This window comes from Notamacropus eugenii, chromosome 5, assembly GCF_028372415.1.
Source record: "Notamacropus eugenii isolate mMacEug1 chromosome 5, mMacEug1.pri_v2, whole genome shotgun sequence".
In the NCBI taxonomy this organism is placed as follows: domain Eukaryota; kingdom Metazoa; phylum Chordata; class Mammalia; order Diprotodontia; family Macropodidae; genus Notamacropus; species Notamacropus eugenii.
Window position 1 is genome coordinate 325,661,982 of NC_092876.1, and position 1,153,433 is coordinate 326,815,414.

Consider the following 1,153,433-nt stretch of genomic DNA (forward strand, 5'->3'; position numbering starts at 1 on the left):
GCTCTCCTTTTGGGGAAGGAGGACACTCCATCTCCTGGAATGTTCTGGTCATCCTTAAGAGGTAGGCATTTTGGAAGCACAAAGTGCTTTGTGCTAATGGATTTTTTTCCCCTTGTGTACCAGAAACACTGCTTGGCTCTGTTGTTGGGTTTATAATCATCATGATTTAACGAGGTCAGAGGCAGCCGTCTCTCAATTCACATTAAACATTCTCCTGCTGCACAAAGACTGTCCTATTTTTGGGGTATTTATTGTCTCTTTTTAGAGGCAGGGGAAAATAACTCTTGCACCTGATATGAGATAATAGAGTTCACCAAGTTTTTACACTGTCTCTTACGACCAAGGTCAGCTCTCAGCAAATTAAGTCCAGGACGCTTTTCTGTGATATCCTTCCACCTTTCCCTTCCATTTCACATCTTTTCCTCTACTTCTTAAAGTTTCTTCTCTTCTTCTCTGTCTAGTGTGCTAATGGATAATTAAGGTGTTAATAACTAATGATAGATTTCATTTAATGAATCAACCATTCATAATAGGTATGATCAGGGATTGGATACCCCACTTGGAGCTGAGTGTGCTTTAGTCCTGTGGGTAGAGACACATGTATAGACACCAAGACAGGTGAAGACCAACCAAAGCCTCTAGTTGTGGATCCCTTTTAGGAAGAGAGGCCCTTCTGGACCCTTGAGGGATTCAATTTAAATCAAAACATTTATTGACTTTTGTTATTGTTGAGGTGTTTTTCAGGTGTGTTCCATTCTTTATGACCTCATTTGGGGGTTTCTTGGCAGAGATGCTGGAGTGATTTCCTTCTCCAGCTCATTTTACAGATGAGGAAACTGAGGCAAAGAGGGTTAAGTGACTTGCCCAGGGTCACATAGTTAGTAAGTGTCTAAGGCCAGATTTGAACTCAGGAAGGTGAGTCTTTCTGACTCCAGGAACAGTACTCTATCCACTGCACCATCTAGCTTCCATTGCCTATTCCGTATTGGGTATAATGCTAATTCTTATGATACTAAAACAAAAGGAAACTTACCTTCACATAGCTTTAACCTCAAGAAGTCTACTTTCTTTTAGGAGAAAACAACATATACACAGATACATATGTAAAAAACATAGAATTAATGCCAAATGTTCAGGGTCCATTATCTAGCTAGCTTGAGAGGAAGACTAGTGGATGGGGTGATGAATTTTGAATTAGAGGATTGGAGGATGAATCCTGATTTTGCCACTTACTGCTTGTGTGACCTTGGGCAATTCATGAATTTCACTAGATTTCCTTATTTGTTAAATGAGGGGATTAGATTAGATGATTTCCATCAACCTATCCAACTCTAAATCTATGATATGTGTCTCTTCCTACTGAGTCTCCACTAACTCTCCCCTCTTCTATTCATGATACCAAGTGTCTTCTATTTGGTGTTCCAGAGATCAGCCACTTATTCTGGCCTTACTGAGGTCTCTAGTAGCAAATTGCTGTTATTGGTCAGTTATGTCTGACTCTGGCCCTCTGGATCATAGCACACCAATACTGCCTATGGGATTTTCTTAGCAAAGAACCTGTAGCTGTTTGCCATGTCCTCTAGTGCACAGAGTCCAACAGTTAAGCAACCTTCCAGGGTTCATACAGCTAGCAATTATCGGAGGCTGCATTTGAATTTAGGTCTTTCTGACTCCAGGCTTAGCATTCTATCCACTGAGCTACTTACTCTCAGAAGTTAAGGGTTCTTTTGATCTATGTGTGATAAAATGAAAAAGATCATTGAACTGGGAGAAGTCTTAGGGATTATTTAGTTAAACACCTTTATTTTATTGATGAGAAAATGGAGGCTTAGAAAGATAAAGTATTTTGTCCAAGATCATACAGCAAATTAGTGAAAGACCTAAGATTCTAACCTAGCTCTTCTGACTCTGATTCCAGGGCTTTTGTGTACTAAAGCAGTATACCAGCACATAGTACTAATACTCTTAGATGCTGTCCTCCAACTATTTTTTTTTTGTTCTGAGGCAAAGACTCAGGTTCTTTTTGGCCTGGGTGTGTTCTTATGCTTACTTTGGAGGGTAAGGCGTCTCAAGAGATTGGCAAGCAGAACTCATCCGATTCTCCTAGAAATACCTAAACCTAGGTATTTAGGGGCCTCGGTAATAACTCTAAATTCTTCTTCATATGTCCCCTTATAGGAACATAGACCATATCTTCCTAACTGGAAATTTGAACATGTGGTCTAATAAAAACTTTTTTGCAAAGCCTTACCCTAAAAAATTTAGAATTTATACGGTCACCCTACCAAGAGAACATAGGGCATGTGCACAAAATGAGAGCCAGGGCAGTCTTGGATATACCAGAGATCCCCATAGGAATAGTCAAACTAGTTCTAAGAATGACTATATCTTTCACATAGATTCAGGAGTTGAGGTATTAAATATTTGGGACATGTGCCAACTCTAAGTGTGACTCTTTGTTTATTGCTACATTCTGTAGGGATTTTTTTTTTGCTAAATTTTCCAAGATTGGAAGGATATACCACTATAATGCTTATGCCTTTTTATTCCTAGGAATATTACTTTGACACATGTTAGGGTGGGGTTGGGGGTTGTGAGGTGGGGAGGAGACAGGAGCACATGGTTTCTTGGATGGAAATAGTTGCCCAGAGTTGGCAAGGAAAAACCTACTGTCCCGGGGACTCAAATAATGTTCTCTCCCCTCATTCCTTGAAATTAGAGATTCATATGACTTGGCAAGTTTCACCTTTCAAGTATTCATTCATTGTTGTATGCCTGTGAAACCTGGACAGTCTACCATCACCGTGCCAGGAAACTGAATCACTTCCATTTGAATTATCTTAGGAGGATTTTGAAGATCACCTGGCAGAGTAAGGTACCAGATACTGAGGTCCTTACTCAAACTAAACTGCCAAGCATCCAAGCTCTACTTCAGAGAGCACAACTCCATTGGGCTGGCCAGGTTGTTTGAAGGAAAAACATGTGCTTGCCAAAAAACACTGTCTTATGGAGAACTCACACAGGGCAAGGGTTCACATGGTGGTCAGAAGAAGTGACAGATGGACACTCTCAAAATTTCTCTTAAGAACTTTGGAGTTGATTATGTGACATGGGAGATACTGGCACAGGGCCACCTAGCATGCCCTCACCAGAGAAGGTGCTGTGCTCTATGAGCAAAGCAGAATTGAGGCAGCCCAAAGGAACTGCAGGATGCACAAATTTAGAGAATTCACCCCAAATATTCACACAGACTATCTGGGCCCCACCTGTGGTAGAGCATTCCAAGCTCGTATTGGTCTGATCAGCCACAGTCAGACACATTGAAACTTGACTTTAGCACAGTGAGAATGAAGGACAGCAACCAACCTTTCAAACATAAATCGGGTTGTCTCTTTAATACTTTGGTGTGAATTACTTTAATCAGACGATAACACAATATACCTGGTATTTGGGACTGGGAGCTTTGCTTGGAGTGGGGGAGAAGGAAGGGAGAGAATATCCATAGTGGAGTGGTGGTGTTAAACTCTAAGACTGAACTCCTGCCCTGTAATTCAAAATTTCAAAGTACCTTCTAGAACTTCCATTTTTAGGAGGGTATCCCAGGTCAGTAATGTCTCATTCCTCTCCAAGCCACAACTCATGACTCACCTGACTTTTTCTAGCCAGCACCAGGTATGTTTGTCTCATTCCAACCCCCTCCCCTTCCGGATTCCCCTTATGTGCCATCTTCCTCCACTTGAATGTAAACTTTGTGAGGGCAAAGTATGACTTTCTACTTTGATTTGTATTCACAGCACTCTGCTTTGTGTCCAGCTCACTGTAAGTGCTTAATAAAGCTTGTTCTTTGCTCTCATCTTTGGCTTTGGAAAACCAGTCTAACAAGGAAGAAGAGGTAGGAGGTTAGAGAGAATCTCAGAGAGAGAAGTTGGAAAGTGTAGAATCTGCCTACCTTCCAGATTTTATGCAAGGCTCTAAAAGCAGGCAGCCAAATTCTGAATATTGCTGCCCTAGGATACTGACCGCTTAGATGGGACTTCAAGGCCCCTCTACTATTCAGTTTCTCTTGTCTCGGCTCCATATTCCCATTCCATGATAATCTAATTCAGTCTCTTCAGGCAAGTAGAGTATTCACAGAATTTCTACATTTTAGAGATCTTTACAACATGGCCCCATAAAATGGTGAGGATTTCCTGTATATGTATGATTATTGTATGGTTATGTATGATTATTGTGTGGTTATGTATGATATGAAGTTATATATGATAAAGTACGATTACACTTTGGTTATCCATTTACTTTGTCTGCATAATTCATGTTCATTGAATGGTTAACTTATTGACTTTATTATCCTTAGGACCAAAGAAAACTGTGGCAAGTCACTGCTGTGGAGGTAAGAGGACATAGATCAGAAACTTTTCCTACCCAGACAAGGGCCCTTATTTGATAGACTCATTATACTACTAATAGAAGCCAATGGATAAATTTAGAGTTTTTTCCTCCCTTCTTCTAGTTTCTCATGTTGGTAAGAAACCAGTCTACCTCTCTACCCCACTGAGTGTCAATGTTAAAATGACATCCATGTTGACAAATAATTAGGGTCCTCAGCATCATATTGAAAGTTGTTCAGATATGCTTAATGGTCCTTATGTCTGCTTCTCATTAATCCCTTTAAATATATTGTTTACATTAATAGCCCTGTAAATATTTTTCCATCCACATTTGGAGAGATCTTGTGAAATCAGCAGCCTCTCATGGGAAGTTGATTTAGGAAGACATTTGTATTTGTACAATGAAAAGTCATAGGCTAAAAGGATTTAGAGCTGGTAGGGACTTTGGACATCATCACATCCAACATTTTCATTCTACAGATGAAGAAACTGAAAGTGCAATGACTTTTGGGTGTGTTGTATATTGGGGGACTTCTTTTGGGTCTGTAGGTAACTTCTCATGCCTCTTACCACTCTGAAAATCTATGATTCTAAGACCTAGAGAATTAAAGTGACTTGCCTAAGGTCATACAGTTGGAAAATTAAGAGATCTAAGATTCAAACCTAGGTTTCTGACTCCAAATGAAGTACTTTTTTAATTTACAGGGTAAATCTTTTTTTTTCTTTTTACTTCCACCTGGACTTCTCACTCTGATCCTCATTTTGGTTAAATGTGGACAGCTGGGGCTAGTTCAGAAGCCCACCATGAATCACTAGGTATCTGTTTCTAGGACACGAATGGTCCATTTTCTGACTGTGTACCTCCCCATATGAAGAAATGTTTTTTTTTTAATTACATTTCTGGATTTATGAAGAGTGTAAGCTTAATTTTGTCTAATTTTTATTGTGTCTGGCTACTTATAAAACAAGGCAGGTGGGTAACTATGTTGTCATTCACACAGATAATCTGAGTATATTAATTCAAAACGGCTGCTATCACGTGTCTCTCTCTCTCCCCCCACCCCACATGTAATTCTTCTGATTTGGAGTTCTTATTTTCTCTTTTCAGCCACCCTTTCCTCTTCAATTTTCCCTCCATGAGAGAGTTGGATTCAAGCTCCAAGAACATGCTTACTTTGGTTGTTGCTGATAAAATTTCAGCGACTGGGATTTGAATGGCCTTACATGGCAACTAGGGAGAATGACACTGAAAGCAAGAGTGGGTTATCATAGGATCATAAGGTCATAGGACTGAGAAAGGAACTTATTGATAAAATCCAACTGTCTTATTTTCCAATCAATCAGTGAATATTTACTAAGTGCCTATGGCACTGTGTTAAACACTGATGATTCAAAGAAAGGTAAAAGACAATTCTTACTTTCATGGAGGTCACAGTCTAATAGGGAAGATGACATTCAAACAGCCAGTTGTAAAGTTCCTTGCCTAAGGTCATATAGCTAGAAACTAACACCCAGAGAAATTAAATTAACATGATCAAAGGACCACAGATATTTAAGGTACTGAACTGGATTTCAGATTCTTTGACCTTAAATTGAAAGATTTTTCAACTGTATAGCAAGGACTGTGTTTCTTGCCCTTTTTTGTATCCTTTACACTTAGTGTGGTGCCTCGCACATAGTAAATACTTAATAAATGCCTGTAAACTGACTGACTGATTACCTTGTTCCCTTGAATTTCTTTGTTGTCCCAAGAACCAACTAGTGGTTCGTCCCATGGAAATGGGGTATCAGGCCCTAAGGTGGAAAAGGTTGTAAGGGTTGAAACAAGTTTTGATTGCTTTATGTGAAACTGAAGTCTGTGCAAAGGACCTTCATGTATAGGAAATTCTTAATCAGATTTAGGTTAGATTATATGGCCTCTAAGGTCCTCTGATTTTGAAATTCTATGGCTTACCTTTAACTTTTGAAGTTCTCAGTTTGAGGTACAATGAGACGTCCATGAATGGAATAATCTTCAATTAGGAAAAACCTCTGGACTGGAGTCCCATGGAGAAATTTTTAGGTGTGAGAGAGAAGATTTGGAGAACATAAAACTCTTCCCAGACCCCTTAAAACTGCACTGTGAAAGCAAGGGTGTCTAGTCTACATATATGTAAACCAGTGCTATTTCCCTGATAGTCCCAAAAGTCACTTGCAATCCCATTTCATTCCACCAAACACCACAGCTCTACCTGTTCCTTTTTTTTTTTTTAACCATGTTAATAAATTTGTGGGGTCCCATGGCTCACAAGGTTTTCAGTTGATAGAATCTTTCATTCCATGTCATTGGATTTCATCATGACAATATACACCCAGTTTAAACCATCATCCAGAGAATTTACCATCTCTCTTTCTCCCAGCCATTTTCCTCTTCCCTACCCTGAATGCATCAAGAAATATTACTCAGTTGATTGGCCACTAATTGGCTATTCCCTCTTTTAGTAGGTCATGTATGACAGAGCTACTGCCACTTCCAAACATGATTGTTGACAAGATAGTTACTCCAATGCAGAGGAAAAATGGAGAGTTTCTTATGTAGCATGATATAAGGAATGGGAGGGAAAGGTGGAGACTCCATATTAACAAGCCTGTTTGTAGTAGCTAGAGTTCTGCCTCTAGTGTCCTGCCTAATGAGTCCAGGCTTTCTCTTACTGCATATGGGTGACGCAGCTTCCATAAAGTTAACAAATAGTCTACAGAATATTTAGCAGATATTCACTGAACCTTTATTAGATTACAAAATTATCTAAGGGCATGATCCTTGTTAATAATAGAGCCTTACCTCTATTGATTATCTCCAATTTATTCTGCATACAGCTTACTTGTACATAGTTTTTTTTATGGTGTCGTCTTAATTAAATGGCAAGTTCTTTCAGAGCAGGGACTGTCTTTTACCTGTTTTTGAATTCCCAGCACTGTTCCTAGCACATAGTTGGTGCTTATTGACTGATCTACTGATCAGTCTCTTTCTTCAAGTTTACAAACTAATTGAAGAAGGATAAGATGTGTTTATAAGCACTATCTATGAAATGCTAGGTGCTGAATGAGTGATACAGGGCAGGGCAGGATCACTTTTGATTTGGGTGATTAAAAAGGCCTTCCAGAGGAAGTGGCATTTAAGCTAGCCCTTGATGCTGGGTAGAATTTTGGTGAAAAAAAATGGGAGGCTGAGGAAAGGACATGTCAGCCTGAAGGAATGCTATGGAAAAAAATAATTTGAAGCAGGAAAAAGGCATATTTGGGGAACCAGTGAACAGTTCAATTTGGCCAGCTCAGAGATGTGAGACTGGAAGCAAAAATTAGGGGCACATTATTGATCTTTGAGTACCAGACTAAAGAGTTTGAACTTATATCCAGAAATAAGAGGAAGTGATTGAAAATTCTGGAAAAGGGCCGGGAAATGACCATATGGCTGCTTTAGTAAGATTAATCTATCAATGTCCTTACAGAATTGATTGGGAGAAAGAATCTGGAGGCCTGGAAACTAGTTAGGAGATTATGACAAAAGTCTAGACATAGAGTGACAAGCACCTTTGTTCAGGGCTGGGTCTAAGACCAATCACCTACTAATTTGTGATAGAAATTACAATGAAATCAGACACTTAGCAATTTATAAAAAGAAATTTATTTAGCCATAGAAGGAGAAGGATAATTAGTGAGGATATATATTAAGGACACCCCAAGTTAATTCATTTGAGCGAAGACCCTTTGTCTTTGAGTTATCCAGTGTGGTCCAACACCCAAGCATCCTAGAAGGCCTCATGTCTGTTTTGTGCATGGATGAATGGTATGTGACCTAATATTGCCTGAGAGTTTAGTCCCCTGAGCCAATCAAATCTTGAGGATGTTTTAAGGATTTGGGGGTAAAACAAAAACCACTAGACTAACTTCCATGAGGAGGTGGTGTACTACATACCTCTGCCTATGGTCTGGAAGGAAGGGAACATGCATTTTAATAGGGGAAGGAGGCAACAGGGTGTTTGGAGTGTGGGAAGCACTGTCTTAAGTAAGTGGAGCCCTACATAAGGGAATCCCTGAGCATCTAGGGGCAGCATGAGGGTAGTAGGGCCACTAGATAAGAAAGCGTACAGTTTATAAATATTAGAACCATAAAAAGGAATTGTTGAATCTGGGGTGAGCTTAGTTGAGCAATTTTTAAGTCTTTATTACCATACCTAGACTTTTGTAGTTTGATAGGGGGATCAAGAGATAGTTTCCTGCTTTCCCCCAGCTGTGCTAGGAGAGAGCTGTGTTCAGGCCCCAGAAATCTGGCTAGTTCTCCCATGTATGACTTAACTTCCCTGGTCCTTCCACTGGTGGTTAGTGGCTAAGAATGACAGTGGGGAAAAGTGAACCTTAAGACATCGGTCACAACATGATAGGCCCCTGGGGTCAGCTGATAAAGGTGGAAATGATCTTATTGTATGAATACTAGTTGAGGTAGAGGACTAAAGGCACCACAATGTTAAGGGGAGGACTGCCTTAGAGAAGAAATGAGTTTTGTATGTTTCAGGTACCTGGATCAAAGCCTCAGTCTCCTCATCCTATTAAATGGCTCTGACAGAGCTCTGTCAGAGTTTGGCCTTGGGTTTATCCTGCAGATCAGCTCCATCATTTAAGACTGATCTAAGAAAAGACTTCTTTTCTTGGTCCCTCGTAAACATTGCTGTCAAAGTCACTCTAAAGTGTAACAGTGCTGATGTGAGCTAGGCCTAAGAGAGAGCTGGATAATCCTCCATGAGGGGGAACTTTCTCTTTAATGATATTTGTGATAATCCTCCCTCTGCTCTTAATCTCTTCCCCTCCCAGAATCCATGCAGTGTACGAGAATGTATCTGAAAAGGAAATTCAGTCTTGGGACAGGCCCCAGAAATTCACAAAAGAGGAAGACACTTACTTAAATCACACAAGCAGTTAAATAAAAACTCCAGGACAAAATCTTTATTGTGAAATTCCAAAATCATATTTATTGGCCAATTCACAGAAAGTGCCATAGTGACCACTGAAATGAATCTGGTAGTAGACATTTACAGGTCAAAGTTGAAAATCAGGGGGCTGTCTTGAAGAATCATTTAAGAAGTCACATGAAATTGCTAGGATCTCAACAGCTGCAGATTCAGGGTGTTATTCAATCATGAATTGGTGTACAATGTTTTAAAAGAAAAAAAATCCCACCACACATAAAGTTGAATTTTCAATGCAAATATTCTGTGTCAATTTGGACTAGCTGTGATGCTATATAAAGCAACAGGGTACAGGGAAGGTCAGGAATAGCAAAGAAGAAGGTGAACGTAAGCATCTTATATTTTACAATCACTCTCCAATCAGGGTTACGCTTTTTTTAAAAAAAGGCGTATGACACCGCTTATTTCACCTGCTTCACATATGAAATCAGATTCACTTATCCATAAATACATCGAGCATTTGTAACCTGACAGTCCTAGAATTGTTCTAAATCTCACAGCCTCATATGATAGTATATTTAGCAAAATGAACATCCTTTCTATGCTAAAGAGATTCCTTAAGACAGTTCAGAAGAGCCCTGTGTTATTGTTCATTCCTGACGCACTTCCTGTCATCACAGATGGGGTGAGGAGGCTACCCAGAGATCATAAGGCTCCCATCTGGGACACTTCTGAAGAGGATTAAGTGCTATGGCTTAACTTGCAGTGAATGAGAGGGACCAAAATGGAGTTCTGAAAACCTAGGTACAAAGATAACTTGTGTCTTTCCCAGCATGCAATATATGCCTACTCAGCAAATATCTAAAACCATTTCTCCTCTTTTTACCTCAACATCCTTCTTATATTTCATATGCTACTCAATCCCATTAGCATTTTATTAAGCACCTACAATTGTGCAAGGCACTGTGCTTGGTGATGGGCATACAAAAACAAACTGAATACCGGTATTCAAAGAGCCTACGCTCTACAAGTAGCTAAAGGAGAAAACATATTTTGTAGGTCTGGAGGGATGAGGAGAGAAAAAAGTGAGGGAAAGAAGAAACTTCTGGGACCATCTGTGTAACCTTAAGGAACAAATATCATATTTTTAAAAATATGGCTAAAATTCATAAAGCAAAGCAATTTTTCTCAGGCAAAGTACGTCAGAGATGGTGCTTATTAGAGGATGGGCTCCCTAACATGTTTCTAGCTGGAAGTGGTTATTGACTTTATGTAGACATTTGAGAGTTTCCAATTCACACGAGCCCTTGACTACTTGTTATCAAATTACTTAATCCATCTAGCCAATCACAGCATTTGGATGGTTGAACATTCTGTTGTGTCTATGTGATTTGACAAAAAAAACCGTTTTCTTCCAGTAGCTGTGAATATGAGATGGAGTCAGAGGGTTTCAGAATTTCTGCTCCACTGTTGTTACCTTATTAACTTTTGGGGTCACTTCTACTCCAAGGTTCTCTGAATATGTGGCAAATTGGGTTGGGCTGTCAATTAATTACACACATTCTAAATGAGGCCATATTATGTAGCTTGCTCTAAAGTTCTCTTCTGATGCTTCTTTGTGTTGTGGATGTGATCCTGGGTTCTTGAAGGCTATACCAAGTGGAATGTAAGCTATGGTAGGAAAGGCTTCAAGAAAGGGCCTAGGAACAAACTACATGTCTGCTCTGAGAAACACCTAGCTCAATATGGCTAACCCTCCCCAAAGTGTGGAACCACCTGGTCATGAATGGTTTTGGTCGCTCCAAGAGGCAATATGGTGTAATGGATAGAGAGTTACCTTTGGTGTCAGGAAAGGCCTGGTTTCAAGTTCTTCCTTTGACTGATGCTAGCTATGAAAGCATGGGCAAGCACTCAGTGCCCCAGGCAAGTCTCTAAGGTTATAAATTTAAGATAATTTGAATCTGTGGAGAGAGTTTTCACACCAGGAGCTCCCTATGTCACTATCACAGGTTCAGACCAAACAAAATAAATAAACAAACCACAACAACAAAGAAAAAACCTCATGAAAATCCTCTATCAAAAGATTGTATCAGTGGAGGGAGTACAAATGCTAATGACATCACAAATCTTTTGAAATATTGACGAATTATGCGCAAAGACGTTGCCAGATGTTATAGAGGGAAACAAAGATTTGTAGTACATATTCCCCCCCCTCCCGTTTACAATATAATTGGGACTATCCAAATCTTTCATACCCAACAGGTTGGCCTAATATGCAAATAATCTAGGTCCTCATAAACAAAAGGGTATTTATCACAATCCTATAGTTTACCCACCTCTGCTGGAGCTTCCATACTAATCCACTAATTAAATCCCGGGCACCAAAAAGTACAGCCGAAGCACTCTGATTTATCATCAACCTATTATCTACTTTATCATCAACCTAGTACCATTGATATAATCACCAATTTAACACTCAAACAGCTCTATCTATGCTTACTGATTCCTCAGAAAGCCACTAATCTCTAAGCTTAGCTTCATTTCTAAACCTACAGACTACTTTTCTTCATGGCTGAATCCAAAAGTCTACACATCATGTAGAAGTGACCCCATCTGGGCTGACTGGTCCAAAAACATTGAAAGATGTCAAGCAATCACCTGAATTGCTCAACATCCTATCCAGTGAAGCCTGAAATAATTGTTCAGTCAACTGCTTGCTAATGATTGACACTTGAAATGCTTGGTTTGATGCGACAGCCCACCCCATTATGGTTGAATAGATAGATTTCCCCTTAATTTGGGTGTGGGTAGATACAGTCTTAAATTCAAATGTCCATTATTCATTAGCTATCTCCCATCTCCATAATCTTGACATCTGATATTCCACCTAAAGAGATGACTTTCTAAATCCTCTATTTCTCTCATATAGCTTATTGATTTAGCACTAACATCTAGGTCAATTTACCCATTCACATCCTTACCGATCCTCTTAACTTTCATCTTTATCTACCTTTTATGTTTAATTTTTTTACTTTCCTCTTACTTCAACTATTTTTAGTTCTTTTTCCCTTCTTTTTAACTCAAAGAAGGTTTGATAGCTGATAAATGAATATAAAGCCTTTTTGAAGTCCCTCAGACTATCTTGACCATTATAGGCTTCTGTAAGTGTCCTGGAATTGAGGGTTTGGTTTTCAATTTCCAGCTACTGATTTAAGTAAGTCATTCTATAGTTACCAGGGCTAATGGTTTTTTGTTTTCCTCAAGGAGAAAGGAATGCACATTAAATTCATGTACATGATATACCCAGGACAAGAAAAATGAGCATCTTGGGCAGAAGCCTTAGGGATCCAGATCTCTGACAAATCCAAAACTCACCCTCTTTCTGGTCACAATACTTAATCATGCTGACAAACTCTTCAGCTCTACAAATCTACCTACTTTCCTTGATTTTTAAACTCCAACTTATACCATCTTTTCAGTTGTGAAAAAAAGGAAAAAAGGTCATTTTTTTTTTCATTTTTTCTCTTAGAATTGTATTTATTACAGGGGAAGGAAGACATGTCTGGGAAACAGAATATACAGCTTGAGGCCCCTGAATGAGCTTGAGCAAATTGCTTGGCCTCCCTCAGCTTTAGTTCCTTAATATATAAAATAAGGATGGGGGTGGGGAGCAGCGAGGAAGTAGGGGATGTTTGACCTCTATATCTAATAGTCTGGAATTCTATGAAATAATATCTGCAAGGAAGCGTCTTAATTCTAAGATAAAGTGGGACAGGTGTTAAAGCTGGCGTTTTTCTGTTATCTATGATTAGTATGAACCATTTACATTTCTACTTTTAACATGCCCACTGTCCTCTTTTCATTTAGAAGATTTGGAATTATAATTCATCTTGATAAATCTCCTTTTAAGTAAATCTGATTATTAAAGGGGGAGAGCAAAGAGCAACTGAAAGGTCCTAGATTGTCAAAAAGGTATGGATTTCCTTCTCTTTGACAGGCAGGATGACTCTATGTTCCCTGTAGAAACAAACAAATAGGTTCCTCTTTGTGACCTCTTCATTTATATTCCCATTTCCTTGGAATTCATTTATTCCTTCTGTTGAGGAAGGGGACAACTCCTGAGTCCATCTCTCACCCTGCCCTCCCCCCAATACATACACAATGCTAACCCATGTCTCAGTTGGCTAGAGAGAATGCTGTCCTTCTGAAAGGACTCTTCATTAGCTCTCTTTGCACAGAATGAAGCGGCCTTAGATGTTTTTCAACCTCATACTACACAGTGTATTGACAACAGAAGCTATACAATGGCAAGTGACTGAAGCTTTAAGAAAATGGTGCATATACTTAGACTCTGAGCTCTAATTTGTGCTACACAAAATCCAACAATTTACTTCAGGCCACCAAGCAATGATTTTGTTGATTTAAAAATAAGATTAAGAACAAGTGCTAATGGAAGAGGTAGAGGTTGTGAATCAAGAATCCTGAATTTCATATTTATCTAACTGACCTTTTGACTTCTTTCATTTTGGAACATTCTCTCTTTCCTACACATTATGGCAGTGCTTCTTACATCTTCTAACACAGTGCTTTGATACTAGTGACATTATGAGAATTAACTTTAATAAGAGGTCCTTGGGGAGAGGGTTTTAAAAGAAATTTTAAATCACAGGCTATATGTTAAAGTATTTTGACATTGAAGTAGAATCTATTATGGATCTTTCTGTGAAGCAAATATCACTCTTAATTTACCTTTCCTATATATGAAAACCTGAACTTTTATACTCTCTCAACTCCCACTTACATAGAACTCAAACATCTAGAAAGCTCCAATAAGTAGATTAGAATTTTTCCATAGTCCCACAAATAATATTCATAATGATGAGGCGAGGGCGCTATAAGAACCCAAAGTGCCTTCTGAGCCATTCAAGATGAAGGAAGCTGTGTCCAGCAGAATTTTAATGATCTCAGTGTAGTTTACTTCTTTGTATCTTACTTCTTTGAAAATCAGTTAATTCACATATGTTTTTGATGGAAATATTCAGTGGTCTTCAGATTATGTTCCATCAGAAGGTCCTTCTTTATAATTATGCAGGCCAAATACATGTTGCCAAGGCCAGGTTAAGAAGGGTGCACTTGTGTATAATAATGATGATAACATTCTAGGAGATGATGACGATGTCTTTGGAACTCATTAGTTATGGCAGAGAAGTTGCTTTCCATTCACTTAGAACAGATATAGAATTTTGATGCATGGAAAAGACCTGGTGCCCTGGGGCATCATTTCTCTCACCATCCCAGTGATTCTGACTATATGCCTCTGATACCATCAGGGCTACTATTTGCAAAACTGTGATATTGGAAAAAACACATCTTCTGCATTTCTTCTTCCTGTTTTTATCGTCATCCCCTTTTTGTTCAAGCATCCTCTTTTCCCTTCTTTCCTTGATATCAACTTTGATGTGGTTAAAGATTCATACTACATCTAATTACCAATAAAGCTAAATATTTATCCCTTTGAGGAGGAGATATTTACATTTTATAATAGAGTAACCCTAAGTCAAAGGAATGGATCTCTGATTATGGAATTTCCGGCACTGGAAGAGAATAGTAGGGAGGGTTACCCTCTTTGGTCCCTGAAATCATATAATTTTAGGTATAAAACCAGTCTAGGACAGACTAAATGGACCTTGCAGTGTTTGATGTTTTTCCTCACTTGTAGTAACTACTGAGGTGAGTGAGTGCCTTTCCAAAAGCAGACATGTATTCCCTGTCCAATCTGTTGTATAAATTGTGACTCTGAATACCACAATGCCCATTACAAATGGCTGCCCAGGCAAGGCTCAATACGCTGAATTAACAACTTCCTTAAATAAACTGCTGGAGGATTTTCTTTTCTCCCTTGGAATATCTCTATCTTCAGTGATGTACAAAGGCCAGGTGGAATGAGCACTGAAGTAATTTTTTTCTAATGATTCAGACTCTGCATTACAATTTAATTATTTTCTAATAAAGCTAGGCTTTAGCTGCTTGTTGCTCATAAACAAGGCTCAGAAGCACGAGTAGCCAAACAGACAAAAGTCTTGGAGGGAACTGCTTCATTAGGGCCAGTGCAGCATCAGAAAACTATAAAGGGCTATAAAAGGCTTTTTGGGGGAAGTGGGAGGGGAGAAGATGTCCCTTACAGGTACAGCCACCCCCAAATTTAAATGGGGAAAGCCTGGAATTAATGAACAGCAATTCAAGGAACAAAGTAGCCCATTGCTTGGTGTTGGGGGCAGAGGATGTGCCACAGTTCAGAATCTTCTTATTGGGCAGGCCCTATTTATAGGCAAATGTATATATAATTTGGTGAGTACTACACTTTGATTAGTACTGACAGGCTTTATTTGTCTCCAAATGCTTCTGCCATCTGCCTGTTAAGGCACCTGAAATTCTACCATTAGTACTGTTTAAACCTAGGCATTGGCTCCAAAAGGCCACTGTAAAAAAGGTAAAAATGATTCTTGAAAAAGGAGGAAAGACCCAAGAGTAGGAATGTAGAGCAGGGAATAGTAGTATCTCCCTTCTTGTCTTACATGGTAATGATTAGTTTTATCCTATTATCTAATTGTGCCCTTGAAAGGTACAGAAAACCAGGTGTCCAGGAGATACAGGGCAGACAAGCTACAACGGGGCTTAGGGAGTGTAGAAAGTCTTTGATAGGGGGAGGGGGAGACCAGAGTTGGGTGCCAGAGATGGAGCAAAGGTATGTGGAGGATTCAGATTTTGCCTACTTCATGATGTTGCCCAGGTTCTATCCTGCTCTGCTTCACTGATTGAATAGGAACGCTCCTGAGAGATGCCAATATACTGCTGAATCAGAGTTGCTAGGCTTGCCCAGCCACCAATTTCCCCCAATCAACCAGAGGATATAAACTTTCTCCTACTAGGTCTGGTTTTTCTCCATCATCTGTCTCCTTTTCTTAGAATAGATTGGATTTGTTCTGAGAAACTCAGCCTCCTGAGATATAGACACCACCTAATGAGAGGTGATGGAAAGTGGCAATTCTTTCCCATTATTACTTCATAAAGAGTGTATATTCTTTGCTGTGCACATCTTCTTTCTTCCTTTCCCTTCCCACCATACACACACATAGATATATATGTGAATTTATTTATTTATCCTCACACCAGTCTCATTTCTAAGATTTCAAAACTGCAAAAGTGAAATGCATGCTTCCAGTCCACCTACCTTTCATTTCTGGGTCTTTGAGTCCCCAGTCTTATCTGTCTTTCCTTCCTTTCAGGGCCTTCCTGCTTTCTTATCTTCTCTAGTGGTGGCACAGTGGTTAGAATGCTGGATCTCCAGTCAAATTTGGCCTCAGACACTTAGTTGTGTGACCATGTGCAAAGTCATTTAACCTCTATTGGCCTTAGTTTCCTCAACTGTCAAATGGATAATAACCACATTTGCCTTGTGAGGATCAAATGAGATAATATTTATAAAACAGTTTAGTTCTTGGCCTCTTTTTTCCCTTTTCCTAATTAAAATCTCATCTTCCAGAAAAGATCTTAAACTCATTCAGCTTTAGTTGTTAAAGGTATGACACATCTTGGGGCAGGGGGATGGGGAAAGGTCCTCTCATGGGGATTTCCCCATGGAGAAGAGGGGTATTTTCTGAAATCACAGGAGGGCCTCTCCTACTTCAATTACCTAAATCCTAAACTTTGATATTAATGTCATAGTGCCTGACAATCAGAGGCAAATCCCAGAAGTACTCTGATGGCAACTCCAGGCTGAAATTCCATTAAAGTGCACCTGGAGTTTAGAGGACCATGAAAAGGGTCAGGGCTCTCTTTGGAAAAGCCAATTAGATTGAAATTTAACCAAGCATTCTTTAGTGGAATGTTGGCTAGGAGATCTGGAAATGCTAATTGCATCCTTGACTTATGATAGAGGACTGACAGGGAAGCCAGAAGTAGGTTGAATATTATACCACATCTCCAATCTGTCCTGCTCCTGGGAAAGCTGTAGAATGCTGATGATCAAACAAGAACACAAAATATTAGCAAACTGCTAATTCCATCTACTAATTAATCCTTCAAGATATGTGTTTAATTCTGTTGCAGCTGACCTTTTTCTTGTTGCATGGAAAAGAATCAAGACCAGGATCTGAGCCATGCCCTCATTTAGCTTCCCCCCTTCCTTTTTAGCAGGTGCAAAATATGGAGAATATTTAAAATGAAATTTATAAAGATAAATAAAGACAGGGAAATGAGGGTGATAGAGGAGATAGCTCTACTGACATTATTTGTGCCCTTTGCCTCCAGCTAAACTCCTGGAAAATGGCTACATGAAAATTAAATTGGGCCAGGAGCTTTAAACAACATCACCTTCAATAAATAAGTACAACAGCAGTATTAGGGAGCACTGTACCCCACAATTCTTAGCTTGCTAAGGGTATATATCAGAAAGACTTGGAAACTTACCCAAAGGGTGTGACATTCCTCTCACCCGAAAATATTTTGTGGATTCTCTTAGATAAGTAGATTCTGTTTATCACTCCCACCTGTTTGGCTAATTTAAACAAATGCATATTTGAAAATAAGGTTTTTTTTCCTCCCCTTGCTGTTACTAATACTCTCTCTCTAAGCCAAGGAGGTTGCTAATTTTAAAGTCCACTGGGTAGCACTTTCTACGGATTATGTTGATATTGATTTAAACAGGCACAAGTCTTTAGAATCATTTTTAGAGCTATATCATGAGCAGGGCTGAAATGAAAATAAGTCTGCACTAATGAATACTCCTACATGGAAATCGTTAAGGTCTCAGCAGTGTCTGGGGAGCTAACTGGGCTTGGGTAGTTAATGCTGTAGCTCAATGGAATGACTTCTTACTGATCATTTGGTTCCCTGAATGCCAGTTTTTCTCCTCTCACTGTGGAATGTTTGTCCTGGATTTGATTGGATTCAATGAGAATTCATTCTGGAACTTGGTTTTAATCAAGTTCAAAGCGCACCACTCCTGTAGCTGTTTTGAAGATTGAAGTGAGTGGGATCGGGAACATTTTGACTTGCTTCATTCTGGTAAAATGGAGTTTTCATGTTTTTATACACACTGTTATGAACATCATCTTCATGACCCAGTTTCAAATCCCAGCTCTTCCTGTAGTTGTGTGACTTTGGACCAGTCCCTATTTTCTGCTCTGCTATAAAATGAGGGAGTTGGATTACATGGTTATTAAAGTTCCTTTCATGTCTGGTATGCCCTCATCTTTTATTCTTGGGGTGTGTATCTACAAAAAACTCCCAAACTAACCGCTTTTCAGTTAAGTACTATTTTGGCCATCTTAATGACTGACCAGTCAATCTGATTACTGGACTAAAACACCTGGAAACACCAGATGGCATTTTTATTCTATTGCTTTTGGCTATAGAACCATGGTCTTGAAAAAGTCTGGGCCATGTGAATGTAATGAATGGGGCAGAGTTCCACAAACCTTATTTCCTTTCATTAAAAAAACAACAAATTTTGGTGATATATGACATAAATAGTGGCAGTTGTTGGATTTTAGAGCTGGGATTCGCTCCAATACAATTTTAGTGAATTAGATATTAGTGCATAAAAGGAAAATTGCTTGTTCAGAACACATGATATTACTGGAGGGCCCATGTTCATGCCATGAAACTTTTGGTGTATATGTGTATGAATATATGTATGCATACACATATAACACATATGTATACCTATAAATATCTATGTATCTATAGCTATGTGTGTATGTACAAAATTATACCTGGGTTGGAAAATCAAGATTCTATTGGAAAAATAATAAAACCATTTGAGAGGACAGAAATCTAAAAAACATTTAGACTTAATAAGATCAGGGAAATTATTCCTTTGAGGAATTTGGATGAACATTACTGCAGAAGACACGTCTATAGAGAGTTTGAATCTACCAAAAAGTGGTGGTTGTAGGCTTTTTTGACAATTATAATGGCTGATTGTCTGATTGTATTGATTAGGTGGTAGAAATATCCAGAGTTGTCTCATGTTCTGCTGATTTGGGAGCTTATTAGTTGTAGAATTTGGTCATTCACTCAATCTAGTTCATTAGATGACAAAGAGCCAAAGAGGTACATTATAAAGAGGAAGTATGAGGTTGTGTCTATGCACCTGCAAATGATCAGATGAAGGGAAGAAAGTTGTTACTGATTTGTCTAGAGACTTAGTTTACATGACAAGAATATGACTCTTCGGAAACATCCAAGTGATTTTGTTTTTCCCCAGCATGCTTGATGGTATGTAGATTGCAAGGCCCTAATCAGACAACACATTATTCAAGGGCAGGAACTGTGACTTCAATTCATTTTGTATCTCTTTTTTGTCTCTTCCTGCCTCCCCTCCCCAACCCTTTCCACTGCCAATAGTACAGGGTTGAGAAAATGAATGCTTGCTGACTTAGCATGATTCTAGCTTCTTCTGTTTGAAGCTTGCATGGACATTATAATTTTAAACCCCCCAAAAAAAAATTTCTAGAGAGATCACTTTCTGACCTGTTACCATTACTATCCCTTTACGAATGGGATCTATTTGCCCAATACCATATAAAACGATCCATCTTTCCTACTCCTGTAATGTACTACCGTGACCTAATTTCCCCCCAATAACAGAAATATAAATATTTCAAAATGCTCATACATACTCATTCAGCCATTAATAAGTAATAGAGCCATTGGAGACAACTGAAGGACACCAAAAATGTGTTCTCTGCAAACAAGAAATCACTGAGTGATGGAAAGAGGGAAAAAAAGTCATTGTAAAAATAAAATTGTACATGTTTTCAATCAAATTCTAATTCAAAAAGGGTTTTAAAAATAAAGTTATTATTTATTCATTTCACTTGCTGGAAACTTCAGAATTCAGCTGTATTTGAATCCATTTGTTTCCAAGTAATTAATTGGTAAGGATAAAATGACTTCTGCAGATTCTCTCCCCAGCCACCATCCCCAATGACCTCCTGCTAGATCAGATCAGAATATATGGTTATTATGCATTTTTACAATAGAAGGGTCTATTTCCAGTTAATAGAGACTGAAACCCAATTCTTCTGTTCTTCCAAAGGATTTTTCTCTAGGAAGGGGAAGTGAAGGGAATAAGTGTTTATTAAGCATTTTGGGTCAGGTACCATGTATTCAAGCACTTGTACAAATATTATCTCATCTGATCTAGGAGCTGTCAGAGGTGCCCAGTCAGATCTAGAAAGTGTGCTGTGATATAAAGAGAGCTAGATAAGAGTCAGGAGATTAGAATTTTAGGTCTAGGTGACCTTGGACAAGTCACCAATTTCCAAGTTTAATCTAATTTTCTGAATTGTAAAATGGCAGGAATATGGAAATACCTGCCTGATAATGGACAGAAAAAGTGCTTTGCAAGATTCAAGGTGCCGTACCAGAGTGGTAGTGGTGATTTTTTGTTTAGAGACTTGTCCTGATAAACCTAAATTTTTGTGAGAAGGTCATAGAGATTCATTGTCAGGGATCTTGGCATTGGTGGATGCCCTAGAAGACCTTTAAAGATTTTAAACATTTAACTGTCCTTTAATTCAGGAAGGAAGGGTATCGACTCCATAAGCAGGAAAGATCCTTGGCTAGTCGTTAAACCTAAACCTCAAAAGGTAAGTGATCATTTTTCTCCCATACATATCCTATCAGGAGATATCTCTCTATAAGGGGCGGAGGATTATGGGAAGCTTCACCTAAGATTGAAAACATAGTGGAGGGGGTGAGGGGAGGAGAAAACAGAAACTTAGTTGGAATGAACCAAAATTCAAGTTCTTAGGGAGTCTTCTAGGTTGCCAACCAGTATTTCCACACCCACTCTTGCTATTCTGTGGGCTACAAAAGACTCTAGACTAGCTACCATGGCAACAGTTGCTTTACTAGGTGTCTGTGATATGCTAGAGATCAAAAAGATTTCATTACATTAAAAAAGAGAGGGAGAAATCCCCCTCACCCGACTTAGCAGATTGTATTGATATGTTTGCTTTCTTTCTAATGTTTGGAGCTTTTTTGGGGGGTGGTGGTGGTGGTGGGGTTAACAGATACCATTATCACCAACGTACTTCTAGTTTCTAGCTGTTTCATTTCTAAGCTTTCATTTTTAATTCCAGGCATTTCAATTTCATGTCCTAATATTCTTTGAGAAGCCCATTTATCAACAGAAAAGGCAGCAAAAAAGAGAAGATAAGGGGACCTGGGGACTGTGATACAAAGGAGGATATGCTTACCAGGTGATGTTTTCAAAATTCTGTGCTACTATTTGGCTGAACAGATAGTGGCCCAACCAACATGCAATCATGTTTTATTGGTCACCTCCCTTACCCTTGTCCTCCCTATAAATCCTAGCTGTTATTGTATAATCCTATAGTAGGCAAAATGAAATATTTTCCCTTGCCTAGATTTTGTTTTCATTCCCACCTTCTTAAATTCTAGTCTGTAGAAACAGTGGTCTCAGCATCCATGCTTCCCAGCTGGGACAGCATTATGCAGTCAGATTCTGTAGCAATACAACTGTACAGATCTGAGAATGCTCATTGGAGGGTCTCACATCTATGGCTGGAGGTCAGTTCTACTGCTCATGACCAACAGTAAACAATGATCCTTTGTTACTGATATTCTGTTAACATAGGCCTAGGAGAGAAGGTAGCAGGTAATATCTTCTTCCTTCCTCTCCCCAAAATCCTTTTATAGTAAGTGTATCTTGTCTCCTTAACAATATAAACTTGGGTTATGAAGTTCAACCAACCTTTCTGCATAAAACATTGACCTTTCAAAGAGGTAACAAGAGGCAACCATGAGCATAATTTACCTGCTGCCACTCACCCAGTCACAATGTTGGACTGTGATCAAAGCAGAATTTTTAGTCAGACACACAGTGAAGTGATACCCAAGGACAAGAGGGAGCATTTGGCCTGGCAGAAATAAAGAATATCAGAAGTGGAGAACCTTCCTATATGAAAAAATAGCAAAGGCAAAACTCTATGGATTGAATGACAGGAATTTGGTAAGCCCATAGGAAATGGAGAGAGGCATTTGAGGAGAAGAGATGGGCAAGCTAAGTCAAGAGCTCTCACTGACAATGTGGGACTTATCTGGGTCATCTGTGCTTTCCTGGGCCTTCTCAGCCCCTAGGAGCAAAGGGTCAAGTCATTATATGAAGCTGTGCTGAGCAAGGCTATCCAAATCCTGTCATCAAATTCATAGTCTCTGTGTAACTGGATTCAGGAATACATTGTATTGGTGTTTACAAAAGGGAAACGCCTGGGACCATGGGCTAGCCTAGTAAGGGAGTGTTGAATCATCCCATTCCAGCTGGGCTTGCCTGGGGCCATGCTGCCCACTTCTGCCTTTGCCAATCTCTTCCTCCTCTTCCTCACTGTCATCTGAGTCATCACTGGAACTGTCTTCTTCTACATCCTCATCTTCCTCCTCCTCTTCTTCACTCTCTTCATCCACATGGCCTGGTTCTTCATATTTCTAGATGTATATGTAGGGAAAAAGCACATTGAGAAAGCCTTCCTTAGGAACCTGAATTCACAGAGTGCTCTCAATAAAACTAATTTTTTTTTGCCTTTATTAAAGGATCTCCTATTGCAACACTCATGAAAGTGCTTATGTTTATGAGTCTTCTGGAACTCTGCTCTTAATGCTAAAGATTCATGCCTTGAGAAATGTTCATCATCAATGCTAACTGGTTGGTAATCGATGAAAAGACACAGGCCATATTATATGTAAAACAGAAGGGAAATTCAGTGGCTTTCTGGTATTGATTCGAGTCAATGGGATGTTGGTCAAGTGTTGTCCTTGAAACACTGGGAGAAGGAATTCTATGACAGTCTTACAGAAGTCATCACAATCATTTAATGAGTCAATCCAACAAAAGTTCCATTAATATGGCCTTAATTGCTGCAAAGGCTTCTTATTTTTGAACCTTTCAAGAGTGTTTATTATTTGTAAGGAGTTACACATTCTATGGAGGTTGCAATGAATATTGGGGTTACAACAAAACTTATTTGTTCTTTTTTGGCCTGGACTTACAACTTATGTTTATTAGGGAACTGCACGTGTGGAAACTCCTTCCATTTGTTCAAATGATCAGTTCTGTAATTTATAGTCTTAATGAATTTGCCTGTACCAATGAGAAACTCTGATATAGCGATGATGTATCAGACGTAGGAATGAGGGCTTCTGGACTGCAAGGTTAGTACTCTTATCACCCAACCATGGTGCCTCTCATTTATTATTTACCCCTCAGAGAAGTTGAGACAAATAGTTGATAATTTTTTTACCCTCTTTCCAGATGGAAATATATGCTCAAATTCATTGGGAGGCTATGACATCATTTGATAATATGTAATGTTAGACAGAAATACTACTTTTGGACAGGTACACGCACAGTCCTTTCTATTTTACGTACCTAGGGAACAATAATGACAGAAGTTCAGTCTTCATTGTTATGCCCTCATTTCCACATCTTTTCTCTTCATCTCAATCATTGCTTCACCAGCTTCTAGTTGCAAACCTCCAAAGTCACCCCTATTTCAGGTCCCCAACTAGTTAGCTATCACCTTTGACTCTGGCAAGTTGAAGAGTGGTGCTTGCTTCAAAATGTGTTTGTCTTGATGCGTGTGTTCCTTCCATATGGGATCTCCTCTCTGCTTTCTAAATCTTGTCCATTCTTCAAGCTTCAGGTCAAAGAAAATTTTCTTTAAGAAACCTTCCCTCACTATTCCAGTCCAAAATGATCTTTTTCTTCTCTAATTCCTCCTGTATCACTTAATTCTCTACTGTATACTGTAATCTAGCATCTGATTTTGTAAGATCTTGTATTCTCTAAATGCTTCACCTGTATTAGTCTCACTCATCCCAGATTATGTTTGTTGGGGTTGGGGAGGGAGAAATGGGGCTGGCCAGGACCATGCCCTCTTCTGCTTTTGTGTTAGTCTATAGTTATACAGAACTGGACACATTACCTGTGCTCAATATGAATACTGACTGCTACAATGCTAGTTTAGTGTGGCTGACAGATAGGGGCAGGTCCCAATGTCTCCTTTCTCTTCTCTATTGCTCCACAATTCTCCCTTTTTATCATTCCTTTGCTGACTTCCTAATTTCCTGACCATCTATACCCAGGCCCCTTTCAAGGGTAAGCCTATTTATATTGTCTGAAGAGAGTTCTTTCTGTCTGGGCTGAATCTCTTAGGGTTCTATGTAATCACTAAAATGAAGGTAGCTGGTGCCAATGCTAGCTACCAAGAGGTGGGACAGCAACTTCTTCCGTGAGCTGCCAACCAACTTAACTCTAGTTGATGTGATTAGCACTTGCTTGGCTTCTAACTTTTCTTTTATCTTCTCTGGGGTATTTTTGCTTTCACAAATCCAGAAAGGCATAGGAATTGATGGTGTGTGACTGTAGAGGTTTCACAATGAAGATGAGAACTTGGTGTAGGGTATGGGTAGAAATATATCAAATGCTCATTAATTTAGAAGCTGAGTGCTTGCTGGCCAAAGAACAGACTTTTTGAAAGGCTTTAGGTAGGACAAAGAATTAGAGGATCATAGATTTAGAGGGATAGATTTAAAGGGATCTTAGAGTTCATTTAGTTCAACTGTCTCATTTTATAGATGAAGAAACTGAGGGCCAGAGAAGTTGAATTGTTTAAGATCATATGGGGAGTAAGTAACAGAAGTAGGCTTTTTTCCTAACAACTCCCCTCCTCAAAAAAAAATTCCTTAGAGGGCTCCTTATATCATAGGTGATGTATCAAACTGCCTATCAGAATATACTCTATCCTGGATAGCTCCCAAGTCTTTGGAGCAAGGCTGAGTCATTCATATACTCAATAAGCCTTTCCTGAGCACCTACTATGTTCCCAGCTTTGTATACAAATGAAGAATATAGGGCTCTAACTCTTAAGAAGTGTATCATTTTGTTTGATAAGTAAAACAAAGAGTAAACAAGTCAATGTATAAGAAGATTTGTAATTAAATGGGCGCTAAAGCCTCTAGTTCAAATTAGAAGTGTTAGAATAATTCAAGGAGGACCAGAGCTTTATCTGGCCCTTGGATAGGTAGGGTTTTGGAAGTCTGAGAAGAAAGGCAAAAGGGGTTCTAGGAAGAACTTTCCAGTTAAGGGGTATGGTTTACCTCCATGGGATTGACAGTGATAGTAAGCGCAGAGTCATCCCAATCCATTTCATTCTCTTTGGCTGATTCACTCTCCTGTATGCAGTGCTGATGTGCCACTCGGATTCGGTATACACCCATGGCTACAACAAAGACCAGCATTCCGACACAGACAATTATGACCACCGTAGCAATGCTGGGAATGACTGAGGAGGAGGAAAAGAGATAAAATAAATTGCGGACATAGTTCTCTCCAGTTCTTGTTTACGTGGCATCATAGGTATTTCTTAGTGATAATTGCTATGCATAATTATATAATGTTTATATTATCCTTTTATACTTTCTAAAGTGATTTTTATCACATTTATTATTTAATTCTCTCTGTGAAATTCACAGGTTAGGTCAGAGAGTCATGCGCTTAAGAGTTAGAAGGACCTTTAGACATCCAACTAGGCCAACCTTGTTATCTTCTAGATGAAGAAACTGATACATGCCTAGAGAGTGGAGGCAAATTACCCAGTCACCCAGGTAGTAAATGCCAAAGCCAGCATTCAAATTCTTATCCTAGGGTTCTAAATCCCTTTTCCCATTATGCCAATATTCTCATTTTATAGATGAGGCATAGAGAAATGATACTTGCTCAGTACTTCATAGCCAGTTAATCTAGGCCTTTATCTTGGGTCCCCTGGCTGGGATAGCTAAATTCTGAATTGGTATTCTCATCCTTATTCAGGGGCAAAGTTGCTAAAATTCTATTCCTTCTTAAATCAGCATAATTATATAAAGTGTACATACCTAGTAAAATGTCAACTGCTTGGGGGCAGAGACTGTTAAATGTTTGCCTTTGCACCCCTAGGGCCCTAGCATAAATAGAGTTGACACTTAATAAATGCTCTTCTGTGATGAAGATGGTGATGGTGGTGATGATGACGCTCATAAGCTTTAGAGCTGGGAGGGCCTTGGAGATTACTTAGTCCAATTCCCTTATTTTTCAAAGGAGGAAATAGAGACTCAAAGAGGGAAAATTATTTATTCAATTTCATACAGGTAGTAGTAGTAACAGAAAGAGAATCCAAATACAGATCTTTTTTCTTTTTTGATACAGTGTTTGGTTTTTCCCCACTCACTACAATGGCACTGTGATTATACTTTGTGTTTATCCAGACATGAGAGTTATTGGTATTCTTATTTTTAAAGATGAGAAATAGCTCACATTTATAAGGTATGTTTCAGATTCTATAATGTCATTCTCCTAGTAACCAATAGGGGAGGGGATAGAAATATTTTTAAACTGGTGATAAAACTGAGTCTCAGAGGTGTGACTTGCTCTGTTAAAGTCACATACCTATAAAGGTGAAGTAGAGACTTTTAACCCAGATCTTCTAATTGCAAGTGTAGTACTAGGGAGAAACTGAGACATGGAGACATTTATTAACCTTCTTGAAGTCACATAGTGAGAGTTAGTGGCAGAACAAAGATTAAAACTCCATTCTTTTGACCTTCATCACCAGGATCTTCTACTATCCTGTGATGCTGACACAGGGCAGCTAGGAGGTGCACTAGATAGAGCACCAGTGCAGGAGTCAGGAGGACCTGAGTTCAAATCTCACCTCAGACACTTGACACTCGCTAACTGTGTGACCTTGGGCAAGTCACTTAACCCCAATTCCCTCATCCTGGGTCATCTCCAGTCATCCTGATGAATATCTGGTCACTGGATTCAGGTGGCTCTGGAGGAGAAGTGAGGCTGGTGACCTGCACAGCCCTCCCTCACTCAGAACAAAGTCAAGTGCAAGTCATGTCATCATTTCTCTGATGGCATGGTCTTCTTAAGAAATGAAGGACGAACACAGACATAATGCTTTAAAGTTTGCAGATTGCTTTACACTTGTTGTTTCATTTGATCCTCACCACATTCCTGTGAGTAGGTACTATTCTTGTTTGCATTTTACAGATGAAGAAACAGGAGCAGACAGAGGTTAAGGACTTGAGTAGAGTCACACAGCTAGTATGAAGTGGGATTTGAATTCAGGTTTTCCTGACAGTGCACGGTCTGTGAATTTATTATTGTTTCATATATCCTGACCCACCTATGTAGTACCTCCTCTCTATCATCTATATTTGGGCAAACATTCCAATTCTATCTCATCCATTTCTGAGGCTGTGAGAATTACACCTCTGAAATAAACACATTTTTAAAGAAAGGCAGTTTAAGTCTTTGGCTTCGGATGGCTGCTTATATTCTAGGCAGAACTTGTCAGAAGCTTTCCAGGACCGTCTGTTTCTTTGGCACTCGTCTTTTTTTTTTTTTTAAGAAGGAGGCAACTTATGAAGCCCTGGGGGGTTAAATGATTTGATGAGGTTACACAGATAATTACTTACAAAGCCAGGACACATGGAGGCATTTGACATTAAACAAAGCCATTGAAAAAGCTGGCACTTCTAGTTCCCTTTCTAACTCATTCTCCTGCCTTCTGAAGGGTGACCCTGGGAACTGGGAGTGATAACAGATTTGGTTAAGGGGAGGAGAAGATATCCTTGCTGGGGAGGCAGTGATGCCAAGATGAGGTGTACAGGTCCCGCAAATCTTACCTGAATTACGCATGCCACTTATTTCAGGCTCTGAATGATGGATGGACTGGAGGAACTGAGGCTGCACAACCATATGGTTGACGTGCTCTGTATCTGGGTTGACCTCATGCAGAACATTGACCTGGAAAGATAAAGAAATAAGCTGGTTGTACCTGTACCTTTAGCTGGTGTGCTGGCCAGCTGCTATGGCCTCCTTTGCATGTAGATCTTCTCGAGACAAGGCAGTTCACAAAGGTGAACTGTCTTCCCTTGGATTTGGAAAAAAAGTGAATTTTAATTGATATCTGTTGTTTCTACATCTCTTCATTTTTGAATATAGGCCTCCCCTCTTCCCTAACAAAGAACAAGAGATAAAGGGGAACAAAGCAGTTCAGGAAAACTAACGAGTATGTCAACTGAATATATGCAGTTTTCCAAGACCACAATCCCTCAGTTCTGCAAATAAGAGGGAGGAAGGCACATTTTATCATCTCCTCTTTGGGAATGAGTGCGGTCATTACAATTACACAGTATTAAGTATTTGTGTTACGTTCTTTCTTCATGCATTATTAGATTATTTTTTCCTTACTCTACTTGTTTCTCTTTGCATCAATTCATATAAGTCTACCTATGCTTCTCTGATTTCTTATGTTTATTATTCCTCATGGGGCAGTAATATTCCACTAGATTCATTTACCACAATTCATTTACCCCAGTTGATAGGTATCTTACGTTAGTTTTAGTTTATCGCTATTACAAAAATGTTTTGCTGCTGACATTTTTGTGTATTTGTGTAATTTTGTGTATTTGGGACCATTCTGTTTTGTTTTTGATCTCACTGAGGTGAGGTGTAGTGAGGTGATTGTCATCCACAGATCTTAATCAGTACTTGTCAAAATGGAACTTGGAAACTAAAAGTGAAGTGGTTGTCCATCAGCCACTTATATGGTATGACTAAACAAAATCCATTATATGAATGTAATGGAATATTTTTGTGCTGTAAGAATCAGTGATTATGAGGAACTGAGAGAAATGTGGGAAGACCCTACATAAATAGATGCCAAGTGAGGTAGGTACTTCAGAGTAAGGTAGGCAACCATGAGAACAATGTCAGCAATGACAAAGATAATGCAAACAGAAACAATATTTTTAGGTAATTAAAATTTGATTAAGTATGATGGACAATTTTGGGCAAGGAAAACTAACTGATGAGGAAATAAACTTATCTCATAGTTAGGGGACTATGCGAAAGATGATATATGCTGTCAGATGTGGTTGCTGTATATTTTGGTTTGGCTTAACATTTTTTCTTATAAGTGCAGCAAATTAAAGGAAAATGACTAACATAAAAATAAAAGGTTTTGAATTTTTAAAAAGAAATTTTGGGGTGGTGGTGGTGGAATTAAAAGGTCAAACAGGACCATGATGAGGCAGAGCACGCAGGCAAATGAACGGAGAACAAAGTGAACTCCTATGTCTTAGGTTATGCCCTAGTTCCTGTCATTGGGCTACTATGGTAACGATCTTTGATGTTAATACCTCAACATCCTCCTTTCTTTGGAGTACCATCTAATGGTGGGCATTCTGGTTTGCTACATATATGAAAGAGAAAGAGTTTTTTCTCCTCCCTTTTTCTCTTCACCTTTCTCTATTCACCACCCATGCAGATTTGAGTTTGCCCTGAATTTGGTGAAGAGTATTCATTTTGAGTGCTTTTGTGGTTCTGACTGAAATTATCACTCCAATTTGTGAAAGTAATAGGCAGGTGACCAAGGAAATAAGCTGGAGGGTCCATTTAAGTCTCGTGACTCATATCTTTAACTTGATCTAACTTACATTTTTCACAATTGAATGAATGAGAATTGTAGAAGTGTCCTTTCAAAGTCATTCTTGCATCTCCTCCATCTTTATCCCTGATTCTTTTTCTTAAGGGGGACACAAGGAAGGAGAGAGGGGGTGGCACTTTCCTTTTAGGCTTATATTAGGATCCACTAGAGCCATGAATATGTTTGTAAAATAAAACAGCAGCAAGACTCACCTCTAAGTTAAATTCATTACTAGTGTATCGTCCATTGAGCTCGGAGCACTTGATCTGAAACTTTCGATCATCCAGGCTGGCTGGGTGCCAATTGCGATAGCGGACCTGGCGAAGGACTTGCTCATAGCTGGTCATTGTGCCCACACCTAGGTCAGGAAAGTCAAAAACCAATTATTCTCAGGGGGATGCTCCAAGGCTAACTTGTAGCCTATAAATTCAGTTTTCTGTATTTGCCAAGAGAAGGAATTCTGCTGGTGGAGGGGGTGAGGGGAGGAATATATTTCAAATTAAGTTTTACGAATGAAATGAATTATTTCTTGAAAAGAGTCAAGTTCCAAAGATTCAGCCAAATTAATCCATGATCATTTATATCCGATGGGGTTTCTAGGTAGGGTGGATTGGTTCATTGTTATTAAAAATTCTTAAAGTAAGAGGAAGAAAATTCCATACATCTAGGTTATCTGGATCATTGGTTCCCACTTTTTTTTTTTGTTCCACAAACCCTTTTCAATAAAAAACAAAACAGCGTTGTGAATACCTGGGGTAAATTAATATACAACTTACAATATTCTTTTTCTTTCTTTTTTTCCAAACTTCTTAATAGTATTCTTTTCAATTTGCAACATTCATTATTTGAAAGATTTTGAGTTCCACATTTTTCTCTCTCCCTCCTTCCCTTCCCCTCTTCTCTCCCCTAAATGGCAAACAATCTGATATAGGTTATACCTGTGCAATCATATAAAACACATTTCCACCTTAGTCATGTTGTACTCACAATATTCTTTTAGATTTATTCATTAAGTATTTTCAATAACTACAATGATAAATTTATAATGCTTCAAACATACATATCCTTATTGTCAGAGAGGAAAAATATATTTGTAACATAATTAGGCAATTATTTACTGATTTAAAGAATTTTAGCATGAACCCCTTGGAATTGGAGGCCCATGGTCATAGTTTCTGTTCTACCACTTGCTAGGGGTTTGGGAACTACTAATTGGGAACTAATCAACTAATTGATTTGGGTGATTTCTGTTGGTATGAGAGACCCAGGCTGATTATTAAGACCTGGTGACCAAAATTATGAGTCAGAAATCAAGTGTCCACATTTGAGCCATGGCAGGGGAATATGATAACCTGAGTGGTCTTCTATTTGACCTCTGTCTAACCTATTTCATAAAGCTCAAGTCATGGCCACTCCTTGCAGGAAAGCCATCAGCAACAAGCGAGTAGGTGAAACTGAAGTGCTGTGAATTCCCTTACCATAGATAGAATAGCCTGCTGTGGAGTTGGTGGCATCCAGATGTCTTTCCTGCAGCTCATCATAGTCGAGTTCTAAGCACTCTTGTCCAGGTTCAAGTTCTTCTCCCATCACCAAAATGTCGCAGAAGTCCAGATTGTGGAGCATCTCCTCTAAGAGTACATGCTTTGGGGCTACAGGATGGGAAAAACACATGCCTAAGGGACAGTTGGGAAGCATGAGTATGTAGTAGTGGAAAGAGCACTGGAGTTGGAGGCCCAGGGTTATTAGAATTTTTTGTTTTACTGCTTACTGGTCATGTGAATTTTGGCACATCCTTCTACCTCTCTGAATCTTGGTTTACTTACCTATAAAATGGGGGTAATAATATCTGGACTATCCATATCATAAAAGTCACACTGATGAAAGTGCAGTCATTCAGTCAACTAGAATTTATTAAGTGCCTGTCATATGACAGTGTAGCACGAATGCGATATTCATAGCACCTATGGCAACCATGAATATCCTGGCACAGTTCTGAATTGCAAAATACAACAGACTTTCCACATGGAAGACAGAACACCAGAAAGCCAAATCCCAACACCAGAAAGCCAAATCCATAATAGTAACAAAAATCTATACACAATAGCAATGCAGAAGACAACACCATCTCCAAGCCTTCCTCCTTCTAGGCTTCCCACAAACCACCTCCCTTAAACAAATCATAAGCAGGTTCTTTCACTCACACTAGCCAGCTGCCTGCTTTCCTGCATCCTTCCTAGCTCTGACTGCTCTCATGACTAACTTCCTCTTAGCTCTGCTCTAGCTCCTCCTCCTGTTCCACCCTTTCTGTCCCATCCTTCAGCAAGCTCCTCTTATCATAGGCTCCAGTGATTCAGACTTCCACGTGACCCAGGCAGGTCACATGGGCATTTTAATAAATGGGAAAGATCTTTTCATTGAAGTTGGGATTGCAGCCAGGCACTGTGCTAAGTGCTAGGGTTACAAAGAGAAGGGGAAAAAAACAACAACCAAAAATCCAACAACAAACAACGCTATCTCTTCTCTTCCTTGTTCCTCCCCTCCCCCAGCCCCCAAAGTCTCTGCTCACAAGGAGCTCACAGTCTAATGGGCACAAACAATGGATGAAAATGTTAGAACCAAGATATATACAAGATAAATTGGGGAGGGGCAGTATTGGGGGAAAAGCATTAAATTTAAAGACTTTTTTGCAAAAGATGGGACTTTAGCTGAGACTGGAAGAAAGCCAAGGAACATTGATGAGGAGGGAGAGGTTTCCAAGTAAGGAGACCTTCAAGGAGTCAAGAAATGGAGTGTTGTATACAAGGAAAAGTCAGGAAGCCAGAGTTACTAGATCGTAGAGTACATGGGAGACAGTAAGGCATGAGAAGACTGGAAAGGTAGAAGGGGGCCAAATGATGAAGGATTGTAAAAATCAGATGATTTTGTTTGATCCTGAGAAAAATAGGGGGCCAGTGGAGTTTACAAAATAGAGAGGTGACCTCTTCAGGCCTGTGTTTTAGGAAGATTCATTTGACAGATGAGTGGAGGATGGATTGGAATTGGGGAGGCTATTACGGTAGTCTAGGCCTGAGAAGAGAAGGGGGTCTATTACAATAGATGTTAAGAGGGTAGAAACAACAGGCCTTGACAATTATAAATCCTGAAGGTGCTACATAAATGTGACCCATCATTGTTATCGTTGTTAGCCTGTGACACAATCACAGTGCCTCTCCTCTGTACATAGGGCTGCTACTATCTTAGATCAGGGGTTCTTAACCTTTTTTGTGTTGGACTCTTCTGGCAATCTGGTGAAGCTTATGAACTCTTCTGAGTAATTTTTCTTTTTATTTATTGATTTTTTTTGTAAATTAATTTGTTTTCAGTTTTCAACAATCACTTCCATAAATTTTAAATTTTCTCCCTCTTCCTCCCCAAGATGGCATGCAATCTTAAATGGGTTTTACACATACATTCTTGTTAAGCACATTTTCACATCAGTCATGTTGCATAGAGGAATTAAAACGAATAGGAGAAACCATGAGATAAAAACAAAACAAAACGTAACAAAAGAGAAAATAGTCTGCTTCATTCTGTGTTCTGACTCTATGCTTTCTCTGGATGTAGATGGCATTTTGCATCAAGAGTCCTTTGAAAATCAAGTAATTTTTTAAATACATAAAACAAAATACATAGGGTTACAAAGGAAATCAATTATAGTGAAATATAATTAACAAAATATTTTTTTAAAAGGTTCATATACCCCAGGTTAAGAACTCCTATTATGATGAAATAGGAGTGCTAGTCACTGAACCTTCTGTTTCTCCATCTGTAAAGAAAAGGGGTAAATCAAATGGCCTCTGAGGTCCCCACCATCTCTAGATCTATGATCTCATGATACTAAGTCCCTTCTTCTCCCAGCCCCCAAATCTCTACCCTGACCAAAAATATCTTCCCCAAATCCTGAACTCCAAACATTAGCATTACTGCTTTGCATTGATATATTGCCTCTTGAAAGTCCCTAGTAAACTGCAAACATGTTACTTGAGAGGAGTAATACATTAATACCAACATATTAGCAAGGAAAGCTGAGAGCAGAATTGTATAGAACCAAGTCCTGGCTTTAGGGCATAATGTTATCATAGCCCTCCACAAGTCTTCTCCTCTTTCGTCTTCTCCCTGGCTTATTTTATGACTCTCAGTTTTTCAAGAAAATGATTGAATAGTTTTAAGAACCCATTAAACCTTGAAAAATGCTAGCCAGAGGGAAGCAGTTCTGGGAAAAAAAACCACAAAATATCCCAACAACTTTATCCTATATCAAAGGCATTCAAGAGCATATGTGGAAGTATAAATTACAAACATAATTGAAAATTGATCTTGAGAGCCACTCTGCATAGGGTTTTACTGGCTCTTCTTTCTTTCTAATGATGGTCTAGGGAAGAGAAGGATGGCAGTCGGGCAGTGGAGTCAATGTGGGGCAAGAGGAAATTCCTCAGTTTTGTAATGATTGGGGAGCCATAGTTTGAAAAGGTGAGCCTACCTTCCCATAGTAACCTTAACTTTCCTACAACCTATGAAGACTTTCTCAGAATAGATCTACACAATCTAGTCTTGGGGGCCTTGAGTGGTCAAGTCAGCATATGCTGAGCTGGTGGCTTCTGGTAATGGAACAAGGAAGACTGGCTGTTCTGGTAATGGAACAAGGAAGACTGGCCTAACCACTTCTTTTCCCAGTTTTGGTGTAATATTGGGTATCAGTTGGTAGTTCTTTAAAATCCGTCTTGAATCTTTGCATACTCACTTCTCATCCCTCCTTCCCACCCCCCATTCCCAGGACATTTCAGTTTTATCAAATCTATGGGGCCATAAGAATTATACCTGTGCGAAGGCAATTTGAGTCTTTATCTCTAGATGAAATAATAATAATGATGAAGGTAATAATAACAGCTAATATTTATGTAGCACTTTTAAAGTTTGCAAAGGCCTTACTTATGTTAACCCATTTGATTCTCACAACAGCCCCTATAAGGTGGTGTTATTCTCTCCATTTTACAGATGACAAAACTGAGATCTGGTGACTTGCTCAGGGTCACATGACTAAATAAGTGTCTGAGGTGGTATTTGAACTTGATCTTCTTGATTCCAAGTCCAATACTTTGATCCACTATGCCACCTAGCTGAGAATTTAACAATGAGATAATCATAATATCTTAGCGTAGGAAAGGACTTGATTAATTATTTTGTCCAACCCCTTATTTTACTGATGAGGAAATAAGGCCCATTGAAGTGACTCATCCAAGGCTTTATAGTTTAAAGTAATGAGTAAAACCAGGGCTAGCATGCACATTTTCTGACTAATAGGTGATCACTGACTTGTAAAGGTAAAACAAATCCACTTGTCATTATTAATAGTTTACAATAAAGGTGGGATGGCATTGAGAAAAGAACACTGGCTTTGGAGTTAGAGGACCAGAATTCAAATCCTGAGTCTGCCACTTAATACCTTGTCATCTTTAGCTAATCGCTTTTCTTCAAAGGTTTCATTTTCCTTATCTGTAATTGGGAAGTTTGAAGAAGTCTCTTCTAGCTCAAAATCTGTGCTTCTATGATTCTAAGGTCCCATCTTTTTAACTAACCAACTAACTGGCTTATTGGATCTGTAAACAACAGGACAATTCTGAAAATCATTAATTGCCCCTTCATGCTGTGCCCATTAGCTGGTGCTAGAGCTTTAGGCTGACATGCAAACCACATCTAGGTGTATGTGTTATAGCTTCCAAAAGCTGAGGTCAAAACTCCTTTCTTGTTTGGGCTGACGTTAACCACAAATGACCACAGGAGAGAAGGAAGGATCATACAGCATAATGCACATCGGCATATAACTCTGAAACGGCACAATCTGAAACAGGTAAAACACAATTTATTTTTATGAGCTACAGAGTGTGCAAGGAGGGCTCAGATTGCAATATTCTTCAGCCTTCGGGGAGCAGGGGTAGTTTAAGGCAACTGGTAATTAGGATTATTATAGAAGCAACCCTTCAGGGAATCCAGTCCACCCAAGCCTGCAGATCATTAGCAACCACTTTCCTGAAGGATGTATGGAGACTTGAAAGTTATTCTCCTTGAGAAACATAGTTGAGGACAGTTCTCAAATTGATGTTTTTTTTTTTCTCCTATAAACTTGCACCACTGTAGAGGGTGAAAAAAAGAAGAATTTTTCCTACAGGCATATACTTCAGCCTTCAGTGTTGCTAATATTGGTCCCTAGCTGAATAATTCAAAATACTTTATTCAGCTTTCACTGAACAACCCTACTGATAATGAAACTGGTGAAAATACAAATGCTGAAAATTTCCCAATAGCTTAGAGTAATCCTGCTGAGTGAGACCTTCATTTTAATATATACATGTCAAAAAAATGTTTACACCTTGAAATACAGCCTCAAATACTATCAGGAAGGTAACAAAAACATTCCAAACTAACCTTGGTCTTCCTCCGAGTCTCCTGGTGGTTCTGCTTTGGCAAGGGTGCTCACAATCTTGACATCAGGAAAGAGAGTCACCCCTCTGACGTTTTCAAACTGGGCAGCTGGCCTCACAAGGTGATCTGTTCCACTAATGGTGATCCTGGGCTCTATGGCTTGAAGCACCATCACATAGGCATCCACATCTGGAACGCTAATGCAGACATCTTCTCCAAAACATCTGGAAAAAACACAGGGTTCCTTCAGTGAATGGTAGGTTGGCAATTTACCAATTCAATTCAATTAGACAAACATTTATTAAAATTCCACTTACTATAAGCAGGACACCATTAGCATCGGAGACAGGCTGATTGATGAAAAACAATACAGTCTCTGTCTTTGGGATACCTAATGTCTAATAAGGTGGTAAGATATACTCAAATAAAGTAAATTGGAGAGACAGAAGGAAACAAAGCTGTATTGATTAAGTGCCTACTATGTGCAAGGAACTGTGCTAAAGGCTTTAAAAATATTATTTCATTTGATCTTCATGACAACCTTGGAAGACAGGTGCTATCACTATTCCCATTTTATAGTTGAAGAAACTGAGTCAGACAGTAGATGAGCGACTGCTCAGGGTCATACAGCTAGCAGTACAGCATAAGGGAAGAGAATAAGTATTTATATGTATATTATATATTTATATATTATACGTATTTATTATATTACATTATATATTATACTAATGTATTAATATTGTATATATTTATATATATATATAAAACCTCCTATGTCCTGGGTGCTATGCTAAATGCTTTTTACAAATATTTTATTTGATCCTCACAAAGGTAGGTGCCATTATTATCCCCATTTTACAGTTGAGGCAATGGAGGCAAGCAGAGATTAAGTGACTTGCCCAGGATCACACAACTAGTAGATGTTTGAAGCTGGATGTCAATTTGGGTCTTTCTGATGCCAGTCTCCAGTGCCCCATCTACTGCACCACCTAGTTGTCATAATCATAATGCCCATAACAAAGTAGGTGTCTTACTGAGGAACTAAAGGCCTCTGAGTTTGACCCTGAAGGATACATATTTACTAAGCATCTACTTTGGGTCTTACCCATGTTAAATAATGTGGATATTTAAAAAAAAATACAAGGCATGCTTTGTGCCCACCAGGGCTTCCTGTTTAGTTGAAGGGACAAGATATACACTTATACTACCCAACAAGACAGTCTACACCCAAGTTCTAACTCGGTGGGTTTGATGGTCAGAAGTTAAGATGGTGTGCAACTTAGGGACATGTCATAAGATAACGATCATTCATCTGGCAGGTATGTTCTAAAAGCATACCTGAAAACTAGCAAGGAAACAAAAATGGTGAAAACAGCCAAAGCATATATTCTCTTTACTCAGAGTAGAATCTCTTAGGCCTTCATTTAATTCAATTGAGCAGTTATGTATTGAACCTCATGTGCTAGGTACTGTGGGAAATACAAGAATGAATACTTTCCATTTCTCTAGAATTTTCAAGTTGACCAAATATCCTGTTCACAACAACCCTGTGAAAGATGTAGTACAAATGCTATTAGGATCACACAGGGGATAATTTCAAAGGTGAGACTAGAATCCAGGTCTCTACATTCAAGAAACTTACAGTCTAGCAAGTCTAAGTAGTATAGAAACAGTACTGAAGGAGGAATAATAAAATCTGGCATTTATATGGCACTTGAATGTTTGCAAAATTGTATTATCTAAGCTTTATAAAAGAGACATTCCCAGTCTAGATGCACTGTGCTGAGTTCTGAGGATACAAAGAAAAAAAGTCCCTGATACACTCTAATATTGTCTAATGACAGCTAGATGTAACTACAGCTATATTATCCCCTTGTTGTAGAAAGGAAAACTGAAGATCCTTCAAATGACTTGTCCACAGTCACTAGGCTAGTAAGTGTCACGTGTAAACCTAGGTCTTCTTGACTCTAAGATCAGGAATGGCCCTTGCTATAAGGCTAAAGGGGTCTGCTAACCAACTAACTAAATGGGGAGTAATTTGGATTCTCATTCTGGAGGCAGCTAATGTTGATCCTTTTGTGGTCCCAGGCACACCTCACTCCCTGTTGCTGACTTCACCATTCCCAATGACTGGTGGGCTAGTATAAGAATCATAATTGCAGGGATCAGAGAAAGTTTCATAGCAACCATGGCATTTGAGTCAGTCTATTAAGGATAAGTAAAGTTTAGAAAGGTATAGAATAGAGGAAAGTACTTCAAACAGGAAGCAGCACAGCACAGTCCAAGGCATGACGATGGGAAAGCACATGACTTCTTTGGGAAATGGTGAATAAATAGTTCAGCATGACCACAACTTAGGGTAGGAGGAATAGGAAAAATAGGTCAGAGGGCTTTGAATGCCAAACTAAAGGGTTTGAGCCCATTTCCTAGGCTATGGGAAGATTCATAAGGAGGGTAGTTGCATAATGAATGATGAACTTTAGGAAGATTACTCCGGCACCATGTACAGAAAGGATTAGAGAGGAGAGATGAGAATTAGATCAGAAGACTATTGTTATGAAGGCCTTACCCCAGGAAAGTAGGAAAGGAATGGCGAGGACAACTATTTTGGAAGTAGAATCAACAGAATTTAGCAAGTGACTAGATGTAAAGAATAAAGAGAGGAAGAGAACCGAGGAGGGTTCCTCAATTTCTAGGTGGTTAGAGAATTCATAAAAAGGAGCTGACTTGGGGATGACAAGGTGGGATTCATTCTTCTCTGGACATATTAAGTGTGAGATGCCGGTAGGATAACCAGATGATAATTATCTAATTACCTCCAATTTGGAGATATGAGTCTGGAGCCTGAATGATAAACTTGGGAATATTCCATTGGTGGGCAATATCTAGTTGTCAGTGGTTGTCAGTGAGCAGAATATTGAGGTAGAATAGAAATAGAATAGAAAGTTGTAGACAAATTGTTGTATAAGTGTGAGATTTATTAGGTAGGAGGAGGAGGCTTAAACCAACTAAGGAAACATGAAGAGTGGTCAGAGAGATAGGAGAAAAACTAGAAGCTTCTTTAATATCCCAGAAGCAAAGGGAGAAAAAGAGTTTTATGAGAGAGAGGATGACAAATATTTCAGAGAGGGTAACCTCTCTGACCTGAGGAAACACACACACACACACACACACACACACACACACACACACACACACACACACACACATACACACATAAACGACTTGGTAATTATGAGGTCTTTGGTGACCTACAAAAAAAACAATTTCAGGTAAGTGGAAAACCAGATTGCCAAGTGTTAAGGAATGAATGGGAGGTAAAGAAGTGGAGGCATAATGAGTTTAGACAATCTTTCTGAGAAGACTCAGTGAAAACAGAAATATCGAATGGTAGCTCAAAAAAGAAAATGGTATCTGAGAAGAATTTATTTTTTAGAATAGAGAAAGTCTGAACTGTGAGGAGAGATTAAGGATGCTTTAGAAAGGAAATGACTGATAAAGTCAAGTCCAAGAGGAAGGAAGAGAGAATGGGATCAAAGCCCAAGGGGAAAGGTGATTCTGGAAAGGAGGGACAATTCTTCCTCTCTGAGACTGGAGGAAAGTAAGAGGGGATGGTGAAAATATACATATTTTGAGGTGGAGTGGAGCAAAGTTGAGAGAGCTTATGTTTCACTTTGCTCAGTAAAGTAGGCAATGGGCTTGGCTATTGAGACAGAATGGAAGTGGGTATAGAGTTGAAATTACTGATGAAAGTGTTAACAGTTTGAAGTGTCATTTCAGCGCATTTGCTGAGTAAATAAGAGATAACTAAAAGGGCTGTTGAACAGGTCAATTAAAGTTAGTGTAAATTTGTAGTGCTTTTGCAACACTTTTGAGCGATTTTTGGCAGTCTAGTGACGGTAGTGGAAAGACCCTGCTGTGGCCTTTCTGCTATTCTGTGCTATTGGAAATTGGGAGGGCAGGTCACAGGCATGAGGGATTGCAGGAGCCTAGCAAGAATGTCAGTGATATGACTATCTAGCCTGGATGAGGAGACTACTGAAGCAACAAGGGTCTTGAGGTACTGGGAGAATGGGTGGAAGAGGGATAAGGAGCAAGGCAAGGAGGAGTGAAGTAATGGGAGATAGAAGATGAGAAGCTGGACATATTACCTGTATGGACTTGGGCTTTATCTTTCCAAGGTTCAGTTTCCTTATCTGTAAAACTAGAGGGTTGAACCAGATGGCTTCTACGTTCACTTCCAGCCCTGTTGTTATGATGTTATGGGATGGGAATTTCAGAATAAGAGCTTCAAGGGAATTCTGAGTAGAATCCAAGGCATGGTTTATACTTTTGGAGTAAAGACATAAATCACTGATGTCAGGAAGATCCAAGAACCTGTGAAGCCATGCCATTGAAATACTTGTCAAGATGACTAGTGTGCCTTGTATAGAGTTTTAATAAAATTATTTTGTCCTCTCCTTTTCTAGCATATAACAGTTTCAGAATAGCAAATTAGAAAAAGAAATGAAGATGGGAAGGACAACTTACAAGCTGAGAAAGGGAGGAAAGAGAAATTTAAATTGACACAATTAGTAAAGTATTTATTATTCTGAGGGCATTCAATGTAGAGAAAAATATTCTTCAAAAGCTTCTGAAGATATTGTATTTATATTTAGCACAGTGAAATAAAGGATGGGCATAAGGACTCCCATGAGTCATCAATGAGAATGTTATTTTTAGTATTTTCTGTTTAAGAAGGCAGGGGTTAGCCTTCGATTATTTGGAAGATTCAGTTACCTTGGGCAAGATATTTAACCTCTCTGGGCCTTAGTTCTGGCTTTGACATTTTGGGATTCTGTGGGGCTTCTCATTCCCAATGGTGTTGGCATTATTATATTTATAATACTCTTCACACTGATATGTTTAAATCACCTGCATCTCCCCATGATTGCCTCTGGATAATTCAAATGCCACCTTCTCCTTCCCCCTAGCCATTTATTTTTCTTTGATTAATCTGCAGTGTGGGCAGTTTTTCCTTTAATGTATAGCAAAATCTTTCTAAGACCTCTTTCTGTGCCTTAGTACTCTCTATGCCTTCTCTCTACCCCAACTCCACCAGAAATTCATGCCCATCTAAATATCACTTATCCTGAAATACTCCCATTTTATTGGATTTCTCTTCTATTCTCAGCAGGCTGAGTTTCTGTGGTGTAGAATCCCGTTATGATTGGTGGGGGCTCACAGACAGTCCCGTCATAAGGGCTGAACTTTGATGACCATTTGTGGAGGGCTGCTCTAAGCTACTGAGTTCAAAGGAAAATTTATTACTAAAGCTATCAGAAGGGATTTATAGAGAACAGCCTGCCAGTAGAAACAGAAATATTCTTATATGATCAACATGCAACTCTTAAACATTTAATTAATGTTAAACTGAGTAATCAATGGCATGGTTAATTTGGTAGAAGGTAATTGTTATGAGCATTATTATTAGTTATGCAAATTGTTATCTAATAGGCTGGATAGAGCCATCTTGCTAAATGAGACCCCAGAGCTAAACCATCCTTATCCATTGTGTGTTTTATTTCCCTTTAAGGATATCACAAGAGTGTTGTTTCTAGGTAATACTGGTGGTTTATGAGGTTTAGAAATATGCTCCTTTGTCTTACAACACACTGAGCCCGACTCTCCCCTGGCCAAGGGGAATGACATGCTCTGTTGTTCCTCAGCTGCTTCCCATATTCTCAGGTGAACTGAAACTGACAGCTACCAGGGTGAACAGCTTGTCAAAAAGTTGTTCTTTGGGTGGCTGAAAATGTAAGCCGCTGAGGGGTTAGGGAATCACCATTCTGCTACTTCCAGAATGCCAAGGGAAAGTGGCACTGTGCAAAATCTACTGACCAATAGATAGAAGAATGTGTGCCTCAGGGGAAGCCTAATTCTCTCCTCACTCCTTATCATGTAGATAGATAGTCAGAAGGCTCCCCTTTATTTAGGGACACAATCCTGTCATAAAGGATTGCTTATTACTATAGTGGAAGGAGTGCTAGATTTTAACCTTTGCTACTTATTACCTGTGTGACCTCGGACAAGTCACTTAACTCCTCCAGTCCTCAGTTTCTTCATCTAAAAAATGGGGCTATTATATTAGATGATTTCTATTCTTGTCCCTTCCATTTAAAATCTGTGATCCTTTGGAGAGGTTACACAAACCTAGCCTCTGAGGTTTTTGCTTAGATGGTGCTTCATTGGAGGCCCTGCTGCATTGGCCACAATTCTCTTCAAAAAATAGGGTTGCCTAAAAAGGGGTTAGGACCTCCATAGGCATCGGGAGGCAGGGGCCATTAATGAAACAAGGAAGAAGTACTACTTCCTTTCCTCCTCTGGCTGTGGCTCATTCACAAAATTCTATTTCACTGTTAGAACACAGGGTTGGCCTTTGGCAAAATCATGGCCACTAAATCTGCCCTCTGTGCCCTCCCACATCCCATTCTGAACCCACTCCATTCCTGCTGTCTCTACTTCCCCTTTTCAGGTTCTTATCTTTGGACCTATTTTTAAGTAGCCTCTTAGTTACCTGCCATAGCTATAAAAGTATCTTATGGACCAATAAGCTAATGCTCTGTTGCATGTGTGTAAATAATAGTTTTGCTTTTTATTTAATTCACACAATTAAAAAAGCAGTTCAACAAACATTATTAAGTACCTGCTATGGGCAAACCACTTTGCTAAGTACGAGGGATGTAGTGATGAAGAATGACAGTCCCTTCCCTCACTAGTTAATCATGTAATTGGGGATATATAGGAGACATACAGAAATAAGCATGGCACAAAGTACATTATGACAGGGGCAAAGAAGAGATCAATGCAAAATTGATTTAGTAAAATTTAAGAAAGGAAGAGACCACTTTTAGCTGGGGGAAGAGAGGTCAGGGATAGTTTCATGTGGCTCCTGAATTATGCCTTCAGTAATGACAAAGAACTTAACAGGGAGAGATAAGGAGATAGCACACAAATGGCTTGTGTGAATAAATTAAGTGTAGGAGATGAGGAAAGGGGAAATGGTTCAGGACATATATAAGCAACCAAGTCAGTCTAGAACACACCTACACAACTTGTAAACTTCTTCTGGCCACAAAGAAGTTAGACTAGAGACAGACTGAGGATGGCTGGTTGCTGTGGGTCACATGATAAATAGGAGATTGCACTGTGGCAACCCTACATTTTTCACTGGCCACCAGAAATCCTTTGGCAGATTATAAGCAGCCCTTGGGCCGTTATGTTGTGCAGGGCTGGTCTAGAATGTAGCGTGTGCTGAGTGTTGTAATATGCAATAGGCTGGAATGGTAGGCTGACCCATCAAAGAAGGCCTTCGAAATTAAGCTAAAGAGTTTGTGATTTATCCTAAAGACAATGGGGAGTTACAGGACATTTTTGAGCAGGGAATAATATAGCTTGTTCTATTATGGCAATGCTGTTATTTCCTTCCTTTCTTCTTCCTCTTCCTCCTCCCCTGCTCCCCCTCTGTCCACATGGGAAGTCATACCCTTATATGTTGGTGCTCTGTCCAAAGAAATATAAGTTTTGATTGCTTATGCTTCTCAAGATATCTTGGTGTTGGGGGATAGATTCTTTTTCTTCTCTTATTTATTGTATCAATCACTCCCCCCCCCCCCCAAAAAAAAACCCACCTGGGACAATTAATCCTTTTGTCTCATGTAGTTTTCATTTATGATGTCTTGAAATATAGCTCTGAAAAACCAGGCTTTGATAGAGCCCATTGAGATTCAAATGGAGTTACCTGACTATGCCTTTAAACCCAAATCACTTTGGCTTTCACCGATTCACCAATAATAGATCCCAGTCCAAGTCTCACTTGCTCATAGTTTAATTTTGATGGCTCAGAGAGAGTGTAAATAGCAGTGGTTTCTATTCTGGCCAGAAACCCTGAGGATCTTCCCTTCCCAGACTGATTTTTTTGAGAAGGCAAACTAGGCCATCTTTTGCCTCAATTCTTACCTAGCCTTTCATCACGGAATGCATGTTGCCTCAGATAAACTATCACCTGGGAAAGACCTTAGCTTATAAAGGCCAAGGTCTCCCACTGTATCCAGATGTCCTGACCTACATCTTGCCATTGAACTCCAAATGACTCTGGAGATACACTTAAATCCAATTCACTTGCAAGTCAAGACATCACCCTTCTGATGTCATTGGTCCTTGTTGGGAATGAAGAATAAACAACTTAACTAGACCTGTGCATTAGAAAGATTTATTTTAGAAGCTTCCCAAAGAATGTTTGAAGAGGGAGGTTAGAGGCAAGGAGACCAGTTAGGAAACATTATAACAGAGTAGACAAGAGGTCCTTGAGAATAAGCCTATAGGTTCATTGATATCGAGCAGGAAAGGAACTTAAAAGTCACTTAGTTCAACCTCTTCTTTTTCTAGATGAGAAAAGTTAAGATCCAGATGTGGGACTTGACTTGTTCAAGGTCATACAAACAGTATCACACAGTCTATGACTTCTCCTTAGCCTTCAGATCTTTCACAACTCCAAAATAGGGGTCTAGTACCTAGGAGATATTCAATAAATATTTGTTGATTAAATGATTGACATACTTTAATTCAATAAATATTTATCAAGTACTTACACTGTGCTAAGTGCTGGGGATACAAAAGATGAAAAACAGTCCCCTGACCTCAAGGAGTTTACAACTGAGTGAGGGAGACAACATGTAAACAAATGCTGCTATGGTATAAGATTTAGCCTTCTGAATTGTATTTACACTGGAATAAGGGGCAGAGAAAATGAAACACTGTTAAGTCTCTCAAGAAATGAAACTTTAATGGTGGAATTTCAGGTCAAACAAACTGCTACAAATCAGTGACAGCGGTAGTTTTGAGTAAGGGCACCTTCCCAGAGCTCCTTAAATTAGGCAATCCATATACCTGGTTATTTATTTGGCTGTTTGGGCTTAGAATGGAAACCATACTGCTATTAAAGCAGACCCAATGGACAAAATGAAGACCAGAAGAACCTTCAGCAGTAAAAAAATTTCTTGAAAAATAAAATAAAATAATAAAATATTAAATAGATTGACATATGCCTCTTCAGGTATTTAGAAAATTGGCACAATCTCTTTCCTACAAATAGAAAAAATGTGAATAACACTATAGGTACAGGAAAGTGAGCCTTTTTTCAATGCTTAATAGATGGTAATTCTTTTTTCCTCAGGAATATTGTTTTCCCTCTTCCCAATCCCCATGGCAAGTACACTTTTTGCAGCATGATGGACTTAATGGGTGTGATGTAGTTGAACTTACTGGACTTTTGATGACACTTTGAGCCTCCTTACTCCTGAGGTGGGGAATTGCCTGGAGTTGATGTAGGACACTTTCTGGAGAGCCTGATTAATATTCTCGATGTCTTCTCCTTCCATAACGAGGACTGACTGGGAAGGGTTGAAGTGATACTAGAGGAAATGTATATGATTAGTAAAAAAGATAATAGGCACACAACATCTACCCAACAGTAGTCAAAGAGACATATCTTTGAGGAAATGCTTTCAGCATAACTCTTGAATCTAAATATCTACAAAATGTTGCATACATAAATATAGTAATCTATTAATTATTTGCATGTGTGTTATCTGCCCTCTGGATTATTGCCAGCAGAGCTTTAAACCCACATTGGAATCTCTCTGCCACCTGGTAAACTGGGGCCACTTTCTCTTGGCATTCTTGCAGGGAAAATTTAAATATCAGCTGTAGCCACAAGACTGAAAAAAAAACCTGTAAAATATCATAATGTATTTGAAAACCCAATATTCGTTATGTTTGGAGTGTCCACTGCTCTGTGTTATCTGCTTTCTGTTAGCACAGAGAATTAAATGTTGACCGTGGCTTGCTGTTGGTTATTGATTTTTGTCACAATCCTTTGCCATAAATATTGCCAATAATAGTGTTATAGCAAATGTTAAGACTTCAAGGGATCTAACATAGTCATCAGGATAGGGATAGTGACTGAACTTAGAATTTCATTAGCTTAGGGAACTACCAGGTGGGGAAAAATTCCCTTTACCAATGCTGGCTGGTCATTTATCTGCTTAGAACATTTTATCATTTATCTGCCATTTATCATCTTAGAACTGAGAAGTTGAATGACTTTCCTAAGGTGGCACAGATATTAGATGTTGGGCACAGAACTCAAATACAAGTGTTGGGGGCCTCTTCTTTATGTTACATCGCTGTATTCTTTCCATAGTCTGTATTTTGTAATATTCTAATAATGGCTCAAATTTATATAGCCCTTTAAGGCTTATAAAGTACTTAGTGCAAATACCCAAGGCTTAACTGTGAGGTTAAATTGTTTGTGTTTTTTCCTTCATTGTCGAAGAAGACCATGCCATCAAAGAAATGATGACATAACTAGCACTTGACTTTGTTTTGAGTGAGGGAGGGCTATGCGGGTCACCAGCCTCACTTCTCTTGCAGAGCCATCTGAATCCAGTGACCAAATATTCATCAGGATGACTGGAGATGACCCAGGATGCACTGGGAGACCTTGGGCCCTTTAGGCCAAATTAGACATCAGATCCAGACTTAAAACCCAGAACTCTTGATTCATGATTAATATGATTTAAAAAAATGTTATTTTCATTAATATATTTTGTCAAGCCTGTCTTCTGTCCTTGATTGCACTACTCTTTACTCTCTACCAGTTCTAATTCCTCACTGCCTTTGATGCCCAACCTCCACTGTGAGGTTTTCTGGCCTAACTTTGGGTCAAAACGATTATTCCTTTCCTTTGAAGTCTTACAACACTTCAGTATCAAGCTGGTCCCACACGGTATCTTGAGATTTCTTGTGTACTATCTTGACTATCTTGTCCCTCTTTCTGGATTATTTGTCTCCCTAACTTTTCTTTAAGACTGAGGTCAGTGATAATGACTTTTAAATTTTACATTTCTCAAAAGTCCCTAGCATAGTAGTCACTAAACAGATTCTGAAAATATATTTGTTAAATGAAAGGATAAATAAGGGGAATCTGAATTGGAGAGATATTTAATATAAAAAATGTTTTAAAAATGAAATACATTTTTATTACTTTGAAGGTATTACTCTGAGGGAATCTGTGATATTGTTGATGTAGGTATTTCCTCTAACCATACAGATTGCAACCTGTTGATACGTACCCATACCAGGTTCTTGGTCATGTCCTTCCTCTTACTAATCCTTCATAAAGGTTCTACCCAACATACTGCGGGTCTTCCTCTATAGCTTTTGCTATTACATGAATACTAATGGACAAAGACTAGTCTTTTGGTTATTACTTGTTCTTTCTATATGATTCACTTCCCCCCTCTCATTTCTCTATCTGTCTAATGACATATTTTATATTACTTCTTTTAATAACTCCTCACTTGAAATATATGGCAATCTACCATGTCTCTTCATGGCCCTTCCAGTGATTCTCAACTTTAATTCTTTAAAGACTGTGGTACTCCATGACTTATAATCATTCATCATTCAAGAACAAACACATGGTGATATGAAGACCTTTGGAGTGTTAATGTATGGGGGACCCATTATCTCTGGCTTAGCTGGTCATTCCAGTCATTGATCCAGTCACATCTGACTTTGTGACCCCATTTTGGTTTTCCTTGGCAAAGATACTGGAATAGTTTAATATTTACTTCTCCACCTCATTTTACAAATGAGGAAACAGGGTTACGTGACTTGCCTTCAGGGTCACGTAGTTAATAAATGTCTGAGGTCAGATTTGAACTTAGGAAGATGTGGTCCTAATTCCAGGAAATTATTTTCAAGTTTTTTTTTTTGTTGATATTAAGCATATATCTACTGATTTGTAGATTCCACCCATTTGTCCTGGTTGTACCTACTGGAGCCAAGCAGAATAAGTCTACTCCATCTTACACATGAAGGATTTCATGTGGATGAGTTAGTAAACTTAATCTTTCAGATTTTTTTTGAGATAAAAGACTATGGCTGTGAAATATTTCATATACTGTGCTATATAACCAATGTGCTGGTTCATTTTGCCTAGCTACTCTTTTCAAAATTTTTGAATTTCAAAAAACCTTTCAAGTATTTGCATACTTAATTGCTATGAATATATACATATATATATGTTCCATTCTTTCCCTCCTCCTCCTTTCTTTCTTTATTATTAATTGAATCCTTATTATGATCAACATATTGTATTAGGTACTATAAGTAGTACTAAGAAGACAGTTTCCTTTCCTCTCCAGAGGCCTATAATTCAGTTGAGATAATGGCATGTCCACAACTAGAAAAAAGGCAGTAGACTATGTTTCCTTTGAGTGCTCTGGGTAATAAGCTGTGTAGATTTTTAAAAAGGGAGAGATCATTTCCCTGGAGTGAAAATGGAAGACTTTATGGAGGATATGGAATTGGATACAAACTGAAGAGAACACAGGGTAGTAGCTGTTTGGACCATGAAGAAAGTTGGATTGAGATAGATAAGGATAGAAGAGAAAGGCAGAGGAAAGGGAATAAACAAGGATGAGAGTGTGTGTGTGTGGGGAGGTAAAAGATATGCTGAGGTCTTAGGATCATAGGACTCAGAGCAGGAAAAGGCTTTAGAGAACATCTAATGCACTTCCCCAACCTCCACTCCCATTCTCTCCTCACCTAAGCCCAAGGTTACAGAGTTGGTATTTAAACCCAGGTCCTCTCAAATCCAGTGCTCTTTCAAGATGATGATGAATGGATCAGGGCTGAAACAAAGGGTTTGTGTAGGGAAGAAATTTGAAATGGATTACAGAAAAGGTAGATTGGAGTCATTATTGTGGTGGATCTTAAATATGCTTTGAACTTTTTTTCCTGGAGACAACAGGGAATTACTAAAGGTTTTGAGTAGAGGAATAATCTTATAAGAATGGTATTTTAGAAAGGTTCATCTGGAAGAGACATGAAAAACAGATTATGGGGAGGTGGAAAGAAAACTAAAAGCAGGGAAATCAGTTAGAAGACCATTATAGTCAACCAAGTTTGAATTTATAAGTATCTAGATTAGGGTAGTATTCTCAGGCATGGAAAGGAAAGGATTTAAGATTCAACAGAAATATTGGAAGGGGAGAGAGGGTAGTTCTAGCCTGGGTGACCAGGATAATGGGCATACTACTGACAAAAATAGGAAAGTCAGGAATTGAAACATTTGTGTGTGTGTGTGTCTGTCTGTCTGTCTGGTTAGGGGGTGGGGAGAGGAATGATGATTTCAATTTGAGATCCCAATAGGTCAAACCCATGGAATAACCAACAGACAGTTGGCAATGTAGTATTAAAACTTGAGAAAGAGTTGGAGGCTAGGGATATAGCCTCAGGTATCCTCCAGGTGTAGAAAATAGCTGGTGCAATTGGACATGCTCCCTTGTGATTCACTTGGCAAACCCTTTTGTTGTAAGTAACACCTGCAAAGGTCAACTTCAGCTCAGTCCCAGGAAGGGGAAAATCATCATAAATTTCACAGACTTGGCAGCTGAGTAAATGAAGGTTGCCCAGAGAAGGATCCCTAGAGTGGAGTCATAAGGGACACAAAAAAGTGATCCTATTAAAGCCTAGAGCTGATGATCCCACCAAAGAGGAAAATGGACCCATGTGGGGGACATAGGCAAATGTCTTGGATGAAGGTGGGACAAAGGAACAAAGACTTTCTAGAGAGGAATTGATTGCGAACATGTCACAGTAGCATAGATACCTTGTTAGTGTGAGATTTCTAGCAAGAGAAAAGAGACTTAAGTAGGAAAGGCTGAGGATCCCTAGTTTACTTAATAGCTCAGCTGCCAAATCTGGGTGGCAGCCATGGAAAACGAGAGAGGGTCTTACACGAATCATTTATATCTTTGTTGAAGAAAAGAAGAAAAAACATGCACAGTGGATAAAAATAGCAACAGCTCTAACTCTGCTCTCTCAATCTCATGGCAGAAATATGAAAATCAAGACACGGTGAGGGCAAGAAAATTCAGATTGCAACATCAGACATCAGATGACAGGGTAAAGCTGGTGGTGTCTTGGCAGACAGAAGGAAGCAGCTTGAAGTAGGGGAGTCCTTAGGGGATGCGTGACAATAATCGCCACCTCGCTGTGTTTCTTGGTTCCCAGGAATATGATTCCTCTCCACTCCCTGACAGCCAATAAAGTAATGTGAAAATTTTTGTTGGCTTTGGAAAGCTTCTGAGGAGTTCTCTGATTGCTGTGTGTTTGGGACAGATGTTTTTGGATCTCAAGCAGGATGCATATGTATGAATTATATCACTACCCCAGGTCGAGAATCCCTGATGTCCCCTTTCACTCATGACTTGAGATGTCAGTCTGAGAGGCTTGGTCCTCTATACACTGGTACCTGCAGGAGTCTTCTGTTTCCTTTGGTTTCCTTCTGTCACTGTGCCAACTCACCGAGGGGCAACAGATTAAGAGTGGCAACTAGACAGGACTCCGTCACTGTTGTCATTTTACAACTGAAAACCTCTCCTAAGCCAGACTCTCAAGATATTAGTGCTTCTGGTCCCTTGCCTTGCACTGGGATATTGGGAAAGTTACTTGCATAGATGAAACACCAGTAGACACAGTTCCATGAAGGTACATCATTTTTGGGAGATGATAAGGTGACCCTCAGGGATAGCCTTGGAGACAGGAGAGCCTGGGTTCAAGTCTTGCCTCTGAAACATGATGGCTGTGTGACCATGGGCAAATCATTGAACTTCCCAGGGCTTTAAGCAGCTTTCTTGTCATAGTGTGATATTTCACATTTACTGACAGAAGGAGTTCCTACACTGAGAGTTCCCCACAGAATTGAAATCATAGGTCCGAATGCCCCTCCCCAGTAAGAAGGGACTCATATTTCTATGGATCTACTAGGACTATGGGCTTGGCTTCAACACAGAATCTGTTAAGAAAGTAAGAAAATAGTTCCAAAAAATCCCTACAGTGAATTAAAAAAGATTCAGGAATAAGTGGCGATATGCCAGAAGTAGACACTAGAAGGTGTCCCAGGATCAGACTGTAGTCTTTCAAACTACAGGCAAACTCTATTTATTTGCCTCATTGGAATGATTGATGAGTATGAAATAATAGATTTCCTGAGCTGAAAGGACCAGGAAGACTACCTAATCCAACTCCCTCATCTGACAGGTATGTTTGACAAATTTGTATTTGACAGATGAGGAAACTGAGGTCCAGAGATGTCAAATGACTTCCACAGCAGGACTGAGCCTAGAAGCTAGTTCTCTTGACTCTATACACTAAACATTACTAGACCACTAATATTTCTCACCAGCTGGTCCAGAGCTATGTTATTGAAAAGAATGAATGAAAATCATTAGTTAACACTGGGTGTTGTCGTCAATTTAGCTGGATAGCACATCATTTGGTAAATCTTCCCCAAAACCCAGAATGGGCTTGGACTGATCTTAAGTTAAAAGAGAAGAAAAATTTGCCAATAAACATTTATTAAATGCCATTGGGGATACCAAAAAATAAATAAATAAAAAGGCAAAGGCAGACTCTGCTAGTCTAATGAGACAGTCAACATGGAAATGTACCAAAAATTTTTGTGCAGGATAAATTGGAAGTAATCATTACAGGGAAGACATTTTCACTCTTATGGAGGATCAGGAAAGGCTTCAGGAGAAGGAGAGCTTTTAGTTAAGACTTAAAGCAAGGCCAGGAGGCAGAGACGAGGACAGAGAAAATTCTAAGTCTGAAGAAACCAGGAACTAGCTCAGCTAAAACAATTCAGAAAGTCAGTGCTAGATTAGATTTGACCTCATAGCTTCATCTTTCCTTGTTCCCCATTCTACATACGGCTGGATCACAACCCTGGAGTCATCCTTAGCATTTTGTGCTCCCTTGCTATACATATTCAATCTTTTGCCAAGTCTTGTCAACGTTACCACCACAGTCTCTCTTGAATGTCCCCAGTTCTCCCCTCCCAGAACCACCACCCCAGTTCAGTTCCTCTTCACCTGACACTTGGACACCTGGATTTCAATAACTTCCTGCCTCAAGTGGTTCAGTCCATCTTCTACATAGCTGCCAAAGCAATATTCCAAAAGTACACCACTCCCCACATTCTTCTCTTGTTCAAAAAGCTCTTTGGCTTTTAGGAACAAATATAAGCCTCTTTGTTTAGCATTTAAAGCCCTTTATATGGACTCTCCAGATTTTCTCATGCATTCTTCCCCTTCATATATTCTGTTGGACAGCCAAGCCATCCTTGCTGTTTCTCGTACATGATGTTCCATCTCTGCCTTCATGTTAGCAGCAAAAGCTAGGTGGTGCAGTGGATAGATTATTGGGCTTAAAATCAGGAAAACTAGCCCCAGACACTGACGATTTGTGGGCAAGATAGTCAAGACTCTGGGCAAGTCACTTAACCATTGTTTGCCTTACTTTCTTTACCTGTAAAATGGGGATAACAGCACCTAATCTCCCAGCCTTGATCAAGTGAGATGATAATGTAAAGAGCTTAGCCCAGTACCTGTTTCCTAGTAAGTGCTACATAAATGTTACCTATTATTATTATATGTGTGCTGGGAATGTACTTTTTTCTAACCTTTAACTCTTATAGTTCCTATGTTTCCTTTAAAGCTCAGCTCAAGTAACATTTCCTACATAAGGCATTTCATGATTCCTCTCTCCCCAGATTCACTCTCCACCCCAAATTTCTTGTATTTACCTTGTGTTTATATATTACGTTACACACACATATATAACACATTATGATATATATCATATATAATATATATATATATATACGTATCGGTGACTGTATATGCAATAATATTACACGCAGAGAGCTATCTATCTAGTACATATTGTCTTTCCCGAAAGAATGTAAGCTCCTTTTTAGGGCAGAGATTTTTGTCTTTGTAGGCCCAATCCCTGGCAAAGTTACTGGCACATTTGTTGTTCAGTCATTCAGTTGTGTCTGACGCTTCGTGGTCCCATGGATTATGCCCCAATACCATCCACGAGGGTTTCTTGGCAAAGATACTAGAGTGGTTTGCCATTTCCTTCTCCAGTGGATTGAGGCACCCAGACGTTAAGTGACTTGCTCAAGACATAGCTATTAAGTGTCTGAGGCCCAATTTAAACTTGGGTCTTCTTGACTCCAGACCCAGCTTTCTGTCTACTACATCACCTAGCCTCCTCTTAAGCAAACAGAAGTTAAATGACTTACCCAGGGTCACATACAGCTAGTAAGTGTCTAAGGCCAGATTTGAACTTGTGGCTTCCTGACTCTAGGCCCAGCTTTCTATTCATTGAGCCATTTAGCCGCCCCTCCTTATATGTTGATTTGATTATACATGCTTAGTACTAACATAGGATACAAACTGCACTGATGCAAATACCTATGAATATCCCAACACACCACAATTATGATATAAAGGAAGAAAATCCTAGACTAACCTGCTAGACACTAATTCTTTATACCTCCCAGCTTAATTTAAACCCAGGACTTGACTTGAGATTCCAAGGTCTTACCTTTGTACTATACACCTTCTCCATGTTATAGTGCAGGTCCTCATTAGAATAGCTGTTCCTGGCAGTGAAAGAATTCTCCAAAGGAAGCTTTTCCCTCCTTTGTGAACATTCACTACCTTCTAGTACCAACACAATCCCTACCTTTGGCCAGATGTGCTAACAGGAATACCAACCTCCCCAAGTAGCCCCTTTGAGCCTTGTAAATAGGCTGACAGATCCATGGTTGGAGATGTTGGGAGGAGGAGGCCCATTACAAAATTAAATTGCCTTCCCTCCCTCATCCCCCACCCCTACTTTTCACAAGCTTCCTATGTCACTAACCTTTTTGCCTCATGCTGAAAATTCCTAATTGTGCTCATCTTTCTTGGTCTGATGTATTTGGTACTGCTGACCACCTCCTTCTGGATACTCTCCTCTCTGGGCTTTCATGATACCATTCACCCTTGGTTCTGCTACAGTTTTGAACATTCCTTCTAAAGGAATTATTCCTCTGATGACTCATCACCCAGATCATGCCCCCAGCTCTCCCAAGATTCTATTTTAGGTCCCCACCCCCTCTTTCTTCTCTCTTCTCTTGTGATTTTATCTGTCCCTATGGGGTGAATTATCATTTCTATGCAGATTACTCATATATCTTTGTATCTAACCCCATTATCTAGACTAATCCTCTTTACAATATCTCTATTAGAGAAAGCTACATGGAAACAGCAATGTGTCTTATCTAGCACAGTGCTTTCCAAAGAGCTGGTAAGCTATTAGATTTATAGACTGTTAGAGACCATGTAGAAGTTCTAGGCTTTCATGTTGAATAATAGGGAAACTGAGACCTAGGGAGGAATCAGAGAATCCCAGAGGGAAGGACCTCAGAGATCATCTAATCCACCTCCTTTATTTTTACAGATGAGTAAACTGAGGTTCAGAATGGGGAAACAAGTTGCCCAATATTATAGATGCAAAAAGGAACAGAGATAGAATTTGAACCCAGTGCCCTTGACCCTAAATCTACTGCTCTTTCCACTGTACCACACTGCCTGCCCTCCATGGTACATGCAAAGGGATATTTATTTTCTTCTGTACCATGTATCAGTAGTGCCAGTTTGCTCTGTCTGGGATTTTGTATTTCCTAATATGGATTCCCTTGTGGAGAATGCTTTTATATGTAATCTGCTTGTTTAATTAGACTTTTAGAGAACCGCCTCCTTGATGTTCCTCTTACCTAGCTGGCAGGAAAGCTGAGAGAGTGAATAAAGAGGCTTTAGGCACGGGGATTGGAAAATTGTTTGCCTAGATAATATATGTGGAGCTTTGCACTACCAAGCAAGCATTCACAGCCTGAGGAATATAAGGCCTGGGAAAATAGGAAAAGAGATAGAAAGAAGAATGATGGTGGCTCTCTCTGGCCCCAATTCTCTGTCCTCGGGTGCACCAGCTAATGCAAGGATAGCTCCTGGGCTACCCTGACACCACTAGTACCTTGTGTGGCTGGGCTATTTTCCTTCCTCTTAGGCCTCTCTCCCAAAGGAGGGAGCATTATGGGTAAAGGGCTCAAATCCTAGGTATGGAGTCAGGGAGACCTGGGTTCAGATCTGCTCTCTGACACTCAGTAAGCTACATGTTGTTGTTGCCGTTTAGTTATTCAGGTGTGTCCAACTTGTTGTAACCCCATTGACTATAATGTCCATGAGGTTTCCTTGAAAAGAAGTTATTTGCCATTTCCTTCTCTAATGTATTAAGGCAAACAGAGGGGAGGTGACTTGCCCAGCTATTTAGTGTCTGTGGTTGGATTTGAACTCAGGTCTTCCTGACTCCGGACCCAGTACTTTAACCACTGAGACATCTAGTTGCCTCCTGATTAAGTTGTATGACCATGGCTCAATTTACTTAACCTACTTAAGCATCAATTTCGTCCTCTGTAGTATGTAATAATAACACCTACCTCCTCACAAGGTTTTGGTGATATTCCTCACACATGTAAGACCCTATATAAATGAAACTCATTTTTATTATCTTAATTTTACAGATGAGGAAACTGAAGCATCTGGGTGGCACAGTGATAGAGCACTGGACTTGGATTCGGGAAGACTTGAGTTTGCTTAATGAGGGTATTGAATCAGTGACCGCTTACCGTGGGTAACACAAGGAACAACCTATATTTCCTTCCTTTATTACATCCCAAATAACCGATGCCTAAATGCTTCAAATCCTAATTAAATCAGAACCTAGCCCCACCCAGAAGCCAGTGATAACTCATCTACTTTTGCACAAGCGGCTGATGTCGAGGCTGAGAGTGTGCCTGACCTGGGTAGGGTGCCTCCCTTTCTAGGGTTCACCTCAGATGTCACGAAAACATTTGTCTCTGTGCTGTCACTGCTTCTCTACTATGACATCTTATTTCCTTGGGCTGTTACAGGGAGTCACGTAGCTTCTGGGAGTACACTGGCACTTTGTGTACTCTACCAGTACACACCACTTCATAAATCACTTCCAAATGTTATCAAATACAATGTCAGTTCATCCTTTACCTTTATTCCTTGGCCGAGACTCTCCAGGGAATTAATATCCAACCCTTCCTTGCAGGCCTGCAAGCAGGAAATCACTTTCTGACTCTCAATTTTTCCTGGGCGGATTGTAAGACTGGCCAGGCTGCCGTGGAAATACTGAGCAAACCGTGGTTTTGTGACTTCACCTCCTACGAGAAAAGCAGCACAGGGCATTATCCACAGAGATGTGAGGGGAAGGATTCATTTCAATGCAATTTAATTCCAGTCAATTCAGCATTTGCCAAGCACCTGCTTTATTCAGAGCACCAGAATTCAGGTGCTGGGGAAGATACAAAGTTTGAATGAAGATACAGCCCCTGGATGGGGAGTCATGGAACTGTACAATGTTGTAGGAGTAGGAAAGATACACAAATAACTATGATAAATATCTTAGAGCAGAGGTGTCCAAGACTTGATATTCAGCCTGCACCGGATTAAAATGAAATTGGGAAATGTTTAACAAAATAAATAAAATTACAATTTGTTGTTTGTTTCGTGACTTTCAGTCATGTTGGATTCTTTGTCCTCTATTTGAGGTTTTCTTGGCAAAGATACTGGAGTGCTTTGCCATTTACTCCTCCAGCTCATTTGGAAGATGAAGAAATTGGGGCAAACAGGGTTAAGTGACTTGCCCAGGGTCACACAGATGTCTTCCCTCCCCATCCCCCCCCACAAATGCAACACAACTTCGATAATTTAAATTTGCAGTTTTCTAAGTCAATATGCAGCCTGCAGGAATCTGTCTCCATTTGAATTTGACTCCAAATTGTTGGTGCTGTTGATAGAGTACTGGACTTGGAGTCAGGAGTCTTGGGTTTCACATCTCATCTCAGCTATTTACTAGCTGTATGACTCTGGGCAAGTCACAAATTCTCTGAGTTTCAGTTCAATCATTTGCAAATAGGATAACAATAGTACTTACCTCACAGGGGTGTTGGAAGGATCCAATGAGGTAATATATGCAAAGTATTATATAAATCTTAAAGTTATATAAATGCAGACTGCTATAATATATAATTAATGTCTTAGAGTACTGCAAGTGCCGGAAAGATCAATGGGGCAGTGGTAGTTATTGACTGAAGGGATCAGAGAAGAGGTTGAGTGGAGATGATGGCATTGGAGTTGGGCTTTGAAGGATTTTAGTAGGTTGGGGGGAAGGGAGGAAAAGAGGGAATTTTACGTAGAGAGGACAATAGGACCTAAAGCATGGTGTGTATGACCAGCAATGAATAGTTCAATTTGGCTCAAATGTAGAGAATGTGAATGAGAGTGGTTCAGGATGACTGGAAAGGTAGGGTGGTGGTACTAGATGGTGGAGAATCTCCAAAGCCAGGCAGAGGGAGTGGAACTTTTCTTGGGAACCTCTGGAGGTTTTTAAGCCAGGCAATAAAATGACCCCATCTATATACATAAGGAAAATCACTATTTGGCAGTGGAGGAGACTGACATCGCACTGAAATTCATTCACTGTTGCAAAAAGCTGGGGACTCGACTTCACAGATGTTCACTGAGTGGCTAGAATCCTAATGAGATGATGTTTTATGCATGCCAGTATGGTTGCACTCACTAGCCCCACTATATTTAAGGGTCTTGTCAGCCTTTCCATTATAATAAACTCCTATTTTCAGGGGTGTGTAAATCAGAAACACAAATGTTCTCTGAACTGAAAAACTGTTTTAGAGGGGTGACAGGACTTCACATTCCCCTTCCAGGATTAGCAGCCAAAAGGCATCAATTTAAACATCTGTGTTTTAACGAGATTAAAAAAGAGAGAGGAAGAAATAAAGTGGCCACTTTTGGTGACAAAACCCCATTATAAGACAAATCAGATCCTACTCACTTCTTTGGCTTGAGTCCTGGAAACTGAACTTCAATATGTTGCAGAAAGTCCACAGATTTTATTCTGGGAGATAATGAGTGGGTAATGTTCCTGGGCTAGCTATTCTGCGTAGACCCCCCAAAAATATTTTCTTATACTAAGGTGTTCCCAAATACAGTATTTTAACCAATCCTCAAAAGCCTGGGAGGTAGGCAGGATGATGATTAATTTAGCCATTTAATAGAAGGGGAAACAGGGTAAGAGAAGTTAAATATTTGCCTAAGGTCATATGGAAGAACCAGAACTAGTTTCTAAGTCTCTTGGTTCTTTGTGTAATGTTCTCCTTGGCACATGTGGGTAATAATCTAGACTTATTGAACAGGTCACTGAACTTAGGAAAACCTGAATTCAGAACTGGCCTCAGACACTGACTCCTTTTGTAACCCTGGGCAAGTCACCTCTCTCAGCCTCAACTTTCTCATCTGTAAAATAGGAATCATAAAAGTTCCTATTTCATAGGGCTGCTGTGAGGATTGAATATACGTAAAGCAATTTGAAAAATGGAAAGCACCATATAAATGTTACGACTGGTAATACTTTTCATTTTTCTCTGGGTTGTCTGGGGATGTAATTCATTTGGATTTTTGAATATACCTGTGAAATCATCCATGTGGATGCTCTACCTCACCATGGCTTTCTTTCCTGACTGATTCTCTTCTACTTTTCTGTGTAAATCCTTTGCAAATGACACAGTCCATATGCTGGAGGTCTTTCCTCTCACTCTTCGGATCTAGTGTGTAAAAGGTGCCATTTGAGGCACTGAGAGGAGTACAAAGAAGACTGAGATGTAGGCTGACCTCACTGGCCTTACATTCTTACTGAGAAGTTAAAACATCTACTCCAGCAACTATAATGCAAGAGGGCAAGAGAGAGGCTACAGTGATTCAGGGGAAGGGGAGATTAGCTCTGGCTGGCAGGGTCAGGGAAGATTTCGTGGAGCTGGTAGGAGGAGAGAGGGAAGCCCCAAGAGCTGCTACTTTTATAGTGTCCCAAAAGTCTTAGTGCAGTTTCAAGTTCATGAACACTTAGTTGTACTAAGACTTTGGGGACACCCCATGTAATAGGTTGAAGATTTAAAAGTGCTGCACATAGATTATCTCATTTGATCCTCACAGCTCTGTGACGGACAGGCTATCTCCAAATGGAGAAATGAAGGCTCGGAGAAATTAAGTAGGTTCCCCAGTCACACAGTTGAATACTCGAGGCAGAATCAGAACCGGGGTCTTCCTGGCCTTTCCTTCCGCTTCACCCCCTGCATTGGGTCCAGCACTCTCTCTGCTGTCCTTAAGAATAGTAAGTTGACAGAAATAGCTGGAGGGAATGGGCATTCTAGGCAGAGGAAACATCATGAACAGAGGCACAGGGGCAGGAAATCGTACCTCTTTGGAAAATAGATTTGCTGTCTTTGACTACCTCATGGAGCATATCCTTGTGGAAAGAAACAAAAGTTGCCAAATTATGAAGGCCCTTGAATGCTTGGCAAAGAAGTTTGTAATGGGCAGGCAATGGAGAGAGATATTTGTAAAGTTGAGCATTAATCTGTGCACATGTATAACCTATATCCAACTGCTTACCATCTCAGGGTAGGGAAGGGAGGGAGAAATAGAATTCAGAATGCAAAACTTAGAAAAATAATGCATATTGTTTTTACATATAATTGTTGAAAAATATTAAATTTTCAAAAGTTTAATCAGTGCACTTGTATAAAGTACATCAGCTCGCTTACTATCTCAGGGAAGGGGGAGGGGAGAGAGAAAGGGATAGAACTTGGAACTTAAAACTTTAAAAAAACAACAAATGTTAAAATATTGTTTTTACTTCTAATTGGGGGAAACATTAAATGTTTAAAAAAGTTTTTAAAAAAGGTTAACCAGATAGGGAAGACTAGGGGAGGATGCAAGAAAATGGAAAAAGAAAGAACAGTTTAGAGGTCATTGCCATTGTCAGTCATTCAGTCAACAAGTGTTATAAAGCACTTATGTGCCAGGCATTGTGCTAAGCATGGGGGATATAAAGAAAGGCACCATAGACCCCACTCTGAAGGAACTTACATTATAATGGTAGGGCTAACATGTAAGTAATTAGGTATGTACAAGATAGAGGCAAAGGCCTCCTGCAGAAGGCAGGCATTGAAATGAATCTTGAAAGAAACTGAGAAGCTGAGTTGAGGACATAGGACTTGCTAGGTATGGGACACAGGTGATATAAGACTAGAGGCAGAGGGTCATGTTCTAATGTAGTTGGACTATGCAGTGAATGATGGAGAGTAAAGTATGAGAAAACTGGAAAGTGAAAAATGGGTAAGGTTTTAAATGCCAAAAATAGAATTTTATATATTCATTCTGGAGGAAATAAGGAGCTATGGGAGCTCTTCAAGTGAGGGGTGAGTGGTCGTGACACTGGCAGACTTATGTATTAGAAAGATCACATTGGTAGCTGAATGGAGGGTGGATTGGACTTGGGATGGAATTGAGGCAGTGAGACTGATTAGAAGGCTGCTGCAATAGTGAAGGTGAGGCATGAGGTTCAAAAGTAGGGTGGCATTTGTTTAAGTGTAGAGAAGGGGACACATAGGAAAGATATTCCAAGGTAGAAATGACAAGATTTGGCAATGAACTTGGTATCCAGGATGAGAATGACATTGAGGTTGTGAGCTTGAATGACTATGAAGGCAGTGGTATCCTTGAGAGTAACACGGAAATTTGGAAGGGTGAGATGTTGGGAGGAAAGAAAATGAGTTCTGGTTTGAATTGCTGAATTCTGACAAAAGTTAAGAAGGACCTCAATGTTGATAATAGGAATGGAGAGAGTGGGATGGAGGCAAGAGTTTTTTTTTTTTTTTTGAGTTCACATTCTGCCGTATTTTTTCTTTTTTTTAATTAAAAAATTTTAAATTAATTGATTTGTTTTTAGTTTTCTACAATCGCTTCCATAAATCTTAGATTTTCTCTCCCTCCCTCTTCAAGACAGCATGCAGTCTTATATGGGTTCTACACATACATTCTTACTAAATACATTTTCACTTTAGTCATGTTTCATAGAAGAATTCAGATGAACAGGAGAAACCACGAGAAAAACAAAAACAAGACAGAAGAGAAAATAGTCTGCTTCATTCTGCGATCCAATTCCATATTTCTTTCTCTGGATGTGGAAGGCATTTTGCCTCGAGTCCACTGGGAATTTTTTAGGTCCTTGCATTGCTGTGAAGCACTGAGTCTATCAGAAAAATTACTCACACTGGTTAATACTGTGTACAAAGTTCTCCTGGTTCTGCTCCTTTCATTCAGCATCAGATCATATAAGTCCTTCCAGGCCTCTCTGAAGTATTCCTGTTCATCATTTCTTATAGCACAACAGTATTCCATTACATTCATATACCACAACTTGTTCAGCCATTCCCCAATTTATGGGCGTCCCCTTGATTTCCAGTTTTTGGCCACCACAAAGAGAACTGCTATAAGTATTTTTGTACCTGTGGGACCCTTTCCATTTTTATAATCTCTTTGGGGTATAGTTCTAGAAGTGATATTGCTGGGTCAAAGGGTAGGCACATTTTTGTAGCCCTTTAGGCATAGTTCCAAATTGCTCTCCAGAATGGTTGGATCTGCTCATAGCTCCACCAACAATGAATAAGTGATCCAACTCTCCCACATTTTCACCAACATTTATCATCTTCCTGTTTTGTCATGTTAGCCAATCTGATAGGTGTGATGTGGTAGGATGTAAGGGATATTAAAGAAATAGAAATATTAGGCTTGACAAAGTCAGCATGTTATAGTGGAAAGTACGGTAGTTGAATTCAGAACACTGGAGTTTGATTCCTGGTTCCAAGAAAGTTGCTGTGTGACTATTGACAAAACAGTTAGCTACTTAACCTCATCTGTAAAGTGGGGTTTATAATACATATATTTTCCTCCCCACCTGGCTGTTTTGAGCAAAATTTCCTTATTTGTAAAATGAAGTATTGCATGACCTCTAAGGTTTCTACTGGGAAGCTAGGTGGCACAGTGAATAGAGTTCCAGACCTAGAATCAAGAAGTCTCATCTTCCTGGGTTCAAGTTTGGCCTCAGACATATATTAACTATGTGACCCTGGGCAAGTCACTTAACCCTGTTTGCCTCAGTTTTCTCTTCTATAAAATCAACTGGAGAAGGAAATGGTAAACCATTCCAGCATCTTGGCCAAGAAAATCCTAAGTGGGATCACAAAGAATTGGACACAACTGAAAAATGACTGAACAACAACAGCAATGTTTCTATTAGCTCTAGATCTGAGATCCTATAGTCTCAAGATCCTGTTAGAGTAGTTTGTGCCATAAAGTAATAGAAAAATGTGTTTGTTTTCTTTTTGGACATCAGGGTTGGTGAAAAAAGAGTTAGAGAACTCACTTATGATTCACTGGGTAAGATGCTACATGAGAGAAACTGGAAGGCAAAGGAGGAGTCAGTTTGGAGGAGAAGATAGGGACTTTAATTTGGGGCATATTGAATTTTGAAGTCTGATGGCTATGATGTTTAAGAGATAGCTCCTTCCTCATTCCTGTATATCCAGCCAAGATTACTTGTGGGAAGTCAGAGTTTGGAATCCAAAGCAGCAGCATCTGAAGGTGGTGGTGGGGTGATAAGACTCAGAGAAGTCTCCTTTCTCCCCTTTTTTTCAGACTGGAGGCTTCAGAATAAAACTTGTTGGTTGTTTATTAATGGGACTCCATGATCTCTAGCAACATCCTCATCCAAGGATTCCATTCCATTCCTTTCCACTGAATTTGGTAAATTTCTCCTATGTGCTTAGACCTTGCATTAGATGATCATAATCTCTTCTCCTATTTGTCAGTTTGATTTCATGTACTCCTTCACACCTTCCATCACAGTGTGCGCCCTATGATATGGAATGGTTTGGTGGGAAGGCTGTAGAGTCAGAATTTGAGACCTGAGCTCTAGACCAGGTGAGCTACTTTAAATTAACTTTGGTCATTGGCAAAAATGTGATCTGCCCTACTTATAGGATTAGAATGAAGACTGAATAAAATGAAGGATGTGAAAATAAATAAAAACTTAAAATGGCATGCAAACATTTTTCACCATAATGTGGGTTTAATTTGATGTTATTTTGAGAATTTTGTGATACCCTTTAAGAAAGGTCACTGGGAGAAATCCAATCACTGCCCTACAGTTCCAGGTGTACTCCATTCCAATTCCTTTGACAGCTAGTTCATCTTCAAGATTGGAAGCTATAACCAACAGATGACACAAAATAATGATTTCTCTTGCTGCTCTCAAAACAAAATTCACAAGAAACTTATATACTGATTAAATAAATAGCCCATTTCAGGTGTGTTATAGGTTAGCAGCACTGACCTGTGAAATTAACCTGATTTTCATGTATCATGACATTACCCACACAGCTAATCATAGTATTATTTCAGTTCTGCAGATGAATGAAGATTCAGCATGCTACAGCAGAGACAGTTCTGAATTTGAGATCAGACAGCCTGGATTCAAATCTCAAATCTGTCACTGCCTACCTCTGTGACCTTGGGCAAGTCTCAGTTTCATCTGTAAAATGAGAGGATTGGACTAGTTGACCATTAAGGTCCTTTTCAGTTCTAAATCTATGCTTTAGTAAATGATTAAAAGCTACTGTAATAAACAATAGGGAGGAGGCTTAACAACTCTGGGAGAAAACACCTTTAGGAATGTGTGTGGATATAGCTTTAATGGAGTTGAACATTTGTTAGCCAGCCTTATTTAAAGGCAGAGTGTGTGGCTGGCTAGATGGAGTGATTTGGTTTTTCTGTCTCTTCTCTTCACCATGTCCTAATTTCTCTTTCTCTTACGCACCTGAAATTCTAGTATTAGTGCTCTGCTTTCCCATCCCATTCAGTCATATACCCAGGCCATTTACCATCTTCCTATCAAACTCTGAGTGAGGCCCAGAGTTAGATCTTTCATAGGATCTCTTATTAAAATTAAACCTTTGAAGATTTAAGCTTTATCCCATGACCTTTGACTCCTTGACTCATTTGTATTATCTCAGTTGCCTTCCCCACTCTGGTTTGATTTGCCTTGACCTTTGATCTGCTACTTTAATATTTCACTTGGTACAGCCCTAGAATCCCTTAACACCCCATCACCTGTCATTCCTGATCAATGATACCTATTCCCTGGGTAACCCCTACTATCTGATTTTCTACACTTCTCTTTTACAGCTGCCAAGTTTTGATGGAGAAAGTCACAAATCAAGCAGATTTCACCCATTACAAATTCACAGGTCCATCTACTATACCCTTATTGATTCCTTATCTCATTTCCCACAGAAGCTTTCTAAACCTGCTATTCTCTTTTCTCCCCTACAACCCACCCCAGGTACATTGGATGACCTAGTTTCCAATTTCACTGAGAAGATTTAGGTCATTCAATATGAATTTCTTCAGATTTCCCTTCTCTGTTCCTCAAATCTCCTCAGTATCAATCATCACCTTCTCTCTCCTTCCTGTCACTGAATGAGAGCTGCCCCTACTCAGCACAGAAACTCATTCCTTATCCGAGTCCTTGCTTCCATTCTCTGGTGACCTCTCCAGGATGCTGCTTCAGTACTGATCCCTTCTCATGCGCTCTGACTTTTTCTTCTCTACTTTCTCCTTCCTATCCCATTTTTAAAAAAGCCCTTCCTTGACCCATCTGGCTCATCGAGTTACTGCCTTATTTCTATCTTTCCTTTTATCACTAAACTTTTGAAAAGTAGCTTATACCCAATGTCTTCCCTTCCTCCCTCCTCACTCTCTCCTCAAGCCTTTCCTTGGGTTTCTGCTCCAGTTCCTTGGAGTGAGCTGTTCTCTAACTTCAGCAATGACTTCTAAACCCTTCAAAGTAATCATTCCCTTTTTCAGCCTCTTTCCCTTGACTTCTCTTCAGCTTTTTAAAATTGTGGACCAATCTTTCTTGCTCTTTTTTCTCATTTGACTTCAGTGGTACCACCCTCCCCTGAACCTTATCCCAATTTTCCAACCACACTTCTGTGTCTTTGACTGGCTGTTCTCTTCCTGATATTTACTGTGGTATCCCTATGAATTTGTCTTTGACCTTCTCTTTTTTCTTTCAATTCGAAATTTTTTCTACTCTTATTGTTTCAACTACTGCTTCTTTGCAGATGGGTACCATATCCCCATCTTGGGTATTTCGGGCACCATAATCTCTTTATGATGGGAATCTTTTTTTAAACTCATTTTTCTCGCTTTGCATCCCCAAATTGGAACTTTTTTTGTTAGAGCCAGGCCATAAGCAATTCTGGAGGGAAAGCTGTGGATTAGTATCATTCTGCTCTTTTTTTTTCTGGGGTCCTAAAGCTCTGGAGTACCATGTCCTTCAAAGATCATGACAGTGGGCTAGGGTTGAAGAGCAGCAGACTCTCAGGGCTTTATGCAATCTGATCTGTGGTGGGCTCTGATGCTTGTCCAATTGGACTTTCCAGGTTCCACACCCAGGCAATATGATTGCAGACATATTCCTGATTAGGTATCCAGTGGAGAATTGCTGACTCCAACCTTTGTCTTCTAGCTGGAAGGCTCTGAAAATTCAGACCTTCAGCACTGCTGGCCTTAACCCAGTCCTGAGTCTGGAAACTGAATCTTCAATCCCAATCAATCACTGAGGGTCAGGGTGACAGCACTGCCAGTCTATCCTTGTTCCACAGTTCTTGCCCTCAACATTTGTTTGTGGATTGAAATTGTGATCTGTGGCTAGAAAAATGGTTGTAGATTATACTTAATCAGCAAATATTAAGGACCTACTATGTGTCAGGCACTGAGCACTAGGGATACAAAGAAAGGGAAAAGACAGTCCCTGTCCTTGAGGAGCTCAAAGTCTAATGGGGGAGACAACATAAAACAACTCTGTAGAGATAGAATAAATAGGAAAGAGTCAACAGAGGGGAAATTCTAGAATTAAGAGAGATTTAGAAAGGCTTCCTGTAGAAGGTTGGATCTAAACTGGAACTTGAAGCCGGGGAAACTGGAAGGAGGCAATGAGGAGGGAGAGCATTCATTCTTGTCATGAGAGACAGCCAGTGAAAATGCCTAGAAGTAGGAGATGGAGTATCTTGTGTAAGGAACAAGAAGGAGGCCAATGTCATGGGATCAGAGTATATATTGCAGAGTTTAAGGTATAAGAAGACTTGAAAGGTGTGTGGGGTTGGGGAGGGGGAAGTGTTTTGAATGACAAGAATATCTGTATTTTATCTTGGAGATGATAGGGAGCCTCTGGGGTTTATTAAATAGGGTGGTGATATACTTGAACCTATGTTTTAGAAAAATTAATTTGGACAATGAATTTAGGATGGATGGACTAAGTAAGGAGAGACTTGTGGCAAGCTGACCTACCAGCTGGCTATTGCAATAGAACAAGTATGAGGACAGGAGGGTCTGTACCAAGATGGTGGCAGTATCTGAGGAGAAAGGGGAATGTATTCAAAAGATGTTACAAAGGTGAAATTAATGGGCCTTGGCAATAGACATAGGGAGTGAAAGATAATGTGGAGTTGAGGATAGTTGATGGCCAGGGGACTGAGAGGATGGTAGTACACAGTAAAAGGGAAAGTCAGGAAGAGGGGAAGGTTTTGGAAGGGGAAATAGTTCAATTTTGAACTTGTTGAGGTTAAGATATCTATGGGACAACGAGTTTGAGATGTCCAGTGAACAGTTGGAGATGTAAGACTGGAGGCCAACAAAGAGGTTAGGTCTGGACAAATAGATCTGAGTATTCTCATCATATAGATAATAGTTGAGTCCACGGGAGCTGATGAAATCCTTAATTATATATTTGCTTGTATATTGTCTCCCTCCATCAGATAGTGAGATCCCTAATAAATAGATGTATGTATGGAATAGATACACAAACGCATATTTGTGTTTCATGGTAGCCATTTCGAGGGCTGGGAGGGGAGGAGGGAAGGAAGAAAAAAAGGAAAAAAAGAAAGTTACATATGACTTTATTATATATTTAAAAGGAATAGCAAATTATACATAATAGACTTGCATTTTCATGTGCAATTATCTTTTTCATTCTATTATGTTATGGAAATGTTTATTTTATTTCTTAAATTCAGAATAAAATAAATTAAAAAAAATATTTTAAGCTCCTTAAGGGCAGGGACTGGGTTTTTTTTGGGAGGGAGGGCACTCTTTTTGTATCCCTAGCACTTAGCATATGGCCTGGAACACAGTAGGTGCTTATATTGATTGATTGATCCATCCTTCATAATACTGCTTGGAATCACAATAGATTTTACCATGGCATTCTTCTGCATAGAAATCTTCAGTGACTCTCTCTGGACCACTACGTAGTTATTGTTTCACATGGAATTTAAAGCACTATCTTAACTCTCCAACCACTCATTTCATTACTCTCCATACACATTATGCTCTAGTTATGCTAGATTGAACTCTGCCCCTCTCAGACTGCTGACTGTTCACTGTTCCTTGTAATATCCTCCCTCTTCTATCCTAAGTCATTGCTTGTTGAATCCCTACCCATCCTTTAAAGCCCTCAGACAATTTTCTTTTATTATTTTAAACTATTTCTAATAATTTATTATGCATCATTGTGTATAATAATTACCACTATTGTTGATGTCTCTCTTTCGATGGATCTCCTTTTAAACTCTGTATTTTTTCTAGCACTTAGCACTTAACTCTGCCTGCAATATGATTAATAAATTAATGATAACAATAAATAATAATTTATTTATACATATATAGCTTTATATTTTAAAATATTTTTATATATTTATGTATTACATATTTTATATAAATATAAAAATTATTTATAAGTATATAAATAAAATAATAAATGTTTACTTGATTCAGGGCATATGTATTTTATATATTTATGTAAATATATATTTTATATATAAAATATATATTATATAAATATTTAATTATATACTATATAAATATAAAATATAATGTATATAAAAATTATTTATAAGTAAATAAATAATAAATAAAAATTAATGTGTTTGCTCTATTCAGGGCTGTGCTGGTACATATTTTAACAGCACACTCTTCAAAAATATATGAATGACACTTTTACGTTTAATCCTCATTATCAATATTTTTTCCATCAGTTTCTTAAGTCTAGAGAGCAACAAAACCATAAATTGCGTCCTGATTAGTAGCATTTGCTAACTTTCAAGGTGCAAACACTCACTTTGAACATTTAACAGCTGGATTTTGTGAGCATATTCTGACTATTGTACTGGACTGGACTTTGCAGGATGGACAGGAATTATCAGGTGAAAAAAGGAAATAATCTTTTTTTTTTTTGATGTTGTTATAAAATGATACCCCCAAAGATTGATGAGATATGAAGGGATCTCATACGTCACCTGAATATTTTCTGCTCCACCTCCAGCAAATAGGCATCTTGCCTCTACTGGAAGAATTCCAATAATGTAGAAACTACCTTTCTACCAAGACAACACATTGCATTAAGGAGATTTCCCTTCTACCATACGCAATAGGAATTCTAGAGGGTATTGACAAAGACCAAATGAGATCTGTCTGATCCCTAAAAATGGGAAGTTAGTTAATAAAGAGGATAATTAGGAGATCAAGGGCTGGAATTGATGCTTAGGAAAATACAGGCAGAAGAGCACTGAGATGGGGAGTAAAAGAAATGCCAGCTGTCATCTGACGGAGGAGACTGAAGAACTAGAAAAGTGCCATTTACTATAAATGGACCCCTCTAGGTCTCCTAAAGGGTATCATTATACTAAAGCATTGAAAGTAGCTTCTGTATGTAGAAGGACATGAAAAAAATATGTTCTCTTTGTTAGAAGAAGAAAACGGTAGACTCATTAGGAGGAACAGGACCAATTCCTGTTTATTCAGATGTGAGATTGATGTTATCTCCACACCTTGGTTCACGTCCTTACCCAAACCTGGAATGCTGTACTCTTTCTTCTGACAGTATCTGACATAAATGTCCTTTAAAGTTTGCAAAGCACTTTACGTACATCTTTTTCATTTTATCCTCACAACAAACTTGCTAACGTAGGAATTATAGGTGTAATTATCTCTTTTTTTCAAAACCTAACAGTGGTTAAGTGACTTTCCCAAGGTCAAAGTAAGTATCAGAGAATAGATTTGAACCTACAAGTTCTGGACTCCAAGTCAGCATTCTTTCTATTATCACCCTCTCTTTCTGTATCCTGTGCATCAGTCCAAGACCTGGTCAAGTTTCCTCTTCTCTGTGACATTTTCCTTGAGGATCGCTAGCTCATAATGATCTATGTCTTTCTTCTCTGGGCTCCTACAGCCTTTATTATTGCATAAGGACTTGTCTCATTATGTGTCTGTCTCCTTATACCAACAAAATTGTAGTTCCTTGAGGAGAGAGATTATGTTGTTTTTTTTTAAACATTGTTATGTTCCCTACAGTGCCTTACAAAAGTACAAAGTCTAACATTTTGGGAGATTCACACTATTAGAAAATCCAAAGAATTTAATGGAACAGAGGAGTTAAACATGTGGCTACCTGCTACCTGAAGCAGATTAAAATGTAACTGGGACATGTTTAATGAAATAAATAAAAATATAATAAAACATAGATAATGCTAACATGTAGTATTCTACACATCCTCAGGGATCCTTATGTGTGGTTGAATGGCCCCCATTTCCAAATGAGTTTGACACCATTGACATAAATCATTCTGGCCTATGGCCAGGTATCATGGGGCACAAAATTGACTGGGACTCAGGACAATAAGTATGGGACTTTTCAATCTGTACCTTTAAAGGTATGGGGGCAATTTGTTCTGTTGCCATGAGTCCATTCTTTCTCCTATCTCAGATTCTCAGATCCCCTATCAATAGAAAATGTCCATTTTCCTTTAGGAAATGGGAGGTAAGACAGTACAAAAGCCAGCATTTTCACTCTCTGGGAGTACCTGGTCCCAGTTCCTATAGCTACCTATGTGAACATGACCTCTTTTGGAGGTTCTGAGTCAATGTAACATTAGAGTACTACTGAAACACAATACCTTGATAGGGAAGGAGTTGGGGATGGTGATGGCAGTGGTGGTGGTGGTGGTGTGTGTGTGTGTGTGTGTGTGTGTGTGTGTGTGTGTGTGTGTGTGTGTGTGTGTGAGAGAGAGAGAGAGAGAGAGAGAGAGAGAGAGAGAGAGAGGTACCTTGATGGTTCAAGGGCTCTCAATAATGGGTCACAGTTATGATGACAAATTGTTTATACCCACAATTATATTCCCAATTCAATTCTTTGCTTGGTGTCTGACCCTTAAAAGTCTATTCTGGGTGATAGGGTAAATCTGCTGTACCATGTGGGTAACCTACAACCAAGTGCTGCTCTTAGCTGAATGCTTTCATTCATCAGTCAGTTGTCCCAGAGAAGATTTTTGTCCATAAGATGTAAAGACTTTTGGGCCAGAATCACAGCTCTGGCTGTGTTTGAGTCATTATTGACTCAAAGTTGGGAAATCAATTCAATTAGCATTTCTTGCTAGGAAGTTAGGCATGTTATTTGAAATACTTCTGGCAGTAATGATGTAGGCTTAAAATAATGAAAAGACACTAAAAAATATTTATTTTAAAAAAATTAGAGTATTTCTCTATGTATATCAGTTTATATTTAAAAAATTTAGAAATAATCATGGTCATAAATCATCTTCAGGGAGTACTTTAACTAATGTTTTTCACTAAAATACTTTTTCCAGATATTCTAGTAATGGTATGAGTGTGTGTGTGTGTACTATATGTATATATGTGTGTATATGTATATATATATTTATGGGGTTTTTTTGCATTTTGACTCTGAGGCTCATATCAACCAATTTTTTTTGAGCACTCGTGCACCTGCTTATGGCAGACCAAGAAATTTGGATTTGATTAAATAAATAACAGGGTACAATTGAAGGGTTTTGAACAGAGGAGTCAAGACTATGAAACACAGAAAGTGAAGTCAGAGTGGTGGTGGAGAACAAAGAGTGCTAGAGCCTGGAAATTATTGTAACAATAAATAACAGAATTAGAAGAGCATCGCTTATAATGAGAGAGGGAAATTTCAGAGTTCAGGACAGAAGACGTGTAACAATATTAGATGACAATGAGAGTCTCAGTTGCAACTGCCATTGTGGGTTTCTGAGGTGGAGTAGATATGAAAGTATTTGGGTTGAAGTTAATTATGAGGTCAGGGTGTTTAAAGCGACATGGCCAAAGATAAGGGCAAAGGATGGAGCACAAAGGAAGACAATGAGACAGGTAATGTTCTCCTTGAGAGAACAGGGAGAATGGTACCACCTGGCTGGTATCAACAAGAATCTGAAAAGGGCAACATAGATGGATCCCAGTAGGATGCAAGGAGTTCATTCTTGATCCTTGTCCCATTCTTGCCCATCTTGACCTAATGCATGTGTGTGTGTGTAGGAGAAGAGGGAAGAAACAGTGAAAGAATGAGAAAAGGCATGGCCAATGCTGCTGATAGTGTCAGAAGAAAGGTGTTTAGGATTAAACCAGGTTTTTATGAGTGCCAAAGATGGAAAAGTATGAAAGAGATCCAGAATGAATGGGAATTTCTTTATAATAGAGACACGTTTCCAGAGGATAGAGAGCAAAAAGAAGGGACAGAAATGGATTGGGACTTTGGAAGGAATAGGGCTGAGTGGGATAGGAAAAAGAATATGAGGTGAGAAAGCAGGAAACACGAGGTTTTTGATTCAGCAGATCCCACGTGGAAATGTTGTTTTCTTCTAATGAAAAGACTTTCATGGATGACTGCGTACCAGTTTTGTGCTGTTAAAGGATAGGGCAGTGTTAAAAAAATACACTGTCCTCTCATATTTATATGATAAAATCATCACATAATGAAAAGATAGTGTGGGAAGAGTATTAAATTTGGAATCAGAGGAACTGAGTTAGAATCTTCTCTCTGCCAGGATTACTGTCTGTATGACCTCGAATGAATTACTTCCTTTCTCTGAATATGTGTCCAAATCTGCAAAACAAGGAAATTGGACCACATGATCTTTATGGTCCTTCCTAGTTCTAAATCCTATGATCAAATGCCTAAACAAAGTATGTAATATGTGCTTATGAACTATCTCTGCATAACCATGTGGAGGAATGAACATTCTTCATGACTAGTGGATATAGACATTATCAAGATGGTATAGCCTGTGGCAAAATGGTATAGCATGTGAGGTCCAAATGGGAGCCTTCTCATCCCCCTCTCCATTTACCATCTCTCTTTATTTCTATCTTATGATGTCTCTCCTACCCTGACTCCAGGCACCAGATGTCCTCAGTCTACCTTCCTGGCTGCCAAAGGTCCCTTGCAGTACCCTATCAGAGTCTCAGCAGATGCCCTAAAGCTTTGAGAGAAAAACAACATATGCATTACAGTCTCAAAAGAATGGACTAATATAGCAGCTATGTCTAAAAGAACTTTCAATCTGATTTTTAAAGCAGTCGTGCAAGAGAGAGATTCCAAGACACCCACATGTTTGTCACATGGTAACTTACTCTTTCTAGAATTGATATTGAATATAGTCTCATCAGAATAAATAACCCCAAGATACTCATAGCCAGACACACATCGAGGCAATCCTAAATATCTCTTTGGTCAGGAGCTCCACAAAAACAGATTTACTAAGCTTGAGCAATCTGATGGCATCTGTCTTCAATCATGGCAGTAGACACAGTCTGAAAAGTAGATATCTGTCTGAGTCTTGTCTAAGGTTAGGAACAGTAAGATTGTCAAAGTAAATCATCCCTTAAGGTCACTTTTTTATCCTATGACACCTGGAAAAATTCTTTCTTTAGCCAGCCTTCCAGACATATATTTGGTCAAAGGTCCAAATGTGAAAATTATTGAGTACTTGAGAGTTGACGTAGGAATTCACCGAAATGGAATCAAGGTGAGACACCTTGTTGCAAATCCAGTCTTTGTGCTTTAGTAGCTGGATATAGCATGGTTCTGACAGATAGCTCTCAAAGTTTATCCTGTCCTATCATCTGCTCTCTCCCTTAATCCCACCACCTTCCCTTTCACTTTCCTTCTCTTTTTGTCTATTTCACTAAAATAACAATGCCATGAAACCAAAACAGAACCTTTATTATTTATTGTATTTTGTGGAATTTATATTCTGTTTTTGGTTTTTAGAATGGACAAGTGTAGTGGTTTCTATTTCTTTTTCTTAAAAAAAAGCAATTCTTATTCAACTTGTTTTTTTTACTTATAAAATCATTGCATAATCAACCTGGAAAGAAGAATAAAGTATTATACCTAAGATCACTGGCTCGTAAAAGGCAAAGCTAAGAGATTTGAACTCAGGTATTTGGACTTCTAGCCTAGTGCTATTTTAACTTTAAAACTCATTCTTCTTTTTTCCTCCTAGGAGTCAGCCCCAAAAGAAAAAAACTTTATCAACTCTTGATCTAAAAGAGATGATTTGGAACTCAATCTAGAACCAAAGAAAGTTTGAGAAGGAAGGGATATTGGGAGGATCATCTAGCTAGTCCCATCAGTAAGTAGATGAGGCAGAGATGGAACACCCTTAGATTTGTTATTTTGTTCATGATGTTGTCTAGAACATTCCTGGTAATCACTGAACATCAAAATGATGTCAATGCCATTGGAAACACAGACTGGGGTTGCCTTTTTTTTGGCATGAAGTACATCTCAAATGTAAATGAATTCTCTTATAATTAATATATTATGCAACATATGTAAGCTCTGTACCCAAAACATTCCTTAAGTATAAACGAAGTTTCAATCTTCCTTTAATTGCTGGAAAAATATCAAGAGAAAATGGAGTTTGGGATCCTTCCAAAATTTTAGCTCTCAGATTAGCTAATAGGACACATTAAGCAAATTAAAATGACATATTATTATCACGTAACATTGACGGAGCAAATTCCCAGAAGAAGACAATAACAATTTGCTATTAAATAATCCTTGATTCCCACTGGTCAAGTATAGATTCAGCTCCCCACAAGTGTGAGCAGCACCCTTGACTAGAGGCATAACTGCCGTCATCTGAGTTTGGAAGGAAATTTTAAATTAGAGCATCAACTTGCTCTTAGGCTAGAAATAGATGGAGCCTCCAGAAGAGGTTAGATAAATTCATACATATGTTGATCTCTGAACTACTAAGAGATTTTTATCCTTTACTTTTGAGGGATAATGCCACAGGGGAATGACTATATTGTCCCCAAAATGTCCCTTGGTGTTCCCACCTGGGACAGGACAGTGAGCTGGCGGTATTATGTTTGGAAAAAAGAACTTGCTGTTATTAGTATTTTTCTTTCTTTATTCCCTAAATATCTCTTTTGTATTTTTAGTGCATCATTAGATTCTAGAGTTTGAAGCAGGAAGAGATCTTAAAGATCATCTAATCCAGCCCTTTCATTTTAAAGGAGAGGAAGTGACAGGTTCAGGGTTAAGTTTTGACTTGGTAGGAGAGAAAGAACAAGAATCCAGGTTTTATGCTTTTTCCACTATAAAGCTTCTTTTAAAGATGTTACAAAACATAAAAAAAATGTTCTTGCAATATTGCCATTGACTGTCCCTCTCTCCACCTACTCCCTTTTAGATTTGGCTATGACTGGGGTCAAGGTTGAGGTTGGAAAATTTGAATAGGTCTTAAAAAAAAGGAGAGGGACTTAAGGTTTGTTTTTTTCTCCTTGAAAAAAGAAGCCTCAGTCTTCAGGGAAGGAGAGTTCTAAAAGTACTAAACACAGGGAAGTTGTTAATATAAGTAACATTTAGCAGGGATTTATTTAATCCAGGATGAGAAGTCAAGCCTTCCACACTCATCTCTGACACTTCATATCATAGCCTGATAAGCATGAGCAGTTCACTTACCCTTTCTGAGACTTAAGTTTCTTGCTTTGTAAAACGAGATAAGTAGAACCTATAGTACTTCACAGGGTTTTTGTGAAGCTCAAATGAGATAATGCCTATAGATGCAAATCTTAGAATATATACGTCAACTATTATTAAGGCTATTATTGGTAATCATCTTGTTCTTTATCTTTTTATTTTTTTATGAAATTTAGATAGAATTTACATATTCTATTCGGACTGAAGTTGTTAAAAGGCCAACTTAACTTGATGTCAGGAAAAACTTGTGAATAATTACTGTCCCAAAGTGGAGTGGGCAGTCTTGGTTAGGGGCTGGGGAGGTCTTCAGGTGGAGGCTGGGCAAACACTTGTGTATGCTATAGTGGTTATCCTTTCATGTATCGTTTGGATTACATGGCCACTGACACCCCTTCCAGTGCTCACATTCTGTGACTTCGTTATCTCATCTGTTTCATAGACACCATCTAGAGAGAAACCTCCCTTAGTTGCATTCAGCAAATCTGATGGTAGGCACCTGTTATCAATCAGCCTCTACTGTTACTTAGTGAGGTCTGCTTGTTCCAGAAATATATCTATATTATTTTTTGACATATCTATCATGTGTTCTGAGAATGTCTATTAATTTTCTTCCCTCATCTAGGTGATAATTCCTTTTATGGCTGCCTTGGGCAGAAGGACCTGTGTTTCATTAATATTGTACAGGAGAGAGCACTTAATATCTGTACAATTAATATTATATTAGAGGTAGCCAGGTGACACAATGGATAGAGCTCTAGGCCTTGAATGAGGAAGAACTGAGTTCAAATCCAGCCTATGTGGGTGACCCTGGGCAAGTCACTTAACCTCTGTTTGCCTCAGTTTCCTCAGCTATAAAATGGGGATCATGTTAGCCCCTGCTTCCTATGGTTTTTATGAATATTAAATGAGATAATATTTGTAAAGTGTTTAGCCTGGTGTCTGGCACATAGTAGGTGTTATTTAAATGTCAATTATCATCATTAGTAATATTGTTGCAGGATTTTGTGGGTACCTTCCCATTCTGTTATGGCCCATTTAATGACCACCACTACTAACTACTATCACTATTGCTGCAACCATGTCCATATCAGTTAAATGGGTAGTTTAACACCTTTCTGTTAATAGTTAGTGATAACTAAATGCATTACAAAATAAAAGGATATTTATACATAGATGTAAAAAGGCAAAATTCAAAGGAATAATTATACCTTCGGACTCAACGATACTGCAATTAAATCTGTATCCCAAAGAGGTCAAAGAAAGTGGAATAAGACAAATATGTAACAAGAATATTTGTAGTAGTTCTTTTTGTGGTGGCAAAGAATTGGACACTGAGGTGGTAGATGGATGACTGAAAAGTTATTTTACATTATATATGTATATGTGTGTGCGTGTGTATGCACACAGGTGCCTACATACACACACACACACACACACACATAATGCTAAGGAATGGTAAAAGGGTTTCAGACAAATCTGGGAAGACTTGTGTGAACAGATGCAAAGTGAAGTAAATAAAACCAGGAGAAATAATTCATACAATAATGATATTGTAAAGACACACCTCTTTGGAAGACATAGGAACTTGGATCATCATAATGACCAACCATGATTTCAGAGGACTCATGATAAAGCAGACTACCCATTTCCTGAAGGACAGGTGATGAACTCAATGTAGACAGACTGAGACTTTTTTTTTTTTGGACATGACTAATGAGTGAATTTGTTTGGCTTGACTTTATTTGTTTGACTAAGTTTGGTTTTTTTTTGCTTTTTCACTGGGGGCAGGATGGAAGAGAGGGAAGGCAGATTTTTAATGATTTAAAAAAGAATTCAAAGGAATAAGAAAAGTTGATGAAAATAGATGGAAGCCAAGGAAAGACAAATAATCACAAGATTGATTGGCTTTTAATTTGAGAAATTTCCTCTCATACTCCAGATATAAAAGATTCTGTTTTCCTTTGAAACTTAATACTGTTCAGGAGACTGAGAGTTGGGATAGGGGAAGAGTGGATTCTAGAAAGCTCAAAAACATGAATGATTTTTTATTGCAACAGTCCCAAGTGGGACTTCTGCTTCTTTCTAAATAGTTTTTGGGGATCCCCAAACAGAGAGAAACCACACCACTTATCATAAATCATTCTGGTTTGAGTTAATATTTAAGCAATTAATTGGAGCAGATTGCTATTTATTGAAGAACTCTTCTTAAATAATATTGCATAAAATATAGTGGCAAAGTATATATCTAGTTAAAAACAATGAACACTTTGAATTCTACAAGATGAGTGTAAAACAATCTGCCATCTTTTCCTAAGAGGTGTGGGGGGAGGGTAAGGGAGAGGTAGGATGGTGGCCTTTCATGGCATTTGTAAGAGGATCAGAAGCTTTTCTTTTCTCAGTTTCCAATTTGGAATTATCAGAGGGTCAGTAGCAAGAAAAATCATTAGTAACATTCACTCAATGGGTATAGTTCTTTTTGATCTAAAATCAACATCTGGCTCAACCCAGGCAATTTATTATCTGAAAAACTCACTGTCTGGATTAGTATGTAGTTTCCATAATCTCTCTTTTATCAAGAAAGGATTATTAAAATTAGCCAGGCCAATATCTAATCACTCCCCTCTATAAGGTTCTTTTAATTCAACTCAGCATTCAGTGCTTACTACTTGCCATTCTGCACAGGAATGGTCTGATATTTGGACCTTTAGGGTCCTTTTAGGTTACAAGAGGGTTACCTTGCCAGCATGCACCAACAGTGAGTTGCATGGCTATGTGTGATGGGTGAATGGGCCAATCGTTTGTCACGAGGTAAGGCTCATACGTCGTGCCATCCATGTATAAGGTGACCACAGGAAACTCCACGTTGACGACGTAGTAATGCCACTCCTTGTCACAAATCTAAGCAATAACAAGAAAGAGAGAACTTTTTAAAACTGGGTGTTCCCCATAATGATCAAATAGTTTCTCGTTTCAGTTATGAAGGAAGACAATTGCATTGGACCTGGCTGCTAAGGAAAATCATAAATTCTTATGGAAATGCCATTTTTTTGTGTAGCTCTTTCATGTAGAAGAGTGGTGTTGAACTCAAATAGAAACATACTGACTTAAAAAACCACATATTAGCATTATCTAGGTTTGTTGTAGTTTTATTTATTTTGCTAAACATTTCCCAATTACATTTTAATCTGATTCTCAGTCTGAGCCTTTGACATCTCTGTAGAACTTGGAGACCTCCACAATGTTCTTTATCCGAACACTTCAGCTTTTATGCCAGATGCGAACTCAGCAAACCGTCTATCTCCTGAATTACATCTTTCAGGAAGACTTTTCTAAGTAATTTATGGAGCAAATGAAGCTTTCTTTCTTCAGCATGCAACATTTCCAATGCCCTCTTCAGTCACTGTGGAATATCTTTACCCTTTGGCTTGTATAGACCCTGAACAGAAATATATATTACACCATAATATAGTTCCTTGCATATTATATATGCTCAACAAGCACTTTTTAATTTGTTGGAAGAATGAGTGATACAAACATTTGATTCATTTCTTGACTATATTTGTCCAAATAATTATTGGTTGTCTTGGGTGGCCAGAAGGTTAGTTTAGACTCAATTTTAGATAACATCTAGCAGAGTGTCAAGTTGGAAAAAATTTTGTTTCGTAAGTGATTTTCATTACAGAGGAGGTGAATAAGAATGAAGGAGGGAAAAGGAAAAAGGTAGAAGAAAGGAGAATAAAAAATAGAAGGGAAGAAGTAGGAGAAGAAAGAGAAGAAGAGGTAAGGACATTGAATTGACTAAATTTGGAATTGGAAAGTTAGACTCTAAATCCTGGCTCAGACACTTGTTAGTCATGTGATTTGGATATGCCATTTAGGCTCCCTAATTCTGGGTTTCCTTAAATAAGATAAATACCGGCTCTATCTACATTAAAGGTAGCTAGGTGGTGCAGGGATTAGAGAGTCGGGCCTAGAGTCAGGACGACTGGAGTTCAAGCCCAGCCTCAGATACATGCTAGCTGTGCGACCTGTGCGCAAAGCATTTAACCTGTTTGCTTCAGTTCCCTTAACTATAAAATAGGGAGGATAATAGTACCTACTGGGAGAATGAAATGAGGTAATATTCATAAAATGCTTAGCACAGTTCTTGGTACCTAATCGGCACTGAATAAATACTGGTTTCTTTCCTTCTATTTACCTCATAGGGTTGCTGTGAATATCAATATGGAAAGAATTGAACCCTTTCATATTATCCAGCTAATTCCCTTTTCTATTTATGTTTTGAGCACTTAACAGTGCTTCACACCTATAAAGCTTTCAATAAATGCTTTGTCATTCATTCATACATACATACGTTCATTCATTCATATCTCATATCTTCTTTACTGAACTTTAAATTTCCTAAGAGCAAAGGCTAGGTCTTATTTAAATTTTGTATCTCCCAAGAACCTAGAATGGTGCTCTGAACTTACTAAGGGTCTAATAAGTGTTTATTTAAATAAAAAATGATAGAATTCTAATGGAACCTTTGTGTTCCCTATCACTACCAATATTTTCTGAAGGCATAAAGAAATTAGAATCATAAAAAGAAAGTAAATTAATTGGAAGGTGGTTAAACCAACTTTGAACATGGATGGGTTTATTTCAGCCCCACTTCTGAAGAAAGTATTTTTTGACTTATTGGAAACTTAACTCTGACAGGTTACTGCTAGTCACTGTTAGTCATAGTCCATAAGGTTGCATATTTGCTTTCAACATAGAATGAAAAAAATTCATAAGAAATAAACAGAGATATGCGATACAGCCCAGAGGAAAGTACTCATATCTGTTGAGGGATCTAGGGGGAAAGATAAGTTTGTTTTCATTTGATTTAGATAAATACATATTAATACTTGTTTTTACACTTTTGAGACTTAAGTCCTTGACCAGACATATTGATATGTATATGAAATGCCTTGGGATGCTCTGGGCAAGTTGTTGATAAATGAGAGCATGGAAATACCACGGCATAGTTAGTAAAAGCACAATTTGCAGCAGAATATCTGTAGCTATGAGGCCAATTCCTTTGATGTGTTTGATGGGTACTTTGGTTTTCATATTAAAATGTATGTGTTTATGTATATATGTGTATGTGTATAATATATATAACATATATGCATATATATAATATACATGTGTGTATATATTGCATTCTATTGATATGCTCTTAGAATAATCCAAATCCATCAACCTGTCTTGCATCACTCCCTGTTTGATAAGGGACAGGTTTCAGAGAAGTTCAGAATTGGAGAGAACTTTGGAGGTCATCTAATTGATTTACAACTGGATTATAATATCTGTAACAAATAGTCATCCAACCTTAACTTCAAAACCTCTAGTAAGGGGTGATACTTTGCAATTAGGAGACCTGGGTTCTATAGAGTTTTAGCATTGCCTCTGACTGGTTTTATTAAGTCATTGGATTTCTCTGGGCTTCATTTTCTTCCTTTGTAAACAGGGGATAATAACACCTGGCCCACCTACTTAATAGGAATACTGTGAAGATCAAATGAGATGATAATGTAAAAATGCTTTATAAAGTGTTATGCAAATTCAAGTCATTATTTATTGATGTTATATTGTAGGTGGTGCAGTGGATAGACCACTGGACTTGGAGTCAGGAAGCCGTGAGTTCAAATCCAGCTTCAGGTACTCAGTACTTGTCTGACCTTCGGCAAATCACTTAACAGCTGTCTTCCTCAGTTTCCTCAACTGTAATGAGAATAAATAATAATAGTATCTACCATACAGGGTTTTTATGAGGATAAATTGAGATATCTCAAAAATTCTATGGAAATCTTAGAGTATAAATTACAGCTATTATTCATATTTTGAAAAAATATAGCCTCAATATAGAAAAGTTGTCCTAAGTTACCCTTGGAATATTAAAAACTAAAATGGAATGGATTTCATCAATAAGAAAGAGGCACAACTTAGCTTCTATTTAGACCACAAAACAGCTTTTCAATCAAATCATTTCTGTTCTCTGAGCAAAGGAGATTGTTGGGGGGTTGATTTTGTTTCAACTATCATTACAGCTGATAACTGAGTAATGGACTACTGGTGGGCTTATCCAGGAGAGTTGTCAATCTGTCTGGTTATTTATATTGTTAAGGAACAGGGTCAGATCAGCCATTCAATCAACCAACCAGTTTTTATTGAGTGCCTCCTCTATGTATTCCCTTGTCAAGGTGCTTTATTGGACATAATAAAAAAAGAAAACCCTATCCTTGCCCTTGAGGAGCATTAGCCTGGTCTAGTTGTAGAGACAAAATAAATATATGTGGAAAAAATTCCAATCTTAGAATCACGGGATGCCAGAGCTGGGAGTGAGCATAGGGGATCACTGAATTCAACCTTTTCACTTCATAGACGAGGAAACTGAGGGTGAAACAAGTTTAGTTCCTAAGGAAAAAGCTAGTTATTCAGTCAATCAACAGCGATTTATTAAGAGTTTACTATGTGTCAAATGGACAGCAACGTGAGCAGTGGATAGAGTGCAGGTCCTGGAATCAGGAAAATTCTGAACTTTATAAGTTCAGATCTAGCCTCAGACACTTACTAGCTGTGTAGCCTGGATAAGTCACTTAATTCTGTTTGCCTCAGTTCCTCATCTGTAAAATGACCTGGAGAAGGAAATGGCAAATCACTCTAGCATCCTTGCCAAGAAAACTCCAAAATGGGATCATGAAGAGTGATACAACTGATACAATTGAACAACAACTACAAAATGTGCCAATCACTATAGATTGTAGATTTGAATCACTGGAGATTCAAAGAAAGACAAAAAACAGAACCTACTCTCAGGGAGCTTGTATTCTAATTGGTAAAACAACACATATGTAACTATATGGCAGAGAGGAACCCAATGCAGCAGTTGGCTGGACCAAGAGAAGTCTCCTGCAGAAATTAGGTATTTGAACTGAGTCTTGAAGAAAATTAGGGAAGTTAAGAGGTAGAGGTGAGAGAATATGTCCAGGCCTCCTGAATCCCAGTCCACTATTTTTCAACTGCTGTTGAAAACAGCTAGTATACTCCTTTTTGTAATTAATCTGTGATCTCCCTTGTGTAGATAATCTGTCCATAGATGGAGATAACTATCCATTAATGTCTTCTTGCTCATATCATTCCATTATATCCTCCATGGAAGTCTACCTAATGTACTAGAGGTCTTCCTCTTTCTGTGTCTTTTAATATTTTACAAGCATCTATCAAGAGATTTTGTTCGATCCCTTGCTTTTATGCATAGGAGATGCTTTGCTGGAGAGGCTACATTCAGATGTGATCTGTAACAGAGAAATGCTCGCAAAACTTTGCTTGTTTCTTCTCTCACATTTTCATCAGTTACCCTCAATATATACATAGGCCATTCTTAATTTTTTTTGAGATGAGAAAGTAAACATATGGATGTCTTCTTGGTCATTTTTTTTGGGTGGGGAGAGGTACTAGACCTTCGTTGGTTTCAGAAGCTTCCAATAAGGAACATCTACCAATGCATCATGGTGCCTTTTCTGGAACTTATAGTCATAGAGAGTAGATGGGGACACTGAGAGGTTGGGTCACTTGCCAAGGGTCAGAGGCTGGTCATGCACTTGACTCTGAGACCAGCTCTCTTTTTACTGTATCAAGTTGTATCTCTAGTTGACTTGATTCAACAGTAATGCCACTGGAGAAATTGTCTGTTCTTTAGAAACCTTTTCTTCTTGAAAAGATTCTTGAAAACTTATTGTTGAATTCCTTTAAAATGGTGTTACATGCCGTGTGGATTTCCTAGTATATACCTGGTCAGGTTCTCCTGACTGCAGGTACAGGGCTTTATACTTTACATAGCACTTATATTTATATCCATCATCGTATTTGATCCTCATCATATTTTATGCTCCTCCTAGGCCAGGTATCATTATCTCCTTTACAGAGGAAGAAATGATGATCAAGTAGGGCACCAAGGATATTTTAGAGAGGATATAAGTCATCCTCTGTGGGTTCATTCCTGAAGGGCCAAGGTCCATCATTAGTAGTCCATCATTATGAATTTATCTAAACTCTTCTAGAGTTTCTATCTATTTCTAATTTAAAATATCCAGTTAAAGTTCTAACTTAAAATTTCCTTCCAAACTGGGAACACAGCAGTTATATTTTGGACCAAGGGTGCTGTTCACGCTTGTGGAGAATTAATTTTGATTGACCAATGGGAATCAGGGACCATTTAATAGCAACTTATTATTTCCTCTCTTCTGGGAATTTGTTCTAGCATTGTTACATGACAATAATATGCAAGTTTAATTAGCTTACTGTGTCCTGTTAGCTAATCTGAGAGTTAAAATTTCAAAAGAGTCCCAAACTCAATTTTCTGTTAATGCTTTCCCAGTAATTAAAGAAGACTGAAACTTTGATTAAACTTAAATGTTTCAGGCACAAAGTAGGCCACTTAGCTGCCTCCTTCTCAGGAAAAGATTTGATGTCACTATCAGTTATGGAATAAAACATTTAATTCAGAGTCAGAAAACTTAGGTTCTAATACTAGATCTGACTTCTCTTTCTCATCTGTAAAATAGCAGTGGTGAGGCATAGACTATCTATCACCTCAAAGGGCTACTGTGACTCACTGGGTCCACCATTTAGTTAGTTCCTCTAGGTAGAATCAAAGGCTTTGTCCCTCAGTAAGAAAAGTTTAGGAACCATGGAGAGCTTGGTGAGTGAGTTTTTTTTTTAAACAGTACTCCTGAAACCACTCTCTGTAGTACTTGGCATACACATACAGCTGGTCATGAATCTTAGCATTCTTTCATGCTTATAATAGACATAAGACCTAAAAATGTTTCTCAGACACTTAACTAAGTTTAAGACAGTTCCCCAGATGGGATTCCATGGAAGCCAAACACTTACCACCTACCAAGAAGGACCTCAAAATTAATAAGCTCTGAAAGTTCCAGAGCTCAGTTTTAGATTTGTATTCGGGTTATGTTCCTTCTCCTCTGAGACTGGTATTTACAGAGTAGTAGACAACAACTTATCTATGCATTTCAGTTGGCTTTTCCAGCTAGAATAAAATATTATTTTTCTCCCTTACAGAAGTAATATTGACTTGCTGAGCATCAGTTTCCTTATCTGTAAAATGAAGAGAATTGAGCTAGATTGCACCTCAGGTTGGTTCCAGATCTGACATTCTAGGCTTGTACTTATGACTTAGATGTCACAAATGGCAGTAATGGTAGGATTTTCTTCGGGGTGGGGGGAAGCAGTGGGATGTGGAGTGAAATTGATTGAGTTCTGCATGAAGGTAATCTGAAGGTGAGGACATAAAAGCTCTCCCTGTGCCCTCCTTTGGATTAAATGCACAGTTCTTCATGAATAGATAACACCATGAGGGAAGCTAAATGATCTTTTTTTGTCTTTCATTTTGGAATAAGATATTTTTCTTAATGTTCTTTTTCATACTGTCCTGTCTCATGTATCAGAAAATTGCTTCTTCAGAAGCATATTAGCCTGATAAGACCTGATGAATATTTTAGTGAACCTTGCAACGTAAGCAGGAGGGGGGCCAGTTAAATAACTCCACATCCTATTATGCTTCATCAAATGGTTTGCTGCCACCATCTTTGATTCTTAGGGGAAGGATTTTCTACCTAGCCAATATCTGCCACCTCAAATGACAGTTTATCCCTGCCTGAATCTTGATATTCAAGTTCAGCCCTGCTAAGTTTGTTCCTCATACCAGGTATGTTTAATGCAAAGACAGGTGTGCTATCTAAGCATTGGTGTTAATACCAGTGGCACAGGTCTGCTATGTTTGCGTTGAGTTCTGCAAACCTTCAGTGAAATGAGACAAAGTGTGATTCACTGTATTAATCTTGATCCTAAACAAAAAGCTATGAAAGATCCTTCCTTCCTCTCTATGTGTTTTGACTTTCCCAATTAGATTGCGAGCTCTTTGGGAGCAGGACTGTTTTATTCGTATCCTCAGAATACAGCATGGTGCTCGGCTTACAGTAAGTGCTTAATGAATGCTTTTCCACTCTTTCTCCCAGTGGAGAGGAGGGTGATAACCCATGAGGAATAGCATATGCATTGGCAGGTGTGGCAGGAGCTTAATAAATATTTGTTGAAATGAATTATCTTTGAAGGAAAATGGCTTCCTTAGCAATCTTATATGCTATTTCAGAAATTCATGTATGAAAACAAGTACCAATGAACCAGAGGAGAAAACGGAAGGAGAAGCCCAAAGTTGCCTTTTGGGAAGGTCAGAATGAGCAAAACTCCCTTCCATAACAAAAACTTAGGGAAAATAAAATTTAGTTCACTGCATACTGAGCAGCTTCTTGGAACTCTCTCAGCCCTATAAGGGGTACCATGGGAGAGCAAAAGAGAAATAAAAGGTTCAGTCCCTTCCCTTGTTTTTGTCCATCTTTCATTCTCAAAGAGGACCAGTGACATCATGAGTGATGTCTTGACTTGCAAGTGAATTGGATTCAAGTGAGGCAGAGCTGGGCCAAGTCACCAGCCTCACTCTCTCCTCCAGAGTCATCGGATTCAAGTGACAAGACATAGGTTAGGACAACTAGAGATGGCTCCAGATGTAGTGGGAGATGTTGGCCTTTTTAAGCTAAGGTCTTTCCCAGATCTCAGTTTGTCTGAGGCAACACACATTCAGTGTTTAGGGTAGGTAAGAATTGAGATAAAAGATGGCCTACTTTGCCTTCACAAAAGGTCCCTGCCCAACACACATGATATTTATCTATCCTATCTATCTATCTATCTATCTATCTATCTATCTATCTATCTATCTATCTATCTATCTATCCATCCATCCATCTATGAATCATTTCTATAATAAACTCTGCACTAACTATAAATAGAACAGGAGTTTTGAGATAAAGAAGATAACTGTGGTTTGGAGATCTGAAGGAAGGAGGAGGCAGGGCTTAAGCTGGGCCTTGAGACATAGATATTACTCTGCTAAGCAGCAGGAGGAAGGCAGGCATATCAGGCAAAAAACCCAGAGTGAACCAGGTGTGACCAAGGGACCATAAAGGGTTAGACCTATTTTTGATGGAGGGTGTATGTATGCAATTCTGGGAGATGTGGCTTAATAGCTAAGGGTATCGTAAAAGCTTAATAAATAAAGCTTTAAAGCTTTAATAGCTAAAAAAAAAAAACCCTAATACTTTTTGGTACATGCTGTATTACCACAGAATTTGATAGTCGGAAGGAATCTCAACAAAGACTTTCTGGTTCAATCTATGACTGAACAAAAAAAAAAAAAACCCCTGAGAAGTGCTCATCCCATTCTACCTCTGGATGGCCCTGTTAGGAAGGGTGTGTGTGTGTGTGTGTGTGTGTGTGTGTGTGTGTGTGTGTGTGTGTGTGTGTGTGTGTGTGTGTGTGTGTGTGTGTGTGTGTGCGCGGTGCACGCACACATCAAACTCAATTTGTCTCTTTGCCTCTTCTACTCATTGCTTTCTAGTTCTGTCTGCTATGAATGAGCAGAACAGGTCTAGTCTCTGACAGCCATTCAAATCCTTGATGGTCCCCCAAATTCTCCTTTTCTCCAAGTCAAAGATCCCTCAGATTATTTTTTCTTTTTTAAAAAATTAATTTATTTTAAACTTAAATATATAGTAAGAAAGGAAAAGAAGCATATTATAAACTTAAATATTAAAACTTAAATACAAAATAAGAAAAGGGAAAAAATAGTATTGACATGTACATAGCAGAATGTAAGAGAGGATTTAAAATGTACAGCCCCCAGTTTCTTTAATGAGCTTTCATGGCATGGTCTCTAGGCTCTTAACCAGCATGATCACTCTCCCCTGGACATGGTCCAGTTTATCATGCCAGGACCAAACTAGATAAAACATGTCAGATGTGGTCTGGCCAGGGGGACAACTGCCTCCCTTGTTCTAGACTCTTGATGCCCTCCTAATCATGCCTAAAATGGTTGTAGTATCATGCTGGGAGAAGTGATTTACATTTGATGCTTTGGACCTTTTGACAAATGGAACCATTTAGTACTTGGATACTCCAAGGGCATGTAATTCTGCAACCTCCTGGGTACCTGACACAGATGCTGCCTGACACAGTCCAAAGTTCTTCTAAAACTTAATGCTGTGACTGAAGTATTCATCACCCTGGGGTAGGCCTCTGTGAATGGTCCTTTTACTGCAGGTAGAATTACTGGACCCAAAGCCTTTGGGGCTGAGAGGGATCTTCTAATTAGTGCTTCTCTGGCTTAGGTTTTGAGAAGGCCACTCCAAGTCACAGGGAGGTACAGCAGTGGGGCACTGGAGGACAAGGTAGCATACAACCTCTCCAAACAAATACAGCAAGGTGCTGAGTAGTGAGAACAATGAATTCCACAAAGTGGCCTCATGTATTCAAATTCGCATTATTTGAAGTTACAATGATATAAATGATGGTGATTGGTTCCAGCCCAAGGCAGCATGAATTCGAATAATATGACTACTTCACAGGATCTGTTATTTCAGTTAATTAGGAAGCACAATGTATCCTCAGTCACTCAGTCAAAAAGCAATTACTGAATGCATATTCTGTGCCATGGATTATGTGAGGTACCATGGTATTGTCCTAGAACCCAGAATTCCTATTCTTTCTGACTTCTGGCCAAAAGCTTTAAGGAAAGCTGATGAAAAAAGGTGGTCATTTGGGTTTCCTTATCAAAGTATGGAGGATCCTAGATTCTTTAGATTCTAACCCTAACCCTGTCTTAACCCCCTTACCTTCAAATTTCAGAGTTAGCTGTGTTTGTATTCAGTGTTGTCTCCTTTTTGTTTCCTTTCCCCCCTTTCCAATATCCCTGCGCCCACCATGCAACTACTGTCCTCCTACTTCTTTCCCTTCCCTCTATCAAATATGCTTTCAAGAAAGGATCTCATATCAATCTTTTAAGCCTCAGTTGGGCATCTAGGTGGTATAGTGGATAGACTGCTGAGCCTGGAGTCAGGAAGACTTCTGAGTTCAAATCTGACCTTAGATGCTTACTAGCTATGTGACCCTAGGCAAGTCACTTAACTATGTTTACTTCAATTTCCTCATCTGTAAAATGAGCTCCACTTCTGTATCTTTGCCCAGAAAACCCCAAATTGGGTCACAAAGAGTCAGACATGGCTGAAGAACAATAAAACTTCAGTCATTGAACTTGAGTCACTATCTTTCAGGACTTTTAAAAAAATTATCTATAGTCATATAATGAAAGACTCTGTTGTTTGTTAGGAGATTTTGGAACATTAGCCCACAGGTAGGATTTATTTTTTTAAGTAAGTGACTCCAAAATTATACTATCACACTATGTAGAATCATGAAGACAGAGGATCAAATCTCATCTCTGACAATTAATAACCTTGTCCTTGACCATGGACAAGTTAACTCACCTCTCTGAGCATAATTTTCTTACTTTTAAGAAGGGATCACTAATGCCTATAGCACTCATCTCATATGGTTATTGAAAGACCCAAGATAGTATATAAAAAGCACTTTGCAAACTTGAAAGTGCTATATAAATACCCATTATTATTTCATTCTCATTTTCACATTCCATGTGTCTGTCCTAGAGCAATTCACTATCTTATTATGAATCTTTCATGGTTAGTGTTTAATTGGATGAATATGTTGAGATGCAAGCTCGTCTTCTGCTGATAGCTGGGACAACTCCAGCAGTGGAGAGGACAGTGGGGATGGTTAGGTGTTTCTTGTTCCCAAATGGTTTGGCTTTCTTCTCTTTCTCCTTCCAGCCTCTACATCAACCCATTTCAATGCTTCTCATCTTTTTGGGTTTTGACTTCCATATTAATAATGCTTTTTATTATAAGTAGTTTGGCATTTATATGTTCTTAGTATGAATACAGCTATGAATTTTTAATTAACTAATTAATTTTTGGGTCAATATTATACATGGAAGATTATGGTTTTATCTGTAGTAATGATCCAGTTCCATAATTATTATCAATAGTTAATGTAGTAGTATTATCTCATTCCTCTCATCTTATTCAATGAAGTTAAGATATAAATAGCTCTGGGACAAGTTCTATCCTGTTATTATTCATTTTTGCTTAATGTTCTACAGACTATTATATAGGTAGATAGAATAACTGCTTTTAGTGATTGGGTAAAATAATTGGAAATGAGCTCATCTTTTCTTGTCCTACTGAAAGCATCTCATGTATAACTCCAGGAGCATATAGAAGATGATATGTAATTTATTTTGTTCTCACCTAGTTTGAATTCTCTCCATTCTTCCTAAATCTCTCCCTTCCTCTTTGGCTATGGCTGCTATGACATTAGCTCATTATTACTAATAAGAGTAGGACAGAGAATTAGGGCTCTGGACTTTCAGAGGAGAGAGATAGATCCCTGTGAGCTGAGATCTTTGGGTAAGGCTTCTCAAAGGAAGTTGTACCTTTATTAGGGCAGGAATGAAAGGGGGCAAAATGATTAGGGCTAGGAATTGGTATGAACAGAACCTAAGGTAGGATGGAAGAATTATTTCCTTACATATAAATTGAATGAAGACCCATACCAACTTTAACCTCACATATGCACCTGTAGTCACAGTCGGATCAGAGAATCTTTGGAGGCATAGAAATGGAATGTTTAATTAATATTTTATACACAGGGGGCCATACTCATTTAAAGACCCAGATTAGCTTCTTCTGTGACTGCAAGTACAAACAGTAATCGAAAAATGATAAACCTGAGAACTAGGAACAAAATAAATATGCTAGATACATAATTCAGCTGAGTGGGGAAGGATACTTCAGAAAGTGACACTTTAGAGGTTATAGAATATATATAGAATTCCACAGTAGTTTGTGAATGGATGGCTCAGATAAAACTTGGCCAAAAAAAAAAAAAGAAAAAAAGGACTGTTTTGTTCCCTCGAGAAGATCACCAAGGTCTTAACTTTCATCTGAGGTTCTTTTCTTCAAGTTAAGAGATTTTTAATTTGGAGATTTATAAACATAATTTTCTAGCTCTACGAATGCTTAGGAAGGGACCACCAAAGCCACTGGTGACGTTGCTGAGGACGAGGCATAAGGAAGACAGTTGAGGACCCTATGAGTTTCTCTAAACCCAGGGCTAGCATTATGATGTGCCCGTGCAAATAATATGGAGGAGGTTTTCCATAACTTATCCTTGAGTTTGTCCCAGGGCATGAAGATAAAATGAGAGATAATATTTGAAAAGTGCTTTGCAAGCCTTAACATTGTAGATAAATCCTAGTTATCGTTAATTATCACTTTTGCTGTTTTGTGGATATTCTGTGAGATGACTCATGTAGCACCATCAGTTACTTGTCCAGTGAATTCCCATAGAACAAAGTGAATGCAGTCTTTTCCACTATATGGATCTCAGAATTCCGGACCTGGAAGGGATCTTGGAGATCGCCTTTTGTTTTACATTCAATTTTCTTTTACAATTTCCTTTTACATTCAATCAAACTGAGAGGGGAAGTTAACTGCCTTACCTAAGGTCACCCAGGTAGTCAATATCAGAGGTGGGATTTGAAACCAGGTTCTTTTATTTCAGAACCAATGGTCTTTCCCTGTACCGTGCCCATGCCTAAGAGTCCTACTCTGAACTCATCATGCTATTTGAAATAACACATCCTTTGTGTTGTAAATGCTTGTTGCATTTATAATATGAATAAGATGAGACTTTATTAAGTTCAATTCCATCCAACCCTGCCCTTATTTCTTGGAAATTATCTCATTTATCTACTTTTCCAAAGCAACCCTTATAATCCTAGCTTTGTCCCACATGGTTTTATATCATGAGGGAAAGAATAAAAAAATTTCCCCCTTAATTGTTAACAGGATGAAAAAGTAAGCCTATTGCGGTCTCAGTCTGCCAACTGGGCAAATATTTAATCACTAGGATTAAGTTTGTCAGATTTATTGACTATTCTGGAATTACAAGCTCCAAAAAGAAATTCCAAGAAAAGTTTTTCAAGAATGTTTATGAGCTTTGTTAAAACTTTTCTCTACCAATATGGGCTGCTGTTAAAAGTATGGTTGCAATAACACATGGTAAGATGCCTTTCATCTTCTTCTGGCCCTTTGGCATTCTGGGTTTTTTAAGTCAGCAGGTACTTTCTGACCAGGGTCCCCATTAGCTGGGCTGTCAGAATTTTCTTTGCATTACACTTCTTTCTAACCATTTGAAATTAGGGGGCATACCAAGAGAGGAGAGGATAGACCTCTTCCAATTCATTTCTTTGCACAGGTAAAGGAATAAGTATAGAATATACATATATATATATATATACATACATATATATATATACATGCATGCACACACAGACACACAGACACACACTGCCACACTTGGTGGATGTGTTATTAGTTTGCTGATCTCTCTCCTCTCCCTCTCTCTTTATTTTTTGTTACAAAGGACAGCAGATTAAAGGGGAGGTGTGCATTTGGAAATGAAGATGGTGTTAAAAGATATTAATAATTTTTTAAAAATCAATGGCACACAATATAAACAAAATCCTAAATACTGATAAACATCATGAATTTTCACTGAATTTGTGTAAGATTAAACGTCTTATTTTTCTAAAATTCTAAAATTTTATGCCTGAGGCTGAATGACTTTCGAGGCATTTCCTGGTGTTTTTGGCTTAGCCAGTCATAAAACATATTCCTTATTTCAGAAAGTCATCTTTGGTGGTGCTCACTTTTGTCCTAGGTAACATTTTTCTTATAAACTGCTAACCTAGTGTCAAAGGGGGAAAAATCCTTTCTATTCTGGGAACAAATAATAATATGAAGAGAAAGCAAGAATTCTACAACTGCCTAGAGTTTTTTTTTAATAGCTATTTAATTCAATTCACCTGTTATGTGCAAAGCACTTTACTACTAACTGGATAAACAAAGAAAGAAATAAAAATGGTTCCTGCCATCAGTGAGTTTATATTCTTTTGAAAGTATAACATGTACACAGATGAATACAAGGTGATTCAAGGAAGGTGGCAGCACCAAGAATGGGAGAGACTAGGAAAAGTTTCCCATCTTTTCATAGGATTGTAGATCTAGAGTTAGAAGAACTGTGGAAGTCATTTAGCACAAGACAGACTAGGAATCAGTACTATAGATTGTGCTAGAATTAGGATAGGAGGGGAAGTTGAAAAGTTAAAAATAATTTGGTGATTGACAGCAGAAGAAATCCAAGTTATCAACAGCCACATGAAAAATACTCAGAATCACTAATAATTAAAGAAATAAAAATGAATACAACTCTGATGTTCTACTTTACACTCCTCAGATTTATAAAATGGACAAAAAAAGAAAATGACAAATTGTGGATGGGTTATGGCACTGTTGGCAGAGTTGGCAATTGATCTAGTCATTCTGGAAAGTGGTTTGGAAATATATCCAATAAGTTATAAAACTGTGCATACTTTCTGACTCAGTGATAACCACAGTTAGGTCTATACCCCAAAGAGAACAAAGAAAGGGAAAAAGAGCCATATATATAAAAGTTGGGGCAGCTAGGTAGTGCAGTAGATAGAGCACTGGACCTGAAGTGAGGAAGATTCATGCTCCTGAGTTCAAAGTGACCATAGGCAAGTCACTTAAGTCTGCTTGCCTCAGTTCCTCATGTGTAAAATGAGCTGGAGAAGGAAATGACCAACCACTCCACTATTTTTGCCAAGAAAACCTCAAATGGGGTCATGAATTGTTGGGTACTACTGAAATGACTGAACAACAAAGTGCCAAAGTATTTATATCAGCTGCATTTGTAGTGGCAAAGAATTGGAAACAGAGGGAGTGCCCATTAACTAGAGAAAATCAGAGATACCTAGAAAGACTTGTACAAGAGTGAAGCAAACAGAAGCAGGAAAACAATTTATAGAATAATAACATTGTAAAAATGAAAATACTTTTAAAGATTTAGGAACTCTAATCATCACAGTGACCAATTATGACTCCAGAGGGCTCATGATGAAAGAGGCTACTCCCCCTGATAGAGACGTAATGGAATCAGAGTGTAGACTGAGATATCAATTTTTTTTAACATGGTCAATGCAGAAAATTGTTTTGTTGAGTGTATATAGTTATAATAAGAATTTTGCTTTTCTTACTTTCTCAGTGTGTGATGGGAGAGGGAAGGGAAAGAGAAGGCAGATCTTTGATAAAAACATAATAACAAAAAAAGTAGTCTGGTGGCAATGGATCTGAAAGAAAACTTAAGAAGGAAATCTTTTCAGGGTGACTTAAAGAACTAGCAATCAGAAGGTATTGTATCAATCTCCAAGTCAATATTAACAAAAGAAGAAACTGAAATTCTGGGGAAATGTGACACTCAATGGAGTTATTGTACTATTGTATGTCAGAGGTGTCAAAATGCAATAATGTTAATTTGTAGTTTTCTATGTCAATCTGTATCCTGCAGGGATCCATTTCTATTTGAGTTTGACACCATTGTGGTACATTATTATTTGCCCTTCAGCCCTTAAATTCTCACCAATCCCTAGTTCAGCCTTGTCAGTTTTTGTTTCTAATTTATTTACTTGCCTCACACAGTATCCATTTTTGTATTTTTTTCCTTTTGCATTTTTCTGAATTGGCTGACATTTGTCAAGGCCTTGGGGCAAAGAAGCAGTGATAGAATAGCATAGTTCACTTGTTGTAAGGTTATAAGGTATCTGATACAGAGCTAACTTAATATTTTAATGGTGCCAAAAAAAATCTGTCTCCGGTTTTGCTATTTAGGACAAGCTATTTCAAAGATTATACATTCTTTGATGGAGTTACCAGTTCCATCAAAGAGGAACAAATTGATCCTTGCAAAGGACCTTGAAGTGCAGGCACTATGGAGTGGATGATGGCATACAAAAGTTATTTAAAAACGAATTTTTAGAATTGATAATTGTAGGACAATTATTATTATTCCTGTTTTACAGATAAGGAAACTGAGTCTCAGAGGCTAAGTTATTCACACAGCTGAATGGTAGAGTCAGAATTCAAACTCAGATCTATCTGGATTCCAACTGTAGTACTCTGTCAACTACAGGGAAGTGGGATCATACAATAGTTGAACGTAGGTATGATTACTAACCCTAGGCCAGGTGTTGCCAACCCTGTGCCCTGGTTTTGACAAACGTTCTTAATTCTGGGGCATGAGGTTTGACAATGTGAGCTCAATTCTCTCATCAAACATTTATTAATTACCTTACTTGCGCAGGTGTCTATGCATTTTTCCCAAACATTTTCAGAGCCAATTGAAATGTTTTGAGAACTTAGGGCAAAGAATCAGTGTTGGTGTGGCACAGTTGACTATAAGGTACCTTATGCAGAGCCAACTAATGTAATACTGTAACATGAATGACATTCTTGGCATGTGGGTAAGGTACTGTGTTAGATGCTGGGGACACAAGGATAAGAAATGAAACCTGTCCCTTAAGTATTTATACACTGATAGTAGAATGTTACTCCCCAGAAGGAGACCATAATCTGTGGGGATTTAAGGCTGATGATTACTACATGGCTATAGGGTTGTTAAAGAGCCCTTGTAATTCTAATAATTTGAGTTTGATAAATTCTTCTTGCACCCAATCTTGTTCCCATATCAGCGTCTCATCAATGAATACTGGGCTGACTTTGTGGCGTGGGGTGACCTGACACTTACATGAATCGCTTTCTGTGAGTCCAGATTTATGGCAGCAGAAGGAGCACCTGGGGGGAGCAGGAAAGTCCTCATGGTATTTGGGCTGAGTTTTGAAGGAAACATGACACTCTAAGAAGTGGAAGTGAGGCAATTGATTGGGAGTAAGTGGAACTGAGGGGGCAAGTACATCTTTGTTCCTTGAAGCTATAGACCCCAAAGGAAGAAATGGGGAACCAATATGATAATGTATTCTAGAAAGAACCTTGAGTCATGGCAATTGATTCATTTCTAGGAGTTCTAGTTCCACATGGAGCCAGTTAAGAATAGGAAGCTGCAAGGGTTTTATCACATCAGCACTAACTGGAATATTTGGGCTGATTTATCTTACTATCTTTTCCTTACTAGGTACTCCCCCAGCACCCTACCCCCACTTATGGCTAGCAGATCCCAACCTTGTTCTGAGCAGCTAGTAGATGGCACAGTGAAGAGAGCACAGAGCCTGAAGTCAGGAACACCCAAGTCCAAATCCAGCCTCACACATTTATCACTTAACCTCTCTTTTCCTCAGTTTCCTCAACTGCAAAATTGGGAGAATAACATCACTTACCTCACAAAGTTGTTGTGAAAATCAAATAAATTTTAAAGTATGTAGTAGGGGGCCTGGCACACTGTGAGCACTTATTCCCTTCCCCTTTTTTTTCCTTCCCTGATCCCTGTCATTCAGAACCATCAGAACCACCAACTGTTGCCCTTCCCAACTCCAAACTCTGAAATTGCCCTGTGATCACAGCCTCCTGACCAGATTTGACCCTTCTCACTGTTTCACTCCCACTGATCCTTGCCTTTACCATCATTATTCATTCCCATCCCTGTTCTCTCAGTCCACCACAACTACAGTCTGATTTTTCTCCCTTTACAGTTTGGACACTTTAGTCATCCCAGTAGTACATAAGTTCCAGAAGGGCAACGATTGTTTTGTTTTTGGCTTTTGTCTGCAAAGTCCAGCATAGTCTGCCACACAACAAGAGTTTAGTGAAAGCTTGATGAAATAAACTAAATTTCAGGAGGATACTGTTCCTTACTCTGGAATTCCCTTGTCCACCCACTGCTCTTAAGCTGCAAATCCTAGACATTTTTGCTCTAAGCCATGAACTGCAAATTTTGGCTGAAAGAAGTTCCAATACTATCCTAACTGGGTCCATTATAAGTTTATGCTACTTAAACTCAATTGGACTTTTTCATTGCATAGTGATCCCTCCAATCACCATTTTTTCCCCACCTGATGGGGAGAGGACAATGATTTTTTTTGTATCTTGGGTATTTATCATAGTGCCTTGCACAGAGCAGGTCCTTAATGAATACTTGTTTAATTGAACTGAATCTCTGTAGATGGTGGCAAGTGTGTTGCGTTCTTGCACCATGTTCCTATTGGGGCTGGCCTGAAAATGCTATGGGCATGCTCTTTCAAGTCAGGAGATCCTAATGTTATCACCCATATCATCACGCCACCTCATTCCCCCCAAAAAAGTTTTTTTTTCATTTTGTCAAAAACAAGGGTTGTGGTCCTTTAGTGCTATTTTAATCAGGGTCAGGGTTCTGATTGAGGGTCAAGGACTCTCCGCCAGTGGAACAGTAAAGCAGGATCATATTTATACCTGGCCTAAGCATCGAGGCCTTCTGGGAAGACTCACTCATTGTAGAGAAGAGTATCTGGGGGCCTTAATTCCTTAGGAGTGCCCTCTCCTCAGCTTAATTCTGGCTCACAAATTAATCCTTTTTAGCCTAGTTAGCCATCTCCCTACCTGAGCCTTCTCAGAGGGCCAGGTTCTTAGACCTCAGTAGTGGAAGAGGAATAAAGCAAAGATGGCACAATAAGGCAGGAATTTACCCAAACTCTCCCAAATTTTACCTCAAAAGAACTATAAAGTAAGGCCTCCAAATGAATTTTGGAGGGGGAGAACTGACAAGAACATGGAGTGAAACAATTTTCTAGCCCAAGACAACTTAGAAGGTTGGCAGGAAAGGTCTGTCTCACTTGGGTAAAAGGAGAATGCAGTCCAACGCAGGTAGCTTCTGGGCAAGGCCCTGAGCCCTGGCTCAGGTCAGCAGCTACGTCCTGCAACCCTGGTGTAGCAAGCCAGTGGTAGGTTCCCCTGCATGCCCTGTACCCCTGGCACAGCAAACCAGTGGAGAGGCCCCAGGCCTTTGGAGCAGCAGGCCCATACACTGGCACAGGCCAGTGGATTGGTTTTGCAGCTCCAGCATAGCAAGCCAGAAGAGAAGCCCTGCACCTCCTGGTACAGGTCAGTGGCCATGCCCTGTAGCCCCTGGTGCAGCAGGGCAGCAACTGAGCTCCCATGTCCCTAGTGCAGTAGGCCAGTGGCTAAACTCCCATGTCCCTTGTATAAAAAGTTTGGAACAGTGCCTCCTCCACTCCAGGAGCAGAGCCCAACTTTAACATAAAACTAAGTCATGAAAAAGACTGGAAAAATGAGCAACAAACAAAAAAAGAACCTGACCACAGATAGTTACTGCAGTGACAGGGAAGACTAACACACAACTTCACAAATTCGATGCCAATGTCAAAATGGCTACATGTGAAGCTTCAAAGAAAAATTTGAATTGGTCTCAGGACCAAAAGGAATTCCTAGAAGAGCTCAAAATTATTTTAAAAATCAAATAAGAGAGGTAGAAGAAAAATTGATGAAAGAAATGAGAGTGATGTAAGAGAATCATGGAAATAATCAACACCTTGATAAAGGAAACACAAAAAAATGGGAAAAGATGCACAAAAATTCCCCGGAAGAATACAGTGTTGGTTAAGTATCAGGTTAAATTCATGTTCTACATTTGTCATAGCTTCATTCCAAGATGGTTGGTTCTCCCTATCAACTGGTTAGTCCCAGTTTCCTAAGTGAGCAAATTCCTAGATTCTCATCCCCTTTTCTTGATGCTTCAGTGTCAATGGTAGATGAGGTGAAAATCCTTTTCCTCCAATCATATCCCATACTTTCATCCTTATATACTTAAGTCCAACCTCTTCCATCATCTCTATCATCTTCAGGCTTCTCATTTCATTACCCACTCTGAAATTCTCCCCCTTTTGCTAATAAACTCCCACACTTGCACTGTCAGATGCCTAGTTGTCCCTATAAGACACTCCATCCCTGATGACCCTCTCCAATACTAGGCATTCCTCTTTTGCCCCTCATCTCATCCCCAAACACTGGAGGAAGCAGAGGAATAAATATACTCTTTACCTCTTACTCCTACTTTCAGACCACTCCCCTGCCACAATAACTCAGCAACCCTCATCCTTTGAGTTTCATTCAATCCATTTTTATCACCCAGTCCAACTCTTTATCTCATTCATCTACTGAGTCATTCCCCCTCCTTTTCCAAATAGTTCAGTACTGGGCTATTAGTCTTACAATCTGCTCAAACTCACTTCCTGCCTACATACTTGGGAACTTCAACTTTCATAATAATATTTTCTTAAGCACCCTGAACTTCCAGGTCATCTAATTCTAAGTCACAGTGACCTCCATTTCTTAGTTCTGCTTCTAGTTCTCTGGACTTAGCCACCATATTTCAGCGGTTTTCATAAATTGGAATTTCCTCTAGTACCTGTGCCCTTCTTACCATGGAACATCCCTCTGTCTACATGGCCCCCCTCTCCCATTGGTGAGTACCTCGTGGGCCTGCATTTTGAGGAGGGGCTCAGGTTGGCCGTATTTCTTTCTTCACTTGACTCTGCTTATAACTCTAGACTTTGCTCATTTGCTGGTATCACCACCCACCTTGTTTTGAATGGTCTTCCTTCCTTAGAATACAAGCTCCTTGAAGGCAGGAGCTATCTTTCTTTGTGCTTGTGTTTGTATCCACAGTAGCACTGTGCCTGGTACATAGTAAATGTGTAAAGTTAAATGCATTTTAAATGTTGACTGATTCCATTTTCACTCAACTTCAGTCTCACAAAGGGATGGTCATATCGTTCATTAGCCCTTCTCTCATAATTGTTTAACCCCCATGGTCCAGAATTATGGGATTTTTCTCTGTAATCACAATTTCTTATCATGGCAACAATAGAATCATAATAAAAAGCTGGCAGGGACCTTAGAGGTCATCTAATTCACTGCTTCTTAAACTGTTTAAGAGGGGTTGATGGGGTCTCAAGTGGAAAAAGTTTAAGAAGTCCAGAATTCTAGTTCAACAATCTCATTTTACAGTTGAGGAAACTGAGGCATATAGAGCTTAATTGCCCAAGGTCATAAAGGCAGTAAATGGCAAAGTCAGGTTCTGGAGTCAAGAAGTCTGACTCTAAACCCCTCATTTTTTTCTAATGTACCACACTATCCTGCAATTCCTTCTATGGTCCTGACCCTTCTAAACCCTATTCCTTCCTCCTCACCATGGACTCCAGCTCCTCTAATTCTCCCGGTTGTTTCATTTTATCACCCCTCCTCTGTTCTCCACTTCCTTCCTTCATAACCTTGGCCCTAAAGTCATGTAGTGCAATCAGACCCTATGAGCTTCTTTTGAATTCCTTTTCCTTTTATCCTACTGTCAGTACCCTTAATTTCTCTCTTTTCTCCTTATATTAACTGCTCTACTTCCTCCCTGCTTCTTCTCCTCCCCTAGTCTTTTAAAAATGCATTTCCTTGACCCGACTGTCCGTTATCTCTTCCTTTCTCAATCAAGCTCTTAGAAAGATTTGTCTGTGCTTGCTTCCTCCATTTCCTCAAATCCTATTCATGCCTTAGTCTGGTATTATGACTTTTGATTCTATCACTAGACTAGACTGAAGGTGTCCTTTCCAAGGTTACCAGTAACCTCTTACCTGTTAAATTCAAAGGTCTTTTCCCAGTCCTCATCCTTCTTGACATCTCTGCAACTTCTGGTACTGTCCATTTACTCTTTCCTCCCATGGCTTCTATTATAGTTCTTACTCAGTTTCTCCTGACCACTAAGTATAGGAACCTAAGGCTGTCTTAGGTCCTTTTCCTCCATCCTCCACCCCTTTCTACATTCTCTCCTTCAATGATCTCATCTGCTTCTCTAAGGTTCAAATCTCTCTATGTGTATGACTACCAATTTTATTTAACAGCAACAAAGTGCAACTAGCATTTAGCATTTACTATGTGCCACATATGTTGCTAAATATCTTACAATTCTTATCTCAATTGATCTTTACAACAATGCTGGAAGGTAGGTGCTATTTTTGTCCCCATTTTACAGATGAAGAAACTGAGGCAAACAGCCATTAAATGACTTACCCAGGGTCACACAGCTAGTAACTGCTTGAAGTTGTATTTGAACTCAGGTATTCCTCACTCCAGGTCCCATGCTCTATCCATTGTACCACCTATATCCAGGCCTAATTATTCTCTTGAATCCTAGTGTCATGTTATCCACTGTTTACTGAATATCTTCACCTAAATAGACTCATAGGCATCTCAAACTCAATATGTTCAATGGAACCCATATTTTTCCTCCAAATGCTACATTCCTATTGGAAGAATTACCATCACTCACAGAACTACCAGTCACCCACATTCACAACTTTGAAGTTATCCTTGACTTTTCACTCTCTGTTATATTCAATGAGTTGCTAAATCTTATTGCTCTCACCTTCCAAACATCTCTTCAGTCATTCTCTCGACTTACCTTGTCTCTACCCTAGTTCTTATAGGCCTTTATCATTTCTCATCTGTTCTATAGCAATGACTTCCTAATTGATCTCTCCCTATACCCGCATTCCCAATCCACCCTCTAAACAAAGGCAAAGTTGAACTCTTAAAACACAATTCTAAGTAACCCATTGCTCGCTCCTCCCCCACCACAGCTCAGAAAACAAGGTCTTAATGCTTAAAATACAAAATCTCCAATTTGACACTTAAATCACTTTGTAATTTAGCTTGCCCCTATATTTCTAGTCATTTAATATCTTTCTCTTTCCTCCATTCTATGTTGTAGTCAAACTGACCTTCCAGTTTGTTCTCCATATAGTCATGTGCATCTTCTACCCCCATTTTTTGGAACAAATGCCTGGAATGCTCTTGCTCCCCACCTCTGCCTCATAGAATCCCTTGCTCCCTTCAAAACTCAGCTCAGTCATCACTTCCTATGTGAAACCTTTCTTTATCCCCCAGTTATTACCCTTCTTTGTCTCTTGAATTTTCAGTGCTCAAAAATGAGCAAATGCTACAAATCAGAACTTTATTTCTTGTTTTGATGATTGTCTAGACTTATGAAAGAGATAGAAAAAATGTTAATGATGCAGATTAAGTTTAAAAGTATGTTTTTGGAGAGGCAACTGTTAAATATTTTACTAACACATCTCTTGATATACCTGTGGTAGAATTTCAATTCCTTGAGAACAACAACTGTTTTGTTTTGTCTTTGTATACCAAAATCCAGTATGTTGCTTTGCACGTAGAAGACATTTAATAAATATTCACTGAATTTAAGCCTGACAACAATCCTATGACATAGGTTCTGTAGATATGATCATCCCCTTTTATAGATGAGGATACTGAGGTTCAGAGTGTTAAATTACTTGCCCATGGATACATAGTCATTGGCAAAGACAATATTTCAATTTAGCTCTTGCTCTTTTCAGTTCTGCACTCTGTCTGCTGTATTATGCTAAGGGCCAGAGAAGGCAAATGATTCAAGTAGTCAGGAGAGAAGGAGGATTAGTCTAGAACCCACACTGCCTAATTCTTGGCCCAGTATTCTTTAGGACTTTTCTCTTTCCAGAATAAGAGATAGTTATAAGTGCAGAAATTCTCTGTGGAGTATCATCCAATCCAGTATATTAAACAAATAGATTACACAGATAAAGTAAAATATTCAGTAAATGTATTTGAAGAAAATTAATTTTTCATCCTGCCTCTTAGAATATTGAGGCTGGCTGTCCATAAATATAAATAGTTTCTTGCAAATAATCATATGGGAATGGGCTCGTCCTTTCATAAAAACAAAGAAATCTCGATGGAGATCTTGCAAGAAACATAATTATAATTTAGTTGACATATCACATGTCTCTGGGCCCTGTATATAAACCTCCCCTGAATAATTCAAATAATAAATTCTGCCCCCTTCCTCCCCCCCCAAAAAATTGAGCTACTTTTATGGAATTTGTTAAGTGTTTCCACTTCCAAAGACACGTGCCTAGAAATCACGACACGCATTTTAAAAGACCCCGCAATCTTCATCAGCTATTAGCTCCATAAATCCTCCTGCTGTGCTACTAATAGGCACAGCCTGAGCATATCTGTTTACTCTCTTGTAGGGTGACTGAAGAGATGCTTGAATTTAATGCTGGATTTGTAAGCTTGGTACTAAATAAGCCTACCAAATTGAGCTCACTTTCTAGTAATTTTGAAAATCCATAATTTAAAGGACTTTGATTGGCAATGGCCATAAACATCACATGACTGTTCTCTAGGAGATAAAACACCTGGACTAGGTCTGGTTGTTTTTTTTCTTGTTTCTATTGGGATTTTATGGGATGAGACAAACTTGTATTTTACCAGAAGTTCAAAGGAGAGCTAGTGAAAAAGTTTTACTTTATTTGGAATACAAAAAGCAACAGGATTAGGTATTTTGTTTGGATTATAAGTACACTACATTTGTGGGGACTTGGGGAAATATCTCGGGACTTGTTGATAAAATGTTACACTATCAGATCCCAACACTGGGCTTTTAGGGAAAGTTGCCAGAGTGACTATTGCAGCCTGAGCTCTTATCTGGAGAACTTGTCTCAAAGGTTTGAAAACAGGCAGAAAAAACCTCAAGGAAGGAATTTGAGTATTTGTTTGAAAGCTTTCTTACAGATGGTAGAGAGCCCTAATCATCCAGGTTACCACAAAGCCTGCATTCTGATTGGTTTATCCATGAACACTTATTACATAACTACCATTTATCTAACTCTGGAAGGGAACTCAGTGGTCATCAAGGTCAATCTCCTAATTATATAGATGAGAAAACTGAGGCCCAAAGAAGGTAAATGACTTTCTCAGGGTCACAAAGGAAGTGTGTGTGTTTGTGTTTGTGTTTGTATGTGTGGTGTGTGTGTGTGTGTGTGAGAGAGAGAGAGAGAGAGAGACAGACAGACAGACAGACAGAGAGAAAGACAGAGAGAGAGACAGAGAGACAGAGACAGAGAGATAGGGAGACAGAGACAGAGAGAGAGACAGACAGAGAGACAGACAGAGAGACAGAGACAGACAGAGACAGAGAGAAGGGGAGAGAGGGAGGGAGAGAATTAAATGGCCATTTATGAACTACTTACTGAGAAGTACCATGGTACAAGGGAAAGGTCTTGACTTTGGAGAAAGGAAATCTGGTCATAGCTCTGCCACTTACTACCTGTGTGACTTTGGGCAAATCATTTAACCTCTCTGAGCCTCAGTTTCCTCATCTGTAGAACAAGGGGTCTACTCCTCTGAGAACCATTCAGACTCTATAATCATAAGATGTAATAAGGCATCATATTAGACGCTAGGGATAGAAAAATGAAAAACAACATTCCTTTCCTTAAGGAGTATATCATCTAACTGATCGTGGCAGGGAGAGGCTCTAAGACATTTACACAAACTAGTATGATAGTAGATTGTGATCTGAACAAAAGAGAGGTCTACACAAAGTCCTATAAGAAATTTGGGAAGGAGTTTGCTTTCAACTAAAGAGGAATTCTTCACTGTGAAAGTGGCATCAGAGCTGAGTCTTAGTGACAAAGACATGCTAGGATTAAGGGGACATCTTGTACAAACATGCAGTCAAAAGAAAACCACAAGATGAGATGGGGAGAAAAGCTACTCTAGTAATCTGATTTCATTAGAACATATATGTAGCGTGTGAAGGGGAGAAGAATGAAATAAGGCTGGAAATGTAGGTAGGAGTGAGATGGTAGAGGGAGCTGAATACTGGTCTAAGGCATGTGTAGAGGGAACCATTGAAGATTATTGGATGGCAGTTAAGACATGGTGAGGTCTGTGCATTGTGGAAATTCTCTTGGCAAGATGGTTCAGAACAATGGAGAACAGTTAGGCTATTATTAGAGTCCAAAGAAGAGGTTTTTTGTGTTTTTAAGGCCTGAAATAGGTGGCAATGGAAAGGAGGGGGATGAACACAAGACATATTGTCAAATTAGAATTGAGAGGACTTGACAAGTGAGTGATTGGATGTAGGGGTAAAAAAGAAGGAAAAGTCAAGATGACTCGATTTCAGCTTAAGTGATTGGGCAGATGGTGTCTTTAATAGAAATAAATGAAAAGCATACCCAATTTCAAACTTAAATAGCTTCTCAAGTTTTCAAGATAAAGAAAGACTAGCACGGAAATTCCTATCAATAACCAGATCTCTCCCGTTCCTGGTCATTTCTTTTGATTGTTACTTAATCATATCTTGTTTTGTACTATTCTCTAATTATAATAGTTGATATTTATAAAGTATTTTGAGAGGTACATTAGGCCTTGTCTCAGTTGATCTACAAAGAACCTCCCTTGGTTCAAACAAAAAAAAACAGTAAAAAAATTGTGTTTGTTGGTGATGGTGAAATTCATGATAAAAAGAAAAATTATAGTTATGTTATCTACATTTTTTGAAAGGGGCTATTAAAGCTGCTGATACATAAAAATGCAGTCATGTAATGCTGACCCAAAGTGATTGCATCTGATATGTTGCTACATTTTAGTGGGGGAAGAAAACAAGCATCTGTTAAGTGCCTACTATGTGCTAGGCATTCTGCTAAGCTCTTACAAATATTATCTCCTAGCAACCATGTGAGGTAGGTACTATTATATCCATTTTAGAGTTGAGAAAATAGAGGCAAACAGAGGTTAAGTGACTAATAAGTGTCTGAGGCTGAATTTGAACTCAGGTCTTCCTGACTCCAGACCCAGTACTACATCCACCAGGTCTCCAAACTACCTTCCATAATCCTCTCTATCCAGAGGAGGGAAATGAACAAAAGTCTTAGGTAGGAGGTTTGAACATTTTTATCCCTAGTTCATTATTAGAATATTGGCACCCAGGGAGATGATATAACTTTTCCCAAGGTCAAAGAGCTGGTAAGTGACAGAGGTGGGAGTCACCCACAGATTTTGTGATTTCTGGCCTATTCTATAAGTGGCTCGTGATCTTTGTCCTCTCTGATCTCTATAACCCTGCTGAAGGACCCTGCCAATTCTAAGACATTTGTGTTTTCCCAGTACCTAACATAGGGCATCTAGAAAAAGCTCGATAAATACGTGCTGAATTGAGTGGAATTAAAGTGATGACAAAATGCTGTGTCTTAAAATCGCACGGGGACTAGAAAACCACACCACTGTACATTCTTATAAGTTCTTTCTCTAGTGGTCTGGCAGAAGCAGGGGAAATTTCATGCTTAGAGTTAAGACCACTTTAGAGGGAGTTTATTATTATGCCTGAGGATAAAAAGGAGCTTATGGGTTTATCTGCAAAAGAGAGAAAGACAGAAATGGAAAGAGGGAAGTGAATGGAGCCTTCACTTTCCAACGGTGATAGCATTGGAATACAAGCCATTGGGCTTCCTTTGCCATGATGGTGATGGGATTGTCCCCTGAAGACAGGTCCCTGACTGAGGAATTTCTGTGATGAGGCCTTATAATTAAGTCTCTGGTTTCACCCCATACCTAGGTTGTTCAATCAATAAAATTTTTATGGGGGCAATCTCCTCATGAAATAGCACTGTAATGGAGTTAAAAAGAGACTTTAAAAAAATCAATGTCCCCACTTGGGCAAGGAATTTGTCCTTGGAAGAAATGGTGTTGGTTGTTAATTCCTCATTTAGGACAAAGAGATAAAATCATCATTCTGATATTCAAGGCTCTCTATAAACTACCCCACCTATTTCATCCTATTCATCTTCTCCAACTCTCTGACACAGACTCTGTTCTAGCCATACCATTCTCCTCAGGGTCCTCAAATACCCTTCTTATTCCTTCTTATTCCTTGCTGAATTCTTGGAAGGAGTTTCCTTACTGGGAGTTCCCCTACAACAGAGGTGTCTAACACTCAACCCTAACAGGAGGTAAGAACCAGATTAAAACGCAGTTGGGGAATATGCAACAAAATAAATAAAAATACAATTGAACGTAAAGTTAATATGTGATTTTTCTAAGTCAGTATGTGTCTTGTAGGGATCTTTATGCGCAGTTTAGTTCCACCTCCGCACCCTTTCTATCTGAGTTTGATATCATTTCCCTACACCAATAAAATCACAGTGTTGACATCACCTCAATTCCCATCCCCCAACTGCCCATTTTTTCTTAGTTATGCTTTGACAATAGCAACTATGCATTAGCTGCTCCATCATGCTGTTCAAAGGAGTCAAGTGCAAGTCATGTCATCATTACTCTGATGGCACGAAGGACGAACACACAATTAGCTGTTATTTGAGATAACTGTCTTTCTTCTCCAGTACAAGGATATGCATATAGTAGGAGATCCATATTCATAGAAATATAAAAGCTATTAGGTCTAGTACATGCCTCAGAGATTTTCTGGCCTGTTGTTTAGCAAACTGAATTTAGTCCTAGAACATTTTGAGGCTTGAGTTATACTGATGGAACACAAATACTTTTCTTTTTTTTAGGGTATGGGCATCCTTGTTATTTTAATTAGAATCACTATGAAAAATAAATCTGATTAGCCATCCTGAACTTTCCTTTCCAACTCCCCAATACATGGCAAGCACAGCAGGGGAAAAGACAGCAAGAATCCAAAGGTTGTACTCCCCCACCACCATCATTATGGGAGGAAATGGCACTGTCTCTCCCTACCCCCTAATTCCTTTTGTATCAGGAGGAATAGATTTTTACAGAGTTTCATGGCACGTTATCGCAGGAGACAGGAGCAGGGTATTTGCTGAAAGGACTGGGGATTTCTTAGAGATCAGAATTACCTAAGATGAGGGGCACACATCACAGCCCTTAGTTTAAACAGAGGACCAGTGCACAAGGTTGGTGCCTGGGCTAGATGTTATTCCTTTGAAGTGTGTGAGTTTCTATTTTCCTACCCCTTTATGCCCTCTGTGTAAGGTGGGGTGAGTAGGTGAACGTCATAAAAGGGATCAGAGCCTCTGGTATCCCATCCATCTGATCAGAGGTACGGTTCATTCTCTGTATTCCTCCTAACTCAGCTCAGGCCTTCTCTCCACCTCTGAGCAGCAAGGCCTGTAGTATATCAGTATATACATGATGCCTTTTACCACACTGTTCTCTCCAACAACCACCGGCCGGTGAACGTCAGCTTCCACCAGCCTGTTAATGATGGTCTCCAGAGTTTCATGCTGGTGGCACTTGAGCAGTGGAATCGATACTGTAGTGCTTTTGTCACAGATACATCCAAGTTGTTATAGGCTTTTTCTGCTGCCAAGTTAATGACATCGGACTTGGAGTAGATGTCCACCACACGCCCTTTCTCATCTACCACAGGAAAGGCAGAGACCAAGTGCTGAACAAAGATGCCCAATGCAACACAGACAGGTGTGGTGGTACAAATCAGGGCAATGTTGGCATAAGTGCCTATCTGGAGCTCCTCCAGAAACTTAGACAGGAAGTTCAATTTGGGAAACTGCAATAGAAAGCTTGAGGAACTTGAGGATATGTTTGTGGGTGAGGATATACAGAGCGTTGCCAGAATCAGCACCAATGACTGGTAGTCTATGGATCTTATTTCAGAGCAGTGAGGAAACAGCATCAACAAGGCTGGCTTTAGGAGAGATACAGACAAGAGGTTTAAAGGAGTCCTGAAGGTACACCTCTCTCCAGGTTTCTATCTTGCGTTCTTCCAGCTTATAAATCTGTACCACAGCTGACTTGTAGTAATGGTGTAAAATATGATGAAGTCAGTGATGGTCAGCATGCCCACGAAGCTCTGTTTCTTGTTGTCCCATAATGGGGCATCCCGAACTCCGTTTGTGAGAGGGGCAAAGAAAGCTTTCTTCACCTGCAGGGAGGTATCAAACACAACCAGTTTGGAGCTCGTGGGGACCAGATCATAGCATCAATTGGATTTCATGAAGCACGTATAGACAGCACTGTTGGATTCTGGGATGTCTTCCAGAGCTGGGGTGCATTTTTCCATACTACTCTCTGGAATAGTGACTGTCTCCATCTCACTCCATGCCAGTTCCTTTCCTACAAATACTTTCCTTGAGGGTTTTAGGCCAGGCAATTAAGAAAAATATGGGAGTAATTAAGCCCATTTGCATACCTAAATTGTGAGAACTAGTAGCTGATATATATTCATAATTAATATTTTAGATTATTTGGGTATTTAGAAAAATTGCATCAGTCTTCTCTCACCAAATCCCTATACACATCACATGGAACGCCAGGGTTCCTAAGAAAACACTGCTGTACTTTATTTTGTTTATTTTGCGGATGAGGAACTTAGTTCTCTGGCCTCAGTTTCCTCATCTAGAAAAGTAGGAGTTACATCAGCTAACCCCAAAGGTTCTAAAATTTGTGACCCTGTAATCCTAAGTAAATACAAATAATTTGCCTTAAGGATACACAGCTAGTAAGTGTAGGAATCTGTACTTAATCCTAGGCTTTCAGAAAATCGTTTATTTTTAAAACTGTAGCATAATCTAAGATTATTTTGGAAGCTCTTTGGAGGATGGATAGAAAGGGGAAAAGACTCTAAGCAGAAAGACCTTCTAAAAGTCTATCAATATAATCCAGGTGATGAGGTTCTGAATCTGTGCCTTGTGAGCATGGATTCATTTTAACCTTACAGTAACCTTATAGTATCCCTAGTATACTGTATTTACCTTCATTTAGTGGCTAAGGTAAAGTCACTTTCCACAAGTCTCAGAGCTACTAACAGAACCAGGACCAGAGTCCAGCTCTCCTGACAGCAGGCCAGACTGCTTTCTTTAGCTCAACATTGACATGATGGAAAAAAAATTCAGCGAAAGTAAGAAAAACATAGACAGTATAAACCTTTATTCCTTCTTGTCTTTAAAAAATATCATTGTTTGGGAAACATGGTTTTATAACCTGGCCCGTTGTTACCTATTAGGTCACTATCCAAAGTGCATGCATTAGCTTGGAGGTTTTTAGAGAATTTCCCCCCTCCATTTAGGCATTGCCTGAGCTTTTAGAAGTATGATTTGCTGTCACGTTTTAGATGGAGTCTTTGATGTGAAAGGACTGTAACATAATATGAGACAGAGAGCCAGAAGGAGGCATAATTGTGAAAAAGAATGTTATTTTCCAGACCTGGCCTCCACTTACATCCTTCCCCAGTGCTTTCAGGCTTCTCCTGCTGACCACAGCTTTCACAGCATTACTCTATGTTGGTCCATCCTCCATAGGCATTATCTTAAAATTCTGTACTGTTCTTTCTCTTCTAATCTCACATCAGAGCTTATTCTCCTCTGTCCCATCTCCTCAAGTCCTATTCCCTTTTGGGGCCAGTATCACAGAATATTATAATTTTAAGGAAGACATTTCCCTTAGAGATAATAAGAGTCCAACCCCCTCATTTTACAGGCCCAAGATGACTTGCAGATATAGCCACACATTAATTAATTGGCAAAACTGAGACTAGAACCCAGGTCGCACACAATGCTCCCTGACAAATTATATTTTGCTGTTCATTGTTAGTGGATTATGAAGTTGTAATGCATTACTTTTTTCATTTTAACACAGATGCATTTTAATGAGAACTTTCAATACCATAGCCTAATACATCAATTGATTCAAGGATCTATATTTCATGCATGCTCCATCCCCCAATTAGATTACAACTACTCTACAATTTATTAGACAGTCTTTTAAGAGTTTCTGTGGTCTGAAAAAGTCATTACTTGGTAGCTAATCTAGTGATACTAGACTTAGATACAAACTTAGCTTGACTCATCCTCAGATGACAGACACACAGTCTATCACCAGCCTATCCTTGAAGCTCAGTAGCTTAGTAAGACCAATCAGAGCTTGGCTCCTATCTTTGCTCTTACTATAGAAGCTAATACCATCCTTCCAGTCCCTCAGGCTTTTAACCCAGGACTCATCCTAGGTTCCTCATTATCCCTCACCCCTCACATTCAAGTTGTTGACAAGACTTGTCTGTTGCACCTTTGCAATATTTCTCTAATATGCCTTCTCTCTGCTGCCACTGCCACCAATCTAGTGCAGGTCCTCATCACCTCACATCTCCATTCCTGCAATAACTCACTGGTGGGTCTGCCTCAAGTGTGTCCCCAGTCCAATCTATTTTCCATTCAGTCACCAAAATGATTTTCCTAAAATGCAAGTCTGAGCATGTCATGCCTGCTCCCCTCACTCAGTAAACTCCAGTGGCTTCCTATTATCTTCAGGAGCAAATATAAAATGCTCTGTTGGGCATTCAAAGCCCTTCATAACCTAGCTCCCCCTAACTTTCCAGTCTTCTTATACCTTACTCCCTAACACATACTCATCAATCCAGTGACACTGGTGTTCAGGCTGTTCCATGAACAACACACTGATCTTTTGGCATTTTCTTTGGCTATCCTGCATGCCTGGAATGTTCTCCTTTCCCTGCTCTAATTACTGATCTCTCTGGTTTCATTTAAGTCCCAAATAAAATCTTACCTTTCACAGGAAGCCTTTCTCAGCCCCTCTTAATTCCAGTGCTTTGCCTCTTTCAATGGTTTCCTTTTTATCCTGTATTACTTCTTGTCCCCATTAAATTGTTAGTTCCTTGAGGGCAGGGGACTATCTTTTGCCTTTTTTTTTGTATCCTCATCACAATTTCCGGCAACTTAGTGGTGCTTAATAAATATTTATCAAATTGAATGTAACCCAAATAACTTTTGCAAAACATCAGGAAACTGAATGAGGGTTTTCATGAGAAGGCTTTAACTCAAAAGAGTGACTGATAATAGAGCATCAGACACTCACTGTGGAAGGAAGAGTTCTTCTTGAAAAGGAAGGTTTCCTTTTCATCAGGGAGATCTCTTTTTCCCCCACAAGTCATTCCAAAAGCTTGCTGTTTTGTAAGGTTGACCTAGTCTTAGAGTATCACTCATTACAATTTTATCAGATGCAGACTATGAACAGACCAGGTGAAAACAGTAGAGTGTAGTGGACAGAGTGTTGGCCTGTGTTCAAATTCCACACTGGCTGTTTGATCTTCTGTGAGTCACTTAAGTTTTCTGGGCTCTGGTTTTCCAATGACCCCTATGTTTCCTTCCAGCTCTATATCTTTGATCCTGGAGGCAATCATTCTCTTTGGCTTCTGAACAACTCTACTGCCACAATTCTTACTGGCTCAGTATGTTAGAACTATGAGTCAACAAGTCACAGACATCCTCCTGAAGGGTGAGTGCTTATCATTTAATGATGAGATCCAATCAAGCTATTTACATACTAGGCAGTTAAAGAGATTAAGTAATTAAGACCCAGTTCCCTTTCTTGGCTCTGGAATGGTGCTTTCTAATCAGCAGATGGAGCTGTGAGTTGTAACGTGAAAAGACAAACATTTCTTCTCTTCAGCAGACAAAGTAGGTCAGGATACCATTTAGAGACTGCAAAGTCTCTTAAGGGCACGAAAACTGAGGCAGACATATGAACAGTGAGTTCAGAGAATTATAAATTAATCTCTCTATGCCTGCAATCTTTCCAAGGCAAGTTTTCCCATGAGATTTCTGCCATTGAGTAAGGATTTCTGAGGTGAGTCTGTCCTTGAGTAATCTCAAGATTTCCAAAACTAAAACCCAGCCACTGAGAATAAACACCTGTGAAAACACAATAACATTTCCCAAATTTGATGAGAGATTCTGTGAAATCTCTCAGATCTCTAGGATCTGGGTAAATTGAATTCAAGTCAATTTCATCTTAGATGGAAAGGTACCATACTATAGTGGTTGAGAGTTGTATTAACCAGTGAAAGATTTATGGAGAAACTTTTATAAATCCGTAACTGCTGGGCATTATTGGAAATGTAATACACTATCTAGAAACTTAGACTTTGCTAAAGAGTTAAGACCAAAATTCATGATTTCACATTTGTTTCCTTCCAGTTCCTACTTTTACCACTCATTGTTTAGTCATGTCCATGTCTTTGTGACCCCATGGAATACAGGTTGCTAATATTATCCACATTTTTTTTTTTTTTGCAAAATGCTACAGTAGTTTACCATTTCCTTCTTCAGTGGATTAAGGCAAACAGGGGTTAAGTGCCATGCCCAGTGTCACATAGGTAGTAAGTGTCTAAGGCTGGATTTGAACTTAGATCTTCCTGACTCCAGGTCCAGTGCTCTATCCACTATACTACCTAGCTGCCTCCTCTGTTATTCTAGTGAGATGCTAATTATCATCCACCTAGACTATTGCACATAGATCTTTCTACTTCCATATTACCCCCATTCAAATACATCTTTCACACCACTGGTTCATTGACCTGTTTTATGCATGGTTCTGGTCGTAATTACTCCCCTGCTCAAAAATCTTTAGTGGTTCTCTAGTGCTTAGACAGTAAAGTTCATGTTGCTTTGTGTGGCATTAAAAGCCCTCCATAATTTGAAACTCCCCTCCCTTATTTAACCTTACATTCCTCCTTTTCATCTTAGTGAAAGGGAGGGGGGGGGGGGTTGATTAGAGGAGTCACTGATCAGTTAACCTGACAGGATTACAATGCACAGTCATTTGTTTGGACATCTTTTACCAGAAGCTTTTTCCAACCCCTTTTAATTCTGGCACCTTCCCTCTAACAATTTCCTATTTATTCTGTATACTGCTTGCTTTGTTTGTGTGTATTTGTATGTTGTCTTCTCCATTGGATTGTAAGCTTCTTGAGGGAAGGGTCTGTCTTCTGCCCTGTTTTGCATCCCCAGTGCTTAACTCAGTGCCTGGCACATAGTAGGTGTTTAATAGTTGTTTAATGATTGACTCTCCCCATGGAGTATAGGCATGTCCATGGATGTCTTGCTAATAAGATGCAGAAGAACACTTGTTGAAGGAGCCTCTCTGCTCTGTGTTCTTCAGCACTGAAGAATGAGGTCAATACATGATATTCTTCCCCCTACAAGGGAGAAAATTCTCTTGGAAAGTAGAGTATCATGCAGCAGAGAACCAACATGAGGGATGGTGGGTAGTGGGCAGATAGAACATATGCTCATAGACAGTTTCCTCTTCCTAGAAGCAGTCTGATTTCAATTTGCGGTAATAGCATATGGTAGAAGCAGACATGTGCTTATATGTGGACTATGAGGATCATTCATGAATCCCCACTCCTACATGAAAAAGGGAAGACTCTGAATTTCCCAAGGAGCATGATTTCAGAATCAAGCTAGAAAAGGTAGATTTTCTAGATAGTGCGTCTTTGGTTATCCCACATTCAAAAATTCCCAAGTTCAAGAGTTTAGGGAATGGGCCACCTGGAAGTGGAGTAGGATATCTTGATGCAGCATACTACTTGGAGAAAAAGAGCATTGGTTACTTCCTGCCTACTGCTCTATTTGTAGATCAAAGCCAGTGGACAGTGTAGATCTGATGGGAAGGGGATAACTTGGTTAGCAGTCCCAAAATATGTTTATTTTCCAGGGGGACTCAAAACCATATGGTAGAACTATGAGTACTTAGGAATATTCTGTGGGACTCTGGGAATGAAAAATGCATTAAATGTCAAAGCACTGAATCTATGGCAATGCCAAGTTTATTTCTCTTTCAGAGGGAACTGATGTGCCATTTGAGTTTCTTATCTGTATTCTACTTCTGTTCATGGGCTGCTATGAGTTCTTTATGTCTTCTACATTGTCTGCGGAATGAAATAAAGGTTCTCCTCTACCCATATGCATTGCCACCTTGAGTGCCTCTCTGGAATTGGGAGAAACTAGACGTAAGTTCTACTGTGAAAATATTAGAATATTTTCTTGGAGGACCTCATCAGGGGACGTGAACCAAAAAAAAGAGGAAATGACTTTTTGGGGGTACATCCCCAGGATGGAACTCAGTTTGAATGAACAAATGAGTTCAGAGTGTTGTGGCGACCAAGGACACAGGTTAAATTTTTTGGCCTTCTCTGGCATTACGCTCCCCCTCTGACAAGAAAAGGTTGTTTTATTTTCCATTTTCTTCAAAATATTTTTGTTATGGTTACTCTTTTCACGGACTTTATTTTCTCTTTCCTAGATATTTTTTGATGAAGTTGGACAGACATTTACAAGCACCAAGGCAGAGAAGTAAACCTATCAGAACTTTGATTTTCTCCTACTTGATCATAAGCTTCATAAGGAGCATCAACTTTTTACCTCTCCCAGTGCCTAGCAGGGGTATGGGTTGTTCAGAAAGCCTGTACTATGTAAACAAAAAGGGACTGTATTTCAAGAACTTTGGATAGCCAAGATGTGTTCACATTCTAGATCAGGGGTGAGCAAAGTATGACAGCCTGTAGGGCTAAAGAATGTTTTTTTAATTTTCAAGTAAAGTTTTATTGTATCTAAAAAGTAGAAAAAAAAAACCCGAAACAAAAACATTCTTAGTTCATCAGCAAGAGGATTTGGCTTTTGGGCAGTTGGCTCTTCAGCTCTGCTCTAGATAAGCTGAACTGATCTCTGCTCCACACACCCTCTGTGTTTTTTGCTCGCATTCATCTATATACTTGGAATGCTCCTTTTCCCCTTTACATCTGCTGAAGCCATAACCATTTTTTTTTGTTTTTGTTCAACTCTCCATTACCCCATTTGGGGTTTTCTTGGCAGAGATAATAGAGTAGTTTGCCATTTCCTTCTCCAGCTCATTTTACAGATGAGGAAAGTGAGGCAAACAAAGTATAGTGACTTGCCTAGGGTCACACAGTTCAAATCCATCCTCAGATATTCACACTCAGGTCTTCCTGACTCCAGACCCAGCCCTTTTTCCACTGTACCATCTAGCTGCCCTCTATTCTTCATGGCCAACTTAAAAGCTACCTCTTCTAAGTGACCTCCCCTGAGGTCAATTTGTCAATTTTTGTCAATTGTGGGAGAAGAGAGAAAGGAAGGAGAAGACTACTTCTTCTCGGATGTCATATGATATTTTGTTTCATAACTCCAATGCACATATCATGTGATATCATGTATTGTCGATAGTAATCTATACTAATCTATATGAATGTCTTATCTTTTAATAGAGTCTAAGTTCCTTGAGGGCAGAGACCATGTATCTACCTCAGTGCCTAGAACAGGGGTCTGAACACAGTTGGAACTTATTAAATGTTTGTTGTCCTTATTGAAGCAATTGGAAAATAATTTAACTGTGTAGTACAGACCCTATGAGAAACAGGAGTTCAGAATTCAGTCCATTCATGAGTAATTGCATCATAGATCCTTAGGTGCCGTCTAGTTCAACCTTTTCATTTAATAGATAGGCAAACTAAGATATATAGATGTTATTAACAGAATTGGGATTTGAACATGGACCCTCTGATTCAGAGCCATTATCCACATTACCATGGGCAGGCTGGTGGCAAAGTGGATAGAGAGCTGACCTTGGAGTTGGAAAGACATCTTGGTGAGTTCAAGTCTGGCCTCACATACTAGCTCTGTGATCCTGGGCAAATCACTTAACCCTGTTTGCCTTGGTTTCCTCATCTGCAAAATGGGCTGGAGAAGGAAATGCAATGGTATCTTTTCAAAGAAAACCCCAAATGGGGTCAGGAAGAGTTGGACATGACTGAACAACAACCCAAAAATCCACTTTGCCATGTTATTTCAATGAGGGAGATAAAGGCAGAACTTCCCAGGATGATTTTCCCTGGAAGCCAAAACAGCAACTAATTTCTTCTGAGGATGATCTTTGTTTTCACACATCCCTGGAAATGACTCTGTTTCCGATTCCTCTCTCCTTTTCTCTTAGGTCAGGGGGAGCCATCCTTATCATGAGGATTAGAGCAGGCTACCAGGTAACAGCTACGTATTTTAAAGACCCTTTCTAGCTAGGGTTACTTGCCTGCCTTCCATGATTTTTTAAAATCTCTGTCATCTATCTATCTATCCATCTATCTATCTATCATCTATCTGTCTATCTATCCATCCATCCATCCATCTATCTCTTGATAACTATATTTCATTATAATTACCTTCCTTTACAATCTTATGTATTTTATGCATTTTAAATCATTATTCTGAGAAGGAATTCATAGGTTTCACCAGACTGACACAGGTATTCATGACACAAAAGAGGTTAAAGACCCCTGTGATCTTCTCAATCTTTTTTTGTTTTGTTTTAACTTATGAGTTACTAATGAAATCCTCACTATGTAAAAATTTCAAGCCAAGTAGGAGGTAAAGGCCACTCCACGGAAGCCTTGTGAGGTGTCTAGCAAATGTTTGTTGTGTGTATGAATGAATTTGTCATGTCTTTTCTTCATGACCATAGTCTCTAGCAGTGGTGCATGATCGAAGAAGGCTTTGTAGTTCCGAAGAAAGAAAACAGACTTTTGGCTGCATGGGAACAAATCTGTAATTCTAAATAATAACCCCAATTTGAACGTACAACTTTATAAAGCTGCTTTGCTTTATTCCTTTGTTGGAGCCTGAAGTTCTCCTGCTGACTAAAACGAGATTTTTTTTCACCCCTCTAATCTGAATAGCAAATCACACTCATCCTTGTATGTCAGATAGAACCCATACAGAGGAATGGAAAAAAAATAAAGGACGCAAAGCTAAATCCAGCCAGCAATATACTTGGAAGTGATTTTCGTTGACTTTTCTTTTCTTATTAAAGGTGATTTCCTGGTTGTAAATTATAATTTTTTTTGAGAAGCTTTCACCAATGACATGTGTAAGATATTTTCACTTCTTTCAGCTTTTCCTGTAGTTGTAGTAACCTCTGGTCTTAGAGTCAGGAAGGTCCAGGTTTAGTTCTACTTCTGACATTTACTGATTATAGGACCTTAGGCAACTCGTTTAGCCTTTTAATGCCTCTTTGACGATATAAGTTACAGAAGAGCTGCAGAGCTGCATCAGTGGGGGGAATGTCCCCATCAGGAGTTTCCCACATCAACGAAATCATACATCTGAACAAAGAAAATTCAGACCAGAAGCAGATTTTTGAAAGATGTTCATGGTGATCCCTCACATGAAATCTTTATTCTTCTTCTAGCTTTGTTTCTTCTGGATTTCAAAACCATGCCCACTCTACTGCTGGCTCATTCTAGAATGTCCTTTGGCCCTTTGAGCCTCCACCCTAGAACAGCCCACCTATCCATCCACAAGACCCATTCCACCTTCTTCCATTGGTGAGTTCCTCCTGGAATCTCCATTTTGTGGAGGAACTCTGGCTGGCTTATGTTCTTTCATCTTCCAGCTCTGTTCCTGACTTCCTCTGACTTTATTCTCCTGCCTTTCTGCCCTTTTTTGTATACTGCCTTCCTCCATTGGCACATAACCTTCCTTTTTTCCATTCCTTCCTTTCCTCTCTGTGGGAAAGGAGCTCTTAGCTAATAAGATGATTTGAAAAACTGCAAGAGTCAGGCCCATCTGTACTTAGACAAGCTGAATGAGATGAGAGGGAAGGGTTGAGTTGGTTATATAATGTCCTTACAGACCTTAAAGATCATCTATACTTCAACTCCCTCATTTTGCAGATGAAGAAACTGAGACTCAAAGGGATGTAGTGATTTGCCCAAGGTGATGCAGGTAGGTAGTGGGGTACCATGATTAGAACTCTGGTTTTATGACTCCAATTTTTTCCAGATCCCTTCTAATTCTGAAGCCAGAAGTCCATCCTTGAATACACACCTTTCAAAACATTAACCAAAAGCAAGTGGAAGGTGTGAGCACGGGAAATTCTGCAGTAAGGTGCCACATATATTCCTCACAAGCACTGAGCTTGGCAAAACCATACAATAAAACTAAAGAGCTTATGGGGAAATGAAGTTAAGAACACAATGATCAAAAACTTCATTAGTGACACGTAACAGAATGTTGGTGTTTAATCGTGCCTGACTATTTGTGATCATGTGAACCATAGCATGCCAGTGCCGTCCATTTCTTGGAAAAGATACTGGAGTGGTGTGCCATTTCCTTCTCCAGTGAATTAAGGCAAACCAGTTAAGTGGCTTGCCCAAAGTGAGGGTCTGAGGCTGGATTTGAACTCAGGTCTTCCTGACTATAGACTCAGTGCTCTATCCACTGAGCCACCTAACTGTCTACATAAAAGATAGGAATTTATTTTTAAAAGTAGCATAGTTTTATATATGTGAAATGGTTAATAAGAAACTTAAATACTCTGATAAATTGTGGTCATATCTGTGGCCTCAGTCTGCCCTGGGCTACAACAGCAGGTTGGATTGCCTACAACTCCATCAGGCTGGAGACCATGGGGAGTAGGGGAGAGGCCAGTATGGAGCAGTCCTTCTCCACTCACAGCTCCTACTGGAACAGAAGATATACAATAAATCAATGAAATTGACAAAGACCCGAAGTTCGCTTGTGGAAAGGGTTGCTGGGAGGATTCCAGTTTGTAAATTATTGTCAAGGGGGGCAGTTTTCAGTCTTCTCACTGTTTCTCGCTATTATCACACAGAAGCAAACTTGAAATTTGTACTATGCTCAAAATATTCCCTAATGTATCAAGGAAGTAAGACATTTGTGTTTTCAAAACATGTGTTTTTAGCAGAACTGACTATATAAGATACAACTTGAGAGGAGCCTTATTACTGCTGAAACTATCTCAGTGCAAAATTACTGTTGAGAGTTTGATTAATTTATTTTCCAGGAAAAGGGAGTATCTTGGGGCATTCTGCTGTTAAAGTGAACTTCTAATCTCATCAAATGCCAGAGAAATTTGCTTGTTCTTCTGAAGAAAAAGCAGACCAGTAAGCCTAGACATTCCTACAGAGAAACTGTTCACTTGTCCACAGGAAATCCTAACTTCATCAAGATTAGCATATGAGAGTGAGAAATTGGGCAAGTCCAACAAATAAGTTACTCTGGTTTTAGTGTTAGGCATATATTTCATGTTCCTAAAGAACCAATTACACTTTATTTCACAGATAAAAAGCATTAAATGTATCTGGAACACACTATATAGTAGCAAGGGTTAAGATTATGCCCAAATCTTATTAAATGAACAGGCTTTTAAAGTGCTTGGATGCTCTCCATATAGATAAGTCACTGGTAGGCATATAATAATGTATTAGCTGCATCGTGGGGGTGTCCAAGTAATAAAGGATAATGGGAAGTCCTTGCAAATTTTCTAAATTGATCATTAACATGAACCTAGTCCAGCAAAGTCTGAGCACTACACTGAATGTAACTTCTGGTTACTCTGTTAAGTAGAATATAATTTCATGAAGATAGGCCTGCATTGTTGGTGGAGTGTGAACCGATCTAACCATAACCATCCTAGAGAGTAATTTGGAAGCTGACCTAAAGGGCTATAAACCTGTGTATATACCTTTTGCTTCAGTAACACCACTACTAGGTCTATAGCCCAAAGAGATTTTAATAAAAGAAAAGGAACTATTTGTACAAAAATATTTATAGCACTTCTTTTTGTAGTGACAAAGGATTGGAAATTGAGGGGCTGCCCATCAATTGGGGAATGGCTGAACAAGTTGTGGTATATGATTGTAATGGAATACTACTGTGCTATAAGAAATGATGAGCAGGAGGACTTAAGAAAAATCTGGAAAGACTTATATGAATTGATGCTGAGTGAAGGGAGCAGAACCAGGAGAACACTGTACAAAGTAAAAGCAACATTGTATGATAATCAACTGTGAATGACTTGGCTATTCTCAGTAATACAACAATCCAAGACAGTTCCAAAGGACTCATGATGAAAAATGCTATCCAGCTCCCGAGAAAGAACTGATAAGAGTGTGAATGCAGATTGAAGCATACTGTTTTTCACTTTCTGTATTTTTTCAAGTTTTTTTCCCTCCTTTGGGCCTTCCTTCTTTTACAACATAACTAACATGGAAATGCATGAATGCATATAACCCACATCAAACTGTTTATCCTTTTAGGGTAGGTGGAGCTGAAGGAGGGAGAAAGGAAAGGAGAAAATATGGAACTCAAAAATTTTTTTAAAAATGAATGCTAAAAATTGTCTTTACATGTCATTGGAGGGAAATAAAATATTGTTTTAAAAAAGATTGGGATGAAGCATGTTATATTCTCTGGTTTCTGCCATTCACAATGACTCAAATTCTTGCATTGAGGGATTTTCCCAAAAATTAAATGAATGGATAAAAAGTTAAATATCATAATGTTCTCAGGTTTGACAATCTATAAAGTATCAAGCTGTTTGAGAACAGCAGGACTAGGACCAATCACTCAAGTCGCTAACAAACATGCATTAAGTGCTTACTATGTGCCCAACATTGTGCTAAGTGTTAGGGTTTTCTGGCTACCTTTCATGTTCAAAGATCAAGCCTCAAACTCAATTTACTCTGGAGCTCATAGACTGGATAACAAGTCCTCACCCACCTAGCACAGAGTGGATGTAATTAATAATTAAGTAGTAATTGTTTCTCTTTTACCCAAGAACATGAGGGTCTTCCCCTCCCAGTTTGGTTTTTTTTTTTTGATTAAAGGGGCCATCCCAGAAGCCTATTCAGTGAATGGGTGTATCTCACTCAAAGTAAGATTGTGATTAGACCTTAGCCTGAAAGTGACAGGGGCTTCCATTGCATCTTGGGCCATCTCCAGTCATTCTGATGAATATCAGGCCACTGGACCCAGATGGCTCAGGAGAAGAAGGTGAGGTTGGTGGCCTTGCATAGCCTTCTCTCACTCAAATCAAAGTCAACTGCAAGTCATGTCATCATCTTGATGACATGGTCTTCTTCGAAAACGAAGGACAAACACAAGTGTTAGGGATACAAACAAAAAGTAAAAGTAGTTCCTGTCCTGAAAGAACTTACATGCTAAGAGCAAGAGATATAGCCTACTAGGCTGGGATTGACATGGCATGGTAAAGGTAGAACTTAAGTAAGAATCCTTGTTGGATAAGGTGGGGGAAGAAATAGACAGGGCCACTTAACAGGGTTGGTTAGGAGAACAGGCAGCAGCCTAGTCAAGAACAATGATTCAGAGAGGATAAGCCACCAAGGAGAGCCAAGGATTGGTCAATAGAAAGAGGTCAGGACTAACATAAAATAGCAGCAGCAGAAGAACCTGGGGTTATGGTCCATAAATTAACAAGCATTTATTAAATGCCTGCAGTGTGCCACTACTATTTTGGGGCTTCAGATACAAAGACAAAAGGGAAACGTGTCTTACTCTCAAGGAACTTAGAGTCTACTGGCAGCTAGAGGGCACAGCGCGTAAAGCACTATCCCTGGAAACAGGAGGACCTGAGTTCAAATACAGCTTCAGACACTTGACACTTAGTAGCTGTGTGACCTTGGACAAGTCACTTAACCCCAATTGCTTTACCTTTCTCTCCCTTAAAAAAATAAAAAATATCCAGGCTCAGGCACTTAATAGTTATGTGAGCCTTGGCAAGTTACTTAACCTCTACATCCATTCTTCAACTGTAAATAGCATTTACAGGATAAGCCTATGTACCTTTTCTCAGAATAACATTAAAGTCATATAAAATATGACACAGAGGATAACAAAGTAAAGCAATTATATTGACACATAGTTATGAGAATCTTTTTTTTTTTTAAAGTTCTTTCAGTCTCTGAGTAGAAACTGATTCCTTTGTTGTCAGGATACTTAGAGCTGGAAACGTTTCTTTCTTCAGGATCCAGATCCTCTGTTCTGCCTCTCCCAAAGTAAGGGGCCTAAAAGCTGTATTGACACTATGACTCTCTTTAAAATTCTTTGCCTGCTCCAGCTCTTTAAGCTGGGGTCACTTGGCTGACTGAACCCCTCTGGATAAAAATGTCTTTGCTCAAGAGTGGGAGAAAAGAGGAATTTTATGAAAATCAGCAAGTTCTGGGAAATTTATAGCTCAGTAAACTCATAGAAAGCTTTCAGTAGCAACTTTTATAAATTGAGAATGTAATTCTTAACACTAACCCTAAAGATGTGAGATTCGTAAGTGTTCCTTTAAATAGGATGGAATTAGATCGTTTCTGGACTGGTATGGAGATAAAGATAGGTCCATGGAGGCTTTTCAAGTCCAGACCAAAAGAGGAGAGGAAGAAACAGGGGGACAGAGAAGGAAAAAGGGAGAAGGAGAAAAAGAGAAAGGAACAGAAGGGGACGATGGGAGAGAAGTTAACCGGGCCTATGCCATATACTTAGTTTTCAAACCACATGGCCATAATCAAGACAGCCACCAGCACCTGGTGGCAGGAGGACACTGTGGCTATATGAACTTAGGTCTAAGTCATTTCTTTCTCAGTTCCAGTTTTCTCATGTCAAAATAAGAAGGTTAAAGGAGATGATACAAGTTTTCTTCCATCTCTAATAGTCTATGATTCTATTAGAGGTCTACAAACTTCTTGAAATGGCTCTTTAAACCTAGACATATAAAGTGATAACAAATACACCTGATCATCTGTGAGTGTTTATGAGCTCCTGTTTTTTATTTTGTCTTTTATTTCTCATATCTCCATTGATGCAAGATCCAGAAGTGATACAAAAAGTTTACTATGTGACACACCCATTATGGACCATTATCTTCCAGTGACAGTCAAATTTCTAAACAAATAATATATCAGTATTTCAAGGTCCTATAACTTCATCCTGGTATATGAACTCCCTCCACCAACGCAGATAGGAACTCATCTAAAACTTATTAGGGAGCTGTCTGGAACTTAGGGAAGGCTGAGACTTGCCCATCCATGCAGCTGTTGAGCATTAGAGTCAATATTTCTGGATTCTTATCCTGCTCAAGCACCCTATCAACTGTACCATGATGCCTTTTGGGGGTTGGGGGGGAGGTAGTTCCACACCTGTGATTTCATTGGTGTAGGATAGAATTACCATACTCACCACCTCAGCACCCAAAACTCCCCTGTGCTGCTTTTATCAGATTAAAATGTAATTGAAATGTTTAACAAAATAAATGAAAATACAATACAACATGGATAATATTAATTTGTGGTTTTTTAAGTTGGTGGCCAGCAGGAATCCTTTTCTATTTGAGTTTGACATCATTGGTATAGAGGACTTTCAACGAAAAAACTACCCCAAACAAAGCAGGCTGACCACTGTTCAGTGCCTTAAAGTGTTATTTATAGAACCTAGAACCCAGAGAGTCCCCTGGGGACACTAGAGGTTAAGTGACATGCTCAGGATCCATAGCCAGTATGTGTCCAGGCAAGGCTTGAACCCAGGTCTTCCTAACTCCAAGGCCAGCTCTCTATCACTCTGTCAAAACAATAGGACAATAGTAGGATCCACAAATGGAGAGGTGCCATTGGAGCAGCTGTTTCTGTGGATAATTTATTTGTGTAAAGCTGTTTTATCTATGAGATCACCTGGATCATCCTGATGAAGATCCAAGACAGCTGTTAAGCCAGCAGACCTAACTGTACCTTCTATGGTGCTCTCTGGTTATATAATAACCACAATAGTCAAGACAACTTCAAGAGGCAGACGCTATTATTATCACCCCCATTTTTCAATTAAGAAAACAGGCAAACAGGATAAGACACCCAAAATCACACCGTTATTAAGTGTCTGAGATGGGATTTGAACTCTGGTCTTCCTGATTCCACCTCTAGTACTCTCTCCAGTGTGCCTCCTTGCTGCCTGATTTTCATTATATTATCTCCTCCCTGTTCATAGACATTGTTGCCACATGGCATTGGATATAACCAAAATAACTGGCCATCCAGATGTCTTAGGATTCTTGAAGATGGCCTATGTATATGTGGAAAAAGTAAATTCTTTCCTCTTTTCCTGTGAAAGAAGAGCAGGAGCTTCCCACCAATCAGAGTGGTGGAATCTTTGTGGTATATTCAGTTTTCCTGTATGATAAAGCCGTAGGTCATCCTCATGATAACAATAAATGTCATTGGCTAATTGTGTGCCTTTCTTGAGATTCGGAAAGGAGGAGTAAAACATAAGGTTTTTTTGTGTATAATTTTCTACGTATGATTTCAATTTTCCCAGTAAAGCTACCTTTTTTTGAGCAAAGCAGTAATGCCGACATTTTCATAATGAGGTCTTACCTCTTTCTAAATATGCATTGATTGTCAAAGTGATGAAGGAGGTTTCATTATTTAAAGACATAATTAAATGGCATTTCCTTTAGCTAAAGTAATGAGCAGTAAGTATGACAATATTTGCGTGTTATAACATTAAGGATGGAAATAGATGACCCCGAGGAGATTGGGAGGAACTAGTGAAGATGGGCAAAGCCAAACAAACAGAACACTTCACCTGCTGGGACTCCACAGTCCTCTCTTTTGAAGCCATGCTCACCCCAGCACCCCCAGGAGGGCTGTTTGGTCATAGAAGACACTTTCTTTCTCTAACTTGGTTTAATGGTTTCTGAGAAGCAGCCCTACTTGTCCTAACCCATGGAGGTGATCTGCAGTTGGCAAAAAGAGCATACAGATGAAATTACTGACTAGGGGAAAGAGGACTGCTATTTATAATAGAGAGAAAATTCATCTTCTCCTACATTAAATGATCTCTGCCTTCTATGATTCTTGTATTCCATTTAACAATGTATATTGCACATACTGGCACTTAATTGTTCTCAGATTATTTCACGTGAGTCGGTCTCATCTCCCCAATGGACACATAACCTCCCAGAGGGGAGAGCTCCTGTATTTCTCATACATAGGCAATACTTACCTAAAGTACTCTTTGATTAATTAATAAGAAGAACTCAAATTTGTAGAGTGGTTTAGAGTAAGGAAAGCACTTTCTTCACAATGATGCTTAAAGTCTTATTATTCCCATTTCATATATGATGGAACTGAGGCTCAGGGAGGATAAGTGACCTATTCAAGGGCATACAGTAAGTATCAGAGCTGGGCTTTGAAAGTAGGACTCTTCTGACTCCAGCAGCATGGATCAAAACCTCAGATATCAGCTGTGTTTGTGTGTAGCCAAGACATACTCAGGGCCTTTGTGTCTCTTGAAGGAGAAAAGCTATTTATGTAACCATCACCAAGAAATTGTTTTGTTCCTGTAAGTGCTTTTGGCCAATTTCACCTAAGTAATGGGTGTTCCTTTTTTGTATTATTTTTCATGTTCACCAATTTCCTTTCTATCTGACATGAGAAAGACTATCCTGACAATTTGCATGGTCCAAACAATACAGAACTGCTCAAAAGTCTCACAGGGCCACAACTAGAATAATTCACATTGATGGAAAGCTTGATAGTTTTAAAAATACTATCCTTACAACAGCTAGGTTGTGGGGCAGCTAGGTGACACAGTGGATAGAGTGCCAGACATGAAGTCAAGAAGACTCATCTTCCTGAGTTCAAATCTGGCCTCAGATACTTACTAGCTGTGTGACCCTGGAGAAGTCACTTAAATTTCTTTACTTCAGTTTCCTCATCTGTAAAAATGAGCTCTAGAATCTTTACCAAGAGAACTCCAAAATGGGGTCATGAAGAGTTGGACACAACTGAAATGACTGAACGACAATAGTAACAAATTCTCACAACAACCTTGTATTGCAAGTATTTATATCTCATTTTTTTAGATGAAGCTACTGGTGCCTAGTGAAGTTCAATGACTTGTCCAAGGTGATATAGTTAATGAGTAAAAAAGGAAAGATCACAATCCAGTTCTTCTGACTCCAAATCTAGCATTTTGCCATTATACTGCCATGGGTTTCCCATCACTGGAGGTGTCTTTTAAAAAAAAAAAAAAAGACTGGATAGCCAAACCTGTGATTCTATGTTGCAGAGAGAATTATTGGGATAACCTCATCAGCCATAAGATTTCCCCACTACTGTCTTGGTCCTCTATCTCAAAACTACTGTCAGCTCCTCTGATTGTCCATGCACTCCAAACTTCATTTAAGGAGAGAGCCCAGCTCAGACATCTCATTTATCATCTGACTACACTACTTTGGGACTTCTTTGATTGACTTCTCCACAATGTCCCTTCACAGGGTACTTTCTTGTACTCTTTCCCTCCACCTCCCACCACACCCCTTTCAGCTTCCTTTTGTGTGTGGCCTTCCCCCACTAAGTTGTAATCTCCTTTGGGTAGGGACTGTCTTTCTTTTTTTGCTTTTTTTTTTGGTATCTTAGTATAGTTCCTGATAGTAGGTGCTTAATAAATATTTATCGACTGATTGAGAAGAGATGAAATCAACCCCTTTCCATACAAAGCACCATTCATTCATTCAAATGAATTTGAATTCAAAAAGCATTTATTAATCCCCCAACTTGAGTTGTGTGCTAAAAACCAAAGATTGATTGAGAGAGATGAAACAAACCCCTTTCCATACAAAATACCATTCATTCTTTCAAATGAATTTGAATTCAAAAACCATTTATTAATCCCCTATCTTGTGTTGAGTACTGTGCTAAATGCTATGGGAAATCTCAAAACCAAAGAACGGTTGGCCAAGATGCATATAATTTTTGCTCAATTCAATTTAACAAACATTTGTTAAGCATATTATTATATACAAGGCACTATGCTAGATGTTATAAAAAGGAAACAATTTCCATCCTCATGGAGCTTATATTCTATTTATAATCATTCTTAACTAAAACTGAGTCCAGTATGGACATTGCAAAGACTGCTCAGGGACTTAGAGCTCACAATGCCTCACAATCATAAAATGGCTCTGACATTTTAGTTCATTACTGAAAATGTTATTTGACTTAATAAGCAATTTTAATTATGTTGAAATGATTTTCTTTATTTTTTTAACAGTAAAATGAGCAATGCCCATTTAAAATATGTATTAGATTGTTTCTACTGACAAAACACATTCCCTCCAATCCCCTTAGGGCAGCTGTACAGACAAAAATACAAATAATGATTTTAGAGGAATGGCAGGAGCTACTGAATATGTACAGTGTAAGGGAGAGGGGTGAGGTAAGGTGAAAGAGAGATTAGGAAGAAGGCCAGTCTATTGACAAAGAGGGAGAAGGGTTTGAAATGACAAACATTTGGGAGCTGTGTAACTGGGCGCTGGTTGTTCACCATACTTACTGACTTATAAAGTTAGTGAGATAAATGGCATGGCCAGAGGAGCTGGCAACATTTAAAGGATATGAAGATAATGACAACCCTAAAGACACTGATGTGTTAGACTTGTTTTTAAAATAGGCTCCACACAGGGAAAATGAAAGAAAATCATGTAATTAGTTAATAATGGTAACAATGGAGACTGAAGGGAAAATTGCTCTCTAAGCATATGGTCATGGATGCTTGTAAAAAACAGAGTATAAAAGGAATTCAGAAAATTTGAATAGGACATAGTAATTTTAAAAAATTGAAGAAAAAAGAAACATTTTCAGATCTTGCCACAGTCCAGTTGTCTCCTTGGTGAAGCTAAATTAATTCTACATTAGAGCACCATTAAGGTCCAAATTTCAATTCAATTCAGCACATATTGATCAAGCTCCTACTATGTGCAGGTCATTGTGCTAGGTGCAGAAAATAAAAAGACAAAAGCTAAAAAGTCCTTGCTTTCAAGGAACTTACATTCTGCTGGTATCATATAACACATATGCATAGGTAAATACCAAAGTACATAGAAAGTTATAGAAAGCAATCTCAGGATGGAGAAAGCCTGAACAGAACAGCTGGGGGGTAGGGTGGAAGATTGGAAAGGCATTGTGTAGGGAGAGAGCAAAAATTGTGTAGGAGGTTCAAATTCTGCCTCTGACTCTAACTAACTATGAGGCCTTTGACACTGTTAGTCATGAGGGCTTATAGAAAATCATGTCAAAATTTGGCTACCCAGAGAAGTTCATCAATATTGTATGTCAATTTCATGATGGCATGTTTGCCCAGGTTCTGGATAATGGACAATGCTGTTATGCCTTCCCAGTCACCAGTGGAGTGAAACAGGGCTGTGTGCTTGCTTCCATGCTTTTTAGCATGATGTTTTCAGCCATGCTGGCAAATGCTTTCAATGAGGATGAACACAGCATCAAGGTCAACACTGTATTGATGGTAAGTTCTTCAATTTGAAAAGGCTACAAGCCAAGACCAAAGTGGAGAGAGTGGTGGTGCATGATTTTCTGTTTGCAGATGATTGTGCACTCAATGTAGCCTCTGAAGTTGAAGTGCAACAAAGTATGGATCAATTCTCTGCTGCCTGTGCTAACTTTGGTCTAATAATTAACACTAAGAAAACACAGGTGCTCCATCAGCCACCATCACACCATCCATATGTGGAACCATATGGATAAGTTCACTTAACGTTGGTAGTGTATTTTCCAGGGATGTACACATTGACAATGAGGTTGACACATGCATTGCTAGAGCTAGTTCAGTGTTTGGGAGGCTCCAGAGAAAAGTTTGGGAGAGAAGAGGTATTAGATTGACTACCAAATTGAAGGTCTATAGAGCCATTGTGCTGACTTCATTGTTATATGCTTGTGAAACATGGATAGTCTACCAGCACCATACCAGGAAACTGAATCGCTTCCATTTGAATTGTCTTAGGAAGATTCTGAGGATCACTTGGCAGAATAAGGTACCAGACACTGAAGTCCTTGCTCGAACTGAACTGCCAAGTATTCAAACTATGCTTCAGAGAGTGCAACTCCAATAGGCTAGCCACATTGTCGGAATGCAATATGTACGCTTGTCAAAAAGACTATTTTATGGAGAACTCACATGGGGTAGGCGATCACATAGTGGCCAGAAGAAGTGATACAAAGACACTCTTAAGTGATACAAAGACACTTCTCTCTCAAGAACTTTGGATTTGACTGTGCAACATGGGAGACACTGGCACAAGATCGCTCAGCATGGCGTACCCACATCAAAAAGGGTGCTGTGTTCTTTGAGCAAAGCAGAATTCAGATAGCACAAAAGTAAACACAGGGTGTGCAAATTTGGAGTATCCATGCCAAATATTCACATGAACTATCTGTGCCCAACCTGTGATAGAGCATTCCGAGCTCATATTGGTCTGATCAGTCACGCTCATATTGGTCTGATCAGTCACAGATGAACACACTGAAATTTCATATTATCATGGTGATATCATTTTGGTCCTCTGAGAAGGAAGGACAACAACCAACCAGCCAACCATGTGGTCCAGGACAAATCATTTAACCATTGTCTGCCTCAGTCTCCTCATCTATAAGAATTGGAATTAAAATAGGACCTACCTCCAAGGGTAGAAAAAATGATGAGAAAAAATAAGATACTATTTGTAAAATGCTTTGCAAAACTTAGAGCACTATATAAATAATATAGCACTATATATAATATATAAAACACTACACAGATGTTAGGTATTGTGGTTATCGAAAGCTAGGTATTCTACAGGGTGAGAGGGAGGAGGAAGTGATTTCCAGACATGGTAGAAAATTTACGTGAAGTCACAGAGGTGGGAAAATTATGTGCTGTGTATGGGAAACATCTAGCAAGCCCATTTGACTGGAATGGACAACGTAGGAAAGGGAGTAATATGAAATAATGTTGCCGTCTAGGGGTCTTGAGAGCTCTGAAATGCAAAGGCAAAAGGCGCGGGTCTGCCATGAAACAAATTTGACCACTTGAGCCTTCTTTCAGTCCAAGTAGTCTTTTAAAACAGTTGAGGCTGGTGAGATTCCTAGTGAGTCTGTGCATTTGGTAGGAACAAGATTGACTTTTGATAGGAAAAATGATGGTGGGAAGATTTAGATAGGGTCAAGGAGTGGCAAATAGCCAGGGGTAGACCAGAAGGGCTGGACTGGGTTAGAAGTAACAAAGAATGAAGGATTGGGATGTGTCAGGCCCACAGTGAAAGAATAGTTGAAAGGATTATTGATGTCTGGGTGGGGATGTGAGGGAAAGTTCAGGAGCCAGGTGGCATTTTTTTGGGTCCTGGTCCCATACCCCATCAAAAAGACTAGAAAGATAAATAGAAGCAATATGGGGAGCCATGAAATTCAAGGTTGAGGATTTTGTATTTTATCCTAAAAGCAACAGAGAATTGAGTAGCATACTACATGTGGGAAACAGAGTTGTGACCTAGCATGGTCAGGTAAAAGGTCAGAAATTTGTGCACAGGCTTGACAAGCTGGTTGAGAGAGAACCTATCAGAGAGGAGAATGTGAAGTCATGTGACTAGGGGATGATGGGGTGCAGAATCCAAAATTCAGAGTAGTATAAGAAGCTTCCATTAGTCTGAACAAGTTATAGTCTTCCTGTAGCCTTACCGGGAAGCTACCCGTTCATAATGAATGTAGAAGGCACTCCCTCCTCTGAACTCTAATGTAATGAATTTTCCTCCATCTTTTTGCATGTCAAGCATGTCTCTAACACTGCAAAAACTGCTAGATCTGGAGACAGAGGACCTGGCTTTGAATCTTAGGTTCTACTAATTACTAGTTCTACGGTTTTGGTCTAGTCATTTCAACTCTCTGAGTTTTATTTTTTTTCAGTCTTATCACATACAATTGAGTGTTGGAGTGGATAAGCTCTAAAGTGCCTTCTAGCTCAAAAATGTATGGTTATAAGACTTTTCTAGTAGAGGAATCACACGGCCAGAGCTCTATTTTGGGAATATCAACTTGGCAGCCGTGTGGAAGAGATTGAAGAAGGATTAGCCTAGAAGGAGAAATACCAATTAAAAGGTTATTTAAACTAGTTCAGGCAAGAGGTGATGAGGTTCTGCACTAGAAGACCCATCATACAAATTATAAAATTGGATATTCTATTTAGAGTTGGGAATGCAAAGGAAAGGAAGATATAATCTCTGCCTCCAACAGTTTAGTCCAGCTGGTCAGATTATGATTAGATGGAAGGTAGGATGGGAGAGTTGTTATAGAAAGTGACTCACATTTTTACCCTTAGGTACTATGTGTATGTTATTGTCCATATTTTAAAAATGAAGGAACTTTGTTTTCTCTAGAGCATTTTAGGGATAATTTTTTATCTGCAAAGCTTTGATTTATAAGCATCTTTTCAGGGACATATCTTTTAGATAAAGGAATTATGTTTGGTCTCCCTGCAGGAAGCCAGTATTTTCACCTAAAATTTTGAGGAGGAGTAAGAGGATGGAACGGAGTGGTAGCAGCTGTGTGTCACTCAAGGACACACTAAGAGCATTATTAATCCAAGGTTTGGAATCATTAGAATTCATGGCATTATATAATCATACTCATTTAGCATAAAAGTCATTATCAGGGAGCTAATTAGTAAGCAGTCCTTTTATTGGTCTTGGCTCTCCATTCTGTCTTTACCTTGGTTTGGATGTGATTAACTGAAAGTTTGCTGGGATATGCATGCATTAGTAGCTTTTAACAAAAATCCCATCATAATACCATTATTACAATTGAATTACCAAGATGCAGTAGCTTGTAAAGGAGTCATTTTCCAGAGCTGCCTGGCAGTTGATGTTCTACCTGGCTGCTCATGCCTCCTAATGTACAAGGAGAAGGATTCTGACTTTTGGAGTCTTATATAGTGTTGGCACTTTTTGCTTGAGTAAATGTATGTGTTTGTGATAAGTCATATGTAAACAGAATTTCTGTAAACAGAATCCTATTTTAAATGCTCTAAGTGATCTGGCAGCGGAGAGGAAGCATAGTATGATGGGAAGAACACAGTGAATTTAGTGTCAGGAGATGCTAGTTTCAATTCTTAACCTATAAAATAAAGAGGTTGGCTTAGATCAGGAGTGCTTAACCTGGAGTCTATGAACTTATACACACACACACGCACACACACATACACACATAAAACTATACATATATGTATATATAATATTGTTAACTGTATTATAATGTAACTAGTTTCCTTTTAAATACTATGTATTTTGTATATGCATTCAAAAACAATATTCTGAAAAGTTCATGGGCTTCCCAGACTTTCAGAGGGGTCTGTGAAATGAAAAAGGCTAACGACTTCTGGTGTAGGCAATCTTTAAGGTCCCTTCTAGGTACAAAGTCTATGAGTTTAGAATTAAAAGAATTTTTTGGCATTATATAAAGTGAAGGATCTTTCTATAAAGTGAATACTCATCCACACCAACCAACAAATCAACAAAAACAATGCTTGGTGCTATGGAGAATGCAGAAGAATGGCATAGTCTCTGCCCTCAAGGATTTAGTTGGAGACAGAAAATTAGTACGCAAGAGCTAAATAGGTGCTGGGCTATTTTGTACCAGTTTTATAGGCAATAACAGTTTGAGTCATCCACAAGCATTTATTAAATTCCTACTATGTGCCAGACACTATTCAGAGAAGGAGGAGATTACTGTGAGTCCCTACTATAGCTCATGCTCCGTTTGGTCAGTCCCAAGCCCTCTTTTTATTTACTTCACCCTTTCAAGGGTTTCTCTGTAAGTCTAAATCACATAAACTCCCTGTAATGTGTGACAACTTTCGCTGTTCTGTAAGCTTCAGTGTTCTTTTATATGATCCCCCTTAGTTTATGGTTTGAAGGGCAACTGCTGCAAAATCAATCAGATGACAAATATTACATTTAATATAATTATATTAATGAGAGAAATAACTTAGCCATGTCTAGTGATTTTGTTAAGTGTGATGAACACTTATATAATGCCTATCATGTGCCAAGCACTGGACTCAATGGGGTGCCTGAGTGCTTGTACTAGGATCCTAATTCTAAAATCACATTTCTCTCTAAAATCACATTTCTCCCTAAAATCACATTTCTCCCTAGCCTCAGAACACTGCCCCAGGCAGTTTCTCTCCAGCCCAAGGACACAGGCTGCCCCAGCAACAACCATTATCTCCCTTCCTGATACAGTAGCCAGTTGCACCTGTAGAATTTATTCGTCTGAACCAGCTGTGCACTGGCTGAACTGGCTGTGCACTGGGTCATAGTGACATTTACTACTCACTGACCAATGAAATCTATCCTAGACTTAGACATACGTATACTCCCTTATATTTATTTTTTCTAACAAGACATTGATGAGGGCAACCTGGTATTCCTTAGTCAGTCCTGACCATAAGTTGACTTAGTGACACTTCAGGCCTAAAATCTCCATGTAGCCCTTCCTTGGGCTTTTTCCCAATGAACTCTGGGTAAAATACCTTTGCAGTAGATACCACAAGTATGTGTTCTTTTAAGAACTAACCATTCCTTAATCCCACCCTCAATCACCTAGGTAGTATATTTGGCACATGTTTTACTATAGAATATCCTATATAAACTTTACCCTTACCTCTCTAAGGTTGCAGGCTCCCGAAAAACTCTTGCCAGAGGGGCGGAGCCAAGATGGCAGAGTAGAAAGACACACATACTCTAGCTCTTCCCCCACAGCCCATAAAATACCTGTAAAGAATGACTCTCAGCAAATTCTAGAGCAGCAGAAGCCACAGAACAATATAGTGGAGGAGATTTCCAGCCCAGGGTGACCTGGAAGACCAACAGGAAAAGTCTGTTGCACCAGACATGGAGCAGAGCCTTGGCCATGGGGCACTGGGAGGAGCAGGACTGGAGCAGGCCTCGGGGGCAGAATCCCCAGCAGTAGCAGAGGTTCTCAGATCCTCAACCCACAGGCGACAAAGACATTTCAAAGGTCAGTGAAAGGGCTTTTTCAACTAGGCAAGAAGTGAGCAGGATCCTCCCCTAGCCCTGGTCCCAGGCAGCGGGAAGTCAGCAGCAGCAAGCAGTGGCAGCTGTGGTGGCCCTGGCAGGGAGCAGCCAGCATCCATTGTTGGAGTCCTCAGCTTAAAGCCCCTGGGGGAATTGAGCAGCTGATCTGAATCTCAGCCCTGAGCACAGTCCTGGGGTAAGAAGGAGTGCTGGCATGGCAGAGCTGGAAGCTGTTGAGGAGTAAACTCCTCTTGATTGTGCCAACTTGGAGGAATTGAGATCTTACAGGTCACCAAAGTATAACCTACTTTTGACAAAGGACCCAAAAGTGAAGTAACTGTTTGGAAAAATGTCCAAAAAAGGGGAAAAAAATAAGACTATAGAAGGCTACTTTCTTAGTGAAGAGGTATTTTTCTCTCATCCTTTTGGATGAGGAAGAACAATGCTTACCATCAGAGGAAGACATAAAAGTCAAGGCTTCTGCATCCCAAACATCCAAATAAATAAGCTAAAGAAAATAACACCTTTAAAAATAGGCTAACTCGTTGGCAAAAGCGGTCCAAAAAGCCAACGAGGAGAAGAATGATTTAAAAAGCTGAATTAGCTAAGTGGAAAAGGAGGTTCAAAAGCTCACTGAAGAAAACAGTTCTTTAAAAATTAGAATGGAACAGATGGAAGTTAATGACTTTATGAGAAACCAAGAAATTACAAAACAAAACCAAAAGAATGAAAAAATGGAAAATAATGTGAAATATCTCATTGTAAACACAACTGACCTGGAAAATAGATCCAGGAGAGATAATTTAAAAATTATGGGACTACCTGAAAGCCATGATCAAAAAAAGAGCCTAGACATCATCTTTCATGGTATTGTCAAGGAAAACTGCACTGATATTCTAGAACCAGAGGGCAAAATAAATATTGAAAGAATCCACTGATCACCTTCTGAAAGAGATCCAAAAAGAGAAACTCCTAGGAATATTGTAGCCAAATTCCAGAGTTCCTAAGTCAAGGAGAAAATATTGCAAGCAGTTAGAAACAAACAATTCAAGTATTGTGGAAATACATTCAGCATAACACAAGAATCTAGCAGCTTCCACATTAAGGGAATGAAGGACTTGGAATATGATATTCCAGAAGTCAAAGGAACTAGAATTAAAACCAAGAATCACCTACCTAGCAAAACTGAGTATAATACTTCAGGGGAAAAAAATGATCATTCAATGAAATAGAGGACTTTCAAGCATTCTTGATGAAAAGATCAGAGCTGAAAAGAAAATTTGACTTTCAAACGCAAGAATCAAGAGAAGCATGAAAAGGTGAACAGCAAAGAGAAGTCATAAAGGACTTACTAAAGTTGAACTGCTTACATTCCTACATGGAAAGACAATATTTGTAACTCTTGAAACTATTCAGTATCTGGGTAGTTGGAGGGATTACACACACACACACATTTAGAGAGAGAGAGAGAGAGTGCACAGGGTGAATTGAATAGGAAGGGATCATATCTAAAAAAATTAAACTAAGGGGTCACAGAGGAATTTATTGGGAGGAGAAAGGGAGCAATGGAATGGGTCAAATTATTTCTCATAGAAGAGGCAATAAAAAGCTTTTTCAAAGGAGGGGAAAAGCAGGAAGGTGAGAGAGAAAAGTGAAGCTTACTCTCATCACATTTGGCTCAAGGAAGGAATAACATGCATACTCAATTTGGTATGAAAACCTATCTTACACCACAGGAAAGTAAGGGAGAAGGGAATAAGCAGGGTGGAGGGGATGATGGAAGGGAAGGCAAATAGGAAGAGGAAGCAATTAGAGTAAGCACTCTTGGGGAGTGACAAGGTCAAAAAAGAGAATAGAAGAAATGAGGGGCAGGATAGGCTAGAGGGAAATATAGTTAGTCTTACACAACATAACTATTATGGAAGTCATTTGCAAAACTACACAGATATAGCCTATATTGAATTGCTTGCCTTCTCAGTGGGGATGGGTGGGGAGGGAGGAAGGAAGAGAAGTTGGAACTCAAAGTTTTAGGAACGAATGTTGAGAAATGTTTTTGCATACAACTGGAAAATAAGAAATATAGGTAATGGGGTATAGAAATTCATCTTGCCCTACAGGAGAAGAGAAAAGATGGCAATAAGGGAAGAGAGGGATGTTAGAAGGGAGGGCAGATTGGTGAAAGGTGTAATCAGAATGCTCAATGTTTTGGGTTGTGGGGAGGGGAGACATGGGGAGAAAATTTGGAACTCAAAATTTTGTGGAAATGAATGTTGAAAACTTAAAAAAATAAATTAATTAAAAAAAACAAACTCTTGCACACTGAAAAGTGTAATGAATCTTTACCTTGACCTCAGTAATGCTTGAGTCTGCCAATTCATTCCAGGTGACCTGCCTCTGGTACTCCAGTCTTTGTGGGGGTCTCACCACGCCTTTTCCAGCTCTCCTCATGCTGAGCACCTTACAAATACTACCTCATTTGATTTGATCATCACAATAGCATTGCAGAGTAGATGCTGTTGTTATCCCCATTTTACAGTTGAGGAAACTGAGACAAACAAGTTAGATGCCTTGCCTAGGGTCAAATAACGACTAAGTATTTGAGACAGGATTTGAACTGAAGTCTTTTTGATTCCAGGCTGGGTGTTCTACCACTGTGTCAGGTATTATCTCATTTGATCCAACAAAAGTGAAATGAGATAATATTTGTAAACACTTTGCACAGTGCCTAGCACATAGTAGGAACTTAATAAATGTTTATTTCCTTCTTCACACCCCTTCCCTGCATCAATCAAGTCATCACCTGGCACTCAGCTCTGATAATTTCAGAATAACCCATTCTAAGAATAGTGTCCCTGTAGAGATATGACCTTTATATCTCTATGACCTTGCAGATTACAAGTTTGACTGAAAAATTTTCTACTGATTTAGAAATACCTTTCTTTCATTATATGAGTAGGAGTCATAAAATCTATCTACCTCTGTGAAGCCTTTCTTAACTATCTGAGTCCATGGTATTCTTTCTCTTCTCTGACCTTATATAGTGTTGGGCTCAGGCCATGTCTGACACTTAATATATTAGTGTGGACTGTTACTGCTCTTTTTATGTGTCTCATCTCCTTTGATTTGGAAGTCTTTAAAGGCTGGATCACATACATATTTGTAGTCCCCTGTGCTCCCTATCACAGGGCTGGCACAGAGTAGATGCAATAAATATTCATTGATAGAACAATTGATCGTAGTGGCAATGAGGTATAATTGCCCTGCTACCTAACCTATTACATTTATGTCTCCCTCTCCAACATCTTCTTAATGAGAGTTTTTTAAGGAAGTAAAAATATATGATCTCTCTCCAGAGGCACAATTCAGGGTATAATTGTGGCTGATCATTTATTCATTTATTTCTTATTTAAAAAAAAAAGGAAAAGAAAAGAAAATCAAATGGTTAATACTTATAGCCAAAATACTGATATAAATGAATCTCTTAGGATGTTCCTGGCTTAAATTACAAGGAAAGAACAATTTATAATTTCATTGCTAATCCCTGAGTACCACTTGCTTCTGGATCATTTCCATTCTCTAAACTTTTATTTAACAAAATAGGTTAAAGCTATTATTTTTCTCAGTTTAGAGCTGTGATGTAGTGGATGGAATGCTAGACTTGGAATCAGGAAGACATGAGTTCAAATCTAACCTCAAACACTTACGAATTGTGTAACCTTGAGTAAGTCATTTAACCTCTCTGGCCTTAGTTTCCTCATCTGTAAAGTGAGGATAACAATAGTGCCTACCTCCCACAGCTGCTGTGAGGATCACATGAGATAATGTAAAGTGTTTTGCAAATGGTAAAGTGCTCTATACATGTTAGTAACTTTATCATTATTAGCTCTACCAAGGCAGATTGTACAACCCTTCTGTGACTTTGTGCTTGGAACACAGTAAGTACTTTGCAAAGACTTGTTGACTTGACTAGATAATTCTTATTTGATCTGAACCTAATGAATTCCAAGTAAGCATACTTTCATTAACTCATTAACTTTCACAGTAACATCATGTACTAGTGGGATACGTAGGCATAGAGTTGTATCTTAGCAAATATAAAAAGGGAGTCCACCACTTGCTGCTGCTATCTCATGGCCAGCCACTCCAGGTGAGAAGACCTCAGATCTCTGGAGTGCTAGTGCCCTCAGTCTTCCATCTCCTGCTAAGGGCAGTGTATCCCCCAAGGAAGGCTGCTTGGGGTCAGGCTGGGTATCTACCCCGAAGAAATCACTTCCATTTGTATGAGCTCAAGATATCTTCTACTTTCTGTTGCCAGCTTAATCTCTAAACTCTTTGACATCCAGTCTTTGATTCCCTGCCAACATCCTCATATCTGGTCAAACCCTTTACATCCCAATGACCCTGAACTGTAGATCATCATTCAAATCCCCTTCCCCATCCCTTACCACCTAATTCTTATTCCCATCTCTCTCAACCCTCCCACATCAAAGTTTCATCCTCACTCCATTCTGCCCTTCTATTATGCCCTCTAGAATGCTTGTTCCATAAGCAATAAACTTTCCTTCATCTTAAATCTATTCCTCTCCCACTTTTTCCATCTACTAGCTCTTACTGAAATCTTATCTTCTGGCTCATTTCCTATTGTCTACAAATATGCCTTTCTTTTCTCCAGCCTGAAAAAAACTTCACTTTATCCTTCTGACTCTACTAGCATTTCATATCTTTTCTGCCCTTTGTAGCTAAACTTGAAAAGACCATCTACAATAGGTACCTCCATTTTCTCTCCTCATACTCTCTTCCTAACATTTTACAATTCGACTTCTGACCTTATCATTCCATTGAAGCTGCTCTCTCCAAAGTTATGAAAGATCTCTTAGTTGCCAAATCCAGTGGCTTTTTCCTCAGTCCTCATTCTCCTGGACCTCTTTATAACCTTTGACACTATTGATCACTCTCTCCTCCTTGATATGCTCTTCTCTCTAGCTTCTCAGGACACACTCTCTCCTGGTTTTCCTCCTACCTATCTGTCTGTTCCTTCTCTTTTTTTTTTTTTACTGGATCTTTTACCATGCCCTCTAACCATAGGTGTCCCTCAGGGTTCTGTCCTGATCCTCTTTTCTTCTCTCTCTAAAATACACTGGGTGATCTCCTCAGTTCCCATGGAATTAATCACCATCTCTATGCCAATGATTTGAAATCTACCTTTCTGTTTCAATGTCTCTTCTCCAATTGTCTTTCAGACATCTCAAACTGGATGTCCAGTCTTAAACTCAAAAGGTCCAAAATAGAATTCATTATCTTTCTTCCAAACCTTTCTCCATCCCTGTTACAATAAAGGACAATGTCATCCTCCCAGTCCCTCGAGCTCACAAGGAGTCATCCTGGATTCCTCACTATCTCTTACCCCTCCCAACCCCCATATGCAATCTTTTGCCAAGGTCTGTTGATTTTAATTTTACGAAGTGTCTCCTTTGACTCTCTAGTAGAGGCCCTCATCACTTCATATCTTGATCACTACAATTGATTGCTGGTGCATATGCCTCAAGTCTCTCCCCACTCCATTTTCCATTCAGCCACTAAAGAAGTGTTTCTGAAAAAAAAAGATGTGATCATGTCACATCCCTTCCCACCCAACCTTCCCCCACTCAATAAACTCCAGTGGCTTCTGATTGACTTCAGGAGCAGATACAACATGCTTTGTCTGACACTCAAAGACTTTATAACCTAGCCCCCTTTTTTCAGCTTTCTTACTCTTTTCTCTATAACATGTACTCTTTGATCCAGTAACATTGGCCTCCTGGCTGTCCCTTAAATAAGACATTCCTTTTTTACAGCACTGGGCATTTTCTCTCTCTGTTTCTCATGCATTAAACCCTCCCTTCTTCTCTTTTATCTTCCTGGTTTCCTTTACATCTCTATTAAAATTCCACCTTCTATAGGAAGTCTTTTCTAACCTTTCTAAATTCCAGTGCTTTACCTCTTTTAATAATTTCCTATTCATCCTGCATCTTGCTTTCTTGGTATACATTTATTTGCATGTTGTCCCCTTCTCCCCCCATTAGCCTGTAATCTCACTGAGGTCAGGGACTGTCTTTTGCTTCTTTTTGTATCCCTAGAACTTGACAGATAGTAGCTTGTTAATTGATTAAACAAAAGATGGTGGTAGTAACAGCATGCCAAAGAGGTAGAAGAGAAACATTAAATCATTTATAAAAATAGGACATTTGTATCATATCATGGTGGGGGGTGGTAATGGGGCAAGATTGGCTACCAAGGGAGGCCCAGGAAGTCTAGCAAACTAGAATGGTTTGGGGAGTCATCACAGACTAAGCAAGGCAGAGATCAAATCCAGGGAGATCAAGTAAGGGAGGGAGAGACAAAGAGGTCCACAGACACAATCCTTAAGTAATCTAGGGTGTAGGGGTGCAAGCTAGTGAGCAGAACTAGTAAGAAGGGTTGGTCAGTTCTGGTCATAGAGCTGAGGCTGTTGGCTATGAGCAGCTCAAGATCTACAAGTAATGACTGTAGGAAAAATGTTTCATATGCCTGAAGGTAAATCCTGTCCATGAATGAGACAAGAGATAGAGATGCTTAGGTTACCTGATGGCTTGCCTACTTTTGCCATTATCAGAGGGAATAACACAAAAGGCCGACATGCAAGAAGCTTTCTGTGGGCCCCTTGATGAGCCTCCTATTTTTACACACTCAGGATGTACCTCACATGCAGAAAAGTGCAGCCAAGGAAACCATCAAGTCCTCTTGGTTCTTGACATTGCACATGGTTACTAGGTATAGAAGAAGAAGCTGTCTAGTATAGATGGGTCTATTATGTTGCTGTCTGCTTCATATGTGGATGTAGGCTTTATCTTTCTCTCCAACTAAAGTAGCTCATTAGTTCGTGGAAACAGCACCCGAATAATTCTGCTGGATTGTGTGTGTCTTGAGAGCCATCCATATTATTTACTCATCTGTATTTGGACAAATTTGTACATGACAGATCGGAAATAGTGGTTATTATGGCATCTGCTCAGGTCATTTTATTGACCTTGGTAAAAATTTACTGTAAAACTTACAATGTGATATTCAGACTAATTTATAAATATCAAAATAGAACAGATCTCTACTAAGTTTCTGAACATGAGAAGAGATAACAATTTAGAGCTGACTTCATAAAAGGAATTATCAGGCTAATATGTTGTTATTTCAACATCTTTTTTGTAGTGTTTAAAGTAGCATCATCTCTAATTTTCTCTTCTGAGTGTTCAGAACAAACAGAAAACATTTGACTGAGCAATTGTCAGATATTCACTGAATCGGAGACCCTGAAAGGACAATATGTAGTCCAATTTGAAGAAAAGGAATCTACCTTACTACTTCAATAGTTTCTCCTTGACAGTGTCCAGTGATGGAGAGCTTACTACCCATCAGGAAGTCTAACTATACTCTTCTAATATTGTTCATGAATTTAAATTATTTCGAAAAACTACTGATACAGTTACAATTACATAGGAAGAGTGGAAGGGAAAATAGTTCTCTATCTTAGGAATTCACAGATACAAGTTAGAGAAATTCATGTCTCCATCATGACAGAGACATGGTTTGGTCAACATTCATCACTGTAGAGAAATATTATAGGAAACCATAACTATACTCTCCCATATCCTTTAGTGTTCTTGTCAGAGACAAAACCTTGTCCATAGTCACTTCAATGAAACAAAGATTTACTAGGCATAAAGCACTGTGCTAAATATTAAAGAAAATACAAATCAAAATGAAACATGCTTCCTGACCTCAAGGAGTCTATCAACTAACAGGAGAGGCAAGACAGGTTAAAAAAATTCCACAAAATAGAATATGATGGGTACAAATGAGGTACAAAGTGTTGTGGGAGCAGGTCTGATGTTCTGGTTGCTTTTGAGGAAATTTTTGTTTTGAAATTGTTTTGCATATCATGGAGAAAAATGACTCAACATGATAGTGTCATGATGAAAATAAAACCTTTTTTGCCTCATCAACAACTCCTGATTTCCAAAAATGCAAATAAGTGTATGTATAGTTATCTATCTGTCGGTCTGTCTATCTATATCTCACATATATACACATACACATATATAAAAAAAGCAGCCAAAGGAAGTGATAATGATACAAAACAAAAAAAGCCATCATTGAACATGATTATTTTGAATAGAACAGCAAAGATCATCAAAGAAGCCTCATTTACAAACACTCAGATCATCTTTCCGCACAATTCAAAAACATGAACTGATTTAAGGGTTGGATGTTCCTTCTGAATTCCCCCTCAAAAACTGACTTTCTTTTCTTACCTAATTTTAATTCCAAATCCAATTACTTCATATAGTTATATGTAAAATAATGTATATGTATATGTAAGATATTTGTAAACATTCCAGGGCATGTCTAGGTGCTTCAAGCTGTATAATAAAAATCTCAAAAAATTTTCACTATCAAGTTTTAATTCCCCTATTTCTTTCATAGACATCCATATGTGTGTATACACTCACATGTATATACACCCATCTATTAATATACGAGCATATATATATATATATATATGTGTGTGTGTGTATATATATTTGTGATAGAGGGGAAACTGACATTTGGGAATACATATTTAGTAGTCCCTCTGGACAAAAGATTCGATCTTTTGGAAAAAAGGCTACACCCAATCAATGTATTGCGTGGGTCTACATACCTAAAAATTTATCTTGCAAACCCCCACTAATGAATATCTTCACAATAGTCAGCCTCTTGATTCAGCTCAAAGCAAAGGCATTTACTTAAATGACAGAACAGAAACAATAGTAAAAAGAGCCAACCTCCCCTACTCCCACCCCATCCTGCCACACACACCCCTGGCCATAGACACACCAGACTCTGGATGAAGTAAAAGAGTAGGCAAAGAAAAATTTTCTCTCAAGAGGTAGATTTTTCTTCCATAGCTATCTTTTTTTCTTGACATCCAAGGATGACTCCCCTCTTGATTCCTTAGAGGGTCTCTCTGTTTGTTTTTTAGAGTTTTTTAGAGTCAACCAAAGTTATGGTCAATCCTTTAACCAACCAATGGCTAGACACTTATTTCACCAGATTCTTCCAATAATAGAGGAGCTCCCTCTTACCTCCCAACGGAACAAAGAAGTCTAAACTTTTCATTACACTTTCCTTAAGATTAATTATTATTATTAATATCTTTTGGCTTTGTTTCCTGTCCCTTAAATCCTTAATTTCATCAAGTGTGCTGGGGGAAACTCAACTGATAAGGTGTCATCTGATCAATTCTTTGATTCCATTCTCCCCTCAGTTAAACATTTGCTATCTCTAACAAGTCAACTGAGGTGCTTTTGGCACATTTGTCCCTATTCCTAATTTTAAAAGCTTTCTAATGACTTGGAGAGGACTAGGCATTGGCATTTTGGCCCTTGTGCCTTGTACATAACAGACTAAAACTCTATGTAGTACAGTTCTTGGACAATTCAGAAGCCAGCATTTTTTTTCCATTGGTGTCCAGGTCTACCAAGGCCGTTAAGAGAGTAACTGATTCTAAAATGTACAGGCTTAGAGCATTTCCTGGGGGAACACTGAAGTTAAGTAACAGTATGATGTAATAGAAATTTGACTTTGAAGTCAAGACGATCACCCTCCAATTCCTGCCTTTCTCCCTACTCTCCCCTCCTCACCTTCCCACACATAATATACACTGCTCCATAGTGTACATTAGGAGTAGGGATGTGGTTATTATGAAAACATATAAGCAATAATTAAACATTTAAAGATAACTTGACAAACATCAAGCACTCATGTGCAAGGTGCTATGCTAGGAATTAAGGATTCAAAGACTGCCCTCTATTGCAATTCTATGTAAATGACCAAGAGAACGGGTATCACTAGCCCATGGTCACCTACAATTATCAATGTAAATAGAACCTTCCATAAAGTCATAGGACCACAGAATGGCCAATACTATCTGTACATGCAGGGCTGGTAGATGGTGACGTGGATAGAGTGCTGGGCCTGGAGTCAGGAAGACCTGAATTCAAATCTGTCCTGAGTAATTAACTGTGTGACCCTGGGCAAGTCACTAAACCCTGTTTGTCTCAGTTTCCTAATTTGTAAAATGAGCTAGAGAAGGAAATTACAAAACTCTCCATCATCATTGCCAAGAAAACCCCAAATGAAGTCACAAAGGAAGAGTTGGATATGACTGACCAATAACAACACTTTTAGATGAAGGCCAGATCCTCAGATCTTCCCTAGGCAATACAATTCTTTACTCAAGTTTCCCCATTAATTAAAGAGATACTGAGGTTAAGGGAGTAGTTTTTCTTTTAAAATGCAAATACTCCTAGAAATAGTAGGGAGCCTTGCTGTCATTTACATTTTACTGATATGCTTTTTTCTTAACCTTTAGCTAAAACCCCAGTTCAGAGGAAATGGGGGCTTTATTTTTGGAACATAAGGCACTAGAGGATAGAAGGGAGGAAATAGAGGGGGAGCAGATCTTAAAAGAGGGCAATGTGGTAAAGATGTTGTGGTCATTCACAGGCCATCATGAAGATACAGGAGACTGGAAGGAGGTGAGAGGGAACAGGGGAGACACAGAAGGGGATAATAACAGGAAGTGAGGGGTTTCCTAAAAATGACTTCACTGACTTCCTAATGTCCTGAGAACTCTCATTGGGTGACAGGGCTGAGATTTGGGTAAATTCGTGTATGAGTGATCTGAAATAATGCTGCAAATTTTAGAGTGACTCCTTGTATCTAAGACGGGGATTTTTCACAATCATATTCTCTTTGGAAGGAAAGAAACAAGCATTTATTAAGTGCCTATTATTCTAGGCGTTATGCTAAACCCTACAAACAGTATGTTATTTGTTCTTCAAAACAACCCTATGAGGTATGTCCTATGGTTATTTACATTTTACAAGGGAGGAAACGCAAGCAGCCAAGTTAAGTGACTTGTCCAGGGTCACACAACTGTGGGTCTGAAGCTGCATTTGAACTCGGGTCTTCTTAACTTCAGGTCCAACTCTTTGTGCCGCTCTGTACCTCCCTTTTTTTCTGGAATTCTTAAAATGCCTTTTTGATATTCAAAGCTGTAGAAAAGAATAGTCCTGTTCCCTACCCCGCCCCCAATAAAAATCAGTTGTAGCTGTGATAATAGCTTCACGTCAGATCCTTCCACCAGTAACTCAGTCACCTGGGGAGCAGGGCGATATATAGCTACAACCTGGAGAGTGTGAAGCAGCCAGAAACATACATTTCAAAGCTTCTGATTCCAACAAGCCACTTCAGTTGTCTTTGAAAACTCTAATGCAATGGTCCTTGTGTTAAAAAATCAGGAAACAGAAATGAGTAAGAGATTTTCTTTTTCAGAAAGGAACACTCTTTCTCCTCCATGTTAATGTTTTCATCAAAGACCTGAAGTTATTGCTCTGAGCCTCCTGTCACCAAAACTAACACTGTACCATCATATGAGGAATGACAGCTAAGTTCAAAGGAAAGAAATGGCTAGGATGTAAAAATGCACTCACACTGTACACTGTCATTTGGTTGCTTATGTAACCTGCTAGAAGAAGCGGGAATGCCCAACTTCCCCTCCGTACAGTGTCTGCTGTACCCCCAAATCTTTTGGGGTCATAAGATACTTGGGATCTCTTAAGCACTGGTCACAGCACCCTCATGTGGCTTTGCCTTATGAAATTATGACCCTATATTGATCTAGAGAAAGCGGTATTGAGGATCATGTGTATATAAACTCTAGAAGAATTCCTATTTCAGAAATATACAGGTCAGTCGATTAAAAATGATTTCTATAAAACGAAAATAGAATCTTTAGCAGTAATGCTAAGTGTAGAAAACATAGAATTTTTTATATTATTTTATTTTATTATATATTTTATTATTTTTAAAAAATTTATTATTTCAATTAAAAAAAATTTTGTTTTTAGTTCTGAATTCTTTTCCTGCTTCCAGCTACTTGCCTACCATTGAGAAGGTAAGAAATATGAAACCCATTATACATATGAAGGGGAAGATATATAATTTATTAATATTTATCCTGAGCCCAATGGAGCCTACTGGAATTCAAAAACACAAGGACTTCCCAAATCTTAGCGCTAGAAGAGGAGAATGGAAACAATGGAAAGAGGAGAGAAAGAGGAAGGAGAGAGAGTAAGAAATAGGTTCCTGCTCACCAGAAGAGCAGCCTTTTATTCGACTCTGACCAGAGAGGTCAGAGGGGATTGCTCTTAGAATCCCTTCTTGGTTCACCCTTGGAAGAGGGGAGACCTAGACTAGAGAGCCAGAGCAGGCTGCTTCTGACGCACTGCTTACCAGAAAGGGAAGAGAGGACGTGAAGGTCAAACGCAAATGCCCCAGGAATGACTCAAACCATACCTGCTATTTCTAGTCAAACTAAGTCATATGCTTCCAGGAACCAGTCCTCCTGCTAGAGCCTGGGGTTGTACCTTAGCCCCAGCACCATCCCCATGTGTCCATCTTTCCCATGGCTACTTCTGTGGGTTTAGAGTGAGGAGATTCTGATCCTAAAGACTCCTCAGACTGTGTGACTTGAGTTTGTAGCATTGAATCATGCGGGTCCCATTTCCTTCAACATTGGAAAGCTACCCCTCAACCCATTTGGGGACCATTCCTCTACTAGTGAGCTAGGTAGAAAAATTCTTCTAGAGCTTTTTTTCTGTTCAAATAGCAATGTGTTTGATACCAACCATGATATTTTAGAGAATAGAGAGGCTGGCAATATTGCTATGAGGTAACAATGAACCTTGATGCTACCAAGATGGGATGAGCTGGAGAAACCCCATAACAATATCCATCTTAATAACTATGTATAACTATATAATACAGTTAAAAGCAATTTATAACTCTGCCTCCAAAGTTATTAAATTGTATATATTCTTTGATCCAGTCAAAGATAGACACTACCAGGTCTATCTGTGTCCCAAAGAGACTGAAGAAAGTAGAAAAGGACCCATGTGTAAAAAACATTTATAGCAGCACTTTTTGTGGTTGCAAAGAACTAGAAACCAAGGGGGCTGTCAATCAATTGGAGAATGGTTAAATTACAGTATGTGAATATGATGGAATACTCTTGTACTGTAAGAAATGATGACAAGTTGCAAAGAAACCTAGGAAGGTTTGTATAAACTGATGCTGAAAAAAGTGAGCAGGGAAACAAAATTACAACAAACTTGTAGAGACAAACGATTCTGAAAGACTTAAGAAGTATGGTCAACACTGACCACTATTCTAGTACACTCATGATGAAGAATGCTGTCCACTTCCAGACAGATGATGGACTCAGGGTACAGACTGAGACACATGTTTTGGCTAATACAGGGATTTGTTTTAATTTACTACACATTTGTTACAAAAGTTCGGTTTTTCTTTTCCATGGGGTGGTAGGAGATGAGAGGAACTGAAGGTGGATTTTTGTTAATTAAAAAAAAAAAATTAAACTAATGCAGTTAAACCATTTTCACCAAAATGTTCTCTGCACATAGAGGCTACCAATGTGTGAGCCTAATAAATTTCATGCCATGTCTAGTTTTGACAATGTGACTTTTATAAAGTATGTACTTTAAGCTGCTATTTTCTATCCCCAGCAATAATTTCTGCTGCTACAAGAGACATCTGACATTTTAAACCTTTTTCTAAAACCTTAGCAAAAAGCCCGAAACCTGGGATCCTGCTTTTAACGGTCACTGGTGCAAACTAGACCAATCTTAGAACTCTAGCAGAGTCAGGAGATCAACAAAGTGGAGAGTAGTAAATACCTGATCCAGCTTCCAGTGGAATTCTGCTGGTCGAAAGGTATCTGCTTGGTCAAAGTCCTTCCGCAAAAGGAAAACAAGGCGGCAGTTATGCACATAGAGGGCATAGTGATGTCGGTTCATTTCTGGGAGGAAAAATAAAAAACAGGAAGGAAAGACAGAAGCTAGTATCTTTAGGTCCATCGAAGAAGAAGCTTCTAATTGGATGCTGAACACAATTCAGCTAACTAAAGAAACAGATTTTACATTTTTCTGCCCCATGTTTTCTCTAATGTACATTCCAGGACATTCAAGGCTCATGTGATCTTTTACTATGTTGGGCATAATTTACATAATACATTTTCTAACATAACTCTGGGTGTTTCTAAATCAGGAGGAATTACTCAGAGATCAGCCCTCTTCAGCTTCCTAACAAGGGCTGAATGAATGAACCATCTTCTGTAATAATTCTTCTTTTGATCATTTTCATGTATCATTTGACTAGCCCTCTTTGAATTCCAGTATAGACACTTTTAAGGACAACAGTGCGAAACCTACATACCTTCTCATTGTTTGCTGTGGCTCTGTCCACAGTAATCCAGCCAAATTGGCTTTACTTGAAAAATTCCACCATTTGTAGTTTTCCAGAATGGGAATCCTGAATCTCATATTGTCATCCTCACTACTCATCATGGTCCTTTTAATTAATAAAATTCTGCCTATCATTCTGGCCTTGCTATAACCTGGCTCCATTCCACCTTCCTACTGATCCCCCACACCTAACCTTCCAGTTTAATTACTGTTCTTGCACAGGCTATACTCATTTATTCATTCTCATCTTTTAAACCTTTTTTTAATGCCATTCTTCTGTTAGGAATGCCCTTCCCATCCCCTTCTCCCCCACAACCACTATCAAAATCCTATCCGCCATTCCATCCTTAACTTACATTTTTTAATCTTCACCTAATCACTTTAGCTCACTCTGGTCCCTTCTTCTGCTGAACTCCTACTGCATTTAAAGTTAGCCCTTATTTTCTAACTGCCTCATGCTATGTTCATTTTATCTAGTGAATAAAATCATAAGCTATTTAAAAGCAGAGACCTTGACTTAACCTTTTTTTTATGGTCAATAGCTTCTAGCACAGTGATAGGTACCTGATGACTGAGTCAGAATATCTTCATCTCTATATCTTTTCAGGGCTATCTTTTATCTGAGGATCTACGTCAAGCACAAGGACACGGACTTTTCAGCCTGTTAGATTTTGACTGTTGGTCAAGAGACACTGTTGATAATTGCTAAAGCTCCAGTTCAGTATGCTCAAGTGGTCACAGCCTAAATGGAGCATTCTCCTTGTACCACACTGTGAGTGCTGGGCTTGGAGGCAGCAAGAAAGTTATTCAAATCCTGCTTCTGGTCGTTACCATTAAATTCATTGTTATTCAATTATTCAGTCGTATGCAGCTCTCCATGACCCTGTTTAACATACTATCCATGAGGTTTTTTGGCAGAGATACTGGAACTGGTTTGCCATTTCCTTCTCCAGTGGCTTAAAGCAGACAGAAATTAAATGACTTGTCCATGGTTGCACAGTTAGTAAGTGTCTGAGGCCACACTTGAACTCAGGTCATCCTGCCTCCAGGCCTAGGGCTCTATCCACTGAGCCACTTGCCTGTTTCCTAACTATTAAATTGCCAAGTAATTTAACATCTCTGAACATTGGGTTCATCGTGTATTAAGATTGTATTCCCTGCATTAAAGGGCTGTTGTGAGGCTTAATTGAAATAATTCATGGTAAGCACTCTTTGGTATAGAAAGTACCAACTTTAAAACCTTTATGAATGCCAGTCCAGAGACAGGATGGGACAATGGATAGTGGGGCAGTCTGTGAGGTAAAAGACCTGGGTTCAACTCCTAACTCTAACATACATCGACCATGGGTTGATCATAACTTTTTAGTGTTCTGGCTAACTCCATGAGACTATAAATTACAGATAGTATCCCTATAGAGAGAGTTTAGACACTAAATGATACTAGTTATTATCACATAATATTTCTGATGCTGTTTAAAAAGTCTTTACCTTTGGAATTGTAGGGAGAGAGCTAAAGGAAGGAATGGTCACGTTTCAAGGGTTAGAGAGACCTTGGATCTAAGGGGTAATTTACAGCTAAAGAGTTTTTGGATGGAACATAGCAATCTCTGCTCTACCTAAACACACGTTGGCAGCTGATGTCAGGTATTAATTCTGATCAGGACAATTACCTGGATTCTCTTTATCAATCTTAAAAATTCATCGTTCAAAAAGGAGGAATTCTGTCTCAACTTAGGGACTAGATACAAGGATATTTTTTAAAAAATAAGTGTTTAAAGACCTTTCAAAGGTCAAAAGAGGAAAATAAATGTTGGTGTCAGCCCTGAGTTAACTTTAAAGAGTTTTCTCTATCTATATCAATCCCTAAAAATTAAGAAAATTGTTCCATACCATTTTTAATGGTTTGATTCTCTAGAGAATAGCGCTTGGAGCTTTCGAGTTCTGGCTCTGTCAGTAATTAATTATATTGGGTGTGTCACTTATCTTTTTCTATTTTTGTCTCGATGACCTCATAAGCAAGATGGGAATGATAGTAACTACTCTACTGACCTCATGGGGTGTAGGAGTCGGGGGAGAAGGAGGTGTCCTGCAGTATTAAATTAGATGTTAGATCAGAAAAATAAATGTAGGATGACAACTTTAAATAACATCCTATAGGACTTTGTATTGCATGACTAGAAACTACAGCCTATAGCTTTTATGTTGCATAGTGCTGGCTCATATATTATTATTTTGTTATCTCAGATAGGTTCAGCTCCTAACTCTAACTAACATACATCGACTATGGGTTGATCACAACTTTTTAGTGTTCTGGCTAACTCCATGAGACTACAAATTACAGATAGTATCCCTATAGAGAAGTCAATGCTGATGAGACTGAGATAATGGGCTCCAACTCTATGGGTCAGCAGGCATCTTCTTTGATGTAACTGTACCCATGGGCATGAGAGCTAAGCAGAGTGAAGTAAGTCATGTAAGCATATTGAAGAGCATATCCCTGCCATCTTTCTCTCTGTTGTTCCTACTGTTCCTTCCAATAATCACTTGAACTGGGGACTGTTCATGCTCACCTCAGAACTTCTAGAACAAAACCCTTGAGGGAGGTCAAGAAAAAACAAAGAGACTCACCAGTTTTATCTGAATTGCAGAGAATAGTTTCTTTTTCTGCTCTTACTCCAGGGCTCGGGCCATGCTTCATCCACATGGTGATTGTGAATTGGTCTGTTAAGTTCTTGGGGACAATCCCATCTGGAATCTTTGCACCCTGCTTGCCATCAAATTTGAAGATCATGTCATTATTGTCCACCAGAAGTCCAGCTGTCCAGTTGGTGGCTGCACTGGGAGAAGGCAAGAGGTCTATAGCTCCTGAAGAAGCACCTGAAGAGGATACAAAGTCAAGAGAGCCAAGGGTTATTTATACCTGAGATATCCCCCATGCTCCTTCTTTGAATCCTTAATACTAAAGGAGATCAATAATGCTTCAGAAAGGGCTAGAAGGTAATAAACAAAGGATTATTTGGCTTAAAGACCACTGGTGTTCCATCTAAAAGTGGATGAAAAAATCTTTTACTCCTTAGAACAGAGGTGTCAAAGACATGGTCTGCAAGACTCCAAAAGTGTGTGTGAGGCCTAAATGGATTAAAACAGAATTGGGAAATACTTAGTAAAATTTTAAAAAAATACCATAAAACAAAATTAATGTTAATATGCTTTTTAAAAAATCAATATGCAGCCCTTAGAGATCCTCATGCTACCTCCCTTCCCCTTTCTCCCCTCCCCTTGCTCAGTTTCTCTTTGAGCTTGATATCACTGCTTCAGAATACCTAGTACACGGTTGGTCCTTTGTTAGAAGCTTTAAAGTATAAAACAAGTCTGCTGTCCTCAAGGCACTTACCCTCCAGTTGGGGGATAAGACCCAATAAGATAATGCAATAAGACGCATAAGATAAGGCAGAACCAAATGGTACAAGACAGTAACGATAACTAATGTATAGTATTTTAATGTTTAAGACTACAATGATCTCTTCCATATAACAATTTTCCCCATCACGGTTTTGGTCTATTGTGGGTCAACATAAGAAATCAAATGGGAATTTTGGGGGAGTTTTGGGGAACCCACAGATGACATGCAGACAACACAGAAGTTTCGAAACTCTGAAATGCATAAAATATATGTATTGTAATATACAATATCAACTTATTTTATCCTTTAATATCATAATCATTCAGACTTCTCTGTTGTGAAGGGAGAACCAAATTAGGTGCTTTATTGGGTAATATAGGAGTAGGACACAGGGAAGGAGGACATCAAAGAGAGATGGTAAAATCATAGTGGATGTGATCTTTGAACTGAGCTTTGAAAGAAGGAAGTATTTAGATACCTTAGCACAGTGCCTGGCATATAGTAGAAGCTTAATAAATTTATTGACCGATTATTGATTGATTGATTACCCAAAATAGAAGAGGAGCATTAATTATGGCTGGACAAAATAGATGAGCTCTTTATCTGTTGTGGTTCTATTCTATTTTTATTTTTGTATTTTCTTCAGTGCATAGCACAGTGCCTGGCACATAGTATGCACCAAATAAATACTTTTGATGGATGATAGACATGCACCCAAACCAACACACATGTGTTTGGATCAACATTGTACTCTACAACCAACAATGTTCATGGCTAATGACTTACTGCATCCAAAATACCATTTGTGATTCTCAGTTAATATTCTCTAGTAGAGAAGCAATTATCAGAGTTCTCTACACATTTATAAGCCACAGTATGTTCTTATTCATTAATTCAATAGATGTTTATTGAACACCCACTGTGTACAGATTACCACAGTATATGTTATGAAACAAAAGACTAAATTCCTGACATGCAGGGGTTTACTATCCTGTTGATGAAATGATACAGATACATAAATAATAATGATGTAAAACAGAGTGTGATAAATGCTGGAGTGCTGCTGGGAATGAGAAGGGAAGGCCTTGTATCTAAACTGTGCCTTCTGCAATGGGTAGGACTTCAAGACATAAAGATAGTAGAGAAACCCACTGAAAGGGGAACAAAGTCCTGAAGGTAGGAAGGAATCGGACAGGACTGGTGAGTATTTTAGTTTGAGTGGAGTAAGGAAGAAATGTGCGATCAGGCTGGAGAGATAAGATGGGACCAGAAGGTAAAGGGTCATAAATAGCAAATGGCAGACAGGATTTAAAAATATATCAATAAAATAGAACACTGAATTGACCTCAATAATATGACAACTAATACAGATAAATGTAAAGTATGACACAGGTTCCAAAGTCAAGTTCCTAAGTGTAAAAAGGGGAGGTATGGCTAGGCAGCAGTTCATTTGAGAAAGATCTGGGAGTTTTAGTAGACTTAGGGTGACAACTAAGTGTCAGGAAGACCTGAGTTCAAATCCATCCTCAGACACTTTCTAGGTATGTAATTCTAAGCAAGTTACTTAACCTTTGCTTGCCTCTATTTACCCATCTGCAAAATGCAGATAGATAATAACATCTACCTCTCAAAGATGTTATAAGAATTAAGTGAGATACCATTTGTAAAGTATTTTGCAAACAAAGCACTATATAAATGCTGTCACTACTACCATCACTACTGCTACTACTACTATTGCTACTACTACCACTACCACCACCACCACCACCACCACTACTACTACTACTACTACTACTACTACATTACTTCTCCTTCTCCTCCTCCTCCTACGGTTTTGTCCTTTGTTCTTGAAGAGGACCAAAATGACAGCTCTATATTAGGGTCAAGGTACATTGTGTCTGTGGCAGATGAGTTCAGAAAAGTACCACAGATTGGGCAAAAATAGTCTGTGTGAACACTTGGAGTGGAAATGTCTCTAAATTTGCTGTGCCCATGCTTCTTTTAAGCTACTGCAATTCTGCTTTGCTTATAGAGCACAGTGTCTGATGAAGGCAGATCATGCTGGGTGGTCCTGTGCCTGTGTCTCCTGTGCCTCACAATTGATTCCAAAGCTCTTGAGAGAGACCTTGTATCACTTCTTCTGACCTCCATGTGAGTGTTTGCCTACTAACACTAATACTACTACTACTACCATTTCTACAGCTACTATCATCACTACCACCACTCCACTTCTTCCTCTTCCTCCTCCTACTGCTTTTACTCCTGCTACTACTACCATAATTTCAATATAAGCCAATTGTGATTGAGAATGCAGTCTTAAGCTTTATTAGAACATTATTCATTCCTAGGTCTATGTCGAGAGATTGCTGGATAGCAGCCAAAGTACCTTGTTGAGTTGTAGGTGCCACATCTTAGGAAAGACTGAGAATTTAGAGAACAACCAGAGGTCAGTGACCAGAATGGTGAAGGGTCCAAATATGCATTTCAGTAGAAGGGATCTGAGGTGTTTAACTTGGAGAAAGAACTTGGGCAGGGAAGCATGAATACTGCCTTTACATACCTGAAGGGCTGTCATGTGGAAATGTGATGAGAGCTGTGTAGTGTCACTTTTTAAGACAGACCTGGAAGCAACAGCTAGAAGCTGAAAGGCAGATGTGATATAAGGACAAGCTTTCTAATAATTAGAAACTCAATCTAATTAGTTTCTAATTTCTAAGGCTAGAATGGGATGTCTCCAGAGACAGTGTTTTGCTTCCCACTCAAGATCTTCATGGTTTTTGATGTGTTGTAGAGGGGATTCCCTTTTGGATGTAGGTCAGACTAGATGGCTGCTTGAGTCTTTTCAACTCTGACACTTTGGGATCCTGTATTTGGACTTTTCTCCATAGGAAATAGGGTAGGAGCTGGCATGATTATTGTTATTTAGGAAGATTAATCTGGCAATGGATGAGGCAAGTACACACACATCACCAAAAACAATGCTTATTGGATGGATTTAGGAAGCTGTTCCAGTAGACCAGAGGAGAGGTCAAGATGGCCTAAAATGGAGTAATAGCTAGAGGAATGTAAAGAAGGGAATTGGTTTGTCCTTCGTTTTCGAAGAAGACCATGACATCAGGGGAATGATGACATGAATTCCACTGGATTTTGTTTGAGTGAGAGAGGGCTGTGCAAGGTCACTAGCCTCACTTTCTCCTCCTGAGCCATCTGGATCCAGTGACCAGATATTCATCAGGATGACTGGAGATGGCCCAGGATGCAATGGGAGACCCTGGCCCTTTTAGACTAAGGCCTTTTCAGGCACTCACCTAGAGTAAGGTAATGTGCATTCAGTGAATAGGCCTCTTTAAGAAATGAGTCAAGGGATGGCCCCTTTAATTAGAAAAAAATGAGAAAAAAAAATCAAGCTGGGAGGAAAAGACACTCAGGGTTGCTGTTACAAAGACAAACAGTTACCCCTGATATTCACCCTAATCAGAAAGGCCCAAAATATAGCCATTAAGTGAATAGGGACCTATTATGGTCCAATCTATGACTTCCAGAGTGTACTGGTTTTAAGGTTTTGTGAAAGAAGAAAAGAAAGAAAGATACTAGCCAGTATACCCCTGGGCAGCTTCTGGCCATCAAAATTTACTTTTCTTTGGAGGGGAGAGGGAGAGGACAAGCTGAGTTACCCAACTAGCTGGGTCCCCATTCATGCAGCTCGATCTACTCACAGGTTGTGTTCGTCCTTCATTTTTGAAGAGGACCATGACATTAGCATGATGACGACTTGAAATTGACTTTGATTTGAGTGAGGGAGGGCTGTGCAAGGTCACCAGCCTCATTTTCTCCTGAGCCATCTGGGTCCAGTGGCCAGATATTCATCAGGAAGACTGGAGATGGCCCAGGATGCAATGGGAATACACACAAGGGATAGGTCAAAGCTTGAACAGACAGGATTTTAAAGAAGGGAATCAAATATCATTCCCCATTACTGTGAGTGTTTTCTAAAAGATTCTTTTGGGTCGCCTTCTCTTTTTTCCCTACATACTCTAAACTGATTGATTAATCAAACAATGAGCCTGGATGACTGGAAAGGTGATGACGCTAGGTGTATTTGTGCCCTCAGCATTAAATTCTAATTGTGAAATGGAAAACTTTACCTCTCATTGAAGGGGTTTTAGACCTCAGGTAGCACATGAGATGGGATTGGGGAGATAAAGACTATTTCTGTATCCCATAATCACATCACTCCAGAAGCATTCACCTCCTTTTCTTACATATAAGGCTAGCTAAAGCTGTGGAATCACACGTTGCAATCCCTCAGAATTCTTTTTGTTATTTCATTATTTCAGTAATGTTTGACTCTGTGAACTGATATAAAACAGGCGTTGTTGATGTTCAATCATGTCTGACTCCTTGTGACCCCATTTAGGGTTTTCTTGGCAATGATACTGTTTTGCCATTTCCTTCTTCAGCTCATTTTACAGAAAAATGAGGCAAACAGGGTCAAGTGACTTGCCCAGGGTCACACAGCTAGTAAGTGTTTAAGGCCAGATTTTAACTCAGGAAGATGATTCTTCCCAACTTCAAGCCCAGGACTCTATCTACTGTGCCACCTACCTGCCCCTCAGAAACCCTAATTCAAAACTGAGCTCATGTCACCTCCTACATGAGGCTGTTTCAGATCCCTCCAGCTGTACATACCTCTCCCCAAATGAGATTTGGGGATGGAAACACAGACATGAAACAGTCTGGTGTCAATGACCTTTAATTCTAGTCTCAAAAACAGCATCATATGAACAACATTTATAAGATAGCAACAGAGCTTTAGTTGTGATTATGATTATCTTGCTTTGATATATTCTCTAGAAAGAGCTAGAATAATTTGCAGCATCACAAAGATGTATTTCAGTGGTTACTGGGTCAGATCAGGACAAGGTGTCCAGGTAGCTCCTGCAGCTCCAGTAGCATCAAGTTTCCTTCCATCCCTTCATTCCATCATGTTAGTTTGTGTGGTTCCCTGTGGAATTCAACTACAGGGGGCTAGCCTTATCTGTGTTATCCTTAAGAGTGGTTATCTCTGAGAAGGGATTCCATCAGTTTCTTTCTACTACCATAATCATGTTCGCTTTTCCTTGAACTTCTACCCTTAGAGTTTCATTTCATTGGGTTAAAACTGTCCCTTCTTGAAGTATAAACACCTCCAAAAGGACAGTAATATTTTGGGTCTTCTACCTCATTCTGACCTCAGCTTAAATGGATTTATATCTTTCTGAAGAGATTTGAATAGGAAGGAAGGCACAGGGGCATTGGGTGCCTGAGGACAGAAGAAGACAGCACCTTAAAAGGAATGAAAAGGGCTGAGAAGGGGCCCTGGGCCTGATGAAGGTGTACTTCAATAACTTCTACGTTCCCACCCCGCCTTCCCCCCCCATGCTGGGCTTTGCAAGTGCCATTCCAACCACATGTTATTCTTTTCTCTCTCTTTATTTAGAATACAGCTCCACCATCTCCAACCTATTATCAGGGCAAGTCCAACCTCATTACTGAACATTTTCTGCTCCAGGTGCTCCATGTTTCAATAGAACTTATTTTTCAGATCAGATTCTTATTGAAATTTGAAGCGTTAACTTGGTAGGGTACTCCCATCAGCAACTCTCTCTCTTTAGACTCCCCTGTACAAGGACAATCTCTGCTTGCTAAAGTGTATCTAATTGTGGGTGGAACAGCAGGTTGCACTACCTCACACACAGATGTTACCTATTTGAAAACATCAAACTCAATTTACCCAGATGGTGCAGACGATCATAAACTTCAAAAATTTGTTTTCATTCCTTGGTGCACTAAAACTAAAAATAACGGGCTGTACTCTCTTAAGATTTTACTTCAGCTTCTGTCCTCCCCAACCCAGACTCAAGGGAATGCAGTTTATAAACATGAGTTGTCATTTTGCAAAGTCTGAATCACATCATCTGCTCATCAGTGTGTATTTAAGAAACTCATTTGGAAATGATAAAGAATCATACATGACGGTCCCTCTGGGGCTAGCCAGACTACATTAACTTAAGTCAAAATGACACAGTTGGAAAGAACACCAGATTCAGAGTCAGGAGATTTGGGTTTGAATTCTTGGCCCTGCTTCTTACTCCCTGTACAGTTATAGGCAAGCCCCTTCTTTTCTGGGAACCTTGATTTCCCCATCTGTAAGACTTTTAAATCCTACGAAACTATGACTGGAGACTTTTATTTTCTACCCCCTCCAAACTATGGTTTACACAGTTGCAAAGTGATGATTCTAAAGAACAGATTGGACCCTGTTACTCTCTTACTCATGAAACCTCAGCGGCTCTCTACGGCTTCTAGGATTAAAATAAAAACTCTTCAGAATGTCATGTAAAGCCTTCCACGTCTGGCTCCCAACTACTCTCCAGGCTTATTGAACATTACTCCATTTTTTGCACTCTCCATTTCAGTCAAGCTGATTTATTAACTGTTTCTCATACATGGCATATCATCCCCCATCTCTGTGTTTTTGCAAAGGTGCCCTTATGCCTTTCTCAGTCTTCACCCTCTTCTCCCTCCATATCACATGACTACTGCTTTCCCTCTGGGAGTACCTCTTGTTTATATTGTTTGGGTGTTTTTCCCCATGTTCTCTCTTCCATTAAAACGTGAGTTCCCTGAGGGCAGGGGCCATACTTTTGCCTTTTTCTGTTTTCCCAGCATTTGGCATAGTACCTGGCATATAGAAAGCACTTAATAAGTGCTTATTGTCAAAAAATGTGTGTTGACTGACTGAAATATGCTCCCTCTTTATCTCGCCCCTTAGAATCTTTAGTTTCCTTTACGATTCTCCTATAGGAAACCTTATCAGAGCCCCTTATTTGTTAGCACTCTTTGTCACTTGCTCAAATTATCTCGTGTGTGTGTGTGTGTGTGTGTGTATATGTATATATATATATATATATGTGCATGTGTATATGTGTATATATAATATAGGTATATATTATATATATACATATGTATATATTTATATATGTGTGTATATATAAATATATGTATATCTATACAATTGTCTGTTTTCATGTTGTACCCTCATAGTAAAACATAAATCCTTTGAGGGAGGAATGATTTCTCATTTTGTCATTGTATCCTTAGTACCTAGAATAGTGCCTTGCCCATAGTAGACATTCAATAAATGTTCATTAGATTGGATGATATAGAAGGTGTTTTCCTTCTGAATGCTATGAGATGTTTTAGGTTCTATATGGTAGTCCCGGAGGAGTCAACAACTGCCCAAAGGAAGGAATTTCAGAACAAAATGGAATCACGATTATTCTGAACCCATTGGTCTTAAATGGATCAAGTTATAACACAACTTTGTGTTCACTTGGAACTAGTCTAGGGCAGGACTTTAGGTGGGAAGTGAGAAATATGAAGGGAAGGGAAGTGAAAGGAATTAGAACTAATGAAAGGAATTAGAATGGTACTCCCAGTCTATTCACTCAAGCCTGAGCTACCTTCCCACCTGTACGCCACAGCAGAGCTAGCAAGACATGAATTAGGAGAGCGAATAGTAGGGAATCCAAGAGGATCAAGTTCCCTAGAGTCTTTTAACTAACTTCTGGGTGGACTCAAGGCCAAACACTATATCCTCTTAATCAATCGGCCACCACAGATTCACCAAATGCCTGTTGCATTCTTTGATATTTCGTTCTATGTTAGGTGGGGTGGGGGGATACAAAATAATCTATTGTGATCCCTGCCTTCAGGGGATTTGTAGTGTCCCTGAATGGACAAGTCTAGTACACGTTAAAAAACAGACTATGATACAAGACAGTTTGATTGATTACAAAAAAGGGTATTTTCCTTGCAAGTAATATTACCACCATTTTATATAAAAGGAAACAGGTACAGAAAGGTAAAGAACCCATGAACCCATAGCCACAGCCTGGGGGGTTGGTGATGGGGGTTGTGGGGATGAGGGGATGATGTGTGTGTGTGTGTGTGTGTGTGTGTGTGTGTGTGTGTGTGTGTGTGTGTGTGCGTGCTGGTAAACATTTAACAATTGGCTCTCAGGGAAAGGGGAGGAGGAACGAATGTACACATGATATATTTTTAAGTTTAATTTGCACTGTTGGGGCAACCAGGTGACACAATGGATAGAATATCAGCCCTGGAGTCAATAGAACCTAAGTTAAGATTGGGTGTGGAACTGGCTATGTGACCCTGGGCAAGTCACTTCACCCTGAATGCCTCCAAAAAATAAAATGAAAATATAAATCTGCATTGTTCACATTTTCTCCCTCACTTTCTTAAATCTAGAAAAGCAAACAAACAGTAAATTGAGCCTTGATTTGTAGCATTTGCCAATTTTGGAGGTGTAAGTGCTCACAATGAAAACAACTGTTTCTTTCTAGCTGGTTCAAGCTGGTTCCAAGATATTCCTGGTTCACTCACAGATACGAAATGCTGGATCCAGGGTACAAGCCCAGGTCTCCTTACTTCAGGGGAGTGGCATGGTTAAAATTGTACTTTAGGAATATTCAGCAGAGATTAAAGCTCAGAAAATATGTATTAAACTGAATTGACTAAAGCTGTTAAAATGAGAATATGACTGTTACTCACATTTCCAGGGCTCTGTGCATTCCCCACCATGACCAGACAAGGTTTACTATTGTTGAAATGCAAGTCAAAGGGTTTCAAGATCCCAGAGAGATGAGCTACATCCCATGTTCCTCTCATTCAATAAGTATTTATTAAGCACTTATTATGTGCTAGGCATTGTGCTAAGTGCTAGGGATACAAAAAAATGGCAAAAACATAGTCGCTAACCTCAAGGAACTTGCATTGCAATGGAGAAGGCATCAACTATGTACGTACAAGACATACATATGTGTGTATATGTATATGTAAATATACACATACATATGTGAATACACATGTACCCACCCACATACATACAGAAAATATAAATGGGAGGTAATCCTAGAGGGGAGGCACTGGAAGTGGGGGAAATTGGGGAAAGGCCATTTGTTCAAGATAGGACTTAAATAGATTTTTCAAACTAGAATGAACCAAAAAAATATCCTCAGGAAAGTTATCACTTGTGTCCATGTTTGTACTCATTAAAGACTATTTGTCTCTGTGTGTAAAGTAAACCTTGGAAATTCAAGAAAATTCCCTAGTCCTATACCATGAGACCTCATCTTGGCATAGAAGTAAAGAAGATGTCAGTAAACCACAAACCCAGGCAGGTCCTACTTAGCATCTGGGTTTAGTCATGGACCAAGTCAGGTATGCCTATTATTTGAAGACTAGGCTAGTTAAGTTTGGAAAGACTCATCACCAGAGGGTTGACCACCAGGTGATCAAGTGTTTTTCAGTCATAGCAACTCATGAAAAAAGTCCCTTCCATTGTGAATAGGTTATGATCTGCAAAGATTATGGGAGGACCCCACAGATGAGATCACAAATCCTTGAAGAAAACAGAAAAATGAACAAAAAAACCCAAATACCCAGTCACCAATGATCCTTTGAGCTCAGTCTCCTGGGGCTTTCAGGAAAAAGTATTTAAGCTAATATCTCACACCAAAGTTAACTTGCAAACCACATACTTGAATGAACTATACCACTTTGCTGAATTCCAAACTGAATCCATATATGAAATATGAATTTCTACTAACATACAAACCAAGCTAAAGTTGTCTACTCCTTCAACGTCTAAATCTGAATTCTTAGTGAACAGGGTTTATCAATAACTTTAATAAAACTTTTAGGCTAGAACCTGAAAATGATAATATTTTCCAAACTAGGACCTGCAGACATTTCAGTTTAGGAAAATCTCTTGTTTGTTCTTGAATTATCTAGATAACTTCTTAAATGCTTCAATTCAGTTTGTATATTCAGCTCTGCCTTCTGAGCCTGTCCATTTTTAACAAGTCCCATTGTCTTGGGGTGGGACGTTCAATTCAATTCAGTAAATATGTATTAAGTACTTACTCTATGCCAGGCCCTGTGCTAAGAGGAGGATACAAAAAGAGAGCATTTAGCTGAAAGAAACATTGCATATGGGTAAGTGATGTGAGAAACCACTCCAAATAATAGATAATGGATGTACCGGTTTCTACATTTAAGAAATCAGTCAGCACACTCTAGCCTAGCACCTATTATCTAACACTGTGACCTTGGGAATATATCTTGAAAGGCAGGGACTATTTTGCTTGCTTGCATTTGTGCACTCAGCCCATAGATTTGTTTGATAAATGCTTTTCCATTCATTTTCTGATTCTCATGAGCCAATGCTGCGATTGTATTTTTTATTTTGACAAATGGAAATCTCAGAATAACTTGTTCTGAGTAAGTTTGTATAGCTATGAAATATTTGGAGAATGAATGTTATCATAGGACCAGAGGATTTAGAGCTGAAAGGTATGATAGAGATCACCAAGTCTGGATTGCCTACTTTACAGATAAGGAAACTGAGGACCACAGAGGGTAATTGATTTGCTCAAGGTTATACAGGTAACAAAGTCCGGGATTTGAACCCATGTCCTCTGATTCCAAATCCAGGACTATGTACTGTGGTTTTACTTTATAGAATGTAACTTCCTTGAGAGAATTACTTAATTTTTGTCTTTGTATGTCCAGTGATTATCACAGTTTTTTTTTTTAAAGTGAAGATCCTTTACAAATGCTTGTTGATTAACTGATGTTACACTACCTCCATAATCATCATTTATGTTGTTAGAACTTAAAGAGACTTCCCAGAACCAGATGATCCCATTAGTATTAAATACACCAGCCCCATTAACTTGGTACATTGAAGAGAAGGTGACATAACTTAATTGGAGACAACTAAGAGAGTGAAAAAAGGGAGTAGTTGCAGGGTAGCATCCTGCTCCCATACTAGGGCAGCAAACCTCCAAAATGGGATGGAGAAAGGATAACATCAGGGACCTCACTATAGAGTCTCAGCCTTTTGGCTATGTCAAGAGTGAGTAAGTAGTTCGTGACAGAGAGGCAGCTTCCAGCACTTGACAACTTTACAGATGGCTAACTCCATTTAGATGGATGGGACCTCATAGTCTATCTTTACTTCATATATTAGGGCAGCTTAGGGACAATGAAGAGGGACAAGCATTTTATAAGACAGGGCAGAGTTCTGTCTTAACAACAGATGAGTGGTTTCTCATCTCTATTGTTGCAGGCAGGAAGGTGCCAATTATCTGGGAAGCTTAATGGTTCTAGGTCAGAAGGTCCAAAGCATAGAAGATTATAGGTACAGGAGGTTCAAGGAAAGGGGACAAGGGCAGGAATCAGGGGATGTCTCTAGAGAAGAGATAGCCTATCACCAGAAAGGCTAAAAACCCAGGGATTTTTCTAGACTACAATAGTCATTAGAGATGGTCCAAGATAAGGATTTTGCAAATTTTCCAGTATGTAATATATCAATGAACTTTAAAAATGAAGGAATACGGGGTCAAAAAAGGGATACCAACCCTTTCTTGCTAACTTGCCCATATTACTAGCAACATCATACTTACATAAAGATAGAGATATATACACAACACATGTACACTTCAGCACACACCATGACAAATATATTCAGACGTACTCAGAGGCATACAAGGATTTGGAGATACAAGTATAGACACAGACATGCAACATACAAATTACCCTCTTTCCTCTTATTATAACAAAATGTAAGAGAGGAGGCCTTACAAATCATCTTGCTTATTCCCCGCCTTTCATAGAAAACAAAACTGAGGCCAAGATAACTAAGTCACATAAATTAGGAAGCACCTGAACAGGTGTTCAAACCTATCTTCTGACCCCAGTCCTGTGCTCCTTTCCCTGTACAACATTGATTCCAATGACATGTTATCTCTTACTATGGTTCTCACCACATGAATTTAAAATATCCCATCAAAAATTGGCCAAGGGAAACTTGGAAACCCAGGACCCCATGACCTGTCAGATGCATTTTCTCAAGGTTCCCACAGGTCACAGAAGTGTCCTGATTGGAAACCTTTGCTGTAGATTGCCTTCCTGTCTATATAAAACAAGGAATTTTTTTTTTATTTGAGTCAAACATGTTCCATTGAGCCACTAGAATGACCTAGTTTTGAATGTGATATAGTATACCTTCTATCCTGAATGCAGCATAAGGTACATCTATGAAAACAAAGTCTAGACGAAGCAAAACAGAAGTCCTACATTTTAAATACATTTCTCACCTGTCTTCTCTAACCTCCCAAGCCACCTCATCCTGTAATTCAGAAATTAGATTCCTAATTAGAAGGTGCAAAAGTGTACTTCAAGACACACCAGACACATGCACAATCCCCATTCCCCCAATTAGTTCTCTATAATTGGTCAAGGTAGCACTGCCCTCCACGTCACTGGAAGGAAAATGCAAGTTTCTTTCTTTCTTTTTTTTCTAAGAGTTTCTTCCTATGACTGTTTGAATAAGGTCATTCCTTGAGGAAACTTTCCAGAGTGAATTAAGCTGCCTTCATAGGAGGATAAAGAGGTTGGCAACAAAGATTAAATGTAGCTATGTGAACATGCCCTGCTACAATTTTAGCATCTTTACCCTGATAATCCTTCTCAAACACCCTATCTCCTCATCTCCCTCCAAGAACATTCAAAATCAAAGCACAGGTTTATGTCTGGGGACTCATCTCGTCTGTGACAAGCTGATTTCATCATTTTCTTCTTAGCCAGAACAGGTTTGAAAATAACCATAACTCATGGTAGTGTGGGTTCTTTTCCCCAAGAGACATTTCAGGTCAAGAGGGACTGAAATAGCATAGTTGTTTCAGGTAAAACAAAGATTTTAAAGCTGCATCTCTGCCAGCAAAGGGAAGTGGAGAATTTGAGGCAATTTTCCAAATAGTTTAGTGCCTCTCATCCTTTTTTTCTTGAAACATGCAGATAATTGAAAGAGATATATCCCCTTTGATTTATTTTGTGAAAGCATTGTTTTCTTCACCACATGCCATTTATGGAGAGGATAAATAGATGGAACCTCAGAGTCACAATCTCAGACAAAAGCCTGATAAAACCAGTTTGAAATCAATTCTTAGCAGTGTCTGCCATCTCTAGCAATTTAACTAGCTCAAACCAGCCTCCTGATGTCAGTTGGAACTCAATTTGCAGGGCAGAGAATTCCACTGTTCCTCATCCAGAATTTTGGTGAGGTAAATACACAGAATTTCTACTCTTCAATAATCTATCTCTGCTATGATGGCAACAGGAAAAAAGATAAGATCCACAGCATCAAAAAGGTCTCTAATGCTGATTCTTACCAGCTAAGCCTAATGGCCTCAAAGAAGGTAGCAGTCATAAGTAAATGCCTTGCTTTCACAATCCAGGTCATCATTTTCCCTCCTCCATGTGCCTGGGACTCCACACTTTAAACGTCTGTGTTAGACACTTGACTCTCCTGACTATGACTGTGCAAGTGAAGGATATGGTTCTCACCAAATGCATATGGTTTCATTTTTAAAATTGTGTTTATTATGGATATAGTGCTGGACTTGGTGTCAGTAAAACTGAATTTTCGTCCTACCTCAAATCCTTATTAGCTGCAAGATTCTCGATAAGTCATTCAATTAGCTTCTCTCAGTCTCAGTTTTCTCATTTGAAAAATGAGAATAATAATTACCTCACAGGGTTTTGGTGAGAATCAAGTGAAGTGGTATATGTAAAGTTCCTCACAAACCTTCAAGCACTCTATAATGTTCATCATTATCATCGTCATCCTACATTGGGGGGGGGGGTGCATTCCAGAGTTTAGGATATTCTCTTATTTGTCAGCTGTGAGGAACTAGAGCTAATGAGTTAGTCCTAACCTTGCCTCAGTTTCCAGCTTTCACTTTCATAAGATCATAGAATGTTAAAAGAGGAAGGATCCTTAAAGGTTATTTAGGTCACTATCTTCATTTCCCAAAGGAAGAAACTGATATGAGTCACGGATATGACTTGTCCAAAGTCAGACATTAAACTAGTGAGGCAGCTGGAACTAAAATCTAAATTTTTGGCTTCCTGGTCCTCATTCTCTTGCCACCATTAGCACATTACTTTTTTGTCTTTGCATCTCTAATCATCTTCTAAGTTGGCTTTCACCATCCTACTTGTAAGTGAAACACAAGGAATGCAATCGAAAGTCAGACAAAGTATCTTGGTTAGGGTATGTATTTTTTAGAAAAGTGAAGGAAGAACATACCACATAACTTCTGAAGAGATTTCTCTGAGTACGTCTCTCGGTCACACCCCTTTCCAATGTAATTGGTCTGTAGTTCTGTGGTTATCTGGATTGAGGAAACAGGCCCATCACAAGTTTCCAGGTGGATGCTAGGAAACAGCGGCATACTCCCTGAACCAGGCTTGTACTCGATTCTCTTGGCCCAGTCTTAATAAAAATAGAAAAAGAAGGGGGAAAATTATTAGAATCTGAGTTAAGATTTTGACCTTGTTTCTACACAGTTCATTCAACTAAATCATCACTTTGTAAAACACAATTTAAATCACATGATCCACAAGGGGAAAGAGGCACATTTAGTTCACACATGCCAAAACTGCACCTGGGTTGAAGTGAGGAAGAAGAAACCAAGATGATCTGCAATATTTCAGATAACCCCTGATTCTAGGGACTTAACCAGTAAATTTACAAATTAACTTGGTTCTCACTCAAATTGGTGTGAAAACCACCAGGCACCTCATGTGTGAGTTTTAGTACTTATCATGTCACTAGAACTCAGCTGTGAGCTTTATCACCAGGGTACCCATCAGTTTAGTATTTTTAGCCAATTTTGACTGTAGGTTAAAGAGATAGTGTCCTAATCCTTTCATCAGAGAAAGGGAGATTCATTCTGCTATGCTGGTATCATATCTTTTTGTTTTCATACAGGTTCCAGGATCTTTAAAAATGAATGCTTACAGTAAGCCCTCGGAATGAGAGACCACACAGCTGTTACAGCTTGGTCTCACATTCTTTGATGTTCAAAGTCCAGATAAGTAACTGTCTGGATAATCAGCTCATTCTCTGATTTGTTATTTTTGAAGGAAAAATTGACTTTCCCATACAAAGGAGACAAGACAATAAGTGGATTCTTTCCTCTTTTCTCTCCTTTCTCCTTAGTTGTCAGTGATGTCTGCAACAAGGGTCAGATGAAAGAAGAAATTGACTTCCTCTTCCCATAGTTGTGTGTAAAAGATGCAGTATGACCACAGAAGACTATGGCCCTGGGAAATGGCAAATATACATAATAAAACTTCATTTTAGTTAGTTTTCAAACGTCTCTTGTTCTCTTTCTCCTCCTCCTCTAGGATTTTTGTTTCTTTTGAGGTTTGTTTCTTTTATTTCTTCTCAGGTTTCTTCTGAGAAACTCAAAGATTTTCAGAGGTATTAACTAGTCCATGTTCATTCCCATCCTATTTATGAGGTAGGTGTGTCATGTATTAGAATATTCATTTTACATATCATGAGATTTCGGTCTCTCCAGTTAATAAGAAAGCACACTAAGATACAGGATTGAATGTATGGCCATATTTGGCCAAATATATAGAAACGGGCCACTAAAGTGCTTTTAAAAAAGATTAAAAATCAGAAGAAAAGACATGTATTTGGGGAAAAGTTTTTCATTAAATATAGTGATAAAAGTCTGTCATTCAAAATCTACAAGGAACTGACATCAATTTTTAAGATTCCTTGCCAACATCAACAGAAAGGTGGTCAAAAGATAAGAATAGATAGTTGTAAAAAAAAAAAAAAAAAAGAAATGTAAGCTATCAACAATTAAAAATGGCTCATGATTATTAGTTATAAGAAAATTCAAATTAAAATGATCCTGAGATATCAGGTTAACAAGGATAATAAAAGATGGGGGAACTCCTTTTTAGAATGGTTGTGGGAAGAGAGACATGCCAAGTTATAGTTGGCAGGGCCTGCTATGAAGGAGTTCAACCAAAAGTTACTAAATTGTTCAAACTAGAGACTTCACTTCTTTGACTATATCACAACCAGGTTATTGACTGCAAGAAAAGACTGATGTGTACATAAATATTCATATGTATGCTATATTAATGTAACAGAACATTACTGCATTGTAAAGAAAGACAAATATGGAGAATTTGGAAATGTGACAAGACTTGTATGAAGTGATATTGAGTGAAAAAAGGCAAAAGAAATTTTTCTTCCTTCTTTGTAAAGTAAACGAGATGACATTCAAAATGACTTCAATGTAAAAAAGAAGGCAACATCGAGAAGCAAAAGAACTCTGGCCAAATATAATGGTTAATGTTAACAACATACCACCAAAGTTAAGACAAAGTTTTCCTTTCTGTTAACCATCAGTAAACTGTTTTGGAGGTGTGTACCACATAGGGGTCTTTGAGTGTTTGCTATAAGGTATCTGTTACGTCAAAACAAAGATGTTAATCAATTTTTAAAATTCATATTGGCAATGATTTCAGTAACTTTGCATAACATTATACCCTGACAGTCTTGATTTTAATCAATAGGAAAAAAAAGAAAATTTTAACATTTTAATAAAAGCAAAATGTAAATGATTTCTGCAGTTTGTGTCCTTTCAGTGTCCAGAAGCTATCTTTTCAGAATAGAGTATGAAAAGACCCCAGTAAAGGCTTGTTGAATATGAATTTTACCATATAGAACCCATTTTCTGAGTTTGTTATCAATAATTACTGCTGTTTCTTGTGATGACTATCATTCTCATTCTCATAATTCATTTATTCATATTTACCGAGCACCACCCATTTGACAGGCCTCTGTGATAAGCACTGTGTGGAATATAAGGATATATAATGCAAAGTACTGTCCTCAAGTAGCTTTTGATTTGGTACAGTAGAGTAGACACATACATAGTTAATGATAATACAAAGCTGAATGTGGTAAGTACCATAGACAAAGCACCAAAGACAAAGTACATTCCCAGGGGTAAGGATCACTTCTGGGATAATCAGGAAAAGCAACACATAATAGGCAATATTATGAGTTGAGTCTCAGAAGATGACTAGAACTTTGAAAAAGTGGTGCTATGGTGGAGGGCATTCCAGAAGGAAAGGAAGGACTGAGCTAAGATATAGAGGCAGTAGAGAATATAGTATATTTAATGAATGGCAAACAGTCCAGTTGGGCTACAGCATAGAGGAACGATAGGATATAGCTGAAAATACAAATTTATATTGGGACAAGATTCTTTACTCTTTAATGTATTAATTTATTTTTTGATTTGGGGGAGGGGTGAGTATTTTTGAATGAAAACTTTTTTTTTAACATAATACAGAAGATGAAGAAACCTGAAGCAGAGGAGAAGCAAATAGAGGGAGAGGTTGAATCATGAATAGGCCTCACTATCATTCTGCAGGAAGGATATACTTGACAGAGACTCAAACAACATTCTTGACCCAAATAAATATCTGTGTCTTTCCAATATCAAGTCCTAAGTTTGTTCTTTGTTTTATAATATAGTCAAATACAGAAATTCTTTGAATCTTGGATTCAAGAAATTTATAGCAACACTGGTTCACAAAATTCTTACTATTTCTTGATAACGTTTTTCACTTGACTTACTTCCATTGTTGTGAAGGGAGGTTACCCACCTATACTCTCAAAACTACATCCTTTTTAATCTAGATTACTTAACAAAGACAGAAGGACAGATTGGCATCATGGAAACAACTCTGGAGGCTCCAGAGACAGAGGACTCAGGTTCATATTATTCCTCTAATGCATACCTGTGTGACTATGGGTAATTGCCCAAGGCTCTGTCCTGAGTTCTTTTCTCTTCTCCCTTGATAGACTACATCTACTTGGTGATCTCATTAACTCCCATAGATTGAATTATCATTGCTATACTGATAATTCTCATATCTATTTATCCAGTAAGACCTCTAATCTTACATGTCTAATTACCTAATAGATGTCTTGAACTGGATGTCCTATAGACATCTTAAAAACATGTCTAAAATGGAATTCATTATATATTTTCCCCAAGCCCTCTCTTCTTTCTAACTTCCCTATTACTGTTGAGGGTACCACCATACTCCCGGTCCCCTAGGCTCACAATCTAGATGTCATCCTCTACATCTCACCCTCTCTCACCTCCTTGTATCCAATTAGTTGCCAAGTTCTACTGATTCTACCTTCATAACCCTTTTGTGTATTCTCCCTGCTCTCCTCTGATACTATCACCAACTTGGTGCAGTCCCTTATCCTTATCCCAGGACTATTGCAGTACCCTTCTGGTTGGTCTCCCTGCCTCAAAGTCTTTCTCCACTCAAATCCATCCTATATTCATCTGTCAAATTGATTTGATAGGTCTGACCATGCAGATGCAGGTCTAATAATGTCACCCCTCTCCTCCTCAACTCTAGTGGCTTCCTATAGTTCTAAAGATCTCCTTTGTATTTTATTTGGTCATTCAGGTAGTCAGTAAGTATTCATCCAATGCTTACTATATGCTGGGTACTGTACTAAGTACTTGGGATACAAAAAAGACACATACATTGTCCCTGCCTTTATAGAGCTTACACTGTATTCGGGGAGACAACATATAAACAACCATGTACAATCAAGGTATATAGAGCAGATGAAGTTATCTGAAAAGGGAGGCATTAGCAGCTTTGGGGGATGGGAACTAGGAAAAGACTACTGTAGAAACTGGGCTTGGAGTTGTCTTGAGGGAAGTTGAGGAAACCAAGAGAGAGACAGAGAGAGAGAGAGAGAGACAGAGAGAGAGAAAGAGAGAGACAGAGAGAGAGAAAGAGGAGGGGGGGGGCAAGGGCACAGCCAATGAAAAGGTACCAGACTATGAGAGTGCCATGTTCAAACCCAACAAGAAACCCAATGCCCCTAGTTAGAGAGAGTAACATGGATGGTAATTCAGCAACAGAGGCCAAGGAACAGTCAGACAACTAGATCTTTAATAAATATTTTAATTGAATTGATGGCATTTTGGAAGCAGAATTGGCCATGACAGAATTCTGAACTGTTAGAAATTATGTTCAAATTCTATCTTCCCTTTCTCCACTCTGGTACCCTCTTTCCTCCTACCATTCAGACCCTTCTTTGTACTCTTGTATTCTTACTAAGACACTCCATTTCCTGACTGGATGTTTTTATTGGCTGTGACATATGCCTGGACCTCTCTCTTTCTTCATATCTAAGTCCTGGCTCCTTTCAAGTCCCAGCTAAAATCTTATCTTCTACAAGAAACCTTTACCAATCTCTCTTAATTAATGCTAGTGCCTTCCTTTCCTCTTGATCATCTCCATTTTATCCTGTGTATGTCTTGTTCATATAGTTGCATATTGTCTCCCCTATCAGACTGTGAGCTCCTTGAGAGCAGGGACTTAATTTTTTGCCTTTTTAGAATCCCCGAACTTATCACAGCTCCTAGACCATAGCAGACACTTAATAAATTTTTTTGGTTGATTGATCTCAGGCAAGTTATTTAATCTTCAAAGCCTCCATTTCCTCATGTGTAAAAGAAGAGGACTGGAATGAATGACTGCTGACATCTCTTCTAGCTTTGGATCTTAGACTTTTTAGCAGTATTTAATTCAGCTGCAGTGATGCTGAAGAAATGGACTTCACTTCTACATCCATTTCATTGCTTTACTTGATAGATTTAACATCACCTTTTTAGTCTTTGCATTCATTTCTGTGAAAAAAACCACTGAATTGGAATTCTTACAATTAGGTTCTAGTCCCCTGGCATGGACTAGCTATGTGACTGGCAGCTCTTTGAACCTCAACTCCTTTATATGCAAAATGAGATGGCTGAAACACATATCTCATCCTGTTTTAATATTATACGATTCTTGAATTCTAAGACTTACTCATAATTATATGCTTAATTATATATATGTACATATGTATGTATATGTATATATATATATGTGTATATATATATATGCATGTATTTAGAAGCAATTGGGGTTAAGTGACTTTCCTAGGGTCACAAAGCTAGTAAGTGTCTGGGGTCAGATTTGAACTCAGGTCCTCCTGACTCCAAGACTGGTGCTCTATGTACTATGCCACCTAACTGCTTCTCTGTATATATGGAACAGGGGACTTGTTTTTCTTTCTCAATGGGGGAGTGGAGAAGCAAGAGGGAGAAAAGATAGATATATGTTGATTGAAAAAAAATTAATTTTAAAAACGCACAATATATTCACTAAAGGCAGAATCAGGAATGAAGGTTAAAGTTCTTTTCTGTCCCTGTTATTCTCATCAGGCTTCAGAGTTTCTCATGTATATTCATTATAAGAATGTCCATTGGAAATCACTAAGCAATGTTCGTCATTTTAAGTAGTTCCCTTCTCCTCAGGTAGAAGTGGTCATTGAGGTAGCCTTTAATTGATTTTCTTTTCTTAGGAAAACTTAATTTCCAGAACACTATAATGCCTAGCATAATTATGTATAGAAATTTTCCCCAGTCACCTTTGTGAAACTACTTTTATTCAGGCCCTTTGGGAAAAACAGAGAAGATTTGAAATGACAGGGTCCTATTACTTCTTCCACAACCCCAACAAGACTGAGGAATGTAGCAGAACTGGAATTCACCCATGGGATTATGCAATCTTCAGATAAACCCTATTCCATAACCTACATAGGCCATGTCTCATGAGTAAGCAGCATCTGTGGTGGCTGTCGACTCAAGGAAACACTGCTGTTTCCCCTTACCTCAGTTATTCAATGACTGATATTCAGTATTTTGAACTTCACTCTTTTGCCTCTGTTAGAAAAACCTTGAAATGAGTGATAGAAATAATAGGGCTTCTGAGAATATGGTTCGATGAGGACAGGGGAAAGAGTACATAGAACACAAGAGTACAAAGCACAGTCTGAGCAGAAGGAGAAAAGAAGACGCCAGAGTAAAGAAAGGGCAGATAGAATTTGAACATAATTTCTGATAGTTTAAAATTCTGCCAGGTTCAGTTCTGCTTCCATAATGCCATTCATTTCAATTAAAATATCTATTAAGTATCTAATTGTCTGACTGTTCCTCAACCTCCTTTGCTGAATAATCATCCAGGTTACTCTCACTAACTAGGGGCATTGGATTTCTTGATGTGTTTGAACATGGCACTCCTGCTCACAGTCTGGTACTTTTCCACTGGCTGTCCCCCATTTTTGAAATATTTGGTCTCCTCATCTCTGTTTGTCTTTTGGTTTCCTCACTTTCTCTCAAGGTAGCTCCAAGCCCAGTTTCTACAGTAGGCCTTTCCCAGTTCCCCTCCCCCAAAGCTGCTAATGCCTCCCCTTTCAGATTCCTTCATCTGTTCTATATCCCTAGAGTGTACGTAGTTGTTTACATATTGTCTCCCTGACTACAGTGTAAGTTCCATGAAGCCAGGGACCATGTATGTGCCTTTTTGTTGTATCTCAAGTACTTGGTACAATATCTGGCCTGCAGTAAGCATTGGATAAATGGCTTACTGACTAACTGAATTAACAAATAAAGCACAGAACTAGGTGCAAAAAAAAAATGCAAAAAAAAATGTAACTGAACAAAAAAACCTCATAAGTGATCTTAGAAATCTAGCAGAAGATCAAAAGATGAGAGATGTAGAGAGGCAAGGGACTTCCCTTCATTTTAACCTTCATTTTACAGATAAGGAAGTGAAGGTTTAGAGAAGCTAAGTGAATTGACCAAGGTAATACAGGTAGAAAGTAGAAAGCCAGCTCCTCTGTTTCCAAATTCAGTTTTATCTCCACTACACCACACTACCTCCCTTCGATAAAAGATTAGCACACAGATAACCATAGTTTGGAATAGGACATGGTGAGTGCAAAAGAGATAGAGTAATACATTTGGAAGAAGGAAAGCATATTTCCCAACAGAAGGGATCAGAGAAAGTGTCCATGGAAGAGCTGGGTCTTATAAAATTGGGAGAACAAGAAGAGGTCATAGGATCATAGAGTTGGAAGGGAGTTCAGAGGTGATACAGTAGTGCGGTACCCATTCCCACATAAGTAGCAAGAGACAAAGCCAGCATTCAAACACAGGTCACTGGTCTTCTGACTGAAAGTACAGGGTTCTTTCATCCATTCTCCAGTGTCCCTCTGGAGATGGTGGGGGAAAGCATCTGTGGCAGAGTGAAGAACATGAACAAAGAAAATTACAATCAAGAAACAAGGACACAAAGCTTCAATGGCAACAGTGAAAGTCTTCTGCTTTGTTATAGTCTATGTGGTTAGTGTGAGTGCATGTATGTGTGTGCATGTGCAAGTGTATGGTGAATTACAGGTGAGGGCAAAAAGTGCAAGGAGTGAAGAGATCTCCAAAAGACAGATACATGGGTTGTTCTGTGCAACTTTCCAAATTCCCAGACCTTGTGTATGATTCCTTTACTTTCTGAATAGTTTGAGATTTCTATTCTTTGAATAGACTATTACCCATGGTAAAAAAAAAAAAAAAAAACAAGAGCAGCATGGTACTGTAGTACAGCCTCTGGGCTAGGAATGTATATTTTCCATTTAGAGTTTACATGACCTCGAGTAAGTTATTTCACCTCTGTGGATTTCAGGTTCCTCATCTGTAAACTGAAAGGGTTAGATTAGATGATGTTTATGGTTTACAATCCTATTATCTGTCTTCTGATTTTATAGCTTTTAATCATGTTCCCCTGAATCTTTGGCATTTTTAGATGGGAGAAAACCATGGCCTTGATCAGGGTACTATTCACCTTGAGCACTTCGGATGCCCTTCTCAGGGTAACTCCAGCTTATTCATGTCCACTGATAACCAGGACTGGATACAGTCTTCCAGGTATTGATGTCTCTTTTTTCATGCAAAGAGATGGTGTTTCTTGTTTTGTTTCCAATGCTTTTTCAGAGGATTCCTATAATTTTGTTGGCCATAGAGCTACAGTTGCATGCAAATACTTGGGATAAGCACTAATTTTGATAGGCCAGAGGCTGGTCCACAGTAACATGCTGTCCCTGTTGTTTACCATGGGTAACAGTCTGTTCAAACAATCAAAATCCCAAACTACTCAGAAAGTAGAAGAATCATACACAAGGTCTTGGAATTTGCTTAGTTGCACAGAACAACCCATATTTCTGCCTTTTGGGAATCTCTTTCACTCAGTGATATGCTTTGTGATAACAGTTGTTTTACTCTTCTCTCTCTTGTTGTACTGATCCATAAGGCCATAAGTGTGGAGAAAAAATTGGACATGCCAAACCATGGAAGCATGGAGATGTAAAGGTCAATGGGAGAGATGCCATAGTGAAATGGATGGAAACTCTCTTTGCCAGGCCCTATCATTAAGTCCACTCCCTCCATTCCACAAATGATGAGCTAGTTTCAGTGAGATAAAGTCAGAGGTCCCTGCATATGATACACTGAAAGAAAACAAGCAAACAAAACATTCTATCCCAAATCATGCCCCATACTATGAACAGGAAGAGCTGAGTTCTAGGTCCAGAGATCTCAGTCCCAAAGACCACTGGTATGGGGCTCTCTCTTCATTGCTGAAGATGAATGTCCTGCCCTGAGTGAAGGGTTGCGTGGAGCTGGGGAGACCAAGAGAGCTCTAGCCTTCTTTGATTTTTCTTTGGGTCACTTCTGGCATTTCTGTCTTTCAGGCTTGAGAGAGAAGGCATACGATGCCAACCCCACTTCAGGTTTCTGAAGGAAAATGCTCTGGCGGGAAGCTGGAATGAGAGAAGCTGGCTATCTCCATCATGTCTCTATCTCCAGCTGGATACACTAGAAACGTCAGGGAACTTCTTCTTGGATGAATTGTTACCTACTTGCCACTCTGTATGGTCTGGCACATATTTCTATAAGTATATTTTCTATGATTTCTTTTTTATTATTGACTTGGATTGATAATTGCTATATGTGTTCATTATGGAACTGGTATTTGGAGGGAAAATAGTCAAACCTCAGATATAAAGCTTGGAATTCCTTTTTTTTTTTTAAATTAAATTTATTTATTTAACTTTTAACATTCATTTTCACAAAATTTTGGGTTACAAATTTTCTCCCCTTTTATCCCCTCCCCACCCCAAACACCAAGCATTCTAATTGCCCCTATGACCAATCTGCTCTCTCTTCTATCATCCCTCTCTGCCCTTGTCTCCATCTTCACTTTTGTCCTGTAGGGCCAGATAGCTTTCTATACCCCTTTACCTGTATTTCTTATTTCCTAGTGGCAAGAACATTACTCGACAGTTGATCCTAACACTTTGAGTTCCAACTTCTTTACCTCCCTCCCTCTCCATCCCTTCCCTTTGGAAGGCAAGCAATTCAATATAGGCCAAATCTGTGTAGTTTTGCAAATGACTTCCATAATAGTTGTGTTGTATAGGACTAACTATATTTCCCTCCATCCTATCCTGTCCCCCATTACTTCTATTCTCTTTTGATCCTATCCCTCCCCATGAGTGTCGACCTCAAATTACACTCTCCTCCCCATGCCCTCCCTTCTATCATCCCCCCCACCCTGCTTGTCCCCTTATCCCCCACTTTCCTGTATTGTGAGATAGGTTTTCATACCAAAATGAGTGTGCATTTTATTCTTTCCTTTAGTGGAATGTGATGAGAGTAGACTTCATGTTTTTCTCTCACCTCCCCTCTTTATCCCTCCACTAATGAGTCTTTTGCTTGCCTCTTTTATGAGAGATAATTTGCCCCATTCAATTTCTCCCTTTCTCCTCCCAATATATTTCTCTCTTACTGCTTGATTTCATTTTTTTTTTTAAGATATGATCCCATCCTCTTCAATTCACTCTGTGCACTCTGTCTCTATGTGTGTGTGCGTGTGTGCATGTGTGTGTGTGTGTGTAATCCCACCCAGTACCCAGATACTGAAATGTTTCAAGAGTTACAAATATTGTCTTTCCATGTAGGAATGCAAACAGTTCAGCTTTAGTAAGTCCCTTATGACTTCTCTTTGCTGTTCACCTTTTCATGCTTCTCTTCATTCTTGTGTTTGAAAGTCAGATTTTCTTTTCAGCTCTGGTCTTTTCATCAAGAATGCTTGAAAATCCTCTATTTCATTGAAAGACCAATTTTTCCCCTGAAGTATTATACTCAGTTTTGCTGGGTAGGTGATTCTTGGTTTTAGTCCTAGTTCCTTTGACTTCTGGAATATCCTATTCCATGCCCTTCGATCCCTTAATGTAGAGGCTGCTAGATCTTGTGTTATCCTGATTGTATTTCCACAATACTTGAATTGTTTCTTTCTAGCTGCTTGCAATATTTTCTCCTTGACCTGGGAACTCTGGAATTTGGCCACAATGTTCCTAGGAGTTTCTCTTTTTGGATCTCTTTCATGCGGTGTTCTGTGGATTTCTTGAATATTTATTTTGCCCTCTGGTTCTAGAATCTCAGGGCAGTTTTCCTTGATAATTTCATGAAAGATGATGTCTAGGCTCTTCTTTTGATCATGACGTTCAGGTAGTCCCATAATTTTCAAATTGTCTCTCCTGGATCTGTTTTCCAGGTCTGTTGTTTTTCCAATGAGATATTTCACATTATCTTCCATTTTTCCATTCTTCTCTCTTTGTTCTGTGATATCTTGCTTTCTCAAAAAGTCATTAGCCTCCATCTGTGCCATTTTAATTTTCAAAGAACTATTTTCTTCAGTGAGCTTTTGAATTTCCTTTTCCATTTGGCTAATTCTGCTTTTGAAAGCATTCTTCTCCTCATTGGCTTTTTGAACCTCTTTTGTCAATTGAGTGAGGCTAGTTTTCAAGGTGTTATTTTCTTCAACATTTTTTTGGGTCTCCTTTAGCAGGGAGCTGATCTGCTGTTCATGCTTTGACTTCATGTCTCTCATTTCTCTTCCCAGCTTTTCCTCCACCTCTCTAACATGATTTTCAAAATTCTTTTTGAGCTCTTCCATGGCCTGAGCCCATTGGGTGGGCTGGGACACAGAAGCCTTGATTTCTGTGTCTTTGCCTGATGGTAAGCATTGTTCTTCCTCATCACAAAGAAAGGGAGGAAATGCCTGTTCACCAAGAAAGTAACCTTCTATAGTCTTCTTTCTTTTCCCTTTTCTGGGCATTTTCCCAGCCAGTGACTTGACCTCTGAATATTCTCCTCATACCCACCTCGCCTCCTGATCCTCCCAACCAGTGTTTGGGGTCTGAGATTCAAATGCTGCTTCCAGCCTTAGGGCTTTTGGCCGGGGTAGGGCTGCTATTCAGTGTGAGATTAAGTTCAGGTGCTGAGGTCGGGGCAGGGCCGCCTCTCAGGCTCAGTTCCCTCAGGGGGTTTATGCACAGACCTTCCACAATGGATCCAGGCTCCTGCCCCCTTGGGGAGCCCTGGTCTGCAGCCGCCTCTCAGCTTCTATCTCCCGGGGGGGGCCTGAGTTATGGGGGCACCCCACTCCCCTCTCGACCTGCCCAAGAGACTCTCTCACTGACCCCCGTCACCTGTGGGTGGAGGGACTTGTGCGGCCGCTGGAGATCCCGTCCCTGAAGCCTGCTCAGATCTGTACCTCTTGGTGCCGCGGCCGCGGCAGGTCTGGGCTGGGCTCCGCGTCTGCAGCGCAACGGACCTTTTGCGAGAGGTTTGCAGGTCCCTCTGTGGGTGGAGGGACCCGCGTGGCCGCTGGAGATCCCGTCCCTGAAGCCTGCTTGGATCTTTTCCTCTTGGTGCCGCGACCGCGGCAGGGCTGCACTCAGCTTCCAGTCCTGGCGCCCAGTTTGCAGCGCTAAGGACCCCCCGCGAGAGGTTTGCGGGTCTCTCCGGAACAGAAATCTCCCTCCCTCCAATGTTCCATGGCCTCTGGGTGCAGAATTCGCCATAAGTTACTTCCCTGTAGCCGTTTTATGGGTTGTGGGTTTGGAGCTATGTGTATGTGCATCTTTCTACTCCACCATCTTGGCTCCGCCCCTTGGAATTCTCTTTCCCTCAATATTGATACATCAATAAGAAATTAGCTTAAACCTGAAACATCTTCTAGACTAGTAATATTTAAGGGAGTGGATAGATACTAGACAGATACTAGCCTAATGCCCCCTCTCTCTGAAGTGAGTAGGGTGGTAACCTCTAACCCCCAGCTGTCTGCCTCTCCTCCCTTGGAGATGTGTGAGGGGGAGAAGAAGCTAGAGTTATCTATTGCCTCCCTTTGAGCCACAGGACAGCCCCATGCTGTAAATGGGGAACAGCACTTCACAACACATGGGTCTTGCCAGAATCCTGTCTTTACCTAATGACTGACCTAATTTCATATTATCTATCAGTTATGAACTATGTTATATTGACTAAACTTTTTTCCTTTGCCCTGTTACCCCCTTATTACCATGGCTACAGCTCACTGCTTATTTCTTTGTATAGACACTCCTATAGGTATGAAGGTTTGGCCTTGCTGAAGTGGATCTCTTCAATATTAGAGTAGACCCCAGCATGCATGTCTAATTTCTGTGATTTACAAAAAGTTTGAGAGACATAGTTTCTGGATAATTAATAATTGTATTAATTACGCTAGTAATTAATAAAAAGGATGATCATTTGGCCATTTCTCCTAAACCAAAGACCCCTTATGTAACCTTCTCAAAGCTTATATGTCCTTGGAAGAGAGGGTATTCCTGAGGGTGGTTATCAACTCTGATTGGTTAATAATTAATGAGAATTAATATTATAATGAAAGCTGGGATTATTCTAATGAGGAGCTGGGGGAATGTAACTGATCATCACTCAGTCTTGGACAAAGAGACTTACCTCTTATCCAGACTACCCACAGTTAGGGCAATCTAGCCAAACTAAAACACAGTGGGCTAGATTTTACTGGACTAAAAATCTCTTTACCTTTTGATCAGATCTGAGCTTTGATCAAATCTAAGACACATCCAGTGGGTTCTGTCTGCCCCAGATTTATTTTCTTTATCAGCTCTGCTCTGCAAAAGCTGACTCACAGGGAATGAGGAATTAGAATGGACAGGGGGAAGCCTTTGTCCTAATTCAATAATTGGTTATTAATATAAAATTATTAATTCTCTCATTTCTCTCCTCCAGTGGAATAAAGAACACTTTTTAATCTATAACCTCCGTGATCTCTTTGGCCATTTATTCTCAGAATTGACATCACTCTTTGAGAACCAAATAGAATTACCTCTCCGGATTTCTACTAGAAAGATAGAGTATCAAAACTCCTAATTAGTATGAGTATGCAAACCACCCAAAACTTAATCATAATCATTACATAGGCTCAGGTTAGAGGCTAACATTGCCACCTTGTGGTGAAACAGAATCTTTCAAGGCAGTAGGGACTTTAAATTGGGTAAACTCTTATTTTGCAGATGAGGAAAATGAGGGATAGGAGTAGTTAAACAACTTGTACAAGGTCTCACAACTAGTTAGTGACTGAATCAGGATCAGAACCCATATCCCTTGCTTGTCTCACTGAATTATGCTCCTTTGGTTTTGAACTTGGCCAAGGAATTAAGAGTTGATCATTTCACATAGAGGACTTGTGTTTTTGGAATTCCCCTCATTTATATTACAACGTATCATTGCTCTGACCAACCAGGTTTATTCTGAGAATGTTCTACCCACTGGTTTCTATGATTGGATAAATTATTCACCTAGCTGAGTTGTGCTCTTGAGAAAGTGTTTACATTTTTACAAAGATGGCTGGAGGTAAATTGATCGTTGTGGCTGCAATTTCAAGAAGTGAAAGAAAAAAAGAAAGAAAAAGAACAACCATGGTTGGGCTAATTCCACCCACAAATATTTTATTTCTAAAATTGAGAACATTGACCTGCTATGTAAGATCTGGAGCCAATCTCTGCGGATAAAGGATTTAGGACTGTGATTATTTTATTATAACCCCTGTGAAATTTAGAAATAGGTGTTTTCTTATCAGGAGAATATTAATCATCTGATATTTTCATATTACCTTCCTGGAGCTAGAGAAAAACTGAATCTGTGACTGCTGCAAATCAAAGCCTTCAGGGGGCCCTTGTAATCCAAAGATTGAGAGGCATCATTCCTTTGTTCCGATCGGAAACGATAAAATGATAAAAACAAATTGGGACAAGTGGACTGGAAGACACATTCTTTGTTTCTCCTGAAAAGTAAATGTGCCTGGCCCTTCACTTCTTGATCTTAGCAGCTCTAAGTCTCTGTATTGTTAGAAAAAGACCCTTACCACAAATATTGGCGAAGTTGGTATAAGGATATGTTAAGGGAGAACTATCAAATGAAGGCACTGTATCAGATAACACCAATGGCTCCTTCTAGATCAAATATTAAATGAAGATATGAACCTTGTGCCCTGTTTACTCATATCATAGAGTTCCCAGACTGAGAGTTTCCACTGAGTTAGAATGATCTACTCAGTAGATAATAATTAATAAGTAAAACATTTATATAGTGGCATATGATTTTTAAAGTTCATTGTATACATTATGCCATATAATCTTAACCACACTATGGAGTGTGTTCTATTATTATTTCCTTTTGATAGATGAGGATACTGAGGGTGAGAAAGGTTAAATAATTTGCCTAAGGTCATATAACTAACCAGTTAGGGCCTGAAGGAATATTCAGAGTTCTTCCCAGTTCTAAGTCTACTATCTATTATGCATCTTGTCCTATAAACCAGTGGTTCTCAAACTTTTTAGTCTCAGGATTCCTTTACATTCTTAAAAATTGTTGAGGACTCCAGAGTTTTTGTTTACATGGGCTATATCTATCATTCTTTGCCATATTAAATATTTATTTATTCTTTTGAAATTACAGTATAAACCTATTACATGTTAACACAAATAACACATTATAAATGAGAAAATGATTATATTTTCCAAAACGAAAAAATTAATCAGAAGAGTGACATTATTTTACATAGATATGTGTATATGTTAGTTGGTTGGCTGTTGTCCTTCGCCTTCGAAGAGGACCAGAAGGACATCACCATGTGTATATGTATATATATTTTAAATATCTTCAATGTCTTGCTTAATAGAAGACAGTTTGATTCTCATATCTGCTTCTGCATTCAATCTGCTAATATATGGTGTTCTGAATGAAGTCTATTAAGAAAATCTGGCCTCACAAAGAAGTGTAGCTGAAAAAGGTAGGAACATTTTAATAGGCAGATGATGTCAATATTATGAAAATAGCTTTTTCCTTGCAGATCCTCTGAAGGGGGTCTTGGAGACCTCCCAGGGACTGGCAGACCACCCTTTGTGAACAGTTGATCTAAACAAAGCAGCAGGCCATTTGTAAACAAAGGTTATCAGCTTCTCTGAGCCTTTGGGAAGAAAAATTAGAGTCTAAGGAATGAAGAGCACTTAAAAAATGGAATGAATAGGTAAGATATCAGGGATAGGAGAATAAAGAAGCTTATTTTAAAGTAGTCCCATCATGAGTATACCAGAAATATCCTATGCATCAGCCCTGCACTCCAACCTAGCCTAGACTTAAGCTTTTAATGAGACAAGTTTTGATTAAAGGCTCAAGGACTCAGAATTTTAAGAATCAGAAGAAGATCCTTTGGTCCAACCCATTCGTGTTACAGACAAGGAAACTGAGGGCCAAAGAGGAAGAGTGACATCCCAAGTCACACAGGTAGCAAATTACAGAACTGCATTTCAAATCCAAGTCTCTTAATTCCATATACAAGACGAATATTCTTTCTACTTTACTATATTCCTGAAATATCCTAACTTCTCTGACTGTGAAAACCTATTTTTACGTGGGCAGACCACCTATGGCTTTATCTCAAAGTTCTTTGAAGCAATTCTTGTTTCTAACGCATACCTTTCTTGGGGTAATAGATGCATTCTGTAAATTATTTTCCTAATGAGACAAGTAAGATACCCATTTACCTTTATTTTTAAAAAAAATGTTAGTGATGGCTTTTCTTTCTTAAGTCATAGTCAAATTCCCCAATGAATACACCCTTGCAACAGTGAAAACCTATTGAGTAAAACCTACTAATAAAATAATCACATTTAGTAAAGTATGTACCTCTCTACTGAGAGAAAGAATGTTTTGCCATCTGTTTTAGGATATGCGTCAAGCATTTGCCTTTAAAGTTCAAATATGTATGTGTTAGTGATAGGATAGTGGAGGCTGAGAAGTGAGGATAAGTTCCAGGCTACTAGGATTTAGATGAACAAATTCCTCTTTGTCCTTTCAAACTTGTCAAGATTTTATAAACTTCTAGCATATGCGCCCCCAGCTTCTGGCCTTCCAGACTGAGGAGGCTGAACTCCTCCTTTTAATTTATCCACCCCAACCTCATAAATATATTCAAATGGATTTTTTGAATTTAAAATAGTATCATTTTTTTAACTAAAAATAATTGTGGAATTCTTAGCCCAGCCCTTCCACTGCAGCCAGTCATAATATATGAGAATATTATTAAACATATTTGGACTCCACTAATATCCTGTTCTCTCCAGGTTTACCAAGAGACTTGGAGAGGAATGAGTTTCTAAATTAGATGTGCTAAAGAAAAAACCACAAAGCTCTGAGAGGTTCATGTTCTGCTCCTATTCGTGGGTCTCATTAACTTGTTTTACCTTGGGTGATACACAGCAGACTGACTATAAATTTAGATACTCAGCAAAGAAAACAAGAATTTCTCATGTTAACTTTAAGACTTTATTCATACCATGAAATAAAATAGTATTGTGAGGTGATTAATGCATTCTAATTCATTTGAAATGTCATCATCACCTTGTTTTTGTGTTTATCACATTCTCACAACTTTGATTTATGCATACACGGCAAATTCAGCAATTACCTTATAATGCATCTAGTGGATTAACTGTAATTACTGCTAATATAAAGTGATTAAAATCTATGGAACTATCAAAAATGATTGGGGAATCCCACATCCCCAAAGGAAGGAGAATTAGCATACTCTATGTTCTAGTCAACCGAAATTTGAACAGAATGTTTCCTCTAAAATTGGATGTTGACTAAGGTATTTCATCTAATGGGCATCTACTCTTACAAGTGAAAATACTGAAAGAAAAGATCACAAGAAAAAAAATTCTACCAACAATTCTCTTGATTAATTTTAACTAATAATTTTATTATTAAAACTACAAAGTCATATTCATATAGCAACACTTTACAAATTTAGTAATTCAGACATTATTCGCTTCCATTTCCCAAATTAAGAAACTGAGGCATGGAGAGATTGGATGACTGATCAAGGACATTGGCAAAGCCAGCATTCAAATTCAAGTCTTCTGAATTTCAGACTGGTGTCCTAAATGACACTTGTGAGATATCTTTGGAGAATTGCTCACAAGTGGCCAAACTAGCAGACAGGGTTTTGTAATATTCTTTTTTAAACAAAAAAAACTCATTGGTACTTTTTCTTTTTTATATCTCATTTTTTTCTGGATATTTAATTGCCCCATCCTGCCAAGTTGAATCTTCCTTTTTAACAAAGAAAAACAGCTAAGGCAAAACAAGAGACACATAGTGTCTGAGGATGCATGTAACACTTTACCGCTAGCCGTCCCCATCTCTTTTCCAAGGAGAAAGAAGCATGTTTCATTATTTGTTCTCTGGAACAGTTGATGGGTTTTTCATTTGCTCAGATCTCTGCTCCCTTTGAATGATCTTTTCAGCAACACAGTCTTTGTATATTTTGTTCTTATGGTTCTGATGATTTCATTCTGCATCAGTTCACTCATAGCATCTCTTGAACTGCTCTTCATTCACCTTGCTGAGCAGAGTGATAGGGATTTGAATGGCGATTGCTGACAGGCTAAAGCAATACCTGTGGGAACAGGGTGGAGGTGGGGAGAATATTCAACGTGGAGAGGGCTATTAGGGTGGAAAGATGGTGGTGAGTGGCTCTTTGCCAGAGCTGTTTGGTGATAAGTGATGTGATCAAATCTGTGGCCAAAGGAAGTTGAAGGTCTCAGTCATCAAGGCGAGGATAACCCAGAGCAAGAAAAACTTGTTTTTTTTTTTCTCCCAGATCCTCTCAGATCCAAAGTCTAATATCTGTCTTGATAAGATTCAGAGTTTCTTCTGCATTTCTATATCTGATGACCACCTTCACTAGATGCCTGAATCCAATATCAAGTTGTAAACTGTTGTGAACAATTGCATGGTGGCTCAAATGACTATTTTATAGTGAATATCTTGTGTTTGAAGCAGCAACTGTGATTTCTGGGGGTCTAGAAGAGCAGTAGAGTCACAGCTTATTGCCCTCCTTCCACCTTTAGCTTTTTGATTCATATACACACCAAACAAAATTGAGAACAAAAAAACTGTTTACAGTATCTAAACATATTTGCTTCTGTGGTATCTCCACTTCATTATGACAAGGTAATGGATAAAGGCTCACTGAAATATAGTAGTGAAAAGGGAAGTAAAATTTGGCAGAGGTAGTAATCAGACCTGATTTCTAATTGGATAAATCCACAACCTTATATACTCCGTAAAAATGAGTCAGTGCTCTTCAGGAGAAAGAGGTAAAGCTAAGAATAAATTGCTGACTATCTAAGAACCATAAAGAGGTTGGCATTTACTTATCACTTTGGTCTAATGACTGGCTGCATGTGTGAACATTAAGTGTTAGTGTGGAACTTACTAAGACCAAGATCCTTTATTCTAAACACAAGGTAGTACATGGCTATCTATACGACCTGGTGGTTAAACACACAAATCTTCCCATATCATTCCTCCCATAAATTCCTCATATCATTTCATACTACGTAGTAATATTCGTACTACATGTCATATCATTTCACATTACATAGCAATATTCCCTATATCTATATACCACAGATTATTTATTCTTTCTTTAACAGAGAGTCATTTTGGTTACACTTTTTTTTTTTTTTTGCTACCCCACAAAATACTGCCAGGAATATATTGGTAATATATGGGGACTTTTATTTTTATCACTGGCTTCTTTGAGGTATATATTCTGTAATGGGATCACTGGAATAAAGGGTATGAAAAGTTTGGTCACTTTGCTCATATAATTCCAAATTATTATTCAGAATATACATACAGTAATAAGAATATCCAACTTAGAATTATAGGATCTGAGTTCAAATGTTGCCTTTGTAACTTACTGCCTTTGTGACATTGGGTATGTCACTTCTTAACCTTGTGTCTCAATTTTCTCACCTGTAAAATTCAGAAGTAGACTAGATGACCTTAAGGTATCTTCCAGTTCTAACTCTTATAATGCTATGAATTATTAACAGTTGGATCAATTCATAAAGCCACTAATAGTGCATTAGTGTGGCTGTTTTCTCATAACATCTCCAACATTGGCTTTTCTCCTTTTTTGTAATCTTTTCTCATTGGAAGGTTAAATGAAAAATCAAGTTTCTTTTAATTTGAGGGTTTTTTTTAAAGTTATTTAGAACACATTTCATATGGTCATTTATAGTTTTCAATTGTTATTTTGCTCATATCCTTTGACTACTTTTCTATTGGGGATTTTTTTCTTGGGCTGTTATATTTGCATTAATTCATTACATATCTTGAATAACAGACTTTTATCAATGATATTTGATGAAAATATTTTCCAGATGCAACCATTTCTCTTTTCATTTTATCTGCTTTTCTTTTGTTTGTAAAAATGTAATTGAAATGTTTAGCACTATATCATAATAATTTTTATCCTTTGTTTAATCAAAAATTCTTTCCCTAACCATAATGGCAAAAGGTATCCTTTTCTCTTCTAATTTTAAAAAATGCTTATCATTGTATGTAGTGTAAGATGCCAATCTGAATCTAATTTCTGGCAAACTGCTTTGCAAATTTCCCAATTAAATAGGTAGTCTCTTTCCTAGCTAATTTAAAGATCAGACAACTGTTTTAATTTTCTTTAAGTTCTTGCTTATGTAATATGTTCTATTCATCTTTCCCTCCTATTTTTTTTAACTAATAAGTATTTTTTTTTTTTATGATTACAGCTTTGTATTCTGGAAGTGCTATTTTCCTTTCATCCTTATAATTTTTAATTATTTCCTTTAAGATTCTAGATCCTTCCAAATGAATTTTATTATTTTGCCTAGTTCCAAAAGGTATCATTTTAGTAATTTTATTGGCATGGCATTAAATCTGTATATTTATGTGTTAAGTATGTACAGTCTTATTATATCAGTATAGCTTAACCATGAGTACTGAATAGCTCTACAGTTATTTAAGTCTTTCATTTCTACAAATTTTATTTTGCAATTGTATTCATATAAATCTTATGAGTGACTTGGTATATAAGTTCCCAGATATTTCAAATAATTTAGAGTTGTTTTTTTGAAAGGGATTTCTTTTTTTTAATCAACTCCTGCTTTTTTTAGTACTGCATAGAAATGTGATAATTTTGCGGATTTATTTTATCTCTTTCTTCTTCACTAAAGCTTTTTTATAATCCATTTCATTTTCTCCTTAATTCTCTGAAGTTTTTTTAAGTACAAACCATCATGTTGTATGTAAATGAAGACACCTTTTATTCCTTCTTTGTTGATGTCAATATCTTTAATTTTACTTTTTTATTTCCATAGGATTTCCAGAACTATGCCAAATGAAAATGAGGAGATGGGATAGTGATGCTTTATTCATTTTACAATAGAAAAGTTGTTGTAAATAATTCTAATGATTGTTTTTAAATATATGCTTGGGATCATATTTAAAAAGAAACCTTTTTTTGTCTATGATTTTAGGGGTTTTAATGTATATGAGTGCTATATTTGGCCAAAGGCTTTTTTTGGTGTCTATTGAAGTAATCATCTGTTTTATTGTTATCATAGTAGCTAAAATCAATATAATGTTTTAAGGATCACAAGTCACTTTATATATATTATCTTATCTCATCCTCACAACAACCCTTTGAGGTAGGTGCTATTATCATACCAATTTTGTAAATTGGGATGTCAAATGACAAAGCTAATGCTGAGAAAAATTATTTGATTTGACAAAGTTATGCATACAGTAGGTGTTTGAGGCAAGATTTGAAGTCAAGTCTTCTTAACTCCTTAGTCCAGCACTCTTTCTGCCATTCTAAGTATCTGCCTCACTATTTGTCATTTCTATGTTTCATTGACTAATTGTCTTCTTAGTGCCCTATCTTTTAATTTCCTATTGGTGGTCCAAAATGTAGCAATGGGGAAAAAAAAGCAGAAAATCACAAATCCAATATATCTTTGCATAAATGAAGAATGAGCTCCTCACCACCAAGGGTCTGATATTTGGCAAGAACAGATGAATAGCTGCCTTTTGTACATTTTACTATTAAGGACTGATATTCCTTTATTCATAACGAATTCATAATGTGACAGCTTCATTGTTAATTTTCTTTTGTTATTGTTGCTGGTCAGTCATGGCATACCCCTATCTGGTGTTTGTTTTTTGCAAAGACACTGGATGCTATTTCCTTCTCCTGCTCATTTTACAGGTGAGGAAACTGAGACAAACAGAGTTGAGTGACTTGTCCAGGGTCACAGAGCTATTAAGTTTCTGAGGCAAGATTTGAACTCAGGAAGAGAAGTCTTCCTGATTTCAAGCCTGGCACTCTATCTACTATGCCACCCAGATGCCCCAGCATTCTGTTAGCCTCCATTCAAATGTCATTAGTGGCTCCTCTCTATAGTTCTGAGAAGTAATATGGAATAATGGGTAGAATAAAGGACCTGTAGATCCTAGGTTTAAATCCTGTCTCAGAAAGAAGAAATCCTACCAAATTCTTTCTATGAGACAAATAGGGAACTGCTAACTAAATCAACAAAAGATGAAGGAAAGAAAGAAAACGATACATGAATATCTCTAGTGAATATCTATTTAAAATATCTAAAAGATTAACAAAACGAACAAAATAAGATTCAATGTGACAAAATGCTACAAAATGTAATACCCATTTATATTTAAAAAATTAAAAAACTTAGGAGTGAAAGATTTTCCTTTATATAGTTAATACTATCTAAAACCAAGATCTAGCATGATCTGGGATGGAAAAATATTAGAAGTCTTTCCGAAAACATTGAGATAAAACAAAGGTGTAAACTTTCACCACTATTTTTTGATATAGTTCTAGAAATGCTAGGTATCTCAATAAGACAAGATGCATAAATTCAAAGTATAAGCGTAGACAAAGAAGAAACACAGTTATTGCTTTTTGCTGATGGCATGACAGTTTACTTAGAGAACCTTAAGGAATCAACTACTGTAGACATAATAACTTTGGTAAAGAATCAGGATATAAAATAACTCAAAAAAATCATAAGCTTTTCTGTATGTTTCCAACAAAGTCCAGCAAGAAGAGAGAATAAGCAAATTTCATTAAAAATTACTATAGAACATATAAAATATCTGGGAGTTCACACACACACACACACACACACACACACATGCACACACGCACACACGCACACACGCACTCACTCAGGAATTCCATGACTCCAACTACAACACACTCTACAGAAGTAAGGGAAGAATTAAGAATTGAAATAATTTTAATTACTCATAGTTGGGCCATTATAATAAAAATGACAATACTACCTAAATTAATTCATAGATTTAATGTCATACCAATCAGATTGCCAAAAGCTCATTTTATAAAACTACACAAAATAATAAAAAAAATTCATGTGAAGGAACAAAAGGTCAAAAATCTTAATGGAAATTATGCAAAAACTGTGAAAGAAAAGAACCTAGCAGTAACTGGATCTCAAATTATCCTCCAATGTAATAATCACTCAAACTATTTGGTACGGGTTAAAAAAATAGAAAAGATGACCAATGGATCAGAAAAGTTAACAAGACCCGAAGTGATAATGATAGAAAGGTAAAGAAAAAAGGAAACAAAAGAACATCAAAGAACTATTTAGATAATACGTAAAGAGAACAGAAGGTAGTTCAGAATGGGACAGAAACAAGCAAACAAGACAGTTTTGTTAAAGACAAATGGGAGCTTTGTTACCATCATATACAATTTAATATATACTTTAAAAAATCCCAAGCTCTACATTACAGAAGTTCACTGTTTCAAAGATAATCTTCTGTCACTTTTTACCATATATTCAAGTGTTCATGTCTGTTGGTGCTTAAATTCATATAATAAAAAGGAATTTAAAATGCACAAATATGCCTCATATACTTATTAACTATGTCACCATGTGCAGGCCACTTAACCTCTAAGAGCTTGAGTTTTTTCAACTGTAAAACACTGATAATGATAGGTAACTCCATTACCTACCTACCTACCAATGTGTGAGTTGTTATTACAAGACAACATTTTCATTTCTCAGCTTCATATCCAAGGGTTTCAGTACTCTGGACCCTGCTTACCTTTCCAAATTTGCCTTGCTCTTCTCCCCAACACGTTTGCTCCATTTCAATTCAGACTAATTTTATTTCCTAGCACCTAAATAATGTCTTAGACATTATCATGTCTAATGCATTTGATACAGGCATCAAATAAATGCTTGTTAATTTGAAACTGAAGGTACTTGTATGTTGTTTTTCTTATGAACTTTGGCTCTTTCTGTTCTCCTGGTGCCCCCCAAAAGTCTTTCCCCATTATTTCCATCTACAGAAATCTTTCTAGACTCAAGTCCTCACCTCTCCCATGAAACATTTGTTAGTTAACATAACCTAAAATGACCACTCTCTTTCCTGAATTATACTAATTTTCAAGGTTACTGAGAGTAGTAACTATATCTTCTTGCATTTTCCTTAGCTTTTAGCAGAGTACCTTGCACATAGTAGGTGTTTATTAGGTGTTTGTAGGATGAGAATTCCTTTTCTTCATTTAATCTTAAGAGTTGCAGAGATTGTAGAGCTTGAAGGGACCACAGTGGTCATCTAGTTAACCTCTCCCATTTTACAGATAGGGAAACTTAGGCTCAGAAAGGTAAGTGATTTGTCCAATATATGTGTCCAGTGAAGTCAACGAGTATTTATTATGTGCCTACTGTGTGCCAGGTACTATAATGGTTGGGAATACAAAGAAAGCCATAAACAGTCCCTTGCTCTCAAGGCACTCATAGTCTAAGGGAGGAGACATATAAACAACTCTGTACAAACAAGATTTAGAAAAAATGATTAGGAGAATATCAATAAAAGGAAGGCATAGAGAATAAGCACCAAGAAAGCCTTTCTGTAGAAGGTGGGAATTGAGCTGATAACCGAAGAAAGCCAATTTGTATGTTTTGTCTTCTCAGCTCTCCTGTCATTTTCTTGAAGCTAGGGCTCCACTATCCATTAATTTTATATCACCTGAAATGTTTAACACCATACCCTGCAACATAATAGTATCTTATACACGGTATCCTAATAGTGCTCGAATGAGAGGCTATAATTCTTAGCGGACAGAGCACTGGACTTAAAGTTAGGAAAACTGGTTTGAATTCACCTTCAATCATCTATTAGCTGTGTGACCATGAGCCAGCAGAACCAATCTCATAGGGTTATTATGAGGATTAGCGTATGACCCTAGGTAAACCATTTAATCTCTATTTGCTTCTGTCTCCTCATCTATAAAATGGGGATAATAATAACACCCTCTTCCCAGGGTTGTTGTGGGCATTGAATAAGATAATATCTATAAAGCACTTGGCAAGCCTTAAAGGCTGCACAAATGCCTATTAGTATTATAGTGATTTGGAAACATTCAGGCACTATGTAAGTGCCAACTATTATTATTAATCAAGTCTTGGCTGAATGAAGATATGAACGAGCTATTCCCAAATATTTCTATTCAGGCCATCGTTTCTCTGCTTTTCAATCATTCAACTGGTTTTTATGGATCTTTTACAATGTGCCAAACGCTATTGAAATGAAATTCTCTTTAAGTTGCCTCGGGCTACCTAGAACTGCTTCAAAATATCCATCATTGTATGAGTGGTATATGGATAAGCCAGAAATTGTGACATGACTTACCTGAGATTCTGTGCTCCTTAAAAGTTCAATGAGACCTGGTAGATAAAATATGCCACAGGCAAGGCTGAACTGTATGCTACAGAATGATGGAAAGTTTCCCCTGTGGCTTCTTTTCCGTCTCTAAAAAGCATCACTTTAGGCCACTTTGGGATTTAACAGACACTGCTTTATTTCTCACCTTAACCCATAATGAAACTTTAGTTGTTTATGACTCCATACACAGAAACGCTCTTATTATTTCAACTCTTCAAGCTTCCTCTAAGTCTGTAGGTTAATGATGAGCTCAACGTTACCACTCATTTGTTAGTCTTTCATGTTACTCTTTTATCATTGGTGCTCTGCCTAATTATGAACAGGAGACACCCAACTCATTGTCCGTAAAATTTCAACTCTCTAGGGTAAGTACCATGGAGAAAGAGGAAATTTAATCTAGTTTCAAAGCTATTCTGAAGTGGTACTGTTCAGTCCCAAGGCCATCAAATTTTATCTATGTAGACTTTGAAGCCCTAAAAGTTAAATAGATATTTTCATAGTATTTTCTGTTTGGCACCTGAGGAAATATAATTCCTTTCTGATGGCTCTTTATACAGAGAAATAAGGGTTTCCTATCTCTCTTAGACTATAAGCTTCTTGAAGACAGGAATAGTACCTTATTCATCTTTGCATATTCCTTAGCACCCAGCATACAGACCTGAATATAGTAAGGTCAAAGTCAAGCTAATAGTTACAACTGAGCTTAAGATGGCAGGTTTAGAGCTATAAGTGGCCTTGGGACTCAATTACATCAACTCCCTTATTTTACAATGGACAAAACTGAAGCCTGGAGAGGGTCACATAGTTAATATTTCTCTGAGATTTGAATCCAATCTTTCTGCCTCTGAGTCACATACCAATAGGTAATGGAGCCAAGATTCAAACCTAGGTCCTCAATCTCTAAATCCAGCCCTTTCTCTTGCCTTCCTCCATTAGAATGTACGCTCCTTGAGTGTAGGAATTGTCTATTTTGCTTATATGCATATGGCTGGTATTTAGCTTTTCCTTCCTTCCTTCCTTCCTTCCTTCCTTCCTTCCTTCCTTCCTTCCTTCCTTCTTTCCTTCCTTCCTTCCATTTTTTCTTTTCTTTTTTGCCCATTGAATCTTTTAAAGTACTTTGAACTTAATGACCTGGCCAAAGAAAGATTCAAACTATTTGTCTCCATCAACCACCTTGCTACCAGTAACACTCATGGTCTTGAAGTAAAGAAAATATAATATAGGTTTATGGCTTTTGTGTGTTTTGTCTGGATTCATGACTTCATCTTTCTGAGTAACTCTTTGATGTCTCCACCAGTAATATACATTGGCAGCTCATTTACATTTTATAGTCTGAGTGTTACCTGGGCCAACACAGCTAATATTTCTCTGAGATAGGACTTGAATCCAAGTCTTCCTGACTCTAAGGCCTGTGCTTTTTAAATTCATGGATAAATCAAATCCATCAAGTTAAACTGGAAAAAAAAATTTGGAAAGATAGCCCCCAAATCTAAAAATCTTGAGGTTTTAAGGATAGCATCTAGAAAAGAAAACTAGAAAGATAAGGCTTCACATTCAACAGTTTTTCATAACTATTTTCCAATGATTTGAATATAAAAGAAGATGGCAAATCAGTGTGACATAAAGGAAAAACTTGGATTTAGAGTCAGAGGCTGAGAGTTCAGAAGCTGGACCTGCTCTTTATGGCCTGTTTGATCGTTTTCGGCATCTCTGTGCCTCAGTTCCTCATCTGTAAAATGAGGAGGTTAGACTAGATGATTTTAAAAGTCACACCTTCAGTTCTAAATACATGACCCTAAAAATCTATGAAATTTAAGTACTTTTCATTTCTTCATCCTTGCCTCTCATCTCTTTCAAGTTGTTTAGAACACTCCTTTGAGCTCTTTCAGATTTAACTGTTCTTTCCTTAACTCCAACTATTCCCCATTCCTAGGAATGCTTCTCTTACCTCATTGCTGGATTGCTATAATAGGCTGTAGCTCACATCTCTTCTTCAGGTCTCACCTCATTCCAACTCACCTTATTTACTTATGCAAGATTAATTTTGCTAAAACACCAGTGTCCTTTTGCCTGTAGCATCACATTCGAACTCCTCAGCCTGGCATTCAAATCTCTCTAGAATCTAGACCCAGACTACTAATGAACCCCTTTACCAAGGTGTTTATGTCTTCAATGGCTACTATCTTGATGAGTTGGAGATGTATATGTGGTTGTTCCCCAGAGCTACAGTCGCAGACAAAAGGCAAGTCAACTCTGTCTGGGATAATTCTCATCCATAATGACTTCCTCTCCTAACCTAGGTTAGGAGAAAGTGGGTACTCAGTTCACTCTACCCACAGACAGATGGACATGTAGTATCCTGATTCAGGATTTCCTGCTTTCTTGGGAAACAAAAATGAAATTCAGCTCCTGGACTTGGGACAAATAGGTTCCTCATTGGCTTACTACTGACTCATATGCAATGTATGCTAGGCACTGGTAGGGTGGAGAAAATTGCTAATATGACAGTTCCCTAATTCAAACAGTTATATCTGAATTTCAAGTTTTTGCTTGAGAAGCCCACCATATTTTTCAATAGTAGTGCATGAAGGAGAACAATTTCACAGAATCAAGGAATTTTTGCATTCACAGAGACCACAACATCAATTTGAAAGGAATCTTTCCAGATAAATGATCATTCAGCCTCTGCTTGAAGACCTTTAATGAGGAAGATCCCACAAGCTCCTGGGGTCCCCCATTGCACTTTGGGATAGCTCTAATTGTTAGAAAGTTTTTCTTGACATCAAGCCTAAATCTAATTCTTTGTAACTTTTAACCATTGATCTTGGCTCAGCTCCTCTGGTCAAGCAGGCCAATTCTAACCTTTCCTCCCTATGACAGAATCTCACTGAATACCATCATACAGTTTCCAATTCTTAAATGTGTTTTAATCTTATGTCCCCAAAGAAACTGAAAGCCCCTCATAGGCAAGGACCATTTCTTTAAATTCATTTGTGTATGAGTGCCTATAAGTAGTTCTTTTCTTTTTTTTTAAAGTTTAATTGCTGCTTTTTTCTTTTACATAGCTATCAATTCTCAGTAACTTTTTTAAAGAGAACACTCAGAACACAGGGGAAGGATGTTTTGCCATCAGTCCTTTGAGATAAAAATTGATGTTTGCTTTTAATTTGAATTCTGGAATTAGAGTTTGTCTTTCTTCATACTATTGTTGTCAATCAACAGTTACTTTTTTTATTTGAATTACACTGATTTCATTTGTGTAAATGCTATTAATTAAAAAGAACTGAACCTTTCATTTCATTGGTGTAGGAAATTCCCACTTAGACATTTCTTTTACCAAAGCACCTTTTCTTTAACTTATAGTCTTAAACAGCTGCCTAGAGATGCACAGAAGTTAAGTGATTTACCAGGATCACTCAACCAGCATGTGTAAGAGACAGTCATTAAACTCACATCTTTCTGACTCCAAGGTCAACTTTCCATTCACTCCACTACAGTACTTTTGTAATTTTCTGTAATCATGATGGACTAGTTTGTCTTTAAAATCATTTGTCTTCTTTCTCATCCTACACACTGGGGAGCACCTAGTACGGTGACATTCACATGGTCAAGACTCCATTATGCCTGTTGCATAGAATTATAAGGCTGTTCAGAGCCGAAAAGCTCCCCAAACCAACCTTTCTTCACTTTCTGTCCATCACTCCCTGATTCCCATGGACACTCAGTTTTCTTATTCTCAGTTTCTGAATTGATACCCAGTGGAAACAGGATGGAAAGGATATGGATAGCAAACAATTTAAAAGCAACTCATATTGAAGTCTTTCCCCTAAAGTAGAATATATTAAATCAGTCAGGATAGCTGTAACTTAAAGCCAGGGCTATTTCTATTGGGTTTATTGAAACTTTTCTCTCTCTCACTCAATAAAGATGAATATTTGGCTAGGCAACTTTCTTATCTTAGGATGTATGCATTATCTGTGACTGATACAGCAGCTGTTCAACAAGCATCTATATTTTTATGGCTTGAAAAAGCATTTCCAATTTAAGAAGACATTTTTCATGCATGTTTATGCTTAGTTTAAAAAGATGGCTTATGTACTCATATCATATATTGAGTATCTGAATCCTTTCAATATTTATTAAATAGAAAAGGGTTCCAAGCTCCTCTTTTTTAAAAAAAATGTATGAATAAGAATAGAATTTTTCAGGACTGCTGGGTTTTCCATTGCATAATGTCTTGCACCAAAATCATCATCTTTTAGGGAAATCTGGTCCCAATTTCTAGGTTGGCAGTATTTGCAATGTAAAATAAAGATTCAGTGTAGCTGTGAGTTGCCAAGGATTAGCTCCAGTTCTACAAAAGGATACTAAACTTACAGATCTTTTGTGCTTGAAATGAATCTTGTTCATCTGCAAATACTGGTGTGGTAGGCAGAGGATCTGTCAGGTTCATTTGGCCACCATGGCAAGATTCATGTGCATAAGTAACCACTGCCCATGTATTATACATGGAGCCCTTCCTCCTACATACTGGGACAGGGTCCAAAACAATTCCAATAAGAGCGTGAGTCCAACGAGAGAAAGTGTTTGAGGCAGGGTAGAGAAGCTACCATAAATATTTATTCCCTCCACTCCAGGAATGTGGGAGAAGGTCAATCTTCCTGAAAACCCTTGACAATCTGAGGTTTAGGGTGTCTAGGTCAATTGTTTCTAGGGGTGGGAAGTAGCCAAAATGTTTGACAGGAAGAAACTAAGCCTACCCTACCTCACTATTCACATCAATATCAGCCAGTTTCAAGGCCCTGTTGAACACATGAGAGGTTTGTACCATGACTAGAGGCTAAAAGGAGGAGAGGAAGGAAAGGGTAAATGGAGAAAGAAGGGAGGCATGGCTCTCAAGGACTAAGTCAAGTATTTTTTAAGTATCTATCATGTGCCCAACACTGTAGGGGACCTAAGAAAATAAGAGCCCCTCCCCTAGTCGAGAGAACAATTTAGTTGTTAAAATAAGATTAAAATTGAGAAAGCATACTATTGTGGGAAAAAGCCCTCAGTTTGAAGTCAAATAACCTAAGTTCTAATTCCAGCTCTGCTACTTAATATTTTTGCAACCTAGGGCAAGTCACCAAACCTCAGTTTTCTTATATATAAAAAGAGAGAGAGAGAGAGAGAGAGAGAGAGAGAGAGAGAGAGAGAGAGAGAGAGAGAGAGAGAGAGAGAGATACGGAGTAGATGATCTCTAAGTTCCCTTACAAATCTGTGTCTATGATTCTACTGTCTATCATCCTGTGAAATGGAAAGAGAAGAGAATAAACTGGGATATACTCAAATGCTAATATTCCTGGTACTTAAGATTACCAGGAAGGCTATGTGGTATAATGAAAACAATGTGAGATTTGGAGTCACAAGACTTGGGTTTGAATCTCAGCTCTTCAGGTTACTAGCTCTATGTGATCTTGAGGCCAAATTACTGAACCCCTCTGGACCTCACTTTCCTTCAACCATAAAATTAAGGAGTTGGATTAGAGGATCTCTAAATTCTCTCAAAATCTTTTGACCCAATATTAGTACTATGAGAAGGTAAGATGGTGTGGGACAGTTGAGGAAGTCTTCATAAAAGAGGTAGGTTTTTAGCTGGGTCACGAAGAATGGATAGGATTAAGGCAGGAACGCAACAGGGTGAAGAGAGTATTTCCAGTGAAATGAACAGAATGAGCAAAAGAAGGGAGCTGGGAATAAGTATCTTGTCCTAAGAAGACAGTGAGGGTCCTCTGGAGGAAAAAATTACAAGGCACAATGGAACACAAGGCTAAAGAGGTCAGATGAGACTGGAAAGAACTTTCATCAAAGCATAGAATCCCAGAGTTGGAAAAGATATCAGAGGTCATCTAGTGAAATCTCCCACTATTAGACCGTGGGATCATGGTTATCTACTCTCCATCTGACTACCTCTAATGGAAAAGATTGCCCAATATTTTTCTGCTCTTATGGATGACAGCATGGTACAACAGCAAGAGTCCTGGAAGAAGAGTCGTCACATTCAAATCCTGGCCCTCCAATTAACTGGCTATATGACACTGAGGAAATCATTGAATTTCATTGGGCCTCTTCTGTCAAATGGAGAGAATACCATTCACCTTGGTTACTTCACAGGACTGCTATAAGTATCCAATGAAATGCATGTGAAAAGATCATAAAGGTTCAAAATGGCAGAGGAATCTGAGGGGGATGTTTTAGTGCCTAGAACAGTTTGGGGCATAAAGCAGTCACACAATAAAGGTACTCCCTCCTCACTCCTGCTTCATGAAATCCCTGGTTTCATTCTATGTTCAGTTTAGGCACTACTTTGTATATGTAATCAATCAAGCTGTCTATGTTAGCACCTCTTTCTTCCCCTGAAATTATGATGTATGTATTTTTTATTTATTTTTTGGTGTACATGTTATTTTCCTTCAAGAAAAAGTAGTAAACTCCTTAAAGGTGGGGAAATTTTTTTCTTCATATGTCTGGCATCTCTCACAGTACTTGATACGTAGTAATCATTTAATAAATATTTACTGAATTGAAATGTAGAGTTGAATAGAATTGGTTCTGGAGGTTCTGACCTATTGCGATCTCAGGACATAAGAGTAGGGAACAGGACCATCAAAGCTTTTCTGAGATTCATTGGCAGATCAAGTGGAAGCCAATTAGAAAAGCCCACTACTGTTTGGGAGAACCAATCCAAGACCTACTTAATTCCTGTATATTGGGACCTCTGCTTACTAAATTGGTTATACTACTAATAATATAAAAATAATAATATAGAAAGCTTTAAGGCTTATGAAGTACTTTCTCCATCACTCCCTATGAGGTAGGTAGTTCAAAGTATCCCTCCTTACATATGAAGAAACAGGCTCAGAGAGTTTGTGACTTCCCAAGGTAACATAGACCATAAATGTTGTCAGGATTTGGACCCATGCCTTTTGACTCCCAAATCCAATGTTCTTTCTCGTTTAGTACATTGCCTTCTATAATACTCTAATTCATTGTACATCACGTCTTAGGCAACTCAACTGACACATTTTTGCGTCAGTTTCTTCATCTATAAAACAAGGTTAAAACAGATGACCTCTAAAGTTACTTCAGCTCTAAGATTCTGTGATGGCTAGATAACAGAAACTCTGGACAGGCATATGGTGTGACGAGGGGCAAAGGACTTGAGCCATTGCCTCCACACAGGTCTCCCAGCAGGTTATATTACCATGATGCCTGCTTGATAGTTCCATAGAGCAATTAAGAAAAGTTTTCTAATCAGTAACACTGTTCAAAGTATACATCTCTCCAAAGGTCTCCAAAATGTTCTGCTTTGAATCTACTAGAGTCCCAGGGGTGGGGAACTGGTGGCCTAGAGGCCTGTTAGAGGCTAAATAAAGCCCTCCAAGAGCATAGGGGATTACAAGACCAGGAGAAACCAAAGTCATCATTTTTGTAATATTGCACAAAAACTGTAATAAAACTGGTTCCAATTCTGTGCATTTATTTAATAGATTTTTAAGCACATTAATACTCAACTGAGTAAGTAAATCAACATCCTGTAAATAGCAATTTGTTGCAACTTAATGATCTGCTAGGTTTATAAGTCTGAGATGTCAAAACAGCTCGTTAGTCATGGAAAATATGCCCCCAAAGACACTTTCACCAGGAAATCAGCATTCTTTCCAAAATGGATCAGAATATTATGGAGCATATGCCAGGGCAAAGCATAGCTATGCCAGGCTATGCATGTATCTACCTGGGGATTACAGCAGATGTAGTCAATAACATTTTATTATTTCCTAGGTCAGGTACTGGTTTTCTACCTGTTGGTAAAGAGTCATGCAATTAGGATATAGGCTATAAAACAAAACTGAAAACTCACTAGGAGGAGGTAAGGAAAGGGGGAGTAAATGTTTCATTCTTAACTCATGCAGCAGGGTTTTTTTTCCTTCAAAATTTTAGAAATCAAATTTTCCTATATTTTTTTCTGGACAATGTCATAATGCCTTTCACGATGTTTGTTTTTTATATTCAGTTTGGGATTTGATGTATGTAGGGGAAGATGGGAGCAAAGTAAAGGAAAGAAATATTGTTCTTAAACTCTGTCTGTCTTGTTGGGAGAACAGGGTAAGAAATGCCTCCTTTTAAAAAAAAGATGAATTTGACTCAGCAAAAAAAAAAAATAGAATTGTATGTCATCTTGGGGAGGGAGAGGGTTGGAGGGAGAGGGGGAAAAATCTAAGTTTTATGGTAGTGATTGTAGAACATTAAAAATAAATAAAATGAATATATTTTAAAAAAAAGAAAGAAAGAAATGCCTCTCTTTTTCACTTTTGCTTCATTTTGCTGCTGTTCGTCTGGCAGTCCTGATCAGAACTTGGGTCGAACAATGGACACCAAGCTCTGGAAGGGAAGGTGCTGCGATGGCCCTGTGTGCCCTTGATACAAATCTCCCCAGCTCCTCTAGGCACTTGTCCAAACTCTTTTTCTCCCATTTTCAATCTTTTCCAATTTACTGGCTCCTTTTCTTTGACTTACAAAAATGCTCTATTTTGCCTTATTCTTTAAAACAAACAAAAACGTTCCCTTGCCTCCTCCTTGTTTGATCTCTCTCCTCCTCATTAACTGCTGTCTACTGAGTTAGCCTTCTCTTACTCCACTCTTTGCTCTTTCTACAGCATCTGATAGTATTTATCATCTAATGTTCCTAAATATCCTGATGCTGTTTTCTCTTGGTTTTCCTCTTACCTCTCTAACTGTCCTTCTGTCTTATCATACTCCCCTATGGTGGTGCAATGGATAGAGCACCAGTGCAGGAGTCAGAAGGACCTGAGTTCAAATATCACCTCAGACACTTCACACTTACTAGTTGTGTGACCTTGGGCAAGTCACTTTACCCCAATTGCCTCATCCTGGACCATCTCTAGTCATCCTGATGAATATTTAGTCACTGGATTCAGTTGGTTCTGGAGGAGAAGTGAGGTTGGTGACCTGCACAGCCCTCCCTCACTCAAAACAAAGTCAAGTGAAAGTCATGTCATCATTTCTCTGATGGCATGGTCTACTTTGGCAATGAAGGACAAATGAACACACTCCCCTATGGTGATTTCACTTACTCCCATGACTTCAGTTATCATCCCTCTGCCTCCCAAATTCACATGCTCTCCTGAACTCTGATCTTGTATCTGCCAGGCATGTGCTGCATATCTTTCCCTCTATGTGCTGTAAAAACCCTCAAACCCAACATGCTCTAAGTGAAATTCATTATCTTCCCCTTCAAATCTGATCTTCCTAACTTTCCTTTTTTTTTTTTTTAACTGTTCATACTAACATCTCACTTTTTCACATTCAAAACCTTTTTTTTTTAAACTTCCTTCTTTTTTCCTACCCCCACATCTAATTACTCACTGGTTTGTGTCCACTTTATACTATGTCTTGTACCCAACACCTCTCTTCCAATTTTATTTTTGCAACTCTAGTTCAGGTGCTTAACAGCCCTATCCCCTGGATTATTACTCTAACTTGACCCTGTGACTTCAGTCTCTCCCTGATATCCAGTTGCCCAAATAACCTTCCTAATGCACAGCTCTAACCATTTCATTCACTGACTCAAAAACCTTCTCTTGCTCCTCCAATATTCCCTTATAAGGTATGATTCATTCTAATATTCTCAGTCCTCAATTATCTGGCTCCAGCTTGCCTTTCCAACAACATTTGATATCTCTTCCTTCCTGTATTCTATATCCCAGCCAAACACCCATCTCATTCTGTGATAACCTGCTTCTGCATTCATACCATCTGTCTCTGAGTCCTGAAACACATGATCTCCTTATCACTACCTGTTGACGGATTTTTTTCCTTTAAGGCTCAGCCCAGGAAGCGTCTCCTTGTGATGGGAATTATAGGATCCTCACATGACTTAAAATATTCTTTTCCTTCTCAAATTTTCCTGTAGTACTTGATTTGGCCTTCTCTGTTGCACTGATCTCACTCCATGTCATACTATACTTATATCTATCCCTAATATATGGCCTCCAGTAAAATCCTCGAAGGGATTTTTTCTTCCTTGAGCCTAGCACATTACCTTGCAAATAGTAAGTATTTAACTAATATTTGTTGAACTGAACTGAATTATGACTGCCACCAGTTTTATATTGTCAGCTGGGAAAGTCTCAAGGTCTCCTGTTTACTCCTTGACCTTGTCCTGGAAATTATACATACTAGTCACTAAGAGTAGCCTAATGTAAAGTCAGAGAGGAGGACCACCAGTCATTAGTAGTTGTGTACATGTAATGCTTCCTTTTTTAGAGTGTAATCCTTGAAAGTGAAGTGGAGATTGTACTATTTTTCATGTCTCCTCAGTACCTAGCACAGTGCCTGGCACATAGCTGATACTCAATACATGATTGTTGAATATATAGTACAATTTGAGGAGCACTGAAACTGGGAAGACATCTCCCAATCTCTAATCTACAATGAGTTATTTGGTTAGCTTTTCATTGATAGTTGAAATTCCACCATTAGAATTTCATTTATTTGGGTTAAGTATTGCCCTGTCTGAGCTCTTATTTGAAAATTCCAATCTTCCTAGGTTGATGTCAATAAATTTCTGCATCTCCATTATCTTGTAAACGTGTTTTGGCGTGTTCTATATGTTTGGAAAATATTATTACATTAACAGCTGAAATTGCACACTTTCGAAACCTTCCTTAAGAAACTAGTTGTGTTAACAAAATTAAGTTATGGAGAACTGACACCTGTTCTAGTCTGTGTGCTATGAAAAAGAATCTCAAAGCAACCCTGAGCTGCTCCAAAAAAAATAAAATAAAAGGAGAGGGTAAATTATCATATTAAGTAAACTCCTGTAATCAAGAGAAAGCACTATCTAGGTGACCTTGAACTAATCACTTAATACTTCTAGCCATCATGTTAAAATGAGGAGCTTGCATTAGTTGATGTATAAAAGCTCTCTTCTAGCTCTCAATTCTACAGTACCATAAATATATATAAGGCAGACAGATATATTCATTACTTATAGAATCACAGGATTTCAGAGTGGGAAGGGACCTTAGTAGGTATCTAATCTAACCCATATCCCTCAAAAGAACCTTCTTTGTAATTCTCCATACGAGTGATCATGCAGACTTTTCTTAAAGGCCTCCAGTGTGGAAGAATCCATTACCTTCAAGGTTACTCAATCCTTTCTTGCATGTGGTTCTATATTTTGGGGAGTTTATCATAACATCACACTTAAATTTGCCTTTGTGCAGTCTCTACCAGTTCCTCTAATGGTATTCTACCCTCTTGGGCAAAACAGAACAAGTGTCATTCCTCTTTTATGTGAGTCTTTCAAAAGAACTGGAAGACCACCATTAAGTCCCTCCAAATCTTCTCTTATCCAAGTTGAATATCTCCAGTTCCTTCAACCAATATTCATATGGCATGGACTTAAGATCTTTCATCATTCTTGTTGCTTGCCTCTGAATGCTCTCCAGTTTAAGAACATTCTTTTTAAAATGTGGTTCCCGGAACTGAACATAATAAAAGCAAGATGTGATCTTATGACCAGTGCATAGTACAGCAGCACTTTGACCTTCAGTTTCCAGAAGACAGTGCCTCTCAGTGCAATTTAAGATTGCATTACCCATTTTGGCTGGGCTTCTGGTCAAGTACATTTGTCACAGAGTAGTATTTCAGTAAGGAGAGAGAACTGAACAATGCACCCCCCCCTCCCCAAAAGTGGAAAAACTCCTCAACTGACCACATCTAAAGAACCTTGGAAATATAAGCATTTTAAAAAAAGATGGCTAATGTTGTAAGTTAAAAAAAAACTGTAGATATTGCTTAATTTCTGTACAATCTCATTCACAGAAACATTTGTTGTAAATTCTTTAAAATCATTTTGACATCGTTGGATTGATAAATGTAAACAATCTTTCAAAGACTTTGCCAACTATATTATACATGCACAAGTGCTGACCTAGGCAGATCCAACATGTCCTTTGTTCTGCATGTGCCTCCTACTCTGGATGCTTTGGGACTAGTCCTGTACCCAGAGAGGAATGGTTAATAAAAGTCAATTGCATTTGCCAGCAGAGGTTGTGCTGACCATTTGACTTGTATCCTATCCACAAAGGAAATCTAGACTTTTAAGTGTAGTGTAATTTAGAAGCTCAAAGACTATGCTTACGGAGCTAAATTTTAAGTGTGAACAGACACCAAACTGTTTACCTATATTTCACACAGTGCCAAAATGAATGCTGTTTATAGAGACTGACACTTGTCACCTATGTGATTAGCATTTTTCTACAGTCTCTTCCATTTCTCTATCTATGATCTTGTGATAATCTAAGGAAGATTAATAAGTGTGTATATATGTATATGTATATATATATGCATAATTTTGTGGCCATCAGGACAGAGAATGTGTGTGTACATATATACATATACATTTATTTATATACCATGCATACCAAATACCAAAGATAGGATGACACCTGAGAAAGGAATAAAAGCTATCGGTGATATACAGGAAGCTGGACCACTTCATTGGAAGTACAACTGACAGTTCGAGAAGGACTTCTATCAGATAGTATGCCAGTAGCATGTGTGAACCTTATTTCATTGAACCAATCCTCTTTGTCTCAGTTATTTTTGACTTAGTGGTGAGAGTAAATGACTTATGAAGGGATACAGGAAGTGATACAAACTAAGAAGCGAGCAAGGAAATCTATTCCATTCTTTATAATGGCCTCATATTCATTCCTGGTTAGACAATGGAATGGAAAAATTGGAGGTTTGCAATGGAATGCTGTACCAGATTGTAACGGGCATCACACACAGTACCAGGACACAGTGGTACCCAAGGCATATTGCCCTCTGATCAAGAAGCATTATACAATTACACACACACACACATTGCATGCATGCAACTTACACACACACACACACATATTGCATGCATGCAACTTACACACACACACACACACACACACACACACACACCCCTAAGCCAAGAAAAGTCCTTAAGAGCAAGCAAGAAACTAATTTTGCTGGCCCAAGATGGCAACAGAAGTCAGTGAGAAGTGTAAGACCTGAATTCAATCCCTAAAGTACTACCAACTTACGCTGCATATTTGGAGTGTAAAATTATGGGCAAATCTTTGGATCTTGTGTGCATTGACATTTTATCTCTGGAAGGAGACAGCATACAAGCCGTCTCTTTGTGTTGCCTGAGTATTTCATCAGGTATGCACAAGCATCTCTAGCCAAGAATCAGAAAGTTTCTACTCTTGCTAAGATATTGTGGTTGAAGGATTTCTCTCTCTATAGATTTCTTGCCAGGATTCATTCCAATCAATGTAAAGACTTTTACAGGAAACTACTCAAGAAAATGTTGGGTTTGGCAGGAATCCAGAAGTCTAGAACTATACCTTGCAACCCTCAAGGTGTGTACCAGGAAGAGAGTTTTAATCACACTTTGATGAACATGCTAGGGATATGGAGACCTGTACAGAAATCCCAATGGAGTCTGCATGTGGTATTTCAGGAGGGGACTTGTGTTCAGATATGGGTCAGAGGGACAGCATCCCTGTCAAACACTGCAGCTGTGGGGGAGATAATCTGTTTTGTTTGAAAATACTAACAGCTCTGAAAAGTCAAGTTTAGGAATAGAGGCTTGAAGGTGTGCAGAGGCTGATAATTAGGCTATGTCATCAGCCAGTACAGGAAGATCAGCAGGTCCCAAAGAACTAAAACCATCTGATCTATAATCGGACTAACTTGTGATGTTGCAGGAGACATAGAAGTGGTCACACCCATCACCAGATGATAGCATTAATACTATACATATGTGCGTTGGGTGGAACTTCATATATTAACATGTAAATCATTATTCTTTTTTAGTTTTCTGCTTATTCCTATTCATTTATGTGTTAACATTGTGCTTCTATTATTGTTATGCAAGATCATTAACATTGTTTTCTACTAGTTGCTATCACTGTTTCCTAGTAGCTAAGCACTATTTCATATTAGACATTCATTTTTGCGCTTTTAGGCTTATTTGTTTATTTTGCATATAACATTGCCATGCATGCATATAATTTAGACATCTAGTCATTGCAACAGCTTTTCAAGGGTTTTTGTATGTTTATTGAAGGCAATGTTAATGTGGATGTGATATAAATGTATTGTAATTACTGTAATGTCAAGATATTCATCCCAGATGAATTAACTATTAATGCTTATGATGTATGTATGCAGATGTTCAAAGGTATCTCAAATTTTCTGGGACTGGCAAATCTTCAGCTGCAGAGCAAAATGTCGCTAGTGTGTCCCTGCCAGGCTCCCTTATCTGCTCCACAACTATTTATCCCAGGGCCTGAGAGTGTAAGTGGGCCCTAAAGGAGACTGGCGAACATTTCTAAAGTTGGCCCGTCCCTTCTCTCATTGAGATTCTGATCTCTGTCTCCATTTTTCTGCTCTCCAGGAATGAGTAAATTCAGCTTGGGATAAGTCATGTGAGAGCACAGAGCCATAACTTATTAAAAAAACATTTATTAGTCTCTTTCTACGTGCCAGGTACTGAACTAAGTGCCAGGGTTATAAAGAAGAGCAAAAAATAGTTTCTGCTGTCAAGTAGCTCACATTCTAACAAGGAGATTTCACATACATAACTAGGCATGCTAGATACAGAGTAGATGGAAAATGGGGAAGCTAGGTGGTGCATGCAAAGAGTGCCAGACCTGAAGATTTATCTCCCTGAGTTCAAATCTGACCTAAGACACTTATTAGCTGTGTGACCCTGGAAAAATCACTTAAATCTCTTTCCCTCGGTTTCCTCATCTGTAAAATGAAAAGAAAATGGCAAACCATTCCAGTATCTTTGCCAAGAAAAACCCAAATGGAGTCAAAAAGAATTGGACATGACTGGAAAAAAAACTGAACAAGAGTTGGAAAATAATCTCAGAGGGAAGGCATTAGTAGCTGGGAAAACAGGGAAAGGCCTCCTGAAGAAAGTGGGAGTTGAGCTGAATCTTGCAGAAAACCAAGGAAGTCTGGAGGCAGAGGTGGAGAAGAAACACCTTCTGGGACTGGGGTACCGCTAATGAAAGAGAAGGGAGTGGAGAGATAAGGGAGTAAAGTGCAAGAAGACCAGAAAATCAGGGAGGGGTCAGATGTAAAGGACTTTAAATGCCAAACTGAGGACTTTTATTTGATCCTGTGGCTCAGAGATATCAAACACTCAGGCAGATCAGAGCCAGGTTAAAATGTAACTGAGAAATATTTAAGAAAATATATAAAAAAATAAAATAAGATAGAAAAGACATTACAATTTAAGTCATTATATGGTTTTCAGGAATCTTTATGTACGGCTTAACGTCCTCTGCCCTCTATTTGGGTCTGCCAACACTGCCATAGGTAATAGGAAACCATTAGAGTTTACCGAGTAGAGGGATGACGTTGGTCCATAAATCTACAAACATTTATTAAGTGCCACTTTGTGCTACACACTGGGGATACAAAAAGAGGCAAAAGACAGTGTTATCCTCAAGGAGCTCCCTATCTAATGGTTCATAATAAAGTAAAGCTGGTTTATGAATATACAGAATGGATTTTCTTCTGTAATCAAAGGGTCTTGATTTAAACCAAGATTCGCCACTTACTCTCAATGTACAAATTGCTTGCTTCACTTCTCTAGGCCTCAATTTCCTCATCTATAAAATGAGGGGGTTGGGACCAGGTGGCCTCTAAGGTCACTCAGAACTCTCAGTTTATCTTCCTATGATCCTTCCTGCTCTTTTTCCCTGTAGTGCAAAGCTTTTCCTTTACCATGCTGTTGCAGCTCAAGAAGCAGAGAAAGACCTTTCCAGTTTTTATTTTTTAGTAAATGAAGTGGAAACTCCTGGAATAGTCATTGTAGCTGCTGCCGTTCTTGCTGTTTATAATAGGAGCCCACAAGAGAGAGAGAGAGCTGAGGCAGACTGTGGAGGGAAGTGCTGTGATCTTGGGTCAGAGAAGGGACTGAGGTGAAGACAGCAGGGGATTAGACAGGCCGTTGCTTGGAAATCTTATTGCGTGGTAAGAATAGGACCTTCAGCATTCCTTTTGTTCATGGCTTTTATACACGCACACACACACACACACACACACACACACACACACACACACACAACCTTAGAGTATAGGAGAGGAAGAAAATAAGCATTTATATAGCATTGACCATGTCCTGGGCACTGTGCTAAGTACTTTACAAATATCACATCATTTGCTCTTCACAACAACCCAGGGAGGTAGGTGCTATTATTATCCTCACTTTACACATGAGGAAACTAAGGTAGACAGCGGTTCAGTGATCAAGGTCACACAGTAAGCGTATGGAGCTGGATTTGAACTCATGTCTTCCCAATGCCAAACTCAGTGTTCTATCCTAACTAGGAGATTGTCAGATGAAATACTTCTGAAAAGAGAACATTTACTTGACAGCTTCTTTGTAATTTCACTATGCATAATAAACCATGTGGTCATGGAAAATTTGATCGCTTCTATAATACATGTATATAGGGTAAGGACTCAAGTCATAGATTCTACATCCTCAATAATTCTGAAGTATATTTTATCATATCCTTATCTAGAACTCAGAACTCTGTTATCAAATATACCTCTTTTCATAGCTTTTTGAAGCTAGTGGCTCGATGGAATTGGGCTAGCTGGGCATGTATACCGACAGAATTTTTGCACAAGAGTCAAAAAGACTTAGATGGGACCTTTTGACTGGCAAAGAGTGTCACCTGCTGTTCAAAACTATATGTTACATTCCCGTGCTAATGTGGACTACTGAGGCTATTGGAAAATTAAAGTGCACATATAGATTATACCTCTGTCACCTTATCCTATTTTCTTAATACATATGATGATGAGATCACTCCTCTACTCAAAATCTTCAATGACTCACTATATGTGAACACAACATAAAACCCCTAGGCCTGGGGTCCAGTCATAGTCTGGGTCCTGCCTAATTTCATATAACTCTTGTTCTGGTCTAGTTCTTTCCTGTCTCTGTGCCTCTACTCACATTGTGGTTCATGCCCATTATGTATTCTCATTCTCTCTCTCTCTCTCTCTCTCATCCCTTCTCACTTTTTCTGCCTGATGAATTTCCCTCCTTTCTTCAAGGCTCAACTTAATTACAACCTCTTTTCAAAGTCTTCCTTGAACATAATAACTGAAAGTCATGTCTCCCTCTTCAGATTTCTCATGCCAATTTGCTTGGTTCTCTCCTTTGTCCCTATCAACTTTCTCTTGTTAAGACTTCACAGGATTTAGAGCCCGATAGAAATCTTACCTAACCCACTCATTTTACAGATGAGAAAACTCAAAGTCAGACCAGACATGTTAGTGACTTTCCTGAGGTTACAAAGGTGATAAATAGCAGGGGGAAGATTTGAATCCAAATTGAAGTTACTCTAAAGGGGTAGGGAACCTGCTACCTTGAGGTCACATGTGGCCCTCTAAGTCCTCAACTGTAGCCCTCTGACTGAATCCAAACTTCCCAGAACAAATCCCCTTAATGAAAGATTTGTTCTGTATAACTTGGACTCAGTCAAATGGCCATAAGACATAGGAAGTCACATGTGGCCTTGAGATTGCAGGTTCCCCACTCCTGTCCACCCAAAGCTATACTGTCTCTCTTTTATTTGTACGTGTGTCTTTCCCCCACTATCAAACATCGAGCTTCTTGAAGGAGGGGTCTACATTATTTTTATCTTTATAAAATTCATAGGAACTTACTTGCATCAAAAATTTTCAATAAACATTTGTTAAAACTGTTTTACTCCCCCGAGCCCACCCAAAGAGTGGTGCCTGGTGCAGGGCCCATGTTAAGCTATGGTCTGTAATGACAGCAGGCTTTGGGGTAGGCTGGACTTGGAACAAAGGTTTAGGGTAGGGGTGGGGTTCCCCTAGAACCTGGGGTAAGTACAGTTTCCCCACTCCTGGTTTAGTACCATGGTCTAGCTCAAGGATTCTTAACTTTTTTGTGTTGGGTTCCTCTTTGAAACATGGTATAGCCTATGGACCCCTTATCTGAATGACATTATTAAAAAAACCCTACATTGAGAGAAATGCTAAAAGAGAAGGTTGTATTTTTTTCCCCATTCAAGTTCACAGATCCCCTAAAATCTCCCCCTGGACTGACCTGTTTTAGTATTCTGGTTTAGCTTTACAGCACTCTGAGTGGTACATGCTATTATTATCACTGGTGCAATTCACAACATCTTAAATTAAGGACGAGATGAATGATAAAGGTTAAGGGAAAGGAGAAGGAGGTTTACCCAAACCATACAGAAGAAGTCAGTACCACGTTAATAAAACAGTCTGAGAAATCTGAAGCAAATGATGTGTTCATGAAATTTAAGCAACAGGTCAAAGAAACAGGGCAGAAATTGTATGCAGAAGACAAAGACAAAAATCAAGATTTAGAACCAAACAGGGAAGTCACCAGGGTACCAGAAGCTGTGTCAAAGAATCAATGACCATTTGTCTCATTTAAATGGCTCAAATGCCCACTGGCTTTGAAGGTACAGAGCACTGCACTATCCTCTGCCATTAGCGTTTCATTTTCCTTCATTCCTATTAAAATCCATAGATCTGGTGCTTGAAATACTCAACAAAATATCCAACGCCATAAACATAGGTTTTAACAAGACTGAAAGGACCTTGAATATCATCTAATCCAATGTTCTAATTCCATAGATGAGGATCATAAATTTAGAGCTGAAAGATAATCTAATTCAAACCTGTCATTTCACAGATGAGAAAGCAGAGACACAGGGAAATACATTTGAGAGCAGGCCAGTGGGCAGGCGGTGCAGTGGATAGAACACCAGACCTGGAGTCAGGAAGTCTCATCTTCCTGAATTCAAATCAGGCCTCAGATATTAGGTGTATGAACTTGGGCAAGTCACTTAACATTGTTTGCCTCAAGTTTGTCCATCTATAAAATGAGCTGGAGAAGGAAATGCAAACTACTCTAGTATTTTTGCTAAGAAAATCCCAGATGGGATCACAAAGAGTAGGACACAACTGAAATGACTGGGATAGGGTTGGGACTAGAATCCAGATTACCTGACTTCTGACTTCTGTTTTCTTTCCTTAAGAGACTGATCTCCAATATGTGTGTTGCTAAAAGGCTGCTTTTCTTAAGTTTACAAAAAGAGAAAGTGTCACTGTATTAATTCTTTAGGGAGGAGGAAGTATAATATTTGAACTGTCCACTAAAGAGCACTCTGTTAAAGCTACCAGACCAGCCTTGTAAATTACTATCAACACCCTTTTCCTATCACACTGAATTATGATCCCTGGCCATCAGAGGGAGTTTAACCTATACTGGATTTGGGCTGGATGCTTGGATTAACCTCTCCATGGCCAGGTCCAAAATTAATTTAGGGGATGAAACAGAATCAACTATCTCTGTTCTGAGACCTCACCCTGTCAACGTTCTTTATTCTTTGACTATAGTTCTCTACATTCATAAATTCAGAGAATTAGCATGCTGGGATCAAACAGTTGATTGTGTATAAAGTAAAGAGGAAAATAGACCAAATATTTCAGTATGGAATGTACGAAGTACCTTCCACCCACTCCAAGTCCATCTCCCACATCTTCAGGGTATGGATGAGATGACTCTTGATTGCACACCCCCACAACTTAGATAAAGGAATGGGGTAATAAAAGCAGATAAGCAGTATATAGTCTGCATCTCAGATTTCAATGGAGCTTAGTTTCTTAGATTCCCAGTGGACCCTTAGCCATAATTTTTTATAACTCTGGATCTTTTCTTTCCTCAAGACTCTGTGTTAGGCTAGAATTGTCATGGGTAAGCACAGTGTAGGGGATGCTTTCCCTAGTGGTAGCGTGGATGGATAGGTGGGGTTGATGGTTTGACATATAAGCAGAGGCCTTCCTGTGGTGAGGTGGGGGACAGGGAGGAGGACTGCTACTAAACGAATTAGTATTCTTTGAGAAGGATGGAGGGAGTTCCTCAGACCATACAGAACAACCTTGTGGAACACTTTTGCTCAGTTACAGGTCAAAGACCATAGTCAATAAAGCACTACCTGATATGAATGCTGTGTCCAAGTGTTCTATTTGCAATAGACCAGAAAGAATCAATCCTTTGCTACGACAGGCTCTCACTTCTGTGCCAATATCTGAGATCTCTCTTGGCTATGCTGGCTTTCAGTCATCTCACTCTCTGCACTAGGCTTAAAAGCTTTCCTCTTGGCACTGTGGCTTCTATTTGGCATGATCCACACTTTACCATGTGGACATTCCTGTCTGTCTATCTGTCTCAGAAGTTTGAATGGAAAATGCTGAAAAGTGAATGCTTCAAGGTATAAACAGTTTTCCCCTATTCCATCCATTGACTTCTGATTGTAAACCCTAGATGAAGGAAAAAGAAACAGATCACCAGAGATTGATCTGTCGGTCTTTTTCTCCATTTATGACTCAAATCTATGGGTCTAACTTCTGTTCAGTCATTTCAGTCATGTCTGATTCTTTGTGATCCCATTCAGAGCTTTCTTGGTGAAGATGCAGGAGGGATTTGCCATTTTCATCTCCAGCTCATTTTACAGATGAGGAAACTGAAGCAAACAGGGTTAAATGACTTGCTCAGGGTCATACTTGTTAGTGTTTGAGGCCAGATTTGAATTCAAGAAGATGAGGTTTCCTGACTCCAGGCCCAGCCAGCATTCTATCCACTTTTCTAGCTAGCTGCTCTCCCATGGGTCTAATGCAAGGTAATAATTCAAAGAGATGTAAGGACAAGCAGAAGAAAATATGCCATACTGCCTTTACTGTTTCAATAGCCTAACAGAGGGGTGGGGAACCAGGCCACAGGTTTAACTGAATCCAAACTTCACAGAGCAAATTCCATTAATATAAGGATGTGTTCTATAAAACTTGGACTCAGTCTAAGGACTGAGAAAGCTACACGTGGCCTTCAGGCCACAGGTTCCCCACCCCTGGAAGCATTACCCATTAACTTACTGTTTTCTTTCATCCTTGGCATCCAATCATTTGCCAAAGTCTGTCATTTCTGCCTTCATAATACTTCTTATACATGCCCCCTTCCCTCCTCTGATACTACAATCATCTTGGTGCAGGCTGGATTACTATCATCTCTCACCTGGACTATTACATTAGCCCAAGGTAGGTCTCCTTGTTGCAAGGGTCTCCCCCATTCCATGCCATCCTCCAATACACTGTCAAATTGGACTTCCCAAAGTACAAGACTGATCCATGTCACTCTCCCCTCTTACTCAATAAACACTAGTGGTTGCCTATAACCTCCAGAATAAAATATAAAATCCCCTGTTAGGCTTTTAAAGCCCTTCATAACTTGACCCTTTCCTACCTTTTCAAGTCTTCTTACACCTTACTTTCTTCTATGCACTCTGTGATCTAATCACTCAGGTCTCCTTGATCTTCATCTCTTGAGTGCATTTTCTTTTTTTAAATATATAATTTATTAATTTTTCAGTTTGCAACATTCACTTCCACAAGAATTTGAATTCAAAATTTTCTCCCCAATTCTCCCCACTCCCTACCCCAGGATAGCATGCTCCCCATTCATTCCTTCCTCCAGTCTGTCCTCTCTTCTATTTCCCCCATTTTTTCCATCCCCCTCCCCTCTATTTTCCTGTAGGGCAAAATGGATTTCTACGCTCCATTGACTGTATATCTTATTTTCCTGTTGCAAGCTAAACAACTTTTAACATCCATTATTAAAGCCTTGAGTCCCATATTCTCTCCCTTCCTCCCTTCTCACCCACCATCATTGAGAAAACAAGCAATTCAATATGTCATACATGTGTAGCCATGTAAAATACTTCCATAATAATTATGTTGTGAAAGATTAACCACATTTCCCTCTGTCCTGTCTTGCCCTACATTTATTCCATTCTCTCCCTTGACTTGTCCTCCCACAATAATGTTTGCTTCTGATTATCCCTTTCCCCAATTTACTGTCCCTTCTATTATCTTCCCCTTCCTATCCCCTTCCCCCTTGCCTTCCTGTAGGGTAAAATAGATTTCCATATTCAACTGAGTGTGTGTTATACCCTCCTTAAGCTAAATTCCATAAGAGTAAGGTTCACTTATTTCCTCTCATCTCTCCCTCTTCCCCTTCATTGTAAAAACTCTTTCTTGCCTCTTTTATGTGGGATGAATTGCTACATTCTACCTCTCACTTTCTCTTACTTCTAGTACATTCCACTCAACAGTAAATTTTATTTTTTAGATATTCTCTCTTCATATTCATGCACCCTGTCTACGTATGTGTGTGTATGCACACACACACATATACATGTATATATGCACATGTATATGTATATACATGTATACACACATACATATACATACCTACACATATATAATATATACATATATACCCATATACACCTACATACACACAGATGTGTGTATGTATGTGTGTGTGTATATCCTCTAACTATCCTAATACTGAAAAAGATCTCATGAGTTACAAGTATCATCTTTCCATGTAAGAATGTATAAACAGTTCAACTTTAATGAGTTCCTTAAGGCTTCTCTTTCTTGTTTACCTTTTCATGTTTCTCTTAATTCTTGTATTTGACAGTTAAATTTTCTATACAGCTCTGGTCTTTTCAACAAGAATGCTTGGAATGCTCTATTTCATTGAAATTCTACTTTCTCCCCTGAAGTATTATACTCAGTTTTGCTAGGCAGGTGATTCTTGATTTTAATCCTATCTCCTTTGACTTCTGGAATATCATATTCGAAGCCCTTCAAATTCTTAGTGTAGAAAATGCTTAAATCCTGTGTTATCCTGATAGTATTTCCACAATACTTGAATTGTTTCGTTCTGGCTGCTTCTAATATCTTCTCCTTGACCTGGGAATTCTTCCTTTTGGGATCTCTTTCAAGAGGTGATCAGTGAATTCTTTCCATTTTTATTTTACCCTCTGGTTCTAGAATATCAGCAAAGTTTTCCTTGATAATTTCATGAAAGATGATGTCTAGGCTCTTTTTTTGATCATGGTTTTCAGGTAGACCAATAATTTTTAAATTCTCTCTCCTGGATCTATTTTCCAGGTCAGTTGTTTTTCCAATGAGATATTTCACATTGTCTTCTATTTTTTCATTCTTTTGGTTTTGTTTTATAATTTCTTGGTTTCTCACAAAGTTATTAGCTTCCATCTGCTCCATTCTGATTTTTAAAGAACTATTTTCTTCGGTGAGCTTTTGAACCTCCTTTTCCATTGGCCAATTCTGCTTTTTAAAGCATTCTTCTCCTCACTGGTTTTTTGGACCTCTTTTGTCATTTGGGTTAGTCTATTTTTAAAGGCATTATTTTCTTCAGCATTTTTTGGGTCTTCTTTAGCAAGCTGTTGACTCATTTTTCATGATTTTCTTGCATTGCTCTCTTTTCTCTTTCCAATTTTTCCTCTACCTCTTTTACTTGATTTTCAAAATTCTTTTTGAGCTCTTCCATGGCCTTACACCATTGCATTTTTTTTTTGGAGGCTTTGTATATAGAAGTCTTGACCTTGTTGTCTTCCTCTGATGTTATGCTTTGCCCTTCCTCATCCAAAAGGATGGAAGAAAATACTGTTCACCAAGAGAGCAACCTTTGATAGTCTATTTTTTCCCCATTTGGGGCATTTTTCAAGCCAGTTACTTGACTTTTTAGTCCTTTGTCAAGTGGAAGGTATACTACCCTAGGCTTCAGAGGTATTGTGCAACTGTGATCTGAGATATCTCTAGGGACCTGCAAGTTCTCAGTTCCTCCAAGGTGGCACAATCAAGGAAGAGGAGTTTACTTCTCTCCTGGCCTGCACTCTGGTCTGTGAGCAACCAAAGGCACTCTTTCCTGCCCTGATATTGCCAGTAGGATTCCCTCTCCACAGCCACCACCAGCTCCACCTTGCCAGTGTTCTTCCTCACCCCAGGACCACCACTCAGCTTGAGACTCAGATCAACTGCTCAATTCCCCTAGGATCTTTAGGTTGAGGGCTCCAAAAGTGGATGCTGCTGCCTTTGCAATGGCTGCTGCCACCCTGAGGTTGGGACTTGGGCCTGACCTCCTCTCTTACCTAGGTGAAAGAGCTTTCTTACTGACCTTTGAAGCTATCTTTGGTGTTTGTGGGTTGAGAAATCTGGAAACTACAGCAGCTGCCTGTGACTCAGAGCTCTGAAGGCTACTCTAGTCCTGTCTGTGCTGCAGCCCAAGCTGGGCTGCACTCCACTCTGATCCTGGTGCAATAGACCTTTCTTGTTGGCCTTCCAGGCTATCTTGTGTTGGAAATCTGCCTCACTCTGTCATTTTGTAGCTTCTGTTGCTCTAGAATTTGTTTAGAGTTATTTTTTTACAGGTATTTTATGACTTATAGGGGTAGAGCTAGAGCAGGTCCATCCTTCTACTCCACCATCTTGACTCTGCCCCCTCTTGACTGCATTTTCAAGGACTATCCACCATATCTAGATTGCAGTCCCTCCTCACTTCTACCTTATGTCTTCCTTCAAGTCTCAGCTAAAATGCTTACTTATGCATGAAACCTCTCTTGGTCCTCTCTGAGATCTGTAGTTATCTTGCTGTACATAGATGTTTATATGCTGTCTCCCCCATTAGACTGTGAGTTCCTTGAGAAAAGAGACCAATTTTTGCCTTTCTTTTTATTCCCAGCACAGTGGCTGGTGCATAGGTGCTTAATAGATACTCGTTGACTGACTGGTCCCTTACATTCCAAAGGAATGGTATTCTAATGGTGAAACCTCCCATCATTATGGAAGATCAATGAACTAAGAGAGCTTCAAATTGCACCATGAAGGCTCTAATATCCTCTGCCTATGAATAAAGGTAATGTAATGAAACCTACGTGCATCAGAATTCAACAGGGACCAATCACATTGTCCTTGCATTCTCACAGGCATGGCTTAACATTTGAAAACCTCCTGGGTTTTCATTTTTTACAAGTGAATGGCTATAGCTCCCTAAGCTTATCACCTTCATGATTTGAAATCAATCCCCTCTCATGTAGTAAAACCAGAGTCTGTTCTTTAGTTTACTTCGTCAATAATTGATCAGACTTTTGCCAACAAGAGGGCAAGTCTGTGGGACTCCTGGGACATATGCTATTTTCTACCTTGCTAGCAAGCTACCAAGAACACAATACAGTACGCTTCCTTCACTTAGCAATCTTGGAAGCAGCAAAAAAGACTCACTTGGGCTCCGAACTTTTCACCATTTTATGTTGGGCCTCACATCACTTTAATACAATTTAACTTCTCTTGGTTTACAATATTTTGACTTACAATATTTTTATTAGCCCTATATTCTAAAAATGACTTTGGATACTTAAAGAGAATGTAGTACTTACAATGAACAGTACAAACGCCAGCTGAACAAATAATTTCTCTAGGATATTAAATGCACACAAACATTTCAATTCTATTCTGGAATGATCTGGCAAGCCAGGGATCAATTATGTCTTCTTTACCTCCAACTCCCTGCCTAGAACAGGGCTGAGTACATAGTAGGTACTCAATAACTCTTTGTTGCATGACTTTCTAAAAAGACTTTCTTCTTCCTCTAGAAATGATGCAATTTGTAAGATGACAGTGGAGTTTGCATGAAAAAAAAGACTAATGCTACCTTGGGAGTGGTTCAAAACCTCCTGAACAGAGATGGAATAACACAGCAAAGGGACTCCTTCTTTTCTCAGTTTCCATTTTAAATAGATCACCTCTCTTATGAAGATAGCAAAGAATAAGGATTTGACTAGTGGGACCAGATCTGAAAATAAGAATATGTTGTAACTGTAGCTGCATTTTCCAATTTTCAGTGTTTGAAAGAACACCCCTGGGGTGGGTTTATAATTGGTTTCTCTTTGATAATGTTCAGCGATGAGACAAAGGAGACATGACCACATGGTGAGAATGTGATTTGTGAGACAGGCTGATATTTGAACAACCATGTTACACAATCATCCATGTCTGACTGTCTGAAACTAGGCTACATACCAGAATCCCTTACACACCAGAATGACTGGATTACTAGAGCATCAAAGATATGGGAAGTATGCTCCAAATACAAGTGATGATTTCAGAAGTCTTCAGGGAAAAGTTCTTCATTAAGTAAGTGAAATGTCTTACTCTGATCCAATGGACCACTGGTTATGAGTATTAATTAATGAGTTCTTTCCTTTCCTTCCCTTGATCTACACATCAAACTTAGAAAGGCATGGGAAAATCTAAGTAAATAGGTTCCCAGAGTCACAAAGACACTATGGAAGACAGAATTCTGAATAATAAATGTAGGTATATAAAAGCTAAGAAATGAAATAGAGAGAAGATATGAGTAAAAGGGAGAGAAATTCCATTTCTAATTTAAAACTCTTCCTCAAAATTAATTTCTTCTCATCTAAAAATCAATCTGTGTACATTGATCTCTAGGACAAATGACAACGAATCATGTGGGGCAAATTTGCAAATACCCTAATTTTCTTGTAGGTATGAAATACATCTTTCAGAACTCCATGTAAATGGTGCCCATGTCTCATGTAAATGATTCAGAGGCAGAGCTTTGTGTGGGACTGGTCTCCATGGGACTTCATGAGACATTGGTTTTCACCAAGTGCTGGGTAACACAGACCAGAAGTTTGGGTCTCCTAATTTCTGAACATTGTAGACTCAATTTCATGTGTGGATAGGGCCTAAATTTAGGTGTGGTATCAGAAATCTAGGGATGAATCTGGGGATGTGAAGATAGCTTACTTCTTGTACACCAAAAATATGGTTATAATACTGTAGACATTTGGGATCACAATGGTTCCATCAAGGCTTAGATGGGTGGGGATTCAGAGAAAGTCATCACTAAGAATTTTTGCAACTGGGGTAGACACAGGTAATAATGACCTGGGCAAATGGCTCCAAAGTTACTCTCATTTTGGGTTTGCATGTTTTCTTCATTCCCCTTCTTAGCATTTTGTATCCACAGAGAATCCAGGACACTATGTTTATCCTGTAAGCCAGTGATTCTCAAAAAAAAAAGACCCAACAATTTTTTTTACTCACAACACAATATTCTTTACATAAGGAATCATGACACGCTGAAAGATTTAAATCGGCAACAAAGAAAAGTTTTCAAAAATTTGGGCCTCCAGAGACATTATCTTTTCCTTGGGATTCCTCTGCCTCTCCTTTCCCTTCTGCCTTTTCTTTCTTTACTTCCTCAGGACTTGCATCCTGGGAGGTGGCTTTGAATTTCCTTAGGAAGATACTATTGTGCCCTTTCCTGTACCAGAAACGTAGCAAATTACAGCTGAAGGGGGGGCCTAGGGAATCATAAGTATTGATTTTCATGGCATATTCAGCAAGGCATGATGGTACATCACCCACATACCATGACATACCCTTTGAGAGCCACTGCTATAGGAAACACATGTTTTGGGGAAGGCACTCAACATCTACCCTCCCCCTCTACCCTACAAACCTTCAAAGTACCATATTAGAAGTGGGAGGGATCTTGGGGTCACCTAGACCATCCTTGATTTTAAAGTGGAGGAAACTCCCATAAAGACTTGCTCAAAGTCATCAGGGGAAAATTCATTCAGTTCTTACTGAAACTAAATTAAGGTAGAATCACATGGAATCCAAATCTTATGCACATAGGATTGGAATGGGAAGGAATTTGAAAAACCACTTGGTCCAATCATCTCATTTTAGAGAGGAAGAAATAGAAATCTGGAGAGATTCAGTGCAGGGACACTAGGATGTTCTTCTCTAACCCCTAGCTAATACAGCACTTCCAGTCTGTGCCAGCCTTGGGGCTGCCAAAGGAACCCTGGAAAATGATTACAATCATGGATTCCCCAGAAGATGTTTGCTCTCACTGTCACTCTCACTCACCAGTTGCTGGCTCCATCTTCTTCTTCCTCCCACTCCCTTCTCCTCTTTTTCTTTAGAGGAATATAATTTCGGTTATTTGCGTTTTTAAGCCCCATGGGGCTGGGGAGGGCCAAATGCGCCTCTTGCCTGTTTTGTACAGCCCAGAAGCTAAGAATGGTTTTTCACATTTTTAAATGCAATAAAACTTTATTTTAAAATGTAAAAGCCACTCTTAGCTCATTGGCTATACAAAATCTTGCAGGCAATCCTCAGCCACAGCTTTGGTCTAGGAGATTTCCTGTCCCTTTGAAATTTTTCCATCCTGGGAAAAAGTTTCTTCATTCTACTTAGGTACTGCTCTAACTACAAAGTAACATTCTTCCCATGGGCTGAAATTCTCCCCATTCGGACTTAATGGAAATGCAGATCTCTTATTCCATTTCTTGCCATCTTTTGGAGGCAGGGTTTGTAACATAAGAAAAGTACAGTTGGTTAGACTTCCAGAGACAATATAAGAGGGCCTTAGTTCGGGGAAGTAGGAATTAGGTCTGGGGGGAGTAGGGTAAGGAGATTGAAATGGGGGCAAAGAGAAAAGTAAGCTCCACAAAGATAGGAACTATGTCTTATTCATCTTTTGCTTCTCTGATAATATTTAATACATTGTTCTGTGCATAGAAGTCACTTACTGAATACTGATTGAAATTATATAGATCACTGACCTAGGCAGAAAACAGGTTCTTCTGAACTGGGTGAAATATCAAACATGCATAACTTACATTCTTGGAGCACTTTAAGGTATGAAAAAAGTTTCCTTCACAACATTACAGTGAAGCAGATAGTGTAAAAATATCTTCGTTTTAAAGGTAGCAATGTGGCAAAGTAGTGTAGGATCTGAAGTCTGGAAGATCTGAGTTCAATCCTAGGTTAAGACACTTACAGGTTGAGATGCCCTGGATGAGTCACTTAAACTCTCTCTAGCTATAAAAGGGGATAATAATAGCAGCTGCTTCCCAGGACTGTTATGATTAAAATGAGGTGATATTTGGAAAATGCTTTGCAAACCTGAAAGTGCTATATAAATTAGAGCTGTTAATAAAGAGGAAGGAACCAAGGATCAGGTAATGAAGTGACTTGCCTGGAGTCATCTAGCTACTAAATATTAGAGGCAGAATTGGAACTCTACCAGGTTAGCCGCTGTATCAGAGTTATAAGAAAGAATATGCCTGTTCAGGCATGGGCTAGATTAGATGACCTGAAGTCTGAGACAACTCTGAGATTTTGTGATATTTGCTAGGTTTGTACCACATGACCTTTTCCCTGGTTCCCTCCCTTTTATCTTCAACCATGAACAGCTTCCCCTTTCCTCCAAGAACCTTGCCTTGGCCCTTCTCCTTTCTCTGGTTCCCATTCAAATCTGTCATTTCTTTTACTTGCAAATTTATCAAGTGACTTTTTTATGCCCACTGATTCTATTTCCTTGCCATCCACTTCCTTGTTATAACACTGCAAAACTGGTTTCCAATCTTGTAATTGACCACAACCATGCTCTATAAGGTCGCCAGTGACAACCTAACTTCCAATTCACTGGGCCTTTCTCAGTTCTCATTCTTCTTGATCTCTTAGCTTCAGTGAACATTATTGATAGCATTACCATCTCCATCCCGATTCGTAGACTTTTTTTCCCTTGGTTTCCAGGATGCTATGTTATCCTTACTACCTTCTAATTAACCTGTCCTCTATTTCATTTTCTCCCCAATCGTATTTTCTCTGTTTAATTCAGATCATCTGATCCCTTAGCTGTGGGAATTTCTTCAGGTTCAGTCCTTGATCCACTAGTCTTCCTTTTATATACTATACTCTCTGCTTGAGAAAACTAATTCACTTTTACAGATTCAACTTTTTGATAATCGTAAATCTCTATCACCAATAGTGCCTTCTAACCTGAAGGTCATTAAGACCATATCTCCAATAGCCTAACGTACATTTTTATTTGAATGTTCTGTCATCTTTTAAACTCAGTATGTTCAAAACTCAACTTACCCTCTTCCTCAACAGACTAGTCTCCTTTTTCAACTTTACCTCTATCAATGGCATTACCTTTTTCTCATGCTCAAAATTTTGGGTCATCTTCGTGTCCTCCCCTTCCTTTATCCCTAATCCTATGTCATTAAATCTTGCTGATTTTTTCTTAGAGCTTTACCACTGCTAGACTAAGCTCCCTTCCACAATCACAGAATTTTAGAGCTGGAAGAGGCCCTAGAGCAGAATGTAATTCCTTCCATAAGAAAGTAAGCTTCTTTAGAGCTGGAACAGCTCCTGTTTTCTCTTTGCAACCCTGGTGCCCAATACCATGGGCACATGTCATTGGGCACAATACATTGAAAATGTCGATGGTTACTAAATATTTGTAGAAAGCCTACTCAATTAGAAATATGATTGAATCACAGGATTTAGGGCTGGAAGGTACCTAAAAGATCACTGTCCAGATGAAGGATTAATGAAATATGAGATCTTCCCTGTCCATTAATAGATCTAAGTGATCATATGTGTTTCCTTTCTTCCCTTGGAACATGAGCTGTGTTCCTAGGTCTAAAGGTACACAGGTAGTTCAATCATGCACAAACTGGTGATTAGGTATCTATTATTCTGTTTAGACAGTTCAAGTCCTGTCTATTGAATTCTTTCTTGGATACTCACTTCTTTCTACTTATCTGTCTGCATTGTTTAAGTAAAGTAAGATTGGTGACCCCTTTGAAGATATCTTTTCTTTAGAAAAGTAGTTCAAAAAACCTGTACTAGCAGCCCACCCTGTGTGCTAGGATGGGTGCTAATACACCAGATGAGGATGCTATAGTGTAGAGTTGAAGTACTTGGATCAATTTCACATGGTGGGGTCTTGAACTCAAATCTTCTAACTCTAAATCCAGGGTTCTTCCAACTCCAGCATTTTTCCCCTTAATTTTGTCTTATCCCTTTTCTTGCTCAGAAATCTCCAATAGTGCCTTATTTCCTATCATTGCCTGATGTTAAAGGTCATCCATTATTTAGATGGGCAGAGCCAAGTAATATTATCCTAACCTCATTTTCATTGCTCCCCAACATGAATCCCCAGCTCAAATCTGGTCAGCTTCCTTAATGCTTTCCTGAATGTGCCATGTTCATTTCCACAAATGGGCCTTTGTTTACATCATCACCATTCCTGGGAATATCTGTCTGAACTCTACCTGTTTGTTAACATTCATCAGAAACTCCTCATCTTCCATGAAGTTTTTCTTGACTTTTCTACCCTTGGTGATTTCTTCCTTGTTCTCCCATGCCCAAACTCCCACAGATTTTATTGCCAGAACCATAAAATCTGAGATTTTTTAAAAAATGGCATTCACAATCACTTCATGGCTATAATTATATTCTAGACCATTGCTTCTTAAACTTTTTCTACTTGCAACCCCTTCAGCACTTCTTAAATTTAAAATAACCACAGTTTAAGAAGTGCTGATAGACTATGAGCTTCTTATAAGCAGAATAGCAGAGGGTGGTGCAGAGGATAGATCAGCTGGGTCCGGAGTCAGAAAGAATTCATAGATTTCATAGAATTTCATATTATTTATGGAATTCAAATCTGGTCTCATATACTCACTAGCTATGTGTCCCTTGGCAAGTCATTTAGCCATTTTCTGCCTCAGTTTCCTCAACTGCATGCTAGGGATAATAATACACCTACCTTTCAGGGTTGCTGAATGAATGAAATCATATTTCTAAAGCACTTAGCAGAGCACTAGGTACATCGTAGGTGCTATATAAAAGGGTATTTCCTCTCCCCTTTCCCTAGGGTATCAGGCTTGGAGTCAGGAACACTTTTATTTAACTCAAATTTCAGAAAATGCCTAACTATGTGACCTGGGCAACTCATCTAACCTATCTGAGCTTCACTTTTCTTCTCTCTAAAATGAGAGCTTGATAATCTCTAAAGGACTGTTCCAGCTCCAAATCTATGATCCTATGAATATCTTTTCTTCTAAAGTTGCTGCATGATGTTCCCATACAAGTTATGTGTCGAAGATATCAGATGAAGAAACTTAGTGCTGGTGGTTGGCCAGAGAACAAGGTGGATCAGAGACCAGTACAGAATGAATTGAGCAAGAGTTTGGGAGGAAAGGGAAAGGAGAGTCTCCTAGTGATACCTAAAATCTACCAAGCTGCCAAGTCCCATCAAGATGGGATACATGAATAAAATTGTGTGGGAACAGGATGGACAATGGTGTAAAAGACAATGAAAGACTTGGATAAATGGAGAAAAGACTCAATCCATAACCTTCCTTGTATGTTTGCTCATTCACATTCTTAAACCAGTGACTGAACTGTGAATCTGGAATGTAAATGACCAATTTTGCTAAGGAAGTCACTGCAGAGGAAGGAAGGGAGTGTGGGAGGATGTATATTGGCATAATTGCTGGAGAATTCACAGTGGTGCTGAAGTCTATGAAGACTTTTGTTGATTAAAATGTATGCCTGGCTGAGAAATGAAGAGGGCACCACTAATCACAGTCCTATTCTCCAGGTAGATTTCCCATGCCCCCCCACACTTTGCAAGTGGATAGCAGCTCTAGGGAAAGGACTAAACAAACAAGAACAGCCCTGCTGTCAAATAAATAGATCTATAAAGCCAAGTCTTACTGACTTACCCGCCTTCTCTCCCAGGATAAACTCAATAGGGATGCCAAGAACAGGAGAGGGAAGAATGCAAACTGCACTAACACCTGGTGAGGAAGACAGAATTTTGCATAGGAGAAGCTAAAAATCATCCCAAGCTCGCTTATGGCCCAACTTGGGCTCTGGGGGTCCTCACAAGTCTCTATAGATAGGGAGTGAGTAAGATGGTCCCAAGGATTAAGTAAGTGATTAATGGTGTGAGTTTCAGACTGAATTATAAATTCATCAACAAGGCTTACAAGGAGGCTAGAGAGAGCATTCTGGGTGGAATGAAATGCCAGATTCTGCAAAATAACACAGCAAATGGCCCCAAGTATAGAAATACCAGATGAGTGGGGCTAGGCTGAAAAATATGGGTCAAAGGGAGCTCCAAAAAGATTGATCAGGAGGTTGTAAGGTACAGTGGGAAAGCACTAATGTTGGCATCTAAGTACCTATGTTCAATCCTACCTTATTATTATTATTTGTGTGGCAAGTCATTTGCCATCCTTAGGCCTCAGTTTCCTCATTAGTAAATTGATATAGGTGGACTAGCTGGCTTTTGAGGTTCCTTCTAAGTTTAACTCTATGATTCTATGAGCTTCTGGACAGGAACAAAGAGGGAGATGATGGTGAACTGATTAATGCAATAAATCACCTGTTGGGTGACAGTCCTGTCCTATCTTTTCACCTGGGGTTGGTCCATCTTGACTCCACAACTCCATCTTCTTAGGTTTAAGGGAGACCAGGAAAATCTTAGAATTCATTTTTTAGGGAAGTGGTGAGTATGGGCATTCCAAGTGACAGACGTCTGAACAAAAAGCCCTAGGGAGTTCTGAACCATAGATTCCTGGACCAGGACGGGATTGACTTCAACAAGCCATAATAATGAAATCTTTTTGCCCTGGCACTTTTCCCTGGTCTCTGGTCATAACCTGCTTCTGACCCAAACCCTAGTCAATCAACGCCATGGATTGAGCACCTACTGTCCTGCAGAGTCCAATACTAGATAAAAGAAAAGATCCTTGCCTTTGAGAAGATCAAGAGAGGTAAGAAACATATTAAGTGAGGTATAATAGAGATGTACTAGACAGGAAACTAGGAGAAGAGTGCTCAAGTTCTGATTCTATCAAAAAATGGCTATGTGTTCATTAAGCAGGGACTGAATTGAATTCAACAAACATTTATTAAACCTCTACTATATCCTAATGATGTAGGATGTACCTGTCTTTGGGTCATCATGAGTATCAAATGAGATAACGTGGGAAAAACCTTTGGATGAGAATGAAGTACAGTAAATATCTGACTTTTGACTGGGATTTGTGATTTCACCAGTGTGAGGAATTCTTGAGGTATAAACTCCATTCACCAGTACAGATGGGCAACTCAAATGACACCAACCTTTGATCTTAAAGACTTTCCTGGGTCACTCATTCAGTCAACAAACTTTAATTAAGTGCTTACTGTGTGCCAGGTATTGTACTAAATGTTGAGGATACAAAGAAAGGTTTAAAAAAACCAGTTCCTGGCCTCAAGGAGCTCATGATTTGATGTAATAGGGCAGACAATATGCAAACAACTACATATGTATAAGATCTCAACAGGTTAAATAGGAGGTAATCTTGGGGGTAAAATCTGAGACTCCAGAGTGGCTGGGGAGATGGGTAGAAAGACCTCTTACAGAAGGCAGGATTTGTCCTTACGGAAACAAGGGAAGCCAAGAGGCCAAGGTGAAGAGAAAGAGAACATTCTAGGCATGGAAGGCAACCAATGAAAAGGGACAGAGTCAGGAGATAGAGTCACGGCTGAAGAAGAGCAAGGAAGCTAATGCTACTGGATCACAGAGTGGAGTCAAATGAATAAGACTGGAAAAGTAGGAAGGGATCAGGTTGGGAAGTACTTTAAAAGCCAAATGGAAATTTTTATTTGATTTGGAGGTAACAGGGAGCTACTGGAACTTGTTAATAGGGTAGTGACACCAGTGAACTTCCCCATTACACTGTGTCAAAGGCAGGTCCTGAACCAAGTTACTCCTTGTTATTATGCTGCAATGATTCTCACCTTACAAAAACTAAGGAATTATTATTGATTAAAGCTGATGAGCCTAGAACAAATGAACTCAACACTGAACCTAGCCCAGCACAACAAAATGCACCTCAGAGGCACAGTGTGCTCCTTTCATAGACACGCATCTGTGGTGTGAGCCAAGCCTTGGAGCTGGGTCTTTTATTTCCTTCTGGGAAGATATCCGCCAGAGACAGGGAGGTTTATTTTTCTCCTGAAGAGGAGGGATAGATAAGGTGAGGGCTGGATGATTGTGCTGTACAAGTGCAGAGTGTTCCCAGAGACTTTGGAAGCAGCTTCTGAGCGTGATGGATCACTTTAATGGCACCATAATTCCTTCCTGCCTAAAGGGAAATTACTTAGAGCAGGCGCTAGTTCTAGCGAGCCATATTTTATTTGTTATTCTTGCCCATCAGGTGGATTTTGCCCTGGGAAGAAGCTCCATTTTGCTCAGGAATGACTCTGGGCAGATGCATGTGGACCTCTCAGGGCTGCACTTGGAGAACTTAGGGCTCCATAAGGTCACATCCTGGCACTGAAGCCCCTCCACCATCTGGGCCCAATCTATACAACCAATTTAAATTTCTAACCTTCCAAATTTGAACCCTCTGCTTTGGACAGTCCCTTCATTGTCCCCTACCCATGTCACGGCCATTCTTATCTCTGAGCATTTGCTAATGTTGTTCCCCTTCTCTGAAATGCCCCAACTATTCAAATTTGACCCATATTTTGTGGCCCTCTTCCAGTTCTACATCCCCTAAGAAACTTTGCCTCCTGACTTTAGAGGATAACCATCTTTCCTTGTTCTGAGGTCTCCCTACCCTTTCAGTCGGTAGCATTCACTGTGGCATTTATTTAATAACATACTTTCATGTACTGTTATGTTGTTCTCTAATTGTCTTTTGTGTGCTTGCCTCATCTCCCTAATGAAAGCAAGGCCCTTAAATTAGACTTTTCTTCTTATCCTCCTCCCATACTTATTAGAATTAATAGAATGTAAACTTCTTGAAGGCAGGGACTGTCTTTTTGCTTATATTTGTAACTAGTTCATATCATCGTGCCTGACACACACATCGATATTGACTATCAAGTCAATTAGCATTGATTAAGCACTTACTGTGTGTGTCAGGCACGGTGATATGAATTAGGGTTATAAATATAAGCCTTCAAGGAGAATACATTCTATTGACTAATTCTAATGATAGACAGTAGGAACTCGATAAATGTCTGTTGAACTAAACTGAAAAACAAATGAAATTGACTAAGTGAGGCATGGTGTATATTAGAAATCACTGAGCCTAATTCTGGGGAGGTCGGGAAAAAGCAGGATTACATCCTATTCATAGATGGAAATAGATGGTCACCCATACAGATTTGCTTCAAAGGCACTGGGAATATACTAACCCTACATATTTCTGTGGTTTGAAATTCCTATAAGAAGGTAAGGACAAAATAATTTAATCTATAGTTATAGATAAGGGTTTAACTACAAATACCCCTAATTGTAAAATAGACTATTTTGTTCTTAATTTCTTAAAAGAACTTATATTACCTATTGTCCCACTTGAGAAAATGTAATTAGATCAAATGAGATAATGTATGTACTTTGTAAACCTTAAAAAGACAAATAAATGCTATTATTATTATTAGTTGTAGTCGTAGTTGTAGTAACTGTAGTAGTACTTCATGGGAGGGGTAGAATGATATACAAATGCACATCTTAAAACATATTCTGGTTAAGTCCCTCTAGCAGGTAAGGAAGGATGGACTGGGTTCCAAGAAATCTAGATTTTAGGCTTAACTCTGCCATCAATTCATTGTGTGACTTTCAGGAAATTCAGTTCACTTCTCTGGATCTCAGTTTTCTTTTCTCTAAAATTAAGTTCTTAGATTACACGGCTTCTAAGGTCCTTTCTAGCTCTAACATTTTAAGCATCCATGACACCTAGGGAACATCAATGACTAACAGATCATTCTTGTCCAATGATCACAGAAGAAAGGAGCTGGACAGACTGTGGGGCTAAAATGGCAGGACCTACAAAGTGAAAGCCCTGTTAGAGGTAGCTCCACCTGCATATTTGAAAGATATTCTCCAAACAGATACTTCATGGTGTTCATTGCTAGTCCCCCATCAAAATTTCCAACTCTGGTCATATCTAAGGAAGGATTCTGATAGCAACATGATCTCCAAACAAGATCTGACTCTGAAATCATGCTTGGTCATTGTACAATTCAGAGTTTTTTTAAAGTCGGTCCAAGTTGTTTGCTTTTGCAATGGTGTTATTGTGTAAATTGCTCTCCTGGTACTGTTCATTTTACTCCGCATCAATTTATGCAAATCTTCCCAAGAGTCTCTGAAAACCACTCCTTTTACCATTTCTAAAAGCATAATATTATCCTGTTACATTATACACCATAATTCAATCAGCTATTCTCCACTTGGAACCCCCTTAGTTTTCAGTTCTTTGCTATAATAAAAAAGAATTGCCATAAATACTTTTATGCACAAGAGTTCTTTCCCTTTTTCTTTAATATCTTTGCAATAGACAGTTCTTGCTTTATGCAAATTTGATTTTATATAAAGAGTTCGGAAAAAATCCTCATTCCAAAAAAAAAAAAAAAAATCTATGTTAACTTAGTGGACAGTATGGTGCTTTCCCTCTTTATTCCTGGCCCTTAGCTTAGGGTTTTGTGACCTCCCCCAAAAGAAACCCCCCAAGCAAACAACAAACCCTGTAAGTGAAAGCAGAAAAGTGGACCACTTGGAAAGACTGCTGCCATTGTGCTACTGCCAGATATGAGGACTTGACTTGAGACCTCCAGCACTGAGAGGGGAGACCTTTGCCTCTCTCTGCCCAAATGTCAGGTACATGTGTCTGTGCCACCCCACTCTCCCTCTCCCATCCTCTCCTGTCTGTGTCCATATCTAGCCCACAGGTATGTCTCCTTCCCCCACCCACATGTGCTCCACATCCTACTCTCCTTTCTCTGGCTGGGCCCCTAAATGTTCCTGAACCATGTGTGGCTTCCTACCTCCACAGGTGTAGCCTCCTTCTTGCTTCTCATCTTCCTTCCTTTCCCATGGCCAAATTCACATGATGTAAAAACCAACTTAATTGAGATCCCTACAGAATGTACCTCATTATGTAGAGGTCTGCAGAAGGGACCCCTTAGATAAAGTGAGAATTATCTGTACAGGTTTAATATGGTCCTCCTGAGTCAATTGAATGCATGACTTACTGAGCACTCCATTTAGAAAGTTTTGATGCTACTTGACAGTCTTCAGCAGCTAGAAACAAAGAGCGTAGGCTATTGCAAGAATTATTAGCTATAGCAGAAAGCTGCCACCAGATATCCAGGGCTGGGGTTCCTGCCCCATTCTTCTTCCCCCTTTGCTCTAGTGAAGGAACTTTTTCATACTTTTCTTGGGCACAAAAATTCCTAGTTACAATTCTGGTGACAAACACCATTTCTTCTCTCTAGAAAAGGGAGGGAGGCAAGCTGAATTTCCTCTCTCTTTAATAGCCTCGCTGCTGACACAGCTTGGAGTTTAAATTACAATTTCTCCCTACTTCTCAGCTGTTTAAATGTAAAGAAATATAAATTCCACTTCCTCCTTGATCCCCATTCTCTGTGACTGTTGGTCACATTCCCTGAGCCACATCTTTAAAAACATTCCAAGCAACAATTTCCATTTACTAAGCTTCTGCTGACCACAGCACCAAGGGGGGGAAGGTGCAGAATAAATAAAAAGTTTCTAATAATAATGACAATAGTAACTAACATTTATGCAGGACGTACTATGTTCCAGTCACTGCGTTAAGTGCTTTATAAGTATTATTTCCTCACAACCTCACAACAACCCTGAGAGGGAGATGCTATTATTATCATCCCCATTTTACAGATAAAGAAACTGAGACAGGTTTTAAGTGACTTGCCCTGGATCACCCAGCTAGTAAATGTCTTAGGCCCAATTTGAACTTGAATCTTACTGACTCCAGGTCCAGTGCTGTAGCCACAGCATCACCTAGGTGTCCTGAGTAAAACCCAGGACTTTCTGTACACCAGCCCAGGTTTCCTTTGATGGGAAAAATTAAAAATAAAGAAGTCCTACCTTGCCAGCCAGGTTTACAGACAGGTTTCACATCCACTTGCACTATGACGTTTTCTGTTGCATGTTTCTGGCCACAGTCGAAGGCGGTGACCATGATCTCATATCGGTGTTGCCTGTCATAGCTGAGTTTCTCTGTGTTTCTGATGTTACCTGAAGAGATTAAGAAACAAAAAGAAAGAAGACATGTATCCAAACTGAAAGGCACTTCAATATCCATAACCCACGATGGTTTTGATTTCCTTCAGATCTCTCCCTCCATTCAAAAAAGAGAAGAAAACTTCATTCCAGACCCCCTTTCTCCAAAAATTAAAATGGCAAATGAATGTCTTCTCTAATTAGCATCTGCTTAAAAATCCCAATAACTGCCTTGTAGTAATTGCTGGTCTGAGATTCCCCAACTGTACAGTGTTGGTAAAACTGAAAAAGCACTAAAATAGAAGCAAATGAGTCAGTATCTGTATTTGTTTTGCTACCAGAAAAAAAACAAACTACCCCGGGAACCTGTGCAAATATGAATATAATCCCTATCAAATCCAGCACAGAGATCACCTGCAGCAGACCTTTGGAGATGTATTTAAACGTGTGGAGACAGGAAATAGCACTTTATCTCTGCGCACATGTCTCAGGCCCTGTCCCCAGGAAGGTTCACTGCCATTTTCTGATATTATTTTGCTACCCAAATGGGAAATTAAATCAGCAGGAAAAATGTCCTCTCCCTTCTGACAGCTACATAAGATAACAGATTCCCTACCCTGATGACAAAGTCATTACATCTCTCTTAGGGAGAATGAGAAATCTTTTTCAAGTCATTTCTTGTGGTGGGTTCATTTTTCTGTTCTGAAAAATGTTCTGCAACCAATAGGCATAATTTGAATTTTTTTTATTATTATTGTTGCTCTTGTGATGTGATTTTAGCTTTCAAGGGCCCCTAGATAATGTCCAATGTACATTTACTTATTGAGTTATTTATCCATTATTTTTATTCTGAGATAAAATCTTCTGTAGACAAAAACAACCTTATTATTGGTTTCTTCAGAAAAATGGAACGTAGTCTAACCTTTTCATTTTATAGATGACCAAACTGAGGACCAGAGAGGCTAAGTAATTTGACCAGTGTCATTCAAATAGAAGGTGGCAGAGAAGGGTTTTGAACTTTACTCCTCTGACTCCAGATTCACCATTGTACCATTAGTTTATACAGGGATTGGATCAATTTTATAGAAAAAAATGATGAAGAAAATAGCTACTGTTCAGTCGTGTCTAATTTATTGTGACCTCATTTGGGATTTTCTTGGTAAAGATACTAGAGTGTCAACCTAAATTCCAGTTCATTTTATAGATGAGGGGCCTGAGGTAAACAAGGTTAAGTGACTTGCCCAGGGTCACATAGTTAGCAAGTGTCTGAGGCAGGATTCGAACTCAAGAAGATGAGCTCCCTAAAATCATGGTTGCTGTCATAGGATCTTGTGTGACTTTTTGTGGCCCCAATTAGGGTTTTTCTGGCAAAGACATTGGAGTGGTTTGCCATTTCCTTCTCTAGCTCATCTTACAGATGCAGAAACTAAGGCAAACAGTTAAGTAACTTTCCCAGGGCCACACAGCTGGCAAGTGTCTGAAGCTGGATTTGAACTCTGGAAGATGAGTCTTCCTGATTCCAGCCCTAGCACTTTGTGCACTATGGTGCCACCTAACCACCCCATGTTCTTGGGTAAATCACAGATTACTACTTTGGAGTTTATAAGGACTTCAGGGGGTCATCTAATCCAAATTCCTCATCTTAGATGAAGAAACTGAGGATCTGGTAATATCTTGATCAAAGTCCCTGAGATAGAAAGTAGAAGAAACGGAATTTGAATTCATGTCCTTTGACTCAAAGTCCAGCACTGTACTATTCATGCATAAAGTAAAGAGATTGGATGAAATTACCTCTTATAGCTGTAAATCTCTTTGAGTCTCAGTTTCCTCATCTGACAAATGAGGGAGTTGGATTAGAGATGATACAAATTCCTTCCAACTCTGAACTATGGTTCAAGTATTAAAAAATTATTCACTGCTTGCATGGCACTTTGCTCAATGGGGTAGGAGACATAAAGAACCATGAAACAGCCTAGAACTAGGAAGTCTGGCTGTCATTACTACTTACTTCTTCAAGCAATTTAGATTGTTTCTGAGCTCTCAGAAGTTGCCTGGTTTTAATTTAAGAACTTTGAGAAGCCATATCCTCTTATTCATGCTGCTTGGGCATCATTCAGTGTGTGGGAAGCCAGGATTTACTGATCAGTGTCTGAGGACTTGGCTACGGGGTGCTGCCAACCAGATGGTATGAAGCTTTGAGTGTTGGCTTTGTGATAAGAAAGAAATGGGTTCAGATCTAACCTTGGATAATTCCTACTGTGTGTCCTGGGGGAATCTGTTTACTTCTCTAAGGCCTCAACAGCCCTATCTGAAAAATGAGAATGACAATAACACCTACCTTACTATCTTTGTGGGATGTTCAAATGACATAATGTAGGGAAAGCCCTTTTAAATTCTTAAAGTGGCGTATAAATGTCGTATTTTTTCCTATTAGTTCAGTTTCCTTGTTCCAAATAACTTAAGACATGTTTAAACATAAAACCATTTCAATTGCTTTAATATATAGGTGTCTTTGAAAAAATTTTTTAAGATAGTTGGTTGGACAGGTAGGTAGTGCACTGGATAGAGCACTGGAGTCAGGAGGACCTGAATTCAAATACTTACTAGCTGGGTGACCCTGGGCAAGTCATTTTAACCCCAATTGCCTTGCCAAAAAAAAAAAAAAAAGAAAAGACAGTTGGCTCAGTTGAAAGTGATTTAAGGTACTTTGGGCTTCCTGGCTGAGTTTTATAAATCCTTTTAATATTTCACAAAGGTTTTTAGGCCTACTTCTGAGGCTATGTTTGTGTCTATATTAGAGGTGAAAAACTTACCTTTCATATAAAATTCATCCAAAATGCTGTTCCTGAATGTGATGAGTAAAAACCAATGAGTCCTAACACTCACTAGAAAAATGAATTATCAATAGAAAGTTCAACTCTCCGCTTTCTAAAGTTAAATTTCTTAAGACATACTCATATTGAAGGAAGAAACCTCAATATCCAAACTGTGTAACATAAGCAGACCACAGATTGTTGAATATGGTACAGAGATAATTATACCAACTGAATCCTTGATCTCAATTTGTTGCAGCTACAGTTCCATAACAAGTCCAAATGAAACTGTCTGAAAAACTAATTTAGTTCCTCCTACAACAAAAACTTAATGTATGGGAAAGGGATCTTTTATTATTTTTGTTCAAATGCTGTATTTTTGCCATAGAGGAGGATAACCAGAATATCCAATATCGTGATCAACCAAGGGTTTGGAACTTGTGGTAAGTCCAAATGCATACTGTGCTTTATGAAGCAAAGTAAATTTGGCAGCGTTGATTAAATTAAATGGTGACTTTTCAAATTGGTGCTGTTTCTCATAACAGGGCCTTTTGAAGGTACACCCAGACAAAATGTATGACCTCCTCTTTGGTCAGGATTGATTACTGTAGCTTTCTATGAGTAGCAGGCCCTGAGCCTGCTCTCTGACTTAGTGAGGTTGGGGATGTAGGAATGGAGAAATGGCCCAGATCTGCTACATATTTTTTTTTCTGGAAGGGTAGACAAACCATTCATTTACCATGAAATCATCAGTTACTTCATGCTTATGATACACACGAAGCACTATGAAGTTCACAAGGATTTGCAAGACAGGTTCTCTAGAATGTAAAACACATAAGCCTGCTCTTATCCTGAGAACAGGTTGGTTTAACGACAAAGCTGTTTGAAAATAAGGGGAGAGGGGTTGAAAATGTGGTGCCATGTAAACCCAAAAAATGAAAGAGGAAGGAAGGAGGGAGAAAAATAATAAAGGAAATTTAAAAAAATATGGTAGAGATCTTTAGACCAATGGACAGATTACAGGACTGGGAGATGGGGATTCTGGTTTCTGCTTTATTTCCAACTTTAGACGTATTTCTTAACTCTTCTGTGCTTCAGATGCTGCTTCTCTAAAATGAAGGCATAGAAAGGACTAATCATCTCTGCCCAGCCTATATGATGTGGTTGTTGTTACATTCCATTTCTTGCCTCTTAGTCTTTGCACAGGTTGTCCATGCCTAGAATGTTTTCCTGTTTCACCCCTTCACCCCTTCAAGTCCCATCTCATTAAAGAGGCCTTTTCAGATTGTCTCTGTTGTCAGTGCCCTCTCTACAAAATATTTTGCATACATTTTTGATTTACCTACCTGTGTATGGGTTGTAGCTCCCCACTAAAATGTAAGCTCCTTTTGGGCAAGAACTGTTTTGCTTTTTTTTTTATCCATAGTAATTACCACTGGGTGTGGTGTATACTATGGTGCTTAATAAATGTTTGATGACCTATTACAACCAGTGACTTTAGCCTCTGATGGGAAGCCTAGAGGCCAAGAATCCACAGGTGAAAATTTCATCCAATTTTTTTTCTTGGCCAAATGGTGGGACCTCATGAGATCAGCTACTTGTGGAGAATTAAAATCTAAATCAACTAACTGGATACACTAGTTGTTTTAGCTGTGGTATAACTGTTACTAAAGTCTTACTTTTCTTATTCCAACAGGTTTTAGGAATCATCATTGAACTTTGTGCCTAACAGGAAGGGAGGCCTAGTCATGATTCTGAAACATCCTGAAGTTGGAGTTAAAATAAAATTTCCTATCCGAAGCCACTAAGGGTTTTTAACCTGCAAAAGGGTGGCTCCCAAGGTGGACCCCAAGTTTGTCAGAATATCCTTGAATCATCCATTACCACATTCTTTGCTTCATAAACGCTGATTGTAATTTTTCAAGGCTCATAGGAAAGTCAGCTGTGAAAGTAGTGAATGAAGGCTAATTTGGATGTTCATTAAGATGGGAGGGTCTTCCATCTCTTTTCACACATTCTTCCTTCATTAATTTGAGGACCACAGTCAGAACATCACCACGGTCAGCAGATGCTTCCCGAGTGTGCCAGTAATCTATTTCAACTCATGTTATAAACCAAAGATGAAGGCAGAGGCCTAGAAAAACACCATTATTCACTTTTAATGAGACAGCCAGGGAAATAAATTGGCATATGTTACTTAAGTAGCTCATCAAAGGTGAGTAATTATCTTTCTCAGCTGGGACAGTAAGCCCCTCTGATAAAGGAATTTGCATATCAACTCTGATTGGTCTGGTAATTATCCAGCACTTAATTGTGCAAAGGGGAGGAACTTGGTCAACAGTAGAATCTTGAAGACTCATCAGAAATGCAATCTTGGGCCACTTATCTTCAGAGGAGCTAGGCTAAGATGAGTCTTTCCATTTTGGGTCACTCAGTCAAGCAAATGGCACTAGCAGCTCAGAGGTGAAAAATTCCATCCAAGTTTTTTTCTGGTCAAACTTTGGGCCCCCATGAGACAGGCTGCTTATGAGAAGTTCAGGTGTTAGTTAATTGGATGCCCTAATTATTTTAGCCTTGATCCACTCATTACCAATGCCTGGCTTTCCCTTCTCTAACCTGTAAATTTATTATCTGCATTACATCATACTGTTTTCTGAATATTAGATTTGTCTCCTTAAATCTGATCATAAGCTCTCTGAAGGCAAGGATCACGTCTTCTTATACACTTTAGAGAACAAAGGACAGCAAGCCAGTTGGAGTAGTGGATAAGACTGTTAGAATTGACATCAGGAAGACTTGAGTTTGAATCCTGCTTCAGACACTCATTAGATGTATGATTCTGAGTGAATTATTTTGCCTCTCTCAGCCTCAGTTCCCCCCTACATAAAATGGAAATAAAAGCACCTAATTCATTGGGTTGTATTGAAGATCAGAGATGATTTATAAGGTGCTTTGCAGACCTTAAAATGACATACAAATGTTATTTATCATCATTATCACTATTCCTGGCCCACAGTAGATTCCTTATAAATAGTTACTGGTAAAATATCAAGATATCTATATTGGCATCTGGGTCAAATCAAATTGTGTGAGATTCTGCTATGCTTTCAAAAAATTAGTATTTTTAAAATTAGCAATAAAAGGAAATATATCTCCAGTGACCTACTGTCTGTCCCCTAACTAAAATTCCTTTCCAAATCTTATTATTTAGAACTGGTAGTGGGATTTTCAGTAGGCTCCAGAAAGAACTTCAAGGAAACTTTATCAATTTAGAAGGTAGGGTTTGTTGGTTTGCCAAGATCAAAGGATCATAGACTCAGAGCTAGAAGAAAACCAGAGGCCATCTTGTCTAGTCTCTCATGTTACAGATGAGAAAACTGAAGCCAAGAAGGGTCACAAGACTTGCCCAAGGTCACATAGTAGCAGAGCTTGGATTCAAACCCTGATCCATTAACTCTAAATCCATTATATCCTATTGCCTCCTGAAGACACCACCAGCAGGAAGTTAAGGTATAGTTGACATTTACCAGAATTAACTCCCTAGGGAAAGTTCTTTGATTGCTATATATCTGTATAAAAGCTGATGAAGACTTTCAGTCAAAAATCTCGTGAGCTTTAAAAGTCTAAATCTTTGCAAGTACCAACACGATCAGCAGTGTATGACTAAAGTATCCCTATGTGATTTTGCTTTTCAGCCTTCTTTGTTTTTAGTACCAAGAGTATACTGGGCTTAAAATCATCTTTGAGATGTTGCTAATAACATGGATCTAATTCTTTTCTCCTGTAACTTAAGAGGATATTAGCAACTCAGTGTAAGGAAGAGGAAGACTTTGGCATCACAGAGCACACTGTAGGCACATAAACCATATTTTAGAATTCTGGCTCTACTTGCAGAACAAGGAATTTATTTTGGTTTTGTCCATATTTTTTTCTCTAAAAAGCACTCACCATTTCTGTCGATGGCAAAAGGCACATCACTTGTGACGGTCTCATAATTGCATATCTGGCTATACTGGGGAGAACAGTCTTCGTCTATGGCTTCCACTTGCAAAATGCTGTCGTAGATCTTCCCCTCGGTCACCACAGCCTTATATATTGTCTCCTTAAAAGTTGGTGCAAACTCATTCACGTCCTTCACCTGAATGTGGACCACTGCCCTAAAGACATATCAAAAGAAGAGATGAAGGGAATGGGCCAAAAAACAACCGTTAAATTTGAAAGTCTATGGATTGGAAGTGAACTCAGAAATTCTCAGGTCCAACCTCTAATTTACCAAGAATCCCCTCTATAACATTTCCAATAAGTGATCATCCAGCCCTTGATTGAACACTTTTATAAAAGGAAATTCACTATCACTGAGGGTAGCCCATACTACTTTTGGATAGCTCTAGTTCTTAGGAAGTTTTTCCTCATATCAAGCTAAAGTCTACCTTTCTTTGACTTCTATCCACCGTTCTTAGGGCTGCCTTTTGGAAGCAAGCAGGATGAGTCTAAGCCTTTTGCCACATGACACTTCAAAGTCAGAATCTGACAGGAGGAAGGGTGGGAGGTCTACTAGGGATTTCCAGTTATGGATCGTCTGCTTCATCATTTCCAGCAGAACTATGTGTTTTGCTTGGTCAGTTACCATAGTCATTTTTTCAGGTCAGGGCTATTATTGTCTCAACGTGTCATTGAGTGTTATTGGTAGGTCCTGGAGGCCTACATGCACGTTGAGGGGAATCAGAGGTTGGTCCTGGGTTTGGTACAACTACAAGCAGGGGGAGAAAGTGATGCAGTATTAAAGCTGGATCACCAGTTATGCAATTGATTTATAGACTTGTCTAAGCCTGAGCCCTTATATTTCCTATCACAACAAGGGCTACAAAATTGGAGAGGTGGGGTTAGGAGGAAGACTCACCTGACATGACAATAGGGAACACCAATGTGTCCCCCTCATTTTTCTCCTGGCTGTACTATTTTGAGACTTTTCTGACTTTTTCATCATTCCCTGTCCACCCCCCACCCCGAAGTTGAATACCTTCCCAGGCTCTCCACTTTAGCTATTTTTGTGTATGGTCTTCCTTCATTAGGTTGTTTTTTCAGAGCAGAGACTATTTTTTTTTTTCATATTTATATCCCTAGCATTTAGCATGGTGCCTGGCATATCTTAGGTATTTAATAAATGTTGATTCAGTGACTGACTGCAAGGTGATCTTTATTTTTTTAATTAAATTATTTTATTTGTTTTCAGTGTTCTATAATCACTTCCATATATCTTAGATTTTTTCCATCCCTCCCTCTTCCCTTCTCCCTCTCCCTCTCCCTCCCTGAGATGGCATACAATTTTATATAGGTTCTACACATACATTCCTATTAAATACATTTTCACCTTAGTCATGTTGTATAGAAGAATTAAAGTGAATGGGAGAAATCATAAAACAAAACAAAACATAATACAAAAGAAAATGGTCTGATGTATTCTGCGATCAGATTCCATAATTCTTTCTCTGGATGTGGAAGGTATTTTGCCTCAAGAGTCCATTGGGAATTTTTTATGTCCTACAAGGTGATCTTTAAAAAGAGCTACCCAATATGAAAGGGGAAATGAGATGCAAACTCTTTATTTCTTTATATTTCTTTCTCATTGTTTTCATTAATTCATTTCTACTGAGTTTCCATGAGGTATTTTTACCAGACCTTTTCCAGTAGATGAACCAAGAAGGAAATCTCTATGGAAAAGGAAGGTTTCTTCTACTTCATCAGAAAGAAACATTACCAAATCCTTTGGAACAAATGCCAAGGGATAAGGGAAACTGGGAAACACTGAGCATACATAGGGTCTTTGCAAGTAAAGTCATTCTTCTAAAATGAAAGGTACCCCCAAATAAGTTATCATTTTTAGATGCTATAGCATTCTGTATTCATTTTCTTGTTATTCACTGAGCATTAAAGCAACCCTTCAACCTGCACACCTGGAATCATCATGGCTTTGATTCACGGAGTGGGGAATTATTTTTGGGACTCACTTGTGAGATTTCTTCCAGTTGGTTTCGTGAGGTCCCGCCCCACAGTCGTAGGCCTGGATGATGAATGTGTACTCCTTCTGGAGTTCACAGTCAATTGGGCTTTTTGCTCGGAGCCGACCTTCTCCGGATGTCTTATTTAGCACTACAGCTTCAAAGGGCATTTCTTGACCATGGATTTTAAAAGCACAAATTTCACCTGTAAGGTTAAAAAAAAAGAAAAAAGAAAACACTGGGTAGAAGCAACTGAGAACCTTCCGACAGATGACCATGTTTGGCAATTGACCATATTTGTAAACTCAAGACACATTCAGAATTTTTTAATGAGTATGTATAAATGGATGAATTCTTTTAAAAATAGTACTATTTTAATTAAGAGCATAGAATCTTGGCTGGATCTTAAAAAAAAAATCTTATCTAGCTCACTGATTTTATAAAAACCAAGGAAACTGAGGCCCATGGAGGATCAGAAACTTGACCCCTATGTAGAGAGGCACTGTGGGAAGAAATATGGGAGATAAATTTGGCTTTTCAATTCATCTTTATAGAGGATATTTTTGTTTGTTTGCCTTTCAAGCAGACAGAATTTTTTTTAGCTATGAACATAAGTGACAGTCCCCTAGTTTTACCTCTTTTCCATTACTTCCTTTACTCCCTAAAATATTTTACTTCATCTATCCTTCCATTTCTTGATTTTGAGACCGAGAGTAGTTAGATATGCATTTTCACCTTTGGGCCACTGAGGTAAGGCAGTGAGTTTCTGTCCCTCTGTACTCAACAGTCCTCTAGTATCTTAGAAAATGTAGAAGCACAGATCTATAGCTGGAAGAGATCTTGGGGGCCATCTGTTTCAACCCTTTCATTTTACAGATGAACGAAGTAAAAAGCCCAAGGACATCAATGACTTTCCCAAGGTCAGGAGCAGCAGAGGCAAGATATGAGCCTAGTTTCATTGTTTCCTTCATACCACAGCTTTTTCAGTCCCAGCGCTCTGTTTCATTAAGAACTTTACACACGCATAGTTGCTAAATAGATGCATTCCTCCTTCTCAGCATGATTTATGTTTAGCTTAAGTAATTTTCCCTGTGGAAATACTAAAGTGGTAAGAATGTTTTTTTCATGATATATCAATCAATCAGGCAACAGATCTTTCTCGAGCACCTTTTACAAGGAAGGCATTACAATTACAATACTTTCCTGCACCTTGAGGTAGGTCTTGAAAGTATTATCCCAAAGAAATAGAGGTACAGGGAAGCTAAATGGGTTGCTCTTGGTCATATAGTTAGTTTCAGAGGCAAAGAGGGCAGCTAGGTGGCACAGTAGATAGAGTGCTGAGTAAGGAAGACTCACCTTCCTGAGTTTAAATCCAGCTTCAGATACTTACTAGCTGTGAGACCCTGGGCAAGTCATTTAATCCTTTTGTCTCAGTTTCCTCATCAAGATCTGGTATAGACCTTAGAGATCATCTAGCACAAATTCTCATTCTTCAGAAGAGGAAACCCATACTCAGATTACCTAGTGAGTCCTGGCATCATGGCAGGAATCCAGATTTTCTGATTCTTAGGTAGGTGCCTACCTATCTAAGGTAAGCATTTTACTTTCATCCATTCTTCTTCCAGCTTCTGGTAGTAGGTACTAGATTTGGAGTTGGAAGATCTGAGTGTAATTCCTGACTCTACGCTTTATCTTGGGAAATTCATTTAGCTTCATCTGTAAATAATGGAGTTCAACTATATTGACCTCAGAATTCCCTTTTAGTCCTTCATCTGAAACCATATAATTGCCATAATATATGGACCTGACAGTAGCCCATCTTTTGCAGTCAGATTACCTCTGTTTCACTAAAATTAGAAGACATCTGGGATTACTGAAAGAGTGGGATGCCAGCCATGGGAATGGATTCCTCCACCCTTGATATTACACTTCCCTAAGTGCAATATACAGAACTTCAAAGACTATGAACTACAAGAGTATTCTTTTAACAGACCCATCATTTGCAAGTACGCAGAACAGGTGTTCAACAACAAGAGAACCCCACACCTGGGGTTGATCTATTCTGAGTCACCACTCACAGAGGAAAATAATTCCCCACTTAACATAACACCAGCTTTCCTGTGGTCTTCACCAACAATGTTTTCAAAGATGGGCAATCAATAGCAATCTTAACTTGAGGCTTTTGTTTTTATTATTTCATTGATCCACAATTTGATTATGAGCAATAAGTTTTTACACCATCAGACTCAAAGGTGCCTCATTGCGAAATGGATAAGACAGAATGATTCTAAGACAGGCCCAAATGAGAAGGCTGTTTTCAGTTAAAGTCTCTTATTCCTGCAGACTATTCTACGTTTCTCTATTATCATCTTGGAACAACAACGTCTTTAGGGGTTCAGAAAAGATATGTATTCAGGGAGATAAAAGGGTTTAATCTGATCCACAAGTTTAATTTCTGCTGTGAATTAGTTTGGGAGGAAGTAATGAACTTCTAAAGTGCTTGACTTCTGCTTCGTTTCCCAAGATCAATGGTAGCTTGTGAATATGACTAATGAATGTGTCCATACTGATTTTGCAGGATTCTTAGAAATGCAAGAGTCACAATGATTCCCAGATCAATCACTCTATTTCTCTTTCATGAGCGAAATTAAAATGAAAAAGATATGGGTCATTTTCAGATGGAAACAAGTCAACTAAAGTATTCTCATTTTCTAAATAGGAAAAAAGGAAAATGAAAGGGAGGAAGAGAGAGAAAGAGAAAGGAAAGAGGAGGAGAAGAAAATGTGAGAGGAGGGGGAAGAAAAGAGAACAGAAGAAAGGCATTTACAAGGAATTTTTACCCACTCAGAAGTGGATCAGAGTTCCTTTAAGAATCAGAATCACAAAATCTGGGACTTGGAAGGGATGTCAGAGATCAGAGACCAACCTGTGAAACTTAGAGAATTTATTGACCTTCTTTATCCCTACCTTATCCTCTATCATGGAGAGAGAGTTCCCAGGTATCAGGTTTATCACCCTTGATACAGTTGGACCCTTCTGTACCTATCTCAGAAGGTTTAAAATTGAGTGTAGGGGCTGGTAGCAGGCTGACAAGCCGGGTGGTAGATAGGGGACCACAGCACCAACATCCCAAATATGCAGCACTTCCCAAACGTGAAGGGGCAATGAAGCGGTAAAGAAGAAAGCCCATTAGCAGATAATTGAGAGTTTACTATATCCTTGTTCCTGTGGAACAGAAATATTTGCAATTATGTCCCTTTCACTGTGTGAAACATATTTTATGTGGGTCAGTAGCATTTCTGAGCTTTAATCACTAATAGTTATGCTCCTACTCAACGACCAAGTATGCATACAAAGGAGTTTGTGCATAAACAGCTTTCTTGTGCACCAACTTCTTCCTGTATGTTGAGGACCGGTGATTGCATCTTCTCAATTTACATAATACACATGTGCAGGTGTTGAGGAAGTAGGAATTCTCCTAGTCTATGACTGGCTGAAAGATGGCTCATGCAAGGATTTCTTCTCAAGATTAGTGAGGTCAGCGTGGATGATAGTGGATGATCCATCCCTTTATTGTTCCATGTCTGGTCTTGTCAGACACAAACTAGGAAATGAGGAACTCTTCTCTGGTTACAGACTCATGGGGCTCAGTAAATGAGATTTTCAAGCTCTACTCAGATGGCTCGGTTTATAAACCTGTAATTTGTAGTCACTTTAAGTATCATGAAATGGGGAAGGGCAAATGCTAATCCTGTATATAAACGTATCTTATTATAAAGGAAATTATGCCTAGAAATGCAAATTGGTACTAAAATTCAGAATTAAGATCAATGTTGGAAAATGTATTTTGAAAAAAATATATAGAAAATAAAGTAAAAACATTTGCTTCCAACTCCCACTTTAAACAAACAAACCTTAAACTCTTTGAAAGTAGAAAGCTGAAGGGTATTTGTCTAAACACTATCCAGCTCAGCTTCCTTCAGATATTTTAACTCACTCATAGCAACACAGTTGCATCTATAATATCTCCTGTTTTGATTAGAAACCTACAAAAGCAAGCAGGGTGTGTCTTCTTGTTAGTCACTGATCAAAGCAAAATATGGAGTTCTTTTTGAATGAAAGGTATTTCCCCAGTGCCTTACACCAGAACCAAAATAACCCTCCTATGGGCCTATTATATCCCTCTGAACTCATTACATTGTTTTCTTTCTAAAGCAACAGGGGAAAATCCAATCTCCCTCAAGGGAAATTGCATAATTTTGCAAGTAGTATGTTTAGATATACTACCACTCAATACTGGTGTTTCTAAGAATGAGATTTGTCTACATATCAATCAGTATTTATTGAACCTACTCAGGGCAAGGCACTGTGCTAAATGCTATGGAAGAGACAAAGATAAGCAAGACATGGTCTCTGCTTACAAAGAGTTTATGATCTAATTAACACATACATGCAATATAGAATTATCATTAGGATTTAGTTTGCATATCTGTCTTATGGGAATATGGCATATCTAGCATGATTCTTGGAAATTTAAGTTGTGAGGTGTCCTTTGGATACATAAGAATTTAATCTTTTTTTGGCTGTCTCCTTGATTCCTAAGTTTATATATTTCAAGGAGATAAAAGTGGCTCCACACTTCACCTCCATGGGGAGTCCTTTATTGGGGCTGTATAAATAAGGGATCATATCATCATAGCCTTAGAGCTAGAAAGGTTCTTTGAAATAATTTAGTTCACCCCCTTCATTTTACTGACCAGGAAACTGAGTCTTGGTTTGACTAAGATCATACACAGTACAGAGCAGATGAAACTTGAACTAGCTAGCTATAAACAGCTTCAGCTAAGTTGCAGGATATAAAATAAGCCCACATAATCACTGGAATTTCTCTATATTACCAACAGAACACAGCAGGAAGAGAAATTTCTTTTAAAATAACTTTAGATAACAATAAAATATTTTTGAGTTTGTCAGCCAAGACAGATACAGGAGCTATATGTACACAATTACAAAACACCTTTCACATGACTAAACAAGTGGAAAAATATCAATTGCTCATGGGTTGGCTAAGCTAATATCATAAAAATGAAAATTATACCTATATTAATTGTGCATCTAATGCCATACCAAATTACCAAAAATTATTGTATAGAGCTAGAAAAAAATAATAAAATTCATCTGGAAGGAGAAAAGATCAAGAATGTCAAGGGAACTAATAAAAAAAATGCAAAGGAAGGTGGACTGGTCATACCAGGTATAAAACTATACAGCAAAGCAGCGATCATCAAAACTATTTGGTACTAGATAAGAAACAGAGCAGTGGATCAGTGGAATATATTAGGTACACAAGACTCAGTAATAAATGACTATAGTAATCTATTGTTTGATACCCCCAAAGACTCAGCTTCTGGGATAAGAAATCATTATTTGACAAAAAGTGTTGGGAAAAATGGAAAATAATATGGCAGAAACTAGGCAGAGAGAAACATTTCACTATGTACCAAGATAAGTTCAAAATGGGTACATGATTTATACATAAGGGATACGTAAGAAAATTTGGAGAGCAAATAATAATTTACCTGTCAGATCTATGGAGAAGGGAAAAATTTATGACCAAATAAGAGACAGAGAACATTATGAAATGCAAAATGGATAATTTTGATTACATTAAATTAAAAAGTTGTTTTTTTGTTTTTTGTTTTTTTTAAACAAATAAAACCAATGCAACCAAGATTAGAAGGGAAGTGGAAAACTAGGAAACAATTTTTACAGAAGGTGTTTCTGATAAAGGCCTCATTTCTAAAATATATAGAGAAATGAGTCAAATTTATAAGAATACAAGTCATTTCCTCAATTGATAAATGATCAAAGGATATGAATAGGCAGTTTCAGATGAAAAAATTAAAGTTATCTATAGTCATATGAAAAAAATGCTCTAAATCACTGTTGATTAGAGAAATGCAAATCAAAACAACTCTGAGGTACCACCTCACAGCTATCAGGTTGGTTAACATGACAGAAAAGGAAAATGATAAATGTTAGAGAAGATATGGGAAAATTGGGACACAGATGTATTCTTGGTGGAGTTTTGAACTGATCCAACCATTCTGGAGAACAATTTGGAAACTATGTCTTGAGAGCAATAAAACTGATCAAACACTTTGATCCAGAATTACTACTATGGTAGGACACAGACTAGTAGGTTTGTATTCCAAAGATGTCATAAAAAAGGGAAAAGGACCTTCATATACAAAAATATTTATAGCAGCTTTTTATGTGGTGGCAAAGAACTGGAAATTGAGGGGATGCTCATCAATTGGGAAATGGCTGAACAAGTTGTGGTATATGAATATAATGGAATACTATTGTGCTATATGATGAGCAGGTAGATTTCAGAAAAGGCTGGGAAAACTTACATGAACTGCTGCTGTGTGAAGTGAGCAGAACCAGAAAAACATTGTACACAGTTACAGCAACATTGTGCAATGATTAACTGTGATAGACTTAGCTCTTCTTAGTAATGCAGTCATCCAAAATAATTCCAAAAGACTCGTGATGGAAAATGCTATCCATATGCAGATCAAAGCATATTATTCTTGCCCTTTTTGGTGTTATTTTTTGTGGCTTTTCCTTTTGTTCTGTTTCTTCTTTCACAACATAATTAATGTGGAAATATGTTTACATGATTGCACATGATGAAAGGAGGAAGAAAAAAATTTGGAATTCAAAATTTTATAAAAATATAATGTAAACTATTTTTACGTGTAATTGAAAAAACACTATTTTCCCCCAAAAGAGAGATTTACTTGATAATTTTGTTGTATATTTGAAAGGAATAGCAAGTTGTGCATAGTAGATTTGCAGTTTCATGTATAATCATCTTTTTTATTGTATTATGTTATAGAAATGCTCGTTTTATTCTATAGATTAAAATTAAAATTTAATAATTAAAAAAGAATTTTTCGTAGATCATAACCCACTGTTGATTCATACTGACCTTTCAGTCTACTAAATATTTCAGATTTTTCCCATTGTTTTGTAGTTATATCTGCAACACTCTGTACCTATGAAGTTTTTCTAGTTCAAATGTAGAACTTCATACACACACTCGTGCACACACCCCCTGCCCAACACACACCCAATGACATCCTAACAGTTTCAGTCCATTGTTATGGCCTGTTGTAATCAACTTATCTTCATCATATATTCTTTCTTACCTCCATATTCTTTTGCATCCAAGGATAAATTAGCTTATATATATATCAAATTACTCTATATCATTCTCCTTTCTGTTCTCTAGAATAAGTATCCTGGTGGAAATATCAGTGCAATCAATTGTTTTCGCACAGTGGTTGGATTATCCCTGTGCTGTACACAATATCAATCACACTCTTAGCCCAATGGCACCCCAATCTCCAAATATTTAGTCTACAAATACAATCAAAATATTTGTAAATTCATGGAATATTTAACTTAAAGGGACTTTGCAGATCATGTTTAGCTCCCCTCACTTTACAGATAAGGAAAGTCAGGATTAGAGAGATTAAGGGATTTGAGTTAAAGTAAGTTAAATTGTCCTTTGGTTATCCGCAAGTCTATGTGGCATAACAAGATAAAGGAAATATAGGTCCCAGCACTTTAAGGGCCATCTAAATGAAACTGCATGGAATCACACTGGCTGAATCCTTGGGCCAAGTAGATTCTCCTGGGATCTTTCAGACATGCATGCCTTAGAGTATCAGCTTCAGCTGCACAGAGATTGTGGCTGAGATCTTACATTCAAATATGGACTTTGGGTGAATGTTTATAATTCTGAAGCTGCCTATTTGAGTTAGTGTACTAAGAGGGCTAACAAATCCCAAGGGAGTAGCTTATAGATATGGAATTAGAGTTTCAACGAGTACACATTCAATTCAACTTGAAATTTTGAGGAATCTACTATGTGTAAGATCCATAGCCACCTGGTTGTCTGTTGTCTTATAGCTCTACCTTTGAAGGGATAATATCATCATAGACTGTCTTATTCATTCATTCCAGATCTGAGTGATTGCCTTGTGAGTGGACAAGAATTGCCTTGTGAGCGGACAGAAGGGAGACAGGTAAGAAAAACCTGCATGAGGTGAGTGCTATTATTATCCCTATTTTTTAGATAAAGAAACTGAGGCAGACAGAGGTAAAGTGACTTGTACAGGATGACACAGTCAATAAGTATCTGAGACTTGATTTGAATTCAAGGTCTTCTTGACTTTTTGTCCAGTACTCTATCCATTGTGGCACCTAACTTCCTATATAATATTTGATTTAGAGTTTGAAGGGACCTAGAAATTAATTATAGGGTCCAGTGCCTTAATTGTATAAATGAGAAAAGTAAGCCTAAGACTAGTTAAATGACTTGCCCAGGGTCACTACTAGGACCCAAGGTAATACTACAGTATCCCAGGGTTACAACCAGAGGTGGGAATTCAAACCTAGGTCTTCCTGAATTCAAGTAAAGCAATCCATCCCATACACTATGCTGCCTTTCATTATGGGAGGAAAACAAATGGATATTTCTTGATTGAATAAGATACAAGTAAAATTAAATTTATAACCTACTTGGTCCCTATGCTACCTATAAAGGGAAAGTAGACCCTTGAGGAAATATAAAGACTTCATGAAAGATGAAACTGCTGGGAATGGATGATGAACAGCACTGATGTGTGGTCAAAGATTACATTCATAGTCATGTCCAACTCTCAAAAGAAATAAATTGTAGCCAGTACCTTTCCTTCCTCTGTCCTCAAAGAATGATTGTACTTCCCATGCTTCATTTTGAATTACGGACACTTGTGTATCAGTTCTAGAGTCCTACTATAATGTAATCAAAAAGACAGTATCTGATTTGCTTTCTTCCAATACTTAGCACAGCACTCTACACATAATAGGCCTTTAATAAATGTTTTTCTAATTGCATTTGTTTCCTAATGGGAGGAACCCAGTTCAGCATGAGCCATAGGGAATTTAGTTGAAGGGAAGCCTAATATTTCAGAAATAATAATAATTTGTATTTATATTATATAGTACCATGCCTCCCCTCTTAAATTTCAAAGGAATTAGTGTCAAAGATATATGACCGAACAACTTGAGATGGAAGACACATTGATGTTACCTGCTTTTATTAATTTTAAGTAGTCTGAATAAATATCTATATACATACACAAGCACACCTTTCCATTTCCCCCCTATCCCAAACTCAGCACAGCCAAGTAAGAAATGAAGAGGAGTTTATCCTAAAGGAAGCTGGTGTCTAAGCCTTGATTTGTTTGGCTAATCCCTACCAGCTCCTAGACCAGGGGTTCTTAACCTGGAGTCCAAGAGTAGACTTCAGGTGATACAAGAATTGATTTTTAAAAATATTTTGATAACTATTTCAACAAAATTTGTTTCCTGTGTATTTAATTATATACATTTAAAATCTTATTCTAAGATGGGGTTCTTAGACTTACTGGCAAAGGGTCCTATGACATAAAAAAAGGTTAAGAACCTCTGGACTAGACTACGGAGACAGAACCAACAGTAACAACCCAAAAAAGATGTAACTAGGGAGTGAGTGGCAGACACTGAGAACTGGAGAAGGATTCTGGAGTTTGCTGGTTATACGGGATGCCCTGTGGCTGGGTGGCATACAAGGAAAGATGAGGGTGAGAACTTGATTGATAACACATACTCTAGTCTAGATAACGAGGAGAGTACTCCCTCCTGTTACAATAAACACTTCAAGGTTTATAAAACAATAACCCTGTGAAATGGCAGTGAGGAAATAAAGGTACAGAAAAGGGACAGTAATTAGGCCATGGCTACACTAAGTTAGTCAATGTCAGAGTCTGGATGCAAATATAGGTTTTCTGGCTCTAAGTTCAGTCTTTGCATTAGATCATGCTACAATATGGGTGAAAAAAACCATTTACCACTGAAATTTTATTATGCCATTCCTTAAAGAACAGCTCTGGGGTAATGTAGCCAGGGATGGTATTAAGATGTTAAGAAAGAACTCCATACCAGATGATAATGACGAAAATGAGGCTCTGGCTGTTGGATGTGTTCCACAGACAGATTCCTGAAAGTGGCTTCAGCTGCCAAAAATCAGTTGTTTCACTTAGTGATTTACAAACTTTATCCAACAGAGGAGTAATTTCTCCTGACCCTCTATTTTGGATGTGAAGGTGCGGAGTATATTTTCTAGGAGTCAGCTTATCTTGAGGACAAGTTTTTTTCCTCTGAGCCACCCTGGAAGCATGAAGGGGGAGAGGTTGGTTGATGCTCACTAGAAAAGCCAGAGATCTATCCAACATGATCTTAATTCTTTATTGTTAAAAGGCAGATTTACCAGATGCATCCACAGAGGGTATCATCGAACATAAACCAACTTGATTTATAAAAACCTGTATTTACAAAATAGATATATTAAGGAATTATTTAGTTCAGCCTAGTTCATTTATTGTGTACCTACTGAATGTACAGTTTTATTTTGGGGACTGTAATACAGAAAAAAAAAATGGAACCATTGGGCCTTTCCTTAAGAAGTGTATTTCCCAGATAAATAAACCAAATATACACTCATGAAACAAATGAAATTCTAGATGAATAAGGTTTTATTTCATTAAGAACGCAGAGCATGGGATTAAGAGTGGGATAAGATCTTGGAGAATAATTAATCTAATGTCTTCATTTTACAGAATAGTAAACTGAGGCCCAGAGAGAAAGAATGATTACATAAGGTCATGCAATTAGTCTATGGCAGAGCTCGGATTACAACCCTGGTCTTATGATTCCTAATTGAGTGTTCTACCTACTATACCACACGATCTCAGAGGACAATGAGGAGGCTCTACTGAATAGATGAGAAAGTGAAATTGAGGGGCTGATGCAGGAAATATAATTGGGCAGGTAGAGGTAGCACCAGAGTACAAAGTGAGACTGGGGATGAGATTTTGGTGTTTGATCTCACAACAATAATAAAGAATATCTGTACAAAATCAACAACTGCCAACCACTACAGGTAGACTTTTAACAAAAGGAACCCTCAGATATTGCAATTATGTGTATACACATGACCATGTATATGTGCACATATGTGTGCGTATGTACACATAAACATACACAAATGCGTATGTACCCCTATGTACCCCTCTGTAAGTCACTTACCTTTTCTCATCGTGAATTCTTGCATGTTTAAAAAGAGAAGATAATATTTATACAACCTAACTGAAAATTTTAAATGAGACTGAATTCTAGACTCCTGACTGTGTTACTTATAAACTTCATTTCCTTAACCGCTTTGTGACTCAATATTCTCATTTGTAAAATGATGAACTAAATACTTTCAGAGGTGATATATATATGCATATATATATACACACAACCTATATACATGTACATATGTATGTATGTATGTATATGTGCACACACATATGATGAGAATTATAAACCAGTTACATTAGGGAAGGAGTCTTCCTTAACAAAAAGTATTTTCCACTCAGCTCCTTTAAAGTGCCATGCTCTTAGAGTTTAATTGAAATTGGATGCAACTTTGCAAAAATGTGACTTAAAGAGAACTTTTCAACAGCCGGAGATACTCCATCAAACACTCTTCTTGGTGGCACAATAGCAGGGTCACCCTTTGCTGACCTCTGAGCATAATTTTCTCATTGTTACCTCACCATACCCAGAAATCTCAGGAGGAAGGAGAATTATTAGTCCAGTTTGGTCCTGCAGGTGGCAAACAATGTCCTGAAAGGTCTGGAACTAGAGGATAAAGAGGTGATTCTAAAGAGCAACGAGGGCTTACCCAAACAAAGTCACCTGCAGGAAGGGATTTCTAAATCCAAGGAGAAAAAGCCTGGCTTGGTGAGGAATGAAAAGGATAGAAAAGAATAAATATGATTGCCCAGAAAGTGTATTCAGCAGTCAACCCCTGAATGACCTAGAGAAACCTAAGCCCTAAAGGGAAGGTGGTGTGGGTACAGCAAAGTTTTTAAGTAGGCTGTATTTCCATTCCAAGAAGAAATCTAGGCTAGGCAGCATGATCTATACAGCCACTAGCCTGCTTTGCTCAGTAATAAGGGCAACCAGATGAGTAACGTAGCCTTTTCCTGATGAGCCATTAGCATTGTGATCTGAGGGAATGCTGTCTGTTACAGGTTAATCCAAATGTGACTCTGAAGAAATTAAATGGTTAAAAAATATTACTTATATTATGGTCAGACAATCCTAAAGATACCACTGTCACCAGTAGTGAGTTCCTTTGTAATGCCTTTACACTAAGCTCTCCAAATCAAAAATGGCAGAAAAGCAGAAGGGAAAGAGAAAAGGAAAGTAGGAGGAAGAGACAGAGAGAACATTCAAGAGTGAGTACACAGGAGCCATCTCCATGAACACATGAACAAGTTGGATGTTTGATTGCAGATGCTATTTAGAATTTTGAACACGAGAAAAACCAGGACCTTCCATTAATTCTCATATTACAGTGCTAGATAACCAAGATACCTAGCAAGTTCACTTTGGCACTGAGGACTTTAAAATTTTTATATACATGATCATTGTACTTGCTTCTGATTAATATCTAACAGAGTATTAATGCTAAGTTGGATATTAAATCTATCATAACAGATATCTCTCTTCTGTCCTAATTTATGTAAAGTACATTTCCTGTACTATATGTAAAGTATATTGCTGATCCAAAAAGATTGCATTTGGGGGGTTGCCTAGGAATTTCAGATTTGAAGAACAAAAATTACAAATGATAACAAGTTATAGTGAAAAGAACACTGAATTTGGAATGAAAAGAACTCGATTCAAGTCTCATTGTCAATACTTATTAGATAAGCAACTTTAAAAAAAAATCATTTAGCCCTTCTCAACCTTACTTTCCTCATCTTAAAAACTAGAATAACAACAATACTTTTACTACCTACCTCACAGGATGGTTGTAAGGAGAACGCTTCATAAACTATAAAGTCTTTATATACATGTGACTTATTATTTTTATGGTTTGATTGATACCCTTTATTTTGACATCAAAATCATTTATGAATTCTGCTCCTCCACTTTCAATCTAATTTTTCCTGGTATGAAACAGAAAAGTAGTTATGCAAAATCAACACTGCATCTGACACCATATATAATACTGCACATCCTCAGTCTCTCATCTTTCCAAGGGGCCACAAATCTTTTTTTTTCTTCTCCAAAGCCAATTTTGTGTAGAAGGACCAAGATTAGTTATTAAATTGGACAGCAGTGGGGTTCATTTTATTGTTCTTTTCATTTATATGTCATAGCCAGTGTATATATTGTCTTCCTGGTTTTGCTTCCTTTCTTCTGCATCAGTTCATACAAGTCTTCCTTTGTTTATCTGAATTCCTTGTTTCTTATAAGGCAAATGATATTCCATTACATTAATAGTATGCTATTTCTATAAATTGCCTTACAATGCAGGGGAGGAAGAATTAGCCCTTTGTCCTCTGGAGCTTATCATCCACTTTTGGGAAACACAGTTTAACATGAATGAAGTTGTTAAGAGAACTGTTAAAGAAAATATGAGCTTAAGATGGTATGAGCTATGGGAAATCTTGACAGAGCAATTTCACCATGGTCTGTCATAGCCCAGAAGGCTTCAAAGAAGTGAGAGATGGGTCTTGTTCCTTTTTAATACAGTGGCAAGTAGCACTTTTTAAAAAACATGCCATGAATATCCAGCTGTGATGCAGATGTTAGCCTTTTTTTCTAAACAGCTCAATAGTGATTTTCTTTCCATTGCTGACTTAACCTAAGTGTAATAATACAAAAGTATTTATAGATAACATGTATACAATACCAGATTTGTTTGTGTTGGTTAATTTCTGCCTAAAATCTTTCCTAAGTTTTTGGAGAAAAGAAATTCTCTAGAAATCATTGACATTAATTTTATGTGTAAAGTTAAATCAATGAAGTCCACACTGAAACCAATGAGCTTCATGAGGGCAGATTCTGAGTTCTATTTAATCTTACCATCCACTTCTTCAGTACAGTAGGTATTTAATAAATGTTAACTGACTTGAATTTTGAAGCATACGTAATAACAACAATAATAGTAGCTCGAACATATCACTTTAACTTTTGCAAAGAGATTTTATCACAATTCTGATTATTATCTTATTATATTATATTAATATTTATTATTATTATTTTATAGGGATTATATAATAGTCTCCAATCTAATTAAAAATTAGAACTAAGATCAGAACCTAGATCTTTTGATTTTCCAAAATCATTCAAAATACAAAATGCCCTGAATTTCCTAGGGAAGGCATCAGTGCTTTAGAATTTTGAGGTGTACGAAGTAGACTGCATTTTTATCTACCTTTCCTTATAACAAATAAATGAAAAAGCATTTATTTGGAGCTTATTCTGTGTAAAGTCCTGGGGATACAAATAGAATAGAAAGACAGTCCCTGCTGTCAAGGAGCTCACATTCTAATAGAGGAACATGACACACATGAGACATTTTAGCTCCAAGTTAGAAGAAAAGCCCCTGTGGTTCTTAGGACCTAGTGGCAAAAAGAATGGTAACATATCTTCATTAATGTATGTCCACTGATAAAAATCATATCCACTTCTGTTGTCAAAATATTTGACAGCACCTAAAACTGTGGTAGCATGAATATTTTTTTCAAGGTTCCTGTGGTTGTAGAGGAAGCAAGGACACTTGCAGAAGTAATTACCAGGTCACATTAATGATTTTCTAGAGGATGGTGTGGGCTGTGATTGGAAGAAAAACCAGTGGACTGGGTTGAGGAAAGGGAACGATGCTAGGGGTCTGGTCGCAAGGTTATGGGCTAAGTCCATTGGCGTCCAAGGTGAGGTGGTGGTTGAGGTGCTTGTGATGGATTGACTCACCCTAAACACACCTCCTCCATGATCTCTCCAGGAGAGAGTACATCTAATAATCAAGGACTACTTTTTGGTCCAGATGAAAAGAGAAGAGGGTGTCACTAAGGAAATGGCTGCTCTTTACAGAGGTGTAACCAGAAAATCTAGCAACCAGGGCAAACATCTAAGAAAGATTCATAAACTGCTACTGCAAATCAAATAAAAATTTAAAGACAAATTCAGTTAGTGAATAGAGGGAGGCCTCAGGGACAGAAATTGGATCTTAAGATACAAAGAGGCCCCTTGAGGCTCTCCCTTCCAAAAAACCCTCAAGGATTTGGCTAAGAAGGTCACTAGTTGGGGAGGGAGGCACCTACCCATAATAGTGCCAATGTATAGCACCCTGGGACAAAACTGCAATTGGCTTGATCAGTGGCCATTCTGATTATACTGCTAATAAAAACAGGCAGGGTGCTCCATGCTGAAGTCACACTATAGACTTTGACAACCAATACTCAGTTCTTGGCAAGAAATTGGAGTATGTGACTTGCCATCCTTTAAACTCTTTCTATACTCTGCTTCCACCAGGTACCTGGCTCCCTCTGTTGTCTCATTATTTAACAGATACCACCTTCAGTACTATTACCCATAATAATAATGGCAGCTCATATTTATACATAGCTTTATAGTTTATAATATAGTTTCCTTTCAAAGACCCTGCAAAGTTCTGGTGATTCCATATTTTATGTGAATTATATTTATGATTCTATTAAGCCAATCTCACAGATGAGGACATAGGTTCCTAGAGGTTAAGACTAGTCAACATTCACACAATTAGTAAGTGTTAACAGTAAGGGCTTGAAATTAGATCTTCCAGCACCCTGTTACTACATCATTGTGGCCTCAGGAATTTAGTACCCCCCAATCTCAACCTCTGTGCTTAACAGATCAAAATTATCCCGTTTTCTCAGGGTCTTTTCACACAATCCATTTCACAGGTTAAGGTGTTAATGGATTTTAATGTATTATAGCTCCCAGGGGTATTTATAGTCTAAATGGTGATTCCTAGAAAAGGGGAAAGCCTCCATACAAATGCAAAATTGCAAAGTCAAGTATTAAAGGCAGACCAACTGAGATCCTAAGTTTAGTGAGTGAGCTCTCCTGATACCCTTCAAATTATACCCTGCCTACTTTGGCTGTGCAGAAGGCCCATCTGGACAAATCAGCTGCACCCTAGGGCCAGCTGATATATCATTCACAATGAATTACCATGTTTGGATTCCTTGGGGAAAGAAAATGTTATTTTGGAGATCGTGAGGTTGATTCTTCTGGAAAACTGAAGACCTGCACCTAGAAAAGGTATTTTTTTCCTAGTAGAATTTTTAAAAAATGGACCCAAGTTCCCAGGTTCTCTTATCCCAATTGTTACACACATATAGAAGAGTTAAAGTGGCATGAAATAAAAACAGTCCACAGAAGTCTCTGAGGAAAAGAGGAGCTGTGGAAAGCAACAGAGCATGAAGAGAATTTTCTTACATTTCAAGAAAGCCACTACTACCTTTAGCACCCTTAATTCTGCTTCCTAGCCAAGACTTCTAACTTTAAGCAGAAATGGTGAAAGAGGGAGGACTGAATCTGTGTGAACGAAGGTACAAGTTGGAGCTCACAGTTCAAGACATCCCATGCAGAGCCACCAATGGGTCCCTCCCTGGAATCAGATCCTTTTCCAGTGGTCTCTAGGCTCACAGGATCTAGGGCGCCTGGTATCCAGAGGGCTCCACAATCAAAGTGTCTAGTATTCACATATCAATCTACTGTTGTTGAGTCATTTCAGTCGGGTCTGACTCTTCATGATCCCATTTGGGGTTTTCTTGTAAAGATACTAGAGTGGTTTGCCATTTCCTTCTCTAATTCATTTTACAGATGAGGAACTGAGGTAAACAGGGTTAAATGACTTGCCCAGGGTCACACAGCTAATAAGTATCTAAGGCTAGATTTGAACTCATGAAGATGAGTCTTCCTGAGTCCAAGCCCAGTGCTGTCTCTTCATTGTGCCACCAAGCTGCAAACAGAGCAGTCAATGTATCACAAATTGAACTTTCTTGTTTCAGTTTAATTATGTTTGGGATATGTTATCAACATTACTTTTCCCATAAGTTTTACTCTATCTGCTCCAGTCAAAGGATGAGGAGGGGGATAGAGAGAAGTAAAAGGAAAGGTCACTCCTTCCCTAGGACTTCTACTCCACTAGAATTCCAGCAATATCCTGGCTATAAAAGCTCAGCTGCCTTTTCAGAACATACTTAGAAATCCTTCTATAAATCCTCAGGGGCCTTAATTTAGGTTATGACCTTGATTATAAGGAACAAATACCTTATAGCAACACATTACATTACTTTTTTTCCCCTGGAAAACTGAAAAGAAAAAAAAAACTATCTGCCTATTAAATTATGAGACTGGCAACAAATTTACCTAGCCCTGGGGCCCCCAATGTATAACGTGAGGTCACTGCCTTTGGAGATAAGGGACCTTGGATTTGAGTAATACTGTGGGGTCTGGACCCCAGAAGACATAGCCTTGTGTCCTTTCTCAGGTACTTACTGTCTGTGTGACCCTGGCCAAATAATGTAGTTGATATCTGCCTCAGTTTCCCAATATGTAAAAGAAGGTTGGACTTGATGATTTTTAACATCCTTTCCAGCTCTAAATCTAAAATAAAAAAAAAAACAAAACAAAACCTATCCTATTACAAGGCAAATCAAAATCCCCACCGGCTTTTACTAACTATTTAACCCTGGGGGGAAGCCCTTTCATTCTTTCTCTGGGCCTCAGCTTCCTCCTCTGTAAAATGAGAGAGTTGGACTCGATGATCTTCACAATCCTTTCCTAGGATCCCTTGGAGTGTTAAGGAAAAAGACAAGGTGGATGTAAGATTATGACCAATCAGTATTTATTCAAGGCACAGGTACAGCGGAGAAAGCATTAGCTTCACTTCATGGACATTACATGCCCAGAAGTGTTAGAGTGGGTGGTTCAGAACATAAAAAGGAATTAGAGAAAAGGGAGAATGGTAAGTGATCTGAATGCTGAAGAGCAATTCTGAATCACCAAGGCATTCATAATTAGCTGCTATAATCAATGGGGGCAGTTGGGGTGGAGTACAAGCTCCAAAAAGGATACATGTCCCAAATTTGGGGGCAATATTTTTTTTAAAAAAAGTTACTTCCTGAGATCATTTATAAATGTGTTGCTGATGAAACTAGTGTGTAAAATGGAGCTTTCTCCCAGGGTGCTTTCCAAAACTCATCAAGGAGATTAAAATGTAACTAATGTAAAATAAGCTGTGATCCAATTAACTGTGTCTAAAATGATGCCACTGTAACAGATTTGTGGTCTTTATGAAATCCAGGGGAAAAAAAGAATCAAAGAGATGAGATTTGCTCATTTTTATCTAGCCCTGTCCAAGGAAGGCCTTGTCTGGTTTTGTTTTGGCAGGGTTATGGATCACTAGGCTTATTTTATGATAGAGCAAGGATAATTATCTATACTCTCCCACAAGCTAAAGAAATTTCTCTTAAGACCATTTACTTTTCTTTGCTGTAATTTTAGGCTCGCCAAACAAAGTTTTCAGCAGCCTTGATAATGAGAAGACCACCAGGACCTAGGCTTTTTGATCACTGGGGAATGATACAGGAAAATACTAAGAACTGGAAATGGTGTCAACGACCATCTCATTCAATCTCCTCATTTTAGAGATTAGGAAACCTACAGAAGAGGGGATGTGGCTTGTGTGAAGTAGAGCTAGGATTTCAATTTAGGACTTCTGAAACCAAATTCAATGCTTTCCCCCATATACTGTCCCACCACAAATGATGCAGAGGCCTTTGAATGAAATCAGCATTCTGTGAACTTGGCTAAAAGAAATTGGTCACTCAGAACCTGATCACGCCTAGATAAAGCTTTGTTTCTAAATGTGCAAAATAAAGACTAGATCTTGGTCACCTGTAGTGAGCCTGCCAAAGCAGTAATATCATGTAAAATGCTGGATAGATCAGTCTACCACTTTCTGCTACTTCAAGGGCAACAGTTGTATCTGATGAGAAAACTACACACGTTTTAAAGCATGGCACAAAAATACAAAGCTCCTAATCAGAGAAATATCTATTTGTCCTCTCACTTTAGATTGTAAGTTTGTTGAGGGCAGGGGCTTTCTTCTTATTAGTTGTATCCCCAGGGCTCAGCACAGTAATTGGCACAGCATAGGTACTTAATGAATGCTTACTGGATTGGATTTCTTGAATTGGATTGCTTCAAGTACCCACATTGCCTATTTCCATGTACTCTTCCTAAACAAGGCAGGCTCTATAATAGATGAAGCAGCCATGAAGTGATTAGAGAATGCCAGTAAAGACTTTGGTGAAATAATAATTGTAATTCATTTGGCATATCTAAGTTTGCAAAATAACTTAATATATAATTTCATTTGAAGCACACAAAAACCTTGTGAGGTGCAAGGTATTACAAATGATATCGCCCTGTGTTCCCATATTTCAGATCAGGAAACTGATGTTCAAGAAAGTTGAATAACTTGTCGAGGATCACAAAGTGACTGTGTGACACCAGGTCTATCACCAAGGGAAACTCAGTGAGATGAGTTACTGAGGGAAGCTGGGCAACCAGGGGACAACATACAGCACTGGGCAACTGGGGGTGGGGTGAGAGAAGGGGACAGAAGAGAGAGAGGGGAAGAAGTTAAAGATAAACATTACTCAGATTGCCATTTTGCGAAGAAGTCATTGGCTCTACCCATGATCCTTGTAGTCTTCTCTTCTAGAAGAATTTGAAACCCAAAAAACAGCCTTATCATTCACAAAAGGCTTAAGTCCCTAAAATTAGAAGACAAATTTGTATCCTTGTATATATTCCATTGCTGTCCCTTCTCTGCAAAGATGAACATAGAGTAGTTTGTTGCTTATGTACCATGTACTGGCATTGAATGCTCATTGCAATTTAATGTTTCATCTGAAATTAAAGGTATGGGAGATGCAACTACAAAATCCCCCACGTGCACCCTATAAAGTCATAAAACTGTAATGCTGAGACAATATAGCAACGATAAATCAAGGGCGGTAGGGAGAGGGGAAAAACATGTCTATGGAGGCTTTAATTAACTGCCTCTCAATAACGTAAAGAAGCAAATGAGACTTCTACTTGGAGAAGCAAGATGCCATTGAGACTTGAATAGTCCTCCTGATTGAAACATTGCAGAGCCTGTTCACACAATGACATTCAGCATTCTCACCAAAAAACCACATTCACCAACATTTCTCTTTGTTTTGTTACTGGTAAGCTAACAGACAGATGGTTATATTTTCCAAAGGTGCCTCTCTCGCCAAAAGATTCCAAGGTGATTTCTTCCTTCTCCAAACTGGCCCAGCAATTATCTGTGCTTCTCAGTTATCATGTAGTATACGCTTTCAAGATTTCTTAGCTATATTTTCATATGTGTACATTCTATTTCCGTGATATTGATAAAGAAGAGGATTATATATCATACACTTTTAGAATACTCAGTGCCTACCACTTTGTCCTACACATATTAGGTGCTGATATTTCTCCTTTTCCTATTCATTCTCTTCCTCTATCTACTTCCTTTTTCCTTCTTATTAGTACTAGTGGTAGTGATAATGGTAGTAACAGTACCTCCTAACACTCTAGGTTCATGTCATTTCCCCCAAAATTCTCTGTTCTAGTTAATCTAACTTTTTAGTTGTTTCCTCTATGTGATACTCTAATTCCACATCTATACCATTGCAGAATTGATCCCTCAGGTCCAGGATGTGCTTCGTGCTCACCCCCTGCCTGGCAGAATCCTTAACCTCTTCCCAAATTTAGCTCATGTCCTATACAAGGCCTTCCTTTACCCCCGCACCCCCTTCATGCTCCCTCCTAACCTGTTCTTTTCTTCAAAATTACCCTTGTTTACCTTTCTATGTTTTGATTTGAGTTGTTTCTAGACCAAATATTCTTTTTAATTTTAATTTTTTTTTTTTGCTTTTTGGGCTGCCTCAAAGGATTCTCTTTTGTTGAATATCCCTTTTTATTGGTAAATAAGCTAAGGATTAAAGGATGTTTTATTTTTGCAACTTGTTGGGTTCCTTTAACTTTTTGGAATATAGTATTGTGCTATTTTTATTTCTTTTCCTTCATATTTGAAAAGTTTCCTCCTCACTGCTTGAAAAATTTCTTGTCACTGAAATTGTTAAATTTAGTCACTACATGTGATTTCATTGCCTGTACTCAGAATGTATTCCATCTTCATTTCGACCCATACTATAATCCTATAAATGCTACCACCTTCATGAAGACTTTCCTGATATCTGCAGCTACAAGTACTCTCTCCCTTATCTGCCCACATAGTGTATTGTCCACCTAGAATGCATTTAACTCAGTTGCTTTCCCAGAGCATGCACTTAAAAAAATTATGAAAAGCCAAATGAATGTTTGAGCTCATAGAAAGCTTAGATCATATTTTTTCCTTCTCTTGAACTTTTCACAAGGCTTGTAATATGACTGGCACAGAGTAGGCACTTAATGAATATGTTTGAATGAATATGGTATTGGATGAATGAATATTATAAGAAAATTGGTCTTCTGCGGTTAGAAAAATTTTGTTTCAGATGATCACTTCAGTAATTTGCCTTCCAATAGAGACATAGTGAGTTCACAATTAAATAACAAGTAATTATGAACTCTCCCATTGTACCATCTCTAGTCTCATCCTGATTACTCTTCCATAGGTAAGCTTTAGCTTATCAATATCCTCCTTAAAATACAGTGTACAGAACTGAATGCAATGGAGAACTAGTATAGATAGCAGGATACTTCTATTATTGGACCCTGGGATTGAATCATCTTTATTTTTTTACTCTGTCACACTGTTGACTGATAAGTTTGCATTCCACTAAAACCTCCAGACATTTTTTATATGAATTACTGTCTAGCCAGGCTTGTTCCATACTGTGCTACTGATTTTTTTAAATGAAAGTATAAGACTTTACATTTGTCTCTATTAAATTGTCTTTCTTATTACAATTGGTTCATCAATCTAGCCTGTCAAGATATTTCTGGATCCCAGTTTTGTCAGCTAACCTACCTGCTACCCCCTCTAGCTTCATGTCATCTCCAAATTTTATAAGCAGGCCATCTATTCTATACCTAAATCATTAATAAAAATGTTGACCAGGACAGGACCAAGGACAGTTCCCAGGGGTATTCCCTGTGGGATCTCAATCCAGACTGATAGTCAGTTATTATTAATCGCTACTTTTTATCTTAAGTCATTATGAGTGTCCACTTAATCATACTAACTTTTAGACCATATCTCTCCATGTTGTCCATAGAAATATCAGATTAAACAGAAAGCTCACCAGTTTTTTAAACTTTCCCATCAGCTTCATTCTTGAACCACACCAGGAAGGAAACTAACAACTGATGCTTTTGCAGCTTACTGCCTCTTTAGCTCTGGCTATGCAGTTGAATTAGTTGACAATACATTCTACATATAAGAGTAAATTCTACTTTGCATTTTGATTCAACGGAAAGCAAGTCCCCCAAACATCATCTCTCACAATAATTTTTAAAAATCATTGACATTTATATATCACTTCAAGGTGTACACTTGATTTTCACAGTAACGCTATGAGGTAAATGCTTTGATTACCTTTATTTTTTGAATATTTTTAGGAAACTAAATAGAGATTGAAGTAATTTTTCCACAGTCATAGCAAGTGTAGGAAGGAAGATTGAAACCTAGTTCTCTCCTGACTTCAAGTGAAATACCCTTTCTGCTACATCGTGCTGGCTCTCGGAATCAGAAGAACTGATGATTTTTTTTATGTTTCTAAAATTTTAGATGTGAGGCTTATTTTTTTTTACCGTACAAAGAGCAATCTAACAGAGGAAGTAAGTATGCTATTCCCAAGGGGTGTTCTATAGTGATCTACATATTACTTGATCATTAAGTTTTCTAAGTTCTTACTGCATTTTGTATTGAGCCTGCTTCTGTGAGGAATATAAGAGAAGACAAGGTCCCTTTGCTCAACTTGGGTGCAGGAAGTGATGGTATCACCATATTATTGCTTCCCTTTCTGTTACTAGAAATGGTAGAAAACAAGTGACGGATGTGCTATGCTCTAGAAAGAGGACTCAAACAGGGAAAGAGGTTCAAATTCCCTCTAATGCTTGCTATCTATTTGACCTTTAGCAGGTTAGTCAATCTTCCTGTGCCTCAAAGCTCAGAGGAGGCGATCGATCCCATGAAAGGATAGAGAACAATGTTGGAAATACACAAAGGGCTTGAACTGCACCTAAGTCTTTTCTCTATTTCACAATCACCTCATTCCTATACGCCTTCCCAAAATTCTGTGGTTACGTCCAAAATCACACATCAGAAAAGAGTGGTAAATAGCAGACATGGGATTCAGATCCAAAGCCGTTGACTCCGTATCAACAGTCACAAGATCATAGATTTCAAACTGGAAGGGACTTTAGAGATCATTGAATCTCATCCCCTTTGTTTTATAAAATGATAATACAGAAGCTCAGAGAGATTAAGTGACTTACTCAGGATCACAGAGCTAGTCAGTGTTTGAGGCAAGATTCAAATCTAGATCTTTCTGACTGCAAATTCAATCTTTCTTTACCATGCACCAAACTGCTAATGCAAGAGTTATTAGACACTTTGAAAATAATGAAACCTTGTATTTATGTTGTACTATGTACTTTCCTACACAGAACTATTGTGCTATAGAAAAAAAGAATGGAAGGGCAGCTAGGAGTCACAACGGATAGAACACCAGCTCTGATCAGGAGGACCTACCACAGACATTTGACACTTCCTAGCTGAATGACCCAGTACAAGTCACTCAACTCTGATTACTTCCCCTCCTGCCCCCTCCCCAAAAAGGAGGGATTTGAAATCAGAGGTTTGAGTTATCATTCTACCATTTGCTACCATATCACCATGAACAAGTAATTTAAACTCTCTAGGCCTTAGTTTCCATATCTGTAAAATGAAAAGACTGTACTAAATATCTTCTAAAGTTCTTTCCATCTCTAAATCTGTGATTCTGTGGTCTCACCTGACCCAGATAAAACACACTATGGCAACATGAAGTGACTTTTTAAAAGCCATCATTATTGTTAGATGCAGCAATCTTTTCTTTGTGTGAAATAAGCTTGTTTAAATGAAAAAGCCTATGCCCTCAGTGTCAAACACTTTGCTTTCTTAGCTTTTCAGTCAAAAAAAAAAAAAAAAGATGAGTTGAAAAGAGATGCTGCCATTCTTTGCTGTTGTTCATTAGCACCACCGCATTCCTTACTAGGAGAGAATGCCATGGAAGACCTGTACTATGAATGCTCATTACTCTGTTCAGACACAGAATGAGCTCAGCAGTACACTAGGTTGTAAAACTGGACCAAGATATCCCCCATTTGCTCTTTTTCTGATGAAAATATACAGTTGGCTGGGCTTTTTCCATCCTTCGCATATCATTGCCATTCCACTATTACTCTTAGAAGGAACCAAAGTGCCCCTTAATCCAGTACAAGGGAGTCCCAATTAAGTTGTTGAACTTATGCAACCTGGACAACACTTTTCTTCAGAGTAATGGACTGGAGGAGCTGAAAACAGTCACACAGTAAAATTGCTGGCTAAAGGTTAGACCTTCAGGGATCCAATTTACAATTCACTTTTTAAGAGTCTTCCATGGGAAGCAGGGGAAACAAACAAACAAACATAAAACCCCCAATCCTTAGCTGGGCTTTTTTTCAGGTGTTCTAAAATTTTATTCCCATGGAAGCAGAAGCATTTTAAAAATGTATAGTCACATGCTCATTAAGTAGTCAGGAACTTCCAGCAATCCAAATTCCTTATTGCCAAGATAGAAAAAAAACCAAACTACCTAGTCTGGCTGTTTTTAATCAACTCTCATGAAACCGTTCTTTATATCTGACCCAATTCCTTCAGGCTGTAGCTTAAACTCAATGCTTCTTCTGCTAAACTCAGAAAGGAGAATCTCATTTTTTCTTTTCTAGTTTTTAGAATCCCAATAGCCCTTCCTTTTACAGTCTTTCTGGTCTCATATTCCTGTCCTGATTCTCTGTGTCTAGACCAAAAGCAGATACTATCCATGGATTAGTCTTTGTGTTTTGCTCCCTGGATCATTTTAGAGCCATGGTATTGACTGGAATGAGTCAAAGAGGTAAGAGAAGGCAGAGAGTCTGAGAAAGGCAATGGCTTTACTTGGTCTTCTTCTGCATGGTCCCTGTCCTAGACCTGCTCCATCCATATATGTGGCAGTGCTTAGAGAGAAGCACACCCCATGGAGTATGCATAGGGTTGGACCTACAGGAGGCAGTGCATGGAGTGTGTATGAAGCTAAGCTCACCCCTTCTCCCCAGACAGTGGCAGGGACATATGCTCAGTGCTTAACAATTATGGAATGATACAGAAATCACTTGGTTGGCAAGATGGTGATGGATGGAGGAAGATCAAGCATGCATTCAGTAGATTTTAAAGGGAAAGACAACTTCGGTTCTCACTTTCTTCTTCGGTTAAAATATATGGTGTAGAACCCTGAGACTTCTTATGGAAGAAAAATGGAGTCTTCTCTCCCTTAGCAGCCATGGTTGCCACACAAATACAGCAATGATTACATGTAGTACCTGGGTGAACTTTAGACTACTGAATTCCTCTTTGGCTTGGTGTTTCTCTGAGCATGGTTACACTCCTGAATTCCTCTTTGGCTTGGTGTTTCTCTGAGCATGGGTGACCAAATAAAAACCATGAGATACATTTTTCTGTTTGTGGAGGCAATCTTCAAAGTTCTAGAGCTTTTGGGTTCCTCATTAAAAGCTGATTGGCAGCAAGAGTTTTCTACAACTACACATCTCAGAGAATATGATCACCATTGGATATTCCATATTGCATGTTTCTACACATGTTCAGCTACAGCTGTTTTTCATCTTTGTTAATATGACAGAATGTTTGTCCTGGCCCTGTTATGATGCCTCCATGATGATAAACCCAAGCCATACTTTGGCTTGTCCTGAAAACATGGATGTTAAGGGAGATATGTGGATATCTAAGATGAAGCTAACTGCCTGTTCAGCATTCTCACCAAAATGTTTCCTGTTCTAACTACCTACTTCATGGAAGAATATAAAAAGAGTTATGAGTTAGTTTCATATTTTAAGTCTTTGATAATATACACTCATGAAACTTGTGTTTCAAGCATTTTTTTTTGTGTGGAGGAAATAAATATCTGTCTGTAACTAATTTACATTATACATTGCATACGTCTGCATTACCTTTGGGGGAGACCATAAATATAAGCCTGATCTGGGATTTTTTAAAGGGATTTTTCCTAATACTCCAGGGTGAGGAGAAGGCATAAAAAAAAGAATCATATCCTTCTCTTTAGAGGCCAGACTCCTCCAAAACTGAGTTTTTTAGGAGAAGATTGACTTATTTAGGAAAGGTTGCCCTGAGGCCCAGAAATAGCACATTATATCCACAGTCTAATGATTCTGCTTACAGTGGGTTCTGTGACTCCTGGTGTTTAGCACCAACAATGTCTTGTCAAAGATACTGCTTTGTCATTTACTTTCCAAAGGACGGTCTTCAGTAGTTTGTCAGCAGAGTATACCCTATCCCCAAAATGGACTGAGACATCTTGCCCTCTGACTGCTCTTTGGCATCCTACCAGGCTTATCAATGAAAATTCTTAGAGTTTGGGATCAAAATATAAGCAGACTCACACTCAGCTTAGAGCAGTAACATCTAGTGGTGTGTGTACATGTTTGTGTCTGTATTTGTGTGTGTATGTTACATATAGTAGAGTATAGAAGTACCTGCCCTGGGTCCCAGGAAAGAAATCCTATCTAGGGATGGATCATGATGTTGATTGATGATGAAAATAATGATAAATAGCATACAAAAGTTTGCAAAGTACATTTCTCATTCAATTTCATTGGATTCCCATAACAACCTTATGAGGCAAGTACAACAGCTCTGTGATAGGGAATATACAGATACCATGTAAATCTTTTGAATAACTTTATTTTGCAAATGAAACTCTCTTCTGTATAACCTTTTAGAATGATGGAAGACAAAAGAGTTGGAAACTACTTTCCTTCTTTTTTCTAGTTTTCTTATTGATGCTACTTTATTTTCTTAGTCCTTCAGATGGTAAAATACCCAAATGAACTGAGACACACTGTATTGTTAATTATGAGAGTTACAGATTTTCCCCACCTATTAATGGACCTTTCCGTTAAGGGAAGTTTGATTAGGGGAGATTTGTTTTGTAGGGAGGCCTACATCTTTCGTTAATTTCTAATGAGGCACTGGTTCTCAAGGGTTGTGAACCCTCTGGCTCTGAGAAGTGTATAAATACTCCGAGGTGAGGTTTTACTCATTGGAAGTACTTGTTTGGCCAGATGAGACTCTGGGTCGCCACTATGGAGTGTTTCCCTCCCTCCCCGCTCCCTGCCACTCCCACCTTTGAAAATCTAGATGTTGGTACTTCTTTCTCTGGTAACTATGTATGTATGGTCAGACAGTTGGATTTGTCTGTTGATCTGGGATGTATGTATTGCTTATGGTCAGACAGTTGGAAGCCCTGTCTGTTGGTCTTTATTTCTCTGCATTTTCTGTTTACTTTTTCCCCTGAACTAACTGAATGATATGTGTGCTTGATTAAAGTAGATTGTTGATCCCTCAAAAGTTGCTTTCTTTTTAGAAAAGCAGATCTAAGAGCCTATACAGCAGGCCCTCCTATGCATGCCGTGGTCCTTGCTTGTTATACACACACACACACACACACACACGTATATATGCATATATACAGACAAACACACATACATATATACATACATACTTACATATGTGTGTATTTGTGTATCTCATCTCATATTCAGCAAATTATAGATTTCCCATGTAATTCCATTGACAACACTGAGATTGCCAAGAATTCTACCAGCACATGGATGGGAAACCCCAAAGGATTAGTGAATCTGAGGATTTACAGCTAAGAGCAAGGGCACATTTTAAATGTTTAATTCAAATTAAGGAAAGTATCAAGGAAATCCATATTTTCTGTAGCAGAAGAAAGAGAAATGGCATTGAGATCAATACTACAGAAGTATATGGACTCTTTTACTGTTTTATCAATTTCAGTAGCTAATAAATCATTACCACATGGGATCACTTCAGTTTAAAAAAAATGATTTTGTAGCTCTGTGTCCCTCCTGTTACTTTAACTACTAGTCTGACATCTTGACACTGGAGCTCTAAGATCAACTTTCTTCTTTATATATCACATCTCCATGACACCTATACATCTAACTCACTTTGGACTGAATGACAACAGGGACATATTTAATTGATAACAAGCATGCCTTTTATGGCTGAGTAACATTTCATTTCCTCCTCATCAAAAAATCTGAAAAGACCCTCAACAGAAGGAACAGAGAGAGATTAAAATGTTAAAATCAGACTCCAAACAAAGATCTGAATATCATTTCCCAGGTCCTTGAAAGAAAGGCATGGGAACATAATTAAGATCCATCATTTTCAACCTTTTCTGCTTTTCTCTCCAATTCCACAGCAAAATAAATGAATATTTCTATGGGTCACTGGGCAGAGTGGGGATGCTATGCTGCCAAGCGTTATTCCTGGGCCCGTCTCCATTATTGCTAAGGTATTCACTGTCATATACTCATCGTGCCCAAAACCACAAGCCAATTGGCACTAAACAATTTTTCAATTTACTTTTTATGTTCCATTTTTTCTTTGGCAACCAAAAAACCAATGCAAATGTGGCAGCAGAGTTTCCGGTAAATAACTTCGAAGAGCTCTATGTTATGTATGGCCTTGTGTGTCAGGAGCTAATGTGTTTTAAATGTAACCTATTTCCAAGGAAGCCAAACTGTACTTTGACATTTCCCTCCAATGATCACAGATATGTTTATTTGTGGTGCACTGCTTAGGCACTAATTTGCCTATTGTTATTCACACAGCCCAGCTGGGCTAATAGAAAGCTTCCTTTTCCACTGGGTAATGGAAGAAAAATTATAACCTTATGATACATCTCACTGTATAGTAAATACCTCTGCTTCCTCCCTCATGTTTTAAATGCAAACTACATTTGGATGTGATTCAACATTTATGCCTCCTGGGGAAAAAAAGGAACAACAATAAAAATACCATCTCAAAGCAGGGGAGAGTTTGCTGCATATCCTTTGGATGGGATTGAGCATTTGGGGAACTGAGTTACAAGGATCGAACCCGTGGAAACAAGATCTGATCCCAAGTCCCTCCTAGAAGGCCTACCACTGGAGTGGGACACAAAATTCCTGAAGAAATGTATGAGGAAAGACAAAACCATCCACATCCAGAGAAAGAACTATGGAATCTGATCCCAGAATGTAGCAGATCATTTTCTTTTGTATTACGTTTCGGTTTGTTGTATGATTTCTCCCATTTATTTTAATTCTTCTATGCAACATGACTAAGGTGAAAATGTATTTATTAGGAATGTAGGTGTAGAACCTACATAAAATTGTATACTGTCTCAGGGAGCAACAGGGGAGGGAGGCGAAAAAAAATCTAAGTTATAGGAAGTGATTGTAGAACACAGAAAACAAATTAGAAAAAAGAAATGGATGAGGAGAAATATCTTAGTAGCCTCCTAGAAATATTTGCATTATCGGTTGACTGAAAATTCTGCATTGTGTGTTATGGTACAAATTCACAAGCAACTGTTTTTCATCTCTGTTAATAGGACAGAATGTCTGGCCTGGGCTTTTTATGATGACTCAAAACATGAGGTCATTAATTTTTATTTCTTTCTCCCACTTGCTCCTTTCTCAACAAAGGCAGATTTTACTATAAGGACTTTAGAGCAATTCCATTCATTCATTCATTCATTCATTCATTCATTCATTCATTCATTCACCATTCATTCATTTCCCATGTAATTCCATTAACAATACTGGGATTGCCAAGTGTTTTACTGAATATATATCTCTCTATTAGCCTTGTGATTGGACCTGTGAGTAGTCAGAAAATAAATTTAAGACATGACCTTTGCCTTCCTTGAAATTATAATCACAGTGGACAGATAACTTTTTCAAATGAAATAATAAAATATCCAGAGGTTCCCAAACTTATCTGACCTACCACACCCTTTAAAAAAAATTACTTGGTCTCCCCTCTTCCCACCTCCACATTCCCCCCGCTCCTCACCAAAATCTTACAAACTAGCAAAGAAGTCTCAGATTAAGGGTACATTTGCATCTGAGGTTACTACTGCCCCATCCTGGATCAGTCCAGAGCCCTCCAGGGGACGGTATCGCCCACTTTGGGAACCACTGAGAGGAACCTTAGAAATCATCTACTTGAACCCATGAATGATGAAACTGAGGGCCAGAAAGATTAAATAACCTTTCAAAGAGGCTGCTGGAACCAGGACTGGTATGCAACATTCCTAACTCATAGTCTAGTAGCCATGTCTTTATGCCACACAGACTTATTGGATATGTGATTTACAGCCAAAGTGAAGATGTCAAATTATATAAACTATCAGATAATTGAGAAAGGTAAATATGGCAAACATGGCAGAGGGGAACCAACTGGGAGAATAAAATATTGATGGTTCTTTTTTGTGATATGTGTGTAAAAGTAAATTCAAGCCATGAGGGATCTGAGATGTCAAGGCCCTACTGGCAGGGCAGAATAAAAGAACGCCTTCAATAAATACGAGCTGACTATGGACTTTTGATGCCATCCCTGACCTATTGGGATTCTTTTTGAGATCCTCCAAACCCCTTGGTCATTTCAGTTCCTAGAACAATGGTCCATGATTTGAGCCGCCCTGAATATAAAAATAATCTATATCAAAATCCTAGTAACAGAGAACAACATGCTTAGATATAGAGAACTGCTACACCCATATTACATATGCTTAATATTGGTTCACATTCCAATGGCACTTTATGGTTTACAAGACATTCTCCTCACAATAACCTGGTATGGTCAGTTGTCCAAGTATTATTATCCCCACTTTATGGATGAAGCTGCTGAGAAGCTGAGAAGCTGAGAGAGGCAAATGGCTTTCCAGTATTCAGTGGAAACAGTCAATAGGAAATGTCAGAGCTGAGACTTGAACCCAGGTCTCTATTCCAAATTCTTTATGCTATTCAATAAATTATGCTGCCTTCTTTGCTTACCTAATGAAATATTGAAATCTTATCTATCAATCAGCAAACATTTATTAAATGCCTGCTGTGTGCTAGGCACTGCATTAGGCACTGGAATGCAAAGACAAAAATGCAGCAAAGACCTTATTTATATCCTTTTGTTATTAATTCTTTACATTTACGTAATCCTTTATCTCTTCAAGCCATTTTCATATCTATTCTCTTTTGCAATCATTCCAATAGTCTCCTCATTTCCCACCAATCAGTATTCTTCCAGACTTTTTCACCATGCCCCAGAAACCTTTCTATCTTGGAATATTATTTCAACCCTGGAGCTCTTTGCTCCTGGGTTTCCTCCCTCTGATTGAATGACTCCTGTAAGAACTTCCATTTAAAGAAAGTTCCCAGGCCAGCTATCTCATTTCCCAGCATACACTACTCTGGACATCTCTATCATGCCCCTGTCTTTTGTCCCTACTCTCATCCCTTTCAGCTTCCTTTAATGGGTTGCATTCCCCATTAGACCGTAGACTCCTTGGAGGCAGAGATCATCTTTCTTTCTGCTTATATTAAAGTTTCTAGCACTTTACCACAGTTACTGGCACATAGTAAGTGCTTAATGAATGCTTGCTGACTGACTGAGAAAGGCAGGTCTGGCATTATTTATAAACCTTTGACAACTAGCTTCATCCAGAACCAAGCCATAGTATCACAGGACTAGGAGGTAAAAGAGATCTTAGTAATCATTTTATCTAATCCTTTTACATTATAAGGGAGGAAACAGGTACAGATAAGTGAAGTGACCTGCCCATGGTTACACAGTTTAGAAGTGACAGAGTCAGACATTCGACCACGGTGACAGGGGAGATCAACACAAACTCAGAAGACAATAAAGTCAAAAAATAAGGAAAGTCTCAAAGAAAAAAAGTGATTCTAGGAAAAATAGTAACAGAAGGCAAAGAAGATAAACTGGAGCCATATTTTGGAGGGCCATGAATCCCAGGATTAAAAGTATATGCCTTATTTGTAGGCAATGAGGAACCACCAAAGATTTTGAGTAAAAGAATGATATGCTCAGAGTGGTAAACTGGAAAAATTACTAGAGATGTGATTTAACAAATGAAGTTGAGAGAAGTTAACGGGAAGCTGGAAATTCGGTTAGGAGACTATTAGAATACTCTACAAACCAGAAGAGATAAGCATCTCATGTATCTTTCCAGTTCACTGCAGCTTGATTACACCCAGACTGCTCAACTCATCATCATCATTTACCCTAACTGGCAACTCATCAATACAGGCAAAGAATGGATCCTCTGGTACAATTAACTAGCTTCTCATCAATTCAATAAACACTTGGATTTTAGAATAATCACCAATGAGAATTTTAGGAACAGAGGAAAGAACAACAATAATCATTTTCAACCAATTCCATGCCTGGAAATGGAGAAATCATACATCCCTGCACCCAGGAGTGAGCTGGAGTCAGGTCTAACTGGCTTAGAAACTGATTGTGAAATTTTGTCTGACATTTATACCTTGGAAATTAACAAACACTACTAATCAAAGCTTGTTTATGGTATTGTTGATTGATTAGAACTAGGAAATTGATGGAGAAAACGTTAACAATTCAGATTAAACTTAAAAGTGTTACCTGTATACATTTTTTCAGAGTTGACTATTAAACATTTACTAGCACATACCTGCTAAACACTGCAAAAGAGTTATTACTAGCACCCAGCTTGTGGTTGGTATTTTTCCAAGATCACTAGGTGTCTATCTTATATGAAATTTGGAGAAGGTAAAGGGTGGTTGTGAGTGTGCTCTGGGCAATCCTGGGTCCTGACATGATTCTGGTCTGGACCAGTTAGCCTATGAGACCACCACCATCCATTCATTAGCCCAAATGTTTAGAGCTAAGGTGTGGAACTGGGAGGATACAATGATTACACATCTAGAAATTGTATAAAACATTTTTCCCAAAAGGTAATGAAAACACAAACAGACTGGCTCTTCAATGAAATTTCTATGTCCTACTCATTAGGTAATTTGGGTATAGATTTCTCCACATGGTAAAAGACAATTAAAAGAGATCATAGTAATTATTCTATGTAATGGTTAAAACTTTATAGCAACTTGTTTCCAAACCATTGTCCTTCCTGGTGTGTGTGGATCCACCGAACTCCCCAGCTCAATAAACTTATATAACTATGAAATGAGCTAAAGAAAAATATTAACCTCTGATTTCTGCCCTGTGTACCTGGAAGCATTCCAATAGTTTCCAGACTTTCACTCTGACACAATACCAGAGCACTGGAGTTCCTGTGACACTTTTACAAATTATTTGCATTAACCATTTGGAAATTAGAACTTAAGCAGCTTTGGACATGACAGCTAAAATGACTCGGTGATATATGTATTAGTTTGACTATTTCTTCTGGGAAATAAGCTTTAAAATGCTATTTATTGTACTCAGAAATTCTACTGATCTGAGGAGATATGATTAGGAGGGGAAGATGCTCCAGACAAGATCTGGTTACAGATTAGACTCAGTTGGCTCTTGTTAGAAAGACAAGACTAGCTTGAATGTATCTCTTCCCCAGACTTTACCCACAATTCCTGAGGAAGGAAAAAATGGCTTTAATCATTCATCTTGGAGCAACCACTGAACTGGGGAATGGCAAACTGTGGCCCAAGCAGCTCCCATCCAATCCCTCATTATCTCCACCATAAGGAGGTCATTCCTCTCAAAGGGAAACAAAGCTGTACATCAGCAAGGATCCCAACATACACAGGAGGGCCTGCTGTACAGATCTTAGATCTGCTTTTCTGAAAGGAAAACAACTTTTGAAGGGTCAACAATCACTTTAATCAAGCACATAAATCATTCACTTTGTTCAGGAAAAAAAGTCAACACCCTGCACTTCAGAGAAAATGCAACCAGAGAAATAAAGATCAACCAACAGACAGGGCTTTCAACTGTCTAACTGTAAACAATACACACATCACAGATCAACAGACAGATTCAACTGTCTGAGTATTACATACAGAATTGCCAGAGAGAGAAGCACCAACATCTGGGTTTTCAAAGATCGGGAGCTCCTTAGTGACTGCCCAGAGTCTCCTCTGATCAAACAAACACTTCCAATGAGTAAGCCCCAAAGTAAAACCTCACTTCAGAGTATTTATACACTTTTCAGAGCCAGAGGGCATCATAATCCTTGAGAACCAGTGCATTAGAAATTAACAAAAGGTGTGGGTCTCCCCTAATTAAGCTTCCCTTAATAGGCAGACCCATCAATAGATGGGGAATATCTTTAACTCTCTAATTAACACTATAATATGTGGAAGTAATTACAAAACTTGTAATGCCAGTTATAGGATCTGGCAACTTTGTAACCTTGCTGAAGTTGTTCAATGTATGCTTCTTGATGTAGAACCCCATGCATACAGCTAGTTGGCTATATATATATATATATATATATATACACACACACACAAGAGAAGTTGTAGAGACATATATATATATACATAACACACATACATATATATGTATACATACATATATGTGCATATATATGTATGTATGTATGTTATATATGTGTGTATGTATGTGTATATATATATATGTCTCTACAACTTCTCTTGTATATGTGTCCTCTCCACTCACAGAACTGCCACCTTAGTTCAGGTAACCCTTATTGGGGTTTTGGAGTAGCCTTCTAATTGGTCTTTCTGCTTTAGGTCTCTCCCCACTCTAATCTATCCTCTTGACAGTAGCCAGTGATTTCCCTAAAGGTTTGATACCCCTCCCCTCCTCTCAACAAATTCCAAAGGCTCTCCAACATCTCTAGGATCAAATATGAGGTCCACTGGCATTTAAAACTCTTTATAACCTGGCCCCTTTCTAATTTCTCAGTCTTTTAACACATTATTCCCCTCCAGGGAGTCGACATTTGAGCCACACTGAACTACTTGATGATTCTTACACAGGGTACTCAATTTCCCATTTCTATGCCTTTGTATTAGCTATCTCCTATGCCTAGAAAATTCCATTATCCTAACCACCATCTCTTCTAATTCCTGATTTGCATAAAAGATTTGGCTGAAATGTCATCTCCTGGAGGGGGCAGTTGCAGGATCTCCAGCTGTTAGTGCCTTCCTTTCTTAAGCCTACCTTTCATATACTTTGTGTTTCTCTTGTATATACATTATTTGTTATCTCCCTCAGAAGAATGTAAGCTTGAGGGCTTATATGACTATTTTTTTTTTTGAATCCTCAGCACTTAACCCATTGCCTGGTACTTAGAAAATTCTTAATAAATGCCTGTTGATGAATTGATTAATAGAGAGGTCATATTTGGATCTGTTCTTCTATAGACTCCTAGTCTGGTAGCATCCAGTGGAATGTCTTTCTTTGTATTATGAATTTTTGTCCTGGGAAAATAGCCTTAAATTTTATATCCCCTGGGGTGAAGAAATATCCCTGGCAGGTCCCTTCTTTTTATCTGTGTGCTACTAGAGGAGTGTGAAGGGGGCTTCCAAGCTTACTTAGGGTAAGTAACTTCACTGCAATGATGTTTTTGTAAAAGAAATACAATTCTGATCTGACCAACTGTGTCCTTGGAGCTTTAAGGGACCTTAGAGCCCAATATTCTCATTTTACAGATGAAAGAAGTAACATCCATTGAGCTTTATTTTTTTTTCAAAATATTAAATAATAGAAGACTTGGATATTAGTTCTATCATCCCAAGTTGAAAATTCCTTTTCAAATTCCCTCCATGCTTTATAAAAAATAATGCAAAGCTTTTCATTTTATTTTTGCTTCAGATTCCTGTTTCCCCCTCAAAATAAGGTTACCTTATTGAGTGTGAGAATTTATAACTTGGAAATACTCCTTGATATATTGTTTGGTTGATTGTCCAGACTTAAGAAAATAGCAGTAATAAAAATCAAACTTAAAAGCATGCTCTGGTATACTTTTTTATTTTTCAGAGAACTGTTTGTTAAACATTTACCCTTGACCTTCTGCTTCTGTTATCAGAAGAATATTTAGTATCATAGGAGTTTAGATCTGGGAAACAGCCTCAAGATCAATAGTCTACTAGGAGTGGGCAACCTGTGGCCTTGAGACCATATGTGGCCCTCTAGGTCCTCAAGGATGGCCCTTTGACTAAATCCAAACCTCACAGAACAAATCCCCTTAAGAAAAGAATTTGTTCTGTAAAACTTGGACTCTGTCAAAAGGTTGTACCCAAGGACCTAGAAGACCACATTTTCCCTACCCTACCCCATCCTCACTTTATGGATATCGAAACAAACCCAGAGAAATTAAGTAACTTGCCTAGGGTTACACAGATGGGAAAGCCAGGATTCAAATTTAGCATCCTTTCCACTGTATCACGTACTTTCTATATGCTCCAAATTTCCAATAGAAAAACTGGGCCAGAGAGTCGCTTATGACCATTTGGATCAAAACCATTTCTCAGATCAGATAGTATTGGTTTATTATCTTATTAGAATAAAAACAGAGGCAAAATTCTCTCCCCATAAGGTAGGCTATGCTATGCAAATGAAAACAAAAATGAAGCCAGCTATAGCGGGCATGTCAATTAGTGTGAAAATTAATTATACCATTTATAATCACATTGATTAAATCTGATTTTAAGAGCATGTTAGACAACATGAATCATTAATTTCCCCACGAATGTCAACCTTGTGTGGCAAATGAAGATTTGGGGGTGGTAATCGTGCCTGGCATGGTTAGATGTCTTCTTTGTTGCAATACTTTCTGGTTTGGAGTTTCTCTAAAGTGTCCCTCTCCATAGTTTAGCAGGTCTCTTGGGAAAGTGGCATACTGTTATTGAATTTATTTCAAAGGAGGACTGCTTGGAAACTGTTAATTTATTAATTGTGTTTCAATATAATTTGGGGGTGGAGGGTCTGAATTTTATTAATATGGGAAGCTTCCAGTAGAGGAAATCCTCCCACCCACACAAATCAGCAACTCCTCTATAATGGATAGACTTAGAAATTTTCTTGGAGCATAGAAAGAATAAATGATTTGCTCAGTTTCAAATAGTCATAATGTATTAAAGGCAGGATTGGGAGCCTAGGGCTTTCTTCATGCCATTACGCTGTAGTGTCTCTCATCCACTTGATGATAGAAATGAAGCAAGGGAAGTTGTTGTGTTCATCCTTGTTGCTGAAGAAGACTATGCCATCAGAGAAATGATGACATGACTTGCACTTGACTTTGTTTTGAGTGAGGGAGGGCTGTGCAAGGTCACTGGCCTCACTTCTCTTCCAGAACCATCTGAATCCAGTGACCAGATATTCATCAGGATGACTGGAGATGACCCAGGATGCACTGGGAGACTGGGATACAGGGGAAGTATAGTGTATTAGAAAGAGGACTTGCACTTAAATTTAAACTGGAAACATCTGGATATTTCTGAATCTGATTACTACATTATGTTGACTCTTATTTACTTAATGAAAAAGAAGAAAGAAACATTCACCAACTGAAAGATGGCATATTAGAATGAGAGCCTATTGCATTTAAGTTGGAGTCTTAGGTTCAAATCCCACCTTTTCTACTTACTGCCTATTATTTCATCTTTATGGGCTTTGGTTTGCTAATCTGTAAAATGAGAGGATTTGACTACATGAATGGTGGAATAGCTCAGTGAAGAGAGAGCTGTATTTTAACCACATAACCTGGGTTCAGAGACTAGTTCTGCCATTTATTCCTTACATGTCTTGTGCAAGCCACTTAACCTTTCCAGGCTTCAGTTTCCTCATCAGTAAAGTTAGAGGGTTGGATTAGATGGCCTCTCATGTGTCTTTCATAGGATCTTTGATTCTATAATCTTTAAGATCCTTGCCCTAAAATCCTCTTATCCCACATCAACAAGGATAAATCTTTAATATTTCAGAGTATATCTAATCTCATCAATATCAATATGCATCCGGTAATGCAGATCTTAACCCCTTCACAACTTGTCATGCTACCCCTGTCCATATCCTCTATAATTCCTTCACAGATGGCTCACATAATACATTTGGTGGGGTTCTTTCTTTAGTTTCCTTGATACTATGTGAATACTAATGCATCTGTTCATTAGTTATCCTTTGCTCTAACTATATGCTCAGCTGACACCATTTTCAGGTCAAATATCTCTTTGACGATACTCTTATATTGGTTTTGCATGTAATTAATTCATTGCTGGTAATATGTTATAGCTTAGTTATCCCTACCACTTATCTCTGTCCCTCCTCAGCCCCTTGGATTATTTGTACTTACAATTTCTTGGATTCCAAAGCTATAGAAACAAATACGGACAGCAGAATGGGTGTAGGAACCCAAACTGAGGTTTAGCAAAGCTTGGCATAATTGGTGCTGCCCATCCATGTCCCTACTGCTGTTCTATCTATTATCACTTGATTCACAACAAACGCTCTAGGTTTCCCTCCTTTCATTCTCACCCAGCCAATCTTCCCTCTGTCATGATACCTTTTCTCTAATGCATCCTGGAAAATTCCTCATGCTCAATCTTTGATTTCTCATTCAAACCTCTCACCTTTGCCAATCCTTATACTACAGCTACAAACCTCTGACTCTACTACAAGAGGCCATTCTTTTCATACATATTTCTATATACATAAATGTATATATATATATATATATATATATATACACACACATGTGTATGTCATCATCATCATCATCATCATCATCATCATCATCATCATCATCATCCCCTCGGCAGAGGAACAAGAATAAAAGAAGCCAAGAAACAAATAAAAACTTTGATTCAGATGATGTCTACATAAGACATCTAGTCAAGTTATTATAGAATTCAGGAGAAATCACTATTTGCTGCTACATGTAATCCAAAGCAGGAAGACTCAATGAATATTTTTACTTGACTGAATTCATACTAGTGGCCAAATGGATAGAGTTCTAGTCCAGAACATCTGAATGCAAATCCTGCCTCAGAAATTACTAACTGGGTCACATTGAACAACTCACTTAACTTCTTTTTGCCTCAGTTTCCTCAACTGTAAAATAAAGATATTAATAGCACTTGCCTCCTAGGGTTGCTATAAAGATCAAATGTTATAAAGTACTTAACAGAGTGCTTGGCACATAGTTGTTAATGTTCAGTTGTTTCAGCTTGGGTCTGGCTCTTCATGACTCCATTTGGGGTTTTCTTGGCATAGATCTGAAGTGGTTTGCCATTTCCTTCTCTAACTTATTTTATAGATGAGGAACTGAGGAAGACAGGATTAAATGACTTGCCCAGGGTTACACAGCTAATCCATATCTGAGGATGGATTTGAACTTAGGAAGATGAGTCTTCCTGATTTTAAGCCCAGTACTAGGTAGTTCTAACTGTGCCACCTAGCATAGTAGGCACTATATAAATACTAGTTATTATTACTATCAATAATATTATTATTTATGTCTACATAACATTAGATAACATGACTGAACTGCACATACGCATAATAAATCTTAAAATATCAAATTCATGTCACCTCTCATGGACAAAGACACCAATTGTAGCATGAATTTTTAAAAAAATTTTTCAATCCACCACATTGGTATCATGGAGACAAAATCTATGAGAACTGAAAAGAACTTTATGAAATGATGTAAAAATGTTTCCATATAGCAAATGTCAATGAAAATGCCAGTTTCAAAAATGGTACCAAATATACATCAACACATCTGAATAGAACTCAAAGAATCTGAGCAATCCTTTAAGTGTTTCATTTCTATAACAGGTATAGATTTGCGCAAAATTTGGACTTAAATGAAATTTTTCTTTATAGAGTAAGTGATCAAGGTGTTTGTAGCACTGAATTGACTTTGCATCCTCTTCCTTCTTCACCTTTCAAAGTATGCTTTTCCCAAAGTTTCTAACAATAGCTTTCTATCTATTCTGTACCTCAATTAATGGCAGAAGTCAATTTGATTATTTCATTCACACTGGAGAGTTAAGGACAGCTTCGTAATAACTGATATTTTAAGCTTTACATACATTATCTTTTTGATCCCCATTTAAAAGACAAGCATGGAAAGGTAATGTTTAACCCAAAGGAATAAAGATCTAATGATAGAATTTAATATAATAACAGGGGATAGTTTTGGGAGTAGTTGCATCTTTCCAGCTCCCTGAAGTCACACCACGTAGGTGATACCTTACTCTATTCTGCCTAAATGTAAGGTCATTTCTGAGGGCAGCAATATTTAGAAACATCTAGATGTTTTCACTGAATGTAATACATACCTGTCACAAAGGCAGTCTCTCCCACATTCTCCTACTGTGATACCTCTACAACAGTGTTAGAGAGTTACTGATCTTAAGTGTTTAGTGTGGTGTTGAGGCCACTAGTTTTGAAAGACTGAACCATTTCTAAATGCCATCGGTGTCTCAGATGTTGGAAACGCGACCCTGAGCTAACTGAGAAAAAGAATGGCTCAATGTTTCAGGAAGATGGGTATCTTTGTTATGGCAAGAATTGGAATGATAATTACACCTGCCATGTGAAGGGACTGATGTGAAATAATGAGGGGATTTATTTATAGCCTTTTTTAATCTAAAAGTGCCTGAGAAACTAAAAAAGAAAAAGAAAACAATCATTCATAACTTTACATTTTTTTAACTTTGGGGGACATCACAGACAGGATCATTTTGGTCAGATCCGGAAAGAAGAAATCCATTTTGTCGGAAGTGTGGAGTGCATGTACAACCCACCATCAATGATTCCATAAGCAGATGGAGAGATACCCCAAAGGAACCACTGATCTGGAGACAAAAGCTTAGAATTCCAATACCATCTCTGAAACTACCTGAGTGACTCAGGGTAAATCACTTAATCTTTCAATACTTTAGGCCAGTGCTGTCAAACTCAGCCATACTTTTATTGGCTTAGGAAATCTAAATTAGTACTGGGGCAGCAGCAGCTAGGTGGCACAATGGAAAGAACGCTAGGTTTGGAATCAGGAAGACTCATCTTCCTGAGTTCAAATCTGGTCTCAGACACTTATATGATCCTGGGCCAGTCCCTTAACCCTGTTTGCCTCAGTTTCTCAGCTGGAAAATGAGCTGGAGAAAGAAATGGCAAACCACTCCAGTATCTTTGACAAGGAAACTCCAAATGGGGTCATGAAGAGTCAGACATACTAAAATGACTGAATGATAACATTGATGCATTGTAATTTTTATTATTTTTATTATTTTTTTTGTTAAACATTTCCCAATTACATTTTAATCTGGATACTAGCATTCAAGAATTTTGCCCTGAGTTTGACAACTCTGCTCTAGGCAAATCTCTAGGACAATAAATGATAGAGAAGGTGCCATCTGCACTGGTAAGTGACATTTTCTCAACTGGGAGCTGCCCCTTCCAATGAAATCACAGGTCTATTCCCTGTCCCTTGACCTACCTCTACTTCTAGTGAAGACTCCATTACATCAGAAATAGCCTTGAATAGGGAGGTAGAGTCTTCTCTGACAGACCACCCTACCATATTCTTATGAACTCTTCATTAACTTCATACATTTTCAAAAGGTCCTACTGTATAAAAAGCAATTGTTTCTGTTCTGGCCAGAAATTCTGAGAGAAGACCACTCATAGATTGATTCCTTTATGGAGACAAACTAGGCCATCTTTTGCCTCAATTCTTATTTAGTCTTTAATTACTGAATGAGAATTCCCTCAGGCAATCTTTGACCAATGAAAGACCTGAGCTTAAAAAAAACCCAGGTTCCTCACTGAATCTGGGGCTATCACCAATCACCTTGATCTAGGTCTTGCCACTGGATTCCAATGAATGGAAGAGAGAGTGAGGCTGATGACTTTGTACAGCTCTGCTTACTTAAATCCAAATCACTTGTAAGTCAAGACATCACCCTCCTGATGTCATTGTTCCTCTTTCACAGCAAAGGACCATCAACAACCAGACTTTGGGGTATAAATAACACTAAATCCTTTGGATTGCTCAATCTACCTGCACTTCGGGGAAAGGCTGATTTCCTGGGCTAGATGATATAATGGCTTAATTTCTTAGGACTAACACAAGACCATCTTGAAACCTGGAGTGATAGTGAAGCAGACAAAAGTAGTTTCTACAGTATTAGTTGATCCTTTAGTCAGTTCTAAAAATTGTGTGGCTATGCCTCTGTTCTTTGAGACTTTGATCAGAGTAGTGCAAGTTGGATTATGAAAGAGGGGGAACTTTTGACCACTTCTGTAGACAACCAGAAGCTACTGATAGTTTCTGAACAAGAGTGATGAAAACTGTTTCAGAAGACTAATCTGCAAAATGGATTAAAGGCAATGAGACTGGTTTAGGAGACTATTTCAAGAGTTCAGGCCTGAATTGATATGAGATAAGAGTGGTGACAGTTGGAGTGGAAATAAAAGGAAACATGTAAGAGAAATGCCAGGAAGTGAGAAAAAAAGGGTTTGACTGCCCAAACTGCCAAGGATGGAAAGTGAAAGACTTGGCAGGTGTAAATGGACCTTTAAAACATTTTGATACTTTTAACTGAGCATCAAGGCTCTTAGCACTGACCCGTTTCTCCGAGGGAGGCTAAAAGGAAAGACTGCACCATGCTTTTCAAAGAGATGGTAACACTTTTCTGATATTTTTTTTAAAAGCCACACATAGTGACAGTATATGTAGGTTAGGGTGATTGTTCTTTTGCCTTGAAAAGAAGGCAATCGTCCTCCTCCAACCGACAAAGTTGATTGTCCAGCCCCTTGCCCCCTCAGAAATCTGTTCCCTAAAGACAGTTATGCCTTTTCTGGCTCAGCAGCAGGGGAACAAAACTGAAGGGAGATTGAAGGATTAGTTCTGGGCTTTTAATCTCAGATCCTGTAGCTTGATGTGACAGCTAGCATACAACAAAGCCATAATAAAATATGGGCCTTTTATAGGAGATTAGCGAAACAGAACAAATCCTCTAATTTTCTATTTGAAAATTTGGCATCTAACACCTGGTACTTTGTTATGCCTGGTATTAGTTGAAAACTGGGAGGGGGAATCTTAATTTGCTGACCAAATCTTGTTTTCCACAAATATAATTGAGAGCTCCCCTTAAACTTTAATCATGATCAATTAGAGGTTTAGGTGCCTCACTGTAGGGTCCAGTGATCCTGGGTTCTTAAAGGTTATGCTTGAAGAGGAAAAGCTCAGGCAAGTCCTACCAAAGTGGAAAGATTTCAAATTTGGACCCAATAACAGATTTTCTGTTTATCATCCAAGGACCAGCCTAATTCAATTTGGAATGGACCATCAAAAATTTGACCAAAAGAACTTTTTAGATCTCATGAAAATCCTCTACTACGGGTCAGATGAATTGCAATCTGTGTTGGTGGAGTAGGTGCCCACATCTCTAAAATTCTTCATGGTTTGAATCCCCTTCTATTAAATTTATAGCTTGGTTGAATATTCCTATGTTCCAAAGATGCTCCTAAGGATTGGAAGGTCACCAATGTTCCATCTACCCTGGATTTGTTGGCATCTGCCCTGATTCTGACTTCTCTTACCATGGTACCCTCTGTATCAGAGTTCCAGAGTCATACCCTCTGCTCCCTAGAGTAGTTGATTCATTCAGTTTTGAAACCACTGTTGGAATAAACTGTCCTAACCCCTATCATCATTCCCATATGATGCTCTTTCTAGCTCTCTCTCTGCATATAGGTATATGTGTATATATATATATATATATATATATATATATATATATATATATATATATATATATATATATGTATATCTGCATGTACATGCATGCATATGTACATGTGCATATATATGTATATGTTTGTATATATATATATACATACACATATATCTGCCTTAGATCTTTATCTGTCATAGTCTTATCACCCTCACTCCCTATTCATCTCTTGATTTAAGAGCAGTAATAAATTCAATACTAGCATTATTTCAGGAAAGGATGTGATGAAGATTGATTGGTCCACTTAACATTCTTATGATAATACAAACCAAAACTCCCCCTAGTCATTATGTGAATATACCTGTGGCGCTCTCCAGTTAGAACATAAGCATCTTGAGGGGGAAGAGCAGTCTCACTTTTGTATTTGTATCCCAGAAATTCGAGTTTGTTATCCTTCTTGTTCAGTCATGTCTGACCCTCCATGATCCCATTTGGGGGTTTTCTTGGCAAAGATACTGCAATGGCTTACCATTTTCTTCTTCAGCTCATTTTACAGATGATGATCTAAGGCAACCAGGGTTAAGGGACTTGCCCAAGGTCACACAGCTAGTAAGAGTCTGAGGCCATATTTGAACTCAGAAAAATGAGCCTCATTCCAAGCCCAGTGTTCTATCCATCAAGCTGCCAGGTACTTCTATGCTTTTTATTAATATATTCCATTGATTTATGCATTTGTGTAACTCTAAAAAGTAGTGTGAAGGTCACAGAGATCTAACTTCCTTGAATTATGGTTGTTGAATGACCAACATGGCTCTAAACAAATATGCAAAGTTATCAGATTTGTCTTCACGTGCCACAGACTCACCTTTTTAAACTCTTTCTCAAGTAAGCTAATGCTCAGTTTCTCTCTTCTCCCCTATAAAACGTATGCTCAAAAGTATATGATAAATTTATCCACACAGACGTATAAATGAGTAGCAAAGACAATGCCACACATCTCATGATAGTTTAAATTTTGACAGAGGAAAAAGAAAATGATTTCCAATTCTATAACTTTTGATATCAGAGTACTAGGTGAAAGTAGGGAACTGAGGCACACAGCTAAAGTTCTAATTCCAGACATAGATGGAGCCCACATACTCCCCTCTTGCTTCTGCTGATCTCCAGTACTCATACTGTCCACCCCTCCAATTTTATTTGCAGTTCACCCATCATGAATCCTCTTCACAGGGACTATTTCTTCAAAATGCTTAGTATTTGGCCCCTGTCCAGACACTCCCCCAGTCCTTTGCCTTGTCAGAATTGCAGTTCTGGATATTCTTGGTATGTAGCTATCCAGTTCCTATCCAAGTTCTAGTACACATAGCTGCTTGTAATCCTTCAAATTACCTTCCATTTCATAAGAGAACACTGAGTAATCTTGATTGTAACTATAGTATCTCAAGGGAGATATAATCATTTGTAATTGAGTCTTGAAGGATATCGGGAATTCTGCAACTGTGGGATGTTGAAAGCCAAGATGACATTTTTCAGGGGCACTCTAATTCAGTGGTAGTAATATAATTCTATGATATGATAAAATTGCACCAAACCTATTAGACTGAATTCATCACCATATCCCAAGCTCTTAGATGGAAAATAGCATGTTCTATGTTTCTTTATAAACCTCATATGCCAGATTGAATAGTTTATGAAGATCTAGCTTCTCTTTGAGCAAAAGAGGGCTCACTAATGTTAATTACCTTCTGATTTATAAAGTACTCAGGCAGAATACTCTCCCTGTGGTAGTCATCAGTGAAAAATGTCTGGCCAGATCAGTCCTTAGAGGTACAAGGTATAAAGTGTGCAGAGAAAGATGTGTTGATATACAGTTTACGTTGTGCTTGGATTGATTCATGGGATGAGTCAAAATGAATGGAGGGTAATGGGACTGGGTGAAGGCTGAGAGAATGTGAACCAGCTCTTGTTATATTCAAATGGCACAGTTTGAGGTAAATTTTCATTCTTTCACTTACTACCTGGATAGTGCTTGACAGGTCAGTTGGGCTCTCTGTGCCTCAGTTTCCTCCCTGGTTTCCTTTCTTCTTCCTAACCAAGGACAAATGCAGCTCTAAGGAAACCATTAACTAGTTACTGTGACTGTGTAGTCTATATTCTAAGGTTAAGCACAACTTTGGTGATGAGGTGAACTGTTTGTACTATGCAACAGTCAACTTCCAAATTTTCCAGAGTGCCAGTTCTGCTCCCCAACTTGCCTCACTCCCCTTTAATCAGAAAGTATGGCCATGTTAATGCATCTGACCAACCAAGTGGGAACACACCACTGTTTTTCTTACCAGTGCTTGAGTGACTTTACCAGGTCTTCTCCCATTAGACGAAGAGTTCTTTTTCATTTATGACATTTTATTTTTTACCCCAATTTTAAGAGTTCTTAATCTAGGGTTTTTGAATTTTTTTTTTTGATATTGAGTCTCCACTGTTTCAAGCAAACTGGACAGTCATGAGCCATTCATGGGCTCAATCCCATTACCTATCAGCACAGAAGCTTTGACCTGCTCTATTTCTGACCTTGGTTCGTTTGTCCCTCCTTAGTATAGTGTCTCCCTACTCCTGGGAGCTCCTCATGTTTGTTCTGTATTTAGGGTAGACACCTGACTCACTTAGCTCTACTTTAGTTTAGAGTTCCCAAGCTCAAACAATTCACCCTCAGCCTCCCCAGTAGCAGGGATTACAGACATGTGTCTCTGTCCTTGAACTTTTTTTTTAATTGAAAACTGTCTTTCAATATAATCTGTTTCTTTTACAGTCCTATATATTTTATTTTATGCATTTAAAAGCATTATTCTGAGAAGGGATCCATAGGTTTCACTACACTGGTAAAGAGATATATGAAACAAAGAAAAAAACAAAAATAAAAAGGATTTAAGAACCCCTGCCCTATTCCCTCCTCCTCTCTTCTATATCGATGCCTTCCATTCTTCTCATTCCTCATTCTTTATCATTGTCCATTGCCTCCAAATCTGTTTTGATTTTAACAAGCAAGAAAACTCTCTTAGATTCCTCCCTCTGCTTTATGTACAATTTGGAACAGCATACCATAGTCATCAGCCAAATCCCTCCCCTTTTTCAAGAATGATTTCAACGCCATCTGCTATCCTGGGACCCTTTATTGCCAATGGTCTCGTCTCATAACTTGTCTCCCTTCTAGGTATCTATATTGGCTCCTGTAAGATACATACCAACTGGCTATTTTTATACATCAGCAAGTCCAGTGTCACTGTGCTGCCCTTGCAACTTCTAACCTCTGAAAACTATGTGTGAAAATTCCCTTACAAAGTGTTTTTTGCCAGAAATACAGCAAGAGGTGCTGCTTTCTATAAGCAGGTTTTTAAAAAATAAAAATACATTTAAAGAGTAACAACAATTTTTTAAATTACACACATGAAAAGAAATCCAATAAAGTGTTTACTTCTATTTAACCAGTAAAAGAAGCAGTGAGACACAATGGAAGGAGTACTAGCTTTGGGTACAGAGAACTTGACTTAAAACTCAGTCTATCTCACTGTCTATGTGCAAGGCATTTGATTTCTCCTTGTCTCTGTAAAATGAAGGGGTTGGACTGAACAGGCTCTAGAGTACTTTCCAGCTCTGAATCTATGCTCCTAAAATAATGTACGGAAAACACTTTGCAAACCTTAAAGGGCTATATAAATGTCACCTATTACTAAATGAGTAGAAAAAGACATGTTGGTGTTATCCCTGACAGAGAGCTGTAATTCTGACACTAGAAGGAAGATTTAGAAGTGTAATTGTGATATGCCACATGCTAGGAGCCAGGAAGCTCAAAGTGAGGGCAATGTCTATAAAAGCCTCAGGAAAGTTTGCTTGCCAAAGAGATTGGTATTTGTTCCTCAGTAGCCTCTGACTCTTGCTATGTGTGCTTCAGCTGTTACCAGTTACACAGCAGTTTCTTTTATCTTAGTAAACTTCCCCCTTAACCTAAATCCAAGACTGATGTAGGCAAGGTAATGCTCAGTAAACAGAATGGACTCAAAGACCAGTTGGAATTTTCTCTCTGTCTCTTTTCAGGATAAAGGGAATAATAATGCTATCCAAGCACCTTAGAGTCAGTCCTAGATGTATGTGAAATGACTTCTCTGAGTAACCCAAGTTCCTTGTTCTAGTTCCCAAAGCAAACATTTTAGAAGGGCACCTCTGCCTCACAGAAATGTTGGCAGGGACTGTCAGAAGATGGCCTTTTTGCCAGCTTTTCAGCATTTGGGTCAGAAAACCTACCGCCTGTAGTAGGATTTTATTGTTTCCCATTAATAACAACTGGTGTTGCTTAGAATGAAAAGAAATGTATCCCTTGCTGTTGACGATGATGTCCTGATTTAAGACAGAATTCCCTCAAGTCTATAAATCATGGACACTAAACCTTAGGACAAATACATAATGGAAAATATTGAGATACATAGGAAGACTGCTCTGGCTGTGTGGGCGTATGGGGGAATTAAAAAAGAAGTAACGATATGACTGTCTACAACTCACATATGTCGCCCATACTTAGTATTATAAAGCAGCAGTCAATCAAAACTGTTTGCCATTGGTTAAAAAAGAGAGAAAATCAATAGAAAACACTAGACATGGGAGAATCAGAAACAACAGAACTCAATAACAGTGTTCAATAAAAGACATAAACTACTTAGGAAAGAACTCCCTATTCGATAAAAAAAATTAAAACTGCTAAGAAGCTGGAAAGCACTCTGGCAGAAATTAGGGTTAGACTAACACTTTCCATCATATTCCACAGTAAATTCAAATGGATATTTCAGTAATAATTCAAATAATTCAATATGATTGAATTAATATTTCAAAATAATTCAAATGGACCTTAATATTAATGATCATATCATAAAAATATCAAAAGGGAATCAGATTATATGCCTTTTGTGGCTATGGATAGGAGATGCATTTTTAGCCAAATAAAAGGGACATTTACAAAAAACAGATAATTTTGATAACATGAAATTGAAAAGTTTCTGCAGAAATAAAATTGATGCATCTAGGAAAAGAAAGGAAACAGTCAAATGAGGATGATTCCAAAAGACAACTAAAAACATATATTTGAGAAATATGTAACCCCTTCTCACAGTGTAGCCCAAGAGAATTTTAATCTTAAAACAGTCATTGAGATCATTGAAATTTATGTACAAGAAATCATAAAAGCACGGAGACTGAATAGTTTTATTTCCAAAAATTCCAACATTTACGCAGAAGAATGCTACACCAAGGATGATTGACTAAATCAACTATTTGTTCATCTCACACAATTTCTTTGGTATTGGTAGCAAAGGTCGTAGAGCCAATTTTGAGTCAGAGTTCCTTTTTCTACTATGGAAGGGAGTTAGGAAACCAAGTATGTAAGGTACCTACTAACGTGACAGCTATTGTGAAAGATGGATGAAAACAAGCATTTAATAAGTGTCTGATGTATGCCAGGCACAGTGCTAAGCACTTTGAAAATGTTATCTCTTTTGATCTACCCATCAACCTTGGCAGGTAGGTTCTACTATTCCCCATTTTATAGCAAAGATAACTGAAACAGGCAGAGTTTGCCCATGGTCACATCCTTGTATGGAGTACTGGAGTCACTGGACTTGTAGTCAGATTTGGGTTGAAATCTTGCCACAGACATTTAAGTAACTGTGTGACTCCAGGCAAGTCCTTTAACTTCTCTGTGCCTTAGTTTTGTTTTGTTTTGTTTTTTTAATCTGGAAAATGAGGGGGTTAGATTCAGTGGCTGCAAAGGTCCCTTCCAACACTAAATTCATGTTTTCATGAGCCTATAGATCAGGATCTTATCGAAAACAGGGATTGTATGAGTGGCAGAGTTGAAGAATATTCTAGACATGGGGAACCACTTGTAAAAAGGAAAAAAGGCAGGATATGGGATGTAACTTAATACATTGTCCCTTTGAGGTGTTCCTCTTTATATAGAATACTTTAGTGCTTAAAAGGACAGAAAGTATTTTATGTAAAGAAAATTTATATTTACTCTCAAAGGATAAATCATTGTGCCACTGCTTTAGATCAATATTTTTGCTGCCTACAAGAAATGGAAAAAAATCCTTAATCTAAAAAGATGAGAAAATATGTGCATAAATAAATAGTTCGATGGAATTTGAGCAGTTTGGGTGGAAAATAAGTTGTGGTATAAAAATAAAGACTCAAATCACCTTGTGAAAAATGCAAAATGATGACTCACTTGTGTGTAAGCACTTGACAATTTAAAGGGGCAGAGGAAAAACTTTTATCAAAAACTGGAAAAAAATGAGTACAAATAAACAACTGAGAAATGTTCCAAATGATTAGTAATTGGAAAAATGCAAATTAAAAAAACACTGAAGTTCTACTTCATACTCATCATGTTGGAAAAGATGGCAAAAAAAGGAAAATAATTAACTTTGGAGGGGATGCAAGGAAACAGAAACATTAGTGTACCATTGGAGGAGCTGTGAATTGTCATCTGGAAAGAGGCCCCTAAATCACTAAACTGTGCATATCCTTTGCCCTAATGATCTTCGTAGGCTTATTTCCCGAAAGACATCAAAGAAAGAGGAAAAAGATCCAAACATACAAAAATATTTATAGCAGCTTTGTTATAGCAAATAACTGGAAGGTGAGACGTGCCTATCAATGGGGTAATTTTGTTGAGCAGTTATTTCAGTCATGTCCGACTCTCCATGACCCCATTCGGGGTTCTCTTGGCAAAGATACTGGAGTGGTTTTCCATTTCCTTCTCTAGCTTATTTTCCAAACGAGGAAACTGAGACAAAGAGGGTCACACAGCTACTAAGTATCTGATTAGATTAGAACTTTGCAAATAGCGATTATTGAATTATTGGTCCTGGTTCTTCCCTCTGGGGCCAAGAAGACCAAGTCTATTCTTCTTCCATAGAATAATCCTTTGTATATTTGAAGAAAGTTATCATTGTTCCCATCCCTAGTCTTCTCTTCCCCAGGCTAAACCTCCCTACTTCCTTCAACCAATCTTCATATGACATAAAAGCAAAGCCCGTTACATGCTGGTCATCCTCTTCTGGACTACTGAGTTGAGTTCTTAGTGCTTCCAACTCACTGGGTGAGGTACTGGTTTCCTTTAGCGTAGCAGAAAAAGCTATACTAGGATAGAATAGGATAGAAAAGAATAGAATGCCAGGCCTGAATTCAGGAAAACTCATCCTCTCTTGAGGTAAAATCTATACTCAGACACTTACAAGCTATGTCACCCTGGGCAAGTCATTTAGCCCTGTTTACCCCAATTTCCTCATTTGTAAATGAACTGCGAAAGAAAATGGAAAAGTACTCCAGTATCTTTGCCAAGAAAACCTCAAATAGGGTCATGAAGAGTCAGAAATGACTGAAAACAAATGAACCACAAGGACAAAAAGTAGAAAAAGTAATGGAATAGGAACTGATCCCACTTTCTAACTGATAAATAACTTTCCATAAAGTCATTTTTCTGAGCCTTAAGCTCCTCATCCATAAAATGTATTAAACCATCTCTAAGGTGCTTCCCAATATTAATATTTTATGGCTATAATTCATATTCTAGAAGTTTCAAATGGGTTCCCCATTTCTTGTATTGAGGATCTGGTGAATAATCTGGGCTCTGAACCTTTCCTTCTCTTCATAATTTACAAGATTGCTTTGGTGTCCCTACCCAGATGAGTGCAGATTTTGGACTTGTTTACGAGTGTATTAATTTTGCTCATCTGAATCAGTATGGATGCTCTATTTCCAAAGTAAAACAACAGATTCTCTTGTTGACTGTTTGACTCTTGTTGACCTCACCTTTAAATTCTTCTGTTTTTATCCTTAATCCATTTGCACAATTATTGATTCTGTGGTTGGAAAATGAGAAAATTATGGAAAGAAAATAATTATAAAAATGTTTAATTTAAATATATTATAATTTTAATATAATCTAATATTATTATAATAATTAAAATATAATTATAATCTCATGAAAATAAAGAAAATAATTATAAAATAAAATTATAGAATTATGAAAATAAATAGTCACTTATTTTTTAGTATTTGACATCTTTAAACATGATTCAGGGGATGCAATGTTCACAAAGAGGGGCAGTGTGGTTGTAGTAAGTAAAGTGATAGATCTGCAATCAGAGAAAACCTGGGTTAAACTCCTTCCTCTCATGTGATTAGTGATTTGACCTACATAAGTAATTTTTACTTCCCTGAGCCTGTTTCTCAACTGTAAAATGTGGATAATAGTTTCTACCTTATAGGGTGTTAGAAAGCTCAACTTAGATCATTTATGTTAAATGCTTTGCAAACCTTAAAATATCGTGCACAAGTCAGTGGACCCTTCCAACTACAGTCAAGGAAGGTAAAGCCTTGGAAGGAGATGAGTGGGTTTTGAACATGGGTTGTATAGACAACAGACAGACATAAGAGAGGCAGGAAATGGAGAATGGAAGAAAAGAAACTGATATGTTGATCAATGATAGCATTCAAAGCAAATTAACATAAAACCAAAATTTGAGAAGTAAAGAGTCCCTCCAAAGAACTTTTTTAAAGTAAATAGATTTTGATTTACAAGTTTTTGTATTTGAGTGATTATTGCCTGTGCTATTGAAATATTCTCATACAGCAAGAAGGTATAATTGATTAATCTTTGGAACAAATCCTATCTTCTGTCTTGATTCTACTCAGATTTCACCTCAGAGGGTGATAAAGTAATTAAAGTGATTGGTTCAGATTTGGCATGCTTTCCACATGGGCATTTGTAACTGATTTACTGAATGTTGAGGGAAGAATGTGCCCATTTACGTGAGAAAAAGTACTTTCTGCTTCCCTTATGATATAGACCTCGTCAGGTCCTTCTGCATTAGTAAACCAGTTTCCCAATTCTCAAAAAGACTCCAGAAAGAAAAAAGTATGAAGTTTCTCCATTACAAATGAATATTTGTACTATGCTATGTAGTATATACTATATATATACATGTATACATACACACATATATATATGTATATATGCTCTTCATGTATATGAATCCAAATTATTCTCCAGAATGGTTGGATTAGTTTACACTCTACCAACACTTTATTAGTGTATCTATTTCCCTTCATCTCCTCCAGGATTTGCCACTTCTGATAGGTATATGTATATATATATATATACACATACATACACATATACATACATATATATGTATATATGTATAAATCATACCGCATGCCACTGCTTCTACACTACATAGTTCTCATTTTGGGTAGGCCCATTTTAGTAGGCCTTTCCACAGACCTCTATTTAAGGCAATTTTAACGTAATGTGAATTTGCCTGTGCAGGTGGGGAAGGGAGGGAGAGAGGCAGGAAAGGAAGCATGTGCTAGTGGAGGGAAGGGGCTGGCACACAGTTCAAGGACATGTCAGGATTGAGACAGAGAAGAGCGAGGAGGAAAAGCAGACACAGATAGGAGACAATGAGTGACACATGGTGGGAGCAGACTCATGGAACCTGAGAACAGAGGCGCTGAAGGCAGACATGCAGGCCCTGACCCACAGTAGAGTGGGCAGAGCAGGGCCAAGGTCTCCTCTCTTGCCAGAAGGTTCCAAACCAAGCTCCCACTCCCATACAAAAGATAGTGGTGTATCTGTGGTCTATTTGTTTTCACCTGAATTTTGAAAAATAGATAGATAGATAGAGAGAGAGAGACAGAGACAGAGAGAGAGCATACTTCAGTAAAGTTAACATAGGTATTGTTTTGGAATACAGATTTCTTTCAGAATGCTTTATGTAAAGTTGAACTTGAATAAAGCAATAACCACATATCTTAAATGAAGTTAGGGCTCAATAAATATTTGGTTCAATTCAACAACTATTAAGTATCTACTAGTGTAAAGTGCTAGTCATGCATTTTTAAATATATGTTGTCAGCAAGCATTTATTAAGCACATGTTGCACTGTTAGGCATTCTGCTAAGAACTAAAGATACAAAAATGGTAAAAGACAGTCCCATCCTCAAAGACCCTACTTCTATTGAGGCGATACAGATACAAGTAAATCTAGAACATATAGGAAATAATATAAAGTCATTTCAGCTGGAAAAGAGAACTACCCAGTGAGGGAATTAAGAAAAGGCCTTTGGTAGGACTTGTCTCCTGAGTTGAAGGCATGTAGGGATTCCAAGAGATGGAGGTGAAGAAGGAATGCATTCCAGACATGATGGACCATCTGCGCAAAGGCAGAGAGGACTGAAACAAGGAACAACAATAAATATGGAGTTCACAAAAGTTATTAATTGATTATGTTTATAATTTATTAATTGTAACCTAATCATCTAGACCTGAAATGTCATTGCAATAGCAATGGTGAACTGTCAAGGGAGGAAGATGCTTCTACCAATGTAGAAGCATCTGTCACTTATAGTCTTAGAGAGCTGTCCAGAGCACAGAGAAGTTGTAGTTTGCTCAGACATATCTGGTATATGTCAGAGTTAGGACTTGAACTTAGAACTTTTGAGGCCAGCCGTCTAGCCCCCATATCATGCTGCCTCATTACAACCTAAGACTGTCTGTAAGTCACTCTTCCATAAATCATATTTTAGCTTTATGAGGAGAGTCCTCTATTTAAGGAAGCCTGATTTTGAATCAAATATCATTGAAAGAATTCTGATATCCAAGATGTATACATAATTGACACAAATATATAAGACCAAGAGGCATTTCCCAAAAGATAAGTTACTAAAGAAGAAACAGTTTTCAGAAGAGGAACTACAAATCATCACTGACCATATAAAATGCTTAGGATCAATAATGATAGGAGAAAGGCAAAGTCAAGTAAGTCTAATATTGTACCTCATACTTAGCATTTTGGCAAAGAGGACAGTGACAAAGGGGTGTAGGAAAGATAGCAACATTAATACCTTGTTGGTGGAGTTGTGAACTGATAAAAAAATCTTGAAAATAATGGATAATTCTGTGAAAGTGAGTAAAATGTTTGATGGACTATTATAAGGCAGTAAAGGATGATGACTACTGGGAATTGAGACAAGCATGGGAAAGGTTGTATGACTTGTGTCAAGTAAAGTAGCACATTATGCATAATGACTACAGTGATGTAAATGAAAAGAACTCCAAAAAGAGTATAAACTATGGGCAATTATAATGACCAATATTGGTCTCAGAGAATAGATTGTGAAATATAGCTCCCTTCTCTCAGAACAGAGGGAGGAGACATGGGAGGTAGAATGTCAGATGCAAGTCACTGCATCATTTTCTTTCTTTTATCTTTTCTTTATTACACAGAAGGACTGAATACCACAGGTGAGGTGCTGTATGGAGAAGAATCTATGATGAAAAGATAAAACAATAAAAAAAAAGAAAAAAGAAAAAAAACAGAAAGATTAACAATAAAAAGAAAATAAAATAGAAATAAATAAACCTGGCAGTAACTCCATTTGCAAAATGGAGAACTTCTCAAAATTTAACGTCTTCATCTCTTTTACCCCTCCTTCCCCAACCCTCCTCACATAAATTCTTTCTAATAGGAGTGTTCTTACATTGAGTTTTCTTAGAGTAAGGTCATCTGAGATAAGGATATGCTGCTATATAAATAGAAATATGGTAATAATTCCTAGCATCTATGTAGGCATCCCAAAACCTCCTGAATTCACTGTACCCTTATGTTCATATCTGCTATTTCTAATTCACACTCTATTTGACTGATTAAAGGAAGATAGTTCATGTGTTTGCTATCTAGGACATATTTCAGTTTGGGCTAAACACTAACTCCCTCTATCCCCACTTCCCCATTCTATTTACAAGGATTTCCTTTTAGAGATTTTTGATCTGATTACTGAAGTCGTTGGTTAACTCTTGTCCAAGAATATGATACATCTTTGATAATGCAAAGGATGTGGACCCAGTCAGAAGAACCTACATTTCTTCAGAAGACAAGAGAATGTGGCCTGTCACAAGAGCAGCAGAAATATATTAATGCAAGAAAGACCTTTCCCAAATAGCTCTGGCCTTCCTGAAAGGGCACCTGCATATCATTTCAGACTCAAGAGTTTTAACCTTGGAATTGTATTTGATTTCCAATTTAATTTAAAAAAAAAACTACAGTTCTGAATGTTTCTTGAGAAGCCACCTGTGAGAAACATCATAAAAAGAAAGGCTTCTTAAGAGAGAAAGAAAATAGGTTGGTCATGTGGATCAGACTTCAAAGTACAGAACTTTCTATAATACAGGAAAACTAGTAGTGGGAAATTTTTTTTTAAGTCAATTTATTATTTATTTATTTTCATCATTATTTTCTTTTTAAATTTTGAGTTCCAAATTCTTTCTCCCACTCCTCTCTCTCCCACTGAGAAGGCAAGCAAAATGATACCAATTATATATATGTATATATATATATATACATATATATATGTTTGTCTGTTTGTTTAAACCTTTTCCATATTAGTCATATCATATCACACACACAAAAACCAAAAAAGGTGAGAAAATCATCCTTCAATTTGCACTCAGAGTATCCATACCTGAATACCGAGTTTCTTGCTTCCTTCCCAAAGTCATATTCTTATACTTACCCATTTCTTGACATGGAATTTCCCTAGCGCCCTCTTTCTAACCTCCTTCTTGGTCTTTCCATCCTGTCAGGATAGAGTGGTATTTTCAAGACCTTTCACCTTGTCCTCTTGTATAATCCACAACTGAATTTGCAGTCCAATTTGCACTAGCAGACATAATTGGTAAATGCCTTAAGCAGTAACACAAAAATAGCACATACAGGGAGGACGGGTCTCTGCAATAATTCCTTCAGCAGCTATATTTCTTGGCTAGGTCGATGAACAAGTACAAAGAACAAGAGTTCTTTGATTCTCTCTGGAAGCTCCTCCTGAACTTGTCTCTGTCATGATCTTTCATGTTCTCCTGTTTAGTCCTGCCTCCTTCCTGACTTCTGACTTGTTGACCTAGTGCTGATTTTAGCAGGTAATGGGCAATAATCAATGTCTTCTTAGAAAACATTTACATTAAGAGTATGAAAATGAATCATTTCTTATTGCTAATCAAGAAGATTGTGTCGATGTAAGCGTTCAATATGTCATACCCCTAAAATGATATCTCTTTTAAAGGAAAAAATATATAAGGATGCCCTAAAAAATCATGTAATTACATTAAATACTCATGATTTATGTACATTATATTGTTATTATTGTTTCGTCATTTTAGTTGTGTCTGACTCTTCATGACCCCATTTGGGGTCTTCTCGGCAAAAATACTGGAGCAGTTTGCCGTTTCTTTCTCCAGCTCATTTTACAGATGAGGAAACTGAGGCAAACAGGGATCAGCGAGTTGGCCAGGGTAACACAGCTAGGTTCTGAGGCCAGATATAAACTCAGGAAGAAGTCTTCCTGACTTCAGGTGCAGTATTCTATCCACTGCCCCATTTTTACACACATTTACTGTGATTTTTCTTTCCATTTCTTTCAATTCAAATGAAGTTTTATTCATTTTTAACAATAGTCGGAATCAAAGGATTATACAATGAGATTTAAGAGGCACCTCAGGAGTTATCTAGTCCAATACTTTTATTTTATACGTGAGGAAATCTGGGCCCAGAGAGGGCTGTGCAAGGCATTAAACTCTAATTCCAGGAAATGTTTTTTGTTTTTGTTTGGCTATAAGTGAATGTTTTCATGGTATCTGACAAAAATGTTATTTAGGCCTCATGCTATGTTGGTGTGGGGAAAACCAGATAGTCTAGTCTAGTTCTTGAAAACATGGAGTTTGAGGAAACTATGTTCTCTCATTTGGTATTCAATCCACTTCCTTACTGTGATTTCAGATCAAACATAGATTAACCCTGCCTGTGAATAAAAAAAAAATCTTATCATTTGCATTCATTTTATAACAGAAAGAAGAGCTTTTCCAATTAATTTTACAGCTCCTGATACTGTTTGACTAATTCATTGTCAGAATCCTTAAGATGTTAAGCATTTTTTTAGCCATTTACACAGAAATTTACTATATTTCTCAATTAATAAATTTCATAGAAATGAATTTGGTGGGTATTGAATTTAACCATTCAGAAAGAGATCAGGTCTCCAAAGAGACATAATCTCCACCCTCCTGTCTCGGACCCTGGTTGTCTGACTGATGGGCATTTAGCAAATGTAGTCTGGACCCTTGTCCACTTTGTACACATTTGTACAGATTCATTACGCCATGCTCCTGCATCCTTCCACCATCCTCCCTTTTCTCCACCTTTTTTCTACTCTAGCTCTGAGAAAAGTATAAAATCAACAAAATCAAAATATTCTTCTCATGATGCTTACCCCATTAGAATGTAAGCTTTTGGGAGTAGTGCCTGTCTTGCTTGTATGTGTTGGCATCTCTAGAGCTTGGCACAGTGCTTGGCATCTATTAAATGTTTAATATTGCTTTTCCATCCTATACCATACCAAAGAGTCCCTGTATGTGGGTTATTGAATACAGTACATGGTGCATAGTCCAGATCAACAGAAATAACTATGTCCTGTGCCAGTCAGGCTGATAGGGTGCTTGGGTGCCTCTGCTTGGACCCCAATTTCAAGATCATATTTTTCCCTAGCTTCAAAACACCATACCTGGGCAGTTTCTCCTCAGTCCAAGGACACTATGCGTAACAATTACTCATGAGTGGATCCCAGCAAAACATTTATCTCCTTCCCTGGTGTAGTGACAAAGCACACCTGTAAAAGTTATTAGTTTGAACTGGCTTTGTACTAGCTCATAAAGATATTCAGTTCCCACTGGATCATCTATACCATCTCCCTACCTCATTAACATGCACCCTGAACTCCTCATTATGTATCCTAGACTTAGACATATGTATACTCCCTATATTTATCTTGTCAAACAAGACATTGATGGGTGGCAGACTGGGCATCCCTCAGTGAGCCCTGACTGTTAGTTGACTCAGTGATGCTGCAGGCCTAAAATGACAACTCCGTGTTCCTTTAAGAACTGACCACTCCCTAATCCCTCCCTGAATCACATATTTGGCACATGTTTTACTATACACTTTAAATGCACCCCTTTTAGATCGCAGGTTCTTTAAGAACTCTTGCCCACTGAAAAGCGTAACAACAAATCTTTGCCAGCTTGACTTCAAGAATGCTTGAGTCTGTGAATTCATTCCAGACGACTCTCTCCTGTCCTTTGGTCCTTGAGGGGTCCCTGAATCCCCCACCTTTCCAACCCCATCAAGGCCACAATTGGAGCAGTACTTTCTTTTCATTTCTGGCTGTTCTAATAAGGGAGTTGTTGATTGACCACAGTATATTAAGAGAAAAGTAACTAGGATGGTGAGGAATTTGGAGACCATGCATTATGAGGTATGATAGAAGTGGTTGAGACTAAATAGAAAAATGAGGCAGGGTAAGACGTGGTTATGTCTTCAAATACCTGTAGTTATTCTATGGAAAAGGAGATTATATATGTGTTGCTTAAAGAGAACAAAGAGACTAAAAGGTAGAAGTTACAGGGACAGGGTGAGAATATATATTTGGGTTCAACAGAATAAAGAGCTGCTTTTTTTTCAGCTTTGCAACAATGGAATTGGTTGTCCAGGGAAGCAATGAGTTTCTTATCAATGGAGATATCAAGTAGAGGCCAGATGGCCATCCATCAGGGATGCTGCAGCAAGGATTATTGCATTGGGTGGGAGGCTGGACTGGATAACCTTTAAGGTTCTTTCCAATTATAAGATTTTATTATCACACTGGGACTATTCTTCTCATTCTACATCTTCTTTTTTTTTCTTTGAATAGAGCTGGAAAAGGGTTTCCAGGAACCATAAAACATTGTAGGCATTCAAAGCTGACCAGGTAGTTTCCATCCTTGCTTCCCAGACTGCTCTTGTCGAAGGTCTGTAGCTGCCAATCTCCAGGTACAGCTTTCTCAGATAGAGACAGTGATGGTGATTGTCACTGACAAGGAACACTCAGGAGGGGTGGGGAATGGAGAACAGGTGTCTGATATTTGGCTTCCAGCTACTTTATATACAGACATATTTTAACAAACCCTCAGGCTAAACCACCTGCAGAGTTTCTGCCTATTCAGTTCAGATTCAAATCCAGGTTCAGGGACTGATTCTTCTTTTTCCCCTGCTCAGTGTAGCCCAACTGGCACACACACATACATATTCAATCAGTCATCAAGTCCTTCCAATCCTTCAAAACACTTCATGTCTGCCCTCCCCTTTCATTTCCATTCCCAATGCTACCATTCTAGTCTATGTTCCCATTATCTCTTGCTTAGCTTTTTGCAATAGCTTTTTAAGTAGTCTTATCCCTATCCAATGCCATCCTTCACATCTGTGCCAGATTGGTGTTGCTAAAACACTACCTTGAAATGCCACTCAACTGCTCAATAATGTTCTGTTCCTTGAAATCCCAGCTCTGTCACTCAGTTCCTATGTGACCTTGGGTAAGTCAATTCATTTCAATCTGCGAAAGCTGGGATTTGAAAAAAAAAAGTCTTTCAAGATTTCTTACAGTTCTTAGTTTACAGTCTTGTAATTCTGTTTATTTACCTTCTAACCATGCTCTACAGTTTAGCTTCCTTCATAAAACCTTTGCAGTTTATTATATACCTCTTCTCTGAACGCCAACATTTAGCATTCAATTTACTTCAGCACTTAATTATATAGTGCCTTATACTGTTCTCTAATTATTTTGTGTTAGTCTTGCCTCGCAATGAATTTATAAACTCCTTAAGGGCAGGGAGCAGGGCTTTTTTCCTGCCTTTTTATTAGCCATAGAACCTGGCACAGAGCAGAGCATATGAAAATATCCTTCTTTTTTTTATGTTTCCCATTTTAAAATTATTTTTATTGATATCCTTTGTTTCTACATCATCAAATTTTCTTCTAGTATCCCTCCTTTTTTCTCCTTTCCAGAGAGTTATCACATAAAACACTGGGTGTGTGTGTGTGTGTGTGTGTGTGTGTGTGAGAGAGAGAGAGAGAGAGAGAGAGAGAGAGAGAGAGAGAGAGAGAGAGATAAACAAAAGTCTGAAAATATATGCAATGTTTCATATCTGTGGACCTTCTATCTATGCAAAAATGTAGTGTGAGCAGTGTGGGGTATCATCTCATATTTTTTCTTTGAGGTCATGTATACTGTATATAATGTGGCAACATTCACTTTGGATTTCTGTGTGGTTGTTTTATTCAATTACATTATTGAGTTATTGTGTATATCTTTTTTCTTGGCTCTGCTTGTTTCATTCTGCATCAGTCCATGTAGAGCTTTCCTTGTTTCTCTGTACACCATCATATTTACTGTTTCTAACAGCAAACTAATATTCTATTATATTCATGCACCACAGCTTGCCTTGTTATTCCCCAGATCCTGAGCACGTAATATATTTTCAGTTCTTTGTGACTACAATCAATGCAGCTATAAATATTTTGCTTTACACAGAAACTCTCTTCTTATCTATGATCTCCTTGGGGTATACACTTAGTAGTGGAATCTCTAAGACAAATGGATATGGATAGCACAGTCATTTTATTTGCGTAATTCCAAATTGCTTTCCAGAGTAGCTGTACTGATTCACAGCTCCACCAACAATAAAACTGCTATTAATAATGATTAAACAATGTGGAATAGAAGAGCTGAGAGAACTGGGAAATCATATTCCCTTTCCCAAATTAAACCAACAATGAGCTCACTAGATCAAGAACCTACTATTTCTTAGGTCTAGGAGCTCTTGTCCTCAAAGAAGATTGTGCTCTATCTGTAACTTGAAGCTCATATCTCTTCTTTGAGGTCATATATGTTATATAAAATATCACAACATCCACTTTGGATTTTGTGTGCATGTATGTTTTTAACTTACATTACTGAGTCATTGTGCGTCTGTCTCTCTGTGTTATATATATGTAATGTAATTCAAACAATAGCAATAATTTAATGAATATTTGATTGATGAAGATTTAGTTTGATAAAGAGGTAGCATCAAACAGTGGATAAAGTTCTGGGTCTGGAGTTAGGAAGACCTGGGTTCAATATATACATAGTTTAATACAAAAATGTATCAAACTCAATAGGTAAATAAATAGGGATAGGGAGGGGGTGTTATGAGGAAGGAGAATGCTTAGGAGTGAATAGTCACAAGTGAAGTGGTTTGCTTGATTTTGAAAGGGAGGATTAACAAAGGAAAAAAAGAACTATAATCTAAAGGGGTGCCTATCAATTGATCAGTGATGGAATATATTATGCCATATGAATGTAATAGAATATAATTCTGTCACAAGAGATGATCTCAGAGATGATTTTAGAGAATAATGCAGAATGAAGTGAGCAGACTCAGGAAAAAGAGAACAATTTATGCAATGACTACAGCATTATAAAGAAAAAAATTTGTTTTATGTTCAAGTATAGAAATTGATAAAAATCAAAAGGAATGTCGAGATTGAAATGCTGCCTCTGACACTTCTGTTGTGACTCTTGGCAAATTACTGAACCTCTCAATGATTCAAGTCACAGATGGATCGTTATCTGCTTTAGGGAAGAGAGTTCCTAGACCTAAGAGATCATAGGTTCTTGATCTACTGACCTCACTATTAGTTTGATTTGAGAAAGGGAATATGGATTCCCAATTTTTTCAGCTTTGTGTGGAGCTTAATATTTCTTCATTCCACATTGTTTAATGATGATTAATAGGAACAACAGAATTCTTACTTCCTACACAAGGGTCCTTCTTTAATTCAATAAAGAGTCAATGTGGTACATTAGAAAAAACAGTGGATTGGCAGTGAGGTGACTTGGGTTAAAATTCTTGCTCTTATACCAGATAGTGTCTGACCCATGATGTAATGGGGAAAAAGCACTAGATTTCGAGTCAGAGGTTTAAATTCCAGTTCTACCATCTACTACCTGTGTGACCTTGGGTAAGCAATTAAATCTCCTTGGGCCTCAGTTTTATCATCTGTAAAATGAAGGAATTGGACAAGAGAGCCCCTAAGGTATCTTTCGTCTTGAAATCTATGAATATCAACAAGCCATATAATCTCAGTTTTCTCATCTGTTTCACATCAATATGCATTTATTAAGTGCAACCTGTGTGCTAGACACTGTATTGAGTGCTAGGGATAGCAGAGAAAGATAGAAAGTAAACAAAAATCATAGTCCTCACTCTCAAGGAGCTCTAAGGGACGTCTCTCAAGGAACAACATGGAAACAGCTATGTGGAAACAAGATACATGCAGAATAAACTGGAGGTAATCTCAGAAGGCAATCACTAAGATAATGGAGGACTAGGAAAAAGTTCTTGCAGCAGGTAGGACTTTAGCTGAGACCTGAAGGAGGCAGAGATGAGGGAGGAGAAAAACTACAGGGATGGAAGAAAATACTTGGAGTTAGAGATGACATTTCATGTGGAAGGAACAGAAAGAAAGACAGTGCCACTAGATCACAGAGTATGTAGAGGGGAGTAGGGGCCAAGTAATTAAGGGTTTAAAAAAAGAGGATACAATATGAGGAATGGGCTAGATGCTCACTGAGTTCCAGCTTCTTTCCTTCCAACTCTAATATGGTATGAAATCACAGAATGTCGTCTGGGGGTTTTTCATGTGGATTTGACAGATGAAGGCTCTCCAGCTGGCTCCTAAAAGAAATGAGTTTCAGCACCGTGTGTTGCTTGGTGTTTACATAAATCCCCATTTCCTTTGTGGTCTGTATTTCTGAGGTGACCTGCTGAGTATTGGGATTGTAGGTACAGAGACACATAAGATGTTAAGTCTATATGAGCTGTGCCCCTTCCTTGACTCATTAGTTCTCTGCTGAGTTCTCCCCTGGTTTTGATCTCTAGACTACTGTTGTTGATATCTGGTTTGTCTCCCACTGGAGATCAGTGAGCAAACTAACACAAGTGTCTTGTGACCATTCTTTATTTAGGATCCTTTCATCTTCTTTCATCTCTGGCATGAACATTCTGCCACGTAGTCCCATAAGTCGTTCTGCTCTGAAAGGGGAGCGTTGGGGACATGGTATTCTGATACAAAAGTACACCTTGGGGAAAGGGAGGGTATGAGGAGCAGAGGGAGAAGCCAGACTCAAAGCTAGCTTCATCTAGCCCAGAATCTTATTTTTCATGGGTGAAGCTAAAAATTCAGATCTGGAAAGGCCACACTGTATAGTAGGTAGAGACACAGTTTTGGAGTCTAGATTCTGGTGTGTGGACACCATCTGAGTGTCCCTGGCCAAGTCACCTGTCAGTGCCTCCAGGAAGTTTGGAACCTTTAAACCAGAAAGCTAGTGCTGGTTTGCCTTAGCAGAGGGAGTTTCCTGTTCAAATAAAATCTTAGATACTGTCCAAAACAACAACAAAAATATGAACGGATGTCATGCCAGTGTTTTTAATGAGTGTGGGGCTTATGTTGGACCGTCTAGCCAAAAGCTAGAGAGCTACTGAAAATTGAGAGGGCTATTGAAAATCCAGCTCAAACCAATGTGAGTGGAAGTTGGAACAACCAATCAATAAACATTTATTAGGTGCCCTACCATATGCTAGGCACCATATGCTAAGTGATTATGACATAAAAAGAGGCAAAAGCCGGTCCCTGCCCTCAAGGAGCTCACAATAGAATGCAGTAGGCAATGGGAAATATACAAAGAAGCTGTATTTAGGGTAAATAAGAACTAATTAACAGAGGAAAGGCACAAGAATTAAGAGAGGTTGAGAAGGGCTTTTTGTGGAATGTGGGTTTGTAGTTGGTATTGTGGGAAACAAATGAAGGAATTCTGTTTTCTCAGAATTAGTGATAACAGGATGTAAGTCAGAGGTGACTGGTTCCAATCAGAGCTGTGACCCAGCAGAACTTAGCTTCTGATCAAGTAAAAGGTGGGAAGTTTATGAGTATGCTTAAGGAGCTGTTTGAGGGGGAACATATGAAGGAAAACAGGAAGTGGGAGGTTCAGGAGGTTACATCTAGCCAATGGAGAGCAAGGGAGGGAGGATCCAAATTGGTAACAGGGCAAAAAAAGCCTTGCATTTGTCTGAGGAAGCAAGCTACTCCTTTAGGGAGCTACCCATTCTCAATGAATGTAAAACAAATAAAACCTTTCCTGGCTTCACAAGGAGTTTTGTTCCTTTTAGAGTGAGCATTAAAGGAAGGCAGGAAAGGCAGTAGGCAAGATGGGAATGGAGAGCACTCCAGGCAAGAGCGATAACTGAGAAAATGCCTAAAGCCAAGAAATAAATGTCTTGTTCGTTGAACAGCCAGGAGGCTGGTGTAACTAGATCAAAGAGAACATAGCTGAAAATAATCTTATGCTCATGCTTTTAATGGATGTTGAGCTCATACTGAACCACACAACCACTGAAAAGGTAGAGGTCTATTGAAAATCCCACCCAAAGTAACATAAGAGGAAGTTGGAAGAACCAATAAGTAAACATTTATTAAATGCTCTCAAGGACTAATGGAGGTGACAACCTGCAAACAAATATGTACCAAGAAGCTATGTGAAGGATCAATAGGAAGTAGTTAACAGAGGGAAGGCACCAGAATTAAGAGAGTTTGGTAAAAGGTTCCCATAAAAGGTGGAATTATAGTTAGTACAACAGCAAAGGCAGTTGGCAGAGGTGAGAAAGGAAGAGTATCCCAAGCATGGGGCGGGGGGGGGGGGGGGGGGGGGGGGGGGGGGGGGCAGCCAGAGAAAATGCCAAGAGCCAAGAGATGTAATATGGAGTCCAGTGTCACTGGATCAAAGAGAACATGATGGGGAGTAAGGTACTGTATAAGAAGACTGGAAATTTAGGAGGAGGCTAGCTAGGTTATGCAGAGCTTTGATAGACAAACAGGAATGGAAATCAAAACAACTGTCTCTTAGGATCATAATCCTTTTATTGTGGGAGGTCTGTAGGCTGAGTGAAAAGGCAGATCCTGAATAACAGACCCTACTCTGATCTCTGGCTGCCTCCTTTTTTTTTTTTTTTTATAATAGGGTTCTCTGATGATTTATTCTTCACTCTGTGTAAGATATATGAAAAAATTACCACACAGTTATACATAGTATATTGGTAGAAAGAAGCCAGTAGCAAATTCATTCATACTAAGGTGTGCCATATCCAGAAAAAAACCCAAAAAACAAAAACCATGGACTTCAGAATTGGAAGACCTATTTGCATGACCTTGGACAATTCACTTAATTTCTCAAAGCCTTGAATTTCTTCATATGGAAAATGATGTAGAACAGTTAGTCTTTAAAAGGACCCTTTTAGATCTAAATCAATAATGTTATAAACAGAATCCTGTTATAACTCATATCCAAGTGCCATGAAATCCTTACCCAAGATAGAGGGAGGATACAGCAAGAAGGACCTCTTTAAGAGGAGAAGGAAAAAGGGGAACCACAGATACAGGAAAAGGCAATAATAGCCACCCAGATACTCTCCTTTTTGCCTATTGGCAGTGTATCTAAATGACAGTCTTACCTGTTCTAACCTTCAAACTCAAACATTTTAAATCTCTACAAATATCACAAGCACATGTCTACATACCACCCACAAATATAGTAGTGATGTCTATCCTCCATCTCTATGCCTTTGCAGGCTCTCTCCTATATCTGGAAAATACTCCATCCACACTTTCTAGAATACCACCTGCCTCTTAGAATCCCTGATTTCTACTACCCCCTACAGGAGGATTTCCTGATCTCTTCAGGAATTAGTTCCCTCCTTCTTATCCTCATACCTACTTAACATATATTTTGTATTTACTTATCTATCTATACATTACTTTCCCCCAATAGAATGTAAGCTTCCCCTTTGAGTATTCCCAATATAGTACCTGAAACCACGTAGGTGCTTAATAGATATTTGTTGAATGAATGATGAAATAATGAAAGAATTCTAAATATATAGCAGGTGGAGAGAGGCAGCTAAAAGGTTCCTCTGCTGTCCAGATTAGCCCTTATTATCCATACTTCAGGACTTTACCCAGTCATAGGCAAGCTTCAAAATAACAGCTTTTTGTTTTTTGAGACGTTCAAGGTTAAGTGACTTGCCCAGAATCACAGAGCTAGCAAGTGTCTGAGGCTGGATTTGAACTCAGGTCCAGAGCCAGTGCAAGATAACAGCTTTTAAACGCTTAGTTTATACTATTTTCTTTCCTTTTTCATTCTCTTTCTCTCTTGCTCTCACTCTCACTCTCTGTGTGTGTGTGTGTGTGTGTGTGTATGTGTAAAAAAACTGTCATGTTACAGCAAATCTCCTATTAGGCAAATTATTAATGAGCAAAGATGCAGTGAAGATGGCTAGGATTAATTAAATGGAGAAAGTAAACAAAAGACATACATCATAGTGTACAGTCCGTGGGAAAACCCCCAAGGTTTTGGAAAGTCATGTTCCTGTCCTAGCTCTGCTTTGGCAATCGCGTCCTATAGAATAAATGGCATCAATAAAAAACAAGAGAAGGGGACCATAAGCTAGTTTACTAGTGAGTAAATAAAGAAAACAACTCCCTGATTTAATTTGTCCCCCTCCCCCAGGGAACTGTAAATGCAAGGGATGGAGCAATAAGGAGATGACAGAGAAGAAAGGAAGCTGGGTGTGCGTCCTTTCTACTTGAATTTTTGTCAGCTGCACCCAGGCAGCTTGCCTGTTGTATCAGAGCTCCTCTGCCCATAAAGATTAATGAGGCAAACTCAGTTCTCTCGTCTGAATCACAGTGGTCTTCCATGGTGGCAGAGATCCTTTGCTCCCGACTCTCACCCATGGGCATTCGAATGGGAAAACAACAGCTTGGGAGGACACTGGGTGGCTTCCCATATCAAAGGTAGGGCTTTTCTTTCTTTCACTTTCACATTCTCACTTCAGTTGTGATATGACTTTATTCTACTTTCATTGGTGGAGCATTGAACTTGAAGTCAGAATAACATTGAGGGTTCGAATCCTGCCTTGGACACAGACTTTGGGCAAGTCCTGTTACTTCATCTGCAAAATGGGAACAATCATAGCGTCTACCACCCAGTGTTATTGTAAAGATCAAATGAGAGAATGGGGTAATATCTGTAGTGTTTCAGAAATCTTAAAGTGCTAGATAAATGCTAGCTATTACTATGATTAATGCTTTACTTATAAAATGGTAAATGTGACCCAAATGTTTCTTCAGTAGTTCCCAACACATTTTGCTTCCATGCCCTCTTTCCTTCCCATCATCACCTTTCTTCCTTTCCCTCCTTGTTACACAATGCTTCACTACTCCATTTTCCTTGCACCCTTCTTCCCCTCAAAAAAGTGTGAATATGGATAGGATATGACAAAGGTCATTTATACTTAGGTGCAAATTTAGTTTGTCACCATGTTCTTTCCTCCTGGGTAATGATTTTGATGGAGTCCTGAAAGCTTTCTCTTCTGATCAAGAAACATCTGGCATTAGAGCAGTCCAATGATTTTTTTTTCTTTTTGAGATTACATGTTTTATCTATCTGCCTATTTATCTTTTTATCTCATTCATTCAAAAAAATTTGTTCCAAAATCTTTCCTTCCCTCCTCTCCCCCAACCATTAAGAAGGTACATAATATGCTCAAATCAATTATCCAAAGCTTTTTCTTCTATACCATACTGCCTCGCTAGATGGAAGGATATCATGTTGTGACTAAGTAAGGAATATAGAAGGCCAAGGTCTCCCACTACATCTGGGATCATCTTCAGTCTTCCTGACCTATGTCTTGTCATTGGACTCAGACGACTCTGGAGGAGAGAGTGAGGCTGGTGACTTTGCTCAGCTCTGCCTCGCTTAAATCCAACTCACTTGCAATTCAAGACATCACCCTCCTGAAGTCATTGATCTTTTTTGAGAACGAAGGCCAAACAACATTTAGTCCGACTAGTATACTTGTGGTACTCCAGAACTTAGGAATTCATCCCCTGCTTTCATGAATTGTCACAAGTCTGTTATAATAATCTTCAGTCCACTTATTCTACGGCCACCCGTACATGGTCAGAATGGCTCAGTCTCTTCCTTATCAGTATCTTTCCTGGACAAATCGTTAGGGTTGCCAAATGAGCATTATTAGGACTTGAGTCCTATACTTGCTTACTATTAATCAAGTGACCACTTCACCCTTGCCTCAATGGGGCTAATTTAATATCAAGCTCTTGCCATGCCTAACATCCTATGGATAAGGCAAAGAGGGACTGCTGTGACCCGTTTCAGTGCCTATATAAGTCCCTCCTTCAAGGCTAAATCTCTGGCCTATTCTTCACCTGGAAATGATTCATCCTAGTGGAGTTCCTTCTCTGGCCAGAGTTGTTCTTGGTCATGAGCATGTGCTCAATTAACCTGATTGTTTCACCCCTTTATAATTCTTGCTATTTTCTGAGCATCTCCCTTGACCTGCCAGACCTCTGCAATGATAATTAGGATGCCTTAAGCTTACAAACCCTGGACAAGGGGGTCTGAAACTCCCAGCAGTTGTACCTGCCTCCAATATTCATCATAGGCTACCTAGAAAGCAAGATAGGTTAACCCCATGTCCCAAGGGAAAGATTCTCGATTTCCCTAACCAAGGAGTCTAGGACGAGGCTTGTCCTAAACCTGGTATCCTTTGGTACCCCTGTACCCCCTGTCTCTTAAGAAGAGTGATAAGGAAGTGAGAGGAGAGGGGGAACATGGAATGCACCAGCTCCTTGCTTCTGCCTCTTTGAATTTCTACTTTCCTTCAAGCTTATGTGCCAACTCCTGTAGAAGACCTTCTCCCATCCCCTTAGGTACTAGCAGTGCTCTCTCCTCCTCCTCCTCCTCCTCCAATAATCAGGTAAATATTCTTCTGTTTTAGCTGTTTATAAACAGCTAAAATTTATATAGTACCTACTATGTGCCAGACACTGTTCTGAATGCTTTAGAATTGTGATCTTATTTGATCCTTACAACAGCTCCGGGAGGTAGGTTCTATTATTATCCTGATTTTACAGATGAAAAAAGTGAGGCAAAGAAATGTTAAATGATTTATCCAGGGTCACTCAGCCAAAAAAATTTTTTTTCCCATCAAGTAATTACATCCTCCCTAAGTACAGAACACTGCAGATAGGAACCAAGGAATCTAGCTGATGGGTCTTTGTGATTCTTGTAAAGGCTTTAATGAATAGGTAAGAACGTTACCTATTAATGTGTTAATTAGCATATCCATTGTTTGAATGCAAATACATTGGCTAAAGTGGTACTTTATTCTTAAGTAGGCTAAATGTGTCCTTGTTTACAAGATAATTGTTAGCAGAAGCTGTGCTATTTGAAAATTATTGGAAAGAAGCTGTGCTGGATTTGCTGAATTTCTTCACAGTGATTCCAGAAAGCCTGGGGAGTTCTGAGAAGCACAAATAAAAGGAACCAAAAGAAACAGTCCATTTTCTGGCTAAACCTTAAGTACCAAGAGCTCACTATTTGTAGTGGGATTTTATTTGGTGAAATTGGAGGCATCCAGGGAACTCCTGGTGAGGAATCTCCTCTACCACTGCAGAAAGAAAACTCCTCAGCAAATTCTAGTCTTGGTGAGACCAGAGGCACTGAAGTGATTTGCCTAGGCTTACAATCTGGTACTTCTTAGAGACGGGTTTCTATAAATGGACCTTTCTCCAATAGAGTATACTACATAGTAGGTGCTTTATAAATGCTTATTTGACTGGGTGGAATATAAAGTAGCCTGGGACCTTTGTTAATCTTGCCCTTTTTATGAATCCTAACACGACCCCAGTACCACTGCTTCTGTTGCAATCAAGGTCCAACTTCACTGGCAGTTCTCTGCCTCAGTTCTGGCTACTTAAATCCTTAATAATTACCCAGTGACCGTTATTGACATATACAAAGTTCTATAGAAAATTTCAGCAAGATGTGGGAAAACTTAACAAGAAATAGTCAGGAAAAGTTCATTAAAGGACGTGACTCTTGGGCTATCTTATTGGAAAGCTTTTTGCTTTTATCTTTGCCAGCCCCTACCACATCATTATTGTCATGGAAGAAATATCTCCTCTCTGACTTCACCTGGTAGGTAACTGCTGCCAAAATATAGTTACGACAATGCAGAAATTATGAAAGTAAAAATCTAGGTTATATTATCATGCTCAAGCAATAGATTCTGGCCTCAGAGAAAATCTGAATAATCATTAAGATTCTAACCAGGCTCCTTATAGGCAAAATTAAATCAGTATAACAGAGAAATAGATATTTTACATATTGTAGTCTTGTACATTTTTCATGGGACATAAAAATTAAAGAAAAGGTACATCCATAATAGCATACTTTCTTTAGTGTCATAAAATTTGAACAGTCATACATCCCCTAAGGAAGCAAACTTTGTCAAACACTCTACAGGTAAACTAAGTCAGATTATAGATTAGTAGCCATGTTTAGAGGGTTCACAAACACTGTAATCAAAGGGGAAGATTTACATGTTGTCAAAGAGTCAAGGTCAGTTGATATTCTTCCTCTGGTTTTCTTATCTAAGGAATATTTAAGACCTTAAATAAATTTTCACTTCCCATGGGACAGACTTTGTCCAGTTGAGGTTAATATTGACAGAAGACAGGCTTTCAGTTAACCAAAAATGCATGAGGAATAAAAACAAAAATCCAAAATTCCCATTACACTACAATAAAAATTGAGAATAATCATATTTACTTGAGGTGTTCTGTTGAAGGATAAAGTCTGTCTATGAATCACACAGCCTATGAGAAGGAATTATATGATGCATTTCTGCATTCTTTGCCCTATTTTGAACTCTGTATTGTCCATTTCCAAATTCTTCCAGACTTTACCTCTCTAATCCCCAGACTCCCAGTTCCCTCTTGCTTCTGTGCCTTGAAGTTATTATTTCCCACATAGGTAGGTTCTTTCCTTTCTTCTCTGTTAATTCACAACAGTGAATTACTCATGTTTTAAAAGGATTGTTCACTTCACAAAATGGATCACTGCATTACTTTGCAATCATAACTAACTACAATGTATATTTCATTCTAAATGAATGAACAAGCATTTAGTAAGCCCTTACTGTGTGCCAAGCACTGTGCTTAATGCTGGGGTATAAATAGGAAAGTCAAGGGGGGTGGGTACCTGCTCTCAAGGAGCTCACATTCTAATTAGGTAGAGACAATTAATCAAAGAGAGTTCAATTGCAGTATTGATAGAAAGACCCAAAAGGTCCAAACTTTGGTTACATCACTAAGTTGGGGCAGCTAGGTGGTGCAATGGATAGAGCACCAATGCAGGAATCAGAGGGACCTGAGTTCAAATCTCACCTCAGACACTTGACACTCACTAGCTGTGTGCCCTTGGGCAAGTCACTTAACCCCAATTGCCTCATCCTGGGTAATATCCAGTCATCCTGATGAATATCTGGTCACTGGATTCAGATGGCTCTGGAGGAGAAGTGAGGCTGGTGACCTGCACGGCCCTCCTTCACTCAAAACAAAGTCAAGTGCAAGTCATGTCATCATTTCTCTGATGGCATGGTCTTCTTTGGCAACGAAGGACAAATGCACAGACGCATGCACACGCGCACACACACACTCTGTCAAATGTAGTTAATTGGTGGATTAATCTCCTTGAACTGCTTTTATTCCCTTTTCATTACATGGGATGATGAATTGGGTAAGAAAGGGGAGGGATGATTTTAAAAAACCCCAAAAGATATTGATAAAATTAATATAAGATAATTACCTTCTTATTTGAAAAAACAATATGATTTAGAACTAGCTGTCCAGAAACATGTTTATTCTTTGAAATGAGATATACCATGCAACCAAAATCTCAGGACGGATAGTCATTGCAAGTTAATTTGTTGTGAAAGAATTTGGTGGTATGAAGTGTTATTTAACCTTTCTGTATTGTAGATGCCTTTGGCAGACTAGCAAAACCTCTGAACTCTTTCTCAATATACTATTTTTAAATACTTAAAATAAAATACGTAGAATTAGAAAGGAAATCAATTATTTTGAAATACAGTTTTCAAGAGAGTTAAAAAAACAAGTTAGTGGATTCTATGTTAAAGAACCACTGCGCTACACAGAAATCACAGCACTATGGGGGAATGTGAATAGATCAGAAGGTACCTTGTAAGAGATCATATAATCTAGGGACAGACCAAGGTTCTGGTGGAAGGGAGATGAGAATAAGATAAGAGCACAAGGCATATTATAAGCATCGGCAGAAAGTGGCAGGGAGGTCTGGGCCCTAGCATGCTAAAGTGACATCTCATCTATCAGAGCAGGGGAGCCAAGACTGATAACACAAGCTGTTATGAATGGGTTTTCATGGAAGAGAAGGTGGTGGTAGAAATGAGAGCTACTATCTAAGGGGAAAAGAAGAGATGCTGTAAGAGAAAAGAAGAATGGAGAATGGAGGGAAGGAGTATTTTAAAGGCAAGTTTTACTGAATTGCCTTGCAAATCATTCCATAACTATGAAAACTAGGGCAAGAAGAAACCCTCCACTTGAAACAGATTTTAAATGAAATTAATCTGCTTGAATGAAAAATTCACTCTACTGGCTCTAATATGAGAAAGTAAAAGTGTTTGGGTCTGGTCATTAACATTAACCTGTAGCATAATTACATTTTTTTTTGTGAGGAAGGGGGAAGGTGGAGGGAGTAGGAGTAGGATTCTCTGGAAAACTTATCCAAGACCTCTGGACTTACTTCAAAAGTAGTAAGTTATGCAGGACTTTAAACAAAGATACTTAATGACAAAGTTTAGAAAATCATAATCATTTAACAGCTATTTTTGAAAACAGAGAAATGAAAATATCTCCAGATAGTCACATCCATCTCATTCTCAGTGCTTTTGTTCCAGGACAGACAGAAGTGACAGGAGAGGTGGGACTCCAATAAAAGACCGATGTGAATTCTGTGAAAATTCATATTAAAGAGAGAGAAAAAGAAACTACCTTTAACTCTCATACATGCTAATTACTGAGACATGACACAAAGAAGGATTTCTCTGGGGATGGTAGGAACTTATTAGCCAAGATTCCTAATTAACAAGTGCTTAGTGAATAAAAAAAAAAAAGATAGACTGTGGTGGTTCCTATACAATAATCCTAAAATATTTTCAAAATTTAAAAAAATATATAGACCCAGTTATGGTGTGTCCTATAAGATACTCAAGAGAAGATGATGAGGTTACGAGCATACTGTAAGAATTCAGATTCAGATTGACTTCAAACCAAGCAAAGGCAGGTATTTGCGGTAATGCACCTAGTAGGTTCTTCTCCTTAAGGGATGCAGCAGCCTAGTTGGGGCAGAAGTGGTTCCTTTATAAAGAAAGAGTGCCTAGGACTGGTTGACAAGCCATCACCAGAAGAGACAAAAAAAAGAAAACTAGTTTGCATGCAATTTTGGGGGATGCGTGGGGGAACCACGATGCTAATTATATATTAATGAACCTAGGATCACTAAAGCATTGGCTATGCACAGGTGCCATTTCAGGGACAGTCTCTTCTGTGGTTTTATGGCCAACATCCTGTTTGATCTGTACATCTATTGGCCAGTACCTTTCCCTGTTTTCTCGTGAGGCTCACATGAGACTGCATGCTTAAAACTCACAATAGAAAGACTTTCACTGATCTCATTGAAGAGGCAGTATGGGATAGTGGATAGCATGCTGGCCTTAGAGTCACAAAGATTTGGCTTCAATCCTGCCTCAGACGTCTTGGTTGTGTGACCCTGGGAAAATCACAACTCAGTATACCTACCCAGCATTCCAGGACTATAAATTGTCTGTCAGTTACTAATCAGCATTGGTTAAAGATTCTGCCTCTCTGGGAATTCTCCATAATGAAATCACAACCTCTATAAAAACAACAGATATGCAAGAGAAACAGCATGGAGTAATGGAGAAAGTCAGAAGTCCAAGTGATGCTGGAACCAGGACAAAATGGGTCCAGATCCTGCCTTTGACACACACTAGGAATCCTGGGTGTTGGGCAACACTGAGAGAGTATAAGTTGCAGAACAGTTAATGCTTATTGGTTTTGGGAATTTCCTTACCAGGGGCTTCCAAAGCTGGTGAAATTACACACGTGACAAGAAGGAAAGAAGGGAAGAAGCAAACATTTATTAAACACCTACTGTGTTCCAGTAGCAGGTAAAGTGCTTACAAATATGATTTTATTTAATTCTTATAACTACACAATGAAGTAGGTGCTATTATTGTCCCTATTTTGTTGTTGGTGAAACAGTGAGATCGCTGCTAAGTGACTTGCCTAGGGTCATATTGTGGGAAATGTGAGGTAAGTTTTGGACTTACATCTTCCTGACTCTGGGCCCTACTCCTTTATCTACTGTACCAAGTCAATGTTTCTGTGAAGAAGAAAGAAAGAAAAAGATATCCAATGGGTTTTTACAGACACACAAACACACATACACACACACATCCCATACAATAGATAAACATGTGGCACATTGGATAGAGAACCAGACCTGAAGTTAGGAAAATCCGAGTTCAAATCCAACCTCAGGCATTTAACTAGCTATGTGACCTTGGTCAAGTCATTTAACCTCTATTTCAGTTTACTCATTTATAAAGTGGGGATAATAATAGCACCTGCCTTCTAGGACTATTGTGATGATCAAATAAGGTAATAATTGTAAAATGCTTAGCCTAATGAATGCCTAACACATAACCAGTATTATATAAATGTTGGGGCACCTAGGAAATTCAGTGGATAGAGCACTAGGCCTATACTCAGGAATAACTGAGTTCAAATCCAGCCTCAGACTATGTCCTTTGGCCCTGGAGGGTATTGGTCCCATCTTTTTTGAAGGACCTTGAAAAGCCTTACCTTGAGGGCTTCTTGGATTCCCCTTATTTGATTTAGCATTCTCTTAAGGCCCATATGGCCCAGCCTGGATACTCCCTTCCCTTGATCCTTGATCCTATCAAAATCCTATTATCTGAACTACTGACCACTCCCATCAAGATCTTTCCTGGATTTGATCTACATTCCAGGCTGACCTCCCCTATCAAGACCATCCTTGGGACTCCAGACTACTTGGTGACACTTGGATTCTTCCTTCAGTCTTTTCTGTATATAAGATCCATCTTACCTCCATGAAGGCGCTCAGATCTTATCCAGCACAGGCTCTGTCTAGCTGAGATTGTATCTGGCCCACTTGTTCATGCCAGGTTACCAATGCTTAGGCTCCTTAAGAATCAGCCCAGTATGGCAAATCTTTAATAAACTTTTGTTTTACTTTGGCTTTAAGAAGCCTTGTGTCGAATTCTTTCAAGCAGGACCCAGCATGTAGGTATTTGGGGGGTCTTCAGCACCCCAAACCTCATTATTTTCTCACCTGTAAAGTGGGGATAAGCACCTGACTCCTAGGGTGGTTTTGAGGTTCAAATAAGATAATTGCAAAGTGCTTAGCAGAGCCTCCAGCACATGGTAAGTGTGAGCTGCTATTTTTATTATTATTGTTAAGACATCCAAAACTCCTGAATTTGTCTTTTTGGATCATAAGGCCAAATCAGTAGATCTATATCTACATCTATATCTATATCTATATATCTCTCTCTATATATATGGAGAGAGAGGGAGAGAGAGAGAGAGACATAGCAAATTCACTAGAGTAACACTTTGTAAAGGTATAAACAATGACTTTATTCAATGATTAAGTTTCAGTTCTAAGTGTTTACTTTTAAGTACTCCCTAAGAAGGCAAGAAGTACCCCCACTCCCTTAGCACATACTCAGCCAGAGCAACAAACCCATTTCCATCATGCAGATATTTCCCTCTGCTTTTTGTTCAGTCAGGACTCCTTATTTCACTGATGCCTGGGAAGACCTGTCTTCCAAGCAGACTGGCTTTTCTGAAACTTAAGATTTTAGAGTTGCCTGGGCATTAAAAGGATAAGGGACATAGCAAACATAGGTCAGGGGAAGGATTCCAAGAAAAGTCTTTTTTATTTCAAGCACACAAACTCTCCACTATACCATGATGATTCTCTCAGTGGGAAAGTTCTGATTATTATCTTTGACAAGTAATTCATTTGCCCTTAATTTTTTCCCCATTGTTACCAGGTAGATGAGCACCAAAATTAAGTTTTAAACCAAATTGTCTCCCTAAATGACTCTAGGAGGAAACCACTGTCTGGTTTCAAACAAGTTTTTAAAATGTTTAATGAAGGAGAAAGAGTTTATCCCCTTTCAGAAAAGACTCTTAGGAAAGCATCTTTTAAATGGCTGTTATTAGTGGTTGGGACTAGAAAATGAAGAATTTGGTTAAATGTACCCTTTCAATGCTAATTAGCTATTCATTATACAGGAGAGGAAACAGCTTAAAAAGAAACAGAAGATGTCACCTCATTTATTAATAGAGAACCATACTTTGTTTAGAAGATGGATAAATTTCAAATGATTTTAGAGAGATAAGAAAGAATAAGGAAATGCAGAAACTTTCTGAAATCTCATCCTCTCCTCCCCTGTGGAAGAGGGAGAAGGAAGATCAAAGAATATGAGTACTGTATAGGAAAAGCTCAAGTTGAGACTTTGTTTACTATGTGTGGGTCTACCTACATAGTGAGAGATGAACAAGGAAGGTTATTGGCTGTGTAATCTGATCAACAGATTAACAGAAATAATAAAAATGCTGCCTTCATTTCTGAAGGATCTAATCAAAATTGACTTCACAGTTCTCAGTTATAGTAAAGTGATGGTAGCTAGAAAGAAATGGTGCTTAGGGCTGAAAGATAAGCAAGCTATCTAACATAGAGAGATCAAGTCAACGATCCCTCTCTCTCTCTCTAGCTTACATATACATACATACATACACACACATATGACCTCGGAAAGACTCTCTAGGAAATGTGACAAAGTAAGCTTCCATGCAAATTTAATTAAATTGGGATTGATAACAAACTATTTTGTTAGAGTACTGCTAAGGACTAAGGTTTCTATTTACTTAAATTTTGTCCCTAGTTGTGTGTATTTCCTCATCTCTTTCAGAGACTGGTTATCTAAATCACAGTTATTTTAACTAAAGGTTCTATTTCAGATTGTTCTTTAATGTTTGAACTCTTTTAATTATCTATGCCTAAAGATATTCTAACTAAGGCCATTGCTACTACAAATTGGACCATCATTCACTTGGAAATAAGTAGCTACTTGAACTGCCACTAGAGTACCTAGAAATAAAAACAACTAACCTCCAACCTCCACACTTTGCAATTCAACCTATTTAAATTACATCACTGTCTCCTATCAGTGGGACCTAAAAGTCTGAGGAAACTAACGAACTCCAAACAGAATTTTTCAATGAAATAAAAAAGAAGAGAAAACAATCCAAAGAAAGGACAATCTTAGAACACTGAAGAAATCTAGAAAAAGAGACAAAATAACGAGTGAGACGAGCTTCTCAAGGTCCCAGTAGTATAGCTATGGTTCTTATTTGCTACATTTATGTTAATCATTCTCATATTTGATATATTTTTTAAAGAAGTTATAGTACCTGTGGGCTCCTATGAGCACTAGAGGTTTTGATGCCACAATTGGTGACAATTTATTTCTCCTCCTCTTTGGTTTTTGTGGAATCAACTTTTACCAGCTCCTTCAGGGACAAAGGCATTATCAGTTATTTTTGTGAATCTGTTGATTTGACTGTACAGCCAATACAGGGCAGCTACATTTTTGATGGGAAGCAAAGAGACAAATTCAGAATAAGAGGTACTGGCCCAGAAATGCAACTCTATTTGGGCCACTATAAGAAGGGTACCATTGGCTTATCCTGGTAGTGATAGCAGTAGGGTTGATGACCAAAAAGGAGGTAGGCAATGAAAATTTCATAAGATCATAGTTTTAGAACTGGAAGGGACCTTAGAGGCCGTTTACTCTAACCCCCTCATTTTACATAAGAGGAAACTGAAGCTCTGAGAGGTTGACTGACTTGGTCAAGGCCACACAAGTAATAATGGAGTGACAAAGGGAGATGCGAACCTAGTTCCTCTGATTCCAAATCCAGAACTCTTCTCATTGCCCTTCCAAGACAGAAAGGTTCTAAAAATACTTGTGGTCTACTTTATGATAATGCCTTCGGCTAACCTGGGTGAAGTTTAGGTCAATTACTCTCTCAATTTCCCTAATCTATAAAATATGTATGCGTGTATGTGTATTATGATCGTTAGAGTCCCTTCTATCCTTATATCTATGATTCTATCATCTTATAGCAATATCCAGTATCCAAAGTAAGGTGTAAGGCTAGCCTACCTGGGGTAGTGACTCCAAATTGTGTGTGATCAGTCAATCAGAGGATGAAAAATGGAATTTTGGGTCGTGTCTCCAACAACTATACCACCCCCTTCAATATTCTCCCTCCTTCCCCTCCCACTTCTGGTCTCCTATGTGCCTACTTGGGGTGGGGATGGGGGAAGGCATTCAGGGAGATTGTAATTACACCTGATGTGGGCACCAGAAGCAGCTACACAACTAAAATTCCTTCCTCCCTCACCCTCATCTCCATTCTCTACAACATACTTTTCATTTTGGGAGGTGGGAAAGAATGATTGGCATAGGCTGAGTCAGCATAGATGAGTTGCTATTACATTATCTTCTCTCTCCTTCCTCTTGCCCAAACATACTTTCAAACTTTCCTGCTTCCAGCAAAGGCACCAACATCCTTCCATTCTCCCAGATCCTTGACCTCATTATTTTTGACTCTGTATTTAATTCTTCAAAGTCACCAATGATCTCTCATTTGCTAAATCTAATGGCTTTTTCTCAGTTTTTCTCCTTTACATCTTTATAGGAGTTGTTATCACTGGGTATGCACTGTTCCTAAATACTCTCTCTTTCTGTCTTAATACTTGACTTCTCATTCCCCATTCCTGGATCATAGTCAATATTATACTCCCCAACTGTAGGTATTCCCCAAGTTTCAATAATCTAAACACCCTCATCTCTCTACATACTCTCACTTCATCAGCTCCCATGGGTTCAATGATCATTGCTGTGCAAATAACTCATATATTTGTATTATGCAGTCCTAATCTGAACTCCAGTTACAACTGTTTGCAAACTGGATATCCCGTAGGCATCTCAAACTTGACATGCCCAAGACACAACCCATTACCTTTCTCCTTCAATTCCACTCTTCTCCTGAATTTTCCTAGTTTTATTGTGGATACTACAATCCTTCCACTTACTCAGTTCTGCAATCCTTTACTATTCACTTCCCCTGGACTCTACATATCCAATCAGTCACCAAATCTTGCTGTTCCTATTTCCACAACAGCGGCATCTGCCATCTTCTCTCTACCCATTAAAAGTTACCACTCTATTGCAGACCTCTAACACTTTTTCTTGGACTATCATAACAGCTTTCTAGTTGGTCAAGGTTCTCCTTATTCCAATCCAGCCACCACAATAATTTTCTTAAGACACAGTCCTGACTATATTACTTCTGGAGTTAGTAAACTCCAATTTACATTGATTCTAGGACCAAATATTATTTCATTATTATCTTACTTTTTGAAATTTTTATACTTGTGAAAGTTTCATAATATATAATGGTATTAATTGAATAGTGCATTATAAGTAAATAAACGCATATGGGTGTGAATGTGCTCAAAACATTTTGACTGAAAGGGATGAATAATCAAAAAAGTGTGGAGACCACTGCTTGAGACAGTTCATCTAGAAAGTGACAGGACATGAAGAACAGATGAAAGACCTTGCATAATAAGCCAATCTAGGTTCTAATAAAGCCATGTGGCATTCTGTCTGATATCATCTCTCATAGCCATTTCAGGCAGCATAGATAAAATAAATCTGAAACAGTGAAAACCTTTCGAAATCTTGCAAGTAAAGGGCAACTCTAAATGGCCAGAAAACAAATAGCATTTTCTCCAGGAGGACAATGAGGTTTTGGGTTACAGCTAGCCCGTGTGGCCTTTATTCATCTCTATATTGATTTGGAAGGGGGCTCTCACTCAGTCACTCCACTTGTTTTTCTTTAGATAAACAATTGGCCTGGAAAGTCAGCGTATGATTTCAGTAAGCTGAGATGATACACCATTAGTTCCAAGAGCCCTGTGTTGAACCCACAATGATGGATAATTGATTTGGCTTCAAAGTGATCATTTGTGGCAAAGGACTTTGGATTCCTTAAAATGAGAGGCAGCTGTGACTTGAAGTACTAGCAGGTGAGTGCATTAGTTAATATAATAATCTAGTTTAAATAAGCCATAGATTCTAGAACCACAAGAAGTAAGCCGAAAAATCCATTTCTTATATAATTAAAACTAAGACTAAGCCACTTCCTATTCACATCAATTCCTCTGCATCTTTCTGTTTCATATTTGAGCCTGCTTACTCCACCTATCAAATCACTACAGGAAGTTCAAGCTACCAACACAATGCGCTGTTGGTTTTTTTGCATACACTAATACCTCCCATTTACAGGGTGTGTGATTCATAGCTGAGAGAACAGACAGCTAAATTCGCATTCTAATATTTTTGGATGAAATACAGAAAAAAACTAAAATGTAGCACACGGTGCCATGCTAGGAGGAAGAGGCAAACAGTCTCTTTGTCCAAATTAATTTCCTAGTTATTCTACAATTTCAAAAACAGATGGTGTTTGTTGGATACAGACAGGTATATTCACACTGTCCGGGTGTCTCACTCAAAATAGTACATTCCTTGAAAAATGAATGAAAATGTAGAATCTCATCCAAAAAAAGGGAAAAGGACCTATCTGCACAACAATATTTATAACATCTCTTTTTGTGGTGTCTCTGAACTGGAAATCAAAGGAATGCCCATCAATTGGGGAATGGTTAAACAAGCTGTATATGATTATAGTGGAATGTTATTGTTTTATAAGAAATGACCAGCAGGATGATTTCAGAAAAACCTAGAAAAATTTACATGAACTGATGCATAGTGAATTGAGCAGAACCAGGAGAACACTGTACACAGTAATAGTAATATTATATGATGAAGAATTGTGAATGACTTAGCTATTCTCAGCAATATAATGATCCAAGACAATCCCAGAGGACTAATGATGAAGCATACTATTCACCTACAGAGAAAGAATTGATATTGATTGAATATGGACTGAAGCATGCTATTTTCACTTTCATTTTTTCATTTATTTGAGTCTTCTTGTTCAAATAACTAATATAGAAATATTTTATATAACTGCACATGGAAAACCTATATCTGACTGCTTACCTCTCAGGGAGAGGGGAGGGATAGAATTTGGAACTCAAAACTTTAACTAAAAAAACCTGGTCAATCCTTAAAAAAATGTCATCTCATTCTCTCCATGTCCTGACACAATCCTCTCATCGTGGCATAGTAATACTTCAGTTAGGATCTGGATAGCACTTTAAACACCATTTTTTTTTTCAATTTTCTCATTGTACAAAAGAAACTGAGATTGCGAAAATGAAATGATTATCAGTGTCACACTGGTAGCAAGTCTTGGAGCTAAGATTTGAAACCAGGTTCTCTGATACCAAATCTTTCTACCTTATTAATATATAGAGAAGCCAAAAAAGAATGAAAAAATAAAAAAATAAATTTCTCTATAGAGAAGCCAAAAAAGAATGAAAAAATAAAAAAATAAATTTGAGCAGTCTTAATAACTGTCATTAACTCCTTGACCTATGGATTATATTTTTTACTGACAGGTGAGTCCCTTGGGCCCCCACTCAGCATCTATTTTCTCTTATAATAGACACAATTCTAACAAATTTGGCTTTCTGGCTTCCCAGTCCACAGTTGATTAGATGCAAGGTATTAAAAAGAAGAAAACAAGTTGTGAGAGGTGGTCAGACCGATAGCAATGAGAAGCAGAGATTGTCAGGTAGATAACAAAGTGCTGGACCTGGCAGCAGAGGGCATGGTTTAAATTCCAGTTCAGCTATTATTTTTTACCTATGTGACTTAGGCTAAGGTAAGTCACCCTCCCTAAGGCTGTTTCCTCATCTCTAAAATATGGGGTTGGACTAGATGACTCCTGAGGTCTGTTCTAGCTCTTACCTCTGAACTATGTTCTATGACTTAGCCTGAACGTTCTTTTTCAACCCAAATCCTTTGATCCTAAGTTAGGGAAGTATGTAATACACTTTTATATAAAAGAGATCTGGATCTGAATCACAGATCTAGAGTTGGACGGGACCTCAGAGACTATCTAATTCAACCTTCCCATTTTACAGATGAGGAAGTTGAGGGCTAAGGAGATTAAGTGACTAACCCAATGAGATTTCCAATAATTTTAAAAATTCACTTAAAAATTCTGAAGCAGAATTTATTCCAAAATGGTGTTGGGCAAATGAATTGTCAGTCTATTTGCATGTTCCTGGTCAGTGTGGGACAGTGACTAAGGTACCAGGAATAGTCTTATACTGTAACGGCAGGACTCATCTCATGGATGGAAGCTGCCCTCAGTACAAGGGCTCTGGTACTTGCTCCATTGACCAGATTCCATTAGCCATGAGTTGATCCTATCAACTGCACAGCAAATGATCAAGAGGCCATGTGCTTGTTTGTATATGGAGGCACCACTAGAAAGTACACAATTCCTGTAGGCTTTGAGGAGGCAATGGAATCACTTATTGATTCCAATCTATCAAATATATTCCTGACTTCTGTGTAATGTAGTTAGGTTATCTTCTCTCTTGCCTCCTCTCCATCTGCTTGCATTTCCCTATGGTTTTTTTCCTCACAGTCATCATTAGTTAATCAATCTGTATAATTTGTCTCACTATTTTCCCATTGGTCCCAGCAAAGTGAATTATACAGAATAGATACCTAATGTTGTTTGTTGGATGAAAGAATGAATGAATCAACAATTGCTTATTAAGCACTTCCTGTGTGCCAAGAACTGTGTTAGGTCCCATGGGGGCAGATTCTTCTTTCAAGTGTAAAATATGGAGCATCATTAAGAAACTCAGGTTACCTTGTAAAAAGAGGCCCAGAATACAAGTGAAACTCACATATAGAATGAAGCCCACAAACTATCATGGTCATCCTTTATACTTGTTCTGCCCCCTCATCACCCCCTCCTCTCTCTCCCTGTGTATGTATATGCATGCACAGAGATGGAAATGAGGAAAAGTCAAAGGAGTCAGTAGATCTGGGTTTGAGTCCAAGCTCTGATTCACAGAACGTATGTAATTACTGATTAGTCACTTATAACTTCTCAATAGTTTCCTTATCTGTAAAATGGGTAATTGTGAAGAAACTGCTATAGAATTATGAGTTATCAGACTTACTTACTCAAAGGTATGAAGCCTTCTAAGTTATCAAGGTGTTCTTTTGGGAACACATGGGATACTCCCTTCCCTCCTTTCTGATGCTCTGCTGGGAAGGTGATGGAACCTGATTCTTCAAATTCCAATTGTTCCTGCCACCTGGACCTAAGATGAGCTGATCTTCTGCAACCTTGGAGTTTACAGCATCTTTAATGGATTGTAAAAAGCACAGGAAGCTCCACTGTTCTTCGCATAGTCAAAGAACATTCCAAAGCATCTTAAAGTGCTGTTGTTCATTTGTTTAGTCAGTCTGATTCTTTGTCCATGGTGTTTTCTTGGCAAAGATACTAGAGTGGTTTGTCATTTCCTTCTCCAGCACATTTTACAAATAAGAATTGAGACAAATAGGGGTTAAGTGACGTGCCCAGAGTCACACAGCTAGTAAGTGTCTGAGGTCAAATTTGAACTCAGGTCTTCCTGACTCCAAGCCTGGTGCTCTATCCACTGCACCACCAAGGTGAACTAATCTAAAAATACTCCTCTCATTCTCCAATGCTTTTGGGAAGATTCAGTATATCACATGGTATGAAGACATACAGACAAGGATACAAGGTCATCCAGTGGTGATGATATGAAGGGAATCTGAAAAACTTTCTGACTCCCTTATAACTCCTTCACTTGCCTGCCTGAACATGCCTGCAATTCTTCTACTTATGCATAATTTCTTTGAAGATAACAATGTTAAGGTAAGTAGGTGGTACAGTGAATAGAACACTGGGCTTGGAGGCAGGAATACCTGAGTTCAAATATGATCTCAGATACTTATTAGCTGTGAGACCCTGGGCTACTCATTTATCCCTGTTTGCCTCAGTTTCCTCCTCAATAAAATGAGCTGAAGAAGGAAATGGCAAGTCACTCCAGTATCTTTGCCACGTAAACCCCAAATGGAGCCATGAAGAGTCATATTTGACTGAAATGACTGAACAACAACTGATAATAATGCTAATAATTGCTAGAATTTTAATAATGCTTTAAGGCTTGCAAAACATTTCATAATTATTATCAGCCCTCACAGTGGAGGCAGGTGCTATTATTATCATGATTTTACAGATGAGTAAATTGAAGCAGACAGAAGTTAAGTGATTTGCTGAAGGTCAAATGGCTATGAAGTGTCTGAGACTGGATTTGAATTTAGATCTTCCTGATTCCTGGTCGACTATTTATGGAGGAACCGAACCTATACTTCTCAGACTCTTCCTTTTTAGATCAAATCATCTGGAGAGGGAGACAGAAGGTGTTGGGGAGGAGGTACGTTCAATCACTAACACTTGTAGGTACATTAATTAGTCATCCTTGCCTCCCTAACAGAAAGTAGCCAGGGCAGAGTGAGAGTAGTGGACTTCCATAAGATGACTTCCCATTATTGGATTTTTACATGTCCTGGTTTAAACCATGTACCCATGACTAGTACTTAACTACAAGAAAAAACCCCAGTATAGATTCATATGACCATAAAAAGTCAGAAATGAAATTCTGTCCTTTCACCTCATCTGACAGATAAAGAAACTGAGACGTTGAGGAAATTACTTGCCAAAGTCACCCATCTTTTTTAATGGTCAAAACAAAGGCATTTTGCTTCCAAGACCTCATCTTAGTCTTATCTCTTGAGCTGCTACTGTGGTTAATATAATCAACACAATACTTTCCATTTTGTATTGTTCCTTAATTGGCTTATGTGTCATATAAAAATTATCTCTTTGACCAGACTGTAGGCTCACTGAGGACAGGGATTGGTCAAGTCTTTTCCTCTTCTGGTGTCCCTTTTTTATGACCACATGGCCTACAAAAGCTGCTCATTCACAGCTCAGTTCATGTGTCATTTTTTACGGAAAGCTTTTCCTGCTTGCTCTGGCTGCTGGTGCTCTCTCCTTGCTGCAGTCATTATGTTTGTGCTTATCTGCTATATGCCTTATTCTCCAGTAGAGTTTTTGTAACCCCTTTGAACTCAGGAATTGTTTTTTCATTTTGTTTTGTGTCACCATTACCTTGCATAGTGTTGGGGACAAAGTATATGCTTACTGCTTATTATATCAGAATAAAGACTTGCTGACCAACAGATCAACGCACAGCCCTGTTGAAAAGAGTTTGGGTAAACATTGCATTTGAATTCAATTTCAAGGAACTTGCACAAAGCCAGCTGAATGGAACAGAAGCAAATGGAAACACTTCCTAGTGCTCTTGCTAATTGTAACAAAAACAAAAGCCGACATGGGTATCTGAAAATGAGGATTGAGAGTAGGTATAGGAACTAGGAGAGGTACTTTTTTTAATAGAAGACCTTAGAGCTAGGAAGATGTGGTTCAAGTCCTGACTCTGTCCCATCCTGGGCGTTTATCTCTCAGTTCTCTAGGCAATTCTCTAAGATGATAGGAATCTGAAAAATGGGAACTAAGGGTAGGTATAAAAAATTAAAAATCATGACCTCCAAGAAAAATAAAACTCACTTTAGCAGCTTTTCTGGTCATAAATACTTTTGATCAGGGAGTCACATGGGCCATGTGGTCCCTTCTCTGAGATTATACTATCGGTACCTCTTTTCCATGGGTAAAGATAACTTCCAATAAATTATGAACAGCCTGAAATGGAGGTTACTACAGGTTTGAGTCTCTCTTGACAAAAGAGGAAAAAGGGCAGATAGAAATAACAGTACATGTAAGGAGATACATACAATCCAATAAGAACAACTTATAGAAAACATTTCTCTCTTTTGCTCCTTTAAAACAGCTATATGTCTATTCCGGGAGGTATAGTTTTTCCAAGACAGAAAATGGAGGAGACTTTGCTGACAGCTAATCTGGAAAGAAGGCTGGATGCACAAAATGCCAATGACTGAGAAGATATCATCTTGGCTCTCAGATCTGCCATCAGTGAGCAGAGCCAAAGGCTCTGGGTTTGCTTCAGAAGCAGAAGGGCAGGAGGTCTGCAGTTTTGGGAGCTTCCCAATTGGAGATTAGCCAGCCAGGAGCTTTCTCCACACTGTGGAAGCCTCACAAAGGGCCCCAAATAGTGAAGATGGAAAGGAGGCAGTGGCAGAAACAGCTCTCTTCTTTCTACTGCTGGTCTCATTCTTGATATCATGATGGTTGCTAAGAGTCCCATGGCTTCATTTCACAGGATCATAGATTTAGAGCACTGGACAGAACCTTAGTCACTAGCAATTCCAAACTTTTTATTTTACAGATGAAAATGACCAGAAAGATTAAGTGACTTTTCTAGGGTCACACAGTATCTGAGACAGGATTTGAACCCAAGTCTCCCTGGTTCCAAGTTTAATATTTAGTCCACTATACAATGCTACATCTGACCCAACTCAAGGACCTTACCAATATTCCCATAATTTTAGAATATATGTTTGGTTTTCAGAGTTCTGTCGGTTGTTCTGCCAAGAAATATGAATGGATCAATTCAAAATGCATTTGAACTAATTCACAAATGTCCAGGTCACAAAAGCTTCTCAGAGAAGCTATGGCATATGTGATCTTTATGGCTGATATCAAGAAGGGCAACCATGTTCTTCTCCCTTCTGCATCTTTTGGGGTATCTGTGAGCATCAGATCAAAGGATTAGCTAGACCTTAGATCAAACCAAGTGTTACAATTCCTGCATCTCAGAGTTTCTAAGTGAAAATTAAAATATTTCAGTTCTTTTTTTTGTTAATAATTAATTTGTTTTCAATTTTCAACAATCACTTCCGTAAGTTTTAAATTTTCCTCTTCTTCCCTCCCCCTTCTTTTCCCATGATGGCATGCAGTCTGATATCGGTTCTACACATACATTTTTATTAAACACATTTTCACATTAGTCATGTTGTGCAGAAGAGTTAAAACGAATAGAAAAACCATGAGAAAAACCAGCACCAAACAAAACCCAACAAAAGAGAAAATAGCCTGCTTCATTCTGAGCTCCGACTGTATAATTCTTTCTCTGGATTTGGATGGCATTTTGCATCAAGAATCCTTTCAAAATATTTTAGGTTCTTGCATTGCTGTGAAGGGCTAAATCTATTATACACAGTCCTTGAACACTGTGTATAATGTTTTCCAGGTTCTGCTCATTTCACTCAGCATTAATTTGTGTAAGTCTTTCCAGGTTTTTCTGAAGTTCTCCTGTTGATCATTTCTTATAGCACAATACTATTCCAGTACATTTATGTACCACAACTTGTTTAGCATTTCCCAAATGATGGGTATCCCCTTGATTTCCAGTTCTTGGCCACCACAAAAAGAGCTGCTATAAATATTTTTGTACATGTGGGTCCTAATACTTCAGAGTTCTTAAAGGACCTGTGATGTCATCTGTGTGGGAGATCCCTCTATCAGCAATGACTACAACCTTTCCATGACTTAGATTTTTTTTTCAGTCACAGTTCTTAAAAGATAAAGTTATCTTGATGCTTGGTCTGGTGATATGCATAAGTGATCCTTGAATAAAGAAAAAAATATAGACTGACAATATAAGATCATATAAGATCATATGAGAAATGATGAACAGGAAGACTTTAGAGAAGCCTGGAAAGACTTATATGAATTGATGCTGAGTGAATGGAGCACTTTGTACAAAGCAACAACCACAGTGTGTGGGGAATTTTTCTGGTAGACTTTTGCAATGCATGGACTTAAAAAATTTCCAGTGGACTCTTGAGGCAAAATGCCTTCCATATCCAGAGAACGAACTATGGAATTGGATTGCAGATAGAAACAGATCATTTTCTTTTCTATTATGTTTTGTTTGTTTTTTTATATGGTTTTTTCCATTCATTTTGATTCTTCTATGCAACATGTATTCAATAGGAAAGTACATGTAGAACCTATATAATATTGTACGCCATCTCAGAGAAGGAGTGGGGAGGGAGGGGGAATGAGGGGGAGGGAAGGGAAAAAAATCTAAGATATATGGAAGTGATTGTCGAACACTGAAAACAAATGAAATAATTTAATTAAAAAAAGATCATATAAGATTATCTCTGCCTCCTTTTCCAACCTCCAGTCATCTCTGCCTTCTTTTCCAAACTCCAGTCTACTGCTTTTTTGGAGACTGAGATGACCTGTGTTCTAGTTCCTGTTCAGTCACCTCTTGTGTGACCTTGGGAAAAAATCATTTTACCTCTCTGGACTTCAGCTTCTTCGTCCATCACAGAGATTTTACTAGATCATGATTAAGGCTACTTCCAGTAGTCTGACATAATGGATAGATATCCAGACTTAGGAAGCTTGTTAAGAAGACAGTCTTTGGCTGCCTTACTAGGTGTGAAGGTGATAAAAATCCAAGTATTCTGCATCAGCAGGAGAAGCATCTGAGAGCTTGGCAGAGCTAGGTGTGCCAAGGCCCAACAGAAGTATCTTGGAAAGACCATAGTTAACTGATTCTTGTCATGGCGTGAAGACCATCCTATAGCAGCTGATGGGATCCCAGCAACTACCCTGATTGCACGATTTCTTCACTGTCTTCACTGTCCTTGCTTCCATGTGCTCTTACCCCCAGCTATTAATTTTAGGTGTTGGGCCTCCCTTTGTGTGAGTTAAAACATATCATACTGAAACCCTTCTTTATTAATAGAGAGTTAGATGGAGCAGTGGGCAGGAGCACTGGACTTGGAGTCAGGAAGATCTGAGTTCAAATCCTAACTTCAACACTTACTAGTTTTATGATTCTGGTCAAGTCACTCTCTTAGCCTCAGTTCCTCATCTGTTAAACAGGAAAAATAATAGCACATTTCTCCCAGGGTTGTTGTGAGGTAACACTGAGATAACATATGTATAGCATTTTCCAAACCCTAACATGCTGCATAAATGCTAAGTTATTATTGCTGTTATTACCTAAGACATTATTGGTCTATTTGGTTCTTTTGGAAAATCCCCCTTAGTTTCACAACTGTAGTTAAGAAAAGAGAAAGTAGCTAAATCAGACTCGAACCCAAGGCTTTCTATCCCAATGCTAGTGCTTATAGCACTATATCAGAATGTGTTTTCATTTTTAATGGGGTAATCTAAACCAAAGTAGTAAATATGATATTGGAAATTCCAGTCATTGTTAACAAGTGTAGGAGTAACAATAAATTAACTTTTCAGTATTCTTGAAATGAGACAATCAAGCAGCCGCCTACTTATAGGGCCAGCCTTGTGTGTGGTAGTCCATCTCTGTAGGGGTTGTCTGACACACTCCCAGAATTGCATCCTCTAGGCTATCCCATCCCCCCTTTTCCAGATGTCAGAACTATTGTCTCAGGAATTTGCTGTCCTCTGCACATAGAAATGAAACTATTGACCAGCCGTCAGTGGGGCAGATGTTCTGAGCTGTCTTTGCAATTACCAGGGATAGATTTGCAATGAACCATCCATGGTCTCTTGCCTCTTTCCCTTTAAACCAATGATGTACATTTTTCACTTGACATCTGCCTGAAGTTGGGATGCCAGAGAATAGCAAAACTAACTGGTTCACAGAGGATTCATTGAATCATCTACTATCTTAACTGCTGTGCCCATGAACAACAACATACATTTGGAAGATGGATGGTTAGGGGCAGGAAATGTAGTCTATATTCATGAAATAGAGGTTTGTGTGTATATTTCTTCTCAAAATGACATTCACTTTGCCTAAATTGAAGTCAGTCATCAAGCTTTGACCTTCATAATATGTCTAAACAAACTGATCCAAACCTAAATTATATAAGGGTAAGAGGGAAGAAGGTATTCTCTATATACTTCTGGAAAGAGTTTGATGTTGGATTCATTAGCACTTAGATCTGTTCATATGATTTATCCAAACAAATATAAAAATAGTAATAAATAGTACCTCAGAATAGCACTCAAAGGATTGATCACTGAAGTATACGGAATGTCAACTATTTGCGCAATGTTACATTTTAAGTTAGTGACAGAGTTGAGACTATAGCTATTTACTAATCATGTGTCATCCATTGGGACTATGCCCAACATATTTATATGACAAAAACTGGAATAGACATCAAAGGCTGGAAATTTTACTAAAGGGAAGCCATGAAGGGAGGTACCCAAACACTTGCCTTGTGCTAGAGATGGATGTAGGGCAGGGTTTAACAAACTATGCCAAATCTGATCTTCCATCTATTATTGTATGGGCTTATGAATTAATGAAGGTTTCTATATTAAAAAATAATAATATTTAAAAATAAAAAAAACACCTTCTTAGCTCACAAGGCTGTGGGACTTGGCTTTCTAGATATAGTTTGCTCAATCCAAGTTGTAGGGTAGCAGTGTTATATATTTTCTAGAATTAGCTGAGGATAACATGAGTCTCTCTTACTGCATCCCTGGTCACTGCAAAGTCACACTAGTAAGGGTCCATAAAACATGGGGCCAAGGTTAGCCACCCCAATTCATTAGACCCTAGGAATGATTTTGATCCTAACTATATGTCCATGTACTTTCCACAAATATACACACCATACCTCCTTCCCCTCATTCTTAAAAAGTTTATGCACAGGTCAATTTGTTCAGACTTATTATGAAGGTCACAGCTTGGAGACTGACCCCAATTTAGGGTAAGTGAACTTCTTTTTGAGATGGAACTTGCCCATAAATCTCTGATTTATGGATATAGGCCATATTCCCCGTGCTAGTCATCTGTCTTACAAAACGCATGTTATTGTTATGGGGAGAACAGATAAGAAAGTGGAGGGTTTAGTGAAATTCCATCCCTACTATTAAAAAAAAGAGTACAAGGCATATACTCTTCTGATCAGTGACATCCTCTCCTTAGCACTGTGCTGTCCAATTGAGCTGTCCAGCACCACCAGAAACAATAGCACTGCTACTACTAATATTGCTTGACAGCTCTGTACTTTTCAAAGGACTTTTGCATCCATATTATTTTTCCCATTTTTACTCTCAATACAGTTCTGTGAGGGAGGTAAGGCTGGTATAATGATTTCCATTTTTAAGTGGAAAAGGAATTATTATACTTTTGGTACCTAGATCAAAATGAAAGAATCAAAATCAAATTTTCTTAACAATTAAACTATACAAAAAATAGAATGGCTTTTCCATTTTTATTCTTAATAAAAAACTTAAACAAAAAATCATATTTCTATATGCAAAATAGAATACTAAAAAGTTTGAATATGAAATAAATCTCTATTCTACAAACTTGTTTATTTGTTTACTTCCCTGATCATTCATCCACCCATTTATTTATTTAGTCCCTCTCTCTTTTTCTCTTTCCTTCTCTCTTTCCCCCTTTTTTCTCCCTCCCTCTTCTTTCTTTTCTTCCTTCCTTCCTTCCCTTTTTCCTTCCTTCTTTCCTTTCTGCATTTAGGAGACTGGTCTCCCTCTCTCACTGAGACTAGAAGTATAGGAGCCACTCATATACTTGAACTCAATTCTGATCAGCACAGAAGCTTTGGCAGGGCCCCTCTCCCTCAGTGAATCACTTAACCTCTGTGTGCTTCAGAAAGTAGCCAAATCAGAGAATTTTAAAATTCTTTTCTAGGATAGATACTTATATAATTAAGCTTTTTTTGGAGTATTGGATAGTGAAAATCATTCCTAATCATTAGGGTTTTTTTCAGTGGCAGAATAATCATGGTATTTTTCAAAGGGAGGAAGGTTAAGACATTATATTTTATTCTCAGGGTCTTATAGGTTCTGAGAAATTTGCTGATGACTCCTAGAATTCTTTCACACTTCCTTTCTACCTATCTAGGTCCTATTTATACTATTATTCTCTGGGTATTGCATATGTGGGTGCAATTTTAAAGCTGCTCCAAGGCAGGTACTTTGTCTTCCCTTGCTATTTTACATGGTGCCTGGTACAGGATTGAGGTCCCATAAGGTGTTCAGTAAAAAATAGGTTGCATGAATGAATAAATTATTTATTTGGCAAAAGAAGGAGAAGGCTGTGTCAGTGACTCAGGGACAAGCCTTCAGTTCTCATTTCTTGTCCCTTGGATCAATTCAGGCAGTCTGTTTGTAGAATTACATGAGAAAAACCTTCATAGGCAGGCAGAGACAGAATCAACTGAAGTCATAAGCCCTAACTCAAACCAAGAGCATATTCAAATGTATTCAGTGGTAATGAAATCCCAGACAAAGGCAAGACAATTAACAGCAAACTCACTTGCTATTTGCATTTTTCTGGGTAATGTCAAGGACAGCCGAAAAGCCCTAAGACATTCCAGATTGTTTTGACTGGCTGACTGGAAGTGGTCAAGAATATTATGATCACCAGCCACAGATATCAATGATTCCAGTGAGTCAACAAGCATTGTCCAATGATTCCAACCTATCTTCCCAGTCACATTGGATATCACTTCCTTTACTGTACTCTATGATCAAGTCAAATTAATAGTGTTAACGGTGCTCACACGTGACATTCCATCTTCTGATTGTACTTGTGTATTGGCCAAGCCCCAGACTAGAATGCACTCCCTCCTTCCTTCTCCCCTTCACCCTCTGGAGTCCCTCTGTTCCTTTAAGACTCAACTCAAGTATTACCTTCATTCTATTAAAAAAAAAAAAAACCAAACTTTCCTGATCCTCCTACTGTTAGTGACCTCTTTCCCAAACTACCTAGTATTTAATTATATTTTGCATTTATATACTTTATATTTCTCCTGTATAGTCTTACATACATACATGTTTTCTTCCCTTTTAAAATATAATCTCCAAATTATTAAAAAAATTCCTCCTTTTTATTTATATCCACAGCATCTATCTAGTACAATGCCTGGCACACAATAGATGCCTAACAAATGTAGAATTATTGATAGATTCAGTGATCTACTATGTGTATGGTAAAGACTTGGTAGACATTGTAACTATGATCATTCAAAAGACTTTTTGTTTTCAGTAGTCACTCCCCTTATGCAGATCACAACTCCTTTAAGTTTGGTAGACATTTGTTATGAGTTGTAGCCAGAAAAAAATTATCTGATGACCAATCTTCTGGTGATGGACAAGTCTTTCCATGTATAGCTAAACTGCTTCTTAATGATGGCCTCACAGTCCTTCATTTTGTTCATACGCAAAACATCTCTATCATGCTACAACCTTCAAGAACTTTCACTTCTCTGGAATAGCCTCCAACAGCACATGGTGATATCCTGGCCCCTATAAGGGAAGACTTGAGTGGAGGTGGTAGGTATAATTTAGCATATCTTTTTCTAATAGGAAAACTCCCTCAAGAAGAAATAAAAGAAGGATTCATAATTAAACCTTTTTCAAGTACATGAGTTAACTCAAAGCTGCATTAAACTACTTCTTAGTAACTCAATGATATGTTGACCTGAAATTGACTTATTGAAGGTGAAATAAGATTTGCCATTTTTCCCCATGATCTTGGCATCTTTATTTATTTATTTAGCATTTTATTTTTCCCAAGTTACATATAAAAACAATTTTTCACATTCATTTATACTACTTTGAGTTCCAAATTCTCTCCCCTCATTGAGAAGGCAGGCAATTCCATATAAGTCATACATGTGTAGTCATGGAAAACATATACATAATAGCCATGTTGTGAAAGAAAATAGAGAAAAAACTCAAGCAAAATAATTTTTTTAAAAAAAGTACATTTCAGTCTGTATTCAGATACCATCAGTTCTTTGTCTGGGGATAGATAGCATTTTTTATTATAAATTCTTCAGAGTTGTCTTGGATGGTTGTATTGCTGAGAATAGCTAAGTCATTCATAGCTGATCATCTTACAATATTGCTGTTACTTTGTACACAATACATTTCACTTTTCATCAGTCCATGCAAGTCTTTCAATGTTTTTCTGAGAGCATCCTGCTCATCATTTATTATAGTATAATAGTATTCCATCATAATCACATATGACAACCTGGTCAGCCATTCCCAATTGATGGGCATCCCCTTAAGGACTTGCCATTCTTAGGACACTTGTGAATGAGAATCAAAAGTGTCCCAGAACTACTGAGGATGATAAAACAAACCTAAGAAAATCTAAAGCAATCACCTTCAGGCAATAGCCTGAAAGAACATGTGTAAGATAATGGTTTTATTGTTGCCCCTCTCTCCCAAAGTTGACTATGCTGGAGAAGATCTACAATGGTTTTTTCAGTTTAGTATTTTTTTTCAGTTGTGTCTTGACCCCACTTGGGGTTTTCCTGGCAACAATACTGGAATGGTCTACCATTTCCTTCTTCAGCTCATTTTGCAAATGAACAAACTAAGGCAAACAGGGTTAAGTGACTTGCCCAGGGTCACACAGATAATGAATGTCTGAGGCCAAATTTGAACTTAGGAAGATGTCTTCCTGACTCCAGACCCTGTGCTATATCCACAGCACCACAGTTGTTTTAACCTGAAGCAAATAATAATAAAAATAATTTTTTTCAAAGTTAGGATGAAAGAAATAAGAATTGGGTTGGGGAAGTATAGATGGAGCAAATGCTATGTCTTTTCAACCACTGCAGAGATAGTTCAAAAAGAGTCTGACGCAGAGCTAGAAGTGATCTTAGAGGGTATCTAGAATAACTTCATTTTGCTGATGAGGAAGCTGATGTCAACAGAAAGTACATAACTTTCAGAAAGCCAAAGAAGTAGTAAGTTATAGAGCCTGATTCACCATACCTTTTTATCCTTCCCTATTTCAATCTAGGTCTATTTTTTTCTTATATTTGTAATATTTTGTGATCTCCAAAGTTTTTTAAGTAGTTGCATTTTTTCATGACTACAATCTGTCATTTCTCCTCAACATGACTACTGGGCAGATCCTCACAGAAAGCAGACATGAAAATAAGAATTAAAGACTCAAGGCTGTTTCAACCCATCGTTTCAACCTATTGGATTAGGCCTTTTAGCACAGTTGTTAATATGAATCAAGACTTCCTGAGTCAAGATTCTTTTCCTTAGCCGACTACCTGCTGGACCAGGTTCCACTCATCAAGGAAACAGCTGGAAGGAATAATATTTCTTTCTGTTTGTTGAAATCCTTTGTGGCTAGAAAATCCAACTAGAGACACACTTCTTAATGAAACTTTTTCTGTGTCAGCATAGAGAAAGCTCTTGCTACTTTGGCCTTCTGTAGCTCTGAACTGGACTGGCACAAAGATTAACACTTAATTGTATGCTACACTGTTTCACTTGTGAATTTGTCTTGTTTTCCCACCTAAAATACAAGCTCTTTCAGGCTACTTGAGATGAGATCTTGAGACCTGAGCATGGCACATTAGAAAGAATTCTAGACTGGTAACTCTCTTTGAGTTGTTTCACCTTTCTGAGTCTCAATTTACTCATCTGTAAAATGGAGATAAAATATTACTGCATGAAAGAATGGAGATACTATTGGATTTGGAGTAAAAGCATGGATTTTAATCTTGGATGTATGATTTATTATGTGTATGACCTTGACCAAGTCACTTAGATCTCTGGGTTTAAGTTTCTTCATCTATTAAATAAAGCAGTTGGTGTCAGGTACCATGAGGCTTTATATCGTGATTTTACCAACCTCCCAGGGCTGTCATGAAGAGAACATTTGTAAACTTTAAAGAATGATATAAATATGAGCTACTCTTACCACTGATCTTTCCCTTCCCTATCCACCACAGTGGCTAGCTTAAGACAAGCTACTTAGAAAGTCACCAATAATAGTGCTGGATAATCAATGAATCAGAAAAGTAATATTGGTATATTTGAGAGTTTGCTGACTTCTTTTCTCTTTAATCCCTTTCCTTAGAAGGCCTGAAAACAGAGGTAGAAGAAACATTTGGTGAAAGGAAAGGAAGGGAGTAAATTACTGGGAGTCAAATAATATGATAAAATCCAATGATACAAAAGGGTTGATGACTTCCCTAATTTCCTGTTATTCTTTTCTGTGCCTGTCAATGGCATGGAATTCAAAGGTAGAGAGTAAACTCAGAGTCATAAAATAAGACACTATTAGATCTAAAGGGACCTTAGTGATTATCTAGTTCATTTTATAGATGAATAAACTGATGTAGAGAGAAAGTCACTTTTTCTAAGCTTATTTTTCTAGCTAGTGGTTGAATCCAGGTCTTCTGTCTCCTGGTCTCCCCATTATATAATGCTATCTCATTAAACAGGAGAGTCTTCTCCCTAACCAACATGCAGGACTACTCTCAAGTATACAATATGTATGAAAATCTATTCTACTTTTAAAGACCTGAAATGAGGTCACCTTCTTTTTAGAAATTATATTTTCCTTGGGGTATCGTTAACTTAACTGATTTCTGTTTCACAATGTAAACTTATATCTCTGGTCCAGGAACACAGTAATATGACAATTAATGACTTAAGATTTTCCTTTTTCTTGTGCCATTACATTAAATAAATAAAGCAGCACATTCTTCAGCTAAGTTCCCTCTAGATTAATTAGCCAGTCAAATGCTCAGCCTGAACTTTGCCTTTAATATCAGGTTAGGTTTAGAGAAAAACAACCAGCCACCTGCACCCAGACTCCAGTTCTGAGAATTCATGTTCCCTTTTCTTTTTTCTCTCCAATGTTCCTTCCCTCCCTTCACTCGGCTGTCTTCCTTTTATTTGTGCATCGAGGCAGTAACTCTTAGTACAGTGTACCTGGTATGGTTGGACAGAAACCCATTAACTTATACTCACAGAAAATGTTGCATGACTTTCACTGATTTTGATGCATGCCCTGTTCCCCTGAGAAAGAGCCCTTCAAGGAAGGATGGGAATACCTCTGAAAGGAAGGGGGACAGTTTAGATCACAGGATAAACTGACCCCAAGAACTGCTTCGTGGTTGTCTTTAGGTGACTGGGCAATGACCTTCCCCCTTCATCAAGATTTACTCCCTGTTTATCTTTCAGCATCAAGGAGAATGGTTCACTTGAAAGTCTCCTTCACTTTTACTATGATAGTGACAAGTCCTGGAGCTGATTTATATGCCTGCTAACTCAGCACCGTTAGAAGTCACTGCGGACACTAGGCAGTATAAAGGGAAACAACATTTTGGTAAATTTGAAAATGTGATTGTTTTCACTGACATTTGCCCATGAGACCATCTGATGGCCCTGAGACTAAAGTAAGGTTTTTTATGGACTTTGTCAAAAGAAACCACCTATATTTTATAGGGGAGAGTGAAAACTCTCTCTCTCTCTCTCTCTCTCTCTCTCTCTCTCTCTCTCTTTGTGTCTGTCTGTCTGTCTCTGTCTCTTTCTGTGCCTGTGCATGTGTTATGGAGGAAGGGTATTATACCACAAAACTTTAAAAATACCTCAAGGCTTCATGCAGTACGACCTTATTTATTCACAATCTGTACTCATTAATGCATGAGTCAGGATGAAATTTGCCTTTGTTATCGACTCAAAGAAAAGTTTTTTTGAGCAAATTAATGATCTAAAGACTATTCTGATGGATTCACTCAAGCTTCTTAAGAGAAGAACCAGGTACATCAATTGATGCTAACATTTATTTGTTTTTTCATGGTCTTAATAAATTCTAGTCCTTTTAATATTCAATTCAGAAAATATTTATTAAAGTATCTCTTCTTTTATAGCACTATGCCAGGCTTTGGAGGAAGTACAAAGCTAAAATTCAGTTTCTGTCCTCAGAGAGCTTAGAGTTTAGTAATAGCAACAACCATCTAGAAATACTTAAGAGAATAAATTATTTTAAGTCATTTTAATAGTACCCACTTGCCATACTCACATGTTAATTTATTAATTATATATGATTTCATCTATTAAAGCAAGTCTGACTGAACTTCTTGACATGACAATATCTTGTTAGATATTTATCACTATATATATATATATTTTAACTGAGATTCTTTGCAAAATGTTCAAGAATTCAGACTGTGCTATGCCCAGTTAGCTATAACTCCGCTTCAATTAACATTGATTTAAAGAGTTGAGAGACTTGGGCTCTAGTTCTCTACCTTCTACTGGCTGCATGACTAGTTAAGTCATCTTATCTCTCTGTATCTTAGTTTCTTTAATTACATAATGAGGGATTTGAACACTATAGATCCCTTCCAATTTAGGCATATTATAGTTCATTTAAACACATCCTATTTGTTTTTTCACAGTCTTCAGGACCATTTGTAAGGACCTATTCTGGAACTTCTTAACTCTATTGCCTGGGAAAAAAGAACCAAAAAAAAAGTTGAAACATTCAGTGTCTTTCCCTCTTTTATTATAAAACCTGGAACAAGCAGGTCTCAAGATACCTAAGTTCCATAGAGGAGCATGATGGGATAGCTAGAAAGAGTTCTAGAGAACTTCTAGTTCACCTCCCTTATTTTACAGGTGAGGAAACAAAGCTAGAGAAGGGATGTGGTTTCCCCGAATCACTTGCTGCCCAAGGAGTTAAGACAGCTTATCTCGTTAAACTCTTCTCTGCCTTTTCTGGCTTTCCACTGCCACTCCTCCTCCTTCCTTTCTATACCTCTCTTCCTGCCATTATCACTATCCAAGGTAGCAGGTGGCTTCCGGCTGCCAGGCCAGAATTCTAATGGGGCACAGCAGTTGGAGGATTAGCCAGCAAAACCATTGGAGAATGCAACATATTTCAATTTCCTCCTAATAGAAGAGGCTTATGTGATATGCATTAGACACCCAAAAACCACATTTCCCCCTTCAATGAAGAACATTTAAGAGATCATAAAACAACCACATTCTCTGTTTAGAAAACAGCAGAAATTCATGCCGAACTGTAAATTAAAATAGCAGCAGGCCATCCAGCAGTAGGAGAACTCAAGAAACAGGGTACATATATTGAGTTGATACAGATCTAAATCAAAGAATAAGGAAGGATTTTAAACTTCCCAACAGGCTCCCTACTTAATCTATTTTTTACTCTGGAGATATGAGTTCACCTGGGACTCCAGAAGCTTAAGTAAAACTGGTTGAGAGCCTTGGCCTTAACTCCACATAAGACCATGTGGATATAATTTATGCCAGAAGAATGGCCTCATTCTATTGACAAATAACCTTAAATGATTTGTTTACTGCCCCCCCCCATAGACATTTTTTTAATATGTCATCAGAAAACAAAGAGTAAGTGGAGACGGTAACAAGCTTTGTGTTATGAAGTGATTTCAAAAGGCTCTATGAAGAACCCTGTAACCCCAAACGGTATTTGTTCTATATCTATATTTGCTGTACACCTATAAACCATAGTTCTTTGAAATTCCACCCAAGTTTAAAGATTTCTGAAAAATGCAAATCCTCCTGGGAGAGCTCACAGAATCACTGATAACTCCATGTCATACACTTTCTAAGCCTGGGTTTTCATCAGAAGTGAGAGGAGAGCATGAGGTTACTAGGACTATCAAAAGAAAAAGCGTACAGAAATGGGAGGCCAGCAACCTGGAAAACTGATTACTGTTGAGTGCATGTCCACAATATAGCTGACATCCATCTTTTTACTCTATTTACAACCAATTCATGCCCCCATTCAGATTTTCATATTTGCCATTTGGATCACTGCAATAGTTTACAAATTTTTTTTGGTGTCCAGCATCTCCTTCATCCAGTTCTTCTCATACACTATTGACAGAGTGATATTTCCAGTTCACAGATCTGATCCTGTCAATCTCTTGATCAGAAGTTTTCAGTGTCTCCTCTATTGACCCTTTAATTAAATCATATCTTAGCTTATCAATTAAATCAAATCATAGCTTAGCATCCAAGGCCTTCCACAAATCTCTTCTCTCTTTTCAGTTGTATTTTCACTTCTATTTTTTTAATTTTCCTTTTTATTTTGAACTAAACAAACATCAATGAACATGTTTATATTGAAACAAAGAATTGAAGATTATATACAAAACTGTGTTTTACTGGTACAGATTTTTTAAAATGTAAATTAAATGACATATTTGAAGCAAAACTTCTCTGCCTCTCAGTATCTTTCCTATTAGCTTGAGAATGCTGTGAAAGCAGGTCTTATAGATATAAGATATAGGTATGATCACCTTTATATTTAGCAGAGTACCTAGTGCACTTCTCAGACACTCTGAAAGTCTTTTTGAATGATTTGACAGCTTTATGAAGTGCCAGGGTTAAAGTATTTGACTACACAGAGAAATTTGCTGCCTGGAAGGCCTGAGGGTAAATAATGCTTTTAGATAAGAACGAGGGACAAATCTATAATTAGTGACTTCCCCAGACTTTTCAACTGAATGCATATAGATATCCTTCTTGCACATGCTTCCCCAGCAGCAGAAACTATACTGCCAAACTCATTTTCCCCTTTCTGCTTTTCCCATTTTACATACACCGTAAACCCTCAGGCAGTTACATGAAATGTCACTTTTTCAATTGCTTTCTTTCCAAATGGAACCCCAAGGAGTAATGTACAATGTCCATTTCAAGCTTGCTCTTGCCTGAGCTCAGATGGCTCCTGGAAAAATGTTTTATTAATTTTTTTTTCTTTTAAATGTGGTAACAAAACACTTATAGGCAAAAATGAGTGATTCAATTGAGATGATTGGTATACAGGAAAGATCACTGCACTGGCATTCAGAATTGCTAGGTCTGAGTCCCAACTCTGCCATTTACTAGCTATGTGATCTCAGGCAATTCATCTCTCTCTATTTGTGCCTCAGTTTCCTCATGTTAAAAAAATCACTTGAAACCCTTCCAGTTCTTGATCTTATCATATGCATATGTGTGCATATGTGTATATATGTGTGTATATACACACATATATATGTAATATCATGCCATTGTATGAAATACATATGGCAAAATATTGGGTGTTTGGATATAGCAGAGTATCATATAAATGTAATCTATGAATATTCCATAAAAAAGTGAATGTTTTGAAGAGGGAAACTCTAGCAATATTTATCCAAACAGAGCAACTACAATCTACAGCATTTTTTTTTTTTTTTGGTTCTAACTCATGAAATGAATTGATCATTTAGAAGTAACCAAGAGAAATCAGGAAATTGCTAGCATAACCTCTTGTTGCTGCCTCAGGGTTTTAATATGAAAATGACACAAAGCTTCATTTTCAGGCACAAAAGAATGGACATTACAATCCATCTATTTTGTTTTGGTCTTTCACCTTGGGTCTTTTCGGTCCTAAACACTCCTTGTTGCTCTTGCTCCCATCTCTAAATGGGACCATCAGAAGCCATGGCTGGGAGAATGGAAGCCATTCAGCTCTGCACTTCCTGGGACCATGCAGCCTTCTTCATCTTCATTCTTGCCAACAGCACACTCTACTCTCATTCCACCTCTTTCTCTGAGAACTGGAATCAGACCACACTACCCTTGTCTTTGGAAAGGGTGTGTTAATGGACTGCTCAATTATTCCACTCATCAACTTTGTAACTTTCCAGACTAAAACTCCCTTCCCTGACTAATCCTCCCCTATATGTGCTGTCTCTTCTATTAAAATGTAAAGTCTTTAATGTCAAAAACTGTGTCCATTTTGTATTTCTATCTCCAGGCCTTGGCATAGTGCTTGGTATATAGTAAGATGGACTTTCATCAGTCATCTTGGCTCTTGCCTTGCCACTGGACTCCTATGACTTTGAAGGAGAGAGTAAGGCTGACAACTTTACACAGCTCTGATTCACTTAAACCCATGTATTCTCACCTCAAGACATCAGCCTCCTCAGGTCATTGGTCCTCTTGGAGAATAGGATGAACAACAAGGACATCATAGTAAGAACTTAAAGTTTTTCTCTCCTTCCTTCCTTCCTTCCTTCCTTCCTTCCTTCCTTCCTTCCTTCCTTCCTTCCTTCCTTCCTTTATTGCTTCCTTTCTTCCTCCCATTTGTCCATCCATCCATCCATCCATTCATCCATCCATCCATCCATCCATCATGAATTTTGCCTCATAAGTGAGAGGCAGTAGCAGGAAATATACATAATGGAAAAAGTCAGAACACCTGGGTTCTAGCTCAAGTTCTGCCTTTTATGATCATTTAATAACAGACAAGTCATTTAACCTCTCTGGGCCTCAGTTTCCTCCTCTGTGAAATGGGAATAAAAATTATCACCCCAGTTACTTCCCAAGTTTGTTATGGACAAAGTGTTTTGCAAATTGTAAAGTGTTCTATAGCTGCAATCTATTAACATTCTTAGATCAACAACACTATAATCTCCTCCACTGTAATCAAGGATGACATATTCTGCTTCTCCTGTGTTCCTCAGAAAACACAGCACAGGGGTGTGCACATAACAAAGGACTGATGAATATATGAATGGAACATCATTACTGAATGTCATTAGATTTCAGACACTAATTGCAACACACATATACACTGCTCTTAATATTTGATCCTTATGAGAACTTTTGAGCTGAGGATGGGCACTGATTTTTCCAACCAATGGTTTTGCTGTTCCCCTCCTTTGCCATATTGTTCATTCATGGCTTTGTGTGAGGAAGTTCCTCTCACTGAAATACTGGGCTATTTGCATTCAGTCCAATTCAATTCAGTTCATTAAACATTTATTAAGCCTCCTATATGATAAACACTTTACTAGGTGCTGGGGATATAAAGAAAAAATAATATCAAAGCAATTCCTGCCCTCAAGGAGCTCACATTCCATAGGATGTAGGAAGGGATACAGCATGAATACAGATAAGGAAATACAAAGTCACTCAAAGGATTTGCAACAGAGATACAACACTAACTAGAACAACATTCTCAATATGTAGTATGAGGACCCCTGAGAGTTCCCAAGACTCTTTCAGGGGGTCTACGAGGTCACAATTATTTTCATAATAATACTAAGATATTATTTGCCTATTAAAATACTCTTCCTTTTTTCAATTACATATCTATGTAAGGCCTCTCAGGGAATTATATTGACATTTGGGGAGGGTCATGACCATCAAAAGGATTCCAAAGTTTCTGGGTCAATGACAGGAGATCAAACTGAAAATAATTTATTAGCATGCAAGGGAATACTACTCTTGAAGATAGGAGTATGGATTTGGTTTTTATAACCTTTCAAGCTCACTTAGAGTATATAATTAATCAACAGCATTCTAGGTCAATTTAAGATATACAAAAGTAAAACATTTTTTATGAAACAGGTGTAGAGAATGAAAGGAATCAATCAAGGGAGAAAAGGTAAGTGTTTAGGATGCAACTGGCAGGATATATTATCGGACTAGGAAAAGTCATTATCAGACTCCTGCAAGGACAGGAGACAAAATCCTTTTACAATTGTGAAATTAGTCCTTTTATTTTTTTTTTTATTAATTTTTTACATTTATTTTCACACAATTTTGGGTTACAAATTTTCTCCCCTTTTATCCCCTCCCCCCCCAAACCCGAGCTTTCTAATTGCCCCTGTGACCTATCTGCTCTCTCCTCTATCCTCCCTCCCTGCCCTTGTCTCCATCTTCTCTTTTGTCTTGTAGGACCAGATAGCTTTCTTGACCCCTTAACCTGTATTTCTTGTTACCCAGTGGTAAGAACATTACATTTGGTCCTAACACTTTGAGTTCTAACCTCCTTAGCTCCCTCCCTCTCCACCCCTTCCCCTTGAAAGACAGGCAATTCAATATAGGCCATATCTGTTTAGTTTTGCAAATGATTTCCATACTAGTTGTGTTGTATAGGACTAACTATATTTCCCTCCATCCTATCCTGTCCCCCTTTACTTCTATTTTCTTATGGTCCTTTCCCTCCCCATGAGTGTCGACCTCGTATTGCATTCTCCTCCCCATGCCCTCCCCTCCATCCTCCCCCCGACCCTGCTTGTGCCCCTGTCCCCCACTCTCCTGTATTATGAGATAGGTTTTCCTATCAGAATGAGTGTGCATTATATTCTTTCCTTTAGTGGAATGTGATGAGAGTAGATCTCATGTTTTTCTCTTGCCTCCCCTCTTTATCCCACCACTAATAAGTCTTTTGCTTGCCTCTTTTATGAGAGATAATTTGCCCCATATAACTTCTCCCTTTCTCCTCCCAATATTTCTCTCTCACTGCTTGATTTCATTTTTTTTTTTAATATATGATCCCATCCTCTTCAATTCACTCTGTGCACTCTGTCTCTATGTATGTGTGCGTGTGTGCATGTGTGTGTGTGTGTACTCCCACCCAGTGCCCAGATACTGAAATGTTTCAAGAGTTATAAATATTGTCTTTCCATGTAGGAATGTAAACAGTTCAACTTTAGTAAGTCCCTTATGATTTCTCTTTGCTGTTCGCCTTTTCATGGTTCTCTTCATTCTTGTGTTAGAAAGTCAAATTTTCTTTCCAGCTCTGGTCTTTTCATCAGGAAAATTTGAAAGTCTTCTATTTCATTGAAAGACCATTCTTTCTCCTGAAGTATTATACTCAGTTTTGCTGGGTAGGTGATTCTTGGCTTCAGTCCTAGTTCCTTTGACTTCTGGAATATCCTATTCCATTCCCTTCTATCCCTCAATGTAGAGGGTGCCAGATCTTGTGCTATCCTGATTGTATTTCCACAATACTTGAATTGTTTCTTTCTAGCTGCTTGCAATATTTTCTCTTTCACCTGGGAATTCTGTAATTTGGCCACAATGCTCCTAGGAGTTTCTCTTTTTGGATCTCTTTCATGCAGTGTTCTGCGGATTCCTTGAATATTTATTTTGCCTTCTGGTTCTAGAATCTCAGGGCAGTTTTCCTTGATAATTTCATGGAAGATGATGTCTAGGCTCTTCTTTTGATCATGGTTTTCAGGTAGTCCCAGAATTTTTACATTGTCTCTCCTGATTCTATTTTCCAGGTCAGTTGTTTTTCCAATAAGATATTTCACATTATCTTCCATTTTTCGAATCTGCGCAGTATGTTCTGAGATATCTGTCTTTCTCGAAATGTCCTTAGCGTCCATCCGTACCATTCCAGTTTTGAAAGATCTATTTTCTTCAGTGAGCTTTTGAATCTCCTTTTCCATTTGGTTAATTCTGCTTTTGAAAGCATTCTTCTCCTCATTGGCCCCTTGCACCTCCCTTGCCAGCTGAGTTAGGCTAGTTCTCAAGATGTCAATTTCTTCAAGATTTTTTTGGTTCTCCTTTGGCAGGGAGCTGATCTGCTTTTCATGCTTCTCCCTCATCCCTCTCATTTCCCTTCCCAGTCTTTCCTCCACCTCTCTAACTTGATTTTCAAAATTCCTCTTGAGTTCTTCCATGGCCCGAGCCCATTGGGTGGGCTGGGACACAGAATCCTCGATTTCTTTGTCTTTGCCTGATGGCAAGCATTGTTCCTCCCCATCAGAAAGGAAGGGAGGAAGTGTCTTTTCTCCGAGAAAGTACCCTTCAATAGTTTTATTTCTTTTCCCTTTTCTGGGCATTTTCTCCAACCAGTGGCCTGACCTCTGAATGTTCTCCTCACACCCACCTCGCCTCCTGGTCCTCCCAGCCAGCGTTTGGGGACTGAGATTCAAATGCTGCTTCCCGCCTTAGGATTTTTGGCAGGGGCAGGGCTGCTTTTCAGTGTGAGAATTAAGTTCAGGTGGTCAGGGGCAGGGCCGCCTCTCAGGCATAGTTCCCTCTGGGGGTTTATGCACAGACCTTCCACAATGGATCCAGGCTCCTGCCCATTTGGGGAGCCCCCGTCCACAGCCGCCTCTCAGCCCCCACCTCCCGGAGGGGCCCGAGCCTTGGAGGCACCCCACTCCCCTCTCAACCCGCCAAAGACACTCTCTCACCCACCCCCGTCAGTCACCTGTTGGTGGGGGGGCCCGTGCTGCCGCTGAAGATCCCGCCTCCAGAGCCCTCTCAGATCTGTGCCTCTTGGAGCCGTGGCCGCCACCGCCGCCGCCGCAGGTCCGGGCTGGGCTCCACGTCTGCAGTGCGACGGACCTTTTGCGAGAGGTTTGCAGGTCCCTCTGTGGGTGGGGGGGCCCGCGTGGCCGCTGGAGATCCCGTCCCCATAGCCCTCTCGGATCTCCTCCCCTCAGTGTCGCGGCCGCAGCAGGGCCGCACTCCGCTCCCCGTCCCGGCGCCCAGTCCGCGGTGCGAAGGACTCCCCGCGAGAGGTCCGCAGGTCTCTCAGGAGCAGAAATCTCCCTCGCTCCAATATTCCGTGGTCTCTGGGTGCAGAATTCGCCCTGGCTTGGTCCCCTCTAGCCGTTCTGTGGTTTGTGTGTTCGGAGCTATGTGTATGTGCGTCTTTCTACTTCGCCATTTTGGCTCTGCCCCGAAATTAGTCCTTTTAGATAAAATTGCAGGGTCATTCATCCAAAGACAGTAAGTAGTTATTAGAACAGTAAATGAGACCATCTATTTTATGATGTCCTTTCATAAGGGTTGGGTACTTTCTAATGCTATATCACCAGATGATAAGAGGACTTCTACATTGTTAGTACATCAAGATGTCACAAAATAATTGGGGTTCCCTACAAAGGCCATATTTTCTTTGTTTACTTTAACCCAAACAACATATAACAACTGACTGAATATAGAAAAAGATAGACTCCAGTTATCTTCTAATAAGCCAGACATTAGAGAGACTTGCAAAAATATATAAAATAATACCACTCTTCTCACTGTCGTTCTGTTTTGAAAAATGTAGTTATTTTCATTAAAATATATTATTCATTTTTTCTATATGTAGAAATATAGATTATTTCTATATGAATTAATAATAAATATTTTAGATGATCAGTTTTTATTTCTAACATGGTAAATATCACTAGATAGACTCCTTACTACTACCCCCAAAAGTGCTATTTGGGGTCCTCAGTGATTTTTAGGAGCACAAAGGAGTCTTAGAACCAAAAAGTTTGAGAACTATTAAACTAGTGGAATTATAAAAAAAATTTTGAAGTTTAAGATATGGCATCTTAACAGTGTTTTGAAGAAAATGAAGGCTTCTATATAACAGAAGTGAAGAAGGAACAGGTAACCCCAGAGCTAGAGGCCTAGAAGATTTCATAAGGCAGGACCCTAAGACAGGGCTTGAAGAATTTCAGTAATTAAAATGAGTAAACAAAGACTAAGTGGTTACCATAATTTCTGGGGAACATTCAGACATCCCTGTCTGAATGGAGCTTATCCTGAGAGTCTACTCTCAGAGCCATCTACAGTGGGGTGCCAGTTTGGTCTTCCTAATCTGGACAATCAATGTCCCATTGTATAGACCTCTACCTTTCCTTAGGTTCCCATCCAGTGTTCTGTCCCCTTGGTGACCTGCTCTATGCTTTCCAAGATGAGGTGAGTCTAATTCCTGCAATTTAACATTTATTAAATGCTTCATTAGGTGTTGAGTGAATTTTTTTTAAAAGCGTAAAATGACTCAGTCCTAGCCTTCCTGGAGTTTATAATCTCCAAACTACTGTGTCAGTAGAAGAGGGCTAATCCCAAAGGTTATCTGTCCTAGATATTATTCAGGTTAACAATCTTTTTAGAGATATCACCAATACGTTTGCTCTAAAGGACAGAGTAATAGGCCCTGCAGGTAGGAACTTCAGGCCAAGAAATCAAGATGAATAATATCAGTACAGGTAGCAGCTAGGGAGAGCAGAGGATAGAGTGCTAGATTGGAAGATCTGAGTGCAAGTTTAGTGGCAGACTCTTACTAGCTGTGTGACCCTGAGCAGGTCACTTAACTTCTCAATGATGATAATAATGATTGCACCTAAGTCCCAGGATTGTTGTGAAGATCAAATTAGATTAATATTGGTGAAATGTTTAGTAAATGTTAAAGAGCTTTATAAATGCTATTTTATTACTATTAGTGTCATTACTTTTATTATTTCTTATAGAGCACACCACCCTGGACTGACTGCCTTAACTATTCTATCACTAACTCCCATCTAATTCTATGGCCTTCTTTCCTACATCAACCTCTTTTCATATATATATTCTACTTTTTTCTTGTTGGAATATAGTGAAAAAGGTCAAGGGTAATGATAATTCCATTATTATTCATTTTCTCCAAAATGTCCATGGGGAGAAGAGAAGAAAACCCTAGATTTTCTACATAAAATGTTAAGTGATGAGTTGGCCAAGCCAGACTTTTACAGATAGGCTAAACATACAACCAGGCCAGAGTATCCAGTGACTCATATCACTTGCCATCTGTTCAGTTGTGTCTAATTCTTCGTGACCTTCTATTAGGGCCTTCTTGACAAAGATACTGGAATGGTTTGTCATTTCTTTCTCCACTTCGTTTTACCGATGAGGAAACTAAGGCAAACAGAGTTGAGGGACTTGTCAAGCAAGGGTCACATAGCTAGTAGATGTCTGAGGCCTGATTTGAACCTAGGAAGATGAGTCTTCCTGATTTCAGGCCCAGCACTCTATCCACTGCACCACCAACCTGCCCTGTTATACCACCTGCCAGTGAGACACATTTGTTGGAATGGCATAGAATGTGGAGTTCATTGCCTTTATTTCCTGAATTCTGAGGACCAAAGATCTGAGAGGAGTCAGAAGGTTCCATAGTGTAAGATTTATTATTTAAACCAATACAATTTTATCCAAGGCTCTTAATGATGTGCTCATAGGTTTGACCAAACATCTCAAGCCTAACAGATAGCTCTGAGCTCCCTATATCCCTGGGGGCAAGTCTGAAGTGGAAAATTTTAATTTCTTTAGTTTCTTTGTATTTTCACATTTTTCTTGAGGCAAAATTAATGAGTATACAAGAAATTACCAACGAAAAAGAGAAAGAAAAAATGATATTTTTCCAATTTAATTTTTAAAATGTGTTAAAAATGGTGTGTGCATGTATGTGTATGCATGTACATGCACACACAAATTTGTCCCAATGATAGTTCAAGGAGGGTGGGATCAAGTCAACTTTGAAACAGATTTACTAGCTATACTAAATCATAACCTGAGGCTGAGCCTTTGGTGAAATTGTTAAGACAACAAATTTAATGAAGATACTGCCCCAGTCTTCTATGCCTTTTCCACATCTGTGCCCTCAGCACCCAGTGTATTCATGCTGTGAGCCTTCCTGTTAGGGGGGACTTTTCTGATAAACTACTTTACATGGAAGCACTACAGAGGAGAGAAGTTTTTGCTTCCAGGGATATTCATATTTTTGAAAGGTTCTTGGAGATGCCAATGCTTTATCCAAAGGAGTCAAGTTTTAATGGTGGATTTGGGAAGACAATGGAAATGACTTTCTCCAAAGAAGAACAGCACTTTATGAGAGCCCAAATAACCAAAAGGCTACAATCTTAAATATTTCACTGGATCTGTGATCTCAATGATTTGGGAGTTATTGCTAAGTAAACTGATCTCTCTCTGCCCTGTATGACTTTTGTCTATATCCTTTTGAAAGTTTGCCACACAGAATATATCCAATATACTGGAAGCCTTCCTCACTTTCAATGTCTCAAGGATATTGTTGGAGCACTCTGGCCTTTTACCTGTCAAGTATGTGACCTGCTTGTCTTCCCTGCCTGTCATCTAATTCCTTTATTTCTGTTCTTTGAGCTCCTCACTAGCTATATGTTGCAGTAGGATGCTAATCTTTAGTCCTCCAGGGGTGGTTCTGTACCAGATCTTACTGCCATATAGTAACACTGATAAAATCTGGGATGACCAGATAGCAGGAAGAACTACTGCAGCTGAAGGTATCCTGCCTCCTTTTCTTCACCATTCAAATTCTCTACTCTCCAAATATCCAAATTCATATTCTTTCTACAGCACCCAGTTGCCTTTCTGTAGGTGCTATTGACTCCACTTATGACTAAGATGAATCCCATTTCCATTCTCTGGGTATTCAGATTCCAAGGGGCTACAGATCATACTGGGCACATTCCCTTGTCATTTGTAGACCTAGAAGACATTATGGCAAAAGATAATGGTGACTGTAATTGGTTATTTCTTATTTTTTTTAAACTCTCTCACATTAAGTGACAGCCCCAAAGAAGTCCTAAATTCCTGAGATCAGGCTTTGAGGTCTGAGTAGACAGAACAATGACTGAGCAAATAGCCCTTCTATAAAGACAAACTGATTGCTATTGATTTGGAGCTGCTATGTATTCTCCTAGGCTGTTCCAACCCCCCCCTCCCCCTTAGTTAATGAAGCTGTTAGTGTTAGTTCAAAGACAGCTGAGTTGTGACTTAGGAATACTCCAAGTCTACATCATACTCATTGTCTCTGTGACTGCTAATAATCAATTATTTTGGTAGCTGATTCTTTGAGGCACGATTTACAAACTGTATTTGGGAAAGTTTACAGCAAAAACTGGAGGTTTTTTTTCAGTGAAGAGGGCATTCAGATTTTAGTGTATGACATGTAATCAGCCCCCCAAAGCTTAGCGAACCAGAGGCCATCTTGAAGTAAAGATGAAAGTCTGGATGTCTGTTATTGTGGCAAAAGGTCTTTTCTCAACCTATGTTATCGGGGGAACTTTTGGCCTGTGATTCCACTATACCTGTTCATTGTTGTGTTCGTCCTTCGTTTTCTAAGAGGCCCATGTCATCAGGGCAATGATGACATGACTTGCAGTTGACTTTAATTTGAGTGAGGGAGGGCTGTGCAAGGTCACCAGTCTCACTTTCTCCTCCTGAGCCATCTGGATCCAATGACCAGATATTCATCAGAATGACTGGAGACAGCCCAGCATGCAATGGGAGACTCTTGCTCTTTTAGGCTAAGGCCTTTTCAGTCACTCACTCAAAGTGAGGTAATGCCCATTCGGGAAATAGGTAGAAGTGAGTTAAGGGTTGGACCCTTTAATTTAAAAGAAAACAAAAACAAAAAATCAAGCTGGGAGGGGAAGATTCTCAGGATTGCTTTTCCAAAGAGAAACAATTACCACTGACATTCACTTTAATTTTCACTCAAAGCCAGGAGGTCCCAAAATACAGCCATTAAGTGGAGCTGGGCCAGGGACCCCTTGTGGTCAAATGTATGAGCTTCAGAGTAAACTAGGGGAAGGAAGGAAGGAAGGAAAGAAGGAAGAAAGGAAGGAAGGAAGAAGAGAACGAATCTAGGCAGTAAACCCCAAATTAACTGGAAATTTACCTCCCTTTGGAGAGGAGAAGGAGAGAAAGAGAGGGAAAGGGAGAGGGGAGCTGAGTTACCCAATTAGCTGAGTGCCCATTCAGACAGTTTGGTCTACTCATAGGTTGTGTTTGTCCTTCGTTTTCAAAGAGGACCATGACTTCAGGGCAATGATGACATGATTTGCAGTTGACTTTGATTTGAGTGAGGGAGGGCTGTGCAAGGTCACCAAACTCACTTTCTCCTCTAGAGCCACCTGGATCTAGTGACCATATATTCTTATGACCTGTTCGTAGTTAGCAGTCTAAAATAACAGATTGGCTAAGGTGATTTTTGTCTATTACAGGGGTTAGAAAATCTGTTGTTTTTCAGGGTAGTTAAGGCCATAAGCTTTCTTATTCTCCTTCTGCTAAAATGCCCCTTTAAGTCTCAAGTTCTGACTATAATGATGAGGGAAATTCAGAAGCAATATTCTAACCTGGGAAGGTCTTACTTAATATGAGCCTATAAATCCAGACTTATATAATAGAGGGAGCAAGATTCTTTTTTTGCTACAGGATTTCATTATGAACTGAGCTTCCCTAGTGCAATTATAATAGTATTCCCTGTATATTAAACATATGTTTTAACAAACAAACAACAAGCAAGCAAACAAAAAAATAGAGCTGTGACATTTGCTAACCTTTTATAGGTTCGGGTTTTTGAGGACAAGACTCAGGAGGCTTGTTTATTTCCCCATCGATACTGCAGTTAGGGTAAATACTGTCACTATTACTTGATTATGTTCCTGGAATTTTATATAACTAGGTTTCCCAGTTTTTCCACTTAAAAATGAAGATAAAACTTTATATTAAACTACTGAGCATATGCATTAGCTAGAGTTAAAATCTATTTAAATATCATACAATTAGAAAAAGATTTAAAGAAATGCAACTTCCTAGGTACTTTAATGATTAATTCTTAACTATGACCATTCCTACCTAGTTGAAACCTAGTTTCAGTAGGCATGAATAAAACATCTTCAGTTCTTTCTGGATCTATATTTGTCTAGAATAAATTCCTTCCAGGACATTTGCATGACACCAGGCTTTCAGAAGCTTTACTAGGTATCAGTACTACAGCTTTCCTCTACAATCAGTTCTACCAAAGGAAATTCTTATTTCCATAATCTTTCTTATTTATTTAGCCATAGTAGACTTTATAATCCAGGATGATAATCTAAGAAACAATCTGGGAACTATGGGCTGAGATGCATAAGACTCAAGTGTGTCAAAGTGACTCTGATCTGAAAACTAGAAATAGTCACTTTCCTTTCCATTTCATGAAATCTTCCATAGTCTGTATCCCATATTTGGCTCAGCCAAAGCTCCATAGCCCAGATCAACAAGTCTTTTCTATTGACATTAGAAATCAATCAGATAAGGAGCCAAGATGCTGTAGTACAGGCAAACAACCCAGCTTACCTCTCTCAATATTTCTCTCCAAACAACTTTAAATAACTTCAAATCAAAGTTTTGAAGCAGTGGAGCCAACAAAAAGTAAGGGAGAGACACTGTTCCAGCTGAAGACAGCTTAGGTGGTTGACAGGAGAAGTCTGTGACATGAGGGTGGGAGGCAGCTTGGAGCAATGGCAGTACCAGCGGTGAGCCTTGGAGGCACATGCAATGTGCTATGGTAGCTTTGGTAGCTATGGTAGCTTTGGGAGATCTCATCTTAGAGATTATAAGGGGATTGGACAACTAGTCAGAAAGAGATTACAGGGCACCCTTTGCTGCCACTGGGTACAGCTGGCACTGAATGGCAACTGTTGCCCATAAGCAGTTTGGGGTTACAGTACTATGGTGGACAGGTACACAAGCATTTGTGGCTACAGGAGATCACGGGACCTGGTCACAGTTCCAGGATCAAGAGGAGCACTGGTGATTATAGCTATAGAGGAACAGGGATTGTTCCTGGGTAAAGACAAGAGCAAAGAGAGACATTATCACATATATCCCCAGATCTTGCCACGTTGGAAACATTAAAAACTTGCAGATCCCCAGAGCTTGCTCTGAAGAGAGAAGCACAAAAAAACCAGAAGCTTGGGACTTGTCTTCCCAACCCCAAGCAAGCAGAACCCAATTTTAACATAAAGTTCAAAGTTAAGAAATAGACTGGAAAAATGAGCAAATGAAACAAAAGCAAAACAAACAAAAACATCCTTTACCATAAAAAGCTACTATGGAGGCAGGGAAGACCAAGACATAAACTCAGAAGAAAAAAAATGTGAAAACATTACAATCAACACTTCAAAGAAAAATGCCAATTGAACCCAAGCCCAACAACAATTCCTGAAAGAAATAAAGAAAGAGATAAGAGTGGTAGAAGAAAAATTGGAAAAAGAAATGAGAGTTATGGAAGAAAATTATGAAAAGAGAATGAACAGCTTGGTAAAGGAGACACAAAAAATGCTCACTAAAACAATGCAAACAGAATTGACCTAATGGTAAAAGAGGCACAAAAATTCCTTTAAGAAAAGAACTCCTTAAAAGGAGAATTGGTCAAATGGATAAAGAGGTAAAAAAATCTCTTTGAAGAGAATAATTCATGAAAAATTAGAATTTGGGCATCTGGAAGCCATGACTATAAATAACAAAACAAAGTCAAAAGAATGAAAAAATAGAAGAAAAGGTGAAATATCTCATCAGAAATGCAACTGACCTGGAAAACAGATTGAGGATAGATAATTTTAGAATTACTAGACTACTTGAAAGCCACAATTAGAAAAAAAGAGTCTAGACAGCATATTACAAGAAATTATCAAATAAAACTGCCCTAATATCCTAGAAGTAGAGAGTGAAATAGAAATTTAAAAAATCCACCAATCATCTCCTGAAAGAGATCCCAAAATGAAAACTCTCAGGAATGTTATAGACAAAGTCCACAGCTCCCACTTCAAGGAGAAAATATTGCAAGCAAGCAGAAATAATTCAAATATCATAAAGCCACAATCAGGATCACACAAGACTTTGCATCTTCCTTAAAAGAGTAAAGAGGGCTTAAAATATAATATTCCAGAAGGCAAAGAATCTAGATTACAAGAAATAGTAACCTACCCAGTAAAAACCAGGTAGTATTATTTACAGGGAAAATGGATATTTAATGAAATAAAGGACTTTTGCTGAATAGAAAACAGAAAACAGAAAATTTGACAGAACAGCCAACAGAAACATAAAAGGGTAAAGATGAAAGAGTAAACATAGGAAACTCAATAAAATTGAACTGTTTACATTCCTATATGAGAAGATGATAGATGCAACTCCTAAGAACTTTATCATTTCTAAAGCAGTTAGAAGGAGTCTACAAAGACTAGAGGGCATGGGTGTAAGTTGATTATGTTGGGATGATCTGTAAAAAAAAATGAAGGGGTGAGAAAGGATTGCTCTGGGAAAGGAGGGAGGGAAGAGGTAGAATTGGAAAAATTTACTCACATGAAAGAAGCATACAAGAAAGAGCTTTTAGAAGGAAGAGAGAAAATGGGAGTGGTGGTAGGCAATGCTTGAACCTCACTCTCATCTAAATTGGTTTAAAGAGGGAAGAATAATAAACACACATATACACTCTGTTGGGTAAAGAAATCAATCTTATTAGGAAAATAAGAGGGGAAGGGAATAATATATAAAAGGGGGATGATAAAAGGAAGGGAGGATGAAGGAAGCCAGCATTAAGAAGCAAAACAGACTTTTGAAGATGGACAGGATTAAAAGAGACAGAGAAGGATAAACAAAAGCAAATAAGATGGAAGGAAATGCACAGTAATCTTAACTGTGAATGGGAATGGAATGAGGTCACCCATAAAACAGAAGTGGATAGCACAATGGATTAGAAACCAGAAGGCAACAATATGATGCTTCTAAGAAACACATGCACAAAGTTAAAATAAAGGCTAGAGCAGAATCTATAATGCTTCAGCTGAAGTTAAAAAGCAGGGGTGGCAATCATGATTTCAGGCAAAGCAAAAGCAAAAATAGACCCAATTAAAAGAGATAAACAGAGAAAGTACATTTTCTAAAAGGTACCACTGACAATGAAGTTATATAAAAATTTAATAGTGAGTTTTTCTGATGAGAGCCTCATTTCTCAAATATATGGGAAACTGAGTCAAATCTATAAAAAAAAAGAAAGCAGTTCCCCAATGGATGAATGATCAAGGAAAATGGAAGGCAATTTTCAGAGAAGGAAATCAGAACTCTCAAGAGTCATATGCACTCTAAATTACTGTTGATTGGAGAAGGCAAATTGGAATAATATTAGGATACCACCTTTACACCTGTTAAAAATGACAAATGCTGGAAGGGATGAGGGAAAATAGGTACATTAATGAACTGATGGTGGAGTAGTCATCTCATCTAAATATTCTGGAGAAAAATCTGGAAGTGTGAGAGAGAGGGAGGAAATTTGAAACTCAAAAGTTAAAAAGAATGAATATTAAAAATAAAGAATAATTTTAAAATAACATACACTGAAAAATCAATCAGATAGACCTGACCAAGAACCTGTCCATTTTCTCGAAAACCTTATGACCTTTTGCAACATTAGTAAACTAATATAAAGGCATCTGTGCCAATTAGCAGTGAATTTGGTAGAACTGGTTGTACTAAGTCCAAAAACTAACTTTTCTCCTTCAGTTCTACATTAAAGAGGTTCTGCCATAGCTGAAGTTCCAGTGATCGCTCTTATTATCTATGTTTCTGCCTTCAGATGAATTGTTAGGCCCTGATTGGTTGCATTACTGATCTGTCTGATCCCTTGTGAAGCATCATCTAAGTACCATTTTTTCTAGTAAGTACTCAATCAGATCATTTTCTCACTATCATTACCATGTACCATCTATAATAATGATTGCTCACATGCTCTCCCCTGCTTAGAATGTCTTCCATTTCATTGTGTATTTCTACTCATTTTTCAAAGTCTAGCTCATCTCCTGACTCCTTCATGAGGTTTTACCTGACTCGTCTTTCCATAGTTATCTCTCCCTTCCTTCAACTTACTATTTATATCATTCAATTTGGCCTGTTTTGTTGCTATTTAATTCCTTCACATACGTATACAAGTCAACTTTAATTTCTAAGAAGAAATACATAATGGATGGGCAGAGCCAAGATGGCGGAGTAGAAAGACACACATACGCTAGCTCCGAACCCACAGCCCATAAAATATCTGTAAAAAAAAAAAAGAGAGAAATACATAATGACCATTTATATTGTATGCTTTTAGTGGTTCTAGCTCAGAGCTATAGACACTTAGTAAATATTTGTTGAGTAAATGAATGAATGAATGAATGAAAAGAGCTCAGCTTGATTATTTTCTAACTAGTCAGATTTTCCCTATTGCTTAGCTCATTGAAGAAACTGCTTTTCTGATTCACTCGGCTTGTGGACGAGGATTATAGATATGTACTATATCTCTGAGTCAGTATCCTTAATCTCCAAGTTTATCTTTTCCTGTCAGAAATTTTTTCCCCATCCAATGGCTGATCAGCTTTATTCTTTTTTTCTCTTTTGAGAAAGGACTGATTAATTAATCAAATGGACCTTTACCAATCAGCATCTTCATAGCTTTCTTTCTGATACATTTTCTTTCTTTAAAGGTTTGGAGTTAAAAAAGCTAAGCTTTTTGGAAGAGAATTTTAAAAACATAAATTTAAAATATGCCTTAAGGTTCATTTAGGGATTCCAAGGAAAAGAGACAAGGCTTAGACAAAGAAGGAATTTAACTATGTCTAAATTATTCATTTTTTTTTTTTAAAAAAAGATGCCACTAGCTCATATGCCAATTTGTAACATGGTCACTTAGGTCCCTTTTGTCCAGACTCTGGGAGGCCACATGTGACATCCAACAAGGAGCTGGCAATCTCTGCCAAGCTGAGAGATAGCTATATCACTGGAGTTTGTGCAGTTTTATCCTCAGGTTAAATGAAAGGAGCTGGTACCTTTAAAATGTATCCATCAACACATTCCAGGCACCTGAATTTATCTATCAGGAATAAAAGGATGTAGACTTTGGTTCTTAACGTCTTCAAATTCATATCCTACAACTGTTAATTAATGTCCACAACAGTCCTTTTTTTTAAATCACTTGCAGTCATTCACCTTAATTTTATCTCCTCCCACTCATTTCTCAACCTCTTAAAATATGGCTTTAATTGCAATTTTTTGACTGAATTCCTCAGGTCCATAAGTTCAAAGGGCTTGAAAGTTTTATGGGGTTTTAGGATCATAGATTTACAGAGAAATTGGCAGATGACAAACATGGGAATAGTTAATGTTAGAGAGGTGTGGAAAGACAGGTGCACTGGGTTTTGGTTGTTATCTCACTTCCTTCTTTGTATGATGTTGGTCAAACTACTTTAACCTCTTTAAGCCTCAGTTTCTTTATCTGTAAAATGGAGGGGATTAGTATAACTGATCTTTAAAATCTCATTCAGATCTAAATCTATGACCAATGATAGAAACTTCCAGAATATCAATAGCTTTGTGATCCTATCTGGGGAATCACAGAAAACTTGTTGTTTAGTCACACAAGTGTAATGATACCTCACTTGTCTAGTGTTATTAGGTTCTAGAGTCTTCCTGAAAGCTGGGGCCAAATACTGTCTTGGCAACTCCCATAGTACCACATATCACAGACTCTAGAGGCCTCAACATGTTTGTTGAATGTATGGATGAATAATGGATGGATGGATGGATGAAGTGGATTTTCCAGATTATAGGATCATAGAACTAGATTTGGAAGGGATCTCAACAACCATATAAAGTAGCGCCCTCATTTTGTAGGTAAGAAAACTGCTCAGAATGGTTAAATGACTGGTCCAAGGTCAACCAGATTGTATAACAACTAAGTTCCTCTGACTGCAGATCCTGGTTCTTTCCACTGTGCCATGATGTTTCTGTATACCTGAAGTTTATTCCTACAAATGCCTAAACTAGTTTTCACCATTTTTGATGGGAATCATTCTAAAATATGTTACATGCCTCCCTAGCTTCTTCAACAGAGTAGACTGAACACAGTTTTTTCTTTTCTTGATGACTCATGGTTGTCTCAATGAGCACCCATTATACTCCAAGGTAATGTATTTTGGCGCTATGAATCTCCTCCATTGATTTCAGGCTGTCAGCTATCATTTCTTCGCTGTCACTGTGCCTGCCTCTTAATCTTCTCATCTGATATTTCCAACCTCCTTCTGATTTTCTGCTTCTAAATCAGATAACCAAGGTTGTTCAGAATTTTATGTTAAATGACAGCCAATGAAGCTTGGAGTTATACTTAAAAGAGTAAAATGCATAGTTTGAGTGTAAGGACTTTGTGACAGATATTTGGAGGTTCAGGAACATCTTCTTAGCTTACTTATATGTTAAATAGTCTCTTCCAGAGGCATAAGGATGCTGGAAGCATGATGTGATGTTATTTTTTTTCTTCTCCATAAAATCACCAAGGTCACTGAGTTTCTTTTCTTTTTTTTTTCTGAGTTCTTTTTCTTTTTTTAAGTTTTGCCCATATAGTCACAGAAAATTTAAGAATGTAGACAGCTAGAAAAGTCTCTCAAGGAATTGTTTTCTCCATGCTTAAAACTGCTATGCCTTGATATTTTAAAGCTAGTCTTCTTATATCTTGTTCATCATAGTTGAAGATGCTTCTACTAATTAGTACAACAATATATTTTTTATCTTTTAAATAGTTTTATTTATTTAGTTTTAGATTTCAACATTCATTACCACAAAATTTTGAGTTCTACTTTTTCTCTCCATCTCTCCCCTCCTCCCACCCCATAACACCTTGTATTCTGATTACCTCTTCCCTCAATGTGCCCTCCCTTCTATCATACCCCACCCTTCCCTTATCCCCATCTTCTCTCTTTTCTTTTAGGGCAAGATAAATTTCTATACCCCATTACCTGTATTTCTTATTTCCCACTTATATGTAATAACAATTCTCAACATTTGCTTCTAATACTTTGAATTCCAACTTCTCTCCCTCCCTCCCCACTCATCCCCACTGAGAAGGCAAGCAATTCAATACAGGCTATATATGTGTAGTTATGGAAAAGACTTCCATATTAATCATGTTGTGTAAGACTATATTGCCCTCCATCCTACCCTGTCCCTCCTTTTTTTTTCTATTCTCTCATTTGATCTTGTCCCTTCCCAAAAGTGTTTACCTCTACTTACTCCCTTCTCCCATTTGCCCTCCCTTCTATCATCCCCTTACCCGACTTGTCTCCTTCTCCCCTACTTTCCTGTAGTGTAAGATAGGTTTTCACACCAAATTTAGTGGGCATGTTATTCCCTCCTTAAGCCATATGTGAAGAGAGTAAGCTTCACTTTTCTCCCTCTCACCTCTCCCTTTTCTCCTCCATTGAGAAAGATTTTTCTTATCTCTTTTATGAGTGATAGTCTGTCCCATTCCATTTCTCACCTTCTCCTCCCAATATTTTCCTCTCTAACCCCTTAATTTTATTTTTTTATGGATATCATCTCTTCTGATTCAACTCAATCTGTGCTCTCTGTCTATGTGTGTGTATGTGCGTGTGTGTGTGTGTGTGTGTGTATGTGTATAATCCCTTCCACCTATCCAAATACTGAGAAAAGTCTCAAGAGTTACAAATATTATCTTTTCATGTAGGAATGTAAACAGTTCAGCTTTAGAAAGTCCCTTATGATATCTCTTTCCTGTTTACCTTTTCATGCTGCTCTTTATTCTTGTGTTTGAAAGTCAATTTTTCTCTTCAATTCTGGTCTTTTCATTAAGAAAGTCCTCTATATAATTGAATGACCATTTTTTCCCTTGAAGTATTATGCTTAGTTTTACTGGGTAGGTAATTCTTGGTTTTAATCCCAGTTCCTTTGACTTCTGGAATATCCTGTTCCAAGCCCTTCAATCCCTTAATGTAGAAGCTGCCAGATCCTGTGTTATCCTGATTGCATTTCCACAATACTCAAATGGTTTTTTTCTAGCTGCTTGCAATATTTTCTCCTTGATCTGGGAACTCTGAAATTTAGCCACAATGTTCCTAGGAGTTTCTCTTTTTGGGTCTCTTTCAGGAGATGATCAGTGGATGCTTTCAATATTTATTTTGCCCTGGTTCTAAAAGGGCAGTTTTCCTTGATAATTTCATGAAAGATAATGTCTAGGCTCTTTTATTGATCATTACTTTCAGATAGTACCAAAATTTTTTAAATTGTCTCTCCTGGATCTCTTTTCCAGGTCAGTTGTTTTTCCAATGAGATGTTTCACATTATCTTCTATTTTTTCAATCTTTTGGTATTGTTTTGTAACTTCTTGGTTTATCAGATAGTCATTAGCTTCCCTGAACTCCACTCTCATTTTTAAAGAACTGTTTTCTTCAGTGAGGTTTTGAACCTCCTTTTCCATTTGGCTGAGTCTGCTTTTTAAAGCCTTCTTCTCCTCATTGGTTTTTTTGGACCTCTTTTTCCAATTGAGTTAGCCTATTTTTAAAGGTGTTATTTTCCTCAGTATTTTTTTTTGGTTCTCCTTTAGCAAGCTGCTCATTTGTTTTTCAAGCTCTTCTATGGCCTGAGCCCATTTCATATTCATTTTGGAGGTACTGGAGGCAGAAGCCTTGACTTCTTCTGACAATATGCATTGTTCTTCCTCATCTGAAAGGATTGTAGGAGACACTTGGTCACCAAGAAATTAACCTTCTATGGTCTTGTTTTTTTTTCCTTTTTTGAGGTATTTTCCCAGCCAGTTACTTGACTTCTGAATCCTTTGTCAAGAGAAGGGTCCTAGTGCTCCTCCTCACCCAAGGATAGTGCTCAGAGCTGAGATTCAGATCAGCTGCTCAATTCCTCCAGGAGCTTTAGGCAGGGGCTGGGCCACTAGTGGGATTTTAGGTTTCGATCCCCTGCTCAATTCCCCCAGAGGCTTTAAGCTGAGCTGCTGGGACAATGGACACAGGCTGCTTCTGCAGCCACGGTAGCCGCCCTCTGCCTGCTGCTGCTGCTACCACCTCTGCTGCCTCCTGGGGCCAGTGGTGGGGTTGACCACGCTCCCTTCTTTCCCAGCTGGGAAAGCTCTCCTACACTGACCTTTGAAGCTTTCTTTGTTGCTTGTGGTTTGAGGGTTCTGGGACCTTCCCTGCTAGGGATTCTGCCTGGAGGCCTGTTCAGGTCTTGTTCTTCCCTGTGCATGGCCAAAGCTGGGCTCTGCTCCACTCAGTGTCCCATAGGATAGACTTTTCCTGTTGGCCTTCCAGGTTACCTTTGGCTGGAAATCTCTTTCACTCTGTCATTCTGTGGCTTCTGCTGCTCTAGACTTTATTGAGAATCATTTTTTACAGGTATTTTGTGGGTTGTGGGGGAAGTGCTAGAGTATACGCATCTTTCTACTCCACCATCCTGGCTCCACTCTACACTAATTACTTTTAAAAAGTAATTTGGTTTTGTATTATTTGGAATTTGTTGCACCATACCACCCATATTCTTTTTCCTCATCCCTTTTGTGAACAAAAGAGTGGGAAATTATTTTTTTTCTATGAATTCTTCAGAAGATTTGTAAGGGGACTGAACCTGTAACGTTTAGTCCCTATTGGGAAGGTAGTGCTGAATTTGGAAAGAATACTTTTTTGAAGTCAAGGAATCTGGGATCAAATCCTTATTACCTGTGTGACCTTGGTAACCTCTTTTGGCTTCAGTTTCTTCATCTGTAAAATAGTAGGTTGGATTAGGTGACCTCTGAGGTCTCTTCTAACTCTCAGTCTATAATCCTCATACTATAAAATCTACCCAGCTAGATTCCCTCAAGTAACATCTAATACTATGACTGCTTCAATGTCTGATACATACTAGTTGATCCAGTTTGCATTCCATTCAGTAATTGAGGGAGAAGAGAAAGCAGCTGCAATTGTCCAAGATCTCTGCCCTCCATGGCAGGGTTCTCAGGCTGTGAGTCCAGTAACACCTATCCACTACTATGCCTAGTTCCAGCTTGGATATTCTGGTAGAATAGCAGTGTCTCAGGATGGCTGTTCTATTAGATCTGACAGCTTTTTGATGAGATGCTACACAAGACTCTTCTAACTTGTCAACAACCCTGGCTCATGAATGAGACATGGAATTTCTTTTTGCTGAGGCTAACACTTCTTCCCCAGCAAGAAGCCAATACAGATATAGATAATGCATATAGCATTAATATCAGGCTGACCCATATGTAATGACTTTTTTCTGTGTTCTAATTAAATGATCTTTTTTCTCCCCTTCGCACAGCTTGGTGATTGCCAGCACCTTCATAAAGTACTTTGGGAGAGCAATTATTTAGCCAACCGCTCTGAGGTGAATATAGTTGTAGCCACTCAATCAATTAGCATCTGGGACTGACACTCCATCCTGTTTACCCATGCTGGGATTGACAAGAGAAGGGGGAGACATGCCCCAGCTCTCCCAGGGAGCTCACAGTCCTTCTGGACAAACTAGGCTCCCAGAATCAGTGTGGCGCAGTGCAAAGAGTGTTTTGAGATCAGTTCTGGCTGTACCACTTACATGACAGGTAAGGCATTCTGAGCCGCTGTTTTCCTTCTTTGCCAAATGGAGTTAATAACAGCATTATGAGCTGTTTTTCAGAGGATACTATCTCATGTCTTCTAAGTTTGTATAATAATAGCTAATATTTGTATAGCATTTACTATGTTCCAGATGCTGTGCTAAGAGCTCTATAATTATTATCTCATTTGATTCTTACAACAACCCTGTGAGATAGGTACTATTGTTACTCCCATTTTACCATTGAGGAAACTTAGGCAAACAGAGGTTAAGAGACTTGTGCAGGGCCACACACCTAGGAAGTATTCAGAAGTTGAATTTTAACTTGGGTCTTCCTGACTCCAGTCCTGGCCCTGTATTCCCTACTCTACTTAGCTATCCCTGGATACTCCTCAAATCTAGCCTGAGGTCCTCTTCCCTTTCTTTCCTATACTCAAGATGATTTTAACTACTTCCATGGGTTTGAGTGCCATCTCTAAGAAGAATCCGAAATTGAAACAGCTATCCCTAATCTCTCACCAGGACTTCATTTTAACATCACCAGCTACTTGGAAGTCATCTTGGATGTCTTGGATATCTAGTCAATACATCTCAAACTCAAAGCATCCAAAAAGAACAAACACATCATCTTCCTGTGTTGCTATTTTGGGTAAGTTACCTAACCTTTCTGAGCCTGTTTCCTCCTCTATAAAAGGAGGGGGTTTAAGACAAGTGGCCTGTAAGATTCCTTTTAGGGATAAATCTATGATCCTGTGAACCAATAAGTCATACCATATTCAACATGACCCACGCTTGCATTTCTTGTCACCACTCTCTCTGTGAAACTGACCTCAAATTCACCCTGCTGCCCATCTTACACATGTACACCAAGACTGGCTCCTTTACATTTGGAAAAGAGGGAAAGGGAAACCTGCCCCTTCTAGTAACTTCTTTCTGCTGAGGGTACCATGTTCACATTCACTAAGACATTCAGTGACTCATCCCTCTATCACCATGACATCGCATACATGCATCTCTCTCTGACCATTCACATAGCCACCACCCAAAAGCAGATTCTCATCACCTTGACTATGACAATAACCTTCTAGTCACTCTCCCTATCTCCAGTCTCTGCTTTCTCCCAACGATCCTCCCCAAACTTTCTAAGGCATTCACCTAATTATATAATTTCCTTGCTCTAAAGCCTTCATTAGCTCCCTATAGTGGCTAAAGTAAAATGGAATCATAGATTTGTGACTGTAAAGGATAGCAAAGGTCACTGAATTGAGACCCCCTCATTTGACAGAGGAGGAAACTGTGGCCCAGAAAAATTAAATGACTTCTCTGAGGTTACATAGCTAAAAAGTAAGTGAAGTTAAATAAATCAACAAGTATTTACTGAATGCCTACTATGTGCTAGAAAATGTGGTAGGAATAGGAATTGTTGTGGTTGTTGAGTCTTGTGTGACTCTTTGTGACCCTTTCTGAAAGTATCTGAGGCTAGATTGGAACTCAAGAAGAGAAGTATTGTTGACTCCAGGTCCAGTACTTTATCAACTGTACCACCTATCTTCCTAGGAAGAGGAGCACAAAGAATGAAACAATCCCTACTCATAAGGAAGTTATATTCTAATTTGGCAAAGCAAGTTCACATAAAATATATACAAAAGAAAATCAAAGTTAATAAGGGCACCTATCAGACATAGGGATCACTTGTACAAAGGCACAGTGGTAGGAAATGGAAATTTCCTATTCAGAGAACAACTAGCAAGTCAGTTTGATTAGAATGGAGAGTGAAAAGGGGAGTTAAACATGGTTTAGTCACAACCTCATGGAGCCTTAGTTTCCTCCTCCATAAAATGATGATCATAATGTTTATACTATCTACCTCAAAGGGCTGTTGCAAATAAAGGGCTTTAGAAATAAGGTGAGTAGTGATTATTATACTTCATGTTTTATGTTTGGGCTAGGATTGCCTTCTTTGCTGTACCAAGTTCAGCAGCAGGGATCCACAGCAGGTATGCCCTTTACTGAACAATCTCCCAGGATAAGAAACAAAACAACTGTTCCAAAAACATGGATGTTGCTCTGCAAAGCCCATAATTATTCTCACGGCAGCTGACTTTGTATGGCCATGCTTAACTCAGCTTTTCAGATGTGAAAAATAAAGGTGCCAGGGCACTCAGTTACATCACTGCAAGTAAAATGGAATTGAGAGAACAAGGTCATTCTTTAAAAGAAAATGGATAAAAAGGACAATGAGTTTGGTTTCACCTGTTAGGTGACATTAAATTACTACTGTTTAATGGTTTATAGTGAGTGCAGTCATATAAGCTGCTTTCTTTAGTGCTCATTAGAAATAAAGAAATGTTTGCCCTGTAAGGCCAATGTATCATAGATTCTCAGGGTCCCATTCATTGGGGCTGTGCCATGAATAAAATGAGTCAAAACAGAGGACATCATTCAAAGCTCTGAATTTAACCCCATAAATATAAGCTGACCTGCAAAAATCAATGAAAAGAGTTTTATTTTTATGAGGCTGGGTTAAATTTCCTTTTGAATTCAAAGTGGTTGTCACATATATTTCCAAACAAAAGCACAATCTTTTTTTCCCCAGTATAGGTTATAGTTCAGTGCCTAGCAAAATAAGGTCCTTTCTATGAAGTTGTGCGTAAAGCATGCACCAAGAGGAAAGGGCAACAAGGGGAGACTCTATGAAGAGCTGTAACAAGGGAGAGAGAAGTGAAGCCCTTGTTTAGGATGTGGCGGAAAAACGAAAACAACAACCCAAAGAATACAAAAAACTACACATACACATACACGTATCACATCACATTCACTATCAGAAGCATAGGGTAGCTAGGTGGTACAGAGGATAGAATATGGGGTTTGGAAACAGCAAGACTTATCTTCATGAATTCAAATCCAGTCTCAGATACTTCCTTGTGTGACCCTGGGCAAGTGACTCAACCCTGTTTACTTCAGTTTCCTCATCTGTAAAATGAGCTGGAGGAAGAAGCAGCAAATCACTTTCGTCAATAAAACCCCAAGAAAAGTCAGGCATGGCTGACAAACAACTGAACAACTATCTAGTTGGCATATAGTAGGCACTTAATAAATGCTGATTGATTGATGTCATTAGGATGAGAAGTACAACTTTATCAATTGAGCTCTAGCTGGAAAATTAGCTGGTACTGCATTTACTCTTTAAGAACGAGTTAATAATGCTTTGGGTTTGGCCATCTGCATCAGTTAGAACTTATTCCTAGATAGCTGACAAATGATCTTTAGCATTGCTAGCAATTTTAGTGCCCAGAGAGACTTTCAAGAGCTCCCTCCATGCAACTTTTAGTGTATATACTAGTGTATGCATCTATATATATATATATATATATATATATATGTGTGTGTGTGTATATATATATATATATACACACACACACATATATAGTATATGTATAAAATGAAAGAATACATCAAGAATCAAACATTGGGGAAATAATTCAGTTCAGTAATTTATGGAGTAACTGAGTGGGAAGTTAAAAAGATTTGGTCAGATCCCCAGCTCTGAAGTAAGCAGATGGCAGGCCTTGGTTGTCTGAGGTTCTCTGCATCTTAAACTTAAATTCTATAAACCTCAGTCTCCTTATCCTTAAAAGAAGAGATTTGGACTCGAATAATCACCAAGGAACCTTCTACTTCTAAATCTCTTGGCCAGGGGTGGGGAAACTGCAGCCTCAAGGTCACATTGACCTTGAGGCTGCAGGTTCCCTATTCCTGTTCTTGGCATTCCATGATCCCATGTTTTACTGTGTCCACTCTTACATTGTAGAGGACACAAGAGAAATGAAGACCTTGCTCCCACTCAGTGACAAGATTAAAAAACAACTGGAATACAATATGAGACAATATACACTTAGGTGCCAAACTGTTATAAAACTGAAGGAAATTACAGAGAAATTAATTTGAAACTGGGACATCCTGGAAAGCTTCCTGGAGGAGGTAAGATTTGAATGAGGCTCTGAAGGATAGATAGAATTTGTACAGATAAAGGGAATTATAGTACCTAACCCTTACTAAGTCACTGTGGGGGATACAAAGGATTTATAAGACATAAGTAATACCCAGATTTAAAGGGTTGTGAGAAGAATGAGATGAAGTCTTTTTTCTAGATCAAGAAAGTGCTACTCTGCCTTTTAACTGTCTATCTAAGAATATAATTAATAAGGATGCTGAAAGGGAAAGTCCATTGAAGCCTATCTTTCCTCTCCCCCTTTTATTATCAGAAATCCACTAGTCCCTTCTCTTGCTTTCTATGACTCACAACCAAACTGCAATCTTCTACAGTGTTTTTGAGAGGAGCCTTGTTGAGGAATTCCAAGACCTGGGTTTGATGTCTGGGATCTACCACTAAGTCACTGTATTCTTTTCACTATTCCAAAGAACCATCGTGGGAACCGGTTTGCTCCTCTGTCACAAAGAGATAATAATGTTAGCGCTGTCAAATTCTTTGGGGTGGTTCTGAGGATAAAAGGAAATAATGCATGTGAAAGCACTTTGAAAAGTGTACCAGACTCTGCAAATGTACAGGGTTATTATTATTTCTGTTGGTATCATTTCTGTAAATTCGTGGGTGGGAGCAGTGCCATGAAGCAGCATCCTACTGTTTGGTAAAGCATTTCTGCTTGATTAGATACCTGTTAATTAGGACTTCTGACTGTGAAACTTCACTCCCTTGTTCTTCTGAGAATTTGTCCTGGCTTCTTCCAGCATGGACTCAGCAGGGGGCTTTTCCATCCTCTCCTGTGCACTTTGCACATGTCCCTTTAATCATACTGCCTTATGTGCTAGTGTTTGGGCACAAGATTATCTTCAGATGTTTGTTTTATTGCTGTAAATAATCTTTTTTCATTTTATTGGGGGAGGCTGTTGTGGTGTTTGCTATAAATGGTTTGCCTAAATTTTTGAAATGGTGGATTAGGGATTTTTTTAAGAATTAAAAAAAATGATTCCAGTGTATACAATATGAGAGGTAGTGTGTTTAGTAGATGAAAGATCAGTCTAAAATCCAGGAAGACTTGAGTTCAGGTCCTGATTCTGCTAAATAATAGACGTATGACTCTGGACACGTCAACTAGCATCCCAGTGTTCTACTGTAGGTTGCAACTCTATAGGGGGTAGCAAAAAATTTAGGAACAGTAAAAGGTTTCTGAATGTGCAACACCCAAAAATTAATTGAAAATAAAATGTGTAATGAATCCAAGGTGTTCCTGTCAGCACTTGCCCATGTTGCATCATGCATTTTCACTACAGCCCTGGTTCTGAACACAAAACCTGGGCACTTTGCACAGCTCATACATACCCTCAGGCCATGCAATGCCAATGAAAGCTGCCTAAATGGAAAAGGAGTCATGGGTGGCAAAAGTTTAAGAAGCTCTGTAAAAATGGCTACTTTCTAAGAGAAAGACTGTTTTGTTAAAAGAGTTTCTTCGGGGGGAGGAGCCAAGATGGAGGAGTAGAAAGACACACATATACTAGCTCCGAACCCACAGCCCATAAAATATCTGTAAAGAAGAACTCCCAACAAATTCTGGAGCAGCAGAAGCCACAGAACAATGGAGCAGAGGAGATTTCTGTTCCAGAGAGACCTGAAAACCTGACGCGAAAGGTTTGTTGAGCACCAGACCTGGAGCAGAGCCCAGCCCAGCCTTGGCTGCATGGCACCGAGAGGAGCAGATCCGAGCAGGCTTCAGGGACAGAATCTCCAGCGGCCGCACAGGTCCCTCCACCCACAGGTGACAAGGGTTGGTGAGGGGATCTCTTTGGCTGGTCAAGAAGGGAGTGGGGTGTCCCCATAACTCAGGCCCCCTGGGGAGGCAGCAGTGGAGGCAGCAGCAGACAAGGGCTCCCAAAGCAGGTAGGAGCCCAGATTCATTGTTGAAGGTCTCCCCATAAACCCCCTGAGGGAACTGAGCCCTGAGTGGCTGCCCTGACCCCACCTGAGCATCTGGAATTAATCTCACACTCAATAGCAGCCCTGCCCCCACCCAAAGCCCTGAGGCTGGGAAGCAGCATTTGAATCTCAGACCCCAAGCACTGGCTGGGCAGATCTGGAGGCATGCTGGGGGTGGAAAGAAAACTCAGAAGTCAAGTCACTGGCTGGGAAAATGCCCAGAAAAGGGAAAAAAAATAAGACTATAGGAGGTTACTTTCTTGGTGAACAGATAATTCCTCCCTTCCTTTCTGATGAGGAAGAACAATGCTTACCATCAGGGAAAGACACAGAAGTCAAGGCTTCTGTATCCCAAACATCCAAGATAAATATACCAAGGCCCAGGCCATGGAAGAGCTCAAAAAGGATTTTGAAAATCAAGTAAGAGAGGTGGAGGAAAAACTGGGAAGAGAAATGAGAGATGCGAGAAAAGCATGAAAAGTAGGTCAACAGTTTGCTAAAGGAGACCCCCAAAAATGCTGAAGAAAATAGCACCTTGAAAAATAGGTTAACTCAATTGGCAAAAGAGGTTCAAAAAACCAATGAGGAGAAGAATGCTTTAAAAAGCAGAATTAACCAAATGGAAAAGGAGGTTCAAAAGCTCACTGAAGACAATAGTTCTTTCAAAATTAGAATGGAACAGATGGAGGCTAATGACTTTATGAGAAACCAAGACATCACAAAACAAAACCAAAACAATGAAAAAATGGAAGATAATGTGAAATATCTCATTGGAAAAACAACTGACCTGGAAAATAGATCCAGGAGAGACAATTTAAAAATTATGGGACTGCCTGAAAGCCATGATCCAAAAAAGAGCCTAGACATCATCTTTCATGAAACTATCAAGGAAAACTGCCCTGAGATTTTAGAACCAGAGGGCAAAATAAGTATCCAAGGAATCCACCAATCACTGCCTGAAAGAGATCCAAAAAGAGAAACTCCTAGGAACATTGTGGCCAAATTCCAGAGTTCCCTGGTCAAGGAGAAAATATTGCAAGCAGCTAGAAAGAAACAATTCAAGTATTGTGGAAATACAATCAGGATAACATAAGATCTAGCAGCTTCTACATTAAGGGATCAAAGGGTGTGGAATATGATATTCCAGAAGTCAAAGGAACTAGGACTAAAACCAAGAATCACCTACCCAGCAAAACTGAGTATAATACTTCAGGGGAAAAAATGGTCTTTCAATGAAATTGGGGACTTTCAAGCATTCTTGATGAAAAGACCAGAGCTGAAAAGAAAATTTGACTTTCAAACACAACAATGAAGAGAAGCATGAAAAGGTAAACAGCAAAGAGAAGTCATAAGGGACTTACTAAAGTTGAACTGTTTACATTCCTACATGGAAAGACAATATTTGTAACTCTTGAAACTTTTCAGTATCTGGGTACTGGGTGGGATTACACACACACACACACACACACACACACACACACACACACAGAGCACAGAGTGAATTGAATAGGATGGGATCATATCTTAAAAAAGTGAAATTAAGTGGTGAGAGAGAAATATATTGGGAGAAGAAAGGGAGAAATGGAATGGGGCAAATGATCTCTCATAAAAGAGGCAAGCAAAAGACTTTTTAGTGGAGGGAAAAAGAAGGGAGGTAAGAGAAAAACATAAAGTTTACTCTCATCACATTCCACTAAAGGAAGGAACAAAATGCACACTCATTTTGGTAAGAAAACCTATCTTACAATACAGGGAAGTGGGGGAGAAGGGGATAAGCAGGGTTGGGGGGATGATGGAAGGGAAGGCAATGGGAGGAGGGAGCAATTTGAAGTCAACACTCTTGGGGAGGGACAGGATCAAGAGAGAGAATAGAAGCAATGGGGGGCAGGATATGATGGAGGGAAATATAGTTAGTCTTATACAACATGACTATTATGGAAGTCATTTGCAAAACTACACAGATATGGCCTATATTGAATTGCTTGCCTTCCAAAGGGAATGGGTGGGGAGGGAAGGATTAAGAGAAGTTGGAACTCAAAGTTTTAGGAACAACTGTTGAGTACTGTTCTTGCTACTAGGAAATAAGAAATAGAGGTAAAGGGGTATAGAAAGTTGTCTGGCCCTACAGGACAAAAGAGAAGATGGGGACAAGTGAAGGGAGGGATGATAGAAGAGAGGGCAGATTGGTGATAGGGGCAATTAGAATGCTTGGTGTTTTGGGGTGGGGGGAGGGGACAAATGGGGAGAAAGTTTGGAACCCCAAAATTTGTGAAAATGAATGTTAAAAGTTAAATAAATTAATTTAAAAAAAATAAAAGAGTTTCTTCACCTGGGAGCCTTGATACTTGCAAAATCATAGGCCCAGTCCCTATCCACATTCCCTATGTATATGATGTTAACTTTTTAATGTTTTAATTGGCATTTTGATTTTTTAAAAGATTTTACATTTAGATTTTTGATAGATATTTTGTTTTTGTATCACCTACATTTTCCTCTCTATCCCTGTCCAGACTCCCTTCCAGAAGGTCATTCTTTATAATAAAGAATAAAAAAAAGAGAGGATGAAAAGAAGGGAAAAGTTCAACTAATCCACTTACAGAAAAAGACTGATATTACATAGAATGTTCCATACTTATGGAAAAGATGGAGTCAGGGAAGGAGTGGTTTTTCTCATATTCAAATGGTGTTTTAAAACTGGATGATTGTGGACAATGTCATACCAACTTTTACAGACCAAAGAGGATTTTCCAGAAAGTCAATGTGCATTCTTCAAATAGATCTAGAATTTATCCTATTTTCCTGCCCAAGCTGCACTTATAACTAGGTCTAGTTCATGGTAAAGGTGGTCTTCGCATTCTCATCCCTCATTTCCTTTTCCTGACCTTTTTCCACTTTCAGTGGCATCACCCTTTGATTATTTACTGCTCACATGTTATCATGGCCTTTCCAGAGAATGAACTACTGAAAAATTCCTTCAAGCTGAGTTATTGAGGACTTAATGTTTTCTCCTTCCCTGAAGTATTTACATATTAAAAGAGGGGGCAGGAAAAGGGTAGTATTTAAGACAAAGGAAGGAGTCACTAATGGTGAAGTTTCTGATACATTAATCCCTAGGAGGGGTTATATACTTAGGTAAGGGGCCTTTCTGGAACCCCACAAATCATACTATATATGACCACCAATCAGGATGATCAAGGTCAACCATGAATGTATGATTTTCCTCTACAAAAGGTCTCTGACATTTCCACTAGCTCCTTAGTGATTTGAATCTCTAATTTATGTTTTTAATGGGTTTGACAGTATTGGTCAAAGGCGAAAAGCACCAAGTTAATGAACAGTTTGAGACAGTGTGGCATAGTGGATAGAATCCTGAATTTGGAGGCAGGAAGCCATGGGCTCAATACTGATTTTATATATTTAAAAGCTATGTGGTCATGGGCAAGTCATTCAGTTTCTCTGAACTTGGAATTTTCTTATCTGCAAAAATAGGGACAGTAATAAAACAATAACTACCCAGCAATAATAGCTAGCATTTATTTGACACTAAGGATGTAGATAACTTCACAAATATCTCATTTTATCCTTATAATAATCCTAGGAAGAAGGGGGTATTATTATCTCCATTCTGCAGATGAAGAAACCAAGGCACCCTCATTTAGGTAAAGTATAACTGACTTTCCTATGGTCACATAGCTACTAAGTGTTTGGGGTTGGGTTTGAATCCATCTTCCACAGGTTCTTGCTTGGATCAAATGTAATAATGTATATGTATTTTGCAACCTTAAAGCACTATTAGACTGTTACTTGACTACTACTACTAATATTAGTACTAGTACTCCCAGTACTACTACTACTACTACTACTACTACTACTATTACTACTACTATTACCTGCCATTATCTGATGTAACATAGTTTGAAATACATATTAAACATTTTTTTTTTATCTGGGAAGGACTTTAAAGAAAACTGAGGTACAGAAAGGTACAAGGATTTGTACCCAAGGTTGCAGAGCTCATTAGCAGCAAAACATGAGCTAGAACCAGTCTTGTTACTTCCATTTCTGCACTCTCTCTCTCCTGCATGACACGAATCCCTCCTGTTCTCTTCCATCCATAGCTCAAAATGAAATACATAGACAATTCAAAGAAACATGTACACATAAATATAGCAATTATAAAATGGCAGTGAAAAAATATTAAATTATATTATATTATATTTTTATAACACTTCATGGTGTACTAGGCATATTACCTCATTCCATTTGAGCTCACCTACTCAATGAGGTTCCTAGGAGAGGTGCCATTACCAAACAATAAGAAGGAGGAAAAAGGTGGTTTCCCATCAATCAGCAAAATGATGAAGCCAGTAAAGTCTACTCTGGGCTTTCCTCTACTTCCCTTTTGTGAGGCCTTTTCTTGGAAACTCAGCTCCTTCAGCTAGGCACCAATCCTGTTAACTATTCCTGCCAACCCCTTGCTTACAGGAGGAGTCAACAAATACCCACTAAAGTGTGAACGGGTAATGGGTTAAGCTGTTATGCTCAGAAGTACATTGTGCTGTATAAGAGGACTTTCAGAAAATTTAAAAGTTTCCTGATCGATTAAGTAGTAAACAAGCACTTTTTCTGGGTCTATATGCCAGGCATTGGAAATCCAAAGACCAGAGTTAAATTGTTTCTCCCCTTACGAAGTGAATACTAAGCAATTTGGAAGAATACAGAAATATACGTACGTTCAAAGTAAATGAAAGATGTTTTTGAGGGGAGAGGAAGGGAGGTACATAACACTAGCAGCCAGGAAAATAAAGGAAGATTTCATGTGGAAAGTGGGATCTGAGCTGCATTTTGAGCCAAATAAGGGATTTGAAGAGGGAGAGGTGAGGAGGAGTGGATCCTAGGCTTGGGGGTGGGGGTGGGTTACAACCAGTACAAAGGCACAAAAAACAAGAGATTTAGTCTCAGATATGAGGAATAGCAATAAGGAAAGTCTGGATGGACTGCACAATGAAGGGAGAGATAATCATGTATAACAGTGATAGAAGGTGGGTTGGGGCCAAGCTATGAATTGGCTTAAGTGAAAAACAGAGGAATTTACATAATCTTAAAGTAAGAAAAAGAAATGGAAAGTCTTTGGAGTTTGTTGAGTAGACATAGATTTGACATAGATTTGAGCTTAGGAAACCTCTTTAGCAATTGTGAGGAAGGTGGTTTAAAATGAAGTGAGACTCAAGGCAAGAAGACCAGTTAGGAGCCATTGCCAATAACCTAGTTGAGTTGTGATGAGACCCTGAACTAGAATGGTGATTGTATGAATACAGAGAAGGAGATCCAGTGTTTAATACAGTGCCTGGCACAAAACAGAGTCTTAATAAATGTTTGTTGATTGATGGATTGATTGGAAGTGAGAAGAAAAAGTGATAAGATTTGGTACCTGGTTGAACATATGGAGTGAGGAAAAGTCATGAATTAAGGGTTATGAACCTGGGTTTGGGAAGTTTGGAAGAGGGGTGGATTTTGGGGAAAGGACAATGAGTTTCTGCTTTGACATGGTGAATTTGAGTTGTGTCCAGGAAATCAAGTCTGAGGTGTCCTATAGGCAGTGGGAGATGTGGGACTGGAGCTCAGGAAACAGTGGGCTTGGGGGTCAACTGCTTGGAGATGATAACTAAACCCTTAGAGTTACTGAGGGAGATAGCATAGAATGAGAATAAGAGGAGGGTCTAGGACATAACCTCAGGATATGTCCTACCCAACTAAAGGGCATGTTACGGATGGGTGGTGAATAAGACAAAGAGTACTGGGTCATCACATTTACTACTCACTGACCAATCATATGTATCCTAGACTTAGACATACCTATATTCCCTTATATTTATCTTGTCTAACAAGACACTTTGGTCAGTCCTGACCATTACCTGACTTAGTGACATTTCAGGCCTAAAACCACACCTCCAGGTAGCCCCTACTTGGGCTTTTGGGTAAAATACCTGCACAGTAAATGCTAAAAGTACATGTTCTTTTAAGAACTAACCATTCCTTAACCACTCCCTAATCCCACCCTGAATCACCTAATTAGTATATTTGACACGTTTTACTACAGTATATCCTATGTAAACTTAACCTGTACCCCTCTAAGGTTGCAGGTTCCCTAAGAACTCTTTCACACTGAAAAGTGTAATAAATCTTTACCTTGATCTCAACAATGCTTGAGTCCACAAATTCATTCCAGGAGACCTGTCCTTGGACACTGATCTTTGGGAGAAGGGGTTCTCTCACCTCTCCCCCCGCTTCCTGCCCTCATCATATTCAACCCATATCTTACCTCACCCTCCTGTGCTGCCTGGCACATCTCATCAAAATATACTCTGGCATCAGTAACCTTTTCTCTTCAATGGTTTTATAATCACAGTAAAATCTGTTCTTTTTAAATGCCCACCAATCCTCTTTATTTTAACAGAGACATTAACTGTTTACACAAATCTTCTGTGTTTCCTTGACATATCTGCAATCCCTAGAGGCTCTGTAGACTGTATTTCTATGGTACTCATCACCATGGTATCTCACTTCTTGTTGATATAACCTGTTCCTGGGATAAAGGTGTCTTCTTTTTCATTTCACTTGTCTCAGTACATCTGTTAAAACTGCATGAGACACAAACTTTCCCAGGCTGACTGGGCAGTGTTTTCACTTGGACTTGGACAGTAAGATGTAAATAAACGCACATACAGGCTTTCTCCAAGAAGGCTTTTTGTAAGAGTGCACTAAACAGATTATTGTTGAGTGAATGAGTCTTACAAAGTCTTTCCAATTAATTAATCAATAAGTCCTCAGTAAGCAGCTACCATGGATTGATCACCTTGAGACAAGCAATAATACTCTGTCCTTGCCCTCAGGGAACTTCCAATTCAGATAAAGAAAGGAGAGCCACACATATGAAACTACAAAATTGTATATAACTATATGATAAATTCTGTATGTTTGAAGGAGAAAGTAAGCTCAATTAGGGAAGCTACATGACTGAAGTTCAGCCCTCAGCATGAGTATTGTTTCAACAACCCTCCTACCCACTGTGTTCTGTGTTATTGTTTAATGCAAATTTCGTCTTGATGTTAAAAATATAGGCCTGATGAGACCAGTCAAAGCTTCATACATTTAAAAAGCGAGTTTTAAGTGGCAAAAGTCACAGTGATTAATTAGTATGGGTAACTTAGGCCTGGATATCCTGAAGAAATAAAGTGGTGGAAAAATAAAATATCTCATTTAAGCATGAATTTAAGAAGTGGTAATATTTTCAGAGTATAATTGCTAAGCTACAACTAACAGTCAGATATTTTGTAATAAATTTATAACAGTCCCACTTCTGAGTCTTTTCAATGCTAAGAGGAATATCTTCTACCTAATCTTGGAATGCAAAATGAAGGCAACCTATTCAACATTCAATCATCTTTTAGAAACAAAAGTTACATGGCCTATTCTCACTCTGGTCAAAGCACACTCTGCCATTGACAGCTGAATGGTAGTGGTACCAAAGGAAAGTATATTGAAGTGGGGTGGGAGGGACAAAAGATCCAGGTCTGAGTAACTACTCTGTTAGGGCAGCTAGGTAGTTAGAGTGCTGGACCTGGAGTCAGGAAGATTTATCTGTTGTGAGTTCAAATCTGGCCTCAGACACTTACTGGTTGCGTGACCCTGGGCAAATCACTTGACCTTGTTTGCCTCAGTTTTCTCCTCTGTAAAATGAGCTGGAGAAAGAAATGAAAACCACTCCAGTATCTCTGTCAAGAAAACCCCAAATGGGCTCACAAAGCTACTTAAAGATGACTTAACAAAAAACCCACTCTTTACTTCTGTGAGCTCTGAAAATTGGGCAAATCATTTAGCTTCTTGAACCTGCCTTTAATTACAAAATGGGAGACATATCTGTTCTCATAATTTGCAGGCTAGTTTCAATGATCAAGATGACCAGTTGGATAAGAAAGTATTTTGAACATTACTAGAGGTTGCTGATGATTATCATATTGAATTTTATATTCTATGAGGAAAAGATTGAAGTCATATATCTCTGTACCCTTCACTGAATTTAGCACAGTGTGGGGGTGGAGCCAGAATGGTGGAGGAGAAAGATGCACATACTATAGCTCTTCCCCCACAGCCCATAAAATACCTGTAAAACATGACTCTCAACAAATTCTAGAGCAGCAGAAACCACAGAGTGAAAGAGATTTCCAGCCAAAGGTAACGTGGAAGGCTGGCAGGAAAGGACTATTCCATGGGACTCTGAGCAGAGTGGAATCCAGCCCTGGCTGCATGGCACCAGGAAGAACAGGACCAGAACAGGCCTCCAGGGCAGAATCCCCAGCAAGGAGGGTCTCAGATCCCTCAACTCACAAGCACCAAAGAAAGCTTCAAAGATCAGTGAGAGGGCTTTGCCAGCTGGGTGAGATGGGAGCAGGGTCCCCCCCCCACCCCCAGCATGGGCCCCAGGAAATGGTGGCAGTGTGGCCACAGTCCTGCATGGCAATGGCCAAGTGGGGCGGCAGTTTCCATTGTGGGAGTGGCTCAGCTTAAAACTCCTGGGAGAACTGAGCAGCTGATCTGAATCTCAGCCCTGAGCACAGTCCTGGGGTGAGGAGGAGCACTAGAACCCTCCTCTTGACAAAGGATTCAGAAGTCAAGCAACTGTCTGGTAAAATGCCCAAAAAAGGGGAAAAAAAATAAGACCACAGAAGGTTACTTTTTTGATGAACAAGTATTTCCTTCCATCCTTTCAGATGAGGAAGAACAATGCATACTGTCAGAGGAAGTCAAGGCTTCTGCATCCAGTACCTCCAAAATGAATATGCAATGAGCTCAGGCCATGGGAGAGCTTGAAAAGTGAGTCAACAGCTTGCTAAAGGAGACCCGAAAAAATTCTGAAGAAAATAACAGCTTTAAAAATAGGCTAACTCAATTGGAAAAAGAAGTCCAAAAAGTCAATGAGGAGAAGAAGGTTTTAAAAAGCAGACTCAGCCAAATGGAAAAGGAGGTTCAAAAACTCACTGAAGAAAATAGTTCTTTAAAAATGAGAGTGGAGCACATGGAAGCTAATGACTATCTGATAAACCAAGAAATTATAAAACAAAACCAAAAGAATGAAAAAATAGAAGATAATGTGAAACATCTCATTGGAAAAACAACTGACCTGGAAAATAGATCCAGGAGAGACAATTTAAAAAATTTTGGTACTATCTGAAGGTAATGATCAATAAAAGAGCATAGACACTATCTTTCATGAAATTATCAAGGAAAACTGCCCTGATATTCTAGAACTAGGGCAAAATAAATATTGAAAGCATCCACTGATCACCTCCTGAAAGAGATCTGAAAGAGAAACTCCTAGGAACATTGTGGTCAAATTTCAGAGTTCCCAGGTCAAGGAGAAAATATTGCAAGCAGCTAGAAAGAAACCATTCAAGTATTGTGGAAATAAAATCAGGATAACACAGGATCTGGCAGCTTCTACATTAAGGGACTGAAGTGCTTGGAACAGGATATTCCAGAAGTCAAAGGAACTGGGATTAAAACCAAGAATCACCTACCCAGCATAACTGAGTATAATACTTCAAGGGAAAAATGGTCATTCAATGATATAGAGGACTTTCTTAATGAAAAGACCAGAACTGAAGAGAAAAATTGACTTTCAAACACAAGAATAAAGAGAAGCATGAAAAGGTAAACAGGAAAGAGAAATCATAAGGGACTTTCTAAAGCTGAACTGTTTACATTCCTACATGGAAAGATCATATTTGTAACTCTTGAGATTTTTCTCAGTATTTGAATAGGTGGAAGGATTATACACACACACACACACACACACACACACACACACACACAGCACAGGTTGAGTTCAATCAGAAGAGATGATGTCCACAAAAAAAAATAAAATTAAGGGGTTAGAGAGGAAAATATTGGGAAGAGAAAGGGAGAAATGGAATGGGGCAGACCATCACTCATAAAAGAGATAAGAAAAATCTTTTTCAATGGAGGAGAAAAGGGAAGAGATGAGAGGGGGAAAAGTGAAGCTTACTCTCTTCACATATGGCTTAAGGAGGGAATAACATGCTAAATTTGACATGAAAATCTATCTTACACTACAGGAAAGTAGGAGAGAAGGAGACAAGTGGGATGAAGGGGATGATAGAAGGGAGGGCAAATGGGAGAAGGGAGTAAGTAGAAGTAAAAACTTTTGGGAAGGGACAAGGTCAAATGAGAGAACAGGAAAAAAAAGGGGAGGACAGAGTAGGATGGAGGGCAATATAGTTAGTCTTACACAACATGACTATTATGGAAGTCTTTTGCATAACTACGCACATATAACCTGTATTGAGTTGCTTGCTTTCTCAGTGGGGATGAGTGGAGAGGGAGGAAGGGAGAGAAGTTGGAATTCAAAGTATTAGAAATAAATGCTGAGAAATGTTATTGCATATAATTAGGAAATAAGAAATACAGGTAATGGGTATAGAAATCTATCTTGCTCTACAATAAAAGAGAGAAGATGGGGATAAGGGAAGGGTGGGATGTGATAGAAAGGAAAGTACATTGAGGGAAGGGATAATCAGAATTGAAGGTGTTATGGGGTGGGGAGAGGGGAGAGATGGGGAGAAAAATGGAACTCAAAATTCTGTGGAAATGAATATCGTAATCTAAAAATAAATAAATAAAAAACAATTTAGAACAGTGCTCCTAAGCAGGACAGGTTAAATATCATTTCATTCATTCATTCATTCATTCATTCATTCATTGAGCAAGCATTTGTCACTATGTGACATGCATTGTGATAGGCAAAGAAGATATAATCCCCAAAACAAGACCTTCTCTGCTCTCAAGTTTACATGATATTGAGAGGAAAAATCCTATAATACAAATAAGCAAATATAAGATAATTTGATGTGTAGGCCAAGGCACTAATAAATAGGTGAATCAGGAAAGGCATTTGGGAGGAGATGGTATTTGAACTGAGCCTTCAAGGGAAGGAGAGATTGTGAGAGGTGGAGGCTAAATTGAAATATTACTATGATTAATCAATGAAAACATTATTCCTACAATGGCCCTTGTAACAAGCACAAACATTTCAGGGATCTGCTGATGTTCTGGTTTCTACCAGGCTGGAAATCCTGTAAAAATCATGCTTGAGTGGAGCACAGACAACAGCAAAGCAATTGTGTATCAACAAACCCCTCTTCTTTATTTATTGCATTTTTATCCATTCTTTAAAACCTGAATCTAATGCCACTTCCTCCAGAAAGTCTTCCTTAATCCCTCAGTGAGAAGCAATCTTTTATTTTTGGACTTCACATAGCATTTTATTTTGCAACCCTCCACTCAAGAAGTGTCAGACTCAAATGGAAATGGATCCTGCCACTATAATGATTTAGAAAACCACAAATTAACATTATGTACATTGTATTATATTTTTATTTTGTTAAATATCTCCCAATTACTTTTTAATCTGGCTTGCCTGGCTGCATTTTTATACCTTCTCTACTGTGCCTATAATACAATACTGTGTAATGGACTTATCAGTATTTGTCTTTTTTTTTCCCTACTAAACTAAAAGCCTCATAAAGGCAGAGAGTCATGCCTTATTCAAACTTTGTAACTCCACAAGTATGGAGCACAGTGCTTAGAATCATAACTGATGCTTAGTGAAATGTATTGTTGTCATTGTCTTCACAGTGCTATCTCCTGGCTTCCTATGCTCATAAATTGTCTGCTCCTCAATGGGTTTTGATTGACTTTTTGGACCATTGTAGTACTATCTCTACAATCCATTTTTCTTGGTGTTTTGGAAGTCAGATTGTCCTCTCAGTTCCTTCCCTGTGCTGTCTCCTTTATCCCTTTATCTTTTGACATTGTAGTATCCTACAGCAAAACCTCAAAGGACTGCCTGCCTGCCTGGCCACCTCTGACTTGTCCCTCAGCCCCTACATGAAATGAAACTAAATAGATAGAGCATAGCAAGCAAGGTAATACTGACACAAACCTAGGTGTGAGAACTACAGACAGATGGCAGAAAATAACACCAGCTGCGACTATACCTCCACTGAAAATGGACCATGAGAATACCATCTGGCTCTGGATCCTCCTGAAAGTATGTGCCTCTGGCTGCATCATTTGGCCCACACCATCAGCTCTAACCGTGGATTTGGAGAGGACTTTGCTTGGTTACCACCACTGACCCAGAGGTAAAGGCTACACTCCTTCCTTTTCCTCTTTGTTTTCTGTTGCCCTTGAAACACTTCCATTGGCTTTGTATGAGTTTGTGACTCCAAAATTATTTTCCACTTGGGTCATTCATGTAACAGAATGCTCAAAGTAGCTACTAAAAATATATAGGTTATCAAGGTATTCTAGATAGACAGATATAACTTTAGGGTGAGTTCCCTTTTTCTTCCCTTTAAATAATAGCACTGAAAAGATACAGGGAACAATAAAGAAGAAAACAATAGATGTTGGGAAAGGCCAGAAAATCCATTTACAATGGGCAGAAAAAAACTGTTTAAATGTGCTGCCCAGTAATTGCCTGAAACAGAAATCCAAGACAGTGAGAGCAAATCCAAACCAGACTTTTGCCAAAGCCCTATGGTAAAATGGCAGTAGAGATGAGAATGCACGGCACATTCTATATCTGTCTTGATGGACTGGGGAACAAAAAGGAAGAGGCCACCAACATAAGAAAAGGACAGCTTCTTCTATAAGAATGCAATGAGAGAAAGTGCTTTGCAACTCCTTGGTTGCAATAGTATTTACAGCTTCCTGTGCTACTGGGGGAAAGAAAGGAACAAGTATTTATTAAGTTTAGTATGTGCTGGGCATTGAGCTAATGACTTTGGAGGAGAAAGTGAGGCTAGTGACTTTGCACAACTCTCCCTCACTTAAATCCAATTCACTTTCAAGTCATGGCAGTCAGGAAGTCACCTTCCTGATGTCATGGTCCTCTTGGAGAACAAAGGACAAACATTAACGGTAGCAGTGTGAGAATATGGAGAGGAATTACACAGAATGAGACTGCATGAAAAAAGGATCAGTCTGCACTGATGGAGCAAGTGCCAACATTGATGGGATCATAAAGCTATCAAGCAGCTTATCCCTCCCCACTCCCACCGCCCCCATCATCACTCACACACATTAGCTCTCTGAAGTAAGTAGAGTTGGTATCTGCATTCCTCCAGAAGGGTTAAATGCCAATGCTAGCCAGAAAACACTGGTTAAAAGTGGAAATGTGACCTAGAAGATCATTTTTACTCTTTCTACCTGCCTATGAACATTGAAAAAAGAATCTGGAGTAACTATCATAAATCATTTCAAGGGCAGCTAGAGAAAGGGGAGCCCACCTTTTTGAACTAAGGACCTGCCTTGTTTGTCTTTGTATCTTTTCTTTTCTCAACTTCCTAACACAATATCATGCACATAGTAAGTATGCCCTCTTTCTCTTTGTCCACATATTATATGTTGGCATAATATAATATATACCATACATAAACACAGGCACACACACATGCACATAGATATCTATCTAATTTGAATTCCAATGGTAGTACAGAATTAGGTCTTCTGTTCGCCTCATTTTCAGTTTTTAATCACCACCATTTTCCATTTTTAAATCAGATCTTCACCCCATAGTGTCCTTAACAAACACAATGCATGAGAAAAAGAATTACACATATTTATGATTCTATTAACATCCCATCCAAACAGGAACATGGATAGGATCATTAAGGAAAACCAACCCAGCATGTGGTTTGCTGTTTTTCTTCTCCTTTGACTTTAATTCAGATAATATATTTGGTTTGTTTCAAGAGTGAATTGTTTTGTTTGTTTTACTGCCTTTCTTCAGCTTTTAAAGGAAGACAAAACTTTGTGTTAAATGGGAAGATGGTCACAACTTGGAACACCAAGAGGACACATGATTCTTAGCCAGGAGTAGGGCTAGCTGAGTTGCTGGTTTGGAAACAGATTTATTTTTTGATTCAGCAATTCCAGCAGCACAATCTAACTCACTTCTTCCTTAGAAATCTCACCGAGCTTCTATAACTATGGCTCGGATATTAAGAGGGAAGTACTATCCTCATCTTGACAGATAGAGAATTGGACCCACAAACTATGACACTGCTTTCTTACTCCCTCCAATTAGAAATCTGACAAATAATTTTAAGTATGAAAATAAATGAAAACAGGAGCACATATTCAGCGATAATAGTTCATATGAGGGACAAAAAAAATGATTCTGTTCACACTGTTCAGTTGTCGACCTTGCAGATACTCTGGTTTGAATTCTGGAGGACCTGCAGTTCTAGGGTCTGGTGGTTTCCACATATACACAAGTCAAGGGAAGCAGTGACCTTTAATGCAGTGTACAAACTTCTTTTTATTACTCTGCCTTGTCTAATATGTCACTGACATACCTCCCTGACCTGAGAATATTTCTGGGAGTAGTTTCAAAGCCAATCCTTCACTCCCCAGCTCATAGAAGACTCTAGGGTTAGTAGGTAAATAAATATATAAAGATATATAGACTACATGCACATGTAGACACAGATACACATGTGGATGACTGTGTGTGATATATATATGGATTCCTATATATGTTAGACATATGGATGTCTATGTGCATATGTGTATATCCATCCATACATCTGTCTACCATCTATCTATCTATCTACCTATCTATCTATCTATCTATCTGTCTATCTATCTATCTATCTGTCTGTCTGTCTGTCTATCTATCTATCCATCCATCCATCCATCCATCTATCCATACAGAGGGTTTTCCAAAACGTTTAGTACAGTTTTAAGCTTCACTAACTTAATATTGCATTAAGACCTTTCGAGCATTATATAACACACATATATGTACATGCAAGCATGTGCATATGTGTATATGTACATACATGTATATATGTGTATACACACATATATCCACACATGTATAGATACATGCTGTTCAGTCATGTCAGATCCTTTATGATTCCCTTTGGGGTTTTCTTGGCAAAGATACACATATACATATATACACATACATGTGTGTATGCATATGTATATATGTATATAAAGTAAATGTATACAATATACAGTGTATTTACATACAATGAATATATACGTGTTTTTTAAGATTTGCATTTGAAAATGCTTTCCTTATTATATTGCATTTACTCCTCACAACCACCCATTAAGGTTAAGTACTACAAGCAATATTTCCATTTAAAACATAAAGAAACCAAGTCGACAATCTTGAAGTGATTTATTTGTAGTCACAATGCTAATGAGGATTAAAGGTGCGACTCCAAGTCCAGCCTTCCTTCCAGAATGCCAGGAATTTGGTACCATGTGGCAGAGGAGCACACAGGCTGAGAGAAGGGACCACTAGGAGAGCTACTAAGGGCAGGGTGAGATCGTCCTTCATCCCACCCTGCTGCCTCACCTTAGGGTGTCTTCACCTTAGAACATATACTTCTGAGTACTTGTCCTGTGTGTAGTTTTTGGCATGTGCCCCACATGTAAATATGTCTAATTACAGTTTGGAGCGCTGCAGAAGGGCTCATGATATGGTCCTCGTCCAAACAACACATCATACTCTAAGCTGATATTCTGGACATGGACTATTCTTACAAGACTATTTGTTCTGGCCAGTGGAACCCACCGCTCAGGTATAGCTCAGAATACAGTGTGGGCAAACTGAGAAGGCAACAGAAAGGAGGTGTCTGTACTTAGAGAAGCAGCGTGTTCTCCAAGGGGGTAATTTTAGAGGCCATCTCACCACTAAAAGTACCTCAGAGAGATATGCCTGAGGCATGTCTAGAAGACAACAAAGTGCCTAATATCTGGAACACAGACACATAGGAGTCTTTTAGTATTCTGATACTGCAGATTCCTAGGAGAGTTCACATTTTTCCCTATGATGGACTGCTTGCAAAATACCATCTTTCATGTTTATACACGACCTTCTCTAGGGACTGTTTTATGCATTCACAGGCTAGACAGCTACCTTTGTGGTGTGATTTGAATCGTGTCAAGATCACCTATAAAAATACCTCCCCCATCAACTTGTTACAATGCCTGAAATTCTACCATTGGAGTTTCAGTCCTTTAGATTAGGCATTGCCCTCTCTTGGCTCTTCTGTTATGCCATTCAGGATGCATTTAGCAGGCACATAAATGAAAAAGAGTCAGCCTAGCTTGGTGGATAGAGAGCAGGCCTCGGGATCAGGAAGACCTCAGTTCAAGTCCTGTTCATGATGTATACAAGCTTTGTCACTCTAGGCAATTTGCCTACCTTTTACTGTTCTGGGAAATTTTCTAAGATTTTTAAATTGTAGCGAAGATGCCAGTCTGTAGAGAGTTTCCTCATCGGCAGTTCTCTTAACCAATGAAATCATAGGTTCAGTTCCGTTCCCCAAGACCCCATTCACTGAAAAGCATATATTTTGTGTTAGGCACTGTGGTAGATGGTTGGGGATTCAAAAACAGAAGAAATGAATACATTTCCTGCCCTCAAGGAGCTTATATTTTATTAGTGTACAACATGTATATAGATACCTATATTCAAAATGATGGAAATTGCTTTTGGGGGAAGAACACCTAAAATGGGAAAGTCAGAAAAAACTGAAGACAGCAATTGATCTGATCTTTTAAGAGAGAAAAAAGAGCAAGATGTAGAGGTGATGAGGGAGAACATTCCAGACATGGGGACAGGACATGAGGGTGAGAGATGGACAAGCAGTACATGGGAAATAGCAGGAAGGCTGGTTTGGTGGAAAGGTAGTCTAGAGACTTAGGGAGGAGACAGATTATATAGGGCTGCAAACACCAAAGGATTTTGTATTCTACCCTACAGGCAAAAGAGAAGAACAGAGGTAAAAAAGCAAAAATAATCTTCTGTAGACCAACTAAAATTTTTTTCTTGTAGTACTATTTCTTACTATTTTTCAAATGTATATAGCTGCTGTTATGATTAGTAAAATATTGAGTATTCCAAAAATCTTAGTGCAGTTTTAAGCCTTATTAGCTTAACTTAACTATACTAAGACTTTGGGGACATCCTGCATAAATTCACTTATAAATGAATGAATTTATAGCAGACTTTAGCCTTTATGCAGTTTGTTGTGCAATTAACTAATGCTTATAGTATATTTCCTCTCACATGGACCTTAAAATTAGTTTTTACTTGGAAAGGTAAACCACTGCTTTAAAATTCTCAAGCATGAAATATTCTAGGTTGTCAGAAAAAAGAGGGTATATGCTATCAAATCATTAATGAACTAGTAACTAAAATTGCATCAGATGTGTTGAAAATATTTGATATGCATCATAATGAGTTTAAATATTTAACATTAAAAATACTCTTAATATACTGAGTAATATAAAACACTCCCTACATCCTATCAACTCACTTTTACTTCATGCTTTAAGGTTGCAAAGCATTTTCCTCACAAGTAAGTAAGTAAGTATTTCAAGTGTTTTTAGAGGCAAGAAAATGGCATATGGAATGCAGTGTTGGTTGGAGCTGATATCAGGAAGGTGAGTTTTAATCCTGCCTCAGACACTGACTTAGCTAGGTGATCCTGGGTAAATCACTTAAGCTCTTTAGCCTCAGTTTCTCCATCTGTAAAATGGGAATAGTAATAACATCTGCCTCAAAGCTGTTGAAGAGCAAATCAGATAATATATGCAAAGTGCTATACACATGCTAGCTATTGTTTATTAGGATGATGGTGATGATGATGATGATTTCCACTTTATAGATGAGGAATCTGAGGCTCTGAAATGACTTTCCCCTGATTACACAGTTAGTAAATGTCTGATGTGGCATACAAACTGAGGTTTCCTGACTCTAGGCCCATTGCTATGCTATGCTACTTGTTTCCCCAAGGTAGGTTTCACTAGAGCTCTTTTGTTGTTTTTGCCTGTTTTCAGTCTCATGTCCAACTCTTCATGACCCCATTTGGGGTTTTCTTGTCAGAGATACTGAAATGGTTTGCCATTTCCTTTTCCAGCTCTTTTTGCAGATAAGAAAACTGAGGCAAACATGGTTAAGAGACTTGCCCAATGTCACACAGTTAGTAAATACCTGAGGCCAGATTTGAACTCAGGAAGATGAGTTTTCCTGATCCCAGGTCCAGTGATCTATGCACTACCGGGAGACCACCCATCCCACATAAGCAGAGGTGCTGGCCAAGGTGCTCAAAGCACCAGATAGCACCACGTGAGACTCAGGAGGCTGCAGCAAGCAGATTTCTTTTTCCCTGAAGTCCTCTCCTATCTAGTTCCCCAGGCTTTTGAAGCAGAAAGTAAAGATTATTTTATACTGAGCTGTTTAAGATGATTTTGCCTCTAAAAACACTTGAAATTAACTACCCTAGTCCCACTCAACAGTTTAAAAACTTGATTTCCAAAAGAAAGCAGCAGTCTGTTTATTGTTAAGCCAAATGGGCCATCCAAGACATCTCCAGCATGACACTACCTTTGTGAGTGAGGGCAAATCCCTTAACCTCTGGTAGTTTCAGCTCCTCATCTATAAAATGAAGATAATAATCATTAGTTTAGTTCCTGCCTTGCGGTACAGAATGTTCTTGCTGTTTTTAAATTTTATTTTATTTTTAATTTATGGAATAAAACAAGCATTTCCATAACATAGTATAATAAAAAAATGAAGACTGCATCACATGAAACTGGTCTATTATGTTCAATATTATATATTCCTTTTAAATATATAATAAAGTTATCATGTAAATTTCTTTCCCCTCTCCTTTTTTTTTCTTTCCTCCTTCTCCCCGTCAGAGTTGAGACTCCAACATAGAAAGGTATATAAGAGGATTTGCAAATTATAAAAATCCTACATCTAAGTATAATTACATTTAAACATTTGGGGGTGTTTTTAATATGCCCCAAGAAGCCTCATGACACCTTTCTTCCTCACCTATCTTCTTTTCAGAGGTGGAGATTCTACAGATGTAGAACATTACATATAATGTCATGTGTTTTTTTTTTTTGTCTGTATTGACCAGGTTTGCGGAATTTTGCTCTCTTATTTCTTCTTTGTATAGTTAAAAAAAAGCCTTTCTTACAAGAGATGACTCACTGAGACAAGGAGAAGGGAAATAGGGAAATGTAGGTAACGTTAAAACAAAGTATATCAATAAAAATCTATTTAAAAAACTTCCTCCCCCAAAGATTCACTAATCAAGTTACCAATGTAACTCTCAAATGGAACAATCTCTCTAATAGTTCAGTCTGTTATGACTCCACATAACAGTAGGAACTGATTTTCTTTATTTCGCTGAATTGTCTTTAAAATGATACAATTTTCCAATCAAACTACTTGACAGCCAACAAAGCATTATTCCATGGCAAGCTTTACTTTGCATTCCCTGTGAGCCTGAAACTTTCAGTAGTTCAGGAAGATTAATTCCAGGCATCTCTTCCAAAGTTGTTCTGTAACACAATTTGGCATTATCTCCATGATGTGAAATTAAACCTTAACTTTGCAAATGCAGTGACATGTTTGAATATAATTCTGTACCAGAGAAATGATGACTTCTAATCACATATCACCGGATACACCTGTGTAATGGATAAGGCCATCATCAGTCAATCAGTCAGTCAGTCAACTAGTAAGTACTTACTGAGTGCCTACTATATTGAAGACACTCTGTTAAGTAGAGGTAGGATACAAAAGAAATCTAAGACATACATAGTCCCTGCCCTTGAAGAGCTTACATGCACAAAAGTCTTGTTAACAATACATGATGGTATATAATTAACTTCCAGAAAGGATGGCACAGATAATAAATGCTTCAAGAGTTGAGGGAAGAAAGAGATCGGTGTGGGCTGGAGTAGGCAGGGAAAGTTGTATGAAAGAATTGAGACTTCATCCTGGCACTAATGGATGATGGATAGATTTTAGAGAAAAATAAAGGCTGGGGGAGAATATTCTAAAGTGTATATGTGTGTGTGTGTGTGTGTGTGTGTGTATGTGTGTTACCAACATGAACAAAGTCTTGGTCATAGGAATGAGGAAGATACATGCAGAGGGGACAGGAAGAAAAACTTTATTGGAGCTGGAGCATAAGACATCCATTCATTAGTGAGCAGGGGTTGGGGGTTGGAAGGAAGTTGGATGAGGAGTTTGGGGGCAGAGGGTGGAGCTATACAGACAAATTTATTCAATAGACAATAAAGATCCATTTCAGATTCACAAACAGGAGAGTGGCATGGCTTTAGGAACTTTTATTACTTCCTTTATCAGGAAGACCATGGATTAACAACCAAACAAAAACAACAATCCAACTCCTGTTACCTTCCAGAATCTACTCCATTTAAACTTACATCTTGTAGAAAGGGACAATTGCTTCCCTGAAAATGATGAGAAAATGACTTCGGGCTTTCTGTCTCTGAATTATTACCTCTTTATCTTTTATATAGTCTGTTTGTACATATTGGCTTGTTGTCTTTCACCTTTAGACTGTAAAGCCCTTGAAGGCTGGAACTGTCTTTTGCCTCTTTTTGTGTCCCTGGTGCTTAGCACAATTCCTGGTACATAGTTGATGCTTAATAAATGTTTGTTGACTGACTGAGTTTAGGAGACTGAAGAACAATCCTATGATGGATTTTTCTATGAGTTGGGGAGGTTGAGTGCTCTTGGGTTCCTTAGCATTCTACAAAGCTAGAGTATGAGCAGAACCCAACTGCCCTCTTTCCTGGGGCTAAACCTGGTTTTAGTGAATCTGGAGTTAGGACCTCTTGGTGGGAGAGGGACCCCCACCTACCTGAGCCAGTCTCAAGTGCTACATGGGTGGTCACTGTTATACACCCAACCTAATATAGAATAACACTTTTACTTCTAATTAATTCATGGACTTGTCCTTATCTCTTCAGTCATATTATATACTTCCAAAGGATTGATTTCTTCTACTTCTCCTATATTCCTCCCAGATTATCTAGCGTAATGTTTGGTATATAACAGATATAGACCAACTAGTTGCTTCCTGAATGTGACATTCAACCTCCCCCAAGATGCTACATGATCCATCTCCATGAGTTTGTACAAGCCAATCCCTATGCCTCAGTTATATTTCCTTCCTCTTGAGCTCTCAGAATTCTGAACTTTCTTCAAGGCTTAGATCAGGGTCTGCCTTATCCATGTATTTTTTTCTGATCCCCCTCAGCTATTATTGCTCTATCCCTCCTCAGGTGATCAATATTTCTTTATTCTGTACTTGTTATATTCCTTCTTCTCAATGTAACATAAGATTCTTGAGGACAGAAAGTATTTATTTTGTCTTTGTACCTCTAGCATCTACCATAGTACTTGGTGCATAGCAGGTATTGGGTGATGTGGGTCAGGAAGACCCAAGTGTGAATTCAGTTTCAAACATTTAACTAGCTATCTGACCCTGGGTGATTCACTTAACCAACCTTTCTCTGCTTCAGTTTCCTTATTTGTAGAATTTTCATAATAATAGGACTTGCACCCCAAGACTGCTATGAGGATCAAATGAGATAAAATTTATAAAGCACTTTGTACACCTTCAGGCACTATATAAAGTTACCTATCTATTACTATTACATTATTATCATAAACTGTTTAATTGGAGTGAATACGTTTGATTCAATTTAACAATTACTTATTGAGCAACTGCTATATTTAAGGCATCCAGGGCATTTCAGGTTTTTCAAAAACCAATTATTCCTAGTGAGTTCCCTGAGACAAAACTCACAACTAAATTTGCAGTATTCAAAAAGTCCTATATACCGACAACTGCACAGCTAGGTTATGAAGTCTGAGATATTCCTCGGTACCTTTGAGTACAATATCTTCCTTTTACAAAATGAAAGACTACTTCATTGACATGAGACCTTAAAAGAGGAATAAAAACAGGCCACATATTCAGAAATGATTGATGTTGCCCCACCACAGGAGTAGACCACCATATGTACAAATGAATATTTTAATAATTTGCTTACAAATTGAAAGAGAAAATACAATAATATCCCATTAACATTGATTACTTAGCCATGCTTTAATTTGGAGGAGCCTGTTTGACTTCTCAGGAGTCATTAATTATTTCTGAAGTGATTTTTTTTCTGAGTAAATCCTTTTGGTATACAACTTTCACTGATTATGGGTTTCATTATTGACTGTGAAATTACAGGTGTTGTTCCTAATTGGATTTTTGTAACAGGCCTTGTTGAGGCATTTTTCATGGTTTTATAAATTTCCTTACTTGGATAATTCAATGAATCTTTCCAAAAGCTACCGCAGAGTTACCTGACACTAAATTAGGTGGTATATGATAGAGATTCTAGATCTCAAGGACATAATGTGGAGAAGGAAATGTCTTTGGCATTCCATCCTCCTTTGTCCTCAACCTCTGGTCTACTTTCAGTGCTTTCCCTCTGCTGTCCCCAAGAGATGGTCATATTAGAGACTCGGAAAATTCAGTTGACCAAGCATTGGGAATGAATGGCAAGAGGTGAAGAGAGAAAGAAAAGAAAATCCACTAGTAGCTAGAAAATTATTCTCTACAAATCCCTGTTACTCAGAGGTATAGGCTTCTTTAATAAAAACCCTCGTGCTGTGCTATTACTCCCTGATATCTCATCTCTGTCCATTTTAGCTCTATCCCTCTTCCTTATGAAACTCTTATCTTCTGATTAATATAAGAAAGGAGTTTCCCAACAAAAACCAAGTTAATGTAATCAAGAAGGTTAGTCTTCCCTCCCTTCTTTTGTCCCTTCTTCATCTCTTCTGGCTCTCTTTCTTAAAAAAATTAAATTTATTTTTCCAATTAATGAATATCTACCTTTTCTCCTTCCTACTTCCCCTTTCTTTATTGAAAAAGGCAAAAAAAAAAACCCCTAAACCCTTCCAATAAATATACATGAGTAAAAAAATTTGTAAAGTGCTTGACAAATAATAGTCACTGTAGAAATACTTATTCCTTTACTTTCCTCCTACTATAGTCAAGCAAAGCAAACTCAGGCATTGATCATGTCTAAAAATCTGTACCTTTCTTTCAGGAGGTGGGTAGCATGTTTCATCATGAGACTCTCTGGCATCCTTAGATGCCCATAGCATTGATCAATGTTTCTAATTCTTTTAATTATCTTAACTCTTTTAGTATTTGGATGTATTGGTATAAATTTTTCACCAAATTTTGCTCACTTCAACTTTTATCATTTCATACGTTTCTTCCCAGATTTCTCAGAAATCGTCCCTTTCATCACGTCTTTCACTATATACATATACCATAATTTGTTTAGTCATGACCCAAGTGATGGGAAACCCCTTAGATTATATTTCGCTGTCACCATTAAAATGTCTTCCTGATCTTGCAGCCATTGTACATGTAACTATGAAAAAGAACTTGGTAGTCAGTCTATGCCCGTGTCTTGTTGTAACAGACCTCTGTGTTTATTAAGACAGGTTAGTCTGTTTTGCATTTCTGAAGAAATGTGTTCTTTTCTATTAAATAATTTAGAAAATTAAATTGGAATCTATTGTCTTGGGATCTGTATATTGTCCTTGATCATTGGCCATGGCAACCCATCCAAATTAATCATAACACTATCATGAATCATTAATATAATTTATCATGTCAACAACAAAAATAACTAAGATTATTAATAATCATTTGTAATAACTTTCTAAAAACTGATGTGATAAAGTGAAAAGCATACAATGTCCTGGAGGATTAGGTTTGTATCCCATCTCTGACACTTTCTAACTAGGTGAGCTTGACTTCAATTTTCTGTGCCTCAGTTTTCCCATTTGTAAAAATGCAGTTTTCCTAGTCTGTAAAATAAGTATAATGATGTTAGTAATGCCTGCTTCCCAAGGTTGTTGGGAAGAAAATGCTTTGCAAATTTTAAAGCACTGTGTAAGTATACTTTTTTTTTTTTTTAAGAAAGCACTTATTATAGTGGAATGAGTACTGGACTTGGAGATATAAGACTTATAGTCAAATCCTCCCTTGGGTATTTACTAGTTGTTTGATTATGGGTAATTCCCCTTAATCTCTCTGATCCTTAGTTTCTGCTTCTGAAAAAGGGAATTCTAAAACTTGTGCTACCTCCCTCTCCAGGTTGTGATGAGGCTCAAGTAAGAGAAAAAAGCTAAAGTTCCTTATAAACTGCAAGACTATATAAATATCAGCTATGATATCTAAAGGACTCCCATATGCATTATTTCATTGATGGAGTAGCTAAATCCATTTGGTGGAAGAGAAAAATGAGACTCACAGATGGAGAACAACTTGTCCTAGGGTCATATAGCTAGTCAATGGGAGAGCTGGGAAAGTTCACTGCGTTCTTTCCACTACAAAAGGCTTAAGTGGTTATTAATTAAATGATGGGAAATAATTTGTCTTCCAAATTGATCCTATGCTTAGAGCATAGAAACTGGAAGGATTAATTAGAGAATAGAAACTGAAAGCCTGATGTTGATTTGATGGATCTCACCAATCCTCTACTAAGAGGCTCAGAAGTGGAGACCAGGATCTCTGCACCGATTAACTCTCTAATTCTTCAGGCAGACTTGAAGTTTGAGAGCAGCATTTTCTATATACACAGATCAGGCCATAATGCCTCCTCCTGTCCCTTAATGCTGGTACAAAAAGAGTAGGCTACCCCTATGCCTAAATATGTTTTGGACTCCCTCTCTACACTACTCCCTTTTCTATAATAATAGTAATGATAAAATGATTAACATTTTTATAAATAAATTTATATTCATATATAAAATATAGTTATATCTAAAATCATAACTATCAAGTACATATGTAATTATATCAAACATATTTATATATAAGATTATAAATATCAAGTATATACATAATTATATCAAGTATATTTATATATAAAATTATAAATATCAAGTATATTTATGTATAAAATTATAAATATCAAGCATATTTATATACCACATTACAAATTTATAAATAAATAAATTATATATAATATTTATACATAACAATTATGAAGTGCTTACTATGTTGTCAGGTACTATGTTAAGCACTTTATAATTATCTCACTTGATTTTCACAACTCTTGGAGGGAAGTACCATTATTATTTCCATTTTACTGAAACTTCAGCAAATAGAAGTTAAATGACTTGCCCAGAAACCCACAGTTAGTAAATGCCTATGGCTACATTTTCAACTCAGGTCTTCCTGATTCCAGACCCTATGACACCACCAAGTTATAGGAGTAGACCATGTAGTTCTTGAGGACAAAGACTGTAATTTTTTATAAAATTGTAAGAGAGCTAGCAGAGAAAATTCATCTTTGTACCACAGTACCAGGCAAATTGGCTTGAATGCAATCCACAAAACATTTTCACTGAAAAAAAAAATTGAATTGTCAATCTTTTCAACCTGGAGGCCTACGATACTAGTCATTGAACCCTGCTTTATTTTGTGTAATGCAATCAATCAGTCAACCACACTGTACCTGCTACATACCAGCCACTGTTCTAGGTAATAGGCCAAAGCGGAATAGCTTTTGCCCTTAAGAGGCACAGGAAATAGAACAAACAAATGCTACTTTCATAGAATGATAATTCATAGTTATTCTGCTTAAGCATGCACTGAGATAGTCATTTCTTGGATGTGGGAGACAACATATAGCTGCAAAATAGATAAACAGTTTTTTGGGGGGAGGGCGGCAACAGTGACTGGGGAAAGGGGTGAGAAACATTTTTAATAGTGAGTATGTCTAAGATAAGTCTTGAAGGAAAACAAGAGGCTGAAGTGAGTAGGGAGTACATTCCACCATGGAGAAGGGCCCATGCAAAGACATAAGAGACATGAGATAGAATACCATTTATCAGTATCAGTAGGAAGTGTAGTTTGGCTGGACTGAGAGGTGCATGAAGGGGAGAAACGTGTATTAAAGCTGAAAAGGCAATTGGAGGCTAGGTTATAAAGGGCTTTAAGAGACAACAAAAGGAGTTTACAGTTAACCCTGGAGGTAATAGAGAACCTTCAGAGCTCAGTGAGTAGGGGAATGGCATTGTCATAACAAGAAAATCACTTTGGTGCCTAGGTGGAGTCCATTCTTTACACAATGAGGCAAGAATGAGACCTGAAGCACGGCATCCAGTGACCTGTAGAAGTCTAGGTGAGAGGTGATGAAGACAAAAATTAAGGTAGTGGCTATGAGGGGTGTTCTAAAATCACATTTCTCTCTAAAAATCATATTTCTCCCTAATCTCAAAACATCATCCCACACACTTTCTCCCCACCCTAAAAACAGCCTGTCCCAGAAAAAAATTGCTATCTCCTTTTCTGCTGTAATAGCCAGCTACATCTATAGAATTTATTGGTTTGAATCAACTGTGTACTGGCTGAGTTGGCTGTGTACTGGATCATAACGACATTTACTACTCACTGACCAGTCATATGTATTGTAGACTCAGACATACATATGCTCCCTTACATTTATCATGTCTAACAAGACATTGATGAGAGCAGCCTGGTATTCCTGAGTCAGCGCTCAAGGTTGGTCGAGTTTCAGGTCTAAAACCACACCTCCAGATTAGCACTCCCGTTGGGCTATTTCCTAATGAACTCTGGGTAAATTACCTGCCCAGTAGATACTAAAAGTACATGTTCCTTTAAGAACTAACTACTCCTTAATCACTCCCTAATCACCTAGTAATCATACATGGCACATGTTATCCTATAGAATATCCTATATACACTTTACCTTTACCCCTCTAAGGTTGCAGGTTCCCTAAGAACTGTTGCCCACTGAAAAGCTTAACAGATCTTTACCACCTTGACTTCAACAATGCTTGAGTTCATAAATTCTTTTCCAAATGGCCCACACAGGAAACTCCAGTTTTGAGGTTCTTCTATCATCCCTCTGTCTCTCCAGCCCTCATCAGCTATGTGATTAGAACGAAGGGGACAGGTATGAGAGATGTTGTGGATGTAGAGGTGGAAAGATGTGGCAGACTATTGGATATGTATGTAGCATGAGAGAAAGTGAGTGGAGGGTGGCATCAGGGTTTAAATCTGGGTTACTGAAAGGATGACAACATCCTTGACAGTAATAAGGAAGTTCAAAAGAGGGGCAGTTTTGAAGGGATAGCTCGCAAGTGCTCTTTAAGTTGAGTTTGAGATACTTGTCAGATATCCATCTCTAAATATTCAATAGGCTATTGTTGATGTGTGACTGGACATCAAGAAAAAGATGTAGCAGGGCTGGATATGTGGATCTGCAAGTCATCAACTTAGTGAGGATGATTATATCCATATAAGCTGATGGGGGCGGGGGCAGAGACAGACAGAGAGAGAGGGGGTGAGGAGGGAGAGAGAGAGGAGAGAGAGGGAGACAGAGAGAGAGAGGAAGGGAGGGATAGAGAGACAAAGGAGACAGAGAGACAAAGAGAAAGAGAGAGAGACAGAGAGAGAAATAGAGACAGAGGAGAGAGAGTAATAGACAGACAGAGAGGCCTAGAACAGAGCTTCAGAATGCCCACAATTAGAGGGTATTATATGGATGATGATCCAGCAAAGGACCCTGAGGAGTTGTTAGAGAGATTGGAACAGAGTAATGAGAAAACAGTGTCTTCTTTAAGAATGGATAGGTGCCAAATAATTTTATCCCATGATCTTAACCATCTCAGAATGGTATTAGCTCCTTCTGAGAGTCCATACTGATATTAGAAATATTTATTCACAAAGCTTCCTAATTTATTCAACAACAGGAAGAGGTCACTCAAGTCCAACCTGTTTGTACCTCTCCCAACAGAGATGTGGTAGCTTTTGTTTGGGTAAAGAAACTAGTAAGGATACAAATCCAGATGCAGGAGAAGGTTCATGTTCACCAATATACTCATCTGCTTATTAAAGTCTTTCAACAATGGCAGACAAAACAAAATACCACTCCTCTAAGTCTGAAGAACACAGTGGTTTCTCTCTAGCATCCTTGACTGTGTAGAGTTTGGAGGCATTTTTGGAAATAGGTTGAGCCTACGATGTTATATATTCTCTATCAACAATATATTAGCCTCATTTCAGTGATTCTGGATATTTTTGTAAAGGTTCCTTGGTCAATTTCAAACTAATTGCCAGCAACAGGTTCCTAAGACTGTAACTTCACTATCCGGCTGCATTTCTTCTAAGAACTCCAGGTGACAACACCTTCAGGCAGCCTTCACTATTCCCCCTCTCTCATCACATCTTTTCAGTAATTTGGTATATAATTCAAGATAATGGTGTTCTCTAAACACCTGATTGGTTTTTCCCCCATGCTCTTTTCACTGCCACGAAGAATATCTATTTCCTCTGTGTTCAGAGAGAAAGGATATTCAATGATCCAAAACAAGAACTGGCCAGAATTAGGACAAAGCCCTTTGGGGACAAGCTAACAAATAACCCTATTGCTAAAAATGTCACCTTGGAATATTTTTTTTACTCCAGATACAAAGGGAACACAGAGTTTCTTTCCTCAGTCTTCTGAGTAGTAGTTGTTAAAGTCTTTAACTAATGCAGACCAAATGTGCTGGTTCTGTTCCCATGAAATCTTCAATTTTATCCTTGTCCCCAATTAGTTGCAATTTTTTGGGGGTTGTTTGTGACCAAGTCTACTAGTAGAAATATATTTATATATATAGCATTCAGTTTAGAGTTGATTGTTCAAAGAGAGATTTTTTTTCCTGTAGCTTTTGAAAACACTAACAGTGTGGCCAATAACAAGAATTCATTTAAGAGAAAAATAAACATCAACCTCCAGTTCTCATTACTTTAACAATGATGTTATAATTTTATTTTATACTTTTGGTTCAAAAGTGAATCTTTTTGAACTGATGAAGACTGAAATAAGAGCCAGGAGTATCATATTCCCAATGAGTACAGCAATTTAAGAGGAAAGGAAGAGAAAAACAACTCAATGTTATGTTATTAGAATCCCCCAAGCTTGGCACTAAAAAAGGAGATGGGCTTATGGATATGGAATATTTTCATATATATCAGATACAACGTATGTTAGTTTTGTTAAACTGCTTTTTTCTCTCTTCTTTGTTCTTTGATATGTCTTGGCTTTGGGAGGGGAGGCAGGGAATGAGGGAGGATAAATTCAGAAATGAATGTGAAGTAAAAATTAAAATATCAATAAATTTTTTAGAATCTAACTCATTTCAACTGAAGATCACAGTTCAATCTAGATGAAAAGAAAAGAGGACAATACAATGGTGAAAACAATGGATTAACAATTATTTAACTCCAGTTTCAGTCTGACTTCTGGAAAAGTCACTTCATCCCTCTGGGTCTTTATTTTCCCACCTGTAAAGTGAGATAATTCGACTAATCTGATTGATAAGGTCTTTTGCACCTCTGGGATTCTATTTTATCTAATTCCAGTCTTATAGTTAAGATTTTGCTGGGACCATCAAAATAAATTTCTCTTTTAGAGGATAGGGAGAGTCAAACATAACAAGAAAACAGACTTGACAGGACCATATTCACCCATATGCCATCATTATGGAGTAGGTCAAGTACATAGTGCTTACAGTCAGTTGGCAAAGTACTATATCCCTAAACTCGACAGTTATGTGAAAAGGTCACAATATGTTGATTACATCCTCTCGTCAAGGAAGAAAATTATTTATTTGTATGTAGCTGTGATCTCAAAGTGTAAACAAACGTCAGCTTAGTGATCTGAAACCAATTAGCTGTTAACAAAACTAGCACAAACTGAATAGCAACCTAGAGGAGATCTCAAAAATACATCTTAATGAAACTCTTGGTCTTCTTCTCATTAAAAATAAATGTCTGCAATGAATCCAGGGGTGTTGGGGAGACATACAAGTACTGCAGGGGTGGGGAGGGAAGAGTAACTGGAGTTCAATTTCCTTAGAATAACTCAAAGGAGGAAAGATCTTAATTGGATTACCTCTAATTAGATGACTCTAATGATGGTTGAAGAACCACGGCAAGGCAGATCAAGACAAATGGTTGGAATGGTCTTGGTGATTACAGAAGGGGCCAAAGGTCCTGGTTTTCCTATGCTGGGTAAACAGGGCTTACAAGTAAAATGTCTGTGTTGTGATGAAAGTCATAATGCTGCGCTCGTTAAATTACTCATCTCCCAGAGAAAGAGACACACAGACAACCGAGAAGGATATTATGCTGAAAGGAACAGAGCACAAATTTCAAAGGAAACACTCATGACAAGTGAGTTCAGTCAGTGACATAATGGGTCAAACTGGAGAGGATGGGGTCTGAAAAATCAGACACATGTACTAAGGACAGGACAGAGAATCAAGGTTTACTAAGAACTAGTCAAGAGGGCAAGGTCTAAGCAGGTAGACTGGCACCACTGAAATCTGATCCAATCCAACAACCATTTATTAAATACTTGTAACTAGACTGTGTTGGAGTCAGGGAGATCTGGTTTCCAGTCTTGCTTCTGAAACATACTAGCTATGTGACGCCATAACCAAGACATCCCAGGAAGCATGGTACAATGGAAAGAACCCAGTTCTGGTCTCAGAGCAACTGAGTTTAAATTCTAGCTCTGACATTAATCTTCCATCTATTTAGCTTCTTTAGGCCTTAGTTTCCTCATCTATAAAATGAGGTGGTTGAACTAGTTGACCTTTGAGATTTTTTCCAGCTCTCAATCTATGATCCAATGTCTTCCAAATACCTTGGTAACTCACAAAGACTGTGCCTTGTTTCTGCATTGGGGGAGGGAGTTTTTCCTCCTAGAGAATCCTCTACGGTAATGAAATCACATATAGTCAATCAGCAAATATTTATTAAGCTTACTGTGTGTAAGAATCTGGATTGGGTCTTTGGAACACAAAGAAAAAAAATCAAAGCAGTTTCCTTACTCACGATAATGTAAACATATTCTAGTGGTGGTGGAGAGCTGGGGTGCAGGAAATAGCAAGTAAACAGAAAAGCAAATACAAGGACTAATAAGAGAATGGAGAGAGAAAAGTAAGAACTAGGGTATTTAGCTGTAACTAATAGCCTGAGATCCAACCAAACAGAATTGTCAGTCTCAGGGAAATCAAACAGTAGGTGGTGTTTATACATAGACAAAAGGGACTGGGGGAGGTGTGTGTGTGGGGGGTGGAATTAAGGGATATTATGCAAGTATTTTAAATAACTGAAAAAACAAGACAAGCTCCAAGCTTCAGAGGAACTGGCAAGAACTGAGATTTACATTGGGATAGAAGGCAAGGTTTTGGTAACTGAGATAAAATGCAAGAGCTCAGTTAGTGGAGCCAGAGTGCGAAGTCAAAGCAGGCTGCAAGGATGACTTGATGCTGAAACAAAGAACCATTGACCCTAAGGGTCCTTGCATCCTCTTCGCCTTTGAATAGTATTGATCCAAAAGCCGAAGCTTTTAACCTGGGATCCACAGACCTCCAGCAGGGTCTGTGAATAGATTTGAGGGGATCTCTAAATTTAAGGTAGAAAAATATTCCCTGAAATTTAGCATTTCCTTCAATTATGACTTTTTAAAAATGGCAGTCCAGAACCTTTAATAGATTGTCAAAGGGGTCTGTGACACCGAAAAGGTTAAGAACTTTTGTCATAGAGTATAGAATGGGGTTCAACACTGGTAAAATTTATGTAATAAAATAAGCATTTTCACAATACTACAATAAAAAGTGACTGTACAGGAAACTTCAAATCTACTATCAAATATGCCACAAAATTATCACGTAAATTTATTTTTTCTCCTTCCCCAGATGGCTGTGTGTGTGTGTGTGTGTGTGTGTGTGTGTGTGTATAAAATTATTCTGTACATACTTCTATTTATCAGTTATTTCTCTGGATTGGATAGCATCTTTAATCATATGACCTTTATAGTGTTTTTATTCTTTTCTCTGTAGACTGGTATTTTGATTTCAGATCTACTTTTTGGACTCACATCCCTGAGTACCAACCTCTCAAAGAAAATCCCCATTGTCTTACTCTTTTAATCTAATATCTATTCAACTTTTGACTGATGCTGTGGGTCTACCTAGCTCATAGTCCCAAACGACCCAAATTTGGCCCTTCCCATTATCCACATCGACCCAATCTATTAGAGGCCTAGTCCTGATTAAAATTGTGAAATTAGTGAATGTTGTCATCTATTTTCCCCTTTGCCATTTACTTGCCCTGTTTTTCTCCATACTGCAAGTGCCATGTTCCCACCTCCTATTCCCTGGCACTTAGAGTCCTGTTCTCTCCTTCTTACTCTATATACATTTTCTAGCAAATAATATGATATCAATTAGTCATCTTGACTTCTGCCACTGTATTTCTCCTCTTAAGGATATTTGTAGTTTATCCCTTCACTCTAGTTGAGTGTCTTTAGAAAATAGTAACGGTAACAGGGATATTTTTCTTAGGTAAAATATGGGAATGGAGATATGAGGTTGGATAAGAATCATTTTCCTAGCTTTCTGGAATCACATTAAATACTATGAGTGAGTGTCTCTTTTGCTTAAATGTAAGGTAAGCTTCAGTTTTGAAACAGATAAGCATTTGGAACTTGAAGAGATTTTAGAGATAAACTAGATTAACCTCCCTATTTTAAAGATGAGAAAATTGCCGCACAAAAATGTGAAATTAATTGCCACAATTTCCATTTCCGGTAACAGAGCTGGAATTTGAGCCAACTCATATTTCCTGACTCAGAATTTACTTTTTTCCACTATACCATGATGTCTGTTGGACAACACCATACTGCATCTCATTTTCTTTAAGGGAACAAATTGTACTTTATGAATGAATAATTCTCAAATGAAGAATTATAAACTATCAATGACAATATATAAATTTGCTTCAAATCCCTAAAAGTAAAAGAAAATAACATCATAAAAATTCCAAGGTTTTACTTTACACCCAGCAAACTGGTAAAGACAACCAAAAACAGATACTCAGTGTTGGAGAGATTATAGAAAGACAGAGAAACCAATACACTATTGGTGAAGTTGTGAATTTATTAAACCATTCTGGAAAAATTACAGAATTATAAGAAAGTGATTAAGATATCCAGACCCTTTGACCCAGAGAGTCCACTGTTAGGTACATACCCCAAAGAGGTTAAAGACAGACAGGTCCCCAAATACCAATATATTCATGAAAGTATTTCATTTTGCATCTGCTGTTCATGGCTTCAACTTCACTGAAAAATATTCCCCTCCCACATGCTGTTAACTCAAGTCTTGACTGACATCTTGCTCAGCCTCTTCCAGTCTCTGACTGGAGGGCAGAATACCAGACTCTTCCAGGTGCGTTCATTTATAGAGGGCATCAGTACCCTTGGTTTACTTTATTTTGCATTTGCTGCCCTTTCCTGGTTTCAACTCCTTGGAACAAGATGAATGAAGATACTCCCATGCTGTTTACTGTCCAGGGTCCTGCACTCTTATCCCCCTCCCCACAGCTTTCCTGCCTTCTTTTGTGTTTTTCTCTCCCTTTAGATTGTAAGCTCCATAAAGGCAAGGACTGTCTTAAATTTTTATTAATTGTATCCCCATTGTTCAGCACAGTGTCTGGTACATGGAAGGTACTTAATAAATACTGATTGGATTGGATTGGATTAGTATTTTCTGTGGTAGCAGTGATCAGGAAGCAAAGCCGATGCACAATGATTTCAGAAAGGCTAAACAGATTTTGGTCCATGAATGCAATGGAATAATTATGAACCATATGAACCATAAAATGATAACTATGAAGAGTTCAGACAAGCATGAGAAGACTCATAAGAATTTATACAGATAGAGATAAAGAGGACCAGGAAAATCGTATACAAAATGACCACAATATAAGTGGAAAGAAAAGAAAAGATACTGAGTAATTACAATGAATAAGTTTGGCCTGAAAGAAGAGATGAGAAAACGTCTTCTTTTTCCTCTTTGTAGAAGTGGGGAACTATGGGTGTGAAAAACTGCATATACTATTAGATTCAATTAATATATGGGGTAGTTTTGCTGCATTTTTCCTCAATTTTTTTAAAGGAATGGCTCATGGGGTGGAGGAGGAAGAAGGGATATCTGTATCTACATATATACACACGCATATCTATATATATAGATAGATAGATATGGAAGTGAAAGTGATGTAAAAGCAAAAAGAAAGTCAATACTTTTTTTTCTTAAAAAAGAAAAATTTCCTTGTGTCTGTGTTATTATAAATGAACTGGGTAAAGCAGGTGGGTAGAGAGTGGAGAAGATAGGGCTATGTAATGTTTTGTTGTTTAGTCATTTTCAGTGGTGTCTGATTCTTCGTGACCCCACTTGGAGTTTTCTTGGCAAAGATACTGGAGTGCTTTGCCATTTCCTTCTCCAGCTCATTTTATAGATGAGGAAACTGAGGCAAACAGGGTTAAGTGACTTGCCCAGGGTCACATAGCTACTAAGTGTCTGAGACTAGATTTGAAATCAGGAAGATGAGTATTCCTGACTCCAGACCCTGCACTCTATCCACTGTGCCACCTAGCTGCCCACATGTAATGCACAGCTGTCAAGCAGTAAATGTCCTACTTTTGTGTATATGGGGAAGGCTATTCATAAAATGAAAAAAGTGTTGTGCTTCTGAAATTTTAGACATTATTTAATGGCTTGGCATATTCTGATTAAGGAATTTAAACTCATCAGCATGGAGGGGTGTAGACCTGTAGCAGGCTAAGTAAAATGAACATGCATTGAATTTGAACAAATTTAGCAGTTCCCTTGAGAAAAGTCAACTAATCCAATTTTAAAGTCTCACAAAATAGTTTGGAATTATATTCATTCACTCGGTAATGTGCTTGCCAGAATTAAGTAGGTATTCTCTCCTTGAGGGAATGCTGAATCTCCAATAAACATGGAAACATATCCTAAAAACAAGACTGAGATTCAGGTGAGAGGTGCATAGTGGTGTTTACAATGATTCTGAAATTCATGGCCTTTGAGAAACAGCTTCCCAAGGCTTCCAAGTGCCAGTGTGAGAGGCAGTCTCCATCTCCTGCTTTCAAATAGGGCCTAAAGGGGAATTGGGTAGATGATAGAGGAACATATGTACTCTACCTAGAAGTCCTCCTTGATTTGTTTTTTGTGTTCATCCTTTGTTGCCTAAGAAGACCATGCCATCAGAGAAATAATGACATGACTTGCACTTGACTTTGTTTTTGAGTGAAGGAGGGCTGTGCAGGTCACTCCAGAGCCATCTGAATTCAGTGACCAGATATTCATCAGGATGACTGGAGATGACCCAGGATGAGGCAATTGGGGTTAAGTGACTTGCCCAAGGTCACACAGGTTGATTTGTTACTTATTGAATGACTGTAATATTTCAGGCTCTAAGGATGAAAATGTTGTTTAGTTCTTGAAAGCTGTCTATACTTATTGGTTCCATTTCCTGACCACCCACTTTTTCCTCAATTCTTTGCAGTTTTGTTTATGTCCTCAGTACTCAAATGAAGATACTCTTTCCAAGACCATTAATGATCTCCTAATTTCCAAATCAAGTGGGGCTAATCTTTTTTGATCTCTTTGTGCGCTTCTTGAGAGCAGGAACTGTATTTTGCCTTCCTTTGTAATCCCAGTATTAAGGACTGTAACTGGCTTATAGTAGTTTCTTAACAAATACTTCTTGACTGCCTGGACATTGTTTACTACTGAGCTTTTGGTGTGATTTCTTCTCCTCTGGCTTCCTGGCTATCTTCTGGATCTCCTCCTACTTTTCTAATTCTTTCTTTGTTTCCTCTTGTGATAGAATTTCAATCTCTTCCCATCCCCTTGAAATGAGTGATGCCCAGATTCTAACCTAGCCCTTTTTTCTATAAATGAATGAATGAATGATCTCTCCTGGCAATCTCATTCGCTCTCCATGGTTTCAACTATTATCTCAAAGTAGATGATTCACAAGTCTTTATTTATGGCTTTGGCCTTTCCCCTAAATATCAGGCTTGGATTCCCAGTTGGCTAGAGGACATCTCTACCTGGATGTGCTAGCAGTACCTGAAATATAATATGTACTAATATGAGTTTATTATAGGATCATGGATACTATATTTAAAGTTGCAAGGAAACGTGGAGGCCATCTGACGCACACTCATTTTACAGACGAGAAAATGAGTCACAGAGAAGTTAAGTAGCTTGTCCATAGTCACATATAAAACAGGTTCAGGATTTGAATTAGAATCCTCTCACTCCTAATCCAGCACTCTTTCCACATTACCTCTAAATATGTTAATACTTTTTCTATAAACCTATTCATATTTCTGCCTTTATAATCACTGTTTATGGTACCCAATCTCCCAAACATTCCTCCCCTTTTCTTTGACAGTATGAAACTTTTCCTTCCTTTAAGTCACAAGTCTAGCACCCCTTCCTCTATGAAGCCTTTTCTGACCTTCCTACTCTCAAATTATTAGTTTTATCTCCACTAAATTTTGTATCATATACATTTGTGTACCCGCTCCATCCTCCAAGTAGAATGCATATTTCTAAGATGGTGTTGGTACTGTGTTCACTGGACTTTCCTGGAGTCAGGAAAACTGGGATGAAATTCCATCTCTGACACTGGCTATCTGTGTAACCATGAACAAGTCACAACTTTTCTGAACCTCAGTTTCCTCCTCTTTCAAATAGGGATATTAATACCTGTAGTAGCTCATTGAATTTTTATGAATATTCCCAACATTGTTGTGAGGCTCAAATCAGATAATACACATGAAGTATTAAGCAAATTTTAAGCTGTTATATATAAAAGGCACAGTGCCTTGCACATAGTAGGAACTCAATGCATAGTTGCTCAGTTAAATTGGTGTTATCTTTAACTAGGTAATAGAGAAGAGGGAATGGGAAGATCTATTACCAAGTTATGTTAACTCTACCTGTGATCCATTGAGGAATGGCTGAATAAGTTAAGATAATGATAATAAATAATGACGAAAGGGATATTTCTCTGAAACAGGAAGACTTATTTGAATTAGTGCTGAATAAAGTGACCAGAACAAAGAGAACAGTGTTCAAACTAACAGCAATATTGTGAAGACAAACAACTTTGAAAAACTTGGGCACTCTGATCAAGACTGTGACCAACCACAGTTCCAGAGGGCTCACTATTAAACAGGATGCTTACTTCCTGATAGGGAGGTGATAGAATCAGAGTCTGGATTGAGACATGTACGAACATACACACATAAACATATATATGTGTATATATGTCTTTCTCATATATTCACATATAAATATCTCTCAGGTATATACCTACATATAAAACATAGCTCTCTCATACATATATTCACACATAAACATATAATCTATCCCATGTGTGTATGTATACACACATGTATAGCTAGTCATACAGAGATGTCAATGAAGTAATTTGTTTTACTCTACTATGCATGTTGTTAATGGGAGATTTGTTTTTCTTTCTTTCTCAATGAGGGGGGGTGAGTGGGAGAGAAGGGACATCTTTATTTAAAAAAATTATTCAAAAAATTTCTCCCACCACAAAAACTCTGACAGCTGTCCCCTGTTCTGTATTTCTACTGCTACCACCCTAGGATAGGCTTTCATTTCCAACCTCCTAGACTACCACAATAACTTGCTAATATTCTCTCTCCTGGCCTCAATCTATCTTTTATACCACTGCCAGATTTGTCTTTCTAACGTATTGATTTAATCAAGTCATTCTCCCAAACCCACCAACTGTTTTCCATTGCCCATTAAATAAAGGTCATACTTTTCCAGGCTTATCTTCTGCTATTAACATATACCGATTCTACACTTTAGTTAAACTAGAATGAATGCTTGGTGCCCCCTGTATATGCTCATACCCCCACATTTTAATAAATAGAATGACCTCCAATTATCCTTCCTTCAGCCTCTTGAATTCTTACAAATGCTTAAAAAAAAGGTCAATTGCTAGCTCCTCCAGGAATACTTCATTTTTCCTTTCTCCCTTACCTGCCAAGTTTGGGATGCTGTTTCCCCTGTTTGATCTCACATACTATTTCCTTTTCCTCTTTCAATTTTTGGTATCTGTCTACCTAGGGCCCACACTTTCTAATTTCCTTAAATGAGTGGAAACAATGCTGACCATGGAACCATATATGTATGCATGTATATATGTGTGTGGGTGTTTCTGTGTGTGTATTATACTGACATTTTCCTGTAGTCAAGGTGGGAAGCAGTTTGTGTTGATGGTTTTTGATGACTACATCTAGCATGCTGAGGTTGTATTAAGAGCAATTGGCCCAGATGTTCTTTGAGTATCCTCTATGTTCTAGGTCTATGACTCTGAGCCTTGATCTTTTTGTTTGGTGGGAAATTCTTTATATCGTTGAGTCAGACAAGGGATATGAAACACCAAAACAATCCCCAAACTCTGAGAGTCCCTGGAGATCAATTAGCAGTCTCAAGTAGTTGAACACTACCATCATTTGGCCCAGGTATCAAGATGAGAAACATGTATTGAACACTTACTATATTCCAGGCACTGTGATAAGCAGGGAAATCCAAATTCAAACAGAAAGATACTTCCTGCCCTCAAGGAGCTTGTATTCTAATGGTGAAATATGGCACATAAAAGAGAGCTGAAAAGGGCAGGGGGGAATGAAGGTACCTACTATGGGGCATTGTAGAGTAAGTCCAGGAGGGCCCAAAGTGCAGCCTTGAGGAGAATGAAGATGTGGTTAGCCTGAGTCTCCTCCTTAAATTGGAATTTCTGGGAGGAACCAGCTAATCAGAAGGAGAGCATGGATAGAAGACACTTCCAATCTAGTAGTGGAGGGAGCAGGAACATGTTGTGCTAGTGACTGGACTTGAAGGACATCATTAGAAAGGTATACTACTCAGTGGGGGGAAATTGAGCTAGAATGTTACCATGAGTGTTGGTAAAAATTTGAAGATGGTTGGCAAAGGCCCTCAGTTTCTTTCCCTACAAATTAATATGTGGTCAGAAGATGGTGGGTTAGGAGGAACTTACAGTGACTCCCTAGGGCTACCAAGGCTCTGAAAGATGAAAGGAGAAATGGTTGGACCCTAGAAAATCATCTTCTGCAAAAGAAGAGATTAGGTACTTAGAAAGCTTGGAAAGGCTTATATCTGGTAGAATTCTTGAGATGTATAATGTAATTACTTGGAGGGAGAGTGGTTTATATATCATAGGCGTAGACATATACCATGCTAGTGGTCCTCTATATAGACACATGGTCTACCCAAGTACCATGACTCTCACACTGTGGGAAAGCTAAATGATTAACTTCTTCCAGCATAGTTCATGATAATTCATTTGCCACAGTTCAATGTGTGTGAAGACCACAGACTGGTGGGTGAGTTTTTTTGTTGTTACCCATGATGGGCAGGGGGACTTTAGGTTGGGGAGTATATGTTAATGCCCCAATTTGTTTTTCTATAGCTGACCAAATGATAAAAGAATAATTGTAATCCTGAAACTTGTTGTTGGCAGAGTAAATGATTGTTGTATTTCTAGGTGTGAAGGCATCTTAAATACTCACATCTAGCAGAAAAGGTGGGGAGGTATCTGCAGGTTGCCCAATTATCACCTGTGATGGCAATATTTCTATGGAGAACATTATCATTTCTGGATTAAATGAGGAGGTGTAACACACTTGGAGGGTACAAGTGAATGGATAGAGACCTGAGTGTATGTCCTTGTGGGTTTACTTTTGGAGATCAGTACCTTGGGACACAGCTATCAGTAGAGCCACCTCTGAACCTGAGTGCTGGCTCAGTTTCCATGGCAATGAGCTAAATGGCACCATGAATAATTATACTAAAAGTTATAGGAACGTTGTGGCAGTCAAGGGGTTAAATGGCTTGAGCAATTGGAGGTAAGGGAAAGGACCCGAGTAGATTCAAGGATATGAATTGTCCTAAAGTGGTCAAATTAAAATAAAATTGGGTCCATCTGCAGGCAGCTTGTATATTAACAGTTTTAAAATGTAATCTATGTTTTATTGTATTTTTATTGGTTTTGTTAAACTTTTCCCAACCACATTTTAAAATAGTTCTGCCTGCAGGCAGAGAGTTTGACATATCAAGGTATGACAAGTGTTACTTGGTAGGGAATATACCAACATTTTAGGGATTATTGGGTATCTGGGACTTGAGCAGACTGGTCATAAAGGAGAGATCATTGGTTGTTATTCAATGAAGAAGAAAAGAGGTCTCCTCCAAAATGATAGTAGTAAATAGACTCAAGAGAGAAACAGAAGGGAGGCTCTTGAGGGAGGGGAATAAACTACAAAGTGTACTATGGGAGACAGCATGGCCTAGAGGAAAGAGCACACATTTGGAATCAGGATTCAAATCCTGCTTCAGGTACCTGTGTGTCCTTAGTCAAGTAACTTAAGGTCTACAGGTTTACATTTGTCCATCTGTAAAATGAGGAGGTTGGAGCACGGCAATGTTCCTAGGAACAAAAGTCTAGACCTGGAAGTGACCTCTAGGTCATCTAGTCCTAAAATCTCAATTTTTTAAAGTGCCTACTGTGTGCTAGGCACTATGCTAAGTGGTGGGGATACAAAGAGGCAAAAGACAGTCCCAGCACTTAAGGAGCAGGGACTCAATTCCCCAGGGGAGACAACGATGAATAAGCATTTGTGAAATGCCATCTATATGTAGGAGGCAGCCAGGTGGTACAGTGGATAGAGCTGGGCCTGGAGTCAGGATGACCTGAGCTCAAATTTGGCCTCGGACACTTACTAGCTGCATGACCCTGGGCAAGTTGCTTAACCCTGTTTGTCTCATTTTCTTCAATGGTAAAATAAGCTGGAGAAGGAAATGGTAAATCCTCCAGTATCTTTGCCAAGAAAATGTCAAATGGAGTCACAAAGAGTCAGACCCGATTGTTAGGACTAAACAACAAAATCTACATGCAGGATACTTTGCTAGGTGCTAGAGCGGTCTATGCTGAAATGCCAAGATGAGTTGTGAAGAAAATAAATTCTGTGGGACCTTAGAGCAAGAAAGATTAATGTGAATTGTAGTAAGATCACAGGATCATCCACACTGAATTGCAAGGGACTTCAGGGGCCATATAACTTAATCCCCTCCTCAGATAAAGAACCGGGGCCCAGAGAGACTATCTTAACGGAGTTTACAAAAAAGTGTTAGTACATAAACCCAGGTCCTCTAACTTCAAGTCAGTACATTTTCTACTGAATCGCACTGATTTTAACTTTGGTAGTTTCAAAAAGGGGTGGAATGAGTTGAACCTTAAAGCATAGGTAGAATTTAGACATGCAGAGACTGTAGGGTGGGAAATACAACATGAAGAAAGGTTCAGGGGAAGCAACTAACTTGGAACAGCAGTGATGGCTGAATAGTGGCCTCCTGAAGGCAGAAAAAATAGATCTGTAAGGTTTCCTTAAGACTGAAAATTCAGCTGATTCAACCATTCTGGAAAGCAGTTTAGAACTATACCCAGAAGTCTATAAAAATGTGCATACCCTTTGACCCTATAATACCATTACTAGGCCTGTGTCCCAAAGAGATCATAAAAATGAGAAAAGGGCCCACATGTACAAAAAAGCAGCTCTTTTTGTAGTGGCCAAGAATTGGAAATTGAGGGGTGCCCAACAATTGGGGAATGGCTGAACAATCTGTGGTATATGAATGTAATGGAATACTTTTGTGCTATGAGAAATGATGAGTTGGCCAACTTCAGAAAAACCTGGAAAGACTTATATGTACTGATGCTGAGTAAAATGAGCAGAACTGGAAGAACTTTGTACACAATAACAGTCACACTGGGTGATTTTGATAGACTGACTTTGATAGACTTAGCTCTTCTCAGTAATGCAAGGATGTAAGACAACTCCAGAAAACTCATGATGGAAAATGCCATCTACATCCAGAGAGAAAACCTTGAAGTCTGAATGAAGATGGAACCATACTATTTGTTCTCCTTTTCTTTTGTTCTGTTGTTTTTCTTTCTCATGATTCCTCCCATAAGTTCTAATTCTTCTTTATATCATGATTAATGTGAAAATATGTTTAATATGAATGTACAAGTAAAGCTTATATCAGATTGCATGCCATATTGGGGAGGGAAGAGCAGAGAGGGGGGAAGAAAATTTAAAACTCAAATTCTTATAGAAGTGAATGTTGAAAACTAAAAATGAATAAATAAATTGTTTTTTAAAAAGAGATTGACAATTCCAGGAAAATCAGAGTTTGGAAAACAAAGACCGTGGGTGGTTTGCCTGCAGGTACATGTGTGGGGCAACACTGTTGAGCTGTTTTAGTTGTGTCTGACTCTTCGTGACCCCATTCTAGGCTATTAAAGATACTGCCATTTCCTTCTATAATTCATTTTACAGATGAGAAAACTGAGGTAAACAGGATTAAGTTATTTGCTCAGGATTACACAATTAATAAGTGTCTGAGGATGGATTTGAACTTAGTTCTTCCTGACTCCAGCCTGGCATTCTATCCACTGTGCCACCTAGTTGCCCTATATAGGGGGATATTTTCTTGCCAAAGTTCCTGTGGCAGTTCTGCCTGGACTTTTTACAGCGACCATAGTTCCATCTTTGAATCTTTCCCTAACTTTCCCTAACTAGTGATTTGGTGGATAAAAGGAAACTGAGTGTTAGAACAATTTTATTTCACAGTAATGCATCGCCAGATTTTTCTTTGCCTTCTAAAATGACATATTTCGGGTTTTAGCATGATTTAAACCGAGATAATGGAGTACAAAGTGAGATCCCTTAGGATTCTGATATGTTAAGAGATGTTATTTTTGATTCAGTTCCATGCTAAGGAAGAGGCTACCAAAGTAGTATTAAAAACACAAATTGAGTACCCTATGACTCCTGAGACAATGATGACTGTCCGAACTGTGAGTGTAACCATCAGTTAAGATAAGCATCTTAAAATGAACAGCAACTTAAGAGAAGAAAGAAGGGGGGGGCAGGGAATTGAGGGACAGAGGAGAGGTTTGCCCCTGCTTCTTTGAGTGACTTCCACTGCATCCCTACATTGGTAAGCTGTTGATCACCTCCCTGAAGAATTCCTCTCACTCTGTCTTCCTTTCCTTTTCATCTCTTTTGTCCTCAGTTCTCTTGGCTGTTGTCTTTCATTCTTGAAGAGGACCAAAATGACATCACTGTGTTGGAATCAAGGTACAGTGTATCTAACTGGGGCTTATTAGACCCATATGAGCTCAGAAGACTCTACCATAGGTTGGGCACTTGGGGAGTGCTCTTATACTTGGGGAAGTTTGAAGTGACAGAATAATGAAGCTCTGATCAGGCTAGGTGGACTGGAAAGTAGACTCAGAGGACTACGGTCAGAGATTCCTTTGTCTCTCTACTACAGCTTTGGCTTTACCATCAGACAAAGTCTTCACGCAAGATGATTCTTGTTCTTCTATTCACACTAAGCACAAGGAGTACTGACAATGATGATGATGATGACAACGACAACAACAATGACACCATCATTTCTCTAAATGACATCCCCCAGTATAGATGAAATAGCCCAGATTTGAAAAAAGGATTCAAATTCCAGTTAGGTTATAGGGAAGGTTATAAGGATTACGACAATAACAAATGTACTTGATATTTTCTAATGATGATAAATGGTGACCCAGAGGTCATTTTCCTAGTGAGATTTTCAACTAGTAAAAACAAGACTCATTATAGTTTGCAGACTAGGTCTAGGGGCCCAGCTATTAGCAGGAGTAAAATTGACCTCTGACTGCCCTGAAGCAACATTTGTTCAAGGTCTTCAAGAAAATACCCTTTGCTAAATGGGGTCTTTCCCAAATAGGCTCTTTCTTTCCCAGACATGTACTTTCTCAAATGTAGTATTTCCCTAGCATGAGCTTCTCAAAAACATATCCCGATGCCTTGTTCCTCAAACCTGTTTTTTGTTCTTCTTGCTACCTGATTGGTGGAATTACTGCTGAATCCACATTTTGTGCCTAGGAATTTCAGCCTCATATAAACAACTTTCCCAGAAACTTGGTGCTCTCTTTCAGAGTATAAGCCGATTGCACACCCATTTGCCTCATATACTGCCCCTGGGACACTAACATTGAGAGCCACGTGGTCCCCAGACCTGTAAGGCTGGTAAATGTGTTGCTTGCTCTGATCCCAGCAGTGTCCATGTCACCTCTTCTCAACCCCTCTGGCTCTTTGCCACCTATAGTTTGACCAAAGAGGATGATTGACTGAAACAAGTTTTAAGTAGATTTTCAGTAATAAGAAGTAATAACCAAAAGGTAATAATTGTAATTTTTGTTTCACACACATGCATAAGCTAATTGATAAACATGGTGGAACTAAGTAATGTTAGACAAAAGGCTCAAGGAAATTGGGTTCTCAGCAGACAAACACTAGATTGCCTAGCTCTAACAGACGCCCACTTAACTTTTTCCAGGACTCTTTTTGACTCCTAAAGATTCCATGAGATTCTATTCATCTCTTGATCTCCCCTTCCTACCAACATATAGCAGGGGGAATTCATCATGTCCACTACATTAAAAGACATTTGACTGGAGATTGTTTAATCTGACTTTCAAAGCTGTTCATAATCTGGCCCCATTCTATTCCTTGAACTTTCTCTCTTACTATACTACATTTAACTCAATTAAAAATATTTATTATCTGGATCTTTCATTCTCACTAAAATGGTCTCCTCCCCACCCCCAAGCATTTGTTACCTTTTTCTTTCCCTGAGGATACCATATTTCTCACCAGAATGCCAATATCCTTCATCACTCTTCTAGCCTAGTAATGATCACTGACATTCATATAATGTTTTCAGGTTTTCCAAGTGCTTTACATACATCATCTCATTTAAGCTTCATGAAAATTCTGTCAGATAGGTATTACTATCCCTATTTTACAGATGAGGAAACTAAGGCTAAAAAAAGATTAAACAACATAGTTATTGGCCACATAGAGCCACACAGTTACTGTCAGAGACAAGATTTGAATCTGGGTATTCCTGATTCCAAGTCCAAATTCGATGCTGCCTCTATTTGAGCCCCAGTTGAAATGAAAATTCCTTAGAGAGGACTCTGTAGTCAGTTTCCTTCTATAGAGATGCTTCCCTTCTTTGCCCTTCTATAGATAAACAGACTTATTCAGTATGTTTTCATATGCATCCTATGGAATTCCCAAGATAAATGTCATCTCTACCATAAAATCATAAGTTCCTTGAGGACAGAAAATGCCTTATTCAATTAAAATTCAATATAGAACACACACAAAGGTAAGTATAACACAAAATAACACATGATAAGAGCATTTTGGACCTATGATTTCATCAGCATAGGGAACTCCAGGTGAAGAAAATACATCTACAGAGAGATATTTATTCTGTAAGTGTTAGAGAGTAGCCTGCAAGCACTGTGATATTAAGTGACTTGCCTGGGGTTATACAGCCAGTATGTGTTATGGGCAGAATTTGAACTCATGCCTTCCTAGCTTTCTATCCAATACACTACAGTTACTACTCTCAGTGCATTAGAGAAATTCAGAGAGATGTAAAACAAGGTATTTTGAGAAGTCAGGGTAGTGGGGGAGTGGAGTGATGGTGGTGGATCCTTCCTGAAAGATCAAGGGAGGTTTCATGGAAAATGAACATTTAATCTTGATTCTACAGGATGGAAAATATTTCCAAAAATGAAGAAGAAGGAGGGAATTTGATCCCAGAGGCAGGAAAGGAGAGGGCACAATCATCTCATTTTTGGGAATTAATAATAAATGGAGAGGAACCTCTGAGAGAAGACAGAAAAGGGCAGGTAGTGCCCAATTACGGAAGATCTTGCATGAAAAACAAAGGAATTTCAACATTTTTCAGTAGGCAGTAGGTAACAACTGATGACTTGAGGAAAGGAGTGACTTAATAAGATTAGTATTACAATAGCATGAAATGTAGATTGGAGGGGACAGAGAGTAAGACCTCTTACTAAGGCTCATTCTTCTCTACACCTCCTTGTTCCAATTAATGGCTGGCTTAAGAGTGATTATCAATAGTAGCAGTTTCTTTTTCCCTCCCAGCGTGATATAGTTATTTTTTCTTTTGCTCATAATAAGGGCCATTCTCTGACTACTTCTCAAAGAGACCTATTCACTCAATGGGCATTTCCTCCCTCTGAGTACCTGCAAAGGCCAAGATCTCCCATTGCATCCTGGGTCATCTCCAGTTATCCTGATGAATATCTGGTCACTGGACCCAGATGTCTCAGGAGAAGAAAGTGAGGCTGGTGACCTTGCCCAGCCCTCCCTTACTCAAGTCAAAGTCAACTGCAAGTCATGTCATCATTTCTCTGATGTCATGGTCTTCTTTGAAAACAAAGGAAAACACAACAGCCTCACAAAATGCCTTGCATATAGTAGATAATGGATGGATATATATTGGTGGAGTGGGAGAGTTGGACTTAGGTCCCTCTAAACTCTAGATCCTATGATCCTTGTGATAGATTATTTCTTGGTTTTGGTCTTTTTGTTTAACAGAGATTTAGATAGTGATGCAAACTTTCTAGGATGCTCAAAGCTGTGAAGCTTGTGATGAGATAGCTCTCTCCTTCCTCATAAATTTCACAAATCAGCCTTTCTAACAGTCTGTACTTAGCTACTTGAAATGGGACATGAAGCAAATCTGAGGTAAGAAGTGAGAAGATGTGATATTTTTAAAAGGGCAGCAAGTTCAATTTGAAAGAGCTGTAGGCAATTAGGTTCCTATGGGACTCACCGTGGTGGACAATGTGTAATTTTTACATTCTCCCAACTTCTCCTTCCACATCCCTTTTCCTCTTGCTGATTCCTCTCACACCTAGGAATCCAGTGTTTATAGATTACTCCCCAGATGCCCAAGGTGCAAAGTTACATAAATCCTTCCCCCTTCAGTTTCCCTAGGTTCCAGGATTCTCCTGTCCCCTTATATCATCACTCTCATTTCCCCAGCTTTCTGAAATTCACTGGTCAGTATAGAAAATGATTTGATTTACACTAAGGTGTTAAATGGAGTCAATAGTAGAAACTTAAAACATAAATTTTTAAAACAGATGATCTAATGGGGGAGTGTCAGGAATATAGGAAGACTGTATTGGTGTTCCTCAAAATAAATGATTAGTGTGTGTATTTAGGAACACAGCTGGGACTTATGCTTGCTACCATTTACCCACAAGTATTGACTCAGTAGGAGAGGACATACTTCTTCTCAGAGGATATATAAGTACCAGCATAGCATAGTGCTATCTTCTACATCCATGTGGCATGGGACGACATGGTAGCCTTTATTTTGGTGGCAGGAATGAAGGGCAAAGGGTCTCATTTATCCTAACCCAAAGAAGAGTAAGAGCTGGGGATTTTCTAGCAAGAGCTGGTGAGTCAAGAAGAAAAGCCTTTACTTTTACAATCAACTTACCCTTTTCCATAGATGTCTGTTTGCTGGGTATGGTGAGGCATTTCAGCTCAGATTTGAGGTCCAGATACACTGTTCCACAACCATCAAGTAAAATGCTTGTGACTGACGCTGGTCAGAATCATATGTAATATAGGCTCATTGGTTTAGAGATGGAAGGGACTTTAAATACCATACAATCCTAAATCCTGATTTTACAGTTGAGGAAACCAAGGCCCAAAGTAGCTTAGTAGCTTAAGCAAGATTCAAATTCAGGGCATGTGAGTCCAAATTCACCCATCTTTCCAAAGTACCATGCTGTGTCTGCTAATGCTAATACTGACATTTGTATAGGATTTATCTTTTACAAAGTGCTTTTCCTCACAATGATCCTTTAAGTTAGGTAGCATCTGTCTTACTTTTCCCATTATTCAGATGAGGAAAATAAGACCCATTATGGCTAAATGACTGCTCAGGTCAGATCCTGGATTCAAATCAAGTCCAAGCCCAGTGCTCTTTCTACTCGAATTTTTGACCTTATCCCTTCCAGGGCTCAATGCTGTTTTACTCAAAGAGAGGAACTTTGTAGGAGCATTTTAGGGTAGGTCTGCTCTGTTTGTTTACAGTCGAAATTTGATTGACTTAGAGAATAAATGCTTTAAAGATCATATTTCTCAGAAAGCTCCAACCAGAACTAAGAATTAATAAGCATATAAATTACAAGCTTTGCCATGTAGAACAAATTGGATTTCTTTTCATTAATAGCAAGGAAGCAGGAAACAAGTTCATTCCAGAGGGAATCCATGAACTGTTATTCACTATTTGCTCTTTCTTCCCTTTATTTTGTGTCTCTAACCCCATTTTTATTCAATTACTTACCTAATAAAGCTAATTCCAGTATCAGCAGAGCTGACAATTCATCTCCAATAGCTGCTCACACACTTGGACAATGACAGGGAGTCACAATATTTGTTCTGTTTATGTATATGTAATTATGTATCATTACACATGTATACTGTATAATGTATATAATGTATACACATATCTATAATGTGTGTATACATATAAACACATATACACATATATGCCTAAAATTATCCAGATGTTCCAAAATGTAAGATATGTATTAAGTGAATTTCTAATTAAATAAATGTCATTCCTGTTCTATATGTCAAAGAGAATCAGGATGGATAACAAAGTCCATGCATTACAGATATTTCCTTTATTGGCCCTAGTTCTATAATTTCAATCTGACTCTCATTTATTAAGTGTTTACTGTATATAAGGCCTTGTTGAATGGCAGTAGGGAACTGCAAAAGAGGAAAAAAACATATTTGCTTTATAGAGCATATAGTCTAGTGTAGGATATAGCATTATACCAGTGACTATAACATAACCAAAATGTAGTAAGTGTTAGGAGACATAAAGTTCCATGAAGGATCAGAAAAGAATATTTACTTCTGGCTAGAGTAGAGGGAATCAGGGAATATTTCATGGAAAAATAGACATTTAAGATGGACTTACAGGACTCATAAGATTTTTACCAAGTGACGTTTAAGGAAAGAACTTTTGGATAAAAAAGCAAGAAAAGATGCAAAAAAAGTGAAAGTGTACAGGGAATGAGTAATATGGCTTGATGGATTAAGGTTATAGTATCAGAAAACCTTGGATGGCGGATTAAAGAACCTGGACTTGATGGACTGGAAGTTTTTGGATAGGAAAAAGACAAGATTCACATTTTCCTTTAGGGAGATGAATCAAGTTTAGCTTTGTAAATATTTTAGCTTCTTGGGGACAAAAACCGTCAACATCTTTCAATGACACAGGGATGATTTTAACATTTCAGGAGTCCCAGGATTCATAATGAAGCTGATCTCTTACAAACACTCCAGTGTCCTCTAATGACTCGATTTGTGTCAGATAACTCTGGTAAGGATATCCTTTCTGTACACTCAGTTCCCTTAACCAACTATTCCTGCCTGCTCTGTTTGCTTCTGGCCTCCACAGGCCAGAAGGCTCATACATGTTCTGTTTTAGCTTTGCTTCATCTCCAACTTTCCCCTCCCTCCCTAGTTTAAGACAGTGTTTCAACACTCCATGTTATGTCTCTGTTAAACTGGTAAATGCATGCTCGGCTATGGATTGTAGCTGTATGCTTTGTTAAAATTGTGTCTATTTGTATCTGTCTTGTTTTGTCTGTGTGTATTTATAAAATGTAAAATGTTTATGTCATGTAAAATGTCTGTGTATATTCTGTGTATATTCATTTAAAAGATTTTAAATGTAGTCAGCCAGAAAACCTTCTAGGGGCTCTAGCCAAAGAACACTGGGGAAGAGTGATGAACTTTCATATTTGAAGTAATTGTCCCAGTAAGCAGGACTTACTCCCACTTTAGGCTTTCTGTGGGAGATTAGGTTATAAGAAAAGAGAAAAATAAAAAATCTGCAAGACATTTTGCCCCCTGTTATTTCAGGTTTGGCTATGGTGGAATTACAGAAATAAAGTCAGATAATCAAAGTTTGTGGAACTGCTGAAAACATTTTATAAGATTAAGGAATTTGAAGATTAATCATTTTAAGAGTGCAGGGGGCAACTCCTGAGACTTTGGGGATAATTCCAGGAATTCACTCCCATTTAAATTATCTTAGTAAGTTTTGGGATACCACTCTGTAGAATTTGTTTTAAGGGAAAAAAGGATTAAATTTTATAAAAGTTAAAAATAAATGGCAAGATTAATAGCCTCATTGTTTTAGGGCAATGAAGGAAGGCAGCTAGCTTGGAAATACTCCCAGGGTGAAGAAAAAAAGAAAAAAAGAAGATAAGTGGTTTGTACCTAATAGTCACCTCTTTTTAACCTTTCTTTGACTATGAAAAGAGAAATGATTGTTTAAGTCAGGGGTGGGGAACTTGCAACTTTGAGGACATATGTGGCTCTCTAGGTCCCCAAGTGTGGCCCTTTGAATCCAAATTTCACAGAACAAATCCCCTTAATAAAAGGGGACTCAGTCAAAGGATTGTACCCAGGGACCTAGAAGACCACATATAGCCTCAAGGCCACAGGTTTCGCACTCCTGGAACCAAAAATGTGCTATGACCACCCCAGTTCAGAGATCTTCTCCTTCTCATTCTGTTAACCTCTTTCATCTCAGATCCCAAATACAAGTGTTTAAAGAAAATGCTAAAAAATGTATGGAGACTTGGATTACATTCTGGTTGCAGAAATTTATTAGCTATGTAATCTTAGGCAAGTTGCCTTATCTCTGTCTGCTCAAGTCTCCTGATCTATAAAGAGAAAAATAATAATGGTATCCACCTCCAAGGATTATTGTGCAGATCAAAATAATATAATGTTTTAAAGTGCTTTACACAATGACTGGCATATGCTAAGCACTATATTATTATTATTTCTTTAATTGAATGTAATTGTTCCATACCAAATAACTTTAAAATGGGCTTAAAATATCAAAGGCAATAAGATTATTGATTTAATATGTGATAATTTGGAAATATAATTGATGTCATCTAAAGTTTTGTTTCATATTTTAAATATATAATATTGTTTATTTGTTATTATATTTCTAAATTTTCTTACATTGTGAAATTTGAGAGACTAGTGTAACAGAAATGTTGTTAGACAAAACAACTTTTTAATCTGGATGCTGTTATACATGAATTAGGCTTTTAAAAGGATGTGATAAAAATAGATATTTGGAAACTATAAAATATTTAATAAGATATATTTTTAATAAAGCAGATAATAATGAGGATAATAATTTTACCATAATAGCAGATTTTCATGTGAAAATCTAGGTTATTATAAAAGTGGATAGGATAATTTAAAGATATAGTTTCAATATGTTAATGATGAGTCAACCGTCAGGTATTTACTGTATGTTTGAAGCCCCAGAATACGGGCAGTTTTAATTTATAAGTAAAGGATAAATGCAATATTAACTGTTAGGAAAACATCAGGAAAGATGTTCAAGTCCTAAGTTGTAGTTAGGGGAAGTTTGCTATTTAAGGTAAAACTTCCTGGGACTATAATTTACTATTGGTTTGAGTTTTGATTACAGGGATAGTTGTCTGAACTGTCATGAAGCCAAAAATAGAAAATGGCATGTGTTGCAGTCTGGAAACTGCTAAAGGATGTCTACCTGAGAAAAGTTTTGGGGCTGACTTTGGAATGGCCCAACGCAGAATCCTCCTGACTCTATTTCCTTTCTGAAAAGGAAATTGCCCCACCTGGTTAATTCCGAACCTTGTTTTTGATGCCTTTGCTTTTGTGATTGACTGTCTGATACGACTCATGCCTGGAATCAAACAGAGCTAAGGGAGTTTTTCCTTCTATTATGATGTTTGACATTGTGTAATTATTTCCCTCTTTTTCCTTCTATAGCAAATTTCTATAATCAAGAATTTTTGTAAATACAATACCAAATCTGTTAAGTAATAGATTGATATTGGAATATCTTTGATTTACTATAATAGGATGCAGGTAGGAACATCTTAAAATTTTAACCTATATTTATGGTCAAATTATGATACAGGGATGATATCCTCTTAAGGGGGAAATGATTAGACAAAATAATAAGACAAAGATGTAATGTAAAAGTTTTTTTTTAAATGAATGGAATAATAAAAATTATATGTGATAAATATAGGCTAGAAATTAATTGGAAACTAAATAATCTAATCCTAAAGAATGAATGGGTCAAAAAACAAATCATAGAAACAATCAATAACTTTGCTCAAGAGAACAACAGTAATGAGACAACATACCAAAACTTATGGGACACAGTGGAAGCAGTTCTTAGGGGAAGTTTTATATCTCTGAATGCTTACATGAATAAAATAGAGAAAGAGGAGATAGATAAATTGGGCATGAAACTGAAAAAGCTAGAAAAAGAACAAATTAAAAATCCCCAATTAAATAACAAATTAGAAAGGACAGATTAATAAAATTGAAATTAATAAAATTATTGAACTAACATATAAAACTAAGAGCTGGTTCTATGAAAAAAAACAACAAAATTGATAAACCTTTGGTTAATTTGATGAAAAAAAGAAGAAAAATTAAATTAAAAACAATAAATGGAATAGCAAATTTTGAGAAAGCAACAGAATTATATGATTGGCTTCCAAATTTATATGTCATGGAAATTCAGTATGTTTTGAGTAATGTTTTGGTAGTAAACTCTCAAAACTAGATTAAGGATTTTACACATAAATTGTATTGATAGTGATAAAGAAAGTGAAATTAATTTAAAGTTTCCATCTGCTAATTTTAAAAGGCAGAAGAGCTCATTTAAGACTAGAACCTCATTTTTAAAAAAATTCTTATATCAGATACAGGATTTAAGTATGGGTAAAAATAGCAAATGTTATAGAAACTGAAATTATTTGAAGTTTCAAAATTGAAGAATCAAATTTACTAAATTATATTAATTCAGAATTATCTAGAAACCTCTAGATTTGGAACCAGAGAAGCAGAACACTATCTAGAACTGCTCTGAGAATAAAGCATATTGTCAAAAAAGATATCTAGGATCCATATAATTACATGAGACATCTGAGACTCAAAAAGTGCTGTTTAAGTGTGTTATTAAAATAAAAGGAGACTTGATGTTAATTAATATTGGTAATAACTATCGTATTGCTTTACATGGTTTATGTTTTAGTTTTCTTGGTTAGCTTGGTGACATATAAATCTCCCTTCTCAAAACTAGTCCATTGTAAGCCCTCTAAGTAGTTTGATCTGTAATGTGACATTGAAGTGATCTGATTTGACATAATTATGCTTATGAATTTATGAAAAACTTTATTGCATTGTTTGAACCTAGCCCTATGTGGCTGGGAAACTGGACCATCTCTATGTGCTTTTAACTAAGAACCTAAGTTATACTCTCCAGAAACTCAGATCCAAATATTGATACAAGGAGTTTTCTCACAATTGTCAACCTATGCGTCTTTTAGGAGTCCCTCCCAGGTCCTTCTGACCACTCCCATAGCTGCCAAAACATTGCATCCTGGGCCATCTCCACTTGTCCTGATGAATATCAGGCCACTGGACCCAGATGGCTCAGGAGAAGAAAGTAAAGTTGGTGACCTTGTACAGCCCTCTCTCATTCAAATTGAAGTCAACTGCAAGTCATGTCATCATCGTGATGTCACAGTCCTCTTCAAGATCAAAGGACAAACACAACTTGTGAGCAACAGCTGCTCTCCTTTCCTCCCCTCCCCTCTCTTCTCCTCCCTTCCCCTCCTCTCCTCTCCTTTCCATGGCCAAAAGCTACTTTTTTTTCCTTTGGGTTTACTGGCTACATTTCTTGCTCAAAGATCAAGCCTTAAATTTAATTCACTCTGGAGCTCATAGACTGGACAACAAGGTCCCACCTAGCACAGAGTGAATACAATTACTAAATAGTAATTGTTTCTCTTTTACCAGGGAACCCTGAGGGTCTTCCCCTCCCAGTTTAATTTTTTTTTTTTTTGATTAAAGGGGCCATCCCTTGAGTAACTACTTAAAGAAGCCTATTCATTGAATGGATATATCTCACTCAAAGTGAGAATGTGTTAAGACCTTATTCTGAAAGGGCCAGGCTCTCACATTGCATCCTTGGTCATCTCCAGTCATCCTGTTGAATATCAGACCCCTGGACCCAGATGACTCAGGAGAAGAAAGTGAGGTTGGTGACTTGTACAGCCTGTCCTCACTCAAATCAAAGTCAACTGCAAGTCATGTCATCATTTTGATGCCATGGTCCTCTTTAAGAATGAGGAACAAACACAACAACAGCTGTCAAACTTGTGGGTGTGGACTCCTAGATCATCTGAAGAAAGTCCCAGCTCCTGAGTGGACTGCAGAACTTCCTGGGACTTAAGCTTCCTTTAGAAGTAGCCAATATCCAGAAGAGACAGCTGTCCCAAGATTCTGGATGGGGACTGAGTTTACTATCCTAGTATTTTATTTTCTTTTTCCCTTTTGTTATGTGCCCAACCACCAAGGCTCTGATTTAAGTATATGTTGTCATTTTCTCCCTCTACATTATTGAACCCCTCTCTCTTCTGCTTTCAAAGAAACCATGGCTAACAATGATACCTGGGACATACTTCCCTGATAGGTCCCCTCAAGGAACTAACCCCCCTGGACAACATCTCATGCTGGCCCAACTGGCTTCTCATGGCATCTTGCTTATACCTACCTTTATTGGCCAGAAGAGTAAGGGTCCTTTCAGACCCCCTCTCTTTGGCCAAAAGGGGGAAATGTCAAGATATTGGGAGACACCCTGTTTGCCATAGCTAAGGACCAGCAAGCAAACTTTGCCCTGTGCTTGATATAACAACAATCCTTTGTGCTCACCCTCTGGCTGATCTGACTCTGGAAAAATCACATAATTATTGTATTGCTTTGACCAGCTGAAATTGGATAAGCACCAGACAAGCTCAGATAAGTTCTGGTCTTGAATCCCTATCATGAATCAAACCTGTCACATTGTTCCTGTTACTCCTCATTGTCACGGCTACTACTCACTGAGCAACATTGGTATAAGTATTGAAATCTCCTCATACTGCCCATTATGGGTAGGATCCCGACCCATATATTCTTGCCTGTAAGCTGTTTCACTCATTTTGAAATTAAACTCCTGCTGGATCCCTGACTTCCCCATCTTTATCCTGCTTTGTTTGGCTCCGGCCAGTTTGGTCTAGTTAACAGGAGGCATTGAGGTACAGGGAAAAGAACACAGGACTTGGTTTTAAACACCATGAGTTCAAATCCTTTGCTCTCCTACTTACTACTGACTGGGCTCTGGGAAAGTCACTAAAGTCACAACTCTTCTGGGTTTTAGTTTCCAGGGGGATGGATCTGATGACCTTTGAGGTCTCTTTCAACTCAAAATCTATGATCCTTGAATAATCTGTAATATAAATAAGGAACGTGATAGGTAAACATGCTTGCCTGGTATAGGCACAGTCTAACAATAATGTATATTTATCATTGTATGCTGATTTTACATTCTGCTCTCTCCTTATTTATCACAATATACAAAAGCATGTGCATTTATATATGTATTTTTTCTCATTCACTGGGCTTGAAGTCCCCTATTTTTGGAATATGTTTTGGGGAAAACGGCAAAGTTCCAAGAACAAAAGACAAAGTTCAGTAAGTGATTCACACCTTGTAATAAATGTGCTGTTAGCTTTCTATTCACTATCCAACTCTGAGAGATTTATCTTTCAGCCCACACTGATTCATTCCCAGCTCAGTGAGAGAGCAATTGTAAGTCCAGTTCTTTGTGAGAAAAGTGTTTCTAGATTGCAGCTGTAGCTATTAATGCACAGTCGGTCAGAATGGCTTCAGGTCGGTCCATTCCCACCTTCCCACCCCCCTGGGATAGCTGGTATAGTGAGGCTGAGCCAGAGTCAGTAGAAGATGGAGACCACACATCATGGAAACCAACAAGAATTAAATGCTTTGTTCAGCCTCAATGAAGACAGGTAATACTCTTTCAACAAATGCCATGGGATCCTTCCAGGACTTAAAGAAACTTGTGAGTTTTTTATTTAGATTTTTTATTTTTGTGTTTTAAGTTCCCCAACCTTATCTTTGTGTACCTTTCCCCCTACTTTCAGGGCCCTACTCCAAACCCAGGGGTCCAGTACTTTTATTGCTTCCTAAGTTTCTTACTGGAGGCAGTGAAATGGTACAGTGGAGAGAATCCCAAGCTTGCAGTTAGGAAGACTCATCTTCCAGAGTTCAAATCTGGCCTCAGATACTTACTAGCTGTGTGACTGTGGGCAAGTCCCTTAACCCTGTTTGTCTCAGTTCCTCATCTGTAAAATGAACTGGAGAAGGAAATGGCAAACTACTCCAGTATCTTTCCCAAGAAAACTCTGAATGAAGTCACTAAGAGTTGGTCATAAATGAAAACAGCTCAACAACAACAACAAGCTTTGTTATCACTGGATCTGATAAGCTATCTCAAACTGAGGTGTGAAGAATTTATTATAATATTCTTCACAAAACTGAGGGACCAAAAGACAGCAATACTGAAAGTTAAGGCATGAACCTGTAGAACCTGGTAGTATCTCGGGCAGCAGTGATATAGATATTTTGGGCCAGAGTGTTTTTTTCCCCAGGGCTCACATATCATGTCATGTAGATCATAGCCTACTTTATCTATCTTGTTGGCTTTCTTTAAGCACCACTGTAACAATTCAATAATATAAGAATGTATTTATACCATGAGTAGAACCACATTACCCCACAAATCACAGTTTAGATGTCTGATAAAACAGTTAGCTGTGTTTGGAATTAGTTTGGTTCCCTAAAATCTACCTCATAAAGAGGTCCCACCTTGTGTGTACCACATCTGTCTGTGTTCATCCTTCGTTTTCAAAGACCACGCCATCAGAGAAATGATGACACAACTTGCACTTGACTTTGTTTTGAGTGAGGGAGGGCTGTACAGGTCACCAGTCTCACTTCTCCTCCAGAGCCATCTGGATCCAGTGATCAAATATTCGTCAGGATGACTGGAGATGGTCCAGCATGCAATGGGAGACCTTGGCCTTTACAGGCACGCACTTAGAGTAAGGTAAGGCCATTCAGTGAATAAGCCTCTCTAAGAAGTAATCAAATAATGGCCCCTTTAATGAGCAAAAGAAAAAAGTAAGTAAAAATAAGTAAATCAAGCTGGGAAGGAAAGAGCAACAGTTACTATTGATAATCACTCTGAAGCTGGGAGGGTCTATAAAACAGGCATTAAGTGGAGTTTGGGCAGGGACCTATTGCTGTGCAATTTATGGGCTTCAGAGAGCAGTGAGCTTAAGGTTTTTGGGAAAAAAAGAAAGCAAGAAAGCAAGGAAGGAAGGAAGGAAGGAAAGAAGGAAGACGGAAAGAAAGAAATCTGGCCTGTAAACCCCAAGTTAACTGGGCATCCTCTGGCCATCCAAATTGACCTTCCTTTGGAGAGAGGAAGGAAGGAGGAGTGGACAGAAGGGATTGGATGAGCTGAGTTACCCAGATAGCTGGGTGCCCATTGAGGCAGCTCAGTTAACTCACAGGTCTGTGCTCATCCTTCATTTTCAAAGAAGACCATTACAGTAGGGCCAGAGGACGTACCACATACGTATACAAACTGAAGGTAGCCCATTAGTATATTTTCATTTTTTCATCTTCAGAGGTCTTTGACCAGGGTTTCTGTCATGCTACAGGCATAGAATGCAATTCCATTCTAAACACGGTTTGAGAATCTGAACTTAGCTTCAATGTGTTCGTAGGTGTAACGATGTCCATACAATCTCTTGACCATGCTACAAATTTCCTGAAGCGCCTAAAGAACACAGTGGCATTGTCTTGACTGCACTATATAACCATCTAGAGATTACCCTGATCAGCCTATTTTCATGCCACATTTTAATTTAACAGATCTTCACCGGTCCTCCACTGAGTCCCTTGCTAAACCCAGCAATGGTGGCAAATACACACCTTGAGCTCTTGGGGCTTATGGTCAGACCAGGATGGCAACATTTACATACTTGAAACAGAAAACCTGACAGGGTACATTATAAATAGGTGCTAGATTGTGTGGAAAAGATACTAAGTGCTGCAGGGTATCAGCAATTAGGAAGATCACTGAGGGCAAAAAGGCCTCATAGGGATTGGACTTAAGCTTGGTGTTCATCAATGGGCATGATTTGGAGAGAAGGGGACAAAACATTTCTGTTCTGGAAGAACAATTTGACCAAAGGAGTAGAAAAAATAATGAGTATAATATGGTGGCTGGGTAGGAGAAAGTATAGGTAGTGAAAAGCTTTGGGTTAGTCCCTTCCCCCTCAATTCTTTTTCCCTTCCATTGATTATTGATTTACCTACTCCAGTTTCTTCTATTGCATTCTGAACCCTCATTCTGAAATACTTCCTTTTCTATCAACCTAATAAACTGCCTTCAAGTACCTCTTTCAAAATCCACTTGTTCCATAAAACCTTAATTAGTTTCTATCACTGAAGATGATTCCTAAGGTAAATTAACTAGGGATGACATCCACCAAGAAGAGAAGGGAGAAAAAAAGGAAAGGAAAAATAAGCCAAGCTTATTACTGTTATTACCTCTTACTGTTTCTCTTGAAGGCCACAATTTTCCTTTCAGGGACCCTTCTCATAGCTACACTTATACTGCGAAGCCACCAGGAAAGTAATTTTTCTGGTTAGGTTTGAGATCATATTGTAGAACCAGTTGGGAATCCAGTTATCTTTGCCAACCACCACAAAGGCAAATGTTGGCCCTCACTGGAGGGAGTCCCCACATTGATGAAATCACAGGTCCAAATGAACTATTTGAATAAATCCATGTCCTTCTCTTCTGTGGTTATACACATGTATATTAGAGCACTGAAAGGCTAGAGAATATATAGGAATTTGTCTTTAAGATCATTATTGATTTGACTTGAAGACAGATCAGAAAACTAACTATTCTGAATAAAGGCACAGTAAGGTAACCCTCTCCTGTTTGCTATTGTGTTATATGAGGTTTTTCCAACACTTAACTGACTCAGTAAAAAAATACAGATTCCTTGAATCAACTCAGTGGAAGATTTCTTCTGGTGCTAAATAGCCTACTTCATAAAAGGAATTGTGCAGAAGTTAATAGTTAGGTATGGAATAACTTTCCCTCTGCTTTTTTGGCCTTGATCACTTAATATATCAGTTTCCAGGAAAACTGCATAGTCATTTCCATATAAATCCCTCAGAAGATGTGTTAATATGATTGTTTTAAGACAATCACTCATTGCATGGCAAGAGTTAATTAGTCAGTGGCATTAATGAGAAGCCATAGGGGTCCTAACTTGGAAGAGGTAATTAGAAGAAGGAAAATTATAATAATTGATCTAAGCTTCTCAAATCACATTCAAGACCTTCAGAGACTGGAGCTTTGAAGTTGGTCAGTCAGCATTACAGAAATGCCTAGATTCACCAGGATACTTGGGGAGAGGAAGGATGAAAGTCTTTCAACTCGTTTACTTTCCTGGAAGGCTGAGGGTTTATCAGAAACTCCTACTTTTGTTTCACTTCTCTTTGTTGCAAGTATTTCTAAAATGCCTGGGTCACTTTTGTGCCTCACTCAGTTCAGTGATCATTACTGAATCTGTTTGCTGACTAGGAATCTTGTAGGATGTAAAGGGGCAGGCAGAGATTATTACCATGGATGTTACTGTTACTTTGGACTGGACATGAGGTTTCATCAGATTCTGTCCATTTGGAAACTGTTCTTCACAATGCAGATATCATCTTATCTGTAATTTACGGATTTAGCTGCCTGGGACATTGATGTCTTCCCCATGATCACATAGTATGTGTCAGAGATAGGCCTTGAACTCCAATCCTGTCTCCAGGGCCATCCTACATCCGCTAATCTACTCTCTCCTTTACTACTTTTTAGTCAGCTTAGTTGATGATCCCAATTAGTTGACCCCTGTTTACTTTAGCGGGTTGAAATTTCAACACGTTGGTTCAACACTGCTAAACTGGTACTTTTCATTCTTTTCCAAATAAATCTTTAATTAATGTCCTTTGTTTTTATATTATCAATATTTCTCAATATTTTCCTCCCAGGGAACCATTCTTTATAATAGAGTAAAAGAAAAAAAAGTGTATATGTGTGTGTGTGCGTGAGTGTATGTGTATGTGTGTGTGTGTGTGTGTGTGTGTGTGTGTGTGTGTGTGTGTGAGAGAGAGAGAGAGAGAGAGAAAGACAGAGAGACAGAGAGGGACAGAGAGAGAGAGAGAGAGAGATTGTTTCACAAAACTAACAAGGATATAAAAAAAAGTCTGTCATTTTAAGCTGCCTAGTCCCCCACTTCTGTAAAGAAGCAAGGAAGCCTTTTTTTTCTTTTGTATTTTCAAAGCTTTGGAAACTAAATCCTGCTGGTGAGAACTGGAAGTCACTGCTGGTGTTTCTCCTATAAGTGATAACTCACATTCTATCACACTTTTAAGTTTGCTAAATTGTTTTTTCTTTTCTTTTTTTTCCAATTTATTTATTTTTAGTTTTCAATTCAGCCCTTCTCAGTAATGCAGGTATCTAAAACTATTCCAAAGGACTCATGATAAATAATGCTACCCACATCCAGAGAAACAGCTATGGAGTTGAAATGCAGAGTGAGGGAGAGTATTTTTTTTTGTTTTGCTTTTTTCTCATGGTTTTTCCCATGCGTTTTAATTCTTCTATGTAACATGACTAATGTGAAAATGTTTTTAATAGCAATGTATGTGCTAAATTGTTTTTCTAACAACTCTGGGAAATAGGCAATATAGGAATTTATCCTCATTTTACAGGTAAGAAAACTAAAGGCTACAAAAAGTGAAGAGGCTTATTCATTAATATAATTCAATTTTAGCCTTATTCATTCAATAATATTAATTTGTTAATTAATAGTATTCATTAATTAATTTATTAGTCACTCACTATGTGCCAGGCACTGTGCTAAGTTATGGGGATACAAAAAGGAGCAAAAGACAGTCCATGCCTTCAAGGAGTTCGCAATCTGATGGGAGAGACAACATGCTAACAAATACATACAGAGCAAGCTACACACAGGATGAATAGAAAATTACTAAAAGAGGGAAAATCTCTCATTAAGTGTTGGAGCCAGGACTCAGACCTATGTCTCCTGAAGCCCAGTCTTCTCAAGTCTTTCTGCTACCCCATAATGCTCTCCCCATTGGAAAAACTACAGTCTAGAATGTTAGTGAGTAACCTTCACTTCAAACCCTGTTTATATCCTTATACGAACCACACAATATTACTTCCTTATACAAACGAACACACTTTGGAGGCACTTGTTGCCAATCCTCACAGTGTCTCATTGATCAGAAAGCAGAAAAGAATGAAACATTTTTAAAAATATTTACTTCTTAATAAAAGATTTCGTTTTCTCCCTTCCTCAGAAATCTTCTGGGATTCTTCCTTCTCCTTTGCATCAAGCCTAAACTGCTTTGCTTTGTTTTCAAGGGCTTTCAAAAATTGAACTTTGCCCTATCCATTATCCAAGTTTGCTAATATTCCCCAGTATGAACCCTCTACTTTAGTCAACCTAGTATCCTCATTGCCTGATTCACATGCCAGGTCCATTATTGCCTACTTTCCTTCATTTGGTTTCCCCTTGGTCTCCCAAGTCCTTTTAATGTGCACATATGTTTGTGGACACACAGAAATACACACATACCCTTATAGCTAGTCATTTTTTGGAATTTTAAACTCTTTGACAACACATTGGAAGTTTAATTTTAAGGGAATAAGCATTTATTAAACATTTACTATGTGCCATAAACTGTACTGTGCATTTTTTTAATGAAATATCTCATTTCATCAAGAACACTGGATGGTCTTAGAGTTTATAGCTGGAAGAGACCTTAGAGATCTTCTGGTCCAATTCCTTCATTTTACAAAAGAGGAAACTGAGATCAAGAGAGATACATTACCTGTCTATGGTTTCAGAGATATTAAGCTAGAGAGTCAGTCAAACTCCATCCTTTTAAAGCTCTTAAAGCTCACCTTCTCCATGAAATCATCCCCTCACTGTTCTAGCCACAGCTAGAACTAGAAATTGTGGTGCTCAGGGCAAACTTCAAAAAATGCCCAGGAGAATAGTAGCATCCTCCAAACACATTTTAAGACAAATTTAATTAAGGAGAGACGACCCAGGCCCTTTCTCTGTAGGAAGTAGAGTTCTACTATGGGACTGTTCCTGGGAAGACCATAGTGAGAAATAGAAGGGAAAAAGTCAAAAGTCAGGCCAGAAGGGGGTTCACCAGAGATATGCTTACCCCCAGAATGAAGTCCACCATCGAGGAGCTTTCTATTGTAACTAATTATTCCTGTTAACCAGGTATTAGGATCAGTGACTACCCTATTGAAGCAGTATAAATAGTTAGTTCCATATCAATTTTGATGCCATGAGGCAAAATCCTAATTGGTTTGCCTGGGTTATGACTCTAACTCAGGGCTCACTCATATCCATCTCCTCTGAAACTCTGTAGTATTCAGAGTTAATACATGCCCTTCTGCACAATTCACTATTTTCTTATCTATTCACCAATTAGAATGCTACTTCTTGAAGTCAGCAATAGCCCAAAGATGAGCTCAATGATTACATTCAATAAGTATCGGAATGATTGATTAGTGGTCATTTGATTTCTCCAGGAAAAGGAGACCAAGAAAAAAAGTGAAAACTTGGTCTTTTCATTAACATGAATATAGACAACAGAAAACAAATAATAAGCCAACGAGGGTTTCCATCACAGTCACGGGCTTGCACTGCCTTGTATATAATTAGAAAAGGGACAGAGCGGTAAAATGAAATATTTGATTCTACTGCTACTCCTCTGGTCACTAACAGAATCATTCTACAGTCTCTTGGTTCAAGGTCAAGGAGAAGATCACAGTTTAGCCCTGGAAAGAGCCTCATTGTTCCCTTGAGAGTACAGGCTTTCTGACTGTTAAATGTACAATTTAACAAATATTTTGGTGCCTCTTCTAGTTCACTTAGGAGTTTTGGGATCTGGAATGCCCTGACTCAAACTAATACTCTAATTAGAACCTTAAGGTGGATCAATTCTACATACCTCAATCTACAAATACTCTTTCTATCTTGTGGCAGGAAAATCTTTCCAGTTTCTACTTCAATTTTCTATTTTCCTCAGTCCTGTTCTCCTTCACTCCTGTTATCCAGGTTTATTACCACCCAGTTCTATATCCATTTCCAAGCCTATGTTCCCACTTTCTCACATTCCTAGCCATGTCAGCTCCTGGACTGGCTTCATAATCCCCACCTTCCTTTCCTTGAACTTTCCATTGTGATCTTTAGAACTCTTCCTCTATTTTTTATTCTAAAATTTAATTTACTTTTTAAAATTAATGAAATTTACCTTCTTCTCTCCTACCTCTCACAACCCCTAATGAAAAAAGAAAGAAAAACAACATCTTTGACATAAATACATATAATCAAACAAAACAAATTCCCACTGTGGCCATGTCAAAAAAAAAATTCTTATTTTTTTCTGAGGCCATCATCTCTCTCTTAGGATATGGATGGCATATTTACCATGAGACCTCTGACATCAGAGCTAGTCATTGCATTAACCAGAATTCTTGAAAATCATCTGTCTTTATAATGTTATTGTTATCATATAATGTTTTTTACCTAGTTCTGCTCGCTTCACACTGTATTCATTCATAAATCTTCCCAGGTTTCTCTGAAACTATCCTTTTAATTATTTCTTACAATACAATATTAATCCATCCCATTTTCATGCCATAACTTGTTCAGTTATTCTCTAATTAATGGGTATCCTCTTAGTTCTCAGTTCTTTACCATCTCAAAAAAGCTACCATCCATATTGTCGTACCTTTTCCTCTTTCTTTGATTTGTATGCAGAATAGACCTAGTAGTCATACCATTGGGTCACCAGTTAAGTACGCAGTAACAACTTTTTGCCTGCCTCAATTAACAGACTTGTTTTCATCCTTAATTTTTTCCTCTCATCTGGTGTCATCAATTGAAATGTGGATTTCCACTGAGGATACCATATCCTTTTGCTCTCTCCTTCTTACCTCCAGCAGATGACTTTGTAGAACACTGTAGTGATAAGTGATTTCCATCTTACTGATGCTTTGCTGAGAAAGTCAACGGCTATTCTGGGAAATACTTTGGAACCAGGGGAGGAAATTTACTAAGGCGTTTATATGATTTGACCCAGAGATCACATTACTGCACAATACCCCAAGGAGGTCAAAGGCCTCTTTCTTTTCCTCTCCCCTAAATGTGGTTATTCCCCAATGTCCTCTCCTTTGCCTCTTATTTCTTACTACACTCTTCATACTCTCTCCCTTTGTGGTTTCATTTGCTCCATTAGTTTAATTATCATCTCTGTGGAGATGATTCCCTAATCTTTACTTTCATCCTGGGGTCTCTCTTCTGAGCTCCAATCTCACACTTCCATCGGAAATGCATACCTCCCATGGGGACCTCAAACTCAATTGGTCAAAACTGCTATCTTCTTTCTCACTAAAACCTGCTCTTCCTTCTAATTTCTTTATCTCTTATGATAGTAACACCATCCTCCCAAACATCCAAGCTTGTCATTTGGAATAATCTTTCCAATGTGCAAGTCTCATTAAATTAATCCTTGGCTCAAAGGTTTTAACTATCTCAACATCACTTGCAAGATAAACTACAAACTCCTAATCCTTCACATACTTTATGTTCTAGAAACACTGGAATACTATCTTTCCTTCAACCTTCTCCAGGTCCCAGAGACCTCTCTGCAATTTTGGAGAGCATTTTCCTTGCCTAGAAAGCATACTCTGAACATCTGAAAAATCTCTTTTATGCAGCCTTCCCTTGCTAGAAGTAATTAATACCTCACTTTTCAGTCCCTCATCTTTTCCAACTTGTCATTTTTATCTACTTACCATGTTCTGATTTGTGTTATAGTTACTTGTGTATGTCTCTTATTCTTTTATTGGATTGTAGCCTCCTGCAAAGCAGAGACTGTGTTCTTTTTCACACACACATGTAAACATAAATGTGTCTATATATGCGAATGTGTGTGTGTGTATAATACACACACACACACACACACATACATACATATATCCTGCTGCCTGGAAAATTAGGTGTTTAAATGTGGGCTGAATTTAATGGGTTACAAATAATAAGCTTTCATATTTGTATAGAACATTTACAGATTTTTCTCAAATTTGATCCTCCAGAAATCTCTTTGAGGCAAGCAGTAGAATCCCTTTTCGGCAGATGAGAAAACTGAGGCTCTTAGAGGTAACGTGACTTTACCAAAATTGCATAGTAAAATTGTGGCAGAGCTGAACCTTGAACCTGGATCTAGTGATCCTTGGTCTTTTAGACGGCTCTCTACACTATATCTCAGTGATTGTTCTGTATTTGTAGATGTAAAAGTGACCCAATCCATGGGAAAGACTTGTGAAAAGAAGAGTATGCAAAAGCTCTCCTGCTGTTAAATCTTCCCAACATATGCTGTTGACACAGGAGTTTTTATGTTGAGAAATGTAACTTAAAGATTATCTGAGAACAAAGCTGGGGGTGGGTGTTAAAAAGCTTCTAGAAGCTACTCTTTCTACAAGAGACCATCTCTGACACTAAGAGATAGGTTTCTGTGCATGTCATTTTTGCTTAATGGAAAATAGATACCTTTGGCAAGGTAAATCCTGATGAAGTGACTCTTAGTTTGGAAATATAAGAATGACTTTACACAGCTGCATTTTAAAGATTCAATCCCTGCTGTTTGTGATTTTCTTGTAAAGCAAAGAAAACGACCCTCTATGTTCTTTAGGAATTTGTCAATATCACAGATGTTGAACAGTGAACCAAATTGGCTGTTTTACCTTGAAGTATGGTTAAGATTGACTGCCTCTGGATATCTTTTCAATACAGCTCAATGCAACAAGAGGTATGTCTAGCCTTATGCCTTTGAGACTAGCAATAAATGAGAAAACATGTGATTTATTCTACCCTATGGGGGAAGAGGGGAATGATTTTCTCACAGCTTTCCCTACTCTGTCTTTTTTTTAAATGAAGCACTTAGTTTTTCAATGAGCCTACCAGATTGATATATATATGTGTGTATATATATATATATAAAATATCATACAATATTAATTCGGTAAAGAATCTTAGAAATCATCTAGTTCAACTTTCTCTTTTTATAGATGAGGGGAAAGAGGATGAAGACATCAAAGGACCATAGAGTACTGAATTGAGAACTGGAAAGAACCTCAAAAACCAATTAGTCCAACCCCCTTGCTTTACCAGATGAGGAAAGAGGTTGGAGACATGAAGTGAAAGTGGAAGAATCAAGATGACCTAGATCTTCTACTTCTAAATCTAGGATTCTCTCCCTTCTCCCTACTCTACCATGCTGGTTTTTACATACATACATACATACACATGTACATACATACACACATATGTGTATATATGTGTGTATATGTGTAAAAATATGCAAGTATATATATAAAACTGTAATTGCTAAACAGCTTAAAAATTTAAAATAGGGTGCTCCCCTTTTTAGAGTTTAATTTTATTTGATGAATAGGACATATTAAATATAGCCCCAAACCCCAAAGCATTTGCTTGAGGTGAAATCTACCAGGTTGTATGTTTTTAATTAGACTATATCTTCTGCAGTATTGAAAATGCCAGTTAGATGGTGCAGTGATTCAAGGACTGGACCTGAAGTCAGAAAGACTTGAGTTCCAATTTGAACTCAGAAACTCAAAAAGCTGTGTGACTCTGGCCAAGTCACTTAACCTCGGTTTGTCAGAGTTTCCTCAGCTATAAAATGGGTATAGTGATAGCACCCACCTCACAGGGTTGTTGTGACACTCAAATGAAATATGTCATAATTTAAATGGCAAGTGCATCATTTCTGTCCCATTGCTTTAATAATAATAATTATATATACGTATATATATATATAATATGAAATGACAACACTAGAGATTTTAACAATTAATGAGAAAAGTTTTTTTTTAAACAAAACAAAACAAAAAAGGCTGAGGTAGATTAGCTATTTCTGAACTGCAGAAGATATCTTGAAAGAACCAAAGGAGGCAAGGTAGTCTAGTACTCTGGAATTGGCATTGACTGTAGCATAAGAGAATGTTTCAAATTCTACCTCTTTTCACGTTTACAACTTGTGTGATCTTGGAAAAATCACTTAAGCTTTTTGGGCCTCAGTTTTCTATAAAAGAAAAGGGTTGGACTAGATGGCTTCTAAGATCCCTTTCTCCCTGTCTTTATAATTCTATGAACTCCAGTGTCTTTATAAAATTGCCAGTACTACCAGTGAAACCTGATATTCCTAGAAGGAGAGACTGTAACCTGGTTTGTACTCATTTGCTTCTCCACTATGAACTCTTTTGAGAGTGTAGAATTCAGTGAGTTGACAAATAAGACTGAATCATGTAATAAGGGTCAGTGTGTTATAATGAGTAGAGGGGTGGATTTGGAATTATGAATAGAGTTCTGAATTGGTGGTCAGGAATACTTGGCTTTAAATTCTGTCTTGGAAATTTACTAGTGACATGACCACTGACATATCACTTAGCAGTTTCTGTGCCTCAGGCAACTTTCTAGAATTATAGGTCATAATTGGGTTAGGATATGTCCCAATTCAAGTAGTTCACACTGAGATAAAATCATAGATCCTTGACATAGAAACATATGTAGCAAAAATGAAAATTAATGTCATAATTTTTTTTCCTGTGACTGTTAGATAACTGTGAATGTTAGACAACATTCTGGTTGGAGAGCCATATCTGAGGAATCACCCAGAGACTGATTCAGATAAACATTTTTCTTTTAAGAAAGACATTCAAATTCCTCTAGGTAAAAGCAGTCCCAAGGTAGTTAAAAAGTATTGCACTGGAAGATAAAATTAGGTAAAAGTAACTGGAAATAAAGTTAAAAGCAAGAATCAAGGAAGTTTTCTAGGGTCTTAAGAGTTTATGTGAGAATCCCAGAGTTAATTTATATCCCCCTTGCCCAAAGGGCACACAAAATGAGATTCCAGATTAGCCTGTCCAGAGACAGAGGAGTTAATTCAAACTAACTGCATTCTGAGTCATAGCTTCTTTGTTCTCAACAATCTTGCCTGGTTAACTCAGATCTCCTCAGTTCTACCAGTATCCTGACCCATAATGGCTAAGAACCTGTGAGTCAACTGAAAAATTTAGAGAGAACAAAATAGGATGGAAATGGAGGTTACCTTTCTTTATCCAAAAGAGAAAGCTTATGGTTTGATTCTTCTCCTAGGTATAATAATAATTGCACATAGTATAGTGGTTTTTTAAAACTGTCCTGAGCATTTGTGTTGACATTTTTTTCACTTGATTTGCATCACAAATACATAAGCCAGACAGGGGCAGCTATTATCTTTATTTGACAGACAAGGAAATTGAATCCTGAGATCTTAAGTAATTTACCTTGGATCAAAAAGCTATTTAGTGGCAAAGTTGGCTTTCGTATTTTACCAGGGAGGATGACTCCATGCAAAGAAATGTACCTCTAAAGCTTTAGTAGAATTTCTAGTAATAAGAGGTGGATATTTTAGAAGTAGGATAGGAAAGACTTTCTTAGTACCTTTCAAATCATATATAATCCATACTCTACTTTGAGCAGAAAGGTCAACCTTGAGTACCCCATTTGATTGGTACCCTGAGGTCAGTTTACTGTACTACTAATATTTCCAGGGAGAAGAATGTCCTACTATTGCTCAGCACAAAATTAATGGGACAAAATGAAGACATTTTAAAAAAGAAATTTATATGATAACTTTATTATGTATTTAAAAAGGAATAGTATGTTGTATATAATAGATTTGCAGTTCCATGTGGAACTATGTACTATGATACGGAAATACTTGTTTCATCCCATAAATTAAAAATTAAATAAATAAAAATTAAAAACAAAAATCTAATGGATCATACTGACTGGTTTTGGTATTTTTTTGGAAGGAAGAAGTCTGTCAACAGTGTGAAAACATGTACTCTAGCTATTGACTCAATTGGCTAACTTTTACTGCCAGAACTGTCAAACTAGTCCTCCCTTTAAGTTCATGAACTTCGAAGACAAGTGCAGTATTTATTTCACTGCTTTGAGATTTTGGTGCTCATTTTCAGCGGAGAAAACCATTTTGAGAATTGATAATAGCTTTTTCACCTGAAAACAGTGGCACAGTCCACTTTACAGTGAGGAACTAGCCTTTAGCTCTTCTCTATTTTGCAGGAAATGGTAAAACTAAGTAGCCCCTGGAAACTTAAAGTAACATTCACATACATGGATCTTACTAAAAACTAGGTGACCCCTTTACTTGCTGCCCCCATGATTAATACCTACTCTATTGTACACTACAGTTCTTCTATTCTCATTTTATAGCTCCCTTCCTCCAACTTATTCTCCATTACAACTATTCCAAACCATTTCCAGTCTTATCTCAAAAGGCAAAGAACTAGTTTAGCATTTAAGAGGTAGTAGGAACGCTACCTGCAGCCTTCAACATCACTGTTTCTCCAAGGTGTAGTAGATAAGACTAGGAATTAGGAAGGGTAGGACTCAGAGTTAGGAAACATATGATTTGGAGTTGGAAGTAGATAAGATAGGAGTCAGGAAGACCTGGTTCATTGTGATTCTGAGTAAGTCCCTCTTTTTATGCTCTGGTTTACTAATTGTAAAAAGGAAGGGTTTGGCTTGATGGCATCTAAGATTCCTTCCAGTTCTAAACCAACAGTTATATACATTCCCAATCACATCTCACCTAAAGCTGACAACTTTGCATTTTACTTCACTGGGGACACTGAGACCCTCTGGTAGAAGCTTCCTCATCATTCTTTCTCCATTCCTCAAAACTTCTCAGTATCATCACCCAATGCAGGAATTTTCCTTCCTTCCACCAACAGATGAAGAGGTGTTCACTAACTTTCCTTGGGTCTAATTTCTTTGCCTCTGCCTTTGATCTTATTCTCTCTTGTGTCCTTTTCTCCCTTTGTGGAGTCCTCATGAGTTACCCTTTGGTGTGAATTTCTCTTTCCTAGGCTTTGATAGTTGGTGCCTTTGTAAAATGCTTAATTTAATGCTTTCTTCTTCATCCTGGTACAAATAAGAAGTCCAAATCTTTCAACTTTTCAAAACTCACAAGAGCATCCTCTAGTCAGTTGCAGGATAGAAGGCACAGAATCTCCCTACCTACCTGCTATTAGAATTCTAGTTGGGGTGCCATATCTGAGGCTTGCTTTCTGTTTTGTCTATGTTTCATTGGAAGCGGCTAATTCTCTTCAACTAACCACAAGACATTTCTTGTGTAGTGTGATGTACTTTCATTAAATTTGTACTTAGTTCACAACTTTGATTCAATAGAGGTGTCTAGGAATTGTTTAAGGGCAGCTAGGTGACACAGTAGCTAGAATGCCAGCCCTAGAGTCAGGAGGACCTAAATTAACATTTGGCCCCAGACACTAGCTGCGTGACCCTAGGCAATTCCCTTAATTCTGTTCACCTCGGTTTCCTTATCTGTAAAATGAGCTGGAGAAAGAAATGGCAAGCCTCTCCAACATCTGTCAAGAAAACCCTGAATGGGGTCACAAAGGGTCAGACACAATGACTGAAAAATAGCTACAAAAAGGAATCATTTATGCCAAGTTTACACTCTAATTTATTAATTCTATACCTCAAACTCAACCTCACATAATAAATGCTTACTAAATGACTAATTGGTCCTAATCATTAAATAACTTTTTCTCAGTCTTCAACCTCCTTAACCTCACTAAAGTATCTGATACTTCTGCCTGCCTTCTCCTAGCTACTTTCTTGGAATCAGAGGTAATTTCCTGATCTTCTCCTTTTCCCTCTCTAACTATACATTATCCTTCACTAACTTCTTATCTTTCTGACTGTCTAAGGTGAGTGTTCTTCAAGGCTGGTCCTCTTCTCTTTACATACTCTTCCCCTTGGCAATCTCATTCAATTCCATGACACTGGGCCATCTCCAGTTGGCCTGATCTATATCTGGCTACTGGACCCAGATAGCTCTAGAGGAGAAAATGAGGCTGGTGACTTTGCACAGCCCTCCCTCACTGAAATCAAAGTCAATTGCAAATCATGTCATTATCTCCTTGATGTCATAGTCCTCTTAGAGAACGAAGGACAAACTAGAACCTATTGAGATCACACACACACACACACACACACACACACACACACAATCTATGTATCAGAGTATCTATCTAAATCATCTATCATCTGTCTCCATCATTTATCTCTCTAGAGATCTCTATTATCTTTATCATCTACCTGTCTTTCTGTATGCCTGCTTCTCTATCTATATCTATCCATCCATCCATCCATCCATCCATCCATCCATCCATCCATCCATCCATCCATCCATTCATCTATCTATCTATCTATCTATCTATCTATCTATCTATCTATCTATCTATCTATCTATCTATCTATCTATCCATCTATCTATCTATCTGTCTCAATTATAAGCTCTGTTCTGAGGTCCAGATCCATGTCTCCAGTCTGTGAATTTTTGTCCTAAACCTTCTTCTGCTTCTCACTTTGCTTTATTATTTTTTTCTGCCAGAAGCCCCTCCTCTCTCATCTTTCAATATTCCACTGTTATCTTTGACTCGTACTGTTCATATTTAATCAATTAACAAGCCTTGACAATGCCTCCTCTATATCTCTCACATTTATAAGATCACAGAATGAATGGAATAAACAAATGAATTAAAAATTTATTAAGTGTTTATTTTATGCTAAGCACTGGGGATAAAAAGACAAAAGCAAGTCAGCCCTTTGGGAGGGATTTGAGAGGTCATGTGCTCTAACCACCCCCCCTGCACTTTAGATATGAGGAAACTGAGGCCTGGGGAGGTTGTAGGGCTCAGCATCACACAGTTAATAAGCTTCAGAGGTGACTCTACAAAGCCAGTGCTCTTTTTCTTGTATCCTCTACCTCTGTCCCCTCATCTCTATTCCCAATGCCACTCTCTTAGAATCTTCTTTGTTGCCTGCTTAGACTATTGCAATAGTCTCCTAACAGGTCTTCCTGCCTCTATTTGCTCTTCCCTTCTAGGCCATGCTTCATACAGTTTTCAGAATAGTCTCCCTTTGAATAGATCTGTTCATATCTCTGGTTCACTCACAGATTTCCAGAGGTTTCCTATTACCCACTAAATAAAGTTTGAGTTCTTTGCCTGATTCAATGTCCTCTAAGGTCTGGTGCAAATCTCCTTTGTCAGCTTTTTTCTCGTATTACTCATTGTGTGATCTAGCCTTTGAACACAACCTATTCTATCCTGACTCCATGTCTTTGCTCACTCCATTCCTCATATAAAATGTCAGCTACCTTCTCTTTGCTTGAAGTCTTCAAGAACAAATAATGACCATGTTTTACACAGCCATTAGACACAGGAGTAAGCCATTTAATATGTTATGGGTTGTTTAAATGGAAACTCAAGTACTAGGATGAGGCGGAGTAGGGTTTCTTTTATACACATCACTGCTGACATCCTGTGCCCTAAGACTATCTCTGACTCAGTCACTGCAAGGGTGTTTAAGCACAAAAGCTTCCAGCCTTCCTTGTCACAAGGATATGGTGACCTCAACAGCATTACCTCACCATCATACTATTGATAATCATAACTCATATTAATACAGTGCTTTCCAAATGTTTTTCTTATAATAATCCTGAGAAGTAGGCAGTACAAGAATAGTTTCTTGCATTTTACAGATGAAGAAACTAAGATTAAATGAAAAGTCTTCTAGCCTATTCCACCACAATACCATAGTCCTTGTTAGGGACAATGGTCATTGATTAAAGTTAACCCAGTATTTTTTTTTTTTTACTTCTCTGCATTCACAGTACATACTATCTGTACCATTTCCTGCCATTTATCTCATTCTACCAGGTGAAGGTATATATTGTTTATTTCAGATTAGCATCAGTTGGTTATATCATTATTTGGCTTTCCATTACGTTTACCAACTCAATAATAACAACAGCAAACTAATGAACATTTATTAAGCACATCCTTGCGTGGACAGGACCCAAGTTCTGGAACATAAGAACAAAGAGGCAAAATGGTACCTCCCCTAAAAGAGCTTACATTCTACTGGCAGGATAGCAAATGTACAAAGACAAATGAAAATAAGACACTTTAGGAGGGAGAGAGCATTAGTAACTATGGGAATCAAGAAAGGCTTCACAAAGGAGGTGGCAGTGGAACCTGGGGTTCTAAGAAGCCAAGAAGTAAGGCCAAGCATATCACAGGTAAAGAAGACAGTCTGTGCAAATGTACAAAGACAGATGAAATTCTGAGTTCAGGAAGCAGTTAGTAGGCCAGTAGAGCTGAACTTGGAATATGCAAGGTGGGGATCATATGAAATAAATCTAGAAAGATAAGTGAGAGACCGATGTAGAGAACTGTAAATGTCAGACTAAGGCGTTTGTACTTTATTTTATGTTAAAAGCAATAAAGGGGCTGACTGGAGATTTCTGAAACAGGGAAGTGACAGGATTAGACTTGTGTTTTAGGATTATTAATTTGGCTTCTGTGTGGAAAATAGATAAATAAGGGAGAGACTGGAAGTAAAGTCATCAATTAAGAGGCTAATGAAATAGTCCAAAGGGAAAGTGATAAGGATCTTAACTGGATAGTCATTTTGTGAGTGCAGAAAAGGAGAAAGATGAAAGAAATGCTTTGGAGGTCATACAGTAGAGTCTTGCCAATTGTCTACATATGAGGGTGAAGAAGAGGGGAGGGGGAAGAGTCAAGATGGATGTAGAGGATGGAAACCTGGGTAAAATATATGATTTGCTAGATTGTAAGCTGCTTTTTGAAAGCAAGATCTTTCAAGATGTTTGCTTCTCTCCCCTTCACTTCCCTCCCCCACAGCACTGGGGCTTTTGGACTGCAAGCAAGAGAAGGTGTGGTCAAAGAACTTGGGAAAAGCAGCTGCGGGGATGGATGCTATGCTCAAAGCCAGAGGGGTGCCAAGCAAGGCTCTTCTTTGCTGGAGATAGCTACTTATCCCACTCACTTTCCTCTAGGATATACTAGCTGAAGCCACAAGTCCTTGCCTATAACTTAAATAGCCAAGGCCTAGAGAAGCACTGACTCTTTAAAGTTCTATTTGAACCATAGCCTCAGCATCCATGGAGCTGAGATCATGAGTCCAAAATGTCTATTTCTTTATCTAAAGACTGTGTTACTAGAAATATGATTCAAGCATCAAGTGGCCCATGAGAAATGAAAACTAATTATGTATTTCCCAGACTTATTTAAGGAAAAAGTTGGAGATACGTGCAATTTGTTACTTTTGGAAAAGGATTTATTTTCCCCCTAGAAATGGAGATCATAACTCCAATTATCTGTGTAACCCCATATTAGCCTTAATGTTGGGGACACATTCACTTGATACTGAAGCCTCCAAACTTTAGTTGTTGGGTGTTTCAGGGTAGCCTAAGCATGGTTTCCATTTTTTTTTTTTTGGATGACACTTTTCTTTTCTCTAATGCCTAAATGCCCCTGTGAATTACTGAGGATAAGATCTCCTGGGCAGACATAGTGGTACCATTCTCTGCTCTCTGATGGCATTCTGTTTTCAGCAACTGCCCACCTAGTAATTAACATCAAGGTAATGTGTTTAAATACATTTATAACTACAAAAGGTTCACTTTGATCAAGGTTTCTCTATAGTGGCCTTAAATGCAATCAACTTAGAATTTCAACAATTAATATTTAGAATTGTATGTTGCCATTGTAAAAGTGACTTGTATAAGAAACATTGGTAAGAACTGAAAAACATTACTCACTTGATTTGGAAATTAAGAGTATTAACTCTCACCTGATTCTGAAAAGTGAAGAGAAAGTAAACAGAGATGAGAGTACTGGGGCACTTTATAGAGCACTAGACCTGGAGTCAGGAAGACCTGAGTTCACATCTGACCTTAGATACTTCCCAGTTATGTGACCCTGGGCAAGTCACTTCACCCTATTTGCCTCATTTTTCTTAGCTGTAAAATGAGTTGTAGAAGGAAATGACAAACCACTTCAGCATCTGCCAGGAAAACCCCGAATGCAGTCACAGGGAGTCAGGCACAACTGAAATGACTGAACAACAAGATTTTTTTAGTTCTGGATCAGACCTATATCGAGGGACTCTAAAGACTGCTATTGTACAATGGATTGGCTGATGTTTTATTATACTTTATTTATGATTTACCATTTGTCTATTGGTTTTATACTAAGTTTATACTGTTTACTATTACTCCTATGCTAAGCTTATACTAAAAGCAAACTTTTTACAAGCATGCTTGTGTGTTTCAGAGGAAAGTCAGGTCCATTATGCCCAGGTCATGTGGATAATACTCACTGGAAATGAGAAAACTCAAGAATCCGATGTGGTTTTCTTATCAGGATGGAAGCTCAACAGCAACTTTGATTAGATCAGTTTACATACCCAGATAATGAATTAGCACTCTCCCAAAGTCACTGGATCCCTGAGAATCATAAGAAAGGTTGCACCAGGTCTCAGCGCTTCTGTCCAGTGGAGTACATACCCATAGCTGCCAGCATAAGCCAGGGACTTCTAAGACCAAATCTAGTTTAATGAAAAAGGTTCAGGTGAGAGGCTATTAGTGTCACTTCTATGTCTTCTCTTTCCCTTTTCACCTTCACAGAGTTTAGCACAGTAAATATTTCTTATGAGCAAAGAAGATCCTGGGAATTGTAGTTGTTCCCAGATTAAGAGGAGAGGAAGCTATCACCAGATTAGGACTGAAGAGGGGTGAGTTCATATTCAGAGGGAATTTTGAAGAGTTCTAAGCCTCAGAAAATCTCAGCCAACACTCTCTCCTTCCATTCCTTCGCCCTTTCTTTTTTCCTCCCTCCTTCTCTTGTTCCTTCTCTTCCTTCTTCCCTTTCCCACTCTTCCTCCCCCCCACCTCTTGTTCTCCTTCCCTCTTCCTCCTTCCTCTCAAAACTCCCTCTCTTATACCCTCAAGTCCTGATTTCACATTAGCTTCCTCCTCTCCACAGTCTGGAAGAACTGTAACTCCCAGTCTTCATGATCAGCTAAAGTCTTATCAAAGGTTGTTAGAAATGCAATAAGCTATAGGGATAGGGTCTAGACCTATCCAGAGAACCTATGATAAGTACTCTGCAGGTCAACATGTTCTCTGCAACTTATAGACAGAAAGAGTGACTCAGAGCATTGTGAGGTGAAGTGAGTTGTCCAGTTTCACACAACCAGTATATATCAAAGGGAAGATTTGACCCAGGTCTTTCTGATTCCAAGCCCAGCTCTATCCACTCTACTGTGTTCCCCTCTATAATCAAGAAATTTATTAACTGACTGAATGAAGTAAGCATTGTGCCTTGGAGCACAGTTGAATGCTTATGGCCTGTTCTTAAATCATTCACAAGTAATAAGCTGAAAGGTCTAGGAGAGGAGGGACCATGTTTTATGTAAGCTGTATTGATCCTTTCCTCCTCACCAAGCAGAGTGCTCTGCAAGAAGTAGGCGCTTAATGTTTATTGAATGGTGAAAGCAAAAGTTGGTGTCTTGTATGTAGCTGATAATAAATGTGTTGAATTTATATTATACACATAATTAGTTATAACTCATATTTACATAGTCTGTAAATACCTTATATTTACATAGTCTGTAGTCTGTAAGACAGGCAGTGCAAGCCTTATGACCACCATTTTATAGGTAATGGAAATTAAATTTCAAAGAGATTATATGACTTGCCCTAGGCAATAGTGGCAGAAAGGAGAAATGAATGAAAGTCTTTTTTAACTCTCTGTACAGGACCTGCTCCACTCCAATGTTTCCTCTACACTTGTAGCTCCCCATACATCAGTATATTGGCATTGTGCCTACAGGAGGGACAGAATGGTTTCGCATAATCCAATTTAGATCAATCAGCCTTGAATAATAAGAGAACTACAAAGCCCAAAGAAGGGTCAGCTTCAGCCATTATGAACCTGTTTTCAACCTCATTTAAATATGTCACAGACAGGCCATTGAGCCCACGGGAGGCTTTGCGGTTGAGTGCCCGATTATATATTATGTACAGCTTCTATCTAATAACTCCCAGTGCCAGCAAAGCGTGGGCTGCCTATTGAAAATGCAGGTTAATCATTCCTCTGAAAGCAATGTTGTCATGGCCAACCAAGAATTATTGCTTGTCTTTTTATATTTGTTTATTTTCTCTTCCAATGAAACCTTTTGGAACATGGAAGTTTCTTCGTTTCCATTTCTATTAGGCCTAATGTCTGTGAGGAGAATAATAAGGCATTGCAATCAATAGTAATGATGGAGCTTTTCTACATAAACAATATCTCTTCTCCTGTCTCCCCTCAGCATCTTTCCACTTTATTAAGTACTGAAGTGTATTATGAAAAAAAAAACAATATGTACGGGTAGAAGAAAAATAATTTAAGAAAAAAATTAATCAACAGAGTAATTCAATTATGCAGACTAGTGAGATGTTGAAAAGTTCTCTTAATTACAAAGGAACTGAATAGAACATTCTTCTGCTTTAACCTTGTTATTATTTTTCAAGGTGAGCTATTACTAACCAAATTCCAAAATAACTTTCAATAGTCTCTCTTTGTAGTAGCAGTATGCAGAATGGTTCAGAGAGAAACTTTTTAAGTCCAGACTTAGCTGGAGATAATTGGTTTATTGAGAATGGCAGGCTCAGAAAAGAAAATGGAAAAGAAGTAGGAATGGAAATAAAAATGACAAAGGTAAAGTGTTTTTTTTGGTGGCAGAGCATGCCATAGAAAGCTTCCAGAAATTCCATTAGTGGGATTCAGAGATGCTATATTGTGGGCCGTTCTCAGTTTTTTAGAAGAGATGTCATCCATTTGATGATTTACATATTCATTGGGAATTTTCATTCTCCTTTTGGTAGCATCATAACTAGGGTAGGACTAGGGCAGGTTTTGCCCCGTGTGGTAAAATTCAGAGAGTGATGACAGCACTTATATCTTTTACACAGGAAAAAACATTTGACCTTAGTATTTAGTGACAGGAATAATTAGCTAAATTAAGAAGCTACCAGATAGCCCACTGCCTTCCCACAAGGCTGCATCACAGGTGATGACATTCCCAATTTGGCCCTGCTATTACTCTTCATTGACAGGGGTAGTCTGTCCAACAGTAGGCTCCCAGTGTTTAGGGTATTTGAGCGCTTTTCTGCACAGAAATTCCAGCATCTAAGGCATTCCTCCCTCATGCCAACTTAACTGTCTAAAAGTTGATTTGAGACATATTTATTGCTGCTTACCTCAGGCACGTTTTTGTGGTGATTATCCTAGATGTTGGGATTGTTAGTTATGGTTTGGTCCTTTGACATTACCTACTTTCAGGTACTTCTCTGCTCATTAGTACTTCTACCAAAAGGTAGGCATGAAAAAGAGAAATTCAGATTCACCGCTTTCAGTAAGAACTGAACCAAGAATATGATGCTATCGGCAGTCTTCATACTGTGACCCCCCCACCTCATCTCACCAAATTTCTCTCTTACAACTCACTCACATGGACCCTATGCAATCATCCCCTCATATTCAGTTGCTTGTGAAATGCACATTTCTACCCACACCCATAGCCATCAGAGAAAACCTGGGGCTTTGCCCCACAATGTCAATAGCCAAGGGGAGGGGATGTGCTTCCTTCCCGTGGCAACCACCATCTGTGCATCTCGAGTTGTGATTCTTAAATGGTTGGTGCTGCCATTTAGTGAAACCTCCCCTGGGGCCACCACCCTCCCAAATATTTCTTACAGGTTTGCCTTCTTCTTCCCTAATCCCTATGGAGATTCCAGGTCCATAGTCAGGGTAAGGAGCCATTCCTATGCAAATGTGCCTGACATTGGAATATTCTATGATTTCCCATCCCAAGTGAATTTGTCCCAAATGTTAGGATTCCAAAATGTGATTATTTCAATCAATACACCTGCATTCATGGTATTTCCCAATCTTAGAATGCTTCCCCGACTCCTTTGAAATCCTATGATGCCCTTGTTTCCTTCAGTGCTAATTCCAAGTCCTACCACCTCCCTTAAACTTTTTGTAGACAGTCCTGCCTGTAATAGTCTCTCTTTCTGATAAAAAAACTTTCATTTCTTTTTACTATATAATTTAGTACTTTGTCATATTTCATCTTGTATAGTTCTCATTTCTACGTGGGATGAGCATATCAACATAACTACACAAATCCTTGTGCCTCTTTTTATATCCTCTTGGCACGGGAGTAGACACATGATAGGTGCTTACTCAAAACTTCCTGACTTTTTGATGGCTACAGGCTTTGAATTGGAAGAAATGCAGTCTTAACTGATATTGATGCCTTCCCTTGTGATCATCCATTCAGAGAGGGGATTTTTTCTTAAGCCTAAGAGAAGTAATGTTTGTTTTTGTCTCTGTCACATTTCTACAACTAGTTATTGGTGCCAGGTGGTCCATTTTAAAAAATGAATTAGATAAGTGCCAATTTCTGCATTTTCACATGCAAATAGTGTTAGTGGTTACTAATACAGAGACCTTAATAAGTTCTGGGAATTGCTGCTCAATTGTCAACTCTCCTTGTTTATTTCTGACTTGAGTTAATCTATGCCAAAGACTTCCCCTGTTACTGTGAATAACAAAGAATTGCTAATTCATTTTTTTAGGCCATGAAAAAGCTCTACCATTGACCATGGACAGTCAATAGTACTGACAACAACCAGTTGTTTTCCCCAATTGTAATGGGAGTTAAAAAATCTTCCTCACCCATTAATAGACCTCAGTTGGGGCTATTAAGGGATTCTTGACTAGGGGAGGCTTGTTCTCTATGAAAGCCCATATCTTTTGTTGATTGCTAATGAGGCACTGGGTCACAAGGGTCCTACCCTTGGCTCTGAAAACTGTATATATACTCTAAGATGAGGTTTTGCTTTGGGGCTCAAATCATTGGAAGAGTGTTTATGTGATTAGGCTGGAGGAGACTCTGGGTAGACATTAAGGACCCTCCCCCACTTTGAAAACTCAGATGTTAGTGCTTCTCTCTCTGGTAACCATGTAGGTATTGTTTATGGTCAGACAGTTGGAAGCCCTGTCCGTTGGTCTTTTTGTTTCTCATTTCTGCTTGTCATTTCTGTTTGTATTTTCTTTGAATTTCAGGGTGCTGACTTTCCCCCTGAACTAAGTGAATGATATACATGCTTGATTAAAGTAGCTTGCTGACCCCTCAAAAGCTGCTTTCCTTTTAGAAAAGGAGATCTAACAACCTATGCAGCAGGCCCTCCTGTGTATGACAGGGTTCTTGCTGTTACGTACCAATGACCGAAATAGTGCATAGAATTGGTCTGTTGGTGATAAGTGTTAGGGAGACAGAGGTGGGACATTCAGACACCAAAGAAACAAAGTAAAAGTCCTTGCCCTAGAGGAGATTACAATGAGATGTAGTGGGGTTGGGGGAGGTGGGGATAAGATGAAAAAGAGAGGAATATATAAAAATCATCAAGAAAAGAGAGAATGATGATTTGAAGAGAGTAATGATATTTGTAGAGTGTTCTGAGATTTAGGAAGCACTTTTGACATCCCTGTGAGGTAGTAAAATGAACATTGCCTTTATTTTGTAGACTCTGACTAAAGGTCAGAGTAATTTTCCTAGAGTTCCATGACTAGTGAGTAGAAGAAGGCAGGACTCCATTCCAATCTTTGTCTCCTAAGCCCAAGATTGCCCTTTGTACTCTTCCACACTGACTCCTGGTGGGAATAATAAGGGCCTGGAAATATATGATACCTGGAAACATCAAGTTCAGGGAAATGGAGTCATTCTGTCAAATGGGTAGTTGGCCTCCCAAGGAATGAAGTAAAGAATGAAATGAATCCCGTAAAGCATAAATTTTCTCATCATTTTTATAAATTTCATATCTAGTGATCAACAGGAAAAAATGAAAAATGGCACAGACTTCATTTTAAGTAAAGAAAAATATGAAAATGACCCTGGATGTGCCCCTTTTTCCCCCAGCCTCAAAAGTCAAAAGTTTCTCTCACCTTTCAACAATCAGCTTCTCCCCCAGCTCCTGAAAGCGCACTCAGACTTTAAAAATGATCCCTCCCTGAAGCATTTGTGTTCTGCATATTGTCACAGTTAAAAGATGAACAACAACTAATGACTACAGGAGGGAGGAAAAAATTAGACAAGTCATGAGCATTCTTTCTAATTATCCTTGTATTGTTCAAACTAATTGACTTAAAGAACTTCCTCCTTGGTTAGCCATTAGTAAATAAACATATGTTTACATTACCCAAATATGTTGTTTGTCTGAATTTCATTAGGTTTTTATTTTGCTGCAAGGAGCCAGAATTAAGAAATGCTTTCATGTACTGACCCAGGACCTGAAGGCTTTAATTAAACAAATAATCAGCTTTGATGAAAGAAAAGAAAACAGAAGTAAACTTATAATGGCTCTGCCATTTTGTGAACATCAGCCTACATTTAGTTTTTATTCATAATATATATTTGGGGTCTCTGCTAAGAAAAAAAAATGACCTCCAGGTAATTCCTGTATAGATGATCAAAAAATGCAATGATATCCATGTTATTATAGCAAATGAGTTGTCTTTATAATTTTGGTAAAACAATTTAAAGTAATTATATCACACCCTCATCCATTCATGCTTGGACTACTTCAGTAGCCTTTTGATTTGGTCTGCCTGCTTCAAGACTCTCCTACTCTAGACTCTTTCCCTCTGATACACTTTCCATTCAGTCACTAAAATTACTTTCCTAAAGTGCAGGTCTAACCATGTTACCTTCCTACTCAATAAATTCCAGTGACTCCCTATTATGTGCAGGATCAAATATAAAATTCTTTGTTTGGCATTCAAAGACCTTAATAATCTGGCCTCATCCCACCCTCCACTCTTCTTACACCTCATTCCTTGCTATATACTCTTTGTTGTAATAACACTGGTCTCCTTGTTGTTATATGAATAAGATATACTGTCTCTCAAGTCTAGACATTTTCTCTGGCTGGCTCCCAGGCCTGGAATGCTCTCCTCTCTTATCTCTACCTCCTAGTTTCTCTGCCTTTAAGGCCTAACTCAAATCCCATCTTCTACAGGAAGCCTTTCCCAACCCTTCTTAATTCCAGTCTCTTTCCTTTTTAAATCATTTCCTGTTTATTTATTTAGTGGCTATTTGTACATATTTGTTTGTTTTCTGCTTCATTAGATTGTGACCTCTTTGAGGTTAGGAACATTTTTTTTTTTGCCTCTTTTTGTACTCTCATTGTCTGGCATGTAGTAGGCACTTAATAAATGCTTATCATCTAACTGACAGTCTATATGTAAGTCACTAGGATAAGAGATAGGAGAGCAAATATTCAAATCAACTTGATGTCATTCAATAAACATTTATTAAGCACCAGGGTGAAGGCTGAAAACACAAAGATAAAAAAACAAGAGAATTCTCTGCCCTAAAGGATCTTATATTCTTCATGATGTGGGTAGGAGTGGAGAATACAACCTGTACACTAAATACCAGATAAACACAAACCAAATGCAAAGTCATTTGGTAAATAGTATGGTACAGTAGAAAGAGAGCTGAACTTAGAGTAATTATGTTTGAATGCCACATTGGCCATATTATTGCTTACATGACCTTGCACAATCACTTAGTTTCTTTGAGCCTCAGTTTCTCTACTTGTAAGTGAAGTTATATACTACATAACCTTTAAGGACTCTATCAATCCTAGAGCTGGAATCTAATGTGAATGTGGTTATGATTCTAACAACTAGGGAAATCCAGAAAGGTCTATTAGGAGGTAGCTTTTAACAACCCTATGAAGCATTGAGTCATAGGAGTGTAATATTTAGAATTAGAAGAGATTTGGGATTATCTAGTCCTTACTATCATGGATATAAAGAGCCATATCCACAGGTTCAATGTGGTACCATGGTGGGAAGAAAATCCATATATTTGGAGTCAGGGAATTAGGGTTCAAATCCTGGCATTTCCAAGCACTATTTGTATAATCTTGGGCAAATTATTTCATTTCTCCATGCCTTAGCTTCCTTGTCTATAAAGTAGATTTGACTAAGTAGCTTTTAAGGTCCTTCTAATTCTGAATCTATGATCCTATGGGGAAGGAAAGAGACACAGAGCAGGTAAGCTTTGGTGGCAGAGATTCGAAATTAAAGTGGAAGGTGGTAAGAACTAAAAAGAGAGGAGAGGTCAAGGGAAGAGTAAAAATGGGCTTCAAAAATGTCATAATTTTGCTTGCTGGATCTTTGTGCCTGTGGCAGGAAATTGTAGAACTTGTCCATGTCTGGCCACATTTGGGTCAAACACCTTAGTCCTGCCCACCGTGAAATAAGGAGCTCTTGTAGTCAGTGGATGCCTGACCGACTGTGTGAGTTTAAGCAAGTCACTTTATTTCTTTTCCTACCTCTGGGTTTTGGTTTCATCATCACCAAATTTAAAAAGTTTTACATCTCCAGACTGAGACCTTCTGGAGCTCCTGTGTACCAGAACCTCAATCACCTTTTTTTTCAGAGGTTATAATGCTATGGCTCTCAAAAATAAAGTATCATGCTGAATAACTTTTTTTAATAACATCATTAAAAGTAGAAAATTGCATTCATTATTTTATTTACAAGTATAACAGCAAGGACCCTGACATAAACAGGAGGGCGTGCTGTATAGGTTTTTAGATCTGCTTTTCTAAAAGGAAAGCAACTTTTGAGAGGTCAACAATCTACTTTAATTAAGCACATATATCATTCACTAAGTTCAGGGGAAGAAGTCAGCACCCTTAACCTCAGAGAAAATACAAATAGAGAAAAAAGACCAACAGACAGGGCTTCCAACTGCCCAACCATAGGCAATACACACATCACAGATCAACAGACAGATTCAACTGTCTGATCATTATATACATGCATAGTTACCAAAGAACAACATCTGGGTTTTCAAAGCTGGGGGGCTCCTTGGCAGCCACCCAGAGTCTCATCTGACCAAACAAACACTTCCAATGAGTAAACCCCAAAGTGAAACCTCACATCATAGTATTTATACACTTTTCAGAGCCAGAGGGCATCACAACCCTTGAGAACCAGTGTGTCATTAGAAATTAACAAAAGGTGTGGGTGTTCCTACAAAACAAATCTCCCCTAATCCAGCTTTCCTTAATGGGTAGGCCCATTAATAGGTGGGGAAGATCTTTAAGTCTCATTAACATAACATTAAAACAAGTCATTTCCAACATTTTAGTTTTTATTTTAAAACTGAAACATAAAATTAAGCAATGAATACTGTTCTATTTTTTCATTTTCAAAATATAACAAAGACTTGTAAAACTGTGAATGAAAAAGTAGATTCAGGAAGTAAAAGAATCATATCAATGGTAAATTGAATATTTTATATTTATAGTAAAAATGAAACAATAAAGCAATTTAAGAAAAGGTGACAATCATTAAATTAAATAAATATATTGGCAAGATAAAATCTTCCCCCTTTCAAATAATGAATCATAGTCCTATATATTAAATACAATAGCAGAAGGTTTCCTACAAGAATGCACTGCATGGAGCAGTGGTGCTGAGGAGAAAGAAGGCAGATCTGTGCTCACTGTGAAGCCCAGACCTTGGCCAGTGCAAATGGAATTGGGTTCAAGTTTGAAATCTGCATGTGTGGTGGGGTGGAGGGTAAGAGGCTCTGGTTCTGGGGAGGCTTGTCAACTAGAAAATCCCTTTGACTTATAAGTGTTGCAAAGGTTCAAGGTCCAGAGTCTGGCACTACAAAGCTTGGTTACAGAACAGCCAAAAGGCTTTACCAGCGGAAATCAATTCAATCTCCATTTACTAATTATTTCACTACCACTGAGTTGCGTCCTATTAGATAATCCAATAATGGGAGTGGAAGATGATCTCTAAAATTTTTTCCAGTTCTAATGTTCTATGATTGTTTCCAGATTATGGATATCCAGAGGATAATTTAGAGCTTATTCTAAGTCATCAGAGTTAGATTGAAACGTTGAGTCTCACAGTAAGGGAGAAAGAAGGACAGAATGACACAGTGAAACACTCCTGGATTAGAGTCAAAGCACCTGGCTTCAAATAGCCTCTGCTAACCTTTAACTGGAATACATTAATTAACCTTTCTGGTCCTCAGTTTCCTGAAAATGGAGGGGGTTGGAGTAGATGATTTAGAAGGTGACTTCCAATATGAGTGATAAATGAATACGTAACTCTGAAACAACAAGATACGTGGTCAGAAGCTGAGAAGATGCCTGGTACCTTTACTGAGAACATGGCCCTCCAAAATGACTAGGAAAGGGTTTTCCTTCCAGAATGAATGTGATTTAATTACCTATGTTTGTCCTAATTTGCTACAAGACTGTGTGTCATTATTGCACTTCAGTTTTGACCACTTGGTTTCCTTTAATTAATACCAAATTTAATCTTTTTAATAATAAACATTGATTATCATTGGTACGACCACCCTCTTTGCCAGTGGGTATGTGTTTGAGCTCCCAAATACTCAAGCATAGAAATGTATGTAAAAATGCAAAATGAAACATTAAACTGGGTTTATGGTCAATTTAATTAATGTAAATGTTCAACTTGGTTCATTTGGTCCAATAATGCTTTCCAATAAAGCTGCTGGGTACAAACACTTCTTGACTGTTTATTTGATTTCCTTTCTTTTTAAAAATTCCTTTTTGCAGTGAAGTAATTGACCTTTCAGCAGGGTCTGTCCTACAAGGAACTAATTTGCATTTCTACTCCAACCTCAAGCCCTCTTAGTGTGAATAAAGAAGTGTACTTTTAGCTAAAGTTGCTAGGAAAACTTGGTGACCTCAAAAGTTATTTCTAGTTCTAAATCTATGATCCTATCACTAAGGAAGGAAGCAACAAGAGTGAGCGGAAAAAAAAGAAGAGGGCAAAAGGAAGAAGAAGAAAGGAGAAGAAAAAAAGAAGGAAATGGTAATGAATAGGGAGAAGAAAACGCAAAAGGAGACAGAGAGGAAGAGGTAAGATAATAAGACCACAGTGATCATATTATCTGGATTTTTCCAGGAGAATCCTAGTTTTAAGCGGGGGGGGGAGATACTTTCTTATACTTTTATCAAAGGTTTATAAGATTAATCTCATTGTCAGACATTGTGTCCTGATTTTTGGTATGGAAAATATGGTTAATATAAGCATGACTTCCTCCCTAAAATATTTACTCTACTTCCCTAAATGCCTTCTCCTTTCAGTTTATCATCTTTTACTCTGCATTCATTTAGTATTTAATACTCTGTATTCCTCTTAAGAGCAGAGAATGGTATATAATTGCCTAATAAATGCTGACTGACAGACAGATCATTCTAAGCAGAGAACAGATGACTCCTCGTCAGTATGTGGTAGAATGGATTGTTATTGAGATAAGAGATGACCACTGAAGTCCCTTCAACTTTCAAGATGCTGAGATTCTTAGGTTCAATTAAGTTGTCAACAAGTGGTATAGTGTAAAGGGTCCTGGATTTAGGATTAGAACACTTGGCTTTGAAACCTACTTTTTTAGTTACTACCTGTGTAATCTTGGGCAAGAAAGTTCAACTGTCTAGGCTTCAGCTTGCTCATCTATAAAGTGAGGGGGTAGAGATGAAATGGGCTTGAAAGTCCCCTTTCTACTTCCAAGTCCATGATTTTGTGACAAGGTCATTTCTAAGCCCCAACCCAAGCTCTAAATTCTGTGATTCCATAAGTCTTTATCAAAGACTTCATGTAGTAAGGGTGCCATATAAGACATGAATGCCCTCCTCTCAAAGAGCTTCTAATCTTCTCGAGAAGAAATAGACTAACCACATATGAAATGACAGCAGATGAAAGCAGCATGGCATTAAATAAATGCTATCTTGTGTGGTGCATATCAGAAGTAATTCAGGACTTAGAGAAGAGATACAGAAGTGTGGGTTAGGTTAGTCAAGACAGTCTAGGACAAGCTGAGGGTTTAAAGATGGGCAGCTAGGTGGAACAGTGGATAGAGTGACTACTCTTTCTGAGTCCAAATCTGACCTCAGACACTTATTAGATGTGTGACCCTGGGCAAGTCAGTTAAGCCTGATTGAGTCAGTTTCTTTATCTGTAAAATGAGCTGGAGAAGGAAATCACAAAGCGTTCTGACATTCTTGTCAAGAAAACCTGAAATGGGGTCATGAAAAGTCAGATGCAACTGACAAATGACTGAATAACAACAACAAATAACTGAAACCTAGCACTTTCTTCATATTTAAAAATATTATTCTGGAAAGGGGTTCATGATGCACAAAACGATGATGAACTTCTGATCTAGACCAACATTTTGAGGAAGCAAGTCCTCAGAGAATATTTGTTCAACTCAATTGAATTGGAATTCTCACCAAAGAGAGAAGTGAAGAAATCCACTCCAAAAGAATGGGTAAACATGACCAGAACCTGTGGAAAACCAAGTCAATAGCAGTTAAGTAGAACCAAACTGTGAATGATTTTTGTGGATGACTTTTGTGTATTTGTTTCCTGGCATGAATCCAGAAGTGTGCAGTGGGATGGGGGTCAACCAGTAGGAACCTCAAAAAAATGTTCAAGAACAGAGAACAAGTGCAGTGAGAGGAGACAATTCCTTTTTTGTTATGGACTAGAATAAAGCTTGATCAAGCTGGCTAGGACTTGAGATAACACTTGGGAGTCAGGAGACCTGGGCTTAAATCCTAGTGAAGTAATAAAGTAGAAAGTGCATGGAATTGATGTGAGAAGATTCAAGTTCAAATCTCTGCTGTGCTATTACAGCACGTTTGACCATGAATAAGTCCCTTAACTTCTCTGTGTTTCAGTTTTCTCATCTATTATATTAGGGGTTTGGGTCAAGTGACCTTTAAAGTCCCTTTTATATCCCTAAATGTATGCTCTTCTGATCCTGATGAGCTATGAGACTGTAAACGTCATTTTACTTCTTAGAATCTCAGGTGCCTCATCTATAAAATGAACCAAACAAGACCTGCACCATCTTACAGGGCAAGTGTGGGAAAAGTGCTTTGTAAAACTTCAACGATGATACAAATATAAGCTATTAATGTGTTGGAATTAAAGGTTTGAGGAGGTGGGCTGAATCAGGGGGTCCTTACCAGAGGAGCATGCAGGTACATAGCTGACTGTTCAGGGGGCATGCAAGTAATGTTGCTTAGCTTAGCTTAGTTTAGCTTAGCTTAGCTTAGTGTGTGTGTGTGTGTGTGTGTGTGTGTGTGTGTGTGTGTGTTCATCCTTTGTTGCCAAAGAAGACCACACCATCAGAGAAATGATGACATGACTTGCACTTGACTTTGTTTTTTGAGGGAGGGCTGTGCAGGTCACCAGCCTCACTTCTCCTCCAGAGCCATCTGAATCCAGTGACCAGATATTCATCAGGATGACTGGAGATGACCCAGGATGAGGCAATTGGGGTTCAGGGACTTACCCAAAGTCACACAGCTAGTGAATGTCAAGTGTCTGAGGTGAGATTTGAACTCAGGTCCTCCTGACTCCTGCACTGGTGCTCTACCCACTGCACCACCTAGCTGCCCCTCTTAGCTTAGTAGCTAAGAGTTTAACAGGAGTCTGGATTTTTCCTACATGGATAAATTATTATAGCTGAGACATATTGCCAAATACTGCTTTTTATATATATGTATAGCACAGAAGTTCTTAAACCTGGAGACCATTAACTTACAAAAAATGCATACATTTTGATAACTATTTCAATGTAACTGATTTCCTCTGTAATCTGTTGTATTTTATTTTATGCATTTGAAAATATGTTGGGAAGGGCTCCACAAACTTTATGGTTTTAAATACTGAGGTAAGAAACTGTGTTCTCCACAATGAGAGACATAAGCAGAAACACAACAGTTTCGATCATCAAAGAACTTACAAAGTAAAAAGGGAGTTAATTCATAAGACAATTCTAAAATGTAATAGTAAATGATCCAGTGCCCTGTGTGTGATATAAATAAATGCACTCATCCCTGAATCTTTCACTGGATTAGACATGGTGGGGAACTTGGATGTCATCTAGTCCAAGTCCTTTGTTTTCCAGAAAAGAAAAAAGAAGGCTAGAAAGGGTAAGCCACTTGCCCAACGTAACACAAGTGTTAAGGCATATGGCTGGGATTCTAATGCAGATTTTTATTTGTTTCTTTGTTTACTACAAGTTCAGTGGTCTTTCCATTGGACTACACTCTCATGCTAGAAGGTGGCTTCGAGGTCATCTAAGACAAACTCCTGAAAATAGATTTCTCTAAAAAAAGTCAGCTACCTAATTTGTCATTAATTCAGAATAACCTTTACTTATTTTGCACAAATTATTAGTGCTTGATTTTCAGTCATTTTTTGACTTTTAAAAGTTATAATTTTACTTCAGATAAAAAATGAAAGCAGATGAGGTGGAGTGAGGTGGAGAATAAATAATATTTTCATTTTTCTCAGGGATAAGGGTTAGATTTTCATCATTCTTTACACTCTCACACATATCTACCAGGAGGGAAATTCCTTTCTAAGTTGGTGGGAACATCTTACATCAAAGAGATTTTTCAGAGAAAATCTGAACTGGGAGGAAATCGGAAGTGGGAGGAAAATCAGGTTGATATTAATACCTTTGCCTCTCTGTATCCTATTAACATAATTAATGCCATTACATTTGCAAAGTCCACCTCCCTTAATGCCCCAAATTCCTCAAAAATAAAAACTTGGGTTTCTGTTGTTTTACTCTAGGTGTTCTCAGGAGGCAGAAATACAAGGATGCATTACCCCTTTTCATTCAGGTGTGAACAGATTAGACATAATTTAACAGTATTTATGACAAAACTTTACAGTGCCACATTTAACACCATTCAATAAATAAACACAGGAACTAAAGTCAGCATATCACTAAGGGTGGCATCCTCCATTATCCTGTGACCTGAACATCTCTTAGACACTCATTGTAAGGTTGGGATCTATTGACTTTTGATTCCTCTGCTAGATTTGCCAGGGGGGAACAGACAAATGCATGGAGGATAAACAAATGGACCCTTGGATTTATAAATTCAGAACATCATAAATTGCAGAAGTAATGCAAGAAAAAGAGGTGATTGGCCGAAAAGTAAAATTGGAAATTGATAAAGGAATACCGAGAATCACAATAAGAAATAGCAGAATGTATAATTCACATGCATTTAGGCTATGAAATGATGACTAGAAACTGTTTTGGTCCCATAGAAGTTGAAATCATCATCATATTGTCCATCCTTTTCCACTTCATTTTAAGAAGTTACATGATTGAGGTTGCTTCAAAGCCCTAGCCTAAGCACGAGTCATGATTGAGGTCCACAAATATGTTATCACAGCAAAAGCACAGAAAATAAATTAGCAAATTCATCACTTATTTTTCTTCTTACACTTTTATATCTCAGAGCCTATTTGTTTCAGGTAAAATGCTTTACCTTGATTAAAGGCATTACTGGTTACAAGTAAATGAATATGTATGTGAATGAACACAAATAAGTTTTACACTCATACAGCTTATATTTTACTTCAGTGACTGTTATGTGTGCCACATTTTTCGTGTTACATCACTTATAATCAATTTATAGAGTATCACTTAGACTAAGAATTGGTGATCATTTATATTAAATATATAAACAGGGCAGCTAAATTGCACAATAGATTGAGTGTCAGGCCTGGAGTCAGAAAGACTCAACTTCCTGAGTTCAAATCTGATCTTAGACACTTAGTAGCTGTGTGACATTGGGCAAGTTACTCAACCCCTGTCTGCCTCAGTTCCCTATCTGTAGAATGAGCTGGAGAAGAAAATAGCAAACCACTCTAGTATCTTTGCCAAGAAAACCCTAGATAGGGTTTTAAAGAGTCAGAAACCACTTAAAATGACTGAGTACCAACATAAACAAGAACCCTGAGATATGGATCTTTCAAACATCCCGTTGTCCTTTTTGACAGTGCATTAACTTGTGTTTTTGGTACACATTCAGTAGCATGTGTACTTTAAAAAAATAATTTTATTTATTTATTGCTTCATTTTAAGTTTTAAACTGTAGTTCTCCTTTCTTCCTCACCCTGCACTAGACTACCATTTGCCACAGACTTATATGCAAAATCATACTATGCATACATTTATTGTTCTGTTTTTCCCGCTCTGGTGGTAGGAACCATTATCCTCCACAGGTCTTTTGTAATTGATCTGAGTATTTATAACACCCAAAATAACTTGATCATTCACATTTATTCTTTGACAAATATTGCTGATACTACATACATATATATGTATATATGTACACACATACACATATATATCTTTTGGTCCCACTCCATTTTTAATTAATTCATGCAAATCTTTCCATGTTTTCTTCTAAAATCACCAACTAATTATTTCTTCCAGCATGGTAGTATACCATCACAATCATATACTATAACTTGTTTAACCATTCCCCAGTTGGTGGATATCCCCTCAACTTTCAGACCATTGACACCACAAAGAGAGCTCGTATAAAAGTTCCATGTTCACCTTGGGAAGCAGATCTAATAGCAGTATTGTGGTACACAGTTTTACTGTGTACACTGTGGTTTATTGTGGTACACTGTGTTTATAAAAACACAGTTTTTATAATTCTTTTGGTATAATTCCAGATTTGGTCTCCAAAATGGTTGAACTGGTCCATAATTCCACCAATAGTGTATTCCTGTCCCAATTTTTCCACATCTTCTCCAATGTTTGTCATTTTCCCCTTGTTTCATTTTAGCCAGTCTGAGAGGTGTCAGATGATATCTCAAAGTTATTTGAATTTTCATTTCTCCAATCAATAATGATTTAGAATATTTTTTATATGATTATATATATTTTGATTTCATCATTGAAAAATTGCCTGTTCATATCTTTTGACCATTTATCATTTGGGAAGTTACTCAAATTCTTATAAACTTGACAAAGTTCTTTATATATTTGAGATATGAGACCTTTATCCAAGAAACTATCTACAAACTACATCCCCTCCCAATTTTCTGCTTTCCTTTTAATCTTGGCTACATTGGTTTTATTTGTATAAAAGCTTTTTAATTTCATGTAATCAAAGTTATCTATTTTAAATCTCATAATATTCTCCATCTCTGGTTTATTCACAAGTTCTTTCTGAGAAGTAACGTTCCATTTTCTTTTAACTTTCCTATACCTCCTTTTATATCTAGGTTATGTTCCATTTTGATCTTATCTTAGTAGATGGTGTAAGATGTTGGTCTATATCCAATTTCTGCCACACTGCTTTCCAGTTTTCCTAACATTTTTTAACCAAATAGTGTATTCTTATCCCCAAAGCTTATATCTTCATATTTGTTGAACACAAGATTACTATAATAATTTACTGTTGTATACTGTATATCTACTCTGTTCTACTGATCCACCTTTCTGTACTCTTAAGAATTTTTAGGACTCAAGAAACATATGGCTGTGAATTATGGAACACCACACTCTCCAGAGGTCCAAAATTGCCAGTAAATAAAAAGGCAACAGAAAGATGCATGGTAAGTCTAAATTGTGTGCACCATATTATCACACCATAATAACATGCACAAGAAATACACAAACATCATCATCATCATCATCATCATAATTGCTAGTAGCTATATAACTTTTCAAGATTTGTGTAACACTACATATTTTAAATTATTTGATCCTCATGACAACCCCCAAGACATAGATTCTATTATTGTCCCCATTTCATAGATAATACAGAGAAGCTAAGTAACTTGCCCAGGGTTACATAGCTATTAAGTATCTGAGGCAGTATTGGAACTCAGATCATCCTGACTCTAAGTTCTGCACTCCATTGATTGTACCACTTAGCTGCCCCTCTGAAAATATGCAATTAGAAAAGAAGAACTCAGTTCCTCCTGACTCCTGTACTGGTGCTCTATCCACTGTACCACCTAGCTGCCCCATCATAGTGGGGTATGAAAAGAGAGAAGGACAATTAGAGAGGGAAAATTATAATTACATATTGAGGGAAGAAAAGTGTCCTATTGTGGGAAAGAGTCCAGGATCTGAAGTCAGAGGACCTGGTTCAGGAAGACTTGACTTCACATCTCGTCTCAGACACTTACTAGCTGTGTGACCCTGGGCAAGTAATTTAACCTTGCTTGCCTCAGTTTCTTCATCTGTAAAATGAACTGGAGAAGGAATGACAAACCATTCCAGTGTGTTTCAGTATCAAAGCATCCTCCTCTCAACGTCATAGGTGCTCTTCAAAAATGAGGGATGAAAAACAACAATTTCATACTGTTAGCTTTCTGCGGCAAGGGTTTATTAGTGATTGTGAGATAGAGTTTTGATACGTTAGTCAATTTCTGTGCAAATAAAGATTTCAAGGTTTCAGAATATGGTGAATACTGATTGACCTTCAATGACCAATAGTTATTAGAAAGAGAAGGAGGGAAAGGCAAAGCCATAACATGGACTTATCATAAATATATAGTATAGGACAAAAATTTAATGATCAGGGTTTTGCCACAAGTTACCACATTTAGAGATCACAGATAATATTTTTAGTCCTTTAGTAGTTTAGTTAGCAGGAATAATTATTTAAGGAGGAAGTTCTCAGATGGTGGCCTGGGGTGAGCCACCAAACACCTTCCTCAACAGTAATCAATGGCTCTGAGGTCAGTGACTCTCACTTGTCTTCAACTGATGGAATACTTAAAACAGCTTTGCCATGGACACAGTTGCCTGGGCACATCACTTCTTAACATTGGCTCTGTTTGGGGATAGCAATCCTGGAACCAAGTACTGGCAAATTCACCTTTTTCAAGACTAGAATTAATCTCTCCAAAGGCTACCCCATTATAAGTGATATTAAGGGAAGAATTCTTCCTTTAGAGTCTTGTAGAAATAGCCCAGGTTTTATCTGAGTGGGATAATTAAGTGGTGGTGGTCTTTATTGAAAACCTGGGGCTGGAAAAGGAGACAGATAACACATCTTTCTTTTTTTCAGATTAGAAAAAATCATCCCCAAAAGATACAGTATTACAAGTCAGAGTGCTAACTCTTGCAGACAAGTACCCAGGCAAAATTGCTACCCTAGAGCTGGGAATCTGAGGCAAGCTTCTGAGAGAACAAAGGGGAAGTATCAGTGAATCTGAGTTCAGTTAGCACTGGGAAATGATGTCTCTCAGTTTCCTTTCTATACTGAGCGAGTGAAGTGAGAGTCCCAGCAAGGTTTAGCATCAGAGTCCAATAGCCAAGATTTTAACAATTAGATTGTTAAATTAGGAGTTTTCTTTCTCTCTTTCTCTCTCCCTCAACCCCTGGCCCCCCTCCCTCCCAGATATCAGGACTGGGCAAGATAATGAACTGGAAGATTCCTGAGAGACAGAGAATAATCATCTGACAGATTGGATCTGTTAGAAAGTACATCTCATCTTGGAAACCTTTGATTCTGTGAAATAGAATTTTACATATGTTTGAGTACATTACCCTCTGATAACTTACATATCACACTTTACCCAGAAGTACATTATTACAGAGAGATGGAAGGATGGGAGGCTAGTGTATGTCTAAGAGGTATGATGGGGGAGGGGAGGAAGAAGAACACCATCCTGCTTCTAAATTAGAGTCATTTCACCAAGAACTAAAGTGCTTCTTCAGTTACCATTGCAGAGTTACAATGGGAAAGAAGCCAAGCATCTCATTCTAAATCACAAAGCTACTTCAATTAGACTCAGAAACAGTATTGCTTGCCATATGCATAGGGATTCTAGCTGTGTCCCTTGCACTCCTCTCTCCATTCACCCATGAACAATAATGAGTTAAATAGACAGGGTAAACAAGAGACAGGGCACTCTAACCTAGTTATCACTAACAGAAACACATTATGCTGATTCCTCCTCCCCCCTCCCAACTGCATTATCTGGAAATGACTTTGAGAACATTCTTTGGCTGAAGTGAAGGAAAAAGTTTGAACAGGAGCCTCAATGCAATGCCCTAAATACATTTAAAAAATAAATTATGTGGGTGTTTAGCTATTTCTACGAGTTGTTAAATGTTATCTTTGTGACAATGGGCAAAACCACAAAATGTCAACTTAATTTCCTTATTTGTAAAAATAAATATCCTAAGGCCATAAGTTCCTAGTTTTTAGAGATGGAAGAGATCTTAAAGATCTTCTAATTTAACCCTCTCATTTTACAGATAAGGAAACTGAGGTCCAGAGAGACTCGGTGTCTTTACCTAATTTACATAAATATTCTATAAACTGAATGAGAATTATTACTGAATATGGAAGAAGAGCAAAGAAATTGATTTTAAGAGGATTAATCTGATGCTTGGGGGGATCAGGGAAGATGAAGATGGGAGATGGGGCACAGTATTTGTGTTAGGTAGGTCAGCTAGCTTCAGTCCAAATGGCTGTTTCCATTCTAAGAAAAAAGCAGTTGGTGTGGGAACAGGCTGGTAAAGAAACAAAATGGTTCTGTGGCTGGCTTCAGGATCCCACTCATGTCCCAAGAATCAATCAAGTCTCCCTGCTTCTATTTCTCAAGCAGATTTGAAGCAGAAATGCTACTTTTCTTCAAGGAAACTGAATTGAAACAAAGAACACAAAAAGGGTTAAGCCACTTCCTCAAAGAAGATGCTGCCCAAGGAAACCAATCAGAATAAAGGATGAGAATAAAGGTAGGAGCAAAGCTGCTGGATTTGATGAGATTGTCTTGAGAGCAATGAGCAAGAGTTTGGAGCCTCCTCTGGGCCATTTCTGAGTCAGAGCTGCAGTGACTGAACTTAATTTAATGTGTTTTTTGGAAAGTGCACTGTGACATGAAATGGATAATAGCAACACTTAGTTTACAGTTCCCAAATTAATGTCTATTATTCTGCAAGCTGCTTCTGGGCTCCAAATACCCTATAATATGTTTTTCTTCTTAAATGAACTCATTTGGAATCTGAGGTACAGTAAAAGCTCATTAACTCAGACCCCAATGGTTTAGAATTGGCTCTACATCCAGACATGATGGATGTTATTTTGATCAAATAAAAAAAAAGTTTGAAACGTTTTCTTCCTCTGTGAATTTTCAAAGTCTTACTCAGGAATTAAAGGGAGCCTAGTATACATTTAAAAGCTTTGTCAAAACCACAAGCTCAAAAATCAAGAAGCAGAGCAATTTATATCATAGAACTTTCTGTTTATGGAACATTACTTACTATCCAATATGGGGTAATGATGAATTATTTGTCATTAATATATTTAAGACATACTATAATTTGAATTTCACTAATTCAAACCATACTCTCTCCTTTATTATTCTGAATTAAACTTTAACCATCAAGGCCCTAGTTTGTTTGTTTTAAACTGAAAAAAAAAAGTAGTGAATTAATTGGTTAGATGCTTTATACTAGCCACATTTTAGCCAGGTTGCCCTTTGGGAAGCCAAGGACATTGGTCTGATCTAAATTTTGTTGACACCTCCAGTAAATATCAAATGTTTAGCACATAGTATGTGTTTTATAAATGTTTACTGAATTTAATTCAGTAAATTGAATTGAATTGAATTGAACTGAATTGAATTAATTAATTAAGAAATTCAAAGCAAGTTGAAGAGTAATTGTCCTACCAACTGTTCAACCCTGAGATTCTTGGGTTTGCTACCTGATTGGCTGCTGCTTAGTAGTGAATGACCAGTACAATGTAAATGAAAACCCCACCAGAGTATCATTTTAGAATATAAAGACTATATAATATGGATGACCATATAAATACATATTATGTAAGTATAGCACTTACTATGGCACTTAAATCAAATGCCTAAACTCTGCAGCAAGGAGGCTGGAGAATCAAATCAATAGGAGTCTACCCAGAAATCTCATTTTTTTTCCTGCCAATCTCATTGTTAATGTGTTTGTAATGTATATGCACAGTATCATATACTGTAAACACAGTAATCAATGAGTAGTTGCTATTAATACTTAGTTATTCTAACAATACATTTTGTTACAAAAAAAAGGAAAGTTGGTAAGAGTATGTGCCATGGCCTCTATTATTAGTCACATCTGGTATATGTTTAGCTAACTAGGACGAAAAGCTGCCATGAGATCATCAGGGATTCCTGAATATGAGAATAATAGAAAATGTTAGACTTGGAGTCAGAAGGTCTGGGTCTGTTTCAACTCAAAAGCTTATCAGTTGTATGATTATGGCCAAGTGAGTTTGCCTCCCTGAGCCACTCACTTTTACCATGGAGATGAACATATTAATACTTGTAGAAAGAAAGTATGATATGTAGGAAATGCCATTGACCATGGAATCAGAGGACCTGGCTTAAAAATCTTCCTTATATGCTAACCTGTATCACCTTAGCCACAACACTTGGCCTCCCTTGGCCTCAGTTTCCTCATCTATTGAATGAAAGGTCCATGGCCTCTGACTCACAGGATATTTGTGAGTAAAGGGTTTTGAAAACCATAAGGCACTAAACAAATATAAATCATTATTATTTTACACAAGGATATGTAAAATAATTCCAAATAGAACACCTGGAATATGATTTGATTGAGGCTATGTAGACAGAAACTACAACCATGGTTTTACTTGAATAGAGTAGGGACTGGCCTTGTGATTTCATTGGGTAGGGGACTTTCAGGTGAGGAAATTTCTTTTGCTAATGCAGGTTATTACAGCTTAGACTCTTAGATAGTTGTCTAGAGCATGGAGAGTTTAAATGACCTACCCAGGGTCTTACAGCCTCTTGGCTGTTTTCTCTGCCTCAAATTTCCCATAATTCCAGTCCAGCCTACAGTCAGCTGTCAAATGGATCTTCCTAAAATACAGGTCTGACTAAGTTATGCCTCCCTGCCCCTACCTCATTCAATGGCTCCCTATTGCCTCCATGATCAAATATGAAACCTGTTTGGCTCATGAAGATCTCTAAAGCCTGGGTTCTTTCTACCTTCTAGACCCCTTCTGCCCACATACTCTAAGTTCCAATAACTCTGGCCTCCTCATTCTTCCACCCACAAAATACTCCGTCTTCTGATTCCTGATCTTCTTTTCCTGGTTGTTCTCCATACCTGGAATGCTCTCACTCCTCATTCTAGCTTCCTTCAACTGAGATAAAGTCCTACATTCTTCAAGAAGTTTTCCCAGTCATCTCCCAGTCAGTGCCTTCTCTCTGAGATTATCTTCAATTTATCCTGTGTGTATCTTGTTTCTATATATTTGTTTGCATGTTGTCTCTATTAGACTGGGAGTTCTTGAGAGAAGGGACTACTTTTCCCCCTCACCTTTCTCTATCTCTCTAGTGCTTAACACAGTGCGCGCGCGCACTCTCTCTCTCTCAAATATATATATATGTGTATATATATATATATATATACACATATACATATGTATACATGTATGTATGTGTGTGTGTATAAAACAGATACTCATTAACTGACACACAGTATGTGTCAGACACAGGACTTAAAACTTAGGTCCTTCTTGCTTCAAGGTCAGCACCCTATCCACTGAACCACATGGCCTCTCTAATGTTTGAATCAGTTACAGCCTACCGAAGGTTGGCCAGCATTGCCAAAAACACATTCAGAATGTCTAGTGTTGCTTTCTATGTGTGTTGTGTTTTCTTTCAGTAGAATATAAGCTTCTTGAGTACAGAGACTATTTGGGTTTTTAATTTGTATCTCCAACACCCAACAATAATTAGAACAAAATGCTCATTGAATTGTCTTATGAACATACTAGTTTCAAAGTGGATATTGTAGACAGGTTTTTTTTCAAATGGAGATAACTATTCTTCTGCCAAAGTCTTCTTCTGCTACCATATATTGGCAAGAGCCCAAATGCACTTGGGTTCTGCAGACTGTGGGATACCTAATATATGCTTCTCTTGAAGGTCATATCAACCTGGAAAGGCTTAGGATACTTAGCAATTCACTCTATGACTATCATCTAAGGACAATCTAACTATAATCACTAACATTCATCACCAAGTTGGTCGTGGTATGATTAAATTTTTGACCATAAGAGCTGCCAAAGACCATTGAGTAGGTTCCACCATGACACTCTCCTGCTTGAGAAGCTTTAGTGGCTCCCTACTATTTCTAAGATAAAATGCAAACTGTTTTGTTTGGCATTTAAAAGCTTTCAAAATCTGATTCAAACCTATCTTTCCAGGTTAACTGGTTACTACCTCCCCTTATGCTCTATATGGCACAGCACACTGGCTGTTTGTTGTTCTGTTTCCTACATCTGTTTGCACTATGGGATTGAGTGTCCCTCAAGCCAAGAATATTCTTCTTCTTCATCTCCACCTCTTGGAATCCCTACATCCATTCAAGGTTCATTTCAAGGTCACTCCTACATAAGGTCATTCCTGATATGCCCATCTGATAGCACTCTTCCCCCTTAAATTTCACTTATACTTATTTTATCTATGTACATCCTCTTCCCCATTCTGGGTGTGAGCTCCATGAGGATAGGAATTATTTGTTTTTGTCTTGTATCTTAGCACCATGTATAGAGCCTAGAACATAGCCATTCCTTAATAAGAGTTTGTTGGGCTGAGTTGAATTTTAGGTTATAACACTCTCACACCGAGGAAATCACAGATTCATGAAGTGTTGAAATCATTATTCACAAGACCCTTCCTCAGTAACCTCAGTCAGAGGAGAGTTTCCTGACCTTTAGTGATCACCTAGAAAGTGGCAATATGAGAACAGTTTTCAGCACATTTCTGAAACCCAAAGAGCTCTTGCATCTATGGTGAAAACAGTTCAAAGATATTGAGATGGAAGGTTTTACAAAGGACATTAAAGAAAGCGAGAAAAGATGAATAGGGGAAGGAGTAATGGAATTTAACTCTGAGTGGAAAATACATCCTAGCTTCAACTCTGAGCAGAACACATATCACACTCACAAATAGAAAATGACAAAACTCCCATTGCAAACTGTCTGCTCATTCTCATCATGAAGCATTTACAGCATTTCCCAGGATCTGACTAAAGACTGCCAGAAGAAGAAAAAAAAAGAAAGAAAAGGAAAAAAGCTAAATGAATTGGAAATGACTTACTCCATTATCTCAGGCCAAATGTTTGAAGTCCTATCTCCCTGGGGATGAACCAAAGATCAGCCATTAAAGAAACACAAATGATGCATATTTGACTTATGAACATCATATTATTGTGATTGAGGCAATTTTCCTTCTGTGTGGAGATTTATATCGCTGATCAATTAGCAGATGAATTGTGCTTCTCCCATCGACCCTTCAGGCAAGGGATTGAACTAGATCAGGGATATGTTATGTGATTGCTTTTTAGACCCCCAAGTTATACCATACACTCCTTTGCCCTATCCCTTTGTTCCTCAAATATATAACCTGATTAATAAGTCTTTGTTACAGAGAAGCAAAGATTTAGGTAGAAATCCTGCAAATACATGAGTTCTATTTTATAAAGCTAATATAAGCATGAACTTTTAGTTTCAGAACACTGGGCAAGCTAGGTTCCTTCCAATCCTGAGACTTCATGATTCTGTTCTGTAACATGTGTTCTTAACCTCATGCTCTGTTTATAGAAGTGTTTTCTTTAGGGACTGTTCGAATACTAAAAGATTGCTGATTGTTAAGTTCACAGTAAAGAAGAAAAAATCAAAATGGGAGTTGAAATGAAAAGGGCAATAAAAGAGATCCTGTTTGGAAAGGAGAGGTGGAAGCACAAACATTTTAGAAAGCTTCACCAGCTTAGAGAAAAACTGTTGTGATGGGCTTAGGTCCCTATTTAGGGAAGACAGACATCATTAAGATAAAATAACAATTAGGTAAAGAAGAAGACTGACTATATTAACTTACCCAACTTTGGACACTGAATTCATAAACACAGCTACTATAAACAACTGCAAATAAAAAATGAGAGGGACAGGAATAATATAATGATTAGTTTCCTGGAGAAAAATAATTAAGATTCTTTTAACTTTGTCATGTCACTGTTTTTTTTTTTCCCTATATTTTTGACTGTTTGGGCTTCTTTGAAGGAGAGTCTTATTCAAGTTCACTCTAACTCTGAAGTCAAAGATTCAAAGAAAGTTACCACTATGTCGAGACCACCCTCATAATAATCTCTTTTCTCCTCCTACCATTCAAATTCTCCTCTCTGTCAAGGTCTGGCTTAAATCGCATCCCCTCCACGAAGTCTTTCCCAACACCTCCAGCACATGTTGCTCCCTCATCCTTCTGACAACTTGCAGCATTTTTATCATGTGGTGTACATACCCAGTTAAGTTTCTTATTGTATAAAACAGCACAGACTTTTATTTTGTAAACTCCTCTGTTTGGTAACGAAGGCTTTTCATAACCTTGTCCCCTCCAATCTTTCAAGTTTTCTTACATTTTAATTCCCTCCTTGCACTCTAAGATCTACCTATGCTAGTCTACTTGTTTGTCCTCAAACATACTTTCTCTCCCATTTTCTTGCCTTTGTATTAATGGTGTGCATGTCTCAAATGCTTTCTCCTCCTCTCTGTCTCTTAGTCCTCTTGACTTCTTTCAAATCTCCTGGCTTCTTCTCTCAAGACTCAGCTCAAACCTCACCTTAGGCAGGAGGCCTTTCCCAAACTTCCCAGTTGCTTGTGATTTCCTCTTTTAGATTATTTTCCATCTACTCTGAAAATATCTTGTATTCACCTATTTATGTACATGTTTTCTCCCTAAAGGAGATTTTTGAGTGCAAAGACTTTTTTTTTGGCTGAAGTAATTTTTTATATCATCATTGGTTAACATAGCTCCTGGCACATAATAAGCACTTAACAATTACTGACAATAAATTGTTGACTGACTTATTATCTTATTTTCTGGTACATGTGCATTGGTATTATTCCAAGGCAGAGAGTATGTCTTTCTTTTATGATTTCCACAGTCCTTGGCACAAGACTGAACACATGGTCAATGTTTCAAAGATCCGTGATTTCATCATCTTAGAAACCAAAGGTGTGGCAACTCCCTCCCAGGTAATTGTCCTGAGAATTTTAGTAACACTACCAGGTACCACTCAGCTAACAAATGTCAGAAGCAGGATTTTTAACTCAGGTTTCCTGACTTCCAAGTCCAGCACTCTCATATTGACTCACTCATAGTCAATAGACCAAGTCACCATGTCTCTGGAAAACACAACACCACAATTGACCCATCAGTTGATATGGAAAGCATTCAACCATCAAATAAGAAACCAAACACTTCTGAAGAATTAGAAAGCTCTAGACAAGGAGCCTGTTGATGTCTCACATTTAGACCATTTACCTTGAATATCATTTGATGAATCTAAAATTACAAACAGCCAAAAGTATTCTAAAATATGGTCAGCTAGACCCTGTAAGGAGGTAAGCAGAGGCAAAGGAAGCTAAGAAAAATATACTCAGTATTGTAAATTCAGATCTGTCATCTGTTCCTTTGTATTCTGAAATAGGAACAAGAAGGATAAGGAAAAATAAACCAGATCTAACTAGCCCCCAGTATTCTTATTGGTGTAGGGATTACATTCTAAAGGTGTCCATGGGTGGGGTGGGAGGACATTTTAGAATATTATGCTACTCTCAGTGTAAAGGAACAAGGAGGAGATGAGCTATACATGTCTTATCCTTTTCAGAAATCCAGGTTGAAACACTAGATTATTAGCTATACAACCATGGACATCACTAAACTTGTTCAGGCCTTTGTTTACTCATTGGTTAAACATAGATAGTAACATTTGTAGTACCTGTTACATGTTTTGAAGAAATAACTTTATAAATCTGTACTATTATATAAATGAGTTATTCTTATTATAATTCATATCAAAGGTTTCATTTTGACATGGAGGGTCTAATACACTTGGAGGGCCTTTCTCTTCTCACACACAGGCAAAACTTGGCAACTTTAGTATCTGTCACTTCACCAAAGATGGCCATTGGCTCCCCTTACAAGCATTTAGGCTTACAAGTTCCTAAAATATAAGATAATTTTGCTTCCACAATAAAGGAATAAGAAAGGATTTGCATCAGAGTTCTAGAGAGTCAAGGAAAATCCCCTTGAAGAGTCTACTCTCCCTTCAGAGAGCTGTAGAGAACCAGCTACTACCCTAGGAGGGGATCTAATGAGTTGAATGAACTCTGCATTTTCTCTTCCATATCTATGATCTGCCACACATTACTCTTTTCCTGACAGCACTCCTCACTGATTCTCTCCTTTGCATTGTTTCTTCATTGGCTTATCCTGTGTGTATTTCCCACATCTTGTTTTTATTTTCCAGTTAACATAAATCTCTTTTTTATCCTTCCTAGTAATCCTTGCTCTTTCACTACCTTCTTTCCTCTTTATGTAGTACTGTTTCAATGCAAATACTTCCCGTTTCTGGCAGGAACCTTACCTTGTTGTCACTGTATTTATTCTTGGTGGGTTCCATGGATCCTTCTTGTTATGGACTTTGCTTTTTGCTCTGGTCCACAATTCCCTATAAATTGGCTCTCTCCTTTGGGAGTGGTACCAGCTTTTATACAGCGGACTTTGGAGAGAATACACTGGAGTCCAGACTAACAGGGTTATAGCAAATTCATTCCTTAGGAACTAGGATGTTTCTGGGTGACATAAATTTTGTTATTTTACAAAACCCCACCAAGCTTGCAAAGCATTTCTACAGGTTTACTTTGAGACTATACTTCTCTAGATGCTCCAAGGGATCTCTGCCTCCCACTCTATGTCAGCTCAGAGGGAATTCATAATATTTTATCTCCCCAGTCTCCCAGATTTCAAGTGATTTGCTTCCTGTTTGTGCCTCACAAAGTAAGTTCTCAAGCTTGGAGAGAAACTTCTTTTTTTAAAAATGACTTTCTGTCCTCTGTCTCTTCTGGGGCAGTTGAAATGGGCAAAGGGAATTACCAGGGGCCATTTTTTAAAGGACAGAGGAGAGAAGGGCAGAGCCAGTGGCTCTGTGCCTTAGAAGAAGGGTAGCATTCAACTGCTTTATTAATCACTTTCCATCCTTCTTCCTCCTCTTATTTGGGAAGGGTAGGGGAAAGAAAGGAATCAGACTGCTAATTACTGGGCTCAGATTGAAATGGTTAAATTCTACTAGTGTAGATAGAGGAAGCACAACTATACCAGGGAAAACTAGAGTCTGCAAATGAGTACATCACTGATTCTCAAGTCAGACATAAACAGCCTTAAAAAATAATATTCCAGTATATATCAAGTTGCTGTGAGGGCACTGGGTAAAGCTATGAAACAGGAAGAGCTAATAATAATAAAAATAAAAGCACTAGTTAGCATTTTATAATACTTCAGGATTTTCAAAGTACTTTATAAATATTATCTCATTTTCTTCCTCACATATAGACTTAGAAAATCGCAATTGGCATGATAATGATGGTGGTGATGACAGCATTTACATAATGTCTACTATATACCAGGCACTGTGATGAGTGCTTTACAATTATCCCATTTGTTCCTCACAAGAACCCTGAGATAATTACCCCCATTTTGCAGATGAGGAAATCGAGGCAGAAGAAGTTAAGTGACTTGTCCAGGGTCATACAGCTAGTAAGTGTCTGAGGGCAGATTTGAACTTGGGTTTCCCTGACTCTAGATCAGGCTTTTTATTCATTGTACCACCTAACTGACAACTTATTTGTTGAATCCTTTTCCTACCTCTTTCTTCATGTTCATTGCCCACCACACGCCACCTCCCAGACACTCAATGGTCTCCTGCTTTTTAAATTCTTCTACCCTACCTTGGCCTGTTTTATAACTAACACCTTCTAAAATATTAACTCCCTTTTCCTTTATTCAACAAAAGTTCCTCTTACCTAGGTACAGGGTGATCTCAGGCAGTAATTGGTTTGTTTAAGATTATTCACATGAAGACTAAGAATTAACCCAGGTAGGGGATGACTTCATTTTTTAAAAAGGAATTTCTCAACCCAAATACATCTCTAATTGGTAGAAAGTAAAAGAGAGATTTTAAAGCAGGGGTGCTCCCAGTACCTACACCCACCAGATTACTAGTCCTCTATTATAATAGCCTGTCAAAGTGTAAAATGCCTTAAATCAGCCCTATAGTCACACACCATCCATCTCCATCCTCCTCCTCACCATTTTAAGTAAGCAGTTCTGTACCTTATCAGGTCTAGAAACATAAAAAATAGCTTGTGAGAGAAAGTTTGGCTTGAAACAGATTTCAAATATCTAAAATTGCAAATATGCAAAATTCCTCAAACTTAGAAGTCTCAAACATACAGACACAGACAGACATAGAGACAGATAGAGAGGAACAGAGACTTTGTGAGGGTGAAGTGGCAAGATAAAAACTTTAGTCAGACTTCCAGATGCTAGGGCTATATGTCTTTAGCGACTGAATTTTCCCAAATATCCAGATGTTTGTTATGTGTAAATACAGTTGATTGACTTTTCTGCACTTCATTCTCTCTCAGTTTTTCCTTCTGTCCTTGTCATCCTGTTCCATAAAAGTAGGGAGGCTTCCCAATGACACTTTTTCATTTACTTTAGAAATTCTGAAAATAAGTTACCAAAGAGCAATTATACTAGCTTAATTTTGGAACATCACATAGAAAAATGGCAATTGCTGCCAAAACTGATTAGAAAATATTAAATCCACTTTTTCCCCAGATCATCAAGGAGTCTGGACTCCTAAAACCAAAGACTAGGGTAGTAGCTCCATTCACCCCTTCCCCCCATCACTATATTAAATTAAGTGATCTGAAAAGGCCAAGTGGGGTGGTTGGCTGAGGTGGTGGGGTTCTGTCCTCTCTCAGCTTCCTCACTGGCATTACTTTAGGATTTGAAACCCAGTCTAGGTCTTAAAGAAACAAATAGGGCTGGCCAAACCATGATCATAGAGCAATCAGTGCCCAAATTTATAGTGTCACAATTCTTTCTTAGAAAGGTTAGGGGAAAGTTTATAAGAGGTCTATGCAAAACTACAATGACAAGGCAGATGGCTCTTACTGGCTGCATGGTTTCAGACAAGTCACTTAACTTCTCTGTGACTCAGTTTCCTTCTCTGAAAATGAAATGGTGGTGGTGAGGAAGTAATGGTTCCAAGTTATGGTTACAGTTATGATTCAGCACCTGTAAAGCTCATTCTGTTCTGTGCTGCTGAGATGAAGGAGTATTTGCTTTAGAATCAAGAAACAGGCAATATTTCTTCCTGTTTGTCTTCGTTGGCCCTCACAGCCAATGATTTCTAGCTCTATATGATAATAATGATGATGATAAAAATGACAGTGTTTTAAGGTTAGCAAAGCACTTTACAAATATCTCTTTTTTTACTTAGAACAACCCTAGGACTTTGGTTAACCCCATTTTACAGATGAGAAAACTGAGGCAGACAGCAATTAAGTGACTTACTCAAAGTCAAAAAGCTTTTATATTTCTGAGTTCAGGATGAGTAGTGCTAGAGTGGGCAGTGGCTAGGTCAGACAGTGAATATAGCACTGGACCTACAATCGGGAATAAGTGAGTTCAAATCCAGTCTCAGACACATAATAACTGGGTGATCCTGGGGACTCAGAAATGCAAGTACAAATAATACGTAAAGTAATAAGTAATTTCAAGAGGTAGAGAATACTATCAAAATTGAGAATCAGGAAAACTATAACGAAGGAGGTGACACTTAATTAGTATTTTGAAGGAAGCTAGGGATTCAGCCAAGAAGAGATAAGGAAGGGGTTCATTCTAGAAAGAGAAGACCACCTACGCAAAGACATGGAAGTGGAAGACAAAATGTCATGAACATACAACAGCTAACATGCAAGCTTATCTAGAGCAGGTAGTGTGTGGAAGGAGCAGCATGGAGTAAGACTGGAAATTAAGCAGTAGTAGTAGCAACTCCAGGAGCCTTCAATCCAGACAGATTGAGGTGACTGGATAATTGGTCAGAAAGAAATTACAGGAGAACTTTTGCTGGCACTGGATACAACTGGCACTGATTGGTAACACTATTGTCCATACGCAGTTCTGGGTCACAGTTTCAGGATGGAGAGGAGTGCTGGGAACTGGTCACAAAAAAGCAAGGACATTGGTCACAGTTCCAAAGCAAGGAGAAGTACTAGAAGGCTATAGGGAAGCAGAGGCTATAGGGAAGCAGGGGCCTTTTCTGTATAAAGACCAGAGTGCAGACTAGGAGAGTGGTGACCATACTTTTCCCTGGATCACACCACCCTAAAAGGACCAAAAATTTGCAGGCCCCCAGAACTAGCTCTGAATACAGAAGCACAAAAAATAAATAAATAAATAAATAAAACCCCTGGAGCTTAGGATGGTGCCTCCCCACTCTCAGGTGAGCAGAGCCAAACTTTAACATGAAGTTTAAAATGAAGAAATAGGCAGGAAAAATGAGCAAACAACAATTAAAGCACTTGACTATAAAAAACTACTACAGTGGCAGAGAAGAACAAGACATAACCTCAGAGGAAGACAACAAAACCTGAAAGAAAAATACTAATTGGACCCAAATCCAACAAGAATTTCTGGAAGAGTTAAAGAAAGCAATAAGAGTAATGGAAGAAAAATTGGGAAAAAGAAATGAGTGTGATACAAGAAAATTATGAAAAGAGAATTAATAGCTTTGTAAAAGAGGCACAAAATGCTGAAAAAAAAAAGAACTCCTTAAAAAAGCAAAAAAAAAAAAAAAGGACCAACTAGAAAAGGAGGTAAGAAATGTCACTGAAGAAAACAGTTCCTTAAAAATTAGAATTGGGCAACTGGAAGTCAAATGATTCCATGAGATGTTAAACTATAAAATAAAATCAAAAGAATGAAAAAAAGATGAAAATATAAAATATCTCATGGGAAAAATAACTGATCTGAAAAATAGCTCAAGGAGAGGTAATTTATTGGGCAACTTGAAAGCATGATCAAAGAAAAAGCCTAGACATGATATTGCAAGAAATTTTCAAGGAAAACTGTTCTCATATCTTATATTCAGAAGGTAGAACAGAAATTGAAAGAATCCACTGATCACCTCCTTAAAAAGATCGCAAAATGAAAATACCCAGGAATACAATAGCCAAATTCCAGAGCTCCAAGGTTAAGGAGAAAATTTTTTCAAGCAGTCCAAAAGAAGCAATTCAAATATCATGAAGGTACAATCAGGATCATACAAGATTTAGCAATTTCCATGTTAAAGGAGCACAGGTCTTGGAATATGACATTCTAAAAGGCAAAGGAGCTAGGATTACAACCAAGAATAACTTACCCAGAAAAACTGAGTACAATCTTTTGGGGAGGGAGAGGGGGAAAAATGAACATTCAGTCAAGTGGGGGACTTCCAAGCATTCCTGATAAGAAAGAGAAGAGCTGAATAGAAATTTTGACATTCAAATATAAGACTCAAGCAAAGTATATATAAAAAATAATCACAAGAGACTTCATAAAGTTAAATTATTTACATTCCTGTAGGGGAAGATGCTCTATGTAACACTTCAGAATTTTATCATTATTGGGGCAATTAGAAGGAGTTTCCCTAGACAGAAGCATGGCTGTGAGTCACCTCTGTAAGGATCATCTCTCCCCCCAAAAAATAGGAGTGAGAAAGAAAGAGGAACTGGGAGAAAGGGCAAAGGAGAGGTAGAATGGGGAAAGTGTTCTTATTAAAGAGGTACAGGAAGAAGAGCTTTTACAGTAGAGAGAGAAATGGGAGGGTGGGTCGAGGGCAGTCCTTGAACCTCACTCTCACTGAAATTGATTCAAAGAGGGAAGAATACACACACACACACACACACACACACACACACACACACACACACACACTCGGGTACACAAATATAAAAATCTATCTTACTTGAAAGGAAAATAAGAGGGAAAGGGAATAAGAGATATGGGGGAGGTGATAAAAGGGAAGGTGGTTTAAGGGAGGCAGTGGTCAGAAGCAAAACAGGCTTTTGAGGAAAGATGGGATAAAAAGAGAGAGAATAAAGGAAAAACAGGCTAACAGCAATATTGTAATGGTGATCAACTGTGAAAAACCTGGCTACTCTGATCAACACAATGATCCAACACAATTCCAAAGGACTCATGATGAAAAAATGCTAACCACCTCTAAAAAGAGAGCTGATGACCTCTGAGTGAAGTTGAAGTATAATTTCTAACTTTTTTTGCTTTTTTTTACAATATGGCTAATATGGAAATGCTTTATATGGTTTCACATGTGTAATTGATCTGTTTGCATTTTCAGTGGGTGTGAGAGGGGTAAGAGAAAGGAAGATAATTTAGTACTCAAAATTTAAAAAGAAAATTTGTTTAAAATAAATATTAATTTGTTTAAAAAAAGAACTATAAAATATTTACTGAATTGAAAAGAAAAGACTAGAAATCTGTCAACTTCTCTGAATCTCATCGACTAAATAAGAATAGTTAATCTTAACCTACTTACCTCATAGGGGGTGCTGTGAGAACAACTAAATGATGTCAAAGAATTTTAATTGTATAATACACTGTATAACCACATCCTCACAGAACAGATGCCACTGGAAGCCTAATCCTGCACTCTTTTGTCACGCAGTAGTTACAACCCCCAGCACTGATACAAATTCTGAGCAGATGTCAACCATAGATTTCTGCCATGCTCAGACTGTGACACAATTCTATTACCAATAACTAGGGGTGAGGGTGGGGGAAAACACTCTTTGGGACAGAGGCTACAACAAAGGTCTTTAGAATCTCTTGGTCTGTTTTCAGACTTTGATAAACGTTATGTCAAAAACCAATTTTACCTCTCAAAAATTTGCTCAGATTTAAGGTTGAAAACCAAGTTTATATTACAGAAGACTGTATTATTAAAGCACATTTTTTTCCTCTGTTTTACTTTCAAGGTTTGAAGAAGAAAATAATTAAAGAGGGATTTTTTTCCCCTTGATTGGGTTTCTGTGCCCATTTGGCCTAATTAGCCCTGGCCCTTCGCCCACTAAATCACGAGCTCACTCTTCTGAAGGAAACTCAAAGAGTTGTCTCTCTCTGAAGTAAGAAAAGACTAAGAAATTCCTAATTATGGTTTATGCAATTGGAAGGATAGCAGTTCTAACATCACTCCAGAGAAATGGATTTGGGGTTCAAATAACTATGCAAATTGAAATCCTAAAAGTAAGTGAAATAGATTTTTCTTCTCCCTCCACTATGGAAATTGTATGAAAAAGTAATCTCAGTATCCTCCCACAAAAGAAGAAAAGTTATATCTCAGTTAATTGGATTTTCAACTGTAATTTCAGGATTATATATACAGAGAGCAAGAAGGGAACTCAGAGATTATTTAATTCTACTTCTTCATATTATACATGAGGGTGAGCATCAAAAGCCAGATTTAAACCTCATTTGTCTGACTCCAAGGTAACTGCTCCTTCTCTTGTATCATGCTGATGAATTAAAAAAATCATATTTTTCTTGATCAGTTGAGCTTTCTAAATGAGGGTAGTGAAAATACATAAACAATTTCAAGAAGCATTCCTCACAGTTATTAGGAAAACTCTCCAACATACGTGTTTATAGATCTGCTAGCACTGTTCTCCAGCTTTCCATCACATATTATGGAACCAGTCTCAGAGAACTGCATAGCTCTAGAGTGCTACTTATGAGCCCAATGTGTACTGACAGATAGTCCGATCATTTTTAGATTTTCTGTTGCTGGGTCACAGTTCATGGTTGATTATCAGTAGCAGACACCAAAGTGTTTCTTGAACCAAGCAATGTCCTTGACCTGGCTTTGCTGCGGAAACCAGGAAATGTACTAATTCTGACATCTATTTCCCTTTGGGAACAAAGAAATTTGAGAGCCTTGGAGCAGAGCGAAAAATTTAGCTTTTAGAGGGTTTGAAAGCTCTCAGTCTGTCCTCAAAAGTCAAATGGCTGATTTTCTTGAGTGTTGACAGTTGGTCGATAAAGTAACAATGTTTTAAATTTGTGGATAACCACAAATTCATGTTTCAAATCCTCTTTATATCCAACAGGCTGTGGAGATTTGAGTCCTAACAAGGACTCAATTCCCTGATTCTTACACTCTCTTTGTGACTCTGGACAAGTTATTTCTCCTCTCATGACCTTGATTTCCTCATTTATGAAATGAGGGGACTGACTGGATCTGGATTAGAAGATCTCCAAGTTTCCTTCCACCTAGTTAAGAGTTAAACCTATTTTCCACCAAGTGCATAGCTTTTTTTTTCATTGCACTTTCCTCCTTCCCTTATAATAAATGTTTATTGGTTGATTTTTTGGATTTCCTGTCGAAGGCAAGAAAAGAACCCAGACTTCTTGATCCCCAGTTTAATATTCTTTCCATGAGGGCAGGAATAGAATGAAGAAACTCCAGTGAAGAGAAAATAGAAGAAAAAAAGATCTCTTCTTTATTCATTCATTCAATAATCATTTATTAAATATTGACCATGTGCAAATTAATGTGCTAGTTGCCAGGGATCCAAAGACAAAGATTTAAAAAAATCATCATTGGCAACATATTTCTTCCTCAACTCAATATTTTCATCAGTAATCTTTTTTTTTCTCCTCCCTTTCCACTTCCTGGAAGAGCCTTCCCAGAAAACATGGCTTTTAATCCCCAAGGTGACACCAATTAACTCTTAGTACCTAGGAGTCTTTCTGCACTGATAAACTGACACTGTCCTTGCTTTTCTTTTTTGGTCATGACTAAGCTGAGAAATGTTTGCATTTATACTTAAAGAAGGAGGGCTCCTGAATCATTGTTTTCAGCTTCACTTTTTCCCTTTATGGTTTTCTCTGAAATCATTTCATCAGACTGCTGTTCTTCTAAGCCATCTTGACGTTGCCTTATGACTCATAGCAATAACTTCATGATCTAGTGGAAGAACTCTGATTTGGAGTCAGAGAACCTGAATTTGAATTCCCAGTCTCAGACAGAGGACTTGTATGGTTTTAATCACTTCACTGAACTCTTCTGGACATCAGTTTCGTCATCTTTAAAAATGAGGAGGTTGAAAAGATATAAGGACTTGAATTAGATGATCTCTAATGTACTTTTCAGATCTAAATATAGATTTAGAGGTTTCTTTTTTTACATAAAAACAAGAAGGGGGGCTTCATCAGACTGTAAAATAGGTCTATTACACAAGAAAGGTTAGGATCCTTGCTATAGAGGAAAGGGAACAGAGACACATTAGCCATTGATAGTTCTATTGACATATGGGGAAGCTGAGGATCACAATTCACCCTCAAGGATGTTATTACGTAATCAGTCAATGCCCAGACCGACAGCTCAATTATAGGCCTTGACCCTGAGTTCCTTAGCCTTACATATTCTAATTCTTAGAACAAAGTATTGCCTTATCAGAAAACTCACATTTTCTGCACTGACATGTTCACAAATGAGCTACAAACCAATTGTTTAACCATAACATCTGCCTGAGTAAATCTGTCTCCATTTGGATTTAGATTTATAGCTGGAACAGTTTGTACAATCAGAACAACTTTGGTAGCTGGGCATTTTCCCTAGTCACAGCTATTCATTAGAGTAATGAGATGGAGTAATGAGAGTCGGTATAGAATGCAAATGCAGGTTCCTGGTGTCTCTGCCAAACAAGAAAGGGGCTGAGTGTTCCATGACACAGAGACCAGAGAATGTGAAGGCTCTAGAAGCAGGGGAGGAGCAAGTGGGTATAGGGATCAAATACCACCCTTCCCTCCCATATCCCCACTCCACCTCATCCATCCTACTCCCTGGTGATCTTTCTCTTCACAGTATCATTCTCCTACACAATATCTACATTCCTGAATATCAGAAGCATAGATGCATAGAATGTTAAGACCCAGAACAGATCTTTAAAAAGTATGCAGTCCAACTCCCATAATTTCCAGACAGGGAAACAGAATCCCAGAGAGGTAAAGGGATTTGCTTAATGTCATGCAAGGAATTAATGGTGAAACTGAGACTAGAGTCCAGGTGTCTTGACTCTCACTTCATAGTTCTTTATATCAACTGGAATAACTAGGGAAATCATGATGAAAAGAATCACACTGCCATCCCTTTACTAATGCAAAGAATCCTCTCATAGTAAAGTATAATTAGCCTTTAAAGGATCCTTGGAGGAAATCGAACTTCCCATAGCTTGCTTTTGCCTAAAGTAAAACATACTACCTTTGTATATGGCTTTGTCTTAGTCTTTATGTACACAGTTCATGTCAAGCTGCAACACATTAAATAGTTGACTGGGGAGTGTTTTCTATTAGTTTCATGTTTGTTTATGCATGTGTATTCTGTATTTCCATAAATTGTTCAATGCTGAGGGCTTATACAAAGAGACTGTGCATTTCATTTCTTTCTATCCTTCATTCTAAGGTCTAGCCTTATGCTGAAGCTACATAGGTTACTACCTATACAATGAGATTTCAGCTAGGAAAGCCCTGATACTCCCACAACTACATTCTCTATCTGATGGATTAAGTCTGATATTCTACTATGAAAACTCTGTTCCTTTAGATTAAACATCCTTTACTGTTAAATGTCAAGGAAAGCAACTTGGCACAGTGGCAAAGCATTGGATTTGGAGTCAGGGACCTAGCTTCTAATCCACTTATTAGCAAATAAATTCATGAATCTCTGGGGTTTGGTTTCCATACCTATAAAATAAGGATAGTTGTACTAGATGACCTCTAAGGTCTTTTCTACTATTAGATCAATGATGCTATAATCCAGTTCCTGCTGGTAGGGATCATACTTTATAATTAGCCCTCCGTGTAATTGAAATCTAAGTGTCTCTCTTACTTTTCTTCTTGGAGAAGACTAGGTTCCTACAGCGTATAATGTGAGGGTATAGGACATCCCAGAGTTAAGTATACTTTATAATCTGTCATTATCATCAAATGTTATATATAAGGATCTATATGAATCTAGTCTATGACTGGAATGAGGAAGACCAGCCTTACAAAGAAGACAACTTACATGGCATAATTTCAGGGGTTCCCATCAGGATCCTTTACTTAAAAACATTTCCCCTACTGGCTATACTTGCTCCCCCCTAGAATTCCACTGTCAGAGTTTCATTCCATTAGCTGCAGGCCTAAAAAAATACAATACCTTAGGCAGTGGAACTGAGCAATAAAGAGACGACTGGCAATCTTGGGGAGAGAAATTTCAGTGGACAGGAGTCCAGTGGACATAGATTCAAATACTATCTCTCACATTGAACAGCTTTGTGGCCATACGTAAGTCACTTAAAGTTCATGAGCCTTAGTTTCCTCATTCAATGAAGTTCAAGAAGAGTTGCTACTGTCAGAAGTCAGATTACAAGTTGTTGAGAAGTGAGAAAAGAGAGAAAGTAAAAGCAATTAATGTAGATGGTTTCTAGAAGGCTTCTAATGTAGATTGTTCTAGAAGGATAGCTATGAAAAGGGAAAATATAGGACAATGACCGAGTAGGGTTCAAATTAAATGGTCTTGTTTTGTTCTAAGGAGAGGAAGTTTGGGGCATGTTTGTAGGAGCAGGGAAAGAGCCAGGGCATGACAGGTTGAATATTAGAGAGAGAGGGAGATTGACAGCGAAGGTTCCCAGAAAAGATGGCATAGGATGGGATCAAGGGGCAAACAGAAGAGATTACTAAGTAGCCAAAAAAGAGAGAAGTGGGGGAGGATGATAACAAGTGATTCTGAATGCACCGAATTGGGAATGTACTTATAACTGATAGTCTCTATTTCCCTTACCACCCAGTGCTTACACATCAAAGTCATTTTCTTTCGAGTTTTTGAATTTTTAAAAACTGTCATTTAAAAAAATTTATGGAGTAAAACAAGCATTTCTATAACATAATATAATAAAAAATGATGATTGCACATGAAACTGCAAATTTATTATGTACAGCTTCCTATTTCTTTTAATATATAGTAAAGCTATCATGTAAATTTCTTTCGTTCTCCCCTCCCACCAATCTAGAGATGGCTACCATTAGGCATGAATATGTATATATGTAAAATATTCTATACATTCTTTTATTTATCATTCCTTTCTCTAGATGCAGATGTCATCTTTCTTCATATGTCCTTTATAGTTAATTTGGGCATTAGAGTAAAAATGACTTATTCACTCAAAGTCATTCTTAAAACAATAGTGCTGTTACTGTATACAGTGGTCTCTTGGTTTTGTTCATTTCATTCATTTTCAAAATGACATCAGTCAAATAGCAATAACCATTAGTAATGAAAATAGTGTTTAAAAACACACCTCAAAATTATATTTTAAGTTATGCATACAAGTGTGTTTGTTGTTGTTTGGGAAAGAATGAGGTGAGATGCTCTGCTTAAAGGGAGGCAACATAGACATAGGTGGATTGAACAAAGCTGAGGTCTGAAATCCTTTGTCTGGAGAGTGTCATAGTCAATTAAGAAGAAACAGAAGATTTGTCATACAGAGGTGAATGTGCAATTGATGAAATAATAGACAGGTAGGAAACCTCAAAGTCCAGTTATAACTAGGGGTGGGGGTTGAAGTGGGTGGGGCAGGCTTCCTTACTGAATTGATCCAGAGAGTATCCTCACTATGCTTCTCAGTCCACCTATGGGAGATTAAGGGAAAGCTGTGAGAGAGGGAAAATGAAAGCAGAGTATAAGCCTTCTGGGAGAGGATGGAGGGGAGAGCAATGGTTCACTTCCTCTTCTCTTGGTTCATTCAGTCAAATAAGTTCTCAGCTACCTTTCTGCCATGACTCCTTGTGTTGTCACTCACCCTCCCTACTCCCTACTTCCACCTTACTCCAGGTGGAAAAAAAATAGTTAGTTCCATCTCTGATCATGAGAGAACACAATCAGAACCTTCAAAGGAAGTGTTCAGGAGGAGGGAGGAGGCTGATAGTGTCAAAATCTGCTGAGAGGTCAAGAGGGATAAGGATTGAGAAAAGGGCATTGGATTTTGCAGAATACAAGGATTTTTGCTCTTGCCAACCTAGAAAATAACTGGTGCAAACTAGTGAACAAAGACTAGTTCCAAATAAACAGATTTAAAGCATCAGTTTTCAAATAACCACCTGTAGGTGATTCAGGTAGCTAATTATTGGATATCAATTTTTCAGCATTGCTAGTTTTCCCTACCTACCACTCTTTCAGTTGCTTCCCTTTACCACCCAGGCAGGTTTATTTAATAAAGTTATTTTCATATTGTCATCAAGCAAAAATAACTCTTAGGAAGGAAAACAGTCCTTAAGAAACAAGTCTCCTAATTAAATTGTAAGTTAGAAATACAAGTGTGTTTACTATTGTTTTGCATTTAAAGAAAGCTGCTATTTTTACTTCAATTCAACCAGCATTTATTAAGCACCAACTGTGTGTCATGCAGGGTGCTGGTTGCAGAGTATATAAAGGATGAAAACCAATTTGCACCCACAGTGCTTATGTTCCATTGAGTGAGACTTCATATACACAGACAAATTAAACAATTTCCAGGAACAGGATGTCACCAGCAACTGGAAAGGGGCACCATGAAAGGCTTCCTATTGGGTATGTCACTTGAAATGAATTGTGAAGGAAACTAAGGATTCTATGAGGTGGAAATGAGGAGGAATGAATTCCAGGCATGGAGAAGGGAGATGCAATGTTGTGTAAAGGGAAGAGCAAACACTGCCAGTCTGGTTGGAATATAGTCCATATAAAGGAGAGTAACATGCCATAAGCCTGGAAAGGGAATGGAGTCAGATTATGAAGGATTTTAAAAGTCAAACAGGATTTTTATTTTATCCCAGAGGCAAAAAGAAGGCACCAGAGTCTCTCCAATAGGGGAATGACATGTCAGAAGTGTGCTTTAGGAATATTCACTTGGATAGTCTGAAGAGTGGAAAGACTTGGAGCCAGGGAGGGTAATTGTGAGAGCTATTGTGAAAGGTAAGAGAAGCTTGAACTAGAATATTGGTCATAGACATGAACCAAAAGGAATGGATATTTCATATATCTATCCATCTATATCTATATATAGATATGGATATATATAACATGCAATCAATTGGACATGAGAAAGAAAGGACAGGGAAAAAGTCAAGGATAACTTTCAGCTTGCAAACTTGTGTGACTAGAAGGGCAGTAGTGTCTTGAATAAAAACAGGACATTAGGAACAGGAATGGGTGATTTTTTGGGGAAAAGACAATGGCATTAATAACATTTTTGGGTCATGGTAAAAGTTACTCAAATAAAACATGGTTTCCTGTGCTAGTCACACTCACAGCAGGTGAGATGCTACTCCAAAGCTTTTGTTTTTCTCCCACTTCTCTACTGGACTCCCAAACATCATCTGCTTATCCGTATCTATATCTATAGATGTAGATAGAGCTAGATATATATGAATATATATGTCTATATGTCTACATATATATATATATATATGTATATATATATATACACACACATCTCTCTATCTGTCTATATATATCACTACAGATCTCACTGATTGACTTCCCAAAGCAGTCACAGAGTTAAGAGCTTAATCTTTTGTGGGCAAGTTAATGCTCTGCACTATGGAAGTCCTCAAACAATTGACAGCCAGATTGATTTTCCAAAGTCAATAACAAGGGGCTTTAAAAGTCTTAAATTCAGTGTAGGAAAAATTTAAATGAAGATATATCTAAACCAGCAGAACCTTTCTTGATTAAAAGAGGAGATAATCAAAATAGGAACTTTTTAGTTCAATCAGTTAATTTCTCCTTATTTCTCATTCTATAAATTTTACTACTTTTTTTTGGAGGGGAAAGAAGCAGATTTGGGCAGATAAGTAGGGGATTGGATCCTGATAAAGGAAAGATGAGAAATCTTTGTTTCTGTGATCTCAGGCCCAAGTTACTATGTGTAAGGTACCTTGCTTCCGCTTTTTCACAAAACCCTATGTCAGTAGTGGAGACCTCTGGGTTACAGATAGGCCAACAGCAGTAAACATCCCTCTAATACTGACTGTCCCTTGAGAACCATATTTATTTATGAAAGGGTACATCAGATTTAAGGGGTGGAAAGTACATTCAATTAACATTTCATGCAAATACAAAATTCATGTCTCTTCTGGGGAAAATAATAAAAAGTCATTTTAATCATAATTAAAAATTATACCGGGCATCTATCTGATATGTATCTAAATCTCCTTTAGTATGATTTGTGGGGAAACAGACTTACTATAAGTGCATCTCTAGTGCCATAAAGCAAAATAAATTTTAAGTTGGAAATATCAATGTAAACATATTTTTACAAATTTTATTCATAGCTGCAGATTCTCATTTTGTAGATAGCTAGCTTTAAAACAGAACACAGATTTTTATATATTGAGTAATCAGAAGATGACATTAAAGAAAAAAAGAGGCCTATTTGATATGGCAGCCAGTAGCAGTAGCACTAGTTCAAAGCTACATCTCACTATTTCATCTTCCGTTAACTGGACTGAAGTTGGGGAAAAAACCATGCATAATGACAAAAAATCCCCAAGTCATAGGAAAACATAGTGTTTTCCTCTGACAAAACCTGGGGTCTGTAGTATTTCCTTTCTAAAGAGCATTTACAGAATTAGAGAATTTTAGAGCAGACTCTAGTCTAGTCTTATCAAACTTAAATAGAAATGGAGACCACTAACTCATACACAATGATCCTTGCAGATCACATATTAACTTAGAAAGCCTCCTATTAATATTATTGCTGTTGCATTGTACTTTCATTTATTTTGTATTACATTTTAATCTGGCTCAGCTCACACTCCATAGTATTTCAGGGTACATATCTGACACCTCTGATCTTGTCCAATTCTTTCATCTCACAGGATAGAAGATGCTGCCCTGAATTGTAGTGACAAGTAGTGACCTGTCCAAGGTCACATAGCTACTTAGTAATGGAGCCAAGAACTCAGATCTAGAACCCAATCTCTGATTTCTCATCCAGGGTCCTTTCCATTAAATTATGCTGAAAATATTCCAACTATGACTAAGATTGTTCTTTGGACTCAGGTGACTAGAGTTTTTTAGCAAAAGTTGATTTCCCTTTGTAATTTGTGTATGTTTAAATTTTACATAGATATCATATAGTTCTTGTTTGATTCTTTCCTTCTCTGTTTCTTTCAATTAATATTTATTGAGCTTCAGCCCTGTACTAAGGACAATTTGCAACCAATTACAGATGTATCCCATCTCCCACTTACAAAATCATGTAACTAGTTGAAACAATGCTATAGAAGACAGTTAAAATGTATTTAGAAGGGCTGAATCTATAGAGAAACAATGTAGCAAAATAACTGCCACTCAAGGGAGTTAATGTTACTGATTCTCAAAAACCAGTTCGTATCATCACCATTCATATGACTTACACATGAAGCAACAGCCCAGTCGATGTTATTGTGAGTTTCTGCAGCATTACGAAGGGCTTGTTTTGTAATATATCAATGACACTCTTGTAAAATGATGCTGATTGGACATATGTCTATAGAAGACCATCTAGTTACAGTCTAGTTAGAGAAACAAGCCATACATATGAGAAAAAGATGGAAAATAAAGCAAGTGACAGGGAAGTCCATATAGTTCCCAAGTACCCAAGGAATACAAGGTAAAGCTGCATTTAGTGGTGGAGGTAGTAATCAGACAAAAATTCTTGGAGAAAGTGATAAGAGAGAAGAAGGGAGATCGTTAAAAATAAAAATGGTCAACAGATATATGATGTGGAAACTAGATCCTTTATCTATGGACACCGTAATTATAGAGAGGAAAGGCAACACAGGTTATGGACATTTACAATCCTTCAAATCAATTCAGCCAGGGGAAAGAAACAGTGGCTGTGCAATGTTCCTTGTGGAAACATTCCCAGTGAACAATGACCATCTCTCTGTGCATGCACCGTTAGACAGCAAGAGCTTTGTCATGCTCCATCTCCAGGATGAACTACCCCTCTCCTCAGGCTGCTGGAAAACGCCAAGCAGAGTCCTCTCATAAATCCCTAGGCCCCAGGATAGCTCATAAATTTCTCAGTGGGAAGGTTACAGTTTAGTGTTAAAATGTTAGGCAGCCGTAAAAAGCTGTTCTTAGCTGCAGAGTATAGCTGAATTATCCAAGGCCTTCAGCTCGCTCAAAGTACAATTGCATTTGCAAGTCTTTTGCCAGCAGATGTTCTAGGTGATGCCCTTGTTTTCTTTTGCCCTTCAATTAACTCCATAACTTGGTTGACTGGCATTCCCTTTTTCCTCCTTTCCTCTTTACCTCCCTCCCTTTCTCCCTTCCTTCCTTCCTTCCTTCCTTCCTTCCTTCCTTCCTTCCTTCCTTCCTTCCTTCCTTCCTTCCTTCCTTCCTTTCTCCCTCCCTCCCTCCCTCCCTCCCTTCCTTCCTTCCTTCCTTCCTTCCTTCCTTCCTTCCTTCCTTCCTTCCTTCCTTCCTTCCTTCCTTCCTTCCTTCCTTCCTTCCTTGTATAAGTTTGAATATACATCAAAGTATGGAATTTAATTTCCTCACCTGCAAAATGAGAAGATTGGACTAGATGGTTTCTGAGGTTCTTTCTAGATCTAAGACCAGTGTCCTATGAGCATATTTGCTTTTTGTCCTAAAAGAGATTGGTTCTGGGACAAAGAATCTCTTGCTGGACATGACAAACCTTGTCGCCAAGAGTAACGGAAATGACCAACCACTTCTTAAGGGAAAAAATCAAAAAGTTTGTTGTTTTTCTTAGAGTGGATATTTTGTTGGTCCTATATCTGAGGCAGGCACTGCTTCCATTCTAAAAGAGATTTTAACTGAGAGAATGCAACAGAATCCACTTAAATTTTTTTTTTCATGAGGAAGAAAAGTTCCTATGCCTAGTGTCAGAAGCTAAAAGGCCCAAGAAACCCCACAGTCATACCCTTAGTAGAATATTGAGCAGAAACTATTGGTCTAGAACAGCAATATTCACTGTGGCCCCTACATTGAGCAGAACAGCATCCAGTGGACATTGTGGCATGTAAGAGACAACAACAGGGAACAGGCCTAACGGGCATCATCCCATAACATTACCAGAAGACATCACTGGCCCTGCAGCATTGGAGGTATGAGTTACCCTTCCATGCATGGACTTTGGCCACATGTGTTCTCCATGTGTGTACTCCTTCCTCCATAACAGTTAACTTCTTGTTAATGAGAGTGTGTACTCTGGAATCGTATACCTGGGATTTACAGAGGATATATTTTATTGCTACTTTTCTTAGAATGTGATTTCATTGAATGTCTTTGCTTTGAATTATTTTATCTAGCTAACTGTTAAAGATAAACACATGTGCTGAGGCTTATGATTTGTGAGTTTATAATGAATGTGAACTCACAGATGACCTTGAACCTGGGGTTAGATCATTGGGGAGTCAGGGGGTGTCCTGTCATGCAATTTCAGGGGTGACCAAAAAGGCCATATCAATATGTGGAGAACTTTGAGTGTTCTGAGCAAAAAACCCTGTGACAGATTCACATTACTTCCTGCAGATACACAAAAATTTCTCCTTTCTCCCCTCTCTTCCATCCCATAGAAGGGAAAGATCTGTAAAATCAGACAGAAATGATACCAAAATAGATCTCTGGGATGATGGTCATCAATGAAAGTATGCATATGATAATAGCAGGTACCAAATCTCCAGGACTAATATGCTAATTTAAGATATTTTTAAAAAATACTGGCCTTTGGAAGATAAGGGACCATCTATTTTTATATACAACCTAGTACTATACTTGGAACACAATATCTTTACACTGGTTAAAGTATAATGAATCTAGCTTCCCTCTACCATATCTAGATCTTAAGGACATCTTGCTAAATCCTCCTGGATGAGTAATTCAGTCAGGATTTAGGGAAGGGGAATGGAACAAGCATTTATTAAGCACTTACTATGTACCAGGCACTGTATTGAGTACTTTACAAATTTTATGTCATTTGATCTTTACAACTCTGGCAGGTGTGTATTATTACGTTCCCCTTTTTACAGCTGAGTAAACTGAGACAGATAGAGGTTAAATGACTTGCCCATGGTGACACAGCTCAGTACTCTATCCACTGCATTCCCTAATGCAGGCAGGAAACTTGAATTCCTGACCCAGCTCTGTTAGTAACTAAATTGGAATGAGGCCTTAGACTTCAGAGCTGGAAGACACCCAAGAGACAATCAAATATAATGCTCTCATAGTGCAAATAAGGAACTGAGGTCACCCTGAGAAACAAAAGGATTTTCCCAGGCTCATGAGGCAAGTGTGATAGATTTACCAGGAATTTTAAGAACAACCTCCCTTGTGTGCTTAAGATGGTTCAGGAGAAGAAAGTGAGGCTGGTGACCTTGTATAGCCCTCACTCACTCAAAACAAAGTCAAGTACAAGTCATGTCAACATTTCTCTGATGTCATGGTCCTCTTCGAAAACAAAGGACAAACAACCTGTGAGTAGACTGAGCTGCATGAATGGGGACCCAACTAGCTGGGGAACTCAGCTCATCCTCTTCCATCTGTTTCCTCCTCCCCTTCCTTCTCCCTTCCAAAGCAAGGTAAATCTGGATAACCAGACATATCCAGTTAACTTGGGGCTTACTGTCCTGCTTTGCTTTGCTTTCCTGCCCTCTCCTGCCCTGCCCTCTCCTGCCCTGCCCTCTCCTGTCCTGCCCTTTCCTGTCCTTTCCCCTTCTGACCTTAAACTTTAAACCTACTGCACTTTGAAGCCCATAAACTGAGTCCCTGCCCAAATTCCACTTAAGAGCTATTTCCTGACCCCTCCTGGGCAAAGAGTGATTATCAATTGTAACTATTTCCTTTCCCTTCCAGCTTTATTTAGTTATTTTTCTTTTACTCATTAAATGGGCCACTTCCTGACTGCTTCTTAAATAGGTCTATTCATTGTATGGGACTTACCTCACCCTAAGTGAGTACCTGAATGTATGTATGTACAATCGTCCTTCATAGACAAAGACCATGCCATCAGAGAAATAATGACATGACCTGCACTTGACTTTGCATTGAGTGAGGGAGGGCTGTGCAGGTCACCAGCCTCACGTCTCCTCCAGAGCCATCTGAATCTAGTGACCAGATATTCATCAGGATTACTGGATACGTACTAGGATGAGGCAATTGGGGTTAAGTGATTTGCCCAAGGTCAGACAGCTAGTGAGTGTCAAGTGTCTAAGGTGAGGTTTGAACTCAAGTCCTCCTGACTCCTGCACTGGTGCTCTATCCACTGCACCACCTAGCTGCCTGAGTACTTGAACAGGCCCAAGGCCAAAGCGGCCAAGATCTCCTGTTGCATCCTGGGCCATCTCCAGTCATCCTGATGAATATCTGGTCACCGGATCCAGATGACTCAGGAGAAGAAAGTGAGGTTGGTGCCTTTGCACAGTCCTCTCTTACTTGAAACAAAGTCAAGCAAGTCATGTCATCATTTCTCTGATGTCATGGTCCTCTTCAAAAATGGGGACATACAACAACCCTTGTGTGCTTACCTTAGGTAGCAGGGCCCTGGGGGTGGCAGCACCTCGTAGACCACAAGTCCTGCTTTTAACTCAGTCCTTACAACTATCATCTAGGGCTCATCTCTTGTGGAGAAGGAGCCAGCCACCTCTACGACCTGCCAACCATCTGCCACCCACAGTGCAGGAAAGCCAGCCTAGCTGAGTTGGCCAAGTGCACTGAGGGAAAGACGAGACAGCATGCACAGGCAAGTTAGATCACTATCAGCATCTCCCCTCAGATCCTGATGGAGACAGCTCAGTACCCTGAACCCAAGAGTTTTGAAAATGACAGTATTTCCTGGCTGGTGACCTTGGTCATCATCCTGGGAAGTCTCCCCTGTGGAGATGCAGCCTGGCAATTGCTCCTTCAGGTTCTACAGACACAGTCACTGAAAACCAGCAAAAGAAAATTCTTGTCACCAAAGCCCTTGGTGCTGTCAAAGGGTTCAACATCAGAAACCAATATATTATCAGTGAAAATGACATTTGCAAACAGGCATCACCATCTGCTTTGCTATTGTACCCTAAGGACTGTGGGGCCTCTCCATCTGATCTGCATCTGAAAGGTGAGCTCCATGAGAACAGAGACTGACTTACTTTTCTATTTGTATCTATTTGTGCTTTGCACATGGGAAACACTTAATAAAAATTTCATTCATTCATTTCATCACACCATGGACCCTTGTTTCCTCAGTTTTAAAATGGGGTTAAATCTCGGTCCAATCAGATCTTGTGATACAAAATATCCTATAGTGAAGTGACTACATGGCTTTCATGAAACCTACTGGCTGAATTGGGCTTCAAGTTGAATCTACACTTCTCGTCCCCCTTTCTCCCCCTCAAGGGACTAATTTTCCAGATCACAAATTATTGTCACTTCTGTCCCAGATGTTCTTATTCAGTTTTCCACATCTCACAGCAGAATCTCAAGACTGACCAATTTCATAAGACACTAATTTTTATGCTTAAATCTCTCTTTGAAAGCTCCTAGGCATTAATCGGACTTAATTTATAATTGCTGTTTCGTCCATGCCAGAGAACTGGCTGTTACTAAAATCCACATCATTTTTCCCTAGCAAACCTTGGCTTCACATTGGATGAATATGTATGACTTAACTGATAAAACAATTTATCTAGTAAAATTTTATTTCACAGAATCATAGAACCTTAGTAGAGCCAGAATGGGGCTTAAAGCTCATCTAATACAGTTCTAATGAAGTGATGGGGGTTGTCGTCTTTAAGGAAAAGTGTCTGTGTAACTTTAAGACATATCTATGGTGTAAGTGACAAAATTAAGTGGCTTTTACATCAACGGAACCATCACTCCCCTTTTAGACAATGTCTCTGGACCATCCAGTTTTCTAGCAGACCCTTCTGTAGGCTTGGCTGGAATTCCAGGGGATGCTGGTTGAAGAAGTCTATGGTTGGTCACCCTGTAGTCTATAGAAATTGTGATTTCAAAACAGAAGATACAAGGGAAAACCTAAGTCAGACTCTCTCAGCCATCTGTGTAGTATCAGTTGCTTTCATCTAATGATGAAAACCATATAATCTTATCAAATTAAGAAATTTCTTTATATTGTGTTATAAGGGTGTAGGAAAACTGAATGCCTCCTTTACCTGACTCCCTTCTTTACACTTTGCTGTTGGGGAGTTGGGCAAACCTTTGTTCATTTCTTTATAACTGGATTGCTAGACATCTCTCCTGGTCACCTTACTATTAAAGTTATAATTTTTTCTTCTGTTTTAGAGATCATCAATTATAGTGATACTTTCTAACTTTGTGCTCATGGAAAAATCTCCACTTTCTCATCTGTAAAATGGGCATTCTGTCATGCACCTTATTTATCTTGCAGGGTCATGAATCACAATGATACAATTTATTTGACACTTTAAAGTTTGCAAAGTACTTTACAAATATCTCATTTTATCTTCACAAAAGTCCTGGGATATAGGGACTCTTATTACCCCCATTTTACAGACAAGGAAACTGAGGCAGAGGTTAAGTACCTTACTCAGGATCATACAACCATCATGTGTCTGACCCTGGATTTGAACTCAGGTCTTCCTGACTCCAAGCCCAGGGTGCTTTGAAACCTAGCTGCCAAAGTCATTGTCAGAAAACACTTTGTAAAGTCCTTTAGTAGTCTGAGTTGTTATTTCTAGAGGTCTCAAGTAGAGATTTGATTATTATTTGTTGAAATGTATAAGGGATTCCTACTCAGGAATATTCTTTTCCAAGATTAGAATCATAAAATCAGAGAATCTGAGTTGGCAGGGATGTCAGATATAATTTAAAGCAATTCATATATGAATAAGTATCTGTTTGACCCGTCCCTGACAACATCCCTCATTCTGGTTCCTCATTCTCTACCTGAGGATCTTCACTGAGGGATAACTCACTACCTATGGAGGCAATTCTTCCTGAGCAGAGTGGGTCTTAACACTAGGCAGTATGTGTGGTATGATTTTAATTGTGTTCAAAAGGTTTCCCTGAGAGGAGGTGTAGTTCAACTGGTTAAAAAAAAAAAAAAGTTTAATTTAGAGTTGGATGACCAAAATTTCAGTCTTGGTTTTGCCACTTACTCCCTGTGTCACATTTCACATTTCTGTACCTCAGTTTCCTCATCTGTAAAATGAAGGGATTGGACTCCATTACCTTTTGAAGGCAGAAAAGTTGAAACTTTAATTCTTTTTCCCTAGAAGGGTTTTCAATCCTGACAGTCCTCCATGAAAATATAGATAGTTCTAGAACAAGAAATGCCTTAAAACTTATCAGTTGTTAAATTTTTGGAAAGTTACAAAGAAATAAGACAAGGTCTGTACTTTCAAAGAGGGTCTAATTTAGTTGGCTACAAGGAAGGGACCATTGCCAATAATACCAGGAAATACAGGTTAATGGGAAAATGTGAAGGATGATGAGTGACATGGAAATTCTACGATGGGAAAGATGGATGGTCCTCTGACCAAGGCTTTGTGGAGGATGTAAAACTTTTGAGTAGAGCCTTAAAAGATGAGTAAGATCTAACTATGCAGTGAATAGATGAGAAAGAGAAAGTATGTGGCCTTAAGTAAGCCACTAAACTGAACCTCAGCTTCCTTGTCTGTAAAATGTGTACAGTAACTCTATAACTCATGGGATTTTATGAGGGAAAGGCTTTACATCTCCACTCATATTCAATGTTATTACCACTAAAAATAAAATAAAACCATCTTAAGCCGCAAAAACACATTCCCCTCCCCCTCTGCCCCACCCCATCCTCTCCTTATGGGATGTATGAGCAGTAAGGAGATTGTCTGGGATAGAGTGGAGGTTACATTCGTTTTCTTTCCCTTGCTTCCACACAAATGGGTTGGACTGTGGGCAGGCCTGGAGTTTCCTCTGTTTACAAAGTAATGCAATTTTATGAGATCATATTAATAAGTGAGGAAGGGGGCAGGGATCAAGAAAAGTCTAATATAGGAGGTAGGACTTGAGAAATGTGTTTGCATCTTTCACAATATTTCCCTACTTCTCTCCTTCTTCCATTGCTGCCCCCCTCCCCAAACTGGCCTATATTTGGCTCCAGTTCTTAAGATCTCCTTCAGGCAGCATGAAGAGGAGGATTAGAGGAGAATGGAGAGAATAAGGATGGGTTAAGAAATGGTTCTGATCCTGTCTTCTTCTCAGACACATGTTCTACTTTGCCCATTAAGCATCAAAGTAATGTTGAAACAAAATTCCAGAATTCTGATCCACTACCTTGCCTTAAGCCTTCCATTATTTAAACACATCATTAACTTCTTCTGTTATCACCAATGAACTGGAGGCATCCACATCCTAACCTCCTTTAAACCTAGGGTTCTTAATCATTCTTAACTTGGATTAAAATGTTTTTGACATGTGTGCGGCTAAATCATCAGACTAAATAGTAAATACTCTTTCCCTGTTATGGTGAATTAGTCAACCTAATTCTCAAAACCTGTCACAATAAATACGGCACAATGGATGTGATTTAAATATGGGTAATATTATTTACATTTCTTCCTTTTTGAAGTCTTGGATGATAGAGGAAACATTTCCACCCCCATAAAGAACAGAAATGCAGAATTACAAATTTAAAAATGAGGGGATAGATTAAATTCACAATTTTTCTTTTGTCCAGAACAAGCAAAGATTTAGTAGGAATTGTTTCTGGACAATATAGATTCTACACACACACACACACACACACACACACATGCACACGCACACACACACACGCACACCCCTTCTTCTTGGGAGTGTGCATAAAAGAGAAAATATTGTACTTTACCTATGTGAAAACCATGCATAATTCAGCAGAGAAAGTGAACCATAATCTCTTTACACTGTTTGGGTAAATGGTTTATGCTTTGAAAACTGAGGAATTTTCCAGGTAGCTGTGAAAAGTCAGATTATATTTCTATTCAATACAAGTATCTGTCACAACTAGAGGCTCTTGCAATCTATCCTGGAAACCCAAGGGGTCAGCAGAAATGTCTACTGTCCTAAAATCTAAGGCAGCAAATAAAACGTGGAACCAGGAGCTATTCCTGCGGAAAAATAGTAATGCATCTTCTGTTAGATGGATGAAAAGAATTTACAGAAGACTAAGGGGTAGCTGAATACCTGACTATTCAAGTATAGAAAGGTTTTATAATGCACTTTTGGACCATAGCAAGTTGAAAAAACAAAAGAAAGAAAGAGAGGCAGTAATAGTTGGCAGCAATATCAAAGATTTAAAGTTGGAAAGGACATCAAGAGGCCATTTAATACAACTCCTTCATTTTATAGATGAGGAAACTGAGGTCCAGGAGATGAGGAGTTTCCTAAGGTCATACAGATAATAGATATCAGATCCAATTGTCTTTCCACGATAGTATGCTGCCATATTTAGAAGAAAATGTTAACAAGTTAGAGAATATCCAGAAGATGAACAAGATAGTAGAAAATTAAGCTAAAATTAAACTAAACTAACTAAAGAAATTAAACTAAACTAAACTAAAATTAAACAGGAAGATCTATGGAAGGAAGAGGAAAAATTTAGGATGAAGACTTAGGGAAGACATGATATCTGTCTTTGGGTATCTGAAGGCATGTCATTTGAAAGATGGTTTATACTTCTACTACATCAAGTAGTTGGTGGAAGAAGGCAAAATTGCAGGAGGGCAGTTTTGGAAAAGTGTAATGAAAATTAGCAATTAGAATCATACAAAAATGGGTTCTCCTATTGGGATCTTTCAAACAAAAGCTAGAAGACTACTAGTTGGGAATATTGTAGTAGTCAGGTACCATCTGGATCAGTGCTTCTTAAACCATGGGTCACAATCCATAGTGCCACCACCCCAAGTTTAAGAAATGCTGAACGGGTCATGAGTAGAAAAAATTTAAGAAGCCCTGGTTTAGATGACCTCTGATCTCCCTTCTATCTTTGAGCATATACACATAACAAATACTTGAATAGATAAATAAAAGCACCAGTAGAATCTGTCTCTAAAGCTCAGAGAATTTAATATGTAGAGGACATTTTAGAAATAATTTAATCCAATCCATTCATTTTACAGATGACTAAGCAGACTTCGATAGGGGAAATAGCTTGTTCAAGGTCATATAGTGAACCAATGGCAGAGTCTGACCTAGAACACCCAGGTCCCCTGATTTGCAAGTGCAATGAGCTTTGCAATTCATCATAGATCCTGCCCTCCATTCATTGTCTCCCTCCCCATTTATCTCGAACATTATCACCCACTGCTCTGCTACTACTATATATTGCTTCCTCTGTTCCATTTAGAATGGAGATTTCCTGGATACAACATGAATATTTCCACTTCTGGACCATTCCTCATATCCTTCTCTTCTCCAAGATCAAATCTTTTATCTCCTTCAAAGTCATTAGTTCAAAACTTGCTTCCTCCAAGAGAGCTTTTTCTGTATAACCACAAGATAGTGTGACAATGCTTTCCTTCTCTACTAACATAATACCTAAGGACTTTTCCAATTTAGTTTCTAGTCAATTCATATTATCCCAGGTGAGTCCTGTGTTTGAGTTTACAGACAGTACATATAGGCTCTCTCTTCATTTACTGACTTTTTCCAGGAATGAAGATAGATGTAACCCCACCTTTAATGAATCATTGTTGAGAAGAGAATAAATGACCAACTGCTCTAGATGTGTTCTGGCAGGAGCCAGCTTTCACTGGCAGAATTCCAAGCCTTCATTTATTTGCTCCTTCATTAGTAAAAGGGTGTGTGGGCATCACATAACAGCTGTCCATTATGAGGAGGCAATGGTCTCCTGAGTTTCTACTTCTACACAGTAAATGCATACCCTAAGCTTTATCAGTTAATAACTTTGTAGGATTAATTAGCAGCCAACTGAGAACATAATGGTACAAGAGAGAGGCAACTCTGGGAGACCAAGAAGTGAAGAGGGGTGAGAAAGGGGAAAGTGCAAAGATGGAGGAATGATAGTGGAAGAAGGCAGAGCTTAATTTTCCCTAATCAACAACTTTACCAAAGGCTAGTCTTGGTGCACAACTCAAAATAATGTTGCTTGCTACTTTTTTTGGTATGTATATCATAGGTTACCCACTCCATCTTAGATTCAAGGCGGAGGCCTGGAGTCAGAGTTCTCAAAGTTACTTGCAACTCTAGGGTTCTACAATCACCAGAGGAGAGCAGGTAGAAATGTTGGGCATCCTATGTTTTGTCCCACATAGCAACAAAGATAATTTGATATTCATGTAGCACTTGATCTACATTATGTCATTTGAACCTTACAATATCCTGGGGAGTAGGTAGTGAAACTCTCAGGATCCTCACTTTGCATGAGGAAACTTAGACATGGGGGTGGGGTGGGGTAAGCATACACACACACATGTATATATGTATATACATACATACATACATACACACACAGAGCCTACTACTATGTGCAAGGCACTGTTCTAAGCACTTTTTACAAATAGGATCTGATTTGATCCTCACAACAGATACTATAATCCTTTTTACAGATAAGGAAACTGAGGTAATGAGAAGTTAGGGGACTTGCCCAGAGTCCTGCGACTAGACAATGTATTAGTCTGTATTTGAACTCATATTGCTGACTCCAAGTCCATCTCTCTCTTCTCTTCATCACCAGTGCCTCAGAGAGGTTAAACGACTTATCCACAGTCACTTAGCAGGTATCAGAAGCAATTTGAACCCAAGGCTTTCACAGCATCAGAGATTTAGAGGCAGATGAAACTTTTGAAACCATCAATTCCAATGTCTTCATTTTATAGACAAGGAAACAGAGGCACAGAAATATCTGATTACCTGTTGGTAATTGTGTGATTAAAACCATGTGATTACCACACAGTTGCTAAGTGTTAAGAGGCATTAAGTATTGAGAGATTTGAACTCTGACTGACTCCAAGTCTAGCCTACCTCCCGTTACACCATACTGCCCAATTGAACCTGCAGACACAACCATACCATTAGAACAGGCAGCTGGTACAAAACAGAATAATGGACCTAAATATTCTGAGCTTTCAGCAAGGAAAGAAAAAGAAATCTTTGATAAGTACTAAACCTGCAACATCAGTACCAAGGAAAAAGTATGCACTGAAGTCAAAGCAGTGGGTGCATGGAAGGGGTCAAGGACATTTGTTTTTCAGAAAATTAACGTTGTTATTAAATATTGAATGTTTTAAATTTTCTCCCCATGGACAAAAGTGTTTTGAAGCATATTTATTTTTTATCACAATTTAAAGGGGTAATCACTAGTGACTGACAATAGTTTTAAGTGAGGACAAGGCTAGAGAGAGCCTGTGAGCCTGTCCCCCTACTGAATCTTTATTTCACTGGTGATCAGCTTTACTGTCCATACCTCTGTTGATGCAAAGGATCATATAACCTCAAGGATCAATTAGTACAACTTCTACTTTCCCCATTTTAAAGATGAGAAACTGAGACCCAGAGAGGTTAAATAACTTGCCCACAGTCACTTGGGCAATAAGTGACCCAAGTGGGATGTGGACCCAGGTCCTCTGATTTCAAACCTAGTGCTCCTCCCACCTCATCATCCATCAGGGCCAGGTGTTTAACAGGCACCTACTCTGTTCCCAAACTCCTATTAGACTGGCTAATATATGGAAAGAAGAATTCATGTCTGAACTTAAAGAGTTCATAGTCTTGTAGGAAAGACAAGAATGATACATGGAAACCAATGAGAGATCAATAATGATCTGTTTATAACCAAGCACTACAGGGAAAGAGACTAAATGTTCTAGTCCAGTGGGGTATATGCATGTAAGACAACCTGTTGGAGTACAGAAAAAATATTAGAACTATTTATATTTTTATCTCAAAAAAGAAATTAAACTTAACAACTATTTAGTATGTGAATTGATGCTATTCCCTCAGTTGTTTTTGTTGTTGTTGTTGCATGGTCATCCACTACATATGCTATGCAAAGAATACTGAAGAAAAACAGGGAGCTCCTCCACACAGAAGGGTTGATAGTAGAACCTTCACTTGATTATTCTCTGAAATTAATTTACAGATTCTATTATCTAGTTTCTACTAGAATAATACTCATCAAATGGATAAGTGTTTAAAAGATTCCTGCAAAAAAATCTTGAATGTGGAAGCCAAGATGGTGGAGTAAAAGGATGTATCTGCTCTAGCTTTACCTCCAAAGCCTTTGTATATTTACAAATACCTGAAAAAATGACTCTAAACAAACTCTAGAGAAGCAGAAGCCACAAAATGACAGAGTGAAAGACATTCCCAGTCCAAGGCAACTTGGAAGGCCAACAGGAGAGTCTATCACACCAGACTTAGATCACAGTGCAGTCTAGCCTCATCCTCACAGTAAGGACAGTATGAAGCAGGCTTCAGGGTGCAGAATCATGGTCAGCAGCTGCAGTTCCCACATTACTCAACCCCTGAATGCCAAAGACAGCTTCAAATGTCAGTGAGAAAGCTTTTTCACCTGGGTGAGAAGGAAACATGACCTGGCCCCAGCTCCAGGGTAACAGCAGTCACTTCAGCACAGTGTCCATTTTTGGAGCCCTCAGCCTAAAGAACATGGGAGAATTGAGTGGCTGATCTGAGTCTCAGCCCTGAATGGTAGCCCTGGGGTAAGGAAGAGTGCTAGTCCAATGGAGCTGGAGGTGGTTGTGGAGAGGGAATTCTACTCACAGATCTTGGACAGAAAAGCTTGAGATTGCTCCCAGACCAGACCTCAGGCCAGGAGAGGAGTTTACAGAAGATGAGTAAACTCCTCTCCCTTCATTGTGCCACCTTGGAAGAATTGAGAACTGACAGGTCCCTAGAGTATATCCTCCATTTGATAAAGGACTCAAAAGTCAAGTAACTGGCTGGGAAAATGCCCCCAAAAGGAAAAAAAAATAAGATTATAGAAGGTTACTTTCTTGATGAACAGGTATTTTCTTCCATCTTTTCAGATGAGGAAGAACAAAGCATACCATCAGAGGAAGACATAAAATTCAAGGTTTCTGCATCCAAAACCTGCAAAAAAACATGCAATGGTCTCAGGCCATGGAAGAGCTCAAAAAAGGACTGTGAAAATCAAGTAAAAGAGATGGAAGAAAAATTAGGAAGAGAAATGAGAGTGATGCAAGAAAATCATGAAAAGTGAGTCAATGACTTGCTAAAGGAGACCCAAAAATGTAGAAGAAAATAACACATTTAAAAATAGAGTAACCCAAATGGCAAAAGAGGACCAAAAAGCCAATGAAGAGAAGAATGTTTTAAAAAGCAGAATTAGCCAAATGGAAAAGGAAGTTCAAAAGCTCACTGAAGAAAATACTTCTTTAAAAATTAGAATGAAGCAGATGGAAGCTAATGACTTTATGAGAAACCAAGAAATAACAGAACAAAACCAAAAGAATGAAAAAATAGAAGATAATGTGAAATATCTCATTGAAAAAACAATTGACATGGAAAATAGATCTAGGAAAGACAATTTAAAAATTATGGGACTATCTGAAAGCCATGATCAAAAAAGAGCCTAGACATCATCTTTCAGGAAATTATCAAGGAAAACTGCCCTGATATTCTAGAACCAGAGGGCAAAATAAATAATGAAAGAATCCACCAAATTCCTCCTAAAAGAGATCTGAAAGGAAAAACTCCTAGGAATATTGTAGCCAAATTCCAGAGTTCATAGGTCAAGGTGAAAATTTTGCAAGTTGGCAGAAAGAAACAATTCAAGTATTGTGGAAATACATCAGGATAACACAAGATCTAGCAGCTTCTACATTAAGGGATCGAAGGGTTGGAATAGGATATTCCAGAAGTCAAAGGAACTAGAATTAAAACCAAGAATCACCTACCCAGCAAAACTGAGTATAATAATTCAGGGGGAAATGGTCATTCAATGAAATAGAAGACTTCCAAGCATTCTTGATGAAAAAACCAGAGCTGAATAGAAAATTGCACTTTCAAACCCAAGAATCAAGAGAAGCATGAAAAGATAAACAGGAAAGAGAACTCATAAGGGACTTAATAAAAGTTGCACTGTTTACATTTCTACATGGAAAAGATAATATTTGTATTTCTTGAAACTTTTCTCAGTATTTGGGTAGTTGAAAGGAATATATACATATATATATAGACAGAGGGCACAGGGTGAGTTGAATAGGAAGGGATGATATCTAAAAAAATAAAATTAAGGGGTGAGAGAAGAATTTATTGAGAGGAGAAAGGGAGAAATGGAGTGGAGCAAATTATCCCACATAAAAGAGGCAAGAAAATGGAGGGGAAGAGTGGGGAGATGAGAGGGGAAAAGTGAAACTAACTCTCATTAAATTTCGCTTAAGGTAGGAATAACATTCATATTCAATTTTGTATGAAAATTGATATGAAAATCTATCTTACGCTACAGAAAAGTAGGGGAGAAGGGGATAATTGGAGTCTGGGGAGTGATAAAAGGAATGGCAAATATGAGGAGGGAGTAAATAGAAGTAAAAACTCTTGGGGAGAGATAAGGTCAAAAGAGAGAATAGAATAAATGGGAAGCAGGACAGGATGGAAGGAAATATTTTAGTCTTTCACAACATGACTATTATGGAAAGTCTTTTGAAATACTACACATGCATAGCCTATATTGAATTCCTTGCCTTCTTAGTGGAAATTGGTGGGGAGGGAGGAAGACAGAGAAGTTGGAACTCAAAGTTTTGGGAACAAATGTTAAGAATTGTTTTTCATGCAACTGAGAAATAAGAAATACAGGAAATGGAGTATAGAAATCTATCTTTCTTTACAAGAAAAGAGAGAAGATAGGGATAAGGGAAGGGAGGGGTGTGATAGAAGGGAGGGTAGATTGGAGGAAAGGGTAATCAGAATGCACGATGTCTTGGAGTGGGGGGAGGAAAGAGTTGGGGAGAAAATTTGGAACTCAAAATCTTGTGGAAATAAATATTGAAAACTAAAAATAAATACATAGAGAAATAATTTAAAAAAGAAATCTTGAATGTTAGGTAATAAAAATAGTGAAAAATAAGAAAATGGGAGGGCAGACATTTCTTTTTCTATTCTTTGTTGGCCACATTGCAAGGTAAAAACAAAGAAGATCTAGTCAAATTATATGAGATATCAGTAAAAAAAAAATCACACTGAAATTATCAAGATTATTTGAAATACAGATTTGTATCTACTATCTTTAGTAAGGAATCTTGCCCTAAGTATAAATTGTGCTCTGAGATGTAAATGTATCATCTATCAAGATCACATATCTGTACTCTTAAAAAAACTTAGAGAAATTTTAGCTTATTTAGATTATTCCCAACAGTTTCAGTGGTTTTGAAACCATTTCTTAAAAATATTGAAATGCAACATTTTCCAATTACCTTGCAAGAACTACCAATATCAATCAGAGAGCAAGGAGATTTTACTAGTTAAATTTCAACAAAAACCTTTGTTAGATGGGATTGAAAAACAAATATCATGATTTAGTGGTTGGAACCAAACTGCATTTTCATTTGGTTCCATGTATCTCTGTAAGGTATACTCTTTAGCTATGAAATTCATTTAAACCAACTATCAAAAATAAGTTGAGTTTAGAAGCCAACCTCTGAATTGCTGTTTCACATATTTCCTAACCAAGATGTTAGAAAAATAAACTGAATCAATTACATTGATTTCATTAAAATATTTTATGGAAGGAGTGCTTTATACCGTTAAAAATAAAATCGCTACTTTAATATATTATCAAATGCTATAATGTATACAACATTGGCACTGAACTATATATATGTGATTTATAAATAAATAGATATGTATCAAGGGTGATAATTATTTTAGTTTATATATTTACTGGCTCAATCAAAAAAATTCTGGATACCAGTTTTGGATGTTCAGAGAAAAAAATATCACACTGGGCTAAAGTATAAAGACAGTTAAATGGAGGAAATAGGGCTTGAGATGGGTTTTGAAGGATGGAGGGAAGCGTGCATTACAGTCTGAGAGATCAGAAGCAAAGGAAAAGAGATGAAAATGAGCATGAAATGTTCAGAGACATGTGCAGCTATAAAAAGGTACTGGCTGGAGTAGAAGGTTTGTGTTGGGGAAGAGAAAAGTAAGATTGGATATGTGGATCATCCTCTAATGCCGCATCATGGTTTGGAAGCCTATAGCTACTTATTTGAAAGAATCTGAATACAGGTTAGATAGATAGTGTCTGTCATCCAATGAGCACTCAAGCTAAGCTCTAAGAACATCATCAGTAGAAAGTTGGCCCCTAAAGTCATGAATTTGCAGCTAGTCTATAAGAACAGGCTAAAATATGGAGGCAGTGTGGTCAGTAGAAGGAGTAACTTTAGGGATAAGGAATTTGTGAATGACTAAAGCAGTCACTATTGGGGCAAATTATAACCAAGGAATTGATTCCATAGGTTATGAAGAATAATTAGCAAGTTTTAAAGCAGAAGAGTGTATTTATAATAAAGGTATTTTAGGAAGATTAATCTGACATTGGTGTGAAGGGACTGTTGAGATAGACTCAACATGTGAAGACAGAGTAATTCAGATATGAGTTGATGATTCAAGGCAATGACAGTAGGAGTGGAAAGAAAATGACGTGTTTAAGAAGTACACAGGAAGGATGGACAGAGCTTGATAACTAATTTGACTTTGGTATGGTGACCATAGGTTTCGGATTTTTTCAAGGCAATCTTGCTTCAAGTATTCTATTTCACCTCCATAAATTCTTGAAATGTCCTGGAATTACTACCATTTCAGTCAGTAATAAATGAATGAATCAGCAGTGAGAAAGACAATTTTATTGATATCTATGGCACGTTGCATGTAGTAGGCACATAATAAATGTTAATTGAATTGAAAGTAAATTGCAATTAAAAAAGATTGAAAGCCATAAAAACAGAAGCTCAGAATTTAAAGAAACATTAAGATTGCTTACGAGAAGCAGTGCCTACTGGGATCATGGAATCATAGATTTAGGATTGGATTGGAGTCATCTAGTTCAGTTCTTTTTTTTTATATGGGAAAACAGGCCTACAAAAGTGACATTACTTATCTAATGATACACAGAACAAAAGTGGTAGGGTCAAGGTTTTACTTATAACTTCTCTGACACTGAATCGAGTGTACTTTCCATAACAACAAACCATCACCACCTAATCTTTATGAAGAATACATAGCTACGAAGATTATGTATGTATGTATATACTTATAGGTATAAGTGTGTGTGTGTGTGTGTGTGTGTGTGTGTGTGTGTGTGTGTGTGTGTAGGTTATACACACCCATACACATATATATGTAGTGTGGGCAGTGCACTGTTGAAAATAATTAACTATTTGAAATAAAGACCCATTTTATGCTTTTGTAAGACTTTTCATATTAAACATTCACAGAAAAAATAGATCTATTGTACCTTTAAAAATATATCCATCCTTAGAGTAATAACTAGGAATTCTGCTACCTGAAGTACATTTACTTGGAGAGGGGAATACAAGAGAAGTAGTGGGAGAGGTTGAGTGGGATGGGCCATTGGGGGAACACTTCAGGAGGAAATACAAAAAGTCAACCACCCTTGGCTACCCTGGGACAAAGCCTCAGTTGCCTCCACCTTGGTTATTGTTCTGGTCACCATGAATACAGGTTACTCAGGGGATTGGGGTAGTTATTACCAAGAAAATAGAAGAAAAAAAAGTTTCTCACAAAATAAAAGACAGAATACAGGAAGACTGACTGTTCTATATACCAAGAAATAATAAGAGCTGACATTTCTCTTTGCAAAAGATTTTAGATACATCTCATTTGATAAAGAATTAGGACAACTGAATTCACAGCATTGTGATTCTGAGTAATGGTGAATAGTAAATTGTATTAGCAAAGTATCTGAGCCCTCGATCTGCTAATAATCTGTAGAGAATTGGCAGAGATGATTAATGCACAATTATCACAATCCAGTCAAGACATACTAAATATTATACTTTTTTATACTTATAATCCCCCATTTTTAGATCTATTTAGCAGTGTTTATTTTATATACTCATGGAATATGAATTATCAAATGTGTGTTTTGCCATTATAAATACTTACAGTATATTTTTTATGAAAGCGCTCTTCTACTATTTCCTAAGGATTTTTAGCTTTCTACTCCTAAAGCTGTCCATGCCTCAGTTCCTATGCATACTGAAGTACTCAAGCAAGTAGCATCATCAGGCACCAGAAAATAGCAACTAGAAGGAACAATGTAGTCTGGAGGAGGAAGAAAAGAAATTCTCTTTTTAAAATACACCCCAAACCCTCAGAGTGATAGTCCCGGTGTTTGGCAAGGACATGTAGAGAAATGAATTTGGATTTAAAATTTGCCATTGGTAATCTGAAAATCAGGCTACTCTTAGGTGGATAATTCAGAGTCAAATATTATTTTACCAATTACATTACATTACCGTTTCCACCCTGGGGCAAAGGGGTGAAAGACCAATTCCTTATAAATTAATTCCCTAAGGAAATGTAAAAAATAATTTTAACATTTTTTCAAGTTTTGAGTTCCAAATTCTCTCCTTCGGTCCCCTCTACTCCTCCTTCCCCATTGAGAAGGCAAGAATTTGTTACAAGTTGTACATGTGCAGTAACACAAAACATATTTCCATGTAAGTCATTCTATAAAAGAATACACAGACAAAAACAAGAAAAATAAAGACCAGTTCTCTAGTCAGTTAACTTGGGAAGCCTCAATTTGCTTGCTTAGATAAATTAACTTCTTTCTCCTGCAACCACTGGCCTTAGAAGAATCTCCAGAATTGGAGTCAGTTTAGGATTAGAGTTTGTTTAGTGATCCACTCACGACTGTTTCTGAGTCAAATGCTTTTGTATAATGTGTGTTCCTTAAAAATGGTTCTCTTTCTGCTTTCAGTATTCAAGCTATATTCCTCCTGTTATTCCTTAAGCTAGAAGTAGTCTCTCCTTCACTAATGCAACACTTTATGCTTCTTTGTTTTTAAAATCTTTCATTATAAATTATAACCAGGCTGTGTTTAGTATTTAAGCCCTTTACAAGCTGGTTTAAGCCTTCTTTTCTAGACTTATTTAACATCCCATTCACTACCATCCAGCAGAAAAGGTCTATTTGCAATCCTTCATACCCAGCATTCCATGTTCTGTCTTCATACCTTGTACAAATAATATCATCCGTGTCTGGAACACCTTCCTCCTAACCTCCACTTAGAATTCCGGGATCTCACTCAGCACCAATATCGCATCCTTCGTGAGGTCTTTTTTTTTTTGACTCTGCTGTCTTCTATTATCATTCTCAATTAGGTTGTATTACACACATTTACATGTGCACACACAAATATATAAGTAAACATAAAGATATTGTATTTCCTATTGAGGGAATTGTGGGAATTGAATGAACCACCCTGACTCCATCTTGTGACACATTTCTAGAGCTAGCTAAGTTCCCTTTCTATTCAATTATGGGTCTAGTTCAATTTCTGTCTTGTGTGACAATTTTATTCAATTATGGAAATTGTGAGAAAACTTTAGTGTATTGTTTGAACCTAGCCCTCCATGGTTGCAAAGGAGGACTACCTCTGCCTTTTGCTTAGAAATCCTTAACTAAGGACCTAGGTTACATTGCCCAGAAACCTAGTCAGAAGATTGACACAAGGAGTTTTCTCACAATTATACATCTTAAACAAGCCATACATCCCACCTGAAAACTATCCCCATACTGACCAGTCAGTTACTGTTTTCATGTTCCTTTGATTGAATACACTTGGGAATTGGAACACTTTGGAAAAATATTTCCCATATTTCACTCATCACCCTATATGTGTTTCCCCTCCTTCCCACCCCCACCACTAGAATGCAGGTTCCTGAGGAACCAGTTCTGTTTCCATTTTGTCTTTGTATACCCAGCATCCAGCACAAGAGCTGGCAAAGTACATACTTAATAAAAGTTTGCTAATTGAGCAAACAAAAATGAATAATTGAATATATGTATGAAATAAAGAATAAAATTCCAGCAGAACATAAGTTTCCTGAGAGAAGGGATTATTTTGCTCATGTCTTTGTAACCCCAGCTCCTAGTACAGTGTCTTGCACTTAGAAGGTGATTGATTAAATGTTTGTTGAATTGGAAATTCTACATAACACTCTAATCTCATTTCGTGCTCTTATTTTTTAACAAAGCACAATCAAACTAACAAACAATGATGACTACAAGAAAGTGCTTTTCTCTGTGCCGTTTTCTAGCTCTGTCTAAAATTTCATTACCTTTGACTGTCAAAGGTCCTTTGGTGGAGTAGACAGAACACTTTATATGAAGTCAAGCAATCTTTTGAATTCGATCTCAAAATAATTTAATCACTGTGATGGCAAGCAAAATAGGATCTTTTGCTATGTTTATTTTAGTATAATCAAGTGCCTCTGATTGAATCTTGCCTTTATCATTCAAGAGTCTTTACAAGGAGTAGGTACAGAAACCAGAGTTTCTTTAACTAGAAACAGTATATGTATTTGTATTGTTAACTATTTTAATATGATTAAAGATCTTCCCTACCCATTAATGGACCTGCCCATTAAGGAGAGTTTGATTAGGGAAGATTTGTGGGAAGACCCAAGCCTTTTATTAATGAGGCACTGGTTCTCAAGGGTTGTGATGCCCTCTGGCTCTAAAAAAGTTATAAATACTCTGAGTTGAGGTTTTACTTTGGGGCTTATTGACTGGAAGTGTTTATTTGGCCAGACAAGGACACTGAGAAACCACTTAAGGAGAACCCCCCCCCCCTCCAGCTTTGAAAACCCAGATATCAGTGCTTCCCTCTCTGGTAACTATGGTCAGACAGTTGGACCTGTCTGTTTATAGTCAGGCAGAGGAAGCCATGACTGTTGACTTTTTGATTTCTCTGCATTTTCTTTGAAGTCCAGGGTGCTGACTCCCCTAAACTAGGTGAATGATATATGTGCTTGGTTGAGGGAATGATACCTGTGCTTGATTAAAGTGATTGTTAACTCCTTAAAAGTTACTTTCCTTTTATGAATGCAGATCTAAGAACCTGTGGTAGCAGGTCCCCTGTGTATGTTGGAGTGCTTACAGATACAATCACCCATTGCCTGTTTTTCCTCTTCTGTAAAATGGGGCTAATAGCATTTGCATGGTCTATCATATAGTGTTGTTATGAAGAAAGTACTCTATAAATGTGTTATGTTTTCTTTCTTTTTAATAATAGTGCTATTTATAGCTCACACATATCAAGTGTTACAAGTCACAAAACACTGTCCTCACAACAGTCCTATAAGCTAGTTTATAGAGTGGAAAAAGTACTCTGTTCCCTTCATTTTTCATGAATTTTTATATTCTGTCATCTTTTATATTTTCTGTGCAAAATGAAGGGAATAAATTTTGAAGTCCTTTTCAGTAAATTTTATGAATTGACAAATCTACCTACAATACTTATTTGTTCCATAAAATTTCTTTCCATAAAAGCTTTCTGAAGACAGGGAATATGTTTTTGTGTACCCTCCCCCAATAATATTTTAGCATACCATTCTCAATTAACTTTTTCTCTGTTGAGCTAAATTCTCCTCAGAATTCCGTAACACAAACAATGGTTGTGTCTGTCATTTGTATAACATTTGTGCTAGGAGGGTGGGATTCCAAGATGGCAATTATAATAACATGAATTAAATATAAATAATAACAATAATGATAATAGTAAGACAACTGACATTTATACAGCTTAAAGTTTGCCAAATATTTTATGTAACTTATTTGCCCTTCATGACAATCCTATGAGATGTGTATTGTAGTTGTTATCATTTTACAAATGAGGAAATTGAGGCTCAGACACTGCTAGTGTCAGAAGAGTTCTATTTTTAGTACCTGAGAACCTTGAAATATAAATTTATACACTTCTACCTCAAGTATTGAACAGGAAAGGAATAGAATTTATAGTCATAAAATGTGAGTCTGAATCTCACTTCTGTTGAGATTTGTCTGTGGGACCCTAGGTAAGTTACTTCTGTGCCATCTTTGTATACTCAATACTTTGTACTGTTACTGGCACGAAGTAAGCACTTAATTTATGCTTGTTAAAGTACATTTTTGCTCTTGATTTTTTGATCCATGGAGCTACTTGAAAGGATTTTCCAGTGTTGGGTTTCTAAAAATGCCTAATTGGTTGGTGCAAAGTCTAATTCCAATCTATTGCTTGAGTATCTGTGCATAAATTGTGAGCCCTCACAGCTTGTGTTCTACTCAGGTAAAACATGGGTTCATTTCTCTCAAAGATAGTAAAACAATGATAGTAAAAAAGACAGAACTACTCATTTCTTACTTGGCTTTTCTGTTCTCTGCTAGGGTGAACAAATCATGGATTGTAAACGACAGAATAGAAAACGGTTGATAATGAATGAATGGTTACCCAAAATAAATAAGGAGAGATGAAGAGAGTACCTAGTTTCTTGTGATGAGTTCAAGTCATTAGGCCCAGAATAGCAACATTCCAGAGTACTGAAACAACTTCTAGACATGACTGCTGAGCCACTGAGAGTGATTTTTGAAAAAGTACAGTGCATAGGAGACATGTCAAAAGACTGAAGGAAAATTAAGTGTGGGAGTTGAGGTAGTAAGGAATGGAGTCTACAAACCATGGGTCAAGGAACTTGATTTTAATTCTTGATAAATATTTCAATCAGATTACTAAAGAGATGGTTTAGCGAACCTCTAAAAAATGAAGCAGGGATTGCAAAGAGCCAGCACGGTTTCATCAAGAACAGGTCATGCCAAATTAACTTTTTTTGTTGTTGTTGTTTTGATGGATTTCCTAGTCTAATATATCAACTGGAGTGATTGCCTATCTAAATTTTAGAAAAACATTTGACAAATTCTCTCATGTTATTATTATACAAAATAAAAATGGAGAGATATGAAGTGGACAATACTACAGCTTAGGTGGACTCAGAGCTGGTTGAATGGCTGGATCCAAAGAATAGTTGGTCATTTCACATAACCTTAGAAGGAGTTATCTCATAGACTGGTCCAAACACATGCCATTGGTACTATCCTATTAAATTGTTTCTCAGTGAATTGGATAAAATCATAAATGACATACTTAGGTTCCACTATTATGAAAATCAATTTGAAATTATGCCCCAAAGTCACTAAACTGGGAATACCCTTTGACACTTTGATACTGCTACTAGGTCTATACTCCAAAGAGACAAAAGAGAAAAGAAAAGCTCCAATAGTACAAAACTACTTTTAGTAGCTCTTTTTGTAGTGGCAGATAAATGAAATGAAGGGGGAAAGAGTGCTCACAAACTAGGGAGTGGCTATAAAAATTATAGTACATGAAAGTAATGGAATGCTACTGGGCCAAAAGAAATAAGAAAAGGAATAGGTCCAAAGAAACTTGCATAGATTTTTATGAGATTATGCAGAACAAAGTAAGCAAAACCAAGAGAACAATTTATACAATAATGACATTATAGAGAAAACAACATTGAAAGACTGATACATGCAATGACCAGCCATATTTCCAAGAGACTGATGATTATGTATGCTACCTACCTCCCTTGACAGAGAGGTGGTATACTCAGGGTACAGACTGAGACATACATTTTTTGATATGAGAATGCTGAAATTATTTTTGTTTGACTATGCATATTTCTTAAAAGGGGATTCTTTTTTTTTTCTTTATTGAAGGGAAAGGAGGGAGGGAGAGAAAACAATTTTTTTATCTGAAAAAAAAATTTTGTGTCATACTTAGCAAATAGGCAGATAATACAATATCAAGAGTTGACAAACACAGTGGACTAAAGAATTGGGATTCAAAAAGATTTTGACTAGTTTAGAATAATGGACTTAATTAGATGAAATTTGGAAGTAATAAATATAAAGTCTTATACTTGGATTAAAAATCAGTTCATATTGATAAATTGGAGAAGGCATGGCTAGATAGCAGTCTGAAAAATATCTAAAGTTTTAAGTTCAATATTAATCAATCAATTAGTATTTATTAATCACCCACTATCCACTCTGGTGATACAAAAAAAAAAAGGCAAAACAGTCTCCACTCTAAAATAGCTCACACTGTCTCATATAAGCCAAAAGTATGATATGGTAAAAAAACAAAACAAAACAAAACAAAACAGGTAATGTGATCTTTACTATTTATTGAGACACTTAATATCTGGGTCTCAGGAAGTGACAGTCCCACTCTCCCCTGTTCTGGTCTGACCATATCTGATGTTCAGTGTCCAGTTCTGGGTACCACAGTTTAATCATCTATAGAGTATCCAGAGGAGGGGGATCAGGATTATGAAGGCTCTTGAGATCATACCATATGAAATTTCTTTTTAAAGGAATTGGGAATGGATGATAAGATCAAAGACTTAGAGCTGGAAAGAACCTTTGAGAAATAGTTGAGGAAAATGAGACCCACAGAATTTAAGTGTCTTGTCCAAGGCAACATAGGTTATTAGAGGCAGAGCTAGAATTTGAACCTAGGTCATCTGACTCCAAATCTAGCCGTCTTTCTACTAGTTTGGGATAGGCTATATAGAGGGTGTCCCCAAAGTCTCTGTGTAGTTTTTAGCTTTAGTAGTTTAATACCTTAAGCTTTTGAAATCTTAAAACTTCACCTAAACTTTTGAAATTCCCTGTGTGAAGAGCTTGTGAGGAGGAAAAAGATTGTACTTTTTCTTGGTCTTTGAGCATTGGATGGAAGGTATGTAGAGGCAGATTTAGACTTAATTGAAGGAAAAACTTCTTAACCAAGCTACCCTCAAAGCAAAATGGGTTATTTGAGAAAATCAAAGCTTCCCTCTTCCTAGAGCTTTTCAGGCAATACTGAGTAGTCCTTGTTAGGGATTTTGCTGAGGGAATTCTTGTTCGGGAATAGATTGAAGTAGTTGGCTTTGAGATCCTTTGAAATTCTGGAATTCTGTGATTCCATGTTTGCTACTGTACAAGTGCTGACGATCATGTAGGAATGTCTTTTCTCATAAAAGCCATTTGTCTCTCTCTGTTCCTCAACATAAGCCTCAAGTCAACTCAGACAATTAGTATATACTTATGACTTCCATATTTTCCATCTATTTTCTCCATAATTTTCATCGTTTTCAAATTAAGGAACACATTTTCCCATCCATATGGTTCATCTGGCATATCTATATTATATATCATAGAGTTATACGTTCTGCCGGCCAGAGAATACCTTAGAGATCATCTTATTCAAACCCCTCATTCTATAGATGAGAAAACTGAAGTCTGGAAAAGTAAATAACCTTGACTAAGATCAGTGGCAGAGCAAGACTATAATTTTGGTTTCCTAAATCCTATCCCCATGAGTCTAGCCTCTTTCTACTCTGCCAAAGGTAAGGTGAGAAAAGTAAATTCTTGAGGCTTTTTCCCTTCATTAAAGAAATGAACTTGTTGAAGCTCTAATACATTGTTGTTAAGGGCAACCAATACTTAGAAGAAGAAAAAAACTTCCAGTGTTTTGTTTTTTGAAAAGAGCATAAAAATGTCAGTGGCTTATATCCATATTCATCTTCCACAAAGTATATGAACTTATGCTTGTACTAAAACAATAAATTGTCTCTATAATAAGACATGGGTTATTACACACTCAAGGGAAACAATTCATGTAACTTCAGTTGAATATAAGCAACTAGATTTTGAAACCATTCAATCAACAGCCCATATTTCTCAGAGATTTGTGGCAGAGAGAGGTGCCTGGTCTATGTTTCCTTGAATAAATTATAAAGAAAGCGCAATTTAATTTGCAAAATGCAAGCTTTAGAAATCAATTAAGCATTTATTCACAAGGGTGCATTCTCTCAGGGAGTTACAGGAATTCCCTCCACAAGGAGTCAGTATGGCTTAGTAGAAAGAGCTAAGGTGTAGCAGAGAAGATGGTGTCAAAATACTATGAGTTAGATTCCTAAACTGGCTGTGAATAAGCTATGTGATTCTGGACAATGTCTTTTGTTTCTCTGGACCTTGGTTTCCTCATCTATGGTAAGAAAAAGTTGGCCTGGATGATCTCTTATGCCCCTTCTATCTCTAATATTCTATGATTTATGTTTTATTCTCTAAATAAGAAAATTCAGCATCTAACTTTCCGTAAGAATAAATATCAGGTGAAAAAGTAGTCTCTGGTTTAGAGGAAGACATTTGTGATTGATGAAAGAGGATGTCTCTCTGACCCTGCTGTGAAAGGCAGTGTCAACAGGAGAAGGAATCATTCTTTTTGGTAATGGGAAAATCCTACTTCATAAGCAAAATATGGATGAGAGAAAGTACAGCAAAAGACATGATGGTGAAGAAGGAAAATTTGCCTAGTGGAGGCTGTCCTAGAGCTCCAGAAATCTCTCAATCATTGTAGTGGCATTCAATTCTATTGTATAAGTCTTTGCTCAGCAAAGATTAAACTTTTACGTTGGTCATAGGATCTATGAGTTATGTAAGAGAAGACCAGATACAGTGCATGATATTAAGAACTGTACAATTATTTATTAAGCACTTGATCTGGATCATTACATTAGGCACTTGGGAAAATACAAAGAAGCATAAGAAAGAGCCCTTGCCTTCATGCACTTAAAATTATAACAGAAGACATAGAATTCTATATAATAGTAAAAGGGCAGATCAGGAAGTAATAAGGGCACAAGAGAGGTACAAAATGCTATGGGAATCTGAATAAGGAAAGAATATTACCTAATGAAAGTAATCAGGAAAAAAGCTTCACAGAAATGGCATGATTTACATAGGGAACAATATAAGATAATCTATCTTTAACCACCAAACAGCATTGATAACCACAGAGCAATATGGTTCCAGGTCTCTCAATGTCAATGGCAGTTATACACAATCATCTTAATGAGTAGGTGTTAATTCTTAGTGAATCAATGACTTTGTATCCTCAAATTCTTTCTCTGCTGGGTAGTACTGGCTTGTTATATGCGATGGGTAAATTTGCCAAATCAAAATCAGTGGGAGGGTAAGGCATAGTGATTATCTAAATCTCAGAAGGTGACACAAACAGTGAATCTTATGATAGAAGGGGAGATCAGAGTAAACTAGAGAAGCCAAAATATTTTCTATAGATTGATTTGGACAATTTTCTCCGTGCTAAAAGTTTCTCTTTCCTGGATACGCTTCCTATTTGACATCACCTGAATACTTGGCTGCAGATTCTGTAGCTCCTTATTTTAATCTGATTGCAGGCATTATAATGATTTTGGGTGGTCAGACCCAATGAATTGTCATGGCCATTCCTGCCTTGACTGCTGTAGAAGTACTATCTAATGGCAACATCACTGCACTCATTCCTGTTTGCATTTGTAGGTCTTATTATGTAACTTCTTCACTAAGATACTACTGTTTCTGTTACCACCAGATGTTATTCAGCTGTTGGTGAATTCCTGTCCAAAGTGGAGAGGTCTGTCAACAATTTAGTTTATTACTCATATACTCCCTTTGTTTCTTTTGTGAAGTATACCCCAGCCAATCTCATCCAGTCAGCTAGCTGTTTTCTAGGTTCCTTTTTTCCATTTAATGCTTGGGATCTCCCATTATAAACTGTTCTTTGAGTTACAATCCCAAGTTCTTTTTAACTCCTTTTGTACAGCTAAGATGATTGTTACAGGGACCCAAATGACAAAAAAAAATTAAATAAATAAATTACAAAAGAACAAAATGGATATGGAGGCAGGAGATTCCTTTCAATCCCAATAATGTTTGATTGTTGTTTAAATTGCTTTGGGAACAGGACTGAAAAGGGCTGACTAGACCTGCCTTACTTCAAATTAGCAACCAAAAATAGAAATAATCTTATGTGATTTATCTGCTTTTGATTTTTTATAGTTCTTTTATGGAAGTCTTATCTTTTCAACAATAGAAGTTTACATTTATAATACTCTTTACAACAATCCTGTGAGGTAGGTGATAGAAGTATTATTATTCATATTTGATAGAGAACTGGGGTTCCAAGAGAAAAAGTGACTTAAAGAATCACTAGACTGATGGAGAGGAGACTAGAAAACATTAATACAGGGGTTCCTAACAAGGGTCCCATTATCTTGTTTTAAAAAACAATATTTTGATGATTTTTATCAACATAGTTGATATTTTTTTATAAGCCCATTTATTTTATGCATTTAAAACATGATTCTGAGAAGTTGTTCAGATCTCACTAGACTGCCAAAAGGATCTATGGCAGAAAAAAAGACTGAAAAACACTCCTGTTCTAATTCAACCACTTCATTTGATAGATGGCACAGAGAGGTTAAATAGCTAAACAACTTGGCCAAGGTTTACTAGATTGAAACTAGTAGAGCCAAAATTCAAATCCAGGTGGTTGCTGTTACTCCAAATCCACCATGCTTTCCATACAGTCACACAGAAAGTGGTTAAATGTCATCAGACAGAATAACTGCCAGGCTCGGCATGTGCTATGGACAATGAAGTGCCCTCCAATTTCATTTGCACGAATTCTGCTAAATGATGCCCATCAATTAGCTACTCTAGAAGTAAATAAGGTGACCCTGACTGCCAGCATCCCTCTTCAAGTCAGGAGAAATCAAATCCAGACTGGTGTAATAGAAATGAGCACTGGACTAGAAGTCAGCAGACCCACCTTTGGATCTAGGCTCTGTTCCTTCTGAGCTGTGTGCCTTTAGGAAAATCATTTGGCCTTTCTAAGCCTCAGGAACCGCACAGGTCAAGTGGCAATGCATTATCTTTATAACAAACCCCAAGAGACTGTTGCAAAAATATAGGGAAATAATGGATTTAGGAACACTTTGTAAACTATGAATTGCTTTGTAAACATAAGTTACTGTTATCGTTCATTTGTTTCTTGGTATTCATTTAAATGAGTTATTTGTAAGGCACTTAGCACTATACCTGGCTATTTATATTATCTATATAGCCAGAATAGACACTACATACATACTTATTCTCTTTCATTCCCCCTTCATTCAACACTAAATGGCATCGGAAACAAGGTATTATTACCCACCTTAGAAAACAATCCAGTCTATAGAGTAACTCCACAAAAATGTGAAGATGAAAGTTTTTTTTTTCTTTTTCACTAATTTTCCCCTTGTTTTCTTTACTAAGTTCTTTATTGCATCAGACTGTCAGGGCTCCATATTGCTCTATGTCCAGAGAAAGATGGAACTGATAATCTGGAGTCCATGTGGCAGAGTGGAAAAAACAGTGCACTTGTAGTTAAGAGATCTAATTTTAACTCCTATTTCTACCATTAATTAACTATCACTCAATTCAACCAGTCATCAGTTTCTATAAAATGAGTTGGAGGAACTAGTTGCAGAGGTTCCCAGACTTATTTGGCCTACTGCCCCCTTTTCAAAAAAAAAAATGTACTCAGTGTGCTCCCTTAGGTTAGGTTACACCTTATTTTTATTCAGTATCCCCCAATTGCACCTGAGGCTACTACTGCCGCTCCCATCATTCCAGTGCTCCCAAGGGAGTGGTATCACCCACTCTGGGAACTTATAGACTACATTTGAAACATCTAATTCAAACAAAGCCTTCCCAAATCTAGCTCAAAGACTGTGTTGCCTATGTTTCACACTGAGCTATTAGGAACTTACTGCAAGAGACCACAGTGGTAGACTGTAGTCTTCCACTGGATATCAGAAGACCTGAATTCAAATCCTGGGTCTTGAACTTACCATCTTTCTTATTAAAAAGTCTCTCCAATCCTCAATTTCCTGATATGGGAAATGGGGATAATGGTATATATGCTAGCCAGCTCACAACATTGTTCAGATGAAAGCATTTTGTAAACATTAAAGCGCTAAAGAAATACAGCATCGAGTGGAAACAGAGCATGGAGGACAAAAAGCTGACCTTGGAATAAAGAAAAACTGGGTTTGAATGCCATGCTGGTAATATACCATCTGTATGACCCCCACACAAGTCACTTAGCTTCTACTTGTCCCAGTGAACAACTCCCGAAGACTAAGTTGCAAAACAGATGCCAATATGCATTGAAAGAGGAAGAATGGAATACATGGGAGGGTGGATAAGATGGAAGGAAATTACAGTCAGCAACAGTAACTGTGAAAAAAATTTTGAAGCAAGTTTATCTGATAAAGGCTTAATTTCTCAAACATATAGAGAACTGAGTCAAAGTTATAAAAATAAAAGCCAATCTCTAATTGATAAATGATCAAAAGTTATGATCAGTTTTCAGATGAGACAATCAAAACTATCTGTGGCCATGTGAATGGGTGCTCCAACTCACTACTGATTGGAGACATGCAGGTTGAAGTGATCCTGAGGTGCTATCTCATACCTATTAGATTGACTAATAGGACCGAAGGGATGAGTAACAAATGTTATAGGGATGTGGGAAAAATGAGACTTTAATGAACTGTGTTTAGAGTTGTGAACTGATTCAACCATTCTGTAGAGTAGTTTAGAACTATGCCCAATGGGCAATTGAAACACGTATACCCTTTTACCTAGCAATGCCTCTGCTAGGTCTCCACTCCAAAGGAGACAAAGACACATAAAGGAGAGGGACCTATATGTACAGGGATATTTATAGCAGCTCTTTTCTGGGGGTAAGAGGAGACCCATCGGTTGGGGAATGGCTGAACAGGTTGTAGTGTGTAATTATGATGGAATACTATTATGCTGTGGGTGATGATGAGCAGGATGCTCTCAGAAAAACCTGGAAGGAGTTGCATGGGCTGATGCAAAGTGAAAGGTCCTGCATACAAAATAACAGCAATGTTGTAGGATGATTGGCTATGAAGGACTTAGCTATTCTCAGCAACGCATTAATACAAGACAACTCTGAGGGACTTATGATGGGGAATGCTGTCCATCCCCAGAGAGGGAGCTGATGGTGTCTGAATGCAGATTGAGGTATATTTTTTTTTTTGCTTTATTTTTTCTTGAGTTATTTTTTTGTCTGTGTTTTCTTTCTCAATATGACTGTTACAGATGTGTTTTGCATGACTGCACATTTGTAACCTGTGTTGGATTGCTCACCTTCTCAATGAGGTGGGAGGTGTAGGGAGGGAAGAGGGGAGGAAATTTGGAACTCAAAGTTTTGAAAATGAATGTTAAAAATTGTTTTTGCATGTAACTGGGGAAAATAAGATGCTAAGCTTTAACCCCTACCCCCCAACTAATAGATATCACGTGGCCCTTCTGAGCCTCTATAATAGATCTACTTTGAACGTTCAGTCATCTGAGTCACCACCACCTTAATAAATTAGTGAGACACCACCCCCACCACAAAAAAATAAAGAGGAAGAATTGTAATATCAGTGAAACTCATTGTATGTAGGATGGTAGAGAAATTGACATGGTCATTTATTTCTGGTGGAATTGAATATCTGTAGAATTTTTTGGAAAGCAATTTTGACAGTACAAAGTAAAATTTATTTTTAAAAATTATCACGGACACCAACCCAATTAATTCCATTGTTGAGAATCTACCCTAAACATGTTATTTAAAAACACAAAAAGTGAAATCTGCTCAGAGATTTTCATCATAGCATTATCTGTAATTATGAAAAATTGGAAACAAACCAAATGCCCAACAAATGATGAGTGGCAAAACAAATTGTGGTGCATTAATTTAATGGAATACTATAGTTCCATCATGACTATAAAGTTTGAGCAATACAAAGAAATCTCCAAGGACCTTTATTAAATGATAGAAAGCACAACAGAAAGCAAAACCCAAAGAACAAAATACATACTAACTACAATACAGTAACAAAAGATCCTGGTGGGCACTTGGAAAGAATTAGTTAAGAGTTGTGTCATTCCAATGCTTGGAATGAATTCATTTTAAGGCAAATAGTTACTATCATTTAATTGATTTCATCACATTCAACAGTAAAATTTTAATTAACTAAAAAAAAAAGAAAAACAAACGTAGCTATTGTTTCTTATAGGACTATTTTCATTTTAAAAGAAAAACCTGGGAAAAGACTGAATGCACAGCAATAGTGATTTAGTGGTGAAATTTCAGGCACTGCGACAGGCTCCTGGGAAAGATATTTGAATTACAAGAGGAATCTCCTTGGGTGTCTTCAAAATTTCACCATGTAGTAGACTTATTCCTATGTTGAGCTGTCTGAATTATTTCCCCAACTCTCACTTGCAGCTTAGGTCCCCAGGATTGGGGGACTATTAACTACTTCAAGTTCAAAGTTTTCTGTGTATGCTCTAAAGTTCCCACCAACATTTGCATCTTTATAGTCAACCATTTGTCACATATAGCTTAAATCAAAGGTGTTTACTGAAATGGCATAGTATAAAAAGTAAAAAGAAAGAATTCCCCCCATAAATAGTGTGTATATGTGTATATATATATACACACATGTACACACATTTATGTACATATGTATATACGTATACGTACATATACACTCAACACTGGGAAGAGTAGACCTATCCATAGGGTACACTGGTGAGAGGCATATTCACAGGGAATTTGAGTTGGTGGATGAATGAATATTTCCATTAAAGAAAGGTTAATACAGAGATCAGTTCAAGAAAAAACTAAACAAACAACTCTCTCTAAATATCCCACCCTACCGAATATCTAATTTCCAAGCAGCAAAAAAGCAGAGGATTGGGATTCAGGGCACCTGGGTTCTATTCTTGGTGTATTGTGAATTAATTATTTGACCTTGGCAAGCCATACCCTCTTTCCAAGCCTCGTTTTTTTTTTTTTTTAGTGTAGCTAGCTCACGTTTCTATAGCGCATTAAATGTCAAATGAAACAGCTTGACTAGTCACTAGGTTTGCCAGATCCCATCGAACTCTTTGAAACTGCGCCTCACTAATAAGCCTTCTGTACACGCCTCATAGTTTCCTTTGACACAGAGGACATGGTTCTAGAACACTTCTGTCTCCAGAAAGCTGCTGCTCATACCCAAGAGACCTCAAACCTATGCAGGGAGAAAACTCACTGGAAAGATACATGTTCCTTTTCCCACTCACTTGAAATTCTATTATAAAAATTCAGCTATTAATCTTGAAAGTTTTGGGATGAAAGGGCTTCAGGAAATGAAGATACATTACTGGCAAATCGAATAGTTGCTAAGGACATCTATTTTAGAAGCCATAGAAAGAAAAACATTGCAACCTCTCCAAGTCCCATCTGTGTGTGTGTGTGTGTGTGTGTGTGCGCGTGCATGTGTGCATATGAGAAAATCTTCCCTGAATAAAAGAGTGCATCTTTAACAGGGCAGGTCTGGGAAGGCAGTAATCGACTCCAGGAAGAACAAAGATGCAGAGTTGAGGGGATAAAGTCAGATGTGAAAGTACTTGCTGTGAAACCTATTTTTTGAAAATTACAAACCTGACTATCCAAAGGCTTCTCAGTTTTTGCAAGGTGCCCTCATTACCCCTTTCATCTTGGTTAAGGAGCTACCAGCACCTGGCTCCTGTGCCTGGAAATCACTCTTTTGAACTCTGTACAGTTGTGTCCTCAGCTGGGAGGGTTTCTGCACTAAGATTTAATCAGGCTCAATGCCTGCCTATAATAAATGAGGCCATTTGTGTAATTGTGTTCAGATGGCAAAAGGCCTTAGAGCAACAGATAAATTAAGGTTTATCATTATTATCTTTATTATTACCATAGATGGCACAGTAATCACACCTTAATAACTGGCTTTTGCATTTGTGCTGCTGTAGATTTTTGTTTTAATTAAACTTATGTTCACTCCAAGGATTAAGATGCATATGCTTGTCCCAAAATGAACATAAGCTTTGCCACAGATAAATAGGTTCCTTTTTCTGTGTAAGAACACTCTTTAGGAAGAATGCTGCCTGGGTCTCTTTGGCCCTTGTCTTGGATTCCTAATCTAAATCTCTGTGGCCTAGACAAAGGTCAGATGCTCTCTCTTCCCCTTTCCCTAACGTAGGCATCAGATGCAGGCAGAAAAACTGCTGTCACAGCCTTTGAACCTTGGAGGTTAGCCAAAATGGGTCTGAGAGGTCATTGAGTCCTGCCTAGCTAGTCCTGCCAGATGCCAGGTCCCTGCCTGCCTTAAACTGGCCTCAAGGTTTGAATCCTGACATCATTTTGGTACTATGAACTCCCAGCTTTGGCCCTGATTCTGTCTGTTGATCAATCCTGTTTTGCCTGAAAGGGAATCCAACAGGCTGTCAGGGGCACCTGGGCTCACAGGACTTAGAATCAGGATGGGCATTAGCAATCAATTAATCCAATACCTACATTTTTAACATGTGGATACTGAGGCCTAGAGAGGTGAAAATAACAAGGATGAGATTCAAGCCCAGTTCCTCTGACTCTTAAGTTCAGTGGTTCTTCCTCTTACTACTCTAGGAATTAAGCTGCTGGATAACAATTTGAATAAGAATAAGGGTTTACATGTTTGCCTTCATCCCCACCTTCTGCCAGGAGGTAAAGAAAAAAATATATTGATGACTTGTTAAACAGACCTAATGAGAAGGATGATCTGAACATCTTAAAAATTTAAGAATTCATGGACAGTAAGGGTAAAGAAAACTTAAAGGACAAGCCCCCTCCCCTTAATTCTTCTCCCAACCCTCCTTTGAAAACACAGGCAAATTTAAGTATCTTCCCACCACTCTATCTTCCAATCAATCAAGGAAATCCTAAAAAGTTTCCCCATAAAACATTTTTGTATTTAACCTTTTCCATTCTGACTGCTACCCTTTATAGGAACCTTCATTACCTCATTCCTGGACTGCTTCAAAGATCTCTGAGCTGGTCTCTCATCTCCAAATTTATCTCCCTCCAATAAAGCCTATCTACAACTAGAAGATTAATAATCCCCAAAGGCCAGCTTTCAATTACCTATTACATCAAATCCAAACTACTAAACCTATCATTCAAAGCTCTCCGTAATCTAGACCCTTCATGTCTATAGACTCTGAATATTATCTTGGTAAGGTAGACATGGGGGGAAACATTACAACGGCATTCTCAGATTAAAGGCAAACAAGAACCTTAGAAATATAGTAATTCCTTCCACATTGTAACTTTCCCCATCTTGCTTTTGATATATTGGAAGCTGCCATAAGGAATTAAATGGGAATATTATTTTTTATAATTTTTTACAATATTTTTACATGGATTTCCTAGATAAGGGGTGTGCATGCCCCTAACTCTCATGATTTGGAAGGAATAACTGTAATTCTAAAAATATCTTAATTACAAGGTTATAAAACAATTTTGTTGGGAATTTCACTACTCCAGGTCACTGGCATGACTGTTCTCTTCCCTAGGAAATACCTAGTGCCTAGCACCCACTCAGATAATAAAACAAGCAACATTTACATTGCATTTTCAAGTTTACAGAAGCACTATGTAAATATTATCTATTCTCTTTGAACCTCAAAATAGCTCTCTGAGGTGAGTAATAAAGAAGGACACTGAACCTCAGAAAGCTTTTTTTTGCATGTAATTTGGCTGAGGGCTATTTAAATTTTAAAATATTTTATTAATGTATTTTTTTTCATATCAGAGGCATTTTGCCCCTCCTTACCTCCAAATTGAACCTTCCCTCATGATGAAGAATAATAATTAACAAAAGCTTAAAATACAGTAACTGCATTTGACAATTTATACAATATTCTGACTTGGTCCCCCACATCTCTTCAGTGAAAGAGGAGACATTTTTAGCATCATTGCTTTGTCACCTTCATTTGTTTTTAAATGGATCGGTGTTTAAATTCCTTTTACGGATCTTTTCAATTCAAGTTATAGTTAGTTTGTATATTGTTTTCTTAGTTCTGCTTATTTTGCTCTGCATCAGATCATGGACAAAATACTTTCCCATGTTTCTGTGAATTCCCCATACTCATTACTTCTGACTGTAAAATAATATTCTCTTACATTCATACAGTTTTTTTTTTATCCATTTCCCAATCAATGAGCACCACTTTGTTTCTAGTTCTTTGCTAACAAAAGCAAATGCTCCTATTTTGATGTATATTAAGAACGGTGATTCTATCTTTGACCTTATTAGGATTGCCAGGAGTGGATATGCTGGGTTAAAGAGTAAAGGTTTAGGGTGTTTTCTTGCTTAACTCAAAAATAGATATCCATAGTGGTCAGACCAACTCATAATTCAATTAACACCATCTCAGCATATCTGCATTTCTACAGCCTCTCCAACACGGACTGTTCTGTTTTATATCATATTTGGACATTTGAATGCTGTAAGGTGAAACTGTAGTATTTTTAAAATTTGCATTTCTTCCAAGTGATTTTGAGCATATTTTAATATGGTCTTTTGTAATTTGCAATTCTTATTTTGAAAACTATTTGTTCATATCATGTAATTACTTATCAATAGAGGAATGGCTCTGTCTTTTGCATTTGTTTAAATTCCTTTTCTTTTGGAATATTAGCCTTTTAAATGGGTGATATTTGACTGGAATATCCCGCTCTATGCTTTTATCTTCTTCTCTGTACTTTAGTGCATCTGTGTTGTTTTTTTTTTTAATTTGATGGACATGTTTACAAATACTTTTAAATTTTATGGAGTCACAATTGTCTACTATCATTTGTTTCCTTTGTATAGTTAAAGATTTTCCCTCAGACTTATAAAAAAAAGAACCTGGCTTTATCTTCCAAATTTCTTGAACTATATGACTTTTTAGAATTAAATGTGTTATCCATTTTGATGTTATTATTGTATACAGTATAAGATAGTGATCTAAATTTCTACCAACTTGTTTTCCAGTTTTTCCAGAATTTCTTATAAAAAAGACAGTTCTTCTCTAGGTAATTTAACTTTTTTTTTAGTTTATCAAACAGGGCTACTGGACCAGTTTGTGATGTGCAGAGGAGGGGGAAGGAAAAGGGAAGAGCAGTAAGGGAATCACGAGGAATTAGACTGGAGAAATGTTATTTCTTCTCTGTCAATTAACTTTGACTGGTGATTTCCCTTTTCCTCTTCTGGACCCTAATGACTTGTCTTTTTTTGGAAGGGTGGGGTCCTGTTGTTTGTACTTTTGGGAAGGTAGGAGAAAGCTGCTTCTATGGTATCTCTCTGTGACATCTTCCCTGGATTGAGTATTTATTCTGCATTTACTTAGTTGTATTTACTTAGTTGTACAGTGTTTTTCCCAGAAGAATGTAAGCTTCCTGAGGGAAGGATGTTTCCATTCTTGTCTTTGTCTTCCCAAGGCCGATGAAAGTGCATTTTTAACATAAAAAATGAGTAGTGACTATATGTTGGATTTAATTAAATTAGATTAAGTTACTTCTGAATTGATCAAAGGGCTAGTTAGTATTAGAGGTGAGACTCAGTAAGTACTTTTCAATCCAGTGGCCCTAGTAGCCCTTTCTATTCTCAGAATAAGAACGTTCGTCTCTCAGCTCTAGGCATTTTCACTGGTTGTCCTCCAAGCTTGGAATGCTCTCCCCTTCTCATTTCTGCTTTCTGTCTTCCTTCAAATCTCAGCTAAAATCCTACCTTCTACAGAGAGCTTTTCCTGATCCTCCTTAATTCTATCCTTCTCTCTGTTGATTATCTCCAGTTTATTCTGTATCTAGCTTGTCTGTATGCAGCTGTCTACATGTATGTCTCCCCCATTTGGCTGTGAGATCCTTGACAGAAGGGATTGTCTTTTAATTTTCTTTATATCCTCAGTACTTAGCATAATGCCTAGCACATAGCAGGTACTTAAAATGCTTATTGACTGACTATCCAATAAATCATATTGGTTCTATATCAATCATTCAAAAAATGAACACCTACAATATATCTAGTTACATTCAAGACACTGTGCATGTTTCAAAAGAAAGAGAAGATATATTTCTTCTAAAGAATTTAAACCTTCGATGTTAAAAATATTCCATTAATATTATTGTGCTGTAAATAGTGATGAGCAGGATGCTTTCAGAAAAAACCTGGAAAGATTTAAATGAACAGTACCTTGAGTCAGGGCCGTGAATTTGATGTTTAATTATACACCGCTTTGTAATTTACTGTTTTACTGTTCATACATTTGCTTGATGGTTACATGTGAATCCATGGCAATCCGATGAGCTCTTTGGGGAGGTTTCTCATCATAATTTGCAAAGGACAGAGCATACAACAGGTACTTAAGACATCTTTCTCAGAAAGTATAAAATCAGTCAAAAGTTGATTTCTACAACAACAACAACAATTTTTCTTGGTATTTTCACCAATCACCTTTGTCACAGGCTTTCACAGAGAGATCTCAGAGGGTGCAGGGATGCCAGAGTTAGTATGGAGTTATTTGGGAGGCTATGGATTGAGTGATCCTGCATTTTCCAATTCAATTTCCACTCTCAGAGACTCACTTTATCTAGAGCACTGCCAACTCCAGGGTGCTAAGACAGGGTTTGCTTTGAACACCAAACAGCATTAATAAAACATTTTTAAAAAGAAAAGAAACATCTTAAAACAAGTACACTCCAGATAAAAACAAAGCAAGCTTTGGTTTTAAGAATCTTTGAATTAGAAAATCTTTCATTCAGAAAATTATGTGGGGAAAATTGAAAACTATTTAATCCATGGGCTTTAAAAAGAAACTTGCATTCTTTATAAATCTTTATGTCCAAAACCAAATCTTTATGTCTTTATGCATTCTTTAAGGAGGGTGAGGGGAGATGAGAAAAGGTCTGTGACAAAATTCGAGGCCACATGTGGCCCTCTAGGTCCTCAAATACGGCCCTTTTACTCCAAACTTTACAGAACAAATCCCCAGTAAAATTTGGACTCAGTCAAAAGGCCCCACCCAAGGACTAAGAAGGCCACATATGGTCTGGAGGCCACAGGTTCCCCACCCCTGCTCTAAACATTTGTTCCTGGCATTCAAAGTCCTCTGTAATCTGGCCTCTCCTTGCCCATCAACTATATGGACAACTCATATTTATGTAGCATTTTAAGGATTATAAAGGCATTTTCTTCACCATAACTCTGTGACATAAGCGGTACATGTATCATTACTACCATTTTATAGTTGATGAGACCAAAACCCAGAGCTCAAATGAATTTCCCAGGGTCAATGGCTTTCATATATCCGAGAGGGGACTCCACCCCAAGGTATCTGACATCAACATCAAGGCTCACTCCATTGGCAACTTGCTACCTCTGCTGTCTCCCTCACTGTTATTCAAGGTTACCTATCAATTCTCGCCACACATGCCACCTCATTGTCCTGGCACAGGTAGGGCAGGCCTATCTCTGTGCCTCTGCTCACACTGTTCTCCAACAAACATCAAATGAATTAGCACCTTGAAGCCTGTCGCATGGGACAGCCCTTACAGAGATGTGGCCTACAGGCTACCGGCTCTGTGCTTGGATCTTGATTTTTCATTTTTAAATATTTGCTTTATGCTTCATTATGCTCTCTTGCTGTAATCTCAGATAACGACCATGGAATCCGTTCATATCTGTCCTCCTGCTGTCACGGAATAAGAACATATTATTTCATTTATTATGAGTCACCAAACCAAAATGTGTTCGAGGTTCATTTCAGGGCAACAAAGAGCTGCTAATCTATTTCAGAACTGGAGCTGAGTGGGATAAGATAGCGACTGTTTTTGCCCTTCTTGGAGAGCAGTTTTAATTTAAAGCCACAATTTCAGGATTTCTCCTGCAATGTGATATAGCCTGCAGTCTTGTTTTATTGTTCTAAACTAAAGTGTTTTGGTCTTCTAAAGAGGAAACCCTTTTCTCTCTTTTCTTCTCTTAGTCGTTGGAGGAGAGGACAGAAAGGGCAGGAGTCCATGAGAGGTGATGCATCATTTCAGTTTACATTTCCTGGGTCAAGAACACTTTCTCAAGATGCTACCCATTTATCTTCTCTCCAAGTACATGAAAAGAAACAGGATACTGAAGATGGGTTTGTGAGGGAGCTAATATTTTGTTCAATGTATTTTATTAACATTTCTATAGAAAGTAGCTTTTATAAAATTTATAAAAGCCTTTCACCTTATATCAAATTTTTCTTGTCTCAAAGAAAATCATTGGGTGGGAGGGGGAAGATGCTGTCTGGGAATGCATCAAGAATGCTTTGGGTGAATGGGGGCAGAGTAGGGCCAAGCTGGTTCTACAAGGCACATTTTTTTTATAGAAAGGAAATCTGGGAGATTGTGGAGAAGGGGAATAAGATAAAGGGGAGAGGGAGAAGACAATATTTTGTAGTAGAAAGAAGACTGACATATACCAGCTGTCACACTAGCTGGGGATATACTGACCTCTATCCCCCACCCCATGCTGGTCACTTCCACCTCAGTTTCCCCAACCATGAAATGGAGTGGGATATAATGGACTTTAAAGGCCTCTCCAATACTAACATTTTGTGATTCTATGAAAAGATCGGGAAAATGAAAGATTTGGTTATAAAAGAATCATGTTTCCTATTCTTGAACGGATTGTTTCTAGAAGAGAAATCACTAGAAGAGACAATTACTGCCCCAAGTGTAATGGGAAACAGAAGTCCTGAAAACACTGTCTCCTCTGAAAAAATGGAATTCAGGATATGGACGCAGGGTTCTACATCTTAGAAACTGAAAAAAAAAGCTCCAAAGTAAATAACAACCAAAGAATAAAAGTCTTCTGCTATGGACGGGCTGCCTTGCCCTACTGCCATTCCTTACACTGAGACTACTCTAGCTAACCAGCACCTTCCTGTGCAGTGGTGTCTCATACCCTGGACCAGAGGTTTGCAAATTATAACCCATGGGCCAAACCCAGCCTGCTGCCTGGTGGTTGTTGTCTTTGTACAGGAGAGTTAAGAATGACTTTGACATTTTAAAAGTTTTATTATATTTTAAAATATATATTATATATAATTATGTTATTATGGGATTATATAATTATATATAATAATTATACTGATTACATTATAATGTATTCCATTATTATATTTTATTATTATATACTATTATACTTTTAAAATGTAAAAAACATTCTTAGCTCAGAGCCATAAAACAAAACGAAAGAAGACAATAGGCAAGATTCGGTCCTTGGTCTGTAGTTTGGAGACCCCTACTTTAGACATTCTCTGCTAACCAGCTCTCAGCTTCCCGTCCAGGAAAGCATCTGATAATCCAATTCACTTTAAGGTCTTCCCAACAAATGACAGGTTAATGGGTTGCCCCTTTCAGGGAGATTTACATCTTAACACAGAATAACGTCAATCTAAATGAATGATTCTTTAATGGTTGAATGTCAGGCATTGTGACAGGGCTACTAAGGGAATAAGAATAATTTTGGATGTAGGTTAAAGGTCAAGTCCATGGTATCTCTGAAATCACATGGTACAGGCGCCTGTATACTTTGTATCTGAGTAAGGCTACCTCTGGTCACCGCCACTACTGAAAAGTAAGATCTATTTATATGCAAGCCTATTTATATATTATACCAAAAGGAATGTGAAGGAAGAAAAAGAAGAAATGTATTGCTTCTGATAGTCAAATTCAACTCTTATAATAATAGTGATGAAATCAGATCAACCCAACTTCACACTGGTCTCTGGAGTCCTATTCCCCATCATGGAAGGGCTTAAGTGCAGAATGCTAAAATATTCATTTCCTTGCCCTAGATTCACATTTTAATGCACCATCCATGAGTGTTACTTATTTTGGTTGCTTGATAAAAATTTGATATGTTCTGATATGTTCTGATTAATGTTCCTATCTCCTAATTCTATTTTTATTAGATTATATAAGGACTTAAAAATATATATGGTATCTGTGTGTTTCCAGAGTGTAAGGAAATAGATAAGCATTAGGACAGTAAAAGAAAGATTGCTTTCATTAAATTATGCTCTTATTGGATTTTTCCCCCATGCAAAGATATCTCTGTCTCAAAAGTGATTTGCTGTGTGAAGAATAACTAAGGGTGAACATTTTCCCTAGTTTTCTAGAACTGATTCATAAAGATGCTATAGAAACATGCTCGTGTGCCTAAAAGAGAGCCTGAAAGGAAAGCAGGAAGTATGGGAAACACCTTGATGTCAGGTGGGACTGGCTTGGGGATTGGCTGGGTAGTCTTGGGTTCAGCTGTCTTAGTTACTGTAAGTACTTCCCTAGTCAATGCCCAGACTATGCAAGGTTATGAGAGCTCACATTGTATGATGCTTTGGCATTTACAGAGCAGTTTTCCACAAAGAAACCTGAGAGGGCATTAATTGTAATTATTATTGCCTCATTTTAAAGATAAGACAGGATTAACTTTATTAAGCATCTTCTACGTGCCAAGCACTGAACTAATCACTGGCGATACAAATAAGAAAAAAAAAATACAGTCTCTTCTCTCAAGGAGCTTAAAATGTAAGGAGGGCAGACAATACACAAAAATAAGATAAATGGGAGTTCGGAGTGGGGAAAGCGCATCATGATGATGATGATGACTGAGGCTAAACCAAGCAAAGTAGCTAGTGACAAATGGAGTGGGGACAGTGATTTTGAGCCCTCTTTAAAGGAAGGCTATGGGAGGAGGGTTTTTTGCTCCAATCAGAGGGACATAAGTAAATGAGAAAACATGATGATGATGAAGATGATGGTGCTGATGGTGATGATGGTGATGGTAGAGTCAAAACCAAGCAGCTGAGAGCTGGGGCTCAGAGTTGTTGAATGACTTGCCCATGATCATACAACTACTAAATGGTGGAGGTAAGATGAGAATCCTGTTTAACTTGAATCTAAGTCTAACTCTCCTTCCTTTATGTTTTCACTTGTTTGTTTGGCTTTCCTTGTCAATACTTTGAGGTACTATGTTAAAATTGATGGAATCCTGGATCTAGAAGCCAGGAAACGAATGTTCAGATCTTGCTTCTGACACATTAGTTGTCATTTAAACTTTTCATCTCAGTTTCATCATTTGTAGAATTGGGGATATTAATTGCATCTAACTCACAGTCATCATAAAATAATGTAAGATGTGATGTAAAGGTTAAAGTTGTAGCCAGATAATTGGTAATTATTATTGTGATGATGATGAGATGATGCCTCCCATCCTTCCACGATGAAACTCAGATCAGGAGGAGAGGAGAGACCTAGTTTATGGTTCAAGGCAGGGGTCAGGAAATCCACAGGCAGAGTAAGAAACTAGAAAATAAAGGCTTCACCAGCAGGATTTCAAGAAGCCTTCAGTCATAGCAATCCCCTAGAGTTCCCTTTACACTCAGATGGCACAGGCTATCTGCTCTACCCCATTGTGCCTAGTCAAAACCTTTGAATTTAAAGTGACTTCATTTGCCTCTATTAAACAAGGTCAGTGCCTTCCTTTTTTTTCCATTGCATTAGGATATAGACTGCCTTTGTTTTGTATCTCTTGTGCTCCCCAAAGTGCCTGGCAAATAGTAAATGCTAAAGAAATACTTGTTGATTGAATGGCTGCAATTTCAGGATGAACTTAGGGGATAAGAGTGGGGCACAATAAGAAAAAAAAGTTCCTTTCCATCTCTGCTCTCTCTCTCTCTCTCTCTCTCTCTCTCTCTCTCTCTCTCTCTCTCTCTCTCTCTCTCTCTCTCTCTCTCTCTCTCTCTCTCTCTCTCTCTCTCTCTCTCTCTCTCTCTCTCTCTCTCTCTCTCTCTCAAAGACCACCAGGATGTATTTGTTCAGTCATGTTTGTATCCAACTCCTCGTGAACCCATTTGAGATTTTCTTGGCAAAGACACTGGAGCAGTTTGTCCTTTTCTTCTCCAGCTCATTCTGCAGGTGAAGAAACGGAGGCAAACAGGGTTAAGTGACTTGCCCAGGGTCACACACCTAGGAAGTGTCTGAGGTCGTATTTGAACTCGAGAAGATGAATGTTCCTGACTTCAGGTCTGGTATACTGCGCCACCTAGGGGTCGCTGAAAAGAGTTGGGAGCTAATCTGAATAGCCCACTTTGGGAGTCATCAGGTAGTAAGCACCCCTTTTTCCTTTTAACAACCCTGGCTGTCCATTGGCCTCAGGCATTTTCCTGCATAACACATCTTGGTCGGATCTCTCTGGGAAGTGCCCCATGTTTTATCTATATCTGTTCCTCTTCACCGGCTCAAACCAAATTTGGAAAATAAGTCTCTCCTAAAGAAATTTACACAATGTAATCTAAAGTCAAACAAGGGGCTATAAACACAGCAGACACTCACTAAACTTGATGAAATGAAAGGAAATTTGATTATATTGGTATATCCATTCCATGACTGGCTCACTCCCTTTCTGCATGGATAATTAAGTTAAAGTCATGCTTTCTTCCTTAAAGTTTTAATAGATCAAATCACAGGTTTTTCCAGTCAGAATGAACATTGTATAAAATGAAACCAACAAGACCAATATGTGTGGTTGTTGCCTCTATGTCCTGCACAAGAATGAGTCCTTTCAGGGCAGCTAGATGGTGCAGTGGATAGGGCATCAGTCCTGGAATCAGGTGGACCTGAGTTCAAATATAGGCTCAGATACTTACTAGCTGTGTGACCCTGGGCAATTCATTTAATCCCAATTACCTCCAAAGTGGGGGAAAAACACACACAAAACAAAACTAATCCTTTCACACATCAAAGAGCAGTCTTGCTTAGGTTTCAAGTTTCTCAGATGAGCTAGATAGGAGGCTACTCCACAACCAAACTTGTTTAGCTAAACAAAGACTGGGGAATATATTAATACCACTGTTGGGGAAAAGAGGACAAAAGGTATTCTGGTCCCCAGCTACCTAATACCCTCTGGCTCTTCTCCAAATGGCTTACAGAAGTGAAAAATGTACTGACCCAGACCCTTAATAAATTCCTGATGTACGTTTGATTGATCCTAGAGCACAAAGTCAGTCAAGGACTTAACACTACAATGAAAATCCTTCAGTTGGGTGTAAAGTTTAACTATTGTGACCAATCTTTGTTAAACATATGGATGAAAGGCAAAGTGTTAATCAAAGGTCCAGATATGTCCAAATACTTACTTGTTTGGGGTCATGTACTTATAACTCCAATGTCCTCAGTTTAACTTTTACCAACACGTCTCCATCACCTTATTTGCACTATGGTTTTGTTTTATTTTGGTTTTCGGTGGGAGGAAGGGCTAGACCTGCCATGGTCCTGTTCTTATTAGATTACTAAATTTTCAGAAGAGGAGAGTTGAGGATAACAATTAGTTGGAAATTTCCATTTCATTCTTGTTCAGAGGTTTGAGGAATGGTGCTGAGATTGTTCAGAAAAACCCTTGGATTCACCAAAAGTCAGATTAATTAATGGTCCTGACAGTGAAATAATAAGGTAGCACAACTTCAAAGCTGAATTGTTGAAAAGTCTTCCATAGCCAAAGCCTGTGAGTACATTCTTAAAAGGGAAAAAGTCATGATAAAAGTCATGTTGGCTTCTTCCTGCCACCTGTTCTCAAACAACTTCAAACCTGTGGGGAGAGATCTCTGTGGTGATTTCTGAGATTTGTTAAATTCCTTCTGCCACTTGATGCTACTGGTGTTGTTTCTTTCTAGAGATGTCCCATCTCTGACCTAGGGGTGCACATGGTATGATTTCAGCCCCTCAATAAGAACAATGACCTATCTTTATATAGAGACTTAAGGTTCACAAAGCAAGTATAATTCCCACTTTGCAGAGGAAGAAACTGAATCATGTTGATGTTATATGACTTGCCTAGAGTCACACAGCTACTGTGAGAGAGGGAATCTGATCCCATTATCCTTGATACCAAGGCCAGTGCTACCTATGAAAAGGGAACAATGGAGCATCCTTCAAGGTTATGTGTTTACCCAGGAAAATAGAAGACAACATAGTGTCCCATTGACCAGATTTAAATGAAGCACTAGGCAGAACTGGTTTCTAACATCATCCTGTTTCTTACTAAATAACTCGTTGTAAAGAGAAGGTATTTCCAAGTCTCTTGACCCTAGGGCCTAAAGAGACAGAGAAAGGTTTTTTTGTCACCTGAAGAAGTAGAAGATGTAGGTTCAAGTTTCACCTCCATTATTTATTCCCTCTATGACCGAGGGCATTTGACAACCTCTCTGGACCTCAGTTTCCTCATCTATAAAATGTAACAACCTCTCTGGACCTCAGTTTCCTCATCTAGAAAATGAAGGGAGTTGGACTAGGTGACATCTAAAGTTCATTCCAGCTATAATTAGGTTTATGGTCTTTTGAAAAGCCCAGCAGCCTCATGGTACCATGCATACTCTATTATATCTCATAGAAGGTGATCATTTTATAACAGTTTCATATTACGTCCTTTCTTCCTTCAAAAACACATTTAGGGATGTTAATTATACTTGTAGCCTAAAGGGCATACACAAGAATCTCATTAACTTCCATATTCATGATTTGCTCCAAATGCAGCAAGGAGACCTGGTTGAGGCCTAGAGGAGTGGAGTGGTCACATCTCCTTTTCTCTTATATGACTCCTTTCAGAATGTCACTGGCTATACTTACATGTGTAGTTTTGCTTTCAGAATAAAAAGAAAACACTTGATACAGGTAGGGTGATACATAAAACTGACAACTTGAACAAGAAATATGTCAACCAGGAGTTGGTGCTGAGTCATTTAAACAATGTACCCAAAGACCAGTGACTGCATCAGCTCTAGGACAACTCGACACCAAGCTCTAAAAGAAAGCACATAAACTCAGTCAGTCCTAAATATAGGCAGAGGACGTAGGCACCTACACAGTGTTGCTTGAGGAACACAAAAACGCTCTCCTTTTCATGGGGGCTGGCATTCTGGAAGACAGGGAGGCAAGATTTAAGAGAATGGGTTACAGGGTGGGGAGATTTGGAAGGGCAGGAGTCAGAAAGATCTGGAACCCAAAACAGAACTCATTATTTTCCCCTCAAAACTCTTTATCCACCACCTTCCCTATTACTGTAGAGTTTGATTTGAGGGAGGGAGGGCTGCGTAGTTACCAGCCTCACTTTCTCTTCCAGAGCCATCTGAGTCCAGTGGACAGATCAGGACAACTGGAAATGGCCAGCCAGTGAATACAAGAAGAGAAAGAGGGAAATTAAGGGTACTGGCAATAGAACAAAAAGAAAAGGAATGCAAAGGGAGCAAAGGGTATGATTGCACCAGATGACTTTCAGAACAAGACGATGAAGGACAGAAATGGAGAATGATTAATAATTATATATATAATAATTAATAATTTAAAATAAATAATAAAAGAACAGGGAGAATTAGAGGAACAGGAGTTCCATGGTGAGGAGGAAGAAATAGGGTTTAGAAGGGTGAGGGCAAAGAAGAGATTGCAGGATAGTGTGGTACAGTAGAAAGAATGCTGAATTTAGAGTCAGACATCTCGAGTTCAGGACCTGGTTCAGGCACTTACTACCTCTATGACCTTAGGCTATTAAACTCTATATGCCTCTGTTTTCCCATCTTTAAAATGAGATGAACTAGATCAGGACCTCTTAGACTTTTTCCACTTGTGACCCCTTCAGTACTTCTTAAACTAAAAGTCAATTGCAAGTCGTATCATCATCTCCCTGATGCCATGATCCTCCTCAAGAACAAAGGACAAACCCCACACACATATTACTGTAGAGGGCAACACCATCATCCTAGTCAGTTAGACTTGCAACCTAGGATTCATTCTAGATTCCTCACTATCCCTCACTCTCTATACCCAAACTCATGTCAAGGACTGTCAATTTCACCTTAGCAACATCCCTCAAACACACCCCTTTCTCTCCTCTGACACTGCCACCATTCTGGTTCAGGCCTTCATTACCTCATATGTGGAATATTGCCTGCTGCTGGGTCCAACTGCCTTGTCTGTCCGCACTCCAATCTGGCCTCCCTTCTATTACTGGAGTGATGGACAGAGACAAATGGGGATTATGTGTTCATCCAGGAAGTTAGAAGACAAGATCAGTGGCCCACTAACCCGTCCCTGAAGCAATGATCCAGAGGGCAGGTTTATAGTCCGAATTTTCTAGACAGAATTAGTTTCTTACCATTTTGGTAATTGGTTTCTAAAATTCAGGTCCAATAAATTGTTCTATTTGACATTCAAAGTCCTTCATAACCTAGCCCCCTCCTACCTTTCTAGTCTTTTCTATACCTTACTTTTTAACACATACTCTTTGATTCAGTGACATTGACCTTCTGGTTCTAGCTCAAAGAAGACAATCCATCTTTAAGCTTTTATCGCTGGAATGTTTCCCCTTCTCCAATTCAATTACTGACTTGCCTGGCTTTCTTTAAGTTCTACTAAAAGGGACTACAGGAAGTCTTCTCTAACCCCTCTTAATTTCAGTGCCCAGTCTTAATTACTTCTTACCTATCTAGTATATAGCCTGGTTTGCTTATATTTGTCTGCAGGTTGTCTCTTGCATTATTTAAATGGTAAGCTCCTTGAGGGAAGGGACTGTGTTTAGCTCTTTTTTTTTTTTTTTTTGTATCTCTAGCACTTAGTAAGGTGCCTGGCCCACAGCAGGCACTTAGAAATGTTTATTGATTAACTGATGGGATTGTTGCAGGGCAAGGGAGCAGATATACTTCCAATGATCTAGCAAGAGTGCCCTGGGCATCAAAAAGGGATAGGGACAAGAGGAAAAGAAACTTGAGGGTATCAAAGGCGAAATCTCTGATGCCACACTTTCACAGAGGGCCTGACCAGGCTGTGTGAAGATGTATTTATATGGGTAGCTTCTGGCCTACTGCTAGGGGCTGTGGGTTGGCTTCTGAGAGTTCTCTGGCAGAAAACCTCCATAGCACTTCAGTGAAATTCAGTCGCAGACAGAAAGCAAAAACCTCCCTCCTCTGAATAGACATCCACACAAGAAACATACAAAAGCCTGCCTTGAAAGTATAACAGAGAACACCAATGTGAGATTTTAAACTTGGCTTCAGCCTATCTCCTTAGTTGCTCCAAATGTACTTGGCAGTGCATTTATCAGATGCTTCATTATTTAAAGGAGGAAGTCTTCCCTCTGTCAGTTTTAGGTGCTAATTCAGGTCGTTCAGATAAGAGCCATGTTTGGTTTTCGCCTGTCAAGTTTTCTAATATTTGATAAGAGTAGACAGGTATTAATGAAATCTGAGCTTGCCTTCAGCACTTTATGCTTTTTTCTTCTGCTGGGGATAAGCTTCCTTGATCACCTACCCTTCAGGCCTAGATCTGCCAAATTCTCTGCCAGAACTGCTCAGGCTTAGTCTCAGTCTAGAGGTGGTAATGTCCTTTGTTTAAGGTTATTACTTTGTTTTAGGCCTCAATAAACATAAAAAGGTTACCATGAGGGCCAGCACAATGGATGCATTGGCCTGGGTACCCAACAGTGCCATGAGACTGGGACTGGTTTAGTGGAGGGGAGGGAAAGTATAGCCATTTGGTATGTGGGTGTGTGCCCATGTTGGTCTGGCTGTCTGTCTCCCTCTCTTAGTCCCTGAGTATGTCTGCTTCTAGTCTCTCACTTTTGACCCTTTCTCTAAGCACTAAGAAACAATACTGAATCAGGATTTATTTAGATCAAGGACTTTGAAACTGAGGTCTAAAGATCTAGGGATCTATGAATAGATTCCAGGAGGTCTATTAATCTTTTATTTTCATTTTATTTACACTCTAGTTGAAATGTATCATTTCCTTCAATTACATAAAAACATTATTCTAAGAAATCAGTAGGCTTCGCCAGACTACCAAAGGGACTGAAGATACAAAAAGGTTTAGAGACTCTGGTTTAGAGTGGTGGAGATAAGCAATGCCTCCAAAGGTATCAAGTAGGAAGTTATAAATAAATGTACAATTATCGACATTCACTAAGATGTGGTTTATATAGAAGCTAATTAAAAATCTTTCCTGACATTCAAGACTTAATGATCTAGCCCCACCTTCTGTAGCCAGACATCTCCCAATGCTACTTTGGGCCCTGAATCTCTTGGCTGATATGGTTAGGCTCACCCATGTACCATCTGTTGTTATGTTCATTCTCCCTACTTCAAATGCCCTTAGCCTCTTCTTGCTGGCTACCCAAATTCCACTCAACTTTAAAGGTCCATGTCAAATCCAACTTCCTTCATGAAAGGATTTTCCTGTCCCCTGATAATATTTTTCTCTGTTTAACAATTTCTGCTGATATTACTGTTTTGAAACTTATTATTTGATTTTACTTTTATTTGATTTATGTGATAGTATTATTTGATATTTATTACAGTCTATCTTATATGATTCTTGTGTGCAAGTATAGCTAGTGTAATGTTAAAGTAAGATTAATGGTGGGTGGGGGGAAGAGTTAAAGATCTTCCTTGCCCATTAATAGGCCTCAATACCTTTTGTTAATTTCTATTGAGGTACTGGGTCAGAGGTTTGTGCCCTACAGTGTATAAATATTCTGAGGTGAGGTTTTACTTTGGGGTTTACTCATTGAAAGTGTTTCTTTGGCCACACAAGACTCTAGGTAGCCTTTAAGAAACCCTGCAACTTTGAAAACCCAGATGTTGGTGCTTCTCTCTCTGGTAACTATATATGTATGTAATGGTCAGACAGCTGGATCTGCCTGTTGATCTGTGATGTATATATTGCTTATGGTCAGACAGTTGGAAGCCCCATCGGTTGGTCTTTATTTCTCTCCTTGTATTTTCTCTGTTGGCATATGTGTTTGATCAAAGTTGCTTTCCTTTTAGAAAAGCAGATCTGAGAACCTGTACAGTAGGCCCTCCTGTGTATGCTGGGGTCCTTGCTGTTACACACAGAGAAGAGAGAGAACTACTACTGGATTTGTACTGTGGTGACCCATGTCTAAGTCTTGGCTTCTACTGGTTATTAGGAACAGCATATGGGGAAAATAGAATTAACTTCTCTAGACCTCATTTTCCTTCTCTAGAAATTGGAAATATTTGATTACACTGCCCTCCTTAAGGATTTCATACTCTCTAAAGGACAGTATACTCTCTCTAAAGGGCTAAGTATACTTAAACGTTTTATACAAAGATACGAACTGATCTTTCATATGACATCCCGCTGTCTTCTTTATCTCTAACTTCCTAACTCTTTATTTCAAGAACTCTAAAATTCTAAGACCTGGTTTTACCAGATCTGTTCATGAGATAATTATTAGTCTAATACTGGATGCAATTTGTACCGAACATAATCTCAGATGACAGCCTTAGACCCAGAGACTATGTTATTACAATTAAGAAGATAAGGAAGGTAATCTGAGGGGCAGAATGACAGTTGACACTACCTAGAGCCCCAGTTGGGATACTGGTCTACTCTTTGTTGTTGCTGTTTAGTTATTTTTCAGTAATGTTCTACTCTTCATGACCCCATTCAGGGTTTTCTTGGCAAAGATATTGGGGTTTGCCATTTCCTTCTCTAGCTCATTTTACAGATGAGGAAACTGAGGCAAACAGGGTCAAGTGACTTTCCCTTGGTCACAGAACTAGTAGGTGTCTGAGGCCAGATTTGAACTCAGGAATGAGTATTCTTGACTCTGAGCCTTGAATCTTAAGCACTTCATCACCAAGCTGCCTGTAGAATCTAAAATTAGGGAGAATCTGAACTTCTAGGATGATAGCTAGTCTAGCTCATCATATTATGGTGAGAGAATTGTGTATCTTGGAAGAAGGGAGAGCAAGAGTTAGGTGAGAGCTTTTTATGGTAGAACAACACGGTTCGGGAGAAATTGTGTTAATGAGTGGTTTTCCCTGTGTGTCTCTTTTCCTTTGTTTTGAGGGATCTCTGGGGAAGTCTTGTCCACTTTGCTGTCCTGTGAATTGCCTCAGGCTTGGCTACAAATGAAACCATTAGATCTGGGCTGCTTTGAGTCACATGATCAGTGATAGAAGGGCCTTTAACAACACCTTTGGAACCCCTTCCTATTCTCTTGGATGTATGTGCCTGTGCCAAAGGTCATACAGGTCTTTGACCCTCAGTGGTAGTGGAAACCTGACAAGGGAGAAGAGAACAGAATCATGTGGACAAATGCCTCCATTTGGAATAACAATGCCTCACGTGTATATAGTGTTCTATCTGGTGTTTTACTTATATTAACTCATATAATCCTTATGAGCTAGAGAGAAGAAGGACTGAAACATTTACTGAGGTCAGTTAACCAGCATTTATTAAGCATCTATCATGTTCCAGACACTATGCTAAGTTCTGGAGACACAAAAAAGGACAAATAATAGTCCTTGCCCTCAAATAGCTCACAAGTGAACTCAGGAGACAACATGCAAATAACTATGTGCAAACAAGATACATACAGGAATTATCTGGAGTAGTCTCAGAGGGAAGGTGGCAGCCAACAAGATTAAAGATGACTAGGAAATGTGGGACTTTATTTAAAAAGATCATAGTATCAGAGATTTAGCATTGGAAGGGACCTCAAAGGACATATGGTTCAACTTCTTTATTTTACAGATGGAGAAAATGAGGCCAAAGTAATTTAAGTGATTTCTCCAGGTCACATAGATAATCAGCACAAGAAGTCGAGTTTTGAACTCCAGTCTTCTGACTCCAATGAAAGCACAGTTTTTAGTATCTATTAGGTCTTCTGCATTTTTTATCTTCTCATTGGCATGCCACTCTCCTCCCATCTCAAACAGTGCCATTGTTTCCTAAGGTAAAACCACATAGAATTAAACATAGAAAGTCTTAATAGAAGATTTTTAAACACCGACCTACCAAAATTAGGCTAAAGTCAGATCTCATCAGTGGCCCATATTCTAAACTACATCCTCCGGTACTCTGCTATTACTCATAGGCAGATACAGACCCATAGAGCACTAATCATGCATCCCCCCTTGTTCAGGAACATAAAAGACAAGGCTTGGCTTTCTTTGATCAATTCCTGAAACTCTGACTCAGAAAGAAATGCACAAGGCAGATCTGTGTTGTGTACTAGACACTACCAGAAGGAAGAAGGGAGGTACTCCATATGCCCAGCATAGGCTTCCTCATTCTATAACCCACGCGTACACTATTCCACAAAAATGCCTCTGCAAAACTAGGAAGGGGGCAGCATGGTGGTGCGGTGGATAGAGTGCCAGGCCCAGAGTCAGGAAAACTCATCTTTATGAATTCAAATCTGGTCTCAGACACTAGCTGTGCGACCCTGACCAAGTCACTTCATTCTGTTCACCTCAGTTTCCTCATGTGTAAAATGAGCTGGAGAAGGAAATAGCAAGCCACTCCAGTGTGTCTGCTAAGAAAGCTAGGAAGGGACAATTAGATCCCTAGCCCCAGAAAATCACCAATGCTATTTGATATAGCATCAGTCTTACTGTTTCTGAAGAGAAACAGTTTTTTTGTAGGGGTGCCTATTGATGGATCAGTTTTGTTTGAGGCTGTTGATTGGTTGTTTGGACTTCATCCTTTTTATGTGCTTGGACTTTCTCTTCTAGGGATCTGTAAATGGTCATCAGCAACGATAGCTGAAACCACATCAATACAACCTGTTTTCCCAGGAAATGGCATTCAAGCAATTTTGTGGGACAGGTGCTTTTAGAGTGCCTTTCTGAGCTTTGCTCACAATTTCTGCTGTAGGTGACTATATTTACCAGTTGTTATTAAGACACTGAAGAAAATTCCTTTTCCCAAATTAACAACCAACCCCTCGAGCCCCCTTCCCATTTTGTAAAATACATTCTTGTAGTGTCACAACTACATAGCTGACCTGAAAGGACAAGCACAGGAGTTTTTCCTCAAGGAGAATATGTAGGGAAAGTAGGGAGGAGAACCCAGGGACATTTGTTACAAGAACAAATCTCATAGGGAGGGCCCAGCAGTGACACCAGGAAAACTCTGGGCCCCAAGTAAGCAGATACCCCATCTTAGTATGGTTTGGAGCAAGTGGCACATCCTTAGTCCTCATCTTCCCCATCCTCATTTGCCAATTAATGGGAATGTTATATTTCATTTTGTTCCCGTTCTCCAGGTTTCACATTAAGTAAAATGTTTGCCTCTGCCGCTTTTGTTCATAATGTGTCTTCATTAGTGGTCCCTGGAACCTCTCCAAGGCAAGCAAAGCCATGAGAAGTCGTCGTCTTGTCAGAAAAGTCCATTAAGGCTGTCAGGCTCACTAACAAATCAATCAGGTACCAGAAGGCTTTTCAAAACTGTGTCATTTGTGCTTGGTCCTAAACAAACAGCCAGACTGGGCAAACGTCTCAGAGGCGCAGGGCTGCATCCCAAACCCCAGACAGACTGCTTAGTTACAGGGACTGTTTTCCGGCTGATGATGAAGAATTTCTGGACTCTGGGAATAGTTGTTTATCTTCAGAATAGGGAAGATGCCATTTCACATTTCTGAGGCACATACTACCTTTAAACCCTTTCAGTGATGGAGCTATACATTTCAAATGCCAAAATCATACAGGGCATAGAGATGGAAAAACTTGGTGCTCATGAATAACTTAAATCTATTTATCTGTATATCTGTATCTATCTGCATATACATATAGATAGATGTAAATAGATAGATATCTGAATATCTATTCAGCTATTTGGCAAAACATTTTCATTACTCCATTTAAAGTTCACAACAACCTGACCCTCTCAGCCTCCAGGTGAATAGTCTGAGTATTACGGATCTCATTTTACATACATCAAAATGAAGGCTAAGAGATTTGGTGACTTCATTGGGATCATCCAGAGAGCTGATGTCAGAGCTAGAACTCAAATCTAGTTCTTCGGACTGTTTCTGCTGCTACTGCTGTTACTGTGCCAAGCACTATACTAAGTGCTTTATAAGTAATATCTTATTTGATCCTAATAACCACCCTGGGAGGTAGTTACTATTATTGTCCCCTTTTTACAGATGAAGAAACAGAGGCAAGCAGTGGTGAAGTAACTTGCCCAGGGTCACACAGCTAATAAGTTTCTGAGGTCAAATTTGAACTCAGGTCTTCCTGACTCTGGGCCTGGTGCTCTACCTTGACCCTCTTAGCACCCTTGTTACGAGGCTCAGATTTTTCCTATTAGACCATATATATTCACTAAACACTAAGCAGAACATAAGAAGGAAAAACAAGGCAATCTGGCTAATTTTCCCAAGGGTTGTTTATGATAGTAGGATCATAGACTTAAAACTGGAACAAACTTCAGGTGTCACTAGGTCCAAGCTGCTCATTTTATGAGTAAACTGAGGGACTGAGACATTATTTGTCCAAAAGTACAGCAGTGGAAAAAGCAGTGGGAAATCAAGTTCTCTGACTCCAAATCACATTGTCCAATGCCCCATCCAGGTGCCTCTAGTTCATACCTTCAGGGGCCAGTTCTAGTTGTCCTAATCTGTATCTTGCCACTGAACCCAGATGGCTCCAGAGGAGAAAGTGAGGCTGGTGACTTTGCACACCCCTCCCTCACTTAAATCCAATTCAGTTGCAAGTCACATCATCTTCCTGATGTCATGATACTCTTAGAGAAGGAAGGACAAATAACATTTCACATGTTCCCTCTTGGGTCCAAGTCTTACAACAGATACATCATACAGATAACATGGCATTAGCCAGATTCCTTAAGAGGCTTTTTTCTGTAAAAGCCCTACTCCTCCTATGCTTCATCACAGCATGAAGGTGACCCTAGATTATATGTGGACCCAAAGTCACAGGTTCCTCACCCAGACCTAGGTTCTCAGAGGCTATTTCTGTGAAATACAAGTTCTGGCAAGGTGGAAAGCTTCAGGTATGGGCAAATCAGTTGTCTGAGGATCAATCCACCCAGTGCCTCAGTTGCCCCTTTTTTAAAATTATGGGGTGGAACTTCTGAATTCCCCCCCAGCTTTCAATCTATGGTACTATGATTGTAAATGCTGAGAGACTCATCCAAAAAGGTTTGGCCATCCAGGTGATGAATGTTTTTGGCCACAGCAATTCAAGAATGAAGTGTGTTAGATCTGTATCAATACATTAATCACCTAAACTGCTGAAATCATGTAACCCTAAAGTATTGAGGTGAAAGCATATGCATGAACCTTTTATGGCTAGCATGATCCGCTCTCTCAACTTCTATTCACATACACAGGGAATGAATGCTTGGAAGAGCTAATAGCTGCTCAAATCATGTCTTAAATTATGCAATCCAGTCAGAAACCCAACTCTATTTATGTTCAATGTTTGCGTCCATCATCACTTAATTAAAAAGTCTTTTGCAATTTCTGAAACCCTGTCTGACTTTGATAAAATCTCATTAAAGTCTAATTAAGTGTTTCAGTGCATGCTAACGATAAAAGACCTATTCAGTGACCAAGCACAGGAATTTAGAATAATCCATTCTATTTTCAGAGAAACTAAGGTGGGGGAGGGAGTAAAATGATGAAGGTGATTATTCTGATGGAGTAAACAAGTTATTGATGTAACCTGCTCTCTCAAATTTATTCCTGAGGAATGACCTACCATCACAGTCTCCTTTTCTTTCTCTGAATAGTGATGAAACACCACACTGCAACATCTATCAACTTGACTGAACAGTAAATCATGAAAAGGGTCACTTTTGAAGGGTTCCTTCTTTGCCTGGATACAGACCCTGCCAGCTAGAACCTGAGGGAAGTTGGGGAGTTTTCTTCTCCCTGGGGAAGATCTTAGCAGGAAAGTCATTGTCAATGATGGGGAAGTCTGGCTTTTTGCATCCTGCATGTCATTTGTCTTTCTTCTGTGGCTGCATTTCCCTATTGGCAAATGACCACACTGCTCCAGGGGATGCATTTCTTCCAGAGATGGCACATTTAATTATGGGGTGCTTTAAAATGATTCGTTGGTCCATTAACCCTATGTGAGATTAGAATCCTAGAATATTAGTGCTAATTCATGGGAGGAGAGTAGAGAGAGTAAATATATAGGAAAAGGAAAATGCGTGGCCCTTTCTCTCAAGGAATTTACAACATAATTGAGGAGATGGGATATAATACAGCAGTGTCTGACATACACAAGCGATTGTGTGATTTATTTCCCATTAGTTTTACTACTTGTATGACCTTGGGCAAATCCCTTTACCTTCCTAAATCTCAGGTTCCTCATTTATAAAATGAGGGGGTTGAAGTAGATGGACTTTAATTAAAGTATATTTAAAATTCCTTCCAGCTCTATGATCCCAAGATTCCTTTCCCTCTCTTTACATTCTGAACAAAGGTTCCTTGAACTTAACGTTCTACTTCCTGGTATCCAAGTCTTTGCAGATATTGTCTTCCAAGCTTTTCACTACAGCCTCTTAAAATCCTTAGAACAAGGATACAATCCAAAGTACAACTCGTGTGACTCCTACCATAAGAACATTTTCTTAATGTTAGTGTTCTCTCCCTCTACCAATTATTAATACTTATAGGAGTGAATAGTTTTTCTCCCTTCCCCAACTCCTTGAGGGAGAGCACTGATTTTTACTTTGTAAGCCTAGAACCTAGCACCCTGCCAGGCACATGGTACATCCTAGTTTAATGCTTGCTGAATTGACTTGAACTGAATGCAGTCCCACCTGTATGGCTTCTATGGCATATATTCAGGGATCAGGAACCTGCAGCCTTGAGGTCACATGAACACTTGTTCTGTGAAATTTGGATTTAGTCAAAAGGCTGCACGTGAGGATCTAGAGGGCCACATGTGGCCTTGAGGCTGCAAGTTCCCCACCCATAGATAGATTGCATGGTATAGACTTCAAGTATTCTGTGTATAGAAGTTAGGAGAAGAGAGATCTATATGAGTGTCAAGTCTTCCATTCTTCCACTAGGACAAAATGGTCTCAACTCATCTACTCACTACCAGCCAATGCAAACCTTTCACTCAGGAGATCCCTGAATATTCCGAGTGTTTCTACCTCCAAACTTAAATGCTTTTTGCACCATTTATTGTCTATATAATTCACCAATCTACTCTGTGAGGTACTGCCAGTTTTCTTTTCCCATGTCATATTTGATTATCCCTTACCAGTAAACAAGCTTCTGGAGGGTAGGTATAGCATTTTCACATTAGTCACAGTACCAAACAGGTGCATAACAAGTGGTCAATATGGGCTCATTGATTGGCTGGACTTTCCTTTGTATTTCTTCTGGAAGAAAATTAAATAATTAAACATTTAATCAATTAATTAATCAATAAACATCTATGGGCCAGGAAGAAAGCTAAGTGCTGAGGATACAAAGAAAAAATTTCTACCTTCAAGGAGCTTATTTTCTTATTGTGTGCGTGAGAGAGACACAAGATACAAATCTATATAAACAAGATAAATGCAGTGTCAATGGGAGCTGATTTTAGAGGAGAAAGCACTAGCATCTATGAAGATCAGATGAAGTCTCCTTTAGAAGGTGGTTCCTGAGTTGCATCTTAAAATAAGCCAGATAGTCTATATGGTAAAAGTTAGGAGGAAGAGCATTTCATGTATGGACGGGACAGCCAGTACAAAAATAGAGAGATGGGAGATAAAGTTTCAAGTCTGAGGAACATCAAATAAGGCAACTAGGGGGATAATGTGTCAAAAGACTGGGCAGATCCTAGAAGTAATAGTGATCCACTGGAGTTTATTGAAATTGAATGGGTGACATGGTTAGAACTAGACTGTAAGAAAATCACATCAGCACCTGGGAAGTCAGTGGTTCAATATGAGGCAGAGGGAACAATTAGCCATATGTACTAAGAGAGACATGCTCTAAAATTACCACTTTCAAATAAAGTGAGGCACTTTATTTTCTGCTAGTGCTTTATGACTTTATGAAAGTTCATCATCATGATTCTTGTCCACAAGGGACGATATGACCAAAATCAGAGACGTAGGCATAAAGAAGCCTCAACAATTTGGGACCTTCATACATTTACTTAGGCATCTAGCCCTGTGCTGTGACTTCTCTCCATAGTAAGCTTTTCTGGTGTTAATAGAGTCTTGTCTATAAGCTTTTTGATATCAAAGGCAGCATCTTGTATTTTTCTTCTCATTTCCCTCAAGTCCCTTGCCCATTTGTGGATATGGACCCAAAATTTCTTTGGTAAATGGAACTATCCATGTCAAAATACTCTTCACTGATACAGACTGATTGCTCATCGGTGAATTTTAGACTTTTAGAGTTAGTGGAGTACTAAGAAATCAAGTGACTTGCTCACAGTCACAAATCCAGTATTTCTCAGAAACAGGAACTGAACCCAGTTCTTCCTGCTCCAAGATCAGTTCTCTGTCTACTAGGCCAAGTTACCTCTCACTTCACATATAGAAAGCACTTATGCACATGCATGCAGATATGTAAAATTTAGATTTCCAAATCACTACTTTCTGTATGAATGATATTAATTCCTACCAACTTTCCCTCCATGATGTTCTGAAATATATTAGCATTAAGCGTTACATTCTTAGATACCAACACAATTGGTTAAAAAGTAGAAAGTTAATGCTTTTGTTCTGGCCAGAGTCAGCTAATTTTTTTCCCCATCAAATAGCTGGTTAGTGAAAAATACACATGCCATTTATAGAAATGGTCTGGCTACTCATAAAGGACACAACTGTTTGTTTGGTTGCCAAAACTTGGGTCACCCTGATTTCAAAACTGTCAGGAAGATAGAAAATTCAATTCATGTAGTGTTGGCTTTGTTTGAATTAAAAAGCCTGCTTGAATGAATTCACTGATTGTTTTAGCATTATGGAGACAGAAATATTGGACAATCTCAGGGGACCAACTTCATCATAGAAAGTACTCAAAATTTACCAGCATAATTGTCAAAGGACCCAAATATTTAGTTTTTAAATTTTGATTGCAGCTATACTTAAAAATACCATTAAATTCTTTAACTGGCATAAAATGGTCACATTTCAGGTCATAGTAATCAGAAAGAGAAAAATATATTTCATCTAATATGTATAAAAGTATGTGCATATGCCCACATATATTTTATGTGTGTTATAAGGGCTTTGCGGTAATGTCATGAATATCTTTCAGGGGAAGATTCACTGCCTTTGCCCCTCACCTCCTACCATTGTTTGCCTACTTTCCTGGGCCTTATTAAAACTTCAATAACATTTGCCAGACAGGAGCCTCATGGGATTTAAAACAAAGATGTTTAGGTATATGACTTTGTTCTAAAACCTCAGAAAAAATCATCAAAAACCTTAAGATAGTAAGAGACACACAACCCATCTCTGAACCGTTGAAAGGTAAGAGAAAAACTAATGATTCTAACTTATATAAGCTTCAACCTCTGTGGATAGAAGCGAGGAAAGGCCACACTGAAACTTATTTAGGGACTCTTTAGGGGGCCAATTCAGTGGCGATAGGAGGCAAAGTATCTCACAGAAGCCACCTTAGGTTACTCTCTACAGCCATATAGGTAGAGAGGTGAGGCCGGTGAAATACAAGGGAAACATGATGAACAGCCTGGGCAGTCTTTACAACAGTATTAACAACAGCCTCTAGGTATTTGGTATTATTCCAAGGCAGAATCTAAGAGATCACTTATCTAGAGCAAACACAGAGGAAAGCAGAAACAGGGAAAGGCAATAAAGAAGCATGAGCAGAGGCTGAGAGAGAGCTATGGAGGTGGCGCTTTGGTGATTAATGACAAGAAGGTAGCTTCAGAATGGAGTGACTTGACGGCTCCAGAGTCAGAGCCAAAACAAGAGGTAGGAGGCATAGATAGTCGTAACTGTCAGTGGTGGAGGCAAAGCTTCACCAAATGACAGCTAAGGATGTTCAGAAAAGTGTTTCAGAAATAAAGTAAAGCATTCCTTCCTTCAATGTCTTTTGAGTATGATTCTTTACTAATCTGGTTTGGCATGGGAGTCTGTGGAAGAATTATTTCCTAATGGTTCATGAGAAATTAATGATTTTTTTTTTTGCAAGGACTATGTACTCTGTTGGTTAAACTAAATATTTTATTATTTGATGTTTGATGATCTGATTGATTTTTAAGTGGAGTCTTAAATGGAAGCTTAAACATGGAACCTGAGGTAGCCTACACTGGTGCCTTATATAAAATGCATAATGGATTCAAAACATTTTAATTTTAGAAATTAAGCTCTACTCCCTACTCCATGTTGGTTAATGTTCCCTTTTTTATTATTATAACATTTTTAGTTTCTTAAAGGGTATAATATTACTTTTAATCCAAGAATAAAAAGAATTAACTAATAATTTTTGTTTCCTTTTCTTAACGTAGAACTCAAAGGCACCATTTGAAGCCCTGAAAAGTCATGAGGTGGTGGAGTTCTGGGTTAGTAATTTCTAGTTTGGTTTCTATCAGTGTAAAAACCCTCTCTGTATGCTGTAAATCCACTGAGCAATTACTTTGAATATTAACAACTACTCTGGCAGCCACTGAGGCCAGGGGCTACTTTGATAGGGTGAGTACTGTTTGCACGTTAGGGGAAAAGGAGGAGAGATTGCCAGTCAGGCAATGCTGATGTTTGCCATGCAAGAAAACAGACTGTATGTTGTTTGGTTTTTTTTTCCTGTCATCATCTTTAAGCTTCCTTATCTCCAACTGCAGGACACAGTAAAGTAAAATTCAATTAGTATTTATCACTCTTTTTCTGGCTGAGTAAGTCAATGCTTTTATTGCTTAAACTCATAAAAAAAATATGGAATTGCAACAGACTAGTGAGGACAGTTAGATTGTAGCCTGGAAAGGCCTACACGTTAGACAAAAAAGGCCATTTTCCTATCATGAATTCCTTTCATTGCACCTGGAGAGAGAGATGATATTCAGATTATAACAATTACCAAATGCTGTTAGGGGGAAGTTGTTTGCCTCTCAGTTTATATCTTTAAATAAATACCTTCTACCAATCTTTCTCACATAAACACATACGCAAAAGGTCTTGGAAATACTGGATCTGGTTCAGGACTGACCTTTTAACTTCTTGCTAAAAGAGGTGGCCAGTAGTAGGTAATGGAAAGGATACTACTGGATTTGGAATCAAGAAATCAGAGTTCAAGTCCTACCTTCATTTGCTCGATTATTTCTGTGACTCTGGACAAGTCCCTTTCTTCCTTTAAGCCTCTGTTAAGAGGAGAGAGTACTCTTTAAGGTCCTTTTAAACTCTGAGAGCCAATCGTTCTATTCGTATCTGAATAACTTATTAATATTCCCTTAACTGTTATTTGTCCTATAAATGGCTTTAACTCGGCAGTCCATAAGAGATTGGTAATTATTTCTAAAGATCTCCCTTTATGACAGAATCTAAAGTGCATAAGAATAAAGAAAATAGGCCAATTCTTTCCGAAAACACCCCATAATGACTCAGAAGCAATTTTTTCCTTTTCAACCCATCACTGGCCTAACTTAGACAATCCACACTGGATTTCAGTCAATCATATTGTAATCAAAGCACAAACAATAGAACCAAGTATATGTAGGCAGATCAGACAATTGCCTTATGTGGTACGATTTGAGGAAAACTGATGACATCAAAACGTCAACCCATCATTAGCATCACTAGGAGATTGTTGGCTTGACAGAGAGCAGGCCCTAGAGCTGTCTGAGCCTACACAAGCCACTTAACCTCTGTATGCCTCAGTCCTACAACTGTAAAAAGGAGAACGACAATTCCAGCACTGACTGCGCAGGGTTGTTGTAAAGTTCAAGTGAGATTGTTATCATGATTGTGGTGTAGTTATTAGGATTGTTTTTATTATTATAATTAGCAATCCAGTCCTTTTGAGTCAGCGTCGCCTTCTCCAAAGGTCTGTTTCAAAATACACATCCCTCTTAGAGTGATAGTACGTCAAACCCCTATCACCTCAGAGTGAGTGGGCTTTATATATTTTCTTCTCTCATAGGAGTGGCTAGGGTAGTATGAAACTAGAGGTGCCTGGGTTTGGTGGAGGGTGGGGCCCATTGTTCAAAAGGGGAGAAGGGGATAGAGAGGATAGTAAAGGGTACATGGGCCAGACTTTACCTGTTTTACAACTGAATTAAAGGTGTGCGGTCTGCTGGAGATTCCTGCAAGAGCATTTGTCTGGGAGGCAGGTTACTGGACATGTAGTTCTGTTTTGGCCTCTGTGACAGAACTACAGAATCTTTGATTCAGGAGGCCCTTAAAATTGCAACTAGTCCAATCTTTCCAGACATTAACTAGGATTGTGTAAATCAATTAATTATTCTGGGTCTTGGAATTCTTAACTGTAAAAGTTGGGAAATTCATAGCTCTGTTTCTGTGGTCCATAAGATCTCCTTGGCCCTTTCTAAGTCTTCAAAAAAATTTTTTTCTGTAAGTCATCCTCTAGTCAGGGTTTAAGATATTGCTTCCACCACACTCTGCCTATGTCTTCAATCTGGTTATATCACAAGGTTTTATCCTTGATCTTTTCTTCTTCTTACTACATAGTCTTTTGCTTGGATATTGCATTTATTCCCATAGTTTTAGTCAGAGCCATAATTAGTAGTGTGTGCGTGTGTATGTGTGTGTGTACGTGTGCATGTACACATGCATGTAGGCAGGGAAAGGGGCATGAAATGTGGTGGGGACAGAGGGGAAACTTAACCTGAGGTGCAGCTGCTTGGGGGCAGATAGGGAAGAAAATTCCTAGAGCTTCCCATTTGAACTGATTATACTAACCAAACAACATAAATATCGGATGGAATGACTGAATGAAACAACCAAAAAAATTGTTTATGGCTACATGTTAAGGTAGTTTGACAAAGGCTCAAATTTATTTACATCTGACATTTATGGTAGGCATTAAAAATCAAATGGAATTAGAGAAGAGGAATATTTGAGGTCCCCTATATTTATAGGGGTTGACTTTAGGAAGGATATTCACAGCCTCTCCTTTAAGAAGAGAAGACTCCTGGGCTGGAAGGGAATGAGGGCTGAGACTGGGCAACAATTCTCACATCTTTAAAATGAACTCAATCAGGAAGCAATATCAATTAAGTTGGGTTGTGTGATTTGGCCATTTTAAAATAAAGCAGATAGATCTTTAATTTAACCTTCAAAGTTTAATTGTTTTTCTTTTTCCCTTGAATAAACTTGCTATTAGTAGCACTAATATGTAGAAAGAATTTCTGGTTCTACCAATATTCACCTTTTCATTCAATAAAAAAGAAAAAAGTATATTATATTTTAATTAAGTCCATGGTCACACAACCCAGCCCTTGCCAGGAATGTCATTTACTAAGGCAAACAGCTGGAACCTAGATAAATAATAATAATTTTTTAAAGTTTGTATATAATATTGAACTTGGTTTAATAGGTCCTCTCTCCACACCGTGGAAAGAATGGCCCATAAAAAAGTAATTAGTTTATATAGACTGTCAAGGTTCAGGGGGGACAGCTGGCCTTTGATGCCTAGACTGTGATTACAGACAGCTCAGAGTAGCTCTACAAGATAATAAAATTGGGCTCTGAACTGATGCCAAGGTATTAGCAGATCGTGCTCTGGACATTTTCCCAAGCTCAGTTCACTATAAACCCCCATTTGCTTTCCCCTCCCTTACTCAGAATTTCAAATGAGCCTAAAATATTTTAGGCTCTTCCTTCATAGCCCCTATAGGCCCACAAAAGTAAAACAATTGACCTTACAGATTTATATTTATAATTAATATTTGTGGTGGTTTCTATTTTTGTGCTACTCGATATGGCCACACTAATAAACCTAAAAGAAGGCTCCTGATAAGAGCCTAAGAGGTGTTAATGGACATCAATTTCATCACACCTGACCATGCAGAAGTTCACTTACTGAAACATTCAATGGGTTTTCTTTTTTTTTTACTTTACACACTTTTTTTTTTTTGATTTATTTATTTATTTAACTTTTAACATTCATTTTCACAAAATTTTGGGTTCCAGATTTTCTCCCCTTTTGTCCCCTCCCCCCACTCCAAAACACCGAGCGTTCTAATTGCCCCTGTCTGCCAATCTGCCCTCTCTTCTATCATCCCTCTCTGCCCTTGTCTCCATCCTCTACCCCTTTACCTGTATTTCTTATTTCCTAGTGGCAAGAACATTACTCGACAGTTGTTCCTAAAACTTTGAGTTCCAACTTCTCTTCCTCCCTCCCTCCCCACCCCTTCCCTTTGGAAGGCAAGCAATTCAATATAGGCCAAATCTGAGTAGTTTTGCAAATGACTTCCATAATAGTAGTGTTGTGTAAGAACTAATTATATTTCCCTCCATCCTATCCTGTCCCCCATTACTTCTATTCTCTCTTTTGTTCCTGTCCCTCCCCAAGAGTGTTGACTTCAAATTGCTCCCTCCTCCCATTGCCCTCCCTTCCATCATCCCCCCCACCCTGCTTATTCCCTTATCCCCCACTTTCCTGTATTGTAAGATAGGTTTTCATACCAAAATGAGTGTGCATTTTATTCCTTCCTTTAGTGGAATGTGATGAGAGTAAACTTCATGTTTTTCTCTCACCTCCCCTCTTTATCCCTCCACTAATAAGTCTTTTGCTTGCCTCTTTTATGAGAGATAATTTACCCCATTCCATTTCTCCCTTTCTCCTCCCAATATATTTCTCTCTCACTGCTTGATTTCATTTTTTTAAGATATGATCCCATCCTCTTCAATTCACTCTGTGCATTCTGTCTCTATGTGTGTGTGCGTGTGCATGTGCATGTGTGTGTGTGTGTAATCCCACCCAGTACCCAGATACTGAATAGTTTCAAGAGTTACACATATTGTTTTTCCATGTAGGAATGTAAACAGTTCAACTTTAGTAAAGTCCCTTATGACTTTTCTTTGCTATTTACTTTTTCATGCTTCTCTTCATTCTTGTGTTTGAAAGCCAAATTTTCTTTTCAGCTCTGATCTTTTCATCAAGAATGCTTGAAAGTCCTTTATTTCATTGAAAGACCAATTTTTCCCCTGAAGTATTATACTCAGTTTTGCTGGGTAGGTGATTCTTGGTTTTAGTCCTAGTTCCTTTGACTTCTGGAATATCCTATTCCACGCCCTTCGATCCCTTAATGTAGAAGCTGCTAGATCTTGTGTTATCCTGATTGTATTTCCACAATACTTGAAGTGTTTCTTTCTAGCTGCTTACAATATTTTCTCCTTGACCTGGGAACTCTGGAATTTGGCCACAATGTTCCTAGGAGGTTCTCTTTTTGGATCTCTTTCAGGCGGTGATCGGTGGATTCCTTGAATACTTATTTTGCCCTCTAGTTCTAGAATCTCAGGGCAGTTTTCCTTGATAATTTCATGAAAGATGATGTCTAGGCTCTTTTTTTGATCATGGCTTTCAGGTAGTCCCATAATTTTTAAATTGTCTCTCCTGGATCTATTTTCCAGGTCAGTTGTTTTTCCAATGAGATATTTCACATTATCTTCCATTTTTTCATTCTTTTGGTTTTGTTTTGTGATTTCTTGGTTTCTCATGAAGTCATTAGCCTCCATCTGTTCCATTCTAATTTTGAAAGAACTATTTTCTTCAGTGAGCTTTTGAATCTCCTTTTCCATTTGGCTAATTCTGCTTTTGAAAGCATTCTTCTCCTCATTGGCTTTTTGAACCTCTTGTGCCAATTGAGTTAGCTTATTTTTCAAGGTGTTATTTTCTTCAGCATTTTTTTGGGTCTCCTTTAGCAGGGTGTTTACTTGTTTTTTATGCTTTGCTTGCATGTCACTCATTTCTCTTCCCAGTTTTTCCTTCACCTCTCTAACTTGATTTTCAAAATCCTTTTTGAGCTCTTCCATGGCCTGAGCCCATTGAGTGGGCTGGGATACAGAAACCTTGACTTATGTGTCTTTGCCTGATGGTAAGCATTGTTCTTCCTCATCAGCAAGGAAGGGAGGAAATGCCTGTTCACCAAGAAAGTAACCTCCTATAGTCTTATTTTTTTTCCCTTTTCTAGGCATTTTCCCAGCCAGTGACTTGACTTCTGAGTGTTCTCTCCACCCCCACCTTGCCTCCAGATCCACCCAGCCAGCACTTGGGGTCTGAGATTCAAATGCTTCTTCCCAGCCTCAGGGCTTTGGGTGGGGGGCAGGGCTGCTATTCAGTGTGAGATTAAGTTCAGGTGCTCAGGTCGGGGCAGGGCTGCCTCTCGGGCTCAGTTCCCTCAGGGGGTTTATGCAGAGACGAACAATGGATCCGTGCTCCTGGCTGCTTGGGGAGCCCTGCTCTGCTCCCGCCTCCACTGCTGCCTCCCGAGGGGGCCTGAGTTATGGGGGCACCCCACACCCTTCTTGACCTGCTGAAGAGAACCTCTCACCAACCCTTGTCACCTGTGGGTCGGGGACCCACGTGGCCACTGGAGATTCCGTCCCTGAAGCCTGCTCGGATCCACTCCTTTCCATGCCGCTGAGGCAGGGTTGGGCTCTGCTACGGGTCTGGGGCACGAGGGACCTTTTGGGAGAGGTTTTCAGGCTCTCTGGAGCAGAAATCTCATCCGCTCCATTGTTCTGTGGCTTTTGCTGCTCCAGAATTCGCTGGTGGTTCTTTTTTTACAGATATTTTATGGGCAGTGGGTTCGGAGGTAGCATACGTGCATCTTTGTACTCCGCCACCTTCTCAACCGGTTTTCAATAATTTCTTATCTGCCATTGTCAACCCAAAATTTTGGCTCTTTTCAAATGCATTTTCTTGGATGTTTGAAATGTTCCAATTTGCTCTAAAGTATTAATTTTTCCCCTTTTACTCTGCCCCAAACATACGGCCATAAATACACTGCCAAAAGGGAATCCCCTAAATACTAAATAATACATTAAGGGAGACATATGAGTGTGAGAATAGCATTAGCATAGCATGAAATACTCTGGGCTTAGAGCCTCGAACTATTTGGGGAACTAGGTCTGAATATCGACTCCATAACTTCTCTGTGGAAAATACTCTCCTGTAAAATGATGATAGTACTATTTGTGCTACCTACTAGCCACATGATTGTGGGAAAAGGCTTAGTCTCTGTGAGCTTCAGTTTCTTCATCTGTAACATAGGGACAGTAATTCTTGCACTCCCTGCCTGGGCAAAATTCTTGGCCTCTCTGAGTCTCACTTTGCTCATCTGCAACATGGAGATAATATATCTCACATTACTTACCTTGTAGGGTTGTTATGAAGAAAGCATTTCTAAAACCTTAAAATGTTGTAGAGGTATGAATTGCTATGAAAATAACATAATGCATTAAATATAATGATAATGATTGGGTAGTTGAGGTTGCCTCAACAAATATGCTGCTGTTCCATCCTAAGAACATAGCAGCATTGTAGCAACAATGTCAATGAGATATAAGAAAGGCTGAGTTTTTTCTTTTTTCTTTCCTTCCTCTCAAAGTGTGAATGGGGCAGTGCTGACCTACTGAAAATGTAGTTGGGAAGAGATAATTAAATTAACAAAGGTACTTCATCATTAACTCGCTGTGTAACTTCTGATAAGACACTAGGGGCAGCTAGGTGATGAAGGAGATAGAGATCATGGTGTGGACTCAGGAAGACCTGAGTTCAAACATGGCCCTAGATACTGATTAGCTCTGTGACCCTGGGCAAGTCACTTAACTTCTATCTGCCTCAGTCTCCTCCTCTGTAATAGGGGTATAATGACAGTATCTACCAAAAATAAAAAAAAAATAAGAGTACTTACTCTTTAGGATTGTGAATATGTGTGTGTCTATATTATATATATATGTATGTTACATATGTATATTGTGTACACATATATGAACATGTATGTATATCTGTATGCATGCATATCATGTGTATACATATATATATATATAAATATAAAAATTTGTAGAGCACTTAGCACAGGGTCTAGCACGTAGTAAATGCTATATAAATGACAGTTATTATTATTATCTCTCTGGATCATGGTTTCCTAATTTATAAAATGAGTTGGCCTCCATCACCTCCCATTCTGACAATTCATGACTGGTAATTCTAACCATTTTCTCTCACTCGTTCTGGCCTAAACTAATCTATAGCCAGTGACTGTGGATTGGAAACAGAGCTAGCAGGCCCACATGGGGACAAGATCAGACTCATTAGCACAGGCTCAATCCAACTGAGCAGGCTACCACAGGCAACAAAGAAACTGCTCAAACGACTGAGTTTCTAAATTTTTTTACCCCAATCATTCTAGCATTGTCAAGTCACAGCTGTACATTACTGATCTATTCAATGGCCCCAGGACGTCTCTCTACAGAAGATGCACCCTGTAGGTGGATTTGCTCATTCTATCCCCTCTTCACTGAGTCAATGACCATCACCTTTCAGTCTCCTGCTAAATAACAGTGTAATCCAGAGTGGAGTCTGGCAACTCTTCTAACCCAGAGGGTCCCAGCCAGGTTGGAAAGTGTTGCAGAAACAAGACTGATTTATACCCAGAAAAGGAAAAGAGAGAAATGGATAGGGAGAGGACAAAAAAGAAGAAGAGTGACTAGTAAATGGTTAATTTCTCAGCATTTAGATCAGAACAAGATGTCAAGTGGTAAAGGAGTCCTTTGGGGGCCAGCAACTCACCTGAACTCTCCCTCAGATCCCTCCAAACCCTTTTAATTAATGCCATGAAACAATTCTTGGAGTGGCAGAACCCACAAAATGATAGAGTGAAATAATTTTCCAGTCAAAGAAAACTTAGAAGGTTGGCAGGAAAGATCTGTTGCATGTGGGGGAGAACCATAGTTCCTTTTCCTCTTTTTTTAATATCTCATTTTGTATACAAAACCTAGTAGTGGTAGTGCTAGATCAAAGGGCATGCATGGTTTTATAACACTTTGGGCATAGTTGGACCTATATGTGCAAAAATATAGCAGCTCTTTTCTGTGACAAAGTATTGAAATTTGAGGGTATGCCCCCAGTTGGGGAATGGCTGAACAAACTGTTATGCGTTTGTGGTGGAATACTATTGCGCTATAAGAAATGATGAGCACAATGCTCTCAGAAAAAACCTGGAAAGATTTACATGAGCTGATGCAAAGTGAAATGTATTGTGTACAAAGTAACATCAATATTATAAGATGATTAGCTGTGAATTACTTAACTGTTCTCAGGAACACAAGCTGTTCTCAGCAAGCTGGTTAAGCTAAATGTACTCTAAGGACCCTTCTAGCCCTGACCTTCTGTGATTTGTATTGATCTTCACAGTAAAGATAGAAACTCTTTCAATGGTATGTAAGTAAAGCACCGGGTAAGTAGTCAAAACCAATTTTTTTCTGAGAGAAAAAGGTAAAAATAATTGGTATAATGGTTTGTTTACTAGGGAGAGAAAGAGGGCAATTAGATGGACAGTTTGGGGTAGTGATTATTCAGAACAGAATGACTGCATGTAAGTACTCTCAAGCTAGCAAAGCACCCTGCATGACATGTGTGGTCACTTAAACAGAAAGAATCCAGACAAATAATTTCTCCACATTCTTCTCCTCTCTTTTGGGATATTAGTGGGAGTGTAAGAGAGGCATCATCTTCTCTATCCTGAAATTCAAAGACGCTGGAAGCAAATGATGCCTACTCTATTATAGCTTATTGAAAAGATAACAACCTCCCCTCACAAGATGAACTGGCATTCATTGTCCATCCATATTGTGTTCATCTTGTAGGATAGACTACAACAGAAAATACAGATAAAGGAAGGAGAAAAATGAAAAGGAAGTAGAGATGGTAGTGAAAGAAAGATCTATGTAGTTATGAGTGTGAAGCAGAAGACATCAATTGCTTTCTCAGAAGAACCTGTTGTTCATCCTTTGTTCTTGAAGAGGACCAATGACATCAGCAGGATGATGTTTTGACTTGCTAGTGAATTAGATTAAAGTGAGGCAGGGCTGTCCAAAGTCACCAGCCTCACTCTGTGCTCCAGAATCATTTGGAGTCCAGTGGCAAGATGTAGGTCAGGATGACTCAGATGAACCTGTAGGTCCTAGTTCAAGTTACCATAGCTGGTTGATAAGAATGTCTCATGTCACCGAAGCAAAAGCAAGGTTATAGGCTATAAGACAAGACAAAAAGTTTTACTCAGATTTCTATTTGCCCATGACCTTATTCCTTAGTGGTCCATTTGAGAAGTCTCTAATACTTTCATCTATTCCAACTACACACAACACATCAATTTGTCTGTGGAATTATAAAAAAGAGCTTTGATAGAACATCCACAATTGTTTTATTTTTTATTATTTTTAAAACTCAACTTCTATGAGCTGTCAATTTAATGGCAATAAAAGAGTAAAAACTGAAATCCTGACACTATATTATTAAAACAGAAGCATTTCAGAAGTAAAAGCCTTTTGCAAGTTCCCCTAACCATCCCTGGTGATTAAAAGCTTTGCAATAATCATTAATTGTGGCTCTGTGCCTTGCTTCCTGCTTGTTATGCTCAAGTCAGCTCTGTGACACCTTCTATTTCAGAAATTCATTTCTACCATTTTCAATCTCCCAGGGAAGGGGTCAGTATGAAGAGAGAGAGGAGGGTACTAGAAAGGGTCTATATATAAACAAAGATTTTGGATTGAAATTTGCTAGAGACAGTGGTGAACAAGTGTTCCTTTTAGCAACATGATCATAGAATAGTCAGTCTTTCAAGGATCTCAGGGAGAACAATGGTAAAAATCAGTAAGTCAAACAATATATAATATGAAAGGTATTATATATTTATAAAGAAACATGTATATTGGTTTACATGTAGGAATGATAGATACCTAATCTAAGGCTAGAAGGGCTGCTAAATGGTCTAGACTCAGAAAGTCTGAGATCAGGAATTCAGGCATGAATAGATGAAGGTCAGGAACCAGAATATGAGAATAAGATGAGAGGTTTATTACTAAAGGTATAAACAGATATCAACATTAACCTATGGATGAGGAAGGTGTGATGTGAAGATATTTATCCATAGGAGGAAAGGATGCAGGGATGGAAGTACTATTAGCAAATTGTCTAGGTTGAGCCCAAGAACCAACATGTCTATTTAAAGATGTTCATTGAGAGATGAGAAAGTGAATGATGCAGATCTAACTTTGTGAGGTGGGAGGTTGGGTGTCAATATAGTCCAAAAGGAGGAATTCAGGACTCAGTCTTGGGGACCTGGGGCAAGAAACTAGTCACTGGAAGAGGCTAAGATACCAGTGAGACAAATCCACTCATCAAAAAGAATTATAGAATTATATAATGTTAGAATTGGAATTCAATCCAACATGCATTTATTGAAGTGCATAGTGAATAGATTGTATTAGATACACAATACAAAAACTATAAAGAAATGAATGTAAATAAATAAATAACAATAGCTCTTGTCTTCAAGGAGTTTACATTCTTTTAGAAGAAGTATAACTGTATAATCTAAACTGGTAAGTCTATATTTGATTATCTGCAACAGAGGGAGAGAGCACTAGCAACAAAGGGGATCAAGGATGTCTTCCTATAAGAAATATATGAACTTAGCTTGAAGGAACCTAGAGTTTCTGAGAGGTGGAAACAAGCAGGAATAGCATTCCAGGATTACATGGAAGTGGAGTTATTGGATATATATAGTCTCTAGTGTCCAGGGTTGGGGAACCTGCCATCTTGAGGATGCATGTGGCCCTCTAGGTCATCAAGTGCGGTTCTGTGACCAAGTCCAAAATTTGTTCTGTGAAGTTTGGATTCAGTCAAAGGGTGGCATTTAAGGACTTAGAGACCACAGATTCCCCATTCCTAGAAGCCATTCCATCCTTGGATATTGGATAGCAGTTAACACAACATCTGGCATATAATAAGTGCTTAATAAATGTTTATTGATTGAATTCAGCAACAAGTTCAATTTGGCTAGAACACAGCTGGCATGAAGGAATTAGAGAACATGTAATTCAAATCTGCTTTACAGATAATATGTCTGAGGCACAAAGAGACCCTTTCATTATATTGGAAGAAGCACACCCTCAAAGTGAGGTATCCTAACTCAGAATTCCGTGTTCCTGCCATTTCACCAAGACTAAAGGACAAAGGAGGAACCCAGGTTATGAGAACCTGAAATACAATCTGGTTCCCAATATTTTTCCATGAAAACTAGGGACAAGGCAGAACTTAATACCTGAGGAACTGATGTACCAAAGATGGAATAGAAGTAGCAATGAGGTTAACATCAATCAATAAGCATTTATTAAGCACTATACTAGACAATGGGGATACAGATACAATAAATAATCTGGAAACACAAAGAGTTTACATTCAAATGGGGGAAAAAACTAGGACATACACATAACTACATAAAGAACAGATGTAAGGAGAATAAATAGGGCTGCTAGATGGCACGGTGGATAAAGTGCTAGGCCTGAAGTCAGGAAGACTCAACATCCTAAGATCAAATCTGGCCTCAGATGCTTAATACTGTGTCACCCTGGGCAAGTCACTTAACCCCATTTGTCTAAGTTCCTCATCTGTCAAATGAGCTGGAGAAAGAAATAGCAAACCACTCTGGCATCTTTGCCAAGAAAACCCCAAATGGAGTCATGAAAAGTTGGGCATGACTAAAGAACAACTCGATGACAACAAAGAGAATAAATGCAAATAAATGAGAAGTGGTTAAACACAAGGTAGTTTAGGAGGGAAAGCACAAATAGTTGTAAGGATTTATATAAGTATTTTTGATTATAGACACAATAGAAATCACTGGAGTTCATTGCATAGGAAAATGGCATGCTCAAATCTGTGGGGATGACCAAGTACAGAGAGATAAGACAGGAAGACTACAGAAGTTATGAGGTTGTTGCAATAATCTAGGTAAGAAGTGTGGAGGGTCTGAACTAAATAGGATAACTGTGAGGAGCAAAGGAGGGACAACATGAAAGAGAAGTTGTGAGGTAGAAACGAGATCTGGCAACTGAACGGATGTGCACTATGAGAGAGTGAAAGCACAGGAAAACACCAAGGTCACAAAGCTAGGAGATCAGCAAAATGGCAGCACTTTTGACAGAAATAGTTGAGTTTAGAAATGATGGTGGAGATAATGACTTCAGTTAAATTGATATTGATCCAGTGAGTTATTGATCTAGGATTCCTTATGGATATTCTGTTAACAGATAGGATTGGTCCCAGTGCTGGACCTAAAGGCTGAGGTTTCAACTTCATTGTCCTTCCTCCATACTAGATTCCCTGACTGACAGTCTCTTGATAGATTAATCTCCCTAAAATTCTGCTTTTGGAATGTCAACTAATCTACTTATCTATCAATTATTAATGGACATTGTTTTACCTCTTACTTTACTAAAGGGTAAGAAGGACCTCAATTAAGGGAGTAGCAATAATAAAAACGGAGGAATCAAAGATGAGACGATAGTTTTCAGCCCTGTTGTTCAAACTCCACTTGTTTTAGCATTACAAATCCTCTACAATCTGTCCCCAACCTACTTTTCCAACTTTATTTTCTGCCACTTCCTCAAATGGACAGTGTGGAATGATAGTTATAGATTTGGTGACAGAAGAATTGGGTAATCTCTGTCCCTTAAAGCCAGGAGAACCTCTTTAAATCACAGAATCACAGAGTCTTAGAGCTGGAAGGGACTTTTAGGTGACTGAGCCCAGCCCCTCCCAAAAGCATGAGTCCTATCTACAGCATCCCTAACAAGTGATCAGTCAGCCTCTTGGAAGTCTTCCATTAATGGGAAATTTACCTCATTACCTCTTCTCTGGCCTATACTTCTGATTCTGCTGCTGTCTACACCCTCTCCCCCGCCCTCTTCAACTTCCTTTTTTGTGTGGTCTTCCCCCATTAGAATATAAATTCCTTGAGGACAGGGTCTTTCTTTTTCCTTTTCTTTGTATTCCCAGTTTAGCACAACACTTGGCATAGAGTACTTAACAAAGGCTTGTTGAGGTGGCAACTCTAATGGCACAGAGTACCTACTTAATATCCAGCAGAGATCTGTCCCTCTAAGACTTCACAGATTGCTACAAGGTCTGCTGGATAGGGTGAAACAGAAGAACTCTGATACCTTTATAGGACCAGCCTTCTAATAGTTAAAGACCAAAACCCTACTTTCCTATGTCATTTCTTCTCCATTTTTAATATTCCTAGTTTCTTAAAGAGATACCCCAGACAGCATAGTTTCTGGTCCACTCTCCATTCTGGTTACTATTTTCTGGACATGCTTCAGTTTTTCAATGTTTCTCCCCCCAAAAAAGTATCCAGAATTAACCACGATATTCCAGATTAGGTCTGATCATGGTGGGACACTGCAGAACCATTTCCTTGACAATAAGTTTCCACACTTGTGGTCTAACTAGATGGCATAGAGGATAGGGTGCCAAACCTGGCATGAGGAAGACCTGAGTTCAAATTTTGCTCTAGACACTTATTAGCTTTGTGACTCTGGGGAAATCACTTAATCTGTTTGTGTCAGTTTCCTCACCTGTAAAATGGGTATGATAAGAGCACCTGCCTCTGAGGGTTGTTGTGAGCATATCTGTAAAACACTTTGCAAATCTGAAAGCAATATACAAAGTTTTATTAATTATATCATCATTACTTGAACCATCTATTGAAGCACTTAATGGTATGTGGTATAAATGGTGACTGTGATACATTCTGTATGAAATCATTCCACAGACATGGCCCCCGACTATCAACTCCAGTAATTTTTAACCAAAAATCTTTACCAGTGGAAGCACCATTCTCAGTCATAATTTCTTCTTCAGCACACAGAATGACAATGCATAGTGCTAGTATGGAACAAACACATAGAGACAGATGCAGGAGGCAGCAATGTAAAAACCATGAATCTCCACAGATTTTGTCAGCAAAGTAAGTACAGTCATGTGTATATACAAGAGATGTAATTAGCTAATCCAGCTAGGCCAAATCACATTCCATGCAATTTTCCTAGCAGCCTTCAAAGAGTTACCCAATATGAGAAGCCTGCCAGTTGTGCTTGATCATTCTCCACAACCCCTGTCCTTGCAAGAGACAAGCCAACACATGCACAATGTAGATAAATGAGCAGCTCGATTATATTTGAAAGTTAAACTAATTTTCTTCACATTTAAAAGGCTCTCAAGTTGCCTAAAAGTCCTCAGTTGGGCTGAGGTAAAAATTGAATTGTTGAGTACACACTCAGCCTGCTTGTATTATCACATGCTGCTTCTCTGTGGATGGGACCTTCATGATACTAGTTTTCATTTGTACAGGGTTCATACTATTGCTCTGTGAACATTATATTTCTGTAGTGCTTAAGGGCATAATCAGAAATTTGTCTTCCATTGGACCTTTAGAGAAACCAAGGAAGGATTTCATTACTTGGATTATCTGGTCCTATTTCACTCACTGGGATCACATAGGATGCAATGACCCAGAGTAAAAAGCAAAGAGAGACAGAGACAGACAGAATGATGTAATGAAAAAAAGGAAAAAAAACGCTGATCAAGGAATCAGGAGATTTCCATTTTGACTCAATTGCCAATTCATAGTTTGATGCTGGGTCAATCACATAACTTCCCTTTGAAATAGATCCCTTGTCCATAAAGTAGATATATCCACAGTGACTTCATAAGGACTTTATGGTCATCAACTTCATTGACCATTTAAAAAAACTCTTATTAATGCAAGTACTTGCTATGCATAAGGCATAATGCTAGGGGCTTAAAGAGACATAAGTGTATATAAGATATAGCCTCTGTTCTCAAGGAGTTTACAGTTTAGCAGAGGACTGGAAATTGCAGGGATGTCCATAAACTGGGGAATGGCTGAACAAGTTGTGGTATATGATGGTGATGGGATACCACTGTGCTATAAGAAAGGATGAGCTCCATGATCTTAGAAAAACATGGAAAGACTTGCACAGAATAATGACAAGTGAAATGAGCAAAATGAAGAGAACATTGTAAACAGTAACAGCAGAAATGTTTTAAGAAAAACTTTGAGCAAATAAGTCATTTTGACAATTATAAATACCCAAATTAAGTACAAAGGACATGTGAAGAAAGACACTATATGCCTCCAGAGAAAGAACTGATCAAGAGATATATAGAATAATTTTACCTATACCTATTTGTATCTGATGGTAGCCAATTGCAGGGTTGGGGCAGGGAGGAAGGAAAAAAAAAGAGATGGTGGAAAGAAAATATGTAAAATATGTAACACAACTCTTATTAAACTCTTTGTAAGTTACCATGAAATTTTGTTCAGGACTGTTGAATGGGCATTTTGGTTTTACACTATCTGAATAACTCATTCAAGGTCCATATTTTGGGCAAGCCAGGATACAGTGTGGGTTTATTCTTCTAGCGATGCTCATTTTTTAATCTCTGGGGCAACCAGTATCTACTGAGAAACCCAGGAAATTTTGAACTTGTGAGGTAACATTGGGCTTAAAAAATCTGTCTTCCAGAATTGCTGTTCGTTCACCTGTACTCAGAGCAAGAAATACAAAGAAGAGGTAGCCAGAGACTGGGGATCTACTTTCACAATCTTCTAAACCATGACATGTGTTTACTGCCATGTGTGGGCAGTCACCACTGATGCCAGCCCAGAAGAGAAGAAATATTTCCCTCTTTTTAATGATGGGTAAGTCAAGGAGAGAGCTATTGGAGGCCTAAGTCACCCATTCAGAAAAAGGGAAGAAGAGGCTCTGAGCAGAAGTTATTGCTCCTTTTAAATTCAGCACAATGGACAGCTCTGGCTTCCTAGTGCCTGATATTTGAACATACCCCTCCCCCCCCCCCTTCTAGTTAGCAAAGACAAGAAGGGAGGTGGCTTATGGTCAAGAGTCTGAAGACTTTTTTTCAAGAGGATAAAGTACACATATTGCCAGAAGTGGCCAACGTTCAGGCTTAGCACTCCCTGGGAAGTAGTCAGAATTCAGGACTCGTCACAGACATGCTCTATGGCACAGATATTATTACAAAGAAATTCTAAGAGACACAGGTTGGGGGTAGGGATAGGGGAATACATTCCTGGTCTAGAGAAGATCAGTGTATCACATATAGATGAATAACGGGTCATTTGTAAGAAACAGCAGGAAGGCCAATTTGGCTGGATTGTACAGTTTATAAAAAGAAGTAATTAGTAATAATTCTGGAAAGATAGTATCAGGTAATAAAGGGATTTAAAAGCCAAACAGAGCAGTCCTATTTGATCTTAGAGGTAAAAAGGGGCCATGGTAGTTTATCAGAAGGGGGAGTAATACAATCAGTTTGATGCCTTAGAAATATTAATTCAGTATCTGTGGAGGGTGGGTTGGAAGTGGCAAAGATTTGGGGTTGAGAGACCAAAAATGGTGCTATTATTGTAATCTAAATGAGAGGCTGTAAGGGCCCAAATCAAAGGGGTGGCCTTTTGAGTGAGCAGAAGGAGACAAATGTGAGAGACTTGCAGAAACAGGAGATGAAAAATAATAAAATTTAGAAGTTAGAATAAAAGTAGCTATTTCATATATATATAAAACACACACACACACACACACACACACACACACACATATATATATATATAAAACACACACATATATAAAATACCTTAAGGTATGCAAAGCACTTTTAGAATATTATTTCTCATTTACTCTCTCAATAGACCTGGAAGGTAGGTAAAGTTATTATCTCTATTTTACAGATGAGGAAACTAAGGCAGACATAGGTTTAGTGGTTTGTACAAGCTTACACAGCTAAGTGTCTGAGGCAGACATTGACCTCAGATCTTCCTGATACCATGTCTAGCACTCTATCCATTGTTCCACCAATTGCCAAACTGAGAAAAGTTGGTAACTGAATATGTGAGATGAGGGAGAGTGAGGAGTCAAGGATGACCCCAAAGTTGTGAACCTGAGTGACTTCAAGAATGGTGGTGTCTTTGGTGCAAATAAAGAAATTCATAAGACAGATGAGTTTCAATTAAGACTCAGCAGACATTCATCAAGTACTTCCCAGAATTACTAAATTTAGGAGTCCGAAAGTACCTCGGTGGCCATTTGGTTCAATCTATAACTGCAAAACAATGTGCCCTGTAACACACCAGGCAAGTGATCATCTACCTTCGCATGAAGCCTTTCAAGGGAAAGGGAACACTCAAGTCAAGCCACTTCATTTTTAAATAGCTGTAATTGTTATGCATTTTTTTTTCCTGTCATCATACTTAAACTTGCCTTTTGGCAGCTTCCTGCTCCTAGTTCTGCTTTCTGTGGCTGCTGCTGATAAATTTAATTCCTCTTTGATGTAACTATCATACTCTCTACCAAGAGTCTGTTCTTCCCCAGACTGACTACACCATTTCTTTTAACCAATCCTTATATTACATGAACATGAGACTTTTCTTCATCTTGGTGATGTTCCTCTCTTCTAATGACTCTTTAACTTATCAGTGTTGTTCCAAAAGAGTGGTTCATCAGAACTGAACCCAATGTTCCAAAGTTGGTCCAACGAGAACAGTGTATAACAAGAGTATCACTTTCCTAGTCCTATATACTTAGCGTAGTCTCAGATTCCATTTACCTCTTGAATGCTATTTATTGTGTGCTGGCCACTGTGGCAGAGGATACAAAGGAAGAATCAGGCCATGGATTTCCAGACACAATTTGGGGATAAAAAACATCTGTACATAGAACAAAAAGTAAGAAAGAAAGAAGCATAATCAATCAGGTGTGAGATTACGTGGTTTGGACAGTAAGTCTAACAGAAGAAAGGAGAGATCAGTGTGTACTAATTTACTTTTACTGACCCTGAGTCAGTGTCGATTTGCAACACATTCTGTGAGATCATCTCAGCTCATGTCAATCATGTGGCTTCCCCTGAGGACATACTTTTCTACCCTCAAACAGAAGAAGAAGCTGACCGTTCTGGCATGCAGAATCCAAAACCAAACAAAGAAAATCCCCAAAGACTATAGTATGCCATTACCAGACTGCCGACCAATATCATCCTCTAAACTATTCATTTCCCAGCAGGAACGAGTGTGTGGCCTGAGCAGATTGGAACTAAACCAGTTTGGCCTGATTCTGAGTAAATCAAAGGGTCTAGATTTAGAACTGAAAGAGATCTGCCTAGGGTGATCTAGTCTCCTTATTTTAATGATGATGAAACTGACATGAGACCTTTTAGTGGGAGAGGCTCATCCTGTGTATGCTTATAACTAGTTTCTTTTAAAAAATCAATTGTTATCACCCTCTTATCCTAATTTCCTTGTATTTGTTTTATATACATATATGCATATGTACAAATATCTAGCTGCACACACATTTCTCCCCTGTTAGAATGCTAGCTCCTTAAACATAGGGATTATTTCATTTTTAAAATTTGTGTCTTCATTACCATAGCATAGAGCCTGGCACATTTTGATTGTCAACAAATGCTTGTTAATTAATTCATGGGTGGATGGATGGATGGATGGATGCAGCTGACAGGTAGGTCATGTATTTTTTTTTTCACGGGGAAGGATGGAAAAGGACTTTCTAGTAAATTATACCACATAGTTAAATTTCTACACTGTGGGGTGACTGGCACAGTTCAAAGATGAAAGTCTTACAGAATTCTGTTCTCAAGGCATCCCAGTCATTTTATAAAGAATTTTCTGGTAAAAAGGAATCCCATCCAGAAAGCCTAACATCTCCTTTGGATGCCTGGAAGAATACCCTAAGTCGATAAAACATGTTCCGATTTTGGTTTTTATTAACTAAATGGATACATGACTGCTTCATTTGGTCAAAATTATTTGCTAATTCACTAAACTCTAGAGAGGTAGAGTGAAAAGAACATTTGACCTGGGGTGAACAGAAGTTGATTTGAATTCTAGCTCTACCACCAATTAATAATGAAATCATGTATGCTAATTTCTCTTGACTTCAGTTTCCTCATTTTTAAAAAAGCAAAACATGGGCTAAATCAGGGGTGGGGAACCTGTGGCCTCAAGGGCAAATGTGGCCCTCTAGGTCTTCAAGTGTGGCCCTTTGAATAAATCCAAACATCACAGAATGAATACCCTCAATAAAATGACTTGCTCTGTAAACCTTAGACTTAGTCAAAAGGTCACCCTGAAGGACCTAGAAGGTCACGTATGACCTTGAGAACACAGGCTCCCTGCCCCTGGATAATCACTAAGGTCCCTTCTAGCTTTAACTTTCCGTGACTATGGAATTTAATTCTGTTAATGGAAAAGGGTTGTAAAATAATAGTATTTTAAAGTAAACTAGCAAAAACAAACAAGCAAACAAAAACACAGACAATCAGTAAACACAAAGGTACCATGGTGTGGTCAAAATGATTTCCAGGGTCAGAGGATCTCTGCTCAAATCTAAGACCTACTATCGACATGAAGCAAGTCATTTTATCACTGTAGACTCATTTGTAAAATGATGTGGCTGGGTTGAATATTCCCTAGGATCCCTTCCAGTCCTTCCATGAACCTATGAAAATGTTATTCAGAATGGATTGTAGCTTATACAGCATCTAAATGAAAGTAATAACTAATGGAAAAGGCTGACAAACAAAACACAACAAATAGCTACTGATAGCAAGAACCCAAAGCCCATCAGTGTCTAAAAGGGATAACATTGACAGATATGAATTTTTCTATTTCAGAGGAGGGATAAGGATTCTTCAAATAAATCTTCCACATTTTCTTTTTCAAGATAAATGTTTTAAAATACATATCTGTAGCTGAGATGGATGGCAGCAGCAAGTGTCCTTATCTTAGGCACCATCACCAATAACACCCAGAAAAATGGTTTTTTAGCCATCTAAAAGAATCCTTTTCACTTTGAAGAACAAGAGAGATTATGCCCTGATGACTTAAAGCTAAAAGGGTTTCTGTGTGGCTATGAATGTCCCTAGGACCACTGAAGGGACACTGTCCTACTCCTTTACCTAGAAGGTGTTTCTGTTTGTCCTTTGTTCTTGAAGAGGCCAAATGACATGACAAGGATGATGTCTTGACTCACACGTGTAGATTTAGGCAGACCTCATTTTACACAGTGAATATGTACCTGAGCACTTGCCTGCAATCAAGTATTCACCATTCAAATCCATATTTAACTGTACTTGGGAAGTTTGCTGTTTAAATGAACCCCCTTCCCCCTTTGATAAAGTAAATCATCTCTTCCTCCTCAAAGAATCTGCTAATAAATTTAGATTTTCCTATATTGGACAAACATATCTGAAAGACTCTTGCATCATAAGAAGTTGGAAGGACTTTAGAATTCATTGATTCAATTTTATTTGATGCTAGTTTTCTATAGTATATTAGGAATATGGACATTCTTGAGGCAGTTTAGTAGGGAATTGCTAAGGAGAAGCACTGAACAAGTATTTAATTCTATACCTTTTGATCTAGAGGGGGAAAAGGTCCCATATACACCAAATATTCATAGCAGAACTTTTTGTAGTAGCAAATGACTGGAAACAAAGTAGATGCCTGTCAACTGTGTAATGGTTAAGCAAGTTATGATACATGAAAGTAATGTAATATTCTGGACTTTAAGAAATTATAAAGAGGGCAAATACAGAGAAGCATTGAAATAATTATGTGATGCAGTGAAGCAAGCAGAACCAGAAACAGCATGTACATGAGCTACAACAACGTAAATAGAAAGAACAATGAAACAGAAGATACCACTCTATGAAATCATAATGCCAAACTTGGCTCATGTGCAATCATCTTTTTATTATGCTATCTGATGGAAAAGCTTGTTTTATCCCACAAATTAAAAATAAAATACATTTAAAATAAACTATAGAAATGCACTTCCTTCCCTTCTTTGCAAAGGTGGGGACTTTGGGTATGGAGCATCACAAAAAACAATCTTGGACTTAGTTGATTTTTGATTAATTCCACTGAACCGTTTTTGTATGTATGTAAATACGCATGTATGTGTTTATATATTTTTCCAGAACAATGTTTTCATTGCTATAGGGAAACTTCTAATGATGAATCTCCTCATACTAATACAGATCTGTTCTTGTTTTATTGCTTCTAGTCTTAGAATTGCCGGAGGTCATTATTCGCTTAAGTGACTTGCCCAGGGTCATACAACTGGTATTTGTCAAAATTTGGACTTCAATTCAGGTCTTACTGACTTCAAGGATGATTCTCTCTGTCTCTAAACATTGTGTTAACAAATTAAAATAGGAGAACTAGGATTCTTTCCTCTTCTAGAGAAAAAAAGGTGTTTGGAAATCTACCTTTTGAAACCTGGGAAGATTTAGATGAATTGATGCTGAGTAAAGTGAACAAAAATAAGAGAACATTGTACATAGTAACAACAACATTATGCAGTGATAAGCTAGGACAGACTAAGCTCTTCTCAGCAGTATAGAGATCCAAGACAATTCCAAAGGACTCATGATGGAAAACGTTATCCCCAACCAGAGAAAGAACTATGGAGTCTGAAGATCAAAGCATATTATTTTAACTTTTTTGTTGGTTTTTTTTTTGTGAGTTTTCCATTTTATTCTATTTCTTCTTTCACAACCTGACTAATGTGGAAATAGCAGTGTGTGTGTATGCTCATCCTTCCTTGCCGAAGACCGTGCCATCAGAGAAATGATGATGACTTGCACTTGACTTTGTTTTGAGTGAGGGAGGGCTGTGCAGGTCACCAGCCTCACTTGTCTTCCAGAGCCATCTGAATCCAGTGACCAGATATTCATCAGGATGACTGGAGATGACCCAGGGACTCAAAACAAAGTCAAATGCAAGTCATGTCATCATTTCTTTATGGCATGATCTTCTTCAGCAACGAAGGATGAACACAAATGTGGAAATATGTTTAACATGATTGCATATGTATAACCTATATCAGATTGCTCACTATCTTGGGCAGGGGTGAGGAAAGGGAAGGAAAGAGAAAAAAACTAGAACTCAAAATCTTTCAAAAACTGAATGTTGAAAAGTATCTCCACGTGTAATTGGGAAAAAATAGAAAACTATTCAAAAATAAAAAGAACTATACCTTTTGATTTGGAAAAAAAGTTGCATGGAGCAATAAATAATCTTCCAAAGAAAAGATTATTTGGGGGGAATTTCTCAGGACTGGAAGAATCCCAATCTTAAACACAGAGATGTCGCAAACACACATGTCAGAGTCACGTCCCCCATGATACACATGCCCCACATAACTTATCCTCTTGTATCCTACTTAGAGTACTTCCCCACACTGCACAGGAAATTTTATGGGGTTTTCTATACATAAATGCTAATTCTTCCATTTTCCCAGTGCCCTCACACTTTATAATCTTCTCTAATGAAAAACAAAAAGGCTTTTGCAAAGCTTATCTGTTAGAAGTGCAAAAGAGCCATTTTTTTCCTGCCCAAGTAACTCATAATGTAACAGACAAACTGTCAGAAAAAATAGACTTAATAATGGTAAAAACCTCAGCCTGGCATACATCTATCATAAAGCAATCTTCCAGAAATCTTGAAAACCTTCATTAAATTTCCTGTCTTGCCCTTGACAGTTATAAAGTGCTAACAATATTACTCATGATGCAAGTGTCTTCAGAAATGCCTTATCATTTTTTCCTCATAACCTATTTCTTTCTTTTCTTTTTCTTTCAATTCCTGCCAAAGAGTAGGGCACATTCCCATTTCCTGCTAGTGTACTCCTTGGAAAGAACTAAGAAGACAGTCATTGATGGACTCTTCATCCATTGAGCTGACTAAGCAAATCAATAGTCATAAGTTACAATCAGAGAAAATAATTTACTTCTCATTTTATTTCTGTAGCACTTTGAAAAGCTATGCCAAATCCCCATTCCCTCTCCATCACCCAAAACCCCAGCAGAGGACCAAGTTCAGTATCATAAATAGTGCCTGGTTTCTTTTTCATCAGAATCTATTATGGCAGAGAGCAGGGTGCCATAGTTCCTCTCTGTGGGTCACTAAGAACAGGAGAGCCCAGACTTTCTGGCCCATGAACTATTCTACTGGAGCAAAAGATCCCACGAACTCTTGACTCATCCTTTCCACCAAACTTTACTTTACTTCTACCCTTCCCCTAGTTGAGAGGGAGAGAGAAAAAGAAAGAGAAAGAGAGAAAAACTACATATGAGAAATCAAAGGAGAGGTATTCTCCTAGAATAACTAAGGCTGTAACGAGACCAACACACAAGTCACCAGAAAGACTCTTCAAAACCATCAAGACATGTGACCATTCCATCATATTTGCTAATTAAGACATTAATCCTTACTTATACAAGGCAATTGGATTTATGAAGCTGATATTTCTCAGGCTGACATCAAGAGCAAGTCAATCTTAATAGTCCCCTTAGGAGGGTGTCCTACCTGCAAAAGGAACTGGGGCGTCCTTATCCAGGGCAACAAGAGGTGGATCCAAAATCACAGTATCATTGTTTTCAGTTATGACTCCATGATATGAGGTTTCGATCCATGGTTTGTGTTTGTTGACTGGAAAATAAATACAAAATGCAACTGGGTGAGTTAAGTATCCCCTGTTAGTAGCTCATTCCAACATATGTCTGAATCCCAAATTGTTGAATATTAATTCAATAATTAATAACATACCTTCAGTATCAGATATGTCTCTATTATATATGCTCCTATGGAAGTTAAATCAGTTCATAGTCAGGAAATTAACAGCAGTTCTAGCAACTTTTCTATTATTAAGGGATTTTTTTTTTTGGAGGGCAGGGGTGGGGGAGGAAGATTTCAATGTTTCCTCAATCTGAACCAAACTTACGTGGATGTTTATATAGCTAGCTATCCATCTGGCAGTTTCTATAACCCTAACCAATTCATTTGAATACAAACTTTGTAATCATTCACAAACATATATTTAATATCTAGTATGACATAATTGCTACCTGAGCTCATAGCTTCATTAGCTTTAGTTAAACTAGAGAGAGTGGATTGTGGTTAACATATGGCTGCCATAAAATGACAAAAATTCAGGCTATTACTTGGAGCAAAACAAAATGCCATTATTCAAAACAGGAATTAATCACCAAGCAATTGTTAAGCACCTACTATGTGTTTGGCATTATGACAGGTTCTAGGGACTAAGACCCAAATCTCTGCTCTTATGTAGTTTAATCAGGGAAGACAACATATACATATGTAATTATAAAACAGACACAAAGAAAAAATGAGGTATTTTAAGGAAGGAAGGCAATTGTGCATAGGGGAGAGAATTCAAGAAAGACGTTTATAAGATGATGTTTGAACTGATTCTTGAAAGATATAAGGTACCCCACAGAGCAGAGGTGAGGAGAGAGGGAGTGCATTCCAGGCATCCCCTTTCCAGGCATGGGGGATGATCTGCTCAAAGGAATGGAGATGGACGATGGAGTGCCAAGTGTGAGGAAGAGAAAGGACAGTTTAGTTGGACTGGAGTGAGGAGCAGGAGGAAAATACAAAAAGCTGAAAAGGAAGGTAGAGGCCAGGTTGCAAAGGGTTTCACTCACCAATTTAAAGGGCTGTGTTTTATTCTACTCACAATAGGGAGCTACTAGAGTTGATTAAGTAGGGGAGTAATATAGTCAAACCTGAATTTTAGGAAAATGATTTCTGCAGTTGTGAGAGTTGGACTAAAGTGAGAAGAAAATTGAAAAGGAAAACATCTGGTCCTTACTTCAAGTGCTTCCTCAGCATAAGCTCTTTGTGAATCTTACCTGACTTTGGACCTGCTGTTGCCCTTAAATTCAGACAGTGTCTTTATAGCTGCAGAAGATGGTAGTTTGCTAACTGGTGAATTCCTGACTTTGATCTCTGGTCTGTAGAGTGGCTTTAAGCTGGGAATCTTGTATTGTGTTAAGATTCCACAAGCTCTATTTCCTATTTCTATTTTAGACTATGGGCTGAGACTTGCATTTCAGTCACCATTAGAGAATTTAGAGTAGGAAAGAACTTAGAGGATCATCTAGTCCTACCGATGGTAAATATGCCTCTTGTCTCATGGCAGAGGTTATAGAATGAGGGATACATTATCAGGCATAATGAATGTAATGATTTGTTTTGCTTGATTGTATACACATGTATGTGTATATGTACATATATGTATGTATACATATTACAAAGGAAGGGTCTATTGGGGAGGGAGGACAAGGAAGATTAGTAAATCATTGGGAAATAACAGGTATATAAAATAAGAGAAAAGTATAAATAAAAAATTTAAGAGAAAAAAGTAAAAGGTCATCTAATCTAGCTCCCTCCTTTCATATATAGATAATGAAATTGAAGATAAGATACATAAGTACTATACATTTTTGTGTCAAATGGGTAGTAAGTAGCAACGGTATAATGAAGCCAGGATACTCTACGCTATATCTTGGTGTTCTTTACATTACACTTTGGTGTGTCATATACATATATGAAAGGGAAAGGTATTGTGGTATAGTGAATAGTCAGCCTGCCACAGTGTCAGTGTCAGTGAGAAACATGGAGACCTGGGCAAATCATTGAACCTCTGGATCCCAAGCAATTTTCCAAACCTTTATTTTGCAGAGAAGGTACAGATCATTAGCAGCTCCTTGTATTAATGAATTTATCAGTCTGGCTCCATTTTACATGAGAGAATTTTCTACTTTCTCTCTCTCTCTCTCTCTCTCTCTCTCTCTCTCTCTCTCACACACACACACACACACACACACACACACACACGCAAAAAAGGTGGGGGCACAGTGCCATGAACATAATATGTAATTAATAAATGTAGGTGGGATTAGACTAGTATATAACTTCTGGTCAGTCATTTAGGGTGCTTAAGGTTCCCTGTCTCAATCCTGCCATCTACATGGAAAGTAAGTACTCCTAAGATCCTTGCCTGGAAAGAATTCTACAAGGTCAGTCTCTTTCTGTCTCTGTCTCTCTGCCTGTTTCTCTCTTTTCATTTATTTTTTGAGTTCAAAATTTTTGCCCTCTCTCCAGCCTCACCCTCCACTGAGGAGGCAAACAATGATACTCATTATACATCACATGATCTCTTAATCATATTATTACCAATTCTACAAGTCAACACTTTATGTGGATATTATAAGTCTTAAATATGTTTCTAAATATCTTTCCAAAATATCTTTCCAAATAATATCTTTCCAAAATCCAGACACATCCATACCAAATGCCCAAGGAATTTGCCCTCATTAACTAGCAATTAACCCTGTCAAAAAGGGAAATAAGATTAGCGTGGAATGACTCTTTCTTAACAAACCCATGGAGGCTTGTAGTAATTGTCTTTTTTCTGATGTCATAGTAGATACTCGTCAAGGATGGAGATCCTTTTAGTAGACTGATAACTACATTTGTGACTATATCTCTACAGTCTTATCTGACAGTTCTAGTTTCAAAACCATTTAAAAATGCAAGTTTGCTTCCCCAGAAGAGTGAAGTTTTTTCAGATAATAGTTAAAATGTTCTGACACACCAAAGAAAACAAATCCTGCCCTTCTACTATTTCCCTCTGATTTACTTTTCCAGCTTTCTTTCATATTACCTCCCTTCATGAACTCTACATTACAAGTAAACCAAATGATTAGCTATATTCCTTGATCTCAGCCTGCCCACTTCTGCTGCTTTTCATATTCGTGACCCACACCTAAAATATACTCCTTTAAAAGCACTATACCATCTGCTGAAATCCCACTCTTCCTTCAAGGCTTAGAGCTATCTTCTTTGTGAAGCACTCCCCAACATCTCCTCCTCAGCTAAAAGTGATCTCATTCTACTCAAATTTTTCTAGAACACCTTACAGTCTTCCTCTTTGTTCCTTATATACCATATCTTGAATGGTGTACATGTCATATTCCACAAAATGGGCTAAAGATTCTTTTTTTTTAAAATTTATTTATTTAACTTTTAACATTCATTTTCACAAAATTTTGGGTTCCAAATTTTCTCCCCATTTGTCCCCTCCCCCTACCCCAAAACACTGAGCACTCTAATTGCCCCTATCACCAATCTACCCTCTCTTCTATCATCCCTTCCTTCCCTTGTTCCCATCTTCTCTTTTGTCCTGTAGGGCCAGATAACTTTCTATACCCCATTACCTATATTTCTTATTTCCTAGTAGAAAGAACAGTACTCAACAGTTGTTCCTAAAACTTTGAGTTCCAACTTCTCTTCCTCCCTCCCTCCCCACCCATTCCCTTTGGGAAGGCAAGCAATTTAATATAGGCCATATCTGTGCAGTTTTGCAAATCACTACCATAATAGTTGTGTTGTGTAAGACTAACTATATTTCCCTCCATCCTATCCTGTCTTCCATTGTTTCTATTCTCTTTTTTGTTCCTGTCCCTCCCCAAGAGTGTTGACTTCAAATTGCTCCCTCCTCCCATTGCCCTCCCTTCCATCATCCCCCCCACCCAGCTTATCCCCTTCTCCCCCAATTTCCTGTATTGTAGGATAGGTTTTTATACCAAAATGAGTGTGCATTTTATTCCTTCCTTTAGTGGAATGTGATGAGAGTAAACCACATTTTTCTCTCACCTCTCCTCTTTTTCCCTCCACTAAAAAGTCTTTTGCTTGCCTCTTTTATGAGAGATAATTTTCCCCATTCCATTTCTCCCTTGCTCCTCCCAATATATTTCTCTCTCACCCCTTAATTTCATTTTTTAAAGATGTGATCCGATCCTATTCAATTCACTCTGTGCTCTTTGTCTCTGTGTGTGTATGTGTTTGTAATCTCATCAACTACCCAGATACTGAAAAGTTTCAAGAGTTACACATATTGTCTTTCCATGTAGGAATGAAAACAGTTCAACTTTAGTAAAGTCCCTTATGACTTCTCTTTGTTGTTTACCTTTTCATGTTTCTCTTGATTCTTGTGTTTGAAAATCATATTTTCTTTTCAGCTCTGGTTTTTTCATCAAGAATGCTTGAAAGTCCTCCATTTCATTGAAAGACCATTTTTTCCCCTGAAGTATTATACTCAGTTTTGCTGGGTAGGTGATTCTTGTTCCTAGTTCCTTTGACTTCTGGAATATGATATTCCATGCCTTTTGATCCCTTAATGTAGAAGCTGCTAGATCTTGTGTTATCCTGATTGTATTTCCACAATACTTGAATTGTTTCTTTCTAGCTGCTTTTAATATTCTCTCCTTGACCAGGGAACTCTGGTATTTGGCCACAATGTTCCTAGGAGTGTCTCTTTTTGGATCTCTTTCAGGTGGTGATAGGTGGATTCCTTGAATACTTATTTTGCCCTCTGGTTCTAGAATATCAAGACAGTTTTCCTTGATAATTTCGTGGAAGATGATGTCTAGGCTCTTTTTTTGATCATGGCTTTCAGGTAGTCCCATAATTTTTAAATTGTCTCTCCTGGATCTATTTTCCAGGTCAGTTGTTTTTCCAATGAGATATTTCACATTATCTTCCATTTTTTCATTCTTTTGGTTTTGTTTTGTGATTTCTTGGTTTCTCATAAAGTCATTAGTCTCCACCTGTTCCATTCTAATTTTGAAAGAACTATTTTCTTCAGTCAGCTTTTGAACCTCCTTTTCCATTTGGCTAATTCTATTTTGAAAGCATTCTTCTTCTCATTGGCTTTTTGAACCTCTTTTGCCAATTGAGTTAGACTATTTTTCAAGGTGTTATTTTCTTCAGCATTTTTTTGGGTCTCCTTCAGCAAGATGTTGACCTGCTTTTCATGCTTTTCTTGCATCTGTCTCATTTCTCTTCCCAGTTTTTCCTCCACCTCTTGATTTTCAAAATCCTTTTTGAGCTTTTCCATGGCCTAAGCCCATTGAATATTTATTTTGGATATTTGGGATACAGAAGCCTTGAATTCTATGTCTTTCCCTGATGGTAAGCATTGTTCTTCTTCATCAGAAAGGATGGGAGGAGATATCTGTTCACCAAGAAAGTAACCTTCTATGGTCTTATTTTTTTTCCCTTTTCTGGGTATTTTCCCAGCCAGTGACTTGACTTCTGAGTTTCCTTTCCACACCCACCTCACCTCCAGTTCCACCCACCTAGTGCTTGGGGGCTGAGATTCAAATGCTGCTCCCCAGCCTCAGGGCTTTGGGTGGGGGCGGGGCTGCTATTCAGTTGAGATTAAGTTCAGGTGCTCAGGTGAGGGCAGGGCCGCCTCACGGGACTCAGTTCCCTCAGGGGGTTTATGTGGAGACCTTGGACAACGGATCTGAGCTCCTGCCTGCTTTGGGAGCCATTGTCTGCTGCCACCTCTGCCTCTGCTGCTGCCTCCTGAGGGGGCCTGAGTGATGGAGACACCCCTTGCGGTGAGCCAAAAAGACTCTCTCACTGACCTTTGGTGCCTGTGGGTGGAGGGACCTGAGTGGCAACTGGAGATTCTGTTCCTGAAGCCCGCTTAGATCTGCTCCCCTCAGTGCTGCGTGGCCAAGGCAGGGCTGGGCTCTGCTCTAGGTCCAATGCACGATGGACCTTTCATGTCGGTTTTTCAGGTCTCTCTGGAACAGAAATCTCCTCCACTCCGTTGTTCTGTGGCTTCTGCTACTCTAGAATTTGCTGGGAGTTCTTCTTTACAGGTAATTTATGGGCTGTGGGTTAGGAGCTAGCATATGTGTATCTTTCTACTCCACCATCCTGGCTCCTCCTGGGCTAAAGATTCTTAAGGATTAGCACAGTGTGTTGCACGTTGTAGATATTTAATAAGTATTGATTTGTTGAATAATATTAAATTATAAATCTTTTTGGATAGACAAGCCCATCTTGTCACAATGAGCACCAACAACTTAAAATGATCATAAGCATGATTTCTGGCTCATAAAACCAGAGGGCTAGAGAGGACTGAGAGCACTCAGAACACCCAAGGGAAACCTCTGTCTAATCAGGAAGGAATTTCCTGGATGTGTCTACTTGACTTCAATGTAACTAGTCAAGTCAATGAGTTCAGGTAAAGGGACAGATTTTTATTACAAAGCAGACATGGCTCCAGTGAATGGTTAGGCCCTCTGCTTCTACATGTATCTTCTGTTGCTTTTTCACTTGCTTTTCATGGAATTCTCTTTTTGGACAATCTGAATGATGTTTGCTTCATATAATTTTCATTTCTACTGGTCTACTGATATGGAAAACAGAAGAAAGAAAACTGGCAATTGTGTCTGATAATATGCAAAGCTAGACTGTAGGATTGGGTATACTCATATTCTTCTCATGTCCCTCACAGTATCAAGCACAGGATTTGGGCACAGGGAATGTTCTCTAGGAATGGACTCAGTTGGAATAGTATGTAAGGGACAGCTAGGATTGTACAAAGGACAGGAAGGTGTGGATAAGTTGCAATGTTATAGGAAGGACCATCAACACTGAATCATAGACTCATTTGAATATTTGAATCCAGAATCCCCACAGACACAATGATTTTGGAAATTTCACAGATCCAATAATCAAAGGTTTTTGAATGGAAACTTTTGTCTTTGCCTTCCCATCCTCAGCCCCAAGCACAATGCCTAGGATACATTAAACATTTTAGAAATGCTTCTTAAATGAATGAAATGTGACATACCACACATATTTTTTAAATATACATTAAAACTTAAAACAATGAAAAAAAGTCAGACATTCATGGAATAGAACTTCCTGAATATTACACATAGGAGAGAGATCTTGAGATACACACATAGACAAGAAGCCACTTGTTAAGCTTTCACTTTGTTTTGGTTCATGCAAATAAACATACTTTAAAATAGTGCTCTCAACTTCTAAACACACTAATAAATCTTTAGGTTTTACTTTAAGGGAAAAAAGCATCAACCCTGTTATTCCTGAGCTTCTATAGGAAATTTGCCTGATTCCACTACATTTAAACACTTTCTCCAGAGATACCCTAGTTGCATTGGTGTGATTTATGCAGGCAAAAACAAGACATCAGTTTACAAGCCCTAATCTAAATCAGAATCACAGGACAGGAATTCAAAGCTTGTCTATTCCAAACTGAATCCAAATAAGAATCTTTACAAAATATCGTCAAGCCTTTGAAGCTCATATAAGGAGGAACCCATCAACTTCTACGGCATTCTTAGATAACTCAATGTGAAAGAAATTTCTCTCTTATATCTGTCTTAAATTAGCCTTTTTATAATTTAGCCATTTGCTTCTAGTTCTGTCTTCTGGAGCCAAGAAGAACACATCCAAACCCTCTTTCTCATCACAGCCCTTCCCAAAGTGCTCTCATCACGCTACCCATTCTAAGATAGCTGCTGTGTCGAAGGAAAATTTCCACCAAACTCTTAAGCAATTGTCATATGAGTATGATTAGGCTTTTCACCATCTTGTTTGCCTTCCTCTTCTTAAGCTCTTCCTAAAATATGATGGCCAGGGCTAAATACAATACTACAGATGTGATCTGACCATGGCACAAAGGAACCAGAGTACCAGGCTATGGGAGATTTTGCCTCTGGAGTTGCTGACACTGTCTCTTTGATGACAACATAAGATTGTGTCAGTTTTCTTGACTGCCACATCATGTTGTTGATTCCTATTGATTTTGCAGTCCATTAAATGCAGACAGAAGAAAGGAAACAAACATTTATTAAGTACCAATTATGTGATTCTCACAATCATTCGAGGAGGTAGGTATTATTACTATTCTCATTTTATGGTTGAGGAAACTGAGGCAAATGGAGGTCAAATAACTTGGCCACATTCACAGCTAGTATCTTTCTGAAGGGAGATTTGAATTCTGATCTTCCTGACTCCTGATGGTTCTATTCACTGAGCCACTCAGCAGCCTCTCCCAGATCTTTTTCACCTACAAAGAGTTTGAATATTTATCTATGTGAAGATAGTCCTACACACACACACACACACACACACACACACACACACACACAGAGTTCATTGTAAAATACTTGTTACTGAAGAAGGCACATGGTAAGTGACTGGCATCTACTTGACTGGAGAATAGTTTAATTTTCCCACTGTGTGCTAAACAGCTTAAGTTAACTGGGTATCTTCTGGCCATCCAAATTTACCTTCCTTTGGAGAGGAGAATGAAGGGGAGGGGGAGACAGACAGGAGAGGAGGAGCGGAGTTACCCAGCTATATGGGTCCCCATTCAGGAAGCTGCCTCTACTCACAGATTGTTGTATTCATCCTTTGTTGCCAAAGAAGACCATGCCATCAGAGGAATAATGACACGACTTGCACTTGACTTTGTTTTGAGTGAGAGAGGGCTGTGCAAGGTCACCAGCCTTATTTTTCCTCCAGAGTCATCTGAATCCAGTGACAAGATATTCATCAGGATGATTGGAGATGATTCAGGATGCACTGGGAGACCTTGGCCCCTTTAGGTCAAGGTCTGTTCAGGTACTTACTTAGGGTGAGGTAAGGCCCAGATTCTTTTCCTTCCTTTCCCTCTCCTTCCCACTCCTTCCTTCTCCTCCCTTCCTCTTTCCTCCCTTCTCCTCTCTTCTCCTCTCCTTTCCCTTCCCAAAACCATAAACCTACTGCACTCTGAAGCTCATACATTAACAACACTAGGCCCCTCACTAAGGGCTTTCTTCTGGACCCTCCTGGCTTAAGAGTGATTATCAGTAGTAACTGTTGCTGTTTCCCCCTCAGCCTGATGTACTTATTTTTCCTTGCCTCATTAAAAGGGCCATGCCCTGGCTACTTCTTAAACAGGCCTATTCAATGACTGTGCATTACTGCACCCTAAGTCAGTACCTGCATAGACCTTGGCCTAAATGGGCCAAGGTCTCCCAGTGCATCCTGGGTCATCTCCAGTCATTCTGAGGAATATCTGGTCCTTGGATTCAGATGGTTTTAGAGGAGAGGTGAGGCTGGTGACCTGCACAACCCTCACTCACTCACAACAAAGTCAAGTGCAAGTCATGTCATCATTTCTCTGATGGCATGGTCTTCTTTGGCAACAAAGGATGAACACAACAACAGCAATAGCTTAAGTTGATCTAAGTAGAGCAAACAACAGATCTGAGTTCCTCATAATTCCCTTTATATATTATTTACTTCAAAAAATGATGATGGATAATTTGTATATCCCACTCTGCAGTTTACAACATGATTTCTGTGTAGCAATCTTACAAAGTAGAAGAGCACAATTATTGTTAAGCAGAATTCTGGAGATGAGGAACCTGTTTGTGCCTTAGATGATTTCAATAACTTGGCCCTGGTCACTCAGCAGAGGAAGGGCCAGGACTGGCCCTTGAATCCTGATTTTGTTTTAAAATTCTGAAGCTAGTGATCTTCTCATGCCACTCAAACAATAAAGTGAGTTGAAACATTTAAATTATAAAGTTCCTTCCTCCCTTCTCCTTTCCTATTCTCCTTTCCAGGACAAGAAGACTGGTTCCAAACGTTCTGTGATTCTGGAGCATTCACAGATACAGACTACAACCACTCCACTACTTTAGAGTTTCTTGAGTTTTCAATATATTCTGTATGTACTTATTTATATTCGAGTTTTTTCTCCCCATATAATGTAAGATCCTTGGAGGCAGGGATTGTTTCATTTTTGCCTGGTATCCCCAAAACTTAGGAAAGATTGTAGCTAACACACAGTAGTCATTGAGTAAACAATTTTGGGGTAAAAATCACTGTTTAATGACCAATCTTTTTGTCGATTTTTTAAAAATTTTATTTATCTTATTCTGAACTTAAGAATAAAACAAACATGGATTTTTAAAAATTTTCACAAGTTCTAAAGGACATTTAGTCTTGTCATTGGGTCTCTAATAAAATCCTTCCTAGTTTCATAGCACCCATGAGAACTCTTCTTTCATTAGCATAGTCTTCAAGAGCCAAGGAACAACTCCATATTGGAATAAAGCATCAAAGTAGGACTTTAGTGGAAAAACAGATGTTATCTCTTACCTATGGGGAAAAATCATCCAGTATGGTAAAAAGGAGATTAATAAATGCTAGTAGGTAGATTGACTGACAATTTAGATATTAAAAAATTACATATAAACATATGTTCAAATGAATTCAAAATTAGTCTAAATGTCCCTCGTCATTCATTAAATTCCTTAATTCACATAACCTCCATCTCCATTCAACCTTAAATATCTACAGAGATGTTTAAACCTAGGCCCCACTGTTATCTGAAACTACAAATTAAGATCCAGAACTCTGAAATTCAATTCTCTTCTAATAGTCTCCAGATATTCTATCTCTCCCACTGTATCACTTAATCTGAAACTTATTTTCACCTACATTATGACCTCTAGTTCTTGGTCTCTGCCAATTGTCTCTGCCTTACTACATTAGGTTGGTTTTCCTTTCCTCTCTTCAAAATATTGAACTTTTATGTTAGTCATTTCAACAAGGTACTGTCCTCTACTCTCTAATCACCTTGCCTTTCACTGTTCCCAACACACTAATTCCTAACTCTGGGTCATCCCCACCATTTTTCTTCATTTCTATTCCTAAGGTTATGGTGTTAGATAGAAAAAAATGGGGGGAAAGAGGGGAAGAAAAGGAGAAAAAAGTTACATAATAACTATTATGTATTTAAAAGGCACAGCAAGTTGTACATAATAGATTTACAGTTTCATGTGCAATCATCTTTTTTTCTCCCTTCTATTCTACTATATTATGGAAACATTTGTTTTATTTCTTATGTTCAGGATAAAATAAATAAAATTAAAAAATAAAAACATACAAAAAATTGTTTTGACTATGTCCACCACCATGATATCTAACTTTAATTGAGATCTCACTGATGTATAATGGAATTCTTTGGATTTCTAATAAACTGTCACATTTTCCAGAATAACTGTTTCAAAACTTCCAGTTCCTTGAACTTCCAACTCAGAAGGTGGTCTTGCCTTCTATTTTATTTGGAACATACTGAAGATAACATTTCTAGCTTTCTCATCTCTCCTCTTCTACCCTTTTAAATCCCCTCACTTTCACTCACCTCATTCTTCCCCATGATGGCCTTCCTCCTTGCCAAACTAACTTTTCTCCTCATTCCTTTGACATCATCTTCTTCTATCTCCTGCCTGACCTTACCCTAGGAATCATCCACTAACTCCCTATAATGCAAGTTCTTTCTGTACTGGCATCTTCTCCTATAACTGCAGACATGCTCAAGCCTCTCCAATCCTCTGGTAAAAATAAATTCCTTTGAACTCATTGCCATATCAAGCTACTGTCCTATATCTTCCCTCTCCTTCACTTCTAAACATCTAGCAAGAATAATCTATGTTCACTTCCTCACCACCTACTCCCTTTTCAACCAGGTTGAGAAGATAGTTTTAATTTCCCATGACTATGTGGAAAGTATTCTTTTCAGTGATCTTTTAACTGCTAAGTTAAATGGCCCCTTTTCAGTGCTTACCATTTTTGACTTCTCTGAAACACTTCACATTGTCAAAATATCATTCTTGATAGTTTTTCTTATATGAGGCTGTTCCCTCCTATTTCCTCTCCTACCTGTTTCTTCTTAGTCTACCTCACTGGTCTATATACTTCAGCCCACCCTCTAAGCATATGTTCCTCAAGATTCTGATCACAGCCTTCCTTTATTCTTTCTCTGGACTCTCCTCTGTTGACTTCCCACAGCAGCATGGTATAGTGGATGTTGGGATAGAGGACCTGAATTCCAGTCTTCACTCTTCTATCTGTAACACATCTTTGGGCCTTTCCTTATCTATAAAATGAGAGTTTTGGACTAAGCAATCTCTTAGGTCCCTTCCACTTCTAAATCTATTTTCCTAGAAGATTGAAATGAGGAAGAGGAGAAATAGGAAAAATTTAATTCAAATGAGAGACCTCCTGGATTTCCTTGGGTTCATGGAGTTTGGAGATGTGATCAGAAGCCTGAAGAGGCAATATGTTGTAGTGGAAAGGACAGTGAATGCATAGTCAGAACACTTTGGCTTGAATCCTGACTTTGTGATGGATTAGATCTATGATACTGGGTAAATCATTTCACCTTTCTGAAAATTTTCTCATCTTTGGAAGAGGGATAGTAAAGCCTGCCTCAGCAGAGTATGGTGGGCACCCAATACAATCATGGTCTTTGTAGACTGTGAAGTATTGTATACAAAAGCAAGGTATTACTAAGGAAGAATATCCCTAACTAAAATTAGGCCCTTATCCTGTCCTTGTCCTGTGCCTGTGTCTCACAGGTTTAATCGCCAAAGGAACAAGGTTGGAGGACATTAACTAGTTCTTTCTATGGGTGTTTGCAAACTGTCTCAGAAGCCATATTTCTACTTCTCACTTGCTCCATTTGCAGTAACCGTGATGATGAAGTACTTTGCACAAGCAGCAACATGTGTTAAATTGTTTTCTCGGTTCTCCTGGTAGTTAAGCCCTCTTTCTGCTCAAATTAGACCTGCAGCACAAAAGCAGGTTTTCCCATTACGGGTTTGAATGGGGCAGCAGGGTAGTCAGTACTCCAATTTGGGCTTTTAGTACTATACTCCATGATGAACCCCAGAAGGATTATAACTACATATTTCACTATGCCTCTTACACTGATTTATTAGCCACCAGTATAAATGCAAGGTAAATAATTTGTAACTGCTAGGGCAAGACAATAAACCTCTCTGTCTTCCATTCTGTCACCCCAAATAAAATTAGGGGCCAGTCTATTAACAATGTGTGTGTGCTGAGTGCTCTAGGTCTATCACTGCTTGCCTGCTCAAAACCATTCAATGACATCCCATTGCCTTACGTTCAACGTCTCTGCAAAATGGCCCCTTTACATTTCTCTCCTTATCTTCCACTAGTCTCCAACACAAACCCTCTTCTCTAACCAGAAGGTCCTAACCATTCCCTGAATCGCCTTGTGCATTCCCATTCACATTTCTTTGATGACATTATTATTAATGTATAGCATAACCTTCTTCTATCTTTTGTCCCATCTTCAAGGTCCCATTCAAATCCCAACTTCTCTATGAAGGTACTACTAGTAGACTTTGAGCTCTGTGGGAACAAGCACTATGTTTCATTTAATCTGAGTGTTTTTCCTAATCCTTAGCATAGAGATCTGTAACAGCGTCCACTACATCCTCCAACTTCGGGTATCAGAAAAAAAATTTAATGCAAGAGTATTTTAATGAAAATCTCTGATTAAGTAAAATTGACCTATTTGCTATTCTCCATTGAGGACATTTCATCTTCACTTGAGATTGTCACATAGTAGGTATTTAATAAATACTTGACAGTAACTAAACCCTCTTAGCTTGTTGTTGTGTTTGTCCTTCGTTCTCAAAGAGGGCCATGACATCAAGATGATGACATGACTTTCAGTTGACTTTGATTGGAGTGAGGGAGGTCTGTGCAAGGTCACTAACCTCACTTTCTCCTCCAGAGCCATCTGGATTCAGTGGCCTGCTCTTCATCAGGATGACTGGAGATGGCCCAGGATGGAATGGGAGACTGTGGCCCTTTCAGGCTAAGGTCCTATAGCATTCTTACTTTGAGTGAAGTACACCCATTCAATGAATAGGCTTCTTTAAGTAGTTGCTCAAGGGATGGTCCCTTTAATAAAAAAAAAATCAAACTGAGAGGAGAAGACCCTCAGGGGTTTCTGGGTAAAAGAGAAACAATTACTATTTATGTTATTCATAGATCTGCTGATTTGAAATCTCTAAGTTCTACAGCCACTAGCTGAATGAATAGAAAGGCACTTACTAAGCAAGTGATAAGTAAAAGAAAACCATTATGCTAAGTGGGAAAAATACAAACAGAAATGCAAGATAGTCCCTACTTTAAAGGAGTTCATATTTTCATAGTTAAGGAAACATATATAGGAGATCAAATGGAAAGACTCCATAGTCCTTTTGGTGCAACAGGAAAACAGTAATATATCTTCTTTAATCTCATGTTCACTAATAAAATGTTACCTGTTTCCTATTTTTAATCATTTGGTATTGTCAAGGACTAAGAAATTTGATTCCTGGGTTTTTAGTAGCTGTGGTTGCTGATACAGTGGGGACTGGGGCACCTGAATAAGCAATGACCTGGTCACACCCCCACAAGGGTTGCTTCCTAGGATGATGCATCAGAGGCTAGGGTGCAAGTGGTCTGGGAGGGTTGGGGAAGTATGGGTAGGGAACTGCCATTCCCTGAGCTCTTTGGCTTTCTTTTTTAATAAGTTGATTTATTTTTAATTGTCAACATTCACTGCCATAACATTTAAATTTTTCTCCCTCTCCCACCTTCCCCTCCCCAAGACAGCATTCAGTCCTATATAGGCTCTCCATATATATTCCTATTAAACACTCTTTGGCTTTCTTGTCCAATGGTAGCAGTTGGGAGGTGGTTGGTGGTATTGGTAAGAGATATGGATTCCTTCTTCCTAGTTACAGCTCCTCTGGATGATGGTTGTGAAGGCAAAACTGAAAGCAGGCTTGGTGATCTAAGGGGTGTGGGATGTTATTCCCAATTTTCTTGAGCATAGGGTCCTGAACTATCTCCACTGGGGTCTGAAGGAAGGCACTGGTGGGTTTACTCATCTGGCAAATTCAGATAAGCTAGCTTGCCTGTCCTGTGAATAACAGTTGGCAATTGGCAGGGATAGATGATCCCAGTCCTATAGTAGTCATTTCCCTGGATGATGACTATGGGAACTCCCACAGCAATAGTATGGAGGCATACCTATATAGTCTCCTGCCTCTGGATGTGCTAAACATCTCTGCCTTCCAATACACTCTTCTCAGGCTCACAGACACACACCCTAAAGAATTTGGGTGGGGGGGGGCATTGGTTTAGTTGGGAGCTTGTGATCCATAGTTGGAATTCCTTCTCCCAACAAATTAATTCTTTTTTTATGAGCCCCATGAATATTCTGAGGCTTCTGACTCTTCTTCATTGATTTCAGGAACAAACCTCCCTGAGGTATATTACCGTGGGATGAAAGCTTTGAGAAATTTGACAAGGACTAACTGGCTATTACTCATCTTTCCCATGGTATTTGCACTGAGAGACATGAATCCCATGAAGATGTGTGATGGGAAGTAGAAATACAAATTAGTTCAAGAAAATGGAACTGTTGCTCCTTCTCTAATGTCCTTAGGACTAAAATTTCAGGTTTCTTGACCCTCTAATTCAGTGCTTTCCTACCAGTGCTGTTGAAACAGTTTGCTATGTGCTTGTGTTTATTTTAACATGCACAGCCATGTTGTAGTCCATAATATGTGAACATAGTTCAGCAAACTAATGCAGAGCAGCATCCCCTGGTCTTGTGATTCATGGCAAGCAGGTGAGTAGGGGCCACAGTTCTTCCAGCAGCAAACTAACTCTCATTTCTTCATCTCTTTTTCACAGTGACGCTTTCTAGGGGATCCTACTACTCAAAAATACAGAGCCAAAAACAACAGAAGTTGTTTTATAAACAATTGTGTCATTTGGAACCTACTATCTGAATATCTGGGGGCAGCTTGGTGGGACAGTGATTTGAGTACCTGGCCTGGAGTTAGGAAGACTCATCTTCCCGAGTTCAAATCTGGCCTCAGATACTTCCTAGCTGTGTGACTCTGGACAAGTCACATAACCTTGTTTGCCTCAGTCTCCTCACCTGCAAAATGAGCTTGAGAAGGAAATGGCAAACCACCTCAGTATCTCTACCAAGAAAACCCCAAATGGAGTCACAAAGAGTCAGATGTGACTAAAACAACTGAACAAGTATAACAACAACAAAACCTAAATGTCTAAAGATGACTTCTCAGGCATTAACTACCATCAGGACAAACCTTGTATGTACATGGGCATAACATGTGGCCACCTACAGAGTGATTCCAGGGACTTCGGACAGAATCCCATGTCCTGAAATGCCCAAAATGCTGCCATTAAAAAAGTCATTTCTTTGAAACTTAATGAAATGAAAATATTCTTAGGAGGAGAAGCATGTTAAACTAGTATCAGTTATATGGAAATAAAAATTGGCCAACGATGCTGAGCACAAGTCACTATGCAAATGGAAAAGAGAAGTAGGTCAGAATAGAGGTACTGAGCTGGGTAGAAAGGAGAAAAGTGGAGGATTAAAGGGAGGATTAAGGACATACCACAGGTAAACTTTCTTAATTTCAAAATTGTGCCAGTTACTAGACTTTCATCCTCTTCAAGATGAATGGTTTTAGAAAGGAAAAAAATGGAGGCATGTGGCCTCCTAGAATCTGTTCTTTTCTGCATTTCTTTTCCAGGTGATACATAAAATGATGGACCAGAGTCACATCACTCTGACAGAAATCTTGTCCTTCTTTTGGGAATGAAAGATTTTCTCTGAGACCAGGACATGTGGCCAAGGCCCTCGTGATTGCAACCAAATGTAAATTGTGTTAGAGGATCCTGGTCTTTTCCCGACATGTCTAATTATCTGACATACCACTGATACATCTAATCTGATAGGCCTGCTATTTTCATAATTTATAAAACAGCACTTGGGTCTCACAGAGGGGCCTGAGAAGAAGCCAACCATGTGTTCCCACTGTTGCTGACATTCTGGTCTAGCCACTTCACTTCAACTAGGTCTACATCTCCAGTCAAAGGAGATGTCCAGTTTCTAAGGGAAGTAGTATTCACATGAAAAGCAAAGAAGATTCTATCTCAGTCACTCTCTTCAAAATGTGAAATTCTAGAATTTTTTACATTTAATCTAGAGGAAAGGGGGATGATTGCAGATATAGGCCAAATTAATTCAATCAGTATTTTACAGAGTGCCTGCTGTGGGCTCAGCTCTATGCTAGACACTGTCAGAGGTAGAGAGAAGGAGCAAATATGTGTCCTGTCACAGGAAACTGTTTGAGAGGAGGCAACAGTGGAAAGAGTTTGGAGACAGAGGTCCTGGGTTTGATTCCCTGACCTGCCACTTACCTCCTGTGTGAACACAGAAGGAGTTAAATAAAGGCATAATGAATTGATGATGATTGACTGTGTGACAAGCCCGCACCCCTAAAGACCCCAAAACATTTTCTTATCAAAACGTTTCCTTCTGGCCACCTGGAGATGACCTTCTTTCTGAGGCTTGATACTGGTCAAGTCATTTAATCTTTCTCAGCCTCATTTTCCTCTTCTGTAAAATGGAGATAATAATACCACTTACTTCAAAACTACTGTGAACACCAAATGAAATAATAGATGTAAAACTCTTTAAAAACTTTGAAGTATTATATGAATGTTCATTAGTATTTTTTATGGGAACTAAAAATGTTTGGTGTTTGAAATTGTAAAATTATCTTTCATTCAGGCTTCATACTTCAGTTTATTATATTCTTTTAAAATTCACCAGTGTAGGAAGCTGCCAGATGAGGACTGTCCTTTACCAAAGCAAAAAATGGTATCTATTTGCATCTTATAGCTGCAGAGATTTGCCTGGGGGCACAGAGAAGTTGGAAAACTTACCCGTGGTCATTCAGCAAACATGAATCAAATTTAGTTATTTCTTAGTCCACTTTGGTGAATCTATTCTTCCCCATCCTTTCTCCACAGACCAATGTTTGGCTTTTTCATTCCAAGAATTTGCAAGTTCGGACTAGCTTATGTTTTTTCTTTTTAATCCATTCCAAATTCTATACAATATAATTTTCTTTTCTTCTAGAATGTCTATTCTCAAGACCTAGGCTATAATCAATGCATCATCATGGCCTTTCCCTTTCTATTACTTGCCTTCCTCCCTAAATATTGCAGTCTCCAGAAACAGCTGCTTTTTTTATTTGTTTTCCTTCACATATAGAAAATACCAACATCTTTCCTTTCCATTTTAAGACAAATTAAGATCTGCCACCAACTAAACTTCTAAAACTAAAGTGGTGAGTGGTTTTTTTTCACCAAGGTATATGGCTTATTTCTTTTTAAAAATTATTATTATTTTAAAGACATTTTGGGATTAACATTGAGAATGCAGCAGGAAGATGAAGCATCTGAAAATTTTCCTTCCTGTTCTGCTTTTGTGCATCCATCCTAAGCTCAATTCCCTTTATGTCCCATGATCTGGGCTCCTAGAGCTCATAGTCACTGATTGCTTATCAAGTAGAAAGAAAACTGTATCTCTCAGCCCCAGAATAAGGATGTGGACCCCGAGTTGCGACATAGATACTAGGGCTGCCTTTTCTTCCAGAAGTCCTGTATTAGACTCCCAGGGAAAGCTGTACCTCCCAAGGAATCAGTTTAGATTCAAATGGAGGAGACACTGGAGTCACATCTCTGCAACTTGGCTCAGTATAACTCACAGCAATGCCATGGCAGAAGGCAAACACAGCAAGCAAACAGAGCCAGCTTTAGGCAGCCAGAGCAGGTGGCTGCCGATGTGGTGTGATTTTAGGAGGAATCAGAAACGTTTCCTGAACAAAAATGCCTTCCATACCACCATCACTACATTTTAAATTTTACAATTATAGATTCACTCCTTTGAGGCATTCTTCCTGACAAAATTCTGAATGTACTTTGGAAATATCCTTTGAAGCCACTATCAGTCATTGGTTCCCTAGACAAGATTGGTTTATTAGATCCCTTCCAAATTGACAGCTAACTGACAACTGGATTTGAAAAGGTGAAAGAGAAAATGGTCAAGAACATGAAGACTTAGGGTAGAAGGGGATCTTGGGCATGTCTAAGTAGAAGTAAAGCAACAGATGCCTATTGGAAGAGGAAAAGAAAGAGGAGGGTGAAGACCCCACAGTTAAACTATGCCCACTTTACACTTTGAGGGATGGTCAACAAAGCTTGGCCCAATGTAAATTAGGGCAATAATACAGTAGATACTGACCACAAAGTCATGGGTAAGCCTAATGACACGCAGCTTATGAAGGTGGTAAGTCAGTGCTTATTGCCTTCAGAACTTTGTCATCTGGCAGCTACAGCTACGAGGGATAGAAAGTGAGGATGTTCACAAAAAAGGAACACTGTTGATTTGCTGTCACTTAACACCTCTGGATTTTTAAAAATCTTATTCCATAGGATATGTTTTGATTTAAATCAGCAAAAAAAAAATACTTAGTTAATCATCTATGTTGTTGAAGTGTCTTGCATCCTTCAGTTGGTAACTGGTACCACCTCTCCATGAAGCCTTCCCCCTAACCCTAGCGGCATCGTTTCCACACACACACAAGGAATATTTTCCTTTGAATTTGCATGGACTCTTCCTCCACACCTGTTACACTCATATAATAGCTTTTTATGTTGGTGACTTTCTCACCTACTAGATCAGACACCCTTAAACTTGGGTCCATGAACCTTCAAGGTATCCATGGATAAGGCCCATGGATAGAGTTGGATGGGGAAATGTTATACCTTTATTTCAATATAATTGGTTTCCTTCACAATCTATGGATTTTCTTTCATGCATTTAAAAAGATTTTGAAAAGGAGTCTGGTGGGGAGGAGCCAAGATGGTGGGGTAGAAAGATACACATATGCTAGCTCCGAACCCACAGCCCATAAAATACCTGTAAAGAAGAACTCCCAACAAATTCGGGAGCAGCAGAAGCCACAAAACAATGGAATGGATGAGATTTCTGTTCCAGAGAGACCATAAAAACTGACCCAGAAGGTCTGTCATGCACCAGACCCAGAGCAGAGCCCACTCCTGCCTTGGCTGCGCAGCATCACCAAGAGGAGCAGATCTGAGCAGGCTTCAGGGATGGAATCTCCAGCAGCCGTGAAGGCCCCTCCACCCACAGGCACCAAAGGTCAGTGAGAGAGTCTTTTTGGCTCACTGAGAGGGGAGCGGGGTGTCCCCATAACTCAGGCCCCCTCGGGAGGCAGCAGCAGAGGCAGCAACAGACAATGGCTCCCAAAGCAGGCAGGAGCTCAGATCCATTGTCCAAGGTCTCCACATAAACCCCATGAGGGAACTGAGCCCTGTGAGGCGGCCCTGCCCCCACCTGAGCACCTGAACTTAATCTCACACTGAATAGCAGCCCTGCCCCCATCCAAAAGCCCTGAGGCTGGGAAGCAGCATTTGAATCTCAGACCCCAAGCACTGGCTGGGTGGAACTGGAGGTCAGGTGGGTGTGGAGAGGACACTCAGAAGTCAAGTCACTGGCTGGGAAAATGCCCAGAAAAGGGGGAAAAAGAATAAGACCATAAAGGTTACTTTCTTGGTGAACAGATATCTCATGAGGAAGAACAATGCTTACCATCAGGGAAAGACATAGAAATCAAGGCTTCTGTATCCCAAACATCCAAAATAAATATTCAGTGGGCTCAGGACATGGAAGAGCTCAAAAAGGATTTTGAAAATCAAGTGAGAGAGGTGGAGGAAAAACTGGGAAGAGAAATGAGAGAGATGCAAGAAAAGCATGAAAAGCAGGTCAACACCTTGCTAAAGGACACCCAAAAAAAATGCTGAAGAAAATAACACCTTGAAAAATAGGCTAACTTAATTGGCAAAAGAGGATCAAAAAGCCAATGAGGAGAAGAATGCTTTCAAAAGCAGAATTAGCCAAATGGAAAAGGAGGTTCAAAAGCTCACTGAAGAAAATAGTTCTTTCAAAGTTAGAATGTAACATATGGAGGCTAATGACTTTATGAGAAACCAAGAAATCACAAAACAAAACCAAAAGGATGAAAAAATGGAAGATAATGTGAAATATCTCATTGGAAAAACAACTGACCTGGAAAATAGATCCAGGAGAGACAATTTAAAAATTATGGGACTACCTGAAAGCCATGATCAAAAAAAAAGAGCCTAGACATCATCTTCCATGAAATTATCAAGGAAAACTGCCCTGATATTCTAGAACCAGAGGGCAAAATAAGTATTCAAGGAATCCACTGATCACCACCTGAAAAAGAGATCCAAAAAGAGAAACTCCTAGGAACATTGTGGCCAAATTCCAGAGTTCCCTGGTCAAGAAGAAAATATTGGAAGCAGCTAGAAAGAAGCAATTCAAGTATTGTGGAAATACAATCAGGATAACACATGATCTAGCAGCTTCTACATTAAGGGATGGAAGGGCATGGAATATGATATTCCAGAAGTCAAAGGAACTAGGACTAAAACCAAGAATCACCTACCCAGCAAAACTGAGCATAATACTTCAGGAGAAAAAATGGTCTTTCAATGAAATCGAGGACTTTCAAGCATTCTTGATGAAAAGACCAGAGCTGAAAAGAAAATTTGACTTTCAAACACAAGAACGAAGAGAAGCATGAAAAGGTGAACAGCAAAGAGAAGTCATAAGGGACTTACTAAAGTTGAACTGTTTACATTCCTACGTGGAAAAACAATATGTGTAACTCTTGAAACTTTTCAGTATCTGGGTAGTTGGTGAGATTACACACACACACACACACACACACACACACACACACACGCATGCACACACACATACACACACAGAGACAGAGAGCACAGAGTGAATTGAATAGGATGCGATCATATCTTAAAAAAATGAAATTAAGTGGTGAGAGAGAAATATATTGGGAGGAGAAAGGGAGAAATGGAATGGGGAAAATTATCTCTCATAAAAGAGGCAAGTAGAAGACTTTTTAGTGGAGGGAAAAAGAGGGGAGGTGAGAGAAAAAGGTGAAGTTTACTCTCATCACATTCAACTAAAGGAAGGAATAAAGTGCACAGTCATTTTGTGCCAGGCCTAGAGGCCTGTGGGCTACCTGAGTCTTCTTACCTCACCTTCCGAGGTCTTCGGTTGGCCAAACCGGATGCTCGTATGAGAGAAAGGACGTTCCAGAGTCGAACAAGGGTTGAGCTTTATTTCAGGGTCTAGTTACAAGTGCAGGGGATTCTTCCTTAGGAGGGATAGAAGAATCTCCCAAGGAGGCAAAGATCTTACAATAAGAGATTGGAAGTAGAAGTACAAGCGGGGAGAGAGGGGGAGGGGAGAGAAGGAGAAGAAGAAAAGCGGAGCCTTGTGTCCTCTTTGGCTCCTCACGTGCTAAGAGAGCTTTCAGGCTTCCCTGATCCTACTTAACTCTCCAGTCGCATAGTTTGCATCTAAATACCGTGCTGTTAGATAACAATAGTGTGCCCAGATCCGGGACAATCTCGAGGGCGGGGAGATCTCTCTCCCATCACGTTTCTCATGGGAAGAGGCGGAAATACACAAGATAGCTCAGTTCACCTCGATTCCCAGGCGTTTCCTGGGGGGGTCTCGTGAGAGCTCTAAGATTTAGAAGTTCCCACCTTTACCCGCCCGAGACTGTCCACACGGAATTGAGCTTCCAACCCCAACAATTTTGGTATGAAAACCTATCTTATAATACAGGAAAGTAGGGGAGAAGGGGATAAGCAGGGTGGGGGGGATGATGGAAGGGAGGGCAATGGGAGGAGGGAGCAAGGAGCAATTTGAAGTCAACACTCTTGGGGAGGGACAGGATCAAAAGAGAGAATAGAAGCAATGGGGGGCAGGATAGGATGGAGGGAAATATAGTTAGTCTTACACAACATGACTATTATGGAAGACATCTGCAAAACCACACAGATATGGCCTATATTGAATTGCTTGCCTTCCAAAGGGAATGGGTGGAGAGGGAGGGATGAGGAGAAGTTGGAACTCAAAGTTTTAGGAACAACTGTTGAGTACTGTTCTTGCTACTAGGAAATAAGAACTACAGATAATGGGGTATAGAAAGTTATCTGGCCCTACAGGACAAAAGAGAAGATGGGGACAAGGGAAGGGAGGGATGATAGAAGAGACGGCAGATTGGTGATAGGGGCAATTAGAATGCTCGGGTGTTTTGGGGTGGGGGGAGGGGACAAATGGGGAAAAAATTTGGAACCCCAAATTTTGTGAAAATGAATGTTAAAAGTTAAATAAATAAATTAAAAAAAAAAAGAAAAGGAGTCTGGAAGTTTCATCAGATTGCCAAAGGGGTCTATGACACCAAAAAGGTTAGGAACCCCTGAATTAGTTGGCAAATTCTGTGACATCATGACCTCTGTCAATCTTTGGAGCCTCAGGGCTTCAGACAATGCTTTACACGTTATAAGCACTTAAATGCTTGCTAAATTAAATTGACATTAAAGATGTACAATCTAAAGGTGAAAAGAAGATCCTACATCTCTAATGGTCATACATATTTTGGATTGAGATGAAAGAGAAAAGATTATCCAAATGTGGGAGACTTGTATCGTCCATGGGCAGTGTCTATGGGATGTCAAACAATCTGTATAACACAAAACACTTAGAGTACCCAGATATTTTTAACTTATATGTGACAAACCTTGCCAAAGCTTACCAACAGGAATGCTGACCTGTGCTAAGGACCTGGGATCTTCCAAGTCTGATTTAACAGCCAGAAGCATACTCTTAAAAAAAAAAATTACCATTCTTTACTTTAGTGCCTAGGGAATTAGCATGGATCTACTGGGAAGTCCTAAAACCATTCACAAGAAAAAGACAGTTTAAAAAAGTAAAAGAAAAAAAAAAGTTTTGATATTCTAATGTCCCCATTCAGTTGCTGGAGGCAGTTCATTTTCCCATGCAAAGCATCTTGCAAGGGGAGCAACATTATTGGAATAAAGTGTTCACTAAATTGTTATATCTATAATTCCACAGGATTGTTATTGCTTTTATATCTCCTACTTCAATGCATTTAAAACATTTTTTTTCTTATAGTCAACTCTCAATTGGTCTTGGGATTAATACTAACAAACTGTATGACTCCAAGAATTACTTTTTTCTATTCACAGGCCTCTCATAAAAACAAAACAAAATAAAAATAAACCTTTTTTGGAGGGGTGTGGTGGGCAGGAGAGACTTAAACCTACACAAGCGTGTAAGTCCCTTGAAGGCGGGGACAAAGGCATATTTTCAAGGAGTGTCTCCTTGAAACATCTAGTTCAGGGATTCTTAACCTTTTCAGTATCATACATGAACCTCCATGAAGCCTCCAGATGCCTCAAAATCTTTTTAAATGCTTAAAAGAAAATCCATAGATTAAAAAGGTAACCAATTTTATTGAAATAAAGGCATAATATTTTTCCCATCCAGTTTCAGACTCCTTGAACTCTATTCCATAGATGACTTGTGGGTCCATTGCCTCAAGGTTAAGGACATCTGATCTAAAAGATGGAAAAGTGACCAACATAACTATTATATATGATTGGCATAGGTGCTAAGGAAGGGTCCATGCAAAATGTCAGAAGAAATTCAAGGAAAGAATCTCTAACAAAATGCCCTACACATGACAGGTCCTTACTAAGTAACCGTTGAGTTGAACTAAATTTGTACAGTAATGACTCCCAGATACCAACAGACAAGTAACTTATCTTCTCATGGACAGCTTGGTGGAACAGTGGGTAAGTGCTGGGCCTAGACTCAGGAACTCTTGCTGAATTCAAATCTGGCCTCAGACACTTATGAGCTAGATGACCTTGGGCAAGTCACTTTACCCTGTTTGCCTCAGTTCCTCATCTGTAAAACGAGCTGGAGAAGGAAATGGCAAACCATCCAGCATTTTTACCAAGAAAAGTCCAAATGGGATCACAAAGAGTCAGACAAGACTGAAAAATCTACTGAATGACTCATCTTCTCAAAGAGTTGCCTAGAGCACTAAGAACAAATTTAAGTGCCTTACTTGGCCAAGATGACTGGATTTAATGAGTCAGAGTTTTGTGATTCTGTTAGTTATTTTGTGATGTTATTTGTGATGACCTGAGTTAATCAGGTCATCACAATGTCAAGGACAGAGAGTCCTTTATCCACTACTAGTTTCCTCTCAACTCTAACCAGAGCATAGTTTTTCAGGATTGACACATAAATAAGCATTTATTAAATATGTACTGTGTTCAGCCCTGTGTTTAGGTGTTCTGGGGGTTATAAGAAACTGATAATTTCTGTCTACCCCTCAGGGAATCTATGGACAATTGTACAACTTTATCTGAAATTTGAAGTGATCTGATGCTATGACTAGAATATACCTTTTTCCCAAACTGGAGCACTATATTTTTTTAAGATGTCAACTGGAAGATTGTTAAATGACTCTGGAAATAAACTTCTGTTTACAGGGTGGCAAACTAGGACCTAGGCTCTTACTGTGCATTTCACTTGAAGCTTGTCATGAGATGTTCACCACAAATGATGGCAATTACTTTTTGACAGTGTGTTAATTGCAAATTGATCATCCCTTGCTTGTTGCTTCAGAAAGAAAACACTGGCAGCCATTTTAATTTTTTATTTATGATCACAATTCCCTATGCTTACAGGGTCTCTGGATCCTGATAAGTAGTAGTCTACTAAGAAGGGGCAGAAAATGGAATGAGGATGAGAGGAGAGATAAATGCCTCCAATAGCCTAACTATCAGCCTCCAAGTCAGAATGAAAATTAAAAAAAAATATCTAAATTATCACCTTTTTTTTTTGCAATGTTTCAGATGCCCAGCTTTGCTTTGATGACTTTCAAAATAACTAACAGAATTTCACAGTTTTCAGCTGGATGGGTTGGATTTTGCAGATGATAACTGACATTATATCACACTTTATGATGTGCCAAGTACTCACATGTATGCATGATCTCATCTGATCCTCATAAAGTGATCTTTTTTGAGGTAAGCACTATTACAGATAGCACTATTTTATAAATAAAGAAATGAGCTCAGAGTGTCTAGGTGACTTGACCAAGATCATATAGTTAATCTTCCTGCCCAGGACAGCAATATTTCCTATTCCAGGCCGCTTCTAGATAACATCTTTGGTACAATCATGAAAGTAGGAGAAGGTAATCGAAATCTGTATCAAGGTTAGTTGATCCCAAATCTGATTTGAATTTACTCGGACCAAGCAATACTTGATGGAAGGATCTATTCACTTTAAATTCAGCTAAGTGTTATGTCAACACAAGGAGGGACCTCTTTTCAAAAGAAAAGAGTGAGCACCGTCTCTGTTATATTAACTCTAGTAGAGGCCATCAAGAGAATAATTGTGTGAAATCTGAATCCTTGTATCTCTCACAACCTAGTCAAGAAGCATAGTCATAAAAGAAACAAACTTTATAAATCATTCCCACAAAAGCCAGTAAAGGTTAACAACAATGTGATGTATTTCTGAAAAAACTTGGACTCCAGTCTTTTGGAGTATTTTGGAGCCAACCATCACGACTCAAGTAAACATCATGATTTGGGCTATTTTAGAAGTTCTCCTGTTATTGGTATCCATTACTACAAAGGTCGATGAAATATATATTCCCAGGATGGAGAAGTACTCATCATCTTTGGATAGCATCATCCTTAAAAGAAAAGTACATATTCTTTGAAATCCCAAAGCACTTACTGCCCATGTCACACACTGTAATGCAGATGCTCACTCATATCTTGCTTGGTTTCGTTACTTAATTATGTCATGTTTGTTATTTCCTCGACTAGTTTTTTGAGGGTAGGGATGACTTCTAGTATAATACTCAACAAAGTATAGTTGATTAGCAAATACTTGGGCTATTTTTAAGTTTTATTGATGGGCTTTCTAATACTGTAATGACCTTGCATATACATATCTCCTTTATAGCAAAGAGAAACACTTTAAGTAAAACCTACTGATAGTTGAAAAAGTCTGTTCTCATGTACTTTTCTTTCTATGCTTTAAACCCTCTGGTTTTTCTGCCCTAGTCTTTTTCTGTCCAATAAAATCTGCCTTCTATCTAATACTGCTGCCTTTATGAACTGTCCCTTCTCTGAAACTCCTTCTCCCATATGGAATTGTCTATTGCAACCTAAAAATGTGCAGTTTCCTAGCTAATGTGTCTGCCTGTTAGCTCAGATGTTGAAAACGAATCAGATATGCTGTAATATTAATGAGACTTAAAGATCTTCCCCACCCATTAATGGACCTGACCATTAAGGAAAGCTTGATTGGGGAGATTTGTTTTGTAGGAAGGCCTACAGCTTTTGCTAATTTCTAATGAGACACTGGTTCTCTAGGGTTGTGATGCCCTCTGGCTCTGAAAAGTGTACATATACTCTGAGGTGAGGTTTTCTTTTGGGGCTTACTCATTGGAAGTGTTTGTTTGGCCAAATGAGATTCTGGGCAGCTGCTAAGGAACCACTAGGTTTTGAAAACTCAGATGTTGGTGCTTCTCTCTCTGGTAACTATGTATATATATCATGGTCAGACAGGTGAATCTGTCTGTTAATCTGTAATGCGTGTACTGCTTGTGTCAGAAAGTTGGAAGTCCTCTCCATTGATCTTTACTTCTCTGTTTGTATTTTCTCTGAAGTTCAGGGTGATAACTTTTTTACCTGAACTGTGAATGATATATGTGCTTGACTGAAGAAATTACTTCCCTCAAAAGTTACTTCCCTTTTAGAAAAGCAAATCTAAAAACTCTGGTGTATGTCGGAGTCCTTGCTGTTTCATATTCCTGAACAGGACTCTACCTTTCCCTACATAACATTTGAGCTGTATATAGACTATAGACTAACATTCTTGAATTGAGTGGACTATCGTGGCCTGAGAAATTCCTGAGTTTTTCTGAAGCATGGACTCTGCAGTTGCAGTGTGATCTTGGTATTACTATGCAATAGGTTCTGGCAATAGCCTCTTTTTAGATGATTCTGGACATGTTCTTTTTTTATGTCCAAGCTTCCTTGGCTATATTCATTTTCAACTCTTCTCCTGTTGCACTTTGGAGATTCTTACCCCAGCTTCAGTGTAAAGGGGTTCATAGACTTCCCTCGTTTGTAGGTGCCAGTCCTAGTCCCAGAGTAAGGAGCTTAAAGGTTGCTACTATTTTCCTTCTCTTGATGGTCCTGTCCTTTACACCTTGAATGTTTCCAGTTAAGCTGTGTAGGTCTATCACTTGATAGCCAAACAAATACTTTTGTCTTCTCTCTTTTAGCATGCCAGTGCTCCTCTTTTCCCCAATCCATGTAGAAAACTTGTTTACAGGTCTGCATCATCACCACAATCTCTGCCTCCAAATCCCCATAGAAGGCGGAAGTGGCTGGTGCTACTTTAAGTTTAATGTGCTCCCTACGAAGGTAGCTTTTGTTTTTATTTTTCTACATTGGGAATGTAGGAAGATTTTCCTACTATAAAATATAAGATATAAGATGTAAAATATAATTATATAATATAATATAAAATATAAGACCTATAATCACAGATACTGTTTCTTATTTAATCTTAGTTGTTTCTCCCTTTGGTTTATTATAGTATATCTAATTTGAAACTTAAATGAAAACTGCATGATCTTGGGCATGTCACTTAACTACTTTGGAAGTCAGTTACCTTGTCTGTAAAAATGCTTTAGATATCTTTCAGCTCAAAGATATCTATGATGTTGAGCTTAGAAAGTCTTTGAAAACCTAAAGGAATAAAGAGATAAAGGTGAATTCTGGTTACCAAGAAAGTGTGGCACAGATATTTAAAGGCAAAGTCTATTTTCTCAGGGGAGCTCAAATTATGTCATGTAGTTGGCTGCCCCATGGTTGTCCCATTTTAGATAGACTCTTTGAAAGGAAGGGCTCCAGGGCTGATCCTCAATAACATTTTTTTTTGTCCTGATGCAAAGAAACTAAAATAAGAATTGACCAACAGTCAGACACTGGTCTGAACTGTGCAGAAATATATCACCACAATTCAAGAGATAGAGAGAGACAGAGAGAGTGAGAATGAGACAGAGAGAGAGAGAGAGAGAGAGAGAGAGAGAGAGAGAGAGAGAGAGAGAGAGAGAGAGAGAGAGAGAGAGAGAGAGAGAGAATAAGGACCAAAATAGGTTAATTAACAATTTATTTTCTAAATGCCTCTCCTGAGGGATAGAGTACCCTTCAATGCATCCCCACCATCACCTCCCCAGTCCTCTCTTGCCTATATTCTCATTAAGGACTCCCTGAACTGATAGAAAATAGAGACCATGGGCTTTCATGTATGCAATGGCCCTCGGCCTCCAGGGCTGTTGGCTGCCTGAATATAGCAAGGCGGGCTGCCAAGGCCCCAGACAGTCACTTTCATCACATTTTCATCCCACTTCAGTACCTGCACAGTCCCCACTGCCAAAAAACATTTTCCTTGAAAGATTTTATTTTTTTTCCCCAGAGTTCAATTTCATTCTCTGTGTATATGGAATCACTTGTCACTCTTCCCTCAGCTCTTTATAAAGCATCCTCTGTATAGGTACTCAGTACAAGTCAGGGTCCAGGTAAATGAGAAGACTGGTACTGGAGGTGACCATAAGAAACAGTTCCTGGACAGATGAAAACAGAAAGTCCAACATCCTTTCAATAGGATTTTTACAAGCATCATGCAGTGTCTTGGCATTCCATCTGCTTAAAACAGTCACAACCTCATCACCATTCACAGGCTGCTTTCTCCTTAGAGTCTGGCCAAAGATCTAGACTGTTAACAGTCCACCCTCCACAGTCAATGTGGGAGCAGAATGACCTCTGAGTCATCTCTGATTTCTCCCCATCAAATACAATCGTTCCCAAATCTTAATGACTGCACTTCCACAGAATCTCTCTTACATAATGTCCCCTTCCTTTTCCTGGACTACCACCACTTCAGTGTACCTGTGCTAAGGCATTAATCCCCTCCTAACTGCTCTTCTAACTCCCTACTTCTAATATTCCCTTCACTTTCTAAATTAGTATTGTTAAGAGAAAGAGGAGATATAGAATTAGAAGAGCTCGTCTCAAATCCTCTGACTCGTTGTTTAGTCATTTTTCAATTGTGTCCAACCCTTCAAGACCAATCAAGGGTTTTCTTGGCAAAGATACTAGAGTGGTTTGCCATTTCCTTTTCCAACTCATTTTACAGATGAGGAAGCTGAGGCAAATAGGGTTAAGGGACTTACCATAAGTTCCACAGCTAGTGAGTGTGTGAGGCCAAATTTGAACTCATTAAGAGAAGTCTTCCTGACTCCAAGCCCAGAACTCTATTCACTACTCTACCTAGCTGTCCAGAAGTTCTTAGTTTACCACTTACTAATTGGGAGTAAATAAAAAAAATGTTTATTAGCTTCCATTTCCCCATCTGTAAAATATATAAAGTGAAATGTATTTTACCTACTCCCATAAGGTGTTAGTGAGAACAAAATTTTAAAATTTAAAGCACCATAAAATATGGGTTACTCTCCAACCATAACATTACTTTCAGGTTAATTTTCCTTTTTTTTTTTTTTTTTTAACATTTTTGACTCTCTTATTGATTACATTTTTTCTATAGTTTAGACATTTCTCCACAAATTCCAAAACAAATCCAACTAATTACATCTCCTAAAAAAAGATTATCTGTTAAGAGAAATGAAGATTGTACTATATAACTTTGAAAATATTCCAATAATTGACTGTTACTGCCCAGAATTTTGTTACCACTCCTAGTCGACATTGTATAAACAATTTATTAACTTTTTCTAGATCAATTTTCCTTTCAAAATGCTTTATTATTTACCAAATGGAGTTCAAGCTCCTTTAGTGATCATACAAAACCTTCTACAATCTAGCTTCTACTTACTTTACAGTCTTAGCATTGTTCCTCTACATGTGTACAAAACCAAATATCACATATCTCCCTGGTCATGTCTCACATTATTTCCAGCTATGCCCATGTATTACACTTGGAATAACCAACCTCTCCTTCACATATTTTCAAGATGCCTTTGGGTCCCAGGAGTGGGACTGTCTCCATGGATAAGTGGCATCCAACCATGTATATGATGATCTGTGTGATTCATTTATGATTTAAGATGAAACCATCCACAAATTGAGTATTATTATGTTCTTATCCCTGGATTGAAAGAGAAATACACAATTCCTTAATCTCAAGGATCTACAAGTTGTTTAGTGTGCTGTAAGCCTAAAAATATACATAAAGTAGAAAATACCCCAAGAAAAGATATAGCAAAGTTCAAAAATAAGCGGCATTGACATTAAGGGCCTCAGGTGATAAGAAGGTCCATTAAAAGACCAGTGCTACAAGACTTCCTCATGAAAGAGGTGAACCTTGAATTGATCCTTGAAGATAAGACTGGAAAGGTAGGCAGAATAGGCAGTAAGAGGGAAAGATGGCATTTCAGACGTGTAAGTCATGGAGACAGGAATAATTATTATTCACAGGCCAATGAAGAGACTTGTCTGCCTAGAACTTAGAAAAACCCATCTCTTCTCAAATCTTTCCTTCGCTTGTTTAGAATAACGCTAGTCTTCTACTTCTACCGAAAACCAAATATTGAAAAACAATGAAGTGACTATCTCAATGAGTCCTCAGGTAACTTGAGCACTTTTTCTCCCAACTTTTCTTCTGATAGCTCCATTGAAAACATCTACTTTTACTGCCCAAGGAAATTCAGTAGTTGAAACAGTTTTAAGAGTTTGGAACTAAATATATTAAACTAATTCTCCTAGCCCTTGGACAAGAAGCCATTAGACATGGGCTATTACTTGTATTATCATTGCATTAGTGGATCATTATGACAAATAAAAGTTCTAATCAGCATGAACATGTATAAAGTGCAGTGATATGAATCTGCCAGCCTATAATGTCTGAAACATTCACATCAAACATGGTGAGTAGCCATATTGAACCAAACAAGGTTGAAACATGGAGAAGTTTGGTTACAAATCAGATTTAGGTCCATCAACCACTTAGGAATCTCTATTTTGCAAGCTGATGCAAATCCTCTTATCTTTCTCGCTTCCTTGTGATTTGCCTTCCCTTCTTTCTAATCTTATCTTCAAGTTGGAACCAGAAAGTCAAGTTAAGAAACACTAGTCTCAGAATGTTTACCTTCAGGACAAACCATGGGCATGTATTAAGAGCCCTTATTTTTAGCCGACACAAAAAATGACCGGGCGGTGGGCACTTGCACATCTGTCACATCACCAAAAATTCCACCATTGGTGCTTCTGGTCTAAGATGTTTGTGGTAGAAGAATCCTTGGTAAAGGGAACATTTACTGGAACATTTGACTACATTGAAGATGCAGTGCATGATTCCACCTAAATTCATCTTCTCAGAACTGAGTTTTCTCTGAATTAATTACATGTCCCTCTGCTCCAAGAAAAGCTCAAATAATCTTTGAAGGGAGGAAAATGTTTTCTCTTTTATTTCATTCTGTTGTATATGTCCACAAAAGTCCTTTGATTTTATTTTCCAAAGATTCCGAGCTTATTTTTTGGCTGTGTGTGTGTATGCACCTACCTACCACTTATGACATTCAGTAATATCCCTATGACTGTTTGCTGAGCTTTCTCTATTTTCTTAATAACCTTTCCATAATAAAGCAACCTGAACTGTGGACAGCATCTTAACTATTCCACTCATCTCTCCAACAATGAAACCATTCCTTCTCACTGTACACTCAGCACCTTTGGGGGGTTCTCAGTTATCGTAAGTTATTATATGCTTAGTTGAACTTACTAAATTCTACTTGTCTTCAGGTTTGTTTTGTTTTTATTTTCTATAATGAATTCTATGGACACTCATAAATATTTTACTAAAATGGAAGAAACTATGGGCTGTGGAAGTAGCTGGAAATGATTCAGCAAAGCTTGGAAAATGCCTGAATAAGTGTCACCTTGGTGTCCTCAGAACCTCCTGGGGGATGCATGGAGTACTGGATCATAGATTACTGCTTCAAAGATGGTAAGAAAAAAAAACCTTACAGATCATTGAGTCCAACTGCCTGCTTTTTACAAATAAGGAAACTGAGGATCCTAACCGCAAGAGACTCACTCAAGGTCACAGAGATCATAAGTGATTCTCAGGTTTTGTGACTCTATATCCAGCAGTCTCGCCTCTCCCAAAGCCCTCTTTTTGCCATTGTAAGCACTCACAGCCAACTTCCTGGGCTAGTAAGCAGACTGAGCTTCCACCAGTAAGTGTGACTTAAAACAAACAAGTATTGGCTAGAGTTAGGTGATCATGCTTAGACAATATTTTCATTGTAGGGAGAAATGTTGGGATACGATCTGACCTGTTTAGGAATATGATGTTAAAAGAAAAAAATTAGGGCCTGGAAATTATTTTCTTTTAGCTTTAAAAACACTTCCAAGGTGGCAAAGTCCCCTGGAATTCTTCCTGGAAGTTATTACAGAAGACTGAGCAAACAAAGCAGAGAAGACTCATCAAAATCTGGAAGGATATTTCGATAAGATAACTAAAATATCAGTAATTGTCCATCTAAATGAGTGATAGCTTTTGGAATAATTATCTGAAGAAATGAAACACTTATTGAGACAATGCTACCTTTGAACAAAGTGAGGGAGAAGGGGGTAATGGGCCATCACATTGGAAATTGCCTTCACTGAACATTCTGATGTTATTCTAAAGAGGCAAATTTTAGGATCTTCTATAGCATTTAGAACTAAAATGGAGAATCTAGTCAACTCCTCCCTCTTTACAAATGGAAAAAAAAATTATTTCAGAGAAATAATGGAACTTGCTCCAAAGCCAGCCATGTCTCCTCTTTTGATGTTCCTCCCAGTGGTTCCTGATAAAGGGCAGCAGTCCCCTGGGGAACCGTGAGTTATAAGAGGGTCAGGAAATCTGTATTGCGTACTAAGAAATGTCACTTCAATCTTTATTTAGCTTCAACAAAATATGCAGCATGACTCAGTATAATAAATGAGCAGACATACCTTCAGTGGACTGAATAAGTAAGACATCATATGCTGTTATTACAGTAATGCATTACTATTTTTCAAATGCAGAAAGATGCTGGGATTTATACAATACAAATTCATTTAAAATATTATTGAAGTCTTAGTAGCTTGTTAGTAAATATTTTTCAATCAATGGCTACTAAAAGTACAATTACTAAAATATGTAAGAGGTCTTCATATTTGAAAATATTGGGCATTATTGGTTTATAACATATAAGCATATTACCTGATTGAGGTCCCTGCCACTGTCATCTACCTACTTTCTCTATCCGTTACTAACTTTAATACCTGGCTTGAAATCTTTGTCTCCAACCCAACCTTTGTCATTGCCCTTAGTGATTTTCATATTTGTACTGATAACCCTTAAAACAACATGGTTTCTCAGCTCAATGACTTCTCCAAATCTCATATATTCCATCTCCACTGTACCTCAGTTAGTAATGGGGCAGTAATATTTTTGTCACCTTTCCCTCTTCTCCCAAAAGTATTCCACTTCCAAAATCAATGACACCAAAAGTTTCCTTTCTGATATCAATCTTGTATCCTTCTATTTCTCACTGGCTCAAACCATTCTTTACTCTTATAATGACTTCTAATTCCTTCATTCTTCTTTATTCTTCTACTTCATTACCCTAGTTCTGACTTCATACACTTCCCTTCATAGCTCTCACTCCATCTTCAATCTTTTCACAAGTGGTTGTCTTGTATTTTGAATTCCTTGCCCCTTTATTCTTACTGCATTGCTATCCTTAATCCTGGTTCCTTCCCACACAACATCCATCTCATTCTATATCAATCTCCCACCTTCCCTGGTCAGTCAACATTATTTGAGGATGTAATGAAATCATGCAGACTCTAAATCCAGCTTGGCCCTTCTCAATGAGTAGTCATTCTTCTATTGATCGACTTTCTATTACAATCTCCATGATGTCTTTACCAGACATTCTCTCTCCTTTAGCTTTGACCTCTATCACAAGTCCTATCTTTTAGCAAAAATTTTATATCTTGCTTTCCTGAGAATACTGAAATTTTCTGTCTTGAGGGCTCCCCATTTCCCTCTTCTCTCTCATTCATCCCCTGAAGCTTCACTACGGACGTTGTCATTCAGCTTTTCTTTCTTTTCTCCGATCTCAGAGGATGAGGTGGCCTTTCTGGTCAAAGATCTCATCTTCTTCCACATCTTTTAGAATCTCTCTGCATTGATCATTTTTTATCTTTTTCTCATTTTGAATCTCTTCCTCTCTATTTGTTCCTTATACACTTCCTACAAACACATTAATGTCTCCACTATTCTTAAAAAAGAAAAAGAAAACACATAGTTTTTTCTTTACAGGAAGGAAATATCCTAAATATTTGTTTTCTTAAACTGCTAAACTACTAGAACTAGGGTTTTATGCTCAAAGCTTCCATTATTTCAATACCCCCTCACTCCTCAACCTTTGATACCTAATTTTGATTCCAACCACTCTGCTGAAACTCTCCAAGATTTAATTACCAGATTAAATGGTCTTTCTTCAGTTTTCATTCTCCTTGAACATTCTGTAATGCCTGACACTCATGACCACTTCCATTTTCACAGGTTCTCTTCCCTTGGCTAATGCGACAATGTAACATCTTCTAAAAGTTCATCTTTCTCTTGAGCACCAAGAGTGGGTATCCCTCAAGGATCTGTCCTTTGTCTCCTTTTTTTTTCGAAGGTGTCTTTCTGGTCAATCTTATCTATTCCAAAGGTTTCCATTATTACCCACTATATAGATGATTTACTTAACTAGCAATCCTTGATTTCTTCCCAAAGCTTCAGTCCTATCTTTCCAATTTCTGTCTTGACCACTCCACTTTGATGTCTTGATGGCACCTGAAATCCATGTGCAAAATGGACACAGCATCTGTCCCTCCAAAGAGAGTCCATTTTTTTGTGGATTGATAACATCATCATCCTTTCAGTTACTCAGGACTGAAAACTTTAAGCCATCTTTGACTCTTCCAAATCTCTCACATCCTACATCCAATCAGTTGCCAATCCATTTTTAGTCTACTTCAACAGTATCTTTCATATTTTTTCTCTCTTTTCACATTATTTCCTCCTTCCTTCCCAGTGATGTCTCAATTGAATTATTATGATAGTGTATGTAACTGGACATCGCACTGAATCTCTCTTATTTCACAAAAATAATTTTCCTATTGAAAAAGGAGGAGACATTTGAGAAAAGAAGGCATGGTCCTTGCTACCCAGAAGCTTGTAGAGACACATGCCTCAGACAGATGAATCCAGTATCAGACTATGTGACTCTCTAAGTACTATGGAGGTCAGAGAATGGTGAGAGCTCTTAGAGTTAAAGTGGTTGGCAGAGTAGCTTCAATGGAAGATCTAGGCAATGAACTATATTTTCTGCAACATAAGCAGATTCTTGGTGTTTCATATGATGTGAATAGGGCGTATTATAGGAAAATGTCAATGCTAGCTATATTTTTCCCTTTATAATATTAAATACAAAATTATGCATGCATAAAACACTTGTTATGTTTGACATTTTGATGGAAATGAAAATAGATGTAATTCCTTATCTTTTATTTCTAAATTTCTGTAACCAACCTTTAACCCATAGGAATTCCATCTCTTTAAGCTCCCTAGCCCTGTATTTATGGATTCTGTCAACATATTTCTTGCCTCAAAGGGTTCTGTGGCCAAATTAAGTTGGAAAATGCTAGAGTACATAATCCTTTCCTGTCATCAGAAATGTCTAGTGAAAGTACCCATTTCTGTAGCAATTGTGAGGGAAACTTGTTGATGAATATTCAGTAGCCCAATTGGTAGTTTTTTTGTTGCAACTGCCTTTCATGTGTATTGGAAAACTCACAGGGTGTTTCCCTCAGACAACTGAGAATGGAGAGGATGGTCCTGTTAATTTTATCTGGTTGAAGAGTAGGGGAGATAGAGGGGCTCAAAAAGACATCTATTAAGTTGTCAGTTATGCTAAAATCTGCCTTAAAATGGTGCCATTAACTGACAGACAACACAAAAGCATTTTGAAAGGACAGGCAGCAAGCTAATTAGCAGTATGCCAGAAAAACTCCCTAACTTGTTAAGAGAGCAGGAATCACAACATGTCCTTCCTGAACGTTTATTTTAGGGATTCCAAGTAAAGAAGTGATCAGTAGTTCATTATCAGAGCATCAGCTCCTACACAAATGACTAGACATGTTGTCTCTTAGTGGAACCTGTCCTACGTGGAGAAGGGATGTTATTACCTAACACTGCAGAGAGACAAGGCTGACAATCTGAGTGGATGTGGATAAATCTAGTCACTAAGACACTGAGCCTGGGGGATCAACTTCTCTCTCGAGGAAGTGTTGGTAAGACTAAAACAACAGCACACACCAACAAGATAAAATAGCTTATTATGGTTAATAAATTTGGTCTTTCTTCACTGGCAGGACATTTTGTGGGTGGCTTATTTATTATTATTACTTCTTACTTTATCGTTTCATTTGCTTTTGTATCTATTGCATCTTTTGATCCTTAGTAAGGGGAAGCAGGACATATAACATTGCCTCTATCCCCATACCTGACCTCCCCTCCCCCTTTATAGAAAAAAGATATAAGGGGCTTTCAGAGGCAAAGAAATGAATTGCTTTAAGCCTTAGATAGTGACAGAGCTATGACTCACACATAGGGCTTCTGACTCCAATCTAAACTCCATTCACCAGATTACTTTAGGATATATCAATGTTAACCCAAATCTCTTAGACTAGAAGGAAATTCCAAGACAATAATAGAATAAGAATATATAGTGCTATAAAGTTTCCAAAAAAGCCACTTTTCATGCACTGTTTCATTTGATATGCACAACAGTCCTTTGAGGTAGGGATTTTCATTTTCATTTCAACTGAACAAACATTTATGTTTCTGATATCTGCTAAGAACCATGCTTGGGTTTGGTTTTTTTTTTTTTTTTAAGTGGAGGTCAGGACCTGCACAGCAACTTTCTCCATTAAAGGCAGATTGGCACCTGTTCTTTCCTTTCAGTGATTTGTAGTCTGAAGAAGCCACCTGGGACACTTGCTCAGGGTTACACACCTAGTATATATCAGAAGGAGAAAATCAATCTAGGCCTTTCTGTCTCTAAGAAAGAAATACATCTGCTGCATCCTGCTTCCTCTTTAACTAGGGATACAAATAATGTTCATTCTTGTGTGGGACACACATACACACACACACACACACACACACACACACACACACGGATCCCCGTTAAGAAGTGGGACTTGAGAAGTCTTGAGGGAAGTTTAGCGTTCTGGGTTGTTTTTGTTTATTCATTTCAATGGTCTCTGTCTCCTTGTGATCCTATTTGGGGTTTTCTTAGCAAAGTTGCTGGAGTGATTTGTCATTTCCTTCTCCACTTGATTTTACAGATGAGGAAACTGAGGGAAATAGGGTTAAGTGACATGTCCAGGGTCACTTAGCTAGTAAGTATTTAAGGCTAGATTTGAACTCTGGTCTTCCTGACTCCAAATCTGGCACTCTATCCATAATGATCTGGAAGGCAGAAAAAAATGTCTTCTAGGCATAACATTCAGTCAGGATGTAGTATATTATATTGAATATAGGAAGTATTACCATCCATCCCATTTTACAAAGTTGCATATTGAATGATATTTCTAAAGTCATATGACTAATTAGTAGCTCATAGAGTCAGGATTAGAATCTTTGATTAGAATAGGCAGCTAGGTATTACAATGGGAATAAAGAAAAAAAGAAATACTCTTCCTGGAGTCAGGATGACCTGAGTTCAAAACTGACCTCAGATACTCATTAGCCATGGGACCCTGGGCAAATCACTTAATCTCAGTTTGCCTCAGTTTTCCCAACTGTAAAATGGGGATCATAAAAGTACCTATCTCCAAGACTGTTGTAAGGATCAAAGGAGATAATAATTGTACACTGTTTAGCATAGTGTCTGGCACATAGAAGGTAAATGTTGATTTTTTTCCCCCTCTCCCCTTCCCCCTAGAAATGAAGTGGTATGATTCCAAGTTCAGTGCTTGAGAGAGTGAGGCTGATGACCAGCCCACACCCAAGTGAAGACACCCCCCGTGATGTCATTGGTTCTCTACGAGCCAGGGTGGGGGAGTTGGGGTCGTAAGGGGGGTGGACGGGGTCTTTGGGGAGGGAAAGACAGCAACATGAGCATACAACATAGCCTCATTCCCTGTTGTTATTCTATCACCTTCGTTACAACAATAAACAACACAGAGCAATCAGAACTGTCTCCATATCAGCTGGTATGTTCTTTGATTAAGAAGTAAGATTGAAGGAGAAGGCCTGCTTGAAAAAATATGAAATCCTGATTCTGGCAATTAGCTACTAAAGGGCCAATGCATCCCAGAATCTACTTTTTATTTTGTCCTCATTAGGCTCAAATTCCAATTAATCTTTCCTAGTATTTCACTGTAGGCCTTCACAGAACATTAAGCTTTTTTTTTTTTTAACATAAATGTTTCCCCTGTCTTCAGAGTATGTCTTGTCCCTGCTCAATGCCCTGAAAACTCTGCTTTCTAAGCTACCTAGTAAGATGAAATCCAGGATTGCACACTGGTTAAAATTCAGCATCTTCTCAGTTAGCAGGCATGGTTCAATTCAACAGATAATTGTTAAGCACTGGTGTGTATCGACAGTAAAATATGATGAGGAAAGCACTATGTAAAAAATAAAATTACCACTGTATACAAGGATTGGGCAGTTAGATGGTACAGTGAATAGAGCACCAGGCTTGAAGTTAAGAAGACTCATCTTCATGAGTTCAAATCTGGCCTCAGACACGTATTAGCTGTGTGACCCTGGGCAAGTCACTTACCCTGCTTGCTTCAGTTTCCTCATCTGTAAAATGAGCTAGAGAAGGAAATGGCAAACCACTCCAATATCTCTGCCAAGAAAATTCTAAATTGGGTTAAGAAGAGTTGGACAAGAGTTGGGATGACTAGTTGACCCAACAACAATGCAAACAAGGATTATAGAATCATTGATTTAGAACTGAAAGAGTCCTGAAAGGCCATCTGGCCCAGCCCCCTTCATTTTGCAGATGAGGCCCAGAGGGATTAAGTAATTTGTCCACTATCACATAGGTGGCAAATAGCAGAGACAGTATTTAAACCCAGACCTGTGACTTCAAAATCAGTGTGCAATGATGCTTCTCAATGTGAACTTGTACTATTTTCACTATATTATTTACATATTTATATTATTAATATTAATTGGATATATTGATATATTAATATCATTGTTTTTATTAGTGTTGATATTATCATAGTATGCATGATCTCATTGACGTAAGTATTTTTTCCAATAATTCAAAAAACTACCTATCATGGCCTCTACATTATTATTAGTAATAATGATAATATATGGCAATTATGGCTTACTCATTTTCAAAAAAAGAAAATACAATAGTAACCATATCCCAGGATAGTTAAGTAAACTATGCTCAGGTCACACAGAGAGTATTATATGATAGAGTGGCTATGTGAACCCAGGTCCTACTTCCATTTTGTACCATATGGCTTACTTGGGGGGTAGGTGGGTACAGTATTATAAAGTCAGAATATCATTGAACTAGGAATCAAAACTAGAAAAAAGTCTGAATCACACAGCATATCCCTTACTAGCCATGGACCTTGGATGAATCACTTAAGAGACTCAATTTCTTTATCTGTAAATGGGATAATAATAGCACCTATCTCACAAGGTTGCTGGGAGCATCAAAAGAGATAAAGCATATGGTTACTTTATGCTTAATTTCACAAATACACAAATTTAGTACTGGAATGAAAGGAAAACGTACTTGGGGGATCATGAAATTAGACTGGTTGAGGGAAAAAGTCTTGGTGGTATTTATATGATGCACCTCATCTAATGAAGGCTATTGCCTTTTTCCTTTTCAGTCTAAGCACAAGACAGGCGATGAGAGTTATATCAAAAGAAGAGAGGGCTTTACCTTTCACCAGCTATGACAAAGGCTCCTCCCTGTGACAGACAAATCTCAGAATCCAGAGTAAAAAGAAGTCCATGGCCCAAGGTGAGCTCTCCAAGGAACAAATTCTGAAGGGAAGCTAATTGCCTTCTCTTTCAGTAATGTCTCTTCTCACTAATGTGGTAATCACTATGGGGTGATAAACTGCCTTTATTAGCAGTTCATAGACAGCTGCTCCATTCAGAGTTCAGGGTCTTTCTCTCTAGTTATTAAGATCGTTACTCTTGGTCAGGCTGGTTCCCTAGAATGCCCTTGGGATGCCATCTTAAATATGTAATCAAAATTGTTATCAAATACCTATCTCCACCCTCTAATCAATGGGGGCTTTTTGTGGTACTTTGGCTCAGTGTTTAAAGGGTGATAAGGGCTATTAAGTGTCCCATATCTATAAAGAATAAACATATCACCAACCAATAATGAAATTTGGGGTTGTTCATGGAGTATTAGATCCTTATTTCCTACAGAATCACCTTTTTGTGGAAATAAAGTGCTCGAGCAGAATTAAAAGACATACCAACAATACTGGTATTCAAAACTGACAACACTGGAATTTAAGAGTGGGGGTGGAGTGAGGAGGAGGCTCCCATCATTCGGTCATCAGTCTCATCTAAAGAGCCTGGGGGCGGGGCTTTTCCCTGCACTTTCAGCCTCCCTCTGATTCTGAACATGGCCAATTCCTAGAACTCAGGGTTGGGGCCCAGATAAGAACCTTCTCTATCTAAAAGCTATGCCTAAAGCTTTTGCAAGGTACAGAACATGGGGAGAAGATAAGAGAATTGAAAACCCTTTCTCCTCTTTTCCCTTCCATATATGTGTATCTTATTAAATTTTTACAAACCAGATCAAGTCTTCTTTCTTCCATGAGGTCTTCCCTGACTAATCAGACCTTTACTGTTTTTTTCCTTCTTTGAATCCCCATGCTACTTCCATGGAAGTAACCCCATACTACTATCCCCATACTTCCCCATGGAAGTATGTTCCACTATTTGGTAGTTAATCAGCTAAAACTTCACCTAATTAATGTAGGTATACATGAGTGTGTATGAACCCTGATTCCTCAATTGTATTGAAATCTCATTCAGGGAATACACTAGAAATGTTCTCCTGTCCTGTACACAGCATTTAGCATGGGGCTAAGCAGTAGGGAAATAGATAAGTACTTGTTGAATGAATAATTGATCTCCAGTTATATGTGGTCAAGACAAATAGAACTCAGGAAGAAAAATGGCTCAGAGGCCAACCCTAGAACTGTTTTACATAGCTAAAAAATTCACCAGACAAGAGGTGAATGTGATCTTGTGGCTTTAAAACTGGATGATAGTGCATTACATTTAATATAATTTGATAAGTAGTTACGAAGTGACTACAAAGGGAGTCCATTACTTTCCTTAACAGTAGACACTCGTGTCAGAGTATGTTAAACATGGGTTAAGAACTATGTTTCTTTAAATGGGCCTTCTGTTATGTGGACCATCTTCTGTTATTGGCATCCGTATCAGAAAATAAGAAACTAAGTGTTTTAGTCACTTAATCATTTAATCACACCATTCTTTCAGATTGGAAAGAGTAAGTAGCTATTTTTAGATTACTTTTTGAGTTATCATAATAGAAGTTATCTTATTTACATTATCTTAGTTTTCTTAGTCATTTACAAATCTGGCCTCCACCAAGTTCTTCTTCCATTGCTTCATTATGTTGTAGAGGTCACACTGTATTCTTGACACTTTCCTAATATGACATAAGCTCTGGAAGGACCTACTGATCTCAAAAGGTTTCAAGGACAGTCAATAAAAGAATTATGGTCATTCAAGATCAAGACTGAGGCTTTGGGTCTTCTGATATACCTCCCTTGCCTTGCCTTTCTTCTGTGCGCCTTTTAATATCCTTTACTGATGCCTTTTCCATGTCTACCACTACCCACCAAGTCTGTCTTCCTAACCCCATAGAAACTGATCCTTCTAAAACATATGTATATAGTCAAGGAAAAAAAAATCAAAGCTTTCAAAACATCTGAGAATGTATGTCTGGTTCTGTACCTCTAGTCCATCAATTCTCTGCTAGGAGGTAGAACGGATATTCCATCATAAGTCTTTTGAAGTCATGATTGGTCAGAGTTCTGTGGTCTTTCAGAGCTGATTACCCTCACATTACTGAGGTCACCTTGTAAATTGCTTTTCTGATCCTGCTCACTTCACTTTCTATCAGTTCATACTAGTCTCTTTATATTTCTCTAAATCAGTCATGTTCCTCAGTTCTTATGACATAATAAATTTCTATTACATTCACATGCCTTTTGTTTAGCCATTTGCCAATGATGGATACATATCTGCTTTTCAGTTCTTTACTACAACAAAAGTGCTTCTATAAATATTATATATGTAAGGGGTCCTAGACCATAGCTCCTTTGGGATACATGCCTAATAGTAATAAGGGTATACATAGTTGAATAACTATTCAGGTACAGTTCTAAATTGATTTCCAGACCGGTTAATCCGTTTCTCATCTCCAGTAACATTTTTGTACTACAGTGCCCCTCTTACTGTAATCTTTTTCATTTTCCTTTTTTTGTGATCTAAAGGTAGTTGGTGATGAAGTGAGTAGAATGCTAGACTCAAGTTCAAGTTTGAATAAACATTTACCATTGATTTGTATGACCCTGGGAAAGTCACTTAACCTCTATATGTCTCAGTTTCCACATCTGTAAAGAGGTCATAATAATAGCACCTATCTAGAAAAGTTCTTGTAAGGATCAAATACCATACTACGTGCAACCCTTAAAGAATTATATAAATGCCAGGTAATATTATTGTTATTATAAATAATTAGTATTATCTTTGTCAATCTGATATGTGTAAAGTGAAACCTCAGAGTGGTTTTAATTCAAATTTCTATTTTTATTAGAGATTTGTAGCATTTCTTTCATGGTTGTTGACAGTTTGCCTTTTTTCATTGGGAGAACTACCTGCCTGTTCATATTCTCTTACTACATAGCTTTAAAAAAATTATTTTGAGGAGGTGGTAGTTCTTATAGATTTGTGTGTATATGATTATATATTTTATTATGGATTTTATCCTTATATAGTTTATATGTCTCTTATTCTTACATATTTATATACATCCATATTATAATAATTCTTTCATATTAGAATTTTCTCAGAGAATCTTCAGTCTGAGTTCAGAAAGTTTCATCACTTGGCTTACAGAAAGATTTGTTTTTCAGTTACAGTAACTTTCAAAGCCCAGCCATACTAAGTTGTATAGTGGTAGTGATCTCTCTTATCTAGAAATAACTGACACCAACAAAATCAGTGATCCTTAAAGCACTGAAGTTAACATAAATCTGGCATCCTCTCATCAGCCATTCATTAGTGCCCAACATATATACAAATATATACTACCCATCCCTATGAACTCTTAGAATGGGATACCTAGTGTACCTTCTTGCATAGTCTATTGGGTAGAGTCATTACGTCAATTGGATTTGTTTGATTTTCTTTGTTATGAGGGCAGACAGGTAGCATATGAAGAACTGACTGTTGTACAACAACAAGACATCAATAAAAATCTACCACAACAACAAAACAAAAAGAAAAGTGCTGAGGGATATCGTAGTAGAAAGGTGTGGGATTGTTGCTGTGGAATATGGGGTCATTATAAATACTGCTCTAAATTGGCATTTTAGACCGATATTGAACTTCTAGATGTATATAGATTTTAAGTCTATGCTATTTATCATGTATTATTACTATTATCTATTCAGAAAAAAATTCTGATTGGAATCACTGTAAAGGAAGACCAGTTGGGTATTTGTCTTTTAAACATTAACTCAATAAATTAAAAAAATCTGCTTGATAGATGTGGTTGCTGTGGTAGTAGTTTTGCTTAACTGTTCTTTGTTATTAAGAAGGCTTGGGAGGTTGAGCAGGGAAAAGTGTATATAATGAAATGAAGGTGATATCAATAAGTGGCAATAAAACCTTTTATAAAGAAAAAATAAAATTGATACTTAACTCCCAAGGATGACTTTGACATGGTTGATATGGCTTCTGGGTTTTCTGGTTTTTTATGGTCAGGCATTTGTCTCTAATCTTCATCACAAAGTGGTCTCAGAATAATGGTCTGTTTTTCTAAATTCTTATGAATCCTATTTCATGCCTTGAATGTGAATAATTTTTCTCTTTCCATTTGTTCCAACCTTAATTCATGGGGAGGTCCCTTGATGTCCTCTGCATGACTTTTCTGGAGGCTCTTTCCCATTACCAGAGGATTGTATCTTGAGGTAATTATATAGCCTTAAGACAGTACCAACAATTCCTTAATTATAATCCTCTTAGAGTCTGGAGTACACTATGCTGTCAAACTCAGAGTAGTGTTTGGGTTACTTCCCAGGGAAAGAAATAGGGGTTTGAATGGATACAAACACAGAAACATTAAATTAACCTCAGCTAATGGAGTCTTGAAGAAATTGGCTTGAATTACACAAGAGAAATATCCCCCAACATTTGGATTTACATCTAGGATATAACTGCCTCAGTGAACCTGTCTGGGATGGAATGACTCACAGTGATGAAACTCTGTTCAGGGACCATTTCAATGTTCCCTCAGCTCTTCCACTGAGCTGACTAGGTGGCCAGGCACAGATGGATAGGTGGAACAACTCAGCCAATGCACTTGTTGGTGTAGCTGTGTCTACTACAGATTTTGGAAAATTTTTTCATCTTTCTAATGCCCATTGGGATAACCTGAGTTGGATAAATCTGAAATACACTGGCTGCCAATACTCAAAGAAACTCTTCAGAGGTAGTAGAGAAAGCTTCTTTTATTCTAAAACCTAGCGGCAACTTAAGTGGAAGTGATAAAATAGTAGACTTTCAACATAAGAAAAAAACCTTTTCCCCAACCTCTGCTATTTGTTACCCATGAACCATCAGTAAGTCATTTCACCTCGATTTGAGCTCCAGTTTTCTCATCTCTAAAGTGAAGAATTTGGACTGGATGCTCTCAGAGGTCTGTTTCAACTCTAAGTCCTATAAGAACTGTCTAAGAATAGGAAATGAAGGGGAGAATTCCCTGTTCCTGGCAAGTCTCAGATCAGAGGTTGGATAAGCATTTCTAAGGGATGGTAGGGGTGTTGTGAGAAGCATTTTTACACTGTCCAAGAGGCTAGACTAGGTGACTTGTAAGGTCTGTTCCATTTCTGTCTATGATTCCTATTCTTCTTATATTAACTTTTCATCCTCACTAATTTTTTGCTTATTTTTCCCCCTTTTCCATTTGACTCCATCATGAAATGTTGAGTCTGATGTTTGAGACCAACCTATATATATAGCTTTGAACCCTAGGACTCTACACTTGGTTTATTTAGGGCACGGCTGTAATGATAGTCTGAAGTAACCAAATAGAAATCTCCTTAGAAACCAATCAACATATCCATCATTCAGGGCAGCTAAACCCTTGGTCAAATTAAGTTAGGGAGACTGGTCTTCAAAACTCCAGTTTTCTTTCTGATCCCTTTATCTTTGAGGAAACTTTAGGTCCTTAACACTCATTCATTAATTCTCTCACTCACTCATTAATTCTCTTTCTGTCTCTCTGTGTCTCTGTCTCTGTGTCTCTGTCTTTCTTGTAGGGGACGTAAGATCTTAAACTTATTATGCCAAATTGTAACAGAAAAGCTTTGTTTCCTGCTAAAGAAATTTCGAGTCTCAAACAACAAGTGGAAGTTGGGAGGAGGGAGTATTTTGAAAGGTGAGGGAAGTCTTGTCAGTACCTTTGAAAAAATATCACTTTGAATGGCCACCTGCTTTGGATCTGTGTAAAGATAGCCCTGGGCCCATGTTATTCACACCAGTCATCTTACATCACATCTCCTGCCCACAGAACAATTATATAGATGACCTTAGTTGGAGGTAAGGGGAGGCTATTTGATTTCTTTTACCACAAGTGGATTTGACTATTGACTCAGAGACATTCTGCCAGTTCTTTCCCTAGTCCTGTTGATTCTAACACAAAAGCCCTTTCCCATGACATCTGATGATCAGATCACCTGGAATGGAAATACGATGACCATTATATGCTTCCCAAGAAGAGCAATTTCCTGCCAGGAACCAGGAACAGAAGGACTGCGTGACTCTCACATTCTAAGTATCAGTGGTAAGTATTGCCTTCCAGGATGAATTACATGCCATGCAAACAGACTGACAGAGCTCTATAAACCTAGTCAAAACATGCTATATTCATGCAGCTCTCTCAACCTTTTATCACAGAAGGGAAAATTGCCAAATGGAAAAGACCAGTCTGAAGCTTGGCTGTCCTCATTCAAGGCATTCCAATATCCTCCAGCCCCTGAACAGGGTAACGAATAGAATGTTACTATTGCATCAGAAGACCAGGTTTGGTTCCAGGCTTTGCTATTTACAGTTTCAACACTGATAAGTCACATCAGTTTGCCTGTTGAATATCCCCTGCCTCTACTATCCCTTCCACTTCTAAATCTGCAGTTCTAATTCACTTGATCATTTGCTTATGATACAGATTATATTTGTGTATAAGTTTTATCAGAGCTTATATTTTTCTTCCGAAGTTAAGGTCAACCTGTGTGACCTCTGCCAAGCCATTTAACTTATCTAGGTGTTGGTGTGATTATCATTCAAACAAGGGAGCTAAACTAGATGCCCTCTAAGGCTGATGGGTATCGTGTATCTTCAGTCCCTTAGACAAAGTGATTGCAGATGCTTAAGACTTGACCAAAGATCACCCCTTCTTTTCCTAGGTTAAGAAAGATATATCCTTTCAATTTAGAATCACTTGCAATGAAAGATACGAATAATAAATAAAATTATTCATAACTTTCATTGAAAGTGATATATATGTAAATATAAATAAACAAAAAATAAAGTTATGAATAAACTGCAATCACTTATTTTGTTTAAAGTTCTAAATTGTGAATTGGTCCAATCACTCTGAAAAAAAATTGGAATGATCTTAAGAAAATGACTAAAACACCCATACTGTTTCAACTAGATACCCCAGGGAGGTCAAAGATAGAAAGGAAGATCACATATTCACTGCAGCATTTTTCTAATGGAAAAGAACTGGAAACAAAGTAGATGTCTATGGACTAGAAAATGGACAGATTGAGGCAAGTGAATGTAATGGTATAATATTAATCTAAAAGAAATGGTGAATATAAAAATACAGAGAATCATGGGAAGGCTTATATAAAGTGATGCAGTGAGCAGAACCAGGTAAACAATACACAAGATGATCACAATGTAGATGTAAAGAATAATAACAGTAAAATGAAGAAATTAAATGTTATGATAATTATCATTACCAACTGTGGCCTCCAGGAAATGATATGAGAATGTATTCTTAACAGGCAGGCGACTACAGGTGTGAAACATTTCACATAATCTTGGTCATGGCCAATATGTTGGTTAATTTTGCTGAACTGCCTTTTTTCCTCTTGTTAATTCTTTGTTATAAAGGGTGATTCCCTGTGGGGGTAAAGGGAAAGAGCAAACTAGGATCATGGCATCATAGGACCAAAGTTTTGGGGGTGAAAACGACCTCAGAAACCATGTGGTTGAACTCTCCCATTTTACAGATGAGGAAATTGAAGTAAGAAGAGGTTAAGTGACTTGTCTAATGTCCAGTAGGTAGTAATTGACAGGATTATTTGGACTCCAAGACCAGTGTTCTTCCTACTGTATTAGATGATAGAAAACAAAGATATAAATAAAAGTGCAAAAGATAGCATGGACTTGTTATCATGCTGAATACAATGAGGTGATGCCCTAGAACTATCAGACAGACTATTTAGTAAGTCAGTGAATAAGTATTTACTGTTGCTGTTCAGTCATTTTTTATTGTTCCTGACTCTTTATGACCCCATTTCTGGCAAGAATACTAGAGTGGTTTGCCATTTCTTTCTTTAGTTTGTTTTATAGATGAGGAAACTGAGGCAAACAGGGTTAACACAGCTAGTAAGTATCTGAAGTCAGATTTGAACTTAAGAAGATGAGCATTCCTGATTCCAGACCCAACACTCCATACACTGTGTCATCTCGCTGCCCATAAACATATATTAAATGACTACTGTATGTTCCAGGTACTGTGCTAAATGTTTTGGATATAAAGAAAGGCAAAAAAAAATATTTGCAGCCCTCAAGAATCAAAAATTCTAATGGGGGTGATAATACGTAAATAACTCATTATGTATGGGACATATAATGAGTAGATGGAAGGTACTCTGAAAGCTCCATTTTTATATCATTCATTCAATTAATAAATATTGAACAGGGACCTACTATGGGGCAGAGAACTGTGCTATAACTAGCAGAAATATAAGATTTAGATCAAAACAAGAGCTGTATTTAAGTTTTAAAACTTAAAATTAAAAAAATCATTTTCATAATTAGTTTATATGACTTTTGCAACAATCTTGCCATGTAGCTAAGTTAGTTAATTTGCTCAAGATCACATAGACAGAGTAGAGGCAGAAGCAGAACTCAAACCCATCTTTGCCAAAAGCTGTTCATTCCCCAATGGGCAAGCAGGCATAGAATATGAACAATGTGTTGCCAAAAGAACTGAAAACTATTAGCAGTCATATAAAAAGCTGCCGCAAACCACTAATCAAAGGAAATATTCATGAAAATAACTCTGAGGTTATGAGGTGTCATCCCTAGAGAAGTGGCAAAGGTTGCAAAAGATGAAAATAGTCAAAATTGGAGTGGCCATAGGAAGACAGTCACAATAATACATTATAAATATAGACGTGGTCCAGCATTTCTAGGGTACAATTTGAAACTGTGCTCAAAAAGTCACTAAAATCCCCATAGCCTTTCACCAGTGCTACGTGTGGATTCCTGATAAGGTCCACAACAGAAAGATAAAAATACTCGTAGCAGCAATTTAGTGGTACCAAAGATCTAGAAATATACTCATTATTCATTGATTGGGAAATGGCCAAACTAATTGTGGTATGGTGATGTAATGGAATATTACTGCACCATAAGAAATAACAACTATGAAGAATTTAGAGAAGCAAGAAAAAGCATGTAAGAAATAACAGAGGAATGAGATAAACAAGGAGAATAATATAAATAACTACCAAAAAAAGAAAGAACTCCCCCACCAAAAAAAAAAAAATAAAGGATATTGAATGCCAAATAACTATGACTAAGACCAGCTCTGAGAAGAACTGAAAAACTGTCCTTCCTTCCCTACCTAATTTTTTCTTAATGTTGAGATGTGGTTCCATGAATGTGGAACATTGATTATAGGGTAAGAAAAGATTGATGTTTTGCTTAGTTTTGTTGAACTGATTTTTTTGAGTCTTCTTGGGTAGGAGAATAGAGAGTGATATGTTTGGAAACATATGATGTAAAAACAAAAGACTGCAAAAGAAGGTTTGAAAAAATACATACATTGGGACTCTAAGTTCAATTCTCTTTTCACTGTATCAGGATAGATGTACATTTTGGGGTAAGGAGAAAGGTTTGGGGGTCAGCAGGCAAGATCTGTGTTTTCATCAGTTTTGGAAACTTCCCATCAGAAACTCCTTCCACTGACTGATGTGGGCAGGTGCTTGGGTGCACTGAGAGGTCTGATGATTTGCCCATGGTCACAGAGCTATCACGTCTCAGAGATAGAACTTGAACCCAAGGCGTCCTTTTTACAAGGAAAGTCAACTAACACATACTGTCTTACTCTGCATGATTGATTTAATTTGACTTGTTTCTTGATTAATTCTCTTTATTCCATAAACTCATCTCTATATAGTGCATAGTTTCAGGACCTCAGATTGTGCAGATGGGAACCATGAGGAAGCAAAGAAAGGAACAATTATAGATGTAAACAGAAGGGACACAGTATCTGGAAAATGGACAGTTGGAAAGTGAGAACTTGTTGGTAAGACTCATTTTCATGAGTTCATATCTGGCCTCAGACACTGAATAACTGTGTAACCCTGGGCAGATCACTTAACTTTGCTTCAGATCATCCCCTGTAAGTGAGCTGGAGAAAGAAATGGCAAACTACTCCAGTATCTGCCAAGAAGACCTCAAATAGTGTCCCAAAGAGTCATGACTGAAATGACTGAACAGTAACAATATATGCTTATTCAGTGACTGGATATTCTGCTTATAAATGTAGTTCTGTGCCATAACTTCATTGTTTTCAGCATAACAAGTCCATGCTCTCTTGTGGATTTTTATTTATATCTGGCCTCAGACATTGATTCTCTGTATGACTTTAGACAAGTCACTTAACCTTGTTTGCTTTAATTCCTTATCTGTAAAATGAGTTGAAGAAGGAAATGGCAAATTACTTCAGTGGTTCACTCCAAGGGGTTATGAATAGTCAGACACAACTGAACATGTTTGATTTTATATTTTATTTTTTGTTAAATATTTTCCAATTACATTTTAGTCTGGTTTGGCTTTATAGGGGGACAGGTGACTATGGGTTTAATACCTCTAACCTAATCCAACCCTTGCTTAAAAGAGGACTTTCCTCTGTGATATATCTGCCACTGGACATTCTTGGGGAGGGGGAGGGGAGCCAGAGGTGGGAAGCCCTGGCCTTGGAATCAGAAGATATGATATTTTAAAATCTTTTTCCTTCCCCAAATGACTTCAAAAGGTTGTGGAGTGTAAAAGGAAAACCCCCTTGTAGAAGAGTTGAGCTTCATTCATGAATGAGCTATCTGTACAAAATGAGTTATTAAGGGAAATGAGAGACATTTCGGGCACAGCTTTACTGTACTGCAACTCCCTGTTAGGCTGATGTCTTAAAGAGATTCCTAAGCTGGAGGGACCACTGAACTGATTCATTGAGGCTTGCATAATATGTTTAAATTCTCCATGTATCTCAGGGGGAAAAAAAGTCAAAAGGAAAATGCAAGTTTTTACATTTTCTAGTAGCTATAAGAAAAGACTGCCAAAGGGAAAGAGAGAGCTGCTCTCCCAGGGCACAGATGGGCAGCCTTATGGCTCCCTGTTTTGAACAAGCACAATATAAAGAAGTGCTTTCTGAGTGAAAGAATGGCATGTGACAATACCCAGGGAAATAAGATTGGGCTGTTAGCACGGACTAGTGGAAACATTAGTCCAGTGAAAGTGCTTTATAATGCTAGTGTTGGGGGACAAGACTAAAAACTATCTTAGAGGTCTCCTATTGTTATGGAGGGCTCTTACCATCTGGAGTTGTTACATTTCCTGGACTTGACATGAGCTGTAGTCTATCCAAGTACGTGTAATACTGAGACACATTTTACACATGTGGTTCTCTTCCCCACATCCCATTGACTCCATCGTGACAGTCTTGGTGAATTGCAGACATAAATTTAGAGATTTAAGCTGAAGACTGGGAGCATTAAGATGGGTGAAAGTCATTGTTTATCTTAGATGTTATAAAATTTGAGGTTTAGGGCCCAGTATAGCGGAGGTAAAATCACTTTCATTTTCTTTTTCATTAATGAATCATTTTTCATAGCTTATTACAGTATTATGCTAATTAATTATCCCAACTGTGGCATTACCAAAAGTGATTTGGAGAGTTTACACTGCTACAGTATTTAAACCTTTATCACTTGCAATAGCCAAACGTAATAGAAAAAAAGTTTTTTTTGTTGAAAAACATTGACAATTCTTATCTTAGCTTCTAAAGCCCCTGTATTCAAAATGTTTCTATTTATATGTATATACACACCTATATATGTATAAGTATATATACATATATGTGTATATATACATATATGTGTATATACATATGTGTGTGTGTATATATATATGTGTATATATATATGTGTATATATATATATGTATATATATATATACATATATATATATATATATATATATATATATATATATATATATATATGCCTGCTCCCCCTTCTACACCGTAAGCTCTTTGCCAGTTGGAAAGGGTTCTTTTCAGTCTTCCAAATATCTTGCCTAAGGGAAGGCACACAGTAGATACTGAAGTAGTCAAGGCTAAAGCACTCAAGAATATGAATAAGAAGTAAGTTGTTTCAGGTCAGCTCTCAGAGGCTACTACATCTAGTTCCAGGCCTAATGGATAAAAGTTAAGGCCCTTAATGATCAACTCACCCCAAATGATTACTCCTGAGATGAATGGTTTATACAAAGTAGAATGAAACCAATTCATAAAACAAATGTGTACTTATTCATTCACAATGGCAAAGAAATACTGCCTTGGAATACTTACATCCTTGGACCAGGCAACCTATTTCCTAGTATTAAAGAAGTTGAGAAAACCAATGAAAGTACATTGGAAAATGCAGAATCAAAGAAAATGACATCTTTTATGTAGTTAGGCGTAGTAGCCACTGTGGAACCACAGTGCAACAGAGTGCTGAAAGGAACACCTGAGTTCAAATTCAGCCTAAAACACCTATGACCTATGCCACTTAACTTCTGTTTGTCTCTGTTTCCTCATTTGTAAAATTGGTATAATTATAGCCTCCTAGAGTTGTTTGAGGATAAAATGAGATAATAATTGTTAAGTGTTTAGCACAGTAAAAACTCTCTAGAAATGTTGATAATTATTGCTATTGTTATTTTTTCTTAATTCATTTCATCTGGAAGTTACCCTTCTTTAGGATTATTCTTGCTTCCAAGGTCAAAATACCCAAATATTATTCTGGGCAACATCTTCCCAGTACTGCCCCAAATTAAACACAAATTATGCTAATACATTGTTTTCTAGGTCAATATGTGACCTTCAGGGATCTTTATGTATGGTTTGGTGGTCCACTTCTATTTGGGTTCAGCATCACTGGAATAGATGACCCTAAAAGTCCCTTTCAGCTCTGAGATAATATGATTTTAGATCTTTACCTACAGAAACTGCACTGACTTGAATCAAGAGGCATGGCTCAGTGCTCACTTTGTCACCAACTAACTGTGTGACACTAAACAAGTTAATTAGACTTTCTGTACTTCAATTTTATTTTGTTTTCAAATCCAGATGAGACAATAATAGCACTGAGGGTTTTGATGTTTTATTTAATTATGGGTTCTTGATCAAGTGTATTTCCTAAGGAAAGAGAATTTAAGGAAAGTGTCAGGTCCCTTGATCAGGCCATTATGCAAGGATGATAATATTTTTGACTCTTTGGAGTGACTTTGGGCTAGTAACTTAGACCCTTGGGGACTTAGCTTTCTCATCTATAAAATGAGGGGGTTGAATTTGAGGATTTGAAGATCTGTTCTATCTCTAAATATAAGATGTATGATCTATTTCTCTGCCTCATTGTGGCATGTGGGAGGCCTTGGGTTCTCAAAAGCTAAGTAAGCAGAGTAATGGTTTTGGTAAGTCTTACCTACTTGGAAGAACTTTAAGAAGAAGTACAATGATGGATGATATTTTTGTTGCTAGAGTACCAGCCTGCCTAAATAAATAGGAGATAATCACTAATGGGTTGGCCATTGAGTGATATTTTTTTTAAATATAGAAACTCATAAAACTGTCTACTATAATAGGAGGAGTTGTGATTCACACAATAGGAGAAAGCACCAACATAAATGAAGTTATAATGTGTTTAAGTGAAGTTTAAGGAGTGTCAAGAATATTTTTTTATATTTCTCCTAAACCTCTAGGTAGAAAAACTTCATGTGATGCCCCCCTGGATCTGGTGCCAAGGATTTGGTAGACAAGTCTATGATTATCCTCTTCATCACTTTCATTATTTTACAGATTTGGAAAATTTGAATAACGTTTATGTTTCATGTAGATGTAGGCTAGTATATGAAGAGATTTTTAACATTCATTTGAAGAGATTCAGTAGGATATACTTTCAAGTAATCTGCTCCAAACTGTCATTTACTAAGGTAAATAATAGTTGCATGTTTTTTTTCTTACATTAAAGTCCAAATCATTGATAGATTGTGTCATTGTTTATTGTGCTGCAAAGACCTCTTGCAAATATTTAGTTCCAATTTCCCTCTCTTACAAATAGTCCATTCCATCTCTGAACTCCTTCCGGACTTGGAAAGAGTTGGGAATCAGAGGAGCTAGTTTCAAATAATGGCTTTGCTACTTAGTACTTATGAGACTATGGGCAAGAAACTCATTCCTTCTGGGCTCTAGTTTTCCAATCTGTAAAATGAAACTTGGACTAAACAACCCCTGAGATCCCTTGCATTCTAATTCTATGATTCTTTTGGAATCAACACGATGAAGTTTGGCACTTAATTGCTATCTCTTTCATGTTTCTTAATCTTGTTTCCCTACCAAGACTATTGGGAAATGAGAAAATGAGGTTAGTTTGGTGTAAACTGTTTTTGATGAAGCCATTTGGCTCTTAAGAGTCACCATTTCATTTGATAAGTATTCATAGTCTATCTCTTCATAACATGTGCTAGAATTTTGCTAGCAATTGAAGGCAAGTTTATTGGCCTACACATTACAGATTCTACTGTCTTCCTCTTTTTTAAAAAAGTTGGGATAATGTTTCACCATCTCTAGCCCTGAAGTACCTCTCTGTTCTCTATGACCTCACAAAAATCACTTGGCAATGACACACCCATCACATCCACCTCTACTGATACTGAATAACTGTCATAGAATCTCCAGATTATGTGGAAACTATTAAGTCTTCTAGCTCAACCCCTTCACCAACCAAGAATTCCCTCCATGGAAGGTATTCTTAATCTGTTGTGAGCTAGACCTCTTGGACAAGCTGGTTAAGCTTGTAGAACCATTGTCATAATAATATTTTTAAATGTAAAAAATAAAATATTACAAAAGAAACCAATTACATTGCAACACAGGATTTTTGTTTGTTTGTTTTCAAATAAGTTCATGGTCTCCAGTAAAAAGCCCTGTTGCGGCATGCCTGACAAACACTCAACTAAGCCCTTCTTGAAAATCTTCCATTAAAGGGGCAATGACTATCTCTGCAAGTGGCCCACTCAATTTTTGGGTATCTCTCATTACAAAGAAGTCTTCCTCATGTAGATCCTAAATTAGCCTCTGTGAAACCCTCACTCGTTGTTCCCAGTTATGCCTTCTCATGTAGAGACAAGTAGAGTCAGTCTTATGAATAAAGGAAGGAAGAAACATTTATGAAGTCCTCACTATGTGCAAAGACCCTTGCAAAGATCCAGGGATCCAAATAGAAGAACAAGACACTGTTCTCAAGGAGCTCCCATTCTCATCCTTTTTGCTGGTTAAAGGCTGTCAAATACTTAGCAATCACAAGGCTCTAAGTCTTTTCTTTTGCAGACAAGTCATCCTCATTTCCTTTGATTGACCTTCACATGGCATCACCTTAAGGCTTTTTACCATCCCAGTTACACTCCTTTAGAGACAGTGTCTTTCCTTAAATGTAGGCTGTTGGAACACAACATTCCAGATGTAATCTGAGCAAGGATGAGGACAGTGGATCTGCTGAACCCCTTATTGGGGACACAATGTCTCTTTTAATACAGCCAATTTGGGGCTATTGTGTTGTACTAATTAATATAGTAAGTACACTAAAACTCCCCTATCCTTTTTTTTTCAGATGAATTTCTGGCTAACCATGACTACCTCTTCTTATACTTGTGAATTTGGCTTTTAAAGTCCAGTGGCCAGACTTAACATTTATCTCTTTATATTTCATCTTAAGATCCAGGAATTCATGAATTTCATCTTCATTTGATTCAGTGTTCTAACATGATGAGATCATTTGGGGTCATGACTGTCATTCAACATGTTTAGTTATCCCTCCTACCTTTGTGTTATCTGAAAATTTAAGAGGTATGTCACTTATGGATTTATCTAAAACATTAATAAAAGTAATAAACAAGATGGGGCCAAGCACAGATCCTTCACTGTAACACTCTAGGATCTTCCTTCCCAGTTGACATTTAGCAATAAGGATTATTCTTTTTATCCAGTCACTCAACTAGTTATCCACCTATTATCATCTACTCATGCATCTGTACCTTATCCACAAGGAAAGCACAAATGACTGTCAAATCTCTTGCTAAAAAATAGGTAAACAATGTCTACCATGTTGACCTACCATTTTATTCACCTTGTCCACAAAAGGGAGATGAGCTATGTCTGGCATGACTTGTACTTGATTAAGCCATTCTGGCTCTTAGTTAACATTTTTTCCTTTGCTAGATGTTCATGAACCATCCCCTTGAATAATGAGTTCTAGAATTTTGATACAAAATAAAATCAAGTTTACAGCTTATAGATTATATTCTCATTTCTTGGTGGAAAATTGGGTCATCCGCATAATTTCTTTAGCTTTGAAGCACTATCCTACTCTCTAAGTTCTTTCAAAGATCACTCGACAGAGACTCAACAACCATACCCACCAATTCTTTCAGTACCTTGGTTGTAGGTAATTTATTTATTGCTGGTGACTTAAACTCAACAAAGTCAGCTATATATTATTTGCACTTATCTTGGGTCTCAAATTCCTATCAATCATATTGATTCTGTTCTTTTGTGTCCAAAGATCATTCGTCTTGGCAGCAAAAATAAAAACAAAGTAAGTTCTCCCTTCCTTTCATCATCCATTAGCATTGTCCCGTTGTATCAATAAGCACCCCAACATACACAGGGCGGAGCCTGATACCACAGGTTCTTTGATCTGTTTCTCTAAAAGGAAAAGCAGACTTTGAGGGGTTAACAACCTCTTTAATCAAGCACAGGTATCAGAGAAAATCAAAGTAAAAATTTCAGAGAAAATACAGAGAAATCAAAAGTCAACAGACAGAGCTTCCAAAACTGTCTGACCATTACATACATATATAGTTACTAGAGAGGGAAGCACCTTCTGGGTTTTAGCTGGGGGTGGGGGGTCCTTAGTGGCTTCCCAGAGTCTCTCTGGCCAAAGAAATACCATGTAACCCAAAGTCATGTTTATAGCCCTTCATTAATTCTTGTCTACTCTCTTCTCCTTTTTGTTGTTTGAAAAATGCCTTTTTGTCATCCTTAGCTTTGATATTCTCAGCTCTTTCTAATCTATAGCATTCTTGATACTATTGTTAATGGAAGATTCATATTTGGTTTGGGGGTAAGTGGTGGTGCTGTGGATTGAGCACCAGTGCAGGAATCAGGAGGACCTGAGTTCAAATCTCATCTCAGACACTTGACACTCACTAGCTGTGTGACTTTGGGCAAGTCACTTAACCCCAATTGGCTCATCCTGGGTCATCTCCAGTCATCCTGATGAATATCTGGTTACTGGATTCAGATGGCTCTGGAGGAGAAGTGAGGCTGGGGACCTGCACAGCTCTCCCTCACTTAAAAAACAAAGTCAAGTGCAAGTTATGTCATTAGTTCTCTGATGACATGGTCTTCTTCGGCAATGAAGGATGAACACACATATTTGGTTTAAATGACCATAAAAAAGCCAAGTGATTGGCATAAAGTTTCTTTTATAAGACATCTACCCCTGAATTTTCTTTATACTGATTGTATATATTTAAATCTTCTATTTATTCTTTTAAATTCATGCTTACTTGTTTACATGGGTGTGGAACCAGTGAAATAAATGATCAATTCACAATATTCTCTTAAATTTTTATTGTTCATGTTAATGTCCTCATTAATGAAATCTGGCTATGATGTAGTGGGAAGAGATCATCAGTTTAGAGACCTGGAGCTGAAGATACAACAGAGGATATCTAGTCCATTCCCTCATTTTACAGATGAGGAAACTGAGGCCCAGGGCGCTGAAATGATTTATCTAAGATCATAAAGGTGGTCAGAAAGAAAAGCCTTCTACAGCCTTCTCATTCCAGAAACAATATGTTTTCACACATATCATGTTGGATTTGGAAACATAAGCCTTGCCTTAGCTTTGTTGCTTACAAGCTACATGACGACACAAATAGTTTGTCTCTCGTAGTCTCAGTTTTTAGCAGCTAAATGGCACAATGGGTAGAACACTGGGCCTGGAGTCAGAAAACCTGGATTCAAATCCAGCCTCAGACACTAACTAGCTGTGTGACCCTGGGCAAGTCACTTAACCTTGTTTGCCTCAGTTTCTTCATCTGAAAATGAGCTAGAGAAAGAAATAGCAAACCACTCCAGTATCTCTGCTAAGAAAATCCAAAAGGAATCAGAGAGTCATAGATGAATGAAAATGACTAAACATCAACAACAAAGTCTCAGTTTCCTTGTATGTAAAAATCTGTCCTTCCTAACTCATAGTATTGTTGTAAGGGTCTAATGACATAACTTTTATAAAACATCTTGGAAAGCATAAAAGTAATTTATAAATGTCAATTGTTGTTACTACATATAGTGATATCAATTATCAAGAGCTTACTCTTCATGAGAGTTCAGTGGCAAAAGAAAAATAAAGGAAGCATGTTGAGCAGCCCTTTTCATCTAAAAATTTTTGAAAGTCAGAAAGACGAGGTCCAATCCCATTTAATAATCTTACTAGCTGGGGAAACTAGACAAGTTGCTTAACCTTCACAGGCTTCAATTTCTTCACCTGTAAAATAAAGTTAACTGCACTAATGTTACAAGGTTTTTATGAGGGTAAATGGAGATAAAATATGTAACATGCTTTGCAAATGTTAAAATGCCATAATAATGTCTATTATTGTTATTTCTATCATTACTCTCATTGCTAAGCTAATAGGTGGACACCTTGAATATATTATGGATCTAGGGGACAGTGGAAGAAATGACACATAAAAGGCTTTTCTGTTTCATAGAGGGAATATTAGAGATCATAGATTAGGAGCAGGAAGAGATCTCAAGAAATCATCTTGATCAGACTATCCATTTTACAGATGAGGAAAGTAAAGCCAGAGAGGTTCGATAGTGACCCAGATAGTAAATAACAAAGGCAGAGGTAAAATCTAGATTTGAAATTCTGCTTTCTTTCTACCATGGTACTTTATACGTAGTAGATTAAGCACTTGAATTCACATCCACAAAATACAAAAATTAGAAGGGACCTCAGAAACAGCCTATTCCAATCCACAACCCATGGCTGCTCCATGTTATTATAATTGAGGAAGGTAAGGTCCAGAGAGGTTGAGTAACTAATACAAGAGGAGAGGTAATAAGTATCAGAATCGAAATCTGAGTCTACATCCTGACTTCAGATTTGTTATTGGTTACACCACACACACTGCTTCCCATGAAGACCATGACCATGTTTTGAAGGTGGACTGAGCAGGATTCTCACTCCAAAACACAGTTCTTTCTGCATTCCACAGCATCTGAACTCTAAGCATTAGAGATTCACTCCTATGGATCTGTATGCCTTTTTCAGGCTTCAGAAGTGGCTCATTAAAATGTAATAACCACTGCCCACCCATCCCCAGAGGAGTAAAACGTTAAACTTTGTTAATCATGAATACTTTAAAAGGATAACATCAATTTTCACATGTCAACTTAGAAAGGGGGTCTGCCCAGCCAAAGAATCACTTCATCTCTTATTCCATGGTGGTTAATCCTACTGTCTTACCTGCCTAAGAGCCCACCCACCTGTCATATTCTGGTCCCACCCTGGAAATGTTCTTGCTGTATGTCTGAGATTCTGACTTTTAAATAAATATATTCCTTGACTTGTTAGCAGAGTAAGAAGAACTCATACATCTTGGGATCCCACTGGCATCTGCTTCATGAGTTCTGGCCTCCCTGCCTGGAAGGAAACTATACAAACTCTATGGCTTGGTGGCCCCTGTGCTGAGTTGGGGAAAATTCTGAAAGAGGAAGCTCACCAAATGTCATGTTATCTGTGGCTGAGGCTGATGCTGAATGATCATTTCCTCCTCCCCAAAAAGAACTGATTAACACCTGGGCTTCCTCAGCTTCCGTACAGGCAGGGTTTCTATGGAAACCTTATTTTAAAGGGAACATCTTAATTTAGCTCTCCAGGCCACTTTTGTGGCATTGTGGAAGTGTGTGTGTGGAGGGGGGAAAAGGGATGTTTCCATACAACTATGCCAGACAAAGAGTAAGGATGTATTGAGCCTCTCCTAGCCCAATGAATACGGTTGCTTTATTCAACTGTCAAAATAACTACAGTGGAATCCCCCAAATTCTCCATGTGGCCAGAGAACAAGAATGGTGTCCTCAAAGGGGCCTTTGCTCACAGGATCTGACACCATTCACAGAGATCCTCTTAGCTTATGGGAGACTGTTGGACACCCTTTGTTTTTTCAGTTCATTCCCTTTGTTTCACATTCTCCATTTTCCTTTACTGCAGAGCTTGACAGGTCAGGAGTTCTGAGTTCTAATTCTCTACTTGTTTGTCTTGTCATTCAACCATTCTTCAGTTGTTTCCAAGTCTTTGTGACCTTCATTTTCTTACTGGTCACACTTATGAGCCTAATAATAAGCTAGGTATTGTATGGGAGATAAGAAGAGATGACATAGTCCCTTCCCTCAAACACCTTAAAATTGAGGTGAGATAATAAATAAATATACAACAACATAAAATATAGAATCAAATGCTTGATTGTGCGCTTAGATCTGTATCTCAGTGTTGTAGGCTCCCTCCTGACTCTGGAGGTCATTTATCTATGATTTATTTATCATTTATGTCTGATCCATTTTACAGATTTATCTCTAATCTGTTTGCCCCTACATGGGTGGAAGATTGGATTTTCAGTAGATGACTCCCCCTTCCTTCAAGAGTGGCCCTCAGTTCTCCTTAAAAACAGGAGGCATCAATAGCAGGATAGGTTATATTTATATGGCAAAGAAATAAAAAACTGATACCTGATTCCACAGAGAGTAAAGAGGTTCTGTTTCCCAACCTCAGTGGAGATCTGTGCAGTTTCTATGATTCATAATACTACGTTGGGTAGTATTATGGAAAGAGCACCTTCTAGGTCTGTCTTTGTTGGTTGCCATGGCTTTTTCTCTGCTCTCAGATGTTGTCTTCATCTTCTGGATGCTTTTTTTCTTTCTCTCAGTCACACCTGCCTCTCTACCACCTGGTCCTTCACCAGAGTTCAGGCCTGTTCTCTGGAAGTTGATCCTTCTTCCCTAGAGCCGCTGCTAGCTATTTGAGCAGTGGGACCATAGAAAGACTTTACTGAAGCCTCAGGTGGCAGTGTTTCTGCTCTTATAGATCCTGGGAAGAATGGCTGTGGGCTCTTTACATCATCTGGTCTTTCCATTCATTTCCCACAACCCTACCCCACAACAAAAGAATGGCCTTTTCTGGAGCTACAGAAAGTTTATCTTGTTTTGATTGTTCCAAGGTCATTCTATTTTCCACTTCTGATCCATCCAATGACCTCCCTCATCAGTACTCCTGGAGTTTTGGATTCCTCTTGTTTGAGCTCATCTGATCATTTGGTTTTTGCTTTGGGCTTATAAGAAATATGAAAGGGGCAATTTCAGAGAAATCTGGGAAGACTTGTGTGAGCTGATTGAGATAGAAGTAAGCAGAACCCAGAAGAACAATTTAAATAATTACAACTTTGTAAAGAAAAACGATATTCTGATGAACTACTATGACCAACCAGAAATCAAGAGAACCTATGCTGAAACAAGCTACCCAGTTCCTAACATGGTGGACTCAGGGCAAAAGACTGAGAGGTGTGCATGTACATACATACTTGGACATGACTAATGTAGGACTTTCTTCTGCTTGACTTTGTTACAGGAGGTTTTTTTACTCTTTTTTGTGCAGGGAGGGGAGGGTAGAGATTAGTCAGTGACAGGGAGAGTAGGCAGATTTTCATTCATTGAAAAAGATAAAATGAAAAATTTTTAACTGATTTTGCCCATCCTCCCCTTTAATATTCTAAATGGTTGCTATTTGGCCTGGCAAACAAGTTGGCCAAATGGATGCCCTATTTCTGAATTACCTCTACATTTATCCCTAGAAATTAAGGGATCTCTCTAGGTCACTGGTCCTGAGTCTTTATGATTTTTAAGCTAAAATGTACTGAGAGAAAGGCCTGGAGGAACTTTCCTCTAATTCTAAGAAGAATTCTAATGTTTGATGATTGAATGTGCAGATTCTCCATTTAAAAGGCCTCTATGCCTTTGATCCTACCTCAGAATTTCAGCTTCAAATAGAAAGAAAATAAAGATTAAAAAGTCATGTCTTCCAAAGGTGTTGAAGACAAGCTGTCCTAAAGTAATTTTCAATATGTAAATTCATTAGCAATAGGGTGGACAAGAGCAGTATGTCTACCTAACTCCTATAAGGAGCAGGTGCCCTCTTAGAGAAAGAGTTATTTTTAATCAGTGTACATTATTCAAGTTGCCTTTCATAAGGACTATTTTAAATATCTGTGCTATTAATAATGTATTTAATCTTTTACAAAAAGGAACCACAAAATTGAAATGTGCCCACGCACACACACACACACACACACCAACACTCTTCTCTCTACCTTCTAGTTATAAGAATTATACAAGTATTACACAGAACTAAGAGTCAACCTGACATAATATAATGGATGGAGGATAGGTCTTAGAATCGGCAAAACCTGGGTTCATCCTGCCTAATGTGACCCCAAACAAGTCATTTAACTTCTCAGTGCCCCTAGGCAATTCTCTAAGACCTGAAGTTAAACAAGTTGCTTATGTGTACTAGTAAAAGGAGTTCCTATACCAGAAATAGCCTATACCTATAAGTACAGAATAACAATAACCAAAAAAGTCCTATAATGAAAACTGAATGTCCCCTGATACTGTCAATTGTGTATGGATGTAGAAAGCTGATTCTCTATGTAAAGAAGATTGATGCATATTGATAAGGGGCGAATGCTTATATTAGCTTTAGAAGTAAGAGAATAAAAGCTGGCCTGTCCATTTTTCAGCATTAAACACACAAATTTGAATTAATTGTTTAAATGCTAACCACACAATCATTAAAAGTCAAAGTCAGCATTTGCCTTTAAAGAGAAGGGTCCTTTCCACTCATTCCTCACTGTAAACCTCAAATCAACATGATGAGCTATGTTGGGACCATTATGGAGAATAGGGACATGTATCATAATTGTAGCTCACATGAAGAGTTATCTATCAAAAACCTTAATGACGTTGTCAGAGTGAATGCTAATGCATTTCAGGAAGATGCCTATCGCTTTGAGGTGTTGCATCAATTGGTTTTAAATCACCAACAAGAACTGTAGTAAATGATCAGGTTAGTTTTCTCTGTCTTAAATAACCCTGCTTATATGAAACCACCGTTCAATTCAATGAGGGTAGAAAAGAGTATTAAAATGGTTATTTGATCTGATGTGTGAATTAATTAAAGTCAAGAACCTATCGTATATCCAGACCAACTGCATTCATTCATTCAACAAATATTCTGTGATTATGTACTATCATATGTGTGTGTGTGTGTGTGTGTGTGTGTGTGTGTGTGTGTGTGTGTAGCACTGTACTGGGCACTAGGGGGAGACACAGAAGTTCAGACATGAAAATCTCCCTTTCCTCATTGAAATTAACACGCAACTGAAGGATAGACACAAAAAGTAGATATAGTAAAGTATTCAAAGGGGTATGTCAAAACAGAAATGACCTCCAGGTTTGTCCAAACTGTGTTTTCTAACAATGAACATGGGTGACTCCTTTTAGGTCAGCTTCAGTGACAACACATTGAAGAATTTTCCAGCTGGGCCAGTATAAACTTGTAGGGGAAGATGAAAGGGTAAGAAATAGCATGGTTAAAACAGACTAGGAAAAGACAGAAGAGGGGACAAAGAGGAATGGCCACTGTGACAAGGGAACACTGGAAGCTACATCTTATCTTGCTCTGCCATACCCCCTGCTATAGTTACTGCTCTTCTCGAATTCCTTCCTACAGTAGACTTGAGTGTTGATATAAATGCCCAGTGGCAGACCAGGAAAGCTCCTTACATGGCAGATGGGAGACCCAGAGAATTGGATTTGGCCTTGGCAATAACGTGATGGGCTGTATAGGAAATATAAGTTGTTTTATTTGATGTATTCAACAAGTGGGTTAGGCAGGTGGTCAAATTTAATTGAACATGTTGCTTACCCTCAATAATACAGAATTTGTTTAAACAATCATTGCCAAAGAAAATATAAACCCTTCAATGGTCAACAGAAGTGACCATTATATTTAATTAACAAAGCTTCAATCAGATTTTTTAAATATCTTTCACAAAGCAAGTCTTTCCACTTGGGAATCATGGTAAATCAACTTTTCAAGAATACAGCCTATATTTATAAAACTGTCTTCTGAGATGCTTTACTATATCATGTTTGGCTATACTGCAAGGTGAGACTATACTTCCTATATATGGCAGTGGCAAGTCCAGAAAACCTCATAAAATCACCTGATAGGATTTAGAGTTATAAGAGCCCTTGGAAATGATCCAGTCCAACTCCTCCATTTTGCACAGCTGGAAACTGAAGCCTAGAGCATCTAAGAGACTTATCTTAAATGATACCAACCAAGTAGCCAAGTGAGAATAGAAAACCCCAGTTTCTGATTCCAAAAGTAATGATCTTTCTTCTGTATGTGGTTGTTGGAATTGACACACAACAGGAAAGCTATAAGTTTAGGACAGATTTCTTCATTAACCTGACCTCATAAGACTTAGAACTGAAACAAATTGTAGAGGTCACCTAGGGAAACCTCTTTATTTCATGGATGAAGAAACTGAGACCCAGAGAGGGTAAATGATCTGCTGAAGGTTATAAAGGTAGAAAAGATCAAAGCCAGGACATGCCCTCAAGTGCTCAGACTCCAAATCTAGCATTCTTTCCACCACACTTTAGATCTTCTCATCTAAGTTGGGGCAGCCAGATGTTATAGCAGATAAAGAGTGTTGGGTGTGGGGTATGGAAGATTAATTTTCTTGATTTCAAATCCCATCTCAGACACTTATTAGCTGGGGGACTCTGAGCAAGTCACTTAACCCTCTTTGCTTCAGTTTCCTCATCTGTAAAATAAGCTGGAGAAAGAAATGGCAAACCAGTCCAGTATCTTTGCCAAGAAGAACACAAATGGGGTGACAGTCAGGCATGACTGAAAAAAATCAAAGAACAACAACAACTAAGTCAAACAACAACCAGGGAAAAAAACCAACCCAGCTATTCCACTACCCCTCCGTTAAATAGGTCTCCTTTGGATAATCACATTATGATGCAAAGTTTTATCTCCCAAGTGTCAGCCAGCCATACATAGCATCTATTCCACTATGCTCCCCTAGTTAAGGGGTTGTTCAGTATTCTGTGGAGAAAACTCATGTTCACTGTACATTAAGCAGGGTAGTTTACCAAGAGGATGCTATTTCTTCTTGATAAACGAGGATCAGAATGCATTTACATGAGAGGACAGAGAAGCTGGTTTCCCAAGTGTGATAAAGGAAATAGTGATACATCACTCTTTATAGACTAGTCGTGAGTGATAAATTTGGTGTTCTATGTGTAAGGTCACTGGACCTTTTCCTTCCAGCTCCAAAACACAGGGCCCGGCAGAAATGTGGTTTGATTTTCATTTCAAGAATCCAAACCAAGCCAGATGCTGGCCTTAAGGAGTTAGATAGCTTTCCTTGAAACAGAACTGCCACTTTTTCATTCCTGGGGGTGGAATATTTAACATGGAGAGACAAGGTTGTAGGGTACTAGTCTCATCTAATTCAGTTCCCTAGTTTTATGGACAAGGAAACTAAGGCACTTAAAAGTATGTATCGATTGAATTGCATGGACAAAGACAAAGACAAAAGCCAGGATATGGGCAGGGAGAAGAGATTTTGGAGAACAACCATCCCCTAACTGGGTAAGAGAGAGGATAACATGATAGACTGGAGCATGGAGTTTGAATGGAGACAGCTACATTTGTTCTAAAATTATTTGCATAAGAATCATATAGGGAACAACGTACTGGACTAGAAGCCAGGAGATTTGCCTGCTAGGTTTGGTTTTACCACTCATAAACTATCTTCTCAGGCAGGTCATTTATTTCTCCAAGACCAATTTTCCCTTCCTGTAATATGACAGGATTGAACTAAATGATGTAGCTTCCCACTCCATGAATCTATGATTCTTTGAATATACCTCTGTGGATGTTAAAACCAACTTGGAATATTGTTTTAGTGCCCCATCTAAGTGGCCAGCCTGTTCTCAATTCAATAGACATTTTTAAGGGCTGACTGCTAGGAGAGCACAATGTGCAGAGTGCTGAGGAAGATAACACATTTTAGATAAGAAGAGGTACCTACCCATATGGTGGGTGGATATGACACAGATAAATTGAATACCCTCTCTGTAGGGCAATCCTTTCTCTCCTCTATCCCACTCCTCCAGAAAGTTTCACTTCATCACTGTGACCCTGACTAATGACCAGTCTCACTGTAACTTTGTCATGAAGTATTATCTGTTATTGTTGCTACTAGAATATCTAGCTGTAAGTAGAACATGATTTCTGCATAGGAAATTTTCTAAGAATCCATTTCTCGGGAGCAGAGACATTCTTTATTACCTAATAAAATAGTTATATTGGAAATCAGAAGCCCATGATTCAGCTAACGCAATTCCATTAGCAGTTATCACCACTCTTTACCATTTAGCTTCTGTTGTGTACCAAATGTTCTTTTCATTGCATCCATTCACTGTTTCTGCTGACTTTGAAGTTAAGTAGAAAGTGTCATCTGGGTTTGCTCATAATGAATGTCAAACCTGTATTGCTAATAGATATATATCATGTAAAACTTATTTTAAAACTCATATACTAGAGAAAGGAATATTCTTGGACTAGAAAACAACATTTAAAGACTGATATTTTTCTACTGATTTGGGGATCATCATAAAATCTCCAAGCCTTTCTAATAAGTCATGGTAAAATAGCCAAATAAAACACAAAAGGAGAAAAAAGAACCATGGGGGTGATCCTGAAGGCAAAGGCTGGCTGTTTCGGTCATACGTAGGCTGATTATGCCAAAAATATAATTTATAAAACATATAAAAATATATGCATATAAATATATTGAAAAATAATACATTCCCCAGTCAACCTCTTTGATTTCATTTTTTCCTAGTGCAGAGCATAGTAACTGGAGAGCTGGACTTGGAATCAAGAACCCTGAATTTGGGGCAGCTAGGTGGCACAGCATTTAGAGTACTGGCCTTGGAGTCAGGAGGATCTGAACTCAAATCTGAACTCTGACACTTACTAGCTGTGTGACCCTGGGCAAGTCATTTAACCCCAACTGCCTCAAAAAGGAAAGAAACTGTGAGTTCAGGTTCTACCCTAGAAACATTCTCTGTGTGACCCTAGGTACATCATTTAATTATATGATCATGATGATTTCATGCTCTCAATGCTCTAAGCTACTATCTAAACCCATAATTTGTGGACTAAGGGACAGATGTCTGTCAGTAGCAGCACTCCCGCATGGAAGTTCTACTATCAGTGAAATCATAGATCCAGTCCCTATTTCTTACATCCTTTCCCATTGCTACTAATTTATATTATCGCTATGTTCTGTAAGAGGAAACAAACAAAAACCCCCAACAAAACAGATTTGCTTTCAACGTCCTTCCGATATCCTGAACGCTAGATGTTTTTATTTACTAACTTTTCTAATTTACTAATTCATTTCCTAAAGCATTTCACTTATGCTATTTGTACTATTAGTAGCTGGGAGAAGAAGCATATAGTAATGGTGTCAAGCTGAAGTTTGACAGGGTTAGGTTTTAAGGAAATGGGAGTCTTCATTCAGAAATCTTAAGTGGTGACAGTAAAAATGAAATGATTATCAAATAGAAATCTAACTCTGAGGAAATAAAAACAAAAAACAAGGAGGGACTCTGAGGTTTCATTTCAAACGTTGTAAATTTGCAAAGATGGCAAAAGATAGAAATAGTCAATGTCGCAGGGGATGTAGGAAGATAAACACATCACTGCAGTGCTGATGGATCTGTGAATCATTACAACCATTCTGGAAAGCAATTTGGAATTATGCAAATAAAGGGACTAAAGTGTCCATACCCTTTGACTCAGAGATTCACTTCTATGCTTTCATCCCAAAGAGGCCATTGATAAGAAGAAAGTTCTTATTATATACAGCAAAATATTGGTAGCAGCATTTTCAGAGATCGCAAAGAATTGGAAGTAAAGTCAAAAATCACCAATTTCGGAATGGCAAAACAAACTGTGATACAGGAATATAATAGACTATTACTGCATGTAAAAATGACTATGAATACAGAGAAACATGCATGATATACATGAAATGATGCAGAGTTAAGCAAGCAGAGTCAAGAAAAGAACATATACAATAATTACAACAACGGGAAAAAGAAAATTATTAAAAATACCAAAAGTGAATAAAATAGATATGAGTTGTGCCTTTGGGGGATTTCGGAGCCAGTTGGACAGAGAAGACATACTTCAAATAATGAAGTGGTTAATTCAGTGGTACTGACTGGAACGGCTGGAGGGGGGTCAGCAAAGAGGGTGATCGTATGGAGTAATCACAGAAAGAGATTTATTAGAAATCAGACTGGTCCGATTCCAAAGAAGAGATAAAGACGTGCCCACCTCACTCCTTTGCAGAGGTGGGAGGTCCACAATGTAGTACAATGCACATATTTTCAGACTTTTTTGATTTATTGATCAACTATGTTAACTTTTTCCTCTTTTTGTCTTTAAAATATTATTTGTTAAATGGGATAATTATTTGTTAAATGGAATAATTCTCTGTTTGAGGCATGGGAAAGGGTATGAAGGGAAATCATGGTGATGTAAAAAAAGCAAATGATGTTTAAAACCAACCAAAATCTAGGCAAACGGATAAGTAACCATCTTTTTCCATTTTATCATTTCGGGGAAGACCAGGACAGAGTATCTTACATATTATCACGGTATTAGATTCTTTTGCACAATGAATATGGACGTACAGGCTCCTCAAACCCTGGCCTCTCTGAATATCTATGAACAACCTTTCCTTTCTTTTCCTATCTAAGCCAAGTCAAGACATCACCCTCCTCATGCGGCTAGTCCTCTTGGAGAATAAAAGACTGAAAACGACAGCAATAACTCTATCTTGTAAGAATCAGACCAGTCTGATTTCTAACAAGACGCCTTCTCTGATTACTCCAATCTACACGATCACTCTCTTTGCTGAACACCCTCCAGCCATTCCAGTCAGTACCACTGAATTAACCATTTCATTATTTGAAGTATATCTTGTCTATCCAACTAGCTCCTAAATCCCCCAAAGGCACAACTCATGTCTTTCTTTCATTGCCCGTCTAACAGCTCACAGTTATGTAGCAGTACATAAGGTCTTACAAAACATCTTCACAACAATTCTGTGAAGGAAGGAATGCCAAGTTGCTTTTGTTTGTTTTTGTTTGTTTTTCTCTATTTGGGACTTACCTCTTCACTACGGTAAGAAAAAACTCAATGTGGAAGCTCCCTGCACCAAAGCAAAGCAGCAATTCATTTAATTTATGATTCGAGAGAGGGGACCTAAGAAGTTAAGTGATTTGTCAATGGTCATACAGCTACTAACTGTCAGATATGGATTTGAACCTAGACCTCAAGACTCTAAGGATGGCCTTCTCTATCCATTATCTCACCTTGCTTTCTTTCTTTTTTTTTTTTTTTAAATCTATCTCCACCCATCCCGGGCTTTGGTATAGGACTAGATGAATATCAGAAAATACTTGCTGAATTGATTCTGGAAACGTCTAGAGTTTGATATAGCAAGAGGGCCACGAAAACACACCTTTTTTTCTGTTCTTACAGAACAGAGAAATTCCCAATGAGTAAACAAGTGGAAAGGAGTAATAATACCTCAGAGGATTTAAAAACTCACTAATAATTGCATATGGCATTTACACAGTGCTTTAAATTTTGCAAAGTGCCTTTGCAGACTGGTTTTCTGGATACACAAATCTCCCCCTTGTAGATTCAGCCAGACTTCCAACTCGTCTATCATTATTCCTATATCTGTACCCCAACTTGGACATCCCTGACGTTGGCTATCTAACTATCTATTTTACTTTCTGTTCCATCTCTTTATTCTCCTGTCCTAAAATACCCATCTGGAACGTACCAGGAACGCCTGCCTTACCCAAGGACTCTGTCTTACCTCTGGGTCCCATACACCATAGATAATATTGCCTATCACTACAAAGAAGGCTAACACTGGGCAGATCCAGACCTTTTCAAGGAATAGCTTGAAACTAGAAATCTATCCCTCCAGTGATCTTTACAAGCTCCTAGATCACTCCCAAACCCACATCTAATCCTTAAAGGGACTAAGCCTTAAAATAAAAATTCAATTTTAAAAATATACTAAAACATTTCGTAGGGCTCTTTTAAAACAGATCTTCAGTGGTTGCTTGACATTCTTTCTGAACCCATGTGAATTTTTCATCCTGAAACCCCTCTCCAAATAACAAGTCTGTTACGTATTGTATAGTCAGATTTCCTACTCCTGTCAAGCTTTATAGGAAGGACCCCTAGTCTAAGCTTCTAGGATTTGGGAACTGACTTCATGACATTCCTTTTCACCAAAGTTTATGGTTTCATAAACTTTGATCATATATCCTCTTGGTGAGCATATTTACAGACTGAAGAGATTTCCCATTCTCAGTCTGACCTCCCCCCCCTTCTCTCACTCACTTGCACACACACACACACACACACACACACACACACACACACACACACACACACACCTATTCGTATAAGTCAACTACAAGTCAATCTTTCCACCATACTAAGCAGTTTATTTATCATGGATTTTACTAGACAGTTCACTAATCACATGGGAGCTACTGGGAAGGTTGCTTTTAAACCTTCCTTCCAGTATCTCCTGCCCCCTCTGCTAATCTACTAGGGGCATTGGTAATTAGCACTAATTAATACCTGGCAGGTAGTCAACCAAGATCCTTCCTAACTCAAGGGAAGAGCTCTTCCTGTTGTGCCTTCTTCCAGATCACTGATGAAAATGTTAATTAAGATTTATCCAGATTACCGAGGCAAAAGAAAAGAAATCCCTTCTGTCCTTTGTTTTCTTTATTTTCAATGAGTTTTCAAAAGGTGACCTAGATTTCTCTACTCTGACTTTGACAACTCAACCATCTCTACATCTCCATGATGTACTGTTTAAGGAGGAAGCACAAATTTTCCAAGACCCAAAATACAAACGTTAAAGTTCCAGTCATCACTTTGACTAAGGTCTCTGAGGTCTTTCATTGCTTGCTATGTATTGGAAAATTCCAGTGACTGAGTGACATAAATGTGAGAAACTTGGATTTCCTGCATTTGAAGAATTTCTTCCACCATCCATCAAAACCAGGTACCTCAATATCTGTTGCATCTTAATTCTAGAATTATTCTCTGTAAAAGTTAATAAAGGGAAAAGAGAACTGAGGTCTAAGAATGAATCAGTTCAGAAAATGAGGATCTGTATTACATCCCCATGTGCAAAAGATATATTGGTATTATTATAGGCAGGTAATAGGCTATCTAGTGAAGAGCCCTAGACTGGTTTAATTTTTTTTTTGAGATTTAGGTTCTAATCCTAGGTCTGACACTAATCATTCCTTTTGTGATTTTGAATAATTTATCACCCCTTTCTTCACCTCAGTTTCTTCATCTGTTAAAGACAAGTGTGAAATAAATGACCTTTAAGGTTCATTATAGCTCAAGTAGTCTGTGGTTCTATTTGTTCTACCATATATTTTCTTAGGGTGTCTTGCCCCAGATGATGTGAATCTTTTGCCTGGTACTTGAGTACCTAGTATATTGTTTGAATGGCAAAGTGGCTAAGAGTATTCTCAGGGAAGCCATGTCTACTGACTCTGGTCATGTCTTGCCATCATAGCTTTGTCCCAGATTCACAGATGCTTCCACCCAGGCAGCTGACTATCACCAGAAAAAAATGCACCCAGCACCTCTAAGAAAATAAGACCATAACTCTATTAGAACATTCCCAGAATTCATGAATACTACCCATAAGTGATATGTCCAAGTAACCTTATTTCTGGGTTTCTGCTGTCCAGCCATACTCCAAATCCTCACCTGGCTACTCCTTTGGATTTTGCTTATACTCAAATTCTCTGCAAAACAGAAGAATGATTACTAATCCCCCAAAGAAAATACACCAGCTATTCTTTCCTTAAATACCTGGAGTAGGACTTGTTACTGATTTTCTCCTGAAGGTGGGACATGGAGGAAGAGTCCTGGAACAATCTAAAATGAACTCTACTTGAAGTCCCTTACTTGAAGTGAGTAAGGAAAGTATGACAGTGCAGCAAAACATAAGAAAGCTAGAAGCATTATCATAGAAGAAACACAGACCCTGGCAAATGGGAAGAATCCTATCATGACAAACAGGAGTAAAAATACTGCTGTGATGCTGTTGTTGCCCTACTAGAGGACATGGCAGGGACAGAGATGATCAGGAGGCATGTGTCTTCCTAGAGCACATATCCAAGATATGATGGAGATCTTGCCTGCCAAGTCTCATCAAATCCACCAACTGCTACTCACATCTGCTGACTCATGAATTAGTATCTATAATTCATGAATGAATTATATAGTCAGAAGAAACTGGTGGTGTATCTTCAGTGACTTTGAAATACTGAATGGAAAACTAAAGCATTTGGGGACCCAGGTGACATTTATCTTCTAGTAGGTCATGACTCCATAAGGGAATCAAGGATATAAGAAGAGAACAACATAGGACAATTTTAAATGAAATTTAAGGGAGGAGGGGAAGAGAAATATGCAGAGAAAATGAGATGTAAGTGAAATTAAGAGGTATGACGTAAGTAATTGGTGTCCTGTACTCCATTAGATAAATGAAAGAAGAGGAGAGAGAGAATTTAATTTGTGAAAGATGTCTCTAAACCAATATGGGTAATGAATAAAACAGATTTGATATTTTAGGATAAAGTACTATGTATGGCATCTTACAATTTAGAGCTGGAGTAGATGTGAGAGACCTGAATTTCCTCAGAGAGGAGGGAAACAAACTACTTAAACTCAAACAAGTAGTAAGAAGCAAATTGGGGTTTGAACCAAGGTCTTTTAATTCTCAATTCATTGTTCTTTCTACCATACCTTGTGTGATCTCCAAGCTATCATCAAAATCTGGTGAAATACTTCCCATTAATAAGTACATTTCCTTTGTGTGATTCACACTCAGAGTAGAATATGGCAATGGAAAGGTACATTTTGTTCTAAAGAAATTGACCCATTAGAAAGGGGACTTTCTATCAAGAAGGGATGTGCTTTTATGAAAATCCACATACCTAAAGGAGTAAACTTTTTATAGGGGAATAAAGAGAGAGAAAGTCCTATTTTCTAAATAGAAAGAAATGAGGAAGGAGAAGAGAAAAGAGACAAACTTTCTTTTCTTCTCTTTCTACCACCCTTCTTTTGCCTTCTCTCTAGTAAAGGGAAGTCAGTGTCTCCTTGAGATTGGTGGAGAAAATAACCCTTATCACAGAACAACTTCATAGCAGTGAACTTTGGCTAGAAGGCTGCCATAATTAGTAGCATTATCATGAAATGACATTTGGCCAAGATAACATTATTCAGGATATGCCTATATAATTTTAAAGCTGTCATGAAAGCAAGTTAGGCTAAGCAAGGGAGATTTTAACTAGTTGGACATCTACTGAATATCTCATTCTACTAAAAGTGGAACTATAGACAAATTCTTGACTTGCCTTGATGACAATTTCCTCTCTCAGAAGGTAAAGGAAGAAGTAATACTCTACATTTAATTTTGGCTGACAAGAAGAAATGGTTGCTCATATGGAAGTGACAAGAACTTTGGGAGAAAATGACTGTCATTTCGGAGGTTGTAACAGCCCAGAAAGAGTGCACGGTGCATAGTCTGACATCTACCCAAAATTTCAGAAGAGTAGACTGCATAAAGTTTAAAACAAAGATAGTCATTATTTCATAGACTGAAACTCTGAAAAGGAAGAATGCTCAAGAGGGTTGGGAGGCTAAAAGAAAATGAAATTCTTACAACAGAATCATAAAGTTTCCCAAAGAGGAAGACAGCAGTGAGTCATCCTAGTAAGAACAAAAATGAGTTGCACAAAAAGCTCTCCGGTCATCTGAGATTTTAAAAAGCCATATATCATAATCAAAAGAGAAGCACATAGCCTGTAGTATTGGGAACATTGAAGCTCAGAATGGATTGAGGCTCGTCAAAAATGTTAAAGATGACTCAAAGTGATCTCTAGAGCCATTTTCAGAACAAGGAGAACAAGAAACTATTTACTACCTGGGAAAGATTCATTGGGTAAGATGGTATAAGATTAAATGATACTGTTTATAAAATACTTTAAAATCTTAAGTATTATATAAATATCTTCTATCCTTGTTGTTATGTTATTAAATGGAAGGAAGAACTACTCAATTCCTAGTTTGCTTCCACTTTCTTCATCAAGATGAATAATCTTCAAATAAATAGGTAACATATTATTAAGAGGAAACTGAAACAGGACATGGTGGAATACTCTTGTCATTCTTGCTTCTGTAGAGTTCTAAGCTTCAGAGAGCTAAAAACCAGGGTCTGTGTTGGAGATAGCTGATACTGCTTCCGATTGTTAAATTTTCATTGTGAGCTTCTGTAAACACTATAAATCAGGGCTTCATGTGTTGTTATGCTCTTTTTGTGGACTTAAAAAAATGATGAGAGAATATTAATAACGCCGATTAAAATTAAAAGTACATGGAACAGTTTTGGAGAACCAGTTGTTAAATATATATACTAGGACACTGACAAAACCCAGTTGGGTACATTAAGTTTAGCACCAACATAAGCTGCTTACAGTGAAGGCAAATTGACTTAGGTCAGACACAGATCACACAGGTCAAACTCCTGTACCAACCATTAGTGGAATCAGTCAATTAATGTCTGCTGAACTTCTAGCATAGGTAAGATGGAGAGGCCCAGTCTTTGAATAAACAAACTAATGAATGAATAAAGAGGAAACTGAAGTCCTGGTAGATGAAGGAATCAAGAATGTAACAAGGCAGGAGAAATAGTGATAACATTTATGGATATAATCATGGAACTATTGTCAGTATTTATAATAAATCATAGTGAATATTGGAAGACAGAGACCAACGAAGGTGTTTGTGCTGATGGGTGGATGGAATAGAATCATTTAAAGTGATCCCCAGAAAAGTTAAATAATGAATTGTTAAACAGATGGTCTTTGAGCACTTAGAAAAGAAAGTGATTAAAAGAAGCTAGAATATACTCACTAAAATTGAATTGTGTAAACTAGTTTTATTTCCTTTGTTGATGAGCACAAGAACTGCAGATCAGGGTAATTCTATGGATGTAGTCTATTTTAAGTTAAATAAGACATCTAGAAAAATCTCTATCATTGTGGACAAATTAGAGAAATCTGAGTTTGAGAGTTTACTTAGGTGAGTTCACATCTAGGTGAGCAGACATGCCCAGAGACAAGTGATTAATGACTTGATATTAACCTAGAGGAAGAATCTTTAGGATTTTTCATTTCATCAAGTTTTTTTTTTATTCCTCTGTTAAAATTAATTTATTTTTAGTTTTCAGCATTCACTTCTACAAGATTTTGAATTCCAAATTTTCTCTCCGTCTCTCCCCTCCCCCACCACAAGACAGGGTGCATTCTGATGACCCTTTTCCCAAATCTGCCCTCCCATCTATCACACACCCCCTTCCCTTATCCCCTTTCCACCTATTACTACCAAAAATTCACCAGACGAATGAAGGTCATGCAAAATGGATTTGAGAACATTATAATGCGTTGGTAATTCAGGTCTTCAAAGTTGTCCAATATACCATAGAACATACATATCCTATATGTAGTGGGACGAGCTCTGGCCCCTGGCCCCCTGGTGAGCCCGGAGACGCCCGGGGGTGGAACGCCCCTTCCGGAGCTGAGCTCTGCCTCCAGGGCGGAACATGGGAGGAGCTACGGCAGGGTATATTAGGGGGAACACGGGAAGGTCGAGAGAATTGGATGGGGGTAGGCAATAAAGTGTAGTAAGCAGCTCCTCGAGTGCACTGTTTGGTCATTCCCCTCCCCCACAGGAGGGGGCCGGAACCGTTGGACGACCGGTAAGGCTGTTGGAGCAGTTGGAGAGGTAAGCCCCAGGCGACAGCTCAGGGCAGGCCCTGAGCAGCTGGCGCCCGAACAGGGACCGTAGGCCCCCCACAGCCGGGGGGAAGGACCAAACGCCCGTAAGCGAGTAAGGTGAGCCCCGCTGGGAGCGGGAAGAAGTCGCTGTTCATCAGCGCAGAGATCCCCGCTGACCGCGGGAAGAAGTCGCTGCCAGGCAGCGCAGAGATCCCCGCTAACCGCGGGAAGAAGTCGCTGTTCATCAGCGCAGTGAGCCCCGCGCGCGCAGCGGGAAGAAGTCGCCGTCAGCCGGCGCAGAGATCCCCACGCGCGTAGTGGGAAGAAGTCGCTGAGTAACAGCGCAGAGAGAGCCTCGCAGGAAGCGGGAAGAAGTCGCTGGGTAGCAGCGCCTCGCAGTCAAACGGGAACCATGGGTCAGGGGTATAGTGTCCCACTGATCAAGCCTGAGGAGAAGGCAGTGCTTGCTAGTCACCTGTATAAGCTCTGCAAGAAGGAAGGAATTAAGCCCCATTTAAGCCATTGTCGAGAGTTTGTTGAGCATATTTGGAAGGTATCCCCATGGCTAGAATATTCGGGGATCACAAAGAACAATTGGACGCTGGTAGGCCAGCAAATGGCGTCCTGTGAGAAGCTCACGCCCGGTCTGTTAACGGACATGGATTATACCATGTACGGGCTGATTAAGATAGTCCTCCAAGGCGCACCGCGCCCGGCTGCGGCTGCGTCCTGTGCGACCCAAGTGGGGGACTCACTAGGAGAAACCTCCGAGGAGGAATGGAGGCCTCAGCCAACTGCACCCCCCTGTCCTTCAGGGGTTGTGGTGCAGCAAGATGGCGTGGCGCAGCAAGATGGCGCACGGCCTAGGGCTGTGGCGCAGCAAGATGGCGTGCGGCCTAGGGCTGTGGCACAGCAATCCGGAAGTACCTCCGGCGCTGGCGCAAGGCCCAAACCAGGGAGACGCTACCCTAGAGAGGAAGAGGTAGAGGACGTTGCCGCTGACCTGGCCGCGCTGGCGTTGCCCACAGACTTTGCCTTCGGGCGCAGCGGTAGGCCCCCAGGAGGGAGTATGGTGGCTAGGAGCCTCCAGGAGGCTATGAGGCAGGGGGAGACCCTGGAAGGATGGGACACCGTACCACGGATGTTCCCAGTGAGAGATGCCCCCCCAGGGGGGCAAAGAGCCCATGAGCCAGTACCGTTTAAGATACTGAAAGACCTGAAGGAAGCAGTGGCGAAGTACGGCCCTTCGGCCCCATATGTCTCCCAACTGCTAAAGAACGCCACTGCTACCTGGCCATGGGCCCCCGCTGATTGGAAGGACGTAGCACAAACGGTCCTCACTCCCGGCCAGTATGTAACCTGGGAGGCGTTGTGTAAGAGAGAGGCCGACCTCTACATCGAGGAAAAGGACATCACTAACACTGATGATGCCTTTGAGATGCTTACTGGCACTGGGAAGTGGAAAACCCTCCAGAGCCAAATGGACTACACCCCTATGGTGTTTGCTGGGGTCACGGCCTGTGCTCTGCGGGCCTTCGCCAAGGTGGAGGCCCAAGGAGAAGGCCGCTCCAGGCTTACAGGCCTGAAGCAGCGGCCTGAGGAAAGCCCCACTGACTTCGTCAGCAGGGTCCAAACAACAGTACAGCGCCTCCTTGGCCAGGGAGCAGGCACTGAATTGGTCATTACCCAAATTGTGAAAGAGGGGCTTAGGAGCCCATATCAGAAGGCCTTGTCTGGTCTCAGCTCGACTGCCACTCTGACAGACGTAGTGGACCGCCTCTTGAGCGCACCCAGCGAAGACCCCAAGTTAACCGCCATGGCTACTGCCTTGGCTCAGGGACTGCTCTCCGGCCTTCATGGCCGGCGGGACGCTGGGGACGGAAGGCGGGGTGGTGGCGGCACCTGCTACCGCTGTGGCAAGCCCGGGCATTGGAGCAGGGACTGCCGGTCAAACCCTAGCCCGGCCTGCTGGATCTGTGGCAAAAAGGGGCACCTGGCTAACCGGTGCCGGAACAAGCGGTACAGTGCTTCGGTGCCGGGAAACGGGAGAGGGGGCCCTCCTCGTGGGGGCCCCCGACCCCGGCACCCGCAAAGCTATCCCATCCACGTAGCCCCAGAGACCCCGATAGGACCACAACCGCTTCCCATAGGCTTGGGCGACAGGTATCGCCGAGAGTTGGGACAACTGAAGTACTAACATGTACCTCGGCAGAAGGGGAAGGAGAGGAGCTAGACGTGGTAATCAAGCCGTGGGACACAACAACGATTCATGTCCCTTCGGCCTCCTTTCCTCGCTTGGTCGTAGGGCCTACCGGGTACTTTCCCGGCATTGTGCACACACAGTTACTCCCAGCAGGGGGTTCTGCTGTCTGTATCACCAACCCCCACTGTTACCCTGTTACTTTGCCCCCGGGGACTCCTATCGGGCGCGGTATCGCCCTCCCGTGGGTGGAAGAGAACACCCCGGACATAAACTGGTGCCAAGTCGTAGATAAGCAGAGGCCTATGATGACGCTTATGGTAGAAGGACGCCCTGTTCTCGGCATGTTAGATACTGGAGCGGACCTGTCCGTGATAAACGCCGAACAATGGGCTCCCACGTGGCCTCTAGAGGCCTCATCCCTCACGGTCGCTGGCGTGGGAGGCGACCAGATAGCCAGAAAGGCAGCCAGGCACCTGACATGGACTCACGCAGAACAAACCGGACTGTTCAGGCCATTAAAAATAGCAGGGCTGTCGTCAGCCCTCTGGGGCCGGGACGTCCTCGAGCAAATGCACGTGCGCTTAGTCACCCCAGAGCACGTGGCGGAAAATTGATTGGGGCCACTCGTATGGTGAGATGCCCACGAATAGAATGGACTTCCCAACTCCCTGTGTGGGTAGAACAGTGGCCCCTCAGTGCAGAAAAGCTCACCGCCTTAGAACAGATAGTGAAGGGCCTGCTAGAGGCGGGCCATATAGAACCCACTACCAGTAACTTCAATTCTCCCGTATTCGTCATTAAGAAAAAGGCTGGCACATGGAGGATGTTAATCGACCTCCGTGCCATCAATCAGTGCATGAGGCCCATGGGTCCTTTACAAACCGGGCTTCCATCTCCGGCCTTCATACCGAAGGGTTATTGCATACAGATCATAGACATCAAGGACTGCTTTTATTCCATTCCTTTACGACCCGAGGACCGCCATAAGTTTGCCTTTTCGGTTCCTCGCCTAAATTTCGAGGGTCCCTCTCGTAGGTACCAGTTCAAAGTCCTCCCTCAAGGGATGGCTAACAGCCCCACAATGTGCCAAGCATATGTAGCGGCTGTGATAGCCCCCATAAGAGACACCTTCCCAGACGCTGTCATCCTGCATTACATGGATGATATACTCTTGGCCTCCCCAGACGCAGCCAAGCTGACAGCCCTCGTAACAGGGGTGCTGGACTGTCTGGCGGAGTACGGCCTTCAGGTGGCGCCACATAAGATACAAAGCACGGCCCCATACCTCTATTTGGGCCACACCCTACAGGCCGGTCGTGCCTCACGGCAGCCACCCAACATTGATTCCCGGAAAGTCCGTACCCTGAACGACTTCCAAAAACTGATCGGTTCTCTCCAGTGGTTACGGGCCACAACGCCCATCCCCGAAAACCTCATGACACCCTTGTACGATATTCTGAAGGGGGACAGTGACCTGACCTCCCCCAGGGAGTGGACCCTCGAGGCTAAGAAGGCCCTCTCTGACATCCAACACCGAACTGACGGCTATATCGTGCAGTATGACCCTGTTAGCCCCATTTATGCTGTCATACTTAACCCTGCCTCTCACATCGCCTGTCTTTACCAACAACATGGGGCGATAGAGTGGCTGTACCCCAAGAAGGCGAAAAGGAGCCTTCCCAATCGGTACCTCCTGTTGGCCCAGTATTGTCTAGACATTGCTCAGCGCGGTCTCCAAATCTTTGGACTGTACCCGCGATTCAACTTCCCCACCGGCGAAGAGGCCCTCCGCCTTTATGCGGATCGCCATGAAGAATGGGCCATTCTCTTGTCTATGTGTGTCTTTGTCTCGTTGCCTCTGCCGCCGTTCCTTCGGGGATGGACGGCACTACCTTTATCTCCTCCCTCTTGTGTTGTGTCCTCCCAGCCCGTCTCGGGCCCTAACGTTTTTACGGACGCTACAAAGCACGGCCGCGCGGCTGTTTACGCCCCACACTGTAAGCTGCTGACGGTCTACTCTACCCCTTACACGTCCGCCCAGAAGAACGAGCTTTATGCCATCTGCCAGGCTCTGCGGCTTTTTTCGGCCATCCCATTTAACCTCATAACGGACAGCCTTTATTGTTCTGCGGCCCTTTCTGCCTTGCCATCGGCAGCCATTAATCCCCGTTTGTCCCCAGTGGCCTCTTTACTGGGGGACGCGCAGACCCTTCTTTCTGCTCGCACTCAACCCGTTTACGTTTTGCATGTCCGTTCTCACGTGAGTCTTGCTGGCCCGATTTATCAGGGCAATGATGTGGTGGACAAGGCCTTACTGTGCCCCATGATGGCCGACGCCCAGCAAGCCCACTCCAAGTTCCATTTGTCTGCCCGTTCCTTGCGCCTCCTCTATGGCCTATCCAAGGACGAGGCTCGTGCCCTTGTTAAGCGCTGTACCTCCTGCGTCCCTTTTCGCCCACCTCCACGGGACCACGCTGTCAACCCTCGTGGTACCTACCCTAATGAGGTGTGGCAAATGGACGTCACCCATTTTGGTTCCTCCCTGATACATGTGACGGTTGACACCTTTTCCAACTTCCTTTTCGCTTCTTTACATCCGGGTGAAGCGGCCCGTCACGTTACAGCGCACCTCCTGCAGTGTTTTGCCCTTGCTGGACCCCCCAGAGTCCTTAAGACCGACAATGGTCCAGCCTACACTTCCCGTGCCTTTGCGCGGTTTTGTTCAGAGTTCACCATTTCCCACGTCACCGGCATTCCTTACAATCCCCAGGGCCAAGCCATCGTGGAACGTGCCAACCGCACCCTCAAGGCCCTCCTCGTTAAACAAAAAGGGGGAGCCGGGGGTCGCCTCTCTGGCGCTCTGCTGGCCCAGGCGGTGTTCACCCATAATTTTTTGACTTTTCGGGACGACAACACCACACCGGCTTTACGCTTCTTTGTCCCCACGAGACCTAAGACCACGTTATCCCTCCCTGAGCCCCATCCCTCCACCTGCTTAACAGGTGCGCGAGTGATGTGGAAGTCACCGACCGGGGGCTGGGAAGGCCCCGGCACAGTTGTTATTAGAGGACAGGGTCATCTTTGTGTTTTACCAGATGGCGGAACAGTTGCTGACCAACGATGGGTCCCGACCCGCTGGGCTGCAGAACTCCAACCAGGACAGCCCGGAGGGTCAGCCGCAACCGGAGTCGGAGCTGACGGCGAGACGACGGCGACGTCGTCGGGGGCACCGCCGCCGACCCACGGCGCGCACCAGGAGCCGGAGGAACCAGGCGAAGAAACTGGCTGAACTGTTCCTCCTGCAGCTCAGTCTCTCCATGGCCCAGGCCTCACCCTCCAAGTGGTACAATCTCACCAGCCCCCAACGACGCCAAGCGGACGAACGAGGCCAGCACTACTGGGCCGTCATGAAGGACCCCCCAACCGTGAGAGTGCTGGGATGGGGGAATGGACCCTCCAAACTGTTCGTGGAAGGTAACGCCACTGTGCTAGTGGGAGACGGCCCCTCCGATGACATCCACCGGGGCGCCCAGCTGGGAACTCCCGAGGCCGCCGCTGTACACACCTTTCGGCGCCCCATGACTTTTGTAGCCTACACGCAGCCCATTTGCTTCACTGCGGCTACCCTCACCAACCTCTCTGACTACTGCTTGCAGTTGCGGCCCGTGACTGTTACCTCTAACCCGCATTTCGCTTCTGACCTACACAACCACACTACCCGACTCAACGTTTCCCTGCTAGCCATACCCCACTCGCTAGCCTGTACCAAGGCCCAGAGACAGGCGCACTCCAACCGTACTGCTGCCCCAGCCCCTTGTCCGGAAGGCTTGTACGGGACTGTGTGGGGCACCTTCACGGCTTGTTCCACCGGCGTGTTCTCTTGCGGCCCGACCGTGGGGAACGTGTCACTCCACTTCTGGGGCCACGTAGCCAAGTACAAGAAGTACCGACGGCTGCCGGCCCCTGCCCCTGTTGCTTTCCCCTACGGGACTGTCCACTCGGAACTCTGGAAAGTAGGACTTGCTCTTGCCCCCACGAATACAACAGTGGAAGTGTGGCCCTGCTTCAACTCCACCAAGGCCCTGACCCACTGCCGTGACTTCACGGGCAGTATGTGGAAGACGGTGTTCGGTAACGCCAACAGTACGTGCCACCATCGCACCGAGGGCAAGGACACGCTTTGTTACCGGTGGCGCGCTTCCGTGCGCACCCCGCCGGATGAAGCTTTCCTTCTTTGCCACCCCGACAACACCTCAGTCACGCCCATGCCACCGACAGCAGGGTTGCCCAGGTACAATGTCACCTGCCTCAAGGCCACCTTGACAGACACCATCGACGTCCGGTACAAAGACCGCCTGATCTTCCTAGTGCGGAGAGTCCCCTATCAATTGCTTCCTGTCAAAGCTGAACAGTTTGCTCTCACACCCACTGACGAACTGTGGCACCGTGTTGCCCACGAGCCCCCAAAGGCCCCTTTGACCCGCACGCGACGAGAGGCTCCCTTGACCCGCGTGCGCCGGGATGCGGGCGGCATCGTGTTTGGGCTCCTGAACCTTGCCATCGAACTCTACGAGGAGTTCCAGATCCAAGAACTGCGACAGAGCGTTGACGTCCTGGCGTCCACTCTTCAGACCTTCATGCACGAAGAACTGGGCGCTTGGGCTGTCCAAAACGCCATCAACAACCACTTTCAGCTATCCATCGGGGCCCTTGCCACCACAGTCCTGTGGCTCGGAGACAACCTTCAGCTCACTCAACTCTACATGCACCTGCCGTGCCACTACAAATATGCCCCGCTTTGCGTTACCCCGTTGCCCGTCAACGGGACTAACACCTCCTTTCCTGGCGACTGGAACAGCGTACGCGCTGCCTTGCAGGGCACCCTACTTGCGGAGAATGCAACCGGGGACATCCAGCAATTGGCCCTGTTCATCGAGGAGCTGCGGAACACCAGTGCTGAGTTCCAGCGACAGCGCGCGCAAGAAGCCAACGACCTCATCCACTGGCTTGATGGTCTAGTGAACTTCCAGTGGCTTACCACCTTTCTGGTTCCAGCCGCCTTCCTGCTAGTGACCTGCGTCTGCCTTCCCTGCTTACTGCGATGTGTTTGTGCACTGATCAGACGAGCTATCCTGGATGCGAAGGCCGACCTGCGTTCCCTCCTTGCACCCCCGCAACACCCCCACGTGCAGGACACCACCCCTGTTTAAACAAAAAGGGGGAGTTGTAGTGGGACGAGCTCTGGACCATGGCCCCCTGGTGAGCCCGGAGACGCCCGGGGGTGGAACGCCCCTTCCGGAGCTGTGCTCTGCCTCCGGGGTGGAACATGGGACGAGCTCTGGCCCCTGGCCCCCTGGTGAGCCCGGAGACGCCCGGGGGTGGAACGCCCCTTCCGGAGCTGAGCTCTGCCTCCAGGGCGGAACATGGGAGGAGCTACGGCAGGGTATATTAGGGGGAACACGGGAAGGTCGAGAGAATTGGATGGGGGTAGGCAATAAAGTGTAGTAAGCAGCTCCTCGAGTGCACTGTTTGGTCATTCCCCTCCCCCACAGGAGGGGGCCGGAACCGTTGGACGACCGGTAAGGCTGTTGGAGCAGTTGGAGAGGTAAGCCCCAGGCGACAGCTCAGGGCAGGCCCTGAGCACCTATAAAGACGCCTCATTTTACACCTTATCTGGAACTCACTGTTCCAGAAGTATAGCTTAAGAAACAATAAGTTTATTTCCCATCCTCTCTGAATATAAAAACCCAATTCTGTTCTCTGAGCTGATTTTGGTACGTTCTTTTAAGAAACAGATTTCAGAGAAAGCATAGAAAGTCACTGTTTTCCCTCTGAAGAATGAAAGACTCTGACGCATTTTTCTTCCACAGAGAATACCAGATGCTACTTCAGAACTGAAACACTGTCTTGGTAAAAACTTCTTCTTTTTAATCTTTTACTTCTGAAAACAATCCCTTGGGGACTGGGTTCATTAGGTGATAAATTTAGAAATAAAACTGGCACTTTCAAATTAAAAAGCAATTTCAAATACATGTGTTTTCATCCCAAAGAAGTCCTTCATGACATAAAGCTATTAGGGAAGCAGAGTTGGTTTAGGGAGGAAAAGTATTACCAAAGCAATGATGACACTGGTCTGCCCTTTGGACCGGATCTTGCTTTCATGCTGTCTCCTCTCATTCCCTGAACCAATGAAGAACAGAGCTGTAGGGACTTTCGCTTAGACCTCAAGTACAAAGGCAAGGGACAATGGCGAAATAAAGGTATGGTTTGTTCCCCTTTCCTTCTCATCCTCCCCTCCCACCACACCTAGGGAAAAAATACATGGTTTTGCAACTTTTTTATTTTTTAAACTTGAAAAAATTTAGAAGCAGAAACATATTTTGAGAAAATTTGTTGTGTCAGACTCACAGTCATTTGATAATCAGAGTCAGAGAGGAATAAAATTAGAGAAAAGCACTGGACTGGGGAGCCTAAACTCTGGGTTCTAATTCTATCTCTGCTCATTAGTCGTTGGCGGACCTAAGAGGTCAGTTAACTGCTCTTAACGTTTTCCTCATAGGCATGCTACTACTTCTCTTCACTAAGATAGAGGGTTATTATGTGGATAAAGTGAAACAATATCTCTTTGTAAGTTTTGAAACCTTGCCCAGTAGACAGAAAAAAGCTTTGGTTTTGGAGAAAGAGGATATCAGTTTGAATGCCAGCGTAGACTCTATTGTGTGACTTTCAGTAAATTACTCTCTGGGCCTCAGTCTTCTTATCAGTAGAATGGGGATGATACTATCTGCACTGCTTGCTTCATAGGGTTGTGGTGGAGAAAGTGATATGTAAACTGTAAAGAGTTACATTTTGGACTTAAATATGGAATATGGAATCACAGGGACTGGACTTGTGATTTAATAATTAACTGATACAGGCAATTCCTGGTTAAGGAAACTCCCTCCTCTGATGCACACTGGCACCTTCAATGAAACATAAGAGCCTTAGAGAGTTGCTTAGAACATTGAAAGGTTCAGTGACTTGTTCACAGTCACACAGGAAAGATGTGTCAAGAGTCGGACATAAGTGGAATACTGTTGTGCTATAAGAAATGATGAATAGGTGGACTTCAGAAAAACCTGGGAAGACTTCTATGAACTGATGCTGGGTGAAGTGAGCAGAACCAGGAGAACATTGTACACAGAAACAACCACAGGGTTTGATGACTGACTTTGACAGACTTAGCTCTTCTCAGCAATGCAAGGACCTAAAACAATTCCAAAAGACTCATGATGGAAAATGCCATCCACATCCCGTAGAGCAAAGCAGTCTTTTCTTTTTGTTTTGTTTTCTTCTTTTTCTTTCTCATGGTTCCTCTCGTTCATTTTGGTTCTTCTATACAGCAGGACTAATGTGAAAATGTTTATTAGGAATGTATATGTAGAGCCTATATCAGATGGCATGCTGTCTTGAGGAGCAGGGATGAGAGGGAAGGGGAGAAAATTCAAAAGTTTACTTTTCAATTTTTTTTTCACTTATGGAAGTGAATGTTGAAAACTAAAATAAAAGGGAGAAAGAGAGAGAGGGAGTGAGAGAGGGAAGGAGGAAGATAGGGAGAGAGAGAGAGAGAGAGAGAGAGAGAGAGAGAGAGAGAATGAGACATGAGTCCAGGTCTTCCTGGTTCCAAGACCAGCTCTCTCTCTGTATATACACTATACCTTGCTGTCTCTTTTATAATTTGCTATTATTATTCTCCCCAGTTTGTGGTTATCCCCAGCGTGACATAATCTCACTGACAGATAAGCCCTGACTGAAACATTCTCTTTTCTTAAAGCAACCTCCTCTCTCTGCTCTACCTAAATTGGGTCATTTTTTCATTCTTGTCTGATTCTTCCTCACCCCATGTGAGATTTTCATGGCAGAGATACTGGAGTGGTTGGCCATTTCCTTCTCCAGCTCATTTTACAGATTAAGAAACTGAGGCAAGCATGGTTAAGTGACTTGCCCAAGGTCACACAGCAAGTAAGTGTCTGAGGCCATATTTGAACATGAAGAGAAATCTTCCTGACTTCAGGCCTAGCACTCTATCAACTGCACCCTCTCTCTACCTACCTTAAAAAAAATCCATCTTTCAGGGTTTATATCCCCCAAGAGACTTTCATTGCCTATCCTCGCCCACAGTAATTTCTTTTTCTGATCTACCCCAACCCTTATTGTCTTATTTATTTGGTAGTTAGCTGTTCATGCATGCCGTTATTAGTGCTTCTACTAATGTGTAAGTTCCATGAGGGCAGACACTATATCTTCTACTTCATTCTATTTCCCACAAGCCTACACCAGGACTAGGTATAGAGTAGTTACTGAATACATATTTGTTGATTCTGAAAGGTCTTTCAGATAAAGTTTAGGCTTACAGCATAAATAAAGAGCAAAATTACTGACACGTTTGACTGGGGTTTATTTTAAGGCCTAGTCTCCTCCCTCGAACCTCAGATGTCATCAAAGATGAGTTCTAGTTGTCCCAAATGGAGTACATCTTCAATTAAAGGCCTGCTGCCCTATTCAGCACTCAGTCATTAACTCAGAGCAACCTCACGTGCATTCTTCAACATGCTGAGGAGATAAAAGGGCACAAAGAGTCTTTTAAGAGACACATGAAACCTTTTGATTCATTCCAGGTACTTTGCTCTCCAGGGTGACAATGAAAGACCACGTTACAGGGAGATACCAGCTTTTCGCCATCTCATTGGTCAGTGTCGCAGCCCAGTTATTGTGTAAAGGGGGTGGGCCAGAGATAGCTATAGTATCTACAACTATAAAGCATAAGTGCCTGTGGGAAATGGCCCAAAGTCAGAACATTAAAATCTGTCTGGTAGAAAACAGCATCCTTGAGTTCTAAGCAGAAAGAGGTATCGTGTAGTTGCAAGTAAAACCAGTGAGACTGGGGACCATTCTTCAGTCTGTCTTCTTTTCTATTCTACTCAAGACCCATGTCATTCATACATGTGTGTGTCTATATGTGTATATAGACACACACATATGTATATACATATACACACATATATACATATGCACACACATACATATATGTAAACACACACATATTGTTGTTCACTTGTTTTTCAGTGGTGTACAGGTCTTTGTGATCCCCCATTTGGGGTTTTCTTGGCAAAAATACTGGAGTGGCTTTCCACTTTCTTCTCCAGCTCATTTGACAGATGATGAACTGAGCCAAACAAGGTTAAGCAATTTGCCTGGGGTCAGAGAGCTAGGGAAATGTCTGAGACCAGATTTGAACTCAGGAAGCATTTCCCTGACTCCAGGTCCAGCATTCTATCCACTGCAACATGTCACTACCTTATAAAGAAATTAGGCACGTATATGCAGAAATAACAATTGTTCTTGGCAATGATACTAGAGTGATTTGCCATTTCTATCTCCAGCTCATTTTACAGATGAGGAAACTAAGGGAAAAGAGGTTAAGTGATAGGATCAGACAGCCATTAAGTGTCTGAGGTTGGATCTGAATTCAAGTCTTTCTGACTCCAGGCCAGGTGCTCTATCTACTGTACCACTTAGGTGGCTATACTTTATATCAGCTGCCTAATATTTTATATCACTTCAATTTATACATTTACAATTGGAAGGTAGTTCAGAGAATATAATTTTACAGATAAGGAAATTGAGACCTTAAAGGTTAAGTTACTTGTCAAAGGCAAACAGATAATAATGTCAATGAACCATTATAGGGATTCTCATTGATTTTCAGATAGTCTTTCAGTGAGGTAGACTGCAGGAGTGGATTTTTCCTTCCATCTGGGGAATGCAACAAAAGAAGAATGGGTGACCTTGAATTAATACAAGGTTCAATGACCAGAACCCCAACTATGACCCACTTTATTTTAGTATGAAAAAAGAAAAAACAAAAACAAAACTGAGGCACAAAGAGGTCATAGGACTTGGCCAAAGTCAAAAAGTTAGTAGATCACAGCCAGGACAGGAAGCCTGGCAGCCTCCTGACTTCTAATCCATTGTTCTCACTGCTTTATATTCCCAAGGCCTCCCTACCTGAAGTGATATGACAGCTAATGATTCAGAAGGACCTTGGAAACATGGAGCTTTCAAGGACACGGAAAAGCATCTCCATCACCAAGAAACAAGTTTTAGTACCAGGGATTCAATTCAAATTAAAGGAATTATAGCTTTTCCCACATGGGCATTTGGTGGGAGATTATTGAGGAAGGTTTATTTATTTGCTCTCTCTGACTATCCTTGGAGATTTGGAGTGAGTAAACTTTTGGAAGAATGATAATGGGATCTGGAACTGAAAGGAAACTTACTCAGTCATCTAGTCAAACTGCTCAATTTACAGATGGGGAAATGGAGGTCCAAACAGAGGAAGTAACTTGCCCAAAGTCACAGACAAAATGCAAAAGAAGTAGAATCAATGACAAATATCTGCCTCTACCCATCCAGGGTTTATCTCTTACAATATTAAAACGAACAGCAACAAAGTAACATTGGCATTGCAGAGCTAAAAGTTTACTAGCCAATGATCCTGAATTAGTCAATGGCTACAGGTCCAATTAAAGCTGGAGTCTCAGCCCCAATTACCCTGGCAATTAATGTCATTAAAACCATTAGCTGAGGGGTACTGGCTTTCATACAGAGAACCCTCAATGGAGTACATGTTGTAAGTATCCTCAAGGGAAAAAGGACAAGAAATGACCTTTGTAAGAAATCAGAGCTGAAAATAAAAGTCATACTTTCACAACTGAATTTCACATCTGAATTACAGGACCATACAACTGTAGAATATTAGATTATATTTAGACATACTGAAAGACAAAACAAACTAAAAAGGAAGAAATAGTGTTGAAGACCCTAATAAAGCATTCTGTTAATACACAATTTCATGCATGTCCTGGGAAGATTCACATCCTTGGATTATCTACTTCAATATATAAGCCTGATAGTACAGAGTTAAACTCTAGAGGCAATATGGTGTAAGTGGACTTGGGTTCAAATAGTATTTCATGCATTATGGGAACATACGTTAACTTTCTTAATCTCTACTGGTGTCAGTTTTCTCATCTCTAAAGCCCTGAACTGCACAGATAACAGAGGGAGTAGAGGGCTTATTTAGAGGGTACTCACATCGAGCAGAGCTCCCAAGCAGCCCCACCAGAGAGTTTGAACCTTAAAACACCAAGGGTGCTAGATGGTTTTGGCCTTTAGGAGTTTAGAGAAAGGAACCCTAGTGCTTTTTGTTGGTGCCCTCATCTCTGCAGGGAAATGTCTAAATCATCCAAAATTAATGGATATAGTTGTTATGTTTCTTCCCTGGCAGCCTCTTCCAATCCTCCAATTCATTTAGATGAACATTTTGGAAGGAGATGCTCCTACCTTATAAAGCACCTACTATGTTCCAGGTACTGTGCCAGGTTTGCTGTTTTTGAAAAGGACCAAAGAGAGGGCAATACTGCACCAAGTGCTTCACAAATATCTCATTTGATCCTCGCAACAACCCTGTGAGGTAGGTGCTATTATCACCCACCGTTTTACAGCCAAGGAAACTGAGGCAGAGGTTAAGTGACTTGCCCAGGGTTTTATAGAAGCTAAGTGCCTGAGGTCAGATTTTTAACTCAGGTCTTCTGGATTCCAGAGCCAGAAGTTTATCCACCTCACCACCTATTTATTTGTCATCTTCGATGTATAAATCTTTGTACTAGGTATTCAAAGAAAAGAAAAACACCCCCTGCTATAAAAGAATTTAGAGTCTACTATCTCATCACCTCAATGGTCAGAAAGTTCTTTACCATCTGTGTACAAGTTACATAAAGCATCCTCAGTTGTGAGATGTGTTTTTTTTTTAAGAAGGGTCACAGATTGACATAGCCTCATAGAGGGAGATAGAGATCCTAGTATATCTATGTAAGGATGCTTCTGGAGAGGACACCCCGAGCTAGTGGTGGGGGAGACAGGCTGCTTGAGAGACATAGAAGAGGGTGGGCTGGAAAAGAAGCTCACTCAGCCCTGCTATCTGCTAGATTCCAATTTTAAGGAATGATTTTTTGCTAACTAGATGCTAAATACAATTACTTCTAATCTTCCAAAGGACTACAAGTACTCTTAACACCCTTAAAATTTGATACTTAGGGACCAGACACCCATGGCCCTGCTCATGTGATGGTTCTGTATCTCACCATATTCCCTCTCTATCTGTTTAAACACTAAACTTAATGCTACTGGCTTAAAAAAAAAACTCGCATAACTCATATATACAGGACTAAGTAGTAAGAAATGTATATGGTAGGTAATAATTGGAGAAATTTATAAAAATTGCCAAGTGGTTAGGATCTATAAGAAAACACTCAGCCTTGAATCACATAAGCTTCTTCTGGAGAATAGGGAGTATATTTTGAGGGGTCACTATCTCCTGAACTTAGGAGAGCAGCTTGTGAAAAGTAGGCACTTAGCACATACTTTTGAATTGAGCAATCAGTCTGCTTCCATTGGTTTAGCGCTATGTCCATCTGAATCCTTCAGTTTATTTAGCTAACAGCTCTATGCATTTAAAATCAAACTCATCATCTTCATGTAAAACCTGTTCTTTCTTTAATGTGCCTGTTTCTCTTACTCAACACTAATTTCTTTCCTTGTCAACCAAAGTTCAGGTCTTGAAGTTGCCTCTTTCTCTATGACTTAGTCACAGTTTGCTCATCTGAGAAATGAAGCTGTTGAATTAGATCATCTCTATATCTTTCCAGTTCTGACAGACTTTAATTATTTACTGTGTACCTGCTGCATCGAGAAAAAGCCAGGACCTGATCCCTGGCCTCAGGTAGCTTACCTTCTAGTTGGACAAAATAAAATACTTCCATCAATTGAGAACAATTTAAGTGTTGCATTTTGTGACCCTTAATTTAAAAATAAAAGAGTGCCTAGAAGGAAGGGATCACTGTAGGATGGAACAGAGAAGACTTTTCAGAGAATGCAAGGATGCTTGAACCAGGGTCTTGATGAATAAATTTAGAAAAGCAGAGAAGGGGAAGGATGGCATTCCAGGCAGGGAAAAAAGGATAAGGATTCAATTCAATTCAAATACCAATTTTTCTGCTTACTCACTGTGTGACCTTGGACAGATCACATTAACTCTCTAGTCTTTATTTCCTCCACGTAGAATGATGAGACCAAACTAGATGATCTCTGATGTCCCTTGAAGCTCCAGATCTATGATCTTGAGTCATCAACAGTTATTAAGCAGTTACTGTATGCCAGACACAGATTCAAATATTTTTTAAAATCATTTTTAATTTATGGAATAAAATAAGCATTTCCCTAACATAGCATAATAAAAAAGATGATTGAGCACAAAACCATCAATCTATTATGCACAATTTCCTCTTCCTTTTCAATATATAATAAAATTATACACACACACACACACACACACTTGTAGCTTTATGATACAAACTTTAAAGCAAAAATCCCATGTCCCATCTCTATGGAAACATGGCCTTCTGTCCCCATGCCTGGGATGCTCTCCCTCATCACCTTTGCCTCATAGAGCCTTACTTCAAGACTCACCTTGAATACAACCTTCTTCAGTAGGCTTTGTCCGGCTTTCCCCACCCAGACACCTCAGCTTCGAGGTTTCCTTTCTCACATCACCTACTTTATGTATACCTTGGATTTATGTTTTCATTCACTTGTTCTCTCCTCCAATATATGGTAAACTTTATGAGTAAAAGGACCGTTTTTGTTCTTCTTTGTATCTTGAGGGCTTAGTGTGATTCCTGGCTTGTAGGAGGTGCCTAAGAAGTGTTTGTTATATCACTGCTTAATTGAGATAATTCTTGCCTCCAAAGAGCGCACTTTTTTTTGCAGAGGGGAATGGGAGAGGAACAGAAACATGAATGAGCATGAATAATACAGGGATCAGTGAGGAGATTGGTCTGGCAATTTAAAAATTTAACTCCCATATGACTCTTATGATAAAGTAGAAAGAGTGCTGGCTTGAAACAGGGAACCTGGGTTCAAATACCACCTCTCTGGGCTTCAGTTTCTTCACCTATAAAATGAGGAGGTTGAACTAAAAATGACTTCTGAGGATCTGTTTGGCTTTAAATTCATGATCTTCTGATATATGGAAAAAATTACAATACATGCTAATTGAGCCCAGTAGCAACTGGAATTATTAATTGGGACTGGATTGCCTCTAGTCAATCTATAGGTATGCAAATATCCCATAAATAGAGACCTAGCCGGAGATATCACAATGAATGCATCTCCAGGAATATGATGAATAAATTTGGATTGATGGTTGTCCAGCTTAATGTAGCTCATTCTGTAGTCTGGTGGTAATTAGAAGGCTGTCAGAATGATGGCACAGAAGTCTCAGAGTCACTTGGGGGAAGTCATTCCAAACTGACAAATTAAGAGCTGTTTTCTTTGATAACTCTTTTGCAAGGGAATTTGGCTGAAAGGAAATCATCCACAAATCTATTCCGAGATGCTCCCTGCTCCCGCTTTGTCTCAGCAGCTGAGGTCTGCTAGGCCTGCTGAGAAGCTGTTTTATTTCATCTTTGTGTAGTGTCAGGAAACTACCTTTTGATAGAGCCCTGATTAATTGTCTGTTTTCCTCTCCCTGGGACAATGGGGCCAAGGGCTATCTCACGGAGGAGGTCCTCTACATCAACAGCCCTCTACTTACACTATGGAGTTTACCTCATGCTAGCCAGGAGACTCATATTTCTTGGGGACAGTTAGCATCCTCCAGAAGCAGGTGATAGGAAGGATTCCCAGCCGGCAGCTTCATTTGGATTTGACGAAGGGATAAATAATGCTTTCCTATTTACTGAGTTTATGAAGAAAATGATGGCAATGGATTTAATATATGGCACACAGCAATTTGCATCTCCACCACATACTAATTTAAGATTGTTCCATGAAGCAGTTCTCACGTGAATTACAAGGTTTCTTATTGCAGTCTTTTTAATGTACAATCAGATGTTCCTCCTATAAACTATCTTCAAGAAAGATTAAGTAGGGGGTGTTGGGGGTCGGGTAGGAGGATTGCTATACTTTTTGTAGTTGTCGCTTCATGTGCCTTGGCACATGTTTGTGAGACTCGAAACATAATTCTATCGTTACGTGATGTTGGTCCCTCATTTTCCCTTCTTTTGTAAGACAAATCATTATTTTGAATACTTTCCTTTTTAGTTCCTAACATCACAGAGCAGCATGTTTTTGGCAGCAATGAAAATTGAGTCAATAAATGCCTTTTTCCCTTGATAATTTTTTTAAAAAGGAATGGGAGTTCTTACTAGACAGACTGATTAAATTAAACAGATCTGAAGATTTCTTGCATTTCCCATTGAACTGACTTTTGATCCTTAGAGTTATGGGGTTACAGCTTACCATTTGCACTGGATTTTTGTGGCCTTCAATTTTCTCTGACTTCTGATCACAATTATTCTTCTGTCCCCAAATGACATATGAATTCATTCTCCAAATTTTTGGGGGTCCATTCTTTGTCTCCATGCCCACCTCACCCTCTAGCTCTTAGTATAGATCTAGGAATATTTTTGTATATAAGGACTTAATGCATTGCTGTCACACAGTACATACTCATTAAAGACTCGTTGATTGATGAATTTTAACATTCACAGTAATATAAACTTCCTCAAAGTCCAACACATTCTCTACACCGTGAGGGTAGGAGAGAGTGGCAAAGTAAAATACCACAGTAATATACAATGGGGACATTTTGATCTCTATGACTTTTAGGCTGATTGTGAGATCAGAGCAAGAGTGCTGAAATGGTGACCCATTGGGTTCCAGATAAACCACGGATTAATACTCTAGTCAGTATGATACATTGCGTGAGTCAAGGAAATAACCTGGGTAGCACAGGGCTGTAGGCTTGCTCTTTGCAAACCATTTTGATGATCAGTTTGACATGATGAATGGGTGGTGATCTTTTGTGTACAAGTATCACACGAAGGTAAGACAAAGAGGAAAATCCCTAAACCTTGATTAGATAAAATGAGAGATGAAATCTAGAAATACATAAAATATGGAGAGAAAAATTTTGAAAACCTAAAGTTATTTAAAATCATTTAATATAAAATTAAAACTCAATGGGAATAAAATAAAACAATGAACACCAATGCAATACCAGTCAATGCACACTTTAGGAACTGGGTAATGGACAATAACATATTTGGAAACTAATATATGTGTATATGTGTATATATATATACATATATTATGCATATACATAAATATATAATATTAATAAAAAATAGAGCCCATCACCCTAAAGTAATAGAAAGATTAGCACCAAAAAGGAAGATAATTAATAATATTAAAACATATCATATATGATATTATATAATACACATATTTTGGAAAAGTTTCTAAGAAATGGGAGAGTCATAGAAATGGCAAAGTCATTTCTTTATGAAGTGGAGAGACTTATGATAATTCAGAGCTAGGCCATTGCCACCGGAAATTAAAGAACTCAGAGTTAATGACCAATGCAGATTATATAAGGAAACAGTAGAAACTATGTAATACATATCGTTCATTATGTTTATTATATTTTAATAGAATAGTGAATATCTAGCAAGATAGTGCTTGTTGACTAGAATTATACAGCATAACCTTACTGATTTTCCAAGAATTGAATCCCTTACTACAAATATACTGGAGAACTCAACCAACAAATTACTGAAACTAGATCATTATCAGAGACCAAACTGGCTGCCCATCATTACCCAGACATAACATTGATCCATAAAAACTTAAGAATAGTATATTTTTCAGCAGATGACATCATACTAAATACTCATTATGACTAAACTGGGTATAATGAAAAGCTTTCAAAATGTAGATACCTGGCAGAGGGATCAATATCGTGATGGAACAGGATAAGGTTCATACCATTCTTATCATCCTGTTTACTACTAGAATTGTACTAATGATGTTTTTAATGAGCCTACAGAAGATGAGCTTATTTTCCTAATACTTCTACTACTAAAAACAATTGTAATTATTCACCTCTTCAATGGTCCACACAGCATTAAACATAAATGAACAAGAGTAGAATAGCTATTTGTTCCAGGACTGTTTTTTATCTGAATGCCATCAAACACAATTAGAAGAATGGTTGTCAATAATAATGATGATAATAATAATATTCCATATTGACATGGCACTTTAAAGCTTCAAGAAGCACCTTTGGTAGCATCTGTTCCAAGGAAGTAGAAAGTCATGTATTATGTATAGAAGTAAAGAGTCACTTCAGACAGACCTTCAAAGAGAAATAGGAAGTTACTATGTCTTCTATATGGCACCTATTTATCAACAGAAACAGGAGGGGGAGGGAAAGGAACAGGGTGTAAAAAAGGAAATGGGAAAGTGAAGAGGGAGATGGAAAGGGAGAAGCAAGGTGGAGAACTTGGAGAGCCAGTTTTAAGGGGGAAGTTCTATTATTAGTTTTTTATTATGCTATTTCATTAAATGCCTTTGTTTGGAAGGACTGTGTCCTCTGTCTGTATAATAAAAGCAAATATACCAGTAGGGGATAGTGAACTAGGATTTTGAGTACATGTGGATCAACAGAGTACCTTAAACCTGGCAGAGCTTTGTCAGGGAGCCACATGTAAAGAAGGGGTGGGTGGGATTTGAACTAGATGATTTCTAAGTTTCCCTTAAAACAATCAATTTATTACTCTATAACACAAAATAAGATCTTTCAGAAGAAACTAGAAATTGAACATTGCTAGGGCTGTTGGTACTTTGTGTCAAAGTTCTGACATCACCCACTTCCTAAGTATGTTTGCTAACTCAATACTGAAATGCCCCACAGTATATGTTATTTGCTTTCCCGTCTTTGCTTATTGCCAAACTATTACTGTGCAAATATAACACTGAGATGCCTCCTACAGAGACACCCACTGCCAATTCTGTTTTTCTTGACATTCTGTTGCTGTGTTACCTCATTTTAACATCAACTGTATTTAGGAATCAAGAATTTTGACCTAATTAAAATTCTAGAAAGATTTTTATTCATATAAATATCTTATTAAAGTCTAAGAGATAAGGAGTAAAAGGAAAGCATCTGAATATTTGGTGGGACTTTGCTTCAATATTTGCAGATTTTAAGATAGACTCTCTCTTGAAATAATCCTGCCTTTCCAATACAAATTTTTCCTCCTCAAAATTGCACTAAGATGAGGGACAATATTTATTGTTATGGCCCTGGAACAGATAATACAGGAGACCTTTTCCACTCACTCATATATTAGCCTTTTAATTTAGGTGCTCCTATGAAGTTTAACATGCTAACTTTTCAATGATGAGAAAGAAGTCCTACTTCAAGAATGATTGTGAAACTCCATGACCAAAGAAGTATTATAGGGCAAAAATTTTTAAGAGGCTTTAAAAGGGAATTGCATAAATTCTAGGGTGACTAAGCCATGATGAGCTACTGAGCAGAAGTGTAGTATTTGGAGACTGCCCATTCTTGTGAGGTTGACATCATGAAGGATAATAATATCCTAAAACTCTCCAATGTTAACAAATGGAGTATTTTGGAACTCATACACATTAAGGAATAATACTAATGATAGTAGTAATAAAAGCATAATATAATAACAACAATAATAACTAACTTTTATGTAGAATATTAAGGTTTTCAAAGTACTTCACATACTTTCAAATTTAATCCTCACAATTCCCCTGTGAAGCAGACACTCTTATTGTATCTATTTTAGAGAAAATAAACCTGAGGTTCAGGGATATTAAGTGATTTGTCCATGTTTATAATATATCTGAAGTGGTTGCTCTGCACAAAGGAATATAAATTTTGATTGCTGAAACTTCATAAGATATCTTGGGGTTTATGGACTAGTTTTATTTCTCTCTTCCTTATTTATTCTATCAAAAAAAACCAACTGGGACAATTAACTCTTTTGTCCCATGTATTCTCATTTATGATTTCTTGAAACAGAACACTGGAAAACCAGGTTTTGACGAAGCCCATTGGTATTCAAATGGAGCTAATAGACCATGCCTTAACCGTAAATCACTCTGGGTCTCACTGATTGGTCTATAACAGGTCCCAGGCCAAGCCTCCCTTGGTCATAGTTTGGGTTTTGAAGGCTCAGTGTGAGCGTAAATTGCAATTCTTTCTGTTAAGACCAGAAATCCTGAGGGTCTTCCCCTTCCAATTTGATTTTTTTCTTTGAGTAGGCAAACTACATCATCTTTTGCCTCATTTCTTACCTAGCCTTAAATCACAGAATGAGTGTTGTCTCAGACAAACTGAGAGCTGAGAAAGAACTTAGTTTAAAAAAGTCAAGTCAGAGTATACCTTACTCTTGACAAAGGACCCAAAAGTCAAGTAACTGGTTGGGAAAATGCCCCCCAAAAATGGAAAAAAATAAGACTATAGAAGGTTACTTTCTTGGTGAACAGATATCTTCTCCCATCCTTTCAGATGAGGAAGACCAAGGTTTACCATCGGGGAAAGACATAAAAGTCAAGGCTTCTGTATACCAAACATCCAAAATAAATATTCAGTGGTCTCAGGTCATGGAAGAGCTCAAAAAGGGTTTTGAAAATCAAGTAAGAGAGGTGGAAGAAAAACTGAGAAGAGAAATGAGAGAGATGCAAGGAAATCCTGAAAAGTGAGTTAACAACTTGCTAAAGGAGACCCAAAAAAATGCTGAAGAAAATAACACCTTTAAAAATAGGGTAACTCAATTGGCAAAAGAGGTTCAAAAAACCAACAAGAAGAAGAATGCTTTAAAAAGCATAATCAGCCAAATGGAAAAGGAGGTTCAAAAGCTCACTGAAGAAAATAGTTCTTTCAAAATTAGAATGGAACAGATGGAGGCTAATAACTTTATGAGAAACCAAGAAATCATAAAACAAAACCAAAAGAATGAAAAAATGGAAGATAATGTGAAATATCTCATTGAAAAAAACAACTGATCTGGAAAATAGATCCAGGAGAGACAATTTAAAAATTATGGGACTACCTGAAAGTCATGATGAAAAAAAGAGCCTAGACATCATCTTTCATGAAATTATCAAGGAAAACTGCTCTGATATTTTAGAACCAGGGGGCAAAATAAATATTGAAAGAATCCACTGATCACCTCCTGAAAGAGATCCAAAAAGAGAAACTCCTAGGAACATTGTGGCCAAATTCCAGAGTTCCCTGGTCAAGGAGAAAATATTGCAAGCAGATAGAAAGAAACAATTTGAGTATTGTGGAAATACAATCAGGACAACACAAGATCTAGCAGCTTCTACATTAAGGGGTTAAGGGGCATGGAATATGATATTCCAGAAGTCAAAGTAACTAGGATTAAAACCAAGAGTCACCTACCCAGCAAGGCTGAGTATAATACTTCAGGGGAAAAATGGTCTTTCAATGAAATAGAGGACTTTCAAGCATTCTTGATGAAAAGACTAGAGCTGAAAAGAAAATCTCACTTTCAAACACTGGAATCAAGAGAAGCATGAAAAGGAATGAGAAATCATAAGGGACTTACTGAAGGTGAACTGTTTCCATTCCTACATGGAAAGACAATATTTGTAACTCTTGAAACTTTTTTTCAGTATCTGGATAGTTGGTGGGATTACACACACGCACACACACACACACACACACACACAGAGCACAGGGTGAGTTGAATAGGAAGGGAGCATATCTAAAAAAATAAAATTAAGGGGTGAGAGAGGAATATATTGGGAGGAGAAAGGGAGAAATGGAATGAGGCAAATTATCTCTTATAAAAGATGCAAGAAAAAAAGACTTTTCAATGGAGGGAAAAAGTGGGGAGGTGAAAGGGAAAATGTAAAGCTTACTCTCATTACATCTGGCTCAAGAAAGGAATCTTACAATACAGGAAAGTGGGGGAGAAGGGGATAAGCAGGGTGGGGGGGATGATGGAAGGGAGGGCAAAGGTCAAAAGAGAGAATACAAAAAATGAGGGGCAGGATAGGATAGAGGGAAATATAGTCAGTCTTACACAACATCACTATTATGGAAGTCATTTGCAAAACTACACATATACAGGCTATACTGAATCGCTTGCCTTCTCAGTGGGGATGGGTGGGCAGGGAGGAAGAAAGAGAAGTTGGAACTCAAAGTTTTAGGAACAACTATTGAGTATTGTTCTTGCATAAAACTAGAAAATAAGAGATACAGGTAATGGAGCATAGAAATTTATCTTGCCCTACAGGACAAAGGAGAAGATGGGGATAAGGGAAAGGAGGGAGTTGGAAGGGAGAACATATTGGTAGTAGGGGTATTTAGAATGCTTGGCATTTTGGGGTGAGGGGAGGGAGAGATGGGGAGAAAATTTGAAACTCAAAATTTTGTGGAAATGAATGTTGAAAACTTAAATAAATTTTAAAGAAAAAGAAAAAAGATTATAGATTTCTTCACGTGCACAGGATTGGGCATGTACTAGAGATCTGCTAAATACTCACTGAATGAATGAATGAATGAATGAATGAATGAATGAATGATTGAATGAATGAATGATTGAATGAATGAATATAAATGAAAAAGACAAGATCCCTGATTTCAAAGAATTTATAGTCGGGTTGGACAGACAAAAATAATATACAGACGAAATAGGAAATAATCTCATATTGGGATATTATCCAAAGCTTGACTGTGTGACAAGCTATTAGTCTTGATTCTGGGAGGGAAGACATAATAGAATCACAGTGTTAAAAGCTAAAGCTAAAAGGAATCTTATGGATAATTCGAGCTACCTTCCAACTCATTTTTCAGGTAAAGAAAATGAGGTACAGAAAAGTCTAATGACTTGCCCAAGGTTGTAGGAGAACCAAAATTTGACCCATGAATATAAGTGCTTTCAAAATACAAAATGTTCTCATTATTTTGTCTTCTTATCCCTACCACCTAACACAGAACTTTAATGGATAAGACTAATAAAAGTTTGTCAAATTGAATTATGTTCTTAATTTTTAAAAACCATATAAAAGAACTACACTTGAGAATATTAAAGAATATTATATTTAAGCAACATTTTAAAGAAATAGTCACCTAGATAGTATTTGGAATCTCATAAAATGTACATATATGTGTATATTTATAAACACTACATATGTACATATATGTATATTTACACACACATAAATACATATATGTTGTTCATTTCATCTTTTCTTAACTCTGAATTTAAGCCCATATCTTTTCAATTTATCCTGATTTCTTATCTTACCCCCCTTTCAAATAACTTTGAGATTTCATTTCAGATCAGCATTGTTATTCTTTGCAAGAATTTGTCCTCAATTGTTATTGAGTTTTCCCTGGCTTACCTAGAGCTGGGCAACCTACCTTTCCTGGCAGAGGACTGTTCTTTGATTAGCAATGATCTATTAATAATGTAACTTTTTTAATGTCTTAAAAAGTATAAAATGTGATATTAAGAATATCTTATTGTGAACTGTTTCCACGGATGTTCCCATAGAAGAAGGGATTCCTTTTGTGTGTGGGTTAAACTAGATCGAGAGGTTTCTCCCAACTCTCAAATTCTGTAAGTTGTGTAATGAAGTCATTCTTAGGTGCTCTTGCATTACAGAAGTTGGAGCACCAAAGAGGACTCTGTCTGGATTGAAAAGGTTTTTTTTTTAAAGTTCAACTCAACTCAAAATATGTTTACTATAAACCTATTATGTACAAAGTACCATGTTTTAAAAAAATCCCTTGTCTTAAGAATTTTATCTTTAAGGCAATGAGACGTTCTTGAGTTTCCTCTATGGTAGTCTTGTCACCCTATCTTGCTCCTGTATCAACCAGTAAGCAGTTATTAAATACCTACTACATACCAGTACTTATTAGATGCTAGGGATACAAATGCAATAATCCTTGCCTTCAGGGAGTTTATACTCTATTGGGGGAAATAGCATGTACTTATTATTATGTTATAGTATATTTTATTATATTGCTATATAATATTATTAGTGAGTACATATACGTATTTGTATATGTATAAACTGTGCATGTATACGTACAATGAGTTGCACATACTATGTGCATGTACCTGTACACACACAAAGTAAAAACAAGGTAATTTCAGTGGGGGGAAGCTTTAGCCAATGGAGAGGACTGGGAAAGCTATTACATAATAAATTACACACATACTGACTTTTGAACCAAATAGGATTCTAAGAGGTGTAGGTGAGGGAGAGCACATTCAAAGCATGGCAGAGAGTCTATGCAAAGGTACAGAGGCAGAGGATGGACTGCTCAAGCTGAGTAACAGCAAGAGACCAACTGGGCTCCCTAGCAGCTCTTATTTGAGGAGTTCAGTTTAGGTGTTAGGCGAGAAGGATGTGGGAGACTGAGGTTATTGCCTAGAAAGTAGATACTGAAATGAGAGTAACAAAGTCCAATTTTAAGAGAAAAGTTGAAAGGGCACCTCTGCCCAGTGGAATGTCACTTTGGGGTTTGAGTTTGACAACTTTGGCATACTGGGCATTGTGCTGACTTCCCAAATGTTATGAGGAACAGTGAGAAGTCAGGTTAGAAATATTTTCTTTGAAGATTCTGAAAACATGAAGGGATAAGATGTGTATATCTGTGTTTGTGTATATATATGTATGTGTATGCGTATGCATATGCACACATACATGCATACTCATCTATGTAAATATGTGCACATATGTATACACACACATACATACATGCATATATGTATATGTGTGTATACATACATAAACACACACATATACATCTATATGGAGAGAGAATACATTATTTTGCACTTATCATCATTCTCCTCTATAGAAGTGAAGCTACAATGACTAATCTTATGACAGAAGATTGTACATGTTAGCAATATCTTGATTAAAAGTGTATTTTTCCTTCCTCTGAGCTAAATTTACTGGCCTATAATAAGAAAAAGTGCTATTGTATATATGTGTTTGTGTGATTATGTGTGTATGTGTGCATACATGTTCAGTCCTCAAATAAGTGACTTTAGAATACAGAGACTCATTTCTTGGCCTCATGTTCTAACCACAAAGTCTGCACTTCATTCAGCCCATTGTCTGAAGGTCAGTTGTGTGGTAGAAGTAAGACTATGAGTAAATTTTTAAAGGACTTCATCCTGGACAACTGAATTGACGTTATACCATTACTTTTTAGTAGTGACCCAAAGACATCATCCTAGTCACAGGACTTATGACCTTATTAAATAAGCATATGTAGTGGCTGTACTCTATATCTGTCTATAGTGGAAATACATGAATGGAATAATGGGTTTTTTGAAGTGTCAGACAGCTGAATGAATTTTTCAAACCTTCCCCAAATAGAGGAGAAAATCATGGAAAGAATTTTAGGGTAATAACTACCTTCTTATGTTTGCAGGGCACAAAGATTTGGAGAGAAGATCATAGAAAAGGAAGGCTGAAATTATGATGGACATTGGCTAAAATGGTAGAACGGAAAAGTGAGAAATATTGGAGGGGATGTGGAAAAATTGGGACCTTAATTCACTGTTGGTGGATCTGTGAGCTGATCTAACCATTTTAGAGAGAGATTTAAAATCATGCCCAAAGAATTATTAAAATGTCTATGCCCTTTGATCCAGCAATACCTTCATGAAGTCTATTTCCCAAGATGAATAGGGAAAAAATAAAAGGACTTATATGCTCTAAAACATTTATATCAGCTCTCTTTGTGGTGGCAAAGAACTGGAAATTGAAGGAGTGCTTGTTAACTGGGGAATTGCTAAACAAATTGTGGTATATATGTATGGGATGGAATATTACTTTGCTATAAGAAATAATGAGCTCAATGACTGTAGAAAAGCATGGCAAGACCTACAAGAAATAATGAAGAGTGAAATGAGCAGAATCAAGACATTGTATACAATAACAGCAGTATTGTTTTAACAACAACGTTGAGCAACCAAGTCATTCTATCATAAATACCCAAATTAACTGCAAGAATCCTATGGAGGAAGATGCTGTTTGCATCCAGAGAAGGAGGATAAGAGTTACATGATAATTTTGCTGTATATTTCAAAAGAATAGCAAGTCATACATAATGGCTCTGCAATTAGGTGCAATCATCTATTTTTATATTCTACTTTGTAATAGAAATGCTTGTTTTATTCCTTAAGTTCAGAATAAAATAAATAAATTCATAAAAAAATTATCAAGAACAAAATTCTATAAACTAACAGATGTGTATTCAGGTGTGCTTTGAGATAAGGAGCAAATTTTGCATTTTGTTGATCATTTAGCATAGTTTCTGATGCGTAGAAGGAGCTTAATAAATACTTGTTGATTGATTGACTAGCTTCTCTCCTTTCTTAAATTCAGATCTTAGTTATTCCTTTCCAAAATGATGAAGTAGGGAAAGATGATTTTCATGTCCTCCTAACAACATCCCAGTGTCTTTCCACTTTTCAATCACATCCCCAAAGGTATTTTCCAGATTCCTCTCACAGCATTCATTGATTGCCTAGAGCCTTCCATCACAACATCTGATGCAGACATACTCTGCTCAGTCAATGGATTGTACTCTAAGATTTTTATTGCCTTCATTAATTTTTCTTCCTTCCAGGTAGATTTCTCATGGGAAAAGAGTACAGATCCTACTCTTTCAAGACTCAGTTAATTCCCAGTTTCCCATGAAGCCTTCCACTGACAATACCAGTCAACTCTGATCTTTCCCTTCTCAGATATCCTGCAATATGTAGAGCCCACAGCAACTTTCTTTAAGTGGTTTTTATATTTATTTTGTGAACTAGACTATAATCCTGAAGATAGAAACCATTTTTGTAGGTCTCCTGTTGTCTTGTATGCCTTCCATGAATCCCCCCCAGAGTTGCCCAACAAGATAACCACCTATGCAGTGTTATATAGGACACCCTAAGAACTTTGGAAAGCCTGTCACAGTGTTTGTTGAGTGTAGAGCTGATGGATCAATAAATCATTCTTCATTTACCACCATCATCATTAGCGCTATTAAAAAATTTTTCTGCCTTTTATTTTAATATAATTTTAATTTTAAACTTAAAACACAAAATGAGAAAGGGAAAAAAAATTACCATGTACATAGCAGACCATAGGAGAGGATTCAATATAAAACAATGAATTTCCATTTCAAGAAAACCTATATACTAAATATCATATCTTGTTTTCAAAGCTGTCCAGCTTTTCTTTGCTTCCCTGTTGGTTTTCCTTTGTTCTCTGCAGTGCACTTTTTACTTTACATAATTATTAACTTTTTTACTTAATATTTTACATAATTATTTTTCACATAACTTTATATTTTATATCACTTTAAGCAATTATTTTTTCTTTACATAATTATTAACTCTTATTTATAGAGGGTGTCCCAAAAGTCTCAGCTTTAATAGCTTTAAATTACACTAGAACTTTTGGAACATCAATATTGCACCTTCTGGTTTAAAAAAGCACATATTTCACAGGATCCCTGGGCGTTAGGTAACACAAATTTTTTTGCCCCCATTTTCCAGAAGAGCACTCGGGCAAAAAAACCTGAATCGATTTACCCAATGTCACATAGCTAGGAAGTTGCAAGGTCTAGACTGAAATCCAGTTCTTTTGACTTCAAATACAGTATTCTTTTCACTATACCACAATGCTTTAATATGCCAAATATATCCTCTTTGAAGTGTTAATACCAGATAATAGTTTAATGTACCACCCCTTTGGGGGACAGCATTTTGAGAAAGCACTTCTGTAGATTTAAAGCCTTACCTTGAAGGAATGAATTTCTACAGCTGGAGTTTTTGGTACTCTGAAAGGATGTCAGGGGAGATATGTGTAGACAAAGAAGCATTCCCAAGGCACCTCAAATCACAACATGTAGACTTCTGCCAATTTTGCCTAGAAGTTGGGATGTCTATATAGATCAATCATACCCCAACCACAGAATGGAGTACTAGGAGGAGAAGTCACTGAATCTGATGGAAAAAAAAAGGCTAATGTTGCTGTGGATAAAAGACTAGCCTAGCAGGCACGTGACCTGGATAGGTCACTAATTAACTGTGAGACTTTAAACAGGTCCTTTTCACTCTCTAGGATCAGTTTCCCCTTTTGTAAAATAACAAGGTTACAGTATAGCCTCTCCAGAATCTCTTCTATCTTTTTAACATTCTAAGACTGTAAAAAAAAAAAAGGTTTCTCCATCTCTGATAACTGCAGATACTATAATACTGCGGAATAGATTATAATTCAAACTCCAGGTGCCTATAGGCATCAATCACATCCACAGAGAGGATGTTTAAAAGTAGTATTGTATATTGATTCCTGGCTTATTCCCTGTCTGGTGCATCTTGTACTAAACAGCACCACTTTCATATCTTTCCAATGTTGTTCCATCACTATCCCTGCCTTAGGATTTCCCTCATTAGGCAGATGAAGTTTCACTGCTTTTCAAACTTTCTTATCATTGCCTTAAAAGACTTTTAGCAAATATGCTCCCGTAGAGATACAAGGAATCAGATGCCTAAGAGTAGGAGACTTTTAGACTCTATTTCCTCATGTCTAGATTGTATTCCCTCCTTTCCCCTGCCTCACAGACTTCACCCTCCTGATGTCATTGATCCTCTTTGAAAACAAAGGATGAATAATAACCATAACCTCACAGTTTCTTCCTTTAGATGAATCTCAAGAACCATCTTCTGCATAAAGACTTTCTGACCTACTCACTCACTGGGATTCCTTCCCTCTAAAATTACCTTGCATTTAACTATGATCTATACATTTCTATTTGTTTACTTTATTCTGTGCACCTGCTTTATCCTCCATCATAATGTGAAGTCTTTGCTAGTAGTAATTATTTCATGCTTTGTACTTAAATATCTCCAGTACCTAGGAGAGTGCCTGGCATATGGTAGGCATTTAAAAAGCGTCTATTAATTTATTAAATGGGCAAGTAGGTGGTGCAGTGGATAAATTATTGGACCTGGAGTCAGAAAGACCCATCTCTCTGAGTTCAGATTTAACCTCATTTACTATTTGTGTGATTCAGGGCAAGTCACTTAACCTTCTTTGCCTCAGTTTCTTCACTTGTAAAATGAGCTGGAGAAGGAAATGGCAAGCCATTTCAGTATCTTTCCCAAAAAAAACCACAAATGGTTTGAACCAAGAGTTGGATACAACTGAAACAACTGAGCAACAACAATTTATTGATTTGACTAATATTCAATTGACCAGAAGTTCAATTCACCAAACATCTGAGAAATGACTTTGTGCAAAGGTCTTGTGTGTATTAAATACTACACAAAATACATAAATTGTTAGCCAACAAATAATTATTAAATATCCCCTGTATGCCAGGCACTATGCTACGTGTAAGACACAAAAAGAAAAAAATGAAGCATTCCCTGACCCCCAATGTACTTACATTCTATTAGGGGTTGGAAGTTGCGAATGGCATATATGTAGAGAAGCAAATACAAAATATGTACATGTTAATTATAAAATCATTTCAAAGAGCATTAGCTACTGAGGATACTGGGAAAGTTTCATGTAGGAAGAATCATTTGAGCTGAGTTTTTAAGAGATTCTAGGAGGCAGAGATAAGAAAGACAAATATTCTATGGGACATGACACATGCAGGACAATAGGCAGGCCAGTGAGCCTGGACTATCAAGAGCATAAAAGGGAGCAATGTGTGGTTAATGCGTAAGTTTGTAAAGAGAAGCTGGAGTCAAGCTAAGAGCTGAATGTGAAATAGAGGAGTTGGTGAGCTTTTTGAGCAGGTTAGAAGTATGCTTTAAGGACTATCTCTGACAGCCATGTAGAGAAAGGATTAAAAGGAAAATACTTGAAGCAGGGAGATCAATTAGGAAATTAATTACAATAGTCAAGGCAAGAGGTAATGAGGGCCTGAACTAGCATGGTGGCCATGTGAGTGGAGAGAATGGGACAGATACAAGAGATATTGTGGACACAAAATCAACAAGACTTGGCAGCTGATTGAATACGGGATATAAAGGAAAGAAACATCAGGGTTGACTGAGGTTTCAAATCTGGGTTACTAGAATGGTTGTTGTATTGATGGAGATGCAAACTGTACCCTTGGGGTTAAAAAGAACATTAAGAGTTCCTTTCCAGTACTTTGTGACGTCCCTTCTGGAGGGGGGGCTTATTCTGTAGATCATCTTGTGACTTGAGAGCATCCTACAGTCCTTTTCCCTTTATCTTAAAATACCATAAAACTTTTCCTTAACTTGTACCAAAAGAATTGCTTTTGTCTCCCTTATTCCATGTTCTCCCTGTCCTTAATCTTTAATCAACCATAAAACCCTAAAAATCTCCCTGTCTTTAATCTTTAACTACCATAAAACCCTAAAATCTATACACCGTATAACTCCTGTCAAGATTTTGTCTATATAAGCCTAGTCCTCCCCCAAATATAAGTGCCTTTTACTTAGTCACATTGTTACAGTAAATGTCCATGTGCTTTCACATTAATAAAGCTTCCAATGGCTAAAAGAGAAGTCTAAATAAATCTTTCACACTTGAACCCTGCTTTCTTGAATCTGGACTCTGCAATATCCTCAACAGAAATATAGAGATTTGGAAGAGAAGTACATTTTGACAAAAACACAATGAGTTCTGTTTTGGAAATGTTATAAGTTTGTGTTTACAGGACCTCAGATTTAGGGGAAAAAAACCCCTTCATTGGTCATGTATTTCAACCTATGTTTGATCAAAGAGACCTTCTAAATCTCCAACCAGTTTCTTTTTGAAATCTTTCAATGAGGGAGAATCACTCTTTCAGGATACTGAGGAACAACACTATATACATATATAAAAATACATGCATATATGTATATATATACATACATACACACATATTATATATATAGTGTCTTTTTGGGAGAACATTAATAATCAGAAAATTTTTTCTTGTGCTGATCCAAAAACCTGTTTTTCCCCTTCTTGTACCCATTATTCCTAGCTCTTCCCAAGCTGAATAAATCTAATCCCTGCACTGCTCAGTGACCCTTCAAATATTTGAAGACAGCTACTGTAGTCATCTGTCCTTCTCTAGGCTGACCATACCTACTTCCTTTATTTTATTCTTGTTTTCAATGATTTCCAATCCTCTCACAATTTGGCTTCTTTCCTAGAGATTATACCTTATTCAATTCAAACAAATTCAATTATATCCAACAAATATTTATTCAAATGCCTACTGTGTGCAAGAGGATACAAAGTGAAAAAAAATTATACGATAATCTCAAGGAACCTATATTCTATAATGAGATATGGCACGTACAAAATGAATTACATAAAATAAAATATAACCATTTAGAAGAGAGGTCCAGGCAAAAGATTATAGAAAAATGTAAAAGTACCTTTCTCTAATTGAGGAAACCAGACATTTATATATGTCTCTCTCCATATATACACACATACATACATACATATATATATGTATATATGTACATATATATAGAGGAAGTCCCATAAGTAAAGTAGTTTGGAGGAGAGATCGAAATGTGTTTGTCATGGTGGGCCTTAGAATATGGCCTCAAAGGCTAGAAGGCCTTCAAGAAGTCAAAACTGATAGTAAGGACATTACATATACAAGGAAATTCATGAGCAAAGACATGAATTAATAAATGGATCAATAAACACATTTAATGAATAGGAACTAGTCCAGTTTGACAAAGATATGGTTCTCAACCTGCACATCAGCACCTTTTGGTCAACGTAAGTTATTATTGGGCAGCTATGCGGCACAGCGGATAAGACTACTCTTGAGTTCAAATCCAGCCTCAGATATTAGTTGTGTGACTTTGGGATAGTCATTTAACCCTGTTTGCCTCAGTTCCACATCTGTAAAATAAGCTGGAGAAGGAAATGGAAAACCGTTCTAGTATACTTGCCAAGAAAACTCCAAAAGAGATCCTGAAGAGTCAGGTACAACTGAAACAGCTCAACAGCAAAGTTATCATTACATGGAGCATGCAAATCTACACGTATGCCAAGCATTGACATTTTGCCCTTTATTCAGTATCAGCAAAATAAATATGCAGTGTGACTCAGTAAAATTAATAAGTAAGCATGCTATCTGTAGACTTAATAAGTAATATGTCTCACACATGTATATTATTCTTTTCCAAATATATCTAGATGATGTTGTGATTAATAAACTACAAATTTATTTGACAGCATTATGGAATTTGTGGTAGTTTCTGTTATGTAATTTCCCTACCCATTTGGTGGGTTCTGCAAAATATTTATGTTAGAAGGTAGTCTTTGTGCTTAAGAAGATTTCATCCATAAGATATAGACGCAGTTAAATAGCATGTGTAAAGAGATCTACAGAGGTTGTTGAAGGACAGAGAACAAAACATCTTAAATGTTTGACTAAGAAGTTTGTGATTACTTTGGGTGGTTATAAAGACTCTTTTGAAGGACTTTAAGAAAGCAAGTGACATGATTTCCCACTATACATTTGGGAGATTAAACCAGTAACAGTGGAAAGGAAATGCTAGAGGGAGGATTGAGAAGGGAACCTAGTGAGAAACTCTGGAGAGAAGTAACAAGGTCATGAAATACGGTGCTGGCAGCAGGAATGAATTTGAGAGATACTTCACTGCTTGAATTAAAAGGAATTGTGGCAACTGATTGAATTGGGAGGGGAGATATAAAAGTAAGAGATGATGGGGAGTTTTAAACATGGGTACCTATATTTTAATTAAGAAATGTTTATTAAGGGCCTATTTCCACAAGGTGATATGTAGACAAAATCAAGAGTCCCAGTCCCCATAGAGGGACTAGGTATTATATATGTTCTATTGGAATGGGGGTAGAGAGATTGTATAACTTTTCTGGCTAAACGGGGGCTACAAATGACAGAAAAAGAGGAGGAAGAGAGGAAGATGACTTTGGACTGTGTCGAATTTTCATTTGGACATGTTGAGGAATCTAGGTGTACTTAATGACACCAGGGATTTCATTAGCTTTGTCTGCACCCAAAACATTTGTATGTGAAGTCACACATTGCATCAATTTTATGAGAGAAAAAACCCAACTCTTTTTTCGGTGAAAGAGCATTAATAGAACCTAATTAACAAAAAAATGCACATATACATCATTGATTTGTTGACTGAAATAGGCTAATATTAAAAAGAAATAGCTGATATTTCCCTTTTCCCATGCTTCACAAACAACTGTTAAGTTATCGCTGGTAGTTGGATATCCTTCTTGGATTCTGAGATCAAGGAAATGAAGGGGATGTGTGACATGTTTACCACATCCAGATGTTGTGATGTGTGACATGTTGTTACCACATCCAAGATGGCAATGTTGTTCCACCATCATTAAGACATGAGCTTTGAGGATTTTCTCCAATAGTAGGGATAGGTTTGCTCTGATCCATCTTTGGTCCCCTGTTGTGTTCAACAACATATAATGCTCCTTTGGCAATCCATCCTACGCTACCTTGTGACACTTTTTTATATTATATTCTTATTCCTTTACCTAACTAGGATTATTATTGGACTTTTCACAGATATGTATCTTGTCTGTTCAATCAGATTAGGCAGAGGTACAAAGTCTCATAGTTCTTTATATTCTCCCACTGTGTCTTGAAAATTGATGGCATACAATATACTTGTCAATTAACTGCATGACTTGTAAAATGACCGATCAGGATAGAGAGTTGGTCTGTAGCCAGAAGTAAGGCTCATCTTTTATAAACTAGTCACACCTGAAATTGTGGGTGGGAAGCTCGCTAGATTCTGTGCCTTCAATATATAATTTAAAATTAGATGCAGTGATAGCTCTTTAACACCTGATGTTGACCAAAAGGATTTCCCATACTTAAGAGGTACTTTCTTGTGTTCTACATACCTTTCAATTCAGAGAAAAGAGATAAGAGGCATGTTTAACTGTACAGAATGTTTAGCACACAGAAAATGTATTCTATGGTAGAATTCTACACATAGAATATAGTAGAAACAGTATAATCCTTGATCATGGTTTCTACCTATAGATTTCATATGAATCTCAACAAATCTCTGTTCAATATTTCTCCTTTAAAAAAAATCTTAAGGATCATCTCCCTCTGCCCATGAAATTATCTTCTTCCTACCAAGTGGACCTTGAAAAGGTCTCTGTACTGTCTGTTACTCAGTCTCAATCCAAGGTAGCACATCAGGCTATGTGGGAGTCAGAAGTACATTGAATAAGAAAAATAACAGAGACTTTAGTCACTGTAAATTTATATTTTCATGTCTACAAGGTTATGCTTTGAAGAGAACCTCTGATGAATCACTCAATCTCTATTTCTTTTTTTCTATCTTTACAGACTATAAAGTAGTTACTGAAAGATACATTTTCAATCTTCTCTTTTCTTAAAAAAGGTCCACTTTCATTATTATGCTAATATTAACAACTGGAGGGTAGTCATATTGCCTTAGGGATGTGGACTTCATTTTTTTAAAAATAAATTGTTAAGGCAAAACATTAAGGCAGAGAAGGTTTTTGTTGCTGTTGTTGTTAAATATGGAGAAAGAGAAAGCCATGATATACAGTTCAATTTAAGCAATTTGCACAACATGACTATGAGCCAAGGCAATGTTTCAGACACTAGGGATGTAAAGGTGAAAAATGACAAACACCCTCCCCTCAAGGAGTTTACTATATAGTAAGAAATGAAGATAAGAAAAAAATCAAGATCTTACAAATGATGAAGTGTAACAGGAGTTAAAAACAAGTTTCATTAATTTCAAAAAAATATCAAGTTCACAAGAAATAGGTAGAGGACCAAATAAACTTTGTTTCAAAAGACAATTCAGTATGACATTCTACAAGCTTGGACTAGTGGCAGTTATATTAAGCTACAGGCAGTTTTTTCTCTTTTTTTTTTGGAGGAATGGGCACAGCTATTTTATGAGGGAAAAAGAAGTGATGTGCTTTTTCTAGGTTGAAAGGGAAAAAGGAATTCTGATGACATACAACATGGAAGATGATCAAGATTGATCAGGGAGTAGGGAAAGTGAAAATGAGTGGCATGGGGTGGTACCATCACACTTAATGAATCTTAACCATGGGAAAGCTTGACTTCTGTGTAGCAGCGTAGCTGATTTAGGCTATGCAGATTATCTAGATGTTGACAAATGTTCACATGGTGGACACAGTCCATGCCAGACATCCAGATTACTAAGTTTTTTCATCTTTTGAATGGTTGTCTTTATGCCCTATACATTTAAGCAGATGCTTGGTTGAAATTGTCCTATGGTATAAAAAAATAGGAGAGAAACCAGGCAGGTAATATCCAAATAATAAAATTTAGCTCATCTGTTCCTTCGTAGGTTGCTAAGAATTATTCTCTGACCTTAAAACAAACAAAAAATCCCAATGACATCAAGTCATGAAAAGAAGAGAAGCCATGGAAGAAAGATGTGCCTCACATGCCTCTGCTGAACATGGAAGACTTTTAGAATATGAAAGCATTTTAGCAGATATCAAACTCAAAAACAATTAGTAAAGTAACAAATTATTCAGCAACAATTAATTAACAATGACTTAGCAAAAACTCTTTAGGTAATAATAACCTGCATCCTGGCTAAAAAAGACCTCTTCCAACTTCAGAAAGAAGTCACCCTCAACCACCCAATCAGGTGCAGTCACTTACTTCCCTGATTATAGGAGCAGGACTTCCTTTAACCCAAGTGTCATTGGGGTCCAACAGAGATTCTCTCACAGGATATTGGCCAATTAACAGTTTCTTTCTTTCAGAATCAGGTTCACATTATCAAATTATTAAATTCTTAGATCTATCAACAGCTAGAAGTCTAGTCTAGTGCCCTCATTTTTACAGATGAGGAAACTGAGTTGCAAAGAGGAGAAATTAGTTCTTAAAACTGAGCAAATTGGTGGCAAAATTGGAACTCAGATCTAAGCCTTCTGACTCTTAATCCAAGTTCTTTACAATATATCATGGTCCTCTCAATTATTGGGACCTTGATCTTTGATTAGTGTTTGCCTAAATTTGAACTTTATGTATACCCTAACCTTGGTTATTTGGCTGCCCTTGAATCTGTGGATTTGCCTGCCTTTGAATTTTTTGTCCCAATTCTCTAGCTTCTGACATTGACGTCTGCTTCTTCTGATCCTGTCGTTTACCTCATGACGTTGCTCTGGGACCACCTACAGATTTGTCATGGTATCACTGTAATTGCCACAGTAAACCTAAAGCCTTTTCTGAAAGTCAATTAATTTGTAGTATTAATCACTTAGGGTCAAAAACATGTTCAATCACCCAGCATTAAAATCTACTTCATGAAATATCTAACTGGATGATGGAAAAAAGGTGAAGGGTTATCACTGTCAATTTTATATGAACTGTCAAAACCACAGATTCATTTTATTTTCACAACATCCCAGGCCAGGGTGAGAGGGGTAGCATGATTGGTCATCTTTCAAGATCACAAAGCTACTTGGGAGCAAGGAAAAAGTTAGAACATAGACCTTACAGGCTACAGTTTCTTTTTCCAATACTGTTTCATCAGATACCAATCTAAGGCACATGGAAGACTATTAGGCCATGAGATTCTGTTCCCAGGAAATACTTTTTTGTTAGAAGAGTCATAACTATTAAAAAGGGAAAGGACTTTAATGCTCTTAATTCTATTCCACAAACATTTACTACATGCAGTCCACTGTGTTAGGCACTAGTCAGGCAAAGGATGAAAAATGTCCTTGTTCTCCAGGAGAGTGGCATGGCATGAGCAGAAATAATTGTAATAAAAGCTGGAATGTGACAAATGTACAGTGGAAGTGTTAGGATCCTTCATAGGATTCATAGCTGGGAAGGACCTTGTAGATCACATTATCTATTTTATATATGAGCCAACCAAAGTTAAGAGAAGATACTTAACTAAGGACACAAGAGAACAAGGGCCAGATATAGTATCCAAACCTGGGTTTGTTTACTCTAAATCTAGTGCCCTTTCATTTTCTCAGTGAGGGATTAGAGCAAAATTCATAAAAGTGGGTCCTAAAGGAAAAGAAGGATTTCAAAAGGCAGAGATTTTGGGGGGATGTCTAATGCAGGTATAGGGGCCAGCCTGAATGAGTATACAAAAGTGAAAAGCAGAATGAGGTCAGGGACCAATTACAAGAAAATTTGATTGACATGTGGAGTATACAAAGGGGGTTAGGATGAAATAATTCTAAAAAAGTAGTTTCAAACCAGACTTGTATGGCATTTTGATGAGGAGTTTATATTTTATGCTTAGAGTAGGGCATTGGGAAGACACTGAATGGGCAGTTAGGTGGGCCTAGAGTCAGAAAGACTCATTTTTGTGAGTTCAAATCTGGCCTCAGACACTTATTGGTTTTATAACCCTGGGCAAGTCACTTCACCCTGTCTGCCTCAGTTTCCTCATCTGTAAAATGAGCTGGAGAAGAAACTTGCAAACCACTCTGGTATCTTTGCCAAGAAAACCCTGAGTGGAGTCAAGCAGAATGAGATGCAACTGAAATGACCAAAGAAATAACAAAAGGACAATGTGAAGACAATGGAAGGCTTTGAGCAGTCCTATATGTCATAAATCAAGGTGAGTGAATGGTAGAGTGGAGAGAGTTCTGGATTTGAAGCAAGGGGACTGGGTTCAAATTTTAGCACATCTATGAAACTTTGGTAAGCAATTTCACTTCTGGGTCTGTTTCTTCATCTATAAAATAAGAGGATTTCTTAGATGAACTGGAAGGTCCCTTCTAGCTGTAAATTTATAATCTTAGGTGTCATTCCTTCTTCGTGGGATGGTCCAAATCTATTAGGTATTTTTAGAGGAATGACCAAACTCATAATCAATTCATATCATGCATAAAAATTTTTTAAAAAGATTTCTAATGGTCTGAGTCAAAAGCTCAATAATTAGAGTACAATATAATCAGTAGTTCTTTAATAGGATGGGAGAGGAATCTGTGATATAGTCAGTATTAAAAACAGTGAATTGCATTCACAGGGGGTGGCATCGTTTCCAATATTTGGGAATTACATTCAAAGTCAAGGGAATAGAAAAAGTCTCTAGGACAATTTATTATCTTCCAAATGGTAAATATGCAGCATCTATATATTTTCTAACAAAGATGTTTTCATTAAGTCATTAACGTTGCTGTAAAGCTCTTTCTCTCTCTCCCTCTGTCTTACTGATAGATTTAACATCAAGTGATTCCTCTTTGACAGCTGGCGAGGAATCAGCTTTGCGTTTTCTCATTAAAAGTAATGCTGTGTTAGTAGCCAAATACTTGGAAATGTGAAATGTTAAAATTTAATGGAGTGGAAAAGGCTTATTCTAACTTTGTAAATGGTAACATCTTTGTAGAAGTTGGTAGAAAAGACCAACTTGGAGCGAGGAAGGTCTACTGCAGTTGTAAAAATAACCCAAGTTTGCCAGAGTGGAGAGTGTCCATTGGAGCCAGAGTGCTTAATGTTGTTTGCTGTGTAGTTTTATAGAAATCTCAGAATTGGCGTGCACACCTGCACAAAATAAAAAGTTTCTCCCTCCTCTGCTTCTTAATTCTCCCCTTGCTCCATTATTGGCCTTGGAGAGAAATGCACAAATTTATTCAGCTTGTAATGTCTTTCCACCACTGTTTTCAGCAATATACTGCCCAGTGTCTTATATTACCTTATCTAGTTAGGCATTTAGGAATGCCATTTATATGAGAGAGATTGCAGGAAATAAAGTTTCATTGTATTTTAGATTGGAAACAACAAATAATAGTCTTTGCATCAATTGGGAACCAAGCTGCCCATTTGCATTTTTGGAAAATAATGGGCCTCTTTATCTCTTGTTTTTAAATCACTTCCTAAAAACCTCAAACACCTGCAACAGTGAAAAAAGATAGTACAAAAACACAAATTATTCAGTGGGTTCCCTCAGAAGTCTTTGATAGATCACTGCACTTAAGCCTAGTAATTTCAATAGAATTGAGGGTGCTAAGACAGATGGGGACATTTGGCTATTCCAAACCACACTGATCTTCACCTATCAGAATAACAAAAGAAGGACTTACAATCTAAAAACACATCTAGCACTTGATTGTTCTTGGTCCTATATAATTATATTTCCATAATGATGGTTTCCTGAGTCTCCTCAAGGACAGAGAACAGGGATTCTCCTTTTGTTTTTGTTTTTGTTTTGTTTGCCCTATAGTGATAAGTACATCATCTGAATCAAGGGAATATTCAACAGTCAAGTACTGAGTGCCTGAGATCATAGGGCTAGCTGAACAGGACCTCAGACATCATTAAGTCTAAGTTCTTAACCTGGGGTCCATGAATTGAAAAACAACAAGTTTGATAATAAAATTTAATATAATTGGTTTTCCTTATTATCCTATACATTTTTATTATATTTATTTAAAAGATATTTTTCCAAGGAGAAATAGGCTTTATCAGTCTGCCAAAGGAGTCTATGTTATAAAAGGACAAAAATCTCCGACCTTGTCCAGTCTGTTCATTGTACAGATGAGGAAACTGAGAACTCAAGGGATCTGACCAAGTTCCCATTGATATTAAGTAGAAGAGCTGGGCATCAAACTCATAGTCTCTAAATTCAAAATCCAGTGTTCTTTCAATTGCCAAGCACTGGCATTGATGAGGTTGGAAAGGTGGGGGATTTAGGGACCCCTCAAGGACTGGAGTACACAGGAGAGGGTCCTCCGAAATGAATTCATGGACTCAAGCATTCTTGAAGTCAAGTTGGCAAAGACTTATTGTTATATTTTTCAGCAGTCTAGCATTCTTAGGGAACCTGCAACCTTAGAGTGGTACGGTTAAAGTTTATATAGGATAAACTATAATAAAACATGTGCCAAATATGCTAACTACATGGTTCAAGGTGGGATTAGGGAGTGGTTAAGAAGTAGTCAGTTCTTAAAGGAACATGTACTTTTAGTATCTACTTTGCAGGCGTTTTACCTATAGTTCATCGGAAAAGAGCCCAAAATGGGGTTATAGGGAGCTGTGGTTTTAGGCCTGAAATGTCACTAAGTTAACTAACAATCAGAGCTAACTGAGGAATATACAGGCTGCCCCCATCAATGTCTTGTTATGACAAGATAAACATAGGGAGTATACGTATGTCTAAGTCTAGGATGCACATAATGAGGAGTCCAGGATACATATGATAGTCCAGTGAGTAGTAAATATCTTTATGAACCAGTACACAGCCAGTTCACCCAGTACACACACAGTTCAAACTAATAAATTCTATAGGTGTATCTGGCTACTGTATCAGGAAGGGAGGTAAATGTTTTGCTAGGGCATGCTGTCCTTGGGGTAGGGGGAAACTGCCAGGGACAGTGTTTTGTGGCTAGGGAGAAATGTGATTTTGGAATTGAGGTCCAAGCACAGGCACTCAAGAACCTCATCAGCATCATAGGATATAAGGAGTTATAAGACTGCCCTTAGAGACAATATAGTCAAAACCACAAGTTATGCAGCAATATCCCCTCAGGCATTTCTATGGGTAATCAGCAAAACCTCTATTTAAACACTATCAGTGATAGAGAACTTGCTACTTCATGGGAAAACCCATTTCATTGTTGGAAAGTTCTAGCTGCTAAAAATAAAATAAAGTTCTTTAGATTGAGTTAAAATCTGCCTCCCAATCATTTCTATCCATTAGTTCTGCTCTCTGAAACTGCACTGAATAAGTACAGAATTAGGATCCCAAATTAAACAGACCGGCTTGAAAATTGTAAGATCAGTTTGAATATAGAGAAATGTAAAGCCCTTCCACTGAGATTCAAAAAATTAGTTGTGTAAATGCAGGTTGGAGGAGACCTGATTTAAAAGTTGTTTGTTGGAAAAAGACTTAGGGCTCTTAGCTGACTGCAAGATTCCCAAAGTGAATTCAAAACCAGGCTGATCTGAGTGTTCCTTGTAGCTCCACACTCAAGCAGAAGGGAAAAGTCTTGCTTATTACTCCCTTCCCCCCCTCCCCCTTCTCCCTATCCCCAACCAAATAAGATGTTCTCATAAGATTGACTGAACTGCATCCTGGGCAGCCACTATTTGCTACCCAAATTTACTTAATTGGCTCCTTCCCTGGACTTGCCCCACTCTGGTTTACCTCTCTGTTGTAGGTGTCTGCTCCCTACCTTTCCACCAATTCAAGCCCTATCCATCTTTAAGATGGCAGGTCAAGACTTACCACTTTAAATATTTCTGAGTACCCTCACCTACACAGAAGTAAATTATCTTTTTTTTCTAAGATCAAGAGATTGCTGGTGGTGTAGCTAATCTACGAGGACTTTGGGGATTATGAACCTTGCCTATTTTTACCTCAGAAGTCATAATTGCTCTTTCCTACCTTCTTGCCCTTCTGACTGTCAGATTTTCAGTATGCTCCTGGAAGTGAGAACTCTTGCTTCTCTCTTTATCCTGACTTAACTTTTAAATCACCAGAGTTGGCCTTCTTCTGACCTTCAGTTTTGTTGCAGTCTGCATGACTAAGACCTTCACAGGTGCTTGGCTCCCTTCTAGTCCTGCCTCCCATCTGACTAAACAAATCCCATTGCTACTCATGTCCAGGCATGACAAAGGCTATGTCTCCTCCTTATACTGATCCCTCCACAGAACCTATCACAGAGCAACTTCCACACATCGCTAAAATCAGTATTATGACATTATGATAGCAGTTATTCTAGGAATATTTGTTGATTGTTTTGTACAGTATAATGTTTTAGGACAAAAGAAAATAAGGATGCAGGTAGACACACAAGTTGAAAATATAACAAGTAAAGATCTTACTGCCTTTCTTTCCTCCCCACAGACAGGAAAGAATCCTGAACAAAATGAGCAACACCCATGTACCGTGTTAGTATCTCAACACAAGGTATAGCAGATGGTACAAAAGACTGAGCTGCATTTTCCTAGAGCACGGCCAGATTTTCACTAGTCCCAATGGAAAGATACCCTATTATTATAATTTTTTTTTGGAGAGAGTAGAGGGCCTTGATTGACAGTCTTCTCTCTTTCCTGCTGTCGACCTGGAAGATGCAATAAGAATCCTGGGAACTTGTGCAAGGTTCTGCTTATAAGCCTCTTAGAAACTCTTCCAAATTCATGGGATTATTTGCATTTTCCACCATCCTTGACACAGGTGCCTAAGAGTTATAGATGCTGATGATTATGCACTAGAAATGTATGCTCAGCTAAGCATGTCAGATATCAGGGACTACTTGTCAGAGTCTGGGCAGAATGGGGCCATGTGGCAGCTCACACAACGAAAACACTATATGTAACCCAGGATTTATACCGGGGAAATTGTTGTTCATGTCCTCTTCCATCCTCATATTACCTTCTATTGTACGATGTTGCAATAGTGGTTTGTCCCTCCTTCTCAAAAAGGACCATGACATCAGGAAGGTGATACAAGTGAATTGGATTTAAGTGAAGAATGAGTCTGAAAAGTCACCAACCTCACGCTCTCCTCCCAAGTCATTTGGGTCCAGTGGCAAGACATAGAACAGGATGCCTGGAGATGGCCCTTAATGCAGTGGGAAACCTTGGCCTTTTCAAGTTAAGGTCTTTCTCAGGTCTCACTTTGACTGAGGCAACTTCCATTCAATGATTAAGGCTAGGTAAGAAATGAAGCAAAAAATGCCTTTTTTATCTAGCAGAAAAAAACCACAATCAGGGAAGGGAAGGGAAGACCCTCAGGGTTTCTGGGCAAAACAGAAACAACTGCTATTTAAACTCTGAGCCATCAGAGTCTGAAGGATGATCAAGTGAGGCTTGGACTGGGACCTACAGTTGGCCAATCCATAATGAGAGCCAGAGTGATTTAGACTTAAGGCATGTTCCTTAAGAAAGAAATCTAGCCAGTAAACCCCAAGATGTCTTGTGAGGTTTGAGTAATCAAAATTTTTATTCCTTAGGGCAAAGCAGTATGATTCTCTATGTGGATAGAGGGAGAAAAGGAGAGAAAGAAGGAAGGAAGAGAAAGAGAGGGAAGGAAGGAGGGAGAAAGAAGTAAGGAAGAGAAGGAAGAAAGGAAGAGGGGGAAGGAAGGAAGAAAGGAAAAAAGGAAGGGAGGAAGGAGGGAGAAAGAAGGAAGGAAGAGAAAGAAATAAGTCTTTATTCTAAGCCTTTAAAATATTATCTCATTTGATCCTCATAACAACCTACTAGAGAAACTACTATTATCATTATCTTACAACTGAGGAAACTGAGGCAAAAAGAGATTGACTTATGCAAGGTCACACACGCAGTAGTGTCTAAGGCTGGATTTGAACTCAGTTCTTTATGACTCCAGGCCTACTGCTATCCATTATGCCACCTAGCTACCCACTCAGGGCAGGTACCATGTCTTTTTGTTCACTCCTCCCCCAGTACCCAGGACAGTGTTTTTGCATATAGTAAAGAAGTAATTTAATGAATTTCACCAATTCCAGCCTACTGAGCTGAAGAGGTACACTGTCATTCAGTTGTGTCTGATTCTGTGTGACTTTCTGGATGTATGATATGGTCCATGGGGTTTTCTTGACAAAGATAATGAAGTGCTTTGTCATTTCCTTCTCCTGTGAATTAAGGCAAACAGAGATTAAATGACTTGCATAGCTAATACATGTCTCAGGCCAGAATTAAATTCTGGCCTCCCTGACTCCAGACCCAGAGCTCTATCCACTGCGCCATTCATCTACCTTGAAGAGAAGCATAGGCAAATGCAAAGGAAATAATTCTAGAAGATGGATATATCTCTGAAGAGATATGCAACATGTAGAATCACAGGATTATAGAGGTGAAAATTTAAACAGGAATTTCTCTATAGTAAAAAGACTATGAGTGATCTTAGAATCAGTACACTTGATATCTAGTCCCAATTCTTATTATTAATTCACCTGCCTGTCTTTGAGGAGTCACTTCTTGGGGCTTCACTTTTCTGTTATGTCAGACAAAAAGGCTTGACCAGAGAGACCTGAAGGAGAAGATCTCTAAAATCCCTTTCAGCTCTGAAATAACATGATCATGCAATTTTAAATCATCTGTCCTGACTCGTCTCTCACCTCTCTAACCCATCCATCCTATAGCTGTCAATCAGCATTCATTAAGCACCTATTATATTCCAGGTCCTGCCAAAGTGATTTTCCTAAAACATAGTTTTAATTATGTTACCTTCAACTTCCTGCTTTACATCTTATCTGTAAGGCATTTCAAATTCAACATCAAAAATGGAACTCCTTATCTCCATGCCAGCCTCCTGGCAAAACAAAATAATCCTCTTTCTTCTTAACTTCCCTGTTTCTTTGAAGGGAACCCTCATTCTTCCATTCAGCAGGTTAACAATCCTAGTAATCCTTCTATTCACTAAAGTGGCTGCTTCACAACTTCAGGCCCAGGTTGGTCGTCCCCCACTTTGAAAAGACCTTCTTTCTTCCACTCCATTTTCATCTCTTTGATAAAGGCAGGGAAAAGAGAAGGAAATGGGGCACAGCCATTCTCCCTTTCCCTGGACTTCCACTGTTGGCACTGCCGGAAGTCACTGCCAATTCTTCCTAAGTATGGCTTCATATCTTTGCTCCCCTGAGTTCTTTTTGCTGGCTTTTATACCCCTGTTTTAGTGTGTGTGTGTGTGTGTGTGTGTGTGTGTGTGTGTGTGTGTGTGTGTGTGTATGATGAATACATAAATGCTATCGTGTAGGTCTCTATGTATACATATACACACAGTGTATATATAGACATGTATACGTATATATATATATTTTATACATAATATATGCATATATGCCCATATATATTTAATATAGAGAGATTATATTTTTATATACACATACACACACTATGGCATTCATTCATTCATTTATTGTTCCATAGTATCTTCAGCTGTTGCCTGTCCAGCTGTTGAGTCTATCTTCGTTTGGCTCTGATTTTAACTTCTCACAAGCCAAATCCATGGACAGGTCTAGGAATAAACATTTGTTACACAATGGTGTCCCTCCCTTTCTCTCTTCCTTCTCCCCCTTCCTTCCCTCCCTCTCTTCTTCCTTTCCCCTGAAAAGTAAAAATGGACAAAAGGCTAAACAGAAAAGCTGGTACCATTTCTCACTTTGAATTGTTCGAGTGTATTTACCTTTCTACATTTCTCTTGACTCCTGTGTTTTCATTTCAAAATATCTATTAAACTCTGGAATCTTAATCGAGAATACTTAAAATTCTTCTATTTCACCAAAGGTCTATCTCCCCCCATGTAAAATCATAATCATCTTTGCTGGGTAACTTATTCTTTTTGCATTTATCTTCTGCTTTCTGGAATATCATACTCTAAGATTTCCTCTCCTTTGTGGTGGTAGTTATCAGGGATTATGTGATTCTGACTATTGATTTCTTGGTATTTGAGCTTCTTTCTGGTGGCTTGCAGTGTTTCTCTTTAACTAGGAAGGTCTGGATTTTGTATATAACACTCTTGGACATCTTCATGTTGGAGTTTTTTTTGGGGGTGATAGGTGGATTCTTTCTATTTTTACCACACCCTCTGGTTCTAATATGTCTGGGAAGTTTTCATTGAAAAATGTTACGTAAGACTTTCTAATGGTCAGGGTTTCCCAGTGGTGCAATAATTTTTAGATTACTTCTCTAGCAATTGTTTTTTGATAGATGATTTACCTTTTCTGATATTTTCAGTCATAATATTATTATTATTTCCTATTGTCATTGACACCAGTCTGGTTCAATCTAATTGTCAGGATGTCTATAAAGATTTTTTTACCTTCATTTCTAAGCTTTTAATTTTTCACCCCACTTTTCCCCCTATGAGTTCTCATTTCTTTTCCTCTTCTTCTCTTTACTGTTTTATTTTATACATAAGATCATGTTTAAATTCTTGTTTCATTTCCTCTGGGAATTCCAGCAGAGCCTGGGGCAAATCTGTGGTTTTCTTTGTGCACTTTCTTTTAGAGGATGTGGAATTACTCTCTTCTTTTAAGTTTGTGTCTTGAGAATCCTTGACTTCATAATATTTCTTTGTTGACAAGTCATTCTTTTCTAGTTTTACTTCCTGAGTTGGGACTTTGTATCAGCCCCAGGTTCTTTGCCTTTCTTAGAGAAACAGCAGAATCCTTTTTGATATTGAACTGTATTATCAAATTTCTCAATAACGAGCACAATGTTCCTCAAGCATCTCAGAAGCAGCTGGGTGGCTCAATATGCTGGGCAGGTGTATACAGTTTAGCTGAAAGGTAGGAGAGCTGTGAGACTAATGGTTTATGGTGAGCCTGATCACTCTTCACATTTTCCTTCCAGGCTTCTGAACTCAAGTTCATGGTCAGAGTTCCGTCCTGGTCAGACGCTTGAGTGGGCTCCTGTCTCCCTGTCCCCTCTTACAGCTTTGAGGTCTAGCCTTTCCTGGCTTGCCCCTGGTCCATGCCAGAAGACATATCTTTGCTCCTAGCCAGATTTTTCTAGATGCAATAACAATAACATATGGCCTTATTGATGACGACAGTAATGACAACTCCTTCCCTGGTGCCCATAGTCTTGTGTGTTTCTTTGTAGAGAATTAGATTGTAAAAACGCACTTAATTCCTCTGATTTCTTGATTATTTCTTGGTGCAGTGCCCTTTTAAAATGGCCCTAATGGAGTAGGTGGGTGAGACCTGGGTTTTTCTGCTTCCATTCACTCTACCATCTTGAGGAGAGTCATTGAATCCAATTGACTTTTAGTTGTTCTTCCTTGGAATGCTGTTCTCCCAGCTGAGATAATTCCATGAAGCCTCCTCTAACCATTCTAAGCCCATTCTGTTTGACATTTAAAGCCTTTAACAATCTGTCTCTAGCCTTTCTTTCCAGATTTATTTCCCATTACTTCCTTCAGTTGATGTTCTAGCCAAAGTGGACTATTTCCTATTCCCTGTACTCATTTCTCTCTCCTCTCTGTATTTTTGTAAAAGACTCAGCCCTCCCCACCCCAAACCTGGACATTTCTTCTGCTTCATCTCTGTGGAATTTCTGGATCCATTCAAAGCTCAGCTCAAGATCTGAAGTCTTTTGTGATTCCCCAGATTGTTAGCACCTACAAAAGGGCTATATATACTCTGAATATATTTTTTACTTACTTATCTGTGTACTTTTTTTTTTACCAATAAAACTTGAGCTTCTTGAAATTAGAAGCTTTTATTAAAAAGCATTTGTTAATTAATTTTAAAAAATATATTTCCAATTCCTACCACAGAATCTGGTCTGGAATAAATAAAAGCATGATGAATGTTTGTTGAATTAATTGAACATATGAATCTCAGCATACTGATGTTGTTTGACTTGTCAAAATAGTGGGTTGTACTAGATCATGGTTTCATAAATTTTTTTGATCTTCATATTCTTTAAAGAAATAAACTTCCTGTACTCATTCAATAAGAAAGGAAATAAATTCTAGTGTTTACTATTCACATGCTCATAAGAAATAGGATAAATTTATTTCAACAGAATATATGGTTTTAACAAACTTTTTTTTACCCTATCTCTTGACAACTTCCTGAATCTTGTAGCAGTATGCATTCCCCAGGTTGGAAACCCCTCTAACTAGATGCCCACTAAGGTCCTTTCTAGATTCAGCATTCTATTTAGCCATGCTTTTAAAATGCAGGTGTCCAGAATCCAAATCCAGTTCTTTTCTGCTGCACTGTACTGACTCTCATACACTGCTGTTCCCCCCTATAAGCTTTTGGGCAAAGTCGACCAATCAACAAACAGGAATCATGTCTTCTTTTTGTCTTATTCCCTACTTTGAAACATTTGAGATTAGGCACAAATGAAAGACCCTCAGAAAATGAATTGAATAAATTATCCATGTAACTTTCAGCTTCAGTTTGATATTCCCATGACTATTAATTGTCATTGAAATTCTCATTGCTTTCTTTGTGTTTCTTTATACTTTCTTTGTGTCTGTGAGATTTGGATCTGCCAGAGGCAGCACATCTGGATTAGTAATTTTATCAGGATCATTGATGTGCCTCTATCAGAATTAAAATAGATAGTTCCCATGAGCTCCCCACCCTTTTTCCCTCAGTGAATTTCCCCACCAGGGTCTACCTTCCCTGACATTTCAGGTTTTCCTTTTCCTTTCCTTTAAACTGCCAGTTGAGGTTTCCAATATGATATCCAATGATAAAAGCCTTCCTGCTTAGACATCCGTTGTTCAATTATTATTCAGTCATGTCTGACTCTTTGTGATCCTGTTTCAGTTTTTTGTCTTCTTTTTTACAAAGATACTGTAGTAGTTTGCCATTTCCTTCCCCAGCTCATTGTATAGATGAAGAACCTGAGGCAAACAGGGTTAAGTGACTTGCCCAGGATCACAGATTTAAACTCAGATCCTTCTGACTCTAGGGCCAGCAGTCTATTTGCTGTGCCACCTGGCTCCCACTAGATACTTAAACATCTACTGGGACACATATTGAACAAATGGGAGCCCTAACATTGTTGATGTCAGCAATTTAATAAGGTGGTAATGAATGACAGTTTTAGCCATAGTAAAACATCTTAAAAGAGGGTTCTTGAAGGCATCTGACTAGATCAGAGGGATGTGTGTTCGTCCTTTGTTGCCAAAAGAAGACCATGCCATCAGAGAAATAATTACATGACTTGCATTTGATTTTGTTTTGAGTGAGGGAAGGCTGTGCAAGTCACTAGCCTTACTTCTCCTCCAGAGCCATCTGAGTCCAGTGACCAGATATTCATCAGGATGACTAGAGATGACCCAGGATGAGGCAATGGGGGTTAAGTGTCTTGTCCAAGGTCACACATCCAGTGAGTATCAAGTGTCTAAGGTGAGATTTGAACTCAGGTCCTCCTGACTCCTGCACTGGTGCTCTATCCACTGCACCACCTAGCTGTCCCAGATCAGAAGAATAGCTATATGCTTATAGTAGAACAGGCTCCTTCTCTTCCAGATGGCCATGTCCCCGAGGGGGCAGTACATCTCCACAACCTTAGGAATAGTTTGGAAAGGAAGGGGGGGGGGGTAACCATTTCATCCTCTAACCTTGAGAAAAGCTAAACAATGACTCATAGAGACCATCAGTCGAACAGAAGTAATGTGACCTTGATGAATGCAAGTGCTGTTTGAAATATTGATGGTGACTTTTTGATATAAAGGAGAAATAATAGAGAAGTACGTAAAAATAAAGCAAGGACATTGACAACAAAGTCCTAAGCTAATCAAAGGGGCAGCCTTTGGCACAGGTGGCTACCTAGTCAGTATAAATAATGGGGCACCAGGAAAGTGCCTCTATCTACAAATTTTTCATTTATTCTTCCATCCCTGAGTCTAGAACTCTATTCTTAGTGACTCACTCCCAGGAATTGTTTCCTGTGAGATTGTGAATAGGAAGCAAGATGTAGTGAAAAGAAGACTGGATTTGGAATCAAGAAGACTTGAGAGTGAATCTTGGCTTTGCTTGGTTTCTCCTTCTGTGACACTAGGCAAATCATATCAATTTCCTGAGCCTGTAAAAGGTAGGGGTAAGGTATATGATCCCTAAGGTTCATTCCAGCTCTAAATCCTATGATTTCTGGGTAGCATCAGTAAGTATCAGAGATAGATTGGAGAAGCAGTGAGCATAGTGGATAGAGAGTCAGCCAAGAAGACATAATTTCAAGACCAGCCTTTGACATATTGTGGTCTTGTAACTCTGGGCAAGTCACTTAACTCCTCAGTATCCCAGGCAATTTTCTAAGATTTTAAGTTCTAGAGAAGGTGGTAACTTGCATTGGTAAAAGTATTTTTTTTAAATCCAGGAGTTCCAGTGAAATCAGAGGTCTAGTGTCTATCCCTCTCTAGTTATTAATATTTTTGCAATAAAAATTGTTAAAAATTCAAACTGTTTGACCTCATGATCCCACCATTTTTAGTATACTTTGAAAATGGAATCAGAAAACTCAAAAAAGCTCTGTTCAAATATTTCCACAATAACATTATTCACAATCATAAAAAAATATGGAAATCATCTAAAAGTTGGAAAATAACAGAACACCTAAATCAACTGCATTACATTAATGAAATACAATTAGTACTAATATGTGAAGAATATAAATAAAACTGGGAAGATATTTATAAAATATTTAAAAATGAAAAAAAAATAACCCAGGACCACAACAGTATGCATACTAACCATGACATGCAAGAGAAAAAGTGATTTAGAATGGACAAATAGTCCTAATAGAGAGTAAATTAAAATGACTGAAAAGCTTGTGTGATATTTTGTCATGAACTTAATTAATGTAAATAGTTACTAAGCAAGTTTAGTTAGCCATATTGAAGCTTAATATTAAGTTCATAATAAAGCATGCTAATGTAGCCTGAGCCCCTGACAGTCCCTGGATGTTGATCTTCAGCAGAAATGTTGCACAAGGCTGAGACAAAAAAGAGTATACCAGGGACCACACTTTTCCTACCAAGCCTGGAAAGGAGTGGGGAAAACAGAAGCTGTGGCTGATCCAATCAGAGCAAGAGCTGAAGGGAATACTTGTGCAAGTAGATTGAGATTGGCTAAGGAATGAAGAAATTACCAAACCCAATAACTTCAATGGTTTTTGAGAGCAAAGTCCAGCTCATAGTGCATTTCTCTCTGGACAAGCATCAGGGACAGAATGTTTCTTAATTTAGGAAAACTTCTTGAGTTTTATACAACAATTGTATCAAAATTCCTTAACTATTTAGGATGTGTAACCACTCCTATGTCCTCTACATGTGAGGACTATGGGTCCATACTATTTTAAATTAAAAAAAAAAAAGAAAATGATCCATTAAAAATAATTCCTAACTTTTGGGGCACATCTACAATCTAATTACACTCAGTTTTGAAAACTTATTCCCAATATATGGAGAGGTAGAATCCTCACCACCAAAACTAAAGAGCTCCACTCTCCAGTCACTATGAATAACTTGGTTCCTAGCATCCCCAATGTTTGCAGTAATCTACTCGATCTCATCTCTGAGTTTTTGCTGAAACTTAAAAGAGAAATTTGCTATAACTCATAACGATTCCTCACTAAGTAATTCACTACCCATTAAAAAAAGAGCAGGAATTTCTGACTTGGATGTTCAGTTGTCCAAAAGAATGGTTTTTTTCTCCAATATGGAGCCATCAGTCTAGATGAATTTGTCATTTGTCCATCTTGCCATGTAGAAATTAAAATGAACGATTCTCCATCTATTACAAAGTTCTGCAGCAAAAGATCCTGAGTTCTCTCCCCATGAAATAATGCCAGAGATATTTCTACCAGTAACAAAAGTTTTTTTTTCCATTTAAACTGATATTCCAACAATGTACTGAAAGCTGTAGATCTCATTATTTAATCCAGTTACTTAATTCAGGTTAATTATTATGGTCATTTTGTTCTTAAATTAGAATATTTGGAAATGAACAGTTAACTTGCAAATATGGTTTTTTCCTTTCCAATTTAACATTTCTTTTCTTCCCTTTAAAGGCTGTGCTCTTTTACCCCTAAGAAGCGAACTAGAAATTCATTTCTTTCAATATATACTTTCAGTGCTAATTAGAAGGCCTCAGAGATTTAGTGAAAGCAACCAACACAGAGTAAAATATTAGGCCAAATAACTGACCTTATATGTAGAGTCAAGGGCGGGGGGAATTAAAATACCCTCCGTTGTAATATGAGAAGATCTCATTTGAACATTTTAAAAATCCTACCAATGTTGGTACTGGAATTCAACTACCCTTTGAAGGAGAGCCATATATGTTTCATTTTAGTCTATGCATCCCCCCAGTACCTAATCCATAACAGACACTCAAATTCTTGTTGTCTGACATGTGCTGTACTCTCATGTAAGCTATATGCATGTGAGTACACATGTGTTCACATGTATACGTACACATACACAAATAAAAACTGCAAAGACCAATGGAGAATAAAATTTGCTTTGCCTTTCTTAATCCATCAGTTACATTTTCCTTTGGCCAGGATGGTTAAAAGTATTTACTATTTGTCATGTCAGGAATGTTTTCTTAACTCATCACCCAAAAAGTAACAAGGACCTGCTTGGCATAAGAAGATTGGAAAAGTGAATACTTGAGAGGTGCAGAAGCCTTTGAAGCCCAACAAAGAAATGCTGGAAATCAAACTTTCTCTGGAAAGGGTTATACTTCAATAAATAGCTGAGCAGAAACTAGAATTCATTTGTGTCATCATCAAAGGGCACAAAAATTTGTCTAAAATTTTACAAATTAGTTACTGCAATCAAACTTTTATTGATTTGGATACTGTCGTGTGGCTCTACAAATACCTTTCAGGTTTTGATGAATGCAATATTACTTATAATCACAACAAACAATTTGTATCCTCCAGTGTTATTCTCTTCCCACTTATTTCAAGGCATTCCTATGAGGCTTTGAAAACCAACTTGGATAGAGCCCCATGGCAGAATATTACAGAAATTTGTAATAAGACCATGTGTTCTGTCTCCCTAGGAAATATTAGGAGCTATAATATTAGAAAATGTAGGAGTTCCTCATGAAATATTTCTCAAATACATTTAAACAATAAACAAATTTGTATAGTAAAAGTATTTTGGAAAAGCCCTTGAGCCATCTAGATTGCTCAGCACAAAGCTTCTGGCTGGCATCAGTATGCTTAATGTAAAATTCTGATTGGTTCGAGTCAGAAAAGCAATACTATTTTTTATTTTAAAGTAAATGCTTCTGAGAAAAACACTTATAGGATCAATAAAGAGCTAGAAAGATCTGAAAGTCATCTAGTCCAGCTCCTGCATTTTAGCCACAGATGAGAAATCTGAGACCTTGAGAGCTGGTAAATGATGTGTTTAAGGTCACATCACAGAGCTAGTAAGGAAATGTGAGAGCTTGGAAGACCTGTACTCCTTATACTGTAGCCTGCTGCTTTTCATTAATTGTTATCTTAAATTCACACCCTCACCCAGCTGTGGTTAAAAAAAAATTAATAAGAGCCCAAAGACCAGTTTACTTAAGGGGAAAAAACAAACAATAAAAATAACAAACAATCCTCAACTACATATTGGATTGTAAGTGCCAAAAATGACAACTTTTACAAAGCCTTACCTTCATTTACCCCCCTCTCCCCAATTTATTCTCCACACAGACAATATATATTCTTCCTAAGATTTCCTGATTCCCAGATAAAGCCTAGTTTCCTCAGTATAACACTCAAGGTCTTCCATAAAATTCATCTCCAACCCTGTCCCCAGTCACTTTGACCTTAGGGTCCACTATTCCTTAGCCTGTACTCTCTACTCTAGCCAGTTAGATCCTCTTCCTGTCCCCTCAACACATCACGTTCATTCATGCCCCTACCTTTCTTTGCTCAAACTATTTTTTTCCCACTTCCTCTTGACTTCTCTAAACTCTCCTATCTATTCTTGATGGCTTTACCTGATCCTGGGGTTATATTTAGGTTCCAATGTGGAGGAACAAATAGCTCTCCCCTAACAGCATTATCTCTCACTGAATGAGGTCAGCTAAGGCATCAAACTGAGAACAAAGAAACCTAATAGAATGAACTGAAGAGTTGAATCTGACTGCAAGCCATTGAAAGAGGCTTCTTCTAATTACAGTTAGCGGACGACAGCTCGATATGGAAGGCCAACATATGCGTCACAGTTTGTCCAAGGTACTCCCATTACTCCCATTCAATGTCATAAGGAGTCTTCTAGAAGCAGGCTCTCTAGTTTTTCTCATGCAGGGAACATGTACCAGCCAACTGCACGTGCCATTGAAAGTATAACTCCTTGGAGACAAGGATCATAACAGTTCTTCTTCCTGCATCACTCAGAATACCTCATATAGTACTAAGCACATAAACACCTATGATGCATCTGTAGCCTTTCCCTCCCTCATGAAGCCATAGACAACAGAGGAAATTTAAAATGAAGAAGCTGAAACTGATGGTCATTAAATGAATGCCCCCCCCCCTGTAATTTATTAATCCCAATTTATTTATCCTAAAATGCCTGATGTGCTTGGTATTTCTAGGACTGATCAGTTCTTTGTTGAGAGCTGCAACAAACCATCAAGCCAGATGGCCAGGGGCTACACCAATAGCTTCCACTGAGAATTTCTTCTTTCATCTTTACAGTTGGATTTCTGGGAAGAGTCAGTCCAAGTAAAGTGACCTTGAGGATCAAGCCAATCCTGACATTTTCAGACACCCTAAAGAGGAGTTGAGGTTAGGAAAGTGGTAGCTCAGCTGGATTCTAGATTAAAAATATGGATTTTGAGAAAGAAGCCTTCCTCTAAAGTTAAAGCTTGTCCAGGTGTCACATAGAAGTCAACCTTGATCTATTTGTTAGGCAGAAATATAAAGGAGACTGTGGATTATAAACTGTGTCTGGAACTCATTGTCTAGCTATTATCAGAACAAATCCCATTCTCTCATAATGGACATCTGTTAAATCTTCCACTGTTAATAGAAAATGTTGCCTGTGGGACATAGACTTTTATGATAGAGCCATATCTTCAGTGATAAAACCTCTTCTCAATCTTATTTTAACAAAAGGAGTGTATTTGTATCTCGTTTTCTTTGTAGGGAAGGGATAATGATCAGAAAGTATCTGGAGTGCCAGAGACATTGTGGAATAATAAAAGACTAATTAAATTTGAGCCCCTCATCCTCACCTTCATGTCCACTGAGATTAATGAAGTCATCCTGCTATAACCACATTGGTATTGGGAGACAAAAAAAGGTAACTAAGAAAAACTAATGAGTTTATTGGCATTACAAATTCACTGCTCTCTAAGCATCAATTATCAACAAATCCAAGTAGTATGAAAGAAAGATATAATTTGGATTTTAGTTTATTCCTGTGTCTCCCCTTATGTTCTCCTGTATCTACCTGAACCCTGTCTAAGATCTTTCAATGGATTCTTCATGACCAGAACAGAAGCAAAATCATATTTTTCCTTATCTTGCTGTGTCCCTAAAGCTAATCAAAGAGGACTCAAATTGGGACCTTGTTCTTCAGGTCAAGGTTTCATTAGGACATATCAATTTAGAAAGGAGAGCTAGTCCAGGTAAGTTAAAGGAGGCAGGCAGATTATAAATAGCCCTATTCCATAGACTATCTGTTCCTATGTGATACCCAGTTCCTAAATTCTAACTCTTTAATCTTATTGCATGCCTGAGCTTTGACAGTTTGCATTCCTGGAAGACAATCATTGGTACTGTCTCATCTATAGAGGAAAACAGAAATGGTAAATTGGAAAAAAATAAGATTAAGAGGGAATTAAGGTTGGACCTGTGTTCAATTTTATTTAGGTAAGAGACTGCTTAACTAAGTTAAATGATTTCAAGTCTCCAAGTCCTTATTAATGAAATCTTGGGGTATTGGAAAAAACATAGATGTGTTCAAAGAACTACTACAGATAATCTATAAAGAACTATGGAGAATGAGAAGTGTCAGAAGGTGAAAAGAGGCACAAATTACATACTTTTCAAAAAAAGAAGGAAAGGAAGAATTCAGAAAACCATAGACCAGTGAGCAGTATTATTTTCTGTCAAAATTCTAGAACTGATGATTAGACAAATAGTTTTGTGAAAAGAAAACAATAATAAGGAACTAATATGGATTCACTAAGAGCACCATGACAAATTAACCACATTTTCTTTTTTGATGGTATTATTAGACTAGTTGGCTAAAGACATTGAACAGATAAGCAGTTAGTAGTTAGTATATCTTGATTTAGTCCAGGCATTTGTCAGTCTATTGTATTATTGTGAACAAGACAGAGAAATGTGGACTAAATACAATTAGGTAAATTTATTGCATATTGAATTATCTTTACTCAAACAATGACAAGGATGTCTTCTACTGACCATGCCTTCTCAGCCAGTCACCCAGCAATTAATTAAGAAGGATTAAGCATCTATTACATGCCAAGCACTGTACTAGGTGCTAAGATTTGTTGTTGTTCAGTTGTGTCTGACCCTTTCTGACCCTGTGGACCATACAGTACGTAGATTGGTGAGATACTGGAGTGGCTTGTCATTTCCTTTTCTAGTAGATTAAGTCAAAGGGGCAGCTAGGTGGTGTAGTGGATAGTGCACCAGTCAGGAGGACCTGAGTTCAAATCTCACCTCAGACACTTGATACTCACTAGCTGTGTGACCTTGGGGCAAGTCACTTAACCCCAATTGCCTCATCCTGGGTCATCTCCAGTCATCCTGATGAATATCTGGTCACTGGATTCAGACTGGTGACCTGCACAGCCCTCCCTCACTCAAAAACAAAGTCAAGTGTAAGTCATGTCATTATTTCTCTGAGGTGATGGTCTTCTTCCACAACAAAGGATGAATATACACACACATGTGCACACACACACACACACAGATTAAGGCAAAGAGAGGTTAAGTGATATGCCCAGGTCACAAAGTTAGTAAGTGTCTGAGGCAAGATCTGAACTCATGTCTCCCTGACTCCAGGTATTGTGCTCCATCCAAGCTAGATGACAGAATCCACATTCAAAAAGATCTTGGAAGATTAGAATGGCTGAAACTAACAAGATGGAATTAAAACAGAAGTCCCACACTTAGGTTCAAAAAATTAAATTCAAAAGCTCAGGATGAAGTTAACTTGACATTACAGTAGTTCATGAGAAGAGACTAGTGGATTTTCTTGACTGCTAACTCAAAACAAGTTGGTTGTGTGATGGGACTGGCAAAAACAAACTTGCATCATCTTAGGCTACACCAGCTTTAGTGCAGTGTCAAGAAGGTAATAGTTTCATTGTCTTCTCACCTATCAGACCATATTGGGAACACTGTGTTCAATTCTGGACAAAGTAGTCTATTTTCAGAAGACAATGACCAGAATAGCAAACTGTCTGGGGAATCAATTAATATGAGCAGGAGATAAACATAAACGAAGATATTTAACCTAGCAAATAGAAGATTTCAGAGAACCTGGTAATTTAATCCAAATATGGAAAGGACTGTTAAATGGAAGAAGGAGTAGTCATAATTGCTGTAATATCAGAAAGCAGGAACAATGGGGTGGCCATTTGACGAAAGGTGATTTCAGCTCAATATAAAGTAGTATTGTTCAACAATTAAAGCTGGGCCTCAAAGAAATCAACTGTTTTGTGGAGTCATGAAAGAGTGAGCACTGGAAATATTTAAGCAGGCAAAGGATAACCCTATGCCTGAGATTGTAGAGGCAATTCCTATATTGGGTGGGAAATTTGCTTAATAGGCCTAACATTAAAACAAAACTGAGCCCTAACTCTGCGTGGGATTAGATTTGCAGCGTCCTCATTGTATTTGTGTAATGAATTGTCTCTCTAAAGTTTTACGCTGAATTAAGCCTACTCAGAGTTCCAAAAGAAAGTGTTACTTTGAGATAGTGTTTCTGGGATCTAAGTCTGACTTAGAGTCAGGAGAAAGTAGCTGTTATGGAATTCTGAATGTGATAAGCTGCTATATACTGGGGAGATATGGATATCGGAAGTGATATATGATTTTGGGACAAATGTCACTTATCTGAATTTAGGCAAATTAGAATATGGTTGCTAATCTTGATTTAGTTGGTGTTACTTGCCAAGATAATCCAGAATCTTAACTCAGAAAGAGAGGGAAAATGAAAGCCAGAGAGAGAGAGAGAGAGAGAGAGAGAGAGAGAGAGAGAGAGAGAATATGAGAATGGAGGGAAGGATAGATTTCAGAAATGCACCAGCTATCTTGAAACTATAAATGATAGATACTACAGTTGCTGCTGATGAATAAGTTTAGCTGAGGAGAGGTACAATTTGGAAGTAAAGAAACAGAAAAATCGCTCAACAGATCAATTAGTTTTGCTGAGATGCCAACCCAAAGTTAGTCAGGTACAACATAGGTCAACTCAGTTTACCAAAGGAAAGACCTTTTCAGCACAAAAGTTATATTCATCAAGGATATTGGAAAGTTCCTGAGACAGAAAGGGGGCACCCAAATGTACAATTATAGAGTTGTGAGTTACCCTGAGTACATGGATTTTCCTTACTCGTGCTTTCTTGAAAGTTTTCTGTACTGAATGCATTGGTTGGGGAGTATGACCTAGATTTATCTGTGGATTGTGATATATTTTATAATTCACATACTTGCTATAATATATGAATACCATAATAGTATCTGTTCTTCTTTATTGTTAGGCATATTATGGTTATGCTTAAAATCTAAAAGTCTCATTAATGTGAGTGACTGGTTGTATAAATAGAAACATATTTCAAAGGCTCAGTAACTGGAGTGGAAAGAGAAGTATATTCCCTCACAACAAAGTTAACCCTAGATCCCTGAGAAAAAAAATCTGAATGTAACCATGGTTACTTTACAAGGAAACCAGCTCTGTTGGTGTGAGGTCAAGTTGAAGTAAATGAGCCAACCCAAATAGTGAGGCCACATCAACATGTGAAAAGTATAAGGTGCAATCAATCAATAAATTTTTATTAAGTACCTACTATGTACTTGAAGAAGGAAATGGCAAACCACTCCAGTGTCTTTATCAAGGAAACCCTGAAGAGTCAGATGTAAAAGACTGAACAACCAAAAAAATGTGCCAGACATCGTCTTAAGGTCTAGGGATGCAAAAAGAGGCAAAACACCCTCTCTGCCCTCAAGGAGTTTATAATCTAATGGGGGAGAGAATATGCAGACACATAAAGCAAGTTATATATTAGATTAGTAGAAAATAACTAACAAAGGAAGGCACTAGGATGAAGAAGGTTTTGGGAAGGCTTCCAATAAAAAAGATGGGAATTTCATTGGGACTGAAGGAAGCCAGGGAGGTCAGTAGACAGATAGTGTTAGACATACCTCATATACCTGCTACATCTGGAAAGGTTTTTTGTTGGCTTTTAAGGGAAGCCTGCCAATATTCCATGTTAGAAACTGTGGTGTTTGAAAATGAATTCTGTATACGAGAAAATCTTCAGAGAAATTTCAGTAAGACTAGTGGCTTCCTAGAAGCATTTGGGAATTGAAGGGGAAGGAAATAATCGTTTTTTTATAGAGTACTGATCTAGAGTTGACCTTTTTAGTGAAGTCACAGAGGGAACAAGTAAGTTGTGCTGAATTACCACCTTTACTTTCCACATGTCATCTACAGAATCAGTAAGGCTTGGATGAGACATACTCTTCACCTTTGGATCATAGATTAATAGCCAGAAAGAACATTAGATGCCACCTAGTCTAAGCCATTATTTTACAAATGGAGTAATTATACCCAGAAAAATTAAGTGATTTGCCTAAGGTGATAAGGTAAGAGTAAGAGTTGAGATGAAATGTGAACCCGGATTCTCTGATGCCAGAGTCATGACTTTTTCCACTCTAACACGATGTCTCCTTCTGTTGGATTTCTCATGCCTCACTTTTTGTCTGTTCTCTTTGTCAGCCTTGGCCTCTGGCAGTGGCCATATGTTATGAAGAATTACAGATTAAAACTGTCCAATGTAATCTTCTTCGCAACTTGCCTTACTTAAGCTGGAAGTTAGAACCATAATTTTCTTGACTAGGACAGATCTTTGTTAAAATTCACCAGCAGAAGAAACTTGGTATCCAAGCTCTGTGAAGGGAGAGATTGATCATGCACTGCCTAAATTTTTTATCTTATCTAGCACCTACCACCATGCATACCCTTCTTTCCATCAGCCAGGGTAAATAATGGCTAGGACATAAGTGCCAAGGAGTTGCTCAAGGTAATAAAAACAATATCTAACACTTAAACAGGTGTTACCATTTGCAAAAGCTCTTTATACAAATTATTTCACTTGATCCTCATAACTGTGCTAGTAATCATCTTCCATTTTACAGGTAAGGATACTAGGCTTAGAGAAGTTTAGGGACTTGCTCATGTTCATGCTGCTAGTAAGACGGGATTCAAAACAAGATCTTCCTAAAGCAAAGTCTGAGGCTCTACTTAACAGGCTCTTTCTACAATACCAAGGGAGGTCACCAGAGCTAATCACTGTCAAAGGTGAGAATCAGACCCAGTGCCTCCCAACGACAAATACAGTACTCTACTTACCACCATCATGCTACTTTCATACAGTAGGGGCTTCATGTCAGTTATATGGAAAAGAATGAAAGCATAAAAAAATATGGTGCAAAACCCAGGCTCTCCATTACAGGATGAGTAAATCTCTGAGTGGGAATTAAAGATCTTCTTAGGCTCCTGCAGGTCATGATTAGGGTTACAGGTGTCCAGAAAAAATCAAGGGCTCATCAAGTTGTTGTTATTGTTTCTGTTCTGCACCCATAAGAGTACAGACGTTAAGAGGGGAGGGAGTGAAGACTGGAATGGGAAAGATAAACAAAGGTTAATCTAAAGGCACAAGGGTGAGGAAGACATTTCAGCTGCATCTTATTTCCATGAGGCTATTTAGCAAAGGAAATTGGGAAACTACCCCAGATATTTACATCTAAATGCTCATTCAGATGATTTTTTGAATGATCCCAGACAGCATCAAGAACCTTCCCTGGAACATGTCTGTTTTTGAAAGGAACTCTCCAGCCACGTTGTCCCTGATGAGGATATTCATGAAGTAACAGATTGGAGGAATTTAAATAATTGGAGGATGGAAAGGAATTAAACAAAATTTAAACTTATATTACTGCATTTATCTTATGTAATAATGAAAGTAGACTTGCCTAATCCTGTACTCTGCCACCCTCTCCTTGCCCCTCCAACTAGAATCCATTAAAAGAAAGTTTCCATTTGCAAACAGGTTGAAAAGTCCTCTAACCTACTATTGTTCTTTTAATTTGTATGTATCTTGGACAGGTGCTGCAGACAGACAATAAGTGAAGTGAGCCCAAAATCGTATGCGTTACATTTGGGAAACTGAGCAGCACTTTCAAAGTTGCCATTACATCAGGCCATCTATCTCTTTAAAACCAATATGCTTCTGGCAATACCACAGGAATGAGAATTACAGTACATTATCATTTCAGAAAAAAATAAAATTGCAGGTTACCCACACAGTATGGAAAGACTCATGTGGATACAAGCAAACGATAGCAACAAAGACTTATATGCAAGAAATGGTGTAAAATATAACATTATGTAAGCGTATGACTGGGAAAGGAGTTGGACTAGTCGCTGGGAAGAATGAAAGACAATTGATAGGGAGCTGTAGAACTACATTGATCCTCTTGAGATTATAAAGTAATGGCTTAAAATATCCTCAAATCACCCAGAATCCATACCCACATAACATAATCACTCCCATTCAATGAATACTCTCACACTGTACTGCCACACACCCCATTGACTCATGGTCCCTTGAATACTCAAGTTAACTACTCATTCTCTGTTTCTGCACCATTAAACTCTGCTCACAATATACCCCATCGTAATCGCCCAGTGGCCACCTTCCCTATGGCCTACTTTTCTGATTAACAGCAACCAGGAAATATCTTGATGTTCCCCTATAATACAGTGAGTGATTCACTATTCAGGGCAGCGGTGAACTTTCTTCTTCAGCTTGACACACAACTGCCTACCTGTCAAGGTGGGCATTAAATCAGTGGTGTCAAACTCAAATAGAAGTGGTTCTCTGTGGGCTACAGATTGACTTAGAAAATCATAAATTACTATTATACTTATATTATGTTTTTATATATTTTGTTAAGTATTTCTCAATTATATTTTAATCTGGTTCAGCCATATTTGAGAGTTGTGTTTTTTTTTTTTTCTGGAGTTTTGCTTGTGGTCAGCTGGCAGAAAGTTTGACACCTCTGTTGTAGATAATTAACCCTAACACTAATTCACATGTGGACAACCAAGAGCTGCCTGGACTCCTCTACTGTCTCCTTTATATAAATAACAATGAAATTGAGAACAATAACAATAATACTTTGCATTTAAGCCTTTTTTTTTCTGATTACACTCATATCTATTTAATAGTTCTCTGAATTAGGTAGGGCAAGGGTTATTATTTTTATTTTACAGATGAGGAAAAATGGAATTCAGAAAGATGAAAAGGTCCCTGGATTGGTAGTCTCAGGATTGGGTTTACCATACAGCTCAGGTCTTCTGATTCATCAACCCCAATTCTCTTTCTACTTGACTATGTTGATGACAAAGGAAGATACATGTGATTAACTTAAGTGGGTCACTTCTCACTGCATCCTTCAAGCTCCCAAACCTGATCCCCTGGAAAGATCTCAGTTTTGGCATCATTACAGAGCATCCAATAATGTGTGTGTGTGTCTGTGTGTGTGTGTGTGTGTGTGTGTGCGTGAGAGAGAGAGAGAGAGAGAGAGAGAGAGAGAGAGAGAGAGAGAGAGAGAGAGAGAGAGAAACTGTATATAATAAATGAGAGATCAGTATTGCCTTGGTTTGCCATAGCAAAGTCAAAGGAATTACTAGATGTCCTTGCTCACTGTGAGATAAGACTCCATCTTTCTCAGGGGTCTTGTATATCTCTGTAGAAAGCACTAATTTTCAGATCAACAAAATATTGCTTCTTTCCCATTAGTGAGAAAGGTTCTAAAACAATAACTCTTATTATATCTTTTCCACCTGTAGCAGTCATGTTAAGGGTCTATTTTGGAGATTTTATCCATACCATTAGCAAGTCATACATGGATCGATATTTACTAAAAACTGAAGAAGGAACCCCAGCTCAGACTGCATGGGGATTATTCCCTATAGTTACCTGTGGCTTTGTTTATGCTTACAGATGTTGTTTATAGATCAGTCACCAATGAAGCCCACCAGTGTCCCTAAAACTAGAAAAAGAGAACTCTACCATTTTTATATTGGAAGGTGGAAGACATCAAAGCACATTTTAAAAAGTCAAACATATTGTCGGCACCATGTGCTTGCTTCAGAAAAACAAACATATGATAACATGCCAAGTAGAATGTGACAGATATAGCACATAAGGAAACATTCAAGTCAAATACAGAGGGGCAGTTGGAGTAGTATTCTCAAGATATTAAAAAAAAACAAAAACAGAGTGAGGTCTCCAGATTATTGTTGGATATCATCCCCTAAAAAGTATTTATGAAGGGAAGTGGATGCAGAGATGTAGAGGGATGGTTATCTGTGCTAGTGGAGGGACAGATGATAAATGAAGGGCCAATGCATGGAAAAAGCAATATACTACTTGGACAAAAAAACTGGGTCTACACAAACAAAATATAGATGGGGAAAATGTGGGAAATAATTGGCTATTTATCAGGAAGTTTCTGAATATCTAAAAGTTTGGTGACAAGAAGATCTGGCAGCATGAAAGGCAGCACAGAAGAATGGTAAAAGTCATACAAAGGAAGCCAAAACCTTAGGTTCAAAGCCTGGCTCTGCTAATTATCAATCATATGATCATAGGCAAATCGAATAAGCTCTTCACATCTAAGTTTCCTCAGCTTTAAGATAAGGGGATTTCATTCAATAATAACTATGGACTCTTGGCTCTCACAGTTGAAATGGATGTCTTCAATTGAATTTTAAGATAAAACAATTCAATTAAACACATACTAGGCATTCACTATATGGTTAATAGTGCACATCTTTCTAGGGAATGCACAAAAAAAGCATACAGCATCACTCCTTCCAGCAAAGAACCTACCATATATACCTCCTACAGTGGAGGAGTCACTATGTATGTACACACATGAAACATACAACATACAAACCAGATTAAGATCACAAGGGTGACTGATAGGTCACTCTTCAATTGAGGAACATCAAAAGAGCATACCTATAACTACAGAGGAAGCTAAGTATTATAGTGGATAGAGCCACTGGGCCTGGAGTCAGGAAGAGTCATCTTCATGAGTTCAAATCTGGCCTCTGACACTTACTGACCCTAGAAAAGTCACTTAACCCTGTTTGCCTCAGTTTCCACATCTGTAAAATGAGTTGGAGAAGGAAATGGCAAATCATTCCAGTATCTTTGCCAAGACAGCCTCAAATGGGGTCACAAAGAGTCAGACATGGCTAAAAAGTGACTGAACAACAAAAACTATAAGTGAGCATTATTATTCAAGGAATTTCCACTTTAAGATTCCTACAAAACTTCTAAGTGAATAAATTTCTCACCATTTCTATAAATTTTAAGAAAACTTTACTTGGTATTATGCAGCTTCAAAAGCAAAACCTTTCTTTGAGGAGATTCCTTTTTCGCCTCTTCCAAGTAAAAGTTATGTGAACACCTTTAGGTTAAATGCATCCATAACTTCTACTAACTTGGCAATAATGCTGAAATACTTCTGAGAAAGAATCCCATGCTATTTAAGATTAGAACTTATGCCAAGGCATTGTAGGCCCTGGCTATATGCCAACAGACCATTCAATAAGGAAGATCACAACCAATCAAAAGGCTCCTAAACCCTAACAGGTGGACCAAAATGGAAGGAAGCAAGATATTACCATTCCTCCTTACCAGTTAAAATATCAGAAAATTCCAAGTGAAAGCCCAAAGGGAAAGATAAGAAATAGCACTCCAGCCTAAAAATAGGCAAAAATGATCAGAGATAGGATGGTCAGACATACTGTATTCACCTTCAGATATTATGCTTTGCATCTTGTGTGACTACATACCTGGGAGATATGATCTTGGGAAGCCCAGGACAGCACATATAGAGTACTTTTCACACTTTTCACTTTTTACACTTTTCACTTTATGCCATGGTCAATCTATCAAGCCAAAAGGTCAATCAATTCTAGGAGAAAAACCATTGCAAAGACTCTGGATATTTAAGTTTTATTTGATCCAAATAGTAATATTTCAGTGTCTGCACTGACTGGACTGAGAATATGGTGGTTAATCATCAAGTCATACAATTTGGATGTTGTGTTGATTGACAGGGAAAAACATTTGTGAGGTAAGGGTAATCTGAGTGGATGATCTTCTTTAGGGAGGGCTTATGACACCAAAATGTCTGGTTTCAACATTTGATCATCCGATCTGCCTTGCCCTGTCAGATCCCTAGTTAGTACTATCCATTTTAGAATTACACATATGTAACAGAAAGCACTCCAGCATACACAGGAAGGTCTGCTATCACAGGCTCTTTCACCTGCTTTTCTAAAAGGAAAGCAACTTTTGAGGGGTCAACAATCACTTGAATCAAATACATGTGTCATTCACTTAGTTCAGGGGGAAAAATCAGCACCCTGAACCTCAGAGAAAATACAGAGAAATCAAAATCGACAGACAGGCTTCCACACATCACGCATCACAGATCAAAAGATAACTGTTTGACCATATATACATAATTACCAGCGAGGGAAACACAAACACCTGAGTTTTCAAAACCTGGGGGGGTTGCTTAGTGGCTTCCCAGAGTTTCATCTGGCACACAAACTTTCCTCCAAAAACTAATCCCTAAAGTAAAACCATACCTCAAAGTCTTTATATACTTTTTAGAGTCAGAGGGCATCACAACCCTTGAGAACCAGTGCCTCATTGATAAAAGGTGTGTGGGCCTTCCTACAAATCTTCCCAGGCCCATTAATGGGCAGAGAAGATCTTTAATCACATTATTAAATCAGAGGCACTTGATTATAATAAAACAAAAACATCAAAAAATTCTACTTTGCTTGCCATTACAACATCTTAAGTTAACTTGTCTCATTGGGGCAAAAAGATGAAGCTGCCACTGGAGGTATCGGAGCATCTGGGTCCAAATCTAGTTTCTAATACTTCATGCTACCTATATGATGATGGGCAAATAACTTCACCTTTATGAGCTCAGTTTTCTCATCTGTAAGATGAGTCAGACCAAATGACCTCTAAGGCTCCTTTTAGCCATCAGTTTATCATCCTATCTATGATTGCTATTGACTCTGAACTCACCAACCTAGATTAATGGGCTAATTTTGCAAGTCCCTATTCTAAGAGTTAAACATAAAGATGAGGCTGACCATTTTCAAAGGCACCAAGAATTCTCTGTATAGAGCATTTAAAATTGAATAATGGAATAAGATCAGAGGAGAAGAGAGCAGAAAAAGACATGAGGAGAGGGCACAGGGAAATTAGAAGTAATGAAGGCTAGCCCTATTATGGTGGTGCATACTGTTGGGCAAAGTGACATTTCTTTCCCCCATTCATTATTCACAGCAAATAAATATCTATGAGTCACACTCCCACTTCATAATACATACTTAGCTTGGGTTATAGAAAACCATTGAAAAATAATTCCTGTCAATTTGAAAATACTTCATACAAAATAATTGGTATGTGACTACACAATAATGCTAATTGTAATTAGAAGAACATAAAAATAACTTCACTGGTGAGAAAATATTTTGTTTTTGAAACATAATCCAAGGAATACATAAAAAGTATAGATTTATTGAAATCATACTCAAGGCTCAAGCTTTGGTACTTGTCAAGATCACATAGTCGGGAATCATCTAGCGGGCAGGAGGTTAGAATAAATTAACCTAAAATAATTTCCAGCACTAAGATTCAAGCCAGTAAGTCAACAAGCACCTGTTCATTTATTAAGCTTCTATTTGTGTATTAAACACTTACTATGTGCCACTCATTATGCTAAACATTGAGAAAACAAAGACAAATATGGTCCCTGCTTTCAAGGAGCTCATTCTTTAATAGGTTATTCATTCTCAAGGATTCTATGATTTTTCTTTGTCCAGGCTTTTCATATTATCTTAAAAAAAATAAAATGTTTAAAAGTTTGGGCTGTCCAATCAATCTCATCACATCTCTCAATGTAAGAATGTTATAAATTACCTTTTCCAGCCTCCTACACCATTCAGGAATCCTGTCAACAATATTCCTGCTTCTTGCTTGAACATTTCAACCATTTCCATATCTTTTGATAACAAACTGCATCATTAACATGTCTGCTCTTCATATTATAATCATTAATTAGCAAATCTTCAGGGTCACAGAAATCAGAGAACATGGTCTCACCTAGTGACCTAGTGCACTCAGTGGGGAAAACATAATGATATATTCTAATAATTTAGAAGTTAAGACTACATATTTTCTATTTGTAGAAAGAAGCACATTATTTGCACATCGTCATAGGATCATATGTAGCTAAAATGGAATTTGAAGATTATCTAGACTATCCTCTAAATTACAGAAAAAAAAGAAGTGAGCATAGAAATGTGAAATGACTAACCCAAGGCTACATAGATATCAGAGGAGATAACTGGGATTTGAACCCAGTTTCCCCAGTTCCACTGCAGTTATCTTTCATTGTCACCCACAATGGCAGTCCCAAATCCCCAACCCAGATTTACCATTCCATTGGACCCCAAATTAGATTTTCTTCTAAATTCTGTAGCTCTCTGACTTCTAAATAAGAAAAAAAAAGTGCTAAGTTCATAACTAGTTCAATAAAAGCCATCCCATGGAAGAAAATGAATGCATTTATTACCAAGACTCTGTTAATACTATTGATTTTTTTCTCACACAATTTCCCTTTTCTTTTCTCTTTTTTATAGACCACCAGCAGCAGAAAAGCTAACCATTAACCCCAATGGACAGCACTAATAGATCATCGCTGCTGTCACACTCTCTCTTTGTCTCTAAGCACAATAATAACAGCCTGTGGTACAATTTTCAAGTCTATCAGTCATCAAGGCCTCCTATTGGAGACGATAGACTCATTACATGAAGCTAGTGAGACATGCGACTATCATAATGCAATCCCTGATTAAAAAGTCACCTCTAATTTTTTTTAACTGTCCCAGTAGTATATTACATTACCACTCCAGCTACACATCAGCAATAATAATGACTCAGCTCTTCCTTGTTGCTTTGCCTTAAATCACAGCGACCAGACATTGTGCATCAGGCAATATTGCATCCAGATTTTTTATTTCTGTTCTTCAATCCATTGAGCAATCAAGAATATTTTCTGGGGGCTTGCTTGGAACTCAGGCCTGTATGAGGCATATGGGGGATATAGATCCTCTTCTCTCTAAGACCTTACAACCTGGTTGTAAAGGTAAGAATAATCTCCTTGAACAGATAACCTCAGCTTGGTATGTAAAACCTTTCACAATCCTGTCTCAGTCTTTCTTTTTTTAGGTTTCTCCTATTCTATGTCACAGTCAAACCAAGTTGCTTGCTGTGCCCTAAATTCAGAATTCCAGTTCTCATCTTTGTGCCTTTGTACAAGATTGGGCCTGGGCCTAGAATGCTCTCCCTTCTCATCTCCATTCTTTGGAATTTTCAAATTTCAGCTCACATTCTACAGAAGGTTTTCCCTGATTCCATAGGTATTGCTGTTCTCTCCCTCCTTGTGTCCTTGTACATCATCTCAACTGTTTATGTTTTGTGTATTCCCAGTAGAGTTCAAGTTCTGTGAGTGTAGGCATTCTTTTTCATTTTATTTTTGTAGTACCAGCCATAGTTCAGGGTCCTGAATTTAATAAATTCTTGTTGTACAGATAGATAGATGATAGAACATTTATTAAGCACTCACTATATTCAAGGCACTGTTCTAAGTGTTGGAGACACAAACATAAGCCAACAAGGCAATTCACATCCCTAGGAGCTAACATTTAAATGAGGAAAGATAATACATAATAGGGAGCAGAAAAGGAGTATCGGAGTGGGCATAAGGCTGCTGGAGACTTAAATCAGGAATCTGGCCCCTAGGTGAACTAGGAGTCCACCAACTAGGAGAGTTAGCTTCAGGTTTTGATTTGGTTGGAAGAGCTAAATAATAAAGTCAATGAGACAAGAGATATCATACACATACAATATGTATATACGTATGTGCATGATTAGTGCTAGGAAAATGACAAAGATTAGATCCATTATTGAATTGGTGTAAATATCCCCACTACCAGTACAGATTCTAAATCTTCTTTACCTTAGAAGGTAGACTTTGTGGGTTGCTATGGTCAAAAAATTCACCACTTTCAAGAATTCTCACCTCCATGCCACAATGAGACAATGAAATTGGACTTTAGTGAAGATGGATTGGAGATATTGACCTTACACAATGCTCTGAATTTAGGAGAGATCACCATAAGCAGGAGGCATATCTGACGACATTTTTAGTGACACACTGTCACTCTATCCCCTCATTATCTTTCTCACTTCCCTTGAAATCCCTTGTAGTAATTATATTTACCTTTCCCAAAGAGATTATATAGTTCAGCCCATCCACTTTTTCCTACTTGTCATCCATTTCCTAACTTACATGCAACCATCACCTGGATCCACCAACCTTCTTCAAACTTGATTTCCAAATTCTAATCATTATCCTCATTATTAATAATAAGGAATATTTACTGAGTATAATACACTAAGCTTCGTTAGAACAGGGCATAGTTGGGGTATTTAGGTGGCACAGAGGATAGAGCTCTGGTCCTAGAGTCAGGAGAACCTGAGTTCAAATTCAGCATCAGACACTTGACACTTGCTAGCTGTGTGATCCTGGGCAAGTCGCTTAACCCTGATTGCCTTGCAAAAAAAGCCAAAACAAACAAACAAAAACAAAGGGCAATGTTCTTTTCTTTTGGGGGAGGGGGGAATAGGCAAGGCATTTGGATTAAGTGACTTGCCCAGGGTCACACAGCTAGTAAATGCCAAATATCATTTAGTCCCTTAAAAGAAAAAGGCATTAGTCAACTCGGGTAACAATAACATCATTAGCAATTTTATAGTGTTTTAAGATTTGCAAAATACTTCACAAATATCTCATTTTATTAACTTCACAATAATCCCATTAGGTGGGTACCATTATTAATCCCACTTTACAGATAAGGAAATCAAGGGGAATAGATTGAGTTGCCCAAGGTCATGCAACTAGTAAGTGTCTGAAATGGGATTTGAATTGAGGTATTCTTGACTCCAAGTCCTGTACTCTACCAACTATACCAACTAGTAGGCTTGGACTTTGGTTTAGGAATTAGGGTAGACAGAATATATGATTTGTCATTTGTTCCTGAAGAGGACTATCACATCAGAAAGATGATTACATGACTTGCAATTGAATTGGATTTAAATGAGGGAAGCCTTTGTAAAGTCACCAGTCTCACTTTCTCCTCTACAGTTATCTGGGCCTAGTGGTCACATATAGATCAGGATAACTGGAGATACATTTTAGAAGTTAAATAACCCAAAGTAGCTTGTGTTGAGGATTAAAAGTCATGCAGACAATAAGGGCTATCAGAATTCAAGAGAAAAGCAGATGGTCCTGGTCTCACGTTGAGGCCATCACCCTGGACAAAATATTTACCTTTTTTTTTTTTTTTTTTTTGTGGGTCTGATTTCTTCTTATTCCTGAGATAAGGGAATCAAAATAGGTGATCTCTAATATCTCTCCTACCTTTCAATTTTAGATCTCATGATACTGAATTACTAGGAAAGGATTAGTACAATTTTCATTGAAGTGACAGGAGCTTGTCCTTAAATGACAATAGGATTTAGATTATTGAAGAGTCTGAGAGACTGCACTGAACCCTAAATCCCTTGATAGAATTGTATCTACTCTATTAACCATACTTCTCCCAAGTCCAATGTACTCTATTTCTCCCACATAGCACAGTGTCCTGAATCATGTCGTGGGGCTTGGAGTCAAGAAGACTAAGATTCAAATCCCACTTCTGGCACTCATTGGTTGTGTGACCCTGGGCAATATGCTCACCCTCTCTGTGACTCATATAACTGGTCAAGATTTATTTCTGAAGTCACAGACGAACTGCAATCTGTATTGATAGAAAGCACTCTCATACTGAGTGTTATATACTGATGATATCATAGGTATTTGTGAACTGACAAATGCCTTAGGTCCTTGATGGGGGATGTACCAAGTTTGGTCACTTCATCACAAATACACAAATACACACATGCACACACATTCTCTGCCTCCTTCATCCAGAGGCAGTGGGGGAAGATGAGTCATTTTACACAATGGCAAACAGAAATGCTGTGTGATCATCAGAAGTTATCAATCACAGTGACAACGAAATGGGAACCTCTTTTTGGTCTTGCTCTTCTAAACATTTGTTCATACACCAGCTCTTTGCAATCGGAGTTAGTCTTCAAAAATTCCTTCATAATAACAATATGTGACATTTATATAGCATTCTAAAGTCTGCAAAGCACTTTACAAACATTATCTCCTCTGAGTGTCATAATAAGTCTATTCTAGGTGTTATTTTCTCCATTTTACAGAGTGTCAGAGAGGTTAGGAGGCAGTATGATAAGAGTGGAAAGACAGCCCACTTAGAAGTCAGAGGCTGTGGGTCCAAAGTATGACTGTGACATTAAGTATATAGGTGACTTTGGGCAAGTCACCTTATCCACTCTGTTCTCCTCTGTACAAGGAGGAGGCTGGCCTAAATCAGCTATGTCAAGTCCATGACAAGTCCATATGGAGGTAGAAAACCACAAGTCAACATTATCTATGTTACATTGCATTTTTATTTATTTTGCTAATCATTTCCCAACTACATTTTAATTTGGAGTTTTGTGGGACAGGGGTTTGTTACCTCTGAATTCAATGACCTTTCCAGTTCTAGGGAACCAGGGTGCTATCTGTCCAAGGACACATGGCTAGGAAATGCCAGGGGCAAGATTCAAATCTGAGTCTTATCAACTCCAGGGGCAGCATTCTACCCACTTTATTCAAGGTCATACTATGTCATTAGCAAACACAGAACTCTGAAAACAACAACATATTATTTATTGATGATCTCAAGGAAGGACGTGTATAAGAGAAAATTCTCTTTCTGACTGCCTTGAATAATTTGACAGCAAAGTGATTACATGCAGGAGGGTACAGAAAAACATTCTGAGGGACATGATAATGAAAACCTATGTGCCAAATAATGACCAGAGTCCTCATTTTTCTCCTTAATATTTGCTAAGGGTGAACCACCTGAATAGGCTTGTTTTATGATGGGAATCATAAAGGGTGCATCTCTCTGCCAGGGCTGTCATTTTGAGAGGAGTGTAGGAGGGTGGCATTGACATCCGCAGCACAAATGATATGCCATTCACATTCCAAGACATGGCCTTCCCTCTGAGCTATTTCTGAATTTTTATAGCTCATTTTCACTACTAGGATTGCCGGTGAGTTACCACTCTGTGAGCAGTTAATGGAGGGAGAGGGGCATTAGGTAGTACCAAAGTGTGGGGCATGTCAATAATTGAACGATTAGTCAATCTTGGTGATCAAATGGCACAGAGAGCACAGGAAAGTAGAGAACACTTCACACTATGCATAAGTATTGTAGGTATGGCTGCTGCATGGTTGGAGCAGGTGATTGGAGGGATTATACATGTGCCAGCTATGCTCAAAATACATCAATCATCAGTCAGGCATCAAATATTTAATAAGAACCTGTTCTGTGTCAGGCACTGTGATAGATCCTGGGGATATTAAGAAATAGCAAATATTTACTGAATACCTATCATATGGCCTCCCCCCTCCTGTGTGTGTGTGTGTATGCATGTGTGTGTACATACACACACACATATCAAGAGAGAAAGGGAGTGAGGAAGAGAAAGAAAAAGAAAGAGACAATTACTTCAGTCATTTTTCATTTCTGTCCAACTTTTCATGTCCCCATTTGGAATTTTCTTGGCAAAGATACTGGAGTGGTTTGCCATTTCCTCCTCCAGCTTATTTTACAGATGAGGAAGCTAAGGCAAATGGGATTAAGTGACTTGCCCAGAGTCACACAGGTAGTAAGTATGTGAGTCCAGATTTGAGCTCAAGAAGATGTGCCTTCTTGACTCCAGGACAGACACTCTAATCACACAGAGTCAGACATACATATACACACACACACACGTGCACACACACACACACACAAAGGCATATATATATATAAGCATATATACAAATATGCATATATAGATATACGCATGTGTGTGCAGATCTCTACACACTAGTTCCACAGTCCTTGCTCTCAGAACTATCAATCTAGATGAGGAAACAAGACATTGGTATATTAAAAGATAAGTAGCAGTTAGTACAAAGCAGTAAATGATAGGAATTAACTGAGTGGTATAGATGATAAGTACAGTGAAAAGATAGATTCCTTCTGGTTGAGGTGCTCAGGGAAAGCTCCAGAGACAGGATAGCATTTGAATTTCCATCATGGACCACCTTCCTCTCCTATCAAACCTGAAATTCCCACTCCTAGAGATACTAAAGCATTGATGCCAAGAGGACACAGTTAAGATGAACATAGCTTGGGAATGATATTTCTTGTTTTCTCCTATTAACATGTTGCCATGACTTGATGGAATTAAGAAGCCTGATCCAGGAAGAAGGAAATGAAAGCTGGCAATTTTCATTAGTGGAGAATATAGTAAGTAGCAGTAGATTCTGGATGACTAGAATGAAACAGCAGGAGGTAAGGCTGATGACTGTAGGTCACAAGTACTAGATTGCCCTTGGGCACTGAGAGTTCCAAGAAATGATGACATTGAAGATGCATCACTACTTCACAATTTTGATTAGAGAAAGCCTTAAGGCTGCTTCTTTCCTCCATTTCATTTCTTTTCAATGCCATTAAATAGATCCCACTTCCATAGCCACAGCTGACTCCCTTTAGTCTCAGCAGTTCCACCTTAGGTACCAGGAGAAAATAGGCTCAGTAGTCTGGTACACAAGGCAGCTAGATGACTGAGTACATAGAATGCTGGACCTGGAGTCAGGAAGACCTAAGTTCAAATTTGGCTTCAGTCATATTAGCTGTGTGACCTTGGGTAAGTCACTTAACCTCTGTTTACCTTAACCCAATGGAGAAGAAAATGGCAAACCACTCCAGTGTCTTTGCCAAGAAACCCCATGGAAAACAAGGTCCACGGAGTCAGGAAGAGTCAGATACAACTATATGACCGAACAAATACAGTGTACGCAGTCTGGGAGAAAAGAGGAAAGCAAGGAAATGGAAGATAACAAAACACCATGTTGCTTTCTCCCTAGTGGTGTAAATTTAAATCTTGAGCCTCCAACTTATGAATCTAGAAGATTCTCAATTAATATGTATTGATAGAGTATTATCAATAAATCAATGAATTACTAAAAAGATACCCCTACCTGACTTTTGTCAACATACAACAAATTCACTAGCAGGAAGGAGGCCCAAATGTTCCCCGTCCCACATAAAACTAGAGATTTCCCTTTAGCTACTGATCTACCAAATGGTAAATTATATTTACAATTTTTAAATTCTCGTAATACCCACTCATTATCATGTGTTTATTAAGTTAGTATTATTATGTCCAATGACCTTAACCCTCCAGGAGTTTACGCTTTAGATAAGAAGATAGGACTTAAAATACTCCATTTCAAGAATAACACAAGACGGTATACACAATTGAATTCTAAATTTTGTGGTAAAGATTATCCCTTCCAACTCTTAGAAGGTCCCTTTCCACCTCTTGCTCTTATGATACTATGTCAATAAATGCTTTGTGGAAGTGAGAGAAGGAAAGGTTAATGTGGGTTGTGGTCATGGAGAGGACTGTATTTCTATTGACCCTTGAAAGATTTAAATAGGTGAAGAAATAAGCACATTCTAGAAATTGGATGCAGAAGTAACTATGAAAGGACAAGGCTTCCCTAATCAATTTGTAACTTTGTTCTTGGTCATAACATAAACATGGTGCAGTTCATTATTAGTGCTTCCAGAATGGAGAAGGAACATTTTTGCTGATAGGTTAATGGGCAACAAAACCCACTTGTGGTGACTGCCTCTCACTAACAGGTAAATCTTTTTAAATGCATGCAGCTGCTGGCAACCCCCATCTATGATGTGGATAAGCCCTGGCAAGCAGTCTACTATGGCTTGCATCTTTCCAAGTGAATTCTGCCAGCCCAAAGGCCTGTAAATCACAGATATTGAAAACGAGGAAAAGAAATAAAACCCTTGGCTTCCCTATGAGCTGTAGTCACTTTTGTACTTTTGTAGTACTTTTGTACTTTTGTAGTACTCTTTTGCACTTTTCAGTGGGGAAGCACACAGAAACATGACAAATAATGATTTCAAATGCTGTTGAGCCAAAAATCTACTGATCGGCAAACATCTTGTTACTTTCGTCTCTCCAAGAGCACAATCACCAGCCAAATCTGCCTACATGGTCAGACAGGATTGCCAAATACTTCACAATGATGTGCAGGACTGGCCTCAAATGAGGACCTCCTGAAATTCTTTCTACTTTTTAATCTTTTTTTTTTTTTTTTACTAAAGTAATTTCAATATATCACAATGAATTCTTGCCTCTTATCCTTCTATATTTCCCATTCTTCAAGGGCTCAAGACCTACTCCTCATTGTAACCTCCTCTCATTCACCAGATCCTAGGTTTAGTTTTGGAATGAAACTCAGAAAACACTCAGTGTCCATGATACTTTACAAATAAGAAAACTGAGGCTCAGTGAGGTTGTGACTTGTTTGTGTTCAAAAGCGTTATAAGAAATAGAAGTACGAATTGACTACAGAGCCAGTGAGGTTCTCATTACATTATGCTGCTTCAATTTCCAGCTTACTTCTTTTCTGAATAACTTACAGTAGTTACCATACTTTTGAGGTACAGAATAGCAGAGTGCTTGGGATATTGAGATAAGTTTGGAATAAGGGATTGGGTTGGGGACTGAGGAATCTGCACTGCAACTCAGATTTGGAATAAGGGAGAAGCAGGCATAGAGGTTATTGACCTCCACCTCCTTACATTTCTCCTCTCGTTACCACCAGCTCTATCATCACATTTTGGATTAGTGCTAGAGCATGTAAAATGATGGGGACCAAGGTAGGGAGTGAGGAGAAACAGTATTAGACAGTGATGATCTGTAAGAGGAAAATTAAAGGATGGGAGAAGGAGGCAGATGTCTCACATGGCAGCAGGGAGAAATGGGGTGCATCTGTGGCTACAGATAGACCTGTGCATAGGTAAGAGATATACCAGCACATTCAAGTTGGAGACTGCCTACACTAGACCCACCTATTGTAAACTTTACTCCATTCAATAATGTCAAGCAGTCTGTTATATTCTACAAAGACAGGAGATAAAGAGTTGAAAAGGACATCAGCCCGTAGGTTTGCCTCCTTTAAGATGTACTCTTGTATATGAATACCCCTTATTTGGGGTATTGAATTATTTTTGTTTCAAGGGCCTTCACAGAGAGAAGGAAGAGGGCTCCTATATTGTAGGGGCTAGAATATTAGAAGACTTTGGAAAAGCAGAGACTCTTGTGCTGGAGCTCTCGGCAGTGAGGTGTGTGAATGAACAAAAATTGAATGATACCAAGGATGATACCAAGAGTGATATAAGATTAATTGATGCGGAATGGTAGAATGCACTGTCAGGATTATAATCCAGGGATAACTCTCTGTCCCTCTCCCCCCCACTCCCACCCCAGGAAAGACAGCATAATAAAGTACTACTGATACGAAGAGGAGGTTAGGCTATTTAGGCTAGTTTGTCTGACTTCCTATGGACATGGAACACCTTGTGGAGAGAAACCATTAAGCAAGTAATAAAATAAGGCTCTCTTATACTACATAAATTCTCATGCTCATTTTCTAACTTCTCTGAATTCTTTCAAGATTTAGCTCAGGAGGCAGAGCAAATATGATGATGTAAAGGAAGGGATTCAACTAAGCTCTCTCAAATTTCCCTTTACACAACTTTAAAATAATGTCTCAAACTGCATTCTAGAGAAGCAGGAAAGAAAGTTAGAATTAAACAATTCTCAAGCTCAAGACAACTTTGGAAGGTGGCAAGAAAGATCTGTCTCAGCAGAATGATAGCCATATCTGAAGTGCAAGCTATCAGCAGATCTTGGGGATGACTGCTTTAGGGGTGGCAACAGTATTAGGAGCTCTCAGCCCACAGATGTTACGGGGGTCAGCAGGAGATTACAAGGGTACTTTTGATGGAACTGGATGCAAGACCCTGTTGTATTGACCCTATGTGGTTCTAGGGTGAGGTCCCTAGGAAAGGAGGAGCACTAGCACACTAGTACTTGCTACTGCAGGAAAGCTGAGACCCTGGTCACAGTTCCAGTACCTGTGATTACTCAAAGATCAGAGCAAGGTCCAGGACAGCAGTGACAACACCTCTCCTTAGATCATACCATGTTAGAAGAACTAAAAATGTACAAACTCTTAGAAGCAGCTCTAAAAACAACAGCTCAAAAAGCCTGAAGCTTGGGAAAGTGCCCCCTTCACTCCAGGAGCAAAGCCCAACTTTAACATAAAGGTAAAGTCAAGAAGCAGACTAGAAAAAAGAGCAAACAACACAAAAAGAACCCAACCATAGAAAGTTACTGTGGTGACAGGGAAGACAAATATACAAACTTAGAAGAAAATAAAGTCAAAACAGCTACATGCAAAGGTTCAAAGAAAATGTGAATTGGTCACAGGCCCTAAAAAACTTTCTGGAAAAGTACAAAAAGCATTTTGAAAACCAAATAAAAGAAGTTGAGAAAAAAATTAGGAAAAATGAGAAAAATGAAAAAAATATGAAATGAGAGTCAACAGCTTGGTAAAGGAGGCACGAAAAAAATACTGAAGAAAAAAACCACTTTAAAAACCAAAATCGGGTAAATGATAAAAGAGGCACAAAAATCCAGGAAGAGAATGCCTTGAAAAGCAGAATTGGCCAAATGGAAAAAAGAGTTACAAAATTCATTGAATAAAAGAACTCCTTAAAAAGTAAAACAGGTTAACTGGAAAAGGAGGTACCAAGCTCATTGGAAAAAATAATTGCTCAAAAAGTGTAATTGGTAAAAAGGAAGCTAATGATTCCATGAAACACAAAGTAATAATAAAACAAAACCAAAAGAATGAAAAAATAGAAGAAAATGTGACATATCTCATTGAAAAAAACAACTGATCTGGAAAACAGGTCAAGAAGAGATAATTTAAGAGTTACTGAACTACTTGAAAGCCATGATCAAAACAAACCAAAAAGAATCTAGACATCATTTTTCAAGAAATTATCTGTAATGATATCCCAGAACCAGAGGGGAAAATAAAAATTAAAAGATTCTACTGATCACCTCCTGAAAGAGGTCCCAAAATGAAAACTCCCAGGAATAGCCAAATTCCAGAGTTCCAAGGTCAAGGAGAAAATATTGCAAACAGCCAGAAAGAAACAATTCAAATACTGTGGAGTTAAAGATAACACAAGATTTAGCAGTGTTTGGATTAAAGGACTAGAGGGCTTGAAATATGATATTCTAGAAGGCAAAGGAACTAGAATTGTAATCAAAATTACCTACCTAGCAAAACTTAGTATAATCATTTGGGGAAAGATGGATATTTAATGAAATAGAGGGCTTTCAAGCATTCCTGATGAAAAGACTAGACCTAAATAGAAAATCTGACTTTCAAATGCAAGACTCAAGAGAAGCATAAAAAGGAAACTGTGAAAGAGAAGTCATAAAGGATTCAATAAAGTTAAAGTGTTTACATTCTTACATGGGAAGATGATACTTGTAATTCACACCCCCCAAAAATACCTTTGTCATGATTAGGGCACTAGGAAAGAATATACATGGACAGAAGGCACATATGTGAGTGGACTATGATAGGATGTTTAAAAAAATAAAATTAAAGGGTAAGAAAGATGGAAGCACTGGGAGAAGGGTGAAGGAAGAAGTAGAATGGAATAAATTATCTCACATAAAAGAAACATGAAAACAAAAACTTTTACAGTGGAGGGGAAGATGGGGGCAGTGGCAGACAAGGTGGAAACCTTACTCTCATCAGAATTGGCTCAGAGAGGGAATTACATACATACTCAGTTGGGTATAATCTATTTTGTCCCACAGTAAAGTTGGAGGGGAGGGAGGTAAGAGAACATGTGGGCTTATAGAAAGAAGGATGAATTAAGGGAGGTAGAGATCAGAATCTAAATGGACTTTTGAAAAAATGATATGCTGAAAAGAGAGAAGGAGGGAAGGGGAGAGAGAGAGAGAGAGATGCCTAAAATATGATAAAGAGAAATACATTGTTAATTATCATAACTGTGAATATGAATGGGATGAACTCACCCATAAAACAGAAGTGTATAACAGAGTGATTTAAAAACCAGAATGTGACAATATGTTATTTACAAGAAACACACTTGAAGAAAAGACATACACAGAATAAAGATAAGTGACTGGAGCAGAATCTATTATGTTTCAGCTGAAAAAAAAAGAAGGGGTAGTAATCATGATATCAAAGTAAATGAAAAAGTAGATTGATTTAAAAGAAATAAGCAGGGAAACTATATTTTGCTAAAAGGTTTCATAGACAATGAAGAATTATCAATGATAAACATATACATACCACAATAGTACAGCATCCAAATTGTTTCATTTTTTTTTTTACTTTTTATGTATTTTCAGAGTTCTACAATCACTATCATATGACTTAGATTTTTTTCCCCTCCCTCCTCACTACTTCCCTGCCCCTCCCTGAGATGGCATACAATTTTATATAAGTTCTACACATACATCCCTATTAAATACATTTTCACTATAGTCATGCTGTGTAGAGGAATTAAAATGAATGGGAGAAATCATATAACAAACAAAAATGTAATACAAAAGAAAATGATCTGCTGCATTCTGTGATTAAATTCCATAGTTCTTTCTCTGGATGTGGAAGGCATTTTGCCTTAAAAGACCAATGGGAATTTTTTTAAGTCCTTGCATTGCAATGAAGTTCCAAGTCTACCAGAAAAAACTTTCACACACTGTGGTTGTTGGTGTGCACAAAGTTCTCCTGGTTCTGCTCCTTTCACTCAGCATCAGATCATATAAGTCTTTCCAGGCCTCTCTGAAGTCTTCCTGTTCATCATTTCTTATAGCACAATAGTATTCCATTACATTCATATACCATAATTCATTCAGTCATTCCCCAGTTGATGGGCATCCCCATGATGTCCAGTTTTTGGCCACCACAAAGAGTACTTGTGGGACCCTTTACCATTTTTATGATCTCTTGAGGATACAGTCCTAGAAGCAATATTGCTGGGTCAAAGGGTATACATATTCTTGCAGCCCTTTGGGCATAGTTCCAAATTGCTCTACAGAATGGTTGGATCAACTCACAACTCCACCAACAATGAGTTATTGTTCCAACTCTCCCACATCCTCTCCAACATTTATCATCTTCCTGTTCTGTCACATTTGCCAATCTAATAGGTGTGATGTGGTACCTCAGAGTTGTTTTGATTTGCATCTCTCTAATCAATAGTGATTTAGAGCATTTTTTCATATGACTATAGAAATCTTTAATTTCTTCCTTTGAAAATTGCCTGTTCATATCCTTTGACCATTTATCAATTGGGGAATGACTTGTATTTTTGGACATTTGACTCAGTTCTCTATATATTTTAGAAATGAGGCCTTTATCACTGATATTAGCTGCAAAAATTCTTTCCCAGTGTTCTGCATCCCTCTGAATTTTGGTTGCATTGGGTTTGGTTGTGCAAAAACTTTTCAGTTTGATGTAATCAAAATTATCCATCTTGCACTTCATAATGCTTTCTATCTCTTCTTTAGCCAAAAATTCTTCCCTTCTCCATAAATCTGATAAATGCACTTTTCCTTGCTCCACTAATTTGTTTATAGTATCACTCTTTATACCTAGATCATGTACCCATTTGGACTTTATTTTTGTGTACGGTGTCAGGCATTGGTCTATGCCTAGTTTCTGCCACTCTGTTATCCAGTTTCCCTAGCAATTTTTGTCAAACAGTGAGTTCTTATCCCAGCAACTGGGCTCCTTGGGTTTATCAAACAGTAGATTACTATAGCCATTGTCTATTGTGTCTTTAGTACCTAGCGTATTGCACTTGTCTACCCTTCTGTTTCTTAGCCAGTACCAAGTGGTTTTGATAATTGCTGCTTTATAATACAATTTGAGATCTGGTAGTGCTAAGCCACCTTCCCTAGTATTTCTTTTCATTAGTCTCCTTGATATTCTGGACACTTGTTCTTCCAGATGAATTTTGACATTATTTTTTCCAGCTCTAGAAAATAATTGTCTGATAGTTGATTGGTATGACACTAAATAAGGAAATTAATTTAGGTAGAAATGTCATTTTTATTATATTGGCTTGGCCTACTCATGAGCAGCTGATGTTTTCCTACTTACTTAGATCTGACTTTATTTGTGCAAGAAGTGTCTTGTAATTGTGTTCGTATAGTCCCTGGGTTTGTTTTGGCAGGTAAACTACCAAATATTTTATAGTGTCTACCCTAGCTTTAAATGGATTTCTCTTTCTATCTCTTGCTGTTCGGCTTTGTTACTAATATATAGAAATGCAGATTTGCGTGGGTTTGTTTTGTAACCTGTAACTTTCCCAAAGTTGTTTATTATTTCAAGTAGCTTTTTACTTGAATGTCTTGGATTCTCTCAGTATATCATCATATCATCTGCAAAGAGTGATAACTTAGTTTCTTCTTTGCTTATTCTGATTCCTTCAATTTCTTTATTTTCTCTAATTGCTACAGCTAACATTTCTAGTACCATATTCAATAATAGCAGTAATAATGGACCTTGTTTCACCTCTGATCTTATTGGAATTGCATCTGAGTTATCTCTATTGAATATAATGCTTGCTGAAGGTTTTAGGTAGATATGCTTATTATTCTATGGAAAGTTCCCTTTATTCTTTGCTCTCCAGTGTTTTTTAACAGGAATGGGTGTGGTATGTTGTGAAAAGCTTTTTCTCCTTATATTGAGATAATCATATGGTTTCTGTTAGTTTTGTTGTTGATATGATCAATAATGCTTATAGTTTTGCTAATATTGAACTGGTCCTGCATTCCTGGTATGAATCCTACCTGATCATAATGTATTATTCTCATGATAAGTTGCTGTATTCTTTTTGCTAAAATCTTATTTAAAATTTTTGCATCTATATTCATTAGAGAAATTGGTCTATAATTTTCTTTCTCTGTTTTGGCTCTTCCTGGTTTAGCTATCAAAAATATATTTGTATCATAAAAAGAATTTGGGAAGATTCCTTCTTCCTCAATTTTCCTAAATAATCTATATAGTATTGAAATTAACTGTTCTTTAAATGTTTGATACATTTCACTTGTAAATCCATCTAGCCCCAGAGATTTTTTTCTAGGGAGGACATTGATGGCTTGTTCAATTTCTTTTTCTGAGATGAGGTTATTTAAGTATTCAACTTCCTCTTCTATTAATTTGGGCAATTTATATCTTTTAAAATACTCATCCATCTCATTTAGAATGTTGAATTTATGAGCATAAAGTTGGGCAAAGTAATTTCTAATTATTGGTTTAATTTCCTCCTCAGTTGAGGTGAGTTCACGCCTTTCATTTTTTATATTGATAATTTGGTTTTCTTCTTTTTTTAAATCAAATTGACCAAACGTTTATCAATTTTATTAGTTTTTTTCATAAAACCAACTATTAGTTTTATTTATTAGTTCAATAGTTTTCTTAATTTCAATTTTATTAATCTCTCCTTTGGTTTTCAGTATTTCTAATTTGGTATTTACTTGGGGATTTTCAATTTGTTCTTTTTCTAGCTTTTTCAGCTTCATGCCCAAGTCATTGATCTCCTCTTTCTCTGTGTTACTCATGTAGGCATTCAAAGATATAAAGCTTCCCCTAAGAACTGCTTTTGTAGTATCCCATAAGATTTGTTAGGTTGTCTCATTACTGTCATTCTCTTGAATGAAGTTGTTGATTCTTTCTATGATTTGCTGTTTAACCCACTCCTTTAGGATTAGATTACTTAGTTTCCAAGGCAGCTAGGTGGTACAGTGGGTAGAGCACCAGTGCAGGAGTCAGAAGGACCTGAGTTCAAATTTCACCTCAGATACTTGACACTCACTAGCTGTCTGACCTTGAGCAAGTCACTTAACCTCAATTGCCTCATCCTGGGTCATCTCCAGTCATCCTGATGAATATCTGGTCACTGGATTCAGATGGCTCTGGAAGAGAAGTGAGGCTGGAGATTTGCACAGTCCTCCCTCACTCAAAACAAAAGTCAAGTGCAAGTCATGTCATTATTTCTCTGATGGCATGGTCTTCTTCAGCAATGAAGGACAAACACACAATTTAGGTTCCAATTAATTTTTGGTTTATCTTTCCATGGACTATTATTACGTATAATTTTTATTGCTTTATGATCTGAGAAGGATGCATTGACTATGTCTGCCTTTCTTCACTAGATTGTGAGGTTTTTATGTGCTAGAAGATGATCAATTTTTGTACATGTGCCATGTACCGCTGAGAAAAAGGTACATTTCTTTCTATCCCCATTCAATTTTCTCCAGAGATCTATCATATCTACCTTATCCAGAATTTTATTTATATTTTAAATAAAATTTAAATTTATTATTTAACTCATAAAAAAGGATATTATTTATTCTTAACTTCTTTCTTGTTTATCTTAAGGTTAGATTTATCAAGTTCAGAGAGAGGGAGAAGTCCCCCACTAGCATAGTTTTTCTGTCTATTTCTTCCTGCAATTCCCCAACCTCTCTTCTAAGAATTTGGATTTTACACAACTTGGAGCATACATATTTAGTAATGATATTGTTTCATTGTCTATGGTGCCTTTTAGCAGGATATAGTTTCCTTCCTTATCTCTTTTGATTAGATCTATTTCTGTTTTTGCTTTGTCTAAAATTAGGATTGCTACACCTGTTTTTCTTACATCAGCTGAAGCACAATGTATTCTGCTCCAACCTTTTACCTTTACCTTCTGTGTATCCCCCCATTTCAAATGTCTTTCTTGTAAACAACATATTGTTGGATTATGGCTTTTAATCCATTCTGCTATCCATCTCCATTTTATGGGAGATTTTATTACTTTCATATTCACACTTATGATTACAATCTGTATCTTTCCCTCTATCCTCTTTCCCACTGTTTGTTCTTTTAGTTCTCCCATCTCCCTTCCCCTCCTTAATAGAGTTTTCACTTTTGACCACCACCCCCTGCAATCTTTTCTTCCTTCTTTCAACCCCGCTCTTTTTTTGCTTCCCTTTACCCTTACTACTTCTTCATTCAACTTTAGCTTCCCCTCCCCTCTCTTCCCCCTTTCCCTCCTACTGCCTATAGAGCTAGTTAGATTTATATACTTAATTTGGTTTATTGTTCCCTCCTTGAACCAAATCAGATGAGAGTACCTCTCAAACAATGCTCATCTCCCTGCCCTCTTTCCCTCTACTATAATGTAATTTTGTACTTCTTCCTGTGACGTTATTTACCATTTTCTGGTTCCTCCTTTTCACATCTCCTGTTACAATCCCTTCGCATCCTTAAATAACATTTTTATCATCACACTATTTACTTTATACCCATTCCCTTTATCTATGTATATCCCTTTTATATTTCATAGATATACAATTTTCAAGATTGACAAGTATCATCTTCCCTTATAGGGAGGTAAACAATTTGCCCAAACTGAGTAATAAGTTTTTCTTTTCCCCTGTTTACCTTTTCATGCCTCTCTTGAAACCTACATTTAAAGATTGAATTTTCTATTGGGTTCTGGCCTTTTTGTCAGGAAGGTCTGGAAATCCCTTATTTTTTTGAATGTCCATATCCTTGCCTGAAATGTTATGCTGAACTTTGCTGGGTAATTGATCTTTGATTGTAGTCCCATCTCCTTTGCCTTACAGAATATCATATTCCAATTCCTTCGATCTTTTAATGTAGAAGCTGCAAGGTCCTATGAGATCCTGACTGTAGCTCCCTGATATTTGAATAGTTTCTTTCCAGCTGCCTGTAGTATTTTCTTATTCACTTAATAGTTCTGGAATTTGACAACAATATTTCTTGGTGTTTTTATTTTAGGATCCCTTTCAGGAAGGGAATGGTGGATTCTTTCAACGACTATTTTGCCCTCTGGATCTGGCACTTCTGAGCAGTTTTCCTTGATGATTTCTTGGAAGGTATTGTCCAGACTCTTTTTTCATCATGACTTTCTAGTAGGCCAATAATTCTTAAATTTTCTCTCCTCAGTCTATTTTACAGGTCAATTGTTTTTCCAGTTAGATATTTTACATTTTCTTTTATCTTTTCATTTTTTAGATTTTGTTTGACTGATTCTTGATGTCTTATAGAGTCATTAGTTTCTACTTGCCCAATTCCAATTTTTATTAAATTGTTTTCCTCAGTTAACTTTTGCATCTCCTTTTCCATCTGTCCAATTATTTCTTTTAAGGAATTATTTTTTCCAGTTAGTTTTTGTACTTCCTTTTCCATTTGTCCAATTTTCCCCAGTTAGGTTTTGTGCTTCCTTTTCCATTTGTTCAATTTTCCTTTTTAAAGAGCTGTTCTCTTCTAGAATTTTTTTCATACTTTTAAAATCATTGACCAGTTTTTCTTCTATTTCCTTCTTCAGCTGTTCTAGGAGAGCTCCTTGTTCATGCGAGTAGTTCATAGTCCCTTCTGAAGTTTCAAATGGGAGTACAGTCTCAATACTGACCTCTTTGGTATTCGTATTTTCGTCCTTGTCCCCATAGAAAGATTCTGTGGTCTTTTCATTCTTGCTTTGCTTCTTCTTACTCATGATGATGATGCTTTGTTTATTGTGGCCTCTGGTTCTTTCAGCTAGAAGCTGGAGTACCTGGTGTTGAGTTTGCTTGTGTGAGAAAGCAAAGCACAGGTGCCTTTCTTCTTTTTGTTTTGTGTTTCCCAGGATTAGCCCTGGGGCTAGCTTGTTAAGTATGGGGGAGGGGTATTCTGCTCACGGGAGATCTCCTCAGCAGAGCTAGAGCAAAGGCAAGCTCAGGGGTTGGTGATCCCAACTGGGTCCTAGTGCGAGGCTCCACTCCCCTGGGGCTCCTCTCCTTCAGATTCGCCTCCACCACAGTAAGGGGAATATTCTTTAGCGATTTTCCTAACCTCAGGTACTATGAAACTGTTTGCCCCTTCTGTTGATCCCATTGATCTAGGATTTTTCTGGGGAAATATTTTATGGTTCTTTTGAGGTCAACAAGGAGAACGGGAGAGAGCATTTACCAATCACTCTGTCATTTTGGCTCCCAGAAGTTTAAGTAGGTGACTTACAGATGTATAATGTGCAGGCTGATAGTCTCAAGAGTGGCTATGGCTGATACCTGGGGCTCAGTGGTTGTCACTTTCTTGGTTTTGCTGGTCTCCTTCCCTGGGCTGACACTCTGCTGTGCTGCTGTTGCCTCAGGCTGCCCCAGCACTTTTGTGCTCAGCTGTGCTATGGAGGGACATGCTGTGCTCTATGCTGTGAGCTCTTCTACCCCGTGAAACAGATCCTTCCCGTTGACCTTCTAGTCTGTCCTGGTCTGTGAATCTGCTACAGTCTGTCTCCTATTGGATTCTGCACCTCCAAAATTTGGTCAGATTCTCTTTTTAGAGGTATCTGAAGGAGTTTGTCTAAGAGCTTAGGTGAGTAGTTACTCTCACTCTGCCATCTTGGCTCTGCCCTCTCCATCCAAATTTTTTTAAGGGAAGAGTTAAATGAGTTATAGAAATAAACAGACAACAAAACTATACTAGTGAGTAATTTCAACTTTTCCCTCTCAGAACTAGAGAAATCTGACCAAAAAAGGAAGATATTAATGAGATAGATAAAATTTTGGAAAAATCAGATATGATAAAGCTCTGGAGGAAACTGAATGAGAATAGAAAAGAATTTTTCTTTTTCTTTCTTTTTGTCAGTGGTTCATGAAACCCACACAAACACTGGACATATACTGCAGAAAAAAAAACTTGTAATCAAATGCAGAAAAGCAGAAATATTAAATGCACCCTTTTTAGATCATAATGCAATGCAAATTATATTCAATAAAAGGTAACAGAGACATTGATTAAAAATTAAGTGGAAATTGAATAATCTAATCCTAAAGAAAGAGTCAAAGAAAAAATGATAAAAAATAAAAAATTTCATTAAAAAGAATGACAATGAGACAACATTTCAATATTTGGGGAGTACAGACAAAACAGTCCTTAAGGGAACATTTATATTTCTGAATGTTTAGAGAATCAAACAAAAGAGAGTAGGTCAATGAATTGAGCATACAACTAAAAAAAAAACTAGAATAAGAACAAATTAAGAATTCCCAATTAAACAACAAATCTGTTCATCAAAAAAGTCAGAAATCCAGAAAATCAAAGGAGAAATTAGTAAAATGGACAGTAAAGAAAATACTGAATAAATAAAACCAGGAGCTGGTTTAATGGTGGGAGGGGAATAGATAAACCATCAATTAACTTGATTTTTTAAAAAAAGATATCCAAATCACCAATTTCAAAAAATGTAAAGGGTGAATTCAGGGCCAATGAAAATGGAATTAAAGGAACTGTTTGAAACTATTTTGCCCAATTATATGCTAATAAATCTGAGAATCTAAGTGAAATGGATAATGTTTACAAAAAATATAAATTGCCTAGATTAACAAGAGAAAATGAATATTTAACCCTAACTTAGAAAAATAAATTGAATACACGATAAATGAGCTCCCCCAAAACAGACAAACTAGTACCTGGGAGATTCACAAGTGAAGTTTACAAATCTTTTAAAGGACAATTAATTCCAATGCTATACAAACTATTTGAAAATTAGGCAAAGAGGGAATCTAACCAAATTCCTTTTTTGACAAAAATATGTTGTTCCTAAAGCAGGAAGAGCTAAAACAGAGAAACTGTAGACTGATTTCCCTAATGAATATTGATGCAAAAATTCTAAACAAAATACTAGCAAAGAGATTATAACAATATATGACAAAGATCATACACTATGACCAAGTGGGATGTATACCAGAAATGAAGGGCTTATTCAATATTAGGAAACCTGTCAACATAATTGACTATATCAATAACAAAACTAACAAAAATCTTATGATTATTTCAATAGATGCAAAAAAAGTTTTTTTTTTATTTTGTAATGTTTAACAATCACTGCCATACAATTGTGATTTTATCCCCCCCACCTACCCCCCACTCCCCCCCTTCCTCCTCACGACTGCATACAATTCTGTATAGATTCTACATATACTTTCCTATTGAGTATATTTTCACTATAGTCATGCTATGTAGTCAGACTAAGATAAATGAAAGAAATCGTATAACAAATCAGAACATGATACACAAACACATACACATACACAAACATGATCTGCTACAATATGTGAGTGACTTCCATATTTCTCTCTCTGAGTGTGGCAGGCATTTTGCCTTGAGATCCTCCATTGGGATTTTTTTTTTTTTTTTTTTTTGGTAAGAATTTCTTGTGTTATTAAAAAAATCTAAGTCTACCAGAAAAAACTCTCACACACTGTGGTTGTTGCTGTGCATAAAGTTCTCCTGGTTCTGCTCCTTTCACTCAGCATCAGGTCATATAAGTCCTTCCAGGCCTCTCTGAAGTCTTCTTGTTCATCATTTCTTATGGCACAATAGTACTCCATTACATTCATATACCATAATTTATTCAGCCATTCCCCAATTGATGGACATCCCCTTGACTTCCAGTTTTTGGCAACTACATAGAGTGCTGCTATAAATATTTTTGTACATGTGGGACCCTTTCCCATTTTTATGATCTCTTGGGGATATAGTCCTAGTAGCGATATTGCTGGGTCAAAGGGTATGCACATTTTTGTAGCCCTTTGGGCATAGTTCCAAATTGCTCTCCAGAATGGTTGGATGCGCTCGCAGCTCCACCAACAATGAATTAGTGTTCCAACTTTCCCACATCCTCTCCAGCATTTATCATTTTCTTGTTCTGTCATGTTTGCCAATCTTATAGGTGTGATGTGGTACCTCAGAGTTGTTTTGATTTGCATCTCTCTAACCAATAGTGATTTAGAGCATTTTTTCATATGATTATAGATAGCTTTAATTTCTTCCTCTGAAAATTGCCTGTTCATATCCTTTGACCATTTATCAATTGGGGAATGACTTGTATGATTATACATTTGGATCAGTTCTCTATATATTCTAGAAATGAGGCCTTTATCCCCGAGCTTAGCTGTAAAAATTCTTTCCCAATTTACTACATCCCTCCGGATTTTGGTTGCATTGGGTTTGGTTGTGCAAAAACTTCTCAGTTTAATGTAATCAAAGTTATCCATTTTGCATTTCATAATGCATTCTATCTCTCCTTTAGTAAAGAATTCTTCCCTTCTCCATAGATCTGATAAATACACTATTCCTTACTTCTCCAGTTTATTCATGGTATCAATCTTTATACCTAAATCATGTACCCATTTGGACTTTATTCTTGTGTACGGTGTCAGGTATGGGTCTATGCCTAATCTCCGCCACACTGTTATCCAGTTTTCCCAGCAATTTTTGTCAAACAATGAGTTTTTATCCCAGAAGCTGGGGTCCTTGGGTTTATCAAACAGAAGGTTGCTATATTCCTTGCCTACTGCATCTTGAGTGCCAAGTCTATTCCACTTGTCTACCTCTCTGTTTCTTAGCCAATACCAAGTGGTTTTGATAATTGCTGCTTTATAGTACAGTTTGAGGTCTGGTAGCGCTAGGCCACCTTCCCAAGCATTTCTTTTCATTAGTCCCTTTGATATTCTGGACCTTTTGTTTTTCCAAATGAATTTTGATATTATTTTGTCCAGCTCTAGAAAGTAATTGTCTAATAATTTAATTGGTATGGCACTAAATAAGTATATTAATTTGGGTAGAATTGTCATTTTTATTATATTAGCACGGCCTACCCATGAGCAACTAATGTTTTTCCACTTACTTAAATCTGACTTTATTTGTGCAAAAAGTGTCTTGTAATTGTGTTCATATAATCCCTGGGTTTGTTTTGGCAGGTAGACTCCTAAGTATTTTATACTGTCTACCCTAATTATAAATGGGATTTCTCTTTCTATCTCTTGCTGTTGGACTTTGTTGCTAATATATAGGAATGCAGAAGATTTGTGTGGGTTTATTTTGTACCCTGCAACTTTGCCAAAGTTGTTTATTAATTCTAGTAATTTTTTACTTGAATCTCGGGGATTCTCTAGGTAAATCATCATATCATCTGCAAATAGTGATAACTTAGTTTCTTCTTTGGCTATTTTAATTCCTTGGATATCTTTATCTTGTCTAATTGCTACAGCTAACATTTCTAGTACCATATTAAATAATAGTGGTGATAATGGACAACCTTGTTTCACCCCTGATCTTATTGGGAATGCATCTAGCTTATCCCCATTGCATATAATGCTTGCTGAAGGTTTTAGATAGATACTGCTTATTATTTTATGGAAAGTTCCCTTTATTCCTACATTCTCCAATGTTTTTAGTAGGAATGGATGTTGTATTTTGTCAAAAGCTTTTTCTGCATCTATTGAGATAATCATGTGGTTTTTGTTAGCTTTGTTGTTGATGTGATCGATAATGCTAATAGTTTTCCTAATATTGAACCAGCCCTGTAGTCCTGGTATGAATCCTACCTGATCATAATGTATTAATCTCATGATAAGATGCTGTATTCGTTTTGCTAGAATCTTATTTAAAATTTTTGCATCTATATTCATTAGGGAAATTGGTCTATAATTTTCTTTCTCTGTTTTGTCTCTTCCTGGTTTGGGTATCAAAACCATATTTGTATCATAGAAAGAATTTGGGAGGACTCCTTCTTCCCCAGTTTTCAAGAATAGTGTATGTAGTATTGGAATTAACTGTTCTTTAAATGTTTGATAGAATTCACTTGTGAATCCATCTGGCCCTGGAGATTTTTTCCTAGGGAGTTCATTGATGGCTTGTTCAATTTCTTTTTCTGAGATGGGGTTGTTTAAGTATTCAACTTCCTCTTCTGTTAATCTGGGCAATTTGTATTTTTTAAAATATTCATCCATCTCGTTTAGATTATCGAATTTGTGGGCATAAAGTTGGGCAAAGTAGTTTCTAATTATTGTTTTAATTTCCTCCTCATTGGAGGTGAGTTCACCCCTTTCATTTTTAATATTAGTAATTTGGTTTTCTTCTTTCTTTTTTTTAATCAGATTGACCAAAGGTTTATCAATTTTATTAGTTTTTTCATAAAACCAACTATTGGTTTTATTTATTAATTCAATAGTTTTCTTAATTTCAATTTTATTAATCTCTCCTTTGGTTTTCAGTATTTCTAATTTGGTATTTACTTGGGGATTTTCAATTTGTTCTTTTTCTAGCTTTTTCAACTGCAAGCCTAAGTCATTGATCTCCTCTTTCTCTATTTTATTTATGTAAGCATTCAGAGATATAAAACTTCCCCTAATAACTGCTTTTGCAGTATCCCATAAGTTTTGGTATGTTGTCTCACTATTGTCATTCTCTCGAATGAAATTGTTGATTGTTTCTATGATTTCTTCTTTAACCCAACCCTTCTTTAGAATTAGATTATTTAGTTTCCAATTGATTTTTGGTTTCTCTTTCCATGGCCTTTTATTACATGTAATTTTTAATGCATTATGATCTGAAAAGGATGCATTGATTATCTCTACCTTTCTGCACTGGATTGTGAGATTTGCCAAAAAAGTTTTTGATAAAATACAAGACTCATTCCTATTGAAAACACTAGAAAACATAAAAATAAGTGGAACTCTACTTGAAATGATAAGTAGTATATATCTAAAACCATAAACAAGTCTTATATGTAGTAGAGATAAGCTAGAATTTTCCCCAGTAACATTGGGGTTGAATCAAGAATATTAATTGTCACAACTACTATTCAATATTGTACTAGAAACACTAGCTATAGCAATAAGGGAAGAAAAAGAAATTGAAGGAATTAGAATAGGCATTGAGGAAACAAAAGTATCACTCTGCAGAGGGCATGATGGTATAATTATAGAATCAACTAAAAAACTAATTGAGATAATTAACTTCAGCAAAGTAATAGGATATAAAATAAACCCACATAAATCATCAGCATTTCTATATGTTATCAGCAAAGTCCACAAGGAAGAGATATGAAGGGAAATTCCATTTAAAATAATTGTAGATATTATAAAATACTTGGGAATCTTTCCGCCAAGACACACGCAGGAACTACATAAACACAATAACAAAACACTTTTCACATAAATAAAGTTTTATCTAAACAACTGGAAAAACATTCACTGTTCATGGGTAAGTTGAACCAATATAATAAAAATGACAATCCTCCCCAAATCAATTTACTTATTGAATGCCATAAAGCTACCAAAAATTATTTAATGGAGCTAGAAAAAAATAGCAAAATTTATAGGGAAAAACAAAAAATCAAGAATATCAAGGAAATAAATGAAAAAAAAATAATGATAAGTGACCTAACAGCATGTTGCTCTTCTTGTTTTGCTGTTCAATCATGTCCACATCTTCATGACCCTATAGACCATAGCAGTCCAATGCTGTCCCTGAGGTTTTCTTTGCAAAGATACTGTAGTAAGGGACAGCTAGGTGGCACAGTGGATAGAGCACTGTCCTTAGTTTCAGGAGGATCTGAGTTCAAATCCAGGGTCAGAAATTTACTGGATTAACAGAGAGTAAGTGATTTAACCAGGGTCACAGAGCTAATAAGTTTCTGAGAGTGGATTAGAACTCAGGTATTCCTTATTCCAGATCCCAATGAGCCACCTAGCTGCCTTCTAGCTGTACCAGATCTCAAACTATTATTACAAAATGGTAATATTTAAAACAATCTGATACTGGCTAAGAAAGAAAGTGGTAGATCAATGGATTAGATTAGGTATACAATACACAATAGTAAATGAGGATAGTAATATAGTGTTTGATAAATGCAGAGATTCAAACTATTGAGGTAAGAACTCACTATTTGACAAAAAATTTCTGGGAAAACTGGAAAGTGGTTTGGCAGAATGTAGGCATAGACCTCTCACACTGTATATAGTAAGATAAGGTCAAAATGGGTGCATGATTTAGACATAAAGGTTAATATCATAAGCAAATTAGGAGAGCATAGAATAATTTACCAGTCAAACCTATAAATAATGGAAGAATTTATGACCAAATAAGAGATACAGAGAATTCTAGTATGTAAAATAGATAATTTTGATTACATTAAATTAAAAAGGTTTTCCACAAACAAAACCAGTGCAGCCAAGATTAGAAAAGGAAAACAGGAAACTAGGGAATAATTACAGAAAGTTTCTCTGATAAAGACCTCATTTCTCAAATATATAGAGAATGGAGTCAATTTTATAAGAATATAAGTCATTTCCCAATTTACAAATGATCAAAGGATATGAATAGGTAGTTTTCAGATAAAGAAATCAAAGCTATCTGTAATCAGTTGAATAAATGCTCTAAATCACTACTGATTGGAGAAATGTGAATTAAAACAACTCTGAGGTACCATTTCATACCTCTCAGACTGGCTAATGTGACAGAAAAGAAAAAGGCAAATATTAGAAGGGATGAGGGAAAACTGTGACACTAACCTCTGTGCATACCCTTTGACCCATCAAAACCACTACAAGGGCCATATTCCAAAAAGATTTTTTAAAAAGGAAAAGTGCCTATAAGTACAAAAAAAAAAAACATTTCCAGCATTTTTTTGTGGTGGAAAAGAATTAGAAATTATGAAGATATATATCAGTTGGAGAATGACTGAACAAGATGTGGTCTTTGTGATGGAAAGCTATTGTGCTATAAGAAATAATTAACAGGAAGGTTTCTGAAAAATCTGGGAACACTTACATGAACTGATGCAATTTGAACTGGGCAGAACCTGGAACACACTGTGCAAAATAACAGCAATATTGTACAATGATCAATGATTTAGCTATTCTCAGTAATACAACAATCTAAGACAATTCAGAAGGATTTATGATGAAAAATACTTATTTACCTCTAGAGAAATAACTGATGGAGTCTGAATGCAAATCAATATATATATGTATGTATATATATACATATATATATATTTAAGTCTTTATTTTTCTTGGTGTTGTATCTTTTATTTTGCAAAATGGTTAATATGGAAATATATTTGCATAACTCCACATATGGTATAACATCAAATTGCCTTCTCTAGGAGGATAGAGGGGAGGGTGGAAATGAGAGAAGTTGGAACTCAAAATTTGTAAAAATGTTAAAAATGGTTTTTACACGTAATTGAGAAAATAAAAATTTTCATTTAAAAAGTCAGAAAACCCAGATCAAAAATCCCTTATTAGAGACAAGCAACATGAGTTAATAAAATTACTATTGGACTAGAATTATAGAATATAAGCTTCTTAAGAGCAGGAGCTATTTGTTTTATTTTTTTCATTTCTTGTGTTGGTCTCTTCATATTTGGTGACTAGCATAGTATTATGACTAGTGGTGACTCAATAAATGCTTCTTGAATTGAAAAAAAAAGATTCAGCTCAAATTATACCTTTTACAGAAGACTTTTTCCACTTGTTCTTCTCTTTTCCTTCCACTAAGACTTTGTGCCATTTAGCCTGTATATATCTTAATCATACAAAGTTATTGTATGTTGTCTCTCTCTTTAGAACATGAGCTTCTTGAGGGTATAGAGTGTTTTTGTTTGTCTTTGTATCCCCAGCATTTAGCAAAATATTTGGCTTACAGTAAGTACTTAATAAATGCTACTTAACTAAGAGAATAACTGAAAATGGAGAGATGAACTAGATTCCAGGGGAAGTACGCTCATCACAATTGATTAAAGTTCCTTTGACAACTAGAAAGTTGTTCTGTTTTGAGAATTTTGGCAAATCAGTATACCTGGGGCTAGAAGGGTAAAAGTGCCTGTTCAAATCGTGAGCAGTATTCAGAAAACTTCGAGCCCAGGGAGCTATCCATGGTAGTAGCACTTCAGTCTGAGACTTCCTCTCCACCTCAGCAGAGAATAAATGTCTTCTGAATGTGTGATTAATCTATGTTTTCTTGCCTTGAATATTGATCCTTTGGGGTTCTTCTAGCCCTTACACTAGCCACTTGCTCTGACATATATACAAGTTGACTTACTTGTCTTAATATGCAAGCCTTTCCCAGATATACCACGGACTACGTATATTTGCTTTCTTAACACCAACTTAATACAGTTCCTTTGGGGTTTTAACCTTAGTTTCATGAATATGTATACATGGGCATATATATATATGTATATATATATACATATATATATATGTCTTATGAAATTTACATATGTCTCTGTACATGCATTTGCATGCATGCATTTTGTATATGTATATTTGTGTATGTATATATATGCATGCCATATTTCAATATAATTGGTTTCCTTCATAATCCTATGTATTTTATTTTTTGCATTCTGTGAAGGATTCCATAGACTACAACACATTGACAAAAAGGATCTATGACACACACAAAAAAGGTTAAAAACTCTTGATTTAGAAAACTTTAATGTATCCAGTGCTTCCTTATTCCCTAGGAAGTCTCCTTTAGAGACAAGTGATTTCATCCATGCCATAATTCAAATAAGCAGTATTAGATATCACCTGAGATTACAGTTATGATTGATTGGTCCATACTAACATCAGTTCTGTATGGGGTAGCAGCAGCTAAGCCATAGATGCTACCCTCGCATATACACTGCCATACACTACAATTATTGATTACATGTAGGGTGGAGCTTCATAATAAGCCCTATCATTCAGAGGGTTCTCAGACTTTGCACTGTCCTACACTCTCTCCTTTTCTCTCAAACTGAACTTACCCAAAATGCACTCACTGCAAAACTTGCCTCTCTTTCTATGCTACTACATTCAGAGGCCAGGGGTGGGGAACTAGTGACCTCGAGGTCACATATGGCCCTCTAGGTCCTCAAGTACAGCCCTTTGACTGAATCTAAACTTCATAGAACAAATCCCCATAATAAAAGAATTGTTTTGACTGAATTTGAATTCAGTCAAAGGGCTGCACTTGAGGACCTAGAGGGCCACATGTGGTCTTGAGGCTGCAAGATCCCCAGCAACCTAAGCCAACTACTTCAACACCAAATTCCATATATAACTGTGCTCTTTTTACTTTCTGGTGCCTCAAAATATCCCCTGAAGAATTTTAATCACTTCCCTTTCCAGTTGCTCATATAATGGAAAACAGAGATGAAGACATCTTATTACCCAAGTGGCAACAACTATGTATATCTTCCCCTTTCAGCCCTGCAGTTTCCCAATGTCTTGTCAATTGTACTGTAGTTATATAAAGCACAAATGCTCTTGTTTGGAAACTTACAAAAAAAACTAAGCAGTCCATTGCCTTTTCCACAGTTTAAGATATGAATGAGCAGAACCTAGTTCAATAAAGATGATAATGCAGCAAAATGTCATATATCGGGGTTAGATCTGTCACATCCCTGACACTGTGGAATTTGAAGTATAACATAAAAGAGGATAAAGGCTACTCTAGATCTCTAAGATGCCTAGAACTCAGTAAACACTCTGTTTGTTAGTTTGAAGCAAGTAGAGCAGAAGCTGAGATACCATAGAGATACCATCTATAGCTGCAGGGGTAGAAATAGTCAGTGTGACCAAGACTATAGTTTAACAAAGGACCAGTCACACCATTATCTGAGGGAAAGAAGGGGAGAAAAAAAGGAAGGAAGGAAGACAAAAAAGAAAGAAAGAGAGAAAGAAAGAAAAAAGAAAAGGAGAGAAAGAAAGAAAGAGAAAAAAGAAAGAAAAATAAAGAATGGGAGGGAGTGAGGAAGGAAGGAAGAAAAAAGAAAGAGAAAGAAAGGAAGGAAGATGGAAAGAAAGAGAGAAAGAGAAAGGAAGGAAAAGAGAGGAATGAAGGAAGAAAGAGAAAGAGAGAAAAAGGATGGAAGGAAAGAAAGGAAGGAAGGAAAGGAGGAAAAAGAAGGAAGGAAAGAAAGGAAGGAGGGAGGGAAGGAAGAAAGGACTTATTACATGTCTACTATGTGCCAGGCACTTTGCTAAGAGCTTTATAAAAGTGATCTTATTTGACACTTGGAGGGAACTGTGTCTTTTGAGAAATAGATTCCCCTCAGATTACTTCTAACCACTGAGTAGTCACTAACAGTTTACTGACAATTCAAAACTTGATATATTTTATCTTGTATTATTCTCTGTAGTATTAAAAATATATATTACTACTTAGCAGGGAGTCAAACTAGTTCAAGTCAAACCTGAACTTACAGAAACTGTGCATCTATTTATTAACACATGTGGTATCCTGAGGGAATATTCACCCTGACCCCTTCTGTGGAAAGAGCTAATAGATCCCCAAGCCCAGAATTTAGCCTCATTCTGCAGTCATAATATTCAGTAAGCCTCACCCAGTCATACCCTGAACCCATGATCTTTCTGATACCTTGCTATTATATGAACCCAATGACCTCAAACTTTCCATAGTTGTCATCTCAGTTTGATTTCTTATGTCCATCAATTGTCCACCCTCCCCCAAGCATGTTTCCATGTCCAGCATAGAGCAGTATCTATTCAAACAATAAACTAATGAATCAATGAGTAGTTGTCTGGCATCATGTAGACAAAAAACCCACTGACTTTGATGCTTTGCTCCTGGTTATACATTAAAAAACTTTAGGAGCTTTGGAAGAACTTTGGAAGAAGCTCATTTTATTCTGAGACCCAGAGAAATGAAGTGAGTTGTCCGATGTTGCACAGACAGTTAACCTCAAATTTTCTCACTGCAAAGCAAGTTTTCTTTCAACTCTTCCACAATTAGTTGGCTCTCACTTTTTAAAATTTAATTTATTTGTTTTCAGTTTTCAACAATCACTTCCATCAGTTTTAAATTTTCTCTCCCTCCCTCTTCCCTTCCTCTCTGGTATGGTATGCAATCTTACATGGCTTGTGCACATACATTCTTATTAAACACATTTTCACATTAGTCATGTTTGGTTCTCACTTTTTTATGAGAATATATGGAAGAATTTCCTTAATTTAGGAAATGCCACATTTAATTTTTTAAGGTTATTCAATACTATATGGCAAAGGCTTAGTGTCCTTTAGCAATTCACCTTCCACTCGCACACACACCATAATGTCCAGCTCTCCCATCCAGTAGAAATTCCACCTCTTTCTACTTGTCCCATGATATCATTCCATAAATACCTTCAGCTTGCTGAGTTAAAATCTCCACATCAGTCCAAGCAACATATAGCTACTATCTCTCTTGCCAATTTAACATGTGGTTTCTTTGTAGTTCTAAAACTCTATGCATCCCATTGTGAATCACCACACACTGACCACACTGTGACATCAGGCCCTTATTTTTCTTGAAGTGGAAAGCTAAAATCATCATATTCCACAAAAAGTTATGTCCAAGTGAAAATGGTAATCAGAGAATCCCCAGAGATGCAAATGTCATGACTAGAAAGAAAGAGGGCTTTCTTTCTTGGACAATGAGTCAAACATCTTGTAATGAAACTCTAGAGAGTGAACTTTTTAAGGCAATCTCCTCACTGAAATGATATCACCCTGTGGCATTCAGTTTGACAAGCATTTCTTCAATATTTAAGAGAAACTGAATACGGAAACAACATTTATTCTCCTAAAAATGTGCTTTGAGTGAACAGTGTAGTATAGTTGGAAATATATTGGATTAGAAATCAGGTGACTTGGCTTATAGTCCTCCTCGATCACTCTATAGCTATGTGAACCTGGGCAAGTAACTGCATCTCTCTACCTTTGTTTCTTCAATTACTTTAAGAATGAAAATAACAATAACTATAACAAAAACTAACATTTACATAGCATTTTCAGGTTTTTAAAACATAGTAGAAACATCTCATTTGAAATTCATATATTAAGATAAAATGGAGTGGGGTTGAAATAGAACATAATTAGAATTCTAGCATCCTGAGATTTAGTCCCTCTGCCAGTAACTAGCTATCTTATCTTGGCTAAACCATTTCTGCATTCTAAGCTTCAGTTTCCTCATTTGTAAAATCAAGTGTTTGGATTAAGGCTTGGATGACTGAAGTTCTTTACAGCTCTAAAATACTAAAGTCCTACGACTAGAAAAGACAAGGAAAGAGAGTAGGAAAGTGGGGGCACTGGAAAGTCCTTGGATATTACAGAGTACTATACTGGAGAATAGAAGACCATGAGCAAGAAGAAAGTACTAAAAGGAGAGGTGAAAAGATGCCAAGACCAACCTTTTTTTTTTCAGGTATATTATAGTAGGGATTCTTTAATGGGTTAGACTAAAGGGTACAGAGTTCCTTTCTAATAAATTCTGCGATTTCTCCTACATTTGGCTTAGAGATATCCTATATCAAGGCTCATGACACCCTATTATCTTCCAAATTCACATCTAGGGAAATGAAGAGCCAGCAAAGAGAACTTGCAGCTATCAAGTGATTATGCAACAATCACAGAAGAGGAGCACAGAAAACTTTGGAAAGGTCCCTCAGGGAAGGGCTTATATGAAATTATGACAAAAATGATTTCATTATTATAGTTGCTTTTTAACTGAGCCCACTACCACCATGATCCTGGATTCTGTACTGTTATGCCAACAGAGTGTAAGCTTTGTCCAATCCTTCCAAACATGAGTTTGACTTTGAGTGTAGATGAGGCACTGGACACTGTGCCTGTCATCCAAGCTAAATACAAAGAGGCTTATCACCAGGGTGGTCACAAGGTGGTCAAGTTTTTGTGCCACAGCAATTCATAAGACCATCTACTGAGGCAAAAAATAGTGGTTGCAATTAGTCTCCTTGAATGGTGTGTCCATATACTAAAGATGTCACAGATATGATTGTATGTCCAGTTTTCCACTATGATCCTCTCCCAACAGAGACACAAGACAAACACATCCATGGCACAGAACAATACTAGTATGTGGTCAGGTACTGAGCAGTATGGTGCAGTCTGTTCAGGCCACAGGAGATCAATCATTCAGTAATTTTCCAGATAGAACTTATACCTGAAGGGCAAATCCTTTATGTCAGCCACATGCCAAGTAAGTCTGGTTGCCAAATAAGCCTAAGATACCTTTATTGAACTATTTTTGAGGAATTGGGAGCTAGGAGAATGAATGAATACAAAAGAACTTACTACATGTAAAACATTGCTAAATGCTGGCAATAGGAATGGAAAAAGACAACAGTCCCTATTCTCAAGGAGTTCACACTCTAATTGGGGGAGACAACACATAAAGGAAAGTTCAGCTGCAAGGTGTATGGAAAGGCCTGGATGATCTGGAGAGCTAATGGGGTCTTCAGAGTATACTGTAGAACAGACCTGGAGGACCTTAGGACACAGTGGTGAAAGAGACAATAAGACCTGGTAGTCCTCCTTCTCACCTGAAGCAATAGAGTTGTTAATTCCTATCTCATCCAAGCAGGGTCAACAATTAAGGGGCTCCAGATAAATTCTAGTAAGCCACGGAGGAGTAGGGAGGAGAAAGAAAGACCAGAGGGGAGAGTATTCCCAATGATGGTGTATATTTCTGCTACTTAACTACCAGGATTGGGAAGGGAAAGCATTTTAAATAGAGCTTACCAATTAGCCAATGTTGACAAGACTGTGGCTAAGAAAGAGGTCCCGTTTCCCAACAAGAGCCTGTGATCCTTGAATAAGATGTCTTTGTAGGGGAGAAGGCAGGAATGGATTATAACTCTGGGAACCTGGGTTTGCAGTGAAGTGTTAGAAATTTCCCTGGAGGTGAAGGGAGATATGAAACAGGCCTTTTGGAAAGTAGATATGGAACTCTAGATTATAAGAAATGCATTATAAATAGCTTTAAGCAACATAGCCAATCACAGTTAATGAAGAATTTCAAGTCTTATAATTCATCTCAGAGCAATATGGATTGAGGGAAGGAAGGTGTAATGGTCGATGTCAAGAGGCTTCAAACTTTAAGACTGATGAGAGACAAGTGAGGCATCCTTCATCCTGATTAAAACGCATGGATGATAAATGACCAAACCAATTGACATGGAGTAGTGTGTGATAGGCACCCTGATGATTACTAGCCCAGGGTGGGGAAAATTAGCCTTACCCCCTCTTCTTTATTCATGAGAAAGTCCAGCTCCTGAGGATGTCTGCTGAGAGACTTGATCAGCTGTCATTATGACTCAATTATTCTGACCTGATTTTATTTCTTCAGAAGAGGCTCTAGAGCTCATAGTAACCCTGTCAAAGTGACTATGCAGAGAAATTTTGTAGTTCAGAAAAGTCAGTATGATCCAATAGGGTATAAATAGATTAGCATGGAAGTAAAACTGCCAAGTTTGTCTTTGATAATAACCCAGAGTCACTTTTTTTGTCTTTATGGCACAGCTGCTCACCATTTTCAGTAGTCCTCTCTTTCCTTACCTTAAACCCTAATCAGAACCTATTATCAGAAAAAAAAAATCTGTTCTTTTTACTTTGGCATGAATTTGAACCTAATACTGCATAAGGAATGAAAAGTTTATCCCTTGTTAAAGGATTTTCAGTCATCAATGTAAGGGTAAGGAAGATTGATTTTGTTGGAGTAGAAGAGGTTCGGAAAACCCAACATGTAGGCAGCTTCAAAGTCTGCCTAAGTGTTTGGAACTGTGAGAAGCAGTGTGAAGAGGACCTGTCTGTCTGATGTACTGACCAGTCTTGCGGGACCTGCCTTGATCATAATGGACACAAAAACCTGGTAATCAGGAAGCAGCTTAAAACCAAGGCAAAGGCAAATAACTCCTGTCCTGAAATCTAGTCACCACCTAGTTGTAGTTCAGTATTCAGCATTGGGTGAACCTGCCTGCCTGCTTGCTTATTTCTAATGGAGCAACTTACAGTCTGAACATCGCTCTTGGGCCATTTCTTCATGCCTGACTGAACACCAGACTATGACTTTCATCTGTGCACTCTGACCCTCTTCCTACCTTAGGCCTTTTGCTTATTTTGGATCACTGGCCAATTTTGTGAATTGTGACACTTCTATACCCATATTCCCATTTAAGACTTGGATCTCAGGACACTCATGCCTTGACTGGATACTCTGCTCAAGTCCTAGCTAATTTTGATTTTGACAAACAGTCAAAGGCCAAACTTTTTTTTTTCTGTGTCCTACAGACTGAAGATTGCTATTTCACTCACATTATTCACATAGATGTGTTTGTCTTGTGTCTCCACTGGAGGAGGAGCCATATCTCCTTTCCTATCTTGCATAGTGCAAAATTAGATATAAAATCATATCTGTGACTTCACTGATATATGGATGCACCACATTCAGTGAGGTTGATTGCAACCCCTATTTCTTGCCTCAGTAGATGATTTTATGAATTACTGTGGCTGAAAAACTTGACCACCTTGTGACCATCCTGGTGATGAACCTCTTTGTGTTTAACTTGGATGACAGACACAGTGTCCAGTGCCTCATCTGTACTCAGAAGCTCTGCTCTCCTCCTATCCTGCCCTTACGTTTCCTTATAATCTTTGAATCCAGATATGTTTACATACCTCATAAAACATTCTTGCATTTAGAAAGGTTTTTGGGAAATCCCGAGTATAAAGAGTAGGGCCAAGACTGGAGGCAACAAATTTTCCTAAAGGATCCATGGAAAACTTAGTATTGACAAACAAAAATCCAACTGACACCATCCTTTGTGGATCCATACAAAGACTGAAACATTGTGGAAAATGACAGAAATGATTTTAATCTTTAGTATTTGCTTCCAAATGAATCCAAGCTTCTTTTGAGATTATTAAGCATTTTTCCACCATGGGATAATCCTGACCCAACTAGTATCTGACTGCCTTTCATGACTTAGGCATACTTCTATATCTCTACAACTGTCACCAATTATCTCAGTTTATCTTCTCTTACTCTGTTTTCATCTTCTAAAAAGTGTTCAGAATATGGGTATGAATTTTTCTGCATTTATAAAATATTTCCTCATTCACTTCCAACCACCTTTTCCCCTCTCTATTCTTTACATAGAAAGAATTAATTTTAATCATCAAAGTCATTCCATGTATGTTTCAAGTCATACCCTACCACCACCTTCTTGCTTTAGATTGTCATTTCTTCACACCTGGAAAATGAAATAACAATAATTTACACATAAATAGTGCCTTAACATTTGAAATTAGTTTTCCTATTATCTCATTTGATCCTCACAACTTGTGAGGTAGGTGCTATTATCCTGTTTTACAGATGAGGAACCTGAAGGTCAAAGAGGGTTAAGAGACTTAATTAATCAATCAACAAACATTTATTAAACAGCTACCATGTGCCAGGCACTGTGTTAAGCACTGGGAATACAAAAAAAGATCAAAGACACTGCCTGCCCTCAGAGAATTTAAAATCTAATAGCAGAGAAAACATACAAATATAGACAAAGCAAGCTATTTATAGGAGAAATAGGGAGGGAACACCCTAAAATTAAGAGGGGTGGAAAGGGCTTTCAGTAAAGGAAGGATTTTTAGTTGGGACTTAAAGGAAACAAGAGAGGTCAGTGGGCAGAGAGGAGGAGGGAGAGCATTCCAGACATGGAGGATAGCCAAAGAAAATTCCCAGAATAGAAAGATGGAGGGTCTTGTTCATGGAATGGCCAGTAGGTCAGTGTCACTGGATCGAAGAGTACATGTTAGGGAGTGAGGTATAAGAAAATGTCACACAGTGGGATAATTTCTTAGGCACATTCTGAACCCAGGTCTCCTGATTCAAAAACCCAGCACTCTATTTATTACTATTCACTGCCTAAAATAATTTTTTAACTTGATCTCTTGCTTGCAGTCTCTCCTTCCTCCAATCCACCCTGAACAGAGTTTAGACTAATTGACCTACTATGTGGAAGGCACTATACTTATCTCCCTTGAACCTCACAACAATGCCTGGAGTTGGGTGCTATTATTATCCCCATGTTACAGTTGAGTAAACAGAAACAGAGAGTGGTTAAGTAACTTGCCCAGGGTACCGCAGAGAGTAAGTTTCTGAGGGCAGATTTTACCTCAGTTTTTTCTGACTCCAGATCCAGCACTCTATCCACTATTCTATGATTGAAAAAACAGATTTAAGCCTGGGGGCCCTAGCTAGTTAGGGTAGTTATATATTCCAAAAATCTTGACAGTGGGCAAGGCATCTCTTTCTAGGGAGGAAACATTCATTCCTGCCGATCAAGGTTCTGGTAATCAGATACGACTTTCATAAAAAGGAAAGCCACCAAAATTTTCCTAGTCATAAAGCTTTTGTCTTCTAAAAAAAACCAAACAGTTGTAACAGGAAAATCTTCTGGGTTTTGAATTAAAAATCAATGGCAGAGCCCATCACTACAAACAAAAGAGACAACACTTTCTAATACAATCTACCAAAACCCAAAGTCAGAAGCATGAAGGAACTCTGGAGTTTCATGCCCAAGTTGAGCCACAACTGTCAGTGACCAGCAGAGAGCAGTGGAAAACAAGAGTAATGACGATGGGAGACCTCCAGGGATCAGTGTCTGGCAGAGACTACACACCACACCAAACATCTGTCAGAGATTTCACAAGTAGTGGAGACTGACGCCATTCAAGACCTTTGGAGAAAAAGCCCAGTGGGAGCTGAAATAATGACCTCACCATCTATAAGTGCACCACCAGAGGCATGAACTCCCCTCCACACATGTGCACTAGACATGTTTCACATATACATGCCTCTCCAAAAGAGTTATTTGGAAGTGCTTGCTCACTCTTTCCACTGATGATATGTCAGTTTAGAGGAAAATTGGGGAAAATCTTTTGTTGGTACTTGTCTTAGTTTGCTATTTCATTAAAAAGTCTTTGTATTTAATTGTGTGTTCAGGGCAAAGGAAATAGGCTTATAACCAAGAATAACTTACCTAAGTATAATCCTATTAGGGGATGGGGAGGAATGAACTTTTAGTGAAAAGGGAACTTCTGAATATTACCAATGAAAGGATCAGAGAGCTTCATGGAAATTTTAAAGTACAAATATGGGGGGTGGGGGAGTGGTGCAGCAGATAGTGCTCAGCCTGAAATCAGGAAAATTCTTCTTTCTGAGTTCAAATCTGACCTTAGACACTAACTATCTGTGTGATCCTGGGCAAGTCACTTAACCCTGTTTGCCTCAGTATCTGCATCTGTAAAATGAGCTGGAGAAGGAAATAGCAAACCATTCCAGTATCTTTGCCAAGCAAACTCCAAAATGAAGCCACAAAGAATCAGAGCTGACTGAACAACAAACACAGAAGGCAAGAAAAATATTAAAAGGTAAACAGGAGTGAACAATCTTAAGGGAATAAAGAGAAATAAATTGTTTATATTCTAATATGTGGAAATACTTTATGTATCCCCTCTGAACTTTTTCATCAGGGATGTTGGAAGAAGCAGGGTCTAATTTGACAGAGGTCATGGGAGTGGCTCTATTATATCTTGACAATATTAAAAGAAGAATGGAAAAGAGAAGGGAAAATCATTTCTCATAATTCAGATGCAAATACAGCAGTTGATGCAAATACAGAAAGTAGACATCAGGGAAACAGACACTTGAGTCTCACTCTGATATGAACTGGCCAAAGGAGAGAAAAATATACAGTGAGAGAATATTTCACTCAAAAGGGACGCAGGAGAGAAAGAGGAGAAGGGACAGGAAAACATGAGGGATTAGTCCAAAACTACTAAGGATGAAAAATATTTACAGTAGCTCTTTGTTGTTGCTGCTGTTATGGCAAAGAATTAGAAACTGAAGGGCTTTCCATGAGGTAAGGAAAGGCTGAACAAATTATAGTGTATGAAGGTAATGGAATACTAAGGTGCCATAAGAAAATTATAAAAGAGAAACCTGGGAAGACATGTAAAAACTTATACAGAATAAAGTGACAAAACCTGGAAAACAATTTGTGCAACAACAATACTATTGTAAAGACAAACAACTTTGAAAGACTTAAAAACTCTGATGAGCAAAATGATTAACCATGATTCCTCATGGGCTCATAATGAAACTGGCTACCCATGTCCTAACAGAGAAGAAGAAGGCTCAGATTTTAGAATGAGATATTTTCTTTGGATATGGTCAATGTAAAAACTTTCTTTTGCTCATCTTTACATGTTTGTAAAGGAGAAAAATAATGTACCATCTGACTGAATAGAAAAAATTCAAATTTCAGTTACAGTTTAAAGAAAAGCACCTTGAGATTGTTCAGGGATATTCATTGTCCAAGGTGTGCATGTGTGGTATGTGAGTGTGTGTGTGTGTGTGTGTGTGTGTGTATCCGCAGGTAAAAGGCTCCTAAATACCCCACCCACCAAAAGGCACAATTCTTAGGAGATTATTTATGGTAACTTGGTTATTCAAAAAGGTTTTAAGAACACTTTTTGTACCAGTTAATATTGATGGGCTAAGTATTCAACTGTAATGGTGAGTTTGGCTGCTCTAACACTAATGGTCCATCCCTTTGCCCCCCACATGGATTCTGGAGTCCTCCAGGCTGCAATCAGCAGGGACCTGGCCTCACTTCTTTATGCCAAAGAGACAAAGTACAAAGTTTAATTGAATGGGCCCCGAGAATTGGGTCTACAAGGTAAAAGTACCTGCTGGGCCTCTGATTGCTTCTTGTTCATGTCTAAGGAAGGATTAAGAGGCCAGTAAGGTCTGGGATAATGGCAGTGAGTGAAAGCCTGATGCATTTACCTCTCACAGCATCCCCTCCTCCTCTTTCCAGCATCTCTTCACTTAGCAGATGGAAAGGACCGAAAGATTCACTCAAGAGACTCCTGAATTACTCCCCATGGGGCAGAAACAAAACAGTTGTGAAGAAAAACACACATTATCCTGTGACAAGTCATCTGTTCCTTTCTCTTGAGATTATGCCAAAACAAAAAATAATCCTTTTTGCTTGCAGGATGCTTTATGGTTTTGGAAGTGCTTTCCCTCATAGTACTCCATTGGTGTTCTCGACAGCTTTGTGATAGAGTCAGGATCAATGCTGGTATCCCCATTTTATAGATGAGTAAACTAAAGCTCAGAAAGGTTTCCTGCCTCACTCAAAAGTTACACTGAGTTAGTAATAGAACTGGGAAAAGCAGAATAAGCACCTAGACTTGCTGCATGCTCAATTAAATAGGTTTGGGGCTCTATAAAAATCTTTATTCAGTAGAAAAAAAGATGCTATGAGAGCTACTGTTTGGGCCTAATGTAGGACAAAGGCAGGACAATAACCTGGACACTTATGAAGGACTTTTCGTATTAAATGTTTCTTTGGTTAACCACTAGGAACTTGGAAAATTCATTTCAGCAGAACTCCACTTACCACCCATATCTTTGATCATGCTGGATGACAGAGTTTCCTGTGCTAATGTTGCATAGTAAATGATCAACACCAAGATCTGTACCAGGGCAAGATGATATTTGAACTAGCTTTGGAATTTAATACCATGAAGATGATAAACTTTGATCATAATAAAGATATCAACCTCTTTTGAGTCCGCGTTGTTTAAACAATCAAGGAGGCACGAAAGGAGAAAACATTATTCCAGACAGGTTGCTTTCTGGGGATGGATTCAGGAAAATTAGATAAAAGGATGGAGTACCTGTTACAGGGGAGAGAGCCTGAGGAACTGTTTCAAAAGATGAAGTCAAGTCACTTTATCTCTTGGTATTCATCTATAAAATGAAACAGCAGCAAGAAACCATGGAGACAATGCTAACTTTGGAATCCAGCAACAGGGTTCACAACTCATTTGTGATCTTTCATTTGTGAGTTCTTTCTTGGTCAAGTTTCTTACCCTCTCTGGTGTTCCAGGGTTGTGTGATCATTTCAGCTGTGGCCAACTCTTTAACCTCATTTGGGGTTTTCTTGGCAGGGATACTGGAATGGTCTGTCACTTCTTTCTTCAGTTCATTTTACAGATAAGGAAACTGAGGCAAGCAGAGCTAAGTTACTTGTTCCAGGTCACAGAGCTAGTAAGTGTCTGGGACCAAATTTGAACACAGGTCCTCCTGACTCCCAGATCAGCACTCTATCCATTGGAATATTTGACTGCTTGGTGTTTAGGGTGCTCCTTTGTAAAATGAAAGGGTTAGACTAGATTATCTCCCAGGTCTCTTCCAGCTTTAGAGAGATGCTTAAATTATTGATTGATCTCTAAGGTGTCTCTGAGATCTGAACCCTATAATTATGACCAGATTAACCCTCCAGAAAATTAGTTATTCATTCTTTTTAGTCGTGTTTGATTTTTCATGACCCCATTTGGGGTTTTCTTGGCAAAGATACTGGAGTGGTTTGCCATTTCCTTCTCCAGTTCATTTTATGAATGAGGAACTGAGGCAAACAGAGTTAAGGGACTTGCCCAGGGTCACCTAGCTATTAATAAGTCTTTGAAAACAGATTTGAACTCACAAAGACGAGTCTTCCTGACTTCAGTTTCAGCATTCTATCCACTGCACCATCTAACTCTCCCAGAGGGTAGTCACAGAAAGTAGTTGGAAAAAAAATTCCCTTTCCTTTGTTGACTTTCTCTTTCTTCTATCCAGAATTCGATGTACATGACATGTGCATTATCTACCACAAAAGGAAGACTGAGCTGACTGGGTAAATTATTGGGAAATTCAGCTCATCCTTGTTAAGGTGATTTTGAGAGTCAGTGAGACAACTAACTTTTCAACAGGGAAGATGCATTATGCAAACTGTTAAGCAAGCATTTGAAAACTGAAGTCACAGCTAGCTGATCCTTGACAAAACCAGAGCAGCCATTAAACATATTTCTAATTTGTTTTCCTTTAACCTGCTCACATGGAACAGTCTAATAGATTAAATGATGTTTCACTGATGGCAGGAAAGCGTGGTGGGGATTGATTTGTCCTTGCAATTAAAGCACAAAACATACATAGATGTTCTTTATAATTGTATTTTAGTAGCTTAGGGGGAGTTGTGTAATAAAACTATCATGTCCATGAGCTACACTATTTTTTTGACTAAAGGAATAAAAGAATCACAACTTGGGCCACAGCAGAATTTGTACTAGGTTTGGAGCCAGAGGTCCTAGGTTTGGATCCTGACTCTGACCCTTACAACATAAGACATTGACCAAGACACTTTATCTTGCTGGGTCTCAGTTTCCCAATCTGAACAATGAGCTTTTGGACTAGATGACTCCTGAGATCCCTTCAATTCTCTATTTATGACCCTATGATTATTTTTATTGTTAGTAGATAATCTTTTAGAATGTCAATTTGATATCAGAATAAAGTTAACTCTAAGAAGAGGGTGAGCAAGTCTTCAGGGAGGATCTCAGAGATACATTCAATCATTATCATTTTTTAGGACTAATGATTTTGTCAAGTGTTTTCTAAGAGCAAGCTTTAGAGGTAGACAGGTAAGAGACCTTAAAGGTTTAGGGCAATGAGGGAGGGAGAGTAGGAATGAGAAGATACAACTAGAAGGGAGATGGCTGCTGAAAGCAATGGAAAAATGATGAAAAGAAGGGTCTTAAGGGAAAAAAATAGCTACTTCACCATTTTACTGAGGGTCTCTGATAATATAGTATGCAAAGAAGCCTGCTGTGAAGTAAGAATACTTTACAAAATTATAATCCTCCTCTAATTGGTCCTGTAGTTGAACTACAGAATGTCAGAGTTGGAAGAGGCTTTAGAGATCAGTTAGTCTAACCCCCTCGTTTTCTAGATAATGAAGCAGGAAACAGTGTAGGGGACAAAAAGAATTGAACTGTGAATCAAAAGATCTGGGTTCTCTTCCCAGTTCTATGTTCTGAGGCAAATCACCTGTGTTGACAGGTCACTTCAATTTCCTTATCTATAAAATGGAACTGATGGACTAAATAAGCTCTAAAATAGCTTTCGATACTAATATTCTAAGACTCAGGAAGATCAAATTACTTGCCCAAGGTCACACAGCTATTACATGACAAAGCCAGGACTGGAACTCAGAGTCATTGATTATAAGCGTAGTGCTTTTTTTTTCTGTCTAAGGTAGGCCAGTCTACATTATAATCTAGTGGAGTTTCTATCTATCAAAATGTGAAAAATTAAGGGAATAAAGAAAGGCTATTGTTATGCTATATTATGAATTCATTTAGACAATCCATAGAACTCATCTCTCAGGATGTATGTCTTAGGCAGACATCACAAATGGACAATGAGGTTTGCCCAGAATTAAACAGAAGAAAAACAGGCTGAACTGACTTAGCTTGAGAAACTAAAACTGCAGAGTTCTTTTAATGATTCCTAGCCTCTCCTTAAAACAAAAGGCCATCTTTTTAATACTAACATTCTAACATTATTATCTGAGTGCTGGTTATGGAATATCCAGTCTCTGAAGATAAAGTTGAAGATTCATTCATTCAATTGATGGGAAATTATCAAGTGCTTACTATGTGCAAAACACAGTTCTGGAGATACAAAGATGAAAAGAAGTCTCTATCCTCTGGAAGTTTACTTATTAATGGCAACCAGGAAGAGCATGGAGGGCAGGAACAGACTATAGCAAAATACAAATGAGGAATGAGATGAGAGAAGTCATAGAAATTACATTAAAGACACAAATGAACAGAGAAAATAAAGACAAGCCAGTCAGATACTGAAAGTTAGCCATGAATCAACTGGTATCACCTGAGGCCACTAAATACCAGATGCTATCCTAGGTACAAAGACAAAAGTTTGCATGCTTGGAGGAGAAATAATATAATGGTTTTAGGAATAGAATTTCCATCACTGTAGCATACTGTCACCAAGAGTACAACTCTGCTCCTTAGGGTACATATGCTTTATCCCATCGCTATTCTGCCTTCTGAATTGATATCTAGGGAGCTGGAAGGGAGGAAGATGGGATATGTATGTATTTACAGAACCAATACAAAATTAATAAAAGGGAAGTAGGGAGGGCATTATAGAAAATCAGGAAAGACTTCCTATAGAAGTAGTGCTTACTTTCATATCGGGCGAAATAAGAGATTCTAGGATAAACAGTCCATTTCTTCCACTGGCATCCATACAATGTCAGAAGAATGAAAAGAAGTCCCAGGCCAGAAGCCCATTGTCCAGATATTCCATGTTAGACTGATGAGAGGGTCAGGACAACAGTCATATAGCATGGAAAGGTTGGAGGAAGCACCCACTTTGACGAGATCAAAGATTCATTGAAGTACTCATTTACTAGTACTCATGCCTATCTATGGTAATATTGAGACCAGAAGCTTGCTGAGTTGTGGGATAAGTGAATAGAATATGTAGTGGAAGGTGCCTATTCTTATTGGCAAGATGTAAACTAGAATAATAGCAGGAGAAGGAGGAACTAATAGTAATTATAATTCGCATAAAGCTTTAAAGCTGGCAAAGTGTTTTACAAATATTATTTTATTTTATCCTCATAACAACCCTAGGAGGTAGGTGTTGTTATTGCACCCATTTTACAGAAAAGGAACTGAGGCAGGTGATGGTTAAGGGACTCATAAGGTCACACACCTAGTCTGAGACTGACTTAGGTCTTTTTTTGAACTCAGGTCATCCTGATTCCAAGTCCAGCGCTCTCTACACTGTGCCACCTAACTGTAAGTTCCTTGTACCTGAAATATGACACCAAACTGTCACTGGATCCTTTTAAAAACTGTCCTTAGCTCATATATGACCCTGATATATGGCAGAATTGTCTCCACTGGGGTGCCTTGGGGAAGATGCTAAAGTAATAACGGTGGTGCTTTTTTTTCTTACCATGTCTAGGAGCAACACCATTTTCCTATAAGTCTCATTGGTGGTACTTAGTTAAGACAAAAATTCAAACTCATTGCCTACAATACTCAGCAGGCTGACCAAAAGGAGGGAAAAAAATAGGAATGAGAGAGAATTTCACCTGCTTGTTTTCCTCTTCCTTGTGTCAATAAGGACATGATTGACCAGACCAGACCACTCTATACAAGAGGACCTGACAAGAAGGCAACTAGACGGCTGAAACTGAAGAGTATTACAGCCTGAAGGAAAACTGAAGATCATCTAGTCCAAGCTAGCCCACTCCCTCATGTTGCACATGAGGAAACTGAGGCAGTTTGGCATAGTAGAATCAATGGTGAATTTAGTCAGGTGAGAAGGGTTTATATCCTGTGTGACCTTGGGCAAGTCACTTAATTTCTTTGAGCCTCAGTTTACTCATATGTCAAATGAGGGTGTTGGATTTTAGTTCTATTATTCTATCTAGCTCTAGATTCTACATGTGATTTGCCTGAGGTCATAGTGTTATTAAATGATCTAGTGAGGACCTGAACCCAGTTTTTCTGACTCCAAGTCTAGCATACTTTTTACTATAGTGTGCTACTCCCCTCTGTCACCCCTCCTCTCCTTTCTCATCTTCTTTTCCAAGATTGTGATTCTGGGATGAAGGTTAGGAGACTAGAGTTTCTAATCAGGATTTCTGGATAACATGAGGTTAAACTTAGATAAAGAAAGTTGTGTTCATAGCCTTAAGGCATAGCTCAGATAACTCACCAGTCAAAATGAATTTTAACAGTGTCCCAAAAAGTCCACAGCCATAGCCCATAACAATAATGAATTTCGTCATAGCCTAAGGTCATGTCGCACATTTTTTTTTTGCTTCTTCATATGGGCAAAACTCCTCCCCTATGTCTATCACAGTCACTTTGGCTTTGTCTGGGACAAGTCTGAGCCAGCTGGATCATCCCTGGCACCTGGATTTAATCATGACCTTTTTCTTTCTTCCTTTTTCTTCTGCAAGCAATTAATTTTAAATTATCCCATCTCTCCTGAGTAGAAGAACATGAGGTCCCTTATCTGGATCCCTTCTAATTCTTCAATAGGACCAGTCCTGGGGGAAATACTGCTATAAGATTATCATCTTCATTCTTTGTTTCTAATGATCTGAGAAGAAAAATACCTACTACCTTTCTCAACTTGGGCAAATCACTAAACTACCATGAGTCTCACTGTCCTCATCTTAAAAATAGAACAAAGGAATTGAGTCATATGGCTTTTGAAATCTCTCCTGACTCTAGTTTTATGATTCAGTTAACCTACAAGAAATGGTTGATTGAAGGATATGATTCCATTTTTAAAAAAATGTTTAATTGGTGGTGAGAGAAGATGTGAGAGGGACAAATAATTTTTTAAAAGAATACTATTCCTGGATTGCTGCCCCTTTGCTCTCTAGGTGCCATTCAGGAATAGTTCTTTATTGTTTGACTTACTTAGGTGTTTTTGTGATCTAAAGAGTGCTGTTTTGAAGTGAGGACTATTCTGAAGAGAAAATGGCCATTCCTGACAATCCTCACATAAACAGACAGATCCTTACTTATAAAAGAAAGTGACTGAGCATTCTTCTCTCCCATAGTACTAGGTTAGGAGTTGGGTGTGTGAGGGTGTTACAGGCAGAAAAAGGAGAAGAAAAACTCATCATGGGGCATTAAGCTGAAAGATAATGGTAAAGCCTGCACTTCTAGGAGGAAGGACTAGCATTTCAGCCAAGGACTTAGCTGAAAATAAAAACTAGACAAGAGCACCAAAATGTGCACCATGGAAGCTGCACCTGGTTGCAAATAGTAGCATCCTGAACCATCAAAGTGACAATGAGTGGTAGCTACTCAAAAACAGTAGAGGGGAATGCCATGTAGCTAAAACATACCATATCTACAACCTGGCAGAGGCTCTACCACTGTACCCCATGTGAGATGAGTTAGAAGACTCTCAGCAACTGCATCAAAATGATGTCATCAGAAGTTATGGCAGTCCTATCACATCAGAGATATGAGTTGTTTTTCCACGTGTTCCTTGACCATACATGTTCACTATAGGCATGTCCCTACACATGTGTTCACTTCTTAAAATGTGTAGATTTTTAGAGAATGTGCCCTAGATTTATGAAGGATTATTTTATTGCTACTTTCTTTACTATGATATTTCATTAAATCAATTAATTAAGAAACATTTATCAAAAGCCCACTATGTGGCAGACATTCTGCTTTTGGTTTAAACCAATTATGTCCTTTGACCAGAAAAATAAATCAATTAGTAGAGAATCATGGACTATAAGTTTGAGTGAAAGTGTATCATATCAATAAGGTACCTTGAACTTAGGGAGTCTCACCATGTGAACTGAGGGGTGCCTACTAGTGTCATTAATAGTCCAGGTAAGAGCAGGGAGGAGCTGACCTAAGACAGTCCCATGAGAAAGGAGAGGAAAGGATGGGTGCAAGTTATTGCCAAGGTATAATCGCTAGTACGTGGCAGTTTATTGAATCTGGAGGTCCTTTGATTATGTGTCCTCTCCTCAGATATCATAGAATACTTTCTTTGACTTTTCTTTTGTCTTTATCAGTCTACCTTGTATCATACATGTTTGCATAACTGGCTTTCACCTTGCTCTCCTTCAGACTATAAGTTCTTTGAGTACAGCGATATATATACATACACACACATTAATTTAATTTATTTATTTAAGCACTGTATCTCCATCTCCATTCCTATATAAATGAAACCACAAGTCTATTTTCTTACATCACTTATCATAATATCTGGTGCACAGTATTGGCTTAATAAAAAATTGTTGAACTGAAGAGATGATCCTCCTCTCATGTAAAAGAAATCTTGAGCCTATGAGATTGAATAAAAAGATTTTGGGGTGAAAGGAAAATATGCTCATCACTTTTGCATTTCCACTCCACATTTCTACTAAAGCTCATTTCCTTTAATTTCAGTAAAGGTTAATACTTTTCACAGTGTTTTTCCTCCCCAAACCTTGTAGCCAGGCAACTTACAGAAACATCAGTGTAAAAAATAGAAAAATTCACCGAACGATAAATGAAAATATCATAACATTGGCCTGGAGGAAGCGAAAAGGAAACATAGCTACTCTGCCCACCCACCCACCCCACCCCCATCCCCTGAAGCCTTTCCATGAAAGCTTTTGGAAGACTCTCATGCATCCAAATCTTAACGTGAATGAGTAAATATATAAAGGTAGTACTCAGTGGAGAGCAAAGCCTTGGGTAGTGCTGATCTCTCCCCAACTGCTAGTGGAGAAGATAACATGTAACTGGGAAGCTTTTGCCATAGGAGCCTGACTCTCACTAATCTAGTAATCCTTTTCAGGCAAAGTGCTGAAATCAAATTCCTCCAAGGGATGACAAGGTAGTTTCCTACACTGCTGGCCCCAGGCCCTATGCCTCAAAAAGGAGATCCTTATCCTTCACTGGTTTTCTTAAAAAAGGAAATCTTTGCATGATGGATCTAGGTTATTAGATTTAAGTTGAAAGGAGCCTTAGAGAAAAATCCAAAGCCAACATCTTACAGATGAGGAAACTAGAGTTTAAGTGACATGAGTACTACAGGGCAGAGCAGGGATTCATTCCAATGCTCATGCCTCCAAATCCAGTTACTTGTCATCACTCCATGTGATTACCTTCACCTGAATATTGCTTATGTCCCTCCTCCTCTACCTCCCCCCTACCAAGCACTTTGTCTCTTTTAGCAAAATAATCATTGACTTTACTCTCTTGCTAAATTCTCCCTCCTGGTGGTATCATCAGCAGTGTAAGATGGTGGAGTGGAGAGTGGGGGGTTGGGAGAGTGGATAAGGCTATTCTGGCATTTCCTGCTGTGCCTCTATGCAAATTGTTTAGCCCTGTACAAATAACAGACTAGAAGTGCCATCAGGGTTCCTAAAATGAATTATTCCCATGTCTTCCACCTTTGGGACCCTCTGTTCCTTCTCACCTGTCAATCAAGTAGATTGTGTATGCCTTCCCAGGATGTCACAGGTACAGGATAAGGAATTTTTAAAGGACTATTAAAATAGACAGAAGAAAATATCTGAATTTACCTGAAAAAGGCTCTAATTAATGGTAAAACAACATGCGACTTTGAACTATTACAGAATGATAAAAATGCATCCTTCTTGTTAGTTCTCAGTTATTGAGTAGACCTGTCAGACCAGGCAAAGTTAAGCCATGAGAAGGATGGTTGACCCTTTCTGAGTTTACAGATCAAGTCAACATGCATTTAAGTGCTTACTAAGCATGAGGCATTGTACTGAGGATACAAATACAGGGAAAGGGAAAGACAGTCCTGCCCTTGAGGAGAGCATTACATTCTAATGAAGGAAGACACCAAAATAAAGGAAGTCAAAAATTGGAAGTGGGGAGAGGGAGGAGAGAAAATATCCACAAAGGAGCATGGTGACAAAGTCCAGAGTCAGAAACAAAGCTTGAAGATGAATGAATGATGGGTAGCCTGAGTCTTCCTCAAAATAGAGGCACTCAAAGAAACACACCAATGGGAGAAGGGTACTGAAGAGGCATAGGGGTCCTCTCGGGTGAGATCCCAGGGGTGGAGGAGCCTCCAGGGTAAGAAGGCAGATTGTGCTCCATTGGAAGGATATTGATGAGTGGAGAACAATTAGCATGGCAAAATTTTGATATCATGCCATATAAAATCTTGCCTTAAGATCATCCCATGTGACAATTTATTGAAGGAACCGGGGATATTTCATCTGGAAAAGAGAAGATGTAGGAAATATTAGAGCTGTCTGAAGTACAGGGAGGAATAGTGCATGGAAAAGCATTAGTCTCACTCTACGTAGGCCCAGAGGACAGATCTAGGAGCAAGGAGTGAAAACTGCAGAGACAAATCTGGTTTAATGTAAGGAGTAAGTTCCTGACAGTGAGAGGGATTTACAAGTTAAATGGGCTGCTATAGATAGCAGCAGGCTCTTCTTCATTTAGGTCTTAGAGCCAAGGCTGGAAGACCACTTGTTGCAGTTATTGGAGGGAGCATTCTTATTCACTTGTGGGAGAACTAGAAATTTCTAAGATTGCTTTGACATCTGAAAGTCTTCATGTTACTCATGTGGTTTTAAGGAAGTTATTTAGCCCAGCCAGGCTATAAAACTTCCATAAAACTGGGATGGTACTAGAGGTAGAGTGAGAGGTTGGATTAGATTGGGGTGGAGAACCTGTGGCCCTGAGATCACATGTGGCCCTCTAGGTCCTCAAGTGCAGCCCTTTGAATCCAAGTTTGGTCCCCCTCCCCTGGATTAGATGATCTCTAAGGTCTTTCCTAGCTCTAACGCAGTGAATTTATCAATCAATTTAGATTCATGAAGAGGCAATGGTATGAAAAGGAGATGAGAGACAGCAAACCAGGATAAGAATAAGGAACAGAATGAACAACTGTGTAAAACTGAGAATGACAATAACATATGTATAGTGAAGAGACTAGAAGAGTCACAGAAAAGTACTGAGCTGTATTTATCCAGTAAAGAGATAGGAGAAGGACAAAGGTTCATATGGATCAGCTCAAGCTAGAATAAAATCCTGAATGAAATCTCTCCTACTGTGTTAGAAAAACACGTGTAACACTAACAGGTGCGGAGGACAATCCAGTTAGTTAATGACAGCAGCACTTTCTCTAGGTGGCCTGGAGAGACACAATTCATCAGGGAAATGTACTTAATATATTCTATTTCCAGAGTAGGCAAAGTTGTTGAAAAATATTCTGAATCAAAATCATAAATTAGTTCTTGTTCTCTCTCTCTCTCTCTCTCTCTCTCTCTCTCTCTCTCTCTCTCTCTCTCTCTCCCTCTCTCTCTCTCTCTTTCTCTCTCTCTCTCTCTTTCCTTTTCTTTTCATCTTCCAGATATTATGTCTTTAGAAACAATGGGATTTTATGAATGTACATGATTAAACACCTAATGCCCTGCAAAGAGAATCAGAATTCTTACTGTTAAAAATGCCTGAGAGGAAATGCACTCTTTTCTGTTTATCTGGCTGAATCTTAATTTCTCTATTTTAAAAGGATTTACTTGCTGAGCTGATTACACAATGTGATTTCATTCAGAAAAACTCACTTAGAGAAAACCATCAATATTACAGTTTCAATGGGAAATGGCACTTTCACAGTGGAAAAGGGTTTAAGATACATCTCAGAAGCCTAGGGAAATCCTTTGGTTTGGAAACAGGACAGGCATGAAACTCAGATGCAGGAATTGTATTTATTTTTAATGCGTCATGTTTCTACTGCTTAATCAGAGAAGAGCTGAGAAAATGAATCTGCTCCCTTCACTGTAGAAGTAGCGGGCAACCAGTGAGGGTTACCTCATATCCTGTGACTGATGTTTTATCTTCCTAACTAAACTGCTTTTTCCCCCCTCTGTTTTTAATAAAAATCTTTTTCACAAGAGAAGAGTGAATGGAAAGGGGAAAAGTAGTAGGAAATACTTAGACGTGAATGTGATGCAAAAACAGAAGGCATGTATACATATATACTCTTTCAATTTTCCATTACCTACTTATATAACTTTTAACAAGTTACTCCCCCCTCTCTGGGTCTCACTGTCTTCCTCCTCATCACACTATCTTCCTGAAATTCTATGGTTCTAAGAGTCTATGTCACATAAGTGGGTACACCACCAATATTCAGTTGTTTTTCATTCACGTCTGACTGTTTGTGACTCGATCTAGGGTTTTCTTGGCAAAGATACAGAAATGGTTTGCCATTTCCTTCTCCAGCTCAATTTACAGATGAGGAACTGAGGCAAACAGGGTTAAGTGACTTGCCCAGGATCACACTGCTTAATGTCTGAGGCTGGATTTGAACTAATGAAGATGAATCCTCCTGTTTCCAAGTCCGGTGCTGCCAATGTGGGTCGAGGCCAAATACCTAGAATTATTATGTTCACTGATAATCTGGATTAGTTATAGCAGTACTATTCTCTTCAATTAACATAGAAAATAACTATATTAATAAGATCATTATCAAATTTTCCAATCTATAGCAAATTTTTATGAGTGCATAAAGCTTTTACTACCAACAGTCCTTACTTTTTAAGCCTCTGCACTTAAAAATACTCCAGACCACCACCCTATATTTTCACTGTGTCCTATGGCTCTGAACATTTTGGTCTACTGGTTCCAGCCCCCTCACAATCCTCCCCAGTCAAGGAACGCAGTGAAAATGAAGAAGGCAGAGTTTGCATAGTAAAATTTAAAATAGTCTATAATCTGTTATAATTTGTTATAAATCATATACAAACTGTTAATTACTATTTTGTGGAAGGATAATTTATTATTAGTTTCAAGACTAACTAGTCAAAATACCAAATCAGAACATTTTGTTTCAGCGCTTTTTTATTCCCAAATATTTCTAGCTTTCCCCAAGTTTGGGCACTTTCCTAGGTGGGTCCATCTTTTCCTACTGGTACCCAGCTCCTTTACAACATTGACTCATAGGATTTGAAATTAGGAGGGACCTTGAAGATCACCTTGTTAAATCCCATAATTTTAGAAAGGAAGTAACTGAGGACAGAAGTGACTTATTCAAAGTCACACCCCCTAAGTGGCAGAGCCATTACTATAATCCAAGTCCTAATTTGTAAACACTTGTCAGATCTGCAACCATATCTCACACCTCCATGGCTTGGTTATCTTCATCTTCCAAGATAATAATTAGTTCATCTGAAAACCTCTTCTGTGCTGATGTTCGAGTGGGAAAAGTTAGAGCAAACCTTCCCCAAACACACTTTTCTACTTCCATTTAAAGCTACTGTTGCCATTTTAGCAGTAGTTACCTAGGGAGGATACAACTGCCTCCGTTATCCAAACCAAGGGAATATATCTAATGGTGGGACTTCAAGATGAATCAGAAGCTGTATAGGAATTCTTCATATGAGTAATATCTTGTAGTACCTTCCACATTATGCCAAGTAAGTGATTACCTATGTTACATCCACTTAATTTAATCATTTATTAAGTACTTACAATGGTTCTAGTCTTGCAAGGACAAAAAATGAAACAGTCACTGCCTTCAAAGAATTTACATGCTCTTGGTGATGAGGAAGACATTACACATATCCACATAAACATGATATAAACAGGACATGATGGGAGTAAAAGAGAGATCCAAAAAAAAGTACTCCAGGAATATTTAGGGAACAGGAGAACACTTACAAGTTATGAGATAAGGAAAGGCAAAGAGAAGGTGGAAGCCAAGCTGAGCTTTGGAGTAAGATATGAATTCTGTGAAAGGTGGGGGAATCAAGATCTGATACATTCCAAGGAATGAGGACAGTGTAAATAAAGGCACAGTGGTGGGAGATCTTAGTTGATCTCAACGTGGTGGTGAAGTAGAATGTCAGATTTGTAGTCAAAGGACCTAGGTTTGAATCCTATATCACCCTCCCTCATGGCCTCAGTGTCCTCAGTTGTATAATGAGGGAGCTGGATAACATGACCTTTAGATTTGTAAATCTAGAGTTTGGGGAATTACCAAGTGTCCAGGCTATGCACAAAGGGGAATAACACAAAATGTCTGTAAAGAAAGGTTGGAGGAAGATTGTTGAGGTCTTAAAATTTTTCATAAGCTCTCTCATGATCTCAGCCAGGAAAATTTATGGATTGACAGTAATAGGATAAAATTTGGTGAGAATAAATATAAAGTCATAAATTTAGGTTTTAAAAAATCAACTCAACACTTATGAGATAGGAAAAATCCCAGCTTAAGTTTATGTGAACGAGACTTGAAATGTTAGTTTCTTTTGAACTCTTTCCTTTGACCTCCTTAGGGAATAACTCTTGTACATAACACTTCAGTGGGGCTCAAATATTATCCTGATTTTATTCTATTATTTGTATGTGTGTTTTCTATCTCTTACTAGATGGTGAATTCATTGAGAGAAAGGATCATGCTTCATTTAGCCAAATTTAACACACACAAAATGCTTCCATGCACAGGGGGTAATGATAGGTTCTGTGGATGCAAAGATAAAAAAAAGGGTGCAGTATCTGTTATCAAAGAGTTTATACATTATTGTACTGTTCCACGGTGCTTAAAACTGTGTGCTTAGTAGGTGTGATACAAGTATTTGTTGAATGAATGGAATAAAATGAAAAAAAACTATTAATGCTTTGCTAATGAAACCTCCTGAGCATTAATGTATTAAATGTTGCATTTCAACCATGTTGGTATCAAGAGAAAGGTACTTCAAAGATAAGCTTACTTCAAGTTTAATTTAGCATCAATATTCTCTCTTACCAATTGTTTCTTGAAAATGTTTTCTTTTTCTTGCCACATTTCTATAGTTATTACTAAAGTCCATGTTTATTTTGTATCTTAGCCTAGTTTGAGGATACACATGATTTTAAAATAAGTAGTTTTCCAGTTGTTATATGAGATCCATATTTTTGTATTTGATAATTAGCTTATAACTGCAGTGGTAATTAGGCCCTACATTATTCAGATAAAGCATCTTTTGGAAAAAAAACCCAACTAGCTATTCTCAACAGAGTCTGATCTAGGCTTAGCTCATTAAATAGCTTGTTAAAGTGAGAACTATTAAGACAGAAGGAAAACTAATGCATCCTCTTCCAAAAATGCAAATAAGATGGAATGTAAATATGACTAATATGGCTATTAACAGTTCTGGGACTCTTGTATGGAAAGTATGCCATTGAAATGTAAAATTGAAATATTAGGTAAATAAGTCCTGCAGCACTGGGAATAAAAAAAAAAGGGATCCAGGAAAGAAAGGCATCACAGGGAGGGGAAAGGCACGGTGGACCAGAAAGTCCAGATCAAAAAAAAAAAAAAAGCTGTTCTAAAAGTTTGTTTACAAGGCAGTTCTGCTCAGAGACCCAACTCAGGTTATTTTAAACAAATAGTCTTTCCTTTAAATGAAAATGTAGAATGAGGAGCTGAATAAATTTAACTTTTAGATCTGTCAGTAGAATCTATGAAATGATACCTTAAAAGATGGTTAAATATGTACCTGTCCCTAAAATGTTCATTTTCATAATGAATTTCTTTATGCTTCCTTTTCTACTATCCTGCCCTCCACTTTCAATTTTCTGAAAAATCCAACCAAAGGACACCCTACCTATGGCTTCATCTACTTCCTATAACTTCCCCTTATCTTTTATTATATCTTCAATCAAAACTCATTTATTTATTTATTGTGTGTTTGAGAACTGAATCTTTCTTAATCTCAAGACCATTCTTCAGAACAGGTTCTCAGACATGTCTTGAAAGTTCTTTTGTTTGTTAAAAAAATCTCTATAACCATTATTTTGTGATTTTATTTTTTTTCAGAAATTCTTATTAATTTAGATTCCCTGTTAATCAATTGTTCTCCAGAGGAAATTAATGATATCACCTTGATAAAAAAAAAATAAAAACATTTAGCCTAATTGGGCTTTAGTTTATTTATCTATAAAATCAGGGCTTGATGCTAGAGAATCTCCCAAAGTCCTTTCTAGTCCTAAACTCTATGAAATAAGATTGCAGATCATATTGTGTTCATCTTTGGGCCCTAGATTTTAAGAAGGTTATTGATGAGCATGCTTAGGCTTCATGTAAGAAAAAATATCTTAACAATTCCAGTTTCCTCCAAGCACAATATATGGCCTTGGGAGGAACCGGACTTCTAACAGGAAGTCTTCAAATAGTGGCTTGATAACTATTTGTCAGGTAGCTTGCAGAGGTAATATTCTTTTTTTCCAGTGTAAGTGGGACTTGATGTCCTCTGAGGATTATCCTTTCCGCATGTGAAATTCTGTGATTTTTTGAACCCTATATCTTCCTCTCACTCAGTAGGTCTCTTCTCTAGCAATTCAAGATGGAAGACAGCCGTTCCATTCTTCATATGGTTAGATGTTTATTCATTATAGCTCCCTCTGCCCTTTCATCTAATCCAGGCTACGTAGGTCAAGGCCAATCAATCCAGAAATGGTGAGAGTAGAATGGAGCTTGGTATGTTCTAAAAGCAATAAAGTGGGTTAAGAAGAAGGATCACTTGCCCCACCCTAACATCCCCTGGTTTGTCCTTAGGAATTAAGGAATATGAAAACTAACTGCCTTCAAGTAATCTATTCTGTTTCTTAGGCATTGACACTCATAGCCTGCAGGAGTAATTTCCTTCCTTTGCTTAAAAACTGGGGCTCTGTTCCCATTCTCCATTTAAAAGCACTGTTTGTCTAAGTAACTACTGAGAGGCTGACAGAGTCCAGTGCTGTAACTGATTAAGACCTCTCTGTAGTAAAAAGCCACAGAGGAGCACCAAACATACAAGGAATAGGCAGCTGCAATCGCTAATGGTGCTCCCATTAATGGGGTACCTACTGGGGGCCAGTGCTGTGCTTCACACAAAAGAAAGCATTCTAATAATATTCAATCTTTTCTTCTCTCCTAATGGTAATACAGCTGATTTATACATCTATATAATGGCTACTGAATGTCAAGAAAGGGAGCCAAACTTGACAGGCAAAATGGTTCATCTTTAGACAAAACCACAGGCCTAAAATGCCTAACCATTTAATAGCTACTTCTCTTCCAGAATAAAAGGTAGAACCTATTTCATTTCAGTTCAGAATCATGGTTACCCATGGTGATTACAGATTAATAAATTTGGTGCCTGTGTGAAAAAGTATTAGAGTAGTGAAAAACATCAATTATTCAATTTTTTCCATTATGGAAAATCACAGTACCCCCATGGCTTAGGAGACAGTTGTATGAATTGTGGCCAGAAATGTCCCCCTCCTTTTTTTTTTTCCAATCTTTTCAAATCCTTCAAGACTCAAATAAGCTCTCATCTTCTCCATGAAATTTTCCTACCAATGACAATTCACACTGACCTCACCTCTCTCTAAGCTGTTCTTGAACTCACCGTTTATTCTACACAAGTTAGCACTTGGTTGTATCATGATTTTATAAATAACTATTTTATCTGTGTATAATTTGTCTCATTAACTAGACTGTATATTCGTGAAGAAAGGGAACATAGATAATCTAGCCACTTCTGACCTTTCCAGTCTTTTCCTACCTTATTCCCTGTCATATATACTTTCATCCAGTGACATTGGATTGCTGACTGTTCCACAAACAAAACGCTCCATCTCTCGACTCCAGGCATTCTATCTAGCTCTCCCCTATGCCTGGAATACTATACTTGCTCCACCCACCTACTGACCTTCCACTAAATCCTTCCAACTAAAATCCTCTCTTTTACAGGAAGCCTTCCCAAACCCCTTTACTCTAATGCCATCCCTCTGTTAATTATTTCCTATTTATCCTATATATAGCTTCTGTGTGTATATATGTATACATATATATATACATATATATACACACATATATATATGAATGAGTGTGTACATGCTTAATTTGTTCATATATTGTCTACCCTATTGGATTGTAAACTTGTTGAAGGCATGAACTGTTTTTTGCCTCTTTTTGTATCTCTAGCATTTATCACAATACCTGGTATATACTAGACGCTTAGTAAATATTTATTAATTGACTGATAACCATTTTGTACCACATCTACTCCATGTGGTTCTAAGTTCATAGACACAAAATAAAAATTTGTCATTTGGTTTCATTTGTAGAATGGAAACCATAATACTAATCCTATTGATAATATCCATCAGTCCCACAAGGTTGTTGTAAGGATCAAATGAGATAATACATTTAAAAAAGTTTTGTAAAAAAGGGGAGGAATTTTTAGTATTAGTTATTTAATTAGGGTAAAGGTGAAAAAGTGGTTTGCCCCCTCTACATTGCCACTGAAACTGAAATTACCATCCTGAGACTGGAGCTTAGCCTAGAAAGAAAGTATTGTTGGATGGCTGTGCACAGGGTTTCCTTTTGTTTCTCAAAAATGCTTGTCTAAATTCAGCAATCACCAAGATCAACAGAACTTGTTTGCATTAGGGTGGTGGATCAGAATAGGGTGAAAATCCTGAGTTACATTGTGGGAGTAGGTCTTTTTAAGACAGGGTTTAAACAAACATGATAAGAGAAATAAGAAAAATGGTGTCTGGACACAGTCATCCATCTCTGGGAAGTCTTAGATATAAAGCAGCATGCAGAGAAATGAAATGAAATTCTGAAAAAGATGAAAATGGGTGGGGGGAGGGAGTTTACACATCACTGAGCTGTCTGCTCATCTACAGGATAAGTCCAGCCTGAATAAAACAGAACAAAACAAAAACCTCCTTCACCAGTATCAAAGCAAATTTGTCAGGTTGGAAAGCAAGTGCATAAAAAAAAGCATGCCAGGGCACAATATGGTGCTTTGAAGTAACTATGTTGCTTTACCCCAAATTTGATTTATACCCAGTTCCTGGGTATTTACAGGCAATTAGCTTCCATACTGTCAGCAGTAAAGATCTTCAATAGCCAGTGGCTTTTAGCACTTTAGCTTTACCTTTCTGGGCTACCCAAGTCTCTTCTTATACATAGATGACGAGCGGTAAAAGTACAGCTAATGGCACTTTTTGTAAGGGGAAAAACCAGCTGTCATTTATACTTTTCATAATGAAGTAGATAAGATTAAGGGCTGCAAGAACAAGTTTTGGATTGCTGCCTCTGACACTAGCTCTGTGTCTGTGGGCAAGTCATTTCATTGAGCTGCAGTTTCCTTAGATTTAAAATTAATTACGTGTGGTAACATTAAAAAGGAAAAAAATAGTAAAAAGGAAGCTTAGGAACTCTGATCAAGGCAGTAACCAAAGATGATTCAGACTCTTGAATGAGAGGTGATAAGCTAGAGGTGCAGAATAAGACAGGTATTTTCAGATATGGCAAATGTGTCAACTAGTTTTGCTTGATTATACTTATTTGTTACAAAAGAGAGCTTTCATTTGGGAGAAGGGAAAGATTATGGGGGGAGAGACGGTAGTAATGATGATGCCCCTCCTCCCCAAAAAGAGCATCAGTGAAGCATTTTAAACATACAGATAGAAACTTCATTACCATCTCCTTTTCTGCAGCACCCTAAGGACCAAGGAGATTTTCCATCTTACTTCTAGTTGAACCTTCCCATGTGTTGCTTTTGCTTATTAGACCCTCTCTTAATACCTAGCATAATGCTTTATTCCCATGACTGTAGGTGTTCAAGAAATATTTATTAAATTGAACTTATGCAGCATCTGACAGTTCATTTTTGTGTATATCAATGTACATATGGAGCATCTAGGTGGCACAGTGGGTAGAGTTCTGGGCACTTTATCTTCCCTAGTTCAAATCTGACCTCAGACATTTACTAGCTCTATGACCCTGGGCAAGTCAGTTAACCCTATTTTCCTCAGTTTCCTCATCTGTAAAATGAGCTGGAGAAGGAAATGGCAACCACTCCAGTATCTTTTATAAGAAAATCTGAAATGAAGTCATAGAGTCAGAAATGACTAAAAGGACTCCACAACATCCATGTATACTAAAAAGTGTTGGATATACATTATCTCATTTGATCCTCATCACAATCTTTCTCCCATCTACTTCCTTCAAGGCTTAGCTGCAGACCACTTTCTTCCATGAAGTCTTTCCTGACAACTCCACTCAAGATGAAAGAAGCTGGTATTGAAGAGTGGCAGCGGACCTTAGAGGCAGAGAACCTGTGTTTAAAGCCTAGTTCCATCTAGTCTGTCTTTGTAACCACAGGCAACATTACTGGACCAACATTACTGGGCTTCAATTTCCTCATCTATAAGATGTGAATGGGCAGATGTGTAGCCTAGAAAACCACAAAGATCCCTTCTAACTCCTGTTTCACGATTATTTAACCTCTCACTCTTTTTTTTTTTAACAGCTATGGTTCTTACTGTTGTCTGTGTACTCCCTTGGAATAATATACATACATACATACATACATGTGTATGTATGTATGTGAATGTATATGTATATGTGTATGTGTATATATATGAATTCTCTTTTCCTAGGTTTACAAATTTAGAGATAGAGTATACCTTACAGGCCAAACAGTCTAACACATTCATAGTGAAGTTAAGGAAACTGAGGCAGGGAGATTTAAGTGATATTTCCAGGGTAATAAGAGGAGATAGTAAGTAGCAAGTGGGATAGTACTCTTTCACAGACAGTAACTAAGCATCAGAGGCAAGATTTAAACTCTTCCTCCCAGCTGCAAATCCAAACATATGCCACCTAGTGGCCTTAATATATTCGTATCCTGGATCCTCAACAAAAGGATAATCAGAGACAACACCTTATCCATCTTTACAGCACCCACGTTGCCCAGCACAATGCCTGTACAAGGGAGTTATTCAATAAACATCCTTTGAGAAACTGAGTGCCCAGCCCTAGAAGTTTCACGTCGATGCTATGAACCTTAGCCAGCTAGGCTGTCTTGATGTTCTCATTCTCCATAGTAGAGAAGGTAATCTAAGTATTTTATATATGAGTTGCTGAACTATCTGCTGCCTCCTACAAAATTTATGTATTCAAGGAAGTATCAAAGGATTTTTTCCTCTTCCCAGCTTGGTTTATAGCATGCAATGAAAGTTACTCAGAGGAAAATAGAAAATGCAGCACTGACCTTTACTCGGGGCCCAAGTGCCCTGAGCTAGTTTACCTTGAGATACAATGTAGTAAAACAGGCACCAATGCAACTGAGGAATATATAGATTGCTTTCTCTCTAATAAAATTTATGAAGTATACAAATTCAATTACATCATCGTGTCCGCTGAAGTAGAATGGGGGAGTAGTCACCACTCACATACCACACAAACATCTCCTCTCGAATCTCAGCTGTAATTTAAGAAATTGCCTTCCAAGCTCACAGCCCACTCTGCTTATAAGGTTACCTGTGATTTTACAGTTATCTGTCATTTTTCAGGAAAGAGAAGACTTGGGGGATACATGAGAGCCGTCTTCAAGTATTTTGAAGAGCTGTTATGTGGAAAAGGGAGGGGATTTGTTCAGCATGGTCTCAGAAGGCAGAAACAGGAGGAATGTCTGGAAGCTGTAAACAGATAAATAGAGGGTTGATGCAAGGAAAGACTTTTTAATGATCAGAGTTATTCCAAAACGAAAAATGAGCTGCCATGGGTGGCAGGGGGTTCCTCCTCCATTTAGGTCTTCAACCAAAGGTGGGTCGACTAATTTTCAGAGGTTTTGTAGCAAGGAGTTTTGTTTAGGTATAGGATCCAATGGTTCCTGAGATTCCTTGCAACTGTGATAATAGTTTGAGTAAGAACCAGCAGCTTCAGGTTTCCTAGGTCTAGTTCTGCCATGGAGACCTTAGGCTTCTCAATTTGGCCTTGGTTTTTCATATAAGCGCATTAATTTTTGTCTTAGGGCCTAGGAGACTGCCAGACACCCGATAGGGCCTTATTCAATGCTTCTCAGTTAGTAGGCTGGCCAACAAAATGGACTGGAAGTTACAAAGAGAAAGAGGTTAGACTGGATGACCTCTAAAATCCCTCTTGAACTCTAAAGTTATTCCCTAATCTAATTCTGTGATTCTTTGAAGAATCACAGAGAAGTGTATGAGAGAAGTATGAAACCTAAAACTGGGAAGTACTAAGCTCTTCATTCTAAGAAGGTTGATAATATATTTATCTTTCATTCATCTGAAGTTTATCTATAAATTATCGTGATTATACACTTATTTGGTGACATTCCTGTCTTTTATACAGTTAGTTGTTGTTCAGACATTTTTTAGTCATGTCTAACTCTCTGTGACTCCATTTAGGGTTTTCTTGGCAAAGATACTGGAGTGGTTTGCCATTTCCTTCTCTATTATAACCAGTATAGATATTCCTTCCATGTTGCGGCTTTCCTTTCAGTTTCAATATATTGCAGGTCGCTATAAGAAATTAAATGGGAATTTTGGGGGAGTTGTGCAGAAGCCCCAGATGACACATAAAGTCCATGCAGAAAACCTTTAGAAACTCATAAATGTGTTAAATATATGTGTTATTGTATAATATTGGCAAATTTTATCTTTTAATATGATAGTAATTCAGACTTCTTCTCTGATATGAAGGGAGGGTCAAAAATTATATACAGATTTTCCAGATTGCAAGGGTACCATATCCTTAACCCCTATGATGTGGAAAAGATAACTGTACTCACTTCCTAATAATAACTAAAACAATTCACATTTCTATAATACTTTTTAAGGCTTACAAAGTACTTTCACTCTAAGAACACTGTAACATAGGCAATATAAGAATTATTATCCCCATTTTATAGATAAGGAAACTGACTCAGAATTATAAATTTAGACCTGGAAGGAATCCTATAATAATACTGTCACCCAATTTTAGACATGGAAATTGAGACCCAGAAAAAGTATATGATCAATTTAAGATCACACAGGCAGCAAGTGGCAAACCTAGAATTTGTACCCAGAATTTCTCTTTAATTCCAAGTTCACCAGCACCACAAGTTGATAGGATCATGTAGATTTAGAGTAGGATGGGACCTTAGGAGCCATTAGTCCAGTCTCCTCATGTTGCAGAAGAATAACTGAGTCCCAAAGAGGTTAAGCAATTTGTCCACTGTTGCACAGGTAGTAAGTTGCAGGGCCAATATTCCAACCCACATTCTCTATGTAGTAACTTACCCAGAGTCACACAACTACTGAGTATAAAAAACAGAATTTCAGTCAGGTCTTCTGATGACTAATCATCTTTTCTTTCTGATATTCCCCATAGCAACCCAGCAACATCACAGTAGAGATAGAATTGAATAGTCTTCCCTTAATGGTCTTACCTAAAATGGTTATACCCTCCTTGAGCACATGCAAAAAAAAATAGTGAAATTCATTCATACTTGGCCTTATCAGTGCTTTTTAAGATGACGATATGTTTTCCTTTTCTATTAAAGTGGCCATGCCCTTGAATACTTTTTAAAGAAGTCTATTCACTGAATGGGCATTATCTCACTTGAAGTGAGTACCTGAAAAAGCCTAGCCTAAAAGGGCCAAGGTTTCCCATCTCCCATCTCCAGTCATCCTGATGAATACCTGATTACTGGATCCAAATGGCTCAAGGGGATAAAGTGAGGCTGGTGACCTTGCACAGCCCTCCCTCACTCAAAACAAAGTCAAGTGCAAGTTATGACATCATTTGTTTGATGTCACGGTCCTCTTTGAAAACAAAGGATGAACACCACAGCAATATAAATTCCTATTTCTCAAGCACCAAGATGAGTGTTGCAATGGGGCAAAGAATGAGGTTAGACAGGTATCACCTGGAGGAATGAGGAATGGCCAGGTATATCCTGCTCCTGCTTGGTAACTGATTGGTTGGCATTCCCCTCATTAGGCTGGTAGCTCTATCTCTAGTCTAGATAGGCAAAATCAGGACCATTCAAACAACGACTGGTACTGCATGCAAGTGGTATTTAAATATATTCCCTCTACATGGTGACTTTCATTTGAAGAGGTGTCTAGAAACACTGAAGTTTTCTCCAAATGAAGGAATCTGAAATAATCAAATTTCACATATTGTCACTTCCAGAAATCAGAGATAATTTTGAGCATGAAGGTTCTTCTCATCCTCCTTAAGACTTATCATGGAACTGACCACCAGTTCTATCCATGCATAGGGAGGCTCAAGCAGATAAGCTCTTAATTTTTTCAGGTAAAGTTTGAATGTCCTTATGAGATATGTTACCAATAACATCTTAACATTTCAAAACAACAACAACAAAAAAGAAAACAATATACTAAGAGAGTGTTGCTCTCCAGCCCCAGGTACGGAAATCAATGCATGATCAACAATATTTTCCTTTGTACTTGAGTTAAATCCTTCAAATTGGCTGCCACCAGTGGAACTAAAAATAATGCTTTCAGGAGAGAAGAGCAAAGCTGAAATCTGAAAATAGGAAAGGGATCCTACTGACATGGTATTAATTTAACTTTGCCATCTGAAAGAATCAATTCACTGTATAGAACATATGGCCCCAATGTGGGTACCTTAAGAACAGACATCTTACAACATTTGCTTTATACCTCTCCAAGCTTAAGGGTTACAAGCTGTCATTCTCTCAAACAAGAAGTGTTTGCTATGTGATAAGCCCTATATTGGGGTGCAGAGACCCCCCCAGGAGATTACAGTGAAGCTGGGAAGAAGCAGTTCATATACTTGGTGACATTCTTGCCTTATATACAGTACTCACCTGAAACAATTAGAGGACACAAGAGAGGCAGCTAGGTGAGGAAGTGGAGAAAACACTAGGCCTGGAATTAGGAAGACCTGAGTTCAAATCTGTCCTCAAACAGTGACTAGCTATATGACCCTAGGCAAATCACTGAACTTCTGCCTGCTTCAGTTTCCTCAACTGTAAAATGAAGATAATAATAGCAACTATTTCCCAGGGTTGCTATAAGAATCAAATGAAGTAATATACGTAAAGCACTTAGGACAATGCTTGGCACCTGGTAGGCATTTAATACATGCTTATATCCTTCCTTACTAATCAATGCAAGACTGCATAATGTAACATCCTCTGTTAATTCAGAGGAAGGTATATAACAAAGTCATCTCAAGTTATCAGGGAAAGCTTCATGGAGGAAGATGCATATGAATTGAGAGCTAATGGATGGGTAAGAACTGAGATATAATTTAGCATGGCTCTGTAGCCCTCCTTTGCACAGGTCCCTAACTCCCATTGGTGAATCTCTCCGGGGGCCTCCATTGTGGGGAACAGGCCCAGGTTGGCCATGCTTCATTCTCTCTTGACCATGCCTTCTGACTCTGTTGAACTGTGCTACCATGACTCATCTGCTTTCTTACCCTGGAACTTCCCTCATCACTCAGGGCCTTCTCAATATTCATCTGCCATGCTGGCCCCTTTATTCCACTGCATAGCTGCTGCTGAGGACTTCCTAATTTCTAATTCCCTTCCTGTGTGATCCTTCTTACTTTCCCAGATGTTACCACCATTCCCCACAGCAGGTACCCTCTCCTTTCCTTACCAACTCTCTGATTTTCAGCATTGTTTTATGTGTTATGTTTCCCCAGTAGAATATAAGGTCTTTCAGGGCATAGACTGCTTTTATTTTTGCTTGTATTTATATCCTAGACATTTAACACAGTGGATAGCATATAGTAAGCACTTAACAAATACTTGTGGCCTGTCTGCAAAGAGGAGAAAGAGGCATCTGATAGGAGTGGTGGGAATAGGTAGCATAGTAAGGTAGAGAATATGGGAGCTGGGACCAGATGACATGGGTTTGAATCTTGGCCATGAAGATGGGTTTCCTTATTAATGAGTTCCATGTCATTGAAAATGTTCATGCCAGAATCTAGATGGCTACTTTTTAGCGTCACAGAAAGAGATGTGTGTATCAGCTATAGACTGGATGAGATAATTCCTCAGAAAACCTCCAACTCCTCAGCGACTTTGGTCAAGTCACTTTACCTTTCAAGGTCTCAGTTTCTTCCTTTGTAAAATCACCTGGCTGGACCAGCTGTTATCTAGTCCAAGGTCACTTTCAGCTATGATGTTATGTGGAGGAAACAGAAAAAAGGACACAACTTGGATAGATGGAATGGCTTCCAGAGATGGAGGACAGGCAGAATTTATATCCTGCAGGGGGATAAATCACCCAGTAAAAAAACAAAAAGAGTACCAAAAAGCATCAACTGATACATTAAATACTTATCACAACTAAGACATTCCATCTCAGCAATACCAAACACATCTACAAAATGCTAATTCCTGTGACCTTCCCTTCTCACTCATGTCTCCAACTGAGCATGAAATAATGAGTATACTTCCCAAATCAGATCCCTGCCTATATGACAATGGAAAACAACCTCTAGGTCTATAGGGAGCTTGGATTTTAAAAAGCAGATTTTTTTATCAGTGAGAACACTGTCAGAAGAGAACATCAATCTCCTGTGACGTGCAATTTGTAAAAGTTTTCAGACCTGCAAGACTTTTGCTGATGAATGAAAAACAATCAGAGATGGGTGAAATATCACAGGCTTATATGAAGTCTATTAGAAATAGGCTTCAGAATCTTTACATCCAGTCTTTCCCTACTCCCCTTCTAATCCATCCTCTGGATCACTTCAAGACTAATCTTCCTAAAACACTGCTTTCATCACTTATTCATTCAGCAAATATTTATTGCCCACCTACTATATACAAGGCATTCTACTAGGGGGAACAAAGATGAACAAAGCAAAGATCTTCACTCTTGAGATGTTTGCAACCTACTAGTTAAGTGAATAAGGTAGTTATCGCAAGAGGGAGAAGGATGATGGGGCCAAGAAGAAAACAATTCACCCCTTGTAGGGGAGCTCAGGAAAGTGACACAAAGGAGCTACCATTTAAGTAGGACTTTGACAAATGAGGGGTATTTAGATAGGCTGGGATAAAGTAGGAGGGAAAGGAAGAGGGTAGCATGTGCAAAACAGATGAGTCAGCAAAAAGACAGGCATAGGGATAGAAAATCTCAGGGCACACTCAGGGAAAGTGGTTATCCAGTTTGAGTACAGCAGAAAGGAAAGTAGTAAGATATAATTCTGAGAGGGTGGATTGAAGAAAGTGTGTAGAAGACCTTGAATACCAGACTTTGGATTTTTATTCTATGAGAAATGTAAAGCCATGGAGGCACAGAAGGGACATGAACAGAACTGTGCTTCAGCATGATTTAAATGTCAGTGGAAGAGGATAAAAATCTGGAAAATTTACTTATGAAGTAAAAGAAAATGAAAGCCTGAACGAGGGTGGCAGGAGTGGGAATCAAAAAGAAGTTATAAATGATACTATAAAAGTAGAATCAACATAATTTTGACTTTGGATGCTGAGAGAAAGAGCATCAAGTCAACAATTCAACAACTAATATTAAGTGCCTACTACGTGCCAGGAACTATGCTAGGCACTGGAGTTACAAAGAGAAACAAAAAAAGAAATGTCTCTGCTCTCAAGAAGGTCACAATCTGTTGGGAGAGATAATGTGCAAATATCCATGTATGAACAAGACAGAGATAGTGTAACTTGGAGGTAATCTCAGAGGAAAGGCATGAAGAGAGATCAAGAAAGGCTTCTCACAGAAAGTGAGATTTCAACAGATACTTGAAGGAAGGACTCCAAGAGGTAGAATCATAGAGGCAGAGAATTTCAGGCATTGGAGATGACCAGAGAAAATGCACAGAAGTCAGTAGATAGAGTGTCACGTCATGATAGAGGAATGTCAGGGAGACCAATCATTGGATCACTGAGCTTGTGATGGGAATTAAAATATTAAGAAAACTGTAAATAAAGGAAAAAAATTAAGGCAAGTTCTATCAGTTGAGGAATGAATAAATAAGTTGTAGTATAGAAATGTGACAGAGTACTATTGTGCTACAAGAAATGAGGAGATAAATGATTTCAAAAAGATATAGAAAGATTTATGTGAAGTGATTCAACTTAAACTAAGAAAAACCTGAAAAAAAATTCATCATCATTATAAATTATCTTATAATTATGAAATAAGCAATTTTTAAGAATTTTATAAAACTGATGAAGAATAAATTAGTGGAATCAGGACAAACAACACTGTAAAAACAAGTCTGAAAGCTCTAAGAGCTATGATCAATGCAATAGCCATTTATGATCATAGAGGAGTAATGATGAAATATGCTTTCCATGGCAGAGAAGTGATGGTTTAAGGCTCAGACTGAGATACACACACACACACACACACACACACACACACACATACACACACACACATTGTATCCAGTCCTTGAAGATATCTGTGTTGTTTGACCATGCACATTCATTGTAAGGAATCCTTCCTTCCTTTTCTTTCTTTCTTTGGGGTAAGGATGGACAGGGAGAAAAAATTTCTGTTGATTTAAAAAATAGAGGTGGAAAGGAGTTACAGAACATGGACTCTGTGTGCGTGCGTGCGTGTGTGTGTGTGTGTGTGTGTTCAAATAAGGTCACCTTTTTATTACTTTTATTTACTTGTTTTAATATTTTTTTACAAGAAAGACCTCTCGTGGAGGATAGTTCGTAAATGTTTATAATGTATACATAAAAGATATCAATAAAATAAATACGCAAACTACAAAAAAAAAAGTAGAAAGGAGTTAGGTTATGAAGAACTTAAAAGCCAATGGCAGGGGGATGGGGGAGAACTAAAAGATTTCTATGGTTTTTAATCTGAGTTACTGAGAAAAATGGTTGTAGCCTTAGCAGAAAGAAGTCAGCAGGGGAAGTTAATTTTCATACTAAGCCAGTAAACTCAGTTTGGAATAGATTGACTTTGAAGAACCAACAGGATACAAGTCAAGACTCTAAAACCAGGAATCTGCACTGTCCCTTTAATCAGAGAATTGCCTGAAAGAGGTTCTGTGCTCTGTTAGCCCACAGCCAGTAAGTGTCAGAAGAGGAACCTAGTTGTTCCTGGCTCCAAGTCCAAAGTACTAGTTACTATCTATGCCACATTAACTCTGCACCAGCCTGAAAAGCAGTGTACAGCTAAGAGGAGAGACTAAGACTAGCTACACACATCTGGGAGTCTTAGATCTAATATCTGCAGTAGTGGATAAAATTGGCAAGGGAGAAAACATAGAAGAGGATGGAAGACTGCGTGTGCCAAAAATATTATCAGTCCCTATCTTCAGGGAGACTCAAAAGCTCCAAAGTACTTTGAGAGTTCAGTTAATCCATCTTCTCTGTCTAGAAATTTACTATATCAATCAAATCCATCATTCTCAGTATGTACTGATCTTTTTATTTGAGGAAATAGTCACCTATGGCAGAGGTTCTATCTTTTTTGTGTCATGAACCTTCTGGAAATCTGGTAAAGCATATGAATCATTGGAATGGTATTTTAAAATACATAAAATAATCTACATGGGATTATAAAGAAAACCAATTATATCTTTAAAAGACATTTTCCATACAAGTCAAAAGAAAGTTCTAAAGGAAAAGGTCAAATTTTCTCAGTGAATGTGACAATTCCATTGCTTTCTTCAGACCTCACCAGAGTAGACGGCAAACAGCCCATTACTGTTCACATTATCTCTGTCCTTCAAAAGCCAGGTAATAAATATTTCTTCAAACTTTTTCCTCCCTCTGGAAGCCTGCAACTTCAAATGGCTGCCATGCAACAGGCACAAATATGAACACACACAAAGAGATGAAAATAACTTGGATAAAAGTGTTCTTTGTTCCTATTTCCCTCTTTTATTATATTGTCAAGGTCTGTTCAGAGCTGGCTTTACATGCAGGCCAGGTAGGCATAACTGGGCATAGATATGGAAAATGGAACTCATCTCAACATCATTATGATCAATATTAGTAACGATATTCATTGTCTTTTGTATTTTTATTTTATTTATCTTCACAAACTTTGGAAACATTTTATCTCTTAAAAATAATTTTCATGGATTGTTTTTGTTTTTAAACCAACATTTCCCATTCTGTTCCTTCCTCTCATCCCTTAAAACAAATAATTTTAAAAGTGTGAGGGAAGTCAATAAAGTTAACCAGCATATTGAAAAAGTTTTGGATTATATGCAGTGCTCCTTGCATACGTGGGAAGTAAGAAAGTTCTATTTTCTACATTCCTAAGGTGATAAGAGTTGTACCTAGCATGGGCAAGTTAGAGGTCAGAGACTAATGCACAGGCCCAAGGAGCTGTGTGAGGAAGGGCCTATCAGAGAGGAGAACATAGAGTCACATGTCCAGAGGATGGTGTCACTGGAGATCCAAAGTTCAGAAACAGTATAAGAAGCCCCATCTTCCTGCACATGCTGTAGTCTTCCTGTAGCCTTACTGGGGAGGCTACAGAGCCATTCAGGGGAAATGGATGAAAAGATTAATAAAAGCTTTCCTGATTTCACAACAGGTATTGTTCTTTATTTAAGGTGATCATGTTTCTCACTGTTGGGGGCTTGTTAGATGGGCTCACTTCTAACACATATATCACACCCTCCCCCCCCACCCCCACAAAGAAGCTGGAGGAGATGCCTCCAGAAAATACTTTAAACACCTTTTCTTTGTTGCAAAAACCAAACTCAACAAATGCTTATTAAGTGCATGCACTGGGATTGGGAATACAAGGATGAAAAGCTATAGACCCAGTTCCAAAAGTCTTAGTGCAGTTTTAATCTATTAAAGCTTAATATCTATGTAGTATCTGTCATCAAAGACTCTCCATGCTAATAGGTGTCTATATGGCATACACATACTGACAGTGATGATACCAGGTAGAATGTGAAGATAAAAGAGGGATCTGGACAAATTGTGCTAAGAAATTTTGAATCAACCCAGGGTCATTTCACCTGGAGGGATCAAGGGATGTTTCACAGCGGAGATGGCACATCATTGGAGCCCTGAAGCAAGAGGAGCATTGCATCAGGCAGAGATGTGGCAAAAGTGCACATAGGTCCTAGCCAGCATGGAAGTTTAGGGGTGGAGGAGGGACAGGTAGGACTGGAGGAGAGCTAGGAGTCTAGTTGGTTAGCACATATACAGGAAGACAAAAAATAAATGGTAGGAAAGGCAGGTTGGAAGTAGGTTGTACATGTGGCTTAAAAGCCCATATTTGCATTGCTTATTGAACTCCCAGAGGTCCATTTTACAAATAGAAAAATGATCTCCATCTAGTGTTCACTTCCTTCAGCTATCTAAGGTTCACTTTAACAGCCTTGTCATTGACTAGTCAGAGGAGGAGAAAAAGAAACTGAGGAATATATCCTAAGGTTGTTAGGAGAAAATGAGGAGAAAAAGGAAATAGAAATGGCTGACATCCTGAGGAAAAATCCAGATGATGACTAGATGTTTAAGGAAACACTGGTGTTGTTATTACCATTCCTCCAGGGCCCAAAATAAAATGTATGCCTTCCTTTTGTCTGCACTGTGATGTCAGAAACCTTGATGTTCCAGATCCCTCAGGGCTGTCTCTGAAGAAGGACACATACTCAAATAATGAAAAACGAAAAGTTTCTCCATTTCCCACTTGGCCAGAGGAATTTAGATGACTCCAAAATTGTACTTGGAATGAAATTCTGCAGTCATTTTTGAAGTTTCAAATATGCAGTCATTTCTTTTAAAACAAACACACATATAATCTTCTGTATTTTAACTGGTAGGTACTTGCTCTCCAGGGAAAAGGGAGAAGGGGGAAAGAGAGAGAGAGGAAGGCTAAAAGAGATGTCTTAACCAGGGTTTGGATAAAGGCAAGATAGTCATAAATGTTGTTGTTGCGTTAGTCCTTCCTTGCCAAAGAAGATCATGCCATCCGACAAATGACGACATGACTTGCACTTGATTTTGTTTGGAGGGAGGGAGGGCTGTATAGTGATTATGCAAAGCCTACCTCCCTACCCCACTCCAGAGTAATAACTTCTGCCTATAAGAAAGGAATCTGAAGAAATGAGAACACATAAACCAAAAGGCCAGCCTGAGCTGGTATTGAGGTGTACTGTACTCAGATTCCCCACATTCAAAGACTGAGACAGGAAGAAAGATTGAGACAGGCAAACATTTCAGACATGATATGGTCTTCTGTATTCAGGCTGTTCTCTAAATGTTTTTTAGCTGATCAACACATGTCCCAAAATATGACAGTCAGGAAGAATGCAATACACTCAATGAAGTCTGACTAGGGCAGACCATCACCCATTCCAGTATGCTGCAATACTTAATGTAGGCTAAGATTCTTGCCCATGCTGAGCTTGCAATCCATCAAAATGCTGACTCTTTTTCTATCAATCACTGTCCAGGCAGTGATTCTTTATTATGTGTTTATACAGTCGATTCTTTGCATCCAAATCTAGGGCTTTAATTTATCCCCATTATATTTCATTCTCATTCAATTTGACCCATCTCTCTAGTCTGAAGAGACTATTTTGGATCTTGACACTGTTATTCAAAGTTTTAGTCATCCTCTCCAACTTTGAGACATCCACAAACTTGATAAACATGGCATGTCTAACTTTACCAGAGTCACTGAAAAAAAGGTTAAACATCACAGAGTACAGGATGGATGCCAACACTAGAAACCACCATTCAAATTAACATTGATCTCATTAATAACTTCCTTGGATCTAAACATTCAACCATTCTTTTATGCACCTAACTGTACCATCATTTAACCCATGTCTCTCAAAGATAAATAGGGTGAACCCTCTACTTTTCTATCCCACTTTCTTCTGATACTTTCACAATCAGCTAAAATTCTGCCTTCCCTAGAAAGATTCCTTTAAGAAACTCAGATTCAACTATTTAATGAATAGTGTCCAATTACCCTTTGATGAGCCTGATTTCAGTGTACACATATGAATTTATATGTATATGTTCTCTATGCATTACTTTGCTCAATCAATTGCTTTATTTCTTATTTATTTACTGTGGACCTGTCTCATCTTCCTCTGGACTATGTTAAGAGCCTGCCTGCTCAGCCATCCTTGGAAATATCATAATTAACAACTGGCATCTTCTGGCTTTTAAAATGATAGTGGTAGGGGGAGCTTAATAATATCTTGTCCTTCCCATACTTGACTCCATTCAACCGGAAAAGTGAACCACAATGTGACTGGATTTAGGAGGCAAATTTATACCATGAATATAGGGCAAATATCCTTTAATTAAAAAAATGTCTGGATCTGTGGAAAATGGTGGGAGGACATACACACTGACATTCAGCTTTGCTAGGACTTGGAATAATTGAAATAAGATATTCATTATAACCACCTATAATGGAAGAGTGGGACAATGATAGTTCCTTGTAAGGAGGAGTATGACTAGGGTGTCCATTGACTAGAGAAAGAGTAGTTGGCAGGGTTTTATGGCACAATTTTTTCTCTACTCCTCATTCCTTCCAGCTGAGTCAAAAAAACTCGCTTGACTCTTTTTCTCTTCTCTACCTGGTGAACAGGAGCAGAAACTCAATGATTTTACCATTCTTTTCCTCTTCAAGGATGGAGCAGTAGGTACCATCTTGGATCCTCACACCATTTGTGGACAGCAGTGAATCAGTAGAGGTTCATTCATTCTCTCTCTTTCTCTCTCCTTCCTTTCTCCCTGTCTCATATTCTTTCTGTCCCCCTTTGCCCTCATCCTCTCTCCTCTATCCCCAGAGTTGGAAAGTACACTTGCTTTTGTGTCAAGGCTGGACAAACCTGAGACAGGAGAAGTTATTATCCTTCTGGGGAAAAAAATCTTGTATTTTTAGGATTCTTGTTAAATATTCTGTTTTCCCATATGGAATCATTTTTGATAGATGTGCACAACTGTAAGGAGTTAGTATTTCTCCCCTATAGTCCACATGCTTACTAGTTCTCATTCTCATTCTCACCTCTCTCTTGAGCAAACTTGAGTAATTTTTTTTTAGTTTAAAAATATTTTTCTAATAAGGGGTTCATAGTTTTCACCAGATTGTCAAATAGATCCATGAAAGAATTTTTTAAAAGATTAAGAACTCCCTTGGTTTTGTGAGATTCAATTTAAGAAGTACTCTTATGGTCATTACTGGTAAAGACCCTCAGGTGAAAAGAATATTAGTCCTTAATAGATTTAAGGCCTTAAAACCTTGTTAAGTTTCTAGTAGAAGGTATGGGTAGTCAGATAATTAAATTGGTAGTCACTATAAAAAAATTTATCTCTCAAGGACCCCATTTTTTACTAGAAAATTCTCTGTAAGCTACCATATGCATCATATACATATTTCAGGATCCAATAAAGTCCCAGCTCATCTATGCACCCTTCCTTCAACACTCTAGCCTGCATCCATCTTTCAACTTCTCTAGTACTTTGTGTCCTATCACAGGGCTCAGGATCAGTTTATAGGACTCTTCCATTGCTTCCTGTTCTCTCTCCCATTCATTCTGATTGAATTCTAAATTCTCTTTGCTTTGCATTCTCCAAATACTATCAGAATAATCCTCCTAATTCATAGATCTGTTATGGAAGCCTGCCACTGAAAAGTAAAGGAAAATTGTATATAGTAACAACATTGTTGTAAGAACAACTTTGAGTGACTTAGTAATTTTAACTATTATAAATACCCAAATTAACTCCAAAGGACATAAGAAGGAAGGTTCTAGAGAGGGAACTGATAAATAGATATATAGAATGCTTTTACAAATACACACACACACACACACACACACACACACACACACACACATATATATATACACACATGTGTATGCATGTGTGTGTATACACAAACAAACACACACACAGGTATTTGTGCCTATTGGTGGCTATCTCTAAGGTAAGGAACGGAGGGGAAGAAAAAGAAAGGGGAAAAAAGAAAAGTAGGTTCTTCCTCCCCCTCCCCCCAAAAAAGTAGGTTTCCATTACCAGTAGGATGAAATACAAACTCCTTACCTTGGCATTTAAAGACATCCATAATCTGACTCCCACTCAGCTTTCCACATTAATGCACAACTGTGTTTTTTTTTTTTTAACTCTACATTCATGTCAAATTACACCTGCTGTTCCCATGATCTAGAGCAAGCCTTATGCTGACTCTAGGCATTCATGGAAGCCGTCAATGCTTGGAATGGACTTCCTCCTACATCTTTAGGTATTGAAATCTTTCCTTTCCTTCAATGTTCAGCTCAAACACTACCTTTCCTTGATGGTCCCCACTAAAAGTCATCTCTCCATCATTTTTCTTATACAACATTATCTGAGCACCTCGTTTGCCCTTATTACAATCTACCTTTTTCACTTGCACTTGTGTACATCACAATTCATCACTCTTTGCTGGACTATATGCTCCTTGAAGACAGATACTGTACTGTGTCCCTACCGTAGAGCTTTGTACATTGTAATTACTCAGTTAATGATTTTTTAATTGAATTAATGTAGCCTTCCATGGATTTTTCAATTGAGGGTAGAGAAGAAGGTAAAATGCCTTCTCTGCTATGTTAACCCTTTTATTGATTATCCCAGGTAGGATCGCTTTCATCCCTAACTTTCTTACTGCTTACTGTCATCACGATATACTCTAGCTTCCATTTCAGATGTCTTATTTTTTTAAACAAATTATTAAGTTTCTTGAAATCAAGGACTTGTTCTCTTCCTTCTGCTCATCACACATTATTTACCATTAGACTGGACATACAGCAGGGACTTCCTCAGTCTTTGTTGATTAACTGACTGATGGAAAAAGTGATGATTCTGGATTTTCTGTTCCAGAGAGACCTGCAAACCTCTCGCGGGGGGGTCCTTCGCGCTGCGGACTGGGCGCCGGGACTGGGAGCTGAGTGCAGCCCTGCCGTGGCCGCGGCACCGAGAGGAAAAGATCCGAGCAGGCTTCACAGACAGGATCTCCAGCGGCCACGCGGGTCCCTCCACCCACAGAGGGATCTGCAAACCTCTCGCAAAAGGTCCGTCGCGCTGCAGACACAAAGCCCAGCCCAGACCTGCTGCGGCCACGGCTGCGGCACTGAGAGAAACAGATCCGAGCAGGCTTCAGGGACGGGATCTCCAGCGGCCGCACAAGTCCCTCCACCCACAGGTGACGGGGGTGGGTGAGAGAGTCTCTTTGGCGGGTCGAGAGGGGAGTGGGGTGCCCCCATAATTCAGGCCCCCCCCAGGAGGTAGAAGCTGAGAGGCGGCTGCAGACAGGGGCTCCCCAAGCGGGCGGGAGCCTGAATCCATTGCGGAAGGTCTGTGCATAAACCCCCTGAGGGAACTGAGCCTGAGAGGTGGCCCTGCCCCGACCTCAGCACCAGAACATAATCTCATACTGAATAGCAGCCCTGCCCCCGCCAAAAGCCCTGAGGCTGGAAGCAGCATTTGAATCTCAGACCACAAACACGGGCTGGGAGGATCAGGAGGTGAGGTGGATGTGAGGAAAATATTCAGAGGTCAAGTCACTGGCTGGGAAAATGCCCAGAAAAGGGAAAAGAAATAAGACTATAGAAGGTTACTTTCTTGGCGAACAGGCATTTCCTCCCTTCCTTTCTGATGAGGAAGAACAATGCTTACCATCAGGAAAAGACACAGAAATCAAGGCTTCTGTGTCCCAGCCCACCCAATGGGCTCAGGCCATGGAAGAGCTCAAAAAGAATTTTGAAAATCAAGTTAGAGAGGTGGAGGAAAAGCTGGGAAGAGAAATGAGAGACATGAAGTCAAAGCATGAACAGCAGATCAGCTCCCTGCTAAGGGAGACCCAAAAAAATGTTGAAGAAATTAACACCTTGAAAACTAGCCTAACTCAATTGGCAAAAGAGGTTCAAAAAGCCAATGAGGAGAAGAATGCTTTCAAAAGCAGAATTAGCCAAATGGAAAAGGAGATTCAAAAGCTCACTGAAGAAAATAGTTCTTTCAAAATTAGAATGGCACAGATGGAGGCTAATGACTTTTTGCAAAACCAAGAAATCACAGAACAAAGAGAGAAGAATGGAAAAATGGAAGATAATGTGAAATATCTCATTGGAAAAACAACAGACCTGGAAAATAGATTCAGGAGAGACAATTTAAAAATTTTGGGACTACCTGAAAGCCATGATCAAAAGAAGAGCCTAGACATCATCTTTCATGAAATTATCAAGGAAAACTGCCCTGAGATTCTAGAACCAGAGGGCAAAATAAATATTCAAGGAATCCACAGAACACCATCTGAAAGAGATCCAAAAAGAGAAACTCCTAGGAACATTGTGGCCAAATTCCAGAGTTCCCAGGTCAAGGAGAAAATACTGCAGGCAGCTAGAAAGAAACAATTCAAGTATTGTGGAAATACAATCAGGATAACACAAGATCTAGCAGCCTCTACATTAAGGGATCGAAGGGCATGGAACAGTATATTCCAGAAGTCAAAGGAACTAGGACTAAAACCAAGAATCACCTACCCAGCAAAACTGACTATAATACTTCAGGGGAAAAAATGGTCTTTCAATGAAATAGAGGATTTTCAAGTATTCTTGATGAAAAGACCAGAGCTGAAAAGAAAATTTGACTTTCAAACACAAGAATGAAGAGAACCATGAAAAGGTGAACAGCAAAGTGAAGTCATAAGGGACTTACTAAAGCTGAACTGTTTACATTCCTACATGGAAAGACAATATTTGTAACTCTTGAAACATTTCAGTATCTGGGTACTGGGTGGGATTACACATGCACACACGCTCACATACATAGAGACAGAGTGCACAGAGTGAATTGAATAGGATGGGATCATATCTTTAAAACAAAATGAAATCAAGCAGTGAGAGAGAAATATATTGGGAAGAGAAAGGGAGAAATTGAATGGGGCAAATTATCTCTCATAAAAGAGGCAATCGAAAGACTCATTAGTGGAGGGATAAAGAGGGGAGGTGAGAGAAAAACATGAAGTCTACTCTCATCACATTCCACTAAAGAAAAGAATAAAGTGCACACTCATTTTGGTAGGAAAACCTATCTCACAATATAGGAAAGTGGGGGATAAGGGGACAAGCAGGGTGGGGGGGATGATAGAAGGGAGGGCATGAGGAGGAGAGTGCAATTCGAGGTCAACACTCATGGGGAGGGATAGGATCAAAAGAGAATAGAAGTAATGGGGGACAGGATAGGATGGAGGGAAATATAGTTAGTCCTATACAACACAACTATTATGGAAGTCATTTGCAAAACTACACAGATATGGCCTATATTGAATTGCTTGCCTTCCAAAGGGAAGGGGTGGGGAGGGAGGGAGGAAGAGAAGTTGGAACTCAAAGTGTTAGGATCAACTGTCGAGTAATGTTCTTGCCACTAGGAAATAAGAAAAACAGGTAAAGGGGTATAGAAAGCTATCTGCCCCTACAGGACAAAAGAGAAGATGGAGACAAGGGCAGAGAGGGATGATAGAAGAGAGAGCAGATTGGTCATAGGAGCAATTAGAATGCTTGGTGTTTGGGGGGGGAGGGGATAAAAGGGGAGAAAATTTGTAACCCAAAATTTTGTGAAAATGAATGTTAAAAGTTAAATAAATAAATTTAATAATAAAAAAATAAATAAATAAATTAAAAAAAAAAGTGATGATTCTGAAGTCAGAGAAAATGGTTTCAAATTTGATTTGTGACAATGACAACATGTGTTAACCTAGGAGAACTAACTTAAACTTTCTGTACCTCAGTTTTCTCATTTGTAATATGAGAGTTGAACTGCATGATTTCTGAGGTTCCATCTAACTCTAGAGCCATGCTCAGAGAGAGCACAATACCTGCCACTCTGGGATTTCTCTTAGGGTATAACTATGCACATGCTCTGGAGCATCCTCTCAGCTGTATGCACCCTAGCCACATTACACACCACTTTCCAATATTGTAGCCCAAGTGACACCCAGAAGTGTAGGAAGCAATACTACAAGAGAGAACTTGGGGAGTGAAGGGGGGAAAATATGTCTTAGATCCTAGCACAGAAGAAAGAATGGACCTAAGCTTAGCCAGCCTCCAACTATCTGGCCCATGTTGCTGATTTTCAAGATATTTTCAATATTAGATAACCCAAAGGTCATTCCTTTTGAGTTTTATAATTGAGCACAATGCTTGGTACCTGGTTGGCATGTAACAAATCTTAATGAATTAAGATAGCTTTCTGGACCTCATATTGGAGTCTAGGTGTATTTGCATAACTTCCAACAAAGTAAATGGAAAAAGTCCAATAATCCAGCTTCCTTATCCTAACCTCCACCTACTTACAACCCAAATCATCTCCATTTCCTGTTTCTTTACCCAGGCGTGGGGAAACCTGAGGCCTCGAGGTCACATATGATGCTCTAGGTCCTTAAGTGCAGCTCTTTGGCTGAATCCAAACTTCACAGAACAAATCCCCTTAATAAAAGGATTTAATTTGTAAAACTTGGACAGTCAAAAGGCTGCACCCAAGGACCTAGAGGGCCCCATGTGGCCTCAAGGCTACAGATTTCCCACTCCCATCTTTACCTTTGTGCCCTGACCAGCCCACAAATAGCAAATGACTTTTCTTCTGCCTCCCTGCTGCACTCCTCCTTACCTCTGCTGCACAGATTCCTTCTCTTCCTTTATTAGACAGCTCAAGCCCCTTATTCGGCAGTAAGGTTTCCTGATCTCCTGCCCTTGCCTCCAAACACCCTTGAATTTCATTGATTTCTACATCTTTCTGTGTACTCACACACACACACTCTGCAAATATTTATACACGTATTAGTGTCTCCCTCAGCAGAATGTAAGATCCTTTGGAGTAGGGATTGTTTCATTTATTGTACTTATATACCCAGTGCCCGGCATTTCATAGAGGCACAATAAATGCTGGCTGATTGATTGATTCAAGGTTCTTCACTCTGGTGAAGCTAATGAAGTCCATCACCCCTCAATTCAATTCAACAAAAATTTACTAAGTTCCTCACATATACAAAGGAGGTGTTTAGAATACAGAGACAAAATCAAAATTATTCCTACCCTCAAGGAATTGACATTCTATCCTTAAGCCCAATTCAAAGAAAGCAAAGCTGGGCTCATTAGGAAAATCTGCTGGCTCATACCTTCCTAGGGACAGGAAGGCTATTTTTTAGCTTTCACAATATTCTTTATCTTTTCTGGGCAAAATTACTTATAAGTCTTTTAAATGCAAATTAGCATCTATTTAAGCAAAGCAGATGAAAATTCTATTCATCGGCTGCAGTGCATATAATCCACTCTTGGACAGTCAGCTCAATGGAGGTAGCTATAGACAGTGTCAAGTCTAACCTTTAATGTTTCTTTCTGGTACCTAGTACAGTGATCTGGACTTAGAGAAAGACCTGAGTTCAAATCCTACCCTGAACACTTACCAGCCATTAAACCTGAGTGAATCACTTTACCTTTTAAGGCCTCAGTTTTCTCCTTGGAAAAATAGGGATAATAATAGCACCTACCTTTCAAGATAGTTGTGAGGATCCAAGGAGTTGATATATGTAAATCACTTTGCAAACCTTAAAGCTCTCTAGCTTTTATTATTATTATAACTGCTACAGACACTTAATGAATTGCTCAATGTGCCTCCCCTTAAGTGACTCTTTACTCACTTGCTTTGGCTGCTTTGGATAAACACACTTCAAGGCAAATTAATTAAGGTAACAATCGCAGCTTGTACATTTCAAGATGATAAAAATGAGAAATTATGTCTTCCCTACTGTTCTCCTGATTTAACATGATTAATGTAAGTGATAATATACTGCAAGGGAAGCCCTGGGGAAGCTTCAGTTGAAGGTATCTCCCATCTTTATAATGGCTCCTCTTCTCCACTCCAGTAGTTACTTGATTTGGATAGTGCTTATTCCCTTCATTTGTCACTGTGATCAAAGCCCCAATTTATTTCCTCATCTGCACTATCATGGAGGACGTAACAGGTGCATGGCCAGGTTCATGGAAAAGCCCACAGCAGCCCCTCTTTACCTTGAAATCCTTCTCAAGAAAGATTTTTTCCCCCATTACCAGAAGCCTCTGAACAATGAGGGTTTCTTCTTTTTCCTCTGCCTCAAGGTTCAGAATCCACATATTTTCTACTTTCTTGGGTCATTTCAAATGCCTCACACGCTCAAATGATCATTATTGGTTACAGCTGTAGGTAATAACACACTGAGAGTCCTGCCCATAGACTTTCAAGGAAGATATCAGATCAAGTTACTAAAGCGTATACAAGAACAAATACTTTGTTTTTATTTCTTTTTTTTTAAATATGGAAAGTAGCTACAAGAAAGAATTTGATAGAGTTGGAAGAAATCTCTTTAAATATCTATTTTAACTATAATGTTAAATAGCTTAATTATATTAAATCTCTTCTGGTTGTTGTCCAAAATAACTTGACCCTTTTAACAAGGTCAGATTTCCAGGTCATTCATCCAGCAAAAGTCCTTGGGGGAGGTTAATTGAAAATAACTGAGGCAGATCTGGTGATGGGGAAGACTTCTAGCACACAGAGTAAAAGGGAAGCAGGATCACTTTAGCCTGTCTGGGGACAGGGTAGTGAATGACTTGAGAAAGACAGTGGTGGATGGGGGGGAGGGGGAGTGGAGAAGAAAGAGAGAGAGAGAGGGAGGGAGAGAGAGAGAGAGAGAGAGAGAGAGAGAGAGAGAGAGAGAGAGAGAGAGAGAGAGAGAGAGAGAGAGAGAGAGAGAGAGAGAGAGCAAAAGTAGAACTGTGCAGGAACTAAGCCATACGAGAACAAAGCACCAAGCAGATCAGACATTTTGGCAGTTAGTGATAGCAAATCAGTCCTACCATATTTTTTACATGGTGGGGTTTTTGCTTAGAAAAGCAGATCAGAAAAGAAGATAAATTGATCAAAGCAAAGTTATCACAGTCAATCCATTAGGGATTCTATCCAGTAGTACCTTTTGGATACTTAGGTGTATTTTCCCCCTTGGTTCTGCATTATGTATTTGGGGGTTTCTATGTATGTTAAGGTAATTAAGTACTTAATTATTTTATACAAACACTATCTTACTTATCTGGAGCTTGCTTTTCATGCTGAGGAAATTGAGGGAATTGAGGGGCTTAGAACAGCAAGTGGTCCTGATTTGCTAGGCAGTTGGCATATATTTCTTAATAAATTGATATGCTAGAAAAATCAATTTTTTAAATTCCTCAGTCATTTCATCTTTCACTGGCCACACTGTTATAAGGCTGGCTATGCCTAAGTGACTATACCTGCCATTATACGAAGAAGAAACATCTTAATTCATAGGAAGAAAGAAAAAAAAACAGAAGTAAGTGTACATAGAAGGAAAAATGAAACATCCCTTTTCTGCATCTGCTACAAATCCCCAATCAGTGATGAGAACATTACAACTGGTGATAAAACTCAATGTCAAAAAATTAAAACTCTAATTTTCTTCAAGAAATAACAGTGTAGTAGGATATCCGAAAGACATTACCAGTGCAAATGCTAATGCACAACAGAAGGAATTTAAAACTGGAAATTTCCATACAGCTAAGTTTATAGCATTGCACTAAAACTTAATGGCCATTGTACACAGTGCTCAAGATCTTGATTCTCTTTTTTAAAGGAGGTATTATCTAAAATGTGCCAAACCTTTGGATATCTAAAAAAGGACAGATGATTGACTTAATGTCTCACTTTCATCTTGACACAGTATCAGGCACATACATCCTGTTTTCATTGATATCACAGCCATGGAGAGAAAGGATAGATTTCCATACTTGAGTAACTAAATTTGACAAATTGGATTTGATCTTACTGGCTATGTTTCCAAGATTCCAAACATCTGGAAGAGCAGTGGAGAAAATATTGTGGAGGAAATGCAAATGTTCTTAACATCTGGATTTTTTACTTCATACAGACAAATCTCAGATTTTGAGCAAAGTTTTTTTCCTCCTTATTCATACTTGGATCTTGCACAAGGAGTCATGGAAAAACAATATTGGCTTCTTTGAGACCAGAAGATCTGCCAAGAGCAGTATCTTCTAAGTTTGATTCAAATCTTTTCAGGTGCATTTCAACTAACCACATGGGGAATTCTGGGGCCTTAAAAAAAGTCCTAACAAATGCAGTAGTATTTCAAAGCTAAATATGGTACTCCTTTTCTTCTAGGTTCTCTGGACTGCCCTTAATCCTGAAGGCTCTGAGAACAGAAATTTCAAAGACAGTTATTTTATTGATTGAGGTCCAATTGATCAACAGAGAAACCTGATGGTGTAGCAGATAGAGAGCTGGCCATGGAGTAAGGAATATGTGTGTTCAATTCCTACAACCCTCTTAAGACTAGAAGTTGCAGACTATTTGTCTATCTGAATCAACACAGTGAGTCTCTATACCAGAAGTTCTCTATAATGGCAAAAGCTCATATTAGGGGAAAACAAAAATAAAAATTCAGTCAGCTAGTATTTATCGAGATTGCATTATGTGTTCAGCCTTATGACAACATCATGTCTTTCCTTCAATTCAATAAACATTTATTTAGTCCTTGTTATGTGTCAGTCATTGCGCTAAGCACTGGGGATACAAATAAGATAAAGAAAGATAGTACCTGTCCTCAGGGAGCCCACAATCTAATGGGAAAAGACAACAAACAAAAGGAAGCTGTAAAGGGGGGTACATGACCCAGGTGTGATATTCTATGGAAACCAAGTAGAGCTACTGATGGAAAATGGAGTTAGCTGAAAAGTTCTCAGTCCTTTAATAAAAGAAGGCTTTTGGAGGAATTTATTGCTTCTCTCTTCAATGGAGAGTCAAATGGAGGAGCAGAGGAGGTGCTGAGTATCAAAAATTGAGTCAGTCATCATAGTGATAAGATTTCAGGTGATCAGTTTATCTTGGGGGAGGCATGAAATAGCAGAGCAGCTGATGGAAAATAGAGTTGCCAGCCAAGGAAGTGTGAATTTCCTGATAACTAGGAAAATAATCTCTCTTCATGTCTAAAATGCACAGGGTAAAGAGAAATAATCATCACTTGGATGTATAAATTAAATTAATAAATATTGAATTGAAAGGTTTCCTGGAAAAGGATGGTTGAAGTGATTTCAATAAACAGAGAAAGACCAACCTGGGAAAGAAATGGAACACAGTAGCAAAGGATACTCAAGGCAGTAAAAGCTGAGAATAGAAAGAAGACCGAAAGCAAACTTTGTACAAGTGTGGCCAAGACAAACCAAATGGTGGCTGGAGATATCACAGGGCTAAAGGCAGACGAGGCAATTCAGAACAACCTAATTTTCAAGAAGAGAATGGATTCTTGACCATGAATCACACAATAAAGGGACACCAATGTTGAACTCAGAAGGAGTGAGTGGCATAGTCAAGGCAGCAGGCACTCATGGTGGTATATTCTAGAGGAGGGCATGATTGGAGGCAGGAAGTCTGAGGTTAAAGAGCCTGAACAAAATATCCAAGGTTTACTCTGAGATTGGGAAGTAAGAGCAGAGAGGAAAGAATTGAGGGATGAGATGAGTCACAGGATTTGGAAATATAGTGAATTCAAACTCGTAAAATCTCAATTCACTTAAAGAGGGTATTTTGCTTAGTTTAGGTCTGTTTTGTTTGTTGCTTATTTGAAGTCCAAACACTGGTCCTTTTTGGGTTCAACCGTTCTTGCTAAACCTTCTTCTATAAGGTCCAAGTCACTTCTCTATCTTAGTTCTGCAAGTAAACTCGAAAGAATCCTTTCCCCCCTATGATGGAGGATCTAAACTGCATGCCAAGGTTATTATTATGAATAGCAATGTTCATTGTCTAGGACTGTGGATAGGAATGGGAAAAGGTTTAGGGATTAGGATGAATATAGCCTGACTGTAGGGCATGTCACAGATTAAAAAAAATTCTCTAGTAATTTCATTTTTCTTGAAAGTCATCACCTGGTTACCAGGAAATGTTCAATTACCGAGTTGTGGAAATGACTGTGATATTAAAACAAAGTTATCAATAATTTTTTTAAAAGAAAGTCAATTAATTAAAAGAAGGAAGCAATTAGACTTGGTTAAATTGGATTCTACTTAATTTTAAGACTACCATACTAGTTTAAAATTTTTCTTTAAAAAAAGTCTTGCTCCTTGGGGAGATTTCCCTCTACGTCATTTCGTTTGCCTGACCCATCAGCTGTAGGATTTTTAATTGCTGTGAGCTGAGTTAGGGAGCCAACCTGCCTTGGGAGGCTTCTTGGCACTAATTCTTGCCAAATACAGAGCCACAGAAGCTGGCTCCAGCCGAGGCCCCCGGAGCAAGGAGGGCTAAGCCACTGAAATGATCTCTCTTTTTAACAAAAGACATAAAAAAATTCATCTACAGTCATTCCTCACTTCCCACTCTCTCACAATCTGCCTTCTGTCTCTGTGTCTTAATTCAATTGCTTTATACAAAATGACCAGCATCCTCTTAGCTGCTAAATGGGAGGGCATCTTCTGAATTCTCATCCTATTTGATCTTTCTTCAGCTTTGGACATTGTTGACTTCTCTCTTCCCAAATCCTCTCTTCTTCCATGATTTATATGGCACGGATATGTGATTCTCTTCTCAGATCCTTCCTTCTCAGTGTCCTTTGCTGCATCATCATGGAACTCCAGTTTTCTAAGGATAGGTGTTTCCCCCAAAAATCTGTTTGGGGCCCTTTTCTTACTCTAGACTCTCTTGATAACTGAATTAATTCATGAAAGTGAATAAGATCATTGTCTCTATGTGAAGAATTCCAAATCAATAAATTTGTTCAATTTTTTCCCCCTGAATTCTGTCCTTCACTGAAAATTGATTATTGGATCTGTCCATTTGAATCTCCAATCACTACCTCAAACTCATTATATTCTAAACAGAATTCTTTATCCTTCACCACTAAACTTTCCTCTTCTTGAAACCTCTCCATTCCTCTGGCGTGCAACACTATACTTCTAGTCATCTAGGTTTGCAACTTTGAGCCATCCTTAACTCTTTCTTCTTCCTCACTAACCTCCATATTTATTTTAATACCCTAAAATAGCTTGCATCTGTCATTTTGCGTCTTTATTAGAGTAGCTTCCAAATTGTTCTTCCTGTCTCCACTATGTCCAATCCATAATTTGCTATTGTCTTTTGTTTTTGAAGAGGACCATGATATCAGGAAAGAGATGTCATGACTTGTAAGGGAGCTGGATTTAAGTGAGGGAGGGCTGTGCAAAGTCACCACCCTCAGTCTATTTTCTGGAACCATCTGGGTCCAGTAACAAGATATATAGATCAGGATGACTGGATTTAGCCCTGGATGGAGTCGGAGGCCTTGGCATTTTTAAGCCATGGTCTTTGCCGGATCTCAGTTTGTCTGAGGCAATGTCCGTTCAGTGATTAAGGCTAGGTAAACATAAGGCAAAGAATAGCCTCTTTTACTTAGAGGAAAAAAAAAACATGTTAAAAATAAAATAATTTGGAAGGGGAAGATCCTCAGGGTTTCTGTCCAAACCAAAAACAATTGCTATTTACACCTTGAGTCATCAGAATCCAAATAATGACCAAGTGAGGCTTGGGCTGGGACCTATTGTAGGCCAATCAATGAGAGCCAAGGTGATCCGAGTTTAAGGCATGGTCCATAAAAGATTAATCTAGCCCTAAACCCCAAAATGTCTTACTAGATTTCAGTGATCAAATTTTATATTCTTTTGGGCAGAACTCCTGCAGGTAAGGCTATGATTACTTTCTTGGACAGAGGGAGAGGAGGGAAGGAAGGAAGGAAGAAAGAAAAAGAAAGAAAGAGAGGAAGGGAGGGAGAGAGGAAGGAAGGAAATAGCAACACTGTCCAGATGGAACTGGCCAGTTGGATCCCCAGTAGGGCAGCTACTACTATGCATTTTTCTACCACTTCCTTGTGCAGGGGTCCAAAATAAAGTCATTCATTTATTAAACAAAGCATTTATTGAGCACCTAGGGGTAGCTAGGTGGTTCAGTGGATAGAGCACCAGTGCAGGAGTCAGGAGGACATGAGTTCAAATCTCACCTCAGATACTTGACACTCACTAGCTATGCGACCTTGGGCAAGTCACTTACCTCCAATTGCCTCATCCTGGGTCATCTCCAGTCATTCTGATGAATGTCTGGTCATTGGATTCAGATGACTCTGGAGGAGAAGTGAGGCTGATGTCCTGCACAGCCCTCCCTCACTCAAAACAAAGTCAAGTGCAAGTCGTCATCATTTCTCTGATGGCGTGGTCTTCTTCGGCAATGAAGGATGTACACATATACTGAGCATTTACTATGTGCCAGAAATTCTGCTAAACACTGGGTTTACAAAGATAGAAGAACATATACAATAATCTGTAGGAGGAGGAAGCCTGAATACATAGATCAGTGAATACCAATATATTAAAGATAAATACAGAGTAATTCCTCTGGGGTGGTAGGTGGAAAGTGATCTTGTGTGGCCTCCTTGCAAGGGTGGGCAACCTGACTCCATTCTGCCCCCAGGGCACTGATGCTTAGAGCTGTTCAATCCTCCACCAAGATGGGAAGGTGACTTGGGGTTCTCTAAAGCTATTAGAGAAGTGTAACCTCGGGCACAGGAAAGGCTTCAAGTACTAGCTCACTAAGTCATAGCTGGCAGAGCTTTGAATTTGTCTAACCGCTTGTAAGAGCAGAGTACAAAGTCCAGCTCCTCCATTCCTTCCTATTATGCCTTTGAGTCCCTTGCTCCTGTATTCCATCATAACAAGGAAAATGGTGAGCCTGCAAAATTAAATGCATTGAGAATTCCAAAACCTTATCCTCACCAAATCATTTTTCATAGTATAATCAGAGGAACTAGGTTGGTGACTTAACCTCTTTGGGTTTTAGTTTCTTAAACTGTAAGAGTGAGGCTGGTGACTTTCTACAGCCCTCCCTCACTTAAATGCAATCCACTTGCAAGTCATGACATAGCTTTCCTGAGATGATGGTCCTCTTCAAGAATCCATAATTTATACAGCAGACCAAAGAGAATTCCTAAGGCATTGATCTGACCATGTCACTCCCTAGCTCAAAAATCTTTAGTGACTCCCCTAGTTTAGTGACTGCCTCTAGATAAAAAAACAAACAAACAATTACAACAAGAACAAAAAAAGACTCCTCATCTAGCATTTAGTCATCCATAGCCCAACTCCAGCCTACCCAGACTTATCATTCTCCTTTATGCAGCATGTATTCCAAGCAATTTAGTCCAGCAGTTTCCTGAACTCAGCATTCCATTCAATATCTTATCTCCAATCCTTTTGCAAAAGGTGTTTCCCCTGCCTGGAAGAGGCTTCCTTTTCATTCTGTCTCAGAATCCTCAGCTTTCTTTAAGTCTCAGTTCAAATGCTCACCTCCATCATGGTTTCCTGATTAGTCCTAAATGTCAACCTTCTTTCTCCTCTCAAATGGTCTTGGATTTATTTCTATGTGTTGTACTTCATCCCGAGCAGAACAAAAGGTCCTTTGTAGTTAGGAACAGCTCTATTTTTGTCTTTATATACCATATCCTGGGGGCAGAAGACTTATTTTCCCAAGTTCAAATCTAGTCTCAGACGTTTACTAGCTGTGACCCTGTGCAAGTTACTTAACTCTGTTTACCTCAGTTTCCCCATCTGTAAAATGAACTGGAGAAGGAAATGGCAAAGCACTCCAGAAAACCTCAAACAAAGTCATAAAGAATAAGACACAACTGAAAAATGACTGAAATCCCCAGATCCTAGCTTTACACATATTGTTCTTGTTCAGTCATTCAGTTATGTCTGACTCTGCATGATTTCATTGACTTTATTCATGGGCTTTCTTGGTAGAGATACTGGAGTGAAATTTGTGATTCTATTTGTTCGGTGAAATTTGGATTCATTCAAAGATCCATACTTGAGGATCTAGAAGACCACATGTGGCCTCATGGCTGCAGGTTCCCCACCCCTGACTAAGACAACACCTAGGTTTTGCAGCTGAATAACTGGGAAGTTTTGTGGTACCTTTGCCTGGGGTTGGCTTATTTTATGTGCCTCCAGAGGAAAGTTGTAGGATGGGTGCATAGAAGTTAGAGGGAGGAATATTTAAGCTCAACATAAGAAAAGAACTTGTTAGCAATTTGAATCCTCCAACAATGAAGTGGACTCTATTAAACTCCCATTATTTATTTAAACTCACTATCACTGGAAGAATTCAATACAGACCTGTCAGGGATATCATAGATGAGATTCTTCCATTGATGGTGGGAGATTAGATTCAATGGACTCTAAAGATCTTTAACTTTTTGATTCTGGGATTCTATGATTCTACAATGAAATATATTTCAACCAGGATAGTTAAGGGCAGCCAGGTGGCACAGTGGATAGAGCACTAGGTGTAAAGACAGGAAGACTCATCTTCATAAGTTCAAATCTGGTCTCAGACATTTACTAGCTAAGTGTAACCCTGGGTTAAGTCACTTAAACCCTGTTTACTTAGTTTCCTCATCTACAAAATGAGCTGGAGAAGGAAATGGCCAACCACTCCAATGTCTTGGATGAGAAAACCCCAAATAGGGTAACAAAGAGTCAGACATGACTAAAAGTGACTAAACACAAGAATTTGCCCTGTGCTAACACAAAGGAGAGATACCTAGAGGCTTGGAATGCTGAGGCATCAGAATATAGTGACACATAGAAATACTAAGAAAGAGAGAGAAACACAACAAGGCAGATTGTTCTTGCTAGATGGAATATTTGATGAAGGGGTTATTATTCATATATATATCATAATACAGTGATTTGAAATGATCCAAGGAGGGGCACTTGGAGTTGTGATAGGTCAGTGTTCCCTGGAAGTGAAAGTCTACTTTAGGACTCATTGTGTTACTTACCTAAATTATCCATCCATTCACTAAAGAGTGGCTCTCACTACTTGTCTTGCAATTACCACCAGTCTGGTTGTTTATAGTATAATAATTCTCAGAGATGTGGGAGCCTGTGTTATTTCAACCAAGTGGAAATGTAGTTAATTTTTTTTTTCCCAGAGCTATTCAAGAAATGAAATTGCAAAAGTTCAGTGTCAGGCGTGTGGAAATATCAGATTGAGCTCCGGACTAGTTAACACCAGAAAGGATCTCCAGCACACAGTTCTATTCTGTGTCTGGCAGGACTCATCTGAATGCCCTTTAACATAAGGAAGCAGAGATATTTTCTCCCTGAGTTACCTGAGGGGAGGCAAAATGAAGATGCTTCTCAAAGCCCAAACTTCAAAGAGCTTTGGGAATTTGTAAAAAACTTTAACAAAAATCATTCTGTTTTGTGTGTGTGCTTTTAAAAACTGATTTCTTTTTAGATTACCTTCATTTCCAAATATATCCTTTCCTTCCACTACCCAGAGAGCCAGCCATGACAACAAAGAATTAGAAAAGAGAGGAAAAAAAAAGAAAAGTAGCGTAGCAAAACCAACCAACACCTGATAGTATATGCATTGTCTTATTGGACCCCTGTTTTTACAAAGGTGGGAGAGAAATGCATTTTTTTAACCTCTTCTTTCTGGATCAAGTGTGATCATTAGAGTTACACAGTATTTAGTTTTAGATATTTTGTTATTTCCATATATTTTGTTGTAGTGACTCTATTTCTAATTATGAGATAAAGCACATCTTCAGAATGTCTGATATTATTATTCAGCTAAACACACATGGTGTGTGTGTGTGTATGCACATATGTGTCTGGGAGTGTGTGTCATCATGGTGGTGGATGTATATATTTAGATAGGGTCAGTAAAAGTTTAGATGATCATGCCCTAGAAAGTATTTTAGGACAAAGATGTTTTTCTCCACCTTGAATAGGAGGCAAAAAATGCCTTAAACCAGACGCCTTAAGTGTAGTCATTCTACTCCAGGAGACACTAGAAGTTTAAAACAATTGGTAAAACTATTGGAGCTCTATAAATTCATGGTATGGGAAAGGTGGAAGAGAGGGAATTAATGAAGTTAGAACACCAGGCAGTTCTCTTTCCCTGTCCCTACAGACTTCTCAGAGATGTGGGAGCCTGTGTTACTTTGACTAAGTAGAAATGTAGTTAATTTTTTTTCCTACAGCACCATTCCCATTTGCCTGCTAAGTGCCAGGGATGAAAGAGATCTGACCTTTAAAGTGAAGGTCTGTTTTAGGCTGTTAAAACTCCATGAAGTTAGGACTATCCTGTAGAATTCTCTGTCCAAGCAAGTCTCCAAACTTGATGATTAAGGTTCTTGATAAAAGCTCGATGTAGATTTTGGAATCTATTTTTCCACTCGAATTTGTTATTTGGGATTTTTTACTCATACACTATCTCTGAAATGATGGTATTTTCTTAAGAGTTTTTCTATACTGGTTCTAAGAATTCATCCTCCTCCCCACCACCCCTCCTCACATACTTTTTATTTGCTTCTTTCCACACTGCTTCTGACTAGAATTTAAACATTCATTCAATTGCCTGGGGCTGTCACCAGAAAATTACTTATTAATTTCAATGTACTGTGGAGTCATCATCTCAAAACTAAACAGAACTGACTCAGAAATCTCCAGTGTTAATAATGCCCTGGCATTTTACTCTCTATTAAAGATTTTTGGAGATGTTTTAATGAAGAGCACCACACATTTGACTGAGTATATAAAATAGAAATTGATTAATCAGTAATTGAAAATTTTCATAATAGGAATCTTATAAGTGTAAATATTCAAAAGAAGGTTTAATAACATAAAAGAGCTATCCAAAATTATATTTTCTCACATAGTCATGCATAATGTCTAATTGCATCAACTTTTTGCTGGTCTACTAAAGGCCAACATGGTTAACAGATTGTATTGTTGACTCTTGTTTTCTCCTTAATGATTTGCTTACATAACTGATGACTCTTTTTCTCATTAGGAGCTGTTAGCATTTTGAATGGTGTTTGTCAGTCTGACAAAATGATCGATTTTGTTCAGATTTACGTTTTTTTGTCCCCAAGACTAATTTTCAGTTTTTAAAGCACACCTCTTTCCCAGTTAATCGCTATTAATAAGGACTATTAAATAAACAACTAGCAGGAGAGGAAGTTTGTCAGCAGCATTAGGAATTCAAGTGTAACAGTCATCTCATTATTTTATAGTTTTAGACTTGCAAACTGGACATGCAGGATTCTGTTTCCTCCTGAATCATCTACCTGGAACTGTACACTATGTTGCCACACTGGGGTTGTTGATGGTGCCTTGGCTACAGTCACATAACCCAAACTCAAAGTTTATGCAATAGATAATTTACACTAAGCTATTGACATGCTTTTTCTTTGTCAATTCGCTTCTTTATTCAAGATTCCTTATTCATTGCAAGGATCTCCTGTGAAAATCAATTGGAATAATAGATGTGAGAAAGCTTTGAAAAGAGCAATGCTTTCTACAAATGAAAATAACCATGTATGTATTGCTTTGAGTTGTTTACAAACACTGGCATCTGAATCCAGATCTTCTTGACTCCAAGGAAGCCATATGACAGAGCTGCAACAGTAGCCCAATGGTAAACATCATGGATTTGGAACCAGAGGGTCTCAGTTTGAATTCCAGACCTGTATCTTATTACCTAGGTGATCTTGGAAAAGTCACTTAACCTCTCTAGGCCTCAGTTTCCTTAGCTTTAATATACAGAGGTTGGACTACATAATCTCTAAGGTCCCTTCCTGCTATAAATCTATGACTCCATGTCTCCAAGTCCAACATTCTTTCTACTAAACCATTCTATCCTATCCCTCAGTGATGAAGCTCAACAAGAATTGCATTGGGTTAAAAATAATTTACACATTAGGATACTATGTAGAATTAAAAAAGTATGAAACCAAGAATAATAAATTATCCTGCTTCTCAAAGTAGGGGAACTCATTTTCTCTGGAAAGCTAATGTATTGTTCAAGGATCAATTTACTCCAAGAAGGATCAGTTCATCTTAATAAGTTCTTTTGGAGCAAATATATAAATAGCTATGGGGCCATTCAACTTCAAAATAGCACTTACAATGAATTTGGAGAGGCTTTTTTGGTATCTATTACTGATTCTCTGAGTTTGCATTCAATTAAAAGATAAAACTTGCCTTTATTACTAGAGTGTGTGTGCTAAGGAGCTCCCTCAACCCAAAGAATATGAACCAGTGTGATGGAAAATGCAAGTCTGAATCCTAAGCATCATCCTCAGATACTCTTCCTCCTGGTCCCCCAACAGTCCTTACACTATTGTGACTCTACCTTCCTATGTCCGCAAAACTGAGACACTTTCCAAGAAAAGCCCTTCCAAACTGAGCACTGACCTAACTGCCTTTACTCTGACAAAGCTGTGGGTTACTGTTGACTTGGTAAAGGATGTGGGAGGAAAACTGAAATATCAAAAGCTACACATTATCTGAATGCATCATAGTGAGCAGGACATTCTATTTCCAATCTTTTTTCCCATAATGCTATGTGGTTTTATAATGTAGAATACTTGGAAGAGGGGGGAGAAAATCTTTGCAAAAAGTTTCTATGATAAAAGTCCCATTTCCAAATTATATAAATGTTTCAAATATTCAAGCTCAAGATCCATTTCTTAATAGATAATGATCAAAGGATGTTCCGCAGGCAGCTTTCAAAAGAAGAAATCTAAGATGTCAATAATCACATTTTAAAAAGTATTTTAAATCAGCAATAATTAGAAAAATGCAAAATTATATAAACTTTGATGTTCTACTTCATACCTATCAGAAGGTCAGTGATGATAAAAAAGTAAGACACTGAAAAATGTTGGAGGGAATGTGGGGAACCAGATATACTATATATTGTTTGTTGATCTGTAAATTGATCCAGCCATTCTCGAAAATATTTTGAAACTATGTGCAGAAAATTACCAATTCTAGTCTACACTCCTTGTATCAGTCTACGGATAGTATAACTTAACCAGTTATATTAGACCTATATTTCAAAGAAGTCAAAGAAAGATATGCAAAACAATATGCAAAAAAATTATAAAAGGTCTTTTGTGGTAGCAAAAAAATTGGAAAATAAAAGAGTATTAGGGAATGGCTAAACAAATTATGACATGAACTTCATGAAAAATTGTAACTTCATAAAAGTGATGAAATGGAAAATGGTGAAAAATGGAAAGATCTTTATGAACTGATGAGGAGCAAAGTGAGTAGAACTAGGAGAAAACATGCAAAAAGATAGAGAAAAGAACTTTGAAAGACTTTAGAACTCTGATCAATGCAACGAGAAACCACAAGTCCAAAAGAATAAAGATGACCAACACACCATTCACTTCTGATAGAATGGAGATAACTTAAAGTCCAAAAAGAAACATATTTTTAGATTTGCTTAATATGAGAATATGTTTTTTCTGAACTATGCAGCTATGTATAGAAGGTTTTATTTTTCTGTCACTTAAAAAAATGCTCAGTTTGGAGTGTGTTGAGGGGGAGAGGAGTTTAGTACCTTGAGAGACAGCTTAATAAAAAGGCTAGTTAATTGAAAAAAAAAAAAAAAAGAACTCAGTGAACTAGGACTCTCTAGAGGTATCTACTGGACCTTACCCTGTCAGCATTTAACAAATGTTTGTGGAATTAAAAAAAGAAAAAGAAACCTAGAATACCACAACCTCCAAGTAATCAAAATTGCAGGTCATGCAAAGGGCAGTGGAGATGCATGTTGAGATGGTCTCTGCAGGCTGCAGTTGGTGACCAAAGGACTGCATGCACTCTAAATTCTATCATCAGAGGTATGTGATAGGAAGAGGAAGTGAGCCAGTCCTTTGATGAGAGCAAGAGGTAACACATGAATAAACTATATTTACCCATGCAGATATGTAATACGAAGAGACCTAGAGGAAGCTCGCTCTGGGTGAGCCCCCTACCTAGGATTTATGAGATGACATACATAAGGGTCACATAGGATAATGCAATATGAATGATTGCTCTCCCCTTCCTTAAAGAGCTGACATATGGATGAGATCATGGATCTGTGGAAGTAATGAAATCACTTCATAGCAATCTCATCTGTCTAGTACCCTTCGCCCTTTGGCTTTGTCTTACTGGATCACATCAGTTCTGCTATTAGACCACCACATCTGGCACAGCTCAGGCCAATTAAAACTATAGCAGTGTTAATACTATAAGGAATATCACTGAGAGAGCACTATACTGGGCACAGATAATCATAATGATATTGGAATTTCCAGGGCACTTTCATGAGCATCAGCCCTTTTGATTTCACCATTTCAATTTTCCCGGTAAGTAGTCAAGGCATGCACTACATTTTACGCAAAAGGAAAAGACATTCTCAAGGTCAAGAGAAAGCTAACTAATAACTTGTAACATAATTATCCAGGAGGGGTCAGGTAGATCAGTGTTGAGGTGGGGAAAAGGAATGGGAAAGGAAAGCTTAATGAGCATGATAATGAAACCAAACAAGGACATATTGATCATACCTAGACTGCTCTGTCCCTCTCCCACCCCAGCCCACTACTAAGAAAATCTCTAGTGTATAAATCACTTTTGACCCTCCCCCTAGCCTCTAGGCTAACACAGGAATTCTGAACAGTTCCCAGATATAGAACTGAAATGAGAGTATGGGATAGAATGTCCAGCTGAGTGGCCAGAGCAGAAGCTGAAATGAAACCCAGAATCATACAATAATAGAGAAGAAAGAAACACTAAAGGTGATGGAGAAACTGGGGCCTAGGGAAATTATGTGAGTCCTCCCAAGACATACTAGTGAAACTTAGATTTGAAGTCAGCCCCCAGTGCTTCGTTCAATACCCATTCCAGATATAGTCTATGATCAGTACCATGGTACAGTCCTGTTTCCCACTTTGAAATTAAATATGGCCAATGTGGTGTAGTGGAAAAAGCACCCAAAGGAGACATTTTTGGAGGAAAGAGTATTATGGAAATCTATAACTTTTAACTTCTGCTACTTTTATTTAAAATTTTCAATTTTTAATTTCAAAGGATTTCAAAGTCAAAAGTAAGTGGGGAAGGGGGAAAGGGAACAAGCCTTTATTAAGACCTTGCTATGTTCTAGGCATTGTGCTAAGTACAAATATTATCTCATCTAATCTTCATGACAACCCTTGGAGGTTGGTACACTATTATCCCCATTTTACAGTTGAGGAAACTGAGGCAGGCAGTAATTAAGAAACTTGCCCAGAGTCATATACCTAGTAAATGACAGACTGGAGTTGAACTCAGGTCTTCCTGACCTCAGGCCCAGTGCTCTACCCACCGCCTCAGAAGGCAAGGTAATTGGACCTGAGGTGTGTGGGAGGGGGTGGAGAACTAAGGCTTAAGGCTAAATGGACAATAACCCTCTTTACTGCCACCACTCCAAATCTACATTTTCCAGCCTTTTCAGAACGAGTTGTCAAAAGTGACACATGAAACCGTTCAGCCCCTCCCCATCATTCACTATTCATCAACTCCTGACACCTCTAACAACTACCATATATCAACTTATTCATTTTGAACATAAAGTCAGCATCCCTAACAGAGCTAAGTGAGAGTGCCTGTGTACAGACAACCAAGGCTTGCCTTCAGAAAGAGGAAGATGTTATGCTTACTGAGCAAAAAAAAGTCAAAATGGAAAAAGTTGCAAAAGCACTGGAAAGTCTCAATGCAATGACTGCTTGAAATGAACCAGGCAAACTTTCCCTGCCCCTAGGGGTAGAGGTGAGTTGCTGGTAGAATCACCCACTGACAGATTCTGTACCCAGGTTTCAGAATGTGAAATTAGGCATCTCCTACAGCCAAGAGCCCTGAATACCCAGGAGATTTGAAAGGTGGGGGTGAGGAAAGAAGCAGTAGGAGGAGAAAAATAAATCTTAAACTAAGCCATAAAAATGCTGCATGTGAAATACATTTTTTAACAAATTAATTTCCCCCTATTGAGTAAATTTATGGATCTGTTCTTGAGAGTCATCTCTTACAATGGGGCTTTGGACATAATTTTAATGACAAACACTAGGCAACATGTTCATCAGAATCATTATTCTTTCCTTTAAAGAGCAGCCATATCTCAAGTCTGACTCCTATCTCCCCCAAATGTCCTGGGGGATCATATTAGTGAGACATCAATAGTTCTTAGCATTTACAGAATCAAGGAACCTGAGGCAGGGTCAAGAATCCTGGGCTTTGGATTCCCATACTTATACTCCTTCCACTATACCACCATGCATATCAAGCGTGATAAATAAGACCTCAGAATAGAAAGAGATATTGGAAATTCTTTATTTCAGCCCCTTCAATTTACAGATGAGAAAACTAAGATCCAAAGAAGACTAGATGACTTGGGCATGGTCATACAGATGATAATTGCAATTCAAATTGGTTTGGTTCACAAAAATATTTTCCTTCAAACATCACTGTAAGGTAAGTAGCTATGTTATTGCTCTGTCCTTGAAGTTGGGTCTGACTCTTTGTGACCCCATTTGGGGTTTTCTTGGCAGAGATACTGGGGTGGTTTGCCATTTCCTTCTCCAGATCATTTTCTAGTTGAGGAAACTGAGGCAAACATGGTTAAGTGACTTGCCCAGAGTCACATAGCTAGTAAGTGTCTGAGGCTGGATTTAAATTTAGGAAGATGGGTCTTCCTGACTCTAGGAGTGACACTCTATCCACTTTACCACCTAGCACTATATTAATGGTAGTTATTCTTGTTATTAAGCAACTAGTCTAGTGAAGTAGATAGAGCACCAGGTCTGGAGTTAGGAAAACTCATCTTCCTGAGTTCAAATCTAGCCTCAGACACTTCCTACATGTGTGACCCTGGACAAGTCACTTAATCCTCTTTGCCTTTGTTTCTTTATCTGTAAAATGAGCTGGAGAAGGAAATGGCAAATCACTCTCGTATCTGTCAAGAAAACCCCAAATGGAGTCACACAGACCTAAATGATTGAACAGCAACAAAATTATTTCTATTCCACCTGAATATTCTTGCCAACCTTTGCTTCCATGATACAATTCTTTCATGACTGTCCTCCCTATATGACTGTTCTTTCTCAGTCATCACCAAGCTCTCGCCTCCTCCCCTCTCTAGGCATACATTACAATGTCCTGTCTATTTGTGCCCAGATTGTCTTTCACATCTAGCCCCTTCTCTCTCCCTCCACCCTTGTCCATGAAGCTCATCATCACTTTTTTTGTGGTTCTACCACAATAGTCCAACTGCCTCTAGTCTCTCCCTTTCACCATGACTGTGGGTCACATATTGACTTGGAAAAACCACAAATTAACATTATGTTTATTATATTTTTATTTTGTTAAATATTTCTCAATTACATTTCAAAAGGGTCCCGGTCATGCTTGGTAGTGTTGTATTGAGAGGCTGCATGTCTGAGATGCATTGATCTAGCCATGGTATTTCCCTATGATCTCTAAAGTAGAATACTAACTCCTCTGCGGGACTTACAAGGCCCTCCATCATCCATCTACAACTTTCCTTTCTAAATTTATTTCCTGTTACTCTTCTTCACACACTCTACACTGCAAAAAAAAAAAAAGTGAGCTGTTCCCCAAAGTGCACTGTCTTGGAAGGCATTTCTTCCTCACTGGAGAAACAGTGTTAGGCAGTCCTAAGCACACTAGACACTCTTCAAGAACAGCAGGTGGGACCTAGGTTCAAATCTTGCCCCAAATACTAACTACAGTTATGGGCAAACGATTATGGGCACATTGTTTAAACTTCTCTTGGCCTCCGTTTCCTCATCTGTAAAGTGGAGATAATAATATTTGTAATACTTATCTCCTTAGTTGTGAAGATTAATTGAAGATGTACAAAGCTCTTTGCAAATCTCAAAGTGCTGTGCTAACATCAGTCATAATAATTTGCATAATAATTACATAACAATTTCACAGTTCTCATCTTCCTTTAAATCTGTTAATGCTTTCTCATTCTTCAAATTGCCTAGTATTTAAAGACAGGTAGCTGGTTTGTCAGATAGAGCACTGGATCCGGAGTTAGGAAGACCTGAGTTTAAATTCAGCTTTGGATACTTAGTACCTGTGTGACTCTGAGCAAGTCCCTGAACCTCTGTCTGCCTCAGTTTCCTCAGCTGTAAAATGGGGATCATAATAGTACCTACTTCATAGGGCTGTTGTGAGGATCAAATGAAAATATTTGTGAAGCACTTAGCACATAAAAGGAAATTAATAGTACCTTCCCTTCTGTTTACTTGTCTGTGTACATGAAGTATCCATGTAAGGGTAGCTAGGTGGTACATTGGATAGAGTATTGGACTTGGAGTCAGAAAAACCCAAGTTCAAATCAAGCCTCAGATACTTATTAGCTGTCTGACCCTGGACTAGTCGCTTAACCTTTCTCAGGTTCAGTTTTCTTATCTGTAAAATGGGGATAACATTACCACCCATCTCACAATGTTTTTGTGAGGATCAAATATGATTATATCCAAGAGGTACTTTGCAAACCTTCAAGGGCTATGCAAATATTATTTATTATTCAATAGAATATAAGATTCTTGAGGGCAAAGACTTTTCACTTTTGTCCTTGTACCCCTAGCTCCCTGTCAAGAAGTAATTAAAGTGCTTGTTGCAATTAATTGAGCTTATCCCCTGAATGATTATTGCTCTTTTGCAAAGACTCACCTGAGGACATCATTTCCAGGATGTCCAACACACTTGAGGAAGTCTGCTTTAGACTTCAGCACCCGCTTGCAAGACAGGCAGGAATGACAGGATCATAGATTTAGAGCTGAAAGGGTCCTCGAAGAAAAGAAGCCACTCGTCTTTTTCTCAGAGTTCATCTTGTTGTTTGGGTTTGGAGAGACATTGTGGGAGTGGTGGTTTGTTTGTTTTTTTTAACCAAATGCCAAAAAAGAAACAAAACAAAAACCACTCTGATTCCAAATAATTATCTTTGCTATGATCACCCATTTTTTAACCAGGCTTATTTATTTCCTAAAATCAAATCCACCCCCACTTCACCAAAATTCTATGGAATAGATTATCTCTCAGGTGTCCTACAACTCCAAGATTCTACGATTCTAAGACCTGCCACCAGATTCAAGAGAATATTCTATGGACACACATTCACTTATCCGGGAAAGGTGAGGAGAAGGGAAAAAAATTGTCTATTTCCCAACCACTGTTCTGCACTTAGTGGCAGCTCAATGCTGTCTGCTAATTTCAATTTCTTGCTGATTCAGAAGTTTCTCTGAATACACCTTCCCCCACTCCACCACAGATTTTTCCCCACCAGACACTAGTGATTGATTTCATCACACCTGGTTTGATGTCCTTACCAAACTATTATCTGAAGCTGGTACATGAATTTAAGGACCGACTGGTCACTGAAAATAATTACTACGCAGTGTATTGGATACACCAGAAAGGGCTCTGAAAGCTTTCTACCCATCATCTGAATGCCAGAATAATAACAGCTCCTAATATTTCATTTTTTCATTTGTTCTTCACAACATCCTGGTGTAAGAGGTGATAACACCTTTATTTTATAGATAGGGAAACTGAAATTCAGAGAGGTTGTCTCACTTTGAATCACATAGTAAGAGGCTCTTGTAGGATTCAAATTCAGATCTTTTTGATTCAAAAATCTAACACTCTATTTACTACCTCCAATTGCTTCTCAGAATAGCGATAGGCCTGCCATAGTACCCAGTTCTTGTTCCCTATTGACTTCACAAGTTAGGATGTTTATTTTTTGAAAGATCACTATAATCTTTGCCTTTTTGTGTAACTCAGACCACATCAGAAATGACCCTCAGTTATAGAGTGAAATAGACAAACTTTATCTTCTAGATCTAAACCTCCTGTTCTATACTTTTCTTTTTCCTCTCCAAATAATCATCCCAAATATAGAGCCTGCATATGAAATTTCATATCTCCTCCCCTTCAAACTTGGACTAGCTATCACATTTGGAAGGGTCTGATAATCTTTCATTGATTATGAAGTATTAGTAACTGATAATGATAATGTGTTATTAACTCATATGATATTCCTATTGACTCATAAAAAAGTTAACATTATACCTTTGATTTTCATTTTAATAAGGGAATGCCTTAACCCAAAGAAATAGATGTGGATTCATTAACAAAGACCCCAAATCTGGCAATAAAAAAGGCATGTTTGCAATCCAAGGACATGAACTAAGGTAGAGTGAAAGAAGGATAATCAAGAAAACAACATAGGCAATGACTGCAATAACATCAATATAAAACAAAGCTATGCTATGAAAATTCAAGAAGAAATCTTATGCTAGATAAAGGAAAAAAGAAATGTACCCCCCCCCCTTTCCTTAGAGATGTGAAAGACTATGGGTATGATCAGTAGTAAATCCTTGTCAGATGTAGTCATTGGGTAGGAGTGCATCAATAGAACAAAAATAAAATCCTAGGATAGTATTCATTTAACAACCAACTAGTGCTGTGTGCCAGATATGTTCTAGGAATTAGTGATACAAAAATAAAAATGAAAGTTTCTTGCTTCAAGGAGCTCACATTCTACGGAAAGAGGGAATGATGTTGATAAAAATGAGCAAAAATAAAATCTATTTAGGAAAAATAAATACTAAGTAATTTTTCAGGAGTTGAGGGACAGGGGGTAACAAGGATGACTGGGATATCCTCTCATAAGGAATTAAGTTTAGGAGAAAGCTAGGAATTCTATAAAGCAAAAATGAGGAGGGGGATAATTCCAGGAATGAAATAGCCTGTTTAAAGATGGAGAAATAGGACTAAAAATGTCTTAGAAGGGAAATAGCAAGTGGGTCAGACTGGCAAAAATATGGAGTGTAAGAAGAAGAAAACTATGAAAGCTAAACCAGATTGTAAAGCTCTTTAAAAGCCAAAGGGACTCGCATTTCATTCCAGAAGTAGTAGGGAGCCATTCAGGTTTTTTGAATAGCTGAGTGACATGATCATACCTATTACTTAGAAGAGATCTATGCTCTCTATGAAAGGTAAGCTGCATGACATTCCTCCCATGCCATTTATAAAATTTAGTTTGCATTGATCATAAAAACTAAGCTGGACATCCTGACCTGTTTATTCCTGGCAATGCTATTTGGCTTTAAAACGGATTCATTTAAATCATGAGGATGAATTAAGTATGTACTTGAAGATCCTTGGGAAGAGGTTGTTTTAAACTTTTGAGGGCATTCTATTGTTTGAGAAAAAAGAAATTGAAGTGATAATTTTATATTAAATACAAGTGTTCCAGGAAGAGCTGATGTGAGCAATATCTGTCAAGGATCAAATAAAATGTTCCATACATCTGGGTGCTTCTCTATTACCCTGTTCACTCTCTTCAGTTAAGTCATTAGGCTGTTTCTCTTGTTTTAATCATGCATCCCACTACAGGGAATTTGGGGTTTAAAATGCAATTTGTCTGATGTTTTGGGTACTTAACAAAAAAGTTGTTGGAAATGCAGTTTTTAATTAAATGAGCCAAAAAAATAATAAGATTTTTTTTATTTATTTCTCTTAAGTAATCAAAAATGAGATAACTGCAACATGTTTCTACTAAAGGACCTGTCTGTTGAATAGGCATACGTATGGAGTGGGATGGATGGATGGATGGACAGATGGATGAATGGATGTGTGGGTGGATGGATAGATGGGTGGATGGATGGATGGATGGGTAGATGGATGGATGGGGTTAAGAGTTTGATATGGCATGGCCAGAGTTTAATGAGGTCTTGTAGTTAATATGCTATGGCATGAATATCCTCAATAGGAAATTTACTCTTATGTATTCTAGATTGGGGCAGAGGGGAGGAGTTGGTTCCTTGCCCTAGCCCTCCTGTGAGGCATAGCCTAAGAGTCCCTAATGAACACTATTCTATAGGGAGGCAATATGGTACAATGGAAAGAGTCCTGGCTTGAGGGTCAGAGAAAATGAGTTTGAATCCTGCCTTTGACTCAAAGTACCTGAGTGACCTTGGGCAACCAAGTCCCAGCCTCCCAGGACCTCAGTTTTCTCATCTCTAAATCGAGGAGTAAGGAGACTAGACTGGATATCCTCTCATGTTCCTCCAATGCTCTAGACATATAATAAGCAAGCCATTATGCTAAAAGCACAAGTTGTAATAGAAGCTAATTGGTAGATAATTAACAAAAAAGTGGTCAATAAGCCTAGTAAGGATGGACATACTTCATGGGTTGGGCTTGCCTTGTCTCCTCTGTTAAACTCCTTAAAGAAAGGGACTATATTTCCTGATCTGTTTGTAGCTCTACACAGTGCCCACTATAGGTCTGATCTTGCACATGCCCAAGCTAAAGCATCATTTGATCAACTGAAGTGTACAAGCACTGTTCTCTTACAGTGTCTCCCTCTGGCTCAGTGGCTACAGTGATAGACTTGAGAGTAAGAAAGTTCTGGGTTCAAATCCTGCCTCCAACACTTACTAGCCATATTACTGTGAGCAAGACCTTTCTCCTTTCTATAGCTCATTTTCCTAATTTGCATCACCTACTGCCCCTGATCTTGGATAGAGTTTGAGAGATAGCAAAGGATAGAAGGGCCTGGTATGCTAAGGTCCACGGGGTAATGAAGAGTCAGATATTACTGAGAAACACAACCTCCCCAATTGTTGTTACACACAAATGGGATAACCTACACAAAATGCTTTGGTAACCTTAAAACTCCTGTAAATGGCAACTCTTATGATGTTAAATTATTAAATAGATTGCGATTAAAGTTATCATGGAAGCTTCAAGTGGCAAAGACAAAGGGGCACAATAGGGAATTTAGGGGAAAATATGGAGTAGGAGAGGAGAGAGTTACCGCTTTGGAACCCACAGTATTATTCCTAGCAAACCTGAAGGATTTCTTTCAACTCTGGGTGATAATTCACTTATACCAGCCCAATCAGGCTTAAAAGTTTGAAAATACATACTAAATCTATGACTCTCCTAAAATTTTCCCATGACCAAGATTTGGGTCCCAAGGAACATTAGTTGAACATACACAGTATGTTTTTATAGAAAAATGTTACTGCCTGGCAGGATTGTATCTGAGGCAACTGTAGATCACCAAATATATGCATGACAAGCAGTTTTATTGTTGCTGAGTCATTTCAGTCACATCAGATTCTTTGAGGTTCTTGATTTGAGGTTTTCTTTTCTAAGATACTGGAGTGGTTTGACATTTCCTTCTCCAGATCATCTTACAGATGAAGAAACTGAGGCAAACAGGGTTAAGTGACTTGTTCAGGGTCATACAGCCAGTACATGTCTGAGGCTGGATTTGAACTCAAAAAAGAGGAATCTTCCTGACTTAAGGCCTGGCACTGTATCCACTGTGCCACCTAACCATCCTAGGATGAAAAATAAATGTAATCAAATCGTCAAACACATCTCCCCTTAAAGTGGGAAACATGGCTAAGTAGATGAAGAGCTGGCCCCAAAGCCAAGCAGACTTGGGTTCACACCCCACATCTGACAAATATACAGTTTGTAATTTTAGGCAAATCACCTGACTTCTCAGTGTTCTAGGCCAGAAGTCTCAAACTCAAGACCCACAGGGAAACCAAAGTGTGCCTTGATCCAGATTAAAACATAATTGGGAAATATTTCAGCAAAGTAATTAAAAATAAAATAAAACTTAGATAAAGTTAATTTGTGGTTTTTCTACGCATCCCACAGGGATCTCTTTCTATTTCAGTTTGATAGCACTGCTCTAGGCAACTCTAAATTATCCAGAAGGTGCCAATTTGTATCTGTAGAGGGAGCTTCCTCACCTGGAACTTCCTCTTACTAATAAAATCGTAGCATTAGTCCATATTCTTCTAAGAAGCATAAAATACCCTGGTGGTTTATGGATCATTCACCTTTTGTGTCAGCCTTTCTGGTCTCATGAAACCATCTTTCAGAAAAGGAAGTAAAGTCATCAATTTTTTTTCAGATCTAAAGCTGTTAAAAAGGTTTCAAAATGATCTGACTGTTAATTCAGATGATGTTTATAAACACAAAGGAAAACTGACTGGATCCAGGAACAAAACTGGTGGAGGTAAAATCAAATAAATTACTCAATAATAGAAGGAAATTCCAGGTCTCTGCAATGTGGCTGAAGAGAAGATCCAGCCACTCTGCTGCTTTTTTCCTTTGTACTTTGCCTTCCATGTTTCCAACTCTGGTTTCTCTTCATGGCCACAGAAATGCATGGAAAGGTGCTGATGTGGAGATGGTGAAAGAGAAAGGTATATTTGGGTGCAGCCAGTCAAGATGGGTTAGAATTATAAGGATGATGCTTCTATAAGGATGACAGTCCAAGCCTTTCTAAATGAGAATATAGGAAGATTTGTGATAAAAGTAAACATAAAAATTGGATCTAAATAAGTTGAACAAGGTAGGAAGCCAACAATGCACCAAGATCAGGAACTGAGCCCTCAAAAATGTTCAATTTGTTTTCCTTACCACTTATAGATCAATGTAGAGATGTAAGGGGATGCTCAAGGACCAGTAAGCAATTCTGGTCTGAAAATCTATTAGATTATCAGGAGCTATTTCATCCAAAGCCTTCTTTGAGATGATGGGAAAGGAAGGCATATTCAGAGTGGTCAAGAGCTAACCTGGCCCCAAGGAATGGGAGCATCTCCCTCTTCCCACCCTCTCTCTCCTCAGGGATGATCAATATTTAATTCCTCTCTTGGAGGAGTTTCCAGATAGGAAAAGGGGTTCAGTGTCTAACACAAGGTTGTAGACGATTTCAAAACAGCTTTATAAACACCTGGAGAAAACGTAAATATGATGTAAAATAAAACCTACAAAAGTGCATTAGCCTCCAGTAAATCCCATATTGTGTGAAGTTTCCATCAGAAATCAACTGTGTTCTTTGTTCATACAGGCCCCAACTTTATAAAACAAATATTCCGTTAAAATATGCATTTTCCATTTTGCCTAGATGTTTCATATTGAGGGAATACAGCTTCAGTCAATATTTCAAAACTGTTTCATGGAGTATGTTAAAGTCCTTCCCCCAAATTTTCTTTTCTTTCTTTTTTTCTTTCACTTTATTATTTTCTCTATCATGTGTAAAAAAAATGATGACATTCTTTTTTTTTTAAAGTTTTGAGTTCTAAATTCTTGCCTTCCCTCTACTTCTTCTTCCCCCTCCTTGAGAAGGCAAGTAATTTGATATAGATTATACATGCAAAGTCATGCAAAACATTTTTATAGTAACTATGTTGCAAAAGAAAATATACAAATAAAAGAAAAATAAAGTAAAAAAAAATTATGCTTCGATCTGCATTCAGACTTCATCAGTTCTTTCTCTGCATATGGGTAGTATTGTTCATGCCAAGTCCTTTGAAATTATCTTGGATCATTGTGTCGCTCATTGTCATTCACAACTGAGCATTATATAATCTTGTTTTTACTGTGCACCATGTTCTCCTGGTTCTCCTCACTTTACTTTTCATCAGTTCATATAACACTTTCCAGGTTTTTTTCTGAAAACTTCCTCCTCATCATTTTTTATAGCATAAAAATTACTTGTTCAATACTTCCCCAACTGATAGGCATCCCCTCAATTTCCAATTCATTGCCACCGCAAAAGAGCTACCATAAATATTTTATGTATATATATATGTACATATACACACACACATATATGTCTTTTCTCTTTTCCTTTCCTTTTGTTATCTCTTTGTAGACATAGAAGTGGTTTTATGGTACAATTTTATAGTCCTTTGAGCATAGTTCCAAATTGCTCTCCAGAATGATTCAATCAGTTCACAACTCCACCAAAATTTCATCAGTGTGCCAATTTTTCCATATCTCCTCCAACATTTATTATTTTCCTTTTTAGACATATTAACCAATCTGATATGTGTGAAGTGGTACTTTGGAACTGTTTTAATGTGCATTTTTCTAAGTAGTAGTTATTTTGAGCATTTTTCACGTAGTTTTGATTTCTTCTTCTGAAAACTGCTTATTCATATCCTCTGATGATTTATCAATTGAGGAATGACTTGCATTCTTTTTTAAATAGTATTTTATTTTTTCCAGTTATATATAAAGACAATTTTTAGCATTCATTTTTACAAAATTTTGAGTTCCAAATTTTTCTCCTTCCCCTCTTCCTAAAATAGTAAGCAATTTGATACAGGTTATAGATGTGAAATCATGTAAAATGTATATCCATATTAGTCATCTTGTGGAAGAAAAAATAGACTAAGAGAAAAAAACATAAAAAATAAAGTGAAAATAGTATGCTTCAATCTCTATTCTGAGTCCATCATTTTTTTCTCTGGATGTGGATAGCATTTTCCACCATGAATCCTTTGTTACTATCTTGGATCACTGTATTATTGAGAAGAGCTAAGTCATTCATAGCTGATCATCACACAATGTTCCTGTTACTGTGCACAATATTTTCCTAGTTCTGCTTATTTCATGCTGCATCAGTTCATAGAAATCTGTTCAGGTTTTTTCTGAAATTCACTATCGCATCATTTTTTATTGCACAATAGTATTCAATTACATTCATATACCATAACTTGTTCAATCATTTCCCAATTGATGAGCATTCCTTCAATTTCCATTTTTTGCCACCACAAAAGAGATGCCATATATATTTTTATGCATGTAGATCCTCTTCCCTTTTCAATGATTTCCTTGGGATACAGACTTAGCAGTGATATTGCTGAATCAACAGGTATGCATAGTTCGGTTGCCCTTTGGGCATAGTGACTGACTCATATACTTATAAATTTTATTGTTCTCTATATATTTGAGAAATAAATCTTTTGTCAGAGAAACTTGCTGTCATTTCCCCCCAGATTTCTGCTTTCCTTCTAATCTTGACTGCATTAATTTTGTTTGTGCAAAATCTTTTAAATTTATTCTAACAAAAATTATCTATCACACACCATAGTGTTCTCTATCTCTTGTTTGGTCCTAAATTCTTCCCATATCTGTAGATCTGACAGATAAAATTTTCCATGTTTCCCTAATTTGCTTATGATATTACCCCTTATGTCTAAATCATATACCCATTTTGACCTTATCTTGGTATATAGTATGAAGTGTTGATTTATACCTAGTTTCTGCTAAACCCCTTTCTAGTTTTCTCAGCAATTTTTTTTTTCAAATAATGAGTTCTTGTCCCAAAAGCTGAGACCTTTGCATTTATAAAACACTAGATTATTGTGGTCATTTATTACTGTGTAGTGGAATGCCTAATCTCTTCTGCTGATCCACCACTCTATTATTTAGCTAGTAGCAGGTTATTTTCATGATTAACACTTTGTAATACAGGTTGTGATCTGGTACTGGTAGGTTATGTTCCTTCACTTTTTTGTTCATTGATTCTCTTTATTTTCCTGACCTTTTGCTCTTCCAGATGAATTTCATTACTATTTTTTTTAGCTCTATGAAATAATTTTTTGGTAGTTTGGTAGGCACTGAATAACTAAATTAATTTAGGTAGAACCATCATTTTTTATTATATTGGCTTGGTCTACCCATCTCATGGTCTACCCATGAGAAATTAATATTTCTCCAATTATTTTGATCTGACATTTTTGTATGAAAAATGTTTAGTAATTGTGTACATATAGTTCCTGGACTTGTCTTGGCAGGCAGACTCCCAAGTATTTTATACTGTCTAAAGTTATTTTAAATGGAATTTCTCATTCTGTCTCTTCCTGCTGGACTTTGTTGGTAACATAAAGTAAGGGTGATAATTTATTTGAGTTTATTTTACTTCCTGCAACTTTGCTGAAGTTGTTAACTAACTACTTTTTTAGCTGATTCTCTAAGAATACCATCATATCACCTACAAAGAGTGATAGATTTGTTTCCTCACTTCTTAATGTAATTCCTTCCAGTTCTTTTCCTTCTCTTATTGCTAAAGCTAGCATTCTTTAGTACAATATTGAATAATAGTGGTGATAATGGGCATCCTTGGTTCACTCCTGATTTATTGGGAAGGTTTCTAGCTTATCCCCACTAACAGTTTTCTTTTCAATATAAATAATTTCCATTCAATCATTTCCATTTAACAGAGAAAGGTCAGCAAGGAAATTAATCAATTTTACAAAAGGGAATCAAACAGCAGGGGTCCTTCTTTACTGAAAATCAAATACTGGCACGTGCACATAGTGAACAGACATAACTCCAAAACACAATGCAGCCAATCAATAAAACTTCCTCGATTTTCTGGTGGCTGTTCAAGTATAGCTTTTTAAGGCTCCAATCAACAGGTTGGATTTTTCCCCAAATCAACAAATATTTAGTAGGCATCTAAGATTCCAAAGCATATGCTTGATATTGGGTGCTAAATATCCTAGAAAACTCTTCAGATGCAGAAGTAATTTTCAATGCTATCATCTTCACAAATGGCATAGTGGAATGGACTCTGTACTTAGGAATTGGGGTTTAAACCCAGTTCTATTGTTTACTGTGCCTAAGTCATTTCCTCTTCTGAGCATTTCTTTCCTCCTCTGTAAAATGGGGATAATAACACTTCTGCTACATACCTAAAGGAAGTAAGCACTTTGGAAAAGGTGCAATGTTACAAAAAAGTGTGCTGTTCTTATAAGGATTTTGTGAAGTACATATTCTCAGCCATAAAGCATGAAGATACTGTGAATGAATGGCAACATAACGTGCTAAGCTGGATCGCTCAAAATATGCCTTTCCTTGCCACTTGTTGGAAAAATCCGAGCCACCCAGTTTAACTTATACCTCTTTTTCTTCCCTCTCACTTCCCTTAAAACTACATAAAGAGATGAATTAGCTTATTTATTCCTTTTTTTTTTTTTTTTTTTTTTTTAGAGCTAGTCAAGTGTTGATTAACTGAGCTAATGTTTGATCAAGGACAGAATTAAGCAAAAGAAAAATGACTATTCTACTAAACTAAGGTAGAAGGGAGGGGGGATTATCCCCAAACTAAAGGTGTAAAATGACTTAAAAAGTCAAAACTACATGAAGGACTAAAGAGGGTGGCAGAAGGAAAAAGACATAATTATATTCAACATTAATGTATTCAACTAATATTTCTTAAGGATTTACATTATGCTAAATATTTTATGTATAAAGGTACAATTGATAGGACATTGTACTTGGAATCAAGAGTATCTGAGTTCAGATCATGCCTCAAATGTTTATTGGATGTACGATATTGAGCAATTCACTCAACCTCTCTGCGCCTCAGTTTGTACATCTGTAAGATGAGAGGTTTGAACTTGTTGGCTACTAAGGTCCCTCCTCACTCTAAATGTATGGTCCTTGGAGCTATGATCTTGATAGCCAAGGAGCTTACATCCAGTTAAAGGAATACGACAAGTATATACAAAATGGCCCATAATGTTGGGAATGAAGTAAGCAAAGGAGAGATCCAGACAAAGTGTAATATTTGTTGTTATTCTGCTTGTCAGTCATTTTAGTCATGTCCGACTCTTCATTTGGGGTTTTCTTGGCAAAGATACTGGGATGGTTTTCCATTTCATTCTCCAGTTCCTTTTACAGATAAGGAAACTGAGACTAGCAGAGTTAAGTGACTTGCCCAGGGTCACACAGCTATTCTGAGGTCAGATTTAAACTTAGGAGTATGAGTTTTCCCTGTCTTCAGGTCCAGCATGCTATCCATCGTGCCACATAAATGCCCCAAAGTGTAGTATAGTAAACCAAATTTAGTTAAAATCAATCTAATCCTTCAAAAGTCACTATAAAATACACCAATATAAAAGCACAGAAAGCTCAGTGTTCAGGTTCACTTCCTTCTGTCAGAGATCTGAGATATCTATCCTCCTAGTTTTAAGACAATGAATAGGTTTCATGCTGTTGTAATCAAGTGATCTACCACAAGCAAAAATAGCATTGGTTCTAATATCAGAGGTCCTGGATTCAAATCTTGCCTCTGATTTACCTCCTTGAGCCTTAGTTTCCCCAAGTAAGATTAGGAAGTTGAACTACATACCCTCCCAGCTTACACATGAAACTAAGACAATTTTCATATGCATTGAACTTTCCTATGAATTAAGACGCTGGAACTGGATGACAGTGAGAAGTGAACACAAAAATGTTAACTAGACTAATGGTTCTCATAGGAAATGTAGTATTTATAACCTGGGGGTATAGGTGGGTGGGAGACAGTGTTTACAATTTGGTTGGGAGGGAATGTGATTGTCAGAGAAAACATGAGATGGTTCAAAACAGGATATTTGAAATTCACATGGCACATAATAAACATCTAATAAATGTTGGTTGAATTACGCTGAAGAGTTCAGCACAGAGTTGAGTGATTTGCCTCAATGACACCAGGGTCTTATGATGTCTGTTCATTGTCCAAAGTGATAGAAATCCTTCATTTTCTCTCTTCCCCCTAAAATGCATATAGAAATTAAGGAACTACTTAGAGATTTACCTAAGACCAGGCACAATGAACCAATCATTTTCTTTTTTAGTCAATCAAGAGTGATAATTAAGCTCTCATGTTGGATTTGATGAAGAATTCTTAATCTGGGGTTCATGGATTTCAATGAATAGAATACAGGGGCTCTGTGAACTTGCACCAGGAAAAATTACCACTATTGTCATTAGTCTCTCTCTACACTTGAACATTTCGTTCAATTATTTAAAAATATTATTCTGGCATCCAGAGGCTCCACTAGATTGCCAAAGGGGTCCATGGCACAAAAAAGATTAAGAGCCCTAGATTAGATAAATTCACTCAATTAGATTAATTCATTAAACAAATATTTGAGTGCCAAATATGTAACAATGGACTTTATTAAATGTACAATAGAGACAACCAGTACACTCCTGTCTTCTATATAGGCCTTACATACAAACTCAAGAGCCTAGAGTTGTAGATAGAAAGTTGTCCTTGAAGTCAGGAACATCTCCATAGTCACATCTTTGCTTTGGGACCCTGGGCAAGTCACTTACTATCTCTGTCTCTGTTCCTGTCTCTCTCTGTCTCTGTCTCTCTCCCAACCCCCATGGGGTTCTCTAAGACTTTAAATTGCAGAACAAGTTTAATCTGCATGAGCAGAGGGGATTTCCTCACCAAGACTTCTCTTTAGCACTAAAATCACAGTAAAGCCCAAAAAACAAACGAAAGAACATACAAACTCATCCTGAATTTAAATCTGTGGTGACTATATCAGATAATTTAACTTCTACTCATTATAATATAAAAAAGAGAAGATACTGGCTCATAAACATTTGAAACCCAAATCATAACTATGTTCATATTTTTCTGTGTCTTTTAGGGAGCCAAAGTACTCAACTGGTTTAGGAACAGAAAACTCCATTGTTTATAACTTCGTTTGAGCATAAGCTTTTTGGTTTGGCATATTGCTAAAGATCCAAGGGACAGGAAGAAAAGCAAAAATAGAGAATTTTCCCATAGTTTTAGAGAAACAAAGTCCTCAGGGTGGGGGGAGTCTGTTTTTGATGTCTCTCTTTATAATTATTTCATTTCATTTTTTTCTAGGTCTTTCCATTTTTATGTGAGAGACAAAACTCTGGGACTTGGAGTCAGGAAAACCTGAATTCATGTCTCACGTTAGACACTTAATAGCTGTGTAACTCTGGGTAAGTTACTTAATCTTTGTTAGCCCTAGTCTTGTCATCTGTAAAACGGGGGCAATAATAGTGCCTTTTTTTACATGATTGTTGTGAAGATTAAAAAGGAAAATATATGTAAAGTACTTTGCAAATTTCAAAGTGTTGTAATTAATAAAATGCTATATAAATAATGTGTATAAGTGCTTTTCACATTAGAAACTTGTAGGACTACAATTGGTATAAGGACTGAGCTGTAGGCTAGGGGCATAGAATGATGGGGAAGGATGGTTTTAGTTTTATTGATAATATACCTAATATCATTGTCATCTTTTTGTCTATCCTCATCTTTGTCATCATCATCACTGCATTCATAATGAGTTTTAAAGACATAAACTGAAATGTCTGAATGTACTGTTCAATCTGTCCAATAGACATGGAATAGAGGCTTCACAGTGCTCTGTGACCTGCACCACAGGACTGATGGTCAACAGTACTCTCCTAAGTAGGACACTTAAGATTTATCATCCAAATTGTAGGAGTCACACATTTCCCAACAAAAACTTGACTATGGCAAAAAAACATTCAACCTCTAAGCATCATCATTTTCTCAAATGTTTCTCTCTCTTGCCTAACATTTTAAAAAAATATATACCATCTTTTATAAATGAAGGTGATGCTACTGACTTACTATCACCAGGAAATGAACTTTGATTTATTTTTCTAGATGTATAGGTGGGTTTATACTGATCCATACTCTCTTTCCTGGCTCTCCATGCCACCATCAGCATATTTTTGCATAACAGTTGGCTGGCATTTGGAACAGTCTATGGATCAGAAACAGAATTAAACTGCACACTCAGTGATCTACATCAGAATCCCAGCCATCTCTTGGGTCTTATTAGCACTGTTCCATGACCCTGGCAACAAAGTAGCTATAGCCTCAATTCAACTAATCAGAGCCACAATTCAACAAGTCAAGGTGTATTGAATGGATCACCACCTCTTTCAAAGTAATGACATCAGTCATGCAGCTCCTTCGTGGTGTTGCAAATCCAGTCTTTTAGAGTTTGCTCTTTGCAGATCTTTTCATTTTCTTCCCGAGGTCTTTCTGTCCTAGTCAGAATTGTAACAAGGATAATACAATCTTCAACAAAAATTTCTCACCGACCCAGTTGTGTTGCACATTCAAATCAACACTTATATCATAAAATGTTTGAGTTTGATTGTTCCCTAGAAATCATCTATTCCAATTGCTTCATCAGAAATGTGATTGCTCCATTTAAATCTCAGCCTAAGAATACCATGAAAACTAAGGTGAAAAGGTCACAAGCCATGGAAGGGGTCCAAGCAATGGAAGTGGTCCAGAGAGCCCCATCCTTAAAGCACTTTGTTGTTGCAATTTGGGTTAACGTTGACTGCAAAGTAGTGAGCCATCATTCCAAACAAGGTCAAGCCTTGTCAAAATTATGAGTCAATAAAGTTTATTTTAGCATCATCTAAGCTTCAAGTTCTATATCCTTTCAGTCTCTATGATGTATCCTACTTCAGAAACTCATTGCTCCTGCACTGTCTCCTCTCTTCCTCTATCAAAATCAGGTCCCAGAAAAAGTTCTAATATCACCCATCAGCATACGTTTAGAATCGTGAAATTAAAAGGTTGGAAAAGGTCCCAGAGGTCATCTAGTCCAAATCTTTGTTGGACACTTCCGTTTCTACAATTTTCCCAATACCTTTTTCAGTTTCCTTGGGAACACCTCCAACAGGACAGAGCTTAGTATCTAAGGACACACAGAATTTCATTACTTGATAGTCCAATGGCTTGGGAAGTTCTCCCTGATACAGGATCTAAATTTGCTGCCATGCAAATAACTGCTTGTTTTTCTCAGGAAAAGGACATTTCTATTTTAAACTTTGCCACTCTGGATGCCCAAGGAATGGGAAGACATGGAAATTAGAATTCAAGCCTATAACAATGAGATAACTAGATAACTGAATATGGGGAAATGGGAAAGTTACCATGTTATCACAAAAGAACCAAATTCTTTGTTTTTAATGAACCACTAAAGATTCTAAGCAGACTCCACCGTTAGGGTAATTATAAGATTCAACACTCCTTTGGGATTTCTTCTTAAACTATTCTCCAAATAGTAACTCTGAAGTTAACTAGCATGAGCAAGAATATCCATCTATTTAAATGAGGGTCCTAAGTAACCTAAATTTATGATGATCCTTTTCATCTCTGCCTACTCATTCTTTAAGGTTCAAATCCAACATTCTTCAATATTCTCCATGTTATCAAACCCTCACTGACTCTTTTTTCTCTGACCACCTTCAGCATTTATTAAATCTTAACTATATAGAACAATCATAGGTCTTACTATTCTTTCCTTGTTTCACATGTATCCACCTTGTCTTGTCAACTAGACTATAAGCTCCCTAAAGTCAGAAGTAATGTCTTATATTGCTTTCATATTTTCCACAGCACTGAACACAATATAGATCTCATACAAGCAGGTAGTGCTGGGTTAAAAATTTTTAGTTTCTGATTAATTGAAAGATGTGTCTATTGGGCAAGGCTATACTGGAAGAAGAAAAAGAGTTCAGAATCCACAAATAGCCCAAGTCAGTGAGTCAATAAATAAATATTTATTAAATGTCTATTTTGTACCAGACACTGTGCTCAGCACTGAGGATACAAAGAACGATGCAAAACAGTCTCTGCTTTCTAGGAGTTCACAATCTAATGAGAGAGACAACATGCAAATAACTGTGCACATATAAGTTATATATGGGATACATTGGAAATAATCAACAGAGGGAAGGCACTAGAATTAAGAAGTATCTGGAAAGGATTCCTGTAGAAGGTAGGATTTTACCTGAGATTTCAAGGAATTCAACAAAGTGAAGCGACAGAGATGTCTCCTGGAGCACAGCTGGTGAAAATGTTGAGATGGAATGTCTTGTTCCAGGAACAGCAAGGAGGCCAGGGCACACTAGTGTGAATGGAATGAAGGCTATATGGTGAGGTGGTAATGGTGGTGACAGTGGTGGTGGAGTAAGACAGTGATAGGGAGCCAGTGGAGATTACTGAGTAAAGGGATGAAATGTTCAGACCTGTACTTTAGAAGGATCATTTTGACTTCTGAACGGAGGATGGAAGTGGAGAAAACTTATGAAAGGGAGACAAACTAATAGGCTATTGAAATAACCAGTTATGAGGCAATGAAAGTCTGCACCAAAAGTAAAATTGATGGGCCCTTGGCAACAGATTGGCAATGCCAAGGAGTCCAGGGTGACACCTAGGTTGTGAGCCTTGGTGACTGGGAGGATGGTGATAGCCTTGGTAGTAATAGGGGAATTTGGCAGCAGGCCAGGGGAGGTGTTTGGATAGAAAGTTAATGACTTCTATTCTGTGTATAGCAGTTTAAGGACATGGAATTCAAGATATCTGATAAGCTGTTGGAGATATGAGACTAGAAGTCAGCAGAAAAGTTAGGGCTGGATTAGGAGATTTGAATGTTATTAATAGGGAAGAAGCCAGTAGAACATAAGAGATTCAAGACAAGTGAAAGAGTGGTGATGACAGAGGAGACAATCTCCTGGAGATAGAATGGGATTATTTGTGAGGGATTAACCTTGGCCAAAAGAAGAGCCACCTCTTAATGTGAGATGGAGGTGACAGAGGAGATAGGGGCAGAAGGTTTCTGGGTAATATGAGAAGAATAGAAAGGGAGAAGAAGGAGCTCTCAGAGAATGGTCTCAATTTTTTCAGTAAAATATGAGACAAGGTTCTCAGTTGGGAGGATAGGAGGAGAGGGAGTTACAGGAGGCCTAAGAAGGGAAGAAAAGGTTTAGAAGAGCCATTGTAGTGAGTGGGAAAGTGAATTAGAGAAGGCAAAAGGATTGCCTTGCAGTGTAGATGGCTCTATTGAAGATATGTAACATAAATTTGTAGCGAACCCAGTCAGCAGTTTCATTTTTTTCCCTATAGTTATTCAACAGTACTTGCATAGGAGTGAAGGCAACACATAGTGACAGTGAATCAAGGTTGAACCTTGGCAAAGCAAGGTCACTGATATGATAAGGGGGCAAGGGATCTAAAAAGAAGAGGACAGAGTGGAGTCACACTGGTTCACCAAGGGTGAGGAAAAGAGGAGAGTATAACTAGAATAGGGGTGATGGATGGCCTGAGAGAGAAATGAAGGGTCAGAGGATTAGAAGTCGCAAAGTGATAGGAGCACAGGGTTTGAGGTTGGAAGGCAGAGATGGAATCATAATAAACTTTGATCAGATAAGGGAATTTCAGAGTTTGTAAACATGGAAGTGGTATGTCTCTGAGTGATGGTAAGATCAAGGGTATGACCATTCTTGTGTATAGCTTAGCTGGGATGGAAAAAATAGGTCATATTAAATGAGTAAATTAAGGAATTGTGAGATTAGTGTTTGAGGAAGGATCTATCTCTATGTATCTCTATACATATCTATAGACATATATGTGTATATATTTGCATATATATATGGCAGGAGTTAGAGAGGAGAGACTGTCAGCTGGGCACTGAAATCTTTAACAAAAGAAGCAGATTGTTCTGGAGATCAGTGCGCAACAATTACCAGAATTTTAATTGGATGGTAGATATGGATTGAGTGGCCCTCAAAGGAGGAGAGGTTATTGAGTGATCGTGGTAGAAAGAAAAACTGAAAGTGGAGATAGGGAGCAAAGAATATTTTACCTCTCCCTTCTCAACAAAGGAACTAGGGAAACTAGGGAAAGTACAGCCAGTGAGTGAGTCATGGAGAGGGTGGCAAAGAAGGTTGTCATCAGGAGGGAACCAGGTTTCATTGAGAATCAGAAGATGGAAGGACTGGGAAAGAAAAAGATTTAAGATGAAAGCAAATGTGTTGCCTAGGAAGCAAGCATTCCAGAGAGCACAGCGAAAGAGGAGATAGTTCTGTGGGACTTGGTGGGGCCTGGGAGCTGGAAGAAGTTGGGAGGTTGAGAGAAAGGCAACTGTGAGAGCAAGCAGTATGGATCCTTATCAAGAATGGGATTTGAATAATGACCAATGGGGGTTCAAAATCACTGGAATGGGGAGGGTATGACCAGGTGGGAATTTATTAATCATCAAGGGAAGATTTTATATAGAATTTCAACGTCCATGGAACTTTGGCCTCAGCATAGAGTCCTTTCCGAATCTTAGGGAGTTCAGGCCAAACAGCAAGTACTTGGGACATGGTGTTGCTCTCTTTTCCTCGACAGGAGATCACACTGGAGACTTACTGAAATGGCACCTTCTTCTCTCCCTAGAGCAGCAGGAGATTGGCTTGATTACCATGGGAGGCTGGAGTAGGAGTCATGTTTGAAATCCTACATTGTCATTTGACCTGACCTCATCCTAAGCAGAGTCTGGTATCTGAAATTAACCTCCCATTCAATTAAATTCATTAATCATTTATTAAATACCTACTACATGCAGGCCACTATAGTAAGTGCTAAAGGAGAGAAAAATGAACAAAGCATGATCTCTACCTTCATATAGCTTACATTCTAGTAGCTAGGGCATGGCACATATAAAAATAACTTTAATATCCAATAGAATATTCATTTAAAAAGGAATACAGAGAAAATTTTCTGTGGGGTTCATTCATGGAAAGAAAAATGATTTCTGATTCCTGTTGAGAAATTGGGTAGGGCTTCCTGGTACTGTTGGCATTTGAGCTGGTTCCAGAAAAATTTCAAAAGGCCACGTTGGAGGTCAGGGAGAGCTTAGGTCTAGGAAAATACATGGACACAGAACGTGTTTAGTGAGAAATGAGTGGTTAAGCTTGACCAGAACGTAAGAGTATGAGAAAGGGAATCATGTGATAATACTATCTGACATTTGTCTAGCACGTTAAAATTTGCAAGCACTTTATATGCACTTTTCTCATTTGATTTTCAAAATAACTCTAAGAAGTAAGTTCTATAATTTTTTATGTCCTTTTTGTAGATAAACAAACTGAGGTTCAGAGTGGTTATATGATCTGATGATAGCCACAGAGTAAGATACCAAGGTAAGCTTTCTTGACTGGCCTTTCCAGAACTCTTTCCACTACACTAAAAGTTAAGTCCAAAGAGGTACAGTTACAACAAGCATACAGCACCTACAATTAATTGTAGAAGGTCTTGAGAGCCTGAACCCATGGTCAGAGCATAGACATAGGGGGCAAAGAAAGAGCCAAGATTAAAAACTCAAAGGCTCATGACTAAGGAGACAGCTAGGCGAAGTTTTCTTGGGGTAGGCATGGATTCAGTTACTAAGATTTCTGCAAGTCCTGAGAGAGAAACTGGGAGGGATTCTTGTGAAGTCACAGACTTCCAAGCACTGAGTCTATCTGGCCTCTACAACCTGGGTAATTGAGGATTAGAGGAGTGACATTGTGCCCAATTCAATGCCAGCTTCCAATATTAACATGCTTTAAGCATCGTTTGTTTTTTAAAGAATGTGGTATGGGGCAATGTTTCTCCTTTGCCAGATATAAGGGTATTAATTAGTTCAAATTTTCCTTATTCCCAAGTGTTTTGATATATTACTGAACAAGAGAGAAAATATGCCTAAAAAAGAAAAAACAAAATAAAACTTCAATAGAGTTATACATGTTACATGCTCATCCCTGATAAATAAGTTTCACAACAAGAACCTGGAAGACAAACAAAAGAGACTTCTGCATATACACATACACATATAGACATGTATTTGCATGCATGCACGTGTACAAACACACACTCACAGCAGCTCTAAAGTGGTCATAGAAGCATTCAAATATGAAGCAGCCCAAGGTCTTGGTATTGTTCAGGAAGGTGAAATCTTTAAAAAAAAAAAAAAGGCAAGAGGTCCCTTGGGGGAAACAACTGTCTTAGGACAATAAGTGACTAAGGACAGATCCAGATTGAGAGTGCGTGTGTGGCAAAGTAGGTGGAGGGGGAAATTCCAAAGGGACCCTAAGGATGACTGTTTACATGGCCTTGGAGATCCAGGAACATATCCTCCTCAGCTGCTATTTACATGGTCTATTTTATATGTCTTCTTTATGGCTCTGTTTGCAATGCTGCAAGGATATTTATAAATCCAAATAGAAATGCTCGTCTGGACTATCACATTTCTAATTGCAATGGTTTTTCTCTGACATTTCTAAACATCATTGATATGGGTTATTTCCTCCAGTAGTATATACCACAAACAACCCGTGATTTCTCATTACAAGTAACTCTGGTCCATGCCTCCTGAAAAGGGTTTACCTAATGTATTGGAGGCCTTCATCTAGATCTCTTGATGCTGCATGAATACCAGTGAACTGTATATTGCCTATCATTTACTCTTGCTATATGACTAACCTGTCTCTTTTCCAGGGCTCTGCCTTATATGCACTACTAACACAAAATTCTTCACTCTTCCTATGTTTTAATTTACCTAACCCATCATGTACTTTTCGTTTGCCCTTTGGATAACCTTTCAAACTTAATTTTTAGTGCATGGGATATTTTATAACTCAGAGCAACTGAAATTGTAGAAAAAATACATGCCATTTTTTTTGATTTTGGAATATTTTATCATCACCCTTTGTTTTATTCTATCATATGCCAGAAAACTAATTTGCAAAATGAATTTCTGTGAGGTGACTCTTTTCCAACTGTCTAGCTTTATAAAACCTTATATGCATTCCCATAAGGAAAAATGTATCCCCAAAAGACTGAGTTGTTGGTTTTTGCTAAGGCATGGATTGAGATTTAACAGTGTGGAAATGGAATTGGGTTTGATGTATGGCAACCTTAGCTTTGCCAATAAATACCTTGCTGCTTCACCTTAGGCAAAAACTGATAGTCCTTTCTAAGTCTCCTATGTTTAGGACCTGCAGGCTGGACCAGAGCATCTCTAAGCTCCCTTCCACATGTAAAATGCCTACTGTAGGATTCAACAGTTGGTGTACTATTACATGGCATGGTAGGCATAGTTACACATAAGTCACGTGATTGAAGTACTAGTCCTACCATAGAACTATGTATTGCTGAGGGCTAGTGTTGGACTGACTGCATCATTTCCTATCTTTCTCCTTTTTCCTCTTCACCCAGCCCAACACTAGCACTCAACAATACATATTTCTAACAGACAGAACCTGACTCTTCATTTAATACAAGTCAACTCCATCTCTACATATCAGACCCTTTTCATCATTTTTATGCCTTACTAATCCCCAAAGCAGTAATCCTGGAATATATCACCCTAGCTTATTTTATGTAGGCATACAGTTAATATTTATCATTGATAATGACAATAACTTTATGACTCCAAGAAGCAGAATTAAAAACAGTTAGGGGAAGTGGGAAGGAGCTCTAGAGAGATAAGAAAAATGTCCTTCAAGTTGGGGTTGTCTTAGTATTGGATAGAATTCCCCTGGAGTACCACTTTTTTTTTTTACTATCCCATCCTCAATTGGAGGGATTCAATCAGAATCTAGATGCCAACTTATCAGAAATGTTATAGAGGTAAGATTTATTCAGGCATGGATTGACCTAAAATCCTCTAAGGACCTATCCCATTCTGAGATTTTGTACTTTAAGGGTAACCTATCTCATCCATCTCAAATCCATTGCAAGACTGGATATAAATAACCACAACACATTCAGTTTGCTGATGGATAACTAGTACTTAACTTCACTCAAAACTTACATCAAAAACAGCTTGAAAGGAAATTGTATTATAATTTCAGATTATACACATAAAGATTACCTGACATGGTGAACACTCCTTCCCCCCTCACACACACACTTTCCCACCTCCAAACCACCTTAAAATACACTGCCTAAGCCTCCATGGCTCAGAATTAATTGTGTACTCTGAAAGATGGAGAGACCAAGGCAGCAGGGGTACAATAACTTAATTGAGGCCACCAAAGTTCATGTCACATCTCAAGGCTGGGCAGCTTGGAAAATGGCTAGGGAGAAGACTTTTACTTCCAGATCATATAACTAAGATGACAAGGAACCAGTGGCTGCTTAATTTCTCAAAACATAATCTCAGAATATTCCTTCCAAGCATAGACAGAAGATGCTTTGTAAAGATGGCAGGATAAGGGGTGTTTTTTAAGTGTTGTTCCCACATACACACCTCAGCCTTGGGACACATTTACCACATACATAGAATGCATAATACATAAAGGGTCCCATGTATTTTCAAACACTTCCATATACTATTTATTTTACCTAATGAAATATCATTTCTGTCTGGGAAAGATATTGGATATGACTTGCTTTTATGCTTTCAGGACTCCCCTCTTCCCCAACAAAACCTATCCCTATAAATCTGAAGTCGATAGCCTGACTTTGGAAAACATTTTCATACTTCCCAACGTTATATGGCAATATATTTTCATATCAAGAATATCAACGTAGTGAGTCCAAATTAATCAAAATATATCCATCAGTATGAAGAATATGGGGTTAAAAACAATTTACTCCTTGAATTGTATGGATGCTAACCAGCAGACAATTCCAAAATTTGTTTGCAACACAAGTCCTACTGTTCCAAATTCAGCACTCTTTCCATTGTATTGTGTTGGTATGGGTAAGACAAGAGATTGAGAAAACACTGTTCTTGATCTCTAGAAGCTATCTAGTTTTACAGGCAAAACAATTCAAGAACTTCCAAAAAAAAAGGTTTTTAAAAAGAGAAGATAGCAGATAGTAACATGAAGGGCACATACAGATATTCAGACTCTCAAATGAAACCTCAGGCAGGAGTGTGATCCAGGTAGAAAGTGTCGTTACAAATTGTATTTAGGGTGTGATTAAAAGTAGCAGTATGTCCTTTGAAATATTTAAAATAATATTACAGTATATTTACACAAGAGGGCATTCTATCATATCCTGTAATAGAGAATAATGCTTTCAGGGCAACAAATCTTTGCTACACTGAATTCAAATTTCTGGTATCCAGAAGAATAATGTGCCTTGAAGTAAATAAAAAAAAATAAATGGGAAAAGTATCTCTAGTAATGTAGGGTAATGCCTCATTTAAAACACCAAGAAAGACAAAGACCAGAAGAGTACATCTGAGATGCTGTGACTGGTCAGCTTGTTGGACAGAAGCAAAGGAAGTCTCTCGTTGGTTGGCAGATGGTTATAAAAATTAAGCCATTTGCCAGAAAAGATAAGGGATACAAATTCTACAAGGAAAGGATGGAAAAGGGGTGGAGAAATAATGAGAGATAAAAATAGTGGAGGTAATAGATAGAAATAACAAAAATTTGCAACAAAAAAAAAAAAGCACCAAGCAGCAGACATTCTAAGCACAGAGAAAAGAGCCAGCCAGAAGAGAACTTTCATCTGTTTAAGTTTCAAAGAATTTAGGACTAGAAGGAACATTAAAAATTATCTGGTCCAACCCTTTAATTTTAAATATGATAAAACTAAAACTTAGATGGGTTAAATAATTTGTCATAGTAACAAAGAGAGAGAATAGCAGAACTGGAATTTATCCGACTCTCCAGACAATGATCTCATTTACTACCATGGACAGTTCTATGAGACCTTTGTTCAGGGAATTCACAGATTTGTTTTGGCAGTAAAGAAGATGAAGGAAATGTCTGAGTATCACCTAAGAAAATCTGACAGCACAGTGCAATAACTAATAATTACTCTGATTGCCCTGAAAGATTTATCAAAAAAAGAGAGTTTTTAGTACACTGTTGAAAAATGTAAGTTTGTAATATATTTTAGAAATATTCCTTTTATAAAGCAGCCTAATTTATTAAGGAAGTTTAATCAGTAAGATTTTACTTATCTGCAAAATTCAGTTATATGAAACAATTCATTCCATGGTAGTCCCAGATGATGCATAGCTGTATTCATTATCTTTTAATCAGAGGGGAGGGTGAAGGTGAAACATTGTAGTTAATGGCGATATCATTGAATGCTGCCTCTTATCTGGATTGCTTTAGCCATCCTGGAATTGTAACTGTCATAACGCCTAGTTCAAACAAAAGGAGTTAGAGACACTAAGGGAGAAGGGTCAACATTTGTAGGAGTTATTGATTAGGATTTTATGAAGAAGGCATGCAAGAACTGGAGTTGGGCTTTGAAGCATGAATAGGACTTGGATAGGCAGAGAGAAGGGAATTGAAAGACTTTTGAGAGATGACCAATTGAGCTCTAAATACGGAGGCCCACATGGTGTTTACTCTAGTCCTGTAGCATGGTGATCCCAGTGACTCAGCATTCAAGGCTCTCCAAAATCTGGCCTAACCTGTCATTCAATTTTCTTTCACTGCTCCAAAAATACAATCTCTGCTTTGACCAGACCATTCTACTCATTGTACCATTCCTTCACCCTCAATACACAACATTCATTTCCATTTCTGCTTTTACCTAATGATTTTTCCTCACCTGGACACCCCCCTTTATTTCTGTTCTCAACCAGAACCTACCCATATCCTTATGATCCAGCCAGTCTCACTCTGTCATGTAGCTTTCCTCTTTCACTTTCCCCAATATTGATCTCCTCTTTTCTGTATTACTATGGAACTTACTGCTAATAAAGCTGATTTGAGACTTAGTCATGTTATGCTCTTTCAATGTTCAACTATTCTGATATTTTCATGTTCAATGCCTTATCTACCTGATTATATTATAAGCTTCTCTAAGATAATGACCATTTGTGTTTTGTTCATATATATACCCAATGGCACCTTAGACCAGAATGGATGCCTATTAGGAACTCTTGGAATGTTTAGTGATTAATGACAGTTATTGCATTATGTAAGAGTACTTTACGGAAGGAAAGAGAATCTGGGTTCTAGTTCTCATTTTAATGCTAAATCCATGTGACCTTAGCTAAGTACCTAACTTCTTTGGCTTTGCCCCCTAAATCCTCAGTACTACCATAAGGTCATAGAATTCCACGGCCTAAAATAACTAGGGCAACGTCTTATCCCCTTCTCTTTACCTTCAAACAAAGAATTACTAAGGAAAAATGAGGTTCCTATTTCTGGAAGCCAATGAAAGTTGGATAATTATTTCTTTGTTATAGATAATATTAACATTTTGTGATAAGACTACAATGAATGGTGTCTTAGGTCTCTTCCAACTCCATGATTCATGTAATACCTCACAAAATTTTCCCTCAGTTCTGGAAAGAGCATCAGAATGTTATCACTAACTAGCTGGGTGACCTTGGCAGGTTGCTTGACCTCTTTGGGCTTCTGCTTATTAAGAGACTTAGACTGAGTGATTTCAGTCTTCTAGTTTGACCTTTCTATGATTCTGTGATTCTGACTCAGAAGACTCTCACTAAAAGTTGTTAAGAGGGGCATTTTAGCTGGGAAAACAGAATTTAATCTGAAAGCAAGATAAACTTGAAAAGAGGATACCAATAGGCATAGGTGGGGACTTATGAGCTCATCCAGCTTTCATGGTGGGAATCAGCTGCTGAATCTACTTCAATGTCAGGAAGCTTTGTTGTTTTTGTGGCAGTTGTTGTTCAGTCATGTCCGATTCTTTATGATTCCGTTTGGGCTTTTCTTGGCAAAGATACTGGAATGGTTAGCCATTTCCTTCCTGAGGTCATTTTACATATGAGGAAACTGGGGCAAACAGCATTAAGTGACTTGGTGTCCCACAGCTAGTAAGTGTCTGAGGCCAGATTTAAACTCAGAAAGACGAATCTTCCTGACTCCATTCCTGGCACTCTATTCACCATATCACCTAGCTGTCCAAGAACCATACCACCTCACTCCAATCCTGGATCTCCACTGTCTCTGCTTCTAACTTCTTTGTTTTGTAAGCATAGGCTTTAACTTCTATTCCACTACCTTTTTCTTATATCTAAGACTCTGGCAGCACATGGCAGATTATTTGTAACCCAGAAACTGATCCATGCTGTGAGAACTGCTCAGAAGTAGACAACTAACCTTTTATGTATTTTGAGGGGAATTATATGTTTGAATAAATAAAATACATTTCAACCTCCTTAATTCAGATTCTTCTATAGTAATAACCAGTATTCACACAGTGCTTTAAGGTTCACAAAACATTTTACAAACATTGTATTTTATCTTCACTGCAACCTTCATAGTTTATCTTTATTTTACAGATGAGAAAACTGGGGCAAATACAGGTTAAGTAACTTGCCGGGGTTACATGGTCACAGTGTCTCAGGCTAAAATGTGAACTAAGGCCTTGCAGAGAAAATTAATGCTATATCCAATATTTAAAAGGGGGAAGGAAATTTTCAAAAACAAAAACTTACATATAAACTATTCAAATGAACAGTCCTTAAAGTTCTACCAAACATCTTCTTAGTCCAGTTCTAGGTACTGAATAACACTCAAAAGTAACAAAACTATATTTTATTTATTCCATAATTCCAGGGTTTTTTTTTTTAGTAATTCAGACAACTCCCCCTCAAATCAGTCTGAAACAGTGGGATTTTAAAAAAAAACATCTTCTCACTGTGAACTGGTTCTCAAGACAATCAGACACCCTGAGGTCCTGCTGAAAAGCTCTCAGAGCACTCATAGTGTTCCTGGGGGACTAGACTGTTCTGCTTCAGAAGAAAGAGGCACCAACTTGGCCCAGCTTATGCAGAATACTACTCCTGAGGCTAACTTTGGAGTTCCTTGGGGGGGACATATATGTATCAGTCGAGCAATGTGTGAAATTGATACTGACAGAGATGGCAGGAAATCAACTTAATAAAAAGCAACTGGGCTAAGACCCAGAAAAAGGTAAGGAGTGTTCCCTGATCTGAGGTTTTATGGGGGTTCTTTTGTATGAAGAGTCCCACAAATAGTTACAGGGCAAATAAAAAGGTAGTTGGTGAGAGAGACAGACTATTCTCTCCACCCCCCTCCTTTTTTATGCAACAGCACTGGCTAGCTGGGATATATATCACTACCAGACCAATCAATAATATTTTAGTTATTTGTTTATTTGCAAGATGTGCTCATTCTAATTGAAAATTCATTTATTCATTTGAAGCCTGAAAATCAAGGCAGGGCACAGAAATGTTTCAGAAGGTATCCTGATTATGCCCTTTCTCTCTTTCACTATATTGATTCATTTTCAATTCTGTGGATATGCTGAAGAAGTGGGCATGGAGGACTGTCAGAAAAGAAAGGACAACCAGAGCTAAGAGATTAAGTGAATTGCCCAAAGCTGAGAGATGGAATGTCTTATTTGTGCAGCAGCCAGGAGGTCAGTGTCACTGAATTGAAAAGTATATGTTAGGAAGTAAAGTATAAGAAAATTGGAAGGCAGGAATGGAGTTGGATTATGAAAGGCTTGGAATGCCAAATACATTTTGTATTTGATCCTGGAGGCAATAGAAAGCCATTGGAGTTTAATGAGGAGGAGAGGGGATGAGTGACATGATGGACCTTCAATTTAGGAAAATTACTTTAGAAGCTGAATAGAGGATGGATTGGAATTTGGAGAGACTGGAGGCAGACAGACTCACCAGTCCAGATATGAGGTGATGAGGGCCAGTATCAGAGTGGTGGTGGTGTCAGAGGAGAGAAAAGGACATATTTAAGAGATGTTACAGAGCTGAAATCAAGAAGACTTGGCAACAGCTGTGGTGGGCGAGGGCTGAGATAGCGAGGACTCCCTGGTTGAGAACTCTAGGGATTGAAGAGGATGGTGTTGCCTCTATAGCAATAGGGAAGGAAGGAGGTGGGGGGGGGGGGTAGGGAGAAAATAATAATGTCCATTTTGGACATAATGAGCTTAATATATCTATGGAATATCCAGTTTGAGATATCTGAAAGGCAATTGGAGATTGAGATTGGAGGATTTCAGAGAGTTTGAAGCAAGATAGGTAGATTCGGGAATTATGAGCATAGAGATAGTCATTAAATCCATGGGAGCTGATGATATCACCATGGAGCAGAAGAGAGGGAGAAGAGAAAAGACACCAGGGACGACTACATCTAGAGAGCATGATTTGGAAAAGTATCCAGCAAAACAGACAGTCAGATATAGGAGAAAAGAGAAGAGAATGGTGTCCCAAGAACACTGAAAGAAGAGAGTGTCAAGGAATAGACAGTGATCAACAGTCAAAGGCTACAGAAAGGTCCGGGAGAAGGAGGATTCTGAAGAGGCCATTGGATTTGGAAACAAAGAGATTATTAATAACTTTGGAGAGAGCAGTTTCAGGGAGGGATAACATTATCTGTAGAGCAGAGGTCATCACATCTATTACCTTACCTGGTCCTCACAACAGATTTACAAGGTGACAAGGGGTTATTTTCCTCATTTTCAAAATGAGGAAAGTGAGGCTTTGAGAGTCGAAGTGAGCAGCCTAAGGTCTCAAAGCTAGTTAGTTGCTGGTAGAATCAAAAGCAGAGCCTACAATCTTCTGAAACTCTGACTCCCATGTACCATGATCTTTCCAGTGGACCCAGCTGCCTCAGAGGCTTCTAAGCCAACTTGCTTAATAAATGTTCAGGGACCAGGTTGCTACCCAAGAGACAGGGAGAAGCAACAGAAAAAGCATTTGAGTCTCACTGGAGACTCTGCCCTACCTAAGTAAACAAGGATGAGGCTGTTAATCAAACTTCCCTGGGGTTAAACTTTGGCAGTTGAATAGCCCTGCTAGCTCTGCTACCCAATGCAGATGGGCAAGGCTTTAAACATGACACAATGAGATTGATGGGTATTTTTCCCTTCTGTTTTAAGAAAAGATGGCCAAGAAACCGTGCAGAAAGTTTGATTATCTCAAAGTGAATTACTTGGTGGGTACAAGGACTATCTATCAGCAATGAATCAAGATATCTGAGGAAAGATGGACCCAGAAAATTTCCCTCCAAGTCAAGAAGGAATAACTGCAATTGTGTTGCCTTTTCAGAGAATGTACAGACTCCCCAAGACAATCAGAACTGCAAGGGACCTTAGAGAAAATTGAATACATCCCAACCTGCCCCATTTTGGAGATAAAGGAACTAGTCTCAAAGTGGTAAAGTGATTTGCCCAAGGTTACATAATGAGTTAATGGTGTCTGCCAAGACTTCAGAAACTACATTTCTTCTGAATGAAAGACTTTAAGTTGATTTTCCCAGTGTGTTTTCATATCATTAGCATTATGTTATGCACATGTAAGTAGTCTTAGGGGAAACTTTGGGGAAGTTAACTTTGGATCCCTATGGAGATATCTGAGATCCTGGATGTAATAAGCCTCAGGAAGAGAGATGTTTAGGATGAGTTTTATCACCAGTCTTCTGGGTATACAAAAGAAGGATGAGATTCTCACCTACTCTGCTTTTAGATTTCCTCTGTCCTGAGGTAAGATAATGGCTATCATCATATGAGATAACCTACTCTCCAATCTCTCATTACTATTTGTCTTAAATTGTAGGACCATAGATTTAGATTTGAAAGGGACCTAAGAGGTCAGGTGAATGAACATCTCAGGGTTACACAGCTAGCAAGCGTCTGAGGCAGGATTCAATCCCAGATCTTCTGACTCCAAGATCAATGACTGGTCTACAATGACATCTTTGATCTCTTTAAGCTAGATTTGCAAGGGATGAAACCCGCAATTAGAATACCTATCTGTGACAGTGTTGTGTGAGAGAAAGAATATTGAACATGTATTCAAAAGACTTGGGTTCAGTTTATAATGCTGATATTTGTCAGTTGTGTAAATAAGGGCATCTAGGTAGCACAGTGTATAGAGCACCAGGCATGGAATCTGAGAGACCTGACTTCAAATCTGGCCTTAGACACTTACTAGCTGTGTGACCCTGGGCAAGTCACTTAACTTTGTTTGCCTCAGTTTCCTCATCTGTAAAATCAGCTAGAGAAGAAAATGGTTAACCACCCCAGTATCTTTGCCAAGAAGACCCCAAATGGAGTCACAGAGAATTGGACACTCCTGAAACAACTGAACAACAATAAATGTAAATAAGGACAAATTACTTCTATGAGCCTCCATTTTCTCATCTGCAAAAAGGATCATCACAATAACTATCTCATAATGTGATTTCCAGAGAAATTCTCACCAATCAAATACAGAGAAAATTCAAAATGTTGCTGTTATCTCAAGGAGATGGATCCAATAACTGTGAGAGCGCACACTTTAAAATTCTTAGTGATAAGAAGATAGATAATTCTACCTTTCAGAGAAGAAAATTTCTATTTCAAGTCTATTCCCTGAACTATTTTATCCCCAAAGAAACTCCTTCTCCCCATGCATGCAAACTACCCACCCACATACACCTTCGTGTTTCTTTTCTTCCCCTTTTTTGAATAGGGAATGCAAAGTATGATGACAATATAATGAGATTCATTTTTTAAAATGATAATAGCACTGATATCAATAAGTATGGATCTCTTTAAAGAGGTAATCTTGGGAAGCTATACATTTATCCCAATAAGAATGCCTTCTTATAATAACTGTAGCCCAACCAGGACAGTTGAGTGGGGAAAAAGATGTATAGACCCTACCCATGGCCCCACCAGAATAGCAGTACCAAATAGGGTGGGGAACATAAGCTTCCACAATAAGAGATCAGAGTACGGGGTCATTCCATTGTAAAGGGTATTTCTTGAGCACTTGTAGGTGACTGAGCATAGGTTCTGGAATACTGGGAGGTTTTGAAAGGAAGAAGGGTAGACCAGAACATAAGACAAAGCTGGAATAATAGAGGCAAATGAGACATAGAGGAAGAAGGAGACAAACGACCATGGAGCTCCAGTTCTTTCTCTTTCTAAATCCTACTAGGTGCTTCAATAGATAGAGTACTAGGCTTGGAATCAGGAAGACCTAAGCTCAAGTTGAGTCTCAGATACTTGTTAAGCAAGTCACTTAATCTTGGTCTGCCTCAGTTTCCTCAAAGTTAAAAGGAGAATAATAACAGCTACTTTCCAGGACTGTTGCTGAGATCTAAGGAGATAATATTTGTAAAGTGTTAAGTACAATACCTGGCACATAGTAGGCATTTAATAAATGCTTATTTCCTCCCTTCCTATCTCCCTCCTTCCTATCCTTCCCTCATTTCTATCAGGGCTAGAAAGTGGTTTGCTCTCTCTTCCACGGGGTTAGTACTAGTACTTTCGGATATTGAAATGATACCGTCTTTAAGATAGTGACTTTTCATCCCTTTCTCTTCAATATGCCCATTCAGAAAAACCACACTTACAGACCTTGAAATTTTGTAGTTATGGTTCTGAGATATTATGGTTTTTAGATGTAGAGACTCCTATTTTCATCTGACCTTGAGACTTTTGTTCATCCTATGGACAAATTATTACGTACTGTTTGTTTCCCAAAACACGGTGAAAATAAGACAGCCTGGGAAACTGTGATGAAAAGATTCACACCCTTCCAGAGCTAGAGGGTAGAATGAGGCAATGTTGGGAAATTGGTGGCAAGATTGTTTGCTGCTTCATTTTAATTCCATGTCATTTACTTGGTATGCTAAGTAAATGTGCTTTGGTCTTACTATGATGTCATATTTATTTATGGCTAACTCAAAGAAATCCAATGGAAAATGGAGGAGCAATGGTCTTGAATAAATGACAGACCCAAACAGGTTACAGAGAAACTCAATTCCTGTGTCCCATTTTGGTCCCAAACTCTCCTACATCCAAGAATTTGTGCCTCAGTGGAGCTTAAAGCTCCTCCAACACTGAGCTAAAAGTCATCACTTTATTGCCAAACTTTCTTTTCTTGTGTTAATGATGATTTGTTTATTTTTTTTTCTCCAAACTTGTGTTTTCATTTTTGTACAGAAGTCCTAATGAGGAAAATCCCTCTAACAGTACAGATGGGCACAATGTTATTCCAAGGGATTTGAAACTGTCTAGTCCAGAATTGGGGAACCTACGACCTCAAGGCCACATGTGGCCTTCTAGGTCCTTGGGTGTGGCCTTTTGACTGAGTCCAAGTTTTACAGAACAAATCCTTTTATTAAGGGGATTCATTCAGTAAAGTGTGGATTCAGTCAAAGGGCCATACTTGAAGACCTAGAGGGCCCAAGGTGACCTCAAGGTCACAGGTTCCCTATCCTTGGTCTATTCTCTTCTCACACTGCCTATCTACATGATAATTATAATAAATAATTGAATAAATAAATAATAAACAAATTACAAAATTGGAATATCTGGCTTCTAATATTCCTTTCAGCTCTAAAATTCTATGACTTAAACTTCTGGAGAAAAAAATGTCCCTTAGAAACCTCTGCCTTTTTATGATCCATAGTCTGATTGAAGTCAGAGGAAGACCCTTAATGCAGAGCAGAGAGAAAGGGAAGGAGAGAGAAAAGGGAGGAGGGAAAGAGGGGAGAAAGGAAAGAAGGAAGGAAGGAAGGAAGGAAGGAAGGAAGGAAGGAAGGAAGGAAGGAAGGAAGGAAGGATGGAAGGAAGGATGGAAGGAAGGAAGCAAGGAAATGGACATTTATTAAGTATCTACTATTTGCCAGGCACTATGCTAAGTGCTTTACAAATATTAATTCATTTAATTCTCACAACAACAATAGATGGTATCATTTTACAGATGAGGAAACTGAGGTAGACAGAAGTTAACAGATCTGCCAAGAATTATAAAGCTAGTATCTGAGGCTAGTTTTAAAACGTAGGTCTTCCTGATTCCAGGCTCAGTACTCCATTCACTGAATAGTAATTAACAAATACTTGAACATTTTTGCCCAAATCTTCAGAGTCTCTAGCGGAGGTCAAAAAAAAAAAGGTTCTGTGTGCAAAGAATGAAATCCTTTTATTTACCTGGTAAGCAATTTCAAAAGAGATAATTTATCCAGACAACAGTTGAAGCCCCCTCTCCCAACTTCATGCAGTCAAAAATATTTGCCTAAAGTTGAAGGAGAGAAGAATATTATATCAGATAATGTATATCTTTTGTTCTTTTACTTGCTTTATATCTGGAATAAGTGGTACCTATACTCTGTCTTCCTTTTAAAATAACAAATCAGAGACAGACCTAATTTAATATGGCCTTAATCATCTACAGAACCTTATTTGCTGTAGTTCTGTCACTCTAGAGAGAGACAGATGCACCTATCCAGCAAGCAAAAGGAAAGTTTTCTACTGTATCAAGGGGAGAACTTATAAGGTCGCCTTATAAGTCACATTTTACTGAGGCATAGGACACATAAGAGTTCAATGTATAGTCAAAGGACTTATGTCATGCAACAGTTCAGAAATTCTTCATCTGCATCCAATTTATGTCTAGCCACTTCCATCTTTCGCTTAGGTGACAAAACAAATCATCATAAGGTATCTTTTCCTGTGTAGATATAAAGCCCTATAGATATGCAATTTGCCCTCTAGATAATAAACTAGTTTAGGGTAGAAACTAGAGTTTGGCTTCATTTGTTCCCAACATAGCAGGTAAGCAACAAATATTTGTCTACTGAGCCATAGGAGGGTAGTTATCAAATTTCAGTCTATACTGAACTTCTACCATCCTGGAGTCACCATGTCCCAGCTCTACAACCTCAAGCTCTCACTTGAGCCCTGGAATTCACATATTAAAAGAATTCCCCACCCCTGAGCCATCTTCCTCTGCTTGGAAGGTTTCTTCCAAAACTTCCATTTAAGGAGGTCACCCAGGCCAGCCTATGCTCATTCCTTTCCAGACTGCACTCCAAGACAGGTATCATTATCCATAATTTCCCTTTTTAGCTTTCTTTTACAAATTTTCTTTCCTCATTAGAATGTAAGTTTCTTAATGTCTTGCATGACTACACATGTATAACCTATGTCGAATTGCTTGTCTTTTTAAGGGAGAGAATTTTGAACTCAAAGTTTTAAAAATGAATGTTAAAATTTGTTTTTACATGTGACTGGGGAAAAATAAAATACTGAATGAAAGCAAAATAAAATAGAAAGAATATAAGTTCCTTGATGACAGGGACTGTGTCTGTGTACCTATATTTGCATTCCCAGAGCTTGGTGAATGACTGCATGTTGTCAGATTACATGAGCAATTGCATTTTTAGTTATTCAAAAGAACATCTTTCTCCCTTTTATTTTTCTCTCCGCAAACAGACTTAGACTCTTTGGATAATTAACCATCATTTCCACCCAGGGACATGATGTTCTCAGAGACCTATGGTCCATGAGAAGGTGTCTCCTCACAACTTGTACAATATAATGCTCATGATTCGTTACATTTCAAAACTTCATTAATGTTTTCTTCTCACTCATCTAACTTTTGTCTCTCTGAAAAATACATGTTCTTGGTAATCTTTGAAGGATAGAAAAGGATTTGAATAAATGAAGTAAAGTTCTAAAGAAGTAAAAGCCTTGACTACCATAGCTATATCTTTCAAAGAATTCACTCCCCTATCTTACTGTCACTCCATTAAATTAATATATTGCTTTACTCCTTGCCCCTCTTTCACTTTTCCCTGACGCTTGGGTATGGGGCAGGGAAGTATGTCCCTGTATGCATTAATTCAATTCAAGAAGTGTTTATTGAATGTCTGGTTATGTTTCACCCTACTTGGTGTTATGGGAGATACGAGAGGAAGGAAGGAAAAGATAAGTAATTTCTGTCCATGTAGAGTGTATAATCTCATTTGTAAAATAAGGCTTCAAACAATAAATGTAATATCATCACGTAATCCTTTCCTCCTCTACCATTCCAAATGTTTCTGTGATGACAAAAAAACATTCAAAAGAATTTATATAAAGAAACTAATTTAATAAATATTTACTGTGGACCTACTATATGCAAGGCACTGTGGAAGATAAAAATCAATAAAACATGGTACCTACTCTTCCCCCAAGAAGCTTGCTACCTACTTAGGAAGATAAAATACACGTTCCTGAGCATTTTAATAACACAAAATAATAATGAAAGACAATAGAGCAATAAATGAAGAGAGGACACATGGTAGTTGAGACAAAAATTCCATGAAATCAGATAAGGGAGAGATCACCAAGAGCTGAGATGGACATAAAAGATGAGTCTTTAGACTGAGGATAGATAGGGCCTCTGTGAGCAAGAAAGAGTTTAACAAGAGGGAGGGAACAGAATTAAGCAAAGATACATTAAGCAAAGATACACAGTCATCCATGGGGAATGAAATGAGGAGAATCGGTTTGGAGGAAGGATTCAAATTAGAGTCAGGGAGAGAGATTAGACTAAAAAGATAGACTGGGGACTTGAATGCCAGACTGTGGAGTTTGTACTACAGACAAAAGGGAGCACTCCCGATTTTTGAGCAGGCTAGTGACATGGCTAAAGCAATATTTTAAGAAGTGACTACAGATGTATTATTTGTGATTAGATATCAAACCATGGGCCTTTTCTCATTTGAATCTTTGCTACAACCTTTCTTCTTTTCCTGCTAAGTATTCCCACGTGAGCATGTGCATGTACAAACACACACACATCTATAATCCACCATGGAAACTCCAGTCTCTCAGGTCAGGTTTCTTAGGCTTAAAGGGGTAATAATTATCAGATTATGGCCCTGTGTGGGTGATGCGATAGCAGAGACTGCAGAGGTAGCAGTGAGTTTGGTCATCGATACAATTAAGAATTTGCTTCCAACATCTTTTTCACCTCCTTTTCTTTTAAAAGTGCCAATCTTTGCCTTTCCCACACGTTGAGTTAATTTCAGAGATAGAAGAGACCTCTGAAGCCATCAAATAAGCCACTATCTGCCTACTTTTGAATAAAGTATACATACTCTAGGCATATCAAAGTCCAGGCACTCACTATCCTACAGTCCAGAGGGGACTATAAACTTATCTCTTTAGGTCTCAGTCATTTTCTGCTAAGGTAAAAAGTCAAAGTGGCTGACTACACAGTGTCCTTTGGGATATAGGAACTAAGCATAGGATATAGCCTCATTCCACACTGATCCAACAGGAGATCTATATTATCTAGTTGCTAGTGTCAATCTGATGACCCTTAATTGGGAAGTTCTATATCAAGACATGTCTAACATTTGAAGCCACTTTCTCTAGTGTTCTGTTTGGAAGTAAAGTACTCTGGGAAGGAGCCATGCATGTACTTGCTTTCAGCCCACTGGAGTATTTTTGAGTGCACTGGGGCAGTAGCTCACTAGCCCTTAATAGTCCTTAATAAAATAATAGCACTTGAGGGGCCTGGAGAAGCCCATGCAGCTAACAAAGGAGACCTCCTCCCTAGTTTAGATAAGGGGAAAATCTAGCTCCATGAGGCATTATATAGTTACACAGGATAAGAATTTGGCCCCATCTCATAAAAGTTATTATCCCACAAGAGAGCAGTTTTTTCTCTGATTTGTGTCTAAATATGAGGAGAAAATGAGTGCTGGGTGGAGAAGGGAACACGCAGTCATTTAAGTCATTTATATTTTACATTTTTATGGCACGGCAGAGAACAGCTTCCTTTTTTCACTTGCAATTAGAAAAAAGAACATACCGTCAAAGCTTGCTGTAAATCGTCCCTATTAAAACAGTCTATACCATCCAATGATTGATCAACATAAAGAATTTATTTACTAACATGAGAACAGCTTTTATTTTACTCACTGATACACAAGGAAATGCATAATAATTTAGATAAGTATGAACACATATGCATTTTATAACACTGCTATCAGAAGGCAGGATAGAGGCTGCCTATGTCCTGTTAGGCTTCCACTGGTTAGAGAGCTGTTCTGTTTGGAGCCAATATTTTAGAAGCGGCACAGCTAAACTTTTGAGACTTATTTCAATGGCGTTCTAAAAGCACAGGTCAAAGGAAAGAGCATGGGAGAGTTAAGTTCCCATTCTGCCAACAGCTGAATATGTAACCTTAGACAGATTAAGAGCCACCAGTCTCACTTTCTTCACCTATAAAATGAGAGTTGGACATGATGAGTTTTGTTTCCTTCACTCTGTAAATCTGGGGATAATTATACCTATTCAGCCTAATTCGCAGGTACACTGTGAAGACAGAATGTAATCATAAATATGAAATCACTATTAAAAGTTAAATGTCATCAAGTATAGAAAGTTGTGCCAGTCCTTTCTTAGTGACATTACTAATGCAGTATAAAGCCTTACCTCATCATCTGGTCATATTAATGACGTAGAAAACAGGAGAAATGCAAAGAACCTCATCCAAAGATTCATAACTTGGAGTCCACCCACTCCCAAAGAGGTTCCTGGGCAGATTTCAGGGAATCTATGAACTTGAATGGGAAATTATTTTATTAAATTCTATTAAACTCTGGGCTCTAACTGAATTTTAACATTTCCTTCATCTGTTAAGAAGGACCAGATACATCAGTTAAGAAAATGTGCTTGGTCTTTCAAAAGATTTTTAAATTCCCTTCCTTCTAGTGTTAAAATCACTATTCTGAGAAGGAGTTCACAGGCACACACACAAAAAGGCCAAGAATCCCTGATCCTCTTCTCTGAAAACAGTCCACAACACACACACACACACACACACACACACACACACACACACACACACACACACACACACACACACACAAACTGGTTAGTAAGTTCTCTTCCACTAGAACCCTTTCATTGCAACCAAGGAAAAGGAGGATTAGAGAGATAAGTGACTGGCTAAGGTCTCCTAGTCTATCCATACAAAGTCTGATAAGACTTATTTTGTCCCCAGAGGGCACAATTAAAAACAGTGGGTAGAAATTACCAAACGATAGATTTCATCTTGATGTTGAGAAAATCTTCTTAAAAATTAGAATGCTACAGAAATGGAAAATGCTGCCTTATACACAGTGGTGAGACCCTGACACAAAAATTGTTCAAGGGTACAATGAGTGACTACATCCATGATGGGGATGTTATCAAGGGGATTCCTGTTTGGATCAAATGACCTCTGAGATTCCTGAGAGATAGTATGCATAGTAGATAGAGCAGTGGACTTGGAGTCAAGAAGAACTGAATTTAAAATCTGTCTCAGACACTCGTAAGCTGTGTGACAGACAGTTAGGTGGCCCAATGAATAGAGTGATGCCCTGATGTCAGGAGGACCCAAGTTCAAATATTACCACAGACACTTACTAGCTATGTGATTTTGGGTGAGTCACTGCACCCTATTGCCTCAGTTACCTCATCTGTAAAATGAACTAGAAAAGGAAAGGGCAAACCACTCCAGTATCTTTGCCAAAACAAACCCAAATGGGGTCACAAAGAGTCATAAATGACTCAGCAAGAACAACCACAATAAAATGTGTGACTCTAAATAAGAAATGTAGTTCCCTGGGGTCGGTTTCCTGTTATACTCAATGGTCTCTGAAATCCTTTCTAACTCTAAATCCAAGATCTCTTTTGGCACCATGATTTTGTGATTGTATGTCTTAGGTTAGCATTCCTTCATATGAACACATACATGCATACATTGTATGTGTGTACACACACAATTTTCCATTTGCCTTTAAGAATCTTACTGGTACCTCACTGTGATCCTGCATTGTCAAAGGCTTAGTCAATAGCACATAAGCTCTAACAGGTCCTACCAGGTTCTGGAAAAGCTCAGGGTACAGGTTGTATATTTGTCATCCAAGGGTTCAGCTTGGCTAAATTGGGAGGGACTCATAACCACAATCACATTAAGCAGTTGTGTTTTTTTGTTTGTTTTTTTTTTACTGCAAAGCCAGGTGAAGACAGTCTACTAACATATGACAGATCTGTGATATGCATCACTGGAGGCTAGAAATATCCCACTGAATCATAATTCTTTTTCATATGTATGTGAATATGTATATGTATTATTTCTAGAAACTTACATGCATGTTTCAATTTTCCTTCACTCTGGCATGTAAGTGGTACAATTGAAGAAATGTTAGACATGGAGTCAGAAAGACCTGAGCTCAAATTTTCCCTCTGACCCTTAATACCTGGGTGATTCTGGCCTTGTCACTCTGCTAGGCTCAGCTTTCTCATCTTTAAAACAGAGATAATAATAACACCCACTGCAGAAGGATCAAATGAGATAACATGTGCAAAGCTTTGCAAATCCTTTACAAGCTATATAAATACTATTATTCAATAAATGTTTATTAAATGCTTAGTGTGTGTAACACCAAGTATGGTATAAAAATAAATACTTTCTCTCTCCTCAAGAAATATATTGTGTAGAAGGGGGAAATAAGACACACAGATGTGCATGATACAAATTAGCACGTGTTCATAACACAAGTGTACATTGCTCTGCGACAATTCTGAGCTGTCCATATGAGCTTACACATATACCAACAACTCTTCTCTTCAGAGGGCGTATTTCTGCAGTGAGTGTTCCATGCTTATATTACTCAGCTGAGGTCAGTTGTTTTAATTTTTGCTTGTGCTTCTGTGACAGATATTGAATGTTCTCTCCCTAGTTTTATTAGCTGTAATTTCCATATCTATAGATTTCTTTTTAATGAAGTTATGCTCAAAGGAGTAAACCTAGAGAGCAGTCTTATCCAGCAAAAATTCTAAGGAATACATGTGGGATATGTTTCTACAGAAATGACTAACAAGGCTAAATGGGTGTTAATCCTAGTACAGAGTGTTCTGTAGGGAAAACAGATGGCATCCATTTATTTCTCCTTTCCTTCACACTGGGCTAGAAACTGGTACCTTAGGACAAACACACGTACTGAAGAATAAAAGAGTCAAAGAATTATTTTGTACAAGTAAAAGAGAAAATATAGCATGGTTAGGATTTCAGAAAGTGTCTTATTTGGAAAGGCAAAGAACATTGGTATTCTGTACTTCAGTCTATCAGTCAACAAGAAACATTTATTAAATGCTTACTGTATGCCAAGCAATATGCGAAGTGCTGGGGATACAAAAATAATGGCAAAACACAATCCTTGTTCTCAAGGAGCATGTATGTATTCTAATGGAAGAGACAACATGAAAATCTCTGTTGATGTATATAAAAATAGTGTAGACAGAAAGTAATCTCAGAAAGAAGGCACTAGTGAGGGAGTAGGACTGAGGAAGGCTTCCTACAAAAGGTGGCATTTGAGGCAAGTCTTAAAGGAAGCCAGAAAAGTCAGCAGGAAGAAGAGGTAAGGAGAAAGAACATTCCAAGCATGGAGGTCAGCCAATTATAAAATACTAAGTTGGAGTTGGACCATTGATTGTGAAAAAAACAGCAATTAGACCAATATAGCTGGAATGCTGAGTGTGAACAGCAATAAAATGAAAGGGTGAGATGGTGGCTCCATGCCTGGAGAGAAGGGAGCATAACTATGAAAAATGGTGTGAACTTAGAAATGACAAGATTTGACAATGGACTGAATATGTGGAGTAAACAGGAATAGCGACAATGGCATCTGGATGACTAGGAAGATGGTGGTGCCCTCAACAACAATAGGAAAGTCAGAAAGAGGGGAAAGTTTGGGTGGAAAGAAAATGAATTCTCTTAAAAAATACTGAGTTTCTGATGCTTTTAGGACATTAAAGATATTCAAAAGGCAATGATAAAGCAAGAGTGGAACTCAGGAGAGAGATTTGGGCTGGATATTGAAATCTGAGAATCATCTGAGTAAAAATTATAATTGAACCCCTAGTAGCTGATGACATCACCAAGTAAGAAAGAATAGAGGGAAAAGAGATACAAGCCCAGGATGAAGCCTTGGGGACCTCTGTGGTTTCTAGTTGTGACATAGATCGAGATCCAAAGAGAAAAACCAGGAGAAAGTGGCATCACATAAGCCTAGAGAGAAGACTGTGCAAGGAGGAGATGGTAATCAACAAATAAGGAGGAAGGAGAATGACAACTAAGAGATTCCAAGTAGCTTTGGAGAGAGTGCTATAGATGAATAATAAGGTTAGAAGCCCTATTTCAGACTATTTACTAAAGAGTAAGAAGAAAAGAAAAATAGAGCCTACTGGTGTGGATAGCTTTCTCAAGAAGTTTAGCTGAGGAGAGGAGTTGTTGTTTTTCAGTCATGTCTGACTCTTTACATATCCATGGATCCCTTGGAATTTTTGCTGGATAAGACTGCTCTCTGAGTTTGCATCATACTGTTCATGGGATTTTCTTGGCAAAGATACAGCAATGATACGTCATTTCCACTTCTAATAGATTGAGGCAAACAGAGGTTGTGACTTTCCCAGAGTACTTACAATTAGTAAATGTGAGACCAGATTTGAATTTGGGTCTTCCTGACTCTAGGCTCAGTGTTCTACCCACTAAGCCACCTTGCTGCCTCCTAGAAGAGTATAGAGGTATAGGAAAATAACTAGTGGGGATCACTGGATCAAGTGAGGGTTTTTTAAGAAGTGGGGACTCATAGGTATGTTTGTAGGTAGCAGGAAAGGAGTCAGCGGATAGAGAGTAATTACCATTTCTACTAACACCTCCCTAGTCTAAGGAGTCATCAGCTTTTCTAACTCAAATTGTTTCATCAGACTGGTTGGTTTTCCTATCTCTAGCCTTCTCTCATATTCCTCTATACTATGTAATACTTCCAGATTCCTAAAGCTTTAATCATTCAACCCTCCTGCTCAAAAAAACTTCAGTAATTCCCACAGAGTGAAAAACAAATTCCTTAAATCAGTGTTTAAAAGCATTCATAATCTGGCCTCAACCTACTATATCTGGCCAGCCTCCTGTCCTTTGAGTCTCCTTCACATATTCACTGGCCTAGCCAAGTGGTTCTGCTTGTTACCTCTTCAATTCAATTTCTGTAACCCTACTTCCAGACTTTCATTCCTGCCAGATTCCTATCCTATAATGCCTTCCTATAATAATAATAATAATTAATAATAATAGCAATCACTTGCATAGCATTTTAAGGTTTGCAAAGTGCTTCCCATGTTCTCATTTGTTTTTCTCACAACATCCTCTCCTCTGCCTATTCAAACTCTATCCTTCAAAGCTCAATACTTTAGTCCCACTTTTGCTGTGAAACTCCCCCAATTACTCTGATTCCTCACGATTTCTTCCCTCAGTGAATACTTTTACACTTATCACATTATCACAGTTATAATCGGCTTGCCATTTGCCATGCTATTTGGAAAGGTCTAGAATTATTTCCTGAATGGAATTCACTGGAGATCCTTCACGCTAAATGCTTAATGAATACTTGTTGACTGATTGATTTTTGCTTGCTACAGTGCCTGTAGTACAAGCAAGGCAAAGAGTAAAATGCTCATTGAATACTTCTTCACTAGCTACCTCCTCCTAGTACCACATATACTTCTTGTATGTGAAGACAGTTTTCCTTTCTATCTTTGTACCTAGTATGGTCTTACATAGAGGAGGCTTATTGAATTGAATAGAATTGAATTGAATTGGAATGAGAAAAACTTACAAGAAGGACAGTCCTGTGCATGAGCATCTAAAACAATCAGAGTTTCTATAGCATTGTGGGAATGGGGAGAAGTTCATTTCAAAAGGTAGAGAAACCAACAAAAGAAGACGATTTTTAAAATCTGATTATCTCTAACAAGGAGGACCTGATTACTGAAAGGGAACTGATTGGAACAGTATAGATACAGGATTCATACTTCAGGTGTATGTTAGACTAAATGATCTGTTGGAGCCTTTCTTCCTCTAGGACTTTATGATTCTCAATTACTAGACCATTCCTGCTCTGTTCTTTCTTTTGAATCCCTCAGAGCATCAAGCACCTGTTAAATAAAATATTTGCAGACATGGATTTAGGGGAGCATGTTCTGAGGGCAGGCATGAATGTAACAAGATTTGAGGGAGTCATAGGAGGCTTCAGTAGAACAAAGTCAGTCACAGGAACAATTTAAGTCACTGTAAGGTTTCCTAGGAGTCTTTTCACTTACATGTAATCAGAATAGTTGAGTAACTTTGACTTGTACCACCTTGGACTATATTATCTTCTCTGCTTCCCTGGCTTCCCTGATAATCTTATTACATGCTCATTTGGGTTAAAGCTTGCAAGTTTGTGGTTATCTAAAAGAAATGATATATTAGCAATCAGCCATAAACATTTTAGCATAACTTTATACCTAGCCATGCCTTGTAGGGATGGGACATGGGACAGATTAGTTTCCTAGAAGAGATGAAGGAGAGAAAATTCTGAAACATAGGGTCAGAGCCATAACCAGCAATTCTAGCATTCTGGCCAAGCAGTGCAAAAAAGTAAACAGAAGGAAAGTTTCTCTTAAATCAGCTTTTAAAGACAAATTCAGTTGAGACAGATGGGAAAAAATACTAGGGAGAGATCAGTGATATTGGGACATAAAGTCTTATGAAGAGGGTTACTGTAGGACACCACCTTTTCACAGAAAGGCCAAGACTTTAAGAGGTTACTAGTAGGGAAAGAACCAGAGTGGGGGCAGTCCAGGAAGGAACATATAGCACTAGACCAATCAGATGTAGTGGTACATAGCTTTAATTCTTGATGCTGTGGAGGTTGAGGCCAGAAGATCATTTAAGTTGGGAGCTATGAGCTAAAAAAGGGCAAAAGTCAAAGGGGTGTCCACACTGTCTGACACAAGATTGATGAGCTCCTGGAAGCAGAGGGCCACCAGGCTGCTTAAGGAAGGGAAAATTGGAGCCAATCAGAAAAACAGGGCAGATCAAAGCTTCCATAGCAATCAGCATGCCTGTAAATAGATACTGAATTTCGATCCTGGTCAAGAGAGAAAAACTCCATCTCAAAAACAAAACAAAATTAAAAAAAATAAAAAATATAGCTCTAAGGCTGAAAGGAAATTTCACTAATTGGTGGCCAATTAGTCTAACCTCCTATAACAGCAAGGAACCCTTTGTGCACAGGAGGGCCTGCTTGCTGTACAGGTTCTTAGATCTGCTTTTCTAAAAGGGAAGCAACTTTTGAAGGGTCAACAATCTTCTTTAATCAAGGACATATATCATCCACTTAGTTTAGGGGAAAAAGTCAGAGAAAATACAGAGAAATAAACATCAACAGACAGGGCTTCCAGGCTTCCAACTGTCTGACCTTAAGCAATACATACATAGTTACTAGAGAGAGAAACACCTGGGTTTTCATAGCTTAGGGGCTCCTTAGTGGCTTTTCAAAGTCTCATTTGGCCAAACAAACACTTCCAAAGAGTAAAACCCCAATACTCTTTTCAGAACTGGAGGGCAGGACATTAAAAAAACAATTAACAAAAGGTATTGAGGTCTATTAATGGGCTGGGAAGATCTTTAACTCTTCCCCTCATCCACCATTAACCTTAAATTACCATTACACCTCCTTACCTTTTGAAAGAGGAAATTGAGATCCGGAAAAAACAAGTGATTTGCACACAGTCACAGAAGTAGCAAGCAACAGAACTGGGATTTCAACATAAATCCTTTGATTCCAGAACCATTCCATTTTAGACTATACCATATTTGCTTGCAGAAAGGCAAATTCAAGGGGAGGAAAGGCGGAAACCTCCTATTTTAAATAATTAGTCTTGATAATTAAGTCTTAAACTCAACTATTTCACTATTTCTAATTGCTTTAGGAATTCAAAAGCTATAAACATTCTGTAAATTTTGACACTGTGGGTCAAAGACCTGATTGCCCTGTCCTAGTTATAGTCTTGCATAGGGCCCTTGCCAGGTGGAACATGCTTCCTTAGGCAGCCCTGATACTACACAAGAAAAATGGACATTTAAAGGAGGAAAGAGAAAAGAAGGAAAATCAGGGAAAGGAGGATGCTAAGAACAAACTACTTATTTCATGATTTTGATGAGAGCTTGGCTTGCTCCAAGGGACTAATACAGGTGACTGATTCAAATGAACAAGTGTAATTACCCTAGACACAATATAGTATTTACCTTGTATCCATATAGAGCACTGCTTTTTCAATAATCTGTGGATCTCAGGGAGACAAGAAAGTCTAAACTATCCTCTCCCCTACAAAAAAAACCCCCAAAAAGCATGAGTGCTGTCAACCTGGGGAAATGGGAGGAAAGAGTGGAGGTAAGCTTTTAACTTACTCAGATTGAACGGCCTCCCTTGCTCACATCTGAATTCTGTATTACAACTCCCCTACAACTTGTGAGGAGAAGATCCCTCAGTTATAATTGTTATAAATATTGCTGTACCCAGAGTGAAATCAAAATACCTCTCCAAAGAATTAAGGAATCATTTACAGAAGTCAACCTGCCCTGCAGAAGCATTACATTACCACAGCAAGCAGACTTGCCATCCCCTATTGGGTAAATGGAATTGAAGCATTATTCCAGATTAAAAGCCATCTTCAGGATATTCAAACAGTGCAGCTATAGTCCAACCCTCAAAAATGGATAATAACTGTTAAAAAAAAAAAACAGTAACAGCAACAACTTCCCTGATGAATGTAAAGAAAAAAGGTATCCCAAAGACACACTTTATGTTTTAAAAACATTTGTTTAGTCTCAAAAGAACAAATAACTCCACTGCTTACTTCCTTCTCTGAAAACCAAAAAAAAAGTATAAAAATAGAAACTTTGGATTGACTTTTTTCCTATGGAGATACAGAGATAAACGTCTCCCTTTGTTGCAGGAGTTATTTCAGAAAAAAAATCTAGTACAGACTTCATGCTCAGAAATACTTGATGTGACAATTATGTATTTTCTCCATACAATGACATTTTCTCCAACTGGTAGGTGCCTTTTCCTTTCACTTACAGGAAAAAAAATGAAAGCCCCTAAGTCTTATCAACAACACTTTTTTAAAAAAAATTTAGGTCTGAAAAAAACAAACAAGAAAATTGCTTTTCTGCCCCTGTAAGCGTAGATCATTTTCTCTCACTGTGTACAGTCAGATGCAAACCCCAAGGAGTCAGAGTTCATCTGGTCCTTCTGCTTTACTGTGAAAATTTCAGCAACTGTTAAAAAGAAAGATGAACTAACTTAAAAGATAAAATGGATGATGATCTGCTTACATGAAGTCTGGCTTTTCTAAAGGAAACAGCAACAATAGTGTTTCTAATTATTATTTTTCACAAATCTCTTCCTTCTTTCCTCCACACCTTTGTTTATCACATTTCCCTTATCTGTAATGTGCTCCAATCATTCTTCAATTGTGTCTGACTCTTCATGAGCCCATCTGGGATTTTCCTGACAAAGATACTGGAGTAGTTAGCCACTTCCTTCTCCAGCTCATTGTATAGATGAGCAAACTAAGGCAAAGAGGGTTAGTGACTTGCTCAGGCTCACCCAGCTGGTAAGTATCTGAGGCCAGATCTGAACTCACAAAGACTTCCTGACTCCAGGCCCAGCTATCCACTGTGCCTCCTAGTTGCCCACTTCAATATCTCTATCCAAATCCTATTTGTCCTTCATAACTCAACCCAAAATCTATTTTCTCTGTCAACATGGCCTAGTAGAAAGAACTCCGAATTTGGAGTCTCTGGGATCAGAAGAGATGTGGGTTTGTGCTTCAGGTCCAGGCAAGTCATCCTTACCTGAGTTACTTTCCTCATCAATAAATTTGAAATAATTCTTGAGCTATCTCTCTCAAAGAGTTGTTGCCGTGCTGAAAGTCCTTTATAAAGCAGAGTATAGTACAAAACTGAGATTATTCTCCTTGTGGCACAAGATCTCTCCCTTCCTTAGTTTTCAACTTGGCATTATTGACTTTATTTTGAGGCAGTTAGGTGGTACAGTGGATAGAGCACCACTGCAGGAGTCAGGAGGACCTGAGTTCAAATCTTATCTCAGACACTTGACACTCACTAGCTGCATGACCTTGGGCAAGTCACTTAACTCCAATTGCCTCATCCTGGGTCATCTCCAGTCATCCTGATGAATATCTGGTCACTAGATTCAGATGGCTCTGGAGGAGAAGTGAGGCTGGTGACCTGCACTGCCCTCTCTCACTCAAAACAAAGTCAAGTGCAAGTCATGTTATTATTTCTCTGGTGGCATGGTCTTCTTTGGCAACAAAGGACAAACACACATTGACTTTACCCAGAGCACACACACTCTCTAAGGAGCAGCAGCTGGGCCTGGTAGGGAAGCAGTGGCCACCATGATACTTCACTGAGAGTTTCCCTCAAGGGTCAATGCATAGTTATCCCCATCCTCAGGACAACTTTGGGGGCAGCTAGGTGGCCCAGAGGATAAAATGCCACGCCTGGAGTTAATAAGATTTGAATTCATGTCCAGCCTCAGACACTTGCTGACCGTGTAACCTTAGGTAAGTCACTTAAGCCCATTTGTGGCAGTTTCTTCATCTGTCAAATGAGCTGGAGAAGGAAACAGCAAACCACTCCAGTATCTTTGCTAAGTAAACCCCAAATGGAGTGACAGAGGCAGGAATGACTGAAAAAGACTGAAAAACAACAACAAAGGACAATTTTCATTTCCATGAGGACCCAGGTTCTTTCTTTTATATCTTTATATTCCCCCCAGTGCCTACAATATTGCTAAACACATATCAGACACCCAATTAACACTCATGAACTGACTCATACTTCTTTCTAAAAGTTCATATTTCTTTTTAAAACTATTTTCCACATGAATTTTCAAATTTCATTCTCCTAACACTTCTGGCATGAGAGAGCAGGTACTAATAATGCAGACTAGCCATTTTACATATGAGGAAATTGGAGTCCCAACAGATTAAAGGACTAGGCGCACAGCAAGTTCTTGCTGTACTTGGTCAACTTGCTGACCAATGAGAGGAATCAAAGAGTGGGTCAGGTGAGGCAATGAATGGTGTTTCATCCAGCAATTATTAGGAAATGTTTCCTGATCACCTACTATGTCCAACGTATTGTGCTCAGTGCTAGTGATTAATTGCCAGAGACATAATTTGAATCCAGGTCTTCCTAATTCCAAACCTGCAATTTAGTGTAATGAAAAGAGACCTGGATTCCAAGTCAAAAGAGATTTTGGTTCAGATTAGGACATTTCCAGGCTCTGTGATCCTGGGTGAGCTATTCAATCTCTTTTGAATAGGGGAGATAAATGGAGAGAATAATAGTGCTTATCACACGGAAGTGTCTTCATGTATATGAGATGGTGCATGCAAAACACCTCGAAAAACTTAAAACATTATCTAAGTCAGACATTAGTTCAGTTACTAATCATTCCACCAATCCCTCGGAACCATGTCAGTTGATAAGCTAATATTTAATCAATGAGCAAGTATTCATTAAATAGCTGCTTTGTGTTGGGCACTGTGTTTGGTGCCCCCAAATAAAAAGGTACCAATTCTTTCCCCAATGGAGTTTACATTTTATCAAGTGAAACAACATAGGGAAGGGGGAGAAGGAAGGGAATAATTTATAAAGTGCCTACCATGTATCAGCACTGTGCTAAGTGCTCTATAAATGTTACCTCATTTGTCCTCACAACAATCCTGGGAGGGTAGCTGATGTTATCCCCATTTTACAGTACAGGAAACTGAAACAGGAAGAGATTAAGTGACTTACCCAGGGTCACACAGAAAGTAAGCACTGAGGCCAGATTTTAACCCAATCTTCCTCACTCTAGGCCCACTAATCTATCTACTATGCAGTCTAATTATACTCATATAAGTAATATGATACATTAATATTTTATAAATGAATTTTTAATGATATTTCACATGATATGAATGTCAATGAAATGTCAGTGGCTAGTGATGACTTCATGTGTTACTGCTCCCAAAGACTGCATTTGCATTTGACAGCTCAAAGCAACCCAAAACAAACCTCTGAAGATGAAATTTCCAGCACTGCAGAAGAACTGCATGGGGCTATTTTTGGTCGGGGGGACCTTTCAGGGTTCTTCCAAACACATTGCACAGCCATCTGTCTTTCTTGTGATTCATCAGCAATGACAATAAGTTTGAAATGAAATGATACACATGGCCCTGTCTGCTGAAAATCATCCCTTCTCAATCTTCCTCCCCTGGCACTCAGCGAAGGTACTCCTTCCATCAGAGGGCAATCCCAATGTTACACTGAACATGTAATCCAGATTTTCTCTGTCTTGATTTCAAAGAGTCTATTCCATTGACTTCATTAAGTACCCAAATGCCCCACTAATCCAATATTTCAACAAAAATATGGAGAATCATAAGCAGAAGAAATAGTGCTGCTGCTTTCCAAAAAGTGCACAAGTGCCAAACAGATGTGATAGCTGTAGCTATGTAAATAATATGCATATTGATGGTACACACTGGAAATGAACAAGTCAGGCGAATTGACCGTAAAGTTCTGAGTGATAAGACCCTGTGAACACAAAAACTTCTTCCATTCTCCATTAGGAGAAAATATATTTTCATTCTATTGTATGTAGTTACTTTATTTAATGGTTCACTACCATTTGAAGTACGTTCAAAATTATGTCATGATTATCTTCAGTAAATGATTTGCTCAATGTAGAACTAGATGTGATTTAATTTTTTTTATTCTTTTGAAATAAAGGCTTTTCATAAAAATAAATCTATAAATTAGGAAAAACAAAAACGCATCCTTTGTCAGATCATGCAGTTTCATTTTTGGTTTAGGAAATAATGGTCATCGTACATCTCCACTCTCTTTCTTTGGGAAATGGAAAGGAGGCGTACTAGGACTGAATGTTCAGAGACAGCATGTGATTCAATGCAATTTAGTTTTTCTCAGTAGAATGTAAGCTTCTTAAGAGCAGGACAATCTCATGTCTGTGTTTTTATCCCCAGCACCTGACACATTATATCCGCCCCCGACCCCCAACTCCATTGTCTTATTTCATTAGTGTGAGAAACTTGAGGGGAGGAAATCCCGTTTAACCAATGTAGTTTTGTGACTGTTTTGTGATTTAGAGTTATCTGGGGGCACCGAGAGACTTGGCCCAGAGTTACAAAGCCAGTATTTATCAGAAGCAAGAAAGATTTGATTACAGGACATTCTGACGCCAAGGCTGGCTTTCTAACATAACCACTGTGCTAGGCTTCCTCTCACCTTGCAGATAAGAGCTATTTAAAAAATGTATGTAGAATTAAAAAGTACATTCTGATTGCATACTTGGTAAAAGCATTCCCAGAAGGGGATATATGTTTGCATTGTCTATGGCATATTACATTTCATTAGGTTACACCACGTTAGGTTTGAAATATGATAGTCTGAGCACATTATTTATTTGTTTAATTGTGCTTAGTAATATTTTTATTTTCAAGAATTAAAGCCTTTGGGCTTGAGCAGTAGATTATTTTTAATACATTGTACAATATTTATATGAGCAGCTTTCATGGATAAAGCTCTGCTTCAATGTTTGGCACCCAGATTGTCTTGTTTCCATCTCACCATCACGTTTAGCCATGCCCTTTTTCATTCCCACACTCTGAAGTCCACCCTCCAGTTGCAGAGAATCAAAACAAGGAGCCCAAAGCTATAATTATCCTGGTTTCCGAATGGAGAGTACAATTGCTACTACCTACCATCATCTAATCACTCAGACAGAGCCTATGCTAGACCCAGAGGAGGAGTACAAACCTGAACCCATATTACTTACAGGTGGCTACAATCCACAGCCACTAAACTGGAGAAATGATCATCCATTGTCAGATTGGAAGGTCACCTCTTCCTTTTTTTTCCTGTAATTCCAAATGCTATATAATTCAGACTTACATTTCATTGAGGTGGGGAGCACAAGCAAGGAGGGAAGGAACCCAAAAGATTCTTCAGAAGTCATTTCTGATTTGTTTATTCATTGCCAAACTTCCTTGGTACCTTTAAGCATTCACCCCTTAAAATAATGCAATTTAATTGCTGTTTCCACTAGGCTGGGTAAAACATTCTTTCAAAGGTCACCAGTGACCTTCTAAATTCCAAATTCAGTGGGCTTTTCTTAGTTCTCATATCCGTCTTGACTTATCTGTCCCACAGTAAGCTGTTAAATTCAATTCTATTCTCAACAAACTGTTTATTTTGGAAGGTTTCTCCTCCCTTGGCTTCCTCCCTAGACTAGGAGGGTGGTATAGGGAAGAGCTCTGAGCTTAGAGTCACAGAACCTGAGTTCAAATCCCAGTTCTGCTAATAACTACTAATGTGACTTTGGGTTTAAGCTCTCTGCTTCTCACTTTCCTCATCTGGAAAATGAGGGATATAGTCTCAAAGGTCCCTTCTACCTCCAAATATATGATACTATGATATTATACCAACGTACTCTTATCTCTCTTAATATTCCTTTCCTGGTTTCATTATTATCACTCATTCCTAATACTCCTACATATAAAGCATTCCCAAAGATTCTGTTCTCTTCTCATCATGATTTCCTGCACAGTTTTTCCTTCTCTCCCTCAGATGGCTTTAGCTATCACTTCTGTGTACACGAGTATCAAGTCTTTAGTTCCAACCCTAACTTCTCTTCTTAACACCAATTTTTCATTTTTTAAATTATCATCTGGTAATTTCCACTAAAATATAATATTTAATTCAACATGGATAAAATTGGACCCTCAGACTGGCCTCACTTCCTAACTTGTCTCTTTTCTCCTACTAATCCATTTCATTTTTCTCCCATTTTCTAGGGTTCTACTTTCATCTCCCTTGCTCCTATAATCAAAGGTAATTAACAGGCCTCAAAACCAGTGATGAATTAGAGAGATGTCAACTCCAAGCACTACTTCCCCCAGTGGAGTGGGCAGATGAGAACAATTTGTTCCAATGACCGGGAAGGTAGACAAAGCAGTGTATGTGGAGCATTTAGAGGTTGGTCAGACATCAAAGATGGCTAGCCCATCTGCTACATCCTAGCCACCAATCATCTTAACTTTTATCTTGTCACTGGGCTTTCATAACTCAATGATAAGAGAATGAGACTGATGACTTTGTGCAACTCTGCCACATTTAAATTCAATTCACTCAAAAGTTAAGACATTACCCTATGTCATTGGTCCTCTTCAAAAATGAAGGGCCAACAATAACAATTAGGTATCAATATTACTGTTTTTTTCTTCACAATGACTCTGATGTTCATCAATTTAACCAGATTCTATCTATAGCACATAATAAGGTTGTTCAGTTGTGTCCGATTCTTTGTGACCCCATTTGGGGTTTCTTGGCTAAGACAGTGGTTTGCCATTTCCTTCTCCGAATCATTTTACAGATGAGGAAACTGAGGCAAATAGGGTTAAGTTACTTGCCCAGAGTCACACAGATAGTAAGCAGTTGAAGTAGGATTTGAACTGAGGAAGATGAGTCTTCCTGACTCCAGGCCCCTAGCAGTCAATATAATAATGAGGTTGAGGGAAACAGAAACAGATGAGAAACAAAACTCAACTGTCAGGCCCTAAACATCTCATTTCTTAACTAGCACAACAGCTTCCTAACAGCTCCCTACACTGATAGGCTTTATGGTGCAGGGAGAAGTACATACTGTGCTGAACCCAAATGAACAATTTTGGTTCAGATTTGTACTCTGCTTGTTTACTAGCTGTGTGACTTTGGCTGTCATTCAACCTCTCTGGGCTGCTGTTCCTTTATTTTTTAAAATGCAGAGATTACAGTCTTCCTACAGTGTTCTCTGGGGCCTCTAAAGTCTTATGGAACTTCCACTCTGTTATCACTTAGTCTTTAATCATATACTTTAAATATTTTCTCATGATATGTCTCTTTGTCTTGAAATTATTTAAATCTTATAATTTTTGTGTTAGTCTTCATTTAAGTGGCTCTCCCAGGAAGGCTGCCCCAGGAATTAGGCACACAATAGTTACTCTATAAATACTTCATTGATTCTGTCTTTCACAAAATGTTCAAGGAAGCAATGGAGGGTAAAACAGGGGGACATTTGGCCCTGATTTCCTTTTAAAACTAGCAATAATGAACAGATGTTTATTAAGTTGAATAAATGGGGAAGTCAATAAATGAATTTCATTTCTTTATGAAATTATTTCCCTCTGCAAGGTTGGTGGAAAGATGTCCAGCAAATGATTAAGTGAATGGAAAGGTTTTTGTCCTTGCTTATTGTAGCAGTATATGATCCTAGGATTTAGAAGGTACCTTAGGGGTCATCTAGTCAGAAGTACAGAATCTCAGAGGTGAAAGAGACCTCAGAGGCATTGAAGTCTAACCCGGACCCACACAAGAATCCTCAACTCCAACATACTGAGCAACCCTTCATCAAGTCTTAGCCTGATATGTGTGTGTGTGTGTGTGTGTGTAAGTGTGCAAGTGTGTGTGTGAGAGAGAGAGACAGACACACAGATAGACAAAGATCAGATATACAGAAGAGAGAGACAGATGCAGACATGCACATACAAGAAAGAGATAAGAGACAGATACGGACACACAGGAGAGACAAACACAGACAGAGATACATACAGAAGAGGGGGGGAGAGGGGGAGGAATAGACAGAGAGAGAGAGAGAGAGAGAGAGAGAGAGAGAGAGAGAGAGAGAGAGAGAGAGAGAGAGAGAGAGAGACAACCTTCCTCTGAGGAGTGCACATCCTAATCCTGCTTTGGTGTAACTCCTGTAAGAGGACAGCTTTCCCTTCATGGAGCCAAAATTTGACTCTGCAGGTTCCATCCATTTCTCCTATTAATGTTCTCTGGAGCTAAATACAAGACAAAGCCTTCTTCTGGGGGAAGTCCTTTAAATACTTGAAGTTAGCTATCATGTTCCCCTCCCCCAAATCTTTTCTTCAGGTTAAGCATCCCCAATTTCCTCAGCTGATCCTCAGGAACCTTTACCATCCTGTTTCCTTTTCTCTGAATGATGCCCAGGGTATCAATGTCCTTCCCCAAATCTGATATGCAGAAATGAAGAATATATTGAAACTTGCAGTATTCTCAAAGTATAGGAGAGGAGGAATATCACCTCCCTCATCCTGGGCATGATAAGCAAGCTGGTGCTAAGAGATGACTCGCTCAAGATTATAGAGGGAAATAGGGATAGAGCTGGAGTGTAAGCCCAGGTTCTGCGATTCCAGATCCAAAGCTTTGGCTTCCATGATACATGGGCATGGCTCGGGGAGACCAAGCCAGAAAAGCGCAGTGGCAGAGAACACAGTGTTACTGGGTTCTTTAAAGAGGAGAATATTTTTGTGCCATCCGATGACTAAAAGACTGGTTTTGTAAAAGTCATTTGAAGTCAAGGAGCTAATTCCCATTCACAGCCCACAATTCTGATTAAATTTTCCTTCATCACTGTCACCCAGACGGATCATTCCCTATGGTACTTCTTGTCTCTCTCACATACTTCAGTCAATCAATAAACATTTATTAATCTCCTATAACGTACCGAGCACTGTGTAAGACACTGACGAAGTAACAACAAAAATGAAATTGTCCCTGTGATGCAGATGCTATTTTTCCAATCTAATTTGATCCAATCCAATGCAATAAACACTTCTTATACAGCTATTAAGTGTAAAGAACTGCTAGGTACCAAGGATATGAAGACAAAATGAAAAACACTTTCTGCTTGTGTTTGTAAGAGGAGAGTATATCCCGGATTCACTTCAGAAACAGGGGTATTAGTAACTGTTCTTGCTGTACTTGCTTAGTAAATACCTTGGTAAAAACATCCCTCCCCCCCCCAAAAAAGAATACAGTCCCTAACTGCAAGACATTTGTGATTTACTTATAATATGCTGCCTGAACTATTCATTTTTCTCTTAACGGTCTCATCTCCCTAATGATTTATGTCCCTTATACCATGCACAAGACTTTGCACATAGTGGGTACTTGGGAAATGTTTGTAAATTGATTGACTACCAAGGGGAAAAAAAAACAATACAGGTCCTTCCTTCCTTCTATAAAAGTTGGTGAAAAGGAGAAAAAAGTTAAGGACAGGAGGCAAAATGGTTAGCAGAGGAAGTAGATGGGATTCAAGGGCAGCAAACAGACTGGGGTTAGCAGCAGAGAGGTCTGGACTGAGGCAGATGAGTGAGGTTTGGCACCAAGACAAAGCAAAGTAGAAATGCTAGCAAGTCATATCCTTTTTGAAGAGAAGAACATTTGAAGTTTTAGGAACTGGCTGTACCTAGAAAGCCTTATGTGTAGCCCCATTCTGGTCCATAGGTGAACCCTACACTGCCTCAGTCTACCTGTTCCTCCTTAAACCCTGACAGCATTCTGACTAAACAGATCTGTTCTGCTATGCCTCTTTAAGATAGCAATGATGGGATGAATAGGCAGACTTCAGGAAAACCTGGAAAAACTTATATGAACTGATGGTGAGTGAAGTGAGCAGAGCCAGGAGAACACTGTACACAGTAACAGCCACAGCATGCTAGGACTCATTTTGATAGACTTAGCCCTTCTCAGCAATGCAAGGATCTAAGACAACTCCAAAAGACACGCGATGGAAAACGTTACCCACATCCAGAGAAAGAACCATGGAGTCTGAATGCACATCAAAGTCTACCATCTTCTCTCTTTTTTGTTGTTGCTTTGTTTCTTCTTTCTAATGGTTCCTCCAAATGGTTCTAATTCTTCTTTACAGCATGCCTAATGTGAAAATATGTTTAATATGAATGTATAAGTAAAGCTTATATCAGATGGCATGATGTCTTGGGGAGGGGGGAAGAGAGACAGGGGAAGAAAAATCCCAAACTCAAAATCTTATGAGGTGAATATTGAAAACTAAAAATAAATTAATTAATTTTAAAAAGATAATGATGATGAGTCCTAAACTCATAATTTTAGAGCTAGAGACCCTAGAAGTCATCAAGTGCAGCCCCTAAATTTTGTAGATGAGGAAACCAAGGCACAGGATCACACAGTCAGTAAATGTCTGAGGCAGGATTCAAACCCATCTTTTCCTGGCACGTATCCGTCACACCAAGCTGCCTCTAATAATAGCTCAAATTCATGGAGCATTCACTGATTATTTCATTTGATTCTTACAATAACTTCCAAGGAAGGTGCTATTACCTCCATTTTGCTATTACTCAATAGTTTTCAGTCATGTCTGACTCTTCGTGACCCCAGTCAGGATTTTCTTGGCAAAGATACTGGAATGGTTTGCTATTTCCTTTTCTAGTTCATTTTACATATGAGGCAATTGAAGAAAACAAGGTAAAGTGACTTATCCAGGGTCACACAGCTAGTAAGTGTCTGAGGCCACATTTGAACTCAGTGAAGATGAGTCTACCTGACTTCAGGTCTGGCACTCTCTCCACTGAGTCACCCAGCTGCTCATTTGACAGATGAGGAAACTGAGGCCCAAAGAGATTAAATGAATTGCCCAGGATCCTACAACTAGTCCCTATTTGAAACAAGATTTCAACTCAGGTCTTCTCGCTTCCAAGTCCAGCATTATGTATCTATCACACCAACCCAAAACACCACTATTAAAAAGCTTAGTTTGAATGAAAACTACTATCTGTATGTTTGGCATCAGGTAGGCAAAAATACTGAGATTGCTGATGGAATTTAAATTCCTGAAAACATTTGCTCTTTTATTTATTTATTTTTTTTACAAGCTGTCAGCGTAATAGTGTCATAACTCATTTTCAGAGCCATTTATAGCCTCGCCCAGTGGCCTGTCCTGAAGTGGGCTGTGTGGAAACAGCCGCCTTTCCATGACTAACGTGCTCTATTTACAATGACAAGTTTATCACACCCAAGATATTTTTATGGATGTAACTCCAGCCTGTGTTTTGGTTCCACGCTTCTTGCTGGCTCTGCTTTAGCACCCACTGCACAGAAAGGCAGCCCAGCTGCATGGTTATTTAAACATGAATGGACTTCCAAATATGGAATAATAATGATGATAATCCCTTACATTTGTACACATTTGTGTTTTCCAAAGCCTGCTCAAATTAATTTTCTCATTTGATCCTAATGACAGCCTTGTGAGATAAAGCAGGCCAACAGTTTTTATTTTCATTTTACAAGTGAGGCTTCATGAGAATGAGTGACCTACCTAAAGTCAGAGAGTAATTTAAAAGGTTCCCTCCAAGGCTTGGCTTGCACCCTCCTCCATAAGGCACTTTCTGAAGGCCCTTTCTTCCTCCCTGTTCCCCAGTGCTCTCTCTCCAATCCCAAAAATATTTTGCATATACTTTGTATGTAATTTTATTCACTTCTCTCTGGACAGCTACCTCCCTCTCAGAGGAGAGAGTAAGCTCCTTGAGGCAGGAAGCATTGCATTTCTGTCTTTGTAGCCTCAGTACCTAGTCTGATGTCTGAATATATTAGGTGCTGAAGAAGTACTTGGATTGAACTGAATTGGCAAAGCTTCAAATAGAATCTAGTTTTCCTGCCTAGTCCTGAGACCTTTCTAGTTCATCATTATGCCTTCCGCAGGCCAGAGTTTCCTTACAGAACATGAAGCTCCTTCAAAAAATGGGCACAACTGTAGAAAAAGAAGCCTTAATATGGAATACTAACATTGAAATTTACCAATACAAAGATTCACAGATGGTGAAACTGGAAGAGAACTCTGGGGTCATTTAGCCAAATCTCCTTCTTTTTACAAATAAATTCACTGAGGCTCACCAAGGTTAGTGGTTTGCCATAGGTCACAAAGGTAAAGAGTATAATCTATGTTCTGTAATACAATTTAGCATTCTGTGCATGCTATGGTACTATTTACTACACATGTTAATTTGAGTGATGATGTGGTTTTGACCCAAAATCTTCCTTATTAACTAAGATCTTTATTCACAAGGAAAATCTCCAATTAGAACCATGCAAACTCCAAGACAGTCATGCTAATTCCACCAATGTGGCTTTTCACTGGGGCTGGGGCAAGAGAGCAAAGGAGACAGAGGGAAGGAGTATAGTATACAATACTTAAGGATTGTTTCCTCCTGTCACCCATGTCATAAACACAATTTAACACAAATGTATCTCCTAGTGTTAGATTACTAAGGCATTGGTGAGATATCAACAAGAACAAAAGATTTACATGAAAGGAAATATGAGGCAGATTTAGACTGTGCTTATAAGAAGCCAAAACAACCTGATGGAAAGTAGAAAATCCAGTAACTACCTGGAGGAAGCTAGGTGGCACAATGGAAAGAGCCTTGGACCTGGAATTCAGTAGACATGAGTTCAAAGCTGGCCTCAAGTACTTACTAATTTTGTGACAACTAAGTAACTTGGCCTCTGTTTGCCTCAGTTTCCAAAGCTATAAAATCGAGATAGTAACAGTACTTACCTCACAGGGTTGTTGCGAGGATGCAATGAGATAATGCTTGTAAAGCATTTTTATTAGCATATAAATGCTAATATTCTCATTATTATTCACTTTAATACTTAATACTCTGTAGTCACATAAATTTTCTCAGAAAATCCTCATAACAGGTGGCATGTATTAAATATATATAAAATGAAATGAAAACTATAAAAATGCTAATTATTTTTGTAATTGTTAGTATTCATTCTAATACTTAGCACTTTGTGGTTACATACATTTTCTCAGGGAATCCTCATAACAGATAGCATGTATTATATTTCTATTTTACAGATGAGGAAAATGAGACTCAAAGAGGCTGTACCTATCATTCAAGGTAACTGTCAAGACTGAGTCTCAAAGGTAGACCTTGATTCCAAGTCCAGAGTACCTTCTATAACAGCATATCTTCAGTTTACTCACATGACTCTGAAATATAAAATTTTTAGAACCATCTGGATAATAATGAATTTGTAGATCAAATTCCCAACTAATCAACTGAACCTTTCCCCTTTATTGAAATATTTTGGCATCCCCTGGGCATGACCTTAGCAGATGTGTGGGAATTGGAGTCAGTGGTCCCTCTGTCATTGCTAAAAGCATGTGCTGAATAAAAATTCACCACAGCAGCCTTCCTAGCTTCCTTCTGGAGCCAAACTATAATCCTGTAATTAACAAAATTCTGTTACTTTAACTGAGTAGAAGCAATGGATTTGGCATGTCACTAGCTCATGTTTCAGTGGTTTTAAGGAGTGAGTTGAAAGGGAGCTGTGTGGGCCAAGTGCTGTGGGGTGACGACCAGGGGCATGTCTAGCCAGCCGCCTGGGGCCTTCCTGAGAAAGCAAGAACAGCTGCTCATGTCCAATGGCCCCACATCATAAATACAAAGAGCATCATAGACGTCCTTTTAAAAAATGTGTTGCCTAGCCAACATGCTGAACTTGGTCACATACTGATTAGAGTTTAGCATGAATTGGAATGGTCAGGGAAGGCTTCCAGGAGGAGGTGAGACTGAAGCTGGGCTTTTAAGGTCAGGCAAGCTTTAAATAGACAGATGGGGATGGGAGAAATCATTTCAGGCTGAGTGATGGCTATACAGTCCTGGGACTCAGCAGGGGTGGCTGAATCAGCAGGAGCCAGCAGAGTCTGCCTGGAACTATGTAGGGCATGAGTGTCAGCTGGGGGTGAGGCATGAATGTCTCCAGAATAAAAAGAACCAAGTCTCTAGGAAGCATCTGGACTTCAGACAAAATGCTCACTTACCTGTATTCAAGATCTTAGCTCTCAGCAAATACCCTTAGATTTGAACTATGACTAGAAAATTAATCAGAGCCCTTCAGGTATCAGAGCCTCGAAGTCACTTTGGTAATAGAACATCCAACACTGTGAAGTAAGTCTATATTGGGGCAATTAGGTGGCACAGTGGATAGAGCATTGGGCCTGGAGTTAGGAAAACTCTCAGATACTTATCAGCTTTGTGACCCTGAGCAAGTCACTTAACCCAATTTGCCCTTAGTTCCTTATCTGTGAAATGACTTGCCAAGTAAACCTCAAAATGGGGCCACAGAGAGTTAGACATGACTGAAACCACTTAAGAACAAATACACAATAGACAAATGCTTGCTGTTTAAATACACACCAAAAAAGGAAAATGAAAGAATTAAATCTATGTCTTCTCTCCTTCCATCACTAGATGGACTTCCTGCTTCTCACCTACTCCCTACCCTAAGGATTTCCCTCATTACAGGTTCCATTTTGGACAATAGTATATCTGCAAAACAAAATGAGTATGAATAAATATTCCTAGGAGTGTCAGAGGTTGGATGTAACTAATGTGGAAGCTTCCCATTGGGATGAAGCGAGAAAAATGGAACCATAGGGTCATATAATTATGGGCCTTGAAAATCAAAGAGAGGCTTGATGTAGTCAAACATTCAAAGCCTTATAAAGTTAGAATTAGAATGGACATTTGAAATTTTGTACCCTTCAGTCTTTCAACTAAGGCAAACAAGGCCTGAGCAGCTAGGTTGGGACACAGCACTGGGTTGTAATCAGGAAGATCATCTTCCTGGATTCAAATCTGGCTTCAGACACTTACCAGCTGTGTAACCCTGGTGAAAGTCACTTAACCCTGTTCACCTCAGTTTTCTCATCTGTAAAGTCAGCTGGACAAGGAAATGGAAAACCACTCCAATATTTTTCCTAAGAAAACCCCAAAATGGGGTCACAAAAATTTGAGCATGATTGAAATTAATGACAAAAAACTCCACAAAATAAGACCCAGAGATGTTAAGATATTTCCCCAAGAACACACAGAAAGAAAATTGCTAGAAATATTTAGGTTTGGACAAAGTAGGCATATTCACTTACAGATGAGTAGAAGTCATCCAAATTTCTTCACAAATATAGATGCCTTTAATATGTATCTAGGACTGTCCCACAGAACAATTGCCCCAAGGTAACATATTAAGAAATCTTAAAGAGAAATGAAAAGTGATTATTCTGGGGTAGATGACTGTCATGCAAATCATTATCTCAGGCAAGAAAAGAGTTCGCATATCAAATCTATTGAAGGAAGCATAGTAGATACATGAAAAACCAGGATTTGAATTTTTCATAAGAGCATTGTTTTAGAATGCTGTGCAAGGAACGATTATGAAAATTCCAGCCAAACATTTTGTGTGTTATTTTTTCCACTGAAAGAATAAAAAAAAGAAACCATGTCACAAAAATACATGCCTAACCTGATTTAAATGTATTGGTCTGCCTTCAGTCTCTGCTCATGAATATCATAATATCATTAATAATTAAGAATTCATGGAAAAACCAGGCAGAAACAGAAATCACTTTAAATCTAATCTTCTGTTGTTGTGAGTATTTGTTCAGACTGTAAATGTCATGCTGAACTCCACCATCGTCTGGCCAATCTGAACAATTGCCTGAGCAGTCTGGCTGCAGTTAAATCTGGAATGAACAAACTCCCAAATTGCAATATTGTTATGGGTAACTTACTACTATTATAGACCAGAATTTGTTGGCTTTCTAAATGTGTGAGATGCTTATCTATACTAAAATGTTGTACAGTCCTCGATTTTTTCTGCACAAGACCAAGCCTTTGTGATGGCATGATTACTGATGTGATGACCAGCTATCAGCTTTGGATATTGGTTCAGTTAGGACTTAAAACAGAGCAGGCCAATGTTCCATGTCACCTTTCCCCTATGACTCCCTCTGACATTAATGTTTCCCTTTCTTACCTCCTTCTCAGACATCATCTAAACCCGATACTTTAATATTTGATGATATGCTTTCTTTTCATCTGTTTCATGTGCATAAGCCTTGCCTCTCCAACTAGAGTCTTTGAAAGCAGGGGTTATACCCCATCTTGTGTTTTGCCCAGAGGACTTGAAAAGGCAATTGTTAGTTGATTGAAAGGCAGAAGATTACCCTTTGGAAAGATCTCTGAACTTGCAGACAAGGATCTAAGTTTGAATTCTGACTTGGACACATTTGCTGAATGACTCTGGAAAAGTCATGTAATCTCATGTGAACTTCATGGGTCTCTCCATTGAAATGTAGATAATTGTGCATGACATGTCTCACAAGGTGGATTGGGAGAATGTGCTTTGTTAACCTAGACATGTATGTAAATATGACTTGTCATTAATGACGAATTCTAGCTACAGATGGAGTTGGCTCTCTGTTCTTCAATACAGCTGCCCTACTGAGGTCATCTCTTCTGCCCAACATTATGACAGCAATGCTGAGCCTCCCTCTTCATTATATTCCCTCAACCTATAAATCTCTATAAAAGTTTCCTATTTGTCTCCTGACTTAGCTTGGATTTTTAAATGAAAAATTGACAATTTGGTGAGTTAAAAAAATGAAGCTCCTTTTCATGGACTAATAAAAATATAGTGAATCTCTTGTGCTGTTTACATTTACAATTTTCTGATTATAATAAAAATACTGCTTGAAAATACTTTATGAAAATTATTGCTCAGCAACTATGTTTTGGTGGAAAGAACACTAAATTTGGAGTTAGACACCTTGCATTCAAACCTTGGTTGTGATATTTACTAGTTGTGTGACCTTGGGTAAGTAACTCCCCCTCCTTCTCTGGGCCTCAATTTTATGGTCAATAAAATCAGGGTTTTATAGTAAATGATCCCTGAGATCCCTTCCTGTACCAGATCCTGGGAATCAATCTCTTTCTGTCATGTCACTTGGCCCTATCTGCTAGTCTGGAGACATCCCTACCCTTCTGAACTGGGCCCATGTCAGCACAACATACAGTTTGAGAATGTAATATATTATATCGCCTTGCATCTATTCAGTATACAGGTATAGCTCATAGAAGATTGCCCCAAATGGTGTTCTTTTACAATAACATCATTAACATAATTATAACCAAACCAGGAGCTTCTAGCTAATTGCCCACAGAGAAGCATCACTTGTAGAGTTAAGTAACTAGACTTGAGGTCATAGCCTTGCCACTTACTAGGTAGGTAAGCCTGGGCAAAGTATCTTGCTTTTATGTATTTCCTCAGGATAATAATAATGCTTGTCCTACCTATGTCATATAGCTATGATGTGGGAAAAATATTTTTCATATATTTAGGGTAGCTGGATGGTGATCTGCTGGACCTGGAGTCAACAAAACCTAAGTTCAAATTCTGCCTTAGACATTTACTAGATGTGTGACCTTGGGCAAGTCACTTAATGTCTTTCAGACTCAGTTCCCTCCTCTGTGAAGTGGATGGTTTCACGGGGTTGTTATGAGAATCAAATGAGATAACATATGTATAGCTCTTTGCAAGACTCAAAATGCCATATAAATGTGAGCTATTATATTATTAGACCTCAAAGCCTATATAAATGTGAGCTTTTATTATTATAATATTACAGCACTGTTCCAGTGGAAATAGTTTTCCCCTGTAATATTCTTTCAACCATCCTGTCTTCCTAGAACCAATGGAAAGTTAGAGCCAGTAAGAGAAAATTAATTATCCAAGCTAATAATGTAGTGGGAATTAGGGTCCAGGTCTACTGACTCCTAGTCTGGAGCTTATCCCTTTACTCATCTGATTGTCAATCAATCAAGAATTTATTAAATGCCTAATCTGTGACAGGCACAGCAGGAGCCCTTAAGAATATAAACACAAAGTGAGACTGTACCTGTCCTCAGAAAGTTTACTTTTCACTGACATCACCATCTAGAAACCTGTGTTCTCTGAAGGCAGTAAAGTTTTCTTCTACACAGACTTACAGAAGCAATCCTTGGGGCTGTAGAAAACAGCCAGATTAATATGGAATTTGAATTCTTCACTAGGAAAAAAGAAACCTTTCCAGATTTTTCTGCAGTATTACTCTTCTTGGTCATCTTGGCTAAACCTAACCATGTCAATATCTAATTTCCATCTTATTGGACCCTAAGTATCCAGATGTCCAGCATGGAAGATATATTCTAACCGCATATACTACTCCCTCTGTCCAGCTTTTCTCTGAATCATGGTCTTAGCCACTGACCGTGGGAATGCTCTCCGGATGGCAACCACCACATGTGCACAGAAAAGGGTCAGACCAGACATCTTTTTATATTAAGAGATCCCAATTCCTGTTGACTAATTATTTTTTCTTTCCTGTGAATAAACAGGAAGACCTCAAGTTAATTAAGATACTTGTTCAATTATTTTAATTGGCATTAGGAGTATTGCTTCTTCATATCTAATATCTGGGAACCAACCTGATATGCGCACTCAGGAGGAAGCAATATGATTTGATACATTGGCCAAAGGTTGGGGAACAGCCTAAAATTTTCTCAGTCACAGTAAGCTCAAGGAAAGAACATGGGGGAGTCATCACTCAGAAAAATCACAGATTCAAATGGAAGAGATTCTATTTTTCTATATCACAAATGAGAACTCAGTGTGATGAGTTCCCCATGTTCAAGGGGTTAGTCATTAAATATTTAGTAAGCACATCTTTTGTGCCAGGCATTGTGCTATGAACTTTATAAATTGCCAGAGTAGGCATGCAACTACCTACCATGACTTAAGAAAGCCCATGAAAAACCTGTCATGTGACAATTCATTTATTCTTCTACCATTAGACATTCACAGCACAGTATCTGGCACATAGTAGGTGCTTAATAAATGTTTATTAACTAATGACTGATTCATTCATTCAACAAAAATTTATTAAATACCTACTCTGCTCAGAATATCTTAAAAGGTATGGGGAGAGATACAGAGTTTAAATACAACTTTGTGCCTGAGGCATGATACTTGGAGTCAGGTAGTCAGTCCTAGCTTCAAATCCTGCTTCTGCTACTTACTGGCTGGCTGATGCAGGGCAAGTAACGAAATCTCTCTAAGCCTCAGTTTTGTCATCTGCAAAATAAGATCATGATAAGCCCTGTTTCACAGATCTGTTGTGAGGATCAAATAAGTTTTTTTGCAAACCAGAAATGTCATATAATTGTTAACTCTTAGTTATTACTACTACTACTCATAGAACTTACAGTAGGAAAGGAATATTGTACAAGCATTACATGATCAATGAGTAGTTTCTTGTAAAATCCTCTCCCTTGCTCTGGTCTTAAATAATATTTGTGATTCTTGATAAATGTTAGGGGTAAAACATTCTTTGCACAAACACACACACACACACACATACACACACACTAGTGAATTGCGAAACAAAGTCCTATGTAAGTTCTTTGGGTTCAGCATTACCCTAAGTTTCCACTTAAAAAAAATAAGCAGCTTTGGAAGAAGGGACACATTAAATCATAGTGCCCAGTGGATAGAGTGCTGGGTTTGGAATCAGGAGAACTCATCTTCCTGAATTCAAATCTGTGCTCTGTCACTTACTAGCTATGTGACCTTGGGCAAATCATTTAACCCTGTTTGCTTCTGTTCCATCATCTGTAAAATGAACTGAAGGAAGAAATGGCAAACCACTCTGGGATCTCTGCCAAGAAAACTCCAATAGGATGTCACAAAGACTCACACAGGACTAAAACATGACTGAAACAACACTAATGACTTGAGATCATCAGTGAGTGAAAGAAAAGGGCTGGGGAGATCAAATAAGAGGGAAGACTGAGGCTGGGATGCCTTCCCTGAGAGAGGGAAGAAAGCAAAAGAAAAGAAGGATTGGAGGGGGGGGAAGGGGAAAAGAACTAAAGATAAATTATTTCTACTTAATATTGTTGACAAGGGCTGTTCAGAGTATAAGTGAGGCAAGCTATGTTTCCCCACCTACTTCTAGCTGAGTTGATTTAATCAAATATAGACTTAGATGATGAAGTTTAAATGTGTTAATAAAATGTAACCTCACGTGATCCTTTTATAAGTTTTTAACATTTCTCTAACTGAGTCAAGGAGAAGCAAGGAGACTGGCTAAGCAAGCAAATTAGTCATGTCTCTGGAGACTCTAAATAGCTAAAGCCGAGACAACTTTCAGCAGTTCAAAAGTGAGAATGACTGAAATCTGGGAACAGCCTTCAGACAAGACCCCTAAGAGGAGGAGGGGAGGGAAGCAGAGGACATTTCTTTCTCCCTCCTGGCCCACATCAGAGACATCATTTTAAAGGAGACCATCTGAAACAGTCAGAGACATCCAGAACTTTACACAGACGTGAATGAATATGGATATGGAGAGACAGAGACCCAAAAGAAGAAGCCACTTCCCAGAGCATCACTCTAAGCAGCAAAGAGAGACAGTTATCGAAAGGAACTCATAGAGAAACCCACTCCACAAAGACGCCATACCCAAGTGGGACTGAATGAGAACTCCCCAAGGAAAAAAAAAGATTCCCAGGCCTATAGTAACAAGGGTTATGTGTGTGCCCTATACCCACTGTGCTCTGAGTTTGAGTCCATTCTTTCCATGGATGCTGTGCAAGAAGACACTCCAGGCTTATGAGGTGAATGTTTTTTAGCTAATGTTTTTATTATGCCATCTTAGCAAGAGGCTGGGGTGCTTTTATTAAGAGATCATTTTTCCTGGCTACTTATTGTTAATGGAAAGCATGCCAGGAGAAGATCGTGACATATTCACGTTAGAAGTGGAGACCCACAAGATTGCACTAGAATCAAAGGTAGTGGCCACCTTCTGTTCTCCCAGCCCACAAAGAGGAGAGCATTTTCTCCTCACTTCTAAGAGAATAAGGATCTAAAACTCATTTACACTCTCATGTCCATGACAGAGTACAATTTTACTTATGATCTCTCTCAGGGAAATTTGCAGTTTAATTTAGAGCCAAGTTTTAACCTAGAGGAATAGAGTTATGACTATGGAATTCCAGGCACCAGTCAGCATGACAGGGCAATTTTTTTTCAGGCATTGGGGCCTTCAGGCCACTCTAATATCATATTCAGGTGACCACCTACTTCAATAAACCAAGGGCAGAGCTGATGACAGAGGAGGGGAGTGAAAGAGGGAGGGAGGGAGAGAGGGAGAAAGGAAGAGAGAGAGAGAGAGACAGAGAGAGGCAGAGAGACAGAGAGAGAGGAAGAGAGAGAAAGAGAGAGAGAGCCTGCTATTAAATTAAAGAATTAGATTATGAAGATATATTCATAGGACTTAGATCTGGAATGACCTTGGAGATGGTCTGCTCCAATCCTCCTCCTTTCACAGATTAGGAGATTGAGGTCCACAGAAGTTATGAGTTGCCCAAGGTCACAGAAGCAAACAGCAGGGTCAAGATTTAAACCTTAGCGATCTGTACATAAATCCAGAGGTATTTCCATTATTCCATATACTTTCTCTGGCACATGGACCCTTTTCAACATAATTTTAAGAGATTTACATCCAGAGATCCTTCTCAAACATCCCTTCCCTCAATGGTAAATAATAAAAAATATAGATAACTAAGACCAACCAAAATTTTATCTGTTTCTACAGCTGACTTCCCTTTCTGATTGGGTTTTGCTCAGTCTGTCCTTAAAACATATAGCCCTTCCATCTGGAGGACAATCTGGAATTATACTCAGTGTGTATAACTATGACCCAGCAATATCACTATTGGGTCTATTTTACAAAGCAATCAAGAAAGAAAAAGGAAAATGACCTATATATTCTAAAATATTTATGGCAGCTCTCTTTGTGGTTGTAAATAATTGAAAATTGAGGGGATGCTCAATTGGGGAAATGCTGAATAAGTTGTGATTATGATGGTGATGGAATACTACTGTGATGTAAGAAATGATGAGTAGGTCGATTTTAGAAAAAACATGGAAAGACTAGCATGAAATAATGAAGAGTGAAAGCAGAACCAAGAGAACACTGTATACAATAACAGCAATGTTGTTCAAAGAATAACTATGAACAGTTCTTATTCTGAGTATTATAAATATTCAACTCAACTACAAAGGGCCTATGAAGGAAGACCGTATCCACCTCCAGAGAAAGAACTAATAGAAGCGTGCAGGGCATGGCTTTACATGTGAATATATGTGAGTGTATATATAGACAGATATGTACATATACACACACACAAATAGACATGTGCATATACACATACATGTATGTATATATGCATATTTGTATATACATACACATCTATCTATCTATCTCTGTCATCTATCTTCCACTAGGCCTTCTCTAGTGGGAGGTGGGGGAAAAGGAAGAAAAACAGTTTAGAACTTAAAATGAAACAAAAATACATTTAATATGTAATAATAAATTATTTAAATAATTATATCAAATAATAAATTAATAGTATTATAAATATATATATGCATGTATACATAAATATAGGTGTATACACACACACACACATGAACACCTCTTCCCCCTGACAACTGAAGAAGGGGAAACCTTAGCTGACAATGGAAAGAAATCAATCTAGATTTTGAGATATGCCTGGGACAATCCAGACACTGATCCTTGAGAGCTGGCTCTTACTAGTGAGTGAGCTAGCGTAAGTAAATCACTTTGCATACCTTAAAGAATGATGTAAATACCAGTTATTATTTTATCTTTTAGGAAATGCCTATAGCTTGATTAAAATTAAATAAAAGCATACTACATGGCTAGACATTAGCAGTGCTTGAAAAAGTGAGAAGAGTTAGCACAACTGATGCATTAGATATTTTGGCTATATCGTGACTATTCCCTACACAAATGCTCCTTCCCTAACACTGTCTCTAGTGTCTGAAACCTTCACTCCCTAGTAGCAGAGGACGCTTTTGTGAAGTCAGAGAAGCACTGGCAACAAAAGCAACTCTGATGGAGGCAGGAAGCTAGCTGTGAAAGCTAGCTGAGCTCCAGCCTGTTGGGACTCCCTATCCTAGATCACAACAGAGAAGTCATCCTCTCCATCAAGCTGTTCTTACCAGGAGCATCGGGACAAGGACTACCCAATTCCCAAAGGAAAAAGTAGCATCAAAAGGTGTGAAGGTTTACAGTTGGCAGATGATACATGACTCCAAGAACCAGTGAACCTAGTCAAGGGAACAAATTTAGAATTTAAAAGGGAGAGCCAAGGCCAAGACAAACAGAAAGTGGCCTTAGAATGTTTAGGATTTTTCATCAAATGGTGAGCTCAATCCGTGTTTTACTCAAGTCTCCAGAAATTGATTTATAGCTTGCTTCATCTCTGGGTATAATTCCTCTGGGGATAAAGCTAATGGAAGCCTCCAGGAATCGGCGGGAGGAAATAAAGTTGTCAGATTGGGGTTCTATCCAAGGCAGGCTAGGGATAGTCAAATCAAGCCAAAAGGGCTCAGAAGGACATGAGTAGTAAAATTCATACCGCTTTGGGGGAAAAAAAGGGTGATATCTTCACGTATCACTCCCTCCTCTATCTAGTATTTTAGAGGAAAGTAATAAATACAAGCTAGATTATAGAATGAAAGGCAAATTGCCTAACACCTATGAAACACACAAGCAGGAAAAATATTGACCAGATATTCTCCTACCTATAAAACACATCCAGTCTCATTCTGGGCACCATCCAAATAACAAGCACTTCTCACACACCACCCTCAAACTTCTATAAGGCAATGCAATCTCATCTGGATCAATGGTAAAGGCTTAGGGCTGGCCCTCAGTGGAAACAGAACCAGGCAGAAGAAGGTCTGGGAAAGGAACCTGAAGTGGCCAAGGGAATTGCAGAAGCTGAAGGACAGAAATAAAAGATGTGAGAATCACAAAACTTCAGTTAGCAACCTGAAAAAGTCATCTAGACTGATCTTGCCAGAACAAGGGTGAGGTCATTTTGGGTGAGAAAGACAGGCTGTATCTCACAGAGTTATTGTGAGAAGTGGTAGGTGTGAAAGCACTTTAAAAATAATCAAACCCTAGAAAAATCTGAGGAATTATAATTAAAAGACAGAAGGAGTCATTTTCTGAACTAATTTAGAGATTAGATGAGAATCAAAGGAAAGACTCTTCTGAGGAAGATAAACATTAAAAAAAAGTGGGGGGCAATAGCGACTGAAGGTTATTAACCAGCATGGCTCAAAATATAGTAGGAAAAATCTAGTGGGTCTGTCATGAATGAATAATAAAATACTGCAGCAGATGAGGTGCCCATGCTAATTACCAGCTTGCCTACCTAAATTGGCAAGTGAGTCTCCCTCTGGGCTTAGCATTAATCAGTCCTTGTTTTAGGGTTCTTTTTAGGCTTGGGAAGTAGAGTTCAATTTAAGAATTCAAGGAAGACCATTAGTGGAATTCCTAGCATGATTCATAGGGTTAGGAAACAATGATTTCTGGGAAACCCCAAAATGTAGCTCCAGGATTCCTGTTCAAGGCGAGTGGCTCAGTTAAATGTTCCTTTCTCATTTTCTTAGAAACTCAAATTTAACACTGAAAAGGTCCTCAGAAATTAAGTCCACAGATCCCTCTGCACACTGCTAGCTGACACTGTTAAGGATACTGAGGAAATGAGGCCACGAGAGGGAAAGTGTCTAAAATTAACACTATATGTTGGTGGTAAGACAGGGATTAAAATTCAGGTCTTTCTACTATGCCATCCTGTGCTGTTTTGTTTTGCTTTTCCTATCCCATAAGAGAAGGAAATGGCAAAGCACTAACATTTTTGCCAAGAAGATCCCAGATGGTATCATAGAGTCAGACATGACTGAACAAAAACAAAAGGAAAACACAGGGGCAGCTAGGTGTCACCATAGTGCCCAGAGCACTGGGCATGGAGTCAGGAAGACTGAGTTCAAATCTGACCTTAGACACTTATCAGCTATGTGACCCTGGGCAAGTCACTTTACCCTCATCTGTAAAATGAGCTGAAGAAAGAAATGACAAACAGTATCTTTGCTCAGAATGCCCCAAATGGGGTCACAGAGTCAGACACAACTAAACAACAGCTAAGCCACAATAACAAGGATAATATCCTGATAGTTTTATGTTTCCAGAGAGCCACACCCTTCTCAACATTCTGGTCTTTGTTATTCACTGAAGCAGAAAGTCTCCCAATGTAGTCAAAAATTCAGTCTGGTAGAGCCTTGGAGGAGAAGTCTGAAGGCAGGGAGCTTATTGAGTTCCCAGAATGGGAGTGTTGAGGGGAGGTGTTGGTAACAAAAATCTTCAGGGACACCAAGTAACACTGTGCGAGAGAGCATTCAATTTTCAGGTCGTTCTCCAATTGACTTCTGATGACTTCTGCCACTCCTGTGTGGATGGCACCACTAGCGACATAATTTGAGAATTAGTACTTGCCAGAAAAACTACAAATTCAGCCCACACCAATGTCTCCTCAGCCAGTTCCTGCTGCTCCAAACCCCAAGAAAGGGAGAAGAGAAAAATCAAAGGAAGAAAAGTAGGCAGATTCCTACTCTCACAAGCTTCCCTTTTCAGATAGTTGTAATTATTGTTCAGTTGTGTTTGACTCTCCATGACCACATTTGGTGTTTCTTGACAGAACCTGGAGTAGTTTGCCATTTCCTTCTCCAGCTCAGTTTACAGATGAGGAAAATGAGGCAAATGGGATTAAGGGACTTAGCCAGGGTCAAATAGCTAGGAAGAATCTGAGGTCAGATTTGAACTCAGGAAGATGTCTTCCTGACTCTAGACCTGATACTCTATCCACTGAGTCACAATGAAATTTGGCCTCTGAGTTTGTCATATTAAATGAGAAAGTCCTCTTGTACTATCTGACTCACTGATCTAGAACACAAACTTCTTCAGGGGAAGGGTTGGCATAGCTCAACATATACCTGTTGACTAAATGCCAGTCAATCAAAAATCATTTATTAAGCATTTAATATATGCCAGGTACTGCACTGGAGATATCAAAGGAGGTAAATGACAGTCCCTGCCCTCAAGCTATCACATGCTAATGGATGGCCTTACTGATGTTCTTGTCTCTAAGTAGGCTAGGGAAAAACAGACAATTAACAGAACCGGTATCAGGCACCGGAGAAGTAAGCCATTAGGTTACACCAAGAAAAATTATGGAGCTCTCTCCTCTGAAGACTGTAGAGTTTGCCCTGGATGTTCAGGATTTGATTAAGGTGTCTTGGTATCAGAAGACATGGCTTCAAATGTTAGCTTTACCTTAATAGCTGTATAATCTTGGACAAGCCATTTATTAAATCTCTTTGGGACTCAGTTCTATCATCTGTAATAAAAGAGGGGGCTGGGCTTCCAGTTTTAAATTTGTGATCTCAGGATTGCCCAGGTCTAGTGGTAGGAACCTGGAATGAGATGCCTTCCCAAGGTCCTTATGAGGGCTAGTAATTTACTTTTCTCTATTAATGCTAAAAACTTTAAGATAACAGTAAGACATATACTGTCTTCCACATTTCTTGCTTCAATCGTTCATGACAGCTCCTTAAGTCATTGTGGCCCCAAAGTGAAGTCTAACCACTTAACCCTTGTCCTAAGGAAAACATTCCCACTATTTTATTTTGACATTTGACTCCTTTTAAATCTCAGGGTGGTTCCTGACAGACTACAAGAGGTCATAAATCCATATTCTCTTCTAATTTTGTATAGACAAAAAAAAATTAAAATAAAAAGCTAAACAACCCACACACTTTGTATAGACAGTGAAAGATCTGTTCTAATTAAAGCAATATTAAACAATAATAACTGTCCTATAGTTTTATGGCAATGCCTATAATCACATAAATAAGCAATTTTATATCCAATTAACATTTTATATTTATTCAATCCTAAAACAATCTAGCATTTTTATTAATCAAATAAAATTCCATTTAATAGATTTGGTTGCTTTAGCTTTTTAAATTAGCCTTGCATAAACTAACATTAAATCCAATTGCACACTATATTGTCCAAAAAGGCAAATAAGTATCAGATAAGACTTTCAGATGTAGGGTGTCTACGATTGTCTGGAACATTTTAGCAACAGAATTTAGAGATGGAGAAGACCTTGGAGTGCACAGGATGCCAAAGATGGAAAAGATGCTAAAGATCTGATCCAACCCTTTAATTTTACAGATGAAGAAAGTGAAGCCAGAGAGGGGAAATGATGTGTCCAAGGTCACACAGGTAGTAACTAGCAGAACCAGGATCAAAACCCAGGTCCATTCAATTTGAGATTCAACTTCCCTTCCCTTTCCCCTTGCCGCCTCTTTAGATCATTAAGATGAGATCTCTACAGTTTCTCAATCCTCTCCCATCCAACTCTTATCTGTGAAAAGCAAAGCAACCCTATGTAACATTCAATTTATCCATGCCAAGAAGGACCCATCTATCTGGAGCAACACTTAATTAGAGAAGACTTGCCCTGACACTAACTTGTTCATGTTGTTCCAAAATAACCACTGTGGATCCCACCTGTATTTGGTGAGTGAGTGCCAGTTTAGGAAACTCAAATTTTTCTTTATAAAGATAATAATTAATAATGATAATGTTGTGGGCGTTGATCAGTCATTTCAGTCATGTGTGACTCTTCCTGACCCTGGTTGGGGTTTTCTTGGCAAAGATACTAAAATGGTTGGCCATTTCCTTCTCTAGCTTATTTTACAGATGAGGAAACTGAGATAAACAAGGTTAAATGACTTGCCCAGTGTCACACAGGTAGTAAATGTCTGAGTCCAGATGTGAACTCAGGTCCTTCTATCAGTGCTCTATGCACTGCACCACATAGCTGTCCCATGATTATAATAATTAATAAATAGATGAACAAACTAAATGGTTTAAAAGAAAGAAGAATGGATTTGAAGTCCACTCAAATCCAGCTCTGTCACTTAGTACTGCCCTGTAGAAGTCACTTCCCTCTCTGGACCACACTTTCCTTATCCAGAAAATAAGGAATTATTTCTAACAAATAGTAAATGATCTCCTAGGTCTCTTCCAGTTCTAAATCTGATTCTATGAAATAATACAAGGAAACTGTGTCTAGTATATCCCTCAAACACATTCTCTTTATACTGTAAACAATTTCTTTTTAGCTCAAGAACCACGATGTATCCAAAGGGAGAAGAAAAGTAATACATTTGATAGACATGAGGTGTAAATTAATGGTAAATGAAGCATAACGCCAGCTATTCAACACCTGCAATTATTTAATGATACAAATATATACACTAATAATATGTTTAAGGACCAGAATAATAAAGTAAAATGAAACCAGGGCAGAAAACGCCAAAGGGAAAAAGTGGAAAGACAATTTTTATTCCCACTGTACTAATAATATTTTTGGACCAGATTGAAATGATTTCAATGGTTTAAAGAACTCTCAATAAAAAAAAATCATCCATGAAGATCAGCACCTGCTCTAAAACTTATAATTTTAGGGAATTACCTGATCCCTGACATGTTAAGTGATTTACTCCAGGGTTTTACTGCCGCTAGACTGCTAGATTCCTTGGGAATAGGAATTATTTCATTTATTACATTTGTATTCCCAGCTCTTAGCCCAACACCTATCCGTTAGTAGGCGTTTAATAAATGCTTATTGACTTACAGATTCTGAGAGATATTTGTGGCTTAGAGGGATGACCAAGGAGACAGAAATAATAGCAGCAGAAGTAGCAGTGTTCACGGTAGCAGTGGTTGAGTCTGACTCTTCATGGCTCCATCTGGGGTTTTCTTGGTATGGTTTGCCATTTCCTTCTCCAATTCATTTTACAGATGAGAAAACTGAAGCACATAGGGTTAAGGGACTTACCCAGGGTCAGTGGCTTGTAAGTATCAGACCAAATGTGAACTCAGTTCTTCCTGACTGCAGACCCAGTACTCCATCCACGGCACCACCTAGCTGTAATAGCAGTGGTGATGGCAGCAACAGCTTTTTTGGTACTGATTTTTTTTTCCTTTTTGAAGCACTCCCTATTTATATTCTTTCATTCATTCAACCAACATTTATTAAACAACCTACTTTGTAAAGGGAATTATAGTACACTACTAAGGCTGACATCACCAGTTACATCCACCTCTTCAAGGACTGAGGAGTTTGCAAGTCAAAGTTAGCTCTTTCCAGAGCTTCCTCCTCCTGCTCCACTATTTCTTTGTACCAAACATTTCCCACCTTGACCACAGAGAGGTCGGGATTTAGAAAGAGCTAAATGTAAATATAAAGGATCAGAACCCTGCCTAAATGTTTGGAATTTTCCTAACTGGAAGCTTGCAGTGATGGTGACAGTAATTCTTTTTCTTTAATAAGAACTCCCTAAAAGAACAGATGAAGAAAACACCTGGAAGTGAGAGGATTTATCATTATATTGTCTCTACTAGGGCTAATTACTAGAACAGGGTATCACACAACTGTTACAAACTGTCAGATTCTATTAGCATAGCTGTTAGGAACACAGGGTCATTCCTCCACCATGATGTGGCATTGGGATAGGATTTGTATCTGACATGAGATTAAATAGTCTGCTACAAAAATCAGTGCATTTAGTGTTAACAGAAAAGTTGCTGGTTAACTTAAGGATTTGAGATTGTTGCAGCAGGCAGTATTCTCCCCATTTTCAGATGAGAAGACTGATGTTAACAAAAGCAAAATGACTTATTTACCCTTGGCCACAGAACTCAATGGAAGAGTTAATGTTAGAATCTGGGTCTGCCATCTTAAACCCTATGCACCTTTCCTACATCATGCTGGGGAACAGATAATAAGGAGGGAGGGATAATAGGATGGCCAGGACCTAAAATTTTGAGAAAACGATATGCAATTTTTCTTGCTGTCTTTGAGCCATTTGGATTCTTCCCCCTTGTCAGCCACACCCCCAAACCCTCCAAAAGGAAAATCCAAATAGCAGTTTGAATGCCACTCCCCAGGACTGTGAATTCAATGAAGTCCCAAGGGCTGCACTCTGGTTAAAATGTTTTTCAGAAAAATGCTAGTTTTGTAACATTAATAAAATTTGGGAGGCAGAAAAATGTCTGAGTCAGTTTTCAGGTACTAAATAAAGCACTCTTGCCAATTCCTTGTTTCTAAAAATCCAGGGTGGTACTACTCATTCCCTGTATGAAACTTGCTATCTTTGGTACTTTTCAAAGCAGTTAACGGTAATGGACTGCCTGCCCGATTGAGGTGGTAATAGGTTTACAGGGACAAAATCAAAAGCAATCTATTTAAATTATTTCAACTCTAGCCAGCTTAGTGACTGAACTCACCGGAGGTTACATGGAATAACCTATTGCTCTCAAGGACGGCAATCCAATTTCTAGTGCGACTGGTCACCTCAATAAATCCCCACCAGAATGGGCTGACAAATTTGGAGGCATTAGACCAGGGACTTTCTTATCACTTGAGGCTAGCTAAATCCAAAGAGTTGATTACAACACTATCACACTGGTTTGTTTTGTTTTGTGATTGAAAAAGGAATGTTTCTGCTAGGCAGAATTATTTTTTTTTTAATTTAAAAATATTTCTCTTATCCATAAGCAACCAATCCGCAATCATCCATGTTAATGGAGGACTTGAAATCCCATTTGAATACCTTTCTGACCAATGACTCTTCTGACTCCAAGGGGTGTGGAGGGGTGTAAAATAGTGAAATAGTGGGGGAAATAGAAGGGGGTCTTTGGGAAGAATTGGTAAAGGGAATGATCTATTCATATGCTTAAAAAACTTTTTTTGCTGACTATTTTTTTAAATGAGACCCTTTAAATGCATAGAATCATAAAATTCAGAACTGGATAGGATGCTAAAGATTATCTAGTCTAACCTTCTCATTTTTCAAATGAGGAATTTGAGACCCAGAATAGTTAAGGGATTGACTGAGGTCACAGAAATAGCAAGAGACAGAAGAAACTGAACCCAAGTCCTTTGGCTCAAAATTCAGTGATCTTCCCACCAAACCACATTGGCCCACCTCTCTTCTTTATACTGCATCAAAGGGAGCTAAAAAAAATTCCAGGAGGGAAAAAGTCTGTTTTAGGGGTTATTAATAACTACAGTTAGGATATAGGCTCCCAAGTCATATTTTCTTCTTCCTATAAATCTACCAACTTGAGAGTATATCTACTGAGAGCCACAGAATAGAGCTATAAAATGGAGGACCTTTGTAACATGGACACTCAGTATTTCATGCTAGTTTGTCAATTATGTCAATTTGATCAAATGGAGTACTGAAGGTTATCTCAATATAACTTAACTGTGATTTCTGGGTCATTCTGTCATCTTAAAATGTTGGCTAATAAGTCTTTTCAAACCAGCATATTTCTATGATTCCACTAACTGTGGTCTCCAAATCAAAATATATAGGCTTAAAAGATCTTTGTGGATGATCTTGAAAATATAAAAGAGAACAAGAAAGGGCTATAACATCAGATACAAGAAAATGCTTCAATTTCTGAATGAAAGAAAGAAAGAAAAAAGGAGGGAAGGAAGGAAGGAAGGAAAGGAAGGAAGGAAGGAAGGAAGGAAGGAAGGAAGGAAGAAAGAAAGAAAGAAAGAAAGAAAGAAAGAAAGAAAGAAAGAAAGAAAGAAAGAAAGAAAGAAAGAAAGAAAGAAAGAAAGAAAGAAAAGAAAAAAGAGGATTGTTTGTAAACCTATACCTAGGCAAGAATGTGGGGACCAGAAGAACCTAGCATGGCTTCATCAAAAGATTGTAGATTAATAGCTAGAAGGGACTTTAGAGGTCATAGAGTTCTATCTTTTTGTTTTAGGATTTTGGAAACCATCGGTCAAAGAGACTGATTTGCTAAAGAATACATAAATAATAAATAGTGGAGACAGGTTTTGAACTAAGGTCCTCTTGTTCTAAAACCAAAGTGCTTTCAACTATAACACCCTGGATGACTTTTCTGTTCCTTTTCTTTCTCTTTCTTTTTTTGCTTTCTTCCTTTTTCTTTCTTTCCTTCCATCTTTTCCTTTACAATATTATTAGACTAATAGATCAAGAGAAAGACATAGCCATGGTATGCCTAGTTTTCAGCAAGGCATATAAAAATTATATTATTGTTTTGAACTGCAAAGGCAGTCTAGATGACTGTGGGAAGAGTACTGGATTGGAAGTCATGAGATACTTAGCTTCATGTCCTCTTCTTATCAAAACAGCAGAGAAAGTTAGGGAATAACTCAAAAGATGCATATTCAAGTTAGGTTCTAAAGAGTTCTCAAAAGGGTAGAATGGTATAGTGAAACAAATAAAATGAAATGTAAGAGGGATAAATTTAATGTGTTGTACTTGGTTTCAAAAAATTAATTCTGTACGATGAAGAAACTATGGCTAGACAACATTCCATGTTTTAAAAAATCTAGGAGTTTTAGTGGACTGCAATCTCAATGTATAAGTAGTATTATAGGATAACTGAAAAATGATAAAACGTCTTAGTCTGAATTATTATAACTGACATTTACAAAGCATGTAAAATTTACAAAGTCCTTTTCCAACAGTGCTGTTAAGTAGCTGGTACAAATATTATTTGTTTTTAAAAGATAAGGAAATTGAGTTTCAGTTTAAATGACTTACTTGTAGTCTTATAGCTAGTAAGCATGAATTCAAGCAAAGGTCTCTTGACTCTAAAATCTAAAAAAATATTCTGTGTAGAATAACAGAGATGCTAATCCTGCTATACTCATCCCTAATTAGATTAAATCTACAGCATTAGATTCAGCTCTAGATGCCACATTTTAGAAAGGACGTTGGCAAATTGGAATATTTGTAGGGGAGGGCAACCCAGAAGTACAGATTATGCTATAAGAAAATTAGTGGAAGGAACTAACTATGCTTAGTTTAAAGAAGTGAAGCTGTAAGGAAAGGGATATGATAGCTATCTTCAAGTGTTTCAATATTTGTTATAGGGAATAAGGATTAGACTCATTCTTCTTGGACTCAAAGGTTAAAAACAGGAACAAATGGCAACAATTGCAAAAAAGATACATTTAGACTTCACATAAGGAAAAACTTCCTAACAATTTGAGCTATCCAAAAGTGAAACTGCCCTTCTAGCCAAAAGGAAGCATTAATATGTAAGACCAGGCCAAGCTGTTGATCATCTCTAAGCCTGGAGGGCTTGACTGCATGTGTTTAATGGACTATAATCTATAGTTTCCTCCCTTCCTTCATGTGGGCAGAAATTTCTTAACAACTCATTTCCTCTCTCCCTCATGTAGCTTTCTTTTCAAACCCCTGTGTGCTTTTTGCCTTCCAAGGGAAAGAGAAAAAAAAATGATGTTATTCCATTCACTTCTTTCCTGTTCTACATTGGTTCAAGATTCTAGCATTTATCGGTGCCCAGGTTTCCTGATTCCAAAGGAACCCCTCTAACCATTATGCCATGTAACTTCTCACCTTACACTTAGAAAGCACATATAAACACAAACATCAAAGTTAGATTTCAAAAATGTTACTTTTCTTATGAACTAAATGAGTTCCTATCAGACTTTCTTTCCATTAAAGTTCTGAAATATAATAGCAGTAAGCTTTACATTATCAGTTATACATTTTTTGCAAAAAGTATACATATATGTACATATACGTATATATACACATATAAATGTGTATATATATATGTGTGTGTATGTAAATATCTTTAAAATTGTGTGTAAATAACACCATTATAACTACTAAAAAGTAGAAGATTGATATTTTTGTTTTGGCCAAAGAACTGATTTGATGAAATACAAAAATGAACTCAAGCCTTTTTGGCCAATATTTTAACTGTGTGTTAAAAGCTTGTAAGAAAAAGGAACATTCAAAATTAAAAAAAAACAAAACAAACAAACCTCTTAAATCCCTAGATTTCCTTTTTCAAACAGCCTGGAGATGGACAAAGGAAGAAGGAAGTTAAAATGAACTGATAACCCATGAGCACATTTGTTTTTGCCCATAAAAGAGGAAGGTGGAAGAGAAGAGTATGTCACTTTTTTTTCTCAGCCTGGTCTTAAAAAGCAGCATAGATTCTGCCCAGATCAAAGGGCACACTTAAATCATCCTCATCTCCGCAGCTCTGGATTCATAACAGCCACTTGGCATGCCCTGACTTTTGCCATCTGTTCTCTATGGCTCCATTTTCATTTCTCTCTCTTGCAATGGCCTTTCTGCATTCTCACTTCCTTGCTCCCATCAAGCCATTTGACCTCAAGATCTAGAAGATCATAGGAATTTTGATTAGTTTTCCCCCTTGTTAATTCTAGCACCTCAGGTGTTTAAGGAATGATAGGGAAAAGCCATCTACCACAAGAAGCTCCCAAATTTCATGTTCAAACTTCATCGAGAATATTATACCTTGTGGCAGTTAGATGGTGCAATGGATAGAGCCTTGTAATCATGCCATCAAGTGGACCTGACTTCAAATACAGCCTCAGATACTTCACTAGTTGTGTGATTCTGGGCAAGTCACTTAATGCCAATTACTGAAAAAGAAAATGCTGTACCCTTTTTTGGAAGTTACTAGATGAGTAGATCAGGAAAAGCAATAGATACAGTTTGCCAAGATTTTACAAAAACATTCAACAAAATTTTTCATGCTATTCTTGTGGAAAAGAACTTAATCAAATTTCATGCTATTAGATTTAATCCTTTCATTCTATCATTGAGATGTTTTAGGACTTTTGACTTATTCAACATAAGACAAGGGTAATGTAATTTCATTACTATAGGGAATACCCAGATAAGGAAACTTCCTCTACTAATGGAGATTGGCTCTCTCTGCACTTCATAGTCTTAAGACTTACCTAAAGCCCCGAGAATAAAAGATTTACAGAGTCAAATGGGCAAGATATTTGAAAGGTAGAACCAAATGCTCCTAGTTCTCTATCCACTACACCATTTTCCCTTCCATTATTGAAAGCAACTTCTTCCCCCCCGCCTTAAACTCCAACCAGAGCCTTAATTTATATTCATATTCTTCACACAGTTTGAAAGGATCTTTTTTACAAGTCATGTTGAACATTCCACATCTGAACCTAGGAAAGCCAATCATAAATTTGCGGTGTTTTGAGTGGGCTAGGGTAAAGAACTGAGTATGAAGGGCAATCCAGTTTATCTCAGCAGAAAGGGGCAAAGCAGAGGAAAGGCTAATGAGGGTGCCATCAGCCTCAGAAGAGAGGAGTGAGGTTTGGTTTCACTGAAAAGTAAGAGGAGGCAGTTGAGGACTTTGCAACCAAGATGGTGGTAGTAAAGGGCATATGATAATTTCACAAATTTAAATGCCTTGAGAATATTGTAAAGGAAGAGAATAAAGGGAACAGAGGCAGGACAGCTACTTTCCGACAGCCTAGAGAACCAAGTTTTGAATTTTGCTGGAGTTATTTTGTAAGACTCAGATTCATACATTGTCCAAATTGGAAGGGACTTTAGAACATAGTAGAATGATTGAGCTGAGACTGTAAAACATTTTGTTACTTAATGTTTGTTTAACTGCCTCATGAGGCTATGTCCTCTGCAAAAAGAGAGATCTATCCCCCACAAATCTGACTTTGGCCCATTAATGAGTATGCTCATTCAACCAATTCCAAAGCCCTCTAACTGTGTTTTCATTTAGTCCACTTGTGGAGAAAGGCATGTTACTCAATAATATATCATGTAGCAATATCAGGATCCCCAAATAACTCAACATGTTAGAATGATGGGTCAAATCTAAGTTGATGAAATTCATTTTCATATTATAAATCTTACATACTTCATGAATCCATCCCTGACTACACCAGCCAACCATTATCTCCCTCTCTCCTTCTCTCTTTCTTATGTCCCCCCTCCAAACAACTGTAACACTGTCTGCACCATTAATCAGGCACTTAATCCTATGCTCCCTCATGATGACTCTTGTATTATTGTCTTCTATTGTTACTTTAATTTTTTAGTATCTTATCCTTCCTACCAGAATATAAGATCTTAGAAAGCAGAGATCATGTCTGATTTATTTTTATTCTACCTCGTCCCAGCTTAGAGTGCAGTTCTAAGCACAAAGTATGTTTGATAAATATTAAATTGACTGATCAATAAAATATATAAAAATATCCACTCTGTAAAGGCCAAGCCAGCCAATAGTCAACAAACACTTATTAAACATTTACTTTTATCAAAGGAGAGGTGTTTACTCCTCTCCCAGTCTGTATGCTACTCTGTGAGTGACCACAGGTACTCTTTTCTGACCTGGAGCTGTGAGAAGGGTTCCCCCCTCTGCTGTGGTTGCAAACTCTGCTATGCTAGTGCTCCTCCTCATGGTGGGAATGCCACTCAGGACCCATTTCTGAGTCTGGGCAAAGCAACAGAGTCCTGCCTCAGTGCTAGCAAAAAGACTCCTGTGATCTCCTTCTGATCAGTTGTTTGAACCCTTACTGTCTGTGTGTTATACTGTTACTGATTCAGTCATTTTCAAGGCCTGCTTCTGGTTTTCTGGAGCCAGGGTTATGCTGGTGATGCCTTTGCTGGACTACATTACATTCTCACCCAGGTGTGACAGACCTTTCCTGCTGACCTTCTAAGTTGTCTTTGGCATCTGTGAGCTAAGAACTCTGGAGGCTTCCAAGTTGTCTTGGACTGGAAATTTATTTCACTCCATCTTTTGTGGGTTCCTCTGCTTTAGAATTTGGTTAGAATCATTTTTAAAGGTATTTGAAGGGGTTTGAGGGAGAGCTCAGGTGAGTCTCTGCTTTTACTCTGCCATCCTGGCTCCATCTCTCCTGTCTTTGTATACCCAGACTTTAACAGCTTGGAGAAAACAGTAGACATAAAAAGGCATTAACAGTTGAGGGGACTGGGAAAGGCCTCCTGTAGACAGTATATTCTGAACTGAGTCTTAAGGGAAGCAGGCAAACTAAGAGGAAGAAGTAAGGAGAGAGAACATTCTAGACACAAGGGCAGGGAGAATCAGTCTAGAGACATGGAGATGAAGATGAAAGATCATGTGAGCCACAGCAAGAAAGCCAATATGCTTGAGTTGTAGAGAATGTGGACGTGAGTAAAGTTTAAGAAAAATGGAAATGTAGGATGGGATCATGTGATGAGAATCTTAAATGCCAAAGTGAGCCCTTTACACTTAGTCCTGTGGAAAATGGGGAGTTTATGGAGAGAGTGGGGTAGACACTTTAGAAAAATGATTTTAGCAGCTGAATGGAAGAAACTTGAGACAAGCGAACAATCTGAAGCTTATTGCAATAGTCAATTTAGAAGTCATGAAGGCCTGAACTAAGATGGAGGCTGCGTGAGTGGAGACATTGTCGAGGTAGAAATAGTATTTGTTAATGGACTGGATATGTGGAGTCAGTAGCAGTGAAGAGTCGAGGGCATTATATATAAAGCCTGGGTGACCAGGAGAATAGTGTTACCCTCAGTAGTAAAAGGGAATTTCAGAAAAGGCAAGAGTTTGGTGGGAAGGATGAGTTGTGTTTTGCCAAGCTGAATACCTGGGAGAATGTCCCCCTGTCTAAAGGCACAGCTCTTCTGAGGAAGAAGCCTGAATGCTTCCTTTTCACATGCTGGATATCAGTCACTTACTGACCTAAAGGAATAACCTAGGGGCCAGGCTACAATGAGGACACACTTTTAACGGCAATCCTCCAGTGGGTAATAAAATAGACTATGGTAGGGAATAAATTCCTTCATTCTCTAATTTCCATTGTTTCCTCTGACACATTTTCCCTTTCTGGTTAGCACTTTCAGCATTTCAAAGAGCAGTTTATGTCATGTGTTTTTGTCAGTGCCACCGTTATAAATAAACCAACGCTGGGTTAATTAAAGAGATGAATCAATTTTGCAGTCTGACTTCAATAAGTTTTACACTTGGTTCCAGGGGCAAAAAAATTAATAGTGAAGGGGAAGCAGTGTGGATGGCTGAATCTAATCACAACGGATCAAGACATAATCCTTTTTAATATGTTCATGCTTAGGAAGACATTAGGATGCTGTATTTCTATCCCAAGCTTTCCCAAATATACAAAGATAATAAGATTTTATTGATTTGGTAATTTCTCTTTTGAGAGCTAAAAAATATGTGAATCACTTCAAACAAACAAACGAAAAATTGGGGCCTGCAAAATAACTTGGAATCTGACAATAACGAACACATTAAATGCTGCCTCATCAAAGTGCACATCCAGAAAATGTTCTGTTCTAAAGCAGAAGAAAGAAAAATGACCTTTTGACATCCAAAGAATTTTAAATTTCATAAGTCTTTTAAGATTTTCTAAAACAGACTTTAAATCTATATATTTTTGATATATAGAATGAACAGTATTTTCAATGAAATAAAATTATTTCCAGTCCCATAAGTTCAAAACATAATGGCTTGAAGATTCCCCAACAGCTGTGAGTCTAATGTGAATGCTTTTCAAGGTCTCAGAATGAATGTGCAGCTCATGTAATGCTACTGATATGAGGAGGATACAACTCATTTCTGTCCTTGGAACTCTTTCAAGCACGCTGCTGCAGATGAGACCCGCTGCTGAAATATTCTTTTCTAATTAAGATTTTAAGGCAATTAGATCATTTAAAATCAGATCCAAAAATCACCTTAGCCTCCCCACACTCCAACCCAGCTCCTCATTTCTATAAAGACAATGCCATTAGAATGAGTCTTCTGTCTTCTAAAGGGTAATGGTCACACACCCAATTAGCACTAAACTAATGTGCATGAGCAAGGATTATTGAACACTACGTGCATATAACCTGGTAAAAACAGTCAACTACAGTAAACTGATAATTAATGTGAGCCTAGTAAGCAGCCCCATCTCCCTACAAAAATTCATGCCAGGAAGGCAGCTGTGCAAATACTCCAGGGGGGAGAAATGCAAAGGCAGAGCTGCCCCCCAAACGAAAGGAGGAGTGGGATTTGCTTGTAACTTATTCAAAATCAATAGTGACTAAGACTAGATCCTGTAGCTTTGTTCTAGTCAATTGTTTCCTTTCACATATGGAAAAATGTGATGAGTTCCTTGAGAAAAGTCCCTGTAGGATATGTGAGCCAAGGGCCTCTGTGACATCAGCATTTTGGGTCATTCTCTAGGCCTTGTGAGTGAGGGTGGCTCTAGTGGTATCTGCTCATTTTGGTCTGAGTCCAGGAAGAAGTGTTTATCTTTCCTAGGCTAGGTCTTCCAACTGCGATTTTGGAATTCTGTGATCTTTATAGCCCAGGGTAGAGAACCTGAGGCCTTATGGACACATGTGACCCTCTAAGTCCTCAAGTGCAACTCTTTGACTGAATCCAAACTTCACAGAATAAATTCCCTTAATAAAAGGATTTATTCTGTAAAACCTGGACTCAGTCAAAAGACCACATCCAAGGACTGAGAAGGCCACACGTAGCCTTGAGGCTGCATGTTCCACACCCCTGTTATAGCCTACATAGCATAAATACTGGCTAATTAACCTCAACATTAATTAAAGGGGTCTACTAAATTATGTGAAGGTCAGAGAAGATATGATCATTATTAACTGAACTTTGAGAGAAGTCCCTTACTATAGGGTGACTCCTTAGGTTCTTTCTAATTGTGCAAATTATATATTTGTACATCACATATTATATATTAAATAGTCACAAATAACAATGTAGCAAATATGTTCCCATTTCACAAGACGTAATATAAACTAGACTTCATTAGGTAGCTTTTTAGACTTTAGTCATAATACATTCTTCCTGCACAGGTGGTTCATTCATTATGTGAATCTAACAATACTAAGAGATTATGCCTTTTTTAAGCCTTTCTAGCATTTCCAGACTTTGCAATTTTCATTCAACAGAAATTAAACTCCTCATCAGAACTTCTTAATACCAAGTGCTTTACTTACGTTTGGCAGCCAATGTAATTATCCCTTAACTAACCAAAAAGGAAGCAGAAGAAGCAGAAGCAGAAGCAGCAGAAGCAGAAGAAGAAGAAGAAGAAGAAGAAGAAGAAGAAGAAGAAGAAGAAGAAGAAGAAGAAGAAGAAGGAGAAGAAAGAGAGGAAGAAGAAGGAGAAGAAGTAGAAGAAGAAGAAGGAGAAGGAGGAGAAGGAGGAGAAGAAGAAGGAGAAGAAGGAGAAGAAAGAGAGAAAGAGAGGAAGAAGAAGAAGGAGAAGGAGAAGAAGAAGGTTTCAGCTTTAATATTTTGCAGTAGTACACAATCATCATCTTGTTAAAATTCAGCAAAGATTTATTTCTCCCCTTCCCCCACAACCGAGCCATATAAATAGGAGTTAGTTTAATAACAATCTGAAAAAAAAAGCCTGGGTGAAAAGTATAAATTCTCAGGAAGCAAAACAAATTATACTTTATTTTGATCTGCTAATGGGGCCTCAATTTGAAAGAGATAATCACAGTGCATTTGGCTACTTTTGAGGGGCAGAGAAAGCACTATCAGCTAAATTAGATGGCTTCTCGCTATATACTAATCATCTGTGGTAATAGAGAAAAGCATCAATGCAGAGGAAAAGAAAATGGCGTACATACATTCTGTCTGTGGCTTTCATCCCTCTAGAGGGAAACTGAAATCCAAAGACAGATGCTAGGTAGGAGGAGAAATAAAGGGATGGGAGATCACCTTGGGAAAATATTCCAGTTCCTCCTCTCTCTAGCAAGTAACCTCTGATCAGGTCATTTCAAAGTATGTTCCTTGAACAGTAAGCAACACATGACTTTACCAGCTCTTATAGGGTGTGGAAGAGAGAGCTGATGTGCAAGTCACTGGGAGCTGCCTGAATTCCTTATGAAAAGGACAAAATTTTTACTTCACAAAAGAAAGAGAACAGCTTTATTAAACTAATTAAAATTGATTTGGCAAATGCAGGAACAGAGTTTGGAAGACTGTGCTTTTTCTGTTCTTTCTATTTAGTCTGTTTAATCTCTCTAACCATTTCATTCTAATTAGATAAAGCCAGAGAATTGAACTGGCAGGAACAGTCATTGGCATTTAATTAATGTCTGGTAGCAAAAGAAGAAACCAAAATAATAAAAGTAATTAGAGCTTGGGCTAGCCCATCTTAAGACATTTGTACTTTGCTATTATGAGAGTTCTATATGGTTCTGTGTAACTCAAAGGATAGCAATGAGAAAGAAAAGAAGTTTTGTCTTTCAAAATTTGGTTTATGTTTGTACCATCTGACGATACCGCTTCTTACCCCATAACTTCTGGAATATCTTCCCCCTTCTTGCCTAAATAATGCTACTGATCTTTCAAGTTTTACATCTTTCAGGAAACTTCTAGCTATTCTATCCCCCACTGATCTCTTACCTTCCTGATCTCTCATAGTCTAGAACAGGGATTCTTAACTTGGGGTGCATGAGCTTGTTTTTTGAGTATTTTGAGCACTACATTTCAATAGTAATTGGTTTCTCTTGTAATCCTTGTATCTTCTTTTATGTATTTAAAAATATTATTCTGAGAAGGGATCCATATGCTTCACCAGATTGTCCAATGTGTCCACAACACAAAAAAAGTTATAAACCCTTGGTCTGTACTATGATCCAAGCACTGACTCAAGTACCTGATTCTGCTTTGGATTGTCTGCTGTTTCATGGATATTACTGTAATATAGCTGAAATACCTGAGGGGCATCTCCAGTCATCCTGATCTATATCTTGCCACTGGACCCAGATGGCTCCAGAGGAGACAGTGAAGCTGGTGACTGTTTTCAAGCCTCCCTCACTTAAATGTAATTCACTTGCAAGTCATGGTATCACTTTCCTGATGTCACAGTCCTCTTTGACAATGAAGGACAAACAGCAACAACAGCTGGAAATGCCAAAATTTGATTTGAGCTCAGGCTTCAACACTTATTATTAGCTATGTGATGATGAACGAATCTAACTTCTCCAATCATCAATTTTTTCATATGTTAAAAACTGAAATAATACTTGTAGTAACTACCTAAAAGTATTTAATAAAAGTTAAAACACATATATAGATATGAGATATTTTCAAATATAGCATACGCAAGTACAGGCTAAACACAGGCAGACGTTTTTGACTCGAGAGGTGCCTATATGCATAGCTCAAATCTTGCCACTGTGATAAATTGTCCTGGTTGGGTTATATCTACTTCTTTGACTTTCTCTTGACCTTCCAGAATCTTATGCCAAAATATGCTTCCTTAATACGCTTCCCCCTACTGGTACAAATTCTGCCTCTAGAACAACATAGAAGATCTATATGCTTCTCAATAACATGCCCCAATGCTTTCTCTTAACAAGATTACACACTCAGTGAAGACAAAGGTTGTATCTTTTTCCTCTCATCTTTCCCTCAGTGTTAAAAAAAAAACTATACTATCCATATAGCAGGTTCAAAATAAATATTTTAAATAAATAAATTAGTGAACAGTAATAAATCTTACTCTTTTGTGAGTTACTACAATGAATATTTTTTATTATTACATAAATGTAAGGAGTTTCCTGAAAAACCAGGTTTTTATATGTAAATATACCTCATTAAAACAATTCTAGTATTGTGAATTTGAGCCTCTATTCACGTTGCTCCTCTTTTACTTTATCTGTTCCACTTTGACTAGATAAGTTCTACTCATTCTTCAAGGCTCAGTTTTAGTATCACTCCCTTGATAAGTCAAGTCTGTTGATTGCTCCTTCTTCTATAAACTAATAGCATAATCTTATACTTACTTTGCTACTTAATCATTTACTGCTTCATATTTTGTTTCAGGTATATACGTCTCTTTTCGTCACTTGGTTTATTAAGTTATTGAAGGACTGGAGCAATGTTGTTGGGCTGTTTTTTTCCTTCTTTTGCTTCCTCCACACAGATATGGGCATAGATGCACATGAGCATATGATCTGTCACAAAGCCTACCTAAATATGTTCAGGATATATTTCTGCCAAATACAAGTCATTAAAATTTAAGATGTTTCTAGCTAATTGAATGAATATGTGAAGGCAGAATTGACTGATTTTTCTCAACCTATCCCTCTTAGAGTGCTAAGATGCTCAATCAATTATAGGTTTTGTATTAATTGTATGCTGATAGGACAAGGAAAATGGGTCATACACCAGTAGCAATCTATAAATTACTAAACTAGGTATAAATGAATTCCTCAAAATATTGGAGCAACTTCGCTTTCACCAAAACCCACAAGAAAAAACTGTCGGAAAAGGGAAAAAGAGACTCCAGCTCAGCACATCTCCTTTTTCCCCACTCTTCTCATTGGCCATACAAGTACCTTATGAGCTTCAAACACTCTGGAGGACATTGGACCTCCCATCTTCCCATTGTTATCCTAGTTGCTTGGAATAGTTTACATAAGTATCTGCGTCAGGAGCAATGGACAGATGAACTATGCTTAAGGAGAAATTCTTCAGCATCCCAAAAATGGAAGAAAAAAATTCCCAGTAACCAGGAGATGTGAGGTATCCCTTTACTATGAGTGATCTCAAAACCTGAGCCCCTCGAGTCTATATGTACTTGTGGGAAAATTTTACAGATTTTTTGGGAAAGAGATGTTTTGTACCAAGAATTGTTAATATCTCACTTTTTTCTACTGTCTTACCCCTTTCTAAAATCTATTTAAGGCCAGTTGGTTAAATAATTCTTGACTGATAACCTTGGGGGAAAGCATATTGGTGGAGGCTTGAACTGATGGCATTAGACCATCACCCCAACTCCTCAGGGATACACCCTAGAAACATGGGGAAGAAATGTATCCTTGCTCTGGGAGCCAAAACTCATCTATTAGAGAATTAAGAATCCTTGGGGCTAATACAGACTGCAAACAAAGTCTTTAAGTTCCCACTCAGTTCTATGATTTATGAAATTAGTCTGTTCTTACATGCAGATATGTTACAAAGCCTAACTAAACTCTTTTAGGACATATTTCTATCCACTATAAGTTGTCAAAAAATTAAGATGATTTTAGCCAATATCATGTATCTATTTGCCTTATTTATTCATGGCAAAAGTTTCCTAAAGAGGCAAGGAGGGACAAGAAAATCTAACAGTGAAATGGTGGTATTTGGAACTGTGCCTTTTGAAGTAAGAAGTCCTCTGTACATTTTGAGGGAAATTTGATGCAGGTCCCAAAAAACCTTTTCAGCTAAATCAATTTACAATGGTCACTAATTCAAGTCCTTAATTATTCCAAAATTTATGCAACTTTTAATACATTATCTCTACTTGTGTGGTGACCTCCTTAATTCTTCCTACCAACTTTCTCTCAGTCAGCACATTCCTTGTGTTTTCTATAAATAAGCAAATGAAATGGCCCTTTGGTGACTGAAGAGTCTGCATAATACCAGGGGGAGCAACCTATGGGCATAGAGTTTATGAGAATTACCATAGGCACAACCAAGACCCTCAAGCAGAAGGAAAGACTGAAAAAGAAACCCACTTCCACCATGTGATTTTCACTGACCATTTTACATTACACACAAACAGACATATATGCTCCCATTGAGCTCTGAACAAATAGGACTTACAAACTGTATCAGTCATTTGTATCAAGAAAATGAGATAAATTCTAAATTCTAAAAGCCGAACATGCCAATTACTGCCGTTGCTGGATTGTTTATCTTTTCCTTTGCTTGTACTTTGTTACTTCAACGAAATTCCAAGTCCCTTGAGGATAAGGATCCTACCCTATATTTCATTATATACCTCCCAGTTCCTAGTGTGGTGACCTCTATATAGTGAATAAATATTTGGTTATTGTTTTTGGCAGTGATGATTGTGATGGCATTGTAGGAGGAAGAAAAGTTAAGCCAATATCAAGTTGTATTCAGAGATTAAACAAAAATTCCTAATGAAACTAGAAAGGAATACCACCTGGAGCTCACTATGTTTTGTATTTAATCGGAGTTCCAAATACCTAAGGGATCAAACTGTTGATATGGAAAAAACATACAAAGACCATTTTTAGATTTATTGAGTGATGAAAGTTTAATAATGGATTACAATGAAGTTGCTTAGCATTCTTCCTAAGGATGTTTTGAATAGGTGGTTACTTCAAAATCCACTTCCATTAAAAAAATAAAACATCAAAGGATCTCCCTTTACCAAACAGTCCTTATTGCTAATGGGCCAATGTTGAAAAGGCAACAAATGTCATCCTTCTGGGGAACATGTGAATGGCCATATCATTATGCAGAAGTGGTAAGTCAACTTAGGCAAAGTGCTCAAAATGCCCTAGGAAAATGCATAACATATGTTGCCTTGTATCTATTTTGTATTTTGGATATATTTACCTAGCTACATCTATATCTATCTGTATGGATGTCTATATGCACACATACATAATATGTTGTTTCCCCTTTTAGACTATAAACTCTTTTAGGGCAAGGACCATTTCCTTTTTGTCTTTCAATGTCCAATACATAGCACAGTGCCTGGCACACAGTAGGTAGACTAAGAATGCTTTATAGATTGACTGAGAGGCAGGTTACAGAATTCCATCAAAACTACGAGTCAGAAGGGACTTCAAGGATGATCTGTCCAACACCTAACTGAATAGAAACTCCCTCTGTGACAGAGATCAGGCTAAAGCAGAATTTAAATTACTACTCAGAGCTTATGTATATATTCATTCATGTGTGTATATGCACACACATATGTATATATACATGTACATACACATAAGCACAGATAATCCCCACTGAATTTTATACCTAGAGAAAAATTATAATTATACCTAGTAATTATACCTAGAGAAAAGCACTATACAGAGTTTATATCTCCTACTACCTTTTTTATTTCAGCGTAAGTCCCTGTTTCTTTTACTAAATCAGAATTTCCTCAGGTGGAAGAAATCACTGGTGTGTTCAGAATTAGGAGGACTCAATTTCATAATCTACCTTCACTTGCCATCCCTTTTTACTGCTTTTAATGCTCAGGACAGTTAGTTCTTAGCAGTAACTTGCAAATCCTGGGTGGTCCATGGCCCTGTGACTTGTTCTTACACTACCAAGAAGGATATTTGAAGCTTAGGGCTAAACCACAACCTTGCCTCAGAAGCAGGGTTTCTTTGGTGCTGATACCCCAAAGCTGTTCTCTTACCTTTTCATTCCTTTGAATTTTCTATTCTCTATATAGTTTGTCTTCACAGACTTCTGACTTCCTATCTTTCCTTGCCTTTCAATGGTTCTTCAATCCCTATCTGCCTGCCTGGTTTCTAATATATACTTTATGCTTAATATATTCCTTGATTTTCTTTCCTTGCATGGTTTTGACCCTTTATGTATGTATTTTTATGTATTTTTTAATATTTTTCTTCCTTGCAAATATGTTTAACATGATGGTACACGTATAACTATATGAGATTGCTGCTGTCTTGGGGAGTGGAGAGAGAAGGAAGGAATGGAAAAAAGAGAAACTCAAAATCTTACAAAAATGAATGTTGAAAACGATCTTTACATATAAATGGAAAAAATAAAATACTATTAATTGCAAAAAAAGTTAAAAAAATTAAAATATAAATTCATGGACACCACAAAAAATTGCTTTCTTGACTGTTTTTTTCTCTTTGTACAAACTCCTATTCCAAGATGCTTCTCTGATCCAACTCTGGACCATGTCTTTACCACTATTTTCTGAGCTCTTCCTCAGATCCAGCCTAGCCTAGACACTATTATTGGTTGCTTGTCTACCTACAGATGTCCCAGTCCCAAGTCTCAGAACAATCCCAGAGTAGGGAGCTTGATTAAACCTCAGGAAGTTCCCACCATGGCTATATGATGGACTGTGTTAGTAGTTCATACCTCCCTTTTAGTGCCCTCACCATGTCCTTCCCAGGTGGTCAGTATTCGCATATTCTTTACTCCTTCCTATCAAAAAAACATGTTTTCAGTTGATATTTGGAAAGGATTGTAATAGGTGAATTCATACTAAGTTATTAATGATAATGTCTCTCAGTCATTTATATTTTAATGGGTGATTATTCCTTAATCCAAGGGAATAAATAATTAATGGTGTTTTTTTCAGGCACCAAGATAAAACAATGGGAATGATAACTTTGGGCAATAAAAATTTCAAATTGTTCTATTTGTCATTATTAGCAATTCTTGTAATTATAAATACAGATTAATTACTTTATTAATTATATGGGGAATACCAAGCAATGTAATACATAGTCTTTTTCTACAAGCAGTTTTCAGTCTACAGAACAAAAAATGAAGAGATCAATAACAATCAAAGCAGTACGTCACAGTCCTGAGTGAACAATGAATATATATACATACATATAAGTGCATGTGTATATACACACATATATATACACACATGATATGTGTGTGTATGTGTATAAAACCATAGGATTCCAAATGAAAAACCTAATTTTCCAACTGAGGTGGACCTGAAAGGTTTTATAAAACTGGAACTTAGAGAATGGATAAGGAACTTAAAAGAAGGGAAGAGGAGACTCTGAGAGTTAGGGTTGGGGGAAACTTTTGGAGTATAGGTTAATTCACTTTACGCAACGTCTATATTCCTAGAAAGCTGTGCATAAATTGATTGCTTTTTTTTTTTTTGTAGACTGAATTCTATTTTAAATGCCATGGGGGATGTAGCTATTTAAGGAAAGTCTACCAGCAATTCCCTTTCTAAAGTGAATAATCAATCATTTCGTTCACTGAGTAAACTGATAGTTTCCTACATTGGATTTTCTTAAACTGAGTTCCAAGGGTATTGTGTGTGTATTCATCCTTCGTTGCCAAAGAAGACCATGCCATCAGAGAAATAATGATATGCCTTGCGCTTGACCTTGTTTTGAGTGAGGGAGGGCTGTGCAGGTCACCAGCCTCACTTCTCCTCCAGAGTCATCTGAATCCAGCGACCAGATATTCATCAGAATGACTGGAGATGACCCAGGATGAGGCAATTGGGGTTAAGTGACTTGCCAAGGTCACACAGATAGTGAGTGTCAAGTATCTGAGGTGAGATTTGAACTCAGGTCCTCCTGACTCTTGCACTGGTGCTCTATCCACTGCACCACCTAGCTGCCCTTCCAAGGGTATTGGTGCCATGACGAAGGAGTCACCCAGAAACTGAAGCTGTAAATGAATGGCACCCTCTTTATATTCTTTCACTTGACCTACCGCTATAGAAAGCTGGATCAGTCTAGGCTTGATTCTTCCTGAAGATACTTAGCAATGTCTTATATTTTTGAATATTTTCAGTTTCCTCATAACTCATAATATGTTATCGAAACAGGCAAAAGGAAATCTTAGGAAGATATTTAGTAGAAAAGAGCAAAATATACCACCATTTAGAAGATATATTTTTCACTTCGTGAAAACTGAAAATAAAACCCAACAAAAACAACAAAAAAAACCTCTGCCTTACTTTTATGCAAGCAGAACCAAGTGATCTGTTTGTACCATGTCTATTAATTTTCATGTAAAACTTTTAACTCTCTTTGGCCTAAGGTATCCAAAGAAGGGACTAACCCATTATGTGGATCCATTTCTAAATATGCAGAATCCAATGCTATAATAAACAACATATCAAAAAAGAATTGAGTTCTCAGAAATATTGCTGAGGGATGCTGACTGAAAAATAACAATGGGAGATCCTCCAATACACACTGCTAGGCATAAGCTCAGCTAGTAAAGTTTGGGGCAAGGTTATGTTACTAACAACCTCTCTTTGATGATCTGACCAAACCAGGCTAGTCTTTCAGCCCCATCCCTCTGCTTGTAGACTAATACAAACTGGAGTATCCCCCACTCAGGCATTTTTACTCTTCCAGAGCACACAAGGACAATACGCTTACCTGAGATCTATTCTAGCAGCCTAGAAGATCTGAGACAAACACAAACTCCCACAGTAGCAAACTGATAAACAGATTTCTGAGATTACTGATAGTTCAGGATGTTCTCAAGATCTTCCACCATGTTAAAACATAATTTGCATAATGGTCATGTTGCAAGAACTTGCCTTGGCTATGCTGAGACAAGGAGCTCAGATCAAAAAAACTTCAAGCATCTCTCATCTTGGCTGAAGGTTTTCAGGAGGAGATAAGCTATGGTTGTACTTCCTAGGTTATTACTATGTTGCTTATACACTTACCCTATTAATTTCTGTTTAATGCTCCCCTTGCTAAAGTAAGTGCTATATAAATATTAGCTATTTATTTTTGTTGTTACTACTACTACTACTACTACTACTACTACTACTACTACTACTACTACCACTATCACTACTACTACTACTAACTCTACTACTACTCTCTGGGATCCTGTGATGGGCTAACTACATGTAGCTTTGTTTCTTTTCTCCCTGGGTCCTGTATCTCTGTTCAATAGCATTGAAACCCTTGACATTTACAAATGGAATAGAAATTGAACAAGCTAAAGGTGAAGCTGCTACTCTAGACTGGGTTATACTAAGAATTATAGAGAACAATGGATGGAGAACATAAGGTGAAGCAATAAAAAAAATCTCTTCCCAACAATTCTGCCAGAGAAGTTTGAAATGTTGGAATAAACAAAGGAAGAAGGAATGGAGATACAATTGCAACTTGCAAGTACATCTTATGGTCTAAGACCAATATCTAAAGGGCAACAGACCCAGTGATTTGGGTTCTTATCTCTATGACTACTGGAGGACCTCTCTACCATGTATCTAATATATTTTTGGACCTCTCTACTATGAATCTGATATTTTTATGTCTCCCTTTTCTTTCTATCTTTCATCCTACCATCATCTTATATTATTTTGTCTTCTTTCTCTTTCTCTTCCTCTGTCCTCTCCTTCATCTGTGGCTTTAGCCTGACAGTTTTTCTCCTGGGCATCAATTCTGGATTCATTTTTAATCTTAATAGGTTGTTGATTTCCTGTCAGTGAGTGACCAATTGAGAAGATCAAAAATGGAAAGAGAAGTAATGATGATTGCTAACTTTCATACCTGAAAATTAAATATAATGACTTCAAGTGAGTTTGTTTTATTTATTTTTCTTTGCTCCTAGCAAGGGGGCACTGCCCTAAACATATGAGCTTGGGTCAGAGTTGAGTTAAAATAACTGAAATAGGTCGTGATCATAGAGTTCATTTCCAGAAAAGGTCATTCTTATTAAAATTGTCCAAAGAGTCATCATTCCCTTAGGAGAACCATGAAAATTACATAATTCTATGAGCATCAACTTCCCAATTTTCCTTCAGATAGATGGACAGACTGATAGACAGATAGACAGGTAGATAGATAGAGCAATAAATAGAGAATTTATTAAATGCTTACTATGTGTTAAGCACTGGGGGTACACATATAAGCAAAAAAGGTATTTCCTGCCCTCCAGAGTCTTATGTACTAATGAAGATAGAAACACATAAAGAAGAGTTGAAAAGGTGAAAGGGAAAAATCCAGAGAATAAGGAGTGGAGCTGGGAGTAAAATGAGTTATTTCCCTATTAGCCTCTTGAAATATGAACCTGGGCTAGAGACTAACCCAGGAGTGGGGAACCTGCAGCCTCAAAGCCACGAAGTCACATGTGGCCTTCTAGGTCGTTGGGTGCAGCCTTTTGACTGAGTCCAGGTTTTACAGAACAAATCCTTTTATTAATGGGATTTATTCTGTAAAGTTTGGATTCAGGCAAAGGGCCACACTTGAGGACCTCGAAGCTGCAGGTTCCCCACTCCTGGACTAACCAATCGGAATAGGGCTGAGGCATCTCCAGGATTGGAAAGCTGCTGATAAGAGTATGGGGAAGTTTAGAGAGTGAGGACTGGAGGCAAGAGATCATGAATTTAAAACTGCAAAGGACTTTAACTCAACAACTAAGGCTAAAAAAGACTAAAGTATTTGTCTATTGTTATATAAATAGTAAGTGGTACATAGTAGATTCAAACTCAGGTCTTCTGACTTCCAAGAGTCAATGCATTCCATTAGAAAGAGCCCTTGAATACTAGCATCAACATACCTGTTTTTGAATCTATAGTCTATAATCGAATTCTATTCTAATTCTATAATAGATTCTATAATCTATTTTTGAATCTATATTACCTTGCTATGTGACGTTGGGCAAGCCACTTATCTTCTCTTACCATCTCTTTGCTTGTCTGTAAAACAAGGAATTTGGGCCTAAAAAATTTATAAGGTCCTATTTTAGTGAACAGATTAAAAACCACTGCCAGTGTTCTCTCCAGTACGTGATAGTACTACAGCGTCTCTCTACTTGACTAACTTTTGGTTAGCCCTGTTACATATATATCTATATTACTATTCATGTTATACATGAAAGTAATGAAATTGCATTTTGTTAAAAATATTCAGTACCTCCGAAAAGTAATTAATTCAGACTCATGCCCCAGCCCCCATCATGATCTTAGAATGGAGCGATTTTATTATGCATCAAAAGTTCCCTAAGCTGTTGCTAGATCAGCAACATGTCTGAAGGTAAAGCAGTTTGGGGATGACTTCGGTCCCCAATGTGACAAGTCAGAGCAGGAGTTTTATCTAGTACAAGCCACTCACTCAGTTGACCATAGCTGTTCTGCCTCAAGATTTGTTTTTGGAGTATTCAATGTGAAAATTGCTTGTAGTTTTGTGGCTGGCACTGCTGCCTGGCATACAGCCAAGATCAGCCATTAGGGTCACAAGAAACCTTCAGAAGTAATCTGATTAGAACGATTTTTCTGCTTTTCAGTTTAAACCTAAATCAAAAAGGGGGCAGCTCAATGGCAAATCCACTGATCTTATAAGCCCTTAAAACCTGGCCTTTTAGAAGTTCTATAAAAGACTAGGAAGTGAATTGTTTTTACACACAATGGTAGGGAGGGTCTGTTACTTTGGACTAGAATTGTCCAAAGGGAAGGGATGGGAGGGAAAAGTGTGTTTCAGGAAGACTATGGCATCTAGGTTCAAATTTCTTAGCAGCTTAAATCAAATAGGGATCCTCCCCCTCATCTATTGCCTCTGCATCTCCCTTTCCCTCCTTCCTTTGAAAGAATTACACTTCATGACTAATGTGGAAATATGTTTTGCATGATTTCACATGTATAATCTATATCAAATTGCTTACCTTGTCAAGGAGGGGGGAAGGGAATGAGGAGAGAGAGAATTTAAATTTTTTTTAAGTGTTAAAATTGTTTTCATGTGGAATTGGAAAAAAAATTATTTTAAAAAAAGAAAACCAATCCATGTTTGGAGGAAACAAAGAATAACCAACAGATAACCAATGGATACTATATATTTCGTTCTATTTTTATAAGCAAATATAAATGTAGAACCTGCTTAATGGTGTTAACTATATTTTTCCTTGAATACAAACAAAGTGACTCTTTAGACTCTAATTTCAGTATGTTTGATCTATAATTATAGGAATTAAACAGATAAGCTATATGCTTGGGGGGAAAATAACTATTATTCCTTAACTTGTATTTAGTAATGTATTTTCTTCTCCACTAAAGTTCCATGCTGATGCTTACTGAAGTGTTACTGAAGTGGTACCCCTGGGTTTTCAAAGGCAAGACTAGTGGAGGATAAGTTCTGACACAATCTAGCGAGGCAGAAAGGTTCCCAGTAGAGGTCTAGGGGATGAGAGAAACTAAATACAAAAGGTTCCTTCTTGGCACTTAGTATTTCTGTGTGTATCTTAAAACAAAAACAAAAAGAAGCAAAAATACCCTTAAAATACCTTTAATGGGGCCTCACTGCCCCATAGAATAAAGACCAACTTTCTCAGAATGGTATTTAAGGCCCTTCTACAATGTCACCGCAATCCACCTTTCGAGTCTTATCATTCACTATTCTGCTATGTGAACTCTATTTCAGCCAACCTGGACTTTTTCATTTGCTTCAAGTAAACGTTTAGCTTTTCGGCCCCCATGCTTTCTCCTAGGCTAATACTGCTTGATTCCTGGAAATCACTTCTTTCTCTCAAATTACTTATGTCCTATCTACTCTATCAGGTCTCCTCTAACCATTTCAGTTAAGGTTATTTATATCATTGCTTCATTCATCATGTAAGGAGCTGTCTAAGAAATAAAAATAACTATTTTCCCCACTCCTATCTCTGGCAATTTTTTTTTAAAGTCTTTCCTACCACTAACATCCCTTCTACTGTTGAGTCATTTTTTCAGCCATTTTTGACTCTTCTCCACCCCACTTGGGGTTTTCTTGGCAAAGATACTAGAGTGGTTTGCCATTTTTTTTTCTCCAGCTCATTTTACAAATTGAGAAACTAAGATAAATAGAGTTAAGCGACTAGCCCAGAATCCCACAGCTGGTAAGTATCTGAGAAGAGTCTTCCTGGGTCCAGCACTCTATCTATCTACTGCACCACGTAGCTGTCCCTAACATCCCTTAGATCATGGAATTTAGAGCTAGTGCCAACCTTAGAGATTGCCTAGTCCAATGGCCACATTTTACAGAGAAGGAAACCGAGGCCCAAAGAAGTTAAATGATTTGTCCAAAATCAGACAAACAGTAAGTGAAAAACCCAAGGTTTCAATCAAGGTGTTCTGACTTCAAATGTACAAATCTTCACCTCCTTATAATGGCCTTCTGAAAACAGAAAACCAAAATCCTGTCACTGCTTTAAGGTATTTCTTACCTAAGAAAAGTAGCACATCAGTCAGGTAACTCCTGATCAAAATGGATTAGTTTACCTGAGAAATCCAATGTTACCAAACCAGAGAGGGAGGCACTTGGGTAAAAGAAAAGAGGATTAATGCATTTCTTCCAGAGTTGAAGAAGGGGTGTCTAGAAATTAAGGAAATAATCATAGTGGGGTGCTTGCTAATATCAATGAAACATACTATAAAACACATTCCTATCCCCCCATACTCGAGCTACCTTTTTTTAATGTTACTGGGCAGACAAAATATTGCCCTTCCTGGAACCCTGACAAAGCCCCCTAAATTCTAGAGACTCCAGAGAACACTCTCTAAAAAAACCCACTGTAGACAGGTCTAGATGAAACTGTGAGTCCCAGTAGACTTCATTTAAATGCACTCCTTAACTCTCCTGGCTAAGGGGGAAATAATAGACTACCTTGATGGTGAAAATAGCTGTTACAATGCGAATGCCACCTCACATCTGTCCATGTAGTATTAATTATAACTGCAATATATATATATATATATATATATATATATATATATATATATATATATATAAGACTTTGTAGTGGGGAATCAGTAATTGATTTGGTATAGAATTTGAAGAGAGAATAATATTATTGAAGAATATTATTGCATTTCTGTTTCTCTTATGGCTATTATCCCTATGAGAGCTCATTTCTATCTCTTAACAAGAATTTCCTTGGATCAATGGATAAGTTCAAAACCTTCTGCCCAGTTAATGTTAACACAAACCATGCAACAGTTGGCAAAAGTGTCATGTAGCTAACTCCTCTGAAAAAGTAACTTTTCAAGCTACTCTATATATAGAAAGATAGTACTACTGACTTGCTATGAGAAAAGGAAGAATGTGTAGTTACACTAATCAGTCCAAATATATCAGTCCTCCTGGAGGAAAACAAACCCACCTGTTTGAGCTCTTTGTCATCCCTCTTCAGTTATAGAAATGAGAAGTTCTTTTCTCATGGGGAGAAAAGATAGAGGTGGCTTAGTCTTCTCTGAAGAGTGAGGTTTTTCTCTGTGGCTCTCAAGGCTTACCATGTTGCTCTTATTTCTACTATTAATTTATCATGTGAGCATCTGTGCCCCAAAGCCATTAGTTTTAGAGAGTCAACTGTCATATTTTGTCCCAAAGTCTTATTTCAGGACAGGGATGGTCAAAATCCATTTATCTCTCTATGTGGCTTTACATTGATCCAGCAAATTCTATTGCATGTTCATAGCAGATATATTGGGCCCTAAGTAGAACACACATGGATATTTTCTTGAGAATTTGGCAATTTCTTCCCCATGTTTCCAATATTTAACTTGCTAAATGTTGAATGCTGCCATTATTTTGTGTCTCATGACTTCTGAGAGTCTCCTAGACTTCACAATATCTGCATCCTAGATGATGCATCCCCAGAAAAAAGACAAGAAGCTAGATCCACCTAGTCTCTTTATTCTTTCTCTCATTCCCAACACCCACTGTCAGGTTCATATTGTCACATCCATTAACAGAGTCAATCCAATCCAGTATAATCCAACAAGCATTTATTAAGTATCTACTATATTCAAGGTACTCTGCTGGACAATAAGGATATAAATGGAAAAGGAGAAACTATCCCTGCCTTCAAGGAATTTCCATTCTACTGGCAGGATATAAGAAGTTATACACATGATAACTTTTTAAAATTTATTTATTTTTAGTTTACAACATTCAGTTCCCAAGCTTTTGAGTTCCAAATTGTCTCCCTTCCTTTCCTCCCCAAGATGGCATGCAATTGGATGTAGGCTCTATATATACATTCACATCAAACATATTTTCACATTATTCATGTTGCAAAGAATTATAACTAATGGAATGAACTATGAGAAAGAAGGAATGAAACAAAAAGAGAGAGAGAGAAAATAGTATCCTTTAATCTTCATTCAGACTGCATAATTCATTCTCTGGATGTGGATATCTTTTTCAATCATGAGTTATTTGTAGTTGTCTTAGAACCTTGCATTGCTGAGAAGAGTCAAGTCTATCAAAGTTAGTCATTGCACAATGTGGCTGTAACTAACACAATGTTCTCCTGGTTCTCCTCCCCTCACTGAGCATCAGTTCATATAAGTCTTTCCAGCACATGATCATTTGAAGAGTGAGGGCTGTGTAAGGGAGGCCTGTGCTCTCACTCACTCAAAACAAAGTCAAGTGCAAGTCACGTCATCATTTCTCTGATGGTATGGTGTTCTTCAGCAATGAAGGACAAACACAACAACAACAATTTGAAGTGGGAAAGAGCACCAGCAATTACAGGGACCAAGAAGGGCTTCTCATAAGAAGTACCATGTTAGGCATCATTGTAGCATGGAAGAATATAAGGAAGGAATTCATTCTAGGTATAGAGGGAAAGAACAAAAATAGAAAATAGGCTGATGAATTTGTGGAATAGCAGGTAAAGGCACTTTGGCTACAATATATTGGGTGAAAAGATTAATGTGTAATAAAGCTGGATAAGTAAGTAGAAGTCAGATGGTGAGGGCTTTAAAAAACAAGCTGAAGACTATCTTATCCTAGAGACAATTGGAAGCAATTGAATGTTCTTGATAAGGGAAATGGAATGCTTAGATTTATGCTTTAGGAAAATTATTTTAGCATCTGCAGACAATGTGGATTATGGAGAGGGAGGCACTAGAAGTCATGTCTAACTGGAAGACTTACTGAATGGTACAGGCAAGAAAGGATGAGAGTTTGGACTAGGAATATGGGTATATAAATGGAAAGAAGGGGGAGAGTGTGAGAATTGTGGAGGTGAAATTGACAAAATTTGTCCACTCCTTAGATTTGGGTGTTGAAAGGGAGAGAAGAGTCAATGACTTCAAAGTTAGGAACTTGGGTGCCTGAAAAGATGACAATAATTTTTAACAGAAAATGTTCTTTCCCTCAATATAGGTACTTGAGCTATTCATTCTGTATCTTTGGAGTTTCTAATAATGGCTCTGCTTCCAAATGAGTTAGTGCAGCTAGTCAGAATGTAAGTGTGGCTAAAGTCACCAGTTTGATCTTTGTGTGTGAAAACTTTTTTATGTTTTTCAAAAAAAAGTGTGCTTTTAGCCCCAGTCAGACATTTCAGCAACATGCAACAAGAGAAACAAAGGTAGACAATTTGGATATCTGTCCAGATTGTCATACACACAACTCAAAACACATTTCCCACTGATGCCAGATGGAAATTGATTTCATATGAATAGTACATTTTTAAATTTATAAATTTACACTAACTTCACTAACAGAAAAGTCAGCCAACCCATCAGATCAGAGTTGAAAGGACTTCAGAAATAATCTAGTTTGCTTCTTTCATTTTGGAAACTGAGGCTCAGAGAAGGTAAGTTATGTCATACAGGTCATAAGTAGTAGAAGATTTTTGTCAGAGTTCTTCATTCCTTCTTAATTCACTTCCTAGGTCAACTTCTGGATAACAACCAAGTCATTCTCCCTTTTTGTATCTCAGTTTTTTTAATCTGAAATGTGGTCACAATAGAACTCTCATTAAGAAACATAAACATTATTGATGCAGAAAACCAAATAGTCAAATTTCCCAATACATTCATCATACCCTTCCCTGCACATTGTTACCAGCAATCTGGAAAAAGGATATGGTATTTTTTAAATTAACAAGCATTTATTTTATTTTCTTCCCTCTTCACTCCTCCAACTGAACAAAAAGAAAAAGAAAACCCTCATACAGTCAAGTGAAGTAAAAATTCTCATTGGCCATGACTAAAATACATAAGGTCTAATATCTTTAAAAGTTTATGACATTACATAAAACAAGAAAATAGAGTTGATGAGGAAATAGTGTAGGGAACTCTTTTAAGTAATATTTTCCCTGCTTTTTTCAACTTACACAAATTCCACCATCCAAAAGTACCTTTGCTTCTATTAGGAAATGACTTGAATCAAAATGAATTGGATCAAATTGAATTGTATACTTGAATTCAAATCAGAAGATCTGTTTGACTTGAGTGAGTCTCTTAGCCCCCCTAGACTTCTGTTTCATCATCTATAGGATGAGAGAACTCTCTTCCTGATATAAATCTATGGTTCTAAATCACTCTGGTTATAAGACTGGATAGCAGGAAAAGACAGAGCATGGGGCACTAGATATCCAAAAGATGTGCCACTGAGGGTGTAAAAAGATGCAAGGAGGGTGAAGATGTCCCTATAGTCTCTGCTACAGGAGAGGCTGAGGCTGGTGAAACACTGGAGGTCAGGGTTGTGCTACAATAGGACTAAAGTCAATTAGTTATCCATACTTTAGTCTGACCCCAATGTGATAAGCCCCCAGGAGTGAGAGAAGCAAAGGCTGCATAAGGATTAGTAGACTGACCCAGGTTGGAAACAGAAGAGGTTAAAGGTTTTATGCAGCTCAGTATTAGAAATGGGCTTATGAGTGGTTGCTATTCTTCTAGCCTAGGAGAAATAGAGATATCAAACAAGAAAGAAAGAAGGAAGGAAGGAAGGAAGGAAGGAAGGAAGGAAGGAAGGAAGGAAGGAAGGAAGGAAGGAAGGAAGGAAGGTAGGTATTCCTTTCGGGAGGTGACCGGTGGATTCTTTTGATGACTATTTTGCCCTCTGGATGTAGCACTTCTGGGCAATTTTACTTGATGATTTCTTGGAAGATATTGTCTAGACTCTTTTTTTCATTATGGCTTTCTGGTAGGCCAATAATTCTTAAATTTTCTCTCCTCGATCTATTTTCCAGATCAGCTGCTTTTCCAGTTAGATATTTTACATTTTCTTCTATCTTTTTATTCTTTAGATTTTGTTTGACTGATTCTTGATGTCTCATACAGTCATTAGTTTCTACTTGCCCAATTCTAATTTTTAATCAAATTGTTTTCTTCAGTTAACTTTTGCATCTCCTTTTCCATCTGTCCATTATTCCTTTTAAGAAATTACTTTTTCCAGTTAGTTTTTGTACTTCCTTTTCCATTTGTTCAATTTTCCTTTTTAAAGAGCTGTTCTCTTCGTAGAATTCTTTTTTCATATTTTAAAAATCATTGGCCAGTTTTTCTTCTATTTTCTTCTTCAGCTCTTCCAGGAGAGCTCTTGGTACATGTGAGCAATTCACAGTCCCTTCTGAAGTTTCAGATGGGAGTACAGTCTCAATACTGACCTCTTTGGTATTTGTGTTTTGGTCCTTGTCCCCATAGAATCATTCTATGGTCTTTTCTTTCCTCCTTTGTTTCTTGCTCATGATGGTGAGGCTTTGTGGGTTGTAGCCTCTGGTTCTTTCACTTAGAAGCTGGAGAACCTGATGTTGAACTGCCTGGTGTGAGAAAGCAAAGGAGAGGTGCCTTTTTTTCTTTTTATTTTGTGTTTCCTTGGATTAGCCCTGGGGCTAGCTTATTAAGTGTGGGGGAGGGGTGGTCTGGTCCTGGGAGATCTCCTCAGCTGAGCTGAAGCACAGGCAAACGCAGGGGTTGGTGATCCTAGCTGCCCTATTGACTTTCCATTTCCCCTGAGGCAAGCCTGGGCTCCTGGTGTTGGTGATTGAGAGGCTCCACCCCCCACCCCACCCCCCCCCCGGGGCTCCTCTCTTTCTGATTCACCTCTGCCACGGTAAGAGGAGCATTCTTTTGCTATTTTCCTAGGTTAACAGTGCTTTGAGACTGTTTGCCCCTTCTGTTGATCCTACTGATCCAGGGTTTTTCCGGGGAAATATTTTATGGTTCTTTCAAGGTCAACAAGGGGAAGGAGAGAGAACATTTACAGATTATTCTGCCATTCTGGCTCCTGGAAGTTCAAGTAGGTGACTTGCAGATGTTTAATCAGCGGACTGATAGTCTCAGGAGCGGCTGCTGCTGATACCTGGGGCTCAGAGGCTGTCACTCAGCTCTGCTGGTCTCCCATCCTGGGCTGCCACTCCACTGTTCCATGTGCTGTCACTGTCTCAGGCCACCCTGGGGCTTTCCTATATGCTGTGGGCTCTTCCACTTGCTGAGGAACAGATCCTTCCTGTAGACTTTCCAGTCTGTCCTGGTCTGTGAATCTGCCACAGTCTGTCTCCTATTGGATTCTGCACCTCCAAAATTTGGTCAGATTCTCTTTTTTAGAGGTATCTGAAGGAGTTTTTCTAAGAGCTTAGGTGAATAGTTGCTCTCACTCTGCCATCTTGGCTCTGCCCCATAAAAATCAGGAAGGAAAGAAGGAAGGAAGGAAGGAAGGAAGGAAGGAAGGAAGGAAGGAAGGAAGGAAGGAAGGAAGGAAGGAAGGAAGGAAGGAAGGAAGGAAAAATTTTAAAAGTGCAAGAACAAAAAGACAGAAGAGAAAATTATTTTTTTTGACTTTTACATTTTACAGTGAGTTAGCCTTAAATATATTGTATGAAAGCACAAAGCAAGGACTGGTTTGGGGGATCCCTTACGTTTCTTTAGCAGACGTTATACAACACCTTTCTAAGCCTAACCTTTATATAGTTGGAGATTCTTAACCATAAATAGCTCTACATTCAAATTCCTCAAGCATTTTATTAACAAATATTCGACTCTCTACCTCATCAAAGAGGATATGATATTACTAAATAGGTGGGAAGGAGAATTTAACTAGAAATCAGGAGACTTGGGTCCTAGATTCAGTTCTATTGTTCCCTAGTTGTATGACCTTGAGCATGTCCCTGAAGTCTAGCTTTATTTTATTTATAAAACAGAAACAATATCTTTCCCCATTCTATTTCAATGTTGTTGTGAGACTCAAAAGGGATACTATGGGGGGAAACACTTAAATTATCATAAAAGTATTTTACAGATTTAAGAGCTTAGGCTATTTTGTATCCCACGGTATTAATGTACTGGGAATAATACAATAGCTCCAGCCATGCACAGAAATGACACTTTATTATCTAATACAGAATTAAAAGTTACTGATTCATCTTTAAAATTAAAGTGTGCTCTATCCATGCAGCCACCCATTTCCTCCTAACCCCAGTAAGCACAGGAGCTCTTTAATATTTCCCATAATTGGAGGTATTCTTTATTTTTATAAATATTTCATTGAGCACAGTTAAAATCCAAAGTCGTCAATGGCCATTCCTTTTGTCAGGCTCTGGGGTAGACTGCTAATAGCTATTCTTCAGAGAAAACTAAATGAATGCAAAGAAATGCTGAAAAGTGTATATTGAAATCTTTCCTTTGACAAAACTCCTTCAGGCAAAAAATGGTCATTAAAGACAGCATCGTTTGTGAGATTTCAAAGGTTTCTGTCAGTGTTCCATAATATTGAACAGTAGCACTTGACATGAGCCAATGGGAGCCAGAGGGCAGGCACATGATAGTGTCCCATGAAAATTTCTTTAACATTCTCCCAGAAGCTTAATTCAGTAATTACTTTCTAAAGCTATTTAAAACAAACCCATACCCTCAGGGTAAAAGTGAATCCTTTCGGGTTCTCCATTTCATTGTGAGACCTGAATGTTTTTACCCACAGATGCTAAAGTTTCCTTTAGAAATTAAAAATAAATATGAGACAGAATGGTGTAGTGGACAGAGAACCAGCTTTCAAACTGAGAAGACCTGGATTCAAGTCCTGTCTTGGATACATATTGGCTATGTGACTGTAAGCAAATCACTTAATAACAACTTCTTGCTTTAGGAAAATCTAAGTTGTAAGGAAGGTAACAACCTGCACTGGCACATAAGGATTTCCTCATCATGTGAGTTCCCTATAGCAATGAAATCACAGGCTCAGAGTCCTTTTATCTATAAAGCAAATAAGAGAAGTGGTGGAGAATTCATTTGGCATCTAAACGTAACAAGAATTCACATCTCAGAGGACACAGGCTCATCATACCTTTCCTTGCTCATAGGCATAAGTGAAAGGACCACAAAGAAACTGAAGCTTATTGACTAACATCTGTACCAACAACCAAAAAATTATAACAGCAAGGACCCAGTACACAAAGGAGGGCTTGCTGTACAGGTTCTTAGACTGGCTTTTCTAAATGGAAAGCAATTTTTGAGGGGTCAACAATCTACTTTAATCAAGCACATATATCATTCACTTAGTGCTGGGGAAAATGTCAGCATCCTGAACTTAAGAGAAAACACAAACAGAATTTACAAGCAGAAATTACAAACAGAAAGACCAACAGACAGGGCTTCCAACTGTCTGATCATAGACAATACATACATTGTTACCAGAGATAAAGGCACCAACATCTGTGTTTTCAAACCTGGGGGCTCCTTAGTGGCTACCTAGAGTCTCATCTGCCACACCAACCTTCTTCCAAAGAAGCGAGCTCCAAATGAGCTCAGAGTATATATACATTTTTCAGAGTTGTATGGCATGAACCTCAGTGACCCAGTGCCTCATTAGAAATTAACAAAAGGTATCAGAGGCCTATTAATGGGCAGAGAAGATCTTTAACTCTTACCCCCATCCACCATTAACGTTACATTAACATGACAAAGATGAATAGAGAAATTCTATTAAGAACTCACCTAAATACTCTAAAATAAGTTAAAATATTCCTTGATATTATTACTCCTAAAAGGTGATTCAGAGGATCAGGGTAAGTGCTTATCCCTATCTATTTTCTCATCTCTATAAAATCTTTAAGATTAGTATAGATAGATAGATAGATAGATAGATAGATAGATAGATAGATAGATAGATAGATAGATAGATATTGAGGATATCTTTAACAGAAAGTAATAAAAGGGAATTGGAAGGATTTTTCAAAATTTTTCTATAGTGGAACAAATCTTCACAGTCATAATCGTTGACTGAAAAGCATAGAGAATATAAGATCATGTTGTGTTGTTTGTTGATTGTAAACAGCATTGATTTAATAGAATAAATAGAGTAAAAAGCTTCTTTAGAGACCCTCTTTTAGCAAGATATGTTTCTTTTATGTTAACCTAATAAACTAGTAATAGATTAATCTAATAATATTTAATCCAATAATTTATTCACTTTTTTTTGAGGGTTCGACAATCACTTTAATCAAGCACATATATATCTTTCAGGGGAAAAAAATCAGGATCCCGAACTTCAGAGAAAATACAAGCAGAGAAATAAAGATAAAGAGACAGGATTTCCATCTGTCTGCCCATAAGCAGTACATACATCATTAACAGAGAGAGAAGCACCAACATCTGGGTTTTCAAAGCCGGGGACTGCTTCCCAGCTTCCCAGAATCTCATCTGCCACATAAACCTTTCAAAAACTAAGCCCCAAAGTAAAACCTCACCTAAGAATATTTATACACTTTTCAGAGCCCAAGAGCAGGACCCTCTGATGCAGTGCTTCAATAGAAATGAACAAAAGGTACTTGAAACCTTTGTTAATGGGCAGAGGAGATTTAATTAACATTACACTGAACTCTTCCACAAACTCCTTCAGATACCTCAAAGGAGTGAGAACAAATTTGAGAGGTGTACAGGCCACTGGGAGATAGAGTGTGGCAGATTTCTTTTTTTTTAATTTAATTTTTCATTTTTAACACTGTTTATAACATATAAAACAACTCAAACTTTTGGTCAGGTGATACTTCTTTTTAAAGTATTTACACAATGGACCACAAAAGAATTTTTTTTTAAACATTAACCAACTGAGAAACAAATAATATTTATGTTACTAACTTCACAAGCTCTTGACCTAATTGTCTCCACAGTATTACTAAGAATTAAAGGACCCTACCTTATTGTTGTTGGTCTAAAGTCCTATGCCTAATAGCTTAATTTTAGACTTAACTTCAGATGTTCCCCTACCAATAATCTATAATTTAAGAGATCTGGTATAAAGCTTATAAACCTTTTGACTATAGGAAACTGCCACCAAGAATAGGGACATTGCAGGGATACAATATCTCCCCAACTTCAAGTCAATTCCAGGCAAGATTAGATTGTCCACTTGCATTCAGTCAGACTTAAAGTCTGCCAGGTGTCATTGGGGCAACTAAGTCAGGAGAATCCTACCTCAGCCCAGGCTGAACAGCTGCTCTCCCACCCTTCCCATGAGATCACCTTTTGCAGTTCATACCAGCATCTCACCAGCTTACTAGCATCATAGATTGGAGGCTCAGACCACCTTTCTTGCTATCCATACCTGGAGTTAGACTCAGAAGAACAGTCACTTAATAGTTCCATAGCATCTAAAAATGTCAAGTTCCAATAACCAGGTTTCAAATATGATTATAATTTTCACTTTGGCTGAGGAACATCTTTTGAGGCAAGTCTTAAGTGGCTTACATGCTTTTCTATACATGTTCTAGTTCCTGATTAAATAGCAATCATAAAATCAAATTTACCATTAAAACCTTTTCCATCAATGCCAAATTTTACCCGAGGTTTCCTTCCTCTAGAAAATTTAGACTAAAATTCTTTTCCCCAAACTAAAGATGTCATTGATTTATTCTCAGTAATTAATTCAGTCAATTGTTTTAATACTAATAGCTTTTATCTCACTTTGTAACATGTCCAATTTTTCTCCCCATCACTCCCCTCCCCCCACTTCATAATACCTTGCATTCTGATTACTCCTTCCTTCAATGTACCCTCCCTTCTATCACACCCCACCCTTCCCTTATCTCCATCTTCTCTCTTTTCTTGTAGGGCAAGATAATTTCTATACCCCATTCCCTGTATTTCTTTTTTCCCAGTTATATGCAATAAAAATTCTCAACATTTGTTACTAATACTTTGAATTCCAACTTCTCTCCCTCCTCTCCTCCCTCCCCAGCCCCACTGAGAAGGCAAACAATTCAATACAGACTAAATATGTGTTGTTTTACAAAAGACTTCCATAATAATCATGTTGTGTAATAACAATTATATTGCCCTCTGTCCTACTCTGTCCCCCCTTATTTTTTTCCCCACAATTGACCTTGTCCCTTCTCAAAGTGTTTATTTCTAGTGACTCCCTTCTCCCATTTGCCCTCCCTTCTAACATTCCCCTCACCCCACTTGTCACCTCCTCTCCTACTTTCCTGTGGTGTGATATAAATTTTCATATCAAATTTATTGAGCATGTTATTCCCTCCTTCAGCCACATGTGGAGAGTAGCTTCATTTTTCCCCTCTCCCCTTCTTCTTTTTCTCCTCCATTGAACAAGATTTCTCTTATCTCTTTTATGAGTTGTAGCCTGCCCCATTCCATTTCTCCCTTTCTCTTCCTAGTATTTTCCTCCTTCACCCCTTAATTGTTATTGTATTTTTTTATGCAAGGATATCATCTCTTCTGATTCAGCATAACCTGCACTCTCTGTCTATATATGTGTATGTGTGTGTGTATGTACAATCTCTCCATCTACCCAAATACTGAGAAAAAATTCAAGAGTTATAAATATTTTCTTTTCCATATAGTAATGTAAACAGTTCAGCTTTAGAGAGTCTTTTATGATTTTTCTTTCCTGTTTAACTTTTCATGCTTCTTTTGATTCTTGTCTTGGGAAGTCAAATTTTCTATACAGATGTGGTCTTTTCCTCAGTATGAATGCTTGAAGTCCTTTATACCCATTGAATAGCCATTTATTCCCTTGAAGTGTTATACTCAGATTTGTTGGGTAGATAATTCTTGGTTTCAATCCCAGTTCCTTTGACCTCTGAAATATCCCATTCCAAGCCCTTCAATTCCTTAATGTTGAAGCTGCCAGATCCTATGTTATCTTGATTGTATTTCCACAATATTTAAATTGTTTCTTTCTAACTGCTTGTAGTATTTTCTCTTTGATCTGGGAACTCTGAAATTTGGCCACAATATTCCTAGGAGTTTCTCTGTTCGGGTCTCTTTCAGGAGGTGATTTGTGGATTCTTTCAATATTTTGCCCTCTGATTCTATAACATCAGGGCAGTTTTCCTTGATAATTTCATGGAAGATAATATCTAGGCTCTTTTTAGATCATGGCTTTCAGGTAGTCCTATAATTTTTAAATTGCTTCTCCTGGACCTATTTTCCAGGTCAGTTGTTTTTCCAATGACATGTTTCACATTATCTTCTATTTTTTCAAATTTTTGGTTTTGTTTACTAACTGCTTGGTTTAACGCATAGTCATTCATTTCCCTGAACTCAATTCTCTTTCAATAAATTATTTTGTTCAGTGAGCTTTTGAACCTTCTCCTCCATTTGGGTAATTCTGCTTTTTAAAACCTCCTTCTCCTCATTGGCTTTTTGGACCTCTTTTTCCAATTGAGTTAACCTCTTTTTAAAGCTGTTATTTTCCTCAGCATTTTTTTGGTCCTCCTTTAGTAAGCTGCTAACTTGTTTTTTAAGGTCTTCTATTGCCTGAGCCCAGTTTAAGTTCCCATTGGAGACAGAGGCCTTGACTTCCTCTGACAGTATGCCTTGTTCTTCCTCTTCTGAAAGAGTGGAGGGAGGCACCTGTTCCCCAAGAAAGTAACCTTCTATGGTCTTATTTTTTTCCCTTTTTTGGGCATTTTCCTAGCCAGTTACTTGAATTCTGAGTTGCCTGTCCACAACCACCTTGCCTCCAGTTTCACCAAGCCAGCACTGGGGGCTGAGATTCAGATGAGCTGCTCCAAAGCTCTAAAGCCCTCAGGGGCTTTAGGTGGGGGCAGGACACCTATTCAGTGTGAGATTAAGATCAGCTGCTCAGGGTGGGGCAGGGCTGCCACACAGGGCTCAGATCCCTCAGGGGATTTACAATGAGGCCTTCAACAATGGATGTGGGCTACTACCTGCTTTGGGAGCCCTTGTCCTCTGCTGCCTCTACTGCTGAAACCTGAGAAGACCTGAGTTATGGGGACACCCTGCTCCCTTCTCGGCCAACCAAAAAGACCCTCTCACTGACCTTTGGCACCTGTGGGTTGAGGGATCTGCACTGCCACTGGAGATTCTGTCCCTGAAGTTTGCTCGGATCTGCTCTTCTCGATGCTGCATTGCCAAGACTGGGCCAGGCTGTGCTCTGGGTCTGATGGGATAGACCTTTCCTGTCAGTCTTTCAGGTCACTCTGGGTTAGAAATCTCCTCTACGACGTTGTTCTGTGGCTTCTGCTGCTCTAGAATTTGTTGAGAGTTCTTCTTTACAGCTATTTTATGGGTTGTGGGGTAAGAGTTAGCATATGTGTGTCTTTCTACTCTGACATCTTGACTCCGCAATATCCTAATAATTTATTCTAATAAGAAACTAATAAATAAAGCAAATAAAATAAAATAAATCCAAAGAGTTGAACAAAATAATCCAGATGTGGTCTCACCAGCATAGGGCACAGCAGTTGTGGGACCTAGACAATAAATACTCCTTCCTCAAATGGCTTTCTGCTGACATAATAAAGTTAAGAGAGTTAAAAATTTTTAGCTTGGCATTCAGGCCCTACATAATTTGACACCAACCTATTTTTCCATGCTTAATGTCCTGCTGCTCCCCTACATGTGCCTTTTCCTTAAAAGAACTTGCAATTATCCAAATATATATAGTGCTTTCTTGTCTCTAAATCATTTCAATCTGACCTCATGTCAGGTCCAGGGATAGGCTATTGAGGAAGACTATAATTCAAGTATTTAACTCCTTGAGAAAAGAAAGAGAATTACTTGGAGGGTAGTAGACAACTTTCCTTTATCTGCATTGGGAGATATTTGGATAAAATGTGTCTCAATAGAGTTGCTGTTTATCCTTCCTCATTTAAATCCAATTTACTCCCACGACACGGCATCACCTCCCTGATATCCTCATCCTCTTGGAGAAGGAAGGCCAAACATCAACATTTCAATGGAGTAGAGATCATAGAGTGGTGGTGGTCAAGGAAAGGAAGTGACAATAGAAACAGAGAGTATGAAGACCTTCTCTCAGGTACCAGGATGTCAGAGGTCACTAGAGAAAGCATGATATCTACCAGAAAGGATGCTAGAGATGCAATATCCCCTCCTTCTTCTTAATGTTCATAGTACTTGGTCTGCCCTTCTCTCACATCACTCATCACATTTGAATTTGTGTTTATTTTTGTGTTTACATGTCTTATTTCTCCTCCTTGATTTTGTTTCTTGAATTCAAGAATTATCATTTATCATTTTATCATCTGCACACTTAGCAAAATGCCATGCACGTAGCAAGTGATAAATAAATGATGATTGAATTTATTTTTAAGTTGTTTTATTATTCCTTAACCAATTTATAGATAAATCCCAGAATTCTCTAGCTAGTTGAGATTTTGTTATTTTTAACTCTGTTAGCAATATGTAAGCTGAATTTTATAAGAAATATAGCATTTTCATCAATGTGCTAGTAAGTGAAATTGATCATTCTAGCTAAGTACTACCTTAATAAATTTTACCAGTAAATAGTAGTCCTATAAAACTGCTTTCTCCTGGTCACGCAATTCTAAGCCATACCAGAAATAGAGGTGATCCTTTCTACAAAAGATGGACAGCACACTCTCCTTTTCACTTTACGCTGGAAAGTAAGGAGGATTTTAAATGTAACAGTCCATATATACATGTGAAAACTCATCTATGGGCAGAGAAAGCAGGCCTATCTTTGACTAACCAGATAGTTTGATCTCTGCTCAAGCACAGGGAACCACTGGGGACACTTCAAAACCAGCTGAAATATATTCAATAAACTTTCTAAGCAAGCTTGCAGAAATTTAAATGTCAGGTATCCTCTCACTCACTGGGTACAATAAGCCAGACAATGAGTACATTAGAAAGGAGTTGTATTCCATTCAGGCTTTGGGGACTTTGCTGCAATCTGAAAGATGGACAAAGGAAGCAGAAACCAGTTTCCACTGGGACAGATTGTTTTCTCTTGCTGTACTCAAGTAAGCGCTAATGATGCTACTGGGTTTGCATGGTTCTGCTCACTTGGGTCAGAATCTCCTGCTCATTTTCCAACAGCTGAACTACCTGCAATGGGGAACTTAAATAAATATTTGTTTGACCTTATTACAATATGGAGACTAAAAAATGATTTTAAAAGACATTTACTTTAATTTCAGAACATCTGATAAAAACTTAGACTATTTTCATCCCTAGAAAGCTGTGCATTTGGGAGTGCTCATTGTCAAAGGCAAAATTAAACTGGCAACTGCTTTTGTTTTATAAAAGGTTTCAAAGGTAGTGTTTGGGGGAGGGGCAGGTGTAGACATGTATTTCAGGTTTCTAAAACAAAATCTTGCTGGGAAGGCTTAGTACTAATTTCAGGGAATTTAGGCTCATATCCCTTTTGAGTCACATACTTGGGAGTCCCCTTGTTGAACTGAATGTTTAAGTTAATTTCTAAATGATGACCATAAGTATTCAAACTGATAGTTCTAATAATGCCCTTCTGGAACTACAATAACGTCAGACATCTAGGAATGCAAAATGACAATTCAGCTTCAAAAAGAATTTATGAAGGACCTGTTGACCTGAGAATACAAGATCAAAAGTGGAAATTACCCCTAACTTCTTAAATCATATAGGGGAGGCACACAAATAAATAAACACAAAGTAATTTGGGGCAAGGGAAAGCAGTAATAATTGGGTAGGGAGTATCAAGGAAGGCCTCCTGTATGGCACCTGAGATGAGTCTTGAAGGGCATTAGGAATAGGGATTCCAAAAGGCAGAGGTGAATAGGGAGAGCATGTCAGGCGTGAGGTACAGCAAGGAAATAAGGAATTGAATGTCAAATACAGAAGACAGTGAGTATGAGAGTTTGGCTGGAATGTGGAACGTGTGGGGGAGAGCAGTGTGAAACCCATCTGGAAAGATATATTGGAGTTCGATCATGAGGGCCTGTAAGCACTAAGGAAAAGAATGTGTCCTACAGAGAGTACAATATTAGAGATAAATGGGACATTAGGTGCCCTCTAGTCCAAACCTTTTATTTTACAAATGAAGAAACTGGGTCCCAGAAAGGAGCAACCACATACATAATATGTGATAGAAGTGGGATTTGAATGCACGTCCTCTGACGCTTAGAGGGCTAGCTTGGATGGTGGGAAGGAGTTGAGTTCAAATCTGGCCTCAGACCCTTACTAGCTGTGTGACCCTGGGCAAATCAGTTAACCCTCTTTGCCCCAGTTTCCTCATCTGTAAAATGAGCTGGAGAAGAGAAAAGCCAACCATTCTTGTATCTTTGCCAAGAAAACCCAAATGAGGTCAGGAAGACTTGGATATGACTCAACAATAACGAGACAAGCTTTTCTTTTGCCTCCAATCCAGGGAAATAGTATAGAGAGAGCAAACAAAAGTAAACCTCAAACATGTATTTTGTAAGGCAGGTAGTATTACTTTCAGACAGACAGAGTTGGCTCTACAAAGCAAGAGAACACAAATTAATTAATGTGATTTGATGATTTTCCATAGACTTCTCTGTTGCTTTTCTACTTCCTATATATTATTCCTTCCCTTATACCTGAAATTCTCATAATTGGTTGGTTATTCCTTTAGGCTAAAGTAATGGAGACCTTAGTTAAAACATAAATTTATGACTTGGAATAGACTCACACAAGCTATGTGAGTATCACACCTCCTAAGGACTGGGAGTGCATGATATAAATTCATAAATGAAGAGTGCCCAGGAATGGCCTGAAGCATAAGACCCTGTAGGAAGAGGGGATCTATATTCTCAGTGGTTAGAGATGCAGCCTGAGGACTCTGTTCTGGCTACAAGAGGGAGAGAGGGAAGGGAAATTCATTAAAATAGAGAAGTATGTGCCTAAGGGTGATAGGTGGTGGCTGAAAACAAACCTTAGAGTTTAGCAGAGTTGAGCATAGAGTCAGGAGCCTGAAAAATAACTTGTCTATGAACTTTTTCACCTGGGATCCAACCTGCAAGCCAGTCTACTTGTTACACACATGAAAACACCTGCTGGAGATGCTAAAGAGACACAGCATCAAACACATCCACAATAGCAACCCCACAACACTTTCGAGAGTGGCCTAAAATAGATTAAAATATAATTGGGAAATATTTAAGAAAAAACATAAAAATACAATAAAACATAGATAATGTTAATATGTGATTTTCTAAGTCAATATGTGACCTGCAGGGATTTTTATATATAGTTTAGTGACTCTTGTTTCTATTTGTCTGGGAGTTCTTTGCTTTCAGTTAGATGACCACTGTCAACTCTGAATGCTGACACTGGACTTGGCAAATATCGCTTTCTTACCCTACCCACTTTCCCATCTGTGTTTTCATTGGCACCATTACTCCCAGAAGATTCATTAGACAGACTTGCACTATGGTCAAAAAAAGGTTATCAAGATCACTTCCATTGGAATTTTTGACCAAACAAGAGATAGAGAACATTATGAAGTTCAAAACTGATCATTTTGATTATATTAAATTGAAAAGATTCGCACAAACTCAATGCAACCAAGATTAAGAGGGAAGCAGAAAACTGGGAAAGAATTTTTGCAACTAATGTCTATGATAAAGGCCTCATTTCTAAAATATATAGAGAACTGAGTCAAATGTACAAGAATACAAGTCATTCTCCAATTGATAAATGGCCCAAGGATATGAACAGGCAATTTTCAGGCGGAGAAATTAAAGCTATCTATAGTCATATGAAAAAATGCTCTAAATCACTATTGATTAGAAAGATACAAATCAAAACAACTCTGAGGTACCATATCACACCTATCAGATTGGCTAACATGACAAAACAGGAAGATGATAAATGTTGGAGAAGATATGGGAGAGTTGGAACACTAATTCATTGGTGGAGCTGTGAGCTGATCCAACCATTCTGGCGAGCAATTTGAAACTATGCCCAAAGGGCTACAAAAATGTGGATACCCTTTGACACAGCAATATCGCTTCTGGGACTCTATCCCAGAGAGATGATAGAAATGGGAAAGGATCCCACATGTACCAAAATATTTGTAGCAGCTTTCTTTGTGGTTAAAACTGGAAATCAAGGGGATGCCTATCAATTGGGAAATGGCTGAATAAATAATGGTATATGAATGTAATGGAATACTATTGTACTATAAGAAATGATGAACAGGAAGACTTCAGAGAGGCCTGGAATGATTTATATGAAGTGATGCTGAGTGAGAGGAGCAGAACCAGGAGAACTTTGTACACAGCAACAACCACAATGTGTGAGGAATTTTTCTGGTAGACTTAGTACTTCATTGCAATGCAAGATCTTAAAAAATTCCCAATGGACTCGAGGCAAAATGCCTTCACATCCAGAGAAAGAACTATGGAATTGAATCACAGAATGAAGCAGACCATTTTCTTTTGTATTATGTTTTGTTTTGTTTTGTGGTTTCTCCCATTCATTTTAATTCTTCTATGCAACATGATTAAGGTGAAAATGTATTTAATAGGAATGTATGTGTAGAACTTCTATAAGATTGTACGCAGGGAGGGAGTAGGGAGGGAGGGGGGAAGGAAAGGGAGGGAGGGAAAAATCTAAGAGGGATGGAAGTGATTGTAGAACAGTGAAAACAAATAAAATAATTTAAATTAAAAAAAAAGATCACTTCCATCCTGAAGGAATCAATTAACATCAAATTTTCACAGGACAAATCAATTCCAATCACTTAATCTGATAGCCTCTGTAAACTAGATTGCTTTAGTCTTATGAAATTGATACTGCCTCCAGTTTATTCTTTTAAATAGAGTTGACATGAATAAACTGGAGAAGCAAGGAATAGTGTATTTATCAGATCTATGGAGAAAGGAAGAATTCTTTACTAAAGGAGAGATAGAATGCATTATGAAATGCAAAATGGATAACTTTGATTACATTAAACTGAGAAGTTTTTGCACAACCAAACCCAATGCAACCAAAATCCGGAGGGATGTAGTAAATTGGGAAAGAATTTTTACAGCTAAGCTCGGGGATAAAGTCCTCATTTCTAGAATATATAGAGAACTGATCCAAATGTATAATCATACAAGTCATTCGCCAATTGATAAATGGTCAAAGGATATGAACAGGCAATTTTCAGAGGAAGAAATTAAAGCTATCTATAATCATACGAAAAAATGATCTAAATCACTATTGGTTAGAGAGATGCAAATCAAAACAACTCTGAGGTACCACATCACACCTATAAGATTGGCAAACATGACAGAACAAGAAAATGATAAATGCTGGAGAGGATGTGGGAAAGATGGAACACTAATTCATTGTTGGTGGAGCTGCGAGCGCATCCAACCATTCTGGAGAGCAATTTGGAACTATGCCCAAAGGGCTACAAAAATGTGCATACCCTTTGACCCAGCAATATCGCTACTAGGACTATATCCCCAAGAGATCATAAAAATGGGAAAGGGTCCCACATGTACAAAAATATTTATAGCAGCACTCTATGTAGTTGCCAAAAACTGGAAGTCAAGGGGATGTCCATCAATTGGGGAATGGCTGAATAAATTATGGTATATGAATGTAATGGAGTACTATTGTGCCATAAGAAATGATGAACAAGAAGACTTCAGAGAGGCCTGGAAGGACTTATATGACCCGATGCTGAGTGAAAGGAGCAGAACCAGGAGAACTTTATGCACAGCAACAACCACAGTGTGTGAGAGTTTTTTCTGGTAGACTTAGATTTTTGTAATAACACAAGAACTTCTTACCAAAAAAAAAAAAAAAAAAAATCCCAATGGAGGATCTCAAGGCAAAATGCCTGCCACACTCAGAGAGAGAAATATGGAAGTCACTCACATATTGTAGCAGATCATGTTTGTGTATGTGTATGTGTTTGTGTATCATGTTCTGATTTGTTATATGATTTCTTTCATTTATCTTAGTCTGACTACATAGCATGACTATGGTGAAAATATACTCAATAGGAAAGTATATGTAGAATCTATACAGAATTGTATGCAGTCGTGGGGAGGGAGGGGGGGAGTGGGGGGGATAAAATCACAATTGTATGGCAGTGATTGTTAAACATTACAAAATAAAAAGAAAATAGAGTTGAACATTCTCTCATATAGATATATTCATTCTTCTTTTCATTTCTAAATGGTATAACATTCATTATCCTTCTGAAGATAAGAGTGGGGCCTGATTCAGCTTGACTATGGTCACAAGAGTGTAAAAGTATGGAAAAAAATCATTGAACAAAAATCTCAAGATATAAAATATAAATAAAGTACAAGAGTGCTTATAAAGCCTGTGATAAAGCTGAATGAGAGCACCTGGAAAATATGTCAAATGGTATTTGTCAGCTTAGGGTTTTGAAGGGCAAAACAGGTATTTTCCCAAACTGGAAGTGACTAACCTCAAAGAGGAGGATGAAAGTAGTACATTCAAATGTATAGCTAGAAATTCACATTAAACTTCCTCAAAATAGCTATTTCTAGTACAGATAAAATTATTTTCTCTTTTAAAGAAGCAAGAAATAGAAATAATTAAATTACAATTATAGCTATTCTTTATACACTGTAGGTACAGTGGAAGACAGAAAGAAAAAAGGCAGGTAGGGAGGAAGGCAAGAAGGCAGGGAGGAGGGAAAGGAGGGAGGGGAAAAACATATAAATATTTAGTATACTTATGGTAGGGGCTACTAGAATCTTTGACCATATGTTTATAGGATCATCTGTTTCTCTTTTAAGAAATAATGTTATCAACTTAAAAGAGATGATAAAGAAATGGAGGAAATGTTGCTAGAAATTCTAGACTAAAGGGATAAAGCTTGCACCCAAATGGATTTGTATTTTTACGTTCAATCAGGCTATGCTGAAGCTCTACCCTTGGTGGTCCAAACCTTTAGAAGGATTCCTAAGGGGGGCAGTGGAGGATTTGGCAGTAGTCTATAGAGAGAGTGAACTTAGATGGGAAATAATAAATTACATCTTTGTTTTCATTAGCTTCTAACTGAAATTTAGCATTCCCTTTAGTGGTTTAAAAACCTTATTCTAAGAAGACTTCACCAGACTGCCAAAAAGGTCCATGACACAAAACAGGTTAAGAGCCCTTGCACTAGAAATTCAAAAAAACTCTGCAGATTAATAAACTAATTAATGTAGTGAGCCAATACATTATGAAGGGTTCTGGGCTAGGCAGCATGTGGAAATAAAATAAGGCTAAGACATTAGACCCTATTCTCAAATATAAGAAGCCATTCTCTCCCCTCAAAGAACTGGCACTCTAACAGGGGAAATAAACCTTTCTCTCTCTCTGTCTCTCTGTCTCTGTTTCTCTGTCTCTGTCTCTGTCTCTCTCTCTTTTTCTCTCTCTCTTTTTCTCTCTCTCTTTTTCTTCCTCTCCAGTCTCTCTGTCGCTTTCCCCATCTGTCTCTTCATCTCTCTGTCTCTTTGTCTCTGTCTCTGCCCCGCCCCTTTCTCTCCCTCTCTCCATACAGAGAAATAAGAAACTCACCATACAAGGCAATAATTGATAAGGGCCAAATGAGTGACAGTCATATAATGGTTCTGAAAGGGAGTCATCACTAAGACCTGAATGGTCAGAAAAGGCTTCACCAAGGAGGTAGAATTGGAACTAGACCATGAATGTGGAGTAATCATTCATTAAAGCTGAAAGGTCAGGGGTTAGTATAGAAAGGAGAGGGAAAGGGATAGCAAAACCATGGAACCAGATATGTGCAAAGCACTGTTCCAAGGATAAGAGTTTCTTCCCTCCACACTTAATAGCATTTTATTTTTTCTAATCACATGCAAAGTTTTCAACATTCACTTTTACAAGATTTTGAGTTCCAAATTTTTTTTTCTCCCTCCATCCCCTCTTCCCTCCCCAAGACAATATGCAATCTGATATGGGCTATATATGTATAATCAAGGATAATATTTATTAGTAAGTATAAATTAAGCATACGGGAAGGTAGGGCAGTATAAGAGACCTTGACCTCAGAGAGCGTATAATCACTTGTATAAACAAGATAAAAACAGAGAACTAGAAAACATTCAGCACCAAATCTAAGTGGGTGTTGAGGCTCTAGCTCAGCTGTAGTAGATTGTTTCTGCAGCACAGTTGTGGGCTCATAAGCTCCAGTCAGGATGCCCTGTCTTGCCTGATAATATTGGAGCTTGAATACAGTGTTATAAACAGGTGCCCTCAACATGCTCCTCACCTTAGTCAGTGGGGTTATACGCAAATAGTAACAGCTCCACTAATCCATACGTAAGGATCCCTGCAGACCACGTATTGACTTGCTTTAAAATATATCTATGTTTTATTTTCTTTTGTTTATTAAGTATTTCCCAATTACATTTTAATCTAGTTCAGGCCACATTTGAGAGTGTTGAGGGTTGCTCATAGGGCAGTGCATATTTGACACCTTTGTCGCAAAGAAAGCCTGTACAACCTATGGCTCGCCAGAGGATTTCGGGCAGCCCTTGAAAACTGTAGAGGATGCTTTCCTCTACATTTTTCACTTGTGTCCTGAAATTCTTTGGCGGGCCACAGGTTGTGCAGACCTGACCTAAAGGATAAAACCAAAAATCAAAATATCTCTTTATGTTCCTTCAGTTGTTAAGAGATAATAATTTACCTAAATTCAATTACGAATTTATCAGATGTGTCTGACTGAAGCCAGTATTTTTAATACTAAAATAGTAAGTGTTTATAGTACTAAAGTAGTGTCATGAACATAAAACAAGGGACAGGAGGTGGGGGAGGGAGGTGGGAATTGGCAAGACTCAGGGAAGGTTAGTAAGGAGATAGTAGCAATCACTGCCCTTTTTCTTGACTCCCACATAACTCCAGAGAAGTGTCTGGGCTCAAGGCCTAAATAATAAATCATTTCTAAAGGAGGATGTCTTGGTAATGCTATAGCAGACTGGGAGCAGTTCTGAGTTGGGGGAGGGAAGGGAGAGGAGGATAATGAAATGATTTTCTGTGGCAGGAGAACCCTTAAATGTAAAATTATAACCAAATTGGGGGGCGGGAATCCAGGTGACCCAAACAAAGGGGAAATATGAGAGGAGGTGCCTCCAGAGGTGTCTCAAGAGCATTCTTCCATATGCCAGTCCAAGCCCATTGGGAGGTCAGGCTAGGTGGAAGATAAGTGGAATGATAAGCTGTGTGCTCATCTGACTCTCCTTCCCTTTGCCTTTTTTTTCTCAGCATCACAGTCAACCAAAGAGAAGACCCATTCTAGTTATTTGCATTATTATTTTTCACTTCCTTTTGTGAAAAGACCTATAACTCTGAAGAGCCTGAACCACATGACCCAGCACTCATTAATCCACAGTCCTACATTATGGTTTAATTGAAATGATCAAGGCATTTAAAGACCTTCAAAATCTGGCTCCAATCTATCTTTTCAGGATCATCACATACTCCATTTCTTCATGACTTCTACATTTCAGCCAAACTGACTCATTTGCTGTTTCTTCAATGCTGCATTCCATTTCCTGACTCCACACCTTTAAGTAGACTGTCCCCCTTTTCTGAAATGTATTCCTTTGTCACTTCCACTTTTTAGATCTCTTTCAAAACTCAGCTCATGAGCCACCTCATACCCTAGGAGGCATTTTAGCTAGTAGTGCTTTCTCAAACTGCTTCCTATTTATCACATACACATTAAGTATTTACTTACATGTGTATTAAGGTGAGGGACCACTTTGTCACTGTCATTCTATTCCAAGTCCATAGAACAGTGCCTGAGAAGTACTTGGTGCTTAATAACAAGTGCTTGTAGATTGATCTAGCATGAAAGGTAGAGGAAGGGAAAGAAAGACACACTGGTTGTTCTTAAGGAGTTAATGATCTAGTTGAGGAGAGAAGAATAACATACAGAACAAGTGGAAAACAGTAAGAATATAAAAAGTACAGATCTGTGAGTCAAGTAGGAGATGAGAAATGAAAACTGGGGTAATTTCATGGAAGTTTAACAGCTGAACTGGGCCTTGAAGAAAATGCTGAGTGTGGAGGGGCAATGGGAAGCAGAGAAGGGATTCTAGGCAGACAAGAGAATCCTGAATTGTCTCCCCAAGCTCAATCATCAGCTTGGGGATAAGGATTCTTCTTCCTTCTCCTTTGGTACCACTTTACTGGTGCCAATAGCCATTCATAAAATCAGAGTTGGGGACAGGAGCTATTTGCAGCACTGTACATGGACCATCATTGCTAGTGGGCAGTCCCAATCTGTGGCAAGTAAAGTGTGAGGGCAGAGATGGTGCAAAATGGTAGAAAATAGCACAAGAAAGGAAGACACAATACTCAAGGAAAATCCACAGGACTATCATTCTGTCCAAACTGCCCAATAAAGCAGAGATAGCCTGACCATGGGCCTTGTCTGCCATCATGCCAACAGCCCTCCAGCATTCTTAAACAATCTTAATATTATAGAATCATTGGTCTTCAGATCTAAAGTCTACATCTTTAAGAAGAATGAAGTAAAAGTGCCCATGGCATTCATACTGAGTAGTGAAAATGCAGCTCAAAGAGAAGGCATTTATTCCTTAACAGAAATTCCTAATCCTGTCCCCTGAAAGACAGACATGCTTTGAAAGACTAATAATGCTATATATTTCTTGAGCACTCTGTGGTACTACATGCCCATAGGCATGCCATGATGCCATTGTTTCCTTTTCCCAACAAGCCCCGGTACTAGGTTTTTTGGAGCATCCTATGTGGTTTCTCATTGACACCAGGCCCCTTTTCTGAAGTTGAGTTCTCTGCCAACTAGGCTTTGCCTATGGGGGAGCTCACAGGCCTTTCTTTCTTCTTGCTCAAATCATTGGAAGTAAAAGTGTATTAACAATGATACAAAAAGCTCATATCTCCATTACATTTTATGTATTTTATCTAATGTGATCTCCTACAACCCCACTGTGAAGTAAGCATTATAATCCCCATTTATCATATGAAATAGAGCTTCAGAGGCTGAATGACTTAACCCAAGGCCATATAATAATGTTTGAAGTGTTTCAAAGGGCTTTACTATTCAACCTTAGAAAGAGGGAATGGGCTAGAGTAGATACAGTACTGGACTTGGAAAGACCTGGTTTGAAATACTACCTCAGACACTTACCAACTTAGCAACTCTGGGTGGGTCATAATTTCTCTGGATGTTTACTTCCTCATATCTAAAATGAGGGGGAGGGGAGTAGACTTGATGACCTCAAAGGTCTGTTCCAACTCTAAAATTCATGATACTGTGAAATACACTAGGGATAAAAAAAAGTCGCAGAGGTCAGATCTGACCCTCTTCTCCCATGCCAAGCTCAAATCTGGAGCTCTCCTTTGAGCATTCTAGCCTACAATCATTTCTCTACCTGTGAAATCTTCTTATTCACATATAATCCTAACCTAAGAGTTAACTGTTTTAGGTTAGCCTTCTGCCCCATCTAGAATGCCATCTTCTTGACATCAGAGATCCTGCCATCTCTTTTGTCTCCCCCATTATCACTTAGCATGGTTGTTGGCATATGATAAATGTTCTATGCATGTGCTGGTTGTCATGGTCCCTCCCTCTTATTGGAATAGGGTGCGATAGGGATCACAGTACCAAGAAGCTTACACGTATCTAGATGTTTAGCTACCAAAAGTCACCTGAGGAAATTCAGCCTACTTCACAGTCTTCAGAGAATCCAGCAGTCTCCATCCATTCTTAAATAAGAGCTGCATAATTGAATCAGCTGCACAGTCAACCTCCCTCCATTCTGACACAAGACCCACTAGGGGGTTCCTAATGAAGGAAAAGTGAGTCGGGTTTGTTATAAAGAGACTCCCATTGTTGTAGCCCTGGCTATACCTGTGCTGTGAATCAATAGAAAACTTTAAAGCCCAGTTGCTGAACCAATAGCATAAATGCTGAACTCACCTAGAGAGAAGTGAAGGAAAAGTATCTACAAGGGCCAGCCATAGTCCCTGCTCATGATGATCAGGAGGAAATGGGCTCACATCTAACACAGACCTCCTAGGGATGTTCCCAATATAATATGGCAGGCACATAGAAGGAAAGGAAGAGGGGGCTGAAGTAGCAACAATTGAATCTTTGCATTATCTTTACAATGGGAAGGGGCTGCAACCATACCACCCTCCTCAATGTGTTCTGCATAAATCAAACAAATTTCCCATAGTGCCTTTGCAGACAACATTCTCCCTTCTGGAATATTCCCTCTCATCCTCCTCCATTCAAAAACTACATTTATCTCTTTCACATTGGAGCTTTCCCCATTGCGGTTTTGATATATCACGAGCCAGCCTAAGAAATAAAATGGGAATTTTGGGTGGGAATTTTACAGAAGTCACAGATAACACAGGAAAAAGGTTAGAAACTCAGAAATGCATAAAATATATGTACAGTATTGTATAATATCAACATATTTTATCTTTCAATATCATAATAATTCAGACTTCTTCTCTGGTATGAAGGGAGAACCAAAAAATTTACTTGGATTTTCCAGATGGTGGGGCATCATGCCCCTAACCCCTCCCCCTCAATGTGGAAGGGATAACTCTACATATCTTTCAAGGCTCCACTTTTCTTTCCCCTCTATGAAGTCTTCCTTGATTACCCCTCATCTATACTGATTCCATACGCTTCTAAATCTCCAAAGCACTTAATGTTTAGTGTCACTCATTTTGGCATATACCATGTATGTATTGCTATATGTTATATCTTTCATGTATGGATCATCAGTGGATAATGGATTGAGAGCTTTGTAAGAAAGCTACAAAACTGATGCTTTAACCCAGATCTCTGCCTCCAAATTCAGCACTCTTCGTGGAAGATATATCTCCAGTAAGTCTAAGCTTGGGGGCAGGAATCAAGTTTTCTCTTGTCATCACCCAAAACACCTAACGTAGTGCTGAACACACTTAAGCACTCAGTGTAAATTTGTTGGCTGATTACTGATGGAGATTTATCTTGCACCCTCCAAAGGATTTCATAGTGGGTCTCCAGAGCTTGGATCTCTTTGACAATCAAGAGGACTATGAAGCTTCTGGCCCACTTCCACCAATATGGAAGACTTTTTCCCCTATGGCCTAGCTCCTGAGGAATTCTTTAGCAACTTGGCTAGGTCTAAACAACATAAAGGCTCCACAGTCAATGCAATTCTCAAGTAAGCTGTCCACCTACTTATAAAAAGGGTTGTGACCTCACACTAATAGACAAATTATAATGGAGAAAGTCCTGCAGGTTTCTTGGCCAGCTCCAACCCTGACAGGACATGTCGTTGGTGGAGTCTGGAAAGAGAAGTCATTTTCTAATTTATGTAGCTTGACAGGGAACCAAAGTACTTCCCACTGAAAATCAATTAGATGTTTTTTTTAATTAAGATTTTTTAGCTTTTCAGGGAACACTGTTACTCATGAACAACAATGAACATTGTGCTCAAGGTTTTTGTTATGTAAATTCTCCATTTATCCGGCAGGTTTATACTGTCAAAGCAACTCAAGATATTCTTTGGAGGGTTTGCTTTCTATTTGGTTCATGTTTACTGTTTTTCAAATGAGTGTCCACAGGAGAACAAAAATAAGCAAGGTGGTTAGGAATAAGTCTTCTCTAATAAGCCCTGCATACCCAAACTGCAGAATGAATACTCCAAGAAGTCTGAAATTTTCTTTGGGGAATAAAGTACAAGAAACAATACATTTCATCCTCAGATTTGATTCAGAACACTCTTTTGTTGTGGCTTGCAAAGAGGGAGATGGTATCGTTGGTGTTGGTGTTTACCAATTTCTAGAACTTCACTTAGTGTCTACTATGTGCTCATCCTTGCACTAGTTGTCTTAGAAAATACACAAGCTGAGTGCTAGACTCACAAACTCTGAGAAATGGAACGGACCTTAGAGATTTTCTGAGCCAATTCCTTCACATTCTAGTTAAGGGAAATGCAGCCTTGAAAGGCAAAGTACTTTTCTCATAGTTATCCAGCTGGGCATTGGATGAACTGGGACTTAGTCAGAGCTTCTGCCTTCAAGGCTCATGTTCTTTCTACTACATCCTGCTGCCTCCTCATGCATGTCACAGTCTAGTAGGGGACAGGAAACAAATGTAGGATAACCTACTCAAGTGTTTAGTTATGTGATCGGCAGCAACCAGAGCTCAAAGAAATATCCCTGCCATGAGTATGGAAAAACTAGGTAGAGTTCATGGAAGAGGAGGAGAAAAATAGGAGTAAGGAGATAGAGGAGAGGAGGAAGACAGCTGAGAAGAAGGGTCATATGGGACTAGGCAGAGGAATTTTGAAGCAGATTCAACTGGGGCTTATATAGCTTCTCTTTGATGATTTGGACCTGAGCAAATTTCTGACGTGGTGAAAATATGTGGAATTCAATAATCATTTATTGAGTGCCTATTTTCTTCAAAGCACTGTACAAAGATGGAAAGTAAGGCACATACTGTCCTCAAGGATCTGTTGGTGTAATGAAGAGGATATAATATGAATACAAAAAACTTTGAAAGAACAAATAATCTTCATTGTCTAGTGATATCCAACATGGTAGTAAATTTCTTTTTTTCAAAGAAATTCAGAAAAGATGCCCATCATGAGCAACATATACAGCACTATATGCATGAAATACCTAGTTGAGACATAGTTAATGCCACTAACCAAAAGTTGATTATGGGTGTTATGTTTCGATTTAAATGCATCTCATGATTCAACTGTCTTCTCACAATGGAACTTTTCTCCAATCAATAAACATTTATTAAACAAGTACTACAGCCAGGTGCTGTACCAAGTTCTGGGAATACAAAAAGAGACAAAAGATAGTCCCTTCCCTCAAGGAGCTTACGATATAACAGGAAAGATAACATGAAAACAAGATATGCAAAGCAGGCTATATGCAGGCTAAATAGGAAACAATTCAAAGAGGGAAAGTACTGGAATGAAGAGGGGTTAGGGAAGGTTTCTTGTAGAAAGTAAGATATTAGTTCTCTGTGTCTAAGTTCATCCTTCATTGGCAAAGAAAATCATGGCATCAGAGAAATGATGACATGACTTGCACTTGACTTTGTTTTGAGTGAGGGAGGGCTGTGCAGGTCACCAGTCTCACTTCTCCTCCAGAGCCATCTGAATCCAGTGATTAGTTAGGACTTAAAGAAAGCCAAGAAGGTCAGTTGTTGGAGTGGAGGAGGGAGAGCATTCCAGGTATGGGGGACAGAGAAAATACCCAGAGCAAAGAGATGGAGTGTCTTGTTCTTGGAATAGCCAAGAGACCCCTTTCTCTCGTGGATGAGTTCTTCCAGAGCTTTCATTCTAGGGACAGCTCCATACCAGCCATGCTTCATTCCTCATGTAGCTGTGCTTCTGACACCCTGGACTTAACCACCATGGCTACTTGGGTACCTTCTCTTATCTCCCTAATCCCTGCTATTAATTTTCTTTTGTGTATCCTTCCTCCACTGGAGCTCCTTGAGAGTAAGGGCTGTCTTTGCTTTTGTTTGTATTTGTATCTCCATTGCTTAGCACAGTTCTTGACATATAATAAGCACTCAATAAATGCTTGTTGCCAGCCTCATGAATGTAGCAAGACCTGGTCCCTGATGCTAGAAAATGGATTTACTCAAGGGAAAAGTCTATTCAATCTAAAAATTCCTTGGATTGACTTTTAAACTTCTCCTTTTCATTGTTAAACTAAGACTAGCCCAAAACAAGAGTGAATTTACCATAAATATGGATCCTGATTATGTCTGTAGCTTTGGTGGGCAGGGGAATCTAATCCTTTGTCCAGCAGGACAAAACTGTGATGCAGTAATTACTCTATTTTCCTTTGGCAAAAATGAATTTAAGCCCCTGAGAGCAGGAACAGTGTCTGCTTTACTTCACATCTAACCTTTATCTTTTCTGTGTTGTACTGTCCCCAAATAGCAAGGAGAGCAAAGCACAACAAAGCTTCCAATTCAGTATACTCTAAGCCTGGGTGACTTTTTAAAGGCAAATGGAGGAGACTGGACTTTTTCCTGTAATGCCAGGGATACAATTTAGAACCCTGCTCATTTCCTTAGGATAGCAGGACAAAAATATCTATTCCTCAGAGTCAGGAGTCTTTTGTACATGAAGAAGTCACATTTTTTAGGCTCCTAGCTCCATGGTTTTTCCTCTCTAACACAGAATTAAGCCATGTCAGGTAGATTAGGACAAACATTCCATGAAGTTAATTGGAGAGAAATATTTTAGTAAAAAGGCATTGTCCCTAAAGAGTCTCTAAGGAAGCAGCTTAACCACAAAGTTTCAGGGCAGCAAGTGTGTTAGTAAAATAAGTTGAAAAAAATGAGTGTAAAAATCTTCCTCCGCCATTAGCTTTTATACTTTCTAACACACATGCCATGTCTGTGAGAAAGCTTGCAGTAAAATCACTTTTAAATTCATGTTTCACAGTCCAGTATAATTGAAAATATGGTGACATATAAAGCACGATAAGGATTTTAGAACCAAAACACTAACCAGCTCTTTGAATTTCACTGATGCTTATGCATGCATTCTCTCTCTTATTCTCTCTCTCTCTCTCTCTCTCTCTCTCTCTCTCTCTCTCTCTCTCTCTCTCTCTTTCTCTCTCTTTCTCCTTGTTGAACCAAAATTTTTATAAACACTTCAGTCATAAATATTAACCAAGTACCCAACACCACTGAACTACTTATTAAAAGGACACACCGTATACATTAAATCAAAATGTTAAAGTGTCCTTTCCAGTCTGAAAGTAATGGTCTGCAACACCATAGTCAATGTAAGAGCAGCAACCCAGAGCTGATGCAGGGGAAAAATGGGCACCTGGGATCCTTCAGCTGAAATAACCATCCCAATAAAATTACCAACTGCTTGGTGCAGAAAGGGGGAATTTTTCAGCTAAACAAACATTGTGTGATCTTTGAATTATTTCTGCAGCTTGTGAGAGATTTCCCAGCCCAGTAATAAATTTCTGGCCACAGAAGTAGAGGAGTTGAAATGAAGAAAAAAAGAAAAATACATACTCTAATCTTTGCATTCTTATAGGACAGTGGTAGAAAAGTGATTTTTAAAAGGTTAGAAAATATGCTTATGCGAACATACTCTTTTGTTTTTCTATCTATGTCCAATGCTCAGTCAGCAATAGAAAGATTTCAGCTAGCATTTGGGACAAATGAGGTAATGCCAGCCCATCAACCTGCCCCATGTGATTTCTCCTGGCATGAACACCTTATGTTTAGGTTGCTCTAACCAAGCATATCAGTCTTTTGTTTCTTTTTCATAGAATATGAGAGAGATGCTGTTCAGCTCCCAGTTCATTTGTCAAAGGTATATCACTATTAGAAAAAGACTTGTCTTTTTTTTTCCCCCTCAAGAAGAAGAGTGATATAATTTAGCAAAAAGGGCTCCAATTTGGTACCAATAGACCTGAGCTGACATCATGGCTCTAACATGTACTGTGAAGAATCGTGGCAAGGCTGTTTATCTCTCAGAAGCTTAGTTTTCTCATTTGTAAAATAGGTCTAATAGTAGTTGCATTATCTATTTACAGCATGGTATGATCTGAGATTCAGGGTCAGAATTCTTGGGTGCAGATTCCAGTTTTGGCATGTGATAGCTGTGTAATCTTGGTTAAGTCACTTAAAACCTCTGAGCCTCAGTTTTCTCATCTCTAAAACATCAGAATTGAACTAGATGACCTCTAAGTTCCCTTCTAGCTAGAAATTTGAAAGCCTTAAGTTTTAAGTTGTTGTTTAGTTGCATCCAACTCTTCATGACCCCATATGGGGTTTTCTTGGCAAAGTGATTTGCCATTTCCTTCTCCAGTTCATTTTACAGATGAGGAAACTGAGGCAAACAGTGTTAAGGGACTTATGCCCAGGATCATACAGCTAGTAAGTGCCTGAGGCCAGATTTGAACTAAAGTCTTCCTGACTCCAAGTCCAGTGCTTATGCGCTGTGCCACCTAGCTGCCCCTTAAACTTTAAATCACTCTGTAAATGTGAGTTATTTTTCTTATCAAAATCTAAATTCCCAGGCAGGAAGGAGCATAGATTTAGAACTAAGGGCAAGCTCAAGGGTCATTTAATTCAACCCCCTCATTTAACAGAGCAGGAAGCCAAGGCAGAGAAAAGTTAAGAGATCAGGCCAACATTGCACAGGAAATAAATGGCAGAGTTGGAATTTGAGCCTAGGTCCTCCGACTCCCCACATAGAAGTCTTCCTACCACATCAAAATAAGATCCCTATTTTCATAATTCTCATAAGCTTCATAAAGCCTAGAACTGAAGAGCTCCTGAATTTCACACTTTAAACAATGTACACTCTCATTTTCCTTGGCTACTGAATATCTCCCAGCCTGCTCATACGTGGCAATCATCCTTTAATTGATGATAAAGCTTTTCCAATTAAAAACATTGTCCCAGCCTCTATGGATGCGCTCATCTGATTTTACAAATTACCCAACCCTTTTAACAACCTGTGCTGAAAACGGAGTGTGCCTTATAAATTTAGGGCTTTTACAGTCTGGTATTTAACAGAACGCTGTCAGGAACAATAATGATACATAAGATCATTAAAGTAGCAACAGATAAGAGAGTGAGCTAGAGAAGGTGTCAGACCAGCAGCTCTAAATGGTTACAACTACATTCTAGTCATCACAGTAAAATAAGATGTTCTCAAAAAAATATGCAGATATTCAGTGTTGAAGTTTTTTTTAAGCCCATGACTGAAGGCAAGATAAATTACTGAGGTAAAATTAAATTTGTTCTTATTACATAAAAACGAATGGGTTCTGCCGGTGCCCATTGGATAGATATATACTTTGAAGAGTGGGACCAGGGATTATAACCATAAACTGACTTACCATGTTCATCCTGGTATTTATAACTCTAAAACTTGGCCCTGTCCTACCTAGCCATCTAAAATTCCTGAGCATTCATTCATTTATTCATTCATTGAATAAACAATGTTTAATCATTTATTAGCTACAAAGGCAGTATATTTCCAGTTCGGGGATACAAAAACAAGAGTGAGCATTTAACGCTAGGAATTCTCTATCTCTGTCTCTCCCCAACTCTCTCTTTTTCTGTATCCTCTCTTTCTTTCATCTGTTTCTCTCTTCCTACCTCTCTCTCTCTCATCTCTTGTCTCAGTTTCTCTCTGTCTCCCCATCTATCACTTTCTTTGCCGCTCTCTCCATCTATTTCTCCCTATCTCCTCTCTTTCTCTCATCTTTTTCTCTCTGTGTGTCTCTCTCTCGTCTGTCTCTTTCTTTCTGTCTTGACTCTTTCCATCTCTCTCTTTTTTCCATCTTTCTCTCCTTTCATACTCTCACTCTACTTTTCTTTTTCATGTTTCTCTCTCTTCCTTTCTCTCTCCCTGTCTCACCTCTCTTTCCACTTTTCTTTCATCTGTTTCTCTCTACCTTTTCTCATCTCTTTCTCCCTATTTTTCTCACTATTCTCTCTCTCTCTCTCTATGTCTCTCTCTCTCATTTTTACTAACATTAAGGGGAAGAAATACTACTTTCGCTTCCTGAGAATTTCTCCTTAACAGAATTCTCCCTTGTAATAAAGGAAAAACTCAAGCAAAACCAATACAAACATTTTTTTTTCTGTCTGCATCTACCACAGTCAATAAATGTAGTAAATCCCCACATAAATACTTCCTCCTCTCCACCAAAAGGGAGAATTGTTTCATCATCAGCCCTGCAGAATTAATCCCAGGCACTAGATTATTCTGAGTTCAGTTGGATTTTCGTATTACTTGCATTTACGTTATTAGAGTCATTGTCTATGTAGAACTATTATCCTGGACTGCCTTTCATCCTTCTGTGTCTGTTCATATGTCTTCCCTTGCTTTTTCTCTTACTTGTTGTTTCCTACAGTGCAATAATGTGGCATTGCATTCGTTTATCATAATTTGTTCTACTATTCCCTAACTGAAAGGCAACCTCGTTGCAATCCATGCTCAGTAGGAAACTTGTTGAAGAAGTACAAACACTTGAGCAATATTTTTCACATTGTTCAAACTTGTTTTCCAGAATAGTTAGACCAATTCACAGAATCTTCAGATGTTCACAGAGGCATGTTTAGTTACTGAGCAGTGTTAGCTTAGTGTCTCTTCTGTTATCTTCAGTTTTAATTGCCTGTTAATATATTTCAACACTTACTAAGTGCTTGATCTGTGTGCAAAGCTGTGCCCAAACTACTAGAGAAGATATAAAGTTTATAGAAATTAATCTCTTTTCTCACAGAGTTTACAGTCTTAATTGGGTATAAAACACAGAATACAGGATGTTCCAAAAGTCTTAGTGAAGGTTTAAGTTTTAATAGGTTATTCTCTTCCTACTGAATAAAACAAGATACATACAAGCCTGGAAATATCACTGGCTATTGAAGTCGCTCCTCAAGACCCACACAGAACACTCTTCTCCATCCTCTCAGCTTAGGAATTTGGAATCTTTCATAGAAAGTTCCCTCTTTTCCCCTCCTACTCATGCCAAATCACTCAGATATTTTCCTCCACCATCTCCTATTTCATAGGAAGAGGTGGCCCTTCTCCTTGTCAAGGTAAACCCTTCATTATGCCCCATTGACTGCCATTCCATCCTATATTCTCCAGTAGATGCCCCCCTCTATTATTCACACTCTATTTATAATCTCCAATCTCTCCCCATCTAATACCTGCTTCCCTGCTAACTAAAAATATGTTCACATGTCCTTTATCCTTAAAAGTCCTTCACTTGATCCTACATTTCCACCAGCTATTTCCTATGTCTCCTCATCACTTCTTGGATAAATTCCTTGAGAAAATCATTTAAACTTTCATTTCCTCGTTTCTCAATCCCTTGCATTCCAGCTTCTGACTTCATCATTCAACTGCAACTGCTCTCTCTGAAGTTTCTACTTGTCAAATCTAAATGGCCTTTTCCCAATCCTCATCTTTCTTGCCATTTCTGCAGCAATTGAATCTAACAGTCTCCCTCTTCTCTTGGACATCCTATTTTCTCTGGGTTTTTTTATCTTTTTGTGACACTGCCTTCTCCTATTTTTCTTCCAATCTGACTTGTACTTGGTCTTCTCATCAGCTACTAGGGCACAATTGACAATATTTATTTAGATGATCCCCAGAGCTTTATATATGACCACGACCTCTTTCTTGAGTTCCGCTTTCCCACTACCAACTGTCTTTTGGACATCTCAAACAGTGTTTCAAAGGCATCTCAAATTCACCATGCTCAAAAAAGTAATCATTATGTTTCCCTCCTCACCCCCAACCCCAATCCTTACCCTCTTCCCAAACTTCGTATCAGGGGCAACTATTCTTCTAGTCACCCAGGCTTGCTCCTGAGCCCACAAATGCACCATTTCCATATTGAGGAATTCTGATATTGTTGTGTTTGTCCTTCATTCTCTCTCAAAGAGGACCATGACATCAAGATGATGACATGACTTGCAGCTGACTTTAATTTGAGTGAGGGAGGGCTGTGCAAGGTCACCAACCTCACTTTCTTTTCCTGAGCCATCTGGGTCCAGTGGTCTGATATTCCTCAAGACATATCTGATATTCACTTATCTGACCATAATCTATTGTTATTTCACCTCTCCCTCTGCCTTGCAAAATCAAACCCTATTCTTCATCCTCACCTTCAATGCTTCAGTCTCTTAGTTTTTACTCATACCATCACACTTGCCCACAATCTCTTCCCTTCTCCTTCTTGACCCTTTCATATACTAGTTCAATCTACACTGACCTCTTCTCTTGAATACCTAGACACGTTATCCTATAACTGAACTTGCCTGCCAAGCTTCAGCCTTTGATTACTGCCTTTGCTCCTACTCACACGTATTGTTTTTTTTTATTTATTTTATTTTTTATTTTTATTTTTTAATGTTTAACAATCACTGCCATAAAATTGCGATTTTATGCCCCCCCCTACCCCCCACTACCCCCCTCCCTCCCCACGACTGCATACAATTCTGTATAGATTCTACATATACTTTCCTATTGAGTATATTTTCACTATAGTCATGCTATGTAGTCAGACTAAGATAAATGAAAGAAATCGTATAACAAATCAGAACATGATACACAAACACATACACATACACAAACATGATCTGCTACATTATGTGAGTGACTTCCATATTTCTCTCTCTGAGTGTGGAAGGCATTTTGCCTTGAGATCCACCATTGGGATTTTTTTTTTTTGTAAGAAGTTCTTGTGTTATTACAAAAATCTAAGTCTACCAGAAAAAACTCTCACACACTGTGGTCGTTGCTGTGCATAAAGTTCTCCTGGTTCTGCTCCTTTCACTCAGCATCAGGTCATATAAGTCCTTCCAGGACTCTCTGAAGTCTTCTTGTTCATCATTTCTTATGGCACAATAGTACTCCATTACATTCATATACCATAATTTATTCAGCCATTCCCCAATTGATGGACATCCCCTTGACTTCCAGTTTTTGGCAACTACATAGAGTGCTGCTATAAATATTTTTGTACATGTGGGACCCTTTCCCATTTTTATGATCTCTTGGGGATATAGTCCTAGTAGCGATATTGCTGGGTCAAAGGGTATGCACATTTTTGTAGCCCTTTGGGCATAGTTCCAAATTGCTCTCCAGAATGGTTGGATGCGCTCACAGCTCCACCAACAACAATGAATTAGTGACTCACACGTATTGTTGCTGCGTTTGTCCTTTGTTTTTGAAGAGGACCATGATATCAAGATGATGACATGACTTGCAGTTGACTTTGAATGAGGGATGGCTATGCAAAGTCATCAGCCTCACTTTCTCCTCCATCTGGGTCCAGTGGAGACGGTCCAGGATGAAATATGTGACCCTGGCCATTTTAGGCTAAGGTCTTATCAGATTCTCACTTTGAGTGAGATATACCCATTCAATGAATAGGCTTCTTTAAGTGGTTACTCAAAGGATGACCCCTTTAATAAAAAAAAATCAAAGTGGGAGGGGAAGACCCTTAGGATTCGTGGGTAAAGAAAAACAGTTACTATTTAGTACTCATATACTGACAAACTAAGCTGAAGAAAATCATATTTTAGCATCTTAAGAGCACCTTCACTATATCAAGGCAATCCTTCTGAACCTCTCTAATTGATACACTATTTCCTTCACCACAATGGCTTTTCTAAACTTCCATCCCTCCTCAAACTTCTCCCTCCCCCTCTCTCCTGGCTGATAACATTTTCTCATGTTTCACTGAAACAATTTAGGCCACTTGCCAAGAACTTCTTGTTCTCACATCTTCCAGTTGCCTTCTGCCACTATTCTGCCTTCACACCCATCTCACAGGATAAGATGGCCCTCTTCTTTGCCAAGGCAAACCCCACTACATGCACAACTAATCCCTTTCCATTCCATCATCTTCCAGAAGATTGTCTCTTCTATCAATCCCTGCTCCTTCACTTATCTTCAGTCTCTCTCTGTCTACTTGCTCCTTCCCTTCTTTCATAAAAAAAGCATATCCATGTTATACACATCCTCAAAAAACCCTCACTTGATCTAGGTATCTCTACTTTATCATCCCATATCTTTCTTCCCTTTTTGTGGCCAAACTCCTTGAGAAGGCCATCTACAATAGATCCTTCCACTTCCTTCCTCTTACTTTCTTCTTAAATCTCTAGAGTCTGAATGTCAACATCATGACTCAACCAAAATTGATCTCTTCAAAGTTACTAATGATATCTTAATTGCCAAACCTAATAGACTTTTCTCAGTCTTCATCCTTCTTGACCTCTAAGCTATCTATTGTCCTTTTCTCCTTGACAACTTCTTTTCTCTAAGTTTTTAAAAATCTACTCTCTCTTACTTCTTTTCCTACCTATCTTACCACTCCTCAATCTCCTTTGCTGGATCTTCATGCAGGTTTTAACTTGTAACAATGGATTTTTTCCTAGAGCCTTTCTCTTCCCCCTTTATATATTTTCCCCACGTTGAGACCTCATGAGCTCCTACAAAATTCAATTATCATTTCTGTGCAGATCATTCTCAAAAGATTCAAATTCCCAAATGTCTACTGACCTCTCTTCTTTCATTTTCAGTTGATTAATGGGCACCTTAAACTGCATATAATATAAACATCTTAAGATCATCATATCCAAAACTGGATCATTATCTTTCTCTGTAAGCCTTCCCCTCTTCCTAATATCCCTATTGCCATCAAGGGTACCTCAATCCTCCCAGTCACACAGACTCATAAGCAAGATGCCACAGTTGCCTCCTCACTCCTTCATCCCCATATCCAATGTGCTACCAAGTCTTGCAGATTCTCCCTTTGTAAAAATATATATGTATATAAAAATATATGTATATATATTTCTTAAATATACCCCCTCCTCTCCTCTGACAATCTACCAGCCTATTGAAGCTATTTATAACCTCACATTTAGAATATTTTTAATTATATTTTCTCAATTACATGAAAAACAATTTTAACATTCATTTTTTTAAACATTTTTGAGCTCCAAATGCTCTCCCTCTCCCTCTGTCCCCTTTCTGGGACAATAAGTAGTTTGATACAGGTTATACATGTGTAATTATGCAAAACACATTTCCATATTAGTCATCTTGTGAAAGAAAACACAGACCAACAACAACAACAAAGAACCATGAAAAAAATAAAGTAAAAAATAGTATGCATTCAGACTCTGTCAGTTCTTTCTCTGGAGGTGGATAACGTTTTTCATCATGAGTCCTTTGGGATTGTCTTGGATCATTATATTGTTGAGAATAGCTAAGTTATTCCCAGTTGATCATCATACAATATTATTGTTATCATGGACTACTGAAATGATCTATTGCTTGATCTCCCTGCCATGAGTTTCTCCCCACTTCAAATCATTCTCCAATCAGCAGCCCAAATGATCTTCCTAAAGTACAGATCTGATCATGTCATCTCCCTGTTCAGTCAAATTCAGTAGCTCCCTATCCCCTAAAGGATCAGATATAAAATCCTCTATTTAGTGTTCAAAGCCCTTTACTAACCTGCCTCTTTTGCCTTTCCAGTCTTCTCACACCATACGCTAATGTATTCTGCAATCCAGTGACATTGAACTACTTCTTATTCCTTTCACAAGATACTCTGCCTCCCAACTCTGTGCATTTTCATTGGCTATTGTCCATACCTAGAATGTTCTTACTCTCCATGTATACCTCTAGGATTCCCTAGATTACTTCAAGTTCCAACTAAAAATCTCATCTTCTACAGGAAGCTTTTTCTGAATCCCTTTAAGTCTACTGTCTTTTTTTCTATTGATTATCTACAATTTACCCTGTCTATATATTATTTATATATAGTGGTTTGCATATTGTCTTCTCATCAGACTGTGAGCTCCTCGAGAGGAGGGACCTTCTTTGTAGGAGGGTCTTTCTTTGTATCCCCAGTACTTGATGTAGTAAGGACTTAATAAATTTTATTGACTGACAATGGACTACTGCCTTAAACTCACCACACATAGCCAATATATTGTCAAATTGTGATCTTTTGCACTTTCACAACAAATGTCCCCTTATCTCCTCTGACAGAGCTGACACCATGACCTTGTCACCTGGTCAACAGCAATGGTAGACTGGTTATTCTCTCTACCTTAAAACTCTCCTGACTCCAATGCATTCTCTACTCAGCTGCCAAAGTGATCTTCCAAAAACACAAGTCTGATCATGTTAACCCCTACTCAATAAACTCCAGAGGCTCCCTGTTATCTCTAGGATCAAAAACAAAATCCTTATCTTGACTTTAAATAGCCCTTCAGTACCTGAACCCTTCCTACCTTTCTGTTCTTCTGAATTTCAAGTTATTTCCCTCTACTCACTCTATGATCCCACTGCACTGACTTACTTATTGTTCTCTGATAGGACGTTCTATCACTGACTGTTCTCCATCTGGAATACTCCCTACTCATCTTCACCTCTGGCTTCCCTGGTCTCCTTTTTGATTCAGTTTATATCCTATATTCTGTAGTAGGCTTTTTCTATCCCCTGTACATCTCAGGATAATGCTTTCCCTCAGATTTGTTGTTGAACCTATTTCAGTCATGTCTAATTCTTCATGACCCTATTTTGGGTTTTTCTTGGCAAAGACACTAGAGTGATTTGCCATTTCCTTCTCCAGCTCATTTTACAGAAGAGAAACTGAGACAAACAGAGTTAAGGGAATTGCCCAGGGTTCCATAGATAGTAAGTTATCTGAGGTGAGATTTGAATTCAGGAAGATGAGTCTTCCTGGTTCCAAGCCCAGTACTCTAGCCCCAGTCCTCTGAAATTACCTTCAATTTAAATGTATATAGCTCATATACATATATAGTTGTTTATGTGTTATGACCCCCATAGACTGTGAGATATGTTTATTTATTTTCTGTGTATCCCTAGCACTTAGCACAGTGTGTGGCACATTGTGAGCATATAATAAATGCTCATGGACTGACTGTTTAGCTAAAAATTCATTCATTTTAATTAATTAATATTATTTTCCAGATCACCCTTTAAAATACAAATTTCCCTATAAAGCAAAGAGGCAAGGAGGACAGGAGGGTATAGAGTGGTATAACTTGGTGTCTAAAGAACATAAAATCTAAGTGTGAAAGAGTTTATCAGATTGCTTTCCTTCTTCTAATCTTTACTGAAGTTTTACATTCACATTCTAAAAAAACCCAAAAACAAAAACAAGAGCTAATTCACAAAAACGATGTTGGACAAATTTTCCTAAGTGTCCCATTAATAGTGGATCTGTTGGAAGTGTGATGTTCTGAGAGCAGGGAAAAGAGCAGAGGAAGTGGACACGTTCTTTCTATAGCAGGAATAAAAATGTCTAAGCAACTCTATTTTGTGACTAAGTAGTTATGTGAGTTGCTATGTTGACTAAAGACTTGAAAAAGATACACACAGCCTCTAGTTAAGCAGAAGGAACCTTGTCTGAGCACTTGTAGCACAGGTTTATGAGGACCTCTAGGAATCAAGCTGGTGGTTTGTTCCTAGAGGGGATGATGTTTGCAAGCATTGATTAATAAAGTTTGATTGCATGCAATGAGAAGGGTAAGTCTAATTGGCCTATCCATCACATTAGCTAGCATACATCATGGTAAATCAATTTCAAGTATGCATCATTCATTATACCTTCTGCTGACAATATTCAAAATGTTGCAGGTCCTTTTCTTACTGGAGGCAATTTGGCATAATGGAGGGAATGCTGCTCTTGGGGTCAGAAAGACTCGAGTTCAAATCCAGTCTCTGAGACTTATTAGTTATATAAATCTGGGCAAGTCACTAACCTGCTATATGATCCAGGAAACTCCTAAGATCTCTATCTATTCAGTCAAAGACAGGTTGGAAAGAGTACCCACATCAGAATTCCCTATGCTGACAAGATCACAAGTATTCCCAGATTCACTTCCTATTCAGTAGACCCTGAGAACAGAATTAAAAATGGCAGAAACACAGTTTAAGCTAGAGGACATTTGGATGGTTTCAATCTAAATTTCATTCTCTTCAAACAGGCAAAGGAAGAAATTAACTTGTGGAAGAAAAAGAGAGTAAATAGTGTGCTCTGGAGAGAAAAATGCACATGTAATAAGAGGTACTTTAATCATGACATCTGATTAAGAGAAGAATAAATCACTGATGAGTTTTAAACATAATAAAAAAAATTAATAGTCAAACAAGAAGCAGTCATTTGACATTTCTGATGATGGTGCAGTAAAACCGAAATAATTGGATTCCCTTTCCCAAATAATAACTAGCAGGGAGAAAGTTTCTAAGGTGAGTTAGAGAACTTCTGAAGGAATTTTTTATTAGTTTAATTGTAATAAGAACTCTCTTTTCCTCCAATGCCTTTCCCCTAAATCCAAGTTACTTTATCTCTCTTGTTAACAGTTTCCTAATCTACAAAATTATCTCTGAGGTTCCTTCTGGCTCTAACATCATTTAATTCTGTGATTTAAAAGGTTGAATCTCTTTCAATTCACTCAGTATCTCTAAGGTGGCAAACAAATTATTTTATAGGAAAGCCCTTGTTCTGAGTCCTACTTCATGTTTCTGGTCCAGTTCCAGAAGGGAGACTACTCAGAGATTGTTTTGGGAGATCAGATTTGGACCTAAGTCAGAGCTCTACACATAATAGGAAAGGAAAAAAAAATAAGCATTTGGATGGCACCTACTACATGCCACGCACTGAACCAAGCATTTTTACAAATATTATGTCATTTGATCCTCATAGCAACTCTGGAAGGTAGGTGCTTATTATTATCCCCATTTTACAGTTGAAGAAACTGAGGAAAACAGAAGTCAAGTGATTGTCTTGGTTCACACAGCTAGTTAGTGTCTGTGACTGGATTTGAACTCAGGTCTTCCTGACTCTGGGCCCAGAATTCTATCCACTGAATTATCCAGCTGCCCCATATGTAGATGACTAATATCATCATGATTGATACCTTCTTTAGTAGATAGTTAATAAAATGTTTGTTTAATTAAATTGACAAATCTGGTGGCTTCTGATATAGCTATCCAAGAAGAAATGATGAAAGTCAGTCCACTAAACTGAGGTAGAACAACCATTTTTACTGACAAATCATTATCAAGTTTGATAGAAGGGCAAGAATAAACCTTTCCATCTAATATGACATATTAGCTTCTGGGATAAGAGGGAAAACTCCCTGCCAAAAAACATTTCTCCCACCTCCAGTTGTGAAATTCCCAGTCATCCCTTTTCACTGGTCACTTACCCTCCAGAGCTACTACTTCTCATTGTTGTTGCGTGTCCTTCCTTCTCAAAGAGGGTCAATGACATCATGAGAATGATGTCTTGACTTGGGAGTGAATTGGCTTTGAGTGAGGCAGAGCTTTGCAAAGTCAACAGCTCCTCTCTCTTTGCTCCGGAGTCATCAGAATCCAGTGTCTAGACAAAGGTCCAGACAACTATTGAAGAACTAGTACTAGGGTGGGGGCAGTAGGGGTTTCATCTTAAACTCTCAGGCAGTCTGTCAGTTACAATTCACTCCTCAAGACATTCCAAGGACTACCTTCCTCCTGCCTCACAGTTATCTTACCTGTGACCCCCATAAGGGAGAAGAGGCTGACTCTGGGACAGGGTGAGATCAAGGGCTTCCCCATCTCCCACCACAAATGCACTTTCAACTATCCACTGAACCCTGCTCCACTACCAAATTATTTTGGCCAAAGTGAAAAAATTCTTAGTTATATCTCGGCTTCCCCCTATAGAATTCTATTTAATAATTCTAGTCCCCTTAGAAAGGGGAATATATTCAATTTAAATTCAACCAACTTTTATTAAATATCTACTGTATAAAGAACACTGTGCCAGGGCTGGGGAAGGTACAGAGTTCACATGAGGCAAGAATACTGACCTTCATCCACTTCACACTATAGTAGCAGGATAAGATAAAATTGGGAGCAGCCAAGTGGTAAAGTGGATAGAGCACAGAAGACCTGGGTTCAAATCTGACCTCAGACACTTACTAGCTGGATGACCCTGGGCAAATCACTTAACCCTGTTTGCCTCAATTTCCTCAACTGTAAAATTAGCTGGAGAAGGAAATGGCAAAATACTACAGTGTCTTTGTCAAGAAAATTCCCAAAAGGCTCATGCGAGTCAGACATGACTGAAAATGACCAAACAAACAAAAAAAAGATACAGTTAGAGATAACTATAATGTACAAAATTTCATAAGTGAATTAGAGAGATCCAAAATGAAGCATTAAATGAAAAAGACTGTTACTTTGCAAACAAGGAGATCAGGATTTAGCATTTGAGTTAGGCTTTAAGGAATGACTAGGAATGAGATGGAGAGAGAAACACTTCAGACATAGAGAAAAGTATGAGCAAAAGTAGGGAAAAACGGGGCATGTCCAGGGAACACAGAGCTACCCAGTTTGGTTAATGCATAATGTGGATAGGATAGTACTATGAAAAAAAAACATTGAAAAGGCAGGCCCAGCTCCAATTCCATAGTATAAGGATATGAATGTTAGTCAAAAGAATAAGGATTTTATCAGTGCCCAGTAGGACATCATTGAAGATTTCTGAGTGGAGGAGCGACAGCAATGCAGGCTGTCTGGCAAGAGTATCAAACATAGATGGGAGAGAAAAGACAGGAGAGGTTGCAATTGCTAGGAACTTGTTAGAATAGTCCAGCCAATTGGCAATGGGCAACTATACCGGAAGTGGAAGTAGAGATAAGTAGAGAGATGTTGAAAGGTGTTGAGAATAGAAAGATGAACTTGGAATCAGGAAGTTTTGTCGTTGTTGAGATGCTTTAATCAACTCTTCATGACCCCATTTGGAGTTTTCTTAGCCAAGACACTGGCGTGATTTGCCATTTCCTTCTCTACCTCCTTTTTACAGAGAAGGAAACTGAGGCAAATAGGGTTAGTGACTTGCTCAAGGTCACACATCCAGCAGGTGTCTGAGGCCAGATTTGAACTCAGGAAGAGGAATCTTCCTGACTCCAAGTCTGACACTCTTTCCACCTAGCACCACCTAAGGGCCCCTAAAATCAGGAATACCTGGGATCAAATCCTATCTCTCATAATTACTATAGAATTATACTGTTATATACCCTTATAATTACTTATAATGACTATGAATGACACCCTATGAGCTTCCTTATGTATAAAATGGGTATAATAATAAGATTATATATATGACTATATATAACCATATATAGTCATATATATAGTTATATGTATATTTACATATATATCATCATGTATATAGTTATATATATATATGTAACTATATACATGATGATATATATAACTCCCAACCCTCAGAGGGTTGTTGTGAGGCATCAAGGAGATAATGTATATGAAGCATTTTGTAGATTTCTAAGTGCTACAGAATTGTTCATTGTGGTTAACAGTATGTGATTTGTTGAGGAGACTGAATACACAGAGAATAGTAGATTTAAAAAAAAAGAAAAAAGAAGTTGGGAGTCTCTAGCACGTAGATTAATAATCCATAAAAGTAGAATTAAGTTACTAAGATTCTTGCTCTGACAGTAGCAACTCAGGCTACAAAACTGTTTGGGTTTTTTTGTTTTTTTAACTTTAGGGGAACTTAGAGATTATCTAAACCAAACTCCATTTTTTAACAGATAAAAAAAAAACCTAGGAACTCAGAGATGTTATTTAACAATTGTTATTGTCCAAGCTCACACAGTTTTCTGGTGGCAGGGGCACCCAGGTTTCCTTATTTCCAGGCCAACACTGTTTCTGTAGGATGAATGTACTATAAGGTTCTGGTTAAGCCATAGGCATGCAAAGGGTATAGCCCAAAAGACCAATGGTCATGCTCACCTCAATGATGACATCTACGCAACAGTTAATGCTCTATACAGGTCTGGGGGTTAAAGTTTTTTTTGAGCTGTTCTCTAAGCCAAATTCACTTATCGCAGGCCCATCAGTGAGGCTGGAGAGAAGTATATAGTGGGGAAAAAATGGAAAAACATCTTAGCTCTGCTAGTTACTACCTGTATGACCTTGGCAAGTCAGGTAACCTCTTTAGACCTCAAATCCACATTGATAAAATGAGGGAATTGGACTAGGTGAACTATAAAAGGTCCCTCCAGGCTTTAAGGATGATCCTTTTATCCCATGAACAAAGTCAATAGTTTCCATCCTCATGACCCAAGCCAAAACAAAAGAAGGATCCCCTCCCCAGAGAGAACTACAAAGTAAGGACATATTATAGGGGAGGGACTTATTATAGGTAAGCAACGAATCTGTGTGTAAGTTAATAGAAGAGTTCAGTAAATTCATTGGTATGCTGACTCAGTCTTTAGACTTTATTCAAACCAAGGGATGCAAAAAGTCAGGAAGGACAACAGATAGAGCTAGGAGCAACCAGGCAGCTACGTAAACAGATCCAGTCAACACAAAGCAGCTTTCCTACTTCCGAACTCCCAAGAGTGTTATAACAGCAGGCCCTATTAAACAGACAGAAGCACATCTGGAAAGGGAGGAGAGAAGCAGAGACCTGCTAACTGCATCCCATCAGCAAAAGAAGAAGTATGAACACCCAACCAGGTACTCAGGCTCCGTAAGTCTGGAATAAACTGTACTGCTGCAAAGGAAGTCATAAATAATGCATTTGGAGAGTAGAACTTGGATATTTCTGAAAGATTTCATTTCTCCTTCCTTGTAACTTTGATAGATATGCTTACTTAGCTAGGGTCTGGGGAGGGTTAATTGAATTAATATATGTAAAGTGCTTTGAGTTCTGATAGAATGTACAATAAAAATGAAAGTGTCACCAAAAAGGTTAATCTAATTTACATCTAACACTTTCGGTTCATAATGTTAATGAACTATATCTTTTTACAGAGTGATTAATTTATAGAAATGTGATTATTTTTCAAATGTTATAGATGCATCAGATTCTTCTATTAATGTATCTAACTTTATAGTAAAATTCAGCATTTTATAAATTAAAATAATAAATCAAATATTCTTATAATGGCTATATTTCATTAATTACAAGGAGACATGCATTAGATTAACATTTATCTGTTTTAATTAATTTGCTGCAATGCAGTTATCCATGAAAATTGAGAAAACGACACATCTACTTGACATAATATTAACAATTTTGACTTGTTCTTCACTGAAAATTTATGGGTCTGCAACTGCTGCTGTTGCATTCAACATGTAACCATGGTGACCACCAACTGTGTGACATATGCAGACTATATATCAAAAACTAGAAAGGGATTGATGTTAAGTTCAAGTTTCTCCTGAAAGCAAAATTAATTAAACTTTTAAAACAATTTTAAAGGGAATAAAAATAATTCATTTTGAACTAAAAACTTCCAGGCAAACGTCTGAACATGACTGCTGTATTTACACAATATATCTATGAATTTTAAAGCCCTCTCCCATCTGATATTTCATTATACCTCACAGCAAGGCTAATAGGGCAGATAAATTAGGTATTGCTATCACATTTCACAGACTGGGAAACTAAGAGATTAAATGTTACTTCTAGTAATAACACACATTTATATAGTTTCTTAAGTTTTACAAAGTATTTTCCTCATAACTTTGACCTAGGTAGCACAGACATCTTCCCTCATTTTACAAATAAACTGTGGCATATAATGGGCTGACTTGGCCAGCATCAGTGGAAGCATGAATAGAACCCAGGTTCCCTAACTCCCAACCTTCAGCTTTTTTCATGACATCACCCTATTCGCATTCTTGAACATCTTGAAAAGTAGCTCAGTTCTCATAAGTTTAGCTTCTTTACGTAACGTAAGCAACACTTGCAAGGGACCTCACAGAAATATCCAACCAGAAATTCCACCCACCCTCCCAACAAAGGTTCGGTGAACACAGTCTCTTCCAGCAGGAGCTACTCTGTACCAATCTACCAAGATTCAGACAATTTGAAAAAAAATGTGGTGACAAAAGCAGCAGCCCAAACTTTACTTAAGAGGGACCTCTAATGCATGCTTTTGCCTGCCTTCAGTGAATAGGTTCTGGCTTCTAAGGAACTGGTAAGTTTCCAGTTTCATTCCATTAAATCTACTTTAGTTTTATACACACACACACACACACATATGTATATATACGTATATATATATATATATATATATATAATGTGTGTGTATTTGTAAAATATTGTAACCATGCATATATATGCATATATATACATACATACATCTTAAATGAATGGTTACTAAATCAAAGGGGAGCAAATTTATGAACTGTAATAACTATAAGCAAGTATGCAATAATGTAAGGAAAACTAAATAAACTGTTGGATGAACACAGATTGTATAAGTGTGCCACTTGAGCCAGGTGAGTGAAGGAAATTAATTTCCTGGAGCAGGGGTTCTTAACCTTTTGTGTATGTGTATGTCAGCCTTTGGCAGTTTAGCAAAGCCCATAGACTCTCCTTGGAATTCTGTTTTTAAATTCATAAAATAAAATACATTGGATAACAAATCATATTTTAATTATGTTGAAGTACAGTTCTCACAATTTTTTTTAAAGTTCACAGATTCCAAAGGAAGAACTCTTGGTCTAGAGGGCTAGAGGTTTAAGCTGAATCATTAAAGTGATAGTTCTGAGACAATGCAGAACATAGGGCTAGGGGATGTATTCTGGGCAAAAATATCTTGTCAAAAGGCATGAGAGCAGAATGAGTAAGGTTTGTCAGAGAGATTACAGACAATAGCTTCAATTCATATCTGCCAGTATAATAGACACATCAGGAAAATTTCCCCTAGGAATTTACTGACTGAGTGCTATGATAAGTCTTTCCTACAATATTGCATTGTTTTCTGGGGATCTTGGGGCAGGGAAGCATGATAAGCAGCTCTGTCTTGTCCTTGGTTCTACCACAGCTCCCCACTGAGTTTTGGGTATGAGTGGTCCACATGGCAAAGGGGGTAATATAGAAGGTAAACCAATTGACAATCTTAAAAAATTCTTGTTTTCTAATGGATGAAACTTACTATTAACTCTACTGGCCTTTAATAAAATTAAGAACGTGGGAAAATCATTTTTTTTTGCTCCATTTCAGCAATCCTTCTCCAGAAATAATACTATGGTGTTTGCGGCATCAAACATTAATCATCTGAAGAACACATATCCTAAAAAGGGGATATTTTACAAAAACTCGTAGCGCCACTCAAATCATACTATGTAGGCAACTGCCTAGTCTACTTTGACTAGGTAAACCTGTTTCACAATTTTCAAATGATTTAAAATTCTTAGAGATCATCTAGTCCTTTATTTTACGGATAGGGAAACTAAGATTCAGAGGGATTAAGTGACTTGAACTGTCAAAAAGTAGTAAGGGGCAGGGTCACAATTCAGATCTATGTCCTCATTCTAAATTCAGTGCTTTTCCTACTACACCAAGTTGCCTAAAAGATAGAGAGATCATTAACTTGTAATATATAATGAAAGTCAGCTTTGATTCTTAACTGGATTAGGCTGTTTCCTCACAACTCAAAAAGACAGGTAGTACAAAAATCACTATCCCCATTTGATTAATTAGGAGAGGGAGGTTCTGGGTATGACAAGTTCTTCACATGAAGCAGAACAGAGAAGTGATCCAAGAAAAGCCACGGGCTCAATAATTTTCTATTAAAATGTCAGGTTTACATTTAAGATTTACATTCAAATATGTAAATATCACCATAATAAAGGATGCCTCCATGGCATCTGTATATTAGCAGTGAAACCAATACTGAGAAGGTAGCTCAGGTGACATCTGAAGGAGAGTGGGAGCATCCCTCTAAATCTGAGATTTAAAAAAAAAACAAAAACAACAAATGACTATACAAGTATGATGGTTATAGTCCAATGTCCTCAAGGTCTTAGCGTAAGAACATATAAATGACACATCATGTTATAAGGAAAATTGGACTTGGAGTGAAAGGACATGGGTTCTCAGCCAGGCTCTACCTTTTACTAGCTTTGTGCCTGGGTAGCAAGTCATTTTGCCTGTCAGAGTCTCACTTACCCAATTAATCAAATGAAAATAGTAAAACTACTTCCCTTATAGGGTTATTACAGGGAAATCACTTTGTAAAGCTGAAAGTGTTAAAGAAATGTGAGCTGCTGTGATCATCAATGTACAAGTATGGCACAATGGACAAGCTTTCTACATGTTAGCAATGTCAGAGAGAAGCCTGCTTACCTATTTTTATCTTAATTTGTATTATAGAAGTAGATTTATAGGATCCTAGATTTAAACACAAAGAAACTTTAAAGGTCATGTTCTTCAATCCCCTCTTTCTGCGGATGATGAAATTGAATTCTAAAGACTGACTTGTTCACTGTCACATAGTATTTAAATGACAAAGCTGGGACTCTAATCCAGATTCTCTAACTCCATTTCACTACCCTCCTGGTTTTCTGGGACAGCTGGGTGGTACAGTAGATAGCGCATTGAGTGGACCAGAATCAGAAGGACTCATCTTCCTGAATTTAAATCTGATCTAACACACTTAGTAACTGTGTGACCCTGGCCAAGTCTCTTAACCCTGTTTACCTTAGTTTACTCATCTCTAAAATGAACCAGAGAAGGAAATGGCAAACCACTCCAGTGTCTCTGCCAAGAGAACCTCAACTGGAGTCATGAAGAGTCAGACACCGTTTAAAATAACTGAACGAGAACTCCTATATACTCTGCCCTTTATTCTGCTCTACCTGGAATATCCTAGTCCTCTATACCTGTTCCTATTCACCTTATCCTTCAAGGTCCAAATTGAGTCTCACCTTCTCCAGTAACCCTTTTCTGCCTGACCTCTCAACCCACAAATATTTCCTCTTGTGCCTGGAACTTAGTAGGCATTTAACATATACTAGTTGAGTGATTTTTCCTGAAATCTTATTGTACCCCAGAATTCTACAAGGAATTTTTCCGTGGGACTTAGTAAAGTTTTTGAAGTAGGCAGAGCTTGATTTCAGCAACTCTTTATTTTTGTGTCTGTCCTTCATGCTTCCAGTGTTCTCATTCTAACTCCTTGTTCCCTATACTTTACCTTCTGCCCCTTTCAGCTGAGCTGTCTTTCCCTGGCTAGCACACACAGTGTTTTCCTTACTTTTCCCCTCTGTTAAAATCTCCAAATCTTGTGTTACCATAAATAAGTTGTGTTAAAGTGTTAAAGGATGATCATTCCCAAATGAATTTACAACTTAACAGAGGCTTCAATGTCTCAACAGAAAAGAATGACTTTCTAATTTCTAGACTGAGGTTGGTCAGGGGAAGGGATAGGAAAGAGAGCTTTTTGTTTTGTTTGGGTTTTTTTTTTTTTTTTGGTGAAATGATTAGGATCATAGAATCATATAGCTAAGCTGGAAGGGACTTTACAGGCCATCTGGTCCAACCCCCTTCATTTCATAGATAAGAAGACAAAGGGATCCAGAGGCTAAATGACTTTTGCCTAGAGCACACAGGCAATGAGACAAGCAAGAATTGAACCCAAGGCCTCTGACTTGGGATCCAGCACTTTTTCCATTTTTCTATGCAAGCCTCCTAGTGAAGTGCCAAAGGTTCAGAGAGGCAAACAACTTATCCAAGGTCACTAAGCTATAGAAACTGTCATAGGTAAAATTTGAACTCAGATCTCTCTGACTCCAGAGCCAGTCTTTTATTTGTTGCTGCTGTGCCACTCCTAGAACTAGGAACAAGGCCTCAAACTACCCATCAGAGATGCTTATTCTGATATTCTTTCAGAAAAAAAAAGCACTAGTCTAGTCTTTTGGGGGGTGTCTTTTCCTTTTGAGTATTTGTTGAAATCTCACTGTCTCAACCCTAAAAGGCACATGTTTTAAAAGAAAACACGCTGACTTCGGATAATTCTCCAAAAGAATTCCAAGTCATTTTCATCCCTTCAGCAGGTTCATAAGGCTCTAACTCTTTGAATACTTACAGAAATCCTTTCAGCTTCTAAGGGAGAGAGAGAGAGAAAAAAAACATCGGCTGTTTCTGGCAACAAAAGTTTTGATTTGCTCAGATAAAAGTGATGCAGACTTACCTTGTTGCCTTCCCTTTTAAACAATGCTGGATTCCCACATTGCTTTGGGCAGTATCATCACTAAAGGAGGTAGCAATGCAGTTAAATAATAAGGTCTGGCTCCAACAGAGACAGTTCAGACTTACAGTCATCAGTGCTTCCCATAGCCCCTGGCACTTACGCTTACAATTTAAAACACAAGATGATGCTCAGCTGACTATATTAGAAAAGGAACCTTTCCAGTATTCTGTCTGAATTATAGCTGCCTGAGAATCAAGGAACACTATGCCCAGGGCTTCTTGTTTCCCTCTAATGATTCCTAGATATCTTCTCCCAGGTCTTCCTCCTCTTTTCTGCCTCTTCAAATCTGACCCGTTCTCCAAGGTCCAGTTCAAGTCCCATCTACTTCATGAAGCCTTTCCCAGTTCTTCCTCACCACAATCCTTTCTTTTTGCTCTTAGCTTGGAGTCCCTAGCACATAGCTTAGCAGTTAATTAAATTGCACTTTAATTGTTGCAAATGTTTAAGTGTTGTCTCCTTGGCTGATTATAAGCTATTCACACATTGTGTAATATTTCTTTGAATGATCTAAAGCACCCAATACTGGGTTGGACTCATAGTAATCTTTCAAAGACTCGCTGATTGATAGCGTAAATATTGTCCTGAATGACCTTTATGTTTAAGGTGTTAGGAGTCAAATGATTAGACTATAAAAGAATTTTCAATGCACACTATTGAGACCTCTCCAAATTTAGGATATATGATAACTAATTCCTATAAAAAGGTTAACTGCCTTCTTTTAATTCCTCCATCCCCTACCTCTTGGGCAAAACACATCTTTTCTTTGTGCTGGAATCATTTGGACCCAGCACTGTTCCATTATTTTTGCCCACAAAATAAGCATAGTACATAATACAGTTGCTACAAGTGCTCTATTATGAACATATAAGTATTATTGTATGGTCAATATACCATGAGGAGTGGGCTGGAGGTACAGAAACTACTTTGCTACTATATTATTTTTAAAAATCTGGAGTAGCAAGGCATTGAGAGAATTGTGGTGTTGTGAAACTCAAAACATTTGTCAGGGATTATCTGCTCTACTCCCTACAGCAAGATGCAAAGAACTCAAAAGCAGCATAAACTGTGCAAGCAGACGTGACATCTTACAAGGGTTTCAAATCAGGGAGAAGGGAGCTTCCAGACTGCAGTCCAAAAGAGGCTTTCAACTCTTTGTAAGCCAGTTTGACTCTAGGCTCCAAATCTGTTCCTACAGATGAATACAGTATGGCATTGTGTGATGGAAGAAAGCAATTCCCGCCCCCCCCCCACTCTTCCTGGAACACCATTTTCAATCTTTTCCTTTTTTATTGACAGGAATAATAGTGATGCTAATCATGCAAAAGTAAAAAGATGAGCAAATCAGAGGCAGGATGCATTATAAGTGAAAAATGTTTCTTTATTATCTTAAATATTATTCAAAACTATTGTTGAGATCTGGAAATCCAAAAATGCATGTAAAGTGGAATAAGGAAACACAGTCCTGTAAACGCCAACTAAAATGTCATAATAAATGTCTCTGTTTTTATCAACCATTACACATTTGTCTAAAAAATTATTGCAGCAAAAAAAAAAAAAAAAATGCTCTTTGCAGCCACCCAGTGGTTGAGTGGAAAAGAAACTGAATGTAAAAATAACAGAATTCAAGAGTCACCTGTTCTGAACCACTCACTAAGAGAATTCTTTATGTCGTCCAAGAAAAATAAGTCTGTGTTTTAAAACTACAAAACACATACAAAATAAAGATTCCCTTGTCAGTTAATATAACTATTCCTGAAGAAGTACAACTTTTGTTATCTTGGTTTTTTTTTTTTTTAACTGCTCAGATTACTGGGACTAAGCATCATAATTGCAAACAAAACAAAACAAAACCCAGTACTGAACACAAAATCCTTTTCCAAAGTTACTGGATGAGCCTAATTTTGCTGGGCCATTTGAAGACTTACTTTCACAACAAACATGGTAAGCACTGGTTAGGTTGTAAGTTTCTACTTGTGAATTTATTATTTAGAATTTAACAAAGTGATCAGAAAAGGATCAGAAAATATTGACTCACCTGTTCCAACAAGTGTGTTGTAGGGGGTGAGGGAGCGGGTGCATTTACTTTTTGTCTTTCAAGGGCACCAAATCTGGCATTCTGAAAAGAACTATTTCTCTTCAGGTTGGTAATGCATTATGCAACGATAATAGGGATACATTTTTTTATAAGCACTATAAATCCCATCTTAAAAAAAGGGAAGAACTACCTTAAGCACTCAAAGGAATCTTTGAAATAAACCAGAAGTTTTTTTCTTCCTGAAGATGTTTTTAAACTATGTACATATGACTTATATAACAATGAATAAATGAAATTAATCGCACTTTTCCCAGTCTGTTAAAACAAGAAAAGACAAGGAGAGAGAGAGAGAGAGAGAGAGAGAGAGAGAGAGAGAGAGAGAGAGAGAGAGAGAGAGCCAGAGCCGTTAACTCTTCAACTCTTGTACAACCTCCCTGAAGACTAATTATTGGCGGAGGTTTTCACTTCTCCTGTACCCCATTTAGCTCTACTTCAGACAACCTTCATACGGGTTTTCTTTGATATTATGCCTTGTTTTTTGATGTGCTCCATTATGCCCTTGTCACCCCTCTCTCCTTTATCTTTTTAAATAGCAAAGTAAGATTTCGTGATCCGCGGAACACCTCAAATCCTTTCTGAAAGCAGGCTTCTTTCCGGGATTTTTCCGTGCCTGTTTTTTCCTGAGCCCCCAACCTAATACTGAGTCTACCTTGTCAATAGCCTGGAGAAGCAACAGGTTATACCCACGCTGCATTAGAGCAGCTCGCTCTCCTTTCCACTCCGCTGCGACTCTCAGTCCAAACATCCCAGACCTCTAGAGCCCTCGCCCACCTACTCAACCCCTGCCACAGGGTGGCAAGCGCTTAACTCGACTATTTCAAACCTGCCAACTCCTCACCCGCTTCTTCCGGAGCTCCGAGGCCTCGCCTAGAGGCAGCTATTAGAGTCTTTTCTTGCGGAGGAGCGTACTACAAGCCCACTCCGTACATTGGTGGCCAGTGGCTACAAGCTTAATAAAGGGTGGAGTGGATGTACAGGGACAGTTGGGCTACTCAAATCTATTTCTCGGGGAGGAGATTTAGGGTGAGGGGTAATGGGATGGAGATTGCAGGGATTCCTATTTGACATGTAGCTCCTTGGATCGGACTACTTGGCTACTTTTAAAAGCTCGGCGAGGTCAGGCATTTGTTCAGGAGAATCGCACCTTCCACAGACACTCAGACACCAATGCCTCAAACTTTTGACTTTCGTCTCCTTTGGAGCTGTGGTATTATTTTGGCATCTCTATTGCATATTAAGTGGATCATCAGAAGAAAAGAAGCGGACACCTGTCTCACCTTCCCTTTAGAAAGACCCTCCACAGCAATCCACCCCCTGCTAGACTACAGTTACTTTTGATCTCCCTGTAACTCCCCCCACCTCCGCATCCTCGAGACTCCAGTATTGGGACCAAACCAGATTGCTCCCTCCCCCGAGCGGAGGGAAGTGTCGGAGCATCAAAGTTGAGTTGGTCTCACCGGCTTTTCTGCTTCACTCCATCTCCCCTTAGAGCCCAGTCCTCCCTGAATTCCCACCCCACATCCAAATAGGTCAGAGTCGGACGCCCGCCGAGTCTCTAAGGACTCCCCTAGCTCGAGAGCTGTAAGGGTAGGTTACTTTAGCTGGAGGGACGATCCGGAAAGGCCGAAGATGATGTGGAACGTGCCCCAGCGAGTGGGGCACATGTGCGTACAACCAAGGGCGGAAGGGGAAAAGGGGGGGCAGCAGGGAAGAAAGAGGGCAAACGAAGCTATTGCTCTCGCCTCCAACACGGCTGCCCTTGATCATTTGGCTTGCCTTAGCTTGGACTCAGGAGACCACGCTTTTTTGCAGACTGCCTCCCACCCCACCCCACCCGCCCCTCACATCGCCCCACTGTCTCGAGAAGGAAACTTCCCCGCCGTCCTCGGCACCCACCTTTAGCCGCGAGGAGGCGGCGACGGCGGCTGCTGCCACTGCCACTGCTGTTGCTCCCCACGCCCAGCGCGAGCAGGACTGGCACCCACCAGAGCATCCCCAGCAGCATCTCTGAGGCTGGAGCGACCGAGCGCACCTACCCGGCTGCAGCCCACTCGGGCTCCTAGCAAGCCCTGTTCCTGGTACAGGAGAAGGAGCTGTTCGCCGCAGAGCCAGCGGCCGGCCTCCCCGGGCTGGCTGCGCTCCGGACCCCGCTGAAGCTGCTGCCGTTTCCGCCGGTGCTGCTGCTCCTTCACCACCCCTAGCTTCGGCGGACACTGCTCTGATTGCTGGCAATAGCGCTCACTGGCATGGACCCGAAGCTGCTCTGGCGCTCACCCTGGGACGGCTCGTGACGTCACAGGGAGGTGGCTCGTGCATATTCATGAGCGGCGGACACTAAGCTTGTCGGGCTCCTAGAGCGTGTTCCACAGTGGAACCCTAGAGACAGCCACACGTCCTCCCGAAGTTTCCTCCTCCAACCTCTCTCTCCTCGCCCTCCCCCATCGCATGCGCCCCTCCCCCCAACCTTCAGCTGCCTCCTTCACCTGTCCCAGTCCACTGAGCATGCCCGGCTTGTTAGCTCTTGTCACCAGCTTAGGGGTGCCTCCACTGGCAGGCGCCCCTCACTCACTTTCTGGACACCCAAGCCATTGCAGTGGCTGGAAATGGAAGGTTTTAAACTGGGAGCGGGGGAGGGGTAAAAAGCGAGAGACAGATCGGTACTCTGCTACAGGATAATGGGACAAGTACAGATGGGGTCACCTGAAGGAAACCAGCCTGTTCCCTTTTTCCTTTTCTCAGCCTGGAAGTAGTGTTCTACATAATGCAGCTGGGATTATGCTGCCCAGTGGCCTGTTCTACCAGAGATTCGTGGGATTTGGGAGGGTGCCTATGTTTGACTTGCCAACAGGAACAGCGGCGCTAGTTGAGATTTGCACGGAGAAAAGATTAAAGTGAAGCCTGGAAAGAGAGTCATAGGGGAGAGATGAAGGTAAGAATGGTGCTATACCGTGATCACATGTATTTGAATTGAAAGGGACCTTAGAAGCTGTCTAATCCAACACTCTCATTTGCAGATAAGGAAACTGAGGCGCACAAATATTATATCTTGCCCAAAGTCACGCAGGTGGTAAGCTAAAGAGCAAACAGCCTTTATAAATTCAGGGATATGGGATAACTCTTTCATCCCACTCTGCTGACCAATTAAGCTGAATCTCTAGGGTGAAAAATGTAGAGGTTCAGCAATGACTCAAAGATCTCTATAACTTGAATGTTTGATGATGATGATAAGTAAAACAGAATTTGCATAATATATTCATGTTGTAAAGTGCTTTACATACATTATCAATCAATCAACAAGAATTTATTAAGTACTAACTTTGTGCTGAGAACTGTGTTATGCACAGGAGATACAATGAAAATGCAAAGGCAGCCCCTGACTTCAAGTAGCTTACTTTCAAATGAAGGGGAACCAAAATATATGTAAATTTATTTTGTACTCAAAAGTTTGATGGCACCTAGGCAGGATAGTGGTTAGAGTTCTGGCCTTAGAGCTAAGAAGACTTGAATTCAAATCTAGTCTCAGACATTATAACTCTTCATAGCAAGTCATTTAACCTCCCTCGGCCTCAGTTTCTTAATCTGCAAAATGAAGGTAACATTAGCACCTACTTCATGAAATCTTTGTGAGGATCTAATGAAATAATACATAACTAATTTTTTGATTATCATCATTATAATAGCTCCAAGTTAACCTTAGAGAAGGAGAGTCTTAACAGATGGGAAAAGGAGAAAGGTCTCCTGTAGAAAGTGACACAGAAGATAAGTCCTGAAAGAAGCCAAGGATTCTAAGAGGAAAGATGCAGAGGAGAAACATTTCCAGGCATGGGGGGACAAGTACAAAGGCATAGAGATGTAATGGAGTGTTGAAGAACTGTAACTAGGTCAGAAGGTCTAGAGTGTGCAGAAGACTGAAAAAATAGAATAGACCCCAAACATGAAGAGATTTAAATGCTAAATAGTTTATATATTAAGGGTAGCCACCTCGATGGCACAATGAATGAAGCCCTGGGCTGAGAGTCAGGTAGACCTGAGTACAAATCTGTACTCAAACACTTAGTGTCTGTGTGACCTTAGGGTAGTCGCTTAACCTGTTTGCCTCATTTTTCTTATCTGTAAAATGGATCTTATCTCACAGGGTTATTGTGAGAATCAAAACAGATATTTGTAAAGTACCTGGCACATGGTAAGAGCCACATTAGTAGTAGCTATTATTACTATTGTATTCATTACTGTTATTACTCCTAGAAGTAACTTGAATTTGTTGAGTAAGGGGCAGTGACATGGTCAGATTTACATTGCAGGAAAATCTCTGACAGCTGTATTCAGTATAGATTACAGTGGAGAGAACCTTGAAGCAGAGAGACCAATTAGAAGGCTATTCTAACAGTTCAGATTAGAAAGGATAAGGACATCAATTAGAGTGGTGTCTGTGTGAGTGGAGAGAGTGACTTATATAAGATGTTGTGGAGATGGAAACAGCAGAATATGACAGTTAATTAGAGATGTGGTTTGAGTTCAAATGAGGAATTGATGATTATTCTGAGGTGTCAAATTTGAGGGACTAGAAGGATGATGGTATCATGGGCAATAATAGCTAAGTCCAAAAGATGCTTGAAGGGACAAGATAACCAATTTTATTTTGGACCTATTAAGTTTGAAATTCCTATGGAATGTTCTGTTCTAAATGGCCTATACACAACTGGTGATAAAAGCAAGAGTGAAATTTTGGAAAGATACTGAACTGGATATAGAGATAGGGGCACTATTTACAGAGAGATGATAATTGAGACCATAGAAATTGATGAAATTACCAAGGGAAGGAATAAAGAGAGGAAAGAGAGGGGAGCCCAGAACTCAACCATGGTGTAAAACATCCACAGTTAGTGGGAGATACGGATGAAGAAGCAGCAAAAGAAATGTAAGAGGTCAGATAGGTGGGGAGAATCATTAAGTGGTGCTTAGGCAGAGACCTATTGGTGTCCAACGTATGAGCTCCAGAGTGAAAAGAGTTTAAAGTTTGGGAAGGAAGGAAAGAAGGAAGGAAGGAAGGAAGGAAGGAAGGAAGGAAGGAAGTAAGTAAGGAAGGAAGGAAGGAAGGAAGGAAGGAAGGAAGGAGAAAAAAAAGAAAGAAGTCTAGTTAGTAAATCCCAAATTAACTGTGCAGCTTTTGGCCATTAAAATTTGCCTTTCTTTGGAGAGGAAGAGGGCTCCTGGCTCAGACAGAACATAAACAGTAACTGTTTCTCTTTTGGCTAGCAATCCTAAGGACCTTACCCTCCCAGTTTGATTTTTTATTTATTTATTTTATTTATTATTTTTATTTATTTACTTTTTAAAATAAAGGAGCCATCCCTTGAGTCACTTCCTAAAGAGCCCTGTTCACTGACTGGGCGTTACCTCACTCAAAGTGAGCACCTGAAAAGGCCTTAGTCTAAAACGGCAAGGGTCTTCCATTGTATCCTGGGCCATCTTCACTCATTCTGATGAATATCTGACCACTAACCCCAGATGGCTCTGGAGGAGAAAGAGAGGCTGGTGACCTTGCCCAGCCCTCCCTCATTCAAAACAAAGTCAAGTGCAAGTCATGCCATCATTTTTCTGATGTCATGGTCCTCTTCCAGAATGAAGGACAAATACAAGAACAACAACAAGGAAGAATCATGAGAAAGAAGTCTACTGTCTGATTATCATAACAATCTTGATTATCTATATTATAGATAATGAAACTGAAGTTCGCAAAGTTTAAGTGATATGACCAAGGTCACACAGCCAATAAATATCTGAGGAAGGGTCCAAATCCTGACTTTACTGATTTTCTTCGACATCCAAATTTATTCCTTCATTCATTCAACCAATATTTATTGTCTTCTGTATGTAGGGCGCTGTCCAACGCAGAACAAAAAGGCTAATGAAGAATAAAATACCAACATAAATTATGGTATGGTGGGAAGTGCTTTGACCTTAAAGTTCAGATCTAGATTGGAGTCCAACCCCTTTCCTTTACTAATCGTAAATTAGTCTGGACAGGTCACTTATTCTTTTTCTTCATCTGTAAAATGAGGATAATAACACTTGGACAAGTATTTCCATCTTTCATCTCTCACATGTGACTGCTTTTCTCTAATCTCATAGCTACCACCTTAGTCCAGGACTTCATCACCTCTCACTTAGAATTTTGCACCAGCCTCCTTTTGGTATCTCTGCCTCAAGTCTCTCTCCACTTCAGGCCATTCATCCCTGTACACTACTACCAAAGTAAATTTCCTTAAGTGCAGATCTGACCATGTGACTCCCCTACTCAACCAAGTACAGCAGCTTCTTATTACCTCTAGAATCAAATATAACCTCCTCTGTTCAGTTTTTAAAGCCCTAAAGAATTTGCCCCCAACCTATCTTTTCAGCATCCATTTTCTCCCTTCTGCTTGCTGTGATCCAGCCAAATTGGTGTGGTCTCCATTCTTCACACAGCACACAGAATATCCTACCTCCATGCTTGGAATGCACTCATTCATTACCTCAATCTTGCACAATCCTTTACTTCCTTTAAGATGTACCATAGTCACCATCTGTTGTATGAAGTCTTTTCTGCCACTAACTCCTATTGTATTCCTTCTGAAATTACATTGCATTTAATTACTTTGATTATATTTTTATTTGTTCACTTTATATTTATGTTCTATATGTGTTTAAATGCACTTGTCTCCCACCATCACCACTATACCCCATTATAAAGAAAGCTCATTTAGAGAAAAAATGTTTTATTCTTTGTACTTGTATCCTCAGTGCCTAGCACAGTGCCTGACATATAATAGACACTTAATCAGTACTTGATTGATCAATTGATTGAGAGGGGGAAAGGAATAAAGATTTCTAGAGTACCTTCTATGTGCCAGGCATCATTTAAAGTGTGTTACAAATATTACCCTATTTGACCCTCTCAACAACTCTTGTAGACCTTGCCCAGCCCTCCCTCACTCAAAACAAAGTCAAGTGCAAGTCTTGTCATCATTTCTCTGATGTCATTGTCTTCTTTGAAAACAAAGGATGCACACAACCTGTGAGTAGACCAAGCTGCCTGAGTAGGGACCCAGCTAGCTGGGTAACCCAACTCATACTCTCCCTTATGTCTTCCCTTCCCCTTCCTTTGGGGTTTACTGGCTAGATGTCCCTACCTTCCTTAATTCCTTCCTTCCTTCCTTCCTTCCTTCCTTCCTTCCTTCCTTCCTTCCTTCCTTTCTTCCTTCTTCCTTCTTTCTTTGTCATTCCCCAAATCTTAAACCCAGTATACTCTGAAGCCCATAAGCTGGACAACAATAGGTCCCTACACAAGATTCACTTAATGGCTGGCTTAAAGTGATTATCAATAGTAACACTTTCTGTTTCCCTCCCAGCTTGATTTATTTATTTTTTTCTTTTGTTCATTAAAAGGGCCATTCTCTGACTACTTCTTTAAGAGGCCTATTCACTCAATGAGCACTACCTCTGAAAAGGCCAGCCTAAAAAGGCCAAGTTCTCCCCATTGTATCCTGGGCCATCTCCAGTCATCCTGATGAATATCTGGTCACTGGACCCAGATGGCTTAGGAGGAGAAAGTGAGGTTGGTGACCTTGCACAGCCCTCCCTCACTGAAAACAAAGTCAAGTGCAAGTCATGTCATCATTTCTCTGATGTCATGGTCTTCTTTGAAAATGAAGGATGAACACAGACAGATAGAAAGGTAGGTTCTATTATTACCTTCACTTTACAAATGAGAAAACTAAGGCAAACAGAAGTTAAATGATTTACCCAGAGTTATACAGCCAGTAAGTGTCTGAGGTCATATTTGAGCCCTGGTCTATTTGAGCCCAGAGTTCTATCCATTCTGCCATGAGCTAGCTAACTCACAGATGGTTTTAAGGATTGTTATAAAATACAATATTACATCAATGTATTAAAGTGTCACAGAATAAAGTACTTTCTAAGGTCTGAAGGAAATAGTTATTACCAAAAACAAGAAGGGCATATGAGCTGGACTTGAAAGAATGGATGAAAATTGAATTGGTAAAAGGGAAGGAAGGTATCTTAGTCATTCCAGGCACAGGAGAGAGCAAAAATAGAGGAGAGAAATCACATAGAGCTCTGAGATACAAAGTAGACTAGACTTCATATGTCCCCCCTTCTGTGATGGGAACTAAGTACCTTCTTACCTGAATAGGAAAAGTAGATATAAAGTCCCTAAGGTGTATTGAGGAATAAAACACAAATCATATTAAAAGGTTGTACTAACAATTCTCTCTTGTGCAGCCTTGTTCTACGATCTTTGCCATTTGCCCAAACTTCATCTCCACCCTTGGAAGCGATAAAATTTGAAAACATTCAGAGGAGCAGAAAGAAGATGGATTATACTCAACATCAGAAGAGTTGAGTTCATATCCTAGGAAACAATGTATACATTGGGAAGGGTGGAGAAGTCTTCTGCGCTTGTAAAGAGGTGAGAAAACTGGGGAACAGGGTGACTGTGAGAATGGTATGTGAGTTGAGATTTAGAAGGGCGGCGGGAAGTCACGGGGGGACTTTTGGAGGGGTGTATGAATTGAGATTGCTGGGTGGGGAGCAGACTGGGGGACTTTTGGAGAAGTAGATCAAATGGAGGGAGAAGATAACAGGATAGAGTAAAAAGAGGCTGAGAAAGGAAATAATGAGTAAAAATAAGATAGAGGGTAATTCACAAATAGTAATTATAACCTTGAATGTCAGTGGGATGTTTATAGTTTTCAGTTGCTCTTCATTAGCTCTTCATTAGCTGTATGCCCTTGGATAGGTCACAGCATCTCAGAGCCTCATTTGCCCATATGTAAAATAGTAACAATGACTATAATTATTATAAATACCTCTTTTGCAGGATTTTTATATGAAAGCACTATGTAAATCTAGGTTATTATTATAACTGTCCTCTTTGGGTTACTTAACAATATTACTTGAAACATTCTGTTTAGAGCTGATTTTACAGATGAGGGGATTAAGGCTCAGAGGTTAGGAAATTTGTCTAGGATTGCACAGGAAGTCAGTAAGAGAGCTGAGATTCAGACTCAAGCCTCCTGAAACCAAATACAGCATTCTTTTCAACACACCATATGCTCAATTAATTCTGATTATCCCTTAATTTCAGTTCTATTGAATTTCATCACAGACCATCTTAAAGGTCTTGAACTTTTACAATGAAATTTAGCGTGTAAAATAAAAATAGTAATGATAACGAGCATTGACACAGACCCTTTAAAGTCTGCAATGTGCTTTATAAACATTATTTCGTTTGATCCTCGCAATAACTTTGTACAGCTGTTACTAAAGATATGAATCTCCTCGTATTATGGATGAGGAAATAGAAACTCAGAAAGGTTAAGTGATTCATCAATGGCCACAAAGTTAGTAAATATCAAAAACTGAAGGTATATCTAGGTCTTCCTGACTCCGGTCTTTATGCTTTAGCCATACTATCAACAGAGCTTTAAGGAGAAGCAGAGGTAGGTAGCTTAGAGAGAAGCACAATGAGGGATGCTTAATAATCTGAATTCTTATAAACACACATTTTTAGTGCCAGAAAGGTCTGCTCTCCATGGCACATGGACTTTTGTTTTATAACTCAAGTTGCATATGTTACAGTGGAGGCTCCAAGCTTGCATAGGAAAGTAGCACACAGGAGGCACAATTTTTCAACCTTGCCTAGGGCATACAAACACCTTGTCCTGGCTCTGTGTAGTAGATTGGAAAACTCAATAAACACAACTCAGCACCATCTGGCCCTAGAGAAGAACCTTGCAGTGACTCACATTAGGGTATTCTTATTTTCTATCCCATCGATCCCCTTTAAAACCTTGGGAAAGTCAGTTAATCCTTAGCTAGGATTTTTGAGGAGAAGCTGGAAGAGCTAAAATCCAATGTGAGATTGGAGAAATATACAAGGCTCACTCCTAGGAAGACAAGAGAAATAGAGGATATGGCTCCTGTGTTCTGAGAGCTTATAGTCTAGTGACAGACAGTCCAGATTTTCTGAGACATACCCAATTTCAGATACCATAAATTATAAACTATAAATTATTAAACTATCTCAGAAATTTTAACATTTTGGCAAAGAAGAAATTACTGAATTCAATTGATATGCATGACATTGAACTTAAGCATGACAGAAAATATTTACAGAAACATATATAGACACAGACATATATAGATATACATATGTAGATAGATAACCATACAGATGTTATAAAAGTATAAAAGTTATAAAAAGATGTTATAAAAGAATCACAGTCTGAAGAATGGTAAAGGTATCTCCTGAGCATCTGTTATTGCTAGCCCCAAATTATGTCAGTCTCTAGTTATATGTGCATGCTTGCCTAAATCAAACAAAGTGATTATTTTGGGAGGGGTAAGGTCAAGTAGGGAGGTGCTGGGCTTCCAGGAGTATACTAGCAGGTAGCAAATGTTTAACAAGTGAATCTTCAGAAAAAAGGCAAAATGTAACTACAATGCAAATTTAATAATCTTCATTATTAACATGGTCTTCCTCACTTTCTTAAATGTAGACAATCAACACCCCAAAAATCAAGTCCTTGATTTGTAGTATTTACTAATTTTGAGGTATAATTGCTTACACTGAAAATTTGGGGCTCTAGCAGACTGCTGTCATGTTACTGAAGACAGAGTAGTAGGAGGAACTAGTTATGTCATTGATTCCTACTATTGTATCTTGCTACCTAAATCCATAAGTTTTTACGTTGATGGAGGATTTAAAGTAGTATCAGAGCCCATTTAAGTTTTAGCACTTTGAGGGTGAAGTTCTATGCAGTTCTAGTCACATTACAGGTGGTGGTGACAATTCTAATCACAAAGTTCATAAATCCATGTCATTATTAAAATTAAAAAAAAAACCAAATTTTCTACTATGACAGTGGAGTCAAGTTGATTTGACATAGAGCAATAAGAGGACAAATGTTTCTGTATGCTATTGAACAGTTGTTTGAAATTATTCAATTATGTATAATTAACTGTGATTAAATTTTATTAAATCTCTGCCTTCTCCAGTCTTCTTTATCTTTCTGCCTCTGTCTCTCTGCCTTTCTCTTTCTTCAATTAAAAATTGAACTGACAAACAAAAATCTCTTTCAAATAGCTAATTGAGAGAAAAGATTAAGACAGATTTAGAATTTATTTTGAATGTCCTAGGCCATATCAATCAATGAAACAGAATATATATGTGTTTATGTGTGCAGAAATTGTCATTATATATATGTAGGTCTTTTGTTACACAACCATTCCCTTTTCTTTCCATTTCCACCAAAATTCTGTGAAAAGACTTCGGTATGTGTGTTATTCCTACTTTTACCCCTCAACTCCCCAAACGTGTGGCAGCTCACTTGGTGTTATGCTTTAATTCAACTGAACTTCACCAAATGCTTACTATATGTCAGGAAATATATTGAAGTTTGTAAAGATCTAGATATAGAATTGGGAAGACCTGGGTTCTGAGTCAGTGAATCTGAGTTAAAATCCTAAGTTACTCTCTATTGGACCTTGGGCAAGTCACTTAAAGTTCCTGGGCCTCAGTTTCCTAAAAAATAGTCTAGACTAGATGATCTCTAGTTTCCTTTTTATCTCTATGACCTTCTGACCTCTGATACTTACTAGCTATGTGAGCAAAGGAAAAAAAAGAAGGAAAGATGGACACAAGTATTTATTAAGCACCCACTAAGTACTTACTAAGTGCCAAGTACTTTGCTAAAAATGTTACAAATATCTCATCCTTACAGCAATTCTGTGAGATAGGTGCTATTATTATCCTCATTTTGTAGTTGAGGGGAAACTGAGGCAGATAGTGGTTAAGTGACTTGCCCAGATTTACAAAGCTGGTAAGTATCTGAAGTTAGATTTTAACTAAAGTCTTCCTGACTCTGGTCTTAACACTTTCTACTCAACCACCTAAGTTACTCTAGACAAGTCACTTGAATTCTGTGTAACCCCTCACTACTTCATACACTTGTTGTAATCTGCCTTTGTGGAAAAAATCTCCACAGTGATGAAAGCATTGGTTCTTTGTGTATAAAGAAAATATTATAATATTATACAATAACGATACTGAAAAATAGCAGTCTCTGCCTTCAAAGAATGTACAATCTAATAAGGAGAAGACAAAACATGTAAAATAAGTACTCTCTCCCTACCATCAGCACAAATGTTTGAATAATCATGCTTTAATATCGAGCTCCATAGAAAGTTCTGACATGGAAGGTGCTAGGAAACTGGTTAAGCCAACAAGTTTTAGTTAAGCACCTACTGCTATGTGACAGGTACTGTGCTAAGTGATAGAGATGAAAGGAAGGAAGGAAGGAAGGAAGGAAGGAAGGAAGGAAGGAAGGAAGGAAGGAAGGAAGGAAGGAAGGAAGGAAGGAAGGAAGGAAGGGAGGAAGGAAGGAAGGGAGGAAGGAAAAAAGAGAGAAGAAAAAAAGAAGCAAAAATATAGCTCTTGCTCTTAAGAAGCTCACCATCTAATTGGGGAGACAAAATGCAAACAATTATTCACATAATAGCTATATACAGGATAAATTGGAGGTAATCAGAAAAGGGAAGTCCACCGGAGTTAAGGAGGATTAGCAAAGGCTTTTCCATAAGGGCAAAGGAAGAATTCTAGGAAAGTTTGAGGAGGGAAAGATCACGTTAAGTCAGGAACATCAGACAACAACTGAGAAGATGGCAATTGAGCTGGATGTCATTCTGCTTCCTAAATAGAAATTATTTTGTTACTATGTACTACAGTACAGAGATTGACTATGTACTCTGTGACTTAGAGATATATGTAGAGGTTCATATTCTGTTTTCAAGGTTACTTTGAACATGTTAGGTTCCTTTAAAAACTTTAGGTGCTAAGGAAAACATTGAACAAGATGATGTTCCATTTTTCACTTTAACCACCAGGTCTGATGCTCTACCTAGTAATGTAATAATGGATCTCAGGCAATTTATCTGGGTCAATAGTTTTTAATAAATAAGTAACTTTACCATTCCAGGGGATACGATCTAAGTGCATTATAGTAGGCATAAATATTTTCATTTCCCTCCCATTTGCACCAGGGTTGTTAATGCCTTACCCAATTAAGCACCAAAACACAGTGCTTAAATCATTCAAAGAAAATAAATGAAGAAGATAAATAAATTATACTTGTATGTGGAAACATATTTTAAGGAAGAAAATAAAACAGGGGCTTTCAAAGGAAATGAAATGAGAGTGTTCAATGACAAAGTCTTGACTTATAAAAATAAAACTAAGATCATCCTGACTAAATCTGACTCAGTAATAGATATAATATATATGTATGTGTATATATGCATATATATGTTCATATGTACATACATACATATATGGCTAGGACTACATGATACATAAATTGATCAATATCCTTGGGAAAATCTGGATGATCTATTGATTCAGGACCAGATGTTTCAACACTATTGTTGATATTCTCTATTGAATCCCTTAGATAACATATTAGTCTTTCCTTGTTTTCAAAATCTAGAAAAGCATACTCAGAAACTAGGACAAATTCACATTTCATGCAATTTATACGTGAAATCCACAGTGGTTAGAGTACTGGGCCCACAGTCAAGAATTTCAAATCTAGCCTCAGATATTCATTAGCTATGTGCCCTTAGGCAAGTCATTTAACCTCTGCCTCAGTTTTCTCAACAGTAAAGAAGGGATACTAATAGCATCTATGTCACAGGATTTTGTGAGGATCAAATGAGATGTTTGTAAAGCACTTAGCATAGTACCTGGCACATAGCAGATACTTGTTTTCTACCCTAACCCTTCCATGATACCACAGGCAGGTCTTACATCTCATAGATGAGTAAACTGAATACCAAAAAAAAGGGCTAAATTTCTTGCTGGAAGCCGTAGAACCAGTTTTATCAGCGGAACAAGACTAGAAACCATGTCTTCTTCCTGTCTGTGTCCACTACATGGACAGATGTTAGAATAATCATGCCTGACTATCAGACTCCACAGAAAGCCCTGATTTGGAGGGCACTGAGAAGTAAAAGAATAAACATTACTGTGATATCACATTTCAAAGGCTGAAACTCCACCACTAAACTCTAGTCTAAGAGGAAAATCATTTTCAGTTTTGGGGGCAGCAAGCAGTCTAGTATTGCTCACAGGAAACTATTTCAGCAAAGAAATTTTTAAATCTTGTACCCTTGTTTTTCAGTGTTTAAGAAGATTTTTTTTCCAGGCTGCCTTGGTTATGTACAGTGAATCATGTGTCAGAAGGGGACAGACCACATTAATTCACCCTTCCATACCATGTTCTAAAACATTTGGGAATGTCAGAAAGCAATGCAGAGTGGATGGAAAGTGATCTGTATTTACCAGCAGAGGGACAGAAAGACATTAAAGGACCTAATTCTAGGCTGAATTGCAAAGTGTGGCACCATGTTATTTTTAATGCCAGTCTAATAGGGTATAGGATACTGACTTCTTTGTCAAATTGAGCTGTTTCTTGGATTTAGAGTTTGTAGATTAATGGAGCTAACTGAAACGACAAAATTCCAAACCAATTGATCCATATATTATGTTGGGCTCTTCTCATATAAGAGTTGTCTAGTGTATAGAAAGCAACCAATGGGAATTCATGAAACTTGGGCACTAGGCCAGGCTCTGACACTATCCATATGACCTTGGGTCACTCATTCAATCTTCCTAGGTCTTGATCTACTTATCTATCAAATGGGAATAATAATATCTAACCCTTTCTGCTGTCTCAGGAGCATAATTATAACTATAAATTGGTAATAGGCTCTTTTTCCTCTAAGTGAGGGAATTGCCCATTAACTAGAAATTTGCCCCAAAGGCTGAGAAGTTAAAGGGCTACAGACAAATGATTGTATTCCTTTAAGGAAGACAGCTAAGGTAAGGAAGGCTTGAAGATAAAGTTGTAGGAAGAGGTGGTGTTAAACTGAAGCTAAGGCCTTGATGTAACTGGTGATTAGATGGTGAGACAAGAAGCATGAATGAAACCCCACCTCGGTGAATAGCTTGATCTGAGTAGATTGATCATGTCACTAGATTTCCTTGGCAAAGCCAGGGACTGGTGAGATCCATGCTCAGACTCTGAGGTTAGGGTCAACAAACTATCATTTCCAAGGGTATAGACAGTAGGAGGTCCTTCAAGACCTCCCTCACAGTTGTTTTCATTGCCCTTGAAAGGGAAGGAAACCTGGGGATTGGAGAACTGGAAGATGTACACATCCTCACCCTACCAAAGACCTTCAGATTGAGGAGAAGTATCATAGGGCAGAGGGAAAAAGTGTGCTGGATTTGGATTCAGTGGAGCTGTGTTTGAATATTGACTCTAACAAATACACTTTACTCTGTTTCTCCATTTTATAGATGAATGTCACCTTGCAAGTGGAGAGAAGAACTTCAGGAATCCTAGAAATGTTCTCTGAAGGGTAGGATGAATGCTACCCTGTGAGGTCAGAGTAGTATCATTTTAGAGATCTCAGGAATGCTTCCCCAGGCTGAGGGGTTCTTCTCATGATTGGCCCTGAAGGAAGGGGAATCAAGGTAGCAGAAGGAGTCATGACTTTGGAGAAATGTTTCAGCCTCCCATATTTCTGGGGCAGCTAGGTGGCATGGTGGATAGAGTGCTGGGTTTGGAGTCAGGAAGACCTGAGTTCAAGTCCAACCTCAGACACGTACTAACTGTAAGACCACCGACAAGTCTCAGTTTGCCTCAATTTCCTCATCTATAAAATGATCAGAAGAAGGAAATGGCAAATCACTCCAGTATCTTGGTCAAAGAAAATCCTAAAAAAGGGTTAGGAAGAATTATTGTTCATGACTGAAAAACTACTAAACAACAATTTATATTTCTAGATTTTTTTTCTCCCAAAGCTTCAGCAAATTAATGTTTAAGCTGGTAGTTGTGGGAAAGGCAGATAGTTTGGATTCAAAGGACCAAGAGGCTCCCTCCCTGTTTTGCTGCTTGTCCTGAGTCTTGAACGAATGAGTGAAAAAATTTTACTAAGGTATACTATGGTGCAGAGCATTGCACTAAGGCTCCAGGATACAAGTAGAAGGTTTCAGTTGCAAGTCAGAGGCCAGGGACCTCTGGGAGGACCAGTGCTCACCTGCCCCTGAAGTAAGCCAAATTTCAACAACCTAGTGGGAAAAGTGCTGACCTGGGAGTCAAGAAAGATAATTTGTAACCTCTGCCATGACATTAGTTCTGGGTCTCTGTTTTCTCCTCTATAAAATAAAGGGCTAAGATCATATACTTTATAAGGTCCTATCTCTGAGCACCTACCTTGGAGCTTAAGTGATTGTGTTTCAAGTGAGTTGATTTTGACTTAGACTCCTGTTAAGTAGGAGTCTGTAACCTAAGGGAGGGTTGAATCTCCTCAGCTACCCTGCTAAGTTAAGGTCTGAATTAAAAGTCAAAAATTCCTTTTTCCCACCTGTGGAAAGTTTGAATATCATCTAGCCTCCAATTTCTGAGGCGTGAGTCCATAGCAGTCCCAGAATCTTGACTCTCATTGGTGCTTGGGTTCTCTATTCCTCCTCCCCCCAATAAAAAACCACTAGAGGCTTTGGGTACCCTATTTCACTCCAATAAACCTGATCTGCTTCTATCCCCCCTGACTGTCCCCTTATTGTGATCATTTCCCCTCCAAAAAGCTGTCTTGTTTTACCTTCTCTCTGCTGACTCTCATCTCCCACTGTGTCATGTTTGGGTAGCCTGCCCTTCCTCATAATGTACATTGGAATCCTAAGCCTTGGAGCTTTGAAGTTTTACAAGCGATACTAAGACAGAGTTGAATGAGCCTTCCTCTGTGACCTTGGACAAGTCAATGTCCTAAGACCTCAGTTTCCTCCATTGTAAAAGTAAAGAGTTAGAATAGGTGATTCGTAAATGATTGTTCTAACTTAACACTTTAAGGTAGAGGTTCTTAATTGTGAGCCATGGACACCCTCACTTTTTCTGGGAGACTCCCTTTTATCTGAAGAAGACACTGGGCCGCTTCTTGGCACATCTGTTGCCTGCATTCATAATTGAAGAGGATGATAAAAATTGCTGTTCAGTCACGTCCGACTCTTCATGACCCCATGGACTATATCACATGCCGGTGTTGTCCATGGGGTTTTCTGGGCAATGATTTTTTTTTGGTTTTCCTTTTCCTTCTCCAGTGGATTAAGGCAAACAGAAGTTAAGTGATTTGCCCAGAGTCACACATCTAATAAATATCTGAGGACAGATTTGAACTTAAGTCTTTCTGCCTCCAGGACCATGACCCATCCAATGAGCCCCCTAGCTGCCCCTGATAAAGGTTTAGGTTAAACAAAAATGTATTTTTTCCCATCCAAGTTCCATGACACCCTGAAATCTATCCACAGATCCCAGGTTAAGAACTCATGCTTTAAGTTTAGGGTAAAAGGGTTGGATTTAAATCTTTTGTCTACTACCTACCCCAAAACATTGATCTGTTTGCTATAAAATATCCCACTTCCTAACTTCAACCCTTGCCTAGTAAATCTGTCTTCTTAGATACCTACTGTGAAGTTCAGTTTACAATCAAAGCTATCTAAAGGCCCTCTACTGGTCAGAGAGGGGAAAGGCAGGGAGTTTCCCCATGAGCAGCATTCTAATGCGCTAGACTTTCTGTCTCTCCTCATGTGGTGATGCACACTCTGTCTTCTCCCCAAATGAGGGAGCTTTTCATGCCAAATGGTTTATGTTGCTTTCTCCAAGTGAAACATTTCTAAGTATATTTCTGTTCAGCAGAACTGGAGTTCAGACAATGGATGAAGAGTGTATCATAGATCTTAGATTTGGAGCTGGAAGAAAGTTCAAGGGTCTTCAGGATCCATTTACAGACTAGGAAACTGAAGCCCAGGGAGGTTGAACAATTTGTCCAAGGTCACAAAGTAGTAATTACCAAGTGCAAGGCAGATGATGAGGTTATAGTTTTATCAAATCTTGTGTCCATTTTGTAGCACCTAAGTGATCCAAAGGTTTTTGAGACTTAATCCATTTAAAATTCACATGTCATATGCATATTCTAAAGGAAGGATCCATGTGCAAAAAGAAATATTTCAATGATGCCTGCAGGCTGGTAAAGGACAAAGAAAAAGTTGTTCTGCCCACACATTCTGTTTCCAAGCTTAGAAATGATAGAATTCCATGCTTTTCCTCTTAGTCACCATATAATCAAACTGGGCTCCTCTGATGAATTCAAAGTACCTCTAAAGGCTGACCCCTAAGGTGGCATAGAGAAGATAAATGAAGATGTGGGGATGAGAAGAATTAGAGACTTAGAGCTGGGAAGGACCTTTGACGTCACTGAGTACAACCACCTCATTTTACAGCTGAAGATATGGAGAACCCAGAGAGATTAAGCAATTTGTTCCAGATCACACATGCTGCTTGCAGAACCACAATGTGAACCCAGAATCTTTGACTGCAAATTCAGAACTCTTTCCATTATATTATTTTGGTAGAATAAGCAGGAAGTAGGAAAGTTTAAACATATAATATTCAGTTCTGTTATTCCAAAAATCTTTCAAATTACCTGCCAACTGTAGTGGAGAACTAGAATAGATGAGTAGAGGTCAGACCTCAAAAATACCTCTCCACACATTCACAAGGCTTTAGAGATTCATTTGGCTTAATAATCTGCTTTTCAAAAATGCATGCTCTAAGAAGAGTTATTCCTATCAGCTATTCACAGTTCAGTGTAAATTACTTTAATATAGTAATCAGATTGCCTTCTTCTTAATCGCCTTCTTCCAGCTCTCTTTATGACTCTCCAGATTTTAGCACCATGCCTCAGCTTTTTCAGCTGCCTGTTCTCTCTGGAATTTCCCTTAGTGTCTGTGGTCTTCTCACATTGGGACATCCCTCCACTCCTGTGACTCCCTTTTCCTGATTTATTTTTGTTTTTAACTGATTATTTAAATTTTGGTTTTCAACATTCACTTCCATAAGTTTTTGAATTTAAAATTTTCTCCACCTCTCTTCCCTCCTCACTCCTCGAGATGATTTTACATATATATTCATATTAATGACATGATATTATTGATAGAGGCTTTACATATATTTTCATATTAATGATAATGATATTAATGGTAGAGGCTTTACATGTATATTCATATTAAACATATTTTCATACTAGTCTTGTTGTAAAGAAGAATTAGAACCAATGGGGAGAACTGCAAGACAGAAGAACAAAATAAAACAAAACAAAAAAAAAAGAGAGAAAGCATACAGTATGCTTCAATCTGCATTCAGACTCCAAAGTTCTTTCTCTGGATATGGATAGCATTTCCCATTATGAGTCTTTTGGAGTTGTCATAGAACCTTGCATTGCTGAGAAGAGCTAAGTCTATCAAAGTTAGTAACTGTACAATGTGGCTTTTCCTGTGTATAATGTTCTGGTTATGCTCACTTCACTCAGCATCAGTTCATGTAAGTCCCCAGGTTGTTCTGAAGTCTGCCTAATCACCATTTCTTATAACACAAGAGTGTTCCATTACATTCATATGGTACAACTTGTTGAGCCATACCTCAGTTGGTGGACATCCCCTCAATTTCCACTTGTTGGTTACCCCAAAAAGAAGCTACAAATATTTTTGTACATGTAGGTCCCTTTCCTTTTTTATGATCTCTTTGGGATGCAGTTCCAGAAGTGGTATTGCTGAGTCAAAGGGTGTGCACATTTTTATAGCCCTTTGAGTCTGGGAACCTTTGTTTTGAGGGAGAACTCTGACCAGACATCCTTAATTCCTCTCCTGACTGTTTATGATGCTCCATACTTTGGCACAATGATCTCTTTTACGTATTATCTTGCCCTTTTAGAATGTAAGCTCCTTAAAGGTAGGAACTGTTTTTCTTTTTGCTTCATTTATATCCCCAGCACTTAGTACAGTACCTAGCATGTAGTAAGCACTTCAGTGATGGTTCTTGACTTTACTCTCTTTGGAGAAACTAAAATTTTGATTGGAGTTGGATAGAAAGAAGAAATAGAAGGGTAATTTTGGAACTTGGAGTACTAGAGCTGGTGAAGTGGGGAGCTTTGGACAGCCAGAGAGTGGTGGAAGGGCACTGAGTCCAGGAATGGGAGTCACCAAGGGACAGGAGACAGATACAGAAAACTACATGGGAGGAAACCACATGATGAACTTTTTAGATTTTGTGATTTTTTCCTACGGCCCTGATGTGAGATGTTTTACATGACACAATACAACTAGAATGTAAATTCTGGGGCAGGGATTATTTCATTTTTGTTTTTTGTATCCAAAGCACCTAGCACAGTCTTAAATAGATGTCTGTTGAATTAAATTGTACAGGAATGATGTCTTAATCCAGAAGCTTCCATAAATATGATCTCATTTGATTCTTTCAGCAACCCTTTGAGGCAGGAAGGACAGGGATCATTCTTTCCATTTTTACAGTTAAGGAGACAAGTTCAGAGAGCTTAGGTAATTTGATCAAAATTTTAAAGCTGTCCTTTCTGTTGGGTTGTAAACTTCTTGAGGACAGGGACTGAGATATTCTTCATATATCCAGGGAGCCTGGCATAGTACTGTGAATATAAAAGGAACTTAATAAATCCTTGCTAAAACCTGTGTGAATGAAGCCTCTAAGTTGTTTTTATCTGATCTAAACATTTTCAGTTCTGTCAGCTGTTCTTCAGCTGACATGAGGATAGGCACTGGTCCTTCCCTACCACCATTCTGGTCATGCTCTGGATGAGTTCTAGTCTGTCAAAGCCTCTTTCAAAAAGTTGTGCCTAACTAGTACGCTGGTGCAGGCTTGTAGTCCATGCTACTGGGGAAGCTGAAGTTGGGGGATCACTTGAGTTTGGGAGTTTTAAGTCACTGTAGAATGTGCTATTATGTCTTGTACCAACATAGTAAGTTCCTGGAAGTGCAGGGCCACCAGGTTGCCTAAGGAGGGGAGAACTAGCCAGGTTGGAAAAACAGTGCAGGTTAAAGCATCTATGCCCATCAGCATTGGAATGGTACCAGTGAGTGACCACTGCACTTCTAGCCTGGGGGAGATAGGGAGAGCCAATCTTAAAAAAATAAAAGTCATTTCATAGAACTGAAAACTTTGCTCCAGGACAGTCAGACTACAGTGGAGTTATCATTGTCCTTCTAAATATTATACTTCTGTGAATGCAGCAAAGATCACATAGGCTTTTCTGGACACTATAACATATCTGACTTGGAACTTAATTATAACCTCTAAGTTTTTTTTCTCTTCATGAACTAGTGTAAGAATAAAATTCAATTTCTTGTAAATGTCATTTATACCTTATTTCTATCACACCTGAAACCATAATTGTTAAAGTTTTAAATACTGCACAAAAACTTCATGAAGATCCTTTACTCGCATCTTTCCCTATCCATACCAAGGGCATATAGTGCCCATTGTTGGGAGGAGGGTCTTGACAGATTACAAAACTGTCCTCTTTCAAGGTGTTAGTGAATTTCAGGTCTTACTGTTGGAAATCATATGCAGAAGAGCAAGTAGCTTTCTCAAATGTCCCTAAGGAAAGAGGGAAAAGAACAAGGACTAAACAACAGGAGGGGGAGTCTTTCAGAGTGAAAAGGAAGGGGCTGGAGAAGTTGGTAGGATTTCTGGAGATTGAAATTCTGAGGAAGAATGTCATTGGAACAAAGAAAGACCTCTACTGCAGTTAGCAAATGATTACTTATGTTCTGTTTCTGCTGAGTGATTTAGAAATAAATACAACTCGGCTATTTGTTTTAAATCATGTTCTCCAAATAGATTCTGGCAGTTCTCCCAAAAGCATGGATAAATCCCTTGTCTTCCCTTCTCCTCCTCTTTCAATTCTGGCCAATAATTCAATTCAATTTTTCATTGAATTGAACAATTCTTTTATTTGCTGTCTTCCATATATAAGACTCTGTGGGTGAGTTGGGGACACAAGGACAAAAATTAAAAAATAAAAATAGTTTCTGCCCTTGAGAAACTTTCATTCTTGATAAGAATAGAAATGTATATCATGTACATAAATGAATAAATACAAAGTGTATAGAAAAATACAAAATAATTACAAGAGGGAGAAAGTTTTAACAGCATGGGAATGAAAAAAGATCATATATATGTACATACACATATGTATGTATGTATGTATGTATGTATGTATATAGTGCCATGTCCACTGTGTCTTGGAGGAAATTAAGGATCCCAAAAGGCAGGGGAGAGGAGGGAGTGAATTCCACACATGGGGATCACCTCAGTTAGATAATAAACATTTATGAAGTGCCTATTATGTGCTCAGAGCTGTATTAAGTTGAGAATACAAAGGAAGGTAAAAACAGTCCCCGCTTTCAAAGAACTCACATTCTAATGGAAGAGACAATATTCCAATGACTATGTACAAACAGGTTATATACAGGGTATTGGAAATAACAGAGGGAAAGCACTGGAATGGGATTGGGAGAGACTTTCTATAGAAATTCAGGTTTTAGCTGGGACTTGAAGGAAATCATAAGGTAGAAATGAGGAAAGAGAGAATTCCAGGCATGGGGGTCAGCCAGTGAAAATGCCTAGAGCCAGGAAAGATAGTGTCTTCTCTAAGGAACAATAGGGAAGTCTATTTCTCTGGATCACAGAGTAAGTATCTGGTGAGGTGAAAGCTATAAGAATACTGGAAGGCAGAGGAAGGTTATGAAGGATTTTGAATGTCAAAGAGAGGATTTTTTACCTGATTCTGAAAGTAATAGGGAGCCACTGGAGTTTTTTGAGTAATGGGGATAACATGGTCAGACCAACACTTTAAGAACATCGCTTTGGTAGTTGAATGAAAGGATGAACTAGGGCAGGAAGACCAACTAACAGGCTATTATAATAGTCTAGACATGAGATGATGAGAATCTGTACCAGCAGGGTAGCAGTATTAGAGGAGAGAAGGGAGAAGAGAAAGATATTACAAAAGTAAAAACAACAGGCCTTGGTAACAGATTGTATATAGGGAGCTAAGGAGGGTGAGGGAGCATGGTTGACACCTAGGTTGGGAGCCTGGATGACTTGAAGAATGGTGATGGCCTGAAAGGGAAGTTAGGAAGAGGAAAGGATTGGAGGGGTATATTAAATTCAATTTTGGACGTGTTGAATTTAAGATACCTATGGGACATCTAGTTTGTGATGTCCAATAGACAAGTGGAGTCAGGAAGCTGGAGGTCAGCAGAAAGGTTGGGGCTGGATAAGTCATTCTGAGAATCACCAGGATAAGGATGGATGGTGATGGAATCTATGAGAGTTCATGAGATCACCAAGGGGAATAGTAGAGAGAGGGAAGAAAAGAGAGCCCAGTTCTGAGCCTGGGAGATACCTATGGCTGGCAGGTCTGAACTGGTTCAAGATCCAGCAAAGGAGACTGAGAATGAATGATGAGACATTTATAAGAACCAGAAGAAAGTAATGTCACAAAAACCTTGAGGGTAAAGAGTGTCAAAGAGACTAGTAGTGTTGATGTGTAGTGAGATCAAGAAGGATGAGAATTGGGAAAAAAAAGACTATTAGATTTGTCAGATGTTGTCAAAAGCTTTTTCTGCATCTATTGAGATAATCATGTGTTTTCTCTTAGTTTTGTTGTTGATATGATCAATAATGTGAATAGTTTTCCTAATATTGAACCATCCCTTCATTCCTGGTATAAATCCTACCTGATCATAATGTATTATTCTTGTTATTAGTTGCTGTATTCCTTTTGCTAAAATCTTATTTAAAATTTCTGCATCTATATTCATTAGAGAAATTGGTCTATAACTTTCTTTCTCTGTTTTGACTCTTCCTGGTTTAGATATCAAAATCATATTTGCATCATGAAAAGAATTTGGGAGGATCCCTTCTTCCAGTTTTCCCAAATAGTCATATAGTATTGGAATTAACTGTTCTTTAAATGTTTGATAGAATTCACTTGTGAATCCATCTGGCCCTGGAGATTTTTTCTTAGGGAGTTCATTGATGGCATGTTCAATTTCTTTTTCTGAGATGTGGTTATTTAAGCATTCAACTTCCTCTTCTGTTAGTCTGGGCAATTTGTATCTTTTATAATAATCATCTTTGTCATTTAGATTGTCGAATTTATGGGCATATATTTGGCAAAGTAATTTCTTATTATTGTTTTAATTTCCTCCTCATTGGAGGTGAGTTCACCCTTTTCATTTTTGATATTGGTAATTTGGTTTTCTTCTTTCTTTTTTTAAATCAAATTGGTCAAAGGTTTATCAATTTTATTGGCTTTTTCATAAAACCAACTCCTAGTTTTATCTATTAGTTCAATAGTTTTCTTAATTTCAGTTTTATTAATCTCTCCTTTGGTTTTTGGTATTTCTAATTTGGCATTTACTTGAGAATTTTCAATTTGTTCTTTTTCGAGTTTTTTCAGCTGCATGCCCAATTTATTGATCTCCTCTTTCTCTGTTTTATTCATGTAGGCACTCAAAGATATAAAACTTCCCCTAGGCTATTAGATTTGTTAAATAAGAAATTGTTAGTAAATTTGGAGGGAGCAATTTGAGTTGAATGAGGTAAGAAGACAGAGAACTAGGTAGAGAATAAGAGGAAAGAAAGTGGAGGCACCTATTTATAAATAGCCTTCTTAAGGAGTTTAGCCACAAAAGGCAGGAGAGTATGAGATGATAATTAGATAGACTAAATGAAGGTTTTTTGGGGGGATGGGGAGACATGGGCATGGTTATAGTCAGTAGGGAAGATTGGAAGAAGGGTGAAAAGTTCTGGAAAAGTCATTGTGATGAGTGAGATAGTGAGTCAAATAGGGAGATGTAAAAGGAGCAAAGGTATGGAAGAATATGTCAGTGTCAGTCAGTTTTTAATGGAGTATACTTCAAGGGTAATAATATGAAGTGACTGGAAAAGAGAGGTGGGAAATTCCAGAAGACCAATGATGAAACATGCCACCACCCACCTCCTTACAGAAGAGTCGTAGGCTAAGGATGCAGAAGGAGATGTATAGTTTAGACATCATTAAGGCAAAGATTTGTCTTGCTTGACAATGAATATTTGCAACCAGGATTTTGTTTTGCTTTTAATGAAGGTGGTTAAAGAGGAAGGGGGAAAATATATTTTTGTTAATTGAAGAAAAGTTAGGGAAAAGAAAAGCTAGATGAGAGTCAAATTGTAGTGGACCTTAATGAGTTTCTTTGTTTTATCTTAGAGATAGTGGGAAGCTATTGAAGGTTTTAATTTAATGAGAGATGGTAGCACTGTCACATCAGTGTTTTAGGAATATTAATTTGGAAGCTTTCTGATAGAATCATTGAATAAGAGAGAGTCTGGAAGTAGGGAAAGCAATTAGGAGGCTATTGTATTCATCTATACTTTATAGGAAAAAATGAGTCTCTGTGGAACCATATGAAAAATAAAATGCCTGTAGAGGGAAGCCATTGGTGATGCTAAATCTCAAGCCAGCAATTTTATCCACATCTGTTAAATGTGGGTTCACCTTTGAGACTAAGCCTGGGAAGAAACTTGGGCAGGGATGGGGGGGAAGGGGAACTAACAGAATCATCACATGTGAAACAAAATATTGGCGTTTGAAGGGGTCTTGGAGATCATCTAATTCAATCTTCTCATTTCAAATATGAGAAAACTGGGCCTAGTGAGTGATTTGCCCAAGATCACATAGGTAGTAGAAGGCAAAACTGTAACTCAGATGTAGGCCTCCCGATTCTGAGTACAATGAGCTTTTTACTATTCTACATAGAAGCCAAGTTTATTTTAGGGACATTTTCTCCCTCTTCAATGAATCCATTCTCTCCCATTGGTCTTACTATTCTGATTCACACAGTCACCTCATGCTGTCCCCCACCCCCACCCCTGTCTGCTCAGTACCAGCTACCAATGAAAATTCATATATTCTAGGAGCTAGAACACACAAAAAAGTTCAATTAGTCTACTCTCTCATTTGGGGGATAAGGAAACTGAGGCACATAGAGGTTAAGTAACTGGTTTATCATCATCCAACAAGTTCTGGACTATATATATATGTATATATAATCAACCTCCATAATCTGTTTTCAGAATCTTTTTAAGTGACTGGCTAACAGGATAAACTGATTCCAAAGAAACTTTTTGATAGCTAATCATGATTTAATTAGCTACTTCTCCCAGGTCAACTACTATTTTAATGTAGGCTATTAATGCATTAATTCAGAGAATGACTGATTGTGAGAATTTATAGTCCTTGGGCAAGTCAGTGAGAAAAATATTTAAGGCTTAGCAGCACTTCTCAAATCTCACTTGCATTGTCATTGTTGTTGAGGCATGTCTGACTCTTTGGGATCTGTTTTTTTTTTTTGGGGGGGGGGGGGCTTCTTGGTAAAGATGAGAGAGTGGTTTGCAATTTACTTCTCCAGCTCATTTTATAGATGAGGAACCTGAGGCAAACAGGATTAAGTGATTTGCCCAGGGTCACACAACTAGTAAGTGCCTGATTTGAACTCAGGTCTTCCTGGCTGTTGGCTTAGCCTTCTATCTACTGTGCCAGCTGAAGTGGTCACCTATTCTGACTATACCCAGGTCTGTCCCTAGTTGGAGTTGGTACCACTGAGGCAAAAATGCTTTTCTTATCAAACAGGAGAGAGTTGGAGACATTGAACAGGAAATCCTTAGTGACCACAAAAACATAAATTCTTTTTCTATAGGACAGATGGGATTCACAAAAACCTTTTCCAAAAATATCTGAAGGAATACTTGGGACAACTGTTAATGGAACACACTTGCGCAGGTGTGGCAGCACTAACTAAGAGGAGCCAAAAAATCCAAACCTTTCTCAGATGCTTAATTTATGTTTCTGAGATCGAGATATAAGTGCAGCAATACTCTGGTTTCTTTTCCTTTCCTTTTTCATTTGGTCATCCATGAAGGATTGGAATCATTAAAGATTTTCCAAATCTGGTAGCTGTTTGCCATTGCTTGTCTGTCTATAACATGTGCTAATCATCATCTAGCTTCTGAATGCCCAGGGTTTCAGATCCATTCCTACTGTCTTTCAAGACTGAGCCAAAATGTGACTAATGTGAAAATGTGTTTAACAAGAACGTATGTGTAGAGCCCATATCAGATTGCATGCCATCTTAAGGAGGGAGGAGGAGAAAATTTAAACTTATGAAAATGATTGTTGAAAATTGGAAACAAATAAATTAATTAATTTTAAAATAAAGGAATACACACCTAAGTTTAAAAGACCCTGATGACCTTCATTAGGGAGTCTTTGATCATTAAAAGATGCTATTGTCTAAATTTTTTGGTTATTGCCAGTCTAATAAATTGATAAACTGATTATGCTTAGGTCCCTGGCTCTGACTACTGAGTGTTTAGAGTCACCCGTTTCATTAACAGCTGTAAGCATCACTGTTAATAAACTGTAAACTTGCCCTGGAGAAAAAAAAAAATGACTGAGCCAAAATACCAATCACCCGCTTTCCCTAAGCACCTCCTCCCCTCAGATGCTAAAGTTGAATCAGAAGACTTGGGTTTAGGTGTTGGTTCTGCCACCTCTATAACCTTGAACAAGTCACTTTACTTTCTTAAGTCTCAGTTCTCCCATCTGTTCCCCTCCCCCCCATCCGGAGCCATCTGGATCCAGTGACAAGATATTCATCAGGATGACTGGAGAAAGCCCAGGATGCAATAACAGACCCTGGCCTGTTCAGGTACTCACTTAAAATGAAGCGGAAAGGACTAGACTAGCTCTGAAGTATTTTCTATTTCTAAATCTATGATCTTTCCTTCTTAGACTGCATCTTTGCTACCCGTTTCCTACATTTGTAATGTCCTAGTTTATGACATACTCCTTTTCATGTGCTATGCCTCTCCTAGTAGACTAGACGAGGACAGGATCCAAAATCTTATTTGTTTTGTGTCATATCAGAAAACCCCAACTAACCCAACAACAACCACACCACACTTAGAGTGCCTTGCACATGATCAAATCCATGTTGAATTGAATTGTTGAACAGGATGCCCACCAACTTCCTTGCTAAATTGTAAGATTCTGGAGGATATGTCTTACTCATTTTTATGTCCACCTTGGTCCATAGCTCAGTGTTTAATAAACATTTATTGAATGAAGCAAGGACTTTTGAAAAAGATGGAGAACTGGATTTCAGGATTAAAATTTTAAATTGAAAAGTTCAGCCGAGTTAGTTGTTTGATTTCTTCCTTCTCCACTGTTGTCTCCTTTTGGAAAGGAGAAAAACTCCATTCCTGACTTAGAGATTCCAGATTCCAGTGCTAATTTCTTGATGCCAGACTACAGATGTAGTTCAGGTTATGAAAAGGAAGATCATTTCTGTCTGCCAGTTCTAATTAAATTATATGAAAATAATGACTTCATGAAGAACACAAGACAGACTGTGTCTTAAAATACACAGGTAATCATTCTCATGCCATTCCACATTATCCTGTTCAAACCACAACAATGATAATGCATCTGACATAATACCATATTAGGAGAACTTGGGTTCTCTCCAAACAAGACTCTTTTAAAATTCACAATGATATAGCAAAATAAAATTCATTTGTTCTTTTAGTTCTAACATATGTCAGTCACTGCCTCTCTATTTGCATCTAGACATATAAAGTACTGATCCAGATATAATAAACTGATATGGCTACCAAATTAATTGCTGAGATCATAATTTCATAGCCCTATGATCTCAGCTACTTTCCACAGATATGGTTATGCCATCAGCTGGTGTAGCAGAGCTGGAACTATCATGGGATGCCCCTAATGCATTGCCTGACACTGAATGTACCACGTGTGAAATCCAGGAGTAGTGTGGGATCAGCAGGGAAAAAGTAGCAAAGGCAATGTGCCTGACCACCACTGCATTGTCCCATACCCCTCAATGAACTCATCTCAAACTCTTCCCAGTCTCTAGACTCCTCTGATCTCCCTTTCTACTCTCACATCTGGCACTATCCTTTATTGTTATTGAATTCTTCTTTATTCTGGACATCTTCCTCTCCTATTCCTTCTACCTTTTGGTGACCATTGAAACCTAATTTTCTCGGGAAGATATGAATATCTCTTTCTATCCTTCCCAAAGCTAGCCGCTCCTTCTTTCTTGGAATTGGCATATTCCTTCCTTCTCTGTCTCTCTGTCTCTGTCTGTCTGTCTGTCTCTCTCTTTCACTCTCTTCCCCCCATTATTCAGCAACCACCTCTCCTCCTTTAAAGTTCATTCAATTTTGTTCATATGTTGTTGCTGTCATCTATATACATCGAGGCCCCATTGGCTCCTCCCCAATAAATTCAGTACTTGGCTCATAATCTTCTTCTCCAAATCTAATCATTGCCCCCGACCCTTATAATAACTCTGCTTCTCAATTCTACAATCTCTTCAAATTTCTATGAATACTATCTCCAGTCTACTTTAGCCATGCATAGAAATGGTCATACCTTTGACCCCATCGGTTATCTCTCCCCCGCACCACTCAAATGAATTTGTTCTGGGTGCCAAATTCCCTAGTTACATCTCTGGATAGTGGCATTCTGTGCCTTTTTAAACAATGACTATCTGGCTACAAAGTGAAAACTATCATTATTCCCTTATATCTTTCCATTTTCAAGTGTTTGGTACCACTACACAGAGGTATAACTCACAAGTGACTAATATTTTCATTTCAGTTCAGCAAATCTGTACCAAGTGTCTTCTGTGTGCCTATCCTTTTGCTAGGATCAGAAAGAAGATACAAATATATCTCAGTTCTGCCACATACTGTCTCTGTAACATTGGCCAAGTCAGTTAACCTCTATTGGTTACTGTTTCTTCTTCCATAAAATGATGGATTTGTAATAAATGATTTCTAAGTTCCCTTCCAGCTTTAAATATTTTGATTAGTCTCCTTTCTAACAGTAAGAGTCCAGGGGCACTTTGCAGATTTCTCACTTTCCTCCTTTAACTTATCTGTCCTGACCTAAAAGGGGTGTCTCTAATGCCATTGTGCTTGTCATGTGACCTTAGCCACAGCTAGGTCTTCATAGAAGCAGATACACACACTGGAATAGTGGACCGAAAATAACCCTTGACAAGGAGTCTAAAAATTAAAGTTCAAGTATAGACTTTACCACTTACTAGCTATGGTAGGACAAAGAACAGTAGGGCTGCTACGAAGAAAGTAGTTTGCAGACCATAAATTGTGAAGTATTTCCAGTGCTGCATGTGATGTGTTATATATAAAAGACAACAAATAAATGTTTTCGTATAGCTGAACTGCATTTAGTAGCAAGGCCCTACAAAGATTTTCAGAAGACAAATTAGTTACTGCAATTCTGGATTAAACTATTTGATTCTTATTGGCATTGTGGTGGAGACATTAATTAATGAATGTTTAAAAGAGACCTTTACTGGAGGTTCTCCTTCATAAAGGTTTGAAGTAAGGATTTGATTGCCCAAATTTAAACACAAAGCCCAAGCCCCTCCAGTCCACTTTCCACACGGCTAAACCAGAAATATTGGCTAATGAAGGAATCATAAATCCTAAACCATTCTAAAGATTAGGTCTCAAAGATTTAGAAAGTTCCATCAGGCAGTTTAGGCTTAAGTAGGTCCTAATGATAGGCAATGGTCTGCTATGCTACCTGCAGAGTAGGTACAAGATCTGGAGTCTTCTAGCCTGGAAAAGACAATATTCAGAGGGGAAATGATTGTTTTCAAAGACCTCCAAAGGGCAGAATTAGGTGAAAGTTGTAAAAAGGCACATTGATTGAAGGATAAACATTCTGAAATTTAAAGTTATACAAAAATTGGATAGGTTACCTCAGAAGACGATCCTGTGGCCTTTATTGGAAGTATTCAGGTCAAATTCAGATGACCACCTGCTCGGCAGTTGTTAGGAAGAATTTTTTTCCCCGCTTGTGGGCTATGTGGATACTGAGATTCTTTCAAGCTCTGAAATTCTGGGATTCTGAGAAGTAAAGAAAGGGACATGACCAGAAGGTTGGCAGCATGATGACGAATTCTTTGGTCCTGAGTGAGCTATGAACAGAAATGAGGAAAACTTCCACTAATGAGAAGGGGAGTATGAAAAGGCCTCAAGATAGTTTTAGTGAACTTCCACATTGGTTTTTCTCACAGAAATCTGTTCAAACTTAGAAATAATTCAATGCAACTGGGCTTCTGAAAGAAATAAATTTGGCAGAAAAGCACATGATCCAAAATGAAAGGGTTCTCAAATAATAGGACTCAGCATATTATTGTCTTGAAAATGGAACAACTGCTGACAAAATATTGGGATAAAACAATATGGGGGATGTTGAACAGTGTCCCTTTCCCATCCTCAGGGCTCATGAATTTAAGTCTACCAAATGTTGAGATTTCTTTTGGATGTATCCATATTTGCACTTTTCATCTCAGCAACCAGTAGGGAGCTTCACTACAAAAGTATATATGTATGTGTTTACATGTACATATGTATGTATATGTAAGAGTAAGCACCCCAACATACAACGGGGAGCATTCTATCACAGGTTCTTTGATCTGCTTTTCTAAAAGGAAAGGCAACTTTTGAGGGGGTAACAATCTCCTTTAATCAAGTACATATATCATTCACTTAGTTTAGGAAATCAACCGACAGCACTTCCAAACTGTATGACATAAGCAATACATGTATCACAAATCAACAGACAGGTCCAATTGTCTGACCACAGTTGTCAGAGAGGGAAGCATCAACATCTAGGTTTTTAAAGCCAGGGGGCTCCTTAGCAGCTTCCCAGAGTCTTGTCTGGCACACAAATCTTCTTCCACAAACTAAGCCCTGCAATAAAACCTCAACCTGAGAGTATTTATATCTATTTTTACAATTTTTTAAATTTATTTTCAGTGTTCCACAATCACTACCATACAACCTAGATTTTTCTTTCCCTCTCTACCCCTCCCTACCCCCCACCACTCTCCCTCTCTCGCTGAGAGGGCATACAATTTTATATAGGTTCTACACATACATTCCTATTAAATACATTTTTGCCATAGTCATGTTGTATAGAAGAATTTAAACGAATGGGAGAAATCATATAACAAACCAAAACATAATACAAAACAAAATGATCTGCTACAATCTGCAATTGAATTCCATAGTTCTTTCTCTGGATGTGGAAGGCATTTTGCCTTAAAAAACCATTGGGAATTTTTTAAGTCCTTGCATTGCAATGAAGTTCTAAGTCTACCAGAAAAAGTCCTCACACACTGTGGTTGCTGCTGTGTACAAAGTTCTCCTGGTTCTTCTCCTTTCACTCAGCATCAAATCATATATGTCTTTCCAGGCCTCTCTGAAGTCTTCTTGTTCATCATTTCTTATAGCACAATAGTATTCCATTATATTCATATACCATAATTTATTCAGCCATTCCCCAATTGACAGGTATCCCCTTGATTTCCAGTTTTTGGCCACCACAAATAGTGCTGCTATAAATATTTTTGTACTTGTGGGACCCTTTCCCATTTTTATGATCTTTTGGGGATACAGTCCTAGAAGCAATATTGCTTGGTCAAAGGGTATGCACATTTTTGTAGACCTTCGGGCATAGTTCCAAACTGCTCTCCAGAATGGTTGGATCAGCTCACAGCTCCACTAATAATGAATTAGTGTTCCAAGTCTCCCACATCTTCTCCAACATTTATCATCTTCCTGTTCTGTCATATTAGCCAATCTGATAGGTGTGATGTGGTATCTTAGAGGTGTTTTGATTTGCATCTCTCTAATCAATAGTAATTTAGAGCATTTTTTCATATGGCTATAGATATCTTTAATTTCTTCCTCTGAAAACTGCCTGTTCATATCCTTTGACCATTTATCAATTGGGGAATGACTTGTATTCTTGTACATTTGACTTAGTTCTCTGTGTATTTTAGAAATGAGGCCTTTATCACAGACACTAGTTGCAAAAATTCTTTCCCACTTTTCTGCTTTCTTCCTAATCTTGGTTGCATTGGATTTGGTTGTGTAAAAACTTTTTAGTTTAATGTAATCAAAATATCCATTTTGCACCTCATAATGCTTTCTATCTCTTCTTTAGTCAAAAATTCTGCCCTTCTCCATAAATCTGATAAATGCACTTTTCCTTGCTCCACTAATTTGTTTATAGTATCACTCTTTATACCTAGATCATGTACCCATTTGGACTTTATTCTTGCGTACAGTGTCAGGCATTGGTCTATGCCTAGTTTCTACCACACTATTATCCAGTTTCCCCAGCAATTTTTGTCAAACAGTGAGTTCTTATCCCAGAAGCTGGAGTTTATCAAACAGTAGATTGCTATATTCATTGTTTACTGTGTCTTGAGTACCAAGCCTATTCCACTTGGGTCTACCCTTCTACCCTTCTGTTTCTTAGCCAGTACCAAATTGGTTTTGATAATTGCTGCTTTATGATACAATTTGAGATCTGGTAGAGCTAGGCTACCTTCCTTAGCATTTCTTTTCATTAGTTCCTTTGCTATTCTGCACCTTTGTTCTTCCAGATGAATTTTGATATATTTTTCCAGTTCTAGAAAATAATTTTCTGATAGTTTGGCATGGCACTAAATAAGCAAATTAATTTAGGTAGAATTGTCATTTTCATTATATTGGCTCAGCCTACCCACGAGTAACTGATGTTTTTGCACTTACTTAGATCTGACTTTATTTGTGTGAAAAATGTCTTGTAATTGTGTTCACATACTCCTTGGGTTTGTTTTGGCAGATAGAGACTCAAATATTTTATAATGTCTACCCTAGCTTTAAAAGAGATTTCTCTTTCTATCTCTCACTGTTGGTCTTTGTTACTAATATATAGAAATCCCGAAGATTTGTGCAGGTTTATTTTGTAACCTGCAACTTTGCCAAAGTTGTTTATTATTTCATTATACCCTTTTTTAGAGCCAGAGGGCATCCCAACCCTTGAGAACCAGTGCCTCATTAACAAAAGGTGTGGGCCTTCCCTGATCTTCCCTAATCAAACTCCTTTTAATGGCCGGCCCATTAATGGTTGAGGAAGATCTTTAATCACATTAACAATACAAATACATGTACTGTTTCTAGTTAAAGAAGCTCTTGCTTCTGTACTTTACTCCTATTAAAGACTCTTGGTTGATAAAGGCAGAATTCAATCAGAGAGACTTGATTATATTAAAACAAAAACAGCAAAATATCCTACTTTGCTTGTCCTTACAATCCACCCTTTCAGGATCCTGGGCCTTACAATCTAAATGGCCATGATCCTGGAACAAAGAGAGGTATTATACTTCTTGATTATACTAAAATAAAAACAGCAAAAGATCTTACTTTACTTCCCATATTGCCATTATAGTATATAACACACATATACATTTATGTATATGCACACACGTTTGTGCGCATGTACATATATATATATACACATATATATACATCTATGCACACAAAGGGCTTATCATGAAAACTGTTCCACCTCCAGAGAAAGAACTGATGGACTATGAATGCAGGTTCAAGCATACTTTTAAAACTTTATTATTCTTGTTTTGTTTTTGTTTGTTTGTTTTTTGGTCTGTTTTCTTTTGAAACATGGCTAATGTGGAAATCTTTTGCATGTCTAATCTATACCAAATTGCTTGCCTTCTCAGGGAGGGGAGAGAAAGGGAAAGAATTTGGAACTCAAAATCTTAAAAAAGCTAGAAAAATTTTGTTTACATGTAATTTAGAAAAAATGTATTTTGAAAAAGAAAGCAAATGAATTGACAGGATAGATATAGTTTGAAATACTTAAATGGGAATGTGTTATGATGAAAGAATGATGGGTTGAGATTTGGGAGACCTGGTTTCAAATCCTAACATTTATTAATGTGTGACTATGGACAGTTAATCACTGAACATCTCTAAGCTTTAGCTTCCTGAGCTGTAAAATGTGGGATAATAAATAGAATGCATGTTCTCTATTCCCCCAAAGGGGTGCTTTGAGTTGTCTTTTATGAATCTTAAGAGTAGGATAGAAATTTGATTTGATATTGGCACAGTGCCATTGGCTAATATAGATGACTTCTAATGAAAATCCTTCTGTTTAGATCTTGTTCTAAGGTTGTTTCTAAAAAGAAGTATAAAATGAAGAAAGAAAAGGGAGTGAATTTACATGTTTCAGTAATAGTACATCCTCAACCTAGTAAATCGTGCCACTGATTAGATATCAAAGAAGTTACCACATTCCAGGTATTTGCACTATCCTTGAGTTAAACAATCAAAAGAAAAGTGAACTCCCAGAAAGAAATCACAAATAATTTCTTCAAAATGCTTAGACCTTAAAGAGCCCAATTTGGTTTCACTGAAACAGACACTGAGGAACACAGCTTATATAGTATGTGCCCTAATAGAGTGTCACAGGTGAAAATAGCTTTGATGGGAAAACTATGCTATATGATTATTTGAAAAAAAGGTTAGTTTTTTTAGCTTACAAGAAGAGTTTTACTCTCTTGAGGAGAGCAGAGGTAGGGCCAGAGCATGTTCAAACCCTTTCCCCACATACCCATCCAAAAATTGATAGAATACTCTAGTTACAGCGTCATAGTATCATAAATTTAGAGCTGAAAAGGTCTGCAGTGGCTATAGATCCAAATCCCTATTTCATACTACATACATGAGGAAACCAGAAACCAGGCAGGATCTGACTGATTCAATGTTATAAAGGTAAATAGTCACACAGTATTTATAAGATGCAGGATTTGGACCCATGTCCTCTAGAGAAAGTACTCTTTTCTATTATCCATGCTACCTCCCATGCTTTATGGGAAACTGTATCTATTTTGTTGCTCTGTCTTTCTAAACTCAAGTTTTCCCCCCTGCTCCCCAGCAAAATGTCCCTTTCCTGTTTCCAGGATTCATGAGTTTAACTCAATCCAAATGTTGGCAATTCACATGGGTATGTCTATATTTGTACTTTGCATCCTTTAGTAGGGAGCAGATTGGAGTCCAGCACAATGTAAGCAATAGAGGTGGTTTCATCTTTCTGTTTGTCTCAGGGTCTAACATCACACTTTGCACGTAGCACATGCTTCAAATGCATTTTTGAAAGACCTACTCTGCCGCATGCCTAGACCAGTACTAGGAAATACAGGACAAAAGAGAAAACAGTCTCCTGCTTAATTGTCATTTAGGAGAAACAACTTATACCTTTGAAATATAAATCCAGTAGAATGTAAGGTCCTTGAGTTAAGGTATTATTTAGGTTTTGTATCCATAACACCTAGCATAGTGCCTGGCTTTATAAATCCCTATTGAATTCAACTGGATCAAATTTAATTGAAACAGAGGAAAACATGAAACATGATAGTTTGGTGTTGTCTTTTTTGAGTGTATATGATACCTTCAGAGTGTTAAATAAGCTGTTGGAAAAAAAAAAACTCCCAGAGAAATAATTGAGAAATGTTTGACAAAACATATAAAATGCAGTACAACATAGATAATGTTAATTTGTGGTTTTCTAGGTCAATATGTGGTTAGCAGGTATCTGTTTCTATTTGACAATTTGACAAATCAGAGCTGGAAATTTGAATTTGACACCATTTTAAAAGGGTTTGGGATTTATCTCCTCTTCTGAATATAAAAGATCATGGGTCAACGGCAAGACCCAGACTGCCTTGGGAAGAGGACAGGAACAGGATGGATGGTTGTCTGGGAAAGAGTAAAATACAAAAAGCAAACTTTAGCTACTATAATCTAGCACCATTGGGTCTAGGTCACCTTTGCAATTTACCTGTAGAGATCAATCTGTAGCTATACAAAGCTCTTCCTGCACCAGTTTGAAAGTAGAGGAATAAACTGACTGGATATGCCTTTAAATTTCCTTCAGAGGTTGGTAGTCATCATGATGACAGTGATAACAGGAAGCTGTGTCACTTTGAAGACTACAAAGTGCTTTCATGAACATTATCTCATTTTAGCCTTATGACAACCTTTTAAAGCAGATGGATTGGATAGGACTTGTTTTTCAAGATAATTTAGGTAAAGCATTTTGCAAAACATAAATCAATGTCAGCTACTTGTAGAGACTTCTTGTCACAGTGAATGGAGCACTTAGCTTGGTGTCAAGAAGATTTGAGTTTGACTCTTGCCTCAGATACTCACTAGCTGTGTGACCTTAGATGAGTTACTTAACCTCTCTCAGCCTCAGCCTTCCCATCTGTAAAGTGGAGATAATAGGACCCACTTCATAGGATTGTTATGAATATCACATGAGACACTGTGTAAGGCTCTTTACAAACCTGAAAAGACTTTATAAATATGAGTTGTTTGATAGATGAGGAAAATGAGACCTAAAAAAGTTGTCACTTATTGTTGTTGTTCAGGTGTTTGGCTGTTTCCAACACTTCCTGTCCCCATGGACAGTAGCATGCCAATGCTATCCATGGTGTTTTCTTGACAAAGATATAGAGTGGCTTACTATTTTCTTCTCCAGTGGATTTAAAGCATTTAGGTGGCACAGTGGATAAAGCACTGGGCTTGGAATTAGGAAGACTCATTTTTATGAGTTCAAATCTGGCTTCAGACACTTACTAGCTGTGTGACTCTGGGCTAGTCACTTAACCGAATTTACCTTAGCTTCCTCATCTATAAAATGGACTAGAGAAGGAAATGACAAACCACTCCAATTTCTTTTCCAAGAAAATTCCATAGGGTCAAGAAAGGTCAGACACTACTGAAAAACTAAGCAGCTACAAAATTTCCAGTGGATTAAGGCAATCAGGATTAAGTGACTTGCCCAGGGTCACACAAGTAGTAAATGTCTAAGGTTATATTTGAACTCAGGTCCTTCTGAATCCAGGCCCAGCATCCTACCCATTGAGCCACTTTGCTGCCTCTAAGTCACCTGCCCAAGTGAAATAATTGGCAGAGCCACCTTTCAAATCCAAATCTTTTAAGTTCAGGTGAAGGCCTGATAATACCACAAGACACAGGCATTCATTACAAGACTCCCAAATTCATGGCTGTGGTGGCACTGAAAAGTATGTACTGAAAATTTTTTACCCACACCCACTTCAACTGAAACTGAATATGTATCCCACACTCCAGGAGTCTTCACATAGATGCCTTTGAAAGTCATCAGAGCACCCCAAAACTAACCATGTTGAAAGAGTTGAAAAGAGCAATAATAGCAATGGATTTCTTAGAGGAGACATCATTAACAAACCAGAAGTAAAAACCATAGCACAAAGTACAGTTAGCTGTAGTATGACAGAAGGAGAATTATAAATTAGAACAAATGGTCTTTGGAGGATTAGCACCATTTAATTGTTATGTCCCGCGGTCCCCATTATTCTAAGTTGCTGTGGTAAAAATGAATTTTAAAATGCTGAAGTAATTCCCCCAAGTAAGCCTATTAATAACTTTCTCTTTGACTGTATCTAAGGGATGCCAAAACATCTGGGCAGAAAAGTGAGAAATGCAGTTATTCAGCCAGATGTTTTGGCAAAGCAAAGAAAGAGTCTTAAAATCCTTAACATTTACCAATGCTCCATTCTAGTCATTGCTACATTGACTCTGCACAAACCTACAACACATATTCAATCATTTTTTAAAATTGTGAAGAACTCTGAGAATTACCAAATGCGAGGAATTCAGTGAAACATGAGAAGACTTTGTATGAAGTGATCTAGAGGAAAGAAAGCAGAACCAAGAGGATAATGCACACAATGATGACAATCATAAATGATCATATTGGGGGGGGGGGCAGCTAATAAAGGTCTCCTTCCAGAGGACAGATGAGGAAATACACTTGTCTCTTCTTGATAGAGAAGTATGGGGTAGGGGTGGGGGACTCTCAGGGTCAAATGCTATAAATGATGCTTTGTCAGGGTTTTTTTTTTCCTTCTATTTTTACGTAACTTTCTTTGTAACAGGAGAGGACTTTATGTGGGAGAATGTCAGGAATATAAGTGGTATAAAAATCCCAAGGCATCAGAAATACTTAGTTTATAATAGTGGAGAAATGGGTAGTTGGTGGAAGAAAAGAGTTCTCAGAGTTGGTAAGACATGGCTTCCAGTCTCACTTCTGATACATGTTACTTATGTGACTGTAGGGATGTCTTTTAAAATCTGTGTACTCTAGGCAGCTCTCTAAGCCCCAAAATTATAGGACAGTTGCTAATCCATAGATGAGACGAGTGCCTTCCAGAAAGAATAATACTCACCAATAATGTGTCCTTTTCTAAGAACCATTGTAGTCTCAGACTAACTTGGGAAAAGACAGATCAATTCTCCCCTTATCTTGGAGAAGAAGGAGATCTGAAATCTCTGAAGAGAAAAGAAGTTGGCAAGCACACTAAAAGCTAGTTATGGACCCAAGATTCCAGAGACACATCAGCAAAAGAGAGAGGTCACAGTTAAGTCAACATTTGGAGATATGTGAATTTTTTTCTCTGTGTCTAAATGGCTTCAACCATGATGACAGTCTGTATGGCAAGAGACTTCAACCACAGAGAATGATCAGAAGTAAGAGTCTGTGAGGTCCTCCAGAGTGCAATTCAGAAAAAAAGAGAGGATAGGCAATCAGTGTGCTGGGTAGGTACTCAGTACAACTGCTACTGTTTGTTGCTTTTACAGTCCTAGACAGAAGTCAGATGGTCAGAAAGGAGCTATGTGAAAGATGTGGAGCCACATGGAATATAGTTGTTCTTGTTTTCTGAATGACAGTGGTCACACCTCTTTTGTTTTCCTTCTTTCTTTTTCCTAGAAGTGCATGGGCCCATTCTAAAGCTTATCACTTTTTAAAGTTTATTTTCCATTTCTCTCTAGTCTTTATGAGCCAGAATTAAGATAAAACTATAACTAATGGCTAAATATATTTCATTAGTTGAAGGGCAGCTATGAGGGATTCTATTGTAGGAAACACAGATGAAGGGAAGAATTTCTTCTTACTTTTCTGGGATTAGCAGCTGGGAATGGTTCAATATGAGTCAAAAGTATTTTCTTGAAACTCATTATATCCCTAAAATCAAGGGAAACGTTAAATGAATTTGAATAATCCTGGATTCCGTGAGCAAAGGAAAATAAGTCAGTAATGCTTCAGTGGAAGACAATTTGGTAAATAGAGAACTAGAGTTGTTTCCTTTGGAGACATTGGCCTCAGACATCTCTGAAGGAAAGATCTAGGAAAGAGATGAGGTGGTACAAAAGAAGGAGTAACTAGCCAAACAACTCCATATCCTCCAACCACTGTATGTGTGCATATATACACACATATGTGTGCATGTAAACATATTTATCTGTGTATACATACATGTATATATATACATGCATGCATGCACACATATATGTAACCTCAATTTCAATAGCCCCTTCCACAGAGACTATGAATATTATATCTTCAAGAGGAAGTAGAATCTTGAGGGGAATGGCAAGTTGACTGTCATATGAGAACTCTTTTATCTGTCATGGCTGGAGAGAGACTGCTGGAAGTACAGAGAAAAAGGACTAAGAAAACTTATTTTGCAAAGAAACATTTTAGAGAAAATTCTTGAAATAATTGCCATCCTGAGCAAACTGAATAGTGATATTATGTTTCGAGTATCGAGGAATCAACAATTGCGGTTGATGGTTAGAGGTCATTCTGGCCTTGAGCTTTCTACTGATACATTGGTAATAATTGCTTATGTCTTTATTCTTATTACTTTTAGTGTAATAAACTGTATATCCAGCAGCAATGAAGTCTACTTAAGGTTGTCAGATGAGGGGCTTTAATATTGAGAGAAACAAATGAAAATTTATGAGAAAAGAGGTTTATCTGGTTTCCTTAATAAACTGTGATGGGGGCTCCGAGCAATTAGTGAGCAAGGTTGTGCATTTCTATTGATTTGTTGAGGAAATATCACAGCATAGCCTTTAATTACCCTAGAAACTGGGGTAAGTATAAGGTAACATATCAAGCAGCATATCGAGTGATAGGGATTTGATGTGGTTATTGACTATGGTAGTATAAAACACAGTTCATCTAGTCTCCAGCTGGCTATACATTGGAATTTCATTTCTTCTGCCAGGTACACACTGTGGTTCATCAAGGAATTTTGAATATTTTTTCCCATATATATTTTCTCTCCCATGATAAACTCACTGAAATTTATAGAATCGTAATTGCAAAATGTCTATGTAATGTAATGCCACTAATTTAGTTCTTTTACTATGTGATTTCATATGTGTGCATATGGAGATATATGCATATGTGTGTATAATGTTGCACATAATTATGTTTCATTGTTTATTACTGCAGGCTTAATTATTAGTTTAACATGACTATTTTCCTAAACATAATTTGTGTTACAAATATTTGAAAAAATAGAAACTGATAAATCCAATAGGTATTATGAGATATAAAAACATACAAAATTCTCTGAACTTAGGAAAAAAGCCTGAGTGTAAGAATAAGGACTTTTTAAAATTGTTAAGCAGAGCTGAACAGAGTTGATGAAATGTAGAGTGATAAGCAGCAGGATAAATCCAGGATAAACTAATCAATTTGCATTTTGTGGATTACCAAACTGTTGATCCCTAAAAAGAAACTGAAAAAATGACAATAGAGGATAGCATCTGGAACTTATCTCTAAACTATTCTCTGAAGAAGAGTTAATTTAAAAACTGAAGATTTCACACACAGAGGTCTGTTAAAAGAAAAATTAAAAAGTATTCTTAAATTAGAGAAAGATGCTTCACAGAGATAGCGCTGAATATGGATTTCTTACATCACAATAAAACAACATAGACACACATTAAAAAACATCTCATACCGGAGTCTTTGTCCTTCTGGGGAAGAATCATCAAAGATCTGGACTAGTCTTGCTACAGAATGCCTAAAATCTAGTCACATCTGATATAGGCAAAAATGTGTAATTTGATGGAAAGTGTAAGAAGACTATCTATAGAATGTGTGAAGTCTCTATGGAAAGAAAAAGAAACTTGAAACCACACATTGAAAGTGTTTGGAAAAGATAGGATGGCACTATAGGCTTGACCTGAGTTTTGAGATGACATTTTTTAGCTTCAGTAATAACATTTAGGGCAAAGAGTTGCCAACCAAACTTTTACTGAAAGAGAAGACTAACTATTAAGTTTGGTAGAAAAGGGAATTATATCCAGTTATGTTTTATCCAACTGCATATTCTAGCTCAGAACAATACACATTCTTCACAAGTTCATAGGATCTCAGAATTGGAAACTTCTATTTAGCATTAATGAATAGTTAAGCTAAAGACATTTGACTGATTATGGTTCTCATTTAGGAGGCTTTGTGGTAGGACTTGATGAAATGAAAACATTATCATTCACAAATAGGAGGATCCAGAGGACCTCACAGTCTCTTGAGTGTTCCTTTGTGGCTGTGACTCTTCACTGAATTTCCTCCATGCTAGCAGTAAATCTTTTTGGTGAGCGTACATTTTCCTTTCATATACCTTACTTGAAATTAGTAGCTAGAGGCTCATCAACAAAGTTATCTCAGTTGTCTTGACTTTTAAGGACTCCAGTATAATTTTGATATATCCATAACAGACGCTTTATTGGAGGATACATTTAAAGTAGCACTTTGCTCTACAAGATTTCTTTGTGTTCAATGAATAATAAGTGCAGAGAAATTTTGTATTTACTGCATTTTCAGATCATTATATGATAGCAAGGATTTGGTCTGGTGTATCACATGAAAATTTACCTATTGCCTTCTAAATACTTAACTAAGAATAATTTTAGTATGTGTGTAGCTGTTTTCATAAAATTTATGTACATAGAAAAGTATGCATATGGGTTAGTTACTCATTTTTTTCTTCACCTCCTTTTGTTATCTTGAAAATTTCAAAATATCCTCAAAACTGTGTCCTTTTCAGAATATACCTCTTACTTATATACTTGGTTTATAACAGCTGCTTTTTATACCTTTGTTTTCTTCAGTGCCATTTTGACTTTGTCATTAGTACAACTGGGACTCTGATATTGAGTCAAATGTGGTGGCTTCACTGTCCTTGGCGGTAAAAAAAATAATTTATTATAAAAATAAATCTTTACAGATCTTTTCTATCTTCCTCTGCTGTTGTCCTTTCAGTTTCTTAAATATTCTCACTATGACTTTGCTTAGATTTTTCTCTTACAACAATTTCTTTAAGCTATTTTTTCTTCCACTGCTTCTTGTTGTTTTATGAGGCAATGCTGTTTATAATATTTCTCCATCTTTCTCCATATGATTTACATATATCTGTATTATGGATGGGCATTGCCTTTGGCTTCCCTGTCTTTCAGTTTGGCAAAGAGATCAAGTGTTTGCTAACTAACATGACTTTTGAAATCTTTTAATATCCTCTTTATCATTTCTTGTTTAGGGCCAAGGTTGGTGATTGCTTTGTATTAGTTTTACTCTTTGTTCTAAAAAGTTGGTGTTTTAAAAATAAATAAATAAAGAACATTGGAATGAGCCATAAAAACAAAATATAAAGTTGGTGATCTGACTGTACATGAACTGGTGATTCAAATTCTTTTACACTTCCAGCTTCTCCCAACTAAAGAAAATATCTATACATCATGGCCTCTCTCATTTCTTATTTCTGAACATATTTTCCACATAATATGGGGGAATGACTTAGTACTCTCACACAATTCCCTAAGACCATAAGTTTACAAACAAGTTGCTCATATGCACTAGTGAAAAGTAGTTCCATATTAGAAGTTCCCCATGCTGATGAAAACATAGCTTAGGGAGGAAAAAGCAATGTCATTTCCCACTTCTCAGTATCAATAATTCATTTGACTAGGTAAAGTAAGAATTCCTCACATGGTTTTCTTTTTTTCATCTTTTAGTCTAATATGATATTAATTTAGACCTTTACTCTAGCAAGTTAATGGTTTTAATACAGACAGCTAATCAAAGATGATCCCCACATTGATAGCTAATCATTTCCCTTCCCATTAAGACTGTCAGTTTCATTTTTTGTGATGCTATTTAGTATTCGCCAGGTCCAGTAATTTCTGACTATCTTTTTGAAGAAAAGTATCAACAATATCAGGTAATGAATGTTCTGAGTACTCTACAAACCTTTCAAATATTAATCTATAACAATATATTCCAATGTACTTTTTATTATAAAGTCACAGAGTTTCAGAATTGGAAGGGACATTAGGAGTAATCTAGTCCAACTCCTACCAAGAAGAATCCTCATCATAATACATCTCACAAATTCACCTATGCTTGAACCCCACCAATGAGGAGGCAACCAATTGTCTCCAGAAACAATCCATTCCACATTTTAATAGCTCAATTCATAAGAGAAGAAACTAGGTGGCACAATGGCTAGAGTGCCAAGCCTGGAATCAGGAAAACTTAACTTCAAATCTGACCTCAGACATTTATTAGCTATGTGACCCTGAAAGTTATTTTACCCTGTTTGCCTCAGTTTTCTCATCTGCTAAATGAGTTGGACAAGGAAATGGCAAACTACTCTGGCATCTGTGCCAAGAAAAGCACAAAAGGGATCAAAAAGAGTAGGGCATGATTGAAAATGACTGAACAACAATTCATAAGTTTTCCTGACATCAAGTCTAAGACAAATCCTTGGAACTTCTATCCATCACTCCACATTCTTCCATCTAGGGCCAAACAGAATGTCTAGTTCCTTTTCCACATAAGGGTATTTCAGATACTTGAAGACAGTTGTCATATCCCATATTTCCTATCCTAAGTCTTCTGGACTCTAAGCATCCATCCCATTCTTTCAGCCAATCCTCCTATGGTATGAACTCTGGGCTCTTTACCATTCTATCTGTCCTCTCTTGGATACTCTCTGGCTTATGACTATCCTTCCAAAAGTATGGTATTCAGAAATGAGTACAATACCCTTCTATGCCCACATCTACATAATGATCAACAACATTAGAGTTATCATTGTATGTATTGACTTTGTTTAGAGGATCTTTTCAATTACACAATTTCTCTACTTCTTCATGTTTTGCAATGGATACACATGAACAAGCTACAGTCATGTTCATGGTGGTCTTTTGTTATGCTTATCATCATTACTGCAAGGCCAGATGACCAATTCTCCTGTGAAATGTAATGATGCTTCTGACGGCTTTAGGCACATGCTGGAGCCAAATCTTCCTTCTCTTTTATCTACCATTCCCAGGAGAACATGTGAATCATCTTATTTACCTACAACTTCTTTGTCTTTTGCTTTCATTTATATTGAGAATGTCCAAAATGATGTGATTCATTTCCTCCAATAGTATAACAATTCAATGGTTAATACACAAGGATCCCATACTTTGCATATCAATGTTTTAACTAATGTTTATAGGTGCACTAAAATCTATGTGATTTTTGGTACCACCTGACATCTGTAACCACTGTTTTGCCACTGTTACTGTGGAATATAAAGGGAGTGCATACAAAACTGAGATTAATTTTGTATTTTTTCTTTTGTTTCATAGGTTGCTATAGCAGGATGAAACATGGTGCAGCAGAGAAAACACAGGATTTAGAGTCAAAAAAACTACTCTAAAATTCCACCTCTGACATCTATGTGGCCTTAAACAAGTGACTCAGCATTTCTGGGTTTAATTTTATTTTTGGCAAAGGATCATGACTTCTAAAGTCGTCTTCAACTTCACATCTGTGAGATATTTTATGATGGGATAATTTGTCACCTGGTAGTGAATTTACAAATAATGACTCCTTCTAGGAGTTGTCGTAGTTTCTTTATCTACAAAAATGAGCATGTGAGCTCTAAGGTCATTTCTAGGTCAAGATCTATAAACCTGATCCTAGTTTAGCTATGCTTTTCTTTGGAGAGCAGATATAGTCTGTCAGTAAGCCCATAACTGAAACCTTTCCATATGGGTAGCAACTACTAGAGCCTAAGTAGCTAGGTGGCACAGTGGATAGAGCACCACCCGTGGACTCAGGAGGACCTGAGTTCAGATCTGGTCTCAGACCCTTCCTAACTGTATGACCCTGGGCAAATCACTTAACCTTTATAGGAAGGAAGGAAGGAAGGAAGGAAGGAAGGAAGGAAGACGGAAGAGAGAAGGAAGGAAGAAAAAGAAAGAAGGAGAAGACAGCCTATGTTTTGCTGCCAGTATTTAAGAGGAAGGGAACAAATTAAGCACCCATCATATACTAGACACTAGGCTTAGTGCTTTATGAATATTATCTCATTTAACTGAATAACAACCTTGTGAAGTGTTTAATAATCATTGATTAGTAATTGATTAATAATTAATAATATCATTGTAAGTGTTTATGAAATTAACTGAAGTAGCTGCACTGTTATTATCCTCATTATTATTCCTCAATTTTATGATTAAGGAAATTGAGGCAGGCAGAGGTAAAGTGATTTACCAAGGATCACACAACAAGTAAGTGTCTGAGACTGGATTTAAACTCAGATCTTCCTGAATCCAAGCCTCATAGTCTATGCATAGTGCTACAAGAACCAAACCACATTGAAGTACCTGAGCTGGATTGTTTTGGAGGATTATTTGAGTGCCACTTTTTTTTCTTCTCTTGTGGTAAGTAGAAAGTGATAACTCTATGAATGTGGAGAATTGTTTTTGTGAATGTTGAGAATTGTTTTTGCCTACAACTGGGAAATAAGAAATACAGGTAATGGGTTATAGAAATCAATCTTGTCCTACAAGAGAGAAGATGGGGATAAGGGAAGGGAAGGGTGTGACAGAAGGGAGGGCATATTGAGGGACAGGGTAATCAGAATGCAAAGCATTATGGGGTGGGAGAGGGGAGAGATGGGGAGAAAATTTGGAACTCAAAATTTTGTGTAAATGAATGTTGAAAACTAAAAATAAATAAATATTAAAAAAAGAAAGTGATAAGTCTAGAAAGGATTCAATATACTTTTTCAGTGACACTTAGTAGTTTTGCTTCCCACATTCTTGTACTCAAATGCCAATGAGCTATCTTTCATATGCAAAGATGATCTAACAAAACTCAGTGTTTAAACATGTCTGTGATTGCGGAAGGTACGTGTCATGGGTATGTGTAGGTATTAAAGTCATATTCTGAACAGAATGCTAGACTTGACGTCAGGAAGATCTGAGTTCAAGTATAGTCTCACACACTTACCTATATACCCTAGGGAAGTCATTTCACTTTTCTGACAGAGATTCTTAATCTGCAAAATGAAGATAATTTTTTTCTTTTATTAAAAAAAATGATTGATTAATTTTTAGTTTGCAACATTCACTTCCATAGTTTTAAAATTTCCTCCCTCTTCCTCCCCAGGATGGCATGCAATCTGATATGGGCTCTACACACACATTCCTATTAATTTTCACATTAGTCATGTTACATAGAAGAATTATAATGAATGGGAGAAACCACAAGAAATGAAGATAACTTTTTAAAACTTTTTAAAGAATTTTTGCTGATCTGTTTTGGTAGAGGAAGTTTACTTGTCCAGAGTCCATAGCCCTAATTCTCTCACCTCTCCTCTAGCTGAATGTGGATAATTCTAGTTCCTACCTCAAAGAATAGTTTTGATAATCAAATGAGGTACTGAATATGAAGAGCACTGCAAACATTTTAGGACTATATACACATCAGTGATTTTGATAATGATAGCAATGATGATGGAGACAGTGATCTTGACCATCTTCACTAGACCTTGACCAATTGAGTTAGCTCAAAGATATTTAATTGTGTTTATTTCAGCCTTCACAAAAAGGCACTAAGAATTTAGGAAGTTTGCCTGCCGAGAAGAAACATGGAACATTAATCACAGCTCATAATAGTACTGATCACTCTACCTGTAATATTCTCATCAGAATGAAATGTTGCTGATTATCCAATAAGGCTATGATTTTCTGATTTGTGCAACAATAACTTGCTAGAAGGAAAACAGATTGTCATGCATCAAATTCCTAATCCAATGCCTAATTCTGCCCAAGGTACTATAAATCTTAATGGACTACCTGAAGGAAAACCTTCAATTTCTGAAAAAACAAATACTATAGAATTTTCTATGATTCAAAGAGATTTAGTCAGCTGGTATATTAGAATCACAGTATGAATTTCTCCTAGCTGCATTAAGAAATTGAATATATGAAATAATTGCTGCTATGAGCCAGCTGTTGTGCTGTCTACAATTCTATCTTATTTTATACAGCCTCATCTGAAATTTTCCATTCATGTAAGGGGTAAATCATACAGTGACTCTTAGTTTTATAAAATAACTTAGGATAAGATTAGTTTACCTGGACATTTCCTCTTGTGCATTGAAAATTGGATTTTTATTTTGCAAAAGTCTGGCTTGTGCATGTATATTTAGGAAGAAAACAGAGAACCAGTGGGTTCCCTCTTCCAGGTGTAAGGGGACAGAAGGCTCTACCTTGGTCTCATCCTCACTCTACAGCACAGCCAGAGAATGAACTGCTTGCCCTGAGGGACCTTATAAACTTATTGGGAGGGAAATTAGAAAGATATACACAAAGCATTTAAATAAGAGAACCAGATATGATTAAAGATTGATATGGGTAGTAACACATTGAGTATTGTAGGGTTTAGAAGAGGTTTAATTGATCTTGAATGTTGATATCTTCAACATTTAAAACATATTTTTATTCTGGATTTAATAAATGACAAATAAGATGGACATTTCCACATTAGCACTGACTCCTAAAATAAAATTTACATCCCTCAGGATACAGTCTTTATCATCACATTGTCACTAATATATTCATCATTATCACTAATATATTCATATCTTTTATTTTCAATGAAAAAATAAAAATCTTTGGACCCACAATTCAGATGGAAGCATTTGTGAGAAGGAAGAGGAATAGGGAGGGACAAGAAAGGAGGGAGGAATAGACAAGGAAAGGTGAGGAGGAGAAAAAGGAGAAGAAGAAGGAGGATGGGAAGAGACATGAGGAAGGGGGGGGAGGAGGAAAAGCAGAGGGTGAAGAAAAAAAAAGAAAACCAAACTCCAACTTATCATCCATCTCACTAGGGGTTGGCGACAACAAAGTAGTCATGGCAGACAATACGTCAAGGGAGGAGACAAATTCTATCTTGTCTGTAAAGCTGAAGAGGAGTAGGAATACAAATTATCCATAATTATTGACTGAAATACTTCACAGTGGCAAATGAATTACTAATGAAGTGTTTTTCTAGGTTCTTCTTGTAAAGTAAGCTTGTTTCTATCCTTCCTATCAGAATGTATCATATATTTGCCACCAAAAGATGAGAAAACCAGTGATCCTTTAAATCATAGGTGAATTTCATGTGTAGGTACTTGTCACAAAACATTCAGAGCTTATATCACTCACACAAATCTATTAATATTTATAAGAAACAATATATTTACTGAGGTATGCCAAAAGGGGCATGAAGAGCAACTTATTATCTGGTAAATAATTATTCAACAAACCACTCAAAGGGGACTTAAGACCTTCTGTTTCCTTTATTGATGATCAGAAGCCTTTTGACCCAGCAGCCCCAATCCACCTGTCTTTTCATGGCTTCTTCATTTTCTGAAAACATATAAAGCAGATCTAACTCTAGTGAAAATGTTTTAGTATTTAAAGGCCACATGAAAAACTCTATTTTAATGATGCCAACATGATATCAAGACAAATTGATATAAAATGTAGTATTTTTCAGGGAGATAGTTAAATCCCATTATGGTCTGAACTAGCCTTAAATACACTCTAATCTCTCCTTAAGCAGAACTATGAGTGGTTTGCATGTAAAGAAAAAAAGGAGCCAGAACACAACATCACAACATATCACATGATGTGCATAGATGGCCTCAAGCTATGTGGCTCAACTCAAAAAACAAATGTATTAGGTTCTTTGTTTCATGAAATCTTTCTCCAATGATCTGACAATGTCATTTGGATTCAATAAATGTAAAATTCTTAATATTCCTCAAAGAATTATACAGGTTGAAATGTTCAAGTTTGAATCTGGAGGCCACGTTGAACCAATGGATTAAGGTAAAACTTACAATGGGTAACAATAATAGCTAATATTTATGTAGCACTTACTAGGTGCCAGGTACTATGCTAAGTGCTTTATAATTATTATCTTCTTTGATTCACACAGCAAAAATAAGTGCTAATTTTATCTCCATTTTATTGATAAAGAAACTGGGGCAAACAGAGTTTAAATGACATGTCCAGCGTCACACAAACAGTAAATGTCTGAGGCTGAAATTGAATATATTTCTTCAGTAGAGATGGTACTCTATCCATGTCACCTAGGTACCCCATATATATTTATATGTACCTTGGCCTGCTTTAGGCTAGATACATAGAGCATAAGCGTATGAAGAAAGATATGGCTGAATACATTTTTAAAAAAACCTACTAGCATCCTGAAATCAAAATAGAAAAGAACAAGTTTGAAGCAATTAACAGCTAACTCCACATTTAATGCATACCATTGCAACTGTAAAATGGACCATAATAGTTTTGGAAAGTATCCTAACAAAAAGCCATACAATATTATTGAAACACAGGAAGATTAATTAGTAGTTCTTCATCAAAAAGAAGGAAGGGACATTCTAAAAACCTATGATAAACATGACAGAATTCTACAGATATAGTTTTGGAAAATGCAAACAGTACCTCATCAAGTAGTGGTAAAGAATGACAGCATGTATATGACACTGATTTGTTAAATATAACCAAAAGCCATTTACCTCCAGATGGAACCTATAAAATGACTAAGATTTAAAAATGGAATCCATAGACCTTTCATGAATGACATCCTCATGAACTCAGACAACAATATGATGACAGAGCAACATAAAACAAATGGCTGTCATATGGATTTGTTTATGGAAACAGAAGGTTTTTTATTGTAATTCAGAACCAGGGTATCACCACCAGAATTTACATATTTATCTTTGGGGAGCAGGATTTAGTATTCAATATAGAATTTACAAAGAAATGATAGAAACTGCACGACAAAATAGTGCTGACTACAAAAATTGAGTATTTACTGAATAACTAATGAGATATGGCCTCATGACTACTATTACACAATATAAGCTCCCATTTTTTCATAGATTGACCTAAAAAATTCCAAATTATGAATCCTGATTTTAAAATAGTCTCGAGATTTCAATCAAGAAACTGTCAGAGTGAAATCATTATCACGTATCAAACTCTTGCCTATGATTCCCTGAATATAAAACTTATCCTCTAAAACTTAAGAACCATATTTTACTAAATATTTTTATCTCAAATATGTAGGTATTTCAGAAAAGCAAAATTTTTGAAATACAGATCGTTTGTTGTTCGTTCATTGTTTGTCCTTCATTCTTGAAGAAAACCATGACATCAGGAAGGTGATTTCATGACTTACAAGTAAATTAGATTTAAGTGAGGGAGGGTTGTGCCAAGTTACCAGCCTCACTCTCTCTTCTGGAGCCATCTGGGTCCAGTGGCAAGATGAGAGGAGATAGCCCACTATGAAGTGGGAGACCTTGGCCTTTTTAAAACAAACTCTTTCCCAGTTTTCAGTTGGACTTAGGCAACACTCATTAAGAGATTAAGGCTAGGTAAGAAATGAGGTAAAGAATGCCCTCTTTTACCTAGTCAAAAGAAACAAAAACCATAACCAGTCTTGGAAGGGAAGACTTTCAAGGGTTTCTGGCCAAAACAAACAATTGGCATTTACACTTATTCTGAGCCATCTGAGCTTAAACAAGGACCAAGTGAGGCTTGGGCTGGGACCTATTGTTGGTCATTCAATGACAGCCTGAGTTATTTGGATTTAAGGCATGGAACTTAAAAAAGAAAGAAATCTAGCCTGTAAATCCCAAGCTATCTTATAAAGTTTCAGTGATCAAAATTTATATTCCTTTGGGCTGGGCACCCACAGATAAGTGCACTATTCCTTATGTGGGGAGGGAAGGAAGAAGAGGAGGGAAAAAGAAAAAAGGGAAGGAGGAAGGAAAAAAGGAAGGAAAGAAGAAGGAAAGGAAGGAGGGAAGGAAGGAGGTAATGATGAAGAGAGGGAAGCAAGGAATAAAGGAGCTGTGTTACCCACCTGGAACTGGTCTTTGAAATATAGATACTTAGAATAAGAAATCAAAATAATTTGGGAACAGGATGAAATACATATCATCCCTATCATTAAACTAATAGTAGAGTTACTACCAAGGATGCTTTCAATGAGACTAAAGAAACTGAACTTGCTAATACTTTTATTTAACTACAAAAAGATAGGTTTTTTTGCATTTATGCAAAATATTTTTTAAAAAATGAAAAGTAATAGTAGGTTAGTGAGTTGACCCAGGATCATTTCTATCTGAACTCCATCAAGTAAGATGAAAAGAATTAAATAATAGTAGAAGTAATGCTAATGCTAATAGCACATATAGGGGACATCATATAGCTTCAGAGTCAGAAAGACTTGTGTTCTAGTTCATTCAAGAAACCCTAAACTAGAATGCTCTCTCCCTGAATTCCTCAAAATTTTATCAAATCAAAGAAAGGGGAAACAGACCTACATGTACATAATTTTTATATATTGTTCTTGTGGTGACAAAGAATTGGAAATTGAGGGGATGTGTACCAATAGGAAATGATTAAACAAGTTGTAACTTTTTAATATGCTGTCCAGATATGCCATAGCTTCATGGCTGCAGTCATTGTCTGCAGTGATCTTTGAGCCCAAGAATATAAAATCTGACACTGCTTTCATTTCTTCTCCCTCTATTTTCAAGAAAATAATGGAATCAGTTGCCAAATTCTTAGGTTTTTGATATTAATCTTCAAGGCAGCTTTTACACTCTCTTCTTTCATCCTCATCAAGAGGTTTTCTAATTTTCTTCACTTTATGCCATCAGAGTGGTATTGTCTGCATATCTGATATTATTAATATTTTTCTTAAAAACCTTAATTCCAGCTTTTGATTTGTCTAGCCTGGTATTTTGCATGATGTACTCTGCATGTACATTAAAGAAATAAGGTGACAATATGCAGTCTTGTTGTACTCCTTTTCAAATCTTTAACCAATCAGTTGTTCCATGTTTGGCTAACAGTTAGAATCTAACCGTGCTTCTTGATGCCCCTACAGATTCTTCAGGAGACAAGCAAAATGATCTCACACTCCCATCTCTTTGAGGACTTGCCACATTTTGTTATGATTCATTCCATGCAGTCAAAGGCTTTATTGTAACTGTAGTCAATGAAGCAGAAGTAGATGTTCATCTGGAATGCCCTTGTTTTCTCCATAGTCCAGTGCATGTTGGCATTTTGGTCTCTACTTCTTCTGCCTCTTTGAAAACAGGCCTGCTCTTCCGGTAATTCTTGGTTGCTAAAACCTGACTTCCAAAACCTTAAGCATAGTCTTTCTAGTATGTGAAATGAGCACAATTACTCAGGAAATTTAAGCTTTGCTTGACATTACTCTTCTTTAGGATTGGGATAGTGAACAGATCTTTTCTAATACAGTGGCCACTGTTGAGTTTTCCAAATATTCTTGTATATTGAGTGCAGTGTTTTATTTTATTTATTTATTTTTTAAAATTTATCTATTTAACTTTTAACATTCATTTTCACAAAATTTTGGGTTACAAATTTTCTCCCCTTTTATCCCCTCCTCCCCCCAAACACTCAGCATTCTAATTGCCCCTATGGCCAATCTCCTCTCTCTTCTATCATCCCTCTCTGCCCTTGTCTCCATCTTCTCTTTTGTCCTGTAGGGCCAGATACCTTTCTATACCCCTTTACCTGTATTTCTTATTTCCTAGCGGCAAGAACACTACTCGACAGCTGATCCTAACACTTTGAGTTCCAACTTCTTTACCTCCCTCCCTCCCCACCCCTTCCCTTTGGAAGGCAAGCAATTCAATATAGGCCAAATCTGTGTAGTTTTGCAAATGACTTCCATAATAGTTGTGCTGTATAAGACTAACTATATTTCCCTCCATCCTATCCTGTCCCCCATTACTTCTATTCTCTTTTGATCCTATCCCTCCCCATGAGTGTCGACTTCAAATTGCTCCCTCCTCCCCATGCCCTCCCTTCCATCATCCCCCCCACCCTGCTTATCCCCTTATCCCCCACTTTCCTGTATTGTAAGATAGGTTTTCATACCAAAATGAGTGAGCATTTTATTCTTTCCTTTAGTGGAATGTGATGAGAGTAAACTTCATGTTTTTCTCTCACCTCCCCTCTTTATCCCTCCACTAATAAGTCTTTTGGTTGCCTCTTTTATGAGAGATAATTTGCCCCATTCCATTTCTCCCTTCCTCCTCCCAATATATTTCTCTCTCACTGCTTGATTTCATTTTTTGAAGATATGATCCCATCCTCTTCAATTTACTCTGTGCACTCTGTCTCTATGTGTGTGTGCCTGTGTGCATGTGTGTGTGTGTGTAATCCCACCCAGTACCCAGATACTGAAAAGTTTCAAGAGTTACAAATACTGTCTTTCCATGTAGGAATGTAAACAGTTCAACTTTAGTAAGTGCCTTATGACTTCTCTTTGCTGTTCACCTTTTCATGCTTCTCTTCATTCTTGTGTTTGAAAGTCAAATTTTCTTTTCAGCTCTGGTCTTTTCATCAAGAATGCTTGAAAATCCTCTATTTCATTGAAAGACCAATTTTTCCCCTGAAGTATTATATTCAGTTTTGCTGGGTAGGTGATTCTTTGGTTTTAGTTCTAGTTCCTTTGACTTCTGGAATATCCTATTCCATGCCCTTCGATCCCTTAATGTAGAAGCTGCTAGATCTTGTGTTATCCTGATTGTATTTCCACAATACTTGAATTGTTTCTTTCTAGCTGCTTGCAATATTTTCTCCTTGACCTGGGAACTCTGGAATTTGGCCACAATGTTCCTAGGAGTTTCTCTTTTTGGATCTCTTTCAGGTGGTGTTCTGTGGATTCCTTGAATATTTATTTTGCCCTCTGGTTCTAGAATCTCAGGGCAGTTTTCCTTGATAATTTCATGAAAGATGATGTCTAGGCTCTTTTTTAATCATGGCTTTCAGGTAGTCCCATAATTTTTAAATTGTCTCTCCTGGATCTATTTTCCAGGTCAGTTGTTTTTCCAATGAGATATTTCACATTATCTTCCATTTTTTTATTCTTTTGGTTTTGTTTTGTGATTTCTTGGTTTCTCATCAAGTCATTAGCCTCCATCTGTTCCATTCTAATTTTGAAAGAACTATTTTCTTCAGTGAGCTTTTGAATCTCCTTTTCCATTTGGCTAATTCTGCTTTTGAAAGCATTCTTCTCCTCATTGGCTTTTTGAACCTCTTTTGCCAATTGAGTTAGCCTATTTTTCAAGGTGTTATTTTCTTCAGCATTTTTTTGGGTCTCCTTTAGCATGGTGCTGACCTGCTGTTCATGCTTTGACTTCATGTCTCTCATTTCTCTTCCCAGCTTTTCCTCCACCTCTCTAACTTGATTTTCAAAATTCTTTTTGAGCTCTTCCATGGCCTGAGCCCATTGGGTGGGCTAGGACACAGGAGCCTTGCCTTCTGTGTCTTTGCCTGATGGTAATCATTGTTCTTCCTCATCAGAAAGGAAGGGAGGAAATGCCTGTTCACCAAGAAAGTAACCTTCTATAGTCTTATTTCTTTTCCCTTTTCTGGGCATTTTCCCACTCAGTGACTTGACCTCTGAGTATTCTCCTCACACCCACCTCGCCTCCTGATCCTCCTAGCCAGTGATTGGGGTCTGAGATTCAAATGCTGCTTCCAGCCTCAGGGCTTTTGGTGGAGGCAGGGCTGCTATTCAGTGTGAGATTAAGTTCAGATGCTCAGGTCAGGGCAGGGCTGCTTCTCAGGCTCAGTTCCCTCAGGAGGTTTATGCACAGACCTTCAACAATGGATCCAGGCTCCTGCCTGCTTGGGGAGCCCTGGTCTGCTGCTTCCTCAGCTTCTACCTCCCGAGGGGGCCTGAGTTATGGGGGCACCCCACTCCACTCTTGACCCGCCAAAGAGACCCTCTCACCGACCCCCGTCACCTGTGGGTGGAGGGACCTGCGCAGCTGCTGGAGATCCCGTCCCTGAAGCCTGTTCAGATCTGTTCCTCTCGGTGCCGCGGCCACGGCAGGGCTGGGCTGGGCTCCGCGTCTGCAGCGCGATGGACCTTTTGCGAGAGGTTTGCAGGTTCCTCTGGAACAGAAATCTCCTTCACTCCACTGCTCTGTGGCCTCACTGCTCCAGACTTCGCTGTGAGTTACTTTTTACAGATGTTCTATGGGTTGTGGGTTCGGAGCTATGTGTATGTGTGTCTTTCTACTCCGCCATCTTGGCTCCTCCCCACAGTGTTTTAATAGTATGATCTTTTAGTATTTTACCTCTAGTAGGTCTATCATTAGAAATCCTTTCTAAGACCCACTTGACTTCATTCTCCAGGACATCTGGCTCTAGATCAGTAACCACACCATGGCAAATACCTACAAATGGTAGGGGAAATAAGTATATCAGGAGTTCAGAATGTGGAGAGACCAATTCAAACTAGCAGAATTGTAAAATATGATGAAATTCAACAAACATCTATTAAGCACCTATTGCATGCCAGAAATAGTGCTAGGTCCTAGACAAAGTTAAAAATTTTGACTCTATATTGGGGAAAGTGGGACAATGGGTTGTAACTTTTCCCCTATTCTATTGTAACTCTCACATGGAGCATATAGTTAGGCTTGCTCTAGTTGCACAGCATCAAACTCAAAGTGGATGTTTCTAAGCTGGAAAATAACCTTAAGAATTTAAGAAGTTAGGATCCTATCTGATGAGAGTTGGATGGCAACAGAGGACAAGGGCCTAGCAATTGTTTCAGCATTCTTGAAGAGGATGGCCATGGATAAAATGATTTGCCCAAGCCTAGCTTATTTATCTGTAGACATAGCAGAAGATGCTTGGGCAAGAACAATGTGAAATGTAGAATGCCCGCTTCTCTGTCTTATACACAGCTTTATGTTCTAATGAGATTTTAAGTATTGCCTTCCAAAAGATTACACTAGTTGTTATATGTTGTTACTGAATGCTATTTTAAGTCATTCTGTTAATGAATGCTGTGCAATATAAAACACTAAAATATAAATGTTTAGCATTTCTTTTAGGATTAGAAATAAATTAGCTGTCCTATACCTGACATAATATACACTGAGTAACATTTTACTCTTCCCTTTTAGGGTAAATTTGAGCATTAGCTATAATCAAGTTTAAATGACTTGTTCCTAAGGTACTAGGAAAAGTTAAGGGTTTAATGAGCCAAAGAATGTGAGAAAATGGAGCATAACCTCTAATTACAGGGAAGATTCACCTAGGACTGCATAGGATCCTAAGTCCAAAGTCAGTTCATTCAACAAACATTTATTAAGTCCTTACTTACTATGTGCTCCGGCATTGTGCTAAGCACAGGGAAGACAAAGTAAGGCAAAAAAGAAACAGAATCTGTCTTCAAGCTGCGTACAACAACAACAGCATTCAAAGAAAAGGGGCAGGCAAGGACAATATATAAATACCTAGGTACATAGAAGATATATATTGAATAGAAGGTAATCTGAAAGGAAAAGTATCAGCAGCTGGATAGGATTAGGGGAGACTGGGAATAACCTTCTGTAGAAAGTGACAATTGACCTGAGTCTTCAATAAAGTCAAGAAAACTGGAGACAGCATTAAGTGGGCAGAGCATTTCAGTCATAGAGAGATAGTCAGTGCAAAGAAATAGAGGAAACAGATGGAGTATTGTAGAGTATAATGCAATAAACATTTGTCAAGCATCTACTATGTGTCAGGAAGTGGGCTAAGTGCTGGAGATATCAATAAGAAAAATAAAGACAGTCCCTGCCCTCAAGGAGCTTATAATCTACTTGTATTTGAAGAACTTCAAGTAGGCCAACATAGCTGGATTATAGAGAATGTGGAGGGGTATGAGAAAGTTGGGAAGGTGGGAAGGAATTGAGATATAAAATGCCTTAAATGCCAGAGGACTTTATATTTGGTCTTGGATATAATAGGAAGTTAAGGGAGCTCATTGAGAGGAGGTTCCTGGGTGGGAGTAACCTGGTAAGACATATGCTTTAGGAAAGTCACCTTTTACAACTAAATGGGTGATGGGGTAGAGTGGGAAAAGATTTCAGTCAGTGCAACCAGTTAGAAGGCTATTGCCATAGTCAATGTGAGAGATAATAAAGGTCTGAAGCAGGGTTATGACTGCATCAGTGGAGAAAAGAATATGCATATGAAAGATGCTATATAAAGGTAGAAAGGACATGAAAGGCAATGAATGGCATCTGTGAGGTAAGAGTTAAGGATGAAGAAAGGTGGAGCCCAGATGGTGGAGAGAAGCCAGGAAGTTGTCTGAATTTTTCCCTAATTTCCCTCCAAAACTATGTTAAATCAAGCCTCTAAACAAAAAGATTAAGTGAAAATAATTTTCTAGTCCAACACAAAAATTTAGAAGGACTTCAGGAATGGGCTGTCTCATTGAGGTAAAAGGAGAGTGCAGCTTAGAGCAGGTGGTGTCCAGGAAAGCTGTGGGAGACTCAACAACTAAGGTCCTGCATCCCTGGCTCAGCAGGTCAATGGCATAGCTGACTAGCTGTGAGGCCTCCAACCTAGCTCACCCCAGACAAGAAGGCAAACAGCCAGCCTGGGAATCCAGGGCACAACAGACTCAATTAGGCCACGATACCCCAGCTCAGTGGGCAAGCCACAAGCCTTGGAGGCTCTGGCACACAAAGCCAGTGACCAGGCCCATAGCCCCCAGCAAAAGAGCTTGAAACAGTGACCCCCCCTTACTCAAAGAGCAGAGCTCAATTTTAAAAGTCACAAAATAGGCTGAAAAATGAACAACAACAAAAAAAGAGTCTCGATCACAGAAAGCTATTATGGTGATAAGGAAGATCAAAACACAAACTTGGAAAAAGACAATATTGTCAAAATACCTATATGTGAAGTCTCAAAGGGAAATATGGATTGGTCTCAAGTCCAACAAATCCTCTTGGAAGTGCTCAAAAAGGATTTTAAAAATCAAATAAGAGAGGAGGTAAAAAGAAAATTAAGAAAAGAAATGAGAGTTATGCAAGAGAATCATGAAAAAAAGTCAACAGCTTAGAAAAGGAAGCACAAAAATTGACTGAAGAAAGTAATTCCTTGAAAAAGAGAATTGGACAAGTGAAAGCTAATGACTCTATGAAACATCAAGAATCAGTCAAAAAAAATCAAAAGAATGGAAAAAATAGAAGAAAATGTAAACGTCCTCACTGGAAAAACAACTGAACTGGAAAATAGATCCAGGAGAGATAGTTTAAGAATAATTGGACTAATTGAAAGCCATGATTAAAAAAGAGACCTGGACAGCATCTTTGAAGAAATTATCAAGGAAAACTACCCTGATATTCCAATAACTAAAGGGTAAAATAGTCATTGGAAGAGTCCACCAATCACCTCCAAAAAAGAAATCCCCAAATGAAAACTTCAAGGAATACTGTTGCCAAATTCCAGTACTATCAGGTCTAGGAGAAACAATACAAGTGGCCAGAAAAAAACAATTCAGATATCAAGGAGTCACAGTCATAATTATACAGAATTTAGCAGCTTCTATCCTAAATGATCAGTGGGCTTGGAATATGGCATTCTGGAAGGCAAAGAAGCTTGGATTACAACAAAGAATCAATTGCCCAGCAAAATGGAGCATAATCTTTCAGGGGGAAAGATGGGCATTCAATGATATAGGAGACTTTCAAACTTTCCTAATGACCATGGAGAGATAAACTAAAAATTAATTGGAAATTAAATAAACTAATCCTAAAGAAAGAGTAGGCTAAACAACAAATCATAGAAACAATCAATAATTTCATCAAAGAGAATAGCAATAATAAGACAACATATTAAAATTTATGGTATGCAGTCAAAACAGTGCTTAAGGGAAATTTTACATCCATAAATGCTTACATGAATAAAATAGAGAAAGAATAGATCAACAAACTTGGCAAGTAACTAAAAAAGCTAGAAAAAGAACAAATTAAAAATCCTAAATTAAACACTTAGTTAGAAATTCTTAAAATAGTAAGTAAGAAAATTATTACACTGAAAAATAAAACCAAGAGCTGGTTTTATATAAAAAAATAATAAGACAGATAAACCTTTGGTTAATTTGATTTAAAAAAAAGGAGAAAACCAAATTCCTGAAATCAAAAAGGATAAGGGTGAATTCACCACCAATGAAGAGGAAATTATAACAAAAATTAGAAGCTATTTTGTCCAGATGTATGCCAATAAATCTGACAATCTAAGTGAAATGAATGAATATTTACAAAAAATATAAACTGTACAAATTAACAGAAAATGAAATAAAATACTTTTATGACCCAACTTTTTAAAAAGAAATTGAGCAAGCCATCAATGAACTCCCTAAAAAAAGAGAAAAAACCCCAGGGTCAGATGGATTTACAAGTGAATTCTAATGAAGATTGAAAGAACAATTAATTCCAGAACTATATAAACTATTTGGAAAAATAGACAAAGGAGTCCTACAAATTCCTTTTTTGACATAAATATGGTGCTGATACCTAAACTAGGAAGAGTCAAACCAAGAAAGAAAATTATAGGTTAATTTCACTAATGAATATTGATGCAAAGAATTTAAATAAAATATTAGCAAAAGAGATAACAGCACTTTATCACAATGATACACTATGACCATGGGTAATTAGGTGGTACAGTGGATAGAGCACCAGTATAGGAGGCAGGAGGACCTGAGTTCAAATCTCACCTCAGACACTTAACACTCAGTTGCTATGTGACTTTGGGCAAGTCAATTGCCCCCATTGCCTCATCCTGGGTCATCTTCAGTCATCCTGATGAATATGTAGTCACTGGATTCAGATGGCTGTGGAGGAGAAGTGAGTCTGGTGACCTGCACAGCCCTGTCTCACTCAAAACAAAGTCAAGTGTAAGTCATGTCATTATTTCTCTGATGGCATGGTCTTCTTTGGCAACGAAGGACAAACACACACACACACACACACACACACACACACACACACAATGACCAAGTGGAATTTATTCCAGGAATGCAGGGCTGGTTCAATATTAAGAAAACTATCAGAATAATTGACTATATCAATAATAAGACTAACAGAAATCATATGATTATTTCAAGAGATGCAGAAAAAAACTTTTGACAAAATACAGTACCCATTCCTTTTAAAAATATAAGAAAGAATAGGAATGTGAAACTTTCCTTAAAATGATAAGTAGTATCTAGTTAGCAAGTTTTATATATAATAGGGATAAGTTAGAAGTTTTTGCAATAAGATCAGGGATGAAACAAGGATGTCCATTATCACCACTATTATTCAATATTTTACTAGAAATATTACCTTTCTTATTAAGAGAAGAAAAAGAAATGTGAGGAATTAGAATAGTCAATGAGAATACAAAACTATCATTTTTTTTTTTGCAGATATGATATATACTTAGAAAGTCCTAGACAATCAACTAAAAAACTACTTGAAATAGTTAACAACTGTAGCAAAGATACAGGATATAGAGTAAACCAATATAAATCATTAACATTTCTGCATATTATCAACAAAACCCAACAGCAGGAGAGAGAAGGAGAAATTCCATTTAAAAAATTGCCAAGACAAACACAGGAACTACATGAATATGATTAAAAACACTTTTCACACGAATAAACTCAGATCTAAACAACTGGAAAGATATCAACTGCTCATGGGTAGGCTGAGCTAATATAATAAAAATGACAATTCTATATAAATTAATTTACTTATTCTGTACCATACCCCCCAAAATTATTTGACAGAGCTAGAAATAAAATAAAATTCATATGGAAAATGGTCAAAAATCAAGGGAATTAATGAAAAAATGCAAAGGAAGGTTGCCTAGCCATACTACATCTAAGACTATATTATAAAGCAGCAATTATCAAAAACTATTTAGTACTGACTAAGAAATAGAGTAGAAGACAAGTGGAATAGATCAGCTACAGAAGACACAGTAGCCAATGATTATAGACGTCTACTCTTTGATAAACCCAAAGATTCCAGTTTCTAGGATGAGAACTCAGTATTTGAAAAAAACTGCTAGAAAAACTGGAAAATAGTTTGGCAGAAACTAGATTGAGACCACCATCTCACAATGTATACCATGAGAAGGTCAAAATGGGTACATGATTTAGACATAAAGGATAATATCATAAGCAAATTAGGAGAACCAGGAATAGTTCACACGTCAGATCTATGGAGAAGGGTATTATTTATGACCAAACAAGAGATAAAGAACATTATGAAATGCAAAAGGGATAATTTTGATTACATTAAATTAAAAAGTTTTTTACAAACAAAATAAATGCAACCAGTATTAGAAGGAAAACAGAAAGCTTGGAAACAATTTTTATGTGTGTTTCCGATAAAGGTCTCATTTCTCAAATATATGGAGAACAGAGTCAAATTTGTAAGAATACAAGTCATTCCCCAATTGATAAATAGTCAAAGGATATGAACAGGTAGTTTCCAGGTGAAAAAATTAAAGCTATCTATAGACATATGCAAAAATGCTCTAAATCACTATTGATTAGAGAAATGTAAATCAAAACAACTTTGAGGTCCCACCTCACACCTATCATATTGGCTAATATGACATAAAAGGAAAATGATAAATGTGGAGAAGATATGGGAAAATTAAGACATTAATACATTGTTGATAGAATTGTATACTGATCCAACCATTCTGGACAATAATTTGGAACTATAACAATCAAACTCTGCATAGCCTTTGATCCAGCGATACCACTACTAGGTCTATATCCCAAAGAGATCATTAAAAAAAGGGAAAAGAATCTGCATTATAAAAATATTTATAGAAGCTCTTTTTATGTTGGCAAAGTACTGGAAATTGAGGGAATGCCCATTAATTGGGGAATGGTTGAACAAATTGTGGTATATGAATGTAATGGAATACCATTGTGCTTTAAGAAATGATGAGCAGGCAGTGTCAAGAAATTCTGGAAACACATGATCTGATGCTGAATGAAATGAGCAGAACTAAGAGAATATTGTACACAGTAACAGCAACATTGTGAAATTATCAACTATGGTTGACTTAGCTCTTCTCAGCAATACAATGATCTAAGACAATTCCAAAAGACTCGTGATGGAAAGGGCTATGCACATCCAGAGAAAGAACTATGGAGTCTGAATGCAAATCAAAGCATACTAAGTTAATTTTTTTGTGTTTTTTCCTTTCTTGTGGCTTTTCCCTTTTGTTCTGATTCTTCTTTCACAACATGACTAATGTGGAAATCTGTTTAACATGATTGTACATGTACAACCTATATCAGATTACTTGCTATCATGGGGAAGGAAGAGGAGAAGGAAGGAGAAAAATTTGGAACTCAAAATCTTATAAAAATGAATGTTGAAAATTATTTTTACATGTAATTTGAAAATACTAAAATGCTATTAAATGGGAAAAACTTGGGGTCAAGGGAACATGTAGAAATATTTTTTGCCTTAGCAAGGAAAAGGGCCACCTCTTCATCTAGGACTAGAATGAAGAAGGAAATAATGGAGGAAGATGTTTGAACAGTGTGAGATGAGGAGGAGATAAGAGAGAGCTCTTTGTTAATGGTCTCAGTTTTTTAATGAAATACAAAGCAAGGTCCCAAACTAATAGGGTAGAAGAACAGTGTTGTGAGATGTGTAAGGAGAGAGGAAAAGATTTGAAATAGCTGCTATGGAGAGTGGAATAGTGAATAAGGGAAGAATAGGACTGTTGCCTTTCAGTAGTGAGGGCACACTTGAGATCAGGTAATGTAAATTTGTAGTAGTCTCACTATATCATTAGCTTATGGTTTCCTCTAGCTCTTTTCAGCAGCAAATTGAATAAGAATGAAGAAGAGGGAAGGTGGGAATAACCCAGGATTGGGCTTTGACAAGGTGTGATGGATATTTACACAAGAAGACAAGGGTATGGAGTGTAGAGATGAGTTGCTTCACCATGGGGTCAAAGTAGACAGAGAGGAAAGTGTACCCAATGCATGAGAGAGAAATGAGGATGGAAGAAATGAAAATGATGGTGAAGATGTAAGCCATAGTTAGAGGTTGAAAGGCAGAGGGAAAGCTGGAATGATTATAAGAAAGGAATTTTCAGAATTCATCAACATGGAATTGGGATATTTGTGAATGACAGCAAAGTCAACAGTATGACAGTGTCTATGTCTAGCTGAGGTAGAGTGGAGGAGTAGATCATAGGAATGTAGTAAATTGAGGAAATAGGTCATTAGGGTATTTGTGGGAGGTCTCAGTATAAATATTGAAATCCCCTAGTATAAGATCAGATGATGGAGATGAGAAAAAGAGTTCAAGACAGCAATGAACTTGTTAAGAAAGAAAGGAAAATGACCTAGGAACTGATTGATAAGTCACTAAGAATAGGAGTGGGTGATAAATTTAGATAGCATGAAATTCTGTGGAGGAGAGGTTGTTGAGTTAAAGAAAGAGAGTCTGGAAGTGACCGTGGGGAACAAGAACTATTCCAACACCAGTACCACCCATAAGTGAATTGGAAGATATGAAAGAATGTAAAGCCAGTATTCAAAAACATGGTGAAGGAAGTGATGTTGCCAGGATGTAGTCATGTCTCAGTGATAGTCAGAAGATGGAAGGAGAGAAAAATAAAGAGGCATAAGATAAAAGAAAGTAAATTTGTTAATTGTTGAGCATTAATTCCAGAAGGTACAGTTAAAGAGCCATGCAGATAGGGAGTAGAATATTTGAGGGATATGTTGGAGATAGATTGATATGAGGGAGAAATTTATTTTAGTATGGTGTTTGTATATCAGCATTGAGAAGTTCAGGATCACAGTTATGGGACTAATGTATGAAGATGGTATTATGCTAACTACTGAGCATTTAGTCCAGGAAGAGTGTAAATGGTTGGAGAGAAGTTTATTAAAAGAAGCAGGGTATTGGACTATTGTAAATTTTTGCTTCAAATTCAACTTCTTGGCAGATCAAGATATATTCTGCGTTTCTCAAGGAGGCAACTTATAGCAAGCAAGAGCTTGGGAGTATGGAAACCGAATCAGAAGGGAAGGGTGCTTTGCTTGTCTTAGAGGAAATCCCAGTGGGTAGGAGATAGGAGTGGTGTTAGTGGCAGGGCAGAAGAGTGCTATAGAAATTCCTGAGGCAGGGACCCATTTAGGTGGGAGGCAAATAATGACAACATCCACATGTAATGGTGCAAGAGATTGACAGGGAAGCTGACTGGGGTGCCATGAACCTTGCTCTATGCATATTTATATGCTTATGGCCCAGCACTGATCCGTGGCTCAGGGTCCCATGGGAAAAAGTCAGAAGAGATTTATAAGGGCTCATTTTCTCAGGATTAGATAAAGATAACTCCAAAGTTATGAACACAGATTACTAGTAAGACAAGGAAAAACTTCACTTCTGGTGCTCTGAGAAAGTTTGGGTGTAGCCATGTAGTAGTAGTCTTTCTCTGGGAATGTAGACCTAACAGGGTGAGGGCAGGTTTGGATGAGTGGACCAGTTGAGAGGTTTGGAGGGGAGAGAGAGAGAGAGAAAGAGACACAAAAAGAGAGTATGCTATAGTTCATGCAAGGTCCATGGCAGGGGTGTGTCATGAACCTCTTGGATAGGATGACTCCAAGGATGTGAATCTGGATGATTTGGATAGAGAAGAGAAATTTTCATTGAGGTGGGCATGATTTTGATAGACAGTGATGAGGTGGGGGGGAGGTGGATTCTAAGCTGAGAATGCATGAATACATGACAGCTGTGAATAGGGCTTATATCACATCTTATATATGTTCTTCTTCTTGTTCTTTAAGGACTAAACTGTTGTTCTGTCAGCATACTGGCTGCTAAGCACTGCAAATGAAAGCTAATTAAATGTTGCTAAAAACAGAAAATTACATCACAGCCCATAGATTTTGACTACAAGGCCTTTCTCCTTCTGTGATCAACAACAAGAACATAGAGCAGAGCAAGTGTAAAACGACTGAAAAAGGGAGTCACCAGAAAAAAAAATGAACTAGAGACAGGCTGCAGACTAAGACTCCATCTCCATGGGAGACACAAATGATCTGCCCCAAGACGTCAACTAGTTGAACAAGGAAAGTCACTTCATCCTTAGGAAACGATGATGATGCCCATAGCTGGTCAGATAAGATTACAGTCCAAATCAATGAAGGAACATAGGGGAGAAAGTTTTCAGTGCTCTAAAGCTGGTGGGACCAAGAGCAGTTTATCTACACTGGGTACATGTCAAAAGAGGATATTGTCATTTAATCTGATTTCCAAAGAAGAATAATCTCCACTCTTTTACCAGGCTAATCTCTTATTTGTGCTGCAATCTTGAAGACTCCGAAGACAGGTAGCAGGGTCTTCTCTCCTCTCTTCTCAGAATGAATTTCAACTGATCATAGACTTCAAGGGGAAAGAATCAACTGACTCTTTGAAGTTCTTATCACTGTGACAGGATGAGAAGAAAGCTGAAGAACACTTATGCAGAGATAAGTATCTAAAAATGATAGGTCAAACCCTATCCTGGATTTTCAATTTCAAATACATATATAATTTTATAGAATCATAGAATTGAAAGGGACCATAGAAATGATCTGGAATTAGTTTTATCATTTTATAGATGAGGAAGGTAGATTCCAAACAGGTAAAGTGATTTATTCAACTCTTTTCAATCATTAATTTATATATTTATCCATCAAATGTTTATCAAGTGCTTACTGTGTATATATAGAAGAGCAAAACAAATACTGATTTTAAAATCAGATCTAGATTCACATTCTGCCTCTGACTTAGTTTCTGTTTGACCTTGGTGAAATCAGCTACTTATTTTTTTATGGATACTATTTCCTAATCTGTAAATGAGGAATTTAGACATGATGGTCTCTAAGATCCCTATTGCATTAGCTCACATAAAGTTACGTACAGAGTGCCTGCCCTCAAAGGAGCTCAAAGGAGTAGTAGTGTTTTATTATACCCTCATGCTATTACTATCATTGTTGTTACTGCTGCTGTTGGAGCCGTGGATGTTGTTTTAATAGAGGAGAAATGTTCTTTTCTTTCTGAATTTTTCTTTTTGATTTTCTTCTGGACTTTCACATTTCTAGTCAAAGCTTTGACCTAACTTATTTTGAGCACATGTGCTAAAAGATCCTGGTGAAAGACTCCCATCAATATTGTTTACTTTCAATAAATGTGAAGTTGCCTCAAAAATTTCATACTGTTTGTCAGTGGCTCAAAGTCCACATGTATGGATTAGAAGTAAATGAATACATATACCATTGGCAGAAACAACAGCCACCATGCCATCACCAATAAAAAGCAATTTCCAAACAGAAATATGAAAATAGATATCTTTACCTATAATCATTCTATCTCCATGCTCCAGAACTCTAAAATTCATCTCTCTGAGCATTCACCTCTCCCTTTGCTTCAGTTTTCCTAAAATGATTCTTCATCTTTATTGTAACCTCTAGTGATTGTGCTTCTCCCTGTTCTCTCAGCCTGTCATTCTTGCTTTTCCTATCACTTTCTTTGTATCGTAAATATCTTTCTTTTTTTAAAAAACTAATTTGTTTTCAGTTTTCCACAGTCACCTCCTTAAGTCTTAGATTTTCTGCCCCCTCCTGCCCCCCTCCTTCCCTGAGATGGCATGCAATCTTATATGGGTTCTACACTTACATTCTAAGTAACCACATTTTCACATTAGTCATGTTGCATAAAAGAATTGAAATGAATGGGAGAAACCATGAGGAAAAAAATAAAACAAAACATAATGAAAGAGAAAATGATCTGCTTCATTCTGCATTGTGACTCTACAATTCTTTCTCTGGTTGTGGATGGCATTATGCATCAAGAGTTCTTTGGGAATATTTTAGAACCTTGCGTTGTTGCAAAGTGCTAAGTCTATCAGAAACAATCCTCACACACTGTGGCTGTTACTGTGTAGATATCTTCCTATCATAGATTTGACCAGTTCTATTGCACAGTCTCCTTTATCATTGAACCCCTTGTCCCTTTGTCCTCTCACTAACCATGCCTTGTCAAATCCAAATGAAGTGTTCTGGTTACTATTTGCCTTCTCTGCTCCTAATCAAATGTTTCCGCAAAATGCCAGAGTAAGTTATGCAACTGTGTGTCAGTTAAATAAACTTCAGATTTATGTTATCTAATCTCAACTGAACTTCCACCAATGCATGGAGATCTTTGCATTCTTCCCTGATTGGCCCTTTATCACACATCACAGTGGCTATTTCATACCTTCTCTTTTCAAGTCCTCTAGACCACATACTATTCTCTTTTCATCAGAAGGTCTTGACTTCAGTTTTACTAAGAGATATCAACTGCCATCATCTTTCTTCTTCCCTTCTCCATGCCTCCTGTGTTGTCCAATACTCTTTCTCTTTTTATCTTCACACAGAAAGAAGTGACTTTTTTCCTTGCCAAGGCAAATGCCTCTACTTGTGCTCATTTGTCCTATGACTTCCCATTTCTGTTGAAAGCCTACTCTCTTTCTCTAGTGTTTAGTCTCCTTTTTTCAGTAGCTCCTTTCTAGTGACCTACAGACATGGCAGATCTCCAATTGTTTATTAAATATTTCAAGTAGTAGAGAATCAACCCATACTTTGTTGCATCTCACCTTCAGAGTCTACATTGAGGGCTTAATCATCTCTGAACAAAAAGTCCTGCATCAACTCTCTCTCTGCTTTAGTCTTGGTTTGTAAACTTTTCAAGTTAAATTTCCCATCAGTGTGATAGCTTACCTTGATGCCATGTTAATCTTCATTGAAGGCATCTGACAACATTGCTAAAAACATCATGTTAAAAAGCATGAGAGCAAGCACACAATTTTGCTTCACTCCATTGGTTACTGGGAAAGTGCAAGAGCATTATCCATTATCCAGAACTGGGCAAGCATGCTGTCATGAAATTGACATACAATACTGATGAACTCCAGGCAACTGAATTTTTACATAATTTTCCATAAGCCATCACAACTGATAGGACTTCTAATTTTGGCTTAACAACTAATATCAAGATAACACAGATTCCCCACCATCCAGAACCACACCATCACTCCATGGAAGCGTGAGTTACAGCAAATGGAGAAGTTTTGAATACTATGAATAAGTTCACTTACCTTGGTAATACACTTTCCAGGGATGTACACACTGATAATGAGGCTGACACATCCATTGCCAGAGCTAACTCAACATTGGGGAGGCTCCAAAGGAAAGTATGGTAGAGAAGAGGTATTCGACTGACTGCCAGTCTGAAGGTCTACAGAGCCATTGTACTGACCTCATTGTTGTATGCCTAGGAAACCTGGACAGCATACCAGTACCATGCCAGGAAACTGAATCACTTTCGTTTAAATTGTCTTAGGAAGATTTTGAAAATCACCTGGCAGGATAAGGTACTGGAAATTGAGGTCCTTTCTTGAACTAAACTGCCCAAAATTTCAACACTACTGCAGAGAGCACAACTCCAATGGGATGGCCACATTGTTCGAATGACAAATGGACTCTTTCCTAAAAAGCCTATTTTAGGGAGAACTCACACAAGGCAAGCACCCATATAGTATTCAGAAAAATCAATAAAGGATACTTTCAAGGTCCCTCTAAAGAACCTTGGAATTGATTGTAAGACATAGGAGATGTTGGCAAAGGACTGCTTAGCATAGCACACCCCTATTAAAGAAGGTGCTGTACAGTATGAGCAAAGCAGTATTGAAGTAGCTCAAAAGAAACATGCAGATTTAGAGAATCTACCCCAAACGTTCATATGAACTATTTCTGCCCAATTTGTGGTCGAGCATTACAAGCTCATATTGGTCTGTTCGTTCATAATTGGATACATTGTAACTTGATTCTTATATAGTGATGGCATTTTGCTACTCTTCAATGGACGCCAACCAACCAGGTATTTCAAACTGAATTCCCCAAAGGCATCTTACATTTAACATTTTCAAAGCATAACTCATTATCTTCCTTCCAACAACTTTTCCGTCTTTCTAAATTTCCTATTTCAGTTGAGGGTACCACATCGTTCCATTAGGTCATTCTGTTACTGAGCTGACTCTTCACTGAACATGGCTACTCCTGGGCTGGGCCAGTCAATTTGTTCATCTATTGGGCTCTTGTGGCACTATGAGAAGTAGGTTGATCTGCGATAGGGTAGGTGCTATACTGGACCAGGCAGGTAACTCCACTACTGCACTTCTCATTTCGGGCTGGGCCAAGCAGATAGATTAGTGTCTGGGCTATTCACATGGTAAAATTTTGTGGATGCACCCTTATATAAGAAATTAACATTAACATATTAAAGTCATGATGAAAAAATGTCTCTAAGCCTGGAAATCTGATACTTGACCATTTTTCTCAGCCTGAAATTGGCTATTAAATGAATAAATGAAGAAAAAATTATCAAATGCTTACTATGTGCCATTTACTATAAGTATGGGCACAAACATAGAAAAGCTGAGACAGTCATTGCTGTCAAGAAACATTATAATTAGGGAAGACAGTACATTTAAAGGGTAAAACTTCAGAGGAGATGGAAAATCCAAGAAGTTCTAAAAGTGTGTCTATAGGATGGATAGCCTAGAAGATCTACCAATGCCATAATTCTTACCTCATGATTCTTATTTATCTCTTGAGCCATTTGGAAACATCCTGCTGTGTTTATTTGCTCTCTTTGGAACTTTCAAGGTCATCTGTGGTTGAACAGGTGTTAGTTCAATTTCCTAAGTCTTACAATATGAATTGAGATATTTTGATTTAACTAGATATCCTAGTGGACATCTATTCTGTTTTAATATCTTGCTTTGTCTGCTTATGTATAAGGTTTTAAGCTGAGTTTTCTTTTTTTCTGAGATTTTGGTAATTTCAGCATTTTTTTCCTTATATTTCCATATTGAAAATTGGAGTTTTTTGCTCATTTTCTGACTTTTCCCCTTTGATGGCAGTTCTCCTAAGGATTGAACCTCAAAGCTATCTCAGACTTTACCCACAGTTGGGAATTCACTTTTTGCCAGCCAAAGTCCCTGGCCCAAGTGACTTCTGTGGAGAGAGGGGCTGGAAATAGGCCCAATTGAATGCCATTCTCCTTTTCTTGAGGCCTAGTACAGTTATGCCAATCTGTATACATATATATGTTGGCATCCTATTCCAGTGCCCTGTGTTCTTTAGTTCTTTGTTATTGTAGTTGTCAAGTCATTTCTGACTCTTCTGTGACCCCCTCTGGGGTTTTCTTGGCAAAGGTACTAGAGTAGTTTGCCATTTCCTTTTCCAACTCATCATACAGATGAGGAAACTGAGACAAACAAGATTAAGTGATTTGTCCAAAGTCTCACAGCTAGTGTCTGAGGCCAGTTAAACTCAGATTCTCCTGACTCCAAGACTGGCACTGTATTCATTGTACCACTCAACTTTACATTAGTTCTCTGACTGAATGCTATTATAATAGCACATTAGACAAAACACTTTTCTATTTTCCTATGCCTCTACTTCTTTTGCATGGGGGTTGAGTGGAGTTTTATTCTGCTACTTCTTGCTACAGAATGATGCTGTGAGGGTAGGGATAGATTATGCTTACTTACAAAGACCACAACAGTGGCAATGAATTTGCTCAGTGACTCCCAAATCACATGTTCATGGGTCAGATTGTACCATACTAGAAGAATCAGGGAGCGGGAGGGTGATTAGCGTGAGAGATTATGCTGGGTGTCCATGTTAGCAATTAGCTTTCTCTGGCATTAATTTATCAGACTGTTACCTCATCACACGTCTTGGTATCTTGTCCTACAGGCACAGCTACAATTACTTTACCTGTTGCACATGATTCTTATGTTAGGGGATTGGGAAGATGGGGGGAAATGTCTGTTCCTTCATTTTGTCCATTTTGTCTTAAGAAATAATACCCAAGGAATAAGGCAGTTAACTTATTCTGTCTTCTTTTGTTTCAGGTAAGCTACTACAGTTTAGAAAGTGTATTATTATTATTCAACGGATTAGAAGTTGTCTTAAAAGGATCATCCAGACTTTATCAAGAAAGTTTTGGGGGAAAGGGCATTATCATCCTCTTTCTTACGCAGACTTCTAGAAAAAGTGACCTATACTCATTGCCTCCATTTCCTATCCATATTAACTTCCCATATTTTTGCATTCCATTGTTAGGCCACTTTACTCAACTGAAATCTTTCCTTCTAAAGATACCAGTGACTTTCTGCTTTATTTGATCCTTCATCATCCTCTCCTTCTGGTCATTCTCTCCTTTCTGGGGTTTCATGTCACTGTTCTCTCTTGGTTCTCAGCCTACTTTTTTGAATATTCCTCATTCTCTTTTGCTGACTCTTTGTCCATATCACATTCCCCAAGTCTCTTTCTTGAGCCCTCTTCTCTTCTCTCCGCACATTCTCTCTTTTGATAATGTCAATAATTCTTATGAATTTAATCATTATCTCTATGCAAATGGCTTATATATATATATATATATATATATATATATATATATATATATATATATATATATATGTATATATACGTTACTCTTTTCTCCCACAAGCTTCATCACCAGCTTCCCATCAGACATTTCAAAATGGATATCCAAGGGACATCTCAAACTCAAAACATGTTCAAAACAGAACTTAATATCTTTCATTTCAAATTAGTTCATTTTTCAAACTTTCTTATTTCTGTTAATGTTACAAAAGATTTTTCACTGATTAGGTTTGTAATGTCAGTGAATTCCTGGCCTGCTTTCTCTCTTTTACTCCCATTTATTCAACCAGTTGCCAAATCTTTCCATTTCTATCTTCACATCACCTTTTTCTACTCACGTAACAGCCATTTTATGAATGCATCACCTCTCCCTTGGATTACGAAACTGTCTCTTTTTGTTTCATTACCTCAGATCTCTCTCCACTACAATATATCTTCCACAAAATTGTTAAAGTGATTTTTTTTAAGTACAGCTTTGTCTAGGTCACTCCTCAAAAGCCCCCAAGAGTTTTCTATTGCTTGTTCCTTCCCTATATTGTATTTAACTACCTTGAATTCTTTATTTCATTTATACTTATTCTCTCTCTCTCTGTCTCTATTTCTCTGTCTCTCTCTGTCTTTATCTCTGTCTCTCTGTCTCTCTCTCTCTCTCTCTCTCTCTGTTTCTGTCTGTCTCTGTCTCTTTCTATATATATATATACACACATATACATACATACTTACATACATGTATACATGCATATACACACATATATCATAAAGGTTACTATATACCAACACATGCTGGTTATATGACCCTGAGTTAAGTTATTTAACCTCTCAGTGCTCTAGGTAATTCTTTGAGATCATAAGTTTCAGAGAAGGCACCAACCTGCATTGGTAGAGAGAGTATCCCTACATGGGAGTTAGCTTATGTAGATGTGTGTGTTTGGCCTTTGCTGCTGAAGAAGACCATGCCATCAAGGAAATGATGACATGACTTGCACTTGACTTTGTTTTGTGTGAGGGAGGGTTGTGCAGGTCACCAGCCTCACTTCTCCTCCAGAGCCAGTGACCAGATATTCATCAGGATGACTGGACATGACCCAGGATGAGGCAATTGGGGTTAAGTGACTTGCCCAAGGTCACACAGCTAGTGAGTGTCAAGTCTCTGAGGCGAGATTTGAACTCAGGTCCTTCTGAGTCCTGCACTGGTGCTCTATCCACTGCACCACCTAGCTGCCCCCAAATACAAAAATATCAAAGAAATCATAAGTTCAGGTTTTATTCCTCTGAGAGATTCACTCTTGGCTCTTCAGACTTTCTCCAGTACACAGTCTTCTCACCTGGAAGTTTGGTCTACCCCTGGCCTTTTCACTTTGAAAGGTGCCTTTGTCTTTCCTTTTGTCTGATTGGATGATTCCTCCCAGGGCCTCCATTTTAAGGAAAATGCCCAGGTAAGCCATATCTTCATTTCTCTTCAAGCTCCACTCACTCTGAATTTTCTCTTGCATGCCCCTGTGCATCCTCCCCATCCCCTCCGACCCCCTGCCCCCACGATCATCTTTCAGCTTCCTTTCATTTGTTATCTTCCTCCATTAGACTTTAAGCTCTTTAAGGACAGAGACTGTCTTTCTGTTTGCATTTTTATTCCCAGTACCTAGCATAATTTTTGTGATACTGCAAGTGTTTTATGAATGTTTGTTGACATGACTTATTCTCTATATACTTAAATAGGTACTTGTTTTGAGGGGAAGCTAGGTGGTGCAGTGGATAGAGCACCAGTGCAGGAGTCAGAAGGACCTGAGTTCAAATCTCTCCTCAAACACTTGACACTCACTAGCTGTGTGACCTTGGGCAAGTCACTTAACCCCAATTGCCTCATCTTGGGTCATGTCCAGTCATCCTGATGAATATCTGGTCACTGATTCAGGTGGCTCTGGAGGAGAAGTGAGGCTGCTGACCTTCACAACCCTTCCTCACTCAAAACAAAGTCAAGTATAAGTCATGTCATTATTTCTCTGAAGGCATGGTCTTCTTCGCAACAAAGGATGAGCACACACTTGTTTAGAACGTAATCTCCTTGTAAGAATTTTTTCATTCTCACAATTTCTATTCTTATCACCTAGCACAGTGCTTGGCACATAATAGGTACTTAATGAATGCTTGTTGATTAATTGATGAATCAGCCATGCATCTTCTGTATTACCATGATTAAGTCCTGATGAATATCAGGCCACAGGACCCAGATGGCTCAGAAGAAAGTGAGGTTGCTAACCTTGCACAGCCCTCCCTCACTCAAATCAAAGCCAACTGCAAGTCATGTCATCATCCTGATGTCATGGCCCTCTTCTAGGATGAAGGACAAACACAACCTGTGAGTGAGTAGCAGCTCCTCCCCTCTCTTCCTCCCCTCCCTTCTCCTCTTTTCTCCGCTCCTCTCCTTCCCCTGGTGTTCTAGTCAGGGGAAGGTACACTCCATGGGTTTACTGGCTACATTTCTTGCTCAAAGATCAAGCCTCAAATCCAATTTACTCTGGAGCTCATAGACTGGACAATAAGTCCCTACCCACTTAGCACAGAGTGAATGTAGTAACTAAATAGTAATTGTTCCTCTTTTACCCAGGAACCCTGAGAATCTTCCCCTCCCAGTTTGATGGTTTTTTTGTTTTTTTTTTAATTAAAGAGGCTATCCCTTGAGTAATTTAAAGAAGCCTATTCATTGAATGGGTGTATCTCACTCAAAGTGAGAATGTGATAAGACCTCAACCTGAAAAGGTCAGGGACTCCCATTGCATCCTGGGCCATCTCCAGCCCTCCTGATGAATATCAGGCCACTGGACCCAGATGGCTCAGGAGAAGAAAGTGAGGTTGGTGACCTTGCACAGCCCTCCCTCACTCAAATCAAAGTCAGCTGCAAGTCATGTCATCATCTTGATGTCATGGTCCTTTTAAAGAATGAAGGACAAACACAACCATGATTTAATCTTGTCTTGGGGGGAGGGTTATCTTTTCATGAAGAGTACTACATCTTTTGGATCTTGAAAAATAAATGAATGAGAAGAAATAACTGCAACTGTATTGACACGAGTGGGGTAAGTTTAACTCTTTCTGTTGTTTATCTTCCCTAGTAAGATGTGGGCACAGACCTAGATATACAGGTAGTTCCTGGTTTTACACGAGTGATGCTTTTTTGCCTGCACTGTTTTACCCATCAAAGCTTGCACAGCTCCCATGAGGGAGCCAGTGACTGCTTGCATTGTTTATTGCCTAGAATCTGTCCTTCCCCTTCCCATCAGTGATGCTTTGAGATTTTAGTTGAGATGCTAATCTCTTTGTCCTCTAATTTCTTGCATCCTTAAAATAGAAGTGCCACTATTTGCCTTCTTTATCTCTTTCATATGTATGTCTGGAAGTGATCTATCCCATTCCCTTGTTTTTGGGAAGGAATAATTGTCTGTCCATCTGATACAGATGGTGGTGTGGTCTATTTTCATGCCACTCTGGGGAAAGTGATTTCACTACTGTGCTTCATAATACCTATTCTAGTCTCACTATTCTTACAATAAGAAGTACTCCCTTATTGTTAGTATAAATTTTCCTGGCTGCAATTTAATCTCATTTCCTCAGAGAAAGGCATTATATAAATTGAAAAAGTAAATGCATATGTAAAATGCTATAGAAATCTAACATGATTTATAAAACTAAAATATCAGGATTTTCCATGTCTTCTAATTATGTCTCCCATCTTAATTCTATCTAACTTTCAATGTGAGCCTCTCAGTATAAATACTACTTATTGTATTTCTTTCCTAAGAGACACTATTGACAAGGCTATCAAGTGGCTTGATTCCTTATTGGGAAGGGAGATCAAAGCTTTTATCAAGCAATTCATTCCTTGCCTTCTAAATTCACATTCCCTATTCATTTTCTGCTTCCAAGTGAACAAAGCTATTATGGGCACTGTTAGAATGTGAAAAACAGCTAACAGACCTGGCTCCTGTAAAACAAGGAAAGAGGTTTGGCACCTCCTGCCAACCCTATCTCAAATCACAGAATGAGAATCAAAGAATATCTAACTTGGAAGGGACATTGAGGCCATCAAATCCAATGTACACACTCATTTAGCTTTGTGATAGATAGTGTGCAGGAAATAAGAGGAGATGATACATTCCCTGCCTTCAAGGATTTCACATTTTAGCTAGGGAAGGACCTAATTCACACACATGCAATAGATCAAAATGAATAAAAATAATCATGGCATTTTGGCAGCACTAATGTGGAGACTTAGTGGCTGGAGCAGATGGTCTTAATCAGGGAATAGTGGAAGATGATATTGTCAGATAGGTTGGACCTAAATCATGAATGGCATGAAGAGTTTGTCCTTGAGCCTATGGGCAATAAGAAGTTAGTGGAGATTATCCTCTGATATACAAGTATAATAAGCCAAAATGATTTAGGGAATCCTAAATCTCCAACTGACATAACCACTTGTTTGTAATTTCTAATCTCCTAGAACTTCTAATGCTCTCACTTTATTTTCCTGTCCCTCAACATCCTTGTCGAGTCTTCCATTCATTCATTCATGGAGTCCTTGTAGCTAACATGTTTCTTTGTTCTGAGGTTTTACTTCTGCTTATAATGGATCTTATTCTCTTCTTCTGGATTATCTCTTAAACTCTTAAGCCATAATATTTCTTCACTAGATTAGGATTTTTTTTCTGTTAATTCATATCTCCAGACTCAGTTCCTAGATTGGGACTTTGTGCTCAGGTCTGATTCTGCCCTTTCTCAGATTCTTTGATTCCTCATCCCTTTTGTAGTCTGAATGCCACTGCCACTTCCTTTTCACAGTTCTGCATGAGGTGATTGACTTCTAATCTCACTTTCAAACTTGTTTAAAATTTTTTTTTCACAGGTAACCAGAATTTATTTTTCTATTGTTTCCATCACTTACTTCATTCAGCCTTGCGCTGGTTCATGAAACAAGACCAGGTCCTTACCTTTGCCTTAATCCCTGACTTCTGCCCATGTCTTTTGGCTACCCAGCACAGAGGTTAGTTTTGCCCCCATCTCAGTCTTCTTGCATAGTTATCAACAGAGACTTGACTTTGCCTTCTGCTTCAGCTATAATAGGATATTTAAAGATCTCACTTACTTCAGGATGCTTTCAGTGCATGGATGCACTGCTCTTGTCCTGCTGTCCTGTCTCTAGCAACTTGTGCCATGAGTGATCCACTGAGACCTAGTTTTGTCCTCTACTGAGGATGTGAAGGACCAGGGCTAAGAGTTTGCTAACTTGAGACTCTCTTTTATGAGAGGTCTTTGCAGGTCTGGACTGACTGAAAAAAATCTCATGGGTGTTTCCTTTTAGTTTTACAATATTTCATCCAGTGGCCCTTTTCATCTACGCTAAGAACTTAGGGGAGCTGAGCTCAGCCGTAACCTTTTACTTTACCTTTCTTCCGATCTATCCCCCCAGAAGTCTCAGGTTTCATGATGCCAAATAAGGATTTAGATTCAGTTTTTCCCTGCATCCAGGCATTTTGGAGACACATGCTACATTTTGACCATGAGTGATGGGATTTTGTTGTCTAAGCTCTTGGAAATTCTGCTGTGGAGAGAAGCTCACCTACTTGACTGGAGGCTTCATTAGGTCAATTGAATCCTGTTTAAATCATTCCCTTGCTGTGAATTGAATCCTCAGTTTTCTTTCATTTCCTCATTTGTAAGACCTTTTAAAAATTATTCCTTTTGAATTAGTCCCTAGCCTTCAGTCTTTACCTTTCTGAAACTCCTTTTATTATTTTGTATCTTGCTTATTCCAGAGAGTCCTCAACTGAATTCTGGTCTCCAGTTTGGATTTCACTAGGCTGGCAATGTTTCTCTAAACCACCAGACTTTGTAGCCTGACAAATTCTTACGATGATGATTTGTGAGTTCTTAGTCTGGACACCACCTCTCATCTCTTTAGGAATGCTTACTTCTGTTGCTTTCTCATTTTCACCACAGATCTATATGTCTCTTTCCCTGGATAGCTTTGCTTACACGTTATCCAAGGTAATTTTTCCCCCATTTCTTCTTGTCCTGCATCCTAAAGAGTATAGCTCCTGGCATAGCATTTCTATTCAGGCTGGTGCCTGTTACCCTCACCAGTGTCATTATCAGAAATACAACAATGGTAGATTTGGAGCCTCATTCTACACGAGGACTGTGGCATTGAAGAAGGGATGCCAGTGGTATCCTATTCTCATTATATAGTGAGCAAGAAACCTGACCCTTCTCACCACATGTATTTTGCAGGTCTTCAAAAAATATTGAGCCCAGGGGCTGCCACTCTCTTATAAGCCAATTTCCATTCATTTTCCTCCTTTTTGAAATATGCCAAATGCCCTCCTTCCAGGCATACCTCAAACCTAGCACAGAGCCTTGAATGTGGTAGATACTCAAGGAATTTTGAATTGAGTTTAATTGACAGAACAATGGCTATGATCCTGAAAAGTGTTTGCTTGTTTCTGTTGTTTGCTTAAAGAAATCATATTAGAAACATTAGGGAACCTCACTATTTAAAGAAAGCCCAGGGCAAATTCATAGGATCACAGTGTTAAAGTTGGAAGGGATACTAGAGATTATCCAGTCTAGCCTCCTCCTTTTACAGATAAAGAAACTGAAACCCAGACAGGTTAAATGACTTGGCCAAAGTCACAGAGGTAGTAGATTGCAGTACAGGGACTAGAATCCAGGGCTTCCAACCCTCAAACCCAGAGCTCTTTCTATTACAATATTCATATAGAGTCTGTCAAATCTAATGGTAAGAACACTGGATTTGAAATCAGGAAAATTGGACTGAAGTCCTAGATCTGCACAGTATTAGCTTTCTGAACTCTCTGACTCTCAGTATCCTGAGGAAAATGAGAATACATACTCTGCCTAATTCACTGGGATGCTGCGAGGAGAGAGTTTTACAAATGATGGGACACAATGTAAAAATAGGAGGCTGTTAATAAGATCGTAGAATGTAAAAGTGGAAGAAACCTTGGGGTTCACATATTCCAACTCGCTCATTTTACAGATGGGGAAACTTATGTTCAGAGATGTTAAAATGACTTGTCCAAGATCACTCCTGTATTACTGTAATAGCAGTAAATAACAGAATTAGAATTAAAACCCAGGTTCCCTGACTACAAAGTCAATGTAAAACTAATAACAGTTATTTAATTTTTTTGAAAAAACTTCATATTTTTAAAAGATATTTTAAAAATAATTCAAATTAATTTTTCCCCAGTTCCATTTTTTGATTCACATTGACATATTTCTTTCTTCCATTATAGTCCTCTTCAAGATCATTTTTCATTAAAGAAAAATTAAGAACTTAATCAGGAGGAAAGGATGAAATAAACTGAATCATTTTTTTACCTAAGTGGACCTCAATCAAGTAGGTGAGTTAGACTACAAAATCACTTCACCAAAGAGTTAGGCAATCAAATCCTATCACATTGTCTTTTATTTTAAACCTTTGACTTTTGACAAGGGAAATTACTGTGGAATAATGTTATCTTCCACCCATTTGGAAAGTCAAATTCAGTTTTGTTCTTCCTCAATTCTTTGAAGCCTTTGCCAGACTTTACTGAGATAATTCCAATTTGTTCAGTGAGACGTGTAATGTCCTAATTAAGGAAAAGACTTGTCTCTGCTCCTGAAATGTATGAATCTCTCAATCAGTCAGTACCATAAATTGAGTACTCTCTGAGTGCCCATCTCTAGAAAGGGTGGCCCTGCCATGGAGGAATGAACAGTTTTGTGAGTAAAACAATAAGAAGCCACTCAAGAATGATTACAAATCCAGATTCTGAATGGATCAATAAACATACATTTATTAAGTACCTACTAAGTGTCAGGCAGTACCTTATACTTCTATGACTTATAGTTAACAGCTTAAAGCAGGGAAACATTCATATGAATGTGTACAAAATACATTCAGATAGAACTAGGAACAGTTAAATTGTATGTAAGGATACCTGTGAGCCACATATTGACTTAGAAAAACATATTCTAATGTTATCTAAGTTTTAAAAATACATATAATATGTACAATTATATATAATATAATAAATATCATATGTTTACTGTATATCTATATTTTAATTCTTTGGGAGTGTTGTGGGCTACATGAAGTCCAGAGGTTGTATGTTTGACACCTCTGTCTTTGAAGTAGAATCAGTTAAGACAATGATTAAGCTGTATTTGTGAGGTGAGGAAGACTGAGAAGTGGAGGATACCTACATGCTTGTGAACTTTGATGACTTGAATTATGATGGAGGCCTCCACAACAACAGGAATAATAAGGAAATACAAAAAAGGGAATGATTTAGGGGGAAATAATCATTATTTTGGATTCAGTGAGGTTGAGAAGCCTACCACTGAAAAGTCCAATAGGTAGATAGAGATGCAGAAGTGGTTTTCAGAAGAGAGGCCATATATCGGAGTCATCTGCACAGAGAAAATGATTGAGTCCCAGGGAGTTTCAGATATCACCAAGAGAGAGAAAGTGTACAAAGGAAGGAAGAAGACCTATGACAGAATTTTGGAGTATGTCCACAATTATGAAGAAGGATGTGGATGATGATCTAGCCAAGAAGACTACAGAGTGGACAAGGAGGAAGGTGGCGAACCAAGGGAGGACAGTATCATGAAAAAAAAAATCAGAGAGGAGAAACTATTCCAGAGGAAAAGATGTTTAAGAGTGTCAAAAGGTGCAGAGAAGTCAAGGAGTTTAAGTAAGCATGGAGAAAAGGCAATAGATTTGGCAACTAAAAGATCATCAGTCCCATTATAGAAAGCTGTTTCAGTTCAGTAATGAAATTAGAAATCAAATTGCAAGGGGTTGAAAAGAAGAGAAGAAAATGAAGCAGTGAAGACAGGTAGATATCTTTAGTCATGAAAAAATATAAATAAATATGGTATAAAATAAGTAAGATAAAGTTCAACACAACTGAGAAAAATGGAGTATTTGGCATATTAGAACATTTTAAAAAATTAACACAGAACAGCCACAGAATAGTGATTTTTAGTGAATTGTGATACAGTGAAATACCCCAACCTAGAAATTTCCTGAATGTGATTTAATTTTTCTTTTTATCAAAAAATTATTTATTACCCATCAATATAACTTCTAGGACTGTATCCCATCATAAAAATGGGAAAGGGTCCCACATATACAAAAATATTTATAGCAACTCTCTTTGTGGTGGTCAAGAACTGGAAATCGAGGGGATGCCCATTAATTGGGAAATGGCTGAGCAAGTTGTGATATATGAATGTAATGGAATATTATTGTGCTTTAAGAAATTATTAACAGGAAGATTTCAGAGAGGCCTGGAAGGACTTATATGAACTAATGCTGAGTGAAAGGAGCAGGACCAGGAGATCATTGTACCCAGTGACAACCACAGCATGCGAGAAATTTTTCTGGTAGACTTAACCAGAATTAACAGCAATGTAAGGACCTAAATCATGCCCAAAGGACTCAAAGCAAAATGCCATCCACATCCAGAGAAAGAACTATGGAACTGGAATGCAGGATGAAGCAGAATATTTTCTCTTGAAAAAAATATTTATTTTTAAACATTTATTTCCAAAAAAAAAAAAAAAGAGTTCCAAATCATCTCTTTCTCCATCCCCCCCCCCCCATTGAGAAGGCAAGCAATATTGTATCAATTATACATGTGAAGGTGTACAAAATATATTTCCTTAATGTTGTTCAGTTGTGTCCAACTCTTTGTGACCCCATTTGCAGTTTTCTTGGTAAAGGCACTGTAATGATTTGCCATTTCCTCCTCCAACTCATGTTACAAGATGAGGAAACTGAGGCAAAATTCGCCCAGAATCACCCAGCTAGTAAGTGACTGAGGGCAGATTTGAACTCAAGAAGATGAGTCTTCCTGACCCAAGGCCCAGCACTCTATCTACTGTGCAACACAGCTGCTCTATTTCTATGTTGCAAAAGAAAAGCAAGAAAAATAAAATGAGTGATATAAATATGCTTCAGACTACACTCAGAATTCACTGGTTATCTCTCTAGAGGTGGACAAAATTTTTCATCATGAGTTCTTTAGAAATACCTTGGATAATTGTCTTGATCAGAGTAGCTAAGTCTTTCACAGGTAATTATTGTTACAATATTGGTATTACTGTATACAGGGTTCTGATGCTACTCATTTCACTGTGCATCAGTTCAGGTAAGTCTTCCTAGGTTTTTTTCTGAAATTATCTTGCCTATCATTTCTTGTAGTATAATAATATTCCATCATAATCATATGCCAGAACTTGTTCAGTCATTCCTCAACTGATATGCATCCCCTCAATCTCTAATTCTCTGCCAACACAAAAAAACGGTTATAAATGTTTTTTTGTACAAATAGGTCCTTTTCCCTTTTTTTTTTTTTGATCTCTTTGGGATACAAACCTAGTGGTGGTATTGTTGGATCAAAGGGCATGTACAGTTTTACAGCCCTTTGCAGATAGTTTGAAACTGTTCTCCAGAATGGTTAGACTAGTCAACAACTCCAAAAAAAAAAGGGCATTGGTTTCCCATTTTTTCCACATCCTCTCTAGCATTTATAATTTTCTTTTTGTGTCATGTTAGTCAATCTGATATGTGTAAAGTGGTACCTCAGAGTTGTTTTAATTTGTATTTCCCTAATCAATTGTGAGTTAGGACACTATTTCATATGCTTATGATAGCTTTGATTTTTTTCCTGAAAACTCCCTGTTCATATCCTTTAACTATTTATCAGTTAAGGAATGGCTGTATTTTTATAAATTTGGCTCAGTTTCCTACATATTGAGAAATGAAGCCTTTATGAGAGAAGCTTGCCATAAAGATTTTCCCAGTTTCTTTTTTATCCTTTTAATTTTGACTCTTTATTTTGTTTGTCAAGAAAAAAAAAACACTTTTTAAAAACATCTTCATAATCAAAATTATCCATTTTATTTTCTATGATCTTTTCTGTCTATTGTTTGGTTACAAACTCTTCCCTTATTCATGAACTTGACAGGTGAAATTTTCCACAATCCCCTAATTTGCTTATGATATCACCCTTTATGTCCAAAACATCTGCCCATTTTGACCTTATCTTGGAATACGGCGTGAGATGTTGGTCTGTGCATAGGTTCTTCAAAACTGCTGTCCAGATTTTGTAGCAATTTTTGTCAAATGATTAGTTCTTGCCCCCAAACCTTGGATCTTTTAATTTATAAACACTAAAGTACTATATTCATTTACTAATATATATTGTGTAACTAATCTATTTTACAGATCCATCATTCCATTTCTGTCAGTACTATATTGTTTGATTATCACTTTGTAATATATTTTGAAATTTAAACTATTAGATCACCTTCCTTCATATTTTTTTCATTGATTCCTTGGTCTTTTGTTTTTCCAGAAGAATTTTGCTATTATTTTTTCTAGTTCTATAAGATAATTCTTTGTTATTTCATCGGTATGTCATGGAATAAGGAAATTAGAGATAATTGTCATTTTAATTATATTGGCTTTGTCTATCCATGATCAATTATTATTTCTCTATTTGTTTAGATTTGTCTTTTAGTTGCATGAAAATTGTGTTCATATAGTCCTTGGATTTGTTTTGGCAGGTAGACTCCCATGTATTTTATAATGTCTGGACTAATTTTAAATGAAATTTCTCTTTCTATTTTTCCTTACTGAGTAGTATATAGAAATGCTGATGACTTGTATGGGTATATATTATATTCTGCGACTTTACTAAAAGTATTAACTCTTTTAGCTAGCTTTTTTTTTAGTTTGATGTCTAAGATTCTCTAAATATACCATTTTATCATCACCAAAGAGGGATAAATTGGTTTACTCATCATCTATTTTTATTATTTCCATTATTACCTGTATTATTGTTATAGATAACATTTCTAATAAATTACTGAGTAATAATAGTGATAATGGAGATTTTTTTCTTTACCTCTGATTTCACTGGGAAAGTTTCTAACCTTATGCCCATTAAAGATTATGCTAGCTCTTGGATTTTGATATATACTCCTTATTATTTTAAGAAAGGCTCCACTTATTTCCATGCCTTCTAGTGTGTTTTCTCCCCATAGGAATGGGTGTTGTATTTTGTTAAAAGCTGCTATTGGGATAATCATAGGATTTTTGTTGTCTTTGTTATTGATACTATCAATTTTGCCTATAGTTTTCCTAATATTGAAATAGCCCTAGATTCTTGGAAAAAGTCCCACCTGGTCATAGATCATACGATCTTTGGGGTATATTGGGGTCATTTCCTTGATAGTGTTTTATTTAAATTCATAAGGGAAATTGACCCATGGTTTTATTTTCTTGTATTTGCTCTCCATGGTTTAGTTATCAAAACCATATTTGTGTCATAAGAAGACTAGGGCACAATTCCTACTTTACCAATTTTTTTTTCAAATATCCTACATAATATCGGGATTAAGTGTTCCTTAAATGTTTGGTAGATTTCATTTTTAAATCCATCTAGTCTTGGGGATTTTTTCTTGGAGAGTTCACTGATGGTTTGTTTAGTTTGTTTTTCTAACAATGAGTTATTTGGGCATATTTCCCCTTCTATTAACACGGGCAGTTTATATTTTTGTAAATATTTATCCATTTCACTTACACTGTCAATTTTACTGGCATGCACATGATTGGGTAAAATAACTCCTAATATTTGCTTTAATTTCAACTTCATTAGTGGTGCATTCATGCTTTGCAGTTTTGATACTGCTAATTTGATTTTCTTATTTATTTTAAAATCAAATTAACCAATGTTATCTATTTTATTGTGCATGTACATATAAACCAGTGCCCAGTTTTATTCATTAGCTCCATGATTTTTTCACCTTTAATTTTATTAATCACTTTTTTGACTTTAAAGATTTCCATTTTGTAATTAACTAAGGATTTTTATTTTTATTTTTCCATTTTTTGCTTGCAAGCTGAATTCGTTCATCTACTCTTTTTAAAATTCTATTGATGGAGGCGGAGCTAAGATGGCGGAGTGAAAGCAATGACTCACCTAAGCTCCTGGACAAACTACTCTGGATACCTATGAAAGGAGAATCTGACCAAACTTTGGAGGTGCGGAATCCAGTGGGTGACAGACTTTGACAGATTTGGAGCCCAGGTTAGACTGGAAGGTCCACGGGAAGGATCTGTTCTGCGGGGGTGAGCCCCCAGTGCACAGCACAGCATGGTCAGCGCAGCGGGGCGGAAGGGACCTGAGAAGCCCGAGAGCGGCGGGCTGAACCAGCGGAGCAGGAGACCAGCAAAACAGAGCCGGTGAGAGCCGCTGAGCGCCAGATATCAGTGCAGCAGCCCTTGAAACCTTCAGCCTGAAGACTAAACTTCGGTAAGTCACCTACTTGAATCTCCGGGAGCCAGGATGGCAGAGTGATCAGTAAATGCTCTCTCCTTCCCCCTGATGACCGTGAAAGAACCATAAAATATTTCCCCAGAAAAATCCTGGATCAGCGGGAACAGCAGAAGGGGGCAAATAGTCTCATAACACCAGAGGCTAAGAAAATAGCAAAGGGGGATTCTTCCTACTGTGGCGGAGGCGATATGGAAGGACAGAGGACCCAGGGGAGAGACCCAGGCAAGCCTCAGTGATGGCAGAGGAGGCCCAGGAGGGGTGGGAACACACATTAGCATCTAGGCGTGCCTCAGCTCTCCAGGGGAAAAGGGAAGACAATAGGGAAGCTGGGATCACCATCCCCAGAGCTTGCCTTTGCTTCAGTTCCGCTGAGGAGATTTCCTGTGACCAGACCACCCCTCCCACACACCTAACAAGCTAACTCCAGGGTTGATCTGGGAAACAAAAAACAAAAACCTGCTTTTAGCTTTTTCACACATCAGCTCAACACAAAGTTCTGTACTTTCTGACTGAAAGAACCAGAAGCTACAACACTCAGCCAACATCGTGAATAGGAAAGAGCAGAAGGGAGAAAAAACCATAGAATCTTTCTATGGGGATAAGGACCAAAACACAAACATCAAAGAGGTCAGAGCTGAGACTGTCCTTCCATCTGAAACTTCAGAAGGGACTATGAACCTCTCACAAGCACAACTAGATTTCCAAGAACAGGTGAAGAAGGAAATAGAAGAAAAACTGACCAATGATTTTAAAATTATAAAAAAAGAATTCACTGATGAGAACATCACTTTGAAAAGGAAAATTGAACAAATGGAAAAGGAAGTTCAAAAGTTAACTGGAGAAAATAATTCCCTAAAAGGAAGAGTTAATCAAACGGAAAAGGAAACCCAAAACCTAATTGGGAAAATTGATCAAATGCAAAAGGAAACACAAAACCTAACTGGGAAAATTGGTCGAATGGAAAAGGAACTACAAAAATTAAATGGAGAAAATAGCTCCTTAAAGGGAAAAATTGGTCGGATGGAAAAGGAGATGCAAAAGTTAACTGAAGAAAACAATACGATCAAGATTAGAATTGGGCAAGTAGAAACTAACGACTCAATGAGGAAGCAAGAATCAGTCAAACAAAATCTAAAGAATGAAAAGATAGAAGAAAATGTAAAATATTTAATTGGAAAAACAACTGACCTGGAAAATAGATCCAGGAGAGAAAATTTAAGAATTATTGGCCTGCCAGAAACCCATGATGAAGAAAAGAGTCTGGACAATATCTTCCAGGAAATCATCAAGGAAAACTGCCCAGAAGTACTAGACTCAGAGGGCAAAATAGTCATCGAAAGAATCCACCGTTCCCCTCCCGAAAGGGATCCCAAACTCAAAACCCCAAGAAATATAGTTGCCAAATTCCAGAGCCATCAAGTGAAGGAAAAAATACTACAAGCAGCCAGAAAGAAACAATTCAAATATCAAGGGACATACAGTCAGGATCACACAGGACCTTGCAGCTTCTACATTAAAAGATCGAAAGAATTGGAACCCAATATTCCGTAAGGCAAAGGAATTGGGACTTCAACCAAGGATCAACTATCCAGCAAAGTTCAGCATAACATTTCAGGCAAGGAGAAAGTCATTCAATGAAATAAGGGATTTCCAGAGCATCCTGACCAAAACGCCAGAACTCAATAGACAATTTGATCTTCAAATGCAGGTCTCAAGAGAATCATAAAAAGGTAAACAGGGGGAAAAAAACAAAAACAAAAACATGTTACTCAATTAGGGCAAACTGTTTACCTCCCTATAAGGGAAGATGATACCTGTTAATCTTGAGAACTGTGCAGCTATTATGATAAAAGGGATATACATAGAGGGAACAGGTATAAAGTAAATGATGTCATGTCAAAAATATGATTTAAGTATGAGAAGGGAGTGTAATAGGAGGTGTGAAAAGGAGGAAGCAGAAAATGGCAAATTACAGCACAGGAAGAAGTACAAAACTATAGTAGAGGGAAGGAGGGGAGGGAGATGAGCATTGTTTGAGAGGTACTCTCATCTGATTTGTTTAAAGGAGGGAACAATAATCTTAAGTAGATAATCCTAACTAGCTCTATAGATAGTAGGAGGGGAAGGGGGAAGAAAGGGGAGGGAGGCTAAAAGGGAGGGAAGAAGCAATAAGAGTAAAAGGGAGGGGGACTAAAAGAAGCAGGGGAGGGCTGCAGGAGGAGGGGGTGAAAATTGAATACTATTGAGGAGGGGAAGGGAGACAGGAGAGCTAAAAGCACAAATGGTGGGAAAGAGGATGGAGGGAAATACACAGATTGTAATCATAACTGTGAATGTGAATGGAATGAACTCTCCCATAAAATGGAGACGGATAGCAGAATGGATTAAAAGCCATAATCCAACAATATGCTGCTTACAAGAGACACATTTGAAACGGGGGGATACACAGAGGATAAAGGTCAAAGGATGGAGCAGAATATATTGTGCTTCAGCTCATGTAAGAAAGGCAGGAGTAGCAATCCTAATCTCAGACAAAGCAAAAGCAGAAATAGATCTAATCAAAAGGGATAAGGATGGAAACTATATCCTGCTAAAATGCACCATAGACAATGAAGCAATATCATTACTAAACATGTATGCTCCAAGTGGGATAGCATCCAGATTCTTAGAGGAGAGGCTGGGGGTGTTGAAGGAAGAAATTGACAGCAAAACTATACTAGTGGGGGACCTCAACCTCCCCCTCTCTGAACTGGATAAATCTAACCTCAAAATAAACAAGAAAGAGGTTAAGGAGGTAAATAAAACTCTGGATAAGGTAGATATGATAGATCTTTGGAGAAAACTGAATGGGAATAGAAAGGAATATACCTTTTTCTCAGTGGTACATGGAACATTTACAAAAATTGACCATGTACTAGGACATAAAAATCTCACAATCCAGTGCAGAAAGGTAGAGATAATCAATGTATCCTTCTCAGATCATAATGCATTAAAAATTACATGTAATAAAAGGCCATGGAAAGATAAACCAAAAATCAATTGGAAACTAAATAATCTAATCCTAAAGAAGGGTTGGGTTAAAGAAGAAATCATAGAAACAATCAACAATTTCATTCAAGAGAATGACAATAGTGAGACAACATACCAAATCTTATGGGATACTGGAAAAGCAGTTATTAGGGGAAGTTTTATATCTTTGAATGCTTACATAAATAAAATAGAGAAAGAGGAGATCAATGACTTAGGCTTGCAGTTGAAAAAGCTAGAAAAAGAACAAATTGAAAATCCCCAAGTAAATACCAAATTAGAAATACTGAAAACCAAAGGAGAGATTAATAAAATTGAAATTAAGAAAACTATTGAATAGATAAATAAAACCAATAGTTGGTTTTATGAAAAAATTAATAAAATTTATAAACCTTTGGTCAATCTGACTAAAAAAAAGAAAGAAGAAAATCAAATTACTAATATTAAAAATGAAAGGGGTGAACTCACCTTCAATGAGGAGAAAATTAAAACAATAATTAGAAACTACTTTGCCCAACTTTATGCCCACAAATTCGATAATCTAAACGAGATGGATGAATATTTTAAAAAATACAAATTGCCCAGATTAACAGAAGAGGAAGTTGAATACTTAAACAACCCCATCTCAGAAAAAGAAATTGAACAAGCCATCAATGAACTCCCTAGGAAAAAATCTCCAGGGCCAGATGGATTCACAAGTGAATTCTATCAAACATTTAAAGAACAGTTAATTCCAATACTATATAGAGTATTTTTGAAAATTGGGGAGGAAGGAGTCGTCCCAAATTCTTTCTGTGATACAAATATGGTTTTGATACCCAAACCAGGAAGAGACAAAAAAGAAAAAGAATATTATAGACCAATTTCCCTAATGAATATAGATGCAAAAATTTTAAATAAGATTTTAGCAAAACGAATACAGCATCTTATCACGAGATTAATACATTATGATCAGGTAGGATTCATACCAGGATTACAGGGCTGGTTTAATATTAGGAAAACTATCAGCATTATCGATCACATCAACAACAAAACTAACAAAAACCACATGATTATCTCAATAGATGCAGAAAAAGCTTTTGACAAAATACAACACCCATTACTACTAAAAACACTGGAGATTGTAGGAATAAAGGGAACTTTCCATAAAATAATAAGCAGTATCTATCTAAAACCTTCAGCAAGCATTATATGTAATGGGCATAAGCTAGATGCATTCCCAATAAGATCAGGGGTGAAACAAGGATGTCCATTATCACCACTATTATTCAATATGGTACTAGAAATGTTAGCTGTAGCAATTAGACAAGATAAAGATATTGAAGGAATAAGAATAGCCAAAGAAGAAACTAAATTTTCACTCTTTGCAGATGATATGATGATTTACTTAGAGAATCCCAGAGATTCAAGTAAAAAATAACTTGATATAATAAACAACTTTGGCAAAGTTGCAGGTTAGAAAATAAACCAGTATAAATCTTCTGCATTCCTATATATTAGCAACAAAGTCCAACAGCAAGAGATAGAAAGAGAAATCCCATTTAAAGCTAGGGTAGATAGTATAAAATACTTAGGAGTTTACCTGCCAAAACAAACCCAGGGATTATATGAACACAACTACAAGACGCTTTTGGCACAAATAAAGTCAGATTTAAGTAAGTGGAAAAACATTAGTTGCTCATGGGTAGGCCATGCTAATATAATAAAAATGACAATTCTACCTAAATTAATTTACTTATTTAGTGCCATACCAATTAAACTATCAGACAATTATTTTCTAGAGCTGGATAAAATAATATCAAAATTCATTTGGAAAAACAAAAGGTCCAGAATATCAAAGGGACTAATGAAAAGAAATGTTTGGGAAGGTGGCCTAGCACTACCAGACCTTAAATTGTACTATAGAGCATCAATTATGAAAACCACTTGGTACTGGCTAAGAAACAGAGAGGTAGACAAGTGGAATAGACTTGGCACTCAAGACACAGTAGGCAAGGAATATAGCAACCTTCTGTTTGATAAACCCAAGGACCCCAGCTTCTGGGATAAGAATTCACTGTTTGACAAAAATTGCTGGGAAAACTGGATAACAGTGTGGCGGAAATTAGGCATAGACCCATACCTGACACCATACACAAGAATAAAGTCCAAATGGGTACATGATTTAGGTATAAAGATTGATACCATGAATAAACTGGAGAAGCAAGGAATAGGGTATTTATCAGATTTATGGAAAAGGGAAGAATTTTTTACTAAAGAAAAGATAGAAAGCATTATGAAATGCAAAATGGATAACTTTGAGTACATTAAACTGAGAAGTTTTTGCACAACCAAACCCAATGCAACCAAAAGCCGGAGAGATGTAGTAAATTGGGAAAGAATTTTTACAGCTAAGCTCGGGGATAAAGGCCTCATTTCTAGAATATATAGAGAACTGACTCAAATGTATAATCATACAAATCATTCCCCAGTTGATAAATGGTCAAAGGATATGAACAGGCAATTTTTGGAAGAAGAAATTAAAGATATCTATAATCATATGAAAAAATGCTCTAAATCACTGTTGATTAGAGAGATGCAAATCAAAACAACTTTGAGGTACCACATCACACCTATAAGATTGGCAAACATGACAGAACAAGAAAATGATAAATGCTGGAGAGGATGTGGGAGAGTTGGAACACTAATTCATTGTTGGTGGAGCTGCGAGCGCATCCAACCATTCTGGAGAGCAATTTGGAACTATGCCCAAAGGGCTACAAAAATGTGCATACCCTTCGACCCAGCAATATCACTACTAGGACTGTATCAACAAGAGATCATAAAAATGGGAAAGGGTCCCACATGTACAAAAATATTTATAGCAGCACTCTTTGTAGTTGCCAAAAACTGGAAGTCAAGGGGATGTCCATCAATTGGGGAATGGCTGAATAAATTATGGTATATGAATGTAATGGAGTACTATTGTGCCATAAGAAATGATGAACAAGAAGACTTCAGAGAGGCCTGGAAGGACTTATATGACCTGATGCTGAGTGAAAGGAGCAGAACCAGGAGAACTTTGTGCACAGCAACAACCACAGTGTGTGAGAGTTTTTTCTGGTAGACTTGGAATTTTGTAATAACGCAAGAACTTCTTTAAAAAAAAAGAAATCCCAATGGTGGTTCTCTAAGGCAAAATGCCTTCCACACTCAGAGAAAGAAATATGGAAGTCATTCACAGAATGTAGCAGATCATGTTTGTGTATGTGTATGTTTTTGTGTATCATGTTTTGATTTGTTATATGATTTCTTCCATTTATTTTAGTCCGACTACATAGCATGACTATAGTGAAAATGTACTCAATAGGAAAGTATATGTAGAACCTATACAGAACTGTATGCAGTCGTGGGGAGGGAGGGGGGTAGTAGGGGGTAGGTGTGGGGGGGATAAAATCTCAATTGTATGGCAGTGATTGTTAAACATTAAAAAATAATTTAAAAAAAATTCTATTGATGAAAATGTTTACAGACATAAATTTTCCATTTAGTGCTGCTTTGGCTACATTCCACAAATGTGGTTAAATTTTTTTATTGTATTTTTTTTAATTAATTAATTTATTTAACTTTAAACATTCATTTTAACAAAATTTTGGGTTCCAAATTTTCTGCCCTTTTGTCCCCTCCTCCCCCAAACACCAAGCATTCTAATTGCCCCTATGACCAATCTGCTCTCTCTTCTATCATCCCTCTCTGCCCTTGTCTCCATCTTCTCTTTTGTCCTGTAGGGCCAGATAACTTTCTGTACCCCTTTACCTGTATTCCTTATTTCCTAGTGGCAAGAACATAACTCGACAGTTGTTCCTAACACTTTGAGTTCCAACTTCTTTACCTCCCTCCCTCCCCACCCCTTCCCTTTGGAAGGCAAGCAATTCAATATAGGCCAAATCTGTGTAGTTTTGCAAATGACTTCCATAATAGTTGTGTTGTGGAAGACTAACTATGTTTCCCTCCATCCTATCCTGTCCCCCATTACTTCTATTCTCTTTTGATCCTATCCCTCCCCATGAGTGTTGACCTCAAATTGCTCCCTCCTCCCCATGTCCCCCCATCCATCATCCCCCCCACCCTGCTTATCCCCTTATCCCCCACTTTCCTGTATTGTAAGATAGGTTTTCATACCAAAATGAGTGTGCATTTTATTCATTCCTTTAGTGGAATGTGATGAGAGTAAGCTTTATGTTTTTCTCTCACCTCCTCTCTTTATCCCTCCACTAATAAGTCTTTTGGTTGCCTCTTTTATGAGAGATAATTTGCCCCATTCCATTTCTCCCTTCCTCCTCCCAATATATTTCTCTCTCACTGCTTGATTTCATTTTTTTAAGATATGAGCCCATCCTCTTCAGTTCCCTCTGTGCACTCTGTTTCTATGTGTGTGTGCGTGTGTGCATGTGTGTGTGTGTAATCCCACCCAGTACCCAGATATTGAAAAGTTTCAAGAGTTACAAATATTGTCTTTCCATGTAGGAATGTAAACAGTTCAACTTTAGTAAGTCCCTTATGACTTCTCTTTGCTGTTCACCTTTTCATGGTTCTCTTCATTCTTGTGTTTGAAAGTCAAATTTTCTTTTCAGCTCTGGTCTTTTCATCAAGAATGCTTGAAAGTCCTCTATTTCATTGAAAGACCAATTTTTCCCCTGAAGTATTATACTCAGTTTTCTGGGTAGGTGATTCTTGGTTTTAGTCCTAGTTCCTTTGACTTCTGGAATATCCTATTCCATGCCTTTCGATCCCTTAATGTAGAAGCTGCTAGATCTTGTGTTATCCTGATTGTATTTCCACAATACTTGAATTGTTTCTTTCTAGCTGCTTGCAATATTTTCTCCTTGACCTGGGAACTCTGGAATTTGGCCACAATGTTCCTAGGAGTTTCTCTTTTTGGATCTCTTTCAGGCGGTGTTCTGTGGATTCCTTGAATATTTATTTTGCCCTCTGGTTCTAGAATCTCAGGGCAGTTTTCTTTGATAATTTCATGAAAGATGATGTCTAGGCTCTTTTTTTGATCATGGCTTTCAGGTAGTCCCACAATTTTTAAATTATCTCTCCTGGATCTATTTTCCAGGTCAGTTGTTTTTCCAATGAGATATTTCACATGATCTTCCATTTTTTCATTCTTTTGGTTTTGTTTTGTGATTTCTTGGTTTCTCATCAAGTCATTAGCCTCCATCTGTTCCATTCTAATTTTGAAAGAACTATTTTCTTCAGTGAGCTTTTGAATCTCCTTTTCCATTTGGCTAATTCTGCTTTTGAAAGCATTCTTCTCCTCATTGGCTTTTTGAACCTCTTTTGCCAATTGAGTTAGCCTATTTTTCAAGGTGTTATTTTCTTCAGCATTTTTTGGGTCTCCTTTAGCAGGGTGCTGACCTGCTATTCATGCTTTGACTTCATGTCTTTCATTTCTCTTCCCAGTTTTTCCTCCACCTCTCTAACTTGATTTTCAAAATTCTTTTTGAGCTCTTCCATGGCCTGAGCCCATTGAGTGGGCTGGGATATAGAAGCCTTGCCTTCTGTGTCTTTGCCTGATGGTAAGCATTGTTCTTTCTCATCAGAATGGAAGGGAGGAAATGTCTGTTCACCAAGAAAGTAACCTTCTATAGTCTTATTTCTTTTCCCTTTTCTGGGCATTTTCCCAGCCAGTGACTTGACCTCTGAATATTCTCCTCACACCCACTTGGCCTCCTGATCCTCCCAGCCAGCTCTTGGGGTCTGAGATTCAAATGCTGCTTCCAGCCTCAGGGCTTTTGGCGGGGGCAGGGCTGCTATTCAGTGTGAGATTAAGTTCAGGTGCTCAGGTCAGGGCAGGGCCGCCTCTCATGCTCAGTTTCCTCAGGGGGTTTATGCACAGACCTTCAACAATGGATCCAGGCTCCTTCCTGCTTTGGGAGCCCCTGTCTGCTCCCAACTCTGCTTCTGCCTCCGGAGGGGGCCTGAGTTATGGGGGCACCCCTCTCCCCTCTTGACCCGCCAAAGAGGCCCTCTCACTGACCCCTGTCACCTGTGGGTGGAGGGACCCGCGCGGCTGCTGAAGACTCCGTCCCTGAAGCCTGCTCAGATCTGCTCCTCTCAGTGCCGAGGCTGCGGCAGGGCTGTACTTGGCTCCCAGTCCGTGGCACAAAGGACCTTTTGCAAGTGGTTTGCAGGTCCCTCTGGAACAGAAATCTCTGTCGCTACAATGTTCTGTGGCCTCTGGTCCTACAGAATTCGCAGTAAGTTGCTATTTACAGATGTTCTATGGGCTGTAGGTTCGGAGCTATGTGTATGTGTGTCTTTCTACTCCGCCATCTTGGCTCCGCCCCCCTGTAATTTTCTTTAATGAAATTAGTGGTTGTTTGTCTGATTTGTTCTTTGGCCCACATTCTTTAGAATTGTATTATTTACTTTCTAATTCTAATTTTTTCTATTTAATGGCATTTTGCTTTTTTTTTTTTTCCAGTTATATGTAAAGATAATTTTCAGTATGCTTTTTATAAGATTTTGGGCTCCAATTTTTCTCCCTCCGTATATGTACAATCATTAAACAGTCATGTTGTAAAAGATGAATCAGAACAAAAAGGGAAAACCACAAGAAAATAAAACAAAAAAAGTGAAAATACTATATTTCAGTCTGCATTCAGACTCCATAGTTCTTTCTCTGGATGTGGATAGCCATCATGCATCTTTTGGAATTGTCTTGGATCACTGTAGTGCTGAGCAGACCTAAGATTAGCATAGCAGATCATTGCTCAGTGTTGTTGTTAGTAGGTACAATGTTTTCCTGATTCTGTTCACTACACTCAGTATCAGTCCATGTAAATCTTTCCAGGTTTTTTTTTTTTTGTATCCAACTGCTCATCATTTCTTATGGAACAATAGTATTCCATTATATTCATATAGTACAACTTGTTCAGTCATTCCCCAGTTAATGGGCTTTCCCTTAATTTCTCATTCTTTGCCACCACAAAAAGAGCTGCCATAAATATTTTCATACATGTGAGTCCTTTTCTCTTTTTCATCATCTTTTTGGGATGCATACCTAGTAGTAGTATTGCTGGATCAGAGGGCATGCATACTTCTATAGCTTTTGGGGTGTAGTTCAAAATTGCTCCCCAGAATAGTTGGATCAGTTCACAAATCTATCAACAATGCATCAGTGTTCCAATTTCCCCATAGCTCTAACATTTATCATTTTCCTTTTCTCTTATATCAGTCAATATGTTAGGGGTGAGATGGTACCTCAGAGTTGTTTTAATTTGCATTTCTCTAATCAATAGTGATTTAGAGCATTTTTCCTTATAGCTATAGCCAGCTTTCATCTTTGTCTGGAAACTGTTCATTTCCTTTGGCCATTTATCAATTGGGAAAAGACTCATATTCTTAAAAATTTGACTCGATTCTCTATGTATTTGAGAAATATGGCCTTTATCAGAAACACTGGCTCTAAATATTGATTCCAAGCTCTCTGTTTTCCTTATAATCCTGGTTGCATTGGTTTTGTTTATGCAATAACTTTTTAAATTTAATGTAATGAAAATGATCCATTTTGCATTTCTTATTGTTGTCTATCTCTTGTTTGGTCATAAATTATACTCTTCTCCATAGATCTGATAGGTAAATTATTTGTTGGTCTATTAAATTGCTTATAGTATCATCCTTTATGTCTAAATCATTTACCCTTTTTGACCTTATCTTAGTATATAGTGTGAGATGTTGGCATAGGCCTAGTTTCTGCCATACCATTTCTCCAGTTTTGTTGGCAATTTTTGTCAAATAATGAATTCTTTTTGAAGCTGAAGTCTTTGGGTTTATCAAACAATTGATTACTAGTCATTTACTATGGTGTCTTGTGTGTCTAACCTATTCCACTTATCAATCTCTATATTACTTAGCCACTATCAAATAGTTTTGATGATTGCCAGTTTATAACATGGTTTTAGATCTAGTATGGCTAGGACACCTACCTTTGCATTTTTTTCATTAATTCCCTTGATATTCTTGACCTTTTGTTTTTCTAGATCAAATTTGTTATTATTTTTCTACCTCTATAAATTAATTTTTGATAGTTTGATTAGTATGGCACTGAGTAAATTAATTTAGCTTGAATTGTGATTTTTATTATATTAGCTCACCCTATCCATGAGAAATTGATATCTTTCCAATTTTTTTAGATCTAATTTATGAGAAGTGTTTTGTAATTGTGTTCAAATAGTTCCTGGGTTTGTATTGGCAGGTAAATTTCCAAGATTTTTATATTGTCTACAGTTACTTTAAATGGAATTTTTCTCTCTACCTCTTGCTGCTGGGCTTTTTTAGTAACACATAGAATGATGATGATTTAAATGGGTTACTTTCATATCCTGCAACTTTTCTAACATTCTTAACTGTTTCAAGGTATTTTTTAAGTTGATTGTCTAGGAGTTCCTAAGTATACCATCATATCACCTGCAAAGAGCTGTAGTTTTGTTTCCCTTTTGCTTATTTTAATTTCTTCAACTTATTTCCCTTCTCTTATTGCTAAAACTAACATTTCTTTCTATGATACTGAATAAGAGTGGTGATAATGGACATCACTGCTTCACCCCTGATATTACTGGGAAAGCTTCTAGCTTTTTCCTATTACATATAAAACTTGCTGATGGTTTTAGATTGATACTACTTATCATTTCAAAGAAAGTTTCATTTATTCCTGTGTTTTCTAGTGTTCTTAATAGGAATGGGTGATGTATTTTGTCAAAAGATTTTTCTGCATATTTTGAGATGAACATATGGTTTCTGTTATTTTTTTATTGATATGGTCAATTATTCTCATAGTTTTCTTACCATTGAATCAGCCCTGCATTCCTGATATGAATTCCACCTGATTATAGTGTATTATCTTCATGATAAATTGCTGTAATCTCTTTGTGAGGTTGGTGACCTTGCACAGCCCTCTCTCACTCAAATCAAAGTCAACTGGAAGTCATGTCATCATCTTGATGTCATGATCCTCTTTGAGAATGATGGACAAACACAACAACACAACTTTTAATGCCCTAATACATGGTCAGCTTTTGTGTAGGTGCCATGTACCATCAAGAAGAAAGGTATATTCCTTTCTATCCCCATTCAATTTTCCTCCAGAGGTTTACCATATCTATCTTTTCTAAAGTTATGTTCACCTCCTTAACCTCTTTCTTATTTATTTTGTAGTTAAATTTATACAGTTCTGAGAGGGGGAGGTTGAGGTCCAAACACTAGTATAGTTTTAATGTCTATTTCCTCCAGTAACTCACCTAACTTCTCCTCTAAGAATTTGAATCCTATACTACTTCATGCGTATATGTTTAGTATTGATATGATTTCATTGTCTATGGTACATTTTAGCCAGATGTAGTTTCCTTCCGTATCTCTTTTAATTAGATCTATATTTGTTTTTGTTTTGTCTGAGATCAGGATTGCTATCCCTATTTTTGTTACTTCAGCTAAAGCATAGTACATTCTGCTCCAGCCTTTTACTTTTCCTCTGTGTGTCTCTCTGTTTCAAATGTATTCTTATAAACAACACATTGTATGATTCTGCTTTTTAATTGACTCTGCTATCTGCCTCTGTTTTATGGGAGAGTTCATCCCATTCACATTCATAGCTATAATTACTAACTGTGTATTTCCCTCCATCCTATTTTCCTCCCTATTTATACTTTTCTCTCTCCTTTTACTCTATCCTTCCTCACCAGTGCTTTGCTTCTGACCAACACCTCATTCAATCTGCCCTCCCTTCAATTAAACCCCCTTCTCTTTTCCTTCACCTTTCCCCTCCTACTTCTTTATAGGATAAGATAAATTTCTATACCCAATTGAGTATGTATGTTATTCCCTCTTTGAGCCAAATATGATGAGAATGAGGTTCAAACAATGCTTACTCCTCTCCTTTCTTTCGTTCCACTGCAGTAGGTCTTTTATACCTCTTCATGTGATGTAATTTACCTTATTCTGCCTGCCCCTTTCCTCTTTTCCTGGTATAATCCTTTTTTTAACTTCTTAAATTTTTTTTATACAACACATCAGAGTCAACTCATTATGGTAATTTAAGTGGGAAGGTCTTTCTCATGCATTAAGAGATCCATGTGATCTGATTAAATCACATGGAAGTCTAAGTCACATGTAGTGGGAGGAGTTTGCTGAATGGGTGGAACAGGAAGGGTGAAGCAGAACTGGCAGGAAGTTGGTAAGAGCAGTTACGGACAGAGGAGAGAGGACACAGGCAGGCAGGCACAGCTAATCTTGTGAGTGTTTGCTTGTGGGAAGGTATGGTGGTGGTTGAAAGGGGAATGAGGAAGCTTTGTCCCCTGCCGTGCTAACGTGTATTGACTTCTCAGTTACTATGGTGGATCTGGCTTTCTGATGTTTGAATAAATGTTTTTCTTCTGCTTTCTATATGGAGAGTCTGTTAGAGTCTGATTTTGTGATTCAGAACTATGCTAGCATATTCATAGTGGCCCTCAGTGCTGTGAATATTGCCTGGGCAATACACTTATACCCACACCCTCTATCTATGTATATTCCTTCTAACTGTCCTAATAGAGATATAGTTCTTAAGAGCAACAAATATCTTCCCATATAGGGATGTAAACAGTTTAACCTTATTGAATAACATGTCTTTTTTTTTTTCTTTCCTGTTTACCTTTTTGTGCCTCTATTGAGTTTTGTATTTGAAGATCAAATTTTCTGTTCAGCTCTGGCCTTGTCATAAGGAAAGTTTGAAGGTCTCCTATTTCTTTGAATGTCCATCTTTTCCCCTGAAAGATCATGCTTAATTTTGCTGTGTAATCCTGACTCTGGTTCCTTGATATTTGACTTGTTTCTTTCTGGCTTCTTGTAGTATTTTCTCCTTGACCTGAGAGTACTGAAATTTGGCTACAATATTCCTTGGAGTTTTCATTTTGGGATTTCTTTGAAGATGATCAATAGATTCTTTCCAAGACTATTTTACCCTCTTGTTCTAGGATATCAGAGAAGTTTTCCTCAATAATTTCTTGAAAGATGCTATCCAGGATCTTTTTTTATTATGGCTTTCACTTAGTCCAATAAATATCAAATTATCTCTCCTGGATACACACACATACACACACAGATACGTAGGTATATGTATAAACACATATATGTATACATGTATACATATGTAATATATATGTATGTATCTATATCTATCTATATAGGAGGATGGATTAATGGAGGCAATGGTTAGAAGCAAAATTAATTTGAGGAGAGAATAAAAAAAAGAGAAAGGAACAGAAGATGATGGGGGAAAATGGAGGGAAATCCACAGTAAACATAACTGTGAATGTGAATGGGATGAGCTCACCTATAAAACAGAAGTTGATAGCAGAATGGATTAAAAATAAGAATCCAACAATGTACTGTTTTATAGAGACATACATGAAGCAGAAAAACAAACCAAGAGTTAAAATAAAGGGCTGGAAGAGAATCTAACTGTTTTAGCTGGAACCAAATCTATTATTCTTCAACTAATGTTGAAAAAAAAAGTAGGGCTAGCAATCACGATCTCATACAAAGATAAAGGAAAAAAGAGACCTAATTAAAAGAAACAATTAGAGAAACTACATTTTGCTAAAAGGTACCATAGACAATGAAGTAATAAAAAACATTTTACAGTACATTTCTCTGATAAATATCTCATTTCTCAAATATATACTAAGTATAGAACAGAGTCAAATTTATAAAAATAAAAGTCATTCCCTGTTGGATAAATCATCAAAGGATGTAAACAGGAAGGTTTTCAGAAGAAGAAAACAAAGCTATCTAGAGTTATGTAAAAATGCTCTAACTTACTATTGATTAGAGAAATGCAAATTAAAGCAACAACTCTGACATACCACCTCACATCAGAAATGAAAAATGCTGGAGGAATGCAGGAAAAATAGGTACACCTATAAACTGTTGGTGAAGTTATGAATCGGTCCAACCATCTTGGAAAACATTTTGGAAACATGCCTAAAAGGCTATAAAACTGAGTGTACCCTTTAAACCAGCTATCTCATAACTAGGTCTGTATCCCAAAGAGATCAAAGTAAAAGGACCTATTTATCCAAAAATATTTGTATCAACTCTTTTTTGGGAGTGTTAAACATTTAGAATGCTTTAAACAATGGAATGCTTATTAATTAGAGCAAAACTGGATTAGTTGTGGCGTATGATTGTTATGGAGTATTATTGGCTGTAAGAAATGACATGGTGATGATTTCATAAAAACTTGGCAAGACCTATAAGAACTGATGCAAAGTGAAGTGAGAAGAATCAGAAGATCATTGTGCATTGTAACAACAATGTTGTAATAATGATCAGCTGTGAAAGACTTGGTTACTCTGATCAATGTAAAAGTCCAAAACATTCCAAAGAATTCATGATGAAACAATCATATCCACCTCCAGAGAGAAAACTGATGAACTCTGAGTGCAATTTGAAGTATAATTTCTTACTTTGTTTTTCCTGCTTCCCTCTGAACCAATTCACATGAGAATAAGGTTCAAGTGTTCCCTGCCCCTTCCAATATTTTCCCTTCCACTGTAAAAATCTCTTCTTTTTTATGTGAGTTATTTCCCCCATTCTTCCTCTCCCTTCCCCCTTTTCTCAGTACACCACTCTTTCCATCCATACTTTTTTTTTAGATCATCCTAACATAATTGACTTGTCCCTTGCCCTCTATATAGTCCTTCTAACTGCCCTAATAAAGTTCTTAGGAGTTATATGTATCATCCCATATAGGAATGTAAATATTTTAACCTGACTGCCTTATGAATTCTCTTTCACATTTACCTTTCCATGCTTCTCTTGAGTCATACTGGAATTCTCTTTTATGCTTCTTCTGAGTAATACTGGAAAAAAAAATCAGATTTTTTCATTCATCTATGGTATTTTCATCAGGAATGCTTGAAAGCTCTCTATTTCATTAAATATCCATTTTTCTCCTGAAGGATTATGGTCAGTCTTTCTGGGTAATTCCCGATGGAAATTTTAGCACCTTTGCTTTCCATATCATTATATTCTAAACCCTTTGTTCCTTTAACATAGTAGCTGCTAAATCTTGTGCAGTCCTCACTAGCTCCATGGTATCGGAAAATTTCTTTCTAGCTAATTGAAGGATATTCTCTTTGACCTATGAGTCAAATTTGGGTATGATGGGACCAGGAGTTTTCATTTTGGGAATTCTTTCAAAAAGTGACCAATAAGTTCTTTCAATTTCTATTTTATCTTCTGGTTCTTGGATACCAGGGCAGTTTTCCTTTATAATTTCTTAAAATATTATGTCTAGGCACTTTAATCATGGCCTCCAAGTAGCTCAATAATTCTTAAATTATATCTCCATCTATTTTTCAGGTTATCTTTTAATGATGAGATATTTCACATTAATTTCTATTTTTTCCATCCTTTTGTCTTAGCATTATTGTTTATTGCTGTGTCATGGAGTAATTAGCTTTCACTTGTCATATTCTAAGTTTTAAGGAATTATTTTCTTCAATAAGTTTTTGTACCTCTTTTTTTCATTTGACCAATTATGATTATTAAGGAGTTATTTTTATCAGTGAAGTTGTGTATTTCTTTTTCCATTTAGCCAATTCTGGTTTTTTTTTAAAGCTGTTATTTTGTCAACATTTTTATGCCTCTTTTACCAAGCTGTTAAATGTCTTTTATAGTCTTCCCTGAGAGGACACTATTAAGGTCTCTCTGAAATACTTTGGAATCAATTGTGAGACACAGGAGACATTGGAACAGTACTGTGAAGCATGGTGGGCCTACATTAAAGAAGGAGCTATGTGCTCTGTGAGGCAAAGAGAAATGCAGTAGCTCAAAAAAAAATACCTGTGAGATGCACAAATTTAGATTCATCTCCATTCCCAATGTTTCTGTGGATTATTTGTACCCAACCAATGGTACAATCTTCACAGCTCATTTTGGCCTGTTTACCTCATCAAACACACTATACCTTGACCCCAAAATAGTGATGTCATTTTGGGACTCTTCAAGAATGAAGAACAACAAACAATTGTCTTTTCATAATCTTTCTTATATGCTCTCATTTCTTTTCTCAACTTTTCCTCTACCACTCATTTTTGAGTTTTTTAAAAAAATTTTAACTCCTTCAGGAATTCTTGTTGGGCTTCTGTCCAATTCACTTTTTCTTTGTTTCAGTCTTTGCTTCTAGCTGTTTTGACATCATTGTCTTCTGAGTTTATTTCTTGATCTTCGCTGTCATCATAGCAATGTTTTATGGTTGGGTTCATTTTTTGTTGTTTGCTTATTTTTCAAGCCTATTTTTTGGTTTTGAACTTTATGTTAAATTTTGGCTCTGATCCTAGGATTGGATGAGAAAGGAATTGTCATGAGCTTCAAGTTTTTTCACACTGCTGTTTTCAGAACTAGGTTTGGAAGTTTTCACTGCTTACAAAATGGTGTAATCTGAGAAGAGCTATGGATGTTGTTCTCCTGGTCTGTGCTCTGGTTCTTACTGAGGAAGGTACTCTTCTTCCTTGTAGCCACAAGTGATATTGTTTTTCAAAGCCCCATTTCCCCTGACTACAAAGGATAGTGTTCCTAAGGGCCCCTGCTCCCTTGGGACAACAAATGATATTGTTCCTCAGGGGTCTGTTCCTTTGTGACTGCAAGTGATCCTTTCTGCCATGGAAATGTTACTTGTGACCAGGATGTGGGTATAGAAAATAGAGTTGCCAAACAGCACTCTGTCTTGCACTCAGTGTTAGCACAGGGGTCCCCTGTAATCTCTATTTGACCAGTTGCCATATTGCCATATCCCCTTACTGTCTCTGGCTTAAGAGATCTTGAAATTGCTTCTGCTGCTGTTGCTGTCTCCAAAGCCCACAGCTGGTGTTATTGCCCCATGAGCTCTAGAACAGCCCCTACACCAGTGTCATAGACTTCTTCTGATCTCCTATTTTGTTCTGGGATGGAAAAATGTTGGACCTCAACATTTTATTGTCTCAGTCACTCCAGAATTCAATTGGAGGTGCTATTTTAAAGTTGCTTGGAGGAGAATGTTGGAATACCTTAGCTATTTCCTTTTCACCATCTTGGCTTGCAGACTATTCATTTTCTTAGTGTTTTCTTTTTTAATAGAATATTTTCATCAAGATTACTCCTAGGTCTTGGCCTTTCTCTCATTATCTTTGGTTTTCATACGGTATTCATTTTCTTCTGCCTGTTAGCTACTGTCTACTACACAGAGATAGTACAGGAACAGAGCTGTATTATATGAGGCAATTCTAATGTACAAATTTTAGACAGTTGAAGTATGGCAGTAGTACAACTCATGTTATTCAATTAGTTTTGTGTTAGTTTTGTGTGTGTTCATCCTTCATTGCTGAAGAAGACCATGCCATCAGGGAAGTGATGACATGACTTGCACTTGACTTTGTTTTGAGTGAGGGAGGGCTGTGCAGGTCACCAGCCTCACTTCTCCTCCAGAGCCATCTGAATTCAGTGACCACATATTTATCAGGATAACTGGAGATGACCCAAGATGAGGTAATTGGGGATAAGTGACTTGCCCAAGGTCACACAGCTAGTGAGTGTCAAATGTCTAAGGTAAGATTTGAACTCAGGTCCTCCTGACTCCTGCACTAGTGCTCTATCCACTGCACTACCTAGCTGCCCCTTGTGTTAGTTTTAAGTACCAAGGAGCACTGTTTCCCAGCTTCCACTTCACTTGGATCTTGCCACTTTACTTGGATCTTGTATATGCCTTCACTAGGCTTTTACTCTATTCTACCATGTTCATTCAGCAGTCCTGGTTTGTCTATTCTTTTGGTTCTCTGGAAAAATAAAGTATCTTTCCTGTTTGAGTCCTTGTTAAGCTTCTGATCTGAATGTCTTCCAGCTTAGTTATTTCCATGACCAACTTAGCAATTATGTCTGTCAATTCTCTCCATTCCAAGAATCTATGCACTCACCATTTATTTTCTCTGTTCTTTGATATGGGCTGTCTCCTGATTATGCTAGACATCCTTGATTCTTCTAATATTCCCTTTTTTAAAATTTTCCCACAAAATTCACTTTAGACTTTGCCATTTGAGTATCAACCCACCCACACCTTTTCTATCTCCTGCCTAATTAGCACATTCTTCTTTACGATAATCCTTTTCAGTTATTTAAAATGTCCATTAGCATGAAAATGACAGCCTTCATTTTGTATTGAAGTTGTTTTGAACTTTTATTTTTGTCATTTAGAGAGAGAGAGAGAGAGAAAGAGAGAGAGAGAGACTAAATCTTTTATTTATTTGTCTTTGAACAGGCTGTATTGGGCCATTAGAAAGTAAGTTCTATGAGGTCTAGAACTGTCTATGTATTTCTATCCCTAACACAACACCTGGAATATAAAATGTACTTAATAAATACTTGTTGGTTAATTCACCAATTCACAAAGAACTTCAGAATCTTCATGGATGATCATTATAAACATTGACTATTACTATAGTTTATAGAACATTAGTTTGAAATGAGAACAGGAGATACTGAGTCAAGGTCTAGCATTAGAGTCGGGAAGAACTCAGTCCAAGTTGACACATACTTCCTTTTATGCTCATATATGTACACAATAATATCTTTTATGAGTATTCTCAGATATTTATACTCTTTAAAAACATGCCATGACTTACTTAAAACTACCATTCATGCTTCTACTACCCCTGGGATTATTTGGGATTTTGAGTTTTCAGAGATCATGATGTTCCACAATTCAGAGTCAAATACCTATATAACCATATTCCAAGTAAACAGGACTCTGAAAATAGAGTATGTGTTTGCATTCTTATATGGTGGAAAAACAGAGTAGATGGAAAGTATATAGATGTCCTATATCTTGACTATTCAAATAACTTGAACACTCCATTTTCTGGCTTTACCTTACTTAGTTCATATTAATTTATGTTTATTCATAAACCCTGGAGAAAGTTATCTCTGCTCATTGTACTCTCATAGAAAAGAATGAGAATAGTATTAAAGAGATGCCTTTGGGGATGCTAATTTGGTGTCTTTGAAAACCGTGCCATTTCTCAAAGACAATCTCTATATTCTCTTCCTCCTCAATTTTAATATCTCTGCAAGATATGTTTGTATGTATTTATCTATCTCTTGTACAAGAATACAAATCTGACTCTAGGAGTCTGAATTGTTTATATTCTAGATGTAACTGAATCAGGGTGTTAAACAGAGCAAGGAAATGATAAAAATCATGAAGGAGTGATCTGGGAAGTTTTCCTGTAGTAGATAGGTTCTGAATACTTTTAGCAGGAGGGAAGAGATGTAGGTTGGCAAAGAATAATGAAAAAGGTACTAAGGAAGGGAAGTATGTACATAGGGAAGAAAGCAGAATTATCAAGGAGAAATGTATCTGTATAGGAGAAAATATACATATGTATATGTATAGGAGAAAACAAGAAGATAAATCTGGATAGAGAAGAAAGCATTTCTCATGCATTAACTTTCTTACCCACTGTTGATAGTATCATTGTAAATTCAGTAGAGTCCTCATGAAAATGGGGAGAGAATCCTTATGACATCGAAAAAAAGAATATGTTTCACTAATACTTAGTAAATTACATGACCATACCAGAATGAGACTGAAAGATCCATGGAATTTATTTTTGTTCCTCATTAATATATACCTTGAATCAAGTTCTATGAAAACTAGATTACTAAATGTGAATATAGTTTGGAAAGTAACACAAGAGATTATGACTTTCTATGATAGTTTCAAAAGTACCTACAAAATTCCAACTGCAATGTTTCTTTGTGAAAGTTATCATTGGTTCTCGAAGGCTATTGCAAAGGAGTACAGGCTCTGGTACTTTCTGTCCTGTTGAAAAGACTGTGAGCATGTTCCTAGTCATAGGTCATATCTGTTTTCCAAGGATCAACCTATCTTGGTACAGAAAGGTTAATTACCAATAGGTTGGTTGGTCCTTGGACGTGACAAGAAATAGTCATCGCCATGGCTATGGCAATGAAAAATAATTACCTCCCCTTGCGTTCTTTTGGTGTTAGAAAAGGTGATAAAGGATGCAAAGATTCACTATTTTTCACCATCAAAAACCATGAACTTAGATATTACTCTAAATGTGAGCAGTCTGGTGACCAGAGAGCATCATACTATTGGAAGAAACGAATCATAAAGAAGTGGATATTTTTGACTTAAAGAAAACCAGTGGCTAGAAGTTACAGCTAAATGTGAAGATAATTCACAGATTCCCCTCATAGAGACAAATCCAGCAGTTGGCAGAGTTACTTTCATTATGAAGCCAAAGGCAACAAGAATTAACATTTCATAGATCGTGTAATCAGCTCACTTTGTTTCTCATGATGAGAATACGCAGAAAGACCAACATAAAGATAATCTTAGAGTGTATGCCAAAATCTGCTTTAGAAAATGAAGAGATAGAGACATTTTATAACCAACTTGATAAAAAAAAAAATCTTTTAAATTCAATCAACAAATACTTTAATACTCCATGACAGGGGTGGGGAACCTATGGCCTTGAGGTCAAATGTGGCCTTCTAGGTCCTCAAGTGTGACCCTTTGACTGAATCTAAACTTCACAGAACAAATCCCCTTAACAAAAAGATGTGTTCTGTAAAAGTTAGACTCAGTCAAAAAGGCTCACTTGAGGACCTAGAAGGCCACATGTGGCCTCAAGGCCACAGGTTCCCCATCCCTTGTCCATGACTTCAATCCAAAGGTGAGCATAAGTACAGCATCAAAAAATACAATGGAAAATATGTGTCAGGATCAAGTTGAAAAGAAAAGGTTATAGATGTCACACTAGTTTCACTTATGAATATCATGAATATGAATCTTAAAGAACAGTAAAGAAAGTGCTGGACAGTAAATACTCAACAAGATCAGAATAAAATGAAATAGATTATATTTTATCAGGCAGGAAATGACTAGTTAAATATCTGGGGAATATTTCCAAATCAAGATTATTCATATTATTTGTTTATTGGAGCAAAGATCAAAATCAATACCACAAAGAAGAAAGACTATGGTAAAAAATGATATGGATGCACCACTTCTCCAAACTGACTTATTTAGATACTTTACTCATTGAAAAATGAGAAATGAATACAGGAAAAAATATTGATACAGGCTATTACAATTTCCTATGGAAATTTAAGGAATGTAAATCATTTATCATAATGACGTGGTCAAAAGAGCCTAGAAATCAGCTTAGCCAATAAGCAGTTGATATTTATGCCCATCAGTAGAGTATGGCAGTTTCTCTAATAATAAATTTCATGATCAAAAGATTATTAGTAACTTTTAAGAAGGCAGTTTCAATGATTGATGAGTTTGATATGTCCCTAGTTTCTTTGACTTACTATATCAATGCCATCCTTGCAATGGGATCATCACATCCCTACTTCTAATACTATGCCTCTCTTCATGCATTAGCTGCTTCATTAACAATCTTAGCCACTATATCACATAACTGACTAATATTGAACTTGAAGTCTATTGGGAATGACTCTTTTTCCATTATATTTGCATCAATACCTTATACTATCTTGGATATCATACTTTTCCAGAGATATTGGTCATGAAGTCTCCCCAAATGGGGTCACAAAGAGTCAGATGCAACTGAAAATGACTGAACAACAACAAAATTCTTTATGAGGTTCTTTGTCATCACCTTTTTTAGATATTCACTAATAGATGCCCTAGAAATTCTCTAGGAATCAAGGTCAATCTCAATTAAATCAGTAACAAATATATAGCTATAATTCATGATTCAACATGTGGGCAAAAGAGCATGAAATACAATCATCTTTCTCCATGCTGATAAGCCCACATTTTCTTTTCCCTCTATTTCCCATACCTTCCAAGTGCTCAGTTCTACAGAACTATTAATATTATTACTCACCTACTACAAACTGCAGAGGCATAATTCTATTTAAAACACTCAGAGTTTTAAAGGTCAAAGACAATTCGAGCCATAACCTACCAAGTAGAGTACCATCTGCAATCTAATGAGCTGGCAGGGAACATCCTAAGTATTATCATTTGGACTGCTGCATGCATAGAGTAGCTTTGGCCTTCAGCACCATCCTTAGTGATAGCTCAGTCCAAATCTCCTAGAGATAAAGCTACTTTAAAAACAGTGAGCCTGGATGCAGAAGCAGGTGGAAGAAATTCTAATGTTCCCAAGATTAGACTGGTATTTGTGACCTTGATGCCTTTTATTTTTTACTAGATGAATGAATTAATGAAGAGAGATAAGATGAAGGCTAGGGAAGGCCTGAGCCCAGCTATGAAGTAGCTAAACTCTAGGGCTCAAGCACCTACAGGGAGGTCTTTCCTGATTTAAGACTGCGTTTGGCTTACATATCACTAAATGCATGTTGTTTTGAAAAACAGAAGTGCTCCAAATTGGTCCAGATGGATCCATAACCGATCTCACTTGAAGACTAGGCAAGAAAGGAAGTGCTCTCTCTATAAGCTAAATTCACATCCTAGAATATATTCTTGAACACCTTACTTAATATCAATCTCTAATAATAAAAATTTAAGAAGAGGAAAAGCATACTTTTTCCAATGATATTGTTCACCAAAATATGTTTTTATGGTCACATGATTGCGTGGAAGGTCCAGAGAACATAAGCTTCCACTCTGCTTATTGCTTGGTAACTACTAAAAAAACATTCAATTCAGTAGAAAGAAATGCAGTTTTGTAGGCTCTTCTCCAATAAGGAATCTGCTGTGTATATGTTAAGAAAATTAAAAAAAAAAATTCTTGGCAGATGCTACAATATACAGAACTTTGTTCTACATTCTTAGATTTATTGATATCACGAGACATAAAAAATGAAGACATATACTCACTAAAGGTGTTTAGATACATTGTGGAGGATATCTTGTGAGAGTCCACGGAAAAGGGAATTCCTCTGGATGGTGAAGTTCTCCAGTGGTTCTTATTGTGGAGAACATCTTATTTGTTTACTGAGGAGACTGGGCATCAAGAAGCAACAGTTAGAATTGAACATGGAACAAGTGATTGGCTAAAGATTGGAAAAGAGTACAATAAGGCTGTATATTGTCATCTTATTTCTTTAACTTATGTGTAGGGTACATCATGTGAAATACCAGTCTGGATAAATCAAAAATTGGAATTATAGTTGCCAGGAAAAATATCAACCATCTCAAACATGCAGATGATTCTACTCTGATGGAAGAAAGTGAAGAATTAAGAAGCCTCTTAATGAGGGTGAAAGAGGAAAGTATAAAAGTTGATTTGAAACTTAACATAAAAAACTGTCCTAGCAACTGGTCCCATGACTTCTTGGAAAATAGGAGGAGAAATGGAAGCAGTGTCAGATTTTATATTCTTGGGCTCAAAGATCATTGCAGATGGCAACCCTAGCCATGAAATTTAAAGATGTTTGTTCTTTGAAAGGAAAGCTATGGAGAATCTGGATAATATACTAAAAAGCAGAGATATCACCTTGCCTAAAAAGGTCTGTATATTCAAAGCTATGGTTTTTCCGGTAGCAATGTGTAGCCGTAAGAGTTGGACTATAAGGAAAACTGAGTGCTGCAAAACTGATGCCTGCATATTGTGGTGCTGGAGAAAACTTTTGAGAATTCTTTGAAGAGAATCAGTTAATACTTAAAGAAATTAACTCATGCTACTCACTGGAAGGCCAAATACTGAAGATGAAACTTGTAAATATTTTGGCCACATAATGACAAGATGGAACTCATTGGAAAAAAAACTGATGTTGGGAAAGATTGAAGTCAAAAGGAGAAGGGAACAGCAGAGGATGAATTGGGGAGATAATGTCATAGAAATGACAAATATGAACTTGAGACTTTGAGAGATAGTGGAGGATAGAAGTGCCTAGTGTTCTGTGGTTGATGGATTCATGAAGAATTGGACATAACTGAATGACTGAACAAATCCAAGGGTAAAGATATATGCCTGCAAGTCAATGGAACATAGCAATCTCCAAAATATCCGTACTACAAGGTCACCAAAAAGGGAATGGAGAGGTCAATAATGTACATAAATACACTAGATTGTCTCATCAATCATGATGCACATAAGACATGATATAAAAGACATCACAAAGGAAATGAATAACTAGAAAGATAGTAGATTGGTCACAAAACAAACCAAGGATTTCAAAAGAAAAAAACACAGCCTTCCTGGGTTGCCATACACCATGAAATCACCTAGTTCTTCTGTTCATAGATCTAGCATGGACAAGGATCTCAGAGCCACCTAGTTCAACTCCTTCATTTTACAAAGAAAGTGGGACTCTGGGAGTTTAAGTTATTTGCCCAAAGTTGCACAGGCAGTAAGTGTCAGAGGAGGGATTGGAGTACAGTTTCACTTACTTCAGAGACAATGCACTTTCCATTGTACAACACTGCTGCCATAATAGATATAAACTCCCCTGTGGAGGACTATTGGCACAAAATGTACAAGAATCCCTCAGGAGGAAGAAGATGAAGAAGCATGAATGACTTAAAATTTGCACTGGATTTGCACTTAAAATTTGTCTGGAGAAAGCATACAATCTTTCAGCTCCATCTGATTCTCCCATGTTAATTAGTATGCCCATCTCAAATAGTAATATAACTTACTGAAACCAAGTGCACCAGACACCTGGAGTTATCACTATAACATAGTTAATCCTCTGGCTTATTGCAAATAAATTTTAAAAATTAATTAAGCACATATATCTAGTATTGTGCAAGGTTAGAATAATACTGTACCGAGTGTTAATCAGTTCTGCCTCTGAAGAGCAGTTATGTTATATGGCATAATTCCTTAACCTAGAACTTCAAATGATTTTTTCCCTTCCAGAAGCAGCACAGATTCTCTGGATCCCCTCCTTTAGAGGTCATCAGCTACACTGACACTTGAAGTGAGCATATGGTAAGGTTTCAGTGTCAATATCTTTCATCTCCAAGCCATGAAGGATTCAGAAGGGACCTTAGAGTTTATCTAGTCCTTTAAGATGAAAATACCTGGGGGGAGTGGTATAGACGGTAGTTGACAGGAATATTGTTATTCAAATCTTATCATAAACTGTTTGTGTCAAGTGGTCCTTTCCCAAAAACCAAGCTGAAGTCAGTCTCACTAAAGATTGGAAATTTCAAGGGGGAGGGGAGTATAATTTTGAAACATGAGGCACCAAATAGATTAAGAACTGAAAGGGAGCTCAGAGGTCAATTCAAACCCCCTTGTTTTACATATAAGGAAGCAGAGGCCCTGAAATGTTCATTGAAATGCCCAATGTCTGATAACTAATCAGCATCTGAGGTGCTATTTGAATTCAGTCCTTCCTGACCCCGAGTTCAGCACATTCTATCTGCTCACTACCATTTTTCCCTTAAATTATACTAAGACTACAAATTCAGGATGAATTCAACCCCTTTCATCCGTGTGACTCTTGCTTCAGAAAAATTCAACACAGAAATTACTCAACTGAGAAACAAAGAAAGGGACATCTGTAGTGGAGAGAAGGACTCAAAAAGAAAAACAAGGCAGGAGACTAACTTCATTGATTTCAATTTTACCCAAGGTCAGCCTAGCCTCCTGTGTATCTTATTCTTTTCATTTTTCCTCTTTTTAATTTTTTTAATTATTTAGCAATATCAAAAAGAAAAAAAAAAATCAACGTTCTAGTGAAGTTCTAAATCACCCCAATTAATCAGCTCCAGTATTTGCCAGTATCTCCGAGTGGTGGAAAACCAAGCAGAAAGCTTCCTTATGGTTGCTGCTTTTAAGGGCTGTCAAGTGTGCAGTCATCACTAAGGTCAGAAGAGGTAAGACACAGGAAGGGGAACAGGAAAATCATGTTTACTCTATGGAAAATTTCGGAGGTTGAGCAAAAAGGAGGAGAGAAGGTAGAACATTCCACAATAAGGAGGAACAAAAAACTGTCTTATTTATGTGTGTGAAATCAGTCTACCTTCGTTAAGACACCAGTCCCATGAAAACTATAAATATAGCAGCATCCTGATTATTTAAGAGAAAAAACGCTAATTTTCAAGTTGGTTCTATTTCTGGCTCCTCCAGTCTGCTCTGCAGGAAGTGGTTGAGTGTTGATAATTAAAGAATCACTATGGTATACTAGGCAATGATAAAACATTGCCTTCAGAATCAGGTTCATGTCGTCTTGTGGCTCAGTGACAATATCAGATTTCATCCTGCAAGAATGTCATGAATATGCTTTAGTCATTCACTCCTTGCTACTTGCCAGGTTTAAATTAACAATGTAATCCCTGTGTTAGTTTTCTTTGTAATAAATCATAGATTGTCTGAAGCAAAGATAATCATTAAAGAGAAGCACCAAACTGCTGCAGACTAAAATAACTTAGAAATATCTTTTTCCGTGTGCCTTTTTAAACTAAGCTATGTGAGAAAAATAAATGGGAGCAAGGAAACTGTATGGAGCTGACTGGTACTCAGTAGAAAAGGAAGATGTGGAAGCAGCAGATCAAATGAGAGATTTGGGGCTTAGGGTAAAGAGCCTCCTAAGGATTCCAGCTTTCTGTGGCAGGAAAGGGCTGCTTTCTAAGGGGAGTTGCTAGCCACTGGGTTCATTCAGAGAGAAACCATTGACTGGAGATTGAGAGAAATAGTTATTAATAACTAATGATTTGGGGAGATCCAGAGTTCCCCCCTTTATCTAAAGTCCTGATTTCAGAAGTTCAGTCTCTTGAAGGACATTACTGATAATGAGACTGCATTAACTTTCTTAGTAATCTAGTTCAGACCCCACCCAGGTGGGGAAGCCATTGTGCTCTACTCAGGTTTGTATGGGCATAAATGTTTTGAATACATTGTTCAGCTGGAGTATAGTTGGGTATAGGGAGAGTCTCTCATATTATGTCACTCTCAGCCCCTCATTGTAATATTCGTTCTCTCATTAATTGTTAAGCAATAAGAATTTATTCCCACCCTCAGGAAGACTTCTATGAGCCTGCTATCATGTGGGCTTTTGGAATTGGAGAGTGCTACTGGTCTTTTTATTAAAATGCTGGCATTATTGGTAGAATGATTAAATTACCCAGAAATTGTGTCTCTTGAACCTTTTAAAGGTCACAAGATAGTGTAGAGTTGTTGTTGTTCAGTTGTGTCCAATCCTTCATGACCCCATGATGTCCATGAGGTTTTCTTGGCAAAGACACTAGAGTTTGCCATTTTCTTCTCTAGTGCTTTAAGTCAGCAGACAGGTTCACACAGGTAGCAAATGTGTGAGGTCAGATTCAAACTCAGGTCTTCCTGACTTCAGGATCAGCATTCTATCCACTGAGCCATCTAGTTGCCCCATAGTATAGAGTGGATTCCTGTATTAAAGACAATTGAAGTAGATTAGTCCCAAGGACACCTTCCAATCTGGATTCTTATTTTATAGATGAGAAAACAGGCCTTGAGTAAGTGACTTGGCCAAGGCTATAGAAGTCTGAAGCTGTGCTAGGTCTTCCTGACTACAAGTCTAGAACCCTACATCCATTACATGATCCTGTATCTCTATAATTCTATGAGGAATGTATAAATTCAGGGTGAATATGGACCTTTTTAATCCATGTGACTCTTGCTTCAAAGGGTAAAACAATCACATTTCCCTTAAACCAAAATTGGAACTGAAATAAATTTGGGAATTTGAGATGAAAATCAACTGAATTTCAGAGAAAACATGGTGAGTCCAACCTGTACAAAAATTGAGGGAGGTTGATGGTAGTGTAGAGGAGTGGGAGTAGGGCTGAAGAGTCAGGATTAGTTAATCCACAAAATTTACTTCCCTTGCCCAAGTGACTTCTCTAGCATGTCTTCCTTCATTCTCCCTCTTTAGGTTTATAAGTAAAAGAAATGGCAATGACTTACAAAAACTAATGGCATTGTTTACAGAAGTCACACAGGACAGAGAGCTTATTCTCTACCTGCACTCAGGTAGGGAAAGAGGAAATAATAACATCCTGGAAACCCAGTTCACCTGACTCCTTTCAGCCTAGTTTGGTAATTTTTATTCTAGGGTGGCCTTAGAGCTTACTCTTAGATCGAAAACTTGCAAAGTAGACTTTACATATATAACTTGTGGTTCAGAATGGGAGCTCTGAGCTCACAAGCAACCAATTAAATCTTGCATGTTTCTCAGTAGTTATTATAGAAGCTACATGGCTTGTTTTGCCTCTAGAGAAACTAGGTAGTATCTCAATATGGATTTTTTCTAACTCTCCACTAGGGATCCTAAATTTCCCCACCAGTATCAAGTTACAATAAACATTTAAGAATGGAACAGGTTTATATTTTTTAATGTAAAGAAGAAAAGAGAGTGATGCCAGTTCACCAGAAGCCTATTTTCCAGTGTTTTTTACCCCTCTCCCCTCCCCTAGAGAGGTTTTGTCTCAGTCTCTGAAAATTCACAGCAACAACTAATCAAATAATCAAATTCTGGACTTGAAAACCGATTCTGAAGCCAGTTCTGGGGCAACCCCTCTCTTCCGTTTCTCAGGGGCCTAATCCTTTCAGCATATGCTGCCTTTATCCCATCTCCCCACCACTGTCAGCATTTTTGTATTTGCCAGGTCACTGCTGTCTTCCAGAGTTGTCCTACAGTCATCCTGGCTCCCAGAGTTTATGACTTGTTCCAGGAACTTCTTAGCTAGGGTCTGGATGCTGTTGCCTTTGTCTTGTAAACCTAAAGCTCTCTGTATAGTAAACCTTCTCCTGATGGGCAACCTAGACCAGGAAGTTGCCAACAAGGAAGCTTCCCTTTTCTTTGCTCACTAGCCTTGAACATCTGGCATTGTGAGAAAAAGCTACTCTGATCTTTTTGGATCTGTTCTAGGCCCTTTCAGTATTTTAAATTGTTGCCCAAATCCATTCAGTGTATGCTATTACATATATACATATAGTGATGCAGTACATATATATTTGTGTATGCATGCGCATATGTAGAAATACAATACATACACACATGTTCTTACACATAAGTTTCTCTGTGCAATATGCATGCACTGAAATTATTTGGGTATATATATATATATATACATGTATATGCATACATGTATATATAAATATATGCACATATAATGGAATTGCACTGGAAGAATTTGGTCAGCAATTTCTTATAATTCTGATAAGGTCTGAAACAGCTGCAAAAGGAACTGTCTTATTTCTTATTTCATAATATCTAAGGTCTGGGTGCACATATCAGGGAAAGGGAGGGATTCCATACTGATGACTTTATCAGAGGAGTATAGTAATTCTACTCATCATGTATTAGAGATCACATAGAAACGCACATGTATATGTGTATGTGTGTATATATACATCTGTGTATTGTGTACATATGCAGTACATGTCTATGTGTGCATTATACCTACCCATGTTGTATCACTTGAAGAATACTAGGGGGGCGCAGAGCCAAGATGGCGGAGTAAAAGCAAGGACTCACCTAAGCTCCTGGACAAATTCCTCTGGATACCTCTGAAAGGAGAATCTGACCAAACTTTGGAGGTGTGGAATCCAGTGGGTGACAGACTTTGACGGATTCGGAGCCCAGGTTAGACTGGAAGGTCCACGGGAAGGATCTGTTCCACAGGGGTGAGCCCCCAGCGCACAGCGCAGCGCAGCAGGGCGGAAGGGACCTGAGAAGCCCGAGAGTGGCAGGCGAAACCAGCGGAGCAGGAGACAAGCCAAACCAAGCTGGTGAGAGCCGCTGAGCACCAGATATCAGCGCAGCAGCCCATGAAACCTTCAGCCTGAAGACTAAACTTTGGTAAGTCACCTACTTGAACTTCTGGGAGCCAGGATGGCGGAGTGATCAGTAAATGCTCTCTCCTCCCCACTGATGACCGTGAAAGAACCATAAAATATTTCCCCAGAAAAATCCTGGATCAGCGGGAACAGCAGAAGGGGGCAAATAGTCTCATAACACCAGAGGCTAAGAAAATAGCAAAGGGGGATTCTTCCTACTGTGGCGGAGGCGATATGGAAGGACAGAGGACCCAGGGGAGAGACCCAGGCAAGCCTCAGTGATGGCAGAGGAGGCCCAGGAGGGGTGGGAACACACATTAGCATCTAGGCGTGCCTCAGCTCTCCAGGGGAAAAGGGAAGACAATAGGGAAGCTGGGATCACCATCCCCAGAGCTTGCCTTTGCTTCAGTTCCGCTGAGGAGATTTCCTGTGACCAGACCACCCCTCCCACACACCTAACAAGCTAACTCCAGGGTTGATCTGGGAAACAAAAAACAAAAACCTGCTTTTAGCTTTTTCACACATCAGCTCAACACAAAGTTCTGTACTTTCTGACTGAAAGAACCAGAAGCTACAACACTCAGCCAACATCGTGAATAGGAAAGAGCAGAAGGGAGAAAAAACCATAGAATCTTTCTATGGGGATAAGGACCAAAACACAAACATCAAAGAGGTCAGAGCTGAGACTGTCCTTCCATCTGAAACTTCAGAAGGGACTATGAACCTCTCACAAGCACAACTAGATTTCCAAGAACAGGTGAAGAAGGAAATAGAAGAAAAACTGACCAATGATTTTAAAATTATAAAAAAAGAATTCACTGATGAGAACATCACTTTGAAAAGGAAAATTGAACAAATGGAAAAGGAAGTTCAAAAGTTAACTGGAGAAAATAATTCCCTAAAAGGAAGAGTTAATCAAACGGAAAAGGAAACCCAAAACCTAATTGGGAAAATTGATCAAATGCAAAAGGAAACACAAAACCTAACTGGGAAAATTGGTCGAATGGAAAAGGAACTACAAAAATTAAATGGAGAAAATAGCTCCTTAAAGGGAAAAATTGGTCGGATGGAAAAGGAGATGCAAAAGTTAACTGAAGAAAACAATACGATCAAGATTAGAATTGGGCAAGTAGAAACTAACGACTCAATGAGGAAGCAAGAATCAGTCAAACAAAATCTAAAGAATGAAAAGATAGAAGAAAATGTAAAATATTTAATTGGAAAAACAACTGACCTGGAAAATAGATCCAGGAGAGAAAATTTAAGAATTATTGGCCTGCCAGAAACCCATGATGAAGAAAAGAGTCTGGACAATATCTTCCAGGAAACCATCAAGGAAAACTGCCCAGAAGTACTAGACTCAGAGGGCAAAATAGTCATCGAAAGAATCCACCATTCCCCTCCTGAAAGGGATCCCAAACTCAAAACCCCAAGAAATATAGTTGCCAAATTCCAGAGGTATCAAGTGAAGGAGAAAATACTACAAGCAGCCAGAAAGAAACAATTCAAATATCAAGGACATACAGTCAGGATCACACAGGACCTTGCAGCTTCTACATTAAAAGATCGAAAGAATTGGAACCCAATATTCCGTAAGGCAAAGGAATTGGGACTTCAACCAAGTATCAACTATCCAGCAAAGTTCAGCATAACATTTCAGGCAAGGAGAAAGTCATTCAACGAAATAAGGGATTTCCAGAGCTTCCTGACCAAAACACCAGAACTCAATAGACAATTTGATCTTCAAATGCAGGTCTCCAGAGAATGATAAAAAGGTAAACAGGGGGGAAAAAACAAAAACAAAAACTTGCTACTCAATTAGGGCAAACTGTTTACCTCCCCATAAGGGAAGATGATACCTGTTAATCTTGAGAACTGTGCAGCTATTATGATAAAAGGGATATACATAGAGGGAATGGGTATAAAGTAAATGATGTCATATCAAAAATATGATTTAAGTATGAGAAGGGATTGTAATAGGAGGTGTGAAAAGGAGGAAGCAGAAAATGGCAAATTATATCACAGGAAGAAGTACAAAACTATAGTAGAGGGAAGGAGGGGAGGGAGATGAGCATTGTTTGAGAGGTACTCTCATCTGATTTGTTTAAAGGAGGGAACAATAATCTTAAGTAGATAATCCTAACTAGCTCTATAGGTAGCAGGAGGGGAAGGGGGAAGAAAGGGGAGGGTGGCTAAAAGGGAGGGAAGAAACAATAAGAGTAAAGGGGAGTAAAAGGGAGGGGAGCTAAAAGAAGGAGGGGAAGGCTGCAGGAGGAGGGGGAGAAAAGTGAATACTATTGAGGAGGGGAAGGGAGACAGGAGAACTAAAAGCACAAATGGTGGGAAAGAGGATGGAGGGAAATACACAGATTGTAATCATAACTGTGAATGTGAATGGAATAAATTCTCCCATAAAATGGAGACGGATAGCAGAATGGATTAAAAGCCATAATCCAACAATATGCTGCTTACAAGAGACCCATTTGAAATGGGGGGATACATATAGGATAAAGGTCAAAGGATGGAGCAGAATATATTGTGCTTCAGCTCATGTAAGAAAGGCAGGAGTAGCAATCCTAATCTCAGACAAAGCAAAAGCAGAAACAGATCTAATCAAAAGGGATAAGGATGGAAACTATATCCTGCTAAAAGGCACCATAGATAATGAAGCAATATCATTACTAAACATGTATGCTCCAAGTGGGATAACATCCAGATTCTTAGAGGAGAGGTTGGGGGAGTTGAAGGAAGAAATTGATAGCAAAACTATACTAGTGGGGGACCTCAACCTCCCCCTCTCTGAACTGGATAAATCTAACCTCAAAATAAACAAGAAAGAGGTTAAGGAGGTAAATAAAACTCTGGATAAGGTAGATATGATAGATCTTTGGAGAAAATTAAATGGGAATAGAAAGGAATATACCTTTTTCTCAGCGGTACATGGAACATTTACAAAAATTGACCATGTACTAGGACATAAAAATCTCACAATCCAGTGCAGAAAGGTAGAGATAATCAATGCATCCTTCTCAGGTCATAATGCATTAAAAATTACATGTAATAAAAAGCCATGGAAAGAGAAACCAAAAATCAATTGGAAACTAAATAATCTAATCCTAAAGAAGGGTTGGGTTAAAGAAGAAATCATAGAAACAATCAACAATTCCATTCAAGAGAATGACAATAGTGAGACAACATACCAAATCTTATGGGATACTGGAAAAGCAGTTATTAGGGGAAGTTTTATATCTTTGAATGCTTACATAAATAAAATAGAGAAAGAGGAGATCAATGACTTGGGCTTGCAGTTGAAAAAGCTAGAAAAAGAACATATTGAAAATCCCCAAGTAAATACCAAATTAGAAATACTGAAAACCAAAGGAGAGATTAATAAAATTGAAATAAAGAAAACTATTGAATTAATAAATAAAACCAATAGTTGGTTTTATGAAGAATACTAGGAAAGTTTCTACCCCAACTCTTATCTTTCCCAAGTGGTTGCCTAATATGGTATTAGCAATTCCTTCCACTGAGTTAAGCACTGCCCAACTTAGGTTCTTCTTTTAAAATAGAGATACCAGGTAATGTGATTGTCAAGATGGTGGAGTGAATGTTTTTTCCCTGCAAACACATTGTATTGTTAATTTAATTTTGCTTAATTTAAAGATCTTTTCCACCCATCAGTAGACCTATGTGATCTACTTAAATCACGTGGAAGGCTAAGTCACAAGAGGTGGGAAGAGCTTGCTGAACAGGCAGAACAGGAAGGGTGGAGCAGAACAGGGAGGAAGTTGATGAGAACAGCTGGGGTGGATGAGAGAGAGGACACAGGCAGGCACAGATAGTCTTGTGAGTGTTTGCTTGTGGGAAGGCCCTGGTAAGAGGAAAATGAAACAATGCTAGTGGGGAAGGCTTGAGAATGACATTATCCCCTGCAGTGCTAATGTGTATTGACTTCTTGGTTACTATGATGGATTTGACTTTCTGGTGTCTGAATAAATGTTTTTCTTCTGCCTTCTATTTTGAGAGTCTGTTATACTTTGTGATTCAGAACTGTGCTGGCATATTCATAGTTGCCTTTGGTGCTGTGAATATTGCCTTGGCAATATATACATTTAAACAAAAATCTTCAGAAAAAGTAATTATGTCCCAGATGACTAGGTAACTAAAAAGTAACTAAAGCTGAATCCACAAGATAAGACAGAAATGCTGTACAAAAATAAAACAAAATAAAATGAAACCTTGTAAAATAACACAGGAAAGCTTAAATACTTAGAAGTACAATTCATTGCTTCTGCCTTAATATCCCAATGCCCAAATCATAACACAAACAAGATACAGTCAGTCTAGGCAGCCTTGTAGGTTTGTGTTTCAGGGTTCGGCTGTGAGCTGCTACCTAGTACCCTCTCAACAGGTACTTAGTCTGAGCTACCCCCTTCCACCCATATCCCAAAAGACAAGTCAGACACTGATTCTACCCAGCTTTATGAAGGAAATTGTGTTTGTCTTTCATCGCGGAAGAAGACCATGCCATCAGAGAAGTGATGATATGACTTGTACTTGACTGTGTTTTGAGTGAGGGAGGGCTGTGCAGGTCACCAGCCTCATTTCTCCTCCAGAGCCATCTGAATCCAGTGAACTGATATTCCCCAGGATGACTGGAGATGACTCAAGATGCACTGGGAGACCTTGGGCCCTTTAGACCAAGGTCTTTGGAGGTACTCACTGAGGGTGAGGCAATGCCCATTTACTGGATAGGCCTGTTTAAGAAGTAGCCAAGGTATGGCCCCTTTAGAGAGTAACGGGAGGAGGTGAGGCAGAAGACACAGGGTACTACAGATTACAGGCCTAGCTAGAAGGGAAAGAACTTGCATGACTGAAGGAAAAGGGATTAGAAACCAAGGCCAGGCTTGTCTTCCCAAAACTTACTGAGTCCAGGAACTTATACCCTGTAATAGTGAGCAGGCTGATGATATCCATCCTTTGAGGGATCTATATAATAAAGGAGAGGAGAAGCCAAAGAGTGAGGAAGGAAGTCAGAGACAAGGAATTAGTAATGCATGAGAAAGACTGAAAGACCAAAATTGACCAAGAAAGAAAATTAGAATAAAAATCTAGCTCACAAGCAGGTAAACCATGACAGAGAATGAATGCAAAAGGAGGTAATAGTACAATGAAGAAAAATGAATCAACATTCTTTAGTGAAAAAGTGAATCCTGAAGAATCCCTAGAGATCATGGAGCAATAGCAGGAAACTTCAGAATAGTTCATATAAGAAATAAAACTCTTGAAGAAAATTTTAGGGATTGAGTCTGATTGGCAATCAGAGTTCTTAATCCAAAATTAAAGAAGTCATGCCAAAACAGTGCAAAAAAAGCACCATGGAAAATCTCTGCAAAGAAGTAAAGGCTCTGAAAGAGAAAGTGATAGAATCAAACACAAACATAAAGAAGTGGAAGAAAATTTAGCAGAAGGAAAGCAAATGGTAACAATAAAGCACACACACAAATTATGTAAAAGACAAAGCACTTGGACTTGAAATAAAAAAGGTCAGAGATAACTTAAGAATGGCAAATGTTCCAGATGAACATGAATCATAGAAAAACTTGAATAACATGGTTGACAATACAAGGACAATCCATTAATTTTTGAATACCCAAAACCAAATACTGATTAATCAAATCTGTGGACTGCTGCCAATGAAAATTTCTAAACTTAACACTCCAAAAGCATGTAGTGGTTACTTTTAACAATTTCAATAATGAACAAGAAGTCTTACATGAAAAAAAGCAATCAGAAGAAAGCTATGAAATGTCATTTTTGAAAAACCTAGGATTTCCACATAATTGGAAGAAATCAGAGAATCAATAAAATGTCATTATTTTAAAAAAAACAAAGGAGCTCAAGCTGCAAACAAAAAAAAAATCACACGTCCTACTGAGCTGAATCTAATTATCAATGAAATAAATAAAACACAAGATCCCTTCAACAAGAGAGACTTCTGGAAAATTATTGGGGGGGAAGAGGGGAAGAGAGGTGAGTAGCATATTTGACATGCCGATATTCTAAATGCAAGAAACATAATTATCAAAGATGAGACTAAACAGTAAATCAGTTCTCTAACTCTTTCAGCTTAGTGTTTTAAAAAAGAAGAAATATGAAATTTAGGGATGAAAGAAAAAAAAAAGGATTATTAAAGGTCAAAAATGACCTAAGGGGTTAAAGATTTAAGCTACATTTAAGAAATCAGGAGGAAGGGGAAAAGATGGACTAGATACAACAATATCTTATAAATGAATTAATATCTTTTGTGGAAAAGATAAGACAGTAAGGACTAGTGCAAAGGGAGAGAAAGGCAGTAAGAGACAGGATTGTACTCATTAGCCACAGGATTGTACTCATTAGCCACTTTGTCTGGGCAAGTCATTTAGCCCCTTTGAGTATCACTTTTCTCATTTGTAAAATTAAGGGTTTGGACTAGATGAATTTGAGGTCTCTTCCAATTCTAAACCTATGGTCCTATGAACTAGAGATGCCACTCCAATAGGTGCTAAACTAGATTTAGAGTTGTGTAGAGGAAAATCTAATCTTTCAACAAGAACAGGGACTATAGGAATCTAGGGTAAAATCAATGGAAGGGAACCATTGTGATCAGGGAAATAAAAGATGGTTCCTACCCCAAAACAGAAAACAAGAGTTCCACTAACATATATTCCCACAGTGAAACAAGGTAGGGGGAGGTATATTTTTGTGAAAAGAGACACATAATGTCTCTAACAAGGCCTAATAATGGGTTTTAAATAGAGAAAATCTGAATACTGAGAGCCTACCTCATCACTCCTAGATTATAATTCCCAAGGCTGAATTCCACATCAGGAGAGACAATATATGTATGGTAAGGAGGAACAGAGAAACAGAATTAGAGTAACCTGGTCTTAGGAGTAATTGATACTAGTGAGGACAGACCCCATCACTCAAGAAACGGTGTACTTTCCACTACACCACATTATTTCCTTTCATCATTGTTTCCTTTATGAATCGATGTGCTTAAAAATTGAGTATGGAAGAGGAAAAGGAATGAAGAAAAAGTTTCTATAAATACAAAAACATAGTTATTGGATAGAAGAGGAAATTCCCATTTGGCAACTCAAAACTTGGATCTTCATGAGAGACATAAAGGAAATTAATAAAGACTATGTAATGGAATAGCCAGTTGGAAAACAGAGTTCACAACAAACTATAGGGGAAGAGACATAAGGAGAAGAACAAAGTAAAGGAAAATTTCTTGAAAAGAGGATTGCCATAACAATTCAATTTACCATAAGGTTGGAGAGAATGGTAAATCTCAAACTATATGCCTAGCCAGACTGGAAAGAGAAGAGGCAAAAACAGAGAAAATATATACTTGATAGCTAACAAAGTTAGCAAGCTAATTTAAGGAACTTGGTTGGTATAGGGTAGATCATTGACAGTAAGGAAAGCAAGGAGAGTTTGTGGGAATAACTTAGCATCAAAATAATGTAAGCCACACTCAACACTGAAGCAAAGTACTGCCTTAGAAGAGGAAGGGAGGACAAAAATCAATAGAAAAGAAATAAATGGAGAAAAACTTAAACCTAAGAATTATGATCTTAAATTTGAATGGATTGAATGTTCTAATTAAATGAAGGAGAATGGCAGAATAAGTAAGAACATAGTACTGAATTATTTACTGCATATGAAAAATACATTTTTTAAATGGACACATACAGAATGAAAATGAGTATCTGACCAGAAAGGGAGTGATAATAGGGAGAGGGGATAAAGGAAGGCAGTGATCAGAAACAAGACAAACTCTAGAGGAGAGACAGGATAAAAAGAGAGAGAAAAGGATACAGAAGAAAATAGGATGGAGACAAATGCACATTTAGTGATCATAAATGTGAATGTGAATGGGATGAATTCACCCATAAAATGGAAGCAGGTAACAGACTGCATTAGATATCAAAACCCAACAATATGTTGTTTATGAGAAACACACTTGAAAGAGAGAGACACGTACTAAATTAAAATGAGGGGCCAGAGGAGAATCTATTATACTTGAACTTATACTTATTATATTATACTTATGCTTAAGTTAAAAGTAAAGTCAGGGGTAGCAATCATGATCTTAAACAAAGCAAAAGTAAAAGTTGTTGTTGTTCAGTTGTTTCAGCCATATCTAACTCTCATAACCCCATTTGGAGTTTTGTTTTGGCAAAGACACCAAAGTAGTTTGCCATTACTTTCTCTAGCTCATTTTGCAAATGAGAAAACTGAGGCTAACAGGGTTAAGTGACTTGCCCAGGGTCACATAATTAGTGTCAGAGGTCAAATTTGAACTCAGAAAAATGAGTATTTTTGACTCCATATCTGATACTCTATCTACTGCTCCACTTAGCTGCCCTACAAAAGCAAAAATAAACCGTAATTAAAAGACATAGGCAGAAAAACTACATCTTGCTCAAAGGAACTGTAAACAATGAAGTAGTGCTCACTAAATGGCATAGCATCCAAAATTTGTAAATTAAATGAATTACAGGAGGAAATAGAGAGTAAAACTATGCTAGTTGTGGAACTCAACTTTGCCCTGTGAGAGCTAGATAAATCTAAATATATAATAAGAAAAAAGTCATGGAGATTAATAGAATCTTAGAAAAGTTAGATATAAATGACTGGAGAAAATTAAATGAGAATTGAAAGGAATATACCTTTTTCTCAGCTGTACATGTGACCTTCACAAAGATTGATCAAATATTAGGGGATAAAATCCTCACAGCCAAATGCAGAAAGACAGAAATATTAAATGCACCCTTTCCTGACCATAAATCAAATCATAGGAAGAGTAAAAAATTTCATAGATTAAAAAGCGATTGGAAACTAAATAATCTCATCTGAAAGAATAAGGGGATTAAAGAACAAATCATAGAGACAGTCAAAAATGTCATTAAAGAGAATGACAACAGTGAGACAATACACCAAAATTTGTGGAATGTATGCAACACTGTACTTAGGTGAAAATTTGTATCTCTAAAAGCATACTTCAAGTAAAAAAACTAGGAGAGAAAAAATACCCAATTAAATACTAAAATAAAATACTGAAAGTCAAAGGAGAGATTAATACAACTAAGAATAAAAAACTCATTGAACTAATGAATAAAACTAGGATCTGAACTCATAAAATACAATAACATAGATATGCCATTGATTAATTTGATTTTGAAAAGGAAACAAAATTAGCAGTATTAAAAATGAAAAGTGACGGTACCACTAATAAATACAAAATTAAAGTAATTTTTGGGAGCTATTTTGCCCAATTATATGCCAGTAAAACTGACAATGTAAGTTAAATATACAAATATTAGCCAAAATATAAATTTCTCAGATTAACAGAAGAGGAAATAGAATACTTAAATAACCATATCTTAGAAAAAGATATTGAACAAGACCTAAATGAGCTCCCTAAGAAAAAATTCCCAGGACCAGATAGATTTAAAAGTGAATTCTATGAAACATTTCAGGAACAATTAGTCCCAATGCTATACAAATTGTTTTTTTTTTTAATGGATAAAGTAGGAGTACTAACAAAAAAATTAAATTTTGTTTTGATACTAAGCCAGGGAGAACAAAGACAAAGAAAGAATTAGTGAATATTGATGTGAAAATTTTAAATAAAATGTTAGTAAGGAACTTACAGCAATATATCACAAAGATCACAAAATATGACCAGGTGGGATTTATACCAGGAATACAGGATTAATTCACCATTAGGAAAACTATACATAATTGACTATATCAACAACAAAAACAATAAAAATCCCATAATTATCTCAATAGATGCAGAATTAAAAAAAATGCAACACCCATCCCTATTCAAAACATTAGAAGGCAATGGAATCTTTCTCAAAAAGGTAAGTAGAAATCATCAAAAACTAAGAGCAAGTATTATCTGTAATGGGGATAAACTTGAAGCCTTTCCAGTAAGATGGGGGGTGAAGCAAGGTTGTTCATTATCATGAATATTATTCAATAGTGTATTAGCTATAGCTATAGCAATAAGGAAAGAAAAAGAAATTTTAGGAATAAAATCAGGCAATAAGAAAGCAAATCTATCATTCTGCAGTTGATATACTTAGAGACCCCTATAGAATCAACTAAAAAAAAAATTCATTGAAAAAATTAACAACTCTAGCCAAGTTGCAGGATATAAAATAAATCCACATAAATCATTACCATTTCTATATAATATCAATAAAACTCAGAAGGAAGAGATAAAACAAGACATTCCATTTCAAATAACTACAGGAAATATAAAGTATTAGGGAGTTTACCTGCTAAGACAAACCCAGGGAATATATGAACATAATTACAAAAATGTTACACAAATAAAGCCAGATCTGAACAACTGGAAAAAGATTAATTGTTCATGGGTAGGATGAGCCAATATAATAAAAAAAATAATTTATTTGTTCAGTCTCATACCAATCAAAATAATAAAAAAATTTTATAGAGCTAGAAAAAATAATAACAAAATTTCATCTGAAAGAACAAAAGGTGAAGAATATCAAGGGAATTAATGAAAAAAATGTGAAGGAAGGTGGCCTAGCAGTTACAGATTTCAATATATATATTTTTAAGAGTAATTTTTAAAAGAAATTTTTTAAAAATAAAAACTAGCTAACTAGCTAAGTAATAGAGTGGTGGATCAGCAAAATAGATTAGGTACACAATACACAGTTGTAAATTACCATAGTAATTTAGTTTTCAATCAATCCAAAGAACCAAACTTTTGGGGTAAGAACTTACTGTTTGACAGAATTTTCTGGGAAAACTAGGAAACAGTTTGGAAGAAAATAGTCATAGATCAACATCTCACACCATATACCAAGATAAGGTCAAGATGGATAAATCATTTAGACATAAAGGGTGGTATCATAAGTAAACTAGGGGAGAATTAAAAAAGCATACATGTCAGATCTACTGATAAGGGAAGAGTTCATAACCAAACAAGGAGAAATAAAGAAGATCATGAGAAGTAAAATGGATAATTTTGATTACACAAAATTAAAAGTTTTCATACAAACAAAACTAATGTAGCCAAAATTAGAAGGAAAACAGGCAACTGGAGGAAAATGTTATAGCAAGTTTCTCTGATAATCTTATTTCTCAAATATATAAAGAACTGAGGCAAATTTATAAAAAAAAAAAATATGAGCTATTCCCTAGTCGATCAATGGTCAAAGGATATAAACTGTCAGTTTTCAGAAGAAGAAATCCAAGGTATCAGTGGTCATGTGAAAAAATGCTCTAAATCACTATTAATTAGAGAAATGTAAATTAAAACAACTCTAATAAGCTATCAGATTGGTTAACATGACAGAAAAAGAAATCTACAAAAAATAGAGGGGATATGGAAAAATTGGGACACTAATACACTGTTGGTGGAATTGTGAGCTAGCTCAGTCATTCTGGAGAGAAATTTGGAATTATGCCCAAAAGGCTATAAAACTAAAAGGAAAAGGAACCTATTTGTCCAAAAATATTTACAGCAACGTGTTTGTCAAGGCAAAGTATTGCAAATTGACAGGGTGCCCATCAACTGGGGAAATGGCTGAATAAGTTATGGTATATGATCGTGATGAAATACTATTGTGGTATTAGAAATGATGAACAAGATAGTTTCAGAAAAATGTGACATGATATATATGAACTGATGCAAAATAAAGTGAGCAGAACCAGGAAAATAGTGTACCTAATAACAGCAATAGTATGGTAATGATTGACTTTGAAAGATTTAGTTACTCTAATCAAGAAAATGATCCAAAACAGCTCTAAAGTACCCATGGTGAAAAATCTCCATCTCCAGAGAAAGAGAACTGAAGAACTCAGGGTAAATTGAAGCATTTCTTTTTAAATTTCCTTTATTTTTCTTATATTTTTAATGTGTGTTTTCTTTTGTGACATAGATAATATGGAAATATATTTGCATGACTTCATGTGCATAATTAATATCACATTGATTGCCATATCAAGGGGTGTGGAAGGTGCAGAACAGAGAGAATTTAGGACTCAATTCCTAAAAAAAAAAAAGAATGTTAATTTTTTACATGTAATTGGGAACTATTTAATGAAACAAATCAAAATATATGTAAAAAACTTAAAAATAAAATGAGTATCTGCAACACAATTTACTAGATATCAAATAATTTTTAAAAAGAAAAGTTGTACTCCTCCTTTCCAATAAATAAAAAAAAATTTTGAATTGTTAAGAAAAATAAGTCATGGAATATTATTTACATTATGCTCAAATTATAGACAATTGATATCAATACTAATGAAATATACAGTAAGTGGGACATCTAAATTCATAAAGGAAAAATGAAGTGAATTCCAATTGCTGAACGTAAGAGCAAACTACAATAACTATGGATAGGATGTAGCTAGAAATAATGATTGTAGGAATCTTTACTGTTCCTTTCTCAAAGCCAAGTCTGGCACATACTGCCAGAGATAGCTAATCGTTCATTGAATTATGTTAAACTAAAAAAAAAAAAAAAAAAAAACCTTTATAAGAAAAGTTTCTCTGGGTGAAAAAAAGGAAAGAAACATATTTAGAAAGTATTTAGTAATAAAAGGCACTATCAGTTAAAAATGTTTTTAAAAAGTAGAAATACTCATAGGATGGGATAACGCAGCTGCTAACACCTTAATGAAAATTAGTTTATTCACCACTTTCCATGCTAAAATAAGCTTGGCAGTATGAATGGGGGGAGCAAAAGGAAGGTGATGAAATAGGGAGAAAGACTCAAAAAAGGTATTGAGAAGAAAAGACAACATTATAGCATTTGGCAATTTCAACATACAGCTAGTTCTTGCAGCTTTCTGGCTGGTAAAGAACCTTACAGCAAATGTTGCTGAAGTCTCACTTTTTTTCCCAAAAAAGAAAATGAGCAATGTATGGTTGGGACTAATGAAATCATTTCTTTACCACAGTGCTAATACCTCTTTTTTTCTCTCGGGGATATTTCTGGACATTAGCTTGAGAAGACTTCCCAAAAGCTTGATCAGTGATTTTGTTGTTAGCCTTTAGTCACCTTTCCTTTGCTTCAACAACATTTATGACAAATGGTCAAATTAAAGACCCTGACAATAAGTTATTCTGGAGATATTAGGGCTCCTGAATCCTGTTTTCCCTTCTATTGTGTAGTGACTCAAAGGTCACATCCATTGCCTGTATTATGTTTCTGTAGACCAGTTTGTCTAGATCTTGCCTTCAAAGAGTCTTACCAATCTACAACTCAGCCAGTCAACAAAGCTTTATTAAAGTGGTTCCATCACTTCTTGGCAAATAGGAGGAGAAATGAAAGCAGAGTCAGATTTTATATTCTCAGGCTCCAAGATCTCTGTATGCAGTGAATGTAGCCATGAAATTAAAAGATGCTTGCTCCTTGAAAGGAAAGCTATGGCAAATCTGTACCGTATACTAAAAAGCAGAGACATTGCCATGCTGAAAGAGGTTCATAAAGTCCCAGCTATGGTTTTTCCACTAATAATGTATGGCTGTGAGAGTTGGACTATAAAGAAAGCTAGATGCTGCAGAGTGGACACACTTGAGTTGTGGTCCTGGAAAATACTTTTGAAAGTTCCTTGGCCACCAAGTAGGTCAAATGGTCAATACTTTAAGACATTAATTCATATTAATCACTGCAAGGTCAGATATAAAAACTGAAGCTTAAATATTTTGACCTCATAATGAGAAGACAGGTCTCATTGGAAAAGACTCTGATGTTAAGAAAGATTGACATCTAAAGGAAAAGAGATGGCAGAGGATGAGATGGATAGATAATTTTAGCAGCAAGAACCCCAGCATACACAGAAGGACCTGCTGTACAGGTTCTTAGATCTGCTTTTCTAAAAGGAAAGCAATTTTTCAGGGGTCAACAATCTTCTTTAATCACATATACCAACAGAGAAAATACAAGTAGAGAAATAAAAACCAACAGACAGGGTTTCTAACTGTCTGACCATAAGCAATACATACATCACAGATCAACAGACAAATCCAACTATCTGACCATTACATACATACATAGTAACCAAAGAGAGAAACACCAATTTCTGGGTTTTCAGAGCTGGGGGGGAGGGGTTCCTTAACGATTAGCCAGAGTTTCATCTCTCACATGAATCTTCTTCCACGTTCTCAAAGCAAAACCTCACCTCAGTGTATATACACTTTTCAGAGCTGGAGGGCATGACTCTTGTGACCCAGTGCCTCATTAGCAATTAACAAAAGATGTGAGCCTTCCTATAAAACAAGCCTTCCCTAATCAAGCTCCCCTTAATGGGTGGGGAAGATCTTCACATTACAACAATGTCATGGAAAAATGAGCTTGGACAGACCTCAAGAGATAGTGGAAGATAGAAGGGTCTGGAGTGCTATGGTCCCTAGGGTGATGAAAAGTTGGACATGACTACACAACAAAAGCCAGACACTGAGCTAGTGTTGGGGTAAAAGAAAGAGTCCTTGCCCTCAAGCAGCTCACATTCTAATGATGAGGATAACATGTAAATAACTAGATACATCATACAATATAAATTAATAATAAAAACAATAACAATAATAACAGCTCACATTCATTTAGCACTTACTATATGCCAGGCACTATGCTAAGTGCTATACTACTGTTTTCTCATGTGAACCTCATGCCAACCCTGAGAGGTAAATGCTATTTTACATCTATTTTACAGCTGAGGAAACTGAGACAAACAGATTAAATGACTAGCTAAGGGACACAGAAAGTAGGCTAAGGCTGGATTTGAACTCAGGTCTTCCTGATTCCAGGCCCAGAATTCTATCCACTGTGTTATATAGCTGTCTTTTACAAAGTAGACAGTAGTTGATCTCAGAGTGGATGGCATTAGCAGCTGGGCAGACTGAGAAATGCCTCCTGCAGAAAGTAGAATTTGAATTGAGACTTGGAGGATGCCTCAGGTTTTTAGAAGGTTCTCAGAGTGGGAAGTGAGGAATGAGAACATTCCAGGCATGGGTTACAGGTATTCTTTCTCATCTATGTAGGCCTATCCTCACATTCCAATTAAGTATATAAACAGGGCATGTATGTGAGTGATACTTGGATATTCTACCCAAGAACCTCAACCATATGTAGAATGTTTGTACATAAATTTTTACTTGTTTCTCCTTCACAGTAGGGACTCTCTTTTGCCTCTTTTTGTATTCCCAGGATTTAGCACAGTGCCTGCCCCATAGTAGGCACTTAAGAAATGTTTATTGGCTGAGTTGTAAACTAACTAAAATCACTTAAAATTTGTTTATTTTGCTTTGGTGGTTCAGAATTCAGCTTTAGGGAAATACTTGATTCAGGACCAATGTTGACTAAAATTGGGAAGCTGAGAAAAAGCTACTCTTCAGTGCCTTTCATTTCTAATTTCTGTGTTCTTCATCCCTTCTCAATGACTCCTCCTAGTCACTCCTTTTACACCTTTTAACAAGGAGCTCATTCACTTTGCTATTTGATGTGTTATTCTTTTAAGGAATACTTACATTTTAGAACTGTACTCTAGCTTGTCTAAAAGGAATAAACCAAAGGTAGAACTTTGCACATCAGTAGGAAAGATATCTGTGGCAAAGAGGGTTCTTTTTAAAAATATATGTAATTTATTTATTTTTCAGTTCTCAACATTCACTTCCACAAGAATTTGAATTCAAAATTTTCTCCCTATCTCCCACCATCACATGACAGCATGTACCCCATCCACCCCTTCTTTCAGTCTGTCCTCCATTCTATTACCCCCTCTTCTTCCCCCTCTCCACTCTTTTCCTATAGGGCAAAATAAATTTCTATATCTCATTACCTATATATCTTATTTTCCAGTTGCATGCTAAAACAATTTTTAACATTCATTATTAAAGCTTTGAGTTCTGTATTCCCTCTCTTCCTCTTTCCCTCTCTACTCTCATTGAGAAAACAAGCAATTCAATTTAGGTCATACATATGTGACAATGATAAATACTTCCATAACAGTTATGTTGTGAAAGACTTATCACATTTCCCTCTGTACTATCCTGCCCTCCACTTATTCCATTCTCTCCTTCGACCTGTCCTCCCACAATAATTTTTCTTCTGATTATCCCTTTCCTCAATTTGCTATCCCTTCTATTATCTTCCCTCTCCTACCTCCTTCCCATTTGCCCTCCTGCAGGACTAAATATATTTCCATATTCAATTGAGTGTGTGTCATTCTCTCCTTAAGCCAAATCCCATGAGAGTATGGCTCACTTATTTCCTTTCATCTCCTCCCTCTTCCCCTCCATTGTAAAAGCTCTTTCTTGACTCTTGTATGTGAGATGATTGGTTACATTCTACCTCTCCCTTTCTCTTACTTCTAGTACATCCCACTCAATAATAATTTAATTTTTTTTGGTATTCTCCCTTCATATTCAGTTCACTCTATGCTCTCTCTCTCTCTCTGTTTCTCTCTCTCTCTCTCTGTTTCTCTCTCTCTCTCTCTCTCTCTCTCTCTCTCTCTCTCTCTCTCTATATATATATATATATATATATATACATATATATGTGTGTGTGTATGTGTGTGTGTGTATGTATATATATATACATATATACACATAACCACATATGCCCATGTACATATACATACCTACACATATATAATATACCCATACACATCTACATATATACACACAAATATGCATACATATATATGTATATGTGTGTATATATATGTTGCCTCTAACTACGCTAATACTGAAAAAGGTTTCATGAGTTACAAATAACATCTTTCCATGTAGAAATGTGAACAGTTCAGCTTTAATGTGTTCATTAACGCTTCTCTTTCCTGTTTACCTTTTCATGTTTCTCTTGATTCTTGTATGTAAAAGTCAAATTTTCTCTTCTGCTCTGGTCCTTTCAATGAGAATGCTTGGAAGTCCTTTATTTTGTTGAAATTCCATTTTTTTCCTGAATTATTATACTCAGTTTTGCTGGGTAGGTGATTCTATCTCCTTTGATCTCTGGAATATCATACTCCAAGCCCTTCAATCCCTTACTGTAGAAGTTGCTAAATCCTGTGTTATCCTGATTGGATTTCCACAATACCTGAATTGTTTCTTTCCAGATGCTTGTAATATTTTCTCCTTGGCTTGAGAATTGTGGAATTTGGCTACAATATTCCTAGGAGTCTTCTTTTGGGATCTCTTTCAGGAGGTGATTGATGAATTCTTTCAATTTCTATTTTACCCTCTGGTTCTAGAATATCAGGGCAGTTTTCTTTGACAGTTTCTTGGAAGATGATGTCTAGGTTCTTTTTTTTTATCATGGTTTTCAGGTAGACCAATAATTTTTAAGTTATCTCTCTTGGATCTATTTTCCAGGTCAATTTTTTTTCCAATGAGATATTTCACATTGTCTTCTATTTTTTCATTCTTTTGGTATTGTTTTATAATTTCTTGGTTTCTCAAAAAGTCATTAGCTTCCATCTGCTCCATTCTAATTTTTAAAGAACTATTTTCTTCAGTGAGCTTTTTTTTCTATTTGGCCATTTCTGTTTTTTAAAGCACTCTTCTCCTCATTGGCTTTTTGGACCTCTTTTGCCATTTGGGTTAGTTTATTTTTAAAAGTGTTATTTTCTTCAGCATTGTTTTGGGTCTCCTTTAGCAAGCTGTTGATTTGCTTTTCATGATGTTCTTGCATCGCTCTCATTTCTCTTTCCAATTTTTCCTCCACCTCTCTTACTTGATTTGCAAAATCCTTTTTGAGCTCTTCAGTGACCTGAGACCACTGTATATTTTTTCTGAGGTTTTGAAGAAGCCTTGACCTTGCCGTCATTGTCTGATGGTATGCTTTGCTCTTTCTCATCAGAAAAGATGTAACAAAATACCTTTTCACCAAGAAAATAACCTTCTATAATCTCATTTTTTCCTTTTGGGGAATTTCCCCAGTCAGTTACTTGACTTTTGAGACCTCTGTCAAGTGGAGGGTATACTACCCTAGGCTTCAGAGGTTTTAAGCAGCTGTTCTCTGAGATATCTCTAGGGACCTGTAAGTTCTCAGTTCCTCCAAAGTGACATAATCAAGGGAAAGCAGTTTACTTCTCTCCTGGCCTGCACTCTGGTCTGTGAGCAACCAAAGGCACTCTTTTCTGCCCTAGAACTGCTTGACTCCCCCACAGTCTTTAGGCCAGGTTTCCAAAAGTGGAAACTGCTGCTACAGTGGCTGTTGCTGCTCTGGGGCCAGGACTGGGACCCTGCACTGCACTCCCCTCTCACCCAGGTGAAAGAGCTTTCTTACTGACTTTTGAAGCCATCTTTGGCATTTGTGGGTTGAAAAATCTGGGAACCACAACAGCTTCCAGTGATTACACACACTGAAGCCTGCTCCAGTTCTGTCTGTGTTGTGTGGCCCATGCTGGGCTATGCTTCTCTCTGAACCCAGTGTGATAGACCCTTCCTATTGGCCTTCCAGTCTGTCTTGAGCTGGAAATCTGTTTCACTCTGTCATTTTGTAGCTTCTGCTGTTCTAGAATTTGTTTATTTCATTTTATACAGATATTTTATGGGCTATGGGGGAGAGGCAGAGAAGGTCCATCCTTCTACTCCACCATCTTAGCTGCAAACTCCCCCATCCCCCAGAGTGGTAAAGAGGTTTCTTGTCAGTACTCTTTGGATCATAGCTTTTAGGCTGCCAATTACTCTGCCTATGAGTAAGGCACAGTCTTCAAAGATAACAATTGTAAAGGACCTCAGAAGCTATTTATTACAATCATCTCCTTTTATAAATTAGTCAGTCAATAAACATTTGTTAAGAACTTCTGAACTTCTGGGAGTCAGATGGTAGAGTAAGCATAAGTGCTCTCACCCTCCCTTTGCTGACCTTGAAAAATCCAGATAATATTTCCCCAGGAAAAATCCTGGAATAGCAGAATTGGGAAGAAGGGGAAAAGCAGTCTCTCATCTTGGGAGGTTAGGGAGATTGGTGAGAAGAGTCTTGATGTGGCTGAAGGAGACCAGGTCACCACTGAAGCATCCCAGCAAGCCCCACCTCAGGGGTCCAGGAGGAGATCCTGAGCCCCAGGGGGATGGAGCTCATAAGCGCCAACACCAGAATCTCAGGTGTGGCTTAGCACAGCCAGGGGAATTGAGTAAACACTAGTACAGATGGGGGTTTATCAGCTGCTGAGCCTGCCTGTGCTCCTGCTCACCTCTAGGTGGGGAGGAGAACTCCTATGGCCAGACCATCTCTCCCCCACACCTCATGCAGTGAGTTTCAGTATAACTCCAGGGAAACTCACAAAGACTTGTCCTGACCTCAGCCTTAGCACACACATCTCAGCATCAGGTAAGCTGTATCATTATAAAGCTTCTAGCTTAATGAATCAGAGTCCACAACACACAAAGCCAGTAATCAATCAGGTCTCAAGTTTTCAGCAAAAGAAATGTGGGACAGAGCCCCCTGCACCCCAGAAGCAGAGATGCACTTTAAAAAGCAGGAAAAAGGCAATCACCATGAGCAAGAAGCAAATGAGAAAAGCAAAGACCATAGAATCTTACTATGGGGACAGAAAAGACCAAAATATGAATTCAGAAGAGCACAGCACTGACAACATGCTTACATCTGAAACCTCAAAAAGGAATAGGGACTGATCTCAAGCCCAAAAAGTAATCTTGGAAGAGCTCAAAAAGGATTTTAAATGCCAAATTAGAGAGGTAGAAGAAAAATTGGTAATTGATTTTAAAAATACAATTGACAAAATTAAAAAATAATTCAATGAAGAGAACTCCTTAAAAAAGTAAAATTGACCAAATGGATAAGGAAGCACAAAACTCAACTAGGAAAACTGGACAAATGGAAAAGGAAATACAAAAGCTAACTGAAGAAAACAGTTTACTAAAAATTAGAATTGGGAAAGTAGACATTAATGACTCTAGGAGACATCAAGAATCAGTCAAACAACACCTGAAGAATGAAAAAATATAAGAAAATGTAAAAATATCTCATTGGAAAAACAACTGACCTGTAAAATAAGTCCAGGAGAAAAACAATCTAAAAATTATTGGTCTACTGGAAAGCCATGATGAAAAAAAAAGAGACTGGACAATATCTTCCAAGAAACCAACAAGGAAAACTGCCCAGAGGTCCCAGATGCAGAGAGCAAAATAGTCACTGAAAAAATCCACTCATCACCTGCTGAAAGAGATCCCAAATTGAAAATATCAAGGGATATTGTTGCCAAATTGCAGGACTATCACATTAGGGAGAAAATACTTCAAGCAGCTAGAAAGAAACAATTTAAATATTGAGGAACTATAGGTAGGATTACACAGGACCTCACAGCTTCTACACTGAAAGATCAGAGGGATTGGAATATGCTATTCCATAAGGCAAAGGAGTGTGGATTACAACCAAGGATCAATTACCCAGGAAAACTAAGCATAATCTTTCAGGCAGGGAGCTGAATGTTCAATGAAATAAGGGATTTCTAGACATTCCTGATGAAAAGACCAGAGCTCAACAGAAAATTTGGTCTTCAAATACAAGACTAGAGAGACATAAAAAAGATAAATGGGAAAATAGAAAAAAAAAATCTTATCATTTCATATGGGCAAAACCAAATTACCAATATCAAAAATGAAAAGGGTGAACTCACTTCCAATGGAGAGAAAATTAAAACAGTAATTAGAAATTACTTTGACAAATTGTATGCCCATAAATTTGACAGTCTAATTGAAATGTATGGATATTTAAAAAATATTAATTGCCCAGATTAACAGAAGAGGAAGTAAAACACTTAAATAACCCCATCTCAGAAAAAGAAATTGAACAAGTGATCAATGAACTCCCTAGGAAAAAATCTGCAGGGCCAGATGGATGTACAAGTGAATTCTATCAAACATTTAAAGAATAGTTTATTGCAATACTATATAGACTATTTGGGGAAATTGGCGAAGAAGGAATCCTACCAAATTCTTTTTATTATACAAATATGGTTCTGATACCTAAACTGAGAAGAGACAAAACAGAGAAAGATAATTACAGATCAATTTCTTTAATGGATATAGATGCAAAAATTTTAAATAAAGTATTAGCAAAAATATTACAGCAAGTTATCATGAGGATCATACACTATGATCAGGTAGGATTAATACTAGGAATGCAGGGCTGGTTCAATATTAGGAAAATTATCAACAATACTGATTATATCAACAACAAAATTAACAGAAATTATATGATTATCTCAATAGATGCAGAAAAAGCTTTTGACAGAATACAACACCTATTCCTATTGAAAACACTAGAGAGCATAGGAATAAATGGAGTCTTCCTTAAAATAATAAGTATTATTTACCTAAAACCATCAACAAGCATTATATGCAATGGGAACAAGCTAGATGAATTTCCAATAAGATTGGGGATGAAAAAAGGATGTCCTTTATCACCACTATTATCCAATATAGTGCTAGAAATGTTAGCTTTAGCAATAAGAGAAGAAAATGAAATAGAAGGAATTACAATAGGCAAAGAAGAAACTAAGTTATCACTTTGCTGAAGATATGAAGATATAATTAGAGAATCCTAGAGAATCAAGTAAAAATCTACTTCAAATAATTAACAATTTTGGCCAAGTTGCAGGATACAAAAGAAATCAATATAAATCATCTACATTTCTATATATTATTAACAAAGCCCAACAACAAGAGATAGAAAGAGAAATCCCATTTAAAGTTATAGTAGACACTATAAAATATTTGAGAGTCTACCTGCCAAAACAAACCCAGGGAATATATGAACACAATTTCAAAACATTTTTCACACAAATAAAGTGACATCTAAGTAACTGGAAAAACATCAGCTGCTTGTAGGCTGAGCTAATATAATAGAAATGACAGTTCTACCTAAATTAATTTACTTATTCAGTGCCATACCAATCAAACTATAGAAAATTATTTTGTAGAGCTAGAAAAAAATAATATCCACATTCATCTGGAGGAACAAAAGGTCCAGAATATCAAGGTAATTAATGAAAAGAAATGTTAGGGAAGGTGGCCTAGAATACCAGATCTCAAATTGTATTATAAAGCAGGAATGATCGAAATGACTTAATAGTGGCTAAGAAATAGAGAAGTAGATCACAGGAATAGGTTAGGTACAAAAGACACAGTAGTCAATGATTATAGCCATCTGCTGTTTCATAAACCCAAGGTCTCCAGTTTCTGGGATAAAAACTTGGTGTTTAACCAAAACTGCGGGAAAAACTGGATAATAGTGTGGTGGAAACTTGGCATAGACCAATGCCTGACAATATACACCAGAATAAATTCCAAATAGGTACACGATCCAAGTATAAAGGTTGTTACTCTAAGCAAATTAGAGGAGCGAGGGATAGTTTATTTACAGGTTTTATAGAAAATGAAGAAATTTACGATTAATCAAGAGATAGAGAACATTATGAAATGCAGAATGGATAATTTTGATTACATTAAATTGAAAAGTTTTTGCACAAACAAACCCAATACAACCAAGATTAAGAGAGAAGCAGAAAACTGGGAAAGAATTTTTACAACTAGTATCTTTGATGAAGGCCTCATTTCTAAAATATATAGAGAACTAAGTCAAATGTACAAGAATACAGGTCATTCCCCAATTGATAAATGGTCAAAGGATATGAAATGGCAGTTTTCAGAGGAAGAAATTAAAGCTTTTTATAGTCATATGAAAAAGTCCTCTAAATCACTATTGATTAGAGAGATGCAAATCAAAATAAGTCTGAGGTACCATATCACAACTCTCAAGTTGGCTAACATGAAAAAACAGGAAGATGATAAATGTTGGAGAAGATATGGGAGAGTTGAAACATTGATTCATTGTTGGTAGATCTGTGAGCTGATTCAACCATTCTGGAGAGCAATTTGGAACTATGCGCAAAGGACTATAAAACTTTGCATAACCCGCCCCCCCCCCCCCAAAATGTGCATACTCTTTGACCCAGCAATAACACTTCTAGGGGTGTATCCCAAAGAGATCATAAAAAAGGGAAAAGGACCCACATATACAAAAATATTTATAGTAGTCCTTTTTGTGGTGGCCAAGAATTGTAAATCAAGGGAATATCCATCATTGGGGAATGGTTGAACAAGTTGTGGTGCATGAATGTAATGGAATACCATTGTGGTATAAGGAATGACAAACAGGTAGATATCAGAAAAACTTGGAAAGACTAATATGAACTGACGCTGAGTGAAATGAGCAGAACCAGGAGAACATTATACACAGTAACAGCCACAGTGTGCAGTGACTGTTTCTGATAGACAAGAACTATAGAATCATAACACAGAAGGAAGCAGACTATTTTCTCTTGTGCTGTGTTGTGTTTTGTTTTTTTGCTCATGATTTCTCCCATTCATTTTAATTCTTCTATGCACCATGACTGATGTGAAAATGTGTTTAATAAGCACGTATGCTTAGAACCCATACATGATTGCATGCCTTCTTGGGGAGGGAGAGGGACAAAACTTAAAACATATGGAAGTGATTGTTGAAAACTGAAAATAAATAAATTAATAAGAAAAGAAACAAAAAATAAGTAAGACTTTAGAGCTAACAGAAAGATAATTTAAATGGACAAAAAGAAACTTAATGAAAAAAAACTTACTATGTGCCAGGAAAGGCAAAGTAGGTTTTTCAGCAGATAGAGTGCCAGGCTTGGAGTGACATAGACTTGTCTTACTGAGTATAAATCCAGCCTCACCCACTTAGGAGCTATGTGATCCTGCACAAGTCACTTAACTGTTTTCTTCCATTCCTCATCTGTGAAATGAGCTGGAGAAGGAAATAGCAAACCATTCTAATACTTTTACCAGGAATAACCCAAATGAGATTACAAAGAGTCAGACACCAACTGAACAACAAATTTGCCAAGTACTGTGTTAAGTGCTTAGGGTAGAAAGAAAGGTAAAATATGGCCTTTCCCTTGAATAGTTCACAATCTAATGGAGGAGACAATCAAACAACTATGAATAAGCAAGCTATATGCAGGATAAATTGGAAATAATCAACAGAGGTAAGGAGCTAGAATTAAGAGGGACTAAGAAAGGCTTCCTGTAGAAGGTAGGATTTTACTTGGGATTTACAGGCAGCCAGGAATTGAAGAAAAGAGGGGAGAATAATCTTAAGCATGGGAAAGAATCTCTGAAATTATCTCAAGCTGATAGTGTCTTGTTTGAGGAACAGCAAGGAGGCTAGTGTCACTGGATTGAACAATACTTAGGGGACCAAAAGAGAAGGAAGGGTATGAAGGTATATGATTAGAAAGGTACAGTGTAAGTTAATGAGGGTCTTTGAGAGCCAGTGGATTTTATATTTGATCCTTTACATGATAGGAGACTACATGGAGTAGGGGGTAATGTAGTTAGACTACCACTTTAGGAAGATAACTTTGACAGTTTAATAGAGGATAGACTGAAGTAGGGGGAGAGATCAACCAACAGCTTGTTGCAATAATCCAAGTGTAAGATAAGGGAATGAATAAGGTTGGTGGCAGTGTCAGAGGAGAGGGGATATATTAAAGAGATGTTGCAGAAGTAAAATCAATAAGCCTTGCCAACAGATTAAATAGGAGGGATGACAGAGAGTAAAGAATCAAGGAGGATGTGATAGTCTGGAGGACTGGGCAGATGGTGGCATGTTGGTAGCAAGGTTAAGAAGAGAGAGGGCTGCGAAAGTGGGGGAAAGATACAGAAATAACTTTTGGACATGATGAACTTAAATGTCTACAGAACATACAGCTTGAGCTATTCAATAGGCAGTTGGAGATATGAGACTGGAGGTCTATGGAGAGCTGGACAAATCAATCTGACAATCCTCACCAAAGAGACAATAATAGAATCCATGGGAACTGAAGATGATGATAATGATGAAATTAATGATAGCTAGCATTTATATAGTGCCTACTAAGTACTAGACACTGTATCAAACAATTTACAAATATCTCATTTGATAACAACCTTGGAAGGTAGGAACTATTATTGTCACCATTTTACTCATGAGGAAACTGAAACAAATGGGTTAAGTGACTTGTCTAAGGTCACACAGATCGTAAGTATCTGAAGCTAGATCTGAACTTAGATCTTCCTGACTCTAAGCCCATCTCTCTACCATTGTGTCACTTTGCTCACCAACTAAAATAATATAGAGGGAGAACATAGAGGACAGAGCCCTCTGGAATACCCATTGTTACTGGTCATGGCCTAGATGAAGATCCAACAAAAGATCCTGAGAAGAAGTATTCATAGAGGTAGGAGGAGAATGAGGAAAGGGAAGTGTTCTAAAAACCTAGAGAGGAGAGCATCTAGGAGGTCGACTCTGCTATATGCTGCAGAGAGGTCATGAGGAATGAAAACTGAAAAAAAGATGATTTGGCAACTAAAAGAGCAGTTTCCATTGAATGACGAGATTGGAAGCCAGATTGGGGAGTTAAGAAGAGAGTGATAGAGAGGAAGTAGAGATACATTGTCTTAGCCACAAAAGACAGGAGATACATGGGGCAATAATCGTGATGTATGATGGCAATAGATGGCTCAAGTGAGGGTTTTTTGAGACTAGGGGAGAGAGAAGCATATTTGGAGGCAAAAGGGAAACAATCAATGAACAAGGAGAAACTGAAAATACCTGGGGAAGTAGGGATGCTAAAGTGGAAATCTGGAAAGAATGCGATCACTTGTGTATGAAGTGGGGTTTGCCTTGGTCAAGAGAAGGGACACTTCTTAATGTTAAGGGGATGAAGGAGGAGATGGCGGGAGAAGAAGGCAATCAGGTATTATAAAGTGAGGAGGAGGTAAGAAGAGGGATCTCTGATGAACGGCCTCAATTTTTTCAGTAAAATATGAAGCAAGGTTCTCAGCTGAGAATCCTTGGATGGAAGGAGAGGTAGCTATGGCCAATTTGATAAGGAATGAAAAGGTTTGGAAAAGCCATTGAGGTGAGTAAGATAGTGAGTTAATTAGGGAGATGATGAAAGTATTGCCTAGCAGCAGCTAGGAAACTAAGTCCAATCAGGGACAGGATTTGAACTCAGGTTCTCTGTCTCCTGAGTGGATCCCCTTTCAATGACACTGCACTCAAACATAAGATCATAGAACTTTAAAGCTGAAATTTACCTGAATGGACATCTAATTAAACCTCCATTTTTTTTTTACAGAAGAGAAAACTGAGGCATTGAGAAAGTAAGCAACTTGTGAAATGTCACAAGATAGTGAGTAACAAAGCTGAGATTCGGACTTGGATCCTTTCTCAGTGCATGGTTTTTATATGTGTGTAAGTATCCTATTAAACATCAGTTCATAAGTTTTTATATCCATGGCAACTCAAAATGACTCTCTTCTAAAGCAGAGAGGGGTCAGGCTCTGCCTCAGTGGGAGGGAAATGTCCACACCAATGAAACAACAGGCCCTTTTAATACTAAGGTAAATACATCTCACTTTACTCTACTGTAGGAATTTTCTCCATTTAAAATTGTTCTCCTGATAGAATTAATGCTTGGTTTCTGATCTTTTCCACAGGACCTAATAATTGTAATCATCATGGACTGCTGGGAGTCAAAAGAGATGAGAGTCCAATCAACTCTGGTTTGTCAGAGAGCTCAAAGGCAAGAAATCCGCTGGCTCTAAATAAAAACAAAAAGGAATATTTTTAAAAAGGAGCTTACAAATATTAAAAGGGGCCAAGGATTTGGAGGAAGATTCTTTCTCCCACTCAGATTGAGCTGAGTAGTTAACATAGCTATGACAATAATCACTGACCCACCGTCTGGGACCTAGGAGAGACAAAGCTTAGCCTAATATAAGTTAGGCATCAGACAAAGGGCGGTTTTCTTGACTTTAACTCCTACTTGTGGGTGGTTCCCATGGGAACCTGTAAACCTTGGTGACTGAAGGGTTCTTGCTGTAGGTAGAGTTTTATGTCTGTGTCCCTTCCACATTGTCATTACAGGCAGATGGGAAAAGAATTTGAATGGGGGTGGTTGCAGAATAGAGTTGGGGAAAAAGCAAGAGAAAGAGAAAAAGAAGCAGCCATCACTGAGTGTGAGTGGATGGACTTGCCTAAGGAATTTCGAAGTCTGTTAATGAAACTGAATTGTTATCACTTTTAATCATAGGGGAATTTAGTATTCAGAAAAGCTGGTCCTGGGGGAAATTTTTTTTAAACAAAGTTTTCTTAAGTGCCTACTAGGTGCCAGGTACTATGCTAAATACTGAGGGTACAAAGAAAGGCAAAAATTAGTCCTCGCTCTCAAGGAGTTCAGAATTCAATAGAGGACATACAAACAAGTTTGTGAAAACTTGTCAATGATTGTACTATTAAGTGGAGGCTAGACTTAATTTAAGGAGGTGAGTTAACTGACTTCTCCACTAGCACTATGCCTACATTTTAGGGAACTACCCTTAAGTGAACAGAAGTGGCTGCTTAAGGAAAATTACATTCAAATAATTTTTATTTGAAGAAACAAAACATAGAATCTTAGTTCTAGCTTACCTGATAGGTGCCTTAAAGGGTAAAAAGCAAACAAACTTGGATACCAACTAAGCATTCTTCTCTTGAACTTAAGTATTGATAGCATTTCTATTTCTTCTATGACATACCATTTCCTACCTCTAGGCTTTTGCATGCCCTCTTCCCCCATGTCTAGAATACATTCCTCCTTCTCAGCTTCTTAAAGTCCCTAGCTTCTCCACCCTGACCTATCATAAATTGTCTCTCCCTCTTAACATAATTCCACATAACCTTTGCTTTTTACTTATCTCTGTGGTAGTTGTATCTTTCTCATTGTTGTCTATTGACTTGACTTCTGTCCTACTTGCCTCCACCCTTTCTTATTTTTCATATGTGCCTTGATTATGTCTGGTCTCCCCCTATTTTTTTTTCTGCTTAGCAAGATATGCATGTTCATGTATTAGTGAGTGGGGTGGGGTGGGAAGGATTGAAAAGGCTGGAGGGGATTAAAAAAGGGGGAAGGGATAGAGGATACAGAGACAAGAGAGACAGAAAGATGTAGACCCAGAGATGGGGAGAGAGAAAGACAGAGATAGCTCCTTTCCTCACCTCCAGGCTTCACATCTTATTAATCTTTATTCCTTGCCTCTTAATGCTTCCTCCATACTTAGGGCAGTATCTACAGAATAAATGCTCCATAAATGTTTTAATTGAACTGAATTAAATTAAAGAATGACTTTCTATCTCCTGTATAACACCCAGTGATTTCCTAAAGAAGACAGGCCTTTTTAAAAATTTCTAAATTGTTTTTAAAATTTTTTCAAATAGTAGCTTGGCATAGGATAAGACAACTGGATTATTCAAAAGTTTTGCTATTCAGTTGTTGTCTAACTCTTTGTGACCCCATTTGGAGTTTTCTTGGCAAAGATAGTGGAGTGGTTTGCCATTTCCTTCTCCATCTCATTTTATAGATGAGGAAACTGAGGCAAATGGGGTTAAGTGACTTGCCTAGGGTCACACAGCTAGGGAGTGTCTGAGGCCAGATCTGAACTCAGGGAGATGAGTCTTCCTGCCTCCAGATCCCGTGCTCTGTGCATTGTGCCACCTACCTGCCTCACGTTGGATTCAGTATTTTACCAAATCTGACCAAAAAAAAAATGCTCTTGTGACTTGGGAGACAATTTGTAGTGAGTGACTCCTTTACCCCCTTCCCAGTGGTATATTGCACACATGGTGGCAAAGTTGGAGTGATGCTACAATACAGCAAAGGACATACTGAATCTGCAGCAGACAATTCTGGTTCTAACCCCGCTCTGCTCTTTAGTCTCTTAATGACCTTGGGTAAGCTTCAATTTCCATATCAGTAAAATGAGGGGTTGGACTCCATGATCTTTAAATGTCTTTCTGACCACAACAATATATGATTCTAATTAAAAATGATTTAGCTGATGTTTGAATACAATTGTTTTCCTGAAGACTTGATGGCTCTAATTCGTTTAAGTTTCACCTGTAGTCTGAGGCGGAGAGTTGGATATTAAGGTCACTTAGATTAAAGAGAGTTATGTAGCATGGCAGCCAGCATGGAACTAAGAAAAAAACCTAGCATGACCCTGTAATTTTATAGATAGGGAAACTGTGATCCTCTATGGTGAAAAAACTTGCCTCAGTGTTTGCTTCTACTATTTAACCATGCTTTTTTATTGAAAAATTTAAATTTCATTTTTTTGAGAGATATCATGGTTTAAGTCTTGCCTCTGACATATACCAATTAGGCAAACCATTTTGCTTCACAAGGTCTCAGTTGCAGAGTAGGGACCAAACTGCATTGGTGGAGAGAGTTTCCCAACAGGGAGCTCCCTGTACCAATGAAATCACAGATCCAGTCCTATTTTTAATTTGATTTATTTTTACTTTTAATTTGATTTTTTTGCATCAATCATTTTCACATGTATCCTCATCCTAGTGAGTTTTCTATTATAACAAAGAAAAAAATAATTATGCAAAACCAAGTAATATATCAACACTATCTAGCATGTGTATGGTGTTCCATACACATAATCCTCCTCCATCTCTAGGTATGAATCTGTTGAACACTTCAAAAAAAATTACACCTAACAGCAATCTAACCATTATAATGAAAGCCTATTACTGGAACCTATCAGATTCTGGAGAGAATTAAGACCTATAGAAGACCTGGGTTTGGAGCCTAATTCTCACCAGGATGACCTTGAATAAAATCACTTACTTCTTGTGTCCAAATCTTACCATCTATGAATGAATGAGTCACAAAGAGGTGATCCCTAAAATCCAATCAAAATCTAAAGGCCTAAAACTCCATATATTTGGAGGACATTACAACTCATCTTAGCATAATCAAATCAGTCTTTCTTTAATGATTGTGAGAAGTCCAATTATACAATATCTTCTCTAAAATTGTAAGAGCTGCAGTGATAGAAATCAAACTAACCAAGTTTGAAAGGCAGAAGAATCTTATTTTACAGTAAAACCAAGGAGAACATAGATTGTAATCAGGTCCTGTCAATGTTATCCCATAATACAGAGAGACATGAGTCACAAACATCTGTGCTGCAGCATCTGGAGATCTGCCCTCTTCCAGCAGTCAACCACACTAAATAGAGAAAAGTCAAGTTTGTAGGACCATAGAATATTAGAAGGGAATTTAGAGGTTCTCTGGGTCAATCTTCTTACTTTACAAGTGCAGAAACAGAGGCCCAGAGAGAAGTGACTTCCCCAAATCACATAGTCAGCAACCAGAGATAGGTTATATAATAGATAGAATATGTGGCCTGGAGTCTAGATAACCTGAATTCAAATCCAGCCTGGGATGATTATTAGTTGTATAATCATAGTCAAATCACTTAACCTCTATTTGCCTCAGTTTCCTTCCTTGTAAAGTGGGTATAATAGTACCAACCTCACAGAGTTATCATGAGGATCAAATGAAACTATAAAGTGCTTGGCACATAGTGGGTACTATAAAAATGTTAGATATTATTATTAGCACAACTGGAATTCAAACCTAGGTCATATGATCCCAAATCCAGTTCTCTTTTTAACCAGGTAGGAAAAAGTTCCACAAGAAGGAAAGGAACCACTATCCAGGCAATAAGCTGTCCAAACTAGGTTATGGAAGCTGCCTAGAGCACAGATTGTTTTACTTTTCTAATTCAAACACATGGCCCAAAAGACCTCTGACATCCTGTTATTTCTGTTGGGAGTTCCATGTATCCCAGAAGTAGTTTTTTTTATTTTATTTTTTAAAATTTCTTATTTTTTTTAAATCAGTATCATCATCATCTTGTTAATACATTGTTTTCACACAGCAGATGATTCACAAAAAACAACCAAATACATCACACCCATCTCCAATCACTTTCTGAAAAAATTAACTAAGTGAAACTTCCTGCCCCAATGATTATGTCCTTTTTTCATTGTTGTGGTTTACCATTTTCAAACTGAGCTTCTGGTAATACCCACAGAAAAGATTTCTACCAGACAGTGGCAAGCAGCCGCATCTTCTAAGATCTAGGTCTGTCCTTGCTGTCTCAGGGTTCATTTTTGGTTCAGGAGAGTTTGATTATTGCCTCTAACCTCTTGCATACTCTATCTGAAGAGTTCTGTGTTTCCTAATTCTGGCTGGAAAGTGAAAATCAAAATGCATTATTCAGGAAATGGTGGTAGTTTCTGAGCTTCTCTTATTTTCTCTGAAACAATTTGCTGTCCCAAGAGGCTTTTTCCATGATCTATACCAGCCTGTGGTGCAGTCATCCAGAGAGTTATTGTCTCCCTAAGGCTCTGCTTTGGGTCAGGTTATAAAACTCGAAATGTTCATTTTCAGGGGCTAAAATCTGATGCCTTTACATATGGCCTTCTCAGTATGTCTTGCCAAGAATTTTGTGGAAATTAATAGTGAAAATGTGTCACTCAACGGGAGGAGTTGTAATTTTGATTTATGGTTCCATTTATGTTTTCCCCCTTTGTTTTCATCAAAAAATTAAATTTCCAGGGAAAAGGCAGCTCAGGGTACCTGCAAATCTCCAAGGAACAGGGACCAATCTGACATGTGAGTTATTTGGGAAAAGGAATTCAATTCAACTCAATTCAACATTTACTAAGCATCTTCTTTGGACAAGGCACTCTGCTAGGCACTGGGGATCCAAATGATTAAAGTAAGCAATCCTCTTCCTCAAGAATTTTCATTCCACTGGCATATTTCAAGTAAACTGAAGGGTCACTCTTGTGATCCCCAGAATTCTCTTTCTGAGGATTAGCTTAAGGGAAACTATGATGACACTCTTGAATATCCATCATTGAGACTGCACATATATCCTAGAAGAGTCTGGTTATGGCTCCTTAAAAGACCAATTATAAAGCTTTCTTTTTTGCAAAGAAATTGAATCAGCATGCATTTACTAAAATTCCAAGGCCCTGTAGCAGGAGACACGTTGGGGCCTGTGAGAGGAAGAGAGACCCCACAGTCCTTTGAGGTCACAGCTGGGAAGGTCTCCAACATGGAAGGTAAGAGAAAGGTCCCAAGCTAGAAAGGGCAGGAAGTATAACAACTGTTTGTTCTCATTTTAACTAATCATTGTTAATTAATATTTAATTAATATTGTTATGATTTTAACTAACTATTGTTAAATAGGTGCCATACCTCAGCTATTTCTACTTGTTAAAGCAAAATAAGTGCGTCCAGAGTCAAATTTTGCTTGGTCACTTACCCTGGTCACTTACCCTGGTTACAGTTTCAGATAGAATAAAGATAAAGGTCACAGTAGCTGAGGAAGTTAATAAAACTAGAAGGCCAAGGTGTTCAAAGGATCGTGTCTGTATGACTACTAATGCCTCTAACAATGAGGACAAGGATTATGTAGACAGGAAGACTATGAATTGGGTACTGAACATAAAGTTAGAGTTGGAAGGATTCTTAGTGGATATCTAACCCATCATTTTAAAGATAGGGAAAACTGAAGTTTGAAGAAGTTAAGCCATTTAAAATCACCACGAAAGTGAGTGGCAGACCCAGAATTTGAATCGTGGCCTTCTGCATGAAGGGGTACATAGGTAATACAATGGATACAGTGCAGATCCTAGCAAGAGTCAGAAAGACCTGAGTTCAACTCAGGCCTCAGACACTTACTTGTCTGTGTGACCCTGGGTAAGTCACTTCACCCTGTTTTCCTCAGTTTCCTCATCTGTAAAATGAGCTGGAGAAGGAAATAGTAAACCACTGCAGTATCTTTGCCAAGAAAATCCCAAATGGGGGTCATAGACATGACTGAAATGACTGAGCAGCAGCAATGAACTCAAGATGTGTCCTCTTGAAAGAGGGGACATTTTTAAAACATTTTAAAATATTGTACTTCCTCTATCACACTGCCCTGTGTGACAAAAGATACATATTGTGCTTTGGGGGAACCAAGGGACATTACTGCTATGCAATGAGTGTGAGGTTTGACTAATGTATGAAACTGATTGTCACATGTGTCACTACTTATACTTGTACCTCTCATTATTGAACTAATAGGGAGGGGATGGATGGATTCTGTGGAAGGAAGACCTGGGATCAAGTCCTGGTTCTGTTGCTTACTACTACTGGGGCATGTGTGGGAACTACTGCAAGAATCTTAACCTTCCTGGTCCTCTGTTTCCTCATCTGTCAAATGAAAGAAGTGGATGAGATAATATAAGTAGCTAGCATTTCTATATGGCTTTAAGGTTTGCAAAGAACTTTACATATGTTATCTCATTTGATCCTCACAATTCTTTGAGGCAGGTGCTATCATCATCTCTATTATGGATATAGTTAAATTAAGGCACGAAGGGTTTAAAAGATGTACCCAGGGTCACAGGGCTAGTAAGTAGTGTCTGAGGCAGGATTCAAACTTGGGGATTCTTGGCTTCAGCTCCTAAGCTCTAGCCACTGCACTACCTAGCTGCCCAAGAAGTTCTAGGCTCTCTATGATCCTGGGAAAGATTAAGAGCCATTCCACAAACAAATGCCATTTGTACACTGTCATAAGACCTGACATTAAAAAGAAAAAAGCTACATTCCCCTAACAATCAGAGCTGTCTCAAACTGGAATGGGCCTCTCCATTTGGAAGTGAGTTCTCCACTTTTGTAGCTGTGTTCAAACAGAAGTAGGTTGACCATATGAGATGTTGCAGGGGGACACATACATACATGAAGGAGTTTGGATCACATGATCTTTAAGGTGCTTTCTGACTATAAGAGTCTACAACTGGACACCTGCCTTTTTGTTCTGATTGAGTTCTGGTTGGAGGCAGCGAGGTGACATAGTGGATAGAGCATTGGATTTGGATACTCACCTCAAACACTCACAAGCTGGGTGACCTTCAGAAAATCACTTAACCTTTCTCAGTCTTAGTTTCTCCAACTGCAAAATGGGGATAATAATATCTATCTCACAGAGTTGTTTTCAGAGTCAAATGAGATAAAACATGTAAAGTTCTTTGCAAAATTTAAAGTGCCATATAAAGATACCAATTATTAAGTATATAATTAATTTCTACTCAAAGATACAATTATATTTTAATATATTGAAGGATTAATAAGAATGCCAACTGCTCAACTCACATTTTTGCAGAATTTAAGGTTTACAAAAAGCTTGCCTCCCAGCTCTGTGAAGTAAGTTGCTTGTACTTTAGAAGATGACCAAAGACGTCATAGAATGATGTCTTGACTCATGCTTGAATTGGATTTAAGTAAGGTAAAGTTGCACAAAGTTGTCAGCTTCACTTTCTCTTCTAGAGTTGTAGAAGTCCAGTGGCAGGACAAAAGTCAAGATGCCTGATGATGGCCTGGGATTTGTTGGATGACCCTGGCATCTAAGCGTTCCACAGCACCTGCTTTAGCAACCTTCATGGCCATTGGAACAAACTGTTTTCATCCACCCATTCCCCTGGGGAGGAAGTCTTCATCTCCTTGAGGTAGACATTGATAGGTTTGAGGCCTATCTCTTACCCCCATCCTGGTTTAGTCTGTTTGCCAAGATGGTCTACCATAATGTGGCCACTGAACATACTACAGCTTCTTGAGGCCACAGGTGAGAATTGGATGAAAGGTGGACACCAAAGGTAGGTGAGCAACCTGAAAAGGGCTTAGCAGCCCTCACACCAGAGGTGCTAGTTCTCCTTGAACACCCTAGACACATGTGAAGTAAGTAGTAGAGGTATCATTACCTACATTTTACAAATGTGGAAACTAAGACTCAGATTCAGTGACCTGCTTTGGGTTAGTAAGTGACAGATACGTGGTCTGAATCTCAGTTGCAGCTCTAATTTTGTGTTATGCCTAAGTTCATCTGCTGTTTCTATAGTGCCAGGCCAAATAATGAAAGCAATCAATCTGCACTGTTAAAAAAAAATCTCACCCAAGAGAGCTAATCTTTCTTGAAATACCATCTATGAAATAATATTTAGGATTACAGACTTAGAATTTGAAGGGACATTTGAGATCACCTAATCCAACTCCATCAATTTCTGAGAAAAAAAAAAGACACAGAGAGATGAAAATACCCGTTCAACTTAGGGCCCAGTCAGGGGAGCTAGGGTTTGAATCAAGGTGCTATTTCTCCAAATTCAGCACTTTTTATAATACTACACTGCCTACTTTGTCTCCCACTCCCCATATGTCATCCAATGAAGGTATTTCATCTAAAAAAGAGATCTTTAGAGATAGAGATCTTTAAAAAGGGACAAGAAGAGCCCACCCTAAGTAGGGAAAGAGGGAAGAAAAATGACAGAAAGTAAAGGCAGAAGGAATCTTGGATGAGAGATACACAATATAAATAAAAGGAGTAGAAAGGATTGGTAGGAGGAGGGTGGGAAAATTCAGAGATGTGGAAAAGAAGAATCAAAAACTCAGGAGAAAAATTAACTGGCCCCAAAATTAAGTATTGAGAGAGGGGTTGGATAATGTCTAAGTAGGGCTTCATGAAATTTTAATACAGTTGAAGGTATTTTCCTTCCCAGCCCCCAAGAGACAGAATCTTAAGTGGGAGAGACCATGCAACTTGACCTGAGACTTTTCAGTGGCTCCAAGGCCTGGGCAATTGATTGATTCCCTTTCCAGATTCATTACTGACTTTCTCTGGATTTCAAAACTACCTCCTTTCTACTACTTAGGTCATCCTGGAATTTTCCTTAGTACCTGGGACCTCCGTACCCTGAAACAGCCTTCATCCCTGACTGACAGCCCACTCATCATGGAATATTCCTCCACAAAATCTCCCCAACCCTTCTCCCAATAGTGAGTTCTTCCTGAAGGCTCCATTTTGTGGATAAGCCCAGCTGACCTTCCTTCATTCCCCTCTACTTCCTGTTCCTGACTCGTTTTGGATTTCAAAATCATGTGCTTGTGCTCCCATCTCCTTCTGTCCCCCTACTTTTCATCATTCTTTCACATATAATCTTCCCCCTTTGGAAAGTAAGTTACTTGAGGGCAGGGACTATTTCCTTTTTGCTTATATTTATATACAGAGTTTACCACTCTGCCTACCACATAATAAAGACAAATAAATGCTTATTTCCTTCCTTTCCTTCTTCCCAATATTTTCTGCTCACACTGCTCTTTTGACTAGGAGTCATTACATAATATTGATACACATTAGGTGTTCAATATATATATTTACATGCATAAATATATATATATATGTAATATACTGATTGATCATTCATTCCCCATTCAAAGGACTCCATGCCACACCACCATGTGACTCCACTGTTTCAAAACTCTTGTCTCGCCTAGTTCCAGCTTTTTCAGTAACCTTTTCAGATCTTTAACTACTCCCCACATAATGAACATTTGTTGTGAGGTAGTATGGGTAGTAAATAGAGAGTAAAACCAGGAAAACATGGATTCAAATTCCACCTCAGACATTTACTAGCTGTGTGACCCTGGGTAAGTCATTTATTTTACTGAGCCCCCAATTTTTCCTTTTGTAAAATGAGGATATTAAAAGCACCTACCTCCTAGAGTTGGCACAAGAATCCCAACAAGATCATGTGTGAAAAGTGCTATGTAAATTTAGTTATTATTTCTATCAGATTAATTAGTCACCAAATATTTATCAAATGCTTATAATGCTGCATGATGGAGAGACAAGGAAAGGCAAAAATGGTCCCTGCCCTCAAGAACCTTACATTCTTCCAGTCCCCCTTTTCTTTCTTTTCAAGAAACAAAAGAAGAGAAGCAGTTAATATATATGAAGTGTGTTGGACTACACATGGTACCTACTGGGAAAAAAAAAAATCTTTTTCCCAGAATGTTGTGGGCTTAATGTACCAAGCAGATTTTAGGGAGTGGATTAGAGACAGGATGGCACAGAGGGAAGGGCTATTAGGAAGAAGAGGGAATGAAAAGAAACAGTGTGTGCACTGTGAGGCTGGTTTGAGGATAAAAATAGATGGGAGGGGGCACGGGAAAGGAAGTGCCACCAGATTTGCTGCAGGATTTCAAGTGGTGCCAAGAGCAGCAGTAGCAGCAGAGGATAGAAGCTAGAAAGATGATGATGCTACATAGCAGTAGCTGAGAGAGAATGATGGCAGCCCCGTTGAACAGGTGGGGATCTGGCAGCAGAAGATTTTGCAGAACCTCTGTTTGCCATGGGATCAGTGATCGCAATGCACTCGGATTATTGCCATCTCACCTACACTTTCCCTGAGTAGGATGAGCTTTCAGCTGAGACCAGAGCAGCCTGGAAGCATTAGGGGTAAAAAATGATACCTGTATATGTCTTCTCACCGCTCTTTAGACCTTTACCACCTCATGCCAGGACTACCGCCACAGTCTGCTGTTTGGTCTCCCTGCCTCAAGTCTACCCTCCCACTGCATTCAGTCTTCCACCTAACTGTCAAATGATCTTCCTCAGGCACAAGTCTGATTCTGAGCCTCCCCACCCCTCTACCCATTGAATAAACCTCCAGTGTCTCCCTAATGCCTTCATGATCCCATATAACATCTTCGTGGCATTCAAAGCCCTTCATAACCTGTTTCTCTACCTTTCCAGTTTTCTTCTACCTTACATTACACCCTACACACACTCTGTGATCTAGTAACACTGGCCCCCTTGCTGCTCTCCCAACGAGAACATCTCCTGAATCCGTGCATTGTCACTGACTATCTCCCTTTGAATTTTCTCTTTCTACATCTCTGCCTCCTGACTTTCCTGGTTTCCTTAAAATCTTAGCCCAAGTCCTACCTTCTGCAAGAAGCTTTTTTTTTTTACTAGTCCTCATTAATCTTAGTGCCTTCCCACAGAGATTAAACTCCAATTTATCCAAGCTTGTTTGTACATACCTGTTTGCAGGTTCTCTCTCATTAGACTGTGAGCCCCTTGAGAACAGACTTTTTCTTGCTTTCTTTGTAACCCCAGTTCTTAACATAGTGCCTGACACCTAGTAGATGCTTAATACTCATTGACTTCTCTTGAATTGTCAAACAGAGCACAAATAGAACTAAAAGTTCATTTGCAAATTTGACATTACCACTAGCTCATATACACTAACATCATCATTTGTCCAGAGCTAGGAAAAGAGTATTTTCTTGGTGAGCACATTTGTGCCCTTGAAGAGTAGAAATCCTTGGGCAAGATTTGAAAATTGCACCTCTAACCCTGTCTCTCAGGTCTGGAAAGTTTGCTCTTTGCAATATTTCTTTTGTTTACAGTTGTGATTTCATCAGAGAATTCCCAGTGTGGACCCTACCCCAACCCACCCACTTCACCAGTGCACTGTAGAGAAGAGCATTGAATTTGGAGTCAGAGGACCTGGGCAAGAATATGACCTCTGCTGCCCACTCCCTGTAAGACCTTGAACAACACACAACTTCCCTGGGCCTCAGTTACTTCATCCTGCTATTGAGTGAGTAAAATTGAAAGGCATCTAAGGTGCTTCCTCTAACCTAAATAGGCAATTTTTCTTCCAGCTGCCTAGGAGAAATGAGAAGCTTCAAAAGTGACAGAGCTAGTACGTGTCAGAGGTAATATATACTATACTGTTGCTTCATACATGTAATTTATTATAAAATAAATCTATATGTACTGGAGACCAGGGCAACTAGATGGTACAGTGGATAGAGTGCAGGGCATAGAGTCAGGAAGACTCCTTTTCCCAAGTATAAATCCAAGTTCAGACACTTACAAACCATGTAACCTTGCACAAGTCACTTGACCCTGTTTGCCTTGGCTTCCTCATCTGTAAAATCAACCAGAAAGAAGGAAATGGCAAATCCGTCCAGTTTCTTTGCCAAGAAAACCCTAAATGTGGTCATGAGGAGTCATACACAGTTGAAAAATGACTGAACAATGACAAGCCCTAGAGACCAGAATATATATATATATATGTATTTCTAAAAAGCCATATTTTAATATGTTTCTTGTTGCTGTTGTCTTCTCATTGTGTTCTAGAAAGGTGCTTTCCTTGCCTATCCCTAGTCTGACTGTTTCTAACTGTAAAAACAATGACCATATTTCCTGGATGGAGGTCAATGATCCCTCCCCACTCTCTTTCTCTATGTAGGAATGAAAGTCAAACATGTGCATCTAATCCTTAAGAATAGTTTTTTTTATTACTGAGACCCAAAACCTTCCAGTGGAGGAGAGAGAAGCATAATGCAGCTACATGCTCTGCATAGGCAACTATCTATTTATCTTAGCCAGGTACCAGGAATGCAAGGATAAAGGATAATGCAGTCTGGAGGAAAAGCTCCATTAAGAACCCATTATTTTCAGATTCTAGTTTCTTGAACTAAAAGCTACCTTTGTGCTATTGTGCCATGGAAGCTTACTGTCCTGTTAGGTTGTTTTATTCTCAGAGGCATTTTTTATGCTTCCCATTATTCTCCAGTGAGAAGTGTTAATTAGGACAGAGAGAAAACAGGGAGACTTGAATATTCTTTGTTCTAAGGAGGTTTCCATTAATCTCAGGTGAGAGTTTCCACCTTGGTTTGCAGCTTTGTTTTTCCCTTTATATACCCTGCTCAGTAATTAGACCAAGGTTGAAAAAACCCAGCTGCCCCAAATCATTGCTTTGCCTTGGCACCGACCCTCAGGTCCTGAGTCCATGCTTCCCTCCTCCTCCACCCTTGGATCTCTTGTTGTTGCTGCTCCACCTTTACTGTTAAGTCCCACCTAAAAGATGGAATTCAGAGTAGTCTATAGAGACAGCATGCCTTGTGTCACCTGGGAGTTGATTCAGTACTGTTGTATTCCATTCTACAATTATGCATAAGATCATCACATTTTGAATGAAAAGTAACCACAGAGTCCTACAACACATAATATTTGTGCTTTCAAAAATGCCCTAAATGCTACCGTCTGCTAAATCTATTACTCCCCACCCCCCCAAAAAACAAAAAAGTTAAGCAAAGTTGGTCAACAAAATAAGCATATCTGGTATTGTGTTCAGCATTCTGCATGCACAGTCTTTTCCCTATCTGCTGAGAGGGGGAATTTATAGGATCATAGGAAGGGGAGCTGGAAGAGATGTGAGGCTAGCTAGTGAATTTGGTCATGTGTTTTTGAGGACCAAGATTGTTCATTGCAATTAACCTGAGTTCAGCTGCCTCTAAGGGCTGTTTTCTTTTATTGTAGTTGTTTATATTTTTCTCCTGGTTCTGCTTATTTTACCCCATGTTAGTTCACACAATTCTTCCTGTTTTTTTTAAATTCCTCATAGTTATCATTTCTTAAAGTACAATGGTATTTTATTACATTTATATATCACTTTATTGGACAATGTCCAATTGGTAAGTACCTGTTTTGTTTCCAAATTCTTGCTACATTGAAAAGTATGGTCATAATTTTGCTTTGTTGGACAGGGGAAGGTTAGACTCATGATTTCACTAGTAATTAGAGTTTAACTGACTTGGCCTTGGTCACACAGTTAATATGTATCAGAGGCAGGACTTGAACCCAGGTCTTCCTAACTCCAAGGTCACCCCTTTATTCACTGAACCACACTATTGCAAGTATTTTCGTATATTTCTTTCTTCTTTCTTTCTGCCTTTAACATCCTTGGGCCAGCTACATCAAATGAATGATTTTGGAATGCTGTACCTACTGGTTGTGGATTTTTATCCTTCTGCCCCAGCTGCTTTCTCAACTGAAGGATATTTCTACCACTGTTGCTCCCTTTTCCGTTCCTGCCCAGAACTTCCCTTTGAGGAATTGCCCAAAGGAGTCATGCTCATCTTTCATCTGGGTCCAGACCTGACTGTACTTTTACAGCTTGGCCCCACACTGGGTCCTTTCCCCTCTTCCCTCCATCTCTTTTTTATATGTTACTTTCATCCATTAGAATGTAAGTTCCTTGAAGAAGTCTCTCTTTGCTTATATTTATATTTCTAGTACTTATCACAGCTTCTGGCCCATAGTGAGCATATGACAAATGTTCATTTTATCTGTTTATCCATCTATCTAATTGTTTTATCTAACTACTTACCTCTCCATCTGTCTACCTATTCGTTTGCCTGTCTTTCTATCTATCTGTCTATCTATCTATCTATCTATCTATCTATCTATCTATCTATCTATCTATCTATCTATCTATCATCTATTATCTATCTTTCTATCATCTACCTACCTACCTATCTATCTATCTATCTATCTATCTATCTATCTATCTATCTATCTATCTATCATCTATTATCTATCTTTCTATCATCTACCTACCTACCTACCTATCTATCTATCTATCTATCTATCTATCTATCTATCTATCTATCTATCTGTCTATCTGTCATCTCTCTCTGTCTCTCTGTGTGTGTGTCTCTCTCCCCACCTAGCTAGCTGGATAGCTATCAAAAGCAAAGAAGAGATCCCAATCTTAGTCTGGTTCTTGACCAAGGTTCTTGGTACTCTTTCCAGTGCACTGTACTGCAGTGTTTCATGTTTCAGTTTTAGTTCCCCAATTACACTATAACCTTCATGACAGAATTGGTAGTTGTGAAAGTGGTGAAGTCTATCCCTCTAAGCATCTGTGTGTGTGTGTGTGTGTGTGTGTCCTCCCTCCTCCCTTCTCTGAGTATCTCTTCTCATCCTTCCCCTTCAATTTCATTAGACTTCATATTTTCTTCCTGAGTCTCCTCGATGAAAACCATCTCCCAGGAATGGATCTGATATTAGTCATTTATAACTTCATGTGAAAATGAGTAGCTTTGCTTTCTCTCCCCCAGAAGACATACTCAACCTTATATATGAGGAAAGAATGAAAGGTCTTATTCCTTGATAAAAGAATTTCAAGCACAATGAAAACCTTTGGCAAAAATATTTTTGGACAAGGAATCCTTTTCTTAAGTCCCACCAAATCATACTGCTTTAGGCAATTATAGTTTCTGCTTTTGTGCAAGGAAAAGACATGGTGAGGAAGATTTATGGGCTGGGAGAGATCCTGTTATATGCTGGAAAGAGCACTGAGTCTAGGATCTGATGAGCTGGGTTTTGGATACATCTTCTGCCCCTTAGTTCTGTTATGACTTTGGATGAATTTCTTAGTATCCCTGGGTTTTAGTTTCCTCTTTTATATAATGAGGGTTTGAACTAGATGACTAGCTCTTCAAGCTTCAAATTGACAATTCTGCAAAACTACTACATCCTACTGTCAACTGAACTAGGTAATACAACTGAGTGGTAAAGGTAGAAAGGTAGCAGTAGCTATTATCAATGACTCTAATGAGACCATCAGTTCCTCCTTCATACTAGGACTACCGGTAGCTAGCAGAGTGTTGAGGTGCTAAATAGACACTGATAGAATTAAGTAAAAGTAGAGGAAATGGGGCTTTTACTATTGGTATTTAAAGGTTGGCCCAACCATACTGTCTACTTAGGATGAGATGGTGCTTAGAGAAAGGAGAAATCAGGAAAAAGGTGAGACATCAACAGTATGACTTTAGAGGTGGAGAGTCCTTGGGTGACCTTCATCATGAATCGGTGGGTGGGTTTCCCCTTAGCTGGAAGTATTTCCTTAAGAGTATTGTGTGATGGGCCATGTTATTGAGCTATGGAAAATCTTGGGCAGGGAACACCAAAGAGGCTTGTATGGGATGGGCCTCTCTGGCAAAATCAGTCTGCCTCTTTAACAGTACCTTTTCAAACATTCTTAATCCCTTAGGTTTTGTTGGGGTCAGCCCTGGCAGCCTGGCAAGGGTACCCTAACTGCTTTGAGCCTTATCCCTTCTCCTCAGAAAATCACTGGAAAATTTAAGAATGAAAGGAGCTGTCCTAGCTTTCAGGATTCTAGTGCTACTTTGGATTCTGGGAGTACAGAGGTAAATAAATTAGGGTCCCCAGATTCTATCTTCTACTGACCAACCCATTACAGACTTTGGGAATGCTCAGAGAGATCAGAAGACTAGTTCCATAATCCAAAGGCCTCTCTCCAGGGAAGGCAGATACTATTATTGTTGTAAGCAAACAAATCTAAAGTGTTTTATAAACCTTAAAGTGTTATATAAAGCTAGCTGCAGTTGTTTGTTTGTTTCTCTAGTACCTAGGACAGTGCCTTTACTCCTTCCTTCCCAAGGCACCCCTCTCCACTTCCCACCAACTTTTTGGTCAGGAACTGCCAATTCATTGGCAGAGGGATCTCTTAGGGAGGAATTTGTTGCTTAGTCATTTGAGTTGTGTGCAATTCTTTATGACCTCATTTGGGGTTTTGTTTTGGTAAACATACTGGAGTGGTTTGCCATTTCTTTCTCCAGGTCATTTGACAGATGAGAAACTGAGGCAAACAGGGTTAAGTGACTTGCCCAGGGTCACACAACTAGTAAATATCTGAGGCCAGATGTGAACTCAGGAAGATGAGTCTGCCTAATTCCAGGGCCAGTATTCTAACCATTGTGCCATTAGCTGCCCCCCTTAGAAGGAAACTTCATTAATGCAGAACCATAAATTTTGTTCAACTTAAAATCTTCAAGAATTTGGGCTGCTGAGAGATTGGATGACTTGGTCAGGGTCATGTAATACCTATGTGTAACCATGTTACTTGTTGAAGACGCTAGGCGGCATAATGGATACAATGCTAAATGTGTAGTCAGGAAGACCTGAGTTCTAATCATCCTTCAGTTACTTCCAAGTTGCACTAATGAATTAACCTCCTGAACCTCAATTTCCTCATCTGTAAAATGATTAAAAAATAATAGCAACTACTTCACAGAATTGTCGTGAAGATCAAATGAGATAACATGCAAACTATGTTAATATCATTATATGTCAGAAGTGGGACCCAAATCCAGGTCTTATGACTATGAGGCCCACCCTGTATCCACTATGCCACATGGTCTATCAGATAGGAGGCATTTAATAAACACTTGTTGGATTTAATGAATTCTCATACAGGGCAACAATATCCCTATTCCACACATAATAACCATTGACATTTATGTATCACTTTTAGGGTTGCAAGGCATTTTCCACGTATTACATCATTTTGACAGTATATTTAAAGTGTGACTCCCAGAGAAAGAAAAAAGTAGGATAGAAGCTCAGATTCCCACTGGGATTCTAGACATGAGCTGAGAGAAGATAATAGTGACAGTAGTAGTAATAACTAACATTTATATACACAGCCAGACTGTGTGCTAAGTGCTTTTTACAATTATTAGCTCCTTTAATCTTCACAACAACAATTTTACAAATGAGAAAATGGAAGCAAAGATTAAATGGTTTTCTTGGGATCACACACTTAGTAAGTGTCTGAGGCTGGATTTGAACTCAAGTCTTCCTGATTCCGGACCTAGTTATGATAAAAGGCTATAATGAGAGATTATAGATTTATGCATCACATCTTGGACACTAAGATGAGGCATCCCCAGCTCCTTTTAGAGCTCAAGAGACTTAATTTAAGAAAAAAACAACAGATGCCAGATTGGCTAGAGTACATTTATAAACCTCATTATCCCCTCCAAGAGGCAAAACAGATCAAAATTGTAATTGAGTTCAGAAAAAGATTAGATACTCAATTCAGTGTGCTATTGAACACCAGTTTTTTGCTAAGAAAGACATATTCCATAATGGATTAGTAAGGAAATTAGTGTGTTTGGGGAACATCTTTCTTCCATAAGTTTGACCACAAGCCTCTGTCCGATATCCTAAGGGGGTAGGCCATAAGGCTGATGCAGTGCGACGCTTCTAATGTTCTGGCTACCCAAACTTTTCTACATTTCTCTCCTAGGAAAATTCCCATCCTGTGTATGTCATCTTGGTGCCCAAACCGACTACTCCCTAGCCTGAGCAACTAATATGTTAAATGTAAATGTCCTACAGTCCTCTTTTCCCTCGCCATTTATACCCATACTTTATAAAAGGGGACCTCTTGATGATTATATTCCTATTTATGACCTAGATTCCTACCATAGTTGGCATAATTCAATCTACTGTCAGAAGGAAGTCATGAAGAGAGTTATGCAGTCACTTGGCAAAGTGCTTTCGCACTCATGACTGTCTTAAGCTTTGACTGGTTCCTGTTTTTCTGGCTGCTGGCTTCGAAATTCCAGTATCATTCATTCTCATTCTCTCTCTCTCTCTCTCTCTCTCTCTCTCTCTCTCTCTCTCTCTCTCTCTCTCTCGCTCTCTCTCTCTCTCTCTCTCTCTCTCTCTCTCTCTCTCTGTATGGATGGATGTATTTATATACATGTACATATTCATATGCCATTTGTTTAGTCAGGTCAGTCATGTCCTTCTCTTGATGACCCCATTTGGTGTTTTCTTGGCAGAGGTCCTGAAATGGTTTGTCATTTCCTTTTCCAGTTAATTTTATAGATGAGGAAACTGAGGCAAACAAGATTAAGTCACTTGCCCAAGGTCACACAGCTAGCAAGTGTCTGAGGTCAGATTTCAACTAAGGACTTTCTGACTCCAGAGCTGATCCTCTATATCCACTGAGCCACCTAATCGCCCCTTGTGTATAACATGATCTCTTTCCTGGAAGATTTCTAGTGAGAAGGTTTTCTGAGAATGCCCAGTGGGAGATAGACTTCCCTATCTCAAGCCCCTGCATGCCATTTGTCTGTGAATGCATGGTACCTATCTTCATTTTGCCTCTTTTGTGTTTATTCTTTAGAGATGATAGATGAATGAGTACCTTGAGATGGAAGTTGTCAGTTGGTGAGACCTAAAGAGCCATCAAAGCTGTTTGAGGTACCACCAACAAATGGAGTGCAGGAGCTACAGGCTGCTGTAACAGTAATCTGTTGAGGAACCAGCCCAGTAGTGGATTCATATAATAGCTGAGGCACTTGATCCTGCAAGCGTGGATCAATCCAGTCCCACTGAACATGGAAGAGTTATCTAGCAACCATTCCACACTCAGAAGTGGATTTAAGCCCTCCCTATCTTTCCTAAACACATCCAAGAAGGAATAAAGTGATTTACAGGAAAAAGAGGTGCTCCTCTGCTGTTTGTGTTCCCTGGTGGCTACCTCAGTACCTTAGCATTTCAAGCTTAAATCTACTCTCCCCAAGGGAGAATGCGCCATACTGGTTTGGGGGAATTTCTTTTTTTTTTTGCATGTTATTGTTCTTCCTATCATTTCTCAGGAAATACCCTTTTGTAAACTTTCATTGATATGAAGTGCTTAATAAATAGCAGAGCAAGTACATTAGATGGAACAATGGTGATGGAACACCCCCAAACCTCAGTGCTAATCTTTGAATCCAGAGGGGAGAAGCAGTCAGCTACTAGGGTGAGTGGGGTGAAGCTAGAGAGGGTGTTAAATATAGATAAGAAAAAGTAATGCTACTCATTTTATACATTTAAAAACATCTTTCAAAGAAGAGGTTCTTAGGCTTTATCTGACTCCCATGGGGTTCCATGATTAAAAAAATATTGCTCCTCTCTTGCCAAGGTAGCTGGTACTGACCTGATGAATCCTGGTATTCCTACTGTCTTGGACAGCTGGCCAGTAAATCTTGCCTTCCCATTACACCTCCAAAGAGATTTACAAGAGTTTTCTTTATTTTCTAATCATTAATGACTTTAATGGCTACAAATTTCAGGTCGAGGGAGGTAGGGAGAGCACCATAGCAGGCCAGTCACGGAAGGTACGAGAGCCATACTGGATCAATGTAGCTCCTCAGATTGTCATTTAGGTGGGTGCTTATGTCATGGTTATAACAAAAGGGGGGAGGTAACCGTGCAAGTAGAATGAGACCCAATTGTTTCAGCTGCTTTGAGAATTCCCCTGCTACACTGTATACATAGCCAACATCTGTGCAGGGATTAATTTCAGGGCTCAGAGCACCTGGAAGAAGAATAAAGTGAAGCCCTCCCCACCTTCCCTAAGGGACCAGAGCTGGTTCTCTCTTGCTCTCTCCTGTGAGTCTCTGAACAGGGAGGCTTTCCTCTCACAAGGAAATAAACCCTGGGTAAAAATGAAAGAAAAAGAAACTCTCTTTTTCTTATCTTTGAAATAAAAATATCCCTTTGTACAATTTCAAAAACAGGACAATACTCTTATCAGTCACCTCATCCTTTGCTTTTAGCTTAGTTATTTGAAAGTGCCTGGTTACCTGACTTGCTCCTTAGCTGGGTTAAAAGAGTTGTACCCTAAAATGATGTTTGGTTAAGAATTCAATTAAACAAACGCTTATTAAATGCCTTCTACATCCAAGTGTGGTGCCAAGTACTGAACTGCAAGGATGTTGTAACCTGGGAGGGGCCTGATACCAGCTGGTATCTTTATGATTCCTTCAGTGGCTTGATGCTTTTGTGGGTTACAGGAGTGATCATTATCTAACTCTTTTAAGATGTTTTATGCATGATAAAATGACATGGCCATCACTCCCCAGGAAAGCACTAGAGGACATAGGAGCTCAGAAAATATCTTTTGTGACCTCTTGTAACTTTTTGGTTCCAAAGCCTGGATTTTGAACAAAAGCTGTAACTTTTCAGCCAACAATCTCTATCCTCTGTCTAAGCCACTCCATCTGCACATAATGCTAGTCTAGAGTTTTAAGCAGGGTAGGTAGATTTGAGAATCATTAGCACAGAGATGATCACAGACTAAGAAAGAAAAGAGAGGTGACAGATGAGGTCAGCCAAGGCTCTGGAACAGGGTTTTTAAAATCAGTACTGACAACTACATTTCAATTTAATTGGTTCCATTTATAATCCTATGTATTTTATTTTATTCATTTAGAAACATCTTTCAGAGAAAGGGTTCTTAGACGTCATCTGGTCGTCAAGGGATTCCATGATTTAAAAAAATTACAAACGCCTGCTCTATATTCTGTGTAGCTATGTATTTGGGAGAGGGGGGTTTCTAAGTTCAGAGGACCATAAATTTAAAAGGTGAAGTGTTTAAGGTAATCCAGTATGTTATCCTTCATTTTATAGATTTAAAAAAACCCTCTGAAACCCAGAAATCTTAAGGGACTTTCCAATATCCTACAGGCAGTGAGTCCATATTCTTTGTTGGAAAAAAATTACCAAGGTTATTAAGATTTATTGATGTGTTTTGTTTTTGTATCGTATTTACATTTATATTATATTATATTAATATTATTTATTTAATGTTATATTATATTATATTTATTATATTATAATTTATATTATATTTATTACTTTGTGAAAGTTCCTTTGCAAAAAAGTAAAACAGTTAAATAAAGTTAATAATTCAGCGACATCTTCTGAAAGTGCATTCCAAAATTTCACCTCTATTAAAAAAAATGAACAGAAATCTACTCTCTCCACTACCACACCCCAAAAGAAAAGTCAAGAAAACAAAAACTAATTTCTTACAACAAATGCATCTGTTCAATCAAAACAAATTCCCCTAACGACTGTACACAAAATAACATGTCATATTCTATAACCTAAATCAGTTGGCTCTCTATACTGGGTAACGTTTCACTATCAGTACTATGGAATCAAATTATAAAAGGTTCTTAAAATTGTTCATTTTTATAATATTGGTATTATAATATAAAGTGATCTGGTTTTCTACTCACTTCACTCTGCACTAGTTTATATGTCTTTCCATGTCGTTTTGAAATCATCTATTTCTCATTTCTCACAGTACGATAGTACTGTCATATTCATATACCACAACTTAGTCAGCCGTTCCTTAAATGGGGTCCCTTAGTGTCTAGTTTGTTTGTTTTTACCAATACAAAAAGAGCTGGCATAGACATTTTTGTCCATAAAAGTTCTTTTCCTCTATCTCTGATCTCTTTTGCATATAGATGCAGGAGAAGTAAAACTGATTCAAAAGGTATGTACTGTTTTGTGACATGTATAACTCCAAATTGCTTCCAATATGGTTGTCAAAATCAAAGATAAATATGCCTGTTTTCCCACAATCCCTCCCACATTTATTATTTTCCTTTTTCTGTCATCTTTGTCACTCTGATAGGTGTCATATTCTTAAAATTGCTTTAATTTCCATTTCTCTAAATTAAGTAGCAACTTTGGAGCATTTTTTTCCTATGGCTAGAAAAAACCTAGATCTCTTAAGAGCTACCTGCTCATATCCTCAGACCACTTATCAGTTGGGGAATAGCTCTTTTTCTTATAAATTTAAATTAGTTTCTTAAATTGAGACCTTTATCAGAAAAACACTAATAAAATTTTTCCTATTAACTGCTTCCCTTTTAATCTTAGTTTTATTGTGTTTGTTTATGCAAAAACTTAAAATTTTTGATAAGTAAAGTTATTCATTTTATTTTCTGTGATCTCTTGTTTAATTATGAAGATTTTTCTATCTATAAATCTGATAGGTCATTTTGAAATTTGTTTCTTTAATTTATCATGTGATCTTTTATATCTAGGTTATACATACATATTTACACAGAGATAAATAGATATACACATTGATCTATGTATGTGTATACACATACACATACATAGATCAATTTGGAGTTTTTTCTTTATGTAATGTGTGAGGTGTTAGTCTAAATGTAATTTCTTCCATTTTTCTATTTTCCTAACAATTGTTGACAAATAGTGAGTCCTTATCCCCATGTCTGTAATCTTTGGACTCATCAAATACTAAGGCATTATATACATTAACTTATGTATTTTATGAACCTAATCTGTTCTACTCCTCAAGCTTTTTATTTTTTAACCAGTATTAAGCTAATCATTACTACTTTGTAGTATGGTTTGAGATCTAGAATCACTGAGCCCCCTTCATTCCCATTTCTTTTCATTATCTCTCTTGAAATTGATGACATTTTCTTACTTCATATGAATTTTGATATTTTTTCTAGTTATATAAAGTAATCCTTTGGTAGTTTGGCATGGCATTGAATAAATAAATAAATTTAGGTAGTATTGTAATTTTTATTATATTGGCTCATCCTCCTTATGAGCAATTAATATTTTCCCAATTATTTAGATGTATCTTTACTTCTAGAAATTGTTGTTTGAAATTACATTTATATAATTCTTGTGTCAAGCTTGGGAGGTAGACTCAAAAGTATTTCATAAATTCTGTAATAATTTTAAATAGAATTTCTCTATCTTTTCCTGTTAGGTTTTATCAATATTATATCAAAATACTGATGATTTTTATAGATTTCTTCTATGTTCTGTAAGTTTGCAGAAGTTATTATTTCAATTTTTTTAGTTGATTCTTTAGGGTTCTCTAAGTAAACCATCATATCATCTGCAAAAGGGGATAATTTCACTTTTTCTCTTTTAAAATTTTTATTTTATTCTGAACTTAAGAAATAAAACAAGCACTTCCATAACATAGAACAGAAAAAAATATGATTGTACATGAAACTGCAAACTATGTACAACTTACTCTTCCTTTTAAACACACATGGGTTATTCTCTCAATTTCTGTTTCTTTTGTTATTGCTATAAGCAATGCTCCCAATCAAGCATTTCCAGTACTATGTCAAATAGAAGTGTTGACAATGAACATACTTGTTTCACCCATAAATTTATTAGGAAGGATTCTAGTTTATCTGTGTTACAAATAACAGTAGATTTTGGTTTGAGATATATACTATTTATCATTTTAAAGAAAGATCCATTTATTTCTATATTTTTTGGTGGTGAATTTTGTCAAAAAGCTTTTACTGCATCTATTGATATCACGTTTTTGTTACAAATGTGGTTAAGTTTATAATCTTCCTAATATGGAACCAGCCCTGAATTTCTAGAATAAATCTACCCAGGTCCTCTAGTTTCAGCACTGGACCACATTCACATCATTTTCAGGTTTGTAAAGGGCTTTACATACATGAGGACATTTGATTCTAACTATACAGTGGTGGGGAGGAAGGTGTGTGAACCTGTGATTCTGGATTGTTATCCTAACTAGAGAAAAATAGATGGTCCCTAATGGAATGAGCCTCAAAAGTCAACTGTAAGAAGGATTTGAATAGTTTCAGGAAGATGTTCCTAGCCCAGGGATTTACTACAACCTCTTAATTTGGGATTTGTGGGCTTGAAAGATTTGGGGATTTACCCTAAATCACTCTTCTTGGGCATGTTGCCCAGGAAATCTGGCAGGAGAGCTGGGCTGAGTATAAAGAGGAACAAGTTAGCCTAAATTAAAGTGTCCGAAGTGCTGCTAACTACAAACATGTTTTCTGTCACTTTAGAGGTCATGGTTTATAAGGCCACATTCCTGAGATTGTATATATCTTTCTAAGTTGTAGGTCTATAATTCTGATTAGCTTCCACAATGGAGATGGTGATACCTGGGTCCCAACCTCATATGCTGGTTTTATCCATAGGTAAGAATAACTGCAAAATATTTGTAAACATACAGTTTCACTTAATTTAGCCCTTTTCTATAAAGTAATTACATGAAAACAGCTAAGAATAAATGCTAATTAATCATGACAAAGGAGAAGGTATATTATAGTATATAATATTATACTATTGGCAGTCAGAACACCTGAATTTGAGATCCAATTCTGCCACTCACTAGTTCTGCTATTTTGGGCAAATCCCTTAACTTCTCAGTTCAAACTCAGTTTCCTCATTTGTAAAAAGAGGCAGCATAGAACAGAGCTCAGGGACAAGAAGGCTTGGAGGTAAGTCCCACCTTTAACACACATTGCCTTTGTCACTTAACCTCTTGGTGTCAAGGATTCATTATTCAGTCAAAAGTGCTCCAGCTAATTCTCTAGGACTATCAGTTACAAACCATTGGTAGAAGGAGATCCTTTCACCAATGAAATCACTGATCTATTCCATATTTCCTGACCTTAAAAAGTACCAATAAAATGTTGCCCCCTCTGAAATCTAGGGCACACTTTTGTACAAGTACACACACCATCAGGGGGAAGAGTAGACATGCCTAAGGAGTTTATGTGGAGTGATGAACATATAGAGGATGTACATGTAGAGGGGAACCTTAAACCTCTAGTACTACCTTTCATGAAGGGACATCTAATATTTAGCAGGTTACCCAGGATACTGTTGGGGGTGAGGGGTAGCCAGCCAGTTAATGGGGGTTCTGTTGAACATTAACATGTGCCTTTCAGAGAGACAGCATCTAGAAATTTGTTTATTCTGCTATGTTTGGCTTTGCTTGAAACCTTGTTCTAGCACTTTCCCCTGCTTCTCAGATTCTGACCTAATTTGTGAACCATGCCCTTGTTTATCCTCCTACCTTAGAGATATCTCATTTACTTAATTTTGCCTGACTTGTTCACCATATCTTAGGTTATTCACCATTTCCTCACCCTTTTTCTGACTATGTGTTCCCTTCTTTAGTTATTGACCATAGCCTTTTGCATATTACTCTAATTTGAGCTGCCGCCCACAGAATCCAGTGTAGGACCTAGTTCAGTCATCTTTACCTTGCCTAAATACAACAAACACTACTCATGATGGGACCAAGTGGTTTTTAAATTTTTTTTAAATTTTCACTTCTTTAATTTTCAATTTATGCAATTTACGCATAGTATAATTTAAAAAAAAGATTGCACATGAAACTGCAAATCTATTATATACAACTTGTATTCCTTTTAAATATAAATAATCATGTCAATATCTTTTTTCCTTCCCACCCACTTCCCCTACTCTAAAGATGGGCACCATTAGACAGACATATATACATATATGTATGTATGTAAAATCATTCTATATACAAATAGCAAGTCTCTCTGAGAATGGCCTCATTTCTTAAATATATACGGAACTGAAACAAATTTTTAAAAAACAAGAGCCATTCCCCAGTTGATAAATGGTCAAAGGATACGAACAGGCAGTTTTCAGGAGAAGAAATCAATACTATTAATAGTCACATAAAAAAATGCTCTGAATCACTATTCATTAGAGAAATGCAAATTAAAACTACTCTGAGATACTGCTTCATGCTTATCAGATTGGCTAACACGACAGACAAATAAAATGACAAATCTGGAGGGCATGTAGCAAAATTGGGACACTAATACATTTCCTGAGTTGTCAACTAGTTTAACCATTCTGCAGAACAGTTTGGAACTATGCCTAAAGGGCTATAAAACTATGCATAATCTTTGACCCAGTGGTAACTACTATATCTGTATCCCCCCCCCCCAAAAAAAAAACAAAGAAAAGGGGAAAAGATCTATTTATAGCAGCTCCATTTGTAGTGGCAAAGAATTGGAAGTTGAGGGGATGCTTATCAGCTGGGGAATGGTTGAATAAATTGTGGTATGTGATTGTGATGGAATACTATTGTGCTATAAGAAATGAATCTGGGAAGACTTCACACAGAGTAAAATGAGCAGAATCAGAATGTTCTGCACCGTAACAACACCATTGTAAGGACGATAAACTGTGAAAGAGTTAGAAACTGATCAGAACAATGATCCAAGGCATTTCCAAAGGACCTATGATAAAAAATGCTAACCATTTCCAAAGAGAAAAGTGATTAACTCTGAATGCTGTTTAAATATACTTTTTAAACTTTCTTTACTTTTATTGTTTCATTGGTTTTCTTTTGTTATGTGGTTAACATGGAAATATATTTTGCATAACTTGACATGTATAATTGCTATCAAATTGTTTGTCTTCTCAAAGTAAGGGAGAATGGGAGGAGGAAAGGTGAGAATTTGGAATTCAACATTTTAAGAAATGATTGTTAAAAAAAAATCCATACTATTGGGAAATATTTAATGAAATAAATAAAAAGAATTTTAAAAATAATGCACCACAATTAAGTTTGACCATTTCCTAATTGATGAGAATTCTCTGCCCCCCCCCCCCCCAATTTTCAGTTCATTCAATCAGTCAGTAAACCTATTAAGCACTTACTATGCCACAGGTACTGTTAGGTGCTGTTTTTTGCCCTGCTAAAATAGCTACTGATCTCTTTAGAGTATAGATTAGGTAGAACTGAAATTGCTAGCTCAAAAAATTCCTGAGTTTAGTCATCTTGGGAGCAGATTGTTTCCAAAATGGTTGAATCAATTCACAGATCTGCCAATAGTGCATTAACATACCTATTTTTCCACAGCCTCTCCACATTTGTTATTTTCTTTCCCCCGACCAATTTTGATAATATAATTGTGAGATTGAAACTCAGAACTCCTATAATTTGCATTTCTCTGCTTATTAGTAATTTGAAGTACTTTTAAATATGGCTTGAATTTTTCCTCTGAAAACCTCTGTTGTTACCTTTTCATCATTTATCTCTTGGAGAATGGCTCCTATTCAAATAAATTGTAATCAATTCTCTATATATCTCAGAAATCAGACATTTATTAAAGATTTTTGCAGTCATCTGCTTAACTTCTAATTTTATCTGTATTTGTGTGAAAAAACTTTTAAATTTTAAATGATTAAAATTGTTCGTTTTTATCTTCTATCATTTCAATCCATTGTTGAAACACTTGCCCTTTCCATAGATCTGAAAGGTAGTTTCTTCCTTTTCTAACTTGTTTATATCATCTTATTTCATGTTTAAGTCATGTTTGTATTTGAGGCTTATCTTGGTGAACAATGTGAGACTTCTTCTATTCCTGCCTTCTGCCATACTGCTTTTGAGTTTTTCCAGCAGTTCTTATTGAATACAGACTTCTTACCTACTGGGATAAGCTTGGGTGTTTGGGTTTATCAAATGTTAGGCTACTGCACTTGCCTGCTTTTCTTAAAACCACTACCAAATTGTTCTGATGATTGCTTTGTGATCAATCATCATCAGGTAGTATATAGTTTGAGATCTCGTACTGGTGAGTTACCTTTTGTATAATTATTTTCTCTATCTCCTTGGAGAGTCTTTGACCTTTTGTTCCTTGAGATGGATTCCTTCATTTTTCTTACCTCTATAAAGTAATTTTCTGGTACTTTGGTTACTATGGAACTGAATAAGTAAATTAATTTAGGTATTATAATTTTTATTATATTGCCTCAACCTACTCATGACCACTTAATATTTATTCTATAATTTAGATTAGTCTTTATTTGTGCAAAACATATTTTATGGTTGCATTCATATAGTTCCTGTTAATCTCTTGGCAGGTAGGCTTCCAAATATTTATATTTTCTGTAGTTGTTTTAAATTTATCTTCTGTCTCTTCTGGTGGAGTTTTCTGGTAGCATACAGAGATGCTAATCATCCACATGGTTTTATTTTATATCCTGCAACTTTGATGAAATTGGTTTCAATTTATTTGTAGTTGGCTTTCTAGCTTTCTCTAAGGAAATTCCCATAATATTTGTAAGAAGCAATAATTTTGTTCCCTCTTTGCCTATCCTTATTCACTCAATTTCTTTTTCTTGTCATTACTATAGCCAGCATTTCTAGCACTGTCAAATAGTAGTAGTTTTAATGGACATCCTTCTTTTACCTCCCTTCTAATTGAAAAGGATTCTATTTGCCCCCCATTACTATATTGCTGGCTCTTAGTTTTAGATAGATACTACTTATCCTAATTAGGTAAGATCCATTTATTCCTATATTTTCTAGTGTTTTTAAACAGTAGTGGGTGCTACATTTTGTTAAAGGCTTTTTTCTACATTCATTGATATAATCATTTTTCTTGTTATTAATATGATCTGTTATGTTGATAATATTCCTAATGCTTAGCCAACCCTGCATTCCTAATATAAATACAACCTATTCATAGTGAATAACCATGCCATATGTTGCTGTAGTCTCCTTGATAATATTTTATTTAACATTTTTGCATCAATGTTCATTAGGGATATCAGTCTACAATTTTCTTTGTTTTAGACCTTAATTACTAAGACCATATTCATATCAAAGAAGGAATCTAACAGGATTTCTTTTTCTGATTTTTCAAAACAGCTCAAATAGTATTGGAATTAATTGTTCTTTGGATATTTTGCAGAATTAATTTTTAATTCTATATTGTCTCAAGATTTTTTTTCCTTTGGAATCTCACTTATGACTTATTCAAATTCTTTTCTGAGATTGAGTTAATTAAGTCCTTTATTTCTTGGGATTTTATATTTTTATAAATAACCATTCATTTGAATCATCAATTTAATTTTGACATAATTGGGCAAAATAATTTCTAATAGTTTATTTATTTGCTATACCTCAACATTTTTTATTTTAAAAATCAGATTAGCTATTGGTTTATCTTATTGGTTTTCTTAAAAAAAAAAATTCCCCAGGGTTAGTTAGTGTTTTTTTTTTTATCACTTCAAAGGTTGATTTTCTTTCTCAATTGTGTTGATCTCTTTTTTATTTCCAGGATTTCTATTTTGTTTTTTATTTGGAATTTTTAATTTATTGGGTTTTAATAATTTTTAGTTGCATTGATCTCTTTTCAGTAATCTTTTTTCTCTTTTGTAGGTCACAACGTTTAGAGGTACAAATTTTCCCTTATGGACTGCTTTGGCTGTATTCTAAACATTTTGGTATACTATTTCATTTTCTTTAAGGAAATTATTTATTTTTTCTCTGATTTATTCTTTGACCCTCACATTTTTTAAAGGTAAAATTAGCCTCCAGCTAATTTTAATCCTTTAATGTCCCTTTGTTGAATATATTTTTATTGCACTGTGGTCCATAATATATGTGCTTAACATTTCCTACTTTTCTGCACTTATCATTGCAATTTCATACTGTAATTCATCATCAGTTTTTTAAACATACCAAATGTTCTGACATGTATGCATTTTTCTATTTTCATCAATAATTTCCAGAGGTCCATCATATCTAACTTTTCTAAAATCCATATTTGAGTGTTTAACTCCTTTTGGGGGGACATTTTTCTAGGTATGAAAGGAATACACTAAGCTCCTTCACTACTGTAATTTTATTGTCTGTTTCTATCTGTAGTTCATTTAACTTTTCCTGTATGTATTTGATTCTTTTGCCATTTGTTGTGTATATGTTTAGCATTGATATTTACATATGTTTAGTATTACTATTAATCCAGTATCTATGGTACCTTTTAACATGATACAGGTTCCATTTCTCCCTTTTAAACAAGTACATTTTTGACCTTATTGAGAACATCATTGTTCCTTTATCTTTTTTTCCTCAGCTGGAACATAATTCATTTCACTTTAACCACTTATTTTAACTCTATGTGTCTTTATCTGGGAAGGGTGTTTCTTGTAAACAAAATATAATTGGATTCTGCTTTCTAATCCATTCTGTTAACCTTTTCTACTTTATGGGTGAGTTCATCCAATTCACATTTGCAGTTATGATCATTAACTGTGCGCATTTCCCTCTATCCTTTTTCCTGATATTATTCCTCTTGTTTCCTTCTCGTTCTCTGCACCATTGCTCTAGGCCGATGCAATCTGCCTCTGCACCCCTGGTCCTCTTTGCCCTTTCTTTCCATTTAAACCTTTCTTTTCAATCTACTTTCCGTATTTAGAGGGTTGTGGGTTTTTTGTTTTTTTTTTGCTTATGACTAATCTTTTTCTTTATCTATGATTCCTCATGTTCCCCCTTTCTTGCCTTTTCCCTTTGCTTTCTGTCTCCATATTGAGTACAAGATATTTCTGCACGCAACTATGTGTGTATTTGTGTGCATTTTTCCCTCTTTTGACCAATTTTGACCAAATGAAAGTTCAACTGTCACCCACTCCCATCACCCCTTCTTTATTATTTGTATTGTTTTCTCCTTGAGCAACCTGATTATATGAGATAATAGCTCCAACCATCCTCTCTCTTTTCCCCTTAATTTATTCCATTTTCCTTCCTTTCCTTCCTTCTTTTGGGATAATCAAAACAAAGCAAAACTATTGCCAGTCCCTCTGTCTTGTTTGACTCCTTCTATGATACTTGATGTTTTTAGTGCTGTGAAGATCCACTTGTATCATACCCCTCTGTTATAATGTAAACACAATCCTAATTTATCCCTTTATTATTTCTTGTTTACAGCTACCATTTTATATTTCTCTTCATGCCTGTGTTTGTTTTAGCTGTTACTGTGTATAATGATCAACTGGTTCTTCTCACTTCATGCTGCATCAGTTCATATAGATTTTGTCATGTTTTTTGTTTCTGAAACTGTCCCCATCATCATCCTATAACACAATATTACTCTATCACAATCATATGCCACAATTTCTTCAGGCATTCCCCAGTTTATGAGCATGCTCTCAATTTCCCATTCCATTCCTTCACAAAAAGAGCTGTTACAAATATTTTATACAAATCAAATTTTTCTTTTCTTTTGATTTCTTTGGAGTATGGACTTAGTAATCATATTGTTGAATCAAAGGGTATACAAAGTTTAGAGCCCTATGAGCATAGTTCCAAATTATTCTCCAGAATGGTTGGACCAGTGAACAGTTTATTGGTGTATCTATTTTTCCTCATCCTCTCCACCAGTTGTTATTTCTGATAGCTTCAGGTGATACCTTAGAATTGTTTCAATTGACATATCTCTTATCATTAATGATTTGGACCATTTTTTTATGTAGCTACAGACAGCTTTGATTGCTTCTTCTGAAAACTGCCTGTTCATTTCCTTGATCATATATCTATTGGGGAATTTTATCTTATTTTTATAAATTTGACTCAGTTCCTTATATATTTGAGAACTGAAGTCTTTATCAAAGACACTTGCTATAAAAATATTTGATATTACTGCATTATCTGTCTTTTTAGCAAAATATAGTTTCTTTTATTACCTCTTGTAATTAGGTCCATTTTTCTTTTGCTTTTTCTGAGATCATGAATGTTAACACTGTTTTTTTTTTTTACTGCAGCTGAGGTATAACTTCTGCTCCAGCCTTTTATTTTAATTCTGTGTATGTCTTTCTGTTTGAAATGTGTCTCTTGTAAATAACATATTGTTAGATTCTAGTTTCTAATCCATTCTTTTATCTACTTCTGTTTTATGAGTGAGCTCATCTCATTTACATTCATAGTTATAATTAGTGGGCATTTCCCTCCATCCTATTTTCTTCTGTTTATCCTTCTCTTTTTCTTTTGATCCTGTCCCTTCTGTATAGCCTATTTTACTTTTGACCACTGCTTTCCTTTATAGACCCTCCCCCTTATAACCTTTCCCTTTCTTTTGTCCCCTTCCCATACTATTTCCCTGTTGGGTAAGATAGATTTCTGTGCCAAATTGAACATATATACATACATATGACATATACATACATAAAATATATGTGTGTATGTGGGTGTGTTTTCTTCTCTTTGAACCGATTCTGATAAGAATTTACTTGCCCCTACCTTTTCTCTTCCACTATAAAAGCTGATCCTTGCACACCTCTTTAAGGTAAGAAAAATTTCCCCATTTTACCTCTCCCTTCCCCCTTCTCCCAGTGAATTTCTCTTTCTCATCTCTTCATTTTAAAAGTTTTCCCATTAGAATTTACCCATACCCATGCCCTCTATCTATGTAGACTCTTTCTAACTGCCCTACTAATGATAAAGTTCTCAGAAATTATATGCATCATATTTCCATATAGGAGTATAAAGAGTTTAACCTTACTAAGTCCCTTATGATTTCTCTTTCATGTTCATATTTTTATGCTTCTCTTGAGTCCTGTGTTTGAATGTAAAATTTTCTATTCAGCTCTTATCTTTCCAGTAGGAATGTTTGAAAGTCCTTTATTTCATTAAATGTTCATCCCTTCCCCTCTCCCTCCAAGAATTATATTCAGTTTTGGTGGCTAGGTTATTCTTCGTTGTAATCTTAGCTCCTTTGACTTCCAAGCCCTCAACTACTTTAACATGTGAGCTGCTAAATCTTGTCTTATCCTGACTCCACAGTATTTGGATTATTTGTTTGATTGCCATATTTTCATTCTTGGGATCTTTTATTTGGGGATCTCTTTCAGGAGTTGATCTTTGATTTCTTTTAATTTCTATTTTATCCTCTGGATCTAAGTCATCAGGTCAGTTTTCCTTGATAATTTATTGAAATATGATATCTAGGCTCTTTTTTGATTATGGCTTGCAGATTATCCAATAATTCTTAAATTATCCCTACTTGAACTATTTTTCAGGGCAGTTCTTTTTCTAATATCTCACATTTTCTTCTATTTTTCATTTCTTTGACCTTTTTTTGTTTGTTTCTTAATGTCTCATGAAGTCATTAGCTTCCAATTGCCTAATTCTAATTTTTAAGGAATTATTTTCATCCAATATTTTGTACCTCTTTTTCCTTTTGGCTACTTCTACTTTTTAATGAATTCTTTTCTTCAGTGGATTTTTGTACCTCCTTTAGCATTTGGTCAATTTTGTTTTTTGAGGTGCTATTTTCTTTAATATTTTGTGCCTCTTTTGCCAAGCTGTCAATTCTCTTTTCATATTATTTTGAAGGATAGGGGTCAACATTTATTATTTAAGATCAAGAACAGGTTATGAAGGGGGTAGGAGGGTCTCTAGGAGAGGGAAGAAGGGAGGAGACAGGGAGATGAGAGCTTCTCATCTGTGTCTGCTCTAGACAGAATTGATCCTGGTTTTTGAGCCTTGGTCCAAGGCTCGAAGCATATCATAAGATAGGGTTCCAGGGGGTATGGGTTTAGGAAAACATGAGGGGTGACCAGAGTTACACATCCAACCAGAAGTAGGGACTAGGATTCTCCTTAGATCAGTAGCATTGTTTCCTTTTAGGAAGTGATAAGTGATAAGTTCTATCCCACTTATTTGAACTCTTATAAAAAACATTCTTGTAAAGTCTTTGTGCTAAAGAAGTCTTTCATGACTTGTACTTTGCTTCTAGTTTCTTTGAATATGTATCCAACTTGTAAGTCACCTGCTCAAGAACTGCTACATGCTCCTCAATTAAAATGATCTGATCCTGATAAGGCTGAAGTGCTGCACATTTCTGGATTAAATCCTTTAGGTTTATACTTATGTTTACTGCAATGCCTTTCATTTGTAGATACTTCAAGCGAGTCAGTTTGTTTATATTCTCAGAAGTTTATAGCCTTCACTGATAGCTGTCAGCTTGCCCCTGTATGTGGCCATTTTGGAGAACACATCCTGGCAAAGCCCCATGATGTCCTCCTCAGCAGACTCCATGACCTCCTCAGCCATCCCCATTGTCTAGGCTGGAGGAAGGAGAAAGGATGAAGGAAAGAGTAGAGATAGGGAAGGAGGGAGGGGGTAGGGAAGGGGAGAGAAGGGAAGGGTAGAGAAGGGAAGGGGAGAAAAGGGGATCTTTTCATATTTTTGGCATCACTCTAATTTCTTTTTCCAGTTTTTTTTTTCTACCACTCATCTTTCTTTAACTTTTTCAAGAATTCTTGTTGGGTTTATGTTCCATCACCATTATACAGCTTCAGGTCTTCTACCATTCCTTACCCTAGTTGAGCACTTCTAGGCACAGGGGTCAGCAGAATCTGTGACCCAGTTCTAGCAGATGATCTAAGAGCTGTTTGTACTTGTTTCTGCTCTCTGAATAGCATCAGGCCCCTCTATACTGAATCTAGGACCTATTTTTGCCTTAGTTCACAGCCCAAGGATCTATTCAGTCTTCATACTGGAAGGCTTGGTATGGACTCCTAGATAAAACTCATCTCTAGTGTCCAAAATCTTGTGACTATCTCTCTATGTCAATCTGGACAGGAAAAGTTATATGTTATTTTTTCCCCTTGGATTTCCTCATCAGAACTTGATTTCATGCATTTTCTAGGTCTTTGTGGAGTAATTGTACAGGGTGGAGGTGGAGAGAACTGGGTTGTATTGCTTCTTCCCACTCTGCCATCTTGGCTGGCGTCTCCAACTCCTTCTTTTTACAAATGAGAGGGCCAAGGCCCAGAGAGGGTAAGGGTCTTGACTAAGTTCATACAGGTCACATGTGTCAAAACCTAGATTGAAATTAATTTCTATAATTCTATATTTAATACTCTTTCTATGATATCACTTGCTCTTTATGCTCTATCAAGTATCTTATAATCTAGTTGGAGAGACAGAACACATGAAAATATAATTAATGATGCTCTGAGTTAAATCTCTAGCTTAACATCTAGAGCAACTACAAAATATTAAAGGAGTTCTAAGGAAGGAGAAACCAGTGTTGGGAAGGGGTCAGGGAAAACCTCATAAATCACCTCCATTGCTGTGTGTATAGAGAGACCTTGATCAATACTGAATGAATGGATTAATGAATGAATCAATGAATCTGGCAATGGTGAAGGTAAGATCAACATGCCTGTGGAATTGAAAATTGATTCCATAAGGAAGCTAAGGATCATCAATGGTTTTCTCATTCATTAATTTTTCTTCCCTTATTGTCTTTAAGTCCTCTGGTAGAAAGAACACATTTATATTTCAGTGTTTTATATAATTCTTTGAGTCACATGGGCTTTTAAAAATGCTTGAAAGTAACATCATAATATTCTTTCTAACCATAGTGTTGGAGCTAACTTCTATTCTTTAGATCAGAGATTTTTAAACAGGTGTTTATGACTTTTTAAAAGATATTTTGATAACTGCATTTTAGTGTAATAATCCTACATATTTATATATAATTCTACATATTTCATTTTATGAATTTATAATCTTACATATTTTATTTTATGAATTTAAAAATGTTATTCTGAGAAAGGACCAACAATCTTCACTAGACTGCCAAAATGTTCTGTGACACAAAAAGTATAAGATGCTCTGCTTTGGACTAATTTAATTATGTCAGAACACAAAAGGGCTAGATGCAGAATTTATGTTTCATAGACTCTTCTGTGGCTCATAGCATATCCAACTGTGCAATAGTGTTATAATTTATTGTAAATGATCTGGGATCTCAAAACACTGTCAGATTGAAACTAGTCATCATTGCCTTAGTATATCTGCAGGGTTGTTTGTTATCAATAAGATAGGGCAGAACAGGAAATAGCAAGATGGAAGGCAGAACTGTAAGTGAAGGTAGAGTAATGAATAGACTTGGGATCACAGTAAGGATGGGAACTAGTTGGAAAGATAACGTGCAACTTAGATATGTGATTCCTGTGTGTCCTTTAGAATGAAATATAAGTAAGGCTATCAGTTTAATGTAGAAGCCATAGGCAAATCCCAGAGACTCAACAGGAGAATAGAAGTCGGTGATCAATAGTTCTATTTAGTCAGTAGAGAAGAGATAGGGGTGAAGTCTGAGTGCAAAGACATAGGGTTTAGGGTCTAAGCTGGGCATAGGAAAACAGAAAAGAACTGAGTTCAGACTAGGTTACTAGACTGTGGTTGTTGTGCATACAACAATGCACTTAAGATATAAAAACTGGTTACAGGATATCATCTGTCTTCTTATTATCCTGATTTTAATCAGCCTTACTAATGTGAGCAAATTGCATGGTAAATGCTACATTCCAGACAAAAAAAAAAGGAAGAGTTAGATCGGGCATGTGCTGATAATTATGGCAGAGTCCGGATCCTAAGGACATTCAGTTTTTATAGACTTTATAAGCGAAAATTCAAGATTTCATTCGAGAATATATCAAAGGTCATTAAGCTGTGTGGCAAACTGAAATGAATTGTAAAGCATGGTGCTTATGATAAGCCTATTTTCAAAGTATCCATAAATTCTAGGAAAATTTGTCCATAATACTTCCAGTAGTAAGCTTTTCTCTATTTCTCAAACTCATGAGAACCTGAATATAGAACAGTATCTATCCCACCTACCTGTCTGAGATGTTTTTAGGGGCTAGTGAGATAATGAATGGAAAACACTTTGAAAAGTTAATTCAGAGCAGTTACAAAAATGAAAGTTTTTGTCAATATGCTACTGAAGTCTTACACTAATATTGTATCATGACCTGAGATTTTTTGCTTTAAAAAATAGATTTTATTGGTGCTTTTTTCTTTATATCATAGTAACACTCCCCTCCAGGTCAGTTTACTCTTTATAACTAAAAAAAGACAATTTAGAAAGGGCATTTGGATACAAAAGTACTAGCTAATAATGTATACAATATTTGATCTTAATAATCCTCTACCTTTCTGTCATAATGGATGAGGGATGTTTTGCTCTCTTCTCAAGGACCTTCATTAATTTTTCTATTGATCAAGAGCTCAATTTCCTTTTAGTTATCTTTTCATTTATGAAATGGTACACACACACATACACATTGGTTGTTGTTGTGTCAGTTATTTCAGTCATATCCGACTCTTTGTGACTCCATTTTGGGTTTCTTGGCAAAGATACTGGAGCAGTTTGCCATTTCCTTCTCTAGTTCATTTTTACAGAAGAGGAAACTGAGGCAAATAGGATTAAGTGACTTGGTCACACTACTAATAAGTGTCTGAGGCTGGATTTGAACTCAAAAAGGTAAGTCCTTCCAGCTTCAGGTTCAACACTCTATTCACTATACCACTTAGCCGTCCCATTTGTGTATGTGTATACATATGTATACATCTATAAATGTTGTATATGTCTAGAAATTTATATATAAACAGATATGTATACACATATAGGCACATATATTATATGTATATAAATATGCATGTGTTATATACATACATATATGTTATATACATATATATATAGGTTCCCTCTATTTCATTTTGCATAAGTTCCTACAAATATTCCAGTGTTTCTTTGAATTCCTCATATTTATAATTTCTTAATGCATGGTAGTCTTCCATTACATTCATAGGCTATGGTTGTTGCCTTTTTATCCATTCTCCAACTGAAAGACACTTATTTTAGTTCCAGTTCTACCATGAAAAGTGCTTTTAGGATTTTTTTAAAACATTTCAAACTTTTGTTTCTACGTTTGATTTCCTTGGGGAACATATTCATTGGTAGAATTTTAGGGTCAAAGGATTTGGCCACTGAATCACTTCTCTTGAATAATTCCAAGATGAAATCCTGAACAATTGAACTGCCACCAATAATTTATCAGTGTACCTGTCTTCCATTTGCCCATCCAAAATTGACTATTCCTATCTGTTGATGGTTTTCAAATTACATGGAGTGAAGGGAAACCTGAGAGTTGATTTAGCTTAGCTTTCTCTTAACTTTAGTGATTTTGAGCATTTGTGGTCATTTATAGTTTCCAAATCATCTTTTGAAAACTTTTTGTTTCCTTTGACCATTTACCTATTGTGGAATGACTGTTAATGTCACATATTTTCAGTTAATTTTATCTACATTTTTGTGTCAGACTTTGATCATGACTGTTTGTCTCAAAGGAGAGTTTCCTGAGCTGTTGCAGTGTTAGAGGACCGATCCATACACAAATGACTTGTTCCATATTGGAGAAGTCATTAGTTAAGGTTTCTATTGGATAGACATGCTCTCTATGTCAGAGGGATGATCAAAGAACTTTATGGCTGTTTATAAACCTTGTTATGTTGCTTGTTAAAATGTGGCTTTAAAAACAGCTTGTTCCAGAAGAAGTATTGATTTTTCAGGTAACCATTTTTAAAAATATGCTCCAACTCTAACTCCAAGTTCTATGCCAAAGACAAGTAATAAAAATTACTGATTGCAAAGGAAGACAAGTATATACAAATTTCAATTGTCTCATTTTACATCTCTTTTTTCAGTTTCTAGCTACATTAATTTATATCTCTACCATGTTAGCATTTCTCTAACTTGACAAATAAATAGTCCTAGCTAAACTACCAGTCCCTCATTTAACAGGTCTCAGAATATTGAATTTATGAACTTCTTAAAGACTTCAGGAGTATTGTGCAAATGATATAATTCAGGACATAGAGAGGCTATACTGTGTTTGGAAGGCTGTCTTCCATTCATCTTTGTTTCATAGTTGGACTAGGATGTATACCTCATAAAGATTCAAGCTGATTACTAGTGCTCTCCTTGGTAACTGGTCTGTCAGTATGGATATCAAAGGAATAGGGGTACCAATCCCAGATGACAGTAATTTATATGTTCTACAGAGTTGAAATTTTATGCTTTTGTTTTTAATCAATAAAACCAATGCTTTATCATTGCAAGAGAGGTTGAGAGCTAGATGAATCTTTAATTTTTGTCCTTTTTCCATTTACCCCTTCAGGACCTCCATTGCTAGTTTAATCAGTCTGGTTTTCTGACATTGGGTTTCTATTTCTAAAAATATCCTGATAGTCCTAATATTGGGAAAGGAACTTTGACTTTGATTCTGTCTGTACTTATTATGAAGTAACTTTATCTTGAGGATCTCTTAACCTGTAGAGTTTCTTCACTATATTAGAAGTCTTCTCTTGTTTGCTCATTTTTTCAGTTTCTTCACCATGAATGATCAGTGAAGTTTCCTTTCTTTACAATTTTCTTTTAAATTTCTCTTGGCTCTACTTAGAAAATCTCAGATATTCAAGTAAAAAACTACTTGAAATAATAAACAACTTTGGCAAAGTTGAAGATTACAAAATAAACCAGTATAAATCTTCTGCATTCCTATATATTAGTAACAAAGTCCAACAGCAAGAGATAGAAAGAGAAATCTCACCTGAAGCTAGGGTAGACACTATAAAATATTTGGAAGTTTACCTGCCAAAACAAACCCAGGGACTATATGAACACAATTACAAGACACTTTTTGCACAAATAAAGTCAGATCTAAGTAAGTGGAAAAACATCAGTTGCACATGGGTAGGCTGAGCCAATATAATAAAAATGACAATTCTACCTAAATTAATTTACTTATTTAGTGCCATATCAATTAAACTATCAGATAATTATTTTCTAGAGCTGGATCAAATAATATCAAAATTCATCTGGAAGAACAAAAGGTCCAGAATATCAAAGGGACTAATGAAAAGAAATGCTAGGGAAGGTGGCCTAGCTCTACCAGACCTCAAATTATATTATAAAGCAGCAATTATCAAAACCATTTGGTACTGGCTAATAAACAGAAGGGTAGACAAGTGGAATAAGCTAGGTACTCAAGACACAGTGGGCAATGAATGTAGCAATCTCCTGTTTGATAAACCCAAGGACCCCAGCTTCTGGGATAAGAACTCACTGTTTGACAAAAATTGTTGGGAAAACTGGATTAACAATGTGGTGGAAACTAGGCATAGACCCATGCCTGACACCGTACATAAGAATAAAGTCCAAATGAGGACATGATCTAGGTATAAAGATTGATACCATGGACAAACTGGAGGAGCAAGGAATAGTGTATTTATCATATTAATGGAGAAGGGAAGCATTTTTGATTAAAGAAAAGATAGAAAGCATTATGAAGTGCAAGATGGATAATTTTGATTACATTAACCTGAAAAGTTTTTGCACAACCAAACCCAATGCAACCAAAATTTGGAGGTACATAGTATATTGGGAAGGAATTTTTACAGCTAATCTCAGGGATAAAGGCCTCATTTCTAGAATATATAGAGAACTGAGTCAAATATGCAACAATACAAGTTATTCTTCAATTGATAAATGGTCAAAGGATATGAACAGGCAGTTTTCAGAGGAAGAAATTAAAGATATCTATAATCATATGAAAAAATGCTCTAAATCACTTTTGATTAGAGAGATGCAAAT

General features: G+C 38.1%; 2 protein-coding genes, 1 long non-coding RNA gene and 1 pseudogene across 3 annotated transcripts; 2 read left to right on the forward strand and 2 right to left on the reverse strand.

Annotated features, from left to right (window-relative positions):
- The first annotated feature begins 3,335 nt into the window (after nucleotides 1-3,335).
- On the forward strand, nucleotides 3,336-56,901 carry LOC140506382 (uncharacterized). Its single transcript, XR_011967907.1, has 6 exons — nucleotides 3,336-3,672; nucleotides 4,355-4,390; nucleotides 20,921-20,988; nucleotides 21,484-21,603; nucleotides 55,883-55,964; nucleotides 56,440-56,901. It is a non-coding gene; the product is annotated as an uncharacterized lncRNA (long non-coding RNA).
- Nucleotides 9,368-971,621, reverse strand: CLSTN2 (calsyntenin 2). The gene is made up of 17 exons (XM_072613511.1): nucleotides 971,162-971,621; nucleotides 573,265-573,387; nucleotides 238,870-239,065; nucleotides 236,810-237,018; nucleotides 229,914-230,063; nucleotides 165,427-165,612; nucleotides 150,434-150,682; nucleotides 147,239-147,360; nucleotides 77,913-78,075; nucleotides 56,385-56,551; nucleotides 45,658-45,806; nucleotides 36,358-36,578; nucleotides 31,374-31,544; nucleotides 30,108-30,253; nucleotides 28,091-28,211; nucleotides 25,520-25,704; nucleotides 9,368-22,849 (listed from the first exon to the last, which is right to left on the reverse strand). Exons 1-17 carry the CDS (start codon nucleotides 971,268-971,270, stop codon nucleotides 22,652-22,654), a joined length of 2,865 nt encoding a protein of 954 aa, XP_072469612.1. The 5' UTR covers nucleotides 971,271-971,621; the 3' UTR covers nucleotides 9,368-22,651.
- Nucleotides 107,016-107,991, reverse strand: LOC140503228 (5'-AMP-activated protein kinase subunit gamma-1 pseudogene; annotated as a pseudogene).
- Nucleotides 650,216-658,313, forward strand: LOC140506380 (uncharacterized). Its single transcript, XM_072613510.1, has 2 exons — nucleotides 650,216-650,484; nucleotides 655,776-658,313. The coding sequence occupies exon 2, from the start codon at nucleotides 655,776-655,778 to the stop codon at nucleotides 657,888-657,890; it is 2,115 nt and encodes a 704-aa protein (XP_072469611.1). The 5' UTR covers nucleotides 650,216-650,484; the 3' UTR covers nucleotides 657,891-658,313.
- Nucleotides 971,622-1,153,433: the final 181,812 nt, after the last annotated feature.

Coding starts and splice junctions, on each gene's coding strand:
- LOC140506380 (XM_072613510.1), top strand. CDS start 655,776: ATGGCGGAACAGTTGCTGACCAACGATGGGTCCCGACCCGCTGGGCTG.
- CLSTN2 (XM_072613511.1), bottom strand. CDS start 971,270: ATGCTGCTGGGGATGCTCTGGTGGGTGCCAGTCCTGCTCGCGCTGGGC. Junction 230,064..236,809: donor TTTTGCCATCGACAGAAATG/GTGAGTGCTTTT, acceptor TAATCTCTTCAG/GTAACATCAGAAACACAGAG. Junction 165,613..229,913: donor CTGTAAACCTGGCTGGCAAG/GTAGGACTTCTT, acceptor ATTTTTATTAAG/ACTGGGCCAAGAGAATCGAG.